This window comes from Castor canadensis, chromosome 5, assembly GCF_047511655.1.
Source record: "Castor canadensis chromosome 5, mCasCan1.hap1v2, whole genome shotgun sequence".
Lineage (NCBI taxonomy): Eukaryota > Metazoa > Chordata > Mammalia > Rodentia > Castoridae > Castor > Castor canadensis.
In genome coordinates this window covers 62,637,403-63,790,835 of record NC_133390.1, presented here as the reverse complement: position 1 = coordinate 63,790,835, position 1,153,433 = coordinate 62,637,403, and the positions used below count along the sequence as shown (strand labels likewise).

Below are 1,153,433 nucleotides of genomic sequence, written 5' to 3'. Positions count from 1 at the left end.
AAAAGAAAACACATTCTATTTGTACAGAAACCAACTCAAGACGTTATATACCTCACACTCAGTCGTGGGCACCTAACTAGTATCTACTCAATGAAATGTACAGAAAGGTGCTTCATGACAACCACAAAGTTTGCTAGGAGGGACATGAATCTGCAGGCAGAAGTGCCAGTTTTACACTTACTCCTTTTCTTCTTTTTATCTAGAACTTTATTGCAATGGCTGAGCTATGACAGCCATTTCAAAACAGATGATAATCTCAAGAACAGCAACCACATCATGGGGTAATGGAGCAAACAGAAGCAGGTGAAATTTCTGACTATGGTAAAATAAAAAGATCTATGGAACATCTTGCCAAAAAAGCCTAGAATTTAACAAAATTGTCTAAAACCATCATTTGAAAACATTAAAAACTTGCCATGGGCAAAAAATCTAATTGAGAGTATTATAAAGAATTTTTTATTTACTCAGGTAGAAACAGCAGGAATCTATGGCTTTTGCCTCTAGGCTAGTTCTACCCTGCTCTGCATACCACTCCTCCCAGCTCACTCAACAAGTACATAATACTACTTGTATGGCTCTTGCCAGAGAAAAAATATTTAAAAATCAGCCAGAAGAAATTAACTTCATCAATGCCAGGGGGGCAAAAACCCATGACAGCATTGACAGGAAGTAGCAAACTTGAAAGGAAATAAGGAAACCACAGCTCTGCAAGTGTGAGGCAGTAACCCCACTTCAGACAAGCAGTTAGTAGATCAACCAGAAAGAAAAGAGGGAGCGTGTGAACATGAGAGAGCCACAGAAGGGCTAGATGAGCTCCTCACGTCTCTAGTTAAATAGAAAACTGCTCACATACAAAGGAGAGTCAAGCTAAAAGCAAAAGCTAAGATAAAATTGAAGCTAGCTGAACTTTGCTATGGCAAGCAACACATAGCAGCATAAATAAACAGAATGGAGACATCAGCAACCAAACAAAATGGGAGAGACAGTGTAAGTTCTGGAAAATAACAAAATCAGAACCCAGAGTTGCTAGAATGCATTAGATAAATAGTTCAAATTTAAACAACAAAAATATATACAATGCTTTCAAAGTAACAAACTGACTCCTTCTCAAGGAAAAAAGAGCAGTCCATAAGAACCAGCTCTGAGTGGACATAGATACTGAATTTAGCAAACAAATATTTCAAAAAGCTATTAACTAAAAAAACCAAGAGAAAGTACTCAGAATATAATGACAGTGGCTTGATAAACAGAGAATCGCAATACAGAAGCAGAATGTGCACAAAAGAACCATATAATGCTTGCAGGAAAGTAAAATGGTGTCGCCATGTTGGAGAGTCGTCTGGCAGTTTCTCAGAGTGAAATGTAAAAGTTATGCTCATCCAGCAACATGGATGGATCTTGAAGACATTATGCTACATGAAAGAAGTCACTTGCAAAAGACGTGATTGATTCCACATATGAAATAAGCAAAGCCATAGACAGGATGTAGATTACTTGTCATACAGAATTGAGGAGGGGCTGAAGGAGTGACTGTTTGAGCATACTGGATTTTCCCTTGGGGTAATGAAAATGTTCAAAATTGCTTGTAGTGATAGTTAAACGTCTTTGCAAATATACTAAAAACCATTTAACTATATATTTAAATGAATAAAACTAAGATATGTGATTTCGGTAAACCTGTTTAAAAAAAGAGACCCATGCTGGGCACCAGTGGCTCATGCCTGTAATCCTAGCTACTCAGGAGGCAGAGATCAGAAGGATCACAGTTCAAAGCTAGCCTGGGCAAATAGTTCAGGAGACCCTACCTTGAAAAACCCTATCACAAAAAATTAGACTGGTGGAGTGGCTCAAGATGAAGGCCCTGAGTTCAAGCCACAGTACCACACATACACACAAAAAGAACCAAATGAAACTAAAAAGTATAATAACAAGTGAAACCTTGCCTAGTGTATCCTCATCTAGAAAGGGTTCATAAGTTGCCAAAATATCATAATATGCAGGAAATATATATATATGTGTGTATATATATATATATATATATATATACACACATATATATATATACACACACAATAAGGATGCAACAAATTCTGTGCTTACAGAAAAAATGTATAGCTTTGGGGGACAGTAATATGGGTTTTAAACTCAGGATTTTGCACTTGCTAGGCTGGTAACCTACCACTTGAGCCACAGTCCCAGCCTCTTCTTTAATTATTATTTTTTTCAGATAGCCCCACTCTGGCTTTGGACCACAATCCTCCTACCTATCATGCTAGGATTACAGATTTGTTTCACCATGCCTGGCTTGTTGGCTGAGATGGGGTGTCACTAACATCTTTTGCGGGCGTGCCTGGGTTGCTCTTGAACTGTGAATCTCCCAGTATTTGCCTCCAAAGTAACTGGGATTATAGATGTGTATCACTATATCCAGCAAAAATGAGAGGTCTTAATGCTTTATTGGCAAGAAAAATGCTAATATCTTCTACCCTCCAAAATTAGAAAAATCAAACTAAAAGCAAATAGAAGATAGGAAATAATAGATATCAGAGCAAAAATCAATGATACAGAAAACAGAAAAAAATAGAAGTGGGGAAAAAAGTTGAAACTACAATATTCTTTGATCAATGAAATTGACAAAACTAGCTATTCACAAGAGAAATAGAGAAAAGAAACAAGTTTTCAAAGTTAGGAATAAATAAGGGAGCAAGAGTAGAGAACCTATAGAAATTAAAAGGATAAAATGGGGATATCATAAATGCCTTCATGCCAGTGTGTGAAGGCGTGCCAGTGCTAACAGCTGGATTACCTCGCCAGTGCTTTGGATTTCAACTGCAACTTCTAAATTAAACAAGCATTGAAGTTTTAGTCATCACGCAAAAGTAACGTTAGGAACTCAAACGGCTTTGCATGTGTGTGTGTGTGAGTGTGCTTGTGTGTAAATGTGTGAATGTGTGCGTGTGTGTATGAGTGCGTGTGTGGGTGTGTATGTACGAGTGCGTGTGTGCGCGTGTGTGAGAGTGTGCGTGAGTGTGTGTGTGTGCACGCGTGCAGGCGTGATGATTTTTGCTGCTAAGATCTCTGCCTCCTGCACCCAGGTGAGGGGAGGACTAAAGTCGACGGCATTAGAGTTGGGCACCAGAAACCCTTGCAAACACAAATGCGAGGGCATGACTTTCCCCTTGACAGGTTCCAGGAAGACAATGAAGCTGGCTCACTCATTAAAGACATTCGCCATTTATGGGCTAAAACTTTTTACTCCCTTCTTGCTGCGTCTAGAAGGTAGCCTCGCAGATAAACCGGTGCTTATTTCTCTAGGGCACCCACTCACATGGCAAGAAGGTCTCAGCATACAAAAGGAGCACAAGTATAAGTGGAGAACCCACCAGACTTTCAAGGTTAAAAGTCTAGGTCAAGTATTTTTCTACTTTTTTCACAAAAAGAAGAAATCCTCCTCCCTCATCATTTCATCAGTAAACATGTAAAAAGATGTAATCTCATAATAATCATAAATTGAATGAATTTAATATTAAGAAAACTTCATATATTTTATTTTTTTATTCCAGTGCTAAAGAACAATAATGATCTCATAGATCAACAGACACTTACATACAAATGTCTAGAAATTGTTGTCCTAGGTTTTATTCCAAAGTAATATTTCCCCAAATGTGACACTTACAATGATTTTGAGAGGCTGGTGATGGTCCTGAGTTGTGCATAAGAAGTTTACACACTATCCCAGACCAGGCAGTAAATAACAATGAAAAACAGTGAAAAAAGTTACTGTGTCCATTTTATTTTCTTCAGTCTGATCAAACAGGGAGACTTAATTTGTTAGTAGTCTTTATCAGTGACTCAGCACCAAGAAAATCTCACATTTAATAAAAAAGAAGTGGATAGCAATATCAGAGCCTGGCAAAAGTGCATGCAGAATTAGCTGCAGTTTCGTAACATTGCCTTGTTTCTGTTAAAGTTGTATTTATAAACTGGGCACCATGATTCACACCTGCAATCCCAGCAACTCGGGAGGCTGAGGCAGGAGGAATGGAGAATTGAGGTCAATCTGGGCTACATAGCTAGAACCTGTCTCCCCCTACCAAAAAAAGTTGTAAGTTATCTTTTTCTTATGGTGAAATGGCTCCATTAAAATTAATGCTATATATTTCCTTTTTAAAGAGACATATTTAAGGTTTTCAAAGAGTCAATCTATGTAGTAAAGTCTATTAAGTACATTCATATGGCACCACATGAATATATCAAACTTAACTACCCATCGGCCATGAAGAGCTACTGATGAAGGCTCTACCCTGGAAACAGGGTTATCAATGTGCTTCAGCTGCAGCATCTTGTCTTGCCTTCCATTGCCCTTGATGTGGCTAAACTGACCCTAGATCTTGTCCAGTTTTCAATTTAAAACTATAATCCCTCTTGTTGTGAGACCCATGCCCACTCTATCCTGCTTAGTCCAGTCCTGACCCACCTAAATCTGGCTGCTGCTGAGCTAGCCTATGTCTGGAGGATGGCGCTCACCCTGGCTCTTCATTCCTCCTTTAGTAGCATGCTCACTGTCTGCCAGAATGTACTGTCAATGTGACAGTAGACAATAGACCTCAAGACTATGATCAGACTTCTACTTTAAGTTCAAAAAGACTCTTTTTTAAAAAATAAAGGAAAAAAAAAAGCTCTTCTTTTTCTGGAGAGCTGACAAAAAACATTTGTGCCCATTTTTCTACATTCTTATTGGGTAAATCCAGTTTAGCTCACCCTATCATTCACAATACCATTCCACAAACTAGGAATTTCCCCAAAATACTGTTTCACAATGGGTTTTTGATTCCATGAAATAAAAAATCATTATAGCTTCCAGAACCACCCCAAACTAAAATCTCCTTTCAGTGGAACCTACAGAAATGTTTACCTTTCCTCTGCTCTATCAAGAGTATCGAAACTAGTTTTCAAATAGATTGCCTTTCAACAGCCAATTCTTTTCTCCCTTAATAACACAGTTCTCTAACCCTAGAATCCTAAGGTTATTTTAATAAATTTTAAACAAATGTGCAGGTATCAGGTTGAAAGGATCTTTAAGGTTATCTAATTACCCCTCCCATAAAAGGTTTAACTCTTTCTAGCAAAAACTCCACATGGAAATGACTTTCACTTAAGAATGTGTTCTACTGCTTGAAAGCCTTACAGCATTTGTTGTTTCTCTCACAAGGATGAGATTGCACTGAGAAGTCTGCACTCTCAGGCTGAGGCTTCTTTCAGTCTGTCTGAAGATGGACGATCAGGGTTGGTAAGATGTGTTATCTGTGGCAATGTAAACATTTTTCTTATTGTAGAACTAACTGACCCATATAGAGATCAACTGATGACTTGGCCTCTTTATCAGCCTGAATCAAAAGGGTCATCTGGACGTAATGCTAACAATTATGGTAGTAAAAGTTATTTGGGAAAGACATAGGTTCTGATATTTTAAAAAGTTATATTAATCAAGAAACATTTCACTTATAAAATTTCAAAGTTACATTTTAATAAAGCTGTACACATTCAGCTATTCTTTTGGCTTACATTCAAAAGAAAGTGGGAGAAATGAACATTTAATAGGTGCCAGTATTTATGCTAGACATTTTTACCTGCTATCTTATTTAACTATAACAATTTAGAGACTCATTTTAAGCAATTTTCTCAAGATCACACAACTAGTAAGCAATTGATCTGTGATATAAAAATTTAACTATAATGGTGGATACATGACATTCTAGATTTGTCAAAGCCCACAGAATTGTACAACACAATGAATGAACCTTAATATAAACTGTGGACTTTAGTTAATAATAGTGTACCAATATTTGCTCAGTAATTATAATAAATGTACTACCTTAATTCAAGATGTTAATAATAGGGGAATACTGTGTGGGAAGCAAAAAGTGTATGAGAACTCTACTCTCAGCTTTTTTTCTAATATATCTAAAACTTTTATAAAAATAAATTATTTTAAAAATAAAGACTCACACACTAACAAAGTTCTTGTGCAATCATTTGCCTACCATTTTTTTCCTAATTCATTCCAGATTTTCAAACCCCCACCTCTCTGTAGGCATTGCCCTTGTCAAGGTCATCTGAGACTTCTATTTTGTTATTTCTAACTATCAGTCCTCATCTTACTTGAATTATCAATAGCATTAGTACTGGTGGAATGGCTCAAGTGGTAAGAGTGCTTGCCTAGCAAGTGTGAGGCCCTGAGTTCAAACCCTAGAGGTGCCAAAAAAAAATTAAATTAAACGTATTCCTTTTCCTGGCTTGCAGGCTATCACATTCATGTTTTCCCCCTCTTCCCTAGTCCCTCATTTTTAGCCTTTTCTCATTTCTTCTTTTCTCTCTGACCTCTTCCCATAGAATGGCCCCAGCAGGTAGGGGTTTTTTGGCTTACTCTCTTTATTTACCTTCCTTCCTTAGTGATTTTATTGAATCTGATGAACATTTTGTGTTAGTCTGAGTTCTGCAGAAAAACAGAACCAATAGAAATAAGGAATTGGCTCACACAATTATGAAAGCTAACACATCCAAATCTGCAGTGTGGGTCTGTAGGCTTGAGCCAGGAGAAAAACAATATGGTTCCAGTCCACAGGCAGGCAACCTGGAGACACAAGAGAACTGAGGGTGAAACTCCTTTCTGAAGGCTGTCTGCTAAAGAACTCTTTCTTGCCTGGAAAATCTTCTTGTTCTATTCAAGTCTCCAGCTGATTGGATGAGGCCTACCCACATTATGCAGACCAATCTACTTTTACCCAAAGTTCACCAATTTAAATGTTATCATCCCAAAACTGCCCTCCATGTTGACACATAAGATTAATCATACCACATCTCAAACAATTTGACCATATGTGCTTGCTATGGCTAATCTTGATGGTTAACGTGACTGAATTGAGATTATTAAACCACACTTCTAGGTGTATCTGTGAATGTGTTTCCACTGAGAATTAACTAAAGGAGAAAAACCCACCCTCAATGTGGGTGGCACCATCCAATAGCAGGGGACTCAGGTGGAATAAAAGGAGAAGAAAGAAGCAGCTTCTTAGAGCAGGCATTATCCCTCTCTGCTTCCTGGCTGCCTTGAGGTGAGCAGCTCTGCCCCACCAGGTCCCCACCATGATTACTGAAACCTCTTGAACTAAAATAAATTTCTTAAAAGCAGAGCAAACAGTAAACTCTAGTAAAACAAATAGGAAATGTTAAGTTCAGAATATTCATCACCTTTGTTTTACCTAAATTTATATCATTAGAAGTTGTTTTAGTTTGATCAGATTGCTAAAATAAAATAACAACAAAAGACCAAGTGGCTTACAAACATCAGAAATGTATTTCTTACAGTTCTGGATGCTGGGAAATTGGTGACAGATGGGAGTCTTCTTCCTGGTTCATACATGGCCCTTTTTGCTATGTCCTCATATAGAAAAAAGGATTGGTGCCTTTCTGGGACTGTACCCAAATATGCTCCCATTGTGGATTAGGTTTCAACATATGAATGTTGGTGGAATACAAACATTTACTCTATAGCAAAAGTTTATAGCATTCAATTCAATAATGGATATTTGAAGAATGACTCACAGGATTTCTGAAAGCTTGGCAATTAGTCTCACCAGCCAAAAAACTGACTCCAGTCCATCACAGGCTTAAAGTAGATATTATTTTCTTCCTACATAGCTGATATCATCAGTGTTGACATCAAAAATTACAAAGCCTTGCTTTTTCTAAAATAAATAATTTATTCATAGGAATATAAATGCTCCTAACATATTCTTTAGGAAGGAAACTGGAATTTCAGATTCACTTCTCTGACTTCTCATTGCCATGGAGCGTCTGCCCCAGTGCTCAATCTAGGGCCTCATCTTGAATGTTCAGCTTCAGAAGCTGTCACCCCATTAGAGCTCTGATGGCCAGTGTCTCCTTGCCTGCATGAGAAGAGACACACTTAAACAGTTAGGTTGATACTTTCAGTTAATTGATTTCTTTATTTGATCTCTCAGCATAAGGTTGTGCATATCCAAAATTTCTGTTGCTGGATCAGAGCCCCTTTCCCCCTTAGTATCCAGTTAGTTTCATCCCAGTTCCCAGCTCAGGCTTTATTCATTTGAGGAATACTTCTCTGAGCCGCTCATGCCCTCATACACCAAGGTTAAAGCTCTGTCCTCTATGTTTCTACAGGAACCCACATTTAACTCTACCATGTCACTAACCATCATACTATGATCTTTGGAGTCTATTGTTTTACTTGTCTGTCTTTACTGTGATGGCAGAGTGCCTAATTTTCTTTTTTATGTCTTTCCATTCCCACTACCCACATTAGCACAGCAGGAAGGATGCAGGAGAGATTCCTCAATTCATGCATCCACTCATTCAGTGACTCAATTTGCTCCATACACACTGAGCATCTGCTATGTGCCAGGCACTGGTTTGAGTGCTAGGGATAAAGCAGTGAAAAGAAAGTCTGCAACAGTAAAGCCAACATTGTGATGGGGGTGTAGTTATAGTAATTGATAGTATTCTGAATGATGATACACTCTATAGAGAAAAATTTAAATAATGAGGATGAGTTGGGGTTGGTGGTGGTGGCTTTTAAGTAAAGTTGTTAGAAAAAGATCTCATTGGAAAGTTGACACGAGCAAAGAGCAGAAGGAAATGAGGAGGCTAAGATGAAAAACCAGACACACTTATATGCCTCTCCAGTTTCACAAGGCAATATAAAACAGGATCTCTTTCGGCTGATGATGACCCAGCCTATTGGATTCTAGTGGCCAGCATCTCTACTATATCCACTCATGGAAGTCCCCTGTCTCTTCCTCCTACTTCCCCATTCAAATCCGGCTTCCCGTACTCCTTGATGATGCATCCTACTATGTGATTCTTGGTCATACTCCTCTGCTCTGACTCATTCTGTTCTAATCAGTGAGGATTTACTTCTTCTGTGGCCAGAACTAGCTGGATGAAAGGAATGATGACTAAAAGCACAAGGTTCTTGAGGATCTTCTGACTAAATCCAGTGAGAAACATAAATAAATCCTTTCTCTCCACAAATGCCTGCATCCCTGTCTTGCTACCAATGAAGGGATCTCTTTTGTTAACAAAGAAATGTAAAAGATCAAGTAAAAGGGAGCATATATGACATAGGTAGAATTGGGAAGAGGCCTGTTCATTATCAATGTCTATATCTTCTGATAATTTCCAAATCCCCATCTTAAAAAGCATTTTTCCCTAGCAGACAGGAAGGAACTGGATATGCAATATTCATGTACTCAAACCATCTACATGTACATTTCAGCAAAATATCCACCTCACTTTCAGATCACACTGTATAATCAGTCACTAAAATACAACAAAGTCTTTGTGGTTGAGCACTTGAAATGCCCATAAAGGTGAAGTTTATTTTTTACTGATTTTAAAAGAACATGCAAATTTGTCCAAATTGGATTTTTATTTGTACATGTGTTTCTGATTTAAAGGGGAGCAGTGTTTTGCAAGCAGAGCTGGTGAGTCAGAGTGAACATTTCCTGGTTTGGTTACAAAGAAGGAAGAAAGAGATTAGCAGATAACACCTGCTTGCTGCCAGGCATCATGGCAGGTACTTTCTAATATGTTTTCTTATTTAACATACGCTGTCTCACGATATGCACAAAGAAATGTGGGAGCAAGGTATTATTATTGCTAGCCTCTCTTTAAATCCAAAGAAGTTTAGTGACGGAGCTTGAGTACATCTTCCCATGGCACGGAGCTTGTAAATGGCAGATGTGCGGTTCCAGTGCAGGAGTGCCTGTCCTCAACCATGGTTTTCCCACTTTTCTTGCCTCTTAATCTTCATTTTCTTTTGTTCAATTGACCAATAACATGGTAGGTATTTATCATGTGCATTGCAACACGATGTTTTGAAGTATATATAGATTGTGAAATGGTTAAATACATCTCTCCAGATGAAAGTATTATGCAGGTAAGACCAAGGCCATGGCTTTAATTCAGGGCATAACTTGCCTCCTTCCAACCTGCAGCTTCAGGCTAGATCCTTACAGATCCAAACTGTGGGTAAAGCACATACCAAAAAACAATGTATAAACTGGATAGAATGTATGAACAAATCCTAACCACCAGATAAAGAAGGTGAAACACATATATGCATGATGGATCGTTGGTGTCATCTTTGTTATGTTCAAAGTCTAAAACAACCTAGCCTTTCTCTTCCTGTAAATCTATGTCCCTTCCTGTCCTTCAAATGACAGGGTACTATCATTCACCATGTGAAAGAAGGGAGTTATAAGGATTCCAGCTGTCTACATCAGAAGAGGAAATGACCAGCTACATTTTCACTAACCATACCCTTCTTAGTAGAAGAAAGCCAGCCAGAATTTGCTGACCTGGTGTGTCTGCTAATTCATTGCTGCCCTTTCACTGGCGATCACAGTTGGTAACTCTGAACTATAGTTTCTATTGCTGCTGATTTAGCTACAGAAAATAATGCTGGATGTGTGTGTGTGTGTGTGTGTGTGTGTGTGTGTGTGTTTTCTTATCTGTAAATAAACACTTGGTAATAATTAGAGTGTTTCATTGATGACAAAAACTGAAGGTGTTAGAGGTATTTCAAGGATCTATCAAATGGACAATTGATCTATGTATGTTATAACACATTTTGAGGAATGAGGTAGAAGGTGATGCCAAATGAAAAATAAGGGCTATAACATTAAGTCAAGTCTATGCCAAGGAGAGAAAGTCTGTTTGCTGGAATATCAAGGAACACAGTTTTGTACGTGTGTAAGAAAGTGGGATCAGTGGCCAGAACTAACAACTAATCAAATGTTCATAAAAAGGAGCATGTAGAGCTTAACAATGAATCCAGAAGCCACTTGTAGGGACTTACTTCTGTTTACTGTCCATCTATTTATTTTATCAACAAATGTTACTCAGTACTTGCTATATGTGATGAACAGATCCAGTGAACTACTTCAAGGGGGTCAAGTTCTAGAGAGGAAGTCACCAACAGTAAATGACTACAGAGCTCAGCCAGGGCTTTGACTCAAATATAAAGAGCACCATAGTGAACTGCACTTTCCTAGTTCAATGTATGTTTACCTCTCACCTAGACAGGACCCACTGGGGACCTTCAGTGTCTTGTAACTTAATGGCCAAAGACCCTCTGGCAGGTGTGGCTTTCCCTAATGGACTGCTGAGGTATCAGTTGCTTTTACTTATATCCAAAAAGAGCCCTGGTCAATGGCAATCCTCCTTAATTGGGCTTTTATCAGGTCCTTTCCTCAAATCAGTGGGTTTTAAGGAGCACTGACACATGCTTCTGAAAATGAATAGAGGGTGTAACTTCTTCTGATATCATCGACAATCACTTGCTGGAATTAACTTGATATAGATCAGCCACAAGGACTATATTATTGATGGATGATACCTTGTAGCAGTGGCTAAGCCTATTGATTCTATGTCCTCTACTTCTGTATAGCTGGCAGCCTGAGACTTTGCCTCTGTGCAGGGCATTTTGAAGAACTGAATGCCAGAAAATGAATGTCCATTTGCTTACTTTACTGCAGCAAGTGAACTTATTTCCCAGTGCTACCATAACAAAGTACCACACCATGTGACTTACACAACAGGAATTCGTTGTCTGACAGTTCTGGAGGACAGAAGTACAAGATCTAGGTGTTGTTAGGGTCCCTTCCTCCTGAAGGCTCTGAAAGAGAATCAATTCCTTGTCTCTTACTCAGCTTCTGGTGGTTTCTATGACTTGACTTGTAGAAGCATCCCCTAGATTCTACTGACATCTTCATATTACAAACTTTGTGCTTCTCTATGTCCAAATTTTCCCTTTTTATAAGGATACCAGTTATAGTGGTTTGGGGCCTACCTTACTATGGTATAAATTTCTATTTGCTAATTATATTTTCAACAACAATATTTCTAAATATGGTCACATTCTGAGGTACCAGGGGTTAAAATTCAACAAATGAACTTTGGAAGGATGTGCTTCAATACGTAACAACAGGGAAGGAATAGGCAAGGCTCCTGTGTTGCTTCATGAAATGGGTAGCGTATAGGCTGTCAGAGCAATCTCAGAGATCAACCATGACTGTCACTCCATGGAAGAGCCTCGCAAAAACTGCAAACTTGAGAATTTTTCCCCTTTTTAACTTTTGTCAATTTTGTCTTGGGACCATTTTACCCAATCTGGGAGATCTATTTATTAAAGTATGTTTGTATAAATATTTAACTAAATAAGTCTCTAAGGTGGAGAAATTTGTTTCAGTAAAGTAATATTTATATTATTATACATGATTTTCACATTGGTTCCACTGTAATAATGCAGACATATTTGTGGAAAACATGTATATAATGAAACAAAATTAAAAGTATAGAAAATACTTATAAATAACTTCTCAAAAACATTTTTATTAAAGCAATGGGAAAACAATCATGGAACTCCAAAAAATTCAAAAGTAGACCCTAAGAGTCAGATAGGGTAGGGAATCAGAATTCCTGAGGTCTGTAACTCAAAAAACCACTTCTTCGAGACGTGGGAGCTATACTTGGGTAATTCTGATTGTTTCTAGCCAAAATAATAACTGCCAACACATTAGGTGCACATAAAATCCAAGGACAGATCCTTAAAAAGCCTTTAATTGCCCCTAACAGCTGGGAAAATCCCAGGATGGCACAGCCAATAAGGTGTGTCTACTCTGGGGAAAAACACCAACTGGCTCCCTTTTCTTTTTCTTTTTCTTTTCTTTTTTTTTTTTAATTTTATTATCCATATGTGCATACAAGGCTTGGGTCATTTCTCCCCCCTGCTACCACCCACTCCACCCCCTCCCTCTCCCCCAATCCCCTCAATACCCAGCAGAAACTATTTTGCCCTTATTTCTAATTTTGTTGTAGAGAGAGTATAAGCAATAATAGGAAGAAACAAGGGTTTTTGCTGGTTGAGATAAGGATAGCTATACAGGGCATTGACTCACATTGATTTCCTGTGCGTGGGTGTTACCTTCTAGGTTAATTCTTTTTGATCTCACCTTTTCTCTAGTACCTGGTCCCCTTTTCCTATTGGCCTCAGGTGCTTTTAAGGTATCTGCTTTAGTTTCTCTGCATTAAGGGCAACAAATGCTAGGTAGTTTTTTAGGTGTCTTACCTATCCTCACCCCTTCCTTGTGTGCTCTCGCTTTTATCATGTGCTCAAAGTCCAATCTCCTTGTTGGTTTGCCCTTGATCTAATGTCCGCATATGAGGGAGAACATAAGATTTTTGGTCTTTTGGGCCAGGCTAACCTCACTCAGAATGATGTTCTCCAATTCCATCCATTTACCAGCGAATGATAACATTTCATTCTTCTTCATCTTTTTTTTTTTCAAAGAGCAGAAGACCCTGTGACATCCTGGACCACCCTCCAACCTGTGGAAAGCCTACTTACACTCCTCCGTGCTGAACCCAGTCCCACTAAGTGTCAGTATTTAGAAAAGTGGCGTGCTATTTCTCCCCACTGGCCAGTTTCAAAGCTGCCTGTGTAAACCTGCAGACCCAACAGGTGAGCAACACGCACCACAGGCAACTCCCCTACCCACCCACCCACCCCACCAGGAACATAATCCAGTGCATCCCCTGGGCAGATTGAATCCCTCCCTCAATAAAACTGAAAAGCATAAACAGTGAATTGAAGTCTACCCCAAAGAGTGGGAATGGGGTGGAACACTAAACCATCCTTGGAGAATGGGGATGGGGCAAGGAGCCAAACTCTCAGCAAATGAAGGCAGGACAAGGAAAAAATGCTGAGAGCGGGGGTAGGGCAACAAGCCAACCTCCCAAAGCAGGGGTATGGTAGATTGCTGAACTAGTCTCATTTGACTGCGAGCAGCACTCAAACTAAATTTCCCCACCTTGTTGGGGCAGGAGCTGACCAGTCAGAGTTGCAGCAGGAGGGTAATGCAGCTGCAGCCTAGCATAAACAACAGATGGGGCCACCTTGCACAAACTGATAGTAAGTTACCTCAGTCCCAAAAGCAACCAACCTACCTTGTGGACAGAAGGAACCAAATACTGCTCACAAGACAATCATCTGGTGAGACCACTTCAGAGCTCCCGCTTATAAACTATGACTCATAAGACCAAGGAAAGGAGGGGGACCCCTCCAGCCATCTGCCACCAAGCTGAACAACAAGAGGTGCTACACCCTGCCCCCAAAAGCCCAGAATACCAAGAGTCAATATCAGGATTGGGTGCCAATTAAGTCCAGAACTTTTGCAGAGCAAACTGAACTTTTTGTTGTTGTTGCATCTGGGTTTCGTTTTGTTTGTATTATTAACTTTACTATTACTATTTTCTTAGTCCTATTTTACCCCCTTCACTTTCTGTCCTTTTCCTGTGCTACAATCCATTGTTCTCCCTCCCAACTACTCTTTCTGTCCCTTCTCATTCACTCTTCCCCTGTCTTCACCTCTCCCTCCTATCCTTCCCCAACCTTTCACATTACTTCTCCCTCCTACACACTCACCACCCACTGATGAGCTTACCACACCAACTGTACACACCCCTGCCCCTGAAATCCCTGACACAAGCACCCTCAATTACAACAGCAGAAATATACCCAAACACACCAAGATTCCATCTCACTCCTGTTAGAATAGCAACCATCAAGAACACCACCAACTACAATGTTAGCAAGGATGCGGGGGAATGTAAGCTAGTACAACCACTATGGAAAACAATATGGAGGCTTCTTAAAAACTAAAATTTTATCTGCCATATGATCCAGCAATACCATTCCTAGGGATATACCAAAGGAATGCGACTCAGGTTATTACAAGGGCAACTGCATACCCATGTTTATTGCAGCACTATTTACAATAGCCAAGCTATGGGAACAGCCAAGATGCCCCACTACTGACAAATGGATTAAGAAAATATGGTATTTATGCACAATGGAATTTTACTCAGCTACAAAGAAAAATGAAATTTTGTCATTTGCAGGTAAATGGACGGAACTGGAGAACATAATCTTAAGCAAAGTTAGTCAGGCTCAGAAGGCCAAAAATTGTATGTTCTCCCTCATATGAGGATTATAGGCCTGAAACAAATGCAGTAATATTATTGGACACATGTTACACACTAAGGGGAGACTGCACAGGAGGGATAGGGAAAGGGAAGGAAACCAAAAACTTGAATGTAGTTAATGTGCTCACTGTATAAGAACAAATACAGTAATCTAAAATTGGCCGAAGCCACTATGGGAAGGGGACCAGGAAGTATTGAAGAGGTCTGGCAAAGATGAACCAATGTGGGTTATCATATACAAGTGCATGGAAACAACACAAAGAATCTCTCTGTATAGCTATCCTTACCTCAAACTAGCAAAGTCCATGCTTTTCTTATTATCTTTTATGTTTTTTCTTCTACAAAATTGGAGAACAAGAGGGCAGAACAGGTTTTGCCCAGGGTGTGTTGGGGGGTTGACCCAAATAATGCATATACATGTAAGTAAATGCAAAAATGGTAAAATAAAATAAAAAATAATGAAACAATTAAAATAGTAAAAATAGATACTAAAATGAAGTTGTAAAATAACACCCAATATCCTGTGAGCCTCACATGTGTCCTTTTAGCAGTTCGGATGAGATTGCCACCAGCCCCAATCTGGACTAACATTTCTTTCATTGTATTCAAGGTAAGTATTCTACTTTTTTATACTTTACCCCACCACTCAATCAATTGAACTTGGTAGCTGCTTCCTCCAAATCCCTGCCTGGAGCAACTTGGAGAGTTGTTAGAATAGTCCAAGCAGAGCTGATTGTAAGACCTACATTAGGAGTTGAAATGTCTGATCTTTACCATTGGAGCTCAGCCTAAAATCTGCAAAGACATGTGGTTGTCTAGCAACCAACTAATGTCCCATAATGATCTACAAATTGATGTCTGTACTGATTGAATGTTTTAGTCTAAACCCAAAGCTTTATGTAGTTAATTGAAAGCTAATATCCTCATTAGTGGCTGGTTAGGAAGGATCAACAAGTGCAGTTTGCATGGGCTAATTGTTGAATATTTATTAGTCATGTTGCTTAATACAAAGTAGGAGGGACAGGACAATTCATCTGGTGACAACTACAAGAATAAAATAATGGTTTGGAACTCCCAATCCATAAGTAAGTTATGGAGAGCTGGTGTCTACCATAGTGTTCACCTCAGCTGGCTTAGTATACATCACATCTTTCTGGTTCCTGCTTTTTTTTTTTTTTGGCCTCAGTAAGTTTTTCTTTTATTACTCCCAACTCAGCAAATAGTACTCAGACTTTTTAAACCCTGTCAATCACGCATAGTTCTTCATAAAATTAACAAAAAAAAATAATTTTTCTGGTTGATAGCTACAGGAACCTTTGAATTGACATTAAAAATCAGGCTAAGTTTAAAATACATTTGAAATATACATTGAGAAAATTATATTTGCTTTACATCGCACTCACACAACTACCCTGCACTTCCAGAGTCACCTTGGTATCTTCTTCCTTTGTTTTGTTTTGTTTCTTAAAATTATTTTTAAAGAGATAGCTACTTTAAGATAATTCTCTAAAGATATACAACTAAAGAACTACTTGCTATATTATTAATTTGAGATACTTACCAACTATTTTGAATTTAGGATTATGGTAGATTTTGTGGCTAATAAAAAGAAGATTTCACACAATTCTCACCTGTTACTAAAGAACCTGCCTTCTTCTTAGGGTATACAACACAACAACTTTTTTTTAAAAATAAAGTTATACTCCCAAATATTTACCTTTTCTAACCATTTCCATAACAAACCACTCCATTTACAGTTCTCTTACATAACCCACTTATTTTTTAATCCTATAATAGCCTTGATCTTAAGATCAAGGACAATCTTTCTTTGTACCAAGTGAACCAAGCTAAAGTGACAATTTTGTCATATGAGTTCAGTGAGCATTTGCTGAATGAATAGACACTTATTTTGTACTGTCTCATCTAGTCTGCATGTCTATTAACACATATCTATGATGCCTCTGGATAAAGCCAAGGGCATCTCTATGGCCACTGAATAAAGATTTCTAGGTGAAATTAAAGGCCTACCTAGGCTGGTGTTAAAACCACCTTATTGGCAACCTCAGCCAACCTAGACATCTAGTCAGTTCATCAGTAAAAATAAATATCTTTTGACAGCTTCATATATCAGCACTGCCCAGTAAAATTTTCAGAGGTCATATACATGCCCCACATTTTCATTGTCAACAGTTAGCTGTGAGCCATATGTGGTGTGACTAAGAAGTTAAATATAAATTTACTTAATTGCAATTAATTTAATTTCCAATAGCCACATGTGGTGAGTGGTTAGCATATTAGCACAGTTCTACATGGTCCAGAAGATGAATGGACATTAAATACATCTTGGTGTGATATCACAGACCATAGCAACTTAACTTCACGACTGATATTCTTGTTTCAGATTTCTCATATATTTCTTTGTCTAATGCGGAAGGAATGGATCAGAATTTAACTTTATTATAAGAAATCTTCATTCTGTACACAGAATTTAACATTAAATTTACCAATTTCCCTTATTCTCTGCTGCTATTAAATTCTACCCTTGATTGGAGCACCTTTTTTTAGAAAGAAAAGAAATAAAGAAAAAAGAAATTCCTGCTATTTTTTTAATATAATTTTCTTTAATTCCAGAAATATAATGTTAAATATGGGCTATTTGATTTTTTTAATTTTTAACTGATACAAAAAAATAAAGCTCATATATATTCATGGGTTACCATATGATATATAGATCCATGCATACATTATGTAATGTTTATTATTTGGCCTTCAGATGCACAAAACATATAATTCCATTTGTGTCTGTACTTGTGTTTAAAAATGTGAGTTTTACTAGTTAAAACTCTATTCCTGAATAGAGTTGTTTGTTACTCTCTGAAAAAAAAGTTTTCAAAACCATGTGTATTTCAAATATATAGGCCTTTTAAACTTTAAATCTACTAGTTATTTTAGCAAATATGTTAGATTTTTAATACTCAGGATGTCAGGATACATTCATATTACTCTTTTTTCCCTCATCCTTTTTAACTCCTCATTCTCTCTCCCTTAAACCTGACTCGCCAAGTTTCTAAATTCTCTCCATCTATGTAAGCATATTTTTACTACTGATTTCATTATTTAATTCAAACTTCATTCCTTCCTTTTAAACTGCTAATTCTTTTATTCTTAAAAAGTAAATCAGGGCATACTCTCTTGGGACCACTCCCAGCTTTGGGAGTGCTACTCTTTGCTACTTTTCTGTATCAATAAACTCTCTTGCTTTACTCAAAAAATTTTAAAAAATATAAATAGGAAATGAATTCAGTTGCTTTTTAGTTCCTATAGCTGCCAGTAATTGTGAACTTCATATCAGTAGCCTTCAACTTTTATAAAAGGGTACCTAAAAAAATTCCCTTTGTAGCAAAGCATTATAGCATAAAAATGCATGCATTCCAAATGTACAAAGAAAAGCATTACATCACTGAAGAATCTGCCAAGACAAAAGAGAATTTTTTAGGCACTGCGTACCTCCAGTTGAAAGACACTTGTGGTTAAATTAACTTATTCCCTACTCTAAACAGAAGTTCTAAAAGATCCATCTGGAAATTCTGTGGTCTCATAGCCAAAGGTAATCATGATCAATGATGACAGTAGTAATAAAATAATAAAGTACCTGCTATGTGCATGGTTCACTGCTTACAAGTGGGACATGTGTCATTTAGTCTTAATTTCTCTCTCATTCTCACAAAAGACACACACACACACACACACACACACCACTTTGGGACTTCATTGCTGTCATTTCCTGCCAAAGCTAGTAGTCACAGTCAGCAACTGAAAGTAGGAGATGAAAATTTCTGGCAGTAGCTCAATAGCCCTTTCTGAATCTCTAAAATAACCTTCTCAGAGCCACAAATTCAAGCTTCAAGCCAGCCAGTCCAATAATATTTAATTAGTCCTCTTACACAAAAGCACTTATGCTTGGTCTGGGAGTCCATATACTACAATAAGATTTTCTTCATATTTTATTTATTTATTTGTTAGACTATCTCCATCTAATTAATATATAAAGTCCATAAAGGTATATATTTTTTACTGCAACAGAACTTCATTTTTTTACTTTTATGCTTATTTCCCTGAATGTTTCTTTTATTTTTTACAGTTTATTGAAATATAATTCACATACCTTAAAATTTAACCTTTTGAGGTATATAATTCTGTGGTTTTAATATATCCATAAAGTTGTACAACCATCATCATAGACTAATTCCAGACCATTTTTTGTCACCATAAAAAGAAACTTGTTACCCATTAGCAATGATTCCATTCTCCCCTACATATACCAGCTACCCCAAATTTTAGGCATTCACTAATACATTTTCTGTTCCTATAAATTTGCCTATTCTGGAATTTCAAACAAATGAAATCATACAACATGCAGTCTTTGTGACTGGCTTCTTTCACTCAGCATTATGTTTCCAAGTGTCATCTATGTTGTAGCATATATCAGAACCCAATTTCTTTTTTGCTGATAAATAATAGTCTATTGTATGAACATATCCTCATTTTATTTATTCACTCAATAGTTATTGATAGACATGTGAGTTGTTTCCACATCTGGCAATTATGAATAATAATATTGCTAAGAATACTTATGTGAAAGATTTGTATGATTTGCATGACCAGATGTCTTCATTTCTCTTGGGTATATGACCAAGAGTGGAAATTTTGGGTTATATGGGAACTTTATAGTTAACATTTTGAGGAAGTGTCAAAATGTTTTCAAAATGCACCATTTTGCACTTCCATGAACAATTATAGAAGAGTTCCAATTTCTTCACATATAGCAGGACTCATTCTTATATCTTATCACATGAAACATAATATAATAAAATATACTTCACACAAATATAAAATTTGGGGATGATTTTCCAAGGTTTAATTTGTAATACTGTTGAATATCTTAGAATGAAAAAGAAAAATAAAGAAGAGTTCCATAGAGCTACATTCCATTCTGTACAATATCCTAACTAAATATCAATCTCAGAGGTTCTTTCTCAGTCTAGAAGATAATCAAATAGAAGTTCTTATTTCATCAGGATTTCTTGCTTCTATCATTGCATATGATTTTCTTTTACTTAGAAAAATTATTAGTTCTAGTTCCCATACTAAGCATGATTGAGCCAGTCATATAAAGTGTCTCATTTAGACACTGGTGCATAGAAAATGCACAGGATGTACATAATTATTGTCATCACCATCATCATTAGTATTTTTCAGAGTACATGAAAACCATTGGTCATTAACTATGTTGAAAGGTTGCATTTTTTCATGAGCCAACCAAAAGATGGCTTCCCTATATAAACCTTCTAAATGTTTGGAATTTCAAACAGTGATCTCCATGTTTTCCTATGAAAACAAACAAAAATGATACCCAGACCATACTTGGACTTTCTACACATTTCAAGTCTTTGTGACCTCTAAAACTTTGGCTGGAATTTGTAAATTTAGCTGATAGAATATACTCAATGGTGCCTAGCCATTCAAATCCAGGACTTTAGAAAGTATTTATTCAATAAAAAAGGAAGGAAGAGAGAAAGGAAAAGCAAGGATAAAAATGATGACAGAAAGATAGTGAAGAAATTTAAGAATGTCCTGGGATAGAGAAAAGTAGATATTTACTAGGCTATTATACCAATATGCAGAAAGCCAAGAGTTGCAGAAATTAAGTACCTCCAAAGTATATGTGAGGCTTTATAAATATTTAACTATGACCAGAAATGACTATAGCTTGGCTTGAAGGACCTACTAGATTCATACTTCAATGACTAGACAAAAGCCTGAGATCTGGAGGAACGAAGTTGTATTATTGCTAGAGCTACTGGGAAAGCTTACAGTAGAAAATTGGATACCAAAGTTAAACAGAGGAACATAAGAAAGTAACTATTGCCAAATGGGTTAAAAGAGAGAAAGTTGTAAAAATTATAACCTTCTGATATACAGAAGAAAATTATGACTTTGCAAGCTAAATTAAAATTCCCAGAGATAAATCTGAAAGTTTCCAATAGCCATTATGTTCAGTCTTAGGAAAGCTCTCATCCTTGAGTGCAGTTTGTATAGAGGAAGAAATATACATAAAGTGGAGGCACAATGACTAAAGGGTCAAGAGACATGAGAGTTGAAGACAGTTCTCTTAAACCCTAAAACCCTAAACCCAGCTATAATAGATATTGTAAGATGATGGGTTGTGACAAAACAAACATTCCCCCTGCAAAAACACTGAATGTCCACATCCTACAAGCTAGTCTTGTCTTTTATCAACCTTCCTTCATCTAGAGTTCAAACTGGAAATAGTTTAATTAACTAGTCTGTTTAAGTGCTACATTTACTCCTAGTGGCATTTGCATTATTTTAGAGTCAGTCTCTTCTGGTTAAAATAAATGATGTCCTGTTGGTATGCTTCAAAGTGTAAGTGGTGGTCAAAAGAAGAGAGACAAATGGAGGGCAGATGGAAGAAGAAGTGTGGAGGAGACAAGTGAGGACCTCAATAGCTTTAATAGTATACACCACAGTTAGTTACCTCTACCATATTTTGCCAAGTGATTCTTACACATCTGATTGAAGATGGGAAGACCACACTATATACCAAGCTGGTTTTGAAGCTATCAATTAATTGTGCTTTAGAGACACAACCTGATTTTGAAGGACAGGAAAGTCTTACAGAGTATAAAATACTAGTAAGTGGTCAGGAAAAGAATATATGGTCTAAGCTGGAATTGGTAGAACACACCTGTAATCCCAGCTACAGGGTGAAGGAAGGAGGATGACGATTTCAATGCCAGCTCTGCCAAAGTTAGAGAGACCCTATGTCAAAAAAGAAAAGAAAAAATGGGGCTTGAGGTATAGTTCAAGCTGTAGAGCGCTTGCCAAGTAAGCACAGGCCCTGAATTCAATCCCCAGTACAAGAAAGAAAGAAAAGAGAGGAAGGAAGGAGGAAGGAAGGAAGGAAGGAAGGAAGGAAGGAAGGAAGGAAGGAAGGAAGGAAGGAAGGAAGGAAAGAAGGAGAAAGAAAGAAAGAAGAAAGAGAAGGAGGGAGGAAAGGGAGAAAGAGAAGGAGAGAGGAAAGGGAGAAAGAAGAAAGAGAAAGAGAAGAAAGAAAGGAAGGAAGGAAGGAAGGCCAAGAATACTTGGTATAAATTCTAATTTCTAAAAACAGACACAAAAGATAAGAATTTGAATCCAACTGTGATGCCAAGTTTGTATAATACTTTCCGTTTTATAATTTTTATTTTATCATACAATGTTAAAGCATCATTTTAAGAAGGTAAAATAATAGTAACTATACAAATATGAAGTAAAAATGCGTCCAAGGTTTTAATAAGGAAATTAGTAAGATGTTATAAACTAGTTCAGAAGATAAAACAGTGTCACATAGTCAGATAATGAATGTTAAACTTACAAATGCAAAGCTGATCTATATCCACAGAGTGATAATCAATATCATTCTACCACACGCATTTCTATGCACAGTTTATTTGCATTATTATAAGGTATTTTTACAAGTTAACTTTTATTGTCACAAAATTGTAAAATATCCTTATAAAATACAAAAGCTAGACAGACCACCCACCAGATATTTCTAATAAAAGATAAGATGATTTTAGCCTCTTTTAATTTGTATATTCCATTAGTTTCTATCATAAAAGGAAAAGTAGAAAGAAATAGGGTAAGAGAAACAATGAATTGAGAACTTTGAAAAACTCAAGCCTAGACACTGGTAATCTAGACTTGCCACTAATCTTCCTCCAGTCTCCCATTCAAGAACTGTGTGCTTGTTATTAATAGATAGCATACTACTTTAAACTGAAAGAGGGAGAAACATGTCACCAGAGACTCTGAATCTTTTATGTCCATGGATAAATGGCAAAGCCTTCATTGCACTTTCACCAAATGCCAATGAAACACCGTGATCCTTGGTTAAAGTAAAATTTGCTCTTGGTTAGACTGACAAAGGTAATTAATGCTTCCATGCAAAAGCCCTGATCCCAGTAACTTTATGTCACATGAAAGAAAATTCCCCTATATCCATTCCTCCCCCATCTGTGGTTAATATTGAGCTATGAATCAAACAATGACAGCCCTGTAGAGACAGACAAAGTGGGTGCTGGGCTAACCCTAGAACACAAAGCACACAGCTAGGACTGCAGAAAGTAACACATCCACCATCCCAGAACAAAGCATAACAGGATTTTTTTCCATACGTTGCAGTCTAAAAAGGATATCCAGGCTCTTCTGAGACCTGCCTGCATTAGCATCTGCATGTAAGTAGCACACAGGTACACTTCCTCATCTCCACACCACATATCTTGCTTGACTCTCTCATCACGACAAGTTATTTAAAAGCAAGCCACATCACTAGTGCTATGGCAGAAAGGAATAATTCAAGCGGCACTCGCACAGGAGTTGTTTAAATTAGCATTTTTAAATTATCTAACATGCATTGAATACTTCCTCTCTGTCAGACACATTACAATTCACTATCTCATTTAATCTACCCAACAAGGCCATGTAATACTATTACATCTTATAGATAAAGTTTCATAGTTAATAAACAGCAAAGCCAGGGCTTAAAACTGAGTCTGGCTCACATCAGTCCCCACATTCTTCAGCATTATGTACACAGCCTCAACCCAACATCCTCACAACTGACCCTTTATCATACTCATGGGCAAGTAACGAGTGATCCTGCTTTCCTCAGAAAGATAAGGGTTGATTTTTTTTCCCCCATGCTGAACCTGATGGACAAACATTCTCTCCAAGCTATAGCAAAGTTAGATGTAAGGAGAAAACTGACTTTAAGATAGCACACAATAGATGTTTCTGTACCTCTTGTTCACTGCTTCTTGTTATTCTTAATTAGCCCACCCTAATGAGAAGGAAACAAGCTTTGCTTCTTACCAAAGTATGTTCTGGGCAGTAGTGTTTTCCTTGGGCAGAATGCACAAGTGCAGTGGAATCCAAGAATTCTCTTCAAGACCTCTCAGTCCATTCAAGAGTCCCCTAATTCTCATTATTAGAAATTTCCCCTATAAGTAATTCTTTCCTCTGTGATAAGCATTGCCAGTCCATGAAATTAGATCATATTTTGGAGGAGGACAAATCTCACCTGTAAGTCCCTCAGTAAGTTCCTGACCTCCCTCAAGCCTTCATTCTCCTGTGTGAAACGGACAGCATAGAGCTGAATGAAGTTCTAACTTCCACTTTTAAATGCAAACTCACCTGAGATCGTTTCTACTTTATTGTCATTTAGTTTAAAAGATAAACTCTTCTTCACCAGACTCTGGAAAGAAATGGTTGTTCCAATAGATAAGGTTGTTTTTTGGGTTTTTTTTTTTTTGTCATTTTCTAAAAAAACTTACATCACAGATGGTAAAGACAGGAAGAAGAAAAAGGGACTTTACTCCAAAGGCTTTAGTAATATGGAAGAACACTAAAGCTTCTGCCTGTCACCTGAACAAAAATTCTTTCTCTGATGGTGCAATATTGCCTTCAGGCTCTATATGCATCTTAAATGCAACAGGCATTCAGGAACGCACAGAATCCTAAAGCAGCACTATATTTAAGCAGTCGTTACTGTAACTTTAGACTGTACAAAATGGAGGTGCTACATTCATATTTCATTTTGTTTACTGCTTGCAAAAAAAGCGGTATAAGAGCCATCATCTATCACTGCCCTTTCCAGCCCAAGTTCATTACTAACATCTCTCCCCCCAACACACATACTCCATGTGCACTAATGTTTGTTTAACTTAAAAAGAAATGGAAAACATAAGCAAACTCTGTGTGCAGCTGTGTGCCATTCACTTCTCTGTTAATTAAGGCTGGCGTCTTACATTGTTGGACTCCTAAGGATTCCCCAAGGCCTAACCTGTCACTAGCTCTGTGTCACTTCTTCTCTACTGCTTTTCCCTGATGCTTATACTGGAAAGAAATTAAAAAATAATTCTTAATGGTTAAATCTATTTTGTGTGTACTTTAAACGTATCTGGGAACAAAGCCAGAAAGAACATTGCTAGGATGACTCCACATTTCACTGAGAGATCCTTGGAATCCCAACTGAGAAAAAAAAAATGTCCTAAATATCACAATGAATATTTTTTTGGGAGCTCACAGGTATGGTAATGGTGGGCTTTTGTTATTTTCTAGGAAAGTCACGACTTCAGACAGAATCAAAGATATCTTTAGTTTAGTTTTGGTTTGGTTTGGTTTTTGGTTGTTGTTTGTTTGTTTGTTTTTTGAAACAGGATCTCACTATGCAGTTTAGGCTGACTTGGAATTTAAAATCTTCCTGCTTCAGCCTCCCAAGTACTGAGATTGTAAGCATTCAGTGTGGCACTGAGCTCCAATGATATCTTTTTATTGAGGCAAAAGATACAGGGATAGAAATCAAAAGACCAAACTTTTCTCCAAAATAGGACACATTTTATTTGAAACCCTCTCAGTTCTGTCCAAAGTTTACCTGACAGACTCAAAGGGTTATGGTGGGAATCAAGAAAAATCATCTATTAAGTGTTATATAAATGTTAAACCTTACCTTAAGTCACTATATTATAAAACAACACATTCTGGAATTTCAGTGAAACCAAGGTAAATACCATGATTATAATTACTTCCTCCCACTTTATTTAACATGCAATAGCAGTAAAACAAGATATATGTTTATACATAAGACTTTCAGGATCTTTAAAGGTCGGCTACACTCAGTCACTAACAAAGTATCTCCCCACTCCACCTCAATCTCTCAGTACACATGCTCAGACCTCAGCAAAAAGTGCAACAAATGTTAACTTTTCAGTATTGCTCATAAACATTCGAAATGATAATGTCAAACCCATCAATGTCAAAGAGCTAAAGTGCAGTGGCAGAAAGTGTGCATCAATGACAAGTGTAGTTAGCACACAATGCCAAAACCATTCTCAAATTATTTCCTCCTCATCTAATCATTCCCGTCCATCTCACAAGTGTGGCTTAGAATGGGCATACCTGGGAAAAAGAAAATATTTCCTACATATCTCCCTATTTCCAAAGTGGAAAAGATAGGTGTCATTTTTGGTAACCTATTAAAACTATTGAAGGCAAATAAAACCCATAACCATGGGTTATGGTTAAACGCTATTCAAGTTGTAGTAAACATTTAATAAAAACAAAATTTTAAATGCACATTTTCAAGCATTTAATAAAATAGTTCAATCACCAATGAATTGATAAAGAAAATCTATATAAAAAAAAACAGTTAATCTACTTCCAGACTTCTGACTCACAAACCTGTGAGATTAATTTGTATTGTTTTTAAGCCACAAAGTTTGTGAGAATTTGTTGTACAGCCAGGGAAAACCAATACAGTTATCCACTATATTATGCATGATTACTTGTGTCTGTGTTTTACTATCTCCACAATTATCTGGAAATTGCCACAGCTCTGCGTGGCTGAACAATATCTTACTTTCCTTGTCTTCTTTCCCTTTCTCCTTTCTCTCCCATCAATATATTTGCCCAAACCTGATTCAGCATTCCTGAGAGTTTGGACTTACCAAGAAGAGGTTAGAAGTGCTAACTAACAATGATTCAGAACCTAGAACAGCAGCTTGCCTCATACTCCTGATGATCCCCTCCTCTACACCTATGTGCTCCACCATGACTTCAGTCACCGCTCCTTGAACCACAGGAATTCTGTTTTGTTGTACCTATTCCTGTAGTTCTAAACAATCAGAAACCAGAGCAACAATAAGATTTCTATGTAGATCAAGGTCTGCTCTTTTCATCATTTATACCCACTTTTACTGCAAACTTCTCTGTATTACTCCAGCCTGCACTGATTCCTCTCACTCATTTTGTTTTATGGTATTTGTATCAACAACATACAGCACATGTAGGTTAGCTGAATTCCTCTCTGCCATCTAATGTTCCCTTTTCCTAACATAGGTATAACTGACTCCTTAAATGAAGAAATCATATTTTGCCCACCACTGGAATCTTGCTTATAAATTAGTAAGTTTATATTGATTGAAGGGGACATGCAAAATATCATCTTTCACTTTAGTCTTGCAGGAAAAAAATTAAAAATCAATGAGAAGGATTTCCCCCCTCTGGTGTTAACTCCCTAAATAATAATCCTCTCCTTTGGAATATGAGAACAATCTGTGAACGTAATGAAAATTAGGATATTAAAATATAATTCATTATTAAACTCTATCTTAGACCCAGATCTAAAACAAAAAGGTAAATACTAAATTTAAGGCATTGAGGAAATATGACCAATCAGTTCTATTCTCAAGCTTTCCCAAAAACCAAAATTATGTGACAACTACAGAGACAAAGGATTCATCAAAGTGAATGTAGCTCCCTGGGGACCTTTTCTGTTTCTCAAGGAACAAAGCTCCCAGGCCCTCCTCTGATATTCATCTAGGGTGATGGTGGGGGCCAGCAGTCAGCATGGGAGAAAGGAACCAGACATATCAGGGTGTCCAAAACAAGGGTCTCCTCAAATCCAATCTACTTCTCTTAGATATGGCCGTGTAAGTGCCCAGAAATGACCCACACGTCTGTGTAAGACAATAAGCATGCTCTTTACTAGCAGCATTACACAGACTCATTTTTGAGGGTTCCAGGCACTGAAATTCTTGCTTATATAACCCCTCTATTTTGGACCATGCAATTAGTTTTATCTGACTTTACATTATAGGACCTACCTTTTTTTTTCTGCTCCTGCCAGTTTAGGGATTTTCAGAGCACAGGCATGGCTATAATCTACCATATATTTAGACAGGTCAGTTCTTTTGTTACTGTTCAATCTTTTCATCACTGACCAAAATAAAATCAATAAACAATGGTCTTCAAGAAAAAGTGATGTGTGTAAACATTATTACAGCAAAACATGAGAAATGACACAGTGGAAATGTGTCACTATGAGAGAGCAGAGACAAAGGAAAGTAACTCTCCTTGAGAAAAATTTAAGTTGGAAGTGAAATCCCAGAACAAAATGGAAAGTCATACAAAAAGAAGTTTTAAAAGTTGCATTTATGCAAACAATATCAAACTAAAAGTAAATACTAAAAATTCCTAAATCGAGACATTTAATGTAGGGGGCAGTTCAGAGCTCTTTGAAAAGATCACATGTGTTTATTACAATGGCTAAGGATCAAGAGTTATTGTTACTGAATTTGGAGTCAGATGGCAGAATGGCTTCTCTTTCCCCAGATCATTTTACATGTTTTCTGCTGTTAGATGTTACTATCAATGGTGCTTTATTTGCATGTCAGCTTCAGGCAACTCTGATCTAAGCAGATACAAACACAGAATTGCAGAGGGAGCTACCCTGAGTCAACACTGGCAAAGGAGAGCCAACAAAGACACATGGAAGCTGAGGTATGCAGGAAGTATGGGGGCACAGGGTATGGGAAGGCTATCAGCACTGTGAGTCAACACCTAAGAAGGAAAGTATATATAACAAGAAGACAGAGGCAGAAGGCCCAACATGGAATTAAATGGACAAGAGAAAGACTGGAACACAGATGTTAGGTTACAATCTAGAGAAGGAAGAAGAGAATAAGAAACAAGTGAGTTCAAAAAGTAGATGTTAGCAGAGGCTAAAAACAGAGACAGAGACATGGATACCAGGCAGAGAGAGAAATTCCTTATAATGCCAGCTCAGTGAAGTAAAATTGCACTGTTTGCCCCCGAGTTTCATGGGACTTGTCCATTCAGCAAGTTCTGTGGAACACCTTGCCCTAGAAATTGTTTCTACTTATTTCAGGACAAAAAAATAACTAAATAAACTTTCCCCCCTCCATCTATTCTGCACCCTCTCCTCTCCATTGTGAGGTTTCAGCTAATTTCCCTCTATCTTGAATGTACAGCCCTAAGAAGTAACCTATTGTTTTCATTCCAAAAATTTTAAAGATTTTTAAGATTTTCTGATGACGAAATTGGGAAATCTTTAAAGGTGATTTCTGCCATCTAGGAAGAAAGGCAAATTTATTGCATTCTTAAAATCAAGCAACAATCCCAACAATCTGAAATCAGAGCAGGTGGTATCTGTGGCTATACTTAAGGGACTATTTCTACTTTCCACTTCTAGTTCAACCTGTAGAGTCAAAAAGCAATCCTGAAAGTAGGCACAACATAGTGCTTTGTTACCTCTAACAATCTGGCTTTGGGAGACTTGCCATGAGGGAAGTAGAAGCAGAGCAGTATGCCTTCTTGCCAACAGAAAGAAATTCAACTCTAGTATAAAAGAGAGGGACAACAGAAAAATAATTTTATCCTTCATCTCTTTGCATTTTCTGTAATCATCTTCTCTCCTAAGCTCTATTAAGAAAGACTGTCTGTTTTCTCAAGAAAAGAAACCAAAATATAGCCAGGTGCCAGTGGCTCATGCCTGTAATCCTAGCTACCAAGGAGACATAGATCAAGAGAATTGCTCTTCAAAGCCCAACCAGGCAAATAGTTCACGAAACTCTATCTCAAAAAAAACCCTTCACAAAAAGGGCTGGCAGAGTGGCTCAAGATGTAAGCCCCGAGTTCAAGCCCCAGTACTGCAAAAAAAAAACAAGTAAAATAATACAATCTTCCAATTATAAAGCCCTGACTACAAAGATAATTTAACCTAAGTGGACTCTCATTCTAAGAGAAAAATAGGCCCATAAGCAGGAGGAGAAAAACTTATTCCTTCACTTGGTCATTGGGTTTATGATGACATATACTCTAAATTCTCCTAGATGAGCAGCAGTCCCAAATTACAAGAGAGTGTCATGAAAGTGGAGTGGGATCTGGGCTGGTCGAACATACCCAAGAGACCTCTGAAAAACATATCCCAGAAAAGCAAAACTACAAGCCGATCAAATAAAACCTCCATCTACAGGAGCTAGAAAGAGAAAGAGAAACAAGAAAGGAAGAAATAGCAATAAGGAGATTAGGGCTTATTTTAGGATACTTCCTCTCTGCAAGGGAGAGATTCAAGGCGTTTGTGCAGAACTCATGCCCTTCATCTTATTAAGATGGAGAGATAGAGAGAAAGCAAAACCCTCCCCCAAACCAAGTCCTTTGTATTATTCTTAAGTTTTATTATTCCCCAAAAAAGTAAGCTCCCGCTGGATGCTTGCTTTCCAGGTGCCCAATGCTCTTCTTTTGTATTCCTCTTTGATGCTCTTTAAACCATCTTGATTGTGATTCTATTTAAAAAACTGAGCTTGTAGATTCTCTCTGGGCAGCCACTTTAGTTCTAACTGGACTCCCTATTTTTTTTCTTGTAAATTATTCACAATTGGACTGGAAATTGTATTTATTTTACAAATCTTGCAACCCTTTCAGCTACAGAATGGTATTTCTTTTGGAGTGTTTATTGTGGAAAGAGGAATAATGTTGTGTCACAGTGAAAAGACACACCAAAGATCCTGAGGTGCACAGAGGGCATGGATTGATGACTAAGTGAATACTACAATAGACCTCTCCTACTGGGTAACCCTTCAGGAGCATTCCTGCACGGAACAAGAGATCAGCAATGTCATACAAGAAGCAGGTGTTGAGAGGGACCCACTCACTGGCTTAGTGATTTGCTTTTGCTGACCAGACTTTCAAAATAAGTGATTCTAATTTTTGCTAGAACAAAATCACAAATCTCAATGACTCATGGATGTTTGGGTCGATTTACAGTCGTTAAACTGACAAATGTCAAATTTACAAATGTTAAAAGCCTACAGCGGGGATCAAAACACAAATGCTAATAAGAGTCAGGCAGGAAATGAGTAACTCAAGGTGGCTGTGAGACAACAGTGAATTGTGAAGGTTATGTTTAGTTGGGAAGGAATAATAATTGTAATAACAGCAAGCATTGATATGGTACTTTGCACGAAGCATGGTTTAAAGGGCTTTATATGTATTTGTTTATCCCATAAAATAGCCCCATGTAGTAAATTCTCTTCTTATCCCCCCAGTTTAAATGTAGCAAAACTGAAACACAAAGAATTAGAATTTACTAGCATAATCTCCTTATCAAGGGACATCTATTATTCAACTAATACGTTGTATTAAGATTAAGGATGTAATATTGTCAAATTTTCTGATTTTATAAGACCGGCTAGGAGTTCAAATTTGTATCTGAAATTTTACTCTGAAATTATGGTTTATAATCCTTCATTTTATTACCCATGTGACCAAACATGTCCTGCATTAATCCCAGAGAACCGAGTTTGTGTTTATTAGTATATAATATGCTTTAATGAAGGACCCTTCCATAACAATGGTATCTCTGCAGTTAGCATTTCTGCATTTTTTTTCTAGAAAACTCAGCAGTAACAAGATGAAAGATTTCTTATGAATGGATGAGTGAATAAATGAATGAATGGATAAAATGTCTGTGCCACAAATTCTTTGAATGTATACACACACTACACCATTAATAGATAAGACCACAGTATCTGAATTCCAAAATGACACCAAAAAATTTGTGTAGTGCAAGAAGAGGTAGATCTGATGAGTAACAAACATCTTCTATGATTAAGCTTTTGAAATTCTTTTCAAATGATTACAATCATTTTGACCTCCTTTCCCTCTTTCTGATCAATTCTCAAATAAGATGGTGACAAAGCCATAACACTGCCTTCAGTCTTCTAAAAAACTCTCCAACAATCCCTGGATTCCAATTACACTTCAGAAATTTCCTTGTAGATACCTCCACATTTCCAAAGAAGATAATATTTCTTTTATAAAAAATAAGCATGGAATAGGTCACAAAGTCCAGATCACTTGTTTGTTTGCTTGCTTGTTTGTTTTTGAGACAGTGTCTTCCTACATAGCGCATACTGGCTTTGAACTTGTGATCCTCCTTCCTTAGCCTCCTAAGTGCTGAGATTATAGGCGTGAATCACCATGTCTGGCATCCAGATTGTTTGTTTTAAAGGTAGAAAAGTTAAGGCTGAGGGTAAAGCAACTTGTGTAATAGTTTAATCTAGGAAGCAATCTGTGAGGCTCATTTTAGTGTTCTATCAGATGACCAGTTGGTTTTCTATTTTGGAAACTTCTATGAGAATTTTAGTGTGTCCCGAAAATAAAGAAATGTAAAATTCAGATAGTTCTTGATTTAATGTTTCTCCCTAATAGCAATATGTCCCTTTTTTCTTCTTCTGGCTATCATTACTTATTACTCAAACAAATCACTATTACTTCCAGGAAGCCTTCTAAGACTGCCTTTCATAGCACCATATTCAACTGAGATTTTGTTTCTCTTTCTCTATACACACTTTTATCAGCATTTTCATCCACTGTAATACAATGATTTGTACGTGTTTGTCCTGCTCGCCCCAACTTCTGTCTCCTGAGGACAATGAGTGGACTTTCTTACTGCTGTGAACATAGGACCCACAAGTTACTGACAGATGCATAGTGAGCTGTCAGAAAAACTTAGCTTAATGAATGGATGAGTCGATGCTCCTGTAGGTCCTTTGGGAGACACAAGGGACAGTTAATATCTCTCCCAAGACTCTGTATGTCTGAAGCTGAGCTCTACCATAAAGGGAAGACAGGGATTCCTCAATGACCTCAGTGACTTTGAGAGAGGTGGAAAAAGTGACTCTGTGTTCGCAGACAATTTCTTTCTATGATAATGGACTCTTAATGAAAGTAGAATTGTTTTTTTTACTAAGGATGATTCATAAAGCACCTTACTACTCATTGATTTTTACAGATAATCTGTTCTGTCTGAATAGGGACTCTGATACAGGAGTTATGAGAGAGGAGAAAGAGTTTTCTGGTTTGGCCTTTGTCTAGGTTATAGATTAGAACTGAACTTGCTTACCTGCTAAAAATTAGCTCTCGGCAGGATCAGAAACCTGTGTTTTGTTTGTCCAGTACTGTCTTGGGAACATTTTTGTGTAGATGTTTGCTTCTTTTTTATTTTCCCTGCATTCTTTAACAAAGTTCCTTTTCTCAAATTTATCTAATCTCAGCATTATAATGGCAAAATAAATAGTCTTCCTAATGCTTAGGTCATAAAGAAAGAACAGCAGTATTAGCAGAAATAAAACAATCCCAAAGTCATGTAACTATCTTTTGAATACTAAGAAAAAAATCAATAAGAGAAAATAGAAATAGGATTTCTTTCAGACTTCCTCAGTACGTTTTCTATTTAACATTTCTTTCAATTTCCATACCCACAATCACAATTCTCCTCCCCTTTCATTATTCCTGACTGGTCTCCGAAACCCTAAGTCTCACCCACATTTTCAAATTCATTCACCATTCACATTCATTCATAATTGTACTGCTGACCATGTTAAGCTTTTACAGCATTCTCTTCAACATCCTTCTCATTCAAAATCCTTCAGCATCTTGGAGGCTTACATTACTCTGGCACCAATATAAGACAAAGATAGCCAAAATTCATAAGGATACCCTTATAAATTTAGATATAAAAAATCATTCTTTTCAAAACAGTAGCAAATTGAGTCCAAAAAAATATAAACAGGATTAGACACTACAAAGTGTATTTAACCCAGAAATGCAAGGTTGCTTCAATATATGAAGACTAATTGATATAGTACATTAATAGAATAAAGAAGGAAACATACAATCATCTTAACAAACATAGAAAGAACTTCAACAACTTTTCATGATAAATCATTTCAATTAAGAATAGGAGAAAACACATTTAACCTGATACAGGACATCTACTAAACACCTACTGCTGATATTATACTTCATGGTGAAAAACTGAGTATCTTTCCCTAATTTTAGGAATAATACAAGATTATATACAACTAGACATTGTATTGCAGGTCTTGCTAAGGGAGACTAGACAAGAAAAGGAAATGAGAGCCATCCATATTGCAAAGGAAGATACAAATCTGTATTTTAAAATGAAATGATCTTACAGATAGAAAACCCTAAGGAATCCACCAAAACAACTACTAGAACCAATAAATGATTTTTGGCACTGTTGCCAGATACAAAATCAATTCACAAAAATCAATTGTGCATTTATATACTAGCAATGAACAATCTAAAAATAAAGTTAAGAAAACCATTTTTATGATGGCATTGAAAAATAAAACACTTAAGAATAAATTGAACACAAGAATTTTAAAATATGTACACTGAAAACTACAAAACGTTTTTGAAAGAAATTAAATTAAAAACTAAATAAATATGAATAGAAAACTTAATATTGCTAAGACAACAACAATATGCTTCCTTCCTAAGCCAACCTACAGTTCAGCATACTACTTATAAAAATTCAGCTGTCTTTTGTGCAGAAATAGAAAAAATTATACCAAAGTTGATAAGGAAAAACAGGAAACAATTTTCTAAATGAACAATTGTAGGTTCTACACTTAAAATTTCAAAAATTACCTTGAAACTATAATTATTCAGGCAATGTGGTATTGAAATAAGAAAACTATATAGATAAGTGGACTAGAATTCAGATATCATAAATCAATTCTAATTTATGGTCAATTGATCTTTAACACAAGTGCCAAATAATTCATCAGGGAAAGAATTGTCTTTAACAAATGGTACCAGGATAAGTGAATATATACATGGAAAAGAATAAAGGTAGAACCTTACCTCATTCCATATACAAAAGTTAACTCAAAATGAAGGAAAGATCTCAATGTGTAATCCAAAATTACTGTTATAAGATATTATAGGAGTATATCTTTGAGCCTTTTGGCAGTGAATTCTTAGCTGTAACACCTAAAGTATAAGATGAAAGAAAAGAAATAGATAAATTGGATTAATTTGTTTTAAAAGACACATGAAGATAGTAAAAAATCAACTCATGAAATGAAAGAAAATATTTTCAAGTCTATATATCTAACAGGGGACTTATATCCAGAATACATATTATTTTTCTACAACACATGTAACCCAAATTAAAAATGATATTATTTTCTCAATTATGGTGTACCCCCAAAATTAATAACTACAAAGCCTTAACCTCCACTGTGCCTGTTTGGAGATAGAGATTATAAAGAGGTGATTAAAGACAAATGATGTCATAAATGACTAGAAGTTTGAGGTACATGCACAGAGAATAGGCCAAGTAAGGACATGGTGAGAAGGTAGTTATCTGCAAGCCAAGAAGAGGGGCCTCTGCAGAATCCACACCTGCTGACACTGAACTTGAAATTCTAGATTTCAGAACTGCGAGAAAATGAATTGCTATTGGTTAAAACTACCTGGTGTATGGTGTTTTATGGAAGCCCTGGCAGATTAATACAAGAGATATACAAATATGTAATAAGCACATACAAACCTCAAGATCAGTAATTATCAGGGAAACGCAAATCAAAACCACAATAAATACTACAGCACACCCACTGGGATGGCCAAAATAAAAAGAAGAGACAATAAAAAGTAATGCCAACCATATGAAGAATTTGGAACCTCCATACATTATTGACCAGAATATAAGATGGTACAGCCATGCTGGAAAATACTGTGGCAATTCCTCAAAACATTAAACACAATTATCATATGGATTAGCAATTCTTCTTATAGAGTATAATAAGCTCAAATGAAGAACAAAAACCATATGTTCACTAAAAACTTGTACACAAATGTTCATAGAAGCATTATTCATAATAGCCAAAAGGAGAAACAACTCAAATGGCCAGAAACTGCTACAAAGATTGACAAAAGCTATGGATATCCATAGACTGTTATTGAGCCATGAAAGAGTAATGAAGTAACAAAATATGCTACAATGTGGATGAACCTTGAAAACATTCTGAATGAAAGAAGCCAGTCACAAAAGACAACATATTGTAAGGTCCTGTTAATATAAATAGTCCCCACAAAAGGCAAATCCAGATGAGTGGCTTCTAGGGACTTAAGAAATGCTGAATGATGAGTGATTGCTAATGAGAACAGAAGAACTTTGGTGGGGCTTATAAAAACATTCTGATAAAAAAAATTCTGATATTACATGGTGGTAACTATCACACAACTATGTGAATTTACTAAAACCCACTGAAAGTTACAAACAAAAGGATGTATATTTATGGATACAAATTATCAATAAATTTCAAAAAAGCTTTTACTTTTAAAAGATGTTTTTAAAGATCTCCACTTTGCCTATAGAGTTTGAAGTCTAGGTTCCTTTGTTCATATTCATTCTATCATACCCAGTTCAAAGGTCACTTCCTCTGTAGTTTTCTGATCAGCAGACTTAATTACTTTATCACCTGTGTGTATAGTATGATTTTACTTATTTCTGAGCATTTAAGTTTTTTCTTCAGGTACTAGGAAACATTTCCTCTAGTAGTCAAGCAAATGTATTATTCAAAGAGTTTCCTTTAAAGTCTATAATTTTAAAATTAGGATATGTTAAAAATTAAATTAAATGCCAGAATATTTGGCATTTGTTGAAAGTGAGCTACAAGTAGCCAGGTCATAGTGTCAGTTTTTGCCTATACAATAAGAACAGACAGGAAAGACTTCATTAAAGGGACTAGAAATAAATTTATTAGAGACCAATGCATTTTATGAAAATATCATAAACTTCTTAAAGTGGACATGTCATTGAGCAGAGATAATTGTGTATAAGCTGAAAGACAGTTGAAAATCTAAAATATTAAAAAATTGGCAAATGACATGTACCTTCAAAAAGTTGATCCCATCACTCTTTCTTTGGATTTCTGCATCAAAGGTGGTTTTGCCATTCCTTTATGTTCAAATAAATGGATATTTCAATTCAATAGAAAATTTTATATATTTCTTTTATATTGTAGCTGTCAGGAAAACAGTTGTCCACTGGCAAGCCTGAATTGTGGTATGATAGCTAGCAATGTAAAATGTACTCATTGTTTGTGTGTCACTACATTCTTTAATGTAATTTTGTTTTTCAATTTCAGGTAAATGATGAGAGATAACTTAAAGTATTTTTTCATTCGAATTTCATTAGATGAAAACCTTCAAAGATATAAATAAAACTCTTTATGAGTCTGGGTATATTGAAAATAAGAAAGTATTGATTAATTTTCTAGGAGCAACTAAGATTAAGAATAGTCATAAAACTAATTTTCTTGTTTTTGGAAAACAAGAATTACCAATTGGCTTGTTGACCATACTACTACTGAAAGGAATGGTTAGAGGAGGATTTCAATTACTGCTCCTCTAAAAAGCTCTTGTTGAGGGGACTGGACTATGAGCACATGATAAAAGCGAGAGCACACAAGGAAGGGGTGAGGATAGGTAAGACACCTAAAAAACTAGCTAGCATTTGTTGCCCTTAATGCAGAGAAACTAAAGCAGATACCTTAAAAGCAACTGAGGCCAATAGGAAAAGGGGAACAGGTACTAGAGAAAAGGTTAGATCAAAAAGAATTAACCTAGAAGGTAACACCCACGCACAGGAAATCAGTGTGAGTCAACTCCCTGTATAGCTATCCTTATGTCAACCAGCAAAAACCCTTGTTCCTTCCTATTATTGCTTATACTCTCTCTACAACAAAATTAGAGATAAGGGCAAAATAGTTTCTGCTGGGTATTGGGGGGGGAGAGGGAGGGGGCGGAGTGGGTGGTAAGGGAGGGGGTGGGGGCAGGGGGGAGAAATGAACCAAGCCTTGTATGCACATATGAATAATAAAAGAAAAAGGAAAAAAAAACTGGAATGTAATAGGAACAAAAATAAAAAAATAAAAATAAAAAGCTCTTGTTGGCAGTGGGATAAAACTGAGCTATGCTAGGACACATTGCAATAACTGTTCGTTAGGTCTAGAGGCAGGGGCTTGCTCAGGTAAACATAATGAAGACATTTTGCATTATCTTGAACTTGCAAGTTGAGAAGTCACTTTTACATACCTTATCTAACTTGATTCTCAAATTATTCTCAGGAATAATGAAGTTAAGCTTTGATCCCTATTCTATACATGAAAATTCTACAGTCAGGGAGGTTGAATGAATCTTCCAAGATCAAACAGTTATCCACAGAACCAGAGCCAGAACTCAGGCGTATGGATCCATTTCCTCTTTCTACTTCACCATTTTTAAGCTGCAGAACTGTGTGAAATGGAAGGGATGGCATGTCAGCTAAAGACACTAGAGTTCATGAATGAGATTTCAAGGTACAAGTCATACAAGATAAAGTCCCCATGATTGGTCAGCACCTTCTCTGTACTTGGTGCTATGAAAGCAATGATAATATGTTAAGTTTCCTAATCCAACTCGATATGTGTCATATTAGAAGTAAGGAAGCCATGGACCTATTAACAAGAGGCATTAGTGTATAAATAGTATTGAAAGGGTAGTTAAGAAATAAAAGATGAGCCGATAGAATATGTGTGCCAAGACTGTCTTGCAAGACAGAGCAAAAGTACTTTAAACCGATGCCCTATAGGATGATAACATCTCCATTCTTGAGATTCTTTAATTACTACAAAAGCAAGTGTAAACTTTAAAATATAATGATGTCCTGCCTGTTAACAAGTTATGAATTGTTTTCCATAATGTACCATGAAAGCTACTTCTTTGCAGCCCAAACTCTTTCCTCTTGGACTATTGAGTTTTATAATGCTACTTATTCTGTGAAGTATTAAAAACTTTCATTTATTTAACATTTTAAGTTTAAAGGATACTGTCTATCTTTTAAGCTTGCCATTCAAAACACTACTTTCTGAATGCCTTAAACAACAGCAGTTATTTTCTCATGTTTCTGGAGACTGGAAGTCAGTGATCAAGGAGCTAGCAAATTCAGACTCTGGTGGTAGCTCTTCCTGACTTGAAAACAGCTGCTTTATCACTTTGTTCTCACGTGGACTTGGAGCACACATACATATACAGAGAGAGAGAGAGAGAGAGAGAGAGAGAGAGAGAGAGCATTCTGATGTCATCTCATAAGGACTCTAATTCTATCAGATCATGCTCTACTCTTAAGTTTCATAACTTTCTTAGAGACCTTATCTCCAAATTCAGTCACAATAAGGAATAAGGCTCATGCCCACATTCAGTATATAGCATATATTTCATTTTACAATATTAAATTTAGAAAAGAAAATTTATGTCCATGTATTTCTGCCCTTCAAATTTTCAAGCCTTTGATGTTATTTCAGGCTTTGTCTTTTCAAGCTACAGTTCTAAGATTTATCATCCCTTCAAGTCCTTTTGATCAATTTAAACATATTCCTCTAGACTCACTTGTTAAAAGTCAACTTTGTTGACATACGATTTACATGGAATAAAATGCACCTATTTTAAGTGTATAGTACCATGAATGTTGTCAAAGGTGTACAGCATCTCAATTAAGAAATTGGCCATTTCTGTCACCCTGTAAGCTATCCCTTATGGACCACAGCATTAATCATCACAACCATTGCACCACCAAACAACCATTTATCTACTTTATCTTGGTAGAAATTAGATTTGCCTATTCTAGTTATCCCACAAATCAAAAAATAAATATGTGCTTTTATGGTTTCTGGCCTCTTCTGCACAGCACACTTTTGAGATTGGCACACAGTGCTGTTTATATTAGCTTCATCCATTATATTACTATGTAGCACTGTTCCTGTGTGTGTGTGTGTGTGTGTGTGTGTGTGCAGCAATTTGCTTGTCAATTGATATCGTTGATAGGGGTTGGTTTGCCATTACAAATGAAGCTGCTAGAATATTTGTGGACATTTAATTCTCTTGGGTAAAAGTCTAGAAGTAGAATTGCTATGCTGCATTATGTATGTATCTGTAGCTTTATAAGAACTAGAAAACTATTTTTGCAAGAGGTTGTAGCATTTATTTATATTCCCACCAACATATATAAGAGTTCTGATTGCTACATTCTCCACAGTATTTAATAGTCACTCACACAAGTGTATGTGCAATAGTTTCAATTTGCAATTCACTAATGACAAGTGATATTAAGTGTTTTCACATGCTTGTCATTCAAGTATCTTCTTTTGTGGAGTATTGGTACAACTCATTTTTATATATGTTATACACATCTAACATATCTGCTGTGGATTTTTCTCCTAGTCTGTGGCTTGACTTTTCATATCCTTATGAAGAACAGAAATTTTGAATTTTGATTGAGAACAATGATCACTCTTAGTTCATGCTATTGTGACGTAAGAAGTCTTTGTATACTTCGATGTTGTAAAGATTTTCCTTATATTTTAGCAGCATTATAGATTTAGTTTTGCTAGAGAAGTTTTCTGGCTTTACTTTCATGTTTAGGTCTATGATCAATTTGGGCTTAGTTTTTGTGTATTGTGTAATGTTATGTCAATTTTATTTTCAAATGAATATCCAACTTTTCTAGCACCTTTTGTTTTGAGTATCCTTTCCTTCATTGGATTACCTCAATTGTTCTATTTAAAATCTACCTAACATATATATGTGGGCTTATTTCTAGTCTTCTGATCTACACATTCATCCGATACAACCACATAGTCTTGATTACTGTTGATTGATGGTAAGTATTTTATTAGAATAAAAAAGTGAAAGTCTATCATATTGTTACTTCTTTTTAAAACCAATTTGGGTATTCTAGATCCCTTTCCTTTCTATGCAAATGTTAAAATAAGATTGTTAATTTCCACAAAAAAGACATGCTTAGATTTTTGTTGGGATTCCTTTGAATTTATAGATCAATTTGGGGAGAGATAACATTTCATCAGGATTGAGTCTTCTAGTCATGAATATGGTCCAAACACAAACACATACACACAAACCTTCAATTATTTGGGTTAGCCTTATCTCAGAATTATTTTATAGATTTTATAATACATTTCATATGCATATTTTGTTGTTTATCCTTAAGTATTTTGTATTTTGCTGCTATGTAAATTGAATTGTTTCTTTTAATTTCATTGTCAATTATTTGTTGCTAGTATGTAAAAATGTAATTGGCCTTGTTTTTATATTGACCTTGTGTTTTGCAACATTGTTTCACTTTACAGACATACTATTCTTGTAGATTTTTAAGATTTTAGGCATATATAATAATGTTTTATACAACTAAAGAGTTGTCCTCCATTTTTAATTTGTATGCCCTATACTTTTTTCTCTTGCTTTTTTACTGTCTAGGAAACCAGTGACAAGATTCCTGCATCAAGTGAATAATTTTTTTAAATTTTTCTCAATTTAATTATTTTTTTAAGACCATGTCTTCATGTTGAATTTATTCAGATGTTTTCTGTAACTATTATAAATATGGTTCTTTTCATTTGCTTAGTTGAAAGGATGAATTACATTGGTGAATTTTGACAATGCTAAACAAATTTGCATTTCTGGGATAAACTCTATTTGGCCATGATGTTTTGATCCGTTTTATATGATATTTTGCTAAAGATTTCTGCATCTATAATCATGATAAATATTGATAAGTAATTTTGTTTTTTAATAATATGATTATGGTATCATAAAAATATTGCTTCTATTTTCTGAAATTATTTTTATAGAATTAGTATTATCACTTCCTTAAATTTATGGTAGATTTCACCATAAACTTAATTCAATTCAATTTGGCCTTTTTCTTTTTTTTTTTTTTTTTTGTTGGCAGCACTGGCGTTTGAACTCAGGGCTTCATGCTTGCTAGAAAAGCATTCTTACCACCTGAGCCACAAGATAGGGTCCTGGCTTTGTTACAGGCGTGAGCCGCCAATACATGGCTGACCTTTTATTTTCTTTATGAGATTTTTTTAAGCCATAAATTAAATTTTATTTAGTAGATATATATCAATTTAGTTTATTCTTAAGTGAGCATTCATAATTTCTGTCTTTCATAGAATTTGTCTACTTATTTAAGTTATAAAATTTATTGGCATGAATCTGTTCATATTATTCACTTGTTACCCTTTTACTTACATATAGGAACTCTAGTGAAATTCCCTTTCTCAGTACTAACAGTTGAACTGATTTTGCCCATTAGTTTGATCCAAACTTTTCAATTTTTTATATTTGAGTTCATTGATTTTCAGTTATATTCAAAGTCATTAAATTCTACTTTTCTTTTTATAATTGTCTTCCTTCTGCTTTGGGCCTAATTTGCTCTCCCTTTTCTTAGTATGTTGAGGAGAAACTCTAAATAATTGAGACTTCTTTTCTAATCTAAGTACTTTGTACATCATGACCCTAAACTCTCTTTAGTTGCCTTCTACAAATTTTGATTTATTTTATTTCATTTTTACTTAATTTGAGTATTTTCTGCATTTTGTGATTCATTCTATAACTCATGGGTTATTTATAAAATGATTGCTTAATTCCCAAATACTTGAGCATTTTCCAAGCACATATCTATCATTGAATGTTGTAGTCTAGAAATATATCTTGGTTGAAGTGAGGCATTTTAAATTTGCTTGGGTTTGTTTTAGGGTCTCCAAATATGACTTATCTTGGAGAATGACAATGTTACAGGCACACTTGAAAACGATGTTGATTTTGCTGTTTTTCCTCCAAAAATTTCATCTAGTTTAAGTTAGTAGATAGTGTTAATCAGATCTTCTGTGTCTCTACTGATTTTCTCCCTACTTGTTCTACCATTGTTGATTTGTGTATTTCTGTCAGTTCTATCAGTTTTTCCCTTAAGTATTTTGAAGCATGGTTGTTATGCATACACATTTAGAATTTTGTATTAATTACTTTATTATTATGTAATATACAATTTTATTATGTAATATACAATTTTATTCCTGTTGATGTACTTTGCTCTAAGTATATTTTGTCTTTTATTAATGTAGTCACACTTTACTTTATTATATTTTCTATGGGATGTATTTTTCTATCCTGTTACTTTCAACGTTAACATGGCTATATATTTAAAACGTGTTCCTGAACATGCTGAAAACTGTTAAAGGACACAGGATAGAGTAGAAAAGAGTAAGGAAGTAAGGAAGTACAGTAGAAGGAGGTTACATTGATTTGAGCACAATGCATGTACATGTATAATACCAAGGCAAAAGTCCCACTGACCAATGAACAGACACCTAAACAACAAAGGACAAGAATGAAAAACAGTTCATGCTAATGGTAGGGCATTAACAGGAGGGGGAGGGTAAAAGAAGGAAGTAAAGAAGGTGAATATGGTTGATATAATTTCTATAAGAGCGAATACAGAACTTTAAAATCTGTTGAAATCACCATAAGAAGAGGACTAGGGTAGGAAGGAGAAAAATGGAGAACATGAACCAATTTGTGATACAATACACATATACATAGAAATGTCATAATGAAACTCTCTGTATAGATATCTTAAATAAACAATAATGCCTTTTTTTCTCAAAAATGGAAGACAGGAAGGTAAAACAGGTCCTGTATGGGGAGTTGTTACCAATGGGAGAGGGGAGGATATAAGGAAAGAGTATAAGAGGGTGAATATGGTGGAAATACTACGTACTCATGTATGAAAATGGAAAAAATGAGACCTGTTCAAACTATTCCAGGAATGGGGATAGGGAAGATAAAGGAGAATGATGGAAAGGAATGAATTTAACTAAGATATATTGTAAGCACTTTTGTAAATGTCACAATGTATCTCCAGTACAACAATAATATAACAAAAAAATTTAAATAAATAAATAAAACATGTTCCTTATACATAGCACATGATCTCGCTTTTTTTGTAAATAAAGTTTTTTTTTTACATTTTTTATCATATTGTTATACTGGGAGTTAATGAAACTATAATAATATTACTAAAATAACTCAAGTCTACAGGTAATATGAAATGTACTATAGTTGTGGTGCATAAATATGTTCATACGATTTTATATCACCCTTGACCTATGAAGTCTATACATAGTCACAGGGTCTTTTCTCTGGGCCTGCAGTGGGTTCTCATGAAAAAGATTGGGACAAGGCAGAAGAACAAAGGAAGACCTTCCACCCATTTGCCTGGAGCCTTCTCTCTTACAAAGCAAGAGCTGCTTGGTGAGGGACAGGAGACTTTCTTTCAGGGGCCAGACGAAGCTTCATTGTTTCTAAGGGAAAGGTTAGAAACACTTTTATCCTGGACTCAGCTATAGATACAGTGCTTCTAAAGGAGGAGGAGAAGCAACCGTGCAGTGATATGACTGGGGAGAGGTGGGAAACTCACTTCTGTTCAAGACTTCCCAAAGACACAAAGTAGTTTTCACATAACAACTGCTGAGAAGGCAAGCACCATAGGTCCAGACATACTTGGCCTGCATAAGACTTATGTAATGGAGAACCACCCTCTCCCCCAAAATAAGCTCAACACTGAGTAAGAATAAAGGGTCAACTCTAGAAGTGACATAAAAGCACTGAGAGAGAGCTCCTGTGTTGTTCAGGTGAACTGGGACTCTAAAAAGCTGAGATGAAGCAGGAGAAATGAGAAAAACTTGAGAGTCTCTTATATAAAACAAAAAGCATTAACAACTGTGATAGAATTTGAAGTCCGTGTTTTGCTGAAAGTATCTACTACAGTGACAAAGAATCCCAGGCCCAGCTCAACTTCTGGCTAGCCCTACCCTAAGTGCTTATAAGGAAAAAGGTATTACCCATTTCCAGGTGTAAACACTATTTAACTCAGTCTCTACTGTTTGATACATGATGAATGCCATTCAAATTATGAACTAAAAATACAATTGTCAATAAATAGGACAGTCAGCAGAACCAGGCCCAGAGATGACCCAGACTTTGCAGTGATTATATAGCAACTTTAAAATAATTGTAATTAAATATTGAAATATCTAGTGAAAAAGGTAGCCAATAAGCATGACGGGGAATTTTGGCAGAGATAGGAAGCATAGGAGAGTTAAATAGAATGGTAGATATAAAACAATATCAGCAACAGTGTCAGGGATAAAAGAATTTCCATCAAGAACAGATGGACGTCATCTAAAATTTGGTTCAGGTGTACTGACTGGTAATGCAAACACAAATTAGTAGGACATGAAAAGGTTTGCTACTTACATAATAAGAGTGTATTTATGTGAGTATATTTTATGGTGGATTTCTTTTATAAATTACTTATTTATAAAAATAAGTTTATGGGACAGTTAGCAGTGTCGAGGTGATAGATCCTGTCCTAAGCTGGGGTTTGTGTGGTTCAAATCTCCCATCAACCAAAGGAGGCAGCACTCGAGTTTTCTTACCAGCTTACTCAGATGTGAGGTACAATAAATTATTATATCCTTAGTAGTGAAGTACAGAAAGGTTTTCATATAAGAGTTCTGAGAAATATTTAACTTCCTGATGCAAACTATATATAGTATGTATGTAGTATGCTGATAATTGTAATGGTAATCTATTTTTTAAATTTCCAAGACTGTTTTATCAAATGGTTTATCTGTACTCCCTCTGGGGGAAAAAAGCTGCTGCAAACTTAGTGTTCAGATCTCTGTCAACTCTAATGAGAAAAAGCTATATAGATTTTAAAATGTATAGATTTTATCCCATTTCACTTGTGAGTAAGGGAATGACTTCACTGAGTATTGTAATTTTTAAAGAATAAATGGAATGAAGGGTTTAAATCTATTTTGCATAATCTTGGATTAGGAAGAGAGTGTTGCAAAAATGGCAAAGAACAGAAATAATGTGTAAAAATAAGGCTCTGATAAATAAAACAAGCATCAGACTCAGACATTCAGAAAAAAGTGTATCAGATTTCCAACACAAACTTTCTCCTTAACTCAGTGTTCATTACTTTAAAATGTCTGTCTCTTGCCTTGACTTCTCCCCTGAGTTTTCAACTCATATGTCCGTTTTCCTACTTGCCTGGGTGCTTCATCTGTCCTAGGGCCTTAAACATACAGTGTTCACAATGGAACTCTAAATTTCTATATCTGCCCACACTAGTTCAATCATTTTCTCTGAAGGTCTCCCCATGGCTCCTATTTACCCAAGCTGAAAACCGAAGTTATCATCCTTTGACTTACTAATAAAAGCCATCCAATAAAAGACTGTTCTCTTCCTCCTGCTTTCCACTGGCTGCTTCCATGTGATAATCCTCAAAAATTAAATCCAATTTGAATTCTTTTTTTTTTTTTTGGTGGAACTTGGACTTTGTGTGTGCAAAGCACACTTTACCACTTGGGCCATACCTTTAGTCCATTTTTTTTTGCTCGGTTATTTTTGGAGATGGAGCCTCATAAACTATTTTCTCAGGCTGACCTCCAATCTCAGCCTCCCAAGTAGCTAGGATTACAGGCACAGACCACCAGTGCTCCACTTAAATTCTTTAATAAAAGAATAATCCTTTTCCAGGAGCAAGTAGTTTTCCATTTTAGGACTAGAGTCAAACTCACAAAGTTCTTTTCTCCTTTTAGTTCTGTCAGACTTCCTCAGCTACATCAAGGTATTGCTATGGTGCTATGTGTGGTAGGTATATTAATTTACTTCGACAATTGTAACAAAATGCTGCAAACTTGGTGGCTTAAACAATAGAATTTATTCTCTAATAATCATGTAAACCAGAAGTGCAAAACACATTTTACTACACCAAAATTAAGATGTTGGCCAGAGCACCCTCTCTCCAGACACTCCAGGAGAGGCTCTTCCTTGCAGCTTCTGGTGACCATGATCATTACTTAGCTCTTGGATGAGCACTCCAGTCTCTGCCTCTAGTCATATTGCTTTTCTCTTTCCCTTGTCAGATCTCCACCCTCCCCCTACCCACCCCTGAATGAAGGCTTTTCTCTCTGTGACTCTATAAGGATACCTGGGATTGTATTTAATTAATCACATCCATAAAGCCCTTTTGCCATATAAGTTAACTCTGTTCTAGGGATTAGGTTACGGGTATCTTTTGGGGGAGCACATTATTCAACCTACCATGATCCTATAGTATGTATTTCAGAGAAAGACTTTAAATATATTACTGATTAGATAGACACATAAGACCAGATTACAAATCTAACTCCAATCTTTTTTTTTTGTACATCTAAAAGATGAACTGATACCATCTTTCCTAGATAAAGTAGATAAAAGTGCAACCTTTATGATTTTCCCCACTATTTATTGTTAACTACATACTATTTATTGTTACCTACAACATAGTTACAAATAGTCAGTGTTTATATTGATTCCTACAGATAATTTATTATTTTCTGGATTATTCCAAGATTTATCAGTTGCTTGTCACTGAAGGCATACATATTGACAGTTTCACTCAATGAGTCAAAAAATCAGATCCATCTTCTTTGTCAATGGGATCTCTCACAACTGATCTTTCTTGCTGGTTTCTTCTGTTCTTAGAGAGGGGAATTGTACCCCAGACACAGTTTTTAATGCCATCCTTTTTTAAAATTTTATTCGGGGAAACACACTGATTTATTTTTATTTCTAGTCAGTTTAAGGCAAGGTTTTTCAAATGCTTATTTTTGAAACAAAGTGTGCTAACTCTAACTCTACAAAGAGACTCCGTTTTTCCTTTTTTTTTTTTAACCTGACCATCAAATTTAAAGTCACAGATTGAGAAAGTTTCATATAATGGGAAGATCCCAGAATTTGTGATCATAGAACCAGGGGTTTCCATTTTGACTACATCATTCTCATCTCACATCCGTGTGCAGAGTGAAGGTAGTTATGACAACACTTATAGAAAAATGTTAAGAGAATTAAATGAAATGCGTGTATTTCATAAACTATAAAATGGGATTAAAGTTATAGATATGATCACTTTTGAGACTCTCCCCAGAGATGTTTTTGAAAAAGTGTTTTATTTCCAATAACTCTGTTTAGGATGTGAGGACAATCTGACTGGGACCTTTGTCACCCTATTGATTGCTAGGATTGATCCGGCTGATCTGGCTGACTAGGCAGGTGTCTTCTTCCTCTCTCACCACCTTACCTGCGTCCTTCTAAAGCTGTGTGCTGGGTGGAAAAGGATGGCCATCACCAATAGAGGAGGACCGTTCTTTGGTCAAGGGTATAGAAGTAATTGCACTCCCCTGCTAGAACCTCTAAGCAACTCTCAACTGACTCTGTTTATTAATTTCTACTTACGCATTTAATACTTGCAGAGTGTTAAACGACACTCATCTTGGCAGAAGGGAAACAGCAGTGACTAAAACACATTAAGTCATTGCCTTCATGGCACTTACATTATAGTACACAGTATTAAATGCTAAAGTCCTAGCTTTAGAGATTGCTGTTAAGAAATTTGCTTTTGTAAGTATCTGTTCTATTTTGGTTTACAGAGAAGTCATAGATATACTCATGTTTTCATTTATTCAAAATATCAGAATGTATCTCCAATGTGTCAGAATTTGCTGTGTGGATGCATTTATAAAAAATCAAATTCCCTTCCCCCAAATGGCCTAATTCAGTGGTAAACACTGGCAATGCTATCAGAGAGAAGAAAAAGAAAGAGTGTGGCATCCTATAAGCTCCCAAGAGGGAGCATCCAGAGCAGGTCAGGAAGTCTTGTCCTCTCAGAGGTGATGGCATATAAGCTGTTCTTAAAGGACTAACAGGATTGGTAAGGGAAAGATCAGGCAGAAATCTGGTAGAAAAAGCTACAAAATTAGCAGTTAGTTTGGGCATTTGAACAACCTCTAGTGAGAACATTATTACATGTGACTACTCAAATAATATCCTCTGTAAATTTTAGGGGGTTCTCCTTCTCACCTACTCCAATAACAAAGCACTTAGCTGTTTCATTTTTTAACTCCTTATTATTGCATATGATGCCTAATTGCTGAACAAATGCCTTCATGTTCTCTCCCTTTTACTGAATGACTGAATGGGGAACGAGAAAATTCTCATTTGGCTAGGTTGTAAAAGCCTCTTTGAAACTATCTTTGCTTGGTAAGAACAGCCAGAATTTTCACTACAAAATCGTCTCTGACATTTGGCTTGATACATACTTCTAAATGACTGGCCTATAGTTTCTTATAATTCCCTTGTGTAATAGATACTTAACTAGAGAAGCTCTAAGAATGCTGATAGAGACTAAATGCACTCAGTTGTGGTTTTCAGCCAGGGTAGAAACTAGAGCTCAAAGCCGGTCAATGCCAGTGCTATTCACTGACCAGGTATTTTTCATTTCCAATTTAGCCAATTCATCCTGTCATTGGAAAGTTGCTGGCTGGCCTTGTATCATTGGTGCTAACCAGTAATTAGGCTGGATATTTGTGTGGGAAGAATATTATTTTTGTATGTTAGCCCCAATCTTATTTTTGAATATGTTTTTAATCATCTCATGTAACTCCATCTTAGACTAGACATATCTATTATGTTGCCAAAAGGCCACTTACTATTTTAAAATTGTCTTTATAGTAACCAAATTTCTATGTGGCCAAAGTTTATTTGCATTGTGTCTGGATTTTATGCTCTCTGGTTGCTTTCCAAATTCAATTTTTTTATTATGGTATATGATTCTATTGCCCTTGTGTGGGTGGTTTATCTTGCAGTGAAGATTCTAGAGAGCATGGTATTAGTAGAAATCTGATGGTTTTATTCCCTTTCTCACAAAGACAGCATAATCTCTTTCTTTATGGGAACATGGATAGTGATTACACATTAGTTTGCTGAGTGATCATAAAACATGCCTTTGTTATGACTTCTGGCTTTTGTAAAGGTGTCATCCTGTGGTTCAAACTCAAAGACCTGGACTGAGCTAGTTAAACTTGGCTTAGTCCTATGATACATTATAAATTACCACCTCTATGAAGTATTCAATGAAGGGAGTGTTTCTAAGACAAGACTCCCCCTTTCTTCTCTGTGGAGGTGACTGTCATCCCTACATATAAAGTATTAAGAAAGGCCTTAGTTGCTTGGGTAATTTATTATGAGAAGAATTGGTTCTTAATGTTCCCTCTACCACATCTCCTCTATCATCAAGTAATCTGACACATCCACATTTGACTGATATATTTTTTCTATGTAGATATCCCCCTGAAATCACTGCAATTCAGTTTGTTTTTCAACTGAGTGCATTCTTTCCTAAAGAAGAATTAACATTCTCCTATTCACATAGTAAAACAGAGCAGAGGGCATTTATCACAGCAAAAAAGAACATCAATGCAAAACATTTGGATTTGAAAGACAGAACCCTGATACCCTATAGCTAGTTCCAGCATTTGGAGAAAACAAAGGCTTTGGTGAAAATCATCTGATGAAGAGCCAACACTGAAAGCCTGTATTTCCACTGATTTCAGTTTATCATACTGCCAAGTAACAAGAGCACTTGAGCAAAAATCAGTGATGCCATGGCAGAACCAAATGAAGCAAGAACAATGGAGGATATGTAGAAGTGGGTCCAAACTAGACAAGGATAGTTCTTTTAGTTATGCTAGTCAATGGTTATGACCTGTTCCATCCTGAGGAGATACTCAAAATTTAGATCAGATATTATCATATATCCCCTTGTTTTCTGCAAATATGTACATTGGTTTCCATTAGATGCAGGTGGCTTAAAACATCAATTTATTACTTCATAGTTCTGGAGGTTGAAAGTCCAGGTATTTGTTCCTTTTAGAAGCTCTAGGAGAAGATTCCATTTCCTCACTATTTCTGGTTTCTAGAGGCTTCTCACACAACCCTTGTGATTACACTGGGTATACCCAGATAACGCTGACAGTTCCCCATCCCAGTGCACTTTTTACCATGTAAAGCAACATATTTATAGGCTCCAAGGACCAGGAACATCTTGGTTCTACCTGATTCACATTCACTTGTGCTGTGGCCAAGGGTCAAATCTAAAGGAAAAATGTCTTGCACAAAATTGTCTTAGCAATAGTTCTTTTTACCTAAAACTCATATGTGCTATACAATGCACAACACATTCCTTCATCTTAGGCATTGTGTACATTTTGAACTGGATCATGACAAGGAAAGAGCCAATTTCCAGTACAGTGACGTCCTCACTCTCCACACACCAATTGTTCAACAAGTTAGAAGTTTGGTTGATATTCTGTGAAGTCTTTTACCATTCTATTCTAATAAAATTAAGAAAAAAATTGTCAAATCCTTCCTTAAAATCAATAAAGTCCTAAATCAATTTCTCTGTCACGAATTACCAGTTGCTATATTAAAATGATATATAACTATACTCTTTCTTGGTCAATGTGCATGGATTCCTACTGATCACCATATTCCTTTCTGAAGGATCACAAGCCTTCTATTTAAAAATCCAAGTTCAAATTCTGAAAAAAATTATTTTTAAGTTCTTCTAGTTCATATGGCATTAACATATCTCCCTTCAAAAACTGGAATAATATAGATGTATAAGTTTTGAGATTTCTAGTAACCTATTGGAAGCTGTTGATCTGTAGCTTCTTCTTATTCTACATAGTTAATCATTTTTGTCATCTTTGTTTCTTTCTCTAAAGCTTACCTCATCCACCTCACTTATGCTTTAAGCTTCTTGGTACTTTTCTTATATTCCTGTCATTCTTTTATATTCATCTGTCATTATATGTCTCTCTTTACATCTTTTGTAAAAGTCTTTTATGAACCTAGACTTAGAATGGAATATAGCTACATTATTTTCCTTAGATGTCTTTGCTTTTACCTTTCTTATTGAACTTTTCAAAATTTTTTGTACAGTCAGAATTATATTTATAGAACTCTTCACCCGTCTTCATCTATTTCCCTTTAAAGTTTCAAGGAAATTTAAAAAAAAAACTCAGTTCTTAAAGTTTAAGGCACATGAATAAGCCCAGTGTTCCTTTCTCTGGCATTAGACATTTACTGTTACATTAACAATAAGCTTTTCTTTCCTAGCTAAAATCAAATCCAGAATGGTATTTGCCTACATTGATTCCCTTATTTTCTCCATAATAAAATAGTCTGTTAGTCAAAAACTTATCAGATCCCCTTGTTTCAAATTATATTTCCAACAGAGTTCAAGAGAACCAAAGTCTTCTGTGACACTAATCCAAAATCTAATAACATCGTGCTTTGTAATGCCAAAAATTGTGTTTACTCTTTGACAGCATTTTAGGTTCAGTATATTACCAATTTTCTTTGGGTTAAATTGTGCATCAGTTTAAGACCAAAGTATCTTTTAAGATCAGTTTTCATGCTGTTTTTACTTAATAATTCTTGCACACAATAATCATTACAAAAAGAGGGGCCAGTGTGTACAGTTGATGTAAAATGAAATCTATACCCCAAAGCCTCCCAGTGGAAGCAAAACACATTGACACAATTAACATAGCATAACACTGTGGCTATATGAAATAATAAGTGTGTGGAAGATGTTGATATATCCTATATACAGAAAAATATTACAAGAGAGACACAAACTACCACACTAATCCCAAGTGCTTACTAATGATTACCTACAAATCAACAACAACTAGAAGGCCATCCAGACAATGTCAATAGCTGATGTCACATCCTCAATAGCAGTTTGGGGTATTAGCATATCAAGATTTTTAAAACTATAGCTAAGTACCCTAGAAGACCATATCATATTTCTGTAGGTACATAGAAGAAAAACATTATCCAAGTCTACTCTATTGTTATCATTAGCCAAGCCAGAGGTATTAGCTGAATAACTGGGATTCTTATAAATTGTATGGGGACCAAAGGAATGAGGAAAAATTCATTTGATGTTTTCAGTCTTTTCATTATATACAGAAAGATCAAATATTTTTAATTGGGGATTTCATGAACTCTTATATTTCTCAAAATTCAGTCGAAACTAGCCTGTATTATAATGGCCTAGTGTTTTTGTTAAAAATGCATTTTCCTGATCTTACCTGATAAAAACCAACCACAAATACTAGAGTCTGAAGTGTGACACTCTGTCTTTGCTGATAAACATCCCAACTGATCCAGAAGGATCTTAAATTTTAAGAATTATAACATTGTCATGAAAGATTTTTGAGAGATCTCTAAATCCCCAAACCGTGAAAGTACAATATTTTTTCTGGGAAGAGGACCCATGCTGTCACTGACCTTTTCATACATTTGTAGCTCCCAGTAGAAGGAACCAGGAGAAATTTTGAGATGCCTCTTTCATGGCATACATTCAATGATGCAGACTAATAGAATAATTTGGAAGGCCGAGCACGTTTGGAAGATGAAAAATGAATCCACCTTTCCCAGATTTGTCTTGAAGAGCTATAGTTTTCTATGGTATTTGACAAATAATCCTTTTTCACTTTTTGGCTCAAATAAGATTTACTCATTGAATCTAAAAGACTAATCAAGTTTATAACTTGACTTCACATCAACAGGTAGTGTTTTATGTAATGAAAGGCCCTGGCAATTTAATAATGTACTTTGTAAATTGTGCCTAAAGTCTTTACAACCAATCTAAACATTTTTTGCTAGTAAGTATCTTAGCTAGAGAAGCCTCCCAAAAAAACTCAGTCGAACTCTGAACAAAGATTAAACAGTAATTTATATCATTAAAGGCATCAAAAGAGTTTCTTTTTTAAGAACTGACAATTCTTAGACGGCAGGTATTATTGACATAACCATATTTATAACAATGGAAGTGGTCCAACTTATATTGAGATCATGCACTTCAAAATCGATACTAATGATGTAGTGGAAATGACTTCACAGGGAGAGAGTGAGTATATTTTGCATTTGGAAAACAGAATAGATTATGGTAGATTGAAAAAAGTAGCTACAAAATTTTACATCTCTTACCATCCAGTAGTTCATTTTCTTACTTCTTGGATCTATGTAGTCCTGTAATTTGCTTTGATGGATGGAATGTAGCAACCTCTGGAGTCTGGACCCTTGCTTTCATATTCACCTCTTGGATCACTGTCACTGACATGTCAAGAGAGAGCCTAATTACTGAGAGATTACATGGTGAGACAGACCCAATTAACAACCAACCTCAAGGCTCAAGACACATGAGTAAGGCCATAGTCCCTTTACCCACAACTGAGAGGGGACATGAGTATAGTCACATAAGTGACCTCTGGCAAGACTAGTAAAGGGATAACCTGGTTGATCCTAGCTAACAAACAGAATTGTGAGAAGTACTAAATTATCATTATTTTAAGCCACTAAATATTAAAGTATTTTGGTATATTGCAATAAATAATGCAGGCTGCAACCTAGCCAGAGCTATTATTAAATAAGTAAGGTAAGGCATAGAAAGGATGAGAACATATTTTATAGACAATACCTTATTCTGGTGGACAAGAAGGTATGCTAACCAGACCCCTTCATGAGAATGACTTGCTGCCCAGCCAAGAGAAATTCTGTTAACAGACAGTCTCAACTGTCAGCTCTTCAGGGTTTATTTCAGGTGCCAGGAATCACCCCTTCCTATGTCATGCCTTTTCTAAAGCACACATTCAACAACTGTGTGAGATGGGGACACAAAGTCTCAGAAACTGTTGTTCAAAAGGTAAAATTCTAATGGGCAATTCTTGCTCAAGAGTTTTCCCCTGGGTTGGCTAAGGCCTTTAAATAAGTTTGTAGGAATGATTGTACTAGGAACAGTCTCCTTAAGGTAGTAGATTACGGTGGTGAGCATTGGCCCAGGCTTGGCCAGCTGCTATTTTTACTCTGATGAGGACCCCACCCAAGCTGCTGTCCAGTATGATGGGGGAGTGGTGAGCTATGTATGCCTCTCATTATCGACTCAACCATGTTCTTACTACTTATGCAATGTCAGTTCTTGTGACATACTTGACATCACTGTTTAACTTTGTTAGAAAAGTACAGGATAGAAATGATAACAAGTCAGATCCCATATTGAGGTTTTCACTGACTTATTTAAAGAACAGGCAATCATGTGTGGTGGTGCCTGCCTATAACCCCAGCATCCAGGATGCTGAGGCAGGAGGGTTACAAGTGTGATGCCAGGCTGAGCTATGCAGTGAGACTCTGTCTCAAGAACAAAAGACAATAATAAAGACTTAGTTTTGTTATTTTTATTATAACAGTATTGCAATACATACCCAGTGTTTTTTAAATCATTTACTTTTCACAGTGACTCATCAAGATCAAGTTAAGAAATAAAACTGAAGATCAGTTACTCAAGACAATTTTAACTCAAATCTGATTGACTCTTAAGCCATGTTGCTTCTGCAGGTTCACTGCCTTTTACAGAGGTAAGCGGGTACTGAAACAGAAAGGATGCAGCACAACAATTTGAAGAAGGGGCCTGGCCCAAATTCCTACCATGTGTAATGCTCCTTAGCACAACTTAGAAAGAAAGAGGCAGAGACAGAGACAGAGTGTACCAAAAGGTAAAAAGAAATACATAAAGCAGTTACTTCTATAGAAGCAGGGGAGGAAGTACGTGAAGTTATAAAATATTTGAAGAGAATGAACAGGAATGTTCCAAAACCTAATATGTAAGAATTTAGATCCACCTCCTGAAATTTGAAAGTGCTTAGTTTTAGAACAAATGAGAAGTATCACTTTACACAGCACTGAGTGAATTTAAAGAACTATTCTCCCATAGAGAGAGTATTGGCTAAAAATACAAAAAGTTACAAGAAATACTTAAACTCTTTCATGAGCAATAGAATGGCCTGGTGAGAGAATCCAGAAAATTTAGAGTTGTGGGGGCAGGGAAACCCATAATGCTAAGTTCCTAAAGCCCTTCCATGGCCTCTGCCAGAGACAAAATTGTGGGCAGGCAGGCCCTCACCCTGTCCTAACTTAGCCTTTCTTAGAGTCATTTGCTTGCTTCCGGGACAAAGAACATGCTGCTCTGGCAAAATTTATCTTGACAGGGCTTTGGATTCAATTCCCAAACTCTGAGAATAATTTCCCTTTCTGCCTTAAAGTCAAAGCTTGTCCCTTTGTCTCACAGTCACTTGTATGGTGGGGTACAATTTGGAAGCTATTCAGAAGTAGCTGAGCCCCTTGACTCCCAAAGCAGATTCCTTGTAAGCCCCAATGTGCCTTCTCCTTAAGCAGAATCACTAGATTTCTCATGTATAAACCTCTTCTCTGCCCCTAAATAGTACCTGTGCTGAAGAGGTTAAGTTTTTCATTCTCACTCTGTCTTTGGTAGTTCAATAGATTTTTGTTCTTTTTTCATCTCCTGCTCCTCCCCTCTAGGGCTAAACACTTGAAGTTTAAGTTTCTCTTGAAGAAATAGCCATGCTTCATTTAATCCTGCTGTAGCCAACTCACCATGGATGGCATGCTTCTGATGAGACATTAAATCAAGGTAAACATTAATCCCTCAGGCTGGAGCATCTTATGAAGAGAAGAAAAAAGGCGGCTTCACCTCACAGAAAACACTGCAGCCAATCTAGACCCTCTACCTTGCCTGAAACCCTATACCCTCAGACTTAATTATAAAATTCTCCCTCTGGAATATATTAGAAGCCATATTGAATTGAGTAGAGAAAATATTTTCTCAAATCTTGTCTGAATAAAAATGCTTCTGAGAGGTAATAGACAAAAATAATAAATCTGCGCATCAAAACAGAGTACTGCTTTCAGCAAAGAAGGCTAGCATAACTTATATTTTTGCATGACCTGGACATGATACATTGAGATGCAAACTACATGGGCATTCACATAATCCAGTTAAATAACCCAAAAAGAGCAAAATTGCTTTGGGAAAAGACAAAGCAGGCGCCAGCTCACGATTTCTTTTTCAGACTGTCTTTTAAATGCTTTCATTTTTCAGCTTTCAATCTAATTCACCTAGAATACTGATATTAGGTAAGAATATAATTTAACTTTTGTTTAAACTAATTTTAGCAGGCTATCAGTTGGGTAATTCTTTTTTGAACATTGATATAAAACATATATGCTAACCTGCCTCTGAGTTTTCCGTTGTGTTCAATTTTCTGCCCGTCCAACCCTACACTGCACTTTGTCATTTATTGTAGACTAATTTGTGTTTTAGCATCTTATAGCCCAAGTCCCTTTATTGCTAATATTTTTCAAAATATTCATAGCTATTTTTTCCCATTTATCTTGCAGTTAAAAATTCACTTTGTCACCCAGAGTCAGTGGCTCAAGCTTGTGATCCTAGCTACTTGGGAGGCTCAGAGCAAAAGGATTGCTGTTCAAGGCCAGCCTGAGCAAATAGTCCATGAGACCTGTCTCTAAAATAGCCAGAGAAAGATGGACTGGAGGTGTGGCTCAAGGCATACAGTACCTGCATTGCAAGCATGGAGTCCTTGGTTCAACCCCCCAAAAATTCACCTTCTCAAATTCAAATAAATAAATCTCAGTAGGATTTTCATTGGAATAAAATTTTCTGCTCTCAAACTTGATGAAGATTTTTTAGACAAATGCAGCAATATTATGGGACATGGGTCACACTAAGGAGAGACTGTGCAAGGGAGGGATAGAATAAGGGAAGGAAACCAAAAACTTGGATGAAGTTGGTTTACTCACTATTCAGGAGTGAATACAGAAATTTTAAACTGGCCAAGGCCACCATGGGAAGGGGACTAGAAAGGAGTAAAGAGGACTGGTAGAGGTGAAACAATTGGGGTTGTAATACATAAATGCATGAGAACACAAGGAAACCCCTGTGTAGCAATCTTTATCTCAAACTAGCAAAAACATCAAGTTTCTTGCTTTGTCTTTTATGGTTTTTTTTTTCCCTACAAAATCAGAGAATAGGAAGGCAGAACAGGTTGGGGGGGGATTGGCACTGGTGGGAGGATAGGGAAAGGGTTAGGAGGATGAATAAGGTGCAAACAATGTGTACACATGTATGTAAATGCCAAAATGATCCCTGTTGAAACTGTTCCAGGAATCAGGGGAGGAGGGATAAGGAGAGCAGTGAAGGTGGGAATTCAACTATGATATGTTTGATATATTGTAAGAATCTTTGCAAATACTACAATGTTCCCCCACCCAGCACAACAATAAAAATTATTTTAAATAAGACACAAAAAGCATAAACTATAAAATAAATTTTAAAAATTAGACTTCTTCAAAATTAAAAACTTCTTTTCAAAAGACACTGGAAAGAAAATGAAGAGATAAGTTGCTGACTGGGAGTAAGTATTTGCAAAACATAAATTTGATGAGACTTGTATCCAGTATATATAAAGTATTCTCAAAATGAAGTGATAGGAAAACAAAAATAAAATAATAAAAAATGAGCAGAAGATTTGATCAGACACTTCACTAAAGATATGTAGATGGTAGGACTGGTGAAATAGTTCAACTGGTACAGTACATACCTACTGAACCTGAGTCCCTGAGTTCATCCCCATCCTGCCAAAAAAAAAAAAAGAAGAAGAAGATATGTAGATGACAAATAAGCATAGGGAAAGATGCTCAGCTTCATTTTCATTGAACCCACACTGAGATACCACTGCACACCTATTAGAGTTGTCCAAATTTTTAAAGATGAAACTGTAAGATGCTGATGAAAATAATGGGAATATTCATTCTTGCAATGAATATACAATGGAAATGCAAAATGGCATAGCCATTTGGGAATAGTTTAGAAGTTTCTTATAACATTAAAAATACATTTACTGGCTGGGTATGGTACACATACCTATAATCCCAACTACTTGAGAGGCAGAGGCAGGAGGATAGCAAGTTGGAGGTCAGCCTGGATAACTTAAAATTAAAAAGAATAATAATAAAATTTAAAAGGGCTGGGGATATAGCTCAGTGGTAGAGTGTTTGCCATGCATGTGTGAGGCCCTAGGTTCAATCCTTAGTACTGTCAAAACAAATATTCATGTATGTGAATATATATATATATATATATATATATATATATTCTTATATACATGTGCCTATTTACCCTTTGCTGTTTACCTAAGAATAATGAAAATACATTCATATAATAATAAATAAACTATTTATTTTGGAGTCTTTCATGGTGAAAACCTGAAAAAAGACCCAAAGCCCATGAACTGGTGAATGAATAAACAAACTGTGATACAGCCATGCAATGAAATACTCATTAGCAATAAAAAAAGATACAACATAGTGATGCTTTGAAAGAACACAGTTAAATCTCAAACACAATAAGCTGTGAGAAGGAAGCAATGCTCACAGTGATACATACTTTGTATGCCTATTCACATGGCATTCAGGAAAAAGTAAATCTATAGGGATGCTTGAGGATGGGAATGAGGGCTGATAACACTGCAGCATGAGGGAACTTTTTCAGGTGATGAAATATTCTACATCTTAACTGTGATATGGGTACACATTTTTTCTTTTTTCTTTCTTTTTTTTTTTTTTCGCCATATGGGTTTTGAACTCAGGGCCTCATGCTTGCTAGGCCCTCTATTATGTGAGCCACATCCCCAGCCTTTTTATGCTTTAATTATTTTTCTTTCTGTGGAATTACATGTTTTTTGCCCACGGCCAACGTCCACTGTGATCTTCCTACCTACAGCCTCTCACATAGCTGGAACCACAGATGTGCTCTACCCCACACCAGTTTATTAATTGTGTTGGGGGGGGGTCTCACTAACTTTTTTCCCCAGGCTGGCCTCCAACAGCATTCTTCCCAATCTCTGCCTCCCAAGCCTGAGTAATTGGAATTACAGATGTAAGCCATCATGCATGGTCCTGGTTAGACAATATTTATGCACTAATCAAAATGCAAATTAGGACACGATAAACCTATACTAGGAAGGGGAGTAGTTATTTCTTGATTATTATATTTGAAAAGTCTGGGTGGTTTCTGGTCCCAGGCATATCTGGGGTTGAGTCTTAACAATGCCTTTAGCCATGTATTGTTTTCTTTTGCCCTTATGTCCTCCAGTGATGGGTTCCTCTAGTTGCTCCCATCTTACAATGATCTCTCTAGTTCATATACTCAGAACAAGGTCCCCTTTTCTTCAGGCAACAATCAACAGCAGTTCCCCCAAAGGGCACCGATGAGTCCTACTTAGGTAAAATCCATTTCTGGTTAGTCAGTATCTGGGCTCTGGAGAATGAGATAGTCTGGTCATCTTGAGTCATTTGCTCATCCCTGTGGCAGGAGAGATGGCCATATCAGAATGACTTGGCATGGTGATAGAGCAGCTTCCAAAAGGAAGGAGAAATAAGCAGACAAAATAACAGATGTCCTGCACCCTTTATTTTTTGGAGGTGGGGAGGGGATGGTATTGGGGTTTGAATTCACGGGCTTATACTTGCTACCTTAGTCCTCTACCACTTAAGCCACATCCGCAGTCCTTTTTCATTGTTTTTGTTGTTGTTGTTTTCAGATAGGGTTTTGCTTTTTGGCCCAGGTCAGCCTGGAACTGCAATCCTCCTATTTCTGCCTCCTTGAGTAGCTGGGATTACAGGCATGTACCAGTTCACCGAGCCTGACATCCTCATTTTTGATCACTGAATTCCATGGTTTGCCTGCTGTTCTTGTCACTCAATAATACCCAGGCAGGCCTCCTTTCTTCAAGATGCATTCCAAGGAATCTTTACAACCTGTCTCCATCTTGAACTTTTGCTCTTTTACTTGAAATATGGTAACTTCTATGAATTCCCCTATGAACCTCCTCTTTTTTCCCCAGGAACCCAACCCAGCATGTTTTGGTTGCTATGGCTTTTGTATGCTGAGAGAGGGCTCTGAGGTGGATTGCATTTGACTTTCCAGTTGGTGATTTGATCTGTCACTTTGGTGATAGCTGTCCTGGGAAGAAACACTGCTGCCCACTTGCCTGGTTCTCAATTGACTTCCTCAGCAGTTAGCTGACACACAGTCAGAAAGGACAAGACAAACAAGTGAACTGGACTGACTTACATAATTAACCTCACCATACAGGCCTGACCCATGAACAGTGCCGCCATCACCCTCATCGACCCGCAGAGACTGATTATACTCTCTGCAGATTTTTCTAGATCTCTCAGGAAGCAGACAGTTATAGTTTTGGAAGAAACCTTAAAGATACCTAAGCAGCCTAATTTTGCAAATGAGAAAATCATAAGCCCCAAGAGCTTCCTGCCCAACGGCTGGGATTAAATTCCTGGCCTCCCTATCTCCTGACTTGTGCTCTCATCACTACCTTCTGATGCTTCTGTTTTGCTCAGATTTCCTTCTGGTTAATGATTTGTCTGTAAATATTTCTACAACTATTGAATATAAAGGTTTTAAAATGCAAATAAGTCAAGATTCCCACCTAGAACAGATGTTTGTCATCCTCTGATGGGATTTTATCCTATTAAGCCCATCAAATGTTGAAAATACCATAAGTTGAAGCTGCATTTATCATACCTAAACAACACAATGCCCTGCAGGGTTTTGGTTGCTTACCCTCATGGCTGTGTGGCTGATTAGAAGCTACAGTAGCCGCTTAGCATCTTGGGAGAATATCATACCCTGCATTGCTAGACTGGGAAAAGAGTAAAATTCAAAATTTGAAGTACAGTTTCTACTGAATGTGTCTTGCTTTTGTACCTTGGTAAGATTAGAAAATGTTTAAGTGAAATCCTTGTGGCTTAGGAGTAATCTGTGTTGGACTGTGGCGCTAGTGTGCTATCCTTGGAAGATAGAGAACACAGAGAGGTTTGGATTTCCAAAAGGCTTCAACTTCAATCCTGGATTCAAAGTTATTCACCAGGTGACCTTGGCAACTTACTCAGCCTTTCCTCCCCTATGAAATGGGGCTAATAATAGTATGTCCTTTAGAGGAATAATGTGCAGGCTACATCAGATTTTTTTAACATTTAGCACAATTGTTAGTAGGTCGTCTTTATGTAACAAATGCCAGCTGTTTGGTCAGATTGTCTCTTCTTCTCTGCTTCTTCCTTAGTCAAAAGAAGGAGTATAGGGAGGAGAGGAGAACAGAGAGTATTCCCAAACAGTACAATGAGTAGGACTTAATGAGATTTAATTTAATGCTTGAGAAAATATTGGTCTCTTATGAAAACACTCCATATCACTGTGAGAGACCCTGAGATGGAGAGCAAAGGGTGTAGTTTCAGGACAAGAAAAGCAACCAAACCTTTGACATTTTGCTAAGTAATGTTGAAGTTTACTTCAATATCCTGATCTCTTAAAACCCTGTGATGATGCAAGGAAGAAAAGGTCAGGTCAGGATTTGTATAGCAATAGCAAAAGGACAGGATAAAACAGGAAAGACTAGTCAAAATGACATAGGATTACAAGGTAGAGAGGTATTATTAAGATAAGAAAAAGGAAATAAGGCAGGACAAGAGATGAGTCTAGCAGGGTCAGCTGAACAGACAGGTGCTATGGGTCAAGGCATGAAAGACATGGTAGCACTTAATCCCACTCTAAGGAGCTGGGACAATAAGACACTGGATCATAAATGGAAATTACTAGCAAGGGAACTAAGTTCTTAAAAAATGAACTCAACATTGCCACTAAGGCATGGAAGATTCCATATATTTCCTGCCAGGACCAAACTGAGGATGAGTACTGTAAAGTTTACAACAGGATAGAGGGCAAAATATTTGAGGCCAGAATGGGTAATGAGGAAACAAAGCTTTGTTTAGGAAGGAAGCCTTTCACATCTTAAAATAATAAAATGCTTTCACAATTGATGTAACTTGAAATATAAATAAAGAACAGGGAAACATGATTCTAGAATTTATAGAGCTATTTTGCCCAGAGGCAATTTTAAAATATGGCCTTGTTTTTCAAAACTAAAAAATTAAACTGAATACATTAATGATAAAGATGGCATTACACTAAAATTCAACCAACATATTTACTCATATTTTCAAGAGTACTCTGAGGTTATTTGGATATAAGTTTAGTAGAGTGGGAAGTACTTTTTTCAAGTAACTTGCAATTATTTTATGAAATTCAGAACTAGAAAATCCTGCAATTATAAACAATTTTGGCATTACAAATTTGTAATGATATATAAGGATCCCAAAAGGGATACTTTTTTTTTTTTTTTTTTTAGATAAAGCAGAGCTGTGGAAATGAGAGCTACTAAAGTAAAGTTGAGGGCATGATTTTAGGGCCAGTCAGTAGTTTGAGAAATCATCGCTTTCCTAACTGTGAGATATACAGATCCAAAAATCTCTGGTTCAGTGACTCATACAAGAAAAGGAATAAGTAGCTTAGTCAATCACTATATACTCAGTTCAACCAAAGCAACTTTGTTTTTCATATATTTCATGAATTGAGGTGCCATAGAACATTTTAGAACTGTAATAATTATAGAAAAATTATAAAGGAATTTGAATGCACAAAAATAGGTTAATAACTCTCTTATTAAACACTTCCTTCCTTCCAGGCTATTTCATTCAAAGAAACTTGTAACTTTTATTATTTGTCAGGTATATTATGGATCTGTGAATTACAGAATAATTACAATAATGTAAGTGATTCTTGCCCACAGAATGGAAAATGACATTTTTTTAGTGAAATATGGTCCTTTGGATATTGGCTAGTCTTGCATATGTTTTTACACATATTTCTTATTGCCTATAAGCATGTGGCATTTTTGTATTTCATTTGTTTGCTTGTTTTTTCTTAGAGGTTCTGGGGATTGAATTCTAGCATTTGTGCTGTCACTCTGTCCCCATGTGTTGTTTGAAACATTGTGGGAACTAGTTGTACCAGCTTCCTTATTAATGAATAATTTAAATTAAAAATCTTTGTTATGTGTCCATTTTACGTGAGTACAAGAATCATGGTTTTACTTTAAAAAAAAATCTTTATAACTATGAAACAATCATTGGCAACAGCTGCTGTAGCATAAATGCCATCATTCACAGATAAAGTGAAGCCTAAGAAGTTTGGCTGAGTGACAGTAAATGTTAGTCTCTGCACCATACTAAAACCCAAACCTCACAACCCCACTCCCAATGTTGGTGCTGTACATGTGAGACCTCAAACATTAATATTTTAAATATGATGAGAAAATTTAAGCTTATTAATACACAAAGGTTCACTGAGTATCAATGCATGAAGGTAAAGCCAGCCAAATTTTTTCACATATAAAAATTATCTTTGTCATATCTGGAAGATGTATAAAATATCTGACTTAAACTTGAAGAAGAGGACATATCTAGACTCAAAATAGATGTTTCTTTACCTCCACAAGGGAGATGCCTGTGACCCAGGAAGGCATTGACTCTGAAGGAGTGGGTGGCTCTCATCCTGTTCTCTACCTTGACATGTATGATAGATGAGAGCAGCATGTGTGACACACTCCCATGGACACAGATATGTAAATCTTCATTTAAGGTTTAATACTGTAAGTTTATTTCAAACAACACACACACTGAGGTAAAAGGAAATAAGCTTATGCTATTTCTATAATGTCTCCCCATTGCACAAATTTCCTCATGCTGACTGTCACCCCCCTTTCTTCCCTCTTAAATGCAAATGATTGGAATAACTATGAAGGGATTATTCTGAAATGCATACTTTAGGAAGGAAAATCATTGCAGAACTAGTTATTTTAGCTATTTTAAGAGATAAATTATCTGAATACACTTTACTAAGCTTCTTTACTTCCATGGTTGATAATCACTGATTCAGAAGGATAATAACCCTTCTTTTGAATAAAAGGAGCAAAGGCAAGTATCAATTTTTGAAAAAGTGGAAACAAGGAGACAAGCATGGTGGCATATACCTATAATCCCAACTGTTTGGGAGGCAGAGATAGGAGAATCTCAATTCAAGGCTGGCCTGAATAAAAGCACAAGACCCTATCTGAAAAACAAAAAAGAGTAAGGACTTAGTGTGTGACTCGGGTGGTAGAACTAGAGTCTAGTAAGCACTTGTCTAGTAAGCACACAACCCTGAGTTCAATCCTTAATACCACAGGGGACCAAAAAAAAAAAAAAAAAAAAACTTGGAAATGAACACAAAAAAAAAAGGCTTTACTAAAGAAAGAAAGGTCCTCAATAATTAAATAAGACAAATAGAAAAAAATAAAGTCCAAATGGAAAAATCAAATCAATAGAGAACTAACTCCAAAGTAAACCTTAAAATACATATCATCTTCTTGTTCTTTCTAAAATAGGAAGTCTATGCTCTTTATGTTTTTGCTACTGGTTTGAATTGTGTCCCCCAAAATTTCATAGCCCTAACTCTTAATATCTCACAATGCAGCTTAATTGAAGATAGTGCCCTCACAGAGATAATCAAGTTAAAATTGTGTAATAGAGATCGAGCCCAATGTAACCTGTGTCTTTACAAAAAGGAGAAATTTGGATAGACAGGTACACAGGAAAATGCCATGTGAAGATGGTGAAGATGAAGGCAGAAATTAGGGAGCTTCCTCCAGGAACCAAGCAACACAAAATATTGCCAGAAAACCACCAGAAGCTAGAAGAGAGACATGAAACAGATTCTTTCTCATAGCCTTTAGGAGGAATCAACCCTGGGGTTCTTGAAATTCTAGCCTCCACAATGGACATGATAGGCGTCTGTTGTTTAACACACCCAGTGTGTGTGAGTGTGTGTGTGTGTTACTTTGTTTTGGAAGACCTAGAAAACTAACACAAATAAGCAGTTGTCCTCAAGAACATGGACCTGCGTCTGTTTATCAGGTAAGATAGGTCATCTCTGCTGAGAGCCCAGAATTTGAAGAGAATTAGAAGTTTCAGGGCAGACAAGAACTCAACAGTGATTGCCAATTAATGTTAATTCAATAGAAAAGAAAAGAAGAAAATTAGGTATTTTATTATGTATATCCAAAGCACATTAAAATAATGAGAGTGTTGCTAAGTGCTTCTAAGGTTCAGAATTATATTGCTGGCAGAGAATAGGTCATGCAAGGTGGGATGAGAGATAAGCCTAAAAAGTCAGGCTCATCCAGCAGCCTCATTCTCTCCAAGTTGCAAATATTGTCAGTAATGTGAGTTCCTGCAGCTTGAATAGTAATTCTCTAGATAAACAAAATGAAATTTAAGTGAATGTTATTTTTTAACTGTTCTTTTTAAAAATATGACCAAGTTCCATCTCTGTAAGTTTGTACAGGTAATGAATAGTCACCATATTTCTTCTTAATGACAAGACCACTATCTTATTTTATACGCTACAGATGAGTCTTCTTCAAACATTTTACAGAAGGGAAGATGCAACCAATAGAATTAACTAAATTGTACACAAAACAAAAAATCAAATGTGTGTGAAAATACATGACACATAGAGGAAGACAAAATTATTTTTAACACTAGAAAACATTAATAATAGGACAGGAAGACTTCAGGCTGAAGCAATAAAAATATATTCAACCATCAAAAGTGTATGTATGAAGAAAGTAGAACTTTCTCATAGAAGCACGTGAAAGAATTGGCAAACATCACATCAGACTGCAGGTTGATTATTCTGAGCTAATATATTGTTATGTGGAAAATATACCACTAAGCATTCCTTCAATCATCCCCATAGCAAGTGTACACTGGCAATAAGAGCTGGCTATTACTGCCATACATAGACCGTGAGCAGTAACACTGTGGATAACAGCAGTAAGGCACAAATCATCCTACCTTGAAATTGAGTATGATGCAATTTTTCTTGACTCTCAGTTGCCATAACTATCATTACCAAAACTGCATCATGGCTCTGGATAGATCACATTCTCTTTTCTAGAATACATTCTACTGACTGTAAGCTCTTCCCTGGATCATTGTCCCTTCCACTTTTCTACTTTCTTTGGTCTTTGTTTTCTTCTTTCTTTTACTTAGCTTTATTCATTTTCTAAATCACATACTTTATATTTCATATTTTTGTTTCTCCATAGTAAATGGTCTTAGCATCTGTCCAGGTAGACTCTCTCATCTCACCAGGCTCTTAGCTTATGTGCTTTCATCTTTCATCCTCAAAAAAGACACCCCAATGCTAACATCCACTATCCGCAATTGAGTAAATAATTGGGTCTTTAGGGGGAGAGGTGTTAAGGGCCTTTTCCATACCCTCAAATTTTCATAGTTTTATGTCATCTCAAAAAAAATAGTTATATAACAAATTTTTACTTGTCTAGTTCCACAATCTTTCTCATCCCTTATTGTTTGTGTCCTGTCATTTGGATTATCAAGATGAAAACCCTGGATTTAAATCCAAACTTTTTCTGCCCTACTGAAGGAAAATCCTTTAATGTCATAGTATGGTTGCCTATGAAATGGGATGATTATCATCCACCCTGTCTACCTCACAAAGTTGTTATGAGAGGAGATTGCCTGAAAAATGTCTGATCTGACAGCAGTTAGAAAAGTTAACATATGCCTGAGACATTAAATGTTTTACAACCTTGCTGAGAGAAATCTATAAGCAGGAGATACACAGTGAACTACACCTAACCTAAAAGGAGCAGAAGGAGCTGGGATAATGGTGAACAGAAAGTAGTGTCAGATTTTGAAATGTTAACAAATGAATGAAACAGATTGTGAGAACAAGATTATCCAAGGACATTTGAACAGGATGCCATTTTCCCAAAACAAACAAAAGCATCTGCTCATGCCACTGTCCCTTTCTGGAACCCTATTCTTTCCTACTGAGCCAAATCTTTCCAGCTTCCTCCAAGGCAAAAGTTAATTTGCCTTTTCCTGACTGTCCAGAGCACAAATTATCTGTGTCATTTACATAGGCCCTAATTAGCAGGTGAGTGCATACTGCATTGCTTTCTATGCATTTTTATATGCTAATATTCAGAAGTTTTGGGGGCTTAGGTGATTTATACAAGTCCAAAGGGCTGAACACCATGTAAGACACTGTGTGTCTCATTCATCCACCTTTGCATTCTACAATGCTTTCAGATTTCTGCTTCTCTTTCCAGAGATATTCTTGTATTCTCTCAGAAAAGCCAATGCTCTAAATCTTTCTGATGGATCTTACTAAGTCATTTTCAAAGGTGGGCCTTTTAACTCTTCATAGTAATTCAATTTTCCTTGTTCTGAGTATTTCTTCATAGTCACCATGCTGGCTCACACTTTCTATACAGTGAAGCACTGGCTGAATTTTCTTCTCAGATACACAAATGATTTGGCTAAAATCTGTATCTGTTTAATTTAGATTTCTATGTATTTCTATGGGGGTAATATGGGCACTTCCTGGATTTCTGACACTGAAAAGATGGATCTCATATATACTATAACCAACACACTCTTTTCATCTATATTTTAATAGTGGAGTTTACACTTATACCATAATGTAATACTCCACACTCTACTCATCTCCTTATTACTTTCCTCTTCTTTTCTGGTGTTACAGGTTACCAAACAGATATAAAAAGAGACATCTTCACAACATTGTGAACATACTTAATAGTACTGAAATGTACACTTGAAATTTGTTGAGATGATAAATTTTTTGTTATGTGTTTTTTGCTACAATTTTAAACAGATACCAGTCACGGTGATTCATGCCTATAATCCAAGCTACTTGGGAAGCAGGGATCGGGGAATCACAGCTGAAGGCCAGCCTGGGCAAAAAGTCAATCAATAAGCCAGGCATGGTGGTATACTCCTGTCATCCCAGCTACCCAGGAGGCTGTAGGTAGCAGAATCATGGTCTGAGGCCAGCTCCAGGAAAAAAATGTGAGACTGTACCTGAAAAATAACTAAAGCATAAAAGGAGTGAGGGCATGGCTCAAATGGTAGAGCACCTGCTTAGCAAGTGTGAGCCCTGAGTTCAAATTCCAATACCACCCCCCTCCAAAAAAGAATGGTCTTAGACAAGGAAAAGAAAGAAGGGGGTGGTGAAGACAGCATGATTGCTACCCTGCAGAAAGCAGATGGGGTGGAAGGGTATATGTTGAAAATTTTATTATAAACAGCTAGCTTTTGTGAACTACAGGATAGACCAGGGGTGAGGGCAGAGAGGGGTCTTCTTAAATACTTTCAGTTGACCATAATCAAGGTAAGCCATTGATTGTGTCTTTCAATCTAGTTTCAAAGATCTTGAAGTTCATGGATGGCCTCTTGGATTCTAGCAATAAGCTCATTGTCAGTCATTGTTTTAATCATAACTGAATTTTCATCTATCTCTTGTCTTCATAAGTATTTGTGTAAGAAGATAAGACAGAAGTTCATAAGGAGCCACTATCATGGTGCTGTTTTAGAGGAATCAATTAAAGGAAGGTCACTAAACAAATATATTTCAAGTCAACTTTCCATTTATGTTTAAAAGTTCTCAACTAAGGAAAAGACAGGAAAGAAAAGAAACAGCAGCCTAATGCCAATTTCTTGAAAATTTTAGGAACTGATTAGAAGAAGCAGTTCTGAAATATTAAGATAGGAAGTGAGAGATTTCAGACATCTTCTAACATTTAAAGCACAGCCTAATGACATGTGTGCTATCCTGGCAAGCTGGTTGCAAAAGGATTTTTATTTAAGGGCAAAACTGCCTTTAATACTAGCTTAATGAGGGGTGGATTGTTCATTAGCATAAAGTCAACATTTTGTTAGTTTCCAGCTGTGCAGGAAACAGGAGCAAGAAAACTCAGACTACTCTGTGGAATCATCAATTCAGGTATAAAACATATGGATTCCAGAAAAAAGATAATCACTCATTCCACAAATGATGGATATATATATATATATATATATATATATATATATGCATCCAACCTGGTCCCGTCTGGTCCCTTAAATGGCCAGAACAAGCAGCTGCTTCGATAGTGAGAGATAAAAGAGAATTTCAAACTTCACATTACTCAAAGGCTTTCTTCTACATTTCCTTTCTTCCCATCCATAAAACAATGCTTCCATTAATGCCAACCCCTCCCTTTAGCACCTACACTTAACTCATATTAATTAGGGGTTCCCTTCAGGGCAGGAAGAAGGAATTTAATCAAACTGTAAGTTGTATACTGGGCACTGGCTGGTGGCTCACAACTGTAGTCCTAGCTCCCCTGGAGGCAGAGATAGGGAGGGTCTTGTTTTGAGCCAGCAAAATAGTTCTGAGACCCACTACACAGACATGAAAAGAGCTAGTGCAGTGGCTCAAGTGGTAGAGTGCCTGCCTAGCAAGTGTGAGGCCCTGAGTTCTAATCCTAGTACTACCAAAAATAAAAAGGTAAGTTGCAGTAGAAGGAATCATTTAAACTATTATCTTATATTTAACTTGCTTTTATTGGATTCTTTTTATTTTTTTATTTTTTTTTTTGATGCTTTTAAGTACTTTAATACACAATTTGCACAGTTTGTATGTAGCACTCACATTTTACATATTTTCCTGGCTAAATAAAGCATTTTAAAAACACTTCCAATTTTGAGTCTTAATAATGTTCAACTGATAACACACAAACCACAGAATGTTCAGAATGTTTTTATATATGCACATTTTCAATGACAAACTCTCAATGAGATGCATTTCCTTAAATGTCTAATTAAAATAAAATCAAACAAAACCTAGACCTGTTAAGTATTTATATGACTTCACAAATATCAGGGTTATATTAAAACTGACAAGCACAGGACATATTGGAGTATTCCTAATGTTGAGAATTTGGGGTGGGGGGACTAAAAAGCAAATTCATTATTCTAGTAGAGAATAATGAATATTCCAAGTTCAGCCTTAAACCTTTATTGGGGCAAAAGACAGGCTACAGACAGAAGTGTTAAGCTTAAGCACACTATAATTTATTCCCAAACCTGGAAATCATCAATTCTGACTAAATTCTTAAAGAAGGTTTTGTTAACACTCTATTTGGTTTCCTCAAGATATATAAAAAATTTTTTAAAAATCTCCATGGGTACAATAAAAGTATATTTTTCTTGGTTCATTTTCACTATTTAACTTTTAATTAAAATAAAGGTTGAGTAATCCAATAAATTTTTTAAAAAATACAAATCTCAAACTGTTTTATAGTATACTTTATTTAATACAATGTTTTAACTATAAAAGTTAATACAGTTTTGAAGTTTAAATTTTGTAAAATGCAGTTTGCAGAAAACAGTCTGATAGTCACTAATGATAAAGAGAAGCAGCATTTTGAAACCAATTTTACAATTGAGATGACAATTTTATTTTTAAATTTCATTAAAAAAATATACATCACAGTGACTTGTGAGCTAAGAAGTGCACGGGCTTCGTGACGCTCTCCCGTCAGAGAGCATCCACAACTTTGAACATCCCCACAGAGAAACACCCAGTCCACTTATCAATCTTTCAAATCCTATAAACACACAAAGCGGGAAGGAAATATACAGCATGTGCTTTTGGTAACAAGAAATTGCTTTAAAAAAAAAGAGGCAGAAACACAAATCAACCCCACCATACCCTCAGCTCTGAAAACAAAAAACGCCCTCAACAACTCCCTTCTCAACCTTGCTGATGGAAATTTTTTCATGAGTTGTTTTTCTTTTCCTTTAATATTTTGTTCTTTGACACACAACAGGTCAGAGAGTTAGCATTTGCCTGAATCCTTTCCAGGCAGCTGGGAAGGTCACCACAGATGTGTGCCAGTCTACACTGTACTTCCTGAGGCTTCATTTTTCAAACAAATATTTGTAACAAAACGTATCTTTTTACAATAAAAGTAAATTAACCTATAATCCATGGAGTTAACTTAATAGTAAATTCTAAACGGAGTAATCATAGTAAACATAAAACAAGACAAAAAAACCCACTTTGTTTTTCTATATCAGTCAGTTACATAAGAACTTTCTGGTAAAGGCAAACCCAATCAGTTTTATAGAAATTTACTATAAAAAGTTCAGTGTGACAAAAAAACTATTACCACGGAGAACAAAGTACTAAAAAACATATTAACTTGCCCCAAATACTAAACAGAAAATAAATTAGAATCATTTAATATTCAAAATACCAGAAACCCAATGTGTGCCTGTCTGTATCTTTTACCTTAGTTTCACACCTTCCACAAAAGTCATTCAGCAAAGTCAACATGCATCAGTATCACACTTTTGTAAAGAGTTATCAGATAAATTCTTTGCAACTTCTGAGGGCTTCAATTTAGTAACAAACTATATAGCTGTATGAACTCACCAACTAGAATTTAATTGAAGAATGTTTTAAAGCAACATAGTAGCTTCCCTACTGTCCATATTTCACCATTTCATTAAACATTGTCTCTCTGCAGTAGCAATTTCTGTGGCATATATCTTCCCCAGAAATACAATTCTCACACAATCATGAAAATTCTGCATATTAAAGTCTTTCTCATCTATCACTAATCAAGCAAAAACAAATGAAAATATCTTTATAAGGTTATTAAAATGAACTGTAAATTCAGATACTACTATAAAATCAAACTTTTTTAGGAAAAGCAAAGATTAGGACACTATTAAAAGGTGAAACAACGGCGGGTGGCTATGCAAAGAAGCATAACATTCTATAAAATCAATTTGATGGGAAAAATTAAATAGCTGACTTTTGGGAAAACAGACAATGTTCAAATAAAAACTAAAGAGCACAACTGCTAAAAATGTGAGAAAAGGAAAGGACTTGCTGGGGCCTTGTGCTATTCAGATGCAAGAGTGGACTTTGAGGTACAATTATACTGCCTACTATTTTCAAAATGTTCTTTTTATTCTGAAAATAAAATCTAGTTGATTGTCCTGTCTCATCTCAACTCCTTATCACATCTGTCCTATAGAAACAGCTTGAACAAAGCTTAAACAAAGAAAAAAGGCCTATAAATAATGCTTAGCATGGAGTTATTTTCTTGATAACCCAAACAGAACTATAGACATTATTCAACACCCCCCACCCCGACACACTTCTTTATGATTACTTTTGAAACTTTAAAGATTTGGAAAGTCCCTGCATATAACACTAACAAAGCTCTGGGATCAACAACACAAAAGTATTTTTACTTAGCATGGACTTTAAAAATATATAACTGTTATTAGAAATCCTTCCTTAAAATAGTACCTTTCTTAAAGCTCAAATAATTTCTGACAGATTTTAAAATGCAATTTACTGGATTTAAGACAACTTGTTAAAAACATGTTCAGATTATACAGTCTGGGCACTGAGACTTGATTATCCTCCATGTGGGTCTGTGGTCAGTCTCCAAAGAATCACCCTGCATTATAATACACGTCTACTATTTTTACCATCAGGAAAAAAAAAGAATGCATTGTGGATATTTGTTTCAAGATATTGCAAACAATCTTATAATCATTTCATTACATTATTTATTCTGTAACAGCTACAATGCCAAATGTATCGGTACTGTATTAATAAATAATGGGAAGTATGTTAGACATCACTCTATTCAGTACAAACAGCATTGAGTAGCTACTGGATTTATCAAGAAGCTATCTTGGTGATAGAGCTGACAATATTGACAAATATTAAAATACAAAACTCTCTAGAGGCTACAATTAACTGCAATTTCAAATACCTTTTTCAAATGAGGCAGGATTTGTGTTTGCTGGATGTTCAATGTTTTATTTAAAAGAGATATTACAGAATAAAAGGCCACACATCACAAAAATGGTAAAATACAACACACAAAATTCTGAATGGACTTTGGATTTGTTCAGTGTTTAAGCTATCAAAAAATTTTTAACTTTCTATTCTACTCTATATGGCAACATTATACATGCCAAGTTAAAATAATGTCAACAGTAAATGATATAAATCCACCTTAGTGGAAAGAAACCAGAGTCATAAACATGCTGCAGCCTATCATGGTCATATATAGAAAAGATACATTTTCCTGCCATTTGAAACGCATAGCTATGAGTTAGAGAAGTTAGTTCACAAGTTTAAAAAAACAGAAAACAAAAAACATGCAGAGTTAACACTCAATACTTTATAGGCTGGTGGCCAAAGAGACATCTTAGTTAATATGTCACTATTAACAATTTTTAGAATCTGTCTAGCTTAAGGACCTGCACAAGTAGTATATTTTAATGAGAAATGTCTGTTTTAAATTTTAGAAAAGGTAACAGTAATAATAAAATAATGTTTTCAAAAAAGCAACAATTTCAACTCTTCAGACCAAAAGCAACAGAGAATTACTGTCTGATCTTCCAAGTTCCTGTCAAATGCTGTATAACAGCAAGTCAAACTCAATCAGCTCAACTGAAAAAAACATTCATCTGTTTTTATAGATAACTAGTGAACAAAAAGAAACAAGCTATGGCTAGAAGTATAAAGAATAAGATATGAAGCACAAGATAAATAAAGTACAAATACTGTAAAATCAAGTGATGATTTAAGACCACAAATTATTAGGATCCTGCTTCTGTATAATTAAAAGAAATTGCTGCAAGCCTCTATTACAAATGCAATCAGAAAATCTATATAAAACTTTTAGTGGCTTCCCAAGTTACTGTAATCACAAGAAACAAGCTTTTGTAATAATGCATTGCAACCATCAATTATGCTTGTTTCCAAATGGCTGATTAAGCAAATTAGGATGCTACTGGCTGATTGTTGCAACACAAAAATGCATACAGAATAGCACACAGTATTACACCAAAGTGTTTTTCTCATTTCAAGTTTATTAAAACTTTAGCGGTACAAATTATCCAGGTTGCAGATTATCAAAAGATCAACTCAATGAAGTCCACATTTAAAAAAAAAAAAAAAAAAAAGAGAGAGACGAACATAACCCCAAAACATGAAAACAACACAGAGGAGATTCATCAGCAAGTCTCTAAAACTTAAATTTGAGACAGAAAGGACATAAGTTTACACAACTCACTCATCCACTTTTGTCTTCATCTGTTCCAGGGCTTGATTCATGATCAAATTTTTTATTTTTATCATGTACATGGTCATTTTCTTGACCCTTTGATTTTTGGTTTTCTTTTTCCACTGAGGACCTGGTTTTTTCATCCTCCTTATTTTTCAATGTGGAGGACTTTAATTCATTGTCCTGACTGCTTTGTTTTACTTTTGATAATGGACTTTGATCTCTATCAGCCTTTTTATCCCTGCTATTATTTGAGCTATTATGATCACGATTTTTAGAGTACATTCTTTTCTCACTCTCAGAATTTTCCTTCCTGTGAGAACTCTTACTTTCTTGGTTTCTGTATTTTTCTTTGTTTCTGCTTTGACTTTCTTCTCGCTCTGAGCTCCGTGAATCTCTCCTCCGCCTCCTCCTATCTTTACTTCTTGATCTTCCTGGTGGCGTTCTTCTCTCTGGGCTTCGTGACCTTCCTCTTCTCCTGTACTCCTGTTCTCGGTATCTATGGTATTCCTTGCTTCTGCTGCGATCTCTGTCATGGCTTCTAGACCGCACTCTCCTGCTCCTGTCTCTACTTCTGCTTCGTTCCCTTGTTCTACTATTGTAACTGTGTTTACTTTTAGTTATATCACGTTCTCTACTCCTGGACTGTGCCCGTCTATCCTTTTCTTTGCTTTTACTATGGTCATGCTCATTGTTTTTTGACTCTAACTGTTTAGGCTTCTCTTTACTTCTACTCCTTTCCTGATCTTTGCCTTTAGAATCAGACTGCTTTTCTTTTTCTTTAACATTCTCGTGATCCCTTTCTTTACTCCTTGACCTCATCCTCTTTTCTTCATGCCTGTTATGTTTTGAATCTCTTTCCTTACTCTTTGATTTCTCTTTGCTCTTACTTCTACTTTTAGATTTGGCCCTTTTCTTCACTTTGTTTTTATTGTATTTATCATCCTTTTCTGAATTTCTTCTGATGTCTCTCTCTTTGCTGTTAGATTTATGCTCTTTAACTTTTTTTTCTTTTTCTAGTTTTCTGTTTGGACTCTCAGATGCATGTCTGTGATCAGTTATTTTTCTCTCTTTTACTCTAACTGGGCTCCTTTGATTTTCTTTTACTTCATTCAACTCACTCTTATCCCCTTTGATCCATCTTTCACCACTTGATACTCTCATTCTTTGAGCTCTCTGCATCTCTTGCCTCCAATGTGGAGGAGTCTCACTACGTCTGAAGCGATCCCTTGATCTCGATCTGGAAGGAGTTCGATAACGCCTTGGTCCTCTTCCTTTAATTTTCCTGCCAGACCTAGTAACTAAGAGTCGTCTCTGGTATGAAGGAGGCTGGGAGTTAGGTAGATTACACTCTCTTTCTCTTTCTCTCTCTCTGGTTTTCCTTTCCTTATCATCAGCTTTAGGAGGACTTTTTCTCATTAGGAATCTATTTTCTGCTATAGGAGGGATCTCTTCTGGACGTACAGTAGACTGGGGTTGTGCTTCAACATTTTCAGCCTCACTTTCACTAGATGCTCTTTTCTTGCTTTTCTTTCGCTTCTTCTTTTCCTTCTTATGTTTTCGGGAATTTTTCCTATGTTTCTTTTTTCTTTTTTTTGATTTCTCTTCTGAAGCACTTTCAGAATCAGAAGAATCAGAAGACTGAGAATCACTTGAGCTATCTGAATCACTGGATGACGACGAGGAAGATGATTTATGCCGTTTCTTTTCTTCTTTCTTAACTTTAGATTTGGGAATTAGCTCTCCACAACTGAGTATCCATACCTCAGCAAATGGTTTGCTAGCTGCATCTGTTTTCTGGTTTTCTATCTCTCTCACAACTTCTTGACCAGAGATCACTTGCCCAAAAACAACATGATGCCCATCTAAATGAGGAGTTGGCTTCGTTGTTATGAAGAACTGTGAACCATTTGTATCCTTCCCTCTGTTGGCCATTGACAAGAGAAATTCTTTGTTGTGTTTAACAGCAAAACTCTCATCTTCAAAAAATCCTCCATAAATAGATTCTCCTCCTCGTCCATTTCCTTCACTGAAGTCACCACCCTGTACCATGAAATCCTTGACAACTCTGTGAAAGAGACAACTCTTATAATGTAATGGCTTCTGAGTTGATTTCCCTGTCCCCTTTTCACCTGTACAAAGACAACGAAAGTTCTCACACGTTTTGGGGCATACATCAGAAAATAATTCAAAGACAACTCTTCCAGCAGGTTGATTGTTAATGGCAATGTCAAAAAAACATCGAGGACGTTGAACCTTTATTCCCATGTTTCCAATACTTCAACCTGCACTGTTAGTTTCCTCTTCCCTGGGCTCAGTGTTTGAAAGCGCTTCAAATCTACCGCTGTCAGAAAAGGCGCTAAAGCCCACTAACCGCCTCCCTCCCCCCAACAGCCCTGTCCCGGCCTTGGATTCTTTTTAAATGAAACTACCATGCAGGCCCAGTGAAATATGTGAAGAACAAGGCATTATTTTCATCCTCAAGGGGCTTTATACTGAAGACAGGTAAGCGTGTTAACCTAAGAGTTTATGGGAGGAAACAAAAATAAAGTCATTGAGAATAGACTAAATATGGGAGAAGATTCTCAGCGCTCAGGCAGTGATGCTTTCCCATCATTTATACCTCATATGTAGCAGGACAGCCAGAGAGCTTCTCTGTCTTCTGGCTAGACAAGGGGCTACACAGAGGGGCTATATCTAAATTCCATTCCAGCTCTTCCACATACCTGAATGAAAGCCTGAGCGATCTAAGGTCAGTCTGGAAAGTTCACCATGGAAAGTGGGGGTAGGCTCTGACATAAGAGAATTGCACCAATGTTTCAGTTTTTCAAGAATTAAATGAGAGGTCTAAGGAAAAAGAAATAAATAAGCACTGATAAACGGATTCACTCACTTACAATATTTACTGAGGACCTTCTGCATCCCATCACTACTTTAAGAGCTGAGTACATGTAAGGTGGTAAACAAGCACACAATCTACAGAGCCAATCCCAGATCATCCTAACAGACCTGCTAAATGCTTTGTTAGCAATATGCCCCACCCTTGCAGCCATGCAGCTAAGCTGAAACACTGAGCATGTCAATGATTTTGGCCTACTCAGTCTTTGACCTTTGGTTTTCTTGTATTGCCAATGACATTAACGATTCTTCAAGATAGTCACTTGAGACAACCAGTGTTATTAGAAACCATTACAATCAGAAATCCATGAAAAGGCAGGTAATGTGCTTGCTACTGTGATGTATGGGACTAAATTTATTCTGCAGTGTAACATATCTGCTTCATCAGTGCAAAAACAGGATGATCTTTCATCTGCATGAAGTAGCCTTGAAAGCTTCGTCACTGCAGTGCCGCAGGAAGATACTAAAATGGTTCTTCCTGGCCTCTTTCTGCTGATTAAAAAAAAAAAAAAAGACTAAAGACTGTGCCACCTCCCAAGGGCTTCAGTGCAGTTGCTATAGCAACACTATATCTGAGTCAGAACTATTAACAATCACCATGGCAACAAGTGTCTCACTTGCCGTTTCCAGAAACTCATTGCATTTGGACTAGAATCATCACACCATGAAAAAAGAGGTGGGGTTTTCTTCTCACTAGGAAACAGGAATACTTTCTCCAAATAATTAATCCAAAAAATGTTTTAAATAAAATACAATTAAAGGAATTTTAAGGGACTCATGCTATCATAAGCTGATTAACCTTTTTCCAGAAATATTATAGTTTGACAAAAATAATGGTAAAATGTTAATAATTGATTTCTTTTCCTTAATAAGATCCAATAAATTCCTTGGTATGTACTCATTTCCTCTCTATTTTATAAATTCCAATAATTCCAATAACTACATTTTATTTCTTGTGCAGCCCTCTTTTTAGTTGCTGCTTAATTTCTCTTCCTTCACTCTGTCAGACACCTCTTGAATATTTAGCAGAGCTGAATTCTTTAGAGATTTGTGGATCACACTTGTCAAGTTACAAGCAAAAGAAGGATCACACATATTTCTGGAACTGCACCAAAATGAAATATGTGGTGCTCTGTGGGAAGCAGTCATGGTGGAACCCAGGACCCATTCTGTTGCCCTTTTTAAACACAAAATAGTGGGAATGGGAAGTATCCAGATTTCCATCTGGGATGTGAACTCCACAGTGAGTGGACACACCATAGTTTCTCTCTAAGACCGATTGGTTCCTCGTTGCTCTCTTACCATTCTCTACCCCTAATTTCACAGGGCACCATTCATCCTCATCATACCATGTTGTGTCACACAATAACATTTTCTTGGAATTGTTGTCCTGGAACAGAGTTGCTAGGGCCAAATGAAGTTGCATGGCAGCTTTCAGAATAAGTTCTCATGTGTATCAACAATACAAAGGTATGAAAAGTAAACAAAGCAAATTTCCCTAAAATAAAAGAAAAATGAAATTTAACTTCAGATTGATATATTTATCCTTTGCTAAGAATCTTGCTTAGTTATGACAAGATTCTGTGTCTGAGACACCCTTTTTTCATTCAGAGATCTTACTATGGAGAATGAAGCCAGGCCTCAGGACAAACAAACTTTAATACAGAGATCATAAATTTACCAGTGATGTCAGAAAGAAAATGGAGATGACCCTCTTCACAGTGAAACCTAGGTTAGTTGGGTCTTTCTGCCCAATATTTATTTAGAATACTAGTGAATGAAGGAGAGAAAGGACAGGCAAAATTGTCGTGTCTCCGTAAGTCAGTATGAAAGGAGGTTCTTTTGGGGAAAGGCTTTCTAACCTATTGTTGAGAGTTAAGAAAGATCAAGGTCAGAGTGATATTAGACTGAGAACAGAGGACTGTTTTGTAGCCCAGAGAAAACACCTGTTCAGCAAAAAACAAAACTTCCATTTTTTTTTTTAATGAACTCACATCTGAGTAAGGCTCCCACATTGCTGCCCTAGCCTTGGATACCCAAGAAAATAAGAACTAAACCTTGTTAACAAACGGTGACTTTGGAATGTTCGTGCTTGCAAAGTTGTCTCTTAAATTCTATAATTTTTCTACAGACTATTTATTTGTTGACTTTTCAATAATTTTTCCTTGTTCTGAATGAAATCAGGCTAACACTCCTCTCCAAAAAAAAAAAAAAAACCCAACCTTAGGGCCTTGTGACATGGTGTAGATAGTAAAGTAAATGTTTTCCCTGCTTAGGAGATCATGCAAAGGGCTTTGGCCAGACCATTTAGACTCTGGCATTTTCCATGCCTAGTTCTGTGCAGAACTGTAGGTAAGTCATCAAAGCACTGGGTTTGGACTTAAGTCCTCTTTATTTCTTTGCTAACTCTGAGACCAGGAATAAGTGACTTCATCACACTGTGCCACATTTTTGACCATCTGTGGGATACTGCTAACACTAATACTTAATTCATAGCATTGTTCTGAGATTAACAGAGCGTCAAGAACAATGCCTGGCATGTATTGACCACTACATTATTGTTGCATTCAATTTCACCATGTGCTTTTGCTTTCTACTCAGATAGATACATTTTGCCTTAAAGATTGCTTATTAATTTTATTCCTCCATCTCTTCACTCATTCCTCAAACATTTATTTCTGAGAAGCAGAGACCATTTGTAGACCTTGCCTGGTAAGAATTATAATTTACTAAAGTTAAAAATACCAGCAGGGAAGGGAAAGCATCTCCAATGACATATCAGTTTCAGAGCTAAACAAGAGATTTTCTCAACTGAGTGAAGGGAGCACACATTTATTTTCTAGTTGTGGACTGCTCTCTTCTTCTAACACCACTTTTAATAGGTAAATGTACCCAGGGGCTTTTGTACTTCATTTGTGAAGCAATAGTATAGGTTGTCCCAATACTGCCATTAAAATTGCCTAGTATAAAGCATGGGTTAGTCTTGGCTGTAAAAATAAAAGTTCGCTATAGAATAGAACTTGGCAAACATAGTTTGATTAAGTTGGGTTATTTTTATTTTATGCTCAAAGGGAGGCAACACGCCCTAGCGAATCAAGCTGTTTTCAAGTCAGGATACTAGACTTCCCATTCCAACTCTGACATTAAGAGTTGTACTTAGAAAGTTCCTCTGTTTTTCCCCATTTGGAAAAAATGAAGACTACTTTCTGCCTCCTGTATTTTGTTACAATGAAGGCAGTAGTAGTAGGTTTAAATGGTGTATTGAATGGTAATTGTTTTGCATGCCATTTCAGAATGGCAAACACCAGTCCTGCTGCTTTTTTATTCCACACAATGGTCAATATAATCAATCTAGCCTAATTTAGCCTCCTGCAAATAGATCTAGCAAGTGTCTATTGAACTTTCTGGGAAATGGCCTTATTCTAAAAGAATTCAGTTATGTTTGGCCACAGTGAAAAATCAAGTGGACCTGAATTCAAACCCCAGTACCATGAGAGGAATGTTCATTCCCTGAGCGCTAGTACATTTTGTTCTGTTGTTTGTGCATACCTGCTGATTTTTCACAAATGTCCTCCTCATAATTTGCAACTTGAGGAAAAAATTTCTTTGTGATATACTCTGTAGCAAACAGATAAGTTTCTCTTCTTTTTCACACACACACACACACACACACACACACACACACACGCTCCTAAAGCTTCCTAAATCATTTAGTTATCATCATCCCAAGTTCTCTTTGGCAGAGGTCATACTGAATAATATCAGATACACCAATGGTCTTAGGAAGCAGTGACAACTTCCAGATTTAGCCTGGGCTGTGAAGTCCTGCGAAGTCAGCTGGTTCCTGAAAGTGTGCAGTTAATTTTCAAGGAACTTTTTTTTCCGACTGAGTCTTTCCTGGCCTCTATAGCTTAAAGATTTATCTTCTTTTTCTTAGAATTTTCAAGTCTGTTTGTCTGGCAACCTCTTCAAAAAGGTTATGTGCTCTCCACGGACAGAAACAATACCCTATGTTTGCTTCTCTTGTAGCAGCTAATATAAATTATTTGTACATCCTAGTTAATGAATGTTTGGATTCTACAGTCTATAGAGACAAAAAGATTTTAAAATACTCCCTGACTGATGTTGAGATATGGGCACAGTGAGTACGGTTTCTTTGCAATCTTGCCTACTGAGCATAGATGGTGTTTGGGTACACACTGGATCAAGATCCCACTAGTAATTTGTCTTACTTTTATGGGCCTTGTTTGGGCAAATGGTATAGATGGATCAGTTCCATTCTAATTAATCAAACTGTAACAAGGCATAGTAGAGAAAGACTTTGAAACATGGGCAGGCACCACCATTTTGAGAAATTAACATTATCCCTAGGATTGAGACAGTCTGAATGTTATTTCCTATTCAGATGCACATTGTTACTTCCAAGGACCTGCCCAGGTGTGATGATCCTTTTGACACCTTGCTCCTGTAAGAAGCAGACATTCTTAACTTTTCAGAGAAAATAAAAACTGTATTAATTATAGTTTGTTGGTTGCTAGTAATGGAAACAACTATGGTTAACCTAAGCAGAGTTGTACTTTCAGGAGACACTGAGAAACATACAGGATCATAAAGAAGACTGAAGAAACAGTCAAGAACCAGGTGGCTCCCAAGGATCTCAACAGAATCACGGTAGACGGTCTTCTGCTGGAGTGAGTAGACTCTATTTTGCCAGGTGACTGATTAGCCAACTCTAGGGAACAGGATAATTACTTGGCTGACCTGGAACAGTAAGAAAAAGAATCTGACAGGAAGAACCTCCTGCCAGGCATGGGGATTCACACCTATAATCCTAGCCATTTGAGAGGCAGAGATTGGAAGGATCATGATTGGAGGCCAACACAGGCAAAAAGTTCATGAGACCCCACCCATGTCAACCAACAAAAAGCTGGGCATGGTAGTTCACACCTGTTATCACAACTTCACTGTAGGTGTAAATAGAAGGGACATAGTCCAAGCCAGCCCAAGCATAAATACAGGACCCTGTTTTAAAAAAAATAGCAAAAGCAAAAAGGGCTGAGGAAATGGCTCAAGCATAAGTCTCTGAGTTCAAATCCCAGTGCTACTACAACCACCACAATAAAAAGAATTTCCAGGGCAGCCCATGCTTCCACAGATGTGAAAGAATTACCTGAACTCACTAATATAGCAAGACTGCTCTCGATATAGGGAGAGGATCCACCCTTCCTACTCCCTAAATATCAAGAAGTTTTAAGCAACAGGAAAAGGAATATTGGGTGCCTTCACAATTGTAAATATCAACTATCACCCTTCTTTTTCTTTTGCTATCGAGACGTTTTTAGATCTCTTCTTTCCAATTCTGTTAGCCATTAATAGAAAAAGTGGGAAAATATGTGTGCCTGCTCTTTAGAACCTTGCCAATTTATCTGTCCCATCAGTTAGCCTAATTTTCCCAGTAAACTGCATCACTATAAACTTCTAAAATAAAGCTTCTGCCTATTCCTCTGTGTCCCGATGTAGCACAGCAGGTAACTCAGGTGCTCAGTTTAGCAATATTTTGCAACATTGTTACTATCACCACCTGATTTGCTTGGAAGATGAATATAAGTAAAATGACTGGAAGTTTTAATGTTTCCCAAGCTTAACAAAAGAAGAAAGATTCTTTAATATTAACTAACATTCACTTGGGATGGAATAAACAGCTAAAGCAACTGGCTACGCAAGGTTATAATGTCTAAAGTCACAGCAAGCTGCTGTCATCTCTCCATATGTTTTTGGTCATCAGGAGCCAAGTTTAGGATTTATAAAACTCACGATAATGCCTTTTCTGGTGGTACCCGTAAATGAGAAAATGATGACAATGACCTACTATTTACCAAATCAGCATGTTTTGTAACTGTCATCCAAAAACTATGCCAAAAAGTCAAGACAACACTTGCATTCATCTAATCCTTTGAAGGAATACTCTACATGTCCATATTCTGCTTTTTCTCTCTCATATTTACACATTATAATATGACAGCATAATGTATATTTACTCTGATTACAGGTCATTTTCACTTCCCAGCTATTTGGCTGATAATTGCTATTCACTGTGTTTCATAAACTCTAAATGAGCAACACAGTAGTGCTGATGAAAGTTATATGTGCCATTTTAGTGCTGTGCCAGGAAGAGAAGCTAGGCCACAGGGTGCCAACTGCAAAGGCTGACTCTGTATTGACCAAACCTTAAACCCTCATTTTTTTTCATCCAGTGTTTCAGAAGTTGAAGCTGTAATTATATATTTAAATAAAAGAAATAATTATATTTGCGATTCATTTATGCTGTTGGTTAGCCAACACACTGAGTCCAAAAGATTCTGAGTTATCTATGTTTTAATTGGTTCTCTGCAATGAATACTCAATCTGAATACTTGCCAACTCTTTCTTCTATGCTGTGAATTTATAAGCCAAAAGTTTGGTTATCTTTCATGCTGGTTTCAAATCACTTCAGATGTCTATTCCAGCTATAGAAACACACTGCTGTCCTTTAAGATGTGGCATTTCCTGCCCAGTCGAAATCCTTTAGGATTCCTCCTAAACTCCAATTTTAGATGCATCCTAAGTGCAACTTTTCAGGGCCTAGGGGAAAAAAGGCTAAAAGTTGAGTATATCATGACTATCTTTGTTTCCTGAGGTGAAGGGTGAGGGTCAGGAACAAGTCCTGGCATGACCTGATGAGTTTCAACTACTCCTGGTTTTAGGAAAGCATATGTTTAGACCTAGGTTTGCAGAGCTATATAGGGAACAAAAATGTCAGACCCTAAGGAGTCAAAGCAGAGAAATGAATTGACACACCGTTCACAAATAAAACTCCACATTCACCTGTTTTACTGTAGCCTTCCTTTCCCAGTAAGGTGCAGAGCACTACACTGACAAGGTGCCAGAGTACAAGAGCAGGCAGGATAGTGGGGTAAAACCAGGCTTGATATTCTGAAAGCCTGTTTCAGGTAGGCTACAGAATGGATAATTAGTCCCAAAGCTTGCCCCATGGGTTTGCAATTTAAATTAGGCAGACATTGCAAGGAGTTAATTACAGGTGTTCCAGCAAAACCATCAGGGAAGCACAGTAGTCTCTGATTATGGATATAGAAATGGCTTAGTAACACAAAAAAATATATATAAAAATTTAAAGCCACAAGAGACATAAAGAAACAATAAACAATTGTGGGGTTTTTTGTTTGTTTTTGTTTTTTGCAGTTTGGGGTTTGAACTCAGGGCCTACACCTTGAGCCACTCTACCAGCCCTTTTGTGTGTTAGGTATTTTCAAGATAGGGTCTCATGGAACTAATTGCTCAGGGCTGGCTTCAAACCTTGATCCTCCTGATTTCTGCCTCCTGAGTAGCTAGGATTACAGGCATGAGCCTGTTAACAATTGTTTTTAAAGAATGTCATAAACATGTTCTGCATCAATATGGGTTCAGATACAATGAAGCAAAGTGGCCAGGGACTGAAACCATGAACCAAAATAAATGTTTCACCATTTAATCAACTTAAAAGTTGATTTTCTCAGGTATTTTGTCACAGTGACAGAAAGATGACCAATGCACTCAGTGAATAAAATATCTTGGATTTATGATAGGCATAAATCCTGGTGATTGATGGGTTGATGGATATCTTTCTTTAGGTCTTCTCTGGTCTAAATCGGCCATCATGTTTGTTGGTTGATTGGTTGTTTTTTCTTAATCTGGTTCCATCTTTGTTATAGGTAGTACAGAATGTTACTAAACATTATCATGTCTATCAGTCTCAATGTGTGGTCAATCCATGTTTTCAACCATTCCTGTGAAATCAGTATTTTATCACCAAATTAGAAGGTGTGATATTTCAATTAACTAGAAAATGTTTTGCATACTGACCCATTGGAAGTGTTTTACCCATTGGAAGTGTTTTACCCATTAGTTTTCATCCTTACATAACTGGATCCATAACAACACGTCTTTGTCCATGCACATCTTCCATGCTATCTGGAACATATAGCTAGAATGCACTCTTGGAATGGAGTCCATGATAGATGAAAGGGTAGACCATGGGAGATGAAATATTGGAAACTTATGACTTCCCAAAATTCTCTAATGCATCACCCACCCCACACTCTTGGCTCCCGTTCCAGTGTCCTGTTTCTGAAATACCTGGTATGTCTTGCCACATGTACCTCATCTATCAGCTTTCCTTGCCTAAAAGAAGAATTTAAAATAGAAGAAGCACAGTATGAATCCCTGATAATTATGCAGAAGATGAGGTTGATGATGGTAGCAGGGAGCCAGCACAGGATGAACCCTTGTGAGTATTTCTGTCTTTCCTTGAGTAGTGGAAAGAGTTCAATCACATTCATCAAAGATTAAAGTGCTTTGAGCTGCCCCTCCAGAGCACTTGGAAAGAGTCATTGCCTTCTCTCTCATCCAGAAGCAGCTTAAGTTTTTGCATCCATCTATTAATTTTCTACATCTGGTATAGTTTTTCCAACTTTGCACCAAGACTTCCTTTTAAAACTATTGGTTATTAAGAGACTTCCATTTCTCTTTTCTGAAGAAGTTTTGGGATGCTTGAGGGGTCAGAAAGAGGAGAGCATAGGGTCAATATACAAATTAGGATAAGATAAGTTTTATTTTCAAAACCTCTAGCCTCCTGCTCTGTAGCGTGTATCTGTAGAAATGATTCTAAAAATTAAATAGAATGCATGGTGGGAGCAAATCTGACAGAAAGAATGGTCTGAATCAGGTTCAATTCAATTCAACAAGTATTGATTGACTGCCTAGGATGTGCAATCACAGAGTTAGCAGGCTGAAAAGCAGAAAACCTACAGAGAGAAGAGGAATAAAGGCTTTATCTGTTCTACCTGAATCTTGACTAACAGTTTAATTCCTGAATTGTGGGAAATTTTTGCCTTCACAATACCATTTCCTTCTGCCCCTAGTAATGTTAGAAATGAGAAGCATCCCTTCTCATTTCTAATCTACTGCATTCAGATAAAATTGACTTAATTTCCATGACATTCAGATAAAATTGGGAAAGATCAATGTCCCAGGTGATCAGAGCATCACCTTCCCTGGCTACATTGAATGTATTATCACAGCAGAGCTGAGCTATTCCTGAGACTGTTTTCTATAGCCATACTTGTTCTCTCAAGAGTTTTTGAAGATACACTTTGAAGTCCTGAAGTTGCTAGCAACCATACTTCTACAAGAAGAGAGCCTGCCCAAGAAAAATTTGATTCAAAGACAATCCTGAAAGTCCTTAAAGAGAAAAACCCTACAACATTGTTTGAGCCCTTAGATCCAGGTTTTCCTGAAACCATTCCTCTCAAAATTCACAGTTGAAGAAATAATCTCCCCTTTTTATTAGCCTAGCTTAAATTAGATTTATTATTTTTTTGCAATTCAAAGATTCCTGACAAATTTATCTTATTTGATAAATAGGATGATTTTGGTGAACAAGGTGAATCCAAAGGAAGCTAATTTCCCTTCCTTTAACCTTAGTTAATTGAAAGAAAAGATAATCATTCAGACATAATATTTGTGATTCTTACATATAATTTTACACACATGTAATTTATGTTAATGTACCTTACCAGTGGGAAGGAAACCACAAGTAGATAATGTCTGGGCTTCTTTATTAATCCGGAATGAGGGCAACATTGTATCTAAAACCATTGATCAGGTATGTAAATTCATAAAGAATGAGAATGAAAATTAGGGTGCTTTTATTACTTAGTATATTCACCAATGATTTTTTATCCACTTTCACCTGATACCTCCTGATAATATAAATACATGTGAGTATTCACCTGCCCACAATTATAAGCAGTAAGGGATTAATCAAATTCAAAAAAAGATCAACAATTCTTCTTACCTAGTCTGAAAGATTCTGGGACAACATCAAACTCCTGTTGCAGTAGAATAAAGGCCACAATCTCAATAAACCTACTTTTTACTAGTGTGTTCAATATATGCCATACACCATGTTAAGAGCTTGATATTCCAAATATTTCACTGAAACTTCACAAGACTGTATTATAAATCTTATTATAGTTTAGGCAACCAAGATTCCTGAAAATTAAACTGCTCACCAAATGGAAACAGATTTTAAATCATCTACACATAATTACAAAACCTTGACCTCAACCCCTATGTTATTTCTCAGTTCATTTTCATCTTCATCTCCCCATCCCTTGCCCACCATCATGGTTAGCAACTGAACTCAACAGACTCTTGGGCCAACTAACTCAACTCAGTTTCCTGATATTCTTAACCTGCCCTGCTCCTCACAGCCCTCTTTGTTCACCTCAATGCTGGGATTCCCATATCCTAAGCTTCAGTGATTCAATCCGTGGCAGGAAGCAATTAAACAAAGAGAATCAGACCCTGGGAAAAGGAAAAGTCAACACACAAGCAATCTTCATGTCCAAATACAAATTCATTCTCCTCCTCTTTAAACCAACTCCTCCTCTAAAATGGTTTCAAGTTTCTATTTTATTGGAACAGCTCCCTTAAATGCAATACCTACTGAGTTGCTAAATTCTTCAGATTCTTCCTTCATTGCTTGTTTCCAATCTTACTGCGATATTTATTGTATTGCCTCTCTCTTTAGGACACTCTAAGCTCTTCCAACCCACTCTCTCTGTCTCTGCTTTCTTCCTCTCCAATTCCTACTGGAGAGTAAATTTTTTTTTTCATTTTTCTTTTATTATTCATATGTGCATACAAGGCTTGGTTCATTTCTCCCCCCTGCCCCCACCCCCTCCCTTACCACCCACTCCACCCCCTCCCACTCCCCCCCCTCAATACCCAGCAGAAACTATTTTGCCCTTATTTCTAATTTTGTTGTAGAGAGAGTATAAGCAATAATAGGAAGGAACAAGGGGTTTTGCTGGTTGAGATAAGGATAGCTATACAGGGCATTGACTCACATTGATTTCCTGTGCGTGGGTGTTACCTTCTAGGTTAATTCTTTTTGATCTAACCTTTTCTCTAGTACCTGTTCCCCTTTGCCTATTGGCCTCAGTTGCTTTAAGGTATCTGCTTTAGTTTCTCTGCGTTAAGGGCAACAAATGCTAGCTAGTTTTTTAGGTGTCTTACCTATCCTCACCCCCTGGAGAGTAAATTAAAAGACCCTTTCCATCCCATTACTGACCAGCTCAAAAAATTTCATCTGTTCTTATTATTTACTGAATAGATTGAAGAAATTTTAACATAGCCTCGAAAGATTATATAAACTGGACCCTGCCTACTTTCTCTCCCTTTACCTCCCTAATATACACATCTATTCAAAAGTGTTTGATTGCTGGCTTGCTTTTTCAACTCCATGATTCTGTTCCCATTGTTTACTCTGCATGAAATGCATTTTTCCTTATCTCTGCCCACAGTGATCCTATTTCATCCTTAAAGACCCAGATTACATTCTATTTCTTCTGAAACACTAACAAGAAATTACCTCTCCTCTGAACACCTAAGGAGCTTACTAACATCACTACTTATGTGATATTTATCCCATATTGCCTTGTACTGCAGTTACTTGAGTGGTTGTTTTGTCCTTCCCACCAGGTATTAAGCTTTTAAGAGTAGGACTCACAAATTATGGATTTTTATGCCCACTAAAGCCCCTGACTATTGCCTTGACTAGAAGATGTCACTGGAGGATGGATGAGGGGGGCTCCCACAGCTTCCCAGTTTCCATGCAAAATCTCAGGTCCTTGAGATCCACAAACATTGAAAAGCATTTGTCTCACAACAAGAAGTATCACAAGGTGAAAGTTTTAGCAAAGATTTATTTTAGTATAACAGGATAAAGTATAGACAAAAAGCGGGGGAGAGAAAGAGAACAACATTTTCTATTCCCCACACAGGAAATGGGAGCAAAGACTCAAAATGGTGAGCCCCAACTCTTAGTTTTATAGTAGAGAGTTGAGAAAATACATGTAGTCAAAGATAATGGGTGTGGGTGGCTGAGATGGCTGACAGGGAGGGGTTACCCTCCCAAATCACACCCTAAATCAGAGACAATAGGATGCTTTAGAACTTCCTTTTCCTGGACATGATTATTCTCCACCTTCCATGAATCCTTGCAGCTCCTTAATATCTCAGAGAGGAAGGCAGAAGCAGGTAGCTCCTCTTTGTCTCCCTGTTTCTGTAACTTAGCATCTAAAAGACAGGAGGGGGCCTGCTGCCCTGGCTCTCGTCATTCCAATGTCAGTGTCTGACCCTTTAAATATTGACAAAAATAAAATTTCCCTGTCTCCTCATCTATCTATCCTGCCTCAGAAGATATATTGACTGAGTAAATGAAATGTATGAAATAAGTACAGTACTGTAGTAGTCATAATCTAAGATGGCCCCCAAGGATTTTTGCCTCCTGGTATTCCAGTTCTTGTGTAGTCCCTTCCTACACTGAATAACCAATGAGATATTTTGGAAATGATGGAATGTGATTTCTAAAGTGTAGTCATAAAGACTTGTGACAATCCAGTCCTACAGAGTGGTTCACAGAGTGGGAAATAGAGGCTTCCTGCCAACAGCCAGCACCAACTTACCTACTATGTGAGGGAACCATCTTGGAACTGGATCCTTGAGTTCCAGTGAAGACTTTAGATGACTATAGCCCCAGAAGTTAATAGCTTAACTACAAGCTATTGAGAGAACATGAGCCAGAATCACCCAGCTATCTAAAAGATAATATATGTCTATCATAATTTTAAGACTCTAAATTTTAGGCTAATTTGTTGTACAGCAATGGATAATCAATTCAGAGCCCATTGTAGAAGCTATAAATGCAAGTCTAAGAAAGTGAAAACAAAAAAACCCTTACATGGTTTTAAGGAGAAAGTGAAAACAAAAGTAGAAAGTAATAAAACAAAAGAAAGACTTCTAAAATTTAAATACCAGAATTATGAACGAAAAATTTTTCTTTTGCTAGAAGACCATAAATGATTGTTTTGAGTGTCTAGGTCTCTGCACATGACTCTGATCTATGAACAATAATCTCTAGCATATTTATAATCAAAATTATCAAGCATGCAATTAATATTAATAACTATCATTTATTTTGCATTGCTATTGTCAGAAAAAGTTTTGAGATCTTTCAAATAACCCTGGGATCTAGGCACTCCTATTATCCCCATTTTATGGAAGAGAACACAGAAGCCCACAGAGATTAAATAATTGCTTGAGACTTCAGAGGTGATAATTGGTAGAGCTGATTTCACATCCAGACACCTTGAACTTACAGCCCAGATTCTAAATCACTGCACTACATGAGACACCATGCTTCCTTTAGGAACTCATGTCAATACACAACATTTCATGGAAATCTAAAATATTAAAATTGTTTAAGTTTTTAATTCTGGGAGGTAGTAATGTGGGTTATCATTTTATTTTTTGTTATACTTTTCTCTCTTTCAAATGCCATTTTTCAAAATTTAAAAAAAATTAAATGAAGCCTAGCGTTTGCTGTTAAAAACAAATTTTAAGTCTATGATTAACTCATAGACTTGCCCAGAAACCTTCATAAGATTATAAAACGATCTTATCTTGCTTCCTTTGATAGGTAAAATTGTGAAGCAAAGTTGAGAGGCTGCTTCATTCTGAACACCCTCAAGAGACACTCTGAATGTCTGGAGTATATTTATCTCCAGCCTAGTAGGACTTGAAACATCCTTTGATTCAAGTTGGATACATCAACTTGGTTGAAGCCAGACTTCAATTGTTGATTTTCTAAATAAAATAAAATCCATTTTCCTCTTTTGTTGACGTCTAGAAGGAACCTGGCCAAAAAACTAAAAGTTCAGTTTAAGAGATATTTTTATTTAGCCTATTTTTGACAAATACTATTCAAACTGCTGAGGATGATATGGAAGTTGTAAGACTTGCCTTCAAGGAGCTCTCACTTTCCTCAGTCTCCCTACATTTCCACAATCCTAAACTGTCCAGTCTATGGACGTCTCCATACCTTTTCCCAGACCCACACAAACACGTGCAGGCAGAAGTGTACATAAACAGTGTTTTGTGGTGGCTGTAATTGTTTATCAAAAATGAGATCTCAAACACTATATGTTACCCTTCAACGAAATATTGTTTCTTAGTAACACGTTACAGATATTCCAGCAGATCAATAGATTAAAAAAAAGAGTTCCCTTATTCCTGACTTAAAAAAACTGACTGATGGTCCAAAATTATCTTTTAGTTTCCTCTATTGTCACTCCAACTCTTCTGTAGAAATTTTTGCCAGTACAAAACACCACAGTTAAACACACCTGTGCACATGGCCTACCTTGTTCTTCTCTTTCTGAAGACTATGTCTCCATAATTGGATCATTGGGTCATGGATATGTGTTTTAAATTTTTAATAGAAATTTCTAGATTATTTTTCATAAGCAGGTTACAGAACTTTGCCAAGTGTCAAAGCAGATAAGAGGATGTCAGCTTCCCTATATCCTTGCCAACACTAAATCTATCTGTGTAGTTTTTGCTAATCTAATTAGTAGAAAAAGATATCTCCTTGTTGTTTAATTTCACTTTCCTATTAGTATAGTAAAGTGTTTTTTGCAAATGTTAATAGACCACACAGATTTTCTCTTTTGACAATTATTACTATTTTTGTCCATTTTTCTTTCTTTTAGGTTTTTTTTCTTGCCATACATAGAATCAAATTTCATTAAAATTTTTGTCTGCCTTTTGTTTACAAATATAGTTTTTAGTCAATCCTTTCTTTGTTTTTTACTTTGTTTATTTTTTGTAATATCTTTATGTAGTAAACTAGACCTATTTTTTTCTTTTATTGTTTCTGAGCTTGGTTTCTGAGGGAGGTTCTTGAAAGTCCAAAATTATAAAATAGTTTTCTAGTTTTTCTTCAAATATTTTGTCATTTATTTAGGATCACATTCCTTTTCTTTCTATATGTTGGTGCTATTGTTCTATTATCTTCTAGCTTCTAAAGATGAAGAATTTCATGCTAGTCTTAGTTTCCTTTTTAATAAACTGGAAAGTTGTGTTTGGGAAGGGGAGCTTGTTCTATTTTGTTTTTTAACTATACTGCCTAAATCTTCAATAATTTTCTCTTTATCTCTACAATTTAATAATTCTCCAAAAGGGTTGGGAATATAGCACAGAAGTACAGTGCTAGCATGTGTGAGGCCTTGGTCTTGATCCCCATCCCTACAAAAAGAAAAAAATATTCCACCAGTTGTGTTTATTTTCATCAATCCACCTAGGCTTCAATAATCTCTTTTGCTTACAAACTTGCAAATAAATACCACTCTATTATACAATCATATTAAAGATTCCTCTGACAGCCCATTGTGTTTCCAAACAGGGGTATGCTGCAAAGTAGTTTTAACATTTAAAAGCAATTTATTATAACGGAGACTCAGGAGTTCAAAGTGTATAAATGTTTATTGTTATAAAAAAGTTATATTTAGAGTGCAGATATGACTCAGTAGAAGGTAGAAATTATAGTTGAGCCACTGTGGCTGATAACACATAATGAATTAATGTAACTAGTTAAGCATATTACTTAAACTGATTCTTCAATTTCTAAAATATTCTGCCCAAATGAGAAAAAAGCTAAAAGCAACCTGATGACATTTTTAAAAAAGAAAGAGAATTGTCAGTCTTTTTTTTCACTTTGTGTTTTTATAAGAGTATTTTATTTTCCTCTTGAACACAACCTCCAACAAGCAGTGATAAATTGGGATTCAAGAAGAAAGAAAATAAAGAAAAATAGTTCTACCAGGAAAATTATCTAGTGTCTACTGCAAAGGAAATCATAGACTGTCCTTGATTGGTATGGTCATTCCAGTTCCAATCAGAACACAGCTAAACTTTGTGTACCTTATCTCCCAGTAAGCTAAGAAACTAATTATGCTAAATAATTTTCCCTAAAGGGATTTTTCAGAGCTACAGGAGAAAGATCAATGCAATAACCTAAGACCTTAAGTGTCAATATTCCGTTAGGAAGCACACAATTTTCAAAAATAAAGCTTTATTGAATATTATTTTTCACAACACAGATACAACACTCATATGTTACAACAATATCCATATTGTGATCCTTTAGTGAACAGCAATTGAAAAATACAGCAGGACAAGTAATAAAATATAAATACCAAATATTTACTGAAATAATATTTCAAGGAAAATATAAGGCTCTTATGAAATCAATCCAAAGGAACTTATTTAACTGACTACAGCCTTTAATATAACTATCAATCAGGTTGGATATTCAGTGTCTCCATTTCCCATACACTTCAAAAACCTACACATTTCTCTAACTCACATAAATAATAAATTGTCCTTTGTACAAAGATGAGCCTTTATTGTTCGATCTCTCAATCAAAATGGAAATGCCAAATGGAAAACTGTGTCCCCAGGCAAGAAAGAGATGTGCTTCAGGAGATATGGAATTTAAAACAAAATTAATTGTTGTACAATAACAAAGAAAATATTGAAATATATATCAAAAAAATAACTAAATGACTAAATGCTAAATAACATAGCATTAGTTAGTCATCCTTTAAAAAAGGATGCGAGACATATGTGCAGAACTAGAGGCAGCATTTCTTCAAAGGAAAACTTAGTCTAGTCATAGCAGTGACTACAATGGTGAAAGATCTGGGTTCCATTTTACATTATGCTATTGACATTGCTGTGATGATTTGAGTCACACACTGTCTATTGGGGGTCTTAAGTATTTTGTTTTGCAGTCAAAACTTCTCAATATTCTCTCATTGAATCTGTATCATAAGCCCTACTAGAACCATAAATATAAGTGCTTTAATAGCTAAGTTTCCTAGAGAAATGTTTTTTTAAAATGGCCTATTTTTTTGAATTTTCATTGTGCTGAGAACAAATAAAGTTTCTGGGGATAATGAGGTAACTACTGGCTACTTTAAGAAACTTCTTTGTTGATGGGAGCACATGGATACTCCTCCACTTCCTGGGTTTCTCTGCACCCTCTAAGAGTGACCAAATAAAAGGACATACATTGGGCCTCAGGTCCAAGAGCTGAAAGTTTCAAAAGAAATTAAGAATGGACTTCAGGTTTCTTTTTTGACATTATCCCAGGAATTTGAAAATTTAAGATAAAATATTCACACCCTCATCCACTTTATTTAGACACTGAGGCAAAGTTCTTTCAATATTATTTTCTCTAATTCTCAATGGTGTGTGAGGCCAAAGTTATAACATGGGAGTTCAAGTTTCAGCTGGGAGGTGAAAATAAAGCAAGTGGGACTTAAGCCTCTTTCATTTTAAATTATTCAATATACTTTTTAAAGTAAAGGACTTCTCCAGCAGCCAAATCCCCCGAGATCTGCATAGGCATTTGGGTCAAAATCCCCAGCATAGCAATATGTTACTCTTCTTCACAGAGCGAGAGAGAGAGAGAGAGAGAGAGAGAGAGAGAACAACAGCAAGAAAACCAAACCAATATGGCTGGTGAGTGGCTCTAGTGGAGAGTGCCTGCCTAGCAAGCGTGAGACCCTGAATTCACCAGTACCACCAAAAAAATTTTTTTTAATTAAAAAAACAAACAACATATACATGGGGTCTTTCTAGGTGAAAATGGCCAGTAAAGATCTGGATGTAAATATTCTAGGTCTTTTGGCTGCTCAGAATATTACAGAATTCTGTCTTAATAGCCTAACTATGTAGTTACTTGCATACTCTTTTGACCTGAACCGTTGCTGCTGAAACTGGATGGTTGATCTTAAGTTCATGTTCTGGAAAAGTTGATAATTGAACTGGACCAGGAGTTCAGAGTAAAGTAAGCACAAAGTTTATTGAAAGGAAGCAAAGCACCCTAACAGGTGGGACTTAGTGAAAGAGTTAAGCCAAAAAATAGCTGAAGTCTAGGGGATAATATAGGACTTTGTCTAACTTAGGCTCTCCCTATTCTACCTTGATGTTACATTTGTGATTAGATTCCATCTAGTTGACTTCTCACTGAACCTGACCATCTGGCTACCCACCCCCCATCCTTATCAAACTAGACATTCCGGGAGGGTCCAGTCAGCTCATCCTGGCCTTGAGGCCCACCATTCACGTTTTATAATTCCCTTTTGCTATCTTGGTGGGAGGTTTGCTGTGTTACTTTCTTTGAGGAGCCTGTTTCTTATACCTTTGAATGTTTGCTTTCCAAGATGCTTTTCTGTCTCCCTTATCTAGAAGAAAGACCTCTATATTTTATTATCTGGGTAAGAGACCTGCTCCTCACAACTCCTTAGATGTTTGCTTTTAAGGTGCCTTCCTTTCTTTCTTATCTAAGACAAAGTTGCTTTTGCATTTGCTCCCCCCACATTCTTTTATTATTTGCTCCCCTCACATTCCCAAAGTTACTCCTTCCACTTGCTCCCCTCACACTACAAAAAGTACAAATTATGCTGACAATATTTGAGAAAATATGAATACTCAGAGCTCATGGGTCCTAGCAATGAAGCTAGTAGGCATGTATTAAATAGATTCTACTGGATGGGGAATCTCTGCATCTTTTGCCAGGATTGTAGACTACCAGAGACACTGATTTGGCTAAGTACATGAGACCTTACAAATCATTCCAGCATTCAGATGAGGAACAGAAAAGGCTCAAAAGGTCTACTTTTGCACTAATGTCAGAATTCACTCCTGACAAATGCTGGAGAAATAATGACCTCTACCAGCTGAAGGTGATTTCCAAAGGAACTTATGAGATCTAAATTGAGTCAGGATTTTCACATTCTCAGAGTAATTTAAACTCCTTAACCTTTCTTTATCCTCAAACCTTTCTTTATCTTTTTTGAGGACCATAGTCTCATAGATAACTTCAACCAGGAGAATCTTCTGGATTAAATGTGGGTTCTGTGTGCATCATCAATAACTTCTGTTCCATATTATGCCTTATCCTGACAATACCACCATCAATTTGCAGACCATGTCTCATGTCCATAGCCATTGATCTTTGAACTTTCTAGGGTTAGTAAAGTCTCTGTAAATTTGCACCACAGTGTTTTTAACTAAAACAATTGTAGGTCTTTAAGATGGCATCAAAGGTAGCCTTGGTAAAATTGCCCAAGGTGGCAGTACAACCCTTGGCAGAAGTATAGCAGTCACCAATACTGGTCAGCAACAGCGGCTTCTTGAGCACAGGAACTGAGGAGATGCCAGTGCTTCTGGGGGCAGAGATAAGGTACACCAGAACAGAACACAACAGCCTGTCACTTTGCATGGGATAGTGTGAGGCTTGCCAGTCTTATTAGCCCAGTAGCCTCTCTGTGCAGGGACAATAGAAAGTGGAAAGGTTGACAAAAATGATGGTTCCACAGATGGCAGTGGCTACCTCCTTGGAGCACTTAACACCCAGACCCACATCACCTTTGTAGTCCCCAGTTGCAACAAATACCTTGAACCTAGTCAGCCCCAAATGCTTCTGCACTGGCATGGTCTTCAAAACAATGAGGGATGACCCAGAAAAAAGTGAGTAATCTCAGAATCCTTGATGGACAGGGAGACAAGACCCCACGGACTTGAATTCTATGTCTTTGACTCTTGGACCCAGCTTGGTGAAGGGAATTCAATTCTTGTTTTCAGCCTTGGATCCCCAAACCCAGTGGCCTCAACCACAGCACAGACCAAAGAACCTCCAAAGCCTCCACTGAATCCTGTGCAGCTTCCCATGCCTGGGATTCCAAGGCCTCTGGGCCCTCCTACTGCACTGGTGTCATCTAGCACTTGGTGGTTTCCCAGAGAAGCAATTGTATCCTGTTCCTAGAAACTTGCATAGGACTTGCTTCTAGTTTCTTGTTTTCTGGAAGGCTTCCAGAAACAAGAAGATTCTGGAGGGGCATATCAATGTTTCTTGGGCTTTTCTCTTCCAAATTCCACATTTCTGTCCATCAGCTCTTCATGTTAATATTCTCAAAGTCTCCTTCTGTCCTCATTGCTTAACTTCCAAGTTGTTGACAATCTCTGATAACAGAGATTTTCAAGCTAAAGTCCAGGGATTCTTTTTCTAGCCTCTCTTGAAGTCATGTATGTCCTTGCTAAGCGTCCTCAGGGACTTTTGATATGACATTTTACAATCAGTCTCTTGAGTCACCAGGGCAAACAACTCTTCCTAGCATCACATATTATCACGTCCTTACGTAGATGCTCCTCTGGAAACTGACACAGGCACACACCTACTGTGTGCCTCCTCTAGAGGAGAGTGATTCTTCTAGGTAGTAAAAGTATCTTTCGTGGCACTGTAGTAGAGTACTTAGTTATTTCTCAACAACCTCCAAACCTAGATAAGTGATAAGGCTTTATGGCTGACTTCTGATTATACCCAATGTCTGCTTTCCTTTTCTATCAGAGCAATAGTTTTACCTGAGTACATGGCCACCTAATTACAGATCTTTCTAAGCCTTCCTTGCAGTTAAATTTGTCCATATCACTAACTAATAGAGGGATGTGAGAGGAAGCAATGTGTGTTCTTATTTGTAAGACAATTGGGTGTACAATGCCCTTCCCATTGGTTGCCTGGGAGATGGAAAGAAATCTCTCTTTGGACCTGGAGATAAAAGTGTGAAGTTGAGATTAACATAATCATCCTATCACTGTCCACTGTTACATAAGAGAGAAATTAACTGTTTTGTTTAATCCACTATGTTTTAGACTCTACTTGTGACAACAGTTTTAGTCTGTATCTCAGCTAGTTCACCTCCCATTTATCTTCATACACGCTTGCCAAATCTCATAGGTATTAGAGTCTTCCAAGACAAATAAATAAACACAACTCTAATAATAATCCTTAATTACTCAATTCTATTATAAAGGGCCTAGAAGGGGACTAATAATAGTTTTATAACCCTCCATGGTCAACAAAGACACAGACAATGCTGCTTATTTTTATTTTGCATTTCAAACTCAAGACGTTTTCAAGAGCTTGATATTCTTCCTTTATATCTCATCTAATTCAATATCCTATGGCAAGAGAACTGTTCAGGAGTTTTCTTCACAAGATCTGTTCATTTGAAGAAAGAAATGACTATGTCTCCTTCAAAAGAAATGTAGACATGACCTCTAGCCATACATTCTCTGAAAAAAATCTGAGAAGAGGAATTTGCTTAGCACTTAAGAAAATTGCCCTCATATAGCTTCTGAATTGTTCCTTTATTTAAGGCATCCTCAAGCTTTTCCTTAACTTTTAAAGTCTAGTTACTCAGGCACAATTTGAGAACATCTTCTGGACTACATGTGAATCTGTGAGCATCATCATTGACTTCTCTCCCATAATACACCTTACCCCACCAACTCTATAGACCATGCTTCACATCTGTCACCATGGATCTTTGACCTTTCCAGGATTAGTGAAGTCTGTAATTTTGTCTCACCAGGCTGAGATATAAATGTTTCACCCTAAAGGGAGATATGCTGCATTGTTGTTCTGTCTACTGTTGATAAGGATGCTATTTTCTGTCTGTGGGGTACATAGCAAGAAGATTTGCGTGAAGCAAGATTTGCATAGTAAGAAGTCTACATGTTTAATAAAAGTATCAACCATATACTGTCAACTAAAATAATATCCTGTCTCAAGAAAATGATTTCACATTTATTTTTTGCCCTATTTTGTTCCTAAAGGGTCCTGTACCAATACATCATGACAAATCAATCATTCCCAAAAGGGGCCCCTAACAAATATTAGGTATTTTCTTGAAAAGGAAGAAAAAATATGAATGACTTTTGCAGCAATCATAATCCAGGGACTATTTTGATGGCAACTCTTCTGGCATGTGGAGATATGCCCCTGGAATATTCTAGAGAATTCTAAGAGCCAGTTTGAGAATCTCTAGTCAAAGGTACAATATTCTCCTCTTCTTCCTCCTCCTCCTCCTTCTTCTTTACCATGAACATTAATATCAACCATTGTGCAAATGTGACTCTCCCTGCATTTGGAATAGTGATTGGAAACAGAGAGAGAAATTCTTTACCAAGTAGCTTTTTAAGCAGAAGAAATGGAACACAAATTTGTTTGACACATCTCAACATCTGCTGCAAAACTTCTTAAGATGCCTTCTAGGTACATATTACCATACTTTTATCTCTCTTATCAACTTAGTTATTATCTCATAACAACAACCTGGAATTCTTTATGTCATTCCCACATTCTAGAGAAGCCACTCTTCTGTTGTCATTTTCTTCCCTCCTATTGCCTCCCATGCCATCTGTATTGAGCAAGTAATATCCCACAGATTGATCTGAAACAACCATTTCTGTGCTGTTAGTCTATACTGATCACAACCAATACATGTTGAATCCGATATGTTTCGCAATCTGTCATGCATATGAAATTTTACTGAGCATGCACAGTAAATGGAAGAATAACTGACATTTTTAGCACTAAGTACATGCTAACAACAAGCATTGTTCTTTGATTCCCTGTATTGTGACTGACGCAAGACATAGATAAATTAATATTCCACCACATGACAAAACACACTGAGATCACTTTGGAGAGCTTATAATCGTAAGTCAATTCACTGTACCTCTTATATTGCTATTATACACTAAATCTTGAGGAAGCTGTTTTGATTGCTTTGATACATACTCCTTTCTGACTTACTTGCTCTACCTTGATCATTCCAATGAAATAACCCAAATGGACAAAAGATTTGTGAAACCAGAATCTAAACATGAAAACAATTGTACTCCTGTCCATTATCTCTTAAAGTCAATTGAAAAATGATCAACTCCACAACATAGATATTGTCACCTACACTTACAAATTAAAGACTTTTTGTATTATTTCTCCATGAAGCAATTAGTGAGCATTCACTGTGCACCCCACCCCTCTCCACTGCATCAAACAGTCTACTCTGCTAGGACTGCAATACTATATTGGTTAGGATACCACAGCAATGTCAGCAGCCCTACAGCATGCTCTTTTGTTCAGCTTCTTTTTAATTTCAGTGGTGTCTGAGCAGCTCACTTGATGGTACCTGAAGGGAAAACAGAAAAAAGCAAATTTCTTTGAATTGTTCTCGTAGATAGGTTTATGTAATATAAAAACCAATGAGCCAAAGAACATATATTATAATACATTATGATGTTGAATAATTCAATTGTATACCAAGACAGGCAGGATTAGAATACATAGTGTTTCCAGTAGAAAAAAATTAGAGAGGTAGAACAATGTTTTTCTGCTTTCAAATAAGCCAAACAGCTCAGTCTGAAAGGCTATGTATGTGTCAGTGTGAGATAATCCTATCCTATCCTCTCCCTCCCTCTCTCCTGCTTCTCCAGGGAAATGAGTCACACCTGGTCACTGCCCTTGATAGAATGTTTGATATTCTGAATTCCCATCAGCCCTGCACAGCTAGGATGATGTCAGCACAGTTGACATTGTTAGATCCCTGCTCTGCCTGCATCAACTCCCTGTTGCTAGGGCGTCAGATAAGTGTGAAGAAGGGGGGTGGGGGTGCACCATCTTCATAGCAACCAAGCCCACGTCTCCAGGATCCAGAAATGACATCTGGCACTTTGCTTTAGGGATTTCCAGTGCTTCCCAGAATTTTAGCAATATTAAAACATTGTTGCTCCGAGTTAAAAAGAAATTTCTCATCCACTTCCCATCAGGATATGTGTGCTTTCACAACATTTCAGATCAAAATGTTTATCACCAAAGTCCTCATTCCGTAATTCCTCAATTCCTGTAGAGTATCCTTTATTGACATTTTAAAAATAATCTTACTGTGGTTAAAAACAGAAAAACTAATAGAGACCCTTTTGCCATTCTTCAGTAGACAAAAGTCAAAGATGTATGTAATACAAGCAATTGAATTCGATGGAAAATAAAGATGATTGTGCTGATAATAACAATAATAATACTCTCTTAAGATTACTCCAGATAAAGTGTGGCAGTATTTCTGTGTCTTGTTTGCTAGATTATACCCATTAAACAAGCAACAATAACACAATGAGATGGGCCACAATGGCTCATGCCTATAATCCTAGCTACTCGAGAAGCAGAAATCAGGAGGATCGTGGTTTGAAGCTAGCCCAGGCAAATACTTCGAGAAACCCTATCTGGAAAATATCCAACACAAAAAAGGGCTGATGGAACTGATGGAATGGCTCAAGTGGTAGAGTGCCTGCCTAGCAAGCCTGAGGCCCTGAGTTCAAACCTAGCACCTCTAAAATATATATATAGAGAGAGAAATCTATAAGTATTTTAAAAGATGTTGCAGTAAACGAACCAATAATACCATGTCCCCATGCCATAGCTGTCAAACACTCTAACAATGGAAACTTACTGTGTACTTTCCCAAAGCAATCTCTTGTAGTTATTGTGAGTATCTTAGCTGCTTTGTGTAAATTCTTCCAGTTGCTCTGTAGCTTTCTTTCTGTTCACTCACTTACTTATCTCACAAATATTGCTGGGTAGAATTTCTTCCTCTATGACACTTAGAGCCAAATAGAAGAGATAAGTAAGTAAGAAGACCCCAAAATACTGTTTGATACATGCTCTCGTAAGAAACAACCTCAGAGTGCTGAGAGAATGGAAAAGCATTGCCTAACTCAGCCTGGATCTGATGTGGGGAGACTTCCTCAGGGATGGCCTCCTTCATACTCCATTACAATACAAATGATAATTTTAATTCCTGACACTGTGCCCATCAAATACAACTAAAAATTTTAACAAGTAGCTCCATCTAGTCCAGCCCGTTCTTCTCTCTCCTGATATCGCAAGTTACCCTGAGCATCCACTTTCTATAAAGTGAGAAACCAATATTCCATTTGGCCTCCCCTGGTAGGGAACATGAGAAGAGTTGAGAGGGTCTATCAATAACTGGGCATAGCTGAAACTCTTTTAAGACTCATTACTTGGGAAGTTGTTCTCGTTTAGATAAATGAAAAAAGAAGAGCAACTTTCTCCATTTGGCTTTTTGTAGCCCATCCTTCCTTCTCAACATTTTACAGCGTTTTTAACTTTCAGCTTGAAAATATCTTTTTTGGAACATTTGTGCATTGCTGATGGGAATAGCAAATGGAACAGCCACTGTGGAAAGCAGCATGGTAGTTTCTCAAAAAATTAAACACAGAATTATCATGTGATCCTGGAATTCCACTTCTGGATATATACTCAAAAAGACTAGAAGTAGGTAATCAAGCAGGAGTTTGCATATCCATGTTCATATCAGCATTATTCACAATAAGTAAAAGATGGAAGCAACCAAGTGTCTGTTAATGGGTGGATTAAATAAATAATGTAAATAAATATAAATAAAATGTGAGGCATTTACATACAATGAGATACTAATCAGCCTTAAAAAGGAAGGAAGTTATGACATATTCTACAATATAGATGAAACTTGAGGAAATTATGCTAAGTGAAATCAGTTAGTAACAAAAGGACAAATATTGGGGAAAAATAACAAACTTATTATATAGTTGGGGGCAAGTTTTGGTTTGGGAAGATGTGAGTAACCTGATGATGGATGATAATAATGGTAAGAGAACAACTTGAATGTGTTTAATGTCACATCTGTACTCTAAAAATGGTTAAAATGTTAAATTTTGTTATGTCTATATTACTGCAGTTAAAAATATCCTTTTTAATAATATTCATAATACATAAAATGATAATAATTATTACTCTATTTGTGGAATGGTTAAAATAAATCTTGAAGACACTGTTGATTACCCAGACATCTTAGAAAGGCATTTGGTTTTACATCTTGCCAAGTAGAGATTTGTCAATACATGTTCATTAGTCCTACTCTGAATCCTACTAATCATTACCACCACCAGTGTCTGTTGTCCAGATGGGGCCCTAACATTTCACGCATGAAATTCTCAGGTCATTTCAGAATAGACTTTAACTTGGCTTCTTTGTCATAAGAACAGTCTCATACACTTTTCCATTCTCACTCTTGCCTTAAATTTTTAATAAAATGCGATTGATTAACATTTAAATGCAAACACAAAAGCCTTGATCGATCTGCACTTATGCTGATCAATTCTTCTAAGAAATGCAAAGCTCTAGTTCCTTAAAGATGGAACATAGTTTTAGACTGACAGATTGTCATAGTGTGCCTACCACTAGATTAACACTTTTCTTGCGATGTGTCTACACAGCAAAACACAAAATTTAACATGATTCAAATGACCTATGCTTTTGCTCATTTCACACCCTGACTTTCCAAGGTAAAAATTGCATATTATTTGTTTTTCTTTCACCTAGCTTCTGTTCCTTCTTTCTCACCTTTATCTTAGACTCTTAATTTAGAGCCCCATGTCTCATTCTTAGATAAGAAAATCAAATTGAAGACACGTTAAAGACAAAGTCCTTTTGGAAGTAAGAGGAGGACAGAAACCAGTATAAAAAAAAGATCCAATTTGTATTCATAGAGAACACTATGATCAACCCAAGAAATGGTCAGAAGAACCATTATCCAAAGCCTTAAAACTAAGTTTTGCATTTTAATCTCTTAAAGACACAATACATAATTATGATAAAGCAGTTTAGAGGTTATACTTCATTTTTTTCACCACCATACCTTCAATGTCAGCCAAATTGCCTAGCACATAGTAGGCCTTTAATTCCACTCCACAGCACCACCTTCTTCTTAATCACTAAGTGATGTCAGTCCCCCACAGTAAGTAACTTACTAGAAAGAAATGAAGAAGTAAAAAATTTGATAACATTTGAAAGGAATATGAGGTCTCAGCAGGCCCCAACCCCCTTGTTGGAGAAACCAGTACCAAACATCCCATGTAGATAAGATAAGCAATGCGGCAGGGCTCAGTTAGGGCATATAGAATGTGAGGAATGCAAGATGTGAGATACGAGCAAGATGTGAGATACGAGCAAGATGTGAGGTACGAGCAAGATGTGAAGTACGTGCAGGATGTGCTCTGCCTGCTTGTCTAATGTTGATAACAAAAATATGCACGCCACTGCAGTCTATATAAGATTTCCCCCTAAGAGGCTCAGGGTCTTGCTTTCCTAACCGGTCCTGCGTGTCCGTGTGGGAGCTCGACCCTGGCTAGCCAGTCCAATAAACTCTGCTTTGTTGATTGCATTCACGCCTGGCTCTCTGTCTCTCGGGGGAATAGGATTCTGGGTCCTAACATTTGGAGGCCCCAGCAAGATTTCATTTTCTCGAGAGACAGAACCTGCCTGCGAGAAAGCAGGGGCGATCCCAAGTCCTAGGCGTTGGGAGGGGATCCCAGACCCTCATTTGGAGGAACTTGAGTGTTCCATTTGGGCCGCGGCGGGGATTCGGCCAATCCCCAGGGAGATTCATTCTGGGAATCTTGCAAGGAGGACCACAGGGTCCTATTGGGAGAGGCTTTCCTCTCATTTGGGCTCGAGCATTTTAGGAACCCTGGCGCCAGGTGAAGAACTAATTGAGCTAGTCGACCGACCACCCGTCAAGTGGATGCCTTTCGGCCTGATATCCCAGTTGGACGGTGAGGAGGTTGAATGGGGTGCGCACCAGTGTGAGAGAAGGACCGGTCCGAGCGAGTGCTGGAGAGTGTTGTGTGTGTGTGGAATTATTGTTGCCTTTACCCTTTTTGTTCTATCTCTCTTGGTGTTTGAGTCTCCTTCCACAATGGGACAGGGACAAACAACCCCAAAGTCTCTGATCCTTTCTCACTTTCCAGAAGTTAAAGAAAGGGCCTTAAATGCGGGTCTGGTCATCAAGAAAGGTAAGTTCGACACCTTTTGTTCTGCAGAGTGGCCCACCTTTGGAGTCGGGTGGCCCATTCAAGGTTCCCTCTCCCTAGACCTGATCACTAAGGTTAAAGCAGTCATTTTTCAGCCAGACAATCGAGGCCATCCAGACCAAGTTCCTTACATTTTGGTTTGGGAGGATCTGGTGAGGAACCCTCCCCCTTGGTTAACAGTTTTTCTGACCCACCCCTCCAGTTCGGCCCCCGGGGCTAAAACCCCAGTCACGCCCGCCTTGGTCATAAAGGAGGAGGAAAAACTTCCTCTTCCCACCTTGACCGGTCCTCAAATTAGGGCATCTCCTTCACCATCTCCGGTCTTACCAGAGAGTTCCCCCCTTTACCCATCCCTCGCAGGGGCAGAGGAAGATCGGCCGCCTCCATACGTGACTCCCCCTGGCCAAGCCAGTGCCCCGGAGGAGGAAATTTCCTCATCCTCCTCAACAGGACTGGCAGCAGGAGGAGGAATGGGTCGAAGACTTCGCCCCCGAGGGATCCGGGAAAGGGAGGGGGAAGACGGGCCCCCCTCATCAACACAGGGGGAGGAAACTGTCCCTACACTTCCAGTCCGGATGGTGGGCCAAGGGGGACCGGGAGGAGGGCAACAGTTTCAGTACTGGCCCTTCTCCTCCAGTGATCTATATAACTGGAGGACGCAGAACCCGCCCTTTTCTGAAGACCCCAAGTGTCTCATAGATCTCCTGGAGTCCATCATGCATACACACCGCCCCACTTGGGATGACTGTCATCAGCTGCTCAATACTCTTTTTACGACGGAGGAACGAGAGCGCATCCTCAACGAAGCGAGGAAGAACGTCTTGGGGGATAATGGGAGACCCACAACTCTCCAACCGGCCATAGACGAGGCTTTTCCCCTACGCCGCCCTGATTGGGATTTCGGGACCACAGAAGGTAGGGAGCGTCTTCGGATCTACCGCCAGACTCTTATGGCCGGTCTCCGAGCGGCCGCTAGAAGGCCCACCAATTTTGCAAAAGTAAAAGCAGTCATTCAAGGGGAAAACGAAAGCCCAGCCGGTTTCTTAGAGCGCCTCCATGAGGCATACCGTCAGTACACCCCGATTGACCCTGAGGCGGACCTCCACCGGTCTGCTGTGGTACTCTCATTCATTAATCAGGCAGCCCCAGACATTAGGAGAAAACTCAATAAACAGGAAAACTTAGGGGAGATGACTATAAGGGAAATGCTACAGGTAGCAGAAAAGGTCTTTACCGCTAGGGAAACTCCAGAAGAAAGGGAGGAAAGACAGAGAAAGGAAGACAGGGAAGCCCAGGAGAAATTGAGAAAGGAGGACCGGGAGTTCCAGGCTAAGGAAAACCGAAAGCAACAGAGAGAAATGGCTCGTATTTTCCTAGCGGGTGTCCGGGACCAACCCAGAGGAGGGGGCCACGCCAGGACCCCGGATAAGGAACACTGTTTTTACTGTAAGGAAACGGGGCATTGGAAGAGAGAATGTCCTAAGTTAAAGGGAAGAAGAGGGTTTGGAAGGAGACCGGGGGAAAACAGGGAAAGGGAACGAGCAGTAGAGCAGGCCAGAGTCCTACTAGCCGGAGAAGAGGACTGAAGGAGACGGGGCTCAGACCCCCTCCCCGAGTCCTGGGTAACAATGCATGTGGAGGGGAAGCCGATGGGGTTCATGGTGGATACCGGCGCCCAATATTCGGTTTTAAACAAGGCACATGGACCTTTGAACAAGGCACGAACAAGTGTTGTTCAGGGGGCCACCGGTACGCAGTTATGTACATGGACTACCAAAAGAAAGGTGAACTTAGGAAAACACCAGGTCACACACTCCTTCTTGGTCGTCCCTGAGAGCCCCGCTCCCCTGCTCGGACGGGACCTACTCACCAAAATAGGGGCCCATATCCATTTTGAACCAGATGGAATAATTGTGACTGATCGAGAAGGGAGCCCGATTCATGTCTTGTCCCTATCATTGGCTGACGAGCATCGTCTGTTTGAGAGTCAACAGGAACCAGGAGGGGACATGACTCATTGGGTAAAAAGATTTCCCACGGCCTGGGCGGAGACTGCGGGAACCGGCCTCGCCAAACACCTCCCGCCCGTAGTTATACAATTGAAGGCTTCTGCTCTCCCCATTCGGGTGAAACAGTATCCTATGCCTGAGGAGGCTCGAAGAGGCATAGCCCCTCATATCCACAGGCTAATAAAGGAAGGAGTACTGCGACCTTGTCAGTCTGCCTGGAATACTCCTCTGCTCCCCGTCCGAAAGCCGGGAAGCGGGGACTATAGGCCTGTGCAAGACCTACGAAAGGTAAACGGCGGACGGAGGACATTCATCCCACCGTTCCGAATCCCTATACCTTGCTCAGCCACCTACCCCCCTCGCAAGTATGGTATACAACCCTTGATTTGAAAGATGCTTTCTTCAGCATTCCATTGTCAGAAATTAGTCAGCCGCTATTTGCTTTCGAATGGCAAGAAGATGGGGGCCAATCCGGACAGCTCACTTGGACCAGACTGCCGCAAGGATTTAAAAACTCTCCCACCCTGTTTAATGAGGCCCTGAGCCAGGACCTGGAACCTTTTCGTCGGAGCCACCCACGAGTCACTCTATTACAGTATGTTGATGACTTACTGTTAGCGGCAGAAACCCGAGAGGAGTGCATCAAGGCTACTGAACACCTGCTAACGGAATTAGGTGAGCTGGGGTATCGGGCAAGTGCCAAGAAAACTCACATCTGTAAAAGGTCAGTGACGTATTTGGGTTATCGGATTGCAGATGGGGCAAGGTGGCTGACTGATGCCATGAAACAGACTATTCTGGCTATCCCATCCCCGACATCCACTAGGGGGGTGAGAGAATTCCTGGGCTCCGCGGGGTTCTGTAGACTCTGGATTCCAGGATTTGAGGAAATAGCCAGACCCCTATATGAGGCCACCAAAGAAGCTCCAGATTGGAGTTGGGGAGAGAGAGAACAACAGGCCTTTGATCAGCTAAAAGACGCTCTTTTGCAGGCCCCTGCCTTAGCCTTGCCAGATCCTACAAGACCATTCACTCTGTTTGTAGATGAGAAAAAGGGGGTAGCCAAAGGAGTCTTGACCCAACAGCTAGGTCCCTGGAAGAGACCAGTGGCATACTTTTCCAAAAAATTAGACGCAGTAGCGGCAGGATGGCCCCCCTGCCTCCGCATCATAGCGGCCATTGCCGTGCTGGTGAGAGAAGCCGATAAACTAACCTTTGGACAGGCCCTCTGGGTAACGGCCCCTCACCCGGTGGAGGGAATCCTTAAACAACCCCCTGGGAAATGGATGACGAATGCCAGGCTCACCCATTACCAGGGGCTCTTGTTGGATTCCCCTCGGATCACATTCACAGATCCCGTAATCCTGAACCCTGCCACCTTGTTGCCTAACCCGGAACTGCAGACACCTGTCCATAACTGCAAAGAATTCCTCTCCGAAGTTACACAGGTATGGGCTGACCTAAAGGATACCCCCCTGTCCGGCTGCAAATTAAACTGGTACACGGATGGAAGCAGTTTTTTCCAAGATGGAGCCCGAAGGGCAGGGGCAGCTGTAGTCGACCAAGAAGGAAAGACGGTATGGAGCAGCGCCCTCCCACCCGGAACATCAGCCCAAAAAGCGGAATTAATTGCCTTGGCAGAGGCCCTGGAGAGGGCAAAAGGAAAGCGAGTCAATATCTACACCGATAGCCGCTATGCTTTCGGTACCATCCATGTCCACGGGGCCATCTATCGCGAAAGAGGATTCCGCACAGCAGAAGGAAAACATCTAAAGAACCTAGCCGAAGTCCAGCGTCTATTAATGGCAGTGGAAAAACCGAAGGCAGTGGCAGTGATGTATGTCCCAGGCCACCAGTCTGCCAAGACGCCGGAAGCTGTCGGTAACAGAGCAGATCAAGAAGCAAAGAGAGTAGCAATGGTGAGTCCTCCCATGGAGACAGGGCAACCTTCCACGGTTGCGGCGATAGACGTGCCGGTCCCAGAGCTCCCTCCGCTACCCCCCCACCAGAATACTCCACAGAGGATTTCACTTGGATGAGAGCCCACTCCCCCTTTAGAGAAGGGGAAGACGGATGGAAAAGCGACTTGGAAGGCAAGTTAATTCTGCCTGAAAAACTCGGACGATTCCTGTTGGCTAACTTACATAAGTCCACCCATTTGGGGCGGAGAAAATTACTAGACTTGTTGACATCTGCGCAGCTCCGATTTCCGAACCAGACCATAGCAGTCCGCCAAATTGTGGAAGATTGTGCCAGCTGCACAATCATGAAACCAGGACGAAGGGAGGGGCACCATACAGGTACTCGGGAACGGGGAAGGGCTCCGGGAAGAAGTTGGGAAGTGGATTTTACTGAGGTAAAACCGGGAAAGTTTGGGTACAAATATTTGCTGGTATTCATAGATACCTTTTCAGGCTGGGTGGAGGCTTTTCCTACAAAGAAGGAGACGAGTCAGGTAGTGGCAAAGGCTTTGCTAGAGGAAATCATACCCAGATATGGGGTGCCCGAGGCAATTGGGTCAGATAACGGTCAGGCTTTTGTTAGTAAGGTCCTGCAGGGACTAGCCCAGACTATGGGGGCCAATTGGAAGCTACATTGTGAATATAACCCCCAGAGCTCAGGGCAAGTAGAAAGGATGAATAGGACACTAAAGGAGACTTTAGCCAAATTGGCCCTGGAGACTGGCGGTGATTGGGTGACGCTCCTTCCCTTGGCCATCTTCCGAGTCCGGAACTCCCCCTATGTCCATGGGCTAACTCCCTTTGAGATCCTGTATGGGGCTCCACCCCCCATCATTCAGAGGACCTTAAGCCCAGAACTAGGTGATCTGGCCCCAAATTACCTGACCATGTTGCAGGCTTTAGCTAAAGTGCAACAACGGATTTGGCCCTTAATTCAAGCATACCACGCTGTTAAGAGGGACCCGGCTCCGGAACATGGCATAGTCCCGGGTGACATGGTATGGGTTAAAAGGCATTAGTCCAAAACCCTAGAGCCTAGATGGAAAGGACCTTATGTTGTACTGTTTACTACCCCTACCGCCCTCAAGGTTGATGGCATCGGACCTTGGATCCACCACTCCCACGTGCGTCGAGCCAATCATCAAAAACAAGAAGGGGTCAAGGAGTGGACTGTACGGCGGCACCCAGACAACCCATTAAAGCTAAAGCTTTTGTGGCCCCGGGAACATGCAGAGCCTTCAGGAGCAGCCACGGATGGGGTGGCTGATCGCTCTGATCTTGCTCAATGCCCAGAGCGGGAGCCTCGCAGAAACCAACCCTCACCAGCCCTATAAGCAAACCTGGATACTCACCGATGGGGAGACTCATACCACCCTCAACGAGACTACTCGCACTGCCCCCATAGGAACTTGGTGGCCGGAGCTTCAGTTCTGCTTCAGAGACATCAATCCTGCCTACAAGTCTACTGCCCCGGAGTCAGCCCGACGTTATGGGTTTTATGCCTGCCCTGGCCACAAAAAGAACCAGGAATGTGGGGGGATACAATACTCCTTCTATAGGTCATGGGCATGTGTCACATCCAATGATAGTGAATGGAAATGGGGGATATCAAAATCAGACCTAGTCAAATTTGCCTTTGTAAATGGGATATTAAGGGGGCACAGAATTCCAATACCCACCCATAAATGCCAGCCCACGGATCTAGATAGAATCAAGGTCACTTTCACTGAAACTGGCAAGAAGGACACCCCTGGGTGGATACAAGGTAAGGTATGGGGACTTGTATTTTATAAATATGGTGGACATGCTGGCTCGACCATAGTGGTCAGATTAAAAATTGAGCCCATAGGGCCACCGTCCACAGCAGTAGGCCCCAATAAGGTACTTAGGCCGCCCAATGTAAAGCCATCTCCCCAACCTTCCACAACTCACCACCTTCCCTCAACCATAGCTCGGGCTAATGTTACAACTCCAAGACCATCAGAAACCAGCCCTCCCCTGGTGAGGCCCAGTCTCATGACCGCATCTAAAGACCCCCTCTGGGAGCTAGTGGGTGCTGCCTTCCTGACGTTAAACCACACCAACCCTAACATGACTAACTCCTGTTGGTTATGTTATGATGTGAGGCCCCCATTCTATGAGGCAATAGGGCTAAACACCACTCACGATACCTCATCTGAGGAAAACCCTACTCAATGTTCCTGGGGAGACCGTAAGAGAGGTCTGACCATACAGCAGGTAAACGGCCAAGGAACCTGCTTAGGAAAAGTGCCAAAGAACAGACGGGACTTATGTACTGTTATTAACGCCAGTTCTACCTGGGGAAATGCTATTAAATGGGTAATTCCAAAGGACAATGGGTGGTGGCTATGCTCGCGGTCCGGACTCACCCCATGCCTATCAACTAAGGTGTTTAACAGCTCTAAAGAATTCTGTGTTATAGTGGTTGTGCTGCCCCGCATCCTCTATCATTCGGAGGAAAGTCTATATTCATACTGGAATATAGGAACAGGTGAGAGAAAGAAGAGAGAGCCTATTTCTACACTAACCATTGCTACCCTACTTAGCCTAGGGGTGGCTGGGGCAGGGACCGGCATAGCCTCCCTGGCTACTCAACATAAAGGGATGTCTTCGCTGCGCGCAGCCATAGACGAAGATATAGAGAGAATAGAAACCTCCATTAGCCACCTAGAAAAATCCCTCACTTCCCTGTCTGAGGTAGTACTTCAAAACCGACGAGGTCTGGACTTGTTGTTCCTCCAAAAAGGGGGACTATGCGTTGCTCTAGGGGAAGAATGTTGTTTTTACGCTGACCATACCGGAGTTGTTCGTGACTCCATGTCTAAACTCCAAAAGAGCCTGGAACAAAGAAAACGAGAAAAAGAGGCAGGGGAAAGCTGGTTCGAGTCTTGGTTTAACCAGTCCCCATGGTTGGCTACCCTTTTATCTGCACTGGCAGGGCCAATAATAATCATCCTACTGCTTGTTACCATAGGACCCTGGATTCTAAACCGACTTATGACTTTTGTCAAAAGTCGAATTAATACTATCCAACTTCTGGTCCTCCGCCAACAATATCAGGCTCTTCATCCTCTTGAGGATGATTCCTCAATTTAGGCCATAAGAAAGGGGGGAGTGAAAGGAATATGAGGTCTCAGCAGGCCCCAACCCCCTTGTTGGAGAAACCAGTACCAAACATCCCATGTAGATAAGATAAGCAATGCGGCAGGGCTCAGTTAGGGCATATAGAATGTGAGGAATGCAAGATGTGAGATACGAGCAAGATGTGAGATACGAGCAAGATGTGAGGTACGAGCAAGATGTGAAGTACGTGCAGGATGTGCTCTGCCTGCTTGTCTAATGTTGATAACAAAAATATGCACGCCACTGCAGTCTATATAAGATTTCCCCCTAAGAGGCTCAGGGTCTTGCTTTCCTAACCGGTCCTGCGTGTCCGTGTGGGAGCTCGACCCTGGCTAGCCAGTCCAATAAACTCTGCTTTGTTGATTGCATTCACGCCTGGCTCTCTGTCTCTCGGGGGAATAGGATTCCGGGTCCTAACACATTATTTTCTACTTCACTGAGACCTGTCCCTGTGGGTTTAGAAAGGGGCCCTGGAAGAATCAATATCCACATTGAATGGTAGATATAATAATACTAATAATAATAACAATAAGAGGAAGAAAAGGAAAGTTTGGGCTTGGGCTTGGAGAAACGGGAATTACTAGAAGATTTTAAGCAAGAAAGGGATATGGTCATATTTGTATTTGGAAAGAACTACAGTTTGGAGATGAGATCAGACTGAAAGAAAAAAGAAAATATAGTGAGGTTAACATTTATTTCGAATCCAAAAAACCTGGGTTAATTTTTTCTTCTTTCTTTTTTTTTAAGACAGAGTCTGGGTAGTAACGTAGACTGCCCTTGAACTCACTATGCAGCACAGGCTAGCCTGAAATTCATGTGATTCTCTTGCCTCAGCCTCCACACCTGATTTGGGTTAAGTTTTAAGGAATAAAATTTTGGTCACAGAAAAGTTCTGAAGGTTTACTGAGTCCTGAAACTAATCATGATCCATTTGTGACCATAAGAAAATTTCAAGCTCTTTATTGACCTCAAACTAGACTTGACCTGCAGCCAAAGCATTAGGCCAGCCCCTAGAGGCAGTCTTCTTTTGAGTTCCTTCTGGAAATTCCTTCCTGCATGCTCCAGAGATGCCTCAAAAACAATATGTCCCAAACCTGTGGCCTTTACCTGTCTTTTCTCTCTCCAGGCCACAGCTATGAATCCTGTTCTCTGCTTCAAAAAACGACATTATTTCTTCTCCTCTAGACTTTTAAAGCTAAGAACTTCTATATTTCTCTTTTTTCTTTACCATCCATCCACATGTATGTACTACCCTTACTTAATTTCTTAAATACTTTCTAAAATCTTTTCTTTTTCTCATACTTCATTGATCAAACCATAGTTCAGACTCTGTCATCATTAACTTTGACTACTGCAATAGCTGCTGTCAGGTCTTTGTCCAGTTTCCCTACCTGTAATTTCCCCAAAATTGTTGCTCCACTGAACTTTTCCAAGTGAAAATCTGATCATGTTATTCACTAGATTAAAACCCTGCAGTGACTGAAACTAATTAAACCTAACTCCTTCACAAGAGTCTGTGTGGTTCTTGACCTTCTTGGCCAAACTGTCCTTTTAGCACCATGTCTTGTCACACCCAACTCTGGGATGCCAGTCCTAGACACCATCTCTGATTGACAAACTCTTACTCACAATGTCAAAATCTTTCAATGTCATTTTTCTTCTGCTAAGTAAAATTAGCCACTTTCTTGTTCTGTGCTCCAATAGCACTTGGAATGTTTGGTTTTAATGCTATTACTTTGCATTGTAAGTATGCTTTCCTCCTTCCATCTAAATCCCGTGTCTTAATTCTGGCTTTATTGGCTCCAGGATAGGTCTTATGAATTTCAAAAACAAATTGGATACAAAATTCTGCATGTATGAGTGTGTACATGTAGGCCAAATGAATGGTCCATTAAAGGAGTCCATAACTCCCCAAAAGCTAAGTGCTACCATTACCCTGAACTGTATACTTTTTACGGTACAGAATATATTTGTCCTTCTTTGTATAACTAGTTTATTGAAGAGTCTGATCTTAGTAGGGTATAAACATGAAACAGTTTTATTTTTCTCTTATCCTTACTTTGAACTATGTTCTGTCAAATCTGCCTTTCTTGCTCTTTAATGACATCTCAGACAGATCTCATAACTTTCTGGTCCTTTTCAGTTATTAAAAAGACTATTTCATTTGTTTGGCTCCCATTTCAAACAAACCAATTCTAAAAAGACACCTTTGAAATAATCTGAGAATCTGAATATAAAGTAGCATTAAGGAATATCATGGAATGCTATTATTATTATTTGATATAATAAATTTGTAGTTATACCTCTTAAAGTGCTTAAGCATTGAAGATGTACACTGAAGTGTTTTCAGATAATAAAAAATAAAGCTATATTATATTTAGGGTTTGATTTACAATACTTCAGAAAAGAAGTTGGAACAAAATGACAAAATATTGTTAATTAATGAAACTGGCATTCTTAATAAAATTCTTCTTATGTTTATGCATATTTAAAATGTTCCCTAACAAAGTATTGTTTTCTAAACTTATTCCAGTTCAATTTAGTTTTGTTATTTTTTTGGAATTGAAGTTTGAACTCAGGGCTTCACGCTTGTTAATCAGATGCTCTCCACTTAAGCCACTCCAGCAGCCTTCCAGTCCAATTTAAAAGATTACATGCTAATCAATATGTAATGCAAGTATATTTGGAATTGTCACAATGAATCCCCCCATACAATGAATATATGCTGATAAAAATGAAAAATAAATTAAATGTCACTTTTGTATACAGTGCTACATGCCTGCAATCCCAACTACCCTAGGGGCAAAGACAGGAGGATCATGAGTTTGAGGTCAGCCTGGGCAAACATTCACAAGACCCTATCTCAAAAATAATCTGGGCATGGTGACACATGCATGTGGTCACAGTTATTTGGAAAGGAGAGATAGGAACATTGCAGTTCAAGGTCAGACCAAAGTTAACCTGAAACCCTATCTGAAAAACAAACTAAAAGCAGTAAGATTAGGGATATGTCTCAAATGAAAGTGTTTGCTAAGCAAGGCAAGGTCCTGAGTTCAACCCACAGTACCACCAAAAAAAAAAAAAAGTCACTCTCACTCTCATGTGTTTGTATGTTGGTAAGCACTGACAAACAGCTTTACAGAAAAAGAAAAGGAAAAAACATCCCTCATTCGGAGTGTTTGCCAATTTCCGTGGCGTAAATATCCCTACCATAGTCAATTTCAAGCTGCCAGTACTATGCAACTAGGTGCAGAGTAGACAAGAGATGAGTGATATATCATTATGCAGCATTTCTACCATTCAGACGTGGTAACTATGAATAACAGCATCAAGTAAAATAATTAAGAAGTGGTGAACTTTGAGTATTTATTGCCTTTGTTTTCATTTAACTTAGTTATTTAAGTGTATGTTAGTATAATTTATTTTTCAATATTGGCCATGTAACAAATGACTCACAAGATTCTTGAACATTTAATACCCTGCTGTTTCAGGGCACCAGCTCCAACTGCCTAGTACAATGAAAGTTAAGAAGCAAACCAAGACTAGTGGCTCATGACTGTAATCCTAGCTACTGGGGAGGCAGAGATCAGGAGGATCGAGGTTCAAAGCCAGCCTGGGAAAAATAGTTCAAGAGACTCAATCTCAAAAATATACAGCACAAAACAGGACTGGTAAAGTGGCTCAAGTGGCAGAGTGCCTGCCTAGCAAGCATGAGGCCTTAGAGTTCAAACCCCAGTACTGCCAAAAAAAAGAAAAAGTAGTTGAAAAACAAGGGTCTAACCTGAATCACACATCTCTACTCTTTACTTACTACTTTAAGCAGCTCTTACTCAGGCATAACCAGTCAGGAAAAGGAAGAGACAAATAAATTACCTTTTTCCTTCTGCCACTCTTCTCTCATGCTGATCTGAATCCTTGGTTCAGATTTGCTCCTTGAAAGACATTCCACCTTGCTCCCTTTCTTCTTCAACCTTGCGTTTGCTTCAAGAGTTATGCACATAACTATGGTATTTAAAATAGCTTTCATATACATAAAGAAGTCACTTAATTCTCCATGGACTATAGTTTGGAGTAAGAGGATGAGAGAAACTTTTTTATTCCTAATAAACACTGTTAGGATATTGATGTCTTAAATTACTGAGTGAGCACCCTCTTGGATTAAGCTTAAGAGCAATACATCCATTTATTATTTATAACCATTTAAAAATTTTAAGTAGTCGAATCCATCCTGTTAGTTACAATTGTCTTTTCTGTACTTTAAGTCATGTGACTTCAACTTAACAATGAGAAACCATAATGTGTATTTTCTTATCTCCATTGAGAAGATTAAATCTATTTTGAATACTTTTACACATATTTTTGTAGAAGGAAAAAAATGCATGGATAATTCATGCACAGAATTTTATCATAACCAACTAAAGAAATTATTAATCAGTACATACTGCACCTATAATCTTTACTTAACCAAAAAAGCATAAGCTTACGTCGATTTCCAGGTTTAAATCAATTCTGAGATTGTGCTCCTCGGTCACTGGGTTTTTATGACAAATGTCTCCTCTGTGTAAGAAACAAGCTGTACCACCAGATCACAGACTGATAATGCTAGAAGAAAATTAGAGTATTGTATCTGGACAGTCTCTTAATGACAGTCTCTGAATGAGAATTTGAAATTACGTACATATTGACACACACAAATCACCTAGCTAGTTAGTAACAAAAAAGGAAAAGAACTAATATTTATTGTGCACTTCATAAATTCTAGACCACGAATAGAAATCTCACTTAATACTCACAATTCTATTAAGTATGATAAACCCATTTTGCAGATGAGATTCCAGCTTAAGCATGTTTGAGAAATTTGGTCACCTAGCCAGGAAGTCAGAAAACCTGGGTGCAATTGGAATCTGATCCCAAAGCCTGTAGTTTCTGCCCAAAATCACAGCCTTCCAAACATGAGGCTTCATCTTGCTTTGCTGACTCTGATCTTTCCACTCTGACCCAGCACCATCTGAAAGCTTCTAAAGCTTCACCTAGTGCAATTCGGGAAAGAGGAACACACAAGTCCTGATACCCCAAAAACACACTGTCCAGGAAAATCTCAAACTGCCATCTCCAGGCTCTTTTACACCAATATACCTGAAGACAAAAAAAAAAAAAAAAGTAGTGAGTTGTTTAGAACTTGAAGATTCTTGATTGTCCTGATGATCACATGTTGGAAGGTATCTATAAACAAATTTGTAACACACAGGGACAGAGGAGGAGAAATAACTGTCTTATGTCCATGGCTGAGGCCTCTTTAACATGAAACTAGTTAACTAGAGAAGAATATGAAGATTTACTTAACAAAAGTTTTACATGGCCTGGGAGCCTTCAATAGGAAGTGAAGACCTGAATAAATAAACTTTTTAATGTGAGTTTTGATGAATAGTGAGAATGTGGAGAAATGTGATTGGGCAAAGAGAATAATGGTAACAAACTAGGTAAAGAAAAAGATGTGTTTATTTGGATTCTTCCCTGGGACTCTGTGTCTTCAGCTCCTTTCTTCATGAATAGGGAAGACACTTCTCACCTGAGAGTTTTATGTCCTGCTTCAGGGGAAGGTCAGGAAATCCTTTCCAGATTTCTGAGCCTACTTCAGGGGAAGAAGAGCAAGTAGAGCATGACAGTGATCTTCCTTCTTCTGCTGTCTTCTCAAATGCCAAGGTGACATGACTTGGGGGAACATTTCCTGAATCTTACCTCAGGTCAAGAGAATCTAGAAGCATCCAGTCTTTATTTATCTATTTATTTTTGGTGGTACTGGGGTTGAACTCAAGGCTTTCACCTTGAGCCACTCCACCAGCCCTATATTTGTGAAGGGTTTTTCGAGATAGGGCCTCACGAACTATTTGCTGGGGATGGCTTCCAACCATGATTCTCCTAATGACTGCCTCCTGAGTAGCTAGGATCATAGACATGAGTCACCAGCGTCCAGCTCCCCAGTCTATCTTTCTGGTTCACTACTAATGGCCTAGAATCTGGAAGTGTCTAAACCTTAATAAGACTTCAAGAAATGTGTTCCTGGTATATAAACACTTCAGGTGAGGAGGATTTTGAGCACAACAATCTGCCTTAGTCTTCTACCTTGTTATTTTTAAAAAGAATAAAAGAGAGTCTTTTATAAAAGAGAAGATGGTCAAAGGTAAAATCATGTGCTCCATTGCAGAAGTGAAGATGCCGAAGCTGAGTGCACTAAAGTAAATGTGGCTTGCTTTCTCACACACAGTTTTCCCTTGTATTTTGTTGTTTGAAATATTACTGAAGAATGCAGGTAGGCTGCTGTGAGACAGTCATCCATTCATTGAGAGCTCCTAAGAGACTTCTAAACAAGAATGCACAGTAATTTTTCTTTTATTTTGTTAGCTATTTATTTTTGATGGAGGCTTCCAAGATGTGTGCCCTTTTCCTTATCATTTTTAATATTAGCATATCGGTTACATCTGAGGGGACAATTACTACAACTGTTTGTGATTGCTGCCTTGCTTCACTGACATGCAGGAAGAATCTCAGAGACATTGAGCTTTACACCCTCTAGAGAAAGAAATGGTCCTAAGTGAATGCCAAGGTGTTGGCAGTACTGTTGACTAAGAATCAAGGAGAACATACCTAGAAACTGAATGACACAAACACACACACACACACACAAAAGGAGGACTTGGTATTGAAATGACTAATTAATGCATTAGTTACCATCACTTTTTCTTCTTTAAAATAAAAAAAAATCATTAGAATGGAAACTTACTCTAATATTCCAAGCCAAGGATATGAGGCTGTTATTCAAGGTAGTGCAAGAAAGCTGATGTTCATCTTTTCACAGTGCAATTTGTCATTGTTTTCCCTGTTTCAACAGTATCTCACTTATTAGGAAAACAACTTTTCACTTAACTAGAATATGAACAGGGTTGATATGTACAAAGTCAATGTCAACAAATCAGGTGAGTTAGAGCACTCATTTACTTTACAGTTCTGATCAGTATAGTTCTTTATGGTTTCTGATAGCATAGAAGATTATAAGCAACATATGTTTTCTATTAAGGAGAGGACCTACTTTAATGAAATATACTATACCTTGATAATAGTGAAAAACATATGTATGCATACACTATAAAATCAATTAAAGGTGTATACAAACACAAAAATTATAGCAATTTAGAAAGAATAATGCAGAAGTGAGCACCCGATATACCCTGATGGCTCCTGAGGCCATTATTGCTTTCCAGAGTAATCATTGATGGCATACTGATGACCTTGAGTAATTAAGAAAAGGTTAAACAAGTTTAAGCTTCTCTAATTAAGAAATGTGCAATCCATTTTAGAAATATTTCTTTAATAAATGCCTAAAATCTTAAATAAAATTTCAAAAACAAAATTTCTATTATCTAAAATGACTTATTTCCCAACAGTTCCAAGTTCCTGAGATTTCCACAAATTCTATATCTTATCCTTCAATTTCCTTTACCCCATTTAGATACAGCCCATGATCAGAACAGTGCCCTTACAAAAGATCAGAGAACTGTTTCGCCCTACTGAAACAGGATGTTTGTGTAGGACTGAAAGCCTCCACTCAATCCTGCTGTTTTAGGTATTTAGCCAGAGGGAGGGTCAGCATTCTGGGTTCTTGCCTCCTGAAGCCAATGAATGAACTAATGAACTCACAGACAACCTGAGTAAGGAAAGTAGGAGAGTTTATTGAAATAAAAAAAAAAAAAACCAAGAGTAGTGGGGGTCTCCAAGAGTAGGTTGCCACTGGTTGGTCTTTCTGTAGATGGTTATATCACTGTAGTGAAGAAATTTCTAAATTACCCAGCCCATTGGCAACAACAGCCCAGGTGGCTCTCCAGGACAATTAGGTGTGTGTCTGTGCAGTCCACGCAGCCCTGGCCCTACTCAGGCTTTTAATCATGCACCAGGTGTTTGCCTGGAGTTACTGAAAGGCTCTGGGCCCACGGATTTACTAGAAGGGTCTGGTCATGATGAAACGGGAGATTAACCTGGGGTTCTTTTCCCGTGAAGCCGAAGAATGAACTTCTTGGACAACAAGATAGGTGTAAAAGCAGAATAGTTTATTGAGATAAAGAGTAAAATGAGAGAATTGAGTCCCTAAAGTTGGGGGGAGGGGTGTGCGGTCCCAAAAAAGGACGCCTGAGAAATAACGCGATCTGAGGTTTTTATCCATTCTCTCCAGAGCTTCGCTGGGTCTCTATGCTAGTTAGGTGTGCAGAGAGCAGAATTTTGGTTGGTTGGTCCTGCGACATTCTGATTAGTCAACCCTGATCCTCACACCATTTGTCCCACCTTTCCTTCTTTCCACCCTTTAAGGTCACAGGGAGGTCATAGTGCACTGTCCTCAATGTTCGCCATGCCCTTGTGGATGAGGGAGAGGGTCTCGTAACATTGTTTCCACAATTGTTGTTTTGCACCAGAACTCGAACATTCTGTGGGTGCCATTCATCACCCAGGGCTGGCCCGAACTGCCTGCGTTTATTCTGCCTCCTAACCTATTTCACTACCCTCACCAACTTAGGATATAGCAAGAAGGAAGCCCTTCCGGAAGCCTGGAAGGTGGCACTTATCAGAACTCAGTTGTGCTGGCACCCTAATCTCAGATTTCCCAGGCTCCATAAATGGGAAAAATAACCCACGGTTGTTTAGGTCACTCAGCCTATGGCATTTTGTTTTGGCAGCCTACGCTGACTAAGTTTGGAGACCATATTTTTAGTCACACAGGTACATCCTTGGAGGTAGGGGGCGCAGCTCTGGGAACGCTGTGCTGGGAACAGCATAGCCTTGAAAGGGCAACCATGGAAACACTGTAACCATGGGAACACTCCCGGTCTTAGGAACACAACCTTGAGAGAACCTAACCTTGGGCCATCAGGCCTGGCTGGATGCCAAAGTACACTGATGTAACAGTGTTTGGGTTTGTGAGCCCAGGCTGCTGTGTAACTGGTTTTGGGGGGATTTTAACAGGCAGGGACAGCAGGTTCCCCCATCTCTCCTTCCTTCCTGAAGTCTACTGTGTTGCTGTTTGGAATAAAACTGCCTATACACAATGGCCCTGCGTGCTTTTCTTTCAGTTTTCCACCAGACCCACTCCGAACACTGTTGGCCAAAAGACACTAAAACAAAGTCATTCCCCAGGACTGAGGCCGAACAGATAGACGAGGAGTCAGGGAAATTATTTTAATAAATATTAAAAGGGCCAGACTCAGACATCAGGATGAGGAAGTAAAACATAAAAACCAGAGCACCTAGACACCCTCCCATTCTCTTTCAGTTGCTAAGCTACAGGAATAGGGAGACTTATAGAGCTACCTGCATCTGCCTTCCTCTTTGAGATGTTAGAAAGCTGCAGGTCTCCTAAATGAGGTGAGGAAAGGGAAAGTCTGATAAAGGGAAGTCCTAAAACCCACTTATTGTCCCTGTGTTCTTGAGGCAGGCTAAAATTAGGGAAAGTTTGGGACTCATAGAAACTTAATATTAACCACACTCTGGCTCAAGGACCATCCTCAGGTGGCCTGGGAACCACTCATTCCCTTCCCCACTCATTGATTATTAGATGGGAATCACCTGGTTCCTCCCTTCCTGTAGATTAGCATAAGTTTTTAAAACATCTGGAGAAGAGAAAGAAGCATGCTCTCTCTGCCTCCAGATTCTACCTGCACCCATCATGCTCTTGTAATTCCCTTCCCTAACTTTTAATAAACTCCATTTACACGATTGTCCTGCCACGGATTCTTCCATGAGGGACAAAGAATTTAGAGGTCTTCTGATCACAGACTGCCACACGGCCAACATTTAGTTAGGCCTAGATAACATGTACATATTTTAAAATAATAAACAGTACCCATCTTGGGCACTCAGAACCATTGTCCAATGATTAAAGTTGCTAGATTTCAACTTGATGATGTGTATTTCCCCAGCTCAGAGCTTAAAGAACCCCAGAAAGGACTACCATTTTCTAGCTTGTCTGCACTTCTAGCAAGAGGTGACTTTTCTTTATTCGCTTTAAATTTTTCCCCACATTATCCTGTAAACTTCCACCTTGTGAGACTCCTTGTTATGAGACAAATTGAAATGCTTTTCACGTTTGTGGATTTTAAGGACCTGTGATTTTTATCTGAAAATTGGGGTCAGTGGGAATCCCCTCAATCCTCCTGTAACAATATCACATCAAGTGACCATTCTTCACCATATGTTATCCTCTCTTTAGGAAAGTTCTCAAGTTTTCACCTTTCTATCACTAATGTAAGAGGCACTCAATCCCTTCTATAACTTTTAATAAACTCCATTTATACCTATGTGTCCTGCCATGGATTCTTCCACGAGGGACAAAGAATTTGGAAGTCTGATCACAGACTGCACCAGCGCCATTAACACCTCTAGTTCTTTTGTCTACTTAAACATATAGCTCATGTCTTTACCCCGAACATGACTGAAGATGAGCTGAGTGCTTACTCTACCTCTTCCCGTGGCATGTCCCGAGCCATGTAGTAAACCTCCTTTCTCTGCCTTTACCATGCCTCTTTATTTGGCATAGAAATGGGATCTGGCATATAGAATCTCAGGAGTTTGGGCCATGGGTCCAAAACTCTGGTTTCACTAAGACAGACAGCATGGGAAGGAAATAGTTTCCCCAGGGAGGAAGAAGAAAGGAGCGAATGATGAAGCTGGTCTTTCCGTATTTATTTTCATCAACTCTTTGTTTCAGCAATCCTTTACTCCACCATGATATCTGTGTATACCAGCACCAGTAGTCTGGCCTTTCTAATAAAGGGATTGATAATAATTATCTTTAAATACCTTAGGAAAAAAGAAAGAGTAAAATTTAAGTCATAGATAGAGTAGTGTTATTGGTAATAAGGCTGATTTCCACCAAGGAAACCAATTTTTTCAAACATGATCAGATAATAAAAACAATCCATGAAGAGTCCCATAGTCTTACGAGAAAAAACAGTCAGCATTTTGAGAGCTCAATAAACTCAAGGAGTCCAAAGAATGTAATACCAAAATATGATGCCTGGCACTAGGTAGCAGTTAGCCATGAGTGATGGGTGAGAGAAGAAAGATAGATGAAGAGACAGGGAAATTATACTATTTTTTAAAATATTAAAGGTCCAGACTCAGACAATGAAACAATAAACTTAAAAACTAAAAACCTAGAGCAGCTAGCCACCCCTCCCATCTCCTTTTAGATGCTAAGACAACAGAGAGACTTAAAGGGACTGTCAGCATCAGTCTTTCTCTTTGCAATATTAACAAACTTCAAGGTGCCTTGAATGGGGTGGAGGGACAAAAAGAATAAAAGTCCTAAAACATACCTATTATCCCTGTGTTTTGAGTGGGCCTAGATGACATCTCCCTGTTTTAGCACCCATCTGAGCCACCTAGATGTGACCACTTCTATTCCCACGGCTCAGAAAGTATAAAACTAGAGACAATGATTCTAATCAGAAGATCTTGGTCCTTGCTCTCTGATGAGGAAGAATCGAAGTAGAACATGTGGCTGTAAGTGAGGGAAATAACAGAATTTTATTATAGGAAAGAGAACAGGGCATTAACGTGGCGGGGTGGGTGGAGGGTCTCTCCCAGGTGGAATGAAGGTGCTGTGTGCAGGAGAAAAGAGAGAGGGATTTTTATTTTGGGTCATTTTTAATCTCATCCTTAACTTGGAGGTGGGGAGAAAATTCTGCATCATTCCCCATCTCCAATAGCCTTAGGGCCAGGAGGAGGATCTGGGCAGACTCACAAATACATCTATGCTAATTCTCAGGTATCCTAAATCATGCAGAAGGAACTTTCCACTCTAACAAATGATTTGCAATTGAAATTGAGCTCTCTGGGCTCAGAAGGGATGGGTCAGGGAGGGCCCAGCAGGGTGCTCCAAATGAGGCTGTATGGTTTTTAAAAGTCCCAAACTTTCTCTAATTTCTAGCCTGCCTGTTAAGGACCACCATTTTAAGACTTTATTCCCATTTCTTGTGTGAGGAAAAGGAAATGTTTCTCCCTTATTTCCCCATTTCTCCTCACTTTTATCCCATTACACTAAATTCCTTTCCTTATAAACTTTACTATCATTTTCACTATATTTTTGGGTCTTGCCTGCATTCTTCTCTCACCAAACCCAAGAACTAAGTTACATGCTACCACTAAACCTTCTGGTAACAGCTGGTATACTGATGATTTCAAATTAAATGTACTTGAGGATGATCAGTGTTGGCAATAATGGCGCCGATAGGTTTCAGTTCTTACTGCACCCTTAAGCTCCTGTTTTCCAGGGTCACAGTCCAGCCTCAAGTCTAGCTTGAATCCTCCTTCTGCCCCAACCTCCAAACATCCTGAACCATAAGATCCTAACCAATCAGATCATGCTGAGTCCCGCTGAGGGGTATTTAAGCCCCTACCCCTCTCTCCCTCTCTCTCTTGGCTCTCTGATCTCTCCCTTTCCCACCCGGCAATAAAGAATCTCTTGGCCAGATCACTCCTCTCCACGTGGTCACTTTGGGGCCTATATTTCCTTACAAGCAGATGCTGGAAGAGGATGTTTTCTGAACTTCCCTTATCTACCTAAGGACCGGATAAACCAAAGTGGAATGTGATTAAGATCCCTGATGTTTCATTAACTAGGGAGACTCTTATGCAGAAGTGACAGTTAGTGGGTGAACATGGGTGGGGAGGATCACAAGAGGAAGACAGGGAAAAAAAACCATTTTGATTCAACTTCCCAACTCCTCTAATCTCCATTTAAAATCAGGTAGCCAGAGCCCAGGGGCTATCACTGGATGCTTTGAAGTTAGCCACTACCCTAAAGTTTAATTCACTCTTTACCCAAGAGTAATCCATACCCTAAGCATCAAAACCTAAGAGCTAGGTAAAGCAAAGTTTAGGAATTTCAAACAGAAATTCTCTATCAATGAGAGCAGGAACTAGTGGATTGATTACTCAGTGTCCCTTTTAACAAGACAATGACCCAAATGCAGGAAATCTTCCCAGGGGCCAAAATGACTCCTCCCTGTTTTCACAGCCATCCCTATCACCCAGACCCATTACCTTTGACCACATATTCCTCCTGCTGTCCAGTATAAGACTAGGAGTTGGGGACCACCATTTTGAGTTTTTGCTCCCATTTTCTGCATGGGGAACAGAGCCCTCAACCCCATGCTCACTCTCTGGAGACAACCTGCTTTCAGTCTGTTGAAAGCATATTCCTTTCCTAATAAACTTTACTACCACTTTTACTGAATCTTTGCGTCTTGCTTGAATTCTCTTGCCAGACGCAAGAACCGAGGTAATTTTCAAGGCCATTTTTCTACTAACAGAAGATTGAAGACTATCACTACACCTAGACAGTTTTTGTCACAAGGTATTATTTGTTCGTCAGTCCCACTCAGCATCCAAAAAGAATCATTTGCAAAATATTGTTTGGTCTTTGTGGTTATTAATTCCCTGAAATGTTGCGGAAATATTGTCAGATGAGAAACCAAGCAACACTAAAAGAAGTGGAGAACTCAGATTTTATTTTACACCAGCAGTCCCAGATGAGCTCACACTCAAAATTCTGGGCCCTCAACAATGAATTCATGAGATTCTTAAAGGGCAGTGCAGGGCATCAGGTTACAAGGAATGTGTTAGTTGTCAATAGGTGAGCCAGTGCTGGGTTAGAGACCCTGGGTTGTTTAGATAGGAGCAGCAGGGGAGGTCTGCTTTGGAAAGTTTGTTTACAGAAGGAGACAAAGGAAGGCAGGAATAGACAGTTATCTCTACATGGGGCCTTTTTGTCTTGGCCCTGGACTCATTTTATGGCTTAACTAGCAATTTCTCATGCCCTACAGACTGCTTGAGACAATCTTCCTGTTCATCCACCACTTTCGATGCTTTTCCTACTTGTGGACAAGCATCAACCCTAAATTTCAGGGATCCTATTAGGTTCCTCCGTCCCAAAGGCCTATATTGAGTTACCAAGAGCTGTAACTTTATTGCCTCCATTTGTGAGCTAATGAAGTGAGTTATAGCGATGAGAATGCAAGGGCCAAATACTAGAGCCAGTAGGAGCATGACAAGAGGACCAGACAAGGGGAGTAGCCATGAGACCCAATTCCAGATGCTGCTCCAGCTATTCCAGGAATTTGCTAATTCCTGTCTCCTACGTGTGACCCAGTCCTGTAATTGCTGAGCCATATCTCTGACTATGTCTGACTGATTCACATAAAAACCAACATTCTTCATTTAGGAAGAGGCAGAGCCCCCCCTTTTCTGCAGTGAATAAGTCCAACCCTCTCTGATTTTGGAGGACCACTGATGCTAGGGAGTCCAGCTGGTCCTGCATGGTCACTATGGACCTAGCCACTAATTCTATGTCATTTGTTAGGTTCACAGAAAATTGATTACAGTAGGAGGATGACAAGGCAATTCCTCCTATACCTGTTCCTATTCCAGCCATTATCCCTAATCCAATTAATAAAGGTATGAATTGGATACCTGTCTTTGACCGTGTGGGCCATGAAGGGGACAGGGAGGGTCTGATTGTTAGGCACTATGTTTATCTGGTGAGTGAGGAGTACTAATGTGCAAATACCCTTTCAGTTAGCTGGCAAGCACTGATAAGCAAGGGTTCCACATACAAAGAAGATTCCTGGGCTGCCTCACCATGGTCTGTCAACTGTACATCTAATGGCGGTGGCTGTACAGTTTTGGATTTGGGCACACTGACCAGCAGCCAGTTCCCCCACTGGATAGCATCCTCTTGAATTGTAGATCAATTAGGGGCCTCTGAGATAGCTGTATATTGCTTACTTTTGGTCTCATGCTGGTAGAGTAGGGAGTAGCATCATGCATACTCTGGTTGAGGAGGCTCACCAGGGTCACTACATAATGGAGGGGACCTGAGGACAGGCAGAGCCAACAATTACCCGCCAATGGTGGGTTCATAAGATTAAGGATGCAGTGAGTTGCATTTAACAGGTTGTACAGTTAGGGTTCCAAGTTAAAGTTCCCTGTACTGGAAGCAAGCCTTAATGGGGGTCGTGGTGGTAGCAGCTCAATGTCTTTTATAGGCCCATAGCCACCTAGGTAATCACCTCTGGATGGCCTCTACAGCTACAGCTTTTTCCTTAGTAAACTGATATGGGGACGGGGTGGACAGGTAGGGTGCCCAGACATAATGAGGCTTATTTCCTCCCCCTGTCATTTCATCGTTCCATGTCTTTAAGATGTAACCATCTTTCTGCCAGCAAACCATCTGCCCTATAGTGCCTTTGTTCTTGCAGGACCCTGTCAAGCCTGTTAGTTTTCTCTTACAACAAATTGTCCCTCCTCTGGTACATTCAGAAATTGATGTGCTGCATGCAGGTGGCAGGTATTGGTAATAGATAAAGGCATATTGTAACTTTCCCTGGAAGAAGAGAGGTTTTACACAAGCTGAGCAGTCATCCCAGCTTCTAGATAGGACAAGCTTAAAATGTAATAGAGTCAGGATGCAAAAACACATTAGAGACATTATGCCTGAGACTAGGGTTTGGGCTACAGATAGCACTGAACAGCAGTAAGGCCTTCTACTATAAGGAGATAACAGGAGGCCAGCAGTAATATCTGGCCTAAGTTTCAATCCTGGGGAGCAGTGACAATCAGTCCTAGTGTGAACACTATTGTAACAATGCTAATCAGCAGGATAGAGTATGGGTGGCAGAAAAGGGGAATACGTTTATGTCCTGGCAGGCGAATCCTCAGACTTCCATTGTGCGTTGATCAACCAGCTTCTGGGAGGTGGCTGGAGCAGGGTTGGAACTCTCTCCAGTGACAGTGTGCTGTTGTGACATCCTCTGGAACCTTAATTTGAGAAAGTTAGTTGGGTCACAGACAGCTTGCCAGTTGTTGTAGTCTGTGGGGGCTGCTGCCTTCTTTATCCAGGAGTGATGAATCCAGGGAGTGATACCTGCAACTTTCACAGCCATGGGAGTTTCTAATATTACTAGATGGGGACCTGTCCAACTGGGTTGGAGTGGTTCCTTTTCTCAATCTTTTACCTACACAGTATTCCCGGGTTGGTGGGGATGGGCCCAGTCACCCAGGGGATTGGGGTCCTTTCTAAGACTTCCCAGGAAATGTGGCATAGGGTTTTTCCTATGGCCTGGAGATGTTGGGACATGTCTAGATTTCCAATTTGCCTGGGGTCCCCTCTGAGCCTGTTTATTATGGGAGGAGGTCTGCCATAGAGAATCTCAAAGGGTGAATAGCCAGAGGGTCTAGGGGTACAGCATGCCCTGAGCAGGCCCAATGATAGCATGTCTATCCAGAGGGATTGTGTTTCTTGGTAGAGTTTAGCTAAGGTAATTTTAAGGGTTTGATTCATACGTTCTACTTTCCCTGAACTCTGAGGCCTGTAGACTGTATGGAGTTTCCATTTTATTTTTAAAATTTTAGCCAGGCCCTGGAATATTTCTTCCACAAAAGCTGGTCCTTTATCTGATCCGATAGAAGGAGGGAGCCCATATCTGGGGATAATCTCTCTTAAAAAGTTCTTTACTACCTCTTGTGCTTTCTCTGTATGTGTGGGGTAAGCCTCAACCCACCCTGCGTAAGTGCAGACAAGAACCAAGAAGTACCAGTATCCTTGACAAGGCTTGACCTCTGTGAAGTCCACTCCCAGGTCCTCAAAAGGCATGGTGCCTGTTATTTGTATCCCACGGCTTGGTTTAGGCCCTTGACTTGCATTATTTTGTGCACATGTGATGCATCTAGCACTTATTTGAGTGCACAGGGGGAGGGGGAGAGCTTGGGAATGAAATAGCATCTGTTCAGTAGTTTTTCCAGGGCCATTTTCCCCAAGTGCGTTAGCTCATGCTGTTGTTTTACCAGAGGGGCTGCTACCCCACTGGGGACAAAGAGTCTCTGGTCAGGCAACTTCCACCAGCCTCCATTTTTTTTTTTATTCCCTTTTCATCTTTTGCCCATTGTTCTTTCTCCTTGGTGTACTTTGTAGCGGGAGACAGCTCTAGAGCCAACAGAAGCTTGGCAGTTTGCTTTGGTGCTTCAGGGGAGCTTAGCTCTTCTGCTGCCTTTCTTGCTGCCTGGTCAGCCAGGCAGTTCCCTCTACTAACATAGTCTGTGCCCCTTTGGTGTCTTCTGCAATGCATGACAGCCACTTGAGATAGTTCCCAGACTGCTTGCAGGAGTTGGAGGATTTCTTCTTTGTTTTTAATCTCTTTTCCCCTGCTGTCAGCAGTCCTCTTTCCTAATATATTTGCTCCATACCGAGTGGCAAAGGCATAATTAGAATCTGTGTAGATGTTCACCTGCTTTCCCTTTGCATATCGTAATGCCTGGACCAACACCCAAAGTTCAGCTCACTGTGCAGACCATCCTTGTGGTTGGGCTTTAGCCTGTAAGATGTCGTTAGCAGTGGTGACTGTGAACCTGGCCTTTCGCTGTCCACCCTGGACAAAGCTGCTTCCATCTGTGAAGAATCTGAGCTCTGAATCTGAGAGGGGGACATCCATTAGGTCTGGCCTGCTGGAGTACACTTCGTCCATTACCTCTTTGCAGTCATGATCTGGGGGCCCTTCTTCTGCTGGCAGGGAAGTGGCAGGATTTAAAGTTCACACAATTTCAAGCCTGACTCAAGAATTCTCATATGAGGATTTTTCTTGGTAATGGGCCATTCTGGAACTGGTCAGCCATTTATGACTCTGCCCATTCATTAGAGCCATGACTGTATGAGAGACCTTCACATTAATGTCCTGTCCCAGGGTGAGCCTGTTATCCTCCCTGATTAGGGTTACCGTAGCAGTTAGGGCTCAGAGGCATGGAGGCCACCCTGAGGTAATTGTATCTAAGCACTTCAACAGGTAAGCCACTGGCTGCTGCCATGGACCCACTGTTTGGGTGAGGACCCCCAGAGCTGGGTGATTTTTCTCACAGATGATAAGATTGATTGGTCATGTTACATCTGGCAGCCCTAGTGCAGGGGTGCTGGTTATCAGTCTCTTTATCTCCTGGAAAACCTTTTCTCTGTCTGGTCCCCAGTTTAAAGGATCTTTTCCAGAGCCTGCTGTGGCCTTGTAGAGTGGTTTGGCCAGGCTTGAATATCCAGGTATCCAGATGCAACAGAATCCTGCCACTCCTAAGAATTCTCGGACTTCCCTTTTGGTCTTCGTCTGTGGGATGGAGCAGATAATCTGTTTCCTCTCCAGACCCAAGGTGCATTGTCATTCTGAGATGACAATCCAAGGTATTGGACCTCTTGCTGGCAAACTTGGGCTTTTTTCCAGGAACTTTGTAGCCTGCCTTGAAGTGCCAGGCTAGCAATGTTTTTGTCCCCTCCCAGCATTTTTCCCAGTCATGGCTTGCCAGGAGCAGATCATCCATGTATTGTAGCCAAGTACAGTTGGATTTTCTTCCAAGAAAGTTGACAAATCCACCACTAGGGCTTCCCCAAATAAGGTGGGTGAGTTTTGAATCCCTGAGGCAGTATGGTCCAGGCCATTTGTGTTTTTCTTCCAGTATGGGGATCTTCCCATTCAAAGGCAAATAGAGACTGGCTAACCGGGGCCAGGTGGAGGCAGAAGAAAGCATCCTTTAGGTCCAGGCAGGTGAACTAGCTTGCTTGCAGTAGTAGAAGGTTTAGGAGAGTGTAGGGATTAGGGACTACTGGGTACAGCATGATAACAGTGTTGTTAACTGCCTGCAGGTCCTGGACAGACTAGTTAATCATTTCCTCCTGCCTTCTTGAAGGGTAACAGTGGGGTGTTCCATGATGATTGGCATTCGATCAATACCTCTGCATCCTTCAGCCTCTGTATGTGGATCTGAATTCCTAGGTGTGCTTCCCGTGGCACTGGATATTGCCTCTGTCTGACAGGGAGAGCCCCAGGTTTGAGATCTACCATTATGGACGCATAGTTGCAAGCCAGGCCAGGAGGCTCTTTTTCAGCCCAGACATCAGGAAACTCCTCCAGCAGGTAGATGGGTGTCACCAGGTTCCCCTTTTCCTGGAGGTAGAGTTGCTATTCATCTTCTGTAGGCATGGTCACTGCCATGATGAGGGTGTTTGGTCCCCTCACAGTAAGGTATGCAGGTCCTCCCTGGGTGAAGGTGATTTGGGCTCCGAGCTTTGTTAGTAAGTCCCTTCTCAGCAGAGGAATTGGGCATTCTGTTAAATAAAGGAAATCGTGAGTCACCTTGTGCCCTCCTAGTTAGCATGTCTAGGATCAGCAGAACTGCCAGGCAGTTTGGGTGCCGGTGGCTCCGGCTATTGTGGCCCTGTGCCCCATGAGTGGGGTCACAGGTTTAGTGACCATGGAATGCTCAGCACCTGAGTCTGCTATGAAGATCATTGACTGGTCCCCCACTTTCATTTTGACTGTGGGCTCTCGGAGGCCTAGTAGTAAGGAGCCTGGTCTTCCTTAGTCTGACTCAATTCCTGCCAGGCCAATCAGGTCCTGGGCATCTGGTTTGGGTTGCCATCCTCCCTTCTTTCCTGGAGTAATTTTGTTAGGCTCCACTGCTGGTCCCTTGCAGCAGATGCATTCATTCTTCCAGTGGCCAATCTCCTTGCAATAGGCACATTGGTCTTGTCAGAATTGGGTTCTTCCACTGGGTTTCCCCTTCTGTGGCAGAGCTGACTGCTTGGTTGGGTCTGGCTTCCCCAGTGCTGCAGCCAATAAGGACACCTTGTCTTTCATTCTTTTATTGACTTCTCAGTTTTCCTCATGTTCCTGGTTTACAAAGACTTTATTTGCCACTTCTAACATCTGGGTGGCATTCATTCCAGTGAAGCCTTTAAGTTTCTGGCAAATGTTGGTGTATGACTGGGCCACAAATGCCATATTGACCATTCGCTGGTTTTCTGACACTTCCAGATTGAAGGGGGTGAACATCTGGAAGGCCTCACAGAGTCTCTAATAAAAATCAGTTGGTGTTTCCTCTGACTTCTGGATAACTGCCACAATTTTGGACATGTTTGTAGGTCTCTTAGCTCCAGCCCTGAGCCTTTGTGGGAAGTCGGTGCAATATTGAGTGAGGACTCCTCATCCTTCTGCTGTATTGAAGTCCCAGGTAGGTCGAGCATTAGGGGCTGCCTCTCTTGACCAAGCTTCTGTGTCTAGGGTTTCTGCTGGGGCCTGCCCTTGGAGCCAGTCACTCTTCTGTGTTGAAAAAATGTCAGGAGGATCTGTCAGCAGTCATCCCAAGGGAGCTGATGAGTCTGAAATATGGATTCTAGGAGGTCGACCATGGCCTGGGGTTTTTCTGAATAAGGTGGTGTGTGGTTCCTCCAATTTAAGAGGTCAGTTGTACTGAAAGGCTGGTAACAGAGGATAGAGCATCCAGGCTGGATTGTGCCATCAGCCCCAATCTGCTGGGGCCCTTGTGTCTCACGGAGCTGCATTTGCAGGGCCCTGGCCTGAGGGGCTGGCTCCTGGGATGAGTGAAGTCAGCAGCTCAGAGGCTGTGGACTTGGACTCCCAGCTGAGGATGGGTGTGGGGAGTCACTGGGACTGGGAGGTTGCTGACTAGGCTGAGGGGGACTCACTGAAGGTGGCAGGCTGTCTGGGAAAGGTGGTACTAGCTGCTCTGATTGTGGGGGTGCACTGGGAATATATGTCGGGGGCACAGGCAGTTCATCTTCTGGATCCCCTTGCAGAACAGGATTGGTCAGCTTCTGGTATTTAGGCTTCATTGCCTGGGCCACAAAAACTCTGCTCTGTCCCTTTCTGTTGGCATAGAATCAGACCCAAGGGGGCATGGTCTGAGCTACCTGAAGCCAGGAGTCAATAGAGGGGAATTGGTTGGGGTGTCCAGGGGTTCCTATTATGATTTGATAAATGGCCCTGACAGTGGGCAAATAGAGGGTAACTTCAGGGGGCTAGTTGACTCCAAAAGTGGGCCATTCTCACTCACACAGTGTGCACAGCCTTCTGGGAGACGTTTTGATCCCATAATCTCCTGAGAATCCCTTCTTAAAATGTTTAAGCACACACTCTAGGACTGTGGGTTTTGGGGAGCTTCCACCCATGATAATTAGAGGAGTCCCCTATATTTTCCCTATGTATTTCCCCCCTGCATTGTGGTGCAAAGACAAACAAGAGTAGGTGCCCCTTCAAGAGAAGAGACCAGTCAGATGTCTGTCTGGCCATATCCTGAAGGAACTTGGGTGCCTCTTAGCATCAACGGCGAGGTCAGCCTTGTGACTCTAGATCAGTTGCCCCAATGCCGCCCTCAGCTGTATGAGGATCACCACAGACCTGCAGGACGGACCCACTCAGATTCTGTAGCTTTTCAGCCATGGAGCCACAGACTCGAGCCTGAAGCAAAGACAAATCAGGCTGCTCATTCACACACACATTCACACTGAAGTTATTACAGTTTTCCTTCCCTCTTTGGGGGAAGTCCCTGACCTGTGGAACTCCTTTTGGAGGTTGAGCTGATCAAACTCCTCTTCTGCCCAGTGGGACAGGACCTGACTGAGGGCTGACTTTCCCTAGATGGGAGGGGGTGCTTACTGAGTCCAGAGGAAATTGCTAGGTGAGTTGGTCCACTTCTCCTTGGAATCCAGTTGGGCCAAGACTAGTCAGAGCATTGGAACTCCAGAGCAAAGGAGGACCCGGAATACTGGCAGGTGGCCTGCCACCTCCTTCGGTCCCTCCCTACTCAGGTGCAGTCCAGCCACTGGCCAGTGGCTCAAGGGGCCAGAATAGTTGGTATCTTGCTGAGGCCTCCAGAAATGTTATGGAAATATTGTCAGACGAGAAACCAAGTGACATTCAGAGAAGTGGAGAACTATTGTTCTATTGTCAGATCATTCAGTGAACTTCCAGAGGGCACAGGGAAATTTTTCCTTATACCCACAAAGTCAAAGTTCAGCTCAATGCATGACTTAGCCCAGCATGAGATCAGAGAGCCCCTGAGGTAGCTCCAAGGTCAACAGAGGAAGAACTATGTCCAAGTTAAAGCTGAGCATTAAAGAACTCTAGTTTTGATCAGACATCACTGGGGCTTCCAAGACTGTCAACTGTTGGCTTCCCTAAATATTCAAAATAGTATCCAAACAAACTATTGCTAAGACATAGCATATAGTGGTAAGGAAAGTACTGCCTCTTGACAGTCTCATTAACATTTCAAAAAGGAAAGAGAAAAGTTGGGATATTTATTGAGTATGGTTTAAAGCAGGTCTTTCCCATTAGATCAAGGGCAAACACAACAATGGGATTGGACTTTGAGCACATGATAAAAGCGAGAGCACACAAGGGAGTGGTGAGGATAGGTAAGACACCTAAAAAATTAGCTAGCAGTTGTTGCCCTTAATGCAGAGAAACTAAAGCAGATACCTTAAAAGCAACTGAGGCCAATAGGAGAAGGGGACCAGGAACTAGAGAAAAGGTGAGATCAAAAAGAATTAACCTAGAAGGTAACATACACGCACAGGAAATTAATGTGAGTCAACTCCCTGTATAGCTATCCTTATCTCAACCAGCAAAAACCCTTGTTCCTTCCTATTATTGCTTATACTCTCTCTACAACAAAATTAGAAATAAGGGCAAAATAGTTTCTGCTGAGTATTGAGGGAGTGGGGGGAGAGGGAGGGGATGGAGTGGGTGGTAAGGGAGGGGGTGGGGGCAGGGGGGAGAAATGACCCAAGCCTTGTATGCACATATGAATAATAAAAGAAAAATAAATAAATAAAGCAGGTCTTCCCATTCTTCATACAAATATAAAAATCAATCCTAAAATTCACATGGTAGTAAAAAAGATCAAAAAGAGCCAAACTAATCCTGAGCAAAAAGAGCAATTCTGGAAAGAGCAAAATAACTGACTTCAAATTATACTACAGAACCACAGTAACAAAAACAGCATGAGACTGGAACAAATACAGACAGGTGGACTCACTGCCTAGAACAGAAGACCCAGAAATAAGTTCACACATCTAAGGTCTTATGATTTTTCACAAAAGTGCTAAAAAATCCTACCTTGGAGAAAAGACAACATTTTCAGGAATGCTGCTGGGAAACTGTATATCTACATGTAGAAGACTGAAACTAGACCTCTATCTCTTACCAGTACAAGAATCAGTTCAAATGGATCAAATATTGCTTTTTAGTTTTTTGGTACTGGGGTTTGAACACAAAGGGACTCATACTTGCTAGGCTGGTGCTCCACCACTAGAGCCACTCCACTAGTCCTTTTTTGTGTTGGATATTTTTGAGATAGGGTCTCACAAACTTTGCCTGGGAATGGCTTTGAGCCACAGTCATCTTGATTTCTGCCTCCTGAGTAGTTAGGATTACTGGTGTGAGCCACAAGTGCCCAGCTGGCTCAAAGATCTTAATGTAAGATGTGAAACTCTGAAACTACTATAGGAAAACCCTGGAAGATATAGTATACACAACAACTTTCTGAATAAGACTCCAATAGCTCAGGAAATACTAGCAAGAATTGACAGGTGGTATTGCATAAGATTAAAAAGCTTCTGTACAGCAAAGGAAACACTCTGTCTCTTAGCAGGGTGAAGAGACAGCCTACCTTTTTTTTTTTTCTTTATTGTTGTGCTGGGTGGGGTACATTGTGGCACTTACACAGGTTCTTACAATGTATCAAATATATCATACTGAATTCATCCCCTCTATCTTTCTAGTTTATATCCCCCTTCCCTGATTCCTAGAGTAGTTTCAACATGTTTCATTTTTGCAATTACATACATGTGCACACATTTTTTGCACCATATTCACCCTCCTTCCCCCTTTCTCCATTACCTCCCCACTCCCACTGGTGCCAGCCCTCCCCCATGGGCAAACTTATTCCTTCCTCCTGTTCTCCCATTTTGTAGAAGAAAAAAGGGAAAACATAAAACAAAAACCATGACATTTTAGCTTGTTTGAGATAAAGGTAGCTACACAGGGAGTTTTCTCGTGATATTTCCTCTTATATGTGTATTATAATATCTCTAATTTTCTTCATTCTACCTTAGTCTAGAATGGGAAAAAATCTTTGGCAGGTGTTCATCCGACAAGGGATTAATAACCAAAATAGGTCAGCATACAATAGCGATACCTGCACACTCATGTTTATCACAGCACTATTCACAATAGCCAGGGTATGGAATCAACCTAGATGATCACCAACAAATGAATGGATAAAGAAAATGCAGTATCTATAGACAATGGAGTATTATTCAGCCATAAGAAGAATGAAATTATGTTGTTCACTGGAAGATGGAAGGAACTGGAGATCATGATGTTAAGTGAAATAAGCAGGTGGGACTGTTTAGGAAGAGAAGCCAGTGCAAAGGAAGAAAGGGAAAGGACTACGTGATGTGGGCTGAACGTGATTAAAGCACATTACAACTCTGTATGAAAATAACATGATGAAACCCACTAAGCACTGTTTAAAAAGGGGGGAGGGAGATGGGGAGTAAGACAGATGAATAGTTAGTTTAGGTGAATTTTATCAAAGTATAATATGTGCATGTATTGAAATACTGTAATGTAACCCTTTTGTACAATTAATAAGATAACTTTTAAAGTAGGTCTTTCAATGTGAGAGCTTGGTTAGAATTGGATAATATAGTTTAAGATTATTAGCATTAAACCAAAACTCTTGAGACTGAGGGATCTCTAAAATAAAAGCGTTGATTGAATCATTCCAAATGCTAGGCAGAAAAGGTCTGATCTTGGGACAAATTCCTATAAATATAAATATAGCCTTGCTATAAATAATGAGGCTAGATAGCTGTTGGAAATGTCTGCCAGACCTATACAACAAGAGCATTTTGTATAATGAAAATTATGGTGAGGAAAGCAAAACTTGTTTTAATGAACCTGTTAGGTAGCAGTTAGTTATGAGTTATGGATTAAGCAGGAGAGATAGATGAGGATACAGAGAAATTATACTATTTGTAATAAATATTAAAAGGGCTAAACTCAACATTAAAATAAGAAAGTAAAAACTAAAAACCCAGAGCAGTTAGCCACCATCCCCTCCTTTAAGGTGCTAAGTTACTTGAACAGGAAGATTTTAGGTTACCTGCGTCTGCCTTCCTCTGTGAGATATTAACAAACTGTAAGGCTCCTTGGATGGGTGAAACAACAAAAAGAATAGAACACATGTCTAGCAAAGAGAAGTCCTAAAGCACATTTATTATCCCTGTGTTTGGGGTAGGCCAGATGACATCTCCCTGTGTGAACATCCATCTTAGCCACCCAGATCCATTATCATAATGATTCAAAGTTACTATACATGACCACCTGTATAAGACTAGCATAAGGACCACCATTTTAAGACTTGCTCCCTTGAGGGAGGGGGCAGAGTGGGTGGTAAGGGAGGGGGTGGGGGCAGTGGGGAGAAATGAACCAAGCCTTGTATGCACATATGAATAATAAAAGAAAAATGAAAAAAAAAAAGACTTGCTCCCATTTCCTGAATGGTGAACAGAAAATGTTTTTCCCTGTTTCCCCCATTTTGCTCCACTTTTATCCTGTCATACCAAATTCTTTTCCTAATAAACTTTACTATCATTTTCACTATTTTCTCATCTTGCCTGAATTCTTCTTTTCCTGGACATAAGAACCAAGGTATCCACCAGTGCTAAACTTTCCAGTAACAAACCTGACTTTTTATAGATAAGAGGGTCCAGATAACATGAACCAGGAAAGCTTTGGGATAGGGCAGTCCATACAAAAAAATACTTGCTACTTGTGGATTGGTCAGGGTTGTAAGCAAAATGTGATGACTCCTAGTGGTCTGGTCACCTGGAGTTAGAGTCAAGGGGTTAAAATGCATTCAGCCATGTGGAATAGCTTTTTGTTGGTTTGTCTTGAAGCTGTTAACTAGAAAACTTTCCTCATCTCGTTTAGTCTTCATCCTTTGGTCCTTATAATTAAATTTAGGATTTCTCAGAAGTTTTTTCTTATCAGTAGACTTAGCAAGGCAGGTATTATGAAGTGAGGAGTTCTGAAGGTCTTGGAGAATAAGCTTTCTTGTATTCTTTCTATTAAAGAGTTTATGGGTCTTTTAGGAAGTTTCTGGAATGTACAATTGTATTATTCGTATCTTTAACCTTCCAGAACAAGAGCTTCTTGGCATGGAAATGTTATATTGATGCAACAGTGAATAGTAAAGCAGAAGTAAGCCATGTGGATGGGTTCCATTCTCATTCCATGATGCCCTTGTACTGGATTGTGTATAAGTCCCCCCAATAATTTATAAACTCTTTCAGAGTTTGTATCTGATCTTAAAATATTGCTTGTTGCTGTTTCTGCCCTCCACATTGTTTTAGCTACAAAATCACCATCAGCTCTATGATATGTATCTTTTAGACTTTCATTACAATTTTCAACCCTTCTGTAAGTGGAAAGCTGCCAAACAAGGTAATGATGAACAATGGTCTGGGGGGAGAGGTTCTAATGAAAAACTAACAATGAACTGAAATCGTTAAAGATTTCCTGAAAATTTTCAACATAATTCATTCAGAGAGTGTATGTTTTGAGCTAATTTTAACATGGGTTGTTTGTTAAGTATTCTTAATTGTTTGCAAAACAGTGCTGAAATAAGATAGCTTGGATATGTGAAAGTCTATTTTTTTTTTCATAACAGTGCTAAGTGTATAAAAATTACAATTGTAAAAATTCCATTTCAATGTGTCTTTATTTTTATTACACCAGTTTGTCATCAGCAAAACACTGTGAAGTTTCCTGAGGAGAAGAGTTCCTCTGCATTTGAAATGTCTCAGAAAGAAATGTTTTTAATTATCACTGGTATTATTTCAGATACTCTGTTAGTCAATGGTGCTGCCATTGATGACCTTCTCTATGAATCTGCTTTTATTTTTATCTTGGAAACTACTTTACTCCTTTAGAAATCATTTTGCTCTTCCTTTTCTCACTTTCCTTGCATATTATGTGTCACTTCATCAAATGTTATAAGGATGGGAGTCTGAGTAAATTATAACTCAGTCTCAGAGACATCAAGCTACAATAAGAATGAGCCATGAAGACAGCAATAGATGGACTTCTTTACTGCTGCATTTACCTCATCCAGCATTGTGCCAGGAATGCTGGGCATTTTCTTAGTTACTCTGAATCCTGTTACACATTCCAGATTAAGAAAAGAGACATCCAGGTAACTATACAGATGAGAAGGAATTCTACTTCTACCTCACATTTTTATCCCACCATCCTTCTTACCCTTCTTTTTCTCCTCTTTTAAAAGAAATTTATTTTGAGGCAGTGTCTCACTTTTTTTTGTAGCCCAAGCTGACCTTGAACTTGAAATCCTTCTGCTTCATCTCCCAATGGTGGTGTTGCAGGAGGGTTTTAGCTGAGATTTGAGACATTGAGGCAATTTAACAGGAAGCAATGTTTATTGTGCTGACACAGACCCACCCATTGGACTCATGTCCAAAGGCTGAGTCCCAAGAACAAAGGGGTCTCACCTTTTATACCCTTGCAAGCAGGTTATAGAGGCAATGAAATTAAAAAAACAAGGTTTAACCCATATATGGTTACATGCAACTCTATAGGCTTCACCGCACTGCTAAATGCCTTTCTCCCCCTGGCGCTATGTGACCTTCTTCACGTTTGGGTTCTTTAGGTTTTATCTCTCTGCTATGCCATCCCTTCCCCCTGCTACTTTATCAGAACTCAGGCCTGTCTGTTTCTCTTCTGATCCTCTTCCCTGTTACATTATTCCCACCTTTGATGCTTGGACCCACCTAGGGTTAAAAAGCATCATTTTAATTTAGGGGTTTGTATTTTCATAACATCATTACATGTGAGGCCGTTTTCCTTTCTATAATGGCCACCAAAAAGTCCTGATAGACGTCAGCACCAGGGGGACCAGGCAGAGCAGTATTAAGCATGCTCCCAGGATTAGGCCCTTTGTCCCTATCAGAGTTTTCAATCCACCTAAGGCAAAAAACCACCCTCCAAACAGGTCATTGGGATCCCATCCTTTCCAGTCTGGATGGGGACATGGGCGAGCTTTCTCATTCTGTGATTTCTTCTATGACCTTTCCTTCATCATCAATCTGTAAGCAGCAGTTGCTTAGGTTAAATTTTCCACAAACTCCTCCCTCAGAAGCCAGCAAATAGTCTAAAGCCAAGAAGTTCTGATAGATGGCATTGTGCATCTTAGTGCTTTGTTTTGTCAGCAAATTGAGGGCTCTTGCAGTTTCATTAGTTATAATTTCAACCACAGCCTGCAGCCTGATGATGTAGTTGAGCTTATATAGGGGTGCAATAGCCCCAGGACTATCATTTGCCCAGGTGGCAGGACCATAGTACTGGAAGATTTACTAAAGAGGCTATTTGCCATCTTTTTCCCAAGCCCACTAGTCTCCCATGTTGGCCCCCCCTACAAACATAGCATGAAGTGATATTCAGTGTCTGGGCTATGGACTCAGCCAGTGAGAGAAAGAAGTTTTTAGCTTCAGCAGAGATGGAAATTTACTCCTCATCTCCTTATAAAAGGAGTGAAAAACTTAGTAGGAGGCATTCTAATGGGTAACAGTTACTAATTTGGTGTGTATCAGACTCTCAGGGTCAAGGCCCTTTCCATCTATTCTTATGCTAATTACTTTTCCCGTGCCCAATCAGATGGCTTAAGTACAGTGAAATTTACAGGTTACAGGTGCCATGGGTACAGTCAGGGGCAGCTGTCCCCTTGTAAAGGAGGGCTGCATATTTAGCCCTCTGACATGTGGCCCATGAAACACAACTCCAATAAGGGCAATAATAAGAACCCACATCATCACTTGGCCAAGAGTTCCCTCCCCAGCACATATACTTATCATTTGACGTATACGCTCTTTCCCAAGCTAGACCCCATAGCCACAGCCTCAGCCTGTACCTCCACACCCACCTTTGTCTATGACCGCACATGCATCAAAGAGCTTTGACACTGGTTATCAGGACTAAACATCTGGCTGCGGCTGAGGAGGTTCCCAGGGTGGGGACACTCCTGATCTCTAACCATTGCTCCCGAGAGTGGTAAGTGGGGTTGAACCAGATGTGCTGATTCCATGAAAGCACACTAGATAGGTAGTGTGATTGTGAATGCATGACCTGATGACAGAGCTGCACAGGAATAGGGAGTATGGAAAAGTAAAGTCTTAGTGACAACACTTCCTGCCTGAGTAGTACACATACATAGGTCACAGGAGAAACCACATCAGTAACAATAAACAGTAATTATGCATCCTGCCCCAAAGAGATAGAAGAGAGCTAATAAAAATCTTTCACTGTGAGACCAATCAGCAGAGGGTCAGGGGGGAAGGGGTTCTGCCAAGCCTATGGCGAAGACTAGAGTGAGAAGTATAGCAACAGATACAGACAAGGGGTGACAATGCATTGCAGTGAGATAACCTGTGTGAAAAACAACCCCTTTGTTCTGTTGGAGCGTTGACTCCTCAAGCTTCTGCTGTGTGTAGACTAGTCAGCTTCCAGAGTGACTAGAGCAGGGCTGTGGTCCCATTGTTCTTGGTCCCCTGTTGTTTCCTGGGAAGTGGAGTCCTGCAGAGGGAGGGTGCTCAGGTTCTAGGGGGGTGATCCTACACAGTGAAGCCAGATCAGGGATGCACTCCCACTCAAGAGAAGCTGGCTTGTCTCAACTGCGGTGGATCTAAGGAGCTATCTCTGCTACTTTAACTGCGGTGGGAGTGGACAAAATAACAACAAAAGGGACCCTCCACTGGGGTTTTAATGGATGGACATTTTATTTATTTATTTATTTATTTATTTATTTTACCCAGGCAATATCTTTTTTTTTAACTGAGTAGAATTGCCATGGCAACAATATATTATCAGTATATATGTCCAAGAAAATGCATTGTTTTTTTAAAAAAAGTTAAAACCACCATCTTTAAGTATTAAAGGACTTGTTTAGAGCCAGTAAAAATACTTATTTTGTCTCTTTTTAAGTAGAAGACCCTGTCTGAAAATATGAGTTTGTGTCTGGAAGGGCTTTAATGCCAGATAGCCACACATGCATGAGAACCATTTCTTTAATTCTCTCAGCCTTGGTTATTTTTAAGAGGTCTGGCACCAGTGACTCCATTGGAACTTTGATAGCATTCCCCTCTTGTCTCCAAAATGCTTGTCTCTGAGAAGTCTCTTCTGAAGATCTGTCTTCTATCCAAGTGCTAACAAGCCCAACCCTGCTTAGTTTTTGAGATCAGACAAGACTGGGCATGTTCAGGGTGATATGGCCTCAGACTGAAGATCTTTCTTGATTGGTTGCTCTTTTCTGAAATTTGTTTGGTTGGTTGGTTCTGTGTCGGCGGGGGAAAATAATGAACAGATCAGGTGGGAGTCAGTGCCAAATAGACCCTTTTGGCCAAATTTAAGCAACAAAGAGGCTTAGAAGGAGTGGCTCTTAGGCAGTGGGCTTCTAGACAAGGACAATACAAAACAAAATCTAAGAAAAGCAGATGTCTAAAAAGCTAACCTGGTTGACACATAAGGAGTTATTAGAGTCATTTTTTTTTTATGGACTTGATTATAAATGCCCCAGAAGGATCAGAACTGTAATGACAAAAACTTAAGTCATGGTTAAAATTTTGATGGACAATTTAGCAACTAACAGAATAGTATATCAGTACCACTAACTTTATGTTACCATATTTATCTAAATTTTGTATTTTAGAAGGCTTGATATACTTGAAAAACATAAATATATTTAATATATAGGAACCAGCAACAGCATCACAACTCTATAGAGGTTATATATACATATTAGTTTAGTTGTTCTTGAAGTAAAACCTTAGATTTTTATCAGTTGTAGGGGGAAAGAACAGGTTTGGTAAACCCAAATAACCCATCACAGATACATACAGGGTACCAACTGTATTAGAATCACCCAAAACAACAGTTGTTTAACTATGAGATCATTTAGAAAGTTTTATATAAACTGTTAGAAAATAAGAGGCATGGAAGAGGCAGAGAGACAGCTCAAATACCAGTACAGGGTTTATTGTTCAGGCAGGAGCCTTGTGGAGGGGGACCCCAGCAGGAGAGCTAGAGCCCACTACCACACACAGGCTTGGCCTAGATATAGGGGGCTAGTGGGAAAGTACCAGGAAGGTCACTAAGGAATATTGTTGCTGGGCAACCAAGAAGGATAAGTTGTGGTTAAGTCACTGTCTGCCCAACTGTCATTGGCATCTATCCAGGAACATAAAGGTAAGCCATCTGCAAGGGGGGAGGGTGTCTAGTCCTAACATGGCTGTCCTCATTGTTAACCCCAATATAAACCAACTCTTAAATGAACATGACTCAGTTACCTTAGTGGTTAAAACCCTGACAAAAATTACCAGAGAACACAGGTAAATATTTATGGGGACTAAGTGTGGAGTTAGGAAACATAGTGGTCAAGAATCATGGCTCAGATTGTTGACATTAACATATGACTCATGACATACATCAGGATCCCACCAACCTGTAGTCAATGGAGCCCCACTAAAATAACAGACCCAATCTGGACATCCCAGGGCAAAATTCCCTCTGCCTGCCATGTGGAAGGAGTAGGACTAACATCTCCACTCTGTTGAGTCCAATAAAAACTGAAGGTCTTGATTTCCAGTGTAGTGCTCCTTTTTGAGTTTTTATTTATTTATTTTTTATCCTATCTGGAGGGCATACTTTGGCTTTACGTAAGTACATAAGTCTTAACTCTCATATCAGTGCAGCAGCACTCCCTGTGCTCAGCTTCCTCTTGTCTCTCTGTGTTTTAATAAACTCTTGTTGTCTTGACAAATTTTGGATTAACCTGTAGCATCAAAAATTCCTGACAGTTATCTTGACACAACAAAAACCATTTTTAAGGCAATTTTTTTGTAAATGTTATCAAGAACAATACAATATTTTAAAGATATCTTATCTCAACCAGCAAAAACCCTTGTTCCTTCCTGTTATTGCTTATACTCTCTCTACAACAAAATTAGAAATAAGGGCAAAATAGTTTCTGCTGGGTATTGAGGGGGTAGGGGGGAGAGGGAGGGGGCGGAGTGGGTGGTAAGGGAGGGGGTGGGGGCAGGGGGGAGAAATGAACCAAGCCTTGTATGCACATATGAATAATAAAAGAAAAAGAAAAAATAAAATAAAGATAGTCTTTTTGTTATGAGCTTAGAGAATTAAGTTTTAGTTTAACATCAGTACATTAAATTTTGACCTTACAAAACCTTTAATGTAACTCTTAGATTTTAGTCAACTTAATCATTTACATAAGCATCTATAAGCTCCATCTTTTTATGACAACTTACTCTAAACCTTTATGACAACTTATTTTGTGTCCCCCAGGAGAGCATGTCTTCATCTTTTTTAAGTATTTTTCATCCTTTATTTTAAAAAAAAATCTTTAATATCATATATATGTAACTTGTTGAAATTAACTCATAAAATCTTTTAACTTAGAATTCTGTATTTGTATGAAAAAAAAAGGCAGCAACCTTGAAATTATTTTTGTATAAAAGCAATTTATAGAAAGCCCACTTATTAATAGACCCATGTATTGTAAGAGAGAATTAAATTCCAGATTGTATTTATGGCAGAATGAAATATGCTAAGGTCATTTCTTTAACTACCCAAATTTCAAACTCCTGCTGCAGGCTGTGTCCCCCTCCCCCCACCTTTTCTTCCCCCCCCCTCTGGTCTGTTAACCCCTGAATGCCTGCATTTTAATGAGACCTGATTGAAATAAGTTTGAAAACTGGTTTTCTTAAAAAGTAGCAGAACAGAGTAATATTTTTTTACATTGACTCTATAATAAGAACTGTTCTCAAGATGTTTACATATTTATGTGTAAAAAGCCTAAGCAGTTTGTAACAGAGATCTTTAAAATAAATACCTCTGTTTTTTGTCACTTTAAGAATCATATTAACATTATAGCAGCATTTTAAGAACCATTTTGAAGATGTTTACACATACACATACACTGTGAATGCACCATTAGATGGATGCATAATCTGACCAGCCATTAGCAGGGAAACATAAGCATCTCATGACTGTCTCAATATCAGACCAAGCCTACTGTACCAACCTTTTGGAACAGTTTTTTTTGTTTTTTTTTTTTATTAGCAACAAAGTTGCTTCTTTTTTTTTTTTTTCCCCTCACCCTTTTAGGTAGGTTTTCCCTGTTTATACTCCCTAGAAGTAAAGGTGACAGCAAGTTTAGTATTTCTGGCATATTTTAATAATCCTAAATTGTTCTCTATTTACTTTTTATTTTCAAGACATAAAAACTCAACCGAAGGGGTGTATTAAACTTTTCATCTTTTTCTGTCTCCAAACATTTTTGACATTTCACTTTTTCTCTCTCTCTCCCTCTCTCTCTCTTCCTTTCTCTCTCTCTTCTCACTTCATTCATGAAGACCTCATCCCAGTTTTGTTTCCATTCCTCCACTTTTCCCTCTCCACATTCTTGTTCCTTTTGCAACATTCCTTTTCTTTCAAGTCAGACCAGATCTTATTTATCAGTGTAAGCCCATCCTTCTTGTGTTAATTTTTGTAAGAGCCCAGTTAGTGCTGAGCCTCAGTTCTCCTTCAGGATGCCCATTTTGGGTGAATATGTGCAAATTGGGGCACCAAAGCAACCCATCAAGACTGAAAGACTCTGATTTCTCTTTAGTTCTCCCAATAAATTGCTACCCAATTTTAACCTCTTGGCTTTTCCCATTCTCCTGGACGTTAGGTTTTTTGTTTTTGTTTTTGTTTTGTTTTGTTTTACAATTACTCTGTAAACTTCGTTAACCACAGTTTTATCTAGTGACCCTTCCGGAGGCCATCCTACACCAAAGGCAGGACAATCTACTTCACAAAGGACCTTAAACTTGTTAGGAGTTAACTTAACTCTATAATCTCCATGAAATCCCCTTTTAAGTTTTCAACCATACACTCCAAGGGAGTGTTCTTACTCTGGCCCCTGCTTGTCTCCTCCCATTACCAGCCCGCCAGACAGACACAGAGAGGGAGGGGTTTTGGAAAAGCAGCTCTTTGTCCATCTCCTGCTGCCCCCTCACAGGAATTTAGGCATCTCTGTGGCTGTAGTGCATCCGTATAAACCATGGACTGGAGGCCCCATTGGGGCTCACCCTTGACCTTATGAGCTCACTACAGAACCAAGGATCAGGACTCCTCACTCACTTTAACCCTACTCCCTGAATCTGAGAGACACAGTTTCACCCCCAAAAATGCGGTTACTAGGTTTTCTCATTGGGAGGTGATCACTCTCCCCTTCTGCCTCCCGAGGCAGGCCTGAATACAAACCGAGGTTCTTACCAGTCTGATGAGTGGTGCTCCCCTCTCCTTGCTGGTTCCTGTGCCTCACTAGGTTCTACTGTGCAGCCGAGGCCCTCATCCCAACCCACTGGGAGGAGGAATGCCCCATTCAGATCAAGCTGTCCATTGGTGCCTACTGGAGGTCCGGGAGACACACCCCAGTGACAAGGGAGGTGATAACTCACTACCTCTGCAATCCCAGATGAGTACCCAAGAAATGTTGCAGGAGTCTTTTAGCTGAGATTCAAGACACTGAGGCAATTTATCAGGAAGCAACATTTATTGTGCTGACACAGACCCATTGGACTCATGTCCAAAGGCTGAGCCCTGAGAACAAAGAGGTCTCACCTTATATACCCTTCCTTGCAAGCAGGTTACAGAGGCAATAAAATTAAAAAACAATGTTTAACCCGTATATGGTTATATGCAACTCTATAGGCTACTTCAGCCTTGTTGTTTAGTGCCCTTCTACCACTAGTGCTATGTGACCTTCTTCACCTTTGAATTCTTTAGGTTTTATCTCTCTACTATGCCATCCATTCCCCCCTGCTACTTTATCAGAACTCAGGCCTAGTTTGTTTTCTTCTGATCCTCCTCCCTGCTACAGTGGGATTATGTGTGCACCACCACTCTTGGCTCCTTCTTTTTCTTAAGTAATCTGTTTGGTGTTTTATGGAGGGTCTCAGGCATGATGATAAGCCAAATGGGGTACCATGATCTCCACAGCTGTTAAATGATGGATTCCAGGATTTTCTGACAGCAGTTGAATGATGTTACATGGGAATGCAGAAGTTCAAATTGAGCAAAACATACCACTGAATCTTACCACTTCTTAATTTGTTTTTGTTTTTGAGAAATACAGCCTCAAATGATATAGGAGATAGGATGAGCTATTAATATCTTGATGATTTAACTATAGTTGGCAAATAAATGCCAACAATTATGTTTCCCAAAATATAATAAATGATAATATATATAAAAGTATATAAATGGTAATATTACAATAAATATGTTAAAATACCTTTGAGAATGCTGAATGAAACAAGTTAAATATATTTCTTGACTATATGACTTTTAGATCCTTTACTAAATTCTGAAGAAGCTATAATTACAGTTTTAATTTATAGCTAATTTGTAAAACAAAATATTATTTTGCACAGTATATCTCATGATTAATAATCAAGTTTCCTTATGAAATTCAGGAGTGAAGAATAAATATCAACTAATACATGATTCCAGGCAGCTCTGTTATTAAAAGCAGATAAAGTTTCTTTTCTCAATTCATAATTCTCACCAGTCATGCAACTAAACCTAAGTAAATGCATTGAGTTATATATCACCATTTGCTATATCCAAAGAGAAAATTAAATTGTTTATTAGATGGCCTGAGACACATGCCCATTCTAAAAATTCCCACCTCTGGGAAGGTAGAAAAGACAGTGGAACCAGCCCCATCCGTATGGAATAAGTGGAAAATCATTGGCTACTATTGAAACCAGACTCTTCCTGGTTTCAGATTGGGGTGAGATTGGGGTTCTTCGTGCTAGTTAGGTTCCCATTTCACACAAAATTCTGTGACTCTTGAATGCACAGAATGCAGTCCATGGACAACAAAGGATAAGTGTACAGGCAAGAAGTTTATTAAGAGGAAGGACAAAGCTCCCACATGAGACAGGGAAGGGTCCTGAAGGGGTTGCCAGTGAAGTGACATGGTCTAAGTGTTTTGTTCATTTACCCCAGAGCATTAATCTCTATGGTATGCAGAAAGCAGCATTCCAGTTGGCTGTGCCCACAACATTTTGACTGGTGGTGCCCTTTAAACCATGGGAGTTTTTTTTTTTTAATTTTTATTTTATTCATATGTGGATATAATGTTTGGGTCATTTCTCCCCCCTTCCCCCCCACCCCATGCCCTTCCTTCTCCCCCACTCCCTTCCTTACCCCCCTTACCCCTTGCTACCAGGCAGAAACTATTCTGCCCTTGTCACTAATTTTTTTTGAAGAGAGAGTATAAGCAATAATAGGAAGGACCAAGGGTTTTTGCTAGTTGAGATAAGGATAGCTATATAGGGAGTTGACATGCATTGATTTCCTGTACATGTGTGTTACCTTCTAAGTTAATTCTTCTCGAACTATCCTTTTCTCTAGTTGCTAGTTCTCATAATGTCCTCATTCTAGTTCATCCTGCTTTTTCTTCTTTCTGCCATTGAAGGTCACAGGAAGACTATAATGGAGTTTTCCAGGGGCCTTTCTGCCCTAGATATACTCATTTTAGCTAACTGTCTAGCCTACTTGCTTACTACATTAGCATTCCAGTATCTACTTTATGACTGCCAGGATTAAGTGAGGCAATATATTCAATGCGCTATAGTATAATGACTGGCTCAAAAGAAGTGATAAGTAGTAAGTAACTTATTACCATAACCACATCAGGATTAGCCACCCTTTCTAACTATGCAGAGCATACTCACATAGGCTTTCCAATCTACAGCAATAGATTATCAACTGACCTATCTAATCTTCTCTCATCATCATCCTCAGACTTCAACTAAATTAACTTCCAAAAATTCTTATCTGAGCATACCATTCCCCTGTTCTTCATAGAGCACTCTATAGAATAAAGTTCAAACATTTCTGTACAAGAAGGAAGGTCTCTCTGCTGCTTCGTAAAAGTGTACCTTTCAAAGCTTATCATCCACGACTGGCCTGTCCAGTGGTCACTACATTTCAGCCCCATTGTTTCTCATCCCAGAAGACACCACACACACACATCTATCTGTCCATTTAATGATGTCCTCTGCATCTGCTGGTTCTTCAAACTTCGTTTCCTCCAATGCCAACTGTGGAAAGACCACAGGGCCAACTCAGTTACTACTTCTCCTTGATACCCCCCCAGTCAAACATAGGCATTGTCAACTTCCTGCTCCCATATACTTTTACTTTTTTTTTTTTAATTGTTGGACGACATGATGGCATTTGCAAAAGTTCTTACAAAATGTCAACTATATCATACTTGAATTCACCCTCTCCACCATTTTCCTTTATACCCTCTACTTTTTACTTCTGAAGAGCAGTTTTCACACATCCTCATTTAACAGTTACTTGTGCAAGTATCCATTTCCATATATTACTTAGGACCACCTTGCAGGTGATAGAAACCTCATTTGCGTTGCTTGAAAAAATATGGAGATTAAGTTGGAAATATCCTAGGTCATTCACGATATTTATAGACTATATTCAGGTAGCTATCCTCCATCTTTTATCAAAAACAGATTAAATGAATACTCTTTTTTAGTGACTGACTTACAAAAAAGAACAGAACTTTATCTAAATTTCTGAAAAAAAATTGCCAACAAGGACAAAAACACTGCCAGAATTTCATTTCAAAGACAAACGCACACACATCTTTTGTCTCTTGGTGGAATTTTCTTTCCTCTGTTAAGCATGTTAAGATAGACTTTCTCATATACCATTCAATTAGTGTGCAAACACATTAAATCATATAGTGAACATCCTAAACAATATATAGAATAATCTCATCACCCTTCAAAACTTCATATGTCACTTTGTAGCGAAACTCTCCCTGCAAACCCAGCATCTGAGAACAAGTGATCTATTTTCTGTCCACATAGTTTTGCCTTTTATAGAATATCATACCCAGTCACACAATATATAGCCCTATGAGCAATTTCTTTCACTAGGCATAGTGTATTTGGAATTTGTCCACATTTTTCTGTACATCCATCATTTCTTTTTCTTGCCTTATTGTATTTACCAGAACCTCTGATACTGAGTGATGTGAGTAGAGATCAATGTTTTTGTCATGATCTTAATGGGAAAGAATTCAGTCTGACAGAATCTGTGTATTTTGCATACATAGTTTCATGCATCTCCTTTACCAGTCTTATATTCTTAGTTTACTGAGATTTTTGCTTTGTTATTTGTATTATACTTACTTTAAAAGATAAACAGATACTGAATTTTGTAAATTGGGTATTTTCCATCCATTACAAAGAGTTCATAATTTTTCTCCATTAGTCTGCTGATACCATGAATTACACTGACTGATTTTTAAATATTTAAACATTTTTGTATTTTCAGGATAAACCCCACCTAGCATAATGTATTATTCTTTTACATATTTTTAGACTATTTTCTAATATTTTATTGATGAACTTAGCATCCATTTATGAGGTATATAGACTGTGAGGTTTGTTTTTTTTTATTGGCTTGTCTAGTTTTGATATCAAGGTAAACATGTTAAGTATTCCCTCTTCTATTTTTTGGATACAGGTCTGTTCAGGTTATGCATTTATTTGTGCATAACTTATTTGTGCTTTGATTGTTTTTGCCTTGTTAGAAATTTATCCAAATCATCTAAGTTATCAAATATGCAGGCATATATAGAATTGTTTACAGTAACCATTATTCTTTTAATGTCTGTAGAATCAATATTGATCTTTCTTCTTTCATTACTGATACTAATAATTTTATATCTTCTCTTTATTCCCCCTTTCTCAGCTTCAGTGATGTTTATCAATTATATTGTTCTTTTCAAAGAAATAGCTTTTGGTTGCATTGATTTTTACTGGTTTTAAGTTGTTTGATTTCTACTTCTAATTGTTACTTTTCATTGTACTTATTTTAAGATTTAATTTGTTTCTTTTTTCTCTAGATTCTTAAGGCTTAGATTATAGACTTGAGACTTTTTCTAATATGAACATTTAATTCTATCAATGGCACATAATAGATCACACATGTTGTGATGTGTTATGTTCTTATTTTCACTCAATTCAAAAAATATTCTTTTGTGACTTCCTCTTTGACTCATGAACTATTTAAGAATGCATTGCTGCTGGGCACCAGTAGCTCATGCCTATAATCCTAGCTACTCAGGAGGCAGAGATAAGGAAGATAAAGCCAGCCTGGGCAAATATTTCTTGAGACCCTATCTTGAAGTACCCAACACAAAAAAGGACTGGCATAGTGAGTCAAGTGGTAGAGCACCATCTAGCAAGTGTGAAGCCCTGAGTTCAAACTCCAGTACTGCCAAAAAAAAGAGAGAGAGAGAGCAAGAATGCCTTGCTTACCTTCCAAAATATGCATGGATCTTCCAGATATCTACCTGTTCTGGATTTCTAGCTTAGTTCCATTATGAGCCCAGATCATAGTCTGCATTATTTCAGTTCTCTTAAATCTCTTTATGTTGCTTTGCTGCCCAGAATATGACCTACCTTGTTGAATGACCCATGTGCATTTACACAGTATGTATATATACAACAGATGGATAGCTAGATAGATAGTGCTTATCATTTCTTCTCTATCTTTGCTGTTATTCCATTATAATTATGGATTTACTTATCTCTGCTTTCAGAGATCAATTGTTGCTTTCTTCCCATAATTTGAAACCTTATTGTTAAGCACATATATATTGTGACCTCTTTGTTGTTCTGTTGTTGTGGCTGTTGCTTTGTTCTGTTTTGGGGTTTTTTTTTGTTTGGGGGGCATTTGGGGAGAGGCTTGAAACAGGGACTTGCTACATAGCTCAGACTGATCTGGAATTTGCAGTACAGACCAGGGTACCTCAAACCTCCCAAGTACTGGTATCACAGGTATGAACTACCATGTCCAGCTAATTCTTCATCATTATATAATATGAACAGGTAGGTTTTGATTTCCATTAGGACTCCCTCAGAGAGATTATAAGAAATGTCCGATAGGCTTTAGCTCCCATTACCAGGGTTTGGCTGTCTTTCCCAAATACACTTAAAAACCTGGTTTAGGTTAGTACTTAACTTTGGAGCAATCAATTGTGGCAAAGTAGCAAAGTGTATAAGAACACAGCATCTGCCCTATACATGATTTGATGGATGGAAGGAGCAGTTCACAAATAGAAGGAGGCCTGGAAGATAGCACCCACAGAATCTGCCATACTTTCTTTTAAACCATAAACATGCTGACATCATTACACATGTAGGAATGGTCATGTTTATCTTAAAGGATCTAGGAAAATATCCATGTATAGAAGACTTGGCTGAGGACATAGTTTTAATTACATTTCAGTCCAGTTTCTGTCTTTACATAACCTGTTTCTTTCTCTCCCTCAATAGATGTTAATCATCAAAGCATTTACTGCATGCTAATCTCCATCTCCCAGTCTACTTCCCAGTAATCTGACTTGTAAGAAACTAAGAAAAGATGTGGCTATGCTGAAAAGCAAAATGACCTCATAAACATTTAATTTTTTATAAATCAAGGACAATACTCTAATTTTTATCATGAACCATAAGAGAAAAGTTCAATTTTTTCATTTTTCAAATAAAAAAAAGTTAGACCCAGAGATTTTTGTAATTTGAGTAAGGTCATATGATGACTCAATGGATAAACTAGAACTAAATTGTTGTCTTAAGTCATTATTGTCAATTATCTTTTCTACCATCTTGAGAAATTTGGGGAATTTGCCAGTTGCTACAGTTTTAAAGACTAAAACTATTAATTATGGGGAAAATCATATTCCAAATACTATTCTTAATGTATTATTTTATTTATTTCTGAGAAGAAGCTTTTATAGTACACATCATCTCACCATTATGCATATCTGAGGCTTACGGGATAACTTTTTCCTGTAGTATGACAGTCAAGTTTGGATCCAGTCATCTTTTTATAGAGCCAGTTCTCATAATAACAATACTATATACATATGGAAAATGTTTTATGTATAATACATTTTTTTCCAGAATTACAGATCTGTATAATATGAATTTTGAGCAAAATCTGAAAACCTGATTGTAGAGAAAAGATGATAAATTAGAGACATCTAGCACTTTCCTTCATCCCCATGAATCTGAAATAAAACATCAGGTGTATGGCTGCAGTAACAGGTGAATAATGTGAACACACAAAAGAGGGCAACAGTAAAGAGTAGAAGAAGATTAAGTGAATTTCAGAACTTCTAATTTATATGAGAAACAATGAACCATAACATTGGGTGGTATACAAAATGGCAGGGAAGGGGGAGAATCTCCCTTCACAGGGCTGCAAGCAAAAGAAAAAAGGAAAGCCTCAGGGAGGTCCACACATGCATAAGCTGGCACTTTGCAAAAATAAAGATTAAAGAGTCATCTGCATATCCTACAGCAAGCAGACACAGTGGGGGGAGGGGTCCCTTGCATTTCACTAATGCCATAAAGGGCATCTTAGTAAAGATTTTATAATCAAACTTCTCAGCTGAGGAAAACAGAAGTTCCTGCATTTTTTATCTCCAAACTCCAAAGGCCTTCCATCCTCCTCCACTAGCTAAGTGAGCAACTTTCCCAAGATTCAGTGTATACCAAAAAAACTGGTTGTGACTTGGATTTGGATTCATGGACATGGATCTAGTTGGGTGTGAAGTGTGAACCACAAGCTGCACCTCCAAGTGAAGGGCAAAAACATATATTGGAGAAATGACAGCCTCTTCAACCAATGGCATTGGGAAAACTGATGTTCATATGTAGAAGACCAAAACTAGATCCCTATCTCTCAAAAATTGTACAAAAATCATTTCAAAAAAGGATCATATGCCTTAATTTAAGATTTGAAACTTTGAAACTCATATAGGAAAACATTTCAAGATGTGGTATAATTAATGACTTTGTGAATTGACTTCAGTAGCTTAGAAAATAATAGCAGGAATTGACAAGTGGGATTGCATTAAATTAAAAAGCTTCTGCACAGCAAAGGAAACAATTGTAAAGAGAAAAGACAATTTCTCACAATAGGAGAAAATCTTTGCTATTCATTTTACAAGAGATTGATATCCAGAATATATAAAGAATTCCAAAATTAAACAAAAGAACAAATAATCCAATCAATAAATAGGTAAATCAAAAAGTCAATTCTTAAAAGAAGAACTACAAATGGACAATAAATCTATGAAAAAATGTTCAACACTCTTAGCCATAAAGGATACAAAATCAAAGCCCACATTGAGATTGCATCTCAACCCTGTCAGAATGGCTATCATCAAGACAACAAACAATAACAAATGCTGGTGAGGATGTGGGGGGAATAAACAAACTCTTACACACTGTTGATGGGAATGTAAATTAGTTCAGTCACTATGGAAATCAGTATGGAGTTTCCTCAGATAACTAAAAATATAACTACATATCATCTAGTTGAATATGATCAAAGTTTCTTGCACACATGTAAAATATCATCTTGAAACTCATTATTTCTATGATGATTTTTTTTAAATCCCCAGTAACTGGTAAATTACTAGTTTACAGGAAAGACACAGAGAATCAAATTAAACCACACTACTAGCCATGTTGGCCAACTTCAGAATGTGGCACATTCTACAGAACAAATGACCTTCTTCTCCAACAACTCAATGGCATTAACAAAACAGAGTGTGATGGAGTGGAATGCCTCACATAATTTTATGAAGGCTAAACTGGGACAAAAAAATATTAATTTTGTGAGCCTTATAGAGTCTGATTCTAACCAATTTTTACTAGGTAATTTTGAGATAGAAAACAGTTCAGTTTTATAAGATATTAAGAAATTCTTTTAATTTTCTAAGGTGTATAAGTGTATCATCTTTATGTTTTAGAGATGTATAATGAGGTATCTGTGAGTGAAATGATATGATACATTGAATTTTCTTTAAAATAAACTAACCCACCCTCAATATGAAAAAGAAGCAGACAAAATAAGATTGGTGAAGCAGGGTGATTAGTATACATGGATTGGGTTCAACATATAATTCTCTCTACTTTTGTTTATATTTGAAATTTTCCATAATAATTAAAAAATCACCATTTCTCTCCCTGCTAAAAACAAAGCAAAGCAAAAACCAAGAAAGCAAACAATAACAAAAAACCCCTAGAAACCTGATCTCATTCCAGTGGTTGGTTCATTAACTCAGCGTATCACATTCATCTATGTGCCAGGAGCCCCAACAATAACCAAAAAAGATCAGCTCTCCCCTTTTCAGAAATGTAAGTCTGAAATGTAGTCAAGTAAGGATACAGACATTAGTTATTGTAATTTTAGTTTAATTCACTTCAACTTTCATTTTCTCTATCAAATTATGTTAAAAACAAAGTTTATAGTGCTATAAATACTTTTAATAGGGAAACCTAAAATATAATCAGAGGGTTGGGGTAGACTTTCATGGAATTATATATTCAAATTGATAACCAATGATGAGTGTAGGAGAGACTAGTGAAATAAGATGGGTGATATGTTCAGTGAGTGAAACAGGGATGGGAAAGACAAGACTCTTTCAATGGAGAGTGACCGTGTACCAGGATTCTAAGTGACTTTGACTACCCTTGCCTCCATCAGTTCTATTTTGAGAATGTATTACTTTATTTGTACCATTTTACCATGTTCGTTCTCTTTTTCTTTTCCTATTCTGTAATTATTTTGATAAACGAAAATGAATTAATGTTAGTAGTTCTTATTTTCTTTCTGATATGTGCAGTCATCACTGCAGTCTTTATCCTTCCCCAACACACACACATATATATAATATCTCCTACTCAGCTTCTTCAATCATGCAGGTGATTATTACCCTCCATGCTCCTCATTTGGAAAAACAATTCCTCCTGGAGTGACTGTAACTGAAGTCTACAAAGCAGGCTCAATAATTTCATCACATTTTCTGCTCTCGTTATGATCCAGAAGAGTACATGTCAGCAATTTGCCTCACACTTTTGGAAAATAGTGAATTCTGGATACAGCCTAAATCTCAGAGTCTTGTTGGTGTGGCCTGAATGTTTGTGTGCACTCATATGTTGAACTCTAGCTCCCAAGGTGATGGTATTAGGAGGAAGACCTTTGGGTAGAGCTCTTGTGACTGAGATTAGTGCCATCATCAGAGACCCCAGTGAGCTAGCTTCTCCTTTCTACCATGTTAAATGTATATGAAGTGCCACCTATGACCCAGAAGGTGGCCCTCACCAGACACCAATTAGTAAGCACTGTGATCTTGGACCTCCTAGCCTTTTGTACTATGAGGAATGGATTCTGTTGCTTATAACTTATGTGGTTTATGGGGCAGATTTGTTTGTTTGTTTTTTCTTGTTGTTTTTAGCAGTACTGAGTTTGAACTTAGGGCCTCAACCCTTTCTAACTTTAGTTATTTTTTAATAGAGTTTTGTGTTTTACCTTGGGGCCAACCTTGGACCACAGTCCCCCTTCCTATGCCTCCCATATAGCTGGGATTATAAATGTGAACCACCATACCAGGCCCTGTTTTTGTTTTTATAATAACAGCCTGAACTAAGACACCTGTTTTCCCTCTCTGTACTTATGAATACTTCACTCTTTTCTTTGGCATTTTGCCGTGTCACTCAGAAAGGTGCAGAACAGTGTTCACCTTTTTAATAGGGGTGTTTTCTGTTTTCCTGAGAGAGTAGCTAGGTATTTCCAGAATTGGCCCAGTGACCTTCAGATCTTAAACAGCTGCTCAACTATTGGAGTCATCCTCAGCTTGCTTCATGAGAATAGCCATTTGTCACTGTTGCATGGTCCAATGATCTAAGTTTAACATACCTTTCCTGAGAAACTAGAAAAAGAAAAGAATGACAGTAATTAGGAAGAAAAATAGTTGTATAGGAAACATAATTTATATAAGCCTCAATTTTCTCAGCTGCAAAATAATATCATTAGACTAGATGGACACAAAGATCTCTTCCAGGCATGGTGGCCAACTTTTCCCAGTTTGCCTAAGTTTGTTCTTCTCATCCCAGAAACCCCCTCAATCCCTAGCAACCAGGATAGAAATCACCCAATTTTCCTCTCCATTATATGAGGAAGTCCTAACTCACCTCTGGATAGATACATATTTGAATCCACTCTTTGGCTTGAATGGTAATAGTTCCAACTTTATAATGCTTAATTTCAGCAAAAATGCAATTATTTTTGTCTTATTTCTCAAAACACTGCTCAATATTTGTTATGTCAGACAAATGAATGCTGAAAGAGTTAAAGGTGGAAGGTTCTTTTGTCCTTGTGACCTTTTTGGATATGATCCACTGCTTGTTATGACTTCAGTGTGGCAATAGCAACTGTGTTGTGCCCCATAGCACATGACAACAATCTTTATAAAAGCCACTCAGTCATTTACCTGCTATAGAAAAGCACTTTATAAAAGTCTAAAACCAAGGGCCACAGTATTTGTAACTGTATCAGTTCTTATTTGACATTCCTATGAATGTAATGACTTCTATGATTCTTCTAAATCCATTCCTTCACTCCTTTTGTAGTCTCTGCTTAAAAGAAATCCATGAGCTCATCCTTTGCTTCTATTTTGAAATCAGTCATAGTAACTAAACACCCCTTGTTTTCTTCACAAAAGAAAATCAGATGACCTTTGCTCTGACCTTTGACTTGATATTTACAAAAGCTAATTATGGGGTGGACCAATTTTCCTTTATCATTCAGGGACATTTGATTAAATCCACTCTTTGAATCAAAAATAAAAAAAAAACCACTCAGAGAGCAATTTAGGTCTGTATACAGTATGATGAAATCTACTGTAATAGTTAATTTGGCATTTTAGCCATCAACATTAATTTTTCTTAAAGTCAATCAAGTAAAACATGGAGGCAATGTAAGGTGGCCATTAAAATCAGTGTTTCACTAACAAAACAGAATCAGTTATCTGGTGGTCTGGCAGTTGGAGGTCACAGAGATACAAGTCTGCCAGCTTCAGCATTAAACCTCTCTAATTTCCACCACCACACCCTTTACTACTGCATCAGCAAGAAAAGAACTGCAGGCAAGAATGCATTACTTAAACTCTAAAGGTTATTTGGCTAATAAAGAAAAGAATACCCGCAGGACAGACTGTACTCATATCCCCACAGTGCACTTAACTTACTTATTTACCATTAGTATAATCTTTATGCTTATAAATATAGATTTAAAAAGGGTAAAAATTCAGATGAGAAGAAGAAACATTAGGTAATTAAAACAATATTGGAGACACACAGCATTCCTCTTCCTGCACCCACTCCCAGCTTCCCCTGACTATCTTTTTCCCAGGGTAAAAGTAGAGGTCTGATTCCTTTTGTTCATTCCAGCCACCGCCCTTTAGCAATGAGAGTCTGAGCAAGACTGCCACGCCCAACAAAGGAACAAAAGCAGAAAAAGGGGGAGTCTGACAGCGACACAGCTTGACTGTATTTGTAGATGTGTCCTATATTGGTCTGAATAACATAAAGGTGCAAAACAGGTGCTATCTCTATAACCAAACAATTAAGGGGGGGCTTAAAATATATGTATGTTCTAAAATTCTATGATAAAAGTATTCTTTTCCTCGAAAGAAAGGGTTGTAGCCAGAGGGTTCTCTGATTTTCAGAAAAAGGGTGAATGCTGCCCCCTTTTGACTAAGAGCTATATATATACTGTGCAGTCATAAACCCAAAACACTATAACAGATAGTGGGGAAAAGATCTACTTCTGTAATGAAAGATATGATTAAATGTTGGAAACTGGCAGGTAGAAAGAGGTGCAAATTATCTAGTAAAACTCTCAATAGGACTTTCACAGCTTCTTGAAAGATTGGTCATCCTTCATCCAGGCTCCTATATCTTTTCACTTGTACATTTTTATAGACTCTTAATTCTCCTGGAATAATCATTTGAGTTTACTGCTCTGCTTCTCCCACTACAGACAAACTTCTTGAGAGCTTAGGCCATGTCTTTTTTCTTTCTTTTTTTTTTTTTTGCTTATGTAACTATCACAGTATCTACAAAGACTTGCACATAGTGGATGCTCAGCAATAAATATTTATTAAAACGTCTAGCTGACATCATCATAGTCTGTAGTTATAAATAGTTGGGTCTCTCTGAGCTAAGAGTCCAGCTATGTGCTAAAATCAAGACAGTCATGTAAGTGGTATCATACTTCAATCCAGAATCTTCAAACTTTTGAGTGCATACCCCTAATTTGTAGATAGGCATCTACCACTGAATACTAAAACATTTGCCACTTGGCCAGGTATAGTGATTCATGCTTATAATCCCAGCTACTTGGAAGGCAGAGATCAGGAGGATTGCAATTTGAGGCCAGCCTAGCCAAAAAGTTAATGAGACCTCATATTAACAAATAAATTGGGCAAGGTGGCTAGTGTCTCTCATCCCAGCTACGTACAAGAGGCCGACCCTAGCCAAAAACATGAAACCTTATCCAAAAAATAACTAAGCATAAAAGGGCTGGGGATGTGGCCCAAGTGGTAGAGCACCTGCCTAGCAAGTGGAAGGCCCTGAGATCAAATGCCAGTACCACCAAAAAAAAAAAAAAGGCACCAAGAATAAAAAAATTAACAAAATGAAAAACTTAGTTAAACTACATAGACATAATGTTGAGTGAAAGAAACTAGACATAAAGAGTGCACAATATATGGTTCCATCTATATAAAACTCAAAAGCAGACAGAAGTAATGTACAGTGTTAAGAGTCAGGATAGTGATACTCTTTGGAGAAGTATTGATTAAAAGGAAGAACACATATGACTTCTAGACTGTTACTAACATTTTATTTCTTAATCTTGATTCTGGATATCCTGGTGTGTTCAATCTGTGAAAATCCATAATGATATACATGTATGATATGTGTACTTGTTTTCATTCTATTTCATTTAAAAAATGTAAACAATATTTTTCTCAAACCCCAGGAAATAGACTTCCATCATAACTAGGGCACATGCTCTCCATTTTAGATACCTCTGCTTTGCTTTAATTAATGAAGCTAATCCAACTCTCCTAGCTACTTGTCCCACAGAAAGACATCTTCAATATATGGAAGAAATTGTCTACATCAGTTTCCAGTTGCTATGGCAACTACAGGGCACCTATTCTCCTTGAGAAGGAACACGTTGGTCCTCCTTCCCCTCTCAGGCCCCTAACACATTGCTGCTCACAGGGGAAAGTTAGTTTATCCATGTGAGCCTATTTTCTAGGGTAAAGGAGACTGCTTTCACAATGAGAAACCTCGTGTTGTGTGTCAGGCTCAGACTTCTCATCTATAAAATGGCCCTATGAGGCCTTGTGAGGAGTATTTGCTACATGAAAATGTGAAGAGGACAGGATCTGGAGAAGTGCTGATCCTTCATAAAATTCAATTATTAGGGACAATGTCCTTCCTGGTCTAGGAGTCAGAAAACCCATATCTGAGTCCCTGTTCTGCCAGTTGTTATGGTGAAACTAAGTATGTCACTAAATTTCTCTGTATCTTAGTTACTTCAACTGTAAAATGACCAGATGGCCTTCAAGTCACAAAGGTATGCATTTAGATGTGAATAATAACCAAAAGAACAATACAAAACTCTGTGAGCCAGTGAGTGGAGGTTCAACTTATCCCTGCTGCATGATTAAAATTTTATGGCTTGCTGGCCAGTTGCTTCCTTGGCTTTTCACTTTATTACTACAATTTCCTGTGATAGTATGATTTCCTGTTTTTCCTTTGCTTTCCTTTTACCTTGCTTTGCAACATTGTGTTGTTTGGACCATGAAGTTTTAAGGAAAGGATTCCAAGGAGTCCTTTGTGACTGAATGGTCAGCTCTGCTAACAGGATGAGTCCCCTGACAAACTGGATGAAAATTTTGGTAGTAAAAGCAAAGAAAAATGGCTTGGCCTGTGTTGAAAGGTGCAGCAGAGAGAGGATATTTTTAAGGGAAGGATGTTAGTTATTAACTATGCAGGAGCAAGTTAGAACAATACAAGCCAACTGCTATAAAAAATGAGCTGGAGATGATGCTAGGCAAGAAAAATCTGTGGAATATTTTAAGCAGAAGAAAGTCTAGCTGGAAAAACAGATTAGGCTTCAAATATAAATCTGCTTTTAGAGAATAATCAAGTCATCAAAGCAAGGAAGAACTCTGCTAGAGATATTCGAGCATAATCCCAGAAAATGTATTGATGCTCAGTTAGGTATTTAGTAATAATGTATATAGAAAAAATATAAAAGGATGTTGGAAGATATATAATAATGCTGTGCAATTATGAAAGACCTGGGACAATTGAATAGAACTCAAGAAGAAACAAAGGACTATGAAATTATTGATATGCAATCTTTTGTATTTAATATTATTGAGATTCTTGAGACAAGAGGTGAGTAAAACTTAGATTATGTTAAGAACACAGTGATGGATGAATATCATTGCAAAGAAGTAATATGAAAAAGGAAGAAAATGGGAAATTAGAGTGAGCTTTCCAAGACAGTAAGAATAACAGAGAGAAGCAATCCAAGACAAATATCCTTATAGAGAAGAATAGTTAACAAAAAGGAGGTATCTTCATCTGAGAGGCCAATGCAGATGCCAGAACTGTACACAGGAAAGGTCACGGCTGTGATGAGTTGAGACTAACTCAGTCTGAGGGTGGCTGTCTTAAGCTTACTTTGGAGAATCCACCATATGAATACTACCTAGACTCAGATATAGATATTCTTTAATAAATGGTGAAGATTCCTTTAGAGTAAATTGACTTAGACTGTCATTTAAAGTAAGGTTTTTCTAGCTGGTGGGAAAAGCTTATCAACCCCTAAAGCTGTATACGTCATTGAATTATACATGGGAAGCACTTGTAAGGGGTTCTGAATATTCTAAATGCAAATAGAACTCTCTAGAGCTCTCTCTTAGATGACCTATCTCCTAGACCAATGTGTCTCAAGCTATAATGTAACTATGAATAGCTGCAGTGTAACTATGAATCACCCAAAAATCTTATTGAAATTCAGATTCTGATTCACCAGCTCTGCAGCTTGAGATTCCGCACTTCTAACAACTTTTCGGGTGTGCCTGTACCCATGTAACACCAACACTAGAATGATGATGTATCAAAATGAACATGCAGATTTGAAAAGGGGAAAGAAACATTAACAATATGAGACATAAACCAGATCATCATTAATTCTAGCTAGGAATTGAGTTGTTCATTTAATAAACTAAGATAACTAGGTATAATTCCAGCCCTCCAGAAGTTCACTGTCAACTTGAAGTGATATTACATTGTAGCCATCCACACAATTAAACACTATAATAGAGGTATGATTGTGGAGCCCCTACAAGGTGGGGAAAGAAAAAGGAAATGATTTTTGCAAAAGCCCAGGGGTCAGGCAAGTAGTTTTGTATTGCTTAAGTGCAAAATAAACTTAGAAGAAACAAGAAGATGAGGCTGGATAGGTAGATATAAATCACTAAAGACTTGGTTCTCTATCCTAAGGCATTTGAACATTATCTAATAAGCAATGTTAAACCATTGAAGAGAACAAAGTGAAATAATTACATTTTTGTGTTAAAAAAACACATTCGTTCATTCTTGCTACAGTATAAAGTGTGGGGTTACAACTGTGACAGAAGCTAGAGGTGGGGTAAGTGTTTTAATAATCACACCAGAAAATAATGACTTAAAATAAATCAGTAACTGCAGGATAAAGAGTGAGGCAAGAGTAAGAAATGTATTTAAGTTAAACTGCAAGAGTACAAACCAAGGTACAACATGAAGTACTCAATGAAGAAAGCTTCTGATAAAGAATAGAAATTTCTTCCAGGCTTGTTCTCTGGAAACCAAGTTAATGGTCATGTTTTTTTGTTTTGTTCTGTTGTTTTTTCTGTCTTGTTTTGTTTTGTTTCATTTGAGACAGAGGGTTTCACTATATTGTCCAGGCTGACCTCAAACCCCTGGGCTTAAATAATCCTCATGTCTCAGCCTCCAGAGTAGCTGGGACTACAGATATACACCATTACACCCTACTTTAGTTCACACATATTTTTATATTAATTGGAGTTGACAGTTTTGGCCAAGAGGATTATAATAACAAACTAATACACTAAATGAACTTGACTTTTAAGATAAAAGACCTAGAAACATGCTATCATGGTAAACAAAAAAGATGGGATTAAAAGAAGCAGCTATATTCCACATATGAAGGAGAACATGTGGCTTTTGGTCTTCTGAGTCTGGATAACTTCACTTAAGATGTTTTCTCCAGTTCCATCCATTTACCTGTGAATGACAAAACTTCATTCTTCTTTGTGGCTGAGTAAAATTCCATTGTGTAAAATACCACATTTTCTTAATCCATTGGTCAGTTGTAGGACATTTTGGCTGTTTCCATAACTTGTGAATAGTGCTGCAATGAACATGGGTATGCAGGTGCCTTTGTAATAACCTGAATTACAATCCTTCAGGTATATCCCTAGGAGTGGTATTGCTGGATTGTATGGCAGATCTATTTTTAGGTTTTTAAGGAGTCTCCATACTGTTTTCCATAGTGGTTGTACTAGCTTACATTCCCACTAGCAGTGTATGAGTGTTCCTTTTTCCCTGCATCCTCACCAACATTTGTTGTCATTTGTGTTCTTGATGGCAGCTATTCTAACAGGAATAAGGTGGAATCTTAGTATGGTTTTGATTTGCATTTCCTTTATGGTCAGGGACAGTGAGCATTTTTTTTTCCATGTGTTTTTTAGCCATTTGGACTTCTTCCTTTGAAAAGGCTCTGTTTAGTTCATTTGCCCATTTCTTCATTGGGCCATTGATTTTGTGAGGAGTTTAGCTTTTTGAGCTTCCTGTATATTCTGATTATCAGTCTCTTGTCTGATGTACAGGGGCAAAGATTTTCTCCCATTCTGTGGATGGTCTCTCATTTAGAGACCATTTCTTTTGCTGTGTAGAGCTTTTTAATTTCATGTAGATCTAATACAAATGCAGCAATATTACAAAACACTGGCCTCACTAAGGGGAGGTCAAGTACGGGATGGGTAGGGAAACTAAGATCTTGAATATGGTTTATATGCTCTCTACACAAGAATGACTATAGAAATCTTAAACCAACTGAAACTACCATTAGAAAGGGACTAAGATAGAGTGAAGAAAAATAGAGTAGATAAGCCAACTTGGGGTGATATATGTATTATATGTGTGTGTATATATATATATATATATACATGTATATATGTGTGTGTATATACGTGTATATGTATGTTTATATATGTATATATCTGTATATACACATATATATGTATATGTGTGTGTATATATACATGCACACACACACATCTATACATCTATACATGGAAAATTACAAGGAAACTCCCTGTGCAACTACCTTTATCTTAAACAAGCTAAAATGTTATGTTTTTTGTTTTTATCTTTTCTCTTTTTTCTTCTACAAAATTGGAGAACAGGAGGGAGGAACAAGTCCTGCCTAGGACGGAGGGCTGGTGCCAGTGGGAGCAGGGAGGTGATGAGGAAAGTAGGGTAGGAGGGTGAATATCATGCAAAAAATGTGTACACATGTATGCAAATGCAAAAATGATACTTGTTGAAACTACTCCAGGAATTGGGAGGGGATAAAGGGCATCTTAGTGGGGGTAAATTCAAATATGAGATATTTGATACATTGTAAGAACCTGTGTAATGCCACAATATAGCCCCACCCAGCACAACAATAAAGAAAAAAAATAAATAAAAGAGGCAGGTATTTTCTGCAATCTAAACCCAAGAATTTCTTTGTCCTAAATATGCAAAGAAGTAAAAGCCTACTTAAGAACAAACTCCTTGGAGAAATGGTGAGAGTGTGAATTAACCACCAAACAATGAACATGTGAAAGGGGTTCAGCAAAAAAGGTAATATGTGCCAGTTGCTGCCCAGGCTCCACTGATCAGAAAAGTTTTGATGCTGATTTTTGTTTGTTTAGTAGGACTGGGGTTTGAATAAAGAACAGTACCTTTTTTTTTTTTTTTGCTGTACTGGAGTTTGAACTCAGCCTTGTGCTGCACCAATTGAACCGCTCTGCCAGCTTGTTTTTTGTATTGTTTTCTTTGTTGTTTTTTAAAATTAAGGTATATGAGTATTGACTGAAACCCAAAACTACTTTCTATATCAGGCTTTCATTTAACATAATACACGTGGAGCCTTTTCCCAATTCCCTCCTATGGGCCTCAGAAGTAGTTCCTAAACAGCGCCATTAAATTCACCATTTGTGGATATAGGCCAGACACCTCTTTACCCTGGCCTCTCCTTCATGGCTACTTTCTTCTTTGTTAACATGCCTATGTTAATATGCTCCCTCAGTATTACCCTGTGTTACCAGCAAGGCATAGTCCTCCTTCATTGGCATCACAGCTACTCTCCCAGAAGATATTTCCTTTCCCAATCACGATTAGGCATTGCTGTCTTCCTTGCAGACATCAGAACACACCTATTAGCTCCAATTAGCTGGAAGTTGGGTGAAAGTCCTTGCATACTGCCCCAACATCTATAGGCCTTTGCATACTCTTCTCTGCCTGTGGCAGAGTCTTGCATACTCTTCTTTTGCTTCCCATTCTCCTCAAAGACTCATTCTACTCTTCTCAATGTTTTCCTGCCCTCTATCACCAATTCAATTTCTACTCCTACATCTGGGTCCTAGCTACATAGCAAAATTCCTCTTCCTAGAATGGATATTGCTACAGTTAAGACAATTTTGGATGGGAAAGAGCCAGTAACCAACTGAAATTTTTTAAATATACTGGAAAAATAAAATTTTATCTATAAGAAATGATTTATAATTTGATTAATGATTAATGAGAAGATTAATTATTAATGTCAGGCTAAATCTACCAAGTATTTTACTTCAAATCCAAGCTAAATAAACCACATGCTAACTATAAGTAGCCTTGGTCATAAATGTACCTTACTCATTAAGAGGAAGGAACTTTCTCAAAAGTCAATGACTCCTTAATGATTTTCTTTCTAGCTTGGCTCTACTGATACTAGACTCTTCTAGTGTTCCTTCTTTGCTTTAGTTTCTTATTATTTTCATAACAAATTTCCACAAGTTTAGCAGTTTTACATGCCCATTTACTATATCATAGGGAGTGGATCAGAGTTCTGGCTCAGCTGGATCCTCTGTTTCACAAGACAGAAATTGAAGTGTTGTCTGGGCTCTTATCTGAGGCTCTGGAGAAGATTCTGCTTCCAAACACATGCCAGTTGACGGAATTCACTTTCTTGTGTTTGTAAGGACTCTTTTACCCATTTCCTTTACACATGATCCTCTTAATCTTTAAACCAGTAAGAACATTCCTAATCCTTCTTGGACTTGAAATGTTTGACTTTCCTCTCTATTACCACATAGAGAATGAACTCTGATTTTCAGGACTCATAGTTCCACCTGGATAATCCAGACAAATTCACTATTTTAAGAGTAGCTGATTAGCAACCTTAAAAGCCTCTTTTCCCACCTAATGTAGCATATTCATACCAGTAACCCCAGGAGGTTAAAATCATAGGGGCCAAAATTCGCCCAATACATTCCACAACTTCCTTGAATTCCATGGTTAGTTCAGCTAGATCTATACACAAGTTTTCTACACTAACCACATATAATGACTACCTGGAGAGCATTCAAAGAAGCTTGATGCCCCGGGCTCATAACCATGTAAAGTAGAATCTTGCAGGGTCGAACCTGCCTGTGTTCTTAACTGCTCTGTAAGTGATTCTAATGGTGGCCCAAACTGAGAACCCTTGATCAGCACTCTTTTCTTGGATCAATTTCTTAGTTGATGAACAACTTTTTCACCTCTATGAATAATAGTTCTCCAGTCTTCGTCTTCATCTTCATCCTCGAACCATTTTGTTGCGTTTTCGGCTCAAATCTCTAAAATGCCTGCTGTGTGGAAATCAGCTCATCATAATCATCATATCTTCACATCACATGCTCCAAAAGTTTAAACAACAGCTAACAAGGTCTTTAATAGTATTGCTCTTCTAGGAAATTATTCGAGTTATTTTATAGAAACAAAATGTTTATTACTTGTATAAAACTACTTTTGGATGAATGTATCAGTATCCCTTTCTTTGGTGGAATTGGGGTTCTTTTTCCTCAAAGTCAAAGTTTTATTATTGAATAAAATGTTTAATCCTTTCATTTCTATAACTTAGCATGGTTTATATATTTGTCTTTTAAAAAATGTTTTTAATTGTTATACTGGGGGTACATTGTGGCATTTATAATATATCAACAATAATATATATATTCTTATAGTATATCAAATATATCATAGTTGAATTCACCCCGTCCATCATTCTCCTGTATCTCCCTTCCCCCCTTTCCAAAAAGTTTCAACAGGTCTTATTTTTCCCTTTACATACATGTATACATGGTATTTGTACCATATTCACCCTCCTACACTCTTTCCCCACATACACCACCTTCCCACTGGTACCAATCTCCAGAGAGGACCTGTTTTGCTCTCCTGAAACTGGAGTTTTGAACTCAGAGCTTCACACTTGCTAGGCAGACACTCTACTGTTTGAGCCACACCTCCAGCATTACCCTTATTTTAAAAGACTTTTGAAATTTGCTCACTGTGACAAAGGTCTTTTCACTTCCCTATTGAGTTGCAACTTGATTTCCTATTCCCCACCTGAGTAAGGTTCACAAGACCTTTTCTCCTACTGGCCACAAGCAATGGATTTATATAGCAGAAAGTCTACAATTTTGATGTTTTAAAGAACCAGGATGTGATAGTCCCCAAACTTTGACTGTGAATTCCATTCCTTCCTTACTACAATGACAAACTTTTAAAATTAGTCTTGTTTTAAGTCCCAAGTATGTGTTTTTGCCTATTATAATCTAGAACAATTTAGCTGGTTATTACAGCTCATGCCTATAACTGTAGCACTCTTTAACCTGACACAAGAGGACTGTGAGTTTGAAGTTAACCTGGGCTACATTGCAGGTTACAGGCTAGCCTGGTCTACATACATAGCATGATCCTCTCTTTAAAAATATAAAACAAAAAAGCAAAAACAAACAAATAAAAATCTCTAACAATTCAGTGTAGATGCCTGTAATGGCTTCAATTAGACATATCTGAAATAATTCACCAGCTAGTATATGGATTACTCAATTGTCAATTCAGACTTCATGCCTATCCGGTTATCACCAGAGTATAACTTGCACAGAACTCTCAGTTAAGCCAAACGTTACTTGGAAATATATGGTATATATTTGGAAATACACATTTTGGAAACACAATTATATACATTGCAAATACCTAGTATATAGGTCCATTGCCAAAAATGATGTGTTTTGTGGAAGGAAACCAAGAGCATTGGTCTGTGGTTCTTCAGTTCACAGTTCAATAAATCTATCTCATTCTAAATTAATCTGACTTTTTCCTTTTTGGTGTTGCCTGTGGTACAAACTTAACATCTATGTGATTCTTCATCTGTAAATCAGTATTTCTTTTATTACCTTCCAATTGTGCTTCCGAATTTCTTACCACACACAAGGCTCCACAAAGATAGACTTCCTACCTACCTTGCCAATCATATGTAGGATTTATCACTCCGTCTAATCTCACTGACCTTCTTTGCCAATAACCTGCTAAACTCTTTCCTTGCTGGTCTTTCTGCCCACATTCCTCCTGCTTCCTCACTTGTTAACATCTACATCCTTCAGGTCTTAGCTTAAGTGTTCTTTCAAAGTTTTCTTTTGTTCCTTCTCGGCACAAAATCAAAGCATGAACATCAAATTGCTCTTCTAATAGATTCTGTTGTTGTGACCCCATAGCAGTATTTACAATGTTAATTTTCATAATTATTAATCTTTGATGTGTATTAAATGTACCACTAGATTAGAATGAGCAAGCTGTCAGGCGGCAGAGTATACCTTTTAACTAAATCCCATAAAATGCATGTAATATACATAAATATAACATTTCAGGGACATTCTTTTTGTTAGTAATCAGAGTACATATTTATACCTTTTCTATCTTATAATAAAGTGTTCGTCATTGTCACCTAATCAGGTCTTTAAGCACTATTTTGGGAGGAAAATCTCACATATACTCATATCTCATTCAGTTTCCTCAGCTTTTAGGTGTTCTTGGTCCAAAAAGTAAACATTGCCTTCCAAACTGTTCTTAATTCTTTCCATTAAGATACTATAGATAAAAATGGTTTGGAATTTTTAGAAGCCTACAGTAGAGATGTATGTAGTTTATATTCCACCAGTGTTGTACCTAATTTCCCAGGACACAAATCTGTGTAATAGTTCCAATCCCATGACTCAGAAACACTCACAATCATCTTCATTATCTCATTCTGTTTCAGATCTTTAAGAATGTGCCACGACACATATGGACTCTGTAGTCAGATACACTATTCTGTCAATACTAGAAAACAGAAATGGAAGAGTTACCTAGAAATAGCAGAATTGGGACCATGAGGAAGAGCAGCCTCTAAATTTGATCTCAGTCCAGGTTCACGCTAATGTTCAGGGGATTCCACCAAAGACAGAGCACTATAGGAAGAGTCTTTGGATGTTAGCTAACTTGTTCTTGAGCTTATAATATAGCTGCAACTAGGTTAGTCCAGTTTGTAAGGGGCCTGGAAGTAATGCTCAGCCCCTGGGAATGTAGACTAACAACAACAACAAAAAAAAAAAAAAAAAAAAAAAAGGAAGAGGACTGGAGCACCAGTTAAATGGTGCAGAGATTAAGCCAAAGCTAATCTCAGCAGGAAGCTGGATTGCATACCAGTAAGGAAAGCGTGTGGCACATGGACTAGTTCCATATGTTGAGCATCAGTGGGCACATTGCCTCTTGCTGCAGAAGCAGGTGGCAAAGAGCTTTTTCCAGGATACTATGAAAGCCTTAGACTATTTCCAGACCCTCTCCACTTATAAATTTGAGCAATTAAAATACTGACAAGTTTGATTCCCACTGATTCAGGGAGTTGCAGTACTAAGCCCAAAAGAGAAAGGTCGTTGGCACTTATATCTGGACAGGACTAGGAAAAAGCAAAGAATTAAGTAATATATACTCCTGAGAAAATGAGGGCCAAAGAACTAGGATTTACTTGTATGCCTTTAGAACAATGCTAATGATAGTTACTCCTCTATAGAAACTGAACTGCCTTCTTTCCACGGCAGATATGAGTAGAATAATTTTCTTTAAGAAAAAAAATCTGTATTGCTTTCTTAGCTGAGTGCTAGTGGCTCATACCTGTAATCCTAGCTACTTGGGAGGCTGAGATCGATCGGGAGGATCATGGTTCAAAGCCAACCCAGGTGAATAGTTTGAAGAGCCCATCTTCAGAATAATGGAGCAAAATGGACTGCAGGTGTGGGGAGATGTTGGGGAAAGGGATAGGAGGATGAATATGGCACAAATAATGTCTACACATGTAAGTAAATGCAAAAATGACACCTGTTGAAACTGTACCAGCAATCAGAGGAGGGGAGATGGAAGAGAACAGCAGAGGGGGTAAAATCAGGTATGATATATTTGACACATTGTAAGAACCTTTGTGAATGCTACAATGTACCCCCATCCAGCACAACATTAATAAAAAAAGAATGATACATAATTCATTTGGTTAATTGGTATATTGCAAAATATACAATTTATTTCTTTACTGAAACTACACAAATCTATAGCAACTCTGCAGCAACAGCAATACATTATCTATCTGACTGCTTATAAGCAGCTCTCCACTTCTCCCCACAAGAGCCACTTGAAGGCTACCTACGTACTATGTTCCTCTAGTTGGGGAGTATGAAGAGGTTTAGGTCACAGTTAATCTAGGTTATAGATATTTCTGATCTAAATTTATAGAGGAGGGCCTTAACTTCAAAATTGGGGATGATTTCACATATTGATGATTATTTGTATAAGTGATGATTAGTATAGATAGTAAGGATAACTGAAATTTTGTCTCCTCTGACCAATGCCCCTCCTACTACACTTCCATTGATTGGGTCCATCATGAGTTTACTGTGCCAATTTGATTACATTTCTTTCACTCTTTTTTTTTTTTTGGTGGGGGAAGGGACTGCTGGGGATTGATTACATTTTTCTTCATTCATTCATTTAAAATTATAAACTGGCATCTATTCTGAGCTTTATATTAATCCAGGTGTTAGAAATCCAAAAGTGACTAAAACATTCATTCCCTGACTTAGATTTTCCTTCTAATTTGAAGAGGTAACAGGGAGAACAGTATGGTTGGAAAACCATGTTCCAGAAGGAGTGCAGAACAAGATGAAGTTACGAGAGATTCAAGTACGGGTTAATCATCTAAGTCCTGTACATCATGGTAGGGGGGTTGAGTTTTATCCTCAGTGGGATGGGAAGCTACTCACAAGGTCTGTCCATGAAAGCAACATGATCAGGGTTACATTTTAAAAGAATAAATTGAACTGCCATATGGAAAAGCCAGAGTGGAAGCAAAAAGCAAGATTTTGCAGCTGTATAAGGTGATTTTGCAGCTGTATAAGGTGATTTAGACTAGGACAAGGCAGTCAAGATGAAAAGTGGTTGATTTCCAACAAGATTTTTAAGGCAAAACTAGCTAATGGATTAAACATAGGGAGGGAAAAAGAGAAAATAGAAATGATTTCTTAAGTTTTTACCCAAGAGAATGCATGAAAAGTGGTGTAATTTTCCATAGAAACACTAGGTTTGGGAGGTTTAATTTTGGATTTTGGCTATGTTAATTTTTAGATACCTCTAAGATGATGAATGGAGACATCAAATAGGAAATGGGATAGAGCCTGCATGGTGAGGGGAAGTGGGGAGGTCATGCTGGAGAGAAGCATCTGTGAGTCACCTGTGGACTTGTGTAAACTTTTAAGGAAGTACATTTATTCTTATGTTCTGGGGAAAGAAGGATTTATTTCCTTGTCAAGCAAACGCAGTTTATTTCTTTGCAGTGTAAGTCCCAACAGCTTGTATAGGTGATATTGTTTTAATCGTAAGTAACAGAAACTGTCTGGATAGTTCAAACAAAACAGGAAATTTATTGGACGTAATCTTTCAGTTGCTCTGCGCAATGAAAGAAAAAGTTGGACACCTTACCTCAAGAAGGACAGCGATCACAGATTCATCAAGACCATGGCAATGGGAGTTTGATGTGATGGCATTAATAACATTCGGCTCCCAAGGGCTTTAAATTCACCAGTCATTTTGTTGGCTTGAAAACTCAGGTGAAGCACTGTCTGTCCCGTGACTATTAAAGCAAAGAAGATGAAATAAAATCTTGCTACTCAAAGTACGGCTTTTGGACCAGTAGCTTGTTTGGAATACAGAATCTCAGGTTACCCTTTCTATTATCAACCACAAATTTCACTTCAGCAAGATCCTCAAGTGATAGACATGCAAACTAAAGTTTGAGAAACATTGAACCAAATGATTTTTCAGCATAAAATTCTATTACTGTCTAAATATAAGGCAGATATTTTCATATATCAACTGCATCATAGAAGACTTTAGATTTCTAACTATAAACTTTACTTTAAATAGAGTTATAAATAATTGAATGCTCACAAAGCAGTTAAATTGTATGCTTAATGAATAGCTTGGTTACACATAGGGAGATGTAGTATACCATAGAACCATTAGAACACCATAAACTTCTTGATGCACATGCTGTGACCCTTTTTTCCAGGGAGTTCAGAGTTAATTTTGAGGCAAACTACTCAAATAACTGGTAGATTTACTGTATTTTAGGTTTTTTTTCTTTTGGGACCGGAGTTTGATCTCAGGGCTGAGAAGCAGGTGCTCTACCACTTGAGCCACACTTGCAGTCCATTTTGCTCTGGTTATTTTGGAGATGGGGGGTCTCACAAACTATTTCCCCGGCTAGCCTTGAACCACCATCCTCTAATCCCAACCTCCCAAGTAGCTAGGATTACAGGTATCAGCTACCAGCTTCCAATAGTTTAGTTCTTTAATACACACAGATTTGATATTCTGATTATGTCAAAGTATCTTTATTTATTCTATATAGCAGCTTTCATTGCTCAGAATTCTGCATTTGCAGCACTCTGTTTCTTATACCTTCTTCATCACACTTTTAAGATAAAGTTCTTGGGCATTCACACTATTATAAAATAATAATGAGAAGAACTCTATAAATACAAATGCTATTGTTTGAGCTAAAGGCATGTTAATTTTTGTTTGATGGAAGTAAAAATTTGCAGTTCATTAAAATGTTGGCTCTGAAAGCTAATAGGTCTTGAAATAGAATGTAGATCTGCCTCCAAACTCGCCATCCCCCAAATAACTTCCATGATCCCTTCAATAGGCTTATCTAAAAGAACTCTACTAGAAATGAATCTAGTAGATATGATTTAAGGAAAATTTAGCCATTGTAGTTTTTTCATTAGCATCATTTATTGAAATGTGGCCCTTAAACCTCGTATATTAGAATCAATGTGGAAGCTGATTAAAATACAGATTCTCTGGAGGTGGAGTCCAGGAGTTCATATTTAAAAATACTTGCTTAGGTAAGTCTAATGTGCCATGAAGTTATAGAATCACTACACTAAATACTAAATTTTGAAGTTTAAGGTTTTTAAAATTGATACTAGTGTCAATTTCCAATGACTAAGAAAGCATTCACTTTTATTGTTTCACATTGTATTTATTCAGAGTCTCTGAATTTCACATTGGAATGACATTTTGATAAATACCTGGCTTCATTTTTTTCTGTTTTTCCAAAGACTTTAAACAAATATTTTTTTCTTCATAAGTCAGTAAAACATGTATCAAGGCACAGAATTTCTAGAACATTCAAGAAAATTTGCCATGTCCAGGACAGGAAATCACTTTTTGAAGAGCATTACTGATTCACAGAGTAAGGGAGGGAAAAAAAGCATGAACAGTTAGCAGTTTAGTTTAATACTTCAAAATAGAAAATTGTCTGCTTTAAATTTTAAGAACAAAAAAATTCTCAAATTGATGCACCTTTATTATTTTTTTATATTTGCTTGTTAAACCCAAAATATAGAAAAAGTAGTTCTCTCACTATTTTATACCTAATATAAAATAACACAGATATTTCTATAGTGCCTCTATAGCACTTAGTACATAGTTGATGCAAAATATTTTTATATTATTTGAATAAATAAAGGGCATAAACAATCTGCACATTTTACATCCTTTTTTGTTATCAACACAACATGGAAATATATTTTCCAGTTGTCAGTATTCCATGGAAGTTTTCTATAACAATAGATGCATAATATTCTATTCTCGTTTATGTGCCATTATTTGTTTACCCAGCCCCCTGATGGGCATTTACTTTCAGTTTTACACTATTAAAAAAAAGTTACAAAATAAACAGTTTATAATTATTGTGCTATTTCTTTGGGACAAATTCCTAAAGCAAAAATGCTGAGTCAAAGTTCATATATATTTTTAAATTGTTGATACATATGGTCTTCCCGAAATATTGATTCAGTACTACTATAATGTATAACATTATGTCTATTTTCTGACAATGTATAGCTTTAACTACCTGACAGTCAATGGATGTAATTTTATTATTTTAATTTACACGTGCTTAACTATTAGTGAGAATATGTCTTCTATTTTTACACAATTAACCGATTTGTATTTTTTCTATGAATTGCTTTTTATCTTTAATTTTCCTAATGGAATAGAAAGGGAAAGTTTGTTTTAAATTTTTTTTTCAGAGATGACTGCTTTCTTTCTTTTAGACAAGTAGAAATAGTATATACTTATGACATATATACACACATGATGCTGCTTTGGTATATGTAAAACAGTAAACTATAAATTCTAATTAGTAAATATGACACCACATCAAAACAATAAGGTATTGTACCATTACAGAAGGAAGACACACATGGAGAACTGAAATAAAAAACTGAGAAAGGCATACATAAAGAGAAACAAAGAGAGAAAGAATAAAGTTGGATAAGGATACATAGAAATAGATAACAGAATTCATATACATCTAAACAGGAAGAGAAATATGTAGACACAAAGACACACTGAAATATGCTTCCATAAAGGCATGGACAGGGATAAAAACTATATAAAAACACCCAAAGAAAAATAGATGAGCACATGTGAAAAGGCACACACATGGGCTTAGGTTCACTCAAAATATGACATATATATGCATTGTCATAAGAAAAAGTCACATGAAAAACACAACCACAAACACATGGGAAAAATTGACACAAAAATTACCAAAGAGAGACATAATAAAAGATTTGCAGGAAACAGACTTATCAATAGAGAGATAGGTAAACTCTGAGAGAAGGAGACTTTCATGAATCAAATCTTTATTACATGGTTAAGACCCTCATAATAAGGTAAAGTTACTAAAGACTTAAAATTATGTGTCATTGTCACCTCTAGAGGCCAAAAGTAAGGATATATTTCTTGCTCTTTCTCTGTAAGTCAGATAAACTAAAATTGAGGTCCATATATAATCATAGGTATAAGTTTCCCTTTTTATTTTTGAAAAGTACAAAACTGAACACTACTAAGAGAACATGCACACACATGAAAAGACAAAGCTTCATTTGACTACTCCATATAAATACACAAATCATTTATTCATTTTCTTTCTTTATTTAGACATAGTCCTGGGAGATAAAAAGTAATTTTTAAAAATGGTATAAGCCTTATAAAAAGTAAAGCTACATCAATTACTAAACACTAATCCAAAATGATACTAACAAATCCATCATTTTATAAATTACTGTTCGGAAAGAGAGGAAGGAAAGAACGGAAATACTAGCAAAGAATCAAACATTTGACAAGATTATCACAAAATTAATCTGATTTGTTTATTATTTTCTATTCTTTAATAAGAAAGAAAATTCAAAAACCTCTGGCTGTTATAGTCACCTTACTATTTTGAGTTAATCAAGTCAACTGTGTGGAAATTCTATCAAACACTCATGAATTAACTACTGTGAATGACCAAAAACAAACAAGCAAAAAGACTTAACTAGAAAACCATCAACTCATCCTTATTCTACAGACATCGCCAAAATATTGCAGGGATGCATAAATATTTTGAAATATGTTTAAATAATGTGTCCTGACTGCCAGTAAAATTTTTCCAAGCAAATGTTATTAAAAAATGTTTGGGCTATCCACAAATGTTTTTACAAGCATTCCTACCAAGCAACTACTGAAGTCTCAGGAAAAAGTCCTAGCCAACAGGAGAACTCCTAAGAAAGAAGTGCTGAATAGAAGGTGACCAAAGGAAGTGTATACAGGAATATTTGAGCTGTTAGCATGGTCTAAAAACAAATGCATGTTTCATGGAAGCTTTTGAAACAAACACTTCTGGCTGAAAACAAACATTTGAACGGTGAGGACACACCCAACAACTAACATTTTATTTGGCACATATTTGCCAGAGCAAAAGTAGGCAAAAATAAGATAAATGCAAACATTTCACAGAAGGAAAAATTACAGTAAATTTAAAAATGTAAAAAAAAAGATGGGAACATTTGTTTACTGCACATATAGCAAAAAATATGTATTTATGGCTTATTTAAAGTAACAAAATTTTTACTAGTAGAAGATCAGAAGTATAAAAACTCTTAAATATCAATTATGTTATACATTACTGTAGATATTGCATTCATACAGTGCTATATAATTCTTTTCAATTAACTCACATAAATTCTCTAAGATAAGCTGATGATAAGTATTATTATTTCCATTTAATGGGTGAAATTTATTAGCTAGAGAAGTATTATTTTAGTCCCTTTTATCATATTTGCTTCCTAGAATTATGAAACATAATTAAAATCACCATATCTTTTGTTCTTTTAGGAAAAAGATTTAGTATGTACCCTTGGCTAATGTTAAACAAATAACTCACATGATACAAAAGAACAATTAGGAAATGTAGGAAGATGTTAAAATTTATTTATTCATGCATTTCTTTAATAACAATTTTAGGACACCTGCTATCCACTCATTATTTTCATTCTATATTACAGTCACCAGCATATTAAGTCCTAAGATACATAAAGCCCTATTTGTTTTTCCAATTTCTTTCCCAGCTACTTGATCTAAATTAGGCCCAAATTATAAATGTCATATACAATGAAGTTCTCACTCAAAAGCAATTTTCTTGCTTGATTTGCCTAAATTTCCTGACTTCCTTTCAATTCTGCTTATTTTGCCCCTCCTATCCCTTGAATGAAGCCAGCTTCAGAGGTCCTGGCATCAGTTTGTTTTTTCACACTGACTACTTTGCTAAACTTCAACCACTTGCAGGACTTTTAGTGATCCCACTAAGTGATCATCGTAGTTTGAGAGGATAAGGGTAGCACCATGATTTCTGGCGCCATTTATTTCCCAGCTTTAGCTCCGAATTTCTAACTGTGTGATGGAGCTCTCCCCTTGCTATTTCCCATTATTAGTACACGAAATTCAAAATATCTAAGAGATTATCTATCAAGTTCCTCCCAACAAGCCTTCTTCCTCATTTCCATGGCTGACATCATCTGTCTAATCCACCTTTTAAAAATACCTACCTAACTGTGCCTGTAGATCCAATTGCTATTTCCTGATTTTACTTCTACAAATCTGTAACATCCAACACCTTCCTTTATTTCAGCCAACACTAACCCATTTCAACCACCAGTCCTCATCCATTTCATATGGACTTCCTTATCATCTCTTCTATTTCCCTCTCCCCTGGATTGTTCTTTTTAGGCTAGTCATCCTAAAGAATGCCACACAGTCATGAAGTAAACTGAAGCCCTATGAACTGGAACTTCGTCAGTTTTATGGAAGCCAGGAAAAGTTGGAGCTTGGCTTTAAGTACCTCTCATGTTTTGTTTTGATCTTCCAAAGGAGAGAGCCAGACAGACAGATGTGCATGAACTTGAGTAGTTTTCACTATCAGGAAGGCTAATCTATCATTTTATGATCTTTCCCATTAGTCATCTTGATACTATAGACTCCAGCAGACTAACTGTACGCTATACTTCCCAAGATCGGGCTAGACTGTGGGAGGAGCTTTATCACACATGAAGAACATTTTCCTGACCAAAGGTGTGTTTATATCCATCTCAAAACAGAATTCTGAACTCAGGACTTGGCAAGAATTTCTATGCTGTCTTCACAAACTGGTTGTCCTGTTTCTTTTATCCAGCCACTTTCCCTACTGAAGTATCTTTCTACATGTTACCTCCATAGTTTGGAATTAAAAGGATAGCTTGTTTTTTGTTCTACCTCTCAGATAACACAGAGAAGTCCTTAGAATGCAGTTGTCCTGCTGACTTCTTTAGAAAGAATGAAGAAAGAGAACATGGGTCCTTTGCTGCAGTTTGATTAATTATTTTGCAGGTGGAAAGATGAGGTCTAATTTGAAGTAGGTGCTTAGGTCATGGTATTTGTGAACTCATTCTCTTTTGTGGCAAAAAGAAGACTAAATAACTAGTGAGTATGGATGACTTCAGCTTTTTCTTTTTTTAATGTCTTCCAGTTTGGGCCCCTAGACCATGTTTGTTTGGTTGGTTTGGTTGTTGGTTTATGTTTTTGAGATAGTGTCTAGCTAACTTTTCTCTTGCTGTCCTCAACTGACAATCCTCCTACCTCCATCTCCCGAGTAGCTGGGATTACAGGTATCTACCATCATGCCCATGTTAACAATATTGATTCTTTCAATCCATGAACAGTATGTCTTTCTATATTTTTGTGTGTTCTCTGCAATTTTCTTCATCAGTGTTTTATAATTTTTATTGTACAGCTCTTTCACCATTTGGTTAAATTTATTCTTAGGTATTTTTTTCTGTACCTATTTCTAACAGAATTGCTATCAGATAATTCACTATTGGAGTATAGCAACAATACTGATTTTTGTGTTCTGAAACTTTGCTAACATTCATTTGTTTTTGGTAATCAAAAAAACAACAAGAGTTTTAGACTTCCATTTCTGCCGATCCCATTTCTTCCATTCTTTTTTGTATGGACTAGTCCGTGAGCTTTTCTTGATTCATCCTGTGTGAACTCAAAGAATCAGTATTGTTAAAATGTCCACAGTACACAAAGCAGTATATAGAACTGCTTGAGACAGGAAGCAATTCTAATGTCCAAGGTATGTTTTCTGAATTTCTTTGTAAATATTAACCCTTCATAACATATAATTTATGCACATATCATATCTATTAAACAGTTCTAAAAACAGCTCTGATCTCTCACTGCCTTACGTTGATAATTACAGCATATAGATTTTATAATATAAAAGATTAAAATAATAAAAAAGCTAAAATGAAGGTTAGAGTATAACAAGAATGTAAGCAAGAAAGCATAAAAATGTTTTCTAAAAACTAGTTTTAAGAACCATTGGTTTAATAACTTATATAGAATTGATTACAGGTTAATTATTTCCCTTTGATTTCTATTTTTCTAGTCATGCTGGATGGAATTCTATAGATGGCCATCATTTGGACTATCTACTTTGCCCATCTTTTCATTTTTAAATGTTTTAATATATTTTATTTTACAGTTTTATGTTTATAGCAAAACTGAAGGGAAGGTACAGAGGTCTCCATTATTTGCTTCCTCCTCTCATGAGTAATTTTCTTCATTATGGACAACATAGCCAGAGTAATCATTACAACTAAGTCTACAGTGACATTGTCACCCAAAGTCCATAGTTCACATTGGGCTCATTTTTTGGTGTTCTATATTCTATGAGTTTGGACAAATATTTAATCTCATGTATCCACCATTATAGAAGCACACAAAAAAGTTTCACTACCCTACAAATTCTCTGTACTCCTCCTGATTATCCCTCTCTTTCTAAATTCTGACAACCACAAAACTATCTTCAGTTTGCCTTTTCCTACAAGTCACATTGATGGAATTATTCAATGTGTAGTCTTTTACATTGGCTTCTTTCACTTGGTAATATGCATTAAGTTTTCTGTGTCTTGTCATGACTTGATAGTTCATTTATTTTTAGCACTAAATAATATTCCATTGTCAGGGTGTACCATAATTTGTCCATTCACCTACCAAGGAACATCTTGGTTGTCCCCAAGTTTGGGGAATTATGAATAAAGTTGCTATTAACATCTATGTGAAGATTTTTGTGTAGGTGTAAGTTTTCAACTCTTTTGCATAAATAACAAGCAGTGCAACTGCTGGGTTATGTGATAAGGGTCTACTTAGTTTTGCAGGAAACTTCCAAAGTGACTATGCCATCTTGCATTCCTGTCAGCAATGAATTAGAGTTCCTTATTGTTCCCTCATCCTCACCAGCATTTGGTATTGTCAGTGTTCTGGATTTGGGTCATTCTAATATGTGTGTAGTAAGTGATATTTCATTGTTACTATAATTTGAATTTTTCTGATAATATATGATGTGGAGGATCGTCACATGTGCTTATTTGTCTTCATATGCTTATATGACTTCATTGGTGAGGTGTTTGTTAGGTTTTTGGTCCATTTTTAAATCAGGCTACTTTTATGGTTGAATGTCAAGAGTTCTTTATTTCAAATACTAGCCCTTTATCAGATACATCTTTTGCAAATATTTCCTTCCAGTGTTTTCATTCTCTTGAAAGTTTCTTTCACAGAACAGACATTTTTCAATTCTAATGAAGCAATTCTTTCTTTCATAAACCTTGCTATAATTGTTATTAGTTCCAGGAGTATTTTTGTCAATACAGATTTTCTACCTAGATAATTATGTCATCAGTGAACACAGACAGTTTTATTACTTCTTACCATTTACATATATTTTATTTCCTTTTCTTACCTATTGCTTTAGCTAAGACTTCCAGTATGATATTGAAAACTGTGGTAAGAAAAAACATTCTTACCTTGTTCCTGATCTTAGTGAGAAATCTTCAAGTTTTTCACCATTGAGTATAATGTTAGCTTTTTTTGTAGACTTCTTTTATTATCAAGTTGAAAAAGATTCCCCTCTATTCTTAGTTACTAAGAATATTCTTTCATTAATGGGTATTGAAATTTGTGAACTGCATTTTCTGCATCGAATGTTATGATCATATGTTTTTTATTCTTTAGTGTGTTGATATGATAGACATTAATTGATATTCAAATGATAAATCAGTCTTGTAAACTCAGATAGCTTTGACATGGTATATAATTCTTTTTATACATTGTTGGGTTTAATTTGTTAATATTTTGTTGAGAATTTTTGCATTTTCATGAGATATTGGTCTGTCATTTTCTTTCCTTGTAATATCTTTGGTTTTAGTATTATGTGATGCTGACCTCATAGAGTAAGTTAGGAAGCATTCTTTCACCTTCTATCTTCTGAAAGAGAATGTAGAGAACCGCTGTTAATGTCTTCCTTAAATGTTTGTATAGAATTCATCAGTGAAGCCATATGAGCCTAGTGCTTTCAGTTTGAAGGGTTATTAGTTATAGATTCAACATTTTAATAAATATAGACCTACCCATAATGATCTATTTTTTCTTTTGTGAGCTTTAGCATATTATGTCTCTCAAGGAATTGATTCATTTAATCCTAATTATAGAATTTTTTCACATAAAGTTATTCACAGTACTCTTTTAATATCTTTTAAATATCCATGGAATCTGTTATTTATATTATTCTACTTTTGATATTAGCAACTTGTATTCCTTATCTTTTTTCTTAGTTAGCTTGGCTAATGGCTTATTGATTTTATTAATATTTTCATGAAGAAAGCTTTTGGTTTCACAGATTTTCTCTGTTGACTACTTGTTTTCAATTTCATTTATATCTACTACAATTTTTATTATTTCTTTTCTTTTGCTTACTTTGGATTTAGCTTTCTCTTATATCTTTAGTTTTGTAAAGGGGAGACTCAGATTACTGTTTTAGATCTTTTTCCCTTCTAATATATGCATTCTATACTATAAATGTGACTCTAAGCACTGTTTTGACGACATTCCAGTATTTTCATTTTCATTTAGTTTAAAATATTTTATAATATCTCTCAAACAACCAATTTGTTATTCAGAGATGTATTATTTAAGTTTCAGGTATTTGGGGGCTTTTCAGCCATCTTTCTGATATTTGTTTCCAGTTTAATTCTGTCATGGTCTGAAAGCAGACATCATATAATTTCTATTTTTACACTTCTTAAGGTGTGGCTTATGAAACTGAAGGTGGTTTGTCTTGGTGAATGTTCCAGGGGAGCCTGAGAAAAAATGTCTACTCTGCTATTGTTGGATAGAGTGATATATAAATATCCACTACACCAGTTGGTTTGAAGGTATTCTTGAGGTTAAGTACATGATTTCTGATAGAGAGGAGTTGACATCTCCAACTATAATGGTGGACTTCTCTTTCATTGCTTGAAATTTAATCAATTTTTACCTCTTGTATTTTGATTTTCTGTTATTAAAAATATGTACACTAAGGATTATTATGACCACTTGGACAATTGACCATTTATTCATTATTTAATTTCCTCTTTCTCCCTAAAGCTCTCCTTGCTCTGAAGTCTACTGTCTGTGAAATTTATATAGCTGCTCTCACTATCATTTTATTGGTACTAGCATTATATATCTTTCACCACTCATTTACTTTTAATGTACATGTTTATTGTAGGCAATACATAGATGGGTCTTGAAGCACTCTTGACAATCTCTGTGTTTTAGTTGATACAGTTAGGCCATTATCTTTGAAAGTGATTGTTGATATATCTATTAATATAATATTAATGGATATTAATGGATTAATATCTATTACATTTGCTACTATTTTCTATTTATGGCACTGGTTCTTTGTTCCTATTTTTGTCTTCCATTCTTTTTCGGCCTTTTGTGATTTAATTTGGCATTTTTATATAATCCAATTTTCTCTTTTTATAGCATATTAGTTATGCATTTTTTAGTATTTTTAGTGATTGTCCTGCACTTTACAATATATATTTATAATTAATCCAAGTCCATAGGTAATATGTACAGGTTATAATAAAATAATCCTAATCCGATATTTTGTCCCTTGTATTATTGCCGTCGTTCATTTCACTTACATGTAAGCATATGTAATACATTTTTGAACATTGTTGCTATTATTTTAAACAATCTATTATTTGAAAGATTGATAATAAAAAAGTTTTATTTTACTTTCATTTATTCATGCTCTTATATTTTTCGTTTCTTTGTATAGATGTGAGTTTTTAATGAGATATGGCCTACCTCATTTTTCTTCTCTCTAATGAACTTCTTTTACCATTTCTTGCAGGAGAGGTCAACTGGCAAAAAATTTCCTTAATTTTTGTTCTTATGAATCTTTATTTCTCTTTCACTTTTGAGGTAGGAATACTTTTCCAGGGCACAAATTTCTAAGTTGTACACTTTTAATATTTTACTCCACTCCTTTTTTGCATGGTTTCTAAGAGGAAATCACATACAATTATTGTCTTTACTCCTTTATAGGTAAGATATCTTTTTTCCCCTCTGGCTTCTCTCAGATTTTTTTTGACTTTGACTTTTTGTAGTGTGGAAGTAATACACCTATGCTTGGGTACAAATCCTGCTTGGTGTTCTCTGGATCTGTCTGATATTAACTTGGGGAAACTCAGCCATTATTGATTCAAATACTACTTTTGTTCTATTTCCCAACCCCCACCCCCTGGCATTTCCATTACATGTATGGTGCACCTTTTGAAGTAGTTCCACAGTTCTTGAAGTCTGTTTGGTTTTTTGTAGTCTTTTTTTTCCCTTGTTTGTCCGTTTTTGCAGTTTCTATTAAGATATCTTTAAACCAGAGATTCTATCTTCAGCAGTGTCCATTCTACCAGTAAGTCCATCAAGGGAATGCATCATTTCTGTTAATACTATTTTTGGTCTCTACAAATTTTTGGTTTTATTTTAGAATTTCCATCTCTTGCTTACATTGTTTACCTGTAATTTCATGCTACCTACTTTATCTATTTAGAGTCCTTAGCATATTAATAAGTTGTTTTAAATTGCTGATCTAATAACCAGCAAAACTTCATGACATATGAATTTGGTTGTTATGCTTGCTTTCTCTCCTCAATCTGTATTTTTCCTCACCTTTTAATATTCTGTGTGATTTTGTTATTGTTGTTTAAATGTAGACATGATATACTGGGTAATCGGATAGTGACTGATAGGTCTTCAGTGTGAGGCTTTATGCTAATCTGGTCAGCAGATTAATATCTTTCATAGCTGTACATAGTTGGAATTTAGTTTCAAATGCTTCTAGTATCCTTATTTTTTCTCCTCTGTTGTCTTTAGGTTTACCTTTTTCCTAACTCTTTTTACCTTTTTACCTAACTCTTTTTCTCTCCCTGCATTGCAAGGGATTCAATTCAGGGCCTCACACATGCCTGGTGAATACTCTACTACTGTACTATCCCCAGCACCAGAACTCCTTTTAAATTGAATCAGAGCCTTGCAGCACTTTCAACTATAGTCTACCATTACTATACGGGGACCTGTTGATATGGTTTTAAGGAGTGAGGAAGGGGAATTATTCTATAACCATATCTGTAAATTTCCTTTTTATACTGGACTTGTCACTTGACTGTGACTTTCATAATATTATTTCTTCAACACCTCTCCCTCAACATAAAACAACATACTTTCTGGTGTATTTCAAAATGTTTCTCTTCCCCCTTCCAGAAGCACAAGGGATTTTTCCCCACTATTCGCTGCAAGAATCTGATAGCACTCCAGGAAATAAAACTCAAAAACTGTAGGGATTCCTGATGGATCCTCTTGGAGTGTTTAATCTTTCAGATTTGTCCACGCTGAGCCTTCAGCAATCCATCAATTACAGTTGGGTTTTCCTCACTCCTGCACTGATTCCTGCAGAGATCGCTCTGCAAGGATTTCTGCCTTGGTAAATTCTGAATTCATGTTCACCTATTGGTCTCTATAATTTAGATGGCAATGGTTTTCCCTGGAACCTCATTTCTCTTACAGACCTAAGAATAATTTTTGATTTTTCAGTTTATTCAGTTTTGTACTAGTTAGGATAGAGCAGCAACTTCCCAGCTTAGTAAATGCCAGACTAGAAACCAGAATTTTACCAATCATATTCCTTTAACTCTTTTCCCTCCTACACTTAGTGGAAATCTGATATCTTAATTACAACTTTGTTCTCTGATTCACTCAGCATGTTGTATTATAACTGTGATAAACAATACCTGCCTTCTTCAGCAAACTGTAAGGTTCATGAGGTTAGGGACGATATCTGATTTCTTTAACTCTGTAGTCCCAGTAGAGGGGGTGAATTCATGTTTGATACATTGTAAGAACCTGTGTAAATGTCACAGTGTACCCCTACCCAGCACAACAATAAAGGAAAATAATACACTGTAGTCTCAGTGCCTACCAAAGTACAAATAGGAAGTATTGAAAGGGTTGGAGTGGTTGGTTGGTTGGTTGGGTTTTTGAGGCAGGGAGAGATTTGCTATATAACCCAGACTGGCCCCAAACTTACTTTTTAGCTTGGGCTGGACTTGAACTCAGGATTCTTCTACCTCAGTCTCATGATTGCTGGAATTGTAGGTGTGTACCATCATGACTGGCACCTTAGTTTTTACCTAATGTCTTTTTGTCTGTCCCAGGACCACATCAGTGTACCATATTATATTTAGTAGCCATGTCTCCTTAGGCTCTTCCTGGTTGTGATAGCTTCTCAAACTCTCTTTGGTTTTGGTGACCTTGACAGTTTTGAGATTTGCTGGTCAGGCATTTTATAGAATGTTTCTTGATTGAGATTTGTCTGATTTTTTTTTATGGTTAGACTGCAGTAGTGTGTCTTGGGAAAAAAGACTATGCAAGCAAAGTGGCATTCTCATCACATTAATCAAAGTTGCAAACCACTAATATGATTATCATTCCTTATTTTAACCTCTGTCACCTGGCTTAAGGTAGCATTTGCCAGATTTCTTCACTGTGGATTTACTCTTTTGTCTCTTGTCTAATATGTGAAAACAAATAAAGATAATAGAGGAAATGAAAAAATCATAGATATGAGGAACACTATAAATGAGCTGAAAAAATCAATAAGGGTGCTCTACAGCAGATTAGTCCATGTAGTAGAAAGGATCGGTGTATTCAAAGACAGGTCACTAGAAACTCTCCAATCTGAAGAGCAAAAAGAAAATGGGGTGAAAATAGATTAAGAGACTTGTGAGGCACCATCCAGCAGAACAACTTGGGCATTATAGATGTGCCAGAAGGTGAGGAATGTGAGAAAGGATTGAAAAACGTATTCAAACAAAAAATGGTGAAGGAGGGTGAATATGGTACAAATACTGTGTACACATGTATATAAATGGAAAAGACTATATCTGTTGAAATTATTCCAGGAATGGGAGGAGGGGGAGATGAAGGAGAATAGTGGAGGGGGTGAATTCAAATACGGTATATTTGCTATACTGTAAGAATTTCTGTAAATGCCACAATGTACCTCACCTAGCACAACAATTTTATTGAAAGAAAACAACACAAACAGCAGCATTTAAAAAAGAAAGAAAGAAAGAATGACAGAAAAACACTTCACTAGCTTGAGAAAATAGGAAGCCAGATCTAGTAAGTCTTTGGATATCAAATAACATAAATTCAAAGAGACCCACACCAAGATACATCATAGGCAGACTGCCAAAATTAAAGATAAAGAGTGTTGAAAGCAGAAAAGGAAAACAAGTCATAACATATAGGAATCCCCATAAGACTATCAGTAGATTTTTTTCAGCAGAAATGTTGCAACCAGAAGGGAATGGTATGAGATACTCAAAATTCAAAATGGAAGTAATACTCTCAACCAAGAATACTATGCACATCAATCTTGTCTTTCAAAAATAAAGAGATCATAAAGACTTTTCTAGACATAGAAGCTAAGAGAATTTATTACCACTAGACTTGCCTTATAAGAAATGCTAAAGGGAGAACTGCAAGCTCAAAGAGGACAATAATTTTAATACAAAAACACATGAAATATAAAAGTCACTAGTAAATGTAGCAATGCATATGAAAATATAGAAATTCCAAGTACTTTAATGGCAAATATACAACTTAATTATGTGTCTAGTACAAAGGTTCACAGGCAAAACTATACAAAAATGACAAAACATACAGTAATGTTTTAGGGAATGCATATTATAAAAAGATGCAAACTGTGACATCAAAAACATAAATGTGGCCAGGTGCCAGTGGATGTAACCCTAGCTACTCAGGAGGCAGAGATCAGGAGGATCACTATTTGAAGCCAGCCAGGCAAATAGTTCAAGAGACTCTATCTAAAAAAAAAAAAAAAAAAAAAAAATCACAAAAATGGGCTGGTGGAGTGGCTCAAGGTGTAGGCCCTGAGTTCAAGCCCCAGTACCAGAAAAAAACCAAACATAAATGTGGAAGGAGGGGGAAGTGTAGGGTTTGTGTGTATAATCAAAATTAAGCTGTTATATGCTTAAGATGCTTTATGTTGACTTCATGTTAACCAGAAACTATGATTACTAGATGAAAACATAGGGAAACACTTAAAAATATCAGTATAGGCAATGATAGTTTGGATAAGATCTCAAAAGTACAGGTAACAAAAGCAAACATAGACAAATGAAATTATATCCAACAGAAACTTCTGTACAACAATGGAAACAATAAACAGAATGAAGACACAATATATAGAACAGGAGAGAATATTTATAACTATAAAACTGACAAAGTACTAATTCCCAGGATATAGGTAATATATCCAAAGGAAATTAAGTCAACATATCAAAGAGATACCTACAATCCTATTTTTACTGTAGTACCATTTGATCAAGACATGGGACCAACTTAAGTGTCCACTGATAGATGAACTGATAAAGAAAATGTGGAACATAGAAACAATATATTCAGTAAATAAAAGGAAAAACTCTCATTTGCAGCAAAATATGTGGAATAGGAGACCATGTTACATGAAATAAGCCATTCACAAAAAGACAAATATCATATATCCTCTCCCATACACAGAAGTTAAAAAATATCTAAAAGTAGAAGACAGTAGAGTAGTAATTAACAAAGTCTAGGAAGAGGGAGATTAAATAGCAGATACCAAAACATCATTACATAGGAGGAATGAGTTCTAGTGTTCTATAGCACAGTAAGGTGATTATAGTTCACAATAACTTACATATTTTACAAATAACTAGGAGAGATGAAATTTAAGACTCTTAAGATAAGGAAATGATAAAGAAATGGAAATGTTAATTATCCTAATTTTACCAGAACATATTGTTATACATCTATTGTTATGCTCCATAAATATGTATAATTATTAAACACATTGAAAACAAAAAATAAACTTAAACTAACAGTTTTAAATGTAAATGGATTAAATTCTCTAATCAAAGGCATAGAGTGGCTGAATGGATTTAAACTCAAGGCATAACCTTCTACAAAGGATTCGCTTTATGTTAAAACTGAGAGTAGAGGGATAAATGGAAACCAAAAGAAATCTGGGTGAATGTACTGACTTCAGACAAAATAGATCTTAGGCCAAAATTATAAAAAAGGGGCAAAGAATATGATTATATAGTGCTAAAAGGGTCAATTCACCAAGAAGATATAATAATTGTAAATAAATATGTATACATATTTGTATGTTAATATACATATATAATATATACACACTACATATAATGCATACATAGAATACTTATGAATGTACATATTTATTAGTATGTACATGTATAAATATGTACTCAAAATTGGAGCGTGTAAATATATAACATGAACATTAAGAGATCTGAATGGAGGTAGACTGCAATACAATACTAGTATCCCAGTTTAAGCATTGGACGAATCATCCAGATAGAAAATACATAAGGAAATATTAGACTTGGACTACACATTAAATGGGATGAACTTGACAGAAATATACCACAATCTACTCCAGCAACATAATCTACTTTCTTCTCAAGTATACATGAAACATTCACCAAAATTGCTTGCATGACATGTCACAAAAAAGTCTTAACAAATTTATGAATGCCAAAATTTTATCAAGTAATGTTTTCCAACCATAGTAGTATAAAACTTGAAATCAATAAAAAGAGGAATCATGGAAAATTAATATGTGGAAATTAAATAATATGCTCCTGAAAAATTATTGAGTCAGTGAAGAAATTAAAGAGGAAACATGAGACAAAAAAAAATGAAAATAGAATATACCAAAACTTTTAGGAAGCTACAAAGAAATCCTGAGAAAGTCCTTTATAGTAATAAACATCTGCAAAAAAGAAAGATCTTATATAAACAACTTACTATTGTACCTCAAGGAACTAGAAAAAGAACAAACTAAGCCCAAAGTTAGCAGACGGAAGGAAATATCAAAGATTAGATCAGAAATAAATGACAGACTAGAAAAACAGAAAAGTTCAATGAAAAATTTAAAAAGTTTTTGAAAAGCTAAACAGAATTAAAAACCCCTTACTAGACTAAGAAAAAAGAGATGATTCAAATAAATAAAGTCAGAAGTGAAAGAAGAGACTTAAAATCTTAAAATACCACCACGAGCAAATATACACCAATAAATTGGATAACCTTAAGGAAATGGGTAAATTTCTAGAAATATTTAACCTACAATAACTGAATCAGCAGGAAACTAGAAATCTGAACAGATCAATAAAAAGTGAGGAGACTGAGTGAGCACTGAAAAGTATCTTAACAAAGAAAAGGCCACATGGCTTCAAAACTGAATTCTACCAAACATTTAAGAAAAACTAATACCAGTTCTGAAATTCTTAAAAACTGTTAAAGAGGAAGGAATAATTCCACACTCATTTTGTAAGGTCAGCATCATCCTGATACCAAAGCCAGACAAAGATACCACAAGAAAAGAAACCTACAGACTAACATTACTGATTAACAGAGATGCAAAAACCCTCAACAAAATGCTAGCAAACTAGCATTCAACAGTACCTTAAATGAATCATTCTCCATGGCTTCATCCTTGAAATGCAAGATTGATGCAACAGATGAAACTCAATAAGTGTGTTTCATCATATTAACAGAATGAAGGACATAAACTATATGAATATCTTAATAAATGCAGAAAAAGCATTTGACAAATTTCAACATCCTTTTCTAATAAAAACTATCAACAAAGTAGGTACAAAAGGAAAGTTCCTAAACACAGTAAGGGTCACAAAGGTCACAAACCCACAGCATACCCAATGATAAAAGGCTTTCTTCTATGATTGAAAATAAGTCAAGGATACCTACTCTTACCACTCCCTTCAACATAGTACTTGAAACCCTAAACAAAGCAATGAGATAAAAAAAAAATTCTTCTTCATAGGAAAGGATGAAGCGAAATTGTCTCTGTTTGCTGACATGATCTTATATGTGCAAAATCCTAAGGCTTCCACCAAAGGCTATTAGCACTAATAAACAAGTTCAATAATGTCACTTGATGTAAAATCAACTTACAAAAGTCAGTAGTGTTTCTACACACTAACAACAATCTGTCTGAAAAAGAAATTAAGAAAACAATCCCATTTATAATGGCATCAAAAAATTAATAAAACAATCACTAATAAAGTCAACCAAGGAAATGAAAGATCTGGATATTGGAAACTATAAAATATTAATAAAATTGGTAGTAACACAAGTGAATGGAAATATATTCCACGTTCATGGATTAGAAGTGCTAATATTGTTAAAATGCCCATATACCCCAGTGATCTACAGATTCATGTAATCCTTATCAAAATCCCAATATGATTCTTTGTAGACATAGAAAAAATATCCTAAAATTTGTATGGAACTTCAAAAGACCCCAAGAATCCAAAGCAATCTTGAGCAAAAAAAGCAAATCTAGAGGCATCACACTACCAGATTTCAAAATATTTCACAAAGCTATGGTAATCAAAACATGAGCCAGGCATGTTGACATTTGCCTGTAGTCCCTGCTACTTGGGAGACGAGGTAGGAGGATTGCTAGAGCTTAGAAGATCAAGACTAGCCAAGGCAACATAAAGAGACCCTGTCTCAAACATATAAACAAAAATACGCACACACACGTGCACACACACACACACACACACACACACACACAGCCAGCATAAGGGTAGCATAAAAACAAACACAGTAAGTAATGGAAATAGGACAGAGATTGCCAAAATAAACCCACATATCTATGATGAGTTGATTTTCAACAAAGGTGACAGGAGCATACAGTGGGGAAAGGACAATCTCCTCAATAAACAATGTTGGGAAAATTGAATATTCATATATAGAAGAATGAAAATTGATCCTTAAATCACCCTTATAAAAAGAATGAACTTAAAATAGATTAAAGACTTAAATGGGAGACCTAAAACTATAAAACTACCTAAAGAAGAAGAGGAAAGGGGTCATGACAGTGGTTAAAGCAGAGACTTTTTGGATATAACCCCAAAACACAGGCAAAAATAAATAAATGGTGTTGCATCAAATTAAAAATCTCTGCACAGCGTAGGAAACAACTGAGCCAAAAGACACCAGTAAACTAGGAGAAAATATTTGCAAATACTACATTGATAAAGGACTACTATCCAAGATATAGAAGGGACACTCACCAATAACATGCAAACAAAGAACTTCATTTAAAAATGGGCTAAGGACTTGAATAAACATTTTTCCAAAAATAAACACAAATAGCCAACAGATACATAGAAAATGTTTAACATCTTTGTCAATGAAATGCAAATAAAAAAACACAATAAAATATCCTCTCATGCCTATTAGATTGGGTGGTATCACAACAAAGAGATGAAAGATAAATGTTGGCAAGTATGTAGAGAAAAAGGAACCCTTATTATAAATTATTTTGGAAAACATTATGGAGTTTCCTTAAAAAATTAAAAATAGAATCACCATATGTGATCCTGCAATCCCTCTATTGCACATACATGCAAAGGAACTAAAATCAGTATGTGGAAGGGATGTCTGTACTCACATATTCCTTGAAGCATTCTTCACAATAGTCAAAATAAGAAGCAGTTTAAGTGTCCATTAATGAACAAAGGGATTTTAAATGTGGCACATATACACAATGGAATATTGTTCAGCTTCTAAAAAGAAGGAAATCCCATCATTTGTGACAATATGGATGAACCCCAAGGGCATCATCTTAAGTGAAATAAGCCAGGTATGGAGACACAAATACCACATTATCTCTCACCTATATGTGGAAGCTAAAAATGTCCAGGTTCATAGAGTGTATCAGTGGTACCAGAGGAGGGGGTAGGAGAGACAGGGAAAAGGAAACATTGGTCAAGGGTTTAGCGTTATAGTTAAAAAGAAGAATAAGTTCTGTTTTATTGCACAGTGAGGTAACCATATAATTAACAATGCATTGAACCAGGCATGGTGGTAAATATCTGTAATTCTAGTACATAGGAGGCTGAGGCAGGAGGATTATAAATTCAAAGCCAAGATGGGCTACATAGTTTATAGCCACATAAACAGATACAAAACAGTTATTGGTTAGGGCAGTTATAAGAATTAAAACTCATTCCAATGGACAAAGATGTTTTAGAGTGGTGGACATGTTCTAAAAGTGTATTACAGTGATTAGTTGCACAGCTCTGTAAGTTTACCAAAAATCATTGAATTGTAACCTCAATGAAACTATTTTTAAAAAGGAACGTTTGTGTATGATTTGGCAACTCTCTCTGTTTGGCTGTGTAAGGATGACCAGTTATGTTCCAGACTTAAAGCTGTTTATATTTCTAATAAATAAAGTATACATTTTATGTTAATCTTAAATTCTTCAATGGAGAATTTCCATTTAAGATATAAAATTATTATTAACTGTGTTTCCTGTAATTTTATAGCATAACTTCATGTTTCTCTAAACAAAAACACAAAACTTTAACAATTAGTGTTTCATACAACTCAATCATATAACAGATTTATTTATACATATTTACATAACTCCTTACTTAGCAATGGGAATATCTTGGTGAACAAGGCAGATGTGGCCCCTCCCTTCACAAAGCTTATAGTTTAAAATACCAACAGTGTTTATCTGTTACTTTTTATGAACCATTTAAAACAACTATAATTTTATTTGCATACTCCATGTTAACTCCTTTAAAATAAATCAACTAGATATTCATCCTTTTAGTTTACATTTCTGTGATTATCACTTCTGACCTACCAATTTTTATAATGCATATTTTAATATGCAGTTATTTTTTAGTTCTACCAGCAGGTGGAACCCTTTAGATTTATTATGTCTCTCATACAGCAATATATAAACCTTTGCAATCCCTTTTCAGTTTTAGGATTTTTTTTTCTTTGAATTAATATTTATTCTCAGAACAGAAGTTAATAATAATATGTATGAATGGTCATTGTACATCCCCTGCAAAAATCTCTATATTAATGGAATTCAAATTAACAAATTCAATTAAAGTTCAGATATACTTTGTCAGAGAAAACCTGTCATAAACTGAATTCTTATGCTATTCTTTGTATCTCTAAGGGTGAAAAAATGTATGGACTAAAAATAGTTTCTAGCCTCCAGACTAAAGGTGGGCAAATTTTTTCTGTAAAGAGTCAGATACTAAATGTTTTAGGATCTGTGGGCCTTAGGGTATCTGCCAAAACTATTCATTGTTGCCAGGCGCCAGTGACTCACACCTGTAATCCTAGCTACTTGGGAGGCTGAGATCAGAAGGATTGCAGTTCAAAGCCAGCCTGGGAAAATAGTTCCTGAGACTCAATCTCCAACATAACCAGAGCAAAATGGACTGGAGGTATGGCTCAAGCAGTAGAGTTCCTGCTTTGCAAGTGTAAAACCCTGAGTTCAAACACCTGTGCCACCAAAAAATTAATAAGCAAACAAACAAAAACAAAACTATTCACTGCTGCATTGGTACACAAACAACCAGACATAGTATGTAAACAACTGAACAAGGCATGTTCCACTAACATAAACAACGATAGGCAGGCAGGTTTAGTCTTGGAGGTCATATTTTCTAACTTACTCCTGCTCTAGGCCAGTGACTCCTAAACTTCAGTGTTCATCAGAATCAGCAGGATTTGTACAGTACTAGATTACCAGTTCTGATCTCCAGAGTTTCTAATTAGGCACATCTCTGGAAAGACTGAACAATTTGCATTTCTAACAAGCTTTGAAGTCACGATGATGATGCTGGTCTTAGGAACACACTTTTACACCCCTTACTCTAGGTGATATTATCATTTCAGCTGCTTTGTTTTTGTAATATTCTAAAGCAGTTAAAATACACTTAGAAAAACATGAACCTACAATATTTCCTAAAGAGATCATTTTAAAGGGAGAAAGGTTAGATCATTGCAAATAAGACTTTATACAGGATAAAAGATAATTTTGCTGTATTACAACTGTAATACAACAGTTGTAAATACAACTATAAGAAAGTACAGATGTATTTCTGTGAAAATAATAGTACTTTCCCTGGGAAATTTCCCCCTGAAGACTGAGTGGAGAAGAGAGAAATTTTTTTAGCTCCTGTTCTGTTTGGCTTTGAAAATAGTTTTTGACAACTGATTCTTCCACACCTGAACTTGGTTCAGGCTAGAGCTTATTTATAGACAAGTCTGTGGCTCTCTACTCACAGAACTTATATCCCAGAGGCCCATGTAAGATTATCTCACAAGAGTCACAAGTCCAACAAAAACTGGAAATCCATCTGTCTTTATTAAAATTTATTATGAAGCAAATGTGGAAAAGAAGCAATATTGACTATATTAAAATCAAAATCTGTGTCCATAATCATACAGTTTAGGGTCCTTCCTCTCTGCTTTGCACTTTCCAAAAATTTTTTTCAGTCAAAGTCTGAGAAAAAACTCATTATTGCAAAAGAAATATAGCTCTGGCCCTAGCAAATTTTCCATAAAGTAGCCTATCCTATGTGTCTGACCTTAACTTTCCATTGTTCCCTAGCAAGAAGTCAACACTATAAACAAGTCAGTCTTCTCATTATCCTTGAGCCAACTGCCATATCCATGTCTCATTTTATCAGCTCCTATTTTTTGACTCCCTACCTCCTTTAAGATCTGGTTTAGGCTTTAAATGCTAAAAGGAACTTCCTCTTTCTCAGAGTTCTTGGGGTTCATATCAGAGACTGAAGCATATTTCCCTGCTATCAGGTTCTAACTAATATTTGTTGAAGACACTTGCTTTGCCCTGGGTGAGGATGGTGACACAAATGAAACCTGGAGTTGGAATGGTCACATGGTATGTCTGCAGAGATTGGCCTGAAGTCCTTTCAAAATTCGTTCCTATTATGGTATGGGAGCAACAGCATAATTTTAGTATACGTAAACAAACAAGAAAATGGTAGAACACGAAACTATATTTGGCAAGTTTCCTGAGGGTGCATGATGTAGGAATAACACAACAAACCCAAGTACCCGAAAGAAGTACTAGAGTAAGTTTATTGAGTAAACTTGAAAGAATTCTAGAAGTGTTCTTACCGATAGATTACTAAAGATTAAAGGAGAAAGAAGCTGTATGTGATGATGCCAACCTATGCCAAATTTTCCCTCCACCTCCACTTATCCACACGTTAGCAGTTTAGAAACATTGGGGCAACGTGTGTAACACCAAAATGATGGAGTTTCCATCACTCAGCAGAATGGGAGTCTCAGTCAAAATTCAGTTGAAAAGTAAATAATGAACATTATATTTCTTGCAAACTGACTAAGACTTAAGTCCAAATTCCTGTCATTTTTTGATACTCCATTACCAAGTATGACTGAACTCACTGCATCCTACACCCTCCATTAAAAGAATATTTAGAATTGATGAATAAAACTGAGGTTAAAAAAACATACCTATACATTGTGAAAGTTTTCAAATAGCTGGCCTGTTGGTGGAAATAACCTTACGTCATGTGTCTAATTGAGTTGATAACTAAAGGAAGTAAAGTAGTTGATCCACGAGCTCTCTATGGTCATATCTTTGTCAACTTGATCAAATTTGTAGAGAGAATAATAGCAGCAGACCCAAGTTTCTGTATTTATACTTCTTGCTTGAACTTCATGATGAAAAACATAAAACTGTTCAGTTATTTTAACATTAAACACATTCATCCTTGGAATTGGAAAACGCTAATGCTTTTCTATGCCCATATGCTGAATAAAACTGAAAGTAAACAGAGCTAGCATATTTTGGGAATTGCTACTATAGTCATCAAAGCAATTAAAAACTCATTTCAAGGTGGTTATTATAGAAGTATTTGTTGTTATTTATATGTCTGAAAAAGAGACACTTCTGTAGTCATGTATTATAGCACATAGATTAACAGCATTGAAAAAACAGGCAACTCATCCATTTCAAAAATATCTAGATTGGCTCTTAAGGTTTAAAATTTTCAGATCCAACATCTTAAGGATGAAGTGTTTTCTGTACTATGACAAGTATGTATTTTAAATAAAATTTCATTTATATTCACAAAAGAATAATCAATTAAGTGTAATAGAATAGCCAAGCACCAATGGCTCACCTCTGTAATCTTAGCTACTTGGGAGGCTGAGAACTGGAGAATGGTAGTTTGAAGCCACCCAAGCAAATAGTTTATGAGACCCCATCTCCAAAATAGCACAGATCAAAATGGATTGGAGGTGGGCTAAAGCAGTGGAGCACCTGCTTTACAGTTACAAAGCCCTGAGTTCAAATCCCAATCCCATGGGAAAAAGGGAAAAAAAAGAATAAAAAAAAGAATAAAATTGATTGTTTGACTCATATCTAAGAGTCTTCATTTATTTGGCTAGCTTGCTACAGCCTTCTCATAAACTAACAGGCTTTTCAAGTTATGGAAACAGCCAAGATGCCCCACCACTGATGAATGGATTAAAAAAAATGTGGTATCTATACACAATGGAATTTTATGCAGCCATGAAGAAGAACGAAATGTTATCATTCTCTGGTAAATGGATGGAATTGGAGAACATCATTCTGAGTGAGGTTAGCCTGGCCCAAAAAACCAAAAATCGTATGTTCTCCCTCATATGTGGACATTAGATCAAGGGCAGACACAACAAGGGGATTGGACTTTGAGCTCATGATAAAAGCTTTAGCACACAAGGGAGGGGTGAGGATAGGTAAGACACCTAAAAAATTAGTTAGCATTTGTTGCCCTTAATGCAGAGAAACTAAAGCAGATACCTTAAAAGCAACTGAGGCCAATAGGAAAAGGGGACCAGGAACTAGAGAAAAGGTTAGATCAAAAAGAATTAACCTAAAAGGTAACACACACGCACAGGAAATTAATGTGAGTCAACTCCCTATATAGCTATCCTTATCTCAACCAGCAAAAACTCTTGTTCCTTCCTATTATGGCTTATACTCTCTCTACAACAAAATTAGAAATAAGGGCAAAATAGTTTCTGCTGGGTATTGAGGGCGGGGAGAGGGAGGGGGCGGAGTGGGTGGTAAGGGAGGGGGTGGGGGCAGGGGGGAGAAATGACCCAAGCCTTGTATGCACATATGAATAAAAAAAAAAACTAACAGGCTTTTAAAGAATTAATATTACAGTTTGTCCTATAATACCAAGTTTACTGTTTATGATATATTTACCAATATAGAAAGTGAAAATTAAGTTCTTTTAAAACAACCCTGTCTCTATTATGCTAAATATTATCCTAAAATATTTTTACAGAATAAGAATTGGCAACAAATCTTCTCAGTTAACATTTTTCTATAGCTATATAGTTGATCTTATATGAGAATTTTGTCTTTTTAAACACTGAGTAAACACATGAAGGACAGATAAAATGTTTTATAGTGTTCCCTATATTGCTAAGATATAAGCAATATAGGGAATTATATTGTAATATAGGAATTATATTGTAAGTATCTTACACTTCTATAGGTTGAAGTTGTACTATGTGCCTGGGAAATTTTCATTTCAAATCTTGAGAAGCTTAATTTGCAATCTCCTCTTTTCCTTGAACACATGTACTCTATAGAGCACCACAGTATGTTATTTAAATAAAATCAAGCCAAAACTATTAAATAGCTTACAAATTTCAGCAGTGACTAACATGCTTATAAATGCCGCAAACATATTAATGGTGGCCATTTTTCCTGTATGTCATGAGAAGTGGTGGATTTAAAAAGTTTCTGTGTATTCTAAACCTGTATAGTCCAAGACATGATAATAGTTATCATATCATAGGTATTTCCAGCCAGCCTCATAAAGCCAAGATTCTTCCCTAGATGAAGTCTTGATCTTCGGTCCTGGGCTTTGACCCACATCACACATGATAAACATGTGCACATCCTGATCCTGTCAAATATCAATGCTGCCCTGCATTTTCCGCAGCTTCCATGAGTGTTGCCTGATATTATGGAAAGGCACGAGAAGGTTTCAGCTACAATAGAATTGCTCTTCCCTTGTCATCCTAATACTTGGCTTTTGAACTATTATGTTGAACTTATCATCCATACTCAGAGCCTAGAGCACTAGGGACTGAAATTTTTGTATATGAACTTAAATAGGAAGTACATCACATATAAACTTACATTAAGAAGAACTCTTTCTTGTCAGAGTTTTTTATTTGCTCAGTCTTTTACATGCTTGCAGTTTATCTGAGGCTTTAAGGGAGCCATCTTTTTTGTTTCAGTGAAGACTGTGTCACTTTGAGTGCCAGTCATATCCACAGCCTAGAAAAAGCTAACACATCTATAGACTCATTTTGAGGAAAGTTGCTTATGTCTATGAGGTTTTGCTATGTGACAAAGAACCTCTAAGTTGTTGTGGGTTTTTTTTTTAGCTTATGTACTAATAAGTGGACTAAAAGTAAGCTGACCTCAGATGGGCCCATGAGGGTGACCTAGTTGGGACACTCATTCATTACAAGTCTTTCATTCTTTTCCTGAGTCCAGCAGGCTGGTCTAGGACTTTTCTTCTCATAGCAATGGTGAAGTACAGAAAAAAAGAAATGCAAGTCCTGTTGACTGACACTCTGCACTGGTGTACTACCACTTCTCTTCATTCTTTTAGACAAAGGAAGTCACATGGCCAAGTCTAAAATAGGGGAATGAGAAAATATATTATAACTCTTCATCAGGAGGAATGTGAAGCCTCATAGCAAATGGCATGGATTCCAGAGGGTCAAAGTATCTCACTCTAGTCAGGATGGCTGTTATCACAAAAACAAACAGCAACAAATGAAAATTGGGGGACAAAAAAACCCTTATACACTGTTGGTGGGGATGTAAATTAGTCCAGCCACTACTGAAATCATTATGTAGGTTCCTCCAGAAACTAAAAATAGAACTACAATATAATCCTGCTATACCACACTTGAGCATGTAACCAAAGGAATGTAAATCAATATACAAGAGAGATACTTGCACATCCGTGTTTATAGCATCACTATTTACAATAACCAAGATATAGAACCTGTGTAAGTGCCCAAGAACTAATGATTGGATAAAGAAAATGTGTTACATATATACAATGTAATATTATTCAACCATAAGGATGAATGAAATTACATCATTTTCAGGAAAATGGATAGAGCTAGAGATCATCATGTTGAGCGAGATAAAGCTCAGAAAGACAAAGATCACATGTTTTCACTCATATGCAGAATGTAAACCTAAAAAAAAGTAATAACATAACATGATTATAAAAAGGGGACTGTTTATTTAGGAAGGGTAACTGGTGAATGGGATGAGGGGTAAAAGAGAGGGTGATGGGGGGTGAATATTATAGAAGTGCGTTATATATATAATATATATGTATATATTGTATATATTTAAATAACATAATGAAACCCATTAAAAACTATTAAAAGGAGGGGGAAGGAGGTAGGGTAATTAAGAAAAGTTAAGAATAGTATCAATGGGGTGAACTTGATCAAAGTACATTACATGCATGTTGTAAATACCACAATGAAACCTTTTTCTGCAATTAATTTATGCTAATAAAAATTTTAAAATAATAAAAGAACTAGGCCATTAATGCAGTTTACCACACCACCACAAGTTTTTTCTTACCCATGAATCACCTTGCCATGGACCATAAAATCACTGCTTTTCCATCACTGACTGGGTTAAGATTCAAAATCAGATCCAAGAGCAGTTCTAACAATTTATGAGGTAACCAAATACAAGAATTCTATACAATGAGAAGTTTTGTTGGATGGTAGCTTGCTGATCCAATTAGATATTTTCTTGAGGGAAGTTTGGTGCATACATAGAGCAACTTGGACAATTAAATGGGACAGAAGCTGAGTAACACAGAAAATGAAGACAATGTTCAGAAGGCATCAGGCATTGGAAGGTAACAGTACCAATGATGGCTTCATTCTAACCATCAGTACTTGTGAATGTTGCCCCCTATGGCAAAAGGACCTTGCAAGTATGATTAAGCTCAGGATTTTGAGACAAAGGGATTGTGTTGGATTATCCATGAGGGCTTGATGGTATCATAATGGTCTTTCTAAGAAGGATTAAGAAGTCAGTCAAAAAGAATGCAACAGAGACTGTAAGAGAATAAATTTGTGTTGCTTTAAGCCACTAAATTTGTGGTAATTTATTAGATCAGCAATAGGAAACTAATAAAGCCATGAATAAAAACATTACTGGTAAACTGAGTGCAACTGTGTTTTCTATAACCCAGAAAGATCTAACCTTCAGAGTAATGAGTAGATGAGGCTAGGATTTCACAACAGTGACATCATTAAAGTTTTTGGTTATCTAATTCTTCATTGTAAGAGGCTTTCCTATGCAGTGTAAAATTTTTGCCAGTATCCATGACCTCCATCCATTAGAACCCAATAGCATTGACCTCCCCAGTATGAAAACCAAAAATGTCATGTGATATTGCCAAATCTCACCTGGGTGTCAAAGTCACTCCTGGCTGAGAACTACTGGACTCTATTATATCAGGTTTCTGTTACTATAACAAAATACTTGAGATAATCAATTTATAACAACAGAAAATTTAATTTGGCTCACAGATGCAGATTGTTTGACTCTGTTGCTTTGAAGCCTGTGGGAAAGAAGCACATCACAGGTAGGGAGGATACAGCTGACAAAAGTCACTTAACTATGGCCAAGAGTGAACAAAAGCAAAAGGAAGGGCCACAGTCCCACTGTCTCCTTCCAGAGCACACCACACTCCCCAGTGATCTGAAGACTTCCTGAGTCTACCTTTTCTTTTGGCAGTGCTGGGCCTCATACTTGTTAGGCAGGCTTAAGCAAGCCCCCAGCTCTTTTTTCCTTCAGGTATTGGATAGGGTCTCTCTCTTTCTCTCTATGCCAGATTGTTTTTTTGTTTTTTTGGTGGAACTGGGGTATGAACTCAAGGCTTCACACTTGCAAAGCTGGTGCTGTACTACTTGAGCCACACCTCCAGTCCATTTTGTTCTGTTTATTTTGGAGATGGGCTCTCATGAAATATTTGCCTGGGCTGCCTTGAACCATGATCTTCCCTATCTTAGCTTTCCAAATAGCTAGTATTACAGGTGTAAGCCACTGGCACCAAGCAGGGCCTCTCATTTTTTACCAGGGTCAGCTTTAGACCATGATCTTCTTACCTATTCCTCCCCTGTAGCTAGGAGTCTTACAGAATGAGGCCATCATACCATCTTACTTGTTGAGATGAGATCTTGCTAACTTTTGGCCTGGACTGGCCTTGAACCAGGATCCTCTGATTTCTGCCTCTCAAATAGCTGGGATTACAAGCATACTTCACCATACTTGTCCTTCAGCCTACTTTTTAAAATTTCTACCACCTCCCAATAGTGACTTGCTAGGGACCAATCCTTTACCACATGGACCTTTATGAGACATTCCAGACCCAAACAATGGTACCTATTAACCCAAGCCCTCATATATATGTCATTTATTAACATTGATTATTATTATTATTAAGGTCTTGATATTGAGAGACAAAGTAAGCCTAGTTTTCTAATGCTTGGGTGACTTTGAAGAAATTTGAAAGCATTCTATTTGCCCAGTCTTATCTGTAATATAGCAATGTGAAAAATAGGATCTACTTCATGAAATTGTTGAGAATTGGATAGGTATATACTATGTGTATTAAAGTATGGATCCATACTTTAATTTTGTTTTCTTAGAGTAATGAGTTCTTTTCCTCCGTCTCCTTCTTCTTTTCCCCCCTACTTCCTTCCTCTTTCTCCCCTCTCTCCCTCCCTCTGCCTCTCTCCTTCTCTTCCTTTCTTCTTCTCCTTCTCCTTCTCCTTTTTGTTGATGTTGTTCTTCTTCTTTTTAGGACCTTTGATTGCTAGGTAAGTACTTGCCATCTCCCCTCACCCTCCTAGTTTCCAGGCAGAACCTGTTCTGCCCTCTTCAATTTTGTTGAAGAGAAGACATAAGCAGTAACAAGAAAGACAGCATTTTTGCTAGTTTGAGATAAGGATAGCTATACTGAGAGATTCCCATTGCTTTCATGCACTTGTGTATTACAACTCGAATTGATTCATCTCTACCTGACCTCTTCACTACTTCTCAGTCACCTTCCTATAGTGGCCTCTGTCAGTTGAAGATTACTATATTAGGTCCTCTGCAGTGGGCACATCAAACACTTACAAGTTTTGGGTTTCCTAACTTTCCCTATTCCTCCTGTATGTGTTCTCCCCTTAGTATGTGACCCATGCTCAATAATATTATTGCATTTATTTTATATCTAAAGTCTGCATATGAGGGAGAACATATGATTTTTGACCTTCTGAACCTGATTAACTTTGCTTAAGATGATTTTCTCCAGTTACATCCATTTACTTGTGAATGACAAGATTTCATTCTTCTTCTTGGCTGAGTAAAATTCCATTGTGTATAAACACCACATTTTCTTAATCCATTCGTCAATAGTGGGCATCTTGGCTGTTTCCATAACTTGGCTATTGTGAATAGTGCTGCAATAAACATGGGTGTACAGGTGCCTCTGGAGTAACCTGAGTCACATTCTTTTGGGAACATTCCTAGGAGTGGGATTGCTGGATCATATGGCAGATCTATGTTTAATTTTTTAAGAAGCCTCCATATTTTTTTCCAAAGTAGTTGTAATAGCTTACATTTCCACTAGCAGTATATGAGGGTTCCTTTTTACCCATATCCTTACCAACATTTTTCTTGTTGGTGGTGTTTTTGATGATAGCTATTATAACAGGAGTAAGGTGGAATCTTAGTGTGGTTTTGATTTGTATTTCCTTTATGGTCAGAGATGGTAAGCATTTTTCATGTGTTTTTTGGCCATTTGGATTTCTTCCTTTGAAAAAGTTCTGTTTAGTTCAGTTGCCAATTTCTTTATTGGTTCATTGATTTTGGGAGAGTTTAGTTTTTTGAGCTCTTTGTATATTCTGGTTATCAGTCCTTTGTCTGATGTATAGCTAGTAAATATTTCCTCCCACTCTGTGGGTGGACTCTTCAGTTTAGAGACCATTTCCTTTGTTGTGCAAAAGCTTTTTAATTTCATGTAGTCCCATTTGTCCATCCTTTCTCTTAGTTGCTGTGCTGCTGGGGTTCTTTTGAGGAAGTCCTTGCCTATACCTATTTTTTCCAGAGGATTCTGATATGGTCTCCTGATTTTTACCTCGAGCTAGCCTCAGATCATCATCCTCTTACCTATGTGTCCCACATAGCAGGGATTATTGACATGAACCACTACCCCTTCTGTTCTTTTTAACTCTTTCTCTTTGCTAGAGATCCTCTCCTTCCTTCTCCTCTAGTTTGTGTGAGAATAGGTAGTGGAAATATAGTCAGATTATGTTTATCTCCACTCTGAGACCATCGTATCTCTATAAAGTCCCACTTAGTAGTGAGGGAAAAAAGAAAACAAACCTACTCTTGGCTTTACCCCCACAATCAGAAAATTAATCCTTTATTAGTCTAATTAAGTGTTTTGGGGATCAGGGTCAAGTTTTTAAAAGTTATATTAAAAATTTGTCCCAGTTACTATGGCTAAAGGTAAAGGCTATTTTGTAGCTATTATTGAGAGTAATAGGTTTTTTTTTCAGAGTAACAGTTTTATATTAGAATCCCTTGCTCCCTACATTATTACTCATCCATTCATGACACAGTTCAAATCCCTCCCTGCCATGAAGTCTCATTTGGTTTTTAGTCCCTTTTAAGAACTGATTTCTTTAATCTTCTACAGAATTTACTAGCGATATGCTTACTATCATTTTCATGTTGGTTATGGTGCCCCCTACCACAGAGTAACAGACCCATGGAAGGGGCAGCCTAAGAGGGAATGTCTTTCCTTATAGATTATGCCTTCCTTCCTCCACGTCAAACAAAAATCCCTGCCACAGATAAGTAAGACCCTACCTATGGCCAGCTAATCCACCCATTGGCCAATGTTTTAGTTTAAAAAGCTCAGCCTAAATGAGATTTGAATAATTAGCTAAATCAAGTAGATTTGTTCTCAGAAATTTGAACTTAAATTGTAGAAGAGAAGGGGACAGAGCAGAAGACAGAGATAAAAATAGACCCATAATGTAGCTACATCACTTTAATGGCAGAGTGCTGGTCCCTCTAGTTATATTGAATCCAAGACAAGGCTGTAGTTCTTAATATGCCACAACATGGACCTTAATCCTGGACCTCCATGGGATTTCATATCTTATTATTATATGGATTCAAATGAAAACCCCCAGTGAGTCCATTTGGTTGAAGATGAAACTAACTAAAACAGTCATTTATTGCATGCTCATTTGTGTCTTGTTGCATGCGTTAGGCTTGTCTTTCTATTTAATGAAACTATCACCTCTTTTCTTTTTGAGAACAGTAATATGTTTTTTCCCAAAGGAGCAGCTAAGGATCTCCTAACACTTGGAGACCCTCAGAAAGAACATAATAAATTGGATTGACCACAGTCCCGATATTGTTTCTAAAATCAATTTTTAAATTATACCAAAATATATTTGCTATATGCTATTTTTAAAATGATAGGTGGAATTTTTTACAGATGTAGAATGTCCTACAAGATGTCTTCCAAGACAGCAGAAAGAACGAATAGTTTATCTGTTATTTTCTCCTGTGCTTGGTTTATCTTCATTAGAGATAGTGAGCCAGCAACTTCTTTAAACCACTACTATGTATTCCCAGAACCAAATGTCTATTGGCAAAACTTTTCATCCCTCAGTTCCCTGCACAAATAAAAATCATACCTGGGGGGGTGGAAAAGAAAACCCACTAACAAATCCATGGAGAGCCACAGGGAAAAATGAGGGGTTACCAGAAAATAGTTGGTAAGTGTAATGTCAGCTGTAGATATGGCTGCACTCTCCACCAACCACACTTACTTGGGGAAACTGAAGCAGAGGAAAGGGGGTATTATTTCTCAGCCTTCATTTGCACACCACATTCTGACAGCATGCTAGAAGCTCATTATATGTAAGTATACAGAGTAGCTCTACAAGGCTTAAGTTTTTCTCAAATCTGTGCTATTTTGACATTTCCAACTATTAATTTTTAATAGAAAAGATAAATCAAAGGAGGTTACCTTGGAAGTATTTTATTTAGCAATATTCTTAAATTACATCTCATAACTTTGATCCTTCCCTAGAAGACTGTACTTGAATGTGAAACTTTTACAAAATTTTAAAGCTTCAAATTTAACTTTAAAAATGCTCAGTAAAGAGCCAAGAAAAACAGTATAATATTTTTCATGCATTCAGGATGAAATTACTTGATAATATTTCTTATAATAAAAAATTTACATAAGTATTCTTCCTAATCCCGGACACCAGCCTGTGTGTCCTTACTCATTAGACTTAAGTCCATGTGTTAGTCACCACTGCATTTCTGTCCTTTGAAAACCATGCTAAATATTTTATTTTATGAAAGGATTGGAAGAAACTGTGTTTTTCAACCAATTTCTCCTCAAATGTGATCTATTCTCTTACACCTTTCATTTTTAGAGAAACAGATATTGTTTCTTTCTAAGGAGCACTATTGCTATAAATCTCAAATTTGTCTCCCATTGGAAAATATTATCTAATCTTTTTGTACTATAAGTGAAAATTTAGCTTTTATTGTTCAAAAATTCTAAAATGTAATTATTTTAGCCTGTGTGTCTATGGTAGTTGACAAGACTAATTTCCACTGAGGATATAAAATAGGGTAAAATGTGGTCTAAAGCATATTACAGACATATTTCAATTGATTGTGCTTTGCTTTATTGGGTTTTACAGATACTGTTTTTTTATTGTTGCTATTTTTTACAAATTGAAGGTTTGTTGTGACCCTGCAATGAACAAGTCTAGTGATGCCATTTTTTGGACAGTACATGCTCACTTCATTTCTCTGTGTCATATTTTAGTATTTCTAGACATATTTCAAATTATTGTAACTGATACAGTGATCCATGATCGCTGATCTTTGATATTAATATTGAGATTGTTTAGCAGTATCATGAATAATATCCATATAAGATGGTAAACTTAATAATGCATACGTTATGATTGTTCCACCAACCAGCTGTTCCACCAACCAGCTATTCTCCCATTTCTCCATCTCTTTGGCCCTTCTGTTCCCTAATGTTACCAATTCTGGGACTCCAGAAGTTCTCAGTCTCATTGGAGAAAGAATTCAAAGATGGAATTTAGTGAAGTTAGGTTTGTTAGAGCAAAGTGAAAGGCCTGGGTGTGTGGAGATACTACTTAACTGCAGTGCTAATCACCTGTGATCCTCCATTCTCTGCAGGCTGTGGACCAACAGGATGTAGTTGTAAATCATGAGTTGCTCTGTCATCATTAATGGTCCAGGATGTGGCCAGGTGTTTCATAACTTCCTGCCTAACTTCTATATCACTGAGACACACAGTATTGACATTTAGCCCATTAATAACCCTTCAATGGTTTCCAAGTACACAAATAAAGATGTGTGCACATACATCTCTCACTTTAAATCATAAGCTAGAAGAGGGCTGAGGGTATAGCTCAGTGGTAGAACACTTTCTTAGCATATGGGTTCCTTCTGTAGCACTGCCTCCCATCCCCCAAGATAAAAATAATTAAACTCAGTGAGGAAGGCATGTAAAAAGTCAAGATAGGCTGAAATCTACCCCTCTGGCACCACTTAGCCAAATTGTGAATGCAAAGGAAAAGTTTATGAATTGCTACTCTAGTAATCACACAAATGATAAGAAAGCAAAACAGCCTAATTGCTGATATGGAGAAAGTTTTAGTATCTGCAGAGAAATCAACACGCTACAACATTCTCTTAGGCTAAAACCTAATCCAGAGGAAAGCCCTAACTGTCTTTAGTTCTATGATAGTAAAGAGGTAAGAAAGACTCAAGAAAAGTTTAATGCTAACAGTTCATAAGGTTTAAAGAAAGCATATATCCCTACAATATAAAAATACAAGAGGAAGAGGTAAGTGCTGATGTAGAAGCTGCAACAAATTTTCCAGAAGATCCAGATAACTGGTGAAGGTGGGTATGCTAAAAAACAGATTTTCAATGTAAACTAAGAAGACTTCTATGGAAAGAGGATACCATATAGTACTTTCATAGCCAGGGAGGATAAGTCAGTATCTGTTTCAAAGCTTCAAAGGACAGGCTGACTTTCTTGGTATGGGCTAATGCAGCTGGTGAGTTTAAATTGAAGCCAATGCTCACTTACCACTCCGAGAATCCTATAACCTTACAGAATTATACTAATGTACACTGCCTATGTTCTATAAATGGTACAGCAAAGTCTAGAAGACAGCACATCTGTTTACAATATGGTTTACAAAATATTTTAAGCCACTGTTGAGACTTCTGCTAAAAAAAAAAAGCTTTCTTTCAAAATATTACTGCTCATTGAAACTGAATCTGGTCACCCAAGAACTCTGATGGAGATGTACAATGGAATTAATGTTATGTTTTCATGCCTGCTAATACAACATTCATTCTGTAGCCATAGATCAAGGAGTCATTTGACTTTCAAGTCTTATTATTTCAGAAACACATTTCTTAAGACTACAGCTGCTGGATCTGGAAAAAGTAAATTATAAACCTTTTGGGAACGATTCACTATTCTAGATGCCATTAAGAATATTCATGATTCATGAAAAGAAGACAGCATATAAACAAGAGGTCTGGAAGAAGTTGGTCCCAACCCTCGTGAATGATTTCGAGGGACAAGACATCAGTGGAGGAAGTAAGTACAGAAATGGTAATAATTAGAATTAGAAGTGGAGCCTGAAAATGTGAATGAATTGCTGCAATTTCCTGATAAAACCTTAACAGATGAAGAGTTGCTTCTTATGGATAAGCAGGGAAAGTTGTTTCTTGAGATGGAATCTATTCCTGGTGAAGATACTGTGAACATTGCTAAATCGACAAAGGATTTAGAATATTACATCAACTTATTTGATAAAGAACCAGCAGGGTTTGCAAGGATTGACTCTAATTTTTGAAAGAAGTTCTACTGTGAGCAAAATGCTGTGAAATAGCATCATATGTTCCAGAGAAATCTTTCACAAAAAGAAGAGTCAATTAATGCAGCAAACTTCATTGTGATCTTATTTTTTAGAAAATATCATGGCTACCACAAGCTTCAGAAACCATCACCTTTACAATGAGCAGCCATCAACAGTGAGGTCAGACCCTCCACCAGCAAAAAAGATTATGATTCACTGAAAGCTAAGATCACATTTGCATTTGGGGGAACAAAATATTTTTAAATAAAGGTATATACATTGTTTTATAGACATAATGCTACTGCACACTTAACACACTATAGTACAGTAAAAGAATAACTTTTATATGCACTAGGACTTGCTTTGTTGAGAAATTCACTTTATTGTGGTGGTCTGTAACTTACTCTTCAATATCTCTGAAATATGCATGTATAGTACAGTTATTGCTTGACCTGCTCACCAAACTCCTTTCTGCCTTCAGAGATCCACTTATTCTCCACTTTGAGTTTAATTGGGCATACATGAGCTTGAGACTTGACCAACTAGTGGAACTTTTCCGATGGGAATCCCAAACCCCCCAAATATTTAGTAGAATGGGGAAATATTCATTCTATTATTCTGAGAATGTGGGGTTTTCCAGTTTTCTTCTCACCTTTCACCCATTATGTGGCAGCCATTTAGGCTTGGGTAGAACTGATATAACCTCTAATTCCAGAGGTTTATCCTGTTTAATGTAAATCAATCAATAAAATTCCTATATTCCTTATCTTAGGTCCAGGATTGGCAATGGTCTACATTGACCCTCACAGAATAAAATATAGGACTATTGCCAAATAATCAAAAGGTAAGATTTATTATCTTGCTCTGATAGATGCAGTGTGCATCTGTGATGACTAGACCACTACAGCTACATCTGATACCCAAAGAAGAGCTAAAAGAGTCCCAAGAGTTTAATCAAACCACATAAAAAATGTCATTATATCTGAGCATTTATTTGATATACGGGCCAAGACAATTATTATTCAAACCTCTTTGTGTTGAAGATCGTGCAGTGTATGACTAAAAGTTTTCTTACCATTTTTGCCATTACACAGAGAGTACCAGAGAATCAAGTCAAGTGGAGAAAAACAACACCACTTGGAAAGAGAACATGAGAGATTGACTGTTGGTGACATCACTTGAGGTCCTTTCTTCATTGTAAATTAAGCCAGTATTCTTTCGTATTTAAATTAATCTGAATTGGGTTTCTTCTATTTGTAAAAGTAAGTCCTGATTAATCCAGTGTTTCTGGATTATATAATTTGTGGTTCTGTGATTTTGAAACATTATTCAGTTATTCTTTTATTGGAAGTTCCATCACAAGAACTAAACTTGAAAACACACAAAGAATGAAACAAGTATCATGGTCTTTCAGAGCTTAGTTGAGTATAATATAACCTCTGGTTAGAAAAACTGAATTTCTTATTATTCATTCCAAACCATTTTATGGCTCAACTAAAAAGTTCATACAAAACTCTATCGCCCTATTCAAATTAGGTTAATGCCAATTCTGTGTGTTCTTAGTGGATTTATCATTTATTCTAGACTCCAGTTTCCACAGAAGAATTCAGGTTTCCTCCTTCTCCAACACTACCAACATAAAAAAAAAAAAATCATCAAAGCCAACAGCATTAGTAGGTTCCTGAGCTAAGAGTCCAAACATATAACATAGCACAAGAAGTTTGACACCCATGTGGATCCATTTTTCTCTGTATAGTTTTTTGAAATCTTCTCTCTGGATGCCTTCTTCACAGAAGGACTCTAAACTTCTCTCTTCTTCCATTTATCTATTATTGTTAGAGGGGCTTTGGTGTATTCTAAGTTTGTTTTCTCTCTCCATACTTCTTTCACAACTCTGTCATTGTCCCCCCAACCCCTAGGCCCTGACAAATAGACAAATCATTCTGTCTTGGGAGTCAGACAAGCAGACCACAAGTATAATGGCTAAAATGGAGATAAAAATGGAGAATATTCACTTTGATGATATTTCTACCATATTTCCTTGGCCTTTTGTTCCTCTATGGAGGAACTCAAATATACCTCAGGCATATGTCTGTTACACTACAGATATGAAAAGTACTAGAATTTAAAGACTGAAAAAAGAAGAGATAGCAAGAACTATGTTTATGTACTCCCAGATCTGTTTACTTATATAGAACCACAGATCTTATTCCTCAAATCCAAACCATCCCTATTTCCTGAGAATATAATCACCTACTGTAAGCACTTAGTTGTTACATGCTTTCAACCATATCAGTCTTTCAGTTAAATCCTTGGCCATTTTTAAAACCCTAGATCCCAAAATCAGTTCTGTTCCATAACAATTTTTATCAAATGATAGATATATATGGATCCAATGAAAAATTTTTATTAAAAATGATAGTAATTCAGTGTTATAATTTTGTGTGCATATAGCCTATGAGGGTTTGGGGGATATGGCAAAACTAAAAGGCAAAGAAAAATTTTCATGATGATTTCATTAAAAACTGAAAAAATAATCTGTGATCTCTAAATATGCAAGGAAAACCAAGTGAAAAAGAATACTGCATATTTGCAAAAGGTTCTGTCAAAGTGTCCATTGCTCAAATGTCCTTAAAAATTAATCATCATTGTCCTTGTGGCTTCAGTATTTTCCATTGATTTTTATGAGAATATTTATTTTAATTTGCATCTCAGGAGAGAATCTTGTTTTGAAACTTTAAATGAGCTTGGCATTTAAAATATCCTTCATTTAGGTACATTTCATAAATCTGGAAACATTAAAATTCTAACTAAGATATTAAAGAAATATTTGAGTTATTAAAAGTGGTTTTAAACAAATCTTCTCTGGGCATTTAATACAGAGAAGATTAATTTTCTGCACAAATTGTTTGGAGTACACACTATAAAGAAAGGAACTAATCTCTCAAATTCCCTTTATGCTTTCCCTTACCAGGTGATGATGGTCTTTAAAATTTCTTTACCAGAAGCATGATCCACTTTTTGGCATGGTTCATGAAATTAACTTTTTGAAGAAAGTCACCAAAGTACTTTGCCTTGTCCAGGTAATTACAAATAGACATAAAAATAAGATAGCTCTCAGAGAATGTGCTTGCTATATGTATGGAGGAAAACAATGAATTTCTCCTAATCCTAGCTCCCTACTATAATTCTTGATCAGACACTGTTGTATTTTCATGTGCAAGAGATGTAATTAGTCTTTGATAAACTCAGTCATTTCCAAACTGAATACTGTTGTAAGATTTTTGAAAGATTGTGGCTTGTTCTCTTAAAAACATAATAGTAATATACAAATAATATTTATCATCTTTACCTCATTTATCTCAGTTCTTCAAAGATCTACACATTGGAAAATAGCTCAGAAATCCATTAGTCTATAAATTCAGTGATCTAGTCCTTGGATTATAGAATTGCAATTAAAGAAGGATCTATTCAAGGATTGGTGTTAAGACCTATGGAGGCTGAGCATGGTGATGCTCCCATGGTGATAATCCCACCTACTAAAGAGGAGAAGGTAGGAGGATTGAGGACCGATGCTGGACTGGGGGTAAAAATGTGAGAATCTATATACAAAATAATTAAAGCAAAAAGGGCAGGGAATTTGGCTCAAGTCTTTGCCAACTGTGTGAAAAACCCTGAGTTCAAATCCTTCTCCATCCTCCCACAAAAAAGAAAGGGCTATGGAGATGTGTCTAGAAATTATGGTCAATTTTTATTTATTTATTTTTTGGTGGTACTGATTTCCAGTGGGAACCCCCACCTCTCTAAGATTTTTGGACAAATATTTATGTTAAGAAAATACAAGCCACAGGCTAAGATGGTTTTATAGATGTAACACCATGGAACAAAACATCTTCAGGACATGGTAAAAGACAAACTTTACCGATTAATTCTATGAAGGTCGTCTAACACAAATTCTAAAGTTGGTGATAATGCGTAAGATCCATCCTACTACAGACATCCATTACACTTATAATGTTAGCACATTCAGAACAAAAATATTAGTAAATTAATGTATATTCATTGAATAGTAATAAAACTAAGAAACTTTATGAAGGAATGAAAGGACCTTTTAACATCAGTAAAATTATTACTATAAAAACAACAGAACAGAGAAAAAGTAATTATACCTTCAGAAAAGGTATTTAATAAAATTTAAGGTTCATTAGTGATTTTTTAAAATATAGATCTGTGTGAGTTATGAGTATATATCACTTTTAACAAAACTTTCAAAACTAAAGGTACAACATCAAACATTCATAAATAAGACAAACATGCATACTCCACAGTACTATTCAACATTTTGCTGGACTTTCTGGTTAATGAAATAAAATAAGAAAAAGGATCGATAAGTTACAAACACTGAACAGAGAGAGAGAGAGAAAACTAAAAGGAGATGATTTGAATAAAACCAAGAGAATTAACTAATAAATGATAATAATAATGTTCACCAAGATATATGTATACAAAGTGAATATGTAGAAGCAAGTATTGATACATGAGCAATAATAACTAGAAACTATAATGGAAAAAAATCCCTTCTTACAATTACGGAAAAAACTGTAAAACATTTCTCATGATAATGATGAAACACTGTGGACCTATGTAAAATTGTCTCAGAACTGTAAAACTGTAAAATTATGAACATCAACTAAGAAAAATACAAAATTTCAAGTGAATAAAAATACAATTTATTAAAAGAAAATCATTGACTCATGGTACTAGGAATAATAGAGATATAATTTTTCTTAGACAAAAGTGGGTCTAGGGATTTGAGAAGGTGAGACTTTTGCTATGCTCATTTCTTGTTTTTCTGGGGGGAGGGGCAATACTATGGTTTTGAACTCAGGGCCTAACACTTGAGCTATGGCCTGAGCTCTTTTTTGCTTATTTTTCATAAAGCATTTCCATTTTTGCCTGGGCAGCCTCAAAACATGATCATCCTTCCTATGACTTCCCACAAAGCTGGGATCACAGGTGCTCCCACCATGCTCAGCTTATTCATTTAGACTGGATCTCTAATTTTTGACTGGGGCTGGCTTTGAACTATGATCCTCCAGATCTCTGCCTCCTGAGTAGCTGGGATTATAGTTGTGCACTGAACACATTTATTGTTTTTATTTATACTGTTCTCCTTTTAACTATGGCGCCTCTCCCTTAATCCAGTTATGTAACAATCACAGTGCCCACCTTCTGTTTGTAGGTTGAACACATCTTATCCACAAAGTACCTGAAACTGATTTTTGTGTATTGTGTACCAATCCATTTTTCTATTTCCCCTTATTTTTCTAATACCATTTATTGAATACCCTCTGCTTTAATGTGTGTTGCCATTCTGCAATGTTGTCAAATTGCCATTTATGAATGAGCCTGTGTTTGGGTTTTCTCTTCCGTTTGTGTTCAGTTCACCTAATCAGTGCACCACACCATTAATAGTTGTCTTCTTTTCTCCTCTCATTCTTTCCTTTCTCCAACATCATTCTTTAGTCAAGTCCATTATATTCTCAATGTGTGAGGTTTTGCTGGAAACGGCTTATGGTTCTGGTATGAATTTTCCATTTAAAACAAAGCTTGGTTTAGAACAGAAAACAAGCATGGAAAGAGAGTATGGGCATACAACAAACCAGGAAAACATAAGCATCTGCAAATTAAAAAATATTAAAAAGGGCTTTAGATGTCTACACATTGTGGATTTGGTGGTTAAAGGCAAATTTTATATAGTTTCCGAGGCAGAATAACTTTCTCACATCTGGGTTACATGTGGATTTACAAAAATCCTTTTTAAGTTGTTTTAGATGTGAATTGTCTAATCCTAATTTTTACATACTGTTCTAACAGATATTGATATCTATTTCAATTTTGTTTCACTACAAAAAAGACAGTTTTTAATATTCTTTCATTGGCTATTATGTGCTCGTGTTAATAGTGAGCTCATGTATAGAAATATAGTACCTGTTAGTAAATGGCTAAAAATATCAAGTGATGTGTTACTTCTTCTAAGAGTTTCCTGATTTTTACTCCCCTCCAGATGTAAATGAATCTGTTCTGACATAGATATCACTTTTTTATTCCACTGTATTATTATACTGTATTTAGTCCATCATTGACTCTTTCCATTTTAGCTAAGAATGTCATTTTATATATAATATATATGGATGTGTGTATGATTAGTAACCTTATTAGAATCTAAGCCCCTACACAGCAAGAGCTGATTTGATTACTTTTTAAATTCAGTATAGTGATAAATTCAGTGTATCACAAATATTTCCAATGTCTTAGCAGTCAGGCAATTTATTTTCTGTATTCTGTATTTTATGTGCCACATATATATATATACAGCATAGTAATTTAGTCCTTTCTCTCTCCCAGGACACAGAGAACTGTGGTAAAAAATGCCAAATCTAGTTCCTATCAATCTTAAATGTCTAGTAAATATATTTACTATGAAGAACATGCATTTAGTAACTGTTGAATGAATTGGTAAATAGCAAAGTGGCAGACGGACTTGAGTTTGAAAACAAGCACTGCTACTTGTTGCACTTAAAGCATTCAAAGTCTAAATGCCCTCATTTGTGACATAGGAAGATTACATTTGCTACTAGTTTAGCCTCTCTTGAAGCATTAGGGTCTTCACCAGAATCTGTGAAGACAATAGGTTACAGGACTAAAAGAATTCTTTATAAAAATTGTTCTCTAAGCCATCATCTCTCTTCATTTTCTATCAGTCTTTCTTTCTTCATCATCCTCCCTTGATTTCTTACCACCTCATTCTTACTCTTTTTCTCAGTTCTGTTAAGTGCCAAGAAAGAAAACAGCTCTTGCCCCATTATAATTTGGAATATTTGTGACATCTTTTGGGGTGCATGAGTGGTGCTCAAGGCATGTTAAATGTAAGTATGAACACTGAGACAGTCCTTAAAGACAGAAGCATTTAAACATCAGAACTGGGTATAAACAAAACAAAATGCCATCTTAATAGGACCAAGGTCTCACTCTACCACTGCTATTTGAATTAGGTATTTTATATTACTTGTGATAAGGCCTTATCACAATCTTAAAAACTTTGCCAATATGCTGAAAAATATCTTAAAAAATTTGTTGAAAAAGATGACTCTTAGGCCCAAGTTCAAGCCTCAGCAGGAGGAAAAACAAAAATCAAAAAAACAACCTTGAGACAGAAGCCCTTTCTCCTGAGAGAAGTTATGGGATTAACTTTTTGAACACTTTCATTAAATTTTACTGAATTTTCTCATGTGAAGTTGAATGCTTACTACTGTCACTACATCACTTTTAGCTAAGATTTATATATAAGTTAAAAAATATTTTGGCTTCTACACTCAATAGCATTTTGTACAACTCACTGGTCTTTAAATTTGCTATCTGATACGATAATGAGGATTCTGAGAGCCACATAAAAGATAGCTCTAAAGGCATTAATGAAGTCAAGGCCTTGTGCTTTTTTTTTTTTTTTTTAACCAGGGCTAATTTATTTTGCTTAGGTTTTGCCAAAGACCTCTAGCTGAAGCCAGGCATCTTGTGTGGAAAGCATGTAGTATTTGCCAAGGAAGCCTAGGTTAAAACCCAGAAGACTTAATGCAAACCTTCTGGAAATTATATATTAAGTCCACATCCTATAAACAACATTATTTTCAAGTGGCAAATATAGTATAATCTTTATATGCACGGTAAGTTTCGGCAAACCTCCTCCTTTTGTGACAAATTGCTATTTAAGTTCCTTAAAAAGTGCTATTTCTTATTTTGGCAGGGAATTGTTTTTCTTCGTAGTAAGAGGCAATTATTTTTTCCATCTTAGTCCTTTTAAGGAGTTCTTTTTAGGAATCTATCCTGGTTTCCTGCTGGCCTGGAGCCTCATTCTTCTTCTCTTCTCCCCCCTCCCCCCCCGTGGCTGGGTACTGGACCGATATTTGTTAGATTTGGCTCTAGGGAGTGCTATGTGGAGTGACAAATGGATGAGGGTGAAGGTTTTATTGAAGCATCTGAACCGCATTTAATTTTCCGTGTAGCTTTATTTGTTCCTTCTAGCTCCCAGGATATTGAGTTTTGTGGGCATCAGTCGGGTCGTTGGTAATAAGAAACATAATCTGCCTTTTCCGGCAGGATAATAAATCCTCATTTGCATTAAGCATGGCTTACTTCGAGCTGTTTTACATAGTGTTTCTACATCTTCTAAACGACTCAATGCTCTGAGCGAGCCCCGGCCCTGCTTGGGCGGCCTCCGGTGACCTTGTCTGGCAACCTGTGCCCCATTTTGCAAGAATTAAGCCCGACCCAGTGTGGCCTTGCGCGCAGCCGCCACGCCGACCCTCTCGCCGGCTTTCCCTCCCACCGCCCAGGATCCAGCTTCAATCCTGCAGCCTCAGCCGTCGGCGACAGCGACAACCCCTCTTCTCTCCTACGGCTCCCCCCGCGCGTCTCGTCGCGCCAGACAGCGGGTAACCGCCGCCTCCGCTGGGGCATCCCGGCTTCATAGGCCCAGGGCGCTCCAGACGCCTGCCTCTCACTGGCCATCACCGCTGCCCCTCACTCCACAGCCCCCTCGGCAATTGGTCCCAGGCCGCCACTCGTCATCCTGTCTTCGAGTCCCGCCTCCATCCCCGGGTCATTTAAGTTTATCACAAATAAATAAATAAAGGAGGAAATAGAAATGCGTAGAAAGTAAAAGCAGTAGGGAGGAGATGGGGGCGTGGGGGGAAAAGTGGGGAGGGGCGGAGGAGTCAACAACCAAACTTGATAGTGTTTGTATCGACCAATCACAACTCAGTCCAGTCCGGTCTGACGGGGTCCGCTCCACCAATAGTTTTCAACCTCTTGGATCACTGAACAACGAGATACCACTGACCTCTCCAAAGTGGGCGAGGGTGGGGCGGGAGAGTAGGGAGGACCGTTGACCAATTGCCTATTAGAAGTACTCTGAGCGAAGTTTCCGTGTTCCAATAGATGTTTGAGATAGCGGATTGGGCCTCTCCTACTCCAATCAAACATGGCAGAGATAAGGGAAGGCGTAGTTAAGGGCGGGGACAAGCACGGGAGGAGGAAGAGTGCATTTTGTTTATGGGCGGCAACCTCACGAGGGCCGTCCTATCCTTATTGGTCCACTGAAGCCAAGAGTGGCATGACAGCAACCCAATGAAGGGAAAAGTTACAGGTTCGCGGCGTTGGGCGCCCAATGTAGGCTTACTGCCGAAGAAGTAGGGGCGGGGGGAAGTTTAGGAGTTGAGGAAAGAAGATTAAAGAGCGCGAGGAGGTAACGCCAAAAACTCTAATTTGTTGTGGGGCGGGCGGACGGGAGGGGTGTGTGCGTGCCGAGAGGGCCCAGGCGTCTGTAAGTCGCTTCGAGTGGGGGGCGGCGGAATGGGAGGAGGGGAGCGGGGTGGGGCTGGGGGAGCGAGTTTCAGAGTGGTGAGCCTGCGGGCCGTCGGCCAGCCCAGCGCCCCGCCCCGCGCGCGCCCCCTCTCCCCCGATGCCCCTCCTCGCGCGCGCGCGCGCGCTCCCGCCCGCCGAGGCTTCGCTGGACCGGCTGGGAGGGTCCCCGGGTCCCTTGAGCGGGCGGGGCGTCCCGCAGCTGGAACGGTGTCTTCTGCGTTTTTCTCTTACTCCCCGCGCCTGGAGCTGCTGCTTCCAAGAAGAGGAGCTGAGGGGGACTAGCCGGGGCTCAGGAGCTGCTAGAGGCGCCCGCTTGTCTTCCGCCCCCTCCCTTCTCGCCCTCCCCCGCTTGCCGTGGCTCTCGCGGTCTCTGGGCGGTCTTCAGAGAACTGGGGGGCGGGAGGTGTCCTGGCCCCAGAGCCGCTGGACGCCTCTCCCGACGCCGGCGCCAACGGCCCCGCCTGCTTCGCTGCTACGATTAGAGAGGAGGGGGATTGGGAAGGGAAGACCCATCTTTCTCCTTCCTTGGGCCACTTTGGAAACATTAAAAAAATGTTAAAGCCTTTTTTATACTGGAGATAAAGATGGTTGGCAGGGTTTTGAAAGTTTAAATGCAGTCCTTTACATTGTTGGAACGCATTCCTCTGTGTGGAGCTCTCAGTACCCCACCCCCTGGATCTGGTGCTTTTTAAGGATGCTGAAGAGGCAGGCAGGAGGCAGGGATTTTCTAAAAGTTCTATTGATAAACACACTTGCACAAGCATATGCCAGGCACACACACAAACTATCAACATTAGCGAAAAACACAATATGGCGTACAGCTTCGCTACCTAGCCTGGTAATCCGCTGATCTCTTAACTCTGAACCGGGTTGAATGAGGTTAGTACCAGGGTGACAGCTCTCCAATAAAATCCGATGAAACAGGAAGTAGTTTGGAAGCCTGTGGGTGTAGTACTGTCCTCAGAATGAGTATTGGCCCTAGCCAAGTTGAACATGTTACGTTTCTGGACGTGTAAATTTGTCTCCACTTTTTTTTTTTCAACTATGAAAAGTACCAAAACTCCAAAGTGGGGTTTTCTCACTGCATGGACACGTGTGAATTTCAGCTGATTAAATTATCAGAGGCCACCCATTCCCCCAGTGTTTTCAAGTGAACTCTGTTCTAAATTGTCTGTTGTAACATGTTGCCCCACTGAATTTTAACATACATGGTTACCACTTTGAAAATAAATTCTATAGCTGTAAAAACTGAATTTAAGTAGTCATTATTAACTTAAATTCGTAAGTGACTTACTTTCATTCCTGTTCCTGCTCCTAATCTCAAGGACCTTTTCTGTCTTCTGGGAACAGTTAGATTGCACTGGCATCCCTACCATGTAAGTGTGACCAGTTAAGATTTGACACATACTGCATTTTTGTTTTATACCTAGGTATGGCTGTACTTCTAAGAGAAGAAAAAAAATTACATTGACTTTCATACCATTGCTCTTTGTCATTCTTAATGAGAATGCATCAGAGTTGACAAGCAAATGATGTGACACCCTGTGCCATCTGCTGAACACTCTTCCCCAGGCTGGTGGCTTAAGTGATAAAATGTCTGCCTACCAAGCATGAAGCCCTGAGTTCAAGCCCCAGTACTACAAAAAAAAAAAAAAAAATCACTGAACCCTTTTACTTATAACTGTTCTATGTTCAAGTTTTAATTCCCAAGATTGGGGCTTTGATTTTTATTGAACTCAATTTTGAAGGGCTTTAGGCTGGAGGACACATGTTGCTAAAGTAAACAGGTGAGAAGAAAAGTGAGTTTTCTATAAATATGTTAACTGCTCACTGAGTTGGGCAGTTCGGTATGTTTGGTTTTGTGCTTTCAGATTTTATAGATCAGTGCAATACAGGCCTTTCACATATGAAGATAGGTGAAAATTTTACTCATTACCAGCCTCAAAGCAAGTATGCTCTTTCATGGTGAAGTTCTAATTTTAACAGACTAAAGAAAGAAGTTTAAAAATTGTCATAATTTATCCATTTCCAGGAAAAAGTATTTATACTTACCCATTTAGGCCAATGTTTAAAGACTACCACTAAATCAAAAATATATAGATGTAGATCATGTATACATTAACTACCAAAAGACAAAATAAAATTAACTGGAATAATAATTGAGGAAAGAAACTTTTCATGTGAAGGCTGTACCGGTGGGGAGGGTTGTTAAGATTACTAGATGTGGTGCCTGGTTCCTATGTAGTTAGACTGGAAAGTTTTTAAGACCCACAAATATCCAGCTCTTCTTTCTGTCAATTTAATAAGAATTTGACTACTTGGTATAGGAAGAAAATCTAAGGGAAGCGCCATTTGAAATTAATTATTTTTGTGTTATTAAAGTCTTAAGACTTTCTAGACAAATTGGACTTCCTAGAAAAAGGCTAGACTGAATAATTAGATCCTTTTAGAAGAACAATAAAAGCTACAGCTACATTCCTGTAAAGGATGTATAATTTATACATGAATTTTGAATTTTTCCAAATATCTTCAGAATAAGTGGTAAGGAGGGACTTCTTTAAATACATTTGGAATGTGGGAGTGAAGGTTAGTGGACTCTTATTCTCTGAAATAATCATGTTTTTCTGAAATGGAGGCTTAAATTATCAAATTGTTGAAGACATGGTTCTAGATACTTGAGATATAACAGTGAACAAGAGAAAATTGTTGGCCCTTGTAGAGTTTACATTGTAATGTCACATTTTGTGTACTCCACATTGCTAGGAGAGATTTTTGGATGAAACTTTAAAACTCATTTAATGAACTGCGATTTCAAAGCACATATAGCAGTTTGAGGGAGAGGAAGCTGTTTACCAATTGCATTGTTCAGCAGAGCTTAGTTTATTTGTAATTTTTGTTATTGTCATGAAATGTTCTTCCTATATTTCAGCAAGTCTTTTGACAGATAGCAGCTTTATATTTTTCCTAATTTTAATCATGTCCTTGAAATAAATAAAATGTTGCTTTATATTAAAACATCTTGTGTCTTGAAATTTACTATAAAATTTCTATGTAGAATTGTCTTGTTAGCTAAGTGTGTTAAAACAAATGGTAGAATATTTGTTAATTTTTGATTAGGATTTGTTTTAAGAAAATACTTGAAAAACTAAGTACCTCAGTTGTTTGTAGTTGTGATTTTATTAAGAGAAGATAAAAGTTGTAATTAATGTATAGGTGGCATTAAAGAAATAGAAAATGAGGCCTGCAAAAAATGCTTTGTTATTTCAACTTTTTTTGAACTCCGAAAGCATTTGCTTGGCAGTTCTCTGATTTAATAAGACCATTTGTAATACAAGAGGAACATTACAGAAGATTTTAGCATTACTTTAATCATTTAGTCTGTAGGTGGATAAATTCTAGGTTCTAACAGAAAGGAAGGTGCCTGTTAAATGGCTGTGTGAATTCACTCTGAGTTTGTGGCTTCAAGTAGTGGGTGTCTCACCTTTTCAAAACTGGTGCATAGTTCTCAGACAACAAATTCTGATTTTTATTAATTTTTTTAATATCACTGTGAGTCTTACTTTATTAGCCAAGTACGTTTAGTCCTTACATGGGACAGCTTTTATTATATACAATCCTCCCCCAGTTTTCTCATTCTCTGCTGTTGAGGTTCTGTATCTCCACATTTACAGTAGATCTCTACTTAGTATGTAGCATAATCAACCTCTTCCAGAAAGGGTACATCTTAGAGCACTTTGTGATGGCCTCTGGCTATTTTATACAGACTTATTAGTATATGAAAGCTGTAAATAGGAAGACTGAGAAGGAAAAAGAGATTTTTAAACTAATAGACTATATTGTTTTAGTTGATTTTTTTTTAAAAAAAGCAAAGTGGAATAATGGTTAATAGAGTATTAAAAACCTAAAAACTTTCTAGTAAGCAGGGTTGATCAATTGTGTTTATGTGAGTATATATTTACATATAAACAGCTTTTAAATGAAGACATACTTTATTTCTGGACAACTGCAGTCTTGCTCTGGGGTCCTTCACAAAGTTCTCAAGTGATTTTGTTTAATTCACTTTGTTAGCAGAGAACCACAAGCTAATTAAATTTTTGTAAGTTTTGTAAGGCTTTTCAGCTAAAATTTTATTTTGGAAGTTTTTTTAAAGCACAATTACTAAGCAGTCCATAAAAAATGACAAATCTGAATTGGAAAGTTCAAAGAACCTTAGTCCACATAAGATAGTTGAGTTTCAAAAAGAGGTATTCATAGTACAAAAGGTAAAATCTTGACGTCTGTCAAGTTTTTATAGTAATTAAGTATGACTAATACTACCAATATATTTGTAAGGTGAGTCTAAGCATGTGTACAGTGCATTTTAAGTCAAAATTTCGGGTGTTATTGGCCAGACACAGTCATTTCTTTGCCAGAGATACTAGGCTGTGTGAGTACTAACCATCTGTTAAGTGATAGAGACAAAGAAAGGTTTTAATATAGTAGTCTAACATTTCTACAAACTTGTTGTGAATTGTATTGTCATTTTGTTTTGGCCTTCATACTCTGTGTTGAATATGCACTGGGTCAGTCACCCCACTTTGTTTTATGAACAAACCATTCAAGGTCTAGATAAGGTTATTGTCACAGCTGATGGGATCTAGAGGCAAGATAAAATATGTTTTGATTTGCTCTCATGTAATGATCAAAAAGTCACAATTGTGGGCCAGCCACCCACTAGCAATTATACAAATGGTTTCAAGCATGCTTATTTTCATCCACCCAGTCTCAATTTTAGGTGTCTTTTAATTCTTTTGCTTTGTAGATTCAAGCTTTGTATTTCAACTCCATTCCTGAGCTGTTTAGGGGGAAAAAAAAAGTAGCAACAGGAATCCAGATTGCCTGTTTTTAGGTACAATATGGTGTGATGTGAAATTGAAACAGCAGATTGGTGAGGAACTTTAGTTTCAAACAAATATAAACTAGTTTGTTTAGTGAAGTCATACACAAAACAGTAGTCTCTTGACGGGGCAACATTTTTTTTCAGTAATTTCTGCATCATGAGGTCACTTGGATTCTTTGGGCCAGCAGTCTGTTTCCAAAGCATAATATAAGAAAAAGAAGTCCTAATATTGCTGATTATAATGATGTACTTAGATATGGCAGGCCAAGGAAATATTTATAGCTGTGCTAATTATATCAATAAAAATAGCAATATTAATACTGTGAGTGTCAAATCCATTCTTGACAGTAGGAGGTAAACAAAACTATACTCAAACAAAGCAGCCAGCCTGTCTTTCCTGTCAGCTCATGAATATGCACTTTCAGAAAAAATATACAACATTTAAGAGTTGGGTGTGATGATTTAATCTCTTTTTAATTACTTTTGACATTTTTTGTGTTCTTTCTAATTCAAGATCTGAATTTTTAGTTTTGGAATTCTTGATGCTCATCTTGCTGTCATTGGTAAGTTTTTAGAGATTTACTTATTTATACTTCACTGCTTTATAAATTAGCAGAAATTCATTTTATATGTACTTCAGTTTTGGAACACATTATCATTGGAAAAGGAAACTAAAAGAACCTCTAACAATTTATAAATCAAAATAAACAAAACCCACCACTGCCGTATTATCTTTCCCTTTTATTCTCCCTCTTTCTCTTCTTTCTTTCACACATACTCAATAAAGCTCAGACTTCTTTTAGACAAACATAAAAAAATGCCTATTTTCCAAGGTTTTATTTTAAAGGAAAGTATAAATTTTCTTTGTAGTTTTTATCACTGCTAATCAGTTTTCATAATTTTAATGGTATTTTAAGTTTATTTTCCTACTATGTTATTAAATACAAATCATTAAATTCAAAGGCTTTTAACTTGAGGAACAGCATTTACTTTTTCAATCCTTCATCTATTTAATTCTTTTACTTCATTGCACATTGTCAAAATCTTGGATGTAGTTAGTAGAGGTGGGTCTATGTCTAGTGCTGCCCCTAACTAGTTACATGGTCATGGGCCATATAATCTGTGGATCATCACCATAGTTGTTTCATCATCCCTTGATGTTTTCATTGACATTTCAGTCTTTATTTTAGTTTTACATAGTGTTACTAGGAAAGAGTATATGTAAAATATTTTACTTTGCTTTTTACTTTTAGTCCTTGATATGTTTCATCTTAATGATACTAGCTTTCAAACACAGATAGTATATTTGTAGACAAATATTAAGTACTTATAATCTTTTATAGTTGGTAAATATAACACATTTATTAGTTTATATAAGTTTTCACCAATTTACCTTAACTTTGGAAGCATATTAATAATAGAAGTTATACACTTGAATTTTTGCATTTCATTCAGCATAAAGTGGTTTAATTGGGGAAAGCAGGTAATAATAGAATGAATTAACTCAGCCATTTTTAAATTCTCTAAAATATGTAGATATATCAATAAATATATGTCTTCAAAGAACAAAGGTGAACTTTGTTTTTGTACTTCCCTAAGCAAAAAATAGATTCACTGAGTAATCAGGAGCTGTCTCCATACAGATCTTATGAAATTTATTATTTTTAGCTGTGCATTTGATATTTGGTCTTACTTTATACCCGTCTGGGGACAGGTTCACATAGGAAGGATAGTAAGGAAGGCAAAGAATTTTGACTTTATTTTGATGTAGAATAGTAGAAAGAATCTATGTTGGAAAAGACTGAAGATACTGCCCTGTCACATATAGACACAAACAGCTGCATGCAATTCACATGGAAGTGCTTGCTACATTTATAGTTAATGATTACCTCAAAGTTTTCATTTAAAATTTCACTCATTTTTAAAAATTGACTCTCATTGCTTTTACTGATAAGAATGATTGTGAGAGGCTCCAGGCTACCAAACACTACCTATTCACAAATGGAAATAGCAATCTGAAGAAATTTATATAGTTTTGAATCCTTTCCTATATCTACCCACAACTCCAGATGTTCCTGGTACTGATCGTGTAACATTTTATAAATCACTTAAAAGAGGGCTCTATTCTAGGACCATTTTCTCTCAATGCTTGCCCAGATTAGTACTGGCAATTTTATTTCAAGAAAGGCATAGTAGATTTGGAGAAGGTTCTAGGGAAGGACACAGTGGGAAAGAATTGTAAGTGGGAGGAATGGTTGCTATGGTAGAGTCTAGTTTTAAATTTTAGCTCTTTAGTCTAGAATTACAAATGCTGCCAGGGAATTTGTTTAAAGATTTTGCAGTGAATGGATTTACAGATGACCTGAGTTGCTTCTATGGGTAACATGATAAAGCGAGCTATGAAATAATGAGTAGCAGCAGGTCAAAGGAAAGGTTAAATGCTTGGAGTACTGGGAAGATAGAATTTAAAAAGGAAAACTAAACCCAGATTGAGTAACCAAGAACTAGAGATCTGTAGAAATAAGATGAAGCAGAACAGAAACAATATATTCAAACTGTAGTAGATCTTGCTGACTTTAGAAGGGCCTCATGTTTATTGTTTGTTATTTGTACCCTTACATTTGTTTCACAGACTAGTAGCTAGCTGCTTAAATATGGATGACCTAGAGTTTTTAATACAAAGACTGCTATTCATTTGGCACAAAAGTGTGATAATAGTAGTGTAGAATTAGGAAGTAGGTTTAAGTGCATTATAAGGAAATGCAGTTTAGCACAATAAACTGTGGTAAACCATTTATTGACTGCCAGTTGTGTACTATGGAATTCTGAGCTGTTGGGGCATTTATAATTACATTTAAGAGTCTACTTTTCAAGTACAAGAAGACACCTGTTAGATTTTTCTGAGCGTCTGATGACTATCAAATCCTTATCCCATAATTAATTTTATTATATTCTTTATGTAATCTAGCCTTTGACCTCTTCCTTCTCACGTTCATGGAGTTTTTAAATCAGGCGCTACCAAGCTTAACATGGAATATAGCCTAAAGTATGTGATTTTAAGTTTTCCTTGCTATGTCACTATTATAAAATAAAGGATTAGTTTTATTTAATACTATAAATGCATTTTGATCAGATTGGATAAAATCAGGGCACAAGTTTGAGTTATATTTAGCACTGCCAACAAGAGTGAATTAAAAGAAATTAAAGTAACTTTTAAAGTAAATTTCAATTTCAAGTAATTTATTTACTTCAAATGAGATATTTACATACTATTTTGTCTACAAGGTACAAAAATCTTCAAAGGTTAAGAGGTAATATTTATTGTTGAGCTATATTACGTACATGAGTTGTATCATCTGAATAGTGAAAGAATAATGAAAGTGCTGTACCATCCCTTGTGTTAACTTTTTCCTTTTGACAGTATCTCAGATATTTATTTGTACTTTTATTGTTACTTTATTAGGAAATACAGTACAGTAATAATTTTGCACCCTTTAAACTGAAAAAAATACATTGTGAAGTTAGAAAATTATCACCATGCAATTCACGTGTGGCAGTTTGCCTCTTTAGGTTAATTGTTGGTGGTACTCTGTTTTGTTCTTTTGACATCCTGTGGTACTTAGTCTTTTTTTATTTTTATTTTTGGTGGGACTGGGAATTAAGCTCAGGGCTTTGAGCTTGCAAAGCAGGTGCTCACATAGTCACTTGAGCTACACTTCAAGTCCATTTTTTTGCTCTGGTTATTTTTGGAGATGGGGGTCTCTTGAACTGTTTTTCTGGGCTGGCCTCGAGCTACAATTCTTCCAGTCTCAGCCTCCCAAGAAGGTAGGATTACAGGCATGAGACATCAGTTCTGGCTACATAGTCTTCTTAACAGCTGTGTTGTTGCATTTCACCATTGTTTATATATTTGACCCTCAAAGAAGTATGTTTAAAAAATCATGGTCATAGTAATCCTTCTTATACTAGCTAGGGGTTGAGAACAAAGTAATACTATGTTGAAGGGGTCTTTTGAGTTGAAAAGCAGTATATGCAAAAATGAACAGGATTCTAGGCCCTTCAGATTCAGATATTCTGTATTAAAGACTTAACATTTTGTTATAAAGTGAACCAAAGTGTATAAGAGCCAAAAATAAATGGTGGCTGTTTTTCTGTACTTTTGGATTATGCATACTTCTTTATCAATTATCTGTGTAATGATGAGTTTCATTACGCAAAAATGGGTGGAAATGGTGTAAATTTTATTTAATTTGATGTTTTATATACAGTTTAACTCCTAGCTCATATTCTTTTGAGATTCATCACTTTGGAATGATAACATTTAGAATGATAGCACACTAAACTTCAGTCTTTTTTTTTTTTACCTTTTTGTTAGCATTTATTAGTTGTACAAGGGGTTTCATTGTAACATTTACATATGTGCTTATAATATATCTTAATTAGATTCACCCCTTCCATTGTTCTTCCTCATTCCACTTCCCCCCTTTTTAGAACAATTTCAGCATGTTTCATTGTTCTGTTTTCATACCTGTATACAAAGTACATTGACACCACCCCACACCATCTCAGTTTACCCTTCCTCCTCCCACTGGTACTCACCCCTGGACAAGACCTGCTTTGCCTTTTAAGTATATAGAGAATAATATTGAAATATGTTGCATCTGTGTATAAATATGGCATAATAAAACACACTGAAAGCTCTTGAATAATAGGGGAGGAGGGCAATAGAGAAAGAGTAAATAATAGACGGGGGTTAATCTGATTAAGGTATGATATATGCTTGTGTGAAATGCCAGGACAACTCCCTCTCCCCCTTGAACAATCAATGGACTGCAGTCTTTTTAAGGAAGATGCTATGCTTTATTTATCTTGATAGTGCTGGTGTGGTACTTGGCACACAGGAAGGATTTAATAAATGATTTTGGTCAGGCTATTTTGTATATATATATATATAATATATATCCAAGGAATATTACTTTGATTCTTGCCCACCAGTCTATTCATTTCCTTATTTTCAACTAATTCTGGTTCAAATTTGCCATTGTGAAAATTGTTATTGCCTATTATAGACATTCTTTGTACTTTTCTAAGTCCCAAATATTTTTACACATGCTTGTGATTATCCTTTTAGATATTTAATGAAATTCTATCATGGCAGAAATTCCAATAAAAATTAAATTTACTACAATTTAAAAAAGAAATATATATTGCCCATCAATAGTAAAGAAAATCTGCTACAATCAATTCAGGTCGTTGTGTTGTATAGGTATACAGAATTATATTACCTACTGATTCAAGGATAAAAGCCAGATTTTATATCCTATATGATTCCTATCTGAATAGCATGACAAATAAACTAAGTACTTTTGTACTACATAGATTGCTATTGAGATTTTGAACATTTTATATGAATTTTTAAATTCTTTTTTGGGGGAGGCAGTACTGGAGCTTGAACTTTAATTCATAAAAAATGAATGTTCATAAAATTGCACATAATTAGAGTTTTAGTTAATTTTGCCTTATTGTCTGAGTTATTTAGAAATCTAGTCCAGTTAAACATATTAATATTAGTGATAATATATTTATAGTTCTTCTAGAAAGCAAAAAAAGGTAATTGGACTGTGAATAAAATGGAAGATATCATATAAAGCACACATGGGGCATGTATTTAATTCCTGTATAACAGATGACTTTTTTTTTTATATTTGTAAAACTTCCTAGTACATTTTGGGAAAATTACCTGATTGGCTAAGGTCATAATTTGCTTTCCTACTGTCAGAAACTACAACAAGTTGATCTGACATTGTTTTCAAAACAAAAGATAAGTGTGTCTTGGAATAATTAAAACTGGGATTCCATTAAAGCTTACATAAAGTGATTAATAGCTGTAGTATATTTTGAGATCTGTGACTACGAGCATACAGAGAACATATTGTCATTTTTATATTCTGTATTCAGGAGTGTACTTTTTATCTTGATTCTTGGGAATAATTATAATAAAGTCCAAACATACCTTAGGCCTACATGCCCCATCCCACCCTCAGACATTTTTAAATTTAAGATTTTGAAAACAAGTTGATCTGCATATGGTTATTTTCCCCTTCACTTCCAATTCTAAGCTGCGTGCCATAATGAATTAAAAGATTGCTGACATCTGTGAACAACTGCCATAGCACCTTGAGCAGAGAAACATTGCTCTACAATTTTTAAGCCTTCAGTTTGGGCAAGCAAGTAAGAGAAAAATGCTGGAGACCATGGTAAATATCAGAAAGCAGCAGACACTGGGGAAAAGAAGATGGAATTCAGAAGTCCATGAATCTCCATGGTAGAAGATCAGTGTTTACTCATTTAAGTATCCAAGTCTCCCCAACTAGCTAAAATCTGTAGTAGCTGAATGGAATCTATTCTGTCTCTGAAGCTAAACTGAAATAGAAATAGGACAACAGAGATTGTCCTCCATGTGCTTGGCAGGGAACTGACAGACTATCTTTCTTTTTACCACCTGTGGTACTTATGCCTTTTAGGGTACTCAAACAACCAGACCTGAGCTCCAGTGAGATATCAATGAAAATATCAATCCATTTGTGCAGTAACAAATGAGAGATGAAATCAAAGTACACATCTCACATCCAGTTAGTGTTGGCAAAATCAATAAAACCTAAATGTGAAAAAAATAGAGCATTGAAAATTCAAATAAAGAATTTCAGATACTAAGAATAATATCTCAGTTGAATAATTCAGTGAATTAAAGAACATGGTCTTTTTTGAAATGAGTTAGTGAAATAAAAGACCAAATATAAAAATGTATTGAAGCATATAGAACAAAAATAAAACATGGTAAAGACTTTAAATAAAAATAAGAGATTTTGCGATTATAAAAATCAAAATGTGAATAATACGAATAGTAGGAATTACAAAGGGAGAAATTAGAATAGACAGAATTAAATGGTAAAATTTTTTCTGAGATTAAGTAAAATTTTGTGTATTGAAATTGTTTACCGATGTATGGTTTCAATTGAAAGATAAGACACTTAGGCATATTCTGGTGTAGAATGAAATTTCTGTGAAGCAGAAAATATCAAAGTATCATAAGACTTCGTGTTTGCAATATTGAAAACTAGAAGATATTAAAATGACATCTACAGATGGCAGAAAGAAAGTAACTACAATCCAAGAATCTCACTGCCCAGAAAGTTTTCATTTGCTAGGCTACATGAGGGTAATACATTTAGGGATATACTGGGACTCAGAGTATATAAGGATTATACTCTATCTGAGAAAATGCCTGTGAATAGACTATAAACCAATAACAAATGAACCACAATAAGTACTTCATGATAAATGAAAATAGGGACTAGTGAACATTTATATATAATTTCATCTGACAGATAAATATCAGTGGCTAGCAATATGTAATATGATAGGTTAATTCAGTCTCTTGAAATAAAAGGACCATGTTTCTGTAAGGAAAAATGTAAAATGTACTAAACTCTCTGGTTAAAACTTAGGAGATAGAGGGCCTTGGCAGCTGGGAAGGGAAATGGGTGGAATGGGATGAGAGGAAAGGAGGATGGGAAGGGGGTAGAAACTTATAATGGGTGAAGGACATATATATATGTGTGTGTGTATATATATGTGTGTATTTATTGATGTATGAAAAAGGAAGATAATACAGTAGAAAATCACAGAATTTGTCTGTTAACTAAGGGATAATAGAACGAATAGCAACTTGATCAAAATATAGGAAAGGAAAATGAGGAAACTATGTAAAATAAATAGGAAGTAATATGAAGTTATATAATTAAGCATTATCGATTATTATATTTGATGTAGACTAAATTCTCCCATTAAAAGACAGGTAATTCTAGGTTACTTAAAAAACAAGCCAGCCAAATTGTATTAAAAAATACCTAAAAGAAAGTATGAAGAAAAGTTGATTGTAAAATTATGGACATAATGATCAATGTGTATGTGAATGTATATATATGATCATGTATGTATGTATATACATACATATACATATATATATATATAAAGAGAGAGAAAACGATTAAAATAGTGGGTCTATTGGAGGGGCTTAGGAGGAAGCAGGAGAGGGAAAGAAAGAGTGAATAATATTGAAATACATTGCATCTGTGTATGAAGATAGCATAGAGAAATGCACCGAAAGCTATTGAATAATAGGGGAGCAGGGCAACAGAGAAAGAATAACTAATAGAAGGAGTTAATCTGATTAAAGTACAATACATACATGTGTGAAATACCATCGCAAAACCCCATTTAACAATAATATACACATAAATAATGAAGCATGGGAAGGTAAAACATCCTGTCTGGGGTGGGTACCAGTGTGTGTGTGTGTGTGTGTGTGTGTGGTGGGTGGAGTAAATAGAGAGGGTAGAGGAGGGTGAATATGCTCAATGTATTTTATATATGTGAATGAAAATAGAACAATGAAGCCTGTTGAAATTGTTCTAAGAAGCAGGGATGGAAAATGAGGGAGAATGATGGAGGAGCTGAATCTAAGATACATTGTAAACATATGGAAATTCACAATGAAACCCCTCTGTATAACTAATATATGTTACTAAAAATGTTAAAAATTGAACTTTACGTACACAAAATTGGTTAATCACAATGTGATTTGTAGTCATTGTTCCATGCATTATCTTCATTTCTTTCATTCATTCATTCATCTACTCATTCATTTGCTATTTTAAATCAAGTAAAATACTTATGAACCTAAGACTCAACCAAAGAATTAGGACATTAATAGTATTTTACCTCTGTGTGCTCTTTCCCTGCTCATGTCAGTTTTTCCCAACTAGAGGTGAGATTGCTATCCTAAAATTCTTGTTTTGTTACTATGTTTTCAAAAAATAAAATTACATGTATATGTGTGTGTATATCTGTATATATATATTTACCACTTATAAATGTGTGACTAACACATTAATATGCTGTATTCATCTTCTGGAATCTGATTCTATTTCAGCATTAGATTATTAAGATTCATTCATTTTTTGTGTAACTTATTCATAGAGTTAGTATTTCTGAATGTACCACCATATGTTTATCATTTCTATCAGACATTTGAGCTCTTTCTTGGTGACATGCACAAGACATGCTCTTTAGTGTATACTCATATTAGTATATATTAATTCTCTTTGGGTATACTCATATTAGACTTGCTTTGTCCTAAAGTATGTAAATACTGAACTTTACAAGAGTTGTCAAATTGTTTTTCTAAAATGATATTACTCATTGCACTGCCACCAGCAATGGACATAATAATATCCCTATTAATCTACATTTTAAAAATAATGTGTAGTCAGATTTTTAAAATTTTGCCACGTGAGAGGATAAAAATATCTTATTGTGGTCTTTATTTAAAATTTCTTATTGACCAGTTTGGTTGTGAACATGAAATGTTTTCTTTTTTCTGTGAAATGATTGTTCATGTATTTACCTATTTTTCTTCTGCTTTTAATTGCTTTGGTTTTTTTTATATTAATTTGCATTTCTGTATGTATTCTAGATACCTTTTCTATTCTCCTAATTTGTATCTTCTCACTTCTTTTAGGGCATTCTAGTAACAGAAAAATCTTAATTCTTATGTGGTCATACTTATTTTCTTTATAGTTGGTGCTTTTTCTGTCTTTTAGCAAATCATTCTCTGAAGTTGAGTTTTGTGTATTATATAGAAATAAAAATTTTAATTGTTTTCTAAAGGAAAGCTCAAAATTTCCAGTTACATTTACTGAGTGTTCTTGTTTCCTCAGTGATTTGCCATATGACATCTTGTATAGCAAGGGTCTAGTGACTGCACATGTGACATATAGCAGATCTCAGGTCATATTAATTTTAACTTGTGGAACTTTCCTCATTCGTTTGCCTTTTTCTCTTTAGGTATCCAGAGCTTGTATAATGATGTATTTGTCAGAGTTGACAAGTATTCTGCTTAGTGTTTCTAGTAAAGAAATACTCTTTGACAATTTAATCTACTTCCATTCTTAATGGTTTTGTGTTTCTAGAATGCTTACCTCTTTTGTTTCCTATTTTCTGTGTCAATTTTGATTTTTAAAATAAATTATATGATCAGATGGGTAAATAATTGTTTTACTAATAATTCATATATTAGAACAACTTCAATTATTAATCCACTGTCTTAGATACTAATTGTTATGTGAAAGGCAAAGGCTAAGGAGAAAGAAGTTTCTGTGGGATATAATAAAAATAGTTGCCTACACATTTTAAGGAATTAAGGCAAAAAGCTGATATACAATGACACTCCTAACATTTTTCTTTTTTGTTGGTCAGAAATATATCAGGGAACTGTAAACTTGAGAAATTAGAGGAAAGAACCTTCACTAAACTGGAGTCAAAGCCATAGAAAGAGGAAGGATATGGTACCATAATGCACAGAAATAGCCTATGACAGATCTTTTGGAAATGAAAAATTACAGAATTTTTTTGAAAATCATGCATTGCATGTTTTCAGTGATTGGAGTATTAAAATAAATTACTAGGTTTTGACCTTTTGATACAAATATATTTGCCTTAAGAGTAGCTGTTTGACACTGGTAATTAGAGAAGGCAGAACTTAGAGGGGTAAGCAGTACCTGGAAGTTATCTATGTGAATATAGGCTGGGGAAAGGTGATGGTAAGTAGAGAATGAGGACGAGTATGACGTACTTTCAATGGATAATCTATAATGGGTAGAAATACATTAATCAGAATGTATAGCATTTCAGGAATGTGTGGTCAGAGAAATGAATAGGTTCAATACACAGAAAATATTTTATAGATAATGTTTCTTGGAAAAACAAAAGCTTAGACTTTAGGGAGAAGCAGGGTAAGTAGACATTGTGGAGTGGTGTTGCCTTTTGCCTTTGTTATGGACAGCCAAGGATCTCCTCAGAGTTACAGAACTGTACAGAGTCATAATTTGACTTGGTACAATATGAAATGCAGGAATACACACACACACACACACACACACACACACACACACGTACGTACGTATTTTTTTGGTAGGTATTGGGTTTGACCTCGGCTTTGTGCTTGCAAAGCAGGTGCTCTACTGATTGAGCCACACCTCTAGCCTATTTTGCTGTGGTTATTTTGGATATGGTGGTCTAGTGAACTGTTTCTCCCAGCTGGCCTTGAATTGCGATCCTCTGGATCCCAACTTACCAAGTAGGTAGGATTACAGGCTAGAGCCACAGGCACCCGGCGGAAGGAATATTTTTGACTAAGGAAAATTTATGAGAGAATGGGGAGCAAAAGACAGCTATATACTCACTAAGGAATGTAGAAGAGAGAATTAGGATTTACAATTGAAAGAGTAAGAAAGGTCCAAATGTGAAAAAAAATCTTGATACTTAGATTCATACTTTAAAACTTCATTTGGGTCCTCACTTGTTATTTCATTTAAAACCCACTTGCCAAAATTAGAAATTCATTATCTCCTATCTCTACCTGCCAATTTTTGCCTTTTGTTTCATGATGAAAATTAAGACAGCTTACCATAACATTTTTCACATTTTCTTTTCCATCTGTATGTTTTGGATATATTTGTTTTTGCTGGATAGCCAGCTTCTAATAATCTGCCTTCAACATTTAGATTAGAAACTGAAGTGAATTAGTGAATTAGTTTCATTATTATTACAAAAGACTACTGAATTTGGTATAAATTACTTTATATAATAATTTAAAAATTGAAAACCTAAAAATGCAGAAAGTTTGTCAGCCACATGAAAAGAGTGAGTACATGGGACATAAGAATAAAATTTGAGTTTTAAAAATAAACTGAGACTTGGTGATACTGACATTTCCTATAGGTGCTGAATGGAATATGGTAGGTTAGTGATTATGTGAATTTAAACATGATGAAGATAAAGATTAATTTATCTTCACAGAGGGTAAACGTATTTTTATACTTTTAAAATTTTTATTTTTAAGACAGAATTTCACTGTCATTGGCTCAAGTCATCCTTCTGCTTCAGCCTTCTGAGGAAGAACTATAGACAAATGCTACCGTACCTGACTCCCATTTTTAAAAACTATGATCTCATTTTCTGCCTTACTTCTTTGTGTCAAGTTAAAAAAAAGTTAGAAAATAACTCCACAGAGAACTCTCCATAGAGAGTTCTGTTTATTGTCAAATAACATATCTAGATCATCTTATTAATAGACTTTCTGTTTATTATCCTTTTCCTTTATGGGTTGGAAACCTTTTGTTTCATGTCTCAATGAACAATATTAAAAATATTTCTTCCATCCTTTCTTTTTCCTTATCTATCCCAGAGATACTTCTGTTTTTCATCTGAAATCAGTTCAACCACTCCAGACAAAAAGCAAATGTATGGTGGAAGCAGTAGGTAAAATATAAAAAGTAAAATGTAAATTACTGAAATTGAATGATGAATATAAAAGAGGTTAGCCATTTTACAGTTTTTGTATTTGAAATTTTCCACAAAAAATTTTTTTAAATGAAATCAGAAAGAAAATAAAAAATGAGATTTATGAACTTACATTGACAAATCATTGACACCCAGCCTCATGGTTTAGGGGTCACATTTGGTGTTGGGCATTCTGTAAGTCTGAACAAATGGATAATGCCATAATAATATGGAGCACAGAGATTTGATCCACCTATTTATTTCTCTTTCCCCTAACCACTGATCTTTTTGATGTCTCTATAGTTTTGCCTGTTTCAGAATGTTACATAGTTGTAATCAATATAGTATGTAACCTTTTCAGGCTTTTTCATTTTAAGTTTTCTCCATTATTGACTTTTAGTAATTAAGTGCCATATACAAATCTAGTTCCTATTAGTAAGTCTAAGTAAGTACTTCACAATATTAATGTAAATTCTCTCTCTCTCCTTCCCTTCCCTCTCCTCCATTCCTCCCTCTCATTCACACACACACACACACACACACACACACACACACACACACACAACTGTTTTGGAATGATTATGTTGGGGTAAGATGAAGGAATCATAAAATTGAAGCATCTCATTCAATTTATAACTTAAATATTTGATATTTAGGTGAAATAGAAACAAACACAAGCTAAGATTTATTGAATCATTTTTATATGCTAGGCATTAAGCTTCCCATATACCTAGCATTTAAGAGTTTATACTCTAGAATTAGTATGCTGGATGTGAATTGTGATTTTGGTTTAGATGTGGGATCTTAGAACTCACTGTTCTCCCCTATAAAAGATATAATAGGGTTTGGGGTGTAGCTGCATGGTAAAATGCTTGCCTAGCATGTGTGAGGCTGTGGATTTGGTCACTAGCATCACATATATGAAAAAGATATAATAATAGTATTTACAAGGCATGTGATTTTTGACATTATTGATTATTGACATTATATATGCAAAATATATAGCTGTCTGAATATTATAAAATGATAAATGTTATAATATTTTTAACACTTGAATTATCTCATTTAATCATCACAAAATTATATAATATGTATTACATAATTATATAGCATTTTATTTTCCCCTGTTGATGAGGACAAAAGCATAAATGATGTTAAGGAATTACTGTAAAGTTGTAGAGCGAAGATTTGAATTTAAGCACTCTAAATTTTTCTTTGTCCGTGCTGGGGGTTGAACTCAGTTCTTCACACTTGCTAGGCAGGTGATCTATCATTTGAGCTACTCCACCAGACTCAGTCTAAATTCTGAATCTGTATATCTTAACTTTTATGATCTATTTCCTCCAAATTAGTAAAAATGAGATACAACAAAAAGAAGAGCTCACAGAAATGATTCTTTAAATCTGGCATTGAGAGGTGGTCCCAAGGTCATCTAAGTGATTAATCAGCTCCTCTCAGACTTGGTTAGATGAAGACCTTGTTTTAATGAACTGCACAATGTTTTGGACATACTGCTTTAGTGGGATCGATGTTTGAATTCAGGACTTTGTGCTTCAAAGCATGTGCTCTATTGCTTGAACCACACCTCCAGCCCATTTTGCTTTGGTTATTTTGAAGATGAGGTCTTGCAAACTGTTTGCCTGAGCTGGCCTCAAACCACAATCCTCCTGGTCTCAGCCTCCCAAGTAGCTAGGATTACAGGTGTGAGCCACTGGCACCCAGTTTAGATAAATTTTTTTTCTTAAATAATTTTTGAAGAAATAAATTGATGTTGAAAAAAATCTAGTGATTACTGAAGAATATAAAATTACAATCTAATTTTCATTTGCGAAACCTCCACCTTGAACAAGCATTATAACTATTTGAAGTTTTTATGTGGGCATATCTTCTTTAATTTTTTTTCACCTAAAGCTCTAGGAGTGTGTTATTAAAATATCTGTGCAAAGTACATTACTACAACCATTAAATGATACTTATGTGAATATGTTCTCCACTCTGAGCCTAGTCAAATAGTTTAGCAATATTATCATTAGATAATTACTTTCTTGTTTTAAAGCTTTCTGTCACTTTTGGCAAGGATTTTTTTTTATATTTTAAAACTTAGGAAGCAGGCTTGATGGACTGGTGAATACACTGAATGACCTAGACTAAAGTCTGGATTTGTAACTTACTACTTATAAGATCTTATACAAATTCTTTCCTTTCTCTGAAGCTCAATTTATTACTTTAAAGATTTACCATAATGACAAATTACTTCATGTTTGTAAGTGAGAATTTAATAGTTTACATGAAGAAGTTTTTAAGTGGTTATGTGATAGACAAATATGAATTGTTGGTGTGAGTCATTACTAGTTAGAAGATATCCATGAAACAACCAATTTGAGAAGTTTTGGTTTGGGAAGAAAGGGAGGAAATGGATTATTATTTAATGACTTTGTGATGGGTCACTATGTCTATTCTCATTTAATACTTTTATCCCATATTTACCAAAGAGGGAACTGAAATTTAGGACACATAACTTGTTTAAGGTCATGACTAGATAATAGGGGTGCTTCATTTAAATCCAGGCTTGTTTGAGTATAAAGCCCATTTTCTTTCTGCCAAATTATTCTGCTTCTCATGTAATGAGATGGAGTATATGCCCCAGATAATTAAGAACAAGATGAAAAGCTAGTCTTCCAGGTTCTAATTAAGATACAGTGATGCCTTACTTTTATTATTCTTCCTTTTATTCTCTCCAAATATTTCACATTGATTTCTTATTTTTCTTTATAACATCATTGTGATTTGTGTAGAAAACATGAGCTATTAGGTATTATTGCATAAATCAATACTATATATCACAACTCATACTCTCCCTCAGGTTTCATAAACTGATGAACGAGTCATAGAGGACATTTCTGGTGTACTAAAAACATGTTTATAAAAATTGAAATTCTTAGGGCTTGGCATGATGTTTCATGCCTATAATTCCATCTGCTCAGGAGATGGAGGTAGAAGGATCATCATCTAATGCCAGCTCCATGCAGAAGCATAGCACCTTACTTGAAAAATAGAAGCAAAAAGGACTTGGGGTATCACACATGTAATAAAGCATTTGCAGCAAGCACAGGACCCTGAGTTCAAACTCCAGTACCACCAAAATTTTTTAAACAAAAATCTTAATTATAGTGAAGCAGATGGTATATTTCATAATATACTTCAATTGATTTTCGAGAATACCTAGGTAATTGATTTCATATTTATTGATGAAAATTCCCTACTTTATACAGAAAATATCCCTGTGGAAACATTTAAACATTTCTTATCTGAGATGTTGGATAGGTAAAGGGGAAAGATAAGAGAAACTAAGTTGTGCTCAACTTCTTCTAGGTCACCTTTTCATAGTATAACTTATTTTGTTTGCAGTATAAATGGAAACATTTCAAAATCTAAATAGAAATTATTTTTGGATTTTCCATGTCTTGCCTTTCATCTATTGGTTAAAAAAAACAAGGGATATTGCATTTTCAAAATACAACAGTCTGGAGAATATTGTCCTTCCTGCAAAGATGTAATAGTAGAATATGTAGAAAAACAATAACATGGTTTACAAAGTTTGTGAGCTGATCACTTCTGTCAATACTGGAGTTTTTGTAATTTTTGTAGATAACAAGCAGCAAGTTATAGTGGCAACCTATATATATTCATTTAATATTTTAAGTTATTGAGCACTTAATAAATTTAGGATGTTGTGCTTTGTGTTCTATAAAGACACATGAATGACTACAACATGGCTCTGCCTCCAGGAACCTTGAAGTTTTGGGAAAGACTCAGAGTATCATTTGCATGCATTGTTAAGTTATACAAAGTATCCTGAAGGGAGTATGGGGATTCATTTGCTTTAAGAGTTGGAGGTACTAGTTTTTATTTGTCACTTGTTTTAAGTGACAAATTTTTGTTTAAAGTAACCTAACTGTAACAATAGATAATTGACTGGGAAAAAGCACATTAAAGCCAGGTGCTAGTGGCTCACACCTGTAATCCTAGCTACTTGGGAAGCAGAGATCCGGGGGATCAAGGTTCGAAGCCAGCCCCAGGGAAATAGTTGGGTATCTCAAAAATACTCAACACAAAAAGGGCTGGCAGAGTGGCTCAAGTGGTAGAGCAATTGCTTAGCAAGCATGAGGCCCTGGGTTCCAAACCAGTATCACCAAAAAAAGCATACTAAAGATAATACTAATAAGCACATTTGAACTAGAATATACCCAATAATATTATGAACACTTTGTCAGCAATATTATAAAAGTAAAAATGATGATTTGGTCATATTTGGCAATAGGCCAATACAAAATAGTTATAAATAAATCTATTTGAAATGTGAATTTATGTTCACTATTAATGAAAAAGAATCAATCTCAAGTTATATGTGGGCCTTGAGGTTTTTTTTTTTTTTTTTTTTAAACAGAATATGATTTCTTCAGTAAGGCATTAAATTCTTACTTTACAGATGATGAAGCAAGTAGTATTTAATGTCACATGATACCCTGTCCAGACTTTACAAATTTATTAAATTAATGTTTAGAAGATATTAGGGGTTAAAAAATTTATAATAAAAAATAACCATATATATCATTGGAAACATTGTTCTTCTATCAAGAGCAAATGTGTGTGAAATAATGCATGGAAAAGAGTATGTTCACAAAATTTATCACATTTGACAGCAAGTACTGTTAGAAGATGATGGGAAATATTGCCGAAGATTTGAAGAAATAAGTGTTTGAACCAATTATGCAGTATGGAAGGTTTACCATATAGTTAGATGAAGGTAATGATATTTCTAACATTTCAGCCAAAAGTAAATGCTAACTTTAATTTAAGTAAGATGATGAACTATGCTTTTACAAATAACTAACAGGACTTCTGGAGAGGATAACTGCTGAGCAGCAAAATACTCTTAGTAAAACAATGCATTCTGGAAAAATCTGTGATAACTGTATTACATTGTTAATGTGTTGGAGTGATTGGTTTGACTGGAATAGAAAAAAATGTTCCTGGGTCAGGATACAGAACTGCACATGATAATTCATTCACTCAGTATTTATAGACAACCTACTTTAGCAAAGAAATTGAAGTCACAAGTACATATAAGTTTTGTAGGTTGTCATGTGGTCAGTTTTTAAAAATTAAAAGCATAGGAGAAAATACATTACCAAATATGGAAGTATTTTAACATTTTGGTGGAGTCATTATGATACTTTTTAATAAAATAGAGAGTATCCATGAATTTTGTTTATACAACTGGTGAAACAATGTCAAACTTACAGCAGTTATGCATTTTTCTTTTACACCATGACAAGGATTTCTGTGATTATAGGTGACAATCAGTACTATACTTTTTAATACACATTTTAGGAAAAAATAATTTTATCTATCTTTTTATAGTAATAGTACTGATAATGAGCAAAAAGATAATTGCTATTTGAAAGACCCATGGTACGGAGAGAGCATTTCACATTGAATGATTATAATTATTTTTATTATAATGAGATTTTGCTTCAAGAACCTATGTAATTTGAAACTAGTTTCTGTGTGTATGTTAAAAACTATATAAAATGTATCTGTATATTTTTAAAAACTTGGAACATAATTCTATAATTGTTTTAAAGTTAAATATGATCTTTAAATAGGCTTTACAATTCTTAATAGGTTTAAAATTTTTAAAAATGTGACATAAGTTTATTAATTTGTAAGAATGACTTACTGAAATTTGGGGTTATAGCGATTACATAGCCACATTTCAACGGAATCCCTCATATAACTGGTGGCTGGGATGGAAAATTGGGCATTGTGATACAGTAAGTACAGTCAGTGATACTTTTCCTTCATTTTTGTCTGCTGTTTTGTGAGGCTTTCTCCTTCACCTCCCTCATGACAACCATTGCAGCAAAATACCACAACTTGAAAATACTGCCATCTTTTCAAATGACTACTTCACAAAGTGTTAAACCAAGCTAAGATAAAGTGAATGACACATTTCTTTAACCAAATTTCTGTTTATTGTTTACAGTGAGAGCAAAAGTTTTTAATTGTTGATAGAATAAAAAATAAAAATAAAATGTTATTTTTTCTCATCCTTTAAAATGCTTACTACTGTATGTTCTATATATATATAGCATATGCTCATACAATTTACATATAATTATGCATATACTAGAGTGTGGGCTTACATTAGTCAATGTCTAGTCAGTTAAATAGAAATGACTCAAATCAGATGGACTTTAATCCAAGGAGTTGAGTTCAAAAGTATGGGAATATCTGGTGGAACAAAAAGAAGGTAGTAATGTTATTTAGCATTGAATGCCTGCAGTTAAAACTAGGGAAAGCCTTGCTACCCAGAGTTTATAAGCCCTATGCTGCTTTCGCTGCTACTGCTGCTGCAACCGTTGTAATCACCACTGCCACTGCCTAGCAGGAAGCTTTGAGTCCACATTCCTACTGATCCTGCAAGAGCCCAGGAGTATACAATTCTTTCGATGCTGTTGTATTGCCAGGGCTGCTAGAGCTTTCAGTCACTTGCAGTGGCTGCTACTATTTACAGTTGCAGGAACCATTGCTGCAGTCAGTAGTATCAAGAGCCAGTTTCCAAGAGTTTTGTATTGCAAAGGCTGCTGGAGTACCACTGTCAAGATTGCTAGTGCAAAAAGCAGAAGAAAAACAGTTTGTCTTTAATATTATACTAGTGCTTCCCATTCTGACAAAGTAGTCTGGTTAAGTTCTACCACAGAAGCATGCATGAAAGGAAAATATACTCATCATTTACAAGTAAACCATTTTAATTAATAAATCAAAGTCAATAACACAAGTGTCTAGGATATTGATGTGGTGGTTTTTTTTTAATTAAAGTTTTTTAAATTTAGTTGAAAATGCCTAACAAAATATGGAAGAACTTTAACATTTTAGAAAGAATCTAAAATGAGATGAGAATGAAGTTGAAAACCAACAGGCAAAGATCTGTGTAGACTTCAAAATATTGTTACAGACAGAGGATACAGTTTTGAAAAATTGAATAATCAATTGATGTAGAGCATAGGGGAAAGAACTCAGTGATAAAACTGCATTGTTTACTTCAATGTTTGTTAATTTATTTTAAGAGATTGATTCTGTTTTTTTTTTTTCCTAAAGCTAGAGTTGATTTTCAGGGAGTACACACTGGTAATACATAATTTATTTATGGTCAGTATCTGTTTTGTTCAGTCACTGTAACATTTCTTACCAATCTGTGCCCATGCTTTTATTAGCTTTAAATATTTTTATTATCACTCACCATTTCCTAAAACTACTCTAATTTTCTTTTTATTTCTATATACTTATTAAGATAACTTTAAAAATAATTGTGACAGCTAAAATTTAGCACCTGGAAAACATATTAGCTAATATTTAAAAAATCATATTCCATCATGTCTACTGTCTTATTGTAAACACGTATTTGTCAATATCTGATTAAACTGCTAAAGTATAAATTAATTACTGAGTGACATGTTGAACCAAATGCATTTGATGGTGGAATATTAGAAGACTTAATTATTTTAGGCAAAAACCATATGAATTTTTTTGAGATACTAGCTTAAGTGGTTTGTAGCTTATTCAGTTTCATACTTTTAGATATGACATCACAAGAGAGGCATGTACTGGAGTCCCAGATCATTAAGTTTCTAAAATAAACTCCGTAATGATGATCTATTTCCTTTATAGTTCTTTTCATAATTAATACAGATTTCATTATAGGCAATGTCTTCTCTTATTGATTAATAATAAAACTTTTCTCAACTGATGGGACACTTATGTTCCTATTTCACTTAGGTGTAATTCATGTTGGGAATATTATTTGCATTGTGGAAGGTCCAGTTACTGTATTTAAATGTAAAATGTCATCAGTTTGAAAAAGAATAAGACATTTTATTTAATCTAGGGATAAATCTAAATTTATGGATATTTAATGTGAAGTAGAATTTGTTTTCTATAGAGCACTTTTTTGGGGGGGAGCGAGTAGATTGAGACAGGATCTCATCAGGTAGCCCAGACTGGCCTTGAACTCATGATCCTCCTGCCTCAGCCTCCGCCTCCCAAGTTTCGAATTACTGGTGTGTGCCACCATGTTTGGCTTCAGGATAATCTTAATTGATATACAAATTGATAAACTACATAAAATTAAGGAAATGATCATTTTGAATATAATTATTGAAATAAAAATTTAATTTAGCATCATTTCAATTTTTATTTTAAACAAATCCTGATATACATTCTAAATGTGTATACTGTAATTAGTGTAGCTATTTCTGTGTGTGTTATTAAATAGAAATGATGAAGATTGAAATGTATAGTATTTTATAAAAAATTTTGATATGACTTTACATGTTTTTAAAAAGGTTATGGTCTACAACTTACTGGAATTACATAAATTTTTTTTCTGCAGTACTGGGGGTTGAATTCAGGGCCCTGTGCTTGCTAGGCAGGCACTTTATCACTTGAGACATGCACCCAGCTCTTTTTGTGTTGGTTATTTTTGAGATAGTGTCTCACCTTGTGCCCAGGCTGGCCTGGACTGCAATCCTCCTATTTGTGCCTCCCCGTGTATCTTGGATATTAGGTGTGCCACTGACACCAGCCATTGACTGAGATAGGGTCTTCTGAACTTTTTTGCCCCTGCTGGCCTTGACACACTATTCCACTGATGTCTGTCTCCCAAGTAGCTAGAATTATAGGCTTGAGCCACTGTGCCTAGCCTACATGAATTTTCTTAAACAAATAATGAAAAAGACACTCATTTTACCCGTTTTGAATCAGCACTATGGCCTGTTGCCTCAGAGACTTAGCAGGCTACTATCATGCTAGTATTAGTAACTGATTTTAAAAATTACAGTACAGATTGTTATTATTGTTTCCAACTCTTTAATCAACTGGCTCTTGGTATGTTTCCTTTGTAACTTTTGCAAATTACTTTCTTTCTTTTTTTTTAAATTTGATTTTGCTATGCTGGAGAATGGAGCCCAGGGAAACATACATACTAAGCAATCACTCTACCACTGAGCCACTTACCCAGACCTGGAAACTTTTTTTTAATATGCTGCTTTTCATTATACCTTCTTTAAATTTCACTTTGAGATATTTAATATACTTTTCCTCAAAAATATGTAAGCTAAGTCTTCAAATTACTTACGGAATTTATATATGTGTTCAAATCTCTTTCCCATGTAAGTCTTCTTTTTCTAAAATGTCTTTAATCTCCATAGTTTATCATTTTAGAAAAATTTAGAGTAATTTTGTCAGGTTCCTCCTTCTGTCTCACAAATCCATTTGGGTTTGAATTTGTGCCTGACCTATGGTACTTATTACCATGTGACTTCGACACTTAGTTTCCTTAACTATGACGTTAATATTACCTTTCTTATAATGCTGTTGGGAGGATTAAATGAGATAGTATATTAGCACTAAGCAGGCCTGAAACACAGTAATTTTAGCTTTTTTCTTTTTTAAACTTACTAATAATAACATTTGTATATTGGAAGGATATGGAAACTAAGCATGACACCAAACCTGTAGGAAACATGTTGCAGTTAAGATGCCTATCTTATACATTCTCTGTGACCTTCATTTTTGTGGTAGAATATACCTCTGTACTTTCCTTTTCTGGTATTAAAATATAAGCTGTACATATGAATAAATTATGTAGCTGTTGAAACTTTAAAGATAGTTGCTGCTTTTATCCTAGATTGTTTAGTGCAAATGATCAAGAAGCAGGAAGAGTTCACATACTACATTTTTCTATAGCTAGAGATATATTATTTCAAATGACAACAGTATGTTTTTAACCCATTGATTTAGTGTTTACATTGTGTCATGAAAATATCATTTTCTCCTAAATTTCTGAAGATAATCATATCATTTGAGATTAGCTTATAGTGGCATTAATGACAATAGTATAATAATCTTCTAATTCAGACACTCTATGTCTCTTCTCCCTATGCTCTTATTTGTCCTGTATATTTGTTGAAAGGGGTTATTGGTTCATTTCCATATCATTTTGTGTTAAAGATTGTTTTGACCTTTTACTATTCATGATTTATGGTTTCCTGACCACTATTCACTCCAGTGGTCATTCTTGGAACTCCTTGAGTATTTCTGTCTTGTGAAGAAACTGCCATGTTTATAAAGAATGTAGTACATGGGTAAATGTGGACAGTATCTTGTTTTTATTCTTTTAGGCGTCATTACACTACTAAATGACACTGTAGAACATACCAAATTTTCCCAAAGAGAAAGGAAAGCATAGCATTGTAGAAATGCAACTTTGTAGAATTTGATGTTAGGTATCACCCTTTAAAAATTATATTATTGTTATTCTGGGGGCACATTGTGACATTTACAAAAATTCTTACACTATATCTTAGTGGAATTCACCTTCTCTATCATTTTCTCTTATCCCAACCCCCATTCCTGGAGTAGTTTCAACATGTCTCATTTTTTCATTTTCATACATGAATATATAATATTTCCCCTGCATTTAGCCTCCTTCACTCTTTCCTTATATCCCCCCACATACACTGGTACCAACCCCCAGATAGGACCTGTTTTACTTTACTGTTCTCTGTTTTTGAAAAAAGGAATTTTGTTTGTTCAAGATAGCTACACAGGGAGTTCCCTTGTGATGCTTCCATGTATGTTTATATTATATTATAATATGTTTATATTAAATATAGGTTCATGCCCTATATTTTTCTCCTTTCTACATTATAGGTGGCACTCTCAAAAAAATAGTTGGCCACTTAATACTAGAAATTTCTCACTTCTCATCCTTTCCTGTTATTCTCTTTTCCTCCTCCCACTCATTTTTGTGCTTCCCTCCTTCAAATTGTTATTTATTTTTTATATAGCACAGTTTAACTCCATGAGAATTATTCAGGCTGTGCTCTGACCCCAAAAAGTTATGAAGATTTTTTTTCTCTGATCAGATAGTTCCATTCCTATGAAGAACTCTGAGGCCAGTATCAGACTTTTACTTGAACTCTTAAGTTGTAGATGTAAAAGAAATAATAGATAAGTAAAATGTAAATACCAGCTGAATTTTTTCTCAGAGATGTTGTGAATTGAAATTCTGCTAGCTAGAGGGTAATACTTTTAAAATTAAACATTTTACTGTGAATTAAAAAATATGATGAAGTTAAAGAGTATTTCTTTTTTGTCTAGCCATTTTTGCCACAAGCTCTTAAAATAATGGTATGTTTTATACGTTTAATAAAACTGTAAAGGTAGTAGTTACAGATTGTTTATATCATCCTTATAACTCAAATTTATTAAAATTTTTAATTAACCAAGCCTTATAAACCCGATGGACCATTACCTTGTTCATTCATTCATTTATTCATTCATTGAGAAGACTTTATAGAGCTTCAACTTTGTACCAGGTGCACTGCTAGGTGCTAGACTGACAAAACTAATAAGTAGGACTCTTGAACTGGTGTGTGTGTGTGTGTGTGTGTGTGTGTGTGGTCTCTCAGTTGGGATAGGGAGGCATATAAAATCATTCCAGCACTGAAAATAGCCATAAAAGAGATACTTTTAGTGATGTGGTTAACATGTAATGCTTTATTTTGTTTCAATCTTAAATGCTTTTTTATTAGAATTAAAATTGGTTATGCATCTCTTTCCATATTGGGATCATACTGTTTGCCTATATTAGTAAACTGTGATTTGTCTACAGTATTGCTTATTTTTCCTTGGGACTGATGAGGTACAATTTTAATCAGATGACCAAAGTTAAGGATTATTATCTTATTAGGATCCATAGTATTAACTTGATGATACTGGCCTCTGTGACAAAGTCATTTACTCATTTTGAGCCACAGTCCTAGACATTACTTTTCTTCCTATTTACTAAGGTTTCTAAAACTTTCTATTATTGCCACATGACTGTAATTTTTCCTCTTTCTTCTTCTTCTACTCCTTTGCAATAAAGGTGTCTTTTGGGAATTTTCTTGTGAACAGCCTTAAAATACCTCAAAATTTTTGTTACATATTATAAAAACATTAATGATGTTTGAGAAGGAACTGAGAAAAAGTATAACTTGGGATAGTGATAAATGTTTTAAAATTAGCTCACTCTTTCCTTTGAAAATTAAAAAAGAAAAACACCCTTCACATTTTTTGGAAAGAATTCATTTGTCAACATAACTCTGACCAAGGTATATTCTAGTAACTGTAAAAATAATGAAAATCTACACTCCAGGGCAATATTTCCCACTGATTTCCACAATCACTTAAGTACATGTACTGTGTACTTGTAGAAGACACTTTGCTAGGCATTTTCTGGAAATTGATAAAGTGTACTCCTTGCATTTATAAATACACTGTTAGAAAATAAACTATTTCTTTACAACCCTAGCCTCAGTATCTACTCTTACCCCACATATGTACACACATACCTTTTTCATAAGCCACAGTTTAAATTTAGGCACTTATATTTGTTTTATGGATTTTATTTTTAGCTTTTAAAGGAGGAAAGTAACACAAAGTTTAAGGCACTGCATTATGTGAAATACCACATGATATTGTGGCAAGATTATTTGCTTACACTAATTAGATTGTTTACGTGCCTGTCCTCTACCAGTCTGCAAGTCTTTAAGTGTAGGAACTACATACTTTTTATCCTCACTATTTTCACCCCCAAATAGTGTATAGTATATAGTGGGCACATAATATATATTTAGTTGATGTATAAAGATCAGAACAAGGGTAAATTCTTTATTTGATAATAATTTATCAGCATTGAAATTCAAAACTTTTCTAAATCAAAGTTAAAACCAACTTATAAAATCATATCATAGTTTATTCACTCAGCATCTTACAAATGATTTCTTAACTAAATTTTTTAATGAATTCACCTACACAAATTCTTAACGGAATTCTTGCTTTTTTCATTCTCTTCTCATGCTAGAGAAAACAGGAAAAAAATTTTTTTTGTATTATTTAGTTTTTAAACACCTATTTGTATTACTATTAAATATTTGATACTTGAATGATACTTTTGAAATTACTTGATAAAGTATATATTTTAGATAGGTTTGCTGTACCCTTAATGCAAATAGATTGAGAACTCCAGGTGTTGAAGAAAATTGTACTATGCTGCTATTAATAAATAAGATATGGTGAGGAATCATAGAACATACTGAATTTTGCCCACAACCACAGAATCTTATGACTGGCTGGGGCCTTAGTTATCATTAAATATTTGGAGACATTATAGAATAAGGTTTAAGCTCACAAGATCAAAACCTTCAGATTCCATTACTGCTAAATTGTGTGATTTCAGGCAAGTCACTTATTCTGTTTCTTCATTTTGAAAATGAGACTTAAAACCAATTCTTACTTTGAAGGGTCTTTATTAGGACTTAATGAATTAATAAATGAAAAGTACTTAAGCAGGTATAGTAAGCACTTAAGCATTACCTATCATAATCATTATTACGTTATCCAATCCAACTTATTCCTTCTAACTTAATTAATTTTTTATTATATGAGGAAACTAAAGCCGAGGATGGTTACATGACTTGCCAGGGTATGCAAAGTATTAGTGGCAATGTTAAGAGCAGAAGCAATTTTAAAAATTTAATTTTTGATAGACTATTTTTAAAAGAAGTTTTTAGGTTAATATCAAATTTGAGGGGAAAGTACCAAGATTTCTCATATACTCCCTCCCCATATATATGCATTAATACTTCCCCCATCAAGATCCCCCACCATACTGCTGCATTTATTACAGTGAAGAAGTATAAACTTTGACACATTATAACTCAAAGTCTATATTATATACATTTAGGTTCACTCTTGGTGTTGCACATTCTGTGGGTTTGAACTACTGTATAATCAGACCTCTGCCTGCCATTGGAACATAGAGAGTAATACAATTGCCTTAAATGAAATCATTTGTTTCCTTCGTTCATCCTGCCCTCTCCCCAGACCCTGGCAACTATTGATTTTCGTTTTTTAATCTCTCTTATAGTCTGCTTTTTCTGGGATGTCATATAGTTGGAATCATCCAGTGTGTAGCCTTTCCACAGTAGTTTCTTTCACTTAGTAATGTGCATGTAATGTTCTTCCTTTTCATGGTTTGATAGCTCATTTCATTTCAGGAATGAATAATATTCCATTGTCTGGATGTGTCACAGTTTATCCATTTATCTACCATAGAATGTCTTGATTACTTCCAGGTTTGGGGAGTTATGAATGAAGCTTCTATAAACATCTCCACTTAGTTTTTTTTTTTTTAAATAGCAAACAAATTTATTAAGGCGCCATTAAGAGCAGAGAAAAATGATAGGTGGTTATGCAAAGTAGTGTAGTGCCTCCATTCAGGTTTTTGTGGGGACATACGTTTTTAGTTTTTTTCCCAAAAATACTACAGAGTGTGATTGCTGAATCATGTGATAGGAGAGAGTCTGTTTGTTTTGCAAGAAAGTGTCAAACTTTTTCAAAGTGGCCCCACTGTTTTGCATACCTAGCATCAGTGAATGAGAATTCCTGTTTCTCTACATCCTCACTGGCAATTGGCAGTCAGTTTGTGGATTTTTGCCATTCTAATAGGTGTGTGATTGATGTCATTGTTTTAATTTGCATTTTAATAATGACATGTGATATGCAGCATCTTTTGTATACATATTTGCCATTTGTTTATCATATTCAGTGAGGTATCTGTTAAGCTCTTTGGAAACTTTTTAATCAGCTTATTTGCCTTCTTTTTGAGTTTTAAGAGGTCTTTGCATATTTCAGATAACAACCCTATGTAAAATTTATTCTATAAATATTTTCTTCCTGTTCATGGGTTGTCTTTTTTAAATTTAATTTTATTGTTTTTATATTTACTCACATGTGTATACATTGTTTGGGCCACCTCCCCCCCTACCCCGGGCAGAACCTGTTCCGCCTTCTTTTTTTCTGATTTTGTTGAAGAGAAAGCATAAAAGATAAGAAAGACATAGCATTTTTGCTAGTTTGAGATAAAGATAGCTATACAGAGAGGTTTTTAGCGTTGCTTCTGTGCACATGTGTAATTACGACCCGCATTGGTTCATCTCTACCAAACCTCTTCACTACTTCCTAGTCCCCTTCCCATAGTGGCATCTGCCAGTTTAAGATTACTATATTTGCTCCTCTACAGTGAGCACATCAGCCACACTCAAGTTTTAGGTTTCCTTCCCTTTCCCTATTCCTCCCAAGCATGTTCTGCCCTTAGTGTGTGACCTATCTCCAGGTAGAACATGCAGTTTTTGGCCTTCTGAGCCTGGCTGACTTTTCTTAGGATGGTGTTCTCCAGTTCCATCCATTTACTTGGGAATGACAAAATTTCATTCTTCTTTGTGGCTGAATACAATTCCATTGTGTAAAAACACATTTTCTTAATCCATTTGTTGGTTGTGGGGCATCTTGGCTGTTTCCATAGCTTGGCTATTCTGAATAGTGCTGCACTAAACAAGGGGGTGCAGGTCCCTTATAATAATCTGAGTTGCAATCCTTCAGGTATATCCCTAGGAGTGGTATTGCTAGATCATATGGCAGATCTATTTCTAGATTTTAAGGAGCCTCCATAATGTTTTCCATAGTAGTTGTACTAGTTTACATCCCACCAGCAGTGTATGATTTTAAGGAGCTCCTATACTGTTTTCCATAGTGGTTGTACTAACTTAACATTCCCACCAGCAGGATTCCTTTTTCCCACATCCTCGCCAACATTTGTTGTTGGTGGTGTTCTTAATGATAGCTATTCTAACAGGAGTGAGGTACAATCTTAGTGTGGTTTTGATTTGCATTTCCTTCATGGCCAGGGATGGTGAGCATTTTTTCATGTGTTATTTTGACCAATTGGACTTCTTCCTTTGAAACAGTTTTGTTTAGTTCAGTTACCCACTTCTTTATTGGTTCATTCATTTTTGGGGAGCTTAGTTTTTTGAGCTCCCTGTATATTCTGATTATCATTGCTTTGTTTGATGTCTGATGTGTAGCTAGAAAAGATTTTATCCTACTCTGTGGATAGTCTCTTCATTAAAGACTATTTCTTTTGTTGTGCAGAAGCTATTTAATTTTATGTAGTCACATTTGTCCATCCTTTCTGTTAGTTGCTGGGCCACTTGAGTTCTACTGAGGAAGTACTTGCCTATACCTATTGCTTCTAGCATATTTCCTGCTCGTTCCCGTACTAACTGCAAGGTTTTGGGTCTGATATTAAGGTCCTTAATCCACTTTGAGTTGATACTAGTGCAGGGTGACAGGCATGGATCTAGTTTCAGTTTTCAGTCTAGTATCTAATTTTCCCAGCAACATTTGTTGAAGAGGCTGTCTTCTCTCCATTGTATGTTTTTGGTGCCTTTGTCAAAAATAAGGTGGGCATAGCCCTGTGGATTCTTATCCAGGTCCTCTATTCTGTTCCACTGGTCTTTATATCTGTTTTTGTGCGAGTACCATGCTGTTTTTATTGCTATGGCTCTGTAGTATAGTTTGGTCGGGTACAGTGGTACCTCTAGCATTGCTCTTTTTGCTGAGTATTGCATGGGTTATTTGCAGTCTCTTGTGTTTCCAAATGAACTTTAGGGTAGATTGTTCAATCTCTGTGATGAATGTCATTGGGATTTTGATGGGAATTGCATTAAACATGTAGATTGCTTTTGGTAGTATAGCCATTTTTACTATGTTGATTCTGTCAAACCATGAGCATGGGAGATCTTTCTGTAGTCTCCTTTGATCTCTTTCTTCAGTGGTTTGTAGTTCTCTTTGTAGAGGTCTTTTACATCCTTTGTTAAGGTTATTCCTAGGTATTTGATTTTTTGAGGCTATTATAAATGGAATTATTTCCTGATATTCTTTCTCAGTTTGTTCACTGTTGATGTGTAGAAAGGCTACTAATTTTTGTAAGTTGATTTTGTATCCTGATACAGTGCTGATGCTGTTTATGGTGTCTAGGAGTTTTTGGGTGGAGTTTTTTGGGTATTTGACATATAGGATCATGTCATCTGCAAAAAGGGTACTTTGACTATTCCTTTACCAATTTGTGTTCTTTTTGCCTTATTTCTCTGTCTAGGAATTCCAGGACTATGTTGAAAGAGTGGGGAGAGTGGGCATCCTTGTCTTGTTCATGACTTTATGGGAAGTATGATGTTGGGTATAGGTTTGTCATATATAGCCTGTATAATGTTGAGGTACATTCCTTCTAGTCCTAGTTTTCTTAGAGCTTTTATCATGAAATGGTGTTGAGTCTTATTGAACTTTTTCTGTATCTATTGAGATGATCAAGCGGTTTTTATCTTTGCTTCTGTTAATGTACTGTATTACTTTTAATGATTTGTGTGTGTGGAAGCATCCCTGAATCCCTGGGATGAAGGTGACTTGGTCATGGTGAATGATCTTTCTGGTATGTTGTTGGAAATGTTCATTAAGGAGATTGGCTGTAGTTTTCTTTTCTTGATGTGTCTTTGTCCAGTTTTGGGATGAGTGCAATACTGACTTCATAGAATGAGTTAGGCAGTGTTACTTATCTTTCTATTGCATGGAAAGTTTAAGGAGTATTGGAATTAGTTCTTTAAAGGTCTGATAGAATTTAGTGGAAAATCCATCTGGTCCTGAACTTTTCTATTTTGGGAGACTGTTAATTGCTGTTTCAGTTTCATTACGTGTTATAAATCTGTTTAGGTGGTTAAAATCATCTTTGTTCAGTTTTGGATGGTCAAAAGTATCTAGAAATTTGTCCATTTCTTCAAGATTTTCCAATTTATTGGAATATAGATTCTCAAAGTAGTCTCTGATGTGTCCCTGTATTTGTATAGTGTTTGTTATTATCTCCCCTTTTTCATTTTTTTTACTGTTTTATTATTCATATGTGCATACAAGGCTTGGGTCATTTCTCCCCCCTGCCCCCACCCCCTCCCTTACAACCCACTCCGCCCCCCCACCCCCTCAATACCCAGCAGAAACTATTTTGCCCTTATCTCTAATTTTGTTGACGAGAGAGTATAAGCAATAGTAGGAAGGAACAAGTATTCCTGGTTGAGATAAGGATAGCTATACAGGGAGTTGACTCACATTAATTTCCTGTGCATGTGTTACCTTCTAGGTTAATTCTTTTTGATCTCACCTTTTCTCTAGTTCCTGGTCCCCTTTTCCTATTGGCCTCAGTTGCTTTTAAGGTATCTGCTTTCGTCTTTCTGCATTAAGGGCAACAAATGCTAGCTAATTTTTTAGGTGTCTTACCTATCCTCACCCTTCCCTTGTATGCTCTCGCTTTTATTATGTGCTGAAAGTCCAGTCCCTTGTTGTGTTTGCCCTTGATCTAATGTCCACATATGAGAGAGAACATACGATTTTTGGTCTTTTGGGCCAGGCTAACCTCACTCAGAATGATGTTCTCCAATTCCATCCATTTACCAGCAAATGATAACATTTCGTTCTTCTTCATGGCTGCATAAAATTCCATTGTGTGTAGATACCACATTTTCTTAATCCATTCATCAGTGGTGGGGCATCTTGGCTGTTTCCATAACTTGGCTATTGTGAATAGTGCCGCAATAAACATGGGTGTCCAGGTGCCTCTGGAGTAACCTGTGTCACAGTCTTTTGGGTATATCCCCAAGAGTGGTATTGCTGGATCAAATGGATTAGCATGTTAAGTAGCCTCCAAATTTTTTTCCAGAGTGGTTGTACTAGTTTACATTCTCACCAACAGTGTAAGAGGGTTCCTTTGTCTCCGCATCCTTGCCAGCACCTGTTGATCGTGGTGTTGCTAATGATGGCTATTCTAACAGGGGTGAGGTGGAATCTTAGTGTGTTTTTAATTTGAATTTCCTTTATTGCTAGAGATGGTGAGCATTTTTTCATGTGTTTTTTGGCCATTTGAATTTCTTCTTTTGAGAAAGTTCTGTTTAGTTCACTTGCCCATTTCTTTAGTGGTTCATTAGTTTTGGGAGAATTTAGTTTTTTAAGTTCCCTGTATATTCTGGTTATCAGTCCTTTGTCTGATGTGTAGCTGGCAAATATTTTCTCCCACTCTGTGGGTGTTCTCTTCAGTTTAGAGACCACTTCTTTTGATGAACAGAAGCTTTTAAGTTTTATGAGGTCTCATTTATCTATGCTATCTCTTAGTTGCTGTGCTGCTGGGGTTTCGTTGAGAAAGTTCTCGCCTGTGCCTACTAACTCCAGAGTATTTCCTACTCTTTCCTGTATCAACTTTAGAGTTTGTGGTCTGATATTAAGATCCTTGATCCATTTTGAGTTAATATTGGTGTAGGGTGATATACATGGATCTAGTTTCAGTTTTTTGCAGACTGCTAACCAGTTTTCCCAGCAGTTTTTGTTGAAGAGGCTGCTATTTCTCCATCATATATTTTTAGCTCCTTTGTCAAAGACAAGTTGGTTATAGTTGTGTGGCTTCATATCCGGGTCCTCTATTCTGTTCCACTGGTCTTCATGTCTGTTTTTGTGCCAGTACCATGCTGTTTTTATTGTTATTACTTTGCAATATAGTTTGAAGTCAGGTATCGTGATACCTCCAGCATTGTTCTTTTGACTGAGTATTGCCTTGGCTATTCGTGGCCTCTTGTGTTCCCATATAAATTTCACGGTAGATTTTTCGATGTCTTTAATGAATGTCATTGGAATTTTGATGGGAATTGCATTAAACATGTAGATTACTTTAGGGAGTATAGACATTTTTACTATGTTGATTCTACCAATCCATGAGCATGGGAGATCTCTCCACTTTCTATAGTCTTCCTCAATCTCTTTCTTCAGAAGTTTATAGTTTTCCTTGTGGAGGTCATTCACATCTTTTGTTGGGTTTACACCTAGGTATTTGATTTTTTTTGAGGCTATTGTAAATGGAATTGTTTTCATACATTCTTTTTCAGTTTGCTCATTGTTAGTGTATAGAAATGCTAATGACATTTCTATGTTGATTTTATATCCTGCTACCTTGCTATAGCTATTGATGATATCTAGAAGCTTCTGAGTTGAGTTTTTTGGGTCTTTAAGGTACAGGATCATGTCATCTGCAAATAGGGATATTTTGACAGTTTCTTTACCTATTTGTATTCCTTTTATTCCTTCTTCTTGCCTAATTGCTCTGGCTAAGAATTCCAGTACTATGTTGAATAGGAGTGGAGATAGTGGGCATCCTTGTCTGGTTCCTGATTTTAGAGGGAATGGTTTCAGTTTTTCTCCATTAAGTATAATGCTGGCTGTAGGTTTGTCATATATAGCTTTTATAATGTTGAGGTACTTTCCTTGTATTCCTAGTTTTCTTAGAGCTTTTATCATGAAATGGTGTTGGATCTTATCAAAGGCTTTTTCTGCATCTATTGAGATGATCAAGTGGTTTTTGTCTTTGCTTCTGTTAATGTGGTTTATTACGTATATATATATACGTTTATTGATTTTCGTATGTTGAACCACCCCTGAATCCCTGGGATGAAGCCTACTTGGTCATGGTGAATAATCTTTTTGATGTGTTGTTGAATTCAGTTTGCCATTATTTTGTTGAGGATTTTTGTGTCAATGTTCATTAAAGAGATTGGCCTATAGTTCTCCTTTTTGGACGTGTCTTTGCCTGGTTTTGGGATAAGTGTAATACTGGCTTCATGAAATGTGTTTGGCAGTTTTCCTTCCCTTTCATCATAAAAATGAAAAATAAGTAAATGAAAGAAATATATATATAAAAATAAAATAAAACAAAATGCAAAATAAGTAATATAAAATAAATAAAGAAAAAAACCCTCCAAGTTCAAATGCAATGAAGTTCAGTCTTAATAATTTTGGTGTCCATCTCAGTCTCCAATCCTGGAGATGGTGCCTCAGATGTTGTCCTGTAGCTGTCTCATCAGAGGGGACGCATAAAGTAGAACAGTTCTCGTCCGCGTCTTCCCAAGCCTTCTGGGCACAGGCGTCTGGCCGCCCGGGGGCCCTCCTGGTTTCTCCGTTAATGTGAATTGGAGATGCTCTGTGCTGGCTGGAGGTGTGGAGGGGTCAAAGTTTTGCGTCTTCTCGGTGGTTTTGCCTGCAAGGTGTGTCTCCAGTGTCTCTCCAAGATTTCACTATAGGAGGCATGCTTTCTGCTTCCTCCCTCTAGCCACCATCTTGGAAAAAACTCCCCTTTTTCATTTCTGGTTTTACTAATTTGGGTCTTTTCCCTCCTCACGTTAGTCAGATTTGCCAGAGGTTTGTCAATCTTGTTTATTTTTTCAAAGAACCATCTTTTTGTTTTGTTGATTCTTTGTATGGTTTTATTAGTCTCTATTTCATTAATTTCACCCCTTATTTTTATTATTTCTCTCCTTCTGCTTGTTTTGGGCTTTGCTTGTTCTTGTTTTCTTAGGAGTTTGAGATGTAGCATTAAGTTGTTTGTTTGAGATCTTTCTGTGTTTTTAATATATACACTCATGGCTATAAACTTTCCTGTTAGGACTGCCTTTACTGTGTCCCATTGGTTCTGTTTTCATTTTCATTAACTTCCAGGAACCTTTTGATTTCCTTTCCTATTTCTTCTATGACCCACTGATGGTTGAGCTATGTTATTCAGCCCCTAGTTATTTATGTATTTTCTGCTGTTGTTTTTGTTGTTGAGTTCTAGTTTTATTGCATTATGATCAGATAGAATGCATGGGATTATTTCTATTTTCTTATATTTGTTGAGGCTTGCTTTGTGCCCTAAGATATGATCTATTTTGGAGCAAGTTCTGTGGCCTGCTGAGAAAAATGTATATTGGGCTGTTGTTGGATAAAATATTCTGTAGACATCAGAGGTGCATTTTGATCTATGGTTTCATTTTGTTCTAGGATTTCTTTATTGATTTTTTTGTTTGGATGACCTATCTATTGGTCATAGAGAGGGTATTAAAGTCTCCCACTACCACTGTGTTCGAGTGTATATGTACTTTTAAGTCCTTTAGTGTATGTTTGATGAAATTGGGTGCACTGACTTTGGGTGCATATAGGTTGATAATTGCTATTTACTTTTGATGTATTGCCCCTTTTATTAGTATGATATGCCCTTCTTTGTCTTGTTTGACCAATGTGAGTTTGAGGTCTACTTTGTCTGATATAATTATTGGTACTCCTGCCTGTTTAGGGGGGACATTAGCTTGGTAAATCATCTAGCCTTTTACCCTAAGCCAGTGTTTGTTTCTGTCAATCAGGTGGGTCTCTTGTAAACCACAGATTGTTGGGTCTTCCTTTTTAATCCAGATTGCCAAATGATGTCTTTAGATGGGAGAGGTGCTCCAATAACATTCTGTGTTAATAATGTTAGGTATGTGGTAAATTCTGCCATTTATTTGTTTTTGTTGTTTAAGGATTTGATTTTGTGCAGCCAAATCAATGCTACTCTCTGATTCCTTGTCTTTTCTTCTCCTGCAGTTTAATACTTCCCGTCCTCTCGTGGTTTTGTTTGTTTTCATCTCTATGTGCAGAATTCCTTGTAGAATTTTCTGTAGTGGTGGCTTGGTGTTTTAGTTTCTGTGTATCATAGAAGAGTTTTATTGCTCCATTAATTTTGAATGATAGTTTTGCTGGGTAGAGTATCCTAGGGATGAAATTATTTTCATTCAATGCCCAATATTCCTCACTCCATGCCCTTCTTCGTTTTAAGGTTTCTGGTAAGAAATCTGGTTATTTTGATTGGTTTTCTTTTATACATTATTATTTTTTTCTCTTTTACAGCCTTCAGTATTTTTCTCTGTTCTCTGTGCTTGTTGTTTTAATGATAATATTCCCTGGAGGGTTCTATTTTTGCAAAGTCTGTTTGGTGTCTTGGACACTTCCTGTACCTCAATGGGCAAAACTTTCTCGAGATTTGGGAAATTTTGGGTTATTATTTTATTGAGTATATTACACATCACTTTGGCTTGCACCTCTTCTTCTTCAATGTCCATGATTTTCAAGTTTGGTGTTTTGATGGAGTCACTTTGTTCTTGCATATTCCTTTTATTTCTCTTGAGTTGTTTGACTCAAATTTCTTCTGTTTTTTCTTTAATTTTTATTTTATCTTCAAGCTCTGAGATTCTGTCTTCCACTTGTTCTAGTTTGCTGGAGTGCCTTCCTCTGTGTTTTTTGTTTGACTAGAAGTACTTTTTATTTCCAGGATTTCAGTTTGATTCTTTTTTCTGAGGTTTTCCATATCTTTGTTCAACTCCTCTTTTATGTTTTGTGTTGTCATCTTTAATTCATATATCTCTTTTTAATAGTGTCCTTTGTTTCACTTTGGTGTTTGTTGAAGTCCTATCTGACTTCATTTATTTGTTTCTGTGTTTTCTCATGTTTTTTTATTTTTTGTGTCTTGAAATTTCTTGAGTGCATCTTGTACATTCTGGTTAGCCATGTGTAGTGTCTTCTCCATCAATTTCTCAGTGATTTCTTTCAAGATTTCCTCTTTGAGGGTTTTTTTGTGGGCATCACTGGGTTCCTTAATGACCTTTATCATGGTTTTGTTAAGGTCAGGAACTGGGTATCCATTTTCTGCATTTTCCACTGAATTCTTTATAGAAGTATTTTTTTTTTTTTTTTTGAGGAATATGGTTTCCATCCCTTCTTCTTCCCATTGCTCCATTTGGTGCTGTGAAACTATGTTCTTGATAGGCTAGTTGGTGGTTTTAATTTCCTGTTTTGTTTCCCTTGATTTAATTTTTGTATTGTAACTGACTTGGTTTTTAGCTAGGTTGATGTGCTCTTTCTGTCCCTGGCCAGGAGGTGTAAATTTGCAATAACAAATTCACAAGTTCAATGCCAGACCAGTTGTTTACATATTACATAGAAAATCCCTTGGTGATAGTATCTATAAACAGTGGGAGTTGTTATTAGGATAGATATGAAAATTTGGGTAATTAGTAAAGGTGGCACTAAAAAGGGGGGTAGGAAAGGGTTGGGTGGGTGAGGGAAGAGATATGGGAGCTGCTGGCTTTTGTGGCCCTTGTGCATATTTGGGTATATTTCTGTTTTTGTAGTGGAGGGTGCTTGTGTTAGGGATTTCAAGGGGCTGGGGTTGTGTACAGTTGGCACTGTAGGCTAGTCATTGGGTTGTGAGTGTGTAGGAGGGAGGAATAGTGTGGTGACAGTTTGGGGAAGGATAGGAGAGGGAGGTGGAGACAGAGGGAGAGAGTGGATGAGAAGGGCCAAAAAGAGTTGTTGGGAGGGATAACAATGGATTGTAGCATGGGAAGAGGGTGGAAAATAAAGGAGGTAAGAATAGTGATGGTGAAGTTAGTAATACAGAAAAAAACAAAACAAAACAAAAAAACAAAAAAACCCCACCAGGTACTGGAACAACAAAAAATTCAGTCTTTTGGTAAAAGTTCTGGTGTTATTCCTTAGGCATCCAATCCTGGTATGGCATACAAGCAGGAGCTCTGATGTGGTCTCAGCAGATGACTGGCTTGTGAGTAGTATTTTGTTTGTTATGTCCACAGGGCAAATTGGAATTGGGAGATGAGGTAAGTCTGCTAGTTTGTGCAGGGTGGTCAGAGCTGTTGTTGTTTTCACCAGGCGGCAGCAGTGTTGCCCTTCAGCTGCAACCCTATTTGGTCAGCTCCTCCCCCAGCAAGGTGGGGCAATTCAGTTTTGGATATTGCCCTCTGTCTCATGAGATCAGTTCCAGGTTCCACCACCTGCCCCACTTTGGGGTTGGCTTGTTGCCCAACCTCCACTCATAGCCTTTCTTCCTCTCCTGACCTCTGCTCAGTGTTGGGGGCTCCTCTGGGAGGTTTGCTTGTCTCCCTGCCACTGTTCTCAAACTTTGTTGCTTTTCCTGCATTTGTTCATTGAAAGTTTGCCCCATCCCTATTCTCAGGGGCAGTTTCACCATTCCACCCCAACCTGCACTGTTGGTATATTATAGTTCACTGTTTATGCTTTTCAGTTTTGTTGGGGGATGGTTTCAGTCTGCCCAGAGGCTATGCTGGATTATGCTCCCATGGGGTAGGTAGGGGAGTCACACTTGGTGCAAAATGCTCACCTGTTCGTTATGCAGATTGACGCAAGCAGTTTTGGAACCAGCTGGTGGGGAGAAATGGCATGGTGTAGGGAGGCTTTCCATGGGTTAAGGGTTCGGATGTCACAGAGTTGGATTCTGATTGATGTTCTGTCTCTGCTTGTTGGAAAAAAAAGAGGAAAGGCCAGGGGGCTTTTTTCCAAGGGTGGGACATGCCTTGCTGGCTGTTAGGTGCAATTAAAGGCTGATTTAAGGGTCAGTCTTTGAGTTTTATGTGTACCTACTGTGATGGTGGTTATTACTTTGGCTAGAAGCAATCAAAATTACCCAAGTATAGCTCTGATGTCTCACTGTGGTTTGTAGAGTCACGGAGCTTAGGATTTCTGATTCCTTATCCTAACTGCCATCTTGGATCCTTTATGGCTTATCTTATCATTCTCGACAGTGTCTTTCAGAGAAAAGAAATTTTTAATTTTAATGAAGTTCAACATATCAAAAGAAAGATCTTTTATATTTCATGCTTTTGGTGTGTTATCTAAAAAATTGTTGCCAAACCCAAGGTCATCTAGATGTGCTGTTATTTTATCTTTTGTAGTCTTTCAGCTTTGTATTTTACATTTAGGTCTGTGATCATTTTTGAGTTAATTCCTGTGAAGGGTATAAGGTCTGTGTTTAGATTTTTTTTCTTTGCCTGTGAAAGTTTAATTGTTGCGGCACTATTTGTTGAAAAGTTTGTCTTTTCTCCATTGTATTGCCTTTTCTTTTGTTAAAGATCACTTGAGCACATTTAGGTGGATCTATTTCTGGCCCCTCTATTATTTTCTGTTGATGTATTTGTCTATTCTTTTGCCAGTACCACACTTTTTTTTTTGCTTCCTGTATGGGTGATTTTTAATCAAGTCAAGAAGCTTAAGAAATTCTGTTTTCTTTTCTTTTTTTTTTAAATTTTTGAGCTGAGTGTGGGTATATCGTACCATTTATAAAGGATCTTACAATGTTCCAAATATATCATACTTGACTTGAATTTCCCACCTCCACTGCTCTCCCCCATCTTCTCTCCCCTGATTCCTAGAACAGTTTCAACAGGTATCATTTTTGCATTTACATACATATATATACATTGTTTGTACCATATTCATCCTCCTACCCATTCCCCCTCACATTCCTTCTATTCCTAGTTTTCTTAGAGCTTTTATCATGAAATGGTGTTGAATATTATCAAAGGCTTTTTCTGCATCTATTGAGATGATCAAGTTGTTTTTGTCTTTGCTTCTGTCAGTGTGCTGTATTACTTTTATTGATTTGTGCATGTTGAACCATCCCTGCATTCCTGGTATGAAGCCGACTTGGTAATGGTGAGTAATCTTTCTGATATGCTGTTGGATTTGGTTTATCATTATTTTATTGAGGACTTTTGTATCAATATTCATTAAGAGGATTGGCCTGTAGCTCTCTTTTTTGGATGTGCCCTTGTCCGATTTGGGGATGTGTGTAATACTGGCTTCATAGAATGAGTTTGGCAGTGTTCCTTCCTTTTCTAGTTCATGGAAATGAAAGTAATGTTGGTATTAGTTATTCTTTAAGGATCAGGTAGAATTAAGTGGAGAATCTATCAGGTCCTGGAATTTCCTTTTTTGGGAGACTCTTTACTGCTGTTTCACTTTCATTCCATGTTATAGACCTGTTTACATGATTAATATCCTCTTGGTTCAGTTTTGGATGGTTATAAGGATCTAGAGATTTGTCCATTTCTTCTAGATTTTCCAGTATTTTTGAATGTTGGTTATCAAAGTAGTTCCTGATGATTCCCTGTGTTTCCTTGGTGTTTTTTGTTATCTCCCCTTTTTCTTTTCTGCTTTTACTAGTTTGGATCTTTTCCCTCCTCATTTTAGTCACATTTGCCAAGGGTTTGTCAATCTTGTTTATTTTTTCAAAGAACCATCTTTTTGTTTCTTTGATTCTTTGTATGGTTTCTTAGTCTCTATTTTGTTCCTTATTTTTGTTACTTCTCTCCTGCTTGTTTAGGGTTTAGCTTGTTCTTGTTTTTCTAGGAGTTTGGGATTTAGCATTATGTTGTTTGAGATCTTTCTATGTTTTTAACATATGCACTCATGGCTATCTGCTTTCCTCTTAGAAGTGACTTTGCTGTATCCCATAGGTTTTGATAGGTTTTGTGTTCATTTTCATTAAATTCTAGGAACTTTTTTATTTCCTCCCCTATTTCTTTTATGACCCATTGATCATTGAGCAGTGCTTTGTTCAGCCTCTAATTGTTTGAGTACTTTCTTTTCTGCTTTTGTTGTTGAGTTTTTGGTTTATTGCATTGTGATCAGATAGTATGCAGGGAGTTATTTGAATTTTCTTATATTTGTTGAGACTTGCTTTTTTGCCCTAAGACATGGTCTATTTTGAAGAAAGTTCATGAGCTGCTGAGAAGAATATGTTTTGTGTTGTTGCAGGATGGAATACTCTGTAGACTAGATGTATAGTGTCATTTAGGTCTAGGATTTCTTTTTTGACTTTTTTTTTCTGGTCCTGGGGCTTGAACTGAGGGTCTTCACCTTGAGCCACTCCACCAGCCCTATTTTTTTGTGAAGTGTTTTTTGAGATAGGGTCTCATGAACTATTTGCCTGGGCTGGCTTCAAATCTTGATCCTCCTGATCTCTGCCTCCTGAGTTGCTAGTGTTAGAGGCATGAGCCACTGGCACCCAGATTCTTTGTTGATTTTTTTTTCTGGATGATCTATGTATTATTGAAAGAGGGGTACTAAAGTCTCCCACTACCACTGTGTTTGGATCTATATGTGGTTTTATGTTCTTTAGTGTATGTTTAATGAAGTTAGGTGCACTGACATTTGGTGGATGTTAGTTAATACTTGTTATTTCCTCTCGATATATTGCTCCTTTTATTAGTATGAAGTGACCTTCTTTATCTCTTTTGACTAATTTAAGTTTGAAGTCCACTTTATCTGATATAAGTATGGCTACTCCTGCCTGTTCTTAGGGGCTACTAACCTGGTAAATTTTCCTCCGACCTTTCACCCTAAGCCAGTGTGTTTCTGTCAATTAGGTAGGTCTCTTATAAACCACAGATTGTTGGGTCTTCCTTTTAAATTCAGTTTGTCAAATGATGTGTTTTGATGGGGGAGTTGCTCCATTAACATACAGTGTTAGTATTGAGAGGTATGTGGTGATTCCTGCCATTTATTTGTTTTTGTTGTTTAAGGATTTGAGTGTGTGCAGTCAGTTCAATGGTACTTTGTGAGCACTTGTCTGTTCTCATGTCCTTTTGTGGTTATATTTGTTTTCATCTTTGTGTGTAGGATTCCTTTCAGAATCTTCTGAAGTGGTGGTTTATGATCATATATTATTTTAGTTTCTGTTTATCGTGGAAGACATTTATTCCTCCATCAATTTTCAATGGTATTTTTCCAGGGTAGAGTATCCTTGGACTGAAATTGTTTTCTTCTAGTGCTCAAAATACCTACTCTATGCTCTTCTTGCTTTTAAGATTTCTGTTGAAAAGTCTGCTGTTATTTTGATGGGTTTACCTTTATATGTTGTTTGTTTTTTCTCTCTTGCAGCCTTCAATATTCTTTCTCTATTCTTTGTGCTAATTGTTTTAATGATAATATGCTGTGGAGAGGTTCTATTTTCGTCAGTGCTATTGGGTGTCCTGGAGGCTTCCTGTACCTGAATGAACAACTCTTTTTCTAGATTTGGGAAATTTTCTGTGAGTGTTTTCTTGACTATATTATGTACCCTTTTGACATGCACCTCTTCTTCTTCTTCAATGCCCATGATTTGCAGGTTTGGTCTTTTAATGGAGTCACTGAGATTTTGCATATTCCTTTCTCATCTTTTGTCTAAGAGTTCTGTTTTAAATTTAATATCTATTTTATCTTCAAGTTTTGAGATTCTGTTTTTCACTTGTTCTAGTCTGCTGGAGTAGCTTATTCCTGTATTTTTACTTGATTTAAGGAACTTTTACTTCCAGGGTTTCTGTTTGATTCTTTTTTCCTGAGGTTTTCCATATCTTTGTTAAATTCTCTTTCATATTTTGTGTTGTCTTCTTTATTTCATCTCTCTCTCTCTCTCTCTCTCTTTATAGTCTCCTTTGTTTCATTTTGGGGTTTGTTGAAGTCCTCTCTGAGTTTATTTAGTTATTTAGTTATTACTGTGTCTTCTCAAGTTTTCTATTTGTGGTGTCTTCATATCATTTGAGTTCATCTTATACTTTCTGTTTAACTGTGTCTGGTAGCTTCTCCCTGACTATTTCACTGTTCTCATTCATAATTTCCTCTTTGAAAGATTTTTTATGGACAATATTTGGCTCATTGGTCATAATTAGCATTGTTCTGTTGGGGTCAGGAACTGGGTATTCATTTTCTTCATTTTCCACTAGATCCTCTGTTGAATTGTTGGTCTTTTGTTGGGTAGAATTTCCTGGCCTCCTTCTTGTCCCCATGCTTCTATGATGTGCTGTGCTCCTATGTTGTTGAGTGGCTATTTGGGAATTTTAGTCACCTGTTACCTTCCCCTTGACTTAATTACTGTGGTATGACTGGCTTAGTTGTTAGGTTGATGTTCTACTTCTATTCCCTGATTAGGTGGTATAAATTAGCAATAACAAATTTATGTGATTCAGTTCTGGACCAGTTAGTTACAAAATCTGTAGGGAGCTCCTTGGTTATATTATTATAAACTATTGAGATTGGGTGAAAAAAAGTTGTTTGGATAGAGGTGGATACTTAGGTATTGAAAGAGCTGAGGCTGGAGGAAGGGGCAGAAAGGGGACATGGGGTGTGGAGGGGGTTTGAGGCATAGGTTGCTAGGGTACTAAATCCCTAGTGTGCCTTGAGGTGTAGTCATTGTGGAAGAGGGTGCTATTGTCAAGGATTGCTGAGGAATAGGAAGCATGGGGTAATGTGTAAAGTTGGCATAATAGACTATTCAGTGAGTGGTGTGCATTGAGGAGGTCAAGGTAGTGGGGGAGCAGGGGGTCCAGGTAGTAGAGGGAGAGAGAAGGGAAAGAGAGGAAGGTGAAAAGGAGAAAGGAAAAGGGAGAAGATGGAATGAGCAGAGAAAAAGTATTGGGGGAGAGAAAGAAAAGTGGGGAAATACAGGGCTGAGACATTTAGTGTTAGGATAGAATAGAGAAGGGAGGTAAGTAACCATAAGTTGGGAGAAAAAATGAAAAAATTTAAAATTAAAAAAAATATATATAATCAGTTCAATGAATGTTCTGGACTCTTCCCTCTGATTTCATGTTGAGGTGTTGATGCTTTTATTTTTTTACAGGGGCTTTGGCCAAGACATAGTTCCTTTTTAAGGTTGGTATGCTTGGTTGCGTGGCAATGAATGTTGCTCTTCCATACCGTACAGCTTTTTTTTTTTTGAAGGGGAGGGTTCTTCTGTGGGTGTTTGAGCCCAGGCTTCCTTAGTAGAGTGGGCCCTTTGGAGCAGCCGGGTTCTCAGAAGTGGTCCTGTGAGGGGGGTTGGTGAATGAGCAGTTGCCAGCCCCTTCCACTCACAGGGCAAGACTGTGAGTTAGAAATGAGCTTTTCTCTTGTGAGACGCTCAGTTTCAGCTTGCTTCCACTTTCTCCAAGGGAGTGCAATGCCTGGCTTTCCCCACAGCAACTGTTGAGTTGCTCCACTCCGCCACAGGCTATTTCAGATCTGTGTTCTGCCCCTCCCCCAGGTAGAGTGGAAATATTCCTTCTGTGTATTTGGCCACCAGTTTTGTCAGACAGGGTGTAATTGGCTCCCTATCTGTGCTAGAATGTGTGGTTCTCTCCCAGTTGTTGCACTCACGTGGTGGGTTTGCAGATTCACTTAGTTGAAAACGGTCAGCTACAGCACAGCTCAGGCAGGCAGCCAACAGAAGTTTTTTGTCTACTTGTGTTTGGTGGTTCTGGTGTTTCCAGGTACTTGCAGTTTTTTTTTTTTGTGAGGTCCTCTTCGTTGGCATTATTTTTGGTGAGGTTGTAGACATACTAAGGCTGAGGAAGATCTGTACACATGGGCTGCAAATGGAGGTTTTGTGTCCATAAGTATTAGGGCCTGTCCAAGTAATTCCAGATGCTTGCAGGTCTCTGGTTCTCTGCATTGTGTTTTAGCTTTACTAACCCAAGCGGGGAGGGAATTAAAAGAGAGAGAAAAAGAAAAAGAGAAAAAGTGGCATATTGCTAGGGCTGACCTGCTCCCAGCTGTATCCCAGGCGGCTAACAGACAGGCGGGCCGGCAGCAGCTGTCTGACCCAGTACCGGGCTGTTATGTACCATAAAAAGTTAGTTTAAGGGTTGGTCAGTGAATGTTATGTGCTCCCTGTGTGTTGGCGGTATCTTGGTTGGCAGAAAAAGCAAAATTACCCAATCCTTGCGCCCATGAAAATCCAGAGTATTTGTTTGTAATTGTGTAGGTCAAGGCCCCTATCAGCTATCTGCCATCTTGATTTCTTCCTATACTATCTTGATTACTATAGCTTTTCCAACTTTGGTTATTCTTGGTCTTTTGCTTCGCCCTATATATGTTAGAATCATTTTGTCAATATCCACAAATTAGCTTTCTGGGATTTTGATTGAGATTGCATTGAATCTATAGATTCATTTGGAACAGAACAACTTTAAGTTCACCCTTAGGATCTTTCTCCAGAAACAAATTGCCCCATGACATGTCAACATAGGAGACAATTTAACTTAATAACTTAATAACTTCCATGGTCTGATGGTTGATCAGGATTATAGCTGGCCCTCCTTATCCAGTTTCCATATCCACAGATACACCTAACTATTGAATAAGAATATTTTTTAAAAATTGCAGCTGAACTGAATGTGTACAGACTTTTTTTTACTATTATTTCCTAAACAGTACTGTATAAAATTATTTATCATAGCATTTATGCTGTATTATGTATTACAAATAATGTAAAAGTGTTTATATAGAAGGATTTTTGTAGGACATATGCAAATACTATGCTATTTTGCATTAGGGGTTTGAACATCTATAGATTTTGCTATTTGTGGAGATCCTGGAATCCACAGACGACTAGAAGACTGTACTGTTTCTCATGATTCTGTGGTTAATTCAAGGCTCAGCAGTCTCCAGTCCCAGGAAGGGATAGTATATATTGAGTTCCAGGAAATATTACAATATACTACTTACTGTGCTTGGAATCTAGTGAAGTGAGCAGATACTGAAAAAATGTTGAGATGTGAATTTTTCACTAAGACAAAAATACTTGCTTTTTTCTCAGTTTATTTAGGTTTTTTTTTTTTTCTTCTTCCAGTTTTTGGCAGGCTTTAGGATTGAACTGAGGGCCTTGTGATTGCTTGGCTAATGCTCTATCACTTGAGCCCTGACCCAGTCCTTTTGCTTTTAATTTGTTTTTCAAATAGGTCTTCTCGCTTTTGTTTGGGCCCATTGGGACCATTCTCCTTACCTCTTCCTCCTAAGTAGTTGGTATGACAGGTGTGGGCTACCACGCTTGGCATTTTTTTCCTCTTTTAAATTCTCTTATTCTTTAAAAAAGAATTCTTGGTTCTTTACATTCCATTTGATTCCTGCCTGTAAAAATCAAATACTATTTTCTTGTTCTTGGATTAAAACAAAGCAAAAGAAAGTAAAATACTTGGAACCTTGCTTTGAAAAGTCACTATAAGTATCTAATTTGAATCATTTTGTAAATCATAAGTTTGTGAATTTTAAACTGCCATTTTTCTTAATATATCTGAATAAAGCTTATAGAAACAATAGGTAATAGTAGAAAACAGAACTGCCAGCCAGAACAGCAAGGGGCAAGATGCATGCTGGTACCTTGGGTACAAAAGTATATTTTAGAAAGATTTTTCTACATACAGACATATGAACAGAAGTAGGAGTCTGTTACATCAATTTTAGTTTGGGCCTGCTCCCTCTTAAGCAATAACTTTTGAGAGGGTAAGGTACTACTGCTCCACCAGAGAAACAGAATTTGGTTTACAATGAAATTAGAGGGTCTGGCTTCTTGTTTTTTTACTAGCATTTTCTCAGCATTACTTGTATAGTATATGGGTAGATATTACCTTCTAATGTCTGTGCTGTAGGTTAGCTACCATTAAAATGCCTGAAGATACTGATTTGTGGCCTGAATATGATTTATCAGACATTCTAAAAGATTTTTGTGAATCAGGTGAAGATATAATTGATCTTCTATAATTCATCATAAATAACTAGTTGATCTTTAATAAATAACTGGTTGTTTATTGAACTAGTTAAGCTAGTTAAACTGAAAACTGATTCTTTTTAAACAAAGGAATTGAAGCTATGTAATAAGGTAGCTTTGATTATGCAAAGGGACACATTCTGGTATTTGAACCACAGTAATACACTAGACTCGAAAAAAAGGATGAATTTATATTTAATATACTTAAGATTATTGCTGCCCAAAGTTAGAGTGAAAATAAGTCAGATCCACTCTTCTACTTTTGTATGAATTTTCTTTGGAAAATTTTATTCTAATGTTTTAAGTCTCATATAAATGACATATATCCTAACTGTATAGAAACATATTAAGGAATGTGGATGTCTAGATAGATAAAGTGCTAGAATGTTATATGACTCATCAAGTATAGTTTTAAGGATTTGAGAGATGAGGAGAGTGGTTTGAAACTAATTCTGTTTTCTGATGATGGTAATTTTGTAGCTGCAAATATATCACTTTTGGGAGCACGTGCTCCTGGTAATTGGCAAAGGGTGTGGGGAGCACATTATGGAGTAGAGTATAACTATGGCATTATTTTGGAGATAGAATGTGAAAAAATGGTTAGCGGTATCACACAAAGATAGTTTCTTTTTAAAGAAGTGTTTATTTTGAATTGATGATTATTTTTAGTTTTTCATCCTAATAAAAAATCAAGGAGTATCTGTTCTAATTTCAGATCCATATTCTATGAAATTATGTTCTGCTTGTGATGGTAGCTCCTTGTGGGATTTATTTCTGTTGTTATATAATATATACTGTATGCATTGCACCTGTTCATACAGAGTACCTTGCATTGTGATGTTTGTATAGTTAGGTGCTTCAAATAAGAAGCCAATCTGCCTTCTTCCAGAGTACTACCCTATTAGTAAGTTCTTTAAACTTAATTCTGTTTTTGTCTGCAATTTTGGACATGGTCTTGATTTATTTACTGAGCAATGATTTCTTCTTTGCAGTTACCAGTTTTGTCTGAGATCAGTTTTCCTATTGTATGGACTGTGTTTCTTACAGAGCCTCCTTTAAGACTGCCCTGACTTTAAAAATCATTATTAGGGTTTTGTCAGAGCAGATTTATTGACATTGCTCTCACATTAAAAAATAAATTTGAGAGATTGTACAAATAAGCTATGCATTTCACTATTTCCTGCTAATATGCAAAAAAATGTATTTATGATAATTACACGTACTGTGTGCCAGAACTGAAACAATACATTCCTCATAATGGAGCATAAATAAAGAAGGTGGAGCCAGCTGCTCTTAAACTGTTTATTTGTAAGCAGTAATGATATAGAGAATATACCTTTTTCACTCTGTTGGTCTGGCAATACTGAACCTGTTGCTGCATTAGACGAGTTGCATTTTGCTGGATAGGGGAAGGAGGACTGTCTGCTGTCTGGTAGGAGGGCTTTGTCTGTGCCTTTCTCTCTCTGTTTCTTTCTGTTTTTCTTTCTCTTTCTCCTCTTCTCTCTCTCACTCGCTTGCTTGCTCTGTCTCTGTCTCTGTCTCTCTCTCTCTCTCTCTGCCCCCCTCCCTCCCTCTCTCTTGCTCTCTTCCCGTCTCTGTGGTTTGTAAGGTAGGTTGCAGTGTGTGTATATACACAACATCAAGAGCAGGAAAATGGACTCATTAGGGAGGCAGGCAGTCATTACCACTCACACTGTACTTCCAGGGAGACACCGATTATGAGAAGAGAAACTCAGCGCTGGTGAAGAAGGTAGGGCAGACAACTTTCATAAAAAGAAAAAAATTCTGCTGCCTCAATCCCCCTGTATCATCTTCTTTAGTCCCCAATGCTTTTTATTCTTTTTTCCTTGAATTTTAATTTCTGTATTTAAATTTGACAGAGCTAAGCTAGCTTAAAATTTGGAACATCTATAGGAGGCCTACCCTCTACTAATTTTCTTCTTACTTATTTAATGATATGACCTTGTGATTCAGTTTTATTACTTTTAAAATAATTGCAAACAAACCTATGTTTTTGATACTAAAGTACCAAATAAATCAGAATCTTTCACTCTTTTAAAACAAACTCCTCCGTATGTTTGTCTCTTTGCTTTTCTTGTCTGTTTATGCAATTCCATCTGTCTGTCTATATATCATGTTATCCTTGTTTATTGCTAACTGGGTTTTTTTAGTTATTTGCCAGTGAGTTTTAACTGCAGTGTCATTGTGGGTACTATCAAAGTGAGACTCTTGTTCTTTGTTTTACATTGAAGTTTAAAGTCCATATTTACCATTTGAATCCTTGAAACAGGTTTAATACTTTGCCAGTATGTTTATTTGATGGCACTGGACATAAGGTGAGGGGTAGTTACTGAGGGTGGATAAGAATCATATAATTATTTTTATCATCACACACATAGAAATATTGTATCTGGGGGATATATTTTGAAAGACATAACGTACTCTGGTTTCTAACTTTTATTTTACAGATGGACTGTTACATTTATAGAGATATCACTGTGGTTAGTAAGAAGGCAAACTTAATAGGCAGTTTTTATCCTGGGACAGTTTCCTTTTAGTATGTTACTATTTATTTATGCTTGGGGAGGGAGGAGTGGGGTGCTGGCCATCTTTTTACAAAGTGGAAGCTATGAAGTGTATCAGGCCATCTTGTGCAACAACTGTAAGTATTCACTTAACATTTCGGGGACCATAAATAATGTATTTGTTATTTCAGATATGGTTTTGAGGTACTTTTATTTCCTTTATGTCCTTTTATTTTTTATGGTGGGAAAAGTTACATTTCAAACTAGCTGACATTGTTGAAGAATTTTCCCAGAATACTGTTCTTTGAAATTGAAAGGAGTAGTTAAATGAGGTCCATTTGAAATAGACTTTGTAATGGAGTTTTATTTGGATTTGTTCAAAAGTAAAATAGCTATTTATTTGATAAAAATTAAGGCAGATAGTGAAACACATAAATGTTTTCACCATATACATGAGCAGTGAGAGAAAATGGATGGTGATCTGTAGAAATTGTTGACAATAACAATCACCTTTTTTGTAATAAATTATTTATTTAATATAAGTGGCAGACTTTTACCCCCCTAATTCCATTAGGCCTCTCTGACAACACAAAGAAGTCCGTAAAGCAATATTCTTAACGCATCTGGGACACTAGAGCAGATTCCCAAACACATTCTCAAGGTTCAAGCCTGGTAAAATGTTTATTAAAAATCCATTATTCCAGGAGGGTGGTGAACTTTAGCTGCTATAGGTATTTTTTTAAAACCTTTTATACTTCTATTCTACCTACAATTTTAATTTTCTTATTTTCCTAAGCCATCTTTTAAACTGGAAAGGCCACCTTTCACCAAGATTAGTACAAATACAAAGTATACTCAGGTCCTATCAGAGATTCCCCCCCAAAGGTGTAAGGGGGACTTTGGAGGAAGTCTTTTGGGAGTGTATATTAACATGGTATACAGTAAATTGTGTTTTGGATATGATTTCTCCCATTTTAGATTCTCACTCAAAATTTTGTTTCAAAACTAAGATGTTGAAATGTTCATGTCTCATGCACCTGTCATTGTCTATATTAGCATTGTGAAAATTAACTAAAATCAAAAAAATGTTTTTATCTCTTGACATACCATTCTCTTTGTATGTACACATGTATGTGTGGACATGTCAGTGTGCATTTATGTGCACTTATGTACATAAAGTCAATATGTATGAATAGGGAAATCACAGATTCTTTGTAGATATATATTTTTTAAATTCACAATAAATATGCTTATGTTAACCACAGGCAAACATAAAATGGAAAGACTCTCAAGGGAAAATGTAAATAAAATTCTTTTAACCTTCAAGAAGGAATAAAAGCAAGTGAAAGTTTAGTCATTTCTGTGGTGGTTTTAATTTTTAGAATGTGTATATGTTTTTTTTTACATTATAATTCTTAGCCTTCAGAAGAACTAAAATATTTTTAGTATGAAAAATAATCTTGCCCTTCTCTGGGAGGTACTATCATAATCTAAATACAGCTGGACATTGTAATATGTGCATAAGTAAACTAAAAACCAATGTGCTTTGCTGTATAGGGATTTGGAAAGCTGAAAGGTTTGCATCACAGGAGGGCTATAGAGAGCCAGAAAAATTCATTAACTAGCCTTGCTGGTAATGGTGGGCTCTTCCTATCAGCACACGAAATCTGCCTGTTTAGATCCCTGAAGCCTTGGTCAGGTCACAGTGTGTTTCATTTTAATGTTGGAGCAGACAGTTATCTAACACACCCACATGAGGAAGTGTTCTAAAGCAGTTATTTCATGCTTTGCCATGCCCTATAGCTAAAACAATTTGGTACTGAGTGACGTGTGTGTGCTTTTTAACTCCTCTCTATGAAAATCAGCTTTGCTCTTTGAAAAGGACCCAAACAGTGGAATGCCAAACAGTATGACTCAAATGCTAAGCACATGCCAGCCTAAACTTTTTAATATTTTTAACTTAAGGGGAGGATCACTATGATTATTTTTAATATAAAGACTATGTAGTGATTTCCTGGATCTTGCTCAATAGGGTTTCTAAAATTGCAGATACTTTTCCTTCTTCATATTTTTCTGCAGAAGCCTATATTCATCAAAAAATAGCAGCTGCATACTTCCCCTTGAAATGTTAACAAATAAATGGCATTCCTGTTTATTTATCTATTTTTGAATTTTAATGATTAGTCCTTGTGCTAATTAACAAATTCCTGTATTCATAAAATCTGGCACTACATAAATATCCAATTGTGTGATTATCTACACATGTTCTGGATTTCTATAAATATAGAAATTATCAGTAGATGTGTTCATGGACTTGCCCAATCCTGAGCAGTGGCCAGTTATGCTGCCACATAGGAAGCCAAATTCAGGCTTTGAACAAATGTGTTGCCCCAGGGTCTGGCAAGGTGTATGGAAGCAGCATCTGGCTCACATTGCTAACTAGTGATCTTTTCTGGCAAAGGAAGGACTGGTGTTGACATTCTTTGAGTGTTGCTAGTTCTAGCTTTCTTCAGCCCCAGGGGCAACCTCTTAAGTATAACTGTTGATAATGGGCATTATAATCTACTTGTCTGGGATGCTAAAATATATTTTAATAAACTTTTTCAATGAAAAGTGTGCTTTACTGAAATATTACAAAAGAAGCAAAATTATATGCCCATTCTAACTTCCTTAACTAGTGAGGCACTAAGATAGCAAGAGGAGTTTTAAAGCACTGAAAATAAAATCTTAATATTTTCATTTGCATGACTATATAGCTATTATAGGCAAATTATAGAAATTATACATTACTTACATTAGAAACACTTTACCTTGCATCAAAGAAAATAAACACTAGCAGCTGTGCAAGTATGTACCTGAAAGAGTTAGTATTAACTTAGAAAGCAAGCCCTTTTAAATAATTTTTTTTATATTATTGAAGCCATTTTGGTTATCTTGTACAATTACTAGGGATTATTTATAATGTTCCTAGGGTCAGCAGTGACTAAGACTTTGCTTTAACTCTTCAAATATAGTACTTGTAGGTATCTTACAAAACTTGAGAGTTGTAATTTTCCTGAAAACCTGTTTCATACATTTCCATTGTTTAAATAATTTTTCAGAATTTCCAGGAACTATTGCCAATGTCAAATAACTAATAAGGTCCTTTTAATTCGTTACCAAAATCCCAAAGACAATATCCATAGCCTAGAAATTCTAGAGAATGCCTGAATTCATGTTCTCCAATAACATAGGTAGTATACATTTAATCATCAAATAATGTTGATGCCAGTTATATTTAATATATCAAAAATGCCTTTGAGCTCTTTTCTAATTGCTGCACAAGCAAGTTTCTTAGGCTGTGGAAAGAAATAATGCCATCTAGTATTACTATCATTTATGTAGTAACCACTGTAGCAGATGTTAGAAATAGCATTCAATGGCTTATAAGACAGAAAGGGTTTTTCTGCCACTCTTGCTGTTCAACTGTAATAATGAGTAAGTGGTGTGCTATTTCTGCACTAAACTGTGGAAAAATTATGCTTGACTTTGGCTTCATAACCTGTCTTCTACTCCAAGATCAAGCCTTTTGGTGATTCTACAGTTCACGTGAAAGAAATCAGCTTGAGGACATAGAACTTGCCTTTCTGGAATCTTTTGACGCTCAACTGAAACTCTAGCTGGGTGTTCTGTAGTTCGGTTAAGCAATGTAGCACTTATATAACCACTCTAACTTAGACGAAGTTAGCTACTAATTTCTAAGTGAGAATACTGAGACGAGAAGCAAGGACTGTGAGTTCATTAACCCATCTAGTTCTCAGAGGAACCCTTCCCTTTGAAACCTTTCCCCTCTGGAAAGGGTGATAATTATAGTATAATATGTTTACCTTCTTGATATTAGAAGTAATTTTGGATCACTTCTTGGCCTTTTGACTAAGATAAAGTGTAGAAGCAATTTTGGCACTGAACTCTTCTATGACAGGATATAGTATTTCAACATTTATATTATACATTGGACATTTGAATTTTAGGGGTTTACTTAAAACCTCTCCATACTAAACTACTAATGTAAGAATATATATTCAATAAACATAAAAGTTTATTAAGTTTGGGATTTTTATAAATTAAGAAGATGCCCAGTAAACTGAAACTAGAAAGGTAGAAATGGCAATATTATAAATCTTATACATAGTAATAGTATTTTATTCATAGGGAAATTGTTAAAATTTTTTGAAAAAAAAGTTTATTTAAATTGTAGTAATTCCTAATTTTTTAGAAGGCTTTAGTTTTTCTTTTTATTTTGTTGTATTTTTTGACTAAATTAGGTAGTTACTGTTCTTACTTTTCCTTTTTAAAATATTCTGTGAATTACTATTGTAATCAAGTTGTGATTTGTTGCTAATTCCTTTTACGGGATGAGCTTCATTTCAGTAAATTAAATGTAACTGAAGAAAATTAAAGGAATGTTACCAGTTTGTTTAGGTACCAACTTAAAACAGTAAAACAACAGCAAAACCAATTACCAGCTAAAAGCTATGAATGTTGTAGGCTATATGACTTTTGTGGTTGATACATGTACATATATGAAAACTATATAGCTATTATTTTAAACTTAAGTACCTTTTTTAGACACCAAGACATTTACACAGTGAGAAAAATATTCCTTTCTTTTATTGCTTAAATAGAAATTAGGCAAATTTGTTGCAAGAGTGGCTTTATATTTTTTTAACCTATGTTTTGTTTTTCTTTTTCCTTTTTTAAATACTGGCCGCACCAAAATTCTTCTTGGCCCAATAAATATATTCCGGTTCTGCACATATTTACTAATGTCTTTACCATTACTAATGCTTTGGTCATTTGTACCTATTACCTTGGCTTTAGATAGGACAAAAAGAACCAGAATAGTTCTAACTTTTTCTAGTTCCTCAAATTGACAATAATCTTTATTACCTCATTTTATTTCAATAGGGGAAAATAGAGATGATAAAGAAGCAACTGGAGATAGGTTGAGATAATACCAATAATGCTGAAGGTGATTTTGAAGCTTTTAAATTTAGAAGTAAAATGACAGAAAAAGAATTCCTTCCAACCCCCTATAAAAAGCCATTTGATCTATGCATACAGGATCAACTTTTCCATCAGTCTAAAGAAGATCTAAATTCCCTGTCCATCCCAAGACAGATTCCAGTGTTGCCACCAAAACATGGAAGAAAAGGTCAAAACACCTCACATTTATAGTACATCCATTGCCAGGTTTCCTCTGTACCTTTTACTCTGTAATTCTTGAGTCTGGAGTTGTGAGCAGATTTTCATAGTTGGTGGACAGATTTCATTTGCTTTGATGAGAAGCCTTCCTAATAAAGAATTCCCAAAGCATGCGCCAAAGCAACATCATAAGCTGAATTACAATGGATGAAGTGATCACTTGAATAGTTTGAGTGTGTTTTTTCTTAAAGTGAGATAATTTGACATAAAACAATGTAAAAAACTAAACTTTTAATCAGTGAGAATGGATTCATGTTTCATTTTTCATAATAGCTTTTTGAAACCAGTTTTGTGTTGCAAAACTCAAAAGATAGCATATTCTATCTGATTTTTTTGCCTACTTGCTATTTTGCTTTTAAATGTTGAATAATATGAGTAATTCTTTAGTTTTAAGAAAAATTGTGTTCTTTTAATATATTCATAGTATATCCACAAATATGAAGATGTGTTCAGATCTATGCACAATAATTTCAGTCATATCAAACTAAGCATGAGAGTATATGAACAGAAATTTTAGAAACTAATTATTTTCCTGGTATGTTGACAGAAACCCTATAGTGAAGTATTGAAAGGACTTCCTTGGGTCTCATGAGGTATTAATTAAGGCCAAAAAGGATTTAAAATGGTGAAATCTGAAGGTGTGGTTTCCAGTTTCATATGACTTTGAGTAAATAAAAATCTCTCTTGTTCTTTATTTTCCTTGCCTGTAAAGTGGGGAAAAGCTCCCTTTTAGATTTTCTTTTATTCAAAGAATGTGTTATTTCATTTTAAGTAAATATGTATAGATACATCTATTTATATTTTCTACTTACAAGTTACAAATGTATGGAAAGAAGTTTAGGTTGGTAATGCTGGAAGAACAGAGGGAGTGATGTAGTCTGGGAGAGCACATGCACTTTAATTTTGAGGTGGTTTTTCTCTAAGTAACTAGGTACCACAATGTATTATTGGGCCTATTTAATGATTCCATGAATGCAACAAACCAAAAATTGTTTGTTGGGCTAACTGACTTAATTCTTATGGGTGGTTTGATAAAAGGCTGTTCTTAACTCAGTGAAGTGCAACATGGTTACTATGACTCCACTCCTACCCATTGGCCACTAGATGGAGAGGTGGTCCATGTCCACAGCATACCCATGGTAAACAGCTCACTTCTGAGTTTCTACTGGCAAAGCTGAACTATATGCCTTTGGACATTTTTATGAACACAGACATGACATTTTGGAGAAGTCATCAGAATATGTTCTCTTCTATAAAGGCATGATGTGATATTCATGAAATGCAAAATGATTTGCTCCTCCTTAGGCCAATATTAATGTGGGCAGAAATGGGAGAAGGCCAGTATTATAACTCTGGTTTTAGTTGTCACAATAGGGCCTTTTGCCTCTTTCAAATTTGTCCATTTAGAAGGGCCCTGAAATGAATGTCAGCACGACAGTGCCACCTTGTGTCCCTGTTGCTGTGAGAGTAACTGATGCATGAGCCAGTGAAAAGGAAAGAACAGGACATTTAAAAAAAAAATGGACATTGTTTTAAGCTCTGATTTTGCAGAAGTTGTACAAAAATTCTATAAAATGTTTTAGTGTGCTTGGCAGTTCTATTAACTCAATGCAAAATTCAGACGTGTGTACTTTATCCATTCTCTAATACTACTGTATATTAAAAATTCCATAAAATTCTAGGCACAAACAGGGATTTATTTAACTTAGATGTGTTATTTAACTTAGAAGTGAGATGGAGAAGGCATGGAAGGTAATGATTTTCACCTGTGCTTACCAAGTATAAAATCTCAGCTTAGTCATTTCAGACCATGAGGTACTCCTTTCTTCAGAGTCTCACAGCAACTTTTATATGCATTCCTCTGTAATGTCAGTTCTCATACTGCATTATCATTCTTTCGAAGCACATATTCCAACTAAGCCTTGAGATCAAGGATGGTGTTTTTGTCTTATTTACCCTTCTGCCTTTAGAATCTTCCATGACATTCATCACAGAGTCACTGAAATGCTTGAGGTCTAAACAAATGATTATGTCTGGCTTATGACCTTCTTATTTGTATTATATGTATATGTAGATATAAGCAGGTATATATACTTCTGAGTTTTAGATAATTTTAGAGTATTTTCTCTTTAAAAACATCTTTTGATACCTCCCTCTTAATTTAGAGGTTATTTCATATTGTTTTCAATTTCATATCACTTAAAAATCAGTGCTAAGTTTTTAATTTCATGTATTTTTGCTTGGAATTTATACTTGGTAGTTTCACTCCATGTATCAATGTAAACACAGACAAATTTAGGACTGGAAAAGTTGCTTAACTTTTTAAGCTTATTTTTTTTCTAACTTGTAGGGAGGTAATAGTAAACATGACCTTTCCTATCTATCTCAAAAGTTTATCATGAAAATTAAATGAGTTAATATATATAACATTTTTACAAACAGTAAAAGCAGTATACAAATATGAATGATGTTGTCATTACCACTCTTTTTTTTTTTTTTGTGGTTCTGGTGCTTGAACTCAGGGCCTTCACCTTGGGCCACTCCACCAGCCCTATTTTTTTTTTGAAGGGTTTTTCAAGATAGGGACTCACGAACTATTTGCCTGGGCTGGCTTTGAACTGTGAGCCTTCTGAGCTCTGACACCGAAGTAGCTAGGATTCAGGCGTGAGCCATTGGCACCCAGATAATGGATAATAAAATGTAGGTCCAAAGAAAAATACACAAATTTAAAAGCATTGAAACTCATAGCATTTCTTAGTTGGAATACTTCACTATGGTGTTTGACTCTGAAGATGACTTGAAATGCTAGTCCCATTTCCTATATTTTGGTCTTAATATCTGTAATTATAGTGATCAATACCTACAATAAAACTAATGTTTTCTTTAGATGAAATTTTCTACTTACTCATAAGTTTATTTTGCTTTGATATTTATTAAGAATAGAAGATATATTTTTAAATAACCAAATAACATTTTTTCAATATTGTATTATTATATTCCTAGTTTTGTGGTTCTTAAACTATAGTGTAAATAAGAATTACCCTAGGTGTTTGTTAAAAATACAGATTTCTAAGCTTCATCCTTAATAAGTATGCAGTGGAACATAGGAATCTTGGTCCACAAACTTTAGAAAACCCTACTTTAGTTGGCTGTTACATTTCATAATCAGCTAGGGCATTTTAAATGCCCAGAGTTTTGGGTTTTACTCTTAGATGTCTTACATGAGAATCTCTAGAGCATATTTGGGTATCTGTATTTTACAAAAAGTACCTCATACATTCAAATAATATTGTGAGATTTGAGAATCATTGATCTTCTTTTTGAGGCATAGAGCTAAAATATATTTATTGCTGCGTCTGAATTCATCCTCATATCCTACATTATTCCTTAACTAAACATAAACTTACCTTATATTTAGAAAGTCAGAGTCAATAATGCCATGTAAGAAAAGTTTAGGCTGGACAAATTATCACTCTTGCCTTAAACTCCAAAATTAAGAAAGAGGGATTTTGTAAGTGCAACAATGTACCCCCACCCAGCACAACAATAAAAAAAATAAAAAGAAGAAAGAGGGTGCATTGCTGAACACTTCATATAAATTGCTTAATTTAATTTTCACCTGCATCTCTGTTGCATATACTGGTTTTCTGCCAGTTTCAGATGAAAAAAGTAAAGTTCATGGAATCAGTTGCGGTTCACACCACTGTGAAGTGTCACGGCCAGGGTTCAGAGTCTGTGCGCTTTCTATTACATATTATTTTTCCCAATTCAATATAGCTTTACCAAATTCTCATGGCTAATGTAATGTTTAACTTTGGGGGCCACAAAGTATATAACTGACATGCAGTAGTAAATATTAATTAGAACCATGTAATCAAAGTTTAAAAGTTTTTCCATTGAAAATGATTTTTTTTTAAGCTGGAGGTAAAATTCAAGTTTTCTCAATGGCCAGAAGGGGTCTAAATAGTAATATTACTAATAGTTATTGAATTCTTAAATAACTTTGCTTATGATATCTGTTTTAATCTCTATGCCTTCCCGTTAGTTATTTCTTAACAGGTAAGGAGATCTGGGTTTAGGATGATTAAGTGATTTACCCATGATGGCAGATGTAGTAAATAGCAGAACTGGGATTAATTGCTCATTCAATCTAACTTTGACAGAACTTTTGACAGAAAAGCAGTCATTTCTGACTGCTTTACATTTACTCTCCAGAATCAGGCTGTTCCTTGTTAAGCACAACCCACTAAATGCTAATTAAACTTTGTATAATTTTAGTTTGTTTCTTTCCTAGGGAACAAACCATTTTGCCACAGTTAATGAAATCTTGGAAGGTTTGCAGTTAATGCATAATCACTTAGGGAAATCAGTTGAAGTAAATAATCTTTTATTTATATTTTTATTTGCGAGTAAAACATTTAGAGGAACAAATCATTTGAATGAAAATTTCAATCTTAACCTATTATGACACATAAGAATTTTATAGCATGACCATTGTTATCAGTATTAAAATAATTGGTTTACATTTTAGAGAGCAATGAAGGTGTTAATAGAATCAATGCATCAGTGCTTCATAAAATTAAAAAAAAACCCCAATTCCTGAGCATTCCTAATATTCTTAGTATTAAAGTGACAGGCTATGTATATAGTACAGTACACAAAGTAATATAATTCCCACTTACCTTGTATATGAATGGCTAAAAATGTAATATTCATACCTTTTTATAGATTTAATGTTTTACATGCAGTAGAGGTATTGTTTAGGTGTGAAAATAAGCATGTTTTATAAATTAAAATATGCATACATTTTGAAATACTTTAATACATATCTAATTATGTATTAAAAGTATATTTTTGAAAAGATCCATGAAGTCATTAACCAAGGATATAATCTTATATTTGACAGACTTTCAACATTTGTGGAAGTTTGGGTTATATTTTAATTTTTTAAGAGTGGTCTTTTAACTACTATCAAGGACCAGAAAAGGATGAAAGCTTAAAGTGAAGTTTACCTACTCTTTTTTCAAATGTAGAAATTAAAACATGATTTTGTAGAAAGTCCCATTGAGCAGTAGAACATGAATTGGAAAATTTGGTCAGTGATTTATTTAGGTTCTACAAGGGAAAATCCTGTAGGGTGTTTTTGAATTTCCTAAATTTATTTTGATTTGAGACTCACTTAAAAGGCATGTCTATCTCAAAACAGTTCTCCATTTTCCTGAGAAAAATTCCAGAGGAGCTAGTTCTGGGAGGTTGTATCCCAACAATGAATCTTTTGGGGCCAAATAAGTACTTTAACACAACTTACTCCATCCTGTTCCTTAAGCCAAAGCCAGTCTTGCCCACTGGGCATTTTTAACTTTGACTGCTAATTTTATTTCCTTGCAGAGGCATAGGAGATGGGAAAAGGAGGGAAAATAACTGATGACATGTGGGTAAGGTTTTGGCTTAGGAATAAAGTTCAAAAGATCTTAGCCAGGATAGGGATGCAGGAAGTAATTGGTGTCTGAAACTATATTACTCTGTTTTACAGATTAAGAAATAGACACCAAGATGTAAATAACTTGTCTAAAGTTATATCAGTTTTCAGTTTTGGAGTTGGTACTGGAAACTAGGTTACTCATTGCTTCAATAAGAAAATTGGACAGTTTGGTTCCTCTGTTGATCAAGAGACTCCTTTTATATTCCTATGCCCTTTTTCCTCCTTCCAATATTTTAGCTACTGTCTTAACATCTAAATAATCATTTTGATAATATTCTCAGCTTTAAAGGCTGGTTATCAAATATATTTTACATATTACAACCATTTAGAATTAGCTGATCTGTAAGGATAGTGGTAACAGTTTTAGGCTGTACCTCTGTTTTATTTGAATTATGTAAATAACAAATGTGGAACCAGAAACAGAAAATGATGTTGAACAAGTTGGTTCTGAGCTCATAGCAGAGTTCTAAACATGAAAAATGTGGTGGACACTTACTAAAAGAGAGGTTGTTTTAAATTTTCAGTTGTAATTGATAAGAAGGATTTGAAATGAACATAAGCCAAATTTTGATACTTTTTCCCCTCATTTGATGTCATCATGGATTTAGGGAGGAAAGGGGGACTGTGATGGAAGTAATAATCAGAACTTTAGTCTTCTGTAAAGGGTTTAAAACTGCCCCAGATAGCCTCTCTGCTTGAACCTCATAGGAAAATTGCTTCTTGGCCTTAATTACCCTGTTGAAGTTACATGTATTGAGTCAACTCCTCAATGATATAAAAAATACTTGCTTTAAAAATCAGTGAAAACTTTTAAATATTGTAGTATCTGTTTAGTATTATCATTTACCTCTTAATGCCATTAGTAAGTTTCTGAGTAACAATCTAAACTAGAATGTAAGTTTTATTTGGTAACCAGTAGCTAACTAAATGAACATACAGCAGAATTTAGAGGATATGCCATCATATTGGATATAGTACAGATACAGCCCAGTGCACTAACAGATTCTCTAAGTTTTGATGAAGAAATGTAAAAGTTATTTAGAGCTCTAAAACTCCAATGCAGATCAGGTAGATGAGCCTTCTATTGACACATGCACAGCCTTGGATTCTATTATAAGAATTGGGATTAGTTGAGTCCAGAATTAATTGAGGCCAGAAGTTATATGTTTGATTCACCAAATGTGTCCTATCTACTTTCAAATAGCAGCTAGTTTTCTGGTAGGGTCTGCTGTCCAGTTTGTTGTTTCATATCTTATTAATAAATAGAGTCAATAGCAGCGGCACACACAGGCTAATTATTAAGATACGAGGTGTTGTTAGAAATGAAACACAGGCTTCTGGTGTTACATTAAAATCACACCAATTGGCAAGTAATTAAATATGGTTTTTTAAAAAATACATGTAGAAAGCTTAAACTAGAAGTGGTTACCTAACAGGCATTTAGTTATTTTCCACCCTCAAAAAAACAATTTTCATTTTAACTAAATCTTTATTAAGTCTTTAAAATGATAGATGAAAGTGACAGTCACAATGTGAATAACATAAAAGTATAAAATTATAGTTGGTGAAGTTTTGGGTAATATTGGAGATAATTATAATCCAGGATATTTATCAGTGAGCTAAGGGGAAATGCTGTGTTTTTAGCATATTACAAATAAAGTGTTTAATTAAAATTCCTTAGAAAAATAAACATTTATTCATACAAAAGAACTTCTGGAGAAATTGACTGAAAAAAAAAGAAGCAGTAATTATAAAATTTTCTTACATTAAGGTGTCTTAAAATTATTTTTATTGACTCCTAAATTTGATTGGGAAGGAGATGGTATTAGATTACTTGCCATTTAAGTAACAGCTATAGGTTTTAGGCATCTTTCTGAACCAGGATGGAAAAACCATAGGAAAAATTCTCACATAGAAATTATATTTCATGTGACTAAAAAAAAAAAAATTCAAGAAGTTTTTTGTTATAATAAGGTGGAGTGGTTACCAAAGAAACAAAAGTTTCTTATCACTTGGCTTGAGGCAAATGTGGCATATTAAGCTTAAAATGAATTCTTCTCTCCTGAATGCACACAACTCTTATTAATGTCTTAGAATTATGCACACACAGGAAAAGAAAGCACATCCATTGCGGTATAAAGGCTGTCTAGTATCTATGGATCCTGTAGCCCCAAATCAGTGTTTGCTATTTTGCCTTTTACTTTGGTTTAACTTTGAGCAAAATGACTTGTTTTTGTCTTAAAAGAGGACTTTCTTTTAGTGAGAGTTAGGTTCCCTGGTGGCCTGAAAGAGTTAATGCAGTTTCCAAGAGTGCCCAACTTCCTTCCAGGGAGTGTTGCATGCATGTGAGCGAGTCTGGCTCCAGGATATTTGTTCACATCCCAAAACCAATTTGGCACAACTTAAAATGTCTGCTAGGCAGAGGATTCAGTGTTGTTAGGCCACGCAATTAGTGCTTTATTTCATGAGCACCAAATTCACCCAATAGTGTTTTGTTGTAAAGAAGAGCTTGAAATTCACAATAACGGGTTTCATTTATCAGAGCCATATGGGACTCACCATCTTTGGATATATTTGTAAGGCTTTCACAAAGAAGAATCCTTAGGCATCTCAGATTTCACGGATTGGAGGGCAATCTGGATGAATATCTTTTTTGGAAATGATGAACTATCGTTTTCATATGTAGTCTCCAATTTCAGTAATCCTTGAGAAGATAAAAAAAAAAAAAAGAACAGGAAAGAGTTAAGTAAGCCTCAGCTTATTAGCTTTTATTGGAAAATAAAGACCATAATTTTTAGAGCTGGTTCAAATGCCAAGTGCACCTTTGATATTGAAATCTGGCCATTTAATCTTTGCAGTTTGTAATGTGGCATTTGTAAGAGGAAAGGTGGACTCTAAGTTGCAATCTAGTTTTACACTTTTTGCTAATCCTGTATTGGTCATATGTCAATGGTCTGATGGGAAGCTATCTGCAACATCACTAATTGAAAATTTAACATTGTGGTACTTTTGATGTTTATCAGAATTATATCTTTTCTGCCTCCTTCTTTTCCATAAGTCTGTGATCTTTAGAAGGTCTATCTTAATGGAATGTATTCTTGAAAGTGTCACTATAAATTGATTTTAAAAATAAATCTCATTGTTTCGGTAATCTATAAATTTTGTAGATTTTTTTTGCAAAATTGGATTGCTCTTCATTTGGGAATAGCTGCTAATATTTAAATTTTGGGTTCACAAATACTTTTAACTCATTAATGACCTATAAACAAATATTTAAGTTTTCACTAATTAAAAGTGAATACTTAAAGCATAAGAGTACTATTGTGTTATGAGAGATAACCATTTATTAGATTTTCAGATTTTAATTTTCGTACTTCTATCATCTTTTTTAAAAAGGGCACTTTTGGTGCTAGATGATAACTTTGGTTAGGTCAGAATATTTACAAGTAGCAAATGTGACAATTGCTGATTACCTATGCAAAGTCTATGTAAACTTTTTAAGGATGATAATTTCAGTTTTTTATTTTAAGTTATGGTCAGCTAGAAATTATTTGAAATAACTTGTGCTCATTTAAAAATACCATTTTATTGTATTCACCCTTATTTTACTATCCTCTAGTTTGTATTTCACAAAATTATAAAACTTCTTTAGTGAATAATGCTTTTATTAGTATGTTTTGGTTTTCCAGAGAATATCTGCCAAAGTTTTTCTAGTTATGGGTATGTTGAATAATATTAAATTAAAATAAAATTTAATATATTCTTTGTTACCATTGAAACTCTGTATTGATATCAGTGTCATATATTTTCAATATCATTTTACAAAGATTCACAAATCTGTGCTTTCTCATTTCTTCTCTTATATGTTATATATAACAAAGAGAGCACTTAAATCTTTGTTATATATCGCATCTGTAGGGTACACACCTGCATTGCTATAACTCCTTTATTACCATGCTATATAGGCCAGTGAGGATCTTGGATGATAGATAGAAAATTGGAACTATAGAATAAGTTAATTGTCTTGGGTGGTTGAATGTCTCATGTTCTATTTATTTAGAACATTTATTTAGGCAAATGTTCACAAATAATTTAATGATTATAATAAGTTGTTTAAGTACTGTTAATAAGATTAAGTTTTATTCCCTTTTTTTCTACAAAGATAGGTTATTGTGACTCCATGAGGCAAACTGCTTCTCTCACTTAAAATTTCATTATGTAACTAAAAACGTACTATTTGGATAATGCGTGGTGTTTTCCATCTGGAATTTTGAAGTATTTTCTTCAAGAACAGTATACAGGGTTTGGGATAGTGGTCAATAGCAACAAAAATGTCAGAAAGACTCAGAATGTTTCACAAGACTTTGGATTTAATATAAAGCATAGACTATGAGAAGAAGATAGGCACAGAGAGCAAAGAAGAAAATGTAGAGGTGATGATCAATGGTTTATTGCTTATGAATATTCCTAGTAAAGGACAGATGATGGGGGAAGAAAGACATATTTTGATGGAGTATATGTGTGAATGCTAAAATATTTGGATGCTGAGAGGAGAGTGTGAAGCAAAGAAATAAGGATTATATGTAGTTTTGTGACTCTAACTGCATAGTTTTCTACACTTACATTGAGATTCTATGGTAGGGATGAATGGCTTTGTATATGATGTTCATAGTATAATAGAATCCATAAATTATTTGTGTTGAGCAAGAATTTTATTTGCTTGTGAAGATTGACCTGTTTGATTTTAAGGTGTGGTGTGTGCTATTATTCTTAATGTATGGTCAGAGTAAAGTTCATATGGTTTTTGTTTAAATTGTAATGTGTGTATTTGTGGAAGCAGATGTATGTACACATGTGTGCATGCATGTTTGGTCATGTGCAAACATGTAAGGATGGGCACTATCATCTCTAGTTAATTTATCTACTGCCTTTTTCTAGTCAGTTTTTCTTTGTCTCAATCATATAAAATAAATTGCTTGTTTTTTTCATTTTAAATTATTTTCAATTTTCTGTTGTTTTATCTTACTATCTTATTTTCACCTCAAGAATTAAGGCTCAAGTACAAGGCATTTCTGTTCTCACGTTCAAGAGATGTTTCTGCTTTCTTCCCCGTCCATTTGTCCATATGTTTGCTGGTCTCTGATAGGCTGTGCAGTGAAACAGCAGTTTACTATCTGTGTGTGTGTGAAATTAGCTAATTGGTGTAGCAGAAATATTTTCACATGTTTTCTAAGCAAAATGCAGCAAGGTATATAAATGTAGATATGATCCAGACATGCGCACACTCACAACTGTCACTGCTCATGCATAGGCGCTCAGAAGTAATTAATGTTAATAAGATTTTAATGTGCTTGTGAGATCATAATGAGGAGAAATGAATGCTCTGATTAGGAAAAGGTAACTGTGTGTGTGTTTTGGCTTAGAACAAGATTTCAATTTTTATAAACCGCAATTTTAGAACTTGTTTGTGATTGCATCAATTGGTTTTTATTTTCAAATTAGAGGTCTGTTTAGCCATTTGAATGATTAACCACATAAATGGGTGAAACCCTGATCATAAGGAATACTGCAGGTTGTTATTTGCAAGGCAATGTTAGTGTACAGCAAGGCTGTGATATCTTTTGCCAGTGTTCCATATTAATGTTGGTTTTCAGAAAGCACTTTCAGAAGCCTCTTGTGGAGACAGTACTTATTTTATAAATATAGATGCTATTTATATGTTTCAGAGACACCAAACAGGGTTACTATTGTGTCTGAGATACATTCCTGCCGGTCAGTGATGGTATATTCTGTATCCAAAGAATATGTGTCATGCTTCTTGGAATGTTTATTTAGAAAGATATAAAACAATAAATATTTTCTTTCCTAAACAAGATATTTAGAAATTTTAGAGGGTGATATATTTTGTGGTGAAGTAAAATATTTTAAGGTAAGGAAAAATGCTATCTTATAGTGAACTCAAATGCTGGGCTGCATGTTATAGGCTGGCTTAAATTCACCTGGACACCAGAGGTCCTTCTCTACAACAAATTTTCTTAAAATATTGTTTAGAGAGTTTTGATATACATTTGCATTATTAGTTTTAATTATGGGATAAATCTAAATATCTATTAAGGGCCCCTGCCCTATAGCACATAGAAATCACTTAACGTATTTTAAATATAAATTGTGGATCAAGATATTCAAGGATTATAATCTTTTCTAAAAAGTAAGTATTGTACTGAAATTTAAGGAAAAGTCTTGGCTTTCAACTGACATGTAGGCTAATGTAGTTTATTTCCAGCTAAACCTACCAAGTAGTTTAGGCTTTCCTAGGTTTTGGCTATATTACTATGACATTTCTGCTGAGGTTTGAAATGATAATGAAGAAAGAGAAGGTGTTAGTTTGTTCTCTTGAACAGTTCTTTTTTTTTTTTTTTTCTTGAATAGTTCTGAGATTTCTGATTCCCTGAGATGTGTTAGGTTTTACTTTCCATAGAATCCTAAGAATTAGTTTCATATGACTAAAAAAAAATAGCCATTTTTTCTTTAATATTTCTAGTCGACTTTTTTGGGTCTTACTACATTGAAGAATAATTAGGGACAATTTTCCACTGTCAGTTTGTAAAACAATTCATCAGTGTTTTTTCTAGTCCTTGTATGATGTTCTACAGTAAATTTTCTTGTAATATTAGGCATATTTCTAGATTTTCTATCCTGTGTCCTTATCTTAGCATTGTAATTTTAGAGGCTTTATAACATATTTTAATATCTAGTGTTAGCTTCCTTCCCCACTTCTACTATTGCTCTTAATTTTTAAGATTTCCTGGGCTTTCTTGCTTTTTTGTTATACCAAATGAACTTTATCAGCCATCAGACCTTGAGAAAAAAATCCTAATGGTATTTTACTGGAATTTTAAGAAATTCATGAATTAACCTAAGGGATAATTAATACCCTTATGAGTGTAAGTCACCTTACCCAAGAACCTTTTTCTTTCTATTTGTTCAATAACTTTTGTATCTTTCAGAAGTATTTAAGATTTTTCCCATATACTTTTAAATATTTGTTGTTAGATTTACCCCGTGGTATGCTATGCATTTCTTTATTTACCTGTTTACTTGCTTTCTTATATAGCTACTATCTAAAGCCAGGTCTTCTCCTCCATAATATTTTCTAACAGGCCTTTTTTTTTTTTTTTTTTTTTTTTCTGTAGAGGAAAGCTATTGATTTTTGTATTTGGACTTTACAGCTTCCTACTTTGCAACATTCTTTTATTGTTTGGTAGTCCAAGGTCAATTTGAATCTGATTCTTGTACAATGCTTGGGATCTGTGGGACAATGGCAGGTTATTTTGAATATCTTAGTCAGTTTGGCATGTTAGAACAAAGTACAATAGATTGACTGGTTTGTAAAACAACAGAAATTTATTTCTCATCGTTTTGGAGGCTGGAAATCCAAGATCTGATTGCCAACATGGTCAGATTCAGGTAAGGGCCCTCTTCTGAGTTGAGAATGCTAAATTCTGTGTCCTTACTTGATGGAGAACAACAAACTAGTTCTCTGGGGTTTCTTTTGTAAGAACACCGTTCCCGTTCATGAGGGTTTCTACTCTTATTAACTCACTTAATCCTAGTTTCCTCCCCAGTTCCCTATCTCCTGATATCACATTGGTGGTTAGGATTTCAACATCTGAATTTGGGGAGAAGAACAAAAACACTCAGTTTATAATATGAGATATGTTCCTCATTTGTAAAATGCAGACAAGCAAACCAAACTCCCAGAATGATGGAGAGTAAATGAGATGATACAGTAAAACACCTAATAGTTTACCTGCTGTATAATAGACTAGGTACTATTATAAGTACTAATAACATAATGTAATGTGATGTGATATGATGTAATAGTATACATTATTGTTATTAAAGTATGGCTAATATGCTGTTGAGTTTTTGAAAGTTTATTGTATCAGAGTTTTTACCAAGAATAGAGTGAATTAAACAACTAAAAATATATAAACTTCAAGATAAACATTTGTGATCTAAGATACTAGAAAATGAAGATTAATTCTGAAATTATATTTTGTAGATATGTACATACATTTCCCATCTCCATTGCTTTTTTCCTCTGGTGGTACTGGGAATGGAACTCAGGGCCTGTGCTAATGAGGCAAGCTGTCTACCACTTGAGTTGTGCCCTCAGTCCTTTTAGTTTGCATATCAGATGGAGTCTCAAGTGCTTTTGCCCAGGCCAGCCTTGGACTGTGACCTTCTATTGCTGCCTTCCAAAAACTTGGGATTACAGGCATTTGCCATAACACCTAATTTATTTTGAGATAGGTCTTGCTAACTTTTTGCCAAGGCTGGCCTCAAACCATCATCCTCCTACCTCTCTCTCTCAAGGAGCTGGGATTATAGGCATTTAACACTATGCCCAGAGTTTTCCCATTTCTTCTGATTTACATATGATTATTGTATGCAAGATTCCTTAGTTCCAGCAAGTGGAGGGAACTTCTTGATCACTTGGAGTTATTACTCAAGGCAGTTATTAGAATATCTTGATTTTAGCACTTGTTAACTACATAAGAGTTTGTGAGCACTTAATTAAAAGTTCTATGACCCTTGTATCTTAACTCAAGAATCTGGCATCTTTATTTTCTTGGTAAATAGTGTTGCCCTTAACGCAGAGAAACTAAAGCAGATACCTTAAAGCAACTGAGACCAATAGGAAAAGGGGAACAGGTACTAGAGAAAAGGTTAGATCAAAAAGAATTAACCTAGAAGGTAACACCCACGCACAGGAAATCAATGTGAGTCAACTCCCTGTATAGCTATCCTTATGTCAACCAGCAAAAACCCTTGTTCCTTCCTATTATTGCTTATACTCTCTCTACAACAAAATTAGAGATAAGGGCAAAATAGTTTCTGCTGGGTATTGAGGGGGGGGAGAGGGAGGGGGCGGAGTGGGTGGTAAGGGAGGGGGTGGGGGCAGGGGGGAGAAATGAACCAAGCCTTGTATGCACATATGAATAATAAAAGAAAAATGAAAAAAAAAATAGTGTACTAGCTTGCAAATTATTTCTTGATGATTAAATATTGAACATATATGAGGTCATGATGATATCAATGTAAGCAGGATAATACTTGTCAGTTCATTGTATGATACTTTTTGATAAAGTTAATGAACAAATAATAAATAGTAAAAAACCAGTAGACAATATTTGATAATGAAGTAGTCCCGTGTAATAGTCCAATGACTTTTAAGCTTCTATTGTAGTTACTAATGTGAATATTATCTTACAAATACATCTTTCAATTTATTTGACATAATATGTTGTATAAAAATGAGAATATTAGAATTTCAAAACTTATGTTATTCCTTCCTTATAGTTGTGGAGAGGGTTAACTGCACCTAGCTCATAGTTGTGCTTGATTAATGTTAGTTTTTTTTTTATTCCTGTTATTTTATTATTGTCACCACTAATTCTTCATTTTCATCCCACATACATATTTTCCAAATATGTATATATTTATATTCTCTTGACAAGTTATTTAGACTACCTGTTTTTTACTTTCCTTATCTACAAAGTGAGGCTCAAAACAGTACCTATTGTATAACCTTGTCCTAAAGATTACTTGAATTGTTACAAGTACAACATTTAAAGAAGTAACATAGTGAGCTTTTTTCAAGATCCTGATTTCAGTTGTTTTGGATAAATACACAGAAGTGCAAATGTGGGATTACGTAATAGTTCTATTGTTAATATTTTGAGGCCACTCCACACTATGTTCCTACACACCTACACTATTTTGCATTCCCACCAAGAATGTGCAGAGGTTCCTATTACTCTAAATCCTCCCTGACACTTGGCTTTTGTTTTATTAATAGCCACTGATAGGTGTGAATTGATATTTCATTATAGTGATGTTGAGCATTTTTTTCATATGTACCAGTTGGCCATTTGTTTGTCTTCTTCAGAGAAATGTCTATTTCAGTCTCTCTTGATCTGTATAGGGTGCTATAGCAAAACACTTTGGATTGGATAATTTGTAAATAGCAGAAATTTATTTCTCATATTTCTTGGGGCTAAGGAGTCCAAGATCAAAGGTCTAGTAAATTTGGTGCCTGGTGAGTGCCTCATCTTCATAGATCACATCTTCTGTGTTATGTTCTCACAAGATAGAAAGGGCAAACAGTTCTCTTTTACCCCCCTTTTTTTTTTTAAACAAACTGACTAATCCCGTTCTCAAATCTCATGACTTGCTTACTCCCAAAGGGTCCCATCATCTCTTATTACTACTGAAATGGGTATTATATTTCATTAAATGAATTTTGGGACAAATTTCAGAATATAACTGTCTTTAGCCCATTTTTCAAAATGAGGTTGTTATTTCTTGCTGACATTTCTTGTATGTTTTTATATTAATCTCTTATCAGATATAATTTGCAAATATTTTCCCCATCACACAGGTTCCCTTTTCACTCTGTTGTTTATTTCCTTTGCTGTGCAGAAGACTTTCATGTTGATGTGGAGTTTTAATTATTTGTATTTGTTTTAGCTCTGTAATTTCGGTGTCATATCCCTGAAATCATAGTGGGATCAATGTCATAAAGCTTTTCCTCTGTGTTTTCTTTTAGGAGTTTCATAGTTCTAGGTGCTACATTTAAATCCTTAACTTATTTTTTATTTTTGTATGTAGTGTAAAATAATGATACAATATCATTCTTTCACATTATTTTATATGGATACCCATTTTTTCCAGTATCATTTATTGAAGAGACTATCCTTTCCTCACTGTGTATTCTTAGCATCCTTGTCAAAGATCAACTGACTACATATGTGTGGCTTTATTTCTGAGACCTTTATTTTGTTCTATCCATCTATATGTCTGTCTTTATGCCAGTATCATACTATTGATTACTATTGCTTTGTAATGTAATTTGAAACTAAGAAGTGAGGTTCTTTCAGTCTTATTCTTCTTTCTCAAAATTGGTTTGACTATTTATGGTGTTTTGTGGTTCCATATGTATTGTAAAACTGTAGAATTGACTCTGAAAGTCACTTTGTGCAATTTTTACATGTTAATAAAATTTAGACTTTTAATCTATGAACATAGGCCATCTTTCAATTTGGTATATCTTCTTTAATTTCTCTCATCAATGTTTTGTAGTGTTCAGTATACAGTCTTCCACTCAGTTTATTTCTAAGCATTTCACTTTTCTTGGTGCTATTTTAAATAGGTGCTAATTTCCTTTTTAGATAATTCCTTGTTAGTGTATAAAAATACAACTGATTTTTTTATGTTGATTTCGTGTTGTGAAACTTTACTAAATTTATTTATAGTTCTAACAGGTTTTGTGTGTGTGTGTGTCTTTAGTGTTTTCCAGCATCATTTATTGAAGAGACTATCCTTTCCTTGCTGTGTATTCTTAGCATTACCCCTACAGGCAGGGGCAATTTTCCTTTCTGATTGATGTGGTGACTTATGTTTCTTTATCTTTCCTAATTATTCTGGTTAGGAATTCTAGTACTATGGTGAATACAAGTGGTGAGAGCTAGTATCGTTGTCTGTTCTTGATCTTAGAGAAAGCTTTCCATTTTCACTATTGAAAATTGATACATGGATTTTTCATATATGATCCATATTATCTTCAGATACTATCTTTATATTTCTCTTTTGTTGTTTATCCAAAATTATTGAAATATGGATCTTGAGAAGATAGCAGTCCTCCAGTGTTCATTTCTACACTGTTGACAATTGCCAAGATATGGGTACAACCTGAGTATCCACAGATGCATGAATAGAGAAAATATGATATATAAAATATAATGCAGCATTATACAGCCTAAAAAAGAAGGCTATTCTGTAATATGGGACAACATAGATGAAGTCTAAGTATAATGTGCTTAAAATAAGCCAATCACAGAAACACATGTACTTCATGATTTCATTTATATGAGATATCTAAAATAATCAAATTCATTGAATTGACAAGTTGAATTATGGCTGGGAGTGAGGAGAATGAGGAGTACCTAAAAAATGGACATAAAATATCAGTTAAGCAAGATGGATAAGTTCTAGAGATCTACTGTACAACATTGTGACTATATTTTACACTTGAAAAGAATCATTCATTTAAAATTTTGCTAAGAATAGAGTTCATATTAAGTGTTCTTACCACAATAATATAAAACAAAACAAATAAATAATAGTAAGTTCTCAGGGATCAGGGGAGCTTTACTAGAAAAAGTAATGCTTAAAATAACCCTTGAAATATTCCTATAGGCAAGAGAAGAGTGGAAAGGAAGAGGTGGGAACTTTGAAGTCATGAAGATTCATATCTGAAGCCCATTTCCACCCTGTATTAGTGGTATGGCCTTGTGTAAAACAAGCTCTATTTAGGGTCCTCCTAAATCACGTTCTGTTGACTATTTCCAGGCAGTAAACTGCTGCGAAAGTGGAAATAAACTCATTGTTTCTCTTCTCTGAGAGATTGCTGTCCTTTGCTTCTTGATTTCCAAAGTGTGTGAATCAATGTTCTGTATATTTATTCTACTTTTTGGTTGTTTAAAGGAGGAGCTAAATCCTGTTTCTGTTACTCCCATCATTTTCAGAAGACCACATTTTGCTATTACTTTTACTTTTCTCCTCAGTGAGCTTGGAATTTATAATCTAATTTTGTTAGCACCTCATAGTTACCTTTTCATTATTACTACACCACATTACAAGTTTTTCTTTTGTTTTTATTTATTTATTTATTTGGTGGTACTAGGGTTTGAACTCAGGGCTTCACACTTGCTAAGCAAGCACTCTGCCACTTGAGCCACTCTGCTAGCTCATGTTTTGTTTTTCTTATCTGCTTCCTCCCTATCTTAGATTCTTTGAGGACAGGAAGTATGTTTGGCTCCTCTTTATTCCCACACCTAATCCATAACCAAGTTTGGAGTCTAAAAAATACCAGGCTGTTAATGAATATCTTTTATACTTAACTTCATTTATGCACATTGTAGCTTAGTGAGGTGAGGTGAGGGAAATTCCTTAAAATTTTTAAAAGAATAGATAACTCTAGAAGCATAAAGATGGATGAAAGAGATTAGAGATTGAGCCTAATTTGATTATTTAGGACTCTTGGCTGTAACACTAAGAATATGAAGGAAAATTTGACAGGATTTGGTGATTGATTAGATGGGCATTGCTAAAACAGTGAGAAAAACGACTCAGATTTTCACTAATGTCTGACCAATTCCTTTAGAATGAATCCCTAGATTCTTTTATCTTCTTTAGCACTTAAATGACAGATTTTGGCATAAAAATTTAAAAGCAAAAACTCATAATGTAAAGAAAAAAAATAGTGATATAGATTTATCAAAAAAACCCCTTAAAATTTAAAGTATTTTATAATTCTTAGGAAAATAAATTATGGGTTTTCTTGTATAGGGACAGTTTTCAATTATATTGCAGATATTGTCTCTATATAAACTTTTCTTCTCTTTTTTTTTTTTGGTTGGATGGGGGTTTGAACTCGGGGCTTTTATGCTTGCAAAGCAGGCAGTTACACCTTCAGCCCATCTTTGTTTACTATATTTATACATTTTTCTTCTCCTAGTTCTTTTTTTAAAGATTACTTCTTTAAACCTTTAGAGTATGGGTAATGGATTTAGGACTCAACGTTTATTTTCTGAAATTGAATGGGATAGCAACTATAGCATAACATAAAGTGAGAATTATTTTCTCTCAAATATATTTTAACTTTGCTTTTATAGTATCAGCTTTCCATTCAGACCATCTTCTCTTTTTGAGGATGTTTGAAGAGCTACTGAGTGATTACAAGGGGTGGGCAGAAGTAGGGAATAAGAAACATTGGAACAATTATGGAAACTCTCTAAGACCAAACATTTATCTATCGAATACAGTAGTATCTATTTGGAATGTTAAAGTACTTGCAGTAACAACTTGCTTATAGTGTGTGATGGAGATTAATTAAAACCAATGGGGTGAATACATGGAAAAGAAATAGTTCTTCTAATGCATACTTTTCATTTGGGCATAATCTTCTAAGAAAACAATGCTTCTTTTTCTTTTTTTATTACTCATTTATTCATATGTGCATACACTGTTTGGGTCATTTCTCCCTCCTGCCCTCGCCCCCCTTTCCCCTCCCTTCCAGGCAGAACCTGTTCTGCGCTTTTCTCCAGTTCTGTTGAAGAATAGAAATAAGCAATAATGAGAAAGACATAACATTTTTGATAGTTGAGATAAGGACAGCTATACAGAGAGATTCCTAGCATTGCTTTCATTTACAAATGTGTTGCAATCCAGGTTGATTCATCTCTAACTGATTTTTACACTGGTTCCTGATCCCCTTCTTGTGTTGACCTCTGTCGCTTTAAGGTTTCTGTATTAATTCGTCTGGAGTAGGGCATCAAATGCTTTCATGTTTTGGGTTTTCTATCTAACCCCATACCTCTCATGTATGTTCTCCCCTTGTCATGTAACCCAAGTCCTACAACATTGTTGTATTTGCCCTAGATCTAAAGACCACATATGAGGGAGAACATAACAATTTTTGGTCTTCTGAGTCTGGCTAACCTCGCTCAGAATGATATTCTCCAGTTCCATCCATTTATTTGCAAATGATAAGATTTCAATGGAGAAAAGACAGCCTCTTCAACCAATGCTGCTGGGAAAAGTGGTTACCCGTCTGCAAGAAACTAAAACTAGATCCATGTCTGTCACCCTATACTAGTATCAACTCAAAATGGATCAAGGACCTTAATATCAGACCCGAAACTCTGAAGTTAGTACAGGAAGGAACAGGAAACACTCTGGAACTAATAGATATAGGCAAGGACTTCCTCAGTAGAACCCCAGCAGCCCAGCAACTAAGAAAAAGAATGGACAAATGGGATTTCATAAAATTAAAAAGCTTCTGCACAACAAAAGAAATGGTCTCTAAACTAAAGAGACCACCCACAGATATACATCAGACAAAGGACTGATAACCAGAATATACAGGGAACTTAAGAAACTAAACTCTCCCCAAAACAATGCTTCTTTTAAAATGTGATCAAACCTGAAAGAAATGGTGCAGTGCTTGAGTCAATAATAGCATCCAGGCAGGACAGGGAAATATTTTTGATACTATATTCCATTTCTCTTTTCAGTTTCTTATGTGAACTATTTGTTACTCCTGTTACAGAGAATAACACAGCCAATGCCTATCATTTATTGAATCACCCTTTATGCTCATATCTAAACAATGAGGTAAATATTATCTTATTCTTCACAACAGACTCATAAAGCAGATCGTATTTCTCTTTTACCAGTGAGGAATCTAAGGCTAAATGAGATTCAATAACTTTCACAAGGCCACATATTTAATATGGTAGAGTTCATCTGAATCAGTGAAATAATCAAAAAAGTGATTGCTAAGTCCAATGTGTATGCTGCTATGGGAAAAGAAAAGAGTGTGTCACTTTTTATCTTGTAAATTTAAGAAGACCAGATTTTTGGAAGAGGAATAGGAGAGAACTGGGGAGGGAGGGAAAATGTTTCTGTTTTTGACTGCTAGGAATGAGCTTATTAGAGAAGCCAGTGCCTTATTGTGCATCTGAAACCCTAGGTGCTGCTCTTGGCACCTTAAACAGCGCTGTCCAGGAGAGCTGAAGAACTAGATTATGCCTTGTGGCCAGTTGAGGTTCCAGGAGAAATGGTGACTGCAAGGAAGCTTCTGACTTTAAATCTGTTGGGAACACCTTTTGTGGACCAACTTACTGGCACAGTTATTTTAGACTCTGAGAGCCCACGAGACCTGATGCCATGTAATGATGTCCTATATATTTTACCACAGATCTGACCTTAAAGTCTGTGGTCCTTTTGTATGTTATTCTGCATAGCAAACATATTTATTTTCCAGGGTACTTCCATCAATTGCAGAAAAGTCCAACACCTATTCCCTCACACAGTTTTAAACTCTGGGGTAACACTGAGCTCCAACTCAGAGAGAAAAAAAATCAATTATAAAGTATCAACTCTTATCAAAATTGGAGAACTCCAAAAAAATAAAAATAAAAATAAAAAAGCCTGTCTAATCACTTAGAAAGTCACTAAGTTTCTTTTAGTTGCAAGAACATTCACACCTGGGTGAATTTCAGAGATTAAAACCCCCAGACTCTCAAGTTCTTCTGTAAAGAAGTCTGGATATTGCCTTAGTTTCAAAAGAATAGTTCCCTAAGTATTTCAAAATGTCCGGCTGGCTGCCCCTAGCTATTCTCTTTGGAAGTTTCTTTGTCATCCTCATGGCACATCCCTCTGGCATGCATGACCAGCTGCAAGCTAAACCCTGTGGAATAAGAATTCTTTCATCCCTTTGTGTGATGTGTTTCATTTTCAGAGTTTGGATGATCTTCTTCGGCAGCAGCAGCACCAGCAGCAGCAGGCATTGTTAGTTTAAATAGGCGGCCTGGATGCACAAGAATAGTCATCATAGACAGACAGGCTCTCAGGGTCCATCCCTTCGTGTCATGGTGCTATGTTAGATCACTTTCCCCTGCTGGATTGTGGCCAGAGAAAAGGGGAAACAAACTGTACCCAAAGGAGTCCAATTAAAGTACTTGAACTTTACTGACGTCCATTTTATTGTTTTCTTAACTTCCTAACCTATGGTTAATTATTTTGATCAGTAAAAAGGAATAGCATAAACATAAAAATTATGTTAAATTCCTTGTTTAGTTTGTAAAGCCATCAAAATTTTATATCATAGCATTTTATATAGTCTGCATTTGTTATAGTATGGTTTAAATTTTTTCTTTTTCGGCTACTCTTTGTCTCTCCCTAATATCTTCACCTAAGCTACTGCCAGGACTTAACTGTATGCAACTGGTTGGCATCTAAAATTTTATCTCTGTTTACAGTCTACATTGCAACATTATTTCATTCTAGATACTTTTGCTTCTTTTAATCTCCGATTGATCTCACTGTTAGGACTATGATCTTGATATTCTTTTACTGGTTGATCAAGAACTCTATTTCTGTTCTGTCATTGATGCTGCTTTAAGTATGATAAGTAATTTAGGTTTTGTTTTGTCTTGTTTTTGCTGTTTGAAGATTAAATCCAGGACTTCACACTTGCTAAATACATGCCCTACAAAAGAACTACAATCCCAATCCTAAATTTAGGTTTTTAAATTTCAGTCTTCTTATTTTAAAGTTGATCTCTCCTGATCCTAAAATTTTATGTTCAAAATATAAATCAGTATTTTGAGCAATAATAATTTATATGTATATGTGATGATCGACAGTTTGCAGCATATTTTCATATATTTTATTCTGTAAATTCTGCTCATTTATCTGTGAGATGGAGAGAACTGATATAATTGTGTCCTTTTTTCAGATAAGGATATTATAGTCCAGAGAGGTGAAGTGACTTACTACACATCAGATAAGTATAACTGGCTGAACCTGAACTTTAAATCCAGAGTTTTTTTTTTCCCATAACAGGTATTATTTTCCCTAGTAGAAAGTATCTTTGTTAAAACCTAAGTTTACTTACTAATTTTAGTATGTGTGTTTATGTGTGTAAGTATTCATGCTTTGAGTAGATGCTTCCTTGTATGTTATCAAGTTCGGAATAGAATTTTGTGATTTTAGTTTTTAGTCTGTGAAGGTATCTCCTAGAATTTATAATTAAAGAAAGAAAGAAGGAATGTGTTAGCTTTTGGCATAGAATTTTGGTGTTATTATAAAAATCCTTCTACTGAATTTGTTTGTATTTAAATCTGTTCTTCCAGAAACCTAATATACCTATTAAATACTGTTCTTTGAAATTGGGAAATGGTTAAGAATACAAGGGAAGCTCTCCCCACTCAGGACAGTAGTATACTCTGAAAAATAAAATGATGTATTTCTATTTGTTTACCTGTTGGTATGCTTACCTAAAGTGATTTGTGTTTGTTTTCAAATTTGTTTATTGCCAGTTGAATGTGTGATTGTAATCTAATTATGAAATTGATGAATATTTCAATATGAGTACAAAAATATAAAGGGTTGTTGATTTTATGAAATTGAAGTTGAATTATTTGGAAAGACTTTTTAAAGGTAAATCACTATGACAAATTGCAGTTTCCATAGGTGTGGACTACACAACTAAAAGATTGCCTGTGGTATAAGTGGAAGATAAATGTTAAAAATCTGGAATGATCCTTCATTTCAGGTTGCTTTCTAAATTCCTTTAAGCTCTTACTGGCTTTAAATAAACCTAAACTAGAAATACGGTATAGTTTTAAGTAAGAAGAAAAAATGTGAAACTTCATGGCAGACCAAAAAAATCAATGATAGTCCTTTGTCCTGCATCACATAGTTGAAAACTTTTTACGTTTATAAGTTTTAAATAAGCTGAATATGTAATTATTTTAGCCCAATTGTGTTGTAGTGTTCTTTATATAAAATGGGGATAAAAATGATTTTACTACTCAATTTTTTTTTGAGTATGTGAGGATTAAAAGAGCTATATAGTGTCTAGAACAATGCCTGCATAAGTACTAAAAAAGCTGTCATCAACTGTTGTGGATATCATTATCATCATCATCGATAATCTACTTTAAGATTTTTGTATACTTACATTATCAACATAATATTCTGGATCATTTTTTGCCTGCTATTAAGAGTATTTCATTAGCAAACAGACATAACAAACAAAACATAACTAGTTTTGTTTGGGTTAGCAGAGAAATTCTGACCATTTCCTACCCCCTATTCTGCCTGGTTTTTTTCAGTGTTCATGAAAACAGGAAGTTCAAATATCACTACCTGTTCTCAGGAAACACTGAAATTTACAATTGTACCTGAGACATAAGTAAAAGGGCTATGTGTTGTCTCAGATGAATCCTATCAAAAAGATTGCGATATGGAGAGTTTAAATATATCAGAGGAGGTGTGTGGAATGTGAGCACCTGCTCACATTGAGCCTAGATCTAACCAGTGTGTTTTCACTAAAATGATCATTAATTATAAATAGAGAACATATAAAGAAAAAGTAAAAAAAAAATCTTGACAAAAAGCCTAGTAGCTACACTAGAATAATTGTGCTTTAGTAGAATACTGATTGGAATGGTAAGCATTGAATCATATTTCAGTAATAAATCCACATTTAAAAACTACTTTTGGGGTGGAGAATTAAGCTTTGATTTTCATTGATAGCACATACATTATAATACAGTTTCATACCTGTTTTTCTGCCAAAGAATATACTTTTCATAGTTTCCCATGAGGCTCAAGGTTCAAGGTCAGAAACAATATCAATACTGCTGATAGTATTCTCATTGGTTTGAATGTTATGGTGGTAGATTCGTACTGGTGACATAAGAATGAATGGATTATCAACCATTTGTAATTTTTTTTCAAATAAGTGACTTTATCTTCTTTCTACAGGTGATTTACATGAAACTTCCATAATCTTTAAAAATAAAGAAAATAAGCTGGGCACCAATGGCTCATGCCTGTAATTCTTGCTAGTCAGGAAGTAGAGATCAGGAAGATCATACGTTGAAGCCAGCCCTGGCAAGTAGTTTGAGAAATCCTATATTGAAAATACCCAAAACAAAAATGGGCCTGGTGGAGTGGCTCAAGTGGCTCTAGCAAGCATGAGGTCCTGAGTTCAAATCCCAATACTGCCAAAAGTATAAAATAAATGAAAAGAAAGTAGTTAGCAAAGTGGAATTTAAAACATTTCCCAAAGTTGAAATTCAGTGATAAAATTTAATGTCATTAGTGTTGTGATTTCTATACCCATTATGGAATTTAAGTCTATTTATTTTTCAGATTATAGTCCATCCTTACCTGTCATACAGCTTTTGGATAAAACAAATACTATCTTTCTATATCATGCTGCACTGTAGCATTGAGATTACCTTAGCTCATTCCAGTCCATGAGTATCATTCAGATTTTGCCTTTACTCAGTAGTCTTTCTTGTACTTTCATTTTAATCATTTTATGTCCTCTCAACTTCAACTGTCCTCAGCCTTTTGTGCTCAGATGTTCCTCTGTAATGTTATCATTTGTTAATGTGTATTCCTCTATTTTTATTTTATTCCTTACATTGCCTATTTAAATCTCACTCATTTGGGTTTTTTAGCCATACTATCTCCATAGACTTTTTATTAGTATATATTAATGTACAAAGGGGTTTCATTGTGATATTTCCATGCATACATATAATATAGTTTGATCAAATTCACCCCCTTCTATTACTCTCTCTTACCCAACCTTTTAAAAACAGTTTTAACATTTTCATTATTTTTATACATGCATATAAAGTACTTTGATTCTATACAGCTTTGTTTCTAAGTATGTAGACAACTGTAGAACTTATAAAATTAGGTAGTATCCCCCGAAAATGTCAGATTTTGCACAAAAAATAGTACTACATTCTGTTGTATACTGTTTGTACAATGGGTTAGGTATTCAGGGTTCTCTACACAATGGGGATCTACTCATCGTACCCTTTTGTTAAGTCTGATATTTTTAAGGAGGCAATATTCAAAAGGATTTCCTTCTTCATATGAAATTCCTATTAATCAACATCATTTTCAGATCTCTTCATTAAATGCCTTTCTAGGCAGAGAAGAGAGCCAGTCTCAGTTTGAATATATGTAGCATTCTCTGTTCTTAAATAATGTATCTGGGTTGGTCTATCTTCTTCATATTTTAAATTTTAGATCATGGATTAAGGTGGTTTTATAACTGGCCCAGGATACATTGCAAAACTGAAGGTAATGAATTAATACCTCATAAATAGTATTTTGCCATAATAAAATTTGGGGAGGCATGAAAATTGGATTTAGTGCACTTTAGTGGCTAGCATTATCATGGAATTTGAGGTTAATGTGGTGAAAGAGAAGTACAATTCTGGGGTGTGTGTGTGTGTGTGTGTGTGTGTGTGTGTACAATGGTACTATTCTATTCTGTTTAGAAGGCAGTTACACTGTCTCTTGGATAGCATTACAATGGTATGAAAGGTTTTAACTTAATCAAACGTCTAGCTAAAAAGATTTTTATTTCTATTTTGGAGTTTGTGATATGGAGGACAATCTAAAGATAAGAAGACTAACAGAAAGAACATCTTTATTTCTTTTTAAACATTTTTTATTTACAGCTATAGTACATATTCTTTGTTATGTTCAATTTTTTCTCTGTTTTTCAGTGAAAGATTTAACATATGCTCAAATAAAGATCAGGTCACTGTTACGTATAAAGTTCTAAAAATGTGTGTATAAAAATTTTAAATGAAGACACATGACATTTTGGCTAAATTGAATAGATATAATAATATATTTCATTGAATTATTGAGCTTATCAAGTAGCAGATAAACTAGGCTACACCTGTTTCTGGGGATGTGATATCATTTATGATTTCATTTAATCATTCATGTATTCATTCATTGTGTACCTATTATGTTAGGAATTGTATTTGGCACAGTAGGGAGGGCAGGGATGATTAAGTTATGGTATGTGGGTACTGAAGATGTGTATCTAGTTGTAACTTATGAAACATTCTTATCCTTTAATTATTTCACCTTCTAAAAGTCTAACTATTATTGTTATGTTCACATGTTTCATTTACATCTTCAGTATTCTGGATACAGAATTTCATGTTCTGCCAATACTTTTAAGTGAATTATAATCCCTAAAGCATAATATGAAACATTGCAAATATGTAGTATTATGGTAAGTGAATTTTAATAATTTTTATATGGCTAATTCTGTTTTTAAATCATACACTGTTGTCTTTTGTGGCTTTTATTTGGGAAAAGAGAAGGGAAAATGAAATTGGTGTTTGGTGGCAGAATTCTAGTATGAATACAAACCTAATAGGAGTTTTGATTTTTACCTGATTTTTAGTTCAAGAAAATGCAAAATTAGGAGACATAGGAGATCAACATGGAGGAATATGTATGTGCCTATCACAAAGTGCTTAGTATGTTCCATACTAATGTGCTAGAAATGAGGTAGGATCTAGTAAGGGTTTTTAAGTAAGGAAATGAGTCAGTTCTATTGAGAAAAACCACTTCAACAATTGAGTGTGGAAGAAGGGTATAAAGGGATAAGACTAGGTCAGGTGTAGTGACTAATGCCTGTAATCCCAACTACTCCAGAGGTAGTGATCTGGAGGATTGATGTTTGAGGCCCTCCAGGGCAAAAAAGTTAGTGAGAATCTTGCCTCTCCCTTACATCTCAGTCAGTAAGCCCATCAGGATGGTGCAAACCTGTGATTCCAGCTGGACAAAAATGTGATACCCTAACTGAACAAAAATAAAGGAAAGGTTGGCCGGTGGTTCATATCTGTAATCCTAGCTACTCAGGAGGCAGAGATCTAGAGGATTGTGGTTTGAAGCCAGCCTGGGCAAATAGTTCAGTGAGACCCTATCTTGAAAAACCCTTCACAAAAATAGGGCTGATGGAGTTGCTCAAGGTGAAGGCCTTGAGTTCAAGCCCCAGTACTGCAAATAAATAAAGAAAGAAAGAAAAAAAGTACTGAATGCATGTATTCAGTGAAAAAGCACCTAAGCACAAGACCCTGATTTCAAACCCTAGTACTGCCATGGGGATAGGGAGGTGGAGGGGTGGGAGAAGGAGAGGAGAGGAGACTCCTGCAGTTAGAAGACAATTAACAGTAATCATGATGAAATCCATTTAGGGTCTGAGCTGAAACAATGGTTGTGAAGATGTGAGGAACTTTAAAAGGGATGGGTTCATAAGCTTATTAGCAGGTAGGATAGGTAAGATTAGGCACTGCTCAGGTGGAGGAGTGGGGTTGAGTTCTGCTTAGGAAAATGGGAAGTTTAAGGTGACTCTCATGATGTTTGAGTTACATGGGTGATGAGATTCACAGAAAAAAAAGGCTTTTAAGTTGGTGGCCATCCAGAGATCAGGGAGTAGGTATTAAGGGGAGGTTAAGAATGATATAAATAATTCAAGCGTACATTTTCTTTGAGAAAACATGGTGTGATCCTGAAAATTAGCATAAGTCTGGAATGCTAAAGCAGTCAGAGAAGAGTGACTTTCATGGGAGACTATTTTTTTTCTTACTGTTTTATTATTCATATGTGCATACAATGCTTGGGTCATTTCTCCCCCCTACCCCCACCCCCTCCCTTACCACCCACTCCACCACCTCTCTCTCCCCTGCACCTCCTCAATACCCAGTAGAAACTCTTTTGCCCTTATCTCTAATTTGTTGAAGAGAGAGTATAAGCAATAATAGGAAGGAACAAGGGTTTTTGCTAGTTGAGATAAGGATAGCTATACAGGGAGTTGACTCACATTAATTTCCTGTGTGTGTGTGTTACCTTCTAGTTAATTCTTTTTGATCTAACCTTTTCTCTAGTTTCTGTTCCCATTTTCCTATTGGCCTCAGTTGCTTTTAAGGTATCTGCTTTAGTTTCTCTGCGTTAAGGGCAACAAATGCTAGCTAATTTTTTAGGTGTCTTACCTATCCTCACCCCTCCCTTGTGTGCTAAAGCTTTTATCATGTGCTCAAAGTCCAATCCCCTTGTTGTGTTTGCCCTTGATCTAATGTCCACATATGAGGGAGAACATACGATTTTTGGTCTTTTGGGCCAGGCTAACCTCACTCAGAATGATGTTCTCCAATTCCATCCATTTACCAACGAATGATAATATTTCGTTCTTCTTCATGGCTGCATAAAATTCCATTGTGTATAGATACCACATTTTCTTAATCCATTCGTCAGTGGTGGGGCATCTTGGCTGTTTCCATAACTTGGCTATTGTGATTAGTGCCACAATAAACATGGGTGTGCAGGTGCCTCTGAAGTAACCCGTGTCACAGTCTTTTGGGTATATCCCCAAGATTGGTATTGCTGAATCAAATGGTAGATCAATGTTTAGCTTTTTAAGTAGCCTCCAAATTTTTTTCCAGAGTGGTTGTACTAGTTTATATTCCCACCAACAGTGTAAGAGGGTTCCTTTCTCCCTGCATCCTCGCCAACACCTGTTGTTGGTGGTGTTGCTGATGATGGCTATTCTAACAGGGGTGAAGTGGAATCTTAGTGTGCTTTTAATTTGTATTTCCTTGATTGCTAGAGATGGTGAGCATTTTTTCATGTGTTTTCTGGCCATTTGAATTTCTTCTTTTGAGAAAGTTCTGTTTAGTTCACTTGCCCATTTCTTTATTGGTTCATTAGTTTTGGGAGAATTTAGTTTTTTAAGTTCCCTATATATTCTGGTTATCAGTCCTTTGTCTGATGTATAGCTGGCAAATGTTTTCTCCCACTCTGTGGGTGTTCTCTTCAGTTTAGAGACCATTTCTTTTGATGAACAGAAGCTTTTTAGTTTTATGAGGTCCCATTTATCTATGCTATCTCTTAGTTGCTGTGCTGCTGGGGTTTCGTTGAGAAAGTTCTTACCTATACCTACTAACTCCAGAGTATTTCCTACTCTTTCCTGTATCAACTTAAGAGTTTGTGGTCTGATACTAAGATCCTTGATCCATTTTGAGTTAATCTTGGTATAGGGTGATATACATGGATCTAGTTTCAGTTTTTTGCAGGCTGCTAACCAGTTTTCCCAGCAGTTTTTGTTGAAGAGGCTGCTATTTCTCCATCGTATATTTTTAGCTCCTTTGTCAAAGACAAGTTGGTTATAGTTGTGTGGTTTCGTGTCTGGGTCCTCTATTCTGTTCCACTGGTCTTCGTGTCTGTTTTTGTGCCAGTACCATGCTGTTTTTATTGCTACTGCTTTGTAATATAGTTTGAAGTCAGGTATTGTGATACCTCCTGCATTGTTCTTTTGACTGAGTATTGCCTTGGCTATTCGTGGCTTCCTGTGTTTCCATATAAATTTCACTGTAGATTTTTCGATCTCTTTAATGAATGTCATTGGAATTTTGATGGGAATTGCATTAAACATTTAGATTACTTTAGGGAGTATCGACATTTTTTACTATGTTGATTCTACCAATCCATGAGCATGGGAGATCTGTCCACTTTCTATAGTCTTCCTCAATCTCTTTCTTCAGAAGTTTATAGTTTTCTTTGTAGAGGAATTACACCTAGGTATTTGATTTTTTTTGAGGCTATTGTAAATGGAATTGTTTTCATACAGTCTTTTTCAGTTTGCTCATTGTTAGTGTATAGAAATGCTAATGATTTTTCTATGTTGATTTTATATCCTGCTACCTTGCTATAGCTATTGATGATGTCTAGAAGCTTCTGAGTAGAGTTTTTTGGGTCTTTAAGGTATAGAATCATGTCGTCTGCAAATAGGGATATTTTGACAGTTTCTTTACCTATTTGTATTCCTTTTATTCCTTCTTCTTGCCTAATTGCTCTGGCTAGGAATTCCAGTACTATGTTGAATAGGAGTGGAGATAGTGGGCATCCTTGTCTGGTTCCTGATTTTAGAGGGAATGGTTTCAGTTTTTCTAGGAGTTTGAGATGTATCATTAGGTCATTGATTTGGATCTTTCAGTCTTTTTAATATATGCGCTCATGGCTATAAACTTTCGTCTCAGGACTGTCTTAGCTGTGTCCCATAGGTTCCAGTAGGTTGTGTTTTCATTTTCATTGACTTCTAGGAACTTTTTAATTTCCTCTTTTATTTCATCAATGACCCATTGTTCATTAAGTAATGAGTTATTTAGTTTCCAGCTGTTGCATGTTTTTTGTCTTTACTTTTGTTATTGAGTTCTACTTTTACTGCATTGTGATCAGATAGTATGCACGGTATAATTTCTATTTTCTTATATTTGCTGAGACTTGCTTTGTGCCCTAGGATATGATCTATTTTGGAGAAGGTTCCATGGGCTGCTGAGAAGAATGTGTATTGTGTAGAGGTTGGATGAAATGTTCTGTAGACATCAAATAGGTCCATTTGATCTATTGTATATTTTAGATCTTGGATTTCTTTTTGATTTTTTGTTTGGATGACCTATCTATTGATGGTAATGGGGTGTTAAAGTCTCCCACAACCACTGTGTTGGCGTTTATATATGCTTTTAGGTCTTTTTGGGTATGTTTGATGAAATTGGGTGCATTGACATTGGGTGCATACAGGTTGATGATTATTATTTCCTTTTGGTGTATTTCCCCTTTTATTAGTATGGAATGTCCTTCTTTATCTCGTTTGATAAATGTTGGTTTGAAGTCTCCTTTTTCGGAGACAAGTATTGCTACTCCTGCCTGTTTTAGGTGGCCATTGGCTTCCAGCCTTTCATCCTAAGCCTATGCTTATTTCTGTCAGTGAGATGGGTCTCCTGTAAGCAACAAATTGTTGGATCTTCCTTTTTAATCCATTTTGTCAAGCGGTGCCTTTTGATGAGTGAATTAAGTCTGCTAACATTAAGTGTTAGTACTGATAGGTATGTGGTGATTCCTGTCATTTAGTTGTCTTAGTTGTTTGAAAGTTTGATTGTGTGTGCCTAAGTTGAGGTTACTCTCTACTTTCTTGCTTTTTCTTTTCCTGTAGTTTGGTGTTGCCTGTCTTTTCATGGTTAAGTTGGGTTTCACTTTCTGTGTGCAGAATCCCTTGCAGAATCTTTTGGAGTGCTGGCTTTGTGGTCACATATTGTTTTAGTTTCTGCTTATCATGGAAGACTTTTATTGCTCCATCTATGTTGAATGATAATTTTGCTGGGTAGAGTGTCCTGGAGTTGAAGTTATTTTCATTCAGTGCCTGGAAGATCTCACCCCACGCTCTTCTTGCTTTTAATGTTTCTGTTGAGAGGTCTGCTCTGATTTTGATGGGTTTACCTTGTATGTTACTTGTTTTTTCTCTCTTATAGCCTTCAATATTCTTTCCTTAGTTTCTGAACTTGTTGTTTTAATGATGATATGTCGTGGGGTAGTTCTATTTTGATCTGGTCTGTTTGGTGTCCTGGAGGCCTCTTGCATCTGTATGGGAATATCTTTCTCTAGATTTGGGAAATTTTCCGTTATTATTTTGTTGAATATATTATGCATTCCCTTTGCTTTCACCTCTTCTCATTCTTCGATGCCCATGATTCTCAGGTTTGGTCTTTTGATGGAGTCAGTGAGTTCTTGCATTTTCTTTTCACAGGTCTTGAGTTGTTTAATTAATAGTTCTTCAGTTTTTCCTTTGATTACCATTTCATCTTCAAGTTCTGAGATTCTGTCTTCTGTTTGTTCTATTCTGCTGGATTGGCCTTCTGTTTTGTTTTGCAGTTCTGTTTCATTCTTTTTTCTGAGGTTTTCCATATCCTGGGTGGTTTCCTCTTTAATGTTGTCTATTTTTGTCCTGAGTTCATTTAGCTGTTTATTAATTGCGTTCGCTGTTTCACTTTGGTGTTTATATGGTGCTTCTATGGTTTCCTTTATTTCTTCTTTTGCTTTTTCAAAATCTCTATTTTTGGTGTCTTGGAATTTCTTAAGTGTCTCCTGTACATTTTGGTTGACTATATCCAGTATCATCTCTATAAAATTCTCAATGAGTACCTGTAGTATGTCTTCTTTTAAATTATTCTTGTGGGCTTCATTGGGTCCTTTGGCATAGTTTATCTTCATTTTGTTGGAGTCTGGATCTGAGTACCTGTTTTCTTCATTTCCCTCTGGTTCCTGTACTAATTTTTTGCTGTGGGGAAACTGGTTTCCCTGTTTTTTCTGTCTTCCCAACATTGTCCTTCGTGTTGTTACTGTCCTGTACTATGTGCAATTAAGTATTTTCTTGCTTGTAATAATAACAATGGTAATATTTAGAATGGAAGGGTGAGAGGAGATGGAAAACAAGAAGTTAAGACAAGGGAAAAACAAATAAACAGACAAGTAGAAGAAAACAAAACAAAGAATCAAACAAGAAAGTTTCAAAGGTATAAACAGGGAGCGTTAGTGTACTAATTGACAGTTAGCTTGTCTGCGTCTTCCCAAGTCATCTGGCTGCGGGCGACTCGTGGCCCCGGGGCCCTCCTGGTTTCTCCATTTAACCTGAAGTGGAGATTTTCTGCGCTGGCTGGATGTGTGGAGGGGTCAAAGTTTTGCTTCTTCTCGGTGGTTTTGCCTGCAAGATGTGTCTCCAGCATCTCTCCAAAATTTCACTATAGGAGGCATGCTTTCTGCTTCCTCCCTCTAGCCAACATCTTGGAATCTCCATGGGAGCATATTGATTAGGGAATTTCTATAGATAATAGAAAGGTCAGAGTCAGATACTTTATTCTTGAGGTCATTGTTTCCTAGATTTTCTTTACAGCACTTTTCTTTAATTTTGTTATCCAAAGCTAGACTAATTCAAATGTCTTAATTTTAGAATATTTCTAGGAGTCCTGGACAAGTAGTTATTTTAAAGGGTTATCTATGTGAGGAGCCAGTATGGTAATTATGACAAGGTCAAATCCCAGATGTATGGATTGCTAGTTAAATAACCTTACACAAAACATATGACCTTTTCTGGATATCCATTTTCTCATTTTTAAGAAAAGCATGTTTCATTGGATGATCTCTGAGAAGTTTTTTTTTTTTTTTTTTTTTTGGTGGTAGTGGGGTTTGAGCTCAGGGTCTGACACTTGTTAAACAGGCACTTTCCCACTTGAGCCACTTCATCAGCCCTTCTATGAAGCTTTTTAACAGTAAAACTCCTATGATTCTATGACCCTATGAATAGTATGATTATACCTAAAGGATTAACATCTTCAGAAACTTTAACAGGAGACTTCCAGTTAAACTTGGGCATTAAGTACATGTTTTCTATTGTTCCTTCCTAGTAAGGGATTAAAAATATAAGTAAAAGAGTAGAAATCATATGAATGTAGAAGCACAAAGAAGAGGATGCAACATATGAAAAAGATAGAGGTTTTCAAAAATGTAAATGAGGAATTAGCACAAGGAGAAATCCGAATACTAGAGACTAGAGAGTTAGCAAGCGAGATCTCGCTCTAGAACTGCTTTAAGAATTGGAGACAGTACAGGCAATTGACCACAATAGCTGAAGTAAAACTAAATTATAATTAACATAATTTGAGACATAGTTGAATGAATATAGTGCTTCCATGAAACATGACAGAATAATAAAAAAAGAAGTAATCAAGTAATGAGTACTCATAATAGCTAAAATAATAGACTTGCAGAAAGGTTGAAATTTTCCTGAAAATAGAGTAAAATGTCAAATGGGGAGAAAAGACAAAATCAAACAATCAAATCAACTGAAAATTTGACCAATAGGATTTCCCAAAACAGGGAAAGAAAAATAAGTGTTTGGGAGGAAATTATAAAATTATTTGGTAAAGTTTTTGGCAGTGAAGAATATAAGTTTCTATTTTGAAAGTATCTGCTGGATGTACATCAAATGTACATTAAACCCATTTTAAGTTACATAACTGGAAAATTTTAGACTACCATAAGTAAATACATGATAATAGAAACTTCTAAAGAGAAAACAATAGACCCATCCATTGGTTCAAAAATCAGAATGGGCACCAGTAGTTCATGCCTATAACCTAGGTACTGGGGAATATAAGATCAGGAGGATTGTGGTTCCCATAGGTCTGCTAGAGAAAGTTAATGAGACCCCATTTCAACCAAAAGCTGCATCCCAAGCTATGCAGGAGACTGAGATTGGGAGGGTCATAATTCCATTCCAGCTCAGGTAAAAAATTTTGCGAGGCCCCATCTCAATGGAAAAAAGCTGGGTGTGATGGTGCATGTGTGCCATCCCAGCAAAGGTGGGAAGACTAAAATAGGAGGATCCAAGCCTTTCTGATCAAAAATAACCAGAGCAAAAAGGGTTGGAGGCATGACTCAAGTGGTGGAGTGTTTGCCTAGCAAGCACAAACCCTTAAGTTCAAACCTTAGTACCATCAACAAACAAACATCAGACTGGTGTCTAATTTGTTAATGGCAACATTCACAGCTAGAAAGGATGGCTTTGAAAATCTGAAAGGAAATTACTTTAACTTATAATTTTACAATATAATTTTATACCCAGCTAAACTACTGATCAAATGTAAGGAGTGCAAAAAAGCATTTATAGGCACATGGTCCCACACATGTACCTCCTGTACTTACAAAAGTGACAATATTAACTATAGAAAGGAAAAATAGTTACTAAGGTAGGAAGTTCACTAAAAATATACTACTTGACTGAATATTGAGAGGATGGATGGAAGGAAAGGAAATGTGGTGGTTTAAGATAGCTAAGTTTTCATATCTCATAAGATGTGAATAAATTATATTTAAAATTTATAAATTAATAATAATATAATCATTTAGAAATTAAGTGAAAGACATTAGAATTAGTTTTGGCAGGGATTCTCAAAGAGTGGAATACAGAATACTTTTTTTTATGTATTCCTTGTGGCACAATTTATTAAGTAAATAGGTGTATTGCTTTGAAAACCATGAAAAATTAATTTGATCAGACCTGTAAAGAAGAACTAATACCAACTCTCCTTAAACTTTTCCATAAAGTAGAAAGGGAAGGAATACTGCCTAACTCATTCTATGAAGCCAGTATTACACTCATCCCCAAACCAGACAAAGACACATCCAGAAAGGAGAACTATAGGCCAATCTCCTTAATAAACATTGATACAAAAGTCCTCAATAAAATATTGGCAAACCAAATCCAACAACATATCAGAAAGATCACTCTCCATGACCAAGTTGGCTTCATCCCAGGGATGCAGGGGTGCTTCAACATATGCAAATCAATATATGTAATATAGCACATTAATACAAGCAAAGACAAAAACCACTTGTTCATCTCAATAGGTAAAGAAAAAGTATTTTCTAAGATTCAACACCACTTCATGATAACAGCTCTGAGAAAACTAGGAATGGAAGGAATGTACCTCAACATTATAAATGCTATATACAACAAACCTATAGCTAGCATCATACTTAATGGAGAAAAACTGAAACCATTTGCCTTAAAATCAGGAATGAGACAAAGGCACCCACTCTCACCACTCCTAGGCAACATAGTCCTGGAATTCCTAGCCAGAGCAATAAGGCAAGAAGAAGAAATAAAAGGAATACAAATAGGTAAAGAAAATGTCAAAATGTCAAAATATCTCTGTTTGCAGATGACATGATCCTATACCTCAAGGAATCAAAAACTACTCAAAAACTCCTAGATACCATAAAGAACTTCAGCAATGTAGCAGGATACAAAATCAACTCACAAAAAACATGAGGTTTTCTATACACCAACAACGAACAAATTGAGAAAGATTATATGAAAACAGTTCCATTTGCAATAGCCTCAAAAAAAAAGAAATACCTTGGAGTAAACTTAACAAAGGATGTGAATGACCTCTACAAGGAGAACTACAAACCCCTGAAGAAAGAGATCGAGGAAGACTACAAAAGGTGGAAAGATCTTCAGTGCTCATGGATTTGCAGAATCAACATATTAAAAATGGCTACACTACCAAAAGCAATCTACATATTCAACACAATTCCCATCAAAATACCAATGACATTCATCACAGAGATTGAAATATCTACCCTAAAGTTCATTTGGAAACATGAGAACGTGAATAGCCAAGGCAATACTCAGCAAAAAGAACAATGCTGGAGGTGTCACAATACCCGACTTCAAACTATATTACAAAGCAATAGCAATTAAAAACAGCATGGTACTGGCACAAAAAGAGACATGAAGACCAGTGGAACAGAATAGAGGACCTAGATATGAATCCACACAGCTATGACCACATTATTTTTGACAAAGGTGCCAAAAACATACGATGGAAAATAGACTCTTCAACAAATGTTGCTAGGAAAAGTGGTTATCTGCCTGCAGAAAACTGAAACTAGATCCATGTTTATCACCTGTACTAGTATCAACTCAAATGGATCAAGAACCTTAATATCAGACCTGAAACTCTGAAACTAGTACAGAAAAGAGCAGGGAATACTCTGGAAGCAATAAGTGTAGGCAAGGACTTCCTCAGTAGAACCCCAGAAGCTCAGCAAGTAAGAGATAGCATAGACAAATGGGACTTCATAAAAGTAAAAAGCTTCTGCTCAACAAAAGAAATGCTCTCTAAACTGAAGAGCCCACCCACAGAGTGGGAGAAAATATTTGCCAGCTACATATCAAAGGACTGATAACCAGAGTATATAGGGAACTCAAAAAACTAAACTCCTCCAAAATTAATGAACCAATGAAGAAATGGGCAAGTGAACTAAACAGAACTTTCTCAAAAGAAGAAATTCAAATGGCCAAAAAACACATGAAAAAATGCTCACCATCTCTAGCCATTAAGGAAATGCAAATCAAAACCACACTAAGATTCTACCTCACCCCTGTTAGAATAGCCATCATCCGCAACACCACCAACAAGAGGTGTTGGCGAGGATGCAGAGAAAAAGGAACCCTCTTACACTGTTGGTGGGAATGTAGACTAGTACAACCACTCTGGAAAAAATTTGGAGGCTACTTAAAAAGCTAAACATTGATCTACCATATGATCCAGCAATACCAATCTTGGGGATATACCCAAAGGAATGCGACACAGGTTACTCCAGAGGCATGTGCACACCCATGTTTATTGCGGCACTATTCACAATAGCCAAGTTATGGAAACAGCCAAGATGCCCCTCTACTGATGAATGGATCAAGAAAATGTGGTATCTATACACAATGGAATTTTATGCAGCCATGAAGAAGAATGAAATGTTGTCATTCGCTGGTAAATGGATGGAATTGGAGAACATCATTCTGAGTGAGGTTAGCCTGGCCCAAAAGACCAAAAATCATATGTTCTCCCTCATATGAGGACATTAGATCAAGGGAAAACACAACAAGGTGATTGGACTTTGATCACAAGATTAAAGCGAGAGCACACAAGGGAGATATGAGGATAGGTAAGACACCTAAAAAAATAGATAGCATTTGTTGCCCTCAACGAAGAGAAACTAAAGCAGATACCTTAAAAGCAACTGAGGCCAATAGGAGAGGGGGACCAGGAACTAGAGAAAAAGTTAGATCAAGAAGAATTAACCTAGAAGATAACACACATGCACAGGAAATTAATGTGAGTCAACTCCCTGTATAGCTATCCTTATCTCAACTAGCAAAAACCCTTGTTCTTTCCTATTATTGCTTATACTCTCTTTTCAACAAAATTAGAGATAAGGGCAAAATAGTTTCTGCCAGGTATCGAGGGGGTGGGGGGAGAGAGAGGGAGGGGAAGGGTGGGAGGTAAAGGATGGGGTGGGGGTAGGGGGGAAAAATGACCCAAGCATTGTATGCACATATGAATAAAAGAAAAACCACACACTAAGATTCCACCTCACCCCTGTTAGAATAGCCATCATCAAAAACACCACCACCAACAGGTATTGGCGAGGATGTAGGGAAAAAGAACCCTTTTACACTGCTGGTGGGAATGCAAACTAGTACAACCACTCTGGAAAAAAATTTGGCGCCTTCTTAAAAATCTGAACATAGATCTGCCATATGATCCAGCAATACCACTCTTGGGGATATACCCAAAAGAATGCGACACAGGTTACTTCAAAGATACTTGCACACCCATGTTTATTGCAGCACTATTCACAATAGCCAAGTTATGGAGACAGCCAAGATGCCCCACTATCAATGACTGGATTAAGAAAATGTGGTATTTGTACACAACGGAATACTACTTAGCCATGAAGAAGAATGAAATTTTGTCATTTGCAAGTAAATAGATGGAACTGGAGAACATCATCTTGAGCGAAGTTAGCCAGGCTCAGAAGGCCAGAAAACGTGTTTGCCATCATATGTGGACCTTAGACCTAAAACAAATGCAGTAATATTATTGGGCATGGGTCACATGCTAAGGGTAGAACACAAGAGAAATAGGGAAAGGTAGGAAACCCAAAGCTTGAAAGTGTTTGATGTGTCCACAATGGAGGAGTTAATATAGTAACCTTAAAATGACAGAGGTCACTATGGGAAGGTGACCGAGAAGTAGTGAAGAGGTCTGGTACAGATGCATCAATTCGGGTTGTGATATGCATATGTATGGAAGCAATGCTAGGAATCTCTCTGTGTAGCTACCCTTATTTCAACTAGCAAAAACACTATATCTTTCTTATTATTGCTTATGTCTTCTCTTCAACAAAATTGGAGAAGAGGGCAGAACATGTTCTGCCTAGAAGGGAGGGGAATGGGGAAAAGAGAGGGGTAGGGGAGGGAGTAGATGGGCAGGAGGGAGAAATGGCCCAAACAATGTATGTACATATGAATAAATGAATAAAAAAATAAAAGATCTGGGACTTTGAACTTGAAAAAAAATAAAATAAAAATACTAACAGGTTAAGGATCCACATATTCATGCTTTGTATTGAATGTGTTCCCTGAAAATTCATATGTTGAAATCCTAATCCCCAATGTGATAGCATTTGGACATGGTACTTTGGGGAGATAATTAGGTCATAAAGGGGAGCCCATCCTGATGGGCTAAGAGTTTTTATAGAAGCTTGCTTCCTTTCTGTCTGTACTATCCATCATTTGAGGACACAGCAAGAAGAGGACCATATGCAAACTAAGACAAGGTCACTCAATAGAACCTGACTATGCTCATGTTCTGATCTTGGACTTGCTAGCCTTTGGAACTGAGAAATAAACTTCTGTTGTTTACACTACCCAATCTGTGATACTTTACTATTTCAACCTGAACTGACTAAGATGTTAAATATTTTGGACTTTAGTTTTTCAGGTTGAAGAATAATCCTTCATAAAGTGTACATATTTTAGTTATCTGGAGCAATTATGTTTATATGCTGACATTGCTCAAATTTAGACATTCTGTTCTTTGGGAGTAAATATCATTTAAAGAGGTTCTTCTTAACCCTATAAGGTCCAAATGTTTGCATGATAAAAGGAATAGTGAGAAATCTAAAAATTGTTACTATAATTCTCAAATCTTATTCATGTGTTCAAAATAAAAAAGGCATTAACTATTGATGGCTAAAGATAAATAGATAAATTTTCATTTGATTTGGTAGGTATAGTCATATAAGACATAGTACGTTTATTAAACAAACAATAACTTCCCCACATTCTAAGTAGTGTTTAAATACTTAATTTTTTTCTATCAAAAACTTCACATAACTAGTGCATGTATTCTCACAGAATGCTTTTAACTGTTCACTGACTCATTTCCTATTTATATATAACTAATATAAGGCACCTTTATTGTGGATTACAAAATATGGAGGTTTTGTGATTCAGCACATGCAGTTCAGAATTTAGATTATCTTTCAATAATCAGAAATATGCTTTGCCAAAAAAATCAGTATGAGTGTGCTCAAAATATCAAGTGCCTTTTGAAGTTTTAAAATAAGAACTCCACAGTAAAAAACCAACCGCAAACAAACAAAAAAATCCAAGAACAGATCTGATAAAAATGTTTAGCACACATCCTCAAATCTCCTTGAGAGACTTTTTAGAACATAAGAGAGGCAGAGACAGAGGCAAAGACCAAGGGAAAAAGAAGGAAATGTCTCCTTTCTTTTTTTAACCAAGGACATTTGGTGTTGAGAGGAAAACAAGGAGAGGAGAAGTGAAGAAAGAACAAGATTTTTCTCAAAGATTTATTTTGTAATTGCTTGTAGCATATAAAGGTTTTCATTGATGGAGTATAGAAGGGAGAATTGTGATTTTCAATGCCGATGCTTTGAAGAGTTGCCCTGTTGTTGCAGCTGCCTGGGCAGGCTTGCTCAATCATCAATGGTGCATTGTGTCAGTTTGTTCTGCTTCCCTGATTCTAGTGGATATTCTCTAGGCTGTGAAGGGTAAAAGACCTGGCAATAATGGTAACTGGCATAATAGAAGTTGTTGGACCAGTTTTGAGTGTATGTGTGTGAACTGAACACTTAATGCTAGATTCTGTATTATGGTCATTTTAAGCTGAGGGTCAGAAAGTCCATACTGGTTAATTAATGTAGGCGAGAATATGTATTTTATATTTTTATGGCATAGGGTACATATTATTTAGGTTTTGCATAATGGTTGGTAGAAAAGACCAATACTTGTGGCCTAAAGAAAAAAATTCAGGATATACTTGGATATAACCACTCTGAAATATTTCCAACATAAAATAACACTTTAATTTGCTTTTTTAGAATCATAAACTTTAATATGGGATTGGAAAAGTTACTTCAATCTCAATAGTTAGGGCCATTACTGGGAGCTATGACATACGTTAGGAGGTGGTACAGAAAAGTGAGGAGTTGAACATTTTAGCCTATATTTTTCTCTGCTATCAAATTGGAAGAGTAAAGAATGGAAATTAACAAATTGGTGGCAAGAGGACATTTTAGCAAATTTAAAATCAAAGTTAACATAATTTGACAACCTTTTTAAAAGAGTGATAATAACCATAATTTTTTAAATCTACACATTTATTATAACCTGCATTATTTATTATAAATATATGCATATACAGTATATATTTATTCTCACTGGATTCATGGTGGTCCTGAAAGAAGTAGGGATATTTATTCTCATTTCATAGGTAAGGTAGCAGATTTTAGAAAAGCAAGTACATGAAGATTTTTTTTTTTTTTCCTTTTGGCTGTGCTGGGGTTTGAACTCAGGGCCTGATGCTTGCTAGGCAGGAACTCTACCACTTGAGCTGCACCCCCCTGCCTCACATGAAAAGTTTTGAGCAGGAGACTAAGTCAGACATTTTACTTTCTCTCATTTAACCATCATACTCCAAGAAGATGCTATTATCTCCATTTTTAGGTGTTTCAACTGAAATTAGATATTTTTAAAAGTCATTCAACTGGAATAAAAAAAACTAGACTTTTACTCAAAAGCTTATGCTTTTTTCTACTGAATGTCATAATTTCTATAAATGGAGATTTGGAAGATATAAAATAATGGATGCAAACAAGTGTACACAATGTTAAAGGTAAATTAAAGATGAATTCTGTAACCTACAGAGCAAGCTTTATCTTCTGTAATTTTCTTAAATGAAATAATGAATACATTATTTGATAGCATAGATAAAACAAAGTGATTACTAACAGGCATACCATTATTTCACCAAGATCAAGTCATATCATACTAATCTCATGTCTCCTTTTCTGATAAAGTCAACTAGGTTATTAGATAAGAAAATGTTGTAAATACATGTTCTTGGTGTAAGCTTAAGAATGTGATATAAAGAATAGATTTAGGTAGATTCATGAACTATTTGAAAAACTTCACTCAGTCAGGTTTGATTTTGAATTTGTTTTCTTAGTCAAATTATTTATTCCTGATCTACTGAATACAAAGCAATTTGTATCCATGTATTATTAACAGAGAGTAAAACATGAACCTGAGTGGTTGGCAACAGAAACTAAGAAATATAAATAAAAATGGAATCAGGAATACGGGTGTTAAAAGGAGATTGTTTAGGCAATGGTACACAGTTCAGGATGCCTAGAAAACATTGGAATGCCAAGAGGAAGATATTAAGTGGCTTTGTTTTCTCATCTATCATTTTATGTATCAGTGATTTGGATGAGGGGGATAAGAAATTGCTACAAAATTTTCAAATTGATATTCAGAGATGAAACTTAATAGGAATAAATCCAATTCCTATGTCTTATTTCAAAATAACACCATAAGTAGGTACTATATAAAAAAAGACATAGTTATTCAAAAGAATAACTGAAATTTTTGGAACAATAAAAAAGAGGCATATGTTACAAAAATTAATGTCATGGTCTTTTGCATTGTTTGGATATTTTTTCCTGCCCATGATAAAAATGAGATTCAAAAGAACCAAACTGATCTGCAAGCTATTAAACAGACTGTCAAAAACAGTCTTAGCACTTTTTAAAGGAATTCAACAATAGAAAGTTTATGACAAACAAACATTTATATTGCATGAAAACAAATTTGGAAACATGACATGTAACATGAGAAAAAATCACCAATGAAATCCTATCCAGAAAAGACTGAGATAATAGAATTAGAAAACTAAGATTTTGTATCAGCTAGTATAAATATGATCATGGATTTACAGGAAAACATGACTATGATGACGAGAGAAATGAGTGATATAAAAGGAAAACAAATGGAACTTTTTAGAGCAGAAAATATATTTGAAATGAAAAATATACTGCATTGTCATAACAGGAAATTACATCTTTCAGAAAAAAGAGCAACAAATGTGAAGATATAGCAACAGAAACTATTCTATCTGAAGCACAGAAAAAAGGTCAAAACAAAAAACAAATCAACAAACCAATGAAACCTCGGAAGTCTAGGTGATACGATTAAGCAATTTGAAACACATGTTCGTCCCAACAAAAGATATTAGAGGAAAGGCAGAATACTTGAATAATTAATGGCTGGAAATATTTTAAATTTGACTAAAACTAGATGTGTAAAGATCCAAGGACCTTTGAGTATAAGCAGGGTAAAAACAATCAAACCAAGGCAGGTCATACTGAAATTGTTAAAAATCATTGATAAAGAGAAAACCTCAAAAGGAGACAAATGAAATAGATAGATGCATTACATACAGGCAGAAGACAGTTCTCAAAGACCTCTTGTCAGAAACAATATAAACTAGCAAATATTAGAATGCCATCTTCAAAGTGCTGAAAGAAAAAAGTAAACAATTATTTTAAAACAGAGTAGCTGAGCGACAAATTATCACCATAGACATGCACTACAAGTGGTGTTGGAAGAAGTTCTTCAGGAATAAGTAAAACGATGCCAGATGAAATGGAAATTTGTGATAACACAAAGTAAAGGAGAATACAAGGAGTGATAAAGAGACAGATAAATATAAGATACTTTTTTCTCTTCTTAAAATTTATATAAAATATTGTCAACCACACCAAAATATACACATCAAACAAGATATTGTAGGGTATATGTATAAAATATTTGACATGAATTAAATAAATGATGAAAGCAGAAGAATGTTGTTGAAAGAGTGACATTTTATATGAAGTGGTCTATTACAGACAGTCTTGGACTTACAGTTCAACTTATGATTCTTTACTGATAATGCATTAACAATACACATTTAGTTGAAATCATACCTCACATTTTGGTTTTATCTTATGCTAATATTATGTAATACAATACTCTCTCATAATCCTAGGCAGTGGCAATGAGGTTCAGCTTCCAGTCAGTGACTTGTTTGTAAAGGTAAACAACCAGTACTATACTGTATACTGAGTTGCTAAGCAATGATGTTCAATAGTTTATGTCCATTAGTACATTTTCAGCTTATATTTTCCATTTACAATGGGTTTATAGGAATAGAACCCCACTATAAATTGAGGAGCATCTGCATTTCAAGGTAGACTTGAGTTAAAGTTACATATTATAAACTCTAGTCATTACAAAACAAAACAAAGAGGTATGACTAATAAGCCAAAAAGGAAAGTAAATGAAATATTAAATATATGGGAAAAGAGAACACCTGAAATTACCTTGAACTGTATGCTCAAAATATGTGCACTGCATTATATATAATGTATATCTCAGTAAAGTTGATATTTTTTAAAAAAAAGAACCCAATTTTAGGATTGTATAGATTAAAATAAATATGTTTCTTCACACAAGACATGTTTGTTTTACTAAAGATACAATTTCAGTAACTTGTTTTTGACCAGAGATGTTAGAAAAAGAAGGAGGCAAAAGATGGTATTTAATTCTGTAACTATGTAATTTAAAAACTTCCACTTAAGAGTATGCAGAAGGCCAGGTGCTAGTGGTTCTCACCTGTAATCTTAGCTACTCAGGAGGCAAACATCAGGGGGATCATGTTTCAAAGCCAGCATGGTCAAATAGTTTGCAAGACCCTATCTCGAAAAAACCCATCACAAAAACGTGCTGGCTTGAGCCACTGCTCAAGGTATAGGCTCTGAGTTCAAGCCCCAGTACCATACACAAAAAATGAGTATGCAGAATATTTTTGTTCTCAATAGGGAATTTATACAGGCACATATTCTAGAATAGATAAGCTCAAAGAGTGCTCCAACAGAATGACATAAACTTTTTGAATCTCTAGACACAGTCTTCTGTTATTGTTATGCAGCTATTTCATAGTTCAAATTTTCCTGCTTAATTAAAGAGAAGAAATGATTTCTTTTTCTTTTTTTTTTTTAAATATTTCTCATTTCTTATTAAGGCCAGAAATAACTGTAAGGAAATGGACCACTGATATAAATGATATACCATAAAATTGAGAAGATAGGATTTGGCTATGAAAGAACCAAGTAGCTTCATGATTTATTTTTATCTTGTTGTAAACCAGGTATTCCCTGGATACTGTCCTCATACTGGTAAGCAACCATTATTCATAGCCCCAAATATCCTTTTATTACATTTGAAGAGAAGACATTTTTTTAAAAAACAAAAGGCAAAGTTTTTAAAAGACAAAAGGCAACCTTTTTAAAAAAACAAAAGGGCAACATATATATCATTCTAAGAACTAATTAAAATTTTATTAATATGATATAGATGTTTGTCTTTTAAGAATTCAAATGTATCATTTTAAATAATGCACATTTGTATGATTATTCCTTATGATAAAACATGAGTAGGTTATAATGTTACCTATATAACATTATAATAGATATTGCCAGAGTATGCTTCATAAATCTTGGGTCAACTTCTCATGGAGTTAACTTTTCTACTCTCTTATCAATACTAAATATTTTCAATTAAAATATTTTCAAGCTGGGTTTAATTTTCTATTTCATTCATTTTTTGAACATCTCTATGTTTGCTAATCAGTTGACTTTTATGAAATTTCTTTTCAGTTATTTTCCTGAATTTTTAAAATTTTGCTTTAATAACTCTTATATTCCCATAGGTACTCAACATAAATCAAACTCTTTGTAAGATGATATTTTTTTTTAAAGGCATTCACTTTTTGTGATATACATGCATATGTGCAAATATATGTACTTCACATTTTTGGCGTTTGACTTTTGAATAGGTGGTCATTTACTCCATAGTTACTTTTGTATGTAGTTAAGTCTCCAATGTTTTAATATGGTTTTTACTTTGGCATCGTGCTAAAGGAAATTTTCGTACCCCAAGTCTATGAAAACTGTCTCAGTGTTTTCTTCTAATATTTTTGTTGTTTTATTGTCTAATTAATTTTAATTTACTGTACTTTTAAAATTTTTTATTGTTTATTCATTTATTCATATGTGCCTTCTCTCCCCACTACCACCACCCTCTTCCCCCCCCCACCCTCCTAGCTTCCAGGCAGAACCTGTTCTGCACTCTCCTCCAATTTTGTTGAAGAGAAAACATAGAGATAATAAGAAAGATGTAACATTTTTGCTAGCTTGAGATAAGGATAGCTATACAGAGAGATTCCTAGCATTGCTTCCATGCACATGTGTATTATAACCCAAATTGGTTCATCTCTACCAGACCTCTTCACTACTTCTCGGTCACCTTCCCATAGTGGCCTCTGTCATTTTAATATTACTTTATTCGCTCTTCTACAGTGGGAACATCAAACAATTTCAAGTTTTAAGTTTTCTTCCTTTTCCGTATTCCTCCTGTACGCGTTCTCCCCTTAGTGCGTGACCCATGTCCGATAATATTACTTCATTTGTTTTAGGTCTAAAGTCCGCATATGAGGGAGAACATATGATTTTTGACCTTTTGAACCTGGCTAACCTTGCTTAAGATGATGTTCTCTAGTTCCATCCATTTACTTGCGAATGACAAAATTTCCTTCTTCTTCATGGCTGAGTAAAATTCCATTGTGTATAAATACCACATTTTCTTAATCCATTCTTCAATAGTGAGGCATCTTGGTTGTTTCCATAACTTGGCTATTGTGAATAGTTCTGCAATAAAAAGGTATGCAGGTGCCTCTGGAGTAACCTGACTTACATTCCTTTGGATATATCCCTAGGAGTGGGATTGCTGGGTCATATGGCAGATACATGTTTAGTTTTTTATGAAGCCTCCATATTGTTTTCCAAAGTGGTTGTACTAGCTTACATTCCCACCAGCAGTGTATGAGGGTTCTTTTTCCCCTGCATCCTCGCCAACATTTGTTGTTGGTGGTGTTTTTGATGACGGCTATTCTAACAGGAGTGAGGTGGAATCTTAGTGTGGTTTTGATTTGCATTTCCTTCATGGCCAGGAATGGTGAGCATTTTTTTCATATATATATATTTTTTGTCATTTGGATTTCTTCCCTTGAAAAAGTTCTTTTTAGTTCAGTTGCCCATTTCTTTATTGGTTCATTGATTTTTGGGTGGGTTTAGTTTTTTGAGTTCCCTATATATTCTGGTTATCAGTCCTTTGTCTGATGTATAGCTGGCAAATATTTTCTCCCACTCTGTGGGTTGTCTGTTCAGTTTAGAGACCATTTCTTTTGTTGTGCAGAAGCTTTTTAGTTTCATGTAGTCCCATTTGTCCATCCTTTTTCTTAGCCACTGGTGCCTGGCCACAGTTTTTCTTTTTTATATTCTTTATTTTTACAGTGGTATAAGTTAGATTTTTTTTTTCCATTATCGTCATAGCAGTGAAGAAACAGATCGAGATAACTAGATAATTTACCTAATTTCTCATAGTGGGTGTTGATATCTATTGTCACAAAATAAATTCCTCCAAACTTAGTGGTTTTAAACAACAAATACTTACCCAACTACTTCTTTGGATCTGGAAGTTAGGAGTTTCTTAACTGGATGTACAATTCTAGTTTAGATTCTTATGCATGTTGCAGTGGAAGAAGTTGGTCAGGGAAGCAGATCTCCTTCCAAGATGGAAACTGTCATGGCTGTTGGTAGGTGTCCTCAGTTCCTTGCTGACTGTTGGTAGTGCCAGTTTCTCTCTATCATGACCTCTCCATGGGTCTACTTTATTTCTCCAAAATAAGAGAGAGAGAGAGAGAGAGAGAGAGAGAGAGAGAGAGAGAGAGAGAGAGAATATGAGTAAGAATGAATTCCAAAGAAGCAGCAAAAGTTTGTAACAGTTAAAAATTACTTTGTGGCTATTTAAGTATTACTGATAGAAAGAAGTTCAAAAAATTGTGTCCTGTTCTGGTCTCAAAGTGTGGAATGTTGTATGTTGTCAGGAAAACATGAATTCCAGGAAAAAATCTGATTCCTCCAAGATACAACACTTGAGGTTGAAGTCCTTTAGCATACATTAGCATAAGAACTGGGGCAAGTTGAAATAGCTTTTATAATTAGTTTCCACATTTTTCTGGTGCATCTAAAGTACTATATGAGTAAATTGTTGATTATGAAATATAAAGTGCTAAGAAAATTCAACTTGATTGTTTTACTTTTAGATATTGTTGTAATGATATTAATAATCCCTCTAGAAGCCAAACTGGAAGGCATTCCTAGTTTCTTGTTTGAGGATTTATATAGATCACAGTGTCAAATGAGTCAATTTTGTTTTATCTAAATAATTGATGTTTGCATGACAATGTATAACATTAAATAACACTCCTGGTTTGGTAAATAATTAATTATGCATTATTAATTTTCACTTCAACTGTATAGATTTAGCTTAGAGAGAGTAACAATAGAATGTTGTAGTGTTTTAATGGAACCCTTGTTTTAGGGTTTCTAATGTTGTCAAATAACTGCAGATATCTAAGATGATACAAATAATCTCTCTGAACTGAAGTTATTCATTTATAACAGGAAGTTTGAGAAGCTCCCAAACTTGCTGTGATTTCAGCTGTTGAGTTTAACAGTAACAAAATTTAAGGAGTTGGTTTGTTATATGATATTGGCTATCTTAGCACTTCTTTGGAAAGACATGATAAAGACGACCTATGTTGAAAGCTGAAACATTGTGTTTTATTGCTCACTGTGAACACATCATTAACATTTTTATCATAAGAAATATTTTCCCTCACAGGTATTTCTCTATAGTTTTATTCTTTGCAAGTTGACTCATAGGACTTATGCCTTGTACAAGTGAAAGATGTTGCATATTTCAATGTCTTATATGTTAAAATTCTGTATATTTAATTTTACAAATTAGATATTGACTAATGGAAGACAATGGGCTATGATTTTGCTTACAGAGTAAAGATCTAATTTAAAAATGTAACATGAAAGCCCAATTTAATTAAAATTGTAATTATTGGTAGTTTATGGGAAAATGTGTTTTTGCAGGATGATGACAAAAACTGACCACAAATTAAACCAGATAAAAACTTTGCAACATATACCAATACTGTTTTCATCCTTTTTTTTCTCTTGTTCTTGTGGTATTATTATATTTTGTCTCATTTGTTTCAGAATTTAAGTATGGTGTATTTCACAGGGCATTAAGTAACATAAAACAGAGAGAAAAAAATTATACTAAGCTTTCAGTATGGAAATAATTGAATTATAGAATGAATAAAAGTCATGATGAAAAGATGAAAAATGTGGAATCTCATCAATAAATAAGTTAATATAAGCATATATAATTGGCACAAATATAAATATATGTATTCACTAAAAGTGAAACAGAAACATAAGTCTAAGCATTCCACATAAGTGAGTTCATCACTTTACCTCTTAGTGTATGAGCTTTTTGCCATCCTGAATGATTCTAATATTGATGATTCTTTTTAAGAAATACAACATGGCAGCTAAAACTATTCCAACTACTTACTGTAGTACAGGGTTGAAAGAAAACCAAAACAAAATGAATGAACAAACAGCAGGCAGTTGAAAGATAAAGGAAAAGAAAAGCTCCATTAGATTTTGGGGGAGAAGATATTTAGTCTACAATGTATTAAGACTTTTAAAGAAATTGATCAAGTAATTTAGGGTTTCTGTTGTTTAAATTTCACATGAAAACAGCACAGGCTTTGTCTTATACTTACTTACCTCTATTAAGAGTGTTTAGTTCTTCAAAAGGGAGTTAACTGCCAAATGAAAGAATCATTGGCAGACTTTTCAGCATTTAGATTGGTCTTAACTGGATTTTATATAGAGTAAGAAAACTTGAATAACTTGAGAAACTAACCACAGAGATTTTAAAAATTATTTAAAAATTGAGTTATATAATTAAAATTATTAATAGTAACTAAAGTAATTTAAGCACCAGAATGTTTACAGTGCAATTTTTCAGCAGCTGGATTCTGAATAATTTGGTCTTCTAGAATTACCTTTTTTTTTTTTTAGCTTTTTCTAAATTTCCTATAAAAGAATTTATAGTCTTCTGAAAATTTAATATACTTCAAAATTATAATTCTCACGAATTTAAGTTTATGAATTTTTAAGTTAAGTATTCTTGTTTGTATAGGATAATCGGTGGTAGAAATAAAAACTAGACAAGATCTTCCTAAACAGTGAGTTTATCTGTCTTTTACTTTGCAGAAGAAAGGATGACAAACTTCCATTTCTTAGTACAAAATAATTCTACTCTCTTCTCTTTGATTACATGTTTTTTTAGCATACAAGAAAATACTGTGTTCTAGGCACTCTTCTTAAGAAGCCACATCCATTCTAACTTTATGATAATTGGAAAGAGAACTTGCTGAAATTTGTGTTATGAAAAAGGGGTTTGTGAAACACATTGCTGTTTTGGTCAGTATTACTAGAATAATTTCTAACCAATTTAGGAGAACTGTTCTCAAGGTATTACTTTATCAACATTAATACCTACCCCAGTAATTAATTAACAAACAATTCTTACATGCCTGTGCATCCATTTAAAAAAAGAAACTCTTAGTCTTAATGTTGGCCCTTATTACATTTAATTTATTGTTTTTTAAGCTCCTACCCATCATCACATCTCAGTTTAAAAGTATCACTTCTTCAGAGAATCTTCCTAAGCAGTTATTAGACTCACTCTCAAATCTTATTTTTCCCTTTAAAATGTCTCTACTGATATTTTTGTAATCTTTTTATGATTATTGATGTGTCTGACTCTGACTAAGCATTAGTTACATGATAATAGAGAATATATCTATTTTTTTTCTTCTCATTGTCATATTTGGAGGTAACACAGTACCCAAAATATAATAAAATCTCAATACTTATTTATTGAATTAGTGTCTAAATGCCTGAGTGAATTATTAAATAAATATACCCACAAGAAAATTTTGGCAAGATACCTTAAGGTGAAAGCTTTAACATTTTAACATTTCAATTAAATCATTAATAATTTAGATACCACCAATTTGGAATTTCTGAGTACTGGGATAGAGGCTTATACCTAAAATTGAATAGTGTGCTTGAAAGTGATAGCTCATCATTAAAAAAATATATAATGTTTTATAAATTTTATCTTCGTATTATTTTGGATTGACTTTAGCTTTCTGTGAGTTTTGTAGTACCTTTTTATTATTGCCAGCCTTCTGTAGATATGACTACATAGTGATATTCTAGCCATATGTACATATAAATTGACATACTGATTGTAGATTCTAATCAGAACTGTTTTCCATGCATAAAAATTTTGTTGAAAATTTCCGTAAGTTTGCATGCCAAATACACTATATTTCTGAGATTATATGTGTGTCTGTGTGTCTATATATATCTGTATATATATATGTCAAGTATTATAGAAAGTGAAATAACAATCAAAAAGTCTTTGTGAGTTACAGAAGATCAGGGAAAACAAATATTCTTAAGGAATTTTATCCTGTAAATGGCTTGTAAGTTACTTTTACACAAAAGTGTTTGATAATGTAATACTAGATTTGGTTTCTAAGAGAAGATGAAGAGAACTTAATTCATTCATTCACTCAATCATACACTTATCAAATTTCAAACATGCCTCCAAATAGGTAACTGATTAGGTTGATGGATTTTATATGTTATAAAGTAAAAATGTTTTGAAGGGAGGTTTTAGTTATAGTAAATGAGCATTTACTTATTTAACTTACCAGTTTAGCAACACATGTAAAATTAGAACTAATGTCATATGAAATAATATTTTAATTTATTAATATTTCTTTTCAGTCCTAACTATGAACAGTATATTCACATTCTTCACACTTTTTTAAATTAGTACTCCTTTTAAAGTATTAATGTACTTTAAAAGATTTAAGAGATGTATTTTAAAATACATCTCTTAATTTTTACCTGTTATTTTAGTTATAACATGTTTTGAATTCATGTTTAATATTATACTTAAAAATCATAACATAAAAATAGGATTTTCATAACAATAGAGAAATTATTTTTAACATTTGTTCATTAATTATATATTTTGATTTCTGTATGTAACCATTAACTTTCTGGCTTTTTATATGATCTTTGAAAGTCTTATTTACATGGGCATCTAATACTTGTAATTGTGAATAACATTGTCAGATAAAAACTACACTTATATTAAATGTTTTTGCCTCCATTTTTAACTTCTGGCAGAATGACTTCTAAGACTACTCAAAACTAATACCGACAGAAGTCATTTCTAGCTGGAGTTTGAACTCTGGGACTCATGCTTGCTAGGCAGCATCCTACCACTTGAGCCCCACACCTTTTTTGTTTTAGTTATTTTTTAGGTAGGGTCTCACAGTTTTGTAAGGTGTTGGGCTCAGCAATCCCGCTACCGATGGGTTCTGGTGTAGTTGGGGGATCATAGGCATGTACCGCCATGCTTAGCTTACTGACTGAGACAGGTCTTATTAACAGGATCCTCCCAATGTATGCCTCCACAGTAGCTGGGATTACAGGCACAAGCCACTGTACCTGGCAAGGTGATAGAGTTTTGCTTAATAGTACTTTGTTATTTAAAATAATGCATTTGGGAATATGCCCCATTAATATGAGCCTCTTCTCAGAAATAATTTTGAGTAAACAGTTTGTCTTATATTCTGATATATATTATATTTAGTCAATGTCTGCTATTTGTCTAGGTTCTAGAATTAGAAACAATCACCAAATAGTATCTTTAAGGAATATATGGTATAAAGGGGGAGACAGGCAGGTCAGCATACATTTTCAATGCATTGCAGTGGTTGCTGTTGAAGCTAGTTTCAGACAACTAAGCCAAGTGAAGGAAGTTTTCATATATGACAAGATGGCACTGACAAGGTTAGTCCCAGGATGAAGTATTAAGTGTATTATGAGAAAAGAAACAGTTTATCCAAAAGCACGGGGATTAAACCAAAAAGTATGTATCAGTTTCAAAGGCCTGCAAACAGTTCTTTTTTTCCCCTTTATTGTGCTGGGTTGGGGGTAAACTGTGGCATTTACAAAAGTTCTTACGATGTATCAGAAATCTCCAGCACTCTCCTTTATCCCCCCACTCCCCTGCCAATTCTTGGAATAGTTTCAACAGGTATCATTTTCTGCAAACAGTTCTTTATGCCTGAAGTAAGTTTGCAGACAATTCAGTGTGGCTGGTAAAAGTGTGTGTCCTATGTCTGTGAAAGATGAAGTTGTAGAAGTAAGCTAGGACATGCATGGATTACTATAAATCCTCCTTTTTAAGATAGAAGTCTTTAATAAATACTCTTTTGTAGATTATACAAAATTACTATTTAAGACAAATGTTAAAGAAATGTTCATTTTAAATGTAAGAATTCAAAAATACTCACATCTTTATAAACAAGGGACCAATCATTGTTTTCATTTCCTATGCATGTGTGAGGAAAGACTAATGGATGACCTTTTGTAGTAGTCCTTACATAAACGTTGTGAAAGTAGCAATTGTGAATTTGATTCATTTTATGAAGCTTATGGTTGCTTTGAAATGTACACAGTAATAATCACCTCAACATTTGTTTTAATTCAACCATGATTATTTATCTTACCTGAAATGACAGACACTTCTTTTGGGATATTATTATGATTTATCAATATAAATCTCATGAACCCAAGGCACTGACTTTAGCATAGGATTAAAACACATTAAATAGGCACGCAGGTGTTGACATCTCAAAATGGGATGTAGCAAGGATTCTTTGGGAACTATTCTATCTTGGTCAGACCAGTTCAGGAATATAAAGCTAGCTGTATATTCATATATTTTTCTGTGTGTATGTATGTGAAGATGTACTCCAAGTTAGAGCATAATTGGTATTTGATATAAAATTTTTTTATCAACCCTTAATAATTATTAACCTTGTCTATTAAACATCATAATCATCTATCTCTGAGATCAAGGAATTGTCACAATTACAACTTAGACAGCAAGCCTCAAAAACACTTAATTTCACCACAAATGAAGCTAACTTTAGAGAGAAAGTTGTTTGGCACTATTAAATCATGAAACTAATTTATTTCTGTTGAGCAGATTGTGGCAAAATTCTGGTGCAGTTTCAGATTCTTTGTGTTTCTAAGTGTTTCCTTTAAGTTACAGTAATTCCAACCATATGAGGAAACACTTATACTTTGATAACTAGAGAAGTACTGCATTCTGTACCTTTGAGTACATTTTAAAGTAAATTGTGCAATGTCTACAGTAAGCAAACCCAGCAGGGGCAAAGAAGGTAGCTTTTCCATGATGCATTTGCCAGTGGAAGATTCTTTTTTTGGGGCATAAATATCTGGTGTCTTGAAAAGAGAATCCCTTATAAAATGCCTTTAATGAGTAGAAAAGAATTATGTTTTCAACATTATGTAAACACTGCAGTAGATGAAAGAGGAACTAATGAAAGGTGATACAAACAAAGAAGGGAAGTATCTACTGGTTTTGAAAGAACCTGTATTGCATATCTATAAGCTTCATTTTTCTTGGTTCTACCCCGAAACCTTTGTAGGCCTCTTTTTTTTTTTTTTTTTTGCAATATGTTTAAAGAAGTTGCAGTATTATGACTATAATGTATTGCTATTAGCAGGTTGAGAGTTACATAAGGATTTGTAGTTTAAAATACTACAGGAGTTTGCTGTAATGAACATTTATGAAAAAACCTACTGAAATCATGTTTTTGGTGTGGCATTCTGTTTTACTTATTTATTTGAGCTATTGCTGCAGAGAAGATCCTCTTCAGATGCCAACCAAGCTGAGCCAGTTATATCAAGGAAACACACATTTATATAGGACTAGAATGTGCTGCACTTTATTATTCAAGACATCTATTCAATGTGGTTATGGCTGGTGTTTTCTTTTATAATATTTCATAATAAGTATTTGAAGTAAGCATTCTTTCCAGTCATAGATGGAGGCAAGGAGGATTGTTTATGGTGTGATTTTTAAAAAAAATTTAGTTTTGAAAGTTTCTTAATTATTTAGAACAGTTTTCTTCTCTTTAGTAAAGATCTACCTCTGGTGCTTCATCTGTCCTGAGAATTTAGGGTTTTGTCCTTTATAACAGTTTCTCTAATTATTGCTGGTGGTCCTGGCAATTTACTAAGGTGTCTGTGACTTTTGGAGAAAAAATGGTGATAAGATAATTTTGTTTGCATTCATTTCACAATTCTAAAATATTGCCAATTCACAAAAATGTGTCAGTAGTTAAAATTTGATTCATTGAAATATAATAGTATTGCTGAGACTTTTAACTAAATAATAACAGTATTATTATAAATAGTGAACAGTATTCTTGGGCAATAAAAAGTACATTCAGCAGGTACCGGGAACATGAACGTGCAGGTGTGGGGAAATTCATACAAGCAGTTTAAAATGTGCAAACAGGAACCTCAGTGATGAATACCAGCAGTCCTTTTCCCTCCTTGTTTCTACTGTGCTGTCTTTTCTCAAATCTTGTCAAATAATCAAAGAAAGTTATTGAGTCTTTTTTTTTTTTTTGTCATTTTCAATGCTTTCTGGTATGAAATAGATGACTTTTTTGGCCAAAGGTGAAAGAGCTAAACTACAAAGACTATTCGCACTTGCTCTCCTCATAGCAAAACCAGATACAAGTAATGCACAGGATTGCTTCAACTGGAAATTCAACAAATATGGTCCAAGAGAAAGCAGAAGAAACTATTGATAAAATTTCTTTATCACACTGCCTTCTTTGATTTTGCATCATATTGGCATGTTAGTATGAGGTGGAAAATAAATACCATCTAACGTATGTGCTAGCAATAATGAAATTTTAAGAGGAAGGTCTAAATTAGGTTTTGGCACTTGTGCTGTGATATCTTAGAGGGACGTGCTTAAGAGCTTTTATTTTGTTTATTACTAAAGTCAGTACTTTACAATATATATTTATGTTGATTTGTTTCTAGTAATTATTTTCTGAGTTGTTATATTGTCTGGAAAAGTGGCATTGTAAAATATGGAGAACCAGCCCTGCCATGGCAATATGTTTTACATGACTAAATAATTTTCTTGAAAGTTATTGGGAAATATGAATAAGAGATGAGAGAAATATTTTATCATAAAACTTATAATTCCTATAAAGACTATCCCTATAATTTTAAGTGACCTCATCAAGTTGTGTGTGTGTGTAAATTTTAAACAGCCATAACCTATTGATTTAAGAAATGTCAACATGATTTTTAGCTGAAGATAAGACATCATGAGTACTTTAGAATACAAACTGTTGCAAATGGCTCAGTGATTTCTGATCCCAATTTGATGTGTTTACTCATTTGGGGGACAAGGAACTGATGCTACCTCATGAAGCCCATTTCAAAGCAATTTTTAGGTGCAGAACATGAAGCAATGCTTTTTCTTCTAATGACTTTACAGCACTGTATGTGACCAAAAGATAGATTTAGAACTCATTTGTCACCATCTTTCAAGTGAAACCTTCAACTTTTCAGGTTTGACTGTGGTGTAAGTGTTGACTTGAACCTGATGCATGTTGAAAGTAGTCTTCAATGAGAAGCCCTTCCATATCTCTGGGTCAATGTTTATTGAAAATTATCTGGAACTGTCTGGCAGAGCCACGTCTGATTTACTACTAATCCAAAAGATCAATAATTATAAATCAAGATTTTCTGATTCAGTGAAAATAAAGAGTAGAAAAAAATGCTCTGAATAAAAATTTTACCTAATCTATGGCTCACACAATTTATTGAGTTGGATAGAGACACCATGATGAAAGATTGTAAATAATTGCATTTTTCCATCTGAAATTGGTAGTCCACAAGTTTGCTTAATGTTCAAGTGATCTAGCAGATGCTAACTATTTGAGAAACAGAGTGGTATTAAAATATGGGGAAAAATAGAGTAGAGAAAAAGATTCAAATCTAAATTAGAATTGAGAGATAGATTTTATAAGTAGTACAAGAAAGAAATAATTTCTATTCTAAGTTATTTTCCTCATTTTTTGAAAGAGAAGTTAAGTACTATATTCATATTTCCTTCTCCTCTTACTTAGTTTTTTCTTTCCTGTTATAAACCTCTTTCCCACTTGTGATTTTTGTGGAGAACTTCATAATGAATTTTACTAGATGGATTAATTTTTAGTTGCTTGTTACGTTTTTCCTTTCAGAAAATATAGCAGTGATATCACTCCTGGGCATATACCCAATATAATATGCATCAGGATACAACAGAGCCACTTGTACACTCATGTTTATTGCAGCACTATTCACAATAGCTAAGCTTTGGAAACAACCTAAATGCCCCTCAACTGATGAGTGGATTAAGAAAATGTGGTAAATATACATAGTGGAGTATTATTCAGTCTTTAAGAAGAATGAAATTACATTGTTTGTAAATAAATGGGTAGAACTGGAGAGCATCATGTTTAGTGAAGAAACTCAGACTCAAAAGGTCAAAGGTCTCGTGTTTTCCCTCATATTTAGAAGTTAGACCTGTAAGATAAATGCACACATAAATAACATATATGATCATATATACAACATACATGTGTATGATTTGTATAATTACATATATAAAATGAGAGAGAAAGGGGGAGGAGGAGGAGAAGGAGAAGAAGGAGAGAAAAAGAGAACATGGTCGTATTAGTGGGTCTATTTGGGAGACTACAGAGGTGGGAGAGGGAAAGAGGATGTTAGCGAGTACAAAATACTGAAACACTGCATCTGTATGTGAAGATAATAGAATGAAATGCACTGTAAGCTGTTGAATAATAGGAGAGCAGGGCAGTAGAGAAAGAACAAGTAATGGGGGGTCATCTGATTAAAGCATGATATATACATGTCTGAAGTACCAAGGTAAAATCCCCTTGAACTGTAAATATGCAATTTTAAATACTGAACAGCAGGAAGGTAAAATAGGTTCTTTCTGGGAGTGGATACCAGTGGGAGGGGGAGGGCATAAGGACAGGGTGAATGTGGTGGATGTATTTTGTATTCATGTTTTTTTAACTTTTATTGATTTTTTAAAAAAATTGTTTTATCACTTTTATATTTACTTACATGTGTATACATTATTTGGGCCACACCCCCTACCACCCACCCCCCTTCTGGGCAGAACTTGTTCCGCCCTCTTATTCTCCATTTTGTTGAAGAGAAAACATAAGAGATGAAAAACATAGTGTTTTTGCTAGTTTGAAATAAAGAAAGCTATACAGAGAGATTTCTTGTGTTGTTTCCATGCATATGTGTGTTATAACCCAAATTGATTCATCTCTACCACATGTCTTCACTACTTCCTAGTCCCCTTCCCATAGTTGCCTTGGCCAGTTTAAGATTACTATATTCATTCCTATACAGTGAGGACATCAACCACTTTCAGGGTTTTGATTTCCTTCCCTTGTCCTATGCCTCCTGTGCAGTCTCCCCTTAGTGTATGACCCTTGTTCAATAATATTACTGCATTTGTTTTAGGTCTATAATCCACATATGAGGGAGAACATGTGATTTTTGTCCTTCTGAGCCTAACTTTGCTTAAGATGATGTTCTCCAGTTCCATCCATCTACCTGCGAATGACAAAATTTCAGTCTTATGTATAACTGAATAAAATTCCATTGCGTTATAAGTACCATATTTTCTTAGTCCATTCATTGATAGTGGGGCATCTTGGCTGTTTCCATAGCTTGGCTATTGTGAATAGTGCCGCAATAAATATGGGTGTGTAGGTACCTTGTAATAACCTGAGTCACAATCCTTCAGGTATGTCCCTAGGAGTGGTGTTGCTAGATCATATGGCAGATCGACTTCTAGATTTTAAGGAACCTCCATACTGTACTAGCTTACATTCCCACTAGCAGTGTATGAGGGTTCCTTTTTCCCTACATCCTCACCAATATTTGTGGTTGCTGGTGTTTTTGATGGTTAAAATTCTAACAGGAGTGAGGTAGAATCTTAGTGTGGTTTTGATTTGAATTTCCTTTACGGCCAGGGATAGTGAACATTTTTCATGTGTTTTTTTGGCCATTTGAACTTCTTCCTTTGCAAAAGTTCTGTTTAGTTCAGTTTCCCACTTCTTTATTGGTTCATTGATTTTTGGGGAGTTTAGTTTTTTGAGCTCCCTGTATATTCTGGTTATAGGTCTCTTGTCTGATGTATAGCTAGCAAAGATTTTTTCCCATTCTGTGGGCAGTCTCTTTAATTTAGAGACCATTTCTTTCATTGTGCAGAAGCTTTTTAATTTCATGTAGTCCCATTTATTAATCATTTCTTGTAGTTGCTAGGCTGCTTGAATTCTACTGAGGAAGTGCTTGCCTATACCTTTTGCTTCCAGAGTATTCCCTACTGTTTCCCTTACTAACCTAATGTTTCATGTCTGATATTAAGGTCCTTAATCCACTTTGAGTTGATACTAGTACAGGGTGACAGGCGTGGATCTCGTTTCAGTTTTCTGTAGGCAGATAACCAATTTTCCCAGCAACATTTGTGGAAGAGGCTGTCTTTTCTCCACCATATGTTTTGGGCGTCTTAGTCAAAAATAAGGCATAGCTGTGTGGATTCATATCCGGGTCTTCTATTCTGTTCCACTGGTCTTCATATCTGTTTTTGTGCCAGTACCATGTTGTTTTTATTGCTATGGTCTCTGTAGTATAGTTTGAAGTTGGATATTGTGATACCTCCTGCATTGCTCTTTTTGCTGAGTATTGCCTTGGCTATTCGTGGTCTTTTGTGTTTCCAAATGAATTTTATGGTAGATTTTTAAATCTCTGTGATGAATGTCATTGGGATTTTGATGGGAATTGCACTGAATATGTAGACTGCTTTTGGTAGTATAGCCATTTTTTTACTATGTTGATTCTACCAATCCATGAGCATGGGAGATCTTTCCACCTTCTGTTGTCTTCTTTGATCACTTTCTTTAATGGTTTGTAGTTCTCCTTATTGAGGTCATTTACATCCTTTGTTAAGTTTATTCCTAGGTATTTGATTTTTTTTGAGGCTATTGTAAATGGAATTGTTTTCCTATATTTTTTCTCAATTTGTTCATTGTTGGTATATAGAAAGGCTACTGATTTTTGTAAGTTGATTTTGTATCCTGCTACATTGCTGAAGCCATTTATGGTGTCTGGGAGTTTTGGGGTGGAGTTTTTCGGGTCTTTAAGGTATAAGATCATGCCATCTGCAAATAGGGATAGTTTGACTATTTCATTACCTATTTGTATTGCTTTTATTTCTTCTTCTTGCTTTGTTGCTTGGGCTTGGAATTCCAGGACAATGTTGAATAGGAGTGGGGAGAATGGGCACCTTGTCTCATTCCTGACTTTAGGGGAAATGTTTCAGTTTTTCCCCATTACATATGATATTGGCTAAAGGTTTGTCATATATAGCCTTTATAATGTTGAGGTACATTCCTTCTATTCCTAGTTTTCTTAGAGCTGTTATTATGAAATAGTGTTGTATCTTATTGAGCTTTTCCTGCATCTATTGAGATGATGAGGTAGTTTTTGTCTTTGCTCCTATTAATGTGTTGTATTATATTTATTGATTTACGTATGTTGAACCACTACTACATCCCTGGAATGAAGTGGACTTGTCATGGTGAATGATCTTTCCTGATATGTGTTGGATTCGGTTTGCCATTATTTTATTGAGGACTTTTGCATCAATGTTCATTAAGGAGATTGACCAGTAATTTTCCTTTTTGGATGTGTCCTTGTTGGGTTTGGGATGAATGTAATACTGGCTTTTTGGAATGAGTTAGGCAGAGTTCCTTCCCTTTCTATTTTATGGGAAAGTTTAGGGAGTGTTGGTATTAATTCTTCTTTAAAGGTAGAATTCAGCAGAGAACCCATCAGGACCTGGACTTTTCTTTTTTGGGAGACTCTTTATTGCTGCTTCAATTTCATTACGTGTTATAGATCTGTTTAGGTGGTTAATGTCCTCTTGGTTCAGTTTTGGATGGTTGTAAGTATTTAGAAATTTGTCCTTTTCTTCAAGATATTCAAATTTTTTGGAATATAGGTTCTCAAAGTCGTCTCTGAGGATTCCCTTGGTGTTTGTTGTTATCGCCCCTTTTTATTTATGATTTTACTAATTTGGGTCTTTTCCATCCTCATGTTAGTTAGATTAGCCAGGGGCTTGTCTATATTGGTTATTTTTTTTCAAAGAACCAGCTTTTTGTTTTGTTGATCCATTTTATGGGTTTTTTTGGTCTCTATTTCATTAATGTCAGCCCTTATTTTTATTATTTCTTTCCTGCTTATTTTGAGTTTTGCTTGTTTCTGTTTTTCTAGGAGTTTGAGATGTAGCATTAGGTTGTTTATTTGAGATCTTTCTGTCCTATTTATATATGCATGCATGGCTATAAACTTTCCTCTTAGGACTGCCTTTGTTATGTCCCATAGGTTCTGATAGGTTGTATGTTCATTTTCATTAAATTCCAGGAACCTTTTGATTTCCTCTCTGATCTTCTATGATCCACTTATCATTGAGCAATGTGTTATTCAGCCTCCAGTTGTTTGCATATTTTTTGCTGTTGCTTTTGTTGTTGAGTTCTAGTTTTATTACATTGTGATCAGATAGAATGCAGGAATTATTTGTATTTTCTTCTATTTGTTAAGGCTTACTTTGTGCCCTAAGATATGATCTATTTTGGAGAAAGTTCCATGGGCTTCTGAGAATGATGTACATTGTATTGTTGCCATATGAACTGATGAACTGTAGACATCAGTTAAGTCCATTTAAACTATGGTGTCATTTATGTCTAGGATTTCTTTGTTGACTTTTTTGTCTGGATGACCTATCTATTGGTGATAGAGGTGTATTAACCTCTCCCACTACCAGCGTGTTGGAATCTATATGTGCTTTTAAGTCCTTTAGTGTATGTTTGATGAAATTTGGGTGCATTGAAAAATGAGTACATATAAGTCAATAATTATTTCCTTTAGATCTATTGTCTGTTTTATTAGTATTAAATGTCCTTCTTTGTCTCATTTGACCAATGTAAGTTTGAAGTCTACTTTGGTAGAAGCATTGCTACTTCTGCCTGTTTTGGTGGACCATTAGGTTGATAAATCTTCTTCCAGCTGTTCACCCTAAGCCACTGTTTACTTCTGTCAATTAGATGGGTCTTTTTTAAACAACAGATGTCTAATCTTCCTTTTTAATCCAGTTTGCCAAACGTTGTCTTTTGTTGGGGGAGTTGAGTCCATTGGCATTCAGTGTTAATATTCATAGTTATGTGGTGATTCCTGCCATTTAGTTGTTTTCATTGTTTAAGGATTTCATTGTGTGCAGCCAAATCAATGCTACTCTCTGATTACTTGTCTTTTCTTCTCCTGCAGTTTAATACTTCCCATCTTCTCATCGTTTTGTTTGCTTTCATCTTCTGTGTGCAGAATTCCTTGTAGAATCTTCTGTAGCGGTGGCTTTGTGGTCATATATTGTTTTAGTTTCTGTTTATCATGGAAGACTCTTATTGCTCCATCAATTTTGAATGATATTTTTGTTGGGTAGAGAATCCCAGAGCTGAAATTATTTTCATTCAGTGCCTAATACACCTCATTCCATGCCCTTCTTGCTTTTAAGGTTTCTGGTGAGAAATCTGCTGTTATTTTGATTGGTTTTCCTTTATACATTATTTGGGTTTGTTTTCTCTCTTATAGCCTTCAATATTCTTTCTCTGTTCTCTGTGCTTGTTGTTTTAATGATATTAAGCCCTGGAGAGGTTCTACTTTTTGTCAAGTCTGTTTGGTGTCTTGGAGGCTTCCTGTGCTTAAATGGGCAAAACTTTCTCAAGATTTGGGAAATTTTCTGTTACTTTATTGCATGTATTGTGTATCTCTTTGGCTTATACCTCTTCTCCTTCTTCAATACCAATGATTCTCAGGTTTGGTGTTTTGATAGAGTCGCTGAATTCTTGCATATTTCTTGCATGACTCTTGAGTTGTTTGACTCAGAATTATTCTGTTTTTTCTTTAATTTCTATTTTATCTTCAAGCTCTGAGATTCTGTCTTCTACTTGTTCTAGTCTGCTGGAGTGCCTTCCACTGTGTTTTTTGTTTGACTAAAAGGACTTTTTTATTTCCAGGATTTCTGTTTGATTCTTTCCTCTAAGGTTTTCCATATCTTTGTTCAACTCCTCTTTTATATTTTGTGTTGTTTTCATTAATTCATATCTCTCTTTTTTATACTGTTCTTTGTTTCATTTTGGTGTTTGTTGAAGTCCTCTCTAAGTTCATTTATTTGTTTCTGTGTTTTCTCATGTTCTTTCATTTTGTTGTCTTGAATTAACCATGTCTACTATCTTCTCCATGAGTTTCTCAGTGATTTCTTCCATGAGTTGCAGTTTGAGGGATTTTTTTTTTGTGGGTGTCATTGGGCTCATTAGTGACATTTATCATTGCTTTGTTGAGGTCAGGAGTTGCATATCTATTTTCTTCATTTCCCCCAAATCCTCTAATGAATTTTCTTTTGAGGAATGTGGTTTCCATCCCCTCTTCTTTTCCCCTCATTCTGCTTGGTGTTGTGCAACTATGTTCTTTATAGGCTAGCTGGTGGTTTTAATTTCTTGTTCTTTTTCCTGATTTAATTTTTGTCCTGTGACTGACTTGGTTGTTAGCTAGGTTGATGTGCTCTTTCTGTCCCTGGCCTGGAGTTGTAGATTAGCAATAACAAATTCACAGGCTTAATGCCAGACCAGTTGTTTACATATCATCTAGAAAATCCCTTGGTGATAATATCCATAAATAGTAGGAGTTGGGGAGATAATGGTTATTAGGCTAGTGATAGAAACTTGGGTAATTGGTAAAGGTGGACCTAAAAGGGTAGGCAGAAAAGGAGATGTATGGGTGGGGGAAGAGCTATGGGGGCTCCGGGGTATTGTGTGTTAGGTTATTTTTCTGCTGTTGTAGTGGAGGGTGTTTGTGTCAGGGATTGCAGGGTGGTGGGGGTGTGTATAGTTGGTATAGTAGGCTAGTCAGCAGGTGGTGAGTGTGTAGGAGGGAGGGGTACTGTGATGATAGGATAGGGAAGGATAGGAGGGGGAGGCAAAGACAGGGAGAGAGTGGATGAAAAGGGGCAGAAAGAGTAGTTGGGAGGGAGACCAGTGGATTGTAGCACAAGAAAAGGGAGGAAAGTGAAGAGGGGAAGAATAGGGATAAGAAAGTAGTGATGGTAAAGTTAATAATACAGCCACCCCCCCAAAAAAAACCCAAAACACAGGTACAGCAACAACAAAAGTTGCCTTCTTGGTAAACGTTCTGGACTTAGTCCTTTGGCATCCAGTCCTGTCATTGGTCCTTGGTGTTCTGGGCTTTGTGGGGAAGGGTGCTGCACCTCTTGTTGGACAGTTTGGGGTAGAGATGGCTGGAGGGTTTTTTTTCTTCTTTCCTTTGTCTTATGGGCTGTCCATTAAAGTGGGAGCTCTGATATGGTCTCACCAGGTGACTGGTTTGGGAGCAGTATTTGGTTCCTTCTGTTCACAGGGCAGGTTGCAATTAGGGTCTGAGGTAGCTCACTGCCAGTTTGTGCAAGGTGTTCAGAGCTGTCATTGTTTTCACCAAGCAGCAGCTGCATTGCCCTACAGTTTTAACTCTGTCTGGTCTGCTCCTCCCCCAGCAAGGTCCGGCAATTCAGTTTGAGTACTGCCCTCAGTCCCAGGAGACCAGCTCAGGGATCCAATACTGGCCCTGCTTTGGGAGGTTGGCTTGTTGTCCCACCCCAGCTCTCAGCCTTTGTGCCTTGCCTCACCTCTGCTCCGTGCTGGTTCGGCTCCTCTGGGAGGTTGTCTTGTCATTGCACCCTCACTCTCAGCCTTTGTTTCTTTTCCTGCCTTCATTTACTGAGAGTTTGGCTCCTTGGTCCATCCCCATTCTCTGGGGCAGGTTAAGTGTTCCACCCCACCCCTGCTGTTGGTTTGCTGTTTATACTTTAGTTTTGCTGGAGAGGGGGATTCAATCTGCCCAGTGGCTGTGCTGGATTATGTTCCTGGGGGGTGGGTGTGGGTAGGGGTGTAGTGCGTGGTGTGTGTTGCTCACCTGTTCATTCTGCAGGTTTATGCAGGCAGCTTTGGAACAGGCTAGCAGGGAGAAATGGCTTCCCACTTTTATAGTGAGGCTTTCCACTGGTTAGAGGTCCAGGATATCTCAGAGTTTAATTCTGATTGATGCTCTGTGTTCTGCTTATTGAGAGAGAGAGAGAAAGACAGAGAGAGGGAGGGAGGGGAGAGACAAAGAAGAGAGAGAGAAGAGAGAGAGAGAGAGAGAGAGAGAAAGAGAGAGAGAGAGGTGGGGGGGGGCTTTTTTCCCCAGGGCAGACATGCGCTGGTGGCTGTTTTAAGGGTCAATCCTTGAATTTTATGTGAATTTTATGGGGGTTATTATTTTGGCTAAAAGAAATCAGAATTGCCCAAGTAGCCTCCATGTCTCAAGGTGGTTCCTGAAGTCTTGGGGCTCAGGTATTGTTTCCCTACCCTAGCCACCATCTTGGATCTCCTTGTATTTGTTAGGTCGACCTGATGGGAAGGCCAAATTGGAGTCAAATAACAAAGCAAGCAGGCTTTAAGCAGGCTTTATTGAGAGCGCGCTCTTGGGCGAGGTTCATTGTCCCCAAAGAGTAGGGCCAGAGAAGTCGCGCCGGAGAAATGGCAGCCCAGTTTTTATATCCTGGGTGAAGTTAAGAGCTTAAGGTATTATGGGGCACCGGGATAGGTCAAGGTTTGGTGGGGAGGAGCTCAGGATAATATGGACCTGTAGGATAGGTCAGGACCCATTGCCTGCCAGCAGGAGTTGCCATGGTAATCATGAAGGGAGGGAGGGGATGGAGTGGAAAGTGAGCAGAGAGTCCCTGATCGCCATGGGGTGGCTGCCCAACAGCTGAACATCCCAGACTCTTTGGTATAGGGGCGCAGAATCGGTTCTGGCTACTTCCTGCTGAAAGGGGGCGAAGTTAGGGGCTAGGGATGTCTTGGGCCACTTGACCGGTATAGCCGGACCCCATGGGGAGGAGCTGGTCGTCATGAATCCTGGAGCATCATCTGGTTGAACGTTACCCAAGTTAATTGGCATATGAGTGAAATCAATCTGCCAATCTTTACTGGGCTGGCTACCGTGGAGTTGGTGGAGGGATTGGTGGAGATGGAGTCCACCATGGGGGTTTGCTTGACAGCAAATGGAGCAGACCTCCTGGACCCGACGGATGGTGGATTGGAGGCCCCTGGCGTGAAACAAGGGTTCCAGGAAAGAGAGAAGGGCCTTGGCTGGGGAGACCCAGTATCCCTTAGAGGCTAGAAAGTTAAGGAGGTTGGCTGTTCCCATTTCAGAGTCCTGCTGGGAGGGGGAGCACAGAAGGAGGTCATCAACATATTGTAGAAGTGTACTGGGTTTCTGAAATAGGAAATTGGGGTCTACAGGGATATTGGTTAGGGTCCTTAAGAGAAATGTGGACGGGCGAGTGGTGTGTAGCACAACCGGGACTGAGATGTCCCAGACAATGGGGTTGACCGGAAGAGGAAAGGAGGACGGAGCAGGTGTCCAGGAGGCAAAGGGGTTAGGTGGCTGGCAGAGGCCAGAAGGAGTGAGTAGGAAGCTAGAGGTTCTGGTAGGTGGGGAGGGATGGTTATGGAGGCCCCAAGCTTTGTTACAATATCTCGACCTATAAGTGGGGCACGGCAGGATGGGATGATAAGGAAAGAGTGTGGAAATATAATACCTCTATTAGAGCAAGGAAGGGCAGAGTTTTGTATGGGCAGAAGGGAAAGCCATCAATTCCCATAACAGAAACTGATGAAGGAACTGTTAAACCCAAGTGGGCAGGCAGCAGAGAATAGGTAGTCCCCATGTCTAAGAGGAAGGAGATGGACTTACCCACTACCTGGAGTATGACCCTGGGCTCGGCGAGGGTGATTGGGGTCCCCGAGTCAAGGCATTGTCAATCTTCTGCCAGTCTGAGAAAGTCAGGGATCTGGATAGCTGGTGGGGCTGACCCTCCACGAGGAGCCATAGGGGGTAAGCCCTGTCCAGGACAATCTGATCCCCAGTGACCCACCTGTTTGCATTTTGGGCAGGGTTTAGTTGGAGGTCTCGAGTTGGGGCACTGGCGAGCCCAGTGGCTTTTCTTGCCACATTTGAAGCAGGCCCCCAGAGGGGCTGATGGGAGGTTTCAAATTCCTCCTTTGACTCAGGGCTGTAATCCAGCTGGCCGCAGGGCTGCCACCAAGGCTTGGGTTTGGATGGCCACCTTTTGTTGGAGGTGTTTTTTGGCGGGTTGATTTTGCTGCCTCTTTTTGGGCATTAAAACTTTAAATGCCATTTTTATCAGATTCTGTATAGGGGTTTGAGGGCCATTTTTGGCCTTTTTTAGTTTAGCTCTAATATCTGGTGCGGACTGAGATATAAAATGTCCAGCCAGGATTGGTGCCCCAGCAGGGGAGGTAGGGTCTAATCAGGTATATTGGGTGAGGGCCTCCTGGAGGCAGTTAAGAAAAAGGGTCGGGAGGCTGTGAGGTCTCCACTGTGTAGGTCTTTGTCACATTTCTATGTCAGTGTCCCCACCTGGGCTGACAACCTAGGGCTGCATGGGGCAGAGGGTTCCCCTTATACATGTTCCCTCCCTGAGTGCTGGGTTCTGAGGAAGCCTCGGAGAGTGGCCCTTGCTGCGTGCATCCCAAATATTTCCCAATCACCCCCTGATGTTCTCAGGGAGGGGGCAGAAAAGAGGATGTCTCCCCATGGCAGGAGTGGAGCTGGGCCCTGGTGGTGTGCTGGGACCTGGCCGGGCAGGCTCCTGAAGGAAGTGCACTCTACTGAACCCTGTAGGAGGAGCTGTTACCCCAGCACAGGGGTCCACATGTGCAGTGGCCAGGGCAACTGCAGCTTTTGGCAAGTGCAATGAGTTGGGTGTGGACTGAGGCTGGCGTGGAGGAGCCTGGGTGTGGAGAAGAGACAGGAGCCCCTAGCCTGTAGTGCTCTGTTCCCATAATCACTGAGGATGGAAGCCATGTGGAGGGGCCCTGGAGCCGTGACCCTGCACAGTACCCAGACCTGGGCTTCAGGTAGCTGGCTTAGGGGCCTTATGTCCTGCCAGATCTCCTCTCTGTTCCTCTGCCTGGTAATGGAGTACAGTAATGACAGCTTCCAGAAGGTCATTGAGGAGAAGAGAAAGGAACATGGACTTGGATATGGATATGTCCTCACCTCTTGGAGAGGACAAAGGAGAGGGGGTGGGGAAGGGCAGTGTGAGTGAATGTAGGAGGCTATTGGGGATGTAGGAGGACAGGGAGTAGGTGGAGCAGAGGGTGTGGGAGGCAAGGCCAAAGGAGATGGCTACTTGGGTGGGGGAGGGGGAGGGCAAGGGAAAGCTGGATGTAACCATGAGGGTGTCTGTGGTCAGTGGTGGGGGAGGGGTGAGGAATTCAGTAGATTCAGATAAAGGAGAAGGGTTGGGGTATGGGGGAGGGGACCCAGAAGAATTGGGTGTTAGAAGGATCTGGGAAGGGGAACATTGGAGGCACAGAGAGGGGCAAGAGAGCAGTTCCCGGAAGGGCTGTACATATGGGACCTCAGACCATCTGTGGGTTTGATGGCAAAAATTGTCAAGATCGGTGAGGATATTAAAATCAAAAGTGCCCTGTGGAGGCCATTTTGAATTGTTGTTTAAGGTGTATTGTGGCCATGTCATGGTGCAGTAGAAAATGAGCTGCTTGCGGCAGAGGTCTGGAGAGAGTTCCAAATTTTGAAGTTTGAGAGGAGACAGGACAAGGGAGTCCCTGAGTCCAGCTTGGATTGGGAGGACCCCACCCCCCAATTGTCAGAGGTCTCAACCTTTAGAGAAGCATCCCTCACTAAAAGAGGAGACCCGGTTCAGAGGAGGCAGCCTGGACAGGGGAGACGTCTCTTCGAGTGCCCAGGTGCGAGGAGAAGCGGAGGGGCTGATCCTGGCGCAGCCGCGACTAGGACAGGGGCCCGAGGAGGAACAAAACAGGGGGAGGAGACTCACCCAAGCCGGAGCCAGAGCGTTGATCCGGAGAGGAGGAAGGGCCTCAAGCCAGGGCCTGGCCCAGGGCCCCGACGGCCTGGAGTCGGGGTTTTAGCACCAAATGTTAGGTCGATGCTGATGGGAAGGCCAAATTGGAGTCAAATAACAAAGCAAGCAGGCTTTAAGCAGGCTTTATTGAGAGCGCGCTCTCGGGCGAGGTTCATCATCCCCAAAAAGCAGGGCCAGAGAAGTCACGCTGGAGAAATGGCAGCCCAGTTTTTATATCCTGGGTGAAGTTAAGAGCTTAAGGTATTATGGGGCATCAGTATAGGTCGAGGTTTGGTGGGGAGGAGCTCGGGGTAATATGGATCTGTAGGATAGGTCAGGACCCATTGCCTGCCAGCAGGAGTTGCCATGGTAATCATGAGGGGAAGGAGGGGATGGAGTGGAAAGTGAGCAGAGAGTCCCTGATCGCCATGTTTGAAAATAGAATAATGAAACCTGTTGAAATCTTCTAAGAAGTGGGTAGGGGGATGAGGGAGAACAATGTAGGGAGTGAATCTAATAAGATATATTGTAAGCCCAGTGTCATAATGTACAAATATGTTAATAAAAATTTATAAAAAGAAAATACAGGGTCAATACTCACAATAACAGTATAAGTGAACAAACTTATGTGTAAATTAGCTTTGTACTTTGAAATTTATATAAATTTTTATTTGTTCAGTTCAAATAAAAGAACTGTGTAGTTTTACTTATCATAGAGGTAATGTGTGTTTTTTGTAGAAAATTTAGTTACTACATAAAATTATATGGAGAAAAGAAAATCACCTAGCTTTCCTAGTATTATATATATGCATATAAGATATGTTTGTTTATATACATATACAAATAGGATCAGATATTACAAGTTTTGTAGTTTATTGGAATTAGAAGGAAATTGAAGAATGTTCAATATGACTAGCATGATGAATGAGATCCATAAATTCTTACAGGAAATTGTATGTTGGGTCCCATAGAGCCTTTGTGGTTCTCTGTGTCATGTGAGCATACTTCATTAAGGCTAAAATCTTATCAGAGGAAGTCCAAATATGGTTTACTGTTTTTTTCCTATGTCTTCTGAATAGATCAATGCTGATTGAGGGTGCTGTTTAAATAATGCTCTTACTTCTCTTTGTTCTCAAGCAGACCATTTCTCTTCTCTAGCACCTTTGTGTTTACCCATGCAGGATAATAAGAGTTGTAACATCAACACCACTAAGAAATGTTTGAGTCTGTATGGTAGACCAGTGACTGTTCTAGGTTCTTTACAAGCAGTATTTCATCTAATTATCACAATATCCATCCAGCTTAGTTATTCTATCCGTTTTGGAGATGAGGAAACTGAGACTCGGGTCAAAAGTAGCCTGTGTTCTTGATAACTTTTTTATGTAGTAAAAGGTGCTGTCCTAGGTTTGCTTTAAAATTGGTGCTGCCAATTGTGATTTAATCAGTGTAGGGTAGGGCTCTGGCATTGGTTTGTTTTAAAAGGTTCCCAGTTGATTTTTATTTATGTGTAGCCATGATTGGAAATTTTTTAAAGAGGTAATTTTAAATAGCTTTAAGTAGGCATTTAAATTTTTGAAAAAGTATAATAAATAATTATTAAAGTCTACCAGCAAGCATTACTTGGCTTAGCCGGGTTTTTTTTTTTTTTAATTATTATTTTTCATTTATTTTGTCTTTTAGATTAGCAAGGTGATAGGACTGAGCCACATTTGACTTTAACCTCTCATTTGAAGTGTGAAGCTTTGGAAAAAGTGTGCCTCATATCTGTAAACAAAATGAATGTTGTATTTAAAATAAAAAACAGCTGTATATATTTAATGATTTTTTTTCCTCAATAAAACAGGGTAAACCTAGATTGCCTGGCAGTAAGAATGCCACTGTTTAGTTTTACGTGATTTGAAACCTATTGTAGAGTAAATCCTGCAAATAAGAGCTTATGAATAAAAAAAAAAGTAGAGATAGTAGAGGGGGAATAAAGTTATGAAGAAAATATGGTGTCAAACTTTATATCTCAAAAATTTGCTTCTAGGTAATAGAAGACATATTCTTTTCTGGTTCTACTTTCTGCTTTTTAAAAAATAATTTACTAAAGGAAGTTACAAACTCTTGCAGGGAATATATTTCCAGAGTTAAAATATAAAATGTGTTAATTCATTCTGATACTGTGGAGAATTTATAATTCAAGATTATTTGAAACATTGTCAACATTAGCCTTTATGAATGCAAACTTTATTTTCAAGTTTAAGTCCAGGAAAGGAACATGCATTTCTAGAAAGATGCAGCCCTAAACTGGGATTACCAGAAGTTCTAGAGATAGAACTAATGAAACTTTACTAATGACATGCCTTCAGTATTTTCTTTGTATAAAAATAAAAAATCTCTTAGGTTTACCTTTAGGTTTTAACACTTAATAATCTTTGAATGCTTTTTTGTTTAGCTGAAAAAAGTGGAGTGTGATAAAGCATGGAAAAGATATATCTTCTCGTTGAAAACCTCATGTATATTTTTCAAGTTTGCAAGAAGTAAATAAATACAGATTCCTCTTACTTGGTTTAACTGTATCTTACCTAATAATTCTAACTTTTATTATGAAATACAATTTTAGTTTTTAATTCAAACAGGAAATGTTTTTTGTATAAGTGTGGCTATACATGCTAAATCTGACCAGTTTGTAAACTAGTAAAAAGGTCATTCAGGGTCAAACCAAAATGATTCAGGGAAGGAAGGGGAAAGAATATGTAGTTGTTTGGGCATGCACTCGATAAGGCTATTTCTTGTTTTAGTGTTAGGAAAATATACTGGCTACTTTGTTTTAGACTCATTGTTGCACAAATAAACATGTTTTAAATCATCTCTATTTGTTAATACTTAAATGGAAATTACCTTTGTATTTGGTTGACTTCAATTGTTACTTAGCAGATGAACTCATCCATTTGAAAATTTTTGTGTAAGGACCGTAAGCATACTTTATCTTTTATAAAATATGAATAGAATGTCTGAAATTGATTTTTCCTTCACTGTGGCATAGAGTGTATTGTGATAAGTGTTTGGGGGCACTGAGTTATAAGAGACTACTGATATCAGTTCCACATTGTTTAACTCCTTTATATATCTCAAATTTGTGTACTGCTCTATGTGAGAGTTTCTTCTTCTTTCCAGATTCATAAAGGTTGAATGACTTGGTCTCAGTCAACTTTATTACCTTGGCAAAGATTATCAAGTAAATAAGGAAAGATGCCTCATGAGGAACTAGATTCTTGACTCTCAGGGATAGCGAGAGAGCAGAGAGAAGAGTTACTTCTCTCATGTGGTAGAATAGTCTCTGAGAAAAGAAATACTTTTAATTCTCACAATCCAAGTAGGAGTATTATAGCTACTTACCCTTAGGAAATGGAAGAACACCTCATACTGTTGAGTATTTGAGTTTTTGGGTCTAAATTTAAAGGTACGATGACATGGGTAAAGAGAGCTGGCTTTTCCATAAGGAATTTGTGGACATTTGGAATTTTTAGATCCTAAATTACAAACTATTTTTTGTGTCTTTGTTAATCTTCTTGTCAACAAATGATACCTAAATGTAAAAAAGTATAGACTTTATGCAATGCAAATACATTGGTGGAACTAAATATTGGTCATAATTTTCTTTAACATGCAAATTTTCCCAAATAATTCTCAGAAAACTTTCACCTAACAATACTCAGTTCAGTTTGTAATCTTGGCCTTCTCTTCCACTCCATTTCCCACAGAATGATTAGAATCATTTGGTTCTGTTATCTCGTCTTAATCTTGTCTTAATTCTCAACTACTTTTCCATTGTTAAGCATGACAGAGTGAACCAACTACTTGATTTCTAATCGGAAGAGTAAACTTTTGGTTTGGGGACTATCAACTATTAACTACACCATATAAATTGAGGAAATGATTTAATTTATATGAGCTTCAGTTTCATTCTCAGTAAAATGAGGATAACAGCATATGTTCATATGATTATGGAGGGGATCAAGGCTGAGAAGAGGGATGATGAAAATTAAATGACTACAAAATTTAGGTGTTACAGGAATGTATATGTTACAACTATTTCAAGATAAATGACAGCTTCTGCAAGAAAAATATAAAATTCCATTGAATTCCAGGTTGTACTATTAATTTTATTCAGACATTTATAACTTCCTTGACTTAACTGTCTTTCCCCCCACTATGTACCAACATGGACTTTCTGTTTTACAGATGTGTGTTATCATTACAGTAATATATTCATGACAGTCAGTTCAAATAGCACTCATTAATTAATGTGAATTTTGGATAAGGGATTATTTAAGTGAAAAATATAGACTGGGGAATAGTAATTAATATGATAAAGCTCTGTGTATACTGTGCATTAAGCACTATAGGTTTACTTGGTGATGCCAATAGCTGAGCAGCTCAGCTCCCTCTAAACTGTGTTTCAAAGTGAAAGCTGATATTTGACAGAAATGAACTCTCATATTTATGTCTATAGATTTTCTAAAGTGCAAATTGAACTACGTCATCCTATTTAGTGATGGGCATGGTAGCGCATTTCTGTAATCTTACCTACTTGAGAGGGGGAGACAAGAGGATTGCAATTTAAAAGTAGCCCAGGCAAAAAAGTTAGTGAGATCCCACTAAAGCAAAAATGGAATTTTATTCAGCCATGAAGAAGAACGAAATGTTATCATTCGCTGGTAAATGGATGGAATTGGAGAACATCATTCTGAGTGAGGTTAGCCTGGCCCCAAAGACCAAAAATCGTATGTTCTCCCTCATATGTGGACATTAGAATAAGGGCAAACACAACAAGGTGATTGAACTTTGATCACAAGAAAAAAGCAAGAGTACACAAGGGAGATATGAGGATAGGTAAGACACCTAAAAAAACTAGATAACATTTGTTGCCCTCAACACAGAGAAACTAAAGCAGGTACCTTGAAAGCAACTGAGGTCAATAGGAGAAGGGGACCAGGAACTAGAAAAAAGGTTAGATCAAGAAGAATTAAACTAGAAGGTAACACACATGCACAGAAAATCAATGTGAGTCAACTCCCTGTATAGCTATCCTTATCTCAACTAGCAAAAACCCTTGTTCCTTCCTATTATTGCTTATACTTTCTCTTCAACAAAATCAGAGATAAGGGCAAAATAGTTTCTGCTGGGTATCGAGGGAGTGGGGTGGAGAGGGAGAGGGTGGGGACAGGGGGAGAAATGACGCAAGCATTGTATGCACATATGAATAATAAAAAAATAAGTAAATATATAAATAAAGGCATGGGGACATGGCTCAAATGGTAGAGTACTTGCCTAGAGTCAAACCCCAGGACCACCAAAAAAGAAAATACCTTGTGTTCAAGGTTAAACCCAAACACCTTAACATGGTTTATATTGACCTCAGGTATTTAATCACAATTTATTTTCTGTCTTATTTTCATTTTTTCCTTGTTATATGCATTATAATTCATTATCACCAAATTCCTTGCCATTTCTCCTAAACACACCATATACTTCCATGCCTCTGAGTACATGATGAAATATCATTTTCTCCCCACCTGTCTAGTGAAATGCTACTAGTCTTTTAAATTCCAGCTCCTCTGTAAAGTCTTTCTTTGGTTGTCCCGGAAAAGTTAAACACTGTTCCAATGTGATCTCAGAGTACAGTCTTCTAAAATAAGACTCAGTACTTTAAAAGTGATTATTTTGGTGTGTGCCTGCTTCCCCCAACAGATTATACTTTGTTTATTCTTTTTGTCTGCCACCTTGCAGACTTTGGCACATGGTTGGCTCTGAACAAATGTCTATTGAATGAATGACTGAATGATTCAGTCAGTAAGTAATTCAACACTTTGTCAGGCCAGAAAACTTGGAATACAATATGTAAGAAACAATTTAATTTTATAATTATTTTCTTTTTTTTTTAACTGACAAGTAAGATTTATATATATTTATGGGGTGCAAGGTAATGTTTTGGTATATGTATACATCCTGACGTGATTAAATAAAGGTAATGACTGTGATATTTTCCATTTGTGTGTGTGTGTGTGTGTGTGTGGTGAGAACATTTGAAATCTCAGCACATTTTAAGTGTACAATATATTTACTATAGTCACCATTCTGTGGGATAGAGCTTCATAATTTATTCCTCCTCACAAAGTCTTGTGTCCTTGACTAACAACTCTCCAATCCCCAGTCTCCACCCAGCCACTCTAACCACTATTTTTTATTAGTGTATATTATTTGTAAAGAGAGGCTTCACTGTGGTTTATTGATACTTGAATGTAATGTACTTTGACCATATTCATCTCCATTACACTTTCTTATCCCTCTGTTTTTATTTTTATAATTTTAATGAATTTCATTATGGTATTTTCACACATGCATTTAGTGTACTTTGATCATATTCACCCCTCTATCACCCACTTCTTTCCCCTCCCTCCTTCCCGCTGGTTACTTCCCTCAAACAGTTGTCCTTTTACACACACACACACACACACACACACATATAATATATGTATATATATAAAAACATTAGATGTAGATTAAGCATGTGAAAGAAAATATTTAATATTTGTCTTTTTGAGTCTAACTTATTTAACATGTCAATTTCTAGTTTCATTCATTTCCCTGCATATGACATAATTTCATTATTCTTTATGGTTGAATAATACTCCATTGAGTGTATATGTGTGTGTGTGTGTGTGTGTGTGTGTGTATAAACATTTTGTTTATTCATTCATCTGTTGATGGGCACTTACCTAGGCTGATTCTATACCTTGGCTATTGTGAATAGTGCTGTAATAAACATGGGTGTATAAGTATCCCTGCTGTATGCTGACTTACATTCTTTTAGCTATATGCCCAGGATTGGCATAGGAAGATCATATAGTAGGTCTATTTATAGTTTCCTTGAGGAACCTCCATACTGACTTCCATAGTGGCTGTGCTAATTTACATTCCCACCAACAGTGTATAATGGTTCCTTTTCCCCTGCATCCTCCCTAGCATTTGTTGTTGTTTGTTTCCTTGGTGATAGCTATTCCAACAGGGTGAGATGGCATGTCAACCTCTACAAAAAACTATTTTGAAAAGAAATAGCTATCATAACAACTCCTTATTAAATTTGGAAAATGAGGAATTTTTTAATATCTTGTTAATAAAAACCAGATAGTAATAGTTTGATATCTTACATTCCAGGAATAATCAGAAAAACTTCCATAGCTCGGTATTTCACTTCTGGGCTTTTAGAAAGTCATAGAATCATATGGTAGAACTGCTCCTAAGGGTGATGTAGACCAATTCTCTACTTTTTGCATAAGCAACCTACAATCTCTTAATGTTCACTAATAAATTAAGCAGAACATCATCTGTGAGCAATTCTGATGTTAAGAAGTTCTTGTTCACTTTACATTGAAATCTACCTATAGCTAATACGCTCAACTCATTATTTTAATTTATTTCTTGAAAATACACTGAGTGAATCATTTGGAAGTTTTCCTATTCCAGTTGGTCCCCTAATCCCATAATTAATCAATATGTAGCATCCTTGATTCTTTGTACCATTCCTTGTATATTATGATTCTAATATGCATCCTCCTTATCTTGCTTAGAATAGTATAGTATTTCTGGGTCATTCCGTATCAGTTTTGATCATGTCATCTGACTATTGCAGATTGTCATCTCCTTCATTCTAGACACTGTTATTCTCTATACACACAGTTTAAGATTAATCTAATTTTTTTGTCACACATCACATGGTTGACTCCTATTGACCTTACTGGATATGCTATCTCTTCCAATCCAAGTGTACAGTACCAGGCCACTGGATGTTATCTAGTAATGATGTCAGGGAAGCAGTCAGTTATCTCTGGTAAGGGGGAAAGTGGAAAAAAATCAATTAAGATTCTGAGAAATTCTGTGAATTACAAATAAAAATAATACAATGTCTAAAAGCTGGTGAAAACACAGTAAAATGTTAAAAATTTTTAAATTTTGCACTTTCATATTGCAAATATTATCTATTAAGCAAATGTCGATAGCATGTGCTCTTTGAAATACAATATAAAATTTAACATTTATCGTTTCCTGTGACTATAACAGCAATGCTTATTAAAAAAGATATTTTTGAAATTTATGACCCTTTGCATTTAGAAACAAACTTGTTTCAGGAAAATATACCTTGGCTTTTATAGTCAAAATTCAAAGAAAATATAATTTATATTGCAAAAAATATATTTAAGAAATCTTCACTGGGATGAGTTTACTCATTCAAAAACGCACTATTTTCATTGTTAACTTGCTTGAATATTTAGTAGTTTACTGAATAAGTATATGTGATGTGTTTGTTAATGTGTCTGATAGTGCTTCCCTCTATTTATTTGTGATTTTAACTCTATCTAGATCATAAAGCATACATGAGCAAATTAGTTTTCATCTTGTCTTAATGTTTGCTCTTCCAGTGTTCCGTGGTGTTCTTATGCACACAAGGAACAGACTGCTATTGAACATTGTTAATTGGGTTTGAGCACCTTCAGAATTAAGGGTATATAGTATTTGCTTGTTCCTAACAATAAAAAAATAAAATAGGGAGACTTTATCAATTGTTAAGTAAAATACTTATGATATTTTCATGAAGGATGATGAGCATCATGCTTTTCCTCAGTAAAAACTCAAAAAACAGTAGTCATCATAACTACATGTTATTAGCCAACCAAGTTCTGACTTCCACTTGATTCAGCAAATCATTCCCTTCTCTTTCAGAGGTTTTCCTGAATGTAACTCTAGTTTCATTGTGAGTTTTCTCTGTTGATAAATCTGAATTTCATTTGGAATACTTGTTGCTAATACTAAGGAATTTTCTTAGTTTATTTTGTAGGCATTCATAATGAGTTCTCTGATGTCTAGGTGTCTTGCCAAATTTTGTTTTTAGTCTCAGGGTCATGTTAGAAAAAGAAATGTAATTGACCTTTGATTTACTTTATTAAGCTTAATCTACTTAAGGTTCACATGTTCTAGTATATGATAGAATTTCCCACTTTTCAGGGCTGAATAGCATTCCAATTATGTATAGACTACATTTTGCTTGTCTGTTCATCAATGGAGAGAGATTTTGATCTCTTCCACATTTTAGCTATTGTGAATAATGCTGTTATGACCATGAGTGTATAAATATATCTTTCAGGCCTTGTTTTCAATTGCTTTGGATATATATCAAGAAGCGGAATTGTTGGATCATGTGGTAATTCTATTTTTAATGTTTAGGAATTGCCATGCTATTTTCTATCACAGCTGTACCATTTTACATTCTTGCCACAGTTGTACAATCATTCTTATTTGTCCACATCCTAGCTCCCAAAGTTATTTTTTGTGATATAGTTAGACATCCTTGTGAGTGTGAGATTGCATGTCTTATAGTTTTAATTTGCATTTTCCAAATGATTAATGATGCTAAACATATTTTCAGGTACTTACTGGCCATTCGTGTATCTTCCATAGACAAATGTCTATTCAAATCATTTGCCCATTACAAAAATCTGTTTATTAGCTGACACATAAAATTATATATGTTAATGAGGAATCATTTTATATTTTTATATATATATGTGTGTGTGTGTGTATATATATATATATATATATATATATATTACATAATGTTTAAATCAGGTTAAATCTATTGCTTTCCACAAATAGTCAACATGTCTCTATGGTGAATACTTTAGAATTCTTTCTTCTAGCTCTTTTGAAATGTACATTACAGTATTGTTATCTGTACTCACTGCTGTGCAGGAGCTCACCAGTACTTCTGCCTGTCTAAATGGCCATTTTAAAAATCAAGGCTCTTTTTTTTGCTTTGGAGTTTTTAGGAGCTCTTTATATACTCTGGATATTAATCCATATCAGATATATGATTTGCAAATATTTTCTCCTATTTGGTGGGTTTCCTTTGAAAACTCTTCCATGAGGTCCAATTTCTCTAATTTTGTTTGTTGCTTGTGTCTTAATATCATATTTAAGAAATCATTGCCAAATCCAGTGTTGTAAAGCTTCTGCTTTATATTTTCTTCTAAGAATTTTGTATCTTACCTTTAGGTCATGAATCCACTTGGAGTTAATTTATGTATTTGGTATTAGGCAAGGGTCCAACTTACTCTTTTGACTGTAGGTATCCATGTCTTCCAGCATCATTTGTTGAAAAGGCTTTCTTTCTTTTCTCCATTTAATGGTCTTTGACACCCTGTCCAGAAATCATTTAATCATATAGAGAGTTGATAGTTGGACTGTATTCTGTTTCATTGACTTACATCTGTTTTTGTACTAGTACCACACTGTTTTGATTACTGGAGCTTTATAACGTTTTGACATCAAGAAGTATGAGTCCTCCAGCTCTGTTACTCATTTTTAGTACTGTTTCAGTCATTTGGGGGCTTATGAGAGTGCATGTGAATTTTAGGATGAGATTTTCAATTTCTGAAAAATATCATTGTGATTTTATAGGCACTGCATTAAATCTATACATTACTTTTCATAGTATTGACACCTGTACAATAAAGTCTTCAAATCCATGAGAATCATGTCTTCCCATTGATTTATAACTTTTTTTTCTGAAATGTTTTGTTTTTATTGTACTTCCTTCACTAAGTCAGTACCAAAACACTTTATTCTTCTTGATACTATTAAATATAGAATTGTTTTTCTAATGTCCTTTTCAGATTATTTATGGGCATTATATAGAAATACAAGTGGTTTTTGTGTGTTATGTGTCATAATACTTTGTTAAATTCATTTATTTTAAGTTTTTGTGGAAGCGTTATGATTTTTCTCTATATATGAACAGATAATTTCCCTTCTTTCTTTCTGATATGGATGCTATTTATTTATTTCCATACTGGATTTGAACTCAAGATCCCACTAGGTAGACAAACACTGTACCACCCAAGCCATGCCCCCAGCCCTTTTGTTTCATTTATTTTTCATATGGAGTCTTGCCTTTTTGCCTTGGACCGTGATTCTCCTTTCTATACTTCACATGTAGTTGGGTTCACAGGAGAGTCCCACCGTGCCCACCTTGTTTGTTCAGATCTTAATCTCACTAACTTTTGCCCATGTTGGACTTGAACTTTGATCTTCCTGTTCTCTGCCTCTTTAGTACCTGGAACTATAGTCATGAGCCACTGCACATGGCTCTTTTCTTTCTTTTATTTTATTTTTTGCTCTGACTTGGATTTCCAGTACCATGGAATAGAAGTAGTGAAACTGATCATCCTTGCTTTGATCCTGATCTTAGAGGAAACATTTCCACTCTTTCACCATTGAGTGTTAGTTGTTGATGTTTTCTATGTAGCTATACAGCATAACTATTTGAGGTATGTCCTCTATTCCTAGTTTGTTGAGAATTTTTATCATGCAAGAATGTTGAATTTTGTGAAATTCCTTTTCTGCATTAATTAAGATGCATGTCTGGGGTTTCTCTCTTTTATTCTGTTAATGTGTTTTATCCACATTGATCAATTCCATATGATAAATCTTACATCCCTTTAATAAATCCAGCTTAGTTATGGTGTAAACCTTGTCATACTCTGCTGAATTCACTTTCCTGTATTTTGTTAAGGATTGATTCCCATCAATGCTGCGAAAGAATATTGGTCTGTAGTTTCCTGGTTTTGGTATCATGATACTACTAGGCTCATAGAGTGAGTTGGGGAGTATTCCCTTTTCTTCAATATTTTGAAAAGTTTGAGGATTGCTGTGATTTCTTTAAGTGTCTGGTAGAATTCATCAGTGAAACAGGGCTTTTCTTTGTTGGATGAGTTTGATGAACAGATTCAATCTCCTTACTAGTTATAGGTCTATTCAGATTGTCTGTTTATTCATGATTTAGGTTTAGTAGGCTTTGTGTTTCTTGGAATTTGTCCATTTCCCCTAAGCCATCCAAATTGTTGTTACACAATTGCTCATAGTTCTCACTTATAATCCTTCTTATTTCTATAGAACTGGTAGTAGTGTCTCGAATCTCATTTTTCATTTTAGTAATTTGAATTTTCTTTCATTTTTTCCTTAGTACATTAGTCTAAACATTTGTTAATTTTGTCGATCTTTTCAAAGAACCCAATTTGATTTGTAGGTTTTCTCTGTATTCTTCAGCTAGTATTGGGTTTAGTTTGTTCTTTCACTAATTTCTTAAGTTGTGTTGCTGATTTTATAGCTCTTTAATTTTTAACATAATTGGTCATAGTTGTAAATTTTCCTCTTAGCATTGCTTTTGCTGTATATCATATAGAATAAAAGTTTTTTTCACTTACCTCTGTATATTTCTCAGTTTCCTTTGTGATTTCTGTTTTAATCCATTGCTCGCTTAAGAGAGTGTTTGTTTTATTTTTCACAAATCTGTGAATTTCTCTATTTTCCCTTGCCTGTTGATTTCTAACTTTATCCTATTGTGTTGAGGAAAATACCTTATATGCTATCAATCTGTAAAAATCTATGGAGACTCCCACCTGTACAATGAATATATGCTAATTAAAATGAAAAAGTCTATGGAGACTTAATTTGTGACTTAACGTGTAGTCTATTTTAGAAAATATCTCATGCACTTGAGAAAAATGTATATTCTGTTGTCATTAGAATGTTCTTTATATGCCTGAATAACATGATTTTTTCATTACTATCAAGTGAGTTTTAGGCCTCCGTACCTCACAATTCCCCCATGTATAGCCCCAGAAAATATCTGTAATACTTTATGCAGTTTGCCCTTTTTTTTTTTTTGGATAGCCTATCTTCTCCTGCTTCTTCTGTCTTCACATGTCTGCTGGATGTGCATACTTCTCTTTCCCTATTACTCAAATTAGAGGGTACAGATTTCTTAAAACATTAATAAGTGATTTCTTTGCAATATTTAATGATTTTACTCAACCAGTATTTCTTTGTTTGCTTATAGCCAAGACTATTTTGTATATAGCAATCAATCTGGATCATATTAAATAATACTATTATTTTGCCTTTTATTTCATGCCAGAAATTCTATAAAATATATATGTTTTTAAAAAATAGCACTATCAAATAGACTCAAGAAGTCATGGTTCTTACCACTGGTTAATTTAGCTCATTTAAACAATTTGAATTCTCCCACATCCCTTGAAAGCTCAAAGGAAGACAATTTTGTCCTGATAATATGACACTAACTTATCTTTTGATAAGGGTGTTAAGAGCAAGCAGTCTGATGTACTCAGGGTTGGATAGCATGCCCTGATTTTTGTTGACTAGTGACCTCTAAAACTTATTACATTTGAGCCCACTTAATATCAAGTCACCTAATGGAAGCACATTTTTTCCACCAAATCATTTTGCACTAATTTAGTACAATTTTTCCCATTTAATATCAATTGACATTAACCGATTTCCTGTGCAATGTCAATTGAAAATCACTGATTTTCTGCTAATACAGCACTTAGTGTCAATTTCTTTGTGCAGCAAAAGCATTTTTTCAATTAACTACACCATATAATTTTTTGTTTTTAGTTGTTTGCATGGACTGCCTGATAATAGTTTTGTGAAACAAAGACATAAGGAGAAAAAGATGACTTTCCTCCTTAGCATTAAATAATTTAATTCTCATAATTTTGTTTTCCATATAGAGGAGGTCAAATATCTTACTGGAAAATTTTGAAATGTATCAAGCAATACAGTAGTAAATGGACATTAGTAAAAAATAAGATTTTATGGTTTTGGATACTATATATACTAAGTGAGATGTAAGAAAATATTTTGACTAGCAAAAAGTCTTAATAATGCCCTGATTTAGTTCAAAATATCTACTGTTTTGTACTTATTAATGAAAATCATTCTTTTTTATAGTGGAATGAGCTTTTAAAAATTCTTATATATTCTTACTAGAAAAGTGGGAAAACATACCTCCATTGTTTCATTAACTTTGTGGACTAGTACAGTTAAGGAAAGCCCAGCTGAAATAATTTTTTGATTAACTAATATCAGGTTTATTCAGCAAGTAAATTATTTCTACAATAGCCTGAAAAAACAATATATATATATATATATATATATATATAATGTTCACAATGGTGAGCAAAGGAGACAATTGGAGTTGACTCTCTGTCCTAGAGTTATGAAATGTATACATATGTATAATTATTCAAGATTATAAATAAAATTTATATATGTTTTGAATTTTATTAAAGTCCTAAGCTATTTACCTGAACATATCGTAGGATACCTGCCTAGAAAAAGACATGACTTCATTACATTACAGCTCAACATCTGATGAGAGAAGACTCTACAATAAGTTTTTAAGTGATGAATTGTGAGACATGGTCACTAGATTTTTGGAAAGATCAATATATGCTTTGAATACTCAATAAGTTGTCCCCTCAAAGAAGTCTCTGGTATGTCTTGGAAAGGAGGAAGGAATGAATGAACTCTGATTAAGTTGCTATGTCTTGTTGAGCATGGTGTAGCATCCCTTAATCCCAGCACTTGGGAAGCTGAGGCAGAAGGATTGTGAGTTTGAGGCCAGCCTGGGCTACACATGAGACTTTGTCTCAAAAAAATGTTTATATGTGTTTATACTGTTTGGTTTCCTATTGTCATTAGCTCCATTTTGGAACAATCTTAATTAGAAGAGATTTCAGCAATAATTCAACAAATACTTTTTAATGGATACCACTTGATAGATAATACTGGGAACTGGGAATCTGAAGAGAAACAAATTATTACCCTTTCCTTTGAGAAACTTCAATCATAGGGTGAGGTAAATATGTAAATAGATAGTGTTAATGAATGGTACTCATTTGAAAGTGTACAACAGTGTACTATAGATGAAGGAAGGGCACATGACATACTCCAGCCTGGTAATTCAGAGGAAAGGCCTTCAGGTCCATGTGTGAAATGATCTTGAAAGGTGAATAGGCATTAAATAGATAAATGAGAGAAGGCAGATCTCTTGTAAGATGAGACTTCTTGAAAAAAGTGTAGAGATTACAAACAATATGGAGTGTGTGGGAAGTGATTGTACATGATTAATACATTGTACATGTATGTGTGTGTGTGTGTGTGTTTATTCCAACCTGGGATTCTAATGTGTGCACTGTCTTTTATTTTTTTTTAATTTAGAAATTTATTCTGTTTAATCCACAAGCTTTATATAGCTTTAGTTAAAACAAACAAACAAACAAACAAACAAAATCCCCAGTGAAACCAAGACACTATTTCAAAGTCTGGGCCCTTCCAGCCTTCCAAATACAAGAAACCTGAGAAAGTTGTATGTATCAATTGGAAGAACAAGACAAAAATATGAATGGAACCATGACATTTCATAAAACAAAATTTTATATAACCAAAGGATCCTTTCTGGGACTAGTTAACTGCCTTTACAAAAGAGGCATATACATTCATTTAACGTATATGCTGATCATTTTACCAGGTACTTAATTATTTTATAGGACATTGTTTTTAATTGTTCATAGTATTCTGTAATATGTTGTGCATAGTTTTTTTCTAAATTTATTATTTGCCTTTTAATTTTTTAATTTTTGCTCTATGTACCATTTCACTTTTTATGTGTTCAAGTATACTATTTTTTGAAAATCCATTACACTTTCCTTTATGACTTCTGCTTTTGTTTTTATGAGTATAAAGACCTCTAACTCAAGACAAGATTAAAAATTCTCCTTTATTTGCTTTTAGTTTTTTTATGGTTTCTTTGTTTACATATAACTCTTTAAACCATCTGGAATTTTATTTTAATATACAGTGTGAGATAGAGTCTAAATTTACTGTTCTAAATATTTAACCAGTTGTCCCAGCACCTTCAATTGAAAAACCTATGTTTTCCCCACTGATTTGAAATGCATTATTTATCATATGCTAAATACTTAATTTACAAATGGGTTTGTCTCTAGTCTTTCTATTTGATTTCCAATCTTTCTATTTTTTTCTCTTTATTTCTATCAGTTTCTGTATTCTTTACTTGTACTATGCTATTTTAATTATTATGGCTTTTGCAATATAGTTTAACCCTGCTAGTTACATTTTCTTTTTATTATTTTCCTTTTTATAAGGTCATTGGGTTTTCTTATTCATATAATCTTTTGTGAGAACTTCAGAATAATTTAATCAACCCTGCCCTGCATTCAATTTCATTTTGATCAGGATTGCATTAAATTTTTAAAAATGTGTACACATGTATGTAAATGCAAAAATGATACCTGTGGAAACAACTCCAGGAATAGGGGAGTGGGGATAAAGGAGAACAGTAGAGGAGGTGAATTCAATGTATTTGGTACATTGTAAGAACCTGTGTAAATACCACAGTGTACCCCCACTCAGCATAAGAATAAAGGAAAAAAAATTTTTTGAGAACTGACATACATGTTTCCCATCTGGAAGATGCCTAAATATATTTGGGATATTTTAAATATTCTTTCAGAAAAAATTTGATTTTTCACATGAGTCCAACACTTCTTCAGATGTTCATTTCTACATTTTTTATTTGTTGTTTTTGGTAATAGTAAACTGTTCTTTTCTATAGTGGAAAAGCCTCATATATATGTATGTGTGTGTATTATATAAATATATATAGTAAACATGTGACTCACATATATATGTAATCTTTTTCATTATACCACTACATTGATGGATGATAGATAGTAATAAGCAACTTACTGATTTCTTTTGTTCAAATAATTTTTCAGTTTATTATCTTAAAGTTCTCATGTAAACTGCATCTCATTGAATAATGATTCTGTCTATTACTCTCTCATATTTATAATTCTTGGTTTTTGTCTGCTGGTACTGCTGGAGCTTCTAAATTATAATGATAGGTACAAGTATATGTGTCTTTCTCTTGGCTTAGAGAGAATACCTCTACTGCTTTCACCATTATGGGTAGTGTCAACCATTTTTTCAGTTGGATATTCTTCATCATGTTGGAATAATTTATTCTGGTTATAATTTAAGAGTTTCAAAATCAAGAATAGTGATCTATTTAGATTTTTATTAGGATATATTTGTTGTATATATTTGTTGTACAGGGAGGATTCATTGTGACAGTTCCAAATAGGCTTATATTGTACATTGGTTAGACCCCGTACCACCCACTTCAAGCAATTGAAAGAGGTTTAATTATTCTATTTCATAAAGATATATAGAGTCCATGAACCATCCTCCCTCACATTTATCTCCTGTGTTCACACTCCTCCCTCCCACATGTACCCCCCCACACACTGTACTTTATTAATTTCTAAGTTAAGGTTCAAAGGAGTTTCGTGATGTTTCTCCACTGTGAGTATACTTTGGGCAGTTCAACCCCTTCCATTACTCTTCCTTACCCCTTTCTTCCTCCCACCCCCCATTTTTCAACAGCTTTCATTACACATCATCATATCCTCCACCTTCAACAGATGTTATGTTTTAAGATATTGATGATGCTCATTCATTTCCTTTTCCTTTCCCAAGTTCCATAGAGTAATAGTGATCTACTTTTATTAGATACATTCTTAAAATGCTTGTTTTTCTTCTTTATTATATATTTATCTAATATAATAATGTTAAGACATATCTAATGGTGACCCACCTTAAAATTTCTTGGTCAGTATGAATTATTTTGAATACATTGCTACATTTTCTTGTTCATTTATTTAGGAGTTTTGAATACTTGTTTTTAAGTGACATGGCCTATATTAATACTGTGCAATAGAAATGTCATGTAAGCCACATGATGTATTTAAAAATATTTAGTGATCACATTTTTAAAAAGTAGAAAGGAGTTAATTTTAATTATTATTTAAATTAAAGCAATAGAGCAAAACTATTGTTATCTTAACATGTTATCAGTTTAAAAATTAGTGAGATATTTTAGAAATTCTGTAGTAAGTTCTTAAAAGCAGGTGTGTTTTACACTGTTGTCTCATCTCAGTTCAGAAGAGCCACTTCACAATGCTCAGTAGCCTTATATACTATAGTGTGAAGTCATATTACCATTGTTATACTAGTGTCAGTGTATATTTCTTGAAATTTTAATTTTCCATTGATACCGCTCTTAGGGGAGATATTAGTCAAATAATATAAAATTTCAGTATGATTGAAGGAATATGTTTCAGAGACCTATTACACATCATGATACCTATACATAACAATATATTATATTCTAAAAATGCTGAGAGAGTGGATGTAAAGTGTTTTCACCACAACAATGACAGCTTTGTGAGGTAATGCATATGATATTTAGCTAGATTTAGACATTCTACACAATATATGTATACTTTAAAGTCATGTTGTACATGGTAAATACATGCAGTTTTATCTGTTGAATTAAAAATAGACAATTTGATGAGATTCACTTCTTAAAATTATGTATAAAACTATCCATCTACTTTTGAAAACTTCGTTGCAGTTAATATTTTAAGTTAACTGGACTGTTACAATTTCCCATTTAAAGAGTCAATTTTATTTATTTATTAGAATTACTTTTTGCCTTATTTTCTGTTTTTTTATTATCATATTATTGTTGTACTGTGTTACATTGTGGCATTTACAAAAATTCTTATAATATATCATAGTCGAATTCACCCACCCATCATTCTTCTTTATTCCCCCTCCTCCATTAAAATTCCAATTTTCTTAGAATGTTATGCCTTTCATTGAAAATTTCAACTATATTAGTATACATTTGTGTATTATATTCTCACAAATTTTAATATTTTCTTGAATATTTGTAGTACCTTTCTTATTCTTTATTTTATTTAATTATGCAATTTCTTCATATTACTTGATTAGAATTGTTACTATTGAGTTCATTTACATTAAGTTAAAATACTATTATTGGATTTATTTCCAAGTTCTTAAGTTTTTCTCCAGGTTATTCTTAACCTGTTGTAATTTATATTTTAAATAATCTTTCTGGTATCAGTATAGGTAAGGGAATTTTAAGAACACTTGGAATCAGGGACTCCAATAATACATGATTGTGATTATCTCAGCTATCATAGGAAGTAAATTTATTAATGCTTATTGATTGAGAGCTTGACTGTAGGGGTAAGGGAGAAAAAGTAGGACAGTAGCATAGTTGATTCAGAGTGTGGTTGTACTGTGATTCAGAGGATTAGGTAATATTTTCAGATTATTTTAAGCAGCAATGCTATTTACTTTTACCTTTAATCACTTAGAATCCAACATGACTGTATGACACACTGCATAATGTAGTGAAGAAGCATTTGGACAGAGAACTTTGAAGCTCAATGGAGAGGTGAAATCTGGGGAGAAAGATCAGGAAGTCATAATTACATTGATGGTTGCTAAGCTCATGAAAAACTGTTACCAAAGGAAAAAACAGGAAGGTCCTAAATAGTCACAAAATCACCTAATCAATTAGTATTGATTTGCTTTCTGCCACTCAGTCTATTAATAGCATAACATTTTCAATATAAATGTAAATGGTTAAATTTCTCATATGAAGAGGACAAAGACTTTAACTTGTATCAAAAGGATAAAATCTAGTTCTATTATTTGTCTCCAGACTTATGGATTACTTAAGAAATATTCAAATTGACTTGCAAACATTTATGTACAAGTACAGTTATCAAAATAAATTTTAAGAGCAAACATTTTGAAACCACTTAAATGTCTAAATATAGAAATGGTTAAATTGTACTTCATTCATAGGGTAGGTTATTATGCATTGATTAAAATGCAATTTTAATATAATTTTTCAAAAAGTATAATGCTATATAGGTAGAAATCTTAGTGTAAAATATTATATTTGATGAGTCCAATTTACATAACTGATTTATACTTGGATATGCCTATGTTTGACAACAGGTGACTTAAAAATATTGTTGCTTTTTTATTCTGTGTATTGCCTTTAAAAACCACAGATTTTGTTTATATAGAAAAAATACTTTGATTCTTTAATTTGTTTATTTAATCAGTGAGCACACTGTATGAAGGCACTCATTTTGAGCTATGCATTGTGCTAATATTGGAGGAATCCCTTTTATTTATGCTGTTTTTCTAATTATAATACCATAGAGCTGCAAGATTTCATGTGATAGGAAAATTAGGAAGTATTTATACAAGCTATTCATATGTATACATTAAGTCTGTAAGCAGAAATAGAATTTATACTGATTTAAACTTTTCATTTTATAGAGGAGGAAAACCAGATTCACAAGTAATTTTTCTAAAGATATTGTATTAAACATCTTTGTTTTTCCTCAATAGATATAATTTTAATTTTGCAATCCCATGAATCATTGACTTGATATTTATAAATACTTCTGAACATATTTTATTCCTATAGTTATGGGAATAAGCTTTAACAATTAGAAGACAGTCTCTATTTTATGTATCTGAGATAAATCTTCATCATATGAAAGAATAGCCAAACTTCTATATTTTAAATCAATATAATTTGTATTTTATGAAATCCATAATGTCAACATTAGTAATTAAATTTAATTGTATTTCTTTAGTGAATAAGTATGTAGCATATTTTGTTGTTTAAAAAATAATATCTAGGCATGGTGAAATGGAAATTTTCTGTGGTATAGTTAACCCCTCCCTGATGTGACTGAGATGTGTATGGAAAGTCTTGCTAAAATTTCTTTCCTAATAGCTTACTATACAGCTACCTATATCACTCTCCTTTATTCTCCTCTCCCCCTTTCCTGGAATAGTTTCAACAGGTCTCATTTTTCTGTTTACATACATGAGTACATGATATTTCCATCATATTCACCCTCCTACACCATTCCTTATATCCTCCCTCTCCCACTGGTGCCAACCCCCACACGGGACCTGTTTTACCTTCCTGTTTTGCATGTTTGAAAAAGGACATTTATGTTTGTTTAAGAGAGCTATACAGAATGTTTCATTGTGACATTTCCATGTATATATGTATTATAACCCAAACTGGTTCATTCCCTCAATTTTTCTCCTTTCTTTTTTAGTCTCCTTCTTAGGGTAATTTCAACAGGTTTAAAGGTTCTATATTCATTTTTGTATAAAAAGTACATCAACCATATTCACTTTCTTAACTTCCTTCTTTTATCTTCTTTCTCCTGTTAGTGACCTCCCCTAGCATGAGCCTTTTTTTTTTCGTAATACTGCTTGTGTTTGAATTAGCCCTGTATTCTACATATGAGAGAAAATATGCAGCCTTTGGCTTTCTGAACCTGGTAACTTCACTGAATATGATGTTCTCCAGTTCCACCCATTTTCCTACAAACAACAAAATTTCATTCTTCTTTATGGCTAATAAAATTCTATTGCATATAAATTCCATATTTTCTTAATCCGAATGGATTAGTCAGTTGTGGGGCATCTTACCAAACAGTTCTTTTCAAATGTAGTAACTTGTTAAAATGCAAGAGAGATAGGATATATACTTTTTTGCCTTCAACACCTAGTGTGAGATTATTTGTGAGATTGTTTTCCCAAGACACCATTTAAGAGTATGCTTTAGGGAAAATGAGATTCACTGACAGGTAAGTTCTAATGGGGAGGCTAGAGATAGATTTGAGTAAAGGGGAAATCTGAGGAGCAAAGTAGAGGACTCTGAGTAGCAGATATATGATGAGAATAGCAATTTATTTTACTCTTACTATAGACCTTATCATATTATATTGCAGTTTTGTTCCTGACTCTCTAACTAGTTTGTAAGCTTTTCCATGTCAGAGAAGGCTTAATTCATCCTTTATCAATTGCACTTATCATAGTTCCTGGTAAATAGTTAGGGTTCAGTAAATATTGATTGAATAAATAAATGAATAAATGGAATGGAATTGTTCAGATTTATTACATGGAAGAAAAGGGAACTCTAAAGACAAACATTACTAGTTCCATTTTTTACCTTGACTAACTTTGCCTTCTGCCGCCAGTAGCAGATTTAGTCTTTTAAGAAGTGGTGATTTACAAGATCAATCCATGTCTACAAGTAGATTGTACAGCATAGTAGAGAATATAGATATCAAATATAAATGATAACTTTTCTTCAAAAAGTGTATAGGAATATATATACATCTTCAAATTACTAGTCAGTCAATATCTGATTACAAAAAGAGACAGAGATATAAGTTAAACTTATTAAAATTCTGATTTAACTTATAGCACTAAACTAGCTGTGCCTGGAAGTACTGGTTAATAATGATCTGATAGAAAAAATTGCCATAATAATTAAAAAGTAGAAAAATAAAAAGAAGAAGAAAGAGGTGTGATGTATAAATATTGCAGAGTACTAAGAAACTAAATGGAAGGGAAGAAAAATTAAAAAGGAATGAAAGATGTAGAAATAAATACAAAGTGAATAAGAAGTTGTTTAAAATCCCAGATTGTAAGAGTTTACTCAAGTTTGGATCTAAGAGAAGTATTTTCAAATGTTTGATTAAAAGCATTTTTCATCATTGCCTATCTAATATAATTAAAGATAAATAGGTTGCTGAAATTTATTTATTGTGAATAATTAAGTTGCTTAAATTTTTCTTTTCAATAGTAAAAGCATCTTTGGGAAATCAATATGTACTTAAAAAAAAACTCTGGAAAACATTAACTTACATCTATTGATGTTATTTCTTCATTGCTGTACTGACACAGCCAAAGGCTATCTATCAATATTATTTCTTCATTGTCTTGACATGGCCAAAGGATTGAAGTTATTTGTGAACATTTTAAGGCCTATATTTGTATCTAGGATTATGGTTATTGTTAATTAATATTGCTGTTAGGATCTAGGTAGTGAGCTCCAATTATTTGAAGCCACCTATTCCAGCATGGTGCTTTGTACAGACTTTGGGTCTACATCATCATGAGAATCTGGGTTTCTACAGACATACCCATGATTTCAGTGGTTGGCCTGCCAAGAAACTAAACTCAGTGCTGTTGCCCAAAGCTAAACTCCAGATTAGGTCATCTGCCTTCAAAACATGTACATTTTGTCCTGAAAAGAGTGGGGAGGACAAATATATGAAAATAACATTGCTGTGATTTAAAATGATAAAAAATGGCTTGCATATAATCTCTGTACATGCAAGACTGAAAACCCCATCACAGAGAAGTATTCTTTGAGTCTTATATTTCCCTTTTGAAAAAAATTAATTTAAAATTTTTATTTGTATTTATTTATTCATTCTTAGGTTTGCCATGTTTATTAGAAGAGAATTTTAAATTCACAAAGAAAGTGGTCAATAAAATCAATTATATGTAGTTGGAAATTCTCATAAATATACATATTTAAATATGCAATATTTGTAGCTACTTATTTGATAAAAGGAAAAAATAGAGAACACTTAAAAATTGTCACAAAGATTAGAACATACTTTCCCTGGAAAATGCACTTGGCATCTGATAAACTTATATAAGATTCATATTGCTATATCTTAAAATACAGACAACTTAGCCAATTTAATAAATTTAATAAAAATACTGTTATTTATATAAATAAATGAATTAGATAGGTTTCTTAATTCCCCCCCCCCACATTTTAAATAGTTAATTTATTAATCAGAAGTGTGCAAAGGGATGCAGAGAAGCAGGCAATCTGTTTATGCTCTGGCTTCCTCATCCCTAAAACTTCAATCTATCACCTGTTTCTTTTTTTTTTTTGATAGCTAATACCTTTATTTCTATTTTATTATCGTTGTAACTGGGGGAACATTGTGACATTTACAAAAGTTTTTACAATATATCATAGTTGAATTCTCCCCCTCTATCATCCTGTTTTATCACCCCTTCCATTCCTGGAATAATTTCAGCAGATCTCATTTTTCCATTTACATACATGTGTATGTATGTAAGGATACTTTCCTTGTATCCTCCCCCTTCCCACTGGTACCAACCCCAAAGACAGGACCTGTTTTGCCTTTCTGTTCTCTGTTTATGGAAAAAAAAGGCATTCTTGTTTGTCTAAGATAGCTACACAGGATGTTTCATTGTGACATTTCCATGTGTATATTATTGTAACCTGAATTAGTTCATCCCCTTTATTTTTCTCCTTTCTGCCTTGCTCCCTTTCTTATGATGATTTCAACAGGTTTAAAAATGCTACATTCATTCTTGTATAGAAAGTATGTCAACTATATTTACCTTCTTAACGTCCTTCTTTTACCTTCTCCTGTTAGTGACTTAATTTTTTTTAAAGGACTTCATTATAAGATAGCTATTTGGGCACTTAGGAGGCAAAATTTGACTATAACTCTCAGAAACAAGTTTTCTACGGTTTAATAAACCCTAGGGTTTGTGTTTCTTTTTTGTTCAGTTTTGCACATGTATACAGAAAAGGCAAAAAAAAAAAAAGTCTTTCCTTTGCCACAGTTCCTGTTAGTGTGAAGTATTTCTTGAAGTGAGGGACACATACATTTATAATATAATTTTGAAGTGAGATTTTAATTTACTGGTTGTTTTCATGGAAAATTTCTCTAAATTTTTGGCAATAAATACTTGCCTATAATTGTTCACATTTATCTGTCTTCCTTTCAAGGGTCTCCGTGGTACTGATACTTCTGTTTACAGAATTTGAAGAATATTGGTCATTTATATAGAGTTGATGGAACTTATTTACTTACCCTGTTCTACATGTCAGATATTCTTTTCCAAATGTAAAACAGGGTTGCCAAATGCTCTCTCTCTCTCTCTCTTTCTGTCTCTCTCTCTCTCTCTCTCTTTGTGTGTGTGTGTGTGTGTGTGTGTGTGTGTGTGTGTGTATGGTGAATGGAGACAGAGGAAAAGTGTATAGTCATTGCATTTAAGTCAGTAAGGCAATTTCAAGGGAAAGGAATTTAATCTTGAAGAATTTTTTTAAATTCTCTATTTTTAAATTAATGTATGTTTAGAAGGTTTAATACAATATACTTAAAACTAGTTTAATTAGATTTTCCTTTTCTTGAGTTTATATTTTGTTTTATTCAGTTGGGCTGTGGCCTAATATCTAATTTTTTATAACTTCAAGTATTTCATGAATCAAAAACCTAAATATTTCCTTTATTATATCAAAAACTACATGTATATTTGAAAGCCATACAGTTTGTTTCAGACTGAATAGTTGCTAACACTATTTTAAACTTGGAGTGGACATTTTTTTTAGAGAAATTACTTGTAAAGAAATGATACTTCTTGATTACAGTTATACTACTCTGAATGTGCCTGATCTTGTAAGCTAAGCAGAGTTGGGCTTGATTAGTGCTTGGATGGGAGAAATGAGATTCATTGTAACCTACCTTATGTCAGACTTGTCATGTCTTGTGTCACATAATTTTCTGAACATCTCTTTGCATTGATATAATTAACCCTAGTTAAAAGAGTATAAATTAAAGCCCAGAGAAAAAAAGAACATTGAAGGTGCTTCAGGACATAGCTGACAAGTCTCTCTGTTGACTTCTCCCCACACTGTTGCCTTGTTTGTGGAGGTCACTGAGAGCTCTAGCCTTGACCATAACTAGAATCATTACTGTCTTAAGTCCATTCTATACCAGAATCAGGTTCATTCTTGGCTGCTGTCATTCTTCAGTGGCTTCTTACTTCACTTAGAAAGAAATCCTATAAAGTTATCTTTCCATTTCTCTTTTACCTCATCTCAATTCATTCTCCTATTAGCTCACCTCATTCTAGCCACACTGGTGTCTTCTTTGTTCCTAGACATTGACACATGATTTTTTTCTTTGGGAATTTCATAATGCTGTTCCTTGCCTTGGCTTTCTGAACACTGGAGTCCTTTCAACCTTTAAGTCTCAAGTACCACTGCTTAAAATTGTTACCTTCGCCTTTGCCGGACCTCTGTTAGCCTTGTCAGAGGATCTCTATTTGCAGTGAACTACTTTCCTTGCTTATTTACCACCTATTCCCCATCTCTTTCTTGTAGTAGGCTGAAATCTCTTTAAGGGCAGAAATGTTCTACTTTGCTGGATAATAAAGCCTTTGCTTTCTTCATTCTAACATGGGTTCATACTAATTAGATCCAGTAAAAACTTTATGCACTGGGCAATACATATTTCCTTCCTCACCATTTTGCGGCCCTTTTGAAATTCATGAAATGTTGGCACTGTATTTATTTCCTTTGAATATTATTACATGGTCAGAACATATAATCTCATTAGCAAGCCCAAAATATACTGGGGACTTCATGTTTTAGTCAAGTCTCAACTATTCCTGTCACCATCTGGGTCTACAGTACCTGCACCAACTGGTGTATTCAGATTTCACCAAGCTCAAGGAGCAAAGTGTCAACTTTCAAGGAAATAGACCTAAGTTGTAAGGTGTTTTAACAGTCTATACTTAGAACTTTAGGTATTATTACATGTTTCTCCTGTTTACTGAATTCTTACTGTTTCCTTAGATTCATTTGAAATTTGATCAGTTTAAACAGATTTTGTTGCTTCTTTTTAAAAAATTATTCACTTATTCACATGTGCATACATTGTTTGGGTCATTTCTCCCCTCTGCCCACCCTCCCTCACATTCTCCCCTCTTCCCCCTTCAGTTCCAGACAGGTCCTGTTCCCTTATCACTAATTTTGTTGAAGAAAAGACATAAGCATAGTAAGGAAAACAAAGCGTTTTAAGGATAGCTATACAGAAATATTCCTAGCATTGCTTGCATGTTTCTTTTTATTTAGAAACTCAAGGTACCTTAAAAAACTTTATATAATAATACTACAAAATTCCTTTTTAATTCAGTGTTTTAGATTATTAGTAAACTTAATGGTCAAAGTAGTAGTATTTGAAATTTTTCTGCAAAGTATTTCCATGTATATTTCTTTTCATTTGTCATTGTTATAATTGATTCTGTTAGCCACTTGCTCTATTTACATTATAGTGGAATATTTTCAGTAAAATTCTGAAATCCATTTATCTCATTATCTTTCTTATACTTCCCAAAACATCTCAGGTTTTTTATCAGATCAAGTGAAATATTATTTGTCACTTAAATTTCTAGAAGTATTTTTCCTATATGTATTTCATCATTTAATTTATCAACAAATGTGTACTAATATTTGAATAAAAAGATAATTCTGTTTTTTCAAGTCAAAAGTTAGTAAAAAATGAAGAAAATGAAAGAGATAAAGGAAGAAAGAAAATTAGAGCAACTTTTTGTCTTAATTTGGTACTGGGATTGAACTCAGGTCCTAGCACTTGTTAGGCAAGCAGTTTACCACTTAAGCCACATCCCTTGTTCATGCTTTTAGATATTTTTTTGATAAGGTCTCACACTTTTTCCTGAGCTGGCCTCAGACCATGATCCTCCTACTTATACCTTCCAAGTAGCTGGAATTACAGGCATGAACTGCCATGTGTGGCTTGTTTTTGAGAGAGTAATTTTTGCTTGGGCTGACTTCAAACCATGATTTAGTCCCACCTCTCACATATCTTGGAGTACAGGTATTTACCACCACATGTAGTCCTAGAGAAGCTTTTAAGTAAAGTATACCATATGTATTTTGAATGTTATCACATCTTATTCTCCAGGACTTTGCTAATTTATGATAAGCTGTTTAATAAATACTTATTCAACATTTTCTCCATGTTCTTTTTCTTTCATATATGTTCAACCTATTCTTCTCTTTTAGCTTTTTCTTCTTAGAACATGCATGCACAAGTATCCAAGTATATCCTATGAAGTATACTCCTCTCATTGGCCCGTAATACATTTGCCTTTTCTCCTGACCCTATCTCTTCCTTTGCAGCCTCTTCTTCCTACCCCTGGAATGCTAGTCCTTTCTCTCTCTCTCTCTCTCTCTCTCTCTCTCTCTCTCTCTCTCTCTTTTAATAAAAACCCTTTCTTGCTCTCATATCATACTTATCCTAGAATGACTATATTCAAGTCTTTCACTCCAACCATAGTCTATATTTTGGTGACAGCCCATTTCTCAGTTCCTTATCTCTCCAGATATATACATGCAGAGGACCACTGATTTTCATTAACTGAATTACCTGTCAGTACTTTAAGCTTAACATGTCTCAAACTGCAGTTTTTATCTCCACTTAAACATGGGGTATTTCTTTTGTTCTTCCTGTCCTTGTGAATGGCATAATTATTCACCATGATGATTTGGAAAACCCTCAAGTTCAGTCCCTTTCCTTTATTGTCCACAGTTGCCCTATAGGTATGTATGTCAGGGATTACAGGCAGAGCTAGGAGAAAATATATGTCTCTGTTAGATGAATTGTATCATCAGTTTTCCACTGATAATAGAAAAATATCCATCAAACTTCTCCAGATAAGTGGGTGAATCATAAAGGAAAGCTTTAAAATAGTGTTTGAGAGTTGGAAGTATCCTCAACGCTGTAAACATTAATCTTCCAAATGAAGAAACAGTTCTAGAGAGAGAAAATGAATGTCCAATGTAAAAGTGAGTTTATGAAAGAGCATGGATTAGAACCTTGGTTACCTTCTATAATTTTGGTATTTCATTGCAATTAGAAACAGCTAATTCCTGACTGCCCTAATCTATTTGATAGTGAATTGGTAGGAGTCATAAACTGCATAATATTTCAGTCAACAACAGATCACACAGAAACAGGCTGTGTAGTTGAAAAATGCCTATAGCCTAGTGAAGTTGTAGCTTTCCTAATGTAGTAGCCCAATGCATTTCTCACCTGTGGTGATGCTGGTGTAAACAAACCTACTACACTATAAGACATATAAAAACATGACACATACAATTATATATAGCACAGAATACTTGGCATTGATGACAAACAGCTATATTACTAGTTATGTTATTTCTGTGTTGTACTTTTATTGTTATCTTGAGTGTACTCCTACTTAATGTAAATCTGTTTAGTGTACTGTAGTGTGCAGTGTTGTGACAGCAACATGTTTCTTGATTGCATCAAGAGGCAACACAGAGTAAATAATCTGTGCTGTCTAGGTTTATCTAAATACATTCTATGTTGTTCACACAATGACAGAAATCCCCTAATGAGTATATCTGTGATGTTGAGTGACATACGACTATATAGAAAACAGAGTCTAAGCCAAAAATATCTATGATAAAAATTTCTGTCAGTGGCACTTACCATACATTTAAGAAACTGATCAATTGTTTTTAAACTTCCCTTTCCAAAATTTGTACTACTTACTTTTCCACCTGTTTATTATATGCCTACTAACCCTAAATACTAGCTAATTTGTATGTTTGTCAGTTTAATAATGGAAAATGGTATGTGTTTAAATTAGATTGAAACTGTTTTCACATGTTTCTTAGACATTTATATATTTTTCTATGAATCATGTTTTCATATCCTTTGACCATTTTCTTTTGGGTTATTTGTATTTTTTCTTCTTAAAATGCTTTAATTTTCTTTAAATGTTCTCTAAATTGGGGGATAGAGTTTTCTTGTTTCTATTGTTTTGATTTTGTTTGTTGTTCTTTCAAACTTGATCTAATCAGCTTTTTTCAAAAATGATTTCTAGTGGGAGAGAACACTGCAAATTAACAGTTGTATTAATTTTCTCCTTAATTCTGTCCTGCTGTGTTTCTGAAGTTGTGGGAGAGAGATGTGCCACTTCCCTTTAGTAATTATTGTTAGCAGTTTTGTGTGGGAAAAGGAGATAGAAAAATTCTGTCAGAATTCAGTTTTATTTTATTTTAGTGTGAAAATAACAAAATACATAATTACATGTGTATGTTTGCAGTTTTAAGATTTTGTGGAAAATCTCTAGTTTACACAAAAAGAAGAGAGAATACTATAATAAATCATTTGTTTCTATTGTTTCTTCAGTAGCTACCAATAAAGGTTGAATAGACAACATCCCTCCCTCAATTATTTTGAAGCAAACCCAAAATCCATAAAATTTCATTTATAAAAATGTCAGTGTATCATATATGTGATATATAGATATATAAATATAAAATCTGTATACTTTTTCAGTGCTAGGGATTTAAACCAGGACTTCGCACGTAGTAGGCAACTGCCTCCCACCAAGTTACATCTCTAACCCCCAGATAGATTTTAAAAGTTTTTCCTTGTTTCTAATAAGAGGTTTCTCAAGGAACTCTGTTGACTTTCTGTAAATTAGATTACTGTTCCTCTTTACCTGCAGTCTGTTTTCTAACTTTAATCAGAAAACTTGGAAAGTCAGAGGAACAGAGAGGCATTTGTATGGTTTTAAACTGCTTGCCTTGCTTATGCCCGAGACTATTATGTTTTGTCATTGGAGTATTATGCATATTAATTCCGTTAAGTAAGTATTATTGTACAGTTTCCTAGGCTCCTTCTCTGCTAGGAAATATAGCAGTGAATTACAAAGGCACTGTTGTGGAACTTCCAGTCCAGTATTTGACGTAGAGGGATTGTTTTAAAAACTCAAAGTATCTATTTATAAAAAAAATCTGTGATCCTCCATGTCTTTTTTCTTTTCTTTTTTTCTTATTAGCAAATTGGCTTAAGCATCATGTCAAAGATTCTGGAAAAACAAGACAAGATGAGACAAAACGAGCCCTTTATTTTACTCCTCACTTGTGAACTTACAAGGTTGTTGTCACTTTACAAAAGCCTGAAAAAAAACCATTTCAATGAAAACCATATTGGCTGTTTTAATGACATCATATCTTATAGTTGTAGAAGGAGTAGAGGGAAGTCTAGCTATAGCTCTGTTTGCTTGCCTACTTTGTGATGGGTCAAAATGTCATCTACAGTATTGCAGGTAGAAATCATTGCTTATTATTTTAATGTGAATTTGATGGGAATGTGACTAATTACCTAAGAGAGTTATACAAGAAACATAAAACATGGGTATTTTAGGTCTTCTAACTAAGATAAGCAATATGAAGTAAAAATAAGGTATGGTTTGTGCACAATAAAGAACCAAACTATTTCATTACTATATGATAGGTAAATAAAGTTATTTTAGACTGAATTATCAAGGTTTCTTCAATAAAAATTATGATACAAATTAGTAATTTGAAGTGACACCTTTCATTACAGTATGTCAAGAAATAGAAATACAGTGTAATATGTTGTCACAGAGATATAAATTGATGTACCTATTGACAAAGTACAGAAAAGTTACACTAATGCTTTTCTTGCATTTCTTTCATAATAAATATGAATTTTTGAATTGTGTACTATTTTATTTGTATCATCATCAACTGATTTTTTTCAACAAATATGTACTGAGTAAATGCTATGTTATACACACTGTGCTGGAATTTGGGGATACACAAATGATGAAATGAAGCATGGCTCATGGATATTTCAGTCCAGTTGGAGTAGATCTCTCTCTCTCTCTGTCACTCTTAATATCTCTGCCCATACTTATGCATACACAGATGTGCACACTAAATAATCGCACAAATATGTGAATATTTACTTTCAGGTAATACTATAATTACAAATTGTGGTTAGTTTTGTGCTGATAAGAAATATTTAGTTCATTGAAATTGATAGTTCAATGATGTTTTCCAAAATTAATCTTATTTATGCCTAAGGCCTTTGTTTTAGTTTCTCTAAAAGTTTGAGTTAAAAGTTGAATCATTACTGACTGTATCCATGAAAATTTCTGGGGCTCCCTATTTTGTATAAAGCTTATTTGTGGTAATATTTTCCACTAGTAAAGTAGACTGAAAGATGCTTCAGTTATCTGGAACTTATGCCACTAAGAGAAAATAGTGACTAGTGAGTTAGAAGTATTACATTATTGGGTTAATCCTGTTCTTCCAGAGTATCATAACTGTCCTTTATGTGAGAAAAAAATTAAGAAGTTTTTAATATAAAAATTAACCAGGGACTATAAAGGAAAGCACAAAGTTTTAAAAAGCACAAGCTAAAAGAGGTATATATGTGACATCTTCTAATTTTTTTTCAGGATGATTCTCTGCATCCTTTGTTCTTTGATCTCCACATGAACAGAGGCACATAAAGTGGCAATGGGGCCAAGGATGCTAGATGTCTTGGCACTCATTAACTATGGCAATTAGCACCACTGAGATTGATATATTTCCAAGATGAAAGCATGATTTGGACCAGACAAACAAAAAACAAAAAATGATTATGGCATTTGTGAAAGTACAATAACATTGACCCAAAAGAAACAAAGCTTACCTCAAAAGAAATATTTGAAAAATTGATTACATGATAAGATTATTTCAGCATAACTACAATTCCCTGAAGACTTATTAATGCTTCAGTAGCATTAAAGTAAAGTGAAAAGACACCAGGGCAGTCTGCTTTAATAGCTTGCTGGATTGAACCCTGATACATAATGTTCTTGTAATAGTTTATGGGTGACTGCAGTAAATTGGTAGCGAATGTTTTCCATTTTTTGGCTCTTCATATCAGATCTGTTCTTAGAGAACATTTTGTTCTGAGAATATTATGAAGGCAATTGATCTACTTTAGAAGTTGCTTGACAATTTTAATATAGTGATAACTTTTCTCCCCTCCAGATTGCATGATTTTTTGTCTTTTGTAGCTGAAGTCAAATTATAGCTAGTTTGGACTTGAACAGTTTGCTGTTATATATCTTATAATTACTGCCTCAAAAAAGAAAGAAATGCCTCAGAGAACCCCATATTAGATAATCTAACTTTTCTAATGCTTTGCTTACCTTATCTTACCTTTTTGCTAGAAGTTTAAATCTGTCCTTCTTGACAGAGGAAACGACTTTGGAAGTGTTAACTTTGAACCTAAAAAGACTGTTTAGAAATCATTTATGATCATATTCAAGGTTTGTATTTTATGTAAAAAGAAATTGTGATGCACCAAGTACATCATTATTTTAAACAAAATTAGTTTGAGAGTTGTCTGGGAGTTAGTGAACTGAAGTATCTAATTTGGGGTTCTTGGAGGCATTTGGTACATGCCTTATCTGTGTTTTAGTTCTTTGGGCAGCAAATATTTATGCTGTACATACTTTAAAAACAAGAACTTACAAAATTAATAGAAATTGAAATGGTTTCAATGTTAACATTAGATTCATGGAAAATTAGCAGGTATCTGAGTTCCTTATTCATTGTGCTAGTTTTTGGTGTGCCTAGCAACATTTGTTTCATATAAAAGTTATATCACACAATTAATGGGTTAAGGGCTGAAAGATAATTTAATTTGGAGGAATGTGAAATAAAGTTTGCATACATTTGAATGCCAGTGAATGATGTTTGAAGATTTAGGGCAAGAAAGTGCAGTCTTTCATTACTAAGGTACAGGTGACAGTCAGAGTGAATGTGATTAAACTGCAAAGGTAAAATCTTGATCAGGCAGAGAACACCAAAGAAGTGCCATCTGAAACTGTAAAAGGAAAACTCAGGTCAATTAGGAAAAAATGCAATGAGACGTTAGAAATAATTAGAGAAGAAATAAAATGTCTCAACAAAAATAGGAACAAGAATTCAGGGTGTGTTAATGCTGAACAGTCCAGCTGACAGAAAAGGATTTTCAGATTTTGTGGCCAAGAAGGAGTCATCATGATTGGAAATGATGTATTTACTGTTTCTTATCAGAGTCGATAGACAAGACATTCCTGGGCAGCACAGTTCTACATCAGCACAATTCTGCATCAGGAAGGTTTCAGTGGCGCTTTCTTAAATGTATTTTGAAGCAAAAAGCTTGAGGACAACTGTCCTTTATATTAACACATTTCTCATAGACTTTTAGTGCTTAAATTAAAAAGATAAAATTATATTTTAAAATTGATATATGTGTGAGCATGATTATGCTAAATCTATGAATTACCAAAAACAATAGTAATAGCAACTAATAGTCAGTTTAGCCTCAGGATTTTAAATACACTTTAAAATGTTTTCTTAAATCCCATGAAAGTATTTTCAATGACAAAGGTCTCAGATCTTTGCAAATAATAATGACTTCAGAGACATCTAAGTGAAACACGGTAGTCAGGTTTAGACAGATTTAATAAATTAATGACCCAACTGGTTGATGGTATTTAACTTTGAGTAAATAAATCTTAAGAGCAGTTCAACAAAAAAATATTCTTTTTTTTCTTTTCTTTTTAAAACATTTAGTTGTTTTTTTGAGGATGATAAGGAAGTTTAAAGATGTCATTGGCTGTATTCATTATATTCTTTCTCTCCTGCCTTTGTGTAAATCTAGCTTGCCTCTTCATGTTTAGTCATATTTCTTTAAATAAAAATATATTATACCTATAAAATGTATACTCTTTTAGTAAACACAAATATTATGTTTATATTATTGGTCTTTTAAATATTTATTAAATATTGTGGTGATTGATTTTAGATCAAATAATTTTATTGCATATGAAAGACTTCCTTCTATTAAATGGAGCTTTTTTATTTTTTTCACTTTTTAAATTACTGTGCTGGGGGTACATTGTGGCATTTACAGAAGTTCTTGTAATATGTTAAATATATCATACTTGAATTCACCCCTTACATCATTCTCCTTTATCCCTTCCTCCCCCCATTCCTGGGACAGTTTCAGCAGGTATCATTTTTCCATTTACATAATATGTACACAGTATTTGCACTATATTCACCCTCCCCCGCTCTTTCCTCCTCTTCTCCCCCTTCCCACTGGTACCAACACCCCAGACAGGATTTGCTCTGCACTCCTGTTCTATGATTTTGTAAAAGGAAAAAAATGACATTTTTGTTTACTTAAGATAGCTACTCAGGGAGTTTCCTTATGGCATTTCCATGTGTATATGTATTATAACCCCAATTGGTTCATCTCTTTTTCTTTCTTCCTTAGGCCCTTCTTATGATGGTTTCAACAAGTTTAAAAATTCTATATTCATTCTTGTATAGAGAGTACATCAACTGTATTCACCTTAACTTCCTTCTTTTACCCTCCCCCTCTCATATATGACCTCCCCTTAGTCTGATTTGTTTTTCAAATATTGCCATATTTGTACTAGGTCTATATTCCACATATGAAAGAAAACAAGCAACTTTTGGCTAAACCTGACTAACCTCACTTAAGATAATCTTCTCCAGGGGAACTTTCTTTAAATAGAGTGAAGCTGAAACATTTTTGCTATAGCATAACATTATATAGTTGTTGTATATTCTGTTTGTTATAGAAATCTTAGTTAATTTAAATTTTTGCTGCCTGTTAGATGAAGTAAAGAGTAAGATTCATCAAGTTCTCTGTACTTATGAAAGCTTTTATTCAGGAAAACCACAGAGGGTCTTTGCTCCCATTTCCTGCATGGGGAGCAGGAAATGCTTCTCTCTCTCTTTTCTCCATACTGTTTTCTCCTAATAAACTTTAGTGTTACTTTTATTTTAAAAAATGTGTGTGGGGGAACACAGATAAAGATTTCCTCAAAAATACTCTAAATTAAAAATGTCATCAAAATATAAGGAAAGGCTGAAGAAGCATATTAAATTTAAAGGTGACTTTTTATCACAACATGAAAATTATGAAGTACTGTACAGATTAAAGAAATAACTAAGGGATGAAAACCAACAGTCCATGACTGTATCCTGTCCTTTATTCCAAATAATAGTCTCTAAAAATTAAATGGGTATTTTCAATCTTAGTAAATGAAATTATCAACTATTTCTCTACTGGATCAGAGATTGGTGTTATATTTAATATCATTTCCAAAATCAAGGTCACCTAGATTTTCTCCTATATTATCTTGTATTTGTTGAAAAGACTATTATTTCTTGCTTGGATAGCTTTTGCTTCATTGTCAAAGAAGGATCAGTTGACCATGTTTATGAAGGTGTATTTCTGGACTCTCTATTGATCTATTTGTCTGTAAACCAATACCCTCACACTGTGTTAATTACTATAGCATTATAGTAATTCTTAAAATTGGGTATTGTCAGTAGTTGGACTCATTTTCTTTTGTAATATTGTGTTAGATATCTTTCTGTCTTTTGTCTCTTTGAACTTTTGAATCATTTGATCAGTATCTCCAAAGTTACTTGGTGGGATTTGATTCGGATTATCTTGGATTTATAGATTAGCATGTTGACAATATTTAGATTTCCTATCTATGAATATAAAATACCTCTCCATTTCAAATAGATCTTTTTTATATTTATCATTAGAGTCTCTTCATATAGATCTCATATGTATTTTGTTAGATTTGTACCTAGGAATTCATTTAGGTTTTTTGTGCTAATGTAAATGGAATTTTGGTTTTAGTTTCAAATTTTAGTAGTTAATTGTATATAAGAAAGTGATCAAATTTTTATACGTTTATGCTTTTAATGCCTTACTTTCAGTTTTTATTTTTTAAATCCCTTAAACTAATATAAATACATTAAATTGTTGTTCTTTGCTTACATGTGGTTCTCCATGTTCTTTTATACATAATTAGAAAACAACTTTTCATGACAAATTTATAATACTAATATTATCAATAGTTCATGTTTTATATTTGACTTTTTTTGGAATATATACCAAATGTGGTACAATGTGTTTTCAATCACATTATAAGTCTGTTCTGTGTATCCCACATAGATTAATTCTGACTTTTTATGAGTAGAGGCTTAGAATTTATCTTATAATACTTTATTTTTTTCTCTTTTTTTAAGGGCTGATTTTACAAACCTAGAAATTTTTTTCCAGAAATCTACCATAATGATAATATTTTAGAATGTAGGCTCTTGTGGGGTTTTTTTGTTTTTATTTGTGGGAAATGACATCAGGTTTAGGGAGTGCCACTTTAGATGCAGTTTGTCCCCAGTAATGATTGAGACTTGGAAAAATGTAAAATGAAAGATTGTGCTAGCTCACGGAAATGTACATCTAAGTATGTCACTGCTAGTATCGATAGAGGGACTCTTATTGCAATAAGTGGTTGGGGTTTTCTGGTGCCAGAGTTTTTGTGAGTAATATATCGCCATTTATTGCCAGAATTTTCTACTGAACTAGGAGTAAAGTCTGTATTTTTCCTTACAAATATATAAATAAATTTTCTTTGAGAACAATTCACTCAAATATTATAGCATTTGGAACCAGGTAAATTCTTTTTGGCACTCATGACCCTAAGCAACACCAAATTAAGTGGGAATGCTGAGTTAGGAGTCATAGGGAAGGTAAAGTATTGTTATTTCCAAAGTGTGGTCTTTTCTTTGGTGTTCTCTGACAATTTCAATACTGAGAGGTCTTGACAGGCCACTTTTTCTTTTGAATTTAGCCAGTCAACATGGATTAAAAAAAAACCGTTAAGGCTTTTCAGGGCTTGTTAAACTTGAAAGAATATTGATAGATTATAATATTATCAAAATAATACTATATTGGAAAAAGAAAGCAACCCATAAAATAGAGAATAAAACTACGTCAGATATTTTATTTAAAATTGTAATCTCTTTCAAATTTCTGTTAAAGGTCTTTTTGGGTATGAGGAACTATGAAATATCTAATCTGCTAATGTTCCAAAGATTTAAAAAATTTGTTACTAGATATTTGAAATATAAAGTAGATAATGTACTACAATGGACATTTAAATCATCTTCATTCATGTTTGCTGCTAGAATTCCCATAAACACAATATTCTTTGGAAACAAAACCAGATTGTGTTCCTTCTATATGTGCTTTAGAGTAAGTTCACAATAACTACATTCTAAGTTAAATAGTAGGTGGTATTATTAGATGGATCTCATATAGTAGCCCTCTATGAGATGGCATTTTGATATGTTTACTTCTAAATTTTTTATCAACACACAGTTGTACAAATTTATGAGGTACTATGTCATGTTTTAATTCATGTATATATTAGGTAGTGATCCACTCAGGAAAATTAGCATATCTATCAGCTTAAACCTTCATCATTTCTCTATGATGAATACACTCAAATTCCTTTCTTCTATTTTGAGATATGTAATACATTATTGTTAATTATATTCACCTTGCTATGCAACAGAACACCAGAATTTATTCCTCATATCAAACAGACTCTCAATGGAAAAATGGATTTAAAAATATGGTATAAATATACAGAGAATGGAATACCATGCAGATATTAAAAAAAGGCATGAAATTCTGTCATTTCTGACAATATGATGGACCTAGAAGACATTTTGTTAAGTAAAATAAGTCAGGAGCAGAAAGACAAACCCATATAATCTCACTCCTAAGTGGGATCCTAAAAAGTTGATCTCATAGAAGTAAAGAGTAGAATACTGGGTACAAGGAAAATAGTGGGTAACAGGAGAAGAGATAAGGAGAGATCAATCAGCAAGTCTGTTTTTTGTTTTTTGGGTTTTTTTTGACAGCCCTGCAGCTTAAACTCAGGGCCTCATGCTTGGTAGGCAGGTGCTATACTGCTTGAGCCACTCCTCCAAAATACCTTCAAATGTTTGGCTGTATATGACACATTACAGAAGCAGTTGAGACTCAATAATAAATTGTTGGACAGGTGTTAGATGAAAGAAAAAGATGCAATTTGAAATCTTTTTCTATAGGAAAAAGAAAGCATTCAACTATATTTTTCCTGATCTAACAAAGATACAACACTATTTTAAAGTTATCAACATAGTTCTCACCATCATTGGGCCATGAAAGTAAATAGTTAGGTTCCATTTTGGAAAAAATATATTGGGAAAAATATAAAGATTTGAGCAAATTCTGAGAATATAGATCTTTTTGAGAAAAAATAAAACACATTGTATACACTATACCTTTAATAAAAATGGTGAGTTTCTATTAAGTTTCGATGCCAATAATTATGTTTAATGGTTAATATTTGAAGTTCATGTAGAAGTTTGTTCTTTTCCTCACTGCTTTCCTCCCTTCCTCCCTCACTTTTACCCTTTTCTTTCTTTCCTTTAGTTTAATATCTCCTATGCCTTATTCTGCTTAGTGATTTTATTCACTACTGTGGGTTCAGTTACTGTTTATGGGTTGATAAAAGCCACATCTTTTAGTCTGATGCAATTCTATTTGTCTATTATTACTTTTGTTTCCTGTGCTTTTGGAGGTCTTAACCAAAAAATGCTTGTCTTTTTCAATGTCCTGATGTAGTTTTCTTGTGGTTTTTTTTTTTCCTAGTACTTTCATTGTTTCTGGTGGTACTGCCAAGTATTTAATCCATTTTGAGTTAACTTTTGTAACTGGTGAGGAGGGGTCTAGTTTCTTTCTTCGTGTGGATGCCAGAGTTTGCTATTACTGTTTATGGAAAAGACTCATTTCTCCAATGTGTATTTCTCAGCACATTTTGTTAAATTATTTGTTAAAAATTAGTTGGCTAAAAATTTAACAAAATATGCTAAGAATTTTGTTAAACTTTTTGTTAAAAATCAGGTGGCTAAGCTATACAAGGGATTGACAATTTTTTGACCTCAAAAAATTAAACTCCCCCAAAAGTCTATGACCTAAAAAAAGAAATGGGCAAATGAACTGAACAGAGTCTTTTCAAAGGAAGAAGTTCAAATGGCTAAAAAACATAAGAAAAAATGATCACCATCCCTGATCATATAGGAAGTGCAAATCAAAAACCACATTAAGATTCTATCTCATTTCTGTTATAATAGCTACAATCAATAACAGTCCCAACAACAAATGTTGGTGAGGATGTGGGGAAAAAGGAACCCTCATACACTGCTGTTGGGAATGTAAGCTAGGAAAACCACTATGAAAAACAGTATGGAGGCTCCTCAAAAAACTAAAAATAGATCTGCTATATGATCCAGCAATACTACTCCTAGGGATATACCAGAAGGATTGTGAGTCAATTTACAACAAAGACACTTGTACACCCAAGTTTATTGGAGCATTATTCACTATAGTGAAGTTATGGAAACAGCCAAAATGCCCCATTACTAATGAATGGATTGAGAAAATAAAGGGGAGTGGTGAAAGGGTTGAATTCAAGTGTGATATAGTTGATACATTGTAAGAACCTTTGTAAATGCCACAGTGTAACCCCACCCAGTATAACATTAAAGGAAAAAAAATCAGTTGGCTATAGTTGTGCCAACACATCTATATTCTAGCCTTTTTGTCCTGGTCCATTGGTCTATGTATCTGTTTTTATGCCAACATGCTGTTTGGACAATTGCATTGTTGTATATGTTGAAGTCAGGTTAGTGTAATGCCTCCTGTTTTGTTCTTTTTGCTCAAGATGACTTTGGATATTTGTGTGTGTTAGAGCTCTATACAAATTTTAGGATTGTTTTACTTTTGAGAAGAATGTCATTAATATTTTTATATAGAGTGTGTTAAATCTATAGATTTCTTCAGTTAATATGCACATTTTCACAGTATTGATTTTTACAATCCCTGAAAACAGGATATCTTTCCATTTTTTGTGGGTCCTTGTCAATTTCTTTCATCTGTTTTAGAGTTTTCTAAGAGATTTTTTTTTGTTCATCGTTCTGGGCAAATCTTTCCCTGGGTGTTTTATGTATGTATGTATTTATGTGTGTATGTATGCATGTATTATGTATGTATGTATTTGCAGCTATTGTAAATGAGCTTGCTTCCTTGACTTCTATTTCAGGTGGTTCACTACTGGCAATAGTGTTGCTTTTTTATGTTGATTTTTACACCTGAAACTTCGCTTAACTGGTTTATTAGTTAAGTAGTTTCTTTTTGCTCTTCTACATATAAAATCATGTCATCTGCAAACAGAGACAATTTGACTTCCTCTTTTACAATTTAAATGCCCTTTCTTTCTTTTGACGGTTACTCTATGAGTTCCAATACGTTGAATATTCTAGTATGTTGAATCCAAGTAATGTCTGTTTTTGTTGTTCCAGAATTTAGAGTGGAAGCTCTCAGCTCTTCCCCACTCATTTTAATGTGAGCTGTTCGATTAGCATGTATGGTCTTTATTATGTTGTGTTATGTCCTAGTTTGATCAACTTTTAGAAAAGGATTTTTAATTTTATCAAATGCCTTTTCTACATCAGTTGAGAAAATCGTATGATTTTTGTCCTTTTTCCTGTTCATTATTATTATGCTTATTGATTCATGTAATGTTGAGCCAACAACCTTCAATCCCAGGGATGAATCCCACTTGATCATTGTGAATAATCTTTTTTTATTATTTTATTATTCATATGTGTATACAAGGCTTGGGTCATTTCTCCCCCCTGCCCCCACCCGCTCCCTTACCACCCACTCCGCCCCCTCCCTCTTCCCCCCCCCAATACCCAGCAGAAACTATTTTGCCCTTATTTCTAATTTTGTTGTAGAGAGAGTATAAGCAATAATAGGAAGGAACAGAGGTTTTTGCTGGTTGAGATAAGGATAGCTATACAGGGAGTTGACTCACATTAATTTCCTGTGCATGTGTGTTACATTCTAGGTTAATTCTTTTTGATCTAACCTTTTCTCTAGTTCCTGGTCCCCTTTTCCTATTGGCCTCAGTTGCTTTAAGGTATCTGCTTTAGTTTCTCTGCGTTAAGGGCAACAACTGCTAGCTAGTTTTTTAGGTGTCTTACCTATCCTCATACCTCCCTTGTGTGCTCTCGCTTTTATCATGTGCTCAAAGTCCAATCCCATTGTTGTATTTGCCCTTGATCTAATGTCCACATATGAGTGAATAATCTTTCTAATGGTCTGTTGAATTTGGTTTGCTGGTCTTAAGCTGAGGATTTTTACATCTATGTTCATCAAGGATATTAGCTTGTAGTTTTCCTGTTTGTTGTGTCCTTGTCTCGTTTTTGTTTCAGGGTAATGCTGGCTTGGTACAATGTGTTTGGAAGAATATGCTCCTTTTCAATCTTTGGAATAATTTAAGAAGTATTGGTGTCAGGTTTTTTTTTTTAATTTGTTAGAACTCAGCAGAAAAGCTGCCTGGACCTGGCTCTTCTTTAATGGGAGACTTTACCACTGATTCAATCCTGTTATTTGTTATTGATCTATTCAGGTTTTCTGTTTGTTCATAATTCATTTTGGGTAAGGTAGATCTGTAGAGGAACTATCCATTTCTTCTAGGCTATCATTTGTTGGCATATAGTTGTTAATGAAATCACTAATGGTACATTGTATTTCTGTGGTGTCAGTTGTAATCTCTCCCTTTCATCTCTGAAATTATTTGAGTAGTCTCTCTTTCTTTGTTAGTATATATGAGCTTATCAATTTTGTTTTGTCTTCTCAAAGAATCATCCTTCTGTCTTGATATTTTGTTTTGGTTTTAGTCTTTATTTCATTCATTTTTTTCTCTGATCTTTTTTATTTTTGAATTATCATATATTAACAATATGAGGGGATTTCATTGTAATAATTCCATATATGTGTACAGTGTACCTTGAACAAATTCACCCCCTCCATTATATTTCCATTCTTCCTCTCCCTTCTCCCCTCTTTTTGATCTTTATTATGTATTTCCTTCTAGAAACTTTGGGTTTGGTGTATTCTTGTTTGTCTAGCACTTGAAATGCAGTGGTAAGTTGTTATTTGCAGTGATAGGTTGTCTTTGCACTGAATTTTTTTTCTTTAGATGTTATGTTGCTTCTAATGGATAGTTTAACGATTCTAAATGGAAACTGGAAAAGTAGGTTTAACAGTAACCAGATGTTCTGTGATTTAGAATAGCATGCTAAAAGTATTACCCTATATAAAACCTTGATAATTCATAATGCATGCCATTTCTTACTTTCCTTTCTGGCCTATTTAAAAAACATAGTAAGGTACAGAAGTTATATAATAAATGTGAAATTCTTGTCACCCAGAGTTTTTAAAAAGTTAGCATTTGCTATATGTGCTTAAGGTATTTTTTATTAATTAATTAATTATTATTATTAATCATTGCAGAAATAGTTGCAGTCCCCTCCTGTTTACATTTCCCTCTTTTTTTTTTCCTGGAAGTAACTACTCTGTTGAGGTTAAATATGTATGATTTCAGTCCATAATTTTACTATTTTTATTTCATTTCATGCATGAATATACACACATATACATAAACATTTGGTACAATTTTTATCCTAAAATTTACATATATCTTATCTCACCACAATTCCATACTTTCCAGTCTATATACCATGGGTTCCAGGAGTGCCAAGATGAAGTCACAGATGTACCGTAGATATTTAAATTTTTCAAGAGAAACAGCAATATTCAATCTTTGTCGGCCACTAGTTTGAAGTAGTTCATAGTTTCACCATTTGATTTTAGTATATTCTTCTGGCTGGTGTCATGTCTTTCCAATGTTGGGTTTTTGCAGAAAGCAGGTGCTATATGAAAATCTATATGGAGCAGGAGATAAGGGTATCAGCTTTCAATCTGATTTTAAGGTTTGAGGAGTTGTGCAGTGGTCAAAAGCACACATCCCAATAATATGAAATTTAAGGATGGTTATGTGAAACAAAATGTATTTTTCTTTTAATTTATGCTTATTATTTTATATGGCACTATTGCTGAGTCATTAACAGTGAGTTCAATAGCCAAATTATGGAAATAGCCAAGATGTCCCACCACTGACGAATGGATTAAGAAAATGTGGTATCTATACACAATGGAATTTTATGCAGCCATGAAGAAGAACGAAATGTTATCATTCGCTGGTAAATGGATGGAATTGGAGAACATCATTCTGAGTGAGGTTAGCCTGGCCCAAAAGACCAAAAATCGTATGTTCTCCCTCATATGTGGACATTAGATCAAGGGCAGACACAACAAGGGGATTGGACTTTGAGCTCATGATAAAAGCTTTAGCACACAAGGGAGGGGTGAGGATAGGTAAGACACCTAAAAAATTAGTTAGCATTTGTTGCCCTTAATGCAGAGAAACTAAAGCAGATACCTTAAAAGCAACTGAGGCCAATAGGAAAAGGGGACCAGGAACTAGAGAAAAGGTTAGATCAAAAAGAATTAACCTAGAAGGTAACACCCACGCACAGGAAATCAATGTGAGTCAATGCCCTGTATAGCTATCCTTATCTCAACCAGCAAAAACCCTTGTTCCTTCCTATTATTGCTTATACTCTCTCTACAACAAAATTAGAAATAAGGGCAAAATAGTTTCTGCTGGGTATTGAGGGGGTTGGGGGGAGAGGGAGGGGGCAGAGTGGGTGGTAAGGGAGGGTTGGGGGCAGGGGGGAGAAATGACCCACCCAAGCCTTGTAGCCTTGTATGCACATATGAATAATAAAATAATAATAAAAAAAGAGCTTTAAAAAAATAAACTTATAAAACAAACAAACAAAAAAAGTAACAGTGAGTTGCTTAGACATAACTGTTCAATAAATAGATTTGTTAGGATAAGTTTGTGGTAAAAACTATTATTAAGAAGAAAACATGGAGGGTTCTGTGAACTGAGAAATGTTGGGTCATTTTACAACGCATTTTGGTTTCACTTCGCATTACATGATTTAACGTTATCGGTGTTGGTACATATAGATCTGAGATTTTAGTTGGTACAAATTCCATTGTGTGACTGACAGTTTATTCATTTCCTATTGATGGACATTTAAATGTTTCTTTTCTCTACTCCCCTCTTCCTGCACCTCTCATCTTTATCCTTCCTTTCTCCCTCTCTCCTTCCATTCTCTCTCCTCTTCCCTCTTTCCTTTTTTTCTTTCTTTTTAATGTTCCTGTCATAGTCAATATTACAATTAATATCTTTATAAGTGTCCCCTGTATACATGTAGGAAAGCCTCTGTATTTGGATTGTTTGGTTTAGTGCATACATGTTTTTAATTTTATATAATGGAAAATTGATTTCCAAATGTGTAGTATTTTCCCTTTTTCCATGCCCTCACTACCTCTAGATATTGACAAAATTATAATATTTGATGAAGAGTTTGGAGTAAAAGTGTATCTATTTAGAAATTTAATTTTTGTGTTTATTTTAAGTAAGTGTTAACATCTTTTCATATTCTTATTGGCAAAGCAACTTTTATCATCTCTGATTTTTTAATGGTCTCTCAACAGTTTTAAAAATTATAATGCTTATATTTTTATTATTGACCTATTATAGCTTGTTATGTATTCTGAATATAAATTCTTCACTGGTTATATATGTTGCAAATATTGCATGTCTTTTATTAGTGTTTATAGTGTTTTGTAAAGTATATTGAGAGAATGATGGTTTTCTGATTTAATCTCTGAATATAGTATATTACTAAAATTATTTTCTGATGTTGATTAATTCTTACATTTCTGGGATAAATTTTCAATACATGTTTGTTACAGCGAGTTATAGAATTATAGTTATTATGGAGAATTCTATAATTATTATTCTCTATTGTTATTACATATTTATCTTTATCCATTGCTTCATTTGATTTTCTCTGATTTTATTTACAATTTTTGCATTTATGTTCTTAAGTAAGATTGGAAAAGTTTTTCCTTTCTCATGCTCTCTAGTTCTTGTCAGCCTTACGAAATTAGTTTGGGATATTTATTTTTCTTTCTGGAATAGTTTATACAAAGTTAGGGTTCTCCATTCCTTGAGGCTTAAAGGATTCCCCTGTCAAACTATGGAGCTATAACTATTTTGTAGATAGATTTTTTTTCACTATGAATTATTGATCATATATTTTCAGGATTTTTATTTTCTTAATATATCAGTTTTGTTTTGTTATGCTTTTTAGAAAATTGCCCATTTCATTTGAGTTTGTAAATGTAAATAGATTTCCACTTAGTTGTTTAGTATATTTGGTAATTTAAATCTTTCTCAGATATTTGTAGATACATTCTCCCTACTCCAACAGTTTCTAACTGGTGCCTCATTTTTTCTTACAGAGTATTTAATGGTTAATTTTTTTGGCAATACTGGATTTGAAGTTAGGACCTGTGCTTGCTTTGCCACTTGAGCCATGTCACCACCCTTTTTATACTTTTTTAAAAGTTATTTTTTCTGGTAGGATCTTGCTTTTGTCCAGGCCAGCCTGAACCACAGTTCTCCTACCTATGCCCACCACATAGCTGGGATTACAGACATGGAAAACCACATCCAGCTTGTTCATTGAGATGGACTTAAGTTTCCTGATCTCTGCCTCCTAAGAAGCTGGGATTACAGGGATGAGCACTGTCTATACAGCCAAGTATTAATGTTTTGATCAGCTTAAGTTCCACTATTAGGTTAGATATTTTCACTTCTATGTGGTTAATCTAATATGATATTTAACTTAACAAGCTTTTGTTTTTTTGAACTTCTCTATTGTATATTGGTTATATGTCATTAATTTTTGTCCTAATTTTCTTCTCTCTTATTTCATTTATTCTGCTTTTATATTTAACTTGATAATTTGTATCCTTAACTAAATAATTTTACATATTATAAAAATCTAATATATGTCTCTAATCTAATACTACTTTAGCTGCATCCAACAGTTTTTGATATGCCTTGCCATTATTGTCCAGTTTTAAATATTTAGTATTTCCATTATGATTTCTTCATGTCCCATGGGTTATTTATGAATGTGTTTTTTAGTTTCCAACTATGTAGGAATTTTTAATCTATTTTTTATACTAATTTCTGATTTTATTACATTCTAGTTCAATATCTTATTTTATACTATCAATTCTTTTGTTAATATTGAGATCATTTTTTAAAATCTATGACTGCTGAGTTTTATAAATATTACAAATAAATTTGAAAGAATTTGCAAACTTTGGGGAGAAAAATTTCTACTCATCAGTTAGTTCAAAATTATTAATTGTATGGTTAAAACTTTTGTATCTATACAATATTTTTCCTTTCTTATTGTTATAGCTCTTCCTGCTGACTCACTCCTTTGCTTTGTATTGGGCTCTACTCAAATTTCATCTCTTTAATAAGCTGTCTGTAAATATTTCACGATAATATTTACTTCCTCATCTCTCCACTCTTTTTTCCTGTATCCTACAGTTTCCTTGTGGCATTTGTTAGTACTGGACTTTTATTTTATATGTATTTGTTCATTTTCTCCCTTAGTAGAGTATAAACTTACTGAAGGCAGCATGTTTTCACTACTGTATCTTTCAGATCTAAAATAGTATCTTCCTAAAATAGGCATTTCAAACTTATTGAATTCATGAACAAAAGAATATCAGATTTTTAAAGTATGTTGGGCTCATTTTCAGTTGATATTGTTTTCTGTGGGAGTTTGTGGGTACTTCCAAACTGAATTAGCATTTCCTTTCATCCTTCCATTTTAAGGAAAAACTGATTGCTTTAATGTTAATTTTATTATTGGGTTTTCTGTCATAAATAGATAGCATAAATACTGACTCCTAAGAAACCTATGATATTTAACTGGGGTTTATATTTATGTGACTCTTTTCTACCTAGAGCCATAAGAAACCCCCCCTTTTTGTGGTTTAGGGGTTTGAAATCAGGGCCCACACCTTGAGTCACTTCTCTAGCTCTTTTTTGTGATGGTTTTTTTTGAGGTAGGTTATTGCAAACTGTCTGCCCAGGCTGGCTTTGAACCATGATCCTCCTGATCTCTGCCTCCTGAGTAGCTAGGATTACAGGCATGAGCCACTGGCACCTGCCCATAAAAAATTCTATAGCTTTCTTACCACCCCTGCAGACTAGTCTGTAGACTTTCTAATCTAAATCTTATAGGTAGGAATTCTTAATAAGTATGACTCTAGTCACTCCTCTCCCACTTTCAATGGCTCTAGGTCTTTCTGTTTTTCCCATCGCAGAGTTTCTGCTCAATACATCACCCCAAATATCTGGGTATATGTGGGTTTGATGCCCTAGGGGACAACCAAGTCTGCTGTCACCCTCTGCTCTACCTTTGAGTCCTTTTTTCTGACACCCAGAGATTTACCTTTTTATCTTTCATTCTAACTTGGTTCACTTTTAAATTTCAAATTATCCTGAATATATGGATATTTGACAAGAAAGAAATACAACTACATCTAATGAGTCAGCCTATTTACAATTCTAGTAGGTTCATTAGTATTTGTGCTAACTTTTAAGTTTGTTTATTGCTTGGTGGTTGACATACTAGTTTCTATGCTATCATGTCAATAATCATATGTGAATTTTAAAAAGAAAATTTCCTTCAAGTTAACAGTGTCATGCAGTGTGTATTTGTGTGTGTGTGTGTAGGGTGTGTGTGTGTTTGTATAAGTGTAGATGTAATAAGAATGGGAAATAGGAGAAAAAGGAGATATTGAAGAATTTAAGTACAGTGTGAGTTATAAAGAAAAAATAGTTTAGGAGGAAAGGAAGAAAATGGGGAGTGAAGGAGATTTTGTCAGTAAGACAGCTTGCACCTAGACAAGATATATCATTGGTAATGCTAGTTTAATTCTTTTTATGGACAGATAAATTATTTTAATTTCCATCTGTATTCCCCTTCAACTCATTAGACTTGACTTTTATTTTTTTTTAGCATGTAGCTCAACTGATGCTTTTTGCTGAGACCTGAGTGAAGTTGAGAGGTTTGCACTTATACTTAATTTTTAGCATTTTATGATTTATGCTGTACTTTTGGTCCTTCTGAGTGCAGAACAAGTGATTGTCAGTTTGACTGTCTGTGAAAGCTCCTATTCTATCATGTGATGTTGTCGGGAACCCAGCAATACTGTGTACTTTTGGAAACACTTTTCTTCAACATGCTGAATACATAGCAGAAGCGTAGGTAATAAAGCTATTCAGGTCTCACAAGTGGGATTTGAATACTTCATCCTCTCTTGCAAATATTGAAGCATTTTTTATTGTTCTCCATATCGGGAAAAAAGTAATTTCTTCAGTGAGTCAGGTACTTTATGGAGCTTTTGAAAATGTTATTTTTCAGATATATTCAACAATTTTATCACTATTGTGTAATTTAGTAGTGAGCTTTTTGCATTCATCATACCTGGGAAGATCAAGCATTTTATGACCTAAAAAAGCCTGATCCTTGTATTGCACAATTACCTAAATGTTCCCATTATTTAGAAGGGATATTTCAACTGTCTCAAGGTTTACTTTTACTAGGATTCTCAAATGTTTTCGTTTATTGAATACTGAATCCAACTGAATCAGACTTTAAAATATCTAAAAATCCTTTTTATATTGTCTCATTTTGTTTAAAAATTGTTACATCATATGCTGATGTAACTTAATGGTAAATTTTACATTTAAATGTTACAGCTGAGATATTTTTGTAAGAACTTGAAGCTAAGAAACATATTTTGACATTGTCTTCTTTGGAGAGACTTATGTAGCCAGAGCAGATAAAACAGAATTGGACGTCAGATATATAGCGTACAATTTATCGGCTATCACAAATGGATGGGCTGATACCTTAATGAAAGCTGATTGGCAGTAGAATTTATTGCAGCAACTGGAAGATAAAGAATAGAAAATGATAGTGTTGCTAATTAAAAAATAATGACAATGTCTCATGACAGGGTAGATCAATGAACTATCATTTAGAATTTTTACCAAGTTTTAGTTTAATTGGACAGCTGTTTTGGTATTAGAATGCAATTTTGAAAAGTATGTAATGAGTTTAAAATGCTTTTAGAAAATACCTTCAATCAGAAACAAGAAAAGGTATGTTCTAATTGGGAAATTTAGAAGGCCTGAAAGATTTTGAAGGAGAAATAATTGTTATAATTGACATAAATGTAATTTGAAATGGTCTTATAGTATATCTAACAACATTCTCAAACAAAAATTTGGAAGAGAAATCAGTAAACATCTTAAAGACAAAAGAATCATGTGCAGTAACAAGATGAGTTTATTACAAATAAATCATGTCTGACAAAATTAATAGTTGTCTAGAATACCACTGCAGAATTAACCTTGATAAAAGGAAATATGGTTTTTGAACTTCAATTGAATGTTTGCTGTAGCTTTTCAAAAATAAAATTTAAATTACAGTCTGATGGATGAAGCATTTATGGAAAGATGACAAATCTACACAATGCCAAAACATAATGCTAAGACCAACTCCGCATTGACTGTGGGATTAGTTCGCAGTGACAAGGGCAATCTGAGTGGTTCAGGTTTTCTATAATCTCTTCCACATATTTACACATTTCATATAAAAGCAGAATGTATATCACACAAAGGCAGCTTCTAATACAGGTCATCCTTGAACCCCTAGTTAGTGAAACTTGAGGCTAATTCCTCCATATAGCAATTCTTGAGTCTTCATTGAGAAGTTTAAATCAGAGGTCCAAAAATCTGTCACATCTCCTATTTTTTTATAAACAAAATTCTACTAAAGTACTGCCATGCTAATTTGTTTATATATTTGTTTCCTATGGTGTCTTTCAGACAATAGTAGCAGAATTATATAGTTGAAGCAGAAATTATATAATCAACAAAGCCTAAAATATTTATTACTTGTTACAAGAAAGTTTGCTAATCCCTGGTTTAAATGAATGACTTGGAAAATGCACTCGTAGAAACATTAAGTAGAATATTTGTATGTTGCAAGAAGGAACGTTACTACACTTAGGGTTTAGTCTCACCCTGCATCTTCCATGTTTCTTGCATATTGACCTGTTCCTTAGCAGTAAAGTTCTGAAATGAGATATGTCACTGTCACTGCTTTGATTCAATTCCACTCAACAGTTCTTGACATCAAAAAGGAGATAATGATATATCAATGGTGTAGTGGGTAAATATGAAAGGAACAGTGACTAAGACAAACAATGTTGTGGATCTTCTATATCAAGACATTTTAGGTCTGATTCTGTAGCAGTCTATTTTTTTTAAATTCTGAAAATAAGTATATTCAGCTTGATCTTGGACCATTCTCTCATATGTATTTATGTTAGGGACACAGCACTCATCAACCTATGCCTTAAGCATTGTAAGTGCTTGATAAATATTTATAGCTTGAGTGTTAACTTCTTAATGATTTCCTGTATTAATTTATTCATTATTCAGCTTTTTGAGTGCTTACTATGTGCTAGGTTTGTGACTTTGGGAGTGAATAAGACAGACAGTATCTCTAATATAGGGAGATAGATAATGAATGAGTTTATAAGTTAGAAAACTAATTGTAAATTAAATGATAACCTGGAAAATAGAGAGTGAACTTTTGAGTGACTTGGGTCAGAAAGGATGAATAGTGGGATAACGAGTAGTGAGGTGCTGTTTGAGTTGACAACTGAATGATGAAAAAGGGAAACCATTATGAAGTGATTTTGGAGAAGAGCCTTTTGAGACCAGCCTCAAAAGGCTCAGACAAGAATGGCCTTATAAAGAAAGAGAAAGAAGGTCAAGTGGATGTATTGTGATAAAACAGCATAGTGTGTGGCGGGGGGAGGTGGGTATGTGTTTGTTAATTTAGCATGTTCCATGTTTTGTATCTGTGTTTTATGTCTATGTTAGTGGGAACAGGGCATAAGATTAGTTCCTTGCATATCTTCATAGGCATTCAAATAGTCAATCAATATTTTCTAAACAGAAATGTAAATATCTGAGCTAAAATGAGAATGACTAGATTAATTATACCTAAATCAATCAAGAATGAAAGAGAAGGCTTTGCATAGACATCTGGACAGGAATAAGAGAAGAGTGAAAAGAAAGAAATTATTAAAATAGTGAGACTTTTGGAGATATTTAGGATTAGTACTTGGTTCTTTGACTCCAAGACCAAGTAGAAGAAGCTTACTTGGAATGGCACTGCCTGGATCTGAGAAGTTGTCATACATTCTGATGAAGCAGAGACTTCTGTTTGGAAAGCAGCAAGCTAACAAGGACATTTAAGGAAAACTGTACCTTATAAAGAAGGTTGGGGGTGGGATTTGAGAACAGAATATATTTGTTTTTGAAATTTTGTTGACGTTTAGCAGTAAGAAGATTAGGGCTGGTAAGGGGCCTAACTTAAGTGGCTGAAAAGAGACATTCCAAACACCATAGTGTCCAGCAATACCAGCCAAACAGAGGGAAAAAATAGGTTGTAGGAAAATGGAGTAAATATGTGTAGAAAAATGGTATGTTGAAGTGAACATATCAGGGAGAAAAAAGAGAGTAAGTTCCTTGTAAGTATCTTTTGGAGGATGAAAGAAAAAGGCAATTTCAGAGAGCAAAACTGCCTTTGGATAAGCATCTGGGGGCAGTAAAATAGCATAGGAAATACCTTTTAAAAAAAGAGTTGCTGAAATGGTCATTGAAGCAGTAGTGAAAACCTTAAAACTGCAAGTTTATGCAATGAGAAACACATTTTTGAAACTAGAAAATAATGGGAAGCATATAACATAAATATTGGAAATTATTAAGCATTGAAAGAATATAATTGAAAAATTTATTTAATTCAACAAATTACTTAAAGTTTGAACTCTGTTGGTTATATTTTGACTTAAAATTTAAAAATTCCTATCTGTAACTTAACTGCTAATCTGTTTTGTATATAAGATACACAAAAGTCTTCATTTTAAGGATTGTAAGGATGAAATCTCTCATTAGTCTGAACCCCCAAAACATCCTGATAGAAACATTTTTCCCTTTTTCAGCTTGCTTGGATCAGGTGTTAATCCAGTGCTTTTGTCAGGTTCAGACGTAATGGTTTTACTATTAACTTTCATCAACATATTCCTCCCTGTCCATGTCCCTGAAATAGGGTGAGCACCGTCTGAGAAGCAATGCTGACCAGTTCCTAAATATTTTTTCTTGAGGGCTGTGATATATTGCATCATATTTTACTTTCTCTAATTGGCATTGTTCAAGTTAAAATCAGTTTTTGTTCATTTTCTATTTAATAGGAATTGACAAAGTAGACAAGAGCACCTCATGTTGGACTATACAGAAAAGATACCATGGAGGACATGTTGGGGACCTGGGAAAGTTTGAGAAATATTTGAAAGTATTTCAGCTACATGAACACTGCATAGCACATTATAGACAATAATTTTCTGAATAGTATAGTATGCTTGTTTAAAATCTTATCTGATTGGATTGGTGGGTATAATTTCTATATAATTTGGAAGTGACAGTATGTAATGGAACCAGATTATGGAGAAAATTGAAAACCAACTACTTAAGACTTGATGTTGTAAGTGATTGAGAATTGTTATAGGGAATAGGGTAACAATTAGAGGATTTCCAAATATTTGTTTCATTATGGTATATAGGATGATTTAGAGGTAGACAGATGTTGGGGATGATATTGCATTCCAACCATACTTTCCATTTTAACCAAGTTCTCATTCCTAACTTGGCTTTGCTGCATTGAAATCAATTACTCCATCAAAGTCTCTGAGTTTAGAGTAGATTTTTCTCAGTTACCCAGCTTCTTTATGTTGTCATGCATCTGTATACCCGTTTACCTGATATGGTATCTTCTTTCCTATATGTCTGGTTTTTAACTACTTTTAGGACTTTGAATATTCTTTATTTTGCCCTTTTACAATTGTGTCTAACTAGTATCTGATTTTTTTTGAATTTATATGTAGAGAATAATTCAACAAAAATTAAATGGACTTGATTTATAATGAAGTCCCCTCTTTTACGCAAATTATAAGGATGGGATTCATTTAATTTTTTTTTTGTATCTGCCTTGTTCTTGATGGAACTACTCAATATATAAAGACTGGTACACTAGGGGGAAACCCTGTGCTACATATTGGCTGCTATCTCTGATAAAAGTATGTCAGGGAGAAGGATCTGCCAAGAAAATACATTGCTGCAGCTTTGACCTCTGAAGCAACTTCCTGCCCTCAACAAATATGCATTTACTTTAATATTTTACTTCACAGAAATGAGTTAAGACTAAAAAAGAATGTTGAAATCACCACACAAAAGGGACTAAGGTAGAAAGGAGAAAAATAGGGGATGAATCAATTAAGGATATTGTACATGGAAATGTCATAATGAAACCCCCTGTATATCTATCTTAAACAAACAAAAATGTTTTTTTGTCAAAAATGAGGGTCAGGAAGGTAAAAAAAGGTCTTGTATGGGGATTGGTAGCAGGGGGAAGGAAGTAGGAAAGGGTGAAAGAGGGCAAATATAGTGAAAATATTATATACTCATGATGAAAATGGAACAATGAGACCTGTCAAAACTATTTTAAGAAGGGAGAGAGGGTGGATAAAGAAGAATAATGTAGGAGTAAATTTAAGATATATTGTAAACACTTTTATAAGTGTCTACAATGTATCCTTAATAACAATTAATATGCTAATAAAATAAGACTAAAAAATGCAGTCTTATTTGTATCTCTCTAAAGACAAATTAGAAATAGCAGACAGTCCTAATTTTGGAACTGTTAGTATTATAATATTGCCCATTTATTTTAGTATCTTGGCACAGAATGGATAATCATTCAACTTTCTATCCCATTAAAAATATTTCCACAAAGGAAATAAGGTGTCAACTTTTATTGTATGGTTCTACATTTATTGAACCATACAATAAATACATAGTTTGTATTTACCTGGCATTGACTGGACAATTTATGATGGTATATAACTGTCCGCAGTCCAAGGGTGGTACTAGTTTTTTCATCAACTTAAGAACAATTCCTCTTATGAATTTGTCTGAGAAGACAGTATGAATGTTTCCTGCATTGTAGTGAAGATGTGGACTTGTGTTAAATATAAAATTACATTAAGAAACCTCATCAGTTCAAGAAAGTTTGAAGCTGGACATGTAAATATGTGGACTGTAAGACCCAGATTGACTGGGTGTGAATTCTGCTCCCCAGTAGAGGAGTATCATTTGGCAAATTACTTAATCTCTCTGTGACTCAGATGACACAACAATAAAATGGGGATAATGATCCTATCTCCTAGACTTTTTGTGAGGTTGAAATAAGCAAAAATACACACAAACATTTAGAAACTGAATTCCTTATCTGACTGTATTTGCCATTATGTTTTAATTTTTAGATGTAAATATGAAAATTAAGTAGTCCTCTCTGGCCCTGCCTCCTCTGAGAATTATGAAAATACAAGGAAAATGTTAACTGCCACTTCTCTTAAAACGTGGGGTGATTTGAAAGAGCACTCTGAAAATATCATGTACACATTTATGTAAATGGAAAAATGAAGCCTGTTGAAATTATTCCAGGAATGGGGGAGGGTAGGATGAAGGAGGGTCACTTCAACTATGATACACTGTACACGTCACAATGTACCCCCAATACAATAAAAAAAAACCCTCAAGGAACTGATAATACATTTGTCCTAAAAGAAGGCATGTTTAACCTTTAAGTAAGACTAAATGAACCAGTTTTTATATTCCTTATAGAAGACAGCAGACAAAGTGTCAGAAAATAGCTCTCATTATTAAGGGTATCTGTACATGTACCTTCAAACATCCTTTTTATGTCCTGGGGTCACTGTTTATTCAGTACAATCTCTAAGTGTAAGAATTTAGAATTCTGTATAATTAGAAGGCATGGGGTTTGTATGCTGGTCCCCAGGCACCTGGAAATCTTACACAAAATTTTGTGAGTGTGTGCACTCTTCTGGAGAAAAAGGTCCTTGGTTTTATCATCTTCCCAAAGAGCCTTATGACCACCCTTCCTCCCCAGATTAAGAGCCATCCATCCTCTAAAGCAATCTGAATTTTTAATCTTTAGAGAGAGAGAAAATTATTATAGCCTCTTTACCAAGGCAGAAAAATCTATTAGTATATTTTAGAGTTTTAGTAAAAAGGGTAAAAATAAAGCCCTTTCCCCATCTAGTCAGGAAATTTAATTAGCCATCATTCCAGGTAATCAGTGTTTACTCCTTCCAAGCAACAATCATTCTTCAGTACATTAGCTGGGCTGGTACTTCATCCAAAGAAAATGGTGTTCTATTGTATATTCTTTTTTTATTTATTCTAATCTCACAATTACTAACATTTTCCATAGTTTCGTGATTGTATATTTCTTCTAGTATGTTTAGGAATAAAAGTATTCTATAAATGTTTATTTCAAAAGTATTGTGATATTATTATTGTGATTTAGCACTAACAGTTCTACTCATTTTGCTCAAATGAATTGTGAAATAAATTGTTAGGGGATAAGGGAAAGCTGTATGGTAAGGAATTTTAGTGATCTTTGAAATCTTAAAAATGTGTTCTATTTCTTGTATACTTAGCAAATGTTTAATTTCACATTTGTTCAGTGTTTTTAAATTGGTTTTTATTAAAATGACTTAATAGATTATTTTACAATAATTATTTTATGGGTCATTAGAAATGGTACACATTCCAAGCTCAAAAACTTTTAAGTTTTACTTCAAGGAGATTAAGTAAATAATTCAGAAATGCATTCTGTTTACCTGTTAATAATTAAGCAGGTTAGACTGTGTACTTTTTATAGTCATTGAGTTTTTATTTTTTTATTTTTTGGTGTGTTGGTTTTTAAGATTAAGGAATTCTGCTATTGGGAAATAAAACCAAATGAAGTGAAACTGCATAATAAAGGATAGGGCTTGGTTTACTTTAAGGAGACAAGTAAGAAGAAAATACTGAATGGATTTTAGGGTTAACAGTGGTATGAAGCACATCATCTTTATGAACTTTTTTCCTCTATTTGGAAGGGAAACTGCAATGCCTAACAGAAAGAAGAATTGGGTCAAGTGAATGGTCTTTTGTTGCCCTAGAGCTCCAGCTCAATGGTTTTGATTTGCTTCTAATAGCTTTCCTATCAGGTTCCAATAGACCACTGCCATGAAGAATTCTACCTTAGAATTTATCATATTTTCTTGGTGATTTACAAACACTAATAATATCCAAAGACAGAATGGAATACCTATACTTTAGGATTGACCATTGTGGATAGACTAGAACTACTAGCTTTTTGAATTTTAGGGGGAGTATATCTTGTAATCTTGATTATGTAAATGAACAGGTTCTTTCAGATGGCTTTTAAGGATCATAAATTGCTTTACATGTAACTGTTTTTTATAAGATACAACTAAATCTTTAATTTAAAATTAATTAAGATGATTTGTATTCATACTTATTGCTACAGAATGGCCTTTAGCAATTTGTATTTACTTTTTCCTAACGGGACTCATATAAAACCCTAATGCTAGTGAAAACTATAACAGAAGAGTCCTAGTTCACATGTTGTAGGTAACTTTTGAATGGCATGTAAGTGCTTGGATTGAAAGCATTTCTTATGTGGAAATGGACAGCATGATTTGTAGTTGATTAAAATTGGCTCACTTTTAACTTTTCACTCTTACTGATTTGAATTTTATACTAATCCTACTTCCAAAACTGATTTGGAGTGGTATCAGCTGTTCTCATGGCATATTTTGTTTGTCCTTCTAAATCATTAATATGGATATTTTATCTGCTTTCTCTTTTAATATTATGCATATTATATAAATATAACCTCAAACTTGTTAACTTTTCTATGTTACAGTCTGTATCTTTTTTGAATATTTAAATAAATATGTGATCAATTAAAATTAAATTATAATTTGACTACTAGGAACCTAATAGAAACTATTATAGGTGGTTGCTGCTATTTTTTGCAAATCCCATCTTTATTTCCCTTTTCTTTCTTTTATATTACCTTTTCTTTCTACCTCACTTCATCTGCTATTTCTTCTTCCTTTCTTCCTTTTTATTCTTTCTTAAAAAATTGTAGTTACTGGAGAAAATATTCATCAGAAACAGACATTTCAACTGGGTTTCAAAAAGACATTTTCAACTGGATGTCAGGAAGCCTACTATATCATCTACATTCTTTTGTGGTATAGACTAAGTGCCTTGGTTTAGTGGTTTATATTTTTAAATAAATTATTTAAATTGTTTAATTTTAAAATATGAGAATATCATTTTATAACCTGTATTTTATTTTACTATTCATTTATTCACATGTGCATACATTGTTTGGGTCATTTCTCCCCCCTGCCCCCACCCCCCCACACTCCTCCCACCCCCCCTCGCCTCCAGGCAGAATCTGTTCTGCCCTTATTTCTAATTTTGTTGAAGAGAAGACATAAGATAATAAGAAAGACAAAGCATTTTTGCTAGTTGAGTTAAGAATAGCTATACAGAGAGATACCTAGCATTGCTTCCATGTACAAATGTGTTTCAACCCAAGTTGATTCATTTCTAACTGATCTTTACACTGATTCCTGATCCTCTTCTTGTGTTGACCTCTGTCGTGTTAAGGTTTCTGTATTAGTTCCTTTGCAGTGGGGACCTCAAACACTTTCATGTTTTTGGTTTTCTACTTATCCCCATACCTCTCTTGTATGTGCTCTCCCCTTGTCATGTGACCCAAGTCCAACAACATTGCTGTATTTGCTCTAGATAAAGTCTGCATATGAGGGAGTACATACGATGTTTGGTCTTCTGAGCCTGGCTAAGCTCGCTCAGAATGATGTTCTCCAGTATCATCCATTTACTTGCAAATGATAAGATTTCATTCTTCTTCATGGCTGAGTGAAATTTGATTGTGTATCAATACCACATTTTCTTGATCCATTCATCCGTAATGGGGCATCTTGGTTGTTTCCATAACTTGGCTATTGTGAATAGTGCTGCAATAAACATGAGTGTGCAGGTGCCTCTGGAGTAACCTGAATCGCATTCCTTTGGGTAGATCTCTAGGAGTGGTATTGCTGGATCATATGGCAGATCTATGTTTAGATTTTTAAGAAGCTTCCAAATTTTTTTCCAGAGTGATTGCACTAGCTTGCATTCCCACCAGCAGTGTACAAGGGTTCCTTTTTCCCCACATCCTCACCAATGTCTGTTGGTGGTGTTTTTGATGATGGCTATTCTAACAGGGGTGAGGTGGAATCTTAGTGTGGTTTTGATTTGCATTTCCTTAATGGCTAGAGATGGTGAGCATTTTTTCATGTGTTTTTTTTGGCTATTTGAATTTCTTTTGAGAAAGTTCTGTTTAGTTTAGTTGCCCATTTCTTTATTGTGTAACCTGTATTTTAAACTTAATTGTTTATTAGAAATTTTCACTTGCTACATATAATGAATGCTTAATATTACATCACAATAATTTTTAAACTGTTCATTATGAAGAGTTTCTTACTTACGTATCTTATTTTTAAAATGTTTTATAAATATTAAAATACATTTATAAATTTGTATTGTAGACTAGAATTCAAAATTCTACTGTGTTCATATAATTTTTTTGCTTAAAACAAACAATTATTATCTCATAGTTTCTGTAAGTTAGGAACTGAACACCCTTTAACTCAGTTCTCTGACTGAGTCTTCAATAGACTGCAATTAGGGGTAGTGTCCAGGATTTGGGGGGGCTCTCATGTCAAAGTTGGATTAATGAAGGATCCACTTTCAAGCTCATGTGGTTGTTGACAGAATTCAGTTCCTTGAGGGTATTGTACTGGGGGCCATAGTTCCTGTCTATTGGTTGATAGCTGTTCTTAGTTTTTTGTTGCGTGGATTTCTCCAACATGGCTCCTTGCTTCCAACCACGTAAGCTGAAGACAATAGAGCTGGTCTGCGGCAGGACAGAAAATGTTAGAATCTCCTGTAACCTAATCAATGCGGTGAAATACACTCAGTGTTCGGGTATTCTTTTAGGTTAGAAGCAAGTGATTTCACAAGGTCGGGAGATAACAAAAAGCCACAAATACCAGAAAGTGGGGGGATCCTTAGGAGCCCTCCAGAGGTGGTTTGAGTTGGGCTGGAGAATTTGCATTTCTAGCAGGTTTGCTAGGAAGTACTGATGTTGTTTCATCACTCTACACCTCTATTTTGCTTTATATCTCAGTTGAAATCTTCTCTGATGTAATTCCTTCAGAAAATAAACCTCCACGTTCCTGGCTTTGGAATGAGGATCTGGGATAAGTAGAGGGGTTGGGGAAAGGAACTTGGATTGCATGTTCATATATTTTGCTTATTTTACCAAATGGGGTATTTTATTTGTGTATTTATTTATGTATTTATTTTTGAGACTATTACCCTATGGACATCATACACATTGAATATGTGAACTTCATTTGTTGTTGGCCTCTTAATTTTGTAAAAGATATTTTAAAGTAGTGAAGATTTACAATTTTTTAGGTAGTGAAATTCTCCAATTTTTATATTTATGTTGTATGGTACTGTATATATGTCTAAAAACTCCTTCCCACCATGAGTTCTAGAAATTATATATATACATATACCTATACATATATATATGTATATCTCTACATGTTTTCTTAGTGCTCTGATTTTTTTGTTATGTTCAGATATATCAACCTGATTTATATTTATATTTTGGTTCCTGGTGAGAGAAAGAACAAAATTTATTTTCCCCCCTGTAATCAGTCAGTTATTTCAACACTGTCCATGGAAATGCTGCCTATAGTATGTATCCCATTCTGAGGTCACTGTGGCCTGTCCTGTTGATCTGTCTCTTCCAATACCGGTATCACCTTGTCACTTGTACTTCAATCTTTATAAAAACCTTATTCATTTCCATAGGACTGAGACCTAACACTTGATATTTTCTTTTCTGTTGAAATTTATTTTTTATATTCATCCATCTCTGCTTATTGTTTTGGGCTAAATTTAAAGAATCTGAATGTTTAAAGATAATTTCAGTTCAGAGCAACAGTATTTTTAATTTTTCCTGTGTACAGAGCCCTGTGCTTGCATCAGGAATGTTTGAATGAGCCACTTGTGTAACACAAAAAAATTGTGTTAATCTGATAGAGGCAGACAATATGGAAATGGTCAAGATAGTGACTTCATTTTTATCATTTCTGGTTCATTGCTATTATTTTGTTATACATGACTTGTTGGCCCTAGCTATTTCTTTATATTTTTCCCTTTTTGATTACTTTTAAATCTAGAAAAGATTAATTATTTTGTGATACTGGTTAGATTGATTCCAGTATGTGAAATATGGTGATATTTTCATACTCATAGTCTGATTTCTAATTAATGAATTGATAATTTGTCTTCCTGTTTTCAGTTCTAAAAAATGTTTATTGGGTTCTTGCTAGACATCGTTTAAGGAACTTTAGGGAAGATAAATATGCTTTTGACAAACATAACCTAGTGGGTAAATCTACATATAAGAATAATAACATAGTTTTTATTGAGTATACCGCTGTATATTAGCCATTTTATGAAGCAAGGGAATTTGTCTCATGTAATCATATAACAGCCTAGAGAGTCTCCCAGAAAAACTTTGACCCTTTCCCTCACTTCATTCAAGTTTCCTTGTATTGTCACCTCTCCTGAGAAACTTCCTTATTCAAACCTGCCTCATAGTAGGTTTGATGTACTTTACAGTACATCATCCCATGTACTCTAAGTGCTGCTACCTTGTTTTGTTTGTCTTCATAGTACTACTTGCATGACATTATAAATCTAATAGTTTACTTGCTTGTGCTTGTTTCTCTTGCTAGGAAAAAAATTGAATAATAAAGTATGAATTGGAAGGAGGTTAGAGTTGCAGAAGGGCAAAAATAAATTTAATATACAATATGTAATTTATGCAAATTAAAACAACACTAAGATTCCACCTCACCTCTGTTAGAATAGCCATCATTAGCAACACCACTAACAACAGGTGTTGATGAGGATGCGGGGGAAAAAGGAACCCTTTTACACTGCTGGTGGGAATGCAAACTAGTACAACCACTCTGGAGAAAAATTTGGAGGCTTCTTAAAAAGCTAAACATAGATCTACCATATGATCCAGCAATACCACTCTTGGGGATATACCCAAAGGAATGTGACACAGGCACACCCGTGTTTATTGCAGCACTATTCACAATAGCCAAGTTATGGAAACAGCCAAGATGCCCCACTATTGAAGAATGGATTAAGAAAATGTGGTATTTATACACAATGGAATACTACTCAGCCATGAAGAAGAATGAGATCTTATCATTTGCAAGTAAATGGATGGAACTGGAGAACATCATTCTGAGCAAGGTTAGCCAGGCCCAGAAGACCAAAAATCGTATATGTTCTCCCTCATATGTGGACGTTAGATCAAGGGTAAACACAGCAAGGGGACTGGACTTTGATCACATGGTAAAGCGAGAGCACACAAGGGAGGTATGAGGATAGGTAAGACACCTAAAAAACTAGATAGCATTTGTTGCCCTCAAAGCAGAGAAACTAATGCAGAAACTTTAAAGCGACAGAGGCCAATAGGAGAAGAGGACCAGGAACTAGAGAAGAGGTTAGTTCGAGAAGAACTAATTTAGAATGTAACACATATGTACAAGAAAGCAATGTGAGTCAACTCCCTGTATAGCTATCCTTATCTCAACTAGCAAAAACCCTTGTTCCTTCCTATTATTGCTTATACTCTCTCTACAACAAAATTAGAGATAAGGGCAAAATAGTTTCTGCTGGGTAGTGAGAGGGTAAGGGGGGGAGAGGGAGTTGGCGGAGGGAAGGGGAGGGGGCGGAGGGAAGGAGGGAGAAATGACCCAAACATTGTATGCACATGTGAATAAAAGAAATTAAAAAAAAAATGTAATTTCTTTAAGCCTAAATTTCTACATAAATGTAGAGTTAGTACTTGTTTCATAGGTTGATCAGGCTGTTCATTCTTTTACTCAATAAATATTTATTGATCTTGTATATATAAATAGGAATAGAGTGAAAAAGATAAAGTGCCTTTCCTTTAATAGTGAAGGGGTCAGATAATGAATAAAATTATTATTATGATGTATAATGTAATAGCCAAATTAATTGTCTCAAAGGCGCATTTCCCCACTTTGTCTTTACAATCTGAACATTTTTTCTTGTTTTATTTCTACTCATCCTCTGTTCTTTAATAGTAGTTTTGATCTTACTCTTATTGATTCTAATTTTCTGTGCCTCTAAACTTTGTAGTTACAGAGTAAGTGTAATATTGTCCATGTCCCCTGAGTTTAACAACCCTATCACTTTTATTTTCTGGATCCCCATTTGTCTATCAATGCAATCTGAACTCAGGTTTCTTTTGATTTACTGGTGTAGTTTGTTGTGTGCTTCGTTGTTTTGCTTTTGAAAAAAGCATTTCATGTGAATATTAATGATCCATTCAATAAAATTCCCAGATGTATTTTTTTTATTTTAAAGGGTCTTTGACTGTAGACATATTGGCATATTGAATTTATGTTTATGCTATGTATTGCATTTCCATTAGTTTAACTGCTTTTAAGACTGAGTGACTGGATATCTGTGGAAATTATTAGTAAATATGACATCAAAGTCATCATTGGAGTTCAGAGCAGATTTAAAGAGATAACTTTCGAAAGACATACAATATCAAACTCAGTTTTTAATAGGAGAATTGTTTTTAGTTTAATCTTTTCATAGTCAAACTAACCAAATTGTCTTTAAAGGCACCCTAACATCCTGCCTACTCTACAGCTCCCATTCTCAGCTTTGATTCTATACTATCAAATGCATTCATATGGAAAGGAATTTAAAAGCTACTCATCCTTTGTTTTCTGACCTGTTGCTACCTCTAAATCTGGGTAGGACCCTACTATTAGCCTTGCTGCCAAGACAAGAGATAAAAAGCAATGTTCAAATGTCAATGCCTTAGGTATCATAGGTCAGTTCAAGCTATACTAGATTACCTTCTGCTTCCTCATTTCATTCCACTCATTGTCTTTGGATTATCTGTACTTCTGCAAATATCTCCATCCTTCTCTTATTATTTCGAGAATAGGTTCTGTGTCTTTTCTTTGTATACTTGTTAACTTATCAGTGCTTAGTAATTTGTTATATACTATAGTTCTTTTGGAAATTTCTGTTCAATAAGAAGCAGATAAATGGGGTGGTATCAGCTTTTAAAAAAACATGAAAATTTAAATATAGATACCACTATTAGTATAAATTAAGATAATTGATATAATACCTTGCTATCCATATAGATTAAATGAAATATTTGTGCCATATTTTACTAAATACTGTACCGCATATATATATATATATATATATATATATATATAAAACTGAATGTGTTAACTTTTATTATTATTTTTAAAGCTACAGATATTAATTGACATAAACAAACTCAAATACCTACTTTTCATAGCTAATCTTAATAACATTGTGTAAATGCAAATTGTGTCCTTGGAAGACTTCTAATTTTAAGTGTTTCTTTTTTATAGGTATACAAAACAAGGTGTTTGAATTGCTCTTTAAGACTGAAGACTGAAGGTAATGTCCAATGATGTTTTCTTGAGTTTTATCTTCTTGAAATGTTTTATGATTTTTATGGTTTGGATTTACTACCTCAGGTCTTTCTTTACTGTCCTTTAAGTTATTAAATACTTTCTTCTGTGTATATCTAAAATATCTAAAATTATAAGTAAAGAAGAAAGAAATTTATGTCATCTCAAAATACTTCAGCAGTTAGGAATTGATATACATGGTCTTCCTTCTATATATCAATGTATCATGTTTCTCCTTTTTATTAGTTTAAAATTCTTATTTCAAACCTTTCCCTTCTTTAAGTAGGCACACTGACTCAAAGGTAAAAAGTCAGTGCATATTCCTCCTCAGGAATAGCTTTACAATTTACTATAAGAGATAAAAATGCATTTGTTGGGGACAACAAAATGGTTCAGATGACATTTAATGGCTATTGATAGAAGTCTAGAATTTCAGACAAGAAGTTTACAATATACAATAGACTTGCTGCATTGTGTATAAAGTGCTCATAGGCCTTGAAGGAGGTTTCTTAGACAAGAGGGGGCTGTAATTACTTTGCTTCTTACATGCATGGTTAGATTTTCTAGCTAGAATAACATGGTAGGGTAATTTATTATAGAAGAGTAAATCACAGATTACATTGGAGGGGGTTAGGGTGGTGCGATCCAACCATCAGTTTTGTGAATACATACACCTAAGCATGTGTGATAGCTTGTTTTTAATTTCTTTACACCAGTGCACACCTCAAACATTCCATTTAGCAGTGGGATATGCAAATTGTTCCAAATGCAGCAGCAGTACTTTCACCTGAATGTCAAAACTGTCAAAGAGTTTTAAATCAAACCTTTATAACATTTTTAAAAAAACAGCCAGCTCCAAGACTCAGGCACCAAACTCTCTGAAAAACTTCATTGCCATACTTCCAAAAAGCTCCTGTATGTCAACAGGGTAATGTCAAAGTTCTAATTCACCTGCTTTCTAATTTTAACCTTTTAAGGATTTTATTTTATTTGGCTTAATTATGATATTTTCTACAAATTAATGATAAATGCCTTGATTAATAAAATCAAATGTCAGAGAAAATGACAACTTGATGAAAAATTAATAGTCGGCAATATTTTAAGGTACAGAAGTGCTAAAGGTGTACTCTTAAACTTGATATTTCATCAGCTCTTTCTGAAGGTAGGTAACCAGAATTGCACCTAAGTTTTCACAGACACATGTAGATGCATTTAGCAATATTAATTGTCAGTGATTTTCTCCTATTGTTTATACTATTAGTTACTATAGATAGAATATAATTCTAATTTTTATCTCTTTTGCCCCACAGTGTTTTATTTCACAGTATCACCGTAAAGTATATTTTGGGGTGTGATAGAAATGAAATTACCATATTAACAATCAAGTTAGCAATGTGTTTTTGAGCACTGTGTGTGTGTATTTCAAGAGACCTCATGTTGTAAAATTTAGTGATTGGTGATTGAATATCTGCGAGACTACTAATTATATGATTATTAACATATTGGCTTTTATATTTAAAAATTTTTAACAAAACTAAAATATATACACAGAGAACATAGTCTTTCAAAGAGATAAATTTCAGTGTAGGAATTTGCTTTTTAAAATATACATAATTTTCGTGAGGTTTTATTAAAAGAACTGAATAAAGATAAAGAGTTATAAAACTCGTTTTTTTTCTTATAAACTGTTAGCTCAAGAAACTGAATAATGGTAAGTATAGCTACATTTATTGTTCTTTTTTTATTGGAGATTATGTAGTTGAAAAATATCCCATGTATTTTCCATCTTCACAAATATTAGGATTTTTAAATCTGAACACTTACATATTCAATGAAGTGGTGTAGAGAAATGGTACTAATGTGGGATGATAGCCCATGTAGATTTTCTGCTTTCATATTTCACAGATAAAGCTTCCAACCAAATGAGGAAGGGCGCAATGACCTCTTTTGTTTTGTGCTTTTGTTTTGTTTGGTATTTCAGAATAGAGAGACCCCCATAATATACTGTCAGTGAAATGGACTTAACTTTGACTCTCTGTTCATGTAATGACATGATGGTCATACCTATCAATAGAAGATTTTGTCAACTAATGCTAGAATTACTTTTCTCTGTAACATACTTAAAATTTTTAGGTAAGTGCTTCAGACATATTGCTCTTCAATAGCAAGATAAATAGAGGTAAGTGTTAGGCTATATTCTGCAAAGACAGTATGTGCCAATCCCAAGGGAAAACATTTTTTGGTGTAGATTTTCAGTAATATTTAAAATTGGAAATGGGTTGTATTGACCCTTCCTTTAGCTGGCTCTAGGTTTTATTGTTTTTGTATCTTGCCTGGTTTTAGGCATCCGGTCTGGACTGGCAAAGCTGGCTGTTGATGAGTAAGGGACACAAACATTGCTGTTCTGACTGCTTACATACCTGCCATGAATAATAGCTCTGTCAGCTAGTTAATCACTGCTATGTAACTATCTCTGTTCCATCTTAGCTGATCATTACCAAGATGAGGGTAAGTTCTTTTGTAACACAAGGCTCCTGTTAATTTCTGTACTGCATTTATTTGTTTGTAAAATCACACATTCCTTTTTCATGCAATAGAAACATGCCCCACTTCTTTGAGAGTTTAAATGGTATATTAAGCAGTGTGTTTCCCAGTTGCTTCTTCTATTCTTCATCCTTTCATCAGTTTATTTCTTCATATGAACCAATTAACTGTTTTTCATTAGTTACAAGATTTGTGAAGGAATTACTAATTACCTTACAATTTATAATTTTGCATGTTTTTAGTTGACATTCTACTTACTTGGGATAAGTTCTGTTAAGAGAATGCTGTTGTTCTTCTAAAATGTCTCTGAACAAAGAAGAAAGTCTAAAACCCCAAATAATCTCTAAAAAGTTTTTGCTTGAGGTTACATTGCTTGCTCTTAGAAAACAAATCAGCTTTATACAGAATCTTTAGTTTTAGGGAGTTGAGTTATGTTATTTTGAATTTGATGCTTGAATTAACACACATTACAATTAGCTTATGTTCTTTGATATATCTAAATCTTATGGAATATTAAACAGTGCTTAACTTGAGTCTCATCCAATAGAAAAAAAAAACCTATAAATTAATATACTTTATACTGGATTTAAAATACATAAATTCCCAGACTTAATACTTATAAAGCAAATACATCTTTCTGAATGACTTTTTAGCACCTTTAAGAATTACATTCTCTCTTTTAAGCTTCTATTTTTCTTATTCAGCAAGATTAATAAGGCTTCAAAAGTTCCCTAATGTATAACTTAAGTACTAGTAGAATGATCAGTTTTGAAAATAGTAGTCACTTACCTTACTTGTTTCCTTTGGAAACTTGTGTTTATTAACTGAATAAAATATTCTCATGAAACATACTGACAAATATAGCAATCAAAAGATATCAAGAAAAAGCATGAGGTGTAGAGAAATTATGTTTCTTACCAAAATGCTGCATTCATTCTTCCTCCCTATCTACTATTCCCCCCAATATCATATTATATCCATTAGTGATGACAAGTGGTTTTTTTATTCCTTTAGTGAAGTGGGATGTGAACTAACATGCTTTTTGGGGGGAGGGGATTAGATTTCTTATTGTAGCAGTGCTCAACATATCTTTGTAATGGTAACTCCTACCACAACTCATTAGTGACTTTCAGAAATAGAAATGTTAGCTGTGTGGTAGCTTCACGTTTACTAGTAATCAAGGAAGTGTTACTAATATACTTGTCAGGATCAAAAAAGAGTTAAGTTAGTGAAGGGCCAGATGGTCAAGCCCAGGACCTGTCCAGAGCCTAGTATGTGTGGGCTGGCCCACAGAATGACAGAAACATTTACCAAGCTAAGTAGAACCAGAGTTAAGCCTTCAGTTAAAAGAAAAAGAAACTTTTTCAAATGTTTTTTCTTATGATTTTGTGATTTACATGAACAAATCCCATTGGGATTGTAATATTTGACAGCCATACATTTCCCTGGTTCTAAGAAGCCAGGCATGTTCACATGTACTGGAAGCCTTTTGCAGTATGGCATAGTGGCATGCAAAGCAATGTTAGGAAGTGTTGCTGCTTCAGAGAATACTGATTTTTTTCTTCTTTTCCAAAACTCTTTATTTCTGCTATAATAAAATGCTATTTTACTTTATTAGAATTGAATATTTGTGTCTTCCAGTAGATTGCATGACTCATGATATAAAGTAACTATGTAGTGTTCGCCATAGGGAGAGACTAGATGAAGAACTAGTAAATACTCACTTAGACTTGTGATTATTATAACAAAATTTGTTTAAGTTGGAGAAATTAAAAAGCAAATTCCTTCTCTTTGATGTGATTTATCTGTCTTTGTGTGTATACATATTATAAATGCCATTTCCTTCTCTAGTTTCTATCTTTATTATTTTTCATCAGTTTTAACTCATTTTATCATGCAATTATTTGCTTCTGGAAGCACTTAAATTTTTTAGTTTCAAGAATAGATACATGGGTCAATGAATTGTTGATAGGTAAACTGAATAGAATGTGTATTTTTAGAATTTTCTTTCTACACTCACAAAAGGAGATTGGCTAATTTTAGACCCACCTACCTTTCTTCATCCATCCCTTCTTCCCATTATCCTACACATATTTTTTAAATGTCAGCTCTGTACCAGGAGCTTCATAGGTATTAATATAACTGCTGAATAGAAGAGATACAGTCCTTGCTCCTGTGCAACTGATAATCTAATAGGGAAATATAATAAACACATAAATGAACTTTGGATATATATATATATGTATATATATATATATGTATATATATACATATATATTTAAATAACTTAATTTCCTGACCCTCCCATTCTGAATAGGATTAAGGAATTTGGTCTACAATGGAGAAATCATCTTCAGTGCCCTGTCTTCTTAATAGGGGATTATTTCTAGATTAAAAATTATAGAGAGATCAAATTGTTTCCATTTGATTTCAGATGCAAATGGCTTTGTGAAAAACATAGATCAAGTATATTTTCTTCCAAGATGAATTATATGGAAACAGTTCTTCAAACCTGGTTTACTCTATATAATATAGATGACTTCTAATAGGCATTTTCAAATCTCAGGTTGAAGTATCACAGGAATTTCTAGTTTTATTCTAAATTACAGAAAAATTATTTCTTTTAGAGATGCTTATTAGTAGCCTTGAGTTTGTCTGTGAATTGGGTTACAGCAATAATGAAGAAAGAGTAGGTGATGGAAATGCATATATATTTTTCCTATCATTGGACATGTGTGTGGTGTATTTTTGTCTTCTGATCAGGCTGTTCATTATGCTTCCTTTTGGATGTGTTTGGCCTTCTAGACTGCATGCTCATTCAAAGGCATTCTAAGTCATTATGCTGGACTTAAGCTTTGGTCAGTAAAAAGGCCATTTCCTCCATCATCTGTCTACTTGGACATACATTCTTTTTATTCCCAAAAATATTTTATATGCATTCAGTGTATATTAGATGGATTGAGCCAATTTTTCACAGATAACAGTTTTTTAAAGTTAGAATTTTAGCTATGACCTCTCAAACTGTGAATTATAAGGTTTGACCCTTTGGTTCACATTTTGACACATAGCTATTAATTATAGTTTTTAAAGGACATTTTATTTCAGTTAGAATTTGTGTTATGAAAGCAGTTTAAGTGTCTTCCCTTTAACTTTCAAGAATAAAGGCTGAAATGCAAATGCTTATATATTATGTATCTATATGTTATATGTACATTCAAATTTAATGAATTACTGGAATATAATAAATGTATTTATGTATATCCATAGCAGTACGTTAAGTCTGTTATACATTATAGTATAATCTATGAGTTAACACCTAAGAGCATACTTACTTTGTATAACTCTGGTATATGATTAAATATAATTTTGAGGGTGGGAAAAACTGTATTATCATTTTTCCTTTTTTTTTCCTTGAACAGAGGAACAAAAGTAGGTGCTCAAGAATGGTCAGTGTCTGCTAACAGTTTGAACATCCTGAAAGACCATTTAAAGTAGTGTGGTGTAGGTGAATGTAAACTAGTGAAGTGGTTTTTGTAAGTATACATAACTGAAGATGCTGAGAGGGACAGTACATTATGGAAAGGTCATTCAAATGTGTGAATATTTTTCTTATAGCACCAGTATTTGAAATGGAGGATTTAGTATGTTTTTTATTGGATAAAAAGAAGATATTTGTATATCTGAAAATAACTCCTCAAGAACAATTTTCTGTTGCTAGTTAATAAACTATCTACTAATATTTAGGTTATTTCTTTGTTCTAAAGCTATTTTTCTCATTAGTGATGAATTGTATTCTTAGTTGCTAAATTCACAAAATTCAATAAAAACACTATAGAGAGATGAAACTTAACACATCTGAAACTTTTCTTAAAGGTGTATAGTCAGCCCTTCATATTTCAAGTATTTCTGAAATGACTAACCTGGTTTTGCTGAAATTATTCTATAAGCTAATATATTATTTGTTACTATGACTTATTTCTTAACAAAAAGTTGTTTAGGCAAAAATATTGAAAATAAAAACTCTGAAGAAAACTAACTGTTCTTATATGGTTGACAGTTATGTTCCTGAGATTTTCTTTATGAAAAATAGTTCCCTTCTATTAGCATCATAGAAATATCTGGCCAGGTACAGGTGGCTCATGCCTATAATCCTAGCTACTCAGGAGGCAGTGATCAGGAGGTTTATAGTTTGAAGCCAGCCTGGGCAAATAGTTCACGAGATCATGTCTCGAAAAACCCTATCACAAAAAAATTGGGCTAGTATAGTGGTTCAAGATGAAGGCTCTGAGTTTAAGTCCTAGTACCGAAAAAAAAAAAAAAGGGACATATCTTCATTTTTGTTTGAGAATTAGGTTATTATCTTTGTTAACTCTTGAGCTTCAAGTGGTTTCTATCATTAACACACTGACATGATTTTAGAGTGCCTACCTGGTAGTTATGTGGGTACTTTTGTATATTTAGTGTATATATTTTATCCTCCCTATACCATAAATAATATTATATTTGGAGTTAGAATTGGATTTCAGTCTTAACTTCTTTTTGTGACATGCAGCAAATTACTTCTAAGTTTGAGTTTTAGTCTTAACTCCATTCTGTGAGTTACGGTAAATTACTTGCTTCTCTAAGTCTACTTTGCTATAAAGGAAAATGGAAAAAGGTAATATCTAACTCATTGGGTGATGGTTAGGATTATTGATATTATTAATATCTTAAATTCTATGCCTGATACATAGAAAGTTATTGATAACTAATGATTATTTAAATGCAAGCTATGTTCACCATTTAAAAAACGTTAAGGCATGTCTTTTTAATAATTTCCATCTTTTTGATAAATTTTCTACATTTTTCCCCTATTACCCCAGGTGCAGTTTCTTTTTCTCTGTTTCCTATTTCTACCTAATTTCTCATTCTCACTTTTGTACCTGGAGTAACCATTTCACCAAGAGTATATTGGAAGGGAAAGAGCTTTTTACCCAAAAGGGAACAAGTGTATTGCAACAAAGGAATAATTGATATTTCCAAAAGAAGAAAATATTTACCATAGGTCATGTATTTAGTCACTTCTGGGCCCCTGACTTTCAAAATTCTACCCCTTTCTCTTTGTTCCCCTCACCTCCTTTTATCAAGTGCATAGTTCCTCCTCTCCATACTTCACACTTTGCTGTCTTTTAAGCTCACTATGTGATTCAATGATTTGTGCCATTCATTCTTCTGGCTATGACCCTTCACATGGCTGGGGGTGGTGGGGTAACACACTTCACTAGTGGAGACCTTATTTATCCTCTAATACAGAATTATCAGATCTTTCCCCTGTTTCCTCATCATTTACTCACAGCAGCATAGTATTTATCATATAGTGACACAGTTCTTCCTCATGACTGTATCCTTACTAGAGGGTAAGCATCTTGAGGGAAGAGGGTATGTAGTCCCCCTTTTTGTGCTTGATTCAGTTCAGGTACTCAATAAATGTATACAGAATTGATAGCCTATGAACAGATCTAAAGAGACCACATTATCACCTGTTCACAGAACTTATCTATAACAAAAACATAGTAAAATGGGTTCTTTAAAACTTTGTGTCCTGAATTTCCCTTGACTCACTAGTTAATTTCCTTTAGGTCTGGATGTTTGTTTTAACAATTATTTTTATAGTTGCAGTAAGGAAAGAAAAGAAGTGTTTTCCCTGTACTCTGCAATAAAGTTGAATACAAGTTTAAGACAAAAGACATTTTTAAGCAAAAATAAAGGAAAACCAAAACAACAACAATAAAAACTAAACCGGTGACTTGCCCAAGTGCTTAGGTCTTAGCACTTGGAATGATAATGTTGCAGGATTGATACAGGACATCCTAGAAGTGTTTAATGCTCTAATTTTATCATACCCAGCACTGATGATTGTTACTAGTTTGAAATAGTTTTTATATGTATGGCTGTACCCAGGATCTGCAATTTAGGCAGTAGCTTCTTAAGTGAATCTGTTTGGAAGCATGAAATGGCAGTTCCCTTCCCAAGGAAAGATGCCATTGTGTTGACTCTACTTATTTAATGGTGACTCAACCTTAACAGGTGCTATACTTGCTTTGTTCTCCAGAAGCAACATTATAGGTTTAAGTGCTGAGTATACAGTATACAGTGGCACTATTAACAAATCAGAATGAGGCCAAGGGAAAACTCATCCTAGATCCACACACTTAAATGCAGGTAGTAAACAGAGACACTAACTCTCATTAAGCATAATTAAACCTGACATTGACTGTAAATGTTACTTACCTTAAATTTCTCTGTAGAGAATATGGAAAAGGATTAACCCAGCAAATTGGGACATTAATTACTACCTATTTCACACTAAAGTTACCATAAAGAAGGGTTATATTCATAAATAAAACAGGGGAGAATGAAAGACTGAAAATATGTAAGTTCACTTTATAAAGAGAAGAGAGAAGTCTAAACCAAACACCATACATACATACACACACACACACACACACACACACACACACACACAGAAGGACTGGGGGGATGGCTCAAGTGATAGAGGGGATGCCTAGCAAGCACTAGGCTCTGAATTCAAACCCAGTACCATCAAAACAAAAAGCAAACAAATGAGTAATCTCTAAGGGATGCCAACCTCAGAAAAAGGGAACCCTGGTTATTACTATAAAAAATAAGCTAAAACAATCACAGAGGTATATCTTTGCCTCTGACTGAGAGAACCTTCCTCACAAGAGACTTTATCTCATTTAAGCATATGCCTTTCCATGCACAGCTTCTTCCATGTTCTTAAACCAATGTGGAGATTGAGAGAGGATGAAGGGACTTGGGAGAGATATAATTTCTTTTCTTTTTCCTTAGTCATTAATAGCTCTTTATCTATGAAAGTGATTATAATGATTATGTAAATGTTGTTTGGGTTGTCATCAAGAAGGCACAGTGCTGTTTGTTGTTTAGTCAAAATGTTCTGGAAACTGATCTCCTGCTACTATTTAATAATCTTCTTCTTGGGTGCAATCTAAAGAGAATGTTGTGAAAGATATAAAAATGTCAACTAAATTTAAGATCAACTGTTAAAAGGTTTTATATTACACTGCTGCCCCAAGGTTGGGAGGCCAGGATCTAGGAGAAAAGAATTTAAAGATAAAAGTAAAATAATGACAATACAGATATCTACTAGCCTTAGAATTTTTTTCAAAATCTATCAGACTGACTGCAGTGAGTGTAGGCTGTTACCTACAACTTGTTTTCTATTGCTTTTCAATAAGAACTATATACTACTCAGTCTAGACTTTTCATTACCTCATGAGGGAACAGAATTTTGGAACTGAATCCCACACACATATGATTTTGCTTGTGGTTATAGTATTAAACATAGCTTAGATTTGACTTGTTAGGCTTCTACCAGGTATTAGTGCTGCCATGCTAAATTTTACCTTCCAGATGCTCATGAGCAAGCACCAGGGCAAAATAGCAGTTATGCAGTGAAAAAGGGAGTCTAGAAAGTAAGCCTGCAACATGTATTCATTTTTTTAGTAGATGTGGATTTTAATCATAGAATAAAACCCCTAATTTTTTTCTCCTGAACTTAAAGGTAGTTTCACAGATTATGAGATGAACTAATGCAACAGAAATAATTAATGAACAAAAAATCCCTATCCTTCATTTCCTCCGTTGAACAAAAATTCACAAACAGGGTGGATGACAGAGGATGAACAAAAACAGTGAGAGTAAGAGTACTTTGATCCTCTGTTCTTGTAACAATCGTGACATTACAAAATAACCATAACAATGGCATTCTTATTAATCAGACATATTTATACAGAATTAGTGTTGGCTTCTGCTCTATATTACCTTTAGTTTTACATGAACTTTTATTATCTGTGCATATCAAAAGAGACATGGTGAATGAACAAAGAAGCCCTGTTATGAGACAAGTATTATTTGACATTTTGGGAAGCTCTTATTATAGGGTTTCCTCTTAAGTGAGAACAACGGTAAGGTTGTCATTAGTTGCACTATTAAAGACATTCTGGATTTTTAAAAACAGAAATGGAGCTCACTTTTTTTCTTGAAGAAGATTCATCAATTAGAACAATTAGAATGATCTAAGACGTCTGAGACTTGTCTTAACCTTGTTTTATCATGTGAAACAATGACCTCATAAGGCATCTCTTAAGATAATTGTTTTCTTTTGGTTTACAGAGCTAGCTAGCTAGCTGCATGGTTCAGTTAGTTTTTTCAAAGATGAAAATATTTTTAGACTTCTGGAAAATCTCTGATTAAACCAAAATGCAGAAATTGTGCATGGTCTACAACTACTGCAAACCAGATGCCTTTTAGTTTTTATACTAAAAGAGAATCCTCAAAGGATGTTCTTTTGAGGCCTTCTTCCCAGGTTTATAATAGGTCTGACTGGGAATTATTGTGAAAAATTATTGTGCCTGTGGGTAATATTGAGTTTCTTGTTAAAACCACTGGGCCTGTACTTTCAGAAACTGACCAATTATCATGTGTTTGTTTTTTCTGCACCTTGGGGTAAAATTTTAAGTCCAAAAAGTGAAAGTAATACTGTTGAAAAGAAATAGGTGAGTCATTGCAGCTGCAACACATCTGTTGCCTGAGTAGGAAGAATAGTGATTCTTCAAGTGGAGTTAGAAGAGCTCAAAATTACCACCTGTGGTTGATTTCAAATTATCCTCCCCCCAAGTTGACAATCATAAAGTGGACTGTTGTCTAAGATCAAAGATACAGTTTGACCAATTGAAAATTTAGTTGCTTTTAATCTTATGAATTGCTAATAAAGTGTTTATAGATGCAAGATTTTTGTACCCCATTATATTTTTCTAAGTTTTATGTTAATAGACACTGAGTTTGATGGTTAAATAAAAACAAGCAAACAAATCCTCCCCCAAAGACTGCCAAGATTGGGGTTTAAACACATGAAAGCAAGCAACATTTGCTATTATGCCACAAAAAACCATTAAACTCCTAATCAACCACCCATCCTACAGAGCAATAAAAAAGGACAAAACTCTTTTGTTCCTTGAAATACTTAAATTAAATTCTTTACAAAATTATTCATTTGCTTGTGTTTTTAATTTCTAATGTTTTCTATTACTGTACACATTTTAAATTAGATATTAGAAAGGCAGGCAAAATGATTTTACCTGTTTCTCCTGTTTCTAAGTAAGTGGACACTTAAAATCTATTTAAAATTGCATATAAAATAATCCTGTTCTAAAGTGAGAAGATTCCTTGGCTTTGAACACCATGTCTTCTCACTATGAGGGCATTAACCCAACCATTCATTTAAGAAAAGGTCATTCCATGTACCATCTTTGTTACTTATTAAGCACTTGTCAAAATAGCACTAGAAAGTTATTCAAAACAGTTTATATATACAAAGGTCTTGACTCTTCTACCAGATTGAAAACTGTGGGAGCAGGAAATATATCATTTATAACAGTGTATCCTTTTTAGACCTTTGGATATTGCAGGTATTCAGTGAGAGTTTTAGGTAATTCTTGTTAAATATGGACATGCTGAAGTCAGTAAGAAGTGTCATCACATTGAAAAGTAGTTCAGTGAGCTTTCTGACATCAGAATGTGATTGATTCATCTTAATTTTCAGGGAAATAAATGCACTTGTGACTCACAAATCACTGGTTTCCCCTTGAAGCGGATTATGTATATCTTGTCTATGACCTAATTTAAAGCTAATTATGCTTTGGGTTTGTACCATGTCTTTAGTAACAAATCCATCTTTTCATTCACTTAAAGAAGCATTTATTACTGTTTACTATACACCAAACATAGATATATACAAATAAAAATATAGAATGTCCACTTTCTACAGACCTGTGGGTTGCTGGGGTCTCCAACATGATAGAATCTTACATATATTAATGCCTTAATAAAGCCCTAAAGAAGTTACAATTGGAATATAAATTCTACTTAAGGCATTAAGGAAATATTTGTAAGAGAATATAATGCTTCAATGGAGATTGAAAGATGATCAGGAGTTTGATTTCTTGAAAGAGGGTAGAGAAGTGATTGTTCTCAGGAAGAATGTTCTGGAAAGTAACAGTACACATAAAGGGCCAGAGGATTAAGAAAGCATGCACGTTCAGGAATAACATGTTTTCCAATATGGCTACAACTGAGGGCTGGAGTGAGAAGTAAGGCTGAATGATAGTGATGGTCATAATATAAATAGACATAAATCCTATGATAAAGAGAGTGGCTCTTATGAAAGGATAGCCATTGATGAGTCTTTAGAGGATTAGTTTAAGATGATGTATTTTAGATATAATTTAAATTCTATAATGATCAAATATTTGAGAAAGATGTGAATAACTTAGCTTCCCAAGTTCAGTTTTAGCGTCATTCATACAGGTAGAAAGTGCTGTTGATACTACCCTTTCTCTTTTGCCTTTCTACACTCAAATTTCTCAGAAAAGCTATTTATATCCTCTATTTCTGTTTCCTCACCTGTTCATTCATCAGTTCACTTCTACCTGCATTAGAGACATCTTTCACTTCACCAGACTAGTGCTCATTGAGATCTCATTGAGCATTTGACTTACTCTCTGCTCATTCCTTCTTGAAATGCTTTCTTCTTTTATTTTTCATGGTGGTGTACTTTTCTGATTTTCTTCCTGTGCCCTTGTCATATCCAGCCATTAAATATTAGACATTCTTAAGCCTAGATCCACAGCATTTCTGATAATACCTATTATTTTGGATATCTTTACAGTCACACACATAGAGATGTTTTAAGGAAATTAACAGTAACTATTTTAAGATCTTGTTTTAGTACCATATTTTAAGGTCCTTAGTCCTGTGCTCTTTATCACTAGTGATATATGATGACCAACACATGCCCATAGGGGAACTAACTCATCCTTTCTTATAATTTGTAAGGCTATAAAAATTTCCTTATACTTACAGACTTTATCCTTGGGCAATTACTAATCCTCGTTCAGTCTCAGTTTCTTAAACGATAGTACATGGGGAGCCATTTAGTTCTTTAGAATTCCCTGATGCTGTGGTTTGATGTTTTACTACCTGAAGAGGATGGCGAAATTTAAAAGATGTGTAGGTGACACTTTAAATTCCCATAGTCAGCATTTATTCATCTTTTTCAACTTTACACTTCATGTTTTGCTTCCTGTATCTAACATAGTTTCATGTTTGTGGAAATGCATATTTCTAATTCTATGCTGTGCTAATCTTTCATTGCTGTAGTGGATACTCAAGAGAACAACTTAAACATAGGAAAAATTTATTTTGGCTCACAGTTTCAGAGGTTTCAGATCATGGTCACCTTACGCCATTGCTGTGGGCCTGTGGTGAGGCAGAATATTATGGCAGCAAGAACATGTAGTGGAACAAAGTTGCTCATTTCATAGTGGCCAGGAAGCAGAGAGAAATAACATGAAGGAGCAGGGCCAAGATATATCCTTCAAAGTCATGCCCCTAGTGACCCATTTTCTCCAGCTAGGCCCTACCTTCCACAATTATACCACCTCCCAATCGACTATCCAGATTTTAAGCCCATTAATGGATTTAACCATTGATTTTTGTTAGAGCCCTCGAGATCTAAATCCTCTCTGCAAATACCTTCACAGTGTTCTGTGTAGAGGTGTTCTTTATTAATCTCCTAGGCATCTCTCAATCCAATTTCTTTTCACAGTTTTTAGTGCAAAACTTTATCAAAACCTTTTTGAAAATCTGAATAGGTTATGTATTCTTGTTACTGCATTTCCATATGCTCAATTTACTAAGTGGGCATAAGCTTTTCTGGGATGGTTCCTAAAAAAATGTGTATTTTAAATATATTTTACATTTGTATGTATATTATATATATTCCCATTGTTAGTATTTGGTTCTGAAGGCTATTTCTAAACACTTTTTGTGATTTGGTCACATTGCCAATCTTTCATTACTCTATTGAAATGTCAGTTTTAAGTACAGGTTAGGTAAACACATTATTTGTGATAAGTGCCCATTTGGTGTTAGTGATTCATATGCATCTAGTTTATTAATTGAGACTTTTTTGCAATTGTCATTATTTTGAATGTAGTGCCTACTACTTAATGTACTTTAAAATATATTTGAGGCATAGGAAACTCCTTAATATTTTCCATCTTTGTGTCCATGTGCACATATGTGTGTATATGCCTGCTGTTTTTGTTTTTAATTTAGGAAAAAAACTAATTTTTTAATTTCTGTATTTGCTATTAGCTGATTTATTCCCTTTGTCATACAAACAAATAAAAATAATAATGATATCAAAAATCACTATTTGGTATTGACATTAGTATTCCTTGAAAATTTGGTTTCATTAATTTTTCTAATTTAGTTACCTTGCCCAATACCTAATAACTTTCTTTCACTTTTTGGATAATTTTACTAAATATTTTGAGGATGAAATCTACCTGGATTTTTTCCCAAGACTTTCCTATTATGTATCCTTTTTTTATTCATTTAAATAGTATTTCCATTTTTTAAAAAGTCTTTTCATATTTTTCATTTTGAAATTTAAGAACAGAGTATGATATTCTCCATTCCCATCTCTTCCTTCCTCCATTTCCATTTTTGTTATTGTTTCTTAACATTTTTTTCCAATAAAATGTTTGAAGGCTAGCCTTAAGCACCTGTGATGTTTTAAAAATACTCTTTCAAGGTTGCTTGTCCAACTTTAATTGTCATTGGTGCTCACTAGGAGAAGTGAGAAATCAGTTTCTCTTGGAGTTCTGGAAAGAAAATAGATGAGGGGTTCAGAGAATTATGAATTTTTATTTTTGGTGTTCTCAAATCTTGACTACTTACAAATCTGGTCCCAAGCTATCCAGGAATGGCTGAGTTTACTATTTCTTGGTCATTTATGAATTCATACTATTTCTCATGGTATCTTTAAAGTGTCTACTCTTTCATGCTTGAGAAAGATAATTGAATTTTTAAAATCCGTAAGATAAAGACTACATTATGCTTTGCATAAAAAAAGGTTCCCTCATTCAGGTGCAAGTGTAAATGCTATCTTCCAACAGGAAGCCAACAACAGATTTTTATCTCCATTTAGAAATTTTTATATATTATACTGTGTTCTTACATTCTGTTGATGTAGATGGTGGATGAATCACTATGAACTGATTATTATTGTCATGCAAAATAAGTCTCAGGAAATAAGAGATCTCTGTACTTTGAAATAAATATTACTAAACAAATTCTTTAGACAAAAACCATGGTTTTTCCTTACTAGATCTTATCTGTAGAATACAGGATCTGCCAGAGTACATTCTTAGTCAACATATATTGATGAAAATTCCTAAAGGTTTTTCTTATAAAGTGTATTTTACAAAGTAAATGTCTTTGCAGCTTTAAAGAACTCTCACTCCTGAAATGCTGTGTATTGTAAAGCAGATATTTATGTGGAAACACTCAAATAGAGATGAGTCCATTTTTAGTACATTGTGTGGGGAGTGACATGCATGGAACTCCATTAATAGTAATGTATGTTGTGTTCTTTTCAGTTTGCTAATGAGTTTAGTATCAGATTGATGGGTGCTAGGAAAAGAAGATTTAATTTTCAGACTAAGTAGTTATAACACTGCATACATCTCAGATAAAGGCTTATAAAACTGACCTCCATTTCAGCTTGGAGGACAAGCTCTACATATAAAAGGACACTTGGAAAGCTCACTTCCCATCAGGTGTGAGTTGAGCTTGTGACCTTTAGTCTATGGGTTCATATTTCTCTATAGAGGGTGATATTGCCTCCTGTGTAGCATTTTAAATGTGTGATTGTGACCAGGAAGCACTGCTGAATTAATGTGTAGAAGTAAGAGATGACTGTTAAGTTCTATAATGAATAGATGATTAGTTAGGATTCTTGACCAGGCCCCAAAGCCAGTAGTATTCCTATAGTGAAATTCTATAAGAGCAGTTATGTAGGTATCCTTTTCATAAGAATGCACAGAGAGAAATACATTTCAATCATGATACAGCATTCATGAAGTCATTGAAGCACAAATTTCATGAGACAGTATTTACCCTAAGTGAGATGCACACAAATATTTTCTATTATATCTTCTTTTAATCCATCTAATTACATCTCATCTAATCTTATCCTATCCAATTTTTATCCTATTCTTTCCTTTCCTTTTTTTGGGGGGGGAAGGTTATAGAAAGGTGCTAGGGTCTGAAACTCATTCCTTTTTTTATAGTGAAAGTGATAGTAAAGTTTTTCAATAGACTGAAAGCAGGACATCTCTGGAGAGAGAAAGAGAATGACAATTATTTTTACCCTACCACCAGTTTTTATTGTGGTGGAAGCGACTTGAAACTGTTAAGTCCTTCCCTAGGACCAGTCCAGAAGGTTGAAGTCACAGTTAAGGTCACAAGGCTAGGATAGTCTACAGATTTACAGTGTACCAATTTATTGGGTGACCCCTACGATATGGTTCACAGACCTGTGTCTTTGTTTCGTTAAGTAAAAATCTTTTGGTTTTGTAAAAAATATTCCTTTTCTTTAAAAGTCCACAACACACTGTCTGAATTTCAAAGTTTTGATGATGTGACCCAATGTTTGATAAATGGCTTTAGAGCTCTTTAAATATCCTGATGATAACAGCGTAAAAGAGAAAATAACTGAAGAGTTGCCTCTGGTAATGACTTGGTTCCTTTCCAACCTAACAAAGCTCAAAATTTCCTCGTGATTGTGGTCCCCCAATTTCTTTTTTCAAGAAAGAAAGTAGAGGACCCATATGCTCAAACATTAAGCCTAATTATTACCTTTGCCCTCTGTTGCTATGACTACAAAGGAAGACAAAAAACTCATACCACCTCACTCATAGCATTTGGATCCAAAGACACAAGTCTGCTTCTGTGGTGTGTATTAGGAACCATGTGGTGTTATCTCGAAATGAACAAGGTCCACTGAGATGACACTAAAATACTCTACTCTTCAGTGAATGTGAGTCATTTCTAAGTTACAGGATGTAATTTGGCATATTCAGCCTCTTGCATGTTGTTGCTTTGAGGTAAATGTAGAGTCAAATGCTATTTGACTGAATGCTTTGGTCCAGTGCCCAGTTTATCATGGTGGTATAAAGTTAACCAAGATTCTTGGTTTGTCAGAATAATTTCAGAATATTGAATTGTCAGAATGTTTTCAAGAGGTGTAGTTGATGATGGCAAGCCTACCATTATACTGTAATTGTCATAATGTTATTCACCTACTTCAACCTGAAATGATTAAACCAATTAAATCTAGTCCATGGCTCTCAGCTGAAGGAGGGAAAAATTAATTTGAAAAAAAGTTTCCCTAGTGATTTCAGTGTGTCTTCCTAGTTGTGGGCCACTTTTGCCTATTTCCAGGTGGGTATTGAGTTCTTTTAAAATCAAAGACATTAGAAATCCTAAATAACAGGGTTTAGTTACAAAGAGGTGAATTTGGCATTAGAAATATTCTCCTGTCATCATATTGGTTCATGTATTATTGTGAGTATTTGTCCAGCTGTTTGACTAAAAAGGACAGGGTTTAACTTCATCCCCTGCGTACTGTGTTGTCTCAGTAACAATTACAGAATGGATGGCCTGAGTAGTGAGCTGGAAGTTTATTTTTGGAAGATGAGATCATTATGGTTATCTCCTATGAGCTGAGTTTGATTAGCATTTATATACAGTTTTGCAGTATGACATGTGCTTACCTGGTTGTTCAGAGTTCTTGATCTTATTTCTAGTGGTAGAACACATTTAGTACTAAATATTCAATCGAATATATGGATGTTTTAGCTGATCAATAAAGTAAAATCAACACTATTTGACACCAAACTTTAAAATGGATTTAAATAACCATTAGATCTAGTATGCCACAAACTTTCCCTTCTCAGATCCACTTTTCCTAGAACCTTCTCTCAGTTAATTGTCCACTGATTCCATCTATAAAAGTAGATTTTTTTCTTTATAAATAAAACATTATAAAATACATTCCCCACTAAATTTTTTTGTTTCATTTTACCCATAAGAACAGATTTTCTGGAAGGCCAAAGTCAGAGTTGTGATAGAGAGATAGTTTTTTTCTTTTTTCCCTTTTGGTGCCATCATTCCTAGGAGAAGAAAGTGACTTACCAGAGCCCTAACCTTTCCTTACAGTGATAAATGACTTACCTGGAAGACAATGGGTGATTTGGGGGTTTAGCACAAGAGCTTAGATTATGAACACTTGTTCCACTTGAGTTGCACACTATAAAAGGACACCATTTTTTTTTTTGTCTAATCTTTAGGGTAGTTGTCATTAAGTCAGTGAAGCCAAGAATAGAAGACTTGCACAATAGTGCAACTAACAAATGAATTCAATCCAAGGTTTAGGAGTGAAGCAATACAATGAGGAGACAGAGACAATTTTGAGGGAGCTCTGTGGACAGAACTCAGACATCTATATCTTACTTATTTTTGTCCTACACCACTTGATACATATATAAATATATTTGACCTTTAACTAGAGTGCCCAGGTAGGAAGCAGGAGACACTGCTATGCTGTTCCTGTCTGTTGCCATTTAGGAACTTACCGAGGGGTCTCTGGAGCTGGATTTGTCAGACCTCATTTATAGTCATAAGAGGGCTAATTGTGCTGGTTACTCCAGGCTACGGAAGGGGCTGAAAGCTTGATCTCCAACCACCAGGTAACCACAGTAGTGCTATTCACCTCAGGAACCATTTGCTCTGTGTAGAGTAAAGCAGAACCTCAGACCTCCATTTCGCAGCCAGTGGATTTCCTTTGAGATAGCTATTAGCCTTTTTGAGGGTAGAAGTGATTGGTTCCCATTAATGGCCACTGTAAGCAACATCACCTTTGTTTACTTTGTTCCTCAGAATGAACTGGGGCAAGATGGGAGCTGTCTTGTTTTATAAGATGCTGTTATAACAAGTGATGTTTTCTGTTTCCCTGATATTTCCTGCACAGGGTGATTGACTGCTAATAGTATTTGCTATTGAATATACCAGACTGGGCCAAATGTTTTCTTTCTTTGGAAAAGATCTGTGACAATTCACTTACTTTCAGTGTACTCATTGAAGCATAATGGCACTGGCACATCTTTTTTTTTTAACATTTATTTTTGATTAGCATGTATTATTCTTATGTATCTTGGGACTTGATGTGATATTTTCCTACATGCATATGGCATGCATTGATCAAATCCAACCACTCTTTAACTGACATACCCTTCTCAACTTTTAGTTGAGAATCAGTATTCTACTTTCAAGTTGACTTTTTTTTAGATTCCACATATGAAGGAATATGTGGTACTTGTCTTTCTGGGTTTGACTTAATTCACTTAGTATAATGTCCCCCAGTTCCATCCATTTAGGCTGCAAATGACAGGATTTCATTCTTGTTTATGACTGATTGATATTCCATTGGCACTGCCACTTCTTAAAGTCTCTTTATGACTTTTTGAGTCCTTCTTAAATGATACTTCCCCAAAGCAACTTTCTCAGATCATGCCATCTAATGTAGGTCCTCTTGTTAATCAATATTATAATACTGTTTCTTTCTTAGCATATATGGCTGTGTGTGTGTGTGTGTGTGTGTGTAATTAAAACAGAAGAAAGGAAACATTAAACTTATTTCAAAGTCACCCCTTGATTTCTTTTAAGGAAGAATTCATAGTGAAATGAATTGGTAAAGTATTTTTATAGCTACCTACCTACCAACCACCTTTTGTTGCAAGAAAATACTGGTTTCCTGTTTACATAATCCTTTAGCATTATTAAAATGATCTTAGATTATTTTCCTAGGCAAAAACGACCTATACTTTTACATAACGTTCTAAAGTATTAGTAAATGGGTTTTCAAAACAAATATTTAAAGCAAATATTCAGCTTCATTGCTGTGAAAACTATTTGTGTTATACAAATGTTTAAACAAAGTAGCAAGCCTGTTTCCTAAAAATATGATAAACTATTTGCACTTTCACAGTGAGATCAGCAGAACTTCATTTCTGTAAAGTTTCATTTTCAATTTATATCTTAAAAATATATGACCTCCTCCTTTGTGCAGTTTTCTGCCTCTCCTGATGTAGGTCTTATTTCTAAACAATTAACATTTACTCTTACCAAAACTGTAGTTTACTACACTAAAATATCACTAAATACACTCATGTTGATCTAAAATTTTGGTGAAGAATGTATTCTATTAAAATAAATGCTGTGGGTTTTCTTTTAATGATCCTGTGCCTTTGTGTTATGCTAATTTTTAAGTTCTTAACATGTCCGTACTGATTTTTTATTAGTTCTATCTATTTCTGAGAAAGGAGTGTTGATATTATCAACGGTAATTATGGATTTGTCTTTTTCTCCTTATAGTTCTGTCAGTTTGTGCTTTATGTGTTTTGAAGCTCTACTATTAGGACCATGGACATTTAGAATTATTGTCTCCTAATGGCTAATTAACCCTTTAATATTATATTATGTTCCTCTTAATCTATGGTAAATTTTTCACTTTGAAATCTATTTTGTCCAAAATTAACGTAGCTATTCCAGTTTTATTGTGATAGAGTTTCATGATACAATCAGCCTCCATAGATGTGGGCTCTGCATCTTCAGGTCCAACTAATTACTCATAGGAAATATTTGAACAAAAAATGGCTGAGATATATGCAGACTTTCTTCCTTGTCATAATTTCCACACTACGCAGTATAGCAACCATTTACATGGTGTTTACATTATATAGTTATTATCAATAATTAAGAGATTATTTAAAGTATATCAGAAGCATGAATAGATTACATAGAAATACTATGTCATTTTACATAAGGGCTTGAACATCTGTGAATTTTCATATCTATGAGGGGTCTTGGAGCCAATCCCCTGTAGATACTGAAGAGCTATACTTCTTTCCCATTCTTTTTCTTTTAATCTGTCTTTGTCATTATATTCAAAGTAATTTTATGGTAAACTGTACATAGTTGGGTCATTTGTTAAATCCATTTTGACAATCTCTTTGAGTGTTTAGACCATTTATATTTAATGTTCTTGTTATATTTGAATTTGTGTCTACCATTTTATGTTCTGTTTTCTGTCTGTTTTGTATTCTGTTTGTGCCTTCTATTTTCTATTTCCTGCTGTGTTTTGGTTTATTTGGATATTTTTAGTATTCCATTCAAATATCTAATCATCCTTTTGTATGGTTTTTCTTCGGGGTTGTTTTAAAAGTTTATAATATAAATATCTTTCTTTTTTTTTTTTTTTGGTGGTGGTATTAGGATTTGAACCAGAGCCTCATGGTTGCTAGGCAGACACTCTACCACTTGAGCCACTCCACCAGCACTAAATACCTACCTTTTTATACTCTTCTTAGAATCAGTATTTTTGTCACTTTTAGTACAATATATACATTTTACTATCATAAATGTCCTTTTGTTCTTTCAGTTTTGCATTATAGCTTTCTTATATATCTATATACACTGCAAATCCCATCAGATGCTATAATTTTGCTTTATATTTTCAAACATATTTCAAAGAACTCTAGGAGAATGTTTTCTTATGCATAGTCATGTATTTATTATTTTCATTGTTCTCCATTAGTTCTTAATATTTAATGAAGCATTGTGTTTTCTCATGGTATCATTTTCCTTCTACCTGGAGAATTTATTTTAGAGTAGGTCTCCTGACAACAAATTTTCCTAGTTCTTCTTCATCTAACAATGTCTTTATTTCACTTCATTCTGTGAAGGTATGTTTACTAGATATAGAATTCTAAGTTGATGGTTAATTTTTCCTAGCATTTTTTAAAAAAGGTATGTAATTTCCTTCTGGCTTCTACAGTTTCTGAAGAAAAATCCACAGTCATTTGAATCACGTTCCCCTATAGATGATATTTTCAAGATATTCTTCCTTGTCTTCAGCTTCCAGATGTTTAGTTTTAACATATCTGGACATGAGTTATTTTTATTTTTATCCTATTAGGAATCTGCTGCACTTCTTAAATCTGTAGGGTTTTGAGTTTTACAAAATTTAGAGACAACTTTTTATTGTTTTATTTTATTTTTTAGTTTCTATACTGCTCCTTATTGACTGTTAAAGCATTTTTATGACTAAAGTCCAAACATCTGTGTTATTTCAGTTTTTGTGTCTGTTGATTCTCTTTTCTCATGCAAGTTGATATTTTTTTGGCTTTTTATATGACTACTAATTATGGAATACATCTCGGACATTTTTAATATTAGATTTGGAGTCTTGTTTAAGTTATTTAGAAAATGTTGATATTTTTGTTTTAGAAGACAGTAGACCTGGTTAGGTTCAGGTTGCAAGTTACAAGCTTCTTTCTATTGTTTCCAATGCCAGTTTTGTTTTCAGTGCTATTCAAATCTGTCCTGTATGTATGCCAGTGGCCAGTCTTGGACATGGGCATTGGACTCTCTATTAATTTAAGTCATGACTTCTTTTTTAGGTTGATTAAAATCAGATTCATGCATGTGACGCTCACGATAAGCCCACAGTTTCACAAAAACTTTATGAAGTCACCTTATGGGGTCCCATTCTCTCCACTGTCTCACTGGAATTTTTCAGTTCCCTGAGCTTTCATTTATGGTCCTCCAGCTAGCAATCTGGAGCTTTATTTGCCTCTGTTTCATGCATGTTTCTGTGACTGTGCCCATATTCAAGGCCAAGTGGCTGATGGACAGAAAGAGAAATATATACTAGATGGAAGCTCACCCAGCCCTCTAGGAGGCCAAAATTATTATTAGGCTTATTTTTTAAATTAAATACTCCATTCCAAGAAAAGATACAGATAACAAATTTCAGAAGTCATAAAGGGATAGAAAAGTGAATTTCAGAAAGTGAGCACATCCATGCACACAGTGCTCAAACCAAGACACAGAAGGTTACTAGATTATCCATCCTTCCAGTCTCTACTCCTTCAAGACAACCACTATTATGAGTGCTAATAGTTTTGACTTTTAATGATATAAAAATAGAATCATAATGTACATATTATTTTGTAGTTTGCTTCTTTGACCCAACATTATGTTTTTGAGATTAATTTACATTGTGTTGCATTTATGTGTTGTAGCAGATTTTTATCATTTTATGATATTCCCTGTATATGAAATATCACAATTTTATTTCACTATAGATGGATATTTGGCTTTTTTCAATTTGGGGACATATATGTGTTTTAGTATATGTCTTAGCATGTCTAAGCATTTACATTAGATATTTACTAAAATGGTATTGCTTATATGTCTATGTACAGCTTTAATAGATACTATAGCAGTTCTAATTGTGATCTTTGACAATAATATTAGCAATCTTTTTCATTTTTAACTTGTTTTTGTATATGAGACATTATGGCTTTAGTTTTCATCTTTAATAACTAGTGAAATATTTTTCTATGTTTGTTTTCTACTTAGATACCCTTTCTTGTGATATGCATGTTGCAGTTTATTGATCATTTTCCAGTTTGTTGACTTGTAGAGGTTTCTGTTTGTATTCTGCACATACATCCTTTGTCAGATACACATATTTCAGATCTTCTTTTACTGTAAGGCTATCCCAATATCTTGAAGACATTTTTCTTTGTTATTGTCTAGAAACTTTATTGTTTTTTAACATTTATTTATTCATTTTTCCTAAAATTTATTTATTGTGTTAGTTGTGAGATGAGGTTTGTGGTGGACAAGATTTATATTCTTTTTTTAAAGTTATACAAAGGTGTTTTATTGTGATTATATATAGGTGTTACATTTTCCTGCATGCATACTTTGGTCAAATTCACTCATTACTCTTTGAGAAGATTTATATTCTTAAGCTCATGTACCTAATTGATCAAGCACCATTTGTTGAAAAGGTTGTCCTTTCCCTAAGCACTTCAGCAGTAACGTTACCAGCTTTTCTGTATGCTCACATTTAAAGGGTGATTCTTTCAAACACCTTATTGTTTGAAACACAGCCTTTTGTTGTGTACCTTTATTTTTATCATTTTGTTGTTGTTCTGGGGTTTGAACTCAGGGCCTTGCTCTTGCAAGGTGAACCCTGTACCACTTGAGCTATGCCTCCAGCCCTTTTTTGCTTTTAGATTATTTTTCAGATAGGGTCTCAGTTTTTGCCCTGGCCATCCTGGGGCCATGATCGTCCTACCTATGCCTCCTATGCAGCTGGGGTTACAGGTCTATACAACCATACCCTCTTTTTTTTGTTGAAATGGGGTCTTTCTAACTTTTTGCCCCCAGTGGCCTGGAACCATGATCTTCCTGATCTCTACCTCTACAGCAGCTGGAATTATGGAGGTGAGCCATTATATCTGACTTGTTGTGTTTCTTAATTTGTAGTCTGACATTATTCGTTCTTCAGTACAACATGTATTCTGTTTACAATAAGTGCAGTTGATGATATTTGTGGACTTAAGTCTGTCATCTTACAATACTCTTCTCTACATTCCTTCTTAAGTTTTTTTAAGTCAGTCCCGCTAGTTCATTTCTCCCTTTTTTATTTTTCTAATTTTATATTTTAAAAAATATTTCATAGTGAATACTCTAGTAAGGTCTACTGTAAAGTCCACCTTTTCATCCGTTTCTGGCAAAGAAATTACACTCATACCTCTCTAATCTCTTAGCCTATTGGTGTTTGGTGCTAAAATCCTTCAGGTGCCCAAATTCCTGAGAACATTACTATTATCATTTTAATTTTATTAATATGTTTGTCTAGTATTTACTTACATATAAACCTTTTTTGGGTACTTCATTTCACTGTCTGAGATAATTATCCTTTTACTTTGAAGATGTCCCCAGTAATCTTTATAGTATGGATTTGCTTGTGAACAATTTTATTTCTCTAAAAGTATTTTTATTTTTCTTTGCCTTTAAGGGTTATTTTCCTTGGTCATAGAATTCTAGGTTAGTAGTTACTTTTTTGTATGTATATGTGTTTTACATTTTTTTTGTTACTTTTATCATTTTTATATTAACTTACATGTGTGTACATTGTTTGGCCACCAGCACCCCCCCTACCCCCAGCTTCTGGGCAGAACCTGTTCCATCCTCTCATTCTCCGATTTTGTTAAAAAAAAATATAAGAGATAATAGAAAGATGTAACGTTTTTGCTAGTTTGAGATAAAGATGGCTATATGGAGAGAGTCCTAGCATTGATTCCATGCTCTTGTATATTGCAACCCACATTGGTTCATCTCTGCCAGACCTCTTCACTACTTCCTGGTCCCTTTCTCATAGTGGCCTCTAAAAGCTGAAGATTACTTTATTCGCTCCTCCACAGTGAGCACATCAACACATTCAAGTTTTAGGTTTCCTTCCCTTTCTCTATTTGTCCCATACACTTTCTCCCCTGTGTGTGACCCATGTCCAATAATATTACTGCATTTGTTTTAGGTCTAAAATCCAAATATTGGACTTTAGATCTAGGGCAAATGCAGCAATGTTGTTGGACTTGGATCACAAGAAAAGGGGAGAACACATATGGGAGATATAGGAATAGATAGAAAACCCAAAACATGAAAGCGTTTGATGTCCCCACTCCAGAGGAACTAAGAAACCTTAAAAAAACAGGTTATCATGAGCAGGGGATCAGGAACCAAGGTAAAGATCAGTTAGAGATGAATCAACTTGGGTTGAAACACATTTGTACATGGAAGCAATGCTAGGAATCTCTCTGTATAGCTATCCTTAACTCAACTAGCAAAAACGCTTTGTCTTTCTTATTATGCATATGTCCTTTCTTCAACAAAATAAGCAACAAGGGCAGAACAGGACCTGCCTGAAACTGAGGAGGGGAGAGGGGGATGGGTGGGGGAGGGGGACAGGGTGGAGAAATGACCCAAACAATGTATGCACATATGAATAAATAAACAAAAAAACCCAAAACAAAACAAAATAAAAATAAAATAATAACAATAAAATCCGCATATGAGGGAGAACATGCGATTTTTGGCCTTCTGAGCCTGGCTAACTTCGCTTAAGATGATGTTCTCCAGTTCCATCCATTTAATTGCGAATGACAAAATTTCATTCTTCTTTGTGGCTGAGTAAAATTTTATTGTATATAAATGCCACATTTTCTTAATGCATTCATCGGTATTGGGGCATCTTGGCTGTTTCCATTGTTTGGCTATTGTGAACAGTGGTGTAATAAACATGGGTGTGCAGATGCCTTTGTAATAACTTGAGTTGCATTCCTTTGGGTATATCACTAGAAGAGGACTGCTGGACCATACGGTAGATCTATGTTTAGTTTTATAAGAAGCCTCCATATTGTTTTCCAAAGTGGTTGTACTAGCTTACATTCCCACTAGCAGTGTATGAGCGTTCCTTTTCCCCTGCATCCTCGCCAACATTTGTTGTTGGTAGTGTTATTGATGCTAGCTATTTTAACAGGAGTGAGGTGGAATCTTCGTGTGCTTTTGATTTGCATTTCCTTTATGGCCAGGGATGGTGAGCAGTTTTTCATGTGTTTTTTGGCCATTTGGATTTCTTCCTTTAAAAAAGCTCTGTTTAGTTCAGGAGCCCTCTTCTTTATTGATTCATTGATTTTTGGCGAGTTTAGTTTTTTGAGCTCCCTGTCTATTCTGGTTATCAGTCCTTTGTCTGATGTATTCTAGCATATATTTTCTCCTACTCTGTGAGTGGTCTCTTCAATTTACAGACCATTTCTTTTTTGTGCAAAGCTTTATAATTTCATTTAGTCCCATTTGTCCATTCTTCCTCTTAGCTGCTGGACTGCTGGAGTTCTACTGAGGAAGTCCTTATCTATTCCTATTCATTTTAATTAATAAATAATAATTGAATTTATTTATGAATGCAATGTGATGATTTGACATATGTTTATGTTGTAGGTTTATTGAATCAAGCTAGCATATTAATCTCACATGCTTATCATTTTTGTGAGAACACTTAATGTGTGCTTTTTTGCAATTTTGAAATGTATAATACATTTTTATTAACTGTAATCACATGCAGAGTAATAGGTGTCTAAAAGCAATGCCTCCTCTGTACTTTTTAAAAAAACATCTCCCCATCATCTTATACACAGACACACACACAACACCTTGCCCAGCCTCTAGTAACCAACATTTTACTCTTTCTATGAATTTGCCTTTTTAAGATTCCGTATCTAAATGAAATATCGTACAGTTTCATTTATGTTGTTGTAAATGATAGCATTTTCTTTTTAAGGGCTGAATCATATTCTGCTAGGTATATTTACCTCATTTTCTTAAATCAGTCAAGTGTTGATGGACACTTAAGTTGCTCCCATATCTTAGCTCTTGTGAATGAACTCAAATGAATACCAGAGTACATATGTCTTCTGCAGGTCTCATGTCTTTCTGTCTAGTAGCTTTCCCATTGTAATTTTTGCCTTCCCTCTGTAACACTGGTTAGCACTTGAATTTTCTGTTTATGTTCAATCTTATCCTAATTCTACTTAGGAATCAAAAGTGTCTGGAGTAGAAAACACTAAACAATGTAGGGCTTACTTCAAAATTTTTCACTTCTTTATAAGATGTTGAATTTTTAGTTGAAACTACTTGGTTAATCCTTGGTACCTTCAAAAAGTTTTTTTAGGATAAATTTATCTTATTCAGCATTTGTGTTTCTCTCAGCAAGAGGGGTTTTTTTTTTTTTTTTTTTTTTTCCGGTGCTGGGGACCGAACTCAGGGCCTTACACTTGCCAGGCAAGCGCTCTTCCACTGAGCTAAATCTCCAACCCCTAGAGGGGTTTTTTGTTATAAATTACTCTGTCATAATAGAATATTCTGATGATGCTTATTTTAATGAGATGGTATTTGAAGAAGAATGTGGTAGTTAACACCATGGGCCTTTACAAAGTAATTTTTGAAGACACGCTACTTCATCCATAGTATTTATGTACTACCTTCTGTATGAATTCCTTCCCTACATAAGTATTATTCTTTCACTGTCTAAAACACAGAAAGAAGCCAAGCACAAGTGGCTTATGTCTGTAATCCTAGTAACTTAGGAGACTAAGATAGGAGGATCAAAGTTTGAGGCCAGCAAGGACAAATAGTTTGAGAGACCACATCTCCAAATAACCAGAGCAAAATGGACTGGAGGGTGGCTCAAGTGGTAGAGTGCCTTTGCAAGTGCAAAGTCCTGAGTTTAAACCCCAGTCCCACCACCCCCAAAAATACAGAAATAAATTGTTACTAAAGTTTATTTCTTTGACTAAATTGGTCAACTTGCAAGTGAATGGTTACATTTAGGTCCCTAGCAAAAACCACTTTTCTGAAATTCAAAAATTACCAAAAATTACATTTTTTTCTTAAAGAGAGTTGATATTCCTTCCCTGGTGCAAAGGAAGTGTTCTAATTTGTGTAATTAGATGCATTCTGAATCTAGAAATTCATTCCAAGAAAATAATCTAAATACTAAAAAATAAAATAAAAGTTTTATGCACAAAGAAGCTCATTACAGTCTTTAAAAAATAACCAAAAGCTGGAAGTAAATGTCCAAGCATAAGAATTGGTCCAATCAATTAGCCATGTCTCTGCATAGAATATTCTACAACTATTGAAATGGAAAAGTTACTTACAATATATTTTAAATGAAATAAAAAATTAAGATACAACATATGGTAGCCATTAAGATAAAGAGCTTCAAAAAGATACATTTTATGACTGGAAAAAAGAAAACAGACACAGTAACAGGAAGAATTTATTGTCAACTTTTTTGAGGTTTCCAAGTTTTCCTTGGTAAAATATATGACCTTTATTTTGGAGTCAAGTATTTAAAGGGAAAAAGAAAGAAAAGTATTTACGGTGACTTAGAGTAGATAGCTTAAAAAGTAAACATGAAGGTACAGCAGAGAAGAAAAAAAGAAGACAGAACAAAAAATATGAAGAATATCTCTTTAAGAATTCTGAAAAATAGCTTTGTAGATCATATATACTATTAAACAGAGTCAATGACAGGAATGGAAAAAAGAATTTTCCTTTTAATTATGGATGGACAATTTAGAAAGTAACACATATGTACACGGAAGTAAAACTAGGAATCTCCCTATATAGCTATCCTTACCTCAACTAGCAAAATTAGAGATAAGGGCAAAACAGTATCTGCTTGGAAGTGAGGGGGTGGAGGCTAGAGGGAGGGTGAGGGGAAAGGGGGAGTAATGACCCAATCATTGTATGCACAGATGAATAAAAGAAATTAAAAAAATAATAATTATGGATGGAGTTTTTGGGTGGAAATTGATGTCTTACGTGACCTCTGTCTTTTGCATGTTCAGTGTGTATGTCCACTAATGCATGCATTTTTTCCACATATGGCTTGATACTCTTTTGAGAGTCGCTATATTTAGGCCACATGTAAGCAAATCAAATGTCACAGTACAATATGATAAAGTGCATGTCATAATTCTCTATTCTGAAATCATCTATACAAAGTACATATTTCAAGCTAGGATGTCCCATGTCCCCATAATACCTGTTGCCCAAATGCAAGTCATTTATTGTCTTTTTAGACTCTCTTTAGCACATTTATGAGTGACAAAGTCTGATTGCAATTTGACTAAGTCATATAAACTAAGAAAGGAGAACATTATACATTAATTTCTTACTATCTTTGGACCATGGAAAGAATCCTCTATAGTCTGCCAAACCCTCTCAGGTTTTGTAGATTGCTCTCATGCTCCCTAATTAAACAAATGTGTTTTCCGGGTCTATTTGAATGACATCTATGATGTAATGCATACCTACCTTCTTATTCAGCTCATGCATATTTCTTTTTCCTGTTAAAATCCATCAGTAAATGACCTGTGGAACAAATGTAATGATCACTCATTTACTCAGGCTAACCTAAGACCACAGATAATATTTATGATTTGCCAGTAGTGGTAGTAGAATCCATGTCACCTGTCTTTCTCACTGGAGGCCCACAGTTTTAACATTTCTGAAATTATAATCCATTATGAGTGCAGAGCACATGTATCAGTGTATGTGCATGAATTTGCAGAGTTTGTTGGGTTGGAAATAAGGCTTAGCATTTCTTCTTGTTAGTAATCTTGCTTTTTTTTTCCTCCACTTTCTTTTTTTCCACATTCATTTTCAAGGTGTCCCTGATCATATGATTCTTCTTAGGTGGTTAAATTATGCATGTGCTAATCTCTGTGTCCCCAAACACACATAGCTAATCAAGAATAAAACCATTTATTATAAATTTACCTGTAGAATGAGTCCTCCTTCCCTGATTTTTGAGGATGGATATATGCTCATTATGATCTGGTATACAATTATCCTATGCACATTTACAGTGTAGGTGAGTAGAAGAGGACTCTGTATTAGGTGTTGAGACTTTTTATTTTACTCGTTTAAAGACAAAGATTTAAATGTGCTTGTTTAAATTCAACAAGCCCTTAGAGCCATGAGGCCTTGGGGGTAAGAGGTGCTTAAAACCAAATAGCATAGGAGCTGAAGACGTAATTATATGCCAGATTGAAGATGGAACTGAACAAAGAGTGCACTGACGTGGGAACAGGGGATAGCAAACTGAATTACATCCCAGGTATCCACAAGCCAAGAGAGCAAACGGAAAACATGTTTCTTCATACATCTTACCAAATTTTACAAAGTTCATTGCTTTTGAAATGGTTAGCTAAAATGATTTCACCCTTCTTTTTTACATTTTTTTAACTTAAAATTTTTAAAAATCTTAATTGGAAGGATGTTTTTAGTGAATACAAATACTTCATAATATAATGTATATTCTAGATTCAGGGTAGCAGGCAATAAGAAAACCATAGTTGGAATAGAATTTCAGTGTCTCTATTGCCCTGAAGACCAACATTTAAAGTCCCCCTCACCTCTGTTTCACCTATTCCAAAATGTGGCATGATGGGGATGGTATTCGGAATCCTTCTGAGCAGAGTTCAAGTGTTCTAATATGGTAGGATCAGTTTTATTTAAAAGACTTAAAGTGTTCTCACATTCCCCTGTTATTGAGAACATAGAGATGAGGCAAAAAGTACATCTCACATTCCCCTGTTACTGAGAACATAGAGATGATGCAAAAAGTAGATATTCTTTGTTTTAAGTCCTATCTCAGTGAGTCTGGCTTTTTGTTTAGAAAACACCCTAAGACTATAGGTGTAGGGTAAAGAAGTGACCATAAGGCCAATTTGATTTTTTCATTTCTCTTAGTTATGGCTTGTGTTTGATGAAAGTAAAAATCATCCCTATAAAATCTAATTTTGATAAGCTTATAATCTCACTACAAAGAGGTGACTGTTTTAGGTTTCAAGAAACGTTTTCTTAAATAAGCTCACTATGAGTATACAAGTATGCATTTTTGTCTGACAATATTTTAAAACAAAAAATTCTGTATTTTTGGTGATGTGAAATAATTTATTTTAAAAGCCAGTGTTGAAGTCTGTTTTGCTGTAGCATTATCACAAGGAGGAAAACATTTCAAGCTACCAATGGATTCCTAAGCTTCTAAACAATTGTACTTTGCTTTTATTTTTCACTAAACTGTATACAAATTGAAAAGGGTCTCAGTTTATCATGACCTGTCTGATACTTCATAGAAAAAAAGAATGCAAAAAGATGATGGAAAGTAGGTCACAACATACATAAATCTTGTCTATAGCTTCCACTAAAGTCACACTGGAATGATGAGGAGCGGGGGTTAAGACAACTCCATTTATTTATTCAATAAATATTTGTTAGGCACCAACTGTGCTTAAGGCATAGATATTGTGTTTCAAAAATTTGCAAGAAAAATACCTGATTTGGAGGAACTTGTATTCAGTGGGAGGCAAAGAGGGATATCAGAAAATGGGTGGAACAGTTTTAATACAGAGCAAAGTGCTCTACTGAAAGAAGCATCAGTTTGAGGAGTAGTAGGCAGCAGGCTAGCAAAGGCTAAACTGAAGAGCTAAAGTTCTCAGGTATCTGGCCTTTGGCTTATATATATACTTTTTTTTTTGCAGTACTGAGGTTTGAACTCAGGACCTTGTGCTTGCTAGGCAGGTACTCTGCCACTTGAGCCATGCCTCCAGTCTGCTTGGCCTTTGGCTTAGAAGACATCCTGGGACTAGATATAGGCCAAAGAAGTGACCAATTTCATTTTTTTTTCATTTCTCTTAAGCTATGTTGAGGTCCATTGAGGGACAGGTGCTGGATTAATGTTGGATTAATGAAGATCCTTTCTGTAGTATTTGTAGGGGAGGAGGGAAAAATGGGTATGAATGTAGTCTTTTGTAAATGAGATAGCAAAAAGTTGGCTTAATGGCCTTTAATTCTCTCATTGAGATAGATAGTGGATTTCTTTTCTGATACTGAAGAGGTACTGATGGAAGAGGAGACTTAAGGGAAGATCTAAAATAGATGCAAGGGCTAGAGGTGTGACTCAAGTTGTAGAGCACCTGTTTTGCAAGAATGAAGCCCTGAGTTCAATCCCCCAGTTCCACCAAAAATACAAAAAAGAGCATGAAAAGATGCAAATACAAAGATAAAGATAAAAATCTGAAGGATTATTAAGCAAAGTAAGTTTGGAGGTTGTGGCTGTGGCTGTGTAGTAGTTATGATCTGTGAGCTTGTTGGTCCACCTTAGCTTCTGCAGTCTAGAAGTGGAGAATGCAGTTAGCCAGACCATTCTAGAATTGGGTTTGCTGCTATCTTGCTGCTCCTACTCTTTCCCCCATTGGCTTCTTGTCTCTGAAGACTGCCTATTGCTGATACTTTATGACTCTTTCTGAAAGATTTGCATGTGTGTATGTTGGTGTCAATAGCCAGTGAGCATTTTGACTCAAGTGTTAGTTAGGATTTAGTTGCCAAAAAGTTAATGTCACTAGAAGGCTTAAGCAAATAAGTGGAACCGAGTTAGTGAGTAGTACTCAGTCTGCTTGGCCTTTACATGGAGTAACTATATTGTTAATCAAAGTATCCCATAGACAAAGCTCCAGTGTACAATGCCAGTAACCTGCTTGGTTATATTCCTTTAACTGGCTTTGTTCCTATTTTGTTTATAGTCATGTAACAAAATACCTCAAAACATAGTGGCCTAAAAAACAAGGATTTGCTATTCCTAACATTTCTGTGGTGTGGCTTGGTTTTATCCAGGCAGTTCTGCACTTGAGTGGAAGCCTACCTCTAGGGCAAGAATGTCCATGACAATTTTGCTTACAGATCTGGAGCTTTGGTGCAATGGGTAGTATAGCTGCAGTCTGTACGGGCCTCTCTCTCTTTGCATGGCTTCTCACTGTTCACAAATCTAGCCATAGATTCTTTAAATGATGTCTATTACACAGGAGAGCAAAAGAGAAGGACACCATGACACTTACAGCCTTGGCTTATAACTGACATAGAATCAGCTCTGCTGCAATACATTGGTCAAGGCCAGCTCAACTTCAAGAGGTGGGGCGGGGGTGGGGGGTTGCAAACTCTGCTTCCTGACAGGAGAAGTGTGCCAGAACATGGAGCTCCGGAGCTTTGCCTTTGCTGCTATTCTATCTTCTTCCCCTTTTCTTCCTCATATCCTTTCTCCCTTACTAGTGTTTCCTGATGTCATTTCGCAAATGAACTGTTTCTATTAAAATTCTTATCTAGGATTGAAACTAAAAGAGGCTGATAAGTAAGATAGGAAAACCAGGAAGGAAAGTGAGACTATTACTAAAAGGATAAAGTGATTGATGGGTTACAAGCTTTGGGTTGGTTGAGAAAGATAATGTAAAAGAAGGTGAAAGATCAGAAAACTAGGGAGGCCTAGTTACTGATAATATCTGCAATATGAAAGAACCTGATATGGTAAGTTTGGCTTATAAGAAGCCTGGAAGGAAGGGAGACTGTGGTCATAGGTCCAGTAATGGTGCCATGTTCTTTGGAAATTCTGAAGACTAGGAACCAGTGCAACAAAGACAAGATTGTGTTGATCATTGGATGGATAGGCTACTACCAAATCAATTCTACAGATTGCGTATTAGGTAAACACCCCTTCAGCTTGCTGTGTCACAGGTGTCCCCTGAACTAGATCTGGAGAGGAGGTGGCCGGTGAAACTGTCAGTGAAAGCATCTGCAGAACTGGGCTGCCCAAAAGCCATAATTTGAGAAAAGGTGCTGTGTTTAAAATGATTTGGACTGAAAGATGTATGGTAAAGAAGAGAAGCTTCAGACTAGAATGTTACCAGTTATATGATATGTAACACTACAAAGTAACCTGGCTTTTGAGCTTCACTCCTTTTTTGTATTATGCGATGTTACTACCCCCATTGAATTTTTGTTGGTGGTGGTGCTGGTACTGTGTTTGAACTTGGCACCTCTTACTTGCAAGGCAGGTACTTTACTACTTGAGCCACACTACCAGACCTTTTTTGCTTTAGTTATTTTTCAGATAGAGTCTCACATTTTTTTGCCTGGGCTGGCCTCAGACTCTGATCTTCTGCCTACTTAGGCCTTCACCATAGCTGGGACTACAGGTATGAGCCACCACACTTGGGTTATTTGTTGAGGTGGGAATCTTGCCAATTTTTTTTTAGGCTGGCCTTGAACTGTGATCTTTCTAATCGCCATGATCTGAATAGTTTGGATTATAGGAGTGTACTACCATGCCTGGCCATAATAGCAGGACTTTTTTGTATGTAGGTAGCAGTATTGAGCGTTAAACTCAGGGTCTTGCACTTGCTAGGTAGTCACTCTACCATTTGAGCCATGCTGTAGTCTGCCATTAGATTTTAATGAGACTAAAGTGATAAAACATTTTTAAGCATCTAGCACAAACTAAAATATAATGAATATAGTTCCCTTTCTCCTACTCTTCCACATTCCATCTATAAACCAAGATCCGTAGGCAACATAAAATATATCTTCTCATTCTACCATTGTAGCTTGTTTCTGAAGAAGCAAAGTACATGTTTCCTAGTGTACAGAGTATGAGAATAAACTCTGCCTTAGCCTATGTATGACCTTGAACAACAAATACCCAGGACAGACAAAGCAATCTGGACTGAGATCTGAACAGCACAGGCTTGTAGAATGAGACTAGCAAAGTGATGACCTGTTAACAGAGCAGCTTCAGAATCCAGAGTGTGCACATTACTATCAGGAAGTCTAAGATGAAGCCCCACTTCAAATACTGAAACCCATTAAAATATTACCCTTTCTCAAGGGTAAATAAAATCAACACATGATAATCCTGAAAACACCTGTATCTTTGATCAGGCAAGAAAATTAAAGAAGACATTAAAACTATGACTTATGAGTAAAAGGAAACTGGTTTGAAGGAATAAAAGATAGGAAATTGCTTTAGAGAAATAAAACATTATAAAAGGCAGTAAATGGGAATTTTAAAATAGAAAATTATATATTAATTAATAGGAATAATAACATAATGGAGGTGGTAGAAGGAAAAGTCAGTGAACTTGAGTATAGATCAACAGGATATCAGAAACCCAAAGTACAACTAACTTTCTTTCTTCCCTCTCTTCCTTCCTTCCTTCCTTCCTTCCTTTCTTTCTGTCTCTCTCACTCTCTGTGTCTCTCTGTCTCTCTCTCTCTCTCTCTCACATTGTTCTTTTCCTTTCTTTCAAGTATTTTCTTGACAAAGATCATACATATTCAAGGTGTACATTGTGGTGATTTGATATATACATACATTGGGTAATAATGTCACAATTAAATGGGTGCCTATAACCACCCATTCTACATAAATAGATCCCCAGAACTTGTTCCATTTTGTATCGTTTGAACAACATCTCCCCATTCCTTCCACCCCAGCCCCTGGTAAACACCATTCTACTTTCTCTTGCAATTTACATTTCATGTGAGTTCCTATGGTGCATGTCTTTCTGGGTCTGGCTTATTTCACTTGTTATAGCGTGCTCTAGTTTCATTCATATTATTGAAAATGGCAAAATTTCCCTACTTTGTGGCTGAATAGTATTTCACTGTTGTGTGTCTTTCTTTATCCATTCATTTGTCCATAGACACTTGGTTCATTTTTACATTTTGGTTATTGTGAATGCTGCAGTGAGCACAGAGGTACAGATATCTCTTAAAGATTCTGATTTCATGTCTTTGAATATAAACCCAGAATTGGGACTGCTGAATTATATGATAGTTATATTTTCTAATTTTTTGAGGAAACTCAAGGCTGATTTTTTAATTTACATTCCCAGTGGCAATGTATAGAGTTTCCTTTTCTCTATACCCTTACAAACACTTATTCCTTAACTTTATAAAAAAAAAATTCTAACCTAGTATGAGGTGATTTCCTCTTTTGGTTTTGATTTATGTTATCTTATGATGAGTATGTAGTACGTATGTCTCTTGGTAATTTCTGTATATTCTTTGGTTCTTTTTGAACCTTTTGCTCATTTTCTATTTTTTTTTTTAGCTTCTTTGTGGTACTGGAGTACTTCATACTTTTTAGGCACTTGCTCTACTGTTTGAGCCACTCTACCAGTCCTTTTCTGTGTTGGATATTTTTGGGAGAGGGTCTGGGGAAATATTTGCCTGGGCTGTCTTTGAACAGTAATCCTCTTAATCCCTGTCTCCTGAGCAGCTAGGATTACAGGCATGAGTCCCTGGCATCAGCTTGGGTTGTTTGTTTGCTTATTTATTTCTTTAGTTATTGAGTTGTGTGAGTTTTTTATATAATTTGGATATCAAATCTTTCATATGTGTTTTTTTTCAAATATTTTCTTCCATTTTGTGGGTCTCCTTTTCATTTTGTTAATTGTTTCCTTTTCTGTACAAAAAGGTTTTAGCTTGATATACTCTCATTTGTTAATTTTTGCTTTTATTGCCTGTGATTTCAACATCATACACAAAAATCACTGCCAACACCAAGGTCAGGGATGCTTTTGTAGTTCCTTTGTCTCTTCCAATCTTGCTATCTTTTTATATCATGTGTGGAATTTTATAGTGATAAGCTTTTTCACATTTCTCTTTTGCATATTTACTAGAAGTTTTGTCTTGTAGGTATGATGGGACTTGAATAAGACATTTTATATTAATAACATTCTGATATAAGGGGTAACATCATATACAAAAATTCTACACTCTATTCCCCCCCCACATTTTATCCTATCGGTAATTACATTTCGCACCCTTTTATGTTATGTACAAATTTACAAATTATTATAGCAATTATGATTTTTAGTACTTTTTCTTGTAACTTTAATACTAGAGTTAAAAGTTATTTTTACACTACTGTCATGAGAGTATTCTGAATTTGACAATATATTTACTTTTGCCAATCAGTTTCATCTTTTCATATGTTTTAAAGCGGTGATAAAAGATAAAACTTCTTCACATATCTTATAAACAGATTAAATGAAATAATGAATGCAAAAGTTTTAGCAGAGAACTTAGTGGGAGCGAAATAACTGATAGCTGTTACTACTTTTCTTTTTCTGAGTGCTTTTGCTACCTTGTACCTTATTTCTCATTATAATACATAAGTTTTCGTCCTCTTATTTTTTAATTTAATTTGGCTGTCACTATTCAAGGTCACATACAACTGTTGAGGTGCTTCACTATTCCCTATGATCCCGTCCATTTTATAACACAGACCTTAAGGTTTTTTTAAAATTTACACTTAAATATATTTGAGCTTGTTAAATTTTTGTGTGTGTGTAAATATCTAACTATATTCAAAATCACCAATTTAGGTTTTCTAGGTCTTCCATAATATTATTCATTGTATTTTACTATTAAAATAATTTGAATATTTACTTCAAATAATTGAGATAAAGTTGTTCATGATGATTTTAAATGTTCAAATAGGTTTCTCATTTTTTCTTTTTAATGTTTATTTGTACCTTCTCATTTTTATGATAAAACTTCCCAGTTATTTACCTACTTTATTAATTTTTTTTCAAAAGTACCAAAATTTTGTTTTGCTGTCTGTTTTATACTTTTGTTTTCCACTTCACTATTTCTGGTATTATTTTGTTATTTTTCTGATTTTACATTTTCTGGTGGTACCTTTTCTAACTTCTTGATAATTTTAGTCTTGTCCTTTCTTTTCTACATATGGACTTTAAGCCAAGACTGATTTATCTTCATCTATAAGCTGTGAACATTATCATTTCAGTTCAATATTCATTTGAATTTTCAAGTCATTGATCTTTGATCTGTGATTTTCATAGTTTTAATTTCTAAAAAATACATCTTATTGGGGTACTTTGGGTAGAGGGACATACATATATTTGTTAAGGTCTAAATTTAATTGTGATTAGAGGAGATGATAAAATGATTTTAATTCTTAAGTATGTGAGGCTTACTTTATAGCTCAATGTATGGTCAATTTTTGTAAATTTTTCATGTTTGTCTAAAAAGCATATATATATTATAACTATTTGATACAAGAATTTATTAGAACTTTATTATTTGTTGATTACATTATTGAGTTGTTAAATTATCATTACTTTATATTTCTACTTTAGAATCAATGATAGAAATATGATAAATCTTCCATTGTGATCATGAATTTTGTTCTTTTTGTTTTGTGTTTTTATATCTGTGCTATTAGATATGTAGAGAGGCAATTTATTATATCTTAATGATGAGTTAGGTTGTATTTATTAATAACTGCCTGATTTCTTAAAAATGGTTTTACTTAGAATGTATTTTATAGGACTTTACTATAACTCCTTCAGTTTTACTATTCCTGTACTTTCATGAAATATTCTCTCACCTTATTTTATCTATGTGTGTTGCAAACAGCATGTTGCTGAAGTTCTTAGAATTCAATCTATTAATCAAAAATTTAATTGGTTTATATTTTTTAATTTTTAAGAATTCTTAGTTATAGTCTGTTATATTTGAGTTTTCTTAAGATCCTTTCATATGTCTCTTAGTTTAAAAATTATATATTTTAAGCCAGCTGTGGTGGTTCATACCTACAATCTCACCTACACAGGAGGTGGAGACAGGAAAATCACAAATTTGAGGTCAGCTCAGGCAAATTTACTGAGACCTAATCTGGAAAACAAAATATAAAAACAAATGTGCTTGGTGTGTGGAGAGTACTTGCCTAATATGTGTGAGGTCTTAGGCTCAATCCCCAGTACTGTGAAAAAAAAATGTACATTTTATTTGCACTTTTTAACTAAAGAGAAACACCTTTAAATATTTAATAACCTCCCTTTATTTAATAATCTTGCTTTACCATGTTAGTGTCTGTATCCTCCTTTCAAGCCATATAAAAACTTTAGAATGCTAAGCACAGTGGTCACTCCTGAATCATAACTACTTGGGAGGCACAGATCAAGAAGATCATGGTTCAAGGCCAGCCCAAACAAAAAAGTCAGCAAAACCCCACCTCAACCAATAGCTGGGTATGGTGGTGTGCACCTTTCAACCTAGCCACATGGGAAGCATAAATAGAAGGATCACAGTCCAGAGCTGCCTGGGAACAAATGAGAGATCCAGTGCAAAAAAGGCTGGGAACAATGGCTCAAGTGGTAGAGTGTCTGCCTAGCAAGCATTAGGCCCTGAGTTCAACCTCCAGTACCACCAAAGAAAGAAAAATAAAAAACTTAGAATACATTATCTTCAATTATTCAGTTGTTAATAGGAATCTTTCATGTGAGTGCTATCTAATATTTACCTTATTATTATAGACCTTTTGATAAGTTGTACTATTTAGTATTTTATACTAAAAACTATTTTAAGCTTCCTTAGGTGGTGTCTATCTCCGGTGATATGCTGGAGCTCACTTGTGTGAACTGACAAGAAGTGATTGTATGCATCCCTTTTCCAACTCCACATTCAGGAATGCCATGTTTGTATCTTGGAATTGCCCATGAGGGGAGTATGTACACCACTGAGATGAGCAAATACTACAGTTTGCTTGTTGTTGTTTTAAAAGAATCACCTGTTGAATATTTACCATACACCACTGTCAGTCTCCATATTTCTGATTTGTTTTTCATTCAGTCCTTTATTCTGGATAAAATTTACTCATATAATATATATTTTATATTCTTTTAATGAAGGGCAATGATAGGCAAATTCTTGGTCTCATCTGAAACTGTATTTATTCTTACTTTTTAGTGATAGTTTAGCTGAATAAATACTTTAAGGTATTTCTTTCCTTTCACCACTTTGAAGATATTCCTTATCTTATGGATAATTGTTGCTTTTGAGAAGTCAACTATCTATTTAGTTTGGTTTCTTCTGTAGATAATCTATCTTTTCTCTTTGTCTTTGATATTTGAATAGTTTCTCAATGGTTGGGCTTTCAGATTCATTCTTCTCCCTTCTTCTGCTTGGTTGTCTTTCAAGACAGCTGACTAATGCAAGCTAAATTTCCTAGGTGTCCAGGTCAGTTTTCTTCTGGCTCTCTGCAGCCAGTGATAACCATTGGTGATTGATTACAGAATGTCAGGGAAGGAAAAATGAAAGTATTTCTCCTTGTTCAGCCTCAAGTGATATCTCTACATACCTTCAGTGGCCATGGCTATTGCTGTTTCTTGACCACCTACCAGTACTTCCCCTTGTCCCTTGGTTTGTTTATCAGCCTCTTCTATTGTATGCTTTACATTGTCTTGTTTCAAATACTTGAAGTACTTTATGTTTTCCTGGTTGGATGCTGAATGATACAGTGTTACAGATTTTATTATAATGTATCTAGGTTTAGAATTATTTTATCTTGATGAGACTTTGCTTTATGTATACGAATTTTATGTCTTTTATCAGTTCTGAAAAAGATCTACCATCTCTTCAGATATTGTATTTTTGTATCTATTTTCTTATTCCTAAATAATTATTGGCTGTGTGTTGGAGCTTTTCATTTTGTCCATATTTTAAATTTTTCAATATTTAATTATTTCTTTTTTTGAGCTAGATAAATTCCTTGGGATTATCTTCCAGTTCAGTAATTTATCCTTTAGCCGCATTTACTGTAATGTAGTCTCATTTTAGTTAATTTTAATGACAAATTCACTTCTATGTTTTTTAATCAAATCTGCCTTTTTCAAAGTTTCAATTTTCTTTCTGCCTTTTTTCTTTGAAAAATTTCTTCTTAACATTTTTGTTCCACCAATATCTAAAGTTTGACTTAGATAATGTCCCAGAGGTGTTGTGGTAGCCTCCTAGTTTTACCTGATGCCTTGGCTCTATCCACTTGGAATATTTCTTTCTTTCTTGTGAGATCAAACATTTAATATGTTCTGTGTATATGTATGTTTGTGTGTTTTCTCTTTTAAAACAAGATCTCTATGTTTCAATAGTAACATTTCTGTGTGAATCTAGCCTGACATTTTACAGGAAACAGAAGAATATTCTTCTGGCTGGGTAACCTTATCTTTCCTGTTCTTTTGACTTGAATGCTTTTTCTCTAAGGCATTTCTGCCTAATTTACTCCCTCATTTATTTAAAGTCTTCACCTGAATGTGTCTTAGTGATTTCATCACTGGTCACCCTATCTAAAATTTGAACCCCACTCCCTCAATTTACTTTGCCCATTTCCTGCTTTTTAAAAATTCCTTAGGCCATTATCTTATCATTCTATATATTTATTGTCAGTCCCACACAGAAAAAATATAATATCCAGAGATCAGAAATCTCCATCTACTTTGTTTCCTCCTAAATCTCCACCATCTTGAACAATGACTGACATATAGTAAGTATTTAGTGAACATTTTTAAAATCATGAATGAGATATTTAGTAGTTGTTTATAACATGCCTAACCCTGAAATAAGTGATAGTAGTACAAGAAAAAAATTGCTAAGATTCCAGCCATCCTGAAGACTCTGGTCAATAAGGGAACATAAATGATTAAAAAGGCAGTTTAACACCTCTGGTGGAAAAGGCTAGGAATTCAAATGAACTCTTTTTTTTTACTGGTATGTATTACATTGTACACAGTAAGGGGGTTTATCATGACATTCCCATGCACGCATGAACTTTAATCATATTCACCCCATCTATCATTCTTTCTGATCAGCTTCTTGGTACCAGTCCGATATTCCCTGAGAAGTATGAGAGCATAGTGATGGTTAATTTTCTTACACAATGCATCTAAGATTTATTATTCTCTTTCATTACCTAAGAACTGACCAAATAGTGTATGTTAACTCTTCACACATGTAGACAGACAAACACACATTATTATTTTTATTTAGACAGAAACGTATTTTAATAGGGGAGCTAATGTAAGTTTGACTAAATTAGTGAGAACACTGAAATCAAGTAAGTGTGGACAAAAAAGAATATCCAATACAGTTTTCATGATACAAGCAAGCATCCCAAATCTCAAAATACAAAAACAAAAATGTTTTAAAATCTAAAATTCTTTTAGCTCTACCATGATGCCACAAATGGAGAATTAATATCCAACCTCAACTGATAGATGACAGTTAAAATGCAAACACAGTAAAAAGACTGTGTAAACTTCCTTTAGACTAAGGGATTTAAGGTGTATTGAAACATAAATGAATTTCATGTTTAGTCTTGGGTTCCATCCCAAGATATCTCATTATGTATAAGAAAATATTCCAAAATTCCCCAAACACTCTGAAATCTGAAACACTTTTGGCACTAAGTATTTGGGATAAGGGATACACAATTCTACCATGATTCTTTTCCAGTATTGGTAGCCACTGTCTGCTAAGCACAAAAGGCAAATAATTGGCCTAAGTATATATCCTATTATACTTAATGAGTGTATATACATTTGTCTTTAATATCGCTGCAGTTAGTACCTAGATACAACGTCCTGATACTTTGTCATGGTAAATAAGAAAGTTCATAACTATATTTACACAGGCTGAGTTTCCACTATGTAAAATCATGTGGAGAATGTTAAACTTCTACTGTGTGTTTAATGTGTGTTTAATGTACATTTCAGTTGACTTTTCTCCTAATGATAATAGCAACAGTTATTTTGTGTGTGTGTGTGTGTGTGTGTGTGTGTGTGTGTGTGTGTGTGTGTATGAAGGTACCTAAGGGACAAGCTAAAATATTTCTTAGCAACTTTTCTATCATGTTGAAATCTTTTCCTATTTCTAATTACTGTGATAATTTCCATTATTCTACCTTATACTTTTCTTACTTATTGTTCCTAACACCTTCTTACTATTTATGTCTGTGATTCCCTGTCTCTTCAATTATTCCCTTCCTAAAATGGCTGATCCTGAGCTTTTGGACAAATTATAACTTGATTTTGCTGCAAACACTGGCTAGCCAATGTGAAGAACTAATTTATAGTGAGCCCCTTCTCCTAAATGCCATGAATTATACTACCTGCTGCTTTCATAATCTCATTAAATCAACATAAAATCCTGTTTGTTAGTTAAATCTCATAAAATTTTGATGAATCTAAATATTAAGGAGGGTATGTAAGTCTCTGTAGGACACATCCCTTTTAAGCTGGAATTCAGGCTTCAAACTTATGATTAAAAGTGGTTGCTTTTGTCATTATGATTTCATCACTTTTCCTATGTACTCACCCGTCAACCTCCTGGAATTGCTTTTAAATTATTCCTTACTTGCTTTGAATGAATGAAATTTAAAAGTACCATATCACTGAGGTTTCCATGTGGTAGACAGAATTGAAATGAAGAGTAAACAGTAGAGGTAGCTGTTACCTACCTTATTTTACATTACCTTTGGTTGGAAGCTGCCTCTCCCAAGCTCATGTATATGTAACTGACAGGTACTTACTATGTATTTAGCATGTGTCAGGCACTAAACTAGACTGTGTATAGAGTGCTGAACAAAATAACGTGGCCTCTATGGAATATGAAATCTAGTGGGAAAGAGTGATAAAATAAATACATAAATCAATTATTATACCCATAATTCAAACTCACAGAGATTGCAAGAAATAAAAATAGCAGAGGGATCTTTCTTAAGAACAGTAGTACAGGAGTCTTTTCAAGAATGCAGAGGAGTGGCACAATTGGTTAGGAGCTACAAAACTATTTCAGGGAACTTATGTCATAGCTTCTACTATGCGAGGTATCTGTTAACATGTGGGTTTGCCCATTGTGGGGCCAAACTCACTAGGCTTTCTAACCTGGTATAAACATTTGAGACTCAGCTTCTCATCATTATGTTTTATACTGATTAAGACAAAAGCAGCATGGAAAAGTACAAGAGAAGAAATTGGAAGATTATTTCTTTAAAGGTTAGAAAAAATTTGTTTCAGAATGTAATTCCTTAATTTTTATGCTATGTGAATTTTCCTAATCATCAAGCATACATGATAGCACAATTCTTTAATATTCTATTAACCAGTAGTTAAGGCATACCTACTACATATTAGATAGTTCATTAAGGAATAAAGATATAATGGTAAATAAGACCAAACCCCCATGCCCTCAAGTTTATAGTTTGTGGGAAAGACAATTACAGTGCAGTATGAGGATTATAGTCACAAGATCAGATTCTTGAAGACTTAACATATAAACTAGGACCCTAGGAATGTCTACAAGCAGGCCACTAGGATTTTCACATTTCTTGAGAGTAAATCATTTACTTCAATAGTCACATCTTCAAGTTAACAATATTTTAAAAGTAAAATTCTTAACATTAACTTTATTTTTTTTTATTATCATTCATATGTGCATACAAGGCTTGGGTCATTTCTCCACCCTGCCCCCACCCCCTCCCTTACCACCCACTCCACCCCCTCCCTCTCCCCCCACCCCCTCAATACCGAGCAGAAACTATTTTGCCCGTATTTCTAATTTTATTGTAGAGAGAGTATAAGCTATAATAGGAAGGAACAAGGGTTTTTGCTGGTTGAGATAAGGATAGCTATATAGGGAGTTGACTCACATTAATTTCCTGTGGGTGTGTGTTACCTTCTAGGTTAATTCTTTTTGATCTCACCTTTTCTCTAGTTCCTGGTCCCCTTTTCCTATTGGCTCAGTTGCTTTTAAGGTATCTGCTTTAGTTTCTCTGTGTTAAGGGCAACAAATGCTAACTAATTTTTTAGGTGTCTTACCTATCCTCACCCCTCCCTTGTGTGCTAAAGCTTTTATCATGTGCTCAAAGTCCAATCCCCTTCTTGTGTTTGCCCTTGATCTAATGTCCACATATGAGGGAGAACATACGATTTTTGGTCTTTTGGGCCAGGCTAACCTCACTCAGAATGATGTTCTCCAATTCCATCCATTTACCAGCGAATGATAACATTTCGTTCATCTTCATGGCTGCATAAAATTCCATTGTGTATAGATACCACATTTTCTTAATCCATTCGTCCGTGGTGTTCTCTTCAGTTTAGAGACCATTTCTTTGATGAACAGAAGCTTTTTAGTTTTATGAGGTCTCATTTATCTATGCTATCTCTAACTTGCTGTGCTGCTGGGGTTTCGTTGAGAAAGTTCTTACCTATACCTACTAACTCCAGAGTATTTCCTACTCTTTCCTGTATCAACTTTAGAGTTTGTGGTCTGATATTAAGATTCTTGATCCATTTTGAGTTAATATTGGTATAGGGTGATATACATCGATGTAGTTTCAGTTTTTGCAGACTGCTAACCAGTTTTCCCAGCAGTTTTTGTTGAAGAGGCTGCTATTTCTCCATCGTATATTTTTAGCTCCTTTGTCAAAGAAAAGTTGGTTATAGTTTTGTGGCTTCATATCCGGGTCCTCTATTCTGTTCCACTGGTCTTCATGTCTGTTTTTGTGCCAGTACCATGCTGTTTTTATTGTTATTACTTTGCAATATAGTTTGAAGTCAGGTATCGTGATACTTCCTGCATTGTTCTTTTGACTGAGTATTGCCTTGGCTATTCGTGGCTTCCTGTGTTTCCATATAAATTTCACGGTAGATTTTTCGATGTCTTTAATGAATGTCATTGGAATTTTGATGGGAATTGCATTAAACATGTAGATTACTTTAGGGAGTATCGACATTTTTACTATGTTGATTCTACCAATCCATGAGCATGGGAGATCTCTCCACTTTCTATAGTCTTCCTCAATCTCTTTCTTCAGAAGTGTATAGTTTTCCTTGTAGAGGTCTTTCACATCTTTTGTTAGGTTTACACCTAGGTATTTGATTTTTTTTGAGGCTATTATAAATGGAATTGTTTTCATACATTCTTTTTCAGTTTGCTCATTGTTAGTATATAGAAATGCTAATGATTTTTCTATGTTGATTTTATATCCTGCTACCTTGCTATAGCTATTGATGATGTCTAGAAGCTTCTGAGTAGAGTTTTTTGGGTCTTTAAGGTACAGGATCATTTCATCTGCAAATAGGGATATTTTGACATTTTCTTTACCTATTTGTATTCCTTTTATTCCTTCTTCTTGCCTAATTGCTCTGGCTAGGAATTCCAGTACTATGTTGAATAGGAGTGGAGATAGTGGGCATCCTTGTCTGGCTCCTGATTTTAGAGGGAATGGTTTCAGGTTTTCTCCGTTAAGTATAATGCTGGCTGTAGGTTTGTCATATGTAGCTTTTATAATGTTGAGGTACTTTCCTTCTCTTCCTAGTTTTCTTAGAGCTTTTATCATGAAATGGTGTTGGATCTTATCAAAGGCTTTTTCTGCATCTATTGAGATGATCAAGTGGTTTTTGTCTTTGCTTCTGTTAATGTGGTTTATTACATTTATTGATTTTCGTATGTTGAACCACCCCTGCATCCCTGGGATGAAGCCTACTTGGTCGTGGTGAATAATCTTTTTGATGTATTGTTGAATTCAGTTTGCCATTATTTTATTGAGGATTTTTGCTTCAATGTTCATTAAGCAGATTGGCCTATAGTTCTCCTTTTTGGAGGTGTCTTTGCCTGGTTTTAGGATAAGTGTAATACTGGCTTCATAAAATGTGTTTGGCAGTTTTCCTTCCCTTTCTATTTCGTGGAATAGTTTAAGGAGGGTTGGTATCAGTTCTTCTTTAAAGGTCTGATAGAATTCAGCAGAGAATCCATCAGGTCCTGGACTTTTCTTTTTGGGGAGACTCTTGATTGCTGCTTCAATTTCATTTTGTGTTATAGATCTATTCAAGTGATTAATTTCCTCTTGGTTCAGTTTTGGATGGTCATATGTACCTAGAAATCTGTCCATTTCTTTAAGATTTTCAAATTTATTTGCATATAGGTTCTCAAAGTAGTCTCTGATGATTTCCTGGACTTCCATTGTGTTTGTTGTTATCTCCCCTTTTGCATTCCTGATTCTACTAATTTGGGTTTTTTCTCTCCTCATTTTAGTCAGGTTTGCCAGGGGTCTATCAATCTTGTTTATTTTTTTAAAGAACCAACTTTTTGTTTCATTAATTCTTTGTATGGTTTTTTTGGTTTCTATTTCATTGGTTTCAGCTCTTATTTTTATTATTTCTCTCCTTCTATTTATTTTGGGATTTGCTTGTTCTTGTTTTTCTAGGAGTTTGAGATGTATCATTAGGTCATTGATTTGGGATCTTTCAGTCTTTTTAATATATGCACTCATGGCTATAAACTTTCCTCTCAGGACTGCCTTTGCTGTGTCCCATAGGTTCCGGTAGGTTGTGTTTTCATTTTCATTGACTTCCAGGAACTTTTTAATTTCCTCTTTTATTTCATCAATGATCCATTCTTCATTAAGTAATAAGTTATTTAGTTTCCAGCTGTTTGCATATTTTTTGTCTTTACTTTTGTTGTTGAGTTCTAGTTTTATTGCATTGTGATCAGATAGTATGCACGGTATAATTTCTATTTTCTTATATTTGCTGAGACTTGCTTTGTGCCCAAGGATATGATCTATTTTGGAGAAGGTTCCATGGGCTGCTGAGAAGAATGTATATTGTATAGAAGTTGGATGAAATGTTTTATAGACATCAATTAGGTCCATTTTAGATCTTGGATTTCTTTATTGATTTTTTTTGTTTGGATGACCTATCTATTGATGATAATGGGGTGTTAAAGTCTCCCACAACCACTGTGTTGGCGTTTATATATGCTTTTAGGTCTTTCAGGGTATGTTTGATGATATTGGGTGCGTTGACATTGGGTGCATACAGGTTGATAATTATTATTTCCTTTTGGTGTATTTCCCCTTTTATTAGTATGGAATGTCCTTCTTTATCTCATTTGATCAATGTAGGTTTGAAGTCTACTTTGTCAGAGATAAGTATTGCTACTCCTGCCTGTTTTCGGGGGCCATTGGCTTGGTAAATCTTCTTCCAGCCTTTTATCCTTAGCCTATGCTTATTTCTGTCAGTGAGATGGGTCTCCTGTAAGCAACAAATTGTTGGATCTTCCTTTTTAATCCATTTCGACAAGCAGTGCCTTTTGATGGGTGAATTAAGTCCGTTAACATTAAGCGTTAGTACTGATAGGTATGTGGTGATTCCTGTCATTTAGTTGTCTTAGTTGTTTGAAGGTTTGATTGTGTGTACCTAAGTTGAGGTTACTCTCTACTGTCTTGCTTTTTTCTTTTTCTGTGGTTTGGTGCTGACTGTCTTTTCATGGTTAAGTTGGGTTTCACTTTCTGTGTGCAGAATCCCTTGAAGAATCCTTTGTAGTGGTGGCTTTGTGTCACATATTGTTTAGTTTCTGCTTATCATGGAAGACTTTTATTGCTCCATCTATTTTGAATGATAGTGTTACTGGGTAGAGTATCCTGGGGTTGAAGTTATTTTCATTCAGTGCCTGGAAGATCTCACCCCATGCTCTTCTTGCTTTTAATGTTTGTGTTGAGAAGTCTGCTGTGATTTTGATGGGTTTACCTTTGTATGTTACTTGTTTTTTCTCTCTTACAGCCTTCAATATTCTTTCCTTAGTTTCTGAACTTGTTGTTTTAATGATGATATGTCATGGGGTAGTTCTATTTTGATCTGGTCTGTTTGGTGTCCTGGAGGCCTCTTGCATCTGTATGGGAATATCTTTCTCTAGATTTGGGAAATTTTCCATTATTATTTTGTTAAATATATTCCTCATTCCCTTTGCTTGCACCTCTTCTCCTTCTTCGATGCCCATGATTCTCAAGTTTGGTCTTTTGATGGAGTCAGTGAGTTCTTGCATTTTCTTTTCACAGGTCTTGAGTTGTTTAATTAATAGTTCTTCGGTTTTTCTTTTAATTACCATTTCATCTTCAAGTTCTGAGATTCTGTCTTCTGTTTGTTCTATTCTGCTGGATTGGCCTTCCATTTTGTTTTACAGTTCTGTTTCTTTCTATTTTCTGAGGTTTTCCATATCCTGGCTGGTTTCCTCTTTAATGTTGTCTATTTTTGTCCTGAGTTCATTTATCTGTTTATTCATTGTGTTCTCTGTTTCACTTTGTTAGTGCTTCTATGGTTTCCTTTATTTCTTCTTTTGCTTTTTCAAATTCTCTATTTTTGTTGTCTTGGAATTTCTTGAGTGTCTCCTGTACATTTTGGTTGACCCTATCCGGTATCATTTCTATAAAATTCTCATTGAGTACCTGTAATATGTCTTCTTTTAAATTATTCTTGTGGGCTTCATTGGGTCCTTTGGCATAGTTTATCTTCATTTTGTTGGAGTCTGGATCTGAGTACCTGTTTTCTTCATTCCCCTCTGGTTCCTGTACTAATTTTTTGCTGTGGTGAAACTGGTTTCCCTGTTTTTTCTGTCTTCCCGTCATTGTCTTTGGTGTTGTTACTGTCCCTATATTGTGTGCAATTAAGTATTTTCTAGCTTGTAATAATAACAATGGTAATATTTAGAATGGAAGGTTGAGCTGAGATGGAAAGCAAGAAGTTAAAGAAATGGGAAAAACAAATACACAGACTGTTGGAGAAAACATAACAAGGTATCAGACAAGAAGGTTTCAAAGGTATAAACAGGGAGCTGTAGGGTACTAATTGGACAGTAAGCTGAACAGACATTAGAGAGACAGAGAGAGGATTGAAAATCAAAAAATAAAAAAAATAAAGGTAAGAATAAAAATTAAAAATAAGTAAATGAAAGTAAAATCTATATATAAAAATGTATTAAAATAAAATGAAAAAATAGAAATTTTTAAAAAACCAAAAAACCATAAAACCTCCAAGTTCAAATGCAATGAAGTTTCAGTCTTAATAATTTGGGTGTCCGTCTCAGTCTCCAATCCTGGAGATGGTCCCTCAGATGTTGTTCTGTAGTTGTCTCATCAAAGGGGACGCATAAAGTAGAACAAAACTACACACGCACAAAAAAAAACCCCACCAAGTGTCCCAAGTTCAAATGCAATATAGTTTCAGTAAGTTTTTCAGCTTGTATAGGTGTAATTCGGTTGTCCTCTCATCAAAGGTAGGGAGACAAAGAAAAAAAAAAAGAGTCTGGAGGCAGTTCTGAGAATGGTATCTGCAGCTGTGGCTTGCCTGCCTGCTGCTGTCAGCCTGCTGTTGCTGGAGGAATTATTTATGCAGATCTCTGGGGTGAGCTTAGTACTCACCTGGCCCTGCAGGCTTTGTTTGCTCAGATTTCTCCTGTTTGTGAGCCTCTGCTACAAGCTTTCCCCTTTCCAAGCACTGGGAAAGGTGACACTGCACCTGCGTTCTCAGGCCTGCGTGTTTATTTACAGTTCATGTGGGAGGTGGGTCTTCCCCCCTCTTCTGTGGAGTTTTCCTCCCATCTCTGCTTTCACAAGCTTTCCTGCTCCTGATTACTGGGCAGTGCTGCTGCTCCTGCCAGCCGCCATGTTTGTTTATAGCTCACGTGGGAAGTGGGTCTTCCTCCTCTCCTGTGGAATTTTCCTCCCTCCACCAGTCTCATAAGCTTTCCTGCACCTTGTTGCTGGGTGCACGCCCCCCGCTCCCACCAGAGGCTCTTCGGCCAGACCGGCTTGTTTATTTACAGTCCGGGGAAGGATTTCCTTCCCCCAATCTTCAGCGCTCAGGGCGCCCCACCCTCTTTCCTGGGTGTCTTTATCATTCTTATTGCTTATTACTCAGTTTCTCTTTTTTCCCCTGGTGGAGGTCAGGCTGTCCAGGGGGCTATGCTGCTCTGGCCCAGGCTTGTCTGTGGGGGAACCGCGGTACCGCGAAGCTCACCTGGTCCGCGTCTTCCCAGGCCGTCTGGGGGCCGGTGACTGGCAGCCCGGGGGCCCTCCTTGTTTCCCCATTTAACGTGAAGTGGAGATTCTCTGCGCCGGCTGGAGGTGTGGAGGGGTCAAAGTTATGCCTCTTCTCAGTGATTATGCCTGCAAAGTGTGTCTCCAGCGTCTCTCCAAGATTTCACTATAGGAGGCTCGCTTTCTGCTTCCTCCCTCTAGCTGCCATCTTGGAATCCCTAACATTAATTTTGGTCATTCTGTTTACTAGATCTTAAAAAGTTTTCAGGTTTAGGACTGGGCCATGACTCAGTGGGAAGCACAAGGCTATGATATAAAATCCCAGTACCACCAAAAAAAAGAGATGAAAAAGTTCTCAAGTTTAAATAAAATTACCTATAAAAACAATAATTGTATTTTCTTCTTAATACACTGTGAAGTGTGAATTATAAAACAAATATAATTATTTATATTTAGTGTGTATTATACATCAGGTTCATATTTAAAAATTCACATTCATCATGTTTACACATAAAATTTGCTACTAAAACTATTTCATTTTAAGTGATAACTGTTAATACTAGGAAATTCAAATTTAGCTATTTTTTTAAATGTAAATTTAGTTTTTCATACATTTTATAGTGTTATTATAGCTGATCTGACTTAAGCTTTAGAGAGACTCATCAGTCTTGGGTTAACGGGTGTTTTTTGTATGATTTCATTTTCCTTCCTTATTGCCCTTTATCTGTTTCCAGTTCCCACAGTTGATAAACAGATAACTATTGCTTCTTGTATCTCCTCTTTCTGATGGGCAGATGACTTTTTAACCATGAAGTGCTAAATCTACCTCAGAAATTTACACATATAAGTACAATAAGTTTTTTTAAAATCCACTTTAAGACATCATAATCCTCTTACTCTTTATAGAACTTTCTGTTCAGATAAGTCATAGAAGTTAGGGAACTTTATTTTGAAAAATAAAATGAGCTTTCTTGATGATTAAAGCCATAATGTAACAACAACAACATACTAATAATACAATGATAGACTACCTAGAAGAACTAACTAAATATATAAAAATATATATAATATATAAATATATGTATAAATAATTTTGGATTACATAGTGTCAGTGTCTTTTTCTATTTTCCATATTATTGTTGTAACAAGGGTACATTGTGACATTTACAAAAGTGATTACAATATATCTTAGTTAAATTTACCCCCTCCATCATTCTCCTTTATCCTCCCTCTCCCCAATCTTAGAATAGTTTCAACAGGTCTCATTTTTCCATTTTCATGCATGAGTACATAATATTTCCACCACATTCACCCTTCTGTACCCTTTCCTTATATCTTTTCCCCTCCTATTGGTATTAACCCCCAGACAGGGTCTGTTTTACCTTCCTGTTCTCCGTTCTTTTAAAAAAGATACTTTTGTTTGTTTACGATATCTTTATAGGGAATTTCATCATGACATTTCCATGTATATTTGTATTTTGTCCTATATTGGTTCATCCCCTCTATTTTGCTGCTTTCTACTTAGTGCTCTTCTTATGGTGACTTAAACAAGTTTTTAAAATTCTCTACTAATCCCCTTTTAGATATATGATCCCTATACATTTCTATGCATATATAATATTGTTTGTACTTGTATTGGGTCTTTTCTTAAAAGAGGGCCAAGTTTAAAATGTGAAATACTTAAAATATTCCTTATGATGTGTACTCAGTTTATGGGGGGAAATGTAGTTTTAATCTAAATTTAGGTTCAGAGTTCTTTCATAGAACCACCACCCCATGTACTCAGGTGAGGCCTTATTCACTGCCCTTAGTGAATTAGCAATTAAATTTATCAATGGATTAAGATGCATCTCTTTCCAGACCCAACCAGCTAGGTGGAAGAGCTTTTCTGTGCACCATAACATTGAGTTGGACCTATTCAGTTCCCATTGGAAAACCAGGTGTGGTGGTGCATGCATGAAATCCCAGCTAGATGGGAGGCAGAGATATCGAGGTTCAAGGCCAGCCTGGGAAACATGCTGATTAACAAACTTAAGCAAAAAAACTAGAGGTGTTGCTCAAGGGGGTAGAGGCAAGCATGAGTCCCTGAGTTTAATCTGTAACACTGAAAAAAAAAAAAAAACCCTCAAAGATACAGATGTGCCAACCTAGAAGTAAAAAGGAACTTTAAAAAGAATAAACCCTCTGTATTATGTTTCCATCTGTAAGTGTTGATAATAATTTCACCTTACATGACCCATATATCTTACATATCTGTGGGAGAATTTGAAGACACACCACTTAATTCAGGATCTTTACTGCCATTTAAATCAAAACAAAAATGAGGGCTAGAAAAATTATCGATTGTATATCCATTTCTGTCTCTTGAGCCATGAGAGAAAAAGTGACTCCAGCCTCTCTTACTCAGCTCATTTTCTGGATCTTTTTAGAAGGCATAAAATGATGAGGACACTGCCCACAAGTGATTGCTAAGAAGTTCATAATACCTTGGCTTGATTCCAGTTGAGTAATTATATTTATTTTGTCCAAGCTTTCCTTGCCCTAATTGTATCAGTTAAACATGGATAATTTTCACCAGAGAAGTTGGAAAGCATTGCTATACATATTATTTAGACCTTACTATCTTTCTCTTCAGTAATAGAAATGGTCCTTAAAAATGCTGGTTAGGGTTATGGTTGTAGCTCTTACTTTTGTTCTGGAGTGTCCCGATTCTGAATTGTTCTGTGAACATCTAGCACAAGACTGCCTTTTGGATGAGCTGCTGAAGTATAGGGTGATAACTTGAGCAAGCAGTTTTTATATTCTTTCTTCCTGCTTAGTGTAGTCCCTTTGCTGAAAGTGAGATATCCTTTTCTTTTTTTTCATATAACCACGGATACTAGTAGTTCTTTTTTAGCAAGTGCTTACTTTATGTCAGGCATTATGCTAATTCCTTTGTATCTTAATATACATCTACAAAACAACCCTATAAGGTTAGGTAACATGATCACCTTTTTACAGTCGAGGAACATGTAACTTGCTCAACATCACAAATTGAAGAGGGGTACCCCTACTTCTATTCCAGGATTGTCTGAATGTAAGAGCTAAGCACTTAACTGTCATCCTGCCTTGTAACTCTGCTGCTGCCCAGAACTCCATGTGCTTGGTCTATGGATCATTGATCACATGAATAGCTGTTCTTAGTACTTGTCATCACTTCACAAAGGCTGACCCCATTTACCCCAACCTCATACCCATTGTGTGGCACTGGCTTCAGAAGGACAAAGATTATGGCTATAGACCATGAAGAAACTGACCTGTTATTTAAAGAATCTGTAGCTGCATCATTTTATGTGCACAGTGACAGTGGTTTTCTCTATCTCCTTTTCTTTCCATGGTGGTGGTGTCATCATAACAGTGTCTTTAGGCAGGATTAACAAGTAACTAACTTATTTACTTTGGTTGCCAATAAATAACTATAGCCTGTTAATAATTGTGCATGTGTTTCACGTGGCCCTAGATATGAGATAATCTTACACATCTAGCATCCCAGATTGAATCAATATTCCTTCATGCTTGATTTCCTGTTATATCTCCACTGACAAAAGCAAATCACATAAGGAAAAACAAATAAAGTAAATTTACTAATGTATTTTATAAGTGATGTACACTAATAAGCATGACTTTATTCAGTGTTACCTAAATACAAGTTTTTAACTCAATAATATAAAAAGAACAAACCTAGCATATGCTTTCTTCTGGATCACTCATGAACACTTTATGTTTACCCCTTTATTTGAGTTGTTCGTACATATCTTCCGTGCTTTTAAATTGTTAGCACTATGAGGGTAAGATGCTTCCTAATGTATCTTTCAGCACATCACAGTGCCAAATGCAGCACCTTGCACATAGTAGATGTTCATGGAATCTTGTTGTCTTAATGAATAATTAGTCTGTACTTGATTGAACAGATTTGCAGTCCCAAATTGTTCTTGCCATCATTTCACTCTGCATAATTAAAGAATTTTTACTAAGATGATTAAAAATGTGTTACTGACTTACTGGTATAGATTCTAGAGCAGTGGGATGGAAAAGACTCTGGCTATACTCTTATGAGGAAGCAGTGAGAGTGTGTTTCTCACTGGAGGTATGCTTAGTGGATTTTATATGGGATCAAATTAATTTATTTCTCTTAGGAAAGTAAGATTTATGATTTCCATATGGCACTTTATAATTTTTTTCTTTTACCCCACCTTGCCAACTAATATTTTCACTATGATGAAAGTAATGTTTATTACAGATAGTTAACTGTCTATGAAAGTAAAAAGATAACATTTAAATCCTTCATAATCGTATCTTAAATCCAGATATAATCACTCTTAGTATTTCTGTGTTTACTTTCTGCTTTTATCATATATATAATTTCATACTGTGCATGCAATTAATATTCTCCATACTTAAATAATGTTACAGTATTATAATACTATAAACTTGTATTTTCCCATAAAATTTAAAACATTGTTTTAAGGTACCTGTGAATTGTTGCAAAATCTTCCTTTACATGGATGTGATATGCTTTATTTAATTAGTTTTTCCTATTGTTAGGTATTTAGGTTACTTGAGGTTTTTACTATGATAAAATTCATTTTATATAAATTTCTATTCTTGTTCTGTTGTGTAAGATAGATTCCTAGAACTAAAATGACTGAGATAAATTTTGAACTTTGAGTTCTTGATACATATTACTCAATAATTTTCCAGAAACTTCTTAGTAATTCACAATCCCATCAGAATTGTGTATGATGCAATTTATTAAGCCATCATCAAAATTGATTATTAGCGATAAACACTTTAAAAGAAGTATTGTCAAGTAGACCTACCGATTTTAATATGTTGCTTCTATCAACTATGCTCAGAAGTATATAAACAATTTATTTTGCTTTCAGAAAGAATTATAAAATTCTTACTTTGAAGAATAGTTTGGAGGCTGTATGAACAATAGAGCTACCTAAATCCAAATATTTTTCTCATCTGATTATAAGCTGCATACTTTTGCTTCATCTGGACTTACTCAGTCTTCTGTATGGATGCCTACTTCCCTGGCAGTTTTGTCAAAGTGTGTTGAGGCATCATGTATTGTGACTGATGTGGTGTTAGCGTGCCCTTGTAGTGATCAGTCTTATTTCTATTTGCTGTTATAACAGTTAATGAACATTTATTTCTTTATGAAATTTTTGTGGACTGCTCTACAAAAGCACCTTTCTTTCTCACCAATATTCTAGCCAAACTGACGGAGTGCAGATGAGTCGAAGTAGTTTCATTTTAGAAGCAGCAGTTGTATTTGTATTAGGAAGGCAATAGTCTTGGAAGAATACCAAAAAAAATCATTTTTAAGTGTTTGCCTCATCCTTAGTGAAAGTATTTGTGTTTCAGAGGCCATGGTGAGTCTCAGTCCCTTATTGGTGCTTTGTTTTTGATAACACTGCTAAGGAGTTGTATGTGTGTGTACATGCATACATTAGAATTAAGGGTGCTCTGAAATATCCTATGGGGAACATATAAATATAAAATAATTCACCTTCTTTATGCACTGCAATCTTTTCTATGTCTCTGCAGAAATTGCCTCAACATAAATACTGGTTTCAACTCAGTAAATTAATTTTTACTTACATGACATATTTGTTTTGCATTTCAGAGTACCTGATAAATTGCAAGTCTGTTTGTGCCCCATAGCTGCACAGGTATGTATATGAATTAACTATAGCAATGTAAATCTATGTATTAACTGACAAGTTATTACATTTTTATGTATTAAAATTGTGCACAGATTTCATAATATGAAAATGTTAATTTTTGAGTACTGTACTTATAATATTGACAGCTTCAAAGAACAGTATACTTTGTACATACATTGAATTTCATTTCATTGTAAGAATCAAATAAACATTTCTAAGATTTGATGAAGCAGAATAATTTTAATTACAAAGCATTCATCTGGTGAAGATTAGAGCGTATTTTATGGAACTGTATTATTAAAGCAACTGACAGTGCAGGTTCAGACTATTTCAAAGCCACTTTTGACAGTGTTGTTTTGTTTTCAAACTTTTTTGCTGTTTTGGGGTTTATTTTCTGTAGAGGTTACTTTAGGTAAGGAGTGGTTGCAGATGTACTGTCTGGTACACTGTCTCGAGCACTAGACAAATGGAAAAAAAATGTTCGCACCTGTTTAAAATCTCAACCGTGCGGTGTTGTGGTTCCTGGGCAACAGGCAGGAATTCTCAGAAGCTTGGTTGCACCTGCTTAGTTGTTGATTACAGGTGTATCACATGAGTGAGAGCACAGAGAAGCTTGTTAGAAGTTTGCTTGTACTATTATACATTTGTATTTTGTGTACTCTGAGTTTAAAAGATACTGGATGTAGACCTTTAACTATTACACTGGTGTAATAGTTAATAAATAGTTATAAAACTGACTGTTTATAGCTCCAAAATATTTTCTCCAAATCCTTTGTTTTGTGTCTCAAATATTGTTTCAGTAGCTGCTAATTGCCATTGATAATGCATATGGTGACTTCTCCAAAGGTTATCTGAGAGAGTGATCTCTCCATATAACTATGTTGATAATTGTTGTCTTGGTAGAGATATTTTGTGTTTGGCTCAATCTTACCATGTTGGCAGCCCCACTATGTGAGGCTGGATATAGTTATTGATCCACTTAGCTGAACAGATTTGAAAGCATTTGGCTATTAGTGGACACATGGGGCATATTCAGAAAATTTAAGGGTACACTGTAAGATGATTTCTTGATTTCTGTATATGTCTCTGTTGCAGTTCGGGTGGAAGTAGGGGAGAAACAGTGAAAATTAAATAGTAATCCCTTGAAGAGGTGCTAAAATCCAGATATAGATTTTAAGGCTGCAAACTTATCCTTTAATCAAATGCTAGATAGATACTTGGTATGTTTTTCCAAAGGGCTACTGATAGTTATATTAAACTTCTTTTCATTAAGGCTTTATATATTTTCTGACAGCTTTTATAGACTATATCTTATATTAGGTAAAATTCTCTAAGTGTAACGTGATAAGCTTCATTCAATATAAAGGTATTTAATAAATTAATTCAGTAGTCCCAAAATTAAAAGATGCTAAGGCATTTACATCAGTATTTAGTAACATAAATATTAAGTCTTGGAGCTGCTGTATCTTTTCCTTTCATTGGACCATATGGAATTTATTTTTTGAAATAAATCAGTATAATATAAATTGAACTAACCTCTTGGAAAGTGAGAAACATAGATACTAAAGTAAGCAGGAGATTGCCAGTAGTCCCTTAACACAATGCCTTGTACATAGTAGTTGGGTAATAAATGTTGAGTGGTGTTCTGTTAGAAATAGAGGGATAGTGCTCTAGAAGCTTATTACTTATAATTTTGGATGAGCTTTGATAGACTTATTTTAGTTCTTATGTTGCTGGCTAGATAGAGATAAAAGTACTGGTAAATCCTATCCTTAATGAATGAGAAATTAATACATAAGGATTGGTCCTTTCATTATTATAAGTCAAGAATTAAAATACATATTTGCTTTATATTAATTTTTACTGACTATGAGAAAAGCATCCTTATTATCCCTATTATACACACAAGGTTGAGGCATTAATGGTTAAGTTACTTGTCACCTTGGAAACTCTGCAGCACAGGGATAAACAAACCTTCTGTGTTATGTGATTAATGCCTTAGCCTTCCAAGCACTTGCTGTGCTCTATTTCCTGAGCTAATTGTATCTCACTAAAAACACAAAAATAAAATGTATGTTTACTTTCTTTGGGTCAGGTAAGATCAGAACATATTAAAAATTTGTAGTTGTTTTACTAAGCAGAAATAATGGGCCCTGTGTTTACTGTATACATATTTGTAATTATGGTTTCTATTTACTCATTAACTTCCAAATGTAAATACATAAAGTCAAGCAAAGGTAAAGTCAAAATAGAGCCTTTAAGAGCTGCTCTACATAGGCACTTCTAAAGGTCCATTTTGTGTGGCATGAGGCACTCACATAAGAATGGCCCACGTTGCATAAGGAACCAATAACTACTGCATCAAAACACCTTGTTTAGAGTCTCAAATTTTGGTACACTGGTTGACAGTATTCTGGAGTACTTTTAGACTTGGAAGTGCCTTCCTATTGGAGTTACTTTAATTTACACCAGTGGGTAAGAGGCCTGATTCATGGACATCACTTTTTCCTCCTCAGTCTTAGCGTGGTAGATTAAACGATATACTTCTATTAATTTCAAGATTAGAAATTAAGAGGTAAGCCAAGAATATGTATTACATAGAATATTAATCATTAAAGCAGACATATTAGCAGCTGCTTCAGTGGTTTGTACCAGGAATTATTGTATAGAATAGCAAGGAAAAATTGTTATACCCTAGGATTCCTGGGCATAATTGCAGGCTTCCCTGTGATTTCAGGGTTAAAGTGATAAAGGAAAAAAAAATCCAACAACTGAGAACATAGCATGCCTAAGTATAATTTCTTTTCCATATTCTATCCTTCTTTCCCTTCCTCATTTCCTTTTTTAAATCCTACATGGTAGATGATTCCTGGTATTTGTACACACAGCGATAGGCTAAGTGAAGCAAATGAAGTCCTTGTCCTCAATGATTATACCAACAGGGTTCTTTTTGGCTTCACTACTTATTATTAGTATGGACCCAGTCAAGACTCTGACTTTGATTCCTTATTTATAAAACTAGAAAAACATACTATATATCTCATATCTTTTTGTGTTGAAAGTTAGGTAATACACTACATGTAAAATATTTGGTCCAGTGTTTGGCACTTAGCAAACACTCAATCTTAGGTATACTGCTATTATTTTATCACTACATCCATAATAACTATTCTTGGATACTGAAGAAAGACCATCTAATTGCCTTGGGAGCTGGGATCCTAGCCCAGGCATTGCCGTATAGCTTGCCTAAAGTTTCTATCCAAAGTTATCTCTGTTTCCAAGACTTTACAAGAGACTTTTTAAATTCATAAATCAATGTGATGCATATAGAAGACTTTCATGTATACTTTTTTATTATTTGCCCAGTTTTTAATTTTGATAAAATATATGATATAAAATTTATCTTAATATATAGTTCAGTGGTATTAGATACACTATAGTGCTTATGTGGACATCACATCCATCCATCTCCATAGCTCTTTCATCTTACAAGATTGAAATGCTATACACATGAAAATAACTTTCCATTTTTCCCTTCCTCAATCCACTGGCAACCACTTCTACTTTCTGTTTCAGGGATTTTGGCTACTACTCTTAGTCATATAAGTAGAATCACATAAAAGTGTGTGTCTTTTTATGCCTGGCTTATTTCACTTTGCATAATTTTCTTTGGGTTCATCCATGTTGTAGTACATGTCACAATTTACTTCATTTCAAGGCTAAGTAATATTCCATTGTATGCATATACCATACATTGTGTATCCCATACAAGGGAATACACATGCAATGAATTGCTTCTACATTTCAGTTATACAAAATTCTGCCATGAATCTAAGTATACAGATATCTTCTTGAGAATCTGCATTCAGTGTTTTTTTAGTATATACCCAGAAGTGAAATTGCTGAGTCATACAGTAATTGTATTTCTCATGTATTTCAATAATGAAATTATTTCAACTGAACTGATTAAGTAGTTCTTGTGTTTGAATTTTGGTACTTTTGGATTCAGCTGACCTGCTCTGAAACTTCAGTTCCATGATTCAGTAGCTTGTGACCTGATTAAGAGTGCCTAAGCTTATTAGCCTCAAGTGTTTCTATACATCCTATGTTAATAGCAATGTCTCCCATTTTAGTGATGGATTTGAGGTAGAGAGTGGATTAGATATACAAAGTACTTTACTTGGTGTATGATATCCACTAGTTTTCCCTACATGATAACTTTTTCTCTCTTATTAACATATGAAGTTGCTATGGTGGGCAGTATAGAAATGTGGAGAAAGTGTGAGATTCATCCATTAATAAAGTTAATTTTGGAAAGTTATGACTCTGAGAATGCTTGCTACTTTAAGAAAAACTTAAGGGAGGGATAATCATATTCACCTCAATGTCTGTTGATTATTAAAGTGTGGCTTGCAGTGGAAGCCCTGTTGCTACAACCCCAGACAAAATGAGTAGTAGTTACGTATGGTTTTCCTTAAGAAGGAAATTATTGTGGTAAAATAACCTGATTCTTTCCAATGCAAACTCCCTCAACAGTAGAAATGTGGATTTATGAATTTATATGTGTGATTTTCCCTTAATTATCTTTAATAAAAACTAGATGATCTTAATTAGAGTAAACCATTTTCCTCTGCCAGGTTGTTTATGCTGCAACAGTATCTTCGTGAGCCAGTCAGAATAAGATTTCTTAAAAGTAAGGGACAAAGCACTGATAGTTCATGGACTATCATTACTCACCACAGGTAATAGAGTTGATGTGTCTTAATGTCAGATGTATAATTTTGACTATGATGAATCAAGGTAAATACTGATAATTAATGAAATTTTATTTAGTTGGTATCACTTTGCTAAGGCGGTTGTACCAAAGTACCACAAACTTGACATTAAGCAGAAGTTTGTTTTCTTATAGTTTAGAAGTCTGAAATCGAGTTTTTATTAACAAAGTTGGTTTCTTCCAAGAGCTGCAAGGGAGGTATCTGTTCTTGGTCTTTGACTTATAGAACATCTTTCCCTTGTTTTTCCTCTCATTGCCTACCCTCTGTGAATATTCATTTCAGTGCCCAAATTTCCCCCTTTGCCTAAGGACATCAGTCATATTGTGTTAGGGTCCACCCTAATGACCTTATTTTAACTTCATTACTTCTATAAAGACCAAATAACATAAAGTTTTGTGGTACTGGGGGTTAGACTCTATCATATGCTTTTTTGGAGGGACACAATTTAACTCATATTTGGTGAATAGTCAATGGTCAGTAGTCGATAGTCAGTTCACAATGGTGACTAGTCAATAGTCAATGTTTGAGTGACTTTTAGACTTTAGAGATTATATATATGCACATATATTATTGATAATGCTTACAACAACACAATTAGGTCAGTGTAATTTTCTGCATTTTACAGGTGATAAAATGAAATTTCAGAGAGGATAAGAATGTTTTCAGTGGCACACAGGTAGTAAATATTAAGTGAACCCAGTGTCCCATGCTGTTTTTAATGGATAAGTTTCATAAAAGCTTAATCAAAAACCTAAAAATACTTTAAAGGTTGTGTTTTTGTTTTGTTATAAGGGGTGCTAAAGGGCATTTGTTGTATTAAAAATGGTACATTCTGTTATTACATGAATGCCCAATCATTGACTGCCTACATCTTCACTCCTGATTTTTTTTATGACAGTTGTCCTTGAAAGCTTAATGTTTTAGCTCTCTTGCACCGGATGAAGCTTTTGGACAGGATGGATTCTGAATATAATCACGAGTTGATTCTGGTCCCCATTTGTGCATATGGCACTGAGAGCCAAATCATGCCCAGAGTCTGCTACTTAGCACATGTGTTTCTGCTCCTCTCCCCTCTCCTCCCCTCCCCTCCCCTCCCCTCTGCTCTCTTTTCTCTTCTTTCCTCTCCTCTCTTTCATCTTTGTTTTTTTTTTTTAACTTTTATAAGGTAGCTTGTGATTTTTTTTCCTTTTCTACAATCCCTGTTGTGAGTGATAAACATTGAAAGGGGCTGGATGTAAATGACAAAACAGACTATCCTTGCAATGTGAAAGCTAATAAATACTCTACCAGGTGTGTGCCATAACCTGTCCTTACTGTTATTCATTCACACTAAAGAATAAGGGACACTGTGTACCTTCTGTAAGTTTCCTATCTTACCAATGAAAACATTTTGTTTCTCACTTTGAAGTTTTAAAGCCGACCTAGCTCATGACCCAATTTTACTAATAATTCTCTTAAGTAACCATTGTACTCATTTATGAGATTTTTTTCCACCCACTGTCTGTTTAGCCTGGTTTAAAAATTTTATATATGTACTTTTAAAAAATTGATTAGCTGGAGAGCTGCCCATTCCTCTGTGCTGTATAATAAGGATTTAAAAACTGCATGCTGAATTCTGTATAGTGTAATTAAAACTGACCCACATTTGGACCTGAGTACACCAGGACTTAGCCAAACTTGCCATGAGCTGAGTTCTGGTGGCAGATGGGAACTAATGAGGACACACTCCACTCCAGAATTTCCCAGCTGCTTGGCCCCTTTTTGTACAAACAAGGTTTGGAGCGAAGTCCGGATCCCAAGAGCATGTTCTGTAAATGTGCTGTACCCAATGATTTGGGAAATGTTCTTACAAAATCAAGCTGTTTCAAGGTATCCTTAAGACCTCAGCTAGTGTCCAATTTAAAATATAAAAATTCAAAGGGGCCTTTTGTGCTCTTTCCAATCAGCTTTTAATTTTAAAGTGAACAAAAGTCACGTTTTCCCCTGTCTTTTCTCCTGTGCCTGGCAATGACATGATCATTTATGTCAAAACTTGGAGATCTGCAAGCAGTTATCTCAGGGACAGTACCTCCAGATAGACTATGTCTCCTTAAAACCTATGCATCTCTTCAACTGGTTTGATGTCCTGGGACTATTCAGGCAGATGTAATTGAATCAGTTTGAAGCAGCTGTAGCTGGCATGTGGTCTCTCAGATTGCTAGCACCTGCTTGTTTTTTTGCAACTCACTAGAGTAAGAGAAGTGCCAAAACCAGCATTGGTCTTGGAGCAGATGAAGCACTCCAGATCTTATATCTCAATTCCCCTTCCAACCTAGCCACATCATCACCAGTGCCTGAATTAATAAAACCCCTTTTCATGATTAGGACTGAGGTACACTTTCCTTCCTATTCCCCTCAGTATTCAGATCCTGACAGTACTGACCATGTGTCCAAAAACAAGAAAAATAAGGGAGTATAATAGTGATCAGGTGGCTTTGGGGCCCTTTTATTATTAGACAACTGGGTAGCCTGTGGTTTGCAGAATCATTTAAATGAATGCACCAAATTCATTTGCTGTTCCAGCACAGTCTTATTGGCACAGAGAATGAGCAGTTAATGTATAACAAACTGTGAGCGGTTATGGAATATGATAAAGACACATACTTAGCAGGAAGGGAATGTAAAACAGAACTCTTTCTCTGTAAGCTCTAGACTAATTGACATGTTTTTCTTCAACACTTACTATGTGCAAAGATATAGTATACTAAAATAGTGATCAAAATCTTAGGACATAAATATATAATTTAAAAGATAGGGATTTATAATTTTTATTAGCATGCATTAATAGTACAAGGGGATTTCATTGTGATAATTCCATAGATGTGTATAATGTACTTTGAATAAGTTCACCCTTGCCATTGGATTTATGATTTACCTATTTTGAAAGTACTTTTACCTTTTCTTTTTTCCATTTGGAAGACATACACTTAGTTCTTAATGCAATCAAAATCCTACTGTGTAATCAAGATGTTAATAAAGGCAACATATTCACTTAACATTTATAGCTTATGTTACAAAGTTCCTTTAAATGGGTTTAATATGGATAATATTTTGAGAGAAGTTACAAAATAAATGAAATTTATGAAAAATAGTAGTAAAATGTTATTTCATTACCATCAGCATGTGAACTATTTTGCAAAACGTGTAGATGCTACAGATATAAAAAGTATTTATGGTCCTTGACTATAAGGATGTTACAGTATACTTGAAGGCATATGATACAGGTTTTTTAAATAAAATGTTAAGGAAATTTCACTGTTAAATGAATTCTTTAGATACGATGACCCCCCCCCCCTTCTTCCTTTCACTTCCCATGAAAGACATCACTAATCCCTATGGTTCTCTCTGACACCAACCAGAAGTTGACCTCAGACTCTTCCTGAAGATAACACTTCAATCATTACCAGTTGATGGAAATTGCTTGTAAGATGGTACCAATAGCCATTGTTGAAAAAAAAATTAAGTGCTAAAGATATTTAGTGGGAGTAGAGATCTCTCTGTGATGCTAGGAAGAAGCTGGACTTGAGCTTGGCCTTGAATAAAACATGAAACATAGGACTTAAGTTACTAGAAAGGAGAAAGTAGAGCACTGTGACACTAAGGATCATTCCTTATAAGCAAATGAATTAATATGTGAATTGAATAGCATAGTCAAAGATAATGAATAGACCTCAGTTGTAGATAAATGATTATATAATTATTAGTTTAATGTTTTAACTCCTCTGCCAGACTATAAACTCTGTGATACATTATATTATTATTTATCATAAAATCCTCCTCACAAATAGTATCACTGACTCCTCCTATCCAACTTAGATCTCCCATATATTTTTAAAGGTTCTTATTCTTTTCTTTCCTATACAGAATTCACCTCCCAGTTTGGGAAGTGCCTTCTCACTGCCAGTATTTTGAGAAAAATTGAGAGGGATTCAAAAATACTTTTGACCTCTGTAAATTTATATAAAAACAATACTTTTCTAAAAAACTAATATTTTTAGAAATACTCTGCTATTGAAACATTTGCTTGAGGCAATTTCTATTTTAGACATAAAATGTAAGAAATTTACTACATAGTCCTGGTTCCAGGGAATAATAAGACACTATGTTAAAGTGGAAACAGTGTATGACTTAGAAATAGAAGATCTGGATTTAAGTTTCTCTGCTATCATTTATTGGCTATGAGATATTGAGCAGCTATTCATGTGCTTGTAGGCTAAGTCTCCTCATCTGTGAATTAGAGGCTAGCATATAACAAAACACTCTGAATTTACAATTAGCTCTTCTGCTCCCTCTTCTTCTCTGTCATCACCATCATAATTCTATTCTGAAACAATGTATTAAAATATGTTCAGTGGTGTAGATCCTTCTTCTCTTTTTTATTATTTGCTGTAGTTATTTATTCTGCACTTTGAAGAAAGCATGAAACATATTTAAAATGAAGCAAGAACTCAAACACTCCAAAACCTAGTAACTGCTAACATTTACTTTTGAGTTATTTTCTCCTCAGTAACAATTCTCTTCCATTTATAATATAATTTCTTAACATTAATGATTTATATATTTGAAGAATATCTGTTAAACTGATCTATAACATTGCATTTTGTGATTGATTGGTTCATTCATTCGTTCACTTGTTTATTTAATGTTAATTGTTCTAGATGTTTATTAATACAACTGAATTCATTTTCCACTTAGTTATATATGAATATCCTAATTATCTATATTCACACCTTGGTAAACTTATAAAGTATTAGGAGACCAGTGTTTCAGAAAAAAACTCAAATTTAAATCAATTCTTCTCTGATTTGTAAGAAACATTTGTTCTCACCTTTAAAATATTTGATGACTTAATTAGAAGATTGGCTAAAATTTATTAACTGAGGAAACAATTTCATTTACTAATAGTCAGTGAACACCACTAAGATTAAAAAAAAAAAACCCTAATGATACTTGCAGCTTCCTGAAAAGTCAATTCCTTCATTCATTCCTGCTTTGAACATGTAATGTTTAAACAATGACTATCTATATGTATTTCCTTATTCTTCTGAGGATTTTAGCAGACTTTATTAATATAATTTCTAGTTTTCTAACTGTATTGATTCCTGTGTATTTAGGGTAAAAATGTGGAATAATATTTCTTCCCACAAAATATATTTTCTTAAAAGTATTTAAACTTTTCAACTATTTGCCATTCTCATTTTTTGTTAAGTATATAAAAACAGGACTGTACTGTAGCTCATTACATTTTAAAGATAAAAATTTTAAATAAGTTTGAATCTTCTGAATTTTGATACTTAAGTGGTTGTAGCTGTGTAATATTGATGATATGTACAGTAAATATATAGGTAAACTGAAAATTAACTATAATATTGCTTTTATAATACTTTAAATTTATATATTCTGTAGAATAACTGAATTTAATATTACTTAAGAAATGGTTAATTTTGTGTATCACAAAGTAGTTCAAGCATAATCTTTAATCATGTTTGTCTGGTGCCCCAAGCAAAGCAATGTATACTTATTAGAGTCATTACCAGTGTCAGGGTAGTATATACCCCAGGCCAAAAGAAAATTGATTTTTCTCCTGTAAATTTGTCATTTAAAATTATATTTAAATTTCCATCAATCAAAAATAGGTATACTTACTTCCAAATCCAGTTCTTCAGCAATATAAATAATTTTTCATTTGATGACTGATTGAATTATGTCCAATTAAGTCATTTCAAGTGTAATTTTGCTATTGATTATATGTCATAAGTTATTTATTAATTATTTATATCAATATACAACTGGGAATTTTTAAATATATTAATTGTAGTTTTTAAAAGATGGTAATTACTGGTTTAAAACAAGATTCTAGCTTTGTGTTCTTGAAAGTATGGCAATAGAAGAAATTGGATGACCTTTCTTTTTTGGACAGTACTAGGGTTTAAACTCAGGGTTTTGCACTTCCTAGGCGGGTGCTCTACCAATTGAACCATGTTTTCAGCTCATTAGAGATAATGTCTCATTTTGCCTGGGCCATCCTGGACCATGGGCATCCTGGACCATGATCCACTTATTTTATGAAACTGTAGGTGGGATGACAGCAGCACACTACTGTGTCCAACTTTTTTCCATTGAGATGGGGTCTCACAAACTTTTTCTCTCCAGGATGGCCTAGAACTACAATCTGCCTATTCTTAGGCTCCAGCATAGTTTGGGATGACAGGCTATTTCTTGGTTGAGATGTGGTCTATTGAACTTTTTATCAGAGCTGACCTTAGAACCAGGATGCTCCCAATCTCAGCCCCCCAAGTAGCTAGGATTATAGGTGTGCGCCACCAGTGCCCAGCTCACTTTTAAAGGGTATCTGTGTCAGATTTAAGAAGGAACAATTCCAATTAGAGGGCAATACATTCCTTTTTAGGTTGAGTTACTACTACTAGCAACCATCACTGCAGCCTCTCAGTAAGTTTTCTTGTTGATTTTCTTTGTCCTTTGTGTTGCTATCTGTATGAGACTTTGAAATCAACATTAACACTTACAATTGCTGTATGCTGTTTCTCTTTTTTAGGCCTGGAGATTATGGTGGGAGGGTTACCCTTTGCTATAATTAATTATCACAGACTAAGTGACTTAAAACAATACAAATATATTCTCTCAAAGTGCTGGGACCCAGAAATCCATATCTAAGGTACAGCAGGGCCACATTTTCTCTGATGACTCTAGAGGATAATCTTTGTTTGTCTCTTCAGGCTTCTTTGGCCCCAGACCTTCCTTGGCTTTTAGTATAGTCACTTCAAATTTGGCTTCCATCTTTACATGGACTTTCTCTGTGTGTATGTCTTTCTATGTCTTCTTATCCTCCTATAAGGATACCAGTCACTGGATTTAGGTTCTACCTTAAGACAAGAATGTTTAATCTCATGATCTTTAATTTATCACATTTGCAAAGACCCTATTTACAATTAGTGTTGCATTCTGAAACCCAGGGCAGATATGAATTCTAGATTCATTCACCCTACTATAGAGATCAACTTCATTTTTCTGCAGAAATTATCTATGGAAGGCTTATTTATACAATAACACCTCAATCCTTTCTTCCCTCTGGAATTGTCAAAATTTACTCTGTACCACATTTATGAAATACTCGTTGCCTCATGAAATACCTTGGTATTTCATGAATTTAATTGAATTATGAGTCATATTCCTTCATTTCCTTTAAAATACTGAAACTTCATTATTGATGATGAACTTGAGGCTTGGAATAGGTAACCAGTAGGGTTGTAGTTACTTGTAGATGAAGTGAAAAATTAAAAATTGACCTTGGAATCATCCAGCTTTTCTGTGACTTTGTGTTTTGAGGTGCCAGATACACTTTTATAGCTCATAGTATTTTTGTAATGATTACTTAAATCATTACATCACAGATGTTTTCTCATAATGATCTCCAGGTACCATAAACCAAGCATGCATCTGAAACAGTGTCATTGCTTATTGAGACCAAAAGGTAATCTAATCTCTATATTTATCATCTGTCAGGTCTTTATTAAAGACTGCATTCATTAAGTGATAACTAGAAACCTAACTATGAAAGACAGAATTGAAAAAGCAAGGCTCGGCTCACAGAGCTTAGATAACTTTGTGTAGCCAGTAAATGACTGAGAGGAGATTTAACCTCAGCTCTGCCAAACCTGATACCTGTGTTCGTTTTTCTTCTCCCAAGCAGATTCTAAAAGGATTCTAAAAGTTTTTATTTTCCTATAAATAAGGAGGAGACTACTATTATGGTGAGGGTTGTCAGAGGGAAAAAATAATAAAGTTGAATCATTCTTAAAAGAATTGAGGTCTAATTAGAAGCATTTTTTTGCCCCTTTCAATAAAATGATTTCATAAATTTTATAAGTCTTATCTACTGAATAATTCCCTTAAGTTTATAGCTCTTTTGGTGTACTTCTGTTCTGAATAAAACATAATTGTATATACATAGTGCAGAAAAATTTAGTAATAAGCATTGGACTTCCCAGCCAAAGAGGGAAACATGAAATTTAAATAAAAATTAAAATTAATCTCTAAAATAGTATTACATTTAAATTTTAAACTGTGATTTTGTTAATACAAACTATGATTTGTACCCAAAGCACATTAATTAAATTAACCTACTCTAGTTTGTCTTGTTCTAGAACCAAAGAAAATACAGTATTCTTTTGCTAGATTGCAGATTTCTTTCTGGTATAGAACAAATTTGTTTACAGGTACTAGAGACAGAGTTCTGATCTTATGCCTTATGGAGCTAACATGGTAGTTGGGCTGTGTGTGTGTGTGTGTGTGTGTGTCTATATATAAACTACTAAACAGATTAACAAATAAATATGTTTACAAAGTAAAAGGTGCTATTTGTGGAGTATAACCGAAAAACACAGGATAGAGAATGGCTGAGAGGAGGGGGCGGGTTCCTTTCTGAGGCAGTAATGCTCAAACTCTAAGCAATAATGTAAAGCATCCAGTCAAGGGAAGGATTAGAGAACGAGAAATCTGATCTCTAGATTCTTGCAGGTGGCTTAGGTTTACGCATCCAAGCAATGTGTTAAGAGTGGTTGTGGCAAGGGAAGCAGGTCTTGCTTGTTGCTTATAACATGCAATTGGGAAATGGGAACAAAGAGTTTATTCTCCTCTTTTAATAGTAAACATAGTAATAATAAGAATGTGGGAATATATTAAATATTGTTAACCATAACCCATATCTTAAAACTTTACAGACTTATTTGTGAAAGCAGATGTAAGTTTAGCCACAAAAGGAGGGATTGGATTCATTGTTATTCTTTGCTATCCCTAGCAATTCTGCTATTTACTTTGTACCAGGCATTGTTAGAGGATCCAGGCAGATTTTTGAGTCATCGTTTTCCCTTAGGTTAATCATCTTTTAAAGGAGTTGTATCATACTTTTTCTTCTTTTCCATATGAAGCGTGAAAATGAAAATGGAAGGCTAAATAGAATTTTCTTTTTGTTTTTAATATTAATCTCATAGAAGCCCAAATTTTAAACATAGAACTTAATAACATATAATTATCATTCCATTTTAGTTGTTATTCTCACATATACATTCATCGTGAAAGAGAAATTTCTCAATATTCTTCATTTAAATTTAAATTATTAATGTATTATAAAACAAAAATATGGCAGTAAATTATTGAAATTGATGAAATTTTATTGAATTTTCATAAGTTTAATTTGTTTAATCAACATTGCACTCATCCCATCACTATTTTTTCATTGCTATAGCATAACCAACGCTGACACTATAAGAAAAAAATGCCCAAAGAAGTAGACAGTCTACTATAAGCATTTAGAAAACAGAGCCAAATAGCACTTTCAGAAATTATTTTCAGATGAGGATATTTAATTTTCTTCACTAGAGATACCAAAAAAATCTCTTGGCCAGGGATGTAGATCAAGTGGTAGAGTACTTGCCTAGTATGTGTGAGTCCTTAGATTCAGTCCCTAGTACCACAATAAATAAATAGTTGAAGGGTCTAAAAATCCTGAAGAGAAACTAAAAATCTCAGTATAGTTTTCAATAGGCTGTACTGCTTCCTAACTTAAAAAACAAACTATTGTGTGATTAATAACACACCATCGTTATCAGTTTTACCATTGAGTCTTACCAAGGAAATTCCCATGAATCTCTTCTTATCAACAATAATGGAAACCAGAAGTGGAGGAAAGGACTACTTGCTTTCCCAGAAATACCATAGTGCACAAGTTCCACTATGTAATTTGGCTGGCATAAAAACTGTTATCCAACTGAGAGATTGTGATTTTTTAAAAAAAATCTAGCCACATCAAGAATATTAAATCACAATGGAAGAAGACCATTATCATACTGAAGCCTCAAATATCACAAATTAAAAATATGGTATAGAATACTTCTTCTAACCTGTAAGCATGCTCTATCATGTTGTAGAACATCACAAACTTTTATAAGTGTGCTTGTGAAAATGTATACCTGAATTATAAACTAATTCTGACATTTTGTTCTACTCATGTTGTGTACATGAGAGTATATATCAGGACAGATTCAAATCACTTTGGGCTGTGGCCCTAAGCTGGCAGGCAATGAAGTGTGTAAGAAATGCTTTTCTGTTGAGTCTTCTTTGGTGTATTTCAAAACCTTGGCAGAGCTAAACTGTAGAGATTTAGAGGCACTACTTATGCAGGCAAGGGTATAACATTGAGAATAATATGTAGTTTATTCAGCTTGCCAAACTTTTCAGCATATACATTATTTTCCTTTGTTATAAAGACATGGCTACAGTCTACATACAAAATATCAAATAGATATTTACTCATTTAGTAGTTATACATACTCAAAATTGATATTTAAGTCTCAAACATATTTTTCTACTATTATGTTTTGCATTTACACTTCAAAGAATATAATGTAAGCACTATAAGGTAATTTATAGATTACATTTTCAGCTACTTTAATTATTTTACAGATGAGGAAATGGAAATCCAATAAAGTTGAGTTACTTACTGTAGAATCTGGATGAGTACAGTGAGGAATTGAATAATATAGTACTCTTTAACTTCATGCAGTGTACTTTAACCATTTACCACTACACTGAACAATTTTTTTTGCTTTTTTTGTTTCTTAAATAGATTCACATGGTAAAAATTTTAATTCTGCACAAAGATATAAAACGATAAGTATTTCTATACCAACTGTAATACTACTCAACACATATAAATGGTTTCAGGCTTATGCATGTAGAAAAATGTATCTATTGCTTTACTTTAAAAACAGAAAAGGAATCATAATATTCAAAATTTTTTCATTGTTTTTCTTAATGTGGTTATCTTAGATATTTTCTAAATCCTAGGGGTCTTACAGTATTTACACTATAGAATTTTATGTTCCACTGTATCTTCTCTTCTTAACAGCTACATAGTATTTCTGTTGTTGGAATTAACAAAAATGTATTTACCACTGCCTAATTTAAGGATATTAGATTATTTCCAATTTCACTGCTGTTCAAAAAATATTGTAGTAAACATCCTTCTTTCATATGTACGTAGTATTATTTCCTACATGTTTGTATAATTAAAACTTCAATAGCTATTAAAAGTTTGGCTTCAAAAACATTACTATACTATGTATTTCTAACAACAGTATGTGAAAATTCCTGCTTTACTACAGCCTCATCAGTCCTGGGTTTTAAAAATTATTTTTCTAATTGGAAAATTAAAAATTATAGTTCATCATTATTTTCCATTTGTATTTATTTATGAATTCGTTTAAATAACATTTTAAAAGCTCACTGGTCATTTGGATTTCTCTTTCTGTAAATTGGTTGTTAAATACTTTTCATTTTTATTGGATTTCTAAATCTTTTATTGATTTGTATGTCATCTTAATATATTATAAAAAGTAAATTTTTTCCATAATATATGTTAAAATAGTTCTCAGTTATTAATTTTCTTTTGCTCTGTAGTTTTCTGATGTAGTTGCATTTATCACTTATTTTGTGGCTTAGAAAAACTCATTCACATAAAAAAATTACCTATATTTTCTTCTAGCACATTTATGCTTTAATCTTTTTAATATGTATAACTCTGACTCAATTAAAATTTATTTTTGCATGCTACACATTTTTAAAATTTATTAACACTTGTTTTTGAGAATGAAAATAAATGGTGTTATTTTTTCACTTGAAATAAAAAGAATCACTTTTTTTGTCCCATGAACAAAGATCATCACTAGCATAAGAAAAAAGCATTAAACTGAGAACTGAAATGTCAAAATTGACATATTTTTCTTTATCAATCACTGAAGTCTATTGTTTGTAGCATAGGAAATCCCAAGAAACTCTTTCATTATAAGAATAAATTATTATATTTTGATTGTCTAAGCAATGATTAAATCAGTGAAAGCATCATAGAATAAATCAAACCCCTAGTGAGATACTTTTAACAGCAAATCTAGTTCATATGGTAATGTTAATTTTACTTACTTAACAGAAGCACTTACTTATCAGTAAGACCCTATAACTGTACAAATGAAATCAAAATGTGAAAGTTGTAATTTAAGTAGGACGCAATAGCCAGGTAATAAATAAATTTATTTGTATCTTAAAAAGTTCACTTCAAGTAGTCATCATTATTAAAAGGCAATTATTTCATATGGTTTTTGTTAGCTTGAAAAGCAGCTTAGAGACTCTAAGGGTTCTGACGGCTTATGTCTTTGTAAGGTTTGTAAATAAGCAAAGGTTCTATTCAGTTAGAAAAGTTGAATATTTAGCAATAAAAAGACTATTAGTTTAATATCTGTTATATTTTATGAGTGCAGCTGATGAAGAGAGAAGTAAGGGTAGGTGAAAATTGAAATCTAAGTGGAGGAGAGGGATCAGGAATGTCATTTAACTTTTTTTCCTACCTTTCACTTTATTTTTATTTTTCTATTCTAAAAGTAACATGCATCAAGGTAAAACTGTTTGCAAAACTTAAAATGTCAGAAAGAGCAATAAAATTATCCTTGAGGTAACTACTAATACTGAAAAGAAAAAATAGCTGCTATTATTATATTATAGTACTGGGGATTGAACCTAGAGCCTCGTTCCTGCTAAGCAGGTGCTCTACCACATCTATCGCATGAGCCCTTATTTTTGTATTTTTTGTTTTTGAGATTGGCTCTTGACAACTTTGCTGGGCTCAAACTCCTGCCTCTACCTCTTGAGTAACTGGGATTTATAGACATGTGTCACCATGCCCAGGAAATTCTTATTATTTTGATATGTTTATATATGTTGAGGTGTAAAAACATAGGATGATGCTCCACACACGGCTGTGTGAATTCTACCATTATATTATGAATATTTGTTTCTGTTATTATATAATTTTTCTGTAACATGATTTTTATTGATTACACAGTATTCCATGCAATGTATGTATGGAATAATTTAGCTTGGCAGACTTATTCACCTGTAAGTTGCTTCCAGGTTTTTTTCTGTGTTAAACATAGACTTTGCATATCATTGTAAAAATACTTTTATGAAAATCTCCAATCATATCTGTGGAAAATTATTATTTGTAGTATAGAAACCAAAAATTCATGAATTTTTGAGTCTTTTGATGCACTTGTCTATGACATTTACACATTGCTGTGTCTGTACCAGCCATCTCTGAATGTATCTGTTTGCTCATATCCCTACCAGTTTTGGCAAAAACTTTCTGTGGCTCAAAGGAAAACTCTCAGTGGTATGGGAAGAATGAGTAGAAAGAGGTGGCAAGAGGTCAAGCAGAGGTAAGTGATGATTTTGTCTAAGGGATGTTGCACACTGCTGCAGGCTTTGAAGCACAGCTTCTCCAAAGCAAATTTGTATTTTCAAAGACAGCTCAGACACTGCGTGCTAGCTTGGCACATTTGAAATGTCCTTGTTTGCTTTCAGGCAGTGGCCTGACCCTTCACACATACCCCACATAGGCAGTGATTGAGACTACTTACTCATACTAATCATTGCACACGGAAAATACATAAAAGATTGGTATTCATCACTCAACATATTTTGCTACTCAAGTGTCATGAAACATTCAGGGTATATTAACTGGCAAATGCACACCTGGAGTATGTTACTTAGCTTTAGAAACTGCTAATTTAAAAAAATCAAATATTTAATTTTGAAGGAAAAAATCAGTTTTGGATTTTGAGCATATATATCATCTTTCATTTTGGCCCAATTAACCCAGCAGGTGTGTGTAAATTAGGTCACTACTTTGTCACCGTGGTAACACATGTTGGGGAGGTGGATCTTAACCACCTCCAACACAGGTGATGTTGGCTGAGTTAGTCTTAAGTGGTGCTTTAGAAATAAACAAGGTAGAATTTAATATGTTAGAGGTTAAAAAAAAATGTCTGATGCTTGGTACCAATAGATTATACTCTGACATGAAAACAAGTACTGCTTCAAATATGTATTAACATGAAAGATCTAATGAGCTCTAGAATCGTAAATTTCATATAAAACTTACTGACAGTCTCTGAAAAGACAGACACTACAGCACCATGAGGTGATAGTCTCATTTCCTCAGTGAGAAAGGGACTTGGGGGGCCAGGACAGATTCTCTGGAATTGAAGGATATTTTTAGAAGTAGGCCATGGCTTCTAGAGACTCATTGACTTCCTGACTCCTAAACCCTAGTGCCTGCCTGGGTTGCAGTCAATGTCTAGAGGTTTTTTTTTTTTTTTTTAATCATTTAAGTGTTATTTTTGATCAGTATTCATAATTGTTTATTGGTTGAGGAGTTGGCAGAGTTGGTATATGCCAGCACTCCAGCACTGATACTGTCTCTAACTCAGGCTTCTTCTCACCAGGTGGAAAATCAGACGTGCTTCAAGATCGCTAGTAGAGCTTGTGCAATCTGTTTGACTGTTGAAGGTTCCAAATCATGTGGGCATTCTGCAGCCTCACAGAGTGGTAGAATTTCTTCACTTATCACTGAGAAGTTCACACCTCTTTTGGACATTAAAATGTAAATATACACTATTAGATGCAGAAAATATGCCAAATTATTATTAAATAAATTTCCAAGGAAAGAAATATATCTCTCTTCTTTTTAGCACCCAAACATGGAAAATACTTCCATTGAACCTGTGGTGACAGCTCATATGTGGCTTATGATTTTTCAATTGTCCTCATGTCCTGCTTTACATTTCTATTACTTGTTATGATTTTGAAGCATTGTTTTATACCACACTTCATTTTTTTTGGTGGTATTTTACACATGGCATTTCAGAAACTTGAATCCCCCTAGTGTTTATTTTCAGTTGGTTGTGACCACAGCTTTATTACTTATTTCATGTGTTTTCAATAGTTAATATTTACAAAACACAGAACAAACTCTTCGAGATTGCCTTCTGTAATCTCCCTCTCCATGCATCAAGGATGAGAGGTACCAAGAGAAGAGGAATAGTGACTCATTCTGTGTCACAGAGCATGTGAATTCACTTTCATAAGAGAATCAAGGGTCCCTAGTTTTCAGGTTTCTTTCTTTCTTTCATCCTTTTTTTTTTCCAATTCCCCAAGAGTCATGCAGGTTTGGAAACTTACAAAGGGAAAGCATTGCTGAGTGGAGAAACAGTTGACTCAAGTGCTCTTATACCTCTAACTTCTCTCTTACCATATACTTCCTCATGTTCACGTCTTCTTCCCTATTAACTACCCAGTGGTGGAGACTGAAGACGGCTTTTTTTTTTTTGAAGAGCTGGTTTATGGGATAAAGAACTGAAGTCTGAGTAAAATCTATTAACCTGATAAGGGTAGGTATGCATTGTTCACTGGAGAACAGTATGCCATTCTACCCTGTCTGTTCAGGAACAAGGTATGTGGCAGCACAAATGAGTATTAGAGTAGAGCTTTGTCATAGCAGAATCCCAGGTTGTTTGTTTTAGGAATAAGAAAATAAAATAAGTGAAGAGATCGAATCTATTAAACCTAATAAAGACAGTTGTGGTAGATTTGGGGAACATTGACTGCTGAATTGTGGTAACCAAGTTGGAATGTAGGGTGGCAGTTAAAATAGTTTCTTTTTTTCATTGTTTGGGGACATAATTTTTACCCCCTTTAAAGCAGCATATTAGGTTGAGAGAAGAAGAAAAAGAAACAGCTTAAACAAAGAGCTTACACAGTCACAGAGCTGGTTGGTTTTTATACCTTCCTTTACAGGGTATTGTCCTTCAGTACAATACAGAGCCATTTCTTTGTTCTCATAAGCTAGCAGTTAAATTGTATGTAAATGTATGCAAATTAGATGCTGTCTAATAAAGAGAGTCATTAGATGGAAGAAATATTTAGTTTAAGGGGAAAAAAAGCAGGTGTATTGTTTAAAAAGAAAATGTAAGGCTACATAAAAGCCCAAACTTTTGTGGACACTTATAGAAAAAATTATTAAAATAGATTTTTAAAAGACTTACGTGTTCCTGACCTTTCCTTTGTGCTTATATATATGTGTGTGTTTTTAAAATATTTACATATAAAACGAGGGGATTGGCTTCTTTCCCAGAATTACTGGAAGCACCTTCACCAGGAACATTTGGACTTGAATAATCTCCACAGCAGCATTTTTCTTCTTGAATTAAATGAATTGTAAAATTGATGAGTGGCTCAGGAACACTGACTGCTTATTTGGGTTCCTTTCCCCTAGGTTGATGAAGGCCTAGTGCCTTACAATTGGTCATCTTTTGTATTTTAAAGTTCCCTTTCCACGGTGTAGTAGTGGTTCTCATTCTACTCCACCCACTCAAAGGCTAATGTAGCTCTTTGAAAGATGCATAGACTGTAAATTCCTTGAGAGAAACTATTAGCTCCTTTTGAACTTGATCAGTGCTGTATTCAATATGTAACACAATACCTAGCATTTACTAGACACCCACATTTTTGGAATAACTTAGTGAATGATTATTTTTGCTAATTAGTTCAGTGGTTATGGGTGTGTCAAACACCTTTGGACTCTGCAGCATATGTTTAATGAAGCAATTCCTCAGCTTTGCATATAACACTTAGATGGTAAATGCATAGTGAGAAACATATTTTTCTGCCCAATTTCTTCAAGTCAGCTGTAACAGAAGTGTTGAGTGTTCATCATGTGCATTACTCATTGTGGCAGCTATGTGTGGGTCAAAGAATAGGCACAATAAAATGGGTGAGCTTGTTCAAAGTGCATTGCATATATGTATAGAATTGTCACAGTGAAACCCCCTTGTGTTATTAATGTATGCTAATAAAAAAAGAATAGGTACAACAGGCTCTCTTGGAGCTCCTACTTAACTAAAGAAATCAAATATACAAAGAGTTAGTACATAGAAAGCTGTAATAAAAAAGAGTTTCAGATATAGGATGAGAGCATAAGAGAGAAGCAAATTCTGACTGAAGGATATCTCAGAGATGGCTTCTTAGAGGAAAATGGAGTTGAACTAAGGTAGTAAGGAACAGATGGTTGGCTATGGTGGAGTGGTGAAACGCAAAATTGCAGAATTCTCTCTGTTGCAGTCCCAGATTAATAGAAATATACTAGATTTTCTTTTCTACTCTCTAGTGAATTTCCAGCAACAGCTTGATTTTAACCCCTGTGGAAACACAAATGAGGGCTGTGATGGATACAATAATTACTAAGGTAAAATTATAACTCCAAGTCAAATTTTTAACCATATTCAGCCACTGACTAGGAAATAAGGTAAAGTATGCAAAAGGACTTTATAACTTTTTTATTTGAAGGCATTATAAATATAAAATTTTATTATTACCCTATGTGTAATGTTGCCCATGGTACGAAATAAAATTGGGGACATAAGAGATATACAGACCTAGAATAGGACACCTAATGTATGTGTAGTATCAATCATACTGTTTACAAAGCACTTTCCTAAATTATTACTTTATTTTAATAACTACCCTTGAGGTTGCAGAGCTGGCGCTAGATTTCAATTTTATACATGAGGGAACTTAGGCACTGAGAAGTTGAATCACTTACCAGGATCACAATGTAACTGGAAAGCCAGGTTTTCCTGATAAGTTGCCCAGTTCTTTCCAGCTGCCTCACTGTCACCCAGTGGTAATACATGGGATAGTTACATAGTTAAAGAGCAGCATATATCTTGGATTCTAATTTTATTGCAAGTATTTTCCATTGATTTGGTGTTACATCCTTATTTTTTCCATTTTAGCATGAGTAAAATATCTTAAGACCAAACCAAGGCAGTCAAGTATAGATTAAGAAACTGATTATTTTGATAACTGAGGATGGATTTAAAAAGCATAATGGGTCCAAGGACTGAAATAATTTAAATTTATTTACTTGACTTTTGAGTTAAAGAAAAGATTTCAATGTGAAGGTACAGAATATGTTGCACAGAGCTTAATCTTGGACATAACCAAAGGGCTGGGGGACTAACAGCTTTTGATATTACTTAGGGCTTATTATTGTTATTATTATTATTTCTTTTTAATTATGCAAAGTGCTAATCAGTTTGATTATGCACAGTGCTAATCAGGTTAATTATGCAAAGTGCTAATCAGTTCTTCTTGAAGCACACGAGGAGAGCAGAGGTGCTGGCGGTGAATGGCACAGCTAGATGGGGGTAGTCACGGCAGTCATTCCTTATTAAGATAGGAGTAGACAAGATAGCAAGGAGGATTTATCCATAAAAATAAAGAGGAAAAGGAAGAAAACTATGAGCACATGAAAGATTATGGTTTTGGCAGGACAGTACTTACACATAGAAAGCTTTTTCTCATTGTTGCATAGTTTGGTTGGATAGTTTCTGCTATATTTTGAAGGCACTCATTTGAAGCCAAAAATACTGCAGAGGGAAAGAAACAGAGTATTGTATAGCTAGACAAGTTGTCAAAACAACTTATTGTAGTTGGCAAGCACCAATTCCTGGGAGGACAGTAAAGGAAGTAGAATCTAATAGACCTATACATGAAAGAGGACATCAATAAATGGAATTGAAAAATTAAGGGAGTGCCGCTCTGATAAGATAAACAAGATCATCTCACTACTGCATTGTTATTGGGATGGCCATCTGCATAGCATATTTCCTGAGGTGAACTGAGGGCTTGCTTCTTGGTGCTGGCAGTGGTCTCTGTTGAGAGTGGTGATGACGAATATGACAATAAGGGTTTTATGTAATAGTGTCTAGTTGGATCAGTTTTGTTGCTGCTGAAATCAAAGTGAATTTTAATATTAACTTACAGGTCTGTGCTTATTAAGCTGAGTGACTTCCTGTGAAGATGAGTTTATAGCAATATGTTTTTATAGAACACTGACCGTGGAGCTCCTCTAGGAAAACCTTTTTTATTCAGTCCTCCTGTTGTATTCTGTGGTTTGATAAGCTATCAGTGAAATGCTGTGATACCTACTTGTTTGAATGCATTCAAAGACCAGAAAGCATTTCAGGATACTAAGATTCAGATTTTAAAGAAATGTTTTCCGTCTATGTAACTTTTCCTTTACTCTGGAATATAAGCAAGATATTTAGAAGTCATTCATAAAAAGTAGGGTCTGCTTTCCTATTTATTACCTGACAATGTGTTTATTTACTTTTCCATCTTTTAAGCAGATATCTAAGCACAACTCATCTTCACAAATATCTTAAGTGCACTAGATTTCTAGAAATGTCTAAATAATGATAACAGTACTACAGAGTCACAGTCATTGGCTGTGCCTACAGAATAGGGCAGATTAATGAGTTATTTGTCCAGCAAGCATGGATTCTTGAAAAAGACAGGCTTTCCGCTTTCACTTTTTTCTTTAACCAGGATTGATTTAATTTTAAAATATAAAGAGAATGACATAAATCTTTGGTTTCCAAGGAGAGTCTGGAAAGAAATAGATTCTTAGAGGACAGTGCCCACAAATTGAGAAAGCCTGTTGGGGGCCCTTTGGGGAATTGGCTGGAAAATTCTGTTATAAGTAGTCCTTCTGCACAGCTTCATGGGAACATGGTTTTAGAAATGAAACATTATTTCTGTGTTTCCCACACCCCAAAACTAAGATAAAGATGAAATGTTCATATTACTACTTTATTAAAATCTTTTGAGTTACTTTTTAATAAGCTTAAAATATTTTCCAAAAGATTTCCATTCACTGATGATATACTAAACTCTTGGTTCCTGATGAAGGCATTTGAAGACAAAGACCTTAACTACATAAAGCATTTACAATGTCACTAGAAAGTTTTAAGAAGAAGATTATTTGATCCAAATGGCAAATGGAAATGTATTTAGTAACATTTAAATAATATTGCCAATCTCCTGATTAGTTATACACTTGGACCCACATCACAGATACTCTCCTACACAGACCTGTATATTTCTTCATTACAACCAATGTTATTAGAGCACCTGTTGTGCATTGTGTGCTGGTAACAGTACCCTCAGCTCTCCTAGAAACTGGAGATACCTTGGTTAGAAAAAGACACAAAGTAAGTGACATCATGTAGATGGTATTTTTCTCATTATCTTCAGCCTTAGGAATAAACCTTTTATATTTTACTTCTCCTCAAGTGATCTATATAATTCAGCACCAGGTTTCCATATCTTCAAGTATCTAAAAATAGGTTGGACCAAATGATTTCCAAAGTGCTTTCATTTCATATACCACTGTATTAGAGTCTGTTAGGTGATTAGGCCATAAAGTGAATTTATTCTTTGTTACCATGTGAAAAGCCTTAGAATCATACAAAGTTCTTTTAGATTTTAATCTTTGGGCAATAAGTAATTGTTGCCAAAGGACAACAATTCCTAAAGACTAAAGACTAAAGACTTTGGGATGTTCTTGGATTTGAATCCTGGATCTTTCAGTTACTAGCTGAACAAATCATAACTCATTTGATCATCTGTTTCCTCACAGTTCCTACCTCAAATTATGGATATAAGTATTAGTTGAAATATACCATATAAATTCATGGAGGTCAGTGCCCAGTGGCACTTGAAACTTGCTTCTTTTCTCCATAGTTAGTCCTTTTTTTTCATTTCTGGCAGCTGAAGACTCCCTCACCCTGCTACCAAAAATGCCACAAACTAGTGAACTTCCTTTTCTCAAGATGCTGTTTCCTGCATTAAGCCTGCAGTTCAACTAACTCTGAATTTTCTCTGCCATTGCATCTTTTCAGTTTTATTTTGTCTTCTTATTTCTACTTATATTCACCGTAGGTAACACAGTCTTGAATACATTAACAATAAAAATGTGTACAAATGTAATTGAAGTAAATTAAATAGAAATATGTTGTCTCCATCAGAGCTGTATTGTAGTCATTTGTTTTTGACTTTCCTAACTATGCTGGAAACTTCCTAAGTACAAAGATAGTGTCTTAAACCCTTGTATTTTTAGTATCTAGTCTGGGCTCCACTAGTAAGGATCCCACAGTCTACTTAGGAGCAAGAATTTTAAAGCAACAAGATACATAATCTGTTAATGAGTAAAGTCTTGTGGTACTGGAGATGTTGGGAAAGCTTCACAGAATAGATTTGGGGACAACTTTATGGAGCAAATTATGTTTGAATTTCACCTGTTTGATTTGGCCTTAATTTATTTTCTGATAAAAAATGGGAGAGAAAATGAATTCTAGATAGTGAGAAGAACATGAAAAGACTAATGTTTACATAAAGTACATTGGTAGCTGAATGGTAAAAGGATCAGGTGACACATAGGAAGATTAAAAAAGGAGATTGGGAACTTATTATGAAGGACCTAGAAGCTCTTTAGAGTCTTGTGTCACTTTCCAAAATAAGTATATATTTGTGGTAAAGAAAGCATTATGTTACAAGAATATAGACACTACGATGTTTTTATATGTGAAGAAGTAAGATTGAGCAAGCAATGAACAAAGAGAAAAGGGACAATATAAGGGATCATGTGAGAAAGAAGGTTTGGATCTGGGACCTACCTAGCTCTTCTCTACATTTGCTTTGTGCTCTTGGACAATTCATCTTCCTGACCACATATCCTGTAATATCACACAGTACCTCTCATTTAGACTTACAGGAGTTTGAATCACTCTTACTGGAAATACTTAAAAAGGGCACTTGCTTTGGATGCTTTGCATCCAAGAAATTCAAGGTGAGTAGTCTTTTAATGAGAAAGAAAAATTTATACTAGTAGTATATTTGAAAAGAGGAAAACAAAGATGAACAACAATTCAAAGATGAATTTGAAGAGAATCTCCACAACTAAAAGTAAGTTTACAGCCCAAACTATCTAAGAAAGCAGAACATTGAAAGATAGACTCTTCAGAGTTCCGCATTCTGGGGATAAATATAGACTCATTGACCTGAAAGAAAAGACACCGTGCATGGAATACTATGATTTGCCTGGACTATGTCTGGTAACTAACTGAAAAATGAAATGAGAAGTTACCTGGAGCAGAGAAGCTAATAAGAGGGCTATGGCTAGTAGTTTACAAAGTTTTGAGGCCTGAAGTCATATAGTTAGTACAAAAATAATTTCACGTGAATGTTCATAACTTTCTCCTTCCTTCATAGAAGACGATTCTTCCTGTCACATCTGTCTCTTTCCATTTCTTCTAAGAACTCTGTTCATGACAGCTAAGTGTCAGGACTTTGGTATGCAAATAGAATCAGAAACAACTGGAAAAGTGGCTATGGAGGAGAATGTTCATCATAAAGTGTTACAGTTTTACATAGATAAGAAGAAAGGAATAGGGATGGAAGTAAAAAGCGAGCATGGAGGAAAGAATAATACCTACAAGGGACAGGTGGGATGGAGGGAAGTTTTAGAGGTAAAAGGGTAGAAAGAGATTTCTGAAGCATAGTGGCTGTCTCTGTGGACAGTATTTAAAGTTACACAAATTCTTTCTGATGTTTTCTTGAGAAACTGAATGAGAATTGGATTTGTTTTTTGACAGTACTTGGGGTTGAACTCAGTACCTCACACTTGCTAGGGAAGCACCTTGAGTCACACTACCAGTCCTTTTATGCATTGGTTCTTTTTGAAATAGGGTCTCATGTAATGCCTGGCTGGCCTAGACCTCTATCCTCCTTTTTGTGCTTTCCCATGTAGCTGGGATAACAGGTACACCAAACTATCGAGCCTCACAAGTTTTGGGACTTGGACTGGCCTTAAACTATGATCCTCCCAATCTCTGTCTCCCAAGTAGCTGGAATTATAGGTGTGAACCACCGTATCCAGCCTAGAATTGTTTTTAGTCTATGTTTCTACTTGGCTATTTCTTTGGCTCCAAACTAGGTCTAAAACTTTGTTCCCACATTTCCACCACCATTACCACATAGTGCAGTGATGAAGTTAGGCTCAGCATGTCAAGCGTTTCATGTTCTACCAAGTGTACTTGGTAGATTTTGTGATTGATGTTCCATCAGTTGTCCCTAGAGTTAGCTTTAACTGCATAAAAATATGGGAGTGGACAGAGGAGGTACAACTCTTTATGTGATTCATACCACCCAATATTGCCCTAAAAATGGCCCTAATTTCACATACTTGCAAATCTTATTTCATATATTTTTCCTTTTTTAGCTGTCAGATGAGCAAAGCAACTTCATATTAATCACAAAAAACTTGTATTTAGAGAGAAAGACCTCTTTTTAGGCATTATTATGTTCTGGAATAATCTTCAGTGTCTTAGATGACTAAATAATTATGATTCCTATAAGATAAATTAGCAAGTAAAACATTAAACACTAAAAATTTATTAACCAATATTGTTATTCAGGAATTAAAGTTCAAGTCGGGTAGCTTTTGTGTCATGAGATTATTCTTTGTGAGATCGAGCAATTACCACTGACATACTTGTCTAGGAACTTGATGGCAACCCAGTGTTGGGATTTCAAGGACTATGTGAAACATAAATTGTATACTTTTTATAAGCTATATTGTATACAATGTCAAATGCCCATTTTGGAAACTTTCTGTTTTATAATTTTTGGCATTAAAGAAGTACATACTCCATAAATTTATATTTATGTTATTGTTTTTAAAAAAAAATTCTGAGTGGGTATGCACATTAAGCATATGGCTACACAAAGATTAGAAAAACTGTGACCATCAAGAATAAATATTGGGGGCTGGTGGAGTGGATCAAGTAGTAGAGCACCTACTTAGCAAGTGTGAGTCCCTGAGTTCAAACACCAGTACTGCCAAATTAAAAAAAAAAAGGAATAAATATTGGTAATAACACTGATGGAATTACACACATGTAGTTTATTGTGAGAAAAAGTAGGAAGACTCATATAGAATTTATATAGGCTTGTTTTTAATGAAAATATAAATGGAGACATGTGTTATTAAAGTGGTAGCCTTTGAAATTTTTCTTCCTGCTCCACTTAAGAGGAAATGCCTTTAGTCAGATGAATTCTTTCATATTGCTCTTAACAGTACATAATTTACTCATGTATTATTGTATTACACTCCATAGTAATCAAATATTTTAAATCAATAAAATATTTCAGGATAGTAAAGCATATCACTGCTATAAAATCTTCCAGGATGTAAAAGAGAAAATAAGCAACAAATGTCTAGATATATAGTAGCAAAATTTTAAATGTTTTGTTGTTTGCTTCATTTGATTTTGTTGTTTTAAATTTTTACTTTAATTTTCTTCTACCTAGTAAAAGTACAGGAAAAGATGGAGTCTCTGAAACTGTAAAAAAACTGTTTCTAATCTTATCTCTGTGTACATTTAGGTGTAAACTGAAGCTGTTATATACAATGACATATAGCCACACTCTCTGTGTAGGGAGCAAATCAGATTTTCACTCTTTAGAACTCTTTATTGTTTTGAATTTTAACAGTTATGCTACTTAGAGTATTTGATAAGAATATTTGGCACTTACTGTGATCCTAAAACTGAAATAGAAAGTATGAATACAAAAAAGGAAGAGAATTAAAGTTCAATAAAATAACATTGTGTGATGGTTACTCTGAAAAACTCATTTCTGTATATTATCTAATTTAAATGGATAAGCCTATAAATTGTTAATTTCTCTTTTTATGAGAAAATTAAAATAGGAAGCCATTCAGGTAAAGATTATTATTAGGAAACAGACAAAATAATGATGATAGTGGTGAAAATGAAGTTGAAAAGTTTGGACTTGATTTAGAAGTCAAGGAAAACTATGATGCAAGAGAGGCTGGATGAAGGACTATTTTAAAACTCTGAAAAATCATGACAAATATTAAGTAGATGCACAACAGAAATTGGTTTTGATTTAGTAGACTTAATTCAAGCAAGATTTTATGCTAAACTTTGAGGAGGTTTTGGAGACCATTCCTTTTTTTGTTACTCATGCATTTATGGTATATTACAATGAACAGAAACTGGGGAATTATAAATCTTTCTTTCCTTTTTACAGTGATATAACTTCAGTAACCTTCTAAGTTGAGATCATTTGAAGTGAGGTTTGTGTGTGGGGGCGGGGGTTTTGCTAGTAGGGTTTGAACTCAGGACTTTGTGCTTGCTGTGCAGGTGCTTTACTGCTTAAGCTGCACCTCCAATCCTTTTTGCTCTGGTTATTTTGGAGATAGGGTCTCATTTGGCCTGGCCTACACCATGATCCTCCTATTTTATGCTTTCCACTACTTCTGGATGACAGGGGAGTACCACCACACCCAGCTTTTTTTCCATTGAGATGGGGTCTTGCTAACTTTTTTACAATGGCTAACCTCGAACCATGTTGCTCACAAGTAGCTAGGATTACAGGTGTGAGCTACTGGCACCCAGCTTCGTTTGAGTTTTTTAGAGCTCCAATTCTAGAAACAGTGGAGGAATTCCAGTAGTTCCACAGCAGCAACTCCTTCTTTACACTAGGGGAGGTGTCACAAAGCCATGATATAATAGAGAAATTTTCAGTCTTATCTTATGGGACTTTTTGCCTACTTAAAAGTGACTACTAAGGTAATCAAATAGATTATTCAAATCTTCTATTCTTTCCTCTGATCCTTCCTTTACTTGCACAATATTTTCATAGAGTTGCCAAGATAACTGTGAAAAATAATTAAGCCAACCTATGCACATTTTATTATGAAAAATATTTTAAATATTTCTGTTGGTAAAAGCTAATGAAACATAACAATTTGTTTATTAAAAAAGTATTTTGAATGTCCTCTTCCTTTGATCATATGTGGCTAGTATGAACAAAGACCCTGTTTCTGGTAGAGAGCTTGTATTTGTATTAGTTTGCATATTTGGACTTTAACAGTACTTCTTTTTCTGTTTATTGATGGTACTCCTTAGACCTTTGTACAATTATAATGTATACATCACATCACTGGCATACATTTGGGTGTGAAATGAGGGTAGGTTTTTCAGTCAATGTAGCTAGAAGGAAATATAAAGATTCATTGCATTAATTTTGATACTTTGGGTAAAGTAGGATTTTTCCATGAATCTCAAATTTCATAAGACAAAAATTCTGTGTTTAGAGACATGAAGGCAGGTTAGTCAGGAAAAACTGTGCTGATTGTTTGGGAAGTACTTAGCTTTTCATCTGCTGGAAGAACTAGATATTATTGTCATTGTCTAGTGTGCTGATGCTGATAAGTATGTCAACTGTGGTTACTTTGGGAATTTTGGCAATGATAAACACTTTCCCTTGAGAGAAGTCAGTATAGATTCCCTGCATTGTTAATGGACTAATTGCTTTTCCTTTCTGTTTTCCATAAAAATCACATTTTTCTTTTCCTTTCTTTCCCAGCTGTTGCAGCTTCCTTGGTTTTGTGCTTTGAACTTCATATAGTCATGATACTGGCCCTACCCCTACCTAAAAGATACTCAGAAGGAAACTTGGCAGGGAGTGTTTCTCTGTGTGATGAACTGGGGTAATTGAGTCAGTATTTCAAGGATAGCAGTGTAACTCATATATAAGAGAAAACTTTAATTTGTCATCCTTGGGTGTTTTCAGCTGACAACTCAGCCTGTTCTATAAAGAAGTCTTTTTATTCTCCAGTGGTTTGTAGCTGGGAATGAAGTACAGATATAGTAGTTGGATTGGTTGGATTAGTGCACAGGAAGGCATTAAACAAACCTGACCTTTTCTGTTAATTCCTTTCCTTTCCATGTAACCTCTTACCTCTCAAAGTGGAAGGTCACATCTCTATTCCCAGTGAGCTTGCCATCATGGGTAAGAATCAAAATTTCCCTTCTGGGTCATCCTCTAGATATGGAGGACGAAAGTAACTTTTATTTTTGTTGTCCAGATCAACATATTTTTTCTGCCATTTATTTCACATAAGTAAGCTAATCATTTGACCTACCTGGAATTATGTTTTAAAACTGGTCCCTTTTTTTTGCTTCCTATCTTAAAAACTCAGTGTCCTCAAAATATCCTCTTCCTTTGGGACCTACCTTTCCTATTATTGTAGAAGGATTTGCTATCCTACAATTTCTATTGGCTTTTCTTGGGAAAACGATTTAAGAAATATTCATTGGCTGTTTCTTTCTATCAGGTATTATGAATTTTATGTTCAGTTGTTCAGGATTCTCCAAAGAAACAGAACCAATGGATGCACATATATAGAGAAAGAGATACTGTATAAGGAATTGACTCACTTGATTAAGGAGTCTGAAAAGTCCCAAGATCTTCAGTTAGAAAGCTGGCAGCCTAGGAGAGCAAATGGTATGCTTCTCATCTTAGTCCAAAGGCCTAAGGCAGAGAAGATCTGATGCTGTTGTTCCACCTAAGGCCAGTAGGTTCAAGACCCAGGAACAGCCAGTGTTACAGTTTGAGTCAGAAGGCAAGAAAAAACAAAAAGCTGTCCCAACACAAATGTTGTCAGGCAGAAATTCCCTCTTACATGCAAGAAAGTCACCCTTTTTGTTCTAGTGAGGCCTTCATTTGATTGGATGGAGCCCTCAAACATTAGGGCAGGCAGTCCTCTTTGCTTATTACTGATGCTAATGTTAATCTCATCCAGAACATCCTACTGACACACCCAGAATGATGTTTGAACAATATCTGGACACACTATGTGGGTTAACGTACAAAATCAGCCATCACATTAGCTAATTTATCCCAGACCAAAATGCTGCCCCAGAATTTATGAAGTAGATTCTATTGATTATTAACAGATTGAATGATTGAGATTGAGGTGAGATTACCCTTCATTCAAATTCTGTCTTTATCTCTTACTGTTTAATAGGCAAGCAGCTTAACCTCACTTTTCTCAAATAATACTGTGCAGAGTCAATTTTTCTGTCTATGGGGTATTGCTTCAAGTCTTGCAAATTCTAAAATCCATGGTTATTTAAGTTCCTTATATAAAATGGCATACTATTTGTGTACAACATACACACATTCTCCTTAAATCACCTTAGATTACTTATAATATCTGATACAATGTAAATGCTATATATAGTTACTATATTAGATTATTTATAAAATAAGGACAAGAAGAAAATGTTTGTACATGTTCAGTAGGGAAATATTTTTTAAGAAATATTTTTGATCTGTAAGTCAGTTGAATCCATGATGCAGAACCAAAGGAGATGGAGGGCTGATTATTGAGTTGCTATGAGAATTATATGAAATAACACAAGTGAGATACTTAGGACTGATGACTAGAAGGCTTTATTTAAACTTTTACAGGTAGTAAAGTTTACTAGTGGTTAAGATCCTTGCCCAACATCACATAGCTAATGAGTGGTGAAAATGGGGTTGAAACTTATGCTGTCTTCCTCCAAAATCACATATTTAATCATTCCTGTCTTTTAACTTCTAAAGGGAGCATTATAATGTAATGGCTTGGCCTCTGCTATTAGACTGGGGGTTAAAATCCTGACTCTTTCACTAGAAAAGGTTAGGCAAGTTTCTTAATTTCTCTGTACTTGTGTTTCCTCATCTTTAAAACAGAAATAGAATAATTGTACCTTTTCTAGAGTAGCAAGAATCAAATGATTTCTAGGAATACTGCTTTCATTCATGAATTTTAAATGATAGCATTTCAGATACAGGAAGACTTGAGGAGAGGTTTCTTCATTTGCCCAAATTATGGCTGATACTGGGATAAGTAAGATTTATGAAATCGAGAGAAATGTTAAAAATACATTAATATATTCTTAATGTCACAAATAGCATTATGTTACAAGTTTCTCTAAAACTATTTTAAGAGCATGAAAATGGTGGTTTTTTTATTCAGAGTAGTTGTAAATATCTTTAAAATGAAATTGAAACCAATGGATGGGAGGTAGAAGGAAGCCAAAGATGAATCCATTGCAGACTGAAAACATTAGGCCTCTTTTGTGACTTTCCCTTGCCCATGCAATAGAAGTGTGATGGAAGATCCACCAACTAGGACCAAATATTTTCCTATCTACTGTATAAGACAAAAAGACTCAGAATTTCAAAATGTTGTATCTGACTTCTCATCTGTCAGCCAAAGGCAGCTGAAAAGGCATGAGCCCTAGAGAACTGTTTTCCCACATATGTATTTGTTTTTAGACAAATGTGTTTGTTTGATGATCTAAACACCATGGAAATAGGCTCCATGGAAATGCATAGTCGGGGGTAGAAGCTCTAGAAGTGTTGACTCAATCCTTGATCCTTCTGTATGATGGATTAAATGCCACATGCTTCAGTTTGCTGTGTGTGGGGTCTTTCAGCATTATTTATAATAAACGTGATTCTGTAGGAAGAACAAGAATCTTACTGATTTTTAAACAGATTAGTGAGAGGTTGGTTGTCATTTGGCTGTTGTTTATGAAGGGAGTACAGTATTCAGTACTCTTCTCTATGGAAATTTTTATGCACAGGAAATGAGGTTAAAATTAATATTAAGAGTAGCTTTGAGGGGAAACAAAATTCATAAGTACGTTGAAGGGAGTATAATAATAAAGAAGGGAAAGGTGTGATTATCCTCTTGCCTCAAAGTCGTGGGATAACTTATAGGGCATTTATTATGCATATGTTATCCTCAACACTTTAGTATAATCTTCAGTTCCTTATAAAATTTAACTCCATATAACCATTGCTAGAAACCTGTCTTCCTTCCGAACTGAATTACCTATAGCTCATTTGCCTCCTGCAATTTGGAGTCATCTCAAAATAAGTGACACCTATGGATGTTATTATAAGAAAACTGTTGGAATCAGATGGAAAATGTCTGGTAAATATATATCAGATGGTAAATGTCCACCCTTCCATAAGATAGCAGTTACTTATTTTCTTTCTTATTTTGTGAGAATTACTAAGAATTATTTTCTTTTTTTGGCAATTGGAATAAGTAACATTATTCAAAGAAAAAAAATATTCCCTGGCCATAAAAGTAATGCAAACCAAAAACACCTGTTAAAATTCCACCTCACTCCTGTTAGAATAGGAGTTAGAATCAGAAGAAAGTAGAGATGAACCAATTTATATTATAATACATATATACATGGAAATGTCACAATGAAACACCCTGAATAGGTATCTTAAACAAACAAAAATATCATTTTTTAATACAAAAATGGAGAACAGGAAGGCAGGACAGGTCCTCTCTGGGGAGTTAGTACCAGTGGGAGGGAGGAGGGTATAAGAAAAGAGTGTAGAAGGATGAATATGATGGAAATATTTTTTATGTACACATGTATATAAATGGAAAATGAGACATGTTTAAACTATTCCAGGAACGGGGGTAGGGGAATAAAGTAGAATGATGGAGGGGGTGAATTCAACTATAATATATTCTAAGAACTTTTGTAAATGTCACAATATACCGCCAGAACAATAATAATAATAAAAGTAATAATAATAGACAAAAAATTAAATTTAAAAAAAAGAAATAGGCGACAAGGAAGGAAAATGTAATTGAGTTCAGAAATAGTTTTACTTTGACTAAATAAATAATAAATGGTAAAGGGTACAATACAATGAGAAATACTGAGGTTTCATTTCATCCCATTTCATCTTATTGAATTGGATTTGACAGAGACAATGACAATGGACTTGTCCATGGAGATTGGTAGTGTAATGGCTGGGGCTATTTTGTCATTGTTATGAACATGTACAAACAGAAAGGGACTCCTTGGTAATTCTGAATATAATAGTGATTTTAGATACAAATTTCAGTTTTACAAAGTCACAGTCAGCAGGTAAAAGCGGATCTGTCACCTATATCTAGTTCTATATTTTAATAAACTAGAAAATAAAATACATCAATATCATATATCTTTTTGTTTTCCTTTGCCAATGAGTGTTTAGAATGTTCTCATAGCATTTTTGATCTCCCAGCTAAAATACATTTATTTCAGCTTCATATTTAGAGGAAGAGTAGAATGTAAGTGGGCTGCTAGCAATGGTTAAGCATCAAACTTAGGGTGTCTTAGCCTTTTTGGCTTTTTTTATAATGTGACACTTCTAAACATGTTTGAAGAAACAGTTTATAAGCAGAAATGCATTTTGTATCCTAAAAGTGAAGCCAAAAGAACTGAGGTTATTTTTGTCTAACTAAACATCTCAAATGGATTATCAGAGTAAGATAAATTCAGATATGTGCAGGCCTCAGCAAACTATACTTTGGTGAGCTCTGTTTTGAGAGAAGTGATATGGAATAGGGTTAGTACATGTTATAATTCCACAGGTTAACCATAGATGAGTTCTTCAGCCTTCATAGTAGTGACTTCTAATTAGCCTCATGTGATAGGGAGTTTGTAAAGCCTTATTTATCATTGAATTTTTCCCTCCTTTCTTTCTTTTTTTATCAAGATGGTATCATTCTTGAACTGATCTATTAGAATTATAGCTAGATTCCAACTTGAAGCAACCTAGATGAAGCTTGAGAGTGTGTTTGCATAAGAGAAGTGAAGAACTGACAATATGAATAACTAAGAAGCATAACTCAGTCCTTTCAGAACTCACCCTGATGCCTAATTTAATTTCTCAGAAACTGATCAGGTTGTCTGGGTTGTTGTCAGATAGCCACTCCACTTTATGAATATATGTTTCAATTAATTGCTACCTACATTTTGCTAGTTTCCTCATATATATTCAGAAAGAAACTGAATTAAATTAGGATGGTTAAATGTTAAGACAAAAATCACAGATTTATAGAAGGATCTTGCCTGAGAATTCCATTGCATACAAAGATATCTCCATCCTATACTCATAAAAAGTTACTTAAGATCCAAAACAATAGGACCCTGCCTTTATTCCTGGACATTTTGCAATGCCTGGCACATAGTATGTATTTGAAAATCCTTGCTAAATGATCAACTCTGTAGTAAAGAGGCTCACTACCATCTTAGATTTAGTTACACTGTGTCGAATTGAATCTCTTCCTTTCTGTTCTACTTCCCAAAGCAAAAGTATAAAAGGATATCCCCAACGTACATGCAGGAAGTTTTGTCATTTGGAACTAAAAATGCTTCTCTCTTTCATACATTTATTTCAACAAACTCTGATTCAGCACTTGCTACAGCCCAAGTATAGTTCTATGCTCTGATATAATTCTAGGGTTTGAGATAGATACATTGGTGAACAAGACACAAAAGTTCTGTTTACATGAAGTCACACCCTGCAGCTCTTAGAACTAGAACTCTTAGGATTGTGACTGACACATAGTATACCATCAATATTTGCTAAATAATACTCGTAAAAAACAATTCTGTTATTCTCAGGGATATTTATTCAGAGCCCTGAGCTTATGAACTGAGCCATAAGCTTATTTCACTTCCCAAAACAAAATTCAAATAGATGTACTAGATAAGATATAACAGATGGTATTTTGGATATATTATTATCACAGTTCCTTAATCTTTTCTGATCATCCACTTTCAAAAAGGAAGCATCTCTCTACTTTTTAAAAAATTACTTTCCTGTGTGGCCTTGGCAAGCCAGGGCCATGTGATTCTTACCTAAAAATAATGAAGATATGATAATATTCTAATTCACACAGAGAACACAGCAGAGCTTAGTGAATTAATGTTTGCACAGTGCTTAGAAATCTGAGGTTGAAATTGCTAAGAGAAATGTACAGAACTATTATTGCCACTAAAATTATGATGATAGACATTTTTTTCTCTACCAAAAAAGATCTCTGAAAATTGGTGTTTGTATTTTAAAAGTCATATGCCACACTAAAGAAGGTATTCTATATGTATCAAAAGGAAAAGCCAATAAATATCTTGTTTCATTATTATGTGACATAAAAATTTCTAAGGAATCATTATATGTGGGATAGTAAATGGCATTTAAGACCTTATGATTCACCAGTCTGGACAGATGGATGATTACAACTTCTTACGTAAGTGACAGGTGGCAGTTTCAGTGAAATGGGTTCCAAAGTTCTTCTAATTTTTGCCTCTCTTCTTTAGCTGGTGTTTGGCTTGGAGCAATGTAGCAATGAGCTGCAGTTCCAAGAAGAAGGAGGGTTTAGGGCAGTGGGGTAAATGTTTTCTACTCTCTCTCTCTCTCTCTCTCTCTGTGTGTGTGTGTGTGTGTGTGTGTCTTTTTGGCTCTTTGGTTAACTCCATCCATTCAGTGGTCTAACTAAAATGTCAGACACTAACTGTCTCATAGCAATGAACTGTGATTTTAAACCAGGTGTGAATGTACTTTTCCTAGAATGGTGATTCTTCCATGCAGGTTTTATACAATGTCTAGAGTGTGAAGGGCCATTATGTGATATATTCTCATATCAGTAGAAGATGAAGTGAGTTTAAACTGTAAAATTTAAGAAAGATCAAATTAACCTTAAGTTTTACTTATTCAATAAATATATAGTGAGCACCAAACACATACTAGGCACAGTTCTGGCACTAATGAGACCATGAGGAATAAGACAAGGTCTTTGACTTTCAGAGCTTCCATTTTAGTTGGGAAGGTAGAACATAAGCAATAAATACATAATTTTGGGAAAGACTAAATACTAAAACGAGGTAGGATAGGGTGTGGGTGGCAAGCTATTTTAGATATATTGATCAATGTAAGTCTCCTGAAAAGGTTACATTTGAATAGAGACTACAGTAAAGAATGAAAGAATTATTCTAAACTCTGACAGAAGAGCACTCCAGGCCTGGATAATAGGAAGACCTAAAGCTCTGAGGTGAGATGTTCCAGGAAGAACTCTGAATAATTGTAAAATCCTGAAGAACCAGGTAGAGCTTAGCCCACTAATGATGCACAAACCTGCCTGTACAACTTGTAAAGCTAGAGGACATTAACTCATCCTTTCAAAGTGATTTCCAGTTCTCTCTGTTAAGATGTTTCCATGATGCTTTTGATTTTAGTAAAACATGAAAGATGTAAATGCCTTCAGTCAGTTATCACACAACTCTTTCTCTCCTTATAAGACCTGGAGTTTATTTCCTCAAAATGTTCTTTGAGAGGGAATACCACGAGACAGGAAGAGCACACGAGTAAGAGATCTAAGGTAAAAAGAGGGATGGGCAGCACTTGGCTGGTCTTTCTTTTAAGCTTCCTCCAGCTTAGAAAGCATGTGCCCTGGCACTTACTTTATAGGTACCTCCTGCCCTTTGGTTGCACTGATCTTGTCAGACATGGAGCACGAGGAATATTTGTTGCAATATGTAATCCCTAATGTTGTGCTGCCTATGGAAATCACTAAGTGTTCTGAAATACTGACCCTTCTTATAGAATGGCAAACATTCTTGAATAGTATTATGAAGTTAAGAAATTTAAACCTCGGGCCAGCATCATGGAACATGCCTGTAATCCCAGCTACACAAATGGCAGAGATGGAAGGATGGGAATGCAGATCAACCACGGCAAAAAAGTTAATTAGACTCTCTCTCAACAAAAAAGCTGGGCATAGTAGTATATGTCTGTAATCCTAGCTACGCTGAAGGCGGAGGCAAGAGGATCCTGGTATAAAAACCATATCTGAAAAATAAAGTAAAGGAAAAAGGGTGGGGGCATGGCTCAATTGGTAGAGCACTTGTCTGGCTAGCACAAGGCCTTGAGTTCAAAGCCTACTTCTACCAAAAAAAGCCAATGAAAAATCAGTTAAACCTCAGTTTTTTTTTCCTTTTATTATTCATATGTGCATACAAGGCTTGGGTCATTTCTCCCCCCTGCCCCCACCCCCTCCCTTACCACCCACTCCGCCCCCTCCCTCTCCCCCCAACCCCCTCGATACCCAGCAGAAACTATTTTGCCCTTATCTCTAATTTTGTTGTAGAGAGAGTATAAGCAATAATAGGAAGGAACAAGGGTTTTTGCTGGTTGAGATAAGGATAGCTGTACAGGGCATTGACTCACATTGATTTCCTGTGCATGGGTGTTACCTTCTAGGTTAATTCTTTTTGATCTAACCTTTTCTCTAGTACCTGTTCCCCTTTTCCTGTTGGCCTCAGTTGCTTTTAAGGTATCTGCTTTAGTTTCTCTGTGTTAAGGGCAACAAATGCTAGCTAGTTTTTTAGGTGTCTTACCTATCCTCACCCCTCCCCTGTGTGCTCTCGCTTTTATCATGTGCTCATAGTCCACTCCCATTGTTGTTAAACCTCAGTTTTTAACATAGTTGGTGTTTCTGTCTCCTCATTGGAGGCCTATTGTAAGTCGTTTTATAGACCGTATAATCAGATCTCAGTTTTGTTGTAATTTCAGAATTTAATGTATTGAGTGTTCATAGTAAGAAACACCCATCATAACAGAATTACTCTCCAGTAGCTTTTTGGAGCATAAGGGTGGAATTAGTCCTTTACCCTGTTTATCAGTGAAAGATTTGAATCTTGATATGCAGAACACAGAGATCATGTGTATTGGTTACACTGCAGTTGTAAAGTGTGACCAAAACCTTTATCTATGCACATAACCATACTGTCTTTTATCACATACCTAACAAAAGTAGTAGAAAAAATGGTTCTTCACTGGCTATGGTAGCCATTTACAAAGATTGCTTCTGCTTAGAACATGTTACAAAGTGTAATGTGGAATATTAGAGGTGCTTGTAGGAGTATTTAGAAGGATATCTACAGACTCTTAAGAAAAAAGTGCCTCCCAAATCACCCAAAATTTCCTCCTAAAAACCAGCATGTTGAGTAGTAAAAACATGGAGGAAGAAAGAAAGGAGGAAGGGAGGGAAGGTGGGATGGAGGGAAAGAGGGAGACAAGAGAGACAGAGAATAAGACAGAATGAGAAGAAAAAGAAGGGTAGAGAGGCAGAATATTTCTTTTGGCATATGAAATGTTTCTGTTAAATTCTTCGTGCATTTCCTATTTCTGTTTCTTAAAAATAGTTTCATCTCATACAACCTTGGAAGTCTGAAATTGACTGGTTTATAGTAAGAAGTATTTAGTAAATGCAATTTCTATTTTTAATAATAGCTCAAATTTCATGTGAGATAACACCAGCCCTCAATATAATTAAGTTTATGGCTTTCTTATGTACTTCAAATACCCACTATGTGTAGTTAACAGTATGTGTGTTTTTAGATAAGTAGTAGGACACCATGACAGTGATGTTGCAGCAGGCTATTGTATGTCAGAAAAGTAGATGCTACCAGGTAATGAAAAGTACAAGGTACTTTGGAGTAATTTGCTTAAAAGACTTAGGACAAAGAGTCTGTTTTACCTGAAAGTGCAAAGTGATAAGATGCTGATACATTTGAATGAAGGAAAGGATATGAGGCAAAGATTGTACTTTGCAGGCTGAGGGAGTACCTCTGTACCGCAGAGGTTTACCTTCAGTGCTTAAATGTGACTTTATGGTAGGAAGTGTGTAGTGGAGATTAGACTAGGAGCTCTAAAGCAAATATGATGTCCCATGATTTCTTTCAACATCACACACACACACACACACACATACACTAACACACACACAAAATACTCTCACAAGTAGAAACTGCAGGTGTTCCCTTTTTATTGCATGATGTAAAGAGAAAATGTAAAATGGACAAGCTTTCCACAATCATGTTCTCTTCATCAAGCTGTTATTGTTATTTTAGTGAGTCCACTAAAAAGAATTATCTAGAGCTTCTTGTTTTTACTTCTTTGTGTACTTGATGAATGTGATTACCATTTTTTACCTCCTGTATTTAAACCCCTCTGCCATAATCCCATATTCTGCCTAAAAGCCATGTCTGTGAGAGCTTGCCCCCCTTCCCTGCAGTGGTTTTTAGGAATATGACTGCATTTAAGCAGGTGCAATAAATGCATTTTAGGCCATTTTCACTGTCTTGTGCAAGTATAAAATGCCTGACATAATTAAACTGAGATTGATGAAGACTATTAGTAAAATAAGCTTGTATTGTGAATGAAAACTTCACACTAATTCAGCATAGCTTTTCTTTGACAAATGCACTGTATTCTGGTTATGTAGCATAGCATTGTGTATCTGGAAAGCAAATAAACATTTGTCAGGATACTTTCCAGAATTTTCCATTAACTGTCTTCTAATTTTTTTTATTTTTTTTTTTGTGGCCAGCAAAGAGAACCTGGTTTTATTTTTAAATTGAGCAAAAGGATTGGCCTAGTACCACAAAGGCCAGTGATTGTCAGAATTGTGAGAAATCTTTCGTTAATTTTGTTCCTGAATTGTTCTTAGCCCTGTCTTTTTCTCACTTTAGAATTTAAAGCATCCTATTCAAAATGGCCACCATAGAGGGGAGGAGGGAGCGAAGGAAAATAATAAAGAACAGAGGCAACTGAGTTGCTGCTGTATAAATAAGCACATTTGCTGTGTCTCTGTTCTGCAGTTTTTATGTCCCACTGATGAGAGAACTGGTTTGAGATGTAAATTGCTTCCCTTTGATTGAACCAGGGAGGAGATGTCATGTAACTCATCTCATCAGCATAGAGCATTGTGTGCCTGGTGAATTATAGGATAAAAGAACTGGGAAGAGTTCCTTAACCTTTCTCTGCAGCCCTGTTCCTGTGTTCAATAACCGCCAAGGTGAAGTGCTTCCCCACCATTTACCTGACTACCTTCATGGTTTTTGCTCATCTATTCTTAACCTGTTCTTAAATATTTTTTAGAGGGTCGCTGGAAAGTGCTGCTGTTTTAATTTGTAATGAACTACCTGAAAATCAAAATACACAGTTGTGAGGAGGGTTTTGTTGTTGTTGTTTGTTTTAGATAGAGGGTACTTAAAAGATTTCCTTGGAAGATGAGAACAGTGATGACGAAAGGACTTCAAGGCAGTGTTTATTCTACTGTTCCTCACTTGTCTAGATTTGGGATAAGCCTGTGGAGGCATCTATGCATAAAACTGAGAACGGGATGGGGTGGAAGTGGAGGTGCAAGTCGAGGTAGAAGGTCCCTGTGATATCCATGAGATTGTGTGTGATATGAAAAAAGAATTAGCAAAGGGTTTAAAACAAAAGAGCTGGAAATAGGCCTTTATTCAAGCTAGTCTGGTATCTCAACAAACCAAGGTCTTTTTTTTATACATATGTATAAGCAATTCAGGGCAGCTATCACAGCCCTATCATGACAGCACAGCCTTTCTTCCTCCCCTTCTATTAAATCTACATTTTGAAGGTGGATGGTGCTGACTCATAAATTAAATTGGAGTAATACATACAGTGTATATATATTTCTGTCACTTTGTCTCAAATTAAACACGAACCTTCTCCCCTGACAAGATGATAGAAAAGTTAATTGCTCGCCCTGGCTTTAAATTGGAATTTGAATTTGCAAAATGCTAAAGGTTTATGAGATCTAAATCATGAGGAGCTTAAATTACATTCCTGTGATAAAATATTAATAAATCAATTAAAACATAAGCCGAGTATAATATTACTTTTTTTGTAGGAACCTTGAACACAATAATTCATTAGGGTGTAGTGCAGTAACAATTATTGTATCTTTTTTTAATTTTCTTTTTATTAGTTTTTTTTGATAAATACATCATCAGATAACATTCCACATGGTAGATTATCACTCCCGCAATGCGGCATCAGAGATCCTTGTACCCCTAAACAAGAGCTCACAGTCTAAACTATCTGCTGTTGCTGATCTGTGTTAGCCTCAGCTGCCTCTTTTACCGAAGGAATATTTTCCCCTGGGGACATCTATTCAGAGCCAACTCTACCATTTTGTGGTTTCTAAATTTCACCTCTAAAAATGGGCATAATCATAACAATACTACCTCAGAACTGGCATGAGGTTCAGATTAGATAATGTATGTAGCAATCATTTGTAGGTGGCAGTGCATCATCAAATGTTAATTATTACTATCATAGATTGGGGTATTCTTATTTCTACAAGGGCTCTTAGACAGCACTTAGTAATCAACCCCCTCATTTTAAATATTAAGGATCAGGGTCCAGAGAGGTTAAGCCACTTATCTAAGGTCACACAGCTAGACAGTGAGACTGCTGAAACTAAAATCAGGACTCCTGAATCCCAACAACAGTGTTTTGCATGTTATATTCTAATGACCCCACACACATTTTAAAATGCTAGAAAAGTTTCATCAAGGTTGCTATGTTATTTACTCTCTCCACATTGTTTTCTCTTTATAACCAGGTTTTGCGTGGGAGGAGTGTCTGACTGAGTAAACCTTAGTCATTTTAGGGATAATTTTCTTAGGGGCCTGGTGGCACGAACACATATTCCCACAGCTGTCAGGAAGGGGTTCATTTAGCTAAGGAGATACTGCCTCCTCCTGCTGCTCCACAAATGAAGACTCAGCAGTGCCTCTTCCTCTTCAATAGGGTTCTGGAGAAAGCCTCAGATGGGAAAGGCAGTGGTCTTCCTTCTTAAGTACTTCTTTCCCTAATGATGGATGAGTGTCACCTGCCACTGGTTTTATCTCTTTTATGGCCTTCCTGTGCTCTGACCCTAGCCTGCACTAGGTTTTCATGAACCTACCGCCACCCCCAACTACCCCTGCCCCAGGTTCACAGGGATTTCCTTTTATTTATTATGAAAATAAAGAGAGTCATGTCTATGGTGCTGATTAGATAGTCTTCAACTAATAATACTTGGAAAGAAACAGGTGTTTTTCCTCTGATGTGGGACAGCTCTAGCTCAAAAAGATGTCAGCAGATGAGAGAACGAGAGGCCAAGTGTTAATTCTGTTTTTCCTGGGGACCAGAGATATGACTTCTGACAAATTTTCTTCATTCCATTTTTGTTTTCTCTTTTTCTCCAATGGCATAACAAAATCAATCTGAAATGGTATTTCTCCATTAGATTATGAAATGTTTGCAAATGATAAAGTGTTCTATAAATACTAAATTATAGTGACCTGGCATCTTATAGAAGAGAGCTCAGATAGAGAGGATAAATTCTGTGGCATCCATACATGATTTATACTTAATATTTACATAGGTAAGTATTATTTAATAGTGTTATGTTTTTTGTGGAATATACAGTGTATTATGAACAGGGAAGATATGATCTCTGGCCTAAAGGTTTAAAATTAAGATATATTATAAGAAAAAAAATGAGTTAACTAAGATAAAATGAAGTTAATAGAAACAGAAACTGTTGAAACTATAAGATTAGTATAGGAAAATCAATAAATAAGTAGATTTTAAGAAAAGGTAGATCCTGAAGTGTAGTATTCAGGAAAAAGTGAAATGATTAATTGAATAGAAAAGTTATCAATTAATGTACAGCAATGTATCAATTCTCAAGGGTCATAAAACCTCTATTATAAACATAAAAATAAGTGAAATATGCTTTTAACTTTTAAAAAGGTAAATGAGATTTGATGAAATCCAAGAACTTCACATACTAGATAGCTCTTCAGGGTGTCTCTGATTTTAAAATCCACTTATTGAGCCCATAGTATGTACCAGACCTTATGTAGATATGATCCAGTGTTTTCTTATAACAACACTCATACAATTCATTTTACAGATGAGAAAACTACTTCAGGGATGTTCACTGATGAGCAAGAATAAAGAACCATGATTTAAACCTAGTCTGCCTCCAAAGCTGCTTTATCTTTTCATTATTACTCTATGGGATCTTTCAAGGCAGATTTAAAACAATACAAATCATAACAAACAAACAAATAAAAAAACAAGAACTGTACAAATGTTCTGGAGAGGTAGAGGCAGGAAGAGAGAATGTGTTATTCCCAGCAAAGTCACTGAAGACAATGAGAACTGAAATAGTTCAGTGCTTAGTTGAACAACTAGAAAAAACACACAAAAACTCATGAAAGCATATCTATATCATATATCATATTGTATACTATAAACTGCCCTCTACACCTCTATTATATTTGATAGTATAACAGTATTTTATGTAAATCATCCTTTATTATTAAAACCCACATACTTTTCTGGTTACTTATTAGTTTATAAAGCATCTTGACATATATTTAATTTGCCACTCACAGAAAATCTGTATGGTAAGATAAGAAATATTACTATTCCTATATAACAGATGGGAGAACTAAGGCTTGGGTAGGTTAAATGATTTGCCAGAATTTTATCAATAGTAGCAGTGGCAGAGGCTAGAATGATAGAACACTTGCCTTGCAAGTACAAGGCCCTGAGTTCAAACCCCATTCCTGCCAAAATAAAGTCAGTGGCAGAAAAAGCTTAAAATTTTTCATTCTAGTGTATTTTTACTATATAAGTCACTTCTTTGTTTTAGAAAATAGGAAATCATTTTAAAGATTTCCAGCTTAATGTTTAAAAGAAATTTAAACAGTTAACTAGAAAATTTACTTAAACAGAATGCCTCATTCTGTTGCTCTCCTCTTATAGAAAAAATGAGGTATTATACTATTTGATTCTAAAGAGTAAAGCAACTTAAAACATAACCTCATTATTCACATGAGATAATTTTACAGATACTAATTGAGGTCCTCCAACTTCTTTATTATATCTATTTTATTACTTGTTGTTCTACAATCACAGCTCATTTTATAGTGTCATCTGGAAGTCAGGGGGGTTAAAAATCCCCTATTTAAATGTAAATATGTTTATGAAGGAAGTCATATAGTAATCAAGGAGTATGAATACTGTAGCTGACACCTTACGATGGATTAATTCAGATTTAGAGGCAAGGTATGACCAAGCACTTAACTGAGAGAAGAGTTGGAGAGGGTCCAATAAGTAAAGTTCTGTTTTTACCAATTAAGAGAGAATAGATATAAAAGTAAATGTATCTTCTTTTGCAACAATCAGTCAAACAAAAGTAAAACTTTAAACATAAAAATCCTTTTCCTTTACAAGGCAGGCACAATCCCAAATCCACAAACCATGGAATGCTATGAAATGTAGACCAAGTCAAGGCAAGATGTGGAGAATATGTTAAACATATGCAGTAGGCAGAACCTCCAAAAGTAGAAATGGCAGGAAGGACATATGCTACAATTACTTATATGAAGCAGGAAAGTCTGAGATCCTAGGTAGTCAGTGAAAGGTTTAATGATCCTTACTTCTACAACAGAGGGTAGCAGGAAAGTTGGTTCATGATCACATGAATCAGAATCAGGTTGTGAGAGTGGCAAAGTGGAGGTAGTAAACCACACCAGTATTTGCCACTGTTGATCACATTGGGGAGAAGAGAAATAAGGAAATGTACATTGCTCTTGATTCATAAAATGTATAATATACACAACTTGATGAAAATCCCTTAAAACTCCCACTAACCCAAGTGGGAGGCAGGTGTTATGGTTTAGATCTGAAATATTCCCCAAAGCTCATGTGTGGAAGGGTTGGTCTTCATTGTGCCACCAGTGTTCAGATGAGAGACATTTGGGAAGTGATTGGATCACTGGGGCTCTAACTCAGCAGTGGATTAATCCATGTATGGGTTTATAATTTGATGGGCTTTGGGAGGTGATAGAAATTTAGGAGATGGGACCTAGTTGAAAGGAAGGGCTTGGGGGGTCATGCCCTCAGGGCCTATATCTTGCTCTTGGCCTCTTCCTTACTCTCTGTTTGCTTGCTGGCTGCCATGAGATACAGCTTCTTCTGCCACATGCTGCCATAGCCATGACGCTCTGCTTTACCTCATGCCCCCGCCAAAATTCAGTCTGCAGCCAAAATAACTCTTCCTTTAAGTTGATGTTCTCAGGTGTTTTTTACAGTGATGAAAAGTAACACAGCAATATGCTGAGAACATTGAACAGAGGCCAATCTCTTGAGTAATGTGCAGAGTGAGGTAAGATACACCAGCAAATATGGCACCAAAAGGAAACTCCCCAAGTTCCTCAATTCATGCTGCCAACTTCTTTTCTTTTCAAAAAGTTCACTGAAAAATGATTCATTGAACCCATGTAGAGCTAAGAATAAAAAAAGGGACCAGAAAAAGAATGATACCAGAGAAATGATACTTAAAATAACACATATTTCCCAGAGTAGAAAAAAAATAGAAGAAACTGTGGACTCTTTAAAATAAAAGGTCAAAAATTATATATACAGGATCAAAGAGATGGTAAGACAATGAAAAGAGAAATACAACTGGCTGCGAAGAGAATAACAAAGAAATAGAAGGTGAAAATAAAACTATTACAGAACTAAAAGTCTATTAGAAGCAAAAAGTTGGGAATGAGAGGAGAACTTCTAACAATATTACCAGAATCATGAATGAGAAAATCAACCAGAATATAAATTTTAAAAAGTTTTTTAAATGATGTAAGAAAATGACAATTATTATTGGAAACTCCTGTCTCAAACAAGCACTGTCTCCCTAAGAAATAGGAACTTTGGCGAGTAAGAAAAAAAGACCAATAATTTTTTAAGTTAATTTTTGTTGTTTTAGAAACATTTTTTGTTTTAGAAACATGACAGAATTTACAGAAAATAAGCACATATGCATGTTAGTGTTCAGAGGAAAATTCATAGTTTTAACTACTACAACTACAGGAAAAATTATTATGAACACATTACTATTGTCTCAGGAAGTTCGTTAAAAGAACAAAAAACAAATCTGCAAAGTAAGAAGAAAGAATTGGCAAAAAAAAAAAAAAAAAGCCACCAGAAATAAATGAATAAGAAAATAAAAAAAGACATGCTAGTAAACCAGAGTTGGTTTTCTTTTAAAGAGAACAGTAACAAAACAATAAACCAACCAATTTCACACAATTTAATTACCAAATGAGAAAGCCTACAAATATACAGCATTAGAAATAAATAGGGAAATATCCCCCAAAATAGAGGAAATCAAACTAATTATAATGCTCTCTAACTTTGAACACAATGGGCGAGTTCTAGGTAAATATAAATCACCACAAGAATTCTGAAAGAAACCAGAAGAAATTTAGAAAGTTGCAGAACTACTATCAAATAAATAAATAAATAAATAAATAAAGTGGTGTGGATGTACCTCTGTGTGTATTTGATAAATGAACTAATTGGCCAAATTTGTAACAGACAATTTTATTTCTTCTTACCTTTTAAATGTGTCCCCAGCCTTTTCCCTTTTGCAGTGAGTAGTCAAGGGACAACTACAATGAGGTTTCTGTTCTTTTTTAAAATCAGTACATTTCATTACTTTACTGAGTTGTGTGGAGCCAAGTGAAGGTACACATAAGCTCTTTATCCCTCACTCAGGTTTCTTCTGCCTGTAAGGCCAGCCACCTAGAAGTTAGGGTGGGAGGGGATAGTGCAAAAAGTCCTGGTTTCTAGATCTTGTTCTCCTACTTTTTTATAATCTGCAACATTTATAGCCATTGGTCTATGGAGTTTTTTAATCTCTCACCTGAGACACTTGGACTAAATGTTGGTTTATATTCTTTTCCCAGAAAAGTGTGTTTGTGCACAAAATTATGATGTTACAGTTTTCAAAAGCTCTTCTCTCTGCCTGGGGTTCTAGAGACATAGACTAGATCATTGTAAATTACTTCAGCTCTAACATTTTACAGTCTTGGGGACTACATAGCTTTAGATTAAACAGAAGTCTCAGAGACCAATGATCATTGTTGTAAAAAGCAAAACAGAAGCTATAGTTTCTCTGGGACCAGACCACTTTAGTTCAGATTTCAGCCCCTTTTTTCACTTACTGCAGGGCCTCGGGCAAATCAAGTATCCTTTCTATACTTCAGTTTCCTCATCTATAAAATGGAGAAAATAATAGTACTCATTTTATAGGGTTGTTGTGAAGATTAAATTGACATGCACAAATAAAGCTCTTTGAAGAGTGACTCACACTCAGTAATCTGTCAGTAATTGTGAGCAATTCCTAATGTCTTCTATTAGTTATGATTACATATCTTAGCACAGAGAAGAGCACAATCTACTCACTGTGAAATTCCCTGCTTGTATTTTTCTCATGGCTGAAATAGCACCCATGCCCTTGTGAATCTATGATGGGATCCACTGATCTCTTGTAACCTAGTAGTTATGAGTGTTGTTATATGCAAGAGGCTAATGGGGAGAAGTTTCCTGACTTTAGAATAAACTACCCTAATTTGGGGTTGCTTATAAAGCATTTTGGATCCATAGAGGAAGTGATTAAAATAAGGGTTAAACTCAGTCATAGCTAGAGAATTATTTTTCATAGTTTTCTTGATTATGTAAAGTTTAATTTATTATGTATATGTATATAATCTACAACCTAGGGATAAGTACTTTCTTTGAAAACCACAGTATACATCAAATATAATAGCAATCCCAAGCATATATTTTTTGTTGGCACTTTAAAGTTGAGAAATCAATTAAAAACAAGTATTTTTATATGTCAGCATATGAATATCAACTGTTAATTTAAAAACAAAGCATATATATATATATGGAGAGAGAGAGAGAATTTCAGGTAAGACATAGTTTGCCTTAATCTTCATCTATAAAAAGCATTTTGATGATTTACTCATGGTCACAGAAAAAATGTATCCAAGGTACAAGTAAGTTTCAACATATTAAACTAGCTTCTATAGAGTGAATTTTATCTTGAATTTATAAACAGTTGTGTAGAATAGAGTCACATAAAGTATCAAAAACTGCCTTGGTTGTATATGGAAGATAAAAGCCAAGGTTCTTACACTTAAAAGAAATGTTTATTTATGTTGAATTTCAAATGAAATGATGAGATTATCCATGTTGCCTAGTTATTGCAATTGTCTCATGTGCTCTGACCTCAGTTTATTTTTAAAAAACCTAGTGAGTGCTTTTCTAAGAAACCAGGAAACTTCTCAGTACTTGTCATGTTTATATTTTTTACATCAAATTTAATATTTTGAAAATGTATGAACACAACATGACTACTTTCTCCACAGGTTGGGCTGGTGCCATCTGTGGTTGTGAAGCCAAGTGTTCTGCTGGGGCAAAGTAATCAAATCAAAGATAATGGGGTGACCATCTAAGCAGGGCTCTTTGTCATTAATGTCCACTCTTTTGATAGTAGCACATTATCCCACTGATTGGATTTGTAGGAAGGCATCCACCTGTGGCCCACATTGGCAGAGAAGGGACTTACAGCAGTGGCAGCTCTGGCGAAAGACAAGAAGGAGGTAGCAGTCCTAGGCAGTAGATTCTTTTGCTAGAAAGCCAAAACGTGCAGTAGAGCATAAGCAATATAAGTAGATGGGTGATTCACACATTATTTAGTTGGTTTAGGTACTAAAGTAAAGCAACCAAAGGCAGAGGATTAGAAACTATATCATTAAAAATGATTTGTCTTGAGCAGGGGAAAAGCAAGTACATGGAGAGACACCAAGCCAACTGATCTGACAAGATTTAAACACACGGAGCCTTTTACGTCCATCTTCTCTATTTGGATGAGAGCTATTGTAAGAATTTCCATGTCTGTTGGGGGCACTGAGGTTCCCACAGACTATGGTAAACACGATTTGGCTCACATGCCCTCATAATCAGGCTGACTTGCACTGAAACAGAGAGTGCTCTATAGTGGTGCCAGGCCTCTAGCAGTACCAACTGTTAAATAATAAACAGGCCCTATTTATTGGCAGCCTTTTTCCCTCCTGCCAACATGGAGTGCCCATTTTCTGGGTTTACCTGCCCGCATGTGTTCAGACACTCAGAACAGTGTGTGTGTTGTATGAGGCAGTAGTGGCATGGAAGCATCAGTCTATATCCAATCTGCTTAGTTTATTATTCTCTCAGGACCTTGGGTGAGCTAGCAAACATGCAGGGCTCAGGCAGCATGAACAATGGCTGTGCTATCATTCTAGATAGTATTATAGGCTTTGCAGAGTTGCACTGGCTAATTGTTTTTCTTATGTTCATTTTCTCTTCATATTCTTAAATTGATTTGGAGAGAGTGAGGATTAGGAAGGGTGTGAGTGGTTTTGCCACTTAAATGATTTACTTATGGAAGTTAAAAAGTGTTTGTGTTGATTGTTTTATTTTGCTGGCAAGATGCATATGGCATATCCACATTGATAGTGAGTTAGACATTCAGTCAATCCACAACTACTTAAAGCCAACAAGGTACAAAGAACCCCAGAGTAGGTGCTTACACTTGAGTTGGTGGGTGTGCCTTACTTTATTATTGTGCAACAAACACCAGGGTGAGTCAGTGTTCTCCCTCAGATTCCAGGAACCAAATGAGTACAGCAGAGAATAAAGCAGTTTAATTAAGAGCCAAGTTAGAAACACACACACACACACACACACACACACACACACACCTCAGGAGAAAGAAGAAGTTTTCTAAAAGTCTTTTATGTGATCATGGGGACTTTTTCCCCCCTATTTCACTGGTCCCAGGAGAAGGGGCCTTGATAATGTCAGTTTTATATTTTTTTTTGGTCAAAGGCATTTCATGTTTCACAGATGGAGTGGTCAAAAATAGACTCTCTTAATTCCCATGAACCCTCTGTAAACCCCCCAGCAAAGCCAAGATACCCATCTCAAGGAGGAAGTTTTTGGATGATTAGTGTAATTGAGCCACATTCAAGTAGGGGTAATTACAGATGTGGTGGTAGGGGAAGGGTAACTGTGAACCATAAGAATGATTTTTCTCATGAACTAATTGTAAAGGCACTCCCTCAACTTTCAAGTAATGAAAGTATCCCTGTAGCAAGTTTCTTCTAAGGTGACCACTATGAAAAATAGCCCTAGTTAGAGGCCTATGTTATAATCCATTTGTTTAAAATTTCCAGTCACATTCCATTATAATGATAGTTCCCACATGATGAAACTATCCGTTGATTGGAATACCAGAACCATTTACTAGAGTGAAATGAAATTTCATTCTCAGATCACTAACTATGCTTTTAACTGTGGGGTAATCATTCAGTTTCTTTGACTAGGATATTTTTAGATCAAGAGTAAATATTTGAATTAAGAACTCTGGTGACAGCCCAGGAAGTATTTTAGTTAGGATCCTGTATTCAGTCTAATTTTTCTTGAGTTCATGCCTCAACAGGATATAATGCATACACTTGGGGTGGTGTCATTTTCTTTTCATGAGAAATGCAAGGCAATATCTTCTCATTATTTTATTATTTATTTATTATAGTGTCAAAAGTTCAAGTAGTATACAATTCACTGAGAATGATTCAGAAACACCTAGTAGTAAAATTCATTGGGAAATAATTATTTAAAAAGTAACTGTCATCATGTAACAAAATAATGATCCAATATTCACTATTAGTTTCCCAATGGATCCACATTCTCAAAGGTTTATCCCAAAGGAATTAATCCCAAGTAGATTTCCTCTCATCTAAACCATCTTGCCTATTGCCATGAGGCCTTCTCCTGACCATCAGGTCTCAGCGTCCCCTGAGCCCTCTTGGAAAAACTTGCTAAGATCTCATTTCTCCCGAGGTCAGACTGCTTACAGCTAGCCTTTGTCCCAAGCTCCCCTATGCTCTTGAGTTTCACTGTTTAAGTTGTTGTGTATTAATCAGATATCCAAAGGTTTTAGAATTGTATTTAAATGAAGACTAAATAGGGCCTAAGGAGCAAGCTGTCCTAGGAACATGTTGAATTCTCTCAACCGGTTGACCATTTTGTCTCTTATGTTCCAATGAGGTCAATTTTGATTTCATGCATACACATAAAAATATACCTATATGCACATACACTCTATGCAGATGATGTAGGTACACATATAACACCTACTCTCTATACTTTGTATGACTGTAACACCCATATCTGTTGTATGTTTATCTAACTACCAATCTATAGCTCTGGTAATGACAATGGTTCCCAGTGATTTAGATGCTAAAATCTATGAAAATAAGCAGTGGGATCTCTTTTTTTTTTTCCTCCTTTTCTTTCTTTCTTTTTTTTTTTTTTTTTTTTTTTGAGTACCTCTGTAAGCCACTCATGTACCTGGAAGTCTTCAAGGTACTTACAAGTTTTCTACTAAATTCTTACTTCATGTGGTCAAGAGGCAGTTGAGGACTTAAATATAGTACATTACCTTTTTGTGTCTAATTTAGTGTTTTGTATAATATAAAAATGTTTTGGTATGTTTAATAGAAAATACCTATGTAGTTGCAATTGGCTTTGGTTTTTGAGAAGATGGGATTGCTGGAATAGCACTTAAATAAAATGAATAGTACTGACCTACTTAGAAAAATTAATTATGAAAGAAAAATAATGGATTATAGTAGCAGATAATGGTTTTGGGGACGTTGCTGTTTGAAATCCATCCTGAGGCTTATTTATAATTGGCACAATTAGAGTTTTTGAGAATTCAGCAGCCTTGATTTATTTACAAGGGTTCATATAGGACTTGAGTCAGAGGAAAAGTGGGGGACAGAGATGTGTAAGGGATTTTATTGCTTAAATTTAAGTTCTGTGGAATGTCAAATTCATATTTTGGGGGAGAAAAAATATCTTCAGGTTCAGAAATTAGATTCTTTAACTGATAGAATTTAATAAATTTGGGACATCGTATCAACCAAACTTGTATTAGATCAGATTAAAAAATTGAATATGCTTTTTCCCTGAAGGCTGTGTTATTTTCTGTGTCACCAGCAAACAAAATTTCTATAATTTGCATTTGAAATTTTTATTTATCCGTTAGATATGTATTGATATTTTCTATGTATCAGGTACTATTCTAGGATCTTGAAATCCATCAGTAAAAAAGATAAATCATGTAGTATGTTAAGAGATGAATAGTACATGATTCATTTATAAATGAACCATAAAAAGAATAAATTGATATATTTCCTCAAAATTAACCTCTGTTCTTTGAAAACATTATTTAAGAGAATGAAAAGATAAGGTATAGACTGTAATAAAGTATTTGCAAAGAATGTCTCTGGAATTATGTCCAGGAAATACAAAGATCTTCAAAATTCAATATATTAGTAACCAATATCTTGTTTTAAATGGGAAAAATATTTGAGTAGACACTTTACCAAAAAAAGATACAAGGATGGCATATAAACACATAAAAAGATATACAAAAATGGAAGGTAAAACCTGTAGTACTGGAACTACAGACCATATCAACTGTTGAGGGTGTGGAGAAACTGGTACCCTCACACACTGGTGGCAAAAAAGTAAAATTGTACAGCCTCTCTGGAAACAGTCTTTTAAAAAGCTAAACATTCATCTAGCATGTAACTCTACAATTTCACTATTATATATTTATTCAAAAATGAAAGCAATTGTCTTTAGTGGACTTGTAATCTGATGTTCATTATGACTTTATTTGCATTAGCTAAAACTTTTAAATAACCTGTATATATATCCAGAGGTAAATGGATAAACAAATTGCAGTGTATCTACACAATAGGTTACTACAAAACAAGGGAGAAATAGTGATATGTGCTATAACTTGACTATATCTCAAAAATAATACACTAAGTTTAAGCAGAGGACCAGAATAAGTACATACTGTATGATTCTACCTATTTGATATAACAGGAAATGTAAGCTATATATAATGACAGATAGTAAATCAAGAGTTGTATAAGCAAGCTTTTAGAGATGAATAATTTTATTCACAATTTTATCTTAATTGTGGTAGTGTTCCTGGTTAATGCAACAAAACATCAAATTATGAGTGATTTAATATTTGCCATTGACATCTCCCTTCTAAGAGATAAAGGGCAAAGGAGATGGAAATTATATATGATTGCATGACTTGCAATTTCAAATAGTGTAGTCAGGTTAGTTTGTTTAAAAATATTTTATAAGCATCCCTATTACTGCTGAAATAACTCAATCCCTATACAGTTTCCCATTAACACATAGTATTTAGAGTAGTACCCCTTATCATGGGAATTACATTCCAAAATCCTCAGAAGATGCCTGAAACCATGAATAGTACCAAACAGTACTAATGACATATTTTAATTTATAAAATAGGCACAGAAAAAGATTAATACCAATTAACTAATAATAAAATAGAACAATTATAACAATATACTGTAATAAATGTTTAGTGAACATGGTCTCTCTCTCTCTCTCTTTCTCTCTCTCCTACTCTCTTATGTACTTACTATCTCATAGATATGACACAATCAATGCCTATGTGATAGGATAAATGAAATGAATGATGTGGACATTTTGGCATAGTATTAGAGTTCTACAACCCTCTTAATAAATTTCAGGAAACTATTTTGAGTCTCATGATGAAATCTTTCATGGTCCTCTGTCCCATCCAGGACAGGTCTAGGCTATTAACTCTACCCATCCATTAGTCACTTAGTAACCATCTTCGTTACCAAAGTGACTGCTATGGTATGACTGTGCTTATGTTCAAGTAACTATCAAAATGGTATGCAATTTAAAACTCCTGAATATTTCTAGAATTTTCCCTTTAATATTTTTGAAATTACAGTTGACTTCAAGTATCTGGAACCTTGGAAAGCAAAACCATGGATAAAAGCAGACCAATGAATTTGGTGAAAACAATGCTGTGCGGTAGAGCAAATTGCTTTGTAGCTACCCCAATCAAAAAGTTTGAAATTCTAGCTCCTCATCTACCTTGGACAGATTGCCATATTTTTCAGATGGTCTTTCATGCTGTAAAATGTAAATAATATAATTCAAAGGTGTGAAGATAAGTGAGACAATGTGCTTTAAATTCCTGCCTTAAAATCTGGCCTTACAAAGAAGTAGAGTAAGTACCTCCCTACATAGCATGAGTAGAAGTTTGTGAGAGTAATGCTGTCTATCTCTCATACTTGAATGGTACAATTATAGAAACTTCCTATTTGAACTTTACTATTCATTTTTTTTCAATTTTTTATTGTTGTGCTGGGGGTACATTCTTATGGCTCAAGCATTGCAAATTCTGGAATTTCCTTTTTTGAAAAATGCAAAATGGTGGCACATTAATCTATCTGCTTCTATTACTGTTTTCTAAATTAGTTGATTGAATCACTTTTGTTCATTAAAACAGTAGCCAAGACAGTTGATTTCAACCATCCTTTAGGTCTCGGTTTAAATGTTACTTATTCCAAAAAGTGTTCCTTAGCCTCTTCAGGGAAAGTGAGGTCTGCTGCTGTGTGTTCCACCAGCTCCTCTGTCCTCTTGTTCTTCACTGTCAGCACATTCGTTCTTATAACTTCCATCCTACTATTGTGTATGCTCTAGGAGGGTAGAGCTTGGGTGTGGCCTGTTAACTACTATATCCGAAAAGTATTATTTTAATAACTAGGTGAGCAAATGAACAAAGTCAGAGCAGAGTTGATAGAAACGGAGAAAGTGAAAAACTCTTATGAAGTAGTTCTCCAAGTTCATAGGTTTGCCTCAGATTAGCCCTTCTGTCCTTAGATCCATTTTCTTTTAATTTTTATTTTATTCATATGTGCATACAATGTTTGGGTCATTTCTCCCCCGATACACACCCTCCCTTACCCCCACTTACCCCTCACTACCTGGCAGAAACTATTCTGCCTTTATCTCTAATTTTGTTGAAGAGAGAGTAGAAGCAATAATAGGAAGGATCAAGGGTTTTTGCTAGTTGAGATAAGGATAACTATACAGGGAGTTGACTCGCATTGATTTCCTGTGCATGTGTGTTACCTTCTAAGTTAATTCTTCTCAAACTAAACTTTTCTCTAGTTCCTGGTCCCCTTCTCCTGTTGGCCTCAGTTGCTTTAGTTTCTCTGCATTGAGGGCAACAAATGCTATCTAGTTTTTTTAGGTGTCTTACCTATCCTAATACCTCCCTTGTGTGCTCTTACTGTATCATGTGTTAGATCCAGTTTTGGATGAAGAGATATTTTTGTATGATCTGTGGGGGGAAAAAAAATCTTAACACCTTTAGAGATGACACCCAGACTATTGGCCAGGCCAATAACAATGAAAAAGAATCTGTTGAAAAGCTTATCCTTGGGATCAGAGTAATATGTAGAAAGAAAACTAAGATGGAAATAAAGAGACTCAATTTCCAGTCATAATACTGAAATATGGCAACCTCATGCCTAACTTTTGGAATCTAGATTTTCCAATCTGTAAGAAGTTATATTGCCCAACCTCACTATCCCATTATTTCTTGACATAAGAGTCAGAGAGAATGTAAGCATGTGTGCTACATTGCTAAAGAAAAGTAAGCATTTGTTATGAAGAGGGTTAAAATGCCTATTAAGGAAGTCATACTTAAACTTTGTAGTATTAAAAGTTAGCTTTCTCAGAAATTTTTTTTAGACAACCTCCTCACTTCGGATTCTCCTGGGAAACCCAATTTTCTCCTCTCACCTAATTTGCATCTTTATCTGAATGAAGTCTCCATGTTTCTCCAGCTCAGACTTATCCCTGAGCACTGCCTTCTAGATCTTTGTAGATTACACATTGGCACCCCAAATTTAATTATGAATCTTACAGAACAAGCTAAACTCTTTTTCCCCAAACATGCTCTTGCTTTCAGTGTTGCCACATGGGTGTCCACGTTAGAAAACTAGAATTACCTTCTTAATACCCCTACTGTCTCATATCTAGTCAGTCACCTAGTTCCTTTGATCTTCTTCCTAAGTCTGTCTTTAACCTGTTCCCTTTTTCATATCGAAGCTACCACTCCAATCCAGGGAACCATCTTCTCTCACCTAAATTCTTGAAATACTCTCTTGATCCTTAATATTAATCTTGCAACTTGGCCTCTGCCTCCTCTTCTAGCCTTAATCGTGTCACTTCCCACTATTAATCTTGCTAGTCTTCTTGTCATGCATTCCTGTACCATGCTCACTATCATTTTTGGTCTTTGCATATCATCTTCCCTTATTTGGAACTCTCTACTCCTTTCTACTTACTTTTGCTCACTGTCAGTGAAGGAAAACAATTTATTAAGTCTCATCTTAAAACTCATTTTCTGTGGGATGGCTTCCCTGATCCCCTAATTAAAGTTTTCTTGCACTGTACTTCTATAATGTATGCTTTATTTTTATTGATTGTTTTTGCCTTAGTCTTTTATTAGCATATATCAGTTGTACAGGGGGGTTCATTGTGACATTTACATATACTAAGTGCCTTGTCAATATCAGGTATTGTATTAGGGACTAGGAGATACAGCTTTGAACAACTTAAAATATTTCCATGTACTTTGTATACATGTATGAAAATTGAACAATGAAACTTTAGAACAATAAAATTGTTCTAAGAGGACAATTACTAATAAAAACATTAAAAAATAAAAAATTATTGAGCAAATAAATACATTTTATAGAATAAATGATAAAACAGCTAATTTATTACATTGTCCCTTTAATTTTTTGAAAATCCTTAAGATGTAGTGTTTTAAGTAAATTTATTTTAACTGATATATAGAAACAGAAAAATTGCATATTCAGATGTTTAGATATTTTACATTGTATAATATATAAATTACTTTAAATATACCTGTATTTTCAAATATTTATCATGTTTTATGGTAAAAACTTTTTAAATTCTTTCTGCTATTGTTTTTAGAATATGCAAGTAACATTACTGTATAAGAGCAAATGAAAACTTCTTATTCCAATCTAATATTACTTTAGTATCTATTCATCAACCTCTGTCCATGCCTCCATTCCTACTCCTTTTTCCAACCTCTGAAACCCACCATTCTACTCTCAATGATTCATCTTTGCTGCCTTTCAACATAGGCATTCTTCAAAATATAGAAGAGTGCTTATTTATTATTATAAATTGTATATTATTATTTATACTTTTCCAAACTTGAAGTTTTGTCCCTAATATTAATATTTTAGGATATCATGAATAGGTCTGTGATCGTGTGACCCTTAAATTCTATAACCTCATTGTGTAATAGATCAGGTTAAATAGATCTTGTTAACTTTCAGAGTTCTTAATCCTAAGTCACACCATGGATCTTCCAATTCCAAAGTAAAACATATCCTTTCCTATTTGGGCCTTTATGGATTGTGGAGACTAGGAATGCATCATTATGACCATTCATAGATGTCAAATTTTTACACGGAAATAAGCAAACCTTTCTAGCTTATTTTCAAGTACACTTAATGAGTCCCAAAGTTTTATTAATTTTTTGTAGAGATTCATATTAAGTTAGTATTGTAATGAAATAGTTCAGAGAGATTCATAAATTCTTTTAGTTGTATCTGATATAGTAAATATAATCATCTTAAAAATATATGTTACTCCCCCGACCCCAAATGCTTTCCTTGCCTTTGTTCTCTTTAAGAGTAATAGCTGACGTTTGTCTAGTACTTAGATTTGTGAGGTCATATATGGAACATTTCATATGGGTTGCTTTATTAAGTCTCAAACATTGTACAACTACTATGTATATTTTACAGATGAAGAAACTGAGCTATACTGCTAATTTCTGCTTACTCATACAACCTAGTGAAATCTTCCTACTGGTTATTTATTTTGGCTTGAATGTCACTACTCAAGTAAAATTTTATTCACTAGTTTCTTTTCTTGGTCATTGCCAAAGTGGTGAATTAGAACAGGTTACAATGCTAGTTCATAAAAAGTATTTTTTTATTTGTTTGTTTACTAAATGCCAGGAATAACTCTATATACTAGTAAGCAATTATGATAGGCAGCTTTTCAGATGACATCCAGTAATCTCCACATCCTATATCTGCACCTCCCTACATAATTCCCTCTCCTTTGTTACTGGCTGAACCTAGTGACTCACTTCTAATAAAGGACAAAAATGATGGGATACCAAGTGCAAGGATAATTTTCAAAAATGACTGTGGCTTTCATTTTGGGTGCCTCTGTTTCTCTCTCATGGCTTGACCCTCCTGGAGAAAACCAAATGCCCACATCATGAGGCAACCCTGTGGCGACATCCACATAGCAAAAGACTGAGGCTACCAACAACTAAGGAAATAAATTTAAAAGTGGATATCTCACTCTACTTGAGACTTCAGATGAGGCCACAACCCTGGCTGACAGTTTCATCATAACCTCATGAGAGACATGGACCCAGAGGTACCAAACTCTTCTGCATTCAGATTCCTGACACAGAGAAACTCTGAGATTATAGCTGTTAATTGTTTAAGGTACTATGTTTTGTGGTAAGATATATGCAGTAATAGAAAACTAATATAGCAATACACTCAAGAAACTCACCTTCTTGAATCTTACACTTGTTTCTTTGTGTATAAGGACAATGCACATATACATACATACACACATATCACATAAAGGAAGAAGATACTAGCATTAGTTCTAAGAGGAAAATGAAGCAGAGTAGACTAAATCAAGGATTCTTTGGATGCAATGATCAGGCAATGAAAGACCTCTCTGCAGTGGCTATGTTTGAGCCAAGAAGAATGAGAAAAAATATTAGCTAAGTGAAAATCAAAGAACAGGATAGGCTGGGTACAGGCAATAGTTAGGCCAGGGCTAGTAGGAATAGGCTTGACTTGTTTGTTTAAGGGATGAAATAAGCAAAGAAGCACAGTAGACAAGGGAAAAATTGTAGGTAGTGAGGTAATAGAGGGGCATGAACAGATAATGAAGGAACTTACTAGTTATGGCTTTGAATTTGAATTTCATACTTTATTATGGCAGTAATGAAGCTTGAACTAAGGGCCTCTCACTTGCTAGACTCTATTACTTCAACCATGCCCCAAGGCCCTTTGCTTTTAGTTTGTGGTACTGGGATTTGAACTCAGGGCCTCATGCTTACTAGGCAAGGTGCTCTCCCACTTGACCCACTCTGCCATCTTTTAATTTGTTTCTTCAGATAGGGTCTTACACTTTTACCTGGGCCAGCCTCAAATGATGACCCTCCTACCTCCTCTTTTTGAGTAGCTGGAATTAATATTTCTGTGCTACTGTGTGTGGCCCTGAATTTCATTCTTATTATAACATATATCAATAATATAACAATATCATTCTTACTATAACAAATACACTATAGGGAATGATATGATCTTCTCTGTATTTTAAGAAGATTTTATCTTCTATTTAGATAATGTATTTCAAAGACCACAATGGAAGCAGAGAAAATCAACTAGGAGACCAGAAAAGAGATAATAGTAGTTTGTGTTGGTGGTGGGAGAGGTGAGATGTGCTTTGGTAGGTTGGATTAATGGGGCTTATTAATGCATTTGTTGTGGTAGGTGAGGTAAAAGAACCCCGGTGATTAGCTTGATCAAGTAATGAATGGTGGTACCTTTCATTGAGATGGGGGAAGTGCAGTTTGATAGAGGAGGAAATGATGACATGGATACTATGGGATCCAGAGTTTTGTCTGGAGTGCATTAAATTAGTCTGTAATATTTAGAACTAACAAGAAAAATGCTCATTAACCCCTGTTCTGTGCTTTAAGCTAGTTTGCATTAAAAAACCATCTCTGACATCCCATAGTATGTAGTTTCCTTGTAAGTCTTAATTTTGTGGTGAAATTTTATTTGAGGCTATTTGAGTGCCTAGATACTACACAATGACTCTCTCTTTTCAATATACTTGAGTTAATCAGGCATAATTTCGCTTATAGTATGCTATAAAACCCACTGGGGGTGGGATCAGAGTAGTATTTTGATTATACTTTATTAAAACATAAATGTCAAATACACAATAAACTTTGGCCTTTCCTTGATTCAGACTTTGTTATAGCTTCTAATCAGGCCTTTCTCTATTCATTAGTACTCATTCATTCATTCATGCCACATCATTCACCTTAAAAGTGTACAGTAGCTTTGGAACAAGTCATAAAAGTGCAGTAGGGAATTTGAGTGGGTCCTTATTATCCTTCTGCAAACTCTATAGTGAAAATATCAGTGTCAATAATTATGGTTACATAGATATATTTCTTCCATGAGACAGAGTGATCAGAGAACTGCTATTAGTTTAAAACCAGTAGTGTTTTGTAATGACAAAATGATCAGCTGTCAAATTGTCTTAAGAAACTAAAAAAAAATTCTAAATGTCATCTAGCCTAGTTGAACATCAGTGGCCAGCATGAGTAGTTAGTAAAAATGTCTTTTAGGTATCTATGTGCAACCAAATATGAGTGATTACCTAACCTAATAGAAAATTCAGTTACCAATATATACAGGGCTTAGATTTGATCTGCTAATTCTGAGCCAATGTATTGCAACTGCTGTGCATTGTGAGATACTAGTGTGAACTGTGTATTATAAAATTAAATTGTATTGTATAGTTCATTGTATTGTTCCGTCAGCTTTTGATATCCTTACTTTAAATAATTCATGGGAAGAAATGATCACTTCATAATGCTGCAAACTCACAGCAGGCAAAACTAATTTTACACAATATGAAAACAGATTTTATTTATTTAAAAAGGAATATTAAAAAAAAAACAACAACTTTTTTGACACCAGCTGCTAGGAAATAAATAGAATACTTTATGGCAAAAAAAAATCTAAATCTGTAAAAGCTGTCCCTGAGAGAGCAAGTTGAGAATATAAAGATATTTTAAATGCCCTGGTCAAGGCTATAAGCCATATTTTTAGTAAAAAGATTGCTCCAATCCTTCTTAATCTTGTGGGGATAAAGGAGTCCTGGGAGAAAACTGTATTTACAAAAACCCTTCTTGCAACCTGCAACATAATGCCAAGTGTGTGGCAAGGTTTAGGTATCCTTCATGGACCTCCCATTAGTCCACACACTTACAGGTAGCCAGCAACTAGTGTCCTTAAATACAAAATAAACATTATTGCTTAGCTTTGTCCACATCAGAACTTGACTGGACGTGAAAAAGAATATTTTGTAGTGACCACAACAATTTTCCTTTTACTGTGGTTTTAAGAGAGGAAGGTGAAAATATGAAACTATTTTCTTTGGGAGAGTTTATTAAATGAGCATTTTTATATAAGTATCACACATGTTTTTATACCAAGAGTAAAAAAATCCAAGTTTGCTGTTCAATGTGATAACTCCATATCTGACTCAATCAGATGCTGCTTTAAATGAAGGACAGGACCCATGCAAGTGGGTGGGTGTGGGCTGAGTTTCAGAATAAGAGTCCAGGCATCCAGGAGATTTGCAGCCCTCCTTCCTAAAGCTGTAGGGGGAGAACAGGTTTGGAGAGGGACAGGGATTGGAGCTAGGGAGCCAAGTGATATAGGGACAAAAGAGAGGGAAAGAGAGCAAAATATAAAAGAATCAGCTATTTTACCACCAAAACAGTGAAAATACATTCTGTTGGTAATATAAATGTTGCTTACTGAATCTTTACTTTAAAGAATGTTTAACTTAAAAACTCTTGCTGACAGAATGTAAACCTGTAAACTAAGAGACTGACTCACCAGCACAAGTTTATTATTATCTCTGATAACAGCTGAATTCCAGTCTTCTTTGTGTACTGTAAAAAATGAGGCAGATTTGTATACCCATGGTGTTGGAAGGGCTTATCTCTGGTTTTGCAATAACCTTCATTCTTAATAGGTTATAAGTTAGGAGCAATAAATTCCTTTTAAATTTAAAGGGTTGCAAATTTGGAGGGACCTAATTTTGGTGCTATTATTTTCTAACTTTTTAAGATATAAAATACAATATAGCTGAGATTCAAAATGTTCAACATGTGCTACCAGCTGTTAAGGGAGGTGGTGTGTTCAGTAGCTTTCTGTATGTTCTAGAGTCAATAGCATATACAGAGATAATGGGTTTTCTTAATTCTTAGTGTGTCAGTGTAGGCTAATCTCTAAGTTAGCAAAGTTGTTTGAGAATAAATGAAAGAACATTGAAATTCCAGTACTGAAGTTCTAAATTCAAAGTCTATCTGAATTCTACTTGTTGACCTTGTACAACTCATTTTAACTTTTCTGTACCTTAGGTTTTTTAACCTATAAAACACAGTTATCAATATCTATCTATAAGATTCACTTGACATTAGTTAAATAATAGGTAAGTTTGGAAAAGCTTAGAATGCTATAAAAATGTTGATTCAATACTGTGAAGAAACACTGTACAAATTCTGTTCCTCTAAAGCAACACTGTTGGACTGTAAGGGGTAACTGTGCATGTGTAATGTAATAACCTGTAACAGAGACTCCATTTCTACTGAGTGTTTTGGTGTTAACACAACCAGAATTATAGTGCAAACATTAAACAAAACAAAGCTTATGCAGCAAAGTTAGTATCACACAACCTGAGTTTTACTGTAATATTTTAGTAAATCAATATACATGGGCCAGACTATATTTGTATGTATAGAAGAGATATATCATTTTAGAATCCTATTGAAAATGAAAGAAATTAAACTAGAAATCCCCAAATTTCTAATCTAATTTTTTAGATTTTTCTAAGAGTTCTAACTTTTAGAATAAAAAGCTCACATTGCTTTTACTGAAAACTTTATTTCAGCATCAAGCTTCTCTTTATGATCCAAGAGATGGAATGAGAATTAAACATTGTTTAAGTAGAATTAAAGGCTATATTGCAGTTATGAAATTGTACACATTCTAAAATAAGTCTAATCACCTTTCTGCCTGTTCAGACTGATTCTGTAAGTCAATAATCAAATACAGAATACTGGTCTAAAATATTCATCACTTTTTATGAAGGAACACAAATGGTCATGCCTAAGTGGAATAAGGTAAGGTCATTCAGTATCTATAAGTTGGAACATCATAGATGTCTATGCAATTAAGAACACCTGCTTAAGCAAAGATGTTGACTTAGGACATAGAGAATTTTAGAAATAGAAAAATGTTTCATAGCTTTTAGAAATGCAGTATTTTTACCTATAGAATAATACATTGTGCTTAGTGACAAAATGTCAGTTTGTCATTAGCAAATTTGGGGTGACTATCCTTTTTGTCCCTTGTAGAATTTGCTTTGTTAGAATACATTGCCACACTCTTGATGATTACAGTCTTGATGTTGATACCAGTCATCATGCTTTCATTAAGCTGAGCATGGACAATGAAGTACATAGGGCTCACTGGAAGTTTTCCCATAATAAAATTAGCTGGAAGCTTTATATATGAGGTGAATTTGGTAGGTATGAAGTAGTACAAATTAAATGAACTTTTCTTGGGGAAAAAAAAACCACTTCATGATTGTTGCACCAACCTGGCATTCCATCCAAATTTGGAACTTGTGCTTATCCAAAGGATTGTACTGAGACTCATCAAGATGACATGGATGGGGCCAGGTGTGGCACAGAGACGGCAGTATTCTCCCCAGGGAGGTACATAAAGCAACCAGCCTACAATCTTTCAGCTAGGGTATATAGAAAGCTTTGTGTCTGGACCCCAGCCAAGTACCTTTTCTAGTAGAGTTCTATTTCTTTATATCTTAACAATGAAGCCAATCCCATATAATGCTATGTCATTATTTCCTTCCTTCTTTGCCTGCCTCCCTCCCTTCCTCCCTTCCTTCCCTCCTTCTTTCCATGCTTGCCTCCCTCCCTTCCCTTCCCTTCCCTTCTCCTTCCCTCCTTCCTTCCTTGCCTTTCTTCCTCCCTTCCTTCCTTCCTGTCTTCTTTTTTTCTATTTTGAGACAGTGTCTTACTATGTAGCCTAGGCTGGCCTCAAACTCACGATCCTCCTGCCTTAGCCTCCGTAGTGTTGGGACTATAGGCATGCACCACCAAATTGGACCTTAAGTATTATTTCTAAACTGAATGTTCACCCACTCCAATAACATCAGTAATACTGACATTCAAATAGAATTTAGCCTAATTGCTTTAGTTATAGCCTCTTTTAAATCTTCATAAAAACTTTATGAACTAGGTGCAATTGTTATCCTCATTTCAAAGGTGATGGCAAAACCAAGGCACAGAAAGGTTAGGTAAATGTACTAAGAAAGAGGAATCAAGTTGTAAAACTTGGATTTAAACTCAGGCCCTCTGAGTTCTGAAGTTTGTACACTTAACTACTAGGCTATGCAGGTTTTTGAGCATTTTGAAATCACATAATCATTTAGAAATGACATAGATAAGTTCTCTGTGCTCCAGAAAAACTAGTTTCCTGAAACAACATAATATATGTGAACATCAAACACATTATATAAAATTAAAGTTTGGAAGAACTGGATACTTTAACCTAAAAAAAGAAGAAACCATGAGACTAATATGGTAACTATGGGGAAGTGGAATTTTAATTGCTCTCAATAATCATGAGCACAGTTAGGTCCAAGGAGTGGGAGTTAAAGAGACAGCCCTGGCTGAAAACAATTCAATTCTGCAATTCAATGCAGAATAGGCAGTCTCTTTTATGTTCTCTGAACTTGTGTATTCAGGCGGTGTGACTGGTACCTATTGCTATAAACAGGATTGTTCCAATGGAGTAGTACATTGCAGTGCAACTATACTCAGTTAAGCCAGAGTAGTGGACATGATTATATTTAATCTGAATCTATATTTTAATGCATGTAAGGACAGAGCTCCAGACAGTTCTGGCTTTGAATGTTGACACTATCATTTATTAATCTCATGAATTTAGTCAAATTACTTGACCCCTTCTCTGAGTCCCAATTTCCTCATCTATAATTAGGATAATTGTACTAATCTACTAGATTTGTGGTGAAGAGAAGTAAATGAGCTCATGTAAAATGATCTTAGCACTCTGCCAGGCACATAGTAAGTGCTCAAAGGATGTTAAGTTTTTCAGGAGTGGGAAATTCATTAATTTCTTAAAAATGAACTACAGTACAAATTACTCTTTTATATGAAAAAGAAAGTGTGTCCTAGCAGGTGATAAATATTGTAGGACTTTTATGCCCAACAATCTCTCACTGACTTGGATAAGGCACCATGAACTCTAAATTGTGAAAAGTACTTATAAAAGGAAGCTTTGTAAATCAACTTATTTAAAATGCAGTAGAGCAGCTTATGATTTAAAAGCATCCTGTGGTGAATCCTTTTATAATGTGAATAATCACCCCTAATTTATATGTTTGGTAAGATCAGAATTTGGCTTAGTGTGTCTTCTTAAAGCAAAGAATACACCTGCACTCTTATTCCTACAAGGTAAGCAGTACTTTCATGCTGGGCTGACTTTCAGAGAAATACAGGGTGCCTCTTATATTCAAGATGGCATAGGCCATGTAACTGCTAAAACACACAAGGTCCATGTTCTCAGAATATTAATTGTACTTTGTGATGCAGATATTTTTAATGAGCATGCATACTCATGTAGGTCAGTTGATCTAGACTACAGAAGGATTACTGTGCCTAGGAGTATTGCCTGAATTGAAGACTTAGTTACTGAAGAACTCTTTTTCTTATTTCTCTTTTTCTTCCTCTGAAATTTCAGTGGAAGTCAACTTGAAATTATGACAAAAAACAAACAGTATGGAAAGCTGTTAGTAGAAAGAACACTGGATTAGGAACTGAAAACTCTAAGACCTGCCACATACTAACTGCCCAGCCTGAAATAGAGCGCAACTAATTCTTTCTGTCTTTGTGTCCTAATTGTAAACGATCAAGTCAAATATGCATCTCTGGTGCAACTTCCAGCTAAAAATTTTTGCTAATCTGATTCATAAAGTGAGGTAAAACTATTTTATATCTTTCTCTCCAATAAAAAAGATTAGGACAGGAAATCATAAAAAGAACATTTATGAGTAGTTAAGAGGGTTTCTTATCCCAATCAACAATGCTTGTCACTCTGCCTCAGCTTGAACCTTCTTTTGCAGATGTGAAGATTTACAAAACATTTTATTTAGCTATGGTATAGAGATGAATATGAATGTGGGCAAACTCAAACTGAATGGGTCTTTTCTCCCATTACCAGCAAACACTGACCTGTGTTTGGAGAAGCTTAATGTATCTGAGAGAACATGACCTCTCCCACAAATTAATTATATTTAGGACTAAAATAATTATATCTTTTCATTGATTCTTTTTATTTTCACAGTATCCATGGGAATTTTGCCAATTCTTCGTAGACTGATTTAAGCTCATTTATAACTACCTTGGATGAAGTACACTTGGAGTATATGCTTGTGACACTATCCCCTGCAAGTTGAATGGTGCAATAACATGTATCAGATGTTCATGTTTAAACTATATGGTACTTCTCAAAAAGGGCTCCTGAAAAGCTCAGATGACTACTTTCTAAGAGCTCTGAGACCACTTTGATTTTTCCCAACCTTTCATTCTGATTGCAATCCACTCAGGATGTTAAATGGAGACAGAATTCATAAATGACCAGACTTATCTTTTATCAAATGAGAGTTTAAAATACATTGTACACAGAATCATGCAAAGGTAAAGGTTACTATTCAGTCCCTGAATTTCTTTTTTTCTCCTTGGAAAAACCCCCTTCTATAAAAACAAGATAAGAACAATTTTAAAGCTTAAAGAGACACCAACTTTGAAGACTTCAGTAGTTGATAGAGCATCTCCTTACTACCTTCTCCAGCCCTCCCTGTGAGCCACAGTGATACAGTCAGAAGCCTGTTAGTGAACCTAGGAATTTTAAAGACTTTTCCATTGGTTCTTCACCTGCTCATTGCCTTCATGTCTGCAGCCTACAATATTAACATGTAAGGTTTAAAAGTAAAAGGCAAAAGAGAGAGGTGGGGTACCAAAATAATAAAGACTCAATTTTGCCTACAGGTTTGGATAAAGGGGATCTATCTACTGAAATGTGGCATGCACACTGCCACAGCAATGTCCATTCATGACAGGGCAGGAGGCCGTCATTTATTCAGGTACCCAAGGGGTGAAGCATGGTTCCTGTAGTCTGAGGAGGGATTCCAGTGGTACATATTCCTTCTATCAGTTTTCCTTAGAAAAATAATAAAGTTAAGAGGTTTAACTTTGTCACTATAGCATCAGGCCTCTGTTAATTTCACCAAATTCTGCAATCATTTTTCTTTAAAAAAAAAAATCAAGTCATGTTTTCTGTAGTTAAAAATTGAAGCATTTTTTTTGCTGGCCAGGCATGAGAGCTAATGGACAGCATTGAACAAAATTCATAAAAAAATTACTAACAATCTTCCCTCCCACCTAACTAAATGTAACTTGCTAGATATCCCTTTACCTGTCCATCCTTACCTGCATTGACTTTAAGGGATAAAGGAAGACATCTTACGACCCTAAAAACAAGAAAATCCCCTAAATGTGAAAAGTCTTCCTTTGAGAAAAGACAACCACACAGACTGCTAGAAACATAAAGAACTATTACAGAGCTGGTTATTTAAAGAAAGTAAACACTTTGCTACATATACCAATATTCTGCTAGTATGCTCCAAGAAAAATACTGAGTTCATAAGTTAATGTAATTATTAAAGAGGCCTAAGACCATGTGCGTACACAAAACTTTTAGAACCGTTACTGATTAAATGATGGTGGAAATGTCCCACCAGGCTGCAGGCCCTGAATTTCTTATTTCTCAAAAACTTTAAGTTGACTTTTAAGAGAAACTAATAAGCTTAATTCAACTAATGTGTAATGAAACTGTAAGTTTAACCACATTGGTAATGCAGGCAAAGATTATTCCATAATTGTCTTCAGAATTACACTGTCAAGCCTAAGGTGCTAAAGCTGTCAAGTTTGCAAAGTAGATGTGATAAGGTCACCGTGGTACCATATATATTTTCTCTTGGGAACCTATGTTTCAAAAACAGAATGTATATATAAAGCAGATATCATTAAAAAGAATTAGAAGAAGTAATTCATTAAATATAAATCTAAGAAAGGTAAAACTGCATTTATTATAAAATTCTAATATATAGAATGGCTATTAAAATTTATTATATGCCATCCTGTCAGGAACATGATACAAAGTTTTCTATATGCAATAAAGGGTCAAGAAATAATGAATACATATTCAGTGCTTAGTATTTGATCTCATGAGAGATATGAATAGTAAATAAAGAAAGAATTATTTGATATTGATTCTATTTGACAATAAGATTGCCTCCACAGATCCTATGGAATAATGAAAATCCTTTTACTAGGTATATAAATTATAACTTTATTGTAAGATTAACATGTGTATGCAAAAAATACTTGCAAAATAGCTTCTGTTAATCCCATTTTATCTCAGTTTGATATGTTAGAAAGTTTCTGTGGTTGTCATTTGAGTGTAGACTTTTGGAGGCCTCATAAGATCTCTTACAGGTCTTAAATTTCTAAAGCTTAGATTGTAGAAACAAGGCAACTTTCAACGGAAAATAAAAAACAGGCCCAAAGTCTGCTTGAGATTTCTTTACATCTATATTGAAGTAGTAGACATGGTTTCCATGATGGAGTTCAAGTTATGCTAAGGCAGAATATTATTTCTAAGAAATAGTTGATTTCTTACTGGAGAATGGAGAACTCATAACGGCCCAAGAGCACCCTCTAGTGAAGCTTATAGAGTAGGCCTAAGGGGACTTGCTCCTGACCTCTACCCTCCCTTTCAAATGACCTTTGATTGCCCAAAATGTAGACACTGGATTTCTAGATTCTGCCCTTACCATCAAACAATTTCCAGATCACAAAATGGTAGTATACTTGTCAACTTTCTAGTGGTAGAAATACTTAAATGCTGGGATCTAATATTCTGTTGTTCCTATGGGCTTTTTTGGTTTGTTTTTACTTACAATACCACACACAAACTATACTATTACTACTGTTGAAAATAATATTCAGAGCTAATATAAGAAATAGAAGTATGAGAAGTATGTAACTGAATTATATTACTCCTGCCCCTGCTTCTCCCTCTGTTATGCCTCTTACTCTTAGATCATGTACACTATATGCAGGAACATTTTTAGTACTTGCAATATCAGAATAAGATGAAGGGTAGCAGATAATTGCTAGAGGTTGGGAAAGGCGGAAATAGATTTTAAAAGGCTGGATTTGATCCATGCACTATCACAGTGAATTTAATTAACATGCACAGTTAATACATGTTAATTAAAAAATAAAATATTTTAATAAAATTATAGGAAATGTGAAGAAGTCTTAGTATTTATGCACTTTTGAGTTTTTAGAGTTGACTACAAAGAAGGTTCAGTCCTATCTGTAAATTAGTTAATCCTGGGAGTATAATAGCATTCACTTAGATTAGTAACTACTGCATAATAATTGAAGCAAGGTAAATTATTACTTAAATTTATAGGCAACTTGATATAAAATGCTAGTTTTAGAAGGAAACTTAGAAATCTAAATGTCCCACTTCAGAAATAAATGAAACAAAATCCTGATGCATCTAAATGTTAAATAACTTACCAAGGTGACACACCTAGATAATGGCACCATTACAATTACAACATAGATACCTTGTGCTCATTCTAGTGTTCAGTATGCTACAAGAACCCACTTGTTTATTAAAGAATTTGTAACGTGGTTTCAGTTTTATTCTTATTGTTTATTGGAGTATTTTGACTGTAACAATTTAGGAACAAGTCTTCACACTTGTAATGAAAAGAAACCTTCCAGTTTCATGACTTTGTTATCTATACATTCATGTAGAAAGGAGTAAGTTATTCTTGTGGTTACTATGAGAAAGAAGGCAAAAAAATGGCTATTCAATATAAGTTGATTCTTACTTTTTTTGCACACCAAAAAAATGGAAGAAGCCATAAATCAGATTGACATTCTAGAATATGATTCTGTACTTCAAAATTGTATCTGTGTTCTAAAGGTGCTTCATTCTTAGTGTTCTTGGACAAAGTACATAAGCAAATGAAAATAAATTATGTGGAAGATTATTGGCATTTATTAAGCATATGTCTGTATTGACTATTATATCTAATTTTAAAAAGAACAAAACATTCTTGGGATTATCCAATAGAGGTCAGAACTATGAACTACCTCTATTAAAAAGAATTTACGATTATTATCTGATTTATTGAAAATAAACAAACTATTTAAAAATCTCTTCAAGTTGTTGTTTCCAATTGAGAATGATTACATAAGTGACCTTTTGGCAAGGCGAATCCAGTATTAGTTCAGTAGAAGTATATGGTTCTTTCTCAATTCATTACTGTATACTTAATCTTAGATATAACCTTAATTTTACTATCTCAGCCTTAGTACCATTGTTGCTCAGAAGGTGAGGTGGTTGTTTATGGTAATTCAAAGTACAATGATATAATTTTGATTTTGATGAAAAGTAAGTAATTTGGTGACAGTTTTGTCCCCAGTTCTTTGACTACTTTACTGTTCCTCAACATACTGAGTTAGTATTAAGAATCATAAAGCCAACAAATATTAGCACCAGTTAAAGAAGTATGATCCCTTCATCTTTCAGATAACTGATACCACAAAAGAGAAGAAAACTGGCTGTGCTTCCTTCTACAACCTGAATTTCAGTTATAGGTCATATTTCTTTCTTTTCCCAAAATGAATTGACTCTGGAGAAACATTTGTTTCTTAACAAATAGATTGACCAGTATAGATCAGGGTTATCTAAGTACAGGTTATACACAGTATTTTAAACCTATCTCTTCAGTAGTATAGAACAGCCTTCTAATTCCTGTTCCTGTGCAATAATGTTAAAGCCCACACTGAAACACTTAAGTGATTATCTTTAAAGATTTTCTTCTCCAGCTATGAATCTAAACAGTCTCAGTAATGAGACTGCATGGTCTCTGCATGGTCTACTAAATATTTTTAGGAAGTAGAACCCCCTTCTGGAGTTATGAGAGAAACATCACTTCTAAAATGCTTTTAAAAGTACTCCAGCATAAACATTACACTGGAACATTTCATTAGCTTTTTGAGAACAATAAAGAAATGTGGAGTATAATAGACTAATATGTTTAAGTGGTCTTGGTAGAACCCTACTTAACTCAGTGGGATTTTCTGCAGCATGCAGAGGTGGAAAACCATTCCCTACATATTTATTGTGTAGGACTGCCTCCTTCTTTATTGCATGCAGTTTATATCAAAGAGAAGTGACTTTCCACCTGTAATTCTAAAATGAAGGAAGTCTCAAAACACAAGTTTAGGAGAATCAATATTTAGATATGATGATCAGCAACCAGCAGTGCTGATTTTGGCATTCTGGATTACAGTCAATAAAGACAAAAGAGGGACCAACTTCTTGACCTCTTAGGACTTAAAATGCTACCAGAGAATTAAGATCCTAAAACACCTGAATTCCTGCAGAAAAAGACATGGTGTAAATCAAACCTTATTCGTCTCAAATTACAAAAATTAATAAAAATTATTTAGCTATTTAGTCCACAAGTAAAATTTTTCTGAAAACTATTTGAATTAAGTACAAAGATAACTTTAAAATTGTGAAGTGATAGTTTTTATGCTTTTATTAGGATTAAAGTGACTACACTGAATATGTTGCTGGGCTTTCAGTATGACCTTCTGTCAATACTTTTTAGCTTTCTGAGTTTCTGTTTTCTCTGATATAAATTGGGACTCATTAGACTTAGGGACACTGTGATCTTTGTGATTTGCCTTAGCTTTTAGGAAAATAATGTAAACTAAGCCCACAATTATAATATTTAAAGCAAGACACCGATGATGACAAATTAAAAGTTTCCATGTAGGTATTAGTTTCCGTTAGCAGACAAGTTGTCACCAAAATTTATTGAAAAGTCAGAATTCCTATTTATGTGCTATTGAATTAATGATACAAAGTAAAAGCTTCTTGAATAACAGCTCTAGTGGCTGAAGTGGCATATTCAAGCCATTATGTTTGTTTGTTTCAATTATGTCAAACTGTCTTCAAAATGCTATCAACTGGTTATATTGATAGAATCTGTCTTTCAGTTCCAAGATATGTTTTGTATCAAATTTTCTCTTCATTGGTTTTTGGAATCTATATGCAAAATATCATATAAACACAAATGTAAAACCCAGCTGTAATTGTTTTTTAGCAGTTGGTGACATCATAAATCCCTTAAGATATATACTCATATTGTATTGTAAATATCACTCGAGCCACTCAGTAGGAGGGTGAAAACTGTAAACAAAACTTATTGAAAATAATGCATATGCTTCTATGTCACCATGAGGAGTGTTTCCTAGTTACCATTTTTACCCCAGTGGAATTTCACAAAAATGTTCCTGGTGCTCAAAGTTGGTCTAACAAAGAATCTAGTGGGCTTATTTTAAAATTCACCCCTAAATATGTTGCTGGTTTTGAAATTCTAATTTTGTGCTTATGTAACTCGAAAACAGCTTTAGTTTAAAAACAAAAATTGGCAAAAATACTAATGCATTATGTGTTCTAATCATGTATGGTGTTTTGAAAAAAATAGACTTAAAATTGACAAAATTGTTTCTTTATCATTGCAGTTCAAATGCATGGATTTTCTTTTTTCACAAATTGTATAAAATAAAAATAAAAACAGCAGATTTCTTAAATGAATAATATGAATTTAATTGATTTTTATGATATATAGTACAATTACACTGCAGATCTGAATTTTTATGCCGTTTTCACAACTTCTGCTTTATGGAGTTCATTACATTTTAGTTTAGTTTATGGTCAAGTTTATAACATGCTTCTTTTAGCATCAATTTTTAGGTATCTGGAGTTCTCAAAAAGTCTCTTCGCAGTGGCATAGATAACATTCAAAATTAGTACAAATGCCCCAGGTTTGTGCTTTCATAAAGTTCTTTGATTTTTTTCTTATAAGAGCTTTTTTTGTTGTTGTTGTTGAAAATATATAAACTCAGATTTCACTCGTGAGACAGTGATGATGCTGAAGTCCTTTTCATAATCAGGACCTTTGTAGAGATTGCCCAGGTATTCTTAGCCAAAATCTCCCTCTCATTGTACACTACTCCAGGGCAACATGTGGTATGCCAGCTGGATGCCCTCCCTACATGCCTCAGGTGGCCACATTTCAATGGTGCCTATAGAGCACAGGCCAAATTCTCATTCTCTGTGTTAATCAGTGGGAGAATTCCCATAGAAAATGGGATGGGAACATATTTCAGGAAAACTCAAAGAGATTATCCACATGATTAGGCCAGGACATTGTAAGTTCAGTTTTATGTGGGATTTCTATGGCATTATCTTACTTGACCAGAGAATGCTAAGAAATTTGCAGATATTTGGAAATCAAAGTAGTCAGCTTTTTATTCCACTGTGATTTCTCTAAAGAAAACTCTACAATATTTTTCTTTATAATAAGAGCTCATCTTGACTCATAACATCAAAGACAACTGACATACCTAGTAAAGTAATTTCACTGAAACACATTCCCATGTTCTTGAAAGGATCTGAATTCTACTTGTAGAAATCTCATTATACTTCTTTCCAATTAAATTCTGATCAATTCTGCAAACATTTATTAAGTGCTTACTATATTATAAAGCACTATGGTAGGTGCTTTGAATAATTCTGTATATAATGTATTTTATATCCATTTTCTTATTTTGTGGTAAAGATTTACCTTCTAATTATTACATACATAAATTGCTTACAGTTTCAGATGATTGATATTAAATTTGGGGTAAAGAATTTGTTAGTTTTCTTTATTTTTTGTCAGTCCAGACACCATTCTAGAAGTACATTTAGATTCCCTTGAAGGGAAAATAAAGGCGTATCATTGTATGACCATGTTAAGTTGAGTTGGGTTGGAACCAGTGACAATTGTTTCATGTGCTATTTGGCTCATATTTAAGTATATGTTTCATGATCTAATTGAAAAATTTGTCAATATGTTCAGCAAAAAATAATGATAATTTTGTTTACTGCATTGAAAACAATACTAACTTAATGCATTTTATGATTTTTCTAAGATAAAAATGTGATTTCTGCAGAAACTATCCATATTCCATACTTAAGATTATTAAATTTTACTGCTCTACCTGAAGTCTGTAAGTGCTATACAACTCTTGGAGAATAGGTTCAAAAGCTATTATTTTCCATTTAACATGTGCAATAATATCCTCTAGTAGTGTTGCATCAGATGAAGAATAAAATGTTTTACTTCCACATTAATTTTGCACTATAAAGTCTTATTTCTTCATATTTCTGAGATTTTTTTCTTGAGTCTTTCTCTCAAGTCCATTTGTAAATACATTAAAACAACCTGAGTTTTATTGTTATTCATTCATTTTATTTTCCTTACCTGTAGTTTGTGATAGAATTTTTCTATACTTTATAAATTCGATTTTCTAAGAATTTAAAAGGAAAACTCATCTTCACTTTAAGCATTGACACATCTTATTTTTCATAAATTCAAAAACTAGTAGGAATTCCTTCATTTGTTTTATTTATGGTATCAAATTTGCAAAAGACACTCTCCAGGTAGCCATCAACCATGTCACTTTGTGTGTTTGGCCAGAGGGCAGTCATGTTGACCCCATCTGCAAAGGCTGGCTAAACTAGAATCTTGGACTATTTGAATCCCATTCATCAAGGTCCACATAAAGTAAGGTAGGTGGGAAGCAGGAGGACAGATGGTAGGGTCGGCAGCAAGGAAGTTATTTGTTGACATTGATATAGACCCTTCTTCTTGCCAGAGTGACTCCATGGACTTATTTTGGCATGAATGACTAGGCCAAAGCTATCATCTTAATAGAAGGTGAGCTGCAGGCAAACTGGAGAGATCTATGCACAGTAGGTTTTTAGGGCTGGCTTAAGTTTTGTCTATCAGCTTGACTGTCACACATATTTGATTGATGTGCATTGGGGCTTGAAAGTGCTGCATTGATGTTGAGGACTGTGTCATAAGGTTCCTGATATGGTGCACATGTCTGAATGGAGTTGGACATTGACTATCTTTGCCTATGCCAAGCAACACCAGACTTGAGCACATTATTCTGTGGTTGAGTAGCAGATGGTGAGTGCAGACGTTTGGAGGGTGTGTGCCTTCAAACACAATATGGAGCCAGCAAACTTACTTAGAAGGTTATTGTATGTCTTGACTTTGGCAGCTATTTTTTTTTAAGCACTGCTGAAAAATCCAAGTCCTATCTATTGTTACTTTCAGAATACTAGTAATGGTTGTTGTTCCAGGCAAAAGAAATATGTAAAACAAATTCACTGTTCACTGTGGTGGTCACAGTTGGTTGGAGGAGAATTCCTTAGTGTTGGCTAGATGGGCCAAATAAACATTCTTAGATTGTATTTTCTTGAACTTGGCACCAAAACAGTATCAATGTAAGTTACATTATCTATTACAAGTAGACAGAAAAAGCGCCATCTGAGAACTAGTAGTACACAGTGGTTCAGTGTGGTACTTTTAAGAGTGACTTTATTTTCTTTGGTTTTTGTTTCAGGAAAATTATTGTGTTCCTTAGAAATAAAAATAAGAAAATAAAATTTCCCAGTAGATGTACCTTATACACAAAAATATGGAAGGAGATTTGCAGATGAAAGAGCATAGTAATTTCACATGTATAGGACAAGTGATTTCTATTGGTGTTTGTTATTTTACCCTGAGTGGATTCTGAAATAAATAAATTTTAAGTTTAAAGTAACTTTTATCCTATTTGAAAAGTGAAGCATGCTTACTGAAGAGGATTTTTGAAATTTGAATAACTTGTCATTACCAATAAAGGATGAACACTTCTAAAATTTTGGTCTTCCTCCTTTCAATTCTGTGTGTAAGTCTAAGGTATATATGTGTATGTATGTTTTTATGTATATTTTTAAATTAAAATTGGAATCATATTGTCTGTACTCTGCTTTCTTCACACAGCATTAATGATATTATTAGTTCATAGTCATAAAATATGCATTTAATGCCTGTATATTATTATATATTATTTATGTACCAAAAATTTAATCAACTCCTCCATATTTGACATTTAAGTTATTTTCTACCATTATTTCTAGTATTCTGAGGATCAGTCTTTATATATATAAATTCTGCACCTTGAATTGTGTTTTTAGCATTTGTTCTCAGAAAATGAATCTCTGGATTAAAGAATGTAAATGTCTCAAGGCTTTTTGGATAACTTTTTGCAAATTGCATGTGAAAATACTCTTCTAAATACTTTTCTCACCTTCTTTGAATAGTGTCATAAATATTTGTCAACTTGGCAGGCAAAAACCTGGTTTACTTTGTTTTAATTGCACTCATTTGATTAATAGGGAGCTGGAATTTTTCATATTCTTATTTACCATTGCTTTGTCTTTCTTTTTACAAATTATTTGCTCAGGTCCTTTGCTCATGTCCTTTACTGATGTCATCTTACTGATTTGTAAGAGTTTTTTAAATGTTAAGTTGCTAGTTTTGTCAAACATGTTGCAAAAACATTTCCTAGGTTTCATATACCATTTAATTATTTTTGCTATTGTTGATGTGAGAAAATTTCAAATATTTGTATGGTCAATTCTGTTATTTTTTCCTATGATTGTGCCATTTGCTTTTATCTTCTTTTTTAACAGCTTGAAATCTGGTAAATATTCATCATTTTTCTAGTGTGATCATAGTTCTATTTTATGTTTTTAAGTCATGATTCAGTATAAAATTCATTCTATCCTAAGGTATGAGATAAGCATTGTACTTAATTTTGTGCCCAATTATTATCAATTGTCTCAGCACCATTTCTCCACTGATTCTGATAAAATCACTTTATTCCATATTAATTTTATCAGCATTAGAAACTATTTCTTGAGTATCCGTTTTTTCATTTCTTCACTGGTTCCATATCATTTCCATAATAGCTTATGGCTTATGTGTCAACTGGGTCAGATTCTTCCCTATTTTTTTCTTTTCAAAAATGCTTTGCAACTGAGGCCAATAGGAAAAGGGGACCAGGAACTAGAGAAAAGGTGAGATTAAAAAGAATTAACCTAGAAGGTAACACCCACGCACAGGAAATCAATGTGAGTCAATGCCCTGTATAGCTATCCTTATCTCAACCAGCAAAAACCCTTGTTCCTTCCTATTATTGCTTATACTCTCTCTACAACAAAATTAGAAATAAGGGCAAAATAGTTTCTGCTGGGTATTGAGGGGGTGGGGGGGAGAGGGAGGGGGCGGAGTGGGTGGTAAGGGAGGGGGTGGGGGCAGGGGGGAGAAATGACCCAAGCCTTGTATGCACATATGAATAATAAAATTTAAAAAAAAATGCTTTTTCACCTAGCACAATAGTAAAGGAAAAAATAAAATAAAAAATACTTTTGCTATTGTCATCTAGTTATAATTCAAGATTCATTTACTTCACTGCATTCATAAATATATTTCATTGGAATTTTATTAAACCTATAAACTAGTATTAGTGTCTTGCATATTCAGTATTCATATTCAGAAGCATAGTATGTTTTTCATTTGTGTAATGTTTCCTACATAAATAAATTGTGTCATCTTATACAGCTGTCCCCAAATTCCTCATATTTAGATATAGATATATCATGTTCTTGTCATAGTTTTGGATTACTTATGTTCTTTTTTCTAATTTTTCAGTAGAAAATCCATGTCCCTTTCTATTCATTATTTTACTATTTAGCTATTTTGCTCAGGTCTCTTAATAGTTTCTTGTAAGTTCTTTTGGGCTTTCAAGGCCATTAAGTTATTGACTAGAAATGATGTCCATTTACTTTTTTCCCTTTAAATTCTGTTTAATGTCTTATTTCATTGACTAGAATTTCTAAAACAGTTGAGTAATCATTGTCATAGAGAGCATACTTTTTATTCTTGATTATATGATATGTCCCTAGTTTTACTAACAATTAGGGTTAATATTGTTGATTTTAGGCAGGGATACTTTGTTATTGTTAAAGTAGATTACAATTCTATTTTGATAATTAGAATTGAATGTTGAAGTTTACTGATCACTTTTTCTGGAAAATATTGTCAAACTTTAATTGATGGATATAGACTTTTTCTTATAATGTGTTTTTAATTCAAATTAATTCATTCACACATTTATTTAGTACTTGATGTGGACCATACATTGGAATTCAGGTGCATAACCTTTTCCCCTGAGAGTACTATAGGATAATTTAAAACATGACAATTCATCAAAAGATTTAAAGTAATTTATTTCTCCTTATTAAATTCCTATTGCATTACTAGAGAACAATATTTAGGGTCTTATTAAGAAAACTTGGAAGCTTTTTGTAACCTAATCGTGTACCATGTCACAATCTAAAAATTGTTTAAATTTAAAATGATTTACAATCAGATGAAGGGGGTGAATTCAAATATGATATATTTGTTATATTATAAGAACTTTTGTGGATGCCACAATGTATCCACACTCAGCAAAACAATAAAAAATGATTTATAATCAGAATTGAGTTTTACATTCAAAAGTAATGGTGTCCAGATTCTAGTTAAGAACTTCCATAAAATTTGATAATTCTTTTGAAAATTTATAGGTCTCAATAATATAAGTTATTTGCATCCTATTTGATTAGTAAATTGAAATGCCTAATCATATGTTACCACTTCTTGTGTAGTATGACTGAACTGATATGTGCTATTGGGACAGATCATTTTCAAATGCTCATTGGGTTTTTATTTCTTTGAGAGTCTTCTGAATCATCTGTAGGATTTCAGTATGCATTCACATAGATTTATTTTCAATTGAAAGTTTTTTTGGTATTAATTTTGTTGTTTCAATGTTCTTTTGCATGATGTATCCTACATTCCCAATCTAGTGATGGAGAAAATAAAATTTATTTTTTTAAATCCTTATTTTGTTCTTTTATACAATATACATGAAGGAACATTTGATATTATTAAGCTATACCATCTTGACTTGATTCTTTGTATTTTATACAAATCAAAGAGATACTTACTGAGAATCAGTTTTCTCCACTGTATCATCTAGTTATTATACTTTCAATTTCTACTAGGTAGATGGATTATGAATAAGGAAAATCCTAATCCTGATGAAATAGGATTTATAGAGGCCAGTATATATACAGCATCATATTCTTGTTCTTTCTTTTAGCAAAAGTATTAAAACATACAAATACTTCTTGTATATATGCCTTCCTCACTTTTGCTATCATTATTGTGCCTTTATAATTATTTCCTTACTTGTTGCTTAAAAATTGAATTTACTTTTGCATGATTTCTGAATTTTTCTTTGGAACTACACTAAGTAAATAAATGTCATGCATATTAATTTGTAAAACATTACTAGTGATAAATTGCCTTACACAAAAGTGATCCTGTTTAAAGTTTGGAAATAGGAATAGTACTGGGTATGGTAAGTACAGACTGAAAAACCACTGCCTTCTGAGTCTGTCATTTCATTTTAGATTTTTCAGAACCATTCACAAAAGAATTAGCAAGCAAAGTAGGTGAAACCCAAATACCAACACAAAGTTAACATACCTACTAAAAGGGAACTTAAGCAGTAAATTTTGGTATATTAAGGGAGAAGATTCCCATTCTTTGGGCTTTCATGAGATTTTTTTATTTCATGGATTCCATCCATTTTGAATTTTTGCATTCAGTATACAATCTTTTTTATTAGCATATAATAGTTGTGCAGGGGGATACATTGCCATATTTACATGTGTGCTTCAATATACCTTAGTTATATTTACCCCCTCCATCATTCTTCCTTTTCCTTCTCCCTTCTTAGAACTATTTCAGTAGGTTTCATTTCTCTATTTTCATATATGAATACAAAATAAATCCACCATATTCATCCTCATTCAACCATTCTTTGCCCACCTCCTTCCACTAATGCACACACCAGAAAAGACCTGTTTTACCCTCCTGTCTTTCAGTTTTTAAAAAGTGTATATTGATAGTCCAAGGAGGTATTACTTTGGCACTTCAGGCCTATGTATATCATGCTTTAATCAAATTATTTAAGTTATACCCTTAAAATGTTATCATATTTTATAAAACTCGATCCCCCTCTAAATTTTTAATACTGATATTGAATAATGTTTGTCATAGACCACAATACCTGTCTCTGTGGAACTATTCTCCTATCTTAATTCAGACGCAATACTATTGATTATATAATACAGCTTCTAAACTTTAAGGCAATTTTCAGCCACCATTTCTCCCTAATCTCACTGTGAGCTTCCTGTGTGGTATCATTTGTCTGAGTTTTTATTACAATTAGTAAATAAATTACACCCAGCACACTTCCTCTATTTGCCCAGTCTGTTACCATATTGAAACAACTGTCGTAATGAAGCACATATTGATATACTGTGTATTTCCATACTAAATCAAAGTGAAGAAGTACTTGTATGAATATATGACAGAACCCACTTCTTAACAGTTTTTGTTTAAGTAGTTTATGAATTGTAGATAATCTCAGCCATGGGAAATGATGTAATTCTATATGACAGAGTTTATAGAAAAAGGATAGCTCCTCAGATAGAATTAGATTAGACTCTTGGGAGATATGCAATGGGTCTTTATGATACTTTACCTTTGTAAACATATCTAACATCTAGCTGTTCATACTAATATTGTAGTGTTGTGGTAAATATAGTAGAAATAAAATACATAAATAAGAATGCTATGTAAAATAATTTGTCTTTGCCTTGATAGATTTTTTTTACATTTTAGCATCAAATTTACCATTTTATTTTGTTTCTCTCTGGAGGCGATTTCAAATCTTCACATTATTTCAGAAAAATTATCTAATACTTATGCAATAGTATATATATATGTGTATGTGTGTGTATATATATATATAGAGAGAGAGAGAGAGAGAGAAAGAGAGAGAGAATAGAATATATATAATAGAAATTCTCCATAGGATATGACTAGATTGAAACAAATTCATGTAAAAATAAACAATAAACAAATAATAGGAAAATGAATAATAATATTAGGCTTTTGAAATTTAGTGCAACTTGATTAATTATTAATTCATTTTATGGAAAATAATTATAATAGGAATCTTTTAATTTTTGAGCACATACCAAATCATACTATAGAAGGCAATTTAATGATGTGCAAGGGAGAATGGGTAAGTCAAACTGGAATTAAAATTTGCCTAATTGGAATGATGTCATAATTTGCCAATAGTAGTTGGTTTCTTTTGTGTGAGCAGATTATGGGTAGATATAATTTTTCTTATTCTTTTCTGTGTTCTCCATAACTTTATTTCTTTTTATGTAATTGCCATGTGTTAATCTTGTTGTCAGGAAAAGCTAACGTAAAATACATTATCTCAGGACTTACTAATATCCCATTTTATTTTATTTTTTTGAGACAGAGTCTGGCTAGCCCAGACTGACATGGAACTCATGCTCTTCCTGCCTTAGGCTCTTGAGTTCTGGGATTTCTTGAGTGTTGGGATTACAGGCATGTACCACTATGCCAGGCCTAATATCCTGTTTTTAAAACATTCTTTATTCCAAGTCCTGGAGTCCCAAGCTAATGTAGTGAGAACATTACCAAGAGGTTTATCTAAATATTTATATGGCATGCAACAGCGTGGAAACTAGCTAAATAGTATTATAGTTAATTATATCTTGTTAGAGGTGCTATAGAAATATGTTATAGAGGGCTATTTATTAGCTTATATGTAGTTTAGTACAACTTAGAAAAAACCTGCCATCTTTGAGTACTTTTGTGCAAAATTTAAAGAAACTGATTATTGCAATGGATACAGCTTAGGCCAGAATACACGATTTGTTGAGTAGAGCACACCCCCTCACCCCAAACTGGGTGACCTGCCTAGGACATAACCTAAAAAATAAGTTATGACTTCTCTATTTTATAGGTTTTATTTAATTTGAAATTAGCTGACTTTGTTCCATAAGGTCATAATAGTTTTATTCTTGTACAAAAAGAATCATTTTCAAGTGACTTTGCAAAAAGATGCTTAGCTAAGCTTTATGTTAATTTGAGCTCTGATGATGCAAATCTATTCTTTGCTTCAAATATTTGATTTAAATAGCTTTCAGAGTAGAAAGAAAACTGAAGTCACCATAAAAGCATAGATGAGTTTATCATATTCCTAGAAGGTGATATTTTCAAATTGCATCTAAAATTTTGGATTATTTAATAGTAAATTTCAGACAAATTAATATATGAAAGTGTAGATTAGAAAAAAATAGACAAAAGAGATTGATAAGCTGGGTGCTGGTGTTTCACACCTGACATACTAGCTACTAGGGAAGCAGAGATCAGGAGGTTTGTGGTTCCAGGCCAGCCTGGGCAAATAGTTCACAAGACCCTATTTCAAAAATACCCAATACAAAAAAGGGCTGGTAGAGTGACTTAGGTGATAGGGTGCCTGCCTAGTAAGTGCAAGGCCCTGAGTTCAAACCCCAATACCACCAAAAACTGAAAAAAGATAGAGAGACAGATGGACAACTCCTTATTTCCAAAAGAAATTAAGATAGTTTACATGATTCATAGATATATGGTATAAATACACTTATTTAATATTAATGAAAGTAAAATATATATGAAGTATACTATATAAATAAATTAAATGAATGATAAAATGGATAAACAGGAGAAAGCATGAGAAGGCAATAATTAGACCTATATTTTTGACCTATTTTTTATTAAACTATTCTATATAGATTCTTATGTACTTTTAAAAATTGATTGCTTACAATGTATTTTAAAGAAATATATTGCTGATACTAAGACTGGAAAGAAATATATTTATAAGATGCTTTCTACTATATAAAATGATCACTGTATTATATTATGAATATTATGGTAAATATTCACTCTCATGAGAAACAAAGGATATTTTGTGGGAATACTTCTTTTATAACCCTCAATATAGACCAATAACAACTCCTTAACTTGTAATTTAGTATTTTAGGCTTACAATTTCAGACCAGATAGACAACACTCTATTCTGGTTTGTCAAAGTTGAATTTTGAAATATATGTAGTTACTAGACTCAAAAGGAAGAACTGCTTATCTAGAATAAATGCTATTTCTCCAAGTTGAGCATTTGATTGTTACTGAATTCTAGATTGTATCACTGGAGTTATCTATTCTTTGTTAATAGCAGAAACAGTAATCAAATTGGGAAAAGATTGAAATCCTTTTATAGAAATTGAGAAATCAAAGAAAACACACAGCTGAAGAATTGCTTACCTATTTAACTTAACAAAATAGCTGGAGAAGTACCAGTCCATAAGAAAAACAGTCCATTTAAATATTTTCTTAAGACCCATTGTAATGTAAAGATAAATGGGAAGTAGATGCTTCAAGTTTCTTCATGATAGTTTGGATATTGCCTAAGTGATAACCACATACTACAAGGTGAGAGGAGTTTCATCATACTCCATGACCAGACTTACTTGTGCCGTGATTATGGATTAGATTTCTTATTTTACACTTGGAAACAGATATCCTTACTGCTTCAGGTTCCTAGGTTAAAGGTGAATGGTTATGCCATTGTAGTGAGATGAATCTGCACAAACTTTGCTGACTTTTCCTATCCTTTTCAGTCTCTTTGAAGTAAAGTAGAAGTTTTGAATATTCCTAGAAACATACATTACATGTTTATTTCATTTTATGTGATAGGAGCAATTTTCATAAATCTGTTCATAATTTAAATGCTCTGTGAGAGTCTATTCTCAAGAAAAATTTATTGTGGATCCTCTTGTAAAGAAAGGGTCTTCTTTACAATGAATATTATTTCCTTTTTCATATGAGAACTTTCTAAGTTAGAAAAAATTTAAGTTTGTAAAGAATCTTACCCCGTTAGCATATTTCTGAGGAGGTATACCATGGATGAGCAGAGGAAACTCAAAGAATAAGTTGGCAAATACTAACCTAATCCAAATAAGTATTTGGATCTATTTGGAGAGATCTCTGAGCTATTATTTTGTATGAGATTAAGTCTAGGTTACATGTTGTCTACAATTGCTTGTAATAGGTTTATTTCAGCTCATGACAACTCCAAATTTCATAACAACCCATTATCAGGTGATATAATTCTAGCCCTTCTCCTCAAGTGGCTCCTTTCCTAAAGAAAGGCAAAACTTTCTTCCATAAGAGAAGTTAGACAATATCATCCCTGTATTACATCCACTTCCCAATCTCTAATCTTTAAGCCCAACATTAATTAGGATGTTCAGGATTGATAGATATACTTGATACTCCCAAACCTTTAAAATTTCTAGAGATGTAGTTGTATAGGCCACAGTAGATTTCCTATACATGTGGAACCATCATGGAAATATTCATTTGATAGTAGTCAGATCACCAACCCAATATGCACATAACTGCCGCTGAGCTCTTGATTCCTGCATTGCAAGTGAAAGAATTAGGCAATGTTTATTTACTGAAGGAGTGCATAAGTTTGATCATAAATTGTATCGCCTAAACCAGATACTTTTAAGAGTGGTGGGATGAGCATAATTAGGAGTTTGAGGTGTTTTAGCCAAGACTGGTTAAATCCTTTTACTCTTCTCCACAGCTACATTAGCACAGTAGTTCTACTGGGACATTTCTAAAACCCCACAACATCACTATTGGAAGGAATTGATTTGACAAAGCTAAATGCACAACAACCCCATGCCCTTAAATGTTGTCAAAGGACTTTTTTATTTCCAATAATCAGGGCTGGTGATATGGCTGAGATAGAACAAACATGAAGGCCCTGAAACTAAACCCTAGGACCACCACCAAAAAAATCCAGTAATCAATTAGTGTAATATACCATGTTAATAGAATAAAAGAAAAAATTGTTTCAATAGATGTACAGAAACAATTGAGAAAATCTGTTCATTTGTGACAGAAACTTTCAACTAATTAGTACAGAAGAGAATTTCTATAACTTGATAAAGGGCATCAGTGAAAAACTTACATTATAGGTAATGATGAAAGATTGACTGATTCACCGCTAATATTGGGAAACAGACCAAGTTGTCAGATCTCACCTGTTCAATGAAAAGGAGAGAAAGAGAGAGAGAGAGAGAGAGAGAGAGAGAGAGAGAGAGAGAGAGAGAGAGAGGGAGGAAGGGGAAGGAAGGAGAAAGGAAAGAGGAGATGAAGGGAAGGGAATAGAAAAGAAGACAGAACAGAAAGAAATCGATGGCACCCAGTCTAGAAAGTAAAGAGCAAAACGTTTTATTTGTACACAATATACTCCTCTGCATGGAAAATCAAGTAATGTATGTACACACACCTACTCAAAACTAATAAATTAATTTAGCTAATTAACAATAGCATTGTAGAAAAATCATGAATATTTTTATGTACTAGTAAAAACAAAATTAAAGGAAGGAGAGAGAAAGAAAAAGAAAGTGAAAGTTAAAAAAAGATAAAGTTTAAACACATGCTTGCAGAAATTGACAAGCTGAATCTAAAATTTCCATGAAGATACAACAATCTCAGAATGATTAAGATAATTATGTAAAAGAGAAACAAGATGATATATACAATAAGGAAGAAGCTATAATACTGACATGTAGACAAAAAGAATATAAATTAGAGTGCAGAAAATCAGCCTTTATAATTTTGGTCGGGCCATTTTGACAAAACCAAGGCAGTTTGGCAAGGGAAAGTTTTTTAATAAATACTGCAAGTAATTGATGCTAAAACTAAGTGACTGTGTAAAAAATTATTTTAAATCTTTACCTCACATGAAACATAAAAATTTCTTCAAATGTACTATGAACCTAAATGTAACAGATGAAATTTTACAAAACTTCTAGAAGACATAGGAGAAAATCTTCATGACCTTGGTTAGACAGACTTCTTAGCTATGACACCAAAACTTGATTGAAAAAAGAATAAAACTAATAATTTGGAATTCAATGAAATTAAAAACACATTGCAAAAGATCATAAAGAAGTAACAAGCCACAAACAAGTGAAAATATAATATTATAATTTATTTATAAATCTTAAAATTCACCATAATTTATCATTTTATTTATACATAGTAAAGCCTTTCCATAATATGTAAAGAAATAATTAAAAATCCAAATTAAAAATTGGAAACAAATTTGAATAGACATTCCATCAAAGAATACATAGGAATTGGTAATAAGCACATGAAAAGATGTTCAACATCATTAATCTTTAAGGAAAAAGTACTTTTAAACCATAAGATATATTTTATACTCACTGTAGTAGCTGTAATAAAAAAGACAAATAGTAGCAAGTGTTAATGAAGAGATGAAGAAATAGAATCCATCTAATTTGCTGGTGATGTGTAAAATAGTATAGGCACTTTGGAAAGGGTTTGGAAATTTCTTAGAAGTTAAAATAAATTTACCATTATGACCCAGAAATTTTACTTCTGGGTATCTCTGTAAGAGAAATGAAAGCTTATATCTACACAGAGTCTTTCATATAAGTGAATGTTTATGTCAGCATTATTCATAATTGCCAAAAACTGGAAAAAACCCAAATATCCATCAACTGACAAATGGATAAGGAAAATGTGGAACAATATCAAATAATGGAATGCCATTATCAAAAAGGAGGAATAGACTACTGATACATGCCACAACAAAGACAAATCTTAAAAAGAAAAATTTTATGTAAAAAGGCCACATAAAAAGAGATTACATATTGTTTGATTGCATTTATAAAAAATGTCTAGAAAAGGCAAAGTTTTATATCCAAAAAGATGAGTTGTTGTCTGGTGCTAAGGAATGAAAGTGGGGCTTGATTACTGTTTGAGAACATGAACGAAATTTGGAGGGTGATGAAAATGTTCTCAAACTGGATTGTGGTGATAGCTATGCAGCTCTATATTACTTAGCCTTTGGGGTTGTAGGTTTAATACAGGTGAATTATTTATTATGTAATTTTTGCCCCATATGCTATTAAAAATAAGATTGTATTTACCAAAAGTAAAGGAAGTATAAAGAAAGGAAAGAAGTAGAGAAACCTAACAGAAATCATCTTAACCAAGTGACCAAAGTTAAGACCCCAGTGACATGCCATATTGATATCATGAACCTCCTAATATTATAAGGGCACTTCTCTTTTGTATGCTTCTTGAAAACTCACAATTCCAGTCTAAATATGAGAAGACATTGAATGAATTCAAATTCAGTAGCATAAGACAAAACATTTGACAATTGTTTTCAAAACTATGAAGGTCATGAAAAACAAGGAAAGACTGAGAAATTGTTACAGACCAGTTGAGAGCAAGGAGATATGGCAACTCAATGCACTTTGGTATCCTGGATTGGATTCTTGGAAGAGACAAAAGAAAATACTGGAAAAACTAATAAAACAGCTGAATAAAGTGTTCAATTTCGTTAATAGTTTGTATCAATGTTAATTTCTTAGTTTTGACAAATTTCCATGATTATGAAGATGTTAACATTAAGAGAAATTAGTGAAGGAAATATGGAGACTGTGTTATATATTGTAGCTTTTCCATACATTAATATTATTCCAAAATAAAGTCAACATAGTGAAATGAAAAAAGCATATATTTTATAGATTAAATGCAAATTATCAATAAATGGAGTGTGTGGATCTTGCATAGATCTTGATTTGAACTAATCTTTGTTTTAAAAAAAAAGACAATTTTTTTTTAAATTGAAAGTCATCCTTTGCCATGGGCGGGATATTTGCTATCATTAAAGAATTTCTTTATTTTTGAAGTGGGATTAGTATAAATTAGTTACATTTTTTAAAAGTCATTCTCTTTAAATAGTGCATATTAAAGTATCCATGGATAAAATGATAAATCTGGGATTGTCTTTGAAATGATCTGGTGGGATAAAAATTGGAGGGTGCAGATGGAAAATAAACTGACTATGGGTGATGAGTACATTGGAATTCATCTTACTATGCACTCCACTCTTTCGTATGTTTAAAACTTTCCATAATAAAAAGTTTTTGAAAAGTGAAAAGAAAAAAATTTTAAACCAAAAATATTATAATTAGCCTTCTCTCCTGACCATAGACAGGTCTTGTATCTTTTAAAAAGCAAATCTGAACAGTGTCAAAGTGAGTAAATGATATACTGGTGAACAAATTCTCAAAATTTAACCGAGGAAGGTAAAATCAGGGCTGAATAGTTGGGAGAACATTAAGAGAAGTTCCTGAATTAACAGACCTCCTAAACTGGAGTGCTTTGTTGTTCTTTCCTTGAAGTTTTGTGACCTAGTGTTATCTAAGCTCCAATCTGTGTAGAAATTTTAAAAGCTAGCAGCAACTCTTTGTTCCTACTCAGTGTTAAGACCTATAGTTCCTCACCCCTCCCTTTGTTTTTTTTTTTTTTTAATTTGGGGGTTTCATTTATGGCCTTGTGACTTACAGGACAGGTTACTGTAATAAATGCATTTACTACTTCTCTGAAAGGCCATTCAGAATCATTAACTAGTGCAGAATGTAAAACTCTTTTGCTTTTCCAGGCTTTCTAATTTGAATTGATTACTGAGCTGTTTCTCAGTGCCTCATTGGATGTTGACTGTAATCTATAAAGTCTTACATAGGTTTGTCCTGAATAGAGACATCTGGTACTGGCTGTCAATTTTAATAATGACTGAAATTGATTTGTAAGATGAAAATAATATTAAAAGATTTTGGAAATTGAAATGTCAAGGGGGAGTTTCATACTGATGACACATAATCTGTAAGCCTAATATTTTAAAGGTGTGTGTAGTGTAGAGTTGTGAATTTAAAGAAAACAAAAACCAGGAAGTTTAAAAATAGTAGTGCCAATAAGATCCTTAACTCCTTAATCTTACTCAACATGCCCTCAGAATATTTCACTTCCTTAAAGACCTGCTTTGCAATCAATTTCTATCCAATACTGAGCCCAGCTACATAGTGACAGAGTTAATGATTTGTTCTTGAGGCAGATTAGAAGAAGAGCAGTATTCATATTGAAGACAACTGGTCCCACTTCCAGGTCCATCTTTGGGCCAAGAGATGTAGTCGCCAACAGTGAGTTGGCGACTGTATATTTTGAGTCCTGGCGCAAATTAAGATCCATCTGGTTTGCCCAGCCGTTTGCCTGAGTGCCACAGAACGGTCCTGTTATTAGTCTTATTTGTGGTCCTATTTGAGGTTAGATATAATATAAATAAACTTCAGTCATTCTTGTGATGAATGCAGCATAGGAATTAAAAGTGGTGGTGTTGGTGGTAAGTGATATTGCATCTCTGTTTTCTCAGTTGCTCTGTTTTCTTTGGATTGGAAAACAGAAATTTAAGAATGAGTTTGTCATCTGGAAGGATAGTTGTGACCAAGTTTTCCTCAACAGGATACAAGATGTTATTTTTGAGCTTCATTACCCTCATCAAAGGAAAGAGAGAGAGATAAAGAGAGAAATTGAAAGAAAAGGGAGGGAGGGAGGAAGAGAAGAAAGAAAGAAGGAAAGAAGAAAGTGAAAGTAGGAAAGAAATAGGTAGAAATGACAGAAAACAAAGGTCAAAAGATAAGAAGGAATGACATGGGGAGGGGGGAAATGTAACTTAGTAGACTGACTATTCAGAACTGACTTTATTATTTTGAACTGATGGTTCAATTCACTCAACATCTGGTGAATTTAGGAAAAGGAAATCTGACTGAACTGAACTGCTAGTTGTCAGTTAAATATTTTATATGTAAATATTCAGCTGAGTTTCTATCACCTTTTCTTGTCTGAGCCAGACAGTGAATCATTTTATTAACCATATTTTATTGGTAAGTAGAACAGTACCAGTTGGTGATTCAGATTTATCAAGAGGTGGACAGTTTTTATATTTCTGAATCATTTATCAGAGATTATTGTTATTCTTTATAATTCTGAGCATAGTTATTTTTGTCAGTTTCTTTTATGAATGTTTTGTTGCCTTATAAGGATATATGTGCTCTCCTCTCCTCTCATTCAGTTGTCCCTGGTGACGCCTCCATAATTTCTGTCTTTACACTGGTACATTTTTAGTCTAATTCAAGCATTTGAAAAGCAGGGGGAAAGTTTAATTAGTCAATATCAATGATTTTAAAAAAATCTAACCCATTCATGGGTGGATTTAGTGTGAATCTGAGTAAATTTGCTTTTAAAGTCTAGGTACATCAAATAGGCACACCACCCAAATTATTCTTCATATATTTCAAAGGAAAAAGAAAACAGGATTCACAAGTGAGAACCAGATGCATTTTCTAATAATAGGGGCAATTTCAGGGGTGATTTATGATGATGCTCATGTGGAAATATTAAAATATTACTTTGCATTATATGAAGTTGGACATAAACATACTACATTTAGTGCTACAAATATATATTCAAAAATACTACAAATTAATCAGGAAAGTAATTATAACAGCTCCATTTTTACATTTAAAAAATATTTTTCTAAATATTAAGGTGTCCGTTATTTGAAGCTAAAAATAGATATGACTTAATCTAGCATGTGTTTTTTACTATTATTTTATTTGTAGATGTTGTTTGAAGAAAGCATTAAAAAACAATATGAGGTTTAAAACCAAATATGTATGACATAATTGGAGATCTTAATGCCTGAACTCTTAAATTTGAAGATTAAAGATACTTTTTTTTTAATCATGAGATTAAACCAGGAGTTCTCATTCAAAACCTGATAATCTTCCTGTGCTGCTTCAAACACTAGTGGCTGCATGTGACAAGAAGTAGAATATGATACGAAGTGGATCACGCTAAACCCACAATACATTGCAATGGCCATTTCGTATTGCTCAGCATGTTCGTTTACCTCTTCTTCACCATCTGCCGGCCACCAGTTCAGTCATTTGAAAGCAGTAGATCTAACATTTTTTTCCTGTTCTACTTGAAGTCATAATTTTCCTCTTACATGTATATTCGATCCATAGATTTTCCTTTGTATTCTCTGAGCTTAACATCTCATGTAATCTTTACATTGTGAAATTGTTGTGTAGAAGTGCTTTCCCCCTCTGAAAATCTGGTAGATAGCTAAAACTAAGAAATACTAAGTTTCTAGTAATATCATTATGAAGTCCTTAATAGAGAGGCACATGTTGTTTTTCAGAATTGCTTTTTTTCCCCTCCCTCTTTAGATCCTTTTCTTTTCATTAAAAAACTACTCTGGGAAGAGGCTTTTTTTTCCCCTTACCACAAAAAAAAAGGCTATGCTTGACTGATAATGCATTGCTCTGGATGGCAAAGCATTATGAAAGTTTAATTTTTAATTAAATCTGAAATACCAATTACAACTGAAAGAGATTTCAACCTGTTTCTTTTCAGACTGCCTGAAGTTACATTTAGAGACTGAAATCACAGCACCTTAAAAACAAAAGATTGAGCTGCACTCTATTCCTGTAAGTGGAAGCTTCCTGTACTTTCCTCTGTTTCTGTGATCAGCCCAAAAAGGGACAAAAAACATTGGTAACATAGTAACCAGACATGGGTAAAATTTGAATGTTCCTGAAGAAATACATCTTTAAATGATTTCCTTCTTTAAAAAAAAAAAGTTGTTGGGCTCACTATTCAGTATGTTGGGCTCACTATTCAGTATGTCTTTTTTATTCAACCGAAATTGTGAATTCTTTCTTTTAGCTGGTTTGAATTTCATTAGGGAGGGTGTCACCCACTGTGCAGCAGCACAATGACATACACCCTATTTGGAAAGAATCTTGCGTTTTTATACCAAAATCAGAAAAGGTAAAAGATTCTTATGGAATCAAAGTAGATTTCATTTTTCTTTGTGATGTCATTAAAAATTTTTAGCCTTTGTATCAATGGAAATGGAGAGAAAGTTCATGATGACATCACAAGATTCTGTTGCCTTGAGGACTTTGGGCAAAACTAAGTAAAATGCATAATTCCCTTGTGTGCGTGTGTTCCCCATTCTGCTACAAAGCAGTCAAAATAGCACATCTTATGTCTTCCCGTGAGCTACAAGGCTGTCTCTCAGAGCCCCATTGTTCCATAAATGCATGTCAGAGTCTACCACAGTCTGGTATACCCTTATTTAGCTGCTGTTTTGTCAATGTACTTGGAAGAACAATTAACATTTGGGATTTCAATGTCTGAATAACAGGCAGTGAATAGAACCGGAGCATATAAAAGATTCAGACGCCCAGGGTAAGAAAACAGAAGCTTATAGTTGATAGTGGAAAAAGGAAAATCATTTTACTGCTGCACTCAAAGGTTGTGAAATACTTCAAGGAAAAAAAATCAATCTTTAAAAAAAAATTTAGCTGAAAATGTATATTTTTGTAATGAAATCCAGAAGCTTATGATGTCTTCCTAAGTTTTGCAGTTAAATGGCTTTTGCTAGAGAGTCGTAAAACACTTAATCTTCCATTGTTGGAATGCCAGATGTGGGATATACTGCATCATGTTTTTCAGAGTGTCACAGTCCCTGTCCAATAGAGAATACTAAAGGTGATTCAAACAGTTTCTTCCATTTTTACTTTGGTTTACTGCACTCTTTCATTATTGACTATAGTTCTTGCGTGTTGTGCATAGACAGCCCTAGAGTTGCTTAAATGTCTCTGCCCTTTGTCTGAGTTCCTGCTAAGTCCACAGCTTTTTTTTTTTTTTTTTTAAGAGATTGCGCAGAATCACCCTGTCAAGGTGGGTAGCTAGAGAAATAGGGCAGTTTCGCAGTTTATGTATGTTTGCCCATCAGGCACATTTCCTGTCTAGCATGAGTAAATAAATGATGGTTATGTTATTTTTGTCATAACTATAACAGTTCAAGCCCACAGATGGTAAAGTCTATAAGAGCAAGGATTCATCCATTTTCATAATTCCCAGCACTTGGCCCAATGATAGGCAATCACAAAGTAGCTACTGTTATTAGTACAATTGCAATATTTATAAAAAGCCAGAAACTCAAGATTTATTCTGTCAGAGAATATTGCTGAGAGAGGTTGGGTAACATTTTTGATAGTTAGGAAGGCAATTATAAAGTAATTTGCCAAAGATCAGTCTTCTGTTTACCATATCAGAAGAGGCGTCAGTCTCCTAGTCCTTTGTCTCATGGACTACAATTCTTTTCCTTGACCAAAATAAAAAGTGCCCATTCACACCACATCCTTTTTGTCTGTGAAATGGTTTTCAGTAGTTTTCCATTTAAGTTGTGTCTTTTATCTCTTATCTTTGGAGTCAATTCCAAAGTAAACCTACCTAACACCAGGGTGGACAGTGCTGTATTACCTCAATTTGTCTTATCATACAGTGGGTTGAAATGGGGAAGTAGTATGAAAGGTATTGGGTCAAAGGGCCAGAAATGAGAAGTTATTATGAGCAGAGACTTTATTTATTTTTTGCAGCCTATATTTATTGCATTAAAAAGTCAGAAGCAGTTTCTTAATACCAATAAGACCACAGTATTCTTTAAAACTCAAAATCATTTGAACTGAAGTTTCCTATCCCATTCCCCGCCACCACCACTTTTTAGTATTTGTTTCCAAAAAGAATCCTTTCATTTTTGTTAAATCTGATTCTGCTGATGCAAATTAAGGCTTTCACAAAACTGGGGTCTCTGAGGCAAAACTAAAATGATAAAATTTAAGCCTAGTGCATTGTACTGTTATCATTTTGAATAACATTTAAGGATATCAAATAACCTTATAAAAATCTTTCACAATTTTTTAAGATTGAAAAATTGAGGCAAAAGGGGTTTAAGGGTAGACTGTCATCAAGTATTATAGCTAAAAAGGATATAAAAAGATGAAAGTCTAGTCACCTCATTTTGAAATAAGTAAATTGAGGCCAGGCATAGGGCAGACATGTTACACAACTCATATTGACCATCAACATAGCTCAACCTGGATATCTAGACAGAAAGTAGACCCAAATGTGGAGGTTGAGACTTCAGTCTTTCCTCTATACTCTCAGTATAAGCAGTTTTTCCTGAAGAGCAAATCTCCTTTGGTTCACTTTTTAGACCTGTTGAACTATAGTTCCTTTCACTAACTTGAAAGTCATACATAAAGAAGTCTGAAAAAATTGATTTTTATCAAAAATTTGGATTTTTTCATTATTCCTATACATTTCAGTACCATGTTTTTTGTTATACAGTGAGTCATATAGAGTCAGATTTATTGGTTGACTTGATATTGTTTATGATGATTTACAAAGTGGGCAGAAAATCATTAGAAATTTCAGTAGTTTAATTGGATTTACAGGCATGATGAAACCAGTAATCTGAACAGAGCCATTGTGACATGGAATTTAGTCTTCCCATGAGTGTGCAACATGCATAGTGTCAGAATGTCACTGTTGCCAGGGGTCATTTCCATCAGAGAATAGTTTTTCAGGGTCTGAAAAAACAATGAAATAAACTTTACTAGTTTAAAATGAATTACTTACCCTGGTAATTTATTTAACATTGCTTTTATAGGATTCTGTCATTTAGCAAGCCAAAGAGGCCAGTGTACAAACTTTTCTTATTATTTTACCCAAAGTGAAGTCCTAAACACATCTTAATTTCTTCCTTAAATTTGTTTTTTCACATCTAGACCTTCCTTCTCCCTGCCATGAAGAAGTCAAGTCACTGTGTTCAAAAAGTGAATAGCCTAAGTCTTTGTGCTCCAAACACAGAACAAGTAGAAGAGAATCAGAGTGTATGGGATATCAGTTTTCCAAAAGTATGAGTTGCATTACATAGTGGGCCATGAAGTCAGTTTGCATGATCAAATGAGTCAAATTAAAATAAACAACAAAAGAGAATATTACATCACATGTTTTTAGATACTGAATTTAAAAATAAATACTCAACTCATGTAATCCTAATTAAGGGATAACATTATTTTCCCCTTTTTGTATATGAGGGAGTAGAAGCATTAAGCAGTTTGCTCCAGGTTATATGACAGGAAATGGTAGAGACAGAATGTGAGCATGTCTGTCCACATTCATACTCTTCCCATTACTTGACACTGCTTCCCAAAGTTGCATGATTTCAATTATTTCACTGTTGATAACTCATAAATTTATATCTCTAGCTATTATATTTCTCCAATACCCAGTTTTATATTCCAGCATCCATATTTAAATTTTCAAATAGAAATCATACTGGTTTCTCAGAATCAATACATTAGTACTGAATTTACCCTCCTTGTTAAAAATCATCCTCCTTTGACTATCCTAATTTTCTTCACCTTAGTTCTCCAGGGCATCTTGAGTCAAAATATTATCATTCTTGCCTCTTCCCCTTGATAGATAATCCAGCAAGTGACCCGGTCCTGCTAATTTTCCTTCTTTAATACAACTAGTCAGGCTTTCATCTTCTCTTACTATAAAAATCTGCTAACTGGGAGATCCCATCCTAAATACTACCTCCCTATTAATTTTCCTGAAGTTGACAGATTAAGATTATGTTACTTTTGTTCAGATAAAAGTTTCGGTGACTCTATATTGACTGTCAAACAATTCCTGACCAATATCATGACATTCTGAGATCTAACTATATCCCCATTTCTGACTTAATCACCACCTACCTAGTGTTCTCTACCACACACTTAGGCCAGATTCCTACACCCACCTTTATTCATATTATTTACACCTTCTGAAATGTGTATTAGTTTGGTGTTGCATGTTCAACTCCACCTCATCTTACTAAGTCTGCTTCAAATGCTACTGACTCCATGAATCTTTCCTTCTTGACCTAGCCAGAAATAGTCTGCCCTCCCACCTTAGCACGCGGAGTGGCCTTTCTGACCAGACTGTAAACTTGATTTGGGATTTCTAGTCTCCAAGACTAGGAAGAATAAACTTGTGTTATTCTAACTAAACACATCACTCACCTATACTTTTTTGAGACATGAAATACTTTCTGCATTTTATAACACTGTTTAAATGTGTGCCTTGTTCTCTTACTAGACAATAAACTTTGAGAGATAAAGTACATATTTAATTAATATTTCTGAAACTTACAGTATCTACCATAGTGGAACCATCAGTACACTTTTCAATTGTTTAATACTGGGAATATAAAAATGATCTCTTATACTCTCATATAATTTATAATCCCCTAAGGAATCAGAAGTTAAATAAATACACAAATAATTTTTAAATTACAATCTTTGGCCTATGAAAAGAGTTATGTGTGCCAAACAACAGTGGGTGGAGAGATCTATAATAATGCTCCTTGGGTGATCAGGACAGAATTCTCAGAGAAGTGTCATTTCAGTTGAGAATTGAAGGGGAGGAAGAATCAACCAGGTGAAGAATTTGGGATCAAGATAAAAACCTGAGGGAAGGGGAGAGAGTTCCATATAGAAACAACACATACAAAGCCCTGTATGGAAATTAAAGCCTTGAGTACAAACTTTGTATATTCAAGGAACTAAAAGTATTCCAGGTTGACTAAAGCAAAGTGGGCAGAGTGACTAATAGTGAAGTCAGAGAACTGCCAGAGTGAGGAATTTGAATTTTATTCTCAGCATGCTGGGAAAACACATAATATATACATACAAAATATTAGTTGGACAACTCAAAAAGACAAGATGAAAATAATTCGAAAGTAAATGCTATGCATGTGCTCTTAGAATGCATACATTTAATTTGAATCTTCACTGAAGATTTACTTCTGAGTTTGGGACAGTTTGGACTTCTGAAGTTGAGGTCTAATAGTTCAGAACACATTTCCCATCTTCCTAAACAGGGTAGATCTCTGACAACTTTCTAAGATGAGGTCAACTTAATTTTATTTCCTTTCTAGTTAAAAATTATTAAAATTCAGTTGGTTAATGGATCTTTTATTTTTGCTTATTTTTAAGTGCTCCTGGTATATGGAAAGAATGCATCCAAAAATGTGTTTTACTCCTATATTGTACTTTTTAACTGTTACAGTTTAATCTTATTTTTAAATTTTGTGTGCAATGACCAGAGGCCTAGAGAGACATAGAAATTCTTGAAGTATAATCATTCCTGTTCTCATTATTATTACCTACAATGTTACTGAATTTCTAGATTGAAGAACAATCCAGACTGTTTTAAAGTATGATGCATTAATATCCTGGAATGCCACTAAATCATAATAGAGATACTGGTTTGTTTGCAAAGTGATGAAAATTATCCTCTTTTGTAATTAAAGAGGAAATAGAGTAGAGGGAATGAGAAAATTAAATGGTAGTGAAGTAGGTTAAGCTCTAAACATATGACAGTTTATCTGCTATAATTCAGAAGAAGACACTGGAATCAGGAAACATTATATCATTAGAGAACCTTAGAAATTATTTAGTCCAACCTGCTTATTGCAGAGAAAAATAAAATTCAGGACTAAAATTCATGTCCAAGTCATATAATTAAATATACAGTCATACAATTAAATAGCCAATAACCAAAATGGCAAAACTTGGACTATAACACCAATTGTCAGCCAAATTACCATAGCCAAAACAACTGATAGATAATCAAAGTCCCCACCATAACCCTTTCAAGGTCTTGAGTGAGAAAAGGAATACTAAGTACACAAGATGATTCTGCTACAAGCTTCAATTAACAATAAATCTGAACAATATACATTACCATAATTTGTTTATACTTAATGTACCAGATGCTTTATGAGGTTGCCTCTAATCCTTGCTACCCACACTCAGCAACCACTTGGCAAAATAGGAATCATTTCCATTTTAAAATGAAAAAAAGCTGAGCCCCAGAAAGATTAAGTAGCATCCAAGATCACAAAGCCAGTGAGTTTGTATTGCTACCAGACCAAAACTCTGTAACTGTCTTCTGCTTGGTGTTTTCATCTGTTGCACTTTATTATCATTTTAGCTCATGTTGTCACACAGGTCATTGGTTCTTCAGTAGTCCAAATGTCTAAAAAATGAAGAAAGTTAGGAAAGAAAGAAAGTTACATTTAAAGGTGCTTTCCCTGCATTATAGTTCTTTACAGTTCATTCTCACTACATTGCCTCAAGATAGATGTTGTAATCCTCAGTTTGCAGTTTTGCAAACTGAGGCTCAGAGAGATTAAATTGTCCCTTGCATCTTAATAAAAACCTGAGTCAACATTCAAACACTGTCTGTATGATCCCAAGTGTTCCTGCCATCATTTCACTCACCTTCAAGTCTGCTCTTTTCCTGAAAGTTAGGTTTCTATGGTCCATATATCTGTTTTGCCAGTTGTGGGACTTCCCAAACAGAAAGAGATTGTATCGGGAGATTGCTTTTATAATTGACTACATTATTATGTCTAGAAATAAATATAATGTCTTTATATGTCTCCTTTTTTAAGAAGTGGAAAACTGAAAAGACTAGCCAAATCTATGCCACTAATCTTTAACTCTGCATCTTCTTGACTCACTGTCTCTGCGCTCAGCACTCCATTAACAATAGTGCCACTAACCTAGGTCTTACTTTAAAATATCTTTGAAAAGTGAAGGAGAAAAAAATAACTGTGTTTATTAGACTAATAATAAGGAATCATTCAAGAGTTCTAAAATTAAAATCAAAATTTGGGTTATATTTTCCTTTTCCAGACTAACTTAATTGAAACTTTATAGCATGTTTAGAGGTAAAAGTATATCAAAGTGCTCAACCTTACTGCTACTATAAAAATGTAAAACCTTGACAATCCAAACATTCTTATGAATTGAAGATCTTGAGTTCAAGACTAGCCTGGACTACATAGTGAGACTCCCCCCCATCTCGAAAACAAAGAAAAAAAAAGAAATTCTAGGTAAAAATAAAACTAAGAGAGAGAGATACATGTACATATAGACATATACAGACTTACTGATAACAAGTTCCTACTTGTAAACCTAATCCTGAATTTCCTTCTGTGTGTTAACAATGCTGCATGTTAATTCCCCCTCTTCTGAGGAAGCCATTTTCTGTTATTGACACGCTTGAACAACTATCCTAAAACCAATTGTCACTATAAAATAATAATTTGAGCCTTAGAATGGGATTTATGGCATCAGTATTCACAAAAATTTATGGTAATTAGAAGCAATACTACCTGTGATGGTTCTGAGGTTGTTTCCTCCTTAATTCCTGAGTTTGACTTTTAAGTTGGTCTGTGAAAGCTTGTAGCAGTTCATTCAAGTCTTCCAAAGTAACTCAGTTAAAATTATCTTTCCTGCTTACCAGAAAGTACTTTGTTCTTTGGCTAGGTCTTGTTCTTATTGAAATAGGTTGCTAGTCAGTAAGATTATTATGTCCTTTGAATTGCTGGGATGCCTTGGGAGAAAAAAAAAAGTGTTTTCTATAAAATTCTATAAAATTTTGTTAAAAATCCAATTGTTAAATGTTTTGTTCTCAAAGAAATTTAAATTAAAAAAACAAGCTCTTGGAAGAAGAGTAAGTTTATCTAATCTTTAAAAACTGATAAGAAAAAGTCTTAAAGAAAAGACTTACCCCATGGAACAACAAACTTCCAAGAAATTAGGCACATGTTTCTGGGGAACAACAAAAAGTGACACTTCAGGTTTTAGCACATTTCCTAAAAATGCCCCCCTCAGTATCCCAAGAGGTGATTTGAAAGCACCATTCTGAGTCAACTGAAAAGAAGCCATGGTGAGCTAAGTTTCTTTCAGGGGGATATGAGACACGGTGTTCAGAAAGAACATCAATCTTGTGGTTAGAATCAGATGCTCAAATTTATGAACCTCTCATGATAGTATGTCTTCAAAGATACAGGAAAGTAAATTGGCTGGCTCTTAGAAGATAGTTACTGAATATTAGAAGATTTAGATTTTTGATATGGTCTATTTTTTGGCAAATGCTCTAATTTTTGGTAAATGTATATAATTTGCTTAATAATTTGAGTACAAGTTTGCAGAATTGTTCTTTGCAATTTGCATATTGCAGGACTTTGTTCAATAAGCAATACTGGTACGCAATTGTGATTGTTTTTTACCGTTACTACTATCAGCATTGTTTTCTTCTCTAGGTTAGCAGTGATGGGAACAGCCATGAACCTTGGTTATACATTTAATTTTATGTCTGTCTTTCTCTTGTAGCACTGGAAAGTCCAAGGGGCCTAACCAGAGTCTGACTTTTCAGTGGCATTTTATCCACAGGACATTTTAGGGGATAGAAAAATAACTTGTATGAAAAAGTTCTTTATTTTTTTGAGTAAGAGCTGACTGTTGAGCTATATAGAACTCTCTGATTGATTATATAATACTACCTACATTACCATTACAGTTACCACAAGGGAGACAGGAAGTATAATTAAAAGGAAAGAGTATGGGTTGACTATCTAAAGACTTGACTCAAGCATTGCCAGTTTTGTCTTAAGTTTATTTTTCTTATCTGTAGGGGATACTTTCCCCCATCTTACAGATATATTATGCTAAGAAGTCAAATGACATATATGGAGTGTTTAGAGTTCCATGGAATAAGGATAGTTCATAAACATCATGTGTTACAGTAGAAGTATAAATCACTTTGTGGTCTCAGAAGTATAAGGTTCTTTACCTGAGCTCTTAATGGTTTGAAATTAGTTTGTATTTAGCTGCCGTATAGGGAAATACTCTTGCTGCTGAGGACTAATCACACATTGGAAACAATGACTAAGAGTGAATTGTCAATGAGATATTATATCTTTTAAAGATTTATTCTTAAAATATTGCTACTATAAATTTTCAGAGCAGATTCTCTCAAATTAGAAAAAATCAACTACTTATCTCCTCTATCAGAGAGTGTCTTTCTTCAAGGAAAGAACTGGGTGTCCTAATACTAATTTTCTTTCTTAATTATTGATATTGGCACCGGATAGGTCTTCAGACAGTTTTTTGAGCATCTTATCTAAAAATTTTGTAAAATTTTAGTAAAGATTTTACTGTAATATATTAAAAGTACTTATTTCATTATTTTGACTGTGTAGATACCATTATTAAACATTATACATATATTAGAAAGAAAATTAATTATATGTATATATATTGACTTGGGAGGATGATCATAATTTACTGAGAGAATATTTTCAAGGCAATGAGCATTTATGAGGGAATATATTTTATATGTTTATATGACCATAAAGAAAAGCTATAGAAACATCTATACCACATCCTTTAGTTGGGTCAGGATTAGGAACAAAGACTCAGGGAAAATTATTAAGTTTTTTTAAAAAATAGTTTTTGTTGTTTAACTAGATTATAATGAACATCTACTACTAAAGAAGTTTACAAATGAATAAATTAATTTTTAAATTATTGCCTTTCTATTTCTTAGAAAAATGGGTGAAGGGAAATTGTTAGCACACAGAAGTTGTAATTTCATTTATATTGCCTTAACTTCCTTAATACAAAGTAAAAAAGTACACATACTCTAAATAGATTGAGTCCTTTATTCAGCAAGTATTTCCTGAGTTCTAGGATGATGTTAGTTTTCTTATGACTAAACACAAGGGGCATGTGTTTGTGTGTGTGTGTGTATGTGTGTGTGTGTGTGTGTAAAGCTGACGTCTTTCATGGTAAATGGTCATACATGGAATCATACACAAAAAATGAATAGTTGAGCAATCAGAAGTAATTTGATCCCTTACTACAGCTTCTCTGGATACGTGACTTACACAATGTGTAAGAAGACATCTTACAAATCTTTTTTGTCATTTTTCTCATCTACAAATTATCTCGCCATTACAGCTTTCCCTAATGCCTTTCCTACCTTTTTTTTTTTTTCTCATTTTCTTCTCCAAGAGCTCTTACTAACCCTCTACAGCCCAGGTCAATTAATTTTTCTGCTTACTTCCAATCTTCTTGCTGGATCAGTCTTATTCTTCCCTTTCTGTAATAAATCTCACTGGATTTTCTGACTTCTCCTATGCCTCTCACTCACTTAAAAAAAGAAAGAAGAAGAAAAGCAACACCTCTGAAAGATTAGGTTTCAGAATTATATTCCCAACAGAAGATCTATGGAAATTTAAGTAACTGAAGGAGTAAATTCAGAATAGGTTAAAAGCAAGCATCAAAGATCCACTATTCAAATAAACTTGAGCCAAATAGATAGGCAGAACATCCAAATCCAAGTAAGACAAGGGAGGACTGTATGGTTTAAGGTACTGTTTCCTAGAGCAGTCACATTCCAGAGTCATCCCAGAGCAGTCCTAATGATGACCCAATCTTTATAGACAGAGCACAAAGATGAGCAAACTAAGTTAAAACATGGAAAAGTTGTAGTATAAAACCTAGCAATAAACATACCTTATTTCTGTGTTACAGACAGTTACAAGTGAGGCTTTCAGAAAAAGAAGATAGAAAGCAAAAAATGGAGGGAAAAGGAAAGAAAAGGTTGGAGGAAGGGAGAAGAAAGAGAAAGTGCATCCTTCCTTCCAAATAAAACAAGGATAGAGGCTGGGAAAAGGTGGCTGATTAGGGCCTGCAAAAGGATAAAGAAAAAATAAAACTTATTTTGTATCCCAACCCTTTCCTTATACTTTCTAAGTCTTCTTTAGTTCTATCTGAATAAGTGGATCTGCTTAGTACGTTTATTGAGCCAACTATCATCTCCTTCCATTTAGGGGGTGCTTACTAGAAGGGAACCATTTTCAGTTGTGGGGGAGCATTTCTTAGAATATGTCTTAGTTATGCTTAACACCACACAGTTGTTTCTGATCATGGCAGGTTGCCCAGAGCTATACAGGGAAGAGTGTGTATTCATGGCTATGTTATATGACTCCTCTCTGTGCCCCCATAGTTTGATGAGAACAGGAACTCTAGCTACAAAGATGTCAAACAATAGGATGTAACTGGAAAAACAAATCATGTTTGAGAGAATATTTTAATTAGATAAGAAAATGCTTATATAATGTAAAGTGGAAAGAATAAGATTCAAAACTGATAGAAAATATTAATACTATTTATATCTGTGTGATTATTGTTTATTTCTGTTCCATTAGGTTCAATTTTTCACAAGTGTCTGAGTCCAAATATTTCTTGAGTCTAATTAGTGGGAGAAAAATAGTGGTTGAGATTGAGAACAATGTCAAAAGGAAGGAACAGTTGATAGCAAGAGGTGGAAACAAGCCAAATGTCCACCTATGGACAAATGGATAAACAAAATGTGTATATGCATCACTGGAATGCTGTTCATCCTTAAACAGGAATGCAATTCTGACACATGCTACAATATGGATGAAAGAAATGGGGAGAAAAAATGTAAAGAGAAAAAAAAAAAAGAAATCAACTCTGGATGAGAAGAGATTTCATTTGAAGTTGGAGTGATATCATGCTCTTGTTGAGATTTTTTTTTTCTTTATGGACACAGTTTGGTCACTTAATGCTCAAGTAGCCCTTCAGCTCTGGTTGAGGATTAGAGGAAAGAGGTTGTAGGGTAGACTGTTCACTTTCTAATTACTAGTGATGTATTTAAGGTGGCATAAACAGAACAATTGTCACTTCAGACATGAATAGCTAAGAGAAGCAAAGTAGGCCAATAGACATACTCAAACCCTACTTTTGTGTATAAAATAAAATGTTTACTTAGGTAATAACTTCATGTTCAACTTCTAAACTTCAGTTACTACAGTGTTTCAATGGAACAAAAATATATGCAATCAAAGAAGTTCACATTTCCAGGACTCTATATATAATGTCTTGCATCTATAAACATTTACCTATATCATTTTTATCCTTACCGTCTGATATCCTTTGACCATTTTCATTGTTTGTTTTCTAGTTTAGATTCCATAAAATCTCTTTAGAATCTATTTACTAATTATCCTTATAATTGGCACATCTTATGCTCCTAACTTAAAAGTCAGCTGAATTTCTCCCAACTTAAGTGGTGATTCTACCATTTGTAATACTAAATTTCTCCTCGTCTCTATATGCTCCAGGACTTAATTACCTTTTTAAGTTGCCTTTGTTAATTCTTAGTTCCCCTAACTCAGTATCTCCTCTTTGAGCTCAAAGGTTTCTAATCCTGGCTACATATTAAAATCACCTATAAAGTCTTATTGGCCCCAGTCAGATATTCTGCTTTAATTGGTCAGCAGAAGTAGATCTAACTGCAGGGTGAACACTTACAGGAACCAAACTTATATTTTCAATTCAGTTAATTCAAATTTAACATGCTGCCTCATATTTCTGGGTAATGACTCCCTTCCTTACCAAAACATAATATACCTTTATCAGTATTCACACTACATGTCTATATATCACCACACTGACATGCATAACACACACATGCAAGCACACACATTAAGCTAATGACCAAATAGAAAGGTAATTTGATAAAAGTAGAAATTACTATTACCAAGATGTTTATCTCTTACAAATATTTTCTTGGTGGAAGAAGCCATGGCTTTGTTGAAACTCATATTTTCCAATAATTCAATAAGTAATCAATTGATTCCTTTTTTTCCTAAAAAATGTGGAATATTTCTATTGACTTATATAAACTTCTTGGTATACAGGTCCATGAAATTCATGCATGTTTATATTTTCATAACAACTACCACCACTATCAGTTTACAAAACAATTCTTTCATTCCCCTTCCCCTGCAAAAAAAACCCCACAAAAGTCCGTGCTACCCCTTTATTCCTTCCCTCACAACAAACACCAGGCAACCACAGAGCTCTTCCTTATCACTTTTGTTTGGTCATTCTGGTAATTGTCATAGAAATCAAGTCTTACAGTATGTAACTCTTTGAAAATTACTTGTTTTACTCAATATGATACATTTAAGACTCATCCACAACGGTTCAGGTATCAATGATTTCTATCTTTTTAATTGCTGAATAGCATTTCTTTGTATGTACCACAGACTGTTTATCCATCCACTCATTGAAAGACATCTGGCTTTATACTAGTCTGGGGCAATTATGAATAGAACTGCTGTGAACATTTGTGTATATGCTTTTGTGTGAAAACAAGTTTGTGTTTCTCAAGGGTAAATACTCAAGAGTCAGATGCTATATGTATAAGTTTATATTTCAAACTATTTTGTGAAGTGGCTTTGCCATTTTACATTCATACCAGCAGTGTATAAGATTTCCAGTTGTTCTACATCCTCTTGGTATTGTCAGTATTTTCTGTTATAATAAATGCATAATAGAAACATTTTTTCTTTCATGCTATAGAAGATAGTGTGATTCTGGAGCCATAATATTGCCTGACATTTTAGAGGTATTCTGCAACTCTTGGGAAAGAAATGGGGTCTCTTATTAGTATATTTCTAATACCATTACTTCCCCTACCAGTCTTCTCAGAATTATTTTTCCTTATGAGTAGTGCATTAATTTAGCTTTACATCTTTTAAAAATTTCTTTCTTGAAGACGTAAAAAGGTCACCTCTCTATACCTACAGTCTAATGTAGCTTAAAGCAGTATATGTACCTATATAAATGCTTTATCAGGTATAAAAAATAGTACTCATTCAATACATGTTTATTGATTACTTGCAGTATCTCAGCCAGTTAGGTAAAAAATACATACTACAACAGGAAAGCACAATCTGAAAAATATTAAATTATAGTTGCCTGTACTTCTAATGTTGAGGTAAACTGTGTTGAGCATGTGGTAGCTAAAATAAAATTCTTTAAAATCAGCACATCAGGCATTGAATGGGTCTTAGTCTCTACTTTAAAATGACATTTTAGACAAATGGAAATGGCAGTGAGGACACATTTCCTTCTGGAGGAAAGCCCAATCATGGGAGTTAGATCTGAGTCACAGTGGCATTGCAGCCCCACTTCTGCTATTTTGTGGCTTTAGAGCTCAAGCTGGTTATTTTACCTCTACAGATTTGTTTTCTTGTCCATCAAACTAAAAACTTAGAATCCAAGCTAAAAATTGTGTCTTTCCAGAATTTATTTATGGTTACCAATGATGACAAGAAAGGCAACATTACTATTTTAACAAATACTTGACTTTGCATCATAACATAATTATCCTTCTTTGCTGCATGATATCATCTATACCCTGATACAGAAGCATGTTTTTATCTTAATCTGTCACAAGCACTCCACATGTGGTCTGTTCTCTTTTTTGTAATAATGTCACCCATGGCTTTTAAGACCTCCTGGTTTTTCTCCTACTTCATGACTTGTCGATTGGTTAGCTCTTCCTCCTCTGATTCATTACATTCCACAGATGTGCCATGTTTACCAGACTTTTATCTCAGATTCTACCTCAATCTATTGCCTGAGTCCCGACTTATAAATGCAATAATTTACTTGCTGCCTCTGTTGGATATCCACTGGACATCTTAAATTTAGTAAGAGATCTTGATTCTCCACTGTGTCTGTGGAATCAGCACCATCCTCTGAAAGAGGCTTGCTCTAGTTATTTACTCTCATCCTTTGTCTTATTCTTATAGCATTGGCAAGACGGCTAAACACTGAGTTGGCTTCTGGTCCATTTATTTCAGTTCGTTTCCATGTATGAGTAACCACAGCAAAAATTCTCAACTAGACATAGTGTTATGGACTGAAAGTTTGTGTTTATTTTTTAACTGGCCCTCTGTGTCTCCTATCCCTATGTACTCCAATTTAATAGTGACTATCTTGAGGTCATTGGAAACAATCTCGAAGGTGGAAAAGCATACACTTAATCTCTTGCTCTGAGTGGTTTGCCATTGTCTGTCTGACAGATAACACTTGAAAGGAAATGCTTATCTCCTGCTAAGTTTGCTCCTTTGCTTCAGTTTTGAGTACGGAAGAAGTTGGCTGTGTCTTAAACTGTTCTGGTGTTAGCTCCTGCAAGGATTGCCCTTGATTGTCTGCTCCCGACCCCTCTAGAAAACATTTAATGTGTTCCCTGTGGTGAGATGGGCCACCTTTTCCTTCCTTCTTAGAAATGATTTGTTCTGATGGGGAAGAGGGGTCATTCCCTACTCTGAAACTTTCAGTGAATTCTTCCATATTGGTCAAAGGAGGGCAGTCTATCTGCTGAGCATGACAAGTAAGTCCCTTTATAATTGGACCATCAGAATTTCTATATATAATAAAGTATATACAGTATCTGAATGATGTAATTAAGGTGTTTGCTACATTGCCTAAAATGTTAGGTGCTCAATAATGGTGAGTATTTTATTAACTAAATTATTTAGTGTTTTTTAATGTTTAAAGAAATTGCTTTGCCTTTCAGGGGGGTTGAGGAGGAGAGGGTGAGATAGAGAAGAGAGAAGAAAGAAAAGAGAAAAAGAGAGAGAGAAAGGGAGGGGGCGAGAGACAGAGAGAGAGAGAGAGAGAGAGAGAGAGAGACAGAGAGAGAGATGTATGCTAATATAGCAATCCACTTCTAGAAATCTTTATAAGAAATACTTGCAGTGGGCATGGAGACTCATGTATGTAATCCCAGCAACTCCATCTTAACAAATAAGATTCACAAGACCCCATCTTAACAAATAAGCTGGGTATGGTGATACACCTCTGTAATCTCACCTACATGAGAGGAATATGTAGGAGAATCATGGTCTGAGGCCCACCCAGGTGAAAAGTGAAAGACCTATCTAAAAAGTGCAAAACTCTATTTGAAAAATAACCTAAAAGAAAAAACGGGGTTGGAGGTGTGGCTTAAGTGGTAACTTTCCTAGCAAGTGCAAAGCCCTGATTCAAAACCCCAATACCACCAAACCAAAAGAGGGGTGTGTGTGTGTGTGTGTGTGTGTGTGTGTGCATGTGTGTGAGAGAGAGACAGAGACAGAGAGGGAGAAAGGAAGAGAGAGAGAATGCTTGCACATATATTACAACAATTTTAATTGCAGTTTTATTAACAGCAAAAATTTTGAAACATGCTATATTTCCATGAAAAAAATGTTTTACTACACTGTTGCATTGGACTATATCTAGCTGTAAATAAAACAGATCCATATACTTGTACTACCCTGAAAAGATTTTTGTAACCTATTTTAAGTTAGCATAGGAGGTTGTAGGCAGTTATCTTACATGGATGCAGAGAGAAATACAGCTGCCTACCAGAGTTGGGAAGAATCCATTCCAAACTTTTAACAGTGGTAAACTAGGGAACAGCAGAAGATTGCTGAGACAGGGAGAGGTTCTTCCACTTCTCCTAAGATTTATTTTAAGTTCTTGAATTGTTTGTAATTTATTTTTTTACTTTGTGTATGTTTGGAAGGGGGTCCAGTATTTTTTCCTTGATTTATTTAGGTATAATTGACAAATTAAAAAAATATGTTTTTAAGGGTATGATGTGGTGCTTTGATTACCAAAATCAAACTAATTAACACGTCTGTCACCCCAAGTAGTTTGCTTTTGTGTTGTGTATGTGATGAAACACTTAAGATCTACCCTTTCAGAAAATTTCAAATATATAATTTCATTAACTATGGTCACCAAGATGTACATGAGGTAACCAGAATTTATTCATAGTATAACTGAAGTTATCCCCTGCCCTGCTCCTAGGCCTGCCAACCACATTTCACTCTCTACTTTTATAAGGTGACATTTTTAGATTCCACACAGAGGTGAACTCATGCTATATGTGCCTTTCTGTGTCAGGCATACTGTCCTTTAGGTTCATTTATGTTGTCACAGATGGAAGGATTTCCTTCTTTTTATGGATAATATTCTACTATTATGTATGTAATATAGTATATATCATAGTTGTTATAATATATAATATATTATTATGTATTATATGTAATATATAATATAATATATATAATGTGAGCATATGATATATATACATATATTTATAAATGTTAGTTATATATCTCATATTCTTTATTCATTTTTTAGTCAAGGATACTGTTTGTTTCCTTATCTTGGGAATTGTGAATATTGCTTACATCTCTTCAACATATTGCTTTCATTTTCTTTGAATATATGCTCGGAAGTGGGATTGCTGGGTCATATAGTAGTTCTATTTTTAAATTTTTGAGGCCCTGCCATACTGCCTCTCATAATGCTTGTATCAATTTAAATTTCTGTCAGTGCTATAAAGGTGCTCCCTTTCCTCCACACTCACCAACATGTGTTATCTCTTACCTTTTTGTTAATAGTCATCCTAATAAGTATGAAGCAACATCTCATTGTGATTTTGACTTGCATTTTCCTGATGATTAGTAATCCTGAGCACCTTCTTAGTAATTTTCACTTAAAAATTTTTAATGCTGTAAAAGCCCCCGTCAAACTTTAAAATGTTGCCTTGGAAGAACCATTAGAAACCATTTACATATTAGTATGAATTGATTTGTTGATTGGATTTTAACTTGAAAAATAAAGTGTAATATTTTGGAAAAACAAAAAATATAGTTTGGAGAAAGTGAGGCTTTTTGAAGACAAATCATGGCACTTTACAGTTTTGCCAGGACCAACCTTACTTAGGACTATCAAGCAATCTGTATGATAGTGTTATTTTATAGCTCTTTAACTGTGTCAGGAACTTGGTGCCAAATTCCATCTGTAAATTTCTATAAAGTCATCCAGAATTGTTACTGGGTTTTCTATTACTCTGACTTGCAGAAGTGTTCAATTATACCTTACCTAATTGAGAAAAGTGACAATTGATGTTATGTCTTACAGATTGGCTTTGAGTTCTTTAAAAACTATGCAGTTGAGTATATGTGAATGTACGAGGGTAAGTTCTTGATATTTTCACTCTAGGTAAGGGAAATAAAACTCTACTCTACTTTCTATTATGGGTAGAAAAAATTCTGTGTATGCTGGAAGCCACTTGTTTTCACCACTTTCTGTGAAAATTATTAGTGAATCTAGAAGCTACTTGAAAAATTACCATAACTAGCTATAGGAGTTCAATAAAAAGAAATACAACAACAATAAAGAAATATAAAAACTACAGATGCAAATTCAGTACCAATTTTGGCTATTTAAGTTACCAACTATTGTGATAGAATATAAAATTAAATCAAATTAAGATTCCCATCAGTAGGAATCCTCTTCAAGCTATCTGTGCTGTGTTGACTCTACCTTGTCTCACTATAAGGCCTTTCTGATTTTCTCTCTGCCTCTGACATGCTACCCAAATTCATTTTTAACAGAAAACTTTCCTCTGTGATGACATTAAAAGGGACTGCAGAAGTGCAATAAAATCTATATTATCCTAAGAAAATAATAATCTGCAAGGCAGACAAATATTTGATGCTGCAGTATTTCATCCATTCCTTTAATTATTAGAATATATGGAGATTGGGGTTATGAATTTTACTTTTTATCTAAATACACTGAAGAAATTGAAAAATCAAAATTATTATGCTTGTAGAGTAAGACAATACCATAAAATCCTGAGTTTGGAATCGTTCTCAGAAATGACCTAGTACATCACTTTGTTTTCTAGATCATTGTTAGTAAACTGTGGCTTCTAGGCCAAGTGCATCCTGCTGTTTGTTAAACCTGTGACCTAAGAATGATTTTCACAGGTGAACACTAGCAGTCTACTTCATGGTAGGGACACTACATTTGGATTCCAATTTAGCAAAATATTATCCTTGAAAAAAGAATATTATTCTACTTAGTAGAGGACTTATTTTGCCAAAAGTGTGCTTATTATTATATTTTGGATTTTATTAATAAAATTCTTACATTTTTTCCTCTTACTGTATAAGTACATGCATAGTATAGTATCTCTGATTTTTCCTCTTGGCCCACAAAGCACAAAATATTTATGATTTTGCTTTTCATAGAAAAAGTTTTCCAACCCTATGTACTAGATGAAGGATTAGAAGTCCAGAAAAACTGAATGATATTGCCAGGTTATTGGTAGATCTCCTTCATCTCTTTGAATCAGAGTATTGTATTAGATAGGCTCTAGAGTGTGTCTGGTTTGAATCCTGTTACTATCCTGTTGCCCTCAAGCAAGTAAACTAACTTCTCTTTTCCTCAATTTCTTTATCTGTAACATTGTTGTGAGAATTAAATGAGATAATAAATATAAAATGATTACAACAGTGTCTTGCACATAATTATTGCTCCATTGTTAGCTATTGTTACAATTAATATCAACATGTTTAATTCATAGGATATACTATAAAGAAAAGATTAAAATCCACACCTGAGCCTGTCACTCATAATTTTATAATAACTGGGGTTACCACATTTCAGACCTGAGGGAAATCTGGCATTTATTCACATTTTCATAGCATGGTTTTTATTTATCCTTTCCTACACTAGGACTACTAGTGTACAGTATACTTCTAAATGAATACATAATTTATAATATTGGTGGGGAAACTTTTAACACACAGCACTTAAGTCAAAACCCTACAGCACACCTGCTGAGTCCAGCGAATGAGATTGAAGCCATTTTGTTCTCTCATCCTGTCATCCTGAGAACAGTCACCATATTTAAAACTACTTAACTGATTACTTTTTTAAATGATTGAGCAGTGAGCCCAGTACTGTTTTTTTCCTCTTATATAATTGCGACTTTGTTTTTTGTTTTGTTTTATTATTCATTTATTCACATGTGCCTACATTGTTTGGGTCATTTCTATCCCCTGTCCCCCTCCCCTCCCCTCTGCCCCCTTCCCCCTCACTTCCAGGCAGAACCTGTTCTGCCCTTGTCTCTAATTTTGATGAAGAAAAGACATAAGCATAATAAGGAAGACAAAGCATTTTTGTTAGTTGAGTTAAGGATAGCTATTCCTAGCATTGCTTTCGTGTACACATGTATTACAACACAAGTTGATTCATCTCTAACTGATCTTTACAGTAGTTCCTGATTCCCTTCTCATGTTAACCTCTGTTGCTTTAAGGTTTCTGTATTAGTTCCTCTGGGGTGGGGGCATCAAACGCGTTCACGTTTTGGGTTTTCTACCTATTCCTATATCTCCCGTATGTGCTCTCCCCTTGTCATGTGATCCAAGTCCAACCACATTGCTGCATTGGCCCTAGATCTAAAGTCTGCATATGAGGGAGAACATACGATTTTTGGTCTTCTGAGCCTGGCAAACCTCGCTCAGAATGATGTTCTCCAGTTCCATCCATCTACCTGCAAATGATAAGATTTCATTCTTCTTCATGGCCGAGTAAAATTCCATTGTGTATAAATACCACATTTTCTTGATCCATTTATCAGTAGTGGGCATCTTGGTTGTTTCCATAACTTGGCTATTGTGAATAGCGCTGCAATAAACATGGGTGTGCAGGTGCCTCTGGAGTACCCTGTGTTGCATTCCTTTGGGTCCCACAGAGTGGGAGAAAATATTTGCCAGCTATACATCAGACAAGGGACCGATAACCAAAACATACAGGGAACTTAAGAAACTAAACTCTCCTCAGATCAATGTACCAATTAAGAAATGGGCAACTGAACTAAACAGAACTTTCTCAAAAGAAGAAATTCAAATGGCCAAAAAACACATGACAAAAGCTCACCGTCTCTAGCCATAAAGGAAATGCAAATCAAAACCTCACTAAGATTCCACCTCACCCCTGTTAGAATAGCCATAATCAAAAACACCACCACCAACATGTGTTGGTGAGGATGTGGGAAAAAAGGAACCCTCATACACTGCTGGTAGGAATGCAAGCTGGTGCAACCACTCTGGAAAAAAATTTGGAGGCTTCTTAAAAATCTAAACATAGACCTGCCATATGATCCAGTAATGGTTTTTAAATCATCTTTAATTGTATTCTGTGCAATAGTGAAGTATTCTTTCTTTCATTCTTTTCAGTTCCTAGCATTATCTCCCCAGTTTATTGATACCCTTCATCTTCTACTTAGACTCCAAAGCCATCATGCTGAACTAGATGAAATATATTGGATCATTATGCATTTAGTCCTAGTGGCAACCTAGTTAGCTATCTTTTTTTCGTGTATGGAAAAAAAAAAACAGTTTTATTCCTCTGTAAGAGTTGAAATGAAGAACATCATGTTTTGTTTTCTTCTTTAAAAAAAAAACCTAGAATTTTGCTTTCTCAAGAAGACCCACTATGTGGCTTATAGTTTCTAGAAATGTTTGTTAAAGGGCTAGGGGTTATAACTTGGATTTAAAAAGAGTTGCAACAAAAAGATCAACTCTAACCTTGACTTATTAAAATGATAAGAATTGGTGTTGCCTATAATTGCTTCCTCTGTGACTCATATCTTATGTTTGCTCAATTTACTGGCCCAAACAAGATTTTACTCTTCTCAGACCTGTAGATCTAATCTCACAAAAGAAAACATTTTTTTTCTATTTCATGCATCATCACCATCATCTTCCTGAGCTTGCTGTCATTTATAATAAAAGACGTATCTTAACAGTAAAAGAAACACTGGGTTAGGAAAAATACTGCCATGTTTAGTTTTAAAGAAATTAAGAATATAAATTTATTTGTGCTTGATGCATCCATAATTAAATAGATAGTTCAAAAGGCAAGATTTTGAATAGTAAATAGTATATGTAAGACCCATATGTGGCAACCTACTCTGTAAATAAACAAGACCAAATCAGAAGAAATTCAATGTCAATAAAAAACAGTATTTTATATTTGTCCAACAACAGTTCTGCTATTTTTTGTTATGAGTTTAAGAATAAATACGGTACAATTTATGCATTCCCATAGCATCCAATACTTCACCTGACCTAGTATGTATCACAGTGTAATTGTTGATTTAATTGTCTGATCCCACTTATTGGGCATTGTGGTATCCACTGTTATCCACTGTACTCAGCACAGTTCAGAATCTGATACTCAGTTTATCTCATATTAGATGGAAAGAGTTAAAGGATGAATAAATATCCAAAAATAAATAATTTGTAAGGACATTATTGTTGGATTAATTATTATTATGGGGATGTATGTATCAACTAATAGCAAGTTTTCCAGATATATCCAGAATGGGCACGGACATGCCTTTGATGTTAATGTCACCTACTCACAGGTAGTTCCACTTATCTCTACATATCAGCCAGTTTTCAAATTAAGGGTGTAATGTTCTGTTTTCACAGAGTAAGATTACATATTTGTATCAAGATCTGCTCAAATTTTACCCATTCTGCTAAAGTCATCTTGATTCCCCCAGCTGGAAGTATTTACTTCTCTGATCTCCCACAACACACTATTAGGACTCTTGATTGAATTAACTTTCAGACTTTTCCTATGATTTATTAGTCTGATTATTTTTGCATCCCACATTGCATTTAGTTCCTCTGCCTTGTAAATTACTACATAGGAGATTCCTAAATACCTTTTCATTGAAAAAAGAAACTTATTATGATTGAGAAAAGGCCTTAAACATGCTTACGCTGCAAAAAAAAAAAATAGTTTAAACTCACTTAGAGCACTTATCCCCAGTGCAGAGATCAGAAATCCATTGCCAGCACCCTGATGGCCAGTCAGTTCTACCTCAGCACTCCCCCCATTGGGTGGACATGCCTTTGAGTCTTAGTGCGCCTTTGGAGGATTGTTATTTAGCATCCCTCATTTATAGTAGCAGTTATTAACTAGTTCAGGCATTCACTCAATGAATATGCAAATGATTGCATAGCAGGAGGTTTTAGTGCTTTGAGCTGAGCATGAGCCACTGTGGGGCATATAAATGGGGTATTTGCTTGCTGAGGATCAGCACCTCCACTTTGCTCTGTGTTTTCTCGTGTTCCATACATGAGAAGTTACATTCATTCGTGCCAAGCCTCTTCTCCCTTGTGTTCTCCTTGCCTTGCAAGATACACAATTGCTAGAGGAAAACATAGGGAAATACTTCAAGATATAGGCAAAAGCAGTGACTTAGAACTATTGGCTCAGAAAATAAAAGTAAGAAATGACAAATGGGACTGTATGAAATTAAAAACTTCTATGAATCTGATCAAAGTACACTACATGCATATATGGAAATGTCATGACAAAAATCCCTTACTATTGATACATGCCAATAAAAATCATGAAAAATAAACATAAAAATGGACTAAATATTTAAAACCTTCTGTACAGCAGAAGAAACATCAGAGTGCAGAGACACCATACAGGAAGAGAGAAAATCTTTGCCTGATATTCAACCAATGGATTAGAATCTAGAATATATAAAGAACTCAAAAAACTGAACAGCAAAATCACAATCCAATCAATAAATGGGCAATAAAACTGAGCGGACTTTTCAAATGAAGAAGTACAAATGGGGGCCAGGTGTAGTGGCTCACTGCTCTAATCCCAACTATTTAGGAGGTAGGGATCAAGAGGATTTCTGTTCAAGGCTAGCTCAGGCAAAAAGTTGGTGAGACCCCCCCCCCCATCTCAACAAACAATGTGGTCATGGTGGTGTGCATCTGTAATCCAAACTACCTAGCGGCATTAATAGGAGGATTGGGGTCCAGGACCCTTGCAAAAACACAAGACCCTATTTGAAGAATAACTAAAGCAAAAGGGGCTGGCAGCATTGCTTAAGTAGTAGAGAGACTGCTTAGCAAGCTTAAGGTCCTGAGTTCAAACTCTAGTGCCACCAAAAAAAAAAAAAGTACAAATAGCCAATAAATATATGAAAAAATATTCAACTTCCTTAGCCATCAGGAAAATGCAGATCTAGTCTACATTGAGATTCCACCATGGGCTGCCAGAGTGGTTCAAGTGGTAGAGTGCCTGCCTAGCAAGCATGAGGCCCTGAGTTCAAATCCCAGTACCAAAAAAAAAAATCCTGAGATTCCACCTTACCCTAGTTAAAATGGCTATCTTCAAGAAAACAAGTATCACCAAATGCTAGCAAGGATGCAAAGAAAAAAAGGGACCCTTATAATCACTGCTGGCAGGGATGTAAATTAGTCCAGCTACTATAGAAATCACTATGGATGTTCTTCAAAAAATTTAAAGAAATAGAACTTCCATGTGATCCAGCCATACCACTTTCTGTCTTTGTACCCCAAAGAATCAAAGTCATCTAACTGTGGAGGTATCTGTATACCCATGTTTATTGCAGCACTATTCTCAGTAGCCAAATTATAATTAGCCTAGGTGCCCATCAATAGATGAATGGATAAAGAAACATGGTATGTATATGTAATGGAGTTTTACTTAGCCATTAAGAAGAATTAAACTGTGCCCTTGGCTAGAAAATGAGTGGAACTGGAGATCATCATGTTAAGTGAAGTACGTCAAGCCCACAAGACAACTATCATATTTTTTCTCTCATATTTCTTATTTGTGGAAGCTAGGGGGAAAATAAAAGCTCATGAAGGTAAAGGGAGGACTACTAGGAAGGTAGAAGGAGAAGGAAAAAACGAAGAGGGAGAGGAGAATATGAAAGAGTAATGGAGTGAACAGATCAATGCACATTACAGGCATGTGTAGAAGTGTCATGATAAAAATGAACTACATATTTAGTTAATTTATTGTTATTATGGGGATGTATGTATCAACTAATAGCAAGTTTTTCAGATATATCCAGAATGGGTGTGGGCCATTTTCGATGCTAACCATTATCTCCCTGATTTATTGACATCCTTCACCCACTGCAACAGTGTCTTACACATGATTATTGTCCCATTGTTAGCTATTGTTATAATTAATATCAACATGTTTAATTCATAAGATATACTATAAAGAAGGGATTAAGATCCATACCTGAGCCATCACTCATTTACAATGTAATATATGTACAATTTAATATATGCTAATAAAGAGAGAGAGAGAAGCTGAGCACCTGTGGATCACACTTGTAATCCTCGGTACTTGGGAGGCAGAGATCAAGAGGATTGAGCTTTGAGGCCAGCCTGGGAAAATAGTTCACAAGACTGTATCTTCAAACCAGAGCAAAGCAGGCTGAAGGTGTGACTCAAGCAGTAGAACACCGGCTTCACAAGAAAGAAGCCTGAGTTTAAACTCTAGTATGGCCAAAACCAAACCAAAACAAAACAAGCAAAAATAGAAAGAGAGAATCTTCTCTGTTGCTTTAAACCAAAACTGAGTGTGACACATTAGCATATTCTGTTTGTTTTGTCTTTTGCTTTTTGTTTTGTCTTATTTCAGTCTTTTTGAGACAGGATCTTTCTGGGTAGCCCAGGCCAGACTTGAATTCACTGCATAGCCCAAATTGGCCTCAAACTCTTCATCCTCCTGTCTCAGCTTCATGAGAACTGGGATTATAGGTGTGTACCACCATGCCTGGCTCAGGTTTTATAAAAGGAATAAACTAAGTTTGACATTCTAAAAGGATGTTAATTCTTGTTTCAAACACATGTAAATAAGCCAAACTGAAGCTTTTCTTCATAATATTGTATTGCTCATATTGAGATAGAATATTGGTGTGAATTAAGTTAGGCAACAAATTGAAAGAAAGAATGCTTATACAAGTCTTAATGCTAATGGAAAACCCCTAACCCCAACATATTTAGCAGATTTGTACATGTTAGTAGTAATAGCTAACATTAATGAGTAATTTTTATGTAGCAGTCCCTGTTCTAAGATATTTATAAGTAAAGCCAAATTATTCCATCCTCCTAACACCTCTTTTGAATAGCCATTATTATATCCTAATTTTATTGGTGGGGAAACTGAGGAATAGAGAAGCAAAAATTGTCCAAGTTTAGGTACATGGCAAAGTCAAGATTTAGTCCCAAGGAGTCTGATTCCAGAGCCTGCACTTTTTATTAAAAGATATATATATTCCTTAGTAGCAAATCTCCAAAATAAAATTTATGTTAAAATGACTCTCCAAAGTATTCATGTCTTGTCTATGCTTTTATGAGGTGTTTATTTTAAAATAGATTTGAATAGTAATTTCAATTGTGTTACCCTTTCTGTTCACATATGCTGGAAAAGTGAGAGTTGATGTGTTGCATACTTGGACAGTTACCATGTCATAAATACAGAATGTGTAAGTTTATTTGTGAGTTATGTGATACCTTGGAGATAAACCTATCTAAACTGTATGTATGTTTATAAGTAATTCTTTAAAAAATTGAATGTTATCAACTTTATAGTATTTAGGCTAGTCTCAACAATCACAATTACAAAATGTGTCTCTGCTTAGTGTTCTACCCCAACAAAAAAGCCTTCCTATTTTCTTTTTCTCTTTTTCTCACCAACCTTGTACTGGTTAATTCTTTTTCTACTTTTCTCTTCATATAACAGCCATTTTGTCTCAATGAAAATCTTAACATAGGTTTTATTAAAACACTCACATATTGTTTCTTCATCTGTAAAATGAGAGATTGGATTAGATGATCTTAAAGGTCCCTATGGGAAGAGTCTATGATCTATATATTTGATGGAGATCCCATTTTATTAAGAAAAAAACTATGCAGTAATCTGTAACCAAGCTACATCATGACAGTCATTAATGTAGAACACTTTTATCCAGGATTTAAAGTCTGGTTTTATTCATTACAGATTTTTAATTCAGTAAACTGCTTCAAAGAAAAAATTAACTTCATATATTTTGTGTCTGTAATTTGTCTGTGCAGAGGGGGCTGTATAAATCTATTTACTTTGAAAACCTAAGTGCATAATCAAGGGGTGTTTATTGGAAATCTTATACTAAGTAACTGATAACCTGGGACTTTGATTAATTCAAATCCCAGAAACTTGGTGACTAAAAGGCTAGAGACAAGTCCTGTGTGTTTATAAGGTACCCAAGTACATCTTATATCTTCTAAATGTCCTTTGCTCTTGATTTTTAAATCCCTGTTCATCTCAACAAACTATATCCTTCTAAATTCAGCTTCCTCTGTTTGTCATGTCACACTATAGATGCTTTCAGGATCATAATGTATGCTAAAGGAATTAAGGTATTTTTGTATTAAGATTTTAAACCTTCTGTGTTTTGTCTCTTCAGCACTCATGTATTATTACAAAGATTGCAAACTCAAATGGACCAATATCCACTGATCCTTGTCATCCATTCTCCTATGCCTTGGTTCCTGTCAACTAGTTACTCCTTAAGCCTTTCTGGGTATGATAGAGATAAGGGAAAATAAGTTAAAGGCAGGGGTGGGCGGTGGACATGTTTTCTGCCCTTTAGAAAGTCGGACATAGGTGAGGTAGTGATAAATGGAAATGTTAACAATTGCCTCCTGAGTCGTTGGAAAGAGTAACTAAAATTATGTGGTACTATGAAAATCCCACAGATTTTCCTAGCAAAGATATGCATTCTATCTTTCCAAAGAAAAGCATGCATAGTATGAAAGCAAATAAAGTAATGAGACCCAGGGAGTATAAAGGTGAGATTTTTGACTCCTTTTCATCCCATGTAGTAGAACCCAAAGTGCCTCTGGAGTCCTGGCTCCTGAACTGCCTCAGCTCAGTCTAGGAGTGGTAGGAAATGGAAAGGGCAACATGCTCAGAGCCCCAAAAGAAAGGCGCATTTGGATAACTATCAGATGTGCCTTCCTTACAATATCTTTTTTTAGTGTACAAGTTGAATCAGTCATCAGTCAATCACTTCTTTACTACAATTCAAATGTTCTGTTTTTAAATCTACTGTCAGATGAGTGCTCTGTGGTAATAAGAAGGTAGAAAAAAATAAATGACCATCTTTTACACACTCTTGTTAGACAGATAAATCCCTATCTCTAGTTGCTTTTCACATGCTAGCAAATACAGTCAGCGTTCCTAATTGAGCGTCTCCATTCTTCTCATTTGCCAATTGATCTACAATCTCTTAAACTCTCCAGAACATTATTTTTTCATTTGAATCAGTGGTCTAGGTCCACTCTCCTCATGTTGGTTCCAAACATTAATGGTTTAGTTGTTGAAAAGCCCAATAGCTAAAAAGAATCATGGGGGTTCAGGTGTTTTCCTTGTCTTTTTTAAATGATGCAGCTGCTACAGAATTTTAATGATGAACTGGGGAAAATGGTAGACTGAGTTTTTTAGTCATAGAAGAGTCATTTTGCTATTGAACTTTTTCCAGATTAAAGTTATTTTTAATACATCTAAGAATTTTTGCTTTTATATTATGCTAAGTAAAATAAGTTAGGCTCAGATAGACAGAAAAGAGTATGTTTTCACTCATATATGAAAGCTAAAAAGTTGATTTCATACAAGTAGAATAGTGGTCACTAGAGGCTAAGAAGGGGAAGAGGGGGAGATAAAGGGAGTTAGGATAAGAGGTACCAAAAGATAGTTACACAGGAAGAATCAGTTCTAGTATCCTATAGCACAATAGGGTCACTATTGTTTACAACAGTTTATTATGCAATTTTATAAAGAACAAAGAGAGGAGTTTGAAAGCTCCCAACATGAAAAATGGTAAATGTTTGAAGTAGAAATGCTAATTATTCTGGCATCATTACACATTGTATACACACTGTATCTCATGAATATATATAATGTTAATTTAAAATTTTTTCAAAATTTAAGAAAAAATTATTAAGTTTAGGATCCAGATTGTCTTTATGTTAACATTAAAAACAGATTATCCTTTGAACAGCTAAAGGAAAGTTGCTAGAAGTTCACATAGAGGATCTTCACTTTTATAGTATAGAGTATGTGTGCCAAATATAGTATATCCATATCAAATCAACTGTCACCAAAAATAATTTTACTGAAAACTGATTTGGGGAGGAATTGACTGTATAACATATAAACATATTATGTATAAACATTTAGTTTAAGGGAAATATGAAAGGTTTGTCCTACCTCATAAAATATGCAAACTGGCCCTAGAAAGTTGGACCAATTACATTCACAATCTGTGTAATTTTCTATTAAATGTCCTCATGTACTCTCTTTGCCCTACTTATTCTAGCTTTCCCTTTCTATAGGTTACAGTTGCCCTTAAGAGCTACAGAACTGTCATATAGAATTTTGTCTTCAAGGCTTAATGCCTATTTTCCACTCTACTTTCAACCTAAGACTTGAGTGATTTCAGGAATGTTCTGAGCAATGTGATATTGAATGTTACCATCTATATTACTTTCCTCTGGATGCCATAACAAGCTACCACAAATTCAATGACTTAAAACATCAAAAATGTGTTCTCTCACTGTTCTGGAGGCCAGAAGTCCAACCTCAGTATCACTGGATGGAAATTAAGGTGCAGCAGTGCTGCATTCATTCCTTCTAAAGTTCCCAGGGACAATCCTTTTTCTTCCCTTTCCCTGTTCCTGCTGACTGCCAATATTTCTTGGGTTGTGGATGCATCACTCCAGTTTCAAGGTGCATGATTACATTAACTTGCCCTCCTTGTCTGTGTGAAATCTCCCTCTGAAAAGAATTCATGTGATTGCATTTAGGGTCTATCTAGATAACCCAGGTTAATTTCTCTATGGCAAAATCTTTGATTGAATGATACCTGCAAAATCAAATCTTTTTTACAGATAAAATAAAATGTGTAGATTCCAAGGACTAGGATGTGGATATCTTCAGGGAGCTATTCAGCCTAATATCACCATCTTTACCTGTGTACCTATTCTCTGTCTTCTGCCTTGACTGCTCTTCTCATTTGTACTAGCTCTGTCAGTCAGATGAAGAAAAAATAAGAGGTGTCAAAAGGCTTTACTTCCTTCTCTGCACTTAGTATTTTAGGCGATAATTAGACAAGTAGCATGATAGATCCAGGCATTAAGACTTTATAGGCTTGGATAAAGCCAAGTTCATGAAAATGGTCTACAAATTTATTGTTTTATACATTCTACCTCACATAATTCCCATCTAATCCTAGACACTTGCTTAAAGGGACTTAGACTTGGTTATGCCTTCCTTAATGTTAACTTTCCTCCACTGTTGTGCCTAATGCAAGGAGAATCCAAAGGCTCCATCAAATGTCATCTCCCTGTCACCCTACATTCAGGAAGACTGTACACCATAGTGGTAGGTCTTGGGTATTCATTCTTATGCTACATAATGAAGAGGGATATTGCAGAAAGGTGACTATGGGGAAAACATCTGGAAGAAATAAATTCCTATGATCAAAGGGCTCTGTGTGCAGCCCAGAGGGTCCTCAGGGTGCTCCTCAGAGCAAACAAACAATTCTCTTGATGAGTCACTGCAATTTTTTTTCTGCCAAAAGCCCACATGTGTTGCAAGATCTCAAGGAAAAGGGGTGGAGAAGAGAGAGAATGAAAATTAAAGGAGGCAACAAAAGAATTTTAAAAAAATCTTTACCATATGAATAAAAGAAATCTCAACCTGATTAAGGTCTTTTAACATAGCCAGCATCCTCAACATTTTACCATTTGTATTTGCCCCAGAGTAAAATGAAGTATAAAACAAAATATTTTTTACATCACAACAAAGAAGTGGGGCAAAGGAAGGATATTGGGAAAGAATAGAACACTCTGAAACAACATATTTTTTTTTTTACCCTAATATACGAAAATTGGCAGAGGAGGGTGAAGCCCAGGATTGTGTTCCCGAACCCTAGCCAGTGGCACTTTACTGAGAAAAAAAAAAAAGTTACTTATGAATCAGTACAGCCATGCTTTGTTCTGCATGAGTGTTTTAATAGACCGAGTGTAATATAAGGATCAGGTGGGCTCGTGGGAATGGAACAAAAGGTTTTGTAAAATTAAAGCAAAATAATTATAGCTCTAGGTGCAAAGTGAGCATACTCCAGCAGTTGATAGCAAGGACCTGCTTAGAATGGCGAAGGGAGGGGGCATGCTGGAAGGTTTTTCTGTTTCTTTTTTTTTTTTTATTCACTAACAAAGGCTTTTAATAGGTAACAGTTGTAAAGCATCTTTGAAAGTAATTAATGCACCCACACAAAAATTTATTAAAATGAAAATTTAGGGAATTGTCTAAAATGAATTAATTAACAAAAAAAGAACATCGTGCCTTTCTTATTTTTTAAAGAAGGAGAGAAGGTTAAGCAAAGCAGATTTTTGTGAGATTGCATTTTAAAATGTTCTTGGTTTATTTAGTATTTGAATAGCCTTTAAAAAGAGAGTTGGCGGGATTTATTATCCACCCCCTTTAGAAATACTAAATGGGGACAGACATAAAATGGGGATTAATTTGTTGTGCATGAGCTTTAAAGCCCCTCAAATTATGATATCTCCTTAAGAAATGACTGAAGTTTTTAATCAGTTTGCAGAGACCTGAAGAAAGCAAAATATAGTATTCAAAAGAGTAAGAAGGTAAGTGTTTTGTTTTGTAATTTTTGTCACATGGTTGTCTCAATCTTGTGCCCTTTGCCAGGCCAGTAGAGCTATGCTTCCTTGTGGCCTCAAGGAAGACAAAGGGGAAAGCTTCAAAGTATGGTGTTCATAATTCTTACCTCAGTGTAATTCTATCTCTATGGGGAAAATTGACTGCATTTATTTTGTTTCTGTAAGAGTTTTTAATCACCATATTTGTTTTTCTACTAATTTCTTTTGCATTATTTCATACTGTGATATAATTATAAAGTAGAATATGTACAACCTGCTGTGAATTTACCCTTTTCTGTGAAAAGGATTTCTACTTGATTACAAAAGTATCCACTTTTAGCATGCTTTTGTTGGTTACACCTCAAAAAGTTTTAGATTCTGAACTTGTGTAAATTTTCAAATGTCAAGTGCTCCAAACCTTCCATGCTGAAAGTCATTGGAAATAACAGCCTTTATTCCAATACTCTTCTGTTCTAATAAGGCCAGAGTGTGGCTATGCAAAAACTGAGAATAGGAAAGAAAATTCATTTTTGGAAGATATAGTTGAAACATAGCTCTGGTGATACCACACAAAAATAGGTAATTGTAAGGTTTGAAGACAACTGTGGGAAATGTGCACCCCCACATACATAGGATCTATGGATTTGGATATATTTATTTGGATTTTCGTTGTCTTCTTTCCACTGTTTCCTGAATCTCCATTATCATGCCCTTTAAACTCTGAAATATTTTCAAATTTTCTTTTTTCTTATTCAAGGCAGTAGATTTAGTTGGTGTGAGTAACATAGCACTATTAACATAGTATTTTTGACTGAAAGGAAAGTCACATTTATGAAGCTTCTTGGTGTGGACACTGCACTTAAATAGAGATACACTCCTCTTAATTTTGTCTTTCAGTCTGGTGTGATTTTACTTTCTCTGAGGATATGACTAATAAAAGGAAAATCAAGAAAAATGTATTTATAGTACTAAGAACTTTCTGTTTTCATAGTACTGATTCCTGATCTAACTCTTTGCTATATGTATTAAAATTATTATCTACTGGCCTTTGAAGTGGGATCATTTATTGAATGGTATATTAGTTTTTTATTGCTGCTATAACAAATTACCACAAGTTTAGCAGCTTACAACAACAACTACTTATTATTTCGTTGTTCTGCAAAAATTTGAATTGGTTCTACCATTATGTCTGCTCCAGGTTTCACAAGGCTGAAGTTAAGGTGTCATATGGCTGGGTTCTTAACAGGAGACTAGAAATTCACTTGCAAGCCACTCTGTTTCTTGTGGCTGTGGGACTAAGATTTCCATTTCCTTGCTGATGTTACCTGGGGCCATCATTACATCTCAGTGCCAGCAACAGTATCTTCAGTCACTATCATGCTTGGGATTTCTCTGACTTCCTCTTCGACCACATCTCTTTTCTAAATTCTAGCCAAAAAAGTTATCTGCTTTTTAAATCTGACTAGATTGGATACATCTGAGTAATCTAGGATACTCTCCCTATTTTAATATCTATAACTATAATTAAATCTTCATAGTGCTTTTTCCATATAACATAAAATTTTGCTATATACTGTAGGATTTGGAAATTAGGATTTAGACATTTTTTATCGTGTAATTATTTTTCCTATCGTGTAATTATTTTTCCTATCACAGATGAATGCTGTAACAGTAAGTCACTTCCATTATATATTTCTGGAGTACTCTGAGTATTCTTTCTTAAGATGTGATCTAGAAGCAGATGACTCAGTATATGAATACTTACATAAGCCACTTGTAGGGTTTTTTCCCCCTCTAATACAGCTCACTAAAACAGCTCCTAATATTTCCCACTTAATAAGTAGAACATCTAGGACACAGGAAGAATCAAGTTGACCATAAGTGCCTGAGCTACACTGGAGGTTTTCTGGTTTATAGTAGAAGTTTTATTAAACAACACCTTTCATTTTCTACAAAGACTATTAGATCCATAGCAGCAAAACAACTGGAAAAGGGAAACAAGCCAAGACTGAGTGAGTCAGAATTGGAATTGCTAAAATATTACTAGATTAGTAAATATTATTGATTCATTAGGGTTATACCTCCCCAGGGAACAGAAGACCTCATATCTCTCCCTGGTATGTAACAGAATATTATAATATCATGATTCAAGACATTGTAAAATTGGTCAGGTACATGGCAATGTCTCAATGCAGGGGTTGGGAGAGGGGCTTCCAACCTCCCTCCCTTTCCTCCCTCTTTCCCTTCCTCTCTCTCTTCCTCTCTCCTTCCTTCCTTCCTTCTTTCCATTCATTCTTTCTCCACTCTTTCCTTCCTTCCTGTTACTTTTTAATTACTTATCTTTAGAGGCAAAAAATGTAAGCATTATTTTAAGTAGAGTCAAAAATTGTTTGATGCTATGACATATTCCTGTTCTTATCTGCTTCTCATTTCTCTTCCTATGTTGCTGTTTATTCATTTGACATCCATCTCAGTATTTCTGTAGCAGAAATCACTTAGAAACCAGTGGAAAGAAAAGGTAATATCTACATGAAAAGTATCCCTTACCTTCCTTTTCTACGTTTTGGTTTCCTACTTGATCATCATCATCAAAGCCAAAATGTCTCTAGTGAATACAATAAAATAAATAATTAAATTGATTCATGAATTTTTTAATATAGAAAATAGGTAAAGTTAATGTATGATTCATCTATTTACTTGTATATTTAATCTGTTTTAGAGATATGAAATGGGCAATCTCCTACTTCTATGAAGAATAGGAAAGAAAACTCAGTATGATTTTGACTATATTGAGTAAAAGCATCCTATTACTATAGAAAGGGAATAGCTCTAATCACTTTTTCATTTCATCCAAGAGTGTCTTTCTACCATCATCAATTTTCTACAGGAAGAAATGGTTTGAGAAAGTAATATAAAGATGATTCTGTTATTATGGATTTCTGTTAGCAGTTGAAAATGTTGCTAGGCAGTTTTCTTGTAGGATTTGAATTTTCCAGTTGGATTGACTTGGCTGTCAAAAAGTCAAGCTGATTTTTCTTCCCCAGATTAAGTTGATAATTGGCTGAATAAAATGTTAAGAACAGTTAGGAAAGGTAGCATTTTTAAGCAATTTAACACAACAAACAAGATTTATAGGGCTAGTTATTGGGTTTTTTTCCCTTTAAGATCTTCAGTGAACACACTGTATAAAGTTACAGCTTCCTGTTCCATAAAGTATTTCTTCCTTGACCTATCTGCCATAACTGCTTAGCTTATACACACACAGTTTCCACTCCACTATTGAATCTTTTTAAAGAGTCAAGGTACAATACTATTTCTTTTTGCACAAAAATATTCAGAGCAGCAGTTTTAAAGTGAGCTTAGTTCTTGCATTAGATGTTTTTAATGTTTTTGTTGTTGCAATATAGGAGTACAACTGCTGTTTTTTGTCAGAGTTGTTTTTTTTTTTTTTGGTGCTGGGTATGGAACTGGGGCCTCATGCATACTAGGCAAGTACTCTAACACTGAGCTAATCCCCCACAGCATTCTCTATTCCCATTTCAGATTGATCTCAGTGTAGCTTGCCTTCCATATTCACCTTCCTGCTGGTCCCACCCCTATCTTCTCTTACTCTTCTTTTCACCAGACTTCTAACATGTCTCCAGTATTCCTCATACTTAGAATCATCATTAACTTCTCATCTTAGTAACTAGACTCAAATTCCCCTTCTTAATGGCTCTCTTTTTGGTAGTTCTCTTCTCAGGCGGCCTCTTCTCTATTAGTAACTTCTCTTGTTAATCATCTCACCCTCATTAAGCTATATCTTTTAAATAAGCTAATAAAATAAGTTCACATTTATCTTCCTTTTGGTCAAAATGCTTTGTAGAAGTTGAAGACTCTTTGATGTGCTCTGTAGAATATGTTATCACTTTGTCTTTTTAGTAAAGGTCTTAATGAACTAGAAAAACATGTGTTCCATGTAATAAATCATCTCGATGACACTCAAATATCAAATTTTTTATTTATATTAAAGCAAACTGATGACTTTTTTTTATTCTATGGTGCTCTACCACTTGAGCCACACCCCGGCACATTTTAACTTTCATTATTTTGGGGACAGGGTCTCTTATTTATGCCAGGGCAGGCCTAGATTGAGATCATCCTATTTACATTTCCTACATAGTTGGGATGACATGTGTGCACAACCATGCCAGGCTATTATTGAAGGAGATGGAGTTTTGAAAATTTTTTGCCCAGGCCATCTGTGAGATGTGATTCTCCCAATCTCTACCTCCCCAGTAGTTATGATTACAGGTATGAGCCACCACAGCTGGCTATGAAAACTATTTTTGATTACATCTCCTTCACATTGATTTCTGAAGGCCTCAATTACAGTTCCATTTACAATCTGTATGTAGTTCTCAGCCTTAGATACTCTACTCTCCCTCCCTTCCTCAGCCTCCTCTTCATTCTGAGATACAGAGTAGTCATTTCTTACAGCTATCATTTTACTTTCTCGTGGAAGTTCCACCTTCCCGTTGAACAGGAATGATAGGTTCAGAATGTTACTGTGTATTAAGGAAGAATAAGTTGGTTCTGAAATAAGGTTTTCCTGTTAAGTAAGATCTATTTCACTTAGTGAATACATATACTTTATGGCATTTATTTTCATTTCCCAAGAACTCTACTTTCTCTCTTCTGGGTCCTTGCCATACTAAGTTGAGATAACCTATAAGTAAATGTGGTAATTCTGAGTATTTGAGGTATTCATGTACTATGTAATCATGATAGATATGAAAACTAAAAAAAATGGTAAAAATTGTTAGAAATTGACTATCTTATTAGTAACCTAAGATTATATTCATTATTATAGGAAAATAAGAATTCTCCTTAGAATTTGGTAAAGTATAAAATCAAAGTATACAAGAATTATGTTTTTGTATGATTTATATGTTGTCCCTCAGACTTAGATCATTTATTAAACATACTACTAAAACAGTTGAGTTCAAATCAAATGCTGTGAGTGGGTAAGGAAATGTGGACAGTAAGTTCCTAGCAGGTAGTCCTTCTGAGCAGGATAAGGGGTCTGTACCTCAGGTGTGACCTATAATGGGGTGGCTCATGTGGTTCTCAGGGCACCATGTTGATGAGCCTCCCACTGTGGTTCTGATTTTGGCAGCCATAGCTGAATTGGCTCTTTGATCCTTGGAGTGGCTCTTGCCACAGTGAGTACCTCTGTTTGTTTTGTCCTTCCCATTGATCATTACTCCCACTTTGCAATATAGGACAAAATAAAATCAGAGGTAGGAGGGGACTGTGAGGGGACATTTCAGGAACATGGTTCTGCCAAGTAGGAAAAGCTGCTTAAACAGTTCTTGTTTTAAGAGCACATGCATAACATTTCTGCCAAGTCATTAATGAATACATTTTATTTTGTATATCATTCAACAGTCTGCTTAAAATCACTTCTCCTGATTCTGTTTTCTCATTACTAAGGTCTTAGATCTATGATAAAATATAGCCAGTTGAAGAAATAAAAGGCAGTACTGCTCCCTGTCTTTTAATAATCTTTCTTCATAAGTAGCTGAATAGACTTGGAAACATTTACTTCATATGTAATATTTTAAAGTCAGTTTCTCTAATATATTTTAAATCAACTTCAATTTGTTCATTATATACTAAATAGTTCACACTTTTATTTATTTTAGTTGACAATAATAGTGTATGTTTATGTGGTATAGTGTGACGTTTTGATCTATATATACATTGTAAAAGATTTAATCAAATAACTAACATATCTGTCACCTCACTTCCATGTAAGAAATTTTGTTGAAAAGTTTCAGTAGATTTTGTAATAGTTTCTCTTCATTCTATATACTATTTGATGAAAAACATAAAGATGACTATGCCTATTTTATAGCTGAAAAAGTTGAAGTACTGAGGTGGTATATATGTTATGTAAGGTAGTACAAAGTATCAGTGTCATTCTAGCTAGTGAATTTTTTATTATGAGAATCCAGGACTCTCATATGCTTCAGCGTATGCTCTATGAAATGATCAAAATACTTGATCCACATTATCTTGATAATATCCTTTAGGGTTCATAGAAAACTGAGACAGGATATGAAATGACTTGTAGCAAATCACATAACAAGGTCATGAGGAAGCTGATACAATCTTTAACTTCACTCTGTGATCTAACCATGATTAGTTCTCTGACAAGAAACATAATTCTGATTTTTCACATTTGTGAAACTTGAAGATTTCAACTAGGAAAGTAAGACCTTAAGGAACAAGAAACTCTGAGAAAGTTTTAGGTTTTTAACACTCATAAATATATAGGAAATTTATTGATCTCCACTTAATAATTTTAAAATATTTAAGTTCTACAAGTCTTGTTTGAACATAAATTTAAATTTAAGACTGGGATTAGATTACCTTTTTCTTCTTTCATTAGAAAGTTATTAATTAGGAAAGCATTTTTGAGTGTTAGGTATTTATATATGTATGTGAAAATATACATTTGGAAGTTGTAAAGTATATAGAATTTATTTGGGAGGTGTTTATAAAAATAGCTCTGCTTTGAAATATCTGTAATAATATCTGTTTGTCATCATCTTCAACCAGAAAATCAAATTTTCCTATGTAAGACTAGAGACTCAGACCACTGATGAGGCAGCAGGAACCCAAACTGGCCAGAACTTTGTAAGTTGTTTTTACCAACCCAGGTATCCTAAAAAAAAGAGTACATGAAAGGTTCTTAAATACTTTCACTTTGTACCAATTAGGATGTGCAGTTGAGAAATAAGCAGATTTTAGGAAGCTCCAGCTGCCCTGAGTGAGTGGGATCATTGGTGATAGTCCCTGTGATCATTTAGTCATCTTCTGGTTTCCCCATACAAACCTGTCCTCATCCAGGGGACATAATATAAGGACCAATAATGGAGAGTCTAGGAAAAGTGCCTAGCAAAGAAGACCACAAAGGAGACACTTTATATATGACATGTAAGTAAATAAAAAGAGCCTTCACAAGTCTCCTCCAATGACCCCTCCATGAATACCCCCATTTCACTTAGAACTAGCTTTATAACCATAAGTAAATGTGTTCCATGAATATTTGCTCCACAATTTAGGTTAAGAACTAGAGGTGAATGGGCTTAGCCAACATCCAGAGAGAAGAATGATCATAGAGAGGGCATCAGAGTGCCTGGAGTTGGAGAAATACTGATAGTTAACTTTGAAAGTAGTTATCTCTGAGGGGAGTATATGATTGTATTGAATGGTGGCTTCCTGTGAGTCTCAAATAAGCTTTTTCCATCTCTTTTAAATAAATTGTAATACTATATTAATCACTAGAATAAGTAAGAATTTTTTTATTATTAACTGATAAATTCCTGTGTCAGCTATCTCTATTTTGTCTCTTAGTTCTGTTTTGTTAAACACAACCATTTCATTTACATTATTAACATCTTCAAAGGCAAACTACTAAACTATGAAGTCTAATTTGTTTAGCAGTTAAGACTTTTTTGTCTAAGGCAGTCTTTGATAGTGTATGTGTCATTTGATTAAAATAGTAAATCTTGGTTATATGTGTTAACTCTGAATACTTTAAATGCCATACATTGAATATCTCTTCTTGACTGGGTTCTATACTGTGTACCTTATGGGCATTAGCTCCTTCAGTATTTACAACAAGCCATTTTTTGGTGGGACTGGGGTTTGTACACAGGACTAATTCAGTGACGAAGTAACTCAGTGACTAAGCTAAGATTCAAATCTAAGTCTTTTGACTCAGAGCCCCTCCCTTCTTTTTATACCACCATCTCATTCTACTCCTAAAGATGTAGAAGATTCTAAATTGCCTTCTAAAAGTCTGTGTAGTTTTAATAAAAGGAAAAGATGCTGATATAGCATGTGATTGTATAGTGCTGGTGTTCACTTAAAAACACACCCAACCCAAACTAGTTCCTACTTTGTCTCCCAGCATACAGCCTACTAGTCTGATGATACCATATGACATTACTTTTTAGCCTTATTTTGTGAGCTATACTTCTCATTAAATAGAATTGTTTAGCTTAAATTTCAGAATAATCTTAAAATGACCTGAATTTTCCTAGATTAAAAATAGTAACATAAACCTTATGTGTAACTATAGCTATATAAAGTAATGAAACTGATGTTTGGTAGGTATTAGTTACAGGAATCTTAATATTTAGAATGACTCTATATAGTACATATTCAGCTTTAATTTTGGGGAATTTCATAATCTATTAATTACAGATGGTAATCATACCTACTGTGTCATTGTGAGGATTAGATTATACATTATAATATATATTATATATATATATATATATATATATATAAAGGGTCCTTAGTTTGGTCACCAGTGTATATTAAACACTCAGTAAATGTTAACTATTATTATACAAGAGTGTTACAGAAATAAAAATAAAAATCAAATAATTACTAATAAGTAAATAGCAGGAATTCAATAAATATGTATTGAATAAATTAAATATATAAATTCTTTAAATGGCTAGATGGTACTGAGCTATGATATATTCAGTAACTGAAGTAAGCTGCTGCTTCAGTTTGAATATAACATAACAAAGTGGTTCAATATCATTAATAATTGTATGCAGATTCCAAGAGCACCTACTGGCTTAGAGGAGTACATGGAGGTGGATACTAGGAGTATCATTTTTTTCCCACTTATCATCTGTATGCTCAGTACTGTATATTACATGCTACCTGGTTAGAGGTATATGGTAATCCGTATAAAATAGATACAGATTTTTCCCCTTCTTTTAATTGTCTTACAGATATGATTTATCTTCTGGTAAAATGAAAACAGAAACTATATGAGTGGGCACATGGTAAAAAAGAAGATAAATAGGCTGGAAAACACAAAAAGGCAGCATGCGTCTTCCTATTTGCCTGAGACAACATAAACACTGAGTGTGAGAAAGACAATATATGCCAGTTATTTGTGCCACTGCTGGAAATGCTGTGTGCTTTTCTGATTATGTCAAGATATGGTTTGGGAGGATTTTTTCTTAATAAATTTGTTTTTATGTCCTGAAATATTTACTATCTAAAACGTTTATCTGAAATCATCATGCATTAAATTCCCTAGTTCCTAGAACAGGTAATCTTATTCTAGAAATAGTTTTAGAAAGAGTTCAAAGGTTTGTCTCTCCCTAGAATATTCTTCCTACCTAGTTTTTCTATTGTCATTAGAAATAGTTCATGCATCACCTCTAGGAGTGCCATTCCATTCTTTTATGCATGTTTGTGTCATTGCTCTTGCTGTGTTGTATTATAGCTTCTTGTTTAGATGTAAATTTTCTTTTTTAGAGTCTAGTGACTAAATTTATGAACTTCTTGAACACAGAGGCTATGCCTTATTCATCTCTTGATATCCAGTAGTACTCAGTTCCTGAGATAGAGTAGGTGCTCAATAAATGTATTTACAATAAATTAATAAACTTGTCATCAAACGCACGCATTCGACCAGGGACATGAATAACATTGCCTGTGCCTTTGCATATCCTCAAGTGTTTGTGAACCTTTTGAAATCACCTGTGACTGTGCTAGTGTGCTTCTGAATGCTCTAGTCAGTCTGAGGAATACTTTCTAATCTTTGAAAAAATGATTTTTTACTTGTTTGTGTTATTTGATCTTACTCTAAGCATGACTTTTGCACAATGGACTCAAGAGCACTGTCCATTACTGATTATTTGGTCAAAACCCATGAACAATGTTATTAACCATTATTTGCACAGTATATCTGTTTTGTGGTTTTGTTCAAGCATGCTTTCTCTATGTTAATAAATACATGGATTGTGTCAGCTAACTGGAAAAGTCTTACTCTCAAGCAAAATTTTCAGCCTTTAATACAATGTGTGGCATATAGTTAAAGAATCAGTAAATGTTGTGGAATAGCTAAACAAATCAGCCTTTGTTGCTTACTCTTTCAGGATGAGGGTTGAGAATTTTTAAAAAGGCTAAATGAAAGGTCCAGTATCACACCACAGGATAAGAGAATATCTGACACAACTTGTACTTCTGTGTTTCCAGACCATTACACAAGCTCACCGAGAAGTGCTGTATATGTCTGATTTCCCAACTTCACCCTGCAGTAAACTTTTGCAATCAGGCTAGAGACCTCCTTTATAAATGCTTTCTGCCCAGTGACAGTGTTGGCACCAGGGAGGCCCTAGAAGATAAAGTAAGAAACATATGGCTTCCATCTGAATACAAATTGGTGGACATAACATGGTAATTCAGCTGTGATATCCTCTATATTATAAACTAAAGGAGTATGATTTGAGGTGTTTATAAACGGTGTCTGAATTCCCCCACACCATCCCCACCCCCTTTCCACTGTATTTTTATCGGCCTGAATCATAGCCATCCAGCGTCCCAGTCTTACTGTGTTATTTGTGAAAATGGCCAGCATGAGGAATTATTAATTAAAGCTAACAAATCACCCTGACGAGCTGTGCCCTGGCATGGCTGAAGGTTGATTGGCGAAAGTGTTCTCCTTAGGAGAAAAGACTTTTTGTGCTCATGACGCAGTCAGCAACGGATTATTGAATATGCAAGTTAGAAGAAAAATCACAGGACAAGCAAATTGAGTATTTACTGGCAAATAATTACTCTCTTAAGCTGTGGCTCTCTTCCTAAATTCTTAACATTCCCGAGGGTTAGAAAGAAACACAGAAAAATGCATCGGTACAGAGTACATTTCAAAAAAAATACATAGCCTGATGTTTCAGACTTGTGCAGGTAAGTGTGATTATGTGTGCATGGAAAGTGAAAGAACAAGAGAAAGCAAGGGAAAGATGGGGGAAGCATGACTGTTAGTCTGGTGAGTTTTTTAATCAACTTGTTTATTGGAATACTGTTCATTTCAGCATGTTTCTAAGTTGAGAATTAAGTTTCCGTGCTGCATTGATTGTGAAAGTTAGAGACGTGAGGAGAGAGGGTTTTCTCAAAGTTGTTTGTCTTCATCAGCAAAAGAATATGTAAATGTTTTGTCCAAATAATAGTTTTCAACTTTCCTCAGATATTTGTGGATATATGTATAAAATAATGATTTGATTTAAAGAGCTATAGTTATTTTTAACATTGTTAATTATGATGCATCTTAACAGTGTCACAAACATTTGGGTACAACTGTTGCATTTATTTTTAAAAGTAAACACTGTTTTACATTTGTAAAACAAGTCCTTGTTGAGACTTTCTACAGGGACATTAAAGTTTTAGAATCGTACTTAAACTTCAGGCTTCCAGAATAACCAAAATGTCCTTATTGTCAGTTGTGTGGTCTTTTTATCTGGAATGTATCAGTCTACTGAGTTTTGTGAACATTGTAAGATAGAGACTGGTTTAGAGTCTTTTTTCAAAACTTAATTTAAATACATAGAAATATAAATGTATGGAAATGAAAGTTCATGTATAAAATGTAAACATTGAGAAAGAGAAAAAGTATCTCTGTTAGATCATGTGAGAAGCATTACCAAAATACATATATCCACTGAAGATGGATTACATTATTCTTTGCAACCTAGAAAATGTGCTTTCATTGACAACAAACTGTTTTTAAAGTGAGAATAATTCGCTGGTGAAATAGCACTTTAGGGTTGCAGTAACTATGAATAGCATGGATTTAAAACAAAGGTATAAGCATAACTTAGATTAAATCAACTAATTAATAATTGCAAAGTGCTTTAAAAATAAAACATCTCCATAACAGTAATAATAGTAAAAATGGAAAATCTGGCAATCAAACTGAAATTAGCCAACTCTCATAAGATTTGAGAGAATCAGAATTTTAAAATATAAATAAAACATATTTTGCCTTCTAACTGATTCCTTGAACCATGCAACATTGTACTGGTTAGAATTTTTCTTTACTATATCCTATTTTATTTTTTAAAAATGTAGTTTGTGTTAGGATGAAGAATAGAGCTCAAAAGAAAGTTTGGAAAATACATTTTTAAAGGTTTAATTCCCACTGGATCACATTCTGTCCTCAGATTTCAAGAGGCAGGCTCCTTAAAGTTTTTTTTGTTTTGTTTTGTTTTTTGTTTTTTTGGTTTTTTTTTTGACTATTTGAGGGCAAAATTTGGTCCATTATTTTGAAATAGCAAAGAGGGCATTTAAAGCATATGTTCAGAGACTAAACCATCTGCCTGCTTTATTATGAATACCACAGAGTTGTAAAACTTGGAAAAGCTAAAAAATTGAACCAGAGTTCTCTGAAAGATTTTAAGAATAAAGCACTATGATTTTTCAAAATGGTTTACTACTACTTACGTTTGCTAGGATCTTATGGGAGACTAGTATCATTGCACTATGATACGTGGGGAATGAATAGAGAAATACTGTTGGGTGACACCAATTTATGACAAGTTAATGGTGATCCTTTCTCCCTGATTTAACCCATTAAACCTAAATGCCTTTTTCAGTTTTGGATTTGTCATCAGTGAAACTCATAGTAATTTAGAGAAACTTTATAAAATGGTGACTGTTGGAACAAAAATGAAGTCCAGCTGCTAGCTTCTGGCCTGTCTACAAATGAGTTGCAAAAGACAGGCAGAGGCCAGACTAAAGAGCATTTCTGTAATCCAACTGTGATGTAATGGAAGTATGAATCAGCTATTGGTTGCCCATTCTGGGAGGATGGGGAGAGTAACAGAAAGCAAAAATCAAGTGCAAATTGGCATTATTCCCAGGTGGTACTCCTATATTCCTTTGGCATCTGTAAGGATAGGAAAATCAGAAATTAATAAAAGAACAAAATTGTACATAACAAATTTTTACCTAAATCATAGAAATATTCCAACCCAGAGTGACCATATATGGACAAATCAAATGACTATCCTTTGTAAGATTTGAAGTTCCAAAATAGAATTATTCTACTTTACCTGAGAGTAACTGGTTCATAATCATCAGAAAGTAGATGAAACTCAGCCACAATGTAAGTTTTCAGTGTTGACATGACTTACCACTCTTTGTTGCTTAATGAAAGTTATTTTATTAAAAGATGGAGTGCATTGTGTGAATATATGGAAACAGCATAATGAAACCATTTTTGTATAACAAATATGTGCTAGTAAAAATGAACAAAATAAATGAAAAAGAGAAAGTAGTAATGGAGGACAACAAGGAATGAAGTATTTGGTTTGAAGATTCTAAATAAAAAGTTTGTGTGTATGTATCATATATATATATATATATGTACATATATATATATATATATATATATACACAAGAAGTATGTTTTCAGAATCTATACTTTGGTAGGCTGAATAAGTAGAACCTTTTTGTGTGGTCTGAAGACTAAACACAAATATTGTAAAACAGCTATCATTGATTTTCAAAACTAAAGGATGTCAAAATTAATGCTCTGGTGCTGAAAATGCCTTTGTCTAACTTCCAATGAATCATCTTATGGCTTTATTTCAATGTATACCTTCATAAATTGCAGTACTACAAATAATTGGGTGAAATCAATAATCTATTAGCCCAAAGCCTGTAAAATAACTATTATTTTAGTAGATTCATCTTAATTTTTGGTTTTATATGTATCTGATATATATACCAAATGTGCACATGTGCCCAGACACTCATTTTTACTTTTCTATTCCTGACACCATGTTCCAATAAAGGAATTAAAATGGCAAAGAAAAATATAAAGACAGTAAAGCAAAGTACATAAGTTAGAAGCAGGCAATAAAGATAAAACAAAACAATAAACAAGGATAAGGATATAAAAATGGAATCAGGAGTGAGGTCAGCACACAAACTATATTCATTGAACTGCTATACAGTTGTCTTTAAACTTTCTTATAGCCAAGTCAAAGAAAAAAGCATGAGAAGTTATGCAGTTTGCAATATCTCTCATAATGATAAAATAATTTCTATTGCTTGCCAGTAAAGCTCTTGAAAAATGACACAATCTGAGTTTTAGAGAAGTCAGTGCTAAAATGTAGAAATAACTCCTATTGAAAATAATTATATGTTGCAGAGACCTAAAAGTCAGGTCAAACACAGAAGCAATACCTTCTCTGGAACATTGATGTGGTTGTAAACTAAAGTAATCCCTTTCCAATCCCAGAGCATAAGTTTCTGAGGGAGAAAAAAAGGAGAAGATGAGTGCTGTAATACAGGAGAGACGAAGTTTTCATAGAAAATAAGGAGTTAAGGAGACAAGAAATTTTCAAAACTATTTTATATATAAATTCATACATATTTGTTATGGCAAATCAAAGATTTAGAAGGTTTCTACTTTTATAATAACCACTGAAACACATTTTATCAAACAAACCTCTTGAATTACTTTCCTAAATTGTGCATAAAGCATTGCTGTGAAAGTTGCCATTCTTCCTCTACTTTTACTTTAAGCAGATTGTCAGTCTTTTTGAAGTTTTTAAAAGAGCCCTTTCTGACTTGAAATTTTAATACTTCTCACCCTTCCATTATCCCTTGGTTCATTTTCAAAAATCTTAACAAACTGCCTAGTCTTTTCATAGACAATTTTGATAATTAAGTCACATTTAATAGGCTAGTCTTCTCTCCACATTGAAAAGGTAAAACATAAAGATTCATTATTATATTATTTTGTAGCCCAATCCATAGTAAGTAGTAGAAGGACTACCCATAACGAGATTTCTAGGGTACTTGTTAAAATTAAGTTTCTTGAACATCCTTACAGAATCTCTGAATCCAGAGCTCTGAGGATTGGGCCTGGGAATCTGTAGTTAATAGACTTCCTAGGTTAGTTCTGCATATTAAAGTTTGAAAGAAAGTGCTTATAAATTTTGGCTTTAAAATTTCTAGTGTATGAACACAAAATGGAATTTTCCTTCCACAGTTGGTGAGGGCTCTTCATACTAAAACACCAGTGCATAATCAATAATATGTGATTATTTTCTGCCAATAAACAGTCTAGCTTAGAAAAATACTCTGAATTTGTTTGAACCCTTTCAGCCACATCTTTTGATTTTATAAAACATTCTTTATTTTTTTAGCTATCATTTATTGAGAACTATTATATGCTAAATCATATATTGGGACTGGGTACCAGAGATATAAAGATGAATAAAAAGAAAGTTAGTCTCTTGTCTGAAAAAAAAACCCACTCATAACTAGGATAATTTTATTATCATTTCTAAGAAGAGAGAAGTGTTTGTGAGTACACTAGCTATACAGATTTCTTTCCTTTCCCTCTCTGGTAGATAAGCTGGCCTGTAAGAGATGCTGGAGTCTAAAAGGTGCCAGCAGGGCAGGAACAATATGAAGGGGCACAAATCGCTGTCATCCTGTAACTCTGCTTCACAGGTTTTAGCAATGTCAGAAATTGAGTGTGGACAATCTGATTGGGCCGTCAGCCTGAGAAATAGAATGAGAGCTTACAGTTTCATTATTGGTGGCTCATGTTTTCCTAGAAAACTTGTGAGCACACTCTCTCTTCCTTTATTGTTTCCAGAACAATATAAGAAATATTATATACTTCTATATGTTTCCTGTCCTTTCTCTGTTTCCAACACTTACTGAGAATGTAGTGCCACCATAATCTTTTCTAGGAACTAGGGCTAGAAACAGTAGTGAATTAAGTTAAGTTTCTATTTTCATGAACTTTGTATTATAAAGAGTAAAAGGGAATAAAATTAAAATGTAAAATGTAAAGTAATGTAAGTATAAAAATAATGTATCTCATTGTTCCCTATAACTTCTAATTATTCCCATTATTTCATAATGTGTGTGTGTGTGTGTGTGTGTGTGTGTGTGTGTGTGTGTGTGTATTCCTTGGTGCACTATAAAGTCCTCCAGAAAATAGACTACTCAATTCAAGACATTCTTGTTGTGGGAAACTCCTTTGCACACAGACCTACACATAATGTAAGGTCTGTTACAGAGACAAGTTACCTGAGAGGACCACAAAGCATGCATAGTTGGCCATAAGATCATTCTTTTTCATCCCTTTGCTTGTTCTAGTGAATTGTGTTGTAGGGCTTTTTTTCACTTGATGCCTATGCAGGATGCCTAGAGCTCTGAAGGGTTGATGAGCAATGGAATTAATTTTCAAGGGATTTAATATACAGTAGAGAAGAATGATAATTAACAGTACCATAGGGCTTTGATAAGGTTCCATAGAGAACAGAATAAGGCACAGTATACTAGAAAAGATTAGAAAATAGAAGAGGAAAGGATTCCTAGAGAAACTTTTAACTGAGACCATCAACCTAATAGTAAAATAAAACAAAGAGGCTTTTTTTAAGTTCTAATTTTCCCCTCGATCACCTACGTAATATATGCCCATTATAAGAAAACATATTTAAAAAGAAATGGGGAAATTTCCTGTTAACTCACCACTTAGAGAAACCATTGTTAAATTCAGCAGTTACTTTTTTTTTTTTTTTTGCCATACTGGGTTTTGAACTCAGGGCCTCATGCTTGCTAGGCAGGTGATTTGCCACCTGAGCCATACCTGAAGACTTTTTTGCTTTAGTTTTCTTTTCTTTTTTTTTTTTTTCAGGTAGATTCTCTCTTTTTTTGTCCTAACTGGCCTGGATTACAGGCTTCCTATTTATGCCTCTTGAGTAGTTGGGATGACAGATGTACCTTACCATACCCAGATTTTTGTTAAGATGGGTTCTTACTAATTTTTTGCTGTGATTGACCTCTAATTGGTATCGTCCAGATGTCTGCCTCCTGAGCAACTGAGATTACAGGCATGAGCCACTGCACCCAGCATAATCAGGTACTTTTTTGAGCATATATTATGTTCTAGAGTTTAGCCAGCCACCCACAGCTTCTCAGAAGGAAGCATTTTAATTGGCAGGTAGTCTGAAAAGCAACTCAAACTTTGACTCTTATTAGCTGTCTTCAAATTGTAGCCAACAGACTAAATGGGGCCTAACCGCAGTGACATACACAGATTGGTAAATATGCCCTGTTCTCTAGAAAAAGCATTACATCTGACATAGCCTCTGCCTAGAATACATATGAGAGTCAGACTCCTTGAGGTCATATCCTGGCTCCCTTTTTTCTGCCTGTGTGATCTAGGACAAGTTGTTGGGCTTCTGTGTCTCAGTGTACCTCTCTATACAATTGGATTATTAACAGTACTTACCTCATGCAATATTTTAGGAAATTAATAAGATAATGCTTATAAAGTGCTAATCACAGTACTTGGCACTAGCAATGTATTCAATAAGTGCCATCATTACTGTTGTGATTGCTATTATGATTATTACAATTTCAATTATTTCATTACTGGGGAAACTTACTAAAAATGTATTTCATCCAGTACAACTCCATTATCACTACTGACAAAATAACAAAATACATTTCCTTCCAAGGATGGGTCAGAGATACCATCTTTCTAACACATATTAAGTATCTGGGTTTTATAAGTGAAAATTACATAGATTTAGCTCAGTAGATAAATGATATGCTGACTAAATTTCTGTTTCTTGGTAGAAATAATATCTAAATCTGCCTTAAATGCCCTTCATGTTGCAGATTGTGTTTCAACAATTTGTGATTGACTAGGGTTTTTTTTTTGTTAAAAGGAACTTATAAATCCAAAGCCCCAGTGTTTTACAGACAGTGCCACCTTTCTTTATATATCAGTGATAGAAAAGGATTAGGAATACAATTTTACCTAGAAATGATGTTTTCTGGAAGGAGAGGATTCTAATTATTAAATATGGGTATTAGTGTGATACTTAGTGAGTCACCATCACTAGCCTTGCAGGTGCCACATAGTAGGTATCTAAGGAATGCTTATTGAATTGAATTATATTTTATCAGAAGTATGTAAATATCAATTTAGATGATGTGTGGTAAATGTTCTAAGAGAAGGACACAGTGGAATAACAATGTATTTTTTAAAAGCATTTAACAATATTTTATGTTAACTATTAAAAACTATGGCTTTGGGTTACTATGAAAAGCAGAAATGTCTCAGAAAAAGAAGATGGTCTCTGAAGTTGCACAGAGTGGGCTCCATGTTTGGTTATCACCTCTACCATTTACAAGTTGATAAGGTCATAGATAAGTTACTTTTTGTGTTTTAAATGCTCAACTTGAAAATGGAGCAATAAATCCTTATTGGTGTGTGTGCATGGTCAAAGGTAGAATTCTTGTTATGTAATAGATAGTCCATAAATGATATCTGCTACCAAATGAAATAACCATGAAAATAGTAAGACATAAAAGCCCTGCGTAGAAGGAGCACAACTCATTAATATATATTAATAAATAAAAAATAACACTTAAAATTACTTTGCTTAATGTTTGACACATAGTAGGTACTCTATAGGTAAATTTGGTCTATTTAAATGCTTGAATGAAAAGATTTATTTAACTATTCTAGTTAAATGAAAATGCAATTTTAAAAATCTCTAACTTAATGTTTTGAAAATGACAACAAAAGTAAAAGCTACCCAAGGATTTGTTCTAAAAGGGCCAAATAATTTGAGCTAAATGCAAATAAATAGCAGAGACAATGAGCTACTTCAAATGAGAAAAAAAAAGAGAATTAACTTGGAAAACTTAGGTGACTCCTAATTCAAATAGTATTAATTAGAATCATTTTGAAGATCAATAGGCTGTTATTGCTAGTTGCAGTGGTAGCTCCATATGGAAAATGGCTGCAGAGATTCACAATATAAAAATAGTTCATTGCTAAATTCGAAGTTCTGTTAATGTCACAAACAGTGGGATGTGAAACACAAATGAATTGTGATGACAGTTGAGTACCAAGCTGCCTATTTTTCCCAACTGAGCTGCCCGTATTTGGCTTCATATTTCCTTCAGTCCTGATTTAACCCATCAATATTTGTATTTTCTGTAGCTTGCACCACCTTGGAACATAGAACTTAAGGATTTTATTTCTAAATGCTTCTCAATTCCTAGGAAATCTGCTCTTGCAGCATTTCTTCCCACAGATATGGATTTTTGAATCTTTTTTTACCTCTTGCTTTAGAGTCACTTTTGAACACTTTTTACCTATTGTCTTATATGGCTCTATATTGCTCTTTAGTCACCCATTTCCCTCAACTTCCTAAAGTGTCACTTCATTCTTCTTGATCTTCAAACTGTTTGTATAGGACATACTATTTTTTTTAAATGTCATTCCTTTTCCTTTATGGCAGAAGGTCTTTATGATCCTGGGTTTGGAGATCAAGATTTATTTTAGGAAACAAATAAAGCTCCCTTTTAAATGCTGCAATTCCATATAACATAAGGTAGCTTGACCTTTGGGAAATGTCATTTAAAAGCCTCTAAAAAGTATTACTAAAATTGCCAAATTATTTAAGCTTAATTGCTTTTGTAGCATGGGTATCAGGCCTCCTTCATGGAACAATAGCCCAGGCTAAATAGGATTGTTTTTGTTTCTTTTTCTTTTAACCATATGTGGTGATTTGGTTGCCATTTTTTGAGCAACCTCTATATACCAAACATTTTACACGTAATTTTTTTTTTTGGAGAGGGGCATTACTGAGATTGGAACTTAGGGCTTCATGCTTGCTAGGCAGGTGCTCTACACTTGAGCTACACCCCAGCCCCTTTTGGCTCTGGTTATTTTTGAAATAGAGTATCATGCTTATGCCCAGATTGGTCTGGCCTGTGAGCCTCCTGTTTATACTTCCCACATAACTTGTATAACAAGCACACGCCCCCAGGCCTAGTTTTTTATTGATTGAAATGGAGTCTCATGAACTTTTGCCCAGTCTGGTCTTAAACAATGATGCTTCTGATCTTCGCCTCCCACATAGATAGGATTATAGGTACAAGCATCCTGCCAGGCCACGTTTAATGCTTAAAACAACCTTTTGAAATAGTTACTATTATTTTCATTTATTAGATGAAAATGTCTTGACCTGTAGCAGTTAAATGACTTATTAAAGTTGGGACCCAAGGTCCTAAGATTCTAAAGATCATCCTTTCTCCGTTACCATAGGTTTGTGCCTAGTTATAAATTTTACATTATTTGTAGTGGAAAGTTTGTTATATGAATTAATTGGAGGCATAACCAATTTCAGCACAGCAAACAAAGTGATGATGAGATTTTGTTGTGGTATTATTTTATTGAAATATGAACCCAAGGCTATGGGTTTACTAGATCTCCAGGAGGGAAAGGGACATGAGTATAGGCAACTCCCTTTGCTACTTCATTTGGTCTCAGGGAGCATATTACTGTGAAATTTTGAAGAAATTATGACTTGAAATGAGTGGTTCATAGACTAAGGGCTGTTGGTTTCCCATTAGAGCCTCCATGACTTATCTAGTGCTTTTCTCCAAGACTAAAATCTAGTGGTTATTCTTAGCAAATATATTCTGTAGACCTTTTTCGCACCAAATTTTACATGTTTTTGTAGCACTCTATGGTTTAGAAATTGGATGCCAAGAACATAGTATATTGTCTTTTCTTCAAGGTGATTGGGAATAGGAATATGTAATTTAGTAATACTTGCTACATACAGTAAAGTAGTGATGAGATTAGCCTTCAAATCAAGAATCTTTGTTTTCCACAGTAGTGCTTGAACCTGGTTTATCCGCTTGACCCTGAGAGCACATGTTGCAGTGAGTTCACCACTTTCTACTCCAAACCCGAAAACCTTGCTTTGAAGAAGGACTGAGACTTGTGAAGACCATTTTATAGTTTTTGTCTCAACCGATTACTTCATTTGTGACAGGAATCTCTAAAAGGAGCCCCTAAAATTTCTCTGGAATTTGGAGTGAAATTTTAGCTGAAAGAAAGAAAAACAAAACAAAAAAAAGACAAAATAAACTACAACAAAAACCCTGGAACCATCTTCAAATATTCCCCTGTAAAGCAAAACTGTAAAAACTTTATTGAACGGTGCTAGGCTTTTAGATTACACATCACAAGTGCTTTTCCTGGGCTGTATCGCTCATGTTCACCCTTTCTCTGGTCAAATAATTATTCAGTTTCCTTCTCTCAAACGTTACCAATTTTGACAAGTCTTTGCTAATTTTTATTCCTCTAATTTAAAGTGAGGTAGATATCTTTCTCTTTTACTTTTGGAAAAATTGAAGGTTTTCTCGTGTATTTATCAAAACTCACTGTGAAACTCTACCCAAATCCTGTTTTTTATTGTTTTGGTTTGGTTTGGTCGTTTGTTTGTTTTGCCATGCTAGGCCTTATACAATGCTAGGAAAGTCCTCTATCATTGAGCTTCTTCCTCAATCCCAAAACCTGTTAAACAAATAAATATTGCCATATTTTACAAATCTGAAAGTCACTAGATATTTTTGCCTTTTTTCTTTCACATGTATCAACTTGTTTTCCCTCTCTCTAAACTATTGAGTCCTGCAAATATGAATGAAAATTAAGAGCTCTAAAAGATTAGCATTTTATAAGTCAAAAGTTTGCTGCTCCAGAGTCTATTCAAAATTGACTTCCTGTCATGGTGTTTCTAATCTTATTGTCCTTTTCACAGGTGTAAGCATTACATAGGTAGTGGGACTGATAATATTGTAAAAGATGTAAAGGAAAATTTCATGTATGTATGCCACACACCCCTCTCTAATCCCCTGAATTGCTGACATTGGAAAATATCTTTCCAAAAGTAGGGCATCATTTGCTTGGTCATTTAACATTTGCGTGAATTGGAATTTACATTTGTGAAAAATATGGAAGACTTATGACTTCTGTCCTTTTAGCTGCACATGGCTTCGTCTATAAATTTTGACTATAGATTCAATATGGTTATAATCCCAATTGTAAAATATTTAAAAGCAATGTTCTAAACTGTGAGAAAACTGTCCTAACAGAGAGTAAAGTAAAACTTGCAACAACTGTTTTGGAAAATGGTTTGAACAATGACTAACCACCAATTTTTCAAACACTGTTGTAGATATTTTAAGCTATGTAATGGACTCTGCATGAGAAAAATCAATAAAGGGAAAAGATCTCTGTTACAGATGAAACCTAAAAATACCATTAAAACCAGTTCCCACTCCATGCGTCTATTATCACATTCCACTAAAAGGCGTTGAAAAAAAAAAAAATCAGCCAACTTCTACTAGAATGAAGCAGCTAGACAAGCAAGTCTGTAAATAATTAAAAGAATAAACTAGAGTAGAAAAAAAACAGAATGGAGAGACAAAATTAAATACTTAAAACTGTTAAGTATACTAAGGCCTAAAAACTAAAGGAGGGAAAGAACTTGTTCTTCAGAAGAAGATACTGTCCATCCTTGGCCAGTAACACAGAATTCATAGTGTGATAATAGAGCCCTTTGGGTAGGGTTGGTGGGAAGAACACTGTCTTCACAAAGGCATCACTAGGTATTCAGTTGCCCAAGGCAGTCTGATCAGCATGTCCTTGTTTCTAGAATTGACTAAACCAAATTAGGATGAACAACACATGGTTTAATAGTTAATTTTTAGAACAAGGGGCAGGGAGATGCTTTTATGCCATAGTCTCAGTGTTCATTCCAATCTCATTACTGAAGTCTGTTCTGAGAACATTTACAGCTTTCGGGAGAGTCTGATTTTGGCTGAATCCTGAAGATGGAAATATAGCTTAATGACCTTGTTCTGGAGTCTTTCTTTATACAGGTGAATCTTCATTATCAATCGTGCTCTAGAAACCAAAGTACTGATATTAATTACCATTATTATTAGTCCTTTCTTATGTTGGTAGTTATCTCTTCATTTTCCTGTTCTAAAACTAAGCAAAAGATTGTGAATAGGCAGTTACTTTCTCTGAGTTTTGCTGAGGAAGTTGTGCCTTCTTCCAACTTAGAAATTTGAGATATTATGAAATGTAGTTAGATGTGCAGGCCCAGTCCTGCCTTTTAAAGACCAGAGACAGAAAAGAATCTACAAACAATCCTTTATTTGACAAAGGGTCAGAACAAAGGAGAGAATTATAGCTTTTGGCTGATTCAATCTTCAGTGCTTGGTAGTATTTGAGTAGTGGTCTTCTTATCTTGTCCTCTGCTTTCTCAGAATCCTAATCAGACATTTCCCATATTGACCAAGAGAATCTCACTAATCCCAGCATCTCTTCCATCTCTTAAAAAGAAGTATAACCATAGGGTTGGATTTAGCATACTTAATGAGCAGACTTTGGGGTTCATAACAAGTATTGAAAATAAGAAAATTGAGAACAAATCAAAGCATTGAGTTCATGGAACTGTTGGAAGTCTTGTATGAGGCTGATGTTAGTATCATAGCTAAATTAAACGGCAACATTAAAGACAAACAAAAAAACATAATTCTTACTCCCTTCTCTCTGGTTCCATTTTTTTTTAAAGCAATACTTTAAAACTAGCCCAATAAGCAGAGAGAGCACATGTCTGTATTTTTAGTATGTGACCATGTATCTTTATGGTAGTTACTGTGCCACACATTAACAGTTACTTATCTCAGCTGTTTCTCAAAGATCACCTTTGTGCATGTCTTCTTACTTGTATTCGAATAGTGTCTTCATTCCCTCCTTTTCTTTGAGCTTGTTTTTTCATGCATGCAAAGAGGCTATTTTATTTTCGTAGCCTCTTTGCACACTCACCATTTCACTAGGACAGATGGATGTTTTTCTATATAATGCCTTTAAAGTATGAAGACAACACGAATAGATTTTGAACAATATTGTACTAGTATTATTGAAAAATTAGCTTCTGTATTCTATATACACACACAACAGATGCATAAAATGCAAATTCTATTCATGTCTGATCTCTTCTGCATTTATTATGGTGACTATTGCTGTAGCACCTAAGCACTTTATATTATTTCCTCTTACTATTATTTACCACCTGATCATTCCAAAGTGCTTTTTACAATCAGAGGATTTCATTAACAACCCATTCTCTCTCTCTTTGTTTTTCGACACCATTGAGAGTAAAAGTAACAAGCATCTTAGTAGCTATGTCAGATAAATTACAGTAAAAAGATAGTGCTTCTGACAGGATGGTAGGGGAAAATCACCCCAAAGCATTTCCTAAAATTCAGTTTATGTTTTCCAGTAACTAAATAATGTTATAGAAGTCTATATATTCAAGTGAAAAACTCTGCCTTGAATAAGTTCTCTTGTGTGTCATGGTTTCTATCATTGCAATACTCAGACCTGTGAGGTCAGGAATAGACACTGTCCTCACTTCACATTCGGAGTGGTCAAGACAATTGTACTTTATAACTGTACGTAGCTTGCAATCCCTACAGACTCTTGAACTACCCTTATCCCAGAATTATAGAAGTCGATCTATTTTAAAAATACAAAAACTACAGTTATTTTTTTAAGCTAAGAGGATAAAGACTTGTTTATTAAAAGGTTCATTGTCATTATAGAGGAAGGTGCGTGGTTGGTACCTTAACAGTTTGATTGAATTAAAATCAAGTTCACACCGGGGTTTCTTTCTCAGCTCTACTCCTTGCTTTCTCTTTGACTCTAAGCTAATTGCATAACCTCTGGTTGACTTGTGCCTCGTCTACACATTCAAAGTGAAATTCACAAGTAAGGTTATTATCTAACTAATGTAGGCTGGAACATTATTTCTCTAAATATTTCTGGAAGAAAATTTGAGATTTCTGATTAAAGAAGATAGAAACAAAAACTAACAATTTATGCACATTTCCATGTATGCTCAGACAACAATCCTATGAAAGTGGACACACCAGGATCACATGTGATCCTGAGTTTTTAAACTACAGATTACTGCCCTGTCCCCACATAGACATTAAGTAGTAACTGAGAGTCCCAAAATAAGACTGATCATTTCATTTCTAACAGGTTCTCAGGTGATGCTGGTAGGGAGCCATACTTTTTGAATCTGCCTTAAGGGAGATGTAGGTTAAGTACAGAAAAGGAAATCAAGACTCAGAGTGCCTTCATGCTTTAGCAGTAAAGTGCCAGAACATAGACACAAGCCTAGACCTTCTGACTTCAAATTTTACTGTCTTCCCACTATAGGTATTTTTTTCTTCACTTTACTTTTACGTTTTAAATGACTGTCAGTTGCCTTGAAATCCTAAGTGAAACAGCATTGTAAAAGTGGTAATTGGATCTTTTCCCCTTAGATCTAGTAGCTAGTCATTGAATTTGTGAAAGAAGAGGAGGAGGCCATTCCAAATTTTAGTGATTAGCTTCAGTATGAAGAGTTTTTAAGGTCAGGCTTATACTTTTCTTTGGGAGAGTAGAGTAATAAATAAATATGATCTTGGTTGTCTTCATTCATTGTAGCCTGCACACAGATGTGAACATGTTTGTTTTTGCTGGACTTATGACCAAATTATGCTGTGGCAAGATTCTGTAAAAACATTTCCCACGTATATTACTTTTCCAAAGAGTCATGATGAAAGAGGGTAGCAAGGTAAATTAGGTAAGGCAAGGGAAAAGCCACTGCAAAAGAGACTGAGAACACTTGGTGTCTAGTGCTACTTCACACCTTAGCACAGATCTACTGAACTTCATGAGAGAGGGTGCAGTATATTATAGTGGTTCTCTAACCAAACTGGGTGTTATAGTGACCCAGGGGGCCTTCGAAACAACACCTATATCTGGGCCTTTGTGCAAGAAATTCTGATTTAATCATTCTCAGCTGAATTTGAGCAATAGTAATTTTTTAAAGCATGGGTGATTCTAATGTATAATCAGAGTTAACTACTTGTCTGGTGTTTGAGAGCCTGGGTATTGAAATCAGACAGATATGAGTTCAATGTTTAGTATGCAAGTTTTTTCAACTCTGTTAGCTTTAGCTTTCTCATCTGTAAAATGCAAATAATATCACTAATAGGATATTTGTGAGAATTAAATGAGATGATACATTTAAGTATTTGACATCATAGTGTCTGGCTTATGATATGGACCCATTGTTTTGTAGCACTATAAAGTGCTACAAAAAATGTAAAACTTGGTGGGGAAAAGGTCTACAGAATATATTTGCTAAGAATAATCACTAGATTTTAGTTTTTACCTGGTATGATTTTCTGTTTTCTTATCTGTAAAGTAAGGGGACATTTATGAAATGGGGAACAAATATCTTGGTACTCTATACTTGTCTGTCACCTTGTCTATAGTATTCTTCTTACTTCCATTTTGCCCTTGTTACTTCCTACCTATATGTTATTTTGTTAGGTACAATGTTTGATAGGCTCAACCTTTATCAGGATACTTTGCCAACTATTACTACTCTGTTCTCTTAACCACCAAGAATGTAAACTTAAAAAAAAATCAGAAAACTACAAATGCACTGAAATTCCCAGATGGGTCATGGAGATATGATGGGTAGTTGACATGTAGAGTTAAGAAATAAAAGGCAGAGCTCTGCAAACATGTCTAAAACTCAACGTGTCCTTACAGTTGGTTGCTATTTTTCTGCCATCACCCTCTACATTAACTCAATCATTGGTAATGTTCACCCTAAAGGAAAAAGGGTACCCATACCCTACTGGTTGGAGATGGTTGTAACTTTTTAATTCCCTTCATTTTCCTTGCTTTTCTCCTATAAGTCTTAAATAAGCCTCAGTACTTAGATGAAAAATAACAGTATTTTAAGGAAAGCCTTGTTTTATAAGGCCATTTGCTTATCGCTACCCATGTTTACTAGATTATAGCATTCAAATAATTTTACATCACCAATTTTAAAAATTAGATCCTTTTTGAAAAACTGTCTTAAATTAAAAGTTGTATTTTTGGATGGACAGAAAGGAATTATTTGACTGTCCAATAAAAGTACAGATGGTTCCATTTTCCTTGACTCATCTCACAGCACACATTAGTCAGGTCACATGCCTAAAGTTAGGAATTTTTGTAGCACTAGGTCACTTGCTGAGTTTTGGGGCACATAAAAGATTATTTGCCTGGCTTTTAAGTTTGTGGATCTTACACTGTGCCTGGCATGGAGATGGGAAGGACATTTTTTTTCCATTAAGTTTTTCACTCTGTTTTGAAAGGAAAAGTTGAAACAGAGTCCCTACTGAGATTTTAACATGTTCCATGGTGGTAACCATAGGAAATAGGGAAACAGGAAATTTTTGGACAGAAGGAAGCCAAGGAGTCCATCTCAGCCTGTCCTCACCTCTCAGATACCAGTTGGACAGTATAACATTCTTTTTATCTAGGTGCATAGATAATGCTCTGTATTTCTATAGCTTTCCTTTGGATCATAGGGAAACAGTGCTGCTGATCATCATGAAAAAGACCGTTTTCTAAATAGTACGCAGTTCTTTCTTTCTGGACAAATCAATGGAAACATTCATTCAGATGTTAATAAGACTGAACTAGGGGAATTTTCATTTTTAAAATCCATTTTGATATTTAAAGGGATTCTCAAAGGATGTCATGATAAAACCCAAGTAACCTCCAGATATAAAGAAAAATATTTGTTTTACACAAAAATATATGAACACAGAATTATGACATTTTTTTCTTCATTAAATTCGGGACACTTAAATTCACATATACACATAAAACTGTGCATATATTCTTCATCTACTTTACTCTTCCTCCTTTCATTCCCTTCCCCAACCTCTGGAAACCAAAAAATACTGAAATCTAAGTCAACTCGTGTTTGAATGATCCTATAATTCCATTTAAATGAAAGTGATTATCAAACATTGGGATTCTTTCCTAAAAACTGAAAACATACATTTTGATGCATGCCTTATGTATATGTGAAAATATTTCAAATAATCTGGTCAGACAGGGTTCTATTGAAAATTTACATATTTAATAGTAAATATGTAAATTTACTATTTACATATTACTTATGTATATGTGAAAATATTTCAAATAATCTGGTCAGACAGGGTTCTATTGAAAATTTACTAAAAACTGAAAACATACATTTTGATGCATGCCTTATGTATATGTGAAAATATTTCAAATAATCTGGTCAGACAGGGTTCTATTGAAAATTTACTATTTCTATTGAAAAGTTACTAGATATAGAACATTATATCTATTCTAGTAGGTATTTTCTTTCATTATATACCTGTTATTATGAATGAGATCCTAGAAGTGCTACTTCCCATTGTTGTTATAGTTAACTAATGAAGTATAGCTAATCAAATAGCAGTCATGGCTATTAGTAACTTTTTTATACACAATTATATTTCCTTATATCTATACTAGCACCAAACCTTAAAATGAATTATGAAAATCAAAATGGTAAGTTTTTAAAACTCCAACTCTAAGTAGATCAGAAATAATACAAGACTGACTTTATGATCATTATTATTACCATTTTTAACTAAACCACCCCAGACTGTATAACCTTATACTAACACGTGTACAATTATTTTTTCTATACTACTATTTTGAAAGATAAACACCAGGTATACATAAGCATACATGAAACATCTCGTAGATACAGAACCCATAATTAGAAAAGGCAAGGGAAGGTTTGCTCAAGGAGCAGATTGAAAGGCAGGGTATTATAGTATCAAATGCCTTTGCTTTGGATCAGACTCTGCCACCAAGGGAGTTGCCACTTAATGATTTAACTTCCCAGTTCACCATTTCCCACATCTAACTCAATAGCAACTTACAACCTCCTAGATTTTTAGTAATGATTAAAATAATTATGGTCAAAAAATTATTTTGAAATATTTAGTATTGTATTACAATTAAAACCTGTAAATAATGGTCGAGTTTTTAATAGGATTTGAAAACAAATTATTTTTTTTAAATTCTCTTGTTCCAAATGTTGGAGATTAATTAAGCAGTGTTAAGGCATGTCAAAGATTCAAAAATTTGTACAATTTGACAAAGTCAAAGCCTTTGAGAAAGTCTGAGTTAAGTAGGCCCCAGTAATGGTAAACTGTGGTTTTTAAAGTAGTACGAGAAATGGGAGATACTAGAATCATTGAGGAAGTACGTGTCTTGATCAAATTTGCCGTGTTCCTTAAGTCTCAAACATTTGGCACAAAGGGTGGGTTGAAAGGTTTATTTGACAATGGGAAAGTGGTAAGATAGAAGAATTTGCCACAAAAGTATAATTCTCAAACTTAATTGTTCCTCAGGAGTAGGCGTAAGTACATATATACTTACTTGAGGGCCATATAACCAGTTTCTCTAATGATTTGGTCACTGATGCTTGTAAGACACCACTATGAATTTTCTGTTACAGTCATTCAGTGCTCTAACATTCAAGATATGTGGTTTCTGGTTATGGGCTAAGAGATTATTTAATTTTCTATAAAGCACTGTAGATTGAACATTTTTTTTCAGTAGAAATCCTGTGTCTTTGAAATTTTATCTGTTTGTTCCTACTAAATTTGCATGTTTTCACGTCTAGAAAAGTATACAAATAAATTTATTTTTGTCAGAATTTTTACTTAGCATTATGGGATCTATCAGTATAGGAAATCTTTTGCAAATTTTGGTGTTTTTTAATTCTCTTTTTATGCATGTGCCCAGATGTCTTCACATAACTGAAAGGTATTTTTTAAAAGTAAATGAACAAGTTATTTCTAGTATTTTTACCACATATTGACATAAAAGGATTATAACATCTGAACTAACCTCCCTAAAATCATTGACCCATAATGGTAAGCAAGAAACATCCCCATTACTGAGAAATTTTTGTCATATGAAAGAAAATCTATCTTATTCCACATACTCAATTCCCTTGTCATTTTACATTATAAATAAATAACAAACCAATTTGGCACATGCCCACCGATTAAAAATAAAAGTTGTCAGAGTGAGAGGAGAAAGACAAAAATATGAATTATTAATTATAATATTAAGCAGCACAAAAAAGCCTAACATGAAATGATGTCACCTAAAAAGAGATTTTACCAAAATAAAAATGGGACAATGATTTAGTATTTATCATACAGTTGCATCATTGTCCTTGTAAGCCATAAATATGTTTACAATATCTGGTGTACTTGTATCAAATTTGATGAAAAAATATCTTAATCATTGCAAATAAAAAAGTTATTTATGGAATAGTAGCATAATATGGAAAGTGTGATTTTAAAGTCATGCACTAAAATATCACATTGACCTGGTGATTATATTCACTAAAATACCATAATATTTGTTATTTTTCAAATACTCAATACTATTTAAAGCAAGAACATTAGAAAAAAGTATGATGTTTTTCTTTTAAAGATGATTTTAGAAGTTCACAGAATTCATATTGGAATTAGAATGCCAAGGCAGCCTGGGCAACATAGTGAGACCCTGTCTCAAAAAGAAAGGGAGAGAGAGAGAGAAAGAGAGAGAGAAACAAGAAGAGCAAAAGAAAACTTTTGTGTTACAGAATAACCTGGTTCTATCTGCCAACATAGGTTCTAATTTTAATTTGTCTTGCCCATGCATTTCTAATTTTGGCTCTTAAACACTTAACCATCTTCACTGCTATTGCCATCATCACTAAGCATTTGTTAAGCACCCCATCTGTGCTGGTATATATACAGATATTGTCCCCTCAATGCAGGTTATACAATAAAGAAATCAAATATAGCCAGGCACCTGTGGCTCACGCCTGTAATCCTAGCTACTCAGTAGGCAGAGATCAGGAGGATCGTGGTTCAAAGTCAGCTGGGGCAAATAGTTTGTGAGAACCTATCTTGAAAAAAAAAATCTCAAAAAAGGACTGGTGGAGTGGCTCGGGGTGTAGGCTTTAAGCCCCAGTACCACAAAAAACAAAACAAACAAAAAAATACAGAAAAAAATTCTTTTATTTCTCATTCTATTCTTATAATTCTCATTTGATTAGAGACATCAGTCCTTTCAGTATTACTGTCTTAACCAGATTTTCATCTGGAAGTGACTTTCCTAACTCCTAGAGGCTTCAGAGCCTGTTCATTAAGATTGGGCTGCCCTTATATAAGTTCCATGGCCTCCCAATTTTTTGTTTTGTTCATTTGGGGTTCACTGATTCCTAGCATGTATAGCATTTCACAAGTGCTGTTATCAGTGGTTTTCTTTTGGTGTGATTTATCTTTAATAACATCCTGGGTTTTTTGCCCAACTTTGGTAACCATTAGTCCCAATAAATTCTCATAATGTTTAGTGCTTCCTTGAGTTTTAGTTCTTAAACTACTGAGTAGGAATGAGAAAATAGCAGAAGCAGTGACAGAAAATCAAGTGCAGGACTACCAAAATGAACTCTTGCTATTCGAACTCATGAATTAGGTAGAAATGAAGAGCGATTAGTGAGAGAACATTCTAGACTCAAAGAAAAAGAAACTTTAATAAAACATCATTCCAGAAGAGAAGAACATATAGTCCATAAATTATGAGCAAAATCTGGCCATAGAAAAATAACCAGAAGAAAACAACTGTATTTTAGGTATTTAAAGTTTTTTAATAATTATAATTTATATTTATTAGGCACTTGTCATATGCCAGCCAATACACTGAGCAACATGCATTCATTATCTCATTTATTTGTTTATTTCTTACTACAAATCTACGAGAATTGGTATTCTATTATTTCTTCCATTTTACAGAAGTGAAACCTGAGGTTTAGCCAAATTAACTAATTCATTCTAGGTAAGGTAGCTAGGAATGTGCAGCCAGAATGGAAAGTAGATATATTATTAACCATCATATATGGTATCTATCAAGGGCCAGCTTTTAAAAAATAAATTAATGCATACGTAATTCTTATTTGACTACTGGAAGATCATGAAAAACTTCACTCAATTGAATATTGCTTATACTTTACTGTTAATGCTTATAATGTTATCATAGTAGAGAATAGTTCAGATTTTACAAAATAGATCTTTCCTCAAGTTTGCTAGATTTATCCTCTGCAATGATAGAAGTTCATTTGTGGATTACTCCTTTCCTAACTATGGAAAATGGTTAACTAAATGTGAGAAAAAATCTTACAAAATTTTGAAGTAACATATTTTGAGTAAATGAAAAATATTCATTGTGTCCATAAATTACATATTGATGTAAGTAATGTGATCTTCTTAAATAAAGACATTTCCATCAACTTACTTCTTGGCTATTACTGGTTAGATTTTAGACTAGTGTATAAACTCTGACAATCTGCTACTTTAAGGGTATCTGATAAGTTTTACATACTGGTTAAGTATAAGACAAGGGGATATCTTTTGATATGTGATGGTTTCATGATAACCTATTCCTCAGAAATATAATAAAGAATTACTAACCAGTATATGAAATCTAGTTTGGGCCCAATACATCTGGTATATTCAATGGTATAAGTTAGCAAATCAATAAATTCAGAAACTGAGCAGCCTAGAGCAAGAAACATAAGAATCATATTGTCTTGAGTTAGAACAAACATATGGACTATTTGATCAAGAAATATTTTATTCTTTTTACATAACCAGAACCCTCTTTTCTAACTAAATTCTATTGGAAACTTTACATATGAAGTGAGTAATATTTTTTAAATAAAATGAGTTTATTTTATTAAACTTATTTGTTAAATTCAAATAATTTATATTGAATATTATCAAATCAATCAGTAAGACTATCATGGCAAATATACAAAAAAATGCAAACTGAGGCTACGATTATTATATTGACCTCAGCATTCTGTATATTTTTATGAGGAATAAAATACTGCACGTATTAAGAAAGTCATGAGACACATAAATAAATAGTTGTATACAGTAGTAGTTCCCCCCCTAAAACAGCTTGTCTTCCAAACTCAGGGTCTTAATTTAAGGTTTGCATGAAAATTAGTTAGCTGTATTGTGCATATTTAACTTATAATAACATATGGGTCACCACTGTGTTTCTAAAATTTAAATGATTTATTTAAATTTGCATGTCATTTTATAATAACTATAAATTAATATAAATTTTAAAACACTTATTTTTGGCAGTACTGGAGTTTTAATTCAAGGCTTCATGGTTGTTAGGCAGGTACTCTATAACTTGAGCCACACCTCCAGCCCAAAACATTTTGATTAAGTATTTAACTGCTTAAGTACTTTTTGTAGCCATCTTTATGTATGTCTGGGAACTATGAAATAGTTTGAAAAAACACTAATTTGGTTCAAACAAATTTTTAGGACATAATCTTATTTTCTCTTTCTGCTCCTTTGTTATTTAGAGACAATTCAATCCTTTGGGAATGCTTTGTCTTGTGAGCCTTATTTAAATATTAAGTAATATTTATATTATTTACTCAATTTATGCTCCTGAGTAGCAAGAACCTTGTTTTTACTTTGTTCTTTCTGTGACCTAATATCCATATTGTCATAGATGGTTTATCCTAGGTCACTTCATCACCATCTGTGTACATTAGAGAATTCAGAAGAGGGTTTCAGTTATCAGTCTCAGTCCTCCATCTACTCCTTTGTGCTTCTACTTCTGCCTCTAATGATGATATAAATAGCAAAAGTAGCCCACTATATATCAAAACATCATGCCTTGTGCTAAGTATATACATTAAAAGAACAACCCAATCAATTCTCTTGGCTTCCAGTTTTCATAGCTCCCATGATGAAGGAAGGAGAGAAGGCTAAGAGGTAGAAAAAAGATAGAAAAGGAAAGTTAAATGCTAGTGTGGAAGAAGATCAAACCACTTAGATATGACAAGCAAGGTAGTTTTTACACCATTAGTGCTGTCTCTGGGAAAGCTTTTAAATACACAAAAGTGACTAAAAATCAGAATTAAATATCTGCATGACAAATGAAAAATCAGGTCTAAAAAGAGAATGTGGTATAAGTTGTAACACCAAATCACATCACAGCCAGAACTAGAGAAACTTGTATAGAACCAGAAATGCTCTGCAGCTTTTCAGCCTTCCATTGAGTTTGGGTATCCATGTTGGCTTAATCTTTAGGGAACTAAATATCATGAAAGCCAAGCCTTATTGTGCCTTCTATGTGATGAGCCAGTGAAAAAATTAAAGCAAATATAGTGCTGTGAATCCATATAACCCAGACTAAGTCTCTTTTTATAAATGGGTAACATTTCCTACTAATTCATTTGGGAAAATCATTTTTATAATATATGTGTTTACATAAAAACAATAAAATGTCTTGTGTGTGTTGAAACATTTTGCTTTTATGCCTGGTAAACCATTTACTTTACCTCCTCTTCAGTGTCTGTTGGAACATTTATTTTATATTCTCTATTTCATTCCTGTTGGAGCATTTATGTATGATTTGTTTGTTACTTTTATCTGTTGATCTTGCCCTCCCCATATGCTCATGTCTGACTGGCCTAGTTTCCCACATTCAGTGTGTGATCTCTAGCCCTTCTTAAATATTAATTAGTGTAATTGAATTCCCTCCAGTATTTCTAACCCCAGGCACCTGAATTTCAGTGTTTTTATTAGAACTGATTTGTGCATTTAAAGCCCAACCTCCCTCCCCATCCCCCACTGCCCAAACAACGTTTCTTGATTAGGTAAAGGTCGGGTACAGGGTACATGCTTGCCTCAGAGAAAGTCTTCATGGGAAAATAAAAGCATTATATATTACAACCTTTTTCAGCTAAAGGCTGAAAAATACAAAGCTGTCTTGAATCTTTGGCAAAGGAAATCATCCACAGCAGATAGGAAAAAGGTATAACCCTCTTCAGCTACATTACTAGGGCTGAAATACTAAAGTCATACAGACTCATGTGTAGAGAAGAGAGCAATGTTTCACGGAATCATGGCCCATTCTCTTCTGGTAGCACAGATGGGGACTTGAGGACAACACCTTGCTTAAGTCCTCTCTAGGATTCTAGTTCACAGATCTATTTCTAATCAATATGCCATCTCTGGGTACAGTTCATGATTATACATAAATGACTCTCCTTGTAAGGTAACAGGAAAAAGGAAAAGATCCTGAAAGGTACGGTAGAGAACTGTAGACTCATAAGAGGATATGTCAGAAAGATAATTAATTATTCCCCTTTTTATTTCAAGAGAAGAGCTGTTAGACAACTACTGATATGAAAATCTTCTGATTTTCACAAAGTGTTAAAAAGCAGTTTGTGAGGACAAATAGGTGGATATCAATCCTGAGCAAGAGTCTACAGTGGATTATTAAGCCAAGAAAGCATGAAACAATGGGTCCCATAAAAGAAGTGGTGCTTGCTATAGTAGAATAGCTTCAGTAAAAGCACATCATTGATATATGGTCTTCTGTCTTATGGACTAGATGTACAGATAGGTTAGTAGCTCATCTAAGTCAGTAGATTAGAAACAGGTTGAATGACTACACTATTAGGTACAAACAAATGACTCAGTATCATAATAGAGGAGATACATATGGCATCATGCAGGAATGTAGTAGGCCTTATCTTGGTTACCAATTTTTTTCAGTGACCTAGATGAAAGTATGTTCACAGATAACATTAATTTAGATACATAGAAAAGTTGTTGGATGAAGTAGTGAAGTTCTCAATTTGTGGTAAAAGAATGTAATGATGGGCTACATCTAACCAGATAACATTTTGAAATTAATAAACAAATGTAATTTTTTTGTTTACATTTCAAGAATACTGCTTATGAATGATGTGAGGGAGATATTTCTTAACAACCACATATAAGAAATCTAAACAGAAACATCTTGTAGGGGTAAGTGACAGAATGTTAAGAAAGTGAAACATTGGAAATTCAGGATGCAGGAATGTGTTAACAGTCTTCAAGTATATAAATGATGGTCATATAAAAGATCACTTGTGGCAGGGTGTGGGGGGCTACACCTGTAATCCCAGCTAGGTTGGATGCATGGGTAGAAGGAACATGGTCCAAGGCCTTCCTAGACAAAACAGAGACCCTATCTGAAAAATCACTAAAAGCAAAAAGGACTGGGGACATGGTTCAAGTAGTAGTGTGCCTGCCTAGCTGTGTGGGGCCCTGAGTTTAAACCACAACCATAATACTTCAAAAAGAAGTATTACCCCAACAAGTAGAACAGGAAGCAGTCATAAAACCTATAAAAATAAAATATTCTGAGCAATGTAGAAACTAGCTTTTTAACAGCCTTACATGCTCAAAGATGGAAAATGGGGAAGAAAAAATATTGACCTGAACTATAGATCTACATTAAATATAAGATATGTCATTTATTGTTCCTTTTTTGTTAAACCTTCCCTAATCTGTTTTGGTATCTGTAAAGTGGCCTTAAACTGTTCCTCCCTTGCAGATAGTTGTGAGAAATTCAGGGTCTGTATTAGTTAGCTTGTGCTGCCACAACAAAACACTACAGGTGGGGGATTAAACAACAGAAATTTATTTCTTATAATTCTAGTAGCTAGAAGTCCAAGATCAAGGTGACTCTCTTCATGGCTTGCAGATGACCTTCTGCTTGCTTTGCCTTCAAATGGCCTTTTCTTTATGTGTGCATGGGTACATCTCTGATGTCTCTTCCTCTCTTTACAAAGACACCATTCTTGTTCTTATGACCTCGTTTAACCTTTATTACCTATTCAAAGGCCCTATCTTCAAATAAAGTCACATTGGGGCTTAGGGCTTTGGCATATGAATTTTAGGGGACTGTCCCCAGAAATTTGTCAAAAACTAAACCTAATAGCCACATATCTTAGTTCCTAAGACCAACGTGCTTGGTCTTACTGGAATGCTTTACAGGTTATGGCAAGCCTTAGACAGATGATTTTAATATATAATTTTAGTGGCTCAACTCTTCCATAAAGCACCAACTCTGAACTTCTCCAATTTTCCAGAAATTCTATAATTCTCTAAAAACACTCAGCATCAAGGTATTTGTTCAAGATATAAAACAATCTTCTTCCAATAACTGTTTTCCTTTAATATGCAAAGTTTCAATTCAATTTTACCAATATTTACTTATTTGCTAGACTTCTTTTGATTTTTGCAGCCCAAATTCCTAAATGTGGCTTCTAGGTGAAACCTCGGTCTCTTGCGGGTTGACATTGTTTTACAAAACCTTTACACGCTGTACGTCAGCAATTGTATTATAAAAGCGGAAGGAGACTATAACTATCTTAAAATCAAACAGACAAAAACTTTAGCACTACAAATTGTACAAGTAAATGCATGTAAAAAAACAAAAAATACAAGGTGACCTGTTAATTGGTTCAAGAAATTTCAGTCTGAATTTATAGCTTTGAGAGGTCAGAACAATGAATAGAAAATTTATTTTTTTCATGCATCCTTTGCTGTTATTCCTTGTTTTAATATGCATATGTATTACCACTTATTTAGAAATTAATAGCTTAAAGTTGAAGCTTTGCAAGAGTTTAGCCTTTGTGGTTGGTTAGTCTTTTGGTTCATCTTTCTTACAAAGAATATTCTAGTATAAATGTGGCTGTCTAGACTTCTGTGTCTATGGATAACATATCCTCTCCTTTATTCTTTTGGCAGGCTAAATAACATTAGATAGATGAACATCTTCTGAAGGAACAACTAACTAAACTAACGGCTAACTAAAAATGAATAATGGGACTGGGGGTGTAGCTCAGTGGTAGAACATGCAGGAGAATGTGGTTTTCATCTCCAGCACTGCAAAAGCAAAACAAAACAAACAAACAAAGAAAAAACCCGAACATTGTTAGTGGTTTAGTTCTTGCCAATTCAGTAAGCCTTCTCTTTGGGGCAGTTACTGTAGCTAGACAATTACAATGAGAATTTAGTCTGTGGTTTGGTGGAAAAGAGTATAGTGTCTTGAGCTGGGCTGCCTGCATGCATATCCTAGCTCTGCCATTTTTCACCCTGGGCAATTATAAAATTATCTGAGCCCTATCATGTTATATAAAACTCTGTATTGGGGCTTCTTTTCACATCTGCTCAGTTTGACCTACTGTAGATATTTAGTAAAGATTGATTTCTTTCCTTTTTCTCTTATCCTTTGTGCTGTCACCTTCTAATGGGAATAATATTAATACTTTCTCTATTTCAATTTACCCACCCTTCAGGATTTTTGAGACAATCCAATAATACGATGTTTTTGAGCATATGTTATAAACTACAAAACACTTTACAAATGCTATTTCTTTCTGCTTATGAGTGGATAGGGATACTTAACTAGAAATGGATGTGGAACCAGTCAGGAAGTCACATTGATCTGGTTTCCTTAGAGATATTAGAGGACTCATGTTGTTTTCTATTTAAACTACCTGACCTGAACTATAAAATGAAGATATTTAACAACAGGTATCAAAGTTTATGTCTGTTTTTCTGAGATATTTTCTGGGCAGCATAAGAAAGACTTTTCGCTTTCATTTTTTTCCCCATTCTCATTGGGTTGCTATGTGTCATTTACAATACTTAAACAAATTCTTATCCGTGTATCTATGGGGATCTGGTCCCATGGTGCTTAACTATCATTTTTTTTCTATTGTCCTTGTGGAATTGTTGTTATTATTATTAATTATACTTTGTAATTATATAGTTTCTTATTTTAAAAGGAAGCTAAAAGGCTAGGAAATAAACATGTCGTTATTGAGAGACTTTTAGAGTTTCAAATATTTTAAACCTACTTTTGACCTTTTTCACAAAGACTTCTCCATGAATCCTCAAATAAAATTTTTTTGGTCTGCCATTGAAAATAAAGTACCGACCCATGAGAAAGCTGCATTTTATTTTCTCAAGCATTTTATGTTTTTCTTTCTGTCCTTTAAAATATTTCTTACAGTATGGTTAGTACATAATAGAAGTTTGCCTTAGAAAAAAAAGGTTTTTAGGCAGGAGGTGGAGGAGTTTAAACAGTGACCCACACCTAAGTAGAGATGTCTTCCCCATCCTCGCTTCTGACTGCCTGTTGAAGAAAAGAAAAGGGTGAACCAAGACTGGTTTGAGATTATAGGTCAGGCATTTGACTATTGCCTATGTACAAAATGTCCAGCACTGATTGATATGGGGTCTTTCGAATAAGAACTCTACCTTCCTTCTTCAGGTCTTTGGCAACTATGATTTTCAATTCTTAAATAGCCTTAAAAGTGGTCAGGCTGGCGTTAATTTTCCAGAATGGTTGATGTGGGCCCCTTTTGATTGTGGATCTCATTCCCACAGTTAAGGACCTGAACCCACCTGACAGAGTGGAAGGTCAAAGTAAGAAGTATGTTCCCTTGGTAATATTCCATGTAGGTTCTTCTATGACTTAGTATAAAATTGGGAATGAAGATTTATAGGAAATAAAAAGAACTATTCAGTTACTGGTGATTCCTACTTTTAGGGAATTTGCCACTTTTAGGAAATAGCCATACAACTCTGTCTTACCACTTTCTCCCTCCAATCCTATTTTACCATCTTCTAAAGCAGTGGTTCTTAAAGTGATCAACAGTATTAGCACCACCTAGGAATATGTTAGAAATGGTGTCACCCTGTTCTGTTGAATAAGAAACTGTGGAGTCGAGTGCAGCAATATGTATTTGAGAAAGCAGTCCAGGTGATTCTGGCGCATACTAAAATTTGAGGCCTATTGTCTAAAAAAGATGTTTTACTCCACTGAGAAAATGGTTTGACAAGAGCCCTAACAAAAAACTACAAGTGATTTTTGCCAATCAGAGCCCTCTGTTGCTCTACTCCAAATTTATTTATATGGTTTTATCCTATCATGTTTAATAGTCCCAATACACTTTTTTTTAAACTCTAACCTATAGCTCCTATCATCAGCCCTCCACCCACCTAAAATGATCTTTGTCCTGCTCTTATTCACCCTGCCATATTCAACTCAAATGTTTCCTCTTTGCAATATGCATACTAGTCGAGTTAACATTCTCTTAAATTTGTCTTCCTATAGCTCTCAGTGTCTCTAGCATTCATTTCAGTGTTACCTGTGACATACTCTTACTTAAAATATATCTTGTATGTACTGTAAAAACTGCAGCTATTGTAATACACAAGTGATTCCATTTATTCAGTGCCCATTTTAGTTATTAAACCTCCTCAGAGAATTACTGTACCTGAGTTTCTGAGACCTTAAGTAGCTAACCCTAGCTTGCACAGTATGTGCTAAAAAGACTTTCCTTTGGCATGACACTTGGCCATTAGGCTATATTGCCTTGAAAAGGCCATAAGCTTTTCTTATGTGGACATCCTTTTGCCCCCAGCCCAATTGTATGCTCAATGGCAATTAGAGACCACAATTCGCTTATTGTATCTTACACAAGAACTTTGAGGGTTAATGCACATTTCTTAGCATATTTCAAACTCTAACCGCATTTCTAAATTTCTCTCACCAGCCTGTCCTTAGGAAAATCTTGGAAATATAAGTGTTTAAATTTCTCCTTAAAAACAGAACAGTCTCCATTTATAGGTTAAATGTATTCATTATAACAAATTAATGTATCAGTTTTATTTGAGATATTCAGCTCACAATTATATATTGACTTTTATCATTAATTTTTATTAATGTGTTCTATAAATACCTTATTCTACAATGCATTTAGATGAAGTAGCTGCTTTGTTTATTTAAGGAATTTACCGATTATCAGAAAACTATTATTTTGTAAGAAGAAAATGGATGAGTTGATAATGAATGTGACCCTTGCCTATATACTCACATGTACCCAGAGGTAATGAAAAAAAAAAAAAGGAAGATAATAATGATAGCTAAATTATAATTCCTCAGAAAATTTTAAAGGAAAATAGATTTTGTTTTTTACTCTGTGAGCATAATCATATTCTGTGAGCATGTTGTATTTGCACATGACTTGAATTCATGTAAGCAAATTCTGACCTAAGGAATGGAAAGCATGGTCTCTTCCAGGACACTCCACACTGGGTGGAAATACATATTTGGATAATTTCTGTTCCTATCTAGCTGTCTTTATCAAAGTGAGGCCCCTCAATCCTGGTCAGAATCACTTGAATGGTTGCTAAAGCACATATTCGTAAATTCCACCCCTACAAACTAAATCAGAAGCTCTGGGATTGGAGCCCAGCAATTTGCATTTCTAACAATCACTTCCAGGTGATGCTTAGGCTCAATAAAATTTGAAAGCCATTTCTATTTGGATTCATTCTTTATTTCCCTGGTAAATCAAATCTTCCAGAAAACTGATCTGTGAGTGCTAAAACTGAGGGGTTTTAGGACAAAGGTTCAGTGACTGTCTTAAGTAATTATTGTATTTTCCTTCACAGACTTTTATTGAATTCTGATACTTTTGTGTGCCAGGTACTCTTACTAAATTAATTAATATGAAATCCTAATAGTGCTGGGAGATAATATTCTTGGTCCCATTATAAAGATATGACAATTGCAACTTAGAGAAATAAATACCTGAGGGCTGCTCAGCTAGCAGTTGAATTCACTTTGACTCCAGAATGTGCATTCTTAAACTCTGAAACAGTGTTTAGTCACAGTTTGAATTCAATCCTGCCTTTCTCTTTCTCAAAAGACACCTGAGTAGAGAAGGGGCTCTAAGACACAGTTAACTGCCAATTGAATTTGTTTCCAACTCTGGGATTCTATGATGTTAGTCAATAGTCACCTTAAATTATATGGTTGGTCACTATAATGCTGCCATATGATGAGCGCAATTATCAAACTGTCATCTTCAAGGTCATCCAATAGAATAATGAAAGTGTAGTCAATATACATCTTGTTTTTTTATAACCTTCCTCCTTTTCCAATACCCTTTAGAGACTTGAGTATATATTTTTCTATATAAAAGATACTTTCTATGCAAAGGCACATAGTCTTTGCTATGCAAGAAAATTAAGCTTTGTATTAATTAAGCTTTGTGTCTTTTTTTTCTTTTGCTGGCACTGCTTGGGATTTGAACTCACAGCCTTGCACTTGCTAGGCAAGAGTTCTACCACTTGAGCCATGCCTCTAGCCCTTTTGCATTAATTATTTCTCAGATAGGCTCTCTCACTTTTTGCCCAAGACAGCCTCAGACTTCCATCCTTCTACCTACACTTCCTGTGTAGCTATAGGATTATAGGTATTAACCACCATCCCTGGCGTGTTCTTTGAGATAGTGTCTCACTAACTTTTTTGGCTGGGGTTGGACTCAAACCATGATCCTCCTGTCTCTACCACACAAACAGCCAAGATCACAGGCACAAGCCAAATCACCTGGCCACTTTTTAATCTTCCAATTAAGAAATTTCGGGCGAGTTTTGGTAGCTAAAGCCTGTAATCCTAGCTACTCAGGAGGTAGCAATTGGGAGGATCACAGTCTGAGACTGGCCCAGGCAAAAATGCAAGAGTCCATCTGAAAAATAACTAAAGAAAAGGGTCTCAGGTATTGCTCAAATGGTAGAGTGCCTACTTAGCAATGGCAAGTCTCTGAGTTCAAACCCCAGACCTGCAAAAAGAGAAAAGAAAAAAAAGACAATATCTGGCCTCATTTCCCTCAAGAATGGCTTCTTTTGATGAATCTTTTGGAAATAGGTCTGGAGACTGTGTAGCTGACTCGGTTCTCTATTCTGTTTTACACTCAAATCAACAATTAACTTAAATAATATTATCAATTCTTGACCCTAAATCCTAGAAATTCTGACTCATTTGGTATGGAATGGGTGCTAAGTGGCTCATTGTTTATAAAGCCTTGTGATTGCTTCTATGAGAATACAGAATCAAGAATCAGTGATGCAGCTCATTCCTCAATAAAGAATTTGGTGATATCACGTACATTAAAACAGCAATTGAAGGAAGCCAGATCCATAAAAGTAGAACCTGTGAGCAAGATGAAAAGCTGTTGCTTGGGCTGTCTAAATATTCAGAGTTTGAGATATGAAAAGGTAAAAAACAAGATGCCATTAGAGTACGGTGCTAAGTGGAATTGTGGAAAACCATTTGTAAAATGCTGTGGAGCTTGGATGGACCTCGTTTTTTTAATAGACATTTTTGTAATAGAAAATGGAGTTATAGAAATGGCTGCATGTTTTAATCTATTTGCATTTCCTTTAGAAAAGTAAAATAAAAGTGAAGGGCATAACCTTGTAAATGTATCTTGAGCCGATGTTATTTTTGCAAGTTAGACAGATGTGAAGCCACCAGTCAGACAGATTCAGGGCTAGCTATCAAATCAGAGCTCACTCTTCAAATCCCAGCACTAATCGGAATGATAAAGAGCTACCTTTCGATTAATCTTGTTCTGGACTTTAGACGAAAGAAACCGCAGTTTAATTACAGAGTGAAATTCACTTTGTGTGATGTGTCTGTCTTTGCTGTAATGTCATAATATAATCAACATCACCCTCATTTGAAACACAGAGCTGTGAAGTCCAAGGACCTGTGTGATTGGAAGAAATAAAATGATGCCCAAACAACAGCCAGCCATGGTGCAGTAATTACTCAAGCCTTGTTTTCATCTGTATGTCATTCTCCCATTGGCTTGTCATGACAGCAACTGAGAAAAGGATGGGAGAGCTCCTGATTGAAAAGGAGGGTGACCCATTGAAATCAGACAAGGTGTGGGAGGGAAGAGCCACGCTGTATAAAATCTTAAGGCTAATTAAACTTGGTTTTTTGTTTAATATATATCCCGCTAGCTACTGCTGATCCCACAGTCCAAGCTAAACCATTCAGCTGGGATGTCTCCCTGCAATTAAAATCTCCCCTTCAGTTGAAACTGTCTAGTTTTACTTCTAGGAAAATAATTTACTTTTCCTTTAAAACTGGCAATTATTTGGCAGATTTTTTCCCCTGTAAAGCTCTATGTAGTCTTTGCAAATTAAAACATAGAAGAGAGTTGTAGATTTTCTTCTCTGGGATATAACAGCCTACAAAACCTGTCTAGGTTTGCACACAGAACCACAGCTATCCACCGGCTTTCCTATGGATTAATACCCCATCATATACAGAAGTGTAAAGTAACATGACATGTGTTGTTAAGTTGGAATGTGACTGAATCAGGGTTTGAAACAAGATTGGTCTGACTCTGGGTCATACTCTTTTGACTCTACCATTCTCTACCACTTTTATTCTCACTTACTTTTTATTAACATCCTTCCAGTTGATTCATTCAACATATTATTAATGAGCATCCCCTAGATATCAAGAACTGTGCTACCCTCCAGATATGCATTAGTGAAACCTTTCCTGGTTTCTGCTAGTATCCATCTTCAAAGATTGAGGTTTAGTGTTTCAGATGCTTTTATGACTTCTGTTGTAAACTGACACCTTAATTTTAAAAACAATTGCACTCTCCAGAACAAATGTACAATATGAAGTCAAAAGTCTTCATTTCCCCATTTTTATTCACAATGTCACTTTTTACTTGCCACCCAGAAATTCTAGAATCCAGAATCCCAAGAATCAGCCAGGAGTGGTAACTTGTACCTGTTAATCCCAGCTGCTGAGGAGCTAAAGATTGGGAAGATCACAGTTCCAGGCAAGCCCAGGAAGAAAGTTAGTGAGACCTCATCTCAACAAAATAAATCCCAAATAAGCAGAGTACCCAATATAATCCCAGCTACATGAGAGGCATAAATAGGATGATTGCAGTACAAGGCTGTTTCTAGGCAAAATATGAGACCCTATCTGAAAAACAACTAAAGCAGAAAAGAGCTGTGGAGTGGCTCAAGTGATAAGAGCACCTATGAAGCAAGCGCAAGACCCTGAATTTTGATCCTAGTTCCACTTAGAAAAAGAAAAAAAAAGAATCTTAGGCTCTTATGACAAATTTGGTCATAAAAAAACCCTCCACCAAGGGCCTTATGTCTAGGAAAAATAGTAAGCATGGGGGTTATGAGAAAAGGCTGTGGAGTCAGATTACCTCAGTTTAAATCCTGGATTTACCACTAACTACATACCCTTGAGAAAGTTGCTTAATCCTCATTTGAAACTGGGAATAGTTACCTCTTAAGGTTGGCATGCAGATTAAATGGATTATCTGTATAAAGTACATAGTTCACTGTGCGATACACAGCAGAGGTTTAAATAGATATTAATTAAGGATGAATGATAATTCTTCCCTCACCATATGTGTAGAATTTGTCATCCTTTACTTTTCTACTGACACCACCTAAGAAGTCAGATATTTATTACCTAATTTCTGGGTTATTCAGTGGATTGTGTGCACACATGCTCTCTCTTCCACCACCATTTCTAATTACTTATACCAAAATGCAGTGTGATCTGGCCACTCCCTACTTATAAGCCTTTTATAGACCTCTTTTGCCCACAGAATAAAGATTCCTCTACCCAGTATTCAAGGACTCCCTTTACATCACACAGCCAGCCTATCTTCCCAGCACTATCTCCAACAAGCTTTTTTACTTGTTGCCTCCAAAGGTATCTTCCCATTTTCTGCTTTCATGCTTTTCCTCATACCCTTCACACACCTGAATCTTACTATTGCTTCCCAAATCTTACACAGTTTACAAAGTTCAACTAAATTTTCTTCCTCATAATGAGGCTTTCCATTGTCAGCCTAGAGATAAGTGATGATTTTCTTTCTAAACCCCATTCTGCATATCTGAATTTCATTGTATTATAATTATTTCTGAAATTATTTCAATAACTTAGATCTTACCTCAGGCACAGGTTAGTGCCCCTATACACATCATTGTTTGCCCAATGGTGTCTAGCAGAGAAACCCAAACAGAGTTAGTATATTATTAATATATGCTAAATGAGTAAGTGCTGTGAATTTGGAATTTCTTCTTTGTTCTAAACATAAGTTACTCTGAATTTTGCCCTTTATTTATAGTATGTAGTCCTTTTGAATTATTTTGGCATCTCTCTCCTTGAACCTGTCATCTAATCACTACCTTATAAAGCCATTCTATTTACACATTCACCATGCTACTTCCTCACATGGCATGTTCATATGGATAATCGGGCTGCTCATAGTCTCTGTTTCCTCTGTTCAAGTTCATTCTGTACCACGTATTTCCATATCTAGAGTGATAGTTGCTTATCTTTAGAAAAGACAACAGAGAGCTGGTGAGAGCAAAAGATAAGTTATGTGAAATTATCTTATAACCTGTGAAAAGCTTTATCAGTACAAGGTGTAATCTATATTGTCTAAATATTTTTCTACTAAATATGTGTTTGTATATTAAAAGCATAAGAAACATATGAAAAGTGAGGTCTGTTGAAATTTTTTCATAATATCAGCAAGTGAGTCTGATCTTTAACATATTAACAGGAAAAATCTTAAGAGTTCCTAACCATTCCTGAAGCAGCATTAAAAATAAATCAACTTTATCCTGCACCACAGATATCAAGATTGTGTAAATTCTCTGACCATGTAGATTTTCTTGACATTTTTTAGTCAAAAATCCTGTTCAGAGGACAGTATTTATGGTAAAGTCATTCAGGCACAGAAAAGCCTTTCTGACTTAGTCTGCTGCCCAGGTCCATTTTTTTTCCTTAGTTTTATAAATTGGGGGTGAACTGATGGACAGTTAGACTATGGCTTAGAACTTGAAATCACATTTCTTAATAACCTAGGATGGTAGGGAGACGTTTCGGTTTTGTTTTACTATTAAATGGAAACAAGCCAGCCAGAGCAGCCTTCATTCCACTATTTTTAGTGGGAGACCTTCCTTGGAATGCTCCTTATGAGGTTCTGTAGCAAGCAGGCAGTGTGGACCAGCCAGTCTTTCTTGGGTATCTTATTCCAGCTGATTTAGAAAAATAAAGTGAGGGAGTTCCCCTACTTTTAAAGCACAACATCTTTATTATTCTTGTGTCTTCCTGGACATTCATTTCATGAATTTTCTTTTCCAAAAGGTTTGACCTAATTGTGCAAAGTCTTAAGATCGTGATGATAAGCAACCAATGCCTTCTAGGCTTCTTTCTTGCTTTTATTTGCACTCCCACCCCTTCCCAATTTCTTATAAATCTTCCAGCTACCATCAAAATGCTGTCTTTCCTTACTACGTTCTTTCTTCTAAGGGAAGTTGATAACCTAGAGGCAGCAACATCTTTACTCCTTCCTCTGGTCTTTTGGTTCCTGTTGCTTGTTTTGGAGTTTTGAGTTAAAATTTTCAAGTTAATATTTAATCCATGAGATAACTGTTTACAAAATAGTTAGTTGATAATCTGAGATTTTCCCTCCTGGATTAATACAGTTAAAGTTTAACTTGGTGGAACAGCTTGCGCACCAAAATAATAATAATAAAAATGCATATGTATATAATTAAAGTATTAACTGTGGGAATTTTGCTGATATGAGCTCATGACCCAAAATGGAATATTTGTTTTAGTTTAGGTAAAAGAAAACCTTGGTTAAGGACCTGACAAGCATTCTGTGGAAGAATGTAAGACAAAAAGGATCTAGAATTTACAACTGGGCAGCAGGTGGCATGCAAATGATGAGAACATTTTTTTTTTCTTAAGAAAATGACCTTCATTTATTTCCTTTGTATTGTAATATCTAAAAGAAGTTTTTGGGATTCTTTACAATGGTATATTTGCATAGTTTTTGGCTTTGATCAGCCCTGTGCTATCTTGTGGCATTTTATCATGTCAGTGACTTTTCATGTGTTACAATGTGGTTGAAACTTAGTCAGACATAGAGGAAGAAATCATTTTGTTCAGATACTGTCCTCCATTCACATTTGTAAGTCAGGAAAGACTGTTTCTTCTCCTGAGACAAAAATGAACTTTAACACATCTGACATCAGAATACTACAAGAGGAGATATCTTGTGCTCTTAAAAAAAATCTTCAGGCTTTTGTTAGGAGCCTGGTGTTCAATCTAGCATTGAAAAGATATTCAGGTTACTTTGTTTAACTTAGAAATGGTCTTCATCTTTACTTCTTGCCATGTATGCCTCAAGAAACAATTGTTGGAAGAGCCTAAATGGAGCAATTAACTGAATTTAGTAGAACTGAAACTGGAGTTTTAAGCCACAAGTCTAGCCTCCAGGGGTTCCACATGTTAGGTTCAGCCCAATATGCTAACTGAAGAGGCAAGTAGTGGTGATGGGAAGAGAAAGAAGGTTAATTAAGGAGACATGGGTGTGCCGTAGGAAGAAGCAAAGTATACACTTCTGCCCATCTTCCCTGTATAGATATGTGCCTTCTATTTAAATATGAGAAATATTTAGGGGCAGGGGAAGAGAGGTATTCAACATTATTACAGTCCCAGTCTCAGGTGTGCTGTGGTGGTTATAGGTGGTGGTCAGAGTGATCACGTTGCTTATTATCTCAAGATTGGCCAGGTAGGAGTCTTGTTAAAATAAGAAAGTCATTGAAGCCAGAAAGTCATGTTACAGGATGTTTATCCATCATTCTTGTCCTTGCTGGATTCCAAGATGGCTGCAAAGTTACTGCAGAAGAAAATGACTCAGAGCAAAGAACACAGAATACAAAATGGAGGCAGGGATGCCTTGCTTTCAGCTAATTTGTAGTCCCAAGTAAGAAGGCAGTGCCTTTTATCAAAAATATTTAAGTACCTGTTACAGACCTATGAAAAGCTACACATTTGTTTTAAGTTTAATATGGGTTCTCTGTAAAAATTTTGTGCCATTAAAGAAACTTCGTGTCTTTACTGTGTTTTGACATCCTGGTTAAAAAGTAAAAATTAATTAATTAAAAACCTCCATTTTACCCATGTGGATAAATGTATCCATTTAGGAAATTTTTAGATAAAGACTCACTTGTGGATATTTAAAAGTAGTTAATTAATTTTGGAATGAGATAGGTGGAATAAATAAGTTTCAAGCCAAACCAAGAGATAGATTTTTTGTTCTATTTTGCATTTGAAAGTCAGAAAATCAGACATTCAAAACCTGGATATCTCACAAGCACCTTCTATGAATTAATTGTTTTGCCAAATAGGCTATGATTATTCCAAATCAGAAGTCGCTTGAGAATGACTTGCTAGTCACAAATTTCAAATTTGCTGAGACTTAAATAGGTTTTAAGTAAGGTGGTAGGAAAAACTGGAAAGAGAGGTGTCCCAGAAGATAACCACAGTTGTTTCAAGTAAGAGGAAGTGGCTAACCATGTTAAATTGCTGAGAAGCTGAGAAAGATGAAAATAAAAATGGGACCAGAGAATCTGACAGTAGTAGACATGGTAAAGCAGAATGGATAAAAGACTGATTAGAGTAGGTTGGGAAAAAGAAGAGAAAATTAAGATATGGCAATAGCAAATACTGAAAATTATTTCAATAAGTTTTGCTCTGAAAGGAAGAATAAAAATGGGAAGTAACTGGAGAGAGACCTGGGATCAAAAGGATAGCAACTGAAAATACACAAAGCATGATGGGTTTTGGAGGGATTTTTTTTTTTGTCTCCTTTGGTAGTTTGTGTTTGTTTAATATTCTTCCCCAGTTAAAAAACAAACATGGAAAAGAAAGCCTCAAATCTGGAGTAGAAAGTGATTTGGAAAAAGCAAAATCAATCTGGTAAAACGTAAAAAGAATTGGCTAAGAGATCATGATCTAGTTCAAGTTTTACCACTTGCCAGTAATATAACTGTAAATAACATCAGTTTGCTTATTTACTGATAACATCTAAAGTTCTGTTATGGTCTTCTAGTTCTGTGAAAGGAAATAAAACAACATATTTCAGAAATCCCTCCCTAGTAGAAATAAAATTTAACCATTCTTAAATGGTTAACCTTTCTTAACTCTTTATAAGGCACTTAATTATTTAGAAAGCACACACATCTTATTTGTTAACTCCCACAAGAATGCTGTCAGGTAGGTGGTGATACTGTTTTATTTAACAGATAAGGAAACCAAAGCTCTGAAATGTTAAGTAACTGGCAAAATCACAGTATGTAGTGTCAGAGACACAGTCTAGCCTAAGTTTTCAGAATGTCATTGGAAGTTTCTGCTCACCATGCAGTGTGCTCCTTCCATCTCGCCTATACCCCTTAATTTTCAGTTTCCTTCACTTACTATTTTTTTTACATACCCAGCCTATTCTTCCATTATTTTTCTTTCTCTGCATTCCACTTTCCTAAATATCTAATTCTTCATAAAACAGAACCAAGAGAACAAGAGTTGGGTTCTGTATTACTATAAAGGAAGAAATATCCCACACCCAAACATTTTACCAGACTAGTGAGATTGCATTTCAAACGATCCATGGAAAACCAATGCTCTAACCACAATGGCTAGTGTTCACAGTGGAAACTCCATATCTTGTCATTTGGGCTTACAAGCATTTAAAACCAGAGAATGAAAAGGAAAGAGCAAAAAGGTAGGAGGGGAAAATGGGAAATGGGAAGCGGGAGAAGAGATGGCACAGAAGGGTACAAGTGTTGCTTAGTGTAGGCCCTGCAGACCAAAAATTATTGTGTTTCTAACACTATTGATTTTTTTCAGCAGCTGATATTTCAATCTGGGTGCAGTGTGTCTGTGAGTCTACGCACACTGTCAAGAAGAAATATGATAGTGTCTTAAAAGATTAATAATATTGCTGGTCCTCTGGAGGCCTGTCTTAATTCACTGGCCTGTTCCCTGGCATGTACTGTAATTTATCTAGTCTGATTTGAATAGCAAATGGCAATCGGCTGCCATTAGGGAAATGGGCATCATTCTTATTGATCCAGCATAGGCTGGATTTTATTTAAGGAGAACTGCAAAATGTTATTACCTTCAGGAAGAGAAACTGAAAAGGGAGCTTTTCCCGTGTGTATTTTGGAAATGTTCTACCTTAAAAGGAGGGAATGGATTGTGGGTTTAGCAGAACAGAGGGAGACGATCAACCTATTGTATAAAAAGGGACATGTACGGGCTGTTTTCAACATAATTGTTTGCCAGCAGGAAAGAGTGCTTATGATTATGAGAAAGAGGCCATAGGCCTCAGAGGTTAGAATAGTGTAGAAATAGATCTGACTTGTGTCCAACTTTGTGTAAAGCTCCCAGTTTCTCAAAATTCATTTGTCAATCTGTAAAATGGGCCAAAGAAAAACTACTTATGATGTGTAAAGTTATTTAGTGTTTGTTTCACATCCTGGGAGTTTTAGATAATAAAATAGTCAAAAAAAACCAAGAGCTCCTACTTAATGTTGGGGGGAGGGGGTCAATATTTATAATTGTTCATTTAAAATTCTGGAAGGGATAGGTTATGTGCTGAGTGAAGCAAGACAAACTAGCTTCATAATTCTCATTAGCTGTAATGTGTATCTCTCAGGTTAATATTGCATGTATTGACTTTAATGTTCACCTGTTAGTGACAGATCTAGACCTGCATTTTAATCTTGTTTTACTGAATCCAGGAAAGCTTTAAGCATTATGGTAGCAAATGTGAGAGACAGACAGACCTAGGTCTCTTTGCCCACCCCCTTACTCTTTTTGCCACAAGGACAGGAGTGAGTAAGTCATTCCTGCTAGAGCTTGTTGGAGATTTACTGTGAAGGAACACAACTTCCCTTATCCCTAACCTTCCTTAGCAGCCCCAGAAAGGGAAAAAGGTATGAAAAAGGTGGCCAAAGGAAGGGCCCATTGCTATGACATTCTTCTCCATTCTACCTCCGGTTGTTATGGAAAGAAACGATAATGTGCTACAGGAAATGGCCAAGTATAAAAGCAATAAAATAAATTGAAAATGACTTTGTTTTTTTGAGCGGCAGTAATTGCTATATGTTGTGATGTTTGCATAAGGAATTAGTTAATGTGTAGCAGAATGGCATGTGATACTTTTTATTTGCCTGATGACTATAGTCTCTGAGTGAATGACTTATTAAGGTTAATAAAGAAAAATTTGCTTGTGACTTGTAATGATCCAATTGCTAGAATTTAGCATCCCCTTATGCACTGTTGCCTAAAGGGGAGAAGAAAAAAAACCCACACACATTAATGGCCGACTGGCTATGATTTTTTATTGTGGTGTGAGAACAAACAATGTCTTCTAAATTGTTGGTCTGTCTATCTTTCTGCCTGCCTGGGCAGGAACGTTATGGCTTTCTTAATTCTCTGGTGTGATTTATCATCCTAAATTCATTGTTTTGCATAACTCTGCTCAAAATGAAGAAATGTCATTATTTTGCAGCGAAAAAGTTGTCATTTGCATAATGCCTGCCATTAATTATTGTGAGACTAATGCAGTTGTTGATATTTTTAGGGCACAGTGGTACAGCCTGCACCTTGTATAATGTCATTCTGAAAACATTGGTAGTTAATAGGTGCCACAACATTGCACAAATGGAAAGGAAGATGATGAAGAAGAAGGGGACACAATGGAACAGGCTGTGATCTTTATTTAGCTTTTCTTTTCTTTTTTTTTTTTTTTTTTTCCTGAAATGCTTGTTGAGTGAAGACTATAAAAGGAAGCGAATAGAGCAGGAAGCTGTGACATCTAAGAGAACAAAGGGATTGAAAAGCAGAGGTTTTCTATTTAGGCTGAATTAGTGTAACCTGGGTTCCAGCCACTTCAGTGGAGGAAGTCATGTCTTCTCTGTTTTGGCTTACCTACATAACCAAAGCCCTAAACAGAATGTAGGGCTGGGCTTTTCAAAACCATCAATTAGGATAAGAGTTTGCTCTGAAACATGTTCGTTTTGTGGAAGAATTCTCTACACTGGGCATTTGGCCAAAGTTAAGAAGACACACCAGGGTTTCATAGAGAGGAGGGCTAAAGAATATGACTTTCAGTTTTTGATTAATCAGTCTGCTGTACTTCAGTTGTTTTAGTATTTGTATATAGGACCATAATTTCTTTTTCCTGCAGAAAGCAGAGGAATGCAGTAGTAGCATAGTAGAGGAACAATTTTCCCCTTCCATTCCTTACAGTAGCATTAATTTTGGCATCTAATTCTTTATAGCAAGAGCCTACCAAGGCTTTCTGTTACCTGTTTCACAGGTAAATGAAAGTCAGTTATAAAAATTTGATCAGAGATGAAACTCATTATGCTAAGTCTGGAAGGCACAAATATTACAAATGTAGCTAACTGTTGATCTTTTTAGTCATGGGAACTTAAAAAAACAGACACACATCAAATAGAATTTTTTCCTAATTTCACTGTTTCATGTGTATTATAATTTTAAGTACTTCTTTTTATCATTAAATTTAAAAGACATAAAAGAAATGGAGCCTCAAAAGTAGGTCTAGTTGTTAAGACTGACCAGAGATATTTAGAAAGAAGACATTGCCCTTCAATGTTTAAACTTGGTATTGTAAACTCTTTGAAAATACAGTATTTTTCAGACAGTAGTAATAGATTTTGATGGATACTCTGTGTCTGAAGACCACCTAGTATTTTGGAGCCCCCTTAAAGCCAGAATATGCTTGGGAGAGACCCATAGTAATGGTACAGAGTCTTCCATTTGTCTTCTAACAAATATCTCAACAGAATTCAAACTGGGCTACTTTTGTAGATCTTGTTTGTTGGAACTTAATCTCCATGTGTTTAGTTCTAAAATATGTAGGAAACACACATTCTGGGTTGGAAAATTTTAATTCCTCACTGTGACATCACCATCATAAATTACCACATTGGGGGTTGTAAAAAATAGACGAGCCCATGCGTGAATTGAGACCAGTCTCCACTGGTGCTTCTCACTTTTCTCTTTCTTCTGAATGAAAGGAAATTGTCCTCATACCCCAAATTAATGTCTTTGACTATAATAAAATCAATATGAGCATACAGTCCTAACACATAAGTAAGAAGTCTAACATACTGGGAAATGGAAAGAAAATAAAAGATGAAGGGATTTGTTCTTCATATGGTATGTAAGACAACATGGGCTGATTAATTCTAAATCCTCTTCAGTCTGTAGGCTAGTAATGCCTTGTTGTCTATCATGTGTTCTACATATATCTATAGGACATGCATATAGAGACAAATATGAATATCTGAGAACCAAATTAGCAAGCTCTACCATGATTAAGGTCCCTGACTGACCTGGAGCTTTGTCTGTTTTAACAAAGAAAACCCCAAAACTTCAGGAACCTCCTCTGTTCAAGTGATCAAGGCAATTGATTACCCTAACCATGAGGGATACTCACAAGGCTTATTGATTTGACAGTCATATTCTATATTTTATTGTATTTTGCTTCTTTATTTGAAAAGGCTTCCATATTTAGTGAACACTATGCTGTTAGGAACCCTTTTTTATAATATCCATCTGCTAACTACCTCGATGAGAAGGTTAAGTAAAAAGGTGTAGATTTTTCTTGCATTGGGTGTCTATCACTTTGATCAGCAATACTCTGGAAAGTAGCAGTCTCATAGTATATAATCACCATCAGCTCTGATCCCCTGTGTTCAGGAAATAATTTTAGAGCTTAAGTCTCACATAGAAACGGGGTAGGAATCCATATGTTAGTTGGCACAATTTTCATCACCTAACATCTGATAATCATGTCAGACTGGCATTCTTTAATACTCACTGATTGCTGCCAGGACTTCTAACTTCTATATCCTTTGCTTTGGAGTTTTTCCTCTTTTTGCAGCCAGACAACTGTACTAAGAAGTAGAGATACAAGACAGATAAGACATGGTCCTTCTTAATGAGTTTTTCAATCCAGTCTATGAAAAAATGAATTTTATATAGCATATTCTAATTAAGGCAACTTTTATTCACTAAGATTAGTTAACACTACTGAAGCTAAGACATAGAAGAATAGCACTTACAGGCTTGTTGCCTGTGACATAGATCAGTTTGTTCATTTGTTTAATAAACATTTACTGAAGCTCTACTCTCTGCTCAGCAATGTTCTGAACATTGTGGATACAAACATGAGCTATACTTGGTACTTTCATGAAATAAATAATATAAAAGGATACCTCATTTCCCCTCCAGATAGGGAGTCCCCCCCTCAAGCATAGGATTATACCCTAGCTTACCAAGAACAGTAGGCTGGGAAAACCTCTCCCTTGAAAACTTGAAGGAGATAATATTTTTGGCCAACTATCTAATATGACTTTAATCATCCCAAGAACTATAGTGTAGGACCTGAGCTATAATCTGTAGCTGGTTGCCTAGACTGGCCAGTGCAGTCAGATGGGAAGAATAGAGGCCTCTGGGGCACTCCAGAGTATTGCTGCACCATGAAGAAGAATAATTTTCTATTTGAAGTTTATGTGACTGGAATGAAATTTATAAGTACTGGAATACTTTATTCATCCACTCATGCATTCATTCATTTAGTAGCTATCAAGCACCTGTATTATTTCAGACATTGTTGTACATTTCAGACATTGTTCTAATTACTGAGAACATAGTGAGAAATTAAACAAATCCTCTGTGAAACTTACTGTACGGTAGAAGGAAAGACACCCAATAATTAAATAAACAAAAGGTCATTTTAAATAATGATATGATCTAAGAAGAACTAACTCAAGGTTAGAAGGTAGAAAATAGGACCAAACTGTAGAGAAAGAGCTATTTGAAATAGGTAGGTAGGGTAGGTATCCCTGGGCAAGATATATTTGGAAAATGATTTAAATAACGAGAGAAGCTAAGCATATCATGACCAGGAGAAAGAATATTTTAGGCAGAGAGATGGGATATTATAAATGCCTTGAAGTAAAAACAACTTGGAAACTTCCAGGAAGAATAAGAAGAAATGAGTGGCTCAAATGCAGCAAAGTGAGAATGATGATGTAGATGGGTAAGGAGTAGATCATAAAGCTATGCTAGAGACTGACAAGAAACCTTAAGAGGCCCTTTAAAATGGTATGCACTCTCATTTATGCTTTAAAGGAGATCTGTGGCTGCTCTGTGGAGAGTAGACTAACATGTCAAGGGTAATGTAGGAGGTAATGTAAGAGTTATTTTGGTAACTCAGTTATGTGATGGGCAATAGCAGCGGGGATGAGATGGACAGTGGTTCAATTCTGCCTAATTTAAGGTTAGGGCTGATTAAAGAGACATTAATATAATGAGTCTCAGGTGTTTTACATGAGCTACTGGATGAATGGAAATGTCATTAACTCTGTCGGGTTGGGAGAGTATGGGGATATGGGAAAATGAGCAGTTGTGGGGGAAGTAAAAGTTATAATTTAGTTTTGGGGCATGTTGACTTATCTAAGTGAAGTGATGCTATAGGCAGTTGAATATATTACACAAGAGCTTAGAGGAAGAGTTAGGGCTAAACATTCAAACTCTATTTTTATTTCTGCATGTAGATTTTCTTTAAAATGTAAGGCTACAGGTAGCAAGGAATGGACTGTGAGCTGTTTTTTTGGAAATAAATATACATGCCCTTTGTTATTTGATGATGAATGTATGTGTCATTTTCATTCATTCTCCTATCCTTTGAAAGTCCCTGATGTACATGGCAAAGAGGTACCAACAAAACCATATGAATACTTCCTGAGGACACATGGTTTATGAGCATATTGAGATGTAAGATAAACATAAATTATTGTTTCCATAATGATATGAGGAAAGGCAAAGACAAATATTCTGTAGGTTTTTTAAATGTGGGAAAATCTGAGTTAGAAGGAAAGTAAAACTTAAAGGTGAAACTTAAGCAAGCAGAAAGGAGCAGGCAAGGTATCACAGATAAGAAGTTATAAGTAGATGTATAGAGACAAAAACTAATTTTCTCTTTGTGAGAGAGAAAATTTTCTGTTTGTATGGGGAGCAAAAGAGATTAGCTGAGTATGAGCAAAAGTTATGTTTGTGAAGTTAAGGGAGATGAACTTATAAAGGTTAGCTAGAGCTAAGAGATTTTAACTTACCCAGTAGTTCATTAGTTCTCATCTCTAGTGTATTTCAGAATCACTTTGGGAGCTCAAAATGTATGTGCCTAGATATGATTTCTGTAAATCTTGATTGTAAGTCTTACAATGGGCCTGACATTTATATTCCTCAAAGGGAACCTGTTTCAGAACATTCCTCCTTTTTAAAAGCTGTCATTATTTTCTACGGTTAATATTACCACATGGGTTGCATGAAGTTAATTCATAGGTAGAGATGTTTCTTCTTACAGCAGTTTATTGGATATTTACTCCAATGAATCCTTAAATTTCATGGCTCACCTTTTGTCTTTAGGCTGGGAAAATGCTGCCTAAGTTTTCTTTTAGTATGAATAGACTGCATATCCTTTTCCTATGTTATATCTTGGGACTACATGTGGCATGTCATAGCTCCTCCATGTTCTACTCTGTAGTCTTTTGTACAATCATCTATGGCTGGATGTGAGCATTAGGATAAAGTCATGGAAGGGGTGGTGTCTCTTACAATATTACAGGTATTATTAATATAGTATAATATTATATACTATATGATTATACTGTAGGTATTAGGAGACTCTTATGGCTATACCAAATCCTGCACAAGGAATTTAAATTGCATTAAACTAAGCTCCTCCTTTTTTGATCAGACTTGTGATTTTTCCTGAATGACTGACTTTGTGCTTTGTTTATTCATTACAGCACCAATGTGTATTAAGCAGAGATAGCAATGGTGAAATAAACAGTTTGGAAATCAAAAAGAGAAAAGATACTATGCTGTGAACCTGAGTAATGTAAGATGGCATTAATTTATACTAGGGAGCCTGCATTGAAAGCAGAATTTAGAACTATGGAAAAATGGGTCCAGAAGCACTCTACAGATTCTTAAAATTCCTCACCATTAACTCACAGTCCATTGGTATTTTTTCTAAGAAGAAGTATAAGATTAAAGTCACAGGGCTATTAGAGTTTTATTTATTTAAGAAGTAGAGTATCTATTATAACTACACAGTCCCAAACACTTAAGATTTTAGAATGTGACACTATAAAAGCAGAAGAGGGAAGACTTCTATATACAAAAATGCTAATGGGAAGTCACTTTAGGCCTTTTGGGAAGGAAGGCTTATATAGATTTAATATTATAAGAAATATTTTGCCACACAATTAATTTATTTTAATTATAGAAAAGTTCAAAATAAATAAAATTTTTTTTATTGTTTTATTATTTATATGTGCATACAAGGCTTGGGTCATTTCTCCCCCCTGCCCCCACCCCCTCCCTTACCACCCACTCTGCCCCCTCCCTCTCCCCCCCACCCCCTCAATACCCAGCAGAAACTATTTTGCCCTTATTTTTTAATTTTGTTGTAGAGAGAGTATAAGCAATAATAGGAAGGAACAAGTGTTTTTGCTGGTTGAGATAAGGATAGCCAAATAGTGACTCACATTAATTTCCTGTGCGTGTGTGTTACTTTCTAGGTTAATTCTTTTTGATCTAATCTTTTCTGTAGTTCCTGGTCCCCTTTTCCTATCGGCCTCGGTTGCTTTTAAGGTATCTGCTTTAGTTTCTCTGCGTTAAGGGCAACAAATGCTAGCTAATTTTTTAGGTGTCTTACCTATCCTCACCCCTCCCTTGTGTGCTCTCGCTTTTATCATGAGCTCAAAGTCCAATCCCATTGTTGTGTTTGCCCTTGATCTAATGTCCGCATATGAAGGAGAACATACGATTTTTGGTCTTTTAAAAATTATTTTCAATTCTTCTGCCCAGAAACAAATACTTTTAGTGTTTTCTAGTCATTTTGCACTATGTTTCCACATATCTTATCATTTTTCAAACAATATAAACTTAACAATATTAAGAGATTTTCCTTCACATATTAAAATTAATATACTTTTTCACTTAACAATATTCAAAAATTCTTCATGTCAATTAAGAAATATCCAAAATATGCCTTTTAATAACTGCATAGTATTCTAGTAAATGATGGTGCTGTCATTATTTAATTAATGCTCAATTGTCACATAAGGTTTCCAGTTCTTCATAATTATAATTATGAAGATAAACATTGCTTCCAAATTTTAAATTTTTTTATTATTTTCTTTAGATGCATTCTACAGGTGAAATTTCTAGGCCAACCATATTCATACCTTTTTAAGTTTTTAATACATATTGCTAAGATGCTTTCCAGAGACTTGTACTGATTTTATTCTTTCTGTGGCAACATTTTCAGGACTCTTTCTTATAGGGATTGATTTCCTGTATGCTCCACAGTTGTAGCATACTTAAGTTACTCTTACTTCAAGGTTCTACTCAGAGTACTAAAACGTTTTTGTATTCATTGGAGTCCATAAATGAGACTGCTTATGTAATATCACTTGACAATAAGATTAGAATGTGTTCCTTTCTTATGCTCCTCTGTACGAGCATCCTGCTTATCCTTGACAACAGACAAGAGAAAGAAAGAAATTTTACCTCTCTTTATTGTATTGATTGAGCACCCACAATGTACTAGGCACAGCACTCAATATGCATTTCACATAAGTCCCGCCCTCTGAGACCTTACAATCACATGTGCCATGAATGATTTGTAAGGAATAATATGAACTGTGAGCTTCTGGAACAGTGCCCTTTTATCATGCAGAGTACAGGACTCCTCTGATCCACACATGCAGGTGAGTTGTATGAATAAGTGTTGATATCCACAGCATTTGGAAGACAGAGATCTGTGAAGACTTATTTTAACACTAGAGAGAACTCAAAGGTCACTGCAGGAGTAAATGGGAACAAGTCGTAGACTAGAAATAGGCAATGGGACCATTCCCATGTCCCTTCAGTGAGACAGACTGCAGCTCATAGAGGTCAGGTTCCTTCATGTGGTAGCTTGGAGTTCCTGAGATTTTTCCACCTGCTTAGGGAAAGAGCATGGCATGGGTATATGGGCTTTTTTCCTGTGAGGACAATGGTAGAATATTTGGAATTGGGCCTTTTGTGAAGAATCAGAAAGGTTGCTGTATACCTGGGACTTCCTGCCATGTTGGAGAACTGTACTGGAGTTTGTCATGATGCTGGGCACAATTGGGGCTGGGGGTTGCTTGATTGAGAATTAATGAAGTGAGTGTGCTTAGACTGAAAAGACTGACTAGAGTAGGACAATTGTAGCAGTGGCATAAAAATTCTAAATAGTCCTTCTGAAAATGCATAATAAATGACATATAGTGAAAATGTAAACAAGTCATTTAATAACATTTTAATGCTGATTCTGATCTCTTAATTAAAATGTGCATAAAAGAAAACAATGGTGGAACATCTGTGTATGTTATTGGAATAGCAGGATTTATACTACACCCTGGGCTTTTTTGTTCACTTCACAGTGTGTGTGAACATGAGACAGTTTCCTCTTTGAGGCACAGTTACTGCTTGAGCCCCACTGGGTCTGAGTTCCCACCTCCACCTTCTCTGGACCATGGTTGCCCCCTCTTTGCTTTCTTCTTCCATGCCCTGTTCTCTGCCCGAATTAAACCACTCTCATCACTTGATCTTCCCCTGACCCTGCTAATCTGAAACCCTAACCTAATACTGATTCCCCCTCCTTATCTTAGCAGATGTACACAGCATTACCTAATGGTTTTGGCCTCAGTGAATAATCTCAGAGAACTTTAGGGAAAGCATGGCCCTTTTGTATTTGCGACCTTGCAGCAGTTATTACTCAGTTGGACACTATGGAATTTAGATGTTAAACGGCTGAAATTCTACTCACCCCTGCTGGTGATTTTTATTATCATTATTATTATTATTGATTTGGGGAATGTCTCTCAGATCTTCATTTTACCCAATTATTAAGTGAGAGCACCAGCAATCATAAAGCTGGGCTTTATAAGTGCCTTAAGATCATACACTGAAAATGTTACACTATACTTTTTTTTAATCTCATTATTAATTTTTTCATTTTGGGTAGTGGGGGTACATTGTGGCACTTACAACATATCAACTGTATCATACTTGAATTCACCCCTCCATCATTCTCCTTTGTTCTTCCTCCCCCCATTCCTGTGAATATTGGAACATAACTGATCACCAAAAACTTCATCTTTGATTAAACCAGAATAAAAAGTTATCACACAGCTCCTATTACTCCTGGCAAAGTTCTGTATCATTTATGTAATAGAAAGTCACAGCCAAATAGCCTTCCTAAACATATAAAAATTAATATTCAATGTCCCTCTTTATTAGGGAGACCATTGTGCTGGGACTATTATCTCTAACCTCACAATGTTCCTGCAAAATACATGCTTTTATTCTTTATTCCACAGTTGGTGAAACTGAGGTTCAGAGTGTTTAGTAACATTCTAAAAACTTTATAGTAAGGTGAAAACCTGAGATTCAAAACCAAGTGTAATTCTCTCTCTCAAGGACATAAATCTTTCTTTAACATCAGATTTTATAGTATTATAGCTCCTATTTCCTATAAACTGGGGCTAGATAATGTTCTGAAAGAGTTAAAATGTACCATTGTAACAAATGTCTGAAACTTGTTTTTATAAATTGGATTTAATTCACAATAAGAGTAATTATCAATATGTCACAGATGAAGAGCTGCATGTATGGATCAATGTAATTTCTAAGCTTTGGCTAATGGGTATAGTGTGCCCCAGGGAGTTTCACAAGACCACATGGTACCTCCCAGTACTGGATACTCTATTCACCAAAGTGCAAAACTCTGTGCTGGCCTGCAACTAGCTACTACCTGAAGAGATTGATGTAAAATTGCCTAGTGTATATAGACATTGTTTCTTATCTGAATTTGTCCTTAACCCTTAAGTGGGAGCAAAAAATAAAAACAGTTTTGGGGTATTGACTTTGTTCTTTCTTGTGGGTATTTGTTTAGAAAATGTTGCTCCACAAGAGGAAGAAGACTAGACGGGGTAGGCTTTGGTTCTTTATTCCTCTTGCCTTTCTCTCTCTGCCTTCTTGAGCCTCTATTTCCCATCTGAATCAATATTATCAGTTTGTGGTAATCCTTTGATGAAAAAGACATAAAATGTTCATAAACGAAAAGTTATTAAGACTTTAAATCACATAAGTCTACCCTTGGGATAATTTTTTTGCCCTAAGAGTTACATATTTCAGTTCTCTAGTGAAGGGCATGGGCTGCATCCTGGGGATATGTAGATTATACCTCCTCCCCATTATTTTTTTCTCAGTCTGAGAGAATCTCTGCTTTAGGCTTATGGTGTGTCCTAAAACAGACCTAACAGTTGTTGAATTTAGAACATTATTAAGCTCTCTGAGTATGAGTAGGATTGATAAGACATTCGATATCTTGGTCTAGTAAAAAACATAGGCCTTGAACATCACAGGAGCTCTACCCTTTCTGTGCTCTAGGTATATAGTTTGGGGTGAGTTGTTAGTTACCAAGCCCAAGATATTTTAATCTGTGTAACGGGGATGAATAGTAATAACTACTTTATGAGATATTTAAACAGATGAACTGGACAAATAAAATGATACATGTAAAATACTTAAAACATTGCATGTTGGTTGCATACATTTTATACATCAAGAAAGGGGAAAAATAAGAAATAATGAAAAAAAGAAAATAATAATAGTTGAGTTTGAAAAGAATGTTTCATCATTTTGATTCAGTTTAGAAAGAGTGTTAATCTAAAAGGCACAGAGATGTGGGTTCTGCTTCTAGCTATGCCTCTAGAAAGCTGCAAGCCCTTTGCTCTTGTTTTTTTTTTTTTTCCAAAATATTTCTGAATATGTCTTTATTGGTCAATTTAAGCATGTATAAGAAATATGCTTCTAATTGTTTTTTATTATTTTACTGCATTTAGCTATTATTGTATAAGAATACAATGTAACATTTACAAAACTTCTTACAATTTATCATGGTTGAATTCACCCCTTCCATTGTTCTCCTTCACCTGTTAGTGTCTCAATTTCCTTATGTCTAAAATGAGAGAGTTAAAATGCATGATCTCTGTCTATTTATGTACTTTCGCCTTTTCAGGGTAGTCAATGACATGTCACACAAGAGTTGTGTAAGTCTCGAAGGCCAACAGCAAGTGTGGCAGACAGGGCTATTGTTAAGCTATGCTTTTCCCTGTGTAACTGTGTTTACATGTACATTTATATTCTTTGTATATTTGTCTTGTGTCTGAGTATTTATGCACCTACACAGTTGTTGAAATAAGTATGCTAGCATACATTCATACATTTTTTGTGGTATGTATATTTATATATAACATATATATATATATATATATATATATATATATATATACAGTATGTGTGTATATATATAAATATATGTCTGTGTATATGAGAAACAGATGCACTGTAGGCAGATAAAGCAGATAAATATAGATCCAAATAGAAGCATAAGCATATAAATATAGACGATATAGAAAGCAAGCAGATCAGCACCATTTCATTATTGCTTGAAGTCTTTGTAATGAAAGAGTTGAAAATCAGTAACTGACATTGAAATTATTGATTGAATGACACTGACAGATCAGAAGGCACTGTGTAAGGTAAGATGATAACCTTTCTTTCAACTTTTAGGAGAAATTAGCAGGAAGATTTATTACTTTTAATTATTTGATTTATGAAAGTTTTAGATGCTAGGCAGTATGGTGTTTCAATTTAAGAACACAGATATGTCACTTTTCCTAAAGATACTACCAGACAACAAAAAAAGAAATAAGAAAAGAAAACCTGCCCCAGTCTTGAGAAAATATTTGGCAGGGGTGACACTTGGATCCCTTTTGTCCATAAGCTGTGATTTATGGCCCTCTCTTGTTTGTAGGTTTGAATAGATGAGTTGGTTTTAGTCTACATTATTTTACACAAGCCCCTCTGAATTCTTTAAGGAAACCACCCAAAGGAGATATTTTGATGCACAGGCCAGAGTCCCCATTGTTAAGTTATTGTCCTGGGGATGCTTGCAGTTGTGTTTAGTGAGTGTGTTGTGTGAGTAAAAATGGGCTTCCATCTGTTACTTTCATATCACTGTCTGTTCTCACCAGTCAAAATAATTGGTTGTGAGTTTTTGCTCTATTTTGTTTTGTTTTAGTGAGGAGGATATTATGATTTATTTTTAGCTGGTTCAAGTTAACTGGGTAATTTATTTTTTAATGTTGCAAGTTATATCTTGGCCATGTGTTTAAATGTGATTTTAAAAAGAGTGTCTCCTCTTTTTCCCAAACCATTATTATTTCCCTAGCAGATCTCATCTCTTCCCCCAGCTTTGGTGCAAGAGCAGCTAGAGGAGCTAAAATTTGAAGAGATCCCTGGATGAGTGCAGATACACAGCCTGCTTTTGCCCAATGTCACAAAACTGTGAAAGTGGTTGCTGCTGTTGCTTTTCCTGTTGCTTAGTTTACCATGGCTTTTCCTGATAGGGATGGGAGATGAGGGACAGAGTATATTCCAGTTTTCTCTCTTGTGCTTCTCCTAAATAAGGAATGAATCTTTCTTCCTTCCTGCTCCCAATCTCAGTTTATACTTGAGGAAAAATAAGAAAGGGCAAAGCAACAAGGACTCTTTTAAAGTTGAGGACTAGACTGGTGCTACCCAAAGAACTATTCATTGTTCTCTCAAACCTGTTTGACTACAGTTACTTTGTTCTTAAGTTTGTCACCAAATTACAATTTTTATAATATTTTTAAAGTACCTCAGTGGTCTTCAGTAACATAGTACACCATGTACACGTGTGCACACACACAGCTATGTAAGTTACATCCCCCTAAAAATGCATTGTGTGAATAAAATGGAGAATACTTTCTATTTTATACATTATTTTGAAAGAATGTTTCATACTAATATTTAAATTTATAAGTTCTACAATGCTTTAAACTGTAATTTTCTTAAAACTCCCGTCATTTACCTGATTCGCTCTCACATTATCTTGAGCAAGCATTACAAAATAATATCTATATAAAAGATTCAGTAAAGAAGAAGAAACTATTTACAGCCACATACACACACAATCTAAAGCACTGTGGCCTATTTTGCTTTAGAAATATTTTAGGATTAAAATTCTTAAGGAAGTTATGTATATACACATGCTTCTTGTTTTTTATTTGTTTCCTATTCTCGTGGCTTAACATATTTACTGTTTAGCTTTTGTCAAGTATTTTAGAGCAATTGCCAGAAATTTTGGCAAGGAAAAAAATTGTACACACATATGCACACAAACTGAAATGTTAGTTCTGTATTAATCATCTGATTTTATATTCATTATATTTTTAAAATTTTTATTTAGTGTAAATCTTTAAAGGAATTTTTTTAAACACTAAAATATCTGCTCTGATTTAAAGAGTCCTAGGAGATTATGCATTTCCTTTTCCAAGACAAAGATTTTCCAAACATGCATTTAGATATTTGCATTTGAATAAATAAGATTTCATCAGATCTAGGGGGAAAACAAGAACCCATCTTTTCTTAGGAGTCATTTGCCCTTCCCACATCCCCCATGCAGCCTCAGGAGACTCTCATCAGTGGCTGGCATGGGGCGTTTTAGGTTAAGTGGCTTCATGTTTCTGCTCCTGCTGTTGTAGTGTACTGCAGTGCATATGGGCCCCAGAATCCTGATTCAGACCTCACAACTTTTAAATTAGCTCTGCATCCTTAGGCAAAATAGTAACAGCTCTGTAACTAGTTTGCTAATCTAGAAAGCTTTGGCCAGTGCTAATTCCCAGTGGGTTTGTATTAAGTGAAATAACATTAATGAAATACGTTGCATATATTATACACTCAATAAATACTAGTTTCCTCTGACCTATTAATTTTAATATATACCTATGATTTTCTCCCCTGTTGCTCCTCACCATTATGGCATAGTGTCCTGTTGTAGCCATTGCTAGTGACATTGTAGTCAATGCTAAAGAAATAGGAAAAGGATTTTTAAAAATTATTAATTATTTAACACCTACCCTGAGAAGAGATATTAGGAATGATCTGAGATGAGATCTAAGAAAACCATCAAAAAAAAATTCCTGCTTCCTGTAATCATAATGTTTTCTACAAAATGAGTTAGCAATCAGGAGTGGGAGACCTCTCAACAAAGTGCTGCTGAGATCCTTTATTTATTCACATCAATAAAGTACAATGAAGTGATGTACATTAAATCTTTTGAAATAACAGGAAATTCTTTTATTGCCCATTCACATACCAGGTTAATGGCCTTCATTCCACAGCAGGTGTTGCTCACCTTGGCTCCTGTAAGCTTATTGATTAGTACCTACTCTTTTTAGGGAAGGGTATGAAGTCAGAATACAAATGTCATTGAAATTGTTGGATGGTTGATAGATGTTTTTGTTTTTAAGAAATAAGAGGAGAGAAATATCTCCCATTCTAAGATATTTGGAGCTACATTTCAACCTAGAGCTAATCATTTTAGCTGAATTATAAATCCCATAAGAGTAAGGTTCATGAGAAACAGTGACACAATCTTAATTACAAGGATTCTGGCAGCTATGTCACTTCTAACCAGAGACCTCTTTCTAGTATCTGAGTTTTCTTTTAATTTCCTCAAACTTCATTTTCTGTGTAACTACAATTTTAGTGTTCATCTCTTTCTTTTGTTGGAATTGAGGTAGTTTGGTCTGCATCATTAAGCCACATTAAGTCACTGGGATTTCTCCTGATTTCCTCCTATTGTGCCATAATCAGTCTCAAATATGCATATCTGTTAAATGGAAAGAAAGAAGAGGGGGAAATACAGGTGACTTGGTGTAGTGGAAAATGTGGTCTGTAAATCAAGAGCCTTTGCTATCTTTGATGAGATACTTTTCACAGGCCCCAGTGTGTGTATTGACAATTCAGAGGTCTAGACAGTGGTAGCAGTCTAGATGGAAGCCTGCCAGCTGTAGATTACCCTTAGTGCTCAATATTTTGTTGCAGTTTAAAAAAAGTTTAAGTACATACCAAAGGACTATTTATTATATATTAGTAAATTTATACTTTTTTCTTCTTTTATAACTTCTGAGGATTTCAAAGCATATTAACAAAAATAACTTCTATAAGAATTGAATAAATAAAATTTGATTAAACCTTTAATGAAAGGTGAGAGAAAAGGAAGAATTTGAAATCAGAAGAGAAATGCATGGGCTAGACACAAAGTAGAAGTGGGAGGAAAAAATAAGAGGAGGAAGAAGAAAAGCAATGATTTAAACAGTAGACTCATGTTTAAGATAAAAAATTAAGTATAAGATATCTTTGAGGTGAGCATTTTGCATAATGTAAGGATTTCTTCTCTTATAAAAGAATCCTTTGAAATCTTTCCCTATGGCATTTAAAATAAGATTTAATTTATATACTTTGATTTAGCCTATGCTGTGAAAAAATGAACTGTGAGCTTTATCTATCTCAAAATATATGCTCCTGAGAAAATTAATTCTGAGCATCAGAATCTTCATATATAAAACGAGGAGGACAGGCAAGTTCTCATCCACTTTTAAGGATCCATGAAATGCAAAGGCACATGGATGAGCTTGTCATCATACTGCCAGGATTCTTATTGAAGAAAGTTACTGAACTTGATTACATTAAATGATGGCCAAAGCTGAAAAATAAATAAATAAATAAACATTTTTGCAGGTTTTAACTGAAATGTGCGTGTTTAGTTCTAGAGAGTTGTTAACAAGGTGATGGCCCTTCATTTAAAAAAAAATTAATATGGCTACCATTGTCAAACATGCTTCCAGTTGAATCTTCAACTGGAATTTTTTGAGAGCTTACAGTTGCAATTCTTTTTCTAAAGGTCTTCTCCAATTAACTGAAAGATGGCATTTCTGGTTTTCTAATCCAGAATTTATTTTTTCCCATTTATTTTTAACCAAGAAAATGGAAAATCAGTACATTCTTGTACATTCTTGGTTGCCCTTCTATTAATTTAAATTTGCATAACCTAATCAGAACTCAACCTGCCTTGCCCTCAACAAAAAGCCATATTCTCTTCCATTACAAAATGGCTACATTCTTCTCAGTATTTTTAAAAGATGAATTATGTTGATATCCCGAGACTTTTCCCTTAGAATGTGTCCATGGAAATTAAAATGGACTTTTCAGTACTGAGGACTGAAATGAAAAAAATAGCCCAAAACAGCAGGTGAAAATGAATATAAAACTGCTGATGTTATCAGTATTATGATTTTGCTAAGCTTTCTTTTCTAATGGAACTAAATTCACCTGACTCTTCAATATTTCTTTTACCTCATCATTTTGCCTACAGATAAATGATAAAATAGTAGAGTCTAAGATTTCTTGTTAAATACTGGAGTGTGTTTTTCTGAGGCTTTTCCAGTGCATTTTTCCTACAGAGATGTTTCTTACATAATCATTTTATAGTTTCAACAAATATTTGGTGGGCATAGAGAAAGGGCTAGCAAGTGTTAGGTACTAGGTATGTAACTGTGTGTGCTGTTGCAATTAGTCCTGAAAGCATCTTTGACAAATGAATGGAGTGCATTTTCTAAGTTAAAATAGATGAAAAGGGAAGACAGATGATAAGAAATGAAACCCAAACTCTGATCTCTCCTTTGGAGAACCTCCTGTGATTTGTCCTAGTCACCATTTACATACAAGCACACATTCAGAAAGGCAACAAGTCACTTGCCCAGCTCTCTAGCTGTCTGCTAAATAAAGAGCATTTTATTTACTTTAATGGTTGTTCTCAGCCTTAGGAGCACACTCAGGTACTGGAATGTCCTATACCTACAGGCAGAATCAACTTCTCCCATACTTTCTGGTTTAACCTTTTGGAACTCATTGTATGACATAGAAAGCACTGAAGTAGCCACATAGTACTGGGAAGAAATGCTGCATAGATACAATGTAAGAAATTATTTATGTTTCATCTGTATGTATTGTTCATCAGTTAGGAGTCCTTCCTCATTTTGCTAATTTTTCTCTTATCCTATATTAGCTGTTCTGTTCAGCCAAATAACTTATGGCATATCTTCTCTCAAATTAATGCACAACCCATTCAAAGATTTCTAAATGTGTTCTTTATGTATTTTTAAAGATGAGTAAAATAGAACATATTTCTGTTTGCCCTAATAATAACCCTGTGTTATTTGAATGATTTCAAATAGTATTTGCAACTGCATAAACAAGCTCAGACCATCACAGATGTGCAAATGCATGGGGAAAAAAAGGTGCATATGGAGAAGTATGTCAGTTTAGTGGAATTGCTTTCAAGTAATTTGATACATTAGTACTTTGAAATATTCACCTGCCAGTAATCTTCATTAGAAATAGGATTGGAATATTGGGGGTCACTAGCTCAAATCCATTTTTCTGAGACCTGAAAAATAACCAAAAGTCAGAGCTAAAGGAAATAAAAATGGACCTGTCCTAAACATTGGAATTGTTTCCTCTAAGTAAGCTCTTTCACATTTCCCTTCATTCCCTTTTCTCTCTCTCACAGTCCTCCTCTTTCTCTTTTTACTCCCTCCCCTCTGTTCCTTTCCTTTTGCTGTTCTGAATTCATTAGATGGCATAGTGTAAATCAATAGTAAACGCTAACCGCCTACTCTGTACTCAGTTACGCAACATGGCATAACCAGTACACAGAGACAAAAAGGGAAAAAGCACACACAGCCTTTACATTCAAAAGCTCTTGCATAATTATACTTTTCCACAGCCAAAAAGAAAAAAAGAGGAAATAACAGATGGGAAAACTTACAGTTTTTTTTCCCTTTTCTCAGACTGTGTAGAAGAGAGTTAGTTAACATCTTTGTCCATTTCTAGTTGCTATCTAAGGCTGCAGTGTAACATCCCAGTTAAGGCTGCAGTAAAGCCTTAACTGATTTTAAACCAGGACCTTGTGACCCTCTGTGATATGATAAATTTTCCAGGTGATATAAGACTAAAATTATTCTGAGGTGTTTTTACTTATTTTCTGAAAAATCAACAACTTTCTAAGCATGAAATTAGTTTTAAAACACAGGATGAGGAAGATGTTTGTGTGTGTGTGTGTGTGTGTGTGTGTGTATGTGTGTGTGCATGCACACGTGTTTTCATGCGAAATATATCCTGATGTAATATTTATGTAAAAAGCCAGTTATATAAACCCATCTTTCTCTTGTTTTTTATTTTGGGGACTGTAAAGCTCTAATTATTTTGCTCATAACAAAGTATATTCAAACATCAAAATCTTAGTGAAAGAGCAAACATCTAGATGCTACAACAGAGATGGAATGCTCAATTCAGAATCCCTATATAACTTCTCCACTAAAGAACAGTTTTATTTAAGAATCTGTACTTTCTGGAATTCTCACTTAAAACTTTAGAATGATCCCTTGGAACACCTTTGTACTGATTTTCTTTTAATCTCAAATATTATAAAAGTTTCTCTCTCCCTCTCTCTCCACCCCTTTCCTGCACCCCATTTTTTCATTGAAGAAACTTCCTTCCTTCCACCTTAAATGGGAACAAAGTGAGATTTGTACATGATTTATCAGTCTTTCTTCCCTATTACAATATTTTGTTTCACTTAGCTGACTAATGTCCTCTCCAGGCATTTTTGACTGATAAGGGAGGTTGGAGAGATTTGGGGGTTTTGTTTTGTTCTTCCTTTTTAGTGTCTCCCTATCAAATGGTTACAAAATGGATGTAAAATGACAGAGAGCTCAGCACTAGGCACTGTTAGGGACCTGTTAGAAGGAAGTGTGTGTGCTGGTAGTTCTGATTGTTTGCAGTGCAATCAGAGAAGGTGAAGATGGGGGAGAGAGGATCCCTATGATCATTGGAGAATGAGTAGGAAATACTGAGGCATTTGTCTCCAAGTATTTGGGATCAGCATCTGTCTTTTAGGTCTCCCTTTATTTGTCTGGATATTAAAAACATGAGAAATTGATTGAGTTGATTTTACTGAAGGTAAGAGGTGAGTTTTTTCCTTTAGTATTTTTTTTTAATATTTAAGTTATCTCATAATTTTTTAAACTTCTTATGTGTTAGTTATCGCAATTTTAAATTCCTTTGAATGGAAAACTCAGATGCACAAAGATAGCAATCGAGGTTTTGTCTGGATTTTTAGGATTTATAGCTTGAATGTATTCTCTAAAGTATAACAACACAGTGATCAAGATCATTGGGATTGTTGTGACTCTGTATTATGATGACATATGAACATCTTTTGTTGTTTTAATATGAATAATAAGTAAACTAACATATATTTTTAAAATATTTTGTTAAAAATTTCCTTTCATCATTTTTTTCTTAACAGAATTTATAGCTTAGAGATTGTTTGTGGAAAAATAATGAAGTGAAAATTGGTTAGAATATTCTAGTGTTTAACCCAAAATTCATATTCACATCTATATTTTTCTAAATGCTGCTCTACATGTATAATAGCTGAATTTGGATTCCAATGTGCAGTTGTGTATGTTGGTACCTGATTATCAAAAAAATTCAACTTCATTTCTTTTCTTGTTGTTGTCAATAGTGATAGATATTTTCTAATGTTATGAGAACTTCGGTCATGACTTAGCTTTCCAAGCAGAGTCACTTCAGTTGTGCTTGGCACATAGTAGCAGCTACATAAATATTTTCCATGTTTCAGTAAAATGTAAAGTACATTCTTTATACTGTAATTTTAACATGATTAAAAATCTGTAACCAAGATCTTATTTTTATGTGTAGTTCTATATACAGGAAGTTATTCTAGGCACACTGATTTTTCAAATTGGTTGCCTGGATTTAAAACAACAAAAAATTAACTAACTAAATAAATCTTAAAAGTAACTGGGAGGAGGATCAGCATTTTCTTGGTTGTCAAAAACAGTTGGAGGCATCTGGCTATGAGAGAAGGAGGGAAAACATCTGAACTTTTCACTTGCCTCCCTTTCTCAAAACAGATTCCATTACCATCTTAGTGAGTTTTTTTCTCTCAGAACAATACCAGGACAGGATTGGCCTTTCAAAGTCCAGTTTGTGCCTAGTGAGTAGGCTCAGCTACTTATAGTTTTTCTTTTGTAATATGGGATCCAGGTGTAGGAAGGGCTGGCAAACCTAAATATTCTTTTATAGAGGATAAAAAACCTAAGAAGAGTTTTAAATATTGTCTAAGTTTTCATAAGTCCTTCAAAATCCTCTCAACTCCTTTCTCTTCTCATTACTATTGGCAGTAGTGATAGATATTTTCTAATATTGGAACAAGAATTTGAGTCACTGACTTAGCATTTCAAGCAGAATCACTTCAGGTGTGTGCAGTGCATTGTAGCAGCTTCATATATACTTTCTGTGTTTCAGTGAACTGGTGAGGGATCTGTGATGACTGATCCCTCAGAGCTTACACAGGTAAGCAGTAAGCCATATGAGTAATGAAGTGGTAAGAAGAAATTTGATACAGAGTTCTTCCGATTCTTGCAGTGAATGTATCATCCCATTTGCTGAGAAAGTCCTTGTTATCCCATCTCATTCTTGGTAAAAGTAGCAAATTTCGGAAGGCAATTTTACATCTGTTCTAGAGCTTCTTTTTAGTGAACAGTGCTGCATGGACTATTGGCTAATTTAAAAAACATAATTTTTGGCAAGCTACCTTGGTGATCCTCATTAAATTTCACATGCAAGTGTATTAGATACTCAAGATTTTGGCTCTCAAATATATTCCTCTTGCACTCTGCCACAGGGTCCCTTGAATCTTGGCTTTTCTTATTTCCTTTGGATATTTATTTTTGGGCTTCTTTTATTTATATAGTTCTAGGATGCTAAGTATAGAAAATTTTTATGTGAAGTAATTCTTTTACATAGTATTTTATTACTTTTAGCTACACAAATTTCTGATCTTTTAAATCAGTTTGGCTTAAATTAATCATGCTGGTCATTTTCAAGGCTTTCATTATGGTGGTGGGATTGGGGGGTGATCTCTAGGAAAACCACCTGTGCCTTCTAAATTTTTTAAAGGCATTGAAAAGAAAAGCTTGTGGAATTATTAATAGGCTGCTGTTTGTTATAATGTAGATTATACAATGTTTGGGGACTTTGTTGCTTTACAACTGAAGCTTTTTTAAATGTTAATTTGGGGTTTGTTCTCTTGTTCTAGGCCTTAGCATAAAAGGTTTTAGTTTTTAAAGCTTTCAGTTCACTCTGTGCATTTGTCTTACTGGACTTGGAATATAATAGTATTCATTAATTTATACTCATGATAGAAGATAAGACCAGTAACTCACAACTCATGAAACCAGATGTAAATAATCCATAGCTTATTCTCCCACCATTGCCAAAATATTTACAGCCAGAACACAAGTAACAAACAACCAAAAACAAGGAAAACCCACTTTGTTTTTATTTACAAAAATAAAATAAGGTTCAAATGGAACTGCAAGTCCTAGTAGTTCACAATGGTTTGACTTATTTTTCAGATCACAGATGACCATAAAACATAACTTTCTCAGCATAAGTTATGGTGAATTGCAGAAATGGAAAGCAAGTTATTCATAATTGGTTTCAATTGGTTAGCAACCTTCAAGTTAAACATGCAAGCAATTACAGAAGCCACTTTTATCAGTATACAATTGTATTTTCATTCTGGAAGGGATGTCTTTTACTTTCTATAAAGTGTCACTAAGTCAGTGTCCCAGAATGAGTAATAAATGAATTTTTCCTATGATTGCTATGTTGTTGTACATTTATTAAAATAAATACCTAGCATTTATGATACTCTTTTCATTTCAGAATATTTCACCATCACTAACTGGGTATTCCACACAACATTGCTGGCTGGTAAGTAACTTTCATTATCTCTAAGTTACAGTCCAAAATATTGAGATGCAAAGAAGTCAAATATATTTCTGCTATCTTCAGAAAAAAATTAAATCTAAGGACTGTGATAAGTCTAGCACTTCAAGCAATAAATTTGAACAGAACGTATTTTGACATTGATAAAAGGTAGATCTTTCATATCCTGTTGTTCATTTGAAATACCGTCATATACAAGGATGAAAAACACTAACTCCAAAACACAGATAATGTCACACATTTTCAGAAATTTTTTCTTTTTCTTTCTTTCTTTTTTTTTTTTGGTGATACTGGGATTTGAACTTAGGCCTTCATACTCGCTAGGCAGGCACTCTACCGCTTGAACCACTCTACCAGCCACAGTTTCACATGATTTTGCTACACACGAGTGGAAATACACAAAAGACTTTCTGGAATTATCTCCAAAGATATATTTTTTCCAAATGAGACCCTTGAGTGGACAGAAAGGGGGATAGAGTGAAGGTGGGCGCTGATGTTTCCTGTGTGGAACATTGGATGTTTGGGCATTAAACAAATACACACAAACCCTCCAAACACATTCTGTGATACTTTGAACTTTCCCTTTGTATTCTATGACATTCTGCAAAATTGAGATGCATTTGCTTCAATTACATCATCCTTAAAAGCAGGTGTGACTGCTCTTACATGTAGCCATAAACAGAAAGGGGAAATGCCCTTTAGGGGTATGAGTAATGCTACCTTCCATCTTTACATCTTTAAGTAAGATCACCAAGATCAGAGCTACCAGTGAACACAGGTTTAAAGTTTTATTTCTGTGTCTTTTACTGAGAATTTTTTTAAATTAAAAAAAAATTAGCATTGTTGAATTTTCAGAGAGTAATTCTTGGTACTTCATTGTCCAATAAGCAAACAAGGGCAGCACTGAGGTATACTGGTAGAGCATCATCAAGTCAAATGGAGACTGAAATAGCTGAGTTTCCTAGATGGTGGTCTACACTGAACTGTACATGCAAATATACTGGAGAGGGAGGAGAAGAGAAGTGACTTGCCTGGAATCTGATTGTTTTCTGCTTGACTCCATTCAGGCCTGCTTAGTCATGAGCACTATATTCATCCAAACCTTTAAAAGTTACACTCTTGACTTCACTTTTTATGAATGTGCATTAAATGAGGAAAATAATCTCTTAGGGTAATAAAGATAGCTTTTCGATAGGGACTTTCCATATCCAGTGCCCATAACCCATAGTTGTCGCTTTGTTGTTGTTTCTAGTTCTGTTGCTCATCTATCTCTATCTCTCTGAGTGTGTCCATCTCAGCATGAGCCTGTAGAATCCTAACTCTGTCTCCCTCCATACACACAAGCTTTACTTGTTATGCTGCCCAAAGAGAAACTCCTATCAGTGGGAGCCTTGGGAGCTCAAGGGACAGGCTTATTTGGTAATTTTAATTTGTCACTCCCTTTACATTCATCACAAAATGATCTCATCATAAAAGGGCCAGAATTTCACACTTTTTGCTGGTTTGCAAAGAAGTGGTTTCTTCTCTTGTCTCTCTCCAACATACAGAAAACTCTTTATGTTTCTATGATCAGATAAAATCTGTATTGATGTTTCTTTTCCAATGGGTGTATTTCATTTCTAGGTATGAAGATTTAAACTATAAGGGCAATGCTGTGTGCTTACTCTGTTTTAGTAAATGAAAAGCTCCTTGGGAAAGAAGACCATCTTTTCCACTAATGAATAAATATTTATTTTCATTTTAAAATGATACATGCTCATTAAAAATAATTTGGAAAAATACATAGGAGTAAAATGAAGAAAAATTAAAGTAATTATTTCCATAATTTAAATCCAACCATTAATATCCATTTGATGTATTTTCTTACTCTCATTTTCCCCTGAGGATTTATTTTTAAACATGCTGAAATCATACTTTCTATATAATTTTGTGTCCTGCTTTCAGAATTTAACCTAAGAATTTTATGTATAATTACATAGCCCTTATAGACATTTTAAATAAATATATGCTGTCCTTAAAAAGGAATGGCTCATCTAACCTATATTGCCAACAAAAGCATTTTTTTAACTTTTCATATCTCCAATTCCTTAAGTATAAACAGCAAGTGAAGCAGTTAATATATAGTAAATTAATGAAAATTCACGTTAGTATACATTTTTAAGTTTATTTCATGAAAAATTTTAAGTACACAAATATAGACAGGTGACTATAATGAGCTCCCATGTACTCATCATCCAGCTTTTACAATGATTAACTCAAGGCCTGTTAGTTGCCCACTATACTGCCATGTTATTTTGAAGCAAACCCTAGACATCACCACATTTAATTCATTAAAATTTCAGGCTCATCAGGACATCTTTACATGTTAATGTTAAAAACATTCAGATAAACAGTTCTAATCATTGTAAATAGTAATATTTTTCTTCTTAGTGTCTTGATATCTTATTTTCTAATATGTAGCAATTGATTATAAAATTTCATCAGTGCATTTCATGATATTCTTAGGCATATATGTAAGCCAAAGGGCAGATTTGGTTGACTAGTGAGACATTTCAGACTTGGCCAGGTTTCTTGGGAAGCTTTTTCTTTAGGCATTTTTTTACTTGACACAAATTAAAAGTGGTTTGCATGCCAGACCTCTGCAACAATAATTATACTCATTATTGGATATATAGATATTTTGTATATAATTCTTTATCTGAGGTAAAGGGAAAACATAGTCCTCTGACTACTTAGAACCTTAGTCTAGCTGCACTCCCATCTAGCTGCAACCAATTCATATACTAGATAAATATAGCAAACTGACTTAAATCAAATTTAACACTGATTCAAAAGTTTATCATTTTAAGGTTTATTGACAGATGTGGAAAGCATGGGATGGGTATATTGGGACTCTTAAGAAATTGGAAAAGGGGAAAATTATATAATTGTCTGAATCACATCTTTTAAAAACACTGAGGGGAAGAATAATGCCTGAGCATATTGCTCTACATTGTTTTGAGGATCTCTTATAGAGAACCTTGTATGAGCTAGGTTTCTATGGCTAGACCAGATCCTTCACACAAAGAGCTCCATAGATGAGGAATTCTGTGTAAATTAGGATTTCTTTAGAGAATCTATATTTAGATTTTTGTCCTGTCTCACTATCTCTGAATTGTAGGTCAGTGACTGTTCAGTAGCAATTTGATGTCCAACAGGTGTTTTACTCTCATCAGAAATTCAGGATGTGAGTAACTAAGTAACATACTGCCTCAGTATAAACTAAATTTATGTGTTACACTGGTCTCTTTAATCTTAGGAGCACATTTTCCATTGGCCTCGAAAGTGAGTAGGTAGAATATTGATGTGCTTAACCCTTGGGAAAGCAAAAAAAGAATATCTCCACTACACTAAATCTCTAGAAAAATATGATGGTTTATAGTATGGACATATACAAAATATTTTCAGCCAAAGCTGGCAGAAAAAAAGCACATGGAAAAAAACAGAAAGTAATAACATAAGCAATAAACTATCCCAAGCAAAGAGAGAGCATCTGTAAAATTTGCCTTGACTGGATGATATAAAAAATACAAATTCTTTTTCTTTTCAATTCTTTTTTTCCCCTTAGTCCTCTAAACATTTGTTTTTCCTTTACACTAGCTTGGCATCATCATCATTAAAATATTGGCAAAGGTCAGAAATGTATCTGATGGCTTGGCATTCAGGCAGGTTATCACAAGGAAAAATAGGTGAGAACTAGCCAATGTACTATTTTAGAACTGTAAAGATATTTTACCATGACCCCAAATACCTGTACTTAACATGCTCATCATTATTTTAAGATTGATACTAACAACACAACAGCTACAATAAATACATAATTCTTCTTCACTTCTTTCTGCATCCCTTTCTTATGTGCGGTGTTGGTTATATGTCTTCTGTCATATAAACCTAGACTGTAGGCTGCCTTTTACAGGGAAAAATAGGCTAATCCAGGAGTCTTTCTAGGTTGCATATTATGCCATATATCCAAGTGAGTCATCAAAGCCTCATCATAATAACAGCTACAATAATAATAATTATTACTAGTAATATTATTTTCTTCCTGCTATGTGTGTGTGTGTGTGTGTGTGTGTGTGTGTGTGTGTGCACTCATTTCCTTATGTTTATTGTCTTTGGTGTTTGTTCAGTTGTTATATCTGTGACCTCAATCTATAAAACAACATTTCTTAGAATAAAGTATTCCACACTTTCTACCTCCTTCCTCCTAGGTAGGTTCAGAACCATAGTTTGGATGATTCTGCTTATTAGGGCAGAGAATCCTTTGCAAGTACCCCTCTGTGCCTGGATTTTCATTTCAGAACTACAATGTTGATAGTCACAAAAGAAAAAAAAAGTTTGTTCAGATCATCAGGTCCTTGTTTCTTGATGCTAAAGCTGGCATGTTTTCTTGGCAATCTTTGTTAGCTATGTGACATGCCATCAGGCACAGTTCCTATGAGGATAAGGATTATGGTATCCCTCACTGAGATATTTCTAGTGATTCTGCTTCATGTAGGAGTGGTAAGGGAAGAATGAAAACCATATTCAAGGTACATATCAAGGTGATGATTCTGTAGCCAGCTCAATTCTTTTACTCTGTAACACTGAGAAGAAATCTTCATTTTTTTCCCCTCCTAATTAGTCTGTGATATGCACAATGAGCTATGGAGATGGTCTCACTTTTGGGAACCATGCTAAGCTCCATAGGGAAGTGGTTCTATATGTTCTGTTCTCCACTGTGAGCATTCCTGACCTATTATGGACAAACTCCTTATGGTCAAAAGTAATTTGCTTTCTGAGTATTTGATGGCCACTCTATGAATCAATCTAATGTATTTGTAAATACTAAGTTTAAAGACTCTTGTAATTAATTATTTAAAGATATTTTAGCCCTTAACTATTTCTCTTTCTTTGTCCACAAACAAGTTGATTGGTTAATCATGTCTTTGTTTATTTTTATTGTTGTTGCTGTACACACTACACATAAAACAGGAAAAAGGAAAGGCTGTTTATAAGAGGTAATGACAATGGCAAAATTATACTTTCTCTAGCTATTCTCATTTTCTCATGTTTGATTACATCAAGATCAGCACTGCAGAGAGTGTGTTTCAGTTTTGCTAGAAAAATGATAGAGGAGAACAATAAATCCAGTTTGAGAAAGTGGTGTCAAACACAACTTGACACAATTACAAATATCAACAGTTCATTCAAATCCTATTCTTTCACTCAGGGAAGACTTTGATTTCTGGTCATCTCTTTGATGACAAGAACCCAGAACAAGAAAGAAACAGAAACTACCCCTTTGAGGTTCTTGGAGGGCCAAACTTTTACAAGGATGTGATGAGCCTAATGGACTCTTGGGAGCCTGAGTTACTTCTAGAGTGGCTTATCTAGCCCTTCCTAGAATCAGAACTCACACAGATTTTGCCAGATCAAATAAAAACCCAAAGTTTATATGGATCTTCAAGATTATCTCCATGTCATACCTAGAACAAACTTTTGCTGACTTGTTATTTCAACAAACTTTGTGATAGGTAAATTTGAATCATTTTTTCCTTCCTTTCCAATTTCTTTTATTTTTAAAATTATATTCACTTAAGCCAGGAGAAATATCCTGATGGATTATATTGGGCCCTGTGCATATTTGCATGTAGCCAAAGATTCAGTCCCTTTCAGGAACTCTGGTTGTCATCCAATGATCTTGCCTTTGCTTTTCTCATAGTTTTGCCTGTGGTGCCTGTCACTTGCAGTCAAATAAGGACAATTTTACCATTCTCTCCTGCTGCTCTACTTTTTTTTTTATTATTATTTTTTTAGTGCCGGTACATGAATTTGTTATTCTTTATAATTCCCTTTGAAGTTGGAAATCCAAAGGGAATCTAAAACCGACCAGATGTTTCTGCTGCTGGAGAGGGAATAGAGTAAGGATTAAGTTTAACAGAAACTTGGTCTCTAGGAAAAAAATCATTTCAACTGGAAATCATCTTTAAATGCATTTATTTGCTACATATCTGATAGTTCATTTGCATTTACTAGTCCTTTGTAGGCAATATCACCTATTAATTTATTCTGGGGATATTCATAAATTTTGTGAACACATAGATTCCTGTCGTGTGATATGCTCAGAATTATTTCTCTTATGGAGGTTTTTTTTTTTAATTTTTTTTTAATTCATATGTGCATACAATGTTTGGGTCATTTCTCCCCCCTCCCCCCACCCCCCTTCTTCTCCCCCCCACCCCCTCGATACCCAGCAGAAACTATTTTGCCCTTATCTCTAATTTTGTTGTAGAGAGAGTATAAGCAATAATAGGAAGGACCAAGGGTTTTTGCTGGTTGAGATAAGGATAGCTATACAGGGAGTTGACTCACATTAATTTCCTGTGCATGTGTGTTACCTTCTAGGTTAATTCTTCTTGATTTAACCTTTTCTCTACTTCCTGGTGCCCTTCTTCTATTGGCCTCAGTTGCTTTTAAGGTATCTGCTTTAGTTTCTCTGTGTTGAGGGCAACAAATGCTAGCTAGTTTTTTAGGTGTCTTACTTATCCTCATATCTCCCTTGTGTGCTCTCGCTTTTATCTTGTGATCAAAGTCCAGTCACCTTGTTGTGTTTGCCCTTGATCTAATGTCCACATATGAGGGAGAACATACGATTTTTGGTCTTTGGGGCCAGGCTAACCTCACTCAGAATGATGTTCTCCAATTCCATCCATTTACAAGCGAATGATAACATTTCGTTCTTCTTCATGGCTGCATAAAATTCCATCGTGTATAGATACCACGTTTTCTTGATCCATTCATCAGTTGTGGGGCATCTTGGCTGTTTCCATAACTTGGCTATTGTGAATAGTGCTGCAATAAACATGGGTGTGCAGGTGCCTCTGGAGTAACCTGTGTCACATTCTTTTGGGTATATCCCCAAGAGTGGTATTGCTGGATCATATGGTAGATCAATGTTTAGCTTTTTAAGTAGCCTCCAAATTTTTTTCTAGAGAGGTTGTACTAGTTTACATTCCCACCAGCAGTGTAAGAGGGTTCCTTTTTCCCCTGCATCCTCTCCAACACCTGTTGGTAGTGGTGTTGCTAATGATGGCTATTCTAATCTTACGGAGTTTTAGTTCTGTTGTTCTGTATATTCTCCTCACATGCTTTATACTGTGTCATTGTTGATCTTGCTCTGGTTGAAGGACCACTATCATGTCCTGTCAGATTCAGAGGCCAGTTCTGTAAACTGTTTCAAGAGGTAAGGTCAAAGCAGCCTGCAGTTAGGGAGGGAAGGAAAGAAGAGCTACCAAAATGGTTAGTCTTTCTGGAGAACTTCATCCTTTTTAGAGTTATGTAGATCCTAACAAGAAAAAAAGTGATGAAGACCTTCAGAGAAAATAAAAAGAGGGTTTTGTGGTCTTTCAGGGATTCAGTTGATACTGCACACAGTATGAATAAACAGGTTGGGAAATGAAAAATGACAGAGGAGCTAGGCATAGTAAAACACAAAAGAGAAAAGGTATCTGTGAGACACATTTTGGGGCTCTTAAGAGCCCCCATGTATAAGGGGAAGATTGGTTAAAAAATAAAATGGGAGAAGAACTTTAAAAACCAATCAGAATATTCCATACTTTGCTTGATACCTCACAAAAGTATTGGACAGAGGAGACAGATGTTTTATTTGCTCATCTCCAGCATAGCATCTCTCACACTATCCTCTTACATTGCTTTCTAGATTGTGCAGGCTTCCCTGGGTTTCCAGGAGGACAGAGAAATCTGAGTAACTACTTTGCGCCCCTTACCTTGATCGGTGGATTAAACATTTGAAAACATTCCCCATATCCCATGAGGAATGAATACAAACCACTCAGAGTTCCTATTACCTGTCCTATCTTATTTTTAAATAGAAAGTCTGAGTCCTCAGTAATTATATTAAGCTTCTTACTCCACACAGATCAATTGCATACACCATTTGAAGCATTTTTTCAGCCTTTCAGAAAAGAGTAGAGAAAAAAGACAGAGAGAAATCACTTAGCAGCTGATTCACTTATTTTAAGCAGCTTTCTCCATTTTAAAATATAAAAAATTCAGGTCCTAGACAACTGGGTGATTTGAATGTTCTGTAAGGATTTGAAAAAGATTTTTAAAAAATCATGTGTTCTACATTCAGAAACCTGGATTTTCAGTTTAGTCCTTAAAAATTAACTAAAATAAAGGGAGTTTTCCACCTGAGCAGTTTTTCTTCTTTCTTTTCATTTGCTATCATTATTATTATTATTATTATTATTATTATTATTACTATTCTTTTTCGGTCAAAGCAGATGGTATGAAAAGCATTTATGTTGGTCTAACTGCTGACAGAGCTTAACCTAATAAACCAAGACTTGAAACTTGGTATTTCAATAAAGGAAACACTGAGGTATTTTCCATTGAAACCAACATCAAAAGTTTTTAATTAACACCATCACAAATTAATGGGCTAAATTCAAGACAGGGTTCCTACATACCCCACTGCTGGGAACGAGACAAGTAGGATCCATTGTGCATGTTTGTGTTTTATAGTGTATTTTTATTTACTTACTGAAGCAGAGTCCCAGCTGCACATTGCATGGCAGAGCTGCAAGAGTGAAACCTGCAGAGGGCTGCTTCACTCCAGCAGTTTCATTTTGCTCACTGATTATTGTCCTGAGTTCTTTGTGATTATAATTGGTTAGAAAGTTTGAAATTAGCAAGTCCTTGTCAGCCCATGAAAGCTTTGAAATCACTAGACTTGATATAGCTATCAAGCTTGCTGAAGCCTAATCACTTGTGGAGCTGAGAGCTCCAGTGCCATGGGCATTTTCAGTCCTCAGGCTGTACCCCACTGCCATTCACCACCCTCTGGAGGACCTTGTCTTGGAGGTAGGCTTTGTTTGGGGCCCTTTCTTTTCTATCACTGAAGCCTATTGCCAGATGAACAGATTTTGGAGCGACTAAAGAGGACGGGTCATTGGGAAATGAGAGCAATGGGTAAAAGACTGAAGTTGAAGATCAAGGGAATAGGGGAGACGGAAAAAGGGAAGAAAAAGCCTAAAAGAAAAAGGAGGCAGAATATAAGATAGATAGAGCTTTGTAAATATTGACTTTTGATTTCTGTGCAACTAAATTTGATGTCTTAGGATAGAACTTAAAAGGCCTTTGGGGTTCTTTTATTTATTTATTTTAGGCTTGCTAGCTCATTGTCAGAGGAAAGCCACATATGTATATATAAGGTACTATAACCTACTCACCACTGCCCCACCACATTTTTAGGGATTAGCAATACAATCCTTTCCTTTATACATTATGCTGAAGGAATGAAGGGTTTATCAACTCTTCTGTAACATCAGAAGTATCTATTGTTTAAATTGTGTTTTGAGCCCCTAAATCAACATTCTCCAGAAAACTCCTCTGCTGCTTGGTGAATTGCAAAATAAATTGGCCTTCCTTCTTATAGAAACCCAGGAGCTCCTTGGGCAGGGTTATCTAATGCAGAGCTTGTCAACGTGGTGAAATGCTTCTCTAGATGCTTACAAATAACTTTCTATAAAACAGATTAATTTACATTGAAAGCCTTTAAGCTTAATACATTCCTATGTAACCCTTAAACTTTTTCAATTTCTCTTCTGTTTTAGTAAAAATAAACTACAAACCAAAAAAAATTATTTCCATGAATTTAGAATGTCAGGAAATTTTTCAATAAGCCCAATCATGGTAAAATAATGCAAAAAGGTGGCCATTTTTGGAAAAGCTCCCTGAAGTAGTTCAAACATTTCTTTCCAGACACACAGGAAACTAAATACATAATTAGCACCAGGGAAGAGTCCACCTTCCATGTAACATACTAATGAGGCTCCAGAATACTAATGGCAATGAGACAGAAAGTTTGAAACACTCTTCCTGTACATAATTGTCCAACACATGGATTACTCACAGGGCAAGGTGAACAAGATAATCACTTTGGTATGGCATCCTCCCAGGCAAAATCAAAAAAGGTGAACAATTAAGAGTGTCACAAGAAGAAGAAGCCCCTGAAATTTCCAGAGAGTTTATTTTGTCCCCAGGTTAGTGCAAAAAAAAAAAAAAAAAACATGGTATTATGTGTTAGCTATGGTCTGTGAAAAATTCTTTTCTCCCTTACTTTTAGAAAAGTTTACCAACCTTTAATCTGGGAAGATAAAGGATTGACAATTATAGAACTTTCCCCTCCCCCAACAACGTCTGAAGTCTTAGATCATGTGGTGTCTACTAATATTCCATTGGTCAAAGCAAGCCACTTAACAAAGCTCAGATTCAAGAGACAGAGATTTATACTGCACCTCCATGTGAACACCTGCTGAACTGAGAGTTACAGCAAAGCTACATGGTAAGGTGCATGAATGTAAAGTTCTATTATAGAAAGCAAATAAAGAATTAAAGAATATAATACAATCTACCACGTGTATAGTATTGCTTTGGACTCAGAAGCAAATAGTTTGAATAAACAACTTAAGAAGCCTTGTATGGTGTAGGAACTTTTCAGTAGAGCCTGATAGCACATTTGTAATCAACATGTCTCTAACCATCTTCCTAGTCTTTCTTCCTAGATTACTTTTGAGCTCCTCAATAATGGTAACAACTAAATAGTAAGAGTCAGAAATAAAGCGCTCAGGAATCTACTCAAACTCTGTCACTAAACAAGAATGAAATCACATTCAGTTCTATTGATGTTCTCCCCTCAGTATTATCATCTCTAAAATAGGAATGTGACCTGTCCTAGCTATTCTTTTTTAATTTTTTTCTTACGAAAAGAATTCATAGGTATTTTAGAATCAGCAGATTAAACTATAAAGAGGACAATTAAATCACCCACAATCATCCAGAAGCAATTGCCTTCAAATTTTGGGGATATACCTCTCTAATAATTTTTCTATGTATACATGCATTTTTGTGATACACTGTGCACACTTTTATACCCTACTCTGTTCCTGCAACCTACTTTATAAGAAACATCCTATGTCTTTAAGTAATCTTCAAGATCTGTTTAGGACAGTTTAGTATATTCAACATTCACTATCTTGTTTTTATGAAATTTAAATCAGATCTAAAGCAAAGCTTTAAAAAGCAAATGTACTTTAAAACTAAAGATATTATTATTGTTGTGATTATAATTATAGAATTTGAGAAACCAGAGAAAAAGAAAGTAGCTAATATTTGATGAAGGCCTATTTTGTGCCATGCCATGTGTTTGGAACTTTATTTAAGCCATTTCATTTAATAGCCTGTTGACCTAATGAGACATTATAACGTAATGAGTAAACTCTGTGAGCTTAGTCTGTAAAGTCCAACTGCCCAGCTGCTAACTAGCTTTGTGACTTTGTGAAATTTTGTCTTCTCTCTAACTTTATTTTCTATCATAAAGTGGTAATGATGGTAAGAGTAGCACTCAACCTCCATAAAAATCTGTTCTAAGGATTAAATGAATGAATAACGTCAAAATGCTTAGAACATTAGTAAATACTAAGTATTAGTTATTATTTTCTATCTTTCAATGACTAAATCTTACTTGTCCATTAGCTTTTCTATTAAAATACAAATCTACACTGATTTCGACTTCTTTGGTACAGAAGTAAGTTTTACGAAGAGGCAATGTAATATAAATGCTAAAGACTAAGGGCTTTACATTTCTAGTCCTGCCTCCCCAGCCTTCAAATAATGTGGCCTCTGGGAATTTAGTTTATGTTCTTATACTCAGTTATGGTTTTCTCTTAAATGAGTAAATGCTAGCCATCTTATTGTTTTGATGAGTGTTTAAATGAGATAGTATATGTTTGGAATCTACTACCTTGCCTAGACAATAAATAACTCTGTAAATGTTAGTCATTTCTCCCTTACATTACTATTAAATTGTTTTATTTGTTTTAATAACTGGTATCACTAGGCAGGTTACTCATATTTTGCCAGTTCCACAGGTACTCATACATTATAAGTCAAAAAACGCCTAGAGACCATGTGGTGGCACTGATGCTAAGTAATGAACTGGTATACTTCCCAGCTATCTACATTTTATCACCAGTTTTCCTGACTTTAGCATGGTCTATACTCTGTTTATTTACCCATTGTTTGTTTCAGTAACAGTCATTATCAGACAATAGATTTTCCTTTTTTATCCATTGATTTGTAAGAATTTTATTCAAATGAACAGAAAACATTTTTTGTAAAGCAGCCTTTAGTTTCTTCTGTAAGCATATAAAATTATTGAATGAATGAAAAACTAAAGAGTGAATGATTGAAAAAGAGTGAATTATTGAATGAATTACTGTCTTATTCATCTAACAGTTCCTGAGCTTTGGTTATGACATTGTAGCATTTGTGTATCATTACTTGGCCATGCACATCAATACACAGTGCTTCTTTTATTATTTTGTTTATGAAACTCAGATGAAAGATTCAAGGCCAATACCTTCAGGGTGTTAACCAGCTAGATTCTAGAAGGAGAGAGACTTGGAAACTGTCCATATAAAGCAGAAGGAAATAGATGCTGTTATAGAAGAATAGGCAAGAAGGTATGGGAAATCAGAGAAAATGGTTGATTCTAAGGTGAGTGAGAAGGAAAACTTTTAGAAGGAAGTAACATTTCAAATAAATGTTGACAAATGAATGAGGTTTTCACCCAATGGAAAAAAAATTATAGGCACTCTAAGCTGTGGGAACATCAGGAGAATGAAGGCACGACTCTGGGATCAGGTTTGGTATGTTTGAAGAGAGGTGAAGGAACTTGTGTTGTAAAACCCTAGGGCATGTGAGGGGGTAGTGGGAGATGAAGCTCTAGTTTTTAGGAAAAAATCATGGAACTCTAAGGATGAGGTTTTACTGCTTAAGTAGTGGGAATCACCAAACATGTCTTAAAAAAAAAATGGAAGCCATGCACAGTTGTCATGACTATAATCCTAGCTAGTAGAAGGTAGCAGTTCAAGGCCAATGTGGGCAAAAAAAGCTCATGAGACCCCATATCAACCAATAAAAGCTGGGAATGATGGTATACACTTGGCATATCCCAGCTATACAGAAGTTGTAAATAGGAGGAGGATTGCAGTCCAGGCTGGCCTATGCACAAATGTGAGGCCCTATTTTAAAAATAAAGTAAAAAGGCCTGGGTTTGTGGCTTGAGTGGTAGATGCCTTCCTAGCAAGGGTGAGGTCTAAATGCATACCCTGTACCACCAGGGAAAGAAAAAAAAAAAAAAAACCACATGTACAGACTGTGTTTTCTATAGGACTCTGTTTGTGATGTACTCTGCATTGTTAAAGAATTATATACCAGTCTACTCAGGGGGCAGAGATCAGGAGGATCACGGTTTGAAGCCAGCCCAGCAAACAGTTCATGAGACCCTTATCTTACAAAACCCTTCACAAAAGATATAGCGCAGGTGGAGTGGCTCAAGGTGATGGCCCTGAGTTCAAACCCCAGTACTGCAAAAAAAACGAAACACAGTCTACTCAAAAACCATATCCTTGTAAGTGGACATTTTAGCCAGAAAAAGAGTTACTATATCTCAAATAAATTCAATATTAGAGTTACCTAAGACATATTAGAAAACTATTAGAGTTTTGTAAGACAAAAATTTGCCCTTGGTTTGATCTACAAAGTCACAAAAATAAGAAAATAAAAGATTATTTTTTGTGTGTATGGTACTGGAGAGAGAACCCAGGGCCTTGCACATGCCATTGCAAGTGTTCTACCAGTTAAGCTATGCTCTAAGTACTTTCAGATTTTTAGTTTGTTTTTCAGATCAGGTCTTACAGTATCTTTGTGCTGGCTGGCCTCAAACCATGATCCTCCTACCTCTGCCTCCCAAGTAGCTGGGGCTACAGACATATGCCATCACAGCTGGTTATCAGTATTCCTTATCTTAAAAATGCTTCCTTTATAAAGATATCAAATAAGAGCTAAAGTTTCTATATTTCATGAGAAAGCCCTTCATAATCAATCAAGAAAAGATTTTAATTCCTCTTCTGCAGAGTAGGAGTGAAGTGGGTCATGTTAAGCACTTGTGTGTTGCCTCCATACATGAGGCTGATGATACATTAGCTGATGATTCTGATAACTTTATCATGTCATCTCTGTCCTCTCTCATGAGCCACACCTATACCCTATGCCCTATACTAGTTTATAAATTAATTTTACTTTTCTTTGTATTTTCATTCTCTGTTATAATGCCTAGTACATAGTACATGTGCAATAAATGTCTTTAATAAATTGATAAATTAAGATAACTTTCTAAGATTATTCTTTTGCTCTTGGACTCTGAATAAATCCAAAATAATCTTCTTTGTCATTAAATTTTATATAATTCTGCATAATTTAGCCATAATTAATGACAGAATTTCAGAAACGTTTTCTTTATTAATATTCCTTCCTTTCAAAATTATCAACTCAATACAATTTAAGAGTCATACATAAGAAGTAATGATTCTGCAAAGTGAACCTGAAAACTACAAACTTTGGAATTGCCCATCCCTTAAATCTACATTATTTAACATCACAGACAAAACATTCATTGTGAAGGTGAAGGAGATAGTAACAAGGTCCGATAGCTGACTGGAGAGTTGGAGGCAGCAATGGTTACAGTCTCCTATTGCCCTTAAATTTTTCCTCTACTTAATATAGCAAACCTAACTTTGTATGGATTCTGTGTGTGCATTTTAAAAAGCTCTTTTTAGAAAAAGAATGGAAACAGTTTTCAGAGTGATGCTGGTATTAGTTGGTAATACAAGGGACCAATGAAGAGTGTATTTTTTAAGTTGAATATGTTCTTATTTTCTTGTTTGTTAATTTTTAAAGCAAATCCAAACATGTGAAAAAAATCAAAATTTGCCAATTTGAAAGGAACAAAAACAGCTTAAACCTCCTTTTAAAATTTCTAAGCTATTATGAGACTATTACAGACAAAAGATTGTACATGAAAGATTTTTTTTTTTTTTAAATCGGGTTGCTTTTCTTCAGGCACTTCAAAAAAGTCTTTGTCAGATATGAAAAAGAAATATATTCAAAATGAAGAGTAAATATAATTAAAACAGTTCCCTGCCTTGACATATAAGCTTCTTATGGGCAAAAATCTGTATAAATTTAATACTATGAAACTTGGGCTTAAAAAAAGAATAGAAAGAGTGGGCAGGGAGAGGAAGAAGTTTGAGTTTTACAAGGGTAGACATAGAAAATTGCAGTAAGTGAAATGACACTAAATCTTTAATTGCTTTTGATGAAAAAGTTTTAGATTCATAGTATTTTTTAATATTTTCCAAGATATCATATGGCTAACTTACAACAAATCTCATTTTAATAGTTAATTAATGAATGATATTAAATAGGCCACATTCTTTTGTTGTAAGCACAAACTTTCTGGTAACAGAAATAATAAGAACTCAATTAATTCTTCATTAAGAACAAATATTTACTGAACATCTACCTTAAATTCAATATTTAGAATATAGTATGGGGTTTTGGTTAAGGATTTACATTTATAAGCACTCATCAGTTAGGTGAGCTCTATGACTTTGGATTTCCTCCTGTGTAAACTACTCATTCAAAGGCTCACAGGGGAAGATTCCATGAAATAATGGCATAATACACTTGGCAGAGTTTCTGGCATGTAGTAAGTGCTCACTAATTTTTAGATATCGGTATAAATATTCAAATTATAAGTGAATATAAATATGACCCAATGAAGTTGTTATAAAATTTAAATTAACTAATACATGTTATTGCAGTGTACCAAGGACATCTAAAAGTTTAACTGCATATATATTTATATATATATATATAAAATATTTGGGAAGCTCTACACAAGACAAAAGGATTTATATTGATGATTTCTCTGTGAAGAAATACAATCTAACTGGGTAAAAAGATCATATGTCTTAATAGATAAAAATCAGTAAGTTAATGCATATTAATCATTGACCTTCCATGGAGCTCTAACATACATTACTCAATTTAATACTCACAATGGCTATATGAAATTGTGATTGTTATTATTACTGCTTTACACGGGAAGAAACCAGGACACAGAAGAGTTAAGCATTGCTAATATCTGGAGCTTAACTTTTACATCTTAACTCAAGAACTTGAGTTTTAACTAATGTTTTACTCAAAGCAGGGTATGTGCAAATGGGTGTGTAAATTTTAGAAGAGAAAAGGAACACTATGAACTAATCAGTTGGGGAAGAGGTTTAGGGAAGCAAGGAAGCCTGGACCTTCAAGGACTAAAATACAATAATTTCCCCTTATCCATGGTCTTCCTTTTTGTGGTTTTAGTCTACCACAGGTTGAAAATGTTAAATGGAAAATTCCAGAAATACTTTGTAAATTTTTAATTATATGCTGTGTTGAGTAACACAATGAAATCTCATGCTGTCCTGCTGCATCCTGCTCAGGATGTGAGTCATACCTCTGTCTAGTATATCCACATTGTATATGCTACCAATCCATTTCTCACTTAGTAGCTGTCTGAGTTATCAGGTCGATTGTAGTGGTATCACAGTGTTTGTGTTCAGGTAACCCTCATTTTATTTTACAATGGCCCAAAAGCATAAAAGTAGTGATTCTAGTGATTTGTATATCCAAAAAGAAACATAAACTGTTTCCTTTAAGTGAAAAGATGAAAGTTTATTATAGTTATATCTGTATAGGAAAAAAACAGTACATAGACTTCAGGACTGTCAATGGTTTCAACCATCCCTGGGTGATTGATCTAGGAATGTAGTCCCTGTGTATAACAGAGGAGTACTGAATTCATGTAGCAAACCTAGGCTGTCTCCTTATGCTTGAATCCTGATTCCTTGACATACTGACTGTGTGATCTTGAGTAAGTTTCTAACCTCTTTGTGCCTCTATTTCTTCATCAATAAAATGGGAAAATAATAGTATGATCTGGTAGACTTGTAAAGATTTAATGAGTTTACATACATGATTTCCCTGGTGTCTAGGATATTTAAGAGTTAAATAAATATTAGCTGATATCCACATCATTATTGTTATTGTTGCTGCTTTTATTGTTATTAGTGACTGAAATACTTTGGGTTTTTCTCCTTGAGTTACAAGCAAAATTTTAAGAGACGCTAATATTTCAAAGGTCTAAATTATTAGAACATTTAAAACATGTTTTTTCGTCTTTCAGCCCAAGAACTGGGCTTCAACCAAACATGATAGGAAAATACATTATGCCAGAGGATTCCATTGTTAGGTGAAAAAAATTCAGCAACAGAGTATGTATGGTAGCTTCATGTGATCTTTTTTTTTTTTTTTTGTGACTGCTCATTGATATTTCCCAGTTAGCCTCCTTAAGAAAATAGTAATGTCAAGTAAAAAATTATTGTCATTTTACCTCCTCTGGACACATAAAGATATTTTTTAAAATGCATATTTTTTAAAAGACTTAAAAATAGTGTTGGAAATACTAAGGCATAGATTGTACTGTCACATTTAGTTTAGTTCATTAAAGGGACAGTAATGTTCTTAGGGGCTAAGTGTATAGAAATCCCACCCAAAAAAATACAGTAACTTTATTCGTGAGAAGAATATGATACCATTCATTGACAGGGGAACTACTCAGAGCAATTATCCTAGGCTGTGTCTTTCACACAATGCTGTCAGTTTTTCCACTTTGATGAGAACAGCTGAACTTGTGATGCAAGGGCAAGATATTCCAAGGTGACTAGAAGACCAGTGCATTCGTTATGGTATTAGTGTTACAGGAATCTTGAGCAGAGACAAGGGACTCTGAGGCAAGAAAGCAACGCTTTATTGTGCCGACAAAGACTTCAGTGGACTCGTGTCCAAAGGCTGAGTCCTGAGAACAAAGGGGTCTCACCTTTTATACCCTTGCAAGCAGGTTACAGAAGCAATGAAATTAAAAAACAAGGTTTAACCCATATATGGTTACATGCAACTCTATAGGCTTCACCGCACTGCTAAATGCCTTTCTCCCCCTGGCGCTATGTGACCTTCTTCACGTTTGGGTTCTTTAGGTTTTATCTCTCTGCTATGCCATCCCTTCCCCCCTGCTACTTTATCAGAACTCAGGCCTGTCTGTTTCTCTTCTGATCCTCCTCCCTGCTACATTAATGATGCAGAAGGAAAAATTGTCTGTCAAACAAAGATGAAGTTTTTCTTAAATTTTATAGTAGAAGTTATTATGGACAGCACTTAACTGGACATGTTCTTTACTAGTGATCCCCACAGAAGTAGTTCATCACATGTACTTTTTTTTGTCTATCCTTTTCAAAGGCCCTTTGAAGCCAGAAAGCAAACACCCATATTTTTTGGTATGTGTGTGTGTATTTATGAATGCATGTGTTTAAGCACATATCACATTTGGGATGCTTCTCAGGGTAAGTATTAGGTATTCCATGCTACTTTTCTATAAATCAAAAGGCATTTCTAGTCTTTACTACTTCAGGCAAAGAAAATCAGTTACAACTCTGACTTTTTATATTTTTTACTTCATTCATTTATTCATTCATCACTCTACCATGTAAATGGATGAAAACTTCAGATATTTTAAGAAAATTTGAGTTTTCCTGCTAGATTGTATTCTCTGTTACTTGTTCACCTTGGTTTATAGTTGTTTTTATTCAGTCAACATTAGATTTTTTAAAATGTAAAGGTAGGAGTTTATCAGAACTAGGAGTTAATAATTAGAAAGAACAAGGTACCACATGCTTTTGCTTTTTTGTTGTTTGTTTTTGGTTTTTTCTGTCCTTTTCAAAATATTCAATGCCAACTTCGTTGCATGGAATACAGTACCTCTTTACTTACACACTGAAACTATTTTGTATGTAAGCTATAAAACAACTAGAATTAAAACTTGTCCAAGGCCCCAAAGCTTGTTCTTCACAAAAGAACCATTATGGCCAAATTGTTAGAAAGTATTTTGAATAATGCATAACTAAGTAGAGTAACTAAACAATTGCTTTTGAGCACCTGGAGTTTTCCCATTAAGATTTCTGTAGCCTTTTCTTTTGCTTTTGTGGTTTAGGTGATTCACACTCAGTATATGAAAGTTCTGGGTTCAGCACCTTGAGCTTTCAATGGAAGGATCTCCATGAAACTAGTAAAAACATAAAACAAATAATATCAGAACTGAGGACAGCCAAGTTTATGTGAGTTGACTCACCACAATATTTTCTTCCTGAGGAGAAAAGTTACCCCTTGCACATTTTAGTTGTCTAAATTTAGGTCTAAAAGCACAACACAGTTTCCTGTGTTGTATTTCTTAGTGCATATAAATGAGGAATCAAGTTGATTGTAAACAAGAACTTTAAACATTGCCTAGAACCTCACAGAACAATTTCAATACTCTTCAGATAGAAAAAGTATTACCTACCAAAAGAGGTATATTATGAATATAGTCCAACTAAGCAAAAATACAGTTAAGTATCCTAGTAAAGCTAAATATCAGATGTTGCACTGATGAGATATTTTCCATACAAGTAGAAGAGCAAAGTGTACGAAACATCAGGACTTGTGGCTGAGTTAGAATTACAATGTAGCTGTCATTTTTGCATTTCCTGCATTTCATGAAACCTTGCTCGTGATCCATTGAGAACATGGATTTATCTTAATTTTCACCCTTTGTTCCCCCTTTCTGTGATAAAAGTTATGAGATATGATGATGCAAAGTGTTTCTACTTATAATGGTTTCAGTTTTGTCCCTTGGCAGCCTAAATCTTCTGGATAATTCACTGATCGGTTAAATAGTTGAGGTTATTATTATTATAATTATTATTTTACATTTATATAGCATTTTCCTCTAAGGGGCTCAAGGCATTTTACACACAGTAAATTACCAAATAAGAATTAATCCTTGTATCATCCTGTGGGGTAGGTATAGTCACATAAATGAAATTCTACAGAAATGTCACCCATGTTACAACTCTCAGCCCTATCCCAAGCCCCCAGTGAACCTGTTCTGCTTACCTGAAGATAAAGCAGAATGCTGCTGGCATGGCAGGGAATGGCTGGGAGCAAGATCTTTGGGAAAGTGGTCTTGTGTCCTTATTTTAGTGTTTGGAACTATCTGGAGAATAACACTAATGAAAGCACTAGACATATATGCCATGATGTTCAGTTCACAGATAAGTTTCACCTCTGTGGCTTTGTTTAATCATGATACAGAACAAGGGTAGTGTGTGGTTCTAAAACTTTTGTGTATACAAAAATCACTTGGGGTGAATTTAAAATCAGATTCCAAGACCGTCTAGCCTACAAGAGATTCTCATTTAATAGGTCAAGAAGGGTCCCTGGGTTTTCACCACAGGTGATTTTGAGGTAGGTGGTGCTTACTCTTGCTTTGAAAAACTTGAGATAAAAAAGAATTGTAAGCACCTGTTCTACACATCAAAAAATAATTGCTCAAGAAGGCCACATGTCACACTATTTGGCAGAGCCTGGACAGGAAACCAAATTTGCAAATTCTAAAACCTATACTTTTAAAATTATAGCACAATTCTTCCAGGAAAGGGTAAGTAGAGAAACAAATGAAACAAGATGTAAATGTAAAACAAAAGAGAGAACACTCAGCTGTACATATGAGGCACTACACTGACATACTGACTGGCATCTTGGCTTCTTTGAAACCTCAAGTTCCTTTGTGATGCCTGGACATAGAGTATCATTACTATAGGGAAGGGCAGAAATCTTTCTTTGCAGTCTGATCCTTGGTTTCAGAGCTATCTTGCTGTCTCTGGCTAACAAGTCAATCAATTAACCAATCCAGCAGGTCCCTGAAGGATTTGCAATGTTCAGTATTTCACCCTCCCTACAAAATGAGTCTTCTCCTTTATAGGTGCTGCCACCAAAATAAAAGTTGGATTGTGCCAGGAAACCAAGAACAACTTTTTTAATGAGCTTCCTGTTTACATGAGATGGGATGGGTTTTACATTTTTTATTTGAAGCATTCTTACTCCATTTCCAAGAGAGAGAGAAATATATAACAGGAAATTGTTATGAACAATTTAACTGTTATTTTTCAATTTAATATTCCATTTAGGACAGTCTCATTCATTTTTTTCTTGAATTAATTTTTATTCAGTTTTCTTCAAAAACTGGGACAAGGCATTATAGGAAAAACTGCAGACAGACAGTGGATTCAAAGTTTGTATTCTGTTCTGAATTTCTTACTGAGAAGTGTGTGAATTCCATGGTGGAGTTTGGAGGTACATGTGGGAGTTATTTGGGGTTTTCAAAAACCAGAAAAACAGATATTCAGAGTTACTAGTGGTAAAAATTCCCACAGTCTGCGTAAATTAACCACACTCTTCAGTGAGTACTGCTGTAAATTATATTGAGAGAATGTCTGTGCCCTTCCTTTTTGCAAATACATACATCCTCTACCTATGGATAATAATTATTACTGTTCTAGTGAAATTTTTTTGCGTGTTTCACTACCATACGTTTTATTCTTAGAAATTGTCTTCTACCTCTGAATTTAAAAACACAGTGGTAATTCCCAGTCACTGAGTGGACAGATTTTACTTAAAGAATTCAATAGCCTTGTAATGATGAGGCAAAATAGCATCTACTCATTGGCAGGCGGGGATAGTAACCATAGAGGAGGATCCATTTGTAAAATATAATTGATAAGATATTCTCATGAAAGTACATTTTATAGATTTTCTGTAAAAGTATCTTTTATAGAATTGGTCTTTCAGGACTGCCAGGTTTGATCCCTTCAAGACTGCCTTATACCCAGGTTAGATTAATATTTTTCCAGAATATAAGAAAAAGAATATAAAACTATGTTTGCAAAGTTAAGAACAGAGCCTTAGAATGGGCCAGGCAAGTGAATGGCCCTAAAGTTTAAGCTCCATTTAATTCACAATAAATCCGCCTCTGCATGTCCTCATTTTGGGCTTTACAGAGCTCTCTTAATAAATATTATTGTTTCATATAACAAGATTAGTTGAGGATAATGCCCTTCTTTAAATATGTAGGTTAAAAATAATAAAGCATCATAAAAATAATGCAAGCCTACTTACCCAAAATCTAACTGATTCCATGTAGTGCTCATTCTCATTTATTCAGACTAACCCTAACATAATACTGGTCAACAAATACCATTAGAGCAGACATCGCTGTGTGGAGCCTGGTATTTCAAGTAATACTTGAGACAATAAACTAGAGGGCACCAAAAAATGTCAACAGTTCCTTCAAGTTCTTTGTAATGGGATTATAACTCTATTATGAAACTAATATAGAAACTAGAGTAGATTGCCATTGACCCATTGTCTCTTTTCTCTGAGTTGGAAAAGATGTAAGAAACATGGCTGCCACACAGCATTTTGCCTCTACCACCCATTTTTATACTCAATTATTCTGTTTCTTATTGTTCTTCAGGTATATTACATAGATTAATCTTTTTCTCTAAAACAACATTATAAGCATCTTGAAAACAGAATTAAGGTTTTTTTTTTTCTGAATCTTTCACAGTATTAGAGCATTACTACTTCCTTCCTATTTTTTTCTTGCGTTTTAAAACCTCTCCCTGTGCCTTGTTCCAGAAGTAATTTTTAGTAGTAGTCTCCTTGTAGGGGGTACTTAACAGTTTTGAATTGAACTACTGTGAAAACCTAAGAATCTCTACCCTCCCCATCCTCATTCTTTTAATACTAGAACTTCCCCTTAAAATAGAAAGAGCAACTGTTTTAGAGATGAATATAGAAATTTAAATGGGAAAAAAGAGGGTAAATGATATTGTGTTCTCAGAAATTATTGAGTTTCTAGGCTCTAAGTGACTAAGTCAGTTGTTTCATCTTGTTTCCTTATCAGTAAGATATGGATCCATAGTGCCCTCCAGGGAGGCAATTTCTTAAGAATCTTAGTGCAAATAAATTGAAGCCAGTTTTTCTGAGGCCATCAATACAGGTTAGTGTCTAGTTCCACTAACCAAAGTAAAATTCAAAAGCAAGAGGGTGAGTACAGAGATCATCATCATAGCCTGGCAGTGTGCAAACACCTCTTCTGAATGTCAATTTCTAGCATCTTTTCTTTTTTTTTTTTCTTCCTTCATAATATTTTTAATCCATTAAACTCATTATTGTTTGGAATAACATAGCCAAAAACCTAGAGAGGTTGATCGTGAGGGATGATCGTGAGCTGGGTTCATAAGTGGACCCCATCCCTGAGAGGAGCCCAAGGTCAGATGGCCCAACCTTGCTAAAATCTTTTTCCTAATCCTTAAGCAAAGAAGACTATACTCAATGCAAAGCATATAAAATAATTAAGACATTAAAAGTATAACATTTAATCAAAATAGACAGGTAGAAAAGGAAGATATGATAACATTTGTATTAAGCTTTCCCTTTGTTAGTTACTCTTTCTATAGCCAGATAATATTGCAACACTTAATCAAATTATCTAATTGAATCAGCTTTTGTGAAATTATGGCAGAAAATTATGTAGTATAGGTTCTATTTTCATAATTTTCTATTCTTTTCATCATTTCTAGTGGAACACATTTCATGTCAGTTTTGTGTAGATTTTTTAATCACCCTAAAATATTTATGTTTTCTTTACTCTATTCCTATGTAGCTTCAGGTTTATATCTCCTAACATTATTTTATTAGTGTATATTAATTAAACAAAGGAGTATCTTTGTGATATGTCCACACATTCACATAAAGTACTTTGACCATGTTCAATCCCTCATTATTCTTTCTCATCTCTTTCCCCATTTTAATGTGTTTCATCATGCTACTTTCACATATGCATATAATGCACTATTGGCATCTGAGAGTTGAAAATATTATTAAAATGTCAATTAAACCTGAAATTTGGAGAAAAGACAATTTTCTAAAATTTCTAATTTAATTAATCAGGAAAATGGAGTAACAAGACAGTTAAGTGAGTTTTCAAAGATGGTGAGGAAAAACATTCCATGAGGACCTAGTATTCTAGCATCTTTTCATTGGGAAAACAAGTGTTACCTCTCACAGGGAAACCCTTACAAAAATAAAATGTCACATTGGAATTTTAGCCATATTAATAACAATTTTCACAAATTGGACTTTCTAATTTCATTTATATTTGTCCTTCTTTGTATATGTAACCAACATTCCTTAACTGTGGAGTGAGTAGTACTAGGTTCAATGTTTACAGAATAGTTGTGGCTTACTTAAAAAATAAATTTCAAACTTGCCTTAAGAACTCACAGTGTACTTGCCTAGTTGAAAATGACTCTTGTAAAGAAATGGTCTGACACTCATAGCTTTAGGTCGATTCATCCTCAGAGAGGAGTGGTATTAGAAGTGTGATATTCTACACACGTGAATGTTTTTGATACATAGGGAAAATACTGTGTGTAGAAAAAAGTCTATCCTAGAAAATGGACTTGTAACTTTTCATAACTGATTTGAGTTAGCTTTTTAAAAATGTGACCATTACTTTTATAAACCATTTCAAAATATCCCATAGCAGGGTAATGTTGCACAGTCCCACGACTTTATACTTTAGTCCCCACCCTTCCTGCAGAATTCAAAAAAGACATTAATCTGGTTGGTGCAATAAGGTAAAATTATCTGTTTATATTATTTGGCATACTTAGTTACCAAACTACTAGTTGCAAAATAATTTGTTTAACCAGTTTCCTTAGCATTGTATCCAAATTTGTCTAGATATAAATTTTAAGTAGTGTTCTTCTTGGGCATATTCTTCAGCTCAGACCATTTCATAAGTTGAATATCCAAAACATTTATGTAAGTGATAGTTTAAGGCCAGAAATTCTGGGAGATTAGGCTTGTATAAAGGTTCTCAATAGCAACTATTGATATTTTAGATCAGATAATCTTTTGCTGATACGGCTATAAATGGCTGTCTTGTGCACTGTAGGATGTTTAGCAGTATTCCTGGCTTCTACCCACTAGATGCCAATAGCACTCCACAGTTGTGATCATTAAAATTGTCTCCAGACATTGCCAATTGTCCTCTGAGAGGGGAATGGCAAAAATGTCCCCCAGTTCATAACCACTGAATTAGCAGTATACATTACTGGCATGAACTATCAGTGTATTGTTTATTGTTGCTATTTGGTTTTTTGTTTTCAATGGACTAGAGAAAAATTTAATATTAACTGAAGAAAGTCAATAGTTCTCAACTGAGAACAAAGCTGAGTTCTTCCATAGAAATGTGATACATTCTGTCTTTAAATGTGAAATTATTTAGGAGTTTCTCAGAGTCTCTTTTAATGACTTCTGTGTGAAAGAAGGGATTCTAATATTCTTCACAGATGTATATTTTATAGTTTTTATTTATTTATTGGTCCTCTTATTATGATTATCTTTCTGAAAGGCAGACAGGCACACTCCTATTTACTTAATAACTAATTTCCCCTTTACCTGCCTCAGATACTTTAATAGTTGATATCTTACCCTTAGTAGCACCATGCTAAAGAGAGATCTAGTGAAAGCTAAAATCAACAGATAAATTCATCTTGGCTTTGAGGCAGGAAAATGGTCATTACACAAACAGAGCTTCACTTCACTGATTTTAGCAGGTCAGAGCCCTGAAGTGAACATTGGAAATTACTTGCCAAACAGAAAAGCTCTGGTTTGCTTTTGAGTTCAATTACTTCCAAAGACTCCAAAAAGCAACTTACTGTTTACTGTATGAAATTCATTAGTCCTCATAGTTATCATAGGAAGTAGGTGCTGTTACTATTCTATTCTTCCAGATAAGGAAACTAGGGAGCTGAGACTTTAAATAGCTTGCTCAGAGTTACACAGCCTATGAAGGACAGAGGCAATTCTAAAACAGGCAGTCCTCTACAACCTATGACCTCTCAAAGTTCTTTGAAGAACTTGGATAATAAATACATAAAATTTTGTTATTTTCTTTTGAAAATAGTATGTGTTTCTCAGCATTTTAATACTATACCCACTAAAATAATTCCTAGGTCTTGAATATAGTAGTTCAATATGTAATATAGCAGTTGAAATAGCATCTTTATGCTTATAATTTTCTAAGCATCATTATTAGCCAATAGGTAAAGGCCTTTAGTTTTAATTTTACCCTGATAGTATCCACCACAGCACTCATGTTACCTGTTTTGATTGTTCACAATTTTTAAAAAATAGTGGCAAAACAATGTCTCACTTAGCTCTGTAACTTATAGGCTGGAGTTTAGTCTGCCCTAAATCTGTGGTAGAAGAGAAACAGAGAGGTGGTCATTTGGTAAATATAGGAAAATCCATTTTATTTCCAAGTGTATTTCATCTTAGCAACCTGAAATTAAATCACATTTTGGTTCATATCAGAATAAACTGATTCAATGGTTATCTTCTAGTAAAATGACATCCATGTTTCTAGAAATAATAAAATTGTGTATGTTTACTCATTCCTTTAAAAACATTTTGTTTACAATTGTGCCAGCTTAACAAGAACCTAGGAAAGTTACTTTTTATGTCCATTTTAAGAGGCACTACTTCAGTTTAGAAGGAAAATTCTATGCAGCTTTAAAAAAAGTAGATAACTTTTCATTCTACTCTTTTAAATATTTTATATGTAATCTAGAATATCACTGTAGCTTTTTCTTTCTTTCTGTTGATTTTTAAAAACTGTATTACCCAGCCCTAACCTGTTTTTAGTATTTTCATTTTATAGGAAAAGGTACAGAGAGGATATCTCTCAGTAAAGCAATGTTCTAGGATTTCTATTCATAGAAATGAGATGCTACATTCTCCTTTGTCGCATTTCTGAGGAGAATTTCATGTGAGTTTTTAAAAAGAAAGCCAATATCCGGGTGCTGGTGGCTCACACCCGTAACCCTAGCTACTCAGGAGGCAGAGATCAGAAGAATCGTGGTTTGAAGCCAGCCCTGGGAAATAGTTCACGACACCCTATCTCAAAAAATCCTTCACAAAAATAGGGCTTGTGGAATGACTCAAGATAAAGGCCCTGAGTTCAAGCCCCAGTACCACAAAAAAAAAAAAAAAAAGAAAGAAAGAAAAGAAAGCCAGCAGTTTAGTATGTATTCCAGATACTCTAAATCCCCTTTTAATTAAGTTACCTACTCCTTCCTTGCACTTGATGACCACAGTACCCCCCTTTTATTTAAAACACCTTGACCAGTTTACCAGTCCCTACTGTATGTAAAATTATGGGACTATAGACTCACTATTCTCAGATTGTGAGCTTGAAACTCCTGGTATCCTGAACCATAGTCACCAAATAATAAAAAAGTTTTGAAGTTAGTCATCATTGTTTTTATAAGCAAAGAAGGATCATGTGTCTTTCCGTTTGGATTTAAAAAGAAGTATCTAATATTCATTGTTGCCAGGTGAATTAGCTATATTCAGAGAAAACAGGCAATTTATAGGAAGAAAGTCTAACAGGTATTTTATGATGTTATAGAAATACTGTGGTTTATAACAGGAGAATCACTGTTGTGATGGTTCTACCAAGACAAGGGATATCAAAGCATTTCTTGATTGTGGAAAGTACATTACATTTCTTCAACAAGGCAATGGGTTTGGGGTTGTTTGGTCTCCACTACAGATAGTATTATGACAACAGTTAAGAATGACAGAGCCTTTTGGCTCCTCTTAGGTGATAGACATAGAGTGGCAGGAAGCTAATCAAGACGCATAGGTGGGAAAGGAGATAAGATCAGAATGTGGATGCGTAGTCATGATAGATAACCCCCAGTGAAAATCAGAGAATACAAGGAACAAGGGAATTGTGGTGTCTATTTAGGATAATGACAGTATCTACAGGATGCAATGTGAGATTACCAGACTGGTCTAGCTGGAGGTAGCAGTCAATAAAACTTTGCTGGAAGGATAAATGAATATAACACCCAAAGTTATAAGATATTTAGTCCATACGCTCAGAATTTGGGAAAAGTTAGATTTGTTAGGAAGCTTCCATGGCATCCATTTACCAAGAAACATCAATACAACGTCTGCTACATAGCATTTATTAACATCCATGTGCATCTGCATTCTCTCACATTCAGTGAATTGTTGTGATATCACAAAATAATTTATTCCTTACAAACCTAGCTTATTTAAATTTAGCTTGAATTCAGTGACTATCCTTTTTAAGAGTCTTTGGGTTATTATGTTACAGGAACATGGTACTCTAAGGTTTTCATATAAATCCAAAGGGCTTAATGTAAAAGTATACATTTTCACTGTTTTCCCTAATGATGGCCAAAATTTTGGCTGCCTTTTTGCTTAAAAGAATCCAGTGGCCTTCAAATCCCTTTCCTGGTTAAGATTTCAGCTATCTTCTTCAAGTATCTTAATATTTTGGTTGTCCTCATTTACACCTGTACCTTTCTGTATTCCTGAACAAAAACTATGCCATAATCAGTACAGTTTTCCTGCTCCTAAAAGTTTAATTCAGTCCACAAACTTAGATAATTTATTGCACACTCCTTCTTCCAGGTTACTCTTTCATTTATTCAGCAAAAATTAATTGAGTTTCTACTTCATTCCAAACATAGTACAAGACCCTGGAGTAAGCAAATCATTTATAAGGGAGCCAGGCAAGGTTAGTCCTGTTACCAACTCCTAGGGAGCCCTGACTTGTTTTGTATACGCATCACTGTCCATTTATCTTTCACTTATCCTAAGCCAACTCTCTTCTTTTTTTTGATACTACACCAAAACTATGGGAACCCAGTTTTCTCACTTTTATACCTCTACCTTATAGATACAAAGCAACTGTGCAGTGGCTCTCAGATGCAAATTTAATGTGGTAGATTTTGGGTTAGGTTTCTACTATGTGTGTGTGCACTTGTGTACGTGTGTGTTGGAGTGAACAGTGAATAATAGACCTTTGAGAACTGTTTCCTACAGATCCAATTCAAGTACTAGTTCAAAAATTGTACACAGGTTTTACTCTGTTTGTGTTGAGGTTGTCCTTTAACTATTTTTGTTATCATTATTATCTGTACAACAACAGATTGATAGAGTACTATTTTTGTTTCTAAACCCTAATATTTTTAAATCCCGTTCTCCTTCTTGAAGTTGGTATATTTACAGGCTTTTAATTCTTTGGTTACCAAAATTAATCCTCATGTTCTTAACTAAAGCATAGGAAAGTTTTCCTTGTACTCCAGTTCACTACATTGTTTGAGGGGAAGTCGCCATAAGTAATGATATTTCTTTACTCCTTACCAACACAATCACAAGTTAGACCATAGTTAAAAATCTGAGGTTTCATAAGGGATTATAAGTGAGAGATTATATGCAGCCTCAGAAAAACTGCTGCAATGCTCAGATTACCTGCCTTGATACAAATTCACAAGTCGCATGAACATTACTTCAGAGTTAAAAGCAACTCTAATATTACTAAATCACTATTAAATGTCAGGGTAAGCCACTTGGTTTTACTGGAGGAAAATGACATCCCTTTAAAAAGCAAAGCCTAATATTGAAGATGAAGTTATAGTACAGGCAAGCACAGCATCCGTGAGTCCCATGCAGCCATTCCACTATGGCTAGAAGCCCATGGTAGGTAGAATGGAATTTAGGCAGCATCTATGAACAAAAATTTGTCTGTAACATGGCAATAATTTAGGCTTCAGTAGAGTTTGTTATATGCATTTTCCTTTTTCAAATTCACATCATAGGCGAGTTTTTGTTTATCCACAAGTAGACAAATTTGTGAAAGGCTCTCAAGTAGCAAGTAGTTCTGGAAACCAGGCAGAGTGAACTAATCTTTGGTTTTTAAATGTGCTATAATGCTACAGGAGTGGCTCCGTTAACTGTCAGTTTTAACAAGAAATAGGGTTTAATGATGAGCTGAAATTGGTGAGACTAAGAATGCTAAGAGCAAACAACATGACTGAAAAGTAAACTTCTTCAATTGAAGGAAGATTATGCAAAATCCAGTTTGAAAATAATGAGTGAGGGGGCCCAAAGTGGTATGTTTTAGGCAGAATTGGTTGACATTAGCCTTGATTTGGCTTTGACAAAGCTATAATGTGGGAATGGTGGTATTCACATTCCCCCAAAATCACATCTGTCAATCATTATTTATGGTGAGCAAAGAGAGAAAGAAGGTACATTTTCCTCCCTCATTACTAATACTTCATTTTCTTCCTTCCTTCCTTCCTTTCTCTTTCTTTCTTTCTCTCTCTCTTTCTCTCTCCCCCCTCCCTCCTTCCTTCCTTCCTTCTTTCTTCCTTTCTTTCTTTCTACCCAGACTACGAATCAGTTAACTAGGCAGGGTCATTTTCATGAGCTTTCCTAATGCCAAGAGATACCAAATGTTGAAGTAGATCAAAGGGACAAAGAATTATAGAGGCATCAAGCCACTTTTCTTAAGACCCTGAGTACAATGTGAGCAGTCTACTTAGCTTCAGGCCCCAAACCAAGTATTTTGCAGCAGACCCAGTCTGGATTTCTTGGGCAGTTCTCCCTGTTGCTTTTCATAGTTTAGATAATCCACATGAACAATCCTGATTAAATCAATTGCCCTTAGGCAAAGGCAAAAGCGTAAATGGCTTTCAAAAGAGTAAGGCCCCTAAACTCATGTTTCTCTCTCTCTCTCTCTGTCTCTCTCTCTGTCTCTCTCTCTGTCTCTCTCTCTTTCTCCCCCCACAACTCTTTGTTTTTCTAGTTATTAAATTTCATTTATTTCTCTAAAATTCTCTCTATCCAATGCAATTAGGTGAGTAGAAGGTACCACTATTACTACTAATGCTGTCCCCTGTTCTCTTCATTATTCAACTTTGGTTTTAAATTACATGACTTATGTTTCTGTGTTGATTGTGAACAGTCATTTTATTTATTTATTTTGAAAGACTGTTATTCAAGAGGTGGTTATCCAGCAATATTATGGAAGGTCACTAGGCATTTGTTTCTTAGGTCTGATTTTTTAAAGCCAGGCAATTACTCCATCATTTAATAAACCTTACCTCAAAGTTCACTTGAAAGAAAGCTCGTAAGACTTAAAGAGGGAAAAAAAAAAATCCCTAAAAATAAAAGTTAGGCTGGGCTAGGCCAGGGTGGGAAATTCCATTGTGGCTAGAAGCCCATGGCAGGTAGAGTGGAATTTAATGAAGGAAACTGCTGTGTTTTTGTGTCTTTCTGTATGTTTTTCCTTTAAAACCAAGAGCTGGGCAGGCATCCCATTCGACCTGATGTGACCCAAGCAAATTGCTTCTTATATAAAAACAACTGCAGACTTTGAGAATGTGAAAATGCACTGTATCCTTCTCCAACTGAGGGAAATGAAAGCCTGAGAAACAGGACGGCTCTGTCAATACTTGTTGAGCAGAACTATCACTCAAACCTGATAAAGAGAGATTAGAACAGGCTTTCCATGCCAGAGGGATTCATTACAAGTTAGACTTCTTTATTTTTTATTTTCTTAAACAAGCAAAACTGGTAGATGGAAAATGCATTTCTTAAAGGCAAGTTTTCCTGTGTGAAATGATAATATGCATAGTTCTTTTTAAAAATCTTTTCATGGAACCAGCATTTAATTTTTTAAAAATGAATACTGAATAAAAAAGACAAAGAGAAGCATTTCCCTTTTCTACCACAGTCTTGGGCAAGCAAAGGAGAAGAGAAGCAGGGTGTGTCCACTGATATTGCATTCAGATGTGTTGTCTTGGCTTGTGTACTGACAGATTTATTTTAAAAACAAAGTTTAAAAAATGCATTGTGTGCTAGTGAAGTCACTTCATAAATCTTTTCCTTTATGAATTATTTTGATCACAAGGCTTGTTGTTTAAATCACTGAAGGACTATTCTCCCTAAAAGAAAAATGCCTTCATTTTCAAACTGGCAGTTCAAAAGCCAGCAACTTCTCCTGAACAGCATGCACAGATCCAGAGGGTAGAGAAAAAGGGACCACATGTGTCCAGATTCTAACATAAGGCATAATCCAGTTTAGATTTGCTATGGCTCAGAGAAGAGACATGTTTTTAAATTTTGGACATAGAGTCCTTCCTTTCCTAATAGATGATTTAGTTTGAAATGGTGATTCTGCTTCAAGAGAAAAACAAACAGGGAACACAGCCTTTGATGCAGCTGGTCTGTCAGAGGGCGGAAGGTTAGAATTAGAATATACTTCAAGCTGTTGCTGAATAATGAAGGGTAGGGCTTCCTTGCTGGACAGTTACCACAGCCCCATGGGAGTTCAGAGGACAAATATTACCTAATGTGTACAAAAACTTTAAAAGTTAAGCTTGATGAGGAAGATTGGATAAGGCAGAGAGGACTAAGTTCTACCAGAAGGACCTGCTAGTAAGGAACATTGCCAGGAATCATGGGCTCTAGTCTCCTCTCAGTAGTTCTCAAGGTTAAAGGACTGGGTACCAATAGGATGTTAGGTTCTTTAAACAAATAATCTGTGGGAAATTATTTCAATGAAGAAAGAAAAGCCAGTCGATACATCAGAATATCTATATATGTGGAGGATGGTGAGATAAATTGAGTCATTATTGACTGTGAGATGGATAAGACTCTTCCCAACTGAAGTGTAATACGCTGGTAGCTGAAGACCTTGCCCTCTCATAGTTTGTTTTCTGCACATCACCTAGAGTGTTGTTGAGACATAAAAGCAAATAATTAACAATCGGTTGGTCTGTTATACCAATTTACTATGGTAACTGGCTTGGTGAAATGGTAGGTAGCTCCAGGCTAAACACCAGAGGATCTCTGGCAGAGATTAATTTGAAACTGAATTCTAAAGGGCAAGAAGAATGGTCAGAACTGGACAGGTTGTTTCAGGTTCACTGATTCCAGAAATATTTTTAATCACTCATTGCTTCATTTGCCTCCAATTTGCTGCTGCTCCATGAAATGAGCAAGAATTGTATGGGAAGGATGGAGAACATGTTGACATGTCAGAGGAAGCAAGTTGCTAATGTGAGAGATGGGGGAGAACATACGAGGAGAGATATGCACCCTTAGAATAAGCATTGAGTGCCATGGATCAGTTTGATCTCATTCACAGTAGGCACTTGCAGTGAATGTTTATAAATTGACTCTGAAGTCTATGTGGGTTACTTTATTGTTTTGTTATCTACAAAATGAGATTATGATAGTATCTGTTTCTTGAAGTTATTGTAAAAATTGTGTACATTTCTTAGTAAACACGTGTCTTGGAATAGGGCCTTAAAAACAGCCTTAAAAGCCCTAAAAAAATAGGATTACCCAATTTCAGTACATGACTGTACCACCTGTCCATCTTCTGTCGAAATTGGAAATACCACATGCCACTAATATCTTAAACAAATTCCTTAAGGTAGTTATTTTTTTTAAGTTATAACTGTTTAATTTCACTCATATAGATTATTCAGTTCTATTTAATTGTAAAAATATTTATTGGCCGTATTTAGTAAGCAGAATATATTGTACTTTCCTAGGTGCTATAAGTGATTTTTTTTTAATGTAGAAAAAAAGTCTTTTCTCATAAGGAACATACAGTGTATTGGTAGAGGAAGATCTATAGATACTGTTTCTAATGCAGTTGTTCAAATTAGTTTTAAGCACTGCAGGAACCCAGAGAAAAGGAATATCTAGGAGGCTAAAAGAGCTGAACAGATATATTAGATGAAGGAGAAACAAAGTTAAGAGTTTGAGTTTTACTGTTAGAAGTATTTGGTAACTGTCTCAAGTGCTATTAAAACCCAGAGGATTGTTATACCTTAGAAATATAGATGATGGCCCAGGACTAAGAAATTAATTCCAGGAGAGACAAAACTAAAACATTAAAAGGCCTTAACAAAGCAGAAGACCAAACTGCCACAATGTCACAGTGGTAAACCAATAATTTAATTATCTGGTAGAATAGAAATCTGTTCTATCAGAGGAAGAAAACAGGACTCAGAGTCTGTATAACATATCATACAAAGTGTTCAAATCCAACTCAAAATAAAATCATTGGTCATGGATATGGGATAAGGTGAACTGTAATTTTTTTTTAAAAGTCAATAGAAATAGATATGTAGATGATCCAGAAGTTGGAATTTTAAGGACTTTAAATCAGAAATTATAAGTACATTCATAATTTAAAGAAAATATGGTCACAATAAGGGAATAGATGAGAAAATAAAGAGACATGGAAATTATTAAAAAGAACTATAAAGTTAAGGTATACTATCTGAATTTTTAAAAAACCATTAAAGATGCTTTTAAAAATTAAAGATGACAGAAGAAAATGTCACTAAACTTGAACACATATTATAGAAAATATTTGTGTGTAGTGGCACGTACTGTAATCCCAGCACTTGGGAGGCTGAGGCAGGAGGATCATGACTTCAAGGCCAGCCTGGTCTACATAGTGAGACACTGTCTCAAAAACCAAACACAAAGAAAACAAACATACAAACCAGATTGATAGAAAATAATGTAAAGAACAGAAACAAAAAGGATTTTAAAATGCACAGAGTGATCTGCAGAACAATATCAAAGAATTTAATATTCTTTGTCTCAGAAGAAGAGAAAACAAATGAAATTATTGAAATGAACCACAAGTAAGGTACAATATGTGAAATAAAAAAAATCTGTTGGAGAAACAGTAGCAGATTAAGGTAGCAGAAGATGTCTGAATGAAACCCATTATTTTATATAATTAATATATACTAATAAAAATTGCAAAGTAACAGAGGGAAGAAAATAAAATATTCTTTTGTAAATATGAACAACAAAAAGTGTCATAGATTTCTACTTTCAGAAAATTAAAGTATGATTCTAAACCCCAAAGGAGTAGAAAGGAAATAAATAAGAAAAGCAGAAATTCAACAAATAAAAAATGATTTAAAAAGCCAAAACTTGACTATTTGAACAGATTACCAAAATTCATAAACCTCTATCAAAAATGGTTAAGATTAAGAAAAAATGGGCTGGCAAAGTGGCTCAAATGGTAAGAGTGCCTGCCTAGCAAGTGTGAGGTCTTAAGCTCAAACCCCAATGCCACAACAACAACAAAAAAAAAAGATTAAGAAAAAATACAAATTACCAATATCATCAATGAGAGAATATCATTATAATTCAATTAATATAAGTATTACAGGACAATAAGAGAATATTATGAAAACTTCATAGCAATAATTTCAAGTTTGCTGAAATAAATTCCTTTACAAATATGTTACTAAAATTGACTCAGTAAACAGAAAATCTAAAGTCCCCTATTCTTAATAAAGAAATTGAAGTTTGTTTTTTTTTAAATCAAAAACAGTCCAAAAACCCAACTCCAGCCCCAGATAATTTCCCTGGAGTTCTATTAAAAAAGGAGGAAATAATATGAATTCATCACAACTTTTTTAGAAAGTGGAAGAGGTAAAAACACTTCTGGACGTGTTTTATGAGATCAATCAGAATAATATTATTAGAAAAACTTGACAGATATTACAAGAAAAGAAATCATAGGCCAGTATCCCTTATGGTTCTGGACACAATAATTTTCAACAAAATGTTAGTAAATAAAATCTAGCAAAACATACAAAAAGGGTGATATCCCATGATTAAATGGCATTTATCTTAGGAATGCAAGTATAATTTAACATTTGAAAACAAATCAATATAAATTCACCATATGACTAGAATAAAAGAAAAAATATGTGACAAAGTAATTTTTAAAAATTTAATAGGTGCTCATAATGAAGACTTTCAGAAAATTAGAATAGATAGGCACTTCCTCCATCTGACAAAGGTCTTCTATGAAAACCCAAAATTAATATCATACTTAAAAATGGAAAACTAAATCTTTCTCCTAATATATAGTACAAGGCAATGATTTCTATTCTTCTACTTCTGTTCAACATTGATGGAATGATCCTAGTTGAGAGCCTGGCACTGGTGGTTCATGCCTGTAGATACTTGAGAGGCTGAGATTGGGAGGATTGCAGTTCAAGGCCAACCTGGGCAAATATTTCATGAGACCCTGTCTCCAAAACATCCAGAGCAAAATGTACAAGAGCTGTGGTTCAAGTCATAGAGCTCCTCCTTTGCAACCACAAAGCCCTGAGTTCAAAACTCAGTTCCATTAAAAAAAAATCCTAGCCAAGAAATAAGGCAAGAAAAATGTGTTAAAGATAGGAGAGGAAGAAGTAAAACTCTTCTTATCTACATAAAACATAGTACTGCAAATAATTAAAAATGAAAATTTTAAATTAATGTTCAATAGCATAAAAATATAAAATACTTAATAATAACTTTTTTAAAGGAAAGCATGGCCTCTACATTCAAAGCTAAAAAAGGATTTAGAGTAATATCCATTATTTATAGAGAACACATTATTTTTAAGGTGTCATTTCTCCTCAATTGACTTATAGTAGATTTTAAAGACTATATGTAATTGCAAAGAACCTAGAAAAACAACAAGGTTGAAAAACTCACACCATTTAATTTCAAATTGTTCTATACATATACAGAATAAGGACATATTACCAACCCATCCCTCTCCTTCCAAAAATAAAAGCCATTGCAGCACAATAGAGTTCAAATAGCAACTCCAAATATATAGTCAATTGATGTAAATAGATGTGCCAAAGCAATTTAATTGGAAAAGAGAAAATCTTTTTCAACAAATGGGGCAGAAACAACTACATAAACATATAGAAAAAAATTAACTCTGACCTCTCATATTGTACCCTCAAATTAATATGGTATGTATTAAATACCTGCACACAAATAAGACTATAATATTAATATTTCTAAAAAGACATATGGAAAAATATTCATGCACCAGGATGGGTTTAGATTGTTTAGAGAGGACACAGAAAACCCTAAACATAAAAGGAAAAATTGATAAATAGTCTACATGCAGATTAAAATTTTGTGTTCATCAAAAAACGTTGGTAAGAAAATGAAATGGCAAAAGAGTAGGCAAAGGAGCTGGGGATATGAGACCCTGAGTTCAATCCCCAGAATCAAAAAAATACTAGGAAAAAATATTTTCAATACATATGTCAACCAAGGATTCATGTCCAGAATGTAAGGAATTCTGACAATAACTAACAAATTGACAAAGTAATTTTTAATGGCAAAATACTTGATTAGACACTTCACAAATCAAAGTCTAAGCATTCCAACAAACTCATAAAAAGATATTCAGCATCATTAGACATTAGGGAAATTTAAGTTAAAACCACAGTAGTTTGTGCTTACTAGATTGAATCAGAACTAAAAGACTGACCAGTTAAAGGGTTGACAAGAAAGTAGAATACTAGTGGGAATGTGAAATGGTACAACCACTTTAGTGGGAATGTGAAATGGTACAACCACTTTAGAACCCTGGCTGAATATCTTATAAAGTTAAACATACCTGCTGTATGACTTGATAATCACATTCATAGTACTTACCAAGATGATATGAAAATTATGCCCTCAAAGAGACTTATACAGGAATACAGTCTTTTTATAGTGACTTTATTCATAATTGCCTAAAACTAAAAATACTCAAATGTGGAAAAATGGATATACAAATGTGGTATATTCATTGAATATATCATAATAGGCAAAAAAGACAAAAAAAGAATATAATATATACAGTAGTGTTGATAAATTTCAGAATTCTGCTAAAAAAGAAAAAAAACCCAGGACACCAAAGAGTTGAAATTGGTGATTTCATTTGTATTAAGACAGAACTAATCTATGGTCATAAAAATTGGTTGGTTATGGAATGTAACAAAAAGAAACAAAAGCAAAAGCAAGCAGGGTCACATCAAAATATAAAACATCTGCACAGCAAAGGAAACAATCAACAGAGTAAAGAGACAGCCTGAAAACTGGGTGAAACTATTTACAAGCTATGTATTTCTTGAGGGTTAATATGCAGAAAATATAAGACATTCCAAAAACTAACTAAATAACAAGAAAAGTCCAATTAAAACATGGGTAAAAGATTTAAATAGATATTTCTCAAAAGAAAGCATAAACATATCCAGCAGATATATGAAAAAATGCTTTTAACATAACTAAACATCAGAGGAATGCAAATCAAAACCACGATGAGGTATCACCACACCCCAATCATAATGACTATTTATCAAGAAGACACTTGAAGCACTGAAAATAACAAGTGCTACTGAGGATGTGGAAAAAAGGGATCCCTATGGACTGTTGGTGAGAATGCAAATTGATATAGCCATTATGGAAAATAGTATGGCAGTTCCTCAAAAAATTTAAAACTACCATATGATCTTGCAGTCCCCATTACTGGAGATATAGTCAAGATAAATTAAATCAGTATGTCGAAGAAACATCTGCACTCCCATGTTTATTGCAGAGCTATTCACCATAATTAAGAAATAGAGACAGCCTAAGTGTCCATCTACCGATGGATAAAGAAAATACGGTATATATATATATATATATATATATATAGTTGAATACAACTCAACCGTTAAAAAAAAAAAAGAAGAAATTCTGTCATTTGTGACAACATGGACAGATCTGGAGGGCATTATGTTAAGTGAAATAAGCCACGCACAAAAGAACAAGTATTGTTTGATCTCATTTATATATGGAATCTTAAAAAAAAAAGAATTCATAGAAGTTGTGAGTAAAATGGTGGATGGGGAAATGTTGGTCAGTGGGCTACTGAATTACAGTTAAATAGGAGAAATCACATCTGAGATTCTTTGAGATCATTATCTATTAAAAACTAGAAGAAAGTGTTTTGAATAGTTTCAGCAGGAAGCATGGTAAATGTGAGGACATAAATATACTTGTCCTGATTTGCACATTGTAGAATGTGTACATGTATCAAAACATCACATGGTAACCCATATAATATATGGGATATAATTTGTGTGTCAATACAAATTTGTGAATTGTTGTATATGCATATTTTATCTCAATTTTTAAAACATGTATGTTTGACCATAATCAGCTCTCATCTAAAGTGCTTCATCCATTTTGCTAACAGTTTCCCTGGACCCTGTTCTAATTAACCTTCAAAGCTGTGTTAAGTCTTTTTTTCTTCTGCCTATGGCTCCTATTCTGAGAGATGTGATAGAACATAAATTGTCAGGATTTGGAAATCCAAGGAATATTTAGTGTTGAGAAAAGAAGCACTTAATAACCCAGCTGAGATTTGGCTTCCTAACAGACTTTGCTACTACATGGGGTAAGTTTTCACTGATCATACTCAGTTTTTCTCTCTCATGAATGATGCTTTAAATATGCTTCAGCATTAAGCAAGAGGGGTAAAAGGAATCCTTCCCATATATTTTTTGTTTGATTAGTTTGTGAAGTTAATAGCAAACTCTACCTTAAAAACTTTAAAAAATGTCAGGTCAGGACTTTAAAATTTTTCCCTTCTCCTTCTTTCTACCATTCAACCAATGGTTTTATTTACTCCCTTGTTTTCTCTATACTTTGAAATAGTCATAGCCAAAGAAAAGAGTAATTGAATATTCAAAGCAGAAAATAGGCAATATTTCATTTTTTTTTCATGTATATGTAAGCTTACCACTTCTTTGTGTTTATCTATGAAGCTGGTGTTCTTGTAGTACCTTACAACCAAGATTTCTACTTTACCTAAAACACTTTTATTTGTTTGTTTGTTTTTAGCTTATTTAGTGCCATCAGGTCTTGTCTTATTTTACTTCTTCCTACTCTTGCCCAACTAATATTGCCCAAGTCTGACTGTAAGGGAGCCTTTCATTCACAGTTAATATTTATTAAAGCACTTAATACCTGAATTATGAAATGGAGACACAAGCACATTAACCTGGCTGAGTTATTTCCTTTCTTGCTTTTTTAAACACATATTTTAGCCCCGTCTATCAACGCCAGATGGCAGCTACATTTTGATACACTGAATATTTGCCGTCATGTGGTATTCTTTTGAAGTATTTTTTATACCCTTTCCCTCAAACAAGCTGACTCATCCTTCATTCATTTATTCCTGCTTTTAACAAGTTGAATTTTTAGAAACTTGACCTCAGCTTTATCAAAATGATAAATGATGCTCTAAAATGATGCATCAGAAGTTCTGAAAGCCTGAGTACATTTTATATCCTGTGACAATCATGTGTATTGTTCAACTTTTTAATGTTAATAATGTAGTAATTCTCCTCAGATATCTTAATGAAACTTCACTCCAACTACATAATTGTGTTAGGAAAGAGGAATATATTTGTATGTAGATAGCTTTAGGATATTCAGGAAATTAAAACCATTTATGATTAAAATAAAATGCCCATGAAAATAACAACTGAGCAACTGATATATTTGTCCAAGGCCCACATAAAGAGCCTACTGGAAATAGGCAGTAGAGCTAATAATGCTAATATTAGTAATGATAATTATGATAGTGGTAGGAAGAAGACATTGTAGAAGATGATGGTGACTAAAAGGTCCTTAGAATACTACTGACTCATGTTTTCTTGGTCTTCATGAGAATATGTATTTATGGGAGATACTCTGAAGATACTCTCTGTGAATAGATATTAATATTTCTTAATCTAAGGATATGATAAATGACAGAATTGGGACATGATGGCACACAAATATAACACTAGAACTTGGGATGCTAAGGCATGAGGATCATGAATTTGAGGTGAGCCTGGATTACATAGTGAGACTGTCTCAAAAAAAGGAAAAGAAAAATGATGACAGAATAAAGTGTTGACAGAAAAAAGTACATGCTTTGGAAAATATGGGTGCAGGCCAATGCAAATACTAAGAACTCCTTCTGACCTTTTGATCTCCAAAGACTATTTGAACATATTTAAATTTTTATGGCTTCTGGTTAGTGATTTTTTAAATAGTATAGGATATAATGAATCTTAAGTATTAAGGTCAGGTGCTGGTGGCTTACGCCTGTAATCCTAGCTACTCAGGAGGCAGAAATCAGGAGGATTACGGTTTGAAGCTAGCCTGGGCAAATAGTTCCATGAGACCCTATCTCAAAAATATCTAACACAAAAAGGGCTGGTGGAGTGGCTCAAGGTGTAGGCCCTGAGTTCAAGCTCCAGTACTACAAAAAAAAAATTAAGAATCAGTGTTTATAAAAAGTAGGAGTTTTCTCTGTGAATAATTTTTTCTAAATTCATGTTTGTTTTTCTTTTTTAAGGCAGATGTTGGAGGTATTTGGAAAGATTCAAACAGAGAAACATGAAAAGCCCTATTCAGCTTTATCAAAAATCACCCATCCATTTTATTTTCTAAGTCCACTGTGTAATTAAAATTGTTTCTTTGTTCTGTGTGTGTGGCACACACATGCCTAGTCTGGAATAGCTTCTCAAAAGTACTGGCTGCATCATTTATTAGTGCATATAAACTCGAAGCATAATGCCTGGTACACAGTTGTATTCAGTTATCATTATTATTTTTATGGCTTGTTATTATTACTGCTTCCAAAAGAAAACATCCAATCAGCCTTTAGAAGATATGTCATTTAGTCTATGCTTTTATAAAAGATATGGGAAGTATACAATTTACATAGTGTAAATTTAAAGTAATTTAATTCAGTGAAAAAGCACATTCTAGAGGTCAAAAAACAATATTAAATTTTAAATTTTTGATTAGAGTTTATTTTTTGCACTTATGAAGAACTTGAGTGCAAGTAAATTTAATCCCTATGATACATGTGGAATTTCTCTTTCTGAATACTTTGTCAGTTTATTCACCTATGTGACCCTTTAAAAGAGGAAGTACATCCTCATGAAGTACATATTGAGTCACAAAGCAGAGACTTGAGTCCATTATGCTTCCTTTTAGGTTTTGTAGATGTACAACATTGTTAGTGGTTTCTTTAGAAAAGAATCTCTTGGAATTCCACATTCTTTTATTAAATGAGCCCAGAAGATTTTCTACTGACCCTTTCACTTCTAACAGCCCTTTTGTGTGTAATCAGTTTCTCAAGAACTGAAATTTTTGGAGTCTATTTATCTTCTTTATTTTATGAGTTTCACTTGAATGTTTCTAACTTCATGGAGACTCAGGTAATTGAATGATTAGTAGTAAAGGGTAGAGAATTAGTAGTGAAACACACAAAAAAATAAGAATTTCTATATACTTTATAGCATCTTCTTTTCCCTGAAGTGAAGTTAGCAGTGAAAGAATAGTATATTTTCTTTGGCTTTTCAACTAGATTAAGGCAGTAGTTAAATTATTATGTTATTTGGAGAGCTAAGAAATGGATGGGCATAGGTTAAAATTTTTGAATTTCAAATAGAAGAGGGCTTATTTTATATAGTAACAGATCAGTTGCTTAAATTTGTAGTATTTTTAAGTTTTTAAAGTATATAATATCTGTGCCTTCTGATTAGTCAAAAGAATAGATGAAATAAATCATATTTATTTTTGTTTTAGGAGGCAATACTTTGTACATTGCATTTCTTGAGTTTGTTGACTTTGGGATTATTAATGATAATTCCAGACCATGTCAATATTCTTCCTATACTATATTTTGATCTTTGAAATACGTTGGTCCAAATTCCAGTCTGACTAATGTGTTTTGTTTTTCTAAATTCTCTTTGTAGTTTAGATTAAATTTCATTCCTTTAGGCCATTATTCTGGATTTCTGTTTAAAATTTATCAGATGCTATATTTTAGGGGGCAGCCTTTCTGTCTTGTATAATATAACATCATTATTTCATATAACACAAATTAGTAAAGTAGTTAACAGTACACTTATTGATGATAATTTCTAAATTTAAGATTTAAGCTCTATTCTAGCAGTGCTTTAGAAAACTGAATATAGAGACTTTTCTTTAACAAAGAAAAAGAAACATATCTTCTCATTTATCTAATGAGACATAGCTAATTAGGTCTTCAAAAAGAGTAATTGTTAAAACTTCTATAAAATGTCTAGTAAAATATGTTGTAGTAAGTGCCCAATAAATAGTTCCTGTTACTGTATATAAAGTGCTTTTGGATGTTATTGCTATTGAAATATTATGACATTAATAGTGTAATTAGGATAATACCTCTTCTGCAATAAATAAATATTAATTTTTAACTATTAATTGGTTTCTTAGTAAATATTTAAAATAAGCATGAAGACAGTAATGAAAGAAATGTCATAACAAATTTAATAACACAGTTAAAATAACTGGTCAAAACACAGCAAGATAGATTGAATGTAAATTTATTTAGCTAAAATTTATACTTAAAGTACACCTTTTTTCCTTTTCTGATAACCATTTCCAAGTATATGTAGAAAATATGTTCATAACATGAGAACACTATGATTATGGTAAATTTCTAAAAGGTAATCTTAGTAATAATCAAGTGTTATCTTCTGTTTCTTTTAGCTCTGTTATATATTTTCAAAAGTAGAACTTAGATATTAATCTATCTTCTTTCACTCTTATTTCTTTTAGCTCTGTTATATATTTTCAAAAGTAGAACTTAGATATTAATCCATCTTTGTTGGCAATAATGGCGCCCATAGGTTTCGGTTCTTACTGCACCCTTAAGCTTCCGTTTCCAGGGTCACCGTCCTGCCTCAAGTCTAGCTTGAATCCTCCTTCTGCCCCAACCTCCAGTCAGCATGAACTATAAGATCCTAACCAATCAGATCATGCTGAGTCCCACTGAAGGGTCTTTAAGCACCTGCCCTTCTCTCTCTCTCTCTCTCTGTCTCTTGGCTCCCTCGGCTCTCTCCCTCTCCCACCCGGCAATAAAGAATCTCTTGGCCAGATCACTCCTCTCCATGTGGTCACTTTTGGGGCCTATATTTCCTTACAATCTTCTTTCACTCCTATTTCTTTTAGCTCTATTATATATTTTCAAAAGTAGAACTTACATATTAATCCATCTTCTTTCACTGCTAACATTTTGTCAGTCAGCAAATAAAGAGATGTCAACTAACTACTATCTGGTCAATTTTCCGGTGACAAAGCTGAATGCCCTTGGTATTAAATATCTTTCCTTCTTTCGCATAAATGTTATGATTACTAACCAAATCCAGATTAGAGACATACAAAGCAGTACTGAGTATTTACTGAGCACTTACACTGCATATGTAACACAGGTTTCATAGGTAATCACCATTTTGGGGATGACTTAACTGAGGTTTAAGAGGTTGACTAACTTGTTCAACGTCACTCTGATAATAAGTAGTGGAGTTTGACCCTACTCAGCTTTTCCTAGGGTATCACATTCTTTCACTCACTCACCCTAAGTAACCTCACTTTGGACTTTTGAGATCTCCCAGCTGCTCTTGGGGCTTGCTGTTCCTAGGTTGATTATCTTTGAGGAAGAGCTCCAGCTTCCTTCCGATACAGAGTTGAGAGAGGAAGGAAAGGGAGAATGTAAGAGGGGAACACTGAGCATTCCTTTCCAGCTTCTACTCCGTGGCAACCCTTACTTTTATTCTCAAGAGGAAAAACGTGAGCTGTTTCCTTTTCCTTCTTGAGAAATGTAACATTACCTTAAAATCAGTAATTAGTAACTCTAGCCCAGCATTCAGGATCTTTTCTTTTTCTTTCTAAATGTAGTCCATAAACCTCCCGTTCTACTTCATCTGCATCTTGTGCTGAGGTTATTTATCTTCCAATGTTTTGCAAGTTCCCTTAGGGATACCCTCAGCAACTGCCTTTCCATACAAACTGCCTGGGAAAGTTTAAGGGGATCAAATCCCTTGTAACTAAACAAAACAGGGCTTTTGAATGGAAACTTAATAGCAAATTAGATTGGCAGCATTACAGGAGGATGAATGAAATTGCGTTTTCTTTACATTTACAGTAGAAAAGTCAGCTAACTCTCCATTATACAATGGGCTGGAAGAAAGAGATTATTTGGGGTTTATTTTTATAATACATCTTGCTTTTAACACATTCTATCAGTTCAACCTCCAAAACAAACCTTAAACTCGGGCTCTCCCTTCGCATTTCCATCGCCCATTACCTTATGCATTGATTATTGCAAATGTTCCTAATGGAGTTTTTGTTAAGAAAGAGGAGTTTTCACTAGAAGAAAGGAGGAGTGCGTTCCTTCTCCAGATACAAGCTCTAGTACATGGAGAAAAATACTATTCCTTTCATTCTCTTTAAACTAGGGTTGCCTTTTTTCATCCTCACATGACAGTTTTCCAGGCTTTTTTCATCCTCATAATCCTCTAGAGAGAGGGCATCCAGGAGAAGATTTACATGATAGCCTCTTTTTTCACCCAAAGACTTCTTCCTTCTTCTCACTTCACTGCTTTTTATATAGTCTTTCTTGTGTAAAGGTTTTTGAAAACTGAGGAAAATTTCATATGTCAATGTTTGTCCTATGTTTTTAATAAAGGTCCTCAGTCAATGACTAAGAATAAAAGGTAACTCCTATATTCATATTTCCTATTATTTTCAATAATTCTGATGAATCTATGTATTCTTTTCTGACCTTCTCCATGATTGGGCTTTATGCCATAATTGAGGGCTCTATTTCATCAATCTTTCTTTTTCTTATATTCCTCAAAGCTACATAATTTGTTCAGTGAAGAACCAAGAATGAAATATCTCCTACTTTATATATAGGTACTTTTTTTTTTTTACAACATTCTTTGTAAGTGTGTCAAATCATAGAAAAGTGTTATGTCTAATTAAATTACCTGATAAAGCCAAATGGTAAATAAATACTCACTTAATGGATAAATTAATTTGGCTTCTCCATAACAAAAATCTACTTGTATTAGTTTGTTTAAGGAATCTCATTACAGCTCCATGACTCAATATCTCCCTTTGATGAACAGGGGGAAGGGGGATATAATAATAATACCAAAATAAAATTTTGATAATCAATAATTTGACCTTCAGTAATACTATTCATTGTAAACTAATGACAACTAGAAAGACATCAGGAAACAACTAGCTGAAACTACAATTGAAATTGTAATTATCTCTGGAATTAACAAATGAGGCCAGTTTTTGGATAGTGCTATCAAAGAATATCATGCCTTATTCCTGTAATGATGAGGAACAAGGTGAGAGGTGAGGTTGGAAGATCCTCACCGTTTGCCTATGTAATTAACTAGATGGCACTAAGAAAAATTCTGTCGGTAAATATTATGTTTATAAAGGCATGAATTCTTTTTTTTAAAAAAAAGGAATAGATCTGTGATACTCACTTAACAATGCAGTCTCCCACAATCGACTTTTCCAAACATTAACATTCTATTTATAATATGTGCAGCTCTTACTGTATTCTGATAGGTCTTTGAGCTTTGTAATCTAAGGGGCTTATTATGTGTGTATACAATAACAAAAATATGTATGGTTTATTATATACTATTATATACTATTAAATATGTATGGTTTATTATATCCATTATCCTTAAGGAAAGAAAAATTTAAGCTTCTGAATTAATTTTCTGCATATTCTAGAGCTAGTTAATTTAAGTTATATACTAAATATACTTCATCCTGCCTAGTTGCAACTATATAATTCTGTGATGTAAGAGCTTATTGGTCCCATCTTTAGCTTACTGACCACCTTGGGAATATCAACAATCAGATATAAATGAATGAACTGCAATGATAGGCAACAATATAGATAAACCATAAAAAGACAATATTAAGTAAAAATAACTAAATCTCAAAAATATTATATAGGGCATGATAATATTTTATAAAGTTAAGTGCAACCAAAATATATGTCTGTAAGCGTCACATACATTATCTAAATACCCACAAATATAAATTTAAAAATACCTATAGATGTGATAAAACTGCATGAAAAGGGACCACAAGTTAATAATGAAAATGAGAATCAGGATGACGGTTATTTGAGGTGTGGAAAGGCAAGAATCTAAGATGGGACAACCGATGTAGTTAGATGAAGATTGTACTCCTAGCTCTTGTTTCTAGCTTTCTGGTGTTCATTTCTTTGGACCAAGTATGGACCAATAAGTATGCAGTAAGTTGCACTTGAGGCACCAACAACACAGTAGCCATACTTCAGTATGTTAGTTATCTACTGCTACAAAAAATTAACCTTAAAACCCAATGATTTAAGACAGTCAGAGGGATTGTCTCTCAGCAAGCTCATATTATCAGGGGTTCAGGAGTGTCTTAGCACAGTGGTTTTAGGAAGATGTAGTCAAGGTGTCCACTGGGGCTACAGTTATCTGAAGGCTTGAAGGAGCTGGAGGACTCTTCTTACAAGATGTCTCGCTCACCTGGCTCAAAAGTCAGTGTTGACCACTGGTTTTAGTTCTTTGGGGCTTGAGTGTAGGTGCTGGCCTCCCCCAGAAGGAGTGACCCAAGGAATAAGGCAGAAGCAGCAATGGCTTCTGTGACCTGGCCTCAGAAGCAACACATAATCACTTTTACCATATTCTGTTGTTTTCTTTTATAATTTTAATAGAGGTTTTTTATTTGGTCATGAACATTTGAAAACACTGTGATCAAGATGGAGGTTTTGAGATAGGCAGATTTTTTTTCACATTTTTGCAGTTATATATCTTTTCCATAACATTTTAAACTTTAACAAATACCTAATTGAAAGCAACATTTTTTCCATAGAATTTTATTCTTAAACCTTTATGATAATAACTGTGATATGACTTGAAGCTTATTTTCTGTAGCCTGCCAGCCCACCCCTCCCTGCCTCTATTTTTATTAGTGTATATTAATTGTACAAAATAGTGGGTTTCACTGTGACATTTTCATACTTGTGTATAAGATGCTTTGATCATGTACCCCTTATTACCCACACTTATCCCCCCACCCCCTGGTCCCTTTCTATTACCTAATAGTCTGCTTCTCCTTTCATGTCTTTATTTTATTTTATTTTTCAGATTCCACATATAAGAAAAAATATGTCTTTTAGAGTCTGGCTTTCGCCATATTCTGTTGGTCACACAGACCATCCCTGAGACAGTGCAGACAGGACTACACATGGGTATGAGTGACAGGAGACAGAAATGACTGGGGGTCATCTTAGAAGCTGGTGTCACCCAGAGCAGGCTGACATACCTGAAAATTTAGCCTTTCTGTCTACTGCAACCCTTAAATTCCAGACATTCCTCCCTACTCTGCACTTGGTGGCACTGGCAAATTTGTTCTCCCTGGAGTTGGACCAGAAAGAAATGACTTTCTGCTTTTTACATAATAATGCCATTAGCATTCTAATTTCAGGGTTTCCATTTAATTTTTTTTATAAATAATATATTAGTTTCTTTCTGCATGTACTTTCAATTGTGTTGGGCTGTTTTGTTTTTTTGTTTTTGTTTTCTAATTCTAGAATTTCTCATTTTTAAACTTCTAGGCCTTGTGTTTCCTAAATATCCTTGAAATTATTAATTATTTTGTTACTATCATGGATTTTCCCCCCCAAATTTTTTTAAGTCACATAATTAAAAGTTTTTCTGTTGTTCACTTCATAGTATTTGTCCAGACGGTCAGTCGTGCACTCCACAAATATTTATAGAGAACCAATCATGTGCCAAAAGTCGAAAGGAATTGTGGTAAAAATGTGTCAAAAAAGAAAGAGGAGTGTTATAAGGGCAAAATACAAAGTAAAAAATCAAATTAAAAAGTTGGAAGGCCAGGGGCAAAGTGGCTCATGTGTGTAATCAGCTACTTAACAGGCAGAGATGGGAGGATTGCCATTCAAGGCCAGCCTGGGCAAAAAGTAAGCAAGATCCCATCTCAACAACAACAAAAAAGCTGGGCATGGTGGTTCAAACTATAATCTCAGCTATTCAGGAGGCAAAGTAGGAGGATCATGGTCCAGGATGGCCTGGACAAAAAATACAAGCCCCTGTTCCAAAATAACTAAAGCAAAAAAGGGCTGGGGGCACCTACCTAGCAAGCACAAGGCTCTGAATTCAAACCCCAGTACTACCAAAAAAAAAAAAAAAAAAAAAAGCAGAGAAACAGAGTTGGAAGGTTTCTCAGTTGTTCTAAAATGTCCTTCTATTTCTATTTTAAAGAACTATGCTTCACCCATGCAAATTTAAATTGACTAGTACTTTCAAAGATCAACTGAGAATTAGATACCAAATCTCCAAGTGAGGCTTTGGGAAATTTCACTAGCTCTGGGAGAGCTTTTCATTCATCCTTGTGAGTGAGTTATGTTAAAGTGGCTGTTTGTGGATCTAATGTATGATCGAAAAGTATATCAATATATTTTTAATATTAAAAGAAAAAGAAAACTTACCTAGCACTTTGCGGCTAACTGAAAATTAGCCACATAAATAATTCTTTTCCTAGGATTGCTTCATTACTTGTTGAAATGCAGTCAGGTGAATAAACCACAAAGGAATCGCTTGATTAAAGAATGTGCAACACGTTCTTTGGCCCCTTGTGTCCTGTATCAGTTGCCAGCCCACATCTATAAGAAAAAGATTTCCATCAGAGGGTTTCTGTTTCTTTCTTTCTTTTTTTTAATTAGAACTTGTTTCATTAACAATGGAAGGGGAAGAAAATTGTTTAGAACAAGAAGCCACCAGCACAACAAAGTAGCACATGGAGTAACTAAGGAAAATTTTGCAGCCTCAAAGGAAGAACACTCTTGAATAAGCATGTTCCAGCCATATGTTTTCATGTAATAGTTTACAAATGTATCCAGCCACATTAAAACTAAAATTAGACATTTTGGGGCAAAGATGACCCCTTTTCTCAACAGTGAAGAGCTTAGCATATTTATTTTTTATATGAAGGGAGAGGTGATTAATAGTGTTATAAGATGTCATAAAATATTTTCCTTAAATTTCTGCCTAGCTAAGGTGTGTGGTTTAAGTCCACTAAAGTCTAATTCAAATTTTGCAACCTCTTAAGGTTTTACTTTGTTTATGATTGATGCATAGTAAGTGTTCGTATTTATAAGACGTGATGTTTCAGTGCATTTATACACTGTATAATGACTGAATCGGCAACCTTTTGATATCAGGTTATGTGATGCTAAAACCACAGAGAATTACCATATTATTGTATATTTTTCTGAAACTGTTTCCAGAATGTTATAGGATTACATTCCATGATCTCTGAAATGAATGACCAAAGAGACAGTGAAAAAGAACTGGACCAAATTCACTCTTTCCTTGAAATTCAGTAGTAAGCTTCAAACCTACGAGCTTGAACCAGATAAGTAGCAGAATCCAGTCACCCAGTCATAGTACTGGAAATTAGCTAGAGTACACCCAATTAACTAGTGATGGCTAAATATTTGAAAACTTGATTTTTGTGGGCTTCCTGACTTGTTCTGATCTCAGCTACACCTTGGTGATCAGGAAAAGTGTTCATTTTGTGGTCCTCTACTAGCTACTGCTGCTCTCCTAGACAAAACAAAAAAATTGGTGTGCTCTTATTTCCCAAAAATGAAGTCTACACTAACACTTCTGGTCCTATTCCACCAAAAATTTCCCTGTTTTCCACCCTGAGTATTTGTTCCTTCCTAGATTGCCAATATCAGTTAAGTGCTGATCATATTCTAGAACATCAAAATAATTAACAGTAAGGTGTGAATGAGGTTTACAGGTTCACAAGACAGATTTGCATTTTAAAGAGGGGCTTGTTAAACACAAATGAACTTCTAATAGATGGAATGTGTTAGAGAGATTTTTTTTTTTCCGGCAAGGAATCGGGAAGATTTCTAGTGCTCTTTTTCAGCCCTGAGACACCAAGTATAGTCTTGTTGGCATTCTTTCCCTCTCCTGCAGTCTCTTGCCAGGCACCACCTATTTTATCCCACCACCTTTGCAGCTAGAGTACATTCAAAACAGAGAATCATCAGTTGAGGAAAGCTAGTTGATAAAACCTTGTACATACCTAAAAATCTTTAGGCCTCAAACTAGGTCTTACAGCCCTAATTGTTGGAATAGTCAATTTAAGTAGACAAAACCAAACAAAACAGGATTGCTCTTTGTTTACCTCTTAAATATTTGGACGAAGGAAAATTTATAAGATTTTTTCCTATAATTACTAAAGAAATGTCTTTTTAACAGTGAAAAAAATTAGTCATAGACTTTTTAAAAAAGTAATATTATTTGATTATATTCCTATGAACAAAAAAGGAAAACATCTTCTACATCCTTTTGATGTCAGGTAGACTAGGAAAATTAAGCCTGAATACCCAGATTTTGTTCTAAAAAAAAATTATGATTTCAAATAAAAGAGGGAGAGAGGGAAACAGAGAAAGAGAAGCATCAGCAAAAATGGAATGTGTAGGGATCTACCTAGGAATCTATTTTAAAATGTGGCTTGAAAATAAAAAGACTTCCTGCTGTAGTCTTTCTTCTCTAGCTCCTCTTCTCAATTTTTCTTTTCCTTCTGAGGAGATTATCTATATCAGGATCCAGGACATCATTAACAAAGAAGTTGACAAAAGTTTTATTTACAGAAGAAACTTCTCTGTACAGAACTTGACCAGTACTGGTTATTTAAATTTTTGACAAAAGTTTTGTGCTTTAATTTTCAGCCTTTCATTTTCCAGCCTCTTTGATTTTGTGGACCACCAATAGCTTAGGTGTCAGCCAGAAATGTGACAGATCTGTGTCTGAAGAGGTTATAGTGAAAGACCCCGTTACCACATGTAGCTTGGCTACATCTGCTGTTTTTAGAAGTGTCCCAGACATTGAAAAGAGAATAGCTGCCTTTATTTAAAGAGAAATAATAGTAACTATTAGTAACTTTCAGCTTTTATACTCCATGTAGTTCTTTCACTTTTAGTTTCTAAAATGTCTAAATGGCCTTTCAGGAGGAGTTACCATTAATGATGTTCACAGAAATAATCTGAATTTGCTAACAAAGCAAATAGTGAAATTAGGATTCACATCCAAGACTTGAAGAATTTCATTTGAAATCTTACACTTTTCTTTCATTACAATAAATTTTAAGGAAAGCTATACTTGCTTTTATGAAATAGGGTTAAAGAATGCTTCCTAAAATTAAAAGTCTAAGATTAGTTCATCAAATATGATTTTCCAAAATTATTCTCATCTTAAAATAAACTTGTAGATGGCAAGATCCTTCTGGTTAAAATATTGAGATTAAAGTAATAAAGTGTTAGTTTGTCTCTTTCTCGTTATAGAAGTTGACCAATATTAGCTATTTTACTTTTCCTTAAAGAGATTTTCCCGTAAACAGTGTTAGAAACAACTCTCATTAAGCTTATATGCAGTATAACCCCATAATTTATCATCCAAACTGGCATACTTTTGAAAATGAAAGTAGCCACTATTAATGGTTGTGTCTGGGCAGTGGTAATTGAAACTGGAATTATTCTGGGTAAACTGAGAGATATCGTCACCCAACCTAAAAGACAAAACTCTGAGTCTGAGAATGATGTTTTGATTGAAAACCATTCAGCAGAATGAAAATCCGTCGATGTTACCTGTAGCTTACCTTGATTCCACAGCTCCCTTGGAGTTGGTTCTTAGGCACCCCAGCACTATTGAATGCTTCAGTCTCATGCTGTGCCCAAGAGGTAACAAAGTGCTGGGGCATCTGTTCAATACCAAATCAGAAGGAAGAGTGCCACCTGCTGAGAGCCAAACCCTAAGTGTTTTACACTCCTTGGTAGTTGAATGCTATCCCACCCACACTTTAATTATACACAACCAGACCCTCAGACCAAAAGATATAATCTAAGCTATATCCCTGCTTCATAAAGACCCTTATGAAGCGTAGTCACCTTCATAAGGGTCTACGTGATAAACATTAAAACAACACTTGAAATGTTAAAATGGAAAATCTGCTCTGCAGTTTGGCTGTTAAATTACTTTTATAGGTGACCAAAATAATATTTTATAATGAAAAGCTCTTCAGTTACTAACTAATAAAAGAATTAAACTGCTAAGAAGTGAATTCTTATACCTCTAAGCTAATTTGACAGTGTGGGACTGAACATATCTTAAAGTATCCTCATAACAGACAAAACTTTTTTTCTTTTGAAACAGATACATATTGTTGTGTGCCTTCCATGTAATACTGGCTTTTGAGTCTGCCGATAAAATGCTGTATGGAAAGGTGTTACTCATTTAAGTGTAACACTCTTAGAAAATGATAGAGAATTTAACAATTATTACTATCGTTAAATTATTTGGCAACCCTTCAAATAAGATTACTTCCCCTCGTCCACCTAACTTAAGCAGTATTTTCACAGTCAGTAGAAAGCTCAAATTAATTTGATTTGTTTCTGAAAAAAATGTCAGTTTTCTTGCAATTTAAACTTTTATTTGAGGTAGAAAGGTCCCCTTCTGGACAGCAAGTTGCAGCCTGGAAGTGGTAAAATGCCTAAGAGGGAAAAACTAATGAAACTTTGTTGTGGAATAGTTCACAAAGGAATACAAGATGTGTTAACATAATGCAGCCCTTTGTTTGTGGAGCCTCTGACAAAATCCTGCAGTTTTAGCTCAAGCTAAATGCTGCCACCACAGTCCTCCCTAACTCCAGGCAGCTCTGAGTCTTTTTCTCCACCTCCTGCCATGATTACTCTGGCTTCTGATTAAGTCACACCTTATATTTAAGGTCACTAACCTAAAACGACCCAAAGCTATTTATTTCTCTCCCCAGCAGTTCCCTACTAACTTGTAATATTTGTAAGGCTTGAAAATAGTTTCTTTTTCAATTTATGTAGTCTTTTCTCCAAAAGCAAATGCTATAATAGTTTCCTCACTTGTAGGTTCAAACTTCAGGTGAGAAATTTTGGAAGTTAATTAGCATGCTATAGAATCTGTAGCATTTGTGTCATGGTGACACAATCTAAGTAACAGAAAAGGTCTTGCTAAGAGACTGGGAAGAATGGATATTGGGTAGACAACACTGTCTACTCCAGCTGTAATAATTTTAAAAAGAGGAATGTTAACGCATGCTACAAAAACTAAAATATAATTTATGGAGATGTTAGAACATACGCGACACTTCAAAATAACTAAACCAATCAGATTGATAAATGAATATCTATAGAACTCTCTGAGGGAAGAAAAGCAGGAAGACCTATGTTATATATAGTAAGTGACCACAACATTGTGAGTTCCTTAATTCTTTAGCGATAGGACCTAAGGCTAATTCTGTTTTCCCCCTACCGTCTCATAAATGGTAGATACTTATTAAATTATAGCAAGTGAATGAATAAGATTCAATCCAGAAGTCTAGACATGATTTAATAAATCATAGAGATGATAGAACAGAAAACTTAATATTAGGACTTCCTTGGAAATACCAAGATAAAGAGAAATGCTAACATAGTCGCTATACTCCAGATTACCTGTTGGGATATACAGGAAACTAGGATATCTAAGCAAGATGGAACATGTAATAGAGATTGAAATGCCAAGTTAACAATTTGAACTTGCTATTTGAAAGCCCAGTTATATTTCAGGAATCAAGCTTTTGTAATAAACCCTAGTTTCCAAGAAGCTGGACAGCCAGAGAAGTATCAATCCTATTGTCATTTGCTCCCCTTTCTCTGTATTCTGTTCTCTGTGATCTCCAGGAGTTTCCAGTCTTAAAAGGAGCTTTGAAAACAGAAAAAGTAGTTCATTGAAGAATCCTACTTCACAACAATTGAAATTTGCATTTCTTCAGTTTCTGTTCTATTCAGATAATTCTAATCAAGAAGATTATGGTCATCAGATTGTTATACCAACTTTATGAATTGATTCTTTTATCACTATATAATGACTTTCTTTGTCTGTTGTAACAGTTTGACTTACAAAAGTCTATTTTGGTTACATTTCCACAAATACACTTTTACAGCTCTTCACTTTCAGAGTAGGTGTGTCTCTAAAGTCAAAGTGAGTCAAATGGCCATCTGGGGCATGGCTCAAGTGGTAGAGCATGCATGCCTAGCATGTGTGAGGGGCTGAGTTCAAATCCCAGTACCACAAAAAGAAAGGAAGGAAGGGAGGGAAGAAAGGAGGGAGGGAAGGGAGTAAGGAAGGAGAAGAAGGAGAGGAAGAAGAGAAGGAAGGAAGCCTAAACTGAATCTTTTTAGGCAACATATAGTTTGCTTTTATAGATAGATAAACAGAGATTCAGTCACTCTTCTCTTCAGAAGAACAGCTTTGCTGGGTTTTGTATTAATGGCTAATAGTTTTTTCTTCAGCACTTTCAATATATCATCTCACTCTCTCCCAGTCTGCCAGATTTCTGATGAGCAAACCCTCTAACCATCTTGTGGGGATGCACTTGAACGTGCTGAGTTGCTTTTCTCATGCCACTTTCAAATTTTTCTCATTGTTTTTGACTTTTAATAATTTGATTATATGTTGCCTTGGTGTAGATGTCTTTACATTCAATCTATTTAAGGTTCATTGGACTTAATGAATCTATCTCTCATCCCCTCTTCCCCCCTTCTCTGTCCCCCATTCCTCCCAAGTCTCCATCCTCTATTTCTCCCATATGTGTTGACAGTTCACGTGATAGAATCTCAGAAGTCTTTAGGTTTTATTCACTCTTGTTTTGTTTTTGTTTTTTTTTTTTTGCTCTTCTGACTGCATAATTTCAAATGATCTGTCTTCTGGTTCAATGATTATTTGCTTTATTTAATCAAGTCTGCTTTTGAACCACCCTAATGAATTTTTCTGTTCAGTTTTTTGTTTTCTTCAGCTCCAGTTTTTCTGTTTGGTTCTTTTTCACTGTTTCTACCTCTTTACTTAACTTTTCGTTTTGTTAATGTGTCTTTTACTTGATTTTTAAAGCTATATTCTTTATTTAAATCACTTTGCTTCTTTAAGATAATTATTTTGAATTCTTTGTCAGTTTATAGATCTCCATTTCTTTCAGATTTATTTTCTTCCTTTATGTCATGCTTTTTTGAATCTTTGAATTCCTTGTAAGTCTGCTTTGTGATCTGTGCATCTGAAGAAGCAGGTACATCTTTCAACCTTTATGGACTGATTTTGACTGGGAGATACATTGACTGCTGTCTTCACGTAAAGCAAGACCACCTCCTTGGGAAGCTCACTCTAAAGCCAAGGATAAGGCCCCTTTACGTCTTTGCTTAATTGCTGGAGGAAATCCTCAGTTCTGTCTTTTCTTCTAATCACTTAGTGCAGTACCAGCTGCAAAGGCTACACAGAGTATAATCTGAAGTGCTAGATATAAGTCCTATTCCACTGGTTTCTCTCCTTCATGGATGAAAAACTTCAGTTCTACACTTACCCTACATCTTGCAGAGCAGTACTGACTGGAAGGAATCACCTTCCCCTTTCTAGACTTCACAGGTGGTTCAGTGTTCTACATGAAGCAAGACAGAAACAAATCCCAAAGAGGTTCCTCAGTAGACCAGGAGCCTAAGCAGTCCAGTGCACTCCAGTTTCACTTTTTTAACCTGTTGAAAAAATCACGGCCAAAGCAGTCCTCTCAGTGTTGAGCAAAGCTGATTTGGAGGAGATAATGACACAGCTAAAGTGAAATTGGCCTTCTTACCCATACAAGTGGAATTGCTCTCAATTTGTCTCTTCTAGAGTACTTCTACATTTTAGCCTAGATTCTGAATTTCTTATCAGGATACTTTAGTTCCAACATCATTCTTGTGTCTATATTTCTGTGGTGGAATGAGTCGTAGGGTTATGTACTCTGCCATCTTGCTAACTTCTATTGTTTGTTTGTAAAATCTTAATTTTACCAGAAAAAATATGCCAATGACTGGCTAACAGGTACAAGATTAAGATGTTTAAACTCAGTAACTTGGCATTTCTAGCATGTGTATGGTCTATAATCATTTGATGAAATTTCCTTATTATTTAGACTTCACCCTTCTTGGTTAGATTTGAAAACATTGGATTATTTGAAGTGCATAGTGCTTCTTATTTTGACAAAAGAACACCTATTTTGTTTTAAGTGATTGAGTATCTTATTTTCAGTGGCAGATATTTAAAAGAACAACCTTTTTAAAGACTTGTAACTTATTAATATTGAACTTGGATATGTTACTTGGTTTAATGTAGCCTCAGTTTTTATCATCTGTACAATAAGGCAACTGGACTTAACATGGTCTGTGTTAGTTTTAAATCAAAATTGTATGATCTCATTTTTCAGTTCAGTTTAGCAGATATTAATGAATGGAACACAAACCAATGAGGTAGAACCTGAGTGGATACAGAGATGAATAATGCAAATAGCTGATAATTGATGCATTCAAGATTGAGATGTATATTCCCCAACACATCCTAGCTCCTTATGTTTGGTATGTTATTATAAATGAAGAGTATATGATTTATTCCCAGTGGGAGAAAATTCATTCCTTTGTTAGTATTTCTCATCTTCAGGTTTGGTGAACAACAAAAAATATAGTCTCTGAGCGATCACTCTAATAATATTATGCCTTTGTATCTCATCTTCATTACACTGTTATTTCATTTGCCCCTAGAATAAACATACTTATTCCCATTTTGGTGATTGGAAAGCTGTACTTTCAATTTCCTATAGTTAGATAATGAGTGAGTGAGTGGGTATAGGTGAAAATGGAGGAACAGTCCCTCCAACTCACACAGCCAGCCTCATTTGTGTATGCTGGTTTCTTTTGCAAGTTCTGTAGCGCCTAAGCCATCTTCCACACCTGATCCTTCCTCATTCTGTGTCCAAATAGCAACTTAGCCATTGATGATTTGAGATATAACAATGAGAAAAAAAAGTATAGTGGAAAAATAGAATGCGTGCATCAACAGTTGTGCTATGCAAGCTGTGATAGAGTGACATACTGTTTCAGATTTTGGTTTACATAAAAACTAGAATTGAAGAAAAGTTGGGCACTCCTCTGTCAGTCTAATCCATAAACTTTTTGACTAAAGGCCCAGAAGTCGTAATGAAACCTGCACTTTTTCGAGGTAAGAACATCATTCTAATTATACCAACCTAGAAATTCTGCATCAGTTGTTGGTATCACTAGAATTTTCTTAGCTTTGTTTTAAGAAGTATCAGGAGGGAGAACAAATGTACTTATTTTCAAATCTTAAAAGAAGCTCTCTAGAAATAGGTGATTGTATTTCCTTCTTTACCTAAGTATTCCTACATAGTAAAAAAAGTCATGGTTTCCTTAGTCAAAAAAATTTGCATCTGAAACCTAGGAAAATGTTTGGCCTGCACAGTTAAATGTTTAAACAGGTGTGTGCTGCACTGGTCTGGCTAAGGAAAGGTAGTCTCCTCCTTTGAAACCCCTGATGTTAAGAGGATGATTTTCGTGCCAGCTTTCAGGAGTGCTTATGAAGGAAAGTTCAGGTGATTCTTAAGTCTTATTACCTGGTTACCAACCACTTGCCTCCCTCCCCTTCTCCCTTTCTCATGAAGAAATTGATTTAATAGGTTCAAGATATTATTAAATACATTCTGCATTAATATTATATGTCCTCTTTGAATCCAAGTGGCAATACAATAGAATTTCATTTTATAAATAACACCTTTCAAGCTAACACCACAGGGCACAGTACAAAAGAATCAAAATAGAACACAAATGCTGTAATCAAATGCAGACCCCAGGAAGGCTGATTAAAAAGGCACGTTGCTAGTAAGAGCAGCCGACAGGGTAAGTATAGTGGGTCATAGCAAAAAAGCAGCTGAACAGAAAGGGCCAACTAAAATAAAAAGGGCTTGCATAGCTGTTTCACATGGATTTCTGACTCTATTATCATCATCTCCTTTTTGACTCAGGAATTGAAGGGGAGGTGTATGGATGTGCTGGAAGAAGGGATCAAATGCAGGGTATTAAGTTTTCCTCAGCATTAATGTGAAATACAAAAGAAAATTCTAAGGAAAATCACCTGCAGCTGGCAGACATGACTACAGTAAAGTTGTGAAGATGAACCAACAAGGCTTGCTTTGCCAGGTGTTACCCTTGGTGTTCAAAAAACACAACTGTGAGGAAGCAAGAAGTCCATTCCATAATACTAGGAACAGATAGTACGCTTTATGGACAGACCTCTAGGTAAAGATGGATGAGGGTAAGGCAGGTGTCTTGCGGTCTCAGTTTTCCTGTAGTATGTTGTCCCTAGGACTCTCTTCTCACCCAGTTTGATTTTGTGCTTTTAACCTTTCACAGCCACATTAAACCATGTATAATGTCTACATGGTTTGTGTCTGTGTGTATGTGTGTGGGGGGGTACTGGGCTTTGAATTCAGGTCCTTGCACTTTCAAGGCAAGTGGTTTACCACTTGAACCACACTCCTGGCCCTAGAGTTTGTGTCTTTACACCCTACCCTAATTACAAAATAAAAGTTCCTGTCACCTTCTTCAGGGAATTTTTTAAATTAGGCAAAAGGAAGGGAGATATTTTGGAATATGTGTCCCTACTGCATGTAAAACTAGTTCTGATGTGAATGCATCAAATTGATCACTTACTAGTGCTACTCCATTTAATATTGAGGGTGGAACAATATAGAAAAGGAAAAGTAGGAAAAATTCATGGTTGATGGTGGGGGGGTGTGAATGTTATCAAAGTACTTCACACATGTATAAAAACAGAATAACAAAACTCATTAAAATTGGTTACAAGGTGGGGGAAGAAGTACAAGAAAGAGTAGGAAGTGAATTTGATCAAAGTACATTATATACAAAAATGGAAATATCACAATGAAACTTCTTTGTACAATTAATATATGCTAATAAAATAATGAGAAAATTGAAATTCACTACTAAATTATGATACATTTGTCAAAAAAAAGTCATGGAAGGCAGATATGAGTTCTAGAGTCAACTAAAAAGAAAAAGAGAAAGAAAGGAGAAATGATAACTGAGGCTATTTTTTTACCTTTCTCAAACCTGTGAGATATTTGTAATGACTCTTTAAATCATGTGGTTGAAATTCTAGACTGAGCTCACCAGTGCATATAAATTAGGTCAATGACTTAATATTTCTATACATCTTTTTCTGAAGTAAATTATAGACATTTAAATAAAACATGTGGGTAACACTTGGGGGAAAAGAGTTATTATACAAAGGTTGGTACTGTGATTTTTAAAAGAAATAGTTTTTTATAGGTTTCATTTGGTAGCCTTTTTTTTTTCTTCATTCTGGAATTTTTTATTCACCTATGCAAAAGAGTCAATTTAGTGCTAGAGGTGAACAGTGGTGCAATGAGTTGAGAATTTTGGATTGTAATCTCCAAAGTGAAATACTTCCTAGTCTGTGAGCAAATAATAATAGCTGTGCCAGTTATCAATGAATTGCCTTTACCTTCCTTGTCTGCTCTACAAAAATCTATATGAGCTTTTATCATATCTTTGCCAGCTGGTATGATGGTGCTTTATGAGTACAAGGTAGAGAGAGATACTACAGAAGGAAAAGGTTTTCTTCCTGGTTCCCAGGTACTCCTTTGGTTGACTCCTACAGAGTGCATGCTTTTTCCAGAGGCTGGTTTCTACACCTTGGGCAACTTCTCCAGAAACCAGTTTCTGTAGCACACACAGCTACTGTAGTGTTCAGCCGCTGAAGTACAAGTGACGTCTTTAGTTCCCTGTGTCCAACAACTTCTTCTAGCACTCACCATACATGCGCCACTTGCATTCACATATGAGTCAGCCCCCGTAAATAACTGGCACACTGGAGTGCAGATTTCCAGAAAGTCATGTTAATGAAACTTCTAGCAACTTCTCTGACATTCAATGAGTTATAGTTGGGCCTCATCCAACAAGGTCTAGATTCTAGATACCAGTCGAGGGATGGAAAGAATTCTTCTCTCTTTTTCCTTCAAAGTCTAGATCACAGTCCAAAAATAGACGGGACTCTTGTCCAACATGTCTGTATCCCTGTCTAGGAATAGAAGGGGTCTCTTCCTTAGGCAAAATACCTCAGCCCTTACAAGTAGTCTTTGCTCCTTATAGTTGCTATTCTTGTATTCTTTTAAGTTCTCTTTATTTCTATATTTTTTTGGCAGTACTAGCTTGGATCAGTACCCCATGCTTACTCTGCTTCAGCACTTTACATTAATTTATTGGTTCTGTTTTACAAATGGAAAAAGAGTCACCTGGGAGTGTTAAGGAACTGGCCTAAGGTGATACAAATAGCAAGTTTCAGGACCAGAATTTATTTTATTTATTTATTTTTATTATTCATATGTGCATACAAGGATTGGGTCATTTCTCCCCCCTGCCCCCACCTCCTCCCTTACCACCCACTCCGCCCCCTCCCTCTCCCCCCACCCCCTCAATACCCAGCAGAAACTATTTTGCCCTTATTTCTAATTTTGTTGTAGAGAGAGTATAAACCATAATAGGAAGGAACAAGGGTTTTTGCTGGTTGAGATAAGGATAGCTATACAGGGAGTTGACTCACATTAATTTCCTGTGTGTGTGTGTGTTACCTTCTAGGTTAATTCTTTTTGATCTCACCTTTTCTCTAGTTCCTGGTCCCCTTTTCCTATTGGCCTCAGTTGCTTTTAAGGTATCTGCTTTAGTTTCTCTGCGTTAAGGGCAACAAATGCTAGCTAATTTTTTAGGTGTCTTACCTAACCTCACCCCTCCCTTGTGTGCTAAAGCTTTTATCATGTACTCAAAGTCCAGTCCCCTTGTTGTGTTTGCCCTTGATCTAATGCAGGACCAGAATTTAAACCTAGATCTGCCTGTGAGCCCTCGGTCTTAACCATTGTACTCTACTTTCAGAAAAATGAAGCAAATGACAAGTTACCTGTGAAAACAAACACAGAATATTTATTTTGGGTTCATTTGCTTTCATAAAAGATCCAGAAAAAAAAATCTATAGTATCCCTAGACTATAAAGCACACAGAGATATTTCTGAGATAGCTAACCTATTTATTTTACTTAACCAGATATGGACAAACTGAGTGAATGCTGGTGATCAAATTCCCTGAACCAAAGTGTTAACAGTGTATCAAAAATGCAGCAGCCTTCATTCAGAGCTGAATTGAAGGCAGATGAAATATTAACAGCAGTTCTAGCAGCACAAAATGAAATATGAGTTCCTATATCAGAAATTATTAGTAACCTGCTAAAAGAAATGCTGAAAAATGGCAGTTACCAAATTAAAACTGGGAAACAGAGCCCAAATGGGAAATTTCAAAAAAGTTTGGAGGAAAATAAATGACAGATTGTCCTCTTGGCTCTTATTACTATGCCATCCTAAATCCTACTTGGCAATGGATGGTGGAGGTGAAATAAGAATTGCATCACTGCCAATGCTGGTCCTCAGATTTGTAGTCCTAAGTGTCTGTTATGGTGTTTGAGATTGATTGGAAAAGTAGAAAGTAGTTGCAAGTTGATAGCATTTGAGCTTTACCTAAATTGAAGAGCCTGGAGACTCTTATTATGAAAGGCTTCCTTTCATTTGTGAATTGGCCCCTCTGCTGCACTTTTGGATAGCTGGTTTCCTCCATGCTGAGCTACACTAAATGTTCTACATGGGAAAGCTATTTTCCTTAAATGCCTTCAAATTTAAAGCATCTATCTGGATATGTTAGTGTTTATGACTCAAAATATCTCACATGAAAGAGAGAGGATACAAATACAAAGTACCAGGTAGTAAATGAAGGAAATGTTTTTCTATCAGTAACTAAAAGCAGAAAATGTGCTATAAGCAGAGTTGTCCAGCATGTGCTGCCAGAGGTGGGGAGGGTGGGGGAGATGAGCTATAGAACCATAGAATCTTAGTGTTGGCAGAGGCTGTGGGGTTCATTCAGTCCTACCCTATCATTTTTCAATGAAGAGACTGAGACATGGGGAGTTAAGGGACTTGACTTGCCCAAGACACATAGTTGTTTACTGACAGTCATGCCAGAAACATTTCCCAACTCCCAGTCCGGAACTCTGTAGTTCAGCATGCTTCTACCATCCTCTTACTGAAAATTAACACTAACACAGCCTGGAACATAGAACTCAGCATCTGTGGGGAGCAGGAGAAAAGATGCATTGGGTGGTGATCAGTATGGAAAAAGGAACAAGGAAGCATGAAAGAGAAAATAGATGCTCTATTGTGACTCATTGGCCAAGCTATTGCAACCATTTTTATATCAGTTTAATCCCCCATGACTCCACACAAAATAAAATAAAATAATTTGGTTGCAAAGCCCAAGGTTTATATTTATGTATTCAGGTCTGATTTGCTTGGGGAACTCTTCTACATACATGTTATCTTCAGATGTAGACTGCTTTGTGGGTAGCATTGGTATTCAATCTGTTGTTTACTTGAGCCTGACTTTTTTTCTCTAATGTACAATGTGTTCCAGCGCTCTCAGGTACGTAGGAGAAGCAGATGGGGATCCTGTCCAGGATATACACTCCTAACTGAGAATGTGAAGTAGCTGTAACATGTAGGAATTGTGCTCTTTTAATACTTGTATTCTGCCATCCTCATAGAGAACTTGGGCCATTTGTGGGACTTTTACTCAGGCTCATGAGTTATGTGAAATAATTTTCTTTATTTTGAAAGCACAGGGTAATTTGAAGTAAACCAATACATAAGAAGATACAATAAAAATGTCTCCATAAGATCCTCAGTGAAATAGCAGTATAAGTCTTTTAGACTAGTCCAATATTTTTCAGAACAGAGCTCCCAGAAATAAGAGAATCAGACAACATGATGAAAACTACAGATGGAATGCCTTGCATGAAAAGTGATTATGTACAAAAGAGGGCTCAGGAGTGGGTAGGAGTGGACTTGGAAAGGAGGGGTAACTGAAACAAGAGAAGATAATGCTTGACCAGGTCTAGTAAAATATTCCCTGCCACAACCACTGTTCCATGAAAAGATTGAGCCAAGAGGCCTAAATAAACTAACCTTAAGTTCAGAGTTGCCATTATTGTGGGAGGCATCAGGGAGAACACATCCGGACTTGTGTTACACAGTAATCACTGCTGGGTGTCAGCATTCATCAGCCAGATGGTCAGACCCACAATTAATCAATTAGACTGGGATGATCAACTGGACTAAGTTTTCCCCTTTGGTAAAAAAAAAAAAACCCTCATCATGCGGTCAAGGCCAATAGCACATTTATCCTGTTGCTTTTGGAAAAGCTTCTAAAAATTCCTCTTTTCTAGGCCTCTAGTTACTGGACACTGTTAGGCTCCAAATTGCTTTAACAACATAGATACCCTAAATCTAAGTTTACACATAATAGATTTTCAGCATCCTCTGTGTTCAAGTATAATGTTCATCGAGCCAGACAAAAATGAGCTTTTTAAGTCACCATTATAAGAAATGTTACTCAACTGATTTCCTAGTCTTCATATTGGTTCTACTCAAACTAATGTAACAACAATGGTAGACATTCTTTTCCCAACTTATCAAGACAATTTGATGATCAAATAATGATAATAACAACTCATGTATTATATACCATGAGATAGATACTGCTGTGACAAGAATGGATAAACGCTGACTAAGCCTTTATAATTCTTCAGTAGGAATGATAACATTATTGCCATTTCAAAGAGAAGGAAACTGAAACTAAAAGGTTCATTAAAAATATAGTAAAGATGTCTTGAGGTATTTTAATACTCTCTAGGATAAAAACTAGATGAAATATATATTTTCTTATGCATACACATTTGTGCATCTGAGGAATAACAGTTATGAATATGTTGTAGGTCTTCACTGTTCCTCTTCAAAGAACTTAAGGAAGTCTTTTTACTAGTATTTCCCAAATCTGCCAATTTCATTCTGTTTAAAATGCCATGCTTCTCCATACCACCTGACTCAAGACTGCTTTCTTCCTTATGTCAGTGTCATTACTATTTGCTTATAATTCTCAGTTTCTACCTCAGTATCCTAACCGAGATATGATACCTTGTTAGATACCAAGACTTTTTTTTATCAATTGACTTACAGGGAAAAATGTCTAGCACTGACTTTTTAAGTGTTGAACCTGGTGTTTCCCTATAACTTTCATTTTTACTCTCCTCTTGCTATTTATTAGAGGAGAGAGAGAGAGAGAGAGAGAGAGAAATTTGAAAGTCCTATTCGTAGGAAACATTGCTTATTAATGGACATTTATACTGACTCCACGGGGTAGAAATATGGACACAGTGTCTATATGTCTTCCTGTTGTGTCTCTTTTCTTTCAGCTCTTCTCTACCCCGAAGCTTGATTTAGGGAATGCTTCTCTTTAACCATTTCATGCAGGTTATATAAAGATACTCTTGGCCCAAATGTTCACTTTAGACTTATCGGGCTCTAACTTGAACTTACATTATTTTGTGGAGGATGAGTCTTCTCCTGCAATCGACTACTGTTGCTTTCTTTTACTTTGTTTTGTGACTTAGCAAATTGGAAAGCAATACCAAAATACCAACATGGTAGACAGGTAACTAGCATTTCTTGAAGTTTGAGAGCACACAGAAGAAAAGGAATCTTACTGAGCATCTTTTATCCTTCCAGTGTCCTATCAGTATCCTCCTTTTGTGACTGTGGTACTGTTTTGTTCTTGCTATGTAAGGTAGGCAGCTATTTTTTTCCCTGCTGTTCCTTTTCACCCGGGTTGATGGGGCTCTTTCATTTTGACCTGCAGGATCCCTGTGCATTGCAGAGTTGAGCCCTGCCATCTAGGCTGCCTTTCTGCTTCATTTTGCTCCTGACCTAAACCCCCCTGCTATTCCAGGCCTGGCCTCTCATGACCAGAGACTGCTGACTCATCCTGGCTTGTGCCAAGCTGTGCAGTCGCTTAGTGATGTGGACAGGAGTCGAAGGACTAGAATGAGATCACTGAACTCATTTCACTTGTTGCTTACCGTACAGTCCAGCATGAGCTGGAAATGTAGGAACCTCAGCCTCCAGAGCAGAAAGAGTAAGTAGATTAAACACACCATATCACCAAGTTCTCAACAAGCAGTGGATGGGTGGCGGTGGGGGCTTGCTTTATCATGGCCGTGGCTAGGGCATTCTGGCTCATCAGGAGTTTTCCTTTGTCCTCTCTTCTTCCTCTCCTCCACAGTTGCACCCTTCCCCCCTTCCCTGGACTTCCCCTCTGAAAATATCCGGATGGTACAGCAATGATCTGGGCAGAAATGAAATTTTGCTAATAAGCAGCCTCCGCACGAAACCCTGGAACAGTGACACTGCTGAAACTGCTTAGTTTAGTGGTGTCTACTGGGAACTCACATGAACTTCCCAACAGTATTCAAGGGGATGAATTTTTTTGTTCTTTTTTTCCTTCTTGATTCTCTTTTTCTTTCTGTTTTAAGAGAGGTAGTTTCAGGAGACATGGCTGCATTCTGGTGTGGTGTAAAGTTTTCCGTCGGGAGACAATAATGTACATTCCTCTGGCAGGACGGGATGGTTTTTTTTTTTTTTTTTGTTTCTCTTGCTGTTGTTTATTTATAAGACATTTCCTCTCAGTTAGTGGAAGTTAGGTCGTAAGAGGCTCCAGTGATTTTCCTTCCACCTCCCCTCCCTAATTTCTGTGCTTCAGCACTCAGGAACACTGTGAACTCGACAAACTAATCAGAGCAGAGAGCTTAACAGCCAGGCCTGGACACTCTCAAGAGACTGTGTGCTGATTCTCAGTCGTCACTCCTTGGATCAGGAACCACAGTCCTGGTGAGTGGTGAGGTTCCAGAATTTGATGTGTCAAGGATTCTATTCTTGGTGTCTCTGAGGCAGGCAGGAAATAAAGGGTGCTTTTAAGAATATGTTTTTTTAAAAAAAATGCTACCAAACAATCCACAACAGAGTGATAAGAACTCTCAGTGTGCACAGCTGAGAGCACTCTATGAACAACAGCAGAGCCTTGAGTCTATGCTCAAGAGGAGCCTGCAGGCAGAGGTTTTGTGCTACCACAGATGGCTGTGAGCTGTGACATTCCTAGCAAACATGCTTGTGGGAGGAGGAAGATAGGTGAGTGAGTGCGACAGGGAGGTGGTATTCAGGGTGGCAGGAGGGGAGCAATGAAACTGGAACTAACCCCTCATTAGGAGTTTCCTTCTATCAACTTCTCATGCATCTCTGTTCAGAGCATTTGTGTTATGCTCGCAGTATTTACACACCCAGCTAAGTAGAAAAAAATCTATAGTAGATGTATAGCAACAGGATATTGCTAGGGCTGTTCTCCTAAAGATCACTTTGCTTAAATCTGGTTTTGAATGTTAGGGGATCTCTCTCCACCCAACCTTAGGAAAATATTATTTGTCACACCCTTTTCTTTATTCTTCTGCATTCATAGTATTGAGTAGAAGAATGCAGTGAGAATCCTTATTTGGTTGCGGGAAATTCATCATCCTGACACAGGAAAACTAGATGACTATCCTCATGGTATTAAACCCAAATATAGTATTGTCCTCAATATAAGAGATTCTGATTGACTGGGCTCTGGGAGCTTGTCAAAGGAATAGAATGGGGGGAGCAGTGGTTTGCATCCTGTCTGATATGAGACTAGCAGAGCAACCACCATAGCCAATAGGAAGCTTTCGTGTGTTTTTTAATTCATACTCTCCCTGGAAGTGAAAAAGAACATATTTTTCTTTTACCATCAGATCCGTAATTAGTTGCTTTTCTAGAGGTATTTGATTGTACTATGCTTTCACATCTTCTTTCTAATTTCAAGAATCTGGCATGTTCTAAAATATTGAGTGGAAAAAATGAAAAAAACAAAAACCAAAAAAACATGGTGGGCCATAAAAGCATTTGACTGTGTGGCAGCATCTGAAGTAAATTGCTCTTTGGAGAAGGGAAGAAGTCTTTGATGTCCCCAATATGGTTCTCATAGGCTAAAACTTCCCAGAACCACAACCCAGCCTAAGGGGCACTTACTCGATGTTCTTAAATATTTGGAAAGAGATGTTATTTTATTGTTTTAGTTGTCTTTGCTATTAACACGTTGCCAGTAGATTCCTTCTAGAGTTGAAAATGCTTTAGCAATAGTTGATTTTATATTTAACCAGATGTGTATTGTATGTGCATGTTGTGTGTACTTTTGTCCAAGCTGGTGTAGTGATCCAACATATAACATTGGTAGTTAGCTTTGGAATTTTGTTTGCTATTCTGTGTGATTCAGATTCTTAACCATAGAACTCACACATGCTCATATATCCCACATTCCCTACAGAGGATCCGTGCTATAGCCTTATAGGGATTTGTCAATGACCTCTAGGACAAAGATTCAGCAACTTATCACAATTCCTGTAGTTTCTGATGCTCATCAAATTCCTCAGTCAGCATTGTGATAAGAAGCAATCTCAGTGTTACTAGGACCAGTGTGATAAAAACTTAATGTGGTGTATAATAACAAAGTTTGTCCATTTCTATTAGGCCATGTTAGTTATGACTACACTATTATTAATATATTTAAAGTTTCTTGAGTATCTCCATTAGTTCTCTTATTTTCTAAAGAAAGAAGTTGAACAGGAAAATTGTTTTAAAATTTTTAAAACATGATTTAGAAAATGTAACTACCTCATAGGCCATTGCTACCAAAAGTTACATAGGAGTTTGTGCCTCCCAATGTTAATACTCAAACTTCACAGACTCCCAAAAGGAAATATCTCTTAGTTTCTGGTAGGGACTCATAGTCCGTATGGACTATGTTGAAGGCAAGATGAATCTCTTAATATTTTGAAAACATTTTATTCTTGAAAAACTGTAACTCTATAAAAATTTGCAAGCAACTCTAAGCAGAGAATAGATTAATATGAATATCTAAAAATATGTCCCAAGAAATGGCATTTAAAAAAATCTAATCTTCCAGAGAGATCTTCCTTATAGATGCTAAGGTCTGGAGTTCCACATGGTCATGGAAGAAGTGCCAAGTATATAAGAAGTCAGAATTTGATTAGTATACCTCTGAGAAAAGGACAAGGTGATGTATTTTTTGAGCTTAAATAAGCTGATTTTTTTTCCATACCTATATAAGTTTTCATAGTATATTATCAATAATTCAATTTTCCAGTGCTCATCTTGAAGTTTTAATTTTATTAAATTAATGAGAATGAATGTTTTAAAATATGTATTTTCTTACATGCACATTGTAGATATAAGCATTTTCTATATGTTATATTCACTTAATTAGGCAGTCACAATTACACACAAATGAAATTGCTAAATAACAGGATTATGATTGTCCCGTTAAGAAATTGTTCTTTCCTATTTGAACAGGAATGCTTTTGGTTTTTATGTGATTCATTAAGAAAGATAAATAAACTTTCTAAGTTTAGAAACTTGTATCATATGATTGGTTATGTATGTTAGCTTACATATGCTTATGTTATATGTGGAAAATCACATACTTACATGCAAACTTAAAAAATATGACCAAATATTGGCTAGAATTACTTGCCTTTGAATTCAGCAAAATGTTTTATAAATTGACTCTAAGTGAGGTTAAATTGACATTTTATCACACTGAGGACATTGAAAGTTTACACAAATTTTTATAAGTGATATCTGCAAAAGCAAAGATTTTATAGCTTGATAAGTTTGGTAATTATCCTTCATTAAATATACATGTCAGGTTGTAAACCTAAATTCTATTAGGTACAACTTCAAAATATTAATTGCTATATGTATAAAGTAATTTAAAATTAAGTAGAAGGAAATTAAATTCATAATTATCTTAAAATTAAAAGCATATTTAATGAATTCACATTTTTGTAAGAATGAATACATATATAAATGACCCAGTTTATTCTTGTTTCTCAGCTATTTAGTTGTATATTAAATGCCTTGATGCTGCATTTACATATCAGCAACAATAATTTTCCAGATATCTTTTTAGAATACCTAGTCACGTCATATCCTGTAAAACCATACTTTTCTGTGAAACTTTCCATGATAACCCAAACTAAAAGTGATCTGACATTAATAGCATTTTTAAAATCATATCTACCACTTGTCATATTCAGCTTTGAGTTGAATTTTTTGTATGTATGAAACTATAAGTGATTAGAGGGCAAATAGTGTGTTTTTATGTTTATGTATTTATCTTTCTTCCAAACAATATCAAATTGCCTCAATAATAGGGGAGGATCAATGAATAGGTGATGAGTGAGTGAATGATTGAATGAATATATCTTGCTTATAATTGAAGAACATTTCTAGAAGACAAATCAATAGATTCTTCTATATCTGAGCCTCTTAAATCCCTTTGTTAGATCTTCCACCTTGCTGACAGCATCACTAGCCCTTTGCCAAGCAAGTTTCTGTAACCCCCAAAAAGCTTTGGTAATTTCTGATGGAACATAGAGGGACTTGAATTTGAAGTTCTATTCTGTTTGCAGGACTTGCAAGGGTGACCAAATAGCTCATACAATCTGAAAGAACCAGATTTACCTATAATGTATCATATTAATCAAAGGCCTGTCCAGCTTATGAATATTTGTTTACAGTAATTGATGTTTTTTCCATTCTTCAGACTCCACATCTAAGAAACTCAGACTGATGCAGAAATGCACGAAGACTGGCTATGATTTCCCTGTGAACTAAACGGGAGGGGCGGGGCAGACAGACAGCACAATAAAGAGCAAGAGCAAGAGGACAGGCAGCCAAATCATTTGCACTGTCTTAACAAGCACTAATTAAATGCCCTGTTTGAGGTAAATAATAGCTGAAAATAGCCAAGTTCAATTGTTTTTGATCGATGAGTAGATAAATTGGTGGAATTGCTTGGTGCTGCTTCAATCATTAAGCTGCAGCACACTAAGACATCTTCAAAAGAGAGGGACAAGTTGAGCCAGCCTCTAAAGTGCCATTTACTAAGTCCCCATTCCAGTGCCCTAAATATTGCCCCGATAAATCACATCCAGAGAATAACTGCACATACTAGAAATGTGCCCTAATAAACTATAATTAAAAGAAACCAAAATATTGTGTAATTTGAGGTTTAACCTCATCTGTTACTAAAGGCAAATCAACTTGGCAATCCCCAAACTACACAGGATCCTGTTTCCTAAAGCAAATTGTTTTTTAGAGCTCCTAATATATATATAAACATAATATTCATTTTCATCTCTTTTTATTTTCCCTACTTACTCTCTAGTAAACTAAATTCCTAGATGTAAGCAGCCAGAGGGAAAAAGAGAAGTGATTCACATAATGGATAATTAACCCTTAAACAATGAAAAGTTAACCCTCCTTATACATGCCAAAAAATGAAATGTTTTTGTTGTCGAGTTTGTTCTCCTTTGGGTGTTAACACATAGAGGACATTTCCATTAGCAAAACTTGGCACCAAACAACCTGTTCATCCTCAAGCTATAAATACCACACTCACCTTCCAGTTCATTCTGGCAGGATTTGTAGTATGATGTCCTCTTGGGTAGTTGTGTACAAATCATTCTGAGGGGCAAAATTGTATGAGTGCCTAATCTACTTTTGAAAATGAAAGAAACAGATCTGTTTTATGAAAAACACCAAATATGGAAAGACATAAATTGTAATAAAAAGTATTAGCACCTTGCACCTCCTGATAATTGCCTTCCTAGTCAAGAGGAACCAAAATAGTATAATAAATGTTAGAACTACATAATGATCAGAGTGCAAAAATTTGTCTCTACATTTCAATAGTGAATTGCAAAAAAGAAACAAACCTTAAACTACCCATGCAGACTTAATTTAGGCTTCTAAATTAAGAGATTTAGCTACTTCATTTGTCTAAGGAAGATAATAGGACCCATTTGACTGACTTACCAGTGTTAGGAAGATCAGAGTACAAGGAGTGTTTCTACGTGACATTCATTAAATACAGATTTAGCATTCACTCATTTTTTCATTCAAAAATATCCTTGAATCCCTACTCTGTGTTAGTTACTATTGTAGAAGTTGAAGATTGATTAATTCATTAACAAATATTTGTTGAGGAGCTCAAACTATGTACTAGATACTATCCAGGGACTAGGGATCCTATCATAAATAAAACAAACAGACCTCTGTTCTTTTTTTTTTTTTAACATATTTTCTTGATCCATTCATCATTTGTAGGCCATCTAGGTTGTTTCCATAGGTTGGCTATTGTGAACAGGCTTAGATAAACATTGGTGTGCAAGAGCTCTATTATAGTAATGATTTTTTAGTAGAAATATATGATAAATAAGCACACAGGTAAAATACATAGCATGTTAGATACTGATTAGTTCTGTGGAAAAAAGTAAAGTAAGAAAGAGAGACAAAGACAGGGATAAGGTTACAAGTTTAAATTGGATGGGAAGAACATTTGGGGAAAGACTTTAATTAGTAAGTTTTGTGATTATCTAAGTAAGTACATTTTCAGCAGTGAAACATCAAGTTCAAAGGCCTTGGACAAGAATGCATTTTGTTGGTCTAATAGATGCTGAAAGAGAATGGTGGTTATTAGAGGCCAGGAGAGTAGCAGGGAAGGAAAAATGGGGAAAGGTTGACCAATGAATGCTAAATTACAGTTAGATAGAAGCAAGAAGCTCTTGTGTGCTATTGCACAGAGGATAGCTGTAGATAAAAATATTGTAATGTATATCTTAAAAAGCTATAAGAAAGGATTTTAAGTGTTTCACCACAAAGAAATGACAAATGCTCAAGAAGATAGATATGTTTACCTTATTTAAACATTACACTCTATACATTTCTCAAAACATCATGTGGTACCCCATCAATATGTACAACTTAACATGCTTTTACATATCAATTGAAAAATAAATTTAAAAATTACTAAAATACACATGAGAATATAATGGTATGCAACACACACACACACAAAATGTATCTGGCAAGCTTTAGTGATAATAAGAAAGTCTGTAGGGACCAGTAGGCAAACAGGTAATAGAGGCAGTGTGGTCCTGATCACACAGGCTTACATGTGCTGTTGTAAAGGTGTAGGCTTTGTCATTGACAACACACATATTAAATAACTCATGGTCTTAAGTTCCTCATCATAGGAGGAATAGATAGAGCAACAAGTTAGGATAATACCATAAGCTAAATAACCTAACAGAAGAATGTTCAAGGAACCTTAGAGGCACCAAATAGTGAGTGTTCAGCTGAGTGTACTTTGGAGTGAAGAGTCAGACAAATATTCATAGAAGATATCATAAATCCATAGTAGGCCTTGAAGGATTTTACCAGAGGTTCAGAGGAAGGAAGAGAATTAAGTAAGAGGATCAGCAGGGGCAAAGACATTTAAATGGGAAATAACATGACAGAATTGGGGAGCAGTATCACTGTAGGGGAGCAGGGAGAAATGATGCTGTATGTGTAGGCAAAGAGCAATCATCTTGGGCTTTGATTGCCATGCAAAGATATTTTAGCTGCATCTTGTTGCATTTGGGGAGCCATTGAAAGGTTTTAAGTAGAGAAGGTTAATGATCATATTGTGTTACAGAAGATCACCCTGGCAGCAGAGTGGAGGATAGATTATAGGAATGGGAGAATAGAAGCAGGAAAATGAGTTAGGAGGCAACTTAAATTGTTCAGACAGGAAACAATGGAACCATGAACTAGGACAATAACTGTGGGAATACAGAGGAGGAGACATATTCAAGAGACAAGAGGCAGAGTGGACACAATTTAATAACATTTGGGCTGGGCATCAAGAGAAGGAATTTTGGATTGCTCCCACATTTCTGCCTTATACAATGAAGCAAGAAAAGCCATGAGGAGGAGTAGGTCTTGTAGACTGGGGGAGAGATGATAAATTTGTTTTTGACTGTGTTTAATTTTGTGATGTTGAGGGAGCATCCAGACTGGTGTCTGATAGGCTGTTGGTTTTAGTCAGTAATACTGGAGATAGGTCAGGGACAGAGATTAATGTTTGGCAGTCTTTTGAATTATCAGAATTGTGATGGTAGTTAAAATTATGGAGTGGACATTTGTCAAGGAAAATATATTGAAAGAGGCAAAAGGGAGCAGATCCTTGGAGTGTACCACATTTGGGGAACATAAAGAGAAAGAGGAGGCTTCATAGATTATTATGCACAACTTTTTATTATGTGCCAGTCAGTGAGCTAGATGGTGGACCAAGATGACTGGCCCCAGATACTAACCTAGAAGTACCCAGAATATGTACAAATCTAAGAGGTTGCTATTACTATTACCACCACAATGGTACTATGCTATTATAGGACACTGCTAACAGAGGAAATGCCCAAGTGTAACAGAAAGTCTTGTAGAATATTTAATTAGCATCAAGGGAGGTTATTATAAAGGCAGAATCATAGAAAGTTTACTGCATGCATTTTCACTATACAGTTCATTTTTGATTTCTCTAATGCTTGGATGTGTATGTTCCAGTGTTAGCATGGGTTCAAACTATTGGCAAAACAAGCCAGGTGTAAATTATGGTAGAATTGAAATCGATAGTGCTTTGAAGCACTGGAGTGCCCAGTTCACATCAGGGCGTACGTCTGTGTTCACTGAAACATGGCTATCAAGTGCACCCTGAGTCATTAGATGTGTTATCCAGTGAATAACAGCATAATGATATTTTAGCAGCACTGCCTTATGATAAATTCTGCTTTAGTGAAACCCCATATACAGAGCAATTTCTCCTGGCCGTGTACATTGCATCGCAAAGAAAGGATATCCTGCTGCGTATCAGAAGGCTGTAATTTCATTTAGGGGTTCTATTGACATCGTAAACTGCAAGAGCAGAGCTCAAGTGGCTATTTAAGTCATAGGAACTTCAAGCTAAAATTACTGCCTGGTCCTAATCGCCTCCTCCAGGGGACTCCTGCCTATACATATATACTTTATGTTTCTATCTTTGTGTCTGTAAATACTCAATCACTCTGGGGCCTGAGCTGATAAGCTGTCCTAAAATATGACAGGTATCTGTCACCTTTGCAGCTGGTACAGGCTTCAGGGCTAAAAGCAGTTATATTTTCATTGAAGGTCAAATAATAAAAGGCGCCAGAATCTCCACCCCAACCTAGTTCACTGAACAGGTTTTTCTGCTTTAAGACATTCTTTACTCAGTTTAAGGTCAGGATCTTCCAGCATGTTGAGGCTAGAAGAAGAGGGACTTTTTAGATTTACCTGTACAGTGGGGTTTACAGCTTGGTTAAGGTTTTACCCCATTCTTTCTCCTTTTTGCCTTGTACATGCTCACTTATAAAAGTAATAGTGCTATAGTCTTGGTATTCAGTAAAATACAGGTTATTTAGTGTCTCAGGAAAGTGATTTCCCAGATATCTAACAGGGACATTCTGTTTTGAGATACTCAATTTGAAAACAGGAAGCCATAGTAATTTAGTTGAATATTTATACTCTAAGAAAAATAAATATATATATAGAATTTCAAATTGTCAGATAGTATTTATTAGATGATGCCTTGGACTTGACTCCAGGAAGTAAATGAAGGAAGATTCAGCGTTAAGTATGTTTTTCCTTAAATTTTAATGAAAATTTCATGTTTATGCTTCCATGTGAACAGTCAACTCTGTGGGCATTACAAAAACTGAACACTATAGTTTACCCTCTAGTTTTCATATCATTGATGTTTAACTTGGTTGTTCTCTTTCCTGGGCTTGAGATTCATCTGTCTACATGCTGTTTAGTAAGAAATCACAGCAAAACTATCATGGTTCAGAAAATCACAGTAATAATGGAACATATGACTCATCATAAAGTAACTCTATCTTCTAGCCATTTTATTGCTCTTATAACACCCTGTAAGAAGTGAAACAGAGGGATAGAGAGCCACATTCATTGAACTGACTAAGGATACATTTTTTAGCTTCCATATTAGCCTGTCTATTGTTCCTGTGATTCATCACAATACTTTTTTATTGCTTAAATAGTACAATTAAAAATTAAAAGTCAGTAAAAACCAAATCTATCTCATCTGTTACCCTGAAACTTTCATTAGATGTCTAAACAACATAATATCCCATTGTCATGTTTCTGACAAGTACTACTGCTCTGATGAGAGCACCCTCAAATCATTTCTATGCATGGGAATGCAAATCATACATAGTATGTAGACACATAAAAGCTGTTATATGAGTGCAACCTCTCCCATTGTTCTCCCAAGTTTAAGCAGCATAGCAGTGAAAGAATGCACACTGCCTGGGTTCTTCAACCTATGAATTTGTGGCCTTGGGTAAGCTATTTAATTCTCCATGCCTCAGTTTCTTCATCTGTTTAGGAGGAGGAGGGTGCAAATCAGTAATCTATCAAATTTACTATGAAGAATAAATGATCTAATAGATGTAAAATATTTAAACTTATACCTGGTATATAATAAGCACTTGATAAACATTAGCTGCTGTTACCATCATCACCCTTGTCATCTTCCTCATAGTCATTTATTCCTACACTATAGGATAAAGTTTTATACCTCTTAGAAAAAGAATCTACATTCACAGACAAACACACATATATACCCCACCCACCTTGAATCTGTTGTGGGATTGAGTTTTTTTTAACATGCTACTCTCAATATTACCCTAACTGGAGAATGTATAATGTATCCATCTTTGGATGAGTTAGGTTTGGTACTGATTTTTGACTTAACAAGGTTTCCAGTACTTAATACAAGATCACTCCATTGCTAGGTCTCACTCCTATTATCTACTCACTCTGAATTTTCTCATCTGATTGTTAAGTCCTTCATGCCTCTTTTCCCTCAAAACTGTAAATTCAATTAAACATGGTCTCCTCCAGGTCTGTTGGGCATTTCACCATTTCCAACACAATAAATAAAACTCGGGTGAATGAATGAATGTCCTTCATTTCCAGTCTCTGTCTTTTTTTTTTTAACTCAGGACTCGTGCTTACTAGGCAAATGCTCTATCACTTCATGCACACCCCTAGCCATTTTTGCTTTAGTTTATTTTTAAGATAAGATCTCTAGCTTTTTTTATGATTTTATTAACATATCAGAGTTGTGCAGGGGGATGCATTATGATATTTACATATGCTTACAATATATCTTAGTTGGACTTACCTCCTCCACTGTTCTCCCTCTTCCCTTCACCCTTTCTTAGAACAATTTCAACAGGTTTTGTTCTTCTGTTTTCATATATGGATACAAAATACATCCACCATATACACCCTCATTCCCCCGTTCCTTATGCTCACCCTCTTCCCACTGGTACCTATCCCAGCCAAGATAAAAATGAAGGACAAGAGGGTCTCTCACTTTTGAACCAGCCTAGCTTTGAACCATGATCCTCCTACCTCTGCCTATTGATTATAGGTATGTGCCACCATGCCTAGCCCCATTTGTAGACTCTTAATCCTGGTTCCTGTTGCCTAATGTGCTAAATCCTGTCTCCCTAGGCCACTCTATTCACTAGTCCTAGTTATCATCCCAGTCTTTGTCCAGATACTTAGTTCTTTTTATCTTCTTGCCTTCTTATTGGTTATGAAGCCCTCAGTTAACAATACCCAGTCAATACAGCAGGCCTACACCCTACTTCACCTTTTCCTTCAAAATCCGTGGACACCACCCTACAACCATGACCTATATACCTTTTCATGTCTTTTCTTCCCATTTGGTATTTGAATTTTAATCTTACGGGTGATTCATTTTCCATTTGCATTTTAATCTGATGCCCTTAGCTCTAACCGTGATTCTGATCTTCATATCATATTGTTCACTTATCCCTTTCAATATTTTGAGGAAAATGTATCAATAGTAAGTGAATGAAAACAGATATTGAGCTTTATCTGTAAGAAACAGCATTCAACTACCTTGGCAGACTGCATGTTGTACCATTTATTTTGCCTCCCACAGTGGTCAGGACAGTCTTTATCTTAGCTTCTTGATGAACACCAGAGACCTTATATCCTGAAGTTGTTACCAGATGCCCTATACATTCGCTAGCCATAGGCTGGTACTAGCAATATCCAAAGCTTAATTAATGTCAAGTTTAATTGGACAAAATTGGCATTAGTGTAGTAGTGTGTCTAATTGCAAATATTGTATTTAAAAGAGAAACTAACACCAATATGCAACTTGTTGCCAGTAGACCACTGGTAATTACATATTGATATATATGTAGTGTGTTCCCCTTATTGTCACTCTTTTTTTGACTCATGAGAAAAGTGAGAAAAGATTGAAAAGAGAGGTAAATTTTAAGCTTACACCAAAAGGATGCTGAACTTAATTAGTAATTGACACAATAGTGAACAGTATTACTGTTTATCAAAGACACAATACCTACACAGAAGTATAGTAGAGTTTTTATAGTCTTAGTGCTGATATTACTAATTAGATCCTAAAACTAACTAGACGGAAATTATTAGTCTATTATTTTGCACAAAGGAGCAATAAAGAATAGCCATGAATGCTCCAAAAATCCACATCATAATGGCTTATGTGAAAGGTTTGGTAGTAGAGGGAGAACTTTGGCTGTGGATTTAAAAGCTAGACATTGAAGGATGAAGAATAAAAAATCTTTGGGTGAGAAGCAAATCCAATGGTGTGATTTGAGAAAACAGGGTTGTGGAGAGGACAGAGAAAAATGTCAAACAATGGGAATAAAGTTGGTATGTAAAAGAAGTAGTGAAATTAGAAATTAGATCCACATTGTTGAACATTAGGATATGAACTTGGAAAGTCATGAGAAGTCCAGGATTTATTCTTTGTGGTTGATAAGAACAATGTCTATCATATAGTTAAAACTCAATAACAATTTAGTTAATAATTTAAATATTTCACAGAGGCAAGCAAAAATAATGAAAGTAGTGTTTTAGGAGCTAACCTAACTATAGCGTACAGGGTAGATTGAGAAGGTTGAGACTAACGAAAGATGCTGGCTGAGAAGCAGTTGCAATAATTCAAATGTAAAGTGATCAAAACTCAAATGCAGTCATGAATGAGAACATTAAAAAGGATACTTTAAAAAACATTAAACTTTCCATTTTTCTTCCCTACCACCCCTAGTTCCAAATAATTATAACTTTAACTGTAAAATAGATCCTAAACGCGTGGCCAAATGTATGACCCTTTGTGCTTTTGGTATGATTTTAGTGAAGTGGGATGTCCTGGGCTAGGGGGTGAGACTGAAGCTCACCCAAGGCTCCAACCACTGAGGGCTTTATTATATCATGTTCTTAAAGTTTGACAGTTTGGAGCATAAACTCAGGGAACACACTGACTCTTCTAGATTCTCATTTATAAGTTCCTGATATACAGGATTCTGAGATATCTCACATATCATAGAATACTGATTCACATGGGCCAATTCTGCAGGGGCATTCATTCCAAGTTCTTGACTATGTATCTTCTGAGCTTAGTTAAGACTGACTCCTGAAATAATGGTAGACTCTTCTGCCTTTTCTCCCTTCTTTCTTCAGTTCAACCAGATCAACACCAAAAAGAAACTTCAGCAGGGATTTCAAGATCATCCCCAAATCCGTCATTACTGCTTAGAGAGTCTCAGACGTCCCAAGGGTATTGTGGGACTTAGTCGTGAGAAGCAATGCTCATTAACTTGGTTTTAATGTGTGTCTGCTTTGCTCATCATAACTTACATGCATCCAATTGGCCTTTCTTTGGACAGTTCTAACATTTATTGAAGGATAATAATTTGGTTGATATATCACCTCTACATTTAGCATCCTGTTGCTCAAGAACATGCACACACACATACATACATGCTTTGCTTTGTTCCTGTGATAAGGAAAGTACCCCATCTTATTTTATGGTTATTTGAGTGAGTAAGTTTTCACTACTTGCCTACTTGAGTGAGTGAGTTTTCAGAGCTCCTTTTGGATAGGATCATGCCTTACTTTTCTCTTTATCTTTTGGCACAGCAAAATGTATGCCCACAGTTAGGCCACAGAACACATTTTTGGACATACCTGATTTCATGGATTTTGAACATGGACAAACTTCTATGACTTTTCCATCCTAAGTTATGAGTTTCTATATGGAAAATGCCACCTAGATGCCAAACTCCCCTGCCTTTCCAGCCAGATAGTCCTCAGTACATACTAGACCTACCTTTGCCCAGAAGTCAGGATATGGATTGTGGAACTAACAGTTTTGCTTGTCAAGCCCATCTGTCTGCATTGTGCAGAGTAGCACCATTTATATGAAGACTATTTGGAACATTAAGTAAGGACTATGTGAACAGGAGACCTATGGGCCTAAAATGAAGTGACAGGTTTCTGCCACAAATTGGGGTTCACACCTGCATACTGAACTTTTTCATCCATTTGTGAGTACCTGTATAATGCCACTGGAAGTTGCTATGCATTCTCTGTAGGTCTGTGTGAGGGAACTATAGACATCCATAACTATGTCCTTGTTGACAGATCTCTGTGGTTATCTGCCTGTCAGATGGAGCAGGCAGGGCACAGCTCTTTGATGAGCAAGAACTATAGGTCAAAGCCATGTTCTTGCTGCTGCTGTGGTTGTTGTGTCTTTATCATTTGAATCCTAAAGAAGGCGAGGGGCAGCTTGTCAGTTGTTGCTCCCACCTAACATAGGAGACTATCTTTTATCTCTGACATAATTAAAGAGACCTGTCAAATTTTGACTCAATGTTCTTGTGACCAACAGAGATGACTCTCAAAAGTATGCTTACCAACCATAATCTATAATCTTTCAATTGTGCTTCAAAAGTCAGTATATCTTTGCTGTCTCTGTCTGTTATGCTGTTTTGATGCTCTCTGACCCTCATGGATTCTGCTCCATGAAATGTAGTTCTTGCTACAGGCTATACCACTCACTGTCTCTTAGCTTCCACCCCACTCAAGAAACACTTTCTCTGTCAATAGGAAAAATTATTGTGCCTCAAAGTTCTAAAGAAATAGTTTACTATTTTCTTATTTCAGCAGCAGTCATTCCCCTGTAACTATATACTATATATATCATTGACCTTCATAATCTCACTCTACAATATCCCTTATGAGGAAAAAGATTTTTTGGCCCCAGAATAGAAACATACTGTGATGGTATAGTATGCACCCTTGTAATCCCAGCAATCAGGAGGCAGAGTCAAGAGGAATCACAAATTTGAGACCTGACTCAAAAAAAAAAAAAGATTACTTTGTGTATAAAAGAGCAAGAAAACCAGAGCTGACTTGTGTTTTTAATCTAAGCTGATTTACCAGTTTAATTTGATAGTGAAAATTAATCGTGCAATTCTTAATATAACTACAATATAATCACAACTAAGAGACATTCTTTATAGTCACTGCCCTCCCTCTCGTGTTTATGAGACCAAGGGCCATTCTTTGCTCAAAATTCCTATTTTCCTCAAGATTATGTAATTATAAGAGCAACAGAAATATTTTTGTTTTTAGTTTGGTATTCATTCAATAGAAATCTAACTGAAGGATATTCAGAAATGAGCTCATCTTAGTATTCCTGAGTGTGTCTTTCTAAAAGGTAAGTAGAAGAGCAGAAGAGTTTTGTTTTAGGCAAAATGTGTAAGGAAAGAGACCTATTTATCACAGAGATGAGATGATAGAAAAGGGCTTATTTCTAACTTCCAAAAAGATATAATACAGATGTTTCACTAAGGAAGAAAGGAACTAGTCTCAAATGTGGTGGTTTCTGTATTTTTTTTATTTTTAGTTGGTTTGCATTGTCATCATTATCATCGTCATCCCTAGGATACAAAAAAAAGGCAGACTGATTTTTCTGTAGATCATCTCCAATGGAGTATAAATTAGTAATCTGAGCCAATAGATTAACAGACAATGAAATAAAAATGAAAAAAGAAATTCCATGCAGTTAAAAAATTTTGACTGAGCATATACTTTTTAAAAACATACATTAGGACACCAGGGCATTACTCAACTGGTAGAGCACTTGCCTAGCAAGTGTGAGGCCCTGAGTTCAATTCACAGTACTGCAATAAATTAAATAAATTAGGGATTGGTTACAAATTGATTATGTTTCTGTGGGGATGAGCTAGTTAAAAAAATCCCCATTGTACTTTTTGCAACTGCTAAAATTCTTAAAACTCAGTAAATGTATGTCAAGTCATTTTAAAGGAACAGACCAGTTTATGGTTTGCTATGAGCCTGCCCTGCTTAAGAGGAAAAAGAGAAACACTGAAATAGAATGATTCATTACAAATGAAGAACATTTAAACTGATGTAGTGAAGGTTTTTCCAAGACAGTGTTTCCCAAACATCACTAATCCTAAGACTCACCAGGATCACCTGTGAAATATGTACATTTCCTGAGTCTATCCCAGATCCATAGAACAGAAACTTCCATGGAGGGGCCTTGGCATTTCAGTCTGAAACAAGAAGTCATTATGATAAGAAAAACTTGGGAACTGCTCCATCAGATTTTCTTTTAGAATGAATAAAAAGGAATTATGATGCACTATTTTATTCTACATAAAAGTGATCCTGTAGACACATTTCTCCCTATTCTCCTCCATGAAATCAAAGGCCTTTCAAGTGAAACAAGAACCTTTTTTTAGATCAGTGTTGTTTAAAGTATCTCATATCTCTCCTGTCCTTCCATAGCAGTGACCTTAAGACTTAGTATTCCCCTATCTCTCACTCATCATCCCTCCCTATGAATGGTTATCACATAAAATAAGGTCTCCACATTCAGAATTTAGATCTTGAGTTCTGGTTTCAGCTGGAAATGACAGCTCTGTGACCTTGTACTAATGTGTGCTTTCTCATCAGTTCAGTTTTTACATTTGAACAGTGATGAGGTTGCACAAAATGTTATTTATGAATCTTACCAGCTCTACATTGTTACAAATATTAAATATTTTCCACAACTTTGTTTGCAGACTGTAAACACATATAATAATTTTTGTGCTCAATGGGGCATATGTTCAGATTTGGATATGGCCATAAGTAGTATTTACACTGTTCCCTTTCTAAAACCAACTCGAGTCACAGTTTAATCTAAGATAACTCTTCATAACATTCTGTATCAGCCTGTTGGAAGTATCTTCCAAAGAATTTATTAACAATACTTTGTCATATTGACAGCCACATAATGGAAATAAGGTTCTTAAATGAGTAAAAGAATGAATGAATGAATGATCTTGTGCCTGTTCCAGGTACTAACACTTTGAACTCCATAATGGCAAGGTAAATTATACTCTTCAGCTAAATATGGGGAAGCTAGTAGTGAAAATAATTAGAGCTGCTTAAAGCTGTACAGTAACTACTTGGCTGGATACAACAGAAAAGCATGAAAGGGAGCAAGTGCCGCTCCAGCAGTTCAAAGGTGAAGATAGAGAAGTGGAGTGGGAGTTCACGTTTCCTAAACTCCCTTGTCAGCCCAGCATGTCTTCAGTGTAAATACACATGAGATGGTGGCCTATGCACTCATTCACACTTCAGGGAAGCCTGTGGTTTCCTTTTCTCCCTCCATTTTAGCAGTGGGCAGCCTGCAACCTTTTGATCAAGCTGACTTTGTACATTACATGACTGAACTCAGCTATGCCAAACATCCTTGAGGAAGTTGACATTTGTGTACTTTGAAAGAAAAAAAAGAAAAGTGAATCCCAACTGCTTCCTCCTGCCCTTTTGATTAAGAGAACGGCAAGTCAGCAGGAGAGGTGCTGCTTTTAACAAGCAGGGGTATGCAGCAACTGATTGGTATCTTTCTTTGAAAAAAAGTAGAAAAGATTGATGTTAAACAACACTAATCAGAGTTGATTACAGGGACTGAATGAATTCATTGATAGGAAAGAGCCGTGGTTCCAGAGACAACAAAAGAGATTAGATAACAGTCGGGGAAATAGTATTTGGAATAGTTCTGCTCATCTCTGACAACCAAGAATCGTTGTCCCTTAACCATTTCTTGAAATAGGTGTATGTGTACAGTAAGACGAGTTCTCTGCTGGGAACATTCTTTCTCCCACACTCTGCTTAGCTGCCTCTTTCTCCCCATTCAGGCCTTAGCCTTCCCTGATCACCTTGTCTAAAGTGGTCGTTCCATCACAACCTGGGTGGACCTGAAACCTCATCTCCTGTCCTTCCCAGACATCACCCTTTGCTCTATCTAGGACCACTTGCAGTTTCCTGAATAGACTACATCTGCCTTGCTCTGTAACTTTTTTTTTTTTTACTACTGCCTCTCCCTCATATCCTTTTCCATTCTCTCTAGTCTTTGCTTCTTCTTCCATCCTTCAAGTTTCTGTGAAGGCACCGTCTTCTCAAAACTTGTTATTGAGCCTCCTCATTAAAAGTCAGGGTCCTATACCTCTGTTCTCCCACAACTATTTATACTAAGTGAATTACAGCAGCTAATTTCCCTGTGTTGTAATTAATTGGATATTTACTTCTCTCCACTAGACCGAAATATCTGAGAACAGTGACTGTGTCTTTTATCTCTGTATCACTAATACTAGCAAAATAGCAGAATATATTGGGTGTTTTATTAATATAAATGAATGAATGAAGAAATGAATGAATTGATGCTCCCTCTCTACCTACTTACATGTTTTAAAATCATTGCCCAAAGTAAAAAAACAGAACTCTAAGGAAGAAATTCTTAGAGAAAATGGAGAACTCACTGGTTACCTGTTTATTAATATAATCATGAGGCAAAGGAAATGAGAAATAAAATTTAGGCGCTTTCATCCATGTTTTTTTCTGTGACTTGTAGGTTGTTCCATAGCACTCTGACTTTCACATGAGGGAACCTTTGGGAAACAGCTTATTGGACTGATGCTGCAGTTTCTGACCAGAAGATGAATAATGTGTGGCTTATGTTTTGTAACATTGAGTTGCTACCATGTAATTATTAACTATACGTAGTATGCAGATTTCTCCTTTAGACCCTCCAGGTACTTGGTATACATCATCAGCCTATGCCTTATGCTGATAATCTTAGCATATGTCACATGAGCACTTTCAAGTTGGATAAATGCTATCTAATTAGTGAAGATATACTTATTATTTTTGATAATTTTATATATATATATATACATAACTCCTTAAGAAATGTGTTTTCTTGTTATATAGCAACAAGTGGACATCTGTTTTTTTATTCAACATATGGAGAGTAGAACACATGGGAAATCACCCTTGCCTTTTCAAGAGGATTTACCCCAGTTAGTTCACTGATAACTCCATTGGTCTGATAACCCCATTGGTCTTAGAAATGAATAGCCATTAAATACCATGGTAAAAATCATACAAACCTAGAGAGAGAAGAACCTGAAGCATTTTGTGGTCTCAGGATACCAAATACTGTTTTACTACATTTGCCCAAATGTTGGTTATACCAGTAGCTGATAGTAGGAGAGAATCTTTTTGAGGCTCAGGAATCATGTCATCATTGCTACGTCATTTTCATTTCACCTTTATAGGGATTGTTCTTGAATTAGTTTTTAAATATTATTGTTTAGTTGAATTTCTAGGACTCAAAATATGAACTATATAGAAAGCCTGTCTCATTTCCCCCCATTAACCTCTTTCCCCTTCAATTCACATTGGTAATACTTATTAATTAGCTGCAAACACATATATATTTTCCCCTCACCTTCTCACACAAAGGTTAGTCTAGTTTATACACTGCTCTGTGTCTTGCATCCTTTAATACAATTTCAATGCATTTCTTAATCTTGCATTCTTCATTGTATCTCGGAGAGCTTTCCATATTAGCATATTAATCTTTTTATCAGCTCTACAACCATTCCATTATGTAAGTGTCATAGTTTATTCCACCAGTTCCTATTGACAAATATTTTTTGTCATTTCAAACAATACTCTAGTGAATAGCCTTGTACATAAATCATTTCATAGGTGTGCAGGTTTATCTGCAAGATAAATTCACAGAAGTAAAATTATTGGTCAAAGAGATACCTTGCTTCTTAAATTTGAGAAACTGATTTCAACAGCCCCACTAGGTAATATGAAAGTATCATTTTATCCCAGCCTAAATAAAATAGTATTTCCACTAGACTTTTGAATTTTTACCAGTTGTTTTAGTAAAAGATAGTATTTCTGCATGGTTTTAATTTGTATTTTTCTTATTATAAGAGCAACTAAGCATCTTTTTGATATTTTTACTCGTATTGGTGTTTATTTTTCCATAAGGTTATCTGTTCATCTCTTTTGATTTTTCCTTGTATTGATTTGTGGGTCCTTTTTTCATTGGTTTCCTGCTATTTATGTATTAAGGTTAACAGTAACTTATCCAGATATGCTGAGAATATTTTTCCCATTTTGTTTTTTTATTATTTTGCTTATATATTTTTAGCTAAATAGAAGTTTGTTTTTAATATGTCAGACTTAGCAATCTTTTCTATATGACTGCTCGATATTAAGTCACAGAAAGTCCTTTCCCATGCTGAGACTATAAAAAAGTTACCAATGTTTTCTTTTAGTGCTTTCATAGTTTCAGTTTTATACTGAAAAATATGATTCCCCACATGATGCTTTGAATCCAGAAGGTATTTTCAGGTTAAAAGAGGATCTTAGGACAAAGAAGCCATTCTGTTCTCAAAGCTTGATGAGCTGAGGCTGACCTACCATTTGCGTAGTACACTACATCTCATTCTTTTGAGGATGCAGTACAACTACAATGGCAAAGAATAATCTAGATTTAAAAAATAAAATTAATAGCAACCAGTCTTTAAGGTGTTATCATTTCCTCTTGCTGCACTACTCTATTTTTTGTTTGTTTGCTTAATTATTTACTTGCTCATCTTTTTGTTTCTGTGAGAAGGCTATGTGCTATCAGAAAGGACATATACTAATAAAATTATTTATTGGTTCAGATTCTTTTACCTTAGCCTATGTAGCATTAAGCATTCATTGATAGTGAAATACAAACTAGTATGAAATAGTACATAAAATGTAGCCTTAAGGGTCTGAAGCCCTGAATTCATCTGCTGTACTCTAGAACATATCCCTTGACAATAATTCCATCCATATAAAATGTAGAAAATAGCATTGTAATTTCAGCAACAGTTAGAAGAAGAAGGTACATCTTTTTGAAAGTGATGTGAATTCTATAGAAAATTGATGAAGTAATTACTTGATATTTTCAAATTTTATAGTAATGAGTTTTTGGGGAGAGGTTCATGTAGGAAGCTTTTTTCCACACCCCCTTATTATTTGTTTACTCTTCTCTGTATTTTGCCTTCATTTTCAAAAGCAGTCTTTCTTTTAACAAGTATCTGTTGTAGGTGCTGGGGATACAACGAACAAAACAAACACATATAAACAATCTTTGTTTCCAAAGAACTAAGATTTGCTGGGAGGGGCAGAAGATAAACAAATACATGCATAAAACATAAAGCATGCCAGAAGTCAATAGGTACAATATAGAAACAATAAAGAGGGATCAGGATGGGAAGTGCTGGGAAAGGGGTGTTTCTATGATGACTAGAATCAGAAGATCCTCAATATTTAGGAGTGAACTTTAAAGGATATATAAGAAGATCTCTGGGTTTCCCTACAATGAAATAGCATTCTATTTCACAGGAATGGAACTAGATATATAAGTAACCAATCATTTATGAATGAGTTGCTCTAGTCAAAATTAAATGACAGCTTTTATCAAACTTTTCAACAGCCATCTCACCTGTACTCAGGATACCTCTCTCATCTCAGTCAGCCAACACTATTCTCCTCTAGAAAACTCTTTAGAATGTATATTACTGATAATGAAGGACCAGTGCTGATGTGATGAGGAGCTGGTGAGATTCTTGTCCAAATCATGTGATATATTTAATTTCAATAGATGAATCATGATAATCTCACCTGGAATAGGAATAAGATATGAGGACTTTTCCTCCACCACTATTGTAGTATCTTCCCTCTGGAACCTAAATAATCAGATGTTATGATGGATTATACTACTGCCTTCAAAAATTATGAAAGCTGGGAAGTTGTTGACTGTGCTTTCTTTACACCTAGATTATTAACAGAATGATACTTTTTGGTTGACACTCATGTTCACCTGTGATCTAGCCCTAATTTACCTTCTCAGTTTTTTTCTCACTACTCACTTTCTCAGATCAAATGATTTACTTTTCCCAATGCATGATAACCTTTTTGGTGATACTGTTTGTTCTACTTGGAATAATTACTCACTCTCTATATTTTGAAATCCCAGCTATTGGTCAATACTTAGTTTAAAGTATCCTTCATCTGGAATCTCCCTCTATTAGCCATGGCTCACATCTGTTTTATCTAGCTGTTTATCTATTGTCTATCTTTCTGATTAACTATCAGTCTGTCATCTATCTGTCTTTCCCTAGAATAGTTGATATTTATTGCATAATGAATGAATGAATTAGCTTTCTTATCTTTGCAAATAAGACAGATATAAAGTGTGGAATAGAGGACTGCAATGGTAACATAGAAAACAGTAAAATGAATATAGTTTTGAATAGATCCCATAGTCTGCTTATGTCAAAATTTTAAATAAAACATAAACGTACCTTGTTTTAATTGTTCTAGAACCAGAGGGGATTTCTTGTGGCTCCCAGGCTGCTAGCATGTGCGAGATAATCTGGCACAAGATCTCCTTTGACAATTTATGAAGAATGTTTCTGAGCTGATGTGCCCAAGGTAGCTCATAGGATGTAGGTATCTCTCACTTGATACCTATTGGCATGCTGAGGTTAGAGCTTGTTTCCTACCTCAGCTCTAAAGATAAGAAACTAATACATTTAATAAGTCTTTTATGCCCCTCATTAGTTGAATTTCAAACATTGCTGTTTTTCCCAAGGTCTGAGCAGCAGATGGTTTATTTTTAAAATTCCATTCTTTCTGAACATTTTCCACAAGTAAAATGATATTTTGAGAGAAAATTTAAAGCATTAATTTAAATAAAAGTCGTGGTACCTCAAGAAAACTCAATGCCCAAGATGCAGCAAGTTGTTGGCATGAAGTGCTTTGTGGGAATATGTTTGAGTTTGGCCTCAATCAGAAACATGACAGGCTCATGTCTGATGAGAGCAGTAGGAGAAAATAGTTCTTCAGTCCCAGAGGCAGGTTTAGTTATGAGTTAAAGGTGAAGTCAGTACTATTTAAGGTTTCATTTTATTTATAGGCCTCACTAGTAAGTGTAGGGTTTCCAAGAAAGCAGAAGACATATTCCTGACCCAGAGCCTTTCAATGTAATGAATATGATGAAGCTAAACAAGTATTATTAATACATACAACTGAAACTTGTAACCAAAATACAAACTAAATAGAGCACTAGTTAATTACCTAATTGGTAATCTCACACTAAAGGAATTTTGTATTATATATGTGTGGGATAGGACCTTCAAGCAAAGTATTGCTGTTCTGTAAACATTCCATTAGACCTCATAAGCAGGCAAAGGAAAAAGACAGAAATCATCTTTGAGAACTGCTAGAGTAGTTTCGGAAGTTACCAGACCAAGGAGCCTGGGGAGAGGGAGATAAGTGGATCTGAAAGTGCTGCCAACCCACAGACTTCTCCCACCAAAGCCCCCATAGACCCAGCCCCACCTGAACCTCTGCCTTCCATGGAATGTTCATCTCAGTCTGTTAGGAATCATTCTGTTATTTTATAATGTAATTGGTCTGTGATTTGGTAATAGAAGTTAAGTCTATACATTTTCATAATCACCTTCTCCAGAACACATCCATTATGCAAAGGAGGGAAACTTGTATAGCAATAATGATGTTTTATTTTAGGTATACTAAGTGCTTTCATCATATTATCTCATTTGGTCCTCACAATAAACCTCTGAGATAGGTGCTATCTATTTTGGAGGTGAGGAAAATGAGGCCCTAGAGAAATTTTGTAACATTGTTTTTGAAATCCTTTGTGCTTGCACTCTCTTTCTCTCTCTTCTCTCTCCTCTCTCTCTCTCTCTCTCTCTCTCTCTCTCTCTCTCTCTCTCTCTCTCTCTGACACATACACAAAACTTTGTATTGTTTGTAAATATATATATGTGTGTGTGTGTGTGTGTGTGTGTGTGGAGAGAGTGGGGAGGGAGAGAAGAGGAGCGAGAGACAGAGAGAAACTCTGGGCATGGTTTAGACCTTTGAGTAGGGAGTCACATAAACCTAATCTGGAAAGTGGTTTTAAGGAAGCTTTGGAATCAGCCTGATGTAGATTTACATCTTCATCTGCTTTTTGTTAATTTTATTTTTATTTATTTATTTTATATTATCATATTATTGTTGTACTGGGGGTACATTGTGACATTTACATAAATTCTTACAATATATCATAGTTATTCATCTGCTTCTTAATGGACCTGTGACACTGAGCAAGTTTTCCAACATTTTAAAGCTAAGTTTTCTCATCTATAAAATGGAATAACAATAGTAATAATATAAATATTTTAGGAAATCAACCAATAAAAGTTAGTCATAAGATTATTGTCATTTTGCCTTCTTTTCAATAACAGCAATAATGGTGATAAAATTCTTAAATTTGCTGAGGAGAATAGGTACTTAAAAGGTGAATAATAGCACCTGGGTATTTTTCATGAAAGAGAGGATCTACACCCTTCTTCAGAAAAATATCCTCAATAAATAAAGTATTAAAAGGTATGGTAATCATTAGGTAAGCTGCCTGAGATTTAAAACTACTGTATCACCTGTGTTCTTCCTTTAACTTCCTCAGTCTTTGAAGAACTTCCAAGATAGCATACCTTACAGGGAAGTATCTGTATACATTTGGAAGAAAAGAATATTTCTGAGTTCTTTAAAAACTATTTCAGCAAAAACGCTGTAATTGTGAGGCACCACAAGGCCACCTTGCATCCAGGTCCATGACTTCCACCATGAAGTGCCATGTTCTATTATAAGGTAACACTAAGCTCATGTTTTTCAGGGGACAACAGCAGATGAAGGAAGAGCATGTGTAATTTGAGAAGTGCCACATACAGCCTATGCTACTTCAACAGTTTCCTGGCAATCAAAAACTGTAGTGATGGATGATGTCCAAAAGGGTATATGGAAGAATAGCACATAGCGCTATTTGCCTCTGCCACACCACCTAATGAAATAAGAGGCTCTTTCTCATTTCCAGTTTAGAAGGGACAAGAAACTGTAGAGTAGACACTACCCACCAGTGGTTATAGTTGGATCAGAGAATTATAGGGTTTTTTTTCTATTTTATGCTTTTTTAGAGCTTTCAAATTTCATTTAATTAACATGAATTACTTTTACATAATTTAGTTTAGATATTTTTTAAAATATCATATATTAAAATTTCCAATATAGAGAAAAAGAATAAAAACCTTCAGAACCTTGCCACTAAGGTAGTGATATGTCTTATCTTTCGATCTTTGATTGAAAATTCAAAACAAAACAGAAAAATATATAATGAGAAGTAAAATTCTCCTCATGCTCACAATTACTTCAAAATATATCAAGTGTCTTGTGTATCCTCCAGAAAAAATACTTATATGTATGCCAGTCTGTGTACACATATCTCCTCATTTTATTCGGACAAGAGGGATTATACCACATGCAATGTTTACCATTTGTAATCTTGTCATAGCACATATAAATCTTTTCTTTTTTAGCCAACTTCATAGTATTTTTTGTAAGGCACGCCACATTTTTAAAAATACCAATCACTGAATATTTGATGAAAGCTATTACTTACATAATCAGAAAAATTTAATAACCTTCTTAGATTGTTTGCTAGACCTTAGTCTAAAGTAACCCAAAACATCTCTGTTTATTATATGGTCACAGGACAAAAATCACTGTGTGTATGTATGTATATGTGTAACATATTAGAGAAGATTGCCTTGAGCCTTAATTTTACAGTATAAAAATTTTACAGTATAAAATGTCAGAATGGCCACTGACAAAGTGGATAATGTCTCTTTGTGATCCTGGTTGAATTGTGGCCTCACATAGAAGTTGGCATACTTCTTAAAAGTTTTAATGCAGTCACTGATTACAGTGTCTGAGATTTTACTGCAATTTCCATTTGAGTTAAAACTGATTTTGCCTTCAAAATAAAAGCCTTTAAAAAAAGGGAAATAATTATTTTTTCCCAGGCAGGAATCTAAATCCTTTCATTTTATCTCTTAACATAAAAATGATAGGTACTAAGAAATCACTGAAAAGTTGATGCAAAAACAAAACCTCTATTGAATGTTTCAGGTATAGAACTCTATTCTCAAAATACCTGTTAATGTCCTAACTACCCAAGGCATGGAGAGAACCCGATGTAGGAAAATAATATATACCAAGGCTTGTTGTAATTCTAATAAATAAAAGTTACTTGGGCTTTGAGAAATAAATTTGCTGCAGATTTCCAAAAATTTACCCATGTGAGATGGGAGAAAGAAAATGTTAGAAAATGAAAAATATTGAAACAACCTATCTATATATGAATATGATATAATGCACTGTACAGTAAACTGTTGAATATTAGGGGAGCATGATGATAGAGAATGAGTAAGTAACAGAGGGGGGTTAATTTGATAAAAACATGATATATATGGAGGCTGAGGTGAAACCCCCTTGGACTATCAGTTTACACTTAATTTTTAAAAAATGAAGGGCAGGAGAAAAATAAATCTTTTTCAGGGGTGGGTACCAGTAGAAAGGGGTGAGCACATGGAAAGGAGAAATGAGAGTGTATATGGGGATGAGTTTTATATCCACATATGAAAATAGAAGAATGAAATGAAACCTGTTGAAATTGTTCTAAGGTGGGGAGTGGGAGAATGATGGAAGGGGTAGATCTAGCTAGGATATATTGTAAGCCACATATGTAAACATCATAATGTATCCCCTTGCACAACTATAATATGCTAATAAAATTATTTAAAAATTACCCATGTGCTCTTTTAAATTGAAAAAATTTTGTGGGCACTGGCATTGTTGTCCATGTAAAATGTGGAGATTGTACAACTCTACTATAGAAAAGTAAATGCATAAGCAAGCCATATTCTAACCTTGAAAGTGTAGCTGTTTTTAATGACACAGTGTATCAAGGTCAAGAGAAGGTGCCCTCAGCAGATGGATGACTTTCAAAATAAAAAAAAAAGCTTCATTTACATTTAAAACATACTGAGTTCAACATTATTTCTCAGGGATACTTGATTGTTCTAGTTTGAACCATAATTCATTTCTAATATAATCATGTATCAAGTAACTGCTTTACCTGGTGTATTTCCCCAGCAGGTATTTGTGGAAAAGCAGAAAAAAAGAGGTGAAGGAGAAAGACATTGTGATAAACCCACTAGGTGTCACTACTTTCAGTAGGACCCTGGAAAGAAACTGTCAGAGGATACATCTCTGCCCTGGCAAGAGATGGATTTCATGGCACCTTGACTTTTAACCTTTAAATATACTTGGAGAATTACTTGGGAGATTTTCCCCATAGTTATTTGTGCCTATGATTCTCTTATATTATTTTATTTTGAATCTTTTTCTCAGATTGAGTTAAGCATTATTTTTAGTTGAACCATATTTCATTCAGAAATAGTTTGTTGATACTATTTTATAACATGTATCTCCCTTCACTTTTTAAATACCACACAATGAAATGATTAGGTATATGAGTTCTTAGGTGACACAGTTCATTCAGTGGGCTTGCTCTCATATCCTTTGTAAGGAGTTCTGATAAAGCTTTCAAGATGAGATGCCACATGCTTTTGTGTCAATATTATGGAAATGATTTCCTTTTTTCTTTTCCTACCTTCGTTTTGTGTTCTTTCTCTGTTTTTGCTCATCCATTCTCTCTCTCAGTTTCATGAAAATTCATTTCTCTGTGACATTTAAAGGCTCAGTCTGAGAGGTGTCTGGAGCTGTGGCCGGCTGTGTACATCAATAGTTTCTTTGAATCTGGCACTCTGTCAATATTTGGGGGCCTTGATAACAGCACTTAGATGCAGAGCCTGCCAGCCATCATGCTCTTAGTACCTCAGTAACAAGTCCAAATGAGTGGATATTAGCATGTCAGATACTTTCACAGCTGGTGACACATGGTAGACAGCATATAAGCATCTTACATGTGCCTTCTACATCTTTCTGTCTTCCTCTTTTAGATGAGATCATTTATTCCAGTATACACAAAAATAAGAATCTTCAAAAGGTATGTCTATGAAAAGTCAAGTAAATGGCATTACTATAAAACCTGGATTTGATGGGGTTTACAGTATATCAGGTAATGGTATATTAGCAGTACATTTTAAAAAGTTATTTTAGGCATTTTTTATTTTGTTTGAGTTTGTTTATATTTTTGCTTAGGTTATTATATTTGAGCCAAAGTTGTTATTTTATAGAAGATATATAAATATACGTATACATATATATATTCAATATGTATATGGAATATATATATATTTCTAGGGCTTTTTCTAGGTAAAGATTCTATCTTTAGCTTGTGTTTCATCCTAGTGTGATAGAGATTTAGCTACTTGAAAAAGAAATATTATAGTGGCTTGCCTCTGAAACAAAATCTATTTACATTTTCAAGCATTTCTCAGTTGTTTTCCTTTTTATGCCAGTGAAATGGACTATCTTTAAATTGAATATTTAAGGCATTATTATATCAACTTTCCCATGGCCCACCCTAATAATAGTATATTGACCTTTCAAGAGCTGTAAAGGAGACCAATATTAGGGCAACTTCTTAGTTACTGAAATAATGTGTGTTCTCTTATGATGAGACTACATCAGCAATCTGAACTTTAAAGAAAGGAACGAGGAAGATGAGAGTTCACCTGATACCATTCTTATCCTAAAGATCTGTACCCAACCTACAATAAGTATGAAAGACCTTGCCAAGTTTTAGGCCATGGTCAGACCATATAACCTAGGTTTCCAGATATCTAAGAGAATACCCTTGAACTCTTAATGCCTTTTGATAAAATCATGAAATGGCCTTTGTACCAGAAATAATGCCTAAATTGAATGGATTCAGATCTTTCTCAATTTTGATTTTCAACTCAGGCCTCTAACATTTGGGTACTTGCTATCAATGGAGCTCCCCAGATCTGCTGTATATCATACAACTTTTTAAGGTGACTTAATGGACTGAGAAAAGAAATGTCCAATAAACAGCATTAGTGGAATTTCAATACAACTAAAGATAAGCTCAGGACATCTAGAGCCTTTAGTTTTACTTTAGGAAGGGAAACTTACATACTTACTGCCTTGCAATTACTAGTATTTGGTAGGGCTTAAAGTTCATATAAACCAGCTATCGAATGCTGCCTCCAGGTATTATACCATAGTTATAGAACTCATCATTGTTAAGTTCAATCATTCACTGTCAGAAATTCCCTTGGAATGTTGTGTTGAACTACACAGAATGGAGAGACAGGGGAAAGTCACAAGGGCTCCAGCCACCAGTTATCATCTGTTGGTATAAGTGTAGGCCCCAAAATTTTAAAAAGAAAAAGTGGGAATGAAGATTTAGAGAATAAGAAGGAAAGCATAGGTAGACATGACCTGTATCAAAGGATTTGGTATTTTTCTTTCTAGTCCATATACAAAAGAATTTAGTGACATACATAGTTTCTAATGGAGAAACACACATTTCTTTCCTATGTCTATACTTAAATCTGTTTGTGGTCTCATAGAGGAGGGGAAAAAAATTCCACAATATGCAGCATTAACCACAGGTTTTCTTTTTTTAATACCACCAAACCTTCATCTCAAGATAAAATAGGGAACTCTTTTTACCTTCCATGGATGACTTACAAACTTGCCTATATTATTGTTAATAATGCTCATCTGCTAGGCTAAGAACTTGCCTTCTTCTGGCTTTGTATTCAGTATTTTATAAATACATACTATATCTATCCTTCATTATATACTGTTTGTTTAAATCTTTAACCTTTCTGAGGCAGAGGAAGAAAAGGAATGTGATAAGAACATAGAATTAGCCTGAAGAATTTGTAGTTAAGAACAGGAGGAATATTGTTTTCTTGTGGATCACTTCAGACACATTTTGAAACTATATTTGAATTTCATGATTGTAACTTAACCATCTGTTTTCATTAATACTAAAATGATCTTTTACCTAAATTAGTGGGCAAGATTTGGTTCTTCTTCATTAGTAAGAAATCCTAACATATTTAACTCTTCCTTCTCTACTATATATTTTGTCTACTGATCACAGAGTAAAGTGAGAAAGATAAGAAAAGTGAGACAAAAGTGCTGAGGGTAGAGTATGTCTAATCTTACCTCAGCAATGAGAGCACATGTAACCTTCATTCTTGGCAACCCCTGCTAGAAAAGAATCAGCTTCCTGTCTATCTGGGTAGTGATCAACTGAACCACTTGGGGTCATTTAAAAGGCCTATATAGCACAAAGTAAAATGTACTATTGCTATAGAGATGAGCTTTGATGATGCCACTCCAATAGGTAGTTGATAGGCACCCCTCCAATAGACACCCACAGTCTTCCACCAAAAGGCTCTGGCTATCAGTGGTCTACCTAATATGGTTCTGTTTCTAGTTACAAGGGCACCTTTATTCAGAAATGTTTCCTCTTTTTATTTTTTTGTTCAATAAAACTTTCATTCTTGTTTTCAGTTTATGGATAAATGATATATAGTGATTCACACCCCTGAAAGGTCTACTTGCCAGTTTTCAAACCCTAAAAGGCCACCAAGCAACTGGTGTTTTCTCTACTAAAGGAATTCTTTTTAGACTTACCTCAACTTTTTAAGTTAGGTTGATACTAAATTTTTGATGCACATATCCCACAATGGGGGTCATTGCCTCTGTTCTTTTTTTGAAAAAATGAATTTCAGAAACAGCTATATACTTTTCTGTAACAAAAGTCCTCTTTTGCCCAGTAAGTTCAAAGCCTTGTACCTCTCAGTTTCTCCTGATATGATAAGGGCCTGAGTGCTACCTGCTAACCAGTAGTGACCAGAAATAAGGAATGTTGAGTTAGGTGGATGAGTCTCTTGGAATTATAAGCTGGGAATAGAATAAATTGTACATGATAAGAATAGATAAAGCTGTTGCAAAGTATATGATATATTATAATTTTATAGATAGTGTTGATTTTAATTGAAATTCTATTTAAAAATATACAATCCTGGAAAAATATAAAAAAGACTAGACTGGAATAAGTAGTCTCTTTTCTGGAATGTTTTCTACAAACAATAAATTGCTTATTAATAATATTGTTATGTTTATATACTATGCAATTTAAAACTGTTAGTACAGAAATTAAAACTATTAATTTTGTTACTGATTACCCAGGAAGATTACTATGTGCTCCAGTTGAGCTTACTAGTTTGGGTAACACTGTCACATTAATCTTTCATTGTTTCTTTACTGCCTAAAGGAAGCTTACTGTTTAGGAAAGTACACCTGAATACAGTTTTTAAAACTTGTGTCTTGCAAGTTGAAAATGTGAAACGCTAATTCCCATTCTATGAAACATCTTTGGAGAGCTTGGTAAAACTGATTTGCCAATCTTTGGACCTTACCAGAACATAATGCCACACTAAAATGTGTCTTCTTTCTTGTCCCACTGAGAATTCTCCTGGACTAAGGCAAAGCTAACTCCATATAACAAATAGAGCTTTGATTAAATTTTGCCTCAAATAACAAGGAAAAAATTTTCTAACCTATTTATTTTGTACCAAGCACTTCACAATTCTCAAGAAATGACCAGTGGGAGATCAGAATCAATATGAATATGGAGAAATGCAGAAGTAGTATGCCATTGTAGTCAATCCTGGATCCTGGTCTTTTGACTATCTTGATGATCTTACATACATGTTTTCCAATATTGGCAAAGCCAATGTATTCTAATTACTGGCAGAAACATTTGAAAATCACAAAGCAAAATCAATTTTAATTTAAAATTATACTTTAAGAAATAAGCCAAAAAGAATGATATAAAATCACATTAACAACTAGATGTTGAGGATAGGGAATATATGTTTTCAAAGCATGCTGTTTTTATGCACAGTGTCCAAGTAGCAACAATGAGACAGGTATAACCAACCACTTCAGATGAAAACAGTCGTTTTGACAGGTTTCATTGTTCTATTTTCATACAAGTATATAAAATACACCCTCTTCGTTCACTGTCCCTCTCCCACTAGTACCCACCCCTAAACAGGACCTATTTTATACTCCTGTCCTTCATTTTTAATTTTTTTAATTTTATTATTTTTTTTGTTCATTTATTCACATGTGCATACATTGTTTGGGTCATTTCTCCACCCTGTCCCCTCTCCCACCCTTCCCTCCTTGCCCCCCTCAGTTCCAGGCAGGTCCTGTTCTGCCCTTATCACTAATTTTGTTGAAGAAAAGACATAAGCATATAAGGAAGACAAAGCATTTTTGCTAGTTGAGTTAAGGATAGCTATGCAGAGAGATTCCTACTATTGCTTTCGTGTACCCATGTTTTACAACCCATGTTGATTCAACTCTAACTGATCTTTACATTGGTTCACTTTTTAAAGTGTATGTTAATTGTTCAAAGGGGTTTTGCCATGGAATTTCACAAATGCATATATTATACTTTAATTAGATTAACTCCCTCTATTATTCTGTCTTTCTCTGTTCTCTTTAGCCCCCATAATTTAACACCTTTCAGTGCATTTTGTTATGCCATGTATTTCAGTATTATTCACTCTATCATTCTCTTTTCCTCTCCCACCTCCCCCAAGTCCCCTCAAATAGTCCCACTATTACAAACCTGTGTATATTTATGTATGTTTATCTTTTAGGTCTAGTTTCCACACATGAGAGAAAGCATGCAACCTTTGTTCTTTTGAACCTGCTTACTTCGCTTAACACGATGATCTCCAGTTCCATCCATTTACCTTCAAATGACATAATTTTATTCTTCTTTATGACTGAATAATTCTCCTTTGTGTATATGTACCACATTTTCTTAATCCATTCATCAGTTTTATGGCATCTTGACTATTTACATAGCTTGACTATTGTAGATAGTGCTGCAATAAACATGGGTGTGCAAGAATCTATTGTATCCTGACTTGCATTCCTTTGTATATTTGTCCAGCAGTCATATTGCTCTAGTTCTTTTTTTAGTTTTTGAGGAACCTCCATACCACTGTCCATAGTAGTTGCAGTAATTTTTACTCCCAATAACAGTGTATAAGGGTTTGTTCCTCCTCTCCTCTGCAACGCCCACACCCAAACCATCCTCACCAGCATTTGTTGTTGTGTTCTTGATTATAGCCATTCTGACTGGAGTGACGTAAAATCTCAGGGTCAATTTGATTTGTATTTCCTTTATAGCCAGGGATGGTGAGTGTTTCTTCATGTATTTATTGGTCATTTGTACCTTTTCTTTTGCGAATTGCCTGTTCAGTTCCTTTGCCCATTGATTCATTGGGTTGTTGATTCTTTGGGAGATTTTTTTAGCTCTCTGTATATTCTAGTTATTCATTCCTCTAGTTATTAATGTGTTTGTGTATATGTATATAATGTGTATGTATATTTACATAAATATATATATGGCAAAGATTTTCTACCATTCTGTAGACTGTCTTTTCAGTCTCATGACTGTTTCCTTTGTTATGTGGAAGCTTTTTAGTCAGATGCAGTCCCATTTGTCAATTTTTTCTCTTAATTGCTGAGGTATTGGAGTTCTAGTCAGGAAGTTATTACCTATACCTTATATGTTCCAGTGTTTTCTATTCTTTCCTGTAGTAGTTTTACAATTTCAGGTCTTCTTTTAAGGTACTTTATCCACTTTGAATTGATACTACCACAGAGTAAGAGACTGGGTTCTAGTTTCAGTCTTCTACATGTGAATATCCACTTTTCCCAGCACCATTTGTTGAAGAGGCTGTCTTTTCTCAATGCATGTTTTGGGGTCCTTTGTCAAAAATCAAATGGCTGTACCTGTGTCAGTTTGTGTTTGGATCTTCTAATCTACTCCATTGGTCTTCATGTCTGTTTTTGTGCCAATACCATGGTATTTTTATTACTATGGCTTGGCAGTACAATTTGAAGTCAGGTATTTTGACTGACTTCAAAAGAGCCAGTATTGCTCTTTTTGCTCAGGATTGCATTGACTATTCTAGGTCTTTTGCGCTTCCATATGAATTTTAAGATTTCTTTTTCTATTTCTGTGAAGAAAGTCATTGGAATTTTGATGGTGATTGCATTGAACCTACAGATTGCTTTTAGTAGTATGGACATTTTCTCAATATTGATTCTGTCAACCCATAAACATGGGCAATCCTTCCATCTTCTGTGTCTTCTTTGATTTCTTTTTTCAGTGATTTATACTTTTCCATGTAGACTTCCTTTATTTCCTTCATTAAATTGTTTCCTAGTTAAATACCAGCTTTTAAGCAAGTTATGGGAGAAAAAAGGGAGACTTTCTCTCTTCTTCACTGAGGTCCCATAATGATAAAATGTGCTTATACCATTACAGAAAATCTTTATGTTTGATATTAAGGTAGGTTCTTGAGCCAGAAGTGTGGCTCAAATGGTAGAGTGAGAGGCCCTGATTTAAAACCCCAGTACTGCCAATAAATAAATAAATATTGAGGTAGGTTCTTAGTAGGCTTGTAAATATTGGAAGGGAAGTTGTTGTCTGTGAAGTTCTTTAAGTTAAAAAAAAGATAGACACATCTTCCTGGAATAGCCTAAAATGTGCCAGAAGGGAAGAAGTGACTTCTCTAGGTAGTTCACTATTTTCAGTTTTTTTCTTTCCCCTCTTCTTTAAAGCCATTATTGTTTGGAAGCAAATAACTGCCAAAAGCATCCAGGAGTTTTAAATGTACTTGATCAAGGTGAGAGCAATAGAAGTGCCACCCATGTTTTAGTGGAGAGAAAAGGATCACACTGCTACCATCATTTCCTATAATAATTGATTTACTACAAACATGAAATTGAATTGCATGAATTTTCAGCAGTTACTGAAAAAACTTGTGAATAAAAAGGATTAGAATGTATTGTTTGGTGTTTTATTTTTTTAAAGTGCAATAGTCTTTCAGTGGAAAATTTATCACATTTCACTGTTTCTTGCTGTCAACATGCAAAATCAAACCCATTACCATTTCAAACCATTCTTTTCCTATGGCATTAAATGGAGTGTTTTTGATTCATCTCTAAAAGTATGAAGCCAATATTTGTCAGTGGCATTTGCTATAAGTAAGGCGTGAGGTCCCCAGAATGTAATTAGGAAAAAAGACATCCACAATTCAAATATTTATACATACTAAACTCTTACTGTCTGCTAAATACTTTTCTAGGAACTGAACACATACAAGCAAAAACATCTCTGTCACTAAAGAATACTCACAGACATGGAAATAGATAATTACCACCCAAAGAGATAGCTTGTGCAATAAAGGCCTATACAAGGTTCTGTATTATTTTACCTGGGACAGTTCTGATTAAAGCCTGTAGTCTTGAGGAAATTATCATAAGTTCCTTTCAACCACAAAAGTTCCCTGTTTGGACAATAAGTCATTTAGCTACCCTATAAATAGCCATATCAATCAAATCTATCTGAGGTTGTCAGGGAAGATTTTCCACACACCAGGACAGAAAGCCAAGATGATTTTGTGCTTTGCCACATGTGTCTCCTACATCCAAATGGAAATGAGACAAAGGGTAGACTGACAAACTTTCCTTTCTCTCAGGTTTATCAGAGGGGTAGAGTGAAAATTTAACTCAAGTTGGGTGAGGTGAGAGAAACAAGGCAGGACAGTCTATACCTATTACTGGTATGTGATATGCACAAGGGTTGTCATTAAATGAAACATTAAACTATTAATGTTCTACAATCCTCAGAACTGAAAGGTGGGGTGAGAAAGAACTAGAAGCAATACAGGGAACTTGAACCTGAAGACAGGCTCAAGTTCAATATAAGAAAGAACACTTCTGACAAATCAAAGTGTTCTGAAATGGGATGGGGCTGCCTGGATGGTTCAGAGTTCATTGCCCTGGTAATGATGAGCAGAAGATGAATGGTCACTATGAACAGATTTCGCATCAGATCATGACTGAGACCACTGGTTATGTAGTGATCTTTACTTCATCTTTGCCTGTGAGTTTATGATTCTATATGCATAAGTTCTTTTTTAGTAGGTTTTAAGAATTCTGTGTCTGTCAGACTCCAAGAAGTAAAAACTTTAGAAATACCCTGAAAAAAACTTTTTGCATGAGCTCAAACTTCTTATGCTCCATTCTAACACAGATTAAAAAGAGACCACGGAAGGTAATTCAGAGCTTGCAGAACTTAGTCTTTGCCACCCATACAAGGAAAACAGTCACTAGACCTGTAATATTCAGGAGATATGCCTCACTGGGGGTTTCTACCACTTGGGCACATGTTCATTTTAAGATGGAGTAGCTGCAAAGTCTTGCTTACCAATTTGATTTGCATAGCTCTGAGTTAAGTACAAATGGCACTGGAGACAAAGCTATCATTGAAGAGAAACAAAGAATGTATTTTGTACAAAGCCTGAAGTTTAGACTGTTTCAGGTATCCTCATCATGGTAAGAAAGGTACCCACCCCTCTCTCCACCTGAAAGAATAGCAAACAAGGGACAAAAGGAGATTCCCTGAAGGTAACATAAGAGTAAAGACTAGGGTGAACAAAACTATATACATGAAGAGAGAGAAAGAATTGGCATGGACACAATGATACTACCAAACACCCTGCATTCACAGCACAGAGATATGTGATTAGGTTAGAATCATTTTTCCTTCCTCCCCAGGGCATTAAAGCAAGAATTGGTCAGGCCTGCAGAAGGCATGATTAAGTCCAGCTTCCCAGAGACCTAAGAAAGATGGCTACATAGCTAGGACCACAATCTTCTCACTTGTCTTTTTATATCCAAATTTTGAATTTCTGCATTTACAAATTAAAATGTTTTCCATCAAACTTCAGTAGTTTAGAGTACATGGGCTTTGAAATGAGGTTTGAAAGCTAGTTTCAAATCTTTACAGGTTGCATATTTATAGTAAGGTATTTAAACCACTAAGTTTTAGTTCTCTCAAGAAATTAGAATGCATATACTATTGAGTTGTTGTGAAAAGATTAAATGCCACATGTAAATTGTGTAACATACATAGTATTAGGCAAAGGGTTATTTTTTTGTTCAACAACTACCATTACTACTTTCTATAGCATGCTGTAGCCACTCATTGAAGTTCTACCTCAGTTTACATCATTGCTTTCTGTCTGGTCCTTGACATGGCACCCTCTGTCCCAGCTTCGACCTCCTTGCCCAGATGTTATGTCAGTGTCCCTGGTTCAAAACCTCCCATTGCTATGTTCTTTGAGTTAGCCTTAGAATTTGTTATAAAGTCAATTCCAACAGTGGACAAAAGTTTAAAATCATAAAAAGAATAACATTTAGAGAGTACCACTGTTTTCATGAGTTCTGAAGGTTCCTTTCATCTTTTATAACATTGACCCTGACTCCCCATGTTTCAAGGGTATAGGGAACAGTTATTCTTACTGTTTTCTACCCTCCTCAGAGGAAGTTAAAATGACTTTCCAAAAGTCACTGGGTGGACTTAGCCGAAGAATCTTGAATTCATGAAGAGATCTTGAATTTTTAATCCCAAATCTGTCAGGCTCTCCACTTATGAAAAAATCAGCCTAGTGAGGATGATCCCAGGTGTTACTTTTATATTATGATATTTATTTTTATTACACAGTTAAAATGTTTTCTGATTTTGTGTTGGCCCTCTACTTATCTGTAGAACTTATGGAGAAGGCAGGGTAAATTCTTTGCTCAACAGCTAAAGCTGTCCTTGTCACCAATATTATCAAACGTTAGAGCACACGTCAGTGTCTGCAACATAGCCAGGCCTTAGTTTGACAGGATCTCCTTGTTACAAGTGAGTTTATGTGCCTTGAAGCATATGGCCTTGATATATGATCCTAGAGCAAAAGAGCAAGGTATTTCAAGCTGGCCACAATTTTATTGACTCTCACAGGCTTGCTTTGTAGTCATTCCAATAAACTAGATGAGAAATTTCTGATGCTCCAAGCTATCCAATTCTCAGGACTCCATTTCATGATTCAAAGTCCAACAAAACAACTCAAGAGTGCTTTTGTGTGACAGTGTGACCACAAGGATAAATAATTGCTTAGTAATTCTCTTTGAGGCAGAAAATTCTAAACATGGAGGAACCATTTCCCCTTAATGGGAGCCAGAAATCCTGTGAGTGCTTGAAATGGCATTCACAAGTCTGAATGGTAAACAGATAAAAACAGGAGCGCACCAGTTGCACAAATGACTTGCTTGTCACAAACTTGTCATTGCAGTAATCTAACATTTCTTTCACAGAGCCCGATGGAAAGTATGGAACAAACAGGCCCTGCTGACGTTTTGGCTCTACTAAGCCTCCCTCTAAGCTAAAGCATCTGTAGCATCTTCCTGTTCTAGACCCTTTATCTGGTGAAGTTAGCTGATACTGTACATGTCAAAGAAATGCTTGACTATTACATTAACAAGTCGATGACAAGCAAGTTATTACTGCAATTGAAATACTGCTGCTTTTAGCAGGCTGCCATTTTGACCTTCATTTTATTATAAAGAAGAACCCTAACAGGGAAGATCAGTAGGGAGATACCAGTATTATTGCCCCAGGCCTATGCAAATCAACAAAGACCACCAGTGGTATAGTAGGCATACCAGCCAGTTCCACGAGAGCTATGGTTGGGATTCCCTAGTAAAACATTAATGCTGTGAACACATTGCACTGTCCCAAGGATTATTCTTGCAGGAGGAACTGCACTGAAATCCATTGTCTCCTGCTCCTTTCTACTACTACTGCTTCCACTAGTACTACTACCCCCCACATGCACACAGCTGTATATGCTGTATAGAATGTGAATAACTGGAAAACTTACATTAAATTGTATACACCAGCTATACATACAATTTTTGCCCATTTTTTTGAGTTCCTCCTATTGGTATCCTCCCCTTACCTCCTTCTCACTCAGCATGATATATAGAGTCATTTAAACCTAACCAAAGCCACACTCTTGTCTCCTGAGAGCACTGTATCACTTTTAGCCTCCTCACGGAAACCTTAGGCAGTGACATCAGCAGTCACCTCCAACCTCAGCTGCCAGCAGGGAGTGCTCAAACACTGTGCAACTTTTGGCTCTGTTTGGGGAGCCCTCCTCCACTCCAGTACCCACCCTTTGTGTTACCTGAGTGTGCAGTCCAATGGGTCCAGCACAATCAGCATATAGAGCCTGGCTGGTGCCTGTAATAGGAGCCTTGCCTGGCCCCCTACCCCTAAGAATTCTGTTTTACTGGTGCCATAGGATATCAGAATTTGGAACACTGTATCATTTGCCCTAATACTTTGGCCTTTTCATAAAGCTGAGCTTCTCTTATTCACCAAGGTGTCAGGTGCCTTGTATTCCTTTTAGAGCCTTCAGGTCTGTTAAGGGTACACTAATACTGTCTAGTTTGGTTTAAATATTAACATGAAAAAACTTTCTTTCTTTGACTTATTTTCTCACTGATACTCCAGGTGCTTTTATTTTTAAAAGTCTTTTGTAAAAATGATTATCACTGTTCAGCCATGAGAACCAAATTTCTTGCCAACCATAGAGGGAGGCCTTAGTTTTCATTTAGACTTGGCAAATTGACCACAGTACTGTCTCCCACATGAAATGTTTTACTCTCATCCCAAATATCTCATGCTGTAATCTATACCTCCACTTTGTGGAACAGATACCTCGAGGACAGGTGGGAAGGGTATGAGAAGAGGGCCTTTTCTTTACGGAGTTAAGGATGTTGTTTCTGGAAAAGGAAGTGAGAATAACTTGAGGCAGTAATTCAAAGTTCCTGCAAAAGAAAATATGTGAATGAACAATTTGAATTTTAAATGGAGTTTCTCTGACTTTTTTTCTTGCTTTTTAAAGCTTCTAATAGGATTCCCATAATGATTTTGTGTTTTCTTTCTTAATAGAACTTAAATAGCAGAGAAATAATATGCTATTTTTGATGCAGAAAAAGAACAAAAATCTTTTGATGGGAAGCCTCTTTTTAAATAGACCTTAGGGAATAGGTAATGGCAAAAAGAAAAGAAAGAAAAAGAGGTTCCTTTTCCTATTCGGAGGGAAAACTGATGTGTGTGTGTGTGTGTGTGTGTGTGTGTGTGTGTGAGTGAACATGATTTCTGTTTGTGTGCTTGCTTGCTTTTTGAGAGAGGGTCTACCTATGTATCCCAGGCTGGCCTTGAACTCACAGTCCTCCTGCCTCAGCCTTTTAGTTGTAGGATTACAAGCATGTGTCACCATGCCCAGCTGTACATGTTTTTAATATTTATTTATTTGATTGTTTATTTTAAGAAAAGAAGAAAACCTCTTATCCTGGAGAAATATCATTAGATTCATAGAGTTTTAGGGTGAGAAAGGATTTTTTGATCATCCTGACTTTATAGCTCACTCTCACTTGAGAGGTATGGATGCTGAGACCTAAATAAGTTTAATAAGATGAACGAAGATACACAAAAGGGTTGTGGCAAAGCAAGACCTGAAACCAAGGTCTCAGTTTCAGTTCAGGAAATATAGCCTCAGATATCACATTTTTCAAGCTTTCTTTTAAACAAAGACAAGCTCACTTTAATAATTTGTATTGATATGGTTAAATTGAATAGGGCATTTGCTGCAGCAGGACCTGGGACTTCCTACTGACTGTGCTAACTAAGGAATGTACATTTGATCAACCTGAAGATATTTTCTTATAAGCTGTATTTTATCTGAGTAGTATAAGGAATCTATATTATTCAGTTAATTTTTTTCCTCTTAGAAGATTTCAAAGAAACACTTAGCCTATTCTCATCTTGCTCCTGAAAACATATTTTTAAATGGGTGTATACTTTTAGTAAGTATTCATCTAAGTAGATAATATACTAACATCCTTGGCGATTAAAAAAAATTTTATCAGATCAACAGAAATCTATTTTTAATTCCTACTTCTGTCCAAGCTTGAGTTGGTCCTTGTAATTGTTGGTTTCAACAAAACTCTGATTAGGTCAAAACATCAATGTTTTTGTTTGGTTTTATTCTTTTTGTTTAACACAAGAGGAAAAATAAAATATTATCATACCTTATTGCAGCAATGATAATTATACACTCTATTTTTCATTTATGCAAAACTTATTTTTGAAGGTTTTCTTTTTGTTTCATTTCTCTGTTTTTGCATTTTCCAAACATCTGTACCGTAGCTGGTGGTGAGAGTAGCAGTGGCTGGCACTTTTCCTCCACATTGTGAGAGAAAGAGAACTGGCTAGAATAAAATCTTGCTTTCCATATGGTCTACTTGAACAGCAGCATTGAAAAGGTATCGTATCTTTTTGTTTTCTGAAACCAGAGGTGAAACCCATGAGCAAATGGCAATTTTGATGCCAATTCACCTGTTGATTCACAATCAGAAAAGTTCTTGGCAATGAATGCGCACTTCATCAGCTGAAGAACCAGAAGGGATGATCTTTGTGCATTGGTAATGTCTGTTTCTATCAGCAACATATGTCTCTGGTCACTCACTGAACAAAACCTAGGTTTCTACACCTAGTTAAGAAATGAATTGGAAATTTTGCCCTTGATGCAACAAAATAGTCACTTTGTAAATATATTTGGCTGCAAAGTGCTGTTAATTCCCGCAATATTGAAATCCATTGTCAGTGACAATGGAGAGAAAATGACACTCCTACTCTCCTTTACTGTAATTCTCATTAGGAAATACAGTAATCTTTGTCTTATAAAATGTTTTTTTTAATTTAAAGCATTTAAAACACAAAGTATAAACAGTAATATGAAGTACAAGAATCTAGAACCCAGGATAAACAAACCTTAATAATATGGAACATTTGTTTATGAACGTATTTCTATCTTGTGCTTAAGTTACTTTGGGCAAAGAAGAAAAATTAAATGTGTAGCTTGACAAGCTTAAGTATACATCTGTGTGACAACATTCAGCCCATGATGCAGAGCATTTAAAGTGCCTAAGAAGAGTCTCTCATACTCTCTTGCAGTTGATATTTTCCAAAGCTTTTAACAGGAGAGAAAAAACAAGCAAAGCTACTTCTACTTGTATTATCAAGAGTTAGTTTTATGTAAGTCAGGTATTATTGCTCATATGAAGTGAGTACATATAACTAAATTTTATTGATTGATTTTCTCACTATTAGACATTATTTCCAATGTTTTCTGGTGACAAACAGGTTAATATGTTATACATGTACATATAGGCAGAATTGCTAATCACTAAAAAATATACATTTTTGAACTTTACTAGGTATTATAAAATTTCTCTTCAAAGTGGTAATACCTATTTATATTCTCTTTAGCAGTCTGGAAGATTCTCCACATGCTTCACAATATTTTAAATGGTAGGACATTAAAAAATTATGGCAGTCTAACAGAGATTTAAATAGTATCTCTTTTAAATTTTTTTTACTTATAAACCATTAGGATTCCCTCTTGTCTTTTGCCTACTTGTATCTTTTATCCATGTTTCCATTGGGTTATTTCTTCTGCTGTTGTTACTTTGGACAGTAACAGTCCAAAACAGTTTTGTTTTGTTTTGTTTTGTTTTTGGTGTCCTTGTTGTTATAATAATATTTTGGATTGTTGTTCCTTTGGGCCATAGAAATTATATACCTTTTCTCAATTTGTAGTTTCTCTTCTATTTATGTCTATAGTAGCATTTTAAAAGCCTCCTAATTTTAATGCAAGGTAGTTTATTGATATTTTCTGTTATGGTTTATGCTTTTAATGTCATTTAAGAAATCCTTCCATATGCCAAGGTCATAAGGGAAACTTTCAGTGTTTTCTTGCAAGACTTTGTTGTTGTTCTTGTTACTGTTGTTTTCTTTCCTTTCCTTCCTCTTTTCTTTTCTATCTTTTCTTTTTCTCTTAAAGACAGATCTCCCTACATAGCTCAGGCTGGCCACAAACTCCTGATCCTCTTGCATCAGCCTCCTGACTCCTGGGATTACAGGCATGAACCACCATACTTAACCCTTTTCTAACAGTTTTTAAGTTTTGACTTTTATATTTAGATTCTAGTCTTTCTGGAATTAATTTTTTAGATACCTTACATGCACCCAATTTTATTCTTCTTCCATATGGATAATCCAATTATCCCAGCACAATTTAACAAATTAGTCATACTTTACTGACAAATTTGCAGTGAAATCATTTGCCTACATCAAATTTGTTTTTAGGATCTTCATTTCATTAGAGTACTGTTCTTCTATCTCTGTGCTAATCCCACAGTGCCTGGATTACCACACTTCATAATATTCTTATTTGTTAAAATAAATCTCTCTACCTTGTTTGCTTTTGAAATTCTCTTGACTCCTCTTGGCATTTTGCTATTCAAGATAAATTTTAGGGCTAGTTAGTCAATTTTGTTGACAGCCCACTGAATGTTATCTGTAATTACATTAACTTTAGAGAATAATCTGGAAGAGAATAGACATTTTTATGTGTCTTTCTTCCCATTAACTGTATCCTTGTACTTATCCAGAATTTCCTTCATGTTCTTTAATAATGTTTTGTAATTTTCACAATAAAAGTCTTAAACTTATTTTGTTAAATTTCTTCCCATATAACTTAGATTTTTGTTCTACTATATACAGAATCAATTTTTCTTTTTCACTGTTTATTTGTTATTATTGGTGTATATTAAACAAACGCTGAATCCTCTTATTATTTCTAATAGCTAAACTGGCAGTTCTCTGAAGTTTTCTTCATGACCACATATAAACTCGTAAATATTGGTAGTTTTTTTTTTTTCTTAAATTCCAATTTTGAATGTTCAGTTTCTTTTTCTTGTCATATTATAATACTAAGCTGCTATGTGGTATTAAATTGAAGTACTGATATTAAACAATATTTTATTCTGTTTCATAGTTGAATAGAAATATTTTGAAAATGTAATGTTTGCTTGGGGTTTTGATAAACCTACTGTGTTAAGGAAGTTCCTATCATCTACTTATAGTTAGCTAGGCATTTTAATCAGCAATACTAGTTAAATTTTATCTAATGTGTTTTCTGCATCATAAAATTTCCCAATAATCTTACTAATATTTTACATGATATTAATAAATTCCATTATGCTAAATATTTCTTACATTCCTGGAAAAATTCTACTTAGTGTATTTTTAATCCACTGTTGAATGTATTTGGTTAATATTTTAGGCAATATAGTTGCATGGGGAAATTAGTTTTAATTTTTTTTCTTTCTCTTTTATTTTTTTGTTGGGACTGGGGTTTGAACTCAGAGTTTCACGCTTGCAAAACAGGTACTCTACTGCTTGAACCACACCTGCAGTTCATTTTGCTCTGTTTATTTTGGAGATGGGGTCTCAGGAACTATTTGCCTAGGCTGGCCTCAAACTATAATCCTTCCAATCTCAGCCTCAAATGTAGGTAGGGTTTAGGCATAGCCACAGGTATCTGGCAAATTTTCATTTTTATAAACTGTTATTGCAGAATTTGGTGGTCATGATGATGCTAGCCGCATAAAATAAATTGAGTAACATTTCAGTTTTTTCTAATTTTGAGACCATTTTTTGTACTATAGGGATTACTTAGAGATAAGGGGTTCATAGTTAAGGATTAATGCTCATAAGAATGTATTCTTCACATGAATTAATCTTTCATTTTGTATCCTCTCTTATCGCTAACATTATTTATCTAAATCTTTTATCTACACTCTTACTACAAGTTTTACTTTCTTATAAGATGTGTGAGGCCATTTTTCTGTTTCTAGGTTATTGAATGAATTATTATTAACAATAAATTTTATTATTTTAAAAGTGAATTTCATACTATATTATTCCAAGTTTCTCATTACCTGCCTGCCATATTTTGATAAGGGAGTTTTGTTAAATTTTAAATATTTTGTAATAACTATTTTGACTTATTTTTAATGCTTGAGTTATTTAGAAGTATATTTTTTTATTTCTTTTAACATATTTGCTTCACTTTTATTGTTGATTTTGAACATAAATTCATTGTAATGTGAAGATGAGTTTTATGTTTTTTTCATTGAGACTAATTTGGGGGGAATTTCCTTTGCAACTTTATCTACAACCTAGATTTTACTGTTGAACTTGAAATCTACATGTGTTTATCTGTTTCTTTATTGCTCATTCTAAAACATTTACATGTATACTTAACTGCCTATTTCTCTAACAAAAAAATCCACTTTTTAATATTTTTGTCCTTCTTCTTTATTTGAAAATAAGTACCTAGCATGTTTTATCTGTCTATTAAGTATCAATCATATTAGTATAATATTGGAGTTTCAGTTTTACCTATTTGTTTTAATTCATATACAAAAGTGATTGTCACTTATACCAACAATCAATGTTTAATAATACGTATTTGTATAGTTTAGATGTGCCCACTGTTATCCTTGGATCCTATGGTTTCCCTTCTGGGTTCACTTTTCTTACTGCTAAATTATACTTTTTAGTAATTGTTTAGTGAGGGCTCTGGTTAGTATACTCTTTTTGTATGTCTAAACTGTCTTTGATTTGTCTTTTAACAATTTTGCTCAGCATTTTAAAGATAATGATCATTTTTATCTGTGGCTGTTATTCAGTCAACTATTCTTACTTAAGAGAAATCTGATACCAATCTTCATCTTCTCTTCTCCTTCTATAGATAATCTGCTTTTTCCTCCTGGTAGTTTTTAGGAGTTTTTCTATTGTCTCATAGTTAGAAATGTGAGTGGTTGTGGATTTATTTGAAATTATCAGCCACGAATTCAGTGTAAACTTTTCAATCTCAGGACTCAAATTCTGCAACATTCCATACTATTGCCTTTTCTCTGATCACTTGCTGTTACCTCCATTTTCTTCTGGAATTCTTATAAAATATGCACAAATGTTTTCTAGTCAATTTACTGTATCTCAAACTTCTATTTCATTTTCTAAAAATCTATTTTACTTCTTGTGATCTTTTTTCCTGAATGAATTCCTTAAAATTGCTCTCCATCTCGTTTAATTCTCTCCTTGAAATTCTTCTATCTTATGCTATCCCATCAATTCTTTTCTTGTCAGTGAACATATTTTAAATTTTTTAAGATTTCTGATTGATTATTTTTATCTTATTCACCTATTGTCACTTTGTTGCTATATGTTTTGGTTAATAATTACTTATTTGCATAGGTAGTTATTCCTTTATCACTGACCATCTCAAACATACATTAAGGTCATTATGTAATTGTTTAAAACCCAATTCATCTGGAGTAAATATTAAAATTATTGATTTTGTTGGTTGATTTTCTTAGTATTAGATTTCTTGCTACATTTTAGAACTATGCATTGCAAGTTAATGTTGGTCATAAGGCATTTTTGCTTTGTCGCTTGTTTTTCTTTCTCTTTTCTTTCTGCCTCTATCAGAATCTCCGAGTTCTAGCCCCAAGCCCAATATTAACAATGGCAGCTCAGTTTCAACTCATGAGACTATGTCTTTAACTTCCCACCTTCCAGGATATACATGTAGTCATGTATAAGTAGGCTACCATTGGCCAAATATTTTGCACCCTCCTGCTGAAATAATTAGGGGAGGTTCATGTCCACCATTTCATATGGAGTATTTTTCATCCCACTGCTCTAAAGAGCTAAGCTCCCAGCCACCTCTGTGTGCTTCTAGATCCACATGTCAGCATGATTGTGGTTCTAGTCCCATTTACTGGTTTAGTTTCTGTGTATAAAATAATCATCTTTTTGAAACTGATCCTATCTCTTTCATTTTCTTATTTTTTATTGTATTAAATTTTTTAGTTAACAATATATCTTGGACAACTATCTTGGACAACAACACGTTGAATCTACCTGTTTTTTGGTAGAGATATCATTTAACAACAACTAATACTATAAATTATAATTATGAATGTTAAGTTGTGCTGGGCACTAAGCTTTACATTTAGTATCTATGAAATTCTCCCAGTTATTCTTATTCCCATTCTTTTATACAGTAAGAAAATAGGCTAAATAAGTTGCACTTACAAAAACTAGTAAATGGCAGAACATTTCAATCCTGGTTTCCCTACTACAAAACTAGTTTCCTTAAACTGCTATCCTATGTTGAGTTTCTGTTGTTTTTTTAAACTTACAGTGTTTATTTTTAATAAATTATTTATATTTTTACTGAAATTATAACATCTCTGTCTCTCTCTCTCTCTCTGGTCTCTCCCCCCACCCCCTTTTCTCTTTTGGTATTGGACTGTATTTTTGTGTGTGTGCTCTCAACCTAGAAATTTGGAAGCTTTAAAGTATAATTTATCCTTCTGGTAATAATTATTGCTATTTTTTCAAAAAAAAACATATTCAGGGCTATTTTTTAACTATCACAATTAATGAAATTGTATGCTGTATGAGGAGAGAAATTTAAGATTCTCTTCCTTCTTCCTTTGTCCATCTTCTCCTATCATTATTGCAATACATTGTGTCAGGTATAGAATATTGTTATTATTTATTGATACATCTGTAGAGAGGATAATAATAAAAGTCTTGGTCACTTGCTTTGGTTCGTAGAAAGATTATAGGACAAATTAGGTGCTTAATAAATATTTATTGAGTGTTAAATGAATGGGCATGTTTTGTGTGTACACATGTGCACACATGAAGAAAGAAAAGATAGCCAAGATCTCTTTATTGCCTTCTTTGCTACTGAATGATTCACCACTTCATTTAAAACTTGAATTTTATAAGTTATTTATAATTTAATAAATACTGTCCATCAATTCTTTTGTTAGGCAAATGCATGCTCTGTGAAGCAGCCCTTTGCAATCAATACCTCCCTTCAGTTTAGTCACATTCACACCTATTTCCACATTTGCTTCTTCTGCCTTATACCCCTCCCCTCAAATAATAAATAGCTTGATAAATCCCATAGTGATTTGAATCAGTCACTACTGTCAAGTTTTCATTTGGAAAACACTATGAGATTCTTGAAGTGGTGATTAAATGGCAATAATCATATCATATTAAATGGCTATTAGCCCATGCTCTTCCAGAATAGTTCATGTTGTTTACTATATAAATGGATGCATTTTAAAGTAATGCTTATTGTTTTATTTCTAAGGGTGTTCTTAAAATGCCCAACTGTAGTCAAAGGGAACTCTTCATATGAATTTTCTGAGAAAATAGAACTTTTCATTGATATTGCCAAGAATCTTAGTGATGACCTGCAACATGTTAGAGTAATAAATACTTTATTTCTACTGTAGCAAAGCAGATTAAATAAAATAATGTAGAATAGCAAGAAATAAACAAAGTATAAACTGGGTCATTTGCTGATGTGCAAATTTTATGGAAATTTTAATGACATGATTGATTTATAAGAAGTACATATTATTCATGTTATAAGAACACTCAAGCCTTCTATGTGGCATGATTTTAACAATCTTTTATACATAACAACAGATTGAAATTAAACTGTCTTCCTGTTTCTATTCTTTAAATTTTAAAAATGATTTTTATTATTCTCTATTTAAAAGCCATTGAACTGAAAATCAGGAAACTTGGTTTCTAGTTCTACTTCTGTCATTTAACTAATTCTATGGCCATGAGCAATTCATTGAATAGGGCAGTTTTTTCACTGGTAAATGTAGAGTTGAGATTCATTTTCTGTAAGGCATTTTTGTGTGTTTAGGTATTCTGCATTATGGCTGGCTATCTATCTAGATATAGAAATACTCACATGTAAAATCTTAACTGTATATAGGTCCCATATAGCAATAACCTAAGTTATTCAATAGAACTGATAAGGAAATCACCCAAGAATGAGATGAGTTTTTCTGTAAGGCAGTTGGATTTTGTTGATAAATAACTGGGAGCTACTGCAGGTTCTTCATCAGTACTGATGTGATGAAAGTATTATTTTCAAAAGTACTTTGGGGCATCATTGTGCAGAACAGATCATAACAAAATAAGTATGTAATAGAGACAGGAAGATTTGATGCCATAGTTCATGGTGAAGTAAGGGGAATTCAGATCATAGTGATACAATCAGAGATGAAGTAAAAGATATGAAGATAGTGAGATATATGTTACTTCAAAAAGAACAACTGAAGCAATATTTTTTAGAAATTGGGAAAGAGAAAATACAAGTGTCTAATAATTATATGAAAAACTATTATAATCCACTAGTACTCAAAGAAATGATTTGTAAAACATAATAAGTTTCAATTCTGGTAAGTATGTAGTAAAACAGGCACCCAGAATGACAGTGGGAGGTATTTATTGACACAAAATTCTGCAAAGCAATATGGCATATATTATCAAGAATCTGTCTTTAAAAATGTATTCTCTGACCCAATAGTTTCTCTTCTAAGCCTCTATCTGAGGAAAATAGAATATCAAGCAAAGCTTTATGCACAAAAAACATTCATCATAATGCCATTCAAAAGTGAAAGAGGAGGAAAGCAATTTTAAATATTCAGAATCAGAGAAATTACTGAGCAAATTGTGGAACATCCACATATAGCTTTGCATATCAAAAATATTCATAATATTCCATTCCTAAAGATATTTTAAATAATTTTACAAGGAAATGATTAGTAAAGAATATAACTAAAAAGGCCTGGTCCAAAAGAAACAGACAACCTGTATAACTGACATAGCCCCAAATTACAAAAATGAAGAATACATTAAAATGTGAACAGCAGTTATCCCTATATCATGGAATTAAGTGATATTTTATTTTTCCTTCTTTAAAACTTTCCAAGTGCTCTAAAAATACTCTAATAATGAGAAAAATAAAAGTTTTAAGCAAACATCAAGAATCTAAATAATGAATCTGAAATTTGATAATAGTTAAGAAAATACATGTCTAATGCCAATTTCTTCAGCTTTTGAAAATACTATACAGATTTTCAGTTTCCCCAGTCTGAACCATGTAATTTTGTTTCCATTGCCTTTTACTTCTCAGAGTCTCTCTTTTTCTTTTCTGGGTCCTTCTATCTTTGCCTTAGGTGATCAGCTTGAACTTTGACATTCCAAAACCTCATTTTCTTCTGTCACTTTTGCCATTAATATACTGAACCACATCTACATGCATGTGAAATCATCATCTCTTACCATGCAGAAAGAAGTCAGCCTATATTATCTTGCATTTTTTCAATTGTCTTTAACTTCTAAGTGTATAAAAATTGTTGATCTAATAGTAGCAATTGAAACAGATGAAAATGAAGTAAAGGACACAGTCACTTTTGGGGAGTGGAATAAAGTTCTACTGATCAATGTATTAGGCACTTTTCTCAAGAATAGATTTTCAACTTCCTGCTCTCTGTAAAAATGAATAAACATAACAACCTAGTTGGCTTTGTACCCAGAAATTTGGCCAAAAAAGAAACCTAGTTGGAAGGAATGAACCAGACAATTTTATTGGTTCAAAATATACAAACTAACAAAACTGGATAAGTAATAAAATCTTTAAAATCTAAATTCCCTGCACTAGCCAATGGCAAAGTGCTATAGTACACTAAAAGTTTCCAGACCTCACCCTCTTTCCCTTCTGCCAGGAGAATGGATCTCTCTCACTCCCTTATGCCTCCACTGACTTTTCAAGTATTTGCACCAAGATCATCTCTTTTTCAGAACTGTAAATTTAGTGAAGGCAATGACTATACCTTTATTACCTCAGATTCTGACAAACTGCATGATTACTGAATGGATGGATGAAGGATTAGCAGTTTAGGTCATTTTAGTATCCATAATATAATTTAAGGAAAAAGCCACAAGGATACAGTGTTTACACTGCACTTTAAACAACCTTAGTAGCTTTTAGAATGATGATATTAAGCTTACATCTTTCAAAAACATATTTTTTCTGTAGAGCTGAGAGCTAAAGTAGTTATAGTTCTAAAGAGCTCTTTTGGTTATTAGTGTGACTCCCATAACAACTTATTAACTTCTCTGATCTCAGTTTGCTCATCTGAAAATTGGGAATACTAGTAATCCTTATTTTATAGTCCCTGATATGGGGATTAGATTAGATATTGCATATCAAACAACATCATGCCTGGCTAAGCCCTTCTGCTATTATTGCTAGATTTAATGCCTACAACATTAAATCTAATATATGCATCTTTGAAAACAGAAAGAGTTGAATACACAACCAGGGCTCTCACCTGATACAGAATCACAGAGTTAAAGTACACAAACCAGTGCTTTTCAAGGTTTAGTAGCAGAATTATTACTCGGGAAGCTTGTTTAAAATGGAGATCTTTAAGTTCCACCTCAAGAGATACTAATTCAATTGGCCTGCTCTAGAATGAAACCCTGAAATATGTCTTTTTTAACATATTCCCCAAGTGGTTGTAGTGCAACTGGTCTCAGACCAAGCTCTGAGTAACTATGTCATCATGACTCCATCCCCACCTTGATCACAGATCACCTCCAGCCTATGGCATCATTCCCCAGAATTTACTCTGCTCCTTGTTAGGTGGCTTTGCTGTGGAGATTGCTGCCCTTCCCCTTCACTTCTCCCTACTAAGGACAGAAGAGAAGAATAGGGAAGGCAGGGTCAATTCAGAAAACTGAGTAGCTGCAGAAAATTATCAGTCATTTTGTATTATTTGGACTAATGATATGCATAGTCCAAAAGTGAGCTAACTTGAAAGGAAAGCTTGAACTTTAGAACAATGGTTTTCCTCCATAACTGTGGAATGGCTAACTCTAGTGAAATCTATCTCCTATTTTTTATGGAATTGTGATCTATAGAACTTAGATGAATAAGCACAATTGAAGTGCAAAGTGTTAAATGCATGCTTCAATTTAGTCGATGCATTTGCACATTGAAGTAATTAGGATGTATTTAAAAGCATTCTGTTTGCAATACTTTGTTCTCCATTTCCTACAAATCAAATTAGTAAGGGGTAGATTTGATTTTTACATCATTTTGAAAATATTTTCTTTTTCATTTTTAATTTCCTTAGTATTACATTTTCACAAAGTTCAAAATACAACCAACTGTGACTAAATTCATAAAAACAAAACAAAAAGTCCAAAGTGCAAGAAAATGAAAAACAGCACTGAGTAATATGCAGTTGAACAATGTAAATCATACCTCACAAATATAACTATAATAATATACCTTATCCATGTCTGATCAATTAATAACAAATACTTATTCAGAGAGCAAATAGCTCATTCTCTTACTTTGCTTTTGAGCCCCAAATTTAATTATTCATCTCAATGCAAATAAATATGAAGACAGCCAGATCTACTTAAAAAAAACCTTAACCATCTCCTGTTTTCCTTGTGTTATATGTAATGCAATGAAAAAATGTTCCTCGCTTGCTAACAAAGTATTTAAGCAAGATCTTTTAAAGTTCAATTTGCAGAACCAAAAAGTGGTTATGGAGCTATGTAGCATAAACAAAATCAGACTTTAAATCCTAACTATGCACACTGTCTAAATTATCTTTGACAAGTTAGTTCACCTTCTTGAGCCCAGGTTTTCATAGCAGTTAAAGGGAGGGTAATAATATCTATAAGACAGAGTTGTTATCATAAGTAATAATGCATTTTAAGTGTCTGGCATTTAGCATGTACTCAACAAGTGACAGATATTATTATTAATTCAGGAAATAAAAAAAAGAAACAAAAACATTTTGTGATCTTACTTTCCCAGAAGTTATTTATATGAACCACAGATTTTATCCTAGGGCCTGATTATCAAGATTCCTACAGAAGCGAATGATTGTTTTATTTTTATTATCATCAGTCCTCCCAAATTGTTTCCCTCAGTGCAAATTTATGACTTCAAAATACATATTGAGAAATATACCCTTTATGCTATTGAGGTGCATAATTGAATGAGTAAACTTTGCCATGACAAATTATTATCATATTCTTTTGTTGAAGACCACAGTACTTTGAGTGGGTCAGATAAATATAATTTCTCCTATTTCTATACTTTCATAGTTCTAGAAGTGTACGTACTTATACATAGAAGTGTGTGTGTGTGTGTGTGTGTGAATGTATGAGAGATAGAGAGAGAGAGAGAGAGAGAGATGGTGCCCTGTTCAACCCTATGGGTCATGTATAGAAAGTGTTCATTAAATATTTGTTGAATTTAATAAATGAGGAGAAACAAAAATGCTAAGAAAATATCTGCTTAGCATTAAGAAACTAGCTTAAAAATTGTAAATTCAGGTGATAGCAGAGAGCTCAAAGCTTGCCTATACGCATCAGTACCTCTTTAGTTAGGTTGGCTTCATGTAAAATGACAGCCATCTTTACTCAGGGCCACTAATTATTAACTGAAGGAAGTAGCTAAGCCAGGAGAGCTAACTGACCTGAGAACCATGCTATATCAGAGCCAAGAAACCATAGAGATTTCCTAATCCAAGAGCTGAACAAACTAAATTATACCAATGTAGTTGGTGACCAGGTTTACTGATACTGAAACTTGAGTTTCCTGATTCTGGTTCAGTTCAATTTATAATGTGCCATGTTGTCTTTGCGTTCCTTCACTGTCCATCCCCCTGGGAGTTTTCCTATATCCACAGTAGCTTCTCTTCCAATAACCAAAACAGTGCAATGGAGCATCCAGGTTATAATGTCTGAGATTAGAACCATCTCACCTATTATGGCATTTTCTCATACCCCATAAAAGACCACAATAAAAAGAGTATTAGCTCACTCCTAAATTCAGTATTTTTCGTTAAGATATAAATTATATTGAATTGTTATTAACCATTAAAGACTCATATAAATTACTTTAGCTCCCTTTTAAGTGATTATTAGCTTGAACTCGAAAGAATGGGAAACAAAGAATTGTAACTTGATTGGAGGAACATCGAAGAAAGACTTCTGTCCTCAGGGCACTATACCAGGGAAGGCAGGGCCAAGTGGGCTGTGGCAGGGGCATGGGTCCTGAGTACCTGGAATCCTCCTAAGCATTTGTATCTCAGGAAAGTAGAGAAAAGACAAGATGTGGTAAAAAAAAATAGAAGGAAGGAGGGTTTGGTTTTGTTTTTTTTTTAAAGAGAGCTGCAAGTAGATTTAATCATTTGATATTTTGGTGCATTATTTACTGACTTTGTAACATCGTTGCTCAGTGGAGAAGCTTGTGTTCATGCTGTTTATGTCCTGTTTAAAAGTATTAATGACATCCATGACAGAAGTATAGCATTTGGTAGGAAAATATCTTCCTTACCTACCTAAGAATAGAGGAAGTGCTGATAGGCCATTGATGGTGAGTTAAACTGGCATACCAGGAATTTTTATAAATGGTTTTCCCATGCTCCATTGAATCTGTGGCTTAGACTTCAGTTGTACACCAGCTGTGCGTGCAAAATCTCATAATTATTCTTACTGTATTAAGCATTTTATAGCAATTTTAGCTCTAAAATGCTATGCAATAGTTTTTATGCAAGTGTACCAGACATGTAAGCTGTTCCAATGAAAACATTTCCTTTCTTTTAGACACATGGTTTTAGGTTTCCAAACTTAGCTTTTTGCATTGATGGAAGAATCTTTAGGATAGACACCAGGTTTTTTTCCTTTTCTTTTTTTCTTTTTTTTCAGTGGGGAGAGGGTGCAACTGGATTGTCTTGCACATGATTTATTCCTTCAAATAGCCTCATGATCTAAGGGGCATTTCACTCATTGCGTAATACTGATATTAGCAAGTACTGCTGCTGAGCACTGTCTCCTCCACAGCCTTCCCTATTGAGAAGGGCACCAGAGAGGAAGCTAGGGTTGGTTATCTCTGCATCCTTCCAGAGTACACTGACAAACAGGCAGGAGGACTTAGACTTAACCTCTCTGCAGAAGGCTGACATCTTTAACACTGCTATGTATGCTGCTGTGCCCTGCAGTGGCAAGTATTGGGCCTGAGCCCAAAGCTGGTGTGGAGTTTGAACCCTTGGCATTCTGGCCCCTGGCCAAGTGCTATCAATGGAACCCCACTGACACCTTTAGTTATTCTTCCTAGATTAGGATAGTAATTTACTTGTCTCTTTGATTTCAAGTGTCTGGTTTTGTTTCCAGATGCCTCCCAGCTCATCTGTATTCCAGGGGTTTCAAAAGATTTTAACCTCATTGGTTCTTTTCTTTGTCAGTTCCATTTGGTGAACACAGGAGGGATACAGAGAGACTAGAGAGAGGTAAGAGAAGGGGTTTTGTGTGTGTGTATGTGTGCCTGTGTGTGTGTGTGTGTGTGTGTGTATGAGAGAGAGAGAGAGAGAGAGAGAGAGAGAGATAGGAGGCATGTGAGGAGGGTTTGGTGAGACTGCAGGAATAAATGAAAGGCATATTCACTTTCAGAATATCAGCTATTATACCAGAGCAAGTCAGGATGGAGTTTAAGAGGTGATGTGTAGGACAATGTACTGAAAATGTTATTAAGATAGATTCATGTATAAAAGCCCTCCAACCAGCAGTAATCTCAATGTCTCCCAAATGATTGCAATATATGAAAGAAATGGAAAGACCATAGAAATTTTATCCCAATGCCAATAAGGTAACAGCACTTGGATTTTAACATGTGAGAGTAGGAAAAGACATTTATGCATGGGTGTCATTTCATGTTTACAAGGGCCTGTCTAGCACTGTTTATTGATTTTACTGCAGTTTTTTCCCCAGGACCCCGTAGATAGATAATTGCTAGAAATGTCCGTCATTAGCACAGCAACGAATGCAACCACTGCACCAAGAAAAAGATACACACAGGACCCAGCAAGCAAGCATCAAATGGGGAAGAGGAAAGTCACACAATAACATGTGCAGCTATAACTCCAGGCAAACACATACACGCAACACCCTGTGTAGCCATTGCACTGAGAAAATACACACAGCCCCCTGTGCAGCCATCACACATCAGGAAAATACACACATGACACCCCTATGCAACCATCACACCAGGCAAAAGCAGAGACATAAAATGCTAAGTCAATAGGAATGAACAGCTCGGAAAAGCCTACTGGAATAGATCACATCACAGCCAGGTACATCTGTTCTCAGCACTAACCATTATCGTTAGCTTAAAATGCCTAAAATCACTGCGCATCCTAAAGTCTAGGGACAGATTATTCCAAAAAGATTCTGCTAAATAGATTTAGCAATGCAGTGAAGGGGACCTCTACTACATTGAAGTGATGCATTTTGCATCTCAAAGGCTGTCAGCTGTATTTAGAGGAAGCATGTGATTGAAGAACAGTGCTCCAGGATAGGATAGCAATGTTTCTGGCCCTTTTAAATCTGGAGGTGATTTTTACCCCAACTTGAGCTAAGTGTACAATTGTATGGGTAGTTCTCAAATTAGGAGGCAACTAATAAAAGTAGAATTGGAAATAGCTTTTAACTTGTGCTGCAAAGGAAATCACTACATCCTGTTTTAAACTGAACTACAGATGCTATGTCATATCTAAAGGTCCTAGTGAGGTCAGACTTCAAGCCATAAACATGAGATAAGTAGGTAGCAACTACAGTGCTTGATTCATAGGGTTGTGTGCCACTCTGGGGGGAATAAAGGAACCACCCACCTCTTCTTTCCCCAGTACCTTCTCTTTATCCTCTTGCCTTGATCTGTGATGTTATCCAAACTGTATGACACAGGGGTTACCACATGGCAAGGGAAACAGCGTGTCCTTCTGAAGGTGACCCAAAAGAACTGGATAGAAAGAATTCCACGCTTGCAGTTCTATCTTTCAATTACAGTGGCGTTTTGTGTTTCCACTGAGTGAGAGAAGTTTCAAGCTAGCTTGTTAAGAATGATTTACACCATAATTCTAGGAAAAACAAATGTGAGTGACTGAGATTTGAAAGGAAAGAGTAGGGGGGAAGTGCCAGACCAAACAAATCCTAAGTAAATAGGGTGGTTTTGGGGGGTAGTGGTAGTAGGTTTTAGTTTGTTTCTTAGCTTTTTTAAAAAAAACAAAAGAGAAAATGTATGTATTGTTGGTAATTACTTGTCTCACCTGGGTGGAATGAAGCAAAAGACAATTGCTCCTTTTACTTGGTGTAAAAGCAAATTTTCAGGAGGGGACAGGTGTTTCCCTTAAATTCACATGACAACATCTCACTGAAAGTGAGCAGAACTGGAAATGAGAACTTAAGAATTCCACTTTTATTTTTTTCCTAATGTGGCAGAAAAGATTTTGTTAGGGTGAGAGAGAAGCATTTTCCATAAAACAATGTACTAGTGACATAAGGCAATTACATGGTCACTGGGACACACCACACGGTATACTGGAGAAATCTCATGATACCTATGTGATAACTATAATAACTCTAGTTATTGCTACCATATTATCTACTGATGGCTATATAATTAGTTTGTGTCATCAAAGCACCCTAAATGTATGCCTGCTCCAGCTACTCAGTAGGAAAAAAAAAAAAAAAAACTTTTTTGCAAGGGGGAAAAAAAAGCTAATGAAGAAAGTTGCCAAGAACAGATATTTTGTAATCTGTGCTAAATCTCTGCTGGAAAACATGAACAGTAACGAAGCTGAGAAGACAGTAAAAGAAATTCGGGGCAAGGTGCCAGACGCCCAGACGGAAGGAGAATGTGGACCAAAAGATTGCGACAATCGGGTAATTATGGTTTATGAATTTCAGCTTTAATCTGTAGTTCAGTGAGTCCTGATTAAATATCTGTTAAACACAATTAAAGTTTGTTTTTGTATTTCACCGTCTTGATCAGAATAATTAGAGACTGCGTGTTTCATGTCAAAAGTAGCAAGAGGAATTTTAGTGAATGAACATCGTTTTTAAAAGCCATTTGTAGCACCAGCTGTTGGCATTATTTTATATTTTAGTGTTATCAGCATAAAGATGGTCCTCTGGATGCTGAATAGTTTCCAGCAGGACAAGGATGTTATGCTGTTATGATAAGCCTGTACTGATGGAGTGTAAATGTTTAAGGGCTAGTGTTCACTGGAAACACTGGGCAGGGGAGATGTAGGTCAGAGAAGCAAATATTTTAGGTGAGAAAAGAATGAAGGCATTTTGATTGGGTTTACCCAGCAAGATGCCAAGGGTAGGAATTTCACATGGTACAGTTGTTCATCTTAGCACCCACAGATACTGGCTAGCTTATTGAGACAGATTGTATAGAGTACCTAAAGAAGAGCTCAAGAAAGATGTGGTGAGAAAGTACTGGGACTCTATCCTGGTTGGTCCTCAGCTAAAAACATGTACCTTTTAATCCTAGAGTTAGTGGAAAGAAGTACTGAAACACCACATTAGTAAGTCTTTGACTGAGACAAGCAGTATGAATTCTGCAAAATAGACAAGTTGAAATATAAATAGGATTAACTAAAACCAAGTAAAGGGGTTTGATCTACAAACTTGTACCAAAAGAGAAGCTGGAGAGTTGTAATATTATGCTGATATGTGTAAAAATGTCTATGCAGTTTGCCATGGGATGAGGTTTCAAGAAATAATAAAATACTGTCTTATTTGCTATTTGAAATTTGGGTACCTAGAATATTTTGGTCCTACTGACAGAATAATGGCCCCCAAAGAAATCCACATCCTAATCCTCAGAACCTGTAACTATGTTGCCTTAGATGGCAAAGGGACTTTGCAGATATGATTAAGAATTTTTTCAGATTTTTAAAGGTATCCTAGATTATCTGAGTAGACCCAATGTAACCATACGATCCTTTTAAAGGAAAGTGAGAGACAAAATGATTCAAGTCAGAGAAGGAGATATGATGTAGAAGCAAAGGTCAGAGAGGGAGATTTGAAAATGCTACATTTCTGGTTTTATAGATGAAGGAGTAAAGCATGAACCAAGGAATATAGGCAGCCTCTAGAAGCTAAAAAGTCAAAGAAAAGAGGGTTCTCCCTTTCTCTTTTGGAAAGCATGCAGCCCTGCTAACACCTTGATTTTTAGAGGACTTCTGGCCTCCAGCACTCTAACAAGTTGTGCTTTTTTAAGACATTAAGTTTGAATTTGTTATAGCAGCAAAAAGAAACAGATACAGTCTCCATGAACCTACTTCACAGACTTGGTACCTAGTTAAAAGTTGCCCAGTTAAAAGTGCATCAGAGTATGAGAAGAACAACAAACCTCTATGAATTTAACCATCTAAGGCCCATTTCCCAGGATTTCTTTGTGGCATCATTTGCAAGGATGGTAAGAATTAAGAAAGCCTATGTAGTATACAGTAAAGTCAAGGGCAAGTTCAACCTCAACCCTCTAGCATCACTTACCAGGAGTACATTCCACATGAGTAGAAATATTTGCAGGGTGTTGAGTGTGAATTATTTCTCTAGCAACTGTAGCAGTTAACACCTAAGTGGTTAAGCCATTTGACTTTGCTAATATTTGATGATTTTTGACCTATAGAAATGAGAATTTTATATGGTCCAATATGCCCAGTGTAAACTCATTTAAACTTTCTAAGATTCTTCATGAGGATTCTAAAACTAAGATTAATTTTTCCTAAGATTAATAAATTTTAGAGTCATGAAGAGGTTAGGCTAATAAAATACTTTATTTTCAATTAAAATGGGATTATATTCCAACTGGCTAAAGGTATTTTAGCAAATTAGAGGATGCAGGTGTGTATTTTGTGTAATATTTAAAAGAAGTGACAATATGAAAATCACGAAAAAGCTGTAAAGGAAAATATGCATCACCCAAACATGCAAAGATAATGATTGAAGTTTGCCACCCATTGTCTTTTTACTCAGAAGTTTATCTGATACTACAGAGAAAGATGGGATAGCATAGGAGTAAAAGGCTTGGATCTAGAAATTACTCTAGACACAACTCCTGATTTTACCATACCTGGTTTTATTAGCAAGTTAAATAACCTCCCTTTAACTCAATTTCTTCATCTCTAACAGAGATAAAATAATACTTAGTTCACAGACACTGTTGCTGAAAGGATTAAATGAGGTAATAAACCTAATACACTTAGAGACCTCGCACATAGTGATCCATCAGTTAATGTTAGTTATTGTCACTGTTATTATTATCATCTGTTGGAGAGTAACAGATGCAATTGAAACCTTACAAAGGAAAGTGAGCCTTGTTTATCAGCAATTATTAAATTTAGAAAAACTTAAGAAACTTCCCTTTTTACTTACCATAGTAATACTGGCATTTTCAATGGTAAAAATTCAGTTTTAACTCTGCTCTGACAGCGGGTCAAAAAATATACAGTATGTCTTGATCACTTATTCAAAAGAATACTGTATTCATTGGTCTTTCATAGAAAAAGAAAATTTAAAATAGACCACAAAAACATTGCATCAAAGCTGATAAATATAAAAGTTGATTTACAACTTAGAATTGTATGTTTTCTTCTATTATCTGTATAGTACCTAATAATCAGTTTTTCACTGTTTTATGTAATCTTCAAGGCTACAGTAACATACCTAAAATTAAGATATGAATACTACCAACACCAGCTGAGTTCAGTGGATTTTCCTTTAATCAAGAACACAGTTAGAAAGATATCTCCCTCCTCTTCTGTACTTTATTGGACCAGACATCTTTCTTTCCATGATCTCCAAGAAAAACTAGCCAGCCTGTGAGCCAGCAGGACTCAAACAATCCTCCTTCCTCATGGAATATCGCAGGTAGGAGAGTTAGTTAATACATATATAAATGTAAACTGTGAAGAATGAAATGAAGAAAATAAAAGTATACCTTACTGGAGATGGCATAAAAGATATGGCACTTGACTGAAACTTGAATGATGCCAAAACTCAGCCACATAAAGATCTGTAGAAAAATCATTTTAGAGGGGCTGGAGAGGAGAATATAGAAACTCAGACAGCTATGATTTTCACAGCCAGGAGGCTTCCAGTCTACCTAGGGAGAAAAGAATAACTTGTTTTACAATGGTATTGCTTAAAGAGATTCCTGACCTCTTGATTAATGGTTTCCACTGATGATCTGATAAAAATGGTTAACCTCTACCCCAAAAAAGGATGTAATATTTATTCAAATGCTCCCCTCAAGCCTATCAGTGAACCTCAGATTAATTCTCCAGTTTGTAATTGTGATCTAAGAAAAACACTGCAGAACTGACCGTACTAGCAAGATTTAAGACTAGAATTGGAAAATTCTTATTTAGCACATGATTTGGGACCAGCCATTAATGTATACTAGTATCCTGACTTTTAATTACTAAAATTAGTACTTTTGATGTTAATGTGCTCAGAAAGTACCTATTTGCTTTTAAAACATTTTGAGGTATATTTAAAGAATCATCAGAATGAAAAGCACTGCTATTGCTCTTGTTTATTGTTCTCTTTAAAATTATTTAGTTATTCATTTATTCATTCATTCAGCAAACATTTGTTGAGCCCCTACTGTTTTAGGAATTAGAAATGTAGTAGTGAGCAGGACTCACATGATCTTCCCTTCCTCATGGAACATCACAGTTAGGAGAGTTAGTTAATACATATATAAATGTAAACTCTGAAGAGGGAAATGAGGAAAGTAAAAGTGTACACAAATGGAGATGCATATAAAGATATGACACTTGACTGAAACATGAATGGTGCCAAAAATCAGCCACATAAAGATCTGTCAAAAAATCATTTTAGAAAAATTGGACTAGTAGCCATAAAGATGCAAATGAGTTAGGTATGTGAGTTATGAAAGGTCATTGAGTGAGGAGAAATATGTTGGAGATTGGTCAGAAAAGAAGTCAGGATTTACCTGAAGGTGTGGCTCAAGTGGAAGAGTGCTTGGCTAGCAAGTTCAAAGACCTTGAGTTCAAACCACAGTACCATAAGAAAATGGATTGGGAATGATACCGTGCAGATGTCATGGAGAGAAGTTTGAATCTCATTCTAGTTAGAGCAGGTATACATTGAAGATTTATGTAGTAGGATCTAATTTCACATTTAAAGAAATTATTGTAGTTGCTCTATAGAAAATGAGGTATAGAGAAGCAAAAAGGAAGCAATCCCAAATAATAAACAAGTCTAAAGCTGAAGACAGCAAGTCACCTGGCGTGTCATGTGGTGTCTCATGGAGAACTGGAAACATCTCATGTTGAGCAATGAAGAAAGCAGAAACTGATTTATGAAGTGTAGCATCCCTTATGTCTTTGGTCATGTAAAGGCTTGTGTTTTGACCTAAAAACATTCTTCATAAAAGGAAGAGGAAAAGGAAGTGTGAGCACAGTCCAATAATGTTTGCAAATGCGGCAATATTATTTGTGGGTAAGGTAGGAGAATTGTTAAGGTAACTGAGAAAGTCATCCAAAAACCTCAATTGGTAAGTGAATTATTGAGAATCTGAGCCCATTTTACTAAGATTCATCACAAACCTGCCTCCTCTGTTTCTAAAAAACTGTCCAAGATCACATCATCTAGATTCTTGTGCCTGTTCAAAATACAGGCTTAAATGTCCTGCTTCTTTACCACTATTTACCCCTCAAAGTAGTCCATAGAGACTATCACTACAGAGAATGGGGTGAATATGCACTGTAATTTGAACAAACTTCAAGAAAGAAAGAAATTCTGTGATGAATTAAAGGACTAAGATGGGGGATACGGTTAGTATAATATTTTGGGGACTTTAATGAGAAACTAATATTGCTTAAGAGAAGTTTAGTTCAATTATTCTTTGTAAATCAATTGAAATACTTTAATAAATGACATATCATAAGAAACACAGCCAGAAATAATGGCCTATATGAAAACAGTAATTTATTGTTAGCTTATGGACAACTTATTTTCACTAACAAACTAAAAATTTCCATTAAACATTTCTACATGATATTCATAAATTATGCATATTACTAAGTGTGCAATTATGTATGAAAAATATAGCTAGACAGTCATTCAGAAGGCAAGAGATGGGAGGCATCCCTGAGACTGTAGGTTACGACTCCAGGGTTAGTATGAAGACAGGAGAAATTGCATCATTAAGGGTAACTGACCTACAGTCATGATGTTGGATTTCACATCCAACAGAGTTCCTAAAATGACTTTGCAAATGATATTCCCAGAAAAGCATAAGCATAACAGTATAGTATCATGGAATAGTAGCCTTATTCTGGGGAGCAAAAACAGTTAAGGACTATATATGAAACATATATTACAAATACTTAATGTACTGAGCTGAATTTAAATGAAAGCTTAACAACTGGTGATTGTTGCTGTTGTTGCTTTTTAATAGAAGTAGAAAAATCCTGTAATAGAATTTTCTACCCTCCAGTTCCTCCAAACCTTATACTATTTTAAATACTCCCCTTCCTTCAGTTCCCAAACTGCCCTTCCTCTAGGAAGCAGAATATAAATTATCCTATCTAAATTTCGAGAATGACTATTTGCATGTGAAATCATATCAAAGCTCAGAAGAGAATACAGAACTCTTAATAACTAGTGCAATTCACACCAGCTCTTCTGCTAACTCCTAATAAAACTGGTTGTTAATCTTCCCTGATTTGTCTGTATCTTTCAAGTAATAAACGTGTCTAAACATAATGCATTCTTTCAGGGAAGATAATCAGGTAACTTAATACCTCTCTGCTCAGAGACACAATGACCCTTTGTATCCAGTCCTGAATTGGATTGACATTTTTATCTGACACTTTACATCAAAGGTCACTTTGCTCAGTTTACCATCTCATTTTTCTGATTGTCTTCTAGAACATTCCTGGTTCTCAAAAAAGATTTCTTCCTCCACACATTATACTAAGAGCTTCCAGTTTCATTGTCTCTTTGTGTATTTCATTAATTAGTAAAATCTAATTGTAAGTTTCTCTTCCCAGGAAAGTATCTAAATCTCATCATTAGAAATATTAATATTGTGAATGCCAAAAGTATGGTTAAGTTGGGCATAAGCCTGTACTGACAAGATAAAAGAGAATTCCTAAGTGGCAAAGACTCTCCTAATTGTAATGACTTCATAAGGGTCATTCATATCTTAATAAATTTTCTTAAAATAGAAGGAGTCACTATAAACAGTTTGGTTTCCTTCACTTATTCCAACTCATTTAGGTTGGAAAACAATTTCCACAGCAATATTACCTGGTGTTTAATGACAGTGTGGATGCTATATCCTGAATGTTACCTTTTATTTTCCCTTCAGGTTAGGCTCTACTTTACCCTCTTAAAGGACGAGAGCATAAAAAATTGTGAATAAATGAAGTAACAGTAGTCCCAAAATGTACTAAAAAATAAGCTGTAGTCGTTAAATGTTTTATGCTATCAAGGTAGTAAACAAAAAAAGGAAAATTATAGGTGTGTTAGAAAATAATATTACAAAATTTGAAAAAATGTGGTGCCCCTTCTAGACCACAAATCCCTGAAGATACAGCACTGCTATAAGAACTAAGGGAGATGGGATGAAGCTTTCATATTCACAGAGCATTTGCCAAGATATGAACAGTCTACAGGGTACAACGAATCCTATCTCTAAGGAGATTTGACAGTAAATGAGATGAGACTAGAAAGAGGGAAGAATTTAAAAGCAAAGGTAATATTGGTTAGAAGTAGAAATAGGCCTTTTGGGAGATACTTGAAAATCATGAGTTCATACCACACAACTGTTCATCTTTTATCCTAGCTTGTCGAAACCATGTGTGAGCAAATTCAGAGTGGAAGAGAAAAGCCCACAAGAAGGAAATATAAGCAGTTAACTTTTCACTAGCATACCTATTCTGATTTTCTTTAAATGTGTTTATATTGGATGTGAGATGTTCCACTGATAGAGGATAAAAAAAGAAGAAGAAAAAGGAGTGGAAGGCAGCAATTCCTATGTTATCTCCCAATGTATTTTTGAATGATTCTAATCCAACTTTGAGTTTTCAAGCTGCTTAAATCCTTCTCACTGACAGGCCCAAATCTAATGCTCACATGTGTGGCACAATTAAAGCCAGCAGGGTCTGTGGCTCCCTAACCTGGGCTTTATTGTATATGAAGTAAACAGCAGTTGTAATTTAGTGACTAAGTGCAGGTCTTTCATGATGTGCATACCTACCCCACTGAAAACCGATCAATTTCTGTGCTTGGCAGTGGCATTCATAAGTCCCCTATGGAACATTATCCCATGCCTGAGGGTCATTACTCTTCTACGAAAGTGCTGACAGTTGTGATGAATGGTGGTACCTGGGAAGAGAAGTGTTTGGATGTTAAACAGATTACATTTTCCTTTTAGAACAGGAGATATTAGATCACATCTTAGACTACCCATGTGGATGCTCCGAATGGAGTCAGGGCCACTCAAATATGAGCTACTGAGATCCTAGTGTACCAGGCAGCATTCCTATGGGGGAAATGGGCAGGATTTTGCATCCTGTCATCACATTATATGTGCTGCAAAGCAATTGGAGATAGCCATGTATGCTACTGAGATGTGAGGATGTCAACAGGTGTGAGATTCTGTCCATCACCATTATCTACAACAGGAATCATTACCTGCCAGCCAGTAAACGTCCCATTTATACCATCTGCAATGAATTAAAAAGTGACGAAAAGAATCAGGATCAGTTTGAATTGCAACGTGATTGTCACGTTTATTTTCATCTCTGGAAGCCCTTCAGTTCTTTGAGAGATTTTAGGGGAAAATATATGAAGAAGAAACCAAGGAATAGCCTTGAGTGGCAGATCTTATAATTGTCAGATCTTTAACCAGGAATTTACAAATACAATTAGCTTCTTAAAGTGTGAGAAAATTCAGGCCTTTGTCAATTCTCCTTTTCTGCTCTGCCCTCTCTGTGGTTTTTCTCATGAGCTGGAACTGAGAATCAATGTTGCATACTCCTAAATTGATGCTGCCTACAGTGAGAAATACTTCATAAGAACATATATTTCAACATAAACTCTGAGGCAAAGCTTCCACTATATCCAGAGAGGAAGTGATGATTAGTTTCTTATTTACACGTTCACTGACTGCTTTGGCAAGTGCAAATTCCAAAGTCCTTCAGTAAGGTTCTTTGTAGCTGTTCCTACTTGGAACAGTTATTGGAGTATTAAAAAGATACAGAGGTCTACTGGCACTTGAGGCTATTTAATTTCTATATAAGCAAATATCTGTCTGTCCAGATTGTACCTGTGGATCATTCAGTGATAGAACCCACAGAGCAGAAGATCAAATAAAGGCCCCATGTACAAACCACATGAGAAAGAGCAGAAGGATTTGACATTTACTCATATGCATCACCTTTTATTAGCAGAACTTCTTGTTTTTCATCCCCCTTTTCCTTTAAAAGACATTCTATCCATGAAGAAATAGCTTTCAGTCTTACCTTAAAGATGGTCAGGGATGGAGGTGTCTTGGTATTGCCCAAGGTACTGTTCTGAAAGCAAAGAGACCAATTCTGAAATAAGTATATTGAAGATTCCCCCTTCTGAATCTAACCCTGGCTATGCAATAGGATTTCACTCCCAGAAATCCACCTCTTCCTCCCACAAATTGTCCTTGTGGTAGTAACATAGGAAGGAGATTATATATTACCTCATCTCCTTACAGAGAAAGGACAAGTGTTATGGGAAAACTTTTGTTTCTTTTAATAATTTCAGGCATCCCTTACCTTCAATATTTCATTGAAGTGGTCCGTGGTTGGCTATAGAAAGATATTCTCATGAGAGGAAGAAAAAGCTTAATGAAAATGATGACTTCATCTGGAAGGGCTTTCTATCCAAAAGGGATAATCTAGCTGTGACCCCCACCCCATGCTCAAATCTATAAAGCTGACAAGAATAGAAAGGGAATAGGAAGCTGTAACTATTCATCAATATTTTGCTTGGAAACTGGTCTGTATGATGCTACAGTTTGGCAGGAAACATCATCTCCTTTATCACAAGCTCACTTGTATGTTTTTAGAGAAAGAGACACAAACCTCTTGGTAGAACAGTTTTGGGGCTACTGGCTTTCTGCTAGAATAAGGAAGATAAATTTGTCACATTGTGGGACAAAGGAAGCTATTTTTTCAGGAAGTGAATGAGTTTCATTCTCCTTTCTTCTCATCTACCAAATCCTGAACTGGCACATTATATTAATTCCACTAGGACAAAGATAATTGGGATCACAGAACCTTAGAAGTATGGACTTTGCTTTTCTATAAATAAAATATGATTGTATTTGAAACGGCACCTTTTCAAATTACAATAGAAGGGATGTGTCACATAAGGTATACTGTGAGTGTATGATATTTGTTTAACTAATATAAGTTAGACCAGTCTAATAAGGAAAGGTGTAATTCATCTCTACAGTATCAGTAAAAAGAAGCTCAGAATAATTTTAATAGCTGTACACAAAATCCTGGTTTTTATTAACTGATTTGCTAAGGACCAACAACAATATTTTCAGAAGAATGGTTATAAAAGGTTAAGTGTTTAGAGAAATGGAATTTAAATTACAATTTCATATATTTTTCCTATAAATTGACATACAAACTAGAAATTGGAATAAATTGAGCTACTATGTTAATGAAGTACTTATGTACCAAGTCGTATAATTAAATCATACAATTAAACAAGCAAAATGGTGGAGTTTATAAAATCCTTTATATGTTACTAAAATTCAGTACTGTAACTATCTTATGGTAAAGACATAGATTGGATGCCTTTCAAGCCTGAAGGCCCAATTAAACATAATGTATTACTCACTGATGCCCTCTCTGCAAAACCCCAATTGACTGTCCCAGGAAGTATGTGTAGATTTAAAGAGAAGAGGCTAAGTTTATGAGGCTCTATGGAGGACACCTCTTAGAGTTAGCCAGAATCAATAGTGCATCTTGGACTTATTTTTGTGTATTTGTATAAAATAAAATTGTTGAAAACAATTTAGAGGATAAACATTAATAGTCTTAACCTCTCATGTATCACGTATCTTAAGCTTCTAGGTTGGTCATGGATGAGCAAATAGAGAGACCACATATGAATACCTGGCCTTTTTGTCTAGCTTCATCTTAATCTACCAAACACAACAGGGTTTGTTTTTTCAGACAACAAACATGGATTAAATTGCCTGGTATAATAGCCAGTGGCCACATCTGCAGCAAAGACTTTTTTGTGGGAGTTCCCAAAGCTTATAACTGTGGACTGAACCATAATTATACTGTTTAGAAATCCATGTTAGAGAAAAAGCTTTTTGACTTTACCATTCCCCATTAATTTGGGGCTGTTTGGAAACAGGCCATGGGAACATTTACTGAGTCTTTTTAACTTGTCAATTATTTTAGTGATTCTAAAGTAGAATTGATTAGTGAATGACTGAAAGAAGTAAAAAAATGAAAAAAATCAAAAAGTTCAAAAAGGTACATTGTTCTTGATTCCATCATCTTTTTCTAACTAGATTCTATAACCCTTGATGTCATCTCCCTTGATGAACATTTCCAGAAAATTTTAGAGGCAAAGTTATGGAAACACTGATAGGGTATGTAATAATGAATAGACAGCTGGATATGTAGAATCTCCATGTTCTCAGCTGAAGATGAATTTCCATTTATTTATAGAATTAAAAATATTCCTAAACAATAAAATGTTTGTGAGCTTTATTTCCATAAGGATCATATGGACAAGTTCACAGAAACATCTGAGTCACAATCAGAGTGCATTTATTTACATCCTCACATCTGCTCAAATCCTTTCTGACTTCAAAGGTAATGTGCCTTATAGGTGAGGAAGTATTATTGAGTACTGTATTAAAAGTGAAAACTTTACCTACAGTTTTTAAGAGAAACTATTTTGCCCTTATTTCTAATTTTGTTGTAGAGAGAGTATAAGCAATAATAGGAAGGAACAAGGGTTTTTGCTAGTTGAGATAAGGATAGCCATACAGGGAGTTGACTCACATTAATTTCCTGTGCGTGTGTGTTACCTTCTAGGTTAATTCTTTTTGATCTAACCTTTTCTCTAGTTCCTGGTCCCCTTCTCCTGTTGGCCTCAGTTGCTTTTAAGGTATCTGCTTTAGTTTCTCTGCGTTGAGGGCAACAAATGCTAGCTAATTTTTTAGGTGTCTTACCCATCCTCATATCTCTCTTGTGGGCTCTCGCTTTTATCTTGTGATCAAAGTTCAATCCCCTTGTTATGTTTGCCCTTGATCTAATGTCCACATATGAGGGAGAACATACGATTTTTGGTCTTTTGGGCCAGGCTAACCTCACTCAGAATGATGTTCTCCAATTCCAACCATTTACCAGCGAATCATAACATTTCATTCTTCTTCATAGCTGCATAAAATTCCATATAAATACCACATTTTCTTGATCCATTCATCACTTGTGGGGCATCTTGGCTGTTTCCATAACTTGGCTATTGTGAATAGTGCCGCAATAAACATGGGTGTGCAGGTGCCTCTGGAGTAACCTGTGTCTCATTCCTTTGGGTATATCCCCAAGAGTGGTATTGCTGGATCAAATGGTAGATCAATGTCTAGCTTTTTAAGTAGCCTCCAAATTTTTTTCCAGAGTGGTTGTACTAATTTACATTCCCACCAACAGTGTAAGAGGGTTCCTTTTTCCCTGCATCCTCACCAACACCTGTTGTTGGTGTTGTTGCTGATGATGGCTATTCTAACAGGGGTGAGGTGGAATCTTAGTGTGGTTTTAATTTGCATTTCCTTTATTGTTAGAGACGGTGAGCATTTTTTTCATGTGTTTTTGGCCATTTGAATTTCTTCTTTTGAGAAAGTTCTGTTTAGTTCACTTGCCCATTTCTTTATTGGTTCATTAGTTTTAGGAGAATTTAGTTTTTTAAGTTCCCTATATATTCTGGTTATCAGTCCTTTGTCTGATGTGTAGCTGAAAAATATTTTCTCCAACTCTTGGGTGTTCTCTTCAGTTTAGAGACCATTTCTTTTGTTGAGCAGAAGTGTTTTAGTTTTTGAAGTCCCATTTATCTATGCTATCTCTTAGTTGCTGTGCTGCTGGGGTTCCATTGAGAAAGTTCTTACCTATACCTACTAATTCCAGAATATTTCCTACTCTTTCCTGTATCAACTTTAGAGTTTGTGGTCTGATATTAAGATACTTGATCCATTTTGAGTTAATATTGGTATAGGGTGATATACATGGATCTGGTTTCAGTTTTTTGCAGACTGCTAACCAGTTTTCCTTGCAGTTTTTGTTGAAGAGGCTGCTATTTCTCCATTATATATTTTTAGCACCTTTGTCAAAGACAAGTTGGTTATAGTTGTGTGGCTTCATATCTGGGTCCTCTATTCTGTTCCACTGGTCTTCATGTCTGTCTTTGTGCCAGTACCATGCTGTTTTTATTGTTATTGCTTTGTAATATAGGTTGAAGTCAGGTATTGTGATGCCTCGAGCATTGTTCTTTTCACTGAGTATTGCCTTGGCTATTTGTGACCTCTTGTGTTTCCATATAAATTTCACGGTAGATTTTTCGATCTCTTTAATGAATGTCATTGGAATTTTGATGGGAATTTCAATAAACATGTAGATTACTTTTGGGAGTATCGACATTTTTACTATGTTGATTCTACCAATCCATGAGCATGGGAGATCTCTCCACTTTCTATAGTCTTCCTCAGTCTCTTTCTTCAGAAGTTTATAGTTTTCCTTCTAGAGGTGTTTCACATCTTTTGTTAGGTTTACACCTAGGTATTTGATTTTTTTTGAGGCTATTGTAAATGGAATTGTTTTCATATATTCTTTTTCAGTTTGTTCATTATTAGTGTATAGAAATGTTAATTATTTTTCTATGTTGATTTTATATCCTGCTACCTTGCTGTAGCTATTGATGGTGTCTAAGAGCTGCTGAGTAGTTTTCTGGGTCTTTAAGGTATAGGATCATGTCGTCTGCAAATAGGGATATTTTGACATTTTCTTTACCTATTTGTATTCCTTTTATTCCTTCTTCTTGCCTAATTGCTCTGGCTAAGAATTCCAGTACTTTGTTGAATAGGAGTGGAGATAGTGGGCATCCTTGTCTAGTTCCTGATTTTAGAGGGAGTGGTTTCAATTTTTCTCCGTTAAATATAATGCTGGCTGTAGGTTTGTCATATATAGCTTTTATAATGTTGAGGTACTTTCCTTTTTTTTTTTTTTTACAGTTGGTCAATAATTGTATTCTTTAATATAATTGTGTGCTATTGTTGTGTAGTCCTCTTTTTTTTCTTTTATTATTCATATGTGCATACAATGCTTGGGTCATTTCTCCCCCCTGCCCCACCCCCTCCCTTACCACCCACTCTGCCCCCTCCCTCTCCCCCCCACCCCCTCAATACCCAGCAGAAACTATTTTGCCCTTATTTCTAATTCTGTTGTAGAGAGAGTATAAGCAATAATAGGAAGGAACAAGGGTTTTTGCTGGTTGAGATTAAGGATAGCTATACAGGGAGTTGACATACATTAATTTCCTGTGCATGTGTGTTACCTTCTAGGTTAATTCTTCTTGATCTAACCTTTTCTCTAGTTCCTGGTCCCCTTTTCCTATTGGCCTCAGTTGCTTTTAAGGTATCTGCTTTAGTTGCTCTGCATTAAGGGCAACAAATGCTAGCTAGTTTTTTAGGTGTCTTACCTAACCTCACCCCTCCCTTGTGTGCTCTCGCTTTTTATCATGTGCTCAAACTCCAATCCCCTTGCTGTGTTTGCCCTTTATCAAATGTCCACATATGAGGGAGAACATACGATTTTTGGTCTTTTGGGCCAGGCTAACCTCACTCAGAATGATGTTCTCCAATTCCAACCATTTACCAGCGAATTATAAAATTTCGTTATTCTTCATGGCTGCATAAAATTCAATTGTGTATAGATACCACATTTTCTTAATCCATTCATCAGTGGTGGGGCAATTGGTTGTTTCCATAACTTGGCTATTGTGAATAGTGCCGCAATAAACATGGGTGTGCACGTGCCTCTGGAGTAACCTGTGTCACAGTCTTTTGGGTATATCCCCAAGAGTGGTATTGCTGGATCAAATGGTAGATCAATGTCTAGCTTTTTAAGTAGCCTCCAAATTTTTTTCCAGAGTGTTGTTGAGCAGAAGTGTTTTAGTTTTTGAAGTCCCATTAATCTATGCTCTCTCTTAGTTGCTGTGCTGCTGGGGTTTCGTTGAGAAAGTTCTTACCTATACCTACTAATTCCAGAGTATTTCCTACTCTTTCCTGTATCAACTTTAGAGTTTGTGGTCTGATATTAAGATACTTGATCCATTTTGAGTTAATCTTGGTATAGGGTGATATACATGGATCTGGTTTCAGTTTTTTGCAGACTGCTAACCAGTTTTCCCAGCAGTTTTTGTTGAAGAGGCTGCTATTTCTCCATCGTATATTTTTAGCTCCTTTGTCAAAGACAAGTTGGTTATAGTTGTGTGGCTTCATATCTGGGTCTTCTATTCTATTCCACTGGTCTTCATGTCTGTTTTTGTGCCAGTACCATGCTGTTTTTATTGCTGCTGCTTTGTAATATAGTTTGAAGTCAGGTATTGTGATACCTCCAGCATGGTTCTTTTGACTGAGTATTGCCTTGGCTATTCGTGGCTTCCTGTGTTTCCATATAAATTTCACGGTAGATTTTTCGATGTCTTTAATGAATGTCATTGGAATTTTGATGGGAATTGCATTAAACATGTAGATTACTTTTGGGAGTATAGACATTTTTACTATGTTGATTCTACCAATCCATGAGCATGGGAGAGCTCTCCACTTTCTATAGTCTTCCTCAATCTCTTTCTTCAGAAGTGTATAGTTTTCCTTGTAGAGGTCTTTCACATCTTTTGTTAGGTTTACACCTAGGTATTTGATTTTTTTTGAAGCTATTGTAAATGGCATTGTTTTCATACATTCTTTTTCAGTTTACTCATTGTTAGTGTATAGAAATGCTAATGGTTTTTCTATGTTGATTTTATATCCTGCTACCTTGCTATAGCTATTGATGATGTCTAGAAGCTTCTGAGTAGAATTTTTTGGGTCTTTAAGGTATAGGATCATGTCATCTGCAAATAGGAATATTTTGACATTTTCTTTACCTATTTGTATTCCTTTTATTCCTTCTTCTTGCCTAATTGCTCTGGCTAAGAATTCCAGTACTAAATAGGAGTGGAGATAGAGGGCATCCTTGTCTGGTTCCTGATTTTAGAGGGAATGGTTTCAGTTTTTCTCCGTTAAGTATAATGCTGGCTGTAGGTTTGTCATATATAGCTTTTATAATGTTGAGGTACTTTCCTTCTCTTCCTAGTTTTCTTAGAGCTTTTATCATGAAATGGTGTTGGATCTTATCAAAGGCTTTTTCTGCATCTATTGAGATGATCAAATGGTTTTTGTCTTTGCTTCTGTTAATGTGGTTTATTACGTTTATTGATTTTCGTATGTTGAACCACCCCTGCATTCCTGGGATGAAGCCAACTTGGTCATGGTGAATAATCTTTTTGATGTGTTGTTGAATTTGGTTTGCCATTATTTTGTTAAGGATTTTTTCATCAATGTTCATTAAGGAGATTGGCCTATAGTTCTCCTTTTTGGAGGTGTCTTTGCCTGGTTTTGGAATAAGTGTAATACTGGCTTCATAAAATGTGTTAGGCAGTTTTCCTTCCCTTTCTATTACATGGAACAGTTTAAGGAGGGTTGGTATCAGTTCTTCTTTAAAGGTCTGATAGAATTCAGCAGAGAATCCATCAGGTCCTGGACTTTTCTTTTTGGGGAGACTCTTGATTGCTGCTTCAATTTCATTTTGTGTTATAGATCTATTCAGGTGATTAATATCCTCTTGGTTCAGTTTTGGTTGATCATACGTATCTAGAAATCAGTCCATTTCTTTAAGATTTTCAAATTTATTTGCATATAGATTCTCAAAGTAGTCTCTGATGATTTCCTGGACTTCCATGGTGTTTGTTGTTATCTCCCCTTTTGCATTCCTGATTCTACTAATTTGGGTTTTTTCTTTCCTCATTTTGGTCAGGTTTGCCAGGGGTCTATCAATCTTGTTCATTTTTTCAAAGAACCAACTTTTTGTTTCATTAATTCTTTTTATGGTTTTTTTGGTTTCTATTTCGTTGATTTCAACTCTTATTTTTATTATTTCTCTCCTTCTATTTGTTTTGGGATTTGCTTGTTCTTGTTTTTCTAGGAGTTTGAGATGTATCATTAGGTCATTGATTTTGGGATCTTTCAGTCTTTTTAATATATACACTCATGGCTATAAACTTTCCTCTCAGGACTGCCTTTGCTGTGTCCCATAGGTTCCGGTAGGTTGTGTTTTCGTTTTCATTGACTTCCAGGAACTTTTTTATTTCCTCTTTTATTTCATCACTGACCCATTGTTCATTAAGCAATGAGTTATTCAGTTTCCAGCTGTTTGCATGGTTTTTGTCTTTACTTTTGTTGTTGAGTTCTAGTTTTATTGCATTGTGATCAGATAGTATGCACGGTATAATTTTATTTTCTTATATTTGCTGAGGCTTGCTTTGTGCCCTAGGATATGATCTATTTTGGAGAAGGTTCCATGGGCTGCTGAGAAGAATGTATATTGTGTAGAAGTTGGATGAAATGTTCTGTAGACATCAAATAGGTCCATTTGATCTACTGTATATTTTAGATCTTGAATTTCTTTATTGATATTTTGTTTGGATGACCTATCTATTGATGATAATGGAGTGTTAAAGTCTCCCACAACCACTGTGTTGGAGTTAACATATGATTTTAGGTTTTTCAGTGTATGTTTGGTGAAATTGGGTGCGTTGACATTGGGTGCATACAGGTTGATAATTATTATTTCCTTTTGGTCTATTTCCCCTTTTATTAGTATGGAATGTCCTTCTTTATCTCGTTTGATCAATGTAGGCTTGAAGTCTACTTTGTCAGAGATAAGTATTGCTACTCCTGCCTGTTTTGGGGGGCCATTGGCTTGGTAAATCTTCTTCCAGCCTTTCATCCTAAGCCTATGCTTATTTCTGTCAGTGAGATGGGTCTCCTGTAAGCAACAAATTGTTGGATCTTCCTTTTTAATCCATTTTGTCAAACGGTGCCTTTTGATGGGTGAATTAAGTCTGTTAACATTAAGTGTTAGTACTGATAGGTTTGTGGTGATTCCTGTCATTTAGTTGTCTTAGTTGTTTGAAGGTTTGATTGTGTGTACGTAAGTTGAGGTTACCTCTACTTTCTTGCTTTTTCTTTTCCTGTAGTTTGGTACTGCCTGTCCTTTCATGGTTATGTTGGGTTTCACTTTCTGTGTGCAGAATCCCTTGAAGAATCTTTTGTAGTGGTGGCTTTGTGGTCACATATTGTTTTAGTTTCTGCTTATCATAGAAGACTTATTGCTCCATCTATTTTGAATGACAGTTTTGCTGCATAGAGTATCCTGGGGTTGAAGTTATTTTCATTCAGTGCCCGGAAGATCTCGCCCCATGCTCTTCTTGCTTTTAATGTTTCTGTTGAGAAGTCTGCTGTGATTTTGATGGGTTTACCTTTGTATGTTATTTGTTTTTTCTCTCTTACAGCCTTCAATATTCTTTCCCTAGTTTCTGAACTTGTTGTTTTAATGATGATATGTTGTGGGGTAGGTCTATTTTGATCTGGTCTGTATGGTGTTCTGGAGGCCACTTGCATCTGTATGGGAGTATCTTTCTCTAGATTTGGGAAATTTTCTGTTATTATTTTGTTGAGTACATTATGCATTCCCTTTGCTTGCACCTCTTCTCCTTCTTCGATGCCCATGATTCTCAAGTTTGGTCTTTTGATGGAGTCAGTGAGTTCTTGCATTTTCTTTTCACAGATCTTGAGTTGTTTAATTAATAGTTCTTCGGTTTTTCCTTGACCATTTCATCTTCGAGTTCTGAGATTCTGTCTTCTGTTTGTTCTATTCTGCTGGATCGGCCTTCCGTTTTGTTTTGCAGTTCTGTTTTGTTCTTTTTTCTGAGGTTTTCCATATCCTGAGTCATTTCCTCTTTAATGTTGTCTATTTTTGTCCTGAGTTCATTTATCTCTTTATTAATCGTGTTCTATGTTTCACTTTGCTGTTTATATAGTGCTTCTATGGTTTCTTTTATTTCTTCTTTTGCTTTTTCAAATTCTCTATTTTTGTTGTCTTGGAATTTTTTGAGTGTCTCCTGTACATTTTGATCGACCATATCCATTATCTTCTCTATAAAATTCTCATTGAGTACCTGTAGTATGTCTTCTTTTAGATTATTCTTGTGGGCTTCATTGGGGTCTTTGGCATAGTTTATCTTCAATTTGTTGGAGTCTGGATCTGAGTATCTGTTTTGTTCATTTCCCTCTGGTTCCTGTACTAATTTTTTGCTGTGGGGAAACTGGTTTCCCTGTTTTTTTCTGTCTTCCCGTCATTTCCCTTGGTGTTGTTATTGTCCTGTACTGTGTGCGGTTATGTATTTTCTGGCTTGTAATAATAGCACTAGTGATATTTAGAATGGAAGGTTTGGAAAGCAAAGAAGTTAAAAGAAAAGGGAAAAACAAATAAAGAAGTAGAAAAAAAAACAGAACAAAGAAACAAAAAAGTTTCAAAGATAAAAACAGGGAGAGACAGTGTACTAATCAACTGTAAGCTAAAAAGGCACTAGAGTGACAGAGGATTGAAAATAAAAAATAAAAAGAATAAAAATAAAAGATAAGTAAATGAGAAAAAAATATATAAATAAAATTAAATTAAAAATTAAAAAAATTAAAAAGAATCTCCAAATTCAAATGCAATAAAGTTTCAGTCTTAATACTTTTGGTGTTCGTCCCTCAGCCTCCAATCCTGGAGATCGTGCCTCAGCTGTTGTTCTGTAGTTGTCTCATCAAAGGGGAAAAACAAAATAGAACAAAACCGCACAGAGCAAAAAAAAAAAAAAGAAAGAAAAAAAACCAACAAAGTGTCCCAAGTTCAAATGCAATACAGTTTCAGTAAGTTTTTCAGCATGCAGGTGTAGTTTCGTTGTTTTCTCTTGTCCACATCTTCCCAAGCCGTCTGGGCACCAGCATCTGGTGGCGGCCTGGGGCCCTCCTGATTTCTCCATTCAATGTGAAGTGGAGATGCTCTACGCAGGCTGGCGGTGTGGAGGGGTCAAAGTTTTGCCTCTTCTCGGTGGCCTTGCCTGCAAGGTGTGTATCCAGTGTCTCTCCAAGATTTCACTTTAGGAAGCATGCTTTCTGCTTCCTCCCTCTAGCCGCCATCTTGGAATCTCCTAAAGTATACTTCTTAACTAGTAGGCTTACCAACAATCTAATAATGTCAGTAAAAAAGGTTTTTGTTTTTTTTTTTAAGAAATCAATTTATAATCCATGTGAAATTAACCCTGACCACCACTTTCTAGGGAAGAGTATTACTAGTATGATGATTAGAGAAATGAAGAAAGAGAGAGGCTCAACAAAGGAGAGTGGTGAATTGTTTATGTCCTAAATTGGTCACCATTAGCACCCTTGTGTAGTTTGGTAAAAATTGCTGTGTGAAAGTAAAATTTATGTTTACAAAACGAAAATGATGCCATAATAAAAAATGCATAAATGGAAGACATGTGGAGTCATTTTGGTGCTATTATTAATATCATGCTGAAAAACAACTATCAGTGAAGCTATACATTGATCATTTAACAGGATTTAGCCATTAAATTTGGTATCTTGGGAAAGAAAATAAAAAATATAGGAATAATATAGAATTATTATACATACTTGTCCCACTCTACTAATACAAAATTAACAGTTAATCTATCATAAAGTACTTAAACATCCCTAACACACAAAATAGCTTGCTTAAGAAAGTGTCATTTAAAGTTATAAGAAGTGGTGAATGAGACTATCTAAAATGAACACAAAAAATACTACTTAGTTTAATAGATGTTTTATGAAATGTCATAAAAGGTTTTGCTTGCTTGAGTTAAGGGAACAACTCATCTGCCATTATATAGAATGCCTATATAATTGTTATCTTTCATAGCAAAAGGTCAGAAATAAATACAGTAATACCTTAGTATATTAAGAGGCTTTCATGTATTTGTTTTATTTCTTTGGATTCCTTATTCTTTAACCACAATGAAGAAGTTATTTTCTTATCCTTGACTAGTTTTCTTATCCATGACTAGTACATTTTTAGTTCTCAAAAATTATGAAGAAATGGAATTACTATATCCATTTGTGTACTCCCTTTACTTTGTATTAATGTTTGAAAAATAACCCTCCCCACCATGTTTTTAAAGCTTGATTTTATGTCTTGTAGATTAACTTAATTCTGAAACTAAATGACCTTCCAGGGCTCTTCAGTTCCTTAAATATAAGTGATATGAGAGCAGTAAGATAATGTAAGAGGTCAGTACTGAATGTTTTCATTGCCCCTGAACTGAGAATGAGCAGAGTGCTTTGTGCAAAATAAGTGTTCCCATTCTTTTCTCACTCACAATGAGAAGGAATCCAAAATATAACTGATTCTGACTGATGCCAAGGCCATAAGGCCGAAATCAGTGAGACATAGAATATGCACGTGCATACGTATCCCTTCCACGGAATGATATGGTCTTCTGTCCAGATTGATCTAAGTAGAAATTTAAACCCACTGTAACCCAAAGGCTTTTTACCCATGGGCTTCATCTAAATGCATAAGTGATATTTGAGAAAAAAGAAAATATCCAAGTGTACTAGAGAAATTGCTTGATTTTTAAATTGTTTTGAGATGGCATATTTGTCACTAATGAAAGCATTACTATGTCAAGGATTAGAAACAACAGAAAATTAACATAAAACATGAAAACACACCCTTAAAAAAATATTTCTAGCAGCTTTATTCATAATCTCTCCAAACTGAAAAGAACCAAAACATCCTTCAACTCGGGAACAGATAAATGGTAGTATGTTCACACAATGGAGTTAGACTAAGAAATATGAATTTTGTACAACCAACAGCATGCGTAAATCTCAAATACTTTATTCATGGGAACTTATTCTCAAAAAGTTGCATACTGTATAGTTTCACTTGTATGACAGTCTTCCAAACAAACCATAAAGTCAACGAACAAATCAGCGATTGCCAGAGGTCAGGTGTAGGGAACTGGATTTGACTATAAAGTAGAAGAAATGAATTTGGTGTGGTGGCACTAATAGAAATTGTTCTGTTCCTTGATTGTATTAGTTACACAGCTCTATGCATTTCTCAAAGCTTATAGAACTGTATACCACAGTGGATTTTACTCAAATGTAAATTTTAAAATAAAAGTTTAAAAACCTACTGGTATCAAATAAGCTTGCCTAACCATGATTCTACTTATATGCCATTTACACTAAGGCAAAACTATAGGGACAGAAAACAGTGATTGTCAGGATTTGAGGATGGAGGTGGGGATAGGGTTGACCAAAAAGGGATCCAGAGAGTTTTGGGTAATGATGCAAATATTCTGTATCCTGATTATGGTAGTATTTTACTCTGTATATGAAAACATACCCTTTAAATAGCGTTACAAAAAATTTAGACTATTTTGCATTCAATGATAGAACTTTTTATGTTCCCTTATTGTAAACCTTGCACATAGTCTTATTGCATGCAATACATATTAGACACAAAATACTTGTTTAATAATTAGTAATTGAATGAAAATTGCAAGCTGTTATATAACGTTAGAGCAAATGAGGTATTAATCCTAAATCTGTATCTGTAGTTTACAAAGATTCATACACACAAACCCACATACATCCCTAATCATTTGGAATTCTATCACTGACCAGGGCATCTTGTACCTTAGGTATCCATTTTTTTTCCAATTACTGCCCCTGGTACTCTTTCCTCAGGTTTCAGCACTAAGATCATTTTAAAAGTCTTTTATTCACTTGTCCTTATTTTTTATTCAGCCAATAACTAAAATTCTGCCACTTCTCTCCCAACAATACCTTTTCAGTTGACCTCTTTATGCTCTGTATTTTCACAGGCTCACAGTGGGCCTTGAAAAGGGTGGCCCTTATCTCTGTTCTGAAATAAGCCACCCTTCCCTTGTGCTTTTTTTCACAGAGCTGTCTTTTTAATCATCTAGAATAACTGCTACCACCCATCATTTCCCACAGCTCTTTTCTTGGCCTAGGATTCTGTCTTCATCTTTTCTACCTCTAGATTAAATTCAAGTTCCTCATCTGAGTGTAAACTCTCTCTACTACCAGTTATTCTCCTTGGCTTCCTTTTCTTCTTCAGCTCCAAGGTCTCCATCAGCTTCTGCTTCCTCTAAAGTAGAATGAATAAGATCTTTTTTGAGCATCTTGGTGCTCTTAGGGAGCCAAATGCATTCCTCATACAGCTCCACATACCTGCAGTTAACCCTTTTCCCCTTGTATTTTGATATATAGGCTTCAAGCAGTTTTGCCCGTGTAGGTATTGTTTTTCCCTCACTCCCAGCAAGAATTATAAATATTTCCAAGGAGTGGAGAGCATCTCCTTAAGTATGGTATGAAATTCTCCAAGTAGAGCTTCTTTAGCAAATGTTTGTTGACTTCTTCATGATTCAAATGACTACTAGCTATAAACAAGACTTTTGGATTCTCCAGTTCTGATTATTAAAAAATACAATTGTATGCTGCAAAATTACTCACTGTACATCTATAACCCATTGGTCCAGACCAGAAACTTGAAAAAGTTTGAGGAAGAGGTAAAGGAGCCAGAACTTATGTTGGGTGTTTGAGTGGAAGGTCTTGAATGTGTTCTGCTATGTGAAGAAAGTCAATTAACTTACGTTGCCTGGCCAAGCAAGACTTTTCAGAGGCAGTGAGCCAGGTTCACCATTTGGTAGAGGAAGGATGCCAAATGGCATGTAGTATTCAAATAGGTTTATCCTTAAATGAGCATATCTGATGAACATCCTCTCCCAGCCTGCTCTCTGAAGACATAAGTGATCAACAAGGCACAAGTGTGATTCAGTCAAATGCCAGAGACTCACTGACTCCAAAAACATCTGTACTCACCACTTTATACTGTACAAAATGCCGCAATTTACTCTAGTTGTGCCAGCCTACTTTTTGAAAATTATCAATGACTCTGTAAGGGAAAGGGAGCATCAAGATTTTTCCTGTATGTACGGATCTCAGAAATTCAAGATTCCAGAGGGACAATTATTATGTAAAGAAATCTCCTTCTGACCCTATTTTAGCTTACATAATAAAATCTAATAGAAACACATGGGTTAGTTAGTTCAGGGAAAATAATTTCAGTACTAAAGAAGACCTAGAATTAAATTTTATATATTGCTTCAAAAGACTGACTCTCTCTGAGAGTTTATAAAAATGCTTTTTTAGGCCAGGAATTAAAAAGCCACTTTATGAAGATGGTTCAGGTCTAAGATTTGAAGAGGCCATTACTCTAACTAGAGGTTTGTATTATGTACTCGTAAATAACTGTGAAGGCCCTCCTCCTCCAGCTTGATGAGGAGAAACAGTATTGAGAAATCCTTCATGTTCCTGCTATGAGTTATTAGTGATAATAACACTTTAATTGTATTGTTGTTAATCTCTACCTCACTGCAAAGTAGTAGGTATTATACCAATTTATAAATGAGAAAATCGATACTTAAAGTGATCAAGTGGCTGGTACAATGATAGACAGCTAGTCGGTAGCTTTGGAAAACACACTAGTGTCTGGTACTAGAGCCAGTCCTCTTAATCTCCACACATACTACAGCCTTCTAACTAAAGAATACATTGCATGTGAAAGTGTTTTGCAAACTATAAAATGGTACACAAATTGTAGTGTATGTTGGAGACAGGAAGTCTTGGGAAGGGCAATTTTCAGATCACCCTGAAGAGAGAATAAGTGGCTTTTATCCTGAACACTCTAAAGGCTCTAGAAGTGCTTTTAGTTATATGCACAATCTGCATATTATTCTTCTGTGGCATCCAGAAGCATCCAAAAACAACAAAGTTCTCTGTTCCTATTTGAGTAACCTAGCCAGAAGCATAAATACCCAAAACAGGTTTTCTGTCCTTCATATACAGGAATGTTCATGGATAATGCCATCCCAAGGAGAAACAGGTATGAACAGAGTCTTATCCTTCAATATATGCATCAACTTCATGAGCCATTTTGTTTTAGTTTCCTGACAGGGTTTCTTCATGACAACCACATGAAATAGGCAGTCATTCTTCTAAATTTATTGATACAGCAAAATTAGTTCCTAGAGATACGATCTTCCATGATTTGGTACTAAGTATGTACAGACTGAATGACGGAGTCACAGTCAGGATTTTTCACACAGCTACCCTACACATTAGAAAATTTAGTTTTTAGAAACACTATATATAATTTTGTTGGGTTTAGGTAAAGTGCCTTTTGTAAAAAATGAATTTGTTCTCCAAATCATTGTTTTTATTGATTTGTTTTCATAATTTCAAAAATGACTAATTGGCAATTCATGGCATTTCAGCAAGAAGATAATGATTTGTAAACAAACACTTAAATGATTTAAATAAACTGTTGTTTCGAAGAGTCTTTAACGAAATGAAACTTAAATGATCACTGTTTGGAATTTAATTCATCTCTATGACCAAATCCACTTGTCCTAACTCCAGCTGGTCTTAACAGTAATGGGAGATAAACGTATTGTTCACACTGTGAGAACAGAGACCTGAACCCTCTTGCTCTTACTGTCTACCTAGCACAGTGCCAGTAACATGGTAGGTACTCAGTATAATTTGTCATTTGATTTTATGATGTTACCTGGAGAGAGAAGGTAGATGTTTAAATTACCAAATATTTACCAAATTACTGTTCTCATGTTACTCTCCAATGTAATTTTCCTTTGAAAATCTTTAAAGACATCAAATTTTTTGAGTTAAACTATTATGAGAGAGAGAGACAGAGACAGAGACAGAGAGACAGAGAGAGAGAAAGAGAGAGAGAAGCATTTTGTTCCTCAAAAAAATAGCCATTGCTTGCTTTTTGGATATTTTTTTGTTTTGTTGGGGATTGAATCCAGTGCCTCCTCTGATTGCTAGGCAAGCATTCTACCACATGAGCCATGCCCCAGTCCCTTTATTTTTGAGATAAAGTTTCCCTACCAATGCCCATGGTGGCCTTGAACTAGAGATACTCCTGCTTCCACTTCCTGAATAGCTGGGATTACACACTTGGCTTCATTTTTCTTTTTCTAACCATTAAAATCCTAACTTTTTGTTTGGCCTTACAAGTATAAACTAGATAAATACATGCTATTGTTGTTAAGAAACTTGGGAACATAAATCTTTGAGTATAAAGAGCTAAGGTTCCTGGCTCATGCTGGAAACAGCCCATTTTGTAATAGAATTTATATTAGCTAAATGTTTTATGGTCAATTTTGTAGTTGTTGTTAAGAAACTGAAGTACCAAGAAGGTAGGCAACTTGTTCCAAATCACAGAAAGTCAGAGATGGGGAGCTAAAACTTGAATCAGTGAATATAGTCCTGATTCTCTATGTCATATTCATCTCCTTGGTCCAATTGCTTCCCTCTGTTCAGAGAAATCTCATCCATACCATTGAATTAACAGAAAGCTAGTAGGACTCAGAAATTATTCATTATGTTTCTTTTTCTGAGTATCATATATGTGAGTTTTTTTGGTTTCAGTAACTATTGTCAATTGTGATTCATGGTTTGTGTAAAAATCTTTCCACCTTTCATTTAAATCTTTTTGTTGCATGGTAGCACTACCAGGAACAAATCCAGGCTGTGAATTTGCCAGGAACAGTGTAGTAAACTATCACTCTACTGGCAGAGCTTAGTGGTACACCCTGTAATCCCAGCTACTCAGGAGGCAGAGTCTGAAGGATCTTGAGTTTGAGACCTGCCCTGGGCAAGTTAGTAAGACACTGTCTCAAAAACAAACTGCAAACCAAAGGGCTGGGGACATGGTTCAACTGGTAGAGTACTTGCCTGCATGCTCAAGGCCCTAGGAAGTTATCAATCTAATTCAGAATTTTGTTACAGAATTATTTCACTTACATCTTTGGAAGGAAATTGGCTATTTTTTAAAGCAGATCTGATTTACCTAAACCCTGCCTATGTACTTCACAGCCAGAGGGGAAAAACCACATGTGGGTAGAACACATGTATCTTTTGTATACCAGTCTGTGAGGCCTTAAATGAGATTACTGTTGACAGGGTAAAAAAACAAAACAAAACAAAAACAAAAAAATATATATATGTGTCCTTTTCATTCCACAAAGTAATTTAGTCACTTTCAAAATGAAAAAACCTTCCTCTCCCTTCTTTATTCCCCCTCCTCACCCCTCCCCTTTAATTCTCTCTGGAATGGATTCCTCCAAAATGAGGATAGTCCTGCCTCTGGTGTGTACTCACTCGGTTACCTTCCTAGGCTCTGCACGTCCTTCTACAACAGGCTTTGCCCTTTTGTATTTATTCCTGCCAGAATGCACTTAGGAGTTTTATTATAGCTATGGTTGAGGTGCACTTTACCTTTAAGCCCTTATATTTATGATTTATAACTTTCTCTCTAAATTGCATGTTGGACTAGAATTTCTCAAGCACATTTTCTATTTAGACACAAATGTTTCATAATATTTGAGAAAAACATTAGGCAGCCCAATATCTAAGAATTCATTTAACTCACCTGCCTTCAGAGTTAGCTGGTATACCTTGATACATCATGTATTGACCATATCTGGGCACTCAGTAATAATGCATATACAAGTGCCTGACTTAAGAAAGTATTATACTTTTTTTAAGTTAAGTTTCTTTCAATAAAATAGATTTTAAATAATCATGTCTGTGTGTTTCTGAGAGACAGCCAAATGATGGTTAAATCATAGTTATTCATTCTTTAATGGTGGCAGTTTATATAATGCCATAAACCCCAAAATAGCTTTACAGAGCCTTTGTTTTATGTATAACTTCATTTAATCTTTATAACAACCCTGCAAAGTATTATTACTCAGATAAAAAGATTCAGAGAGTTAACTGGGTGTGGTAGCACAGGCCTGTACTAGGAGGGTAGAAGATGGAGAGTTGAAGGCCAGCCTGGGCTATGTAGAAAGCGGTCTCAAAAAAATAAATAAAATTCAGAGAAGGCAAGTAACTTGCTGAAAATCACCTTAGCTAGTAACATGAATAGGATTTGAATCCTATCCTGTCCAAGCTTCTCCAAAGCTTTTGCTTTTTCTATAGGATGTACCTATAAACCTAAATATGTATACACACACACACACACATACACACATATACACACACACACATATATATATATATTCTGAATTATTCCTTTAAGTATTAATTTCACAAGAATATCCTTTTGTGATATGCCGAAGAAACAGATCTATCTATCATAATCCACAAGTTGTTTGGTTTGTTTGTTACATAAATGTTCTTTCCTTTTCCAGAGTATGGCTAGTTTGTAATCAGAAGTGAAGGTTAAGATTTGCAGAGGAAATGGGCAAAATCCTGAACAGGAATATAGAAATCACTCACGTGGGGCATTGTAATTTATAAAAAGAATTGTACTTTTCCAGTGTGGTTGGTTAGATTAAACTCTAAGCAGACATCTACAAGTTGAATCCTAATCTATTGTGATTTATATTTCATACACACACACAGGAACTCAAAAACACACATTTCAATTAAACATATATTGTAGAAAACTCATTTGAGGAATGTTGTAGAAATGAGAGGGTGGCACTAGAAACCATAATTTTAAATTTCATGACTTTCATACAATTAGAAGCTCAACCTTAACATTACATTAACTTAGCTTTTTTGCATTTAATTATAGATACTTGGTTAAAGCTATGAAAGTTAATATTTTAAGCCTCCATTAATGGTTATAATCAATTTTTGTATTTTTTTTTTTGCCTGTAATAATCAAAAGGGCATTTAACCTGGACAGGAAATAAATCTAGGATTCTAGAGATTAATGTTAAATCTGCTAAAACATTGCCCTACCATTTCCTGGAAGCCAGGTAATCTGAAGCTATATGCAAAAGCTTACAGGTAACAAGAATATCTGAAAAATATCATAGGGTTCAATAGTTCTCTTTGAATTGTCACAATAGCCTTGTTTTTTTTAGTTTCACAGTGGGATGGATTTTAAGCAAATGGAGGGTGGAGATTCAAACATAAAAAAAAATTGACATAAAAACTAAAGGAATTGCTTAATTTGTAAATTTAACCCTGGATCATGATTCTTCATTAAGGATATTTGCTATACTGATGCACTACCAAGCACAGGGGGCAAATGGGACAGAAAGGGCACTAACTATATTGAAGATGACACTAGAAATTTGGAGGGCTCTTAATAATTAGGTACTTAAGCTCACCTAGAGAAGTGATTAGTGTTTAGAAGTGGAGACATGGCTACAGGAACACAGATAAATTAGAATGGAACAAAATGTCCAGTTTGCCACAGTTCTTTTAAACAACCGTGCTTGCACAGGGATGTGGAAATACTGTTCATGCTGATTTCACAGCCTCTCATGAGAGCTAGTCTGTTCGGTCCTTGCAAATTTGACTACCAGTGGTAAACATGTAGCCTGAACATGAGCCCTGGGTTTGTTTCAAATCTCTGTCACTGACAAACCAGCCTTTCAAATAAATCATTCACTCTCCTGATTTTTCCATTCTTCTGCTTGTGGATAAAATGTCTTCCTCTCAGGTAATACTAATATTTTAAGTATTGTCTTTAAAATCATAGTTGAAAACATTATTCAAGCAATAGAAGATGAACATTTATAACACAGGAGATTGGCAAACATGTAGGCACCTATTAGTTGCTAGAGATACAAAGATAGATGGACCATTGTCTGCATTAGCTTATGGTCTATGAGGACTGGATGGGTGGGTAAAGTTTAATAAAGAGATACAAGAGAATATGACATGAATGATACTTGCTAGAGTGGTGCAGAGGAAGGGGTGACAGTTGGACATTTGGAAAGCAATACACAATAAATATGCAATAGTAAGTAAACATTTGTAAGTTGAACCATGTACCATGATTCTTCATTAGAGATATTTGCCATACTTATTCAGTACCATCAGTAAAGATGAGATATAGTGGACAGAACACTGAAAAGGGAGTTTGTTCTGGCCTTGCAGCTTATCATGCATTATTCAGATTAGCATCCTCCATTTCTGAAAAAAGAGGGTTTAATGCTTCTAAGTTGGTATCATTCTTTATCTACAAATGGGTATTGCTTGTGCCACGAGGTTTGATGAGAATCAAGAAAAAGCTATGTATGCGGAAGCACTTTGAAAGCTTTACAGTGCTGTACAAAATCTAACACTATTACTACTGTGTCACCAAAAAAGGCAGAGAATCATCATAGTTAAACGGGTGATTCAGACCAAAACCCATTTCACTAAAAATGCCAAATAACTGAAAGAAGTAAAACTTTGGTGCTTAAAGGGTATGAATGATGCCTCTGACTAAAATTTTGTTATAAGAATTGGTATGTTCTGGCCACAGACTAGCAGAATAATTGTGACTTTCCAAAATTATAATCTTCTGAAGCTACAAAACAGAAACTTAAAATTGGAAAGAGCCTGGACACTTATACATTAAAAAATGACAGGATGAAAAAGAAAGAGGATTATGGTTTTTCCAAATGTCAAAATTTAAAATGCTAATAAAATCCAATAAACAGGATATTTACCATGGCTACAACAACTAGAAAAGGTTAACTTGTACAGGAGCTGGAAACCATCAAAGGTTCTGAACGACAACAGTCAATGAGGATAACTAGTCTGGATAAGTTTAATCTCATTGGCATGTGCTCAAGTCATGAAGCTGCTTCTTTCACAGACAAACTCAACTGCAATCATTATTTATAAGAGATTTTTTAAATCACATATTATTTCATAACTGTGTCTTTTTTGCATAGCAGAAGTTACTTTTGACTCAAAGTGGGAAAACAGTTCTTAGGTGATTTAACTCTAACTGTTTGAGTAAGATGACAGAATGCTCAGGCACAAACAGGACCTGTCTCTACACATCTTAGACAGAGAGCAGAATATTCAAACATGTGTATCTTGCACTTAATTTAAACTGCGTGGTTGGTTACCTATCTCTTTGGCAATTCAGTATAAAGTTTTATTACTGTGAAATAGAATAGGGTAGGGATTTATGTCACACAAAAATGAATTTCCATGGATGGGAACACACATGAAATAATTTAGGTAAGCAGTATGTTAAATGAAAATTTAAGATGTTAGAGCTGGTGGTGCAAAGGGAAGAAGCAAAAGGGGAGGTTTGTGTAATAGATGATAAATACATCACGCTGGGGAAAGAAAAAGAACCACAGTTGCTGTAGGAAGTTATTACTAACGTTGAAGAATTGTGGAAAAAAATTGAAGAATGAATTTTAGGGGCAAGAAACAAAAGCAGTTGATTAGATTGGAGGGGGGGTGGCTAGTCTCATTTGTATGTCAAAGAAAAATAAAACACATCAAATGTGAGCCCATATGATTATACCCAGAAATAAATGAAAACCACAGGCCCCTAGTTTCTGAAGATTTAGCCAGTAGGAACATTTTTTTAAACTTTTCTTTCACAGAGATTACCAAAGGACCAACAGTGAGCAAAGCACCTCTCTTCTCTGCAAAAATCCTTTATTTCCATTGATTCCTTTTTGTTTCAAAGCAGTCCTGATTGTGAGAAATAGAATGTGAGAATGTTCCCTCTCTGAACAGCTCTCATAGTTCTCTGCAGGCTTATAATGGAACTCTGGTATGATAGAAGGGTATGAAAATCTTTTTTTTTCATTCTGTGCTTTCTGCCTTTTTTTATGTTTGTGTGAAGAAATTCATGGTAGTAGGCCTGTGAGGTTGAGTTAAAATAATCCTATTTTTAATCTGCCTTCACTTCTCTAGTCCTCCAGCTTAACTAAAAACTTTAAAAGGACTGTAAAAAAATTATAGGATTTGGAATTTAATTAGCTAATTTAGATAAGGGACACAGTAGAGAAAAAAGAGGGTTTAATGCTTCTAAGTTGGTATCATCCTCCAAGAAAGGGATCCTAGGGTGAAGAAGAGATTTTTCCATGAAAGGGCAGAAATCCTTTTGGTTTGGGATTTGTATATAAGATGGCTTCCAAATGCTTAGACTTTTCTAAAATACCTAAGAAATTATAGGTAATACAGATCTGCAACCCCAGAACAAGATCTGAGATAAACATCAAGAGTCAAGAATTATTTTTGAGGCCATACCAGGTGCAGCCATAAGTCTGGATGAGATGACTCAAGGAGAAATTGTGTGCAGGGAAAAAAATCCCAAGGTAGAATACTAGGAAATTCGAGTACTTAAAGAGTAGACAAGGAAAAGGAGTAAAAGAAAAGATGGGAGAGAGGACTGAAGAGATGGGGGGATAGGAAAATCAGGTGAGAATTGCTAAGGAAATCAAGCTGAAGTATTTCAGGGAGAGGCAGTAGAAGTGACCACAACTAAAAACTGAAAATGTATATAGAATTTGGCTCAAAGGAGGTTAATACTGACACTGACAGGAAAGTGCCAGAAGTACAGTAATCTACTTGAGATAATAGTTTAAAGCTATATTTTCATAGATGATAGTGGATGTAGAAGCTCAGTGTAACTGAAAACACTTTTCAAAAGTCTCCTCATTGTTATATTTTTCACTCTTCACTTATCCTTGTCTTAATTTTTCAAAATATTTAATTTATACTTTATTTTGAAAGTGCAGTCATTAAGAAGGTGGTATGCTATGATTTTGGTGTGATCTCCACACCAAAAATAAATAACCTCTTCTTTCCTATCGTCTACCTAAATAGAATAAGACAAAAAGAGCAAGAATGGTTTTCTGATCAAAACTGTTCTACTGCTTTTTAAAATTACAAGCTAACTATGTTTTATTTTACATTTATTCAACTAACCAGAATTTTGTGGGTAATGAGTAAGACTTCAAAGATCTTACATATTGGTAAAGAAATTGACACAAGGTGGAAAACAGGGTGAAAGAGACAAAAGTAGTGTGTTGTAGAAGAACCAATGTCTAGTTTAGTGGAGTTCTTAATTAAGGTAATATTAGCTTCTATAATATATGAACCCCCAAGTCTCAGTGGCTTAACATAATAGAAGTTTCTCTTCTCTAATGTAAAGACTAACCAGGGATTCCAATTGTAGAAGCTCCATGATCTTCAGCATATTACTTTCCAGGGTCACCTTAAGTGTGACATTCAGGAAGAAGACTGACAGAGCAACTAATGATTGCACAGGAACCTCTTATGGGCCAGGCGTAGAGCAGCATGTGTCATGCCATTGGCCAGAATGTGGTCACAAGGCTTTAGCTATCTTCACAAAGGGCTATGAAAGGGAAATTTAGCTACCTGCCAAAGAAGAAAGGTAAAAGGGGTTTCGAATAATTGGCTAATAACTGGCTAGAGGTCATGGAGGACTTCTGGGGTAGGATTTAAAATTATAGGCAATGGGAAAGTGCATGAGAATGTTGTAGATGGGATGGGGCAGGTGAAGTATGAACCAATTCTAGTTTCACCTGCTCTGGCAGGGCCCTCAATGTCCATAGGGATATATTAGCTTTCAATATATGCTCCTTAACACCATTGTTCTTTCATCTGAGACTATTACTCTATTTCAGAGAAAAAGATCTGCAATGCATAGCAATGTACTTAACTGGCTATTAAATTTATTAACAGAGAAAGGGATCACAGACTTTCACCTAACAACCCCCTCATTTCAGAGGTGAGGAGCTGAGGGAGGTCATGCCCCTGGATCTCACACAGTGAGTAACTATCAAAACCAGAACAGAACCCAGGCCTCTCAGCTTCCATTCCATTGCTCTTGCTTGGATAAAAGTACAAGGTTAAGCATTTTTTAACAATAGTTATGTAGAAATAACTGTGGAATTTCATCATAAGTTATTTTGGTCTTCTTATTTTAATTTCTACCTTCAGCCTAATGGAAATCAGTCAGCTGATCTAAATTTCTTCCATGGATATGAATATAGGCTACATTTATTCTTCTGGAAAAACATAGCATATTTTTTATTCTAAAGAACAGAATATATGCCCTCTTCTTCTGGTGTCTCATGTAAACATTTAACATCCAAATATACAGGAAAAGGATAGATGAAATCAATGTGTTTACTATTATTCTTTTACCTAAATTTTAAAAGAAGAAGAGAACAAAAGGTGAGTGATGAGTGAGTTGCATAGCTATAATTGAGTCTGTGTTTCTTTCATTGTTATAAAATTTTAATTGGCATGGTTGCTTAAATGTATATCAAAATGCATGTCACAGCTTTTGTACAAAAATAAATTTGACTTTAGAACACATTTTCTTTAGTGAGAATGATAAATTATCTCAGAGCTTCTGATTCTCTACTTTTAAAAATCATAAGGTCATTTTTTAATTAAAAGATAAAGAAAAGTACTCAGTGTCCATGTGGTTAAAATCAGGATAATCTAGTAACCAAAAAAGAAAAAAAAGGTCTGAAGAGAAAAACACAACCCATCTTCGGAATAATTGGTTCAAGAATTACTTCTTTTATAGTCTCATAAGACCCACTTCTAGGAGTCTCCCATCATAGTTCAAGAAAGTGAAAATTGCATGGTGTACAACAAAATATTTCTTCTAAATTTACTCATTTTACTTTCAATCATAAAGTTTAATTATTTTCTCCTATTAAATAATAGGTCTCATGTATGTCATCATACTTTTTTGAAACAATTAACATGAATTGATGGTCAACTTCCAGTAAAGAAAATATACATGTACAATTCTAATAAAGTATGGTACATGTATATTGCTTGATCAAGTGCAGGTCTGTATACCCTTGCCACAGCCTGACAGTTTCCTACATTCGATTCCACAAAGGTAGGTTAGGTAATTTACTTTTTACATCCCCGAGATTATGATAAGGTATTGCAAAGACCAACAGATAATGAAATACAGCTGACTGTCTGTGCAGGCCAGCTATGAGAATGTCTGCTGATGGATGGCTAAAGATCTAGCCATTTCTGGTTGTGTATGTGATGACAATGCTCTACAACTCTAGATATCAAAGATGCCCTCATCAGCAGAGCCCTGGGAACTGCTGTGGACATTGTCTTATGTAAATGCTGTTTTAGCAGACTTCAAAAGATTATGATAAAGCAATGCTAAATTCAGTGCCAGAACTTTCTACTTGCTATGTAAGACTTGCCCTCTTGTGAGGCTCCAATCAGATTTTTGGACCTGCCATCTAGTGGCCATAGCAGTAACAAGACAATCATTACATTTTTGGTCTTCATTTGCAAATGAGTTTAAATGTAACTCATCTGCAGATAAATATGGAGGTGCTCCACCCATTAAGCTCTAGTCCTCTCCTCCTTCATTAAACATACTGTATTTTCATAGAGCAGCTTCAATCAGACCATTTGTTATATGTGCAAGAAAACAGATTTTTCATGCAAAATGATATACTTCCCACCTGGAATTGGAAAAAAAAAAGCAAAAAGAAAGTCCTCCATTATTGAAAAAAGATCTGGAGTGGCAAAAGAAAAAGGGGAGGGGGGAGAAGGGAAAGCTAAGAGCAGGCATATATTCTATCAAGTAGTTCTACTTGTGAGACTAATTCTTACAAACTGTGCACCCAGCAGAGTAAACCTCTTATTTTGCTGCTTTTCTCTGATCCCCCACATAGCTGTAATGTTCTAGTTGTTTTCCCTGTCCTATAAACAACATAGGCATTTGATATTATACATAGTGTTGGCAAAGAAACAATTTACAAATAGCTTAAGTAGGCAATTATTTATTAGACTATAGGTCTATGGTTGTATGTTTCTATAGCAGAACCTGGTAAGAAGTTAGTTTTGTTTCAGTGTTTCTGTTATAATCCCTGGTTGTTCGTTTTTCTTTCTCCAGAGATTTATGAGGAGAATGTAAAAATGCACAGTGGGCTATTATTATTATTTATTATTTGTCAAAGAAACATGAACATACAGAGCAAAGGCCAGTTTGTGAACTATGCTAGACAGTTCTTAGTCCAAAAGACCCCACAATACAACTCTTAAGCAGGTCCTGGAAAATTTAAGACAAAATGAAAACAGATGGATGAATGGTTCTTATTCAATATCTTAAATATAGAACTCAGTCGTGCAGGTGCATCTTCAGATGTTACTTGAAAGAAGAGACAGAATATCTTGGCGTTGTGTCATTTATTCATAAATATTATAAATTTTACATTATTTGAGAAACTATTCTAAATATACAAGGCAGTTTAAAAGAATGTGTGAAAGCTGATTCCCTCAAATGAGACAAAGGGCAAATTGAGAGAGAAGTGGGGACTGAACATAGGAAGAGAAAATGGAGAAGAACCAGGACAAGGAAGGAGCCAAGGAAAAATAAATTCCAACAAGATACATAAAGTTTGATAGAGCGGGGAAGGAGGGAGTAATGACTCAGTCATTGTATGCACATATGAATAAAGGAAATAAAAATAAATAAATAAAAAATAAAGTCTGATAGAAAGAAATCAGATACTTAAAAAAATAAGGTAAAAAATCAAAACAACTAAGAAGGATGATCTCTGCAGCTGTGTCCTGAATATACTTATTTTGCCAGGAGATTCCACAACAATAAAGGTTTAGTTGTGGAAATTGCAATACATGATAGGCAAAGGGGTTTGTTTTGGTGTTGAAAAAGGTATTGACAGAACAAGAAGAATAGTCAGATTTAGCTAACAGCAGAAAAAAAGGTAGGCAAGGAGTAGAATTTGTCAGATTATTATAGGAGACAGAAGTGAATGAAGCTATCTAATGAAGCCACAGTATGTTTTTTAACATCCATGATCTGTCCTACATTGTGTTAGTTATTTTTGGTTTCACCATAGATTGTGAAACTGAATCCTTGAGCCAAAAATAAAAATAAATTCTAGTGAAAGATAAAATTAACACACCTGAAATTAGGAAATATAATGCAGTTGATATTGTTAGAGAAGAAATCAGCAGGCACCACAAGTAGTGACAGAAAAGTCATCCAGGAAATAAGGCTCAAGCTTGCAGAACTGATGTGTACAGACTAGACACCATAAACATGATGAAGCTCACCAAAATAGAAATTAATATGGTGTTTTGGAGGAACAGTAAAATGACTTTACTGAGTGACATGGGTGATTGAGCAAGTAAATACAGAGAAAATGGTAGAATAATGAAACAAGGCTGAAAATCTGAGAAAACAAGCATTCATCATCATGGTATGGGACCATTCTTTGATTCTCTCTAGAAACAGTTATTGAGGGTACAGGAAGTGAGAGAGGGAAAGTTGAGGGAATCTCAGTGCTCCCATACTTTCCTCTTGACATCGTCAGCTTGCCCCTTGGACACACTCTCAATTTCTATAACAATGTTTCTGAAAAAACTCGCTTCTTTCTTTTGCTTTATTAATTTTTGATAGTTTCTTTCCTGTTATCACACAAACGTGATGTATTCCTAAAAATACTCCAGGGACCTAAACTCTCTGGCAGCTGTTGTCCCAATTCATCGATTCCCATTGTAGCAAAAGTTGCCCAAGAAATGCGCGTGATCACCTCAATGCTCTCTAATCCTATTCTTCAATATTCTTTCTTGATCCTTCTCTAATAAGCTTTTTTATCCACCAGTCTAGTAAAACCGTTCATGATAAGGTCACCAATGACTTCCATGTTGCTAAATCCATTAACCAATTCAGTCTTCATCTCTCCTGCTCTCTCACATTATTTTGCCTGCTTCATTGTTCTTTCTCACTACAACATTTTTTTCTCTTGACTTTCAGTTCCCCACACTCTCCTGATTTTTCTCCCACCTCACGGGGTATTCCTTCTCTGTCTTGTTTGCTGGTATATTCTTCTCATTCTCTCAACCTGTAAATATTAGAGGGTTGTAGGGTTCAATCTTTAAACCTCTTCTCTTCTTTTCCTCCATTCACTCATCCAGTGATGGTTCCAGATTATGTCTTTAGCCCAAGCTTTACTCAGAATTCTAGGTTCAGATATTCAACTGCTTACTCTATGACTAGAGTATCTCATCTCCACTCTATGACTAATGAGCATCTCAAACTTAACATACAAGAAATGCATATTTTACCCAAGAAATATTCAGTCTTCCTCCATCTTGGTACAAGGCATCTCGATCCTTAGGGTAGCTCAAGTTGAAAGTGTATTTCTCTCCCAATCCTTTACTTTTCGCACATATCCAATAATAAATCTTGCACCTCTACTTTCAAATTATATCTAAAATCTTACCACTCCTCATCTTTACCACCTTGACTACCCTAATTCACACTGTTGCTTCTTACCTGGATTATTGCAGTAGCTTCCTACTTAAGTTTCCTGCTTCTGGCCTTCCTTACTTACAGTCTATTCTCAAAAGGTAGCTAGAATGATTCTCTGCAGTGTATGCAATGTAATTGCAGTCAGACCACATCACTCCTCTGCTCAGAGCTTTCTGATGAGTCCCTATTTCACTTGGAAGAAAAACAAAGATCTTTATAAGTATCCATAAGGTCCTTCACATTCAGTTTTCCCTATTACGTCTCTGTCTCATATAGCACTGGATCCCTTATTCACTCCTCTCAAGCCTCATTGAAGTCTTTGCTTTTCTCAAACCTACCAACCATGCATTTACCTCAGGGCCTTTGCTTTTCTCACTGCCTTAAATGCTTTCTGCAAATAAAGCCTATTTGCTCACTAGCTTTAGGCTTTTGCTCAATTTTCACTTCTAAGTAAGGCCTTTCATAACCACCATATTTAAAGCTGCACACTCCTTTGCTTCATAGCACTTACTCCCTTCAGACATAATAGGTGTTTTATTTACATATTTATTTCCACTTGCCATCGAATCTAAACCCCAGGATTATAGGACTTTTAGGGTTTATTTGAGTTTTTTTGTTTTGTTTTGTTTTGTACTCTGAAAAATCTCTAGCGCCTAGAACCATGCTTGCTGCATAGAATGTTCAGTAAATACTTGTTGGATGAATGGAAGAAAAGAAACACTTCTTTCTCTGAGTTTTCAGGTGTTTTCATTAAATATGAAACATAATATTGTGGCCTGTGCACCATTATTCTCCATGGCAAAATTTTAAAGATTCTTCAAAATTAATTTTGAAAGTAAGAACACTTATGCAAGTTTTTCCAGAATATTAGGCAGGAAAAAAATTACTAAAAATAGTAATTTTTGCTCAGCACCCAAAGCAGCAACATCCAAAGAATTTATTTTTTTTTTCATTCAGTTAATGTCTATCAGGGAATATGAGTGCTCTAGACACAGGAAGTGACATGTACAAAGGCTGAGAAATATATTACAATAGTCCATGGCAGTATTAAAAGTGACAGATAGTGATGACCTGAAGTAATGTGGTACAGTGGCACAAGAGAGGTAAAAAATGTGAAAATAATCATGAAGCAAAAGGTTGCAGGATCAAGAAACCTGATCAGAGGAGACGCCAAATTCTGTCTCCTTTTACTAGGCTATTAAGTAGAAGGTGATTGTAAAAGAATTAGATGTGAGTAGAGCTTAAACGTAGAGAACACAACCTGTAAAATTTCTTTTATAGGGTATAGACTTAAAAAAACTCTCATTGTCATAGTGACTATAAAAATATCCAACATGTGTATTGGTGACCCTGGTAAAATTATTGTAGAACATGCTTTCAGATCAAACCCTAACTCTCATTCTTCCATCCTCCCAAATAACAGTTGAAATAGTTTGAAGTTCCAGATTTTCTACCTACTAAGTAACCTCAACCTTCCTGAAAGAAATTTTTCTTACTTTATACAAAGGAAAATTTAAGAAATAGGTTAATATATATGTGTATATGTGTATTTGTAAAAGGCAAAGTTAAAAAGAAAATTAGCTTTTTTAAAAATTGTAAATTTAGTAAGTTAATACTAGTTTAAAACCCAATTAACTATAAATATTTCTTTCTCTGTACAAAAGCCTGCTTTGGTTATTTAAAGAATTGCATTAGAATTGCAAATCTATATGGGCTGGTGATCATTTGAGGGGTAAGGAAAGAGCAACAGGTGATTCCAGGTATGGTGCTTGGACAGATGGGTGAGGGGTGATGCTGTTTGCTGCCATGGAAAACAAAGGAGGAAGAGAAAATTTGAAGAAGATGAGTTAGCATTGGACATTGAATTTAGGATGCTTTTGAGATGTCCAATTGGAATTTTCTAGTAGATCATTTGATATAGAAGATTAAGACTCATGATGGTTCAAGATGTAGACATTTTAAAATAGAGAGGTATGGATGTCTACTGGACAGAAGACATAGCAGTCTAAAGTATATGTAATAAAATATTATAAGATATAGACCCAGAGCCGGGCACCCATGGCTCACATCTGTAATCCTAGCTACTCAGGAGGCAGAGATCAGTAGGATCGCAGTTTGAAGCGAGCCTGGGCAAATAGTTCACCAGACCCTGTCTCAAAAAACCCTTCACAAAACTAGGGTTGGTGGAGTGGCTCAAGGTGAAGGCCCTGAGTTCAAGCCCCGGTACTGCAAAAAAAAAAAATAGACCCCAGCATCAAGGAACTTATATAGTCACTTTAATACTTTTCTCCAGTAGTTTTCTCTTAAATTCACTCCCCCGAACCCCCATACCAACATACATCCTTCCTCAGCATCATTCCTATTTTACAGTTAAGCCTGATGCAGTGGCTCATGCCTGTAATCTCAGGAGGATGGTGGCTTGAGCCCAGCCCTCCAAAAGGTTAGCAAGACTCTCATTTCACCAAGTAAGCCCGGCAGGCATGGTGGCACACAACTGTTATCCCAGCTACGTGGAAGGAAGCTCACAGTCCCAGAGTGACCCTGGCCAAATGCAAGATCCTGTCCAAAAAATAACTAAAGCAAAAAAGGACTCAGGGTATGACTCAAGTGGTAGAGTGCTTATCTACCAAGTCCAAGGCCCTGAGTTCAAACTCTAGTACCAGCAAAAAAGAAAAAGAAAGAAATTTCCACAGGCTGCCACCTAGATCTTTCATACTGCAGACATTCCATGATTTCTGTGAAAATCGTATACCTCAAAACGGTGTGCAAAGCAGTATTTTGTACCTAAGACTGCACTGTGGGTAAACTGAAAGCTCTCATTACTTTTAAGAAACTGTGGAGTGAATATGTTTGCATCATCAACACTGTCCCCAAAACGTGTCTGTTTTCTGAGTGATTCTGTCAGTTTTCTTTTCTGGGGTATGTCATATTATAGTATATATTATAATGCAAAACCGTTGGGATATTTGAGGAGACCCCATTAAACAATTAAGGGAGGTCATCTTTGTTCTTTTTCTTTCCTCTTTTGGGCAAGGAAACAGAGGCATTCAGAACTTAGATAATTTCCTAATGGCCTGTCGATCTGTAAGTCAGTCTTTCTACAAAATGTAACTTTCCATTTTAACGTTCTCTGAGATTTTTTTTCTTGACTTGAGTCATTTAAAAATGTTTTCTTGCCATACTCCCTTTGGCACTCCTACAACTCACTTTGTTTATTTATTTACTTTTTAATTATAGAATTTCTTATGTCTATTTTGTTTCCTCATACTTGAAGTATTCCTGACAAAGGTAGCCAATGAGTAGAAAGTTTATGTTGATTTTATCATACAGTAGTAATCTCTGTTGTCCAGTTTCCTAGAATCTGTGATCATCTGGGACTCCTCCATGCTGTACTTCTCTATTGTTAGTATTATTTTCTTTCTTTTGTCTTATCATTATCTCTCCAAAAGAGCTTCTGCCAAATGTGTGTTCCCCACCAATCACAATGCTGCACGGTTAGTGTATGCAGTCTGCAGTAACTGGGTTACCACCACAAGACCAAGATTAGTGGATCCACCATCATCATGGAGAAATTGGCACACACCCTGCTGTGGCACCACACAAATTTCCCCCATTGAAATAGGAATTCAGTGCTAGTGTTTCAATATGCAGGAGAAGGAAGGTAGCACAGGAAGTGCCATGAATGTAGCCCCTCTAGAGGCACATTATTGGGACTTGATGGAATTATTTATCATGAAAAAAGTTAGCCTGCTGTGCTGATCCTGCCCAGACATGGATACACTGGTTGAACTTCAGGAGGAGATTCTTTTCTTAGACTAATCACTAGTCTCTGAACAAGCTAATTTTACTGAAATTAGAATATATTCTTAGGTCAGCTCAGGGAAATTACCAATATGCTATAAAAATTATTCACTGGCATTGTAGGAACAGACTGTTTCAGGTGGTTTCCCCAGAAAATGCATACTGACCCAGTGGGGAAAAAAAGCAAAGCCAACTCTCTCTGAGCATGACTTAGAGCAGGGGCAGTTCTGTTGGGTCCCTTCCAAGAATGGAGATGAAGCAGTGAGGCTCTTCCAGTGTGCTTCCTCCAGGACTAAACTTCTTTCCAAAAGTATAGCTCAATAGAAACAAAAGCCCTAAAGCAGGGTTTTATAGCCTTAGCCCTGTTTTTATGTGGAACTAGATAAATCTTTTTGTTCAGGGCTCTCCTGTGCTCTATAGGATGTTTAGCATCATTCCTGGATTATACCCACCAGATGTCAATAGCAACTTCTTCAACTGTGACAACCAAAAATGCAAAGTCCCTTGGTGGAATTAAAAATAGCCCCAGACTGAGAGCCACTGGCCTAAAACAAGATGAGGCTTGGGTAAGAAATGAGTTATAATGCCCAGACAATGCCTTAGTTAGCCATTTGAAGGGCATTTATTGAGCCCCTAGTTTATTCTAGGCATTCTTCATCTTATCAAGAATTCAGCTGTGAGCAGGTCTTCATCTCCTGGAACTTACCTTCTAGGAGATGTGTTCCACATGTTTCTAACCAGCTGGATCTCTTTCTCTCCAAACAGCCTAATAGCAAATACTTAGGCCAACTAAGGGCCAAGGAAAGAAAAACACAAGTTCGTATTTAAAGATTCCTTTTTCAGTTTGTGAACCTCAAAATGGCTTTGATTTTAAAATGAAACTTGGCAAGTGATTAGCTCATATGTTTTAGTTTATAATCTGTTTTAATCATTTTGGGGTGTTTTCAAAACAAATGGTGAGATTAGGGGTTTTTTTCCCCTTCTATTTTTGGCCCCTTTCCTTTGGAGAGTCCTTCTCTTCTGATTAGTTTTGGTGCTCTTAGTATATTTGAAGAATGCTTTTAAGTATTTGAAATGTGTGCACATGGGTAAAAAGAAATGAGGAAAAATTAAATTAAAAAACCCTAGGACTTCACCAATCAATCCTTGCTCAAACAAACACCCACACCCCAGCTCCACAGCAGCACTCGGGCATCACTTCCTCCAGGAAGCCTCCTCAGAACCCTCATGGGCAAGTCCCCTGATGCAGGTGTTCTCCTAGCATTCTTCGTAGGTCCACATCATACGCTCATCATGTACTCCATCACTATTGTAATTAAGGAACCAACTACGCAATTCATTGTTCAGGTTTTTCCCCTTAGAATGACACCTCGGTGGCGATCAACACTATGTCTGCCTCTCCACAATTCTGTTATCTTCAGCATTCGGGAAGTACTTAAGAAATATGCCGAGTGGCTCAGCAACTGACAGAAACCCAGCTTTATTGAGGTATCCTGTGTACTGCCTATGGATAATCTTACTTCCACTCTGAGACTTCATTGGGCTGGTCATTATTTTGCACACTAAGTAACATGTTTGCTCCTAGTACCACTGAAACTTGTAAAAGTATGCTGAAATTAGAAATTCTAAAGAGTTGTTTAAGTTTATTAATCTTAAAGATATTTCAGGCTTACATAGAGATGACAAGACTATAAGGGAAATAGGAAGGCATGGGATTTAGGAATATTTTTAAGTAATAATAATACCCTGAGCACTGCTTAAGAGTTAAAAGGTTTAAAGGACAATGTTTATTATTGTCTGTGTAAGGCACAATGTCAAGTTACATAACTTATTTGCATGTTTCCTTACTTAATGTCTGTTTCCTCTATTAGAACTTAAGCTCCTTAAAGATACAGAAGTTGATCTGTTAATAATATTATCCTTGATGCCTAGACTAGTGTGTGGCACATAGCAGGTATTCAGTAAATACTTGTTGAATGAGTAAATGGTCGGCATTCTATCCATGTATGTAGATAATGGAGTAATCGCTTATTAGTGAACCACAAGTACAGTAAGATGACAAAGCTCTTATTTACTGAACATCCTAGAGCAGTGCCTTATTTATAGTATTTGATGAGTGAAGGAACTACTTATTATTACAATATGCTCAAGAATAGATTTTTTTTTAACAAAGTATATTAATTTGCTAGGACTGCTTTAACAAAGTACCACAAACTGAGTGGTTTAAACAACAAAAAGTTCTGTCTCGTGGAGCTTAGACATCCAAGATTAAGGTATCAACAGGACTGGTTCTGTGTGAAAGCTGTGAGAGAGAATCTGTTCCATGCCTTTCACCCAGCTTTTGGTGATTTGCTGGCAGTTTGGGTGTGCCCTGGCTTGTAGAAGCATCAAACAATCCCTGCCTTCATCTTCACATGATGTTCTACCTGCATGTGTGTCTGTGTCCAAATTCATCCTTCTTATAAGGACACCAGTTATTAAATTAGGAGCTCACTCTACTCCAATATAACCTCATCTTAATTAGGCACACCTGGAATGACCCTTTCTCAAATATACATTCTGAAGTATTTGGGGCTAGAACTTCAACTTACAAATTTGAGGAGAACAAAATTTGACCCATAATAGTAAGCTAACAGAGTTCTTTGGGTAGTAATAGTTTGACAGATAACTCCTGTTTAAAAAACATTAGCTTCTCAAAATAACATCTAATTTTATGATTCTGTATGGAAATTGATATGGTGATACTAAGTAGCATGAACTATGTTATGAAAACTGTCTATGTTTATAAAGAGGAAGCATGAAGAAAGTGTAAGAGGCCTGACTGTACATAGCATATTTTCTTGAATATGCAGAGTGGCTTAATGTGACAAGACAATGAGTTATGTAGGGAAGGCTGCTGAGAGAGCCAAACAGGATTTATATATGAAGCAAAGGGGTTTGGGGCTTGGGCTTTATTTTAAAGACATCAGGGAACCAACATAGAAGTCAAAACTTATTGAATGGAAAATGAGTATTAAAAAGGTGAATTTTATTGACCATAAATTATACCTTAATGGACTTGACTTTAAAAAGAAAGAGGACTGGGGTGTGACTTACATGATAGAGCACTTGCCTAGCATGTGCAAATCCCTAGGTTCAATCCCCAGTAACTAAATAAAGAGAAAGAAAATAATTCCATGGAAGAATGAACTTTGGGGACAAGCAGTTCAGAAGTTTTTGGTTTGCTTTCACCCCAGATCCCCAGTCATGAGTCTGTTCAGGCTTCCGAAGAGGCTCACCTGGATGTTTCACTATGATGCTTAACTCTCCACTGAGTATGAGTCAAAAGTGAAAGAGAACAACAAAGGTGGCCATAATTCCACCTGAGGAGACAACACTTAGGTTAAAATTTTATTTGCTATAAATTTAATTTCTTGATTTAATTGTTCCTAATTTGCAATGTGGAGGTTTTAAATTGGTCCCATTAAAAATAATGCATTCAGATTTGAAAAAAGAAGAGGAAGAAAGAGAAGAGGCTTATCTTCAATATCCTCCTTTATGGCAAGAAGAAGGTCTAGTTGGACCCCATTGAGAATAGTGGCATTACTAGTGCCAACTCAGCATATCAGGAAGCTGATCAAAGATGGGCTGATCACCCACAAGCCTGTGACTGTCCATTCTCTGGCTTGATGCCAGAAAAGCACCTTGGCTGGATGATAGGAAAGGCACAGGCAAACGGGTAAGCAGAAGGGTGCAGCCAGAGCCAAATTCTGACCAGACACTATAACCTAGATGAGGATGTGCACCCTGCACAGGATGATGAGAGGGTGCCAGGCATGAGAAGATGGACCACCACATATATTAGAGGGTGTACCTGAAGATGAAAGTGAAGTGTTCAAAAGCAAGTGAATTTTCATGGAACTCATTCACAAGCCAAAGGCACACCAGGACTGAAAGGCCAAGCAAGCCCACAAGTGCCGAGTCCAAGTAGGGAGAGACCAAGTAATGAAGTGCTCTCTCTCGTATCTGTGCATAAAGCCCCTGGTGATTACATAGATCAATCATAGAAATAAGACAAACCTTTTCTCTGCTTGACAGAAGGTGGAGAGGGGGAGAGAAATGTTTGGTGGCCTTGGCAAAAACAGTTCAATTAGAAACACAGCTAGAGAAACCAGATTTTAATCTGGTTGAGGAATAAATGAGAGTTTAGGAAGCTTAAAAATGGCACAAAGGAGGGAAAGATCAGGTCCACGAAAGAATGTGTTTTGTTTATTAGTTTATTAGGCTTGTTAGTGTTGATAACATAAGATGAGAACAGCTAAAGCATGTTGGCGGGCAGTGGGAAAGTTAAAAATACAAAAGAAGCAGTAACTATACAATAAGATCCTGAGGAAGTCCTCAGTGCCAAACAGAAGGGTCTCGGAGATATCATAGATGAGTTCAGTGTCAGAGGTAAAGTGATAAGAAACGCCATTTGATGGCCTTTTCTCTATGTCAGAGGAGGCAAAGTTAATTGTTGCAAGTGAAGGTTACTGGATCAGTTATAAGGACTTAAACAGTGATAAATAAATGAAACTGGAAAAGAAAAAGGAAACTAACCAGAAACAAATAAAGAATTGCAAAGTAGTTCTGATACCCCAGCTCTAGCTGGAAACCCTAGTTTGAGGAGTACTAAGCTGTACAGTACTGATTTTTCTTCAGCATTGTTCAACAGTCTGGAAGGAAGAAGACATAATCAGGCTCATTTAGGCTCAAGACATAGGAAAGAATAGGTGAAAACCATAGATGAGGGATTGATGGATCTGGTGGATGTCTTTAAACCTAGCAACCATGAGGGGAGAAGAAATTGAAGTGTAACAGTCTAGGAGAAAGACAAAAGAAAAAAAAAAAACAAGAAATCATGGTGAGAAGGTACTTCTTTTCTGGAGCCAAGTATGTCCCAGTAAAGAGGCCTGACCCAGCCACACATGTATTTTGCCATAGGTCTCACAGAAACCACAGTAACTGAGCTATGTTAGAAGGTATAAACCAGACTCAGAAATGGCCTGTTGGCCACTGTTTCTTCCCTATTTGCCAATAATTTAAGGCAGCTGTGTTAGCTTTGCATTACTGTGACAAACACCGGAGATAATCAACTTTGAACTCACAGTTTTGGAGGTTTCATTCCCTGACCATTTGCCCCTGTTGCTTTGGGTCTTTGGAGGCACAGTATATCATGGTGGGAGTCTGTGATGGAGGAAGCCCATTCACCTCAGAGCTGACTGCAAAAGAGAAAGAAAAAGTGCATATCCCAATGCCCTAACTTCCACTAGGCCCCACCACCACCAATAGGTTCTACCACATTCCAAAACTCTGGGACAAAGCCTTCAACACATGGGCCTTTGGGTACATTCAAGTTCTGAATTGTAATGGCCACCATCATTGCAGAATGCTAATCTTCAGGAATTAGAATGTTATCTGTGTATGTGAGAGTAGAAGAAATAGGAACCTCCCATGGGACAATGGTGTTCATCTTGACAAGAGGCAAATATTTTCACTTTTTGCCTCAGATTCCAAAACTGTAATGATATTGTCATCAAGGAAGGCCCTTTTATTTCTCTAACGATTCTCAACTTATTCTGTTAGAGAGTCTCCAAAGCTGGCACCTTTCTTTTGGTCTTCACTCTCCCTTTCTGTGTTTCTGCTTTCTCCTTGTTTCTTCCAATCTTTAGGCATTGAATATTCTCATATATCTCAGCAACCTTCCTCTACCCAGTAACCAAATAAATTATCCCCACAAGCTTTGTATTGGATTTTGGTTTTTATTTCTGTCGTTTTTGCTTATTTGAGACAGGGTCTTGCTATGTAGGCCAGGCTTTGAACTCTTGATCCTCCAGTCTCAGCCTCCAGAGTACTGGGATCACAGGTATGCAACCATGACACCTAGCTAGTATGAATTTTTTTTCTCCATCCAAGAAGACTAGGCTAAAAAGTTGGTGCTTGGTTAGAGAATAATTTTAGGTACTATGCAGATCACTGTGCAGCTAATCTCTCATGTCCTATGTATTTACTTGATCCTGGGTGTCTCTCTATGGTGTTCATAAGGACAGCTCTGTCCCTTTGGGCCCTGTCTCCATATGTCATCCTAGCAAAGTAACCAACCATGTTATTCATTGTGAGATACCATGCTCTAGTTATCCTTTACTTGCTTGAGTGGACTGAGATGAACATAATATGCAGGATTTAGTAGTTTCCTGAACCCTGTGAGAATTCCTAAGCTCCTTTGCTTGGTGCTATCTATACATAAGTTCAAAAAAGTAGCTTTGGGAGAATTTTAATAAGCAATTCTAAAGAAGTCCTCTTTTGTTTGTAAATACAAATCCTTGCAGAATTCCATCCCCCATCTCCCCCCCACCCCCAATTCCTGATCCTATTATAGCTCTTTCCAGCAATGCTAAAACCCAGCTGGTCTGGAGATTAATATGACCAGACATACCATGAATTTTTTAAATCTCAAAAGTCCCAGTTTCTCCTTCTTCATCAATCAAATATAGGATATATATGTGTGTGTGCATGTGTGTTTATGCAGTATATTATCATAAGTCTTCTCTAAAAATTTTTTTTGGTCTCACTGTCCTCTAAAATTAATCCTAAATGTTTCTTGTTATAGAAGTAGAAGAAAGGACCCAAAGAATAGAAGGGAAATTTGAAGTGATGGAAGATGGAAAGAGAAAGTACACTAGGAAAGAAGGGAAACCAATGAGGAGGTGGAAAATAGTAATTTCCCTAGTCTCCTGAGAGCACTTTTAGGTTTGGTATTGATATTCCTTTCACCTAATGCCCTCAAATAATGACCTCTTCCTCTTCCCAACAACATACATATATATGTTCCTTTCACTGCTAGCAAACATTGTCTACCTGCCTATCAGGTTAAAATCTCTTTTCCATCATCTTAACATCCTTTCCAACCTACAAAGCCCCATACCATTGACCCAGGGGACTTGTATCCATTGCTATTAGCTCCACATATTCCATACACCATGCTGGCATGGAGAGTGTTAATGCCTATATAAGTCTGGAAGAACTTAAGCAACAATTTGGCTTTACTTCATTAACATTCAAAATATAAACAGGTAAACTACATGTTGAATTCATTAAATTCTTCCTCCACTGTTTAGAGATATAAAAACTGCATTTTTTAAAAAAGGGATTGATTGGTGTCATGTACATATTTTGTTCACTTCTGTTTATGCAAGATAATAAGAGTATTAACATGGAAGATGAATAATGGTATTTATAATTCCATCACCACTGTTTATATAAGATGAAAATGTCTGAAAAGAAACGCTCTCCACATATGCTAAATTCTTCTTTTGTTGTTAAGGCATGTAAGAAGAAAAATAAATTTTAAAAAGTGAGGAAAGTTATTGCTTTTACATCATTTTCCTAGGGTGGTCAGGTTCAGAACATACTAAATAAAATGGAGGAGGTATCTCCTTTCAAGGAACATAGGGACCAGGGATGTGTACTTCATTAAATTCTCTCTGAGGTTCAGATTACTTGAGTAAGGTGTGGTCCCCTGTTGAATGTTGAAAATCTTCTCTATGGGAGAATGGCAAGTCCTGTGTCAACTAGATCAGTGACTTGTAATGTGCTTGTAACTTGAGAAATGCTTCTTCAGTTCTGAAGCCCCGTTTTTCATTGTTCCATAAAAGAAAGGAAAAAATGGTCCTTCGGGTCAGGTTGTGAGGACCCACATCAAAAACTTGAAAAGTTCTAGATAGGCTTTTATGTTATTTCCATGGCTGTTTGGGAAAGAAAGGGTAATTAGCAGTAGGAAAAATTAGCTGAGTTGATAATATTAGGCTATGAAGGGTCAAGCCATTCATGAGGAGTTAATGGTTATCATAGAGTAAGTAAAAAGGAGTTAGTAAAGAAGACAAAGAAGGCTTATTTGGGACAGCTTGCTATATTTATGATAACTTGTCTGAACTGAACTAACAACTACAATTGGAAACATAAAAATTCCCTAAGACGTACATTGGGGTAGAATATCCTTGAGGAGCAAAAGTAGAATCTGAATGCCAAAGTAATCAATAACAGGCTCTAAAAATTATCTGTTGAGCTAATGAATAGATACACGACTTCATCTGGAAAATACTTTTCATATTCTCCTTTATCTAAACTAACTCTCAAGGTTAGTTCAGAAACTTTATTAGCCTCAGTTATGAGTTGAATTTTAACAAGGGCATAAAGTCGTTAATTTATTCCCTTTAATCTCCATTCCCATTCCTTATCCTGTCCACCTCCATAGGTAACCATATTTTATTGTCAATTTTACCAGTTTTGCATGAAAGGGATAGGAGATGAAGCTAGAAAAATTGTGAGATGTATACTTTATTGGATCTTGTAGACCATGCTAAAGGCTTTGAAATCCCAAGTATCAGAGAGACTGAAAATTCTAATGGCCGGGAGGGTCTTTGAAATCACAGCAACCACCCTCTGCAGCAGGATGACCAAATGAGGCAGTTTCAACCAAAGGCTAGAGCCTTAGAGTTTGGTTTAGGCTATGTCAAATATAAAATTCCCAACTAGTGTGAATAAAAATAAACTGTGCCTCACTGGGTCTTCCTTTCATGTCCACTAGGCCATTTTACTCACCTGATACTCCCTTTGACAGCCATACCTAAGAGAAGCTCAGGAAGCAATAGCAAATGTATTTTAGAGCTTTCATAAGGGTCCAGGAGGTTTCACAAAGTTCCAAATTATAGGATTTAAGTCACCTTAAACAAGAACTTTAAATATTAGATAGGTTTTCCTTTATACTAATTGTCTACTAAAGTAAGAAGCATAGAATATGAGGATATTTGATAATATGTGCATACATCACTTTGCGGAGGAAAGAGAGGTTGAAAGTCCAAATAAGACTGGCATGCTCTCTGTTCAAGTGCTACTGAAGTGAATGAACCTGGCACACATATTCTGGAGAATGAGAGAAATCTGATAGTTTGCCTAAGGAGGGACATTCAGAAGAGGTCATTTTCTTGTCTATTTGTGTCTAAATCATTAAAACTTGAAGCTGTGTCTAGCAGAAAGGAGGGAAATAGGCCTAGAATTTTTCTTGTCACCAAGACTTAAAAAAATCTGATTTTCATAAGCTTCTAGCAAGACCTAGACTTGCCTAACTCCATTTGTCTAGTTAAGATGCATTTCTATGGTTCATCCATGGAGGTTTGTAGCAGGATCTTATACTTCCTGTCTAAACTAACGATATTCCTTTCTTTTGCCATGGAAAAACACTGTACACTATCTACATTATGTTAAAGGTGGGGTTTTTTTTTTAACACATGGACATATTCAGTAAATGCTTTTGCAGTTCCATCACGTTGAGAAGCTGATTCCATTAAATCCCCCACCATTATCATGTTTCATTTTTTCTTTTTTGAAAAGTTAGAAAATAGTGATCTTAGGGTTTTCAAGGCTTTCACTTTAGCAAAAAATAAATAAATAAATAAATCTGGAAAAACATGAGTCTATTTCTTGAAATGGAAAATAAGATGAGTTATGTCATTCTCTACTCAGTCCTTTCTCTTGAAGCTGTTCAAGATATGCAAGGAGGTTGTGGATCCTTTTTATTTTGTTTTCTGGCAACAGGGTTTTTTAAAACATGTTCTAACTATCGATCAAACTTCTTTATCTCAATATTGTTTATGTATTATTTGTTATTTAAAATATGCCCTGAAAGTATTTGAATAAAGGACCTGAAAGTGTTTCATTCAAGGATTTTTGACTATTTCTGCACCCACAGATAAAATGCTGTTTGATAACATTTTAGGGTCACACTGCTGTTTTGAATTAGGACAGAAGCATCTCTGCTCTTCCCAACACTAAGCTTTCTTCACTGTGAGGGAAAAATCATATGATATTGCTGCTGCTGGGTCATTTAAAGCATTGAGTGGATGTGTGAAATGAGAGAAAAAATGCTCAGTATGGGGTTAATTAGCTCTGTGGGGTTGTGGGTGGGTCACTTCCTCAGGACCAAATCATGCAGGAGGAACCATGCATGTGCACACTCACAAAATTAAAAGAAAGCTGTGAACCTTTAGACTCAGAGACACAAATTGATTGGAAATAAGAAAGGAACCCTTTTGTGCTGTGAGTCCTTTGGGCTTCGTTGGTCAGAGACAAATGGACTTTCCTTGAAGTGTCTGGGGCACGCCACTATCAGGTACTGAAAATGAATCCACAGATTGAGAAAGATCTGGCAAATCTAGGGTTGTTTTTTTTTCTTTTTTGAAACTTACATCTGCCGACCCTTTAAAAAATCGTATCTTATGAGTTTTTTAATATGTTTTTTTTTTCTAGGTCTCATCTTGGAAGCAACATAATTTCTTCCCAAAAGTATGGGTGAATCCTTTATATTTTCATAATTATGTTTCACAGACTGCTATGGGTTCCCTGCCAGCCGAGATCAGCTCAGCTTTGGTTCAGACTGAAGGATTCCCACTAGGTTGTTTACAGTCTAATCATTTCAGGAAGTGGGAGGCTAAAGAGCAGACGGGAAACATTCTAAATTCCTAAATCCTTAATAGGTGACTACAAGAATTCAGATATGTACAAGGAAATCTCACAGGCCAGGTTTTCTAGGGCAGGAAAGTATTGTAAAGCCTCACTGAGAATATGTTAACAAAGAGCCAGGAACCAGTGAAGATTAAACATGAAGAAAACACTAAGGATGAATATGTTAATAAAGTTTCAGTACAAACCGTTAGTGTTTTCATATTTCTACCTAAATTACTCTGAAATTAGTAGGAACAAAACTTCATAGTGTGTAAACAAAAAGTCTCAAAATGTTTATAACTTTTGAGAGGGAAAAGATATATATGGTGCATGCATATCTATGCAGATGATTTTATTTGAAATTAAACTATAAGCCAAATTGGATTTTTAAGGTAGAAGATGGTGAACAACTCTGGAAATTTTAAAAAGTGAAGGACATACCCACTCTTACCAACACAAATACATACTACCACCAGCAGCAGTAGCAGCAAATACCTCTCTTATTATAGATGATTTTTAAAAAAAAATCTAAATTTGGATCTTATAGAGACAGTTAAGAAAATGCAAATTCCCCTAAGAGGAAGTATTAAAAACAATTAAATTAATACAATTTTAGAAAACTGAGAGCAAGTTGTGGTTGGAAATGAAAGACAGTTGACTGAGAATGTCTCCAAAGAAACAATCCCAATCACATTTGTTCCTTTTCTTCAACTGCCTGATGATAGGAATTGTGGATGTGGAAATAAGAAGAGATCAAGAGAGGGAAGCAGGGAGTAGTAAGCCTTATGAATCCTAACAATCTACATTATCAGTTTATTGTGCTTTTCAAAATTCAAGTTACTGGTTAGCCTGACACCTTTTCTGCTTGGTTCCTTTCTGTCATTTTAAACAGCATAAGCAATGGCTACAAGCACCGACCATTATCATAGTTAGGTTGTCAAAGTTAGCTTAATGCTGACTTTATTTTCTGTCTGATACTGAACAAAATGTTTCTTTTGAAAGGTCTTAGACCTCTATCCTCCCAACTCCTGATCACAGTAATAACCAGCCTCAAGAAGTCATTAGTGAAGACTAGAACAATCTCCTATAACAAGTTGGCTATGAAGAAATTGGCATAGTTTGTCTCTTTGATTCGTGTCCTTAAGAAAATAATGGTTGCAAAATAAAACTGCATTTCTCTTTCAATCTCTTTTTTTAAAAACTAGATCTTTGCAAGTTACACTAGAACTGAGATTTTGGTTTTTTTTCCTAACAAAACTGGAATAATGCTAAAAGGTTATAATAGCCAAAGTCCATCTTTAGAAATAGCTTTCTTCTATAATGTACTCCCAATTTCTTATGTGTGGGTATTTTGACCTTCTTGGTGCCTTTGCTATGGCTGCTTGTTGATTGGTACATGCTACTGCTTTGCTTATACGAGTTGGGCAATAGTTCAGTGATCCAGTCCAATTCTGGGCCATAGATAGAATGGGCTCATCTTCTATTTAAGAAATGTGGCAAACTGCTTTAAATGATTTTAGTTCAGACAGGGTCATTGGAACTGTTCACTTGACCCTGTGCTGTATGTACTGAACACTTCTCCCGAGCACCAAAGCTGCAAGGTAAATAGACAAGAAAGCCGGTAACTTGCCACCCCTATTAGACCTTGGCCCTGAGTGTGTTAGTGGATTTTTGTTCTTAAACATAGGGGGTCCATTTTAAAGGAATTGTTCACTGGTTCTCCTGATGTCTTCTAAGATAGTCCTGGGAATATTAACAGTGAGTTCTTATATTATGTTCTGGACTTTTTTCCTAGTGTTTTCTTTAATTGGAAATGAATTTTTATGCATATTCAATACCAGGTTTATGAAATATTCAGCTAAACTTCTTAGATGTAAAAGAATGAATGGTTAGAATGTTTTTCTCTAGCTAATCATTATGCTAAAACTATAGTGCATCCTAGTACATTTCTCCTCAATTTTATTTGTGTCCTACACACGGTGAATTGAATCAAGACATAAGTACCATATATACTATTTTTGAATTTAATAGCTTACCATCTGTATTGCCTAATCCTCTTTTAACTTTGAAATGTATTTTACTAAACTGTATTGTGATTCTGTTTCACTTTTAGGGTCAACATTTTATAGAATTTTTATAAAATCATATAGAGTTAAACAAGACTAAAGAGGTATTGAATTCATCCTCCTGGCTGGAGGCAGAGCTACATTTATTCCATCCAAAATAGATGAGTGTCTTTCCTGTTTTTAAAGAACTATGAAGAAAGAAATTTCATAACTGCTTTTAGCAATTTATTTGATTATTTGCTACTTGACTGTTTTAGATGTTCATCTTTAGGTGTTAAATTCTTTACTGAACTGTTTAATACCATTTTGCCCTGGGACAAAAGTGCTGATCGTTATCCTCTTTGTAAAGACTCTTCTTATAGTCAGAAAACTCTGAAGGAACACCTCAGCTTTCTCTTCCCTAAGCTAAATTATCCCAGATTTTAAAAATATTTTCTTATGTTTTTATAGCTCTGTCTGTACCCAAGTGGCAAAGGGGACTATTTTTAAAAGTTCTGCCATATATGTTGTTACCTCTGAGAAAAGGACTGCATATTTTAATTTCACTGTGCTGGTGTGGAAATAGCCACAACACTTTCATTATATTCTGATGGACAGATCATTTGTGTTCATTTAACCTTGAGGTTTAAACTTGTTCCCAAAAAAGCAACTGACTCATAGCATTGGCTAGGCTCAAGAATAAAGAGCATTAGTTTTCCTAATCGTAAAGCTCATCTTGCCCCGACTCCTAAAATGCACTAAAGTTAACTTTTCCTTGACCTCTCTTCAGTGCTATTTATTTACCGATTTAACAACTTTTTTCTGTCATCTTTGTCTCCTAAAATAGATGGACGACATTTATTCAACAAACACTGGAGTGTCACGTTGTGTTTAACACACTATGCAAGACTTGGGAGAGTCAAGTGTGAACTGTTAAAGGCTGAGACATAGATGTCCTAAGCATGCTTGGGGAGGAGCAAAGAAGCTGTCATAGTATATAAAGAAATAGTGGAGGGAACAACATTTTAAGAAACTCGAGATATAGTCTGGCCTGATTGTGAAAGGTCTTGGATTCTTTTAAGCAAATAGTTGGTAGTAACAAGAACAAAAGTAACATTTTCCAGTCTATAATACAGAAAACTCTATAACACAAAAAAGCTTTTTCCAAGACTTCAAAACATAGACTTTTCTCTCGTTATCCTCATGGTTTAATATCTAGCAGATCCTTAGGTACAGGTATAATACATATACATATATATATACGGTTAATATATATCTTTTGATATAATTTAGTGTTATAATTTTATTTTTAGTGCTTTAATTTTTCTCTTTGTATGGTTTTTAAACATGTCTTAAACACTTGAAGTAACCATTTGAGTAAAGATAGCTCTGATCTGAATGTTTCTTCTTCTTGCTGTGCCTGTATTTATCCAAAGCCCTGTGTACCACTAGCATGTTATTTTCTGTTTATACACCCAAAAAGTTTTGGGATGAGTAGCATTAATGGTAGGCTGTGAACAGCATTATGATCAAATGCTTGCTGCTGATTGGGCCACTTGATAATACTGCCAGACCTTTTCGATTTACAATAATAGGTCAAAGGTCCCAATGCCCAATCCATTTGGAATATATAAAACTACAACTTCAGGAATTTGAGATATGGAGAAAGAAGTTATCTGGAATCAGATTATAAAATGTTCCTAAAAATGCTTAAAAGTCTGATCTACTTTAGGAGCTGTAAGAAACCACCCTAAATGTAAACGAATTCAGCCCCCTCCACCCCACCCATCACTACTGCTTTCACTTCTTTCTAGTTTCTCAGACCCCACATCTGTAAGAATCAGAAAGGTCAGGACTTGTGTAGAATGTTAAATTGTGTTTTGGCAAAGGCTCAGAAATAGTCCCAGACCTAATTGTCAAATGTTAGTTTTTAAATCCTCTCACTTTATTGATCATTGATATTTATTAATCACTTATTTCATCATCTAAATTTATTTTTTGATGGTATTGGAGTTTTGAGCACATAGTCTCATGCTTGCTAGGCAAGTGCTCTACACTTGAGCTATGCTCCCAACCCTTTTTTGATTTAGTTATTTTTTAGGTAGGGTCTTAAATTTTAGCCAGGGTAGGCCTCAGACCATTATCCTTCTACCATAATCCCATGTATTTGGGATCATGAGCGTGTACCACCATGTTGAGTCGCACTAACTTTTTGCCTGGGCTGGCCTTGAACCATGATCCTCTCAATCTCTACTTTCTGAGTAGCTGAGATTACAGATGTGAGCCACTGCACTCAGCTTCAACATTAAATTTTTGAAGGAAGGCATCTTTCAGAGTTGTTATAATAGCATTTTTCTGGTTCCCTTATCATTTTTCTTGAGTTAGATCTAAAACAATATGGTCTTGGAAAATAGACCTCAATTTATGAATGACCATTTTCTATGACTGACCAAAAGAAATGAAAATACTTGAAGAAACTGGTCTTTAAGAGACTTAAGGGACATGATGAGAGATTGCAAATGCCCCATATGCACATATGAATAGCCCATCTGATTTTAACTTGTAAACTTTTGCTGGATAGAAAATAGGGAATTAAAATCTCCCAAATGTAGGGTACATGATATGTCATTAAGTCTAGCATAAAATTTCTTGAATCTGTCAGATAAAGGAAATCATGTATCCAGGGTGAAAATAGAATATCAATTGATAGGAATCTATGAAACTGGCACTTAATTCTGAGAGAAATATGAATCTAAAAATCCAGGAGTACTTCAGCCTTTGAAAATACTGGAAGTCGGAAAGGTATTAACAAAGGTTTTTCTATAAGGTAAAAATCTCCATACTCCTGTTTGGCATGACCCCCACATAAGAATTAATTAATGCAAGAAATATTAAAACACTATCTCTACCCATAGAAAGCAAAGATATAAACCCACCTAAGTTCTAGAGAGATTAGCTGAAGAAAAAGATTGAAAGATTAAAGACATGTCTAAGAGATCATTCCTGTCCTGTTGTCACACCTTTTACCCTTTTCAGCTAGAAGGATAAAGTGTTCAACTTCAGTTCATCTGAATTCTTCAGTTCTGTCATCAGTGCCGTGACACATTCTAATTTTCTGATTCATTTGTGATGAATAAGCTCTCCCTCTTCTATTCACAATCCCTTAAAGTAACCAATTTTGTGAGTGAGTTATGATTACTTATTTTTCATTTTATTATTGCACTATTATTGTTCCCTCTTAGCAAAGTTTGTCTTACTCACTCTTCATAACCCAGTGTGAGTCCATGTGCAGAAAAGCCGTTGGCCAGTAGCGTTGCCTAGGCTTGGAGTTAGTCAAGAGGAATGAGAGACTGACAACTCGAATTCTGTTTTTAACCCAGCCAGCTACCTCAGCTGGCAAGCAGCTCAGCTTCCTCACCATAAAATGGGTATAATAATAGCTTTCCCTTACCACTGTGAAATATTTAGAATGCAAATCAAGCCAAACCTGTTTCCTTCCAAAGAGAAGTTTAAACCAGCCTGCATAATCCTGAATGAGCCCAGATTTCAAGGGGAAACATAAAGTGGAAACACCTAGAGGTAGTATAATTTAGTGGTTAAAAATATGTAGACTTTGGAATGGTGCAGACTTAGATACCAGCAGCTGTGTGATTTGAGGTAAATTCCTAATTTCTCCAATCTCCTTTTTTCTTCCAATAAATTGGAAATAACAGTATTTTCTCTTGTAGGGAGGATTAAATGATAATACTGTTACCAACACTTCTGAAACTTCCACTTGGGTGACTCTCAATTAGAGTGATCCAGTAGTCAGAGTGCCTGCTGGGACCCTGTTGGTGGAAACAGTCTGCCATAAACAAGACTTCTCAGTCAGGTCTCAGGTGTCACCCTAAAAATACATACAAATTTTTCTTTCCACTCCTCAACCTATTCTTGTTTATTTCACTAAACTGAAAGTACCAGGAGAACAAGAAGAGTATCTGTTTTGTTTCTTTTATAACATCCAAGAAATAATTATTGGATGAATGAATGCACTTTCAAACAAGAGTCTTAAGTTACTTACCCACAAGAAAAACCTGGCCCTCTAGGAAGACAACAATGTCGTAGTATTTTGTGGCTTTGTGCACTCTGTGTTACTCTCTCCGCATCCCTAGGTATACTCATATCCACACTGGAGAAGCATTTACTTACTTACCAAGATGCCTGAGACCACACTGTTTACTGTCAGTAAATAGTAACTCTTCTTATCGTTATCAAGCTTCTGCTGTGTACCCCCTTGTGGTAACAGCTCTGTAGTCATTTTAAAAAGAAATTCTAAAGGATTAAGAAGATGGAGGTCTATGAGACTTTGATGGAGTCACACACTCTTACCCACTTAGAGCTCTGGTTTTGGGTTTTTTGTTGCTGTTGTTGCTGCTTCTTCTTGTTTTTTACTCCTGGCTTTAGCTTGTCACATTTTTTTAAAACTTCCTGGAGGCAATTTAAAGATAATTTTCTGTCCTCACCCACCAGGCTAAGGGACAGTAACCTAGGATTCATAGATGGCCTTCATGGTAATCAGAAGTTCCTTAAAACTTGGTGTTTTTGAGTTTTCTTGGAAGAGGGATTCTCCTAAGAATCTGTATCACCTCTAGATGTTGAAAAACATGTCCCTAGAATGTTACTTGAATTGAAATTAAAAATCAGTAATCTTTGCAGTTACAACTAATACTTTCAGTTTCTTGGATATTGACACTTCATAATAATTCCATGTGGGAATCATGAAACCAAAATTGGACTTCACTACATGTCACCCATCTTGCCTGTCACCATACTCACCATTGTTTTAATGTCCTGAATTATTTGGCTTTACAGTTTACATTCTTTGCTACATATTTGTAGGCAGATGTTTTAAATCTATACCAGGCATGGTGGCATATACCTGTAATCTCAGCACATGAGAGGCTGAGGCAGGAGAATTGTGAGTACAAGACCAGTCTTGGCTACATAGCAAGACCCTGTCTCAAAAATAAGAAGTTTTAAATCTTGTGTAGAACTATTATAAATAATTCTTTGCATTTCATATAAAAACAATTTACAGATGTATAAAGTGAATATCATTGAAGTAGAAAGAGCACTCAATAACAGCAATTTCAACTGGACAAAAGTAAATCTATATAGATTAATACATATTCCACAATTGTATAGCAGATTGTAATTCAATCAAGGGGTCTTTTGACTTGTATAGACATTTATGAATTGTGTAAGAACTATAATATTAAATGTTCACCCTTAGTATTAATTTTGGAATCACTATTATTGTTTTGCACCAATATGTAAAGACAACAATTATATCCAATACAAATTTTAATTTAACTTGGCTTTAATTTGTCTTAGACTGTGACATACACTGATTTTTCTCTCTATCTTGGATTCTTCTTGTTGGCAGCCTGTATGTCATTTGACATCAGGAAAGATAGTTTTCCATCCCAGACTTTGATACATTGGTATATTTTGATCATAACAAAAATTTAACTTTAATTAATTTTATGAATAAGTGTTCCTTGAAATTTAGAAAAGAAAGTTACCTGCTTACATATAAGAACGTAAACACCATATATAATTTTAAAAGAACATAACGTGTTATTGAGGAGGGAGAACACAAAGAAAATTCTAAAGAAAGAAGAGAGGAAAGGAAAGAGGAAAAGGGGGGAAAAACAGTGCAGCAGGCCAGTGGCTTGGCATGTAGAAAAGACAAGAATGTAACAAAACATAGAGCTTTACAGTCTTTGAAGACTAATCAGTTTTTATTTTGTATTTCAGTTTTATATGTACTTTTAATAATTCATATGTGATCTAATTATCTTGCTTAATATTTCATTAAATCCATCAATTTTGTGAAACAAAGTATGGAAGACTCCCAGCCTCTCTAGTGCTGGTGTGCCTTATGGTCTGGCTATGGATTTTCTTCTTAATCCTTCTTGTCTCAGGAGGGGACCATCACCCTTTACACCTGCATATACATGGACAGGTTACACATGAGCCACATAGAGAATACCATTTCTTTGCAGAAATCTCTACTGTGGTGCATTTTTCCAGGAAACTTTCTGGAAAGTAATGTTTCTTAAATTACTTGTTTTCTATTTTAGCATTTTTCAGTGCAAAGTTACTTGATCGGGTCCTTCTTCTCAATCTCCTTTAAGAAAGTTTGTTTCACATATTTCTGGGATCCTTATTTGAAATGGTTAAAATCATCCTGTTAGACGGACAAGAATTCAATAAGACTTTGATAATATATTAAGTCTGTGATATGTTCTAATGGAGCCTAGGTAGGCCCCATTTCGCTTTGTTTATTAATTTCTTGTGGCTCTTTTGTTACTTTAATTTTATCCTTCTATAAAAGAACCTTATCAAAATAATGGTTGGTATACTAGTCCTATAATACGTTGTTTGGCATGTAATTTCAAGATTGTAAAGGAGAATTATTGGATTTTAAACATAGAATGAGAAACTGTCAAAATCAACTCCCCAAAATCTGAAATTTTCATTAGAGATGCATTTTGGGGGACAGATGGTTTATTTTAAAATCATTTTGTCCTGTGATTTCCTGCCACAAAGGGACATTTGTAGGCTGGCAAGAAGAGGTAGGGGAGGCATTATCACAAAGAGAAGCCCACTGCCTACCAAGCATGAGGCCCTGAGTTCAAACCCCAGTACTACCTACTCCCCCTCGAAAAAAAAGAAAAGACAAAAGAAGCCCAGGCAATGAGTTCTCAGTATTAGTGAAGCTTAGTAATGCATGAATGTGTTGAATTTGTCCAGAAGGTCTTTTTGGCATTAAACATACTAAATTTACTCTTAAAGAGATAAGATATATCAGGATTTAACTCATCTTCGTCAAAATTAGCTGAAATTAATGTTGTATTATGTAGTAAAGCTTTTATCTGTTCTAGTCAGGGCTGCCCAAGAGAACTTTCTGCAATGGTAGAAATTTTCTGAATCTGTGCTGTTTATGAAGGCAGCCACAAACCATATGTGACTGTTGAGCACTTGAAATGTGACTAGTGCTACTGATGATCTAAATGTTTAGGTTTTTATTAAATTTAAGGAACCTAAATTTAGACAGATGTGGCTAGTGGTCACTGTATTAAATAGTAGTACAACTCTAGAAAATTCTGTATGATACATATCAGAGTGAAATTGACAAAAAGCTTGGCTTGCTTTCTGCTGGGAAGTACTGTACTTGGTCATCATAGCACAGGGTCACACCACTGGAAATTTTCCATAAGGCTCAATCCCTTTATTTTGGGGCCACAGGTGACAAAATGGGCTCCTTTAGAAATACCCAGTTCCATAGGTACTTAAATTTGCTTTTCTTCTCTTCACTGTGTCATTGTGTATTTAATTCATTGTTTTCTCTTGCTTTTCAGTTCCTTGACCATCAGTCTGTTGCCTGCCCCCTCTTTTTATGTAAGTAAAACTGGTTTCTTTATCTTTAAAAAAAAAAAAGTGGGCTTTATTGGCATATTTTCTACTTTACTTTGTGTTTCTAGTGCTTCTTTGGTGTGCATTTAATTTTTTCGCTTTGTGTGTGTGTGTGTTTGGAGTCAATATTGTTGGTGGTATGTGAGCTGCTGCCTACTGGTCTCCAAGGGGGTGTGTCTTCTGCTCACAGTGGGCATGGGCAGAAGGAAAGGAAGCAGGGTTTCCCTGAAAAGGAACGCATTTAAAAATAATGTTTAAGTGGCAAGTTGCCATCTATGAGGGAGCTGAAAAGAGCAGTGGCCCAGCCACTGAACTTCTGTAAAGACTGCCCTTTACTTTGCCACAGCTGCTATTTGCTGAAATCCCTGCTCTTCTAAACTGGGGCTTACATTCTGCAGCCAGATATCAGCAACAATTGGGCTTTTGCTCTGCTGTCAATCAATGGGCAATTATTTATTCTTCAGTTATTCACCCATCCCTAGGTCCAACAGTTTTTAATTTTAACTTCTAGATCAGAGCTTTCATTTATTGACAAAATTTATAATATCCTTTTACTAAGAAGTACAAGACTGAAAAGTAAATAGGCCAAAATTTTGTGCAAAATTATAAAGTCTAGTAGAAAAAAAAATAAAAAGAAATCCAGGACTCACATGTGCTAGGAGGTTTCTACAAGTTACTCCTATTTTTTAGAAAAGATAGGAAGTCATTTGGAAAGGAAGGGAAGGGAGGGAGGGAGGGAGGGAGGAAGGAAGGAAGGAAGGAAGGAAGGAAGGGAGGAAGGAAGGAAGGAAAGACCTGGTTTCAATTGAAAAAAAGAGAGAACATTTATTATTTAAACATGAGACCAGGCTATAATGATTGGATTTGGATAAATTTTCTTTTGAACTGCTTGAAAGTGATTCTGGGGCAGTGAAACCAAATAATCAAAATCACAACAAGAGACGCCACCCAAGAAATCCTACGGGGAGTGAAATCACCTAGTATGATAAATAATCAGCATGCTTCTGGCTGCATCTTGCTCTCTGGTGCACACTATCCCTTATTCACAGCATTGTATCTTACTCAACTGACTCTTGACTCCAAGTATTTCTCTGTTAAAATCATGTGCACAGAAAGGAGGTTCCCATGGCTCTTTTGCTTGTGTGTAGCTTCCACTAACCTTCCTAGAAGCTAGTAGCAAAAATATTCAGGGGATCAGAATCCACCAAAGGATGCTAAGGATAAAGTCGGAGGTGACATTTTATGTGACAAAGAAAGGAGATTGATTAGACTCTCCAAAGACTGGTGCTGTGTGTAATGCATTTATACAACAGGAGTGGGTTCTCCCTGCCCCCCGACAAGTCTTATTATTCTGTTCTCCGTGTTGATAGAGTGGGTCTGTTAATGCTTTAAAGCATGTCAGTGTGCATACTTATGGTTACCACTTTGCATCTTCACATCCTTCACCTCAGTTACCTAGCACTGCATATTTCTAGTCCTCTGGACTGGCGAATCATTTTTGTTAAAATTCTTTTGTGTAAAAACAGTTCACATAATAGCTCTGTGTTAGACAAGACATTAATCCTCACATCACCAGGATGAGTCAGCACCATGCACTCCTGCCTGCCTGGCTCAGCTATTATGACGTCAGTGCTTTAGGGCAAGCCTGAGATACAAGCTGTATAGAAGACCTGTGTCACCAATTGGAAATCAAGGGGGGAGACCTTTGAGGTTAAAAAAAAAAAAAAAACATAATTGAAAGGCTGCCTCTGGCTCATAGGAAAATGTGAAACTGATTGTATGCTATATCAGCCATCAGTTAAACAGCTTCTAGAGAGATCCTATTTTTTAAGCCGAGCTAAGGCTGAAAAAAGACCTGTAGTGAGCTGATAGTTCATTTGTGTGCATATGACCTTGTCCCACCTCTGAGTCAGGCTTCATGCTTGCTTGGATTGTTCCAAATCCTAAAGGCTACCTCTATGTCAGCAGAGTGACAGGGCCTGTGACAGCCCTGCTATCCTCAGTGCCCCATGGACACAGCTGATGGCTCCAGGGGTGATGCCCCAGAGGCCCATCAAAAGGAAAGGAAATGTTTCTTGGGAACAGAGCAGAACATTATCTCCCCAGTGTATCTCGCTCCAAGTACCTCTTCAATGGCTATCTCTGGACAGGTACAGAATTCAGCCTGTTTGACCTTCTCTCCTTAGCACTGCATTTAGTCCAATGTCCCAGTCTGGATTTGACCCAGATTTGAAGAGGAACTAAATAGTTGCCAGGCTTTCCCCCAAGAGTTTTCCATTCCATTACTCTTTAGCAGAAACAAAAAGAAGCCCTCCATAACCTGTCCTGCTGCCTTGAACCAGGTAGCACAGTCCTGCCCTACTTAGGGATCCCAGTTCTTATAAGTTAGGCCTCCCTACAATTCAAAGTCAGATACATTCTCAGGATGGTACCTTTCAGTATTAAAAATGGAGCACTGAAAATGGTGGTCATTTACCACCTAAGTGGCATTCTAACTTAAAAGGACATTCATCCATTCCTACCTTGAGTTCACCCCGGAAACACTAGCCCCCCTGATAACTATTAGAAAGTGCCTTGCTGCTGGGATATTCTGCCTTCATTAGATTGCTGATAGTCTCCTACCACGTGTATAAAGCTAATGCTACTGCTTGGCTTAGTTTTGATTAATTACCATGTATAGCTATTTATTTAGTTTCCAGTCAACAAACATTTAGGGAAAGCTTGATTCTGCGAACTCCAAGATCATAAGAAATGCTCCCTTTCATTAAAAATCTCACAATCTGGGGCTGGAGGTATAGCTCAGGGGTAGATCAAGTGTCTAGCAGGTGCAAAGACCTGGGTTAGAACCCCAACACTGAAAAGAAAAATAATCTCACCATCTGCTAAAGCAGATAATAAGTGAATAAATGCTATCTCATGTGACAGGTTTTGAATACCTAATGTATAGAAGAGAATGAAAAAAGAGTGCCCACCTGCATGTAGAAAGATACCCATGCTAGTTCTTAAAGCCAAAAGAGTGAATAGGTTATTACCAGGTGGGCATAGGAGAAGGGAAGAATCAGGGCCCATAATCAGGAAAATAACAAGAACATTTAGAAGTCAGGAAGCACCAAGTAGCAGCCAGATCCAGAGCACTGAGTTGAGTTGGCTGGTGCTGGAATAGTTGAAAGAGGACATGAGAGATGGAATTGGGAAGTAGGCAGGAGGCAGATCCAGAGAGCCTCATAAGCCATGCAAAGGAATTTGGACTTACTCCGGAAGACTTGAGAGACTTAAAAAGAAATTTAAGCAAGTTTATGTTCTAGAAAGAACACTCTAATGATAGTACAGATGGCTGGCTGAGAATAGGGAGACCAGGTCAAAGATGAAAATGGAGGGCCTGAACTGTGTAGTGAGGTTGGAATGGACATAGGCATTAACATTTGCATAATTTTAACCTATCTTGGCCCACTGCATAATCCTTGCCTTCTAGAAGAAAGGCTGATATGTTGTATGGGGCCAAATTTTAGACCAAAATACACCTCATGGGAGCTTCGCTGAAGACCTCCATTTGAACCTCTGAGCTATTGCCTACTAGTCTCCACTGGTTTGTGTCATCTGTGCACAGTGGACATGGGGCAAGAAGAAAAGGAGCAGATAAGATATTGCCAGTGTCCTGCTTTTCTTTTACTTGAAAATGAAACCATTTCTTATTAATGTCTCCCTAAAATCAATCAATGCCCCCATTTCATATCATTTTCCCATTGCTGCCTTTTTCTAAGTAGAATTTCCAAGCCATTGAAGTGAATGGCAACTTATGCACAGCCGCGTGTTAAAACAATTCGGTATATTCACTCCTTCTCTCTGAATTAGAGTTCACCATAAGTGTGCTTTTCTCTTGTTCACTTTGGGCTGCCAGGACAATTTAAAGGAAGTTTTTAACAGCTTATGTCTCACATACCATGTTCTCTTTTGCAAACGAGAGGATATGTGTGGGTGTGTTTAAGTCTTCTCTATATTGCTTTCTAGTGAAAGGTTTGAGAAGATGAACAAGATGAGGAGTAGGGACCTACTGAATGCCCGAGTCCCCCAGTGACCTGAGTGCAGAATGTAGGCTGGTGATCAGATGGTCAATTATGTGTTTGTCAAAACACAGTGGGCTGCATTCCAGACTGCCAGCTTTGGAGGCCCAGCTTCTGCCAACCAAATGTCATCTGGGAACATGCAACACTGGGCACTGTGAAGGAGTTTGAAATAGACCATGCCACAGCCAACCTACTGCCAGTCTTATAGCACCAATATGGCATGCACAGCCGGGCCCCATGTTTCAGAGCTCAGGAATTCGCTGTACTCAATTCAAGAGGTCAGATGGGTTCATGTTTTCAAAGACTATGTTCTCTGCTTTGAACACTGTGACTTGCTCCTCAGTAATTTCCAGGGGATTTTTCCAGTCACATCTCTGTGGAAACCACTCTTTTTGTGATGGTTATGAGAGCCTTGTAAATGTCCCAAAGGAGAGGGAAAAAAATAAACTTGCTCTAACAATGACTGTGATTCCTACAAGGGATTCCACTCTTAGGAAACTACATTAAAGGTGTATAGCTTTTAAAATATCAGGAACCACCTTGGCAACTTATAAAAAGCAGAAGGACTCTGCCTATTTTATAAAAGTGATTTGCATATACCTGCATAAATAATGTCCCCACCTGTACTTTTATGCATTTAGGTTGAATAAATTAAATTCAGTGATCTTTAAAATATTCACTGTCTTTCATTGCTCAGACACCATTTTTTCAGTACCCTTCCTCCTCATTTTTTCCCCTGTGATATTAGCCACTAATTTTTTTAAATCTTTTGACTAATTCACAGAATCAAAACTCTCTGCACACCAATCTACCACATTCAAGAACATTATTGCTCTCTACTTGCATTTCTCTAGCCATTCTACCTATCAGAAAATGAGTTCCATATATTTTTCATAAGAGAAAATGGAGGAATATATTACAAAGGTGAAAGCACCGAACAAGATCAGATTAAGCTATGCTACCTATATGTATATCCAAATTCACAACTCAGGGACACAATTATATTAACCTTTGTTTCCTTTGGCTACCACAAAGCCACTTCAAAAACCATCCAGCTACTAACCCATACCAATTATAACTTGGGCCCTCAAATCAGAGCCTGGTCAGTAGCCAGCCTCAACCACATTCATCCTGTAAGATATTATTAAGCACTTACTAAGTACAAAGAATTATGTTTAGTGGAGAGTTAAAACATAAAATAGGACATTGCCCTTGCTTGTTCTAAAATAACTTAAAATTTAATTAGGGAAACAATTTATACTGTTGTTTTTTGTATACACAAAAGACAATAAATGACTAAGTTCCAAAAAGAATTATATAATCCAGGAAGTACTATAGCATTACATTCTTGAAAGAAAGTCTTAAGGGCTGGAAAATTTCATGTAAAATGTGATTCAGCTAGATGTTGAAAAATGGCTAGAAGATAAAAATGAAGAGTAAGAGAATGATATTTGAAGCAAAAACATACACTTAAATGTTAAAGGAGCCTTTAAGTAGCACTAATTTTCCCATCCAAATTCTAAAATTATTTAAAAAAAAAAAGACAAAAGAATCAATAGCTGGGAGCCTGGGTGTGGTGGAGCATACCTGTAATTCCAAGCTTGCTCAGACAAAATTAGTGAGACCCTGCCTCAAAAACAACATACAAACAAAAGGGCTGAGGGTATGGCTCAATGACAGAGCATTTGCCTAGCATGCTGGGGGTCCTATTGGAGGTCAATCTCCAATATTACCAAAAATAAAAAAGTTTGATAGCTAAGGAACCAAAAGGTTTATACATTTTTCATTGAAAGGTATAGCTTAGTGCTATAAGCAAAATTGGTTCCTTGACTCCCTTCACTTCACTCTAAACTTTAGAAAAGCCCTCTCCAGGGAAAATTTGGATGTACATGTAAGCAACACTTTTCTAGGTCACTAACAGTCAGTAGTCCAAGTAGTAAAGGAAGAAAAGATACTAAACTCCCTCCCTTACAGAATTTGATAGCTAAATTACACCTAAATGAGAAATATGGATCAAGGACAGTTTTACCAATAAGATGAATAATCGCCATGGGGAAGTACAAGGAATGAGGAAAGAGGCAAGGAGTGTTTAGAAAACTTCTTTCTGAAAACTGGGCATGAGGATGATGCTCTCTTATCAACATGGAGATCCATAGCCTAGAAAGCAAGAGGAAGAAGTACTAAGTGAGATGAAAATAGGGACCAGAGCTAAGAGACCAAACAAAATTCCTATCTGTCTAAAGGGATACCCCCCCAGTTAGAATCAATAAGTCATAGTAGTGATCCAAGAACTATACTGAGAACTCCTTTTCTAAGTCTCAAACTCTGATCAATTGTAAAAGAGAGATAGAGATAGACATCAATTGAGCTTTATTGTGGTGAATGATTTGGAAGAATCAAAAGTGAGTTTGGGAATACCAGTAAGAAAACTATCATGGTAGACCACACAGGAAACAGTCTAAAGGTAGTGACCATGAGAATAGAGGAAAAATAAAGAAAGTGAGATAATTCAGAAGTAAAATAGATAGGCCTTTTGAGAGAAGTGGCACTCTGACTTCTGATTTTCAGCTTATAAAACTGTATGAAGATGGAGTCATTCACAGCTATATTTAGCACCATAGTAGGACTGGGATGAAGGGAATGTTGTAAATTCTGCTTTGAAATGTTGAGTGTTAAGTGCTTTTGATAGTTGTAATTGAGAATATTGAAATAGGCATTTGAATATATGCAACTGGCCTGGAATTAGAATTGAGATGAAGGCTGGAGGTATCAATTCAAGCAATCAGTGTGTGGTGGTAAATGAAGGTGTTGGCATGGATAATGCTACCTAGGATCAGAGTATGATTGAAAAGAATTCTTAATATCTAATCAGCTAGTACAGAAAAATGAGAACCATAAAGTACCCTCAGAAGGAGGGTATGGTTGTTCGTGCTTATAATCCCAGCACTAGCAAGACTGAGACAGGAGGATCACAAGATCACATAGGGAGACCCTGTCTCAAAAATAAAAATAAAAATAAAAAACATAGACTCTGAAGCCAGAGTTTCAGGGAGATGAGAGTTTCAGAAATAGTGTTCAGCAGTATAAAGCACTCATGACAAGTCAGGTAAGTCAAGGACTGAAAATCATACATGGGGTATATTATTTCAGCAATTAATGTTGACCTTAGCAAAAGCTGTTTTGTTTGAATGGAGTGGTAGAAGCAGTAACTTGCTTGCAATGGGATGAAAAGAAAGTGGGAGGTGAAGAAATAGAGAACAAATGTGAACAGCCCTTAGAAGTTTTGTTGTGAAGGAAAGGAAAATGAGCAGTGCAATATCTTGGGGGGTAAAGTAAGGTCAAAAGAAGGTTTAAAAATGGAAATAGTGATGCAGTTTCTATGATTATGGGAAGAATACAGTAGAGAAAAGAGATTTAACGTGCAGAAGAGAGATGTGGTGATTCCTGATAAGGCTAGAGAGAGCTTCCTGAATGTATGTGGAGGAATACCTCTTCTATTATTGCAAGGAAAAAGACATAAAAATAGGGGCAAATGCCAGACCTGTGTGGGCTTGTTGCTGACAAGTCACAAGATTTCCCACATGCTAACTCCTAAGGTGCATGATGCCAAGAATAAGTAGGGAGAAGGAGATCTGATGAAAGTAGAGATTTGAGATAGTTTAGAAGCCAAAAACAAAAACAAAAACATTGGTAGCATCCTCCTTAGTGGTATAGAAGACCCAGCTCTGTCCCCTCCTCCCTCTGAAAGAAATCTAATTAATTACAAAAGACCTTAAGTAGCAGCTCATCCTCCTTATTCAAGGGAACTCCCATTTGAAATGCATAAGTGAGCCTCTATTCCTAATGGTGATCTATACCATCAGCTTCCACAAACATATTCCAAACCTGGACACGTATCAGAACACTACAGATTAGTTAAACTCTAGCTGCAGACATTGTAAGAAAGATATAAAGAGGATCTGAAGTTGGTAGAAATTCCAAATTTCCCACTAGAAGTAGGACTTTACTCAGACTTGTTCTGAGTATTATAAAATGATGGCTTTGAAAGAGATGGCAGCAGTAATGACTTCCTTAAACATTCCATTCTGCTACATTCCCTTTAGGAAATGACATTAGGACCATTTGACTCAAAAACAAAACTGCAGATACATCTGGGGTAAAATTTGGCAGATGTTGAGTGAAACAGCTGTATTTTTTTTTTAATATTTACTTATATCATGATTGTATAATTCACATTTATTTAAAATATTAAGAAAGTGTAGAGGAGAAAGCAGAAAACATCCATAATCCCACTACATAGGAAAAACTATTATTATCAATTTTTTCCATCACCTTCTTGTCTTCTGTAGATTTTAACATAATTCAGTACACATGAATTTCATATATATTCATATTCGTGTATAAGGATGTATCCTGTTTTTAACTCAATAGTATATAATACTTCCTTCTGTAATTACAGACTTTGTAAATATCACTGTAATATCTGAATATTATTCTGTCATATAAAAATCCCCAGAATTTACCTAACAATGCTCTAAAAATATTTAGGTATTTTTCCATTGTTTGGGCCTTTGTATTTTAAAATCCTTTAAAATAAGAATTACAATGCATACCTCAAATTATCAGACTTAAAGGAAACTTGAAACAATCAGTAATGTCACTCATCAAGATGATGAGTCAGGCAATGATGTCACCCTTTGTGAGTGCTAATACTTACGAATCCTATGGAAATCATACTGGAATTTCTAAACACTTGCTGCAGGGCTTCTCTGGGCTCTTCTTTCCCCCATAGTAAAAGTTCTAAATTTTAATTCTAAAAAAGTATACACGTAGTTTTATTTCAGTTTGATGCAATGCTGGTATATGTAAAGAACAAAGTAAAATTCTTTCAAAATCTCACAGCCAGGATAAGCACTCTAAACACTTGGGAACTGTACTTCCATACATATCTATTTATCTGTCTCTTTTATTTTCTCCTTTTTTTGTCTTTCTCTTTCCAAAATGAAACGAAAAGGAGCTTACTATTTTGTAATCTGCTCTCTTCACTTAACATTATGCCATTTTTCCATGTTAATGAATATCGATTGATATTGTTTTACTTCAGTATTATACTCCATTGTATAGATAACATATTGACTTAGTCACTTTTTGATGGACATTGGGATGCCTAGAACTTTTTTTCTCACTAAATAATGCTACAATAACTGTATTTATGTATGCAAATATATACATGCAGTTTTAAATGCACTCATCTGATTATTTCCTTAGGATAAATTTAAAATAGTGGAACTACCAAAGTAAAATGTATACTTTGCTACACTGTCTTCCAATAAAATTGTATCAACTTTGACTTCCATCAATAAAGAAAGATACTGCCCATGTCTCTGCACCTTCACTAATTCTGTAACTCTCCCTTGTAATTTTTGACATAGAAGTGGATCTTTTCATAGTAGGAGTATGAGATGCACTTTCCTAGGCATTGAACCAAAGCCTGAAAACCTAAAAATATTTCAGTTTTATTGCATGAAAATAAAAACTTCTATGGAGAAAACATTTTTTTTAAACTTGGAAAAATATTTGTGACATATCCCTAAATACCTTAAGAGGAGTTATAAATCAACAGTGAAAAGATTTTAAAAATTATTTTTTATTATTAGTGTTAAAATTATTTTTTAGATTTTTGATATTTTAATTATTAGTTTATCTTAAATCACTATTTATATTTTTAATTGTTTTATTAATTTAATTTTTTTATTATAAACAAAAATTTGGGAAGGACACAAGCAGACTAATTCATTTTTTACTGCAAAAGCAGTATTTTCTAAAGTTCTTTAAAGTCACCTTGAGCTGTCCTTCTTGTGATCTGACCCGCCCTCACCACCATACCTGAGAGTGTTGTGGGGAGCAAAGCTCTAGTGAGGGAACCTGTGGAGTTTTGGGGTGGAGATGGGACAGTACTTCCTGGTTACATACATTTATGTTTATCTGGCATCACCATCATCCAAAGAGGCAAGGGAATTTTTCACATGGATGTAAAAATGCTCCTCTGCACTGTGCCGTCAGACTCCAGAATCAGTAAATTATCAAGGAGGGAAAAATACATGCTGGCAATGCTGCCTAATCCATGTCTCCAGGGCAGGATTGACACGATTCTTCTACCAGATGTAGATAGAGATTTCTGGATGTTCTCATAAATAAAGTGCTAGAGGCCATGTCATCAATGTCCTCCACCTTTCCCCCTCTTTCTCTGACTCCCATGTGTATTACTACATACTTAATGAAATGAAATGTTTTTCAGCAACTTCAGGGAAAGTGAAAGACACCAGAGAAGCAGAAATGCCATACTGACAGCGTCACCCCAGCATCCACAGTACAAATTGTGACAGGATGTCTTCCCTGTGTTTTAGGACAGGGAGCATCTGGGCTCTCAGAGTGAGTTCTCTGGATTTTTCAAAGGGGCAGGAGTTATACAAGGCTGTTCCAAGTGGTAATTGGAGCCTTCCTTCAGCACAAGAAGTTCAGTTACAAATGACATAGGATGGCATGTGCTCCAGGGCACTCTTTCCTCCTTTTCCAGAAAATTATGTCCATGAAACTCATGTGTGCCTTAAATACTTAAACAGTATCCAAGAAGCAGAAGAGAAACCAACATGCTTCTTTAGGCCAATCTAACTAAGGAGAATGATAGGAATCAGGCCTGGCAATCACTTGTTCTCTACCTGAGCAGTCACACACCCCATGAGGTGTGAGCATACCATTGTGGGCTAGGCATTAGCACTGCTAGTGGCTGTTGGAGACCGTGAGGCTGGCTGAGTGTACTAGGGCTCCAAGTGCTGGATGTCTCACTTCCTTAATGGCGCTCTTAGAAAACGTCACACGTTGTACACCTGCTTCTGTAGCCTAGCTTATATTCAGAAGCCAAATGGGGACACGAGAATGATGATTAATGTATTAACACTGAATATTCTTCATTCTCTTTCTGACTCTTTTCTTTTCTTCCCCAAACATGGTTTTCTGTTCAAAGCCAGTGTGTGTGTGTGTGTGTGTGTGTGTGTGTGTGTGTGTGAAGCATGAAGCATGTGTCTCATAACAAAAGATGAGTAAAAAGTATGTCGAAAACCTTTAATATTGTCCTTCAGTCTGGCCCATACAAGACGAGTAATGTAAAGTCTCCAGTCAGAATAATTTTCTGGGATTATTCCTCTACTTTTATCCATTACCACCCTGCTTCAGCAATGTACAATATATTGGTTCTTCACCACTAGCTTCCATATACCTACCCCTCTACCAGTCCTACAATATACTCCTTTCTGGGTAAAGAATTGAAAGAATCTTAACACTGCTTAGCTTTTCTCGTATGAGTGAAGTATCTATAGATAGAATGTCTATATACCAGACATCCAGCTGCTTATAAAAAACTTTCTTCATGGTCTTCTAACTCATTACTCATCTAGAATAGATACAAGGCTAACCACTTCACAACAGGCTGTATGTTTACCTCTTGATCCAAAATCTCCAGTATACCTAGAAAAAGAAGTTTCATATATGTAGGTTTACATCCAGAAAACTGCTACAGAGATCTATATCCTCGTACAGGAATATAGGAATTGAAAAGAAATCTTATTGACCACTATTATTTGGAATGTTTCCCTTTATCCAGTCAACACAGACAAACACTTTGAAGAATTCCTTTTGATCATTTGAGTCATTTAATATCAGATCCTGGCTTTTCTTAGAAAATGGAGGGAGGGGCCATATTTACATTCCAGATAATGCTTTTACCTAGTGTCTTAGTCTATTTGTGCTACTATACCACAATATCTGAGACTGAGTAATCTATAAGCAGAACTTTGTTTTTTCATTATTCTGGAGGTCAGCAAGTTCAAGATCAAGGCACCAGCAGCTTCCATGTCTAATGTGAATTTCTCTACTTCCAAAATGGCTCCCCTTGCTGTGTCTTCATATGGCAGGAGAAGCCACTGCAGTATTCCGGTGTGGCAGAAAGTGGAAGGGCACAAAGGAGGGAGGCAGCTCCTTCACACCTCTTTCATAAAGATGGTAATCAGTTTATGAAGGCTCTGCTCTCATGCCTGCTCTTACCTTCTCAAGGCCCCACCTCAATACCATCACACTACCATTAAGTTTCCATATGTGAATCTGAGGGGACACACTCACACTGTAACACCTACTAAAAATGAATATATAAATTTTTAGTTATTATAATCATCTTTCATTAAGTTCAGTGTCTCTTATTTTTCCAGTAATGACTGTGAGAGAGGTATTCTTTAGAGAAAGATAGAAGCTCTAAATGGTTAACACCCCAAATGGACACAGATTTTGAAACAGGAAAAGATGCAAATAGAAACCAGACAAAAACTGAGAACTATGTGCACCTTAACTGCACCAGCCATCCTAACATGAGTTAGCAATTAGTAAAATGGAATCAAAAACAGGTACTCTAGGTATGCATCCATTTTTAGGATTGTGTAGGATTTTAGTTTCTTCTCATCTCTTAGTAAAATTATCTTTGTAAAAATAACTTGGTTTAAGAAGAAAGAGTTCCCCATACCATAGTTAGATTATTACATGGGAACAGTGTACCCCTTGGCAGATCACACTGACTTACAGGCCAGTCTAGCGATCCAGGGAAAATAGACTGACTGACCCAGAAGGTGTGGAGTCAGGGTTAGCTGTGTATATGAATCTTTGCTGTCTTTCAAAAGCTACCCCACATTAGTTGTTTATTTCCTTTGTCAACAATAGGCATTAATAAACTTAAAGATCAAAGATCCTTTTAAGAGCTCTTATGTTATTATGTAGGGATTATTCCTAGGTCATCTACAGCTACCTTTGTCTGTGGCCCAGGAGGGATTCCCATACATGAACACACATGCAGCCACATATAAACACACACACACACACACACACACACACACACACACACATGTGTATTTATTGATCTGGGCTTTTCTCTTGCCTATTAGATGAATTACAAATCTGCTTTTAATGGACCTCTCTGCATTCCAACAGAAATATTTCTGGAGCTCTCTTGGCTCCCACAACATTTGCTGGGTTCACATTTAATATGTTTTAGCTTTACTGCCTGAAGATGGAATCAGGGACATCTACCTGCACATGACAGTGCTTTGGCTCTTGCAGTTACAGAACTTAATGTATGTATCAGTAATGAAAATCTTAATTAAGAAAGCTGCATCATTGTCCATGAACACTCATTTTTCTCCCCCTGCAAAGCCCTTTGTGTATTGCAGTATATACCTGGTCCAGACAGACAGAGCCCTTGAAGAGCTTGTCTGGCAGATCTTCTCTTGATTATTAACAGCTAGCAAATGACAAAGTCTCGCTTCCTTTTGTCTTGAAGCTGAGGCTTGGAACAGCAGAGCACACAATGTACTGTAGGATTTGTTTGTGTTTTTTTTTTTAAACTTGCCTTTATTACGTTGGTGGGTTTTAAAATCCGACAGTGTTGATCAAAACTAATTTAGGTAACTTAAGAGTTGCCAAAACACTAGCAGATGCATATTTACACATACACTCTCAGAGAAATGTAATTTTCATATAGAAACAATGCACAAACATAAGAAGGGACAGTTTTAAGCTATGATCTCAGGTTTCTGATACCTTTGGCCTCCAGAGCTTGAAGACTATAGTATCCCTATTTTTGTGACCTTAGCAGTTACTTCTTTCTCTGTGCCAATATGCATGTGCCAGTTTGTCATTTGTGCAGAGAGTAAGAAGCTTTAAAAACTGGAATAACTTCGTGCAGAAAGCTAACTGTAACTTCAAAAATCAAAAGATTTTAAGATCTTTTGAAAAGGTGGCCTATAATTATGTTTATGATACAATGCTCAATTGTGGTATTTCAATAATGCCAAAATCATAAACTCCTAAATAAAAAATTAATTCATTTAAAATTCTGTTAAAAGTCTCAAAACATTTTACTTTTAGAAAATAGTAACTCCTCCTATTAATTCTGTGATCTTGACCCATGATCAACATGGTGAGAAGCAAGTCCCTAAGTTTATACCCATTTCTGTATTATTCAGTCCTTTGCATTCCCTATGCTTCTGGTCTGCAGTGTTAACCATTTTCTGGAATAGTCATGTAAATAATTGAGTTGGGCACCAGTCACAGAGTTATATACCACTTCCAACTGGAATAGGACATGCCCACTTAAAGATGGCCACTAATGAATATTTAGCAACTGTTTTCTTCATGTCCTATACATATCCTGCCCCTCCCCAGATAAGAACATCCATACTGTCTCCGATGGCACTAGTAGGTAATGGTCAGTTTGCCACATTTCTGGATCAAGAGAAAATTTGTGTAAATTTGTGGCTTTATACTAAGCCCATAATAAGAGGTTAGAAGAGATGATATCAGGGCTCTTGGTTGCTAGATAGGAAAACTGTGAACCGGTTGTTTTACTGATGTATTTTCCTTTTCAAGGACCATCTGACCAACACTGCTATAACTCTTAAAGCAACTGTGTAGTAATTGGCTTACATGTGTGTTTCAGGTTTATGCTGTAAGACATACAGTGGTATCTCTAGAAATATTTGAGGAATGAATAAATTTCAAGTGAATAGAAAACAAATTGGTTGTGTTGGCATTTCAGAGATTAAACCAAGAGATCAGGAACCTTTTTGTAATTTTATATAGTCTTGATTAGAAGTTATAAATCTGATAAATTTCTGGATGCTGAACTTCAGCTTTCCAATAATAAAGCACTCATAAAATTATGAAAAATCTGATGATTTAAAATTTGGATAGATTGGTTACTTCTTGCCTCTGGAAAACACACACACACACATACACACACCTTATGTATACAAACAGACAAAATCACAATGTAAAACTTACTTCCTACTGTGGGTCATGAATAAAAATGTTTGAAAACCAAAAAAAAAATATATATATATATGTGTGTGTGTGTGTGTGTGTGTGTGTGTGTGTGTGTTGTTCAAGATCAGATCCCCTCCCATTCAGCATATCTACAATTTGCTTAAAACTGAAGAGTGACTAAAGTCATTAAAAATGACAGGCCTTTTAATGACTTACCCTCCATTCTGCCTCTCTACTGATACCTCAGTATGTTTCTTCATTTTTGAGCTTGAAATGTCAACTTCAAGCCGATATATTGTATCAGCTTTGGCCCAGTTCACAAGCTAAGGAATCAAGCAGGCTTAGGCCAAAGAAGTGCCTTGCAACTAGTGTGAAAGGTCTTTAGAAAGCATATTAGCTGAGAATAAGCATGCTCTCCAGTTCAAACCTGGCCGCCCTTTGCTCTCACATGGAAATACATCCACCAGCAGCGTTATAAGTGATCCTCACAGCAAATGTATACATTAGTGATCCTCCAAGCATCATATTTATGTTAGTGCTTAATAAGACATTCATAAAGCCACATGCACTTTGTTATATTTAAATGCCTGTGACTTCCTTATTTCAAAAGCAAGAACCTTTAAACATAGTAATAGCATTTCTCTATATGCAAACCTCTGTACATAAAAGGTTTACATTTTAAAACAAACATGTTTTTGAGTTTTATCCAAATTCAAAAAAAGCATCTGAAAAATTTAACAGCTGAAAAACACTTTCTCCTTGCTGGGAAAACTTAAACCTTGCTACTTTAAAAAAATTAAATCACTTCTGTGCTGAGAACTACATGAGAAATCTCAGCATGAAAGGTTGTTGGAATTATTTTTTCTTCATAGAGCTTCATAGAGTTTTAGAGTGATGCCACAATGTACATATGCTTTGTCAGGAACAAAGGATTTTTCATCAAATCTAATTGCAAGGGCATCTTCAACAAAAATTAGGGGTTGGGGAGAGGTAAAGGCTACTTAAGCAATGGTCCAGTGTCTGAAAGCAAAAGTTGAGCACATCATTGTATCATCAAGGTCTGGAAACACTGCTTACCCTGGGCAGGTTGTTACCCTCTGAGAAGCCTATGAGTATTTGTTTTATTATTGTCTCACTCAATCCTTACTTAGCTGTGAGTGCCTCACAAGGGAAGAAGCCCTGCTCTGTAATGGTGTCCTGGACTTTGTTTTCTATTTGCTTCAGCACTTCAATAAATGAACTGTTACCTGCCATTATGATCTGCATGCATTTGCTGAGCAGTTTCTTCAGTCAAAACAAAATTATGTGGCTGTTTCTAGAAACCTGAACCATTTTCAAGATAGTGTAAAGTTAAAAACACACATAGACCTCCACACAACTGTGTGTTTATACTAGACATACATTCAAAAAAACAGGCTGGACAATACAAATAGGAAGACATAACTTGTTCACACATTTGCAGCCCATACTCTTAACAGTGTAGATATGTGAAAGTGACTTTGTTAAAAAAAAGACCCACATGTTTGTGTATACACACAAGCATGAGACTCTTAATACTCTTCTGAGGATAAAAGGCAGAAAGTAATTTTTTAACATATCTACTGGATCTCCTTAGAGTAAAGGGAGCTGGCTGGTGACTAAAGGAGTCACAGATGGGAGAAGAGACAACAGCTATACCTCTAGTATTGACAAGACTTTTTTGTAAGTCCTTCCTTGAAGACAGGCTTAGATATTTCAAGACCTCCTTAGAAAATTTTTCCAACACCTTCTGTGCTCCAAATTGAGTTGAGTTTGCATCATGTTTCAGCATAACTGAGTAACAGGCTGGCAAATTCCCTGCTTTCCTATTCATCAAAATCCAAAATAGAACTCACAAAAACTCCTTCCTTTTCCCCCCTCTTCAAAAAACACCCTACTGTGGCCCCCCAGGGAGACCAAAAAGAAAAAAATGTCAGTAAATAGAGCCAGCCCTGAAAGACAAATTCCCAGCTGTAACTCTAGCACTCTGCTCAGTACTGTGAGCTTGCTAGAGCTGGCACATTTTTTATAATACAGATGCATAAATGTGCTGTCTGAGGCAGAGGAGTTGCAGCATTGCCTTCAATGTTGTCTGACTGCTTTGGTCTAAAGTGTGTTGCACAGGAGTTGCTGCTCCAACCCTAGAACAAAAGGCTCAATTTGCCATCTCACTCTTTTTTTTTTTTAATCGTGACTTTCTGCAACTTAATTTTTCATAAATTACTTTTTTCAGTATAGCATTCTTCCACATACAGACTCTCAGAATCTGTAAATGCATACACATTTATAGATTACATATTTACAGTGAAATATGTAAATTTGGACCTCTTTTAGAGAGGGAGAGAGAGAGAGAGAGTTTGATAATGAACTACCTCATGGTGGGCATAATATTATCAAACCAGCTGTCAATCATTTTCAAAACCAAGATGGATGTTAATCTTTTTGACTATGATATATGCATTTTTAAAGAGCAGCTTATTTTATAGAATATCCCTTTTTCTTCTCTAAAATTATTCTAAAACAAAAGTTTTTAAACAAATAAGATTTACTAAAGGGATGGGGAGAGGGAAAATATACTCCAAAGATTAAAAAGACTGAAGTCTATGCAAAAGAGTGCAAGGTACAGAGGCCAGTTCCTGTATAACTCAGGATTGAGTCCCAAGGATTCAGACCTGTGTTTGAAAACAGGCCCTGCCCTTTACTAAATCCTTGGGGAAAAATGAGTTTGTCTTTAAGCATCAGTTTCTTTGGTATAAAATAAGAATAGTAACTCTTGTGATGGTGCTTCATAATGGTAGGAATGGGTCCAAATTATTTTAGCATTGGTAGTAGCTTTGGAATAAGTGTTTAGCCTAGAAATAGAGATGAGGCATACTTAAGTATGTTATTTCTGGCATGATTCAGAGTTTATATGTAATGTTTCTTTATAACCACAACACATATAATTATGCTGCCAACATTTTGCTTTTTCAGAGTGACATTTATTGCACAGTAACAGTGTGTCAGACAGTGTAGAAGGTACCTGATACACACAATTGTATATAATCCTTACAACAGTCCTATAAGTTGCCATTATTATACCCATTTTTCAGATGGGGCAACTGAAGCTGAGAAATCCTCAGCAGCTTACTCACAGTTAGGTAAGTAGGGACTAATGGGTCGAGTTTTGAACCAGCAGTCTGGTCCTAAACTCTAACCTACAAAAGTAATCATGAGAAAACCAAAACCATTTAACACAAGATAGTTATCATAGATATATATCTTCTACTTTTTGTTGTAGACATTTCAAACATATGCAGAAGTAGAAACAATAGCATAGTGAACCCTCATCAGTCCTTCACTGTGTTTTGTAACTATTAGCTCATGACAAATTTTGTCTATATTATAAAACTGGAAATAAGCTAGATGTTCAACTACATGGAGCTTCTTAAGTATAGTATAACACATCTATTGGAAAGAAGTTTTGAGACATTAAAATGTTTATGAAAATCTTGTAATAGCATGGACTATTTGTGCTGCATATTAAGTTAAAAGACAGCAAACATAATTATGCATATGGTATGATCACAGTCATTTTCTAAAAATAAGAGATTGTGGATCTTGGAAAAATGGGATTTTATAGATTTTTTTTGTCTTACTACCTTCTTATATAGTCAAAATTATATATTATGAACATATTTTATGAGGAAAAATTAATATTTTCCAAATATTCAGAAAAATGTATACATGTATTCATACATAAAGAGAGAATTTACTTGCTTGACTTTGTATAGAAATTGGGTTTATGCAATAGGACATCTCCTCTAACAGAAATTTATCTCTTCTTAATTATCAAGACTATTTCTTATTTTATTAATTTTAAATTTTGATGTATAGATTCTTAAGTGTATATGCATATATACTTATCTTAGAATATACTTACCATAATTCAAACTTTTCTAAATGATTCAGGGACATCATCTTGAATTGCAATCATATTAGGTTTCTGTTGATGAGAGTGTGGAAGTTTAAAAATAATGCTGTCTATTTGAATATTATTTTGTGATTTCTAAGCTCTTCCATGTAGCATTAACCATTTGGTCCTTATTCTATAAGATTATTTGCTTCTGTGCTTATTATATGATATTTTTAGTTCACATGTCTTTTTTGTATAGTTTTGATTTCTTTTCTTTAGCTATCAAGGCACTTCTTATGCAAGCCTCTAAGATCCTTGTTTCTTTTCTGATCCACTACTTCTAATCTGCTATAGGCAAGAAAAACAACCAACCAACAATGCTTAGGTTGTAAATCAAGTCCATGTATTAACTCATTCACTTGGCAAATGATTGTAAACAGTGCACTGTATACTCAGCACTGGAGGATGCAAATAAATAATCTTTTCCTCAAAGAAGTTTTCATCTAGCAGGAGAGCAGAGACATGTGCCTCCTTTGCTGGAAATCATAGTAAAAAGTGATATGTCCCATAAAAGTAGTAAAGATCAAGCATTCTTGGAGTTCAGAGGAAAGTTAACCAAGTTCTTCACAGCAGAGGTGACATTGGATGTGGATCATGAAAGGCAAGGATGATTTGAATACACAAAAAATACAAGTCCATTTCAGAAACCATAAGCAAAGCATGGCTGAATAGAAGAATACAGAACCTCCAAAGAAGTAGTTGAGTTGAACTAGAGCATGGAGTGTGTGAAGTTCAGTAGTGGGAAATAAAGTGATTAAAGTAGATCGGGGCCAGAAAGTGAAAGGACTTGATTACCAGGCCAAGGAATTTGGACTTTATTCAGTGGACAATGGGGAACTATTGAAAGTTTTTAGTAGGAGAGTAACATAATCAGAGCTGTGCCTTCAGATGATTAATCTGGCAACGGTGAGCAAAATGGATTGGAGTAGGGAGAAACCAAAGGACCCACGAAAGGTAGGAGACTCTCACAGCAAGTCAGCACAGACCCTAACTAGGGCAGGGGCTTAGGGACTGAACAGAGACAATGTGTGTCATAAATCGACGGAGAATTAATCCATTTTATTTGGGAACAAGGGAGAGAAAGCTACCAAAGACATCTCATGATTTTGAACCTGAGTGGAGCCATAAACAGAAACAGAGGGCAGCAGAGCAGGAGCAGGCCTGAGAGGGAGAGCACCAGTTTAATTTTGAGCACGCTGTGTGATGCTGAGGGGGGTCTGTGAGAAGCCCAGGGGCTTTGGGAGACAGAAGACGGCAGGGCCATAGAAAACCAGGCTCAGAAATGAGGACTTTTCAGTTCTTTCTGTCTCACTGACAAAGAGGTAAAAAGCAGAGTTTATTGGAATGACTTGCAGCCTAAGAATGGCCTATTTGATACCAGCTTTGGCTGTTTGTGCACTTTTTTTTTTTAACTTTCTGTTCTTAACAAAAAGAAATGCCACACAATTACCTTAGCAAGTAAGTGAAGCATTGTTTTCTATAAGCAAACACAAAATAACAAAGAAATCTGGAATATAGGTAGTGGGATCAATTTTACATTATCCATAGTTTTTATCTTTACATAAAATATATTCCTGTGTGACCTGAGTGAAGTTATTTCTTACTTGCCTGATTGCCAGATCCCTCATTAAATGTATTAAGAAATTGATTAAGATCCTTGACGCCCATAAGTTAACACTGAATCAGCATAACGTGAGGGAGGGAGAAGAAGGGCTCAGGGCCAGGGATCTGTATTTCTAAACTTCCCTACTTGATTCCAATATGCAGCTCCAGTTGGAAATCACTGGGCTACATAATCTCTTAGGCTCATTCCATCTCTTACATCCTAAAGCTGTATTAGACAATATTTAGACAAAATGTGCATTTTTTCACAACTTATAAGTGAGAAAACATATCCAAAATGCAAATTTACTGTCAGATTCAGTTCATCTATAACAAAATACCCCGCCTCCCCTTTTAGGTTAGAAAGATAATATATATTTAAAGTGTATTTGAAAGGCACTGTAAGTTAGAAATCTTCTGTGATGGTATAAAATGTGAGAGAGATGTGGGTGTGGGGAGGAAGGAGAAGAAAGCCAGGGAAGATAGAACACACGCCCAGCTGTGTGCAGGGACTGTGGACACACCCGCACTTTAAGTGTGTCTGTGCTCTGCAGTAGATTTCAATGCTCCAGTGCTTCCTGGTGAGGCACGCGAGCCTCGTACTGCTTCTGACTGTACCTGAGGTAGTATTGAAAATGTATATCTGCAGGCCCAGCGCAGGTCTGGAGCGGAATGGAAAGAACTGATTGAGACCCCAGCGAGGCACAGGAGTTCTTTCTTTACTGGGTTCATCTTTAACATACTCTATTTTGTTCCATTTCCCTCAAACATTTCCTAATGTAACTTTCACATAGCTCTCATTATTACAGCATTGCTTCCACATTCAGAGAACATTCTAAAGACCACATGGACTCTAGGGCATGCTAGCCTGGCCACACAGGAGGCATCCATTCTTTTATGTTCTCTTTTTCATGTTGTTTTGCTTTATGGAGGATAATAAGGTTTGAACCAAGGACTTCTTGCTTGCTAGGCAAGCACTATCCCACTTGAGCCACTCCTCCAGCTCTTTTTGCTTTGCTTTATTTTTCAATAGGGTCTTCTTTTTGCCCAGGGCCAATCTCACACCACAATCCTCCTACCTCCACCTCCTGCATAGCTGAGATTACAGACATGCACCACCACACCCAGCATGGTGGCATCCATTCTTTCTTCATGCTGTCCCTTCTTTCCAGGGAGTATTCAGTTTACAGAACTTGACAGGCCTCACTGGAGTGACCAAGACTATACAAATAGGTTAGAATGTGGACAATCTGAAAATCATTACTAGCTTCCAAATTACCTTTGATGTCCCATTCGCTCAACAAGTATTTATTGAGAACCCACTATAGGAAGGGAATCCTGCTCAGTTTTTAAGTCAGAAATTAGCAAACGATTGTGCCCTGCTGACCACCAAGACTTCAGACCTACCTGCAGAGTAGAACTAAGGTAAGGATGATGCTTTACCTTTACTTAGCCCTTGGCAGCATGTTCACAGCATCCTATTTAGCACCCTTCTGTTCCTCTAAGGACAGCCTTCTCATTTCTATCACCCCATCACCCTTCTTCTACCCTCTACTCCACAGTTACCGACTTCCTTTCCCTAGTTAAACTGTGGCTTCTTGCCTTTAGTTACATTCAGTTAGATGGTCTGGTAACCTCATTTAAGTAATTTACTCTAGGGTGTAAATGAAGCTTAACCCTCTTGAAGAAATTTATATTTTAAAAGGTATCTAGTTAGACAACTGTGTTTTTCCACCTCCAGTTAATGACATACGAAGACAGATATTTTTTAAGGAGGGCTTCAGATGCATCCTCTTTGTCGCTATCCCTAGTACACCAGACATTATTTACAGTTGTAAAAAAGAACATGAAATCAACCAAGCGTCTCTATATCCAAACCTCCTAAATATTCTCAGACTCCCTCTCCCTCTCAGCTCTAAATCTCTGCTATGCAACATGACACCAGTTTGCTTCAACCAATGCTGGACACACCTTAGTTCCTATTCCATCCCTACTCCAGTTCCTGAATCTTGGCTGCATCTGCCATTTATAATCTATAATACTGCTCTTTAAATTAATCTCTTTGGATTTTCTTCCTATACCCTTAGAGATAGTTTAGCAAAAAAGAGGAAATACAAGCTATGGAGATAGATGCTATTACTAGACATGTGACCTGGGCCAGTTATTTATCATGTCTAAGCCTCTCTTTTCTAGTATGTAAACTGGGGAGTGTTAGAAGATTAAATAAGGATCAAGAACATTTCATTCATGTAACAAATGAAGAGCTCAATATCTGTAAGTTATTATTATTAATATTATTTATTATCTAACAGCTCTCAACAACTTTAATTTGGATTCCCTCTACTGGTCTTACCTAGGAGGACCTAATTCTTGAGGGTGTGTCCTGGACTAGTTTCCAAGACATGACCTTTTCAGTGACATTTTATACACAAAGTAGATGATGACAGAGACCACATATTTTCTGAACAAAGCCTTAGGACATAATTTTTATCAATACAAGCATTTAGGAGGTAATAATAAAAGGCAAGATTTGAAACCATGTCTGTTCCAGGAAATTAGAGGTTTATGGTTCCTGTACCTATTCTTAGAATGTGAATTCTATATACTGGACAAAGATGAATCTCAAAGTCACAAGGCAGTGCTAAATATAATTAGAATATGCTTCACTAACTCATTGTATTAAGAAAGCAAGGTTGATTACAGAGGAAAAAGATGTCTACATTTCAGGGAGGTGTTTTTCCATGAGAAAAGAGCCCAAAGAGAGTCATATCTGATTTATATGTAAACTCTACCATTTAAAATCCATGGACAAAAAGACACTAGCTAAATTGCCTTAGTCAAATTATTTAATTTACTTAAGTATCAGTTTCCTTATCAGTAACAGATGAATGATACCCATCTTGTATCCATATTATGAATATTAGAAATTATATATAAATGTCTGGCATAGTGTTTGGACTAAATAAATATATTTCCTGGAAATCTATAGCCAAGTGTCTCTTCAAGATGACAAAGGAAATGAAATCATGCCCACTTTCCACATATAACCAAGCTCTATAATTTAAAAACAAACAAAAACCTATCTAATTAATATAGAACATGAAAATAAACATTTCCTCCTTTACCTTTTTAACCCCAATTTTTCCAGTGACTATACACAGATAGGCAGATTGTATATAAATTAAGTACATCTTTTAACATCAGTTTTTAAAAAGGGAACTTTTCAAAGGATTCCGCCTTTTGTTATTATATAAGGGAAACAGGGCAGTCTGAGGCTGTCACTAAAAAACCTATAAGAAATTATCACCTAACATTTTATGGAGAAATACAAACGCACATAGTGAAACTTCACTCAAAAGAAATGCCCTATCTGGATACATTTAATGCCTAATTTCCAAATAGAAATATTGCTCCTATCTAAATAAATCTGAGCATTTTAGGTAAGTTGAGAAATTATGTGCTGAGTGGTTTTTGTTTCTTATTTCTAATGAATCAGTAATTTTGACCTTCACTCCATATGCCTCTTTAATTTATGGTGAATGAAGTAATACTGATTTTTCAAAAATTAATACACATTCTCTAGCCACCAAGTTTCCAAATTATGATATTTCCAATGGCAAATGAAATAACATGCTGTCCATGCAGTTAGTGATTTGAGGCAATTTGAATATCATGATAAGAGAGGGGGGGAATTACAAGCAGTGCTATAATTAAAGGTCTGTTGATTCTTCAGTTTAAATGCCATTGTTGAAAGATTTTTCACTCAGATGTCAAAGTCTGTGGCCAGCCAAAACTTGGCATGCTAGAACTGAGCCCAAGGAAACATTGTGTTCTACAGATTGAAAACCAAAATCTGTTAAGAACAGAAATGTGGGGCTTGGGCTGATTTTCTCATGAATCAGAACCAGAACATAGCCAAATACCACCTCCTCTTTATGAAAGGAAGTAGTGCAGGTGGATGCTAATAGGAAATGTTTGTTCAGATGGAAAAATGAAGAGAGATTATCATTAGATATCAACATACAGTACACAGGGAAGTTTTATATCATCAAAGCATGTTTCCTTGAGAAGTTCAAAACATTTTAAAAGCCTCTTCTGGTCAATTTTTTGTGGGTGTGAAATAAGGATCAGAATTTATCTTCCAAGACTTGTGCATTGAGGTTCAGTTTATCCATATCACATCCCTTGTTACTAAAAAATCTTGAAACCAAAATTTTCTTAACTTATTACCCAGAAATACATTTCTAAATGCTATGTTTCTTTTCTTTAATTTGAAGACTATAAACCAGGGACCTGGAGTTGTATTTAGCTCACCCATAGAATTTAAAAAAAATTTTTTTTGGTCTGCAAAATATTTTAAAGTAACTTGAGCCAACTTTTAAAGACAAAGAGATTTTTACCAAAAAAATCCAGATTTTTCTGGCTTCTCTCAAAAAATTGGGAGATCTGGCAACATTAGACCTGCATCCACACATGACACAAGTACTAGAACTGAGTAGCAGCTGCTCCCTTCAGACAAGCCATGTTCTTTCCAGTTTGACAACATCCCCATCACTCCATATTTTATGTCACACCCACCTCCCTCATTTTTGCCCTACCAAACTGGTTTCTAGAAGTATTGGACTTCTCTGTCATTGCTTATGGTAGTTGTGGTAAGTTTCCTTGCTTTCCTGGCTTGTGGTATTAAGTATTAAAGCTTCCAAAATTTCTTTCCAATAAATAATACATTGCAAAGTATTTTGTGAGTATTAATGATACTTACAAAAATATTATTGAAAATGATAAAAATCAGAATGCTACCAAAATGGCCAAAAATAAGGAATTGCTTAATTATATATTGATTTGTCCATAGAGTAGAATACTGTCTAGGATTTTAAAAATATATGTCCTGAAAGGAAGCAGGTTGTAAAATAGCAAGATTTTTATTTTGTAAAAGAAAAAAATCCTCATACACATAAGAAAAAAGCTAAAGAGATATCTCAGGACATTATTAGAAAATTACATGCATATTCAAAAATACATATGTAAATAAGTCTCAAGGGTAGCTTTTGTAGCTCTTCTTTACATGACTTTCTTACTCCATTTTCACCCAATACTTGTGACATATCCTGAAGCTGTTTTTCAATTCTCTATTTAAATCTGGTTTTCCTTCTTGCCTTTATTCATTTGAATATACAATCAAGAATATGATTCCCAGACTTGTTTTAAGTACTTGAAAAAAAAAAAAAAAAAAAAAACTATTCTTGTTTGTCCACATGCTAGACTGCAACCATGTCCAAGCAAGAGATCAGTTTGTGTGTTGGCTTTGAATTGGTTTGTTCTTCTAAAGCACCTTTTGATGACACCAAAAATTATTCAAATCATTTTAAAAACATCTTGAAACAGAAGAATTATAAATAAATATGTACCTAACACAAACACAGAAACTTTTAGAGGCTAGAACTAAAGCTCATAACAAAGGCATCAACTTTGTGCCAACTGTAGGAAGCAAAGCTCTCAGGTAAAAGCCATCTAAGCATTTATGGAAATTCTTCTGATCCCAGCACTTATCATAGTGTCTGGCAGATAGGAAAGGCTCAAAAAATACTTGTTGAATAAAATTCAAATAAATTCACACTCCCACCAAGGAATAATTAACCTGCATATCAGGAAAGTCAGTTGTCTTTTAAATAAAAATGAAACAATAAAGTTTAGGTTTTACTGGCTGTGCTTAAAACTTCAGTATAGTTTGCTTCAGAGTTAATAATGCCATAGCTTTTCCTGGAAAAAAATGATTATGTGTGTAATTTTGTGTATGAATAAGTTTAGAGAAAGTATAGAAAGGAATATGAGGTAGTCTTTCAAAAATGAGTACTACAAGAAAGACTACAGCTCTTAAATATACTGCTTCCTGCTGACCGTTCTGCAGTGATACCTTTGTTAGCATTTGACCATCTTAATCATCTAGCTCAAATTATTGAAGCGTTCCTCACCTTTGAGTTCCCTAGCCTCTGTTTTCATGGTTCTTCTATTCATCTGATGATCCTTCTTGCTATTTCATCCAGTTTCCCTTTATCTTCCCACAAAAAGTAAGTTTGCCTTTTCGTTTTCCTCTTTCTGTATTCTTGAAAACTGTGGGTAGTTTTTCAGATCATCTCCCTGAAGGATCCGATTATCTCATTCTGGCCTGTCGACTTTTTTGTCTTCCTGCAGCAAACTGAACATTTCCAACTGGATGATTCTCCCACAGAATCTCCAACTCCTACTGTTATGCTTTGAATAGTCTAGAAGCTAATCAAAGTGATCCCAATCATACCTTGTGCTTTCCTAGCCCATGTTTTAATTCATTCTGTACCCCTTGCCTCAATTTCTAATAGTTGGAATTTTTTCTCATATTCCAAAGTTCAGTGCCCTCTTCAGGTAACTTTCTTTAGTGTCCACCATCAAATAGTATTCCTCAAGTCACTGAACCCTTAAGAATTTTATTAATAACCTGTTATGATATTCGTACTACTGTGCATTATGTTTTAGTTAATGTGGTATTCATTTTCTCCCATATTCCAAATAATGGTGATACTGGAGTGTTGTTCCTGAGTTCCTGTCCTGGTGTAGTTGATGATTAAAGACACTGGACCAGGAGTTAAGGTTAAAACAAGCAAAGTTTATTGAAAGGATAGCAAAGCAAGCACCCTGACAGGTGGGACTTAGTGGAAGAACTAAGCCATAGAATAGCTAAAGTCCAAGAAATATTATAGGGCCTGACTTTGGCACCCCTACTTTACTTTGAAGTTGGATCTATAATTGGCTGTCTTATTAACTTTTTTGTTGACTCCATCCTTATTGGACTGGACATTCCGGGAGGGTCTTGCCTTACCATACTGGGCATTCCTGGAAGACCTTGTTAGTCCTTCCTGTCCTTGAAACCTGCCATATACATTTTATGACTACCCTGCTATCTATGTTTTATAACTACTGGTACCTTCCTCAAGGGGTTTATATTTTACCTCTTTAGATGGTTGTCTTTAAGAATGCTTTCTCCTTTTTTCTAAAACAAAGTTACTTCTGCCATTTTTTCCTTTATGAGAAATGATTCCCAGATCATTTCTGCTTTTACTCCCCCTCACTGTTTGTCCCCTTACAATGGCTTCATGATTCCTTACTGATCTTTGGAACTGTTTTCTAGACCTCACAATCTAGCAGAGTCCTTTGCTCACAGCAGGTGCTCATTAAATACATACTGAATTAAATTGGGTTTATTTATTGATGGTTGTGAATGTGTTATGATTTGAGAGATCCAGGAAGTCCACCTGACCTGCCCAAAATATCTCCCCCACTTTGCAGGCCATAATGTCTTGTTTTGGGTACTTTCTCTTCTACAAATGTGGGGATTTTCTACAAAATTGAATATTTTTTTCCCTAGCAAGTAAACTATTGGCTGGGAAATATGTGCGTTCTGATACCATCAAAGAATCACTCATAATTCCCTAAGAAAAAGCAAAAAAGTCTTAAAAAGAATGAGCCAGAGATCAGGCATGCTTTCAAGGCTGATGAATAGGAAAAGGTCCATGAAAAGAAGCCAGAGCTTGGGCTATACTACCTACTCATTTCATGTCTTTCTTTTCTTATCTGTAAAACTGGATGATGATCATTTCTACCTTATGGAGATGTTATGAGGATGGATAAATAGGTGGAAAGTACTTGGAATGATATCTGACATATTGCAAGTACTTATAACTTCTACCTATTATTAAGCTATTATATATGCATGCATCTATAGGATATGTATAATATGTATATACTCATATGCATATTAAATATATATGCTTAATAGAGAGTATATTCATAAATACATTTAATAATTATTTTAATTATTATTTTAACCATGAGCCTAATGGCAGATCCTAAGAAAATTCCTGAATAATCCATCAGAACCTTAAACATTGGTGATGGAGATTGTAAAGAAGGAATCAAGCATTGTCAGACGGAACTGGGTTGAAGCACAGTTCTGACATCTCTTATCTATGTATATTGTGGAAGTTACTTAACCTGTTAGAGCCTTAGCTTTTTCATCTGCAAAACAGGGAATGAGCTGGGCTCTGGTGACTCACACCTGTAATCCTAGCTACTCAAGAGGTAGAGATCAGGAGGATCGTAGTTCGAAGCCAGCCCAGGCAAATAGTTTGTGAGACCCTATCTTGAAAAAAATCCATCACAGAAAAGGACTGGCAGAGTGGCTCAAAGGTGAAGGCCCTGAGTTCAAAAGTACCGTAAATAAAAAAATAAATGGGAATGCTTACCTTTTACTTTTGTTTTGAAGGTTAAACATCTTTTGTTCTCTGCATTTAAGATCAGACCTCCTTCTTTTGGTGATTCCTATCCTTTCCCGGAATTTCACATTTGTTTTCTAGATAAATTAGATTTCAGACTTCTAGTTTTGAACAAACTTAGAAGAAATGACTGGCACGCTTTCAGAAATACGATGGCAGTAATGACCCAATCATTGTATGCACATATGAATAAAGGAAATAAATAAAAAAGAAAAGAAATATGATGGCATAGCAGGTACTAATTTCAAATTATTAATAATTTAATATAACAGTGAAATGTTAAAATATGTACTAATTAGTATTTACTGAGCCTAATAAAGAATAAATACCAAACCACAGCTAAATCCTTAATCTAGAACAAACTTAACATTCCAATCAGTTTTTTTTTTAAAGAAAATGTCTTCCCTATGGAAATGATTAATTATACTAATCCACAAGTATTCCAGTTGCTAACTGTTTTTAAGTACAATAATTTAGGTTTTACTTGAAAACAAAAAGTCCTTTACACTTTGTCCTATTTGAAGGAATATGTGGGGGGTCAGAGGAAGAGGAAAAATGAAAGAAAAAAAAAAGTCTTGAAAATATCTACAAAGTCCAGGATATTTGGATCGGAAAGAAAAAGAACTTTGTAATGCACCTTTCCGCATTTAGCCTTGTTCTTGTAGTGCTGTGATGTGGCACCTGATGCTCTAGGGGACCCAGAGCAAGTGTTACAAATGCAACCAAAAGTCACATGAAAATGAGCCTCTTAGTGTGTGTGAGCTGGTCTGCAATGGCCTCAGGAAATCCCCCCAGCGATTCTCATCCTTTTTATCCACTACATTCTCTGACTTAAAGGGAAACCTCACTTCACCTTCTTGACCGGAATTGAGCAGACATTGATTTGGTTACCTACTGCTTTATTTATTCATTTATTAGTCTTCATCACTTGTATTCCACTAGAACAAAAGAATATATCTTTTCTTTGCATTAATTTAAGTTTAAAGATATGCAAATGCGCATCTGTGGGAGAGTGGGTATTTATGTAATTTTATGGCTAGCTTATTTTAACTTTAAATATTTCTCATCAAATTGTAGTGCATAGAGCCTCACCATCATTGCGCAGAATGACTCTACTTGACACATTAGCTGAATTCTTACAAATATTACACATAAATTGAGCATTTAAAAAGAGAATTATATTTTCCATTCACTTCCATAATTAGCCAGGTTAAGTGTCACATGAGAAAAATAAGTGACCCAATGCATAATTTAAAAAAAAATTAAGAATTGCAACTTTTACCTCAGTGATAATGATGCATTTGTCTATGATCACTTTATGCATTAATTGCCCCCAAGAAAAGCCAATAAGAAATGAATCCCAGTTAAACATCAAATAGATGGGAAGCAAAAGCTATGTATAAAACACTATTCTGGAGGGAGTGAGAAATTCAGAGAAGGGTAAGTGAAGGCTTTTCTTCCAAAGCAGAAAAGGTGGAATTGTATACACAATTAAAGATTTAAATAATAGTTCAAGATATTCCTTGCATGATTACATTAGTGATTTATAATTAAAGAATACCATTTATAAGATTCACTGAGTAGGTACTCCATATTTCTATACCTCCCCAAATAGCAATAATACATGAACTCTTCAACTGAACTCAACTCACAGACTTGTTTAGAAAAAGTTTGGCTGTTTCAAGCAATAATAATTTGCTTTGTAGCAAAATACATGTTCCTGTTCTTTTAAATGTTGAGCTAATATCTTTGCTACAAATTTCCCTTCAGGAATACTTGTTGAACTAATGAAAATTTCATTCCTTGGTATTAAGCAACCAAGGAATGGCCTTTGAAGATTTCTTTCCCCCCTCAATACCAGCTTTGGATGCCATACTTTCTTTAATATTGTAATACTGAATTTATTCTTACTTAGGGAATCTGTTCAAAATCAAGTTGATCACAGTGGAACCATAATAAATTATACATCAGTGTCTATTTAATGATCAAAATAGAAGTCATATGGAGACTTAAAGAAAATAACATCCTTAATTACCACCTTAATTATAACCTGACAAAAAAATTAACATAAATTCAGGAAAACACTATGAAGGTATGTACAACTTACATGTCTAAAAGTATGCAAACTACCATACCTGTATCTATATATACAGTAGACTCTTGATATCTGCAGGTATACAATCCCAAGGAGTTGATTTTACCACGAATGCTCAGGATGCATAGAATTCAGTACTGTGTGGTAATGCTTGGCTCATTTTTCTCATAATAACATCCAACTTCCGGTAAAGGCATGCCACCATTCAACACATCTAAAATTTTCACTTTATCACTTAAATTAAGCACATTATATACCCTCTTTTGGTTTGGCAGGATTACCTTGCTTTTTGTGTACCACTTGCTTTTGGGGAGGCAGATTTTCACAAAATTAAGGACAGGACAATACTCAGCAGCAGATCACATAATGAGTTAAACATGACTGACAATAATGCAGGACTAACTGAAAGCTTCTCCACAAAAACTAAGCCAAGTAATGGGTGTGTGGGAGCTTAAAGTTTTTGTTTTTGAAATGTCTTTGATTTTATTTATCTATTATCTACTTATTTATTGACTGATTCAATTAAAACCACAGCATGAAATAAATCCACAAGTAAGTCAGGTTTACTGTAGAAGAGTAAATAATCAGAACATCAGAAATACCAAGAACCCTTAGTTTACAAAGCATTTTGGATACATCATCCATTTTGATCCTCAGAATAACTTGTAAGATTGGTAAGGCACAAATTATACACATTCTAAAAATGAAAAATCTATAAAATTTAAAAGGACTGACGATTTGCTTAAAAGACACAGAGCTCTTAAAAGTTTTAGCTGCTTCCGCTGATACACATGTTATGACTGGCTCAGCAGAAACCATGGCCCAAATAGAACCTTTTGCCATACCACAACTATCTTGCAAGGTAGGCTAGAGGAGCTACCAAAACATGTGTAGACTTTTATCTTGAAAGGAAGGAAAAGCCCTTGGGCCAAAGGGGATACTGCTACAATTTCATATAAGAAGAAAAAGAGATGGTTAGCCATCATGTATGACTGATTCTTTTTCCCCACCTACAGAGAACCCTTAGTAAACACTGAATTTTCATTACTCAGACATAGGATAAAATCCTGGTGATTTTTAAAAAATGAAAATCATGGTTATTTCTAATCTGGTTGAATTTGTTCTTTTCAACATATAAAGAGTGTGGATTTCAATATCCTGATTTCAATCCTGTTTTGAACAATCCTTCCCACCTACTAAGAGGTATACCTTTTCCATTGAAAATTATGTGACTACATGCTTCTTGGAGCTTTTTACTTATTTAAGAATATGGTATGGAGAATATACTCTTTTTTTAATTTTATTTTATTTGGTGACACTGAGGTTTGAATTGAGGGCCTCATACTTGCTCAGCAGGCTCTCTTACCCACATGAGCCACTTCACCAGCCCAAGAATATGGTATGGAAAAGAGAAAGAGTGTCACTGGAACTTGATAAAGAATTGTGGTTGTATGTCTCTCAAGCCATAGACTTCATTGGCAGTACAGAATTTCAGAGTGTCACTAAATTCTGCTACCTGGTGAAGAGAGATCAAGTTTCAAATCAAGAAATTTAGCACCTAGTTCTACGGACCAATAAAGTCACGGGGTCCTCCATTCAATATCATATTCTTTAAATGTATGTAGACTCCCAGCCTATATTGTGACTTGGAGAACTGGACCTTTGGAGCTTCTTATACTTTTTGCTGTTACTACCACAGAGCCTCAGCAATATGAAATGTCAGGGAGATGTCCCAACACCTTTGTCACAGGACACTTGCAATCTAAATTGATGCTCCTTCCATAATAACAATCCTGAGGTTAGCCTTTTACATGATATTGCTATTATTATTAGTGTTATTCCTTCTGTATAGATTAGGAGACAAACTAATATATCAGCTAAAATAATTTTTTTTAAAAAAGAGCTAAGAAGTATTTCAGCTGTGTTGAAAGATAATATCCAGATCAAGGTAGCAGATGATCCCTGTATTAATTTCCTATGGCTGTAATAACAAATTACCACAAGATTCATCTTTAAAACTATGAATATTTATTCTCTTATGGTTCTGAAGGCCAGAGTCTGAAATCAGATTCACTGACTAAAGTTAAGGTATTGTTAGAGCTGGTTCCTTTTGAAGGGTCAAGAAAGGAATCCATTTTCTCACCTTTTCTATCTTTGGAAACCTCTGTACTCCTTGGCTAGTGACCCCTTCCTCAAATAACTCCAACCTCTAATTTTGCCAGCACATCTCCAACTGACTGCCTCCTTCTTATTAAGCACTTTCATGATTATATTTAGAGTCTAACTAAGAAATTAAGGCTACTACCCCATCTTATCAGTGTTAATTTAATCATATTCCAAGAACCCTTTGCCTGCAAGGTAACATTCACAGGTTCTAGGGATTAGGACTTGCAAATTTTTTGGGGGTGGGGAGTCATTATTCTGCCTCTCACAGTTCCTTTGAGGTATGCTATCATAATACATGAGGCAATTAGTAACCTTTCTTAGCACAGGAATTTAGGAGGCCCTTTAATAGAATATGTCCAAAAGGGTTGATCAATATTGGAAAAGAATGAATGTGAAAGACATCCTGCACAGCATGGGTGAGGAGAGCACAGAATCAGGGACAGATGAACTGAGTTCCAATACTGGTGCTTCTCTTTAGCAATTTGATCTGAAGGCTGTCAGACAAACTCTCTGCCACTCAGCTCTCCTCTGTAAACTGAGAGAACCAGAGACTCTCGTAACACCTTCTGCTTCTATAACATCTGCGAGGTTGTTCCTAGATGGCATTTAAAACCAAGAGCTTGCTTCCCATATCTAATATATAAGATAGGTCTTGTCTACTTTTCTTTTGAATTGAAAACTCACTTAAATTTTGAATTTAGAATGTGTTATCCAAGGATTTCCTACTGTAAAAACAGTAGTAAGGCTGTGAAAATATCCAATGCAAGTACATTTTGCTAGCTAATTCTTAAATATCCTATCCAATAATATTACTTTAAGTATCACTAGGCTTAGGATAAGAATTATACCCATTTTACATATCAGAAACTTGGGCACAGAGAAAAAAATTAAGAAATAAAAAACTAATATTTGTTGTTGTCAGCTTTTGTGGGACATCATCTACCACTATGGATAGGGGTCATACTAGACAATACATTAAATATGCCAAGCAAAATGAAAGGACCTTGTCCCCAAAGAGCTCAATCTCAAAGCATGAGTAACAAACTAGAAGACAGTCATGAGAGACTACTGTCCTTATTACTAGGGTCAATGAGCTTTTTTGTTTATTTGTTTAGTTTGGCTTATTCTCAGATGGCGGAACTTTTGCCATTGAATCTAAAAAGGAAATGGGACCAGTTTGATACAAAATCCCTCAATAGCATTAAGATTATCCCACAGACACCAATTTTAAGTAATGATTTATAGAGATCCACAAGGAATAATTTAGAGAAGTTTACAGGAAGGAAGACTTTGAGAGCTGAACCAGAAAAGATACTTGAAAGTAAATCAAATTATGGCATACATTGAATTATGGTATTTATTATTATGTATGGAGTATGCATAGAATGTTGAACTAAAAGCTGAAGAAGGAAAGGTTTAGAAATGCTCATGCATAGCAAATAAGTTAAGTCTTTATTCTCTTTTCCATGCTAGTCATATTTGGTGATTTGTTCATACAAATATATACCAGTAAGTGTTGCTCTGGCATAGGTGCATCAACCTATTTGTGCACATGGTCGAAATTTGTGCCTCTGGGAGAGTTTCTGTGGCATCTTGTAGGCACAGGTAGTATTTCATAAACCAAAAATTTGGGGGGAAAGGAAAGGGGTGTTTCCATTTATGACTGCCAAACTTTCCTAAGCTTATTAAAATAGAAACCTCTATCTTTTTCTTCTGTAATTTGAAGATTACTCTAGTAATATGTTTGGAGATTAAAAAAAAAAAGAACTGCCAAATAAGTCAGAGTCTAATAACTGGATTAATAACTATTCTAAAACCCACGAGTTCAGTATGCTGTACCAGTCAAGACCTAGTCTTATTTTCTACTCTAAAAAAAAATTAGAGTTTTCATTGGTGTTTTTATGCTGGAAATTGCATAGTATAAGAAAATTAGTTTATCATAAGCAGGTCATCAGTTCTTGAAATATCTGCCCATGAGGAAAAAAAATTATGATTGGAATCCTGTCACCAAGGAAATGGTTTAAAAATCTGTTTATATCAGTGCCAACAAAAAATCTTAGCTTCAACTAGTTATCTTTATTTTGCAGTGATTTTCATTCTTTCCCCATTCATCCATTTCTTACATGGCTACTCTACACTGATAATTTAGGGGAGGAAAATACCCTAAGTGATTATGCAAACCTTTAATATAACTATATGTTTGTGTATGTTCATATGCTTTTTAAAAGAGCACATGTGACAGAAAGTGAAGAATAACATAGTCAGAAAAAAATTAAAGCAACACTATATAATTATCTGAACTGGAATTAAGCCAATTAATAACCCACGTGCTAACATTACCCTCGAAGCGCTGAAAATACTGTCAGATGTTTAAATGCCCTAAGTGGTCATGGTCAGCAGTCTTCACCTCATCTGTTTTCAACACGGTGCAGGAAGGGACATGCTCACGCTGGCTTCTCACCAAGAGCTGCACCTGAAGTAAACTATAGAAGAGGCAGAGATTATAGAATTCAAGTACAAGGTTCTCTCAAATGATTGTGACACTTTTTACTTACTTCTAGTAAAATTTTTAAAACCTGCTCTTTTACAGATTTGCTACTTCATTTAATACTTATTTAATGAACACCTACTGCACTTGGGGTCAGATTGCCTGCATTTAATCCCCAGGTCCATAATGACTAACTGTGACTTTGCACAAGTTTCCTAATCTTACTATACCTCAGTTTCCTTTTCTATGAAATGTGACTATCAGGAATACCAAATTCATAGGGTTGTTGTGACACTAATGAATGACAAAAAATGTAAAACATTTATCAGAGTGCTTTGTACAAATCAAGTGTTCAGTAATATCTTGGCTGCCATTGTTATTATGAGTCAGGAACCTATGGAAACAAAGAGATTACAACCTAAAGATGACCTAACATCCTGTAAGTTTAGATTTTAAAAATTTAGAGTTCTCAACTTTATAATATCTATGGTAATCCTTTCTAGTAGAAATCTGTATATTAGATCCTTGCTTTGCTATATGCTTTTATGTCTTAAACCAACATGCTTTGAATATAACACACTCAACACATCCATAATTTGCAATTTTATGTATTTATACCCTCACATTAAGCTTTCTTCCATAACTACCATGTAATGACTAGTCATGTACTTTACATAAGTTAGCTCCTGTCATCCGCAAAACAACCTTATGGGAGCAATATTATCACCTTTTACAGATAAGAAAAATGAGGCTCTGAGAGTGACTGTGATATATGTAATGTGAGAAAGATGTGTTTGCTCCCAAGGCTCATGCCCTTTTTACTCAACTCAGCAACATACATTTGGGAGCATTTTACTGCCTTGCTCTGGGCTTTTGCCTATCAGGTACTTTGGGACTTGCAGGAGGATCTGCCAATGTCAAAGTCACTGCTTTCTCTCTCTTTCCTCTAAACTGATTGACTATAGACCATGTGTTTTAGCATGTCAAAGCAGCCATTGTTAAAGAGGTTGGTGTGCAAATAGACTAAATTACTTTGGCTATGACTTCTCTTAGATGACTTGCCTTTGAGTGGGCTCCCAGGTGCCTGACATTTCTTTCACCCTAAGTAGCAACATCATTGTTATTGAGGCATGACTGACAGATAGTTTTTGCCTTTATATACGCCATGATTTTTGTTTTTAGGAAAAGAGCCTTAATCTCTCCAATACCATCTGATGGCACTTTTCTTTTTATAAGCAACTCTTCCCTTCTTAAAAAAAAAAAAAAAGCCCCCCCAATTGTCAAGAGGGAGCTCCTTACTGAATGTAATCTGATCATATGTGTCCCCAAAAAGATACCATCGAGTTCATGGGAAGATAAAACAATTGCCCCTTTCTATTTTAGTAGTTTCTTTCAGATTAAATATATCAGAAAAGTTGCCATGGCTAATCTCCCAGGTAGAAAATCTTATCAATGATTTAAAAACTACATCAGTACATATAAACTAAAAGACTCAATTTCTTTCACCCACAGTTGCCTATATTTTAGAAATGTGTTGTGTATGAGAAAACCACCTCTTCTTACATGATGATATATAGCTGATGATGCTCATAGAGTGAACTGTAAACTCTGCACAAGGTCTTTGTAGATCAATCCACTGCCTTCCTTAGCTTGGAAGTATGGCACAAGCTATACCTTTCTGAGACAGTTCCTCTACAATGTTTTATTTTTCTGCTTTTCTCTGAAAATGAACTGAGATCTTAAATCCCTTACTCTTGGCATTTAAGCTACACCAAAAATTATTTCCACTTAGCTATTTAGACACTTTGAAAAAATGGAGGCTTGTGTACTAACTGTATAAATGGAGGCATCTTGGTTTTCTGGAGGCAAGAGTGACTTCTATACCTGCTGGGCCAGAATCTCTAAAGAAAACAGGAGGCTGGCTGCCATGAAACAGCCTGGTGGGCTGCTGGAGTCCTGGGTTCTAGTGTTGACATTGCTATTGTCTTTGTGATTTATTGCCCTGAGTCTCTGGGCCTCAGTTTCCTCATCTGCTGAATTAGATGTTGGAGAGATTAATCCCTGGGGTTTTTTCCAGCTCTGTATTCTGTGGGTCTGAAAATCGCCTTCAGTGTCTGCCATAGTCTGCCTTGCCAGCTCTGTTCGTCACAAAGATTAATCCATTTTAACTGTACCTTGGAGTGCACCCCAGAGAGGAGGATGGATGGATTGTTTTGCACCTATTATTGCATCAGAACTTTTGCCTTTTTAGACAGGATTGTGTCTTGCCTAAAATCTGTCTGTCTGCCCACTGACTTTGTCTGTGCTGATCTCTTGCCATGATGCCTCTTTTTCCAGCATCCATCTCCCTCCAAGATCTAGAATCAGCATCCAACTCTACCTGTCTTGTTCTCTGCAGCATCTGTCTGCTACACTCCTAGACCATCGTTAATAAACTTTCACACATTACACGCAAACCCCTAATATGCTGGCACCTGCACGTAAATATCTACAGTTCATAAAACTAGGGGAGAAAACTCCATTTTTAAAAGACCTCTATCTAATGCCATTTGTATTTGCACTTTTTGTTTAGTTGTAAGTTTTAATAGTTCCCCCTTTGAGGATTTGTCAGTACGAGCAGTATTGCTTATCAGAACACACCAACAGTCTTTTTGTAATATTCGCTTTTTCCCCTTTGGTTCAGCCGAGCCTGCTGACAGATCATTCAAATTCAATTGTTTTATGTCTAAGCCGAACAGCTAATTAAAGTAGGGATGATTAACCTGACTGGCAGTGTCGCTCTCCCTCTCGCGCTCTCTCTCCCTCTCCCTTTCTCTCTCCCTCCCTCCTGTTCCAATCAGTCTTTTTCTCACACACTCACTCTCCTTCCGTGTGTCTCTCTTTTCTCTCTCTCTCTCTCTCTCTCTCTCTCCCCCTCCCTCTCTCCCTCCCCCTCCTCTCTCTCTCTCTCTTTCTTTCTCTCTCTCTCTCCCTCTCTCTTTCCCTCTCTCTCTCCTCTCCCCCCCCTTCCTCTCTCTCTCAGTCTCTCCCTCCCTCGGTTGGTCTCTCTCTCTCTCTCTCTCTCTCTCTCTCTCTCTCTCTCTCTCTCTGTCTCTTGCTCTACTGTTTTTTTTTTTTTCCTCTCTCTCTCTCCTAAACGTGGTCTGCTTGCTGATGGCAGAATGGCACTCGGAGATTTGTGCATTGTGTCTGGTTTCCTACGGGCAGGCTGACCCAGTGCCTCCAGGGACTTATCAATAGACCACTCAGAAGAGACACAGACAGGAGAGAGGAGGAGGGGTGGGGGGAGAGAGAGAGAATCAATATCAAGAATAGAAGGAGCTCCGAAGCCATTTTTTTTTTAAAGAAGTATCGGGACTTGGGAGAGGGTGACAAAGAAGGTTTTTCAAAGAGGCAGTGGAGGAGGTTCTAATAAATTTGGAAGGAAACAGTTCCCTGTCTTGGGAAAAGGAGAACTCCTGACTGATTAGCATTCACACCAGGTATGAGATGTTCGCTACCCCTTATCACTGTGTCGCAACCGAGATGGAAAAGCATTTTTTTTTTTTAGGAGACTAAGGGAGCATGTATTTTGCTGTGTTTGTTGTTGGGGGGTAAGGGGCGGCGTGAGAAGCTGTGGGCATTTGTGTATGGGAACAGGAAGAATGGAAGCAGTACACAGGGGGTGGGAAAGAGTATGGAGTATGTTATGGTCTTCCCTGTCTTTGTGCACCCCTGGGGGGTACCCAAGTTCATTTCTAGCAGGTGGATTTAGACGGGAGTTACTTAACGCTTGACCGCCAGTTTTGAAAAAAGAAAAAGAAAAAAACGCTGCTTCCTATGTCTATTAAAGGAAGCTCCAATTTCTCTCTCTCTCTCTCTCTCTCTCTCTCTCTCTCTCTCTCTCTCTCTCTCTCTCTCCCTCCCTCTCCTCTCTTCTCTCTCTCTCTCTCCTTCTCTCTCTCTCTCTCTCTCTCTCTCTCTCTCTCCCCCCCATCCCTCTTCCCCTCTCTCTCTCTCCCTCTCTCTTCTTTTTTTCCTCTTCTAACCAGACAGCGGGAGGGTTCCTGGCTCCCAGCCAGCCCAAAAGCCTCTAAGTGTTTTGCACTTGTTTCAGGGAGTAGCTGCCCGGGGATTTTTTCAGCATTTTCACTAGAGAACAAAGAGTTCTTTACAAAGGGAAAGGTGGGGGGGAGTGAGCTTAATGTCTGATATATGTTTTTCTATTTTTATTAGTTTTTCGCCTAAAAAGAAAGAGACAGGAACAGAACATTCACTCTGTAAAGACACAAAGACATTCAAAAGAAGTCTAGTTATCTTTTCTCCCCATCACCCCAACATATATACATGAAAAAATTAAAAGGAAAGACTAATTAAGTTAGATGTGTTGCTCTTTTCTCCTCTTTTAATCTTTCTAAATCCAACTATTCTTTCGTTCACTCTGTGCTATTTCTTTTCTACTCACAATAAAAGTTGTTCGGGATGCATCTTCTCTTACCATCTTTCTATCCTTTCTGGGTCCCCAAAATCTTGTGGAGGAAAGAACAAAAGTCCATCAAATAATCAATTTTGTGACAAGAATATCTTCTACTTTTGCCACTTGGGTAAAAAGTTAATTGTGAAATTCGGACTCCCACAATACCAGTAGGGTACATTGGTTCATTCGATCTCACAAGTTTTTGCATCCACATCCATCTGTTTAAAAGGTACCACTTGAGTCACTTGTCAGTTATTAAGAAAAGATAGAAAAGGAGCATATATTTGTGTTTTTATATTTTGTTTCTGTTACATAAATGGCAAACCCCCCAGAGAGGCTACTTGCCCATCTATGATATACTAGTTCAAGCAAAATATAGTCTAGACGGAGATTTTTCAACAATTCTGATTTGCCCCATAGCTTTGTATTCTCCATTGATTTTTTTGCCTGTGTATGTGTATTTCTACTATAAATCTGTGTTTGTAGCAAACATTTCAGAATGCTTACCATTTTCAAATTAATGCTCCAACAAAAGAAATTAGGATGTGAACTGTATGTGTAAAACGGAGTAAACAATTTTATCTTTTATCCATGCTGTACATTTATATTTTTATACTAATATCCTTGGATTATAAACCCAAGGAAATGATTTCTTTCTAAAAGTTCTCCTCTTAATGCATTTATATTTTGATTATCATTTGGAAATCTTTTTAAGATACATAATAGACTAAACTGAGCAAAAGGAAAAAATCCTTAAGCAACACAAAAATCCTTAAATATATATTATGTACTGCACCTAACTGCACATAACTATTTTGCTAAGTGGAAAACAGCTACAACAGTTGTTTAAAGAAAAACAAACTCTTTTCTTACCCCTCTCCCCCCCCCCTGCAGTCACTTAAAATATGATCTATTTATTATGCCTGGGGAGGGAACTGTAAGAAAAACTGTGGGAATATGCATTTTTCCACATTTATGGAGTGCATTTATGTCAGTGCTACTTAAGGGTGTAATGCCTATCAGGGCAGAGGGGATACCTCATCAGTGAACCCTCCTGTTGGGAGGCGTGAGTGCCTATGTTTCAAGTAACTTGATAACAAGGAGTCTTTTTGGGAAAACTTACTATATATGTGTTGCCTCGGTAATGACCCTCAAAGAAGAAACAAGTACTGGGTGGCCAGTGTTAGCACTTGAACTCACTGGGGGAAGTTTTAGCAAATCCAAAATTTTCTAGGGTAGCTCACTTGTTACAGTTCATGTTTTCTTGAAGAAAATTCTTGAATTGCCTTCAGACTTCTGTATTTTTGGGGAATTTGTAATACTTTTAATAGTGCTTAAGAAGCAAAAGACCTTTTAAAAGAAAGTCAGCCGTCAAAAGTCAAAATAAAAGGAAAAAACTCGGTCTTTAGAAAGTTTTATATAAGCAAGAGGATCTGTTTTTCCTTTTTTTTTTTTTTTTTCTCCCTGAATTCTTTTGTTGCTGTGGCTATCGTGCCTCCATTTGGGGGTTTTTGTTTTCTTTTCATGTCTTATCTTTCTTATTTTTATGTTTTGGGTCTGTTTTTGATGTGACCAGGGTATTTTAAGAGGAGCAGAGGGACAGGAGAAGAGGCTGTTGCTGAAAACTGTAGTAGCTCCCCTTGATCCAACTCAGGCAGCTCCCATCAGCTAGTTGTGCCGCCAAGAGTACAGTGAAAGGTGATAGCTGTCATTCTGGGATTCTTCGTGGATCTGACCTAAGAGTAACACATTCACAGTCGAGGAGAAAAGGGAAAAAAAATAGAGGAGGAGGAAAGAAAAAGCTCTTTGAGCTGGAATACACTGGCCCTTTCTTCCTGGAGGCAATCCGCTCCAGTTCTTGGCGACGTGTCCTGCACTATCAGATATCATATGACTTTTTATTTAGATTCCTTTTCGGAGAATGGCCTGTTAGGGCTCTGTTTGTTTTCTTTTATTTAATTTCCTTCTCCCCTCACCCGCTAGTTTAGTGTATCTGTGTGTGTCAGAGTGTATGTGTGTGCACATGCATATGTGTGTGCAATTTTTATCTTTGTTTTTGTTCTGATGATCTGTTGATCTGATGCTTTATTTAAAGACAAAGCTTTAATTATTTCAGTATACTAGTTTAATCATTTGCCAAAAAGAAACCTTATTCTAGGCTTTTTTGGGGGAAACCTTTTTGAAACACGTCCATTACTACATGAAGCTGCAGATCCTAAATGCGTGCTGGCCGGCCCTTGGCCCACTCCCTCACCTTAATTTAACCCTCCTCCTCATCAGCATGCACAGCAGTATAAGTTAGGAAACACCTGTGCTGAGTGGAGAGGGAAATAAAAGTAGAAGCAACTTCTTCAAATCTGCAGTCTTAGTTTCACTTTAATAAACTTTTTTTTTAATCCTTGATTTTTTTTTTTTTTTGGCACCCTATGTTGAGCTTGAAAACACCAGAGATAGTGTACGATGCCTTTGTGCAGCTTTTGTGAGGCCAGTTGAGCACCCTGGAAAGTAGAGCAGGAGCTGAAATTCATTCAGAGACTTAGGAATTAAGTAAGAGATTTAAGTAAAATCTGTGAGATCTGTGGGCCGTTCAAGGGTTGGTGATAGATGGTAAATGGACTATTTAGTGTATTCAAGGAGGAGAAAGAGAAATTCCCAGACAGGAATGACACAGACATTTCTGTTGCAACTAGTGCTTTAAAAACCTTATTTAACTAAATTTTTATTTTGTATCTCTCAAAATTTCACTAGCCAATGTATGATTGCTTTTCTGTCCATACTTGCTATGAAAAACAGATGATTTATACTAACAATTATTACTAAGTTTCTCACAAAAATGTTGATGTATTTTTTAGTGTTTCAAAGAGTTCAGATTTTAGTTAGCAAAAGAAAAACAAATTCTGTCGGTGTGCATGTGGTTGCATATATGTGATTCTCACCTACACATAGCGTAATGCATCCTGCTTGTATCGGGACATATTTTTGTATAGCAGCGTTACAAGGGACTGGCTTGAAGGTTCTGGTGACCATTGCATTCTTTAAACCCATAGTTTTTGGTGTCTTGTTATTTGCTCTGAAATTATTTTTTACGGATCTTAAATTTGTAATGCCTTCTCATAGCCAGAGGTGAATTTTGTTGAAACTTGGAGGAAATTTTATTCCACCCCTTTAAGAGTACCCAAAAGGGAAGGGAGAACTAGTTTTCGGCTCAACAAAAAATTTAGAAACCTTTTCCCCTCAACGGAAAACTCCAAAACAGCTTTGTCTCAGAATGTTAAACTTGGCATGGATAAGAAATGTGAGTTTTGCTTTGTTTGAGGAAATTTGTTTTTGAAACAACAATGTTATAAATATTTTTAAATTGCCTGCTGAGCATGCGCTGTCTCTGACTTTATTCATAGTTTTAAACACACACCAAAGTGCAGTCTTCTGAATGGCCACAGGTAAGGCTGGTGATTTGTATGATCTTTCTCTGAGGCACCTTCAGTGAGTCTACTCAGTTTTCCAGAAGGGAAAAGGGTGAGAGCTGAGTTCAGACCTGGATATCTTTCTAAATATCATAGAGCAAAAGTAAATTGCCCATTAAGGCTTGCACATTGTACTTAGGGTAAGTACTATTCAACTTTCCTTTCTTGTAAGGGTTGTCTGCCTTAACTTTTCGGCTTATTACTAGCAGGGTAAATTAAAAAAATTAACTCAATGAATTATTTGACTGAAACAAAATTTGCAGATTTTTAAGGGCATCTATTATGCATAAATTTAAGGATATGAGAACTTGTCAGTAAAATGATAGCAGCTCTGTGCTTACAGAGCAAAGATGTGCTAGTCTGAACATGCCTGATCTCATCTGGAATCGAAAGCTAAATCTAGGTGGGCCTGTAATAATACCAGAAAAGGAACACATGTATCTTTTGTGCAAGCTTTTTTTTTTTTTAGCTAGTCTTCCAAATGGAATGACAAAGAAGTAGGTTCTCTTGCTTAATAAGTAGTCATACTTTTCTTTTGCAGACATACATTTCCAGCTGTTCTTAGTTGTTTTGTTTTGTTGTTGCCATCACTGTTGAAGTATATTCTTTCCTGCCAGTGATTGTTAACACTTTCCATTTTTCAGAATGCTTTATCTCCATTAACTCCGTTTGATATTTCCTCACTTACTTACCTTTCTTAGGTCTGCAATGGCCCTCTCAGGCTTTGCAATTCTTATTGATTCTTGCCAGAATATACTTCTTCATCCACTGTTTTGTTATAGTTATGGTGGAGATAATCTCATTTTTCAGGCCTTTATAACTATCCAAACAAATCATCTTTTGAAGTGAAATTTCTCATAGCTATTCTTGACTTAGAACTAAACTTGTCTTGAAAAGGTTTGAATAAAATCCAATTGGCCAGGTCTTTTTGAGCTCTAAATAGTCTAATAAATGCAAATGATTTTTTTTTTTACAAAATACTTACTGATATGCAATGCTTTCCTAATTTGCTTTTCTTTTCATGCTTTAAAATAAAACCTGAAAATTAAATGTGTTAAAAATAAAGATTAAAAAAACTGCCAGGTTAATGCTTATAATTTAAATACCCAATTTGAAATAATTCACAGTTTTAGTTTTGATTCAATATATAACATTTCAGTGTCAGTCAGTGCTACTTTGTGCAAATGTGTGTGTGTGTGAGTGTGCATATATATGTGTGTCTTTGTGCAGCTGTGTTTGTTACACATACATATATATTTTTACATATATATAATGTATGCATATACAGAGAGACACAAGGCCACTTTACATTTATATTAGTTGTATTTTTACGTACGATTAACATTAATGTAAAACTTTTGTTAATTGATCATATTTTTATACGTACAATTAACATTAATGTAAAACTTTTGTTAATTGATCATATTTTATTTTTGTCTGTAATTTTAAAATATCATAAATTATTGCATCCATCTGATTCCTTAATGTGTATATATTCTAATTAACATCTATTTATATTGCAATAATTTATCTTCACTTATAAAGATTTTCATGTCTTACTTCATTTCATGTAACTATACTATTGTTCAAGTTTATCCAGACCACTTGCTTTGTTCCCTATCTGTTAGTGTATTAAGAAGTTTTTTCACTTTTCTAATCTAGAAAGAATATGGCTATCTTTTTCTTTATGTGATTTCTGTATGTGTTTAGTAGTCTGAAGAAGAAACTTTTTAACTTGTGACCTTCTGGAAAGCTTTCAAACAAGTGGAAGATAATCTTTACCTTGCTTCCCCTGGGTCTATCTGTTTGCCCTCACCGCACCACCAGCACCCTGAAAAAAAGCTACAGTAATACACATTATGTGATAATTTTCTGATCACAGAACCAGGAAATACCAAAGAAAATTGTGGCTTATGTAGGAAAATGCCAAGAGCTTCTCTAGTAAGATCAGCTGGTTTTGTACATTTTTTTTTTTCTCCTGAATTTTGTTTGTGACTTTTTTGGCTTACTGAAGCACATCCTCATAATCTTATGAAGCCACAGCAAATTCCCAATGCCACAACAACACTGTGCAGCCAGGGAGAGCCCAGAAAAGCTGAGCCTGGGTGGCTTCAGACTTCTCCAGCAATGACACAAGGTAGGAGGAGTAAAAAGGCTACTCTTCTCTTTGCATCAACTATCCAGGTAGATAGATCTTTCTGTAGCTTTCCCTTCAACTATCTGAGGCTTTTCCTTCAATACCAGTGACTTTCTGTTTTCTCCAAGAGATGGCTCATATAGCAAAACATTCCATTTTTATTTTGTATTGAAACATAGAAAGCTTTGGAAATTGGGAAGGGCAAAGAAAAAGGAGCTTAGGATGTGTGGGAAATACCCAAAAAAGCATCAAGCTCATAGCTGTTTTTTGTGGGTGCTCAGGTCTATAACTTTTCTATTCTCTTCAAGGCCTCTAAGTAGTTGAAAGTAGTGAATGGGATAACTATAGGGTGCAAATGATGATCTAACTGATTTCAGTAGATGGAGCTCTTCCCCCTAAGTCTGTATTTAAATTAACGTCCCACTTTAGTTTGTGGGGCTGTCTGCTTGAAGGAGTGTCATACTACATATGTAAAATTGAGGCCTGTTACATACCTGGAGGAGGAGATTTCCTGGCACTTTTCAAAAGACCCGAAACATTTGTTCTGAAACACAGAACTGCAGGGGAGCAGTAAAGATGGAGTGGGAAACGAAGTTTACCTATCTAAATTTCTTCATGTGTTTGTTGATATTCTAAGTGTGAAGTTAAATCCTAGCAGTTATCACAGAAGTGACTGGTTCTTAAACGTAGAAAAATATATAGCACAGACAGGGTTTTGGCTGTATTTGTGTCAAATCTTTCAAGCTATCTGAACTGTGCAAATCTGCTTTCATTTGATTCTGCAAAGGAATCTTAATACTGTAATGCAATTGTTTCATCCAATTAGTCTGGAGAACCTGGCTGAAATGTTACGAATTCTGAATTGTGACAGCACTGTGGAGGGCAAAGCAGCTATTTAGTAAGGTGCCTTTATAGGAGCCAAAATATTTTCAACAATAACTGAAGATAGGTCTCCAGTATCTATTTTACTGTGGAAAGAACCACTTGTTTATTTCTTTTTAAATTAGTCAGAATGAGTAATTACTGCAAAATTCTTGTGTTATATTATTTTCAGTACCAATAAAATGTTTGATCCTGTCCTTTCCTGTCACTAGAAGGCAAAATATGTGTTTAGTATATGTAATAAATTATCTTCCATGATCTAATGTCTTCTCACAGATTGGAGATACTACTGAATGTCTCTTGTTAAATCTTGATAAGATCATTTGGCCAAAGAAGAACTGGTCTTGGCTTTACTACCAAAAGAAATAGCATTTTTAAAGGACTTGGATTTCCTTTGCATACCACGTGTCTGAGTCCGATACAGTCCAGGAAAATAGAGAGGATGAGACGAAATTATTCCTAAGCAACCGCCATAGGCCAAACACTGAAACGGTGCCAACCTGGACCAATCAGGCCAGTTTCTCAGAAGATACATGCTTTTGTCAAATACTTACAGAAGAGACAGAGGGAGGAAGTCCTTAAAACCACATTCATATGAATGATTCTTCACTAATTCCAATAAAGTCCATGGTAAAAAATTCAGTGATTTTATTCTTTCCTAAAGTAGGACATCTGAGTTTTCTTGGCCAGCTAAGACTCTCTAAAGGTTAGTGTTCTCACATCTTTTGAACAAAACTACCCTTCTGAACTTAAGCAAGTGAAAAACTTCTCACAGAGAGCAAAGAGTAAAATTGGTGGAAACTCAAAATCAATTCCAAACCCATTTCTGGCATGATGAGAATAACATTTGTGCTGTGTTTAAAGCAGTTTAAAACAAGAAAATGATAAAATGATCAATATACTTAAAGCCAAAAATAACCAGGAGCGAACAATCTGTAATCCATTCCCAGTCCTGAAACCCTATACTTTTAATTGAGCATGAAAATAAATGAAAATATCTTTTATAAGGTGGCACTGTAAGCCTTATGCCATAAACAGCAATGATGAGATGCCAAGCATTCAACTCCTTATTTAAGCTATGTTTTCAGAATTTAACCAAACAAAACTTCTTGTAGCTAAACTGTTGCATATTTATTTATTTGTACATACAATACTACAAAAAGTAAAAGTTAACAGGTATGTAGATTGCCAGTGAACTATAGTGCCACTTTACAGTCTATGTACTAAAAAGGCAAAAACAAGGTTTTAACTACAGCCAAATAATATGTTTGGCTATATCATAAAATTAGTGAATTGGTCAATATGGGTCAGATTAAATATTTCTTTAAATGACTCTTCACTAATTTATTAAGTTTAATGCATATATAAACAATAAATCATACATATTTATACTTATTGCTTTAATAAGTTGATTTAAAAGACTAAGTTGACACTAACAAATTTGAACCTGTGGATTTAATCAGTGAATTGCCACCATATAGATTTACAAAATTCTCTCTAGTCTTAAGATTTTGCTCCAATGAACAATTTTTCAGTTATTTGACTGACGAGGTTATTGATCAGATAAAAGAAAATGTTCTATTTTGATGAAGAAATCCTGGCTGAACAAATTAAAACGACCACAAATTGCATAAGCACATTTAATTTGAACTAAGGTGCAGTAGGAATGATGATAATTCTAACAAGCACTGTGACGAATGTAACTACAATGAAGCATGTGTGATTACATCAGTAAGAGTGAACTCAGTGGGCAAGGTTAGGAGGGTGAGACATAGAAGCCGTGACAGAATGGGGACTATGGTTAGTTATTGGAGATGTTTAAAGCTTGTGGCTGGGTGCAAAATTAACAGATATGAAACAGAGGAATCAATCAATTTTAAAAGTAGATAGAAAGGCAGTGCTTTTTTCCATAATCAACTATAGAATTCACTGTTCCAGGGAATTAAGGCAACATCATAAGTGTTGGTTGTCCAGTGTGATAATAGTTGTAAAGAGCTGTTATGCACATCTGCTTAAACTCATATAAGTGTAACTCTTATAGCAACTTGTTATGCTATTGTTTGAAGTTGAAAAGCTCTGCTTTAAATGTCAACAAAGCAAATGTCAGCATCATAGAATCATAATCATTGCATCTTAAAGCTTGAAGAAGGAGCCTTAGATATCTCAATATAGGGTTAACCAGCTCTCTAGAGAAAAATATTGGAATATCTGGTGCAAGATCATTAGAGTTTTAAATATATATTAATATATTATAATTGCACTTAGAAAACAGAATTTAAAAGAGAAGCTTAAAACAAAGAGAAAGTAAACTACGCAGTTTTATCTGGACCAGTGGTGCTATACATTGGTTTCGGTGAACCGGGGATTCTAAATAGGGAAGAATAGCAGAATTTATGCAGAAACAAATGATATAACTTATTATCCAAAGAGGCATGATCCTAAAAGATTAAGAAATGCTATTAGAAATTAAACCACTCACTTGGCCAATAACAAAATTTAAGCACAGAGAAGTGGCAACACTTTCTTAAGATGAGAAAAACTGGGACCAAAATTCAAGTTTTCTAACTGTGGTAAACTCCTACAACATAACGCTGACCCAGAACAGCTTTATAAAACTAAAAAGTGGATGATATTCCCAGAATAATTAAAGAAGAGAACAAAGGAGCCAAACCCCTTGCATTCTTATTTCTGTACAATAAGCTCACCTTGGATGGGGCAGGGGAAAATCTGCATGATGAGGATAAAGCATTTGAAGAATGACAGAAAATGCACTGAGATCCATGCGCTCCCTACAGGCTTTCAGGAGTTTTCATTGCTCTGCTCACCCCCATAGCCTTGTATCTCATTTTTCCTTTTTCCTACAAACAAGAAGAAGAAGTATAAAAAGAATGAGGAAGAAGAAGAGAAGAGAGAAAAGAAAACCTATGAAAAATTATAGTCAGAATTTTCTTTTGGACAGAAAGCTTTCTTCCTTTCTAGAAATCTTCCTGTACAGATAGTGTATTTTTATTAGCTTAGCAAAGTATGAGCTCTAACCACAGTGCTGATTCAACAAGCTTACAACACATTACAAACTAGACTACTTGTTTCCTAAGCATGCATCATTTTTCCTATCCCTGTTCCTTTTTCCCTTGGATACTCAAATACAAGTAGATTCTGCCTCCTATATTTCTATGATAAGACTGAAGGATACAAATCTTTTAATGACTTTTCTCATATTCTATTTTATAGCTTAACTTTTTGTTGGTTTATGTGTGATATAAACAGCAGGTCTAATTTCAGGCAATGTACTTAATTTTAGTGTGTCTCAGTTTCCACATCTGTGAACAGAAAAATGATGCCTGCTTTGCTGGGATATAAGAACTCTATGAAATGGAGTCGATAGAGTGTTTAGTACAAGGACCAGTTCATGGTTAGCACTCAATATCATTGTTGAAACTACTACTTCTACTTTCTGTCAATAGTTCTTTCCTATAATATAATTCTTGAGACTGACCTAGTTGAGTTCAATATTTGGTCATGCAATGAGCGCAATGACTGTTACATAATAGAAACTGGATAAAAGTGAATTTTTATACAAGTCTATATTATACCTATTCCTTCCTCACATGATCCTTAAATTCTGTCCTGAGATGTAAACTAATGGTAGTCATGGCCAGTGCCTACCCCAGGTACATCGTAAAAAAAAAGTCAGTGCTGTTAACAGTAAACTGTCAGTGCTACATTATCATTCACATTCCCCACAGACACACCCCCCCAACCACTTAGGATGGCTCCTTGCACCATCCCCACAAGTGTCAGCTTATATTTCTAGTTTAGGTGATTAATGAGCTTGTTATATCTCTCTGTGTAGCCTGAACTAGAAACTTTCACTTTGGAGAACAGGTCAAAATCTCGAATTTAATTTTGGTTGCATCTGTTATAAGCCAATTGTGTATTCATTACATTTATAGATTCCCTCTTCAGTCATATATTTTCATGGCTGTTGAGAGCACCCGAATCTGTGTTGAATGTCCTTAGATTTTACTTTGGAGACCTGAAAATGAGGCTATGAGACAGTTTTGATAGCTAGCTGTCATCTATGGCATTTTCTTGCCTTAAGTGTCTAATCTGGTCTAAATTTGAAGAAGGGGGCAGGTATCGAATTTTTAATTAGCCAGAATGGCATTGTAATTCTGTATTAATGAGGTTTATTAGTCAATGCAGTTTATCTACACATTGCTGTTGTTCCGGGTGTTTAACCACATCCTATGAAAATGGAAAACTTCTAAAAATTGGAAATGATAAAAATAACTTGAGACGTGTAAGGGTAGAGATATAAAACGCACGGGTTCAGCTGTAGGCAGGATAGCATACAAGACAGACTCTGAATGTCTATGGATATTCTTGGTCCTTGGAGGTTTCTGTGAACAGTGAGAAAATGAAAAAGTCGTAGCTAACGTGGACATGCAGAGGAGGGGCTGACATCAGGATGTGCTCAAGTCAGGAAGAATGTTGCATTTTAATCAGCCAGAAGTTCCATTTATTTGAGAGTGAACTGGTATTTGTGAGGGGAACAGGGTCACATTTAGTAGAACTGGTAATTCAATAAAGGGTTTTTACTTTGCCGGAGTAATGGTGTTGGCATCGAGAGAAGAAAGTTTTGCAGATTTCTGTGTGTGCACTTGCTGTTACTGGTGTTCCTGGTGGGTGGCTGAATCATCCTGATGGCATTCAACAGGAACCAGCTGCTGAGAATATTCAAATGCAAGCATTATTCCTCTAGAGAGACAGTAGCATCTGCAAAGTTTTCCTATCTTGATAGTACAGATAATCCCAGGGAGTATTCTCTAGTACTTTTTACTCTCTACTCATTTATACATTTTCTTTCATCATGCTCATCAGTATCTCAAGTCCTAACTGGAGGTAAAAGCGTCAGAGTCCTGAGTCCACACCAGATAGTAGAGAAAGACTGTAAAACCCTTGGTCTTAAAATACTGCTTCTTGGGCTTTGCCTTGAGTTATGATATCAAGGGAGAAAAATGGTACTTCCCTGCCTTTGTAAAGACCCTGCCGTACCCTTCATGGAGCTCTAACATCAACCCTTCCTCCCCCCGCTGCCAGAATGCAGGCTTCTAAGAAGTTTTCCTTTGTATTTATAAAACTTGTGAATTTATTGCTTTCCTTATATGTTTTTTGTTTGTTTGCTTGTCTTATTTGTTATTGGTGGTGGTTTTCTTGTTTTGGTTTTGGTTTTTGAGCTAGCATCAACAGTTGGGGGGAAAGGGAGGTACAAAAAGGAGGTCTGGTCTCAGTAATCTATTAAGTCTTTTCCATCTCTAATATTTATGAATAATTTATTGAACTGATGGAAAAAATGTTGAATATGTTCATTATGAATTATATTCACCGGTGTGTTGCCTAGAATATAAAAGAGCAAAGCAGTCACTGCATAACTACTTCCTTACAATACATGTACTGGTACGACAGATCTCTGTATCCTTTCCCTATTCCACTGTGTGTCATCCCCAAACACACGCTGTACATGTCTGAGAGGCAACTGCAGATGGGGTACCTGATGGAATGACAGCCAGCCAAAGCTCTGACGGGTACAGGAACATTCACAGTGGAGTCTGGGTCCTACACAGAAGCAGCTTTGGGGAAAGTACTGGTAGTGCAGTGTCCTTCATAAGGAGTCACTGAAGCCAGTTTCACATAGCAGACATTATTCAAATGCTATCATGCTGAAGGGATGATAGTTCCTATCATCAGAAAAGAAATTCATATTTTTGCTCCTAATTTTTAAAAAGATTGGCATAGATAACTAATTTGTTGGCAATATCACATTCAGAAATAAGTGTGGAAGAAAATTCAGAACTACGTATTTATTATGTATAGCTTCAAAAATAATTCTATGCTTTTCTCCACTGCTTTTCCTTCATTATTATGTTGTGCTTAGGATTTATTAAAATAAAATTGTACTTCCTAAGTACTTACTAGATATCCTTAAGAAACATTAACTAGAAGCATGACTAGAGGTAAACTTGGGATTTTTTTTAATCAGACAAATAATTGACAGAAGAAATAATAAGGAGCTGACATAATACCAAAATAGTCTTTCCCTAGCCAAATAATAGTGGTGCTCATTATTGATCAAATATATCACCATAAGTGACAAATATGTGTGAAGACAGAGAAAGACCAGCTAGGGTCAGAGACTGAGAGGATGCAGCTTTAAGGTATAGTGCAGGTCATTTCCAATTTAAAGAAAGTTGCAACACAAAACTATGGCCTTTATCAGAGGTCTCAGAGGAATAGTAGGTATTGCCTCAGAGTAGCCCTGCCTTCCCACTGTATCACTTCAAAGCCAGAAGGCTAGCTCTTGTGAGTGGAGGGCCTAATACATCACTGGTACCAATACCAACCTTATTGTAACCTTAACTCAAGCCAACTGTCCCCAAACTATTTATCATTATGCATTTCTGAGATGATCTTTTTTTCTGTGCTCTAAGAGCTAAAATCCATCAGAGCCCATAAAAGAGCAAGAATAAATTTAGAGCAGCCACATTTACCAATAATTCATAATAATCTCAGAGGACAGAGAGAGAAAAGTTAGAAAGAATGAGAGAAATAGTAAAACATGTATTCAGGAAAATTACATTGTACATTTAGATAAGGTCACTAGAAACAATAATGGCTAACCAATTCCAGAGTGGTATAACAGAAAAGCAGATGTGGCAGGATTTTCCCAGCTCCACCCTTTCTTATAGGACAAATTGTTTAACCTGTCTATGTAATAGTGTATTTGTCAAATAAATAGAAAACCATCTATCCTCATCTACTTCACAGCAGTTTTCCTAAGGCTGATTGTGCACACATATATGAATGTATATATTATAGCTATCTATGTACAGCAGGGGAGAATGATTTTAAAATAAGTGAATCAGGGTTATATACATGGATCTGTTGTGAAGGTCAGTTACTTTATTTTATTATTGTAAGACCTCTGCTAATTACCAATTGTTAAAACACTTGAATATGATGAATGAACCTCTATCACTTCTGTGAAATGAAGGTTTTTGAAATCTAAGCATTATTATACAGATTCAAACACATTTCTGTATGCTTAAGGATCCTAGTAACCTTACTCAAAGCAGTACAAACCTATGAAGCAAAATAAAAGATTAACTTTGCCATTCAATATCTTTTTTTAAAATCCTAAGTCAATGACATAGCAATTGGTCTAGTTCCGAAGTATAATTCTAGCTGTATGAGTAAACTGGTTCTCTATGTGAGACACTTATTTTTTTAGAAAATAGTATAAAATTATATAAGAAAGACAGGACAAATACAAACAATATAGGCATCTGCCCAAGCAAATGTGGGTCTGTCCCAACAACAAGCAGTCTCAGTATACTTAAGGCTCCTGAAATCATTGGAAAAGAAGCCACATTCATCATACTCTATACTGCTGTCATTCCTTTGATGTTGGTCTTGGATCTTTAATCTCTCCTTTCTCCATTAAGACTTCAGTGAATGATAATGACATGAAGAGGGCAGGTAAAAATAAGTAAATGTGATTTTTTTTTAGACATGACTGTTACCCTCTAATAGCTTTTCCTCTGGCCCCTTCCAAGCATCTAGTAAAGAAAGTGAAATCATAGCTCCAACTTAGCCTAAGCACAGGAGAGCAAGCATACTGTTAGCGAAACAAGTAAGTTTCTACTGGGCTGAGACCAGGTTCTCCTATTTCCTCTATTTTTTCTCAAACTGAAAAGAGTTATTGTGGTAACTCACCTATGCTTCTGAACTTGTGTGCACATGCCCAAAACCTGCTCAAGATAAGACTAGAAAGAAACTAGGGACAGGATTTACATCAAGGACATTCAGCTTCTTCTTAGTAACTTCTGCTTATTTTGTTTTGTTTTGCTTTGCTTTGCTTTTTGGAGAAATTTATGTTTTTACAAAAATGTCTCAATTCCCAGACATTGATATCCTGGGCATCCTTAGGTTGTGACAGAAGTGGGGATTAGTAAGTGTGACAAATGTAGCAGAAGCCAGTGCGTAGAAATCTATCAAATATGTTAGCAGACCCCAGATTTTTCTGATCCTTATTGCAGAATTCAGCTGTGTCCTTACTCTAGGAAGACAGGGTTAACCAAGAGGTTTGAGAGTGGTGGTGTATGTATTTTAATTTGGGACTTGGTAACTATGAGACTGGAATGCCTAAGTAAAAACAGTAACTGGAATGAGGGCCAGCTCCATGAGTGTCCAGCCTGTGCAGCTGCACAGAGTCCCATGCTTGGAAGAGCTTGACTTAGTGCTTTGCTATTGCTGTCTTGAAATTCATAGTAATTTTTTGATAAAGGGCTTTGCATTTTACCTTGAGCTCCACAAATTATGTAGCTGGACCTGTCTGGAATTTGTCTTTCTCTGGCATACAGACTGAAAGTATCAGTCACATGTCTTCTTTTACTGAAAATGATCTCTCCTTTTGATTCCCCAGAAACTTATTCCTCTGTTAAATTCTTTAATGATTTCTGTTCAAATAATATGGTTCAAAAAACCCAAATCCTTCCTTCCTCCAAACACGTCAAGATGATTATTAGCAAGGTGATCTTGTTTTATAATAAAAACAACTCTATAGTCATCTCAGTCAAGTTTTTTAATTTAATTTAATTTATTTTTTTACTAGAAGTTAAATGCTTGGGAGAAATAGTTATGTCATGCCTGTGAGATCTTTGCCCTTTAATGAATAATTAAGTTGGAATTTTTAAAAATATCATTAGTTTGAAATTTTTTAAAGCACATTTAGCATTCAGGCTACCTTAGCCATGGTACTTCAAACCATCATGTACTCAAGACACTTCAGTGTCTTAGGAAACACCAGATTTCTCAACTCTGGCCTGAACTTCTGCCCTCTCAGATTCCCACCAATGCTACTACTGGCTATGTAGTCTATGTCCTTCCCCTCACTGTCCCTTCTGTCTTCGGCTCCTATCAGTCTACTCATTCTTCTCATGCAAAAACAAAACTGGTATTAGGAAGATGGAGTTTCTCTCTTCAGCATACTTTGGACATCTAATGAAGATAACTTTTGTTGAGCTGTGGACATAAGCACTAATGCTTGCCTCCATAGAGGTGTAAGGTCTGGACCAAACCCCATACAAGTATATGGGCCTATACACAGTGACATTTTCTCAGGCTCAACCATTACCAGAAATAGCCAGACCTCCTGACTTTCCAGTCAGATATGATTTTGAAGATTCAGAGTTCTTGACATTTCTGAAAGACAAACTACACATAACTGGTCCATAAACCAATTGTCAAGCACTGAAAACTGAAAGGAGAAGAAGATAGGTTGTTGGAGCTGGAGAAAAAAGTCCTGTTCCAGAAGCAACCTGACTGGCCACCTTGAGCTAGTCAACCCCTCTGAACCTATAAAACACTTCCTGTCACTAATAATGTCTCTGGATTGTAGAGGAGCCAGAGATGCTCACCTAATACAAAGCCTCATTAACTCCAAAGCTCAGAAAGGGTTAAGTCTTCCACCTGCCCCTCCCCTTCTCCCTCATCTCCCTTCACATATCTGTTCTCTGCTCTCTAGGAAAGGAAGGCAAGCAGGAAGAATCTGATAGAGAGAGGTGCCAGCATGGATAGTTTTTGTAAGCTCTAATTGTAGACTAGATGAACCTACCCTTGCCTGACCTCAGAAGACTGAAGTTTGCAAGCTTTTAAATGAATGTTGACCTCCTATGTAGCAATGACATATGACACAATAGAAGCCCTTCTCCCAGGGGTTTTATCAGTGTTTCACCAGTTCCAGACAAGGCCCCAGGCAAAAACTGAAAAGGAAACTGAGTCCTTTTCAGTCCTGACCACCCTCTTCACTCTTCTGCCAGCATAGCCCAGGGACCTGTGGTGATCTGATTTCCTCCTTCAACTTCCTTTGTTTAAAACTATCTATATCCTTTCCTCCAGCTTCAATTCAAAACTGCTTTCCACTGAAATGACTGATGGAGTTGAAGTGGTTAGAGCATCAAGACATAAATGGGATGCTTGCATCATAGAAGTGTTGCAGATTGAAATGTACCTCATTAATCAGGGGCATTTCCTTACCTAAAGTAGGTGGCTATTCCTTCAGAGTCAAACAAGTGTGCCTGGAATTAACCATGTTCCCAGTGGATGCAGCTGTACCCACCTTACTCCCTTCTTTAGCTTTATAAAGACACATATGTGATGTGAACTCAGAAAAAGCAAACTTTTCCCCTGGGAGAGAGAGAAAGAGGAAGGAGGTTCACTATGTAGGTTTACATAGTGAATAATCAAACCCAGGATGATTATAAAAATATGCCACAATATTACTTTTCTTATATATGAAAATAAATTTCTACCTTAGATAGCCAAGGCCCTAATGGGTAAGGCTATGAAGGTAGTGTCAGTAGGTTTAAAATGCTTTGTGGTAAGTCAAGGTTTCTACCCCCTATGAACCCTGAGCCCTTTGAAAATGTGAAAAATCAGTCATTTGGAGTCTCCTGTTTTTACAGATGAGAGTGTTAAGGCTAAGATGGGATGTGTCTTTTCTTCTAGGTCACCGAACTTAGCAGTAAAGCTGAGTTTGGGCCCCTTGGGCCTCTAGACCAGTTGAGATTTTCTCTACAGTTAGGGGAACTCCTAAGAGGGTCTCCACTCACCACAGCCAGCCTTCCCTTCTTATAGTCATTTTTCTTTATTAGTTATTGGTCCTGCAATTGGATAGAAAATGTTAACAGAGAAATCAAAGGGAGGCAGTGGATCATTAGGGGAACATTTGCAACTATTGAAAAGACATTTTGACCGACCCATTTCTGTAGTTATCAATTTAATAGTATTTGTTGCCAGGAAATGCACCGATGGCGGGTAGGAGGTTGGAGTGCACTAGCAGTGTGTTCTCAGGAGCCCTCCAGTTACAGGAGGTGGTAATTCTAGTTAATAAAAGGGTGAACTTCAAACACATTTTAACCAAATCAAATTGTAGCAGGAAATACCATATTACTGATGTTCAAGCTGACTCACAGCTGGTAACATTAGTCAGTATATAGGCCCCAAATTCTGACTTTGCAGCGTTTTCAGATGAGTGTCGCATGCAGTAAGAGCATTCCCTCCACACACAATGTTGTAAAGGAGCAGATTTTTAACTAATGTAAGAAAAATCTTTATTCTCGTTAGACTTTTCATAAGATTGTCAGATATTCAAATAATATGCAACCCAGCCAAACTTCAGGTGGTTGATAGGAAATCTAGAGCCAGGAGTTTTACTTTTTTTTTGTTGTTTTGGTTTTTTTCCATGACATGTTGGCAAATGATAAAAGTGATTCACTCTGCTAACCAGAGATGCTGGGCAGAGTTCCCCCAACACTGATTTCATGCCATGAAAAGCACACAGAGTCTGACCTGGCAAGGCTTGGTGAGCAGCACAGGCTTTGTGTCCTCCAGCTCAGGTTTGAATTCTAACTTCAGCCCTACTAGCTCCGTGACCAGAGAATATTCACCTAGCGTCTCTGAACCTTAGACTCCTCACAAAGAAAATGGGCACAATATCAGTTATTCACAGTTGGTAAGAGAATCAAATGAGGTAATATATAGAGAGAAGCTGCATATAAAAGAAAATAATGTCAGGCAAATACCGAAGGGTTCAAAAGTTATCATTATTATCTTCCTCTATTTTGCTTCTGTGGTTTATAAGGCATTTTTATTTTGAACAGTTAATTTTTCCAGTAAAATGTACAACTCTTGCCAGATTAGTAAAAGGAAACTGTACTGGGTACCCTGCAGATTGATCTGGTCAGTTTGCTTTGAGTGAGTAGCTGTTGACTACTTCATCTTAGCCCCATTAAAGCCTAGAGTTCCCTTTATTAGTCTTTTCTGAGTTCATGGAGTCAGAACATAGAGTATATTATAATCAGTCACCTAGACACCCTGAGAGTACAGCCCCAAATGACATGGCTATAGGTGGAGCATATAAGCAAGCTGAGACTCTTTGTCTCTCTTCTTTACCTATCCTGCTCCATCTCACCTTAAATCTGCAGGATTGCCTCCTGCCCAGGTTTTTTTCTAAATTTCTTCCATGTATCTGTGTCTCCATTTTCACATAGATTAATTATGATTTGGTTCGCCTACACTTTTGACACTGTAAAAGCTTTCCATTGTGGGCAGATTGTCTCAAATACTGTATTTGAGGATGGAAAAAGAAAACTCTGCCCAAATGTAAGCATCATGGAATCAAAGAAACAATATTTTTTTTAAATCACATTCTTTGAGGATCCAAACAACCTTGAATCCTTTACAAAAGCACATCAGTAATGCCATCTTGACTCTTAAAAAACACATGCACACATATACACATTCCAACCACAGAAAGCTACTGTTCATGATATACAGGGGCTAGAGTGTCCAAGAAGAATAAAAATTGAAAAATAAGGTGATTCTATAGGAAGAACCCACAACTAGAAGCCAAGACATCCAAATTTTGTTTCCTACTTCCATGGGAGCCTCCCTTCTTGTGTGGATCCCAGCGTATCTGCCCCTCTCCACTTCACTGTCAATACTTCCAGAGATGTGTGGATTCAAACTCATGCTCTTAGGGCATATAAGGGGGAATTCATTTGTTACTGTTTTGAAAGACATTTTGATACTTGTACCAAGGGCACTTTACGTGGGCAAAGTATTTGCCTCATTTGAAAAGATGAAGCCCTGAATTATTCCTCCCATCACTCTGGAACAGGTAAAAGAATGAACTTTTCACACTAGTATGGGAAGAAAATTATGTCATTAGAATACCAGCTGCTAACAGGGTATTAATAATCATCTAAATAACTAGGCCTGGTGCAGACACACTGACCGGCCCATCATTCTGTTGACTTGCTTTTATCCTTGCATGCCATTGGTAAACATCAATTGTGGGACAACGCAGTGAGAAGAAGTGCTGTGGATGCAGAGCACATATCTCTCCCCTCACAGCCTCGTTTCTCCCTTCCCACCACTCACACTGATGCTTAGTTGACTTAAAACTTATAGAACAACTCTTCATTTTTGTGCAATGAGCCATTTTAATATGTGTGGAAAGATTTTTCTAAGGCCAGGAGGACTTGCTTCTTCTGAACTGTAAAGCATTTATTTAATGTCACATGCAACACTGAATGCACACTGTCCTGTGCAAGGGTCTGCTTTATATGTGTCTCATCCCTCCTGCCACCACTGCACAGTAAACTTCAAAAGCATAGATAGAGACTGTTTATATGCAGTTGTAGCCCCTTGACACCTAGAATATATTATCAGAAATAAAAAGTACATAGTAAATGTTGTAATTTGAATGAGTGAAATTAGCAATAGTATGTGAATTTTTGGCAAGAAACCACCTTTTATGAAATCCATAAATGTGTACCCAGAAGCTGGCCTAAAGAGAACATCACTCACTTATATCTGTAAAGTTTAAGAATTTTTTATTTCCAATTTAAACGTACAGGTTTCATTATTCCCCACAGTTTATTTTTGTTTTGTTTTGAGGCTTGATTTTACTATGTTGCTCAGGCTAATCTTGAACCCCTGGGTTAGCCTCCTGAGTAGCTGGGACTACAGGCATTTGCCACCCACCATGCCCAGCATCCCTTCCCTACTCTTGACATTTGCATGCAGTAGATTTTTAACGAATGGTTATTAATTGATTAATTAAAATCATAGAATAAAGCAGAGAGTCCTCGGTTTCTTTATATTAAAATAGTCATTTTGATTCTGATCTACTTCTTTATCTTCAGACCTTATCTAGCCTTCTAACACAGAATTTTATTCCAAATAGCCTCTGGCTTGAGCTGAGAAGTAGTCTTGAGTTTTAATCTGGCTTTTCTGCATCAGGCTTCTGACAGAGCAGAAGGAAATTTTTTTTTCCCCTGTCTCTCCTCATCCTCATAGGACTGTTGAGTGGTTGAATGGTATGTATACCTGTATAAAAAGTTTATTCCTAGAATAAACATAATAGCAGATTCAGAATGCCACACTGAGGAAGCTTTGGCATCCTCATCCACCAAATAATTATGTTTATCCCATGTTTCAAGCTTATCGGTGGACCTCAAGGGTGAGAGGGGTATTGCTCTGAACTTTCAGGCTAGGTGCATGTGGTCAGTACTACCAGCCATTAACTGTAGCATCAGTTTGATTGACGCAGCTGATTTAAACAATTTCTCCAGTCACACAAAAGCTTCACCATTATTCTTTGACCAGATTAGATCCAAAATTCCATCCACACAAAATAATCTAAAGCCAGTACTGGTCACAGGAAGTAATACAGCAAAGAATTCTGAAACATACATTATTCCAGTTTTTCTTAGGTTCTTCCTCTGCAAGTCTGTCTCACAGCAAGCTTGGAAAGCCAGTTCCTCCTCAGCTAGACATTCTGTTGAGTCATGTTTACTGTCCCCCTCAGAAAGGTTCCAAAAGCAAATGCAAGAGGTTGCCGAATGCAGGGACATGTGGCGCACATGCTACTGAAGTGAGAGGCATAGCATACACCTGCTTTTTGGCTGTGGCAGGCCATCTTGACTGTGCCATGCCACAAGTTAGCATTTTGGATGAGCAATTGCCATTCTGTTGTTTTCTTCTCAACACATGGTGTTCAAAAACAGTTAAAAGAAAACTGTACCCATTTGCTCATCCCAGAAATCTAAAATTTCAAAGACGCATGCCAAATTAATTTTCACATAATATTTTCCAAGCTTTTTCTTTGCAATGAGAAATGATATTTCACTTTTTGAACTCTCGGTGTCCTGGCCTGAGGTAAATGGGTGCAGTTTCCCTTTAAATGGCATTAAGCATATCAAAGCAGGATCATATCTGTCACTGTCTTTTTTTTTTTTTTTTTTCTAATGGAATCAAAATCCTTCAGGGAGTGTCCCAAATCCACATTAATGTCTTTGAGTGCTAATGTTTCCACTGGGACTTTTACATTAGCAAGCTACAACTGTGTGGTTTGCCCCTCTCGCTACTGTCTGTATTAAAAAGAGACAACTGAGCATCCGTTTTTCTCCATGGCCTTCAGCAAGGTGGAGAAGATAACTGGAGAGTTTAGGTGCTATTGCTTCATTTTCTACCCTTTCCCTCCCTTGTGCAGTTTGCCCAAAAACCTACTATGAATGTTGTTCTCAACATGGGTTACTCTTTGGAATCCAAGCCATGAATTTCGTCAAAAAGGCTAAATGGTAGTAGCCACCAGTACTATTTTCATCTCTGTTCTGATTGTGAAAAAAAATTAGACAGATACCAGGATTTGAGGATCTTTCTGTTGATATTTCTATCATTGGTCTTGGGATATAAAGCATGTGTCCTTTCGATGTTTGGAGGATACAGTTCCTATCTACCTCAATGCCTTTTTTTATTTCTTTAGCAAAGCAATTGAAGTTATATTTTGTCAACTCTTGATTATCACATGTCAGTGAAAGATTGTGGTGTCACAGATAGATAATAATTAAACTATAAAATAATAATGAAAATGAATAACTCATCACATTTAATCTTAGAATGTACCCTTTTCTTGCATCTGAGTATGTTCTGGGAAAATTACAGTATTTCTTGAGTAGTTGTTTCTCTGTGTGATATAGAAGGGGCTGTAAAGCTCTGTGCTATCAGTCTCCAACCCCTACGGAATTTTCCTCTTGGCACCATACTGGCCACAGAGAGCTTTATTCTGGAGCTAATGGAGAGAACCACCCAAAGGTTGCTAGCAGGTGCCCTGCGCTTTCATCTTCTCACTTTCTGGAGCACACTTCTTCTTTAGATCTTCTTCCTGGCCCTTCCTCTTTCTTCTCCTATAATCCTTTCCTACTTTTTCTTTTCTTTTCTTTCTTTTTCTACACTGTGCAGAAGTAGGTGAGGAAACTTGAACTGGAGTATGTTTAGGTGGGTAGAGAGGCACAGCCCACAATGAGGAAAGAAATCCATTATTTTTATTTTGATCATCTTTCCCTACCTTCATGTGTAGAAGAAAAACTCAAATCTTTTTCCTTCCCACACTTCACAGAAGACAAGGTAAGTGAAGAAACTGAGAATGTCAACCCTGGATTGAAAATATATCAGACTATATGCTCACTTTCAAATATTTTGAGAATAAATCCTTATGTTCTGGTAATTAAGGGAAAATTGTCTAGTCAGGTTTTTTTAAGGACAGTGCACTATGTTTTTCTGGTATTGAGTTTGGCAAACATTTTGCTTATGTTTCTAAGCATTGTTTGCATGATAACTGCAATGTCGGGTAAATTACCTACATTCTGTAATTGATAAAAATCCCTTTAACCATGAGTCATTTGAATTTTTTTTATTCATTTATTCACATGTGCATACATTGTTTGGGTCATTTCTCCCCCACTGCCCCCCACCCCGACCATCTCCCCTCCATCCCCCCTCACTTCCAGGCCCTTATCTCTAATTTTGCTGAAGAGAAGACATAAGCATAATAAGAAAGACAAAGCGTTTTTGCTAGTTGAGCTAAGGATGGCTATACAGAGAGATTCCTAGCATTGCTTCCATGTACAAATGTGTTCCAACCCAAGTTGATTTTTACACTAGTTGAACTTTTTTCAAACAATTTAATCTCCTAATAGTGTGTCCAATGTTAGTTTGTTCATGCCAGCAGATTTAAATGTAAAGGTAGCCAAAAACGTGTGTTTGTGTTTGTGTTAACTTCTACACATAATTTAATACCATACAGTAGATGTTCACCAAAATGGTTGCTAATGGCATTCATTATTGTTTCATCTTTAGGTTTCCCTTTCGGTAGAATTCAACATTGTAGGCTGTGCATATGGATAAATATGAATCCAAATATGTGTCCCATAAATTACTTTCTAGCTTTATGAGTTTGATCAGTCTTGATGTGCCTCTTTCTTTACCTGAAGAAATAGAAATGACCATGTCTGCTCTGGTAGGTTTTTATGAAGATTAAATGAGATAATATGTATAGAGAACTTAGTGTAATGCTTGAAACATGGTAGATAGTTGCGTGTTACTTCTCTCTTCCTTTCTTTTGAAGAGGAATGCTTAGATAACATAACCATTTCTTTGGTCTTAAGCTCACTATTAGTAATTTTCCTCAGTGACTAAATCACTTGAGCTAATCATATTCATTAGGTTCTAGCCACTCAATTTTTGTTCATCTCAAAAGAAATGATCATGCTCCACCACATACTAAAGTATAACTGTAAGCAAAACCATATGGAGATGAAGCAGTGTGTTGAGCTGATAGAAGCCAGGTTTCTTCTTTATCCCCAGCACCATTCCTACCCTTGACCTAAATTCCCTCTCAGAATCTGGGCAGGAGAGCAGCAAGGCCCAGAAAGCTCTGGTTCAGAAATACTAAGTTAGAGCAGTAGATTTAGAATAGAGTCTACAGAATACCCAAATGTGCAAAACAATGGTTCAACTTTTAGATTTGGAATCCTAGAAGCATTCTAGATTATTTCCAGTGTCTGACTAAAATATAATGCATGGTTTATGCCATCTCTCATGATCCAAAAGTAATGATTTATATTAATCCAATGAGAATGAACTTGTCTATTCTTCTAAGTGGTTATATTGAAGATATAAAACAAGTATACTATAAACTGAAACAAAAACAAACTATGTCTAATTGTGCCCTTTTTGCTTTCATAATACTTGAATAAAGTTGGAGCTCAGTAAATATTTGCTGAATGAACAAATTAATGTAGAAAGTGGCTTATTGACCATGATACACAATTTCCCTATTTTTACCCTATTTTTTCCCTTCCCATAAATAATATTTTATACATATAAACCTATATCTATATAACTCTGCCTCTCTCTGTAGTTGTATGTGTATGTGTATATCTGTATGTATGTGTGTGTGTGTGTGTGTGTGTGTGTGTGTGTGTATAATTGTTTAAATAAGAAGCCTTAAGGGACTCAACTCTGTTGGATCATTGATAACCCCAAATCTATCTGTGAACTCATTACTGTTAAAATTGCCAGTTGCATAATTACCTCTGTGACCATTGGCAAGTCCTCAGTTTCCTCATTTACAAAATAACTAGATTAAATGATCACTAAGTTTGGAAACCCTTTCAACTTCATAATTCTTTTCTTTCGCTCTAGTGAGAAATGGCGTGTGTTTTTGAGAGGTCTGCTATGGTTTGAATTTAATGCAAGCTTTCTTCTAATGCAAGAATCACAAGTGAAACTTCGTAGGGAGCTGAGGACTTGTAGTTGCTTTTAAAACTCTTTCAGGCTAACCACTGAAATAGGTACCATTTGGTATTACTTACCATTTAGACGCTGGGACCCAACATGGCAGGGCCAGCCTGACACCCGGAGAAACTTGCATTGTTTCTGTCATTCCAAAAAAAGAGACTGAAATCTGCCTAGTCTCCTGTTATGGGCACTTCCTCTTTGGTGGAAACAAAGTTGCCAGTCCTGATCTAGCACCATGGATGCTTTCTGGACTTACAGAGTGTGCTAGATATTGATGACACAGTCTGCTTTAGTCAGCCTCACCATTTCCAGAGTCAGGCCTTTCTAGTGGTTTGCTTTTTAATACCTGCATATTAAATGCTGTGTGGGATACAGCCTGATTGTCCCCATCATGAAAAGGTTTTCATGTCATTAATATGCTGATTTGGTTCATGAAATGGAAAGTAAACTGCCAGTATGGTACAGTACTGCTGGGGGTTTCTTTCTCTACTTTCTCTCTTCTTTTTACAAAAAGAAAAGACTGTGCCATTTGGATTATCTTGTTCTCCTTTTTCATTTGAATTTCAGAAACCTCCCTAAAGGAACAATTCTCAAGGTTTCTGTTAGAACAGCTGCCTTTGGTCGTGCACCATCCTCTCCACCCCCCGACTTTATGGCTGTGAGCACCTCTTCCTTTTAGTTTTTTGTGAATGTGCTGTGTCCTGGCCCACTCTCAGTCATTTTGGCATCCAAACAATAACTGCTGCCCTAGTTGGTGCTTCTTGGTTACCAAATAAGACTCTCCCTCTCTTGTTTTACCTGTCTTCCAACTGTTCCCTACATTCCTGAAGGATAAGAAAGTCTTAACATTTAATTTATTACATGATAAAACTTGACAAAACAGCCAAGTACTAGATTTGGATGAGAAGGGGAGAACAACAGGCACCAAATCTTAGTTTTGGAGTCTATTATTTTACAGTATAAATGGACAGCCCTTGGGGAAAGCCAAGTCTCGCATATGTGAATGAAGGAGGAACAGAGATGTTGCCTCAGGACCTCCTCCTCTTCTGTCTGCAGTGCAGGCCTGCTCTGGCTTAATTAATCCATTAAGGTCTATCTTAACCCTAGTCAGTAATGATCGAGGGGCTCACCGGAGCCATCGAGAACGGGAGAAATTAGATGGATAATGATTTTTGTGCTGATGATGTGTTCTGTCTTTTTATATAGTTGATCCCGTGAGGGACATATTTCTTTGGTGTATTCCTGCTGATGTTCTCAAGACAGATATATTACATAGAAATAAATCAGACTATGAGAATTTGCTGGTATCTAGTTCTTGGTGTGTAAATGTAGTGTTTTAAAATCAGAGCTTTTGTTAAAAATATTTTGTATCAATATAATACTAAGCAGTCAAAATGGTAAGTGAAATTTAAGAAACTCTCAGTTCACTCTTACTACTTTTTATGGTTCTCTGATGCTGTTATGGAATATTTATGTTAATAGCCTTGTTCTGATTACTGCCTCCTCTATGAGTAAGTAAACTGTTTAAGAGGATTCCTCCTCAATCCAATTCAACAAGTGTTTACTAATACCTACAATGCTCATAGCTGTTGACAGTTCTTAAAAATCAGAAGGCTTAAACAGCTTTATATATCTGAAAGTAACAAAACAAGGCAAGTTTTTTAAAATAGCAATTTGAAATCAAGACTTAAAGTTGCAAATCAACAAATAATCAAACTGTACTGAGGGCCCACTATATTCTCTTACCATCAGTATAATTAAATAGCTCCAATATGCATTTAAAATACAACAGAGATTTTTAAAAAAAAACATGTGCAAAGACAGATATAGTAGTTCTTACCTTGATTTAGAGGGTTAATAATTAGCCAGTAATAATCATAGAAATCTCTCTGCATAAGTGAGATTTAAGTTATAATTTAGATGAAGGAAAGATGTTCTTCAGTGCTTAAAGGATTATTCTATAGATGCAGACTTATATGAGAAAAGTTTAGAGATGAAGAGGGAGGACTCTCAGTGGTGAGAATCCAGAAGGCAGAAGTGACTTGTTTATTGGCTGAGTAGGCTCTTGTCCATCCATTGCTAACAGGATAGATGAGCAAACAAATCTATAGGATGTGGGGGTTGTATAAACTCTGGAATTCACAATTGATCTGAAACAGGATAGAAATCCATTAGATGACTGAAAAGGGAACTATGACAGTCAAACCATTGAGAAAATGTTAGGAGTGGGGAGATTTTCAAATCCTAGGCACAGGGTGATCAGGAACCAGTAAAGGACAATAGTAAAAATGTATCTGTGATTTAAAATCATTAAAAAAAATTCCTAGATTTGATAGTTGGCTATATAGGATAAGTAATACATTTAAAAATGTAAATCTTTAGCAGAAGATTTGGTCACTGAATGTGTTCTGAACTGTGGCTACACAGAATTTGAATAGCAGAATGATTTAAAAGGAAAGGAAGAATGTTTTTTGGTTGGTTGGTTGGGTTTTGGTGCTAGAAGGGTTTGAATTTAGGGCCTTATACTTACTAGGCAGGTGCTCTACCACCTGAGCCATGCCTCCAGCCCTTTTACTTTAGTTATTTTTCAGATAGTGTCTCAAATCTTTTGCCCAGGGCCAGCCTCCTTCCCTATCTCTATGTCTCAGGTAGCTGGGATTACAGGCATGTTCCTAGTTGGTTTGAATGTTCTATACTATATGGAATTTGAGGTACTTACTGACAAAACATGTAATCAGAACTATTCTGAAGAGGTTAACTTGTTAATCAGGTTAACATAGTTAAGCCTAATAAAGAGTGGTAGGCTATGAGAAAAGACAAAGGAGTGTGTCAATCTGTCAAATGCATGCATCTAAGAAGGAAAACCTATGACCCTAAGATGGTGCTTTGGGCAACGGGATATACAGGAGATACTAAAGGAAATATTGAAGGAATAATTGAAGGGAGAAACTGAGCCAAGATTTTAAACTGCAGATACCAAAGACAGAGAAAGAAGCCATGGGGAAAAGCAAAAAAAAAAAAAAAAAAATCGGGCTAGAAGGAACCTTATAGGATCAACTCATCTAACACCTAAACTTTGTGACTGGGGGGAAAAGAAGGCCTAGAGAAGAGAAATAACCAGTTGGTCCAAGAAAGCAGAGCTAATTTGTAGAATAACCAGAACGTAGGTGTAGGTGTCTTTGATATGGCCTCAGTGAAAGACTCTAAAAACCTCTTAAAAATATCATGAGTTAAGCAAAGAATGACTGAATTTGGGTAGACTGGTCTGACCCAAAGCCATGGAAATGATTCTGTCCCTTTTCTAGTTTCCCTGAGAGATAAAAAGAGTGCACAGAAATTCACCATGCTTTGTGTCTGTGATTACTTGTCTTTGTGTGCATCTTTTCCAGCCCTAAATCTATTGCTGAGAGTAAGGAAGAGGTATTAAAATCTCTACTACTGTGTCAGCTATAGACAGGATGGTTAGCAAAAGAATGAATGGTTCTGTGTAATTCAGAGCAACTCCTTATTGTTGACTAAGTATCAAAAATCACATGCAGAAGAGGACACTCAGAGACATATAGCTACAGAATTTTGCAACTGTTTTCAACTTGGTCCTTAATATTTAGAAAAAATTCTAGGGGTGCTTTACAATAAAAATACTTAAGATCAAACCTAGACTTAGTTGACTTAAAAAAAAACTGAAACAGAAGAATCCTTCACTGTAACATAAATTGAGAGACTGGTTTGCTTTGGACCTTGACTGGCTTTCTTCAGTACTGCAGTACAAAGATTTGGCCAATGTTATGGTCTAGAAAATGTGTCATACTTTGCTTACTAAATATCATTAAATTGACCTCTTTGCTTCAGGAAGACCTTCTTGGTTTTGCCTGAGTAAGGACCACAAACTTGAGTCCATGCTAACTACAACTGTAAGATCTTGTGAGGATGGAGGAGAGTCTATGCAATTGTGACATGTTGAAGGAGGCTACCATGCATAATGTGATTCCTGTCTTTAGGAACAGAGCTTTGCTCCCATGTTAATACATTCTGGAAATTGCTCAAGAGGCAGCTTTGGCATTAGAATAGCAACTTTCAAAGCAGTGAACGTCAGCACTTCTATTTCTCCTTCTTCTTGGCGTGCATTACATGAAGTTGGAAGGACTAATTGGCTAAATGAAGGGACTCAGTGTCTCAGAGTTGAAATCCTAGCATGTAAATGGAGAGGTGGGAAGACACTTAGCACACATATCTGTATGTCCTCCCTTTGTGAGTTATCATAATAGACATGGCTCTACCCCTCCTCTAGTCTCCCTGCGATGAGATGGGGTGTGAAGTGCATGACACAGAAATTCACTATGCTTTCTATCTGTGATTACTTGTCTCTGTGTGCATCTTTTCTGCTCCTAAATTGCATGTTTACCTAAAGTTGCTGAATAATACATTGTTTTAAAAGATGTGTCCCTGAATTAAGGTTTTTATGTGACAATTAGAATATGGCTACATATAGTTGACTCCTATAAAGAAAAAAAAATCAGTAAAATAGCATTTTCAAAAGCAAACAAGGAAATCTCTAATTTGTTTTATAGGTGTTAAATTTGGTTTCTTGACCTCTGCCAAGCATTCATAAAGATGGATCAATAATAAAACCAAACAGTTCATGTGAGATTTGGCTCTCTATGACAATTTAGTGCGTAGGATGTCTCGGTCATTTTTCTTACATATACTTTTTATGAAAGAGTATTTCAAAATAAGCTATACAATCCATTTTTAACTTTTATGAAAAGCCAAAGTCTAGAACTCATTTAGTTCACCTGTCCTGCTTTCTAGCAGCACTTTACTTAAATTATCAGAGTCAAATAGTTACCAAATGTATTTAATAAAACTGACAACATGACATCATAGTATTTCATATGAGGATTTAGCATCTTCTGAGGTATGTCAGAATTTTAGAATTAAGTCCCTCCTGCTTCGTAAACCCTTTTTAAAAATGTTTGCTGTTTGATCTGAGTTATGGATTAGAACCATCTATTAATACATCATCTTACTGATGACCATTATCAAATTACCTGTCAGAATTTTGGGCAAACAAGGAATAAAATCTCTTTGGCCTTTACTCTGAACCCTTTCTAAACTTTTCCCATTTCCATTAATTATGGAACTTTGAATCCAAAGGTTGATACAAAACAGGGAGTGAATTTAAGTTACACACTTCTTTGTTAACTTTAGTCATCGTTTTATTTTAAAAGCCACATTATGGCTAGTGAAGCTTATGAGAGCTGAGCCTGATACACTGGAGCAATGATCTACAATGTAAACGCCATACAGACTCATAATTGTTAAACTGTTGATCATTGATCAAATAATTTGAAGTTACTCGGTGCTATTTTGTGAAACTTTGTGGTTAAAGAGTGTTCCATGGAAGTGTGACACTGAAAGAGGGACTTAGCAATTCAAATGAAAGCTGAATGAATTTTAAATATTGTTTAAGCCACATTTAAGGTTTCCAGATTTGATTTAAAGATCAAATATTAAAATGTTGCCCTTTGCTCATGACCAGGGGAATAGGATTTGCCTAAAGAATAACATGGGTAGCCTTAAGCTCTTAGAGCCAAATGACAGAAAATGCCATTTCCATGTTATGTTCTGCCCAAGAGGAGTGAAATGCACTTCTAATTGGTCATTGGTCAGGCCACTATAAAGGTGGATATGACTGACCCTAAACACATATACTATCATTTTCCAGTGGCTTTTGTTATAATTTGATTCATCTCACCAATAGATGACTATAAATAGATAGGTATCATTCTCCCTAAATAAGAACTGGGAATTCTGAGGCTCTGTAAAGTTAAATACAACACTTAGAGTTACCTAAATAATTGGTGCAGAATCAAAACCAGAACTAAGTTTGTTGTCTAGAATATACAGTGTTATTTTCAGAACTAAATGGAACAAGTTATGTTCAGTTTGATTTTAATGCATTTTAGAATGTGGACAAAATCTTACAAAATGTGTGATTGTATCCTGTTTTCTTTATAGATTTCTAGGAAGGGAGTTTGAATTGAGAGTGGAGGGTAAATCTATTTTCTGACAATGAAATGTTTTTGCTCTTACAATCTCATGAGCTAAATTACCAGAAAATTCATATTCCATGTCAAACTCACATAAAGTGAATAATGTCAGGTAACAATATACTCATAAAATGTTCCTTCTTGCTGTGTGTTCCTCACACATCAGACTAAAATGGCTCTTGTAAAGCTCTTACTGATTATTACATAAGGTCTTACTTCACAGCCACAATGTTTATAGATTTTTGACACCAGAGAGGTGGCATCAACAACTCCAAAGGGGCTCTGCCAGTTGTTGTCTAAGGGCAGCTGCAAAGTGAGCTCTGAATCTCATTCCAGGAGATCTCTGGGAGCTGGGAATGAGGTAGAAAAGCCACATTCTGAGCAGAAGAGGCAGTGGTCTGAGGAAGATGTAGTTAGTCTCTCGTTTCTCTTCTTTCCTTGCCCTGCTGTTATGCTTGAGGAAGAGAAAAGAGCTGAGTTGGCGTGTAGCGATTTCTCTGAACTTCATCTACTTATATGGTCAGTAGGGCTGGAGAGGTGGCTGCAAAGGGGGCTATGGCACAGAGATGTCTTGTGCACATTCTATGTCTTGCTTTAGATTAGTTTTCCAGGTCGTTCCTTGGGAGAATTCAGTAAGATATGGCCAGAAACAAAGTAAGGTGGGGAGATTGGGGAAAACAAGGTATGTCAGCCAGATGAGGGGCATTGGGAAAGAGAATATTTCCTCAAGGAAAATATTCCACAAACCACAAAAATTTAAAAACATATATATATAGTTTTAAGATGACTTTAATGTCTTATTTTTCCCTTCCCCAGGAAATTAGCATTCTGAAAGTTATGTTTTTGAATGTGTCCTGATGTATGTCTAAATCAGGAATGCATCTTTATGGCTGGGTTATAAACCATCATAATAGTGAGGGGTTAAAATGGAATGCCTTCAAAAGATAACCTAGACCTACTGCAGGCTTGAAACCCTATTAGCCCAGCTATTAAAACCAGGAGGACAAACTGTTTCTTCCCTGGATACAAAAGCTGTTAGGCTACGGCATGACCCAGTACAAAAGTTTTCTGAATCTCTCTCCACTTTACAAAACGTCGGCTCATTGCTGCTGTCTGCACTGAAGCTGTTTACAGCTCTGTGCTAAGTGGAAAGTTCAAATCAATTATTGTCCATTAGAGTTTAGGTATAACTGATGAAATATCCCCAGAGGAGTATTGTAAATGTTTCAAGACGTCCTTCCCCATTATAGAAATGGGGACGCATAGTGAATTACTTACCTTCTCTCTTACCCTAATGCCTCTGGAAGGCTGCTGGGCAGACAGAGCTCATCTTGTCTTGCTGGGATTTCAAGTGAGGACTTCACCATTTGGTGAACATGTGTAGTAGGTGGCAAAAAGTCTAGATTTCAACTCACCTTGTATATACTCTCTCTAAACTTCCTTGTGGGCAGAAGGGCTAAGAAATAAAACATTAAAAGGAAAAACACTGAAAATTGATCAAAACCGAAATCTACAAGTTCCCTGGCAATTAAGTTCTTTTAGAAATGGTTTCTTGTTAACAATCAAAATGAGAGCCGGGCACTGGTGGCTCATACCTGTAATCCTAGCTATTCAGGAGGCAGCAATCAGGAGGATTGCAGTTTAAAGCCAGCCCAGGGAATAGTTTGTGAGACCCTATCTTGAAAAAAAAAAAAATCACAAAAAAGGGCTGGTGAAGTGGCTCAAGGTACAGGCCCTGAGTTCAAGCCCAAGTACTGCAAAAAAAAAAAAAAAATGAGAAAAGCTTTGACTCCAAATTTTCAGCCAGTGACAATAATATTTAATGCCAGATAATTTGTGCCAGGATGCTTTCTCTATATCAAGATGCAGAACAGAAAAAGATGACCCACTCATTGTTCAAATGTGAGGGGGATACTTTTAATCTAGAATCTGTTGTTCAGCAGCAGCATCTAAAAGTGGCTTTCACCCTGTAAAGGCCAGAATCAGGTAGAAAAAGGTCCGCTTTATAATATGCTATAACAGGAGATAGGGTAGAGATTCTTGACTTCTGTTCCGGAGACCCTACAGCTGAAATGCATAGGAACTCATCCTGTCATAGGAAAGGCTGTGTATTATTCCTTAGAGTGCTGTGATTTTTCAAAAGCCAGAGAAGTGACAGAGGAAGGTCAAAGAGACATCGTTCTCCTGGCTCAACCTTTCCTTCCCCCATGTGCACAGGTAAGTGAGACAGACACCTTTTTGTTCAGAGCTAGTCCTGTTCAGCTCCGATTGCTGCCTGTGAGAACATAATTCCACCCAGACTTCCAGTCATAAGAGGGATAAGAGCATCTTTAAAATGCAACACTGATTTCTTTGTGTTTTTGTTAACACCAAGGATAACTCCAAGGGTGTTTCTGCTGACAGCTCTGTCCGTGGTGCTAAGTAGGAATTTAGCTGTATTTCCTTCTTGTGGCCCATATTACTTACCCTCCGACTCTCCTGGGGCTTCCAATCATCTAGCTATACGGAAGGTAATTGCTATACAGTAAGTCTAATTGAGATAAAAACAAAACTTCCAGGATATTTATTGGGTCAGATTTTCCTCTAGATCACTCAGGTAATGAGACATTTTATATTGCTTTGTATCTTTATCTGGATTGGACTATTGCTTTTTAAAAAGTGGACAAGAAGTCCTCTAGAATCTATGAGTTCTGAACCATCACTGCTTTACCCAATCATGTACTGTAAAAACTGTCACTCAATCAAAGAAAGCTATCTGGGCCATGCTTACTACAGATCTTTCTCCCATCAGATGTATATCTGTTCCCACATCACTGACTTCTAATAATATATGACACCTAAAGAATTAATTGATTTTTTTCCCCTACATTTGTAGTAAGTCATTGGTTTGTTGTACTCAACAAGCATAGGATATGTTTCTGTTCATTTGAATCCTTGTTCATTTGAATTCCTTCCATTCTACCTGGAATGTCAGTTGTTTGGGCAACATATATTGTAGAGTTGTTTCTTCTTGGTATTTTAGGAAATTATTTAGCATGCTAAGTATGAGGTTAAAAATTAGTGATCAAAGTCCAAATCCTTTAAAATAATTAAAATTATACAGAGAGAAGTACCTTCACATTTATCCTCTGTCTTACTGACAAAATGCTAAAGAACTATACGGGTCTATATCTTTCTTTGTTGGGGTGGAGCATTGGGATTCTGTGCCTGAAAAACAGCCTAAATATGACAACATTAAAGATATACACAAGTACAAAATGTGGGTTTGGGTTTTTTTCTGCCCTGCTACTATAAGAGTGTGTTTATCCAGCCTTTTCTCCAATCAGCTTTTCTGTTCTGAAGCCCATTTTTCCTGCCCTTTTCTAAGGATCAGCCAGCACACCCATAGATTGCTAATATGTTTGCTCAGATTTAAGGAACAGTACTGATTTTCAAGTTTCTTCTAGCCATTATTTGTGTTCCAAATTATCTTACTGCGTCTGTATTAATTTTCTGTTTCCAAAAGTAAACTCCATGTATTTCAAGGCAGCACGGTTTCTTTTTTACATTTTCCAGGGAACTGGTGTTTTTAGTGTCATATGAGGACAACATTACACAATGGCTCTTTGGCAGGAATACACAGAAATGAATACCGTGTGCGAACAAACATTAAATGGCAGTCTTAATTACAGACTTTGACTTTGTTGTTTTTAATGCCCTTCAATTTTATAATTTGATGGAAAATGCATCAACACAGCTATTTTCTTTCTACCCTAAATGATTAAGGATTGATATACCCCCAAACCATAGTAGCTTGTTAGATCTATCTGATCAGGTAGACCTTACATTTCATCCACTAGAGGGCAGTAGGGATACACACACACCAACCAATATGTGCAACATATGGTCGATGTGGAAACATAGTAGCCATAGCTTTCATGTGTATGAAAAATTCCCATTACAGTGTTGCTTCACTTATAATTATATTGAAAGTAAACACTAATTCACAGACGGACTACGCATATTTTATTTCAACATACCCCACTAGTGTTTTGTCTACTCTGGTTTAAAATGCCCTGAGTAATAAAACTACTACTTCCCTTGGGAAACTGTATCAAAACCCACTTGTTTTGGCTGCCTGATTTTTTAAAAAATTTACTCCCAACCTATTAGTATTCCTTCAACTTCTTTTAGAACTCTGTCACCTATTCAACTTTTTCCTTATAGCAAAACTAGTTCCATTTTTAGAAAAACAGTTTTATTGAGCACCTAGGTGAGTGGATGTCCACAACTGACAAGGGTTCCAACACTCAATTTGAATGGATTTGCATAACTCCATGCTAAAAGAGAATGTCTTCCAGATCAACTATCAGAAAAAATGATGGTCTCAGTTCTAAAATATGTGATATCCATAAAGCTGTCCTAACTTGGGAAAAATCTTTAGTTCTTTTAATTGCTGCATTGAAATACAAAGGGTATTTAAAATGCATGGTAATATAAGCAGTTGCCTAAAGAATCACGAGGTATGCAACTGACGTTATAATAAATTCATGCCAAGCACACAACCTGGACAAATTTACCAATGAAGTTTGATCCTTCCTTTTGTTGTCAGATTAGCCCAGAAGCTCCAGAACCTACACTGGGACTCTTTGTACCTATTTATAAAGAATAGGAAATGGGTTTGTGAGTCTCTCTGAGATAGATGCACTCAATCTTGTTGCACTGATAGAACAGCACTGTTGATTTTCCTGGGTTCAATCTTGGTCCTCCTACCTGCAATACATAGTAAGAAAGAGATTCTAGATCATGTGTGATGTTTTAGTTTGCATCACTGGTTTCTTATCACATACTTTAATTATTAAGTATTGGAGGGGAAGAATGGAAATAATAGAAGCAAAGAAAGTTCCTTAAAGGCTAAAACTCACAATTACACAGTTGATAAAAAGTAATTTTTCCTTTACATTAGAGAGATAGCAAGATTTTTTGCTCTATTGTATCTATTCATCTAGAAGAATTTTTGTAAGGCTATCCTGATCACCAAGAGCAATCTCCAGATAGATCTGCATGCAAACAAGGAGTTCAAATTTCAAGATGAAAACTGAACACTGCCGAAGTTGTAGAAATGATCTAACTTTTCTATATTCTTTAACAGCCTTTGAACCTCTGTAGGAAGTAACCTAGTCTACAGCGTTTTTGAAATAAAACACTATTTTTGCCAATTAAGAGTGCGAGAATGTGGCTTCACAGATTGCTTTCCTTAAGTAGGGAAAGATACAGAATCTTCATGGGAGTCTACACAATGCAATAGCCCAGGCTTTCTACCCCAAAGTCTAGATTTGTGTCACCTGTCCTAAAATTCACACGGGTATTTTATATGGAAGCAATTAAGAACAAATGTGCAACAGCTATTTGTGGTTTTGTTTGTTTCAAAATATCAGAGGTGATTAGGCCATATTATGAACTAATTACTTAATTTATTTACGTTGAAATAGGTTTTTGAGTTATCCAAGGGCCAAAAACAAGAACTCATTTATCCATTCTGCACATCACTGTAAAGAACAAAACAAAAGTTAATGCCTTTTTTTCCTTACGTTATAACACACTAATAGTCTGAACACTGATGAGGACCCAAGAGGTCAAAACATCTGTAATTTGGTAAGAAAATAAAACAAACTCTCTTCCCACATAATTCATTTAGTCCTTTCATTGATGTGCTGAAATTCAGAATGAATTATCAAAGGTAATAAAACTGTGTGCCTTTTTTAGTACATTTTCTTATGGAAAGTTTAAAAGACTCTTCGAACATATTTGAAAACAGTAAATAAATAACCTACAAAACTCAATATTTTCTTAAATTTGGAAATAAACCACAGTCATTCCCAGACTTGGAACTCTGTACACGAAGTTTCAAACCAGAGCATATTTTGGTATTTTGATGGTTGAGTTATAACCCCTAAGAAGAGGGACTGATTGTGTGCAATGAGGACAGCTGCCCGTGGAACTACAACTGAGCTACTAAAATAAAACCAATGTTTACTTGTCACTGCTGACCAGGAGACAGGAGGCACAGTAGGTCCGTTCTATAGACTGTAAGAGGAGTTCTGTCAGCACTCTCTACTTGGCTTTCACCCTCTGCATCTAGACTTGCCCAGATTCTAGAAGCAAAGAAAAGAGGGAAAACAATACACTCATGAAACCAAAACCAAAACAAAATCCCAGATGTTGGAAGCAAATTGAAGATAAAATGTCAGAGAACATTTATGATCCACGGTTACTTGCGCTAATGTTTGATCCTCCATATTGTAATCCCTTTATTTGTTTCTTTTTTTTAAAGATATTGCTAAGGTATTTAAACTATAGTCTGTCTAACTATACTGACCAGGTTATTAAGTGCTTCCATTTATATGTCTACATTTTCCCTTTATAGCATGATTCTCATTATCTGAAGCAAAATTTCAACACAAGATTGCTCTCTATTGCAGTCTATTCTCAAGTAGTTTATAAACACATTATGGCTCAAGCTATAGTACTAGTTAACTTACTTCCCACCACTCTAGGAATTGGGGTGACTGCAACAGAATCAGACTTCTCTTTTTCCATGTGTAAAATGGAGAGAAAAAAATCTGTAATTTTCATACCCCAACTGAATGTTGTGAGGACTTGGTGAGCTAATTATGTAATCTTAAGAAACTCAAGGAATCTGCACAGGATTCTCTTTGGAAGAGGGTATGGGGAAGAGCATTCCCAGCTGACATGATGAACACCAAATGGTCTTACTGTTTTTGTACCACAACTAGCTATTGCCATGGCATGACCTCAACATGAGTGACACCCATGTTTTGAATTATATTGCCTAGGGGCTCAGATACATTGGTGCTAAGCCCTATGCGCTTTTGCAAAGTTCTCCATTTTAACCTAACTTAGAAACTTTGGGATAGTTTTTCTCTATCCCAAGATATTTAGTCATGTAACAAATATTTATTGAACAAGTACTAAACACAAAGCACTATACTGAGCCATCTGAATTGTTTGCAAACTGAATCTGTGATATTAACCACAGTAAACCCATGTTTTAACCAAGCAACCAAGGTGGACAAGACTCACAAAATCAGAATGTTATATTTGAAAAGAGTCCTTTTCTTTATAGATGAAGGCATTTAGACCTAGACAGTGTCATTATTTTGCTTCACTCAGCATGTCTAATTTGTATCAAGAGCCAGAAACAGAGCTCAAAACTTCTTGGTCATCACTATACTGTATTCTATCCATGATATGCTCTTCATCAAGAAATTTTTTTTCTTTGCCTCCAGATAATCATCTCTGACATTGTCCTCTCATCCTCATTCCTCTTTGGCACTGATCAGTTCCTTTAGTTCAATTAAGCAATGGCACAGCTTTGCTAGGCCTGATAACGACACATCCCCAGTCCTTGTTTATAGTAAGATTGTCACAGTGGTATTGAGGGAATATAAGTCTTTATGTGGGACATATTCTCAAATAATAAAGCATTTCTACTTAGAGTACTATTTTAACCCTTTATTAATGATATCAAACCATATTGATTTTTTCATTAGTTGGTGACAGGCACCATTTGAGTGTTTTATCTCCAAGGGAATACCTGTGAAAGCTGTAAATCGCCAGATAGGGCTACAGAAACCCATTACATCTTTGATTAAAATTATGGGAAAAAGAGAAAGAGGAAGGGATGGAGGGCGAGAGACAGAGAGAAAGAAAGAAAAAGCGAGCAAAGGGAAGAAAGAAACCTTGGAGAAAGGACTATAGATGGCTTTACTTTTAACTCATAAATATAAATATATCCTACTTACTTGTAAACATATACAGTAATTCTGAATATATGAAAATATATTTCCCCACTTTACAGTGATGGAAATTAAGATACAGATATTTAGTAACATATTCAAGGCTACAGAGCTGGCAGAGTGGCTCAAGTGGTAGAGCGCCTGCCTAATAAGCAGAAGACCCTGAGTTAAAACTCCAGTACTGCCACAAAAAAAGACTGCAAATAATTTTTAACATTTTTATTAGTATATTTTAGTTGTATGGGGAGATTTTATTGTGACATTCCCATATATGCTTACAGTGTACCTTGATTATATTTGTCCCCTCTGTCATTCTCCCACATCCTCCTTCCCCTACTCTCAAAACAATTTCAACAGGTTTTCATTGTTCTCTCTTTGTCCAAGTATTTAAAGTACATCAACCATATTCCTTTCCTTCACCCTGTCCATTCACCCTCCCACCACCTCCAACTGGTATCTACTTCCAAACAGAACCCATTGTACATTCTTCTCCATTTTTTTAATGTATGTTCATTATTCAAAAAGGGTTCAGAGTGGTAGTTCACCCATGAATATATTTTACTTTAATCAAATTAACTCACTTTATTACTCCCTTTCTCTTTCTCCTCTCCCCCCTATTTTTTCAACAGCTTTCAGAGCATTTCATCATGCCATCTTTATACACAGATGCAATGTATTCAGATATCACTCAATCTCTATCATTCTCTTTTCCTCTCCCATGACACAAGTAATTTTGAAAGACTTGTTATTTTTGTTATAAAGTACAGAAAGCTCCTAGAACATATTATCACAACTTTTAGGTTAGTATCATTCTTACAACATAATCTGCTACAACTAATTTAAACTTTCTTTAAAATATGAAGAAACCAAGCTCATTGGGATCAAATCAGAGTCTAGGAGAGTAAACTCTGGATTTTTCTCTCATTTTTCTTCTCCTTACCAAGTTTCTCCCCACCTTGATATTTCTCACGTTTCCCATTTTCAATTTGGATAACCTAATGAACATTAGAATTACTAAAACAAGAAATGGAATATATGATATTTCTTCACTCCTTAGATATCACTTCTATCAAAATACATAAATTTAGATTAGGAGAACTAAGAATGATCTTTAGATCAGTAGAGAAGAAAGTTTTGCTGTGAATATAATTACAATCTGTAGCAATCTGTATGAACCCATATTTGCATGTTTTCCTAGCCATATGCCTTTTACCTTCTCATGATCTGATTGCTTCTTTTGTTCCCTGTTAATGAGAACTGCAAACATCTTAAAGTAAAGCTGTAGATGTGCAAATGGCTTGTTTACAAGAAACTACTGCCCAAAAAGTTTAAATATCAAGGGAAATAAGACTTCAAGTAGTTTTGACAGGTTAAACTGAGCACCTTAAATGGTTGATACATCAGGCTATCGGGCAAAAACAGCAGCAGTATGGTAGCAGAACTTTGGAAGCAGATAATCCTGAATCCAAATCCAAGATCTGCCACTTACCAGTTGTGTGACCTTTGGTTATTTACTTTTCCTCTTTGAACTTCTCTGATCCTTAGTTCTCTCACCTGTAGCATGGAGACAATCACTGCTCAGAAGGAATGGTGTGAAGTGACTTGAGAAGTATGACATATATGACTGTAGGTTTCAGAATTTGTGGACCTTCTGGCCTCAGCATGCTACAGTTTTGTGAGCATATTGTTATAAGAAAATTCCCACTGGGTCAGGCTCATGCTCCTTTCAGCTTAGCATTCAACGTCTGACCACAGAATCAGGGAACAGTTATATAAGACACAATTGTGTTTGCTGCTAACGTCAAGAATTAGAGTTATTTTCTTCCAGATATCCTAGTTTCTCTGAATTACCCACTATGGAAATAAACCTTTAATGAATTTTATAAGTGTACTGCCTAGTGTGTAAAGCAGTTCTTTACTTTGTTTCTTTTAAAGAGTAGTAAGATGACTTATAGTTCACATATACTATAATAGGGTAAAGAAATCCATCTTCACTTTCCCAGGCCTTTCATTTCTTTATAGACATTTATCAGATCATTGCCTGGATTTGACCATGATAAATAGAAGTCTTCATCTTATATCATGATTAGGTTAATTGATTCTGAACTTTCTCATTTATTTGTTTGTTTACCTATTTATTTATTTTTATTTAGGGGAACTTTACCCAGAAACAGTGTCCCACACATGTTGCTATTATCATCTACTAGAGTTGTTGTGATGTAACTCTCTCCTTCCTCTGTGGAAATTACATTCTAAGTGTGCTCTGGGCTCCCAACACAATGATCTTAATGTGAATACAATTGTATCCGAGCCAAGATTCAGCTTAGAGACAGCTGGCTGAACTAACAAACTGGACCAGAGGAAGAATCATAACAAAACATAATTCTGTCTGTAGAAAAGTGAAAAACTTGCCTTAAGGAAAAGCAAGAAACTGACATTTTCCTGCATCAGAAGAACCTAAAAGAGAGGTACAAGGCAATACTTTCCTCGGCAGCAGTTGGAGCTGGATCTTTGGGCTTGGAGCATCTAAGGTTGGACTTCCTGGCCCACAGTTGCAATGAGAGGTGGGGGCTGCCATTATGACAATGCAGCAGAAATATGTGACTAAAGAACCTAAACTGCCTCTCCATTAGCATCTGTAGCGCAAAGTAAAATCTGAACTTGAAATGACTCATTATGAGTGGGTGGTAACCTACTGGGGAGGCAATCTGTGAACCCAAGGTCAACATCCCAGTGAGAAATCCCTTCAGGTTGTGAGTGATACAGCCAGGCAGCACTGAGACCGGAGGTCTTTGTATTGCTTAGCTTTTTCTAGGTGTTCATGTCCTGGTTAGCAAACCAGGACGATCTTGTTGATGAGGATCTTTTGGCACACTGTTTGACCTGTGCTTGGCATCACCACCTTCAGAAAATAAGTATCTTACATTTGTTCAGTGCTTTGTGCAACACTTTCACATAGATTATTTCACTTGTTCCTCACAACTCCATGCATGGTTACTGTACATGTTCCCATTTCATGAATGAGGAAAACTGATTAAATTACTCATACAAGTGTAGGTCTAAGTTGTAGGGCAAGGAGTGGCCTTTGGATACTAAGTCTCATTGTTCTTTCCTTGTTGCCTCCATGAAGATAATGAGGTCATTTCCAGACATTATCCAAAGATACACCTTCTTTTATTTTTCCAAAATGTAGTGCATCATACTTGTTTGTCCTAAAGTTGATCTGACCTGCTATGGATGACAGCAAGACTCATGAGATCATCCTGCAGACTTGCCCTTTTCATACCCAGAATGCTAATCACACAGAGATCTTCCCTGTGTTCCTCAACCTGCATATCACGTGGAGAATGTTCAATAAGCCTGGAACCAACATTCTCTCTGGACAGTCAGTTTAAAAAAAGGTCATTTATCCCAACCTTTTTTTCTTTTTCTGAACTTCCTTTCCATATTAAAATAGTTCTCCCACTCCTTAATTCAAATGCACTTCCATATTATTTTAATAAACTCTCTGGCATCTGTACCTTACATCTTTCTGTGCCCTTCCCTTCTTCTTGAGACTGAATGATCTAGTAAATTCTGAAAAGCCTTCACGGGGTAGATAATGGGTGAAGATCATTGCATTCAGCTCCCTGATCCATTACACTCCTGCCTTTCACAGCATGCAGACCCGTTGTGTATTTTTTTAACTGAATAAATTAAATATGAAAGAGAAGGACTAATGTAATTCAAATAAACATGCTAATGACCTTATTTTTCCATTTGGTAACTAGACCGGATGTGGTGGAATGCCAGCTTTTTACTGAGCCTGTAATTTAAAACTTTCAACAAGGACACTTTTTTCCCCCTTTTATTTCCATCCTCCTCTCCCTCCGCCCCTTTTTATTCTTTCAGACACTCCTTACTGTCCAATTAGTTTTGGAACATGAAAACTGTCCTCATTGCTGCCTGGATTCATAGGAGACCAGGCTGGTTTATCTCTGTGGGATGACTTCTAAGTTTCCAGTTTGACTGATGTTTACCCTGCCGGAGCAAAGACATAGAAAAGTTGATGACTGGCACACCATGCACCTTCTCTATGGTTCTGCACCCCTGTTTTGCATATTTTGGGTATTTTGCATGTTCGTGATCTTGGCATTCAGATTTGAGAACAGAAGAGCTCTTAGTTTGCTTTTAACCCTGGAAATAACCATTCATTCCAGCCACATTTTTTTGTAAGAGACAATGCCATGTCTTAAGAGTTTGTGATCACCCAAACTGAAACCTTAACTAACTCAATGTGCCCCCAGATGACCTCCATCCCTCCCTCTACAAGTCATCTGCCTCCCTTAGCACCCTAAAAGTAGCCACTTTTGTCAGCCCACCCCCTCCTCCAGAAAATAGACTGCTCAGCAGGAAGCCTTCTTCTCCCCCCCAGGTCTCAAATATGTCTGCAGGCCACCTGTCTGCTACGTTCATCATTAGTGGCTCCAGAGCTGCCTTTTCTCCAAACTGAGTGTGCTTAATCTCTAATTTCTCCTCCAACCCCACAATGTGGTGTCCCTTTGGCATTTTACCTGCTAGAACCAGTTGTCTCTTGTTTCTTTCACTTTGGTCACTTTCCAGTGTTTGAAGGAAAACTTTTTGATGTGAACACACTTCATTTTTTTCAAACTTACACTGGAGGGAGGAATGGAGGGAGAGGGGGCCCTGGCCCTGTTACTTCCTGTTTGTTTTTATTCTGGAGAATGCAGACCATCTGTGTCTCTCAGACGCTCTTGTTGTGCAGTCACTGTGCTCATTCTAATACTTAATTTTCTTAGTTTTTCTCATTTCTCTCTAAATAATTTCCTATTCCTCCTCCAGAAACTCCTAAGCCCCTCATTAAATCTTTCTTCCTGAAATTTCTTATCTTAATAGTACCTCTGGATGCAGTTCTGTCCCCATTAAGGCCAGGATGCAAATTAAGTAAATGATAATGGGAGAGAGAAATAAGGGAGTGAGGGGAGAGAGGAAGCAGTAAATGAAAGGGGGTAAAAATTAGGATCACTTTTAAAAATGAAGTTCACTAATTCTTCAGTCCAATTCCCATGTCTGAGAATACAGATTTGACTGACTATAGCCTCACCTGGCTTTTGCCTTTTTTCAAGAAATATCTGTGGATGTTGGCTCTAAGAATGGCATGAGAAAGTTCCATCCTGGTTTATTTTTCTAGCCACACAGACTTTTGTTAAAGTTAAACTTTCTTATAATAATTAAGATGGTATTTTTCCAGAACTCAGGTATTTTCCTTTTTCTGAGGGCTACACGATGAATCCCAATATATAGTCACCCTATATGAAAGTCCTGTATTCTTTTCATGCAGTTTCACCAAACAAGGTCTCTTAAACAACTCAATCTCCCTTTGGTAGAAGCTCTATCTCTGTAAATTACAACAGTGTAACTTTTACATAATACTAGTTAAGTAGCTAGTTTCTGAGGAGCATCTTCATTTTAGATGTCACTGCAATTTAGAACCAAATATTTTCCCCATCCATGTTTTAAAACAAAAATCAAAGGACTTTTGATTTTTTTTTTTTTGTCTTTAAGTTTTAAGGTCAAGATTACAAAGCTAAATAAATTCCAGGCTTCAGACTCCCAGAATTATATTTCGGCCAGTTCAAACCTAAAATGTGCTCTCAACAGTCCACTAATGAGTGTTGTGTAGTCATGGCCTTCACTGCTTCATGGAGTGGCAAGCAAGCAGAAGCTGGTGGGCTTTCTGGAGCTCTTGCATCTGGACCCCTCCTCCAATAGCTTCTGCTTGCTCTTGCTGCAGAGCCTTCAGCCAAACACATGCCGTTTAATCAGTGCTGTATTAAAATGGACCTCATACAGTCAGCAGTCGCCAGGCCAAAATCGATTGGCTATTTTTAAAAAGAATAAAAAGGGGATAGAAAATTGCTCTTTTAATCTAGGTAAATCAAATCGTGCCTGCTTGCTTTCCACCTGTAGCTAAGTGTAGGCAAGAGCATTCTGATTGATGATAGTATTTCTTTGTGCTTCTTTATTCAGGTTTATCCACTGGGATAGAAGCACCAGGGTAGCTTCAGAACTGAGTTTTCACATTCCTGTGAGAGAGCTTGTGTTCTTTGTCTCTCCGCTAAAAAAAAAAAAAAAAAAAAATCTCCTCTTTGCCCCCTCTTAGAAGATTTGTCTAAAAGCAGAGTACTTTCAGTCTTTCTGCCTTTTTGTTTTTTCCCTGCCATGAAATCATATCTGACTGTGACATCACAGTGTGCTGCTTTGGGCAGCCTTGTGATGTCTGAAGGCAAGGACCTTAATTGGGTTAACAGGGCACACCAGGGGCTCAAGGCAGAGGGGTGAGCACTGCTTTCCCACTAGGCAATGTGAAAGAAGCACAGACCAGCTTGGGAGAGGCCCCTTTTCCCAGGGAGTTTTAACTCTGATGCTTTCTCTTCTTTTGGTATATTACCAACCAATGAAATTAATTTTTAAAAAGAAAAATGTAAACTGCACTTTGTTTTCAATCTGTAAGAAAGTTGAGGGGAGGGGTTACTGGCAGGTTTGATCTGTAGCATTGATTTGTGACCAGCAAAGGAAATGTCTACTTATGAAACACAAATCAATGCAAGCAGACTGCAAAAGTGCAAACAGTGATGCGAGAAAATTATTCAATCAGTAGTTTTCTATGGAATTTAAAAACATAGAATCTTTCAATTTTTTTCAATACCAAAAAAAAAAGTGAGTAAGAAGAAAGGAAGGGAAGCCCTAAGGACTGGTTCTAATTTTGTTAAAGTTTTCCTCTCATGATTTTAGAAAGGGCAGGCAAGGTTATAAGATTCCTAAAAGATTAGCAATGTTGTGAATGAACTTCAGAACTCATTAACCATGTCCTCAGATGCTGTGGATATCCAAGTTGTGGGAAACTGGTGGGAGACCAGTTGATGCCCAAACTTCTGCTTTAGTCTGCAGTAATTTTGGCTGCTGTGAAACTGAGTTTCTTACAAACTCTCTTTATCCAAAAAACAATCCCTAAAAAGTAGACCTAGCACTATATAGTAATTTTTTTACCAGATATTCAAGATAGAAAAATTAACAAATAAATAAGTAAAAATGCAACTCTAGGAAGCTAAAAATGTTTACTTTGTAAAAATCACCAGTTTGGACAAACTGGGAAAGCGAGAACTGATATGAATTAGCTGAAAGTATGAGTCATGAAACATTTTTATGTAGTTTGAACTGAGATTCCAAATTATTAAAAAGAGCATTTCTTGTGCACTATCTTCAAATTAAGAATTATCACTAGATTATTGGATAATGTGTATATTAAAATATTTAAAGAGATTTTCCATCTATTACAGGTTAAACATGATCCTCCCCACAACAATCTTAACCTTACTAGTTTGCTTAGAAATCCTATTTTCAGACATAGTGGAAAGGTAAATTTCAATACAACCCCAATCCTAACTATCACAGATTCTGAATTATGCTAATTTCCCCTTTGGGGGAATATGAGAAAAGATAATCAGATGTTATTTCTCTGAACACTTAATATAAATAGGTTCAAAATCTAAGAAAAAAAGTTGAGAGAAATTTTCTACCTTGACTACTACAGACTTTTCCTTCTGTCCCTATGATGAAGTCAGTTATCAAGACATCCTAAACCTGATGGTAAAAAAATGTACTTTTACTTCTCATTGTCCTCATGTTAGTTACATTTCCTGAAGATATCAAGGGAAGGAGTGTAATGGATCAGAAGCCTACCAAGTAAAGTAAGCAAGAATGAATTTCTGGGCAGCCCCATTTAAAATAAGAACCCTTGAAATCAAAGTGCATAAATGTCGTGCTCTGTGTCATACAATAATACCTTGCAGTCCAATTCCAGCAATTTAGACCTCTGACTTACAACCCTGAAACAGAATCAAAGACCTCCAAATGAGTTTCCCCAAAGTGTCAACCAAACCCTGCTTCTAGCGATATTGTCTCTACAGTCCTCATTTATCTGATTTTCCAATCCAAAACAATTAGAAAATACATTTAGAATAAAGGTTGAGATGAGATAGCTCTAAAAAACTGAGACAATTATGCCAAGTAACTATGACAGTACGTAGTGGGCTAACACAGCTCAGTCTGTGGCCACTAGACTGCGTGGTAAGGAAGGAGGCTGATCTCCAAAGAAATAAGAAAAGTGTGTTTCTGAAAAGCAGGAACGGTGAATAGTCACAAGAATAACCCTGCAGCTTAAGAACAAATTAAATGCTATTAGCATACTCTAAGAAAACAGGAACATCGAAAAGGTTTCTATTTAAAAATAAGAATATATTTTATTGCTTATAACTTACGCCATTAAAATATAATGGAACATTCCATACCTCAGTATAGCTTTTAGTTATTTATTTATTGGTCTTTTTTAACTTAGAAAAAACTAATTATGGCTTTTGTAGTGATACTGAAAACCAATCTAGCCAAAACTATTCAGGACAAACACCTTGAAAAGCTATTTATTCTTGACTACTTTGTTTTAAGTCCAAGTCTCTCAAAATAAAGATGTTCTTTTTCATTGATCTTAGTTACATAATGTATGTTGTCATCTGGAGTAAGGCACAGTTGCTCATATTTAGCTGGTTTACTTTGTTAATGCGTCATTATAAGTGACCAAAAACATTGTACAGGAAGTTGTTTGTGTGTTTTTTCCTTGCTTATGCAACTTCCAAGCAGAAAATGTTCTTGAGACCAGATGGTAAAGAACAGTCAATTGCAAGTTCTATTCTCCAGATGTATTGATGTTTCATGTCTTCTTGAAGCCAGTTCAAATACATTTGTAAATTCAAGTCTTAATTTTACTAACCCTTTCACTTCTGCTAGATTCTATTTCAGCTAACAAAGAAATGGGCTAGAATATTTAATTACAGGATCTCTGAAGTCAGCTATACCAGGGTGCAGCAATGCCATGGCCATATAATTCAGCCAGATAAAGGTTCATCACATGTGCTTTCAGACATACTGGGTCACTGTGCTACAATGAGTTATGTGTTTTTGGCACTGCCATGTTTTCAACTTTGTCCTTTCTAATGGTGCACTTTCTTAAGACAATTTTTAAAAATAACATTTACCCAGTGTTTCAACTTGGCATGTAGGTTTTTGTTGTGTGTTTTTTTTTTTTTAAATCTGCTCAGCAATTTGGAAGTTTGCTTGGAACACAGATGAGTTAAGATAAAAAGCTGTTTTTTTAAAAAAAAAAGTCTCTAGTAAGTAAAAATGAAGATACTATATCTGAATGAATGTGAAAAGTTGTCCCCTTGTATATTTTTAAAGCTTCCCAAACTATCCCCAGTTCTCAGCCAAATGCAGCCTACCCAGATTGTCTTTAGAAAAGTAGCAATTCACAGAGATTTGCAGCTAGCTGCATATCAAACTGTACTCTCTCTCGTCAGTCTTTGCTCACAGCTCCACCATTTTAGAATATGGTGAGATATGCCAGAGCCCTACCATCTGTTTAATGGGCTAATTATGTTTACCACATGCCTACTTCACAGGAATACCATGAGCGAGGTTGCCAAACATCATACAAATGTATATGTTTGTATATATTGATGTATAAATATACACATAAATAAAATTGTATACATATATAGCAGCATCCAGCATTTCTGAGCTTCATTCCATCATTTACTACCAGGAGACATCATGGTCCTTCACTTGTGATAACGCACAGTGGGTCAGTGAGACTGAGACTGACAGTAATTGAAGAACTTCAATTAATTGAAGAACTTGGGTAAAATCCGCACTCCATACACATGCCTCTATCTTTGCCTATTTTAGCTGTGTCCCATATTCTCCCTACTAATAATCTTGACATTTTACCTTCAGAATTAATATAGTCAAACTTTATGATATTGTATGCTGCTATCTCCAATGTGCTAATTCCTTTTTAAAAGCAGAAAATCTTTTTTCCTTTATTGAAAAAAACAAAAATCCTGACCATTCCAAAATAAACCCTTCTCAACAAGGATATACCACAGCTTCTATATTGGGCCTGTTCTTAAAGCTAGCATTTGTTCCTGGACTCTGCAACCTTTGACAATCTTTTTGGTGGTCTCTAACACATCCTAGTTGTGTGGTCTCAATGACTCCAGTGATTATAAGAGCTAATTATCACTTGCTGTCCATGAAAATTATCACAGAGTCCCAAGTTGAGTCCTCAGTTGGGTCAATCTAAGATACTTCTTGGAAATGAGGCATATGCTGGGTATGTGAAGGGGTTTTCAAGCAGTAAAGGGAAGGAGACAGAGGCAAAGGAATAGGGCAGAAATGGAAAGGAGTAAGTCATGAGTAGTCAGTCAGAATGCCCGGTCAGGATACGCCAGAAGTCCAGATAGTGAGTTTTCTGTGTGGCTCCTCTGTCTGCGTAAAGCCAGCTCTGGAAGTTCTGAGCCTCATTGGTTTTAAGGAGGCACTGGCCTGAGACCTTGTGGGAGAAATACCCATGCTGCACACCAGACTGTGAACTCAACATGTAGCATTCTTTTTGAACATGAAAAACAGTAACAACATATGCAACCATCATTGATATAACATTTTATTTAGTCTTTTCTAAGATACCAGGATATTTTTAAAGCCTTTTTTCCCTGTGCATTAGGCTTTTTTTTTTTTACTACTTTAACTGAAGTAAATTACTCAAACAGAGCTGTTTTGTTTCATTTGTTTGTTTTTGTTTTTGCAGTTTTATGCTTACTAGGGATTTTATAAACAAGTTAGAAGAGGAAAAAATAGCCAGGACGTAAGAAACCCAATCAGATAAGCTTGCATGAGCATGAGTGAGGGCCTTGTGGGAGGATGAAGAATCTTACTCAGTGCCAGAATGATTGTGTTTTTATCTTAGGCATAAATTTGATCGAAGAAGAAACATTGATATGCAAAGAAAGGAAGAATTATTCCTGGATTATTTTCCATGTTTAGAAGGAAAAACAATCACCTGAATATTTACTATGTGACTTTTTGAGCTAAAAACCCAATACCCAATGCAAACCGCGTCGACACAGATGAGGAGAAAGCAAGTGTTTGCCAAAACAAGAGCAAGAGGGAATTACTCTTCCGTCACCTCTTACTGTAGAGTCATTAAATGTTACAACTGAAAAACAGCTAATCCAACACTCCCATTTCACATGTAAGAATGCATGAAGCCATGTATGGTGGTGCATGCCTATAATCCCAGCTACTTGGGAGGTGGGAGCAGGAGGACAGTGAATTTGAGACCAAAAGTTAACAAGACCCTATCTCAAAAACAAAGTACAAAGGGCTAAGGCTCTTGCCTACCATATGGGAAGCCCTGAGTTCAATCCCTAGTACCACAAAAAAAGGAAGAACACATTAACTTAGTGACTTGCCTAAGGTCTCGAAACAATTTATAGGCATGACCAGGGATCCAGATCTTCTAACAGAGAGCCAGATGCCTTTCAGCCAAACCACTATGTAATTCCTTTAGATTCTTTGCAGTCATTTCAGAGAATTCTAACTTTTCACAGCCCACCAACACTACTTTTTGTATCTTGAGTACCAAATGATTTTTCAATTGATTGCTCTGGAGTGAAGTTCATTTTATAATACTTAATTGCTGGATTCCTATAAATGGTTCTAAAATTTAAGATGGGTTCACAGAAGTATCCTGACTGTTCTACAAAAACAGAGAAACTCACTAAATCAACATATCAATTTTATCTGAATCTATGATACCAATAAAAGTGGCTTAATTATATTACATTTTTCAAGTTTCTGGGGTTCCAAACATTTGTTGGGAGGTGTAAATAAGACCAGAGTTGTCCCTGAGATGTTTTTAAACCACTGTGCCTTTGTAAGGAAGTCATTCCCACTACATCAATTTCCCTAGTTCCTACTATCATCAGTACAGCCAGTTACTACAGGCTGATTGCCTATCAGATTAAAAAACAACTGTACTTATTGTTTTGCTGATATTTTGTTCAGTGCAAAGGAGAAAGAACATGGTGAGTGTCTGGCAGAGCTCGGCATCCTTTTCTGGACAGAGTCCATCACTTACAATAGGCTTCAATAAATGGTTATTGAAAGGGACAGAAAAAAAAAAAACACCAAAAAAAAAAAAAACTCTGGGTAATTTGAAAATATTAGCTCCAAACTTCAGATATAATTTCATGTGGTTTGTTGCACCACATATGGTTATTATGATGTACTTGTCAGGAACAATCCAGAAATACTCTTATTGTTGCAATGCAAAAATAATATAATAATCCATTTGCCCACCAAGTCCTTGCTCAGGTGCCAAATACACCACTGTGAAGGAACTGGCTGACATAGTGCCTTAAAATTTCAGGTAAGTATAATGACCTCACAGATGCATAGAGTAAGCCTGATTTTTAAAGCCAAGAGAAGAGAAAGGCAAATCTCCTGCTCTTCCGTAAGCAGGAACCATTTAGCAGTATTCACAGTAGTTAGAGGGAATAGCCTTTTGTGAAGAAAATTGTGCTATCTCAGGGTTTGTTTTTATTAAAAGATTTAGTCCAGCAGCATACCAAATCTAAGAACAATTTAATTCACAAAGTGCGTGAAACAAACAGAAGAGTCTAGTATCAATGGATGCATTCCATCACTGTGATCCTTTTGTGATGTAGGGAAGTTTAGTGGTCATGATACCCACAGTTCAGCATTTGGATAGAACTCATTTCCTTTAGAAGCTATATCCATATGGCATGTAGCAAAGACCACCAGAGAAGAATAGTAGAGGCTTGTGATCAAATCCAATCAGTTTGCAGGTAACAATAATAAATAGTAGTCTTTTTCCTTCCTCTTCCTCCCTCTTTTTTTTTTATTCTTTTCTTCCTCAATAGAAAACACTTTTACTTATGGACTTGGAGGGTGTTCCAAAAGGAAATAGGTAGAGTAAATCTTATTTGAGGGAACACACAACTATTTTGACATATAACTGTCTCTTCATGCCTTTCTATATCCCTAAATAACTGAGGAACATGTAGAATAGACAGGTGCTGGTCCTCAAAGTGGTGTGTCCTAGGATATTCTTTAGTTCATTCATGTTACTGAACAATCAAGACAGAAAAGACAGTTTTTCTCCTCTGGTCCTAGCCCAAATGAGTGGCAGGATATAACCTCCATCTGTAATTTTCCATCAAATTCTCCAGTTCAATCTACATGATATCTAAAGGTAGTTGGCTCCTGGAAATGCACACTGAAAAAGTATGGCCTTGCAGTGACTTTTCTGAAGATACATAAGATGGGGCAGAGAAAAAAAATGGAGACATATATTATAAATTTGTAAAATTTTTCCCCTAACCTTAACTTGCTATTCATGGCCTACTTTTTTTTTTTCTTGGTCAAATGAGTGATTTAAAGAAAAACATGTTTGTAATTTATTTAAAGTTGGTTTTTTTTTTCAGCCTTTCTTATTATTTTGCTTTTGGTAATCCCCTTAACAGGTGACTAAGTGGGAATTTTGTATGACAAGTCAGAGAGTATGCTCATGAGAAAAATTAAGTTCACGAATGCAGTTATCTCCCCCAAAGAAGGTGGCCCAGGTAGCAGTACCTGACATTGTGTAGCCTGCCTGATGAACACTGCAGTCATGTTTTCAGTTGCTTTTCATGCCCTGAAATTTTTTGCAATTTTGTGCTGAGAAATTTGGGGATATACTCCCTGGTCAAACAAAAAAGGAGAGGGAAAAAAGTCCTTTGAAAATTCAATCTTGCCAGCACAAGTCAGCAGCCAATCCAGTGAGATAACCACTTTCTCTTTTGGACTTGCCGTATTCATATACAAGTGATAGGGAAGCTATCTGTCTGGTGTGCTTGAGGTTCTTTTCTGTTTCAGATACTTTAAAGAAGAATTCATATTTCCTATAATTCCTTAAGCAAGTTCAACTACATGATGCATCAACCACACGATGCACAATTATTCAATGTATTCAAAATACGCTTTCTCCCTTTGCCTCCCGTCTGTCACCTCGTGTGAGGAATTGAGAGTAGAACGTATGGGTGCCTGTGCGCGTGCGTGTGTGAGAGTGTGTCTGGGAGGTAGACAGATTCCCTACCTGGAAATGGCTTGCTATTATTAGACGTTCAGTTACCAGGGGTTATGTAAGACAATTGAAGCTCTGTTTTTTAACAGAGACATGATTCATGCTGCTTGTAGTAACAGTAACCACCTCTGAACGAGACAGAAACCAGACACAGACAAAGGCTGGAGAAATCAATGCTGACTCAGTATAGCCATTCTCCTGATACCCTCTGCCTTTCAATCAGAGCACTCAGGTTATCAGGAGAGGAGGCTCCTGCTAATTCTGGGTCTCTTCTGTCTCCTGAGGCTACCAGGTGAATTCACGTGGGCTGGAGCTGAGTACAGGAGAAAACTGGGCCTCAGGAGCAGTGCCGTCTGACCTCCATCCCTAGGGTCTTTCCATTGTTCAGACACACATGGAAGAACAGTGACTGTCAACTTGTGCTGTGGCTCAGAATTCTGTGTGGCTTTTCCTCAGAAGGGTTGGAACTTGACTGTTAGGCTCACCCACTCAAAGAACTTTGCTCAAGTGACGCTTTGCGACATGCCGGGAGAGGAGAGAATGGGGTGGGATTTGAGCGGTGTCAGGCTTCTCTCAAAACCTCAGTGGAAGGGGACAGGCTGTCAGTTCCCACACACTCTTGAGACCCTTGCCTGATTCCTCCAAACTACACTGACGCAACACCCCGCAGTATTCAAAGCATTCCCGTGTGCGCTAGCCTCACAACTTTATGGTATAGGCAGAACACACATTATTATCAAAAACTGTTTTACAGGTGAGAGATTTTATAGTTTGATAGTGTTATGCCATTCCTTGCCCATGATTTTGTATATGAGAAAAGTAAGCCTTGGAAAACTTGGTTATTTAACCAGGGTCACACAGCTAGTTATGATGAGATCCAGGAAGATAAGGCAGATCTGATTCTTCATTGAGTGCTCTGCTTCTCAGATTTGCTGCAAAGCTTGTTGCAACCATGGCATTTTTGAAAAAGAGAAAACCAAAGAATTTTCTGCTGAAATCCTTGGTTTTATATTAAGCTCATTAGCTGGGCAGCTTACACTACCCCCTCCTCCCCTTCACCACCACTCCAGACCCCAAACTTCTCATCTCCATGAGGGGAGGAGTCATTTTTAGAGTGTTTGTGAAAGTGCTACATAACCACTGTGTCTAAACAATGTGGTGAAGCATTGCTAGGAGTTATTTCCCTGCCCCCCACCAGTGACATCCCAGAAAGAGACTCAGAGATCTTAGACTTCATCCAGAATGTAAAAATAAATTATTTTCACTACAAAAAGAAGGAGCTCAGATGCTTTGTTGCAAAAATTGCCCACAACTCTCAGAAAATAGCAATCTTATAACAGTTGCCTGTTACCCAACAGGCAAGCTAGCCTTCATTTTCACTCTCAAATGTGTAAAATCATCCAAAAAGACAACTCTGAGTGTAGCTATGACAGAAAAATAAGCCATTTAACTCCATCCAACCAATAATCTCATGCAATAAAAATTTCAGTTTAAAGTACTTATTGATTACTAGAAATAAACAATATTATGATACGTTATTGTGAATTTTGACTAAGGACTGACACAGAATTTTCTATTTGTGAAATTTTTACCATTATCTCACTATTTCGCATGTTACATAATACACCATATACCTACTTTAAGGTAAACATAAGCAAACATTCTCACTCATAACATAGTTTTTAAGTAAATCTTTTATTTTTATACTACTTTTTAATCCAGAAAGGTAGTAAAATACCTCACAGACTATATATTAATGAAATGCATATGAAAGTCGTTTGTTCCTGCAGTTTTAAGGATGAAAGCAATAGTTTTTTTCTTGAACATAATAAAACTCCCTGACCAGGCATCAAGAGACTAAATTTCTAGCCTTAACCCCATTATAAATTCACTGTTAGGGAACCAGTTAAGTCACAACTTCAGATAACATCTAATCTGAAAAGCTCAAAGAGCTTTAATATCTAGAAAACCTGCCCTGTACTCTTCTGTTTTGTGGTAGTAAACCAGTTTTATGAGGAGGCTGGAATTCATTGTTTGGGGGTTTCATGTTGTGCAAGTAGCTACCAAACTGCCTTGGCTTACACAATGTAAAGTGTCTCCAGACTGACTCACAGATAGAGGCTAGAATATGAGTGGAAGGCAGCAGCACATTCTACAGATATTTGCTACATACCTTGATACCAGGCACAGTAGTAAGCCATGGATCCTCACAAGTCTGCTCCTGACTTCTTGTGCATAAGACAGTCTTTTCCTTTCATCAAATTACCTATTTAATCATCATGAATGGTAATTTCATCCGTGGTACACAGGCATATTTCAGTGGTTCCTTCCATGGATCCTTTGATGCTCCTTGATTATCTCTCCATTTAGTGTCAGCTAAAGCAGGTTCTTACTTCTGCCTAAGAACAGAGCTGCCTTTGCACTTCTAGGTATAGCCTTTATCCAAAGCCCTAGACATATGTGGTAGCATTTGTAGGGAAGATGGCAGTGATGGCGGGTAGTTTTTCTTCCCAACAACGTGCATTTAAAAAGTGGTGGTAAATTCCACATGGGCCTTTACCATCCTAAACTGTCCCTTATGGAAATCAAGTCTTTATCTAGCATACTATAGTATCCAATAACATCCTTATTACATCCTACTGTGCACAAAGAGCTATACTAGGTGCTGGTGTTTGTGTAATGTAAAAGACAAAGTCCATAATCTAGAAGACTTACACCCTCACAAATGATATAGAAGATAGCCATTTTCTATAAACTATAAACTATAACCATTTATCTAAGTTCTAAGTCAGTGGCAGAGATCAATTCAGTCTTCTCAATGAAAAGTTACATAAGAGATACATTATTACATAAGAGACACATAGGACTTTGAAAGAGAAGAAAGTTCTAGATAAGGAAAAAAAAGGAATAAAAGTATTCCACTGCAGCCAAAATAGTGTGATATACCAGAGATAAAAGTGTGCATAGTTTTTCTGACACCTGTAAGTTAACTAGAGTATTGATGAAAAAGAAACATGAGAGGGCTTATTTGATACACATTCAGTGAATTTGCATCCACATGCCAAAGAGTCTGGAACCAGGGGAGACCCATTAAAGCATCTTTTCCCTAAGTGTGTTCTGAGGATAATTAATGTCCCATTAAAAAGGAGGTGGAGGGGGGAGTCTGTAATCCAAAAAGCTCAGTCAAAGATGGTGTCATCAGCAGCTTTAAATCCTTATGTGCGTTATGAGTTTGCAAAAGGGATATGGTACACAGGATCTCCTAAACTAATTTGACTATGGAACTTTTTTTTGAGGTGCGTCTTGAGGTTTGAGTATGCTACAAAATTCACTTTGAGTTACAGTACCTGGAAGGAGGAGTTGAAGAGAAAAGTTAAAGACAGAACAAAAAACTATGTTGTGATTATTAATCTAGTTCTGTTAAGAATAAATATGCCATTAACTACAGAGAAGGTATCACTTATGAAACCAAAGGGAAGAATAAAATTAGAAATAAAGAGAACAACATGTGAGAAAAGAAAGGAATGTAGAAAAAGATACAACTTTTTCGCTTGAGGAAACAAAATAATGAAAATTCAGAGATGAGAGCCAATACGCTTACGACACTGCATAGCATAGGTTCTCTTACTAAAGTAGAGCAGCGAGCTCATCGACTGATAAGAAAATAGAGATTGGGACTTGATAAAGTAGGACATACTAAAAGAAACTAACACAGGTTTGCATTGAAAAACAATGGGCAGAAGTAAGGGTCCAGATAGCATGCACATGTAGGGATTTGTACTGAGAGTGAATGATAAATGGTAATCTGGATTCTTGGGTGAAAAAATAAAGAGCAAGACCTGCACATAGAAGGTCAGGGGAGAAAGGAAGTCTGGAGGGTTACTAAAGACAGTTTTGAAATGGCTGATTGTGGGGTGAGGTCAAACTGGACAAAAACATCTGGTGAAATCAGCAGGGCCTTCTAATGGACCAAATGAAAGGAGTAGGCTCCTTAGGCATTAGGAAAGATGAGTTCAAAGCTAGGAATGGAATGCTTAAGGTCGAAAGAGTAATTTAAAATGAGGGTGAGGGTCAAGCAGTAGATGAACAAGGGTACTGAGGGTCTGTTCAAAAGAAGTGGTGGACTGGAGTATAGCTCAGTGGTAGAGCACTTACCTAGCCCTGGGTTCAATCCTCAGCACCACAGAAAGAATGAGAGAGAGAGAGAGAGAAAGAGAGAGAGAAGAAAAAAGAAAAAGAAAAGAAGTGGTAGTGGGTTTTTGGATTAATTTATTAATCAATGTATAGAGGGAGGAAAAAATGGATCTAGTGTAGAAGGTTTTGAGAAAGGACAAGAAGCGTTCAAGGAGGCATTAGAGGGCCATGATGGAGAATCTGAGAAAAACCTGTGGTGAGAGACTCAAAAAGGAATGGAATGAGGATAGATCAATGGTTTAGTGATTGCAAACTAGGCATAGGCTAAGCCCTAGAATGTTGTGAATAAAACCTGACCTTACATCCTGCTTTGCTACCCTCTGGCTTCATGACCTATGACAAATAACTGTACTTTTTATAAATAGCTTCACCTTCCTCATTCATAGAATGTGCATCTAATTCCCACCTTCAAAGAGTATTTCTAAGAAATAAAGTTAAATACGAATGAAAAGGTTCAATACTGCCACATAGTAAGAATTTAGTTAATGGTAGCCAAAATTGCTCCTGAAGTGATGGGAGCAGAAAAAGGGAGGTGACATTCACTGTGAGTGAGTTGTCTAGGGGAAATACCTTGCAATATTTCTCTTCCATTTAGCTACAAAATATAATGGTTACTCCAGAAAACGTACTCAGTGCAAGGGGCAAAGTATAGAAAACTCTGATAGTACCAAATAACATAAATCATGTTCGTGTTATAATCCTCATTACAGACTGTAAAATGATCCTACAATCCAGATCTGTGGGAGGTGTCCTGGACAGGAAGATTTCAGTGTAACAAGACTTAGAGGAGTGAGGGGGTAGAGAGAAGAGGGTCACATCACCAGGTATTCAATAAAACCGGAAAACCATCATGGTGTTACACATCACCTGATCTGAAAGATTTCTTATTTTAAACAAGAATCAACTGTACCTGAAATGCTAAGGCTTTTGGAGTATGCTACACTTGTTAACAGTTTGTGAATTGTCAAAAAAGAATCGAGGTCTCTGTGGAGAAAATTAACACAGATTTATTGTGACAAACAGTACTACTATGATTTCACTTTCTGCTGGCAGGGCCATCCCAGGAGTCTTCAAGCCATCAGAGGTATTTCTTCTGGACATGAGTATTAACTAGTGGTTAATTAAGGAACTAAAGTTTGAAAAGTAAAACAGTTCTTACAGCATCAGAAAGCTGAAGATGGGGTTCCTGATTAGTTTGTCTGGCCATGATGCCTTTATTCATTAAATAGTCTTTTCACCAATTTCCAGAGAGGTGAGATTAGTAGTGTAGACTTGGGAATTTGTTTCAGGTAATTAGTTTAAAAGTTAAAAGTCAAGTAGATTTCTTTAACAGGTTTAATGGCTTAACAGGCTGATGAGCTACTTAATGCCAACATTTTTATTCTCAAGGGACTAGTTGAGTTTTTTTTTTTTTTTAAGAGACCTTAAAATTATAAAATCTGCCTCTTTTATAAAAATGAAAAAGCTGAGCCACTTAGAGGCTAAATGACTTACCTAAGGTCATCCAGCTAGTTCTATGACTTTCTCTTTTCTTAGTCTTAACTCCTTTTCACTCTTCCTTTTTTCTCTAACATTGTATTCCCCACAATCACCGGTAAATTCTTGGATTTACCCTTGTTTTATGAAATCTCCTGTGCTTCATATTATGAGATAGTGGTTCTTTGCCAATTAGGAACCCCTCAGCACTCCATTTGGGGCAAAGAAATAAGGGAAGTAGAACAATTTTAAATTTACTATGATCTTTGAGACAGTTGTAGCTACACCTGGGAATTGCTGTTAGACAATTAAGGTTAGTAAAAACTCATTGAATTTCTCAGAGGAAAGATGTCATTTGAATTATTACCAGATAATTATTGTTAAAAATAACAAAGTTTCTAATTATAGAAACTTTGAATGTTCAAGACATTATCAGTTTGAAGTTCCACAGGTTCAGGGAATCGGGGATCTAGAAACAATTTTTTTCACAATGTGCTCCATGCCAAAAACTTGAATTCGGTCTAATGTCTGATGACCTGACAAATTGACTCAGAATTGGAAGCTAGTTGTGCCATTGAGCTGTAAGCCAAGTTATTCAGCTTGAATTGCTCCTTTGAAAACAGCCCCCAGTAGGAAGGAGAGGGTCAGACATAAGGCTTGTGGTACCCAGACCGGTAGCATCAACATCAACACCTGGGAACTTATTAGAAATGCAGAATCGCAGACTCTACCCCTGACATGCTGAATCAGAAATCCTGGATGATTCATTTGCTCATTAGTTTAAGAGTGATAGAAGATTTTCTTATTTTCAATTAGGAAGTAGTAAGAAGGAACTATGTGCTCTGATAGTTCCAGAAAAACTTCCTTCCCTTGAAGTCTATGCTCCCAAATCTTTCCAGCAGCTTGGAATAATAAGGAAATGATAGAAGTATCTTCCTGTGCCACAGCGTGCCCATGCTGTGTTAGAACAGTTGTATGTGAGAAGAACACAGATTTAGAGATCTGGGTTTAGATTCTGACCTCTTACTATCCTCTAGCTTTCAATCTTGGACTAGTTACATGGGCTTACAAAGTCTCACTTTTTCTCATCTATACAATGGTTATACTAGTACCCATTAGTTTGTCTACAAGGATTAAATGAGAATGCATTTATATATAAAAAAATATATCTGGTGCAGTCCATGATAAAGTTTAGACAGCCAACAAATGGTAGCCATTGTTGTCACTGATACCATTTTGTAATCTTTAATTGTGAAAGTGCCCTCTCATTTTAGAATGATTTGATATGATTTCTAAGGAATGGGAAAGAGCATTCTGAAATAAGTTCTCTGCAGAAAGTTCCTTACAGTGATATGTGGCAGGGTGTTACATAACAGCTCTGCTTTCTAAGGGCTTCCAAGACAGATCCACAGAGACATCAACAATGCAACAGGCTGCAGAGAGGTGACCCTCAATCTATTCTGTCTCTGACACCAAGAATCTTACCAGCTGGGTCCCCAAAGTAGATTCATTATTACAGTGATGGTGTCAGAGGCAGAGAGAACAGTTGAATTTCCTGATTCAGTAGAATTTGTGGCACCAGCAGCCCCTCAAAATTATCTTGACTTAAAAACTGAGTATACTGGATATAGAAGTCATTAAAAGGGAATAAATATGAAACCCCATGAAGTCATTTTCATGGAATCTTCTTTAGAATGTAACCACCCTTTGAGCAATAAAACATGAAGCACATTGCAATAGCCCTGATTAATAGACTGGCAGGTGTGTGCTAAGGCAAGAGGGAAATAAGAAAATGGGAATAGGTGACAATTTGCCAAAAAACGGAGGTAAAATACTAGCAGCAGGACATGGGACTGAGAAAGGTTTGGTTAAAAGAAAGATTATGGCCCTATTTAATCACAAAATGCACAGTTTAAGTCAAATATTAGGCATATTTAACATGTACACTCGTCTAATTGCACAAAGGATCTGTATATTGCCAAGTAATTTTTCATTGCAGTGTACTAGACATATCAATCAGTGATTTCCTTTATCATTTTAATTTAGTTGCTAGGCAAAAAAAGAGAAGGAAGTTCTGTCTGGTGAAATGTTAATAATCTCTAGCCATCTAATGGGTTAAAAAGGGCGATGAGGAGGTTTTGAGTCCAATTTGCTGTTTATGTGGCTACTGAGGTGTTGAGAGTTAATGGATGTCCCAATATATAGCACAGTTCCACCATATAGGCCCAAAAAGCGCTTTATTAATGTTACCAAGTTTTTCCTGTAGTGGATAACAATGAAATAAGTACTCACCCCGAGAGAGGCCAAAGAATTCTTGTCTTACTATAGGCTAACAGTTGAGAGGGAGCTTTTCTAGCCAATGAAAAATGACTGAGATCCCCTGGAAAGTCTGTTTTCCTCATTGAAGTAAGCACTGTTTTCCCACAGCATGTTTGGTTGAACTTTTCATCTTTGGGTGACAAAAAATGATTCTGTTTGAGGATAAGGTCAGAGAAGAAATTAAACAATTAATGTTCCTTCTATCACAAGAGGAGAACAAGGTGAGAGAATGAGAACAGACTTGAGGGTAATCATCTGCACATTTGTACAAGTAAGTCAGCAAAATAAAGGGGGAAAATAAGTGAAAATTTAAACAAACCTAGAGCATGGATACTGAGCAAAGCCGTCTGGAAAAAGAGGTGATAATGTCGCAAGATTACAAATACAGCAATGAATTTAGCATAGAATTACTGTGGTCTGTTCTCACCAACAGCTGTGGCTGAGCCCACAACTTTTCCAAAGTGTGAGAAACTTCTTCATTCTGATGTTTGGCTTGAGTTTCTCACTCACTGGTATTTACAATACTGTCATAATCATTTCTGCTGATAATGTTAGAAAAAAAAGTGCTTCCTTGTTTTTTTCAATCCACACTCATTTTTTAGATTATTTAACTATAAAATGATATTAGGCGAAGCAAGGAAGTGTAACTTATTTGTTCATTTCTTCAACTCAGTATTTATACCTCTCCTCATTCTCTCTGTTCTGGTCTCTAGTGATGATCTGCTGGGCCTACTGGTGCTAAGCAAGCACTGATACATATTTAGAAATGCATGACCTTTTATATCAGTTATCCTTGCTCAGCTATTAGCAAGGATAATGACAAGACAGTTTCCTTCATTTCTTCATCTGAAAAATAAGGGCACTAGAATAGATCTTTGCAATTTATCCTCAGTTTACCTTACTCTAAGCAAGATTCTTTATTCCTTTTGAACTTAGTTCAGCCAACATCAGCTGAGCACAAATTTGTGTGCAAGGCTTTGTACCTGCAGAATACTAGAGAGGCAGGAAAAGAGGTGATTCCTGTCCCACCCATCATAAAGGGAATGGCTGAACCCCTATAACAAACAGCAGATTATTAACAGGAAAATATACAAAACTTATTTACTCATAGTTTTATGTGACACAGGAGACTTCAGAAGAAAACCCAAAGACCCAGGATGTAATGTGCATTTTTATACGTACGTTCAATGAGGCATGGGCAACCGTGTAGAAATGTGATTGGACAAAAGGGTATGACCTAATGGTAGTAGACTGAGTAGGGAAACCCAGCAAGGCTTGTCTGTTCAGATTCTTGTTGGCGTTCTGTACAGCATTCCTTCCACTTGAGTATGGACAGGACCCCTTCTGAAATAGGGGTCTTATGATCTACTATCAGAGAAGGTAAGTTGGAAAATTTCTTTATGGCCAGCTCTAAGACAGAAAGGCAAGGGAAGATGAGAGTAATATTTTTAAGCATAATGGATTGTTTTGGGGGAAAAGGAGTTCTAGTTTCTATCTCCCATCTTGCAGAAAGAATTTCTGTGCTTTGCCTCAGAGGAAGAAGAAGGGGCAGGAGACAAGAGGACAAGGAAGGTCAGAGAGAAACTTTGCTTCTTAGGCTGTTTCTGAGTCCTTCACATTGGGCTACTGAGCCCAGCAGTACAGAGTAAAAATTTGCTCTGATTTCAAGGAGCTTATAGAGAGGGAAGATAAATTACACAAATAATTATTAGAGTCCATAGAACACGTAAAGGGAATAGTGCAAATAACTACTCAAAGATTTAAGAAGGAGACTTCCCTTTGGGAAATGTTTCCCAAATGAGGTGGCATTTAGACTACCCATAAAGAAGCTATGTGTAGATATTGGAAAATGGGATAAAATACCATGAACATGGTGAGAGTGGGACTTTGCTCAACTGTAGAATGGACTGTAGGGAGAAGAATGGAAAAATAGATTAGGGTCGAATTATAGCCACCTTGAATGCCAAATTGAGAAATTTGAATTTAATCCAGCAAGCAAAGAGGATTTTAAGCAAAGGAGAAATGTGTTTAGACTGGTACTTTAGAAAATTAATGTAATGTTGATGTGAAAAACTAGAAGTAAAGGCAGTCAACAGACTTCCAAAGTTGTCCTGACAACAAGGGGTAAAAAGAACAGTCTTTGCTGATGTAGAAAACAAGTAGATTTATGAAACACAGCCAGAGTAAAAATCACAGGGTTTGGCAGCTGATTGGATGCAGGAAGAGAAAAAAATAAGAGGAATTAAAGATGGTTCTTGAATTATAGGCCCCAGCAACTGGATAAAGATGGTACCAATGGCAGGAAATGAGAAATCTGGAGAAGGAACAGATTTTTGAGGGAAAGGCACTGAATTCTGTCTTAAACTTTCTGATTTAGAAAGAACCTGGTAATATTTGATGGAAGGATAAGCCTCTCAAAGTTGGAGATCCTGAATTATTCATCTTTTCTAGGTGCCAAGTAGATGCTATATGAATTGAATGAACAAATGAATGAATGTATCAGTAGCTAGGTGTTATTTAGCATGTGGGTCTGAAACTGGAGACAAGCAAGAACTAAAGATTTGGATGTTCTTGGTGGGAAAGTGCTTGTTGAGGTCATGGAGAGTGGGTCTAGACAAAGCCTATGGGGAGAATCTTAAGGAATGCCTATATTAAGGGAACAGGAGAAGAAAAGCAATCCATCAAAGGAGGCAGAAAAGCAAATGGAGAAATAGGAGAAAAGTCAGATAATTTAGTGTCCAGTGCAAATGGAGGTGAGTTTCAAGAACAAAGTGATTATTGGAGCCCAATGTGGCCAATAGAGCGGAACCTGGGAAAAGACTATTGAGGTAGAAGCTCTGAGACAGATAGTAATCAATTCTGTAGCCCCTCAGGCTGAACTCCTCAGGGTTAGAAGATATGAAAGGAAGTGGAGACTTTGCAACTAAGGATAGAGCGAAGTCAAGAGCTCAGGCCTGGTTAGTTGGTATTTTTAGAATAGGTAAGAACTGAACAATAAAGAGGAAAAGACTGAAGGAAATAGAAAAAAATACCAAAAAAGATGATATACATACACAGTGAAATGATATTCAGCCTTTAAAAAAGAGGAAATCCTGTAATTGACCACAACATCCCTGGTTCTTGAGTATACAATGTTAAATGAAAGGCGCTGAGTCAGAAATGCGGCCTGCTCTCACTAATAATAGAATCCAAAAAAGTTGATCTCATAGAAAGTAGAGAGTACTATGGGGATTAGCAGAGACTGGGTGATGTTGATCAATAGATAGAAAATTTTAGTTGGACTAGAGGAATAAGTTTAGACATCTAGTGTACATTCTGGTATCTACAGTTAATAACAATATATTATATACTTGAACAGTTCTGGGAGTAGATTGTAAGTATTCTCACCACAAAAAAAGATAAATATGTGAGGTAAAATATATGTTAATTAGCTTGATTTAACCACTCCACAATGTATACTCAGATCAAAAATCATGTTGCATGCCATAAATGTGCAGAATTTGTATTTTTCAATTATCAATCAATAAGAAAATGGAGCAGTGAATGGCAGAAGATTCAGCTGTGGCAACATTTCCCCACCACCATCCCCAGGCTTGGTTCCATATCAGAGTTACAAAAGTCAGTCCATCTGCACTGACAGGGTGCTGGTAGTGTCCCCGGTCCCAAAGACAGTCAGGTAGAAACACTGCATGCAAAGATGCAGGATCAGCCTCTTGGCCAAGTCCCACAGTTGAATCACCATCAAAGTAAATGACCTCCTCCACCATGGCCTCCTCATTTAAAAACCTTGTTGTTGTTTGTTGTTTGTCTGTGCTAGATGCAGCCGCTCTCTGTCCCCTGTCCCAATGAACGTCTGTACTAGGCCCAAGCCTTGGAGTGACTTACCTGAAGAGTGACACCATTTATTTGGAAACTACTGTGAGTATATTATGCCTCCAATGAAAGGTTTCTTAGTTCACTTTTTTTATTTAAACACACACACACACACACACACACAATTGTAAAAGCAGGTGACATTTTAGATGATGAATGCAGCAAAGGTAGCCAGACTCAGTCATGAGGTTCCCACAGCAGCTGTCATCATCCAGCCTGCAGTGCATGCCCTGGGCAGCATCCTCTGTCCTTGCTTGGTGACTGTTCCAAGCCAGGTCTGAGCACACTTACAGGGACTGGTGCTGCCCTGCTTGGTTACCTGCACAACTTCTCCAAGTGATCGCAGCTCCTCTCCATGTGTTTGTTACTCAATACCCTTCTGTGGCACTCTGTTGAATCTCACGGGAACTTGTCATTTCATGTCACCCTGGTCAAATCCATGAGTCAGCTTTGCTTGCCTGTGTCTACCTGTGCCTGGGCTGCACCCCTCCCTGTTCTGTTACCTCATTGCTACTCTAAGGAGCCAAGACCCACCTCTTGGGACTCTGGACTCCTTCTGCTCCATCTCCAAGTAGTCATGGAAGCTCAGCTCTGCCCTCTGGTTGCATGGCCATATGTAGTTGGTAAAGCACTTACGTGTAAGTACAGCACTTGCAAGGAAACATGCAGAAATAAGTTGGGATAAGACGTATGATACCTACAGGAAAATAATGAGGAAAGATTGATATAAAAGATTCATTAATCATTGCTAAAACTAACATGAATATATGCTTTTTTCCACTAGTAAAGCTAGAACTTTGAGTTATTTAGAAGCTGTGCATGCAAAATAATTTATTTGCACATTTTTTAAATGAGAAGTCATTCTAGTTGTTATATTTATAAGTTTTCCTATATGGTGTGAGGCAGGTAATGGGATGGTGTTTTACAGACTTCTCTGTTACTGGTAAAAGCTAAACCTGGGAGACTAACATCCCTCTTAGGCGTCAGGTAGGATTTTCACATTCATATTTTCTCTGTCTTTAGCTATTCTGACATAAAGTGAACCCAAAGGGATGAAGCCAGAATTTTGTTTTATTTTCTGTCGCTTCTTACTTCTAATGCTTTCAGTCTCCTGGATGGTAATTGATGGTAGCTGATGTGTAGGTGACAGACAGGCCTGCCTGACCAGGATGGGGATGGAAACAATAAGAATGTTCTGTGGTCTGAAATGACATGAGAAAGGATTAAAAATAGTTTCTTCAGTACAAGGAACTTACTTGTGCTATATCATCATTCATCCTTCAGTTTGGTGCAAGGAAGGAGTCCCTTAAAATTCTTATCTCTGAATATTTTCTGAGCTCTTCTTCAGCACAGAGTAACTATGTGCAAGTAGCACAGTGAAACTAGAATACAGTTTGGTTTCCAGGTTCTGCATTCTTTGAGAGGGAAAGTGTCCACACCACTCCTACATTCTTCTGTTGCACAGAGCCAAGACTCAAACCTAGAAAAATTTCAGGGAAGTCCACAGCGAGCACCTGCTACTGCCACAGGAAGTATTTCACCTTCTCCTGGGCCCTAGGGAATGGACAGGTTGGGTTATAACCATCACAGTCTCTGCTATTCAGAAACTCAACTTCCTTACACGCAGAAGAGAAATAATAATAAAACTTACAGAGACTGGTACAAGAATCAATAAGGTGGAAAAAGTATTAAAATGTGAACTATATGCAAAAGTGTATCCCTTCCTGTGGGTTGATAATACTCTGGCCTGGTCTCAAGGCTTCAAGTAGGGTAGAAGAAATTGTTAGATTTTAATACACTACCTGTACAACCACACATATATATAATACCTGGTACAGCAGAGATTAAATGTACTGGCATTTACTATGTGCCAGCACAGTAGTGGGCACTAGTACTAGGCACTAGGGATATAGTAGCAAACAAAACAAACCAAAATCTCCATTCTCATGAGCTTACATTTTCTTTTGTTGCTCTACAAATGGAAACAAATAAAATAGGTACCTGGAGACTGAGAAATAACTGATTTTATTTTATTTTGCTCTTTTCTTTCCGAAAGTATACTTGTGAGTTAAAGGGTGAAATAGATAAAAAAGGTAAAGAATGAGTATGTTGATGAATCTTGCCATCCCACCACCCTTAACCAGACCCCAGACCATTCTCTGTCCTGATATGTGACTTCCTAGGAACTACACTGTCCTGGCTCTCTTGTTCTTTGGCTTCTCTTTGAGTCTGGCCAAAAGGAGACATAGCAAGAGATGGGAGAGTGGGAAAAGAGAAATGTCAGGATGTTTTTTAGTTCAGACCTCCTTCCCAACTCCATTCTGCTAGACTCAGAACACCCCATCCTTTCCCTTACCCTTCAGTGTAAGTGATTTAAAGCTTAGATTAACAGCTCTCCACTGTTGCCAGCCTCTGGTGCTTCACCAGCCCTTGAGAATCCCTTAGCCTCACCTACACCTCAATATATAGTCCTTTCATTAAACTCTCTTTGTTTAAAATCCTCACATATACCATCTTATTTTCTACTAGGATCTTGACTAATACAATGAGGGAGAAATACCCTGAAAAACATTATAAATCAGCCCTGCCAACAAAGGAAAAAAGATTGAGAGAATAAAATGCTTTAATCATAAAAACATTTTAAATTGATGTGAGAATATTGGACCAAGTCGTGAAAGGATAAATTGTAAGGAAGCGTGATAAGCAAGAGCACTGTAGGTTTCTTTCAGCGAATAGGCCATAGTGTTCAAGTTTGATGGGCTTCTATAGGCCAAGTGCAGCTTGCTTGACCTTCAGCTTCAAGGAGCTCTTGGTACAGTCACAACAATGACAAACGTGAACAGAAAGGAGGTGTCAGGAGGGAAATACAGTAAGATCAGAGTGTTGAAGAAGAGATTGTTTATTCTAGCATTCTTTCTGCCTTTGCTACAATAACAATCCATTTGCCCTTGCCCTGGATCTAGATAGTAAAAAGATTACTAAGATGAGGAAATATCTTATTGTACAGCTAACGTGATGAAAACCACCAAACTAATGCAATGAAAGGAACTACCATTAGTGAATACTTACTGTGTGCCAGCACTACACTAATCTCTTTACAGGCTCATCTTATTTATTCCTCACAACAGCCTTAGGAGGTCAGTATTCTTTATCCCCTTTTACAAATGAGGCAAATGAGGCTCGGTGATGCAGAGTAACCTGCCTAGAGCACATAGCTACTTCAGTTTTTCTGTTTCACTCTCACTGGGGTGATTTGTTGCCACCTCCTCTTCCCCTGTCCAGTCTACTGTGGCAGAGCAGGGTAGGGAAATGGTTACCACTCCAAAAAGGCTGGGGGAGGCATCACTGATCTAAATTATCCTGATCCAATGACTGAGTAATTATTTATCAAAAGGCAGTTCTGAGTAATTCTTTCCTATCCAACCAGGCTGATAAATGGAAGGCATGTAAATGTGCAGGAGAGGGTGGGTGCGCAGTGAAGGGAGAGAATTGGGAGAGGAAGATAGAAGAGAGCACTCTCCTCTCAACAGACCCTGGAGACTGATAAGAGCTCACACGGATAAAATATTTATTTTTCCATATGTTGCAGAAAGCATTGCCATCACTGTATGTGTGCAATATGTGCAAAGAAGTGAGAAATATATACATCAAATGCCACCGATCTGGTTAATTTCCATGCATTTAACATGCTTAATACCTAACATCTCATCCATATGTTTTAATGCATATTTCTTTCCACATACAATATGGTCTAGTTAGGAAAGAGCCAACATCCTCCACAGCCTTGCTCACTGCTATGTTTCAGCCCAGACCTTGCTGTGAGAGCCAGCACAGGGAGAGTTAAAAACCAGAAGGTTCTGCTGGCTAACTCAGCTGCCAGTCACCTTAAAACGCCTTCTTAGTTCTTGAAGCAGCCTTTTTCTCATTAACAGAAATGTTCGCAGTGGGGGGATGAAAATGTTTTTGTTCTCTTTGGACAATTGGGAGATGTTCAGTCAGAATGTCAGAGCTGACCGTTGAAAGGCGGGTGCCTGCAGCCACACTGTTTTTTTTTTTTTTTTTTTTGAATGCAGTGCTCCACCAGTGTAGCAGGAGGAAGTACACAATGATTGGTCTGTTTCTCTGTGGAAGTGTTCAGGGTACACCCAGTTTTGCTTTGCATATATTTACAAAACATCTGCCCTTTTCTTATTCTCAAGTCCGTCCCCCTCATCAGCCTCGTTTCCCCTTTTCCCTGGTTTCTTTCTTTGTTATTGTTGGCTTGTCTAACTTTTTTATTGGAGCTTTCGTTTTCCAGTTGAGGGGCAACTTCATCAGAGTATATAATTTTAACAGAGTGAAAGAAAGGGGAGTGAATAGAGAGGGAGAGAGAGAGAGACAGAGAGAGAGGCAAGAGAACTTGGCAAACCAACCTTTGGCATAGTGACCAGGAGGAAGGTTCTGGTAGGAGTCTGCCTCTGAAATGCTGCCCGGAGTCAGCCAGTGTACTGCTGCCCCCTAGAGGCTCCAGGGAATAGTGCAGAGCATAGAGGTTCACAGAGGATTGTCTTCAGATGCGCCGTGTTTATTGCAACCAAAAAGGGTTTTCCAATTAATTACAGCAAAGCTTGCTTTTTCCTCCTTAATAAACTATGAACTATAAAAATGGGTCGCATAACAGCACCTGTATTTGTCAGACATACCGGTGCTGTTTTAGTGTGTTTCAGCTCCAGAAAAGGGAACCCAAAAGAACTGTGAAAGAGGTTAAAATGGGAAATAAGTTGCTTCAGAAGACAGTGAGTAGTTCTCTATTATCTGTGCAGGTGGAAAATAGCCTAGTGGTAAAAAAGGATAAGTAAAGTGATATTAAGAAATGAGGGAGTGAGCCAAAAAAGATTGGTTTTAAATATTTCCTGTTTGTAGAGGTGGCTGTAATGTCTCTATGGCATGAATGGTCTCCAAGGGTGATCCTCAAAGCAAAAAACAAGGGCTATGGTGCAACATGTCAGGTAGGAAGCAAAATCAAGTCCAGAGCAGGAAGCAAGGATGTCGATATGAACAACACTACAGTTTCGGCAAGTTACAAGTAAGAGTCATGTGGAACTCACGCAGAAAAGAGAATGTCAGTAATATTCTGAACCCCACATCTGAAACTAGCCTAGACCTTGTCTATAAGCAGTGACATCATCTTTTTTTCTTTTCTGCTAGGTGGTATTTGTCACTGGTGTTTAGTCTCTATCTTTAAATGAAGTATGAGGACTAGCCTAGCCCTACTGAACAAAATGGTACCACTCTTGTCAAATGCCTTCATGGATTCAAAGAAAGAGCAACCAGTCTAGGCACACATCATGGCATAAAGAATAGGAAATTTAATTGGGATTCAGATGATTCTCCAAGTACACTTTAATTTCAGCTCCATTTCATTCCATCGACAAACAGTTCTTGAATGACAGATCGTGTAAGTTGCTGTGGTTCACAGTATAGACTAGACAGTGAACTCTGGGAGGACAGGAACCGGGCTTGTTTACTTCCCTCATTCATATTGGCACATCATAAGCACCTAGTAAATATTTGCAAAATGAATATGTGAATAAATGAATGATGAAAGGGAAGGAGGAAAGAAAAAAATGGATGAACACAGAGAATATAAAAATACTTAAGACATTTCCTCATCCTCAGAGAGGTTACTGTCTCACAGAAGGAATAAGCACATAAATAACCATTACTAAAACAAACCTTAGTGAGTGAAATAAGATTAGTAAAAAGTGTTTGGGGATTGCAGAGAAAGAGGTGGGGAGGAGAAGTCCTATCAAGTAGAGGAGAATCCAGGCAAGTATAAGATGGAAATAGCATTTAATAAGCATGAAGGGTAAGTTTGATTTCAACAGACAGAGATGAGAAAGATGTTCAAGCCAGGCATAGTAACACATGCCTGTAATCCCAGCACTCTGGAGATTAAGGCAGGAGGATCATGAGTTTGAGGCCAGCCTGGGCTCAAAACAAACAAAAAGGATGTTCAAAGCAAGAAAAATAACTTGAGTAAAGGTGTAGAACCAATAAGGTAGATTCTGGGACTTGGTGGGAACGTTGAAGAATTTTGAAGCCACAAGGTAATTGCATGGAATTTGAAAGGAATCACAAGTGTGGAAAGTAGAAAGAAAGAAAAGGGCAGAATTGTCACCCTCAATGATGGACTGTCTTTAAAGCAAAGGAAGGTATATAATGAGCCTGAGATTTCCGGCCTAGCAACAGACAGCAATGACAGAAATAGGGAACTTAAAGGAAGCACTGGTTTTTAGGGAAAAGAGGAGCTGGACTTTAGAAACTGATCTTGGCTACTTTCTTAAAGTGAAAACCAGAATACCATATCCTTGGTGTTCCACAGAGACACAAATTCGTAGGTTAGTCCCAGAGTCACCTATTCAGCCATGGCTAAGGCATAGCAGTTTGTTGTTTCTCTTATATTGGCATTCTTCATACTGAAAAAGATGTCAAAGTTTTCCCTCTATTCTCATCTTTACCATGCTATTTCTGCCTTCTGCCCTCTGAAGAAACAGATTTGATCTTACAACCTGTTGGATAAAAACTCAGCATACTAATCATAACACCATATTCTGTGAGGACAGATTTAATACCCAGTACAACAAATTTCAGTATGAAATATTCTGTATAACAAGTCCAGTGCCATGCTCGTAGAAACAAGGGAAGCATGGAAACAAATCTACTTACAACAAATTATGTACCACACATAATCTTCTATGAAAAAAAAATTGCTTGCTCTGGTTACTATCCTCATAGTAATAGAAAAAGGCACAAAGCCAAGGAAACTGGGGACATATTCAAGGACTAATAATACAGTTTGGCTACATTCTAAAGTACCTATATTATAAGCTAATTTATTAATGAACATCAGTTGTGTTGTCTTGGGGTGAGGGTCCCTGAGGTGACTGATAGCTGAAGTATTTCACTGCCTGTCCCTGACCCTAAATAACAATTACTAGGTGACTTTCTAATTCCCTTCACCCATCTCTTCCTCTCATCCAAAACACACAATCAAACTTCTAAACTCTAGGAGAATGCACTAAATCAAAATGCAAAGAGAATCTTAAGCATAGGATGAATAAAGAATAAGAGTAGAGAGTCTCTGTATGACGCCTTCCCTCTTTACCTACTAGAATCTAAGCTCTCTTGTCACTTTTCACTTGCTACTTTAACAAAAACCTACACCACTACCCCTCTCATCTGTACAGCCTGCAAATTTAGATTGTGATTTGAAATTATGTATTGATTTGAAGTAAACTCTAATAACAGCAAGAAAGTTGAATGTTCCATAATGTGTTCCATGAATAGAAATTTAAAGCTGGAAGGAACCTTTAAGGCCTCCTAATCCAAGCCCTTTATTTTACAGATGAGGAAACTGAAGCCCAGAGAGGTGAAGTGAGGTGCCCAAGGCCACACAGCAAATTAGAGGCACAGCTAGTACCATAGCTCAAGTCTCCTGACTCCCAGTCCAGTGCTCCTCCCATTACTCCACGGGTCCTGTCTCTAAGCTTCCTGACAAATGCTAGAACGGTAAAAACCTCAACTAGTATTTTTCCAGACCATGTTAAAACTCTAAGGGGGTTGGGGGATGCTTTCTTGGATAATGTCAGCCGTACGTAGCTCAAGCTGTCTAGAGTTCTGGGACAGGGTCTTTTTATACAGCCAACAGAGTCCAAATGCGGCGCTGTTTGCTTGGCCCATATGCTTTCATGTGTTCCCAGTTAGGCCATTACTGGAGGGAAAAAAACAAGAATCAGCTTGTTTTAAAACAAGGGACATACTGGACTCCCTCCCATCCCCCTTCAGGAAAAAAAAAAAAATCAAGTTATCTTTAACAGATTCTAAAAATGCCTTTTCCCAAATATGCAGTCAGTTCCTTCAAAGGGCCCTTTGTTTATTTTCAGGAAGAAACCCAAGACAGCTGAAAACCAGAAGGCATCTGAGGAGAATGAGATTACTCAGCCGGGTGGATCCAGCGCCAAACCGGGCCTTCCCTGCCTGAACTTTGAAGCTGTTTTGTCTCCAGACCCAGCCCTCATCCACTCAACACATTCACTGACAAACTCTCACGCTCACACCGGGTCATCTGATTGTGAGTACACCAGGAAGGTGATAGTGTCTTCACCGTGCTTGGAACAGTGCGTCCCCCTGGGTTCTGGCTGTTTTACATTCAGAGCAAGCTGTTTGCATTTGGTCTTCAGAAGTACCCAAAAGTAATGTGCCACCATTTTGATTCAGCCATCTATATATTTCCAAAGCTACAGAGTATTTTAAAGTCAGGTAACCAGCCATTTGGCCTCAAAAGGCTAATTAATTGTATGAACCACATTCTCTTTCATAACATTAACTCAGAAAGAGAAGTCTGCTGCTTTCTAAATATTCTTGCTCTGAATAAAGCCACTTCCATCATTACTAAATGAAACAACCAAATATGGACCTCAGAAGGCCAGTTAGACACAAGGAAACATCCATTTTGAAATTACATAACACAAGTCAGATTTGCATTAGTTATTGGAGTCTCATGTAGCTTGGCTGAAGTTCTGTCTTTCCAGTTTTTAATTTATTTTGAAGTGGTTAAAAGGACAGCATGAATTTACAGAAGAAAAAAGAATGGCTTCCAAGAATTCAAAAACCACCCAGACTTCACCATAGCCAATAAGAAGTCAGGTTAAAAATATTTTTTAATTAAAAAAAACTGCTTCAGGGCTAAATTTGGAAATGGGCGGCTTAATGAGATCGTCACTATTGAAATCGCTTCTTTGCTGTTTATTTTTGCTGTCTTCTCACTAATCTGGAAGTCACTTCTTAAATTCTATTTTAAGTAAGTTGATAAATCACGTTAGAAGATTTTTTTCTCTTTCTGAAACATAACCCTATACTTCAGAGAGAAACACATGTGTTGACAATACCAACCTCAAAAATATTCCTTTTACTTTTAAGATACCCAACAACTCTTTTGAACTGATCTTGATACAGGGTGTCTGGTAACAGGCAAAGAGCTGCATGTTCTTTAGAATGAGTAAGATAAGACCAAGAAAGTTTTATCTCAAAAAAGGACTCCATTTATCCTGTCTGCAAAGACAAAAATTATTAATTAGGAAATGAGATTCTACATCTCTTACTGAACAGATGTAAAATTCTGCAAAGAGGGCAAGATGTGACTGAATGGGAGATTCCCTACTCACTACATCATAGTAGCCTCTAAATACAGGGATGAGACTGAGGAGCAGGGGTTGGCATGAAGAGAACTTGTTCTCTGTATGGTTGGGCTGAGACTGCACTTTGTCTCTAGACAATGGAAAGAGAAGCAAATAGATCTAAATCTCTATGACCTATGTGATTTGCCCAACATTCCAGCTTCTACAGCGACATACAGGGACAGAAGCAGGGACTGTGTTCTCTAGACCATCATCATAGTCACATCCTTGGACTTTCTTGCCTGGCAATCTTCAGTGTGATAGTAATTACAGGAAGAATTGGAAACTAGCATGGCACTGTGCCCAGAGACATGTGCACACTGTGTCACCTACCAGGAAGGTGGCCTGTCTCTGTGGGGAATGGCTGGAGCTTCTGCATGCAGACCTTCATCGCCTGGCTTTCTGCCACTCCTTATGGGGAAGATTACACAGAATTGCCTTAGTCCGAAAATCTCCTGTTACAGAGGAGAAAAAGCATTGAGCATCATTTATTATTATACTTTACTGTAAGCGTCCTCTGGCCAGACCTTACTAGCCTTACTAGCATGCACACATTTAAGGAACAATAGGAGTATGCTGGCGCCACAGACCCTATGAAAGCCAGCAGAGCAGAGCTCAGTAGGGTGTCTGAATGCAGTTGGAAGGAGAAGGAACTGGGAGGAGAAACCTAATCTCCAGCTGTTTATAAAGTCATTTTGATTTTGCCATTAAGATGTATAAGTCTTCTCTGTTCCAACCTGTTGTTTAAATTGATTATACTTTTCTCCAAACATATTTAGAGTGTAGTTTGTCCTGATTTGAGCCTACACTTAGAAGAAAATTGTTTTTAGGAAAGATTCACAGAAATCTGTCCATTTGGAGATTGCTTGAGAGAAGACAGGAAAGAAGTTTATTTTAAGCTGTTAAAATTTTTGGATGCTCTTCTTGCATTCAAGAGGATTTTTTTTTTTTTTTACTTTCAAATGTCATTCTTACCATAGATTAATTTAAAAGCCTAATTTCTTTAAGGTAAATTATTCAGTTCCTATTTAGAACTAACAGATTTGGGGCATTTAAAAATAGTGCCCTTGACTTGTTAGTCTCTTTAACTTCAGGAACATTCCACCAGTGTGTGGTGTTCCAAGCTTTCACAAGTGCTTGAATTTTTATAGCACCTTTTTGTTTATCATGTGTTTAGCAAAATTATTCTTAGTCATGCCTTAATGCCCATTTTCTGTCGGTCAGCAAGATTCTTCCCAATTTACAGATGAGAAAACTGAGAAAATTGACACCCAGATAGATGGATGTGACTTGCCCTCAGTTAACTCATTTGGATACTGAGGCGTGTTTATGGGTTTGCTTTCATTGTGAGCAGCCAGAAATCTCTATTCAAGGTCTGAAGATGGCATTCCTGGCTATAAACAGTGATCTTGGAAATGCACAACTACTCATATTGGTGATTGGTTATAAAACCACACTTGATAAATGATCCCCACAAAAGAGAAGTCAGCTCTTGCTATGAAGTGGGAAGGATGGGCAAGCCACAGTGTTTTTGCATAAGAAGGACGCAGGCCACACTTTCGAGCAAAGATGACCAGTTTGACCCCTTAAATTCTCAGTTGGCTATTTAACCTGCTGAGCCACTTCAAATTTAGCAAAAGATCCTAGTAATATTCAAAACAAGAAGGAATACAAATGAGATATATGAAATGGTGCTGTTAACACTGCTACTGAAGTGCCTGCTCCTTTGGATGCACCCACTAACACAATTTCCTTTCAGCAGTACTCCCCCATTACCTTCTAGCTTGTCACCTCTATACCATTTCTAAACATCTAATGGTAATCAAATTCAGATGATGATAATGGAAGACATTAAGATGAGTTTGCGGATGCAAAGGTTAGAAAACCCGAGGTGTTTGACAGGGTAGTTACCCCCTGAACAGGCTGAGTATGCACTGAGCCAAGCTCTCTCTTCAAATGCTTAAACAGGACTAAACCAAGTCAGTAGAGCAGCCGAAACTCTCCATATGAAAAGCCTTTTTGACAGCTATCAAGCTGTAGCACATCACAGTCATACTCATGTGATAGACCCAACCAGAACTTTCACTTGCATATTTCTTCCATTTTGTTTTCCCCCAAATAAGGCTCCTGTTGAAGGGAGATGTGATCTTCTCCCCCTGGTAGGTCCTCCCTATTTCTGGCTGTAGTTCCACCTAGTCTGATGTCTTTTCTTTTGTTGGAAGTTGATTTCTGTGGTTACTTACCTTCCCGTGTTTTGCACTGGACTCATCAGACTGTCTTGTTTTTTGTGTCCTTGCCGAGATGCATTTACGCATTAACAGTTTTTATTTATTTTTAACTTAACCTTTATTCATTACCAAGCTGTTGTGTGGGTGAGTTTAAGTTTAGTTCTGTAGGTAGCATAACACTGCTGGGGCTGAATGCTGTCGAGGAGACTGTGGGCTCTTCCTTTGCTGTCTCTTGCCATCCACTCTTTGGCCTTGTCCCTCCCAACCCATTGCTTAACCCATCCAAGTCCCTGTGATTAAAATTTTTAGTACACTTGGCTCATTTTGAACTTTTAAGCAATTTTTGAGAGAACAAAACAAAGAGGATTTTTATGGCAAACTCCATTAATGCCACATTAAGGCTGACATTTTAATTACCCCCAAGTCAGGAAATGCAAAGTTCAGGTTCCCACAGCAACAGAAACTGTCCCCTTGAGTGCGACATCACAGCAGATTCTTTCATTCCCTGATTGCACAACACCGGGTGTGGGGACATTGTTTTTATCCACGTATGTGGAAAGGAGCAGAGCTTTTAGCCTTTGTTTCTTTCCTGTAACTACAGTTGAGGATATGGGTCTTTAGCTTCCCTCCCCAAACCATCTATATGTATTATCCTGAAACGGAAGACTATTATAGCTCTACATGTGCACACGGACAGAATTAAAGTTGCTGTGGGAACATTAACTCTGGTTTCCGGACTTCCGTGCCAGTCACATTTAAACCATAATGTTGTAATTTTTGGCATGTAATAAATGTGCATTTCATGTACACAGACAGAAAGAAGCATAAAATGTATTTTAAAGAGCAATTAATTACTAACTTTGTGATTAAAAAACATTTGGTGCATGTTCCTTCCCATTTAGCATCAGCTGCTGGTCTTAGCCAGGCCTAATAGATGACATACTGTGTCTTATCCTGGATCTCAGATGTACTTACTGTGTGTTCCCGTTCTCCTAGATAATTAATTCCCTCAGTAAAGCAGTAGGGGGAAAGCAAAATGGAAGGAATATGCAACCATGTAAATAGGGTAAGGGATATTTTGAAGGAAATGATTCATTTCTGCAAATAAACCTCTTAGTCCCTGATAAAGAGCCAGAAATCTGCTAAGTGGGTGTAGACAAAGGTTTCTGGCCACCTTAGAGCATCTGGTCCAGGGCCATAAGAACAACTTAAAAGCAGATTTCTCCATGAATTCCAGGCATGCCCAGTGGAGGAGTGATTTTACTTCCTGATAACTTTGGAGCTTAAAATTTAAAAAGTTATTTTACTCTGTCACGACTTTTCAGTTTGTATTCAAACTAGAAAGGATAAGTTGTAGGGAAATCAGGTAAGAGATGGGCTTTGCCAAAGAATCCCTGACTTAGAGAATAATGTTTTTTCTTTGTTGCCATTTGAGTCTGGTTGACCCATTTGTGTTAGAAAAAGAAGTGTCTGCAAATAACTGAACAGGCTTTTGAGTGAAAGTAATTAGTAGCAATACACTATGGCACAATGTTTAAAAATGCAAAGGTTTGACTGTATTTGAAACTAGGTGAGATTAAAATTTTACTGGAAATATGCATAGCTTAAAATCTCAGGTAAGGCCTTTTCGGGGACACACTCAATGAAGATCCTCTTGCTATTTGCTCCTTCTCTCCTGTCTTGCATTCCTTTTTGTTCAGTTTGATTGCATATGGTATTTAACCTTTAAGAAAGATACTTCAGTTTTACAGGGCTCTGATTTGCTTTTACTTGGGCTGTCTCTATGTGTGAATGTATGTCTGTATGAGTGAAAACTGCTCAAGCAAGTTTGAAGGTCTCTTTGGCAAATTTGACTGCGTGTTCAGAAAGTTTCCAATCGGAAAGCTGATTCAGTGTAAAACCTTCCAAAAACTTCCTGAGGCACCTGTTCACATGAAAAGATTACATTGCTGTTGGAGGTGCTCAGAAGGCAGTGTTTATAACTGAAGATCTCTGTTTGGTGTGCCAAAAAATGAAAAACATTTTGGCCCCAAAAAACCTCCATAAATGTTCAAAATGTATAATCAAACAAAAGCTTCATTTGGATTCAAATGTGTGTATCTCAGCAGATGTGTCTAAACTAACTGGAATCCCACAGGAGCAGCTGAACTGGATTTTGGTATGTCTTGATAACGGAAAGAGTTATTCTTAGACTTTGGAAGGACAAAAATGGTCCATCTGTGAAGGACCATAATAGAGACATGGCAAAAAAAAAAAAAAAAAACAGCATCCTCTGAAAGAGTTTATTTACGGAATTTAGGACAAGTTGGACAATCCTGAAAACATTTTGGGGTCACACTAATTTGCAGGAGAAATGTAGCCAAAATGGGATGGAATAACAACCACAGACAGTTATTATCCTATGGCTTAGATAATTAATTTTCTAATAAAGTTCATATCCATTAAGCAATAATTGGAGCATCTTTGGTGTAACTAGGTGCTCATATCATCTCCAAAATGTCCTGCATTCCTTTCCATCTTCTAAGGCCTATAAGGAATTGCTTATTTATCTTTTCATTGCTAACAGCTGGAACTGTTTTTCTGTTACTCCATTAACCAAGTAAACCTCTTACCTATCCAGTGTGAATTTCATTTCATTAAAGATAGTCTTTCCCTTTTTAAACAGTCACCTTTCTGCATCTGAGTTAATTGATATATGAGCTCTTTGGAATTATTTTATTATCTTTTATACTCTTTTATTTAGAGATTTTAGTGCCTCGTCCAGACATACATTACAAAACCAGAATTTTTTTTTTTCATTTGCTCTAACTTTGTAGATTGTCCACTTAGTATATTTAGGGGCACATTTATTTTTTAAAATCACATTTTTTAAGTCTGGCTTATCCTACCTCTTCTTACCTCTCACTTTAGGAACTCATGGTCTTACCTTACCAAACACTTTACTTAACCAGTGAAGGGGTACTGAAGTGTTGGACTAAGCTCAAAATGCTAGGAAAGAGTTCCCCAGGAAGGAGCCTGTAGTAGTGTGAAGGGCTCCACAGGAAAGATGACATTAAAATGGATCAGGAAGCAGTAGGCATATGTGAGAGAGAGAAGGAAGGGCATTCCATGAAGATGGAACAGAAGCAAACCCCACAGAGGCACAAGAAGAACCTGATGTTTTCAGAACATGGAGCAGTTCAGTTACAATACTGAGACCTTACATTTAGCCTCATTTTAATCAAGGGACAATCTATATTTAGGTAACATCACCCTTGTTGTAATTCACTTGAACTGAATGGAGTGTCCCTTTTAGAGACATTTGCTTTCTAAATAAATAAAGCAAGACTCCCAATTATTCTCTAATAGACAAATGTGCCCTTCTTCCCACACAGTCAGTAGGAGGAAGAAAGTATTCTAAGCGACCTAGTGATGATTTGTTGATCAATGCATCTCAAAATCACTATTCTTACTGAAAAAGGTTTATTCCCAGGGCCACAGAGTCATCTGTAGGTTTCATGCTGGTTCTCTGTCACTGACTCATGGTCTCTTCTGACTGCAGCAATCTGTCCTCTTATGAAACCTTTCTAGGTCCCTTAACAAATCTGGTCTCATTGCCCAGTGCCTCAAGTCACACCATGCCATATTGCTCTCCCATACACTGCATGAATGTGTTCTTGATTGTCCACGTATAACTGTTAGGACCAACTGCTGACTTTCAGGGTTCTATTCTTTATCTTGCCGTCTCATCCCTTGCTGAAGTATATTGTTAAATCTTATCTGCAACTGCTAGTGACAGCTTTATATGTGCTCCCCTGCTTGTAGCAAATATCATTATATCAAATTAGCACTTCTCCGTATCTATGAAGGCCTCTCACATCTTGTCTTTAAAAAAGCTTTTGTAAAGCCCACATGTACTGCTGCCCATAGAAGTGGCTCATTTAAGATCAGTTGAAAACATGCATGAGGATTCTTTAAGGAACTTACTTTAAGGAAAATTTTGTCACTCCATAGTCACCTCACACCAGGTAAAATAGTCAAACCCCTTATTCCTTAGCAGCAGAATAAGCACTTGATGCTCTCTTTTTTGTTTTTCTTCTGCCTTTACATCCTTTGTTCTCTCTCAAGGATGTGTACCAGTTTGAACTTTTTATCAGCACTGAAAGAAATTAAAGGCTACTTGGTCTAATCCCATTATTATACCAATGAGGAACTGAAGCCCAAAGAGAGCAAGTGTGAGTGACAGTACCAAAAGGAGAACCCTTTTCTTCCTTCCACTGTATATGGTGCTTGTGGAAAACTTACATCTTCTGAACAGAAAGAAGTCAGGACTAGTCATCTATCAATTGACTGGATGCTTTCAATGTGGAGGACCACAGGCCAGGTATTGTTGAGGATGTACCTTTATAAGCTGGAGCTCCATGTTCAAAGACTTAGAGTCTCATAGAAAGGAGAAGATACATTCATAAACCCTGCTTGGCAGGGTTGAAGTTGCACCCCATACACAAGGATGCCCTAGAGCACCAGTTCACTCCTTGGCAGGTAGCTAGCTGTATAGTACACCTAAATGTCAGCACTACACTGAGTTCCATGGGTGCATAAAGGTGGAGACAAACAGCCCTGCCACTGAGAATCTTTAACTTAGTACATGTCCTCAAGTTACCACTGTCTTAGAATTTAGAAAGTTTAATAAATACTTTATAATCCACTTGACAGAGACATTTAGTTAAGTTTATCAAGAGGTTCTGACTGAATTCTAATGAAAGATAGATAGAATTTCATGGGAGATGAGGCATTATGGTGAGACATGAGGGATTTGCACTCTGGCGCAAAACTCTAGGAAGGACATAAACGGAGATTGCCATGATTAAGACTTTGCTTAGGGAAGATCTAATTTAGTAGCAAATGTGAGGAACATGCATGTTTGGGAGGGGGCCACTGGAGGAGAGAGAGCCCGGGAGGCACTGTGCACAGTTCACACTTGTTAACCTGGAAGAGGCTGGTAATAGGAGGAATGAGGTGCAGGGGATCTAGGTTCAACAGACTTTGTGGATGAGGACAGACAGTACCAGGAATGACTGTTAGATATGAGAGGGTTATTAACAATGATAACTCCAAGATATCAAAAAGTGAAAATAAGTGTAAGTATTTGGAGAAGTGAATAAAGCTCTACTTTATACAGTGCTGAGTGTAAGATACTAGGGGTATTCCTAATGGAAACAACTAACATGGAGTTACAAGTGGGGTCCTTGAATACAGCAAGAGTATTTGAAATTAGGACTAGGAAACACTTTGGCCAAGAGGCCTTACTTTATGCCACAAATATGGAGTAAACTTCAAAGACTTTGAGAGAGAAAAAAAGGAAAACAGAACCTGGGGAATGTTTACATTGATAAGAAAGAGAACAAAGAATCTTCAAAGGAGGGAAAGAAAGATCTGAGAGATAGGAGAAAAATCAGGAGAGGGAGGAGAGACCATTGGGGTCAGCAATGCCAAAAGCTACCGACACAAAGGAGGCAGAGAACTGGGAAAAGGTTCACTTCAGTCTTTGGGATTGGTAACTTTATAGTGGCTGTCATGAAAGCAGACTCAGGTCTTTTCTCTCTCTCTCTCTCTCTCTCTCTCTCTCTCTCTCTCTCTCTCTCTCTCTCCTCTCTCTCTCTCTCTGTCACACACACACACACCCCATGCAGAGTTCAAAAGAAAGCAGAATGAATGGAAAAGTGACGATTGCAAACTGCTTTTTAAAAGTTTAATGATTCAAAAACAATACAATGAACAACTCAAAGTGGGGTAATGAATATTCTTATGATGCAGGAAGCCCAAGTTCATTTAGAAACTGAGAATTAAGAAAGCTTTGTTAAAGGAGACTCTTTATTAAATAAACAAGGTAAGAAGGAATTAGATCCCTCACAAGGCAGTAGGGATAAGAGATACATGTAAAACAAACTTAAGGCACTACTCAGCCCAATGAACTAATTACATTAGTTCTTTCTCTACTTCCCAACATTGCCTTCTCTTCCTTTTAGCTAATGAAAACTATTATTTGTAAAAATTGTTACCTGTTTTCTTTGGATAACTTCACAAATACTTTCTAATAACTTTTAAAACAAGTTATTCAAAGAATAATTCTTTTTAAAATGTCACATTCTGTGAACTTCTTTCATGACAGGTTCAACTCAAGCAGCTTTGTATAGTTACTAGTAACAAACATGTATTGTTCTCATGTCCCCTTCATCCTCTTGAGACATCCTCTGGTTCATTGTTTGGGTCAAGGGTGACTATACTTGTTTACTTAAACTATGTTACTTTACTTCACGGTTAAAGGCATTCCAAAGGCTATTGCCATCAGGGCTCACAGTATTTGATATTACGTCTACTGCAGGATAGTGATCTGGAACCAACTAAATCAAATACTACTTTGCTGTGATATTAAATTACCTATAAAACTAAATGGATAAGTTATTCTGTCAGTACTGGGAGCTATATAAACAACCACATGGAAGAATTTTAAACATTACTTATAATTTCACAGGGCAGATGAATTAATAGTTGATACCAAATTGATCTTATGAATCTTTTCCTTTCCTTTGCAAATCTATCTAAAAAAGTTTCCTCCTACTCAGTTATCTTCAGAAGTTTCAGCATGGTTCATGTTAATCACTCCATACCAAGATCTCACATGCAATATTAAGCCAGGGCATATGGAATTTTTAAGAAAACATGATATGGTATATGGAATACTACACAAAGAAACTCAAGAAGTGTCACTAACTTTGTCATTCATTCTTTGGCTATAATAACTTCTTTGTGATATAGTCTCTTACTGTCTCTGGCCTCATATCTTGACCTGGCATTTGGAGGTAAAGGAGATAATGGAAGAAAGGTGCATCTGTACTTAAGCTGCAAAGTGTAACTCTGAGTCTTGTGGAAAAAGATGCATGCAGATTCTGAACGTAAAGTCTTAAAAATTAACCCCAGGAAAAAGGACGCCTGTCCTTTCCTCAGGGAAATACTGAATGTCTTCCCATGTAAGTCTGGGTGTTTCTTCTGATTTTGAGGAAAACCTCAGAAAGCAAACCTATTCCATTTTATTTCCGACCCAAAGGTCCCAGAAAGCTAACTTGATGTTGGGACTTGATGTTGCCTAAGTAATTCTGGTTTAAGATGCTTAGGGGCACTCTCAAGCAGATCTGGTTCCTTAGGGGTGATACAGGCAGAGGCTTTGGGCAAAGGTATCATTAACCCCAGTCCTATTTCAGAACAAGCTCTTGACCTGCAGGTCTTCAACTCCACTGGTACCAAGACTAGGTCTCCCTCAGAGTCCATGCGCCTCCTGAGAAGATACGCACACATGTGTTCATGACTGGGTGTATGTTGATCTGGGACACAGGTTTAAAGCTTTCATTAGACTGGGATCAGAATTAAAAAGAAGAAAAGAGCAACATCCTCAGGGCATATCCCAATCAGAATCTGCATCCTTTAACCTGGCTTCCCATAATACACTAAGAAGCCAGGAAAAGAGGTCCCATGTGAACATCCACATGCAGCACAACTTCTGATGCCCTTTCAAGCTCCTTCAGTCTACCTGCAGGACAGGGACAGGTATGATATCAAGGCTGATTCTTGAGCATGTTGATAATAGGCTAAGATTTGGATCATGTGTTGTTCAGAAAATGTCTTCTCACTCCCATAATCTAATTATTTGCTCTTTTATACACAAACTTCAGCCTATGAATGCATTCTACATGCTTTTAATTACCTCCCTCTGTTTCCACTTCCTCATATGCATAATGAGAGTAAAAACAGCATCTATCTCATAGGGTTATTAAAAGGGTTAGATGGAATGCTATACATAAAGCCCCTAAAACAGCACAAGAGAAACAGCCAGGACTCAGTGACTTTGAGCTATTTAACTATTTTAAAGTCTGAAGTAAATATGAACTAAAAATTAATGCAACTTAAATGATAGTTGTAGCAGGTATACATCCTTCTCTGTGAGAATGACTGAGACTGAAATGCCCTAGATCTGTAGGAGGAGAGCGTGTGAAGATCAGTTACTGTCTTAACATTAGAAAAAGGCCATTGCTCCTCCTCTTATCCCTTCTGGATTCAGTCCTGAGTAGAAGGAAGCCTCTCCATTACTTTTTGGCTTTCTTTGAATCCTACATTTGTCTTTTTTTTTTTTTTCCCTAAAAATGGAAGAAGACTAATATTTAGTAAGCATCCACTCTGTCAAATACAGTTATATAAATCTTACAAAACACTCCATTTTATAGCGAAGAAAATTAACTAGGGCTCCAAGAAGTTTTTTAAACCTTCTGCATGTTTTCTTCTTAGTATATAGAAGGTTCAGAGTTTTATTAATGTAGTATTAAATGATAGCATTAACCAACTAAATTCTTTCTTGTCCTAAAGTTCATTCTAATTAGTAAGAGTTTTCAAATAATAAGAAAGGGAATGGATTTGTGTGTTCTCTCACCTGAGAAGATGTTGTCAAATCTGTACAGCCTTAGGTGTCCTTTCACTGTGGCTCAAATACACAAAGAAGGCAAGAATCAGGTCCTTAGAACAGGCAAACCACTGTGCTGCTTCATTGGAGAGCCCTTTCCAAAGAGAAATACTTGCAAGTAAAAAATGCATCTGTTATCCCTTTGAAAGACAGTCTGCCTGGTGGCTTCAGAGTATTTTGAAATAATTCGAAATAGAGGTTCAGTTAGAAGAGTAAATGTGTTTCACGACGGAGGAGGGGATTACTCTTAATCACCCAACTCACTTAACCTTCTTCCATTCTGAAGCAGTCTGCAGTAGTTACGGGGGAAAGCAATCTGAAGAAATTCAGTGAGATTAGTTGGCTCTTTGTCCCTGGTAAGACTTTCCTGTCCCATGGTGCCCACATATCTTTTGTAATGTGTGGAGATAATTTTGGACATTTGCTTCTCTTAACTCCTGAACATTTTTGCTGCTGAGTATGGAGTTCCAAAGACACATGGGTGTGGAACTTGATCTGCAAGTCTCCTCGTAATAGCTGCAGATCGAAAGCCAAACAAGTCTGTATAAATCCCAAGTCAGAGCTTTAAAATGATAACTTACTGAGTCATGATTTCTGCATCTCATATGCAGTATTCCTTAAATCACATCTTGATGGCTAATCAGCAGAATCCAAAGACGCAAATTAGATGGTACAATATTTACAGAGAAAATATATGTGTAGCTTGAAAAGTAACAATTCTCACAGTTACAGTCCCACCCCCCCCAAAAAATGGTAGCTGTTGCAATCTAAACTCTCAACATTGTAGCCAAGAAAGAGAGAGTCAAGACAGAACTTGGTTAAAGAGTCTGAACCTTCAATAAACATGTCTGAGAAAGATTCAGAAACAAGACTAAGTAAAGTGAATTATTCCTGTTCCTCAAATAACATTCTGGAAGGATTTTTTGTTTTTGTTTTGTCAATTTTTATTTTATTTTATGTATTATTTATTTGCTTATTTTTGCAGTGCTGGGGATCAAACCCAGGGCCTCACACATACTAGACAAGTGCTTTACCACTGAGCTACATTCCTAGCCCCAGTTAAATTGTTAGATGCTTATTTGGGCCAGAAAGAAAAATTCCTAAGTACAAAAATCCTGTCTTGTCTGCTGCTGAATCCCTAGAACCCAAAAAAATGCTTAGCCATAGGAGGTGCTTAGCAATTATTTGTTGAATGAATAAAACGATTAATGTGGTAGAGAAAAGTGAGGAGAAATACATCTGTGAGCATTTTGCCCATTCGTAAAGGTGTAGGTACTGCTTTTTCACCTGAATTTTTTACATAACCAAGTGCATCACAGATACTCAGTTTGTATGCTGGAGAAACAGAAGAGCTTTCTGTTGGATGTAGTCTGTTACATGTTTTGATTCTAATAGCAATATGGCAGGGTTAAGGTCAACTTTGTAGTATAATCTGGTGCCTGTTTTTGATAGATATCATGGAAATAGATACTTCTTTTCAAGATGCTTAAACAGATGATTAGGTGAAAGCTCCAGCAAACCTTGCAACAACAGAAAGGAAAGGTTTCCCACTCACGCCTCCCATTAGTGCAACATCGCAGCAGTTTTCTGCAACCCCACCCCCTCCTCCTTGTTTTGTCCTCTTCCTGGGTCTAATCTTTGTCTAGGGAATTCAGCATGTGACTGTCAGTCTAGCAAGAAGACAGCTCTTGAGAAATCCACCCCCAACACACAGTGCTCCCAAGCTCCTCCCATGGGAATGGCATGATTTGATCAGCAGCAGGCAGAGCTGGCCCAGGGAAACATGAGCTTGGCATAGAATCTTAGTGCCCTCCTGCTGGAAGGGCACTCAAGAGAGTTGCTTCACACCCACCCTCCCTCAACTGGCTGGACAGTAGAAGGATGTGTAGGAAAACAAATTCCTGGCTGAATGAATAGAGGATTAAATGAATGAGAGATGAGTTCATTCCCCCAGAAGTCCCTGCCATTCCACTTGAATAGAAAGGCTAACTTTGAAGCCACTCTGTTCTCCATGGCACGATTTTGTATACACTCAGCTTTGGAATATGGTTGCCATCTGCTGCCAATGCATAAGACTAAGGAAGTATTGGGGTGGGTAAGAGGAGGCAGGGAGGGAAGAAAAGAGACACTTAGAACAAGCTAATGATCTCCTTTGTGTTGGAGTCTACATTTCAGAACATCAGTCCTGTACTTTAAGAACAAAACACCAGTGTGTCTTAGACCACACCAGGCGCCGGCACATCAGATAAGGCCAGCACTGTGTAGTGTTCAGCCACCAAGGGTCAAGAAGTTCTGAAAGCGAAACTCAAGGTATAAGGAAGCTAAAAAGGAGAACAAGCTTGGGGTGAAATATAATCAGAAGGGCTCTGCAAATATAAGTCTTTGGGGTTATAGTAGTTTAAAAATGAATCTACTAATTAAAGAGTTAGAAAATACTACAAATCCTAGGAACTTAAGGATCTTCGAAGAATTGAGACACTTCTCTATACACTCCAAAGACATTGTGATCCTTTGGTACAATCTCAGGATGAAAGTGACCTGGCTGTTGTGTGTTACTGTGCATTTAACCGTTGATTAAGAGGTACTGATTACTGTACTGGAGGCAGGGGTAGATGGTCCTTTAAAAACAAAAAAGCCTGGTAAGCAAAGCCAGTAAGACCACAGAACAGCTCTGAAAGGCAGTAAATAGCTCAGGGAGCTTCCTGGTTTCCCTGATATTATCTGTATAAATTATTGGTTATGGCACTGAATCATGTTGATAATTTATATGCTGAAATGGCACGCCAGAGAATAATAATTAAGCTGGGATATACACTAGTGAAAAACTGCTCCAGTAAAGTTTACTTTTGAGAAAGATTAGCTAATTGGCTAAGTATAACATTGGAAGGCAAGTACTGTTATATATTCAGTAGTAGTTCTATATCTCGAGTTTAAGAAGTTAGCAAGGTGGGGAGGCAGAAACCCTTTTTTGCCATGCAAGGAAAGAATCTCATCAGAGATGAATAAAAGTATAAATTTATAGACAATGACAATTCTAGAAAGGCAGAAAATCACTTTACGGAGCACAAAGTGATTGCCGACATTTGTCACACTCGGTGCCTTGCAGCCATCAAACCACTAAATATTTGTTAGCTGTGGAAGCTCTGGCCTTGACTCCTTTCTACCACCAGGGACAAGTCATGTGCAGCTGTGACTCAGCCGCAATTAGAGTATTAGTAATGCCTTAAATCTATCTTGTATATAGTTTCTCCTCCTAGAAACTCTGTGAGTCTCAGTGTTTGGTTTTGTTCGTCCCTAAGACATTCCTGTGAAGCATAAACACCTGCATTTTACAGGTGTGATAACGAGTGCACAAAGGAATAACTTAGTTCTTTGTCTTTCAATGAAAAATGATTGATAGTAATTATACTGACCCAGCTCATTGGACTGTTTGTCACATTATTTTTGGTTTCCCAGGCAAAGGACATATTTTCTTTCTCATTATTATTTTTAATTAGTTTTCAAAAAAGTTGACATAAAAACAGAATCTAACAAATATCCCATGGAGATATTTAGTGTTCTCTTTACTTTCAAGAATAAATTAAGACCTTCTTTGCTCCTCTCTGCTGGCTGCAATAGTCAAAATCCCATGCTAATTTTCAGATGAATAAGGCCTCATTCTAATAGCTGGCTCACAGTCCCTTCTATTGAGGAAAAAACCGTTAAAATTCATGTCTGAACCCTGAATAAGTTACTTTTGGTTAAAAACTTTAATAGTTTGACCTGAAGATTTTTAAACAGTACTAATAAACAACCTGCTTGTGAGTTTAGTGATAAATTTAGACCCAATGTGTGAAAGGCCAAAGAGAAAACTAGTGGCTTTTATTCTCTCTGGTGACCTGCACTAAATATTGCATATTTACTATGTAAATGAGGACACCCAGTGGCCACCAAGTGAAAATATTTAAACACTCCAGGACACTGTTAATACAAATATAACCCATTATCAGTGCTGACTGATGCCTCTGTAACATCTCCACCAAACAGGTCATCTTCTCTGGGTTAGGCAAGAATAATAAGCGTTTGGCCTGATCATTTTTATTATCACATCACAGATGGGTCAGCTCTTCCCATTTTTGTTTACAGAGTGTGAGTCAGCTTTGGGTTCCACCGAATCCTCAGCCAAAGGAGGACCTAGTGAGAAATGGAATCCAGGAGATGGGAACAGTATGGCATAGGTCAGCAATCATAAGTGAATGAGTACAGATTGTGGGAAACTCAGTGAACACATAAGAAAACCAATTTCCTTAGACCTTAAATTCAGATTGAAAACAAAGCTGTAGCTATTAAGAGGGTAGCATGATAAAGGACCAAAACATGAGCATTACATGAACCCCAGGGACTAGAAGGACCTCCTGAGACTACACCCTGTAGGTAGACACACCTCAGAGAAAATATGCCCACTCCCAAGGATCCTGCTTACTGTCAGCATGTCTGTGAGTGCAGTGGGGAGGTGATCGAATGGGTACTCATGCAGGACCTACTTATTTTGAGGAATGTGCCAGGCAGTGACAGGGATCCAGCTGCACACACTTGTAGTTACAGTTACAACCAGGGAAGTTACTAGCCTACAAGAGGCTTGGAGTCTTATAGGGATAAGATAGGCACAAATGAAAAAGCAGAAGAAAGATTAATGTACTGCTGAAGACTAAGTTATGTGGCACATGTGTGAAAAGTTCAGATTTATTCCTCATCATTCAGGTGAAAAAAAAATTAAACCCGAGACTGCTGTTACCAAGTTAACATGTATAGTCAAGTGTCAGGACTCACTTCCATTCCCGAGATTTGAAAAAGACTCCTGAAATCTAGCGAGTGGTCAGATCCTTAGTCCATGGTGGTCTTCATCCGTGAATTTGTTTGACTATCCACACAAAGATGCCCCTGAGTCTAGTCCTTCTTCTTTTGAACTCAGGGCTTGGCATTTACTAGGCAAGCACTTTGCCACTTAAGCCACACCTGTGGCCCTTTTTGCTTTGGGTTAGTTTTTCTTCAGATAGGGTCTTACTTTTTAACTGGGTCAGCTTAGAACCATAATTCTCCTACTTATTCCTCATGTGCAGCTGGGATTACAGGTATGAGCTACCATGACCATTCTGAGCTTAGGTCCTTCTGACTGCCAGACACTACTGCACTCACTAGGTTTATAGTTGTCCTTCAGTATTCTTTTCCCATTGACTGTAAGCCTAACCCCAAGGTGATCATTGTTTTTCTCAAGGAGTGCCTTTTTATGTCCAGTCTACACAAGTGTCCCAGGAACTACCCCAGGAAGACTTGTGTGCAAGCGGAGTCATTGGCTCCATTTTTTTGTTTTGTTTTGGTTTCGTTTTTGTTTTTAAGATGAGGTCTTGCTCTGTAGCCCAAGCTGGCCTCAAACTCACAATCCTGCCTCAACCTCCCTCCTGAGTGCTGGAATTACAGGAGTAATGCATTTCATATTTTAAAGGAAATTGATGATTTTGCTCCTCTGTAATACTATCTCAATCTAACTCCAGAGCACCAACCTCCATTTCCACATCCCAGAAAGAACCCAAAGTAAGTCTGTTTAGAGGACCTAGACTAAGAAATACACCCTTGTTTTAGGGCTTAACAGACTCTGAAAGCATAACTCCCTTGGACAAGATAGCCCATAGCTATATATGAAGACTTAGCATTTCCTACCTGCAGGTGGAGGAAGGGGGAGATTATTTTATGAGAGTTTTCTGAGTCCATGAGAACAAATTAATTAATATCTCCATTTATTATCTTGCCAACCAATGGGAACTGGGGAAAGAGAAAAATCAGGATGGACTCTAGTAATTGAAGAAAGCTTCATAGGAAAAGAATTTTGAGTAGGTTTCAGGGAGGTTACATAAGGTTTGGTAAATAGAGAAAGCCTTATAATTTCAGAATTTAGGACAAATTCAGCAGAAAAAAAAAACAATGAAAAATAAATGTAGGGGGCTGAGAGTAGTAGCTCACATCTGTAATCCCAGATACTCAGGAGAAAGAGATCAGGAGGATCACGGTTACAGGCCAACCCAGACAAAAAGTTAGTGACACCTCCCTATCTCAGTAAAACAAGCTGGGTGTGGTGGTTCAGGCCTGTAGTTCCGGCTATGCAGGAGGCTTAGGTAGTAGTATTGCAGCAAGAAAATATGAGACTCTATTCAAAAAAATAACTAAAGGGCAAAAAAAAAAGGTCTTGGACTGTGGCTGAATGGTAGAGCATCTGCCTAGCAAGTGCAAAGACCTAAGCCCTGAGTTCAAACCCTAAAACTGCCAAAAAACAAAAGAATGTAGCATTAGAGTGTGTAGCTTAGTGCTAGTATGCCTGCCTCCTATGCATGAGGCCCTACCCCCAGGAGAAAAGGGGAAAAAAATTAAAAGCAAAGAATGACTGCAAAACATATAGGGCATGGCAAAATGGCTGACTTTTTGAATCAGTAGAGAGATTTTATTTTACAGAATATATTAACAATCAAATCAGTAAAATGAGATCACACAATAAGAATGTTAATTGTAGCTGGCAAAGATACTTAAGAGTGCAATAGTTGTCTTTTTCTCCCTAATATGTAAATAATAGAATAAATATAATATGAAAAGATATGTAAAAATACTATAAAGATAGACAAAATACCTTACTCCTTATTGGCATAATTATGAAGTATGTCGTCTGCTGAAGTTACTTACCAGTGTTTCCCAAGGTTTTGAGCTCTGTCTGGCAACTCTTGTTTAGAATCATCCTCATCTCAGCATGAACCAGAGAGGGACTTACATCTTCTCTTAAAAGTCCTTAGAAGGACTTCCTGTGCCTGGTTCTATAATGATCACCCTATGTGGGCAGAGTTTTCTTACACTGACCCACACAAATCACCTCTGGGCTTTCAGTTTTAAAACAGATTTAGCTTTTTCCTTGCCTTTTCCTGTTGCTTTGGGGTAGAATGCTTCATTCCTCAGTGAAGCATTCTACCATAGTTTAAATCCACAGAGAAGTCCTCAGCCCCCTAATGCAACAGTGTTAAACGTAAAAAACAGTTGTCCTGTTGGAAGCTGCGTACTGTTTTCAGGAGGACTCAAGCGAAGAGAACACTTCAGCATGAATGTGAAGGCCTGTGTCAAAGCAGTTTCAGAACACCACAGCACAGAAGATGGAAGGAAGTTCTGTGAATTGGGAAGCTCATGATAATTTTAGTCAGAAAGCATTTTTTTTCTAAATGACACCATGGAGTTCTGTTTACTCACTCATTGACATCCAGACAAAGACGTTCCCAAAGTAAAGAAAAATTAATCACTTACCTAAGTGCAATTCATCACATTTATGGTATTTTTCCAAGGAATGTTATTCCTGGGAGTTAGAATGGATCTTCAGACTTAACTCCAGTTAAAATTTTGTTTCTCTTATAAAATAAGTGTATGATGATACACAGACAAAAAGGAGAATGGATTAGTAAGCAGGTGCTAGTTTTATATAATCACTTTTTAAACTTCTCATTTCTTTTCCAGAAAAATAAAGAACCTAACTTATTAGCTGTACATTTGAATATACTTACAGATCCCTCTTTAAGGCCTATCCAAACCCAAGCTCAAACTGTATAACTCTGTGAATTTAAGTAGATCCTTTTGTTTATTTTTGTGTCCCACCCACAGATGTAGCATCTCTGTATTTTTGTTCTCCAGATTTAGTGAACAAAGATAAAGGTTACAATAGGGCAGCTGCTAAATTTGTAAGGAAAGAGCTTTAGAAGGAAAAAAAAACAAATGAAACTCCTAAAAGGTGTCTCAAAAGGTTTGCAAAGTAAGGGGATTTAAATACATCAACTTAGATTTCATTGACTTTCCTCCCTAGTCCCAAGGAGTCATTTCATTTTAACTTTGGAATGGGGGCATCGATGTCTTTCAGAATGTTGTTTGGAATTCTCCTCTATCTATGCTTTTGTTCACAGAATTAAATCTTTAGCATTCACAAACTATACTGTAAGAGAGTAAATTTCAGTGTTTTATTCCACTGGAATCAGATGTTCTAAGTACAAAAGATCATAAAGCATGTTGCAGTGGTAATTTTAGATGTCAACTTGAGTGGGTAAAGGTTTACCTAGAAACCCAGAAGAGCATTATTTTTGGGTGTGGCTGTGAGTTTCTAGAGGACGTTAGCTTGTAAGTCTGAGTGGACTAGGTGGGAAAGATTCTCTCTCATTAAGAGTGGGCACTATCAGTAGGTTGGAGATCCAAAGAGAACAAATACAGAAAGCAAATTGGCATCTCCACCTGAGAGATGTGACTGAATCATCTCCTGCCTTGGATATCAGGGCTTATACATTTGGGTTTATGCATCATTATGCAGGGTTTATGCATTTGAACTCCAGGGCTTATACCAGCAGCCTGTCCCTGAGGATGCAACCTAAAACTGAGAGTTGCATCATAGACTTCCCTGGTTCTAAGGGCTTCCATCTTGGATTGAGCCATGCTACCAGCATCCCAGCATCCCCAGCTTGTAGGTGTCCTGCTACAAGACTGCCATAATCACATGAGCCATTTCCCTTAATAAACCTTCTTTCATATATCTATATATCTATATTTATATACTAACACTAACTAATAAAGAGTATGGTACCAAAAATGACTTTAGAGGAACAGAATTTTAAGGATAAGTTTCCTCAGTTGGTTTTGAAGTATCTAGAATTGGGTCTCTAATCTGACCTTCAAATGCTGAAGACTACTTAGTACAGAGAGCCCCCAAAAGACCACAGCATGAACTGTTTTTAGAGATACAGAAAAGATAATGAATTTAGTGACTCTATATACTGTACTTTCAAACACTTGGGAAGAACCAAAAGGTATATTGACACTGGTCAGTTGCTCTAATCTTACTAGAAAAAGTGATAAGAGAAAAGAATGAGCTCAGGAATAAGAATTCTAGGCTCCAGCTGGACATAACTGACCTAAGAATGTCCTGGGTCAGAATTTTCTGTCTTGTAGCCACAAGGCTGAAATTGCTGAAAACCACACAAGTTCTCAATATGAGATTGGCTGAATTACAACAAAAGTTGAATTCCTAAATTCTGATGAGACTGATTTGCCAGGGGAAATGGTCCCCCACCCCCAAAATGATCATACCCTTTCCTTTCCCCTGTGGCAGAAGTGGTCTCTTCACCCCCATTACCCCACTACCCCACTGCAGTGGCATCTCCCACTCACAGCTGCCCCACTCAGGTAGTACTGGCCTTATCTACACTGAAGGAATTGGCTGCATTAGTTGCCTGAGGAAACAGTAATGGCCTTCCCCAAGGTGGCTGCCAGGCAAGACTTCTCAGGAGCCACCCCTCTTGGTTTCTAGACCTGTAACTAGGCACTTAGGTCTCAGCAGGCCTCTAAAGTTAAGGAACAAAGTGTGACCCATGAGGAGTGCGCCACTCAAAAGCAGTTCAAGTAGTTCTAAAGAACTGTTTGGGTTTTCTAGTTCACATAAGCTGAAATCTTGGGATGGATATTATAGTAAGGGTGTGGGATAAAATGGAAGAGATATAAGCTTGGATCAGCCTGAATTTATTTTTTGCTTTTGTAATTGAGATGTTATTGGTTGTGTTGAGGATCAGTACACAGACATTTCAGTTTGTTTACAATTCTTATCCCATGTACTAAAAAATTTTAAAAAGCATGTATTGTAATTCTTGATTAAACAGTTATTCCAATGACTTTCCATCTTCATATTTGGAGGCGAACTTGATATCTTCTTGATATCAAGTACCAATATTTTTTGAGTGTAGAATATAAGTCCTACTAATTCACAATTTTATGTCATATGTACTACATATTCAACCTTTCCATCTTTCGTAGCACATTAACAAAATCATTGGGAAAATTGGACTATCACGACCAAAGATGGTACGAAGTATACGCAGTTTCTTACAGTATAATAATCAAAGAGTAGTGTCCCTTATGAAATAATTCTAAAAAGCTTGGGAAAAGAATTAATTTAAATGTTCAAGATACATTAAATACACAACTGTGACTGCAAATTGACATTTTATATGCTTTGTATTGTAGGATATAAAATTAACAGCTCACCTATGGAATGTTAAACTGACACTCAAGAGAGTTCAAAAATCTCCCATAATTTCATATACCACTATTTTCTGGTTATACCAAAAAATAAATGATTTCACCTCTTTTAAGAAATTATTTATAATTTAAAAGTAGGATGAGATGGAATTCTCTCCTTAAAAATGTTCCCAGAGCTATTTGAAAACTTGGTTTATAATAGTTGACAAAAATACTCCTCTGGACTATACGAGAAAGGAGACAAAGGTCACTGACAATACTTGATATTTGATTTATCAGACTTGAGTTCTCATTTTCTGTAGGTAAATCTTTAGTTTCTTGGTTAACCACTATGGCAAGTTTTCCCTTTGTTCCCTCATCCCTTTGTTTATACTCTTTTGTCTGAAGATTTATCCCTTTCCACTGCCCTTTTGGCTTCCTTTCCACTTTTGCAGAAGCAGGTTTGGCTGACAGCTTCACCAATCTTCTCTCAGGCTTTTCCTTTACTACCCCTACAACTGAGCTGGCCTTCCTCTTGGACACCTCAGCAGCAGGGATGGCATGAAGGCTGGGTGTCTGAAGGCTGTGTTGCACTGAGAGCCTTCACAAAGCTCGGGTGCCTGACTGCTGCAGGATAAATTTATTAATATAAGTCCACTTGGGGAGTTAAGAAAGCCACCAGCAGTTCTTTTGGTTTGTTGGCTGAAAACATGGATCAAAAGAGAGCAACATGAGTGAGTTGCAGTTACCCAATTTTCTTTGATTTATCATAAAGGAAGGAATTTGAAGGCTTAGGGAGGTTAAAAATCTAGAGTGGAAATGCCTACTCCTCTTCACTAAAAGAGTCCAGAAGGTACACCTTTTACTGGTACTTTGCAAGTTAAATTTATGAGTGCAACCCCAGAATCCCTGAAGAGCTCCATGATTGCTCTTCACTGTAGACCAGATCTTATGGTGGGAACCCCTGTCACTCAAATGGAAAACTTAAATACAATGTAAATAATTGGACCCTGGGTCGACAGGGGCCAAGTAGCAACACTCAACTATTAAAAGCCCAGGAGGCATAGTTTCCATAATGGACAGCAGCAACAAATCAATGAACAAAGAGTCTGACTCATGTAGATCTAGGGCATTGGCTACTTTATCCTGCTGTTCTTAGAAGTGGAACTGATAGGAAGCCTACCAAATTCTTACTTGATCTGTATAAACAGAAAACTTTCAGGTAAATTGAATAAAAATTTAACTCAAATCATAGAAACAGAGTATTACAGGCTCTCAATCCCCAGACCTCAACCAGTTTAAAGAACCTAGTGCCTCTTGAATGAAGGGGAGGCTAAGAACTCTTGAGGAAGGACCCCAGTACACTACCTAAAATTTATGCTGTTAATCTATATCCCACTCTTCTCCAAAGGAACTCACAACCTTTCATCAGGGTAACTGCACTGGGGAAAGGGAAATAATCAGACCTTTTGGGGACTTGTGGACACTGGCTCTGAACTCACATTGGTTCAAGGAACCCAAAATACCTTGTAACCCTTCAATTAGAGCAAGAGCTTATGGAGGTTAGTGATAATGGAGTTTTAGCTCAACTCTAACTTTCAGTGGTCCCCAAATCTTTCCTGTACTCATTTCCCCACTTCCAGAATGCATAATTAGAATAGGTATACTTAGCAGCTGGCGGGATACCTACATTGGTTCCCTTTCTTGTGAAGTATGGACTATTATGGTGGGAAAGGCCAAACGGAAGTCATTAGAGCTGCCATTACTGAGGAAAACAATAAATCAAAAACACAGCACATCCCTGAAGGAAATGCAGAGATTTCAAGTGCCGCCAAGGACTTGAAAGATGCTGGTGTAATGATTCCCAACACATCCCCACTCAACTTCCCTGATGACCTGTACAGAAAACAGAAGGATCCTGGAGAATGATGGTGGACTATGAAAAGCTTAACCAAGTTTTGACTACAATTGTAGCTGCTATATCAGATGTAGTTTCATTGCTTGTACAAATTAACACATCTCTGGTACTTGGTATGCAGCTACTGATCTAGCAAATGCCTTTTCCTCCATCCTGACTGTGATGCCCACCAGAAACAGTTTAGCAATACATCTGTACTGTCCTACTTCAGGAATATCAACTCTCTAACCCTATGTCATAATTTAGTTCTCAAGGCTCTTGACCACCTTTCCTTCCTGCAAGATATTGTACTGGTCATTACATTGGTGGCATTATGCTGATTGTATTAGTGAGCACAAAGTGGTAACTACTCTGGACTTACTGGAAAAGCATTTGTGTGTCAGAGAATGAGAAATAAATGTAACTAAAATTCAGGGGTGGGCTGTCTACTCAGTGAAATTCCCAGGGGTCCTAGGGGCATGTCAAGATATTCCTTCTAAAGTGAAGGATAAATGACACCTTCTACAACCAAGAAGCACAATGCCCAGGCAGCCTATTTGGATTTTGCCTAATGAGCAGGTCCTGAAGTCACAAGTAAGTTACATGAAGAAGTAAATGAAATGCTCATGGCTCCTATTCTGCTACACTTCTTTCTCTCTCTCAGCCTGTATCTATGGCCTCAGAGGAGTACCCTACGATCAACTGACAGATGAAGAGAAAACTGTGGACTAGTTTATAGGTCCTTATGCACAATATGCAGGCACCCCCTGAGAGTGGACAACTATAACACTACAGCCCCTTTCTGGTACATCTCTGAAAAAAATAGTAAAAGGAAATCTTTTCAATGGGCAGAGCTTCAGGCAGTGAACCTGGTTGTGCACTTTTCTTGGAAAAAGAAATGATTTGATTACATACCTTTCTTAGTCACTTTTTGTCACTATAATAAAATACCTGAGAAAAACAATTGAAAAGAAGGAAAGACTAATTTTGGCTCACAGTTTCAGAGGTTACTTGGCTGTATTGTTTCTGGGCCTGTGGTAAGGTATACCATCACAGAAGAGAGGGCATGGCAAAGCAGAGTTGCTCACTTCGTGGTGACCAAAAGAAGCTGAAGGAGAAAGAGAAGAGGATACCAGAGATAAGCTCTGCACTTCAAAGCTACAAGCCTCACTGACCTACTTCCTCAAACTAGGCCCCACCTCCTAGTTTCTACCACCTCCGAATAATACCATTAAATTATGAATCCATCAATGGATCAATCCATTGATTAAGACAGAGCCTTCTTGATCCCATCACTTCCCCAAAGCCCCACCTCTGGACATTGCTTTGGGGACATTTTATTTTAGCTAGATGGTCAGGGATTTGGAAGAAACATGATTGGAAAATTGGTGACAAGGAAATTTAGGAAAGAGGTATATGGATAGACCTCTCTGAGTGTACAAATGATGTGAAGTTGCTTGTATCCTATATTATTACCATTGAAGGGTGCTCTCAGCACCCTCAGTCACCAGTGGACTCCTGATCAAAGTAGCCATGGTGGCAGGAATGGAAGTTATACTTGGGCCAGTCTTACTACAGTCACAGCTAAGTGTCCAATTTACCAGAAACAGAGACCAAAACTGAGCCAACATGTCATCATTCCCCAGGGTGATCAGCCAGTGACCTGGTGGCAGATTGATTACATTGAACTGTTTCCATCATAGAAGGAGCACCATTTTGTCCTTTCTAGAATAGATGCTTACTCTGGATGTGGGTTTGCCTTCCCTGTTTACAATGCTTTTGCCAAAACTATCATCTGTAGAATACCTTACCCACAGACATGGTATTCCACACAGCATTGCTTCTGACCAAGGAACTCATTTCATAGCCAAACAAGTGTGGTAATGGGCTCAAGCTTATGGGATTCACTGGTATTATTACTATGTTCACCATCATCCTAAAGCAGCTGGCTTGAGAGAATGGTGAAATGGCCCTTTAAAGTAACAGTCACAGAGCCAGATAGGTAACAATACCTTGCGGAGCTGAGGCAAATTCTCTAGAAGGCAGTATACACTCTGAATCAGCACCCAGCATATGGTACTGTTTATCTAATAGCCAGGATTCATGGATCCAGGAAATCAAGGGATACAAATGGGTTTGGCACCAGTCACCATTACTCCTGGTGATCTACTGGCAAAATTTTTCTTCCTGTTCCCACAACTTTATGCTCTGCTGGCCCAGAATTATTCCTTCCAAAAGGAAAAATGCTTCTACCAAAAGACACAATGACTACTCAGAAGCTTCTAGACATCATCAATAGCTATAGCAAGGTAGCAGGATATAAAATCAACATAGAAAAATCATTAGCATTTCTATACACTAACAATGAGCAAACGGAAAAAGAATGTATGAAAACAATTCCATTTACAATAGCCTCAAAAAAAATCAAATACCTAGGTGTAAACCTAACAAAAGATGTGAAAGACCTCTACAAGGAAAACTATACACTTCTGAAGAAAGAGATTGAGGAAGACTATAGAAAGTGGACAGATCTCCCATGCTCATGGATTGGTAGAATCAACATAGTAAAAATGTCCATACTCCCAAAAGTAATCTACATGTTTAATGCAATTCCCATCAAAATTCCAATGACATTCATTAAAGAGATTGAAAAATCTACTGTTAAATTTATATGGAAACACAAGAGGCCACGAATAGCCAAGGCAATACTCAGTCAAAAGAACAATGCAGGAGGTATCACAATACCTGACTTCAAAGTATATTACAAAGCAATAACAATAAAAACAGCATGGTACTGGCACAAAGACAGACATGAAGACCAGTGGAACAGAATAGAGGACCCAGATATGAAGCCACACAACTATAAGCAACTTATCTTTGACAAAGGAGCTAAAAATATACGATGGAGAAATAGCAGCCTCTTCAACAAAAACTGCTGGGAAAACTGGTTAGCAGTCTGCAAAAAACTGAAACTAGATCCATGTATATCACCCTATACCAAGATTAACTCAAAATGGATCAAGGATCTTAATATCAGACCCCAAACTCTTAAGTTGATACAAGAAAGAGTAGGAAATACTCTGGAGTTAGTAGGTATAGGTAAGAACTTTCTCAACGAAACCCCAGCAGCACAGCAACTAAGAGATAGCATAGATAAATGGGACCTCATAAAACTAAAAAGCTTCTGTTCATCAAAAGAAATGGTCTCTAAACTGAAGAGAACACCCACAGAGTGGGAGAAAATATTTGCCAACTATACATCAGACAAAGGACTGATAACCAGAATATACAGGGAACTTAAAAAACTAAATTCTCCCAAAACTAATGAACCAATAAAGAAATGGGCACATGAACTAAACAGAACTTTCTCAAAAGAAGAAATTCAAATGGCCAGAAAACACATGAAAAAATGCTCACCATCTCTAGCAATAAAGGAAATGCAAATTAAAACCACACTAAGATTCCACCTCACCCCTGTTAGAATAGCCATCATTAGCAATACCACGAACAACAGGTGTTGGCGAGGATGCGGGGAAAAAGGAACCCTCTTACACTGTTGGTGGGAATGTAGACTAGTGCAACCACTCTGGAAAAAAATTTGGAGGCTACTTAAAAAGCTGGACATCGATCTACCATTTGATCCAGCAATACCACTCTTGGGGATATACCCAAAAGATTGTTACTCCAGAGGCACCTGCACATCCATGTTTATTGCGGCACTATTCACAATAGCCAAGTTATGGAAACAGCCAAGATGCCCCAGCACTGACGAATGGATTAAGAAAATGTGGTATCTATACACAATGGAATTTTATGCAGCCATGAAGAAGAACGAAATGTTATCATTCGCTGGTAAATGGATGGAATTGGAGAACATCATTCTGAGTGAGGTTAGCCTGGCCCAAAAGACCAAAAATCGTATGTTCTCCCTCATATGTGGACATTAGATCAAGGGCAAACACAACAAGGGGATTGGACTATGAGCACATGATAAAAGCAAGAGCACTTAAGGAAGGGGTGAGGATAGGTAAGACACCTAAAAACCTAGCTAGCATTTGTTGCCCTTAATGCAGAGAAACTAAAGCAGATACCTTAAAGCAACTGAGGCCAATAGGAAAAGGGGAACAGGTACTAGAGAAAAGGTTAGATCAAAAAGAATTAACCTAGAAGGTAACACCCACACACAGGAAATCAATGTGAGTCAATGCCCTGTATAGCTATCCTTATCTCAACCAGCAAAAACCCTTGTTGCTTCCTATTATTGCTTATACTCTCTCTACAACAAAATTAGAAATAAGGGCAAAATAGTTTCTACTGGGTACTGGGGGGGGGGAGAGGGAGGGGGCGGAGTGGGTGGTAAGGGAGGGGGTGGGGGCAGGGGGGAGAAATGAACCAAGCCTTGTATGCACATATGAATAATAAAAGAAAAATGAAAAAAAAAAAAAAGACACAATGATTCCATTGAACTAGAAGTTAAGACCACCAACTGGCTACTTTGGCCTCCTAATACCTCTGAGTCAACAGATTAAGAAGGAAAGCATGGTGTTGACTGGGGTGATTGATCCAGACAACTAAATGGAAATTGGGCTATTATTCCTTAATGGAGATAAAAAGTAATATGTCTGGAATACAGGAGATCTCTTAGGGCATCTCTTAATATTACCATGCCCTGTGATGACTAGCGTCAATTGGAAACTACAGCAACCCAATCCAACCAAGACTACAAATGGCCCAGACTCTTCAAAACTGAGTTTGGGTAACCCAACCAATTAAGTACCCCACCTGAGGTACTTACTGAAGGCAAAGAGAATATAGAATGGGTAACAGAAGAAGGTAACTAGGACCATATGACAAGTTACAGAAACAAAGACTGCAATTGTCATGTAATTTCTATTTTGTTAAGAAAACATCATGTGTATCAATACCTTTGTTTTCATTCCCCTCTTATCCCTTTATCTTATAATGTAAGATATCTGTATAATTGTTTAAGTATTGGTAATTTCACACCATAGTATTTAAATCATGGAATATCAAGAAATGAGTAAACATCATCCATGGATTTTTACCTCCTCTTCTGGGGAAGAGATTAGGGTATTGTCAGTTGTACACAGGATACTTACATCATGTTAGGCAAAACTATTACCTTGTTATTGTATTTATTTGGAAATTAAGCATGATTTAGGGAAAATGTATATGATCACCAAGTTGATAAGGAATGAACTTGTGATATTTAATGTTAATGTTAACTTGACTAATTAAGGAATATGTAGAAACAGAAAAAGCACTATTTGGGGTGTTGCTATTTGTGCGTTTCTAGAAGAGATTAGTATGTGAGACTGAGTAAGCTAGGTGGGGAAGATTTTCCCTCAGTGAGGGTAGGCACCATTCAATGGGTTGGGATCCAGAAAAAACAAGTACAGAAGACAAATTGGTATCTCTACCTGAGAGCTTAGAAAGTGTCATCTCCTGGCATTTAGACTCCAGGGCTTATACCAGCAGACTATCCTTAGGTACTCAGCCTCAATTTGAGAGTTGCACCATAGACTTCCCTGGTTCTGAGGGCTTCCAACTTGGACAGGCCATACTATCAGCATCCCTGTGTCCCCAGATGACCTGTCACAGGACTTCTCAGCTGCCGTAATCACATGAGCCAATTCCCTTAATAAATCCCCTCTCATAAATCTATATATGCATAAATATATAAAATATTGATTCTGTCTCTCTAGAGAACATGTACACATGTAGTTTGATAATACTTAAAACATGTTTAAAATTGGTTTCAAAAGTATAGAAAATTTTAAATGAGAAGTTTAGAGACCACAAAAAATAAAATTGGTTTCATAAGTTGATGCTCAACTTATTGGTTGTTTGACTAGACCCTCACCTCTTAACTGAAGGGATTTAGGTTGACATAAAAAGAATCTTCAGTTCCTCATAAATACATAGAAAATATGTTTTTATGTTTATATAACTATAAAAAGGAATCAGAGTAGAAGTAAAATAAGGAATTAGCAATAGAATAGGACTAGAGAAAATTTTATATAGAAAAATATATATAGCATGAAGTCTACATAGTTGGTAAAATGTGGCCTAAATTTTGATTTTGAGTTCCCTAATAAATAGACAAAAGAGGAACAGAATCAGTTACAATATTAACAGGATCCAAAAAAAGACAGAGTGCAGCTTTTCTTGAACATTGAAGTCTCGGAGAAATTGACTGATTAATATGTTTCAAATATCATAGGTCTGTATGGATCAATTTCTTGTATTGTTTTAGTAGATTTTAGTTCATCTGTATTCTTATGGGTCCTTTTACACTGGGGTATTCTCCATAAATGCCTCACTAATGAACTAGTGAAAATTCAAGTGACCCCAAAAGCAACCTCATTCATAAATCAGTTATATTTATCATTTTGACATATAGCCAGTCATGTCCTCATCCCTTCTTGGAGATTACAGCAGATTAAATTTGACATTGTCAAGACAAAGACCTTGGTTTACTAAGGGAAACTGTGAGAGTCTCCTGGGCCAACTGAAAAGGCTTCTCTGGAAGTACTTCTTCCTTTGGACCTAAAAATCCCACTAGAGTGTAAATCTATTCCCTACCTTCAAACAAAGTATAAAATTCTAACTTTTTGGTAGCGTGAAAAGCAGAAAAGAAAGACAGTAATGGAGACTAAGACCAAATTTGGAGATGGGTCTTAGTATCCTATGGCAAATGTTTTCCTAGGTCACAGCTTTGCTCCCTTGTTCCCCATACTTGAAACTTAGTAAAATTTAATGGTATAAACAGCAGTAATGAAGTGATGCAGAAAGGGAAGTAAGAAGGTAGGAAGAAAGGAAGGGAGGGAGGAAGAGAGAGAAGAAAGAAAAAGAAAGGAGGAAGAGGAGAGAAGGCAAAGAAGGAGGAAGGGGAGGGAGGGCAAAGAAAGAAGGAGGAAAGGGGAGGGAGAGGGAAAGGGGGAGGGAGAACAGAAAGCCAAGCAATCAGGCTATCTAATTGAAGTTCTACAGAGCTTTCAAGTGAACTCTTATTTTGTTGGCTGGATTAAAAAAGGGTATGGAGTTTATACTTACATTTTATTCAAATTATACCATAATCTCTCATTTTTAATGGTTAAAAAAAATGTTGAAGGTGTTCCCTAGTTCTTCTGTGGAGTTGTACTAACTGTTAAAGGGAATAAGCTCTGATAAAAACTAGATTCAAACTTTTGCAAAATAAAAGTTGTCTTGGATAGTTGGAAACTATATGACTTTGTCCTCCTCTTCCAGATTTCAGCTAGTATTAGAGCTTTATTACCTACTGTTCTTTCTTTTCAATCTTTTGTTGTTCTTGACCATTCTCTTCTGAAAAGTAGCTTTTGTCACTTTCTCAAAGAATGTCACATAAATGGGAAATACAGCTTAGTCGATTCGGTGCATCAGATATATTCATGAAGGCTGTGACAGTTACAGAGTTTTGATTACTAAGAGTTGTTAAGAGAGGCTTAAGCAGAGGTACTTGAATCTCAGTCCAATCCGTGGGTCTGAATTTGGGCAGAACACAGACCTTTTTGAGACACTGACCTTTTCTTCATGAAATTATAGACATGTCCTTTCTGTAGCTATCCCCCTAAAATCAACAAATAAAATTAAACATCTTAAAATATTTCAGACCTCTATAGAAATGTTCCATGAACGAATGAAAATCCAAGTGATATTAAACACTCACCCAACTACAATATTAAGATCATAAGTAGAATGATGCTACAAGCAATTTAAGCAAGTAAATAATTTGAATATTTTTTCCATCTAAAATAATAAGAAGTGTCTACAAAAGCACATTCAGGCAGTCCCCAACTTTCATAGGTAGTGCATTCCTGAAAATGTATTTGAAAGTCAAATCTCTGAAAATTAAAGTGTTGCGTTGTTACCAATAAGAAATATCCCAACTTTCCTGGTGGTCCCTACATACTGGGTTTATACAGTATGAAAGATAGAGGAGTACCCTTGTGTTTCTCAGGATTTTTGTCCCTGTGACAAATACCTAAGAGAAACAGCTTAAAAGAGGGAAGATTTATTTGGCTCTTGGTTTTAGAGATTTTAGTCCATGGTCGGCCAGCTCTGTTGTTTTGTTGCTGGGCTATATTGAGGCAGAGTAAAGTCGCTCACCTCATGATGGACAAGAAAGGCATGGAGGGGAAGACAGAGAGAGAGAGAGAGAGAGTAAGAGAAGGAGGAGGAAGAAGAGGAAGAAGGGGCCAGGGACAAGATACCCTTCAAAGGGCACACCCCCTTGGCCCCATCTCTGAAAGTTTCCATCACCTCCCAATAATGGCATCAAATTATGAATCCTTCAGTGGATCAATTCATCAGTTAGGTCACAGTTCTCGTGACCCAGATGCCGCTCAATAATTGGATCCATCAACTTGGAAACAAGCCTTCACCACTTCAACACATGAGCCTTTAGGAGAGGTAATTCATATCCAAACCATAACAACTCTCATTAGAAGATGGCCCAAAGCATACTTCTTTTTACCTAAAAATAGGTAAGGAAAACTGTACAGCCCTCCTCCCCATAGGATGTGGGGAACCAGGGTAGAAGAAATAGATTCTGATCTACCTGTAGCATTCCACGTGTATAGGAGATGTCCCTATTACTCCCAGCCACTCTCCAAAAGTTGCAAAAGTTATCCGTGAAATAGAAAGAGAGGGTCAGGAAGTACAGATCATTTTCTCTGGCTGGTAGAACCTGGGAGCTGGAATTCAATATCCCTCCTCTAGTGCAGGGGCTCTGCAATGCCCACTTGGCACGTAGGTGAAGTAAATCTAACTGAGGTCTTGCTCCTAACAGATTTTGAGAATAAGGGGACTGAGTTACCAAAAATGTATAACTGCTTTCTCCAGAGTTGACTAGTTCTTTCCTAATATGACCAACTTGGCAAACAGCACCAACAGGAAATATCTTAAAATCATCATTAATCTCCTAATCTATGAAAGATCAATCTCAGCAATCAATTTCTAAAGAAATCAAAATACAAGAATGAAAAGGGCATGATATATGAGGCTGGGTTATAGAGGCCTAACCACCCTAGCCCTATTGCATGTGCTGACCCACTTACCTCCTCTGAATCTGGCGCCCCAGATTGAAAGCCCAAGGGCTTTTCGGCCCTGCCATTTGACTTAGACCTGTTGACTCAACCGAAATTCATACTGGTTTTAATTTGGGAGCTGGTGTTTCTTTCCAAGTCACAGAGACTTCACATTCCCATCCCCCTTTTGTAGCACCTTATCTTTGCACTCCTCTCATTTTATATATCCTTTTGCTCTCCTGCCTGAGAAAAGACTGGATTTCACACCTAATTAAAAGAGATTGTGTTACCCGCTGTTTCCTTTCTTGTTCATTTTCTCTTATGCACAGGCAGCTTTTTATTCTTATGCTAAGTCTTATCCTTGGACCCCTACAGTTTAGGGGACAAGCAGGAGCATAGTTCCTACAAAACAAAGAACCAGGCCCTCCACCACCTATTTCTCCAGGCAGATTTTCCCTTCCTTCCGGACTCACCCCTGCTTCAGCCCCATCCATTTGTGCTCTCTCATAGAATAGTCACTTAGAATAAATACATCATCACTGTCAGTAGTACAATTCTTTGCATGTTCCAAGTGAATGCCATCACAGACTGACTTATGTTTTTACTCTGGTGAAACAAGCATAGGCTATTATTTTTTAAACACAGAGAAATTTATTTTTATCACTTTCTCCACTTTGCCAGGAATTCTATATTTATGCCACTCTGGGTTGTTTTAGGGTGGGGAGGCATCCCCAAATACACAAAATCTATGTAAAGTTGTGTGGTTTTGTAGAATTAAGAGAGTTGGTTGGTTGATTGTGTGTGTGTGCGTGTGTGTGTGGTTTTTCTTTCTTCTTTCTTTCTTTCTTTTTTTTTTTTTTGAATAGCCCAAATGCCTATTCAGTGCCAATCTAGGAAAGAATAGAGTTAGCATTTTCACACCATTCCTTCCTATACAGTTCTTGAATAACCATCTAATCAACATTTGTTTTCAATGGGGGACAAATCTACAGTAGAGTATTTCAGATTTATTCCATTGGAATCTATACATTAATGCCCATTGGATGAAAAGGACATGTTCACAAAAGCCCGGACTTTGCCTTGTTGTGGCAGAAACTTTTTCCCACTGTATTAGTGTTAAAAATAAAAGAAAGCCTGGGAAAGGAATTGCCTCAGCATTGTGTGCTGGAGGCATGAGGCACACTTGAATGGAGAGGCAGAGTTCCTCCATTGCATCTGCAACCACATCAGCAAAAAACGATTCAGCCTTTCACTGCTAACTCATTGCAGTATGGGGCTGGAATACTCAGGGAGATGTTTAAGAATTATGTCTATAAAAATCCAACCAGACTTACCAGGTGAGGTTGTATATGTGTGAAGGTTTATGTTTGCCTCTGTGGTTTTTAATGAAGTCAGTGATATTATTGCAATAATCATAACTCAGACTATTTATCAAATTACCTAATTGTTTAGATTGACTAAATCTGTAATCCAATTTGATCAAACAAGTAATTTGAATTTTTCTCATGAAATTGTGTATGTGTTTGTGTATGGATGTGTGTGATAACATGACAGTTTCTGATGTTCATCATTTCTCATCTCTAAAGCAATCTTTATTATAACTTTCAGTGTCTTTACTGGTTTTTTTTCTACTGAGAAAAAAACAATGAAGGTCTGTATCTTTGGGCAATTCAACTTTGACTCTTCAGCGATCCAGTGTACACAGTGAAAAGAACACTCAGAGGCATGAGTTCTAATCCCAATCTTGCCACTTGCTAATGTTGTAAAGCTTTGGAAAAGTTAGGTAGTTACTTTGAGAGCCTTAACGTCCTCTTACATCAAATAGGAATAATAAAAACTGTCCTAAAAACATACAGGATTGTTGCAAGAAACACAAAAGATATTACATATGAAAGGGTTTTGTACATTATAAAATGCTACATGGATATTAACTATTATGATAGACCTGTTACCTAGAATTATATGAAAGAAGATAACTGCCATCTATGACATCTCCAGTGTTACCATTATGACTGATGCTATGGTTAAGTGTGTATTGAAAGTATGTTTTCATCTGTAGAAAAAATATTTTAATAAGGCCATCCTACTCAGAGATGATTTTACTGCCATCTGTTTACAGCCAGTTTTACTGCCTACTGTTTTACTTATGTAAAGAGAGACCTTGTGATAGTAAAATGATATATAGAAAATTCTACATTCTAGTGCCAGAACAAGTTTTTTTATTTCTTGCATTGTTCCATATGTGTGTGTGTGTATGTATGTTATGTTCTTTACATTAGAAGCCTCAAGACCTAGAAACATGAAGCCTGGACTGAATCATGGATAGGTGTAGAAGTAGCTGCAGGAAGTACTGGACAAAGCTTTTCACATAGCTTTATGGAAAACCCATGTAGATCCAAGGGCCAGCCATCATCCAGGGGCAAAGCACATGACATAGTGAAGCAGTCAAGAGGGTGAACAATAGAGTCAGACTGCCTGGGTTCAGATGCCACCAATGGCCTATGGTAGCCTTGAATATATTTCTTAATTTCTTTATCCTCATTTTCTTTATCTATAAAATGGGGATAATATACTACCTACTCCCTATGGTTGCTCCGGGAATTAAAAGAAATAATATCCATAAAGTAGATAAGACAGTGCTTATAGATGGTAAGTTCTAAAAACAAATAAAAGTTAACTCATTATTTTCATAGTATACATGCATAGGAAACTCAGCAAAAACCTGAAATTAGGTCTGTTGACTGAGTTCCTGAACATTCTTCCAGAGTTACTGCTGCCTTCTTCTGGGGCCATAATACACAGTTATAGGGGATTTGCCATGATTCTTCAATCTGGCAAAGAGAATTTGTTTTATGTAAGTGGAAAAATGGAAGCTATAGCCTAATACAATATTTCAGCCTCATACTAGATTTGACGGGGGTTGTAAGGCGTTCTCTTACATAAATTAATGCAAATCATATCAGTGAATGAAAGCACAGAGCTTGAAGGCATTTATTAAGCTCAAACAGCATGAGAGTGATCAAGTAAAGCAAGGTAAAAAAGGAAGTAGAGTTCAGACTTGCCTAAGCAGATCCCTCATCCAAAGGCAGAGAACAAAGAACCTAAAAGGTAGGCATTCCTCCTGTATACAGGCCAGTACCTCTGGGGTTGCTCCTCAGAAGACATAGGGATCTGGGTCACTGACAACAACCAATACTTGGCCACTTTGTTTTGAAAGCCCACTTACTTGGCCTCTATCAACCTGAGAGTTCAGTTGTAAAGGCAAGACAGCTGGAACTATTAAACAGCTCCTAGAAGAAAGATAACAGTCAGCTATATGGGGATTTGATTGGAGAGATAGTTCAGAAAGAGGGATTTTTGAGAGCCATCTGAGGTGAAGAAATGGGAAAACCCTAAGACTTAGTGCCATAGCCACCTGTTTTCTTTCTCAATGTGGATCAATATTTCCAATGTTACATCTTGACTGAACACTCTGAAATACAGGAGTGGCAATGGGTCAGGCTAGCACAGCCTCCACATAACTAACTGTTGCCTTCCTCCTGGGAGCTGTTTAATAGTTGCCTCTAGCAAGGCACAGAGCTCTGTTACCTAGGACAAATGTGTATCCCACACCTGGTTTACCTCTGTGGTCCTGGTCTAATTATTGTTCCCTTTCACTCTAAAATTGGCCAGATTGAATTGTAAATGTGATCACCTAGTAGTTTGGTCTCCCAGGTGAGCATAGTCAGATCTGACCTTTTCAACATCCTTCTTCATTAAGCTTCAGAATATCACCCGTTTCCCACATAACCATTCTAGGAAGTGTTTGAGCAAGTTGTCAGAGATAAGAAGAATGAGTAGATACAGAAAACAGCTGGTAGCCAGGAGATTGCATTCTGTAGCCACACACCATCTGGGAAACGTGGTGGCAGCTGTTTGGTTAGACACCTTAGTCTGAGTTGAATTTTCCATGCATCCATGATATGGGTTATAGTGATATTCCATATGAACTAAGAGGAAAGGGTTTTATCTCATAACTATGAATAGTGTTGCTATTTATGAATAAAATAAGAAACTTTGATAAATTAGTGAAAATGTAAACTTTCCCAAAGGACTTGGGCTTAGACCTGTCTAAAGTGGGATAGAGCACTCCCTGAGAACAAATCTTCCTTTCCTTACAGAAGTCATAGGAATAGGAGGCAAAGGACACATCTGGTTATACTTCAGCTAACTGCCTCAGCTAAAGTTCTGGGGGATTGATAGGTATGCCATATCCAAAACAGGTGGGGCACTGAGACGGGGAGGGAGGAAAACCTCAAGGCCTTGTTCCCCCTAGGTTTGTATGCTCATCCTGTCCATCTACCCCTGTCTGTATGTGCAACAAAAGTGCTTCTAGTATTACTCACCTGAGACCAAGATATTAGGAATGCATTCAGCTAGATCTGACCCATGCCCTGTTTTGTGTCTGCCTCACTGTACTGCAGGTGACATCAGTTGCAAGGGGATGACCGAGCGCATTCACAGCATCAACCTTCACAACTTCAGCAATTCCGTGCTCGAGACCCTCAACGAGCAGCGCAACCGTGGCCACTTCTGTGACGTGACGGTGCGCATCCACGGGAGCATGCTGCGCGCACACCGCTGCGTGCTGGCAGCTGGCAGTCCCTTCTTCCAGGACAAGCTGCTGCTGGGCTACAGTGACATCGAGATCCCTTCTGTGGTGTCAGTGCAGTCGGTGCAAAAGCTCATTGACTTCATGTACAGCGGCGTGCTGCGAGTCTCGCAGTCAGAAGCTCTTCAGATACTCACAGCCGCCAGCATCCTGCAGATCAAAACAGTCATAGATGAGTGCACGCGCATCGTGTCGCAGAACGTGGGTGATGTGTTCCCAGGCATCCAGGACTCAGGCCAGGACACGCCGAGGGGCACACCTGAGTCCGGCACGTCAGGTCAGAGTAGCGACACGGAATCGGGTTACCTGCAGGGCCACCCACAACACAGTGTGGACAGAATCTACTCTGCGCTCTACGCATGCTCCATGCAGAATGGCAGTGGGGAGCGTTCTTTCTACAGCGGTGCAGTGGTCAGCCACCATGAGACTGCACTTGGCCTGCCCCGCGACCACCACATGGAAGACCCCAGCTGGATCACACGCATCCATGAGCGCTCGCAGCAGATGGAGCGCTACCTGTCCACTACCCCCGAGACCACACACTGCCGCAAGCAGCCCCGGCCAGTGCGCATCCAGACACTGGTGGGCAACATCCACATCAAGCAGGAGATGGAGGACGACTATGACTACTATGGACAGCAAAGGGTGCAGATCCTGGAGCGCAATGAATCCGAGGAGTGCACCGAAGACACCGACCAGGCTGAAGGCACTGAGAGCGAGCCCAAAGGCGAAAGCTTCGACTCTGGAGTCAGCTCCTCCATAGGCACGGAACCCGACTCGGTGGAACAGCAGTTTGGGGCAGGAGCAACACGAGATGGCCAGGCGGAACCCACCCAACCTGAGCAGGCCACAGAAGCCCCAGCTGAGGGGGGCTCTCAGCCAAACCAGCTAGAAACAGGTGCCTCCTCTCCAGAGAGAAGCAACGAGGTAGAGATGGACAACACAGTCATCACTGTCAGCAACAGCTCAGATAAGAGTGTCCTGCAACAGCCTTCAGTCAACACGTCCATCGGGCAGCCATTGCCAAGTACCCAGCTCTACTTACGCCAGACAGAAACCCTCACCAGCAACCTGAGGATGCCTTTGACCTTGACCAGCAACACACAGGTCATTGGCACAGCTGGCAACACCTACCTGCCAGCCCTCTTCACTACCCAGCCTGCGGGCAGCGGCCCCAAACCTTTCCTCTTCAGCCTGCCACAGCCCCTGGCAGGCCAGCAGACCCAGTTTGTGACAGTGTCCCAGCCTGGCCTGTCCACCTTTACTGCACAGCTGCCAGCGCCACAGCCCCTGGCCTCATCCGCAGGCCACAGCACAGCCAGTGGGCAAGGCGAAAAAAAGCCTTATGAGTGCACTCTCTGCAACAAGACTTTCACCGCCAAACAGAACTACGTCAAGCACATGTTCGTACACACAGGTGAGTGCAGGCTCCCCTGGAGGCCTGGTAGCAGAGAGCTGAGGAACTGTGGGAAGGGAAGGCAGGACAGCAGGTGGAAGGGAAGGTTCAGAGTTATCTTTGACGTTTTAAAGAAAATCCACCACAAGCCTCTTCTAGAAGCCCCAGCTATGACCCATAGGAATGAAGTGCCCTGACACCAAAAGAAAAAATTACAGAAACCCTTTATGGAGAAGGGATATCCAGCCCACAGAAGAGAAGAACCAGGGCATCATATAGGCTGTATTCAAATATTGGAGTTTCAGAGGCAACAAAATATAATAGTAGTAAGAAACTTGAGCCCTGGAGCCATATTGCCTGGAGTTGAATTTAGGCTTGGCCACTACCAAACTTTGTCACCTTGGGAAAAATGACAATTTTTCTGTACTTTAGTGTCCTTGTCTATCAAATGAAAACATTAGTGATACTCCTTCCTTAGAGTGCTGCTTTTGAGGATTACCCTAATTAATATACATGAAGTTCTTAGAAGAGCCCCTACATATAATAAGGCTGTATCAGTAGTAGCTATTATTCGCATTATTAAAATGGCTAGGAGGTTCTAGTTCATTCTGTTTGACTTCAAAAAAATTGAACTGGACCAGTGCTTGAAACCTCCAAAGAGAATTTTTCAACTATGCAAAGGAATAAGGTTGTTAACAATCAGCGCTACTCTATGATAAATAGATAGACTGTCTCAAAAGGAACTGGGTTCCTGTAATTAGGGGTATTTAAGAACAGAATGGATGATGCTTTTGTAGGAATGTGGCAGAGGAGATTCAGTCATCAAGATGGGCAACATTAATGTTTTCCTGGATTTTATGATTCCAGAGCTGAGATCTCCTGACCTCTCAGCCAATTCTTTTTTCTACCTCCATAATAAGACACACATAGAAGTAAGAACTCCATGGAGGTGCCTTCATATAAGTGACCACCTATATGATTAGGATTTCACAGACTCTCTTTTACCTAAAAACACCTAACTCGATGATCATCGTATTTGATAATCTGATGAGAGTCACTCTCTTGGCAAACCTCTGGTTCCACAATATACCTATTAAATGACAAATAATTGTCAGGGAAAAATTACATACTTGAATTCCAATACATGAAAGCAAATTAATTTCTCAAAGCAATCTTACTTATCAGATCAGACTAGTAGGAATGTAAGAGACAGGGCATAAAAGACTTAAATTGAGGATTAGAAGAGAAGGGAAGCAATAGACATGCAGAAAAGACACCCAACATGGAAACGAACAACTGAAATATCACATTACGTAAGATGACCTTTGCCTTCTTTGCTGTTCATCAATGTAAATCAATGTATGTGCCTTTATGAAAATCAGTTATACTAGTTTACAGTTTTCTTACCTCCAAATAAACATAGAGACTCACCGCTGAATTTAGAAAGAAAATTAAGAACTGCTAAGTCACTATGTTTACCCAGGGTAAATGTGAATGCAATAATAACCTGAGATCAATCAAGAAAAATTAATCAAATAGCAATATCTATACTTATGTAGCAGCATAAGGCAAAGTACTCTCAAACAGTTAAGGTCCTTTCCTCCTGTAAACAGCTGTTTTGTAAGCCATCAAATTAAGGATTAATTTGTGGAAATATTTTCTTAGTTGACTTTGCTAGTCTTGGATCCATAAACATAACTACTCTCCTCTTCAGTGCATCTCTTCTAGTAGACTTTTCAGATAGAAAATCCACACATTCTATTAGCTCATGTATTAAAATAGGCTTTAACATAATGTACCCTCATGAAGCACAACAATAAAAAAAAACTGTTTATAATTCCTCAGGCAATATGAAGATAAAGCTAGAATGCTCTCAATTTGAAGCATATTTAGTCTCTAGTCCAATCCAGATGAATGTTTTCAGGTTTCAAATGTACCCTTTCTTAAAGAGGGAGAAAGGATATAGGAAATAAAACAGGGAGTGAATTTGACAAAGTACATTATATGCATGCATGGAAATATCACAATGGAATCCCTTTGTACAATTAATATACACTAATAAAAAGACTCAGTTTTAACCAAAAAACTAATAAAATAGGCTTTAAATTTGCTACATAAAGTTTTCATTGTACTACCAAAAATTTTCTTTTTCATGTATAAATACATTTCTCCAGTAGAGTCACCAAAGAATTCTATAGTTAACCCAAATAACTAGATTTGCCCATGAGAAAAACCAGCAATGGATTTGAACACTTAGACTTTTTTGAGGTTTCAAGTAGTCATTTTATACATCTGAGTTATGCTCAAAAGTATGGTGTTCATAATGCTGGTAAATTTTTGAAGTTCTCAGTACATTATGAAAGTGTTTGCATTGGTGTAGATAATATGACCACATCCGGAAACAATTAATCATTTTATATATACAATTGGACACCTTCTTTTAAAAAAAAAAGCCCTCTACCCTTTCAATCTAGAATTATTTGGTAGTGGCAATCTGGATTGTTCATTTGTATTTCAAGATGTTTGTCTAACCAAAGGAGTTGCTAAGCTAACAAAGTTTAGGAACAAGTGGCTTAGATTTTCAAAAGGCAAGACAGCCTAAACATGTGGTGGTAATTCAGAACCTAGATTCACTTGGCCCACATTTCTAAAGATTTCTCTACTTTCTTGGAAAACATTTTAAAAGTCAAGCATTCTAACTTTATGGGAGTCCAATGGAAAAAAAACTCAAATGTTTGGTAAGAAAAGATTCTAGAAAATACTGGGGGTACTCAGAAGAGCTGAGATGAACTTGATTTTCTTACCCATATTCTGAGTGCAAGAAAGTACCCAAAAAAAAGCAGCTTAATAGAGGCAAAAGGGAAAGAAATAACTAGTACACAAAGAAACAGACCCACGTAGTAATTAACTTTGCATTGTATTAGCTCAAAGGTTTAAGGTAGATAGCACTTGCTTTCAACAAGTGCAGAAAATCAGTTCTGAGATCTGGATTCCATTTAAAATTGTGTGTAGATCTATGTTAATGATCCACAAATTCATGAGAGGAAGTGTCTGAGACAAAATAAGTCACTCATGGGTTTAGCTTTGGAGCTGAGTTCTAGAAAGCCAAGGAAGTTCTAGTTATGAAGCATATTGCACAATGATTATTATTTTTCATGCATTAGCATATAATAGTTGTACAGGGGAGGATACATTATGACATTTGCATATGTGCTTACAATATATCTTAATTAGATTCACCCCCTTTATTATTCTTCCTCATCCTCCTCCCCCCCCCTTACAATAATTTCAACAAGTTTCATTGTTCTGTTTTCATACACAAATACAAAATACATCCACCATATTTGCCCTTCTTCACCCTCTCTATCTACCCTCCCCCCTCCCACTGGTACCTATCCCTGGACAGGACCTGTTTTACCTTCCTATATTTCATTGTTTTTTTTAAGTGTATATTGATTGTTCAAAGAGTTTTGCCTTGGTATTTCAGAGATTAGATAGATAGATAAGCACTATATGTATGTACAGTATGTATAAAGCACGATGTATGTAGTGCCTTAATCAGATTAAGGCCCATATTGCTTACTCTTTATCGCCTGCTCTCCCACTCTTCAACAGCTTACAGTTGTCAATGATTATAACACTAAAACTTAAGAGTGGGCCATAAGTGAAAATGATTATACTGGAATGAGAGAATTTGGGTCCTCTAAATGACTATGTGGCCTTAAACAAGTCATGTGATTTCACAACCATCAATTTTTATAGGGTTTAACATGAAAATAGTATTTTTTGCCTTTTGAGTTGATGTAGAGTTCTGATGCATGTGAGAGCCTTTCATGAAATGCAAAATATTACTTAATTTTTTTTAAATTATGATCATTTCTTTAGCCCCCTCCACTTGCTTGCTCTCTCTGTCTCTCATCTCTGAACATGTTTCCTTCCTTCCATGGGATTCAATTGCTGAAGCCATGCGATGTTCTGAGTTACTCTTGAACTTCATAACAAAAACTTTTCTTTTTTCATTCTGTAACAATTTTTATAAGAGTAAAAGAAACTCTCTTACCCAGTCACTCTTTATTCACTGCCAAACAAACCATGGTAGCACTCCATTGCCTTTAGGAGTTTTTCATGTTCATTTAACTACAACTTCCTGAGTTGCCAGAAAGGAAACTGAGAGTTTAGGATATGTTTGGAAGCAAGAGAATTGGAGAAAAACAAAGATAGCATTAACCAGCCTGTCACGGAACAAGGCAGGGCTCTTCGATACCTTCTCCCACCAAGATTTAAAAAAAAAAAAAAAAAAACCAGAGGTCAAAATAAAGGAATGAAAGGAAAAGGGAAACAGAGGCTGTTAGAAGGATAAGCTTGGCGTTAACACGGATATGGAAGGCAAACAACTCAACAGGTGGAAATTTCTTTTAAAATCTAAGTTTAGGACTTTTTGCTTAAAAAAATATCTATAAATGAATAATGAATATGGGCTAGCATATGTAGTTGCTTAGCAAATGTTTGTTGAGTGAGTATGTAAATTAATGTTCAAAAATGTAGGCCTGCTTTCCAGGAGAACTTAATTCAAGGAACTTATACATAAATACATTCTTTTCTCAGCAAGATTTCTAGATTTCTTTATATTTCTTCATTTCTCTTTTTTTTAAATTAGCTTGAGAATATATTATACAGATACCTGTATTCCCACTTAGTTTTCTCACCAACAAAAAGACACATGTTTTGGCTTTTTCTCAATCATATAATCAACAGTCCACCCCATTGGTGAATAGCTTTCATTCGTTTATATCCTCTGCACATAAGATAATTTTGCTTATTACTTTCAGAAGCTCAAGCTATTTCAGCCATGAATTCAGTGTAAGTAGACACAGTAATTATAGTAGCACAACAATATTAGCAATGGGGTAGGGATAGTTGACACCAAGATGATAATGTGAGCATCTTCATCTGGAGTTTAGACTATTAATTCTTTTGGAGTAAAGAATTAAAGCCTTGACTTTACCGCTTTCTAACTTAGTGACTTCAGATGAGTTCTAGGTTCAACCTGAGCCTGAGTTTTTCAGATCTTAATTGTACTTACATGGTTGTTCTGAGAATTGAGTAACTGACCAGAGCCATATAAGAACATATATGTTATGTATGTATAATGATGCCATACATTTTGCAATACAATCTGAGGACAAGAGGAGGGCAAGATAATCAGGTTAGGCTGGTGTCTTAGTTCAACCGTTAATGATTTGTTGGATGATCATTAGGATATTAATACAACTCTAATTAAAGATATCATTTTCTGGTAATGTTAACATTTACTCCCATTCATAATATTGTAAGAGGTCAAATAATGTGGATGAAGTTCCCTGAGATAGTCAAAATTCTGCTTACCATTAAAATGTCTTAGTTATCACTGAAGGTACAGATGTTTTATGAAGCAGTGTGTCCCCAGTAGGCAATCAAGCCCTCCTTGACAGTCACTAGGAACTCTGGCAGGTGATCGTACCAACTGTATCTCAGGAGTATGGGCCCTACTTTAACCAGACTTCTCTGGGTGGAGAGTAAACTCCAAAAGCAATGAAAGTTCCTACAGTTCCTTTTTGGTACTGAACTTTTCCCATTTTCTGGTCCAGTCTTGATTTTCCCTATTCAGAGGACCTGTACTTTTCCAGACACTCCTGCTGTCCTCTGCTTCTAAATTCCTTGCTGCCTGCTGCCTAACCAATAGCCTATTCTAATTTTTCACCCTTTCCTGTGCTCACCCAAAAAGATAGGTGGGCATTGTGGTATAGCAGAAAATGGAGAGGCAGAGAGGCTGGGAGTATTGCTCAAATGGTAAATCACCTGCCTAGCAAGTGTGAGGCCCTGAGTACAAACCCCAGTATTGCCAAAAAAAAAAAAAAAAAAGATGCACTTCTGTGAGAAGCAGAGAGAATGGGAGAGGCGCAGGTAGTAACAGTGCTTCTGAAAACATCTAGGTGACAGCATTTGCTGTCCTTTCTGCCCAGAAAAAACTTAGATAGAATGAGAATCAATAGAATAAGTGAGTTCTTGCTCAGATCCCAATGCAAAAGCCACTATTCAAAGGTGAGGTGTTTTGACCCATTTGGATGGCTTTCATTGGAACTTTGTGAACTTTGGGCAGAACCCTCTGCATCTACTAACTAAGCAATATCTTTCTCTTTTTTTTTTTTTTTTTCCACTTGCCAGTCATAGTAGAGTAAGTGTCAGAGCTGGTCCATGAGAAGTTGAAGAGCAAGCATTGAAAAATGGAGAAAAACAAAGTTTCACCACTCCCCTGCCTTTGGAAAGGCAGTAAAGGCCTTTCTCCTCAATTTCTTCACCTGCTGTTCAGTTTCTCTGTCCCTAGTGCTCCGTTGCTGATTCCTAGGAAATCCTCTGTCTATGCTATGGACTAACATTTTATTCGTGATACCACTTCTTTTCATTAGTGTCTATGATTGAGAGTAGACTCTACCCTTTACTCTGAATAAATAGCTGCAGTATAATCACCTGCTTTATTGATCATTTGAAATGTTTTTTAATTCTGAATAGAATTCCCTGTACACTGATAGTCATTTCTCACTTGGTTCCATTTATCTTTAGTTCTGTGCTTAATGGAGCAGTTTAGTTTTTCTTAAAATGACCACATACTCTATACTGAGAGCCTGATTTCTTTAATTTCCAACACAATCCCATAAGACAGGTACTTTCTACACTATTCTCAAGTTATAGATAAGGAAACTGAGGCTTAGAGAGGTTAAGTAACATGACAAAGTCACTCAGCCAAGGAAATGGAATTCATATCTGACTGCTGCCCCCAAATGAGTCATTTTAAAGTGAAGGGGCTCATTTTAGCCTGCGTTCATGTCACAATTCAGTATCCACTTTGCACCTTGTGTCCCTCCCTAACAAATCAGACTTGCCATTCCTGGAAATCTATCTACTACCACTTATTTATCATCACTTTTTATTACTCACTTGGAAAGCAATAATCAGCAGTCCACATCCATTTCATACACAGCTTCTAAAGCCCTTTGAGGATTGCTGTAAGTAATATGCAGGAAAATAATAGAAAAATTTTAACATTTCTGCTAAGTGATGTTGTTTCAAATCCACACATTTAGAAAGGAAAAGTGGGCACCTGGCTTATCCAAACATATACTGCATTTAGTCAGACAGTTCTGAAGGGTCTACATCCCACCCTCACAGTCCTGAGTAATTATAGAGAGCACCATCCTTTAAGGAGCTCCCAAGTGCTTTGCAAACTCTTTTCCTCATTAACTAGCATACATTTTTCTGTGGCAGGGAAGGGAACAGGATACTTTGTCCTATTTAAAATGTGAGACTGCTAATGCATTGAGTGATTAAGCAAGTCGCCTCCGGGTCATTTGCTGACAAGGCCAGGACTGGAGTTCTCTAGGGGTTGTGGACCACTCTAAGCAGAAGACCAGTAAATCCACAGAGGGCAAGGCAAGTGTTGGGCTGAACTCCTCATTACAGAAGGCAAAACAAACCCAGTGAGATGAAAACGGTTAAAAAGCTCAGGGTCACACGATTAATTAATGGCAGAGCTGGTACTACACGCATACCAACAAACATATAGATAGTATGGAGGGAAAGATGACAACTGTGAAAAATCAATTTATAGTTGGATTAGAAGCGTGTGAAAGTAAAAAGCTTTCATCAGTGACCTTGCCTAGAGGAAAAGCACATAGTCAGAAAGTGAAAGTTTCAAATAGCAAGAGCATTTTAACACAAAGTTGCAACTTTCCAGCAGCCAAAATACCATCTGGAACTTAAGCACACTTCCCATTAAAGGTGACAGGTGGATATGTTTTAAAAGATAGTTGGCCAGCCTATCATAGCCACTATAAATTGTACTGAAAGCACAAGGATAGCAAAGACCAGCTGAGTTCCAAGTGTGTTTACAGCTGACAGAAATGTTTCAACTAAAAATAACATGCATGACTGTCTCTCTTAGGGAATCTCTCATTTGAAAAAAATTTACCAACATAAACACTATGCTCTTCAGCAAACCAAGATTGTTAGCAATAAGCCTTCCCTAATTTCTCCTATTTTAGTATAAAAGTGAAATTCTTCTCTGGGATCCTATGCATCAATTGTCCCCTCACTTGCTCCCAAACAAACCCTTTTATGTATGAAAACACACCACCACCAACAAAAACTGATGAGAGAAAATCCACAAAATGGATCATGAGGATAAAGCATTTAACACTGAGCCTCACACACGATACATGATTATTGTTTTTATTGCCATCATTTCCACAATACATCAAACCTCCTGTTTCATAATGACAAAAAAAAAGAAAGATTCACAGTTAAGGTGCATACTTTAAGTGGAAGTTAAGTTTAAGAAGTAGGTTCCTTGACCTGCTGCATAGCTCAGATGTTGGAATATTATCCTAGGGAGATCCAGGCTATGGGTTTTAGGCTGGGTCATGGTAGAGTGTGTAGAAGTAACTTTCTACTCTGAGGTAGTTACCTACCCTTGGCAATCAGTAATAAGATGAGAAAAGTGGATCACACCTAAATATAGTTCATCTCACCTGTCAAGGACAGACAGCAAAAGTTAAGAACCAATAGTACAAACAAAACAAGTCTTGAAGTGATTATCCAAAGAGATGTCACAGACCCATGGACTTTACTTACAGAAGAATATCTCATGTCATCATTTGGTGACGACTATTCTTACTTACCTTACTATTTTTAATTAGCTTTATCATTTTGTTTCTGAGCCAATGGCAAACCAAAACAGTAAACAGAAGAGAAGGAAGGGATTCTGCCAACAGGCTGAAAGAAAGAGACAGAAAAACTGTTTTAGAAATTGACCTAAGAGTTCAAACAGCATATGGAACCATTTAATGGGGAGAGGGTGTAGCCTTGTAATAAGAATACCATGTAAGTATTCCCACACCGCCCTTGGTGGTCTGCAAAGTGATTTCATATGTATTTTATGTCAACACCAACACAATGAGGTAAGTAGAACTGTATACCTCAGAGGCATTTGGTGATTTGTCAGAATGCCATATAGTATTGGTGCTTAGATTTGAACAGGATCATTTGACTCTGAAATCATTGTGTTGCCTACCACCTATTCAGCTTCTGCACCTGGTGAGCCCAATCTGTAGCTCACTACAATCAACACAGAATAACCTATTAACTCTTAAGCTTCATTTTAGGAAAATTTCTGCCTAACACAGATAAAATTGAAAGTGATGCTCTTCAGAATGACTTACTCCCATGTTGACAAATGTTTTCCAGACTTAATATCAGTAATGGGTGCATTCACTAAACAGAATAGTAGAAGTAGGGACTTTCCCAAAAGAATCAAGTTATGTTACCAGTATTCTCAGTTCCCACAGATTCCAGAGAACTCCGTGATCCAAGATCATTCTCTTATTTCTTACATTTGTTTGATAATATTAATTGGGAACAGTGAAGTCCTTAATGACAGCCCTGAAAATGACTCTCTTAAGAAGTAGCCTTCCCTTTACTCCACAGAATGACCCTTGTGAGCAATATCTTGTAGCTTTCCAAAAGAGCCATTTTGATCAAGGGGAAATGGAAAACTCTAGACTGTTCTGGCATCCCTTTAAAGCAAGCTTTCTCTGAACATAAGAGGCCAGGAAGGTTTTCCAATCAAGGATGATCCATTAAGCAATAAGATTTTTATTTTTTTTTTAATTTTTTTGTTTTTCTTGTTCGTTGTCTTGTTTTTCTGTCTCTCATTCTCCCACCTTGGGTATGTTTTGCTCTGTCCTGCTTGCTGTCTCTTCCCACATCAACAGGTGAGAAGCCCCACCAATGCAGCATCTGTTGGCGCTCCTTCTCCTTAAAGGATTACCTTATCAAGCACATGGTGACACACACAGGAGTGAGGGCATACCAGTGTAGCATCTGCAACAAGCGCTTCACCCAGAAGAGCTCCCTCAATGTGCACATGCGTCTCCACCGGGGGGAGAAGTCCTATGAGTGCTACATCTGCAAAAAGAAGTTCTCCCACAAGACCCTTCTGGAGCGACACGTGGCCCTGCACAGTGCCAGCAACGGGACCCCTCCCGCAGGCACACCCCCAGGTGCCCGCGCTGGCCCCCCGGGTGTGGTGGCCTGCACGGAGGGGACCACTTACGTCTGTTCCGTCTGCCCAGCAAAGTTTGACCAAATCGAGCAGTTCAACGACCATATGAGGATGCATGTGTCTGACGGATAAGTAGTATTTTTCTCTCTTTCCTATGAACAAAACCGACAACAACAAAAAAGAAATAAACAAACAAAACAAGCTATGGCACTAGAATTTAAGAAATGTTTTGGTTTCGTTTTTACTTTCTGTTTTTGTTTTTGTTTTGTTTCATTTTGTACTACATGAAGAACTGTTTTTTGCCTGCTGGTACATAACATTTCCGGAGGCTCGGGTGAATAATAGTTTTCCCGGTCCCCCTCGGATGGTGGCCTTAAGGCCTGGTAGTGCTTCAGGAGGTCCACTGGTTGGATCTCTAGCTACTGGCCTCTAAATACAACCCTTCTTTACAAAAAAAAAAAAAATCTTTTAAAAAAAAAAAGTAAAAAAAAAAAATTTTTTTTTTCACTTGTGAAGAGCACTACAAAATATATAACAAAATCTAAAAGGCCTACTGTCTTTAAGTACACCGCTTGCAGTGTTTCAGTGGACATTTTCACAATTCTGGCCGCTTGGACTTCACAGTAACCAGTTAAAACTGTGGATTATCACTTCTGGTTGAAAACCCAGAGGAAAGGCCCTGCTGTTTTCCACCTACCATGATGTCTGATTTCATAAAAGGGCTGTGGGGTGGGAGGTGGCTGTGGGTGCAGAGGTGTGGGAAAGAAAGTGGCATGGCAGGCTTCTCCCCGCCCCCGATTCTGCCAATCCAACACACCCTGGCCCACCTCCTCCACTTCCCCCTCCCCCTTTCAACAGAAGCCAGGAAGACTTGGACAAGCAACAAGCAACAGTGGCTATCGTATTTATTCAGTGTCTTCGCTGAGCCACAGCCTCAGCACAATCAAGAGGGACTTTCATGAAAGGCAGGAATGCAGATAAAACAAAGATATAAGAGATTTGCACCTATGTTTCTAGGTACAAGAGAAGGATTATTTCCAACAATCTTTGCAAAAAAAAAAAAAGTGTGAGGATATATTCTTGTGGAAGAGAAAAAGAAAGAGAATGGAGGGAGGGGGGAACAATAAAAAGTTCTTGAGGCTTTTTTAATTCAAAATTTTATAGAGGGGCAAAAGTGACGTTTACCAGATAGAATGCTGATTTTTTTAATATATTTACAACAGTATTTGTGTAAAAAAAAACAAAAAAAGTGAGATTGTTAAAAGTAATTTTTTTTTAATTTTGGTTTTGCATACACTGCCACCAATCCCTTCTCTTTTATTTCACACACATATATATTTTTTGGTAAGTCAAGACTGTTAAGGTTAGCGATACTGCTTCCAGATAGAAAGAATAAAAGGCAACTAAAGCTATATTTGAAAGAGAGGAAGGTTATTTTCTTCATTTTTTAAAAATTTTTCTTAATTTTTATTATTTTAAGTATTGCCTGGGTTGATGAGGGCCCCCGTGGCCCCGCCCATCCCTGCTGTAATTTGAACTGCTGCTTTGTATTTTGATACGTAGTTCTTTGAGTTTTAGCAAGCTTAAGTTGCTCCACTGAATATTTGTTTCACTGATCCATCTAGAAGTCTGTTCTTTTAAATGAGAGGGACTTTATCTTTCAGAAACAGACTTCTTGCTTCTCCAAAATTTCATTGAGCTCTTAGGATTCTAGAATTTCTATTGACTTTGCTTTTTTTCTTTGATGAAACACTAGTGGTATAGAGACCTTGACAAATGAGTTGGATTCTTCTGTGGTCAGCCAGGGGGAGGAGTCACCCTTCCTCACCCTTGGCAACTCTGCAAGCATCCTTAAGAGAAGCCTGTTACGAACCATGATGCGTTGATGCCAAAATTACTTTCTTCCTTTCAAATATCACCTTCTGACTCTTTCCACCATGGCTAAGAGGGCTAAATAAGATGTTCATTCATTAGATGATTATTAATCCTTGCTTTTTGGAAAGGTCTTAGGGAAATATACAATTTCCCTGATGCCAATATCCACCATTCAAAAGGCCACCAATCTGTTGCATCATCCCAGAGGCCAGTCTCTCTTCCTAGTTGGGATTTCTCTCCTCGGTCCTGATCAGGAAATCATAATAGAAATTTTTTCCATTATACACAGTGTCCTGAAGGGATTCCAGCTCAAAAATAGGACTTTTTAAACTTAACTAATCCTTCGAAAGTAATTTTATTACTAAGCATGTTTTAATACACTTCAAAAAAAATCTTTAAACAAAGGAGAAACACCATACTACAATTTTTTTACAAAGAAAAAGAAAAAAGAGGATATTTTAGTTTCAAAGTCACTCTACATTTTAATTTAATTTTCCTTCTAGTTTTCCTGTTAGAGTTTTATTTACAAAAACCATGCCACAAATGAGGGAAAATCTTCCAAGGCAAGCAACTCTATAATGACTAAATTGGTTTTATTCATATATTTTAGATGTTTGGTTAACTTGGCTCTTTTCCAGGAGTTCTTTGTGATGTTTAGTAGTTTGTGTAACTGCAGTATGTGTGAGTTTGATTTGGTCCTATGGTGCTTTATTTGGTAGATATTTTGCTAGAAGTTTTAATGTAGACTTGGGTAGTTAACTACTGAGGATCACCTATTGCAATTTCTAAGAGAAGTCCTACCAAGCGCTGTGTGACTTGCTATAAAGTCAGCTTCAGAAATACAAAAAGTCCATTTTTCTATTTCTAATTTTGCTGTTGAAAAAAAATCAGTGTTGATTTAGTATTTCCACTTACCACCAACAGAGGGAGCATTAATTAACTAGGTTATGGAATTGTTATATTTTGAAAAACAAGCCGTTCATCCCATAAAATAAAAAGGATTAGAATTGAGAAATTTTTTTAACCTGGAGGAAAATTGCATGAAATAATCAGTACAAATAAAAGAGGGTCAAAAGCAACTTTAAAGTTTTTTCAACTATTTGAAAATAGACATTTAAATAATCACTTAAACCTTAGCAAAGTAGGCAGAATTCATAATATCTCCAAAAAAGCTGATCTTGAGTGCCATTCTAGCCACAAATGTCTAGAAGCTGTCTGCTTCTCAAATTTGAGAGACCCATTTGCCGTCATGCTGATTTATCTGTAAAAGCTAAGCAACTGGGTTAAAGTCCACATTTTATTACAGAACACGTAGAGAAAAAAACTGCAGGTGACTTGAAACCCTGATGTTCATCCTCTTCATGTAAAGGAAATTTCTCTTTTTTAAAAGGAAAAAAAAAATTGGTAGTCCCTAAAGAATTCATGGTGAGGTAATAATACATTGTAGTCCATGACAAAATGTACTACCCTGCTTTGCATGGCAGTAGATTTGTTCCTGCTGTACATCTTTCTCTCCCAAACATCTCAAAAGTTAACATAGTTGACAAACTGTTCTCTGGAAACAGGAAGAAGCTAGATTGGCTTGGGAGCTCTAATTTGGGGGAGTTTGCAAAGGGCCTATTGTGGGGCTACTGATGTATGTCTGGCTCTGAAGGTCTGCTTTCCAAACCTATGTTTTTAAAAATAACCAGTCTGTACCTATTTCAAAAGGACACAGACGCTTCCAGGTTGCCAGCCCTCCATCACAATTCAGCAATCACAAATTTCTTTAAAATTTGGGAAACATATCTTGCCTCAAGATCAAAGAATCAGTATGGATTCTTCTCATTTTTGGTTTCAAATCCTATGGTTTTCTTACATTTAGAACTTCATGCTAGGATGCTATCAGTGCTTTAAAAATTCTTTTTAGTAGCCAGAAAAAAACTAGATAAGATGGGAGCAAATGTTCCAGATTTAAGACCTCTTAAATGAATACAGGGAGCAAGAACTGCTATGGAAAATAACATTTTCTTTTAGCATCTATGATTTTAAAAGGAATATATTAAACAAGAGAAAAGAAAAAAGTCAAAGGGTAATGTTTATCTCAAGATATTTTGACAGTATATAAAAAATAAAATTTCCTAGTTCTAAAAACATTGGTAGTATCTTAGCATAGTAGGCAATTTTTTTCCCTACTAAATTCCAATGTTTGTGCAAAAAAGATCCCCTAAATGTGTAAAATATAACACTTAAGAAGACAGAAATCATAATTCACTGATCTGATACAGCTCTATAACAAGAAAAGATTGAGAAACAAGCCAGAGCCCCCCAAAAAATTCTGAAATGAAAATCTCTCTCAAAATATTTTTGTGTGTATTTTAATTGAATTGTACGCTTTCACTCCTTATAACAATTTTGTAGCCTTTTCCCTCCACAATTTCCTAATGTTTTGAATCTGTTTGTGCCATGAGTAAGTGTGGTGGATAATTCCCAAATCATATTCCAACTGTAGGCCATTCCTTCTTTGCATCTTAGAAGTCACAGTAGGTCTTGGCCTTAGAAAGATTTGGGTTTGCTTTGTTTAAAAGTTACAGAGGTTTTATTTTTAACATTTTTAATATTCTGTAAGGACTAAGAAACCTTTTCCAAACCATGAACAGGAAGAATGTGTCCATTCTGATAATGAAAAAAGAAAAAGTTTCCTCTGGGTAGGTTTATCTCATTTTAAGATCTGTAGTCTTGACCTACATGTATTCCCATCATGCAATCATACCAGCAGTATGCAACCTGCTCATGCTCCCAAATCAGTATTTCTCTCAGTACAGAAGTTAAAAATGAAGTTCACCCCGTATAACATCACTCAGATCCCCAGGAAAACATAGTAAAGGCTCTTGTTGCTTCCTTGTTGGGGATCCTCTGTAATACTCCCAACTCCTGTTGCCCTTAGGAATGGGGGAAATGAGGTAGACCTGGCTGGGATGCACAACAGATATGCCCATCCCTGGGCCTTCCTCTGTTGTCATTAAAGAAGTTAATTAATTAATTTGGGCTGGGCACAGGGGATATATGATTCTGCAGAAAAGGTATCAGATGATCCCATCAGGCTGCCTCTGCTGTGGCCAGCATGCTGTTGCAGCAAAGGGAACAAAAATAAGGTGCAACACAAGAGCAGACACAACCTGAGATGCCCTAGGGACTGAGAACAGGAGGATACCCACTGACTCTTAAAAGAAATCTTCTAAAAGAATAATTTAGTAATGAGTTGAAGTCCAGGGTAATGGAAGCTCTGGGGAAGAGAACAAAAGAATAGTAAAATGTATTCAACACCCAACAATGCTAAGCCAGAAAACATCCAATCGCAAAACTAGGAAGTTTGGCAAGAGGTATTTAAAGAAATCTCTGGGCTTTTCCATGGGTAGGGTCGACAGACTTTCTTTTGAGTGATTTCTGGCTCTGAGAAACCTCTTTACACACTAGAAAAGAACTTTATTTAAACAGCCAGTTTTGTACCCCAGAAAAAGAAATTTAAAAAGAAAAGAAAAATAGGACACTAAAGACAGAACCATGTGACCTGGTGACAAAGAAAGAGAAGGGTGCACTAGAATTTCAATAGATCTCCTAACTCCATAGAAAAAGCAAAACAACCCAATGCCTGGGACTGCTGCAGTGAATGAGGAAGAGGGCTTGAGCTTCAAACACTGGCTTTCTGCTGGACATAACTTCTCAACTGAGACATCCATAACCTCTTTCTGCTCTCAGTGTTTTCATGAAGAAAAGGGCTGTTCTCTTAGGTATCCAGGAAATCAATAACACAGGGCAAACTTTCTGCCCTGGTACCCAGGGCAGAAAATGGGCACAGAAGAGCTTTTGACCTTGAGAGAGAATATTTTTATATTCTGAAGGACTTCCTGTGTAAAGTTACCTTTTCTGATACCAGTAAGCCTCTACAAGAACCAAGGCTCTTGTGACTCGTATTTTGTAAACACACATGTGGAAATGACTAATCCAAAGTATCAATTCTAGTATTGGGAGTCAAGATGAGCAGCTGATCAAAATTCCCCCAGAGAGCTTTCTAAATCTCTGAAGATTTTCTTTCCTTAAATGTTGAATCCATAGCAGTCAGTTATGTACATTAGCAGATCCCAGACAGTAGGGTTTGTTCCCATTCTTTTTAGTGTAAAGAAGTAAAAATGAAGACTGCATAGCATGAGTTTTTTTTTCAGAAACCGCCCCCCCACACACACACTGAATGTGGGGTAAACATGCCCTGGGTTGAAACAAGAAACATCACCTTTCCACACCTCTGACTGAAAATAACCTTTCACTCCAGTGGCTTCTTCAGGTCCCACCTATTTTTCCATAGACTGAATACTTTCAGACTGAAATCTAATCTGAAGCAATCTCAGTTAAATTATTTTCACAAGAAGTCACTTAGAGAATTAAATTAGAAAGCCCAGAGAGGAGGACAAAAAAATAGAAATTGGAAGGCTGTGGAGATATGTGAACATTGCTTGCTTTTTTTCTAATAGCTGTGTTACAAATAAGCCCTATTCATGACTGAGGACCATGGAAACAGTGACTTCTTGAGGAGGCACCAAACTGGTCTGGAACTGGCTGCTTCAGGAAGTGGCTGATATTTCCTATCTACTCTGTTTCATTGATAGGTCTAGGCTGACTGTAAAAGAGACATCCTACTACTAATAGTGAATCCCATAAAACATAATCACAGGTACCTGAGGTGTCAGTTTCAAATATCCCTTTAAAGGGAAAACAATCCCAACAGAAAACTTTCTTTTCCTAGATAGTGTATAGTGTATATCTCCAAATTTTTTTTCTCAGTTTTGGAGTACATCTGGTTTATCCAGTGGTTCTTTGTTTAAATAAAAAATTGGAATTTTCAAGTCTAGTGAAGGAGCACAGTTGGCAGGTCATAGACACAATCTACTCAATGGCAGTCCCATTTGGGGCATGTTTAATTAGCCTTCTTTAAAATTCAGAGGTTTCTTGATTCAGACGCTCATGAGATTCTGATAACACCCAAGGCAGAGAGGAAAAACTAACCCCATAGGAGACATCTATTCCCATGACTGTTACCACAGTTGAGATTGCCCAGCAACATTTTTACCTTGTAAATAAAGGGTCTTAGCTCATCCAGTATGTCAGAGCTTCCATACAGAATGTCTGTATATGAGTGTGAAGCGCTGTTAGTCCAAAACTGTCCTACAATCTCATTCTCTAGTGACAATGTGATCAATTTTGGAATATCTAGTTAGAAGTCAAAGAGCTGACGTATCTCACATACTGCTTCTCCTGTGTTGCCTTAGTCAGGTGCCTCTGTGTCTGTGATGAGGCTTTTGGGCATCCTGAAGGAGCTCAACCATCAGTAATTTCTGTGTATCCCTTTGATGAGAAACTTGAACAAATACTACACTTTTATTGGATTTACTGGTATGTGTATGCATGTTTGTGTGTATATTTATTGTTGTCTGTGTATATGCCTGTGTGTGCCTCTGGAATGAAGCACACACAGGCAAAGGTCTTGTGTGCAGGTACAGTTGCCTCTTCCCACCATTGTGCTCAGACTTGTGGCTCCCTTCCCAGGAAGCAGTCACCTGCCCACTCTGTTGCTTTTTGTAGTGTTTCAGAATTGGAAGAAACAAAGGCAGCTTGTTGGCTCTACAGCAAACCCACAGGACAGGCTGTTTTCCTCAAGAAGAAGATGGAGCACAAGTGCCCAATTGGGGAGCAGACCAGAGGGAGCAGTGACCCAGGACACCTTACCAGGTCTCCTGGAGGAGGGGCATCAAGGCCAGGCACATGAGGCCCATTCATGCCAAGGCCAAACAGGGCTCAAAGGCCTCCGTTCCTTTCCTCTCTGAAATCCTGTGTGTGCACACACAGAAACCCACGTGTGAGTTTTACTCCCAGAATAAAGCTTCCCCATGCTGCCTGCTCCTGCAGGACGCCACCATCATTCATGAACTGTGACTCCTGAAACCAGTGTGGCCTTTGCCCAAGTCTTTCCAGGAGTGAATTGTTTACCATGTCTAGCAAACCAATAGACTATCAGGGGAATAATTTGGGGAGAATCTCTAAGAATTGCTGGCTCTTGCTCATGCCAGACATTAAAGTAGAATACCACTCTGGTGTAATATACTGAATAAATGGGCCTAGCTCTCAGAGCTGCCTCTGATGGCTTGGTGGCCTGGCAACAGTCAGATTCAGTTTTCTCACTTCTATGCCCTTCTTTTACAACATGGTTTCTTATTTTTTATGATGTGTAGATTATTTCTGCTTTACAGAATTCAGAGGACATTTTCTTTCCTCTTCTATTTTGGTGATTTTTCTCCTCCCATTAAGTAAGGCTACTTACAGTTGCAACTTTTTTGTTATTACATTTTTAAATGTACATTGTCTTTCTATATCCAAAAGAAGTCTGTGACTGTAACCATAGGTATTCTTTTTACTGGAAAAATGAATTTTGTTTTTTGTTTTTGTTTTTAATTTTGATTTTTTAATTAATAGTAATAGTGACTTTGTGGAAGTCTATGAGTTACTGTTTAGGTAGGCTTACTTACATACAGTACACTACATTGCAGTATTTCTGAAACCTAGAACATACACATAATATATAACAACTCTATTGAAATATATATTACATTATATTCATTTTACCTTTCGAATCTGCCTATGATCATGAGATGATTGAAATATTATTTCTTTGCATATATCACCCATCACCAACCTGCTGCAGTTAATCGGGTGCGGTTGACAATAATCCTTACTGCTCTAGTTTGCTTTTTATATTATCAGCTTCAGTATTGTCTTTAAAGGATTTTAGGATTTTATTTTAAGCTCAGACTTAGCAAATGTAGGAAAGTGAGAACTTTTTTTAAGACTTTTTTTTTTTTTTTTTTGGTGTGGCTAATACAAAGAGATTCGTATTCAAAGTGATCTTGTTTAGCTGGCCCTTTCAATATCTGAAGAACAAAAGAAGTGCATATGAATGTATCTGTGATTTCTCCTTTTAGGACTGTCATTGTCTATATTTGCTTTTAAAAATATGACCAAGGGGCTACTCAGTCTGCACATGGTTATAAGCTGCATTTCAAAGGGCTGCTCTGGTGAGAGCATTAGACAGTGAAATGCCTACTTGTCCCAACTGGATTTTCAAACATTGATTTTAAATACTGGTTCTTATTCACTACTTTCTGTTTTCAATATGCTTACAATTAATTTAACTAGTCTTCAACATTTCCCTAAAGGCAGTTTGGCAATATAGTGTTCATTTTCCCAGGGGATTTGTTTTTAAACTAAAAGCAGACTTAACGAACTTTTTATTGACAGAGACTAGTAAAAATAGACCTCAGCAATACATATCACATTTTTCAGTCTGCAGAATCCACAAAATGGTGGCTCTTGGGGATCTGGTTCTTGGTATCTCCACTTGCCTGTTAAAAGTGGAAATTCAGTGCCTTTCTTCTTTAGCCAGCCTACCATGGGAACTTTCAGAAACCAGACAGCCTGTCTTCCTGTACAAGAAATACTTTCAGAGAGTATTTTCAGATAGGAGTTTCCTCAGCCTCCTTCAGTTGTTCAGCCCAATGCTGAACATCAGAGTTGTATCAACCCTTCATCTACCCTGAGTTTCCACAACCAGTCTCTCCCTCCATTCTATATTCAGGACAACATGAAAACAGCTTTTTATGAAATCTAGTGGAAAAGACTTAGATCAATACTAAGACTTCTTAGCATGATTACACTAATTCCTTCTTCCATCTTTCCAACCCCATCCCATTCTGCTGTGCCTGTCTAGCCGTTCTCTGCCCCCATCCACACAGGTTCCCCTCAACATACTCTAATTGTGAAGCCTGGTACTCATTAAGGAACAGCCTCTTCTTAGCCTCCTTTGAACGGGCCAATATTGAGTCTGGTAATCAGATTACCAATGTGTTCTCCATTTTCAACTAGATACATGTCTATTAAACAAACATAATTATGAACTAAATATTGGTGAGGCTACTCCTTCCCCAGTGATCACATACTATCTAAATTGTATCAACTCCATTATTTTCCTCTTTCTTTTTCCCTACCTGTTCTCTTTAGTTCTCACTTCTTTTAAGACTACTTTGAATTACACAGTTGTCTCATTCCTGCCCCTCCAACTCTAATATTACATTATAACCCCTGACTGTTCGTTTCTCCTCCTTCCTCTCATCCCTTCTTAATGTCCTTCTTTAAATTAAAACTTCATAAACTTGAGACTTGAAGGCACAAAGAAACATGTCTTCATTTTAGCTTCAGATTTTAAAAGTTGTCAATATTCTTTTGAGAGTGGGAGGACCTGAGTCACATTTTTAAATGTCAACTACACTAGCTGAGATCATTAATTCCCCTCACCTTCACATTTGGCCAAAGATAAAGAGAAAAGTATTTTCTGTGGTTTTTAAAAAAAAAAAAATCACACTTTTCAAATTCTTGATATGAGTAGAGCATTTCTGGGGGAAAAAAAATCACTAACGTCAACTATTTAAACTCCTGCTAATACTTAGTGAAATGACATGTTTACCAGATACTAGATTTAAAGGAATCCAGAGAAAGAGCTAATATTTCAAAATAATTTTGGTAATTGTTCCAGCTTTTGAGAGTTCTTTTCAGACAAGTAAAGCCACTTACACTGTAGGAGAATTTTTCACTTACTATCTTTTTTGAAAAAAACAGATATCAATTGGTCTAGTATTTTGAGCAGTAATTTACCAAGGGACGAAAAGATCCATAAAGTTTCTTAAGTGTGCTTTGCAACCAGAGATTGCTTAAACACACATATATCATGTGCTTAAAGAAAATGAGAGTCATGCTGAATGTACAGTTAAGGGCGGTGCAGTACAGTGCCCAGTTCCTAACTACTCGCCATATAACTTGGTCATCACGCGAGATCTCTCATTCCAATAGATTACAGTTGTCTGGTCCCCAGAGCACTGCCCAGAAGACTGATGCCACACCTGGTATATCCTTTTCTGGATTCTAGTAATATCACCTTTACAATTAGCGTGTAACACAGTCTTCCTTGACTTCTAGTCCAGTGCTCTTGCCATGGTAACACGTTGTTTCTTGGCTAATATAAAGACAAAGTCTATGACATTTGGAAGTGCATGGGGTATGCTTTCAGTTCTTGCTTTAACATTGACAAGCAGAACCGTCATTTAATATCATAAATGCATTCTTATTTGACTTAAGACTTGACTCAGCTTTTGTCTTAATCAAAACAACTTGTAATATGAACTCACACCAAAGAATGAAGTGGAATAAATAGAAGGTTCAAAAGCCTTCCAGAGGCAGGAATCTAGCAGGAAACCAATTTTTCTTAAAGCCAACATTTATATTACTTTAGACTGTGACCTTCACTTGGCATCTTCTCTCATCAGTCTTATTGCCTTCTTTTCCTTTGTCAATTCTGATTCCTGGTATCTTTTTTGAAAGCATTCTTTATCTACAGTACTCTTATCCTCAGGCATTGTCTTCTCAAGGAATAAAAGACTCTCTTTTAAATCCTAAGATACTATCACTCAAGTGTAAGGCAGAATAGGAGAAGACCTGGTCTGAAAGATCCCATTTGGTCCAGTTATCCAAGCTGCCTTTTGACATGTTCCTTCAAGTTCTCCAAGAAGAGTTCCAACCCTGAAACCCAAGATTTCTCACCACAACCTCTGTGTTCGTTGCAAATTAATGTCTAAATCCTTTTTATATTCTGCAAGTTCCAGGGTATGAATTTCTTAATGCTCGTGAGCCTCCTGTGTCCAAGCCGACACCTATTAAAGGCACCAACAGCCCTAGTAGTAATTAATGCAGCAAAATAATGGTCAGACACACTATAGAATATGTTTGGGAGATTAGGAAGGGATTTTTTTTTCTTTTCCCCATAAAAAGCTTGCTTCTCCCCCCCCCCACAATGCATTTCAGAAATTCTGCATCTCATTTTACAGATAAGTAGTTTTAGTATTTGCACATATAGCTTAGGAAATGTTCTGAGATTGAGGCTGGTAGCAAACAAGTTTATTTTCTGCACTGGACTTTAGGACAAGTGTGCATAGATGCAATTCCTTCAAAGAAAGTGAAACATGATAAAGTAAAGGGATAGTACTTTTACACATTAAAACAGTTGTTTGCTATCTATAAACCTTGATTAATAATTATAACCTTGTAGAAATCTGAAACTGGAGGAATGTGTATTTTAGTAAAGTTTGTTGATTTGTTTGTTTTCCTTTATCTCTTTCTTTTCAAGGTAGTAAAAGATTTTGATTCTTTTATTTGATGCTATCCAGGGGCAGTCAAATTACTGCTCCCCAACATACCATAGTCATTTTTCTCTTAGAAAAGCCCTCTAGTTTACCATTAAGGAGTCTTTTCTCCATGAAAATCTTATCTTCCTTTTCTAATGGCACTTGAAAGAGTGAAAGTCTCTTATTCTAATAGCTTTGAGGAGAGAAATTCTCTCTGCATTTTGAGGATAGAAGAGTTAAAATAAAAACTATTCCTTGAAGAAGAAACCCTATTTACCTAAACTAGCAGGTCTGGGGCCAAAGAATGGGAACTGATTGCAGGTGAAGGTCATACATTTTATATTACGAATCCTTACTGCCTCCTCAAATCCTTTTAGAAATAAAGCTGAAAATAAATTAATTGCTCTTCAGATTTCTTATTAGTATCTAGTACAAAATACCCAGAAAAGAAAAGGAAGGAGTGCTAATAAAATGCCCAAATCAGTTGATCTATAGATTTTTACAACTGTAGGGATCTCTTTTATATTGATTACAAGAATGTATGTGTCCATGGGTCTTAAGTAGACCAACTTCCACTTCTCCATTACATCTCATCTCTCCCGCCTGGGCACTGAGATGATCATAAGTGGGAAATTCACATGCTATGCTACCAGAACTTCACCCACCCATGCTCCACCATTACAGAAGAAGGACAGACAAACCAATTTAGAAACTAGAAGGGAAAAAAGGAAGAAATTTTAGTACTTCATTTGAAGCATACTGTTTTCAACTCAACTCAAATTACAAATAGCCTGTCAACCTTATTATAACCCACCTGTCTTTTGTGCTATAATTAGCATTCTTGGCTCAAACTTTAAAATAACTTCAATTTCAATTAGCAGAAGAAAAGCGAAGAGGGAGAATAAGACACTGTGATGGGGCTAAATTTGATACAGTTCTGAATTCCTAACGTCAGTTCTTAGGGTCACCAGAGAACATTGTCACCACTTATCCTCTGTCATCCCTGCCCCTGTATTTTTATGATAGTTTTAAGAAATAGTATAACTACACTCCTTTGTGATTTAAGACTCCTCTTAATGCTACCAAACACATCTAAAGAATTTGTAGAAACCCTTGACTGTTCCTATACCAAATCTGTTCTCCAGGCACACAAGGAGTATGCAAAGAGATAACTGAAAATAAAATAATGCTTCAATTATGAGATAAGGTTTTGAAATCATCTGAAGTACTTTGTTATGTTCACAGATAGGGGAGCATTGAAAAACAAAGCTAGTCACTTTACTCTTGCCCTCCTTGAGTCAAATTTTGATTTGGAATCAGCTCTAGATTTGTAGGAGAAAATCTAAAAGGCATTTTCAGCAGTTAAACTTCTTCCTTAGTCCCACTGATTTGAACCTCGGTTTTCCTGCGAGGCTATTAAGATATAAATTAAGGATAATTTGCATATATCTAATTAAGATTTGTTTTTGCACTATTGTTAAAAGAATTGTGATTTTCAGAGTAGATGAAAGCAGGGTCTCTTAGTAATCTCTCATCATGGCAAACAAAGGGAGAAGCTGATCAGAGAGAAAACCTATGATCACTTTGGTTTAAAGTAATTTGAGTGTGCTGCCCTCGCTATTCCAGACTTCTTTGTTTTCATAACCTATTCCAAACTACACATTGATTCTCCTGGAACTTCCGGCATGCATGTATGGGTCTCAGCAGACAGACAGATTCGAATTTGCAGAGTGAGGATCCAGACACTGAAGAGACAGGTGCATAAGGGCTATCAAACACAAAGCATTTCTTCAGAATCACTTGTATTGTCACATCCAAAACTAATTCTAGATTAATCTTAAGCAAGAAGTAAGCTCCATAACAAATCCTCCTGTGAATGTTGTTTCTTTCTTACTGAATAATACAAGAAGAAATACAATGCAGAATCTTGATTTTGGTGTAATAATTCACTTTTATATTTAATAATTGTACTTTGTATGAGTATGTCATTGAGCTATTTGTACCAATTATCAATCCATTATTCTGAGAGGGGCCTTGAACATTTCTGTGCATGTGTAGACATCTATCTCTGTGTGTGGTCAGGAAAAAAAGGAGTAAATAGAAGAGGAATGAAGTGAGGGAAAAAGAGGTCAATGTAGAAAGGTGAGCACTCCTACTATTCCTGTTTATGTTCTGTAAGGTAACTGCTGCCTATAGCCCTTGAGGATTAGCTGATTGCACTATTCAAAAATAAGAGCCCAGCACTGTTAAATTTAGGACCTTTTGGGAAGCAGGAAAACTTCTGTACCCATTCCCCTTAGCCATTTGTCATGATGAAAACCAATAAGTAAAAACCACTACTGACTTTTGCATTAAATAGCTATTTTCCTCTTCTAAATAATACCCCTGGTTTCAATTGCACTACTTCCCTTTATTTTTCTACCTATTGGCTTAATGTTTTACAGAATAATACATAGGTGCTTGCTAGTTTTTTTCCTTTGAGCTGAAACAAACAAGGGCAACAAAAGAGATGACTCACAGGAGTGTGAGGTAAAGATTGAATTTCCAGCTTTTGTAGCACTGGTAACAAAAGTAAGAGCTGTTTAGGGTTGAGCTTTGAGTCTATAATGGGGCTTTTTTTTTTTTTTTTTTTTTTTGCACTAAGTATGACTGTACTGCATTGCACTACTGAAACATATTTACTTGTGCCAGGAGAGAGTGTATTAGGTAAGGGAAAGAAAGAGGCAAGTTAGGAAATGAAGAATTCTCCAAAGAAATGGAGGATTATTTCCACTGTGCTTAGTCTTAGCAGTTAGTGAGAATCTGTGGAAACTTGCCAACTCTTGATCAAACCTAGAAACTGCCATGCTGATAAAACCTGTTTTCATTTTTTAAAAAAGCTGGGTTAGTACAGAAAATGGAGGACATTGAAGAAGAAATTTCCCTAATGTTGTTTCCAACTAAGTTTCAGTAAGAGGTACGATAATGAGGAAGCTGAATGATACAATATGGAAGTCTTCACTTTGGCCTACACCCCTTGCTGGTGCACATCTCAGTGTGATAGAGGGCAGTGGTTTGTGCTCCTTTCAAAAAAAAAAAAAAAGGCATAACCATGTCCATGTTGAGATATCCTTTCAACCTGAGCATAATTTTCCATCCATGAGTGAAACCTAGATCAGGCTAACCAAAGAGGAAGGCCATGCATGTGGTACAGTCCTGTAGGGTGACAGTAAGGGAACAGTGCAATAAACACTGAAAACCAGTGAGGTGAAAGGCTTATTTTGAAACAAGCTAGGCCAACTTTAATATTGGAGGAAGAGTTGGAGGATTAATCAGACCCTACCAACTGCTCCATCATAGACTGTCCTTATTAAGCAAAGATCTGAACAGTGCCTACAAGTTTAGTTGTTTCTTTCCTAATTTTTCTTTGTTGCATTAATTTTTTTGCCTTTTTAAATCTTAGAAGCAATCAAAGTTTAACAGCTCCTTAGCAATTGTTAATAAGAAAATCTTGCACCGCCAGAAATGTAATAGATTGTGTGGGGAGTAATAATACAAGAGTGAAGATGGTAAGGGATTCTTTCAGAATCCAAGATGACAGTTTTTGAAAATTCTGGTTCCATAAGAAAGAATTGCAACCCATAAAAATGGCTAATGTTAAATTTCTCTGAACACTATTACTGGTGAGGGCATCAATTTTGAAAGACTTTGAGTTGAGACCTCTTTCCTAAGATTATACTATGGACAACTATCTCTTTCTCTCTCCTCTTTGGCATCTGTCCAAGTCTACCACTCTAAACTTAAAATTTTTGCAGAAGTTGTCAACCATGCTAGTTAGACAAACTCCATGTATAGCTTTCAGAACCAACATAAGCAATCCTTTAAGTACTCAAAGCATTATCTGTGTTTAAAATAAGAATTCTAAATGGAGAACTCTTAACAGATACTTAGAAATGTGTATTGGGTTAGCACTAAGAGGACATGACTGTACCAAACCAAAGTTTTAGAAAGAAATAATTGACCTTTTAAAATATACTCACATTAATTGCCCTAGGATACTTCTCTTGAGGCTTTGGAGAGCAACTTTTTCCTTGAAACTTGTGTACCCACTCTAGTTCTGTCACCAAAGATTTTCATCTCCAGAGCCCAACCTCCTCTCTCTTACACAAAAGTACTACAACAGGCTCAAAGGATATGTTTTTGGTGGTCAAGGAATGATGCTTTGGTTTTCCTTCTTTTCACAGTGGTATTTATAGGAGACATTAGCATTAGATAGGCTCCTGAACTATCTTTATGACTTAGGGTTTGGTCAGAGGTTTAAAAAAAATGGGAGAAAAAATACACAGTAGTACTTGACACTGTAAACTGTTTTTAATAGGGTCATGACCTGGAGACTGATGGAGAGAAAGAAACTTCCATGGAAGAGAGTGACCTAAATCATTAGAACCGAAAAAGGATCATTGATGAAACATAGGGCAGCATATAACAAGTGCAGGTCAGGGCTCTATGCAGCCAGAGCCAACAGCTGTGGCCCACTGGGAAATCAGACAACTGGCCAATGAACTGAAGTATTGAAAAGACACACAGTCTGGGTTTCATGTGGTTGCTGGAGTAGTTGAAATGTCCATGCCCATGGTAAGGGAAATAGTTGGCGGCTGATCTGTTGTGATAGTGCCTTTCTTGTTGTAGCAAGTACTAGATTAATAATTTATTCAGTTATGCTTTCCTAGACCATTGCTCCCAGTCTTCTGAGGAGGTCTGAAGGGATAGTATCCATTTAAGATGAAGGGATAGGATATTGCTCCTGGAATGCTGTGATTTGATGATATTTGCACTAGATTCCAAACTCTCCTTTATACTGGAGCAACTGAATGAGAGAAAAACCAAGGACAATTTGAAGATGGAAAAAACCAAAAGCAGTATTTCTGAGGAATTTCTTCTCCTGCCATTTCTCCTCCTTCCTCTTTTCTCCTCCTCCTTCTCCTTCTCATCTTCCTCCTTCTCTTTCTTCCTCTTCCTCTTCTTTTTCTGGGGGGGGGGGGCGGAACTTCACATTTGTTGGTTAACAAGCTAAACTCTTACCAAGTCTTTTCTTTTTTTTCCACACTGAACTATCAGTGTGGATCAATGACAGTTAGGGATAGTTAGTGTAAATAGCCTCTGCCATTACAATTCTGTACACCTTTCTCTGCCTTATCAGAGGCAGGCACAGTGGGAAGTAGGGGTGTGGGGACCCTCCAGAGTGGGAGGCCAGTAAGTATGGCTATCATGTCAACAACTGAGTTGACACGTATTTACTCAGAAGACATTGGGACCTATAGCTCATCCTAAGGGATGCTCAGAAAGAAGGAAACAATGTGCTGACACAAACAAAAGAGGTGGTACCCAAAGTTTACCTATTTTCCTAACTCTTCTCTTTCCCACCTCGCCACCATGTCTTCTCTCTCAGAATTATATTTCATCTCACAAATGTTACTAGAAGAACTACTTGGTTCCTTGGTTTCTCTCTTCATCAGTGGACCAGGAACTCCTCCAAAATTAAAAACAAATACAATTAGCAGCTCCCCTCTGGCCAGCCAGTTTCTCAAATAGTGTCTACTTGATCTTGACCAGTCAACTAAGATAACTCTGAAGTTTTGGCTGGTTCAACCACCTGTCTACTTTATTTTCTTTTTGTTTCCATTTCCATTGAATTTTGAGTGAGGCTGTGGAAAGACGGAAACCATGAGACATTTTTAGGCTGCAATTCTAGGGCATAGCTTGTCAGGAGTTTATATTATCCAAAATATATCTTTCTATGCTTATGTTCAGTTTAATCTGTACCCTGATTATAATTTCTATTACATTTGTGATTATTTTTATAAGAATAGAATCCATTTACTATGTCTATTTGAGTACTCTTTTTCTATTTTCCCCACATGGATGCAGTACCAACCTGTTTATGAAGTATCTTTTTATTATATTATTAATATGTAATTCTACTGTAGACCAAAAATATAAAAACAAATTTGTCCATTTTAAGGAAATAAAGAAGTAGTGAGTAAAATATTAAGAGTGGAAAGAAAAAACAGAAGAGCAGTGGTTAGCTATGTTGAGTTAGAAATCTAAGAGTAGCCTTACCTATTTTTAAACCAGTGCTTGCCAATCATTACCATAGTTGGGATTATACTATCTTGACTTCTTCATGCTTATGTTCTGTAAATCTTATTTATCTGTTTTTTCTTTGATGTAATTGAAATTGCACATCACGCTATTTTGGGCAATGTCTGATTTTATTATATTGTACTTTTATCAGTCATTTCCTTTAGAAGAATGAGGGGGAAAGTTTTATTTCTTCTTTTAATTTAAAATTTATTTAATGCACTGGAAATAAAATTGGACACATTTCACTGTTTAAAATAAACAAAACAAAACAAAACAAAAACCATGAAGAAAAAACCAGCAAGCAAACAGGGGGTAAAAAAAACTATGAAAAAATCTGTTCATACTGAATACACCTACAAGCTACATCCCACGTGAAAGATAAATACCATCAAGTAAGAAAAAATATATATATATATTTAAACTACAGCGCTAAAAACACATGCAGAGCCTGGGTTCAATACGAGTGGAGAAAATGAGGCATTCCTTTGTGATGAGAGATCTTGGCATTGTTCCATTTAGTACCTAAACAGGTTCAATGTGAAAGAGACTGTGGGAAAATACCCCAGCCTTCCTCAAACATTGGAGCTCTGGGTTACTTTTTATTCTATGCTTCAGCTCCACATAGTCAAGGAAAAAGAAATTATACACACAATGTTTGTAAAGATATATGTATACAGAGCACACTCAGACACATTTCAGTCTTCTGACGACCCATGGGCTACCTCATGCATTTCTCTTCTCATGAGGATTTGCAGTGATGGTCCCGCAACATGGGAGACTATATATGACTCACTGGACATTGGCATATGCTAAAGAAGCTCTTGAATCCAGTCTGCTCTTCCTTCTTCAGCATTCCCCAATATCACCAGGGCCAGTTAACCCATACAAATGCAGTGAAAGCAAGGACAGCTCTTAGCCAACTGGATATACCATTTGTTTAATATTTGCTGGGTTTTTCTGGTTTTGTTTTGTTTTAGAATAGGGGTGGGAGTGGATGTAACTTCACAATCCTAATACCATAAATATTTTGCATCTTCCATATTTTATGCAAAAATAGACATTTAAATCAATAAATAATTGTGCCCTAGACTGAAAGTTAATGTTTAGGAGAGGGGAAAAATTGTTGGAATTTTTTCTACATTTTTTTGTGAAGAATCTTTTTTGGAAAGGAAGGATACATATTTTTGTTGTGTAATATTTTCTATTTTTGAATGCATTTTATTGGTACAAGACTGTTTTTTTGGTGAAGACATTATTTAAAAAAAAAAAAAGAAAAAAACTAATCGAAAAGTTTGCCCTTAAGGATATGCTGCAGTTTTGAGGTTAAAAAAAAATAACTGATTCAAGATGCGTGTTAAAAGTTGGGATTATATTGTTGTTTTTTGTAATTGTTACAAGAAGAAGTTTGTACCCACTGCTGTTTATTTTGTTTCAGATGAGTAAGTAAAGGGATTGTTCTTGTTTTATTCTTTTTTTAGAGAAAAAAGCTATTTATGAAATGTCAAAAACACTGGACTGTGAGTTTAAGCGTGGAAGCATTTTACCACCCTGTGTCTTCAACCAATTATGGGAAAACCCTTTTCTCTTCCCTCCCGCCTTAGCCTTGCCAAATGAGAAAAATATAACATGATCATCTCAGATGATCGAAGCCACCGAAGCCCTGCTTTAATTTTTTATGGTTTGAAAAAGATGGAAAACCAAAGTTAAATTTGTTTCTGAAATCCCACTGTCCATAGCCCTTTTTTTGTATAACACAGCCAGTTGGCTCTGCCTCTCTGTCTTGGATCATTGCCTTCTTAGCTATGGGGGCCAGCGCTGATGCAGAGAGAGGTATAAAGGTGGTGAACCTGAGGGCTGAGACCTCATGAAGTAAAATGTCGGGGGGACTTCGGCCTCTCATGGGCAACCACAGTTCCCCATCCCAAGGCGAGGCTGCCAAGAGACCGCACTACTAACAATGCCTCACAAGAGCAAGCCTCGATCTCCTTCACCTGCTTCTCACACCCTCCAGTTTCCATGGCTCTGCCTTTCTCAGCAGCCCACATTCCACGGATGGGAGAGGGCAGAGATCCAAATGGAAGACCTGGCTATGGGTGCTATGAAGGCACCCCCAGCCCTTGGGGAGGTAGGGCAAGGGACCACTCAGCACAAGGGATCTTGCCAACCTCCTCTTTGACTCTGGATTCTCCGTCCATCCGTCACTGTGAAGATGGAGAGGCAGTGTGCCCTGAGGCTGTTCAATAGCTTTTCCATATTTTTTCAACATTGAAAAAATAATTTTTAAAAACTGTGATATTTTTTAAAAAATCATTTGGCTGGAGGGAAGGGAAAAGGGAAACACCAAAAGCTGTAACATGCTTAACTGGAGATATTTAACTGGGGCACTTTCTAGACCAAGATAAGCAAATTATTTTCTGGACCCTAAAGCAGCCAAATCTTGAGACTGTCAATGACAGAAAGCTGAAGAGAGGTCTCCATTTCCTCCTTTCTCCTTTCTTCTCTCTGTCTCAAAGTCCTCTCTTGTTCTCCTTCCCAACTTCCCTTGGACAACTGCCCCAATGGCTTTTGGCCTCCTACTTCATGTGTGCAAGCACACACACACACACACACACACACACACGTACGCACACACCTGCAAAATACCATTTTTCTTAAGGAGCGTGGGGCCGAATAAAATCATGTGCCTTCATTTTTTTCCTTTTATAGTTAGATGAACCTCTTCCTTTTTACAGTGTTTTATAAAAAGACAGGGGAGGTTGAAGTGTTATTGGAGGACCTAGGCATCATTTGAGAAGTAATTTTCGTTTAGCACATTCCCCCTAAACAGTAAATATAAGCATCTCAACCCCTCCACGATGCTCTTTGGACATTCAGAGCATCAAGTAACCAGATACCTGAGAACCTAAATCCATTTGATTTTAGAGCAACTTCTGAAATTTCTATTTCATAGACTTCTTTGATTTTATCAAAATGAGGCGAGCAAGGCAGGAGGCCTTGTTCCCCCGATTTGGTGCTTTTGCTCCCATGGTGTGGGGTGGGCATGGGGTGGGAGGTGGGGTGTGTTTTGACAAAGGGTGCATTCCTAAAGATCTCTGGTGCTGAAGGGCCTTTCAGAGACTGTATGTTCTTTTCAGAGACTGTCTTTGACACACTTTAAGTACACATATATGAAAGGTATCACATGCAATATTTTAATGGAGCAATGGAAAAGGCTCTTTGAAATGGGGTTTTGCATCTTTTTGTAACATTTTGATTTCTCTGGTGCCTTATTCCTAATTGATACTGGCACTCACATACCCACAGGAAACTGACACAGAAGTCAGCTTCGGCAGTGGGGACCTATGGGTGAGGCTTGAGGTTGGTGTCAGTTGGTGAGGAAAGAACTAGACGGCATCTCTCAGCCGAAGCCACGCAGGGACTGCACAAATCCACTACAGTCAAAGTTAGCGATTCTCATATGCACATCCACAACAAACCCATTCTTCCTCATCTGAGCTTTCCTTCCTTCTTCCTCTTCCATCTCTACCTTCTCATAAAGGTGCTGCTGCTGCTGCTGCTAAGGTGCCCGGAGTCCAGAATGCTCAGTAATCACTCAGGCACAAGCCTGGCACTGCCACGTCAGCCCCTAGCATGACCAAACCCAGGTTTCTCTTGCCTGGGGCTGAGAACCGTCAGATTTTTCTCATCAAAAATGTTTTCAAGGAATCAGTGGATTACAGTTATTCTGCATTGAAAATGCACTTTAAAAATAAATAAAAGCTCCAGACTGTTTAAAATATACAGAGGGAGCAGGGGAAAGAAACATGTGCTAGTGTCTGAACCCAGTTCAGTTTATCTCCAGTTGAAACAATATACACTATATAATGTATAAGTGTATACACACTTCCTATATATATATCCACATATATATAGTGTATATATTATACATGTATAGGCGTGTATATGTGCATATACACACATGCACATAACAGAATCAGATGCTCATTACAAATCCAGATGCTACACAAACAGCAGCAGAGGAAACAAGGTTGGACTCTTGCAACAGATCACAAAAAATAAAAACAGCCACTTACAGTGACTCTGGTCATTTCTGTATGTTCATAAGGAATGGATTGTAACAAGGAAAAAAGGAACAGTGTTAGTGAAAGAGAAAAAATGGGCGAAACCATCTTGATCCAATGAGAATGCAGTAACGTTCTATACCATTTCATCAGTTTTCTTTTAGTCATGTTGATTTGATTTCAGTTTTTGGCTATTCAAAATATTTTAAACTCAAGTGACCACAACCAAGTCAACAAAACAACTACAGTGAAAGCCCTTTTCAGTGGAAGATGTCAGAAATCTCAAAACCTTTGGCCTGGCTCAGAACTACCATGTGCAAATCAGTACCCTCTTAATGTTTGAAATAAAAACTGAAAAAAAAAAAAACTTTTTTGAAGCACCTTAACGTGGCCATCCATTTGAGTAGTGGGTGCCACTTTTTTCTTTGAGCACCTTATTGACGTGTTTTGCTATCTGCTGTCTTTCTGTTACCTGTTGGCTGAATGGCTAGCTGTTAACACACACATTTGCTCAGACCAGATATCTGGGCATGTGTGTTCTCAATGAAGTTTACTGTGGTGACTGCTGAAAGGTGAACCCATTCCTGATTTTCCCACCACAGTGTTGTGATAAGATTCGAAGAAACCCTTTTCCCTGCACAGAAATGTTTCTTATCACATTATATCTTCAATGGAAAGGAATACGGTCCCTTTTTTGCAATTGCTACTGTGTACACACACACACACACACACACACACATACACACATGTGCACACACTGTATATTCAGACCTAAAATACACACGTGTGCGCATGCACACACACACAAGCATAATTCATTTGTCCAAACAGTATTTCCAGTGTCTGTGTGGGTATCACAAACTGTGCAGTTTCCAGTCCCTGGTGAATTTTGAATGGAGGGAAACTTTTCTAACCAGACTGTCTTTTCAGACTGAAGATCTGGGAACTGGGGAAGAGTTTGGAAAGAGGGAAAGGCAAAGAGAGAGCTTTAAATTGAAGGAATAATTTCCTAAGAGGAACCTGAGCTGAATGACTGCAGACTTACCTTCTGGTCTTTGCAGGTGGGCATGGAACACTGCTTGTACCAATCTGTGTGCCGTAGACCTCCATGCTCATGTGAACACCCACACATATCCACCCATATATACATGGTTTGTGATGAGCAGGTCAATAGTTTTGAGAAGGAGTTTGTTCCTTTTTTTTCTCATTATACTCTTAACTTGTTGTCAGTTATCAAAACAAACAAACAGAAAAATTGTTTTGAAAAACCTTGCATACGCCTTTTCTATCAAGTGCTTTAAAATATAGACTAAATACACACATCCTGCCAGTTTTTTCTTACAGTGACAGTATCCTTACCTGCCATTTAATATTAGCCTCGTATTTTTCTCACGTATATTTACCTGTGACTTGTATTTGTTATTTAAACAGGAAAAAAAAAACATTCAAAAAAGAAAAATTAACTGTAGCGCTTCATTATACTATTATATTATTATTATTATTGTGACATTTTGGAATACTGTGAAGTTTTATCTCTTGCATATACTTTATACGGAAGTATTACGCCTTAAAAATACGAAAATAAATTTTACAAGGTTTCTGTTTTGTGTGGAAGAGTAATTGATGTTGCTAAGAATGATGTTTGTTTTTTGGGGTTTTTGTTGTTTTTTTTTTTAAATGTTACCAGCACTTTTTTTGTAAGTTTCACTTTCCGAGGTATTGTACAAGTTCACACTGTTTGTGAAGTTTGAATATGAAGGAATAATTAAAAAAAAAAAACTCTTACCTTGGTTTCCTGTTGTGTCTTTGTAGCAGTGGCAGCTCTCCCCCTCCCTCACACATTGTGGTCCAGTCTAGCCTGAGATTACTCAAATCAAGAACTGTACATAGAAGGTCAGAAAAATACATCAACATATCAGTCCTCCTGACACAGAAGTAGGAATTTCAGGACTGCTAATGTGGAAGTCACTTTGGGAAAATATAAGGCAAATTTGGGTATTATCCTACATGTGGCCAAGCCTCAAAAATGAAAGCATGGCTTACTTACTGCTCTACAAGTCAATTCAGTTTTGTCCTTCTCCATGTGAAAATCAGTATCCATTTACCTCCTATGGAAATAATCAATTCCAAATGACACAAGACCCACCTGTCCTTGGGTCCCCTCATCTCTGTTCAGCCGTGACTCTGACACTTAGCCTCGTTTTCATCTCTTGGGTTTGTCAGATCTACATGCAGAAATGGGAAGTTTATGGCACAAAATTTGTCCGTGAACCTGAAGCTCTACCCCATCAGGTCCATTTGCTCCCTAGATCCTTTCCTAGATGAGCCCTACCCAAAGTGTTCTCTAACCTCACCATTCTCATAAAAAAAAGCTCATGTGATCAGGACAACTTCATCTGTTTGTCTTTGGCAAGGTCAGCTCACCTTAATCAAACTCACCGAGTCTTTATGAAGCATTTGTATATGATTCAACATTGTACAGTGTATAAATGAAATGGAGGAAATTACTTCAGCCATGGTAAGCTTAAAAATCTAACTAGAAATAGAGGTTCATATAAAATCAAGAGCTATATTGTTCCATTCAAACTCCCAATGCCATGGGAGTTTATAATCTAACAGAAAGATGGTAATGGCTAGGGCAAGTCAGGGAAGGGTCTAAGGAAAAGCAATCTAATTTGGAAACTCACAAGGACATTAGGCTTTGGGTTGGAGGAGAGTGTGGATGGCCATTTCCACTGGTGTGCGGAGCACAAGAATCCAGGCATGAGCTTGGCATGGGAGAGTCATAAAGAGACCTCCACACTGCAAGGTCACCAATGAACTCTAAAAACTTCACAATGACCTCTATGATTTTTTTTTGTAGTAGTAGGGTTTGAACTCAGGACCTCATGCTAGCTAGGCAGTATTCTACCACTTGAGCCATACCTCCACCCCTTTTTGCTTTTAGGTTATTTTTCAGTTAGGGTCTCACTTTATTTTTCTATCAAACCTGCCCTAGATCATAACTTTTATCTATGCTTCCACATAGCTGGGATTACAGATATGAACCACCATGTCCAGCTTGTTTGTTGATCATTTTGCCTGATCTCTACCTCCCTAGTAATTGGATTACAGGCATGAGGCACCATACCCAGCCCCAACCTCTATGAATTAAAATACTGCTTACAACTCAATCACTGAACTCCTAAGTTAACCCAATCTTCTAGGAAGTAGAAAGTAAAAAGGAAGAAAACATTTTCATGATGCATTTGTCCCTATCATTCCGTGAACCTTAGCAACATCGTAATGATGCCAACCAACTTCACCCAGAGTTTTTGTCTCTTTTTGTGCCATCCATACACTCTGTGCTACCCATTGAATACATAGTTATGTGGTTTATATACGGGTTATAGTCATTGTAAATAGCACATACACTACCTATATGGCACGTCACAGTTTATAATTCTATCCATCTTCACAATTACACTGTGAACACTGTGTGGGAGAGCTATTATTACACCAATTTACGGAGACAAAGACTCAGAAATACGAGGTTCTCCAATACAAAGCAATTAGTAAACTGGTGTTTAAATTTAGGTTTTCTGAAATTCAGTGCTTTTTATATACATAGCAGTATTCCTCAAACAGGTAATACGAACTCCCCTTTGAAGGAAAAAAGTACTTCCCACATACCCCTTACGAGGAAGAAGTCTGTGGTTATTTTTATTATGTTTACTAATAAATTAATAATATAATCCAAAGTTATTTTATTATAAACATTCTTAAGTATGCTCAAACATAACATCAGGTAAACCTGTCATGCTTATAACTCTTACAGAACTATAAAACAAAAGTTACAAACTAAACACAAGTACATCTGTAAAATTAACTATTTTTACACAACATTAATTTAAAGCACCGAGTGATGCTTTGTTAACTCTGTCATGGCTCACAAAGCAAAGTGTACTGCCTACTTGGGACATGTCCTGATTTCAGCATCCCTTCACTACAGTATGCACAGTGAAGACAATTCTCCCTCTACTTTCCTACTAAAATCAACTGAATTATGATCAAGGATGTGGAAATCAAAAACAATGACAGTGCCCTGTTACGAGGTCATAAACATCCAAGGTATGTTTGACTTTTTGAAAGGTTATCATCTTGTATACCACAACATTTGTGTATGCTTACAGGAACCTTGTTAGCATTCCTTTAAATCCCAATTTTTAAGAACATTGATAATTCCAGATTCCTTGGTTGCTCCCAAGTTTTGTTGCCCCCAGGGGAACCTCTGTGACCTCATGAACAGGGCCAGGTGTACATGCTGTTGGGCATAATACAACAATAATGTTAACTTAGCATTTTATAGCTTAGAAGCAGCCAACCCACCAGAGAGGGCAGTGGGAGATGGATATGATCAAAGTGCATTATGTACATGCATGCAAATGTCACACCAAAACCTATTGAGGAAAGATCAAGATGGCAGATAGCCAAGAGTCCCTTGCACTCTGAGCTCTCATGAGTCTGAAAGAAAACTTCAGATTGGTGATAGCAAAGCCTAATAATATTTTGTACAATTAATATATATTCTAATAAAAAATAAATTTGAAGAAGTCAATCACATCCTTACCTCATACTTTTAAGAACCTTATAAAGTAGATATTACTATAATCATTTTACAAATAGGGAAATATTTGTTATGAGCCTATAAGAGGTTGATTCATCCAAAGTCATGAAGCTTTATTACAAAGTACCCAGACCAAGTGGCCTAATTTCTAGTCCACTGCCCACCATGGTTATTTTTCTTTTGATATCTGTGAAAATCATTAGTTTTAGTCCCAGTGAAAGGTGTCCTTCACAACCAACATGGAATACAATCCAGGGAAAGTCCTGTGATAAAAGTATCTTCCTGTGTAATACTGATGAGTTGCAAACTTCTGGACAGCCCTGGCCCTGTTTATGTGAACTGGACAATTTTGCTACCTCAAATAGCTATGGGAAGAGCTGAAAACAATGAACAGCCTATGATCAACTGTGTGCTTTGTCTTGAGCAGAAAAAGGGGGAAAAAATAGAAGGAGAGTCTGTTGTTTCTTTCCAGTGATGACCCCATCAAAAAACTTAACATCTATAGATTTTCCATTATCTATAAACACATTCTCTGTGTTTTCTGTATATGCAGGATAGTTGCTAGAACTGTGATATCCCATACACTACCCACGAGCCAATGTAATTATTTATATTTAAATTTCAGTCAATTAAACTGACTGAATTACCTTTGTCACATTTGTCAAATATTAGGAGCTCCATAGCCTCATGTGGCTAAGTGCCTACTATATTGAACGTCACAGACAGAGAACATTTTCATCATCACAGGAAGTTCTACCAGACAGTATCATTGTAACACACCAACTTAGGCAAATAAGTTCTCCCAAACACCAACTGTATTCTGACTTCCAAAACATTCAGGCTCTTGTCACACGTAAGGTTCCCCTGGGCCTTTTGACTGCTGTGCTTTGGAGTAGGGTTGAGGATTGCTGGTTAGAACCATAAAGCAGAGTCACAAGACTGAACAAAACTCACATCCCACAGCTGGCAGCCATGGCCAAGCTGTGCATTCCCTGCTTTCTGTGGAGTGTGGTGAATCCACCAGAATGCTACCATTTGTGCACAGCCTCACTGCATCCCTGCCTGTCCAGCTCAGCACTGATGGACTCTGTATGAACATGAGTATGTGACGACTCATTTCTGGGGCTCAAGGGATGAGGAGGGATATGTTCTGAAATAAAATTGCATGCTAAGGTGCTGTCCACTCAGGAGGACTATCTGTCTCAAAGCTCCATAACTTAAAATTTATCACACTTATTCAGTATAACTCTATGGATTATAGATCAGACTCTATAAGCCCAGAATGTGAGCAGGGAATCCATAAATGCATTCATTCCTGAACTCTTATTCATTGATTCATTTATCCTTTCCTCCTCCTGTCAGGGAATCCAAGAGTGGTTGGGATCTCTTCCTGTCAGCACTTCCCGATCTGCTCCCTCATTCTCCCCTGTGATCCTTCTCTATTTACTTCTTAAAAGGCATAATAAGAGATGAAAAAAGCCCTTCAAACATTATTTTGAAATGCAGGAGAAAGAGACAGAGACCAACAGACATAGACATACACCCTGGGGACCAGCCTGGCTTGAGTTTAGAGTCTAGAGCTGCATAGTAAAATAGAAATATAATTATAATTATATATATACAGATATATAGTAATATTATCATATACAATTTTAGATTTTTAAATATGTGCATTTAAAAAGCAAAAGGAAACATGAAATTAATTTTAACAATATATTTTATTAACCCAATATAACCGAAACATTATCATTTTGATACGTAAAAAATATTTTTCAATTACTAATGAGATAGTTTGCATTTTATGACTCACATCATCTTCAAAATCTGGTGTGTATTTTGACACTCACAGCACAGCACAGTTAGATTAACCCCATCACAAGTGTTGGGACAGCTACATGTAGAAAGGGGCTATTGTCCTGGGCAGCACAGTGTCTCTAGAAGTCTAGCTTCTAGGGGACTCTGTTTTCTGGTTCTCAGAGGAGAATCTAGTTCAGTGAACTCCACTTTGAAATTTATTTTTTGTCAAATTGACCCATTTCCAACACCCATAGGCTCTTTTGTACCGTAGACTCAAGTGGTATTTGTAAATGTTTCCCTATTATCATAATTATGGTAAGTAACACCCAATGTACATTTCCTCCAAATACATTACATTTTAGTTTATTTCCAATTTGTGAATTGCATCCTACTACCAACATATTTGCACTAGTTTTCCAAGAAAAATCCCATGAACTGCCACAGCTAACGATAGCATTTTACATGTATCTTTCTTCCAGAGGGCTGGTGCTCAGGACAGGTCTCAGCTGATTGCTACCTAACTGCATACCCATTTGTTAGAAAAGTGAGATGAATAAAAATCTAAGGAGCAGTGGGCATTGGATTATCCTCTTGGTAATTCTCAGGGGCAGTGCTTTTAGTCATTGGCAAAACACAAACTCACTTCACATTCTCTCTCAGTTGTGTGCATGAAAGAAAATCATTCGCTGGGAAATCCAGCCTCCTTGCTCATTCCTCTAAGACAAATGGTGGAAAGATGAAGATTTTTTAGATCTAGCCTGAATGCAGTCCAAAAGAACCCATCACCAGTAAAAAGAAGTCAGAGAGTGAAGTGGTTTTTACTTTTTTAACTCTCTCTTTGCTCTCTCTTTCATACACACACACATACACACACACACAATTTTTTCCCCCTAAGAAGAGTATCTTAAAGAATCTAGGTTTTCCTTCTGGTGGGAAACAGATTCTATATTCTTTGGTTCAATGGTGGATTGATCCAGAAGAGCTAGATCTTGGCCCACACGCTGGGGCTCTGCCCTCTGAGATGACAGGCGTTTCCTGGGGGTGAACCCAGCTCACAAGACTGGAAGAACCTGGGGATCTGTATCAGTCACCACAAACAGACTCTAAGTACATCACAACAAAAGGAGATTTGAAATGCCTTTCCAGAGGAGGAAGAAATCTGAAGTTTGTGGGTTCCCTTGATGCTAGGGCCTTCATTGGGGAACTTTGACCTACACCAACTTTAGTTCCTACAAGTTCTCTAGAAAAACTCCTCTTCCCACTAGACCAGCTTCATTGTTCCCTTTGTGCTACCAGTGGAATTCACCACAGCTTAGCACATCCTGACCACTTCACCTCAGACATGTCTTCCCAAAAGCCCATGTCAGGTGTCCTTATCTCCTTACCACCTTTTGAAGTAAATGGTGTCTCCCCCATATATTACCTAAGGGCAGAAATCAAGGTTTCATTGTCTTTGAATTATGCCTCATTGTTAAACACCCTGACTGAGTGAATATTAATGACCATGACAGTGAGAAATGAGAGGAGGGTGGCTTTGTAGTTACACCATCCTTGTCATCCACCAGAAAACCCTATAGCCCAAAACCCTGTTCAGGGCTATCATGAGACATTTGTTTCTCAGAGCCACAGGGTGGCTTGATTCAAAGTCAGGTCGGTGTGTGTGTGTGTGTGTGTGTGTGTGTGTGTTAATTTTGTAGTCATGATCAAGGTACTTCCCCTCAAGTCTGCCATAAAAGAAGAGAAGGGACACATGGAAGAAGTGAATATGGAGACAAGGATCAGTTCACTCACTCAAATGGCACACACACACACACACACACACACACACACACACACACACACTGCCAGAGAGTACAGAGGCTTACACATCCACTGCAATAGAAAGAAAGGAATGTGTCGCCAGAAGATGCCTCTAGATGCTAACTAGGCTCTGTTGGAAAGCTGAAGCTCCCCAGACTTCTGTAACTCAGGACATTAAAGTAGTAGGGCGGCTCAGCGCACTCAGCGCCCCGCTCCTCTCCACAGAGACCAGCAGGAGCAGCTTCCACCTGGACGCAGCTTCCGGGGGAAGAGGGAATGCCAGAGCTCCAGTCCTGTACCTCAGCTGGTGTTCTTCTGAGGCCACTTTCCCCAGAATGGATTGTGAGAGTTGTCTTCTAGAAACAAAGTGAATATATGGGTATGTTAGATGTTATTCAAAAAGTACTCCCCAATACCACAGGCAGTTGTAATCATTTCTCTTCCATTCTTATTCACACACACAGACACACAGAGGCAAACTTAAGTTCTTAGCAACACCAGTTCCTTAGCCCTTAATTTCTCAGACTTGTTACAGCTAGATTTCAGAGCTAACTGCTCCACTGAAACCAACTTGCAGCAAATGCAGTGTGCCCCTCTCCTTCCTAGCCCCTCAGCCCAGAGAGGCAGCCTGCCGGCTCTTTCACTTTTTACTGCATCTGACGCTGGTGATTCCTTCCTTTTAGAAATGTTCCTCCTCCCCTACCCGCTTCTTTCTCCTCCTCCTTTGATTCCTCCTCTTCCTCCAGGCCTCCTCTTTTTCTCTTTGCATACAGGTTACCCAAACCAAGGTGTTCCCTGGATTCTCACTTCCAGCAGTCCTGGAGCCTGTTCATCTATATGTAAACCTGCAGTCACCACCTGTTCTCTGAAGAACCCAAATTTCCACACAAACGAGCCCAGGTTCTGCCCTGAGCACCAGATCCAGGTGTCCACCCTTAACTGGGCACAGCCAGCTTAGACTCAACTTATCTCAAATGAAACCACACATTCATTCTCTCTTCCCCCAAACTGCTTCTGCTCCTACCTCTTTTGGTTTATGGCACCAGCTGATCAGAAACCTGTAGGCCACCAAAGCTACACTGCAATCACCTACACAACCCAAGTTCAATTTTACTCCCATCCCCACTTCCATGTCTTCTCTCTCACCTGCCCTTCACGGTCATCTGACTCTAACTCTTCTCTTACCTCTAGGTCAACTTCACATGGCCACCAACAAAGTGATCTTTCAAAAATGAAAATTAGATCAGTCCATACTTCTGCCTAAAATCCTTCAATGTCCTCCACTGTCTAAGGCGGCAGTGGGTGGTGGGGTGCTTTACCTGGAATGTACAGATGCACTTCAGGGGGTTTGAAAATGCCCTTAAATTGTATTAAATCTTTTACATAAAGTGTAATTCTCCTGGGAAGAAAATCCATAATTCACCACATTCCCCACAGAATATTATGCTGTCCCCAAACACCCTTTGTGACTTGGTCATGCCCACTTTTCCAGCATCTCCTGCTGCGCCTCACAGTCAATACATGCCAACTTCTGGGACCTAGATGCTAGAGAGCGACCACTTATTGAGAATCTGCTTGGAGCCCAGACTGGGCTAGCTTCTGCCTGTGATCTCAGCAACAACCCCACTGAAGTGCTTGATTTTGGATGAGCTGATAGGCACTGACTCAGGTTCGTCCAATTCTAGGCAGCTCTCTTCAGCCAAACTGCCTCTCTCTTGCAGCTTCTCAAAGACAGGCCCTCTTTCTCGCCTCCTCAAATTTTGTATATGTTTTATCCATTGTGCATTCCCTATAGTTCCCTGAAAAGTTGTCTACCAGACTCGACTCCACAGCACAAAGCCTTCTCTAATACCACAGAGAGAGCTGCCGTCATCATTTGATATAATATGGTGCTGGGTGTTCTCTATTGTAACATTCAGTACTGTCTGGAACTTATTTGGTTACCCCTCTGTCTTCACCAGGTTCCAAAATGGAAGCTCCCTAACAGCAAGGTCTTTGCTATATTCTTTTTAAACTCAGAGTTGATAACAGATATTAATATATGTCTTAGGACTGAAATGCAGATGCATGTCCAGGTATGCATGTATAAGCATACATGTGGACACACACACACACACACACACACACACTTTTTTTTCTTCAGCCCTATACCTAAAAGAGCCCAGTTTTCCAAATCAGAATACAGTCTCGTGGCCAACCAACCGTAGTTGCACTCACGGTGACGATAGGACAGAGAAGGGAAATCTGTTTAGCAAAATCAAGAATGTGAAGTGAGACACCACATCCACGTGAGATCACCACAGGTGAGTGTTGTGCTAACTCAAGGAACTCAAAAAGCAGCAGGCACAGTGGGATGGCAAAAGAAATACTTCCTGACATCTCAGTGCAAAAGTGATGCCCCCCAGGGGTCTGAATGCGAATCACAAAGAGCCATGAGCTTGGAAAATAACAGCAGCAAACGCACACTGAATCTCCCTCTGCCACACCCCCTGCTTCCAAGACAGGGAACAGCAGCACCAGCATTGACTAGTGTCAAGCCTAGAAGTCACCAATATAAGCAGGGGGGCCAAGAGAGAAGGTGCAGGGGCACATAAAGATGTGCACAATTTGGGATGGCGCATGGCTTCAGGCCTTCAGAAGTTGGACCTAGAGAGAGACCGTAGTTTCATATACAAGTCAGAAGTCTCTTCCCCCATACTGTTTCATTCCTTCCTCTTCAGTAGAAGTGGCTAAACACGTAAGTGTAAAGAAAGGGAGTGGTCAGCATGGTTCATGCCGGTACTGTGCTTAAAAAACTACTCCATGCCCTGGCATACCCAATCCATTTTTAAAACATGAATACCCCATTCCTTCTTGAAGAGCCAATTATGACCTTTTGTGCTTGTGTGTTCTTGTTCCCATTCTTGATAAGACAAGCTACCCTTGCCTCTTAATCTTAAGACTATTCTGAGCTCTCAAATACTCGGAGAGGCAAATATGACTGAGATGGGTCCCTTGGCTGTTCTATTTTCATTCTGCCCAGCATGGAGAACTCTACAATTACAATCAGTGTAAAAAAATAGGATTAATGAACTGATATTGTCCTCAAGGACCAAAGGGAGCTCAGAGTTGCAATTGAGTCCTCCCAGAACAGCACTTCTCTCTAGTAGAATATGAGGACAGTAGACAGTGGGGTTGGTAAAAGTCATTGTCCCCAAACATACATATCTTTCTTTTCCCTCATGGAGGATCCCCTGTGAACACTTTCCCAACATCTGCTTAGCAAGCAACATTTATTAATAATAAATTCATGTAACATAACATTTGTTGAGCACCATTGTAATAAATATAACGACCTAATAAGTAATGACTACTAATACACGCCAGAGAAAAAAGCCAAGTGCCTTATAGGAATTGCTTTACTTCACCCACAATCATATGAGGGCAGTATCATAACTGCCCCCATTTTACAGAGGAAGAAACTAAGGCTCAGCAAAGTTAGGTAATACTAGTAATAGAGTCAGGACCCAAACCTAGCCCTGTCTCATTCCAAAGACCATGCTCCTAAACTGTGACATCGACTGGCTGTTTGGGGACTGTAGGGAATGCTGTTGGTGTCCTGTTCCTGTCCCTCTGTCTTACAAGTTGCCAAGTCTGGGAGCACAGGTTGTGAGCTCACAGCTGCCCCTTCTCAGGTAAACTGCTCTCGGGTTCTCCCAGGTGAGCAGCTAGCAGTCAATGACTGATTTAGGTGGATTTCCAAAAGGCTAGCTCCCTGGATCAAGGTGTGATCAGCTCTGTGTATAATTCTTGCTTTAGTCAAGTCCCCAGCAGAAATCTCATTCATGCTGAGCTTTCTTCCCTGAGCCCCACTATCCTGTTTACGTCACCACCCTTCTTCTCAGAGCCCATCCCAGTAAATCACTCGCATCAGAATTCATATGTCAGTCCCTGTTTCTGAGGTCCTGATCCAAACCAGCTGAGAAACATGCTCAAGGCAGCCTGCAAGGACCGGACTAGGGAAGGGGTCACTCATCTTCAGATGGCTTTAGTGACCCCATGACTAGGAGGTGAAACAGGATGAAGCACAAAGGGAAGGAGATTATAAACTGGTGCAACCTCTCTGGCATTTGAGAAGTACGAGGTAAGTAGAAATTATGAGAACTCTGCAATTGAGTGGCTTTTGCCAAATTCCACTGATACACCAGAGAAAATGACAGGCTCAGCTCTATTACCACCCTAAAGCCAAGTATAAAAGTCACAGCTCCTTCTTGGCAGCATGTGAAGTGACTCTCGTCTCCAGCAGAGAAAGACCAGGCACAGGGGCTAATTGTAAGTGTGGCAGAATTCCAAAAAGACTAGATTCATAGCCTGGGAAACTCTCCCAAGCCAAAATCAGGGTCTAGATAGAAAGGAGGCACTTCAGAGACCCGTGAGGAGGAGCTCTGGGTAGATGCCTTCACAAATCTTGAACCAACTGATTCTCTTGTGCCACTGGGAGCTGCAGAAGTGGCCCACATTTCCTTGACAATAAAGATAAGCCCTGGTAGGACCTACCTCCACCTCCTCTACTGGCTAAGAAACCCTTAATTTGGGGGAAAACAACAACCTACAGTAATGGAGATCAGCTAAAGAAAGGGGAAGCTTGTACACAAAAGGACCCAACTAACTTGGATCATAAAGAACTAGGAGATTATGTCTGAGAACAAATCCTGAAGGTCCTGGATGATCAGCTATGGGTGGATGGAACATAAGATTAGAGGAAAGAAAATTTGCCAGTATTGGGACACAGCCTGCCAAGGCCCCAGCAGGCAAGTCTGATGCATGACTTTCAGATGTTAACAGAACTTCAGAAAAGAGGGAATATTTGTCAAATCTAGTCCACTACTGCTTTTTATACAGCCCACAAACTAAAAATCATTTTTTCCATTTTTAAGTGGTTAGAAAAAAAAGTAAAAGAAGTGTAATATTTCATGACACATGAAAATGACATGAAATAGAAATTTTAGTGTTTATAAATCAGGGTTTATTGGAATGGAGCCATATTCATTCACTTACATGTTATGCAAAGAGCTTTCTCTGTAGAGTTGAATTGTTGCAATAAAGACCATACAGCCCACAAAACTAAAGGATTTCCTATCTGGCCCTTTTCAGAGAAATTTTGCCAATGCCTGCACTTAATAATTTCAAAAATCCAGCAGCTGATTATGTTGGATCTTCTGGGATAATTTTAGTGAACACCTCTTATACTAAGGTGGGAAGAGATGTGCCAGTGAGAAGAATGCCAACATCATTGAGAAGTTTGGTGGTTTCTTTCCTATACAGGCTGGGGCTACAGTAGGAGATACTTCTGTGACCTGGATCAATGGGGTCAAGGAGAGTCCAAAGTAGTAGAGGGAAAATGTCTGTACCTAAGAAACAATGTAATCAAGAAAGCCTATTTCATGGGAATATTAGGATAGCTAACAGAGCACAGTGTTCCTAGGAGAAATATAGATGGGCAGCCAACAAAAGCCTTGCTTTTATCATTGAAGAGTATCAAGAATACATGAGAGAAGGCTGAAGGCAGCCACGCCCTTGGGAAGCCCAGGGGCCCTTGCTTCGTTTCCAGCTCCACAAAGAGTACTGGTGTAAATGAAAAACACTGAAAACTATTGAACACACAGGATAGGGAGAAAGGGTGAGGAAGTGCAGTGGACAGGAGTTAGATTGACTTACACTAAAGGAGAAAGGAGAATAATGGAGGGGATAAACCAGTTTTGGGTATGATACACGTATCTAAAGAAATGTCACAATGAAACTCCCTCTGTAACCATCATAGACAAATAAAAATGCCTTTTTTAAAAAATGGAAGAGCAGGAAGGTGAAGCAAGTCCTGTCTGGGGCTTGGTACCAATGAGAAAGGAGGGCGTAAGGAAAGGTGAAGGAGGGCGAATGTGGTGGAATTACTATATATTCATGTATGAAAATGGAACAATGAGATCTGGTGACACTGTTATAAGAAAGGGGAGAGTGGGGATAAAAGAGAATGATGGAGGGGGTGAATTTAAGACACACTGTAAGTACTTTTGCAACTGTCCCAGTGTACTTCCAGTACAACTATAATACACTAATAAAAAGAGTACTGGTATAAATATAGTCCATTTGACCTTGACTCCAATCACCAACCTTCTCCACCCTATCCTGTGCCCTAAGAAGAGTACATCGTATTTACAACATCTGTGGGTTTCCTTATCCTCCATGCAGAGCACCAGTAGTGGGAGGGAGGGAGGGCGAGGGAGGGAACGGCAGGTAGCCCCTGCATTGTCTCTGCAGGGGAGCCTTGGACTCATGTGATTCTCAATTGAAGATTACAATACTTCTCAAGGTGTTCCTTCCATGTAATTCTTTCGTTCCAGTTTCTAGTAACCATGCTTTCTCCTCTCCCTTAAAGAACAAGGGATGGTTGCAACAACCTGCTGCCCTTCCCTTTATGGTTTCCTTATAACCTGCCTAGATCTTTCTAAGTCTCATTATTAAAATGTCTTTAAACAATCCAGTTTAAAAGAACTGTGTGTCCCCCGCTGGGACCTTGAATAATACAAGTGTAAAATGCCTTAAGTGAGGAGATTATATCCAAAGCACAAGAAAGAAGCAGAGGGAACCTGGACTAGACAGGAAGCAGTGGTGCTTGTCAGGCAGAGGGCTGATGAACAAGGCAGCAACAAGACTTGATAGTTCTCTGTACCTTTTCCTCTCTCTCGACCTCCTGGATACCCACTTAGTCTGGGTGCCTGGCATGAGCATTAACCAGCCTTGAATCCTTAACAAGACAACATGTTCTGCTGCTTTTAAAGAGCCTTTAATCCTTCCACTCCAGAGCTGTAGAACAATGGTGACAGCAGAGGACATCTGTTCATCAGCTACCATCACAGCTCCCTATCCAGCTTGATCAACTGTAATTCCTATGGCCTCTTCCCTCTGGTCAATCATTTCCCTTGTTCTCACCTTCCCTTAGGCATCACATTTCCAAGTCATGTCTTCATGATAACCAAAAATAAAATACTACAGGTCACTGGCTTCTTCAATAACACCAGCTATGTCTCAGCAACTGCTGGATCCCTAGCACTCTGTTCAACCAGATATGTTGAGTGATAAAGAATAAGTGACCACATCTCTGTGAACCAGGTAGGTCAGCAACCTCAATGTTTATCTCATAACCAGGAAGTGAGGGCTGGAATGATGAGATTTTTTGCAGAGAAATGGGTGCTGGCGCAAGGAAGGCCTTAAGTAACTTGCACAGAGAAATCATCTCTTCTGTGAGTTTTTCCTGTGATTTGGAGAATCTCTATAGTTCCCAAGGGACCAGATTAGCAAGATCCAACAGATTCTTCAAGAACTTTGCATTCAAGACTTGGGGAGACCTGAACAATTTGTAGTTCACTGAGGGAAACACGGCTTTGGCTCTGCTGCCAAAATATTTTCCCTATCCTCACTCCATTTCTTCTCAGTGAAAGGTTCTTAGGCTCTCTTTATTTATGAATTAGGTTAGAGACAGAGTATTTGTCAAATAGAATGTGTCACTTGTTATACCATTACCCTTGCTATTAATGGTAGTTAAAGAAAACAGTAGGCTTATTTATACAGAAAACTGACAGAATTTAAGATGTAGAAAATTAAGCTAAAAGTCCAAGACAAGACATTAGTAATAGATATTATTACACAGAAAGAGCATAACTCCGTAGGCAGAATTAGTAACAGTAGGAAAATATACACAACAGAGTAGTATAGAATTAAGGCTGTTTAAAATGCAAAATACCACGAGGTCTAAGCAGAAGACTAATTCAATGACACTTTTTAAAATTTTTTTTTATTTTTTATTCATTTATTCACATGTACACACATTGTTTGGGTCATTTCTCCCCCCTGTTCCCCGCCCCTTCATTCTCTCCCCCACCCCCCTCGCTTCCAGGCAGAACCTGTTCTGCCCTTATCTCTAATTTTGTTGAAGAGAAGACATAAGCATAATAAGAAAGACAAAGTGCTTTTGCTAGCTGAGTTAAGGATAGCTATACAGAGAGATTCCTAGCATTGCTTCCATGTACAAATGTGTTACGCCCCGAGTTGATTCATCTCTAACTGATCTTTGCACTGGTTCCTGATCCCCTTCTACTGTTGACCTCTGTTGCTTTAAGGCTTCTGTATTAGTTCCTCTGGAGTGGGGACATCAAATGCATTCATGTTTTGGGTTTTCTACCTATCCCATACCTCCCATATATGTTCTCCCCTTGTCATGTGACCCAAGTCAAACCACATTGCTGCATTTGCCCTAGATCTAAAGTCCGCATATGAGGGAGAACATACGATTTTTGGTCTTCTGAGCCTGGCTAACCTCATTCAGAATGATGTTCTCCAGTTCCATCATTGACTTTCGAATGATAAGATTTCATTCTTCTTCATGGCTGAGTAAAATTCCATTGTGTATAAATACCACATTTTCTTAATCCATTCTTCAGTAGTGGGGCATCTTGGCTGTTTCCATAACTTGGCTATTGTGAATAGTGCTACAATAAACATGGGTGTGCAGGTGCCTCTGGAGTAACCTGTGTCACATTTTTTGGGTATATCCCCAGGAGTAGGATTGCTGGATCATATGGCAGGTCTAGGTTTAGATTTTTAAGAAGCCTCCAAAGTTTTTTCCAGAGTGGTTGCACTAGCTTGCATTCCTACCAGCAGTGTACAAGGGTTCCTTTTTCCCCACATCCTCACCAATACTTGTTGTTGGTAATGTTTTTGATGATGGCTATTCTAACAGGGGTGAGGTGGAATATTAGTGTGCATTTCCTTTATGACTAAAGATGGTGAGCATTTTTCATGTGGTTTTTTGGCCATTTTAATTTCTTCTTTTGAGAAAGTTCTGTTTAGTTCAGTTGCCCATTTCTTTATTGATTCATTCATTTTGGGAGAGTTTAGTTTTTTAAGTTCCCTGTATATTCAGGTTATCAGTCCTTTGTCTGATGTATAGCTGGCAAATATTTTCTCCCACTTTGTGGTTGGTCTCTTCAGTTTAGAGACCATTTCTTTTGTTGTACAGAAACTTTTTAATTTTATGAAGTCCCATTTGTCCATTCTTTCTCTTAGTTGCTGGGCTGCTGGGGTTCTATTGAGGAAGTCCTTGCCTATACCTATTAGTTCCAGAGTGTTTCCTGCTCCTTCCTGTACTAACTTCAGAGTTTTGGGTCCGATATTAAGGTCCTTGATCCATTTTGAGTTGAGTACAGGGTGATAGACATGGATCTACTTTCAGTTTCTTGCAGATGGATAACCACTTTTCCCAGCAACATTTGTTGAAAAGGCTGGACAATGACACTTTTTTTATTAAGAAATTCTAGTTTATACAATTCATCTTAACTCTGAGCCTTGAACTTGGGTCTTCAAGAGAGTAACAGGAGTTCTTTTTTTCAAAAGTCAAATAGAAGTTAAATTAGAAAGAAGGGAAAATCACACAGTGGTCCTTTCTCTGGGAGAGGAAGAAGAGAAATAGCAAAAACTCACAATAAGCAAGCAGATGGAAGCAGTTTCTAAAAACACAAAGCTGCCCAAATCCCTCCCTCACTCTGCCTGACATTAAGTCAGATAGAGGATAAGTGGCTGGGCGCTGGAACTCAGGTGGGGACCTTGACCCTATAGAGTTCAAAGTATAGCTAAGTCTTAGCCTACAAAAGTCATGCCTAGAATGAAGGCATGATATATAACAAAAATAGGGGTTCTACTTCTGGCTGAGCCCTGGTCGACCATATTGCTTTGAACCACCCTTCCACTGGGAACAGCTAGAAAAGATGAGCAAAATATTAGAAACTTCTCCTTGAAGAAATTAGAGATCAGCTGAATCATGAGAAATGTGTGAGCTGGGAGCCAGATCCGGGAGCAGAAGGATCTGGGAGATAAGATACTCATTTGGTATATTTTCTCTTGGAGACAATTGCCGGAAAGCTACAGCTGGCAGCCAGATAGCTACACAGAACTTCTGGTTAGTGGGACAAAATTTGGAGTTCAGAAACCAACAAGGGAGGGAGACTTTGGGAAACACGGCCTTTCATTGGGATCCCAAAGAACTCACACTAGTCACAAAGAAATAGCAGAAGCAGAAATCCAGCTCTCACATCACTGATTTAATTCTGGTAATGTGGGATTATCAGTGCCTCCTGATGAGGCACCTTCCAGGCGCAAAGGGAGCGCTCTCAGGAGGATGATGGTTTTGTCTGACTGTAGTTTTTCAGGTAGAATGCACATCACTCAACAGAAAGTATAGTCAAGAAGATATGAACAATAAACAAGCAAAAACAGACAAAAGAAAAAGACCCAAGATAATAGGATTATCAGTCTCAGACTTCAAAATAATATTTTCAGAGATTAAAAAAACAAAATTAAGAATTTTGACAAACTGTACACTTTAAACAAAAAAAAAACCACACACACACATTTTCCACTTAGTAAGCTGAAAGATTGTCAGCAGAAAATATTCACTATAAAATCTGATGAAACAAATGAACAAAAACACACACACACACACACACACAAAAGGCTGAGACATGTAGGAGAAAATTGAAAATGTCTAAAATACCAATAATTAAAGATCCAGAAAGAGAAGAAAGTAAAAATAAACAATGTATGAAAAGATGAGCAAAATTGACATAAATCATTAAACTGCAGATTGAAAAGCACTTCATACAAATAACATACAGAACAAATACATAGATAACTATTAATAATATCATTGTACAATTTCTGAAAACTGAAGAGAAGAATATTTTTTTGAAGAACCGAGGGAGTTGGCAGGGGGAGGAAAACATGTTTTCAAATGAGCAATAAAAATATAGGACATTAGACAATGGAATAATATTTTCCACATGCTGAAAGAAAATAATCACCAACACTGAATTCTACACATACAAAACAAATCTACCATTTTTCAATTCAATGAGTAAAACATTTTTAGACAAACAGAAACCAAAATAATTCATCACCACCAGGCCTTCCTGAAAGGAATACTACAGGATATTCTTCAGGCAGAAGGAAAATGATTCCAATTACAAGATAGGACATGCAGAATAAAATGGAGAACAAAAAGGATAAGATTTCAATACTGGCTCATAAAACAATAATGATAACTTGTGGTTTCAAAACATAGAGAGAACTAAAAGACATGGTAACAATAGTAACAAGCTGAAAAGAGAGGGAAATAAGAATAGTTAGCATGCTCTAAGGTTCTTACATAAATCAGGAAATGATAAAAGTGTTAATTAATTAGGTAAAGAATTCAATAAGTCAGGGGAATATTTTATGATGCCTGATATAACCACTAAAAGAATAACTAAGGAATGCATAATTAACAAATAGATCTTTTATGATAAATAGAACCTCAGTTCAAAAGTCCAAAATTTGGCAAGAAAAAATACTTAGAAAATAATTACATAGTGGGAAGAATAATTTTGGGGCTACAGAGTTGAGCTGTTGATTAAGTGGAATCATAGTTAGAGGCAAAGTGGGTCAGGATCTGGGAAGAAGGATCCGGGTAAAAGTGGAAAACAGTGTTGGGAATCACAGGCTGCATTTCTAAAATGTTTGTGTAGTAAGTTGAATTAAAGTGAACCAGGATAACTTTAAGGGCCCAAGAGAGCAGACAAAACAGGGAATGGGAATTCTTCCACTCGTGCTAATCAATAGCTCCCAGCTTATGACGCAGCAGGACATATTTCTATATTAGTTACAAAGTTTTCACATGAACTGTACCACCTGTACATCACAACTCTGTGATAATTATAATCCCCATTTTACGTATGAAGAAATAGAAACCTGGAAAGATTAAGTAACAACCCTAAAATCACACAGTAAGGGCCAAACTAAAAACTAAAACTTCCAATTCCCCATCCACTACTCTTTCACCATGTGACCCCTTAAGCTAAAGTCACAAAGAATTTGCAACCTGCCAATCTCACCATGTATCTTTTACCTCTCAGTTTTTGCAGTGTTTATTTCCCATCCTGAAGACTTGATGGCCTATCCAGCCCTACCAAAGTGTCAGGAAAATTCACTGAGCTACTATACAGAAAGCCCTAGCATGCAGTAGAAATCCTCTAAGGTGTGTCAAACTCATAGTTGATAAACTCTCAGAGCAGTGACTTAAAGGACAGACAGGAATGAGTAACTATAGGTGACAGCAAAACAGATAGGATGCAGGTCCAATCTTCCAGGGGCTCCCAGCCTGAAAGAGGGATGTGGAAGAACATAAACAAATGCACTAGAAAGAGAACAAGTACTGAGGAAAAAGCACAAGGTACAGGGGAGATCATACCTGGGCCTCTCTCTGGGTAGAAAGGGGACATAAAGCACCAGGGAAGTGAGGATGGGGTGCCCACAATTGGAATGTGCAACCAGAGCTGTTACCTTTCTTGTGAATACGACCACCCCGATGACTGTTATGCAAATGACCCCCAGGACTATGGCCACTGCTCCAAGCAATGGAATCGGGATCCAGGTGCTGTGCTCAGCCACTAGAGAGAAGACAAAGTAGAGATGAGTGACAGAGGCCAGAAGCAAAGCTGCCTTCCCCAGGGAAGCCTTGGCTTCACAGCCTGCCCTTTCTCTGACTCTAAGAATAGAGTCTTTAAGCCCGACTCTTTGTACAATGAGCATCCACCTAGCTTAGCATAAAATCAGTGACTACTATAATCCTAGCTGTTCAGGAGGGTGACTGAGGTTGGGAGGATTGAAGGTCAAAGCAGTCAGGGCAAAAAGTTCACAAGACCCCCATCTTAGCCACTGGCTAGGCTTGGTGGCACACCCCTGTCATCACAGCTATGTAGGGAAGCATAAATAGAAACATCATGGTCCAGGCCAGCCCGAGACCTGATCTCAAAAATGACCAAAGCAAAAAGGGATGGGGGCACGGCTCAAGTGGTGGGAGCACCAGCCTAGCAAGCATGAGACCCTGAGTTCAACCCCAGTACTGTCAATAAATAAGTAAATAAATAAATACGAATTAATGACTAATCTCCCAAGTAGTGGTAAACCTCATGTATTTTAGCCAAACCAGATAATTTTAGCACTCTTTCTGTATTCAACAAAATCATTTTTAGTAATCATGAAATGAAACAAGTAATAACATCTAGAAGAAAACCCAAAAAGTAAACATTTTCCTTCATCATGCCATATATACCAGCAAAAGCAGCTTAATTATAAATTAAAATAAACATTATAGTACAAAAAGAAAAAGCATATAACTATTCACCTTAATGTCCCCCCCACATTCTTTTTGGCAGTACTGGGGTTTGAACTCAGGGTCTCACACTTGCCAGACATTGCTCTATCAGTTGAGCCATTTTCCAGCCCGTTATTTTGTATTGGGTATTTTCAAGATAAGGTCTCAGGGGCTATTTGGCTGGGCTGGCCTTGAACCTCAATCTCCTGATCTGTGCCTCTTGAGTAGCTAGGATTGCAGGCCTGAACCATTGGTGCCTGGCTCACCTTAACCCTTTAACACTTATTTCCAGTTAGGCTGTGAAGCCCTGGAGGGAGTGAGGCGAGGAGACTTATCTTTTGCTATTTTCCCATCTTCTGACATTTTTGTGGCTTGAGCAAGTGAACTGCTTTAAGACATAAAATGTGACTGGAAGAAGAGGCAGAAGGGAGCTTGGGCAGGACCCAGGATTCAGGGAATTCTTGAAAGGAGAAGGGTGTAGTTCAGGCTTGGCCTTGCTTCTCTAGAATGAAGGGCTTAGACTATGGGCAAGACAGCTAAGGCATCTGATTCCTTAGGGCAAAGATGATGCCTGCAGTATCCAATGTCCCCACAACTTGCTTCTCCCACTCTGAGGCGTCAGTCACTGTCGGCCAGGATGCCCACTGGTTTGCCACAGCTATCACATTTGCTCAGGAGCAGAGCACAGATGGCCACAGAGACCACATTACAGGGGCCAGAGGCACTTCAGGAGTCTGTCCACAGAACCAGAGAGGATGTGTGGTGAGAGCAGGAGGGCTGAGGGCTCGTACAGCTTGAAGATAGATGAAGGGGGTGAAAACCAAGATCCAATTTGAGGGAAGGTTATGACAATGGTTAGGCTTGAGGGTAAGGTAAATACACAATTAGAACCATAGAAGTATTTAGGTATTAAGACTATCAACTTCATTAGGAAATTTTGGGTTGAAGGGAAAGCACCAATTCCTCTATTCATAAGCACAATAATAGAACAAGGACTTCAAGATCTTTGACATCAAAGCAGCCATAGGGCAAGCAGGACAGCATGACAATATGCACCTGGGGAAGAGGTGGACTCCACACAAGGAACACTGTTAGCTTTAGGGTTGAGTTCAATGTTAACATTAATGTTAGAAAAATAGCATTCAGTGATACAGTTAGGAAGACCTTGAACTAAAGTTTGAGATTAGGGTCAGAAAGAAGTCAGGATTGGAGTTTATGCAAATAATTAAAAGGGAGTTTGTCCTTCAGGTCAGCATCTAGTTCCTTGAGAAACAGGAGGGACCAGTGGTGTTTCCAGAGTCCACAATGGCAAAAGGGAGAGAAACAGAGTTTAAGCAGAGGCTGAATAAGGATGCAACAGAACATCTTCTGAGCTCTCCCCGAGTGATCCATGAGACACAGGAAGGCCCATGGTGCTGTCATGTCCCGATTTACATAAGGGGAAAGCTGTGCCACTGGAGGCAGGGAGGAGTATGGGTCAGGAGAATTGATCCTTAAATGCTTTGGCCTAGACATGCAAACATGCAAAGCTCCTCTCTCTCCATCCTAGGGTCTCATCCCATGAGTGGGTTCTTCTGCCTGAAGTCCCTCCCTATCCCCAGTTCTGCACTGTAGTGACCGGCTCTAGGATATACGACACCGGTGTAAAGAGCCTAGAATGGTCAAGACCATCCTGTGGTTACACTTGCTGGAATCCAGGTCCCCGCCCCTGTCTATTGTTCAGACTTCCTATCACAATGAGGCAATAAATAGTATAATCACTGGTATTTATTAAATTAAGCTTATTATGTTCCTGCCATTGTTCTGAGACCTTCTTGGAAAAACTCATGAGATTACCTTTCATACTTTATAGATAAGACAACCAGGAGAAAATTAAATAATTGACTCAAATTGCCCAAGACCCTTAACAATATTCAGCCCCAGGAGGTGTGGCTCTTGCTGCTTATTGCATTTGGCCCACGTTGGAGCCAGCCAAGAAGTAACATTTGAAAGGAGACTTTAAGGTACGTTTTTATCTTCTTGATAGATACATATTCTCAAAACTCATAAAACTTAAACTCCAACACAATTAAAGGGAGGAAGTCAAAATTTGGAGTATGGACTTGTGTTGAACTTACCAGCCTGAGCAACTCCAAACCTGAGCTTCTGCCTCCATCTAACATTCAGATGGGAATTCCACATTTGTGGTCAACACACGGTGCTTCCAAGTTTCAGGCACTGTTCTAAGGACATTTTCTTGTTGTGTCAACACTACATCAGTACCTCCAAAGGTCTTATATCTGACCTCACTGCACAGATGAGAAAAGGACCCCAGAGGAGCTAAGTAATCTGTAGTCAACAGCAGAGCAGGGCTTGAACCCATGCTGTCTGTGTCAGAGTTTGAGCTCTTAACCACTCTGCTCTACCATCTCTCTGATGTGATAATAATCCTTTCCCAGCTCCTAGAGAATTGGTTTAACTGTCCAGGCAGGTAACAACTATAAGAGCATTTTGGAAACTTTGAAGTACCACACAAATGTCAATTATTGGGCATCTACACTTGCTGTGACTTGTTTTTAAGCAGCTCTAATCCTTATAAACTTAAGCACTAATTCGAATTTGCATGGCTGATACTCAACCAGTAAATGAGCACCCTTTGCATATGACCTCATCAACTAGTCTTGACAATATGTAAGATGTGCTTCCTATGCAAAATTAGAATTAGCTGCATGCTTCTGGAAATATCATATCCTAGCTCTGTCCCTGAAGTTTCTGATTTCATCAGTCCAGGTGGGGCTCTGGTATAGTATTCTTTAAGAGCGCCTCAGGAGATTCAAATGTGCTCCAGAATTGAGAAGCCCTGCTCCCCCATGTCTCAAGAGGACATTTTCCTATGCTAGAGAATGAAATTCACTAGCACCCGGCTCCAGAGGGCATACCTGAGCGTCCTAGCACCTCCAGGGAGATTCTCCCCTTGTAAATCCCATCAGGGTAGGTATGATAGATGCAGAAGTACTCCCCTGAGTCATTTGTGGTCAGCGACTGGAAGGTGAGGCCCAAGCTGGGGCCTGGGGCCACCCGCTCCCTGAAGCCTGGGTCAATGTACCATCCAAAGTCAGTATGATAACTGGCCAGCAGTTGGTCCTGAAGCTCCCAGTTGATCTGGGTCACTTTAGCAGTGGTGGAGGAGAGGTGACATTGTAAGATGACAGAGTCACCTTCTTCTGCAGAAATATTCCCCTTTGTTACTATTTTGCCTTTCATAGCTCCTAGGAGAGAGGAGAAAGCACAGGTGAGTCCCAGGTCAGCACTGCCCTTCAATCTGCTTGTAGATATTCCAAGGTGCTCAGAAATGGTTTCAAGAATTATGGTTTCTCTGGTCCATCCTGTTACTATATAGACCATCACTGTGTCCTGTTTCCTCCATTTTAATAGACGTTCCTCTCTTTCAAGCGCCCAGCCCCAGCCCATAGCCTCTTTCCAGTCTTGCACTTCTACATGCACCTCCATTCCAGTCCAGCCCGTCATCCTGATTCCAGAGATGGCTTCTGCCTCCCTGTGCTCCGCCACCCATACTTAGAAGTTTGTCAGAGCTGTAGTTCTTCCCTGCTTCCTTGAGGACTCCAGCCCATAGTGATGTCTCTTCCTTGCATACTCACTGCCTGTATTGTATAATTAGCACCCTATAATATGGCTGGCTTATTTTTAGACAACTTAGCCTGTCATGCTGTCAAGATGTTCTGTCATATGGCTTCATGGCTGGCTTATTGATTACTTTCTCTCCCCACTACAGAATATAAGCCCTCTGCCAATATATCTTCTGCTTCTTTGTGTTGTCCAACAGCCTACTTTGTACCTAGCCTTATCCTTTGAAATAAAACCTGATTGTCATTTAGAGTATCTGGAAAAACCTTAAGGTAAGCCAAGAAATCCAGGGTAAGGAGACTCGGCAAAAAACTCTGCTTCCCCAAGCAAAACTACCCTCTTCAGCGCTAACCACTCCCCAACACCCTTAGGTACTTCTCTTCCTTAGAAAGGTTTTTAGAAATAGCATTAAAACTAATCGTATTTTTTTGTTTTTTTTTTTTAAAAAGCATTAAAACTAAATTTTACTCCTCCCTCTGAAATATTTCCCTATGGTTTTTAATACAGAAGAGATAAATTTAACAAAAATTCAGACTCTAACAGTAGACTCTCTGGAATCTGTGAAGACATTTTCATCCATGGAGAATAACCTGAAAGGTTTTCTGAAAAGTTCCTTAGAAACAGAAAAGAAGATGGAGCAGGAATGAACTTCTAGAAGTCAACTGAGAATTCTTCCTTCTTGGTTCCCTTTTTAGTCCCTTCTCTTTCCCCTGGCCCCTTTCTTATGCTGGAGTCCCCAACTCTGAGAATTCACAAAATCCTTCTCAGTGATGGCCTCTTCTCACATGAGGGTACACAGATCTGCATTTTCTTCCCTAGCTAGATGAGCCCTGAACTCCAAGCCTTCCCGATATGAGCACCCTGGCCTCTGCCCCAAGCTCAGCCTTGTTCTTCCCTCCTCCTTGCTGTGCTAGGTTTTCAGGCCTTACCTGAGGTGAGGAAGGCAGCCTGGCTCAGTGCCTGGGCCCAGGTTAGGAGCAGCCCGTGGTGCATGCTTCTGCCCAGGGGGCCTACAGGAAGCAGAAGTGGCCTCTTCTGTGACCGAAACTGGCCTACTACAGATGGCAAGGTGAAACTGAGCCTATAAGGGAAAAGGGTCTCGGAAAAACTGAGTTCAGCAAAAGCAATGTCAAAAATAGATAAAGCTCTCAACAAGTACACAAACTGTGGAGAGTGAGCCACAAAAAAGACTATGTAGGAAACACATTTTAAAATAAACAAAAAAAATGTGGTTAGTCTTTGGTGACTATTAGTCAATCTACCAGTTTTAAGTTCTGTCTTAATGTACTTTGAAAAAAAAAAAACCAGCCCTTATCTAAAGAGTTCATGGGTACGGGTGCAATGCCCAAGGTTCTGAAAAGCCTGTTACTGATAAAGATCTGCTCACTGGGGTCCCCTGACTTCACCCTGCTGAAGAATGTATAACTAACTTGTAAGAGCGGGCACTTAGGGTGTCCACCATACTAACAGTTGGGGGTGATGCAAGGGTAGCACAAAAGTTCTAAATAAACAGCAACTGTCCCTTGAATCAGAGCCTCTCCTCAAATCTTATTTTTATTCATCCAGATTGATCTTTTGTTGAATTCTGGCCCCATTCTTCTACATGGTACAATCAGAGGAGACTTAGAAGAGTGAGTTTTTTAGTATGTAGTGGTCATGTGATAATCCAAGTGTAGAGAAGGATGAGCCTCACAGACCTGACCCTGGAAAGGGATTGGTCAATGCTTGTCTGAGGTGTCCAACTTAGTACTGAGTTCTACTGTTGACCAATTCTTCCTTTCTCTCTCTCCCTCTTCTTTTCCCTCCCTCCTTTTATTCATTTAAAAATTCCTTAGTACCCACAAGGCACTAGATTTAACATCAGACTCTAAGATACAAGGGTGAACAATCACAGTTCCATCCCCAAAGAGTTTGCAGTGCCTCAAGAGAGAAGATAGAAGCGCCTCATTACCCTGCTTCCCAGGTAATTTGGGTATGCTCCGTGGTACATATCCTGAAAACCTGCATCTACCTAAAGCCTGGTTTCCTGCCCCCTCCATTCCAACCAGGCACCCTGAATATGTCCCATCATCCAGATTCCTGCCCTCCTCCTAGGTAGACTTCCTCCCCTTCCCGGATTCTGCCCATTGCTGACACTGTGGAATAACCCATGCGTCCCCAATCCCATCCTTCAGAGCCTTAGACAGTGTCTGGTTTACCAACTTCTCTTCCCACCCAAATTCAATCTGTCTTCCAAGGTTCACATCAAGAGACATCTCTACCACCTTCAATAACCATAAAGAAGCACTAGTACCCGACATGTGTCCAAGGGAAGGTGCTAGGATCAAACAGGAGGGGCGTGGCCAAAACTGGTGGCCAGCAGAGGTGTCAGGGGTGAGAGAGCCATGAGCAGATCTAGATTTGAGCTGTAAGAATTTGTGGCTTGTGTTTCTCTAGTGGAGTGGGTAGAAGCCAAAGAAGTGGGACTTGTCTTATAAAATGAAAAATCCAACAAAACAAAACAAAACCTTAGAGCTGGTTTAAATGTTGCCCAGGTTTGGCGACCTTGGGAAAATTACGCAGCCACCTCCAGCCTCGATTCCCTCATCTGCGTGCAGGAATAAATGGTGCCTCCTTCGGGGGTTGTAGTGAGAACAAACCAATGCTTGGCAAGACGCTTAGCACGGCAGCTGAAACGGAGGAAGAGTCCAATACATCAGTTATAGTATTAATGACAATATTAAGGAAATAAGGGAAAAGCAGAGGTGATTCTTCTTTATCTAGTAAACCTCTAGTCTCCAGACTGTAATGCCAGAGTTGTAAAGGGCCCCTTAATAAGAGCCTCCCCGCGGAGGAACCCTCTAATCCCTCTGTGAACCTCCTACAGGCAGTCCACAGGAAAACCTGGCTGTCCTGTTGCCTATTCAGTAATCACCTTATCCAGAGACCTCAGCAACACCACTCTGGGAAGCAGGCCTGGCCTGAGTGCTTCCAAGAACACCCTGTACTTTGGGGCCAGTCAGCATCTCCTGTGACAGAATGTGACCCTCTGAGACAAGCCAGGTGCTGACTCATTTCCATTTGAGAGTTCTGAAATGAGTCACCGTACTACTTCTCCTCCCACAGCTTTGGGGCTGTGGGCTGGACAGATCTGGTCAGCCTTGACGCAGCAGGGTGGGTGTAGGTACTAGGGAAGGAACTTCATATTTGCCTGAAAAGGGAGAAGTACCTAGATGTGAAACCCTCCAAAGACACCAATTCACTGCCTGGCCTTCTTGGACCTGCTGCGAGCCCCACATGATCCCCCAGTCTGCAGGGGCCATAACTCTGAGTGAAGAGATGTCATCCTTTCCATAAGGCCCATGACTTGTACACAGGAAATAACCTGGGGTTCTCTCAGGGAACAAACCAATCTCTTAGCAGTCTTTGGGCTTCAGCCTCTCAGCAGTCTTCTCTCTGGGCCAGAAATGGTGGTGGGAGCTCCAGGGCTCTCACAGCTGTCATCTCCCTCCCTCCTTTTCTCTAATCAAAGGTAACATCTCCTACCTGCAGGGGGCAGTGACTTTCTCATCCAGCTCTCACTCTCTCACCCTTGGACCAGGGCCTCCTAGTGGCCCTGTGTATTGTGGCAGAGGGCTGCAAGAAGGGAGGCCCCTGCTGACTACAGATTGCTGAGGGAGCATGCCTGACAGGAAGCTGGCAGAGAGAAGAAGGAAGAGTGACAGCCTCAGGAAGAGTGTGCCCTGCCCCTTCAGACCCATTGCAAAGCCACCTCACAGTGAAGATATCTGAGCAATGGGGTAGTTGCTCCAAAGACATTTACCTAAATTGCTGCCTCAGCAAATCAAGGAGTCAACCTACAAGTGTGTCTTGGATCTGATGCTTGTTATTGAATCTGTGAGCCACAGAGCCATGACTGCCACTGGCTCACAATGAACACAAATGGGAACTCAGGGATGTGGTTGCTGACTTTTTTTATCCAAGTCACCTCCCTTGGGTGAGGTGACTCTGAGGATCCTTTCTGCCTCAGAAGGCTGCCACGAAGTCCAGAGGACTCTGGGAGACTCTCTTTGCTTTCCCAGCTGCAAAAACAGGACAGAGACCCCTCCCCCCAGGATAGGTTGGAATGCAAAGTCAGAAGAAAGATCTCTGGGAAGAAGCAGTTGATCCTATCCTCAGACCTCCTTCTCTTCCACCCTAGATGGTATAACACTACTGTTAGAAAAACTATTTGATGATTCTGGCTCAGGCATAGTAAGATAGACTTTATTCATGATAGGTATAGGTGCCAAGGCAATGGGATTTGCTGTGGGGGACACAAATCGAACTCAACTCCAAATACCACACGGGCACAGAGGAATGTACAGCCAAAGAGGGAGGACACCTGTGCACGGAAAAGTATTAAGAAGAAACATCAGGGTTGAGGGGAACTCTGGCCAAACTAACACAACAGGATTCTTGCTGAAGAAAGCTAGGACAATCAGACATCACCTGAGAAAGGGCAAAGGTTGAGAAACTCTATCAGATAAGGGGTGTGATCAGATATAGAGTGTAATGGGTTCTTGCTTAATAACCTAGCAGGTTCTTCCCTAAGACTGGATTTTACCAGGATTGGCTCAGATGGATCTAGAAGGTTCAGGGCCTGACTAAAGTTCAGTCAAGCAAAGAATTTTTGTTACTGTCAGTCCTTTATACTCCCATCTGCCTTGGGGAAGTATTCTGTACCCCTTACTTTCTGCTTTTTACTTCCTATTCCCTACAACCCACAGACATCCAGAACAACTAGGATTAAGATAGAACTATGAGTGAACATATCATCCCAAGAACCCTCTCAATCATCAAGGGCTCTCCTTCCCCTCAACAAAAAGAGTGACAGGCCTAGATGATTTTACATGGGGACTAATCTTTAATGAGCAGATCATCTTAATGTTACTTAAAACATACAGACATAGAACATGGAGAAAAAAAACTGCCTAATTAGTTCTATGAAGTGAATTGAAGATTGATATAAATTTATTAAGACTTCATGCAATAAGAGAAAAACCAGATCCCAATCTTACTTCCAAATATTGAGGGAAAAAATCTGAATAAGATAGTTATAGATTCCAATAATGTAAACAAAATACAAAATGACCAGATAGGGTTTATTACAGAATGGTAAGAATGATTCAAAACTAAGAACTGTACTAATATTAAATATTAGATCTATATTTTTAAACATATCATTTTCTTTGATTCTGATAAGAAATAGCATAAAAATCAATAACCATGACTGATTAAAGATGAATACATTTTTCCTCCTCATAATCTCTCTCTCTCTGTCTCTCTTTCTCTCTCTCTCTCTCTCTTACACACACACACACACACACACACACACAAATTAGCCCCAAAGCTAACAACTCTTTTGATGACAAAACACTAGAGGTAATCCAATTGAAGCCAAGAATAAGATACTTACTGGAAGTACTTATTAAGTACTTCCCTTAATAAGTAAGGGAAGTATTAAAATGTATAAGAATTAGAAATGAGACAAAACCATCTCTAGTTATACATGATTATATATACATACATACATATATAATGCAAAAGACTCAATGGCAAAAATAACTAACAAAATAATTTTGTAAATTGGCAGGATATAAAATTTGTATAAATGAATAGTCTTCATTTATTCAGTCATTAATGAGCTAGAAGTTATTTTAGAAGAAAATTCCTATTTACTTACAATAGCATGGAAAAAAAGACAAAATAGGAATAAATTTAACAAGAAATGCACAAAAACCATGCAAAGAAAGCCTTACTCCAAATAATCTATCTGAATGCTACTCTACAAATACTAAAAGAAAACATGGGTGAATAACTTTAAAACCTGGAAGTGATGAAAGTCTTAACTGTGACACAAAATGTAGAATAAATAAATAGAATTTGTTGATGAATAATGTTCTTTATATTGAAAAAAGTTTTTGCTTTAAAATATCATAAAGATCAAAAGACAAATGAAAAACTGGGAAAGAAGAACTGGAACTTATTTCACAACCAAATGATTGATCTCCTTAACATAACAAATTCTTAGAAATGAAGAAGACCAACCTTTGACATATCAAGATATCTGGCCCAACTGTGCTTACAGAAAGAAAGACACACGTTCTTTAAATATATGGGAAGTTTCTCAACATCAATCATAAAGAAAGAGATGAACATCAAACTGTGGCTGGAGGAGTGGCTCAAGGAGTAGAGCACCTACCTTGAAAGTGTGAGGCCCTGAGTTCAAACCCCAGTACCGTCTCACACACACACACACACACAAAAACCTACACTGCAATGCCTATTTTCTTCAAATTGAATTGGCAAAAATCAAAATTTTGACAATATATTCTATTGGTGAGATTGGGGAGAAACCAGTACTTCATATATTTATTAGGAATACAAAATGATACGACTCTGTGGAGGAGAATTCTTCAATATCTTCAGTGTCTATCAAGATTCTAAGTATGTTTGCCCTTTGACCAGAAATCCTGCCTCTAAAAACCTAAGTAAATAACTGCACAAATATGAAATGACACATGCACAAAGTTATTCATTAAGAAATTGTGTGTACTAGCAATAAAAAAGTGGAGAGAAAGAGCAGAATGACTCAAGTGGTAGAGAGCCTGCCCACCAAGAGTGAGGCTCTGAGTTCAAATCTCAGTAGCACCAAAAAAAGTGATTATTAAAAAAATGAAAAACTCAAATATCCATTGTTAAGGGAATGGTTGAATAAACTCCACATGATGGAGAACTTGGAAAGCATTTTAAAAATGAGGGGATTTAAAATTTTCTGTTCATTTTCCCAAATGGCAGGTACCCTACCCCACCCTTGAGAAAATAAAATACATGCTACACATGGGGGAAGACAAATAAGGCAACGTCTCTATAAGAAAAATATAACAGACTTCATTTGATCATTGCTTTTGGGTTTTTTGTTTCGTTTTGTTTTTTGGGTTTTTTTTGATGGTGCTGGGGTTTGAACTCAGGACCTTGTGCTTGCTAGGCAGGTGCTCTACCACTTGAGCCATGCCTCCAAGAAATGGGGGAACAAAAATCAGTGCACAAGAATTGGGCTGGTGAAGCCCAGCAATACATTGAAGTAGGCTCAGTGGTTTTGGAGTGAAGAAGCCTTACTCCCTGCACATTCCCTTATCCTCCCACACAAATCCAGCCATGGAGATGATCAGGTTCCTTTTGCCTTGTCACGGGGACTCAGGAATCAGCCAAGGGAAACTATTTGGCCCCTGAAGGAATGGGCACTATTGCTGTCTCTTCTGAGCTGGGCCAAGTTAGGAAGCAGTCTGGAGGTGTGCAGACATGGCGGCCTCAAGGAAACATGTGGCAGGTGGCTCTCGGGAAAAATACCTTGTGGCTCATCCATGTGGCAGCCTTGCATAGGGAGGTAACAGCTCTGAACTGGAACTGAACTGCCTCCCACACACTTGACCAAAGCAGTGATGAGTGTGGCTGATCTATGCTGAATGAATGGTGGGGAGAGAAAAGGGATTGCTTCCTGCCCAGTGTTTCCTTTGTCCTTGGACCACTCGAGCTGAACAGTAGATAACCACTGTTGTCAAGGAACCAGTTCAACTTTGCTGGCTTGACTATTCACAATAGCCAAGTTATGGAAACAGCCAAGATGCCCCACTACTGATGAATGGATCAAGAAAATGTGGTATTTCACCCATAACAGGTGTTGGCAAGGATGCAGGAAAAAAAGGAACCCTCTTACACTGTTGGTGGGAATGTAGACTAGTACAACCACTCTGGAAAACAATTTGGAGGCTACTTAAAAAGCTAGACATTGATCTACCATTTGATCCAGCAATACCACTCTTGGGGATATACCCAAAAGACTGTGACACAGGTTACTCCAGAGGCACCTGCACACCCATGTTTATTGCGGCACTATTCACAATAGCCAAGTTATGGAAACAGCCAAGATGCCCCACCACCGATGAATGGATTAAGAAAATGTGGTATGTATACACAATGGAATTTTATGCAGCCATGAAGAAGAATGAAATGTTATCATTTGCTGGTAAATGGATGGAATTGGAGAACATCATCTGAGTGAGGTTAGCCTGGCCTAAAAGACCAAAAATCGTATGTTCTCCCTCATATGTGGACATTAGATCAAGGGCAAACACAACAAGGGGATTGGACTTTGAGCACATGATAAAAGCGAGAGCACACAAGGGAGGGGTGAGGATAGGTAAGACACCTAAAAAACTAGCTAGCATTTGTTGCCCTTAACGCAGAGAAACTAAAGCAGATACCTTAAAAGCAACTGAGGCCAATAGGAAAAGGGGACCAGGAACTAGAGAAAAGGTGAGATCAAAAAGAATTAACCTAGAAGGCAACACACACGCACAGGAAATCAATGTGAGTCAACTCCCTGTATAGCTATCCTTATCTCAACCAGCAAAAACCCTTGTTGCTTCCTATTATGGCTTATACTCTCTCTACAACAAAATTAGAGATAAGGGCAAAATAGTTTCTGCCGGGTATCGAGGGGATGGGGGGGAGAGGGAGGGGGCGGGGGGTTTAGGGAGGGAGTAGGGGAAGGGGGCAGAAATGACCCAAACATTGTATGCACATATAAATAAAAAATAAATAAATAAATAAAAACTTTGCTGGCTTGGTTAGGAGTTTGTTTCATCCCTAGCTGTGAGTGCCTTTTGGTCTGGAAAGCTGGCGTGTCTCATCACACCCACAGCTAGGACATTCTGTCTGTAATTATGAATTGTCCTTGTTTTACATGAAGTAAAAGAGAATGTCAAAAATGAAAAAAAAAAAAAGAGAGAATGTCATTGATCACTAGAGTTTGTCAGTGTTGGGTTGTTTCTACTGTGAGGTTCTTAAACTTTTTTGCTTCATAATATTAAAACAACTCATGTTAGGGACCCTTTCCACATGAAAGATTTGCAGTTGACACACTACATATATTTTACTGTTTATAATAAAAAGCATCTAGACAAAAGAAGTCCTGGGTGTTAATTTTAATATTTTGCATAAGATCTGTTTTCCATGATATGTTGACATCTACAATTTCACTAACTGTTGCTGTTATTTTCTATTAAGATTTCTGAAGCCTAGGGAGATACATGTTCTTTTTGTTTATTTACGTTCTTATTTCCCTGAAGCAAGAGACTGTATGGCCTTCAGTGCAAAGACTTCAGACCAATTCTTTATATTACACTAGGTTGCCTCTTGGCTATATAACTTCTGAGTACAAATCACTGAACTCTTTAACGAAGTATTGTAGAGAATAAATCATAATGGGTAAAAAAAATAAAAATAAAAATAAGGGGAGTTCAGTGTATTGTCATAGAGTGATTCTGGTAAGCTACTGTTAAATAAAAAAATGTGTAGTATGCTCCCCTGTGGAATTCATACATATATATGTAGGAATTAACCAGAAATTAATTTTAAAGCCTTTAGGCAGATGACAGGGGTAGAGAGGAAGGGAAATGAGATGGAAAAAGGACTTCCTTGGGTGTAGTTTTTAGCTTCTAAAACATGTAACTATTTTACATGTTTGAAAAATACACACTGCTATGGACTGAGTTTTTGTGTCCCTACAAAATCCATGTGTTGAAATCGAATCCCTGATGTGTAGCTATTAAGAGGTAGCCTTTGGAGACGTGATAAAACCCTCGGTAGGAGTAGAGCCTTTACTATGGAGCCTGAATGAGTTTATCAGCCCCTGCCACTGTGAGAACACAACCACAAGTCACCAACTGAACAAATTATAAAAAGAAACAAATTAATCTAATTATGCATAAGATTACGGCATAATCATAGAGAAAAGTAATTCTTTCAAATGACTTTGAAATTTAGCACTTTGTATTTCCTTGGTGGGATATACAGAGGCTCCTCTACTGACTGTGGAGTTGTGGCCTGATAAACCCATTGTAAATGGAAGCTATCATAAGTCAAAAATGCATTTCATACAATTGGCCTGTGACATGTGATAAGGTAGCAATACTAGTGCATTGTGGGTGTTGGTTGTTTCCCCTGGTGATCAAGTGGCTGACGGAGGAGCTGCAGCTCACTGCCATTGCTCAACATCATAAGAAAGCATCTTACCACTCACCCCTAGCCTGGAAAAAGATAAAAAGTCAATTCTAAGTAGTTACTACTGAATGTCTAGCATTTACACACCATCATAAAGTCAAGAAATCATAAATCAAACCTTCGTAAGTGAGAGACTGTATTCCATAACAAAAATATATATATTCTATTCATTCTGCTGTAATGTCATTTCAAAATAACAATACAATACACACCACATTAATGTTAGAGACAGAGCTTTTCAGCATAAGGGAGAATAGATATTTAGAAGTATAAATCCAAACAATTAAATGAAACCCTGTAATGTTAGGTTTGAATATGAACTCTCACTTCAAAGCCATGATTTTAAAGAATATACGTATTGTCTCGCTCTGTCTATTGAAAGATTAAAAAAAAAAAAAATCTAGGCAGGCGCCAGTGGCTCAAGCCTGTAATTCTAGCTACTTAAGAGGCTGAGATTCATGAGATTCAGAGGATATGGTTCAAGGTCAGCCCCAGGGAAAAAGTAAGCAAGACCCCCATCTCAACCAATAGCTGGGCATGGTGGCATGTGTCTGTCATCCCAAGCTGAACTGAGATTGGGAGCATCACCATTCCAGGCCAGCCTGGGCAAAAAAGTTCATGAGACCCTATCTCACTGGAAAAAAGCTGAGTGGCCATAACAAAGAATGAAATTATGTTGCTTGCAGGTAAATGGATGGAACTGGAGATCACCATGTTAAGCAAAGTAAGCCAGGCTCAGAAGGACAAAGGTCACATGTTTTCCCCCATATGTGGAAGCCAGACTTATAAGTTAAATGTGTACATAAATACATATACGATCTTATATCCATATACATAGATGTGTGTATATGAAAAAGAGAACATGATGGCATTAGTGGGTCTGTCTGATGGGACTAGGGGGAGGCAGAAAAGAAAATGATAGTGAGCAATGTCGAAATACAATGCATCTGTGTATGAAAATAGCACAAGGTGGTGCACTGTAAACTGTTGAATAATAGGAGAGCAGGGTGACAGAGAAAAATAGAGGGGGTTAATCTGATTAATGTACTATATATACATGTCTGAAGTAGCAAGGCAAAACCCCCTTGAACAATCAATATACACTTTAAAAGATAAGAAAGTGAGACAGGTCCTGCCTGGCAGTGGGTATCAGTGGAAGGGCAAAAGGAAAGGATGAAGGAGGGCAAATATGGTGGATGTATTTTACACTCCTGTATGAAAATAAGACAATGTTGAAATTGTTTTAAGGAGGGGGAAGGAAGATTAAGGGAGAATGATGGCAGAGGTGAATCTAATTAAGATATAAGTACATATATAAATGTCACAATTATTCCCCTCCCCCCCCGTACAACTATTATATGCAAATTTTTAAAAACTAGAAAAAAAAAAAAAGCAAGTGTGGTGCCACACACCTGTCATCCAGCTACAGTGAGAACTGTAAAATAAGAAGATAGTGATCCAGTGACAAAAAGCAAGACCCTAGCTCCAAAATAACAAGAGCAAAATGGGCTAAAGGGGTAGCTCAAGTGGAAGAGTTCCTGCCTACCAAGCATGAAGCCCCAAATTCAAATCCCAGTGCTGTCAAAAAAATCTAGTAGCAACATGTATTGTTAGAGTCAAATTATGGCCTCCAAATATCATTCTGTATTTGGAGGCCTCTTAAAGGAATGACTCACTCCAAGTTTGTAGCAAGGAATACATAAAGCAAGCCCAGAACATTTCATTCTTGCTGGAAATAAGGGAGCTTTCAAAGATCAATGGAGTCAGGTCAAAAAAACAAATCACTTTGAAGGAACCATATCTGACCACACTTGAGGCAATTAGAGGGTGGAAAAAGAAGAATATATTAAAAGCCATAAATATATAAATGGCATTTAGAAAATAGAAACTCCAACCAAAACAAACTATATATGTCATCTTTGAAGGAGGCATTTCACAATTTTTCACTCTAAAAATTGGTAACTAAAGGTAAAAATCATTGATCCTGTCTTTTCAGACAGAACTGTATTTAAGGGTACTTAACCCAGTTGATGAGGGAAAACAGTTCTTTATAGAATAATTGCACATAATAAAAGTAAAATAAATTTTGTAAGCCCTAATAAAATGATTGATTTAGTTAAGGATCAGCAATGGGCACTTAAAGCTACTAGGTAAAACACAAAGGCAAAGCAGATGTTTCAAGGGTTAAAGCAGCCCCACAGATGTCTGCTGGTCACAAGGGACAAAACTACATCTGCCCAAAGGAAGGATCAAGCTGTCACCACTTTATCCCAGTGGCTAATGTGAACATCACTTAAATTGGAACCAGACATACCATACCATGTATAAAATGTTCTTGCCTTTTAAAAGGTTCAACCTGAGTCTAATCAGGCCTTTAGGCTTAACTCCAGTTTACAGGAAACACAGTCCAGCAGATAGACAAACAAGCTAAATTACCACTATGAAACAAAAGAAAGTTGCAAAATCTGGGGCAATTGCTTCAACAAGACAATGTCATAAGGAAAAAGAGGAGAGGGGAACTCTCCAAAAGTAAAAGAAATTCAGAAGACATACAGCCAAATGCAATTCAGTCTTTGGCCTTTGATTTGAACAAGGAGGTTTTAAGGACAGTTGTGTAAAATCAAGTATGGATTGGGTATTAAATTATACAGTAACTAATGTTACTTTTATTATGTGTGCATTATGGATTGAGTAGCATCTCCCACCCGCACTCTTATGTAGAATCCTAACCTCCAACACATCAGAGTTCAACTGCATTTGAAGAAAGGGCTTTTAAAGAGGTAATTAAATGAAAATGAAGACTACAGGGTAGGTCCTAATATAGTCTGTCCAGTGTCCTTATAAGAAGAGGAAATTTGGGCACAAAGAAACAAAGACAGAGGTATAACCAGGTGGGGACCCATCAAGGAAATAGCCATCTACAATCATTGAGAGAGGCAAGAGAAGACACCAAACCTATCAACAACTTGATCTTGGATTTCCAGTGTCTGAACTGTGAGAAAATCAATTTCTGTTGCTTCAGCTACCCATTCTGTGATATTTTAATATGACAACCCTAACAAACTAACACAGTGTGATGATGATGCTGTGGTTATATAGCATGTTAGTCAACTTTTTGTTACTGTAACAAAATACCTGAGATCATAAACTTAAAAAGAGGAAAGGTTTAGGTTCACAGTTCCAGAGGTGTCAGTCCATGGTCACTTAGCTCGGTTGCTTTGGGGCCTGTGCCAAGGCAGTAAATTATGGTAACAGCGTGTGGCAGAGACTGCTCACCTCATGGTTGTCCCAAAGCATAGAGAGAGAGAGAGAAATCTAAGGGGCCAGGATCCCAGTATCCCCTTCAAGGGCACACTCTCAATGACCTAACTTTCTTCCATGAGGCCTCACCTCCTAGAGGCTCCACCAACCCTCAACACCTTTGGGAGACACCCCATAGCCAAACTATAGCATGTAGGAAAAGAATTTTTAGAGATTTCTGCTGAAGTTTTTAGTGTGAAATACCATGTCTACAAACTTTAAATCTTTAACAAATGAAGAAAAGGTGACAAAATGTTCATTGTTAATTTTAGGTGCGGGTAGTATGCGTATTATCTTTCTACTACTATGATTTGATATTCTAAGTGAAACATCAAAATGAAAAGAAAGGGAATTCTTCAGTGCAGCAGAAGGACATAGTACCAGGCGGGATGCACCTGTAAAGGGCGGTGGGGGGAGCATCAATAGTGAGAGAGCTGGAGGTTTTGCAAGGAGAGTCCTGCCTGTTTCAAGGCTGAATGCAAGATTAAAGAATTTAATATGATATAGTGTGATTAGAATTAAATTACATGTTGTACCAGAGGAATTGCCAATGGTGAGGCTGAGAGAGAAGAACAATTTAAAATGAATTTGGGTTGGCTATAAAACATTACTAATTTCAATCACTTATAGGAACTACTAAACATTTAAGTATAAATACCATTCCACATAATAATAATTATGCATACAACTGAAAAATGCAGTTGGAAATACATAATTAATTTTAAATGTCATAATAATTAAAAGAGCTTTTCAGACTATGACCAAATTCCTTATATTGGATAGGCAGATACCAGTCTGAGCTAAGACTGTTTGACTCTCTGTCATAACAAATTTAACAGCACTAAACACATTCCTTCATGTCAATCAATCAACAAATGTTAGGAACTTTTTTGCAAAACTGCTATGGTAGGCATAATGGTTGATACAAAGAAGAAAAAATTTACTCCAGGAATTTAAAACCTCTTAGATGTTTTATACCCAAACAAAAATAATGTAAAATATAAGGTAAGCTATCAGACTGAATGACTGGGCTGGTGGATTGCCTCAAGTGGCACAGAGCCTGCCTAGCAAGCATGAGGCCCTGATTCAAAACCCCAGTACCACAAAGAAAAGTCTCAGTAAAAAGAGGAGACTATTTCTTTGCAAGTCTCTGCCTGGTCCCAAACAGATTGAAGGGCATAACTTAATCCCTTGATCAGGTAGAAATGAAGGTCAGTGCAAATGTTTGATGCTCTTGTCAAAGTGGTTAAAGAGGCCATGACTCTTCTGGCACCGGAGGGCAAGAGTAAGTGCCAGACTCTAGCTCCACATTGGTCCTTCTTAATACACACATACACACACACACACACACACACACACACACACACATATTCTTGCTGCCTTACTCAATTGAAGTCACTCTTACAAAATGTCTGAGAAAATCCTTTAAAAAGGAGGTGAGAAACAATAGAGGTATAAGTAATTAAGAACATGTATAATTCTGCCAGGGGAAAAAGCACATCAGAGGTGTGGCCTCAGGAGCTCTATTTGGCTCCCTAAGACCCCGCCTCATCCTTTCCCCCAACCCAATCTGCATCCCTCCTCACCTCCACAATCTGCCATAAAGTCCCAAGTCAACAAGGCTTAGCCCAGCATGGACTTTGTTACAATTTGGATCTAGAATGTCCCCCTATAGTTCATATGTTGAAGGCTTGTTTCCCAGCTGGTGGTGCTCTTGGGAGGTGGCAGGGCCTTGTTGGAGGAAGCAGGTCACTGAAGTTATGGCTTGAAGGGGATATTGTAACCCTTGCCCCTTTTCTCTCATCCCCTGGCTCTCTCTACTTCCGGGTCTCCAAAAGGTAAGCAGCTTTGCTCCACCATGTGCTCCTGCCATGATGTTCTGACTCACCACAGGCCCAAAATGACTGAGCCAAGTGACCATAGACTGAAACCTCCTGAAACCATGAGCCCAAATAAATCTTTCCTCTTTTAAATTGATTAACACTGCCTCAATTCCTGTGTGTGTGAAGCAGCACGAATATGCGTGCCTCCTAGATCAGTGCTCAGCATTTGAGCACTCTTTCTGGTGGCTCTAATCTGACCCAATTCCCACCTCTCACTCCCTACTCCAACTCTCTCCATGCTGCCCTCTGAGTCTCATGATTTCTCATCGGCAAAATCGCTTTTATCTTCATAGTTTTCTTTAGATCACTGGTTTTCAGAGTGTAGACCTGAACCAGCAGCATCACCTCCCTTGAAAACTTGTTAGCTCTCTCTCCATTTCCAACTGGACTTATTTTATGTCAATTTGTTTAGAAATAAAAACCAATATAGAAAAAAAACAATAGAGGGATCCAGAAAAGACAGCAATTGTCTAAGGAGCAGCTCATCATTTACTTCTGGGGAACTTCCTATCATCTCTCCTCTAAATGGAGTCACAAATCAGTGCCAGCACCAAGCAGTTTGTTGCTGGTCTACAGCAAGAAAAGAAAAGAAATTGAAAGTAAAGGTTTGGGGGTGTATAGCAAATTGACTCTGATTTCATATCTAATTACTCTAATGATAATTTACTTTTACTTTTGGCAATGTTAGGGATTGAACCTAGGGCCTCGTGCATGCTCAGTGCTCTACCACTGAACCACACTCTCAGCAATAATTTTAATGGAATTTTTTTTAAATCCCTACTAATAATTTTTCATGGAATACTAAAAAAAAGGGTAGTGGGGGCGGGAGGATTCTCAGACCCCTTTCTAGATCAGCTGAATCCAAATCTCTGGGTCTGTTTCCCAGTCATCTGCATGGTGACAAAACTACTCAGCAGTATGCACATGTGCAAAGACTGTCCTCCCAGGATCCCTAAGGAGCCACCTGCCTGCTGCTGCCTTGATCTCTGCAGGGACCCTCCTCCCTTCTTGCATATTAATTGAAATATCCCAGCCTAAAATAGCACAGAAACCACCTTTCCTACTTTTATCTAATTTCTAATCTCTCTCTCCTCTCTCTTCTCCCTCCCCCCAACTCCTGAATCATCTAAATTCTTATCTAATTCTTTTTACCCTAAAACAATGATCTTCATGGGCTTTTTTAAAATTTCAAACATTAAAAAATTTAAAGCAGACTCTCCGCAAACATATACATTTGTACAAAGTATTGGCACACATAGCCATAGAAAGATATTTTATATATTATAAAACGAAAACTAAGGATAGGCTGAGGCTGGCGGGCACAGGGTAAAGGTGGTGGCAGCTGCAGGAACCCTCCTGGAGGGAGCCGCGGGATGGAGGTGGATGCAGCAGTGGTCCCCAGCGTGACAGTCCCAGAGTGACTGGCGGAGTTCTGTCGCTCTCCATCGCCTTATTCGCAACATCTCAAACCACAGCACCCGCCGCGCTCCCAGGAGATGACTGGGGCTCTGATCCGGAAGCAAAAGGGCCGAAGTATGAAGGTGATGAACTCTTGGAGCCTGTCCCACACAGTGGAAGAGTATCACTGACAAGGATATTATTACACCAAGGAAGAGCAGTTTAAACAGGTGTTCAAGGAGCTGGAGTTTCTGGGCTGGCATGCCACAGGAGGCCGCCTGATCCCTCCGACCTCCGGGTCCAGAAGCAGGTGTGCAACATAATTGAGAATCCCCTCTCTTTTAAGTCAAACCATGTGACCAAACACATAGATCTTCCTGCCAGTGTTTTTGCATCTGTCGTCGATAAAAATCAGCAGAGAGGCCGTCATGCTGTTTCACATTGGTGTAGACAGCGCAGCGCGAATGACTGCAACAGGCAGCGGAGAGAAAGCCACTGGCTGAACACCTGAGAGCCATTAAGACGCTACATAGCCGTGTCAAGGTCATCTTAGCGTTCATCAAGGCCTCCGAAACAGGAGCCTTCAACCATGAGATCCTGCTGGAAGCCTACGCTCTGTGTCATTAAATTCCTGACACCCCTTCAGTATCAGCAAGTTTACCGCTATTTAAAGTGACTGCATGTTGTCAAGTGGACTGTCAAAGGGTGCCTGCTTCTACCTACTGTCTTTTAATGTTACCCTATGACGTCAGTTTTCATGGGCCAACCCTATAAAGATAACAAATGATTGCTTTCAAAAAATAAAGAAAAAAATAAGAATAGAAAATAAGTAGCAATCGTGAAATAAAGCATGAGGTGTTTTATTTATGCACTTCAGTGACTCTTCTTGGAGACATCAGCTTTGAAGGAATTTGGACATCATGAGGCCATAGTTCTACTTCACATTCCAGACCTACTCCCCAAGCAATACCAGAGATACAGGAGCTACAAGTAGGAGCCCAAGTTAGACCTTTGCAATGGTGTGACAGTAAATACTTAACAAGCATATCGCTAAGAAAAATACCCAGTTTGGAATGTTTGTCTATGGCAATATTGGTTCACAGCTACCAATATGATATTGCTGCACAATGAGCTTGGAAAAGATATGCACGTCTGAGACACACAGGCCAGACTAAGCCACCTCCAGCACTTGATTCTTAGCCCAAAGTTTCTTGATTAAGGTCTACTATTCAGTTAATCTTTTTTTTTTTTTTCGGTCCCCTAGGGAACCAGTTGTCTAAGTAAGCATTTTCTAATTAACTTGCTCCCTTTTGATTTCTTAGTGCCCCTCCGAAGTCTGGGATGGACCTAGTCCATGTCTTAGTCTCTGCCTGTGTGGAAAAGAGCCAGCTAGATCTGGAAACCAAGTGGTCACCTGGGATTTGTCCACTTGGGGGTGACAGGGTGATAAGTGGAGAGAGAAGCCATAAGATCCATGCTTTGAAAATTCTTACAACCTGCCAAGCCTGTCAAGACACAGGCTTATGCAATTTCACCCAGCATACAAAGTGGTGTAGAACTCCAACAGCTTCTGACTACCGGGCATCCCAGTTCCCCTTCTCAAATGCAAATTCAGTAGTGAATATGTAGGAACTCTTAGACTTTCAGAGCCAAATGAAGGTAAAAAATGTTAACTAATGTACATATTTACTAACACAGAATGAACATTTCTTAGGTGTCAGACACTGTTTCAGGTGCTTTGTAAGATAGGTACTATTAATATTCCCATTGGGCAGATAAAGAAATGGTTTCAAGAGGTTATACAGCTTGCCCAAGGTCCCATAGCTGGTAAGAACTACAATTTGGATTTGAGCTCAGCCAGGCTGACCCCACATTCACAGTGTCTTATGTTATACTGCCTACTATTTAATATGATGTGTTTGTTTTGTATGGGTGGAACTCGAATTTGAATTCAGGGCCTTATACTTGCTAAGCAAGCACTCTACGACTTGAGCCACACCTCCAGCCCCCCCGCCCCTTTTTTTTTTTTTTTTGGCCTTGGGTTATTTTTCAGATAAGTTCTTGCTTTCTGCTCCTGGCCAGTCTTGGACTGTGATCCTCCTACCTGTGCCTCCACATAGCTGGATGACTGGCTCGGTGCTGTGTTGATTGAGATGGGGGTCTTGCTGACTTTTTTGCCTGGGCTGGCTTCAAACTGTGACCCTCCTGATCTCCACTTCCCAAGTAATTGGAATTATAGGTGTGAGTCACTGCATCCAGCCCTATTCAATGTCTTTGGGGTATCTGATACTGAGGTAGACTCTTCCTGGGGAAGAAAACCCAAAGAAGTATGTTCCTGTCCTCAAGATGCTTTCAAAACGCTTACAGGCTCCTTAAGAAGCAAGACTAATGCAGATGAAGTAATTAGAAAATCTTAACAGACAACCTGTAATTAGCTGTAGTGGTATCCCCCATGGCTAAAAAAAGTGCTTCTGGTAGAGGCCCTGAGACCTAACCCCCACCTCGAGAGCTATAATCACTCTTTTAAAAAATCAGAATCTGGGTCAGACGGGGCCCTGGGCTTGCAATCTGCTACTGTAATTCTCTTTCCCAAGGAATCCCACCTGACCAAATGGCACATCTATAAAAGAGCTACATAAAGCTGTATTGAAGGCAGTTTTTCTATTTTTCTCAAACTAATAAGAATATATTTTTCCTTCTCTGTTTAAAATGCCACAAAACCCTATGTGTGAGCTTTGGCCTTTGGTCCCCATCTTTTCTGTCAGGTTCTATCAATTCTTCCAGTTTGTCTGCTGCAGTCCACCCTATGCAGATAATGTGGAAGGAAAACTCAATCCCTAGAGCAAGAGGAACTCCAGGAGTCCACGCCGGTTCCTTTTCCTGTCTCTGGAGCAAACAACCCGAAAAGTTAGCAACTTAAAATAGTAACCATGTTATCAAATTTCACAATTCCTGAAGGTGATGAATTCTTAGTTGAGTAAGTGTATGAGTTTGCCAGCCTGCAAATAAAGTAATACAGGCTACAACTTACAGGAGCAAACAACAGAAATATTTGCTCATAGTTCTGGAGAGTTGATTCTTTTGAGGCCTCTCTCCTTGGCTCATAAATGATGTCTTCTCTCTGTGTCTCCACATCCCTCTGCATGTAAGTCTCCAACCAAATCGCCTCTTCTAATGAGGACACTAGTCACATCTGATTGGAGCCTGTCCCCATAACCTTATTTTACCTTACTCACCTCTTCTGAAGTTCTTGGGGTAAGGATCAACAGATGGATTCAGGGAGGAGGCGGGGAGACATTCAGCTCATAACAGTGCTTTTTTTTTTCTCCTTGTGATACTCATTGATGTCACTCAATGGGATTCATTCAGATAGCAAATGAGCTAGTCTGAAAGGTATAAAATGGCTTCAGTCACATGCCTTGTGCCTCAGTGGGGAGGGCTGCAAGCTGAGCTCAGCTGTGGCTATTGTCTGAAGATCCTTCATCCACAGTCTCTCCATCCTAGCTATCTGAAGTGGTCAGATATTTTACATGGTGACTGGTGTCCCAAAAGAGCCAGGCATGACCTAGCCTCAGAAATCACACAGTACCACTTCCACCATGCTTGGTTGTTCAAAGCAGTCACACACCTGCCCAGATCCAAGGGGAGAGGACATTGACCACTCTTCTCAATTGCTGCAAGCTGTCTACAGTCTAGCTGTGAAGTTTCTTGAAATAGTCTACCTTGGCCCAGATGAAAAGAGCTTAATGAACACTACAGTTGCTCCCAGACTTCTGGCTCTTTTCTTCTCCTGAGGGCTGGTAGAGGAGGCTCAGGTGCATAACAACTGAATGGGCCATTCCAAACCCCACCTGAAGTCTGACCTCATTAATCCTTCAGATTCTTCTCTAGTCGTCCAGACACTCCAACTTTGGTGCAATGGATGTTTCCTCTCTAACTTGGCTGCAGAGCCTGGTCATGGGAAGTCCTGACTTCAACTATCTCCATCCCTGCCCTATCTCTTCATCGTGTTCTAGAAGACCTTTTGTGAACCCTCTGTCTTCCTCTCAGACCTAATTTCCTGGGCTCAGATTCTTCCTTCCTATACCTCAGAGATATCATTTTGTGTCTTGCATGACATTTGCCCTTTTCTGTTACTGTTGTAAAAATGGAAATCTGGGTATGTCTGACCAATGTGGAGCAAGCCTGTCAGAACCTATTTGCCAGAGACACTGGAAAGCCCAGGAGAGGTGACTGCCTAACAGAAGCTAGCATGAAGCCCTGACAGTTTGACAAAGGAGCAAAGTCTGAATTCTCAGAAGCTCTGCTTCTGTCAGATTCTGCGTGGCATGTTTCACTTGGATCCATCCTAGTTCACCATCCCTCAGATAAAATCTGGATTCTGGATTTTGGTCAGAGATAGGGCTTTAAATAAAAACTAAAGGGCTATTCCCCCACCCTATTTCAAGCCTCCTTATAGTCGCATTTGTCACTAAGAAACGGGGTTCCTTCCCTTTTCTGTGAAAGAGGAGCTGAGGGCAAAACAATGCTATCCTATGGAATTCCTGTTTTCACCAGCATAGAGAATGCAAGTGAACTGCTCCCTTGTCCTGGTGGGAAGATGTTTTAGTAGCAGGAAGCCTACATCAACCAATTGTGGGAAAAGAGAGTGTTGTTCTAATTATTAGATTAATCATCCTCCACTTATATTCACAGAGGAGGCTTGGGAAACTCACTAACAAAAGAAATATCACCTAAAACAAATGCAATAATATTATTGGACATGGGTCACACGCTAAGGGGAGAATGTGTACATGAGGAATAGGGAAAGGTAGGAAACCCAAAACTTGAAAGTGTTTGATGTGCCCACTGTAGAGGAGCTAATATACTAACCTTTAAACGACAGAGGTCACTATGGAATGTGGTCTGGTAGAGGTGAACCAATTCGGGTTGTAACACACATGTGCATGGAAGCAAAGCTAGGAATCTCTCTGTATAGCTATCCTTATCTCAACTAGCAAAAACACTATGTCTTTCTTATTATTGCTATGTCTCCTCTTCAACAAAATTGGAGAAGAGGGCAGAACAGGTTCTGCCTGGAAGCGAGTGGGGTGCGGGGAGAGGGAGGGAGTGGGGGAGTAGGTGGGAGAAGTGACCCAAGCAGTGTATGCACATATGAATAAATGAATTTAAAAAAGAAAGAAATGTCATCACTTTGCTTCTCTCTCTTTTGATCTCCTTTTCCATCCTAGAAGACATAGACTGGTGGGCAAGGCCTCTTCTGGCCCAGTGGACCGCTGCTTGCATTTTATAACAAGATTTTCCACAAGGCCCAGTCAAGGAAGAATACATCCTTGCTCAGACCCTGTCACTTTTAAGTGTTGTAACCTCATACACCGGGAAGTTTCTGAACTAAAATTCTCCATCTGTAAAATGAGAGTTATACCACCTGCTCATAAACCTCAAAGGGTTGTTTTAAGAACCTAAATTTTTAATGTTAAAAGTAATAGACTCACTATACAAATATAAGTATTCTGCCTATCTTTGACTTCAACTATCTCATTTGTGACTTCAAAGACCACAAAACGTTTTAACAGCAACTTCTAGACTTCACTTCCACCTGTATGTATATGTGTACCTCCTAGCACATACTATCATCCTTCTGAATACAGGGACAACGTCTTATCCATCTTCACATTCCCCAGTGCACCAACTACAGTGCCTAGCACTTAACTGGGCCTTAATAAGTCGTTAATTACCAACATAATTCTAAAGCCTCCCTACCCTATCCAACTCTCATCAGGAGGGTTCACAACCCACCACCTTATCTCTTTTCTAAAATAAGGCATAGTATTAATGTTTCATTGATGAAATCACATCTGTGGGACAACAGAGTATTCTTCATAATTTGACCAGAGCCTGTTTTCTTTCCTGGTGACTGGCTTTGTTCCCAGGGACTGTGACTCTGAATCTCACTTGCCTCGCCCCTGTGCACAAGGGAGGTCCTGAAGGTTTGGTAGTAGAGACATTAGGCTCTAATTTGATGTCTGCTGATTGAAGATCTGGGTGCTTCTGGCAGCCTCTGCAGAGATGCCCAGTAATCCAAGCTAAGTGAAGATTGTCTGGTAAAAGGACAAGGATCCTCAGAGACATACTGTGAAGGCTATCCTTGGCTATCCCCAGTGGCGGCGGCAGTGGGGTTTGTGAAGTGACTTAGGCTGCGTGCCACCACTCTCCCTTCATTAACAGCTCCCTGTCTATACTCACAGTGTCTTTTTCAGCTCTACTTTAACATGTCTACATCACTGATTCACTGTTTCCCTCTCCTGCTGGAAATCAGATAGGGTATTTTGGAAGAGATGGGCTTGTTTCCATTTGGGTGGTCTTTAAAAACCCTTAGCTCTGTTCAAAGGATTCACCTTAAAATAGGAGCTCTCTGAGAGTTTAATTTGACCTAATTAAATGTACTACACAGACAGTGGCTGCCCAAATTTTTTTTTAAAATCCTAGACTCTCTTTTAGATGTGTAGCCCATGAAAAGAAGATGACTGAAATGCCCTGGTTGAGTCTGCGCTCTTGGGGAAAATTATGGTTGCAGCATGACTATGCACTCCAACTCATTTGCATAGAACTAGGAGTCCCCAGAGGTCAGTACATGCTAATTGGGTGCTAATCTATTTCTTCCATCTAGACTTGTACAACTAATGACACGGGAGAAAATCTCTTCCCAGATGACTCAGAAGTAAACATTTCCGACCTCAAACTTTATTCCTGTGTTCTCCATCTTAGTGGGTAGCATCCCATTTACCCAGTCATTCAGTTAGAAAGCTGGAAGCTATTCTTCATCACTACTCCCAATATCCAATTATGAAGTCCTTAAATTTGTGGAACCTTGCCCCTCCCCCACATCCCCAATGCCCTGCCCAAAGGGATGCTTTGACTTTCTCTCACTTGGAATGCTGCGATTGCCTCCAATTAGCCCTTAGAGTGATCTACCAAAAATTCAAATCTGAACATTCTGTAATTCCCCTAAATCATGTCTGTAGTTCCCCTAAATTTACAAAATAGAGTTTAAAGATTCTTAACAAATGTGAGTCACCTAGTCCTCCACATGCACAGTTTCTATGTATATCTTCAGTCTCATCTCTGTTCAAGTGTTTTTGCAGTTTACACATACTCTGTCACCACAAAGTCGTCATTATCTTTCCTTTCTTGGAGGAAACCAGGTACTATCAAAAAGATTTTCTGCTCTTGGGGCTTCTTTGGTCTTTGCCTGTTGGCAATTCTAGGTTGCAGACTTCCCTTACTCTCTGCAGTTCAGGAGCTATTGAAACTAAAAGAAAACCCAGGAAGCACACCACTCTGTTGTTCCACAAGTTCTGAGGTTCTGGGACCAAACTTTCCTTCCTACCTTTGTACTTGTTGTGTTTCATCTAGGATTTTTCAGTTGTAGGAGGGAAGACTAGTGAGAAAGGAAGCTATTCAATCTTGGCCAGAACCAGAGTCCATCAATTAAGCTTTAATGAATAAATAAGAGAAGCTATTTGAGAGATACTTAGGGAGCAGATCAGCTGGGTATTTTTAAGATGCATACTCCTCTATTACAGAGCAGAATGTTAAAGATAGGGCTCCTCAGGGGAACCTGGCTCCGGGGTTTTCTGAATGATGAAAAATTTTTCTCCATGAGCTCCTAGAAAAGAATTTCAACCTGTGGGGCACAGTAAAAACCTATAAACTGAGCACAGTTTATGAATAGTCTGAAGGAAAAATGGTCTGGAATAAATCAGTCTGTGTATTAGGCTAATTCCAGAGAATAGCATCATAGTAATCATTCTATCCTTTACCCAAGGTCAAAAAGCACTAGGAAATTCCCAGATGAGCTCATCTACTCTTCTTGTGGAAGGAAGGCTAAAAAATCTTCAAAGGGACTTCAGTTGAAGTCCTAAAATAATACTCATACCTCATCATCTTCAAATTGACAACTTTGGAACTTTTGGACAGTCCTTTAACTGGACAAATAAAGAAGAAGCTATGAGCAAGTGTTAGGACAGCCCATAACGGGAAGGCATAGTTTGGAAGGTTCCCTATTTAGGCTTTAGTGGGAACTGTATCCAGGATCCCTTCTTCTACACCCCAGCCCATGTCTTATGATTGGAGTGGTCTGTTGGGGAGGATTGTAATGGGAGTTAGTTAATAAATTCTTAGAAATAGCATGATTATCCACATTCAAACAAAAACAGCCAAGGTGGGATTTAACTTTTTAGCCAAGGACCAGAGAATTTGGAGGAGAGGAGTTCTGAGAGCTAGTGGATTAAAATGAGGCACAGTGGTTTACCTGACATTTACCCTTAAATACCAAATTGGAGTTACAGATGTAATCACATTTATGTAGATTGTTGAATCCTGCTCGTTCTCATCTATCATTCTCAGGTGTGTCCTGTGGAACTGTAGCCCCAGGTCTGCTCATACAGATCCCTCTTCTTTCTCCTATCTGTGCTTTAAATGGTTGTGGGAGATGCTGCAAGCACTTTGACCTGAACGTGTTTGTAAGATGAATTTGGAGCCTATCAATACAAATGAGCTCATGAAGGGCCTGAATGGGAAGGAATGCCTTCCAAGAGCTCCTGAGATGACAGAGGACACTCTAGGTGGAGATGGCCTTCTCAGTACAGACCTGGAACCCTTTGCAGCAGTCTCTGGATTCAGGGACCAGATTCTAAGACTAAATAATGGGAATGTTCTCTTTGTGCTAACTTTCAGAAGAGAAAACAGATACTTCATAGAACAGATGAATGAGATCCACAGAGAAGTACAGGGGAGGGGCAGGTGGTGTTCTAAGGCATGAACTGTTAGTGCGATTCTCTGAAATTGAATCTGCATAGCTGACGAGGTGACATCTCTGCTCTGCAGACCCTGTCTGGAGAAATGTCTCCTTTATAAAATGGATTTAGTATTGGGCATGGTGCTGCATGCCTGCGATCCTAGCACTTGGGAGACTGAGACAGGGAGATTGTGAACTTGCAGCCTAGACTGCGTAGTGAGATTCTATCTCAAAAACAAAACAAAAAATGGATTGAGACTCTTCAGAGTGATGCAGAACCAGATATCTTTACCTCTCTCAGGATATTCTGGAAGAAGATAGGGTTTGTGAAAATGCACCCTTGGATTACACTGTGGCAGTCCTATATGGTATTATATGAAACACAGCAACCTAGACTTTGGAAGAGTTAAAAATAAAAGAAGTAATAGATAAAGATCAATGTTACATATTGTGAATAAATATATGCTTTCTATATATACACATTTAGATACAAATGTAACAAAAGCCTAAAAACATCCAAGGAACAAGAAACATCAAGGTCACCTCTAAAGATACATAATGTAATTACTTCCAAAGGAGTCATGAGGTTTATTGGACCAAGAAGGAATATATAAGAAGCTTTCATTGAAGCTGAAGGATTTTCTTTATTAAGCTTACTGGTGGTCATTTTGTTATTGTCTATATACCTATGTTCTTTTGACAGTTTTAACATGGTTGTCGAAAAAGAAAAGAAAAATAGCGTTATGGTTCACGTACATAAAATTCACCCAATTAAAGTGTACAATTCAAGGCTTTTTAGTACATACACAGAGTTGTCCAACCATCACTACAATTCAGTAGTGATGAACACTTTCATCACTCAGTAGAAAGAACACTTTCTCCACCCAAAAAGAAACTATATTCATTTTCAGTATATCTCCATCCCATCCTTTTACCCTAACCCTTCTTTCTAGCACCATAGATTTACCTGTTCTGGATAATTCAAACAGATGGAATCATACAGTATTTGTTCTTTTGTAACTGACTTCCTTCACATAGCATAATGGTTTCAAAGTTTATGCGTGTCGTAGCATCAGGATTTACTTCCTTGTGGCTGAACAATATCCCATTTATGTACTAAACCACATTTGCATATCCAGTTATCAATTGATAGATATTTGGATCGTTTCTACTTTTTTTGCTACTATGAATCATGCTGCCATATTTGCATTTATCTTGTAAAGCAGAGTAAAACCTCTAGATCTTATGGTAACTTCATGTTTAAATTTTTGAGAAACTAATACTGTTTTCCAAAGTGGCCGTATGATTTTACATTCTCACTAACAATGTATAAGCTTTACAGTTTCTCCACATCTTTGGAATACTTGTTAGTGGTCTTCCTAGGAGGTATGGAGTAGTATGGTGGTTGCTTGTTTGCCTTTTTGTTTGTTTGTTTTTTCAAATAGGGTCTCCAGCTAACTTTCCCAGGGCTGGTCTCAAGTTGTGATCCTCCTACTTCTGCCTCCCGAGCATGATTAAATCCTTAATGCATATTCTGTGTGAATGTTTGTTGCAATGTAGAAGGCTTATCCCTGACACAACCAGTATCACCTTCCTTCTGTAATACCAAAGTGTTAAATTTCCAGAAATGAAAAGTCGAACTAAGACCTCTGGGACTTATAGTTCTGTGAGCAGCAGGTCTCTCTGGTGTCTGTAGTCCCAGGTGTTCTCTGCACAGGTAGATGTGGGTGCAGCATGGACACTTTCTTTTGCTCTATTGCAATGCCTTTGGAGGCCTCAGTGCAGAATGTGTCAATATGCTTCACCTGGAAGGACTGGAGGCAGCTGGAACCAGGCCCAGAGGACCCAGTGACACTGGAGATCTATAGACCTCTGACCCCTGGGGCATGCATACCTGGGGCTTGCAAATCATCTGAAGTACACTGGTTGAAGATGGGAAGAGAGACTTTTGTCAAACCATCTGTCCATGTGACAAACTAGCACCCAAGACTGGTCAACCTTATCTGGAGCCTTGCTCCATGGAAGACTAACTCAAGCCCAAAGGTCTTCAGGTGGAGGAGAAGGAGAATCAGGAAAAGGCATTGGAAATGCAGGAAAGAGGCCAGATCACAGCAGCTCTGGTGAGGGATTGGGAAGATGAGCCCTAAACACAATGAATCACAGACAGACAATAGTGTCCTTAAGGGTTTTTCAGGGACAAACTCTGTAGGAGTTACCCTCCATGAATGTGACTCAAAGGCACCACATAAAGTCACCTTGGTTCACATAGGGAAGACCCTCTAAAAATGCAGAGAATGTGGGAAAGTGTAGAATTATCTTCTTGTCTGATGTCAGCAGATCCACACTGGAGTAGAGCCATACAACCGAATGCCTGGAGTGGGGAAAAGCCTCACGCGAAAGATAAACTTTTCCTGGCATATGAGGATTCACAGTGCCTCAAGTGTAGGAAGGTCTTCAGCTACAGATCAAACCCCACATCATTCCTGCTAGACAGAAGCCTTAGAGTGCAGCAAATGTGGGAAGACCTTGACTACCACTCTGTCTTTTCTGACAGGTGTAAGTGCCCCACACTGCAGGAAAGCCTCATGAGTGTAAGGGGCAAGGGGAAGGTTTTTACTACAGCTATTTCCTCCAGAGTCATACAACAAGTCACACTGGAGAGAAGCCCTGTAAGTATAGTGACTTTTTTCTGGAATAATAAAATTCACACAGTCGGGGGAGAGGAGAGAGGGAGGAGAAAGGAAAAAAAAAAAAAAAACCTTTGCGTGCAAATGACCTGGGGAAGCCTCTGGATGGCTTTCCTTCCTTTGACACATAAGGAGCCCACACTGGAGAAAAGCACTCAGAAAGCAGTGAATATGGGAATGCCTCAACCTGCCACTCATTCCTCACTCAGCAGTGAAGAATTCATACTGGGGAAAAACTCTGAGAGTGGAAGGCACAGGGGAAGGTCTTTTGCAAATTGGCCAACGTCCATCAAACTCAAACAACTTATACTAAGGAAAGACATTTTTTTTTTGCAAAAACTGGTGAGGAAAACCTTTTGGCCACAGGAAAAATCTTCCTTAGCATCTCAGAATTCATCGAGGAGAGAGACCTATTTGTTATCGTTCACTTAAAAGAAACTTAGCCACAGCTGTCTCTATAGGTTTTATCGCTGGGCCATGTCAGGAAATTTTTTTTTGTAAGAGCAAGGAGGAAGAGAGCTATAGAAGACAAAAAGAAAAAAGAAATGCATATACAACTCTGCCAGACTTCTCTGAAAATCAAGCCTATGAAAACTTGAATTTGGTTTTTTATTTGGGGGATGTCTGAAAGATAAAGGGCCCTGCCCATCTATTTGCTCTTCTGTCTCAAGACAGAACTGGACGGTTGAAGACAACACCATAAAGATAATAATAAAAGCATTCTTTGTTCCAAAACTTGATTGTCTCTACTCTTGAAGAGTATGTCTTTGTGAGAAATATGAAATCTTAAGTCATGATATACTTGAAATTTGTAATAAATTAGAACATAAAAGAATTGTGTTTTATTTCTAAGGAGATAAGGATCCTCATACAACTGAGCACATTTTACTGAATCATTTAAGATTGTGTAAGGCTTTAATTCAAACCAAAAATCTCTTTCTTAACATGGTTTTGAACACCCAGCACTCTACATTCTTCTTGACCTTGTTGTGACTGATTTTCTCAGGGACATGAGGTATGGGTTTTACTGTGTGACTTTTCTTTCTTGGTGTTTTCTTTGTTTCTTTAGCCTTTTGTAGAGAGGTTCTCCAAGCTCATATCACTAGTTTTCTGGGAGTTAAACAGGACTAAAAAATAAATAAGACACAACTATCACTAAAAACTCAAGGAAAAAAATAAATTTAAGAAGTGAATGTATTAAAATGTACAACATATAGATCCTTTGACAGCTAATTTGATTTCCAGAACTCCATTCAAGAGAAATATTCTCACAAGTTGAGCATGGTGGTAACTTCTGTAATCCCAGCTATTTGGAGGTGGAGGCAGGAGGACTAGAAGTTTAAGGCCACCCTGGGAAAAGTTAGCAAAACTCTATCTCAAAAAAAAAGAGCGTGGCTTAAGTGGTAGAGTGTTTGCCTAGCATGAAGGAAGGGAGGGAGGGAGAAAGGAAGAAAAAGAAATACATTCTCACAAATGAAACATTGAAAACAACTTAAATGTCCATCAATAAGAAATAAGCTATGGTACATCTGTTCTACGGAATACTATGAAACAATAAGATAGTTCTGAATTTACTGATACTAAAACATCTCCAAGCGTCAGGTAAACGAATAAATAGATCCAGCCTGGAAAGATTCTCATTAAACTCTTAATAGTGGCTTTCTATGGGGAATGGGATGAACAAGAATTACAGGGAACCTTCACTTTTCACCTTAAGTATTTCAGTATTGTTTGCTTTTTAACTAAAGAGCATGGATTATTTTTGCATTAAATGATTAAAATATTTTTAAAGATTTTTTCCAGTGGAAAATGACTTTTATTTCTTATAAAGCATAAATGTTAAAGGATTTTAAAAAAATCCTGGTCTTATTCCTTAAAAAATTTACCAAGACCAGAATCCAGAGATATTTGGTCACATTTAATAAGTGATAAGGCAGTTTAAAAATTATGAGTTAATATATATGTAGAATAATAGATGAGAGTTCAGCATAGGCAACTCTTCAATGAACTTTCATCTTTAAAATCCTACTCATTTATAAATGCCCTTTTGCTAGAGGTTAGGCTTTAGATGTCAAGTTTCTGTCTCCTTGGAGTTGATCACAAGGAAAGCACTTTGTGTTCTCTCTGTGAATGGTGATTTATTTTGCGTTGCACACCAACATCGCTGGCTACCGTGGATATTTGCTACATAATGAATGTGGCCTAGCACTAGCAGTTCTACTTTCTGACATACTGGTGTTCTGAATGAAAATGAGTTTGACGGCTACCACAAATCTTAAGATTTGCCTGTATTCTCCCAAATGAGCAATGTGAATATTTTTTAACATCGTGTTGCTGGAAATCACGTACCATTAGAAATATTTCCCTTCTTCAGAGATAAACAAGGAGTGGTGTTTTCACACAAGCAAACCTGTAACTCACAGGTGAAACTTTACTCAAGCATTAGTCGTAGTTTATCCAGAAGAGCTGCCACACAACAGGTTCATTTGCAAGTCCTGTCCTCTTCTTTAGCAGAAGAAGTTGGCAGCTGTGTTGTGTGTTGTGATATAAATGAATTCTGACCATTTGGGGTCAGTTCCTGGAAATGAACTGTGAACAATGAGAAGACACTATTGTCTCAGGAGAACATATCTTCTTTAGAAGATGTCTCCTGCAAGAGTCATTGAGTAGTGATCCCAAAAATATAAACTAAGCAGGTCTCATTGTCCTGGGAAGAATGAAGGCAAGACTCTGGGGTCTCCTGTGGCTTTCTAATTCTACCTGCAATCTTAGAAGGAAGGTGGTTACCTGAGAAGTAGGGACGGTTATTCTGCATCTGACAGTGGATGTGACCTACTGCTTCCTAGGAGATTACAACAGTCAATTAAGAAAGTTATAGTTCAAGAGAGCCCACATAGAGTCTCACTGGATTTATGAGAGTAGAAAAATATCCACAGAAATTTTCAAGGCAAAATTCAATCGCATTAACACTGAAAAAACAAAACAACAACAACTGTAATGGGTACTATGAATTGACCAAATGTCATTTTCCTCTAGATCTGGTGTTAGAAGGGGACCAAACCACTTTGAAATAGGTATCTAATGTTCTTACACCTTTCATCTAAGGGTATGGGAATTGTCATGGTGCTGAGTTTCATGATAATGAGGCATAAAGGACTTGTGAGTGGTCCCATGGTTAACTAAAACATATGGGAAAGCTGGGCTTGGTGGCGCACAACCGTAATCCCAGCATTTGGGAGGCAGAGGTAATCATGAGTTAGAGACTAGCCCAAGCTGCATAGGGAGACCATGTCTCCATACACACACACATACACACACACACACACACACACACACACACACACACACACACATATGCATATACATATACACATATATATGGGGAAACTGTTATATTTAAATTCCAAGTTTGTAGAAATGGTGATTTTAAGGCTAAAACAAGAAAGGTGGGGATCAACTCGGGGGATGTAATACTTTAGACATTACATTTGCTTGTAAATATTTTATCCCTGAAGGGTTTTGAATGTATTATCTCTCCTTTAATTTACATTAAGACTGTTGAGAAATCAGCTATTCTCATTCTTATACAGGCAATTTTTCTTTGCACTTTTTTCAAAATCTGTTTAGCTTTGATTTTCTAGAATTAGCTTTGATTTTCTAGAATTTCAGCATGGTTTGTCTAGATGTGGGTTTGTCATTTATCCTGCTTTCTACACACAAGCATTTCTAAATTTAAGGACTCCTATATTTCTTCCATTTTTCACCCATTATAACTTTGGTTTTGCATCTCCCCCATTAACTCCACTTCCTTCTGTAGTTGTATATTATATCTCCTCATTTTATTTTATCTTTCCTTTCTCCTAACTTGCCTTCCATATTTTTAATCCCTTTGTTTCTCCATGCATCAGAGTAACTACTTCATAGCTATCTTCCAGTTCATTTACATTTCTTCACCTATATAACTAAAAATTTAAATGTCAGTGGTTATATTTTTTATTTCTACAAGCTCCAATTGGTTCTTTGTTTAAATGTACTGGCTAACTTCTTACACTTCTTTTGTTTTATAGTTTGCATTCAACATTTCTAATATCTAAAGTTTTTACAGGTCTGATTCTGCTTCTTGATAATTTTTTTTAATTTCTTTCTGTAAATCTTGTTTCCGCCATTTATTTTGTGATTTTTTTTTTCATTTTGTGTTAATGTTAATTGGAATTATAGTCTAGAAATTCTTCGAGGCCTGGAATCAGCATGCTTGCCTTCAGAGAGGATTTGTGTGTGCTCCTATAGACACCTGGAGGCACTACCTAACCCAGAATATTTTCAATTTGCAGGTTGGGACTTTGCAGCTCATATTAGTCATGGGAACTCTAGCCCTAAATCCAATGAGAGTGACTCACTACTGTGAATTTCTCAGGAGAAATTTATCCCTCCCAGCATCCCACAGATAAGACAACAATTGTATTTACTGGGCTCCCTTTGGAGCCTATTTTTCTCTTTTCACCAAGGACCTTGTCTTTTAGGAGGCCCACCTTTAGGCAAGAGTCTTTGGTCCTATTTCCCACCTTGCTCAGAACCTGGGCTTTGTCTCCATTCTCCCAAATACAGCTTTCTCAACATTTTGGCCTCTAAGAATTTTTCTTTCTTGCCAATAAAACTACATATTTTTAATTTTTTTTCCAATCTTACTTTCTTTTTAAGCATTTTGTACCAAAAGGATTTTTTGAATATCTACTATTCATATTTCCAGAAACAGAACTTCTATTTTTCATTTAATTAGCTATATCAAGTTTCTCTAGCCTTTTGAATTAAACTGAACATTGTTTGAACAAAAAGGAGTTGCCAAATTTTTATTTTGTAAAATTACAATTACCCTTACAAGAGCAAAAGCAAACAAAAACAAAAACTTTCCTGCTACAGCCATCACCCCATAATGGAAAGGTGGGGAGACATATTTCAAGAGAAACAGTCTTTAACTTAAATTTACTTTATTCCACATTTTACTATGGTTAATGACAGCTTTGTCATAGAACATCACTGATCTACAGATTGGCATTTGAGAATCACTAAGCATTGTCATGTGCCATGAGGTGGGTCTTCTGAAAGCTTACTTACTGTAAAATTTATTAACCAGAGATTCCCAACCACCAACACCAAGCCAACTGAAAACCAGGAGAGGCCGTTAGATGTGTTTACAGCTAAGCACATGACTCTCAATCTATATGGGACGTGAAGTGAGTCTTGAACTCCGCCTCTACTTGGGAAAATCACACACCCTCTTTGCCTCAATTTCGTCATCTAGAATAATAATAATACATTACTTGTGTGAATATTTTAAGTAGGAGGAGTGTTCATTGCAGTTTTTAACTTCTCTACTGTTACCCTCCCTGAAAAATACTTCCCAAAGGAGAGTGTTCCCGCAAAAGGACTTTCTTTTCTATTCTGCTCTAAAGCACAATGTGTCTAGTTGGTTCCTTTCTTTCTATGGAGGAAGAAGTTTTGGGCAGCTACAAATTTCAGGAGGCTAAAGTTTGCTGGCAAGAAAGATGACTTCACCAAAATTTAAAATTGACGGGAGCTGGGACTTTCTTCACAGCTTTATTTCCAATATCTGTAGCAATTCTTGACACATTGTAAATGTTCAATAAATGAATGAGGAATGAGAAAACAAATTGAACCCTATAACAAAATGAGCCACAATAATTCTACTACCAAATTACCCAGCAAGGGGAGAAGCCCTGTGTTCCACTTAACATTCTGCCCGTTTGCAGTCCTCCCCGCTTGGATCCTCCCCACTGTGCAGTCTTCTCCAACAAGTTCTGCATAGCCCGTGAGGCAGAACCTGGCTTTGGGCGGAAGAAGGCAGAATTAGATCCAATATGAAGAACCATCTTTTCAGGGTCCTTGCAAGCTGCACACAAGTCTGTCATGCAATATCTGCATACACAGACCCCAATGGTGTCTCCAAGGGCCTTCAGGAGCACCAGGCAACTGCATAGAGGATGGTCAGCTAGAAGCTGGGGTAGCAATACTAGTGGACTTTCCTTGAACGTTTTCATTATGACAGGGTCTATGTCAATAGTTTTATATCATCTCATGTAATTCTCAAACAAGCCTAACAAGTTGGGTACTAACTTGCCATTCACATTTCTACATAGAGAATTTGTGGCTTGGAAAGTTGAAATAGTTTGCCTGAGGTCACACAGCTAATATTCTACAAAACTGTGCTCTTAACTATGACACTATGTATAATACAGATTTTAAACAACTTTGGAGTCTTTGGCACAAGCTGTATGTAAGCATATGCCTATTGCGATGTGAGTTTTCTTTAACAAATCTACACACTTTGATTTCCTTATACTGGGATAAAGTTGAAAGATAAATATGAAACAAGAAAATCAAGTCTAAAAGTGAAACTAGAGTTTGGAATGACTAGAATAGAGAGAAAAGAATAAAACTGCTTCCTTCTCACATTGTCTTCTCTCTACCCATCCCTTTCTCTTCTTCACCACCACCACCCTATGTCTGACTTATTATTGTTTCTTGCCTCCACTACTACTGCAAGGTTTCCCAACTGATAGCCCCAGACCCATTATTGCCTGCCTCCATCCTTATGATCCTTCAAGAAGAAAACAAAGTGTGGGCTGTTTCAAAACTTGCCAGAGCAGTTTTTTAAGCACTGATATCTTTATGTCCATTCTCCTGCCCAAAACCCTTTTAAATAGCTTCCCTTTATATGTAGGAAGACAAAAGTCCATAATGGAGCCAACAAGGCCCTTGCTGACCAGCCTCCGCCCACCCCTCCAGCCATACTGCTGCTTGTAACTTCCACTTCAACCATGTGGCTTCATGTATATCCTGGCTTCTGCCTGACCAGATCTTCCATCTATTTCTACCTAAGGGAGTTTCATTTTTTGACACAGGGTTTTACTATGTAGTAGTCCAGGCTGCCCTGGGAATTACAATCTCCTGCCTCAGCTTCCTAAGTGCTGGGGTTACAGATATGTGCCACCATGTCCAGTGGAGTCTCACCATCTTGCAGGCTACTTGCCATTACATCACCTATGCAGAGTACATGTGCACCTGGTACATGACAAGGGCTTGGTAGATGTGGTTCAGTGAGGGAGTAAAGGAATGATTGCACAGTGGTCCACACGCCAGGTCTGTTGACATACAGTTTTAGCTGTTTATGCTTCTGAATGATGAGGCTGGAATTCTTTTACCTTCTGCCTCTGCCACAAGTAGCAAAGGATCTGGGTCAGACCTAGACCTGACCTGCAGCAGGGTCTCATGACCCAGTTCCACCAAGGAAGACAAAGACACAGACAAGGAAAGATGCTCAGCAAGATGAGTGATTGGTCTCTCAGGGAGTCTTGAGGCTAAACTCAACTTGTAACTAGAAAGCTATTAGGTGGTATGCATGTATCCACTGGATTAATCCAGCAATGGGTTAACACCATGACTCCTGGCAGAATTAATTGGAATAACAAGGTGGTCATTCTTGAGTTTCTACTCTTGAAATCTCAGCTGCCCTCTCTGGGCACAGGGCTCTGCTGCCTCACTGAACTCTGCCCGTGCACTGTTCTTCCCACACCTGTGCTGCACTCCTCATACTTTGATGGCTACCTGGCCCTGTCCATCACATCCTCATCCTCATGTCTGTCCTCCTCCAGCTTCTACAACCTTTGAAGAAGTATCCAAGTTCCCCCAACCCTATATAACCAGCAAGAGCCATATTCTATCTCCAAGCCCTTCCTCCTATTAATTAAAAGTGTAAGAATAGATCATGTTCTTTGGGCTTTGGCTGTACCAGTAGCACCTCTTCAGACTCTAGAAAGGATATGGATAGCAGACACTTTTCTTAGCTTCCTCCAAATTTATTCTGCTCTCCTCCTAGGGTGTTTTCATTTGCTTAATGGGCCCAAAACCCAAAAACTACATTTCCCAGAACCCTTGCATTCCAGAAAGAGTCCCAAATACACTCAAAAGAGACTTGAATTCAGAACTGAATCAAGGGAGAAGGGACACAGACATCACACATCCATTTCTGGTGTGCATGGACAAAGGTAGAGGCAGTGCGTTCTACAGAGAACAGCTTCTACACTCAGTGTTTTCCTGCAAGAGAAATGCAATTTTCCTGATAATGGTTGAGGCTGTATGACTTTGGGGGCTGGAAATGCTTGGAAGCTCATCCCAGAATCAGTTCTTTCAGCCCCTCAAGTAATTTCTTAACCTCTTAATATCTGATAACAAATCCTTTTGTGCTTAAATTAGCTAGAGTGGTTTCTGTTCTATGAAGCTGAATTCACCCATACAAGACCCAAAGGTCAATTGTAAGCCTCTGGAACTCTAGGCATAGACTTGGGCTCAGACATTTTGAAAGTCTTATTCCATGTCCAGGCCATTTCTCATTTGTGACTATTTGTCCCTGAACAGCACCATTAAGACACTGTGCCTCACAATATGTCCAAACTTCAGCAACACCAAGCTAAAGGACCATTCCCAGGAAGAGTGGGTCAATCTCCCCAGAGGCCAGTCCTGGTATTGTGCTTCTAATGGTGGTTTCTGCTTTCCCTGTCCACTGACTTTGCACTTGCTCTCTTACTTGTTCCATTAGTCAGTTTATCAACTCTCCCAAGAAACTTCTCATTATCTCTGCTTCTTGGGCCATGAAGCAAAGTGGTATGCTGCTTTTACCAATTGCATCAAATGTGAATAGATACCCTCTTTTGTGCCCCACAGTGCTCTTATGCACGCCAATGTAGAGTTTGTTTCATTGTGCTATCATTACCTGTTTGCCTCCCCATAACTCCCTCTAAACTATGTCTAACCTGAGGTCAGGGTCTATTTTATGAAGGATTGACTTCCTAGTGCTGTACTATGTCTGGCATATAGTAGGTGCTCCGTAGTTCTAGAATTCCTCAATGAATACCCAACTGTATGATGTAAATATGTGTTTCTTTTTAAGTCCCAGAGTATTTCCATATCTCCCCTGACTAAACCTTCAGTCAAACAGCAAAACACTGCTACGGGGAGAGTGACAACTGCCTCAAGTGCTGCTTGGACAAATAGACTACTGTGGAATTAATAAATCACATAAAAATTGCATGGTCTCTTGCTTCTGGTAATGTCAAAATTCTGTAAAGGGAAGTTATTGTATAACTCTCAGAGCTCTTTCCCCATTTATAATATTCTTGAGCTTAGAATTGAATATATCTCAATATTGCCTATTAAGGTAAAATTTTAGTGAAATTTCTGAAATCCTAAATAAAATTCTTTGGCCATATCAAAGCCCTCCTTGGCAGCTCCTTCTCTTGAAGATTGGCATTCACAGATCTCCAATTACAGCCATATACCTGCTCCTAGCAAGCAACACATAAATGAATAGCAAATGGTGTCAGAAAAACAATCCTGAACACCTGTGTGTGTTTGTTTGCTTTTGGCATTCCATTCAACTGCTAGCTATAAATTAATTATCCCAGTCAAAATTAATTTCTCCCTCCTCTGTTGCCCAATAATACTTTATTCTGCAGTTATAACACCTAACATATTTTCCTAGGTATTGCAAAACTGTCTGCTCAGAACTTTAGAGTTTAAAAAAGCAGTTACAAGTATTTAAGTCATCTGAGTCTATTGCAGTCTTGTGACTTGGACAGTGCCAGCACTAATGAAAAACACACCTGAAACTCAGAAAGGTAAATCTAAGCCCAAGTAAGTAGCTCACGAGTACAAAGCTAGAATCAAGCTCAGACATTTTGGTTCAAAGCCCATACACTTCGCTCATCAACTTTGTGAAACAGGAAATATCTATTATAGGCTCCTAACGGAGAGTCACCTGCAGGCTACTTTTTGTAGGCCTTAAAAAGAAAACATGTTTAGTTTTAACTTTTTTTGTGGCTCACCCATTAATATCCTACAGAATCAAGTTCCCCAGTATGCAAGGTTGGAACTGTTGCACAATTTATTTGAAGACTGCTGAAAGCCATAACTGTCATTGAGAGGAGGGACAGTTATCATTAGTTAGCTTCACTCACTGGCTGGTTCTCACATGCCAGGCTCAAAGCACTTGGGTTCAAACATGTGCTAGAGGGATATTAGAAATACTCACTACGTTCAGACTATCAATAAGTCTATTGATCTGTTACCCAGTATGACTCTGAGCACTTGAATCAGAATCATTCAAGGTTACAACTAAATGAAACATGCAAATCAGAGGTCTCACCTGGGGGAAGGGCTGCAGTTACAACAGGTGCCGGCCTCCAGTCTCTTCAGAATCCACTACTTCCCCAATCCTAGGCTTGCGCATCGTAGATGTTTTTTCGTTTTGTTTTGTTTTTTGGCAGGCCTGGGGTTTGAACTCAGGGCTTCATGTTTGCTAGGCAGGAGCTCTACCACTTGAGCCACTCTGCCAGTCCAATCATAGGTGTTTAATAGGTGGTTGTTTTTACTACCATTGCTTTTAAATTCTTATACCCACTAAAAGTTAAGGACTACCAATCAACTGTATATTAAACCACAATGATGGAACTAAGAATAGATAACATAAGTAAATAAAATAGTATAAGAAAAAAAGAAACTAAGGGAGATAAATATGAACAAAGTGTTAGGAAGGACCAAGTAAAGATAATCAATTCTGCATAGAAGGTTCTAGAGAAACATTACATAGACTATCTATAGTGGAACTGCATCATTCAGATTGCCTCCAAATGAACCAGTGAGAAAAGCAGCACGAAAAAACTTGAAGAGGCACACTTATCTTAGCTGTCAGGTACTAGTATCAGAAATGAGCAAGTCTTCCATGAATGCTTGGAAACAGGGGGAGAGGGAAGAAGGGAGGGGAAGGGAGATTAGTGGGAGGTACCACTAGCAATAGTGACTGCAGCCAGACAGTGAATCATTTTGAATGGTGGCAGTACATGGGTGTCTGCATCTGAATGCTCAGAGCTGGAAGTGAGCTCAGGAGGTAAACTGGCATAGCTCAGTCTCACCTAACAAGGGAGAGGGCTGGTCTCAGACACAGAGCTTCCACAGAGCTTGGTTCTTTTTCAGGGTGTAGTTGTCCGTATATGGCTACCAGGTGACCGTTTTCAGTTATGTGGTGCCTTTTCTGATACATTAAACAGTCAAGTCAAAGGGCCTAAACACACTAAGATCTGAATTGGCCACTGTGACTTTCGAACACGCTGGGTTGTCTGGCCTGTGATTTATCTGAAAAGGAATCACAAACGGGTCCATGAGTCACTTTCAGCAACCATGGCCCTACGGCCAAATTGTAAATTCTGAGAAACCAATTTCCACTGTGGGCAGAACCCAGATCCTAGTGTCTGATCATTTGGCCAAACCTCAGAACAGAAAAGTGATGATTTAAAAAAAAAAAAACAAAAAACCTCAGCAATAGGTCCAGTCTGGTCAGATTTGCTAACAGGATTACAGACTTTCAGAGAAAGAGCGGGACTTCAGAGGGATGAGAACAGGCTCTCTGATCCGCATCCAAACTCCAATCCTAGAAAATCAGGCATGGGTAAGTACTACAGGAGAGAAGAAAAGATTGATGAATCACAAGAAAGCGGGCAGGAAACAAAGTAAGGTGTTGTTCTGGACCTTTTCCCTAGGATCTCACTCCAAATTCACTAGAAAGGAAAAGCATCCTGGGTGAAGCCCATTACTCCTTGTCTTCCCTCAGCTGGTTTCTACCTCCAGTTAAGCTCTTTCCCTCCAATGTCAAAGGAAGGCAAGAAAATACATGTTCAATATCAACCTACCTACCTGTGCCCTTGAACTCTATCCAATGATAATGGCCAGTGCTTCCTAAACTCTGATCACACACTTCCTATACAATCCCCTAGCAACCTCATGGACTACTGCTGTTGTCTCTGTGTTACACATGGGGACACCGCAGCACACAGGTGGAGTCATCTACCCATAGTCACTAACCACTGCACAGCCATGGAGCTGGAATATGAAGTCAAGTGTTCTGACTCCAGAAGGCCAGGGCTTGGCCTTTCCTGTACTGTTTCCAAGGCATAAATGAAAACTGATTCTAAAAGTAACACAAGTTCTTTATATTAAATTTGAGAAAATATAGAAAGTCATCAAAAAGGAAAAGAAAAATCACCCACAATCCCACCACTTCTGCCTTTTAGGGAAGGGTAAAAAGTAAAAAGTGAAAATCCCTTTGTATTTCCAACCTCAGCTCTCAAAGGTATCTGTCCTTCCAGACTATTTTTCTTTAGTGCTTGCACAGATGTGTGTAGGCATATGCATGCCAGTGGAGCATTTTTAATAGGCTGGCATGTCACACAATAAGATCATTTTGCACATTGTTTTTTTACTTAATATCCAAGCCTTGTTTAATGATTGCGAGTAATCCGTTGTCTGTTAAACCATAATTTATTCAACCAGTGCTAGAATAAAAATCTTTTCCTTATATCTTTATGTAACAATACTAGTAGCCTTTAATATACATTCCAACAAGTGTCCCATAGGACATGTGCATTTTCTTTTTTTTTTTATTGTTTTAATTGTTTTATTATTCATATGTGCATACAAGGCTTGGGTCATTTCTCCCCCCTGCCCCCACACCCTCCCTTACCACCCACTCCACTCCCTCCCGCTCCCCCACACCCCCTCAACACCCAGCAGAAACTATTTTGCCCTTATCTCTAATTTTGTTGAAGAGAGAGTATAAGCTATAATAGGAAGGAACAATGGTTTTTGCTGGTTGAGATAATGATAACTATACAGGGAGTTGACTCACATTAATTTCCTGTGCATGTGTGTTACCTTCTAGGTTAATTCTTTTTGATCTCACCTTTTCTCTAGTTCCTGTTCCCCTTCTCCTATTGGCCTCAGTTGCTTTTAAGGTATCTGCTTTAGCTTCTCTGCGTTAAGGGCAACAAATGCTAGCTAATTTTTTAGGTGTCTTACCTATCCTCACCCCTCCCTTGTGTGCTCTCACTTTTATCATGTGCTCAAAATCCAATCCCCTTGTTGTGTTTGCCCTTGATCTAATGTCCACATATGAGGGAGAACATACGATTTTTGGTCTTTTGGGCCAGGCTAACCTCACTCAGAATGATGTTCTCCAATTCCATCCATTTACCAGTGAATGATAACATTTCATTCTTCTTCAGGACATGTGCATTTTCCATCTTGCTAATTGTCAAACTACCCAGGGACATCTGACTCTTACCTCATAATGGCAAAGGAAGGAGGGGGTTGATAATGGGTCTACGTTATGATATAAAACTGCACATAGCTTATTTCAACATAATTGTTTGCAAGACTGGATAAGTGATATAAATGGACTTTCTCATGTACATTTCAAGCTCTTCTTCACTATGAAACTGGAGAAATACCTTTGCCCATGGTGGGTAGTATGTGTGTTTCTGAAGGCCCATTTAGAATTCTCCTATAATGCCCTTCATCTCTCTGCTGGGCCTGGCTGTGGCTAATACCAGTTCACATTTGGTGTCTCTTTCCTATATATGTGACTCATTTGCTGTTTTCTGGAAAGGGATATTCTGAACACCTACCCTTGTCCAAAATATACCTCAAATACAAACTCTCCTCAATGGCTGCTTCTCCCACTGGAGTCAGAAAAATGCTTGCTTCTGGTGTTTCTGTCTATGCACCTGGTCCAGTATCTTTGCTCCATCCCTTAAGAATCTGGGGGCTCAATGGCCCCTCATCAGCAGAGGAAAGGAAGAGTGAGCACTATTTTGTTTCCAGAAGAGTGACTTCCAGATGGTCAAACTCCAACTTTCCCCCAAGTATTGCTTGCTGGTCCTCTGGGCAGGATCTCCCCTGTCAGCCAAATGCTCATCTCCTCAGGGGCCCTGGGCTTGTCATTCACCCTCTCCTGTCAGACAAGCCAAGGATGCCGTCTCTTTAGAACTTTACTGGAACCAGCCTCTCTGTATATTAACTCTCCCCCCTCCCTGAGAGGCCGTTTAACTGAACACCGAGCATGAGGGGCTTTGGAATCTGAAATTTGGCAGTTAGGTCCTGATTTTTACCCCTATTGGCTGTGATCTTAGGCAACACATTTGACTTCTTGCACCACAGTTTCCTCAACTATAAAATAAGAGTAGTGAAAAAAGAACTCTCAGAACCTGGTGCACACAGACTTATAATAATTTGTATAGCTCATAATGCCACATAAAATTTTAGGATTGTTTCAAATTTGGGAATTCTATCAAGTTTCTTTCATATATGAGCCATGAAGAGGCTCTGACTCTTAAGCCTCATTTGCTTCAGAATAATCCCCTCTCTGCTGATGGCATGTAACAAACTGGGACACTTTGGCGTGGCTAAGGTGGTGTAACTAATATCACTGTTTCAGAGAGGGTCACATGCCCAGGTTGGGGAGAGGTGCACTCTTTCAATACAATGTTCAGCCCTGGGACGTCAGCTTCCCCTATTCTCAAACAGGAATGAGAGGTGACCTAGATGAGGCCAGTGACTAGCCAGCCAGCTAATAGGAAGATGTATTTCCACAGAGGTATATTTACAGTGAGGACATGCCAGAATCTTGTCACTTACACTGAAGTCCCCATCCTGGAGAAGTTATGAAATGTGTGCTGTCATTACAGTGCCTGTGAGGTGAGAGACTTCTGGCATGTTTTGGGTAGAGGCCAGAGGTACTATACATCCTTCACTGCACAGGACCATTCCATGCAGCAGAGAGTTGTCCTTCAAAAAATGCTAACAGCACTCCCTTTGAGAACCATCTGTAGAACTTGGACTTCAAGAAGCCTTTGACATTGTTTCCAACCTTGGTGAGTGGGGCTGGAGCATGGGGTCATGCTCTTGGCCCCCTTAGCTTGGAGATGAGGTTATAATTGCAGATGCCACTTCAGTCCTTCTTTCTGAGCCCCACTTCAGTTCCCACTTGGCTTCCAGTGCAGATGGGGTGGAAGGCAAATGGACACTAATCTGTAAAGCTTTGACTTCAAACCCCTGTGCGGTATGCCTGCAGGTGAGCTGCCATTTAGCATTTTGCTACCAGGATTCTACCCAAAGCTAAGCCAACTCAGGGCCCTGAACCTTTGCCCTTCCCAGAGAAATACAGCCCACTAACAACACAGTTCAATAATGTATTGACTCTCTTTCAACCCTAACCTAATCTCTCAGACTTGGTATGCCCAATATGAAAGGCCTCCTAACCAGAAGAATCTTCCAAAATAATGATTAAGGGGTCTCACTACATGCCTGGTCCTGCGCTAAATATTTTATATATTTTTTTCTTAATCTTAAGTGACATGAAATAAAACTCACATTAGAAAAAAGTAACACCATGAATGTTAATTCAGTCCCTCGGCTTTAGTCAGTAAGTCTGGGACAGGGGCAGAGCTGAAGGTATTCCCAGAACCCATTGCACTCCCAGAATTCCTTGGTATCTCAGCAGCTCGGGGAGGCAAAGCTGTCACTTTCATGAATTGGAGGCCCACAGAGGGAGGATTTATCTCTTATATGTCTTCTGCCATTAACAGAGATAAATCCAGGTATTGTCATTACTGTAATGGCCTCTGTGACTAAGAGGAACTAAATAGAAAGTCAGTGAATGTCAAATACCTTGAAAAATCTATTCACCATGAAGTCACCTTCTAATGTGTTCTCAGGAAACAATAACATCCATTTTCGCTCCCGACACTACTCTCTGTGGTAAATAATATCACTAGGTGACTCTATCCTGTAAGTCCCCAGAAATTGTTTCTAATTATTGTCAGAGGCACCTCAATTACCAATAGAGCCTCCAGGCAACCATCCTCATGGCTCTGATTAGAAACGTGTTTTACTTCCATTTCTTCTGTCAGGACTCTCAGCTCTTCACATAGTTAATTGCTTTGTCTTGGCTGTGCCCTCCTTGTCTTGCTGTCCTTGCTCTCCTGTCTGAGCCACCCCTCTCATAGCCAAGTCAGCAACTTTGCAATTCAGCCCTGTGCCTTGCTTTCCTTAAGAAGCTCTTTATACCTGCCAAGACCAACCTGTCTCTTCAAAATCACCAGGGATAGTTGTATGCACACACTCACTCTGGACCTCATACTATGATAAGCTCACTGCAGACATTATGTCATGAATCCCTCTGTGAAGGAGGTACAATTATTAGCTCTATGTTTGGGGAAAAGTGAGGCACAGGGAGGTTAAGGGATTTTCCCAGAGTCATATAAGTAACAGAGGACCTGCCACCACTCAGATACCTCTGCTTGCATTCCTGTGGAGCTGTGGGTGGGAGTGAGTTGGCTTCCTCACACTGTTCTTCATCACTTCTAAGCCATGGTTCATCCTTGCTCCTTATTTCAAGCATCTTCTGACCTCTGCTTCCTCCCCACTGACTACTTGAAGATGTTCATTTAGTTGGGTCCCTTCCAAAGATACTTCTATAGTCCATCTATACAATACAACATATAAGGTGGCCCTGGAGATGTTGTGGTCCTGCAGGAGTTCACCTCCTCTCCTCCAGTGAACTTGCTTCTATTCGACCTCCCTTAGCCATGCCAAGTTCAAGTCACTGCCAACTACAAGTGCAGTTACACTGCATCCACATCTCCCTCTGGGACAACTGCCTCCTGTCTTTCCAGCTCACCATCTCAAGTCTCCCAATTCCAACAATTCTGGAACCACACCTGGACCTACAAGCCACTGCTCCTGGTGCCTCTTCACTGCTCCCCCCTAACCTTCCTTACTTCTGTCCCTCCTCACTGGGTTTAGATTCCAGGGGCCATTGTGTTACTCACTGCACACACCTTCATTCACCCCTCTCCCTCCATCATTCTCAGCAGTCAAAACCCTTGACCTAGTTAAAGCCAGTGACCCACTTCTCCATGCATGCACCAGAGCAGCAAGGCAGGACTGAGGACTAGTCTCACTTTAAAGCCATTATCACACACCTCAAGGCAGCCCTCAATGCTTCCCAGCAGCCGTCTGTATTTCCCAGGACTACTCACTCTTCCAGAACACACTCACAGCTTCCTCTCTATTCAAACTTCAACACCTTCTTTTCTTCTTTACTCTGAGTGATAACTTTGCTTCCTACTTCACTGAGAAACCTGGAGGGACTGGGAAAAATGTCTGGTTCTGCATCACAACTCCCCATTCTTCTGTATTTATCCCATGCACTTTGTCTTCCCTCCTACTGCTGAGGATGAAGTGCCCATCTTTCATCTATAGTCGGCCCTCCATCAGCAAATCCCATCTCCTCTGGCAACCCAAGGTCAATGCTTTGGCATCACCCTTTGCTTTTTCTACTGAATCAGACTCCAAGCACTGTATTATTTTTCTAATCAAAATCACAAAATAACAGCAACAAGCCAGGCAGTTTGTCACACCGGTAATAGTAGCTACTCTGGAGGCAGAGATTGAGAGCATTAAAGTTTGAGACAAGCAGAGGCAAAATGTTAGCAAGACCCTATCTCAACAAACAAGCTCCAGTGTAGTGGTATATGTCTGTAATGTCAACCATAGTGAGGCATAGGTAGGAAGATCATGGTCAGAAGCCAGCCCTAGGCAAAAATACCAGACTCTATCCAAAAAATAACTAAAGCAAAATAGGGCTGGAGGTGTGGCTCAACTGGTGGAGTACCTGCTTAGCAAGCACAAGACCCTGAATTCAGACCCCAGTACCAACCTCTGCCCCCCACCAAAAAAAAAAAACAGCAATAAAATTTTCCTTGGATCCTACATCTAAATCAAATGACTCCTTTCCTTTTCCCCTTTCAGTAAACTTATTAAGCTGGTTGTCCTCACTTTCTCCGCTTCTTGTTTTTTTGAAGGCATTACAGGTTGGCTTTTGCTCCTCCGCAGCACTTCTCAGCCTGGAGTATGACACATTTACTTCTTGCTTTATACTTGTAACCCTTCTCGAGAACCTGAAGTCTAGGAGCACCTTGACTGCTCTTTTCCCAGCTTAGAACATGCTGGGTGCCCAATGAATGCTCCTTCTAGATGTTTTTAAATGAATGAATGAATGAGTTTGGGATCTAAACCCTTGACATGTGACTCCAGGGACATTAAGTCAGACAAATAAAAGAGGGACACCTTATCACTGGGGATGAATTTGGAAGGTTGGAGGTCCCACCTAGCAAGATTAAAGCCAGTAAAATAAAAACTAATATTATTCTATTTTTACCCTTTCTCTGGGGCCCTGAGCAGCCCGAGTTACACACATTTGTGTCCCTGGAAGAACTGTTCCTAAGAGGACAGGGATTTTCCTGACATGTAACCATAGCCATAGATCACAAGGGGCATCTGTAGATCACTTATGAGATTTTTCTTTTTTACCCACTAAATTCTACTCCAACTGCCATGTGCTGGCACCTCCTGCCTCTGCCCTGAGGTGTTTTCTTCTGTCTGAGCACACCTGTGCCTGTCAGTGGATAAACTCCTGCCGGTGCAGAGAGTGCTGTCACGCACTGCTTAATAAGCAAATGTGTCCCCAGCACCTCCATCATCACACAGCCATCTGAGCAGAGCTGGGTGGAAACACAGCACTCATTGGTCTATTGAAGTAAGGCTGGGCTTTTCAGCCCTACTCTCTCAAAAACAAAAACAAAACAAACAAAAACTAACCTTTTTTTTTTTCATTCACCTAGTCTATCATGCCAGGACTTGCATGAGAAAAACACTTCTCTCTGACCCCCATAGAGATCAACTGATGCCTTGAAGCAGGAAATTTGATTGCCTTCAACTCAGGCTAAGGCTGCTTCACCAATCACAAAATGACTGAACCCCTTTTTAAAAGCCAGCTGTGACCATTGACTCAGTGACTTCCTGGGGTGGGAAATTCAGGTTGAAAAATAATAATGATAAAATAGCAAAGGTTATGGAAGCTGTTTTGCTTCACTGCTCAACCTTTTGGGAACCGTGGGAAATAACTCAAAGCTGGCCAAACCTAAGGAGCTCATGATGCACACTCTCCTTCTCCAGAAGCATCTTGTCACTCGTCCCATGCCAGCAGTGACTTCCCAGTATGGCTCTTCTCCCTGCTGTTCTCCAGCAGCAAGAGCCTGCTGACACACAGACTGATGAGCAGCGCTGAAACTTATCGAGTGTGTCCTTCCTGTCATCCCCTGTTGTCACTGGGCTCTTGCTCAGTCGCTCACTGCTTGCACTAATCTAGAAGATGATCAAAGAAAAACTGCACTGACTCACCCCTGCCTGGCCCAGTGGAGGGATTGGTCAAGCATGTGCGTTAAACATTACTAGAATCTAATCTATTCATTGCACCCGACTCGCTTGCTCACTCATTCGCACTCGCTCGCGCTCTCTCTCTCTCTCTCTCTCTCTCTCTCTCTCTCCCTCTCTCTTCTTTTTTTTTTTTTAAATGAATAAATGAATTCTGGGTTGGCTAAAGATTTCAGCAATGTGACTGCTGTGCAGATGGATCCCGCTGAAGCTGGTGCTGGCTCTCTGGGGAGTAGCATGAAATGCTGGTTTTCAAAACCTGAGCAGCGTGTAAATGGCAACTAAAAAGGAAATGCAGATTGGTGCTGAGTGTTAATTGTCTCTTCCTCTCTTCTTCACACACTTCAGAGACCTGTGTGGTGGCAGAAGACAGAAAAGCAGGCCTGCCCCCTCATGGGATGGGCTCTTCTCTTTCAAGCTGGACTGAGAGAATAGCACCTAGAGCCCAAGTCAAAACATGGAATGGGTTTTTTCTTTTTTCTTTCTTCTTTTTTTTCAAGTTCTCATCTGATGAAAGTCAGGGAGGTGGCACCAAGCTTGTAATGAAAGTAAGAGTCTGCTGAGAATGAGTCGATGAGATGTGACACAGAAAGGGGAAGCAGGATGTCTTTGTTTTGAAATGACAGGCGATAAGCTATGGGGTGCCTGGTGAGATTTTAGTCCATAACTAGGTAGCAACCTGTCAAATGCAAGCCCCGTAAATGCATCACAAGAATTCTCACTTGAGATGATTTCAATTCCAGCTCTGCGTGTGTGAGTGAGTATACGTGCACACACACACATACACACACACAGCAAAACAGCATTAAATGCCAGAAAGCATCGCTGTGTCCTGTTAAGGGTACAATTGTAATCACACGGGCAGGAGAGCTCTAAGTCCTCCCATTGCCCCCCCTGCTTATGTAATGACAAGGTCAGGTTTATGACTACGGTCCACCCTCAGAGCCATTTATTTTTGTCCCTGAAGATTCATGTTATGTTTCTCCTAAGATGTTAATCAAGCAGTCTTGGCTGTCATTTTTTTATGGGTTTTATCTAGATAAGGTGGGGTTATTTGAATTTGTGCAGTTTTGAGTAAGATGGGGGCAATAGAGAAGCAACTGGGAAAATTGACTACGCATTGGCAAAGATAAAAAACTTGGAATCTTTTTTTAAAAAATCATGAAATCCCCATACCCCACCCCCATCTGAGCCACGGTTCCCGGTACCTGCTGCCTCATTTCTCCACACATTTATGAAAAGGCTGTGGCTCCCTGCTGCTGTCACTGGAGTGCCAACTCTATTCTATCTTGCCAGTTGGAGACAAAAGATAAGCAATCACAAATGAAAACAAGTTATTGTCAGCATCCATTCTCTCCTTCGTGACCAGGGATGAGAAGGTCCCCGTCTCTTTAGTTCACTGGCATGACCAGGAAGAATAAAGTGGACATTTTCCAAAGAAATGGCTTCTTCTGCTGCTGCCCCTGCTCAAGATAGGCAGTGTTTCACTCTGTAGCCTCCCTGAGCACCTTTTCCTAACCAGGACAGAGTGTGATCTCAGCCCAGGATGGCAAATGGTTGAGGCAGATCTTGCTCCAAGTACAGAGTGGGTTTCATTGGGCTGTGTGTGAGGAGAAAAGAATTGTCCTTTCAAGAAACTGGCCAGAATGCCAGTTGGGGGCAACAGGTGAGTGGGGTGGACAACACAAGCTGGGCCCACCCCAAAAAGACTTTCCCTCACTAGAAATGGGGCTCAGTACTGGGCAGCAGGTTCTTTCTCCTTAGCCTCCTGGCTCTGCATCCAGTTACTTACTTGGACGCCTTCTGGCAATAGTCCAATTTCCCAAATGTATTCCTTCCCAACAGGGTGGTGGCCTCTACATACAGGTCATCTTGACAGAGTCACAATAACTGTGTAGAAGTAGCAGTGATAGCTAGTGAAGATGATGACGATGTTGACTAATAGACTTTAGAGCATGTCCAGGTCTTCCCAGGCATGAGTGTAGGGGACAGTCTGTCCCTTGAGGAAGAAACCCAGAGTAAATGTTTATAGACCTACACCTTCTCAGAGGTAGAATAGGATAGCTGCCGTTTTACTTTATGTCAACATTTACTTGATTCCTGAATGTTATGCACAAGCCTCAGGCAAGGTCTCAAAGCTGTTTAACTGTCACTCACTAGTTGTTGAATGCAGAAGGGAGCTGTTGTTACAGAGACACTGCCACTGTTGAGTAACATCAGCTGCCAGTCCTATCCAAAAGCCTTGCATGTAACCTGGTTCCAGGTTGATCGTCACAACTGTTATAGTTTGGATCTGGAATGTTCCCACCAAAGATTCATGTGTTGAAAGCTTTGTCTCCAGCTGTGGTGCTACTGGGAGATGATAGATAGTGTACAATGTGGGGCCTGGGTAGAGGATGGTCACTGAGGACATGCCTTGAATGGTAAAAAGGGACTGTGGTTTCTTCCTCTCTCTCATTCTCTGCTTCCTGGCCACCATGAGCAAGCAGCTTCACTCCATCACACCCTTTCTGCCATGATGTTTTGCCTCACCCTCACCACAGGCCTAACTACAATGGAACCAGCTGATCATGGGCTGAAACCTTTAAAACCATCAGCCAAAGTAAATATCTCCTCTTATAAGTTGTTTCTCTCAGATATTGTGTCACAGCAACAGAAAGATGAAAAACACAGCACATAAAAGGGAAGACACAGTCACTGCTTCCCATGTGACCCTTCCCACAGGTGACCCAAACAGAAACAGCAGAAACTAGTTCTATAACACTACAGGAAAGAAATTAAAATAGGATATTTAGTAGAACAGAGGGGAGAGCGAATTGACTAAGAAGAGACATGTAATTAAAATATTTCTGGGGTGATAGAAATGTTCTTGATCAAGTGTGGGTTAAAGAATGTATGGCATTTTGTCAAAACTAATCCAAATGTACACTTAGTATCTGTACATTTCACTCTATGTAAATTATACTTCTATTACAAAAAAAGCTGCTCTACTTCTCACAGAGAGGGGGAATTCTGACACTCCTCAACCTTAACCTATCCTTCTGATACCAGGTAAAGAAAGGCAGTCCAGAAGTTCCATTTCTGGTCCTTAGTTCCCTGTGCCCCACTATGTGCAGTGACAGAAAATGCCCTCCCTACATGCAACTACAAAAGTTGCATCTGAAGACTTGCCTACCACTCACCAAGCATGGCCTTCTAGAAAGTTCCCTAATCTCTCCAAGGTTATTTCTTCATCTATAAAATGAAAGATAATGAACCCTGCCAATCCTAAAGTTCACTGCAGGAAAAAAACAAAAAATGTCTTTATAAACTAGGATGAGCTGCAGGAATTCAGATTGTACACCATCTCAAAAAGATCCTAACTGCTTACACACATGCCTGAAAGGGAAAAGTTCCTTGGTGTAATGTTAAAACTCCAGTTGAGAATCTGCTATGAAAATCTCCATAACAAGGTATTACTAAATAACCATAAGCAGCAGTATGAATTTTACTCCACAGCACCCAAGTATGAAATAATATCATAGCTCCTTAGTCATGTAATCTACTCTAAACCTCCACTGCCTGAAGGCAGCAAGTTCACTCTCACTCAGTTGGGATTACCCTAATCAAGTCCAAGCATAGACATTGCCATCTGATACCTTAAGACTTATCATGGATTAATCATGTTCTATGGGACTAGAAAATATAAATTTATTATTCTCCCACCATCCCTGTGATGGATGGTAAAACAATGGTGTGTGTGTGTGTATGTGCATGTGTGTGTGTGTGTGTTAGGTGTTTTACGGCTGTGACAAAATACATAAGTCAAACAAGTTAAGGGAGGAGAGATTTATTTTGGTTTACAATTTCACAGGTGTTAGTCCATTATGGTAGGGAGGAGGCAAAGCAGCTCACCTCATGGCAACCAATAAGGAGAGGGAAGAAAGAGAGCGAGAGAGAGAGAATGAAACAGAATAAGTGTACTAGCAGGCTTTCTCCTTTTCCCCCTTTTATTTCATCTGGACTCCCTATGGGATGGTATCATCCACATTAAGAGTGGGTCTTCCCTTTTCAGTCAATCCTCTCCAGAAACTCCCTCATAGACATACCAGAGATGTGCTTTACTACTCCTAGGTAATTCTTAATCCAATCAAGGTGATAATCAAGACTGGACATCACAACATGTTAATACACACACACACACACACACACACACACACACACAATGTGTAAACATGACGTTAGCCACATCTCCAATACTTAGGGACTCTCATCCACAAATGACAGTTCAACTGACATAAGAAGGTAGACTTAATGGATTCAAATCATTTTGTGAACATTGTGAGATGAACAAAAAAATATTTCCTTAATTGTAGACAATCAAATGTTCTCAAGTTGAGTGAGATTAGGGGCCTCAAAAACATGAAATGATTAAGTCTTAAAGTACTCCAGTTGAGAGCTATTTTCAATCATTGGAACAGCTGCCAATGTGAAGGAAGAAATAGAATAACCCATTATTCTACGAGTAAACCAATATTGATGGGTAGGAGGCACAGAAAACATAAAGTAAAAATATAGATAGAGCATGAACTTTGCAAGTGTGAACCCCTTGCAAACCCCAGTCCCACCAAATAAATAAATAAATAAGAATCCAGGCCAGATTTCATCAAATGCTTTTGTCTCAAGGTCTCTCAAAATGCTACTGTCAAGATGATGACCAGGGCTGTGGTCTCATCTGAAGACTCAACTGAGAGGGGATCCTCTCCTAAGCACCTCACAGAGTTGGTAGCAGAACTCAGTTCCTCACAGCCTTCTGGACTAAAGCCCTGACTTCTTCACTAGCTGTTGGCCAGGGCCTCCTTCAGGTTCCTTGCTACGTGAGTCTCTCTATCACATAGCTCACAACATAGAAATTAGCTTCCCTCAGAGTAAAAAAGCAAGAGAATAAAAGAGAGCAAGATAGAGTTACAGCTTTTCCTATCTTAATCTTCCTTGTTCTATTCCATTCATTGCAAATAATCTACTAACATTCAATTCACACTGAACACAAGGGGAGAAGATATACAAGAGAAAGAATTCCAGGAAAGGGGCACCATGGGCAGGCATTCTAAAGACTCTAGCCACAAATGGGTTCAAATTCTGGCACTGTCACTTATTGTAGAACCTCAAGCAAGTATCTCAACCTCTCTCAGCTTTGGTTTTCTCCTTGTGAATTTAAATAATTCCTACTTTACAGGGTTGTCATGAATACTAAAGATAATGAATATAACTCCTATAACAAAACAACCAAAAAAGATGACAACACATTTAAGAATGGACAAAACACTTGAATAGGCATTTCTCCAAATCATATTCATAAATGGCCAAAAACACATAAAAGATGATGGGCTGGAGGCATGATTCACATGGTAAAAAACCTGCCTAGTTAACCTGGGGCCCTGAGTTCAAAACCCAGTGCCTTTATAAAAAAAATGATGCTTATTATTGGTCAACTCCAATGATGCTATAAATCAAATCCACAAGGATGCTGTTTCACATCTCCTAACATGGTAAACTGAGAATTTGGAGAAAATAAAGCTTTTGTATATTGCTGGGGTGAATGTAAGTTGCATAGCACTGTGGAAGCAGCTTGGCTGTTCATCAAAAAATTAACCATAAAATTACCTTATAATCTAGTACTTCTGTTGCAAAGTACATACCTAAAACAATTGAAAACAGAGATTCAAATACCTGTAGTTCAATGTTCAGAGCAGCATTTTCTATAATAGACAAAGGTGAAAACAATTAAATTTCCATCAACAGATGAACAGATAAACAACAATCTATACCCATATAATGGAATATCATTCAGCCATAAAATGAATGAAGTTCTGATACATCCTACAACATGGTTGAACTTGAAACATTATACTAAGTAAAACAAACAAGACACAAAAGGAACAAATATTATATGATTATACTTACAGGAAATAAACAGAGTAGGCAAAGTTACAGAGGTAGTACAACAGTGGTCACCATGGGCTCAGAGAAAGGAGAAATGAAGATGAATACAGAGTTTCTGTTTGGGATGATGAAAGTGTTTTGGAAACAAAGTTATACAACATGGCGAATGGAATTCATACCACTAAATGGGATGGTTAAGAATTACTAAAATGTCAAATTTCATGTCACATATATTTTGCCACAATTTTCTCAAGGACAATGAGTATAACAGATGATCAACAAATGATAGAATTAAATACATAGTCATCAACAGAGATTCATGCCGGCAATACTTTGCATGCCTTGTACGGTGGCTGTCAGATCAGGGAAATTAAATAAATTGTGGAGTTGATTGAGAGAGGTCAAACATGCCTCCTTTCTTGATAGCATTTCTGAAGCACCACATTTCCCACAAATTCTTAGTGCTAATAACCTGAGAAAGAACTAAGGGAGAGATTGCTATATTCCCTGCAATAGTTTGGGAGACACATGTTTCAGATAAAACATACAAAAGAAAATTTGCTTTTGTTAGAGCATGCTCACTCTTTCTACCTCACTTAATTTCTACCTTCAAACTGGAATTGACCTCACAAAGCATTCTAAAAGTGATCACTTGTCCACCTATAATGGCTACTTTTCAATATGGTCAAGACCAGAAGTTAAAGGCTCAGACTTTGAGACCAAGAGCCCTGGGGTTTGAATCCAAGCTCTAATTTCTTTTTTTTAAATTATTTTTATTGTTTTATTATTCATATGTGCATACAATGCTTGGGTCATTTCTCCCCCCTGCCCCCACCACCTCCCTTACCACCCACCCCATCCCCTCCCTCTCCCCCCCACCCCCTCGATACCCGGCAGAAACTATTTTGCCCTTATCTCTAATTTTGGTGAAGAGAGAGTATAAGCAATAATAGGAAAGAACAAGGGTTTTTGCTGGTTGAGATAAGGATAGCTATACAGGGAGTTGACTCACATTAATTTCCCGTGCATGTGTGTTACCTTCTAGGTTAATTCTTCTTGATCTAACCTTTTCTCTAGTTCCTGGTCCCCTATTCCTGAAGGCTATTCTAACAGGAGTGAGGTGGAATCTTAGTGTGCTTTTAATTTGCATTTCCTTTATTTTTTTCATGTGATTTTTGGCCATTTGAATTTCTTCTTTTGAGAAAGTTCTGTTTAGTTCACTTGCCCATTTCTTTATTGGTTCATTAGTTTTGGGAGAATTTAGTTTTTTAAGTTCCCTGTATATTCTGGTTATCAGTCCTTTGTCTGATGTGTAGCTGGCAAATATTTTCTCCCACTCTGTGGGTGTTCTCTTCAGTTTAGAGAACATTTCTTTTGATGAACAGAAGCATTTTAGTTTTATGAAGTCCCATTTATCTATGCTATCTCTTAGTTGCTGTGCTGCTGGAGGGAGAAAGTTCTTACCTATACCTACTAACTCCAGAGTATTTCCTACTCTTTCCTATACCAACTTAAGAGTTTGGGGTCTGATATTAAGATTCTTGATCCATTTTGAGTTAATATTGGTATAGGGTGATATACATCGATCTAGTTGAAGTTTTTTGCAGACTGCAAACGAGTTTTCCCAGAAGTTTTTATTGAAGAGGCTGTCTTTTCTCCATCATATATTTTTAGCGCCTTTGTCAAAGACAAGTTGGTTATAGTTGTGTGGCTTCATATCTGGGTCCTCTATTCTGTTCCACTGGTCTTCATGTCTGTTTTTGTGCCAGTACCATGCTGTTTTTATTGTTATTGCTTTGTAATAGAGTTTGAAGTCAGGTATTGTGATACCTCCTGCATTGTTCTTTTGACTGAGTATTGCCTTGGCTATTTGTGGCCTCTTGTGTTTCCATATAAATTTAATGGTACATTTTTCAATCTCTTTAATGAATGTCATTGGAATTTTGATGGGAATTGCATTTAACATGTAGATTACTTTTGGGAGTATCGACATTTTTACTATGTTGATTCTACCAATCCATGAGCATGGGAGATTGCTCCACTTTCTATAGTCTTCCTCAATCTCTTTCTTTACAAGTTTATAGTTTTCCTTGTAGAGGTCATTCACATCTTTTGTTAGGTTTACACCTAGGTATTTGATTTTTTTTGAGGCTATTGTAAATGGAAGTGTTTTCATATATTCTTTTTCAGTTTGTTCATTATTAGTGTAGAAATGCTAATGATTTTTGTATGTTGATTCTATATCCTGCTACCTTGCTGTAGCTATTGATGGTGTCTAGGAGCTTCTGAGTAGAGTTTTTTGGGTCTCTAAGTTATAGGATCATGTCATCTGCAAATAGGGATATTTTGATAGTTTCTTTACCTATTTGTATTCCTTTTATTCCTTCTTCTTGCCTAATTGCTCTGGCTAGGAATTCCAGTACTATGTTGAATAGGAGTGGAGATAGTGGGGATCCTTGTCTAGTTCCTGATTTTAGAGGGAGTGGTTTCAGTTTTTCTCCATTAAGTATAATGCTGGCTGTAGGTTTGTCATTTATAGCTTTTATAATGTTGATGTACTTTCCTTCTATTCCTAGTTTTCTTAGAGCTTTTATCGTGAAATGGTGTTAGATCTTATCGAAGGCTTTTTCTGCATCTATTGAGATGATCAAGTGGTTTTTGTCTTTGCTTCTGTTAATGTGGTTCATTATATTTATTGATTTTCATATGTTGAACCACCCCTGCATTCCTGGGATGAAGCCTACTTGGTCATGGTGAATGATCTTTTTGATGTGTTGTTGAATTCGGTTTGCCATTATTTTGTTGAGGATTTTTGCATCTATGTTTATTAAGGAGATTGGCCTATAGTTCTCCTTTACGGAGGTGTCTTTGCCTGGTTTTGGGATAAGTGTAATACTGGCTTCATAAAATGTGTTAGGCAGTTTTCCTTCCCTTTTTATTTCGTGGAACAGTTTAAGGAGGGCTGGTATCAGTTCATTAAAGGTCTGATAGAATTCAGCAGAGAATCCATCAGGTCCTGGACTTTTCTTTTTGGGGAGACTCTTGATTGGTGCTTCAATTTCATTTTGTGTTATAGATCCATTCAGGTGATTAATATCCTCTTGGTTCAGTTTTGGAAGATCGTATGTATCTAGAAATCAGTCCATTTCTTTAAGATTTTCAAATTTATTTGAATATAGGTTCTCGAAGTAGTCTCTGATGATTTCCTGGACTTCCATGGTGTTTGTTGTTATCTCCCCCTTTGCATTCCTGATTCTACTAATTTGGGTTTTTTCTTTCCTCATTTTGGTCAGGTTTGCCAGGGGTCTGTCGATCTTGTTCATTTTTTCAAAGAGCCAACTTTTTGTTTCATTAATTCTTTTTATGGTTTTTTTGGTTTCTATTTCGTTGATTTCAGCTCTTATTTTTATTATTTCTCTCCTTCTATTTGTTTTGGGATTTGCTTGTTCTTGTTTTTCTGGGAGTTTGAGATGTATCATTAGGTCATTGATTTGGGATTTTTCAGTCTTTTTAATATATGCACTCATGGCTATAAACTTTCCTCTCAGGACTGCCTTAGCTGTGTCCCATAGGTTCCATTAGGTTGTGTTTTCATTTTCATTGACTTCCAGGAACTTTTTAATTTCCTCTTTTATTTCATCAATGACCCATTGTTCATTAAGTAATGAGTTATTTAGTTTCCAGCTGTTTGCAAATTTTTTGTCTTTACTTTGATGTTGAGTTCTAGTTTTATTACATTGTGATCAGATAGTATGCATGGTATAATTTCTATTTTCTTATATTTGCTGAGGCTTGCTTTGTGCCCTAGGATATGATCTATTTTGGAGAAGGTTCCATGGGCTGCTGAGAAGAATGTATATTGTGTAGAAGTTGGATGAAATGTTCTGTAGACATCAAGTAGGTCCATTTGATCTATTGCATATTTTAGATCTTGGATTTCTTTATTGATTTTTTGTTTGGATGGCCTATCTATTGATGATAATGAGGTGTTAAAGTCTCCCACAACCACTGTGTTGGAGTTAATGTATGCTTTTAGGTCTTTCAGGGTATGTTTGATGAAATTGGGTGCATTGATATTAGGTGCATATAGGTTGATAATTATTATTTCCTTTTGGTCTTTTCCACTTTTATTAGTATGAAGTGTCCTTCTTTATCTCATTTGATCAATGTAGGTTTGAAGTCTACTTTGTTAGAGATAAGTATGGCTACTCCTGCTTGTTTTTGGGGCCATTGGCTTGGTAAATCTTCTTCCAGCCTTTCATCCTAAGCCTATGCTTATTTCTGTCGGTGAGATGGGTCTCCTATAAGCAACAAATTGTTGGATCTTCCTTTTTAATCCATTTCATCAAGCGGTGCCTTTTGATGGGTGAATTAAGTCCATTAACATTAAGCGTTAGTACTGATAGGTATGTGGTGATTCCTTCCATTTAGTTGTCTTAGTTGTTTGAAGGTTTGATTGTGTGTACCTAAGTTGAGGTTACTCTCTACTTTCTTGCTTTTTCTTTTCCTGTAGTTTGGTGCTGCCTGTCCTTTCATGGTTCTGTTGGGTTTCACTTTCTGCATGCAGAATCCCTTGAAGAATCTTTTGTAGTGGTGGCTTTGTGGTCACATATTGTTTTAGTTTCTGCTTATCAAGGAAGAGTTTTATTGCTCCATCTATTTTGAATGATAGTTTTGCTGGGTAGAGTATCCTGGGGTTGAAGTTATTTTCATTCAGTGCCCGGAAGATCTCACCCCATGCTCTTCTTGCTTTTAATGTTTCTGTTGAGAAGTCTGCTGTGATTTTGATGGGTTTACCTTTGTATGTTATTTGTTTTTTCTCTCTTACAGCCTGCAATATTCTTTCCCTAGTTCTGTACTTGTTGTTTTAATGATGATATGATGTGGGGTAGTTCTATTTTGGTCTGGTCTGTTTGGTGTCCTGGAGGCCTCTTGCATCTGTATTGGACTGTCTTTCTCTAGATTTGGAAAATTTTCTGTTATTATTTTGTTGAATATATTACACATTCCCTTCGCTTGCACCTCTTCTCCTTCTTCGATGCCCATGATTCTCAAGTTTGGTCTTTTGATGGAGTCAGTGAGTTCTTGCATTTTCTTTTCACAGGTCTTGAGTTGTTTAATTAATAGTTCTTTGGTTTTTCCTTTAATTACCATTTCATCTTCAAGTTCTGAGATTCTGTCTTCTGTTTGTTCTATTCTGCTGGACTGGCCTTCCGTTTTGTTTTGCAATTCTGTTTCATTCTTTTTTCTGAGGTTTTTCCATACCCTGGGTTGTTTCCTCTTTTTGTTGTCTATTTTTGTCCTGAGTTCATTTATCTGTTTATTAATCCTGTTCTCTGTTTCACTTTGGTGTTTATACAGTGCTTCTATGGTTTCCTTTATTTCTTCTTTTGCTTTTTCAAATTCTCTATTTTTGTTGTCTTGGAATTTCTTGAGTGTCTCCTGTACATTTTGGTTGACCCTATCTGGTATGGTTTCTATAAAATTCTCATTGAGTACCTGTAATATGTCTTCTTTTAAATTATTCTTGTGGGCTTCCTTGGGTCCTTTGGCATAGTTTATCTTCATTTTGTTGGAGTCTGGATCTGAGTACCTGTTTTCTTCATTCTCCTCTGGTTCCTGTACTAATTTTTTGCTGTGGTGAAACTGGTTTCCCTGTTTTTTCTGTCTTCCCATCATTGTCTTTGGTGTTGTTGCTGTCCCTGTACTGTGTGCAATTAAGTATTTTCTAGCTTGTAATAATAACAATGGTAATATTTAGAATGGAAGGTTGAGCTGAGATGGAAAGCAAGAAGTTAAAGAAATGGGAAAAACAAATACACAGACTGTTGGAGAAAACATAACAAGGTATCAGACAAGAAGGTTTCAAATGTATAAACAGGGAGCTGTAGGGTACTAATTGGACAGTAAGCTGAACAAACATTAGAGAGACAGAGAGAGGATTGAAAATCAAAAAATAAAAAAAATAAAGGTAAGAATAAAAATTAAAAATAAGTAAATGTAAGTAAAATCTATATATAAAAATGTATTAAAATAAAATGTTTTTTCTGTCTTCCCATCATTGCCCTTGATATTGTTATTGTCCCTGTACTGTGTGCAATTAAGTATTTTCTGGCTTGTAATAATAGCACTAGTGCTATTTAGAATGGAAGGGTGAGAGGGAATGAAAAGCAAAGAAGTTAAAGGAAAAGGGAAAAACAAATAATCAAGTTAAAAAAAACAAAACAAAGAAACAAACAAAAAAACTTTCAAAGATATAAACAGGGAGAGACAGTATACTAATCAACCGTAAGCTGAAAAGGCATTAGAGAGACAGAGAGAGGATTGAAAATAAAAAATAAAAAGAGTAAAGATAAGAATAAAAATTAAAAAATAAGTAAATGAAAGAAATATATATATATAATAAAATAAAATAAAACAAAATAAAAAATAAAAACCTCCAAGTTCAAATGCAATGAAATTTCAGTCTTAATAATTTTGGTGTTTGTCCCTCAGCCTCCAGTCCTGGAGATGGTGCCTCAGATGTTGTTCTGTAGTTGTCTCATCAAAGGGGAGATATAAAGTAGAACAAAACTGCACACACAAAAAAAAAGCCCACCAAGTTCAAATGCAATACAGTTTCAGTAAGTTTTTCAGCATGCAGTTGTAGTCAGTTGTTTTCTCATCAAAGGTAGGGAGAGAGAAAAAAAAGAGTCTGGAGATAGGTCTGTGAATGGCTTTCTGAGGCTGTGGCTTGCCTGCCTGCTGCTGTCAGCCTGCTGTTGCTGGCGGGGTTATTTATGCAGATCTCAGGAGTGAGCTTAACACTCACCTCGCCCTGCAGACTTTGTTTACTCAGATTTCTCCTGTGCACGAGCCGTTGCTACAAGCTTTCCCCTTTCCAAGCACACTGGGGGAGATGACACTGCACCCGCTTTCTCAAGCCTGTGTGTTTATTTACAGTTCACATGGGAAGCGGGTCTTCCCCCATCTCCTGTGGAGTTTTCCTCCGTCCACCACTCTCACATGCTTTCCTGCTCCTAGTTGCTGGGTGTGCGCCCCTGCTCCCACCCTCTCCTCTCTGGCCAGGCCTGGCTTGTTTATTTACAGTTCTGGGAAGGATTCCCCTCCCCCCTCTTTGGAGCTCAGGGCACCCCACCCTCTGCCACATGTCTTTATTGTTCTTATAGCTTATTACTCAGTTTCTCTTTTTTCCCCGGGTGGGGGTTGGTCTGCCCAGGGGGCTATTCTGATCTGGCCCAGGGTTGTCTGTGAAAGTACCATGTACCACTTAGCTCACCTTGTCTGCATCTTCCCAAGGTGTCTGGGCACGAGTGACTCCAAGCTCTAATTTCTTGAAAGATCAATCATGAGTTAGTTATCCAAACTCTCTATGGTAAAATGAGACAGCATGACTCACTTACAGGATACTGTAAGGTATAAAAGAAATAATGTGTATAAAAGAAATAATGCTTATAAAGAACTTAGGAAACAGCTTGGCACATATCAAAGTATATAACAAATGACAGGTAATATTATTTTAAAGCAATATCACTTTTCTGCCAGAGTTCTAAGTGTCTGTCTATGGAACTTTAAAAGAGAGAAGAATTGTTTAACTTCCAGGCTATCTGATGAATAAAATAGATTATTCATTTCTCCATTCAGATATTTAACGAAAACTTCCTCTGTGAATGCTGTTGTACAATTATGAACTCTTGCTTCATTCAACTGATGAAGTGAAAGTAAGGAGGGGTGAAATGGATAATAGTTGTGACTGGAGTCATTGTCAGAACTAGATGATATTCCTTTTTCCTTAATAAAATTTTTGTTACCATAAAATAGTTGTATAAAGGGGTTTCATTGTGATATTTACATATATGCATACAATGTGCTTTGATCAAATTTACCACATCTCTATTACTCTTTCTTAACCCCCCTCATTTTTAAGTTTTTAGTGGGATTCATGATATATATATTACTTCAATCATGTTTATCTGTCATTTATGATATTCCTAAAGCAATTAGAATCTTCCAGGTAGCTTCTAATGTCTAATTCACTTTATCTTACAAATGGTTTTGAAAAGACATGTGTCAACATCTTTAAATAGAGCATACTACTTTCTGAATATGACTAATTATAAAGACAGAGACTGTAGGAAACAACATTTTTGTACTGTTTATGACAATTATTTGGTAACTAGGCAAGAAGGCAAAAAAACACCTGTTTGAACATTAAAATGTGTGACATCCAACAAATAGCAAGAGAAAGATACAAAGTTGAACATTTGGACCCTTCTAGGTTCTGAGGACCTGCCATTTGTCATTCTGCCTTAATTCAGATTTCTCCTAGAGAGATCATTTCAAATGATTATAAAAAAGTATTATAGTAACTAGTTTTATGTACTGATTGTTTCATAGTAATGGTTATAATAAAATAATTCTTGTACTTTTAAAATATTCTAATTTCTTATTCATACTTCCTCCCACCAAAATATTCTACATTAAAGACCTTTGAAGATATTTACTCTCTTTAATTCCTGCTCTTCAGAACACAAAATACACTTTTATGTACCACAGAGAAATCTCTCTTTTAATTCACTTATGCAATTAATTCAATAAATATTTGTTTCTACAGCCTATAGTTACTAAGTATCTACTGCATCCCAGGGAGAAAACAGTAATGTATTTTTCTGCCACCCCTTATAATAAGAGGAGAGGCAATGCTACCAAAGTAAGGATGATTCTCAAACTTTCACTTAAATAATTCCAGGGATAGGCAAATCACTATTTATAAAAGAATGAACTCAGTAAGTTTAATTGTTACAAAGCTATTTCATATACTGAGCTGAGTATAGGTGAGAATTAGTTCCATTGTAACATCTGCCATAGGTCACCCTGCCAGTAAAAAGTCAGGTACACAGATGTCCTATTTCAAATATAGAAAAGAAACTCTGGCACAGAGACAAAATTCCCTACAGAGTTTGCTCCTGACTTCAGCTACCTTTTCACTCCCTTGAGATTTAGATTTAGCATGTAAGTAAAATTTTTGATTTACACTTTTCATTTTAGACTGAAGGATTTAGAACCGACCATCTCAAGCTTTTATTTTACAGTAAGGCAATGACTCTCAAGCATAAATTGACTTCCTAAGAATGAGTAAGCAGAAGAAAATTACTAGAACTTTATAGTTTCTGCAGTTCAAAATTCAACAACAAGGCCAGGCATGGTGGTACAGCTGTAATCCCAGCACTTGGGAGGCTGAGGCTGGAGAATCATAAGTTTGAAGTCAGCCTGGGATACATGGTGAAAGCCTATCTCAAAAAATTAAAAAGGAAATCAATTGTAGAATAAAGTCCAACCAGACTGAGTCACCTATAGCTATAAGCTTTGCACAAAGTATCAAAAGCAAATCCCCTGAAGGTATTGGAGAATAAACAGGTAGAATAAAGCAGGTAGATTCTGTAGGGATGTTGAAAAATAAGTTTTCTAGTCTGGAGAAAAGCTGCAGTTAGTAGTTGCTCAAAGCATCTGAGCCTCAAGTAGAAAAATCACAATCTATCTGGTGTGATGTACCAGAGGACAATGTTGGGGAGACCACAGTCACTGGAAATTGAGAAGTGAATCCCAGAAAAGAGCCAGAAAGGGGCAGCCTCAGATTATGTATGTAAATTCTGCCTTGACTCCTGAACCTCACAACTGTGGAGTAAATTCCATCTAGAGATCAAAGTTTGCATTTTGAGTGTAACCAGGTCAATTGCCTAATAAAACAACACCAGAAAATAAATCTTCAGAAAAATACAACTCACACCTACCATTCATAACATCTATAATGAAATGCAAAGTTACTCTATGAAAAGCTAGGATAATGTGACCTATGCTCAAGAGTAAAAGAAATTAATACAGACTAAGTACAAGATGATGCAAATTTTGAATTAACAACTGTCATAACCATGCTTGGTGTGGAAAAGAAAAATATGCTTGTAATGAATAAAACAATAGGAAATCTCAGCAGAAAAGTAAAAACTATATTTTAAAAAACAAGTATAAATTCAAGAACTGAAAATTTAAACATCTGAAAATTTTGCTACCTGAAATTAATGGAATCGAGATGACAAATGAAAGGATCCATTAGCCTGAAGTTAGGCGAACAGAAATTATCTAATCTGAAGAAATAAGAGAAAAAACTGAAAAAAGTTAATAGCTTCAGAGACACAGAAGACAACATCAAATAGTCTAACATACATGCAACTGGAGGTTTTAAAGAAGAAAAGTACTAAAATGGGAGCATATGAATAATTTTTTTAATTAATGACCAAAAACATTCCCAATTTTGGTAAAAACTATAAGCTACTTACAAGTTCAACTTTAGGCTATTCAATTGAGCAGAATAGTGCAAAGAAAGCCGTGCCTTACAGCATGACTGTCAAGCCATTAAATACAGACATAAGGAGATGATTTTAAAATCCTGGAAGAAAAAGAAAAACAGAATTCTATATGCAAAGAAAACAAACCTTTAAGAAAGAGGACAGAGACTGGGGATGTAGCTCAGTGGTAGAGCACTTGCTTAGCATGCACTAGACTCTGGGTTGGCTCTCCAGCACTGAAAACAAACAAACAAAAACCATTGCTGGAGGCAGGGAACTGGGGGAAGGGCCTGCAGTGAGGCTGAGGCGGGAGAATTGCTTTAGTTAGAAAGTTTGTGACCAGCTTGGTCAACACAGGGAGATTCCATCTCAGAAAGAAAAGAAAAAGAAAGGAGGAAGGAGGGAGGGAGGGATTGAGCAAGGAAGGAAGGAAAACTTAAAAATTAAATGAATCCATTGCCAGTAGATATGCACTATATGAAATTATTTTAAAAAACAAAACAAAAAAAAAACCTTCTCTATCTGAAGGAAAATTAAACCAAATGGAAACCAAATCTTCAGGGAGGAAGGAAGAGCATGGTAAATATGCAGTGCTATTTATTATTCTTCATTTCTTTAGAATACTAAAAGTGGCTAAAGCAAAAACATTACTTTCCTATGTTCCTAGGGCTTACGATGTACATGGAGGCAGCACATCTAACAACTGCCGCACAAAGAACAGAGGTGGGAATCAAGGTACCTATCTTGCTCAAAGTTTTCTACATTTCACGTGAAGCAGGACAAGATTAACTCTAAGTAGACAATGAAAAGTTACAGATCTATATTGTAAACCCTATACTAACCATTGATGTAAAGCAAAGAAATATAACTAAAAATATAATTAATTAATTAAAATGAAAATTTTAATGTCAATAATCGCAAATCTAACGGAGAAAATAATTTCTTCTTTGAAGACATTTCCCCCAAATGTTCTTGTTTCTTGTGTAATTCTCAAGGAAAGAACACTATATTTATGAAACTATTACCAATAATAATAAAAAAGAAAAAGCACTATTAAAAGAAGGGGAATTAAACTAAGCAAATCATTACTGTAAGAATTAAAAACAGTCATAGAATAAATGAGTAACAGAGTGAATACTGCAGAATACTGAAGCACGAAACTTAAACCAACTAAGGGAAGAGAATCAGTGCTGACACTTGCTTAGGGACAGGGGACAGACCTGGGAATTCTCATCTGGGAACCACAAGGGTCCTGAAAAACAGGAGGCGCAGAGGGACTCTTTGGGTTGAGATGTATCTCACTGCTGCTCAGGAAAACTACCTACAATGCCTTATAATAAAAAAATCATTGCATTCACTCTTTTAAAATATAATATATCAAATGTAATTGTTTAGCCAGAAAGATGATAAATAATCTAAAAGGTAATAACAAAAATAATCTGTATATAAAAATCTCAGATTTTCTTCATGAAATCGAGGTCTTGGGAGAGGAGAAAGGAATGATAAATTTCCTACCCGGCAGAAACCATCAATAAATATTTCTTCTTTTCTTTTTAAATAAAGCTATGAAATACAATTTTATTTGAATCTGACAGGAAAAAAAATAAATTGAAAGGAAACCACAGGCATTACTAAACAGAAAATTATTTCTTTGAAACAAGGACTATTCCTTTCCAAATTTTTTTCTTTGAAGCTAGAAAAAAAGATTTTAGAAAACATTAAAAGTTAAGTGATTTTGTGAGTTTTTCAACATGTGCTTCTTAATGAGCAATACATTTCAGTTTCCAAGAAGTAATACTTCATCAACTGTCTTTAAAATAAAAAAAATTATTTTTTAACTTAAAAGAAGTTCTAAGTTTAAAACTTTGGAAGAAATAAATAGGGACAGGCTAGTCTGAAAGGAAACATAATTTCAAGGGAGAAATGAAGCCAAATACATCACAGGGTACGAATAAATCTAGTAATTATAACAAACTTAAAGAAAGTACACACTAATGCAAAACATCAATTGATCCTCTCCCTCTTGCCGAAATTTTGCTTAATTTAAAAAATTCTTGCCTTTTCATTTCCATCAATTGCTCAAATCACACAGTATAGTTCATTTTCATGAGGATTTTCTCACATGCACTTTTTGCTTTCTCTGAGTTTCTAACTGTATTTCTTTGTTGCTGCTGCTGCTGTTACTTTTTCATTCATATAAATTCTTTGTAACCTTCCTCTCATCAATAGCATACTCTGTGTTTCCAGGTTCTTGTGGGGGGTGTGTGTGTGTGTCTAAAATTAAAAATACTGCCCATACAAGTGTCAGCCATACAAGCATCAGAAAGAATGTAGAGGAACTACAACTTTCAAACACTGTGGGTGGGAATGTAACAACACAACTACTTTGGAAAACTATGATACTGTTTTATGCCTATTACATGGCTTTGTTTGCAATAACCAAAAACTAGAAATGGGTAAGCAGTGGAATATCTTTTAGCATTAAGAAGAAATGAACTACTGATATAAACAACCTGAATGAATATAAGATAACTTGGCTGAGTGGGGCCCAAAAATGAACATATAATATATGATTACATTTAAATAAAATTCTTAACAGTACAAACTAAGTTATGGTGACAAGAAACAGCTAAGTGGTTGTCTGGGGCAGGAAGGAGATAAGAAAAGGCATAGTTAGGAGGGACTTCCAATGGGCGCAAGGAAATCTTTTGGGACTAACAAATATATTTGTTGTCTTGGCCACAGTGATGTTTTCAAGTGTTTGAAACTTATATCAAAACTTATCAAATACTATATTTTCAATATGTGCAGTTTACATTTATTAAAAAAAAACCCAAAACCCTAGAGATTATCGACATCGCCATCTTGAGTGTGGTAGCATTAGTACCACGTGTAGACATAGACTTTCTACCAACGGGGTGTCCTGCTCAAATGTGCACTTGTGCGACATTATGAAGTTACAAAGGCAGTGTGGTATGCAGAGGGATTATCACCTTTGTGGCTTTTGTATGCTTTTGAAGCCTAAAGCTGAGTTTTCTTTATTTTAATCAGGCTGCTAAATCTTTAAACTTATGATCCAATCAAGCATTCCTCCCACATCTTTGTCCCCTAAGTATTGTCAAGCTGAATCACCCCAATTTCTACTTATGTAAGTTTGGTGTCTTATATGTGAATAAGATATTTTATAATTTTAAACTCTTTTGCAGTGTTATAACTCTCTGGAGTCCATAATGCACTATCCAACACTGCAATATACTGGCTATTCCTTCCCACTTGGAATTAACCTCAGACTTAAAACTATCTGGGTTTTCTACCACAACACCAATAATATTTTTTTTATTCATATGTGCATACAAGGCTTGGGTCATTTCTCCCCCCTCCCCCCACCCCTTCCCTTAGCACCCACTCCACCCCCTCCCTCTCCCCCACCCCCTCAATACCCAGCAGAAACTATTTTGCCCTTATTTCTAATTTTGTTGTAGAGAGAGTATAAGCAATAATAGAAAGAAACAAGGGTTTTTGCTGGTTGAGATAAGGATAGCTATACAGGAAGTTGACTCACATTAATTTCCTGTGCACGTGTGTTACCTTCTAGGTTAATTCTTTTTGATCTACCCTTTTCTCTAGTTCCTGGTCCCCTTCTCCTATTGGCCTCAGTTGCTTTTAAGGTATCTGCTTTAGTTTCTCTGCGTTAAGAGCAACAAATGCTAGCTATTTTTTTTAGGTGTCTTACCTATCCTCACCCCTCCCTTGTGTGCTCAAAGTCCAATCCCCTTGTTGTGTTTGCCCTTGATCTAATGTCCACATATGAGGGAGAACATACAATTTTTGGTCTTTTGGGCCAGGCTAACCTCACTCAGAATGATGTTCTCCAATTCCATCCATTTACCAGCGAATGATAACATTTCATTCTTCTTCATGGCTGCATAAAATTCCATTGTGTATAGATACCACATTTTCTTAATCCATTCGTCAGTGGTGGGCATCTTGGCTGTTTCCATATCTTGGCTATTGTGAATAGTGCTGCAATAAACATGGGTGTGCAGGTGCCTCTGGAGTAACCTGTGTCACAGTCTTTTGGGTATATCCCCAAGAGTGGTATTGCTGGATCAAATGGTAGATCAATGTCTAGCTTTTTAAGTAACCTCCAAATTTTTTTCCAGAGTGGTTCTACTAGTTTACATTCCCACCAACAGTGTAAGAGGGTTCCTTTTTCCCCCTCATCCTTGCCAACACCTGTTGTTGGTGGTGTTGCTAATGATGGCTATTCTAACAGGGGTGAGGTGGAATCTCAGTGTGCTTTTAATTTGCATTTCCCTTATTGCTAGAGATGGTGAGCATTTTTTCATGTGTTTTTTTGGCCATTTGAATTTCTTCTTTTGAGAAAGTTCTGTTTAGTTCACTTGCCCATTTCTTTATTGGTTCATTAGTTTTGGGAGAATTTAGTTTTTTAAGTTCCCTGTATATTCTGGTTATCAGTCCTTTGTCTGATGTGTAGCTGGCAAATATTTTCTCCCACTCTGTGAGTGGTCTCTTCAGTTTAGAGGCCATTTCTTTTGATGAACAGAAGCATTTTAGTTTTATGAGGTCCCATTTATCTATGCTATCTCTTAGTTGCTGTGCTGCTGGGGTTCCATTGAGAAAGTTCTTGCCTATACCTACTAACTCCAGAGTATTTCCTACTCTTTCCTGTATCAACTTTAGAGTTTGTGGTCTGATATTAAGATCCTTAATCCATTTTGAGTTAATATTGGTATAGAACACCAGTAACTTTTAAAAGTCAACTTATGTCTTACTGTCTCTATTTTCCAGTCTCTGTTATTACACAAATAATAAAGACTGTTATGGAATTTACATTGCTTAGGTAAATTGTGAATAATCGGAACATTTTCAAAATCATATATATTTTATTGACTATGTGATTGCCCACATTTTATGTTTTCTCGTTTTGACATTGACATTCACACTTTGCCATCTGTGGAGTGCTGGTGGATCAGCACAATGTCAAATTGGCCTCCCTTAATTAGGCTTGTGTTGAGCATACCTAGTCTTCATTTTATAGTGATTTTTTAAGTGTATCTCCCAATTACTTATTACAAATAAGACAAAAATAAATCAAGAGTAATTTACAGGAAATAACATTCTCCCCCTTAGAATTCAGGTCCTTTATCTCCAGAAAATCTTTCCTGGCTTTCACTAGCAGATTTATGAGCTTCTCCATAGCCCCCCTGCTCACCCACCTCTGTTCCATTCCTCCCTGTTCCCCACAAGGCCTAAAGCACTTGACAAGCCTCTGGCTCAGCTTCAAGTGGTTCCTTTTGAAAGAAAATCACTGATGAGTAGATTAGAGCTGATTGGAGATGTCTGCCTGGGGGAATTTCCTGAGAATTGAGAGCAGACAAGCTTCCCCAAAGTCTTGAGAAAGTTGTTCCTCCTTCACTATACTAGGAAAAGCAGACTTTGCTTAGAATGTGAATGACAAATGACTTGAAAGTAAAGGAGACTTTGTTTTACTTAGGTGATTAAAAAACAAACCTTTGCAATATGCTCCAGGACTGTATCAGTCTTTCCTATGGTAGTAAGTGACATCTGTGAGACAAGAGAGCACACTTGCCTTCAAACTAACAAATAAAGGCAAGTAGGAAGTCCAAATTCATGATGTGGAAAACTGATGACAGAGTGCACCAAGATTTTGTAAGGTCAGATAAGCTGGTGTTCCCAACACATCTTTAGAGAAGCAGAGGACAGAAAGTAGAATGGGTTCAAGGTACAGAGAACCCTACTTGGCTTTGCCAGCTGAAATACAATGAGTTGAGTAAAATACCAGTTGGATGGAAACAGGAGAACAGTGAGTCTAAAACACTGACTTGGAGGACTATGATGACCACATTGGCTGTGTGCTATGGGGATGTCATGTAGAGTATGCTATCTCAGTCCCTGAGGTGAGCAGGGATAGAAGTTAATTGACACCTTCACCATGTTTTATGAATACACAATCTGGCAAAAATGAATTTACTTATAGGATGGACTATTTTAAATTAGATCTGACCTGAGGACTCCAGAATATTTAGTGGCAAAGGAATAAGGAAACAAGAAAATCTAAGCTATATCTACTCAGAAAACCACATAAAAATGCTAACATAAATTATGTTTCATACATTCAAATGATGCTTGTGTGCTTATTGGTACTCAAAATTCATAACTGAAATTTAAGATACTTCAGATTTCCTCTTCTGGAGTTTGATATTGCATGTCTTCAATGTATGAACCAAGTTCCATTATTAGATACACGTGAACTCAAAGAGAGGTGAGAGTGTTAAAGACCCAAAAAACTCTACTCAGAAGCTTCTAGACATCATCAATAGCTATAGCAAGGTAGCAGGATATAAAATCAACATAGAAAAATCATTAGCATTTCTATACACTAACAATGAGCAAACGGAAAAAGAATGTATGAAAACAATTCCATTTACAATAGCCTCAAACAAAATCAAATACCTAGGTGTAAACCTAACAAAAGATGTGAAAGACCTCTACAAGGAAAACTATACACTTCTGAAGAAAAGGATCGAGGAAGACTATAGAAAGTGGAGAGATCTCCCATGCTCATGGATTGGTAGAATCAACATAGTAAAAATGTCGGTACTCCCCAAAGTAATCTACATGTTTAATGCAATTCCCATCAAAATTCCAATGACATTCATTAAAGACATTGAAAAATCTACTGTTAAATTTATATGGAAACACAAGAGGCCACAAATAGCCAAGGCAATACTCAGTCAAAAGAACAATGCAGGAGGTATCACAATACCTGACTTCAAACTATATTACAAAGCAATAACAATAAAAACAGCATAGTACTGGCACAAAAACAGACACGAAGACCAGTGGAACAGAATAGAGGATCCAGATATGAAGCCACACAACTATGAGCAACTTATCTTTGACAAAGGAGCTAAAAATATACGATGGAGAAATAGCAGCCTCTTCAACAAAAACTGCTGGGAAAACTGGTTAGCAGTCTGCAAAAAACTGAAACTAGATCCATGTATATCACCCTATACCAAGATTAACTCAAAATGGATCAAGGATCTTAATATCAGACCCCAAACTCTTAAGTTGATACAAGAAAGAGTAGGAAATACTCTGGAGTTAGTAGGTATAGGTAAGAACTTTCTCAATGAAACCCCAGCAGCACAGCAACTAAGAGATAGCATAGATAAATGGGACCTCATAAAACTAAAATGCTTCTGTTCATCAAAAGAAATGGTCTCTAAACTGAAGAGAACACCCACAGAGAGAGAGAAAATATTTGCCAATTATACATCAGACAAAGGACTGATAACCAGAATATACAGGGAACTTAAAAAACTAAATTCTCCCAAAACTAATGAACCAATAAAGAAATGGGCATGTGAACTAAACAGAACTTTCTCAAAAGAAGAAATTCAAATGGCCAGAAAACACATGAAAAAATGCTCACCATCTCTAGCAATAAAGGAAATGCAAATTAAAACCACACTAAGATTCCACCTCACCCCTGTTAGAATAGCCATCATCAGCAACACCACACACAACAGGTGTTGGCGAGGATGCGGGGAAAAAGGAACCCTCTTACACTGTTGGTGGGAATATAGACTAGTACAACCACTCTAGAAAAAAATTTGGAGGCTACTTAAAAAGCTGGACATCGATCTACCATTTGATCCAGCAATACCACTCTTGGGGATATACCCAAAAGACTGTTACTCCAGAGGCACCTGCACATCCATGTTTATTGCAGCACTATTCACAATAGCCAAGTTATGGAAACAGCCAAGATGCCCCAGCACAGACGAATGGATTAAGAAAATGTGGTATCTATACACAATGGAATTTTATGCAGCCATGAAGAAGAACGAAATGTTATCATTCGCTGGTAAATGGATGGAACTGGAGAACATCATTCTGAGTGAGGTTAGCCTGGCCCAAAAGACCAAAAATCGTATGTTCTCCCTCATATGTGGACATTAGATCAAGGGTAAACACAACAAGTGGATTGGACTATGAGCACATGATAAAAGCGAGAGCACACAAGGGAGGGGTGAGGATAGGTAAGACACCTAAAAAACTAGCTAGCATTTGTTGCCCTTAATGCAGAGAAACTAAAGCAGATACCTTAAAGCAACTGAGGCCAATAGGAAAAGGGGAACAGGTACTAGAGAAAAGGTTAGATCAAAAAGAATTAACCTAGAAGGTAACACCCATGCACAGGAAATCAATGTGAGTCAATGCCCTGTATAGCTATCCTTATCTCAACCAGCAAAACCCCTTGTTCCTTCCTATTATTGCTTATACTCTCTCTACAACAAAATTAGAAATAAGGGCAAAATAGTTTCTGCTGGGTATTGAGGGGGGGGAGCGGGAGGGGGTGGAGTGGGTGGTAAGGGAGGGGGTGGGGGCAAGGGGGAGAAATGAACCAAGCCTTGTATGCACATATGAATAATAAAAGAAAAATGAAAAAAAAAAAAACCATCTTAGTCGCTCAACAGGTATTTGTTGAGCATCCGTCCTATGACCACTTTCATGGTAATTGTTACTGACATGAGGATAGCTATGTTTCATGATCCACAGCCCCAGTGTAAAGCAAATCATGTGACTGCCCCAGGACGGGAGCTACACAATAAGCAAATTCATCAATGGGACCATAGTAGGAGACACTTGGGAATTCTGGTGATAAAATTCTTTATTGCTTAGTAGAGTGACTAGAGGTAATGATTTTTTTTTCATATATATATATATAAACTTATAAAAAGGATTTTGGATGTTTTACCACAAAGAAATGATAAATGTTTGAGGAGATATACTTATCCTGATTTGAACATGATAAAATATGCACATATTCTAAAATATGTTACCACATAAATATGTGTAATTTTTATGTCCATTAAAATTAAATATTAAACAATAAAAAAAAAAAGAAAAGAAAAACCACCTAGTTAAGTGTGCTTCTTGCCTTCACTCTCCATTCTCTGCACTCCAACCATAAGAGGCTGTCGTGTGAAGGAGGGCACTGTGTACTAGCTCTGGTGGGATAGAAGTCAACGTAACCCCAGTAGACTGCGGACCTCTACCCCCCAAACCAGGCTGTAAATGCAGCCTTCTTTAGTCAGGTCAGCTACCCCTTCACCCCCAAGTATAAGCATTATCTGTTCTCTTTCCTCCTTACTCCTCTTTTCATTCCAGTTGTGGAGCTGACCCCTTTAAGGAATCTAACTCAGTACTTCTCGAAGTATATGTTGTAAAAGTTTGGGTGTTTTGTTTTGTTGTTTAAGTTTCCATCCACATACAGTAATGATAAAATGGAGGATGGGGGAAACCAGAAGGCCTGTAAACCTAAAATTTAAATGTTAAATTCAACAGATATAAATTAATTTCATCAAAGTTATAAATGCTCTGAATGCTTCCTTTCAATTTCTGTATTTCTCTTGTCTCTGACCAGTCACAAAGATTGATTTTGGGCACTAACTGGCAAACCATACTCTGAACCCTGGAAACTGTTCTATTGGCAGTTGGAATAAGTAGACATAAAATATCATTTTTTAAAAACCCTAGGTCTTAGGATTAGAAGCTCAATTAATATCTCTCATAAAGTAGTCATCTAGGAGAGGTGAGCCTTTGAAAGAAAGTCTAAGCATCAATGGAAAATTGAGGTAAGCAGGGATAAATTTAGGGGAAAAGGAATAGGGGCTAAGAAGTGGATTTGCAGGAATTTAGAGAAAGATATAGGGACATGTATAAGCTACTTCAGAAATAAAAACAAACATCACCAAGACACTGATGAGAGACTGAATATGCAAAGGGACAATATATGAAAGTAGAAATTTGACCCACAATCTGCCCAGGATGCCAACCCATTGCCTATAATGAATAGCCCAGGAACCAGCCTGCTATAAATCAGACTCGCAGGGGACCAGATTGCTATCTTTAGTGGCAATTTAGGGACAAAACAATAACTATATAACAACCTGCCCCAAATAGCCAGGACATCATTAATAATAACAGCTTCCCTAAATTTTGTCCCCACTTCCAACTTAAGACCAATCAGAGAGAGCCAAATGCACATATACTCACTTCTAGTTCACCCTGCCACCAGCCTCTAATGGTGCATCCCTGAAGCCTTTCCTGTTTCCCAGTCTGTGTGCCTTTGAGTTTCTGCCAAAACACAAGTGGTGGTAGCTGACTCACTTGCTCTAGCAAGCTCAGAATAAACAGCCTCTCCTTTTCTCATTTGGTTGATCATTATTTATTTCTACACCATACTTAGTTTTATTTGCAAATCTCAGAGCTTTGATGGAACCTCGTTAAGCATTCCAAAAACCAACACTCTCTTAGCAACTGAATCCAATTCTGTCAATGTTTTGGCAACTCCCTTCTCCTACCACAACCAATTCATCAGCAAGTCCTGTCAATTCTATATCCAACATGTCATCCAAATATCTATTCTCCCTGAACTCTAGTAACACCACTGGAGTCCATAACAAACTGGCTTCTGGATCACCACAACAGCCTTCTCACATGCCTGCTTCCTCTCTGCTCCTGCTTTGATCCATTCTCAGGCAGCAGGCAAGGAGATCTGCACATCAAATGCATCATTTCTCTACCTAAGCCTTCACAGGGCTTCCATCTCCCTTAGAATAAAATCCCAACTCCTACACCATCTGGCAAACTCCCTCTGTCACCTCACCTGTTCTACCCCTGCTGTCATCCACTACACGGGAAACATGGGCCTTCTCAGATGTACAATTCCACTCCCATCTCAGGGCCTCTGCACCAGCTGTTCCCTCCCCTGGGAATGCTCTGGCTCCTGACCTCTAAATGGCTGGCTGCTTCTTGTCCTTCAGTTCTGAGCTTAGCCATCACTTCTACAGAGAAGAAAAAAAAACACACCAAGTCTACCATGTCACCAGTTCTACCCTGCATAAAATGCTCACCATTACCTGAGACCTTCCCTTGTTAATTGCTTTTATTCTCCATCTTCCTGTATAACCGCAGGGAAATATCTATCTGTCATGTTTATCCACTGTATTCCTTAGACTCAAAACAGAACTGGCATAGAATCAGTTTTCAAGAAGTATTTATTAAATGAATGAACAAATGAACTGCCTAAGACTTTGAACTCAGGTAGATGAAACTAATCTCCCTTTTTGTACTCTAGCTTGACCCTAAGTCCCATGTAGTGTGAAGCCCAAATCAATTTCCAGCTTCTCTGGAAAGTCTTCTTTTTCCACTCAGATAACACATCTTCCCCTCTTCAGCACACACACACACAGCTCTATCTGGTTGAGGATTCGTGTGAATTTGGTCATTTTCACCTGTGAGACCCCTCTCACATTTGTTACCTAATTCTATTAAATTCTTCCCTTCACATGTATACCTTCTCCCCTTCCAAACACACTTCTTTGTACCTTCCACAAAACAGTGCAGAGAACATAGTAGAAATTCATTAACTAGTTTTTTAAATACATTTTTAAATGCATCCAGGGAAAGTTAGGACAATGTATTCCAAATTTGGACAGGGGAGAGCCAACAATAAAATGACGTCAAAATTGAGACTATAGAACCCTTCCTCAGATCCACATGGATTCCCTGCTGGTGTCGATGGCCCTTGCTCCCCACTGCCCAGTCACTGCTTTGTTCTATACAGGATCTACCCTGTCCCGTTCACGCTCTATTCTGCATCCTGGGCTCCAGAGGCAAGAGCTGCACATGGACTGGGATAACACTCACTGTGGATGGGCTTAGGTGCCCAGTGGGCAGACAGTCAGTGATTGCAGGTTAAATAACACTTTTATGCTTGGCAAAGCAAGTTGCTTCAGCACCCCAATGCTCAACACCAGTTCACCCAGTTGGTGAAGCTTTCATGCTATTTTATTGAAGTTATACTGCTGAAAACTCATATACTGGTTGCTCCCCTAGTGTTTGGTTTGTGATAATGGCTATTTCTAAAGTATGTAAAAGAGCTAAAATTATGTTTTTACGAGTGAATTTCCAAAAAGGATCAGCAATTCCACAGGTTATTCCGGCTTTCTTCCCCATCTGCTGTGACAGCAGGTGTGATTTCACAAGCCCACTCCCATCAATCATCCTCTCCAACCTGTCTGTGGTGCCTGACAAGGTGTTTATGTGCATTATATGGGAACCATCACTAGATTTTAGGAACAAATAACACTGCCTTTTGACAACGCTGTGAAGGAAAGCTTCCATGGAAACCCAGGTGCCAGGCTCAGGTGGGTGAGTCATTTAATCTCATCTCACCTTCTTCCAGGAGCTGCAACTTGAAGCTCCCCAGGGGCAGGACAGGTACTATCACGGTACAGAGCCTCCTGGTGGAAAACAGCAAGGTAAGGATGAAATCTTGGCCAAAGTGAATTGTGCACGCTCTGTCTAGAGTATTTGCATCTGCTTTACATAAAAATGTGCTGGCTAAACATAAGCCTTTGGGAAGCATAATGTAGCCACCAGTTTTTAATCTCTATGCATTTATTAAGTCAGCATCAGAGCTGAGACCCAAGCACTCATTCTTTTCAAAAGATCTTAGCATTCATAAAATTCGGGATAATTGGAGCTGAAAATGATCACATAATTTAGCTATTTTAACTTCATCTTTTCCAGATAAGGAAACTGAGGCCCAGAAGATGGACAGACCAAAGCACACATGACAAAGACACAGCACAGTTAAGACAAAACACTCATCTTCAATTCCAAGTCTGGTGGTCTTTCGGCTGCTTGCCATGACTTTTCCTAATGCAATAGTCACACAACCCTACTCCATGCAGCTCTATATAAATATCACTTTTAAAGGCTCCTTGCAGTGATATTAATAATAGTAAAAGGTTCAAATGATAGAGGCTGGATTGAAATGTTGCATCAAATTCGAAGAGAATTTAGTCATTAAAGATGCTATCAATACTGTAAGATGAGTATAAATATTAGTCACAATTATTTGACATGTTAAAGAGTGACAACAAAATAAAGGTTTCAATGATGTAAAAGTATGTGCACAAGTGGAAAAAGACTAAAAAGAAACCTGCAAAATAAAATTCATGTGGCATGACTTTTTGTTATTCTTCCAAAATCATTTTAATACTACCTACTGTATTATTCTTTAAAGCATTTCAGGTGATCTTATCAACTTTACTACAGGTTCATTTTTATCATGAGGGTAGCCAGTTGTCACTTTCTATCCTCTTCTTGCTGGCAAAATTCCATATTTTGTTCAGGTGTCCACTCTTTTCCTTGAGACTCAGAAGGGTGTTTTGATCAACCCATCAGTAACAGTGTTCCCATTCCTTTTGCTGGTGGTTGGTTCAAATACATACATGTAACATAAATCTGGCAAAAGAAACATAAAGAGAATTTGCTGAGGGACTTTGGGGAAAGGGTTTCCTGAATCTTAGAAGCAGATCTCTTTCTCCACCTCTGGATGTTGCTGTGAGAATAGGAATATCTAGAGCACTTGCAGCTATCTTGTAACCATAAGGCAAGTCAATCTGAAGACAAGATCTATATGTTAAAGAAAAATAGAGATGCTCCCAACAAGTTAGTGTGAAATCACCTACTTACATATTTCTTATGTGAGATAACCAATGCCTTATCTAACTCACTTGAAAAGAGGGTTTCCTGTTGTTTACTTACTAAAGCCCCAGCCAAAATAACAAACTTGAGTTGTCCCATTGCATTTTGGAAAGCACACTTCATTACCTTGATGGAGAAAGGAGATGTTCATATATTTGCTCCTCCTTTCCTCTTCCTAAGTAGAGGCAGCATGACTGTGCTGAATTCTCTAGTGTCTCATCCCAGGGGTGTGGTAAGGAGGATGGATATGCGGCCTGGTTGATTTGCCTGAGTTACCAGTGATGGTCCTACTAAGCACACCAGCATGACTAGAACCTCATGAACATCAGCACTTTTCACATGGCGTCCTTCAAACACAAGAAAGAGCTAGTGCCACTTTGAGAGAGACATCTTCTCTTCAGAGAAAAGAGACAGGAGGAAGATACAGCCTTTTCCAAATCCATCTGAGTTTTTTAACTTTCCCAAGGGTTCAAGCAACACCAAATGCCTTTCTTTGGATGATCTTACTTGTCCTTTTTCAAACCAATTGCTCTGTAACAGTATGTTATTTTGCTTTGCTCTGGAAGTGACCATATTTCAATCTCAGGAGTGCAGTAGGGTATCCAAACGTCAATGACAAGATTGCAAAGGGGCGGGGGAGAGGCAGATCTCCATTGAATTCAAGATTATTGTCATTAACATAAAACATTCTATTAAGTCCTGTCTGCTGGGGAGAACTGAACTTTAAAGGATTAAAAATGAAACACCTAGAGAATGTATGGCAGATATACTTTATACATGCTGAGTAACTTGAAAAGCCAAATATGAAGATAAAGCAGCTCCTTTGTGCTCTAGGGCAGGAATCAAACCATTATCAAGGCACTTACCCAAAAGAGGCATGGTGTGTGAACACACAAACCCTAACTATGGCGAAAATAATAGTAGTCAATTTCCAATCTTAAGAACATTTCCTCCAGAGAAAGCCTAAAGTGCTTTAGAACTATTTATTTGCAAAGTAAACATATATTTCCATATATATTTAGTTACTTGCAAAAAAAAAAAAAAAACCACCCCACAACCTATTCTATGATGAAATGTTGTGTCAGCTATGAAATGTTAAAATACCTCTATTACCCTTCCACTTTATTCCCCACCATACACGTCCCTAATGCCCGAGAACACAACAGTTGAGACATGCCTCACCCAGTCCAGAGTCTGCGGGCAACTTGTGGGCCCCAGATTCTTGCTTGCTAGAAATTGTGACTTCTGTTGTAGCATCACTCCTCCATCATCCTCATCCTTCACTACCTCCCCCACACACACAGCTTCTGATTTCCCGATGGTAAGAAAAGCCAACAGAAAAGAGGAAAGATGCCAGAAGGATGAGAGCATGGGAAGCACCAGGAATCTGTCTCCCCACCTAGACAACAACTCAACTGGCAGAATTGTGCCCAGTGTAACTATTTGGTTGTTGTTTTGAGACAGGGTCTGGGTCTGTAGCCCAGGCTGGTCTTGAACTTGCTATGAAGCCCAAACCTTGAACTCACAATTCTCCTGTCCCCAGCCTCCTGAGTATTGGTGTTATAGGTAGGAGCCAACCACAACCAACTCTAGTGTAACTATTTTGGAACACCAGAGTCTATTAAAGGCTTGCAACTTCCAGTGGAAGGGTTTGATGGTAAATTGAGATTTGTTTTGGTCATTTCAGCTGTTGAGCAGCTACCCATTGTCTGTAATGCTGTGGCAAACAGCTGTGTGTGAGCTTGTGGAGCAGCATGCACACAGCTCACAAGAGCCAGAGGGGGCACAAACTACTTTGATTTCCAAACAGCTGGGATCTGTGTTCTGATCACTGACTAATCCTTCTGCACAAAAGTACACACGGGTTCATATGCCATTGTTGTCCCCCCAGCCACCAATTTACAAGCCCCTCCCCCTTGAACTGAAATAACTTCCATAAGATTGAAAGAACCAAGACCCCTTTTAATGACCTCCCTTCATTTTTCTTTTTGCCCCATTTTGGGAGCCATACATTAAAGACTCAGACATTCAAAAACAACTGTATATATGGGACAAAGTAGAACGTGACTTCAAGTAGCCATAGAAAGTCAAGTTTAAAAAGACCTGAGAAACCTTAAATTTGCACATCAGGCTGATCCTAGATATAAAGACAGAATTCAACAATAAAACTTTTAAAATAAGCAAAAACACTAATGAAAACAATCAATTGGGGGGAGGGGAAGGATCTGATTTCCAGATTTATCATATTATCAAATTCAAATATCCATCCAAGAAATTCAATGAACTACAAGCAAGATGAACTCAGAGACATAAATAAGGCATATTATACTCAAACTGGTTTGGAAGAATTTTAATATTTATTTTTTTCTATGTTTTATTAGTTATTTTTGCTGTTACTATGATAAAATTGTTACAAAAACAGCTTCAAGGAGGGAAGGTTGATTTTAGCTCACAGTTTCAGAGGGTTCATGGTCATTTGGTCCCATGTACTTGGGCAAAACACCATGGTGGCACCTCGATGGCAGACAGGAAGCAGAGAGAGAGAGACAGGAAGGTGCCAAGGACAAGAAATCCTCAAGGGCCTGCTTCCAGTAACCTTCTTCCTCCAGCTAGGTGCTCTCTCCTAAGGTTTCCAGAACCTCCCAAATAGTACAACCTGCAGGAGACCAAGCATTCAATGCTTGAGTCAGTGGGGGATACTTCATATTCAAACCATAACATAAACTAAGCATTATTTTATCACTTTTTTCCTTTTTAGTTGACATATAATAACTGTAATGTTATACTATGTAGTGTGACAATTCAATAACTGCATAAACTGTACAATGACTAAATCAGGGTAATTAGCATTTCTATCTCTTTTTACATTTATCCTCTATTAGTGTTTGGAGCCTTCAAACACCTCTATTTTAGTTCTTAATAAGAATATTCATAAGATATAATAGGTTATTTACCTCTCGGTGTTGTAGAATACTTCAACATAGTCCCCCCACTCTGTCACTTTTCCCAGCCTCTAGTAGTGACTGTTCTCCTGTCTTCTTTGAGACTTTTTTTAACTTCCACATATGAGTAAGAACATGTATTATTTACTTTTCTGGGCTTGGCTTATTTCACTTACCATAACATCATTCAAATACATATATTCTTCCACAAATGACAGTATTTTGGTCTTTTTGTTGCTAAATAATGTTCAGTTTTGTACATATAATGCATTTTCTTAACTCATCTCTCAAAGGATGCCTTGGTTGATTTTATGTCTTAGCTATTGTGAACAGTGCTGCAATAAACATGGAAGTACAGATATTTCTCTCTTTTTTCTTTTTTTTTCTACTTTCTTTTTTTATTCTTCAGATATTTCTTTATTAAGTTGATTTAATGTCCTTTGGATATATACCTAGTGGTGGAATAGCTGGGTCATATGGTAGTGACATGTTTAGTTGGTTGATGAATCATGATACTGTTCTCCATTAATGGTTGCACAAAGCATAAGGGTTCCTTTTGCTCCACATCTTTACCATCCTTTTTTTTCTCTTTTTTGATCATAGTCATTATGAGTGGGATGAGATAATATTTATTGTGGTTTTGATTTATGTTTCCCTGATGGCTAGTGATGTTGAAAATTTTTTCATATACTTATTGAAGACTCATATATCTTCTTTTTTATTAGTACATAGTAATTGTACAAGGGGATTTCATTATGCTGAACTTTGAACAAGTTCACCCCTCTATTATATTCAATTAACCCCATTTGTACTCCCCTCTTTTTCAAGCAGTATTTATATAGTGGGTTTCATTAGGCTACCTTCATATATAAAATACATTACATAGGGCTGGTAGAGTGGCTCAAATGGTAGCACCTAGCAAGCATGAGTCCCTAGTTCAAACACCAGTATCACAAAAAGAAAAGTAATTACATATATATGTGTGTGTGTGTATATACATATTTATGTAACATATTTTGATCCTGTTCACTCCTCTTCTTTTCCTCTCCTTCTGGTGATTTCCCCAGTAGTCCCTATTTTATACTCATGTCCCATCATCATCATCATCATCTTAGGTCTAGATTCCACATATGAGCAAAAACATGATCTTTGGCTTTTTGAGTTTGATCTCTCTCTCTCATTTAACAGGATGATTTCCAGTTCCATTCATTTTCCTGTGAATGACATAACTGCATTTTCTTCATGGATGAATAATACTCCATTATATATATATATACCAATTTTATTATCTATTCATCAGTTAGGTTGATTCCAAAGTTTGACTATTGTGTGACTAGTGCTATAAGAAACATAGGTGTGCAGGTGTCTTTCTTGTATGTTGATTTATGACCAAGGGTGGTGTAGTAGGGTCATAAGGCAGGTCTATTTTAGTTCTTTGATAAACCTCCATACTGACTTTCATACTGGCTGCACTAATTTACATTCCTACCAACAGTATATCAGGGTTTCTTTTTTCCCCACATCCTCACCAACATTTATTGTCAGTGTTTTTTTGTTTGTTTATTTATTTGTTTTATTGAGGATAGCTATTCTGGCTGAGATGAGATGATATCTCACCATCATTATGATTTGTATTTCCTTTATAGCTAAGAATGTTGAACATTTCTCCATGTATTTTCTAGCCATTTATACTTTTTCTTCTGAGAAGCAGCTGTTCAATTCATTTGCCCATATATTAATTGGATTATCTGGGGTTTTTGGTGTTTAAGCTTTTGAGTTCTTTATATATCCTGGATATTAATCCCTTATCTGATAAATAGCTAGAACATTTTTCTGTCATTCTATGGGTTATCTCTTCATTCTGGTAATTGTTTCCTCTGATGTGCAGAAACTTTTTTTCAATTTGATGCAATTCTGTTTGTCAATTATTATTCTTGGCAATTGGAATTCTTATTCAGGAAATAATTGTCTAGTCTTGTATCTTTCAGGGTTTTACCTATGTTTTCCTGTAGTAGCTTCAATTTTTCAGGTCTTACATTAAGATCTTCGATCCATTTTGGAATGATTTTTATATAGGGTGAGAGGCCAGGATCCAGTTTCAGGCTTCTACATGTGGCTAACCAGTTTTTCCAACACCATTTGTTGAGGAGCTGCTTTTGCTCCACTATATGTTTTTGGTGCCTTTGTTGAAAATTAGGTAACTGTCATGCTGGTGACTTGGCTCAAGTAGTAGAATCCCTGACTAGCAAGGAGGAGCCCAGTACCACCCCAAAACAAAACAAAACAAAAAATCAAATGACTATGGCTGTATGGGTATATTTCTGGGTCTTCTATTCTATTCCGTTGATCTTCATGCCTGTTTTTGTACCAGTCCCATACTGTTTTTGTTACTATGGCTCTGTGGTATAATTTGAAATCTGGTATTATGATACCTCCAACATTGTTCTTTTTGTTCAGGATTACTTTTGCTACTTAGGGCTTTTTAATATTTTCATATGTATTTTAGGATTGATTTTTCTATTTTTTAAAGAATGAAATTGGAATTTCTATGGGAAAAACATTGACCCTGAAGATTGCTTTCATTATTATAGTCATTTTCAAAATATTAATTCTGCAATCCATGAACAGTAGAGGTATTCCCATCTTCTAGTGTCTTCAGTTTCATCAAGGTTTTATGGTTTTCATTGTAAAGTTCTTTCATTTCCTTCATTACATTTATTCCTAGGTTTTATTTTGTTTTGTCATTTTTCTTTTTGTTTTTAAGGCTATTGTGAATGGAATTATTTTCCTGATTTCTTTCTGGCCTCTTTATTGTTGGTATATAGAAAATCTACTGACTTTTATATGTTGATTTTACATCCTGCTACAGTACTAAAAGTGTTTATCAGATCTAGGAGTTTTTTGGTGGAATCATTAAGGTCTTTTAAGTATAGGATCATATTATCTGTAGATAGGAATACTTTGACTTCTTCCTTTCCTGTTTGAATCCCTTTTACTTCTTTATCTTGCTTTATCACCCTGGCTAAGAATTCCAGCACAGTATTGAATAAAAGTGTGGAGAGTGGATGCTTTTGTCTCATTCCTAACTTCACAGGAAATGATTCCATTTTTTTTCCCATTTAGTGTGATGATGGATAAAGGTTTGTCATATATAACCTTTATTATGTTGAGATATATCCATTCTATACCTAATTTCTTCTTCTATACCCATGATTCATAGGCTTGATCTTTTAATATGTCCCAGGGGTCTTGCATGTATTGCTCATATTTTCTTAGCATTTTTTCTTTGTCTTTGTCTCATTGACCTAACTCCTCTATTTTATCTTTGATCACTGATGTTCTATTTTCACCTTATTCCATTCTGTTAACAAGGCTTTCAAGTGAGTTTTAATTAGGTTATATAGCTTTCTTTATTTCCAGGATTTCAATTTGATTTTTTTCTGGATTTCTATATCTTCATTGAATTCCTTTATCATATCCTCCATTTTTCTTCCTTACTTCAGTCAGCTGTTTTAATTCTCCTAGTGTTCATTCAGGTGTTTATTTGTATTTTCTTTGAATTCATTCAGGTGTTTATATATGTCCTATTTAATTTTGTTGGGGCTCAATTTTTTTAGTTAATTGTTCAAACATTTCACTATCATTTAAGTTCTGTATTATAGAATTATTCACTTTTGGAGGAGACATGTTTCTTTGGGTTTTTATATATTATTTATGTTTCTACATTTGAATTTATGCATCTGAGATCACATTTTTGATTGAAGGTTTTCATCTCCTAAGTCCTTTCAGTTAAAGTATTGTCCTAGCAAGACTGGATAGTAGCTGGATTGTGGTGTATTTTCTCATCACTGAACAGTGGGAGTGTGGCTCAGTTGCCAACCACAAAACTCAAGGCACTGGGTCCAGCCCCCACTTCCACTCACAGAAAGGAATCTTAGCTACAGAAGCAATCACAGTTGATAGACATCACCAAGAGAATATAGCAACTCCTATTTGAAAAAAAATCATTGCCACTGTCCAGTATCTTTAGAGAAATAAAAAAGCAAAGATAATACTTTATGAACTAGATAGACCTTCATAAATAAGTGTAGTAATGGAAAGAAAATAGAAGGTATCATGCTAATGACTGGTAGAAGATGTATGATATTACAAGGCAGGAAGGGGAGGTGGCTAAGGTTAATAGAGAGGATAATGAGAAAGAGGAATGAGATCGGTTGAAATGATCTAGCTATTGTGCATTGAGGAAAAAAGATAAAGAGAAAAGAAGAAAACCAAACAAGCAAACATGCAAAAAATGATCTAATAAAGGCAACAAAAAAGGATCATAGAGGGAAAAATAAAGAGAGAAGAAAAATAAGCAAGAGAACTCCTCTAATTGTAGATGTAAAGATAATAGAAATGGGGGAGAACAATAGTAGAGGGAGAGAGAAGATATGGTTAAGAATTGAAAATTAAAAGGTGGGTGTGTAGCTCAAATATAATGACTACAAAAAGGGGGAGAGAGAAAAAGCAGAACTAAGAAGAAGGCAAGATTGAGAAAACAAAAATATCCAAAACAAACTAAAGAAATCAAAAAGACAAACAAACAAACAAAAAAACAGTATTTTCTTCATTGCTTTCTAGTGCAGCCATTTTTGTTTTTGTTTTTTTCTAAGTCTGAACCAGTTAGTTCAGTAAGAACTAACTAGTTTGGAGGCTTATCTCAGTGAGAGAGTAACCTCTCAAAGCCCTGAGCTGGTTCCCCCGTGCAAAAAAGTAGACTTAAAGTTTTGATTATAAGCTCCCATGATGATTTCTGGGGTCTGGGTTCTTATTCCCCCTAGTTACAACAATTCCCCACTGATCGGATGGCATCCTCCATCTCCCAGGTCCCCCACCTACTCACAGTCTGTTGTCTAGACCAATGCTATCTAGTTTCTAAGTCGGAGACTGCGTTGCTGTGTTCTAGGCTTGCTGTCTTTCTTTCTCCCTGTTCCCAAAAGTTAGATCTGCACCCCCAAGATTTCCTAGTTGGAGCTGAGACTAGTGGCTGGGTTATGCTGGTACTCAGGACTCTCTATCATTTGTATCATGGGGTTTCTGTAATGGGGTGGGTGTAATGTCAAGTTTCCACCACAGGGCTCACCTAGCTGAACCTAAGATCTTCTTAACCTACAGCTTGGCTCACCAAGTGTTCTCCTTCACCTTTGGGGTTCCTGGTCAGTCTTTGCTGCATTAGTGGTGGATCCATACCCACCAGCACCTGCCAGTGAGATTCTGGGATGCTGGGGGACTCATACCCTCTGTACCATCAGCATTGACTTCCTTAGCAGTTCTGCAGGGAGTTTGGTGTGAAAATGGCTGGGCAATAGGTATGCCCATGATAAGAGATGCCAGGTGATGTCACTCAGCCACCAATTTGCTAAAAAGGTTTATCTTCTTTTAAGAATTACCTATTCAGATCACTTTTAATTACATTTATTTGCTTTTTGGTTGAATTCTTTAAATTCCTTATACATCTGGATATTAATCCCTTCTCAAATGAATAATTTGGAAATATTTTCTCCCATTCTTTAGGTTGCTCTTCACACTGTTGTATCCTTTGCTATGCAGAAGCTTCTTAGTTTTGCTATAACCTCCTTTGTCTATCTTTTGCTTTCATTGCCTGTGCTTTAGGGGGTCTTATCTGAAACAACATTGCCTGTACCAATGTCTTGAAGTGCTTCCTCTTTGTTCTCTTTTAGTAGTTTTATAGTTTTAGGTCTTATATTTATGTTTCTGATCCAATTTGATTTGATTCATATATATATATGGTGAGAAGTAGGGTCTAGTTTCATACTTCCTCGTATGGATATCTAGCTTTTCCAGCACCATTTATTGAAGAGGCTGTCCATCAGCTTTTATGCCAGGACCATGGTGTCTTGATTACTATAGCCCTAAGTACATAATAGAATAAGGTATTGTGATACCTCTGCCTCCATTCTTTTGCTCAAGATTGATTTGGCAGTCAAGGAATTTTATGGCTCCATATGAATTTTAGAATTTTTTTTTAATTTCTACAAAGAATTCCATTGGTATTTTGATGAGAATTGCATTTAATCTATAAATTTCTTTGGAGAGTCTGAATGTTTCAACATTAATTCTTCTGATCCATGAACATGGCAAGTCTTTCCTTTTCTGTGTGCCTTCTTTCATCATTGCTTTATAATTCTCACAGTAGAGGCCATTCTAAGTATTTTTCTATAGTTATTATGAATATGATTACTTTATTGATGTCTTTCTCAGCAAATTCATTATTGATGTATAAAAAAGCTCTTGGTTTTTGTATCTTCGTTTTTTTTATCCTTCAGTGTTTCTTAATTCATTTATCAGTTCCGAAAGTTTTCTTGTAAATATTGGTTATAATTCTCTTTTTCTGTGGTGTCCTTAATCTGGTTTCAATCTTAGAGTAATGCTGGTCTTGTAGGATAAATTTTGAAGAATCCCTGTGCAATCATTTGAAACAGCTTGAGAGGAACTAATGTTAACTCTTTTTTTTTTAAGTTTGGTAGAAGTTAGTAGAAGAGTCATCAAATACTGGACATTCCTTTGTCAGAAAACTTTAATTACTGAATCAGTCTTGTTATGTATTATTGGTCTGTTCTGGTTTTCTTTGATTTTGGTAGATTATGTTTGTCCAGAAATTTATCCATTCCTTCTAGGTTTTGCAATTTGTTTGTTTCCAATTGTTTGTGATAGTCCCTAATGATCTTTTTGCATTTCTGCTATATCAGTTGAGGTGTCTCTGTTTCATCTCTGATTTTATTTATTTGGGTCTTTTTTCTTTTATTTTGGTAGTGGCCTTCTTTTTCTCTTATTTCAGTTTTTGACTTAAAGTCCAAAACTTTAAGCTGCTTCTGCTCAAATATGGTTTCCATTTGCATGAAATATCTTTTTCCATTCCTCTGCCTCACTGTGTGTGTCTTTACTTGTGCCATGAGTTTCTTGTAGACAGAATATCATTGGGTCTTGATTTGTTTTTTTATTCATTCAATCAGTCTAAATATTTTAATTGGTAAATTTAGTCCATTAAAATTCAAGATTATTGTTTATATACAAAGTCTTACTCTCATTACTTTTAATTTTTTCTTGTTAATTTGTATATCCTTTGTTCCTTTCTTCTACTCTTGTCATTTGTCTTTGTGGTTTAGAAATTTTCCATGTGGATAAGATTTGATTCTTTTTCTTTCTCCTTTGTGAACCTGCTCTACTAGTAGGTATTATTCATTCTCATGTTTTTATGTTAGCTTATCTTCCTTTCACTTCTAGATATAGGACTTCCTTAGGCATTTTATTTATTTATTTAGGAAAGACTGGCTGGTGATAATAAACTCCCTTGGTTTTTATTTATCTTAGAAAGATTTTATTTCTCCTTCATGTCTGAAGTATAGCTTTGCTAGGTATAGTATTTTAGGGGTTCCAGTCTTCTCTTTCAGAACTTTGTTAATATTTTTTGTGTATGCTACTGGAGTTTGAAGTCAGGGCTTCATGCTTGTTATGCATGTGCTCTATCACTTGACCCACACCTCCAGTCCTTTCAGAACTTTAAATATGTCATTCCATTCTCCCTTGCCTGTAAGGTTTACTGAGAAATCTGCTATTTGTTCAATGAGGGTTCCCTTAAATGCAACTTGACATTTTTCTATTGCTGTTTCCAAAATTTTTCTCTTGGACTTCTGACAACTTGACTATAATATACCTCAGAGAAGACTTTATTAATCAAATATAGCTGGGGACTTTGTGTCTCCCATATAAGAGTCCATATCTCTCCCAATATTTGCAAAGTTTTCAGCTTTTATTTCACTGGGTAGGTTTTCAGTGACTTTTCCCCTCTGAAACACACATAATTTGAGAATTTGCTTGCTTAATTGTGTCTTGTAAGTCTCAGAGAATTTGTTCTTCTTTTTTAAATTTGATGTGGTTATTTCCAAAACATGTCTTAAAGTTCAGAAATTATTCTGCTTCATCTAGTCTGGTGTGGAGGCTCCTAATTTTATTTTATAGTTGATTTTCTGAGTTCTTCAGCTTCTTAGATTTTTGTTTAGTTATCTTTATGCTCTCTATCTCTTTGCTAAATCTCTCATTGAGATCATGAATTGTTTCCCTAATTTTATTGAATGTCCTCTGTATTCACTTGTATCTCATTGAATTTCTTTAGAATCATTATTTTGATTTTTTTCTAAAGCATTCCACCAATTTCCTTTTCTTTGAAGTCTGTTATTAGAGAATTATTGTGTTCCTCCAGAGGCATCATGTTATCCTGCTTTTTTAAAAAAAGCTTTAAAAAATTATCATATGATTGTTATATGGGGGGGGTTACATTTACAAAAGTTCTTACAATATATCATAGTTGAATTCACCCCCTCCATCATTCTCCTTTATCTCCCTTTCCCCCCATTCCTGGAATAGTTTCAACAGGTCCACTTTTCCATTTTCATACATGAATACATAACATTTCCACCACATTCACCCTCTTCAACCCTTTCCTTATATCCCCCCCACACCCCTTGTACCAACCACCAGACAAGACCTGTTTTACTTTCCTGTTCTCCACTTTTTAAAAAAGACATTTTTGTTTGTTTAAGATAGCTATACAGGGAGTTTCATTGTGACATTTCCATGTATACATTTATTATAACTCAAATTGGTCCATTCCCTCTATTTTTCTCATTTTTTGCCTTAGTCCCTTTCTTATGGTGATCTCAACAGGTTTAAAGTTCTATATTCATTCTTGTGTAGAAAGTATATTACCCATATTTATCTTCTTAATTTCCTTCTTTTACCCTCCCTCTCCTGTTAGTGACCTCCAGTTAGCATGACCTATTTTTCAAATATTGCTTGTATTTGTATTGGGTCTATAGTCTACATATGAGAGAAAACATATGACCTTTGGCTTTCTGATCCTGGCTAACTTCACTTAAGATGTTATTCTCTGGTTCCATCTATCTTCTACTCTCCCTATGTTGATATTTGGACATCTAGTGAATACATTGTCTCTACCAATTTTACAAGGTGGTTTTTGTAGTAAGACATTTCTTGAGGTGTCAGTTTGTAGGGTATATTTGCTTTATTCCAGTTGGATGCAGTAGGTTAGTCTCCATCTAGCTTTTTCAGCTGTAATTGATGGCTTTGAGTGCAGTGCATGACAGTAGGGGAAGGAAGCTTACCAGTTCTCCATTTTTTAAATGGCTCAGGCCATGTGGGACTGGGGACCCAAAACTCCAGTGGACCCAGGTGGGTCACTCATCAGTGTCTAAAGGCTGCACAGATGACCTTGAAAGAACTCAGAGGGCCAATGGAGTCAGAGCAGGTTGTCCAATTGTTTCTTGGGGCAAATAGTGGGTAAGTGAAGCTGCCCTTTTGCATCCTGGGGGCCTCAGGTGGGTCAAGTCACTCAGGCTAGGCTGCCTGGCTGCTTCTTGGAGCCAAGGGTGCAATGGTGAGGCCACATTGCTGGTCCACAGGGCTTAAGTTTCACAAGGCCTTATTAGCTGAACTACTAGGGACAGCCACCCAACTGCTTCACTAGCTGCCTGATGGAAAGGATCTCAAGATGGTGTCATGAGAGAAGTTACAGCATGAACTGTATTCTTCCTCCATCCCTGGCAGCTCACCAAGCTAAGCTCAGAGCCTGAAGGGTGCAGGCATCTTGAAGCAGGCATGCCTGCTAGAAGGGACTGCTAGAGGACTCCTGAATACCCTTTCCCTGTTGTGAAAAGCCCTTCTTGATTCAGGGTTGATCTGAATTGGAAAGATGGGACAGTAGACGCTTTAAGCCTAGCTCCTTTCTTTATAGTGACATCATGATCCAGTCATTCCCACATCTCCCCTATACTCCAGCACTCTGCCCAAAAACTCCAGTGGAGTTTTTCCTTTGTTTGGATCCTTTTTTGCAAAGGGCAAAAAACCAGGCAACTGTAGTCAGTTATCTATAATCAAACTTTTGAGACAAAGAGAGAATCTTGAAAAACAGCAAAAAGTGACTTATCATATACAAGGGATCCTGATGAGACTGTCAGCAAATTTCTCATCAGAAACTTTGGAGGCCACCAGACAGTAGGCCAATATATTTAAAGTGCTTTTGAAAGAAAAAATAATAATAAATAAACTGTTAGCCAAGAATATTTTATCTACCAAAATTTTCCTACAAAAATTAGGGCAAAACTAAGACACCACCATATAAACAAAAGCTGAGGGAGATCATTACCACTAGAAATGTTCAAGGGAGACCTGCAGGGTCCTAGAGAGTCACTTGAAGCCATATGAGGAGATAAAGAGCTGAATAAATGTATATACAGGGCAATTATAAAAGCTTAAATTATTGTAACAACAGTTGTAACATTATTTTTTGTTGTCTTTTAGATTTAAGACACTATTATAAATTTTTAAAACAGTGATCACTCTTACATGAGGTATTACTGTAAGTAATGTTGGTAATTCCGCATTTAGTTTTGTATACAATTTAAGAGAATGATGGGGGGAGAAATGACCCAAGCCTTGTATGCACATATGAATAATAAAACAATAAAAAAAATTAAAAAAAAATAAGAGAATGATGCCTTTAAAAGAGTTATTAATATTTGAGACATGTAATAAGGATGTGAGTTCATGACATCAACAACCAAAAGGAGGAGGATGGAGCCATAAAAGAGCAGAGTTTTTGTACGGTATTAAGATTAGACTGGTACAAATTCAAATTAGAGAGATGTAACTTTAGGGTATTAGGTGTTATCCCCATGGTAACTACAAATGAAATAACTAAGAGAATATGCACAAAAGGAAATGAGAAAAAAATGAAACATTTCACTACAAAATGAACCAAATAACAAAGAAGATAATAATGTAAAAAAGCCATAAGAAAACAAATAACAAAATGATAGAATTAAGTCCTTCTTTATCAGTGATCACTTTACATGTAAATGGATTAACCTCTCAAAGAGTTAGCAGATAGAGATTAACAGAATGAATTAAAAATATATGTTCCAACTATATGCTATCTTCAACAGATTCATTTTTGATCCAAAAACACAAATAGGTACATAAATAGGTTGAAATTGAACAGATGGAATGATATTTCATGAAATAGTGACCAAAAGACAGCAGGATTGACTATATTAATGTCAGAAAAAATAAATTTAAGCAAAAAATGCTGTTAAGAGGCAAAGATATTATATATTAAAAGTTTCAATGCAGAAATAAAATATAACAATTATAAATATTTTACACATCTAATAATAGAACATCAAAATATATGAAGCAAAAACTGACAGAATTGAAAGAAACACAAAAGAGAACTTAGCATAATAGAGTAGCTGCATGTGACATATACAGAAATATACAATGTTTTCTGTAATCACAGTGGGATCAGGTTAGAAATCACTAACAATGTACAACTAGAAACGTAATAAATTTGTGGAAACTAAATGACAAACTCTTAACCAATAGCTCAAAGAAGAAATCACAAGGAAAATTAGAAAATATTTAGAGAAAGATGAAAACACAACATATCTAAACTTACAGAAAACAAAAAAACATTTTTAACTGTGTGTGTGTGTGTGTGTGTGTGTGTGTGTGTGTGTGTGTGTGTGTGTTGCTGGGTATTGAACACAGGACAGGGCCTTGTGCATGCTAGGCAAGTGCTCTACCACTGAGCTACATCTCCAGGTCAGTGAGAGAAATTTATAAGGGAGAAATTTATAGCCATAAATACTTACATTTAAAAACAAGAAGCATTTCAAATCAGCAACCCAACTTTATAACTTAAGGAACTAAAAAAAGGAACAAACTCAATCCAAAGCTAGTAGTAAGAAGGAAATAAAAGGTTAAAGTAGAGATAAACCAACTAGAGAGTAAAAAGGCAGTTGAGAAAATGGACTATTTTTGGTTGAAAAGATCAACTTCCTGGGAAATGGACAGTTAGTGTTTAGTGGGCATAGAGTTTCAGTTTTACAGGATGAAAAGAGTTAAAGAGATGAGTCATGGTAATGGTTGTACATTATAAATATATTTAATACCACTAGACTATATAATTTAAATGATCAAGATAGTAGATTTCTGTTATGTGTATTTTAGCACAATACAATTTGAAAAAAAAAGCACATGGAAAATAATTACTTGTCCAGTGCCTATAGATGGATCTGTTTTACAGACTTGTTCATACCACTGCTTCTCCAACTTTAATAAATAATGCCATCTTGTTCAGCTGCAAATTCTGAATTCAATAAGTCTGGAGTGGGCCCAATATTCTCTATTTCTAACAACTTCCAGAGTGAAGCTGTTACTTTTGGTCCTGGTCCATGGTCCATAATTTGAGTAATAAGGATTTATAAAACTTGTAAAGGTCAGATAGAGGGCATCTGAGATTCAAACCAAACACACTGAATAATTAAATGACAGTTGTGTCAAAATAAGATAGGCTACAATAGAATTTGAGATGTGTGCTTTCTGAACACTAAATCTGACAACTTCCACAAAAATTGAGTCTTAGGTTATCTATTATCTGTTGATGCATAGCAAAATTGTTGGCTTAAAGCAGCATCAAATATTTATTTTGCTTATGCATTTGAAATTTGCACAAAGCTTTGCAGAGATAGTTTGTCTCTGTTCCACATGGCACCAATTGGGACAGCTCAACTGGAGACTAGAGTAGCCACTTTCAAAACACCTCCTTGCTTCTGGCAAATTGCTGGCTTTTAGCTCTGAGCTCAGCCAGGGCTGCGAGACAACAGTCATGATCGCTCTCCTCATTGCCTCTCCATGGGCTACTTAAGCTTTCTCAGAGCATAGTGTCTGAGCTCCAAAAGCAAGTGTCTCAGAAGCACAAAACAGAAACACATGACATTTTTATGACCTGGTCTTGGAACTCACAAAGCATTCCTTCTACCATGCTCTATTGGTTAATACATACAATTACAAAGGCCTACCAGATTCAAAAAGAAAGACCTAACTCTACCCTACCTCTTGAAAGCAGACTAGCAAAGTTCTAAAGAACCATCAGGGAGGGCACATATAATTCAGTTCATCTTTGGAAAGTGTAATGTACCATGCCAATCAGCCCAAATCTTTTTGAAAAATAATAAATCAATTAAGGTTAAAAATTCTCTAATTCTAGCCCATTTATGTATATTTTGAGGAGGAAGAAAAGAAATACAAAACATACTCTAAGATATTGAAGAAAAGTTAGAATGAAAGATTATCTGATAGGGGTAGAAAAAACAGAAGGGAAATAAGTTGAGAAGTAAAGATAGAAGGAGAAAAAAGGAAAAAGGCAAGCACACAGAAAAGTAGATGGAAATATAAAGACAAATATCATTTATTCACTTCCTTTTCTGCTATTACTCTGCTATCTACAAAAGAATAGAGTTCAAATCTGATTGATTGAGAAGTCTCCTTCAGTCATTTGCTGCCACTCTCTGATAGAAAGGAAGTGAGGACTGGACAATAACAAATGACAAATGTAAAACAGGGCTTTCTCAGGTAGTTCTCACCTATCACAAGATCTCATTGGAGAGATACAGAGAGAGGCAGGGCTCAAGAATGGGGAAGCAGAGACCCCACTGCCTGGTTCACTAACACTTTGATCAATTTATAGTTACCTTCTGAAAACTTGAGGTGATTTCAGTGAAAACAACTGAGGGGTTGTTTTTCATACTAGATCAGCATTCGTACAATTTAAGATCACCTTGGTAATCAAACCCTCCCGTTCACAGCGAGAAATGCTAGTTATAATGAGACATGCAAACAAAGTGTCCCTGTGCTCGGGGAGGGTCCTACAAACTAGCTCCGAAACACTAATTGTGTTTTTCTCCCTGCTGTCCTGGTGAACATGAGTGAGTGCTGTGAGGGTGAAAGTGCCTTGGAACGTCCCTTTGTACTCAATGGCCGGTGCTCAAGGCAGTGTCCCCTGAGTTGTTAACCCTGGAGCAGCATTCCCAAAGGCCAGGAGAGAGCTTCTCTACCTCCAACTTCATTCCAACCTCCTTCCAAACAAAACCAGGAGCACGCCTAGGGAAGAAAGGCCCAGCACTTCTCCACTTTCACTGGATTTTTGTTTTTGTTTTGATTTATTTGGGGGGATGGATTGAACTCAAGGCCTCGCGCTCACTAGGCAGGTACTCTGCCACTTGGGACACACCTCCAGCCCTTCTGGCTTCAAGTTATTCTCAGGGAAGTCTTTTTGCCTTGGACCGTTATGCTCCTGCCCACAGCCTCCCGTGTAGCTGGGACCACAGCCGTGGACCACCACGCCCAGCTTATTTGTTGAGATGAGATCTCACTCGCTTTTTGCCCAGCTGGCTTCAAACCATAATCTTCCTACCTAAGCCTCCTGAATAGCGGGGATTACAGGTGTGAGCCACTGTGCCCCACTCCGCACTTACTTTTAAATCTCCCACTTCAGGTTCCTAAGCTAAAGACTTCCAGATGAAGCACCCATTGACTGGCTTATGACAATGCTCCAGTCATGCTGTTGAGATGGGTTCCAGGAAGAACGATGAGGGAAATGATGAGTATTTTTCTTGATTTCTGCCCAGGCATGTCTGTTCTGTAGGCGTCCTGGAGTTCTTCCCAGAAGGCAGATCTCAAAATCTTCAATGCCAATCATGAATAAGAGTTCCATTTATTTAAAAGAATGAAACCTGTTCAGTGCACTGACTATGAATGAAAAGTAGCAGCTTAAAAGAAGCAGCTGATGATCTTCACCTTCACTGAGGTCCTGAGAGAAAGGACCACCTCCTCTGTTCCCCTTCCTGTCTGTTACTTATACTAATCCCAAAGACTCTCTTCCCCAAAGAGTTAGGAGTCTACTGGAGATGGGACTTGATGCTGAGTTGATCACCCAGATGGATGATTTGGGGCATATCTGTTAATTTCCCTGTCTGGTGCTTTTACGTAGAATTAGAATAAGAATCTTTATCCTTCTTTATTTCCCTTTGAAATTCGCCTAAGAA

General features: G+C 36.2%; 3 protein-coding genes, 2 long non-coding RNA genes and 1 pseudogene across 27 annotated transcripts; 2 read left to right on the top strand and 4 right to left on the bottom strand.

Annotated features, from left to right (window-relative positions):
• Positions 1 to 74,329: 74,329 nt before the first annotated feature.
• LOC109698934 (peptidyl-prolyl cis-trans isomerase G) lies at positions 74,330 to 76,847 on the bottom strand. Its single transcript, XM_020183384.2, has one exon. It carries the CDS (start codon positions 76,713 to 76,715, stop codon positions 74,457 to 74,459), a length of 2,259 nt encoding a protein of 752 aa, XP_020038973.2. The 5' UTR covers positions 76,716 to 76,847; the 3' UTR covers positions 74,330 to 74,456.
• A 140,929-nt stretch (positions 76,848 to 217,776) lies between these two features.
• On the top strand, positions 217,777 to 1,033,675 carry Zbtb20 (zinc finger and BTB domain containing 20). 21 transcript variants are annotated; one of them, XR_012447942.1, is made up of 13 exons: positions 217,779 to 217,928; positions 259,710 to 259,773; positions 265,627 to 270,280; positions 409,642 to 409,690; positions 466,854 to 466,899; positions 484,905 to 484,993; positions 486,062 to 486,219; positions 560,253 to 560,326; positions 664,928 to 664,975; positions 785,594 to 785,638; positions 839,681 to 839,716; positions 849,327 to 849,366; positions 953,784 to 953,885. XR_012447942.1 is itself a non-coding variant. In XM_074073196.1 (12 exons), coding segments are annotated over exons 9-12 (2,217 nt in total). In that variant the 5' UTR covers positions 267,290 to 270,280; positions 409,642 to 409,690; positions 466,854 to 466,899; positions 484,905 to 484,993; positions 486,062 to 486,219; positions 560,253 to 560,326; positions 664,928 to 664,975; positions 820,963 to 821,048; positions 849,327 to 849,364; the 3' UTR covers positions 1,011,076 to 1,033,675. The 21 variants fall into 21 exon arrangements, 7 of the variants coding, with proteins under 7 accessions (XP_073929297.1, XP_073929295.1, XP_073929299.1 ...); XR_012447938.1 differs by lacking the exon at positions 785,594 to 785,638; XR_012447943.1 differs by lacking the exons at positions 785,594 to 785,638; positions 839,681 to 839,716 and adding an exon at positions 820,963 to 821,008.
• LOC141423241 (uncharacterized) lies at positions 388,609 to 464,590 on the bottom strand. Of its 2 annotated transcripts, XR_012447952.1 has the most exons (4): positions 464,476 to 464,590; positions 439,981 to 440,037; positions 428,817 to 428,970; positions 388,609 to 388,940 (listed from the first exon to the last, which is right to left on the bottom strand). It is a non-coding gene; the product is annotated as an uncharacterized lncRNA (long non-coding RNA). The 2 variants fall into 2 exon arrangements; XR_012447951.1 differs by lacking the exon at positions 428,817 to 428,970.
• Positions 958,873 to 974,050, bottom strand: LOC141423242 (uncharacterized). Its single transcript, XR_012447953.1, has 3 exons — positions 973,747 to 974,050; positions 963,391 to 963,512; positions 958,873 to 959,378 (listed from the first exon to the last, which is right to left on the bottom strand). It is a non-coding gene; the product is annotated as an uncharacterized lncRNA (long non-coding RNA).
• Positions 1,033,676 to 1,039,555: 5,880 nt separating the features above from the next.
• On the bottom strand, positions 1,039,556 to 1,059,575 carry Tigit (T cell immunoreceptor with Ig and ITIM domains). 2 transcript variants are annotated; one of them, XM_020184714.2, is made up of 4 exons: positions 1,059,237 to 1,059,568; positions 1,057,602 to 1,057,931; positions 1,053,870 to 1,053,976; positions 1,039,556 to 1,041,820 (listed from the first exon to the last, which is right to left on the bottom strand). In XM_020184714.2, exons 1-4 carry the CDS (start codon positions 1,059,298 to 1,059,300, stop codon positions 1,041,584 to 1,041,586), a joined length of 738 nt encoding a protein of 245 aa, XP_020040303.2. In that variant the 5' UTR covers positions 1,059,301 to 1,059,568; the 3' UTR covers positions 1,039,556 to 1,041,583. The 2 variants fall into 2 exon arrangements, with proteins under 2 accessions (XP_020040303.2, XP_073929302.1); XM_074073201.1 differs by lacking the exon at positions 1,039,556 to 1,041,820 and having other exon boundaries at positions 1,049,418 to 1,053,976; positions 1,059,237 to 1,059,575.
• Positions 1,059,576 to 1,065,565: 5,990 nt separating this feature from the next.
• On the top strand, positions 1,065,566 to 1,075,601 carry LOC109699845 (COP9 signalosome complex subunit 6-like; annotated as a pseudogene).
• The last annotated feature ends 77,832 nt before the right edge of the window (positions 1,075,602 to 1,153,433 follow it).

Excerpts from the sequence above, each read along its gene's own strand:
- LOC109698934 (XM_020183384.2), bottom strand. The coding sequence starts at position 76,715 with ATGGGAATAAAGGTTCAACGTCCTCGATGTTTTTTTGACATTGCCATT.
- Zbtb20 (XM_074073193.1), top strand. Across the intron at positions 961,953-999,263 it reads TCACACCGGGTCATCTGATT|GTGACATCAGTTGCAAGGGG; the intron begins GTGAGTACACCA and ends ACTGTACTGCAG. Across the intron at positions 1,000,869-1,010,653 it reads GCACATGTTCGTACACACAG|GTGAGAAGCCCCACCAATGC; the intron begins GTGAGTGCAGGC and ends CCACATCAACAG.
- Tigit (XM_074073201.1), bottom strand. The coding sequence starts at position 1,059,300 with ATGCACCACGGGCTGCTCCTAACCTGGGCCCAGGCACTGAGCCAGGCT. Across the intron at positions 1,057,932-1,059,236 it reads GGCTGCCTTCCTCACCTCAG|GAGCTATGAAAGGCAAAATA; the intron begins GTAAGGCCTGAA and ends CCTCTCTCCTAG. Across the intron at positions 1,053,977-1,057,601 it reads GGAGGTGCTAGGACGCTCAG|TGGCTGAGCACAGCACCTGG; the intron begins GTATGCCCTCTG and ends TCTTCTCTCTAG.